General features: G+C 46.5%; 2 protein-coding genes across 14 annotated transcripts in view; both read left to right on the top strand.

Annotated features, from left to right (window-relative positions):
• The first annotated feature begins 211,518 nt into the window (after positions 1–211,518).
• On the top strand, positions 211,519–737,475 carry BCLAF3 (BCLAF1 and THRAP3 family member 3). Of its 6 annotated transcripts, none has more exons than XM_078657893.1 (13): positions 211,532–211,670; positions 238,170–238,396; positions 262,322–262,924; positions 263,249–263,974; positions 266,426–266,604; positions 293,634–293,748; positions 337,195–337,258; positions 399,361–399,396; positions 429,946–430,055; positions 581,447–581,561; positions 604,017–604,115; positions 669,156–669,305; positions 737,021–737,475. In XM_078657893.1, the coding sequence occupies exons 2-13, from the start codon at positions 238,200–238,202 to the stop codon at positions 737,048–737,050; spliced, it is 2,424 nt and encodes an 807-aa protein (XP_078514019.1). In that variant the 5' UTR covers positions 211,532–211,670; positions 238,170–238,199; the 3' UTR covers positions 737,051–737,475. The 6 variants fall into 6 exon arrangements, with proteins under 6 accessions (XP_078514023.1, XP_078514019.1, XP_078514021.1 ...); XM_078657894.1 differs by having other exon boundaries at positions 211,570–211,666; positions 737,021–737,200; XM_078657895.1 differs by lacking the exon at positions 581,447–581,561 and having other exon boundaries at positions 737,021–737,181.
• A 20,997-nt stretch (positions 737,476–758,472) lies between these two features.
• Positions 758,473–1,153,433, top strand: part of SH3KBP1 (SH3 domain containing kinase binding protein 1) — a 1,542,178-nt gene continuing 1,147,217 nt past the window's right edge. For 2 of the 8 annotated variants that reach the window (XR_013599915.1, XM_078657889.1), the window contains exon 1: positions 901,194–901,800. Coding sequence is in view for 6 of the 8 variants with exons in the window: in XM_078657889.1 (XP_078514015.1) it covers positions 901,797–901,800 (4 nt within the window). In the remaining 2 variants the exon portion in view is untranslated. Of the gene's footprint in view, positions 758,490–901,193; positions 901,801–1,007,636; positions 1,007,741–1,153,433 lie in introns of those variants that run through there. The other 6 variants (XR_013599916.1, XM_078657892.1, XM_078657888.1 and 3 more) reach the window with 5 other exon arrangements.

Here is a 1,153,433-nt window from a genome sequence, read left to right as displayed (position 1 = left end):
GTGATATCCCACCCAAATCGACTTTTAATAACCCGGGGCAAAATTCCCGATTGGATTACATACTTGTGGAAATGTCCGAATGGGCCAGAATCGCAGACTTTAATGTAGTCCCCCGAGCTGACAGCGCCACAATGCGCTGATTTTAAAAATTTCGGTCCCGGGTGTTACTTTCCACATGCAGGGTGGTGATTACCGTATGGACTCGAGAATGATTCTTTCCATTAATCGTCGGAGAGTCCGCTGGCCCAAAATTGCAGGAAATCCTAAGGACATCCAAAGGCTGTATACAAAAGTTGCCCTAGTCTTGCAAAAAGTTGATAATCTTATAAACCATTATATCTCGTCTAAGGAGATTTATAGATAACTCGGTGTATTTCACCTAGAGTTGTGCAGCTCCCTAGCTGATGTGCTGGACCCTGAGCAGAGGCAAAGCAAAGGAAAAGGCAGGGGGACACGTGCCACATGGTATAATGCCGCCTGTAGAAAGGCTAAAGCTGATCTTCTCGCGGCAATGAAGCAACAGGACAATACCTCTTTGGTCAGAACCAAGAGGAAGGAGTACAAACATCTCATTTCTAATGCCAAGACCGAATGGGATAATGGCAATTGGGCAGATATGACTGCTGCTCTTAAGCTCCGAGACGCCAGGAAATTCTGGCAGATCGTCAAAAATGGCTCGGCCGATCCCACTCCGGCAGTAGAGGCCAATATCGCACCCAGTGTGTGGGAGGATCATTTTAGATCCCTGTACACCGAGGCCAGTATAGACCTCTCTGGGGTCCAAGAAGATTTGATGGTAGGCTCGACCCCCACGCCATCTTTGGATGTGGATAAATTTACCTTGGCAGAAGTAGGGGCAGCTATTGGTAGACTTGCCCCAGAAAAAGCCCCAGGGTTGGACAAACTCCCTGGTGATTTATTCAAAAACGAACCCAGGATTTGGGCTCCCTACCTACAGGTCCTATTTAATGCAATTCTGGAGGGGATGCCGGTACCTACTACTTGGCTGGGGGCAGAGATTGTCCCCATCTTCAAGAAGGGTTCTTCTCTGCTCCCAGCCAACTATAGGCCTATTAGTTTAATAGACGTCCCCCAAAAGATCTTTGCCAGGCTGATCCTGGACCGTCTATTAGAATGGATGCTAGACCACTCAGTCCTGAGCCAATACCAAGCGGGTTTCAGGAACAAAGTGTCCACTATAGACCAAGTCTTTCAATTGGTCATTATATTTTGGAAAACGGTACAGCTGGAGGGTGGCAGCCTCTACACTGTATTCGTCGACCTACGAGCGGCTTTCGATCTGGTACCTCGTAGGAAACCTTTGTCCGTGCTCTCTGGTCTGGGGGTTCCACAATATCTCTTAAATATGATTATCAGATTACATACTGATAACTATGCCCAGGTCAAATGCGGTAGGGAGGGAACACTGTCGAATAAATTCCCCGTTGACAGGGGGGTTAGGCAGAGCTGTGTGCTGCACCGACCCTGTTCTGCCTTTATGTCAATGGGGTAATTGCGCACCTGAACGGGGTCGAGAATAGCGATGCCCCCAAACTTGGAGGCAGCAGGGTGCCCGCGATTATGTTCGCGGATGACACCCTGCTGCTCTCCAAGTCTCCAATGGGGATTCAGCGAGTCCTTAATGGTTTCGAGGCATTTTGTAAAGATCATGGCCTCGAGATCAATGCATTGAAGACAAAATATATGGTCTTCAACCCTCCATCTAGTACTCGCCCTAACCCGTACATTGGACCTAACAAGCTAGAGAGGGTTCGAACCTTTGAGTACTTAGGAATTACCCTAAATGAAAAAATGTCATGGGTGCACCAGCGGGAGAAATCACAATTAAAGCTGGCCCAAATAGCAGGGGGAATCATTAAATTAGTCTCTAAAATAAATCTTCTTCTAAGCCGGTGGCTCCCCCTCTAGAGATCTACAGAGCACAGGCCAGGGGAGCGGTTATGTACGGAAGTGAACTTTGGGGCTACATGTGTAACCGCGATCTGGTAGTAATTGAGAACAAATTTATCAGACAGCTTCTATCACTTCCCTCTAGTACTCCACTGCTGCCCGTTAGACTTGACCTGGCCCTGAGACCTCTTGATGAAGATATGGGCTTGCGACCCATATTATTTTGGCGCAGGATTTGGTCTGTACCAGAGCTAGCTAATTACAGGCTAGAACTTCAGGAAATTCTTACCCTCCCAAATACTGGGAAAATTCCCTGGCTAAACTATATTAAGAAAGAATTAGGGAAATTGGGGCTACATACTCTATGGTCTGACCCACTCTCATCATGCCCCAGGGTCACACGGAGGCAGCTCATCACTTACTATCAGGAAAGCAAACTTGCTATTCACTTACAAGGAACTGGCCCAGGCACCCTAATGTCATCATTTTTAATAACTAAGGACTGCTACAGGTTTGAAACTGTTTTAGATGTTATATCCCCAACATTCATCAGGAAATTATATCTCCAATGGAGGTATGGTAGTTTACCATTACGGGCCTATACCAGCAAATGGGCCGAATCTTACCGTCTCACTGCCCAGGGTGCAAATCAAAACAGGAAACTGATTTGCACATATTGTTTTTTTGTAATGCTTATGCGCAGGTGCGGAGGAAATGGATTGTCCCAGTATGTAAAAATCTGGGGTTCTCCCACTGTATGCAAGCATATAGGGTCTTTAAGACTGATTTATCAGGGCATATAGTCTTTGCCTTAGCCAAATATCTGGGGATAGTCTGGCATAAGAGGAGACATTTTCTAGATGGGGAACCATGATAAATTGTTAAAATGATAAATTGTGATGTAGATATTTTCAGTATGTTATTGGCTGGTCCTTACATCTGTACATTGATTTCATATGTTTTAATGTCTGTATATATCTTAACATTTATGTTTTAGATTAATGTCATTTGTACCTTTTATGGCACATGTTGCCGAAATAAAGAATATGATGATGATGATGAAATGTTAATTTAGGGTGTACTTTTGTCTTACTCAGACTAGGATGTGGGCACTGCTTGACCACGGCTCATACCCAGTTAATCAGGAACCCAATTTCTAATAACTCCTTATTAGCACATTAAAAACAAACCTATTCACTTTTCCGTTTCTTATAATGAATGGTTCTGAAGTGGGTGCATCGTTGGCATAAGCAAGTTTCAAATATACCTAATTCCTTAGTAATCTTCCAATGCTTAAATCTGGAACAGTCATGAGAAGTATTTATGAAGAAGTCCAATAAGTTCATTGTATTTCTAGTTTTATAGGGTGCAAAAATGCATCAAGTCGTCCTGAGGCTAGCACTACAGAAAAAGAAAGCATTGCACCCTAGATATGAAAAAACTGCATTTTTAGCGCTTTCTAGAACTTCATATAACAAGAAAATCACCAATCCTCTGGAGGAAGGGCATTCGGAAGCGATGCCACATTGAACGAGAATGCTCAGCCACCTGGTCAAGCTTTTTTAAAATTTTAGACATGCATAGCAGGGAACCCTGCGCAGAGCGAAAGAGATGAGCAGGAACATAGTAAGTAAATAGATAATTTAGTTCCATGGGCCCATTTTTATTTAGCGCTTCGAAATTTATGCAGAAGTTCAATCTTGAACAATGAACGTAAATGGATGAGAAACCAGTGTAGATTCAGTAAGTGGCACGATCTTGGGGCACAATGGGTAAGGTTAGGCAGGTGCTTTGTCGCTGCGTTAGGAGCCAATTATTAGGGGTGAGCAGTAACTGCTGGTAGCCACAAGTAAAGGGCGTTTACATAGTCCAGGCTGGAGCCGATAATCCACTGAATGATGTTACTTTGTATGTTGTGGGATGAAAGTGAGAAGTATCTTTAAAACTTTCAAATGAAAAAAGTATGTAGAAGCGACCTGGGGCTTAAAAGTAAGGTTGTCATAAAAATAGACCCCATACCAGGGCACGAGTCGGGGGTACACGCGGGTGGACGGCGTCCACCCACTTTTTTCACAGGGTGAACACCGTCCACCCTGCCAAGGAGTTGAGCCTCACTGAAAAAGATGCTGAATTCGTCCCGGTGTAATTTCCAAACACCGGGACACTTTCTACAGCGCCTGCACATTGTTATCTGCTTTCGATCCACAATGTGAAGTTAGGGAGGGGATGGGGCTCTCTTATTTCTGACTCTTGCTGGGCCCATAACAAAGGCCGAATCTGAGGGGTTGTGTGGCCTCCTTTTGTTCGAGTCTCCTGGCTGGCAGCAGTCAGGAGACTCACACCTAGAAGCAAAGGCAGCAGGGGGGAACAAAGACTCACACCTGGTTAGCACTTCACACATACTAAAGAGAGGCAGCTTTTCACTTTGTGCAGGAGCTCTTTAAGAGATATGCATGCACTGTAAGAACGTCAGATGTGTTGATCTATCGCAGTATTTGCACAAAATAAATAGCATTTATATAGCGCTTACCACCCCCTGTGTCGTGATGCGACTGCCTGACCCCTGTCTGCGACAGGACAGGCAGGAGAGGAAAGGGCGTGGGGAAGGAAGGAAGTGGGGAGGAGGAAGTCAGTTGAGAGGTAGACACGGTAAAATAAAGACGTGTGTAACCTACCTCCTTGGCTCTGGTGTTTCCTTGGGGGAAGAAGCGACACTGGCGACGAGGGTGGGATCCAGGATTGATTCCCACGTCGCTTGAAACCCCCGCCGCTTGGGAGCGGCCGAACACATTGAGCCTGCAGCCTGCGTCGGAGCGGTGCGTGTGAGCGAAACGAAGACGCGCCCACACGCCGCCCGGTTGCCGCCAAGAGCGGAGCCCAGAGACGGAGCTGCCCTCCAGGGAGAAGCGACCCCTGATGCACAACTCCCTCGCGCAGCCCCAACATTAGCTGCGACTAAAGAAAGGGCGCGAAACCGGAAAAAGAGAGAAGAAAAGGGCGCGAAGGCGGAGAAACATCTGCCGATCTGACGCTGCGACCGGAGCTGAAGGGGTGAGTCCCTGAAGTCAAGCGATAACCCCCATTGCGGCGGATCCTTCAAATTACCGGCAAGCACCCTGCAGCGCGCCCCCTGCAAATGAAATAAACATTAACTAGCTAGAGCCACGTGTCCTAAACGGCGGCCATCTTGAAGTCAGGCACCGCCCATAGACTTCCATGCACAAAAATCCATGTCGGCCATTTTGAAGTCAGGCACCTGGAAATAAGTACAAACTTAACACTGCTTTAAATTCAGGCACCTGGAAATAAGTGCAAATTTAACACTGAAACAAGCACCTATACAAAAAGAATGTCGTTGCAACCCAGCTCATCCAGTGACACAGGAGGAGCACCAGCGACACAAGCCCCACCAAGTAACCCTGCAGTGACGACTCCGGGGCCCCCGGCAATCATGGGAATATCATACCTCAGGCCACCTGAGCCTCTGGAACTCACCTCTGGCAGCAGCATGGGCCCCAAATGGAAAAACTGGTCCGAAGACTTTGAGGGCTACATGACTGGGTCGCAAGTACAAGACCCCAAACAGAAGCTAATTGCCCTACGAAACCTGGTGGGGAAGGACATTGCCCAAATCATCAAGGAGCTGCCCAACGCAGCTACCGCCTCATATGATGACGTCAAAGGAACTCTTGACCGGCAATTCCTACACAAATACAACCTTGACTACGAACGGTACACGTTCAATCTAGCTACGCAGGAGAAAGAGGAACGAATGTGCGACTTCATATTGCGCATACGACGGCTAGCCCGCCACTGCAATTTTGACGACTTTAACACTGAGGATGCACTACGGCTCCGCATAATTAAAGGATGTCAGTCCGAGTCACTACGTCGGCGTCTACTGAAGAAGCACTATTCATTGGAAGAAATTGAAGAAATGACGCGCATAAATGATCAGGCGGAAGATCATGCAAAGAAAATGGAGGTAAACAAATCGGACAAGAAGGAACAAGCCTTTAGGCTTCAAGCACACAAGGATCAGAAACACCAGACTGATCGTCGGAAATCGAACAAGTCAACATACCACGCGTCGTCTCGGAGACCTGAGGCAGGCCATGGATCACGGGAAGCACGACATGCCAAATCCAACAAGCCTGCACCAGCCTGCTACAGGTGCGGACAAGACTATCCTCACTCGGGCCAATGCTCAGCCATTGGGCAGCGCTGCCACCGCTGCGGCAGAGACAATCACTTCGAAACTGTCTGCCAGACCAGGTCGTCGAGACAAAGGTCATCGCGCTCAGGACGAAGATCATCACGGCCTCGATCCTCAGCACATCATCAGGCACGGGCAGTCAAAGAGCGGGAAAGACGCTCGACCAGCTCCTCCCGATCCAGTGATCACTCACTCAGATCTCGTCGATCACGCCGGTCGAGGTCAACGTCCAGCGACTCCGTGACACACACACCAGTGTCCCAAGACAGTGATGAATACATTTGCATGGTCTCAGATCCAGACCATCTGCGGAAATACCCGAAACTAGACATCCGAATTGGAGATCACCCAGCCAAGTTTGTCCTAGATTCAGGCGCCTCACTGAACTATATCTGCGCCCTGGAATATCAAAGCATGAAGCCACGTCCCGCGCTGGAACCTGCAGCGGTGAGAATATTCACGTGGATGTCCCGGAAACCACTGCCATGTCTTGGTCGATTCCACACAACCCTATCATATAGGGACTGAGCGATTCCAGCGTACATTCACGTTGTGGAAGGTCCAGATGTAGCTGACTGCCTACTCAATCTGCCAACGGCGGAACGACTTAAACTGGTAGAACTTCTCTACATGACCGAAGATGCCCCAGACATCGTTGCAAAGTTTCCTAACCTGTTCAAAGGACTTGGAAAGCTAAACCACTTCAAGGTCAAACTACACATAGATGAACGGGTAACACCAGTGGCACAACACCATAGAAAAGTACCATTTCATCTGCAACAAGCAGTAGACGAAGAACTGCAAGAACTACTCAGAACTGACATTATCGAACGCACGTCCGGCCCCACTCCGTGGATATCACCTGTGGTGGTCGTCCCCAAAAAAGGTCAGAACAACAAAGTGTGCCTATGTGTGGACATGCGTGCAGCCAACGTAGCAATTGAACGAGAACGTCACACTGGACCACACATTAGTGACATGATTGCTCGCCTCAACGGGGCCACCATATTCTCAAAGCTGGACCTTAATAAGGGCTACCACCAGCTTGAACTTCATGAAAGATCTCGCTATATCACCACGTTTACAACTCACCAAGGACTCTTCCGCTACAAACGCCTAAACTTTGGCATATCATCTGCCGCCGAAATTTTCCAGGAGACCATCAGGCGCGTGATTCAAGGGATACCAAACACCTTCAATTACAGCGATGACCTACTGGTGTATGGCAAAGATCAAACCGAACATGACACTGCCCTTGACAGAGTGTGCCATGCCCTACTCAATGCGAACCTGACTCTGAACTCAGCTAAATGTGAATTTCACAAATCGAACTTAAAATTCTATGGCCACATATTCTCTAAAGATGGAATGACTCCAGACCCTGAAAAAGTCTCAGCCCTTGCAGACACGCCAACACCACAAGACGTGAGCGACCTTCGCTCATTCCTAGGTATGGCAAGTTACTGCGCCCGCTAAATTCAGGACTTTGCCACACTCAGTCACCCTCTGCGAGAACTCACCCGCCAAGGTCAGCCATTTGAATGGACGGAAGCATGTCGTCACTCTTTCCAAAAGATCAAAAAAGCTGTCAGCTCCGCGATCAACCTGGCTTACTTTGATGCAAAAAAACGTACAGAGCTCACCGTGGATGCCAGCCCTGTAGGTCTTGGTGCCATTCTCGCACAATACACAGAGGACTCCGACCAGCGCCACATCATCGCATACGCCAGTCGGAGCCTCTCTGATACTGAGACCCGGTACTCCCAACCTGAGAAGGAGAGCCTGGCAGTGGTCTGGGCGTGTGAACACTTCCACCTTTTTGTTTACGGTAAACATTTCACCATCGTCACGGACCACCAAGCCCTCATCACCATATTCGGCAACCCCAAGGCCAAGATGCCTCCACGTATCGAGCGATGGGGTCTCCGTCTTCAGGACTACATTTACACCATTGTCCATAAGCCCGGGAAGTCGGAGAATCCGGCCGACTATATGTCCCGTCACCCCAAAGCCACTGCCGCTGCACCGCAATCTGTTGCAGAAGAATACCTACACTTTGTCATTGATGCAGCGTGTCCTCCCACTCTCCCGCTCGCAGCCATTCAAGAAGCGTCCATCCAAGACCCAATCATTCAGGTCGTGACAGAACACATTCTCAACAACTCTTGGCGACACGTGACGGATGATCAAAGTACACAGTCTCGCGAACTCATTGCGTTCAAACACGTCCAGGACGAGCTTTCCATCAGCAGTGAAGGTCTAATTCTGAGAGGGGGGAGGATTGTCATTCCCCAAAGACTGAGACAAGGGGTAATCAACCTCGCCCACGAGGGCCACCGAGGGATAAGCGCCACCAAGAAGGCGCTACGGGAACGCGTCTGGTTCCCGACATTAGATCAGATGGTAGAAGCCACCCTCAAGGACTGCATATCATGTCAATTGGTAAGCCGAGATGAACCCCCAGCTCCACTACAGATGTCGGAATTGCCTGAAGGAGTGTGGCAACAAGTTGCCGTAGACTTCTTTGGACCCCTGAAGTCAAGCCACTACATCATCGTCATTATGGACGAATACTCCCGGTTCCCCTTTGCACACCTCATACCATCCACCAAGGCCACCGCGGTAATCCCAATACTTGACGAGACATTTGCAGCATGGGGCATCCCATTACGTGTCAAGTCGGACAACGGACCCCCGTTTAACGGCCACGAATTTGCAGACTTTGCAAAACATCTTGATTTCAAACATCAAAAGATCACACCACTATGGCCTCAAGCTAATGGTATGGTGGAAAGATTTATGGGAACCTTGAAGAAAGCAGTGCAACAAGCGGAACTGGCCGATAGAGACATTCAGCAAGCACTGAACGAAGTGCTGACAGCCTACCGCACCACGCCTCACAACACCATAGACCAATGTCCAGCTACTCTCATGTTAGGAAGAGTCCCACGCACCCGACTGCCCACCCTGGGCAGTGCGAGCCAGTCCCGACCTCCGAACATTGATCATGAAACACTAGTCAATATTGATCAGGAGAAGAAACTGAAAATGAAGACATACGCTGATCAGCGCAGACATGCAAAACACACCGATATCCGAGAAGGAGATTGGGTGGTAGTTCGACGGGATCGAGGAACAAAGGCAGACAGTCGCTACCTCGCTCACCCTTTAAAAGTCAGCCGCCGGAAAGGAACCATGATCACGGCGCAAGGTGACCACAAGAGAATTACACGAAACGTGTCACACTTCAAGAAGTGCAGTCCCCAAGGAACAGACGATCGTCACCCCTGGGAATCGTCCACCGACTCTGAAAGCCAAAGCAGAAGCAGTGACCGCAGTCAATCCAGTCCAGCAAGACAGGATCATCCCACATACCACCGAAGCACCTCAGAACCATCTGAGAGACCCAGACGACAAACTCGACGGCCAGAACGCCTCATCGAAATAATCTGAGACACAGTAAGACTTTATACAAAAAGGGGAGATGTCGTGATGCGACTGCCTGACCCCTGTCTGCGACAGGACAGGCAGGAGAGGAAAGGGCGTGGGGAAGGAAGGAAGTGGGGAGGAGGAAGTCAGTTGAGAGGTAGACACGGTAAAATAAAGACGTGTGTAACCTACCTCCTTGGCTCCGGTGTTTCCTGTGGAGGCGTTGTAATAATTTAAATATCACAATTTTTCTCTTTTAAAGCACTATGGGTAGGGGAAGCTCTTATCTGACAAAAGGCAACATTGGTTTACGTGAAGCTTACGAAAGTGTGAATCTTCTGCCTAAATCAGGAGGGTTTGCAAGTATACTCAAAATGTGCTCAAATGTACTCATGATAGACCTGCTGACCATATATGTGAGGGCTTAAGATCTGATGTCACTTCCTGCATTGTCACCTCCTGTGGTCACGCGCTGGGATGTCATGCGCCGAGATGTCACGTGCCGTGATGCACTTGCACACTGATTAATTAGGTTAGTCCCCCCAGTTCTTTTTTAGGTCTCGCCTTCGCAGTGTGCATGCGCTCCAAAAGGCAAATGACCTTTTGCTGTCGCTTGGGCTTTTCAGCCAAGCACGTGCATGCATTCCATTGCCTTCAATGGCAACGCGTGCACGTCAGGAGATTCACTCGCTGGAGCGAGCGGCCCATCTGGTCGCAATTATCGCTCCCGGAAGTGAATCGCGCCCGCCCCCCTCCTCTTCCCCTCCCCAGCCGTGCGAGGCACTCGTGTTTGTTGCTTGTTTTTTCTTCCAGTGCAGACACTTCCTGCATCTTTATCGCAGTTTTTCAACCCTGCTTTCTTAAGTATACATCAATTGCTGGTCTTTGTGCCGCTTAGTGTATTTCCCATAAGGCTTGGCCATGGGGAAGATTTGAGTGTGTATGTTTGGCTGTTATCCTGCTATTTTATACATGTGCATTTTTGATCCGCAAAATATAAAGTAAAGTTTGAGTTTGTGCAGTGATCTGGAAATAAAAATAAGGCGGACCCGATATTCGCTGCAGGACAATGAAAATAAAACATCTTTTCGTTAGGACATACCACTTAATTGTTGACATTGTCAAGTGGTAATGTTTTAAAACACAGCAAACAGTCATCCAGTATACAATTTGCCCAATTCAAATGAAGCGTTTTCTGTTTATTTCTGACATTTCTATGGCGCCCACCTCTCTGCCCGGAAAACCAGGCGCTTTACAGAAAACTAACCCCCTCTTTGCAGGTGAGGCGGAGGGCGCAGTCAGGTGTGGGAGAGAGCCGGGGTGGACGGGCGGGTAGGGCCGTGAAAGAGTGGGGACAAGCACCTCATGGTGGAAGGGGTGTGTGAGGGAGGGTGGCATCTCAGCAGGGTCGGGGTGATGGGGTGCGGACCTTCACTTCTAGGGGTGCGGACCCAGACACCAGGTGGCAGGGGTGTCCCCTCTCTCCCCACCCCAGGGAGCATTTCGTCACACTTGTGTTGCAAAGATTAAATATAACACACCCCTCCCTATGCCCTGGTGACCCCCTCGCTATACAAACAATCATGGAACCTATAAACACGCCCTTCAGGTGCGCCAGAGACACAGTGAGTCCGCAAGGGGTCCCAATGGAACGCACATACACACTGCCTAGAACCCCTTCAGGCACCCAGTCGGAGCTTTATATGTGCAAGACCCGTATTAAAAGCACTGTACACGCCCTCAGGCATACGTGGTGCGCCCTCGATGACTCCGTCGGATCAACACTCGCTACTGACACTCGCGGTGCCCTGAAGTAATTTCTTCGAACCCTGACACTGCCAGCCACACTCAGCTCGATACACTGACTCCCATTAAATTTGGTAATACAAGAATGTTGTTCCCAGCGCATATAAACTACTAACGCATAGTATAAAGCGCTATATACATTGGATTATTATCAATATTGTGGGAACTAGTCGAGGTGGGCTGCATTGATAGGGAGCGGCGGGTCCTTTCTTTTTTAATTTTTACAAACCAGTCCCCTTATTAGTTGGTGAAAATCAATGGTCCTTGGGTGGTTAATGCCACACTGGGGGGCACCTGCTGAAAGTAAAGGGGGGGGGGAAGCGAGAAAGGTACAGAGGGCTAAACAGAAAGCAGCCTTCTCACCCGAGTGCCTGTGAGAAAGGTATTTTAAGGAATAGGCTACTCAGCAAATGTAAAGGCTGCTTCGGGCCGGTACAGGCTTTGATTGATGAAGTCACTTGTGGCGTCTTTGTGCCTAAAATGTGTAATTTTTAGAAGAACCCAAAGCTGTTACCAGGGAGCTCTGGGGTGCGTGCTTTTAAGGGACATTTACACAAAAGTTTGCACCAGGTACAGTCTGATTGTGTATTAATAATATATATATTTGAGACGACTTCTGTGATCTCAAACATGACATTTTTAACATACTTTGCACAGCCTAATACTGCGTCTAATACTATTTCACGTTTACAGAGTGCGTTACGTCCCAGGGTGCGACTTTGCAGCACTATAAGTGCACAGGTCCCTCTTCCCAAGTACAGGGCAGGATTCACAGCTTTGACTCTCTGGTCGCACAGACATCCGTAGGGGTCACACTCCTCCCAGGGTACGACCTTGTAGCACTATAAGTGCACAGGTCACTCTTCCCCGGTGCGGGGAAGGATTCACTGACGTGACTGTGGTCGCACAGAGAAATCTGCAGATGTCGCATTCACCCACTGAAGCTTCAGATCATAAAACTGCGCATTTCCATTTGATTGGTTTGACATGCACTTATTTTTCCATTTCTTTGAAGGAGCGTTTATCCGTTCTAGGCATTTACCTGAAAGATAACACAATACCTGCAGGGTATTATTTTTTAGCCACGTGCTTGACCCATTCCCACACCCCATGACTCCGGCCATGGGCTGAGGGCCACAGTTCCCCTACTCTGCATATATTACATAGATGCAGCTATACAGTGGATACATAAATGACCTGCAGTCTCTAGGCACCATATGTGTCTTCCAAAAACAAGGCAGAGCACCTTACGTGCACCATATGGGTGATTCATAGCTCCTCAGTGCACATATTTATAGGCACCATCTGTACATCTTATAAATTATACACATGAGCGAGTGCCCCGGGGGCACTCATGGGCGCGCTAAGCTGGTTGGTGTTGTAGTGAGGGCAGGGCCCTGCTTGTGCACATTGCTATGTTAGCATAGGCTTATCAGAAGTTTAAACGCCATTTTACCTTTCTGCTGCTTTTGCACATGACACTACATATAACTATTGTTGTAAGTTAGGCTGCGTGAATTTCTTCATATGAGAATGGCTTGTTTTCAACGTCCCTAGACTTACATCTCAACCTTAGTTTGCACAGTGAGTGCTGAAGCCTCCATGGTTATCATAACAATGTTAGCTGTTATTCGGGCTGATCGACCCACGCTTAAGGAAACGCTGCTCCTGAGGCGGAAAGCCGGGAGAGCGCACCGTTTTTAAAAATTGTTATTATCTTCTTGTGCTTTAAAAATTGAACATCTCACTCACCCAAGCTCCTAGCATCTTAAGCGGCACCTCCGCTGCATAGAAACCAGCGGGCTGAACGATAGCCAGCGCCTCGGCCGATCGACAGGCCACGCCCACACCGGAGGCCACGCCCACCGCCCACAGCCTAAAAGAGACGCTGCTCACAGCCTCTCCATCTTAAGGAAACGCTGCTCCTGAGGCGGAAAGCCGGGAGAGCGCACCGTTTTGAAAAATTGTTATTATCTTTTTGTGTTTTAAAAAAAAATTGAACATCTCACTCACCCAAGCTCTCAGCACCTTAAGCGGCACCTCCGCTGCATAGAAACCAGAGGGCTGAACGATAGCCAGCGCCTCGGCCGATCGACAGGCCACGCCCACACCGGAGGCCACGCCCACCGCCCACAGCCTAAAAGAGACGCTGCCCACAGCCTCTCCATCTTAAGGAAACGCTGCTCCTGAGGCGGAAAGCCGGGAGAGCGCACCGTTTTTAAAAATTGTTATTATCTTCTTGTGCTTTAAAAATTGAACATCTCACTCACCCAAGCTCCTAGCATCTTAAGCGGCACCTCCGCTGCATAGAAACCAGCGGGCTGAACGATAGCCAGCGCCTCGGCCGATCGACAGGCCACGCCCACACCGGAGGCCACGCCCACCGCCCATCTACCCACCAACTATAAGTATGTGCCTCCCCTGGAAGCGCAGCGGACGAGCGCAGCGGGCGCGCCGATTGCGCGCCGAAGGCGCGCCTAAGGCAAGCCCGTCTGCGCCCGACCGGGACCAGGGGCCATACCCCCTACAGGCCCCAGTACACCTGAGGCGGTCATTATTCGCTATAATCGTACTGATCTACTAGCCCTGCGTAAACCCATTGAAACAACAAACTGCACCCAAACCGACCCAGGTCTATCCCACGGCCCCATCTCATGCCATTCTTGTCATTGGACCAGTCTGGGTCAATCCTCAACGGATCCTCACACGATCCCTATCAACCCCCAGTATGAACTAAAATGTCTATATTTTAATGCCAGATCACTACCTAAGCATGCACTCGACATATGGGACACCTTAACCTCTAAAACGCCAGATCTGGTTTTTGTCACCGAAACGTGGCTATCCGATGCCAGTGCCCCGGACCTAGCCAACGCTCTCCCCTCCAATTATAAAATAATAACACAAAACAGACAAAGCAAGAAAAAAGGAGGTGGAGTCGCCGTAATTTTTAGGGACCACTTAACTTGCCTAATGGATACAACTAAAGCGGAGCCTGAACATGAGTTACTACCATTTAGAATTCTCGTTGAGAATCATGTCATGCTAGCGGGCGCAGTCGTCTATAACCCACCTGGACAACAAATTAACCTCAGCGCGAAACTCCTGAATCAAGTACTCCCTTTATGCCTAAAACACAAAAACTACATGATCATTGGAGACTTTAATGTCCATCACGAAAACCCCAATGCCCCTGGAGTCGCTCAGCTTAAATACGACATGGAAATCCTTCAACTGAAACAACTGGTTGAGGGCCCCACGCATATAGCAGGGCATACCCTGGATCTCCTTTTTACGAACATCGAGTCGACCACTCTCAAGGAAACTCTCCCCCTGTCATGGTCTGACCATCTCATGCTCTCATTTTCACTTGAACTTCCTGGCAAACCCGTGAAAATCAGATCTTCCCCCCTCACCTCCAATAGAGCCTGGAAACTAGTCAAAGACTCCAATTTCCAAAATCATTTTCACGATATAGATGTCTCCCTACCAGATAACGAATCGATTGGTAACAATGTCATCCGGCTAGAAACTAGCATCCGCCAAACATTGGACAAAATAGCACCCTTGCGAGATGTTAAGAAAAAAACAACCATTAATGAAAAATGGTACACCCCCTCCCTTAAGAGCCTTAAAAGGGAATGCCAAAGAACAGAACACCAATGGAGACAAGCGAAAAACCCCACAACCAGAGCCAACTACACTGCCAAAAGGAAACAATACATCCTTGCCATCCGAGAGGCAAAAAAGGCTTTTTTCGTGCAACGAATTAACGAAAATCACAACTCGACAAAAGAGTTATTTAAAATTGTGAAAGAGCTCAGCAACCCATCCTGCACCTCGCAAAGTCTCACCCCTTCAACAGAAGCATGCGAACGGATTAGCTCCTTCTTCTCCGAAAAAATCAATAAATTTTATTCAACCTTCACCCCCTCCCATACCGTCTCCCCCTATGATAACTTTGACGTACGCCCATCTATATCCGACAACAACAACGATCGCCTAGACTTGGGCAACTCCCCTCGCCTATCAAACTTCCAACCACTCTCCGAAGAGGAAGTACTAACAGTCCTTAGAGCAATAAAATCTGGCTCCCCTGCAGATCCTTGCCCACACTTTGTATTTTCTGAAATCGCACCGACTCTATGCCCAATCATCACCAAACTTTTTAATCAATCTCTTGCCTCCGCGTCCTTTCCAGACTGCTGGAAACACGCATCTGTAACCCCCCTCCTGAAGAAAGCTGGGGCCGATATTCTCAACCCAGAGAACTATAGGCCAATTTCACAATTCCCTTATCTCTCCAAAGCATTGGAGAAAATGGTTAACTTACAGTTATCCAAATATCTCGAGGACAATTCGCTTCTGGACCCCACCCAAACTGGATTCAGATCCAACAATAGCACCGAAGCTACGCTGCTGGCAGTGTCGGACAGTGTCAGATGCATCACTGATCAAGGGGGCTCGGTGGCTCTGATACTGTTGGACCTGTCGGCAGCGTTCGACACAGTGTCGCACAAATGTCTATTGAACATCCTCCGGAGCAAAGGAATACAAGACATAGCGCTGCAATGGATTGAATCCTTCCTGTGCAACCGCACCCAAGCAGTGCATATGGGCCAATTCCATTCTGAACCCCGTCCCATTGGCTGTGGAGTCCCACAAGGGGCTTCCCTAAGCCCCACTCTCTTTAATGCCTACGTATCATCTTTGGCCGACATCGGAAGAAAGTGGGGCATCGGCATTTGTTCATATGCCGACGACACGCAGCTGATGGTGACCTTGGATGAAAGATCGGAAAAATTAGAAACAACTAAAAACAAACTCCACAGCTGCCTCTCCGAAATGGCGGACTGGATGCGTAACCACTGCCTCAAGCTTAATGCCGGAAAATCCGAAATTCTATTGTTCGGAGGAGCCAAACTTTCATGGAACGACTCTTGGTGGCCACTGTCACTGGGAACAGCCCCCGCCCCGAAACAATATGCCAGGAATCTGGGCATTATGATAGACGACGCACTATCCATGAAGGACCACGTGCGCACACTTTGGGGTAAGGGATTTGCAATCCTGAAACTCCTCGCTAAGATCTTCACATGGATCCCACTTGACTGTCGTCGTACGATCACCCAGGCCCTTCTAGTCAGCCGCCTGGACTATGGCAATGCTCTGTTCGAAGGAATGAACGAGCAGTTGTTCTCCCGCCTTCAGGTTCTGCAAAACCAGGCTGCCAAGCTGGTATGTAACAAAAGCAAACGAGACTCTGCATCGGCATGTCTAAAACAACTCCATTGGCTGCCGATGCGCCAGCGCGCCACATTCAAACTACTTTGCCATGCGCACAAAGCCCTCCATAAAACAGGCCCTACAATCCTGCAAGGGAAAATTGAATTTTATATTCCAAACAGGAACTTAAGATCCATTAACTCAGCCCTAGCAAAACCTAAGCGTATTTATAAAACAAGAACAGGAGGACGAGCCTTCTCGCACCTGGCGGCCAAACGATGGAATGAACTACCGATGGATCTGAGACACACTACGAACCTTTTTTCATTCCGGCAAAAACTCAAAACACATCTCTTTCCCAAATACTAACCCCTCCTGCTCAAACCTCAGCAGCCCTTTCTTATTCAGCGCCTTGATATCCCCTGGGATGAATGCTGCGCTTTACAAATGAAAAAAAGAAAAAAAGAAAAAGAAAGACACAACATGCACGCAGATGCAGCTAACTGAAATTCTGGCACCTTTAATATTGCTTTGCATGCATGAGCTAGGCACTTGGAGAAAATCAGTTTCTAGAGAGAGAGCTTTTTGCAGATCCCGATGTGATTCATCTCTACTGATCTTAGAGGTATGGGGTCCCCTATACAAGCCTAAGAGACCTTCTATATTATATAAAACATAGTTCCTAGCACGGAGGGTGGCATACTAGGCACTATAGGACCTGTTCCACTATCATTATAATATGATTTTTCCTTTTGTATTTTATGGAATTGTAACAATTCTGATCGTATTATTTCTAATCATATGCCTGCTTGTGTTAGCAAAAATACTGCATCTTAGAGCACGTTGTTAAAATAAACATTTTAAACTTTCCTGTGTCTCTTTTTACCCATGTTGTGGACTGGTATGAGAATAACAAACGAAAGAGTGTTCTTGATTCCCACCATTTCTGAGAGTAACCTAAGACGCAAGTTCTGGGTTGTCTAATCATTGGTTCCTTTGCTATAGGACGAAGAGCTAATGAGGCACTGATGCTAGTCGGTTAGGGATTCTAAGTACTGAGGTGAGTTTTTTGGTCCACCACAATTCACTGAGGTCCTGGGTCTCTGTGCACAGTTCTGTGTATGAGCAGAATCCCTGCAACAGTGTTGCCACCACAACAATTGCACATATTCTCTCTTGTTGTGAGCACAAAGTATTCATTAGATTTATAAAGATGTGTGCTTTACAACCCTGTTACTGTGGTTATAAAACTTTAGTATGAAATACAAATTACCACAAGAATAAAATGTGAGGTTAACACTCGCTTTTCTCATTGTAACCTACATTTTTTCAGCACTTGTAATGAGATCTACAAAGGTATGGAATATTCCTCAGGCCCATGCTGGTGTATATGAGTCTATTCACTAGAAACTCTAATGGTAGTGTAGTCACCAAATCTCCTCATCTGGTGATTCCATTGTAATAGGGTAGCATAGCTTGTGGCAAAAAAGGGAAAAAACGTTTTTTTAAATAGCTTGTTCTTCCCAAAATGGAATATGATTCTGCCCCCCATCAATAGTTGCAGTAGAAATTGTTAACAATATTTGTGAGTCTAATGTACTGCTGTAGGATATGAAAAATTATTTAGAACCAGAAATAAATATACAATTGTAGGGGTGGGAACAGACTCACAGAGACAGGTACTGGGGATAATGCAGGCTTTATTGTTTTTAGGACGCGTCCCCGCTGAATTACCCTCCGGTAGTAGGGTAGGGGAATTTCGGTCTCTGTCTCCGCGAGGGACTGTCTGCCCTTGCGTCTCTCTGTTCCGGTTCCTCTCCTTTCCCGGGGACTTCTGGGACTGGTAGTCCGGTATTCAGCCGTGCTGCCTTCCAACTCGGGGCCGTGGTATGTGAAAAGAAAAGAGATGTAGGACAGGCTTTAGTCCTGGTGCTTTTATACACAATGTTTAGGGAAGGGAGTGAGGGTCACACGTGCACTGCCAAACCCCGGAGTCCTAAGGTGCCGGTTCGGTGAAAAAGGGGGGGTAAGTGCAGAGGAAAGCCGTGTGAGGTTTCAGGGAGGCTTAGCCCATCTACATCCTGCCCAGCCCGCAAAGCGTGACCGTACCTGCGAGAGCCACACTTCCCTTGAAGTGTGGCTGGGCGAAGCGCCTTCTCGTTGGCCTCCTGGCTTGTCGCTGTAGTCGTCTGCTCTCTCTCTCGGCTTGCCTCCGGTTGCCTCCTCCTCCTCGAGGTTTCGGGCTCCCCCGGCGTCTCCGCTACCTGCTCCGGTCTCTCCTCCGGTCGTCTTCTCTTCTCTCCTTCTGTACTCCACTCCGATCCATCGCTCTCCTCGTCTCTCCAACCAACTACTCCGCCTCTGGGTGATGAACACACCTGTGTGTGTTCAATGCTGGGTTTTACCTCAAACTCGTGGGCGTGGTTTGGCTCGAGTTCTGCCCAATTAAAGAAACAGTGGTCTTCTTGGAAGCCCGTCTCGGGTCTATGTGGAATGACTTCGTTTTCTTTCCAGTTTTCCAGTTGCTGGTTAGAAAAGGGTGAAAGTAATAGGGTTTTGTTCAAGGGTGGTTGTTGAACGTCATGTCGCATAGGGTCATCCCGGTCCCCCTCGTCACAACAATATACAAACACAACTGTAAATAGATTGTGTTCCATTGGTACATATTGCGTTTGATCAGTGGCTAATGGCTTTAAACATGAGGCATCCTTCATAGTCTACTCTGAAAAGCTATTAAGGGGTGCACTCCCAACCTTCTATGTTCTGGCACATCTGGGCCCATGTTTCAGTGCAAAGAGGAGGTATTCAAGAGATTATTCCCCCTTGTTGAATACTCTCTGATGTTTGAGAACATGGTCAAGGTGAGGTCTCATGTGATCTCTCCTGTTGGTACATAGGATGGGATTTCAAAAGACAGCCAAGCCCACACCTATGTTTGTGGCAGCCTCTTCAGGTAAGAACAGAGAGCCGTACGTTACCTAAAATACATAATTAGATGGTTTGTATTTGCTAGGTTGCGTTGTTTGGAAGCTTGATAGTCGTTTAACTACACCATATGTTCTAGCTGTGTTTACGGCTATTTGTAAATCTGTGTTCACAGGCAAAGGCCACCAGAGCAGGTAAACTACTGAGAGTTACTTTTGGTTGGTATGAAATGAAATACCAGTATTTGTAAAGCACACAGCTACCTCTGAAGTGGTGTACCGGCACTGGGGGTCCTCGGGAAGAATAAGCCAGCTATTGCCCAGAGTCACATGGTGCTGGGCTAACCTGCTGCAGGCACCGGGGATCGAACCGTGAACAGCATAGTCCAGAATCAGGCACCCTGGCAGCTGCCCCACACCTCTCCCACGGCAGGAAGGCCTGTCCAGCCCATTGATTTTTGCCACATATATGGCACCCCAAGTACAAAAGAAAAAAATAGCTCACTTGCCTGACCTGAGTTTCTGTCTACCAAAAAAAAAACAGCGTACTGAGTGGACACATTTTTAGTCCTGGCCAATTACCTGATGATACTCATGGTAAACTGTTAATGCCGACCATATAATTTGCTCTGGAGCCACGCTATTCATTAATGTTGAAAACTTTGAAACCATCCAGGCGAATTGCCCCAAAAGTACCACTGGCAACTTTCTAAACCCTCAAGTGGAGTTTTTGGGTGTCTCGATTACTTTAAAGGCTGACAACAGTTATAGATGTAATTTGCTTGAAAGATTACACTATGTCAAAAAAGAACTGAAGAGGACACCTTTCTTTTCCTTTGTGGGTCGATAACTACAGCAAGACGGTCATCTTACCGACAGTACAGTAAGTGTACCATATGCTTCAATAAGGCCACCCAATATTTTTTTCTTAAACACAAATTATTAGTTAGGAGCTTCATTTGGAGGTGGAATAAATAGATAATGCCTCTGAAAAACTGGCCAGGTCTTAAGGTTATTGGGGGATGGGCACAACCATATGTATTTGATTAGTATTTGGCTGACAATATATTTAGACAGGAACTAATCTTAACTGGGTAAAATGTATGCTCATCTATGGTTCCAGTTTTTGATTAAGTAATAGTAGTACAAAATTGTATTTTATTAATCATGCAAATTAGAATAAAAACATAAGTATTTACATTTTTTATATGTAAAATCTTCATTCCATCTGTATACAAACAGTTCATAAAAGCACACTTTTATCACATGAAGCAGGCAAACTAAAACCCTAAAAGGACAATTTTAAAATCATACTTGGATTAAAAAACCAAGAATGCCTCCTACAGTTTTTTAACTCAATGCACATAACGACTTTCTCTTTCTCATGAGACCCACACAAAAATGTTGCAATCGTGAAGCAAACATGGGGGTTAGGTAAGGACTTTAAAAAGTACAGTGCCACCCTGCATTGCCTAAAATTATGACGCCTTGAAATAGGGAGGATAAAAGCTTCTCTTTCACTTTTATAAAACTTGCAAAACAATACCATATAAGTCCGACTGGGGCGAAAGATTGTCACAGGGGCATAGGCTTAGGTCAGCATACTTGTACTTTCTCTCTGGAACCCCCAGCCTCAGAGGGATGTAGTTCAAGCGGAACTGTAACAAACTAAATCTATGCTACTACATGAAAGATAAGAGTAGTCTTCACAGATCTTGGCGGAACAAGGGTGTATGCAATAAGTGTTTTTTGTTGACAATTCTTGTCCTTACGCGCAAAGCTGGCCCTCTGTGTATATATAGCTTGATTAGTTTCTGTTTGGGGACCCTACTGCAGGAGGCGGGGTCCTCAAACAGGTGTCCCTGCCAAATAGCAGTTAATTCTGCTTCCACATATCTGAGCCATCCGATCCTGCCTTGACTCTCCAACCTGAGGCAGTCACAGACTATAAATTGGGTTAAATTAACTGTCGATCTACGCCGGACAGAGTGCCGCAACAGGATCGGTGCCATCCTAATGGAATCGGACAAGTAGGGGAGCCCTATTTCAAGGTGTAAAATATGATTGGAGGATGGGGGTGGTAATGCGACCCTGGACTTAATAAAGGTATCTTGGGTTCTCTGGAGCTGTTCAATTTGGATCATCCCCCAGACACCCGCCCCATATATTCCCATCGCCTTTGTTTTAGCTAGATAGATGTTTTTGATCGTGTCCACCGGACTGGCTCCCAACTTCTTGGTGAAACCTTTTAATGCTTGTATGCTTCTTTCCATACCCAGGACTCTTGCTGCCATCAGGTTCGACCAAGATTGTTTACTGTTGAACAAGACTCCTAGGTATGCGAAAGAGTCGACCACTTCAATTTTCTTTGAGGCCCGGTGGAGGTAAGGGGGTTTTGCTCCTCTGGCCGCTCAAGCAACGATGATAAAAGATGTGGTTTAGTTAACTTTAAGGTCTAGGGAGGCCATGAATGAAGCCATGAATGAAGCGTATGCAGTTATGAGGCTCTGGAGGGCTACCCCTGTCCTGGTAATTGACACTGCATCATCGGCGTAAGCTAGTATTGGCAGGGAAGTGTTGTCAAATATAGGCACGTCCAGGGTCGTGCCAGACAGGGCTGCCTCCACCCTGTTAGTAAAGATGGAAAACAGAAACGGGGCGAGGACGCAACCCTGCCTGACTCCTTTCTTGATTTTAAATGAGAGCGTGCACTCCCCATTTACGCTGTTCCTCACGCAAGCAGTAGCATTAGCATACAGCTGGCGGATGAAGAGGATCCCCGTGGGACCAATCCCCATTTCCTCCATCATCAGCCATAACTTCTGGTGGGACACATAAGTATTTCACAACGTTCTAGTGGAATTCTAAAAGCAGAATCATAAAGAAATCGCAAAACAATATATTAATCACAGTTTATTAACGTTTCTATAACTTAGATATAAAAATGTCTTTAATTTAGTAATACTATCATGAGTTTTAATAGTAAAACTGTACCTAACCGCCTCTGAAATTCATCTTATGTTTATTTCATTAAAACATCTCCACAAATAAAATCTCCCCTGGGCAAAAGTTTCGGACAAATGCATAATATGTGACTGAGGATTTCCTCTTTATAACCACAGAGTCGGCATGTTGGAGTGGATTCCAAGACCCCTCAAATTCATGGATAGGTATAAAAACAATCAGAATCTTAGATATTTCTTTTTTATCAAACTTTGCAAACTAGAGCTAATGTATCCCTGAAGCAACGATAAATAAGAATAGTATACCAAATCAATAAGTTTCTTTTTCATTAGTGAGGCTAAGTCTTTCTACCTTTGACCGCAAAATATGGTCTTCCTCAACTAAATTTAGCCAGAGTCTCAAAGTCTGATAAGTTGTGTGCTCTAGTTACCTTGTTTAATGACGAGATGTTTGGTTGCATGTCATTATTTGAAGTTTTTTTGAGTTCCAGGTAAATTAAAGATTTCAGGTTGATGGAGTCCCCACCTGCACAATCACATAGATAATTCAAAGTGGCTCTGATGTGAAGTAATAATAAAGATTTTAAATTCAACTCCAGCCTGATGATACTGTGAAGGGTAGCTGCTCGAAGATGTAAGAGTTGATGGATGTTCTACATGTAGATTTTATCGAGATCAATGATATTCTCAGAATTTATGACAGGTGAGCGTGAAGTCGTCCCAGAGTGAGTTTTATTCTTAAAGTTTTTACAGAAGAATCTATTGCTCTATCCCAAATAGTTTAGCAAATCCCATCACTGATTTGGTAGTGATGGTAGATTTGATGTTTCTGACTGAAATGTGATTGGACAAGGATAACCTAGTATCAATCAATACTCCAAGGTAGTCCAATTGCTTGACAGTTTCAATTGTAGCATAACCAAGTTCCAAAGGTTTGTTTTGTTTCCTTTCCAAACATCATAATTTCTGTTTTTGAATGGTTAGGAGTTAGTCCATTAGCAAGGGTGAAATTATGTAATCAGCATAAAAGGTGTTGCAAACCATTCAGCGTTTGCAAAAGTATCACCAAGTCATCAGTATCTGCCAGATGTGTGATCCCATGCATTCCCAATGTTTGCATCGCTGCTTGTTCTAGATTAAGGAACTCAGGCAAGTTAGATATATAGAAAGAGACTAGAGGAGGAGCCAGAATGAAGCCTTGTTTAAGACAATTCTTGCTCTGCATTTTTGCAAACAAAGCATCTTGATCAAGTAAACCTACAGGGCTCTAATGGGGGAGATCATTTTCGGCCTTGCCTTCAAAAAGGATCAGTTAGAGGGTTTTACTACGAAGGCACAAAAAAAGATCTATCGATGTCCTGGAGGTGGGGCTCTCATTTTCCTAAGCACAGAATCTGCAGGCGATAGTGGGATTTACATTGACATGCCCTATTTTCAAGACATGCTGATATCATTGCACTTACACCTGCTACCATGTCCCTGTTAAGGTAATTGTTCTGTGGCTACTATGAGGAAATATGTACACCTGACCTGGAATATTAGGGGCTTGGGTACTATCTGTAAAGGTCACAGCATTCACACACATCTCAGTCGATGCGGGCTACATTTTGCCTTGCTTCAGGACACTCCCTTATCTAAGCTGGAAGAGCACAGATTGCGCAAACCTGAAGAGGTCAACTATTAAATATATAATACTCATTGAATGCCAGGGGAATCCCTTTTCTGCCAACCAAGTGTGGATTGCAGTGGTCAAGAGCCATTATGGATGGTGCAGAACTGCTGATTACTTGTATATTTGACCCATACTCACCTGGGTTTTTCAGACATCTTTGTTGCTGGTCATTGCCACCACCGCCGCCACCGTCAATCGGGGGAAAATGCTACTTTGCGAGAGGAGGCCCGCATAGGACCACAACCCCCAGCAGCCCTAGCAGTGCGAACGCTTCCCACGCCGGATTCAAGTGCCCGAAGGCGCTCAAAAGGGACACAGGGCTCCTGCATTGCGGGACGGGCACGCCCGGGCGATGCCCAGGCCAAGGGCATGCCCCTCCAAGCCGGTCAGAGACTGAAAGAGGCTGGGCTGGGTCACTCCATTAACATTTTGTAAACGAGAGTATTGGACACTTGTTATACATGACAGGTACTGTGTGGGTATTGTAATTAGGTAAAATTGCAACAATGAGTAAACGTAAATCTGGTGTTGGGGTGGTAGGGGCTCTTCATGCCTTTTTGCTGAGGGAAGAATCAGCTCTTATACATAAGATAGAGCTTACAGAGAGAAGGTTGTCGTTGGAACCACAACATGTTCAGACTAGCACTACACAGATAGGGCTTCTTGCACGGTAGGATGATGTTGATGAGGTTGAAGAGCTGGTTCTTCCTAGCAATCATTGCGAACATTCACAGAATATAGACGTAGATTCAGAGCCATTTAGATCTTCAGAGGCAGTAAAAAGTTTAACCAGGCCAAATGTCACTACCAGGGGTCAGAAGGTGAAAATATGCCAAGGAAGTAGCCTTGAACCACCTCTCAAGAAAAGAAAGGGCCGATTAGCACCGAAAAATAAACAATCTCCAAAGATAACTAGGAGAAAAAACAATGCTACGGATAGTGTTAGCAGGCAGGGACAAAGTGTATCGATAGAGACACTGGTTAACGGGCCTCTTTTGGGGCAAAATGAGGAGGAATCATGGAAAAGGCTGGAGGTAATGTTGGCAACTTTGCTGGAAACTTTGTCCCACAAACTATCTCATATTGAGGCTAGACTTGCCAAGCTAGAAGAGTCTATTTAGAGTATTCACACTCCATCGAGGTGTCCGTTCAGGCGAGTGTACTGGTATAGATACAGCCCCCATGAAGGAATTGGGTAATAAGCGTGGCATTTCCACTGGTAACATAGCATCTCACAATGTTCAATGCCCTACTACATCGAACAAGAGACTCACAAACCCAGACTAAACTGGTCCTTCCACCAATGTTTAACACCTCCTTCATCTTTACGCCTAGGTTCACGATCTAGTTCAACCCCCCCAAAAGCTGTACTAAGATCATTAGCTACCAATGGGACATCTAAAGTAGGGGAGGGTTCAAGTCACCAGACAACACAGAAGATGCATAGAATAAACGAGGAACTTGCTACAAAAGTAAATGAGAACCTACATCTTCCCCCAGAAGCAACCCCTTATGTAGTTATCATGGCAAATATTCCATGTTTAACACCTAATCCCCCGGAACATTGGTCAACTTTGCGGAACAAAAGCCTGCACTTATTGGAGACCAGGGCAGGCCTTCAGACAACCTCTTTTCAGAGTTTAAAATGGTGCGGAGAGTGGGGTGGATGGGAAATTCTCATAAGGCCTAACCAGATGATTGTGTGGTTATAAGTTTTAAATCTCCAGACTTGGTGCAGGTAATCTTGCATAGGGCCGGTAATAGTAATATCATGGCCCAGGAAATAAATATTCTCCCACTTGGCTATTTTTACCAACCACCCAGAGATCATTGGCAAATGAGGGAGGGGTAGATGTTCTTAGGGTCTAGCCAGGGTAGAGAGATGATCACAACTGAAGCACCATGGCAGTCGAGGGGGGGGACAAACACTCCCCTGGGTTAGACAGGGCTGCGTGAAATTCCACTTAGTAATTGCTGGGGAATTCTTAATTCACTTGAGGGAGTTGATTGACTGGGCAACAGTATGGCCCACTCAGGAGAGTATTTAACCAAGCTGGAGCTCACCCCTAAGATACTACGAGTGAACACCCACTATAAAGAGTGTTCCAGCTCTATACAACCTCATTTAGCGGTAGGTATTCAATCAACTCTACAAGTTTCACCGAGACATGGGGAAGTTTCTGGAGATCATAGAAACATGCAACTAGGAGAACCCCAGAAAAATTTTAAGTCCACAACCCTAGACGAGATTGGGGTCAATGAAGATGGTCACATTTCATCTGCAGAAGCTCCAACTAAGTTATGGGAGATGAGCGTTGACGCAACCTGCAACTTTGCCTTGTGGAATATTGCAGGCCTACGATCTAACATCTAAGATAAGTAATCCCATTTGGTGTGAATTCATAAAATGTTACGATATCTTATCCCTTCAAGAAACCTGGCTGAAAGATCCAATCCACATCAATGGTTATGGGCAGTGGAGGGTTTAACCCCTTCGACGCTGATGACGAGCTGGGCTCGCCATGAGGTAGCCTCCTCGCACGCTCATGACGAGCCCAGCTCGTCATGTAAAGTGCGAATCCCTAAAACCCAGTGTACGGGCGGAAATCCTACCGCACGCATGCGGTTAAGTGGAAGGGCGAAAGGTGGCCTATGTACTTGCATTTCAAACACATTAAATGTAAATAAGATAGAGAATCATCTTGAGGAGACCTATTATCATTTAATTACAGTGGATTTTGATAAAAGGCAACGCATGTTAATGGTTAATCTCTATCACAATATTCCCACTGGAGACTCGGGATTGATAGTAACAAAGTTGACTTTGGATGTGAGGACCACATGCAGCAGAAGCATAAAAGATACAATGGTAATTATGTTAGGGGATTTTAATTGTTCGTTATACACTAATGTTGATGGAAAGCAGTGAGGGCACTAGCAATGATCATTTTTGTCACCCTGTATTTGGGGGCTTGTTTAATGAAATGATATTTACGTTAGATTTAGGTTTCGCGAATGAAATCTGTGATTGACCAGCCCCTATGGGTTATTCCTTCAATGGAAGAGGCTTATACAGTACCATAGACTACGTACTTGCTTCTAAATTACGTGGTTTCTCTGTTGGAGATATTTCACTTAGTGACCATTTTCCATTATGTTATTCCATATCACTGTCAGCAAATAAAGACGGTGGGGAATGATAATATTGAGCAGGCAGCATCTAATATTATACTGGATAAGACAAATGGGTATACCTTACGCTGGCCACTAGCTGATTCTTTTTTGGTTACAAAAAAAGTTATTCAGAAATGTAAAATAGCTGTAGAGACTTGTTTAAGTGACTCAACCGTTCCAGCTAACATTTTGATCTCATTTCAGCTAATCTCAGAAGCAGTGAGCGAGGCATTATACATACAAAACTCAAATAGAAGGAAAACCCAGGGTTGGTTTGATATATATTGTGCTCAAGCTTATAATAACTTTAACAAAGTATTACATGAGACCCCCTAGAAATTCTAACGCCGTAAGAAAGGCAAGAGTTGATTATAGACTAGCCCTCAAGAAGAGGAACATTGAAATACGTAATGAAGCTTGGGAAGCTTTGCATGAAACCTCATCACAGGGAGACAGTTCAGCTTTTTGGAAAGCTGTTAAAGCACCTTTTCTGAACCCAAGAGATGGCCCATTCATGGAAATCGCTATCAGTGAGGATCTTTGGGTTGACTATTTCACTAGGTTCTATGAATCTGTTGATAATTTTGAAGCCGCTACTGAGCAAACCTCATTGAACCCTAATATGCAATATTGTATTCTTGAGTTTTCTCTGGATGAAGTAAACCGAGCAATCACTGCAAGCCTTGGGGTAAACCACCCGGCCCAGACGGGGTCCCGGTAGATTTGTTTAAAGCGAATTTGTCTTTTGGGGCCCTATTGTCACCCAGGTTATTAATGCCTGTTGCTCTGCTCCCTTTTTTGGCTACCTGGACTGAATCAGTGATTGTGCCCATTTTTTAAAAAGGTAATCGCCAAGGCCGGGGTTGTTATATGCCCATCTCACTGTTGGATTCCCTTGTCAAAGTCGTGGGTCAAATTATTTTAGGTTTAAAGTATTTTACTATCGTTTCCACAACAAGGAAAAACAATACATATAAGGAATACGGCAATCACGATAATGCACAGCAAAGACTCTCAGCAGAGACGCCATCAACAGTAGAAAACGATCAGCTAAACGTCTACAGAGCCCCAACAGGAGCATGAGCGGCATGACTTACCCATTCCAAACCCATAAAAGAAAAACACCCCCCCAACTCCCTTCCCTCCCTGCTCGAACTCCCCCCACCCTCCCCCGTGCCTGTGCAAATGTCCAATAGTCCTCCACATTCTCAAAGGAGCTCTGCTCACATCCTATCCTCTCCCTCACACCAATCATGGAATCGGGGCGGTCAACCGCATCAGCCTGAGATATCGTGGACAAGTGATCTTTTTGAACTCCGATTGTAACAGGACTCTAAAAGGCTGCCACAGGTCATCAAATTTGTCCACCTCCCCCGCCACCGTGAGGGACATCTTTTCCATCCCCAAAACATGCCACAGCCTGTGCAACCAGCCCGTGATAGTAGGAAGTGTGGTGGTGCGCCAGAAAATAAGTATGTTCTGGATCGCCGATCCTAAAGCGATCGCTATGTGTCTGCCCCTTCTAGACCGCAGTGGGTACATCAGGCCATTGGGTAACCCTAGGAGAACATAGGCAGGAAGGCGGGGTATTTCAATATCAAAGCACTGGTCTAGTTCATCTAAGACCTCTCGCCAGTACGGACCCAGCAACGGGCAATCCCATAAAATGTGCGTGAGTGTACCTGTTTGCCCACATTCGCGCCAGCACGTGTCTTGGATGTGATGGTTCATGTCGTGCAACCTCTGAGGCGTGTAGTACCAGTACGTGGATACCTTCGTAAAGGTCTCCGTGAGTCCAGTGTGGTATGCCGAGTGCCGTGCTCTATAGGAGATGTCGTCCCATTCCTTGTGACTCAACGCCCTCCCTAGCTCCCGCTCCCAGCGAGCCCTCCCGGGGTTATAAAAGTGGTGTGGGGGGGGTTGTAGGAGCCGATAAATGTCCGAGATGAGCTTGGCGTCCGAGGAACGTGTTGCAAGCCACATCTCATACGGAGTGAGCTTGCGATCAGCCAGGTCCCGCACCTGCGGCTGTAGCGCCCAGTGGCGGACTTGCATGTAGCGCATACGCTCCGTCTCGGGTAGATGGTAGTCTCTGCGCAAGTCATCGAACGGCACAGCGCCCTCCGAGCCATAAATATGAAACAATGCACAGCACCTGGCCGCCTGCCATAGCGAAAACGCTCCAGGTTCCGTCCCTGGTCGGAAGTCAGGGTTCCCCGCCAAAGGCGTGAGCGGCGACGGGAAGGTGGTGAATTCATTCCGAACACTCACGGCATCCCAAACCCGAAGCGTGGTCTGCGTAACTAAGGACGCATAGAGATCAGGGGGCCGATGATTTCGGCGCAGGAAGGGTATCTCTTGCAAAGTCCTGCCTGCCACCGCCTGATCTTGAAACAGCCAGTGTCTGTCAGATTCCCATTTACTCCACTCCACCAAGTATCTCAGCTGCGCCGCCTGGTAGTATTTGTGCAAGTCCGGGATGCCAAGGCCACCAGACTCGGGCGCCAGCGTGGAAAGGGCTCTCCTGAGTCTGGGTTTACGACCCTGCCAAACAAATCTCGCGATGTCGGCCTGGGCCTGCCGTATCCACCCTTTCGGCGGTTGTAGTGGCAAAGCCCGAAACAGGTACAGCACCTGCGGTAGGAGAGTCATTTTTACTGCAGCGATGCGACCCAATAGTGATAGCGTACCTTTGCTCCAACGAAGCAACTCCTCCTTCAGCTTCTTCCCCAAGGCTGCATAGTTAGCCGTGACCATGGCAGGCAGGGATGGTGCCAGCAGCACACCCAGATACGGGATCAGGTCTCCAGACCACTGCATGGGGAATCGGTCTTGTAGTTCCAGCCTGGTGGTGGAGGCGAGCGAGACGTCAAGGGCCATAGACTTGCTCATGTTCATTTTAAACCCCGCCACTGCCGCAAAAGCGTCCAGCTCTGTAAGACAAGCAGGGAGCGCTTCTTTCGGGTTGTCCAGCATAAAGATCACATCATCCGCATACAGGCTGATGGTGTGAATGTAGCCCCCCATCTTGACACCCGTCACTTCCGGGTTACGTCTAATCCTCTGAGCAAACGGCTCCATGTACAGAGCAAAGAGCAGTGGGGACAGGGGGCACCCCTGTCTGGTTCCCCGTTCTATTGCGAATCGGGCGGAGTTGCAGCCATTGACCCTCACGGTCGCAGTGGGAGACTTGTAACAGTTGAAGATGAGGGTGCGAAACTTCTCACCCATCCCCAGTTTGCAAAGCACCTTCTCAAGGTAGGGCCAGTGCACACGATCGAACGCCTTCTCCGCGTCCACCGAAAGCAGCATGCGCTCCCCAGGGACCCGAGAGGCTTTCTCCAAAACGTGGAGCACCCTCTTGGTGTTATCCACCGTCTGCCGGCCCGGGACAAACCCAGCCTGATCCGGGTCCACCAATCCCGGGAGATGAGGCGCCAAACGCGCCGCCAGAATGCCCGTGTAGAGCTTGAGGTCCACATTGAGCAGTGAGATCGGTCGATAGGACGCACATTCGGTACGGTCCTTCCCCGGTTTAGGAATAACCGAAACCGTCGCCCCCAGTAAGTCCGGGGGGATAGCCCCGGGCTCTGCAAAGGAGTTAAAAAGTCGCGTCAGCAGTGGGGCTAACTCCGGGCAAAACGTTTTGTAGAAGAGTGGAGTATAACCGTCGGGTCCCGGGGCCTTCCCATGTTTGAGTCGGGAGATAGCCCCGATCACCTCCTCCGGGCGAATATCCCGCTCCAGGTGATCCGCTTGTTCCGGCGTGAGTACAGGAAGGTCGACCGACGCCAGGTACTCAGTCTCGGCCTGGGCCGAGGGAGGCTCACCGGCGTATAGGTCCGCATAGTATCTACGGAAGCCGTCCGCAATCTGGCTGTCCTCAGAGGCCAACCCACCCCCGGGTACGGACAGTTCCTTGACCCTTTGGAGCTGGTGTCGCACTCGAAGTTTATTCGCCAGCAACCGGCCGCAGCGGTCACCACCAGTATAGTATGCGTGCTTCAGGCGAAGTGCTGCATATTCCGCCCTGTCCAAGTCCAACGCAGAGAGAAGCTTCCGCGCCGCCTTGAGCTGCCTCCAGACTCTGGGGGCCCCCGTCCTCTGGTGCACCAGTTCTAGCTCCCGAACCGAACTAGTAAGCTCGTCCCTCTTCCGCTGTCTGTCCCTATTCTCCGCCGAGGAGATAGAAATGAACTCACCCCGGAGCACTGCTTTCAGGGCCGCCCACGGCGTCGCCAGGGAGGTATCATCGTTCTCGTTATGTTCCCGGAACCCAGCAATCACGGTCCGAACCTTAGTCAGTACGTCTCGCCTATGTAATAGGGTATCCCGGAGGCGCCAGACCCCGCGCGAAGGAGATACCGGCGGCAGCCGGAAGCAGCCCGACACCGGAGCATGGTCCGACAGCGTGAGAACCCCTATGTCAGAAGCAGTCGCTAGCGCAGCCAGCGGTCCCGTCACCAGGAGGTAGTCCAGTCTGGCGTATGTCCTATGTGCATGAGAGTAGTAGGAATAGGCTCTTGAAGTGGGGTGTAGGTGTCTCCATAGATCGTGCATGTCCAGGTCCCCCAAGTGTGAGGCGCTAAGCTGCGAGATTTCCCCGGTTTGGGGGTGGCGCTGCGCGGACCTATCTAAAGATGAATTAAAGACCATGTTCAGGTCGCCGCCAATAAGTATGTGCCTATCTGGGGTAGCCGCGATGTCAGCCAAAGCAGATTGCAAAAACAAGTCCTGGCGATCATTAGTGCTATATACTGAGCCCACCGTGAAAAAGAAACCCCCTATCTTAACCCTATAAGCCAGGAGCCTCCCCTTTTGCTCCGCCACTTTGTGCAGTACCTCCCCTCTGAACTTCCCAGACACCAAGATGGCGACCCCCGCCGTTTTAGTCGTCCCAGAGGAAAAAAGCTGAACCGGGAATTTCGGGGACCTCAACCTGGGACAGTCACGGGCCAGAAGGTGAGTTTCCTGCAAAAGGCATATATCCGCCTGGGTGCTCTCGAGTAGGGACAGTATCGCCCTGCGTTTGACCGGGTTATTCAACCCCTTCACATTAAGGGTAACAATCTTCAGGGCCATGAATAGACAAGGAAATGACAGCGGTAAGCGGGCCCGAATGCATGGGTAGCACATCACAAGGCGGGAATGCAAATCGGAACAAGTGCACCCGCGAGCCATGCAAGGGCATCAAAAGGGCAGTGACAAGTGGGCCTGAAGCAGCAGAGGGCCCCAGCCAGGCAGGCAATAAGTGATGGAACAAAAGCCCTGCAGAGCCAGCACAACAGCCCACCCACTGGTCCAGCATGGGAAGGACAAGGCCGTAACCGTAACATGGAACCATTGCGGGCATCCAGCATACAGACTGGGTCCCCACTCGAGTGGACCCCCCCCCACCCCCGCAAGGCGGCAGTGGAGCACAAGAAGCACAACATGAGACAAATGAGGCACTTCCCGAACCCCGGATCCCCCCCACCCCAACACCCCAAACAATCCTCAAACACCCCAACTCCTCACATCTCCACTCCACCTCCGCAGCCCTACCCAATTCCCCTCCCACTCCCCACAACATCAGCCCCAACTTCGTGGAAATCCCCAATGTCCCAGTCCAGCCCCTAACGGGCAAGTCTGTGGTAAAGTGTCCGAGTGGACGTCCAGCCACCATCAGTGCTCCCCCAGAGCCCCCCGCCCCCCCGGAACCCTCAAACCTGCAGTGCCGGTAATGCCAAGACGATCTCCCCCCGGATGATGCTCAGGCCGTCACGGCCACGTCACTAGGCGATGTGGAGCCGGACACCTCCCGTATGGCGCTGTCCATTTCCGCCCTGATCGTAGGAGAGTCCGGCCTAGATGGCTGAGGCGTGGATCGGCGCCGTCGAACTGTCTGCCAGCCTTCTCGAGAAGTGCGTCGGCGAGGTGTCGGTGCTTCTTCATCCGTAGCGGTGATGCCCAGCACTCCACACGTGTCCTGGAGGGATCTCATTTGGTGCAGCGTGCCGTTCCACCGGAAAATAAGCCGGAAGGGGTGTCCCCAGGAGTACTGCGTGCCATGCTCTCTCAGGAAATCCGTTGCGATTTTGAAGGATTTGCGTTTCTGCAATGTGATCGTGGACAGATCGTGATACAGAGCAATTTGGTGACCTCTGAAGCTCACCGGCTGTTTCTGGCGTGCTTCACGGAGGATCCTCTCCTTCAGAGGAAAATCCGGCAGAAAGGCTAGGATATCCGGGGGTGGTGCCGAGGCTCGGCGCGGTGGTCCAACTCTATGCGCTCTGTCAATCCTCACCGGAAAGTCCATCGCTTCTCCAAGGATATCCCGAAACAGATCCCGTAGGTAGGCCGTTATGTCCTCCCCCTCCTCATTGGACGGGACGCCTCTGACCCTGACGTTGTTGCGCCTGGACCGGTTCTCAAGATCCTCGGCGTGGGCCTGTAGGTCGATCTGTTGGTCTCTAAGCCGCAGTACTTCCTGTTGCAGATGCGTGATCTCCTCGTCTCTGGAGTGATTAGCATCCTCTATGGCGGCGACCCGGTCTCCGAGTGAGTCGACGTCCCTCCTCACCTCTCGGACCTCTCCAGCCACCTCCTGTTTCAGCGTCTGAAAGTCCTCCCTGAGTGTGCTAAACAGCGACTCCAGAAAGGACCTGGTGACCGGGGGTTCTCCCCCCTCTGCTCCACGAGAGCCGGTCGAGGGGCTCGGTGCCGGTTGTGATCTGTCCTGCCTCGGGGCGCTCCTGTTCAACATCTCGGGCGAGGTACGCTCACCCTTCTTGCCTCCTCTGTTGCCCGACATCGCAGAGGTGGCGGCGCTCCGCAGCGAGAGAAGGCTGGCTGGATGGGAGTGGGTCTGTAAAGCACGTGGGCTCCTGCAGCAGGCCTCTCCAGTGCAACCCGGGGGGCTCAAGGCCACGGCCCCCGTCCGGGCGACGTAACCAAAGCTCACCAGCCAACTAGACAAAAGAGGGTCACGACCAGCCCCAGCTGCAATACTTTCTCGGTGCTCCTCCGTCTCCCCGAAGTGGGTCGCCTCCCTGCCGCAAGGCCTCCGGCCGCCGCTCTAGTCCACCACAGCTGTCCGGGCCTGCCCCACTGCTTCGGGAGATTCAACACCGGGTAGGTGCACTCCGGGCACCATCCACCAAACAGTCAGGTATCCGAAGGGCCCCAGGGCCAGTACCCGGGTCCAGGAAGCCCACCAGGGGGCGAGGGGCGGCAGGACAGGCCCAAAGCGCCGTGACGCGGCGTCGGGCAGAACTGCCGCAGTCTGCTGTAGCCTCCCGCCCAGGCCCTGTGTTCAGATCACCCACGTGCAACCCCAAAGCAGTCTTGCTTGCCTCTCTCCGGCCGGGCAGGGAAGCACGTGTGACCAGGGTTCAACTCGGGCTGCTCCCGAGCCGGGGCCCGTCCAGTAAGTCCGTCAGCGCCACCGGCCCGCTAGGCCCCACAGCTCCGTCAATCCCCGGGGTCGCGTAGCGCGCCTCTCCGGCTCCTCCCACCTGCAGGCGCGGAAGGCTTCTCCCCGCTATGGCCGCCGTCTCCTCTCTTCCGGGCGTACCAGCGCCACCGGGGGGGGGGGGTCTCTCAGCCGGGCCCCGCAAGTCAGTGGGCCCGGGAACTCACCGCCACACCGGGGCACCGCGGGCCGGCCGCTCCTCCTCTGCCCGGCCTCGCGTACGCCGCAAAGTCCGCCCGTTCCAGGGGCTAGCGCTGCGGGGCGTCGTTCTCCGCCCTCTCGTCACCGGGGGCACCGAAACTGCATGCACCGGTCACACGGCCGCCTCCGCTCTCCCCTCCGCCAGATCAGGGGGAGATCAGCGATACAGGATGGATCAAGGGCCCCGGGGACTCAGGAGCTCACAGGGAGAGCGTCTCGTCAGCCCGCCATCTTGGCCACGCCCCCCGGTCAAATTATTTTAGAACGATTACAGACTTGGCAAGAGGAAAACAAAGTACTTACCGATATCCAATATGGTTTTCAGGAGGGCCTGGGAACAATTGAGCAGAGCCTAAATCTAGCCATCCTGATAGGGAAATATACACGGGCGAAAGGGTGGAGGTTGTTTTTAGCCTTTGTAGATCTCACTGCTGCTTTTGATTCGGTGCAACACGAGAAGCTCTGGGAGATTCTGGAGGTGATGGGGTGAAAGCTCCAATAATTATTTTTCTCAGGCGCCTATATAATACTGCTCAAGGCCGAATTAGATTTAGTCTGAGAGGAGAACTTACTGCCCCATTCTCCATCAAGAGGGGGGTCAGACAAGGTTGCGTTCTGGCCCCCTTGCTTTTTAACCTATACATTAATGGTCTAGAACAAGCATTAATCAAGAATAGCTATGATTTCCCCAAGCTGCCAGACATCCTATTTCCTCTCTCCTTTACGCGGATTATGTGGTTTTAATGTCCCGAATGCAAGTAGGCTTACAGAGGGTGCTTCACAATTTGTCCAACTTTATGAAAGGTCTTGGACTTAGGGTCATTATTTCCAAGACCTTCGTTATGAGGTGTGGGCGTGGTAGTCAAAGGTGCAAGGACATGTTTGTGGATGGACAAAAGATCGAGCCCCCAAAGAGATTCTCATATCTTGGAATACTCTTTGACTAAAAAGATTTAAGGGCTCAAGCTGTATCAGCAAAAAAACGTGCTTTTGCAAGAACCACTACTGCCCTTGTACATTTCTCAAGGAAACTGGGTAGAAGACCTCCTGTGGAGCTTATTAAGATATATAAAGCTAAACGTATCTCCACAGCAATGTATGTGGCAAGGATATGGTGCCTTTGCTAACTCTTCCTGCTGCAAATAGTACAAAATACGTTCCTGAGATGCATTCTATCCGTCCCATCTAGCACATCCTCGTATATCTGTCATGCGGAACTGGGCCTGCCTCACATATCAGATCTTAGTACACTTGAGCATATTCTTTTGTGGCATAGTGTGTGGACAAAAATAGAGGCCCAGTTAAATAGAGACATACTGCTAGATAGCCTGAAGCTGAAAGGGGCCTTAAAGATACCCTGGCTGAGATATGTCTGCGATTTTATGGGGTATTTTGGACATCTGTTGTGTATTGCTTGTATTGGATTTAGGTTAGATGTCTTAGATGTACTGTGTACCTTTAAGCTCACGTGTGTGTTTAGAATATGGAATGTATGGTGGTGTGCTATGTTCCAGGGCTGAACAGTTATCACTGGGTCCTGGGACTGTAAGCTGTTTACCTGGCACTCACCTGCTTACCTGTCTTTATGATAATACCATTAAAGGTATTTATATCTGAATCGGCCTCTGTCTCATCACTGCAACATCCCGAGTATTTTTCAGACCCTAGTAGTTTACTTCAGAAGAAAGGACCTAAAAAAGGAGGGTCTGCAACATCTGGAAGCCATAAGATTGTTGTCCGAGATTTTAAAACCCAATGTTCAGCAGAATCAACAGATTTTAATTACTTTTAACATTCAACCATATCTGAAAGTTGTTCCTGGGGGTTATGATCGACTTCTATTAACCAGATTCAGACTGGGAATCTTCCATAGAATTGTGAGTTTACCGACAATGAATGACTGGACCCGACAATTGAAATTGTGTACATGTGATAATCTTTCAGAGCAATCCACCATACATGTGTTACTGTTCTGAAAATTGAGAACTGAAAAAGGTGTGGATCCTTCCCATTCTAAAATGCTTTGGGATTAGACAATGTAGGCCAGCTGTGATTGCTTTGCAATTCTTAGATAATGTACATATTATCTGGAAGATAGCAATGTTTTTAAAGCACGTAATTAACCTCAGGAAACGGATGGTAATTCAAGTCTAAGGGTCATATGGTAGCAAAAGGTATTGGTGTCCCACTGATGAATTTCTTATTGCTATTTCTTTTAACATTTTATCTAGTTTTTAACGATTTTTACTTAGTGTATAATCAATTGAATTAGCAATGTACATATATGAAGTTACTTGTTTTTTTAACAATACATGTTTTTACATGTACTTTTATGATTGTATGAAATAGCAATCGAATAAAGCTGGGCTTGACTTGACCCATACACCTTACAAGTAGACTTCCTAGAACACCTACTTATGCCGTTGTGGGGGGGTGACTTTAATTGTAGTCCATTATCCTACTGTTAACAAATCTTTCTTTCTCTGACCTAGGATGCATGCTGTAACCGTATCTGTATGGCTTAGACAGTGGTTGCAGGCCTGGGACCTGACAGACACCTGGAGATCAATCCACCCACAGGACAGAGAGTATTCCTTTTATTCACCAGCACATTGCCTACACTCTAGATTGGACATGTTCCTCCATAATTCACATTTACAGGGTCATCATACTTAAACAAGATACCTACTTTAGGGGTGACCAACAGGATAATGGAGTAAACATCTTCCAAGACTGTTTTGGCACACCTGACAAAATCCTGGCAGCATCTGTGAAACAGAACCTCATCAGAGGCTGTCTCTGAATCCGAGGGATTGTGCTACTGCTCCTCCAACCACAGACTTCATCACAAACTTGGTTACCTCTACCAAAGGGAGCGAGTGCTCGCTACGGGGTGCTGAGGAGGATGGTGTGCAAAAATGTCAGAGCTGAGAACCTGTAGAGAATGTGCAGTGGTGACTTTGGAAAACAATGGGGCCCCTGTAAACAAGATACACTTTCCAGTAACATGGAAAATAACAATTGAGAAAGAAATCCTTGGCAAGGCGATAAAAAATGCAATGTGGGCAGAAACACCTAGTACACATATAATATAATGACTACTAAATAGAAAAACATGTGATTATGCTGATATTATCAATTTATTTATTAAATTTTTTTTTCTTTAGGAAGCATTATTTGTTAATAAATACTAACAATTTTGTAAAAAACATTATGTGTCGAAAAATATACACAAAATATATTTTAACCGTTGTCACAAGTTTTCAGTGGATACAATCTTCATACATCAAATCGAAATTTTGTTTGATGATTTGTTTTTATCAATTAAGTCACATCTAGAGATTGTTTTTATAGCATTCTAAACCATTTGTAACTGTCTAATGCAAGCCTTATCTGCCCCAGAAAAAGAGCATGTTACAGTAGTCGAGTCTTGACATGATAAGTGCCTGGATTACCATCCTTTGGGTGGAAAAAGGCAACAGCCAGAGAACCTTCTGCAGCCTTTTCATAACAGCGAAAGAGTTGGCCGCCACCTACGGTCTCATGGAAGGCTCATTGTCCAACAGAAATCCAAGTTCCTTACCTTGGTTGCTGGTTTTAGTAAGGGACCCAGGGTTAGCGACCAGTGTTGGGTACTCCACAATGATGGATCCTTTCCCAACCAACACCAGTACCTCAGACTTATCTCCATTTAACTTTAGTGAATAGCTGTTCATCCTCCTCGCGCCCGCACCTAATCATGCATTCAGTGCCTCGGAATGATAATGCTGCGCAGATGACAAGATGATCTGCTTGTCATCTGCATATGAAAATAATGTGAGTCCACAGCTTTTCAATAACAATGACCGCACATAGATGTTAAATAGTGCCGAACTTAGGGGTGACAAATGCAAAAAGAACAATTGATGGACAGAATTCAGAACAATGTCATACATTCACCCAGTACAGCGATCTGGGCCTAAATCCATCGTTGTTTTTGCTCACCATGCCATTCCAGTTTGGACCTAACCATACGCAAATCAGTCTTGACCCTGCGCCCAGATCTCTTGACTGGGGGGTGAATGTATGATTCATTCAGCATTCCGTCCATCATTTGTTTGCATAGCACTTTTCGCCCTATGTGGGATGGGTATGCCCAGACGTGGGCCCCTTTCTCACTGTGCCACTGGATTCAAGCTAGCCTGCCTGAAGAAGGGTGACGGAACCCAGGATGCTTGTCTCCGGTCCAGGGAGGACCTGGCTTGGCAGTTCGGTCTGGACTGTTCCCATGAGGCACAGGGTCAAGATTGATTTGCATATGGCTGGTTCTAAACTGGGGTGGCATGGTGAGCAAAAGAACAATGGATTTAACCAAGATCTCTTGACTGGGGGTGAATGTATGATTCATTCAGCAGTCCGTGCATCATTTGTTTGCGTAGAACTTAGGGCTGAGCCGTAGGAAACTCCTGCCATAAGGGCGTGTCACTCGGAGGAGGTACTGGCTGAGATCACCTGGAATGAATGCTCCTTTATAAAGGATGTACTTAAAAGGAAGGGGGAGAAAGAGGGAAAAGATGGCTAGGCTCACCCTCCAAACGTTATTTAGACCTGCAAATCCCTGAATCTAGGGATCAAGAAGCTAGCCCTTGGATGACTGGTATTCACAACACTCTCTGGAGTTGGAATAGTTAAGTGTCAGAAAGAAAAAGGTTGCTTTCTTGAGACGCCTCCCTCGCCAGGGTTTCCCCACGATGACATGCTTCATCATTGGGGCCATCCCAGTCCTCAACGGACTGAGGCGTGCTACGACTTGTGGAATTACGTAGGAGCACTTAAGTGATGGACTATGTGTAGTGCAGTCAGTGTAGTGAAGGGGAGTGGGTTTAGAAGTGAGTTAAAACTACCTATCTAGTGGGCGAGGAGCTTGGGGAACGCTCGAAACATGTTGACTCGAATTACTAGGTACACTTAACTCATTGTAATTAGGACCCCTAGTGTTCTACCCCGTTTTTAATCATACCTTCTAGGAGCAAGAATAAATCATCGTCGCCCACTAAATAGGTAGTTTTACTCACTTCTAAACCCACTCCACTTCACTTCACTGACTGCACTACACATAGTCCATCACTTCAGTGCTCCTACGTAATTCTGCAAGTCGTAGCACGCCTCAGTCCGTAGAGGACTGGGATGGCTCCAGTGATGAAGCATGTCACCGTGGGGAAACCCTGGTGAGTGAGGGGAGTCAAGAAAGAAAACTTTTTCTTTCTGACACTTAACTATTCCAACTCCAGCGAGTGTTGTGAATACCAGTCATCCAAGGGCTAGGTTCTTGATCCCTAGATTCAGGGATTTGCAGGTCTTTATAAAGGATGTCATCCACAACAGGGCTGTACCTTGGATTCCCACAGCCACCAGTCTCCCCAAAAGTATCTCATGGGATACAGTATCAAACGCTAGGCTAAGGTCAAGAAGAATCAGCGCAGCCATCTCGCCCTTATCCAGGAACCATCTTCGATGTTCTCTGACTCTTAGAAGGGCAAATTCAGTACTGTGTCCCTCTCTAAACCCTGATTGCAAAGGGTGTAGAGATATCTGGGCCTCAATGAAACAGTAAGTTGATTATTCACATGCTTCTACACAACCTTGACCATAATCAGAAGCATGGAGACCGGTCTGTGGTTGCCCCAATTCTCGGGGTCTAGGTTGGATTTCTTCAGGAGAGGCCAAACAAACGCATGTTTCCATGCCTGTAGAACCTGCCCCATCATTAAGGAGGAGTTTAGAAGTTCCATCAACAGCTGGTCCAATGTACTGAGTTTGGACCGAGGAAGAGAATCTCTTTTGAGAGATTGATTTATTGATGACAGTATTGTCAAAAGCCCTGGCAGTCCATTAATTCCCAGGATCTTAATACCTGGCTTGCTTGAATCCCCTCTAATCCTGATGATTCTCCGATATCTGGAGAATCCATCAATATACTTGTCGGTGTCCAATTCTTTCCATCCTTCTCTTGAGATCTGAATATCTGACACCTTTTTGACAAAAAAAGCGCCAGTTCCTCACACTGTGGTTGACCAATATAGGTGCTGTTGAAATCCTACTCAGATCTGAGAGGTCCTTGAACACTCTGAAGACAGTTTTCAGACAGTTTTGAGCAGAAGTAATTTGTTCTGAGTAATAAATTCTACAGGCCACTCTACAATTACCATGATAAATTTTAAGTGCATTTTTATATATGCGTTTAGTCTTTTCATTGTCGTCTGATCTCCAGGGCCTTTCTAGCCCCTCAAATCTAGATTTTTCCACCCTTAAAGCCGCCGTCAACCACAGGGTATGAGGATGGGTTCTGACTGGATCTTTTATTTTAGCTGGTAGCACTATGTCCAGCGCATCCCGCAACCCTTCATCAATCCTAGGCTGATCTAACTTGGCAACTTACATTAACCTGTTATGTCCAGTTTCGACCAGGTCCTGTGATTAACCTGTGACCCACCCCTCATTCTTGCCGGATCATGGCCCGTTCAGATCGAGAAATGTACAGCATAATGGTTCAATCATATTAGGGGCACTTTGGGAGTTACTTCCAATGCTTACGTATCGACCAAGCTTGGATCTAGCAGGTGAACTGCTTTGTGTTTAGGTGCCGCATTTATGAGCTCCAGACTTAGATCTTTCAGGTCCTCACCTAAACTCTGTCCAACACTGCATGCTCTGTCATCAAAATGGATCTTCAGATCACCCAGAAGAACATAATTGGCAGATTTGAAAATGTAACGAGCAAGTAAATCCGAAAACAGTGTACCCCAATTCCCGGTCTAACTTGGAGGGTGATATACTAAAGCCCCTGATAATGTGAATTTATGTGTCAGTTCTAGTGAAAAAAACATTGCTTCACAATTTAGAATCATGACATCTTGAGTTGTGCATTGAATTTATTTTTAATATGATACCAATCCTCCCACCCATGTTCCCTATCCTGTCATTTCTTAATTTAGAAGGCAAGGCAGCAATGACATCTGGGAGGGAGGCCTCATGCAACCATGTCTCTGTTAGAAGCAGGGCATCTGATGTATGATCCAGCGCAAAGTCATTAAGGAACTGACAATGCCTGGGCAATAACCGTACATTACTGCTGTAGAGTTGAAACTTACTTTTCTTCCCATCACTTGGTTTATCAAACCTGATATTCCCCAATCTCCTTACGTGAGTTACCCTGCCACTGTCAGTTTGAGACCACTACTCTTTTGTTTCGAGCGAAAAATTACAAGAGACAAGTTTGCCTGCTTTGAAATGTGTCCAGTGAGGATGTACGACATTACAATGCATGCTTTTACCACGCATGCTTTTACATCGCAAGTTTTACAACGCATACCATTACAACGCATAGTGCATTGGGGCGCTGGATAGTGAATTATTTAATTTACTATTCCAACTCCAGTCCCCGTGGCTAGTAGGGAAGGTGTTGGATAGTAAATTAAATATATTCCCTATCCTAGAGCGCCCCCCCCAGCGCAATGCGTTGTAATGGTTTGCGTTGTAAAAGCTGCGATGTAAAAGCATTGCGTGGTAAAAGTTGCGTTGTAAGCGATGTTTCCCGTCCAGTGATGCCTTAAAGGAATCTGGAAAGCGCTGCGCTTACAGTTGCTCTGCTGAGAAGATTTTAAAACTTTTCCTCAATTGGGCAGGGGTCCTGGCTCCTGGCCCCTTCTGGCGTTGACTGGCGCAGATGGGCATGCCTTAGGCGTGTGCCAGTGGCACGCCTACTTTGTGTGCAATTTATTCCTAAATAGGGGTATATTGCATCAGGCAGGAACAACTAGCTTGCTAACCGAGCCTTACATTTGTCCTTCTAATGGAGGCTTTACAAAAAACACACGAGCGGGGCACTTAACACTCGTGCACCCCGCTCCAGGAGTAGTGGTTAACAGAATTTAACACAATTTATTTTTAAAACATTTCCCAGATTCCCCCACAGTAAATTGCCACAGATCAAATAATTTTGCAAGTCTGTTAGCGTTAATTGTAATCTTAAACAAGCATTTACAATGCAATAGTCTCGGCATTGTTAAAGTTAGAGCTATTGGCATTGCTCATGACATTATTTTTATTTATGTTTTTGTTTTTAAAACATATAAATAAATGGCAGTCATTTACAATGCCAATAGCTTAATCTCTCACAAATGCGAGACCTATTGCATTTGCACCCACACACAAAGCCACCCACACACACATACAGAGCCACCCACACAGAGCCACCCACACAGAGCCACCCACAGAGGCATTCACATAGAGCCACCCACACACACACAGAGCCACCCACACACACAGAGCCACCCTCACACAGACAGAGTCACCCTCACACAGACAGTCACACACACACAGAGCCACACACAGAGCCACACAGAGGCAAGAAAAACGAGGGATGGAGTGTGGGCGAGGGATGGAGTGTGTGCAGTGATGTTGTGTGCTATGATGTCACTTGCATACTGCCTAACTAGGTTAGTCCCCCCACTTCTTTTTTTTGGACTTGAGCCCTGCCAAGGGCACCCAATATTAAAGGGATACTGGGGCGCCCTTCAGTTATGTTCATCTCTCACTCGTAGACCACGTCCAATAAAAATATCACAAGTGCTCCCTGGAAAATGGTTGAGCCCACTGTGGGGACCAGGATTATACCCAATGATGAAGCAGGACACCAATAATGTGTGAGGGTCCACAGAAACCTAATCCGGGTCGCCCCTTTTAGATTTTTAGTCTACATGGCGGTCCTTCTGCATGAAAGGTTTTAGGATAACTTTTGAGTGATACGTAGTAGTCAGGGTAACCATATCCTGTATCCCATTAAATCTCTCAGTGCTTCCCAGAATATGACGGTGAATTCTGGGGATTAGTAAACTATTAAATGGATCAGTCCCCGGAGAATCTGACAATCAGAATTGGGGTGGTAGAGAATTTGGGAAAGATACTAAAAATATACATACTTTGATAAATAAGTTTCAGTTCTGACCCACGTAAAGGAAACTACACATTCTGAGAAGCCCCAAGCATGGTCCTTTTACAAAAAAATACGCTGCCTGATGGTACTATTCCATTTAAGTACTGTCCCTCGTACCAGATGTATCAAGTGAACACTGACCCAGCACACTGAGAACTGTGCACTTTTAGTGGATTAGTAGTGATACAATTCAATATAAACAGGAATTAAGTACTGGAACGGGCAATTACTGTGCAATGGCACAGTACAGAAGTTTTCTAACTTGTGCCTTTAGTGAAAGATCTCGGGAGGGTTCCTACACGTTTCATGCGACAGAATGATGCCTTCTTAGAGAAAGCAGGACAATGCATGAATTGTGCAGTGATATGTGAACTACTAGCATGACTTGGAGGTCATGGACAACCGGATATCTCGAAAATACGCTGGAACACAAAGATGAGCCACCATGCCCCGCCCTTACATGCGCTTTTCTGCAGGTCACAGGGCTGAAATGATACCAAAGGTACAGTCAGTAAAGGGCTCCGCACTTACGAGACATTTAAATCACGGAAAGCCCGACCCGAAATGATGCCCAATTTAAGGAAGGACACGCTCTGGACCCCGCATGCCACATTTTCGATTACAGGGAAGAGTTTAATATCTTACGTCTGTGTGAAAAGAACAGTCTCGAAAACGTTGTGCAAAGAGTTACGAAACTCACAAGAAACTATTAATTATTTATGTTATGCATCTATAGAGTGTTACTCCCCGGAAAGGGCTCAATACGTTTTCCCGCGCACCTGTTCCCAGTCAATAGGCATCAGCGAGAGGCTGCATTTAGATACAGAAACCACAAAGCGCACTGAGGCTGACAGGGGTGTTGGCTCTGGCCTGGAACCTCGATGTTTGCCACAACTTCCTAAACGACCGTGATTGGCAGCGTTTACTAATGAAAAGGCTGGGGGGTGTAACGAAATGCGCGAGCGCTTATACAGTAGCCAAACAAAAGGGAATATAGAACATGAGAAGCAGAAGGGGAAACGGGATTAAACTAGAATTACCGGCACTGCAGAGTTTTGGGAAAGCCTGTCAAAGTGGCAAATCCCGCTGGGGCGTAGTCGGGTGCCATAATGCGATCAAAGGAAATGGCTACCGTGCTGTCCTGTTATCGAGTATACTCGGCGAGAGGTCTGGATCCGGGTCCTGGAGAGAAGCACTTCCGGGTTGCCGCTGGCAGCGCGGCGGCCCCTTCAGGTCTCTGCAGGCGGTGTGTCAGAGCGCTTCACAATAGGAACAGAAATGATCCATGAGACGAGTGAACACGTTTCAAAAGCAGACGTTAAGTTACATTAGGCAAAAGTGACAATTGTGAGCAAACAAAATACAAGAGGTAGCAAAGGGTACATTACAGTAGAAATAGACTGGGACCTCGGCTAGAGGGAGGGTGTAACGCCCACCACTAGAAAAGGGGCGGGGCTTAAAAAAAGAGAGAAAAACGCCCCCGAATCGCATCAAGGCGGGGCCGGAACTGAGTGATGCTCCTCTCCTCCAATGGCTGGCCAGCATTTACGATGCCAGCCAATGGAGCAGAGGGGCGGGTTCAAGCCCCACTGTAGGGAACATAAAATCTCGGGTTCTGCCCACACTGCTCACGCAGTGTGACGCTAGGCCCGAGACCTAAAAAGAGGCTATTCCTCGGCGTATTGATGATTGACAAAAACACCCTACCTCCCAGTTGCAATATGCTGCTCCCAGCCTTAGGGGTCCATAGGCCTTCCTTAGGGGAGACATACATACATTGTTAAGGAAGCAAAATGGGGGCTATGCCATTAGTTTTAAATGGCAAAATCGAACTAGCAGTTTTAAGACTGCTCTTCCAGTCTGTAGAGGCAGGCAGAGAGCCATTTTGTATTTTGCCACACACAGAGTGGTACAATCAGTGCTGCAGCCCTGGGGGAGGGCGCATTCTGTCTTACATGCTCTGGGAACCCTTTGTACCCTATACTAGGGACTTCTAAGTAAGTCAGCTTATGCCAATGGAGGGTAACCAATTCAAAACATATTTTGTAAAGGGTTAGAACGCTGGCACTGAGGTCTGGTTAGTAGGTCTCAGTACACTCTCAGAGTAATAAAAACAGCATTAGTCCAAAACTTTGGGGGTGATCATGCAAAAAAGGCATTTCCCTATAAGAAGCAAATATAGTAATATCAAATATTATAGGAAAATTATAAAGATACTGCATAGTATGATGATTTTATTGTAAATGGCAAGGAAAATACTTTAGGGTTCATTTAGCCTGTTTTAATGTAATTTGAAGACAAGGCAAGGCATGCTTGGGTCTTGTCTTACGTTCGTGTTTATGCATGGCTATTCTCATGGAAGAATTCTCTACCGTAAAGAGGCTGGAACAACACTGCTTTTCTTTGTATATTGCATTGTTTGATTGTTCTTTCTTGTTGATGACCGATGTTTCGTAACAGGCTTTTTAAAAAACGTTTATGATTCTGTTTTTATTATCGGTTTCTCGAGAAGATGGTCTTGGACCACTTTACCATCAGAACTATTGTTGTGGCCTCTATTAAAGTGGACTCACCCAATTCACCTTGCTGGATGGTGTTTCTTCATTCTACAGATTGCTATCCTATCCTACACACCTGCAGTTAGTCTCAGGGGCTTTCAATGAGATGTTCAACTTAAGGTTCTGTTGATATCATTCCTATTGAAATGGCCAGGAACAATACTCAAGCTATATTTTGCTTTATGAGTTGGGCCAGGAAGTGCACTTTGATGTTTAAATGCTTAGACCCTCATGGTACTGTTTTGTGCATTAGATACATTTTAGGACACATTACAAGGAAATTCTCTAGGTAAAGAAAGAGTTAAGCTACCTGAATATTGTGGGCTAAACATTGTCTGACAAAAATATTATGTTCTAAATATCTTCTATAATAATGTAGTACCACAGGAGTTAATAATAGAAAAGATACGCACAATCGAATAATAATTGTGCACATAGTACTTGGGTCAAATTTTATACCACACAAAATGTTTGGTATCTAAGTTCTGACATAGAAGCCTTTTTAGATCACATAGGTACCTCTGCACATGTTTACTGTTATATGTATCAGTTTCTAGAGGGACTGGAGAAGATCCTGGGCCACATATTCTGCATTACTTGGTTACGGTATAGTGGCTGATCATTTGAAAAGCAGGGTAATGCATAAATATAATTCACAACTAATTTTCCATAGACTGTTGGTCTGGTCAGAAGCAACCTTACTACAAGAACTGAATTGTACAGAGATTGCCTTAAAGCCTGTGATTCAAGTAGTTAGTGTAACCGGCCCCTATCTCCCATGGGCGCAAATAAACGTTTTAGAAACCATGAACAATTGATAAATAAGCTTTCCGAATATTTTACTGAACACAGGAAAGACTGACCTTTGATACTATTTAGAAAGAGGCGTCTAGAAGGGTATACCCTTATGGTTGGTAGGACTGGACATACTTAAGCTTTTGATGAAGATATCTGGGCTAAATGCATCCAGCGTTTAAAAGAAAATACGAGCCTTTTAAGGACAGTTTGGCAAATAAAGAATTAAAGATTTAAATATATTATATACCAGTCATAACCTAGCCATATTGTGAAAAGTTGGTAACTACAGAGCAAAATGGTTCAGAAAGAAGAATGTTTTTTTGGTGGTTATGTTTTTTCTTAATTATGGGATGTTTGCAACAGAAATGAGGGGAAGCACCATCACTGAAGAGGAATTAATTCAAACAATAGTTCAAGTGACTGACACTGGAACCTCATGGACCTGGACCCTGGGTCCATTTAAGGTTCCTATAGTAGAAGTGTCTGCTGAGCTGTCTTTTGATGCTGGTAAACTTTGCTTAAGCAGAACTGTTGGCCAGCATCAGATCTGTAATCTATATATATATAAAAACAAATGTCTGTCTGTCTGTTTGTCCTTTATGCATTACTACACCATTCACCTGATCGCCATGAAACTTTGGGAAGTTGTTGAGTACACTCCCGCGAAGGTTTCTGGCATAAAATGTTTTTAAATATCGGCCCCCTAAGGCCCTCATAATCTTTCGAATACTGATGTACGCACAAGACGGAAAAACAAAAAATCGTGTATCCACAAGCACTCGAATAAATAAATAGAATTAAAACAGCATTCATCCGATCGCCAGGAAACTTTGGGACGTTGTTGAGTACACTCCCGCGAAGGTTTCTGGCATAAAACTTTTTAAATATCGGACCCCCAGGGCCCTCATAATCTTTCAAATACTGATGTACGCACCAGACGGAAAAACAAAAAATCGTGTATCCACAAGCACTCGAAAAAATAAATAGAATTAAAACGACACTTTGAAATGTTTTCCATATTAAAATGAATACGTTTCAATAAAAATGACACTATGTAAATTGAATGTTATCATAACGAGTTTCCTTGAATTTCCTTTCTTCGGAGATCGCAGCAACGTGCGACAGGTAAGCTAGTAACTAATTAAAAATATACAGTGCATAGTTGTTATGCTTTGTCTCTGTGTAGAGCATTAATGGCTATTAATTCTGTTTCGCATTCACAGAAATGGCCAGTTTTGAAACCTATATAAAATAAATGGTCACATAATAGCCTCAATATCTAATGCTTAATTGCAATGACTGCTCCTGTCGGGAAAAGATGTACAAAAGTCTTCCTGCTCATTTTTTTACCCGAGTAATGAATCTCATCTATTACATTATTCCTAAAATTAATTCATGGAGGGTGCTCAGTGGTAAATCATTTGATAACACTTTGAGAGCAGAGAAGGCTGTGTAAAAGAAAACAGTTCCCCTTTTTTGATTGCGTTCGATAAGGTAGTCACAGGGTGCTAGAAGGAGAAGTTAGTGTCATGGGGGATTTTATTGGGGGATTTTATTTTGGCTACTACCCTTTTATAAATTGGCATGGTCAAATATGTTTGTCTTTGAAAGAAAGAAAGTACTTTTATCACATAGTTGTATGCAATAATATGCACTCCAGTAGTCCTATTCCTAATTAGTGTAACAGGGCCCTATCTCCCATGGGCACCTCACCTACCCACTCCCTCACCGTCCTTTTGCATGGCTTTCATTTGATACTGGGCCTCCCTCTCTCTAGGGGTTATTAGGAGTAGTGTAAATTTGGCTCCGGTGCAGTACAAAAAAATTCCACGACTCATAAGATGTGTTCAGCCGGTTTACCTTCCCTCTTCACAGGTGAAAGTGTCTTACTAATTCTTTCGGCTGCCATCTTACACTCTGCTAGGTTCTCCCACATGCTGTCGATAGCTGAGGACAACCGCCTGGTGTCTGTAGCAGTCTGTCGACCAGGCATGGTCTGCGTTTGCCGAGTTTGTCTGCCCAGTTGTCTTCTCCCGCATCCCATGAGGTTATTTGAGGGCGCGGCCTAGATACTAGTGGTCCCAGTTGCACCGCATAGCTTGGCATGTGACAATCCTGAATTGGTGCAATTCCTTCTATAGCATGAGTATGTGCACTTAAAGGGCTGCACAGGTCAGTGGCATAACAAAGGCCCATGCTGCCCCCCCCCCCTTGCGGGAGGTGCCTTGAGCTCCAGGGCGCCCACAGTACCCTGGTTTGAGAGATCCTAAGTGAGTCCAAAGAGGGGCTCCTCTGTGTACTTTGCAGGGGGGCTCCCTCAAGTTTCCTTACGCCGTTGGTGCAGATCCCTGGCTTACTCTCTCCACAGCACACCAATGTCGCATACCCCAGATAATGCATGCCTCCATTGCAGCGCTATGGAACGCCAAGTGATAACCATTGCCAGGACTAAAAAATGAGTAGTTACCTTCTGGGCTTTACCCTGTTTTTACAAGCCCAGCAACGTCCCTTGGTTGAAAGCAGCCCTAATTACTGTACAGAAACTTAGGACCAACTTAAAACAATTAAAACCTGTTTCTCATACAGTTCAACACTTGATTAATCAATAAAGTGGTGACAACTCACTGTAGAAAAATGCTACACGGGAAGTAGTTTTTTTGAATAAAAGTTTTTATGTATCAAATTTTCATTTCATGGGGTACAATTTCTTAAAAAAACAGTGAAAAAAATCAACAATAAACAAGTGGACAAGACATAGATTAGTTGTTCTTTAAAATCCACTTGCGTTATAGTCCACTCTTTTAAGTTATATCACAACGAAACTTATTCACTGTCACCAAAGATAACGTTGATTTTTTTCACTGTTTTTTTAAGAAATTGTACTCCATGAAATGAAAATTTGATACATAAAAACTTTTTTTCAAAAAAACTACTTCCCGTGTAGCATTTTTCTACAGTGAGTTGTCACCACTTTATTGATTAATCAAGTGTTAAACTGTATGAGAAACAGGTTTTAATTGTTTTAAGTTGGTCCTAAGTTTCTTTCAGTTAAGATTGATCAACCTCCTGCTTCACAATACATTTTTTAAAAATTCCCTGTCAAAAAAATCCCTTGTAAGCAATTTTGCCTATACTATATCTCAGGCCAAGCTCGCAAGGGTTTATTGGGTTACCCACTTTCAATATACCTCTAATTACTGTACGGCACACCCCCTTCCTTGTTAATGTAGAACTTGAAACTGGAACTAAACGGGTAGTTTGGGTTCCACTTTTATCTTTCTCTTTCCTTCAAATCGATTTTATAGAAAATTCAAATTGAAACAATACAACAATAAGCGTAAAGAAAAGAAGAGGGAAGTAAAGTACCAAAAAGGAGAAGGAAAAGAGGAGAGAAATGGTGAGGGCAAGTGAAAGAATAAATCAAACGTATTAAAGAGTTCAGCATTGGGATCTCAGGAATATCAATATGCTACCTGCTATTTTCTTTGGGGCTGAGCCGCGGGCTGGACACTGCTTTACTACTGCTTCTGGCCGGGCCTGGCTCCGCCGAGTCCCCTGTTTATTGTATTCTCCTTGGGGATTGTGCTCTGGGCTGGGTCTCGCTCCGCTGCTTCCCTGGCCGGGCTTGGCTCCGCCGAGTGACTGCATCCTGGTTGGGGGCTGTATTCTGGGCCGGGCTTTGCTCCACTCTCCAACTGGTCGGGCCTGGCTCCGCCAAACACTCTGACTACATCTCCCAGCAATCCCGCAAAACGCCAGTACCAAGCGCCAGGAGGCGTATAAAGGAGAATTTGGATCCTCGCCGCGCGGGACGCCCCGGGCGAAGCCCGGGACAAGGACGGGGCCGTCTGCGGCCGTCAGAGGCCAGAGGAGGCTGGGCTGGGCCACTCCCTTAACATCTCTATTATTTCCCCTGGAACTGATTCATACCCAAAGGTACTTTTAAAAAACACTCCATCTTGGGCATTTCATTTAATTACTCTAAAACTTTTCGCCGCAGGACCGTTAATGCAAATATTTTTTCTCGTTATAAGTCCTTTTTTTAATATTGTGGGGTGGAAGTATTAAGTATTGTGCATTGTGGGATTTGTCCACCCGGTTGTAAGAATGAGCAACAAGGGTAAAAATACTAAGCTTACCACCTCTCGCCCCATGACTAGGCACCAGGCTGCCACGGCACAACCTCTAGCAAGCCTCACTGCCATTGATAAGATGCTACAGAAGACGATCGGGGTAGTGGCATCTGCCATAGAGAATACTGAGAGGCGATTATCAATTACTCTGGCCATTACCCCTCTCCAGTCTGTAGGGGATTTTTCAGCTGTTACTATTAATCCCCCTGACTTTAGTTCTTCCCTTATGTGCTCTTTTGCAGAGCTCCCCTGTGCACAGATTGTTCTTGATGTAAATGATACCCCAGAGGTTGCCAATTCCCCTCCACACCCTGTAGCCAGAAAGGCCCCCAAACCCCACCCGAAAAGTAAGAAAATTAAATTTGTAAAAAAAAAATTAGCTAAAAGATCCACGACCCTACCTGACTGTGCACAGGTTGCTGCTGGTCCTTCTCTGTCCTCTGTGGGAACTCCTGTTTGGGTCACTCATCTATTATCTGATTTTGAAGCCCATATGGAACAGATTATTGGTTCACATTTTAAATCGCTGACATCTAGGCTTGATAAATTAGTTTCCATCATCAACAATATAGGTCTAGGGAGAACCCAGCCGATTAGTCCATCGTGGAATCCTAGAACTATAAAGCCCACTTTCACTTCCAACCCTAAAATTCTACCAGCCAGTAAAAATATACCAGCTGTACCGGCTCGGGTGACTGGCAGTTTAACCCTGACACTATTCTACCTCTGCCTAGGGTTGGAAAAGTAGACACTGGAAATACCACAGTGCCGAGGGGGGCCACTGAAGTCAGAGCAAACTCACTGGACCAGCAAGCCCAAGCTAGCAGAAATACTTCAGAGGAGGGGTCTTTAGCTGTCCTGCCCTCCCTTGATCTCCCTCCTGAGTCTCTACCATATGTTGTGGTACTTGCTGGGGTTCCTCCTTTAAGCCAGGGAAAAAGTGAGGATCATTTTGAATTAAAAAACAAATGTATACAATGGCTTAACTCCAATAGGCCTCTCCCCCTAACGTCTCTGGCGAAATATTGTGTGTTAGAAGAGTAGACTGGATATATTCCAGTCTACTGTTCTAACTGGACCTAAAACTATTGCGGCAAATTTGTGTTGTGATTAACTTTAGGAACACACGCTCTGTAGAATACATCAGCAGCAGGTCGCCATCCTGGTCTAACACCCAAAATTTCCCCCTACACTTGTCATATTTCTATCCCACTCCCCAGCGGAGAACTGGACAGAATAGAGGTATGCGACATGAGGGGGGCCAGAACATCTTACCACCCAGAACCCAACAGGGAACAACATCCTGGGAGGGCTGTCAGCCTTATATCCCCTTACTTTCACTATTCCCTCAAAGAAATAGGTTTAGCATGTTGGAACAGGTCGACTGACAGAGTCCCTTACCCCAAATATGTAGCAGTTTGGGCATACAAACAGCGATACTGGTGGGTAATGGTGACAGTAGTATCCCTGAGAACCTAACAACATATAACAACATCACAGAGGATGGGATGGACCGGGGGCAGGTACCACACATGTGGGGGTCTGTTCTTCCTTTGAGGAAATGCTAAGAGGTGAGGTAAGGGAAAAGACACCAGAGCCCAAGATCGTATTGTGTAGTACTGGGCCTGAGCAAAGTAAGGGTGAACCATCAATTAACATCAGGCCAGTTGATAGAGGTATACAAATATTGTCCTGGAATGTGGCCGGGATGAAAAATAAACTGGTTTACCTGAATGGGGCTCTTTTATGGCAATGCACGACATTTGCCTGATGCAGCAAACATGGGCACTGGAGGAGAGTGTAAGGGCTGGCTTTGCCACTTTTGATATCCTGGCGACAACTAGGGGTAGGGTGAGACCCTCGGGTGGTCTGTCAATATGGGTGGGCACGCATTTAGGTGTCCAGGCAGTACAAATACCAACTAACTCTCCTGATGTCCAATGCGTACTTTTAACACCTCAAGATAGGCCCCAGGTGGCCATATTAAACATCTATTCAAGACCTCTTAAGAGTGGTCAAGAATCCAATACTATTGAAACATTAAAGCAGGTTATACAGTCACTCGACCCTTTAGTTACCCTAATAGTTGGAGGCGACTTCAACTGCCAGTTTGAGCCCCTCGTGAGTTTAGATATGGGAGAGCTGGACGATGAGGACTGGTTCTGGCATGTTCCCGATTCGCAGATCCCTACGGTCAGAGCATGGACCCCATTGGTCCTTCAAATTAAGTCTTTCTCCCTCTCAACGTCTTTGCGGGTGTGTAATGGGAGATTGGAGCCCGACAGACTGGGATCAGTCATTTTTAACAGACTGGGGCAAACTTCGATCATCGACTATATAATGATGAAAGCCAGACATTGGGATAAATTGTTGGAATTTAGGGTCTACCCACAACAAGATAGTGATCACTATGCCCTTGTCTTAACACTCAAACCTGGGAGTTTTGGGCTAACAAACCCTGCTCCTGATTCTAACGGTCCGCTGTTGCCACTTTTGATTTCTAACAACAGGCGGAGGGTTAAATGGCCCTACCTCCAGGACTCCCCCATTAAACTCGCTGAAATATACCAGATAGCAATACCGCTGCTAACAGATATGGGGGGTATAGGCATTGACAATTTGGATCTAGACTCCTATGGTTGAGCTGTGGAAATTCACAAACAGCTGGCTGTCAGGCTTGTGGATGTGTTTAGTCCTGTGGGAAGGGAAAAATCCCACCAGGCCAGGACACATCCCTGGTATGAAGCCGCCTGTAGGAAAGAAAAAAAAGATTTGCTTTCTGCAATAAAAAATAAAGATAGAATTAACATTAAGAAATTCCGCCTGGACTATAAAAAGGCCATTATCAGGGGAAAGAAGCAATGAGAGGAGAACAGATGGGAGGAGCTTAGATCTGCACTCTCACAAAAGGACTCCAAGTCATTTTGGACTATTGTGAGTTCTGGTGTGAGCGGGGGAGGAATGGCTACAACCCCGAATATAGCACCCGCAGTGTGGGAAGCGCACTTCGGTGCGCTATATGCCAATTCGGGCGAAGAGATCATACTCCCTCCCAATCCCGATCCTCTCCAGGAGCATACACCGGTGGGGACGGTAGATTTAGTCTTAAGGGAAACTGTGGCATGTCCCCTGTTGGCCGTCCTGGGGCCCAGCCACGAGTATCGACTGGCGGGGTCCTTGGATGGTGATCGGAGGCAGGATTCCCGGCTTGTTGGGGACGTGTATCATCTAGAACGGCCTGAAGAAATGACTCTGAAGGAGATAGAGTCTGCAATAGCAAGACTATTACCTAACAAGGCCCCCGGCCTAGATAAAATTCCCGGGGATTTATTCCGATCCCAACCCAAAATATGGGCACCGTATCTGGTGGTTTTGTTTAATGCAATTGTTAGGGGGATTGACCCGCCAGATACTTGGCTTGGAGCTGAGATCGTCCCTATCTTTAAGAAAGGCTGCCCATTAACCCCATCAAACTATAGGCCTATTAGTCTCATAGACACCGCACAGAAACTAATGGGCAGGATCATCCTAGATAGGATCCAGGGGTGTATGGAAGAAAATGAGATACTGACCACACTCCAGGCCGGGTTTAGGACGGGTATTTCAACTTTGGATCAAATATTTCGGCTCCAGGTCTTATTTTGGAAAACGGTGAGAGTGGAGGGTGGCAGCCTCTATCTCATCTTTGTTGAGCTGCTGGCCACTTTCGACCTAGTTCCAAGGGAAAAATTATGGAAAGTCTTAGCAGAACTGGGTCTCCCACCCTATCTATTGAACATCCTAATTATGCTACACACTAGCAACTATGCCCAAGTTAGGTGTGGGAGGCACGGGGATCTTTCGGCACGTTTCCCCGTTTCGAAGTGTGTACGCCAGGGGTGCGCCTTGGCGCCAACGGTATTTTGTCTTTACATCAATGGCCTTGTGGACCATTTAATTGGTGTAATTGACAATGACGCCCCTAGGCTGGCAACCGGGCGGGTGCCCGCTCTGATGTTTGCGGATGACACTTTGTTGTTATCTAAAACATCATGGGGCATCCAGCGCACCCTGGATGGCTTTGCAGCATTCTGTGCTTCACGAGGATTGGAGATAAACTTGGACAAGACCAAGTTTATGATTTTCAATCCCCCAAAGCAGACCCGCCTGAACCCCATTCTCAATGGTTCTGCCTTAGAAAGAGTTAAGACTTTTGTCTATCTGGGCATTACCTTGACGGAAAATTTTGACTGGGGTTCCCAAATTTCCAAATCAGCTCGTAGGTTATCTCAAGTAATGGGGGGCATTAGCAAAGTCCACAGAATTTCGGATTTCAAGCCGGCAACCCTGGTCATTGAAATATATCGACTCCAGGCTAGAATGGCCTCGACGTATGGTGCAGAACTTTGGGGCCATAAAAATACATGTAATCTCCTGAGGGTCGAGCAGGGCTTTATGAGGAGCCTTTTGGGCTTGCCACAAAGCACACCACTCATTCCTCTACGACTTGACCTGGGGCTGGAATCAATAGAAGAACTAGTAGCAGCACGGCCCATGCTTTACTGGAAGAGATTTTGGTCAGTGCCTGAACTGGCTCCATATAGAGAGGAATTTTTAGAGGTCTGGGCTCTTCTAAAAGGCAAGAACATTCCGTGGCTGCACCACATCAAGACTCTTAGCACCCGGATTGGTTTGTCTGAGCTCTGGGAGACCCCGGAGGTGTGTTGCCCGAGGATATCCAAATTGGAACTCAAAAGCCAGCTGAAGCAGCAGAACTCATTAGCCTTACAGGTTCAGGTTCCCTAGGAAGACTGTCAGCTGAGTTCCTCCTGGTGAAAACTGAATTTCGAGCGTAGGAATTCTTAGATGCAATCTATCCATCTCTTGCGAGAAAGCTTTACATCCAGTTAAGGCATGGCAGTTTACCACTCAGAGCATTCACCTGTAAATGGGTAAAATCAGAAAATATAGCCTGCCCGGCATGTAACTATAAGTGCGAAGATGTTTGGCATGTTATGTTTTTTTGCCCTGCGTATGAAACTATGAGGAAATGCTGGCTGATTCCGTTATGCAGGAATCTAGGGTTCAGATATTGTACTCAGGCATGTAGGGTCTTAAAGTATGATACTCACCCCCCCATCGTTTTTGCTGTATCTTGTTTTCTATTTGGCATGTGGCGTAGAAGGAAAAGTTTTGGATAAATTCTTGTGTTTAATTGTGTCCAATTATGAATTTTAAACTTTCAGGTCTTGATAACTATCTAGTTTAATCAATTTTTAATATTGACCTGTTTTCTATTTATTGTTTATACTGACTTGTGCTCTCTTGTATGTATTTTACTTGCACTTTTATGGTCTTTGACCGAAATAAAGTTATCTATGATGAATATGCTAGAACAAAGATACGAGGCAATTGCATGTCACAAATCTTCAACATGTGGAGAGAAATCATTCCAGATGAAGAGCATTAAACATATTAGTAAAGGTTAGATGATGCAAAGAAAATGGGAAAAATATCAACATATGGAAAAAGCAGGAAAAGCAAAATGTCCTGCAGTGTAAAGGAGAACCCCTGTGAAGGGAAGAGCCAACAGAGTAAAGGGGACCCATGGAAAGTCATATCCGTACAGATGTTCAGTGTCATGTGCGAAATATTTTAAGTGCTATCTCTGTTCCGCCCCCAAAGTTGTCCGCGCAGGATGGGAGTATTGGGTTCCACTTTTAAACATAACTTCCAAAAATGAAAAGTTAATCCAGTGTCTCAAACTTTAAAACCAGCTTGAGGTGGCTCTTCTTTCAAATGTCCTCCACACACAGTCTTTGTGTAGAGTGAGGTTTTTAAAAATATATATTTTTATTTCCTTTTTAAAATGCATAAACATAACAAGCATGTCACATGAATCCATCCTCCATACCCTGGCTCCCTTCCACCCTCCTCCCTCCACCCGCCATACCCATAATCCCACAAGTAACACTACACAGTGATAAAATAATGCCCCACCTGTCTCTATATTGCCCAAATCATTCAGAGGTCTCCCCGCATGTAATCTGGATAACAGAGTGGCTCTTCCTTCTCCTTTCACAGTCCCCCATCCAAGCCATGGTATCGCTTCCATTTCCCCCATACTCTAGTGAACTTCTTGGGACAACCCCTAGCTTTGTATGTGATCCTCTCCCCTGCCATGTACATGTTTTTTAAGACGTTTTCTATAGCGCTGTCCAGACCCAAGGGTACTGGAGCGCTTTACAGTAGAAGCATAGCATATAATCATCAGATACATGACATAGGAGCGATGTAACAACCAACGAATGTCAGAGTAAAGAGCAGCGTATTGTAATGCAGAGCCTCTTTGGCTTCAAGATTCTTCGGAGTCTTAGGATTGGAGCATAGCTCTATGGTTGCTGTCTGTCCCAGGTTATCCACTTCCTAGGGTGCGGTTGAGGAACAGGGATTTGAGTTGTCTTTTGAATTCCACAAAGGAAGGTAATGTTCTGATGTGCAGGGGGATGGAATTCCAAATTTTGGGTGAGCTTCCAGTGAAAGAGCATTCCGCTGTTCTTTTCCTTCTAGTTTTAGGTGGGATGAGTGGGAGGGAGTTAGAGCTTGTCAGATTCCTGGATTGGCCTACTTTTCTGAGTTTTTCGCCAGGTATTCGGGTTTGCCTGTCTGAAGGGCTTTATGGGTTAGGCAAGCTGTTCTGAAGCTACTTCGCATTTCTACTGGAAGCCATTTGAGTTCTTTGAGTGCAGGGGAGATATGATCAGATTTTTTTATGCCGGTGATCATTCTGGCTGCCGCATGTAATGTTGTTTTGATGGGTGCCAGGTGCAATTTAGGGATTCCTGTTAGGACTGCGTTCCCATAGTCTAGTCTTGACAGTACCAGAGATTGTGTGGCCAGTTTGAGATCCTTGGTTGGAATGTAGGGTTTGATTTTGTTTAGAAGTCTGAGGTTAAAGAACGCACTTTTGGCCGAGTTCTTAATGTGTCTCATCATGTTCAGTTTTTGGTCTAAGGTGATGCCTAGAGATTTGACAGAGTCTGCTAGAGTGAGATTCCCTTTGAGCGCATCGATAGTCTTTAACCATTCGGTGATTTGTGGGTTATCCTCCTTGTTCGAGATGAGGAGTGTCTCGGTCTTGTCAGGATTTAGTTTCAGGTCGTTGTTTGTCAGCCAGTCTTGAACATCTTTCAGGACATCATTTAGTCTTTGGATGTCTTCGAGAGAGGTAGTTTCCAGATAGATGTGCGTATCATCTTCATAGAGGTGAAAGCGAATGTTGGCTTTTCTGAGTAGTTTGGAAAGAGGTTCCATGTAGATGTTAAAGAGTTGTGGAGAGAGCACAGATCCTTGGGGGACGCTCTTGTTGACTTGCTGGATTTCGGGGGTGAGGTTTTTGATTTTTATTTTTTGTGTGCGATTATGTATAAAGGAGGAGAACCACTTGAGAAATACTTCGCCGAGACCAGCTCTTTCTTGAAGAGCCCTAATGAGAAGTTTGTGGTCAACCGTATCAAATGCTGCCGAGAGGTCAAGGAGAATGAGGATGCAGCATTTGTCAGAGTCTAGTGATCCATGAATATCGTCCATGATGTTAAGAATCGCGGTTTCTGTGCTGCAGCCTTTTCTGAAGCCAGACTGGTGGGGGTCCAATAGGTTGATGTTGTCCAGGTGCTGTGTTAGTTGATGAAGTACGCGTCTTTCGAGTGTTTTTGAAAGCAAGGGGAGGTTTGACACAGGTCTGAAATTGTTCAGATCTGTCGGTTCTAGGCCGGGTTTTTTCAGCAGGGTGGTGACTTGCCCCATTTTAAGGCAATCAGGAACCACTCCGTGTTTTAGGGGGCTATTCATGAGTTTGCTCCAGAGCTGTACAAAGGCGTGCTTCATTTTTTGATTAGTCGGGGAGGAATGGCGTCTAGGACATGAGCTGGACGCTGTTTGAAATACCTAGTTGCCGACACTGGGGAGGACTTTGCCCTGTTTGCTCCCTTGTTTGCTGCCCTGCTTCATCGAGCTGCGACGTGCTGCGCTGGAAGAGGCGCTGGATGAAAGGCGCACTGTGACATCCGCAAGGCCCAGGACTACCATCCCCAGAGGGCCCCGCGGCGCGCGCAGCAGGTGACGTGGCTTGAGGGCGACCGAGGCCCTTAAAATCTGCCGCACACTTCCGCAGCGCGGGACGCTGTTTGAAATACCTGGTGGCCGACACTGGGGAGGACTTTGCCCTGTTTGCTCCCTTGTTTGCTGCCCTGCTTCATCGAGCTGCGACGTGCTGCGCTGGAAGAGGCGCTGGGTGAAAGGCGCGCTGTGACGTCCGCGAGGCCTAGGACTACCATCCCCAGAGGGCCCCGCAGCGCGCGCAGCAGGTGACGCGGCTTCAGGGCGACCGAGGCCCTTAAAATCTGCCGCGCACTTCTGCAGCGCAGGACGCTGTTTGAAATACCTGGTTGCCGACACTGGGGAGGACTTTGCCCTGTTTGCTCCCTTGTTTGCTGCCCTGCTTCATCGAGCTGCGACGTGCTGCGCTGGAAGAGGCGCTGGGTGAAAGGCGCGCTGTGACATCCACGAGGCCCAGGACTACCATCCCCAGAGGGCCCCGCGGCACGCGCAGCAGGTGACGCGGCTTCAGGGCGACCGAGGCCCTTAAAATCTGCCCCGCACTTCCGCAGCGCGGGACGCTGTTTGAAATACCTGGTTGCCGACACTGGGGAGGACTTTGCCCTGTTTGCTCCCTTGTTTGCTGCCCTGCTTCATCGAGCTGCGACGTGCTGCCCTGGAAGAGGCGCTGGGTGAAAGGCGTGCTGTGACATCCGCAAGGCCCAGGACTACCATCCCCAGAGGGCCCCGCGGCGCGCGCAGCAGGTGACGCGGCTTCAGGGCGACCGATGCCCTTAAAATCTGCTGCACACTTCCGCAGCGCGGGACACTGTTTGAAATACCTGGTTGCCGACACTGGGGAGGACTTTGCCCTGTTTGCTCCCTTGTTTGCTGCCCTGCTTCATCGAGCTGCAACGTGCTGCGCTGGAAGAGGCGCTGGGTGAAAGGCGCGCTGTGACATCCGCGAGGCCCAGGACTACCATCCCCAGAGGGCCCCGCGGCGCGCGCAGCAGGTGACGCGGCTTCAGGGCGACCGAGGCCCTTAAAATCTGCCGCACACTTCCGCAGCACGGGACGCTGTTTGAAATACCTGGTTGCCGACACTGGGGAGGACTTTGCCCTGTTTGCTCCCTTGTTTGCTGCCCTGCTTCATCGAGCTGCTACGTGCTGCCCTGGAAGAGGCGCTGGGTGAAAGACGTGCTGTGACATCCGCAAGGCCCAGGACTACCATCCCCAGAGGGCCCCGCGGCGCGCGCAGCAGGTGACGCGGCTTCAGGGCGACCGACGCCCTTAAAATCTGCCGCACACTTCCGCAGCGCGGGACACTGTTTGAAATACCTGGTTGCCGACACTGGGGAGGACTTTGCCCTGTTTGCTCCCTTGTTTGCTGCCCTGCTTCATCGTGCTGCGCTGGAAGAGGCGCTGGGTGAAAGGCGCGCTGTGACATCCGCGAGGCCCAGGACTACCATCCCCAGAGGGCCCCGCGGCGCGCGCAGCAGGTGACACGGCTTCAGGGCGACCGAGGCCCTTAAAATCTGCCGCACACTTCCGCAGCACGGGACGCTGTTTGAAATACCTGGTTGCCGACACTGGGGAGGACTTTGCCCTGTTTGCTCTCATGTTTGCTGCCCTGCTTCATCGAGCTGCGACGTGCTGCGCTGGAAGAGGCGCTGAGTGAAAGGCGCGCTGTGACATCTGCGAGGCCCAGGACTACCATCCCCAGCAGGTGACGCGGCTTCAGGGCGACCGAGGCCCTTAAAATCTGCCGCGCACTTCCGCAGCGCGTCGTAGCCCGGAAGAGGCTGGGCTGGGCCACCTCCTCAACGTCTGAAGAACTGTAAGGATCTACTGTAACTGCCGGGACTAACCAGTTGCAAATAAAGGTACAATTTGGGGGCAAGTTAGTTGAATTCAGTAGATTACAGTTTCCATACTGCACCAATGGCGACGCGTACAAGGAATGGAGGGAGGTATGTGACGGGGGGCTCTATCAAGGGGACATTAGACCAATTTATAGTCAGGGCAAAATCGGTGCTAGAGAATGAAATAGCACTGACAGAACGCAGACTTTCTTTGGAACCTATGTATTTGAGAAGATCATCCCCGAGGCCTATAATGGCGGCAATTTCACCTAATGAAGGTGAGGCACAAGCACCGAATACAAATAACATGTTCGGTGCTAGTACCGAACATGTGACAGAGAGGTTCTCTGCTTCCCCTGATTTACTTATCATAAACGAGAATAGCCCACTTATAGATAACACTAGCCCCCTTTCCAACGATGTGGCTCAGTGTGTATCTGTGGGATCTGGTCCCAAACACAATTCCAAAATTTCAAGCCTAAAACAGACTGCAAGTACAGCTCATTCCACAAAGAGGAAACGCCAAGGTGGCCCGCAAAAAGGAAGGCGACCAAAAGTTATAACAATTTTCAAATGCCACTGAAAAGGATGTGGAAGGTAGGCGAGTACCCCGAGGCCCTATATCACCATCATCGTCTCCTTTACCTGCATCGCCCCTAATATCACTAACTCCCTTGAGGGACGATCCCACTACGATTCCACTGCAAACCACTGAGGGATTGCTAGTTCAAGTCGAGCATCTAATTAAGTCCTTAATCCTACCTCTTGTTGAGAGGACAAAGATAATTTGTGATAGATTGGGGAAGCTCGAGCAAATTGCTACTGATAATTCGGCCTTTTTGAGCAAGCTGCTCGAGTGCCCATCTAGACATGATAGCTTAGTAAATAAATTACCACCAGAAGCAGTAGGCCCAGGTCCCCTTTTGCCTACTATGACTATAGCTAATGTACCCCTTCCAATATTAACTCAAAGTACCCCATCTGTTGAAGTACCAGAAAATAGGATTACGCTCTCTGGGAGAGAGGGACGCCCAGTGACAGGGGAGGTAGGGGAGTTGAGACCGAATCAGGGTCACACAGTAGCAAAGCCGACTAATGACCTGATAGTTGGAGTTAGCGAAACATCTAATGTTGGCAAGCAGAAATGTGTGTCAAAATGTATTGACTTACCTCCCGAATCCCTGCCATATGTTGTGGTACTTACTGGGGTTCGGGAGTTAGGATATGGCAAGACAGAGATCTACTTAGAACTAAAAAACAAGGTATCCTTTTGGTTGAACAAGAATAGATCGCTTCCAAGGTATATTGATGGTGAAATCTTGTGTGTTCGAAGAATTCGCTGGTTAGGGTGGAGACCTAAGGACATAGGCGAAGACTGCATTATAGTTAACTTTAGGGATAGACGAGTGGTTGGCTATGTTTGCAGTCCGTACCACCAAAAAAGTAATAGTGACATACGCTTCTGTGACCTTGGGTACTTTTATCCTCCAGCTCCTTCTACAAACACTAATTGGAACTTTTTTTTTTTTTTTTTGGCAGAGTTTTATATAGCGCGAACTAGAACCGAACCGAATCAGTTATCAGAGCGCTTTACATAGCACCAGTTACGTTACATGAGGACACACTTTCATTTTTTAGGCACGGGGAGATTAAGTGATTTGCCCAGAATCACAGGGTTTTTTTTGGCGTCGTTACCGAGACTCGAACCAAGTTCCCCAGGTCCGAGGTCGAGGCCAACCCCTCTCCCCAAGACATTGCTCTATGGATTGTGGGGTGGTTGCAGTACAACTCGTTTTCGGGGGTCTGACTTGACAGCACAGCTGTCAGACATACTGGGATTAACCTAAAGAGCTTTCAGAAACACTACAGAGGTGCGTTGGTTACACCACATGGAGGTAGCAGGCACTACAAGTTCAGATTGGGCAAAAGTTATGCAGTAACATAGCTATGGGGAGCGCGAAAGTCACGCTCCACTCCAAAATGCACTGCAGCTTTAGGATACTCGATCCAAACTCATATTACTCCATTTGTCCATCTTAAGTATTAATCCATGCTTTAATCAGAAATGTTTTATCTTGTTGTCAATTTTTCTTTCGCTTATTATCCACATATGCAACCAATTGCGTTTTTAGGAAACTTTACGTATCAACATGCGCCAATCCAGGCTTCTTTGTAAATACGAATCCAACACAACAAGTAGTTCCAAGCAGCTTCTTTATTTATAACCCAATGCATTTCGGGCAATTTTTTGCCCTTCGTCTGGGGTAGCTGAAAATTACAAAAAAGTCCATTAATATTAATAACCTCCCCTCAATTTAAGTTAATACATGTATCATAACTCGACACCAACAAATTGTTTATAAAAGCATCACATCATCTGGGTTTTTCAAGTTCACAACCTTCACTGACTGAGGTTACTTCTTTGCATCAAGAAACACAATTGAAATCAAGGTGAATTTAAATGCCAATGTACCATACAAAGCTCTGTTATTCGGTTATATTTTCATACTTGAACAAAAGATATTGCAAGGTGCTTAACGAAAAGTATTAAACTCTCTCTACTTCTAACTGTTTACATATTCATATGTTCAGTGCAAGCCAAGTGCTTTTTTCATCATTACGCGCTTGAATATTTATCTGTCCCACTTCTATCATTGCGCCGAGCGTACCTGCTCTCGTGTTCTTATCCTCCCAAGGCAGGAATGAATCCAAGCTTCAAAGACGAGCTCTCACACTAGCAATTTAACCGTTAGCCTAATAAATGCTCCACCCCTCACGTGCTACCAATAAAAAGTGTGTTGAAAACACCCTGTGCTTCTTATGAACTACTAATCCCAAACTGCATTTCTTCCTCTCAATCGCAATCTGCGCATTCAAGTCATGAGTCTATTTTAATTTAGTGTATACAATCTTCTGAACTTCATATGTTTGTCCTTTCAAGCGACCTCTTTTCTCCCACGCTGTCAGGAACTTGCTGTTAATTTAGATGTGGCATTTACTCGCGATCAGTTCTTTAGAAAATTCAAGCGTTTTAGTCCTCGGGTGCAAAACCAGCATATGGCAATATATTTATAAACAATGAATGAGGTGGTCTGCACACCATTTATTTCATATTATTCAATTGCATCCGAATTTATTCCATTTACTTACTTAAAGCTGCAGTGCATTTTGGAGTGGAGCGTGACTTTCGCGCTCCCCATAGCTATGTTTATGTAAAGTGCATGATGGCGAGGCACAATCCATTTTGCACGCAAAGGCAAAAGTAAATGGAATAAATTCGGATGCAATTGAATAATATGAAATAAATGGTGTGCAGACCACCTCATTCATTGTTCAAAAGTTATGCAGTGCCACAAGAAAAGGAAAGAAAAAAAAGTTACTTGACCCCACACATCCAGTATTGTCTCTGGCAGTCACTTTGTTGGAAAGCATATACTGGCCAGTCATTTCAACAGAAAAGCTACAGACCAGATTGGTGCACTGGGAAGCATTAAGATGCCATAAGACTAGGCTGCTTATTAGGCAGTGTTATCAGAAAGGCTGTCGATGTAGCTAATAAAAGCATCTGTTAAAGCCAGTAAGCATGTAATGGTTGGTATCTGTTACAATGTGTTCTCCATGTGGTGATTTTGGTTAGGCATTGTTGAGTTATATATATTGCTATGCAACTTTTATTTTTCTACATATTCATAGTTTAGTAACTATGCATAATGGTTGCCCCTTCATGTGCGAATAGGCTAGTATTGGGTAAACTGTTACGGGTATAGGCCTTATCAGGAAGTCATACCATTTTTCACACGTTTGATCTGTTTATTGGTACTCAAAGCCAGGAGGTCTGACCTACTCCTTGTGAAAAGCCTATATTCAAGACAAACTTTTACAGATTAATTGGTTTTATACTGCACTATAGCCAGGTATTTTGTTAAAAGAAATTTCACAGATTACCATACCATGAAGACACAAGATATGTACTGCATTAATTCTTGTTTGATTTTAGTAGATAGTATTTTACTTTGACAATTGTAATTCTGTAGGCATTTGCCACTTTAGGACTGTTTGCCTTACCAGAAAGATTACTCTCAGTACAGTAGGTCCAAGTTGGTTATGGCTGTGGCAACATAACAGCTATTGGATTCATTTGTATGCAGGGATACGTTATGCCCGATGCCATTGATCTGTCTGCTTATTAGGATAACTTAATAGAAAGGGAGTAGGCCTTGCTAACAGCAGGTTACCACATTGTTACAGGCCATAGAAAGGGGATTACTTTTATGTAATTTGACAAATTACCACAGTGGGCATTTTGGTAGACACAGACATACCCTAGGAATAGAATTTTACAGGGATGATTGTTAGAACCCTTTTGAGAGCTGTTGCAGAATGTTGTGAATAGATCTTTAATTTTATAAATATATGCTCAGTAGGCCAGTATTGGGAAAAGTTGTCCGATTACTTGGGTGTGACCGGTTTAAAAAAAAAAGTAAAACAAAGCAAATAGGCTTTACTTATTGTGAAAAGCATGAACTAAAGGCAATAGGCTTGCAAAGGTGGATTGCTATTGCACTGTGCAAAAAACAATGGGTATTGTTACATGAAATCTTAGATCGAAACAGCAGGCAATAGTTTTGGTGTTGGTGACCTACCCAAACAATAGCGAATAGACAATTCGCACTATGGTAATCCATATTAAGCTCCATTAGTAGGGATGTTTATGTTGTTATGACAACTGCATTTTGTACATATTATGACACATTGTGATAAATGCAGACCTGACAAGTTGTGAAACATGCTAATGGCAACAGGCATTTCAAAATGGATAGTCATTGGTCTGTATTAAAGCCTACAGATCATACGTAGTCCAAAGTAATGTCAGAAGGGGTGAACAGCTATCGAGCTGTAGCTGTTTTCCAGATCCTTTATCACCTGGAAATATGTTTGTACTCAGACATCTGCAAATAATATCCACTGTAAATGCTCCTTTACTTCTCGCGTACTACATTTCTAATTTTGATTAAATTAAGTAACTTTGTTCAAAATCAATAGCATTGAAGATTGTCTCAATTTATATTCATTGGCCTGCAAACTGCCTTGTCATTTTTCTTTGAAAAAAACGTGTACAAATGCTAATATTTAGATGGCTCATTTTACTGCTTCCAAAAATAAATTTGCATCTTCGATTTTCTGGGAAGTTTCTTCAATGGCACCCGTCAGCCAACATTAAAAAGTCAGACTTCTCCATACTGTAGAAACAGAAATACTCCTATGCGAGGAAAGTTTTACAGCCAACTACAAGCAGCACGATCAAGAAAACAAAAAGTGGGAAAAAAGTATGGGACAGTCTACTTGGACCGCCGTTAAGTCGGAAGAAAGATCCTTGTGGCATTCCTCCCCTTGGTAGCGGAATCCTTTGCTTTCCCCTTCCTCCAGCTCCCACAGCAGGTCCAGGACATTCATTATTCTACAGAATAAACTTGTGCCCACATCACTTGTGCCAGTCATGTCCACAGACTAGTAAACTGAACAGGGGCAGGCTAGGCTGCTCCTTAGGCACCAATCATGGGACCTTACCAAACTGGCCTTACATACATAGAACCAACTCCTATGAGAGCATCATTGGCATCGGTTGACCCTTCACGCAGAGGCAATGAATGTACCAAATAGAAACTGATTTTCCTATACAGCACCTCAACGGTCCATATTTAGTCTTCGGTAAGGCTACTAGGAGGTAGTCCCAGGTTGCCACCCTGAACTAAAGTGCACAGAAGCTGAGGGACTAAAGAGGGAGGATTCCCTTAAGTCACCCATATCGTGCTTGCTTCATTTGCTACTCCATGTGTCGATGTGTCACTTGTGATTATTTCTTTGTTAATCAATTATGTAGATATGTGGTTCGTATAACCATGAGCCTGCTTTGTTGACCCCTTCGACGCTGATGACGAGCTGGGCTCGTCATGAGGTAGCCTCCTCGCACGCTCATGACGAGCCCAGCTCGTCACGTAAAGTGCGCTTTTAAAAAAGTCAGCGTACGAGCGGAATTCCGCCCGCACGCATGCGGTTAATTCATGAACTTGATGTGGGGGGGATGGGGGTCTGCGTTACACTATACCTCAATATATTGTCTACCTCCACTATCATTTATCCCAAACTCTAAATCACTACTATGATCCCCAAAATAACCCATTCTAGACTTCCATCCTTGCATCATCCGATTGCTTACTTTTCAGATCTCAAACAAGCTTTTTTAAACACTTCCCTGCGACCCGCCCTCCCTTTACTATTCCCCAACCAATCCCCTTCCAACTGCTATAAATCGCCATTTGGAATAAGTCTTACAATTGTGGTGCAAGTTCACTCGAAATAGAAATAGCAACTGTGTAAATATCACCATCACACACATCTTAAACATCTTTGCCCATTAGCCACATAGACACAAAACTCTGAATCAAACAAATTCGTTTTTACATTTTATTCTGAACTGTCCAGCGTCTACAGAGGAGGCTTAGATTATGCCAATCTGAAAAACAAATCTAAAACTCTAAATCTAAAAAAAAAAAAAAACCTCTAATCTACTTAGCGCATATCTGCTTGGGGCCCTTGAGGGATTTAAAAATCAATTTAATCTCCCCATTGCAAATCGCTTTGATCTATTGTATGGCCTTGATGGAGTTGATTGACTGGGCCCTGTAAAATGTACCATCTCAGCTGGGTTTGGCACCATGACCAATGGTTTACCATGCGAGTGTAATGAGGTGCTCCCTTGTAATCTGATGGTGCTAGATTCTGTATATCCAAGCACCCTGCCCAGAGTCCTGCCCCTTGAAAGTACTAATGACGAATTCATATTTGTTCCTGCAATTAATGATGGCTTGTTTAACAAGGCAAGCCAGGAAATACTTATTGATAGAAGCCACGAATCTCTTGTTAGTGATGGTCACACAGATGATAGACATTTCGAGATGGAGTACCAGGATGATAATATTAAAAATGATTCAGGCGGGGGCGTGGCTAGCTACCAGCCAAGATGGCAGCAGTATAGCAGAGCTCTGTGACTAACGAGCCCTCTCCACTACGATCCGTACATTAATCCGACTCATCGCGGCAGCAAAATCACGCCGTCGGACACTCCTCGAGCTCCGGTGCACAAGGTACTTTCCACTTTTCCTGTGCGACTCGTCCACACCGAGAAACGCCGTGCTGACAGCCGTGGCCTGCTTGGGCGCCAAAGACCGGGGATTCGAATAGAAGGCTGCGCCGACAAGACTGGTAGCCGGAGGCGGGGGCAGACGCCGGACTGCAGGAAGGTACGTCGGGCGGCGTTATAGCTCAAGCCGCAGCCGGAGCGGCAAAGGCGCACACATCCGCACCAGCACACAGCCACGTAGCAGACTCCGGGGAGACTGTATCGCGGACCTGACTTGTATAGCGGGAGACACCCGAACTCAGGACGGGAAGGCACAAGGTCGGCCGCCGGACAGCCCCGCATCCTGGGAGATACACTCTACAGCCTGCCAGCACAATCGGCAATTACTGCACAGCGGAGGCCCAGACGACATCGCCAGATCTGGGTTCAAGCGCACTGCACCACTGCAAGACCACAGAGACATAGGTTGGGGGCAGCTTTGATCCTTGCAACCGCCGTAAGCCGCCATCTTAGACAGGGCGCACGGAGCACAGGCATATAGGCAGCGCATACCTGGGGCTGCACCAACATCGGAGCCCATTGACTCGGCGAGGAAACAACATATTCGCTGCACATCCCTTCCTCCTGCTCAGCTGACTATATCCAGCGCTATCCGCTATGAGTGGCAGAGGATCCAGAGGCCAGCAGGCCCCCAAACTAGACAAATTTGCGTACCACAAGGATCCGCCTGACAACGCGAGTGGAGACCCACAGCGCACGCCGCCCCAAAATATGGGAACGCAAAATGACACTGAGAAGGTCACCCTGCAAGATGTTATGGCGACGCTAAAGGTGATGCAATCGTCGATGGGCACTATATTGACTGATGTCTCCTTATTACGGGCGGACTTCGCGAAAATGTCAGAACGACTAGTAACAGTGGAAAAAACAACCACCGGGCTAGTAAAAGACACGTCGGAGCTTCAACGGAGAGTCCTGCGCCTGGAAGAGGATAACGCCACACTGAAATCCAAACTGGACAACCAGGAAGGCCGCTCCAGGCGCAACAACGTGCGTCTGGTTGGTCTGCCAGAGACGGAAGTGGGCCCTGCCCTGGACCTCTACATTGAGGATTTAATCCAAAATCAGCTCCAACCCAAAGGTTTGTCGAACTTTTTCTCGGTCGAACGAGCCCACCGTGTGCCCGGAGGGAAGGCCAAACTAGGGGCAGCACCCCGTCCCGTCCTGATAAGGATCTTCAACTTTAGAGACCGGGACGCCATTTTACAAGCCGCACGCACACGCCCGCCGATAAGGATCGACAACTCGGAAATTAACTTCTACCCGGACTACACGGCAGCGGTGGCTCAACAGCGGAGGGGCTTCACGGGTGTCAAGAAGGAGTTGAGAGCACGTGAAATCAAATATTCCATGCTTTTCCCGGCAAAACTACGCGTCGAATCAGAAGGGAAGACGTGGTTCTTTGAATCGCCACAGGAGGCCCAGGACTGGCTGGAGGGATGGCGGCCCGCCAAAGGACCCAGAAATCGTGGCCCGCACCGCGGAAACGGCAATGGAAGCCCACGGATAACCGAAGAGACAGAATAACCAGGAGGCAACGCAGGACAGATTGGTCGGGCTCCTCCCGCCACTGGACAGGCGCTCCTACCCTCTTGGACTGGAACACCTGAGTTCACTCCCAGTCGGGGTGGCAAAGAAGCTGAAGGGCGACCAGTTGAGAGAACATTTATCCCCTGAAGCAGTTGGCCAGCCATGGTAAGATACTGATCGTGGTAACCTGGGCCCATGCAGGTAAGACATTCTAACATGGACAGACACTGCATGGTATCATTGGAGAAGGGGCTTGACAATGGACACAGAAGTCTCACCCCCATGAACATTTCTATAAGTTGGGACTTTAAGCACTCTGCTCAGTTGGGGAGGTGGAGGGTTCCTTATCCACCGGTCAGGGAGGCAGGGAGGGGGGTACAGGGTTTATGCATTCCAAAAGTAACTTGTTTCTTGTTCTTAGTTACTGGCTTTAACTTTCACTCATGTACACATGCAACATGCATTCAGGCACTTCTGTATACACCACAACACATCACCTCGAACATGGCTCACTCTGGGGAGACACTTGCTGCTTTGACATTGTACAGCACCCACCTCATGGAACGTACTCTCAAGGGCCAACAGTCAGCACCGGATGGTGAATGGCTTACCGTCCCACCACGAACACGGCAATCAATTCCTCAATTACACCCTCACGGAACACACCATGATGGGACGAACAACACTGGGACTTGATCCCCCAAGGAATAAACTGGTATCCCCGCCACCGACGATCATTTCCTGGAATGTGAATGGGCTAGGTCACAAAATTAAAAGAGGGCTAGTCCTACAATACCTGAAACGTAAATCACCATCAATAGCCCTATTACAGGAAACACACCTGACAGGCATGGCGACTAAGGCACTAAACCGATGGGGGTTTAAAATGATCACACATTCTGATTTCTCCTCCGGATCCCGAGGGGTTGGTATCCTAATTAACAAGAGTGCCCCACTGGTAATTAAAAAGACGTGGGTGGATGACCAGGGGCGCTTTACAGCAGTCACATGCCAGTGGGAGGGACGAAACTTTAATATACTATCAGTATACATTCCCCCAACACTTCACCAGGGTGCCTTCCATGACTTGGGGAAATTTCTACTCGAGCTCCCGGAAGGGGACCTAATCATGGGAGGGGACTTTAACGCAGTGCTCGACACGGCGATAGACCGCCAGCCCCCGCGCCCCCCGACGAAACCCAATCAACTTTTTAGAGACTTTCAGGACGCGATAGGACTGGTGGACATGTGGCGATTGAAACACCCCAATGACCGCCATTACACCTTTCACTCAGGAGCCCATAACAGCCTCTCCCGAATAGACCACATACTAACACTAGCGACACCGCCAGAACGAATAACGGCGATAGAACATTTACCGAGAGGTATATCGGACCACTCGCCAGTTCTACTCACTTACACTACACACCCTACGAGGCGGCAGAGAATATACCCGATTTACCCGGGCTATTTACAACACCACAAAATTTTCAAGGCTTTAGACACTGCAACCACACACTACTTTGAGGAAAATCTATCATCAGTCGACTCTCCCTCGATCCTCTGGGAGGCATTTAAGACGGTCATTAGGGGGCAGGCCATCTCCACCATCACTAGACACAAGAAAGACCAACGGGAGACAATAGAAGCGCGAGAAGCCGCAGTCTTGACAGCAGAAATTACCCATGCAGCAGACCCCACGGGCGATACGGCGCGCACGCTCACTATGGCATCGAGCGAATATAGAACCTATGCGGAGGAAATGGCCAGGGCTAGACACACAGACACATTACACAGGATCTATGAACTGGGGGACAAAACTGGGAAAATGCTGGCATGGCTTGCAAGGAGGGAAAGGGCGGACAGGTGGATAGCCCAGTTAGCCCTACCAGATGGTACGCATACTTCCTCCCCCCAACAAATAGTGGAGGAACTAGCCTCTCACTACGAAAACATATACACTACACGGGGTACTGTGACAGACGCAGAGTGCGCGAACTTCCTACACAACGTACCACTCACCACTATTTCACAAGATGAAGCACAGGAATTAGAACGGGACCTCACAGCGGAGGAATTGGGAAAGGCATTGGCAGCATTACACACAGGCAAAGCAATGGGGCCGAACGGTCTCCCGGTGGAGTTATATAAAGCAATGGCACGACAGCTCATCCCTAATATGCTTTCCATGTATAACGACTGCTTATCGCAGGATACGTTAGCGGCCGATCAAAGATTGGCCACCATAGTCGCAATTCACAAGCCTGGCAAACCGCACGACCAGACGTCCTCATATCGTCCGATCTCCCTAATGAACGCGGACGCGAAAGTATTAGCTAAACTGCTAGCACTACGACTGCAACCGTACCTCACAACATTAATCCACCCGGACCAATCGGGCTTTATGCCCGGGCGTAACACATCGCTTAATCTGAGACGCCTGAATGGGGTACTCCACCGCATCCCCGACCTCCGAGAGGAGGCAGCTATTCTCTCCCTAGATGCAACCATGGCGTTCGACCTTGTAGAGTGGCCATTCCTTTTTGCAGTGCTCAGGAAGATGGGCTTTGGCCCCAAATTTTGTGGTTGGATCAAACTGCTTTACACGGCACCCCTTGCACAAGTGGTGGCCAACGGCCATACGTCCCGTACGTTTTCTTTAGGCCGCGGTACAAGACAGGGGTGCCCCCTGTCCCCCCTTTTGTTCGCCCTCATTCTGGAACCGCTGGCGGTGATAATAAGAACACACCCTGTGGTCCGCGGGATCACCTGGGAAACGGGAGGGGAAGATCGTATATCCCTGTACGCCGATGACGTACTAATATACCTTACGTCCCGGGCAACATCAATAGCAGCCCTATTAGATATCCTCCAGAGCTACGGGGCGGTCTCAGGATATACCATAAACTGGACGAAATCCCTCTTATATATACTACACGGTCCACTGCCCATGCTCCCCCCGGACTGTCCACTACAAATAGTACCACGGGGTTTCAAATATCTTGGAATCTATGTAACACCGCAAGCATCCGTCTTCATGGAAGAGGACCTGCAGAAACCCTTGCAGAGGCTCAAATTGGATGTAGTACACTGGCGATCCCTCCCGTTGACACTCCTAGGGAGAGCAGCACTCTTTAAAATGCTCTCACTTCCACGGTTCCTTAACGCACTACAAAACACCCCATTCCACGTCCCGATTACTTACTTCAAGGCAATAGATGCAGAAATATCTACATTGCTGTGGGATGGGAAACCGGCTCGAATAGCAAACTCTAAATTAATCCGTAGCTGGTATGATGGGGGGATTGCGCTACCGAGCATAACATTTTACTACTGGGCTGCACAGCTAACGGTAGTCAACCAATGGCTACACGCCCCACACAATGATCCCGCTTATAGTTTAGATAGGATGCTACTCTCCACAGACCGACTGATGAAGGCCCTCTACACTAATAAACGGTGTCATACGCTTACTGGCCCTACGGCTCACACAGTGAAAATCTGGCACACAGCTCAGAGAGCCTTGGGATGGGAGGGAGTACTCACACTGGCCACCCCACTCTGGGACACACGCCGCCTCGGTACCCTAGCTAACACTAAAGGATTCAGACAGTGGGACCTCATAGGTATCTCAAAGATAGTAGACTTGTGGAGTAGAGGCGACATCATCACTTTCGAAGCCCTGCAAGAAAAATACGGAATGGCAGACACCGAACGCTATAGATACACGCAAATCAGGCACGCCCTGAAAGGGGCCAATCCACCGGGAACGACACTGGTTGAATCCTCCCCACTAGAGGATAGGCTGCTCACAGACCACTTGAGAAGAAAGCAATCTCACTAACATATCGCAAGTTGATAAACAATCTTCCAGACCCCACAGTGGTCCTCCGTAGTAAGTGGGAAGTGGAATTAGGAGATATAGGAGACGAGGATTGGCTATACGCACTTGCTTCAGCAAGAGACGCGTCCATTCCGTCTAGGCTAAAACTTATACAACTGAAAATATTGCACCGCATATATTATTCTCGCACCCTACTACACAAACTAGGTCACATCCCGGAGCCTGGGTGCCTGAGGAGCTGTGGACTCCCAGGCACGTACTTCCATATACTCTGGGACTGCGCCAGGATACGTACATACTGGACTGGGGTGCTGTCGGAACTGTCAAACGCAAGCGGGGTGGACATACAACCTGATCCACGATGCTGTATTCTAAACATATGGCCACCCACAGATCTCAACCGGGGGCAACAGACTTGGGCAACACTAGGCATGACACTAGCAAAGCGAAACATAGCTAGACAATGGGGATCCGGAAATGTTCCCACAAGGACGCAATGGGGTGATGACATGGACGCGGCGATGGTGGCAGAAAAGGCGGTGTTTATACACAGAGGATGCCCCAAAAAATGGTCCGCTATATGGGGCAAATGGAATGAATACAGAGGAGACATTTGCGAAGCACCACAGGAGGTATCTGAACCGACATTAAGTCCATAAGGGGAGAGCAAGGACATACCACACAGATCACAGACACAAGTGCCCTACTGGGGTAAGCAAGGTCACCAGACTGATCATCCACATACATCGTTTCTGACGTAGGGACGGGTCTCACGAGGTCTTCCACACACGCAACACATGGGCTCTACCAAGGGGGGGACATGTCAAGAGGCGGCTTATATATTATGGTTAGATTGAAGATGTTTTGACGGCCACCGTTCGCTGATTACCAAATGTAATATAAATTGTAAACAATGAAGATGCCAAAATATGCAGTTTGTATGTAAGATAACAAATTTATGTGTACTGTTACACTGAAAAGCCAATAAAACTGTTTTAAAAAAAAAAATGATTCAGGCAATGGTGAAGTCGCATATGACGCTTTAGATCCCATAAAAGAAGTAGAAGTTAATACTTCAAGGATAAATGATAATATTCGGGATATAGGTGACAATGTAACTACAAAACTGATATCCTGGAACATCGCGGGTATCAAGAAAAATCTATGCGACCCCTTGTGGCACGAGTACATTGATAGCAGTGATATTGTCTTATTTCAAGAAACATGGTCAGTTGAAAGTTTGTTTAAAGTGGGCTATAAGACCTTTAATGTTCCCGCTATAACTTCAACTAAAGGCAGACCCTCTGGGGGCCTGGTAATCTGGACAAAAATCACATTGGGGATAGATGTTAAACAAATTGATCTTTGTAGCCGCGATATATTGGGAATTAAGTGTACTGGTTCTGATAAAAGGGAGGTCTGTATTCTTAATATTTATAGTAGGCCTTCAGTTCCCTCAAAAGAAGTGGAATTAATCGAGCAATTAGATAATATTCTTTCTAAGCTTGATCCGAGCGTAATGGTAGTTATCGGGGGACTTTAACCGTAAGTTCGAACGAATAGTAGGACTAGAGGATATCCTTGAGACGGAGGACAATGCAAACAATATTCCTCCAATCGAGACTAGTCCGGCAGTTTGTTGCTCACCTGCTGTAGCACAGCTGCTGCGACTGACTGTTACCCATGGCCTTCGTGCTTGTAATGGGCGCTTACCTTCGGATAGCCCAAGCCAGCCAACCTTTAAGCGGGCTAACTGTCACAGCCATATAGATTATGTAATCAGACCCTCCAGCTTTTCGCGATTTCGCGATTCACGAAAAAATCGCGAAATCTGCTGGTCAGCGCGAGGTCCGCGATATTTACTATTTGGGCCGCTAAAAAGTGCTCCTGGCAGTTATGAAAAAAAATGTGGCTTCTTATTGGCTGTACGCAAACACGTCACTATGTGTCTCCGTACAGCCTTAAAATAGAATAGCAGCCGACTCATTTACTTCCATGCATTTAGGGACAAAGACGCACACTGGCTAGGCTAGGCCCCCTCCGAAGAGCGCATGCTGTGTGGAACCAAGTCATCAAAGAGAAAGAGTGTGACCGCACTCAGCATTTAAACCCCCCCCCTCCCTGATTTGGAGCAGTGTCTCGACTTGCACTGTGCTTCCTGCAGGACACAAAGAACAGTTGAGCTGCACTCGGTGAGACGGGGCCTCCTGGCAGGCCTAAGCAAGCAAGCCCTAATCAATCACCAGAGTGACCAGACAGATAAAGCTGCGCAGCCGGCAGTGAGTCCCAGTCCCGAGTCTCACGGCCGGCCACCCACCCACGTCCCATTCAACTGGTCCCCGTCACTGTCCGCAGCGCCCGGCCGTCTCTCGTCACAGCATGCCATCCCCATCCCCTCCCAGCCAGTTGACGAAGTGTGTTGCCGCCTGGGCGGGCCAAGCGCACCTCTGAGCCTCAGTCGGACCTGTGCTGTGCCCTGGGCCCTGGCTGAGCCAAGAAGAGGCAGAGATTCATGAATGATGAATCTCCAGGCAGGCCCAATGTACAAAACGGTGGTATCAAGGTGTCTAGAGGTCTCATCCGGGTGCCATAGTGAACATAGAGCTGGCAGAAAGGAGATTATCCCAGTATCGGTGAGAGATGTTAAATAGCGGGGTTTGAGAATACTTTTCTGCTCAATAGTCCTTAATTGTTTTAATCAATTTAATCCTGTCTGCTCACACTCTACCTTTTTAAATATGTCAACTTAAAGGAGTACTGTATCAAAAATTGCATTTTGGTTTCAAAGGATAAAAAGAATCTGAGCTGGCGCATTTTATTGATGCCACCAGCAGCGGACGCCATATTGCTAATACTGAGCTGCTGCTAGGTGGTACCGGAGGAGGGGTGCAAAGTCTGAAAAATTGCCATTCGCCAGGGGCACCATTCTTGGCAGATGCAGAGCACAGCTCTTGATCTGCCTCTTAACAGTGAAAAAGATTACAAGAATATTTAGCTACCCACCGTATTTCTACGAATCCTTCAGGCTGACTAGTCTTCAAAAGTATTTTTCAACACTAAAAACACGAATAGATATTGAAGGAGATGTAGTAATCTTTGAGGGAGGCGTTTTTTCATGATGACCAGCAGTAAGGGGTAGACTTTGGTCCAGACAGACATAATCCATGGTTATCTAGAGTTGTAACCAGCGAGAGTAAGGACAGACAAACAGACAAAAAACAGCATCTCGCCAGATGTTACAGTCAGTGTGTCATTTTATCAGAGGTAAGATCTATTGCAGGAATATCTGTGATACTACAGCATCCAGCCTAACGTAAAGCACAAGAAAGGTTGCTGTGATGCAGCACATACGTTTATTTATTCCAGGTAAATCCTAACCCTAACCCTGAGCACTATCATTACCTTAATGTAATTCTAGGCCTACACCTGATCCCTGAGCCCTAGCCCTGTCCATACACCTGAACTCTTATCGTTTTGCAGTGATTTGCTGTGTGTGCATTTCAGTGGAACTCCATCCATTGATTTAAGGCTGAAAATGAAAGATTATGACTAAAATAAAGTGCCGCAAAAATGCCGCTAAATTTCCATATTTGTGCCGCTAAATTTCCAAATTTGTGCCGCTAAATTTGCGAATCTATGCCGCTATATCCTGGGGGGTCTGTGTAAGGGTTTCAATTCCACTCTGGCCTATGACTATTGATCTTGTAGTGGAACAGCGTATAGAGAGTGACCACTTCCCCCTTAGTTTGACGCTCAGAGCGTCATTATTTAACTTTGATAACAAGGGTGACAATAACACTGCACAAAGTGAAATTGAGCCTACAGTTTCTAATAATCGTAGAGCTTTGAAATGGCCACACGTACTGGGGAACGATCTTACTGTAAAAAAAATCTATGAGACATATGCAGAACTAGTATCACCATATGCTAATTTCTCAGTAGAAGAAATTCCTATTATGCAGATCCACGATAATTTGGTAAAAGGACTTACCCAAATACTAACTAAAATCCCCAAACCCGAGAAAAAGAGCCATTTAGAGATAATATCTAAAGGCGACCGTGGTTTAACAAGGATTGCCGCCACGCTAAAAGGGAACTTATTGTGGCAGTCAAAAGTGACGATGTCCTAGCTCTAAGGGAGAAAAGGAGGAGTTACAAGGCTGTAGTATCTAATGCAAAGAAATGTTGGGACGAGCAAATCTGGTCTGAACTACTTGATACATGCAAAACTAATGATCAGGCCATGTTTTGGCGTCTGATTGCAAAGGGTAATAGGACGGGGACCAGTCGAAGGGATCTGTACCTAGATGATAATACCTGGGTTTTACATTTCTCAGATCTATATGCTCCTGTTAATAGTGAGGTGCCCCTGGGTAATGATTCCCCAGCTCCCAACCTAAACGAGAATTCTTTAATTTTTAGCATGCTGGAAACTGTGGAAGCTATTAATGCCATTAAATCGGGGAAGGCTCCTGGGCCGGATCGGATGCCCGGGTACCTGTGGAAACATGCGAACATGGCATGGGCCCCGTACATTAATTGTTTGTCCAACGCTATTGCAAAGGGTGCGCCCATTCCCGATTCATGGCAGGGCGCAGAGATAGTAGCTATTTTTAAGAAGGGTGATCGTATGAACCCGGCCCATTATAGACCAATAAGTTTAATTGATGTTCTGCAAAAGGTATTTGCTAGGCAACTTTTATCTAAGTTGGGCTCTTGGATTGATGATAATAGAGTCTTAACTAAATTTCAGGCAGGTTTTAGCGAAAAAATTAGCACGACCGACCAGGTGTTCAGGTTTCTTTGTATTTTCTGGAAATACATTAAAATAAAAAAGGCACATTTGTACATTGGCTTTTTTTTACCTCAGGGCAGCTTTTGACTTGGTCCCCAGGGGGGCACTCTGGTCGAGACTAAGGGATCAGGGTGTCCCTGGGGAACTTTTGGGTCAGATTGTTAGGCTCCACGAGGCCAACTACGTTAGGGTGAGATGGGGTTCAAATGGAGAATTGACAGACCGCATCAACGTGAACAGGGGAGTAAGGCAGGGATGTGTTCTGGCCCCAACCTTGTTCTCTTTATATGTGAACGACATCCCAGATTCCCTCTTGGGCTGCGAACATGATTCTCCCAAGTTGGGTGGGGCCCACGTCCCTGCCCTCCTGTTCACGGACGATACTATTTTACTATCACAAACACCCAAAGGCCTGCAAAATTTACTTAATTCTTTCAGTCTATACTGTAAATCAAAGGGTTTGGAGATTAACTCGTCGAAAACTAAATATATGTTGGTTAACCCTCATAGAATATTTTTAAAAACCTTGACTGTGAACATGGAAAGGATCGAGTACGTGCAAAATTTCAGTTATTTAGGCATAACCTTAGATCCTAAGTTGGACTGGAAATTGCAAATAAACAAAAGCAAAACTACTTTTATTCAGAATTTGGTCCCAATTGCTAAAAGGCACAAGAATAGCCACTCCAAAGCGTTGTCCCCAGCCCTGGAGTTATACAAATTTAAGGCACAATCCGCCTCTCTTTATGGGGCGGAATTATGGTGTTATGCTGTAAAAGATGCCTTTAAGTTACAAGAAAATATCTTTTTTAGGAAATTACTAGGTACCCCACGGCATACCCACTACTTCCCCTTTTATTGGATTTAGGCGTTCATCGTACTGACGATCTCGCGGCCCTACGGCCTTTAATGTTTTGGGTCCCCGTGTGGTCTACGGATGAATTAGCCGACTACAGAGATGCACTGAAAGAAATTTTAAGAACAAAAAATAATATAAGGTTGCCATGTTTGATCCACATTGAGGGCTGGTTATCCAAGTTGGGTCTAAAACACTACTGGGAAGATCCCGATAGCCTAACGCTGAGTTGCAAAAAGGAGCTGAAATCATGCTACTGGGAGTTTGTTTTAAACTCTTATCTAAACAAGCATTTGCAATGCAATAGGTCTCGCATTAGGAAAGTTTGAGCTATTGGTATGGTAAATGACAATTGTTGTATTAATGTGTTGGTTTTGAAAATCGCTAAATTAATAGCTTTGTCATTTACAATGCCAATAGTTTTAACTTTCGCAAATGTGACACCTATAGCATTTGTAATGCAATATGTGTTGTATTTACATGACTTAGATGTATTGATATTACAAATAACAATGGCTTTTATTTGTTTTAATAATTAATACTTACATAAAAGTTATTGTAATTTATAATGGCAATAGCTTAAACTTTTGTAAATCACTTTTGTGAAGATTATGTTCAGTGTGTTTTATTGTGATGAAAATCCAAGAAGAGAAGTGAAATATTAACATCTTTTTATGACATTTGTAATAAAGCTTGAAATATTGAGAGAACATATTTGAACCTGTTTTTGTTGAATTGTTCCACAGATTGATGCTTTGGTGGCACTGAGTGATGTTGTGGTGGGGCTGAGTGATGCTGTGGCGATGCGATGGATAGAGTGAGTGCGATGGATAGAGTGAGTGAGATGGATAGAGTGAGTGCGATGGATAGAGTGAGTGCGATGGATAGAGTGAGTGCGATGGATAGATAGTGGGAGGGCGATAGATAGAGGGAGGGCGATAGATAGAGGGAGGGCGATAGACAGTGAGGGTGATCAATAGATAGAGTGATGGCGATAGATAGAGTGAGTGCGTTAGATAGACAAATAGAGTGAGGGAGATAGAGTGAGGGCGATAGATAGAGTGAGGGCGATAGAGTGAGGGCGAAAGATAGATAGAGTGAGGGTGTTGTTGAGTGTGTGGTTGGGTGTGGTTGTGTGTGTGTGGTTGGGTGTGGTTTTGTGTGTGTGGTTGTGTGGGTGGGTCTGTGTGGTTGTGTGGGTGTGTGTGTGGTGATGTGTGGGGTTGAGTGGGTGGTTGTGTGTGTGGGGTTGTGTTTGTAGTGGTGTGTGTGTGTGTGTGGTGTTGGTTGTGTGTGGTGTGATGTCATATCAGACCTGAATGTGATGTGCTCTGCTTTGTGTGATGTGGTGTCAGACCTGAGTGTGATGTGCTCTGCTGTGTGTGATGGGATGTCAGGCATGAGTGTGATGTGCTCTGCTGTGTGTGATATGGTGTCAGGCATGAGTGTGATGTGCTCTGCTGTGTGTGATGTGGTGTCAGGCCTGAGTGTGATGTGCTCTGCTGTGTGTGATGTGGTGTCAGACTTGGGTGTTATGTGCTATGCTGTGTTAGGTAAGAGAGAGTGAATAAACAAAGTTTAAATGTGTGCGCTGCTCTGCCCCTTACGGTGCCTGCCAGCTGCTGCTGAAAGGGATGGGCTAAAAGGGAGGAGGGAATGCAAGGAGCACAGCTGTACCCGTGATATGATCAACACATTTTATTTAAAACTTTCACAGAAACCACACAGGTGTGCTGGAAAATGTAGTAAAGGGTGGGCGTTGTTATTAAAGAGCCCAAACCGAACCTTTTTTTGAATGTTTACTGCAACAACGCTCGACTATTTTGGGAATGTACAAACCAGGACGCCCAATATAAACATTGTTTTTTACCTAGCCAAAGTGGGAGAAGCCAGGTCTGAGTGACAGTCGGTGTGATCTTGGGCATGACAGCCTTCAGCGAGCAACGGGGGACGGGGGAACGGATTACTTTGAAGTCTGATACCGGTTGCAAGCAAACCAGCATGAGTGCGGAGAGAGGCTCACAAGCTGCCAAATGGTGTGTTCACCCATTCACTGCCTTACTTCGAACTAAGGCAGTCTGTGATAGAATGAAGCAAATGTCATAAAATGCATAGTCGGCATGCTACGAAATAACGTTAACGAACTGCACTCATCGTACCTGTCTGATCGTTTGCATCCTTGTGCATCGCCAAACACCATGCTGCCAATGCCGCAAGGTTCAACTCATGCCACGGAAACCCCAAACAGGACCAAATGACTACAAAGCTAGCAGCAACACACTGGTGCTGTCTCCTGTTTTCAAGTTGTTGAAGTGAAATAGTAAACAGTGACGGGTACATCACTCAGTGTGTGGTGGTTTAAGATTCACTCCGATACCACCAACACAGTCCAAGAAGAAATGGACTACACAAACGTATGCACATATAAGTACAGGGTCAAAACATAAAACACAGCTTTCTTTTTGTCTCTATCATTTTATCTATCTATAAGTTGGAATGTTTGCAATGGTGACACAGTAGAGCTATAGTGGCACAATAAAATTACATGCAAGAAATGGCACAGGTGCGTGCACAGCGAACAGGCAAATGAAGGGATATCGGACTCATGCAGAAATATTGGGCTGCACGTGATGGTATGCAATAAAACCACGGTAGTTGACATCGAGTTGCAGCTTTTGTTAAAATGCGGATTGCTGGTATTAAGACCTCTTGAATTAAACAAACACAGAGCTAAGAAGTATGAAAGAAAATATAAAATGTATTAAACAGAAAGAACGCTGGTTATAAAGCCTCGTCAGATTGTGCATAAAAGAGAGAAAAGTGCCCCATTTCAGGGGAAAAGACAGAGCTATCAGGCTACCACACACACTGCATGTGTTCATACGTACTGCAAAATTATTTTCCCTTTTAAGAAAAGCACAAACAGCATGTGTAGATATGTCATATCATTCCGTAAATGACAACCAGATCATTTCAAATTATGGCTTTATTTGGTTCATATATACATATCTGCAATGCAAAGTTGGAAAAAACACATGGACTAAAAGTCTCTCTTAGAGACCGCACCCACTTTCCATTAGAATACAGAAACAGAAATCTTTAACTATCGACCCTGCGCTTATCATTCAATCGAACATATCACAGGCTAGCCTGATAGATTTTAAAAAAACAATGTGCCTATCTCTTTTTGGGGAGTTAGCACACATTTTTCAGGTACAATAGTACGTATTAAAATGTACACAAAGATGCCTTTATTTTAACAGTTCACTGCATCTGGTTACCCCCTCCCCACACACACACAATAACAATAAATAAATACCGCCTTCGGGTAAAGTCCGCGCTATATAAAAATGCATAAATACATAAATAAATAAATACCGCCTTCGGGTAAAGTCAGCGCTATATAAAAATGCATAAATAAATAAATACCGCAAATCACCGCCGTCACTCTGCCGGCCTGCGACCAGGAAGTCAGGCAGGCCGGCGTGACAACCGGAAACAGGCAGTAGGAGGGCGGGAGCCTACCCCGCCTCCCACGGAAGAGCCGCGATTGGTTGCAGCACCGGAGCAGGCAGGAGCCTACCCTGCGCCCCGGTGCCGAAGAATGGAGGAAGAGTCCTGCTGCCGGTAAGTGGGGCTTCGCTTTGTGGCTGGCCTGCGAGGGCGGGGGGGGGGGGCATGTGTGGGCCGCGCGTGGCGGCGGGCTGTGTATGTGTATGAGCGTGCGTGTGTCTTGGAGTCTGTGTGAATGCGTGTGTGACTGTGGGGGAGGAGGAGGGGGTTGCCTGTCTGGGTGCCTGCGTGTCTGTGTAAGTGTAAGTGCGTGTGCGCGTGTGTGTGTGTATGCAGTGTGTGTATGTGCGCATGCGTGAGTGAGTGTTTGCGCAAGGGAATGTGGACAGGAGAGGGGCACGGCGCCGTGCGCGCTCACGAGGTGAAAACTGAGCTGCTCTGCGCTCGTGCACCCTTTCCTGTCCACATTCCCGAAAACGGGCGACATAAGGTCTTTCGCTGACGCGAGACCTAAAAACCCTAGGTTAGGCTCTCTATCATTGAGGTTTCTTGCAGTGAAAAGTAACAGTAGATTTGAGCCTTTCATGGATGAAATTTTACCTAGCCTCGCAAAATCGCTGTACTTAAAATTCCGTTATGGTATATTGCAAATTAAAGAAAATACTATTAACTGGGCGTATAATGCAGGGAATGATGATGTGACCAGTTGTGAACTCTGTAATACTGGTGTTAAAGAAGACGAGGCTCATGTATTATTTTTCTGCCCAGCTTATACCCGTCCAAGAAGAAAATGGATAAAGCCTATTTGTCGTCTTTGGGCTTTAGACGCTTTAGAGAGGCAGAAAGAATACTTAAATCTGAAACCACTCAACCAATTGTTTTTAGCATAAGTAGATACCTTTTTTCTGTGTACCTAGTAAGGAGAAGAGGGGGCTTGAAGCTATAGAGATCTGTAGCATAATATGTAAATAAGTCCAAGTAAGTTCTATAAAGTTATGCAAAGATTTATGAACGACATGGTATTTATTGCAAATTCTTTTTTTCTTTTTTTTAGCAGTTGGTCTAAATGAATTGAAAATATTGTAAATTACGCTCAAAATACCTGCCTTTTAATGTTTTAATGTTCTTAGAATCTATTTTGTATTTTTTTTTTTTTTAAAAGAACAAAATAACCTTGCAACACCCTTTGCTGGGCCTCAAAGGGCGGACATATGACTATGCTGGAAAAGATGGGCGCGGGCTATGTATATTTGATTGTTTTTATTGTATGTACATCTTTTATGGTTTTTTATAACCGAAATAAAGATTATTGATGATGATGATGATGACATGAGCTGATGGTTTGGAGGTGGAGATCAACATGATTATCTCAGTTTCTTGAACGGAGTGAAAGCTAAGCCAGGGGTTGGGAGAAGAGTGGCTCACTGGTTAGAGGAGGCAGACCTGGAAGCAGAGGTCAGCCCGGGACCAGGGTTTAATTCCCGGCTCGGCCGGGTCTTGAGTCCTAAAATGTCCATGTACTTGACAATTCTCGCTCCGGTGCCTACTCGATTCACGGGTTCACACTCTGCGACTCTGGGCAATAGCTTGCTTAATCTCCACAACGGCCCCTCGCGGCGGGATGCCTGGCTTTCACCTTGCGGATACCCTGCCGGGGTTATCTCACAGGGGAATACCAGGACGGGTTCCCTAAGCAAGCGCTTAGAAACCGCTCGGTGATTTGCGCTATATAAATTCCTGTACATTTACATTTATAAGAGCCAGGAGAGAGAGCATGTGGCACAGCCGTGATGCTCTCCATGGGGTGTGATTTGTTGATGTCTAATGATAATTAGATTTTTGAGATCTTGACGTTGAAGAATTGGGCGAAGTTGTCACAGAGTTCTTTGGACGCTTGTACAGATGAGGACACTGGCTTGGAGGTTTGTTGTCTAATGATGCTATAGAGCTCCTTAGGTCTGTTTTTGGCACTGTCCAGTGCCTCACAGAAGAAGCTGGATTTCTTGTTTTTGTTGTGATTGTTGTACTTCCTACGGGCTGATTTAAGTTGATCACGAAGGATGGCGGTCGGGTTGTTTCTCCACTTTCTTTCTTTGGCTCTTAAGTTCCTCCTTTCGGAGTTGAGGTTACAGTTGAACCATGTTCTGGATGGGATGGCTCTGCTCTTTTTTAGCTTTAATGGAGCTATTTTGTCGAGTAAGGACACTAGCTCAGTATTGTACCGGTCAGTGAGGTCATTGGTGGAGAGGTGGACTTTGTTGTCAGGGAGAAGTGAGCTTATCTGATCTTTCAGGATACCCAGGGGAACTTGGGAGAGGTTTCTCAGCCATTTGGGGGGGGTCTTGTGGGGTTGATTGGGAGAGAGTGGGGTGGTTAATATGAAATAGGATCATGTGGTGGTCTGACCAGTCGACGGGGAGTATGTGGTTGACCGTGATTTTGTTCTTTTGCGCAATATTGGCATCCAGTGTGGCTCCTTTGTAGTGTGTCTCCTCTGTGCAGTATTGGATAAGATTGTTATCACAGAGGAGACTGGATAGCGATTGGATTAGAGGGTTGTTTGTCTCATTCCCCCGTAGATTCAGATCACCGAGAATTAGATTATTGATATCACCGAGTGCACCTTGCGCTATCAGGTCAGATAGTTTTTCTCCAAATGAGGTGTTTTTACCTGGTGATAGAGCAGGTGACACAGAAAAGAACCGCTATCTTTGGTCTTGATGTTGGAGGAGAGACATTGAAATGAATCGTAATCGAAAGAGTTGGTTTCCATGATGATCAAACTATCCTTGTGGATAATAGCAACCACTCCTCCTCGCTGGTCTATCCTGTCTTTGTTGATAAGGGAGAAACCTGGTGGTACCAGCATGTCTAGGCAAGGAGGGGATATCTTATTGAGCCAGGTCTCCATGAGGAACTCAATGTCAATGTCATGCGAGAGGATAGCCTCGGCTATTTCAGTTGCGTGAAGTGAGGCCGATCTGCAGTTGATCAGTAAGCAGTTGGTGAAAAGCTCTTGGTTGCTGGCAGTTCTTTCTTTGGTCGCCCTAGGTATGGCGGTGAGGACAAGCCGTTTCAGGGGTTTTGTGCAGGGAAGGCCTTTCCGGAGGCCTGTGATCACTTGGATTTTGGATTTAGGGGAGTCAGAGGAGGGTGTGTCGTATGAGGAGGCTAGAATGGCTGCTTCGTTGTCTGACATGGGTGCTCCTGTTCTAATGGGCCTTGAGGTCAGGTGTTTTATATCAGACAATGCACGGTTCTTAGTCCTAGAGGGGGGGACTACGGTTCTTGAGGCTTTTTGTGGCCAGGATTCCATGACCCTGGTAGGGGGACTTTGAGGCTGGGTTCCAAAGGTTTCTGTGGGCCAGGGGGCTTTTTCGTTGCCAGTGGGGGGGTCCAGGGAGGGGATTTAAGGGGTCTGCAAGCTTTACCTAGGTTGGAGAGGATTTCGGTTAAGCCCTGGGAGATTATGTCTATCTGGCTTTCAAGTGACGCGAAACGCTGCACCAAGGAGTCATGGGAGGAGTTGAGGGCATCTAGGGCTTGTCTTGCGTGGTGAGTATCGGGTTGAGGGAGTGAGGTCTCTTATTAGTAGTGCAGGGCGGGTTGTCCTTTTTAGAAATCAAGGGAGAGGTCAAAGGAGGGGGATGGGTAAGGACAGGAGCAGGCTTTGAGTGTCTGGGAGCTGAGATGAAGCTAGTGAGGAAAGGGGTCTCTATCAACGGGTCACGTCCGTGAGATTGCGGAGGGGGGATCCAGTAAGGAGGCGAGGTAGTGCTTTCCGTAAGGGGCTGGGGGATAAGCTTGGTAGGGGTAGTGGGATGGGTGGTGGGGGAAGTGATGGTGTGGCTGGAATTTCCTGTTGTGGCTCTGTAGTAAACATAACAGGAGCAAATTAATCCTTGAGATGAATTTTAATAATAGCGGCACAGTAACACAAAAGCAGCTTCACTGGCAAACAGGAACAGTGCAACTGACCTGGTGCCTAGCAGCCACTTGAGTTCTAAGTGGAACTTAAACAATACTAAAAGATGCAGAACAATTAAAGTGACAGCGGAACATAAAAGAAAAGGATGTAGGATGTAACACACCTCCCTTTATTATAAAACAAAGCTGAAAATAAAAAAAACTGGTATAGTTAAGAGACATTCAGCTAGATTCATCAAAGTCCCGTTTTGCGAGTCTGTAATAGCGATTCATAAGGAATCGCTATTAAGGACTTGCAAAACGGGATTCATGTAGGAATTGCAAAAAATATTGCGATTCCTACATCTTCCTTAATTGCGATTAGCAAATTGCTAATCGCCAATAATGAATAACTTCCCATTCATTCCTATAGGCCTACAGGCCCATAGGAATGAATGGGGAGTTATTCCTTATTTGCGATTAGCAATTTGCTAATCGCAATTAAGGATGCGATTTCAAGGGTGCCAGGGGTGTCCAAAGGACACCCTGTAGCACCCCTGAAATGCAAATTTACACAGGTGTTGCGCACACACATGTCCAAATGGCATGTGTGTGTGTAACATGCAACTGAGAAAAATGCACTAAAGTGCTTTTTTCTATTTTTTCGCTATTTACCACGAAGTCAGACTTCGTGGTAAATAGCGGCCAAATATTGCGAATTTGCAGTTTAAAATTGGTTAATGAATTGCATTTAAGCAATCTCAAATAGAGATTCCTTAAATGCAATTCCTCGCAAATATGCGATTTCGCAATTAGCGATTTTTGCATTTGGGATGATGAATCCCAAATGCAAAAATTGCGCTCGCAAAGGGCCAGATTCGCAGAATCTGGCCCTTTGCGAGCCGAATTTTCTTTCATGAATCTACCTGATAGTCAGCAAATCTTCTGGGAAAACTTTTAGGTCTAACAGAAGCCTTTACCCTAGAAGCAACAGACTCTTTTGGAACAAGGTGTCATCCGGTACAGTGGCATTGTGAACAGAAGGACACTTAGCAACCCGTCTGATGTTCCACAATTTGCCATCCTGAGTGATAACACTATTACTAAAAACTTTCACCACTTTCATTGGTTTACCAAACTTGTCAGCACACTTAGTGAGAAAACCAGTTCTTTTAATCCTTACCCACTCACCAACTGACAAATTGGGTGTTTTAACATTCCATTTGTTATCATACCACACTTTTGTCTTTGCTTGTTTACACTCAACTTTTTGAGGCACATCCTTTACCAACTCTTTAGAAAATTGTTTGTTTAAGCACCTGTCCTTGAACCACCACGGACAAATTGTGGAAGCAGGATCCTGCCCTTTGAGGAGGCGGGAAGGACTGACTTTGGTTGTTGAGTGCGGTGTAATGCGATAAAGCCATAGTTTTTCCCTTAATACATTTTTGCAATTACCACCAGACTTGACTACCTCCGAAACAAACCCTTTCAAAACCCTGCTGAGCCGTTCTACTAAACCATTTTCATGGGGTTCATAAACAGAAACAGTATAATGTTTAATGTTCTGATGTTTAAGGTAATCTTCCATTTCTAATTATGTAAGTTGTACTCCGTTGCCAGTGACGAGTGTCGACGGACATTCCTCTCTAGAAAACACCTCTTTGAAAAATTCCATAACCATATTGGTTGAAGCAGAAGACACAAATTTGACTTCAGGCCATTTAGAGTGGTAATCGATGCGAACAAAAGCATAGATCTAGAGACTAAGAAGCAGCGCAGGCTGCCACGCTACCTCGCTACTAAGGAAGCTGATTTTTAAACATTGAATTTTAGAATTGCATACTGTGTTTTTAATAATCTGACTACGAGATTACTTGTTGTTGTGCATCCCGCTCGGACTCGTTCCACTTTGGCTGTGCCCTAGAGCGGCGAGTCCCTGAAAGCGGCACTTCCGCCCTCAGCGCTACGGGGAAGGGGATTGGACTAGCCGCCCTCGCCTCGTGGCTCCCCATAGGTTACTTAAGTCACGAGAATACGATCGCGCACATCTAGAGACTAAGAAGCAGCGCAGGCTGCCACGCTACCTCGCTACTAAGGAAGCTGATTTTTAAACATTGAATTTTAGAATTGCATACTGTGTTCTTAATAATCTGACTACGAGATTACTTGTTGTTGTGCATCCCGCTCGGACTCGTTCCACTTTGGCTGTGCCCTAGAGCGGCGACTCCCTGAAAGCGGCACTTCCGCCCTCAGCGCTATGGGGAAGGGGATTGGACTAGCCGCCCTCGCCTCGTGGCTCCCCATAGGTTACTTAAGTCACGAGAATACGATCGCGCACATCTAGAGACTAAGAAGCAGCGCAGGCTGCCACGCTACCTCGCTACTAAGGAAGCTGATTTTTAAACATTGAATTTTAGAATTGCATACTGTGTTCTTAATAATCTGACTACGAGATTACTTGTTGTTGTGCATCCCGCTCGGACTCGTTCCACTTTGGCTGTGCCCTAGAGTGGCGAGTCCCTGAAAGCGGCACTTCCGCCCTCAGCGCTACGGGGAAGGGGATTGGACTAGCCGCCCTCGCCTCGTGGCTCCCCATAGGTTACTTAAGTCACGAGAATACGATCGCGCACATCTAGAGACTAAGAAGCAGCGCAGGCTGCCACGCTACCTCGCTACTAAGGAAGCTGATTTTTAAACATTGAATTTTAGAATTGCATACTGTGTTCTTAATAATCTGACTACGAGATTACTTGTTGTTGTGCATCCCGCTCGGACTCGTTCCACTTTGGCTGTGCCCTAGAGCGGCGAGTCCCTGAAAGCGGCACTTCCGCCCTCAGCGCTACGGGGAAGGGGATTGGACTAACCACCCTCTACAACGGACTATTTAATATGGGGGAGTGGCGGAGGCGCAGCGGACGGGCGCAGCGGGGGCGCCGACTTCGCGCCGAAGTTGCGCCTAAGTTAAGCCCGTCTGCGCCCGTCCGCGACCAGACGGGACCAGGGGCCATCCCCCCTGCTCCGCATCCCACAAACCCCAGGCTGTACTACTCTAGCCATGCCTTGCGATCTCTCCGTCTCCCTACCAACAACACTTGCCCCTGCCTTTGGCCTATGGATGCCCCTACATCCTGCCAGGTCTGTTCCTTGACCCTTATTTCAGTACCCTCATTTACCCCTATCCCCAGTTCCATATCTGGGAAGCCCTCTCCATGTCAAGTTCTCGCTTCCCCAACGCGTTACTCCACTGATTTTACTTTTATGAGTTTGAATTGCAGGTCTCTGCCTAAGCATAAGAGGGACATCTTTGATCTTTTGGTCTCCGACAGTCCGGCAGCCCTGTTCCTGACAGAGACCTGGCTGAATGACTGTACGGGACCTGACATCGCTACAGCTCTTCCTAATAACTATACCTATGGGAGCCGTAATAGACAGGGCAAAGAGGGAGGTGGCATTGCCATCATTTACAAACGGACTTATTCATGCAAGTGGGAGGATTTAGTCATACCTAGTTGCGAAGCTGGCTGCTTCAAATTATTATTGACTCCTAATTATACCCTCTCGGGTGTTTTACTCTATCGTCCTCCTGGCGCTGCTGGCGCATGGGCATCTTCCTTATCGGAAATTATAGCTCCTCTATTGATGCAAACCTCAAACTTTCTTCTCCTTGGCGATCTTAACATTCATTTTAATAATACACTCTGTCCTATTAGTACACATCTGCTACAAGATTTGGCCGCTCTTAATCTTCATCTTCATAACATTGGCCCTACACATAAAGCAGGTAATTTACTGGATCCCATCTTTTCGAATCTTGACACCCTCACCTGCCTCCCTTCTAAACCCATTACCTGGTCCGACCACTACATTGTCGAATTTAACATCTTGACGAGTGCTATTGTCGGTCCTCCAGTTTACATTCAGACCCTCAGACCGAATAGAAACTGGAAAAAACTCAATCTGCTACAACTGAATCGCCAGCTTGTTACTACCCTACCCTCTCTACCCAATAACATCACTACTAAAGATGAAAGTTTAATTAACACATGGCTATCTTCAGCCATTGACGTCTGTCTTCCGGCCCGTAATGGAAAATTAAACTTTACCCACCCTCCCGCCCCCTGGTTTAATGACCAACTTAAATGTGCCAAATCTAAGTGTAAGAAACTTGAACGTAGATGGAGATCTGAGTATTCCCCCAAGGATAAAGAAATTTATAAAACGGAACTCCGATACTATCACTCCCTGTGCAAAACGGCCAGAGCAAGCTATGTAAACACCGCTATTTTATCAGCCCAAAATCGCCCTAAAGCTCTGTTTAGAGCAGTCCAAGAACTTTCGGGACAAACCAATTCACCAAAAGCCCCCTGTTTGGATATAGATCAATGCAATACACTTGCTGAATTTTTCAGGGAGAAAATAGACTGCATCTATGCTGGTTTCGATGCCTCTCCACGAGCATTGGACAACCCCCCCAGTACAGACCCTGACACCACTTCTCCCCAGGACATTCTTACCCATGCCCATCACATTTTTATTGACAAATGGGACCCTATCTCGTTAGAACTCTTCTTTAAACTTATGGCAAAAATCAAATCTGGCTCTCCACTTGATGCCTTGCCCCCTCAAATTTTAAGTACCCTTGACACTTCCGTTCTTTTACCCATTCTAGCCCTTCTGAACGCATCTTTGTTGGAAGCCACCGTGCCTGCAGCTTGGAAACACGCCATGGTGGTTCCCCTTCTCAAAAAACTAACGCTGATCCTAATAACCCTTCTAATTTCCGACCCATATCTTTACTCCCTTGCCTATCCAAGATATTGGAAAAACACATTAACCTCTGCCTCTCCTCTCACATTGAGGATATGAATTTTCTTCATCCATCCCAGTCCGGTTTCAGGGCGGGATTCTCTACTGAATCCACCCTTTTAGGTGTCACAGAGGCTATCAGACAGCAGGTGGACAGAGGGGAGACGGTGGCGCTTATCCTGTTGGACTTAAGCGCGGCGTTTGACACCGTCTCCCACGATATCCTCCTCTCTACCCTAAAGGCCGCTGGCATCCATGGCACGGCTCTAGCCTGGATCGCTAGTTTTCTGTCCGCACGTACTTTTCAGGTTTTTTCCCCCACTTCTGCTTCCACTGCCCTCCTGTCCCCACACGGTGTACCCCAAGGCTCTATCTTAAGCCCCCTTTTCTTTAATATTTATGTCAGTCCCCTTGCCTCTTTGGCAGAACAATCTGGGCTTTCTATATTTTCATACGCGGACGACACCCAAATTTTTTGTTCTCTCTCCTCTAATAAACACGCTCCCTCTTCATCTCTTAGATCCGGGCTCACTAATATTGCCAACTGGATGCAGACCCATAAATTAAAACTCAACGGTGACAAAACCGAACTCCTTCTATTCGGTCCTGACACCTCTCTCTGGGGCCCCAAGCACTGGCCGCAGCAAATGGGTCCTCTGCCGGCTCCATCCACCAAGGCTCGCAACCTGGGAGTCACTTTTGACAACCAGTTATCCATGAAGCAGCATGTTGTGAAAGTCTCAGCCACCTGTACTAACATCATGCGGTGGCTGAGGAAAATAGCATGGATGCTCCCGCCAGACACTCAAAGAACTGTGGTCCAGGCTTTGGTAACCTCCAGGTTAGATTATGGCAACGTGCTCCTCCTTGGGGCTAGCAAGGAGGTAATACGTAAATTACAGGTGGTGCAAAACATGGCAGCTCGCCTGCTCTGCAACCTGCCCAGAACTGCCTCTGCCACTGTTTCCCTGCGCAACCTTCATTGGCTGCGCATCGAATCAAGAGCAAAATTCAAAGCCCTTTGTTATATGCACCGGATTAAAACAGGCAACTCCCCCCCCTACCTCTCCAGTTTGGTCCATCCGTATTGTCCAGTGCGTACTCTCAGATCCTCCTCTCTTGGCACCTTTTTCGTGCCTCGTTTCAAACGCACCAGAGTGGGTGGTCGCTCCTTTTCCTATTTGGCGCCATCACTCTGGAATTCACTCCCCATCGCTTTGCGATTTGAAACCTGTTATTTGAAATTTAGAAAAGGCCTGAAAACCTGGCTTTTCTCTGCCTAATTCATCTTCTTCTTTGTCTCCCTGCTTCTTTTGCTCTGTTAGCGCCGGGAAACCCCTGGGTATCTGTGCGCTCTATAAACTCAAATATAATAATAATAGCGAGAATCAATGGGAAGACACATGAAAGGACCAGAAATATCAAAAGCTATTTTTTTCCACGGTTCTGTGGGCCACTTAACGTTCTTCAAAGGCGGAACATTGATTTTCAACATTTTCTCACTCCCAATACAAACTTCACACTCTCTCACTTTACGATCAACCATCCGATCTAAACCTGGCCACCAAAAATAATTCCTTATCAAATGTTTCATGGCAGACATGCCAGGATGAGTTTTATGTGCCAGATCCAAGATGGTATCTTGTATACCAAAAGGTGGTACACGTTTACCCACTTTGAACACCAAGGGCCAGATGTAGGTAATTCCCATTTACCGATTCTTAAATACCGACTCATACCAAATCGGTATTCCAGAATCGGTAAATGGTATGTAGGTAAAAATTCGGTAAAACTTACCGATTCGGAATGACTCAGTATTTCTTTTCGGTACATACCAAATCGGTAAATTCCGAATCGGTAAATTCCGAATTGGTGAAACCCATGCATTCCTATGGGCCTCGGAATTTACCGATTCGGAAATTACAGAGTCAGAAACTTTAAAAAACGACATGTGAGCCTGCTAACCAATCAGGGACACCCTACACATCCCACAACCAAGGCCCAGAGAATCTAACCAATCAGAATGAAGCAGCCCTCCCCAGTGAGAGGAGCAGAGCATCCACAGCCAAGCAGTGCTACAGAATAGAGTCACATGAAGGCCCAAAGGATGGTGGGGAGCGCAAAAGAAAGATTACGTTCAGCCAAGAAGAACTTCAGGTGGCAGTAGAGGAAATCGTAAGTCACTACAACCAAATTTTCGGGAGACAGTCGCTGCATGTTTCAGAGACTGTGAAGAGGAACATATGGCTTGGCATACAGGGCAAAGTGAATGCCATTGGTGTGACCCACCGGGACATCGAGGACATCAAAAAGCGATGGTATGACCTGCGCATCATAACCAAGAGGAAGATTGCTGCACTAAAAAAGGATGCTGGACTGACAGGAGGTGGCAGGGGCAAAGCACCAAAGCTGACTGTGATGGAGGAGCTTGTGGAAACCACCATGGAGCCAGAATGCATCCATGGGATTGGAGACCTGGACAGTACAGCAAAAGCAACAAAGAAACAAGGTAAGAGGCATGTACCCTAATCCACAACCATTAACCTGAACCAGTACCCCACTGTGTAGAAACATTACACAGCTGCACAGCACACACTTGGTGCCAGCAATGCATCATGGTACACGTAGTCATGAGTACATAGATGCAATGCATACACTATAAGACTCTGCAAGGCATGGCACACACATCACCAAACACACAATGTACACTGTGCAAACATGTGTAAATGATTTAATCAAGAAATACACACAGGTGAACAAAAACATTGACCCTATGTCAATTTGATTCCACAGGAGAGTCCTCACGCACTCGAGCACCAGCAAGGGAGGAGAGGGCACCAGCAGCTAAGATAAGGGAGAAAGAGAAGAACAAAACAGGTCACAGCGCTGTAGAAGGAGGCAACACCACCACCCAGGAAGGCTCATCACCAGAGCAACCCACAACACCTGTCCCACAATCACCGTTGTTGTTTGGATCACCTGAATTGTTAAGCACACCGTCTACAACCATAGCAACGTCCAGGTCGGCCATTCAGGGAAGGGCAAGTAGGCCTGATGTGCCCTCTCAGAGGATCCTGCAAACCTCGGATTCGGAGGATGAGGATGTTGTACCTCAGACAATTACACCTGTGGCCGACAAGGCTAGACCACAGATTACAGCAGGCGCTGCGCGCACAAGTGTCCTTGGCAGGAGGGCACGTGAGGGTGGCGAGGGGCAGGAAGGTGAGAACGTCTTCTGTGGCCTGGAGGCCACAATGATCAAAGTGCAGCGCGTGCAGGCCAAAGCACTGTTAGCCGTGCATAGGCAGGTTCGCTGCATGAACAATAAAATGACTAACATGGACAAAGGAATAGGCCACATAGCATGTAGTTTGGAGGCAATATCAAAGGGGATAACAGACATCTCCACATGGGTGTACTGTCGGATAAGTTGGACAGGGATCACCTACAGCGTGGCAGGGAGCGGCAGTACATGCGGCAGCAGACAAAGGCAATGAACAGATTTGCTTCAGCTACATCACTACTGTGCCGACGCTCTATATCCATGCAGGATGCCATTGTTCACTGCTGCACAGACTTGACACGGGGCATGGGAAGGGTGACCTCTGCGATGGAGCAAATGTTAACCACTAACACAGGCAATGCTGGTGACACGGGTATGGAAGAGACAGAGGGGTCAACCAGCAGGAGTGGCTCCAGCACACCTGTAACAGAGGTGCGCAGGAGTGGCAGGCGTAGCCATGCTGAGTCAGGCCCCAGCAGAGATAATGATAGCCAGCCACAGCAATCGCGCAATGTGGTGCGTGGACGTAAACACTGACCAATGCCGCAGATCCACACGACTGCACACAGTGACGGCAACTGAGCACAAGCAGTCATGGACATATGCTTTGATGGATAATGGCTTTTCCTATGTGATGATGATGTAGTGACTATTAAACTACACTTGTCAAACACTATACCTGTCTATGAGTCATACATTACCTAGAAATATCGACGTGTAATTTCTGTCCGTCTCAATCTCCCATCTGTTGCTGCTGGTCCTGTTGCTTGGGGGTCTGCATGTTCTTGGTCATCATCAATGTCTTCGTGATGTGTCACCTCCACCTCTGTGCCTTCTTTGGTGGTGAGATTGTGCAAAATGGCACAGGTCACTATTATCTTGCAACACAGGATGGGGGTGTACTGTCGTGCACCTCCACTCTTGTGGAGCCAGCGAAACCTGCTCTTGAGGAGTCCAAATGTTCGCTCCACTACGTTGCGAGTTGACCTGTGTGCCACATTGTATCGCCTTTCACCTCTGTTAGTTGGGTTGAGGTACGGTGTGAGCACAAAGGAACGCAGGGCATATGCACTATTGCCTAGGAGGGAATGAGAGGTACATGAGTTACATTTGCATGTCACATTCATCTGCCATTCATTTCAGGGTGTGTTACATTTATTTACCTAGCAGATATCCATCACCAAAATCTCCAGCAACAAGCCTTGTGTATATTCCGCTGTTCTGGAAAATGTAAGAGTCGTGCGTGCTCCCAGGAAATTTGGCCACTATGTCGGTGATGATGTTGCCTGCATTGCATATCACCTGCACATTGATGGAGTGCGTTGACTTACGGTTTCTGAAGATGTGTTCAGTGGCTGCAGGTGGGCATAGGGGAATGTGGGTGCCATCTATGCAGCCTATCACATGCGGGAAGTGTGCCAGTCCATAAAAGTCAGTTTTTGTTTTGGAAAGTTCCGCAGGTGTGTCAGGGAACCGGATGTAATGTTCCATTCTCTGCGTCATGGCATCCAGAAACTTCCGGAAAAAACAGGACAGACAGCTCTGGGATACACCACCTACTGCAGCTTTCACACTCTGGTAGCTCCAAGAGGCAAGCAGGTGTAAGCTACATAGCACCTGGACTTGGGGTGGGATGGCGTGGGCCCTAGGTGTTGGGTGATCCAGGTATGTGTGGAGGTCCCTTATTAAGTCCATGATGGTTCTGGGGTGCAGCCTGTACCTCTGAAGTATCTCAGGCTCAGTCAATTGGAACAGAGTGATCCTCCGCCTGTACACCTGCTCCTCCCTTCTCCATACCCTCTGACCTGCAGCCTGTAGCCTTTGCCTCCTCGCAATCACATAGAGTGCCGCCATTCTTGCAACACTGTTGCATTTTGGGCCCTTTTTTATAGCCTGCACCTGGTTACCACCTGCTTTCAGTCCATGGTAAATACCGACTCTTAAATATCGAATTTCATTGAATTCGGTATTTTTATCCTTTCCTACATCACGATGGGCATTTTTGCCGAATTCTTATTTACCGATTTGGTGAATAAGGACTCGGTAAATAAGGTATCGGTAAATACCGTCTCGGAAAATATGTATTCGGGAAATACAGAATCGGTATTTTACCGATTCATATTTTCCGATTCGGTACATTTTTGTCACCTACATCTCTTTTTCTAAATACTGGTCGGTAACGGCCGATTTTACCGATTTTGGGCCGTTACCGACCGGTATTCGCCTACCTACATCTGGCCCTAAGTCATTTTCCAATTCTAACTCATGATAAACATTAAACATTGACATAACATTTTCTGTTAAATCTTTCTTATCAGGCCAACCCTCTAAAATATATTTCTTAATGGTCTGTAAAGAAAGATCCTGATTATCTGCAAGTTTCCAAGACTCCTCAGAAATATCCTCAAAAGAACCAAACAAAACATCTTGTAAACAAGTGACAACATCAGAATCATACAAATTGTCATTGCAGGAATTTTTACAAGGAAGACGAGACATAAAATCTGCAATCACATTTTTCTTACCTGGAACAAACTCAGGTGTGAAACAATACTCTTGCAATCTAGAGGTCAACCTTGCAATGCGAGCAGTTGAATTCCAACCACCACCTGGGGATAGGATGTTAACTAAAGGTTTATGATCCGTTCGCAAGACAAATTTACTGCCCCAAATGTAATTTCTGAAATGTTCAATTGCCCAAACGCAAGCTAAGAGCTCTTTTTTTATTACCGCATACCTGCGTTCAGTTTCATTGAGAGTGAGAAAAGCAAAACAAACGTTCTGATGGAGCAAGGTGATGAGCAATATTTTGTTCAAACTTGCAAAGTTAAACTTCCATAATAAGTGTAACTGAATTAACAAGCATGTGATGAAATTATTAATCAACTTAGTTTTAAAATGCATTTCTCAGAAAACACGTGGGATTAATTTATGTGCTCTATGTTGCAAATGCGAAGAAAATAATAAACTAACCTTGTCTATTGTCTTTGTCAGTATTAAATGCGGCTGTTTAACTAATGGCATGTGCTTATTTGTGTGCTTATGTTAAGTCTTTTCTGTGACAAAAGCTCGTGGAGAATTCTTGCAGTCCAAAAAAGAAGGTAGATATGAACGCTGCTTTGTGTGCTAAGCTAGGTAACATAAATTAACGGGTTTTTAATTAGCAAAGGGGGTGGGTAACAGAATGGGTCTCAATTCTTTAATTAATTGATGTCTTGTGTTTGTTTCAATAATAGTTTCTGAGAGAGGCCTAAAATCCATGTAAAGAAATGGCTTACAGAGATGCAGTTACGAAAAACTTGTCCAGAGTGGAGCCTTGCACTTGCGCAGAAGTGGAAATCTTTTACCACGTTGACATCTTTCACAGAAAATGCAGTCTATTAATTGTGCTGAACGTGCTCTTGGAGAAAAAGGCTCAAGGACAAGATACCGAAGTAACTGCCAAGGTTAGGAAGTCGTGGACTGTAACTCGAGAGAAAAAGTATTTCTTAGAGGAAGCCAAATGACGCGAAAGCAAAGGACAATAGGGCTTATGTAAAAGCCTGATCTTGGTCTAGAAACGGAGATGACTTAATGTGGACTGACATAAGACAGCCAATGAAAAGTCTGGATTTCTAAGAAAGTATACAAAATGTAGAAAGTTTAGCTAGATAGAAAGGTATAAAACCTGACCTCATGGGCAGGAGGGCGCTTCTCGCTTTCCGATTCCTGATTGACGTGACATGCTGTCGGACTTCTGGCTCACGAAAGGAAAGCAGACTTTAATTGATTTTTCCTTTCTAGGTGGAGTAAGAATAGTCAGGGAAATAGTTTTAGGGAATGGAAACTGTTATTTACTAATATTCATACTTTCTGATTTTGCCTTATAAATGTCAGTCTAATAAATCATGTCCTTATTAAAATGCTGCTTTCTTATTTGCTAATAAAATAAAGATTCTTTAATGTAAATGCTCCTTCTTTGAAAATAAAGTTAATAAAAATTAGATTTGAAATGACAAGCTGGTCTTGTTTATTCATGGTCTAGTTTCCATCAGTTGATCCATTCGCCTTAGTGGCCTAATTAAAATAATAAATGCTTAAAACCATGGCAAGAAAAGGTAAACTACTGTTGTATATAAATATATAAATAGTTTGTGAATAGTTCTGATTAATTAGGTCACATGATTCAGTCGCTCAAAAACTGTCCCGTTGGTTTATGGGCCTATGTTAATGATTAATGATTAATGGTGAGTATTGTGGTGTTGGGTAGCGTTGGTGAGACAGTTTTTCAATCAGAGCGCTGGATCAATAACTTGGTAGCAGAGGATGGTTACTATGGTAACTGACATGTTTCATGGTAAATACATAGAATACATATCTAAAACATGTTAAGTTTGTTAAGTTGTTATATGTAGTCGAAAGGTTTTTTCCAGCAGTGTGAAAATTCCTGGTTTGCCGGCAAGTGTAGTGTGACAGGTGAAGTTGCACAGTGCATTTGTTCTGTTTCAAAATAGTGGTATTGTCATATATCACTAGTGTTGTGGATGTACAGCACAAGTTTAGTGACCATAGGTGTGTAAGGTAAAATGTATAGTGAGGATTGTCTATGAAATTGTAGCTTTCGAGTATAGGGACCGACTGTTTTAAAACTCACTGTGAAAAGAGTAGTAGAATTTATCCAAGCTTGAGTGAAGGGTAAGGAAACTTTGTCTATCTTACTGGCGAATGAGGATTTCTAATGGTGGGTTAAAGTCCTACTAAGATTCATGTATGTATGGTTAGGGATTTTTCCGTTTGAATGTGCGTAATTGATTTTGTAATATACGATCGAGTGAAACTTTGAATTGTCACTATATGTGCATTCAGAGAGAAACAAGTTCGTTATTACTTATTAGAAGGGTAGGGTAGCCTTACTTTATCAACAAATCTAAATATTCTGTGAGAATAGCGTCGTCTATATCACGAAAATGAATACTTGAATGACTGTGAAAGCTATCACTTTATTTTAGTGAAACAGACAAATGGTTTGTTTTTGTGGAGTTACTAACTGAATTCCATTGAAAGATTTGTAAAATATGGCGCTGTGAAAATATTTTCTAAAGGAGGTGTCAGAGCGCAGCGAGGGACAGAGAAGCTGCAGCGGCAGTATACGTCACTAGTGTCGCGCTGTGATTGGCTAACATATGTCACAGTATTCGCGCACTGATTGGCTCATGTGACTAGGCAGGCTTACAGCTGATTGGCTCTTCCTGAAAAGCAGTAATTCTATTGGTTGAGCAAAATAGTGACGAAGCTTAACCTGACTGGCTTGTTGATGAGTTTCGCGCACGGATTGGTTGGTTTTGCAGAACAACAAGGAAATAGTTACGATCTATTCCAAAGTAAGTGGAATTGTTTTCAAACATGGATTATTATTACATGAAAGAGAAAAAGAAGCTTTAATGGTTTCAGAAATTGAAAAATAAAATTAAACCTGACAAGAAAATTGAAACGCGAGGTGGACGATTACTTCATAAGTACAAAACACCTGCATCTTATATGTTAGGTGAATATGGTTATCATACTTGTCTTTGGATTGAGAATTGGATGGAATATACTAAAAATGATGGTGTATTAGCATGGCCGGAAGATGGATCATTTAAAATTAAGGTTCTGAAAAACTTAAGAGAAAGAATGACAAACCTCATACCAAAGCCTAGACCTACTCAATTTGAGGCTTTAGCTGAATGGGAGGATGACATGTTTGAATTGAAACGAGAAAATAGAGGTGTATCAAGAGGTACTAGATTAGATATTAACAGAGAAACACATGAGGATAGAATGCGTCGATGGAGACGTGCAGAAATGTGTGATGGCTTGTACCCAGCGAGATTACTTGGTGAGGCAACTGGTCAAAAGAGTGATCAAAAGAGAAATAATAATGGTGAAGAAAGTGATCAAGAGGATGCAGTTTTCGAAGAGATTTATATTACAAAACCGAAACCGCCCCCTTATCAACCAGTTTGTTCATGGTCTTCCCCAAGAGTCCCACCAATATCTACCCCAAGTACTCCTCCAAGAGAAATTATTGATGAGACACCACCTAGGTCTAATCCAGATAATGGAAAAACACCTGAAAGAGTAGAAACAAGATCTAATTCAAGTATATCAGGAGAAAACAGAAATTATGCTGAAACCCCAGTTCAGAGAAATGAAATCCCAAGAAATGTAATGAGAACAGAAAGATGTGAGGAATTACCAAATACCTCAGAATATTTCCGATCGAAAGATGAATTAATACAGCAGTTAACTAAAAGCATGGAAGCAGTAACAGTACGAGTAACGATTGGACCTGTTCTTCCAGTATTTGATCAAAGGGAAGTTAGACATTCAGCTTTAACTGTTCCATTAAATGCAGAAATTCAGAAAGTGGCTGAAAATTTTTATTCAGAATTATCTGAGATTCACCGAGAGAAAACAATGATGCCCGACTTAACTTTTAATCAAAGTTTGTCATGTAAAACTCCATCTGGTGCAGAATCTGATTCTGGATCTCCTGAAAAGAGCATAAATAAAATAGATTTAACGCATACTCCACACACCCCAGAAATTAAATTACTTGATGTTGCAAAGTTGAAGGCGGATTTGGAGGAATTGATTATTGGTACAATTGGAACTGACAGTTTGAAGGCATATCAGGATGATGAATTATTATTTATTTGTAAAAGCATAACCTAGAAAACGAAAACCAAGTATGATCAATTGGAGGAAATGGCTATTGAATTAGAAGTAGATTTAAGTATACAGAAAAATTTGCAGAAACATTATAGGGTGGATTTCTCTGAAAAAGACATTGAAAATATGAATACCACAGGAAGAATCATTCATATAAAAGAACTAATTGTGTTTATTAAAAAACTGGGTGAATTAAGTAAATGGAGAGTAAAATGGACAAAGAAAAGAGAGGAAGACAGAAGAGAAAGAGGAGAAGTAGCAAATGAATTTCCAATGCGAGAAATACCGGGAGGAGGTTATGTGCATGTTCCATGGACAAGACAGGACATTTTGCTGTTTACAAATGATTTTCCTCGGCTGAGAGAAAAACCTGTGGAATGGTATCGACAAGTAGACAGATTTGTGAAGGTTTCAAAAGTTCTGTGGGTTGATCTCGATGGATTCTTTGACATAGTTGTCCCATCAGATCTATGGACAGAATGTACAATTTCTAAAGATTGGCCTTAAGAGGAACCTGCTCGAGATAAAGTAACAGGTGCTCCTTCATCAGATGTTATGAATGTGTACGAAAAGGTAATTGTGTGGTTGAAAAACAAGATTCCTCCAAAAGAAGTAGATTGGGTTAAAATAGACAGAACAAACCAAGAGCCAAAATAATCAATAGATTAATTCTATGAAAGATTACTGCTGGTATTTAAACAATACAGTGGTTATGAAAAATTAAGTGAAAAGGATATGAGCCATTTCATATACAGATTTGTTTATGGCTTAAGACCTGAAATTGGTGAAATGATAAGATCTGGAATAGTTGGCTGGCAATCGCTCACAGTAGATGTAGTTTTGAGGAAAGCAAAATACTGTAGTGATGAATTAGATGCTAAACAAAAGAAGCTAAAAGAAAAAGCTGTGTGGGCACAGGTGAAAGTGGCTGAAGAACAAATAGCAACATTAGGAAATAAAGATGTTAATGAGAATCAAGGGAAATTTAAAGGTAATTATAATAAGCCAGATTGATGGGAAATATTGAAGAGTTAAAGCAGAAACTCCCATGTTTTAATTGCGGGGAAATTGGACACTGGAAGCGCGAATGTAACAATCCGCCCAGAAATTTTAAAAATGCATCATTAAATCCACAGATGCAGAATGAGATAAATCAGCAGCAACAGCTACAGCGACAGGTAGTGAATCAGCAAAGTCAGATTCCACAACCGCCACTTCCAAACTGTGTAAATGTGCAGAGATACAGTACAGAAACAGGATTCTGCGGAGGTGAACAGGTAAACAGATCGCCAAGAGTGAATGTGTCAAATGTTTCTCAACAGTTTTGGTTGAAAGAAGATGGAGGGAGTGAATCTGAGGATTACTTCTGACGGTGCCTGAGAGAGGAGGAAGAGTGTGTGCTTGGAGCCACTCTCGAGGTAGATCAATCTGGTCCATTTGTAAAGGGTAAAGTGAATGATGTAGAAATCACTTTTCTAGTGGATACAGGTGCTACCCGTTCTACTGTTAGATCAGTGGAAATAGAAAACCTGCCTCTCTCTGGTGAGAAGATCCAAGTAGTAGGTGTAGCTAACCAACAAATTAAAACAGATTTAACAGAACCAGTTGAAGTTGAAATTGGTAAATTTAAGGACATGCATAGATTTGTAGTTTGTGACAGCAGTCCTGTAAACCTGTTAGGAAGGGATATCCGTTGTAAGATGAACTGTAAAATATATTGCTCACCAGATGGTACTGAGCTCCAAACTCAAGAAGAAGATGGGCTTTACAAGTTAACAATGTTAATGGTTGAAGCAGAAGAAAGTAAATTATTCCCTGTATTTGATAAAAATAATCTACCTGAAGAATTAAAAGAAACAGTCAATGCTAAAATTTGGGATTTCACTGGAGATGAAATGGGTTTGATGAAAAATGTAGACCCAGTAAAAATAGCAGTAAAACAAGGAGCAGATTATCCAAACATTCCTCAGTATAAAAAGAAAGCAGAAGTTATTGAAGGTGTCACACCTGTAATTGATAAATTCATAAAGCAAGGTGTTCTAAAAGAAATTGAGAGCAGTCCATGTAATTCACCGATTATGGGAATTAAAAAGCCAAACAGAACTTTCAGGATTGTTCAAGACCTGAGAAAGGTTAATCAAATAGTTTTTCCATGTTGCCCAGTAGTACCAAACCCAGCGGTATTTCTACATCAGATTTCGCATGATGCAGAATGGTATACAGTTATAGATTTATGTAACGCATTCTTTACTGTTCCATTGCATCCAGAAAGCCAACAAATTTTTGCGTTCAGGTTCAAGGAGCGTATCCTAGCATGGTGTCGAATCCCTCACGGGTATACAGAAAGTCCATCTATTTTTAATCAGTTGCTAAAGAAATCCTTGGAAAATCTAGATTTACCTGGAAAATCAACGTTAGTGCAGTATATTGATGATCTCCTTGTAGCTGCAAAAACAAGAGATGTGTGACAGATACCATTACTCTTTTGAATCATTTTACAGATGAGGGACATAAAGTGTCTCCTGCAAAATTACAGTTTTGCAAACAAGAAGTAAAATATCTTGGTCATAGAATTGCAAAAGGAATCAGGCAAGTGACAACTGAGAGAATAAAAATGATTCAGGCAATGCAACCTCCAAAAACACAGAGACAGGTCAGAATGTTTCTAGGAATGGTAGGTTATTGTTGTCAATGGATTAGTGGATTTTCAGTATTTGCAAAGCCATTGCAGAGACTGACAAAAGCAGACATAAAAGACCCGATTACCCTAACAGAAACTGAGTTAGAAGCTTTTGAGCAGTTAAAGAAAAGTCTGTGTGAAGCTCCAGCATTGGGAATGCCAGATTACGAAAAGGAGTTTGAGCTGTATTGCAGTGAAAGAGAAGAATGTACATTATCAGTTTTGATTCAAAGACATGGAAGACTGAGAAAGCCAATAGCATATTTCTCAGCAGTTCTTGATCCTGTTGCAAAAGCATTACCAGGTTGCTTAAAAGCAGTGGCTGCAACTAGTGTAAGTTTGAAACAAAGTGAAGGGATAATAATGGGATTCCCTGTAAAAGTATATGTACCCCATTCAGTTGAAATTCTCCTCACCAGAAGCAAAACACAGCATTTGACAAATAACAGGTTAACAAAATATGAAAAAGTTATTCTTGGCTGGGATAACGTCTCAATTGCGAGATGTGTAAATTTAAATCCTTCCACATTATTACCTGATGGTACTGTAACAGAAGCCAGAGATGAAATTGACATTGATCATGAATGCCTGGATGTATTGGAATACTGCACTAAGCCTAGGCAAGATATTAAAGACGTCCCATTACCTGAATCAGATTATGTTTTATTTGTTGATGGTTCATGCTTAAGAACAGAAGAAGGTGTTCTGAGTGCAGCATATTCTGTGTGCACAGTTGCAGATGTAATTGAGGCCTCCTGTCTCAAAGGAATTCGTTCAGCTCAAGTAGCAGAATTGATTGCTTTGATTCGTGCATGTGAAAGAGGAAAAGAACAGAAAGTTACCATAGTGACTGATAGTCAGTATGGATATGGCGTAGTCCATGACTATGGCCAGCTCTGGTCTCAAAGAGGTTATTTAACTTCTGCGGGAACTCCAATCAGAAATGCAAAATTGATTAAAAGGTTAATTGACGGAATACAGCTACCAGAAAAAATTGCTGTTGTAAAGTGCACAGCTCACAAAAAAGGGGACGATTACATGACAAAAGAAAATGCATATGCAGATACAATTGCCAAATTCTGTGCAAAGAATACTATGTCCATTAATCGGGAAAAAGACAATGAACATGTTTTGAACTCACTTATGCTAACATCTGTAGTTGAGACTTGGCAAGGAGTAAAAGATTTACAAGACGAGGCAGATGATGAGGAGAAAGACACATAGTTAAAAGCAGGTTGCAGACAGAGAGAAGAAGATGAGGTTTGGGTTTACAAAGATGACAGACCAGTAATGCCAGACAGCATGATTTCTGACATGGCTCGAATGTATCATGGTCCAGGACATTTAGGTAGAGATTCAATGATCAGATTGTTTAGACAGACATGGTACAATCCAAAATTTAGAATAATTGCAGAATCATTTTGTCAGAGATGCTTAATCTGCCAGCAGATCAATCCAAACAGAAAAACAGTTGTGAGCATGGGAACCATAGGACGGGAGGGGGGTCCATTTACCAGATTACAGCTTGATTTCATTGACATGCCTCCTCATAACAAACTGAGATATGTCTTGGTGATAATCTGTCTGTTTTCGAGATGGGTGGAAGCGTTCCCAACATGTCACAATGATTCAGTTACTGTGGCAAAATTGCTTTTGAGAGAAATCATACCAAGGTATGGATTTCCAGTGACGGTCGAGACTGATCGTGCCACACATTTTGAAAACAGATTGCTAAAATTGATTTGTGGAGCACTGGATATAAAACAGAAACTGCATTGTGCTTACAGACCAGAAGCATCAGGTGTTGTTGAGCAAGTGAATGGCACAATAAAAAACAGAATAGCTAAAATGTGTTTAGCGACAGGAATGAAGTGGACTGATGCACTTCCACTTGTTTTGATGTCTTTGAGAAGTACTCCAGATAGAAAAACAGGTTTAAGCCCCCACGAGATCCTAATGGGCAGAGTCATGAGACAAGCATTTGTTCCAGTTGACAAACTATTGAGCATTAATGATAGTGTCATTATGGATTACTGCAAAAATCTATCTGATGTGGTAACTTCTGTGTTCCTTCAGGTGGGAACTGAAGTGATATCAAAAGAGAAAGAACAAGCTCATGATCTGTTACCAGGAGACTGGGTGAGAACAAAAGTACACCGAAGAAGAAATTGCCTAGTACCCAGGTGGCAGAAGGCAAGACAGGTGATACTTGTCACAACAAATGCAGTAAAGTGTAGAGTATTGAAGAGATGGATTCATGCTAGTCATACTATACGTGTGCCAGCTCCTGAAAATCCTGAAGAAGGTGATACAACAGCTGATTCAGATTCTGAAGAAGAAGCTGAAAGAAATCCAGATCCTGAAGATCGACAAGGAAGTCGACATCTGGAAAATTCAAATGCGAATGAGGCATTGAATGAAGAAAATGAAGAGATTGTGATACAAGACTCTGAAAATGATGAAGATCTGCTAGATCAAGAAGCAGAAAAGGAGTCTGAGCAAGAAGTGATTCAAGATCAGGAGAGTATTGAAAAGCAGATTGGAAGCTCTGGAAGAAGGAACGAAAATTCTGAAACTGGTGGATTGGAAGTAATTGAAGAAGAAGAAGAGGACGAAATTCCGAGTACCAGCTATAAGGATGATGTTCCTAACAGAGTGAAACTGCCGAGTAAAGAAGTACCTGGATCTAAAGCTGATATCACAGAGAGCGAATCAGATGAAAGTGATGATGAATCCAGAGTGAAAAGATCAAGGAAAAGAGCTTGGAGAGTAGAGTGTAATCTAACTGAACCAAAGAAGAAATTATCGAGAAAAGGAGATAATTGGCCAGATGAAAATGAGTGCCTAAAGTTCAAATTAGTGAACAGAGCAAAAGAACAGGTTAATGAGGTCTCAAGTCAAAGGGGAGGAGACTCAGATAAGAAAAATCAAGCAGGAAAGAAAATAGAAGTGATAAGCAATAGAGCAAAAAGAGTAGTAAAACCAAACCAAAAGTATAAGTCACCTGAATGGCCTTATATTATTATCCCACCAGTAGTGGAAGTGAATAGTAGTAGTCAGGAAGATTTAGATGATACAAGTGATAATGATTGATTTTGTTCTGACACAAGGTTGAAGAAATTGTGTTAGGTGACACAAGGTCGAAGAAATTGTGTTAGCTGGAAAAACATATTGATGTAAGACATAAGGTCGAAGAAAAGCTGTTAGAAATTAAGGTTTCTTAAAAAAAACAAGTAAAAAAGAGGGCTGTATATTTGTAATTTTTAAATTTTTGATTTTTTTTTAAAGGCTCTTGTTTGAAAGTAAAGATGCCTTCTACTAATAGCAATTCAAGATGTTCAATTCTTAGTAGATGTTGCAAATTGTCTTCTTTTTGTGTAATCCTAATAATTTTGGTTTGGTTAATTTTAGCTGTCGTTTTCCCTTTTGGATTAGATAAAGAGATGTATAAAACTAATATGACTAGTAAAGTTGTGGTTAAACAAGATAATCATGATATAGTAGACAAGTCTAATAAAATCATTGAGCACAAACCAGAGATTCACCAAGATAGATCTGTAGGAGATTTTTCTAGTAATACCTTCTCAAGACTTTTATCTGAATATGTTAAGGTGATGGATGTAAAAGATTGCTATATTTGTGTGAAATTATCTACTTCTGTTTCTGAAGGTGTGACTTACAATATGCTTCCTCTTACTTATGGCATCACTTGTAGTGTAATAGCTAGTTAATTTTATCAGACAGGTCGTTTAGAATACTATTATTCAAATTTTGATGACATTTTTGCAAATATAAAAGTTGATAACAGCCTGAATAAACTGAAACATGCTAACAGATGAGGGAATTTTTCATAGTAACTAATGAACTTACTTATGAGTATGCTTTTAGAAATAATTTAACATGTAAATTGAGAAAGGAAGAGAAAACATTTTTAAATATGGTTGAAGAGAGAAGGGCAATTTACAAGCGTAATGAGATGTTGAAACAGACCAAATCTAAGTTTTGGCAAATTGAAGATGAAAAGCTCAATGGTAGAAATGAAAATGTTGCAATTCATATAGATAAACCTGTTAGTGGAAAACTTTGTATAAGAAGAGATAATACTTTGTTTGATAATTACTTTGTAGGTGCTAGTCAATGTGAGGATACTTATCGTATCTTAGGGGGATGGGGATTTAAAGGAGGTAAAGATCCAATTTTTCCTGGAATTCATTTTGTTTGTGGGAACAAAGCTTTTTTCAATCTCCCAGACCACTGGTATGGGACTTGTGACATGGGTTTAGTTTTTCCAAAAAAAATTCATGTAGACAGAAATGCAAAAGGTTCATTTGAAATCAGTAATCATCTGAGTAGATTTAGAAGGGAAAGCTTTTCAGAAATATTGGGTGACATATTTGGTGCATTAATACCTATGTTAGGAATAACCCTGAATGCAAACAACATTAGAAAAATGTCTACAATTGTTGATAGATTGTCTACTGATACTGCTAGTGGATTTCAATTAGTGAATACAGAGCTCATTGCTATGGGAACAATGGTAATGCAGAACTGTCTTGCATTAGACATTCTGCTCGCAAAAGAAGGAGGAGTCTGTGGAATTTTACATGCCCAGCATTGCTGCACATACATTCCAGACAAGAGCCAGAATATAGAGATGTATATCAAGAATATAACAGAATTACATGCTGAGGTTGAAACTTTAGAAGATGAAAAATGTTCAGAACGTTTGAGCAAAAGATTTGCAGCAATCAGAAACTGGTTTCAAGAGATTGGTAGTTCAATTATAGGTAAAATACTTTGTCCTTTAATAGTCATAGTCATAGTGATACTTTTGTTAAAAAATAGTTGTATGATACACAAGAGAAAGAAATATGTAAGGGAAAAGAAAAGGATTTACAAACTCAGAAAAGAAAAAGAAATAGAATTAGAAGAGTTTCATAGAACTCAATATGAGAGTTGCAGACAAACAGCTGAATCAAGAGTTTAGAAATACTAATACAGACAAAGTCCAAAACATGTTCAAGGGTTGAACATTTTTTCTTAAAATTTTGGGTGTTGTTTGGTGATTTTGAAATCACCAGATGAGGGAGTTGATGGAGCAACGTGATGAGCAATATTTTGTTCAAACTTGCAAAGTTAAACTTCCATAATAAGTGTAACTGAATTAACAAGCATGTGATGAAATTATTAATCAACTTAGTTTTAAAATGCATTTCTCAGAAAACACGTGGGATTAACTTATGTGCTCTATGTTGCAAATGCGAAGAAACTAATAAACTAACCTTGTCTATTGTCTTTGTCAGTATTAAATGCGGCTGTTTAACTAATGGCATGTGCTTATTTGTGTGCTTATGTTAAGTCTTTTCTGTGACAAAAGCTCGTGGAGAATTCTTGCAGTCCAAAAGAAGAAGGTAGATATGAACGCTGCTTTGTGTGCTAAGCTAGGTAACATAAATTAACGGGTTTTAATTAGCAAAGGGGGTGGGTAACAGAATGGGTCTCAATTCTTTAATTAATTGATGTCTTGTGTTTGTTTGAATAATAGTTTCCGAGAGAGGCCTAAAATCCATGTAAAGAAATGGCTGACAGAGATGCAGTTACTAAAAACTTGTCCAGAGTGGAGCCTTGCACTTGCGCAGAAGTAGAAATCTTTTACCACGTTGACATCTTTGCCAGAAAATGCAGTCTATTAATTGTGCTGAACGTGCTCTTGGAGAAAAAGGCTCAAGGACAAGATACCGAAGTGACTGCCAAGGTTAGGAAGTCGTGGACTGTAACTCGAGAGAAAAAGTATCTCTTAGAGGAAGCCAAATGACGCGAAAGCAAAGGACAATAGGGCTTATGTAAAAGCCTGATCTTGGTCTAGAAACGGAGAAGACTTAATGTGGACTGACATAAGACAGCCAATGAAAAGTCCGGATTTCTAAGAAAGTATATAAAATGTAGAAAGTTTAGCTAGATAGAAAGGTATAAAACCTGACCTCATGGGCAGGAGGGCGCTTCTCGCTTTCCGATTCCTGATTGACGTGACATGCTGTCTGACTTCTGGCTCACGTAAGTACAGCAGACTTTAATTGATTTTTCCTTTCTAGGTGGAGTGAGAATAGTCAGGGAAATAGTTTTAGGGAATGGAAACTGTTATTTACTAATATTCATGCTTTCTGATTTTGCCTTATAAATGTCAGTCTAATAAATCATTTCCTTATTAAAATGCTGCTTTCTTATTTGCGAATAAAATAAAGATTCTTTAACGTAAATGCTCCTTCTTTGAAAATAAAGTTAATAAAAATTAGATTTGAAATGACAAGCTGGTCTTGTTTATTCATGGTCTAGTTTCCATCAGTTGATCCATTCGCCTTAGTGGCCTAATTAAAATGATAAATGCTTAAAACCATGGTAAGAAAAGTTAAACTACAGTTGTATATAAATATGTAAATAGTTTGTGAATAGTTCTGATTAATTAGGTCACATGATTCAGTCGCTCAAAAACTGTCCCGTTGGTTTATGGGCCTATGTTAATGAATAATGATTAATGGTGAGTATTGTGGTGTTGGGTAGCGTTGGTGAGACAGTTTTTCAATCAGAGCGCTGGATCGCATTCCATTCCTCTTTTACCACATGTCTGTGACAAAACAGAACCAATGCCATACATGCTGGCATCCACTGTAATGATACAAGTTTTATTCATACAAAAAGGCCTGAGTGTTGGGGCATGCAGAATATCAGATTTGATGTGCTCAAACGCAGACTGTTGTTCTTGTTGCCAAACAAAAGGAGTATTATGTCTAAGAAGTTTTCCAAGAGGCTCCATTTTGGATGCAAAGTTATTCACAAATTTGGAGGCGCTAGGGGGCACACAGCGGCATGGCTGTGTAATCCGCAGCTCCGTCGGACGACCGAACACGTCATGGTCTGTACCTGCCTCAATGCCCGTCAATCTGCCAACTGACCATATCCCAAGGTGTGTGAACACGCCGGGATCACGCGGGTAAAAAGTGATATGCATCAACGTACGAAAAGGTGGTGAAAGCAGCGTGGATCTGTGAGCGGGGCTGCTCAGCGGCAAAGATGGCGGAGGGGGCGGCTGCCGATTCGTGCACTACCGCTACGAACAGTGAGTAAAGCTGCGAACTAGCACACTAGCTCCTCATTTCACATCAGCTTTTCAGGACCTAGTGGCCACGCTGGCGGTCAATCATGCCTCTATCCTTATATTGGGGGACTTCAACTATTGGCCAAACGATCCGTCAGAATGCCAGGCTTCGAAACAATTTACCGATTCGCTCCAATCGCTAAATTTTATCTCACGCATTCATGCCCCCACACATACTGGTGGACATGTGCTGGACCAAGTTTGGTCCCTTAATTACCTTATCTCCTCTGTATCAGTGTCCCCTTGTCCATGGTCTGACCATGCTTTCATTTTCTTCACTCTTCACCCTAGTCTAACAGTTAAGACCTCGCGGGAAAAAAACATCTGGGCCCGGAACTGGAACCGTGTCGATCTGATCTCACTGTCATCTTCCCTCCTAGCCTCTACTCCTGACTTAGCTGGCTTATCATCGTCAGCACAAGCCACTGGGATTGACACCTGGCTTGCGGGAGGCTGCGATTCAGCGGCCCCCCTACGCCGGATTTCAATTAAAAGAACTAAGGAGGCGAATCGATGGTTTGACACAAACTTAAAGGAAAAGAAACTGTCTCTCCGGCGCGCCGAAAGACTATGGAGAAGGGAATATTGCCCCCATCTGAAAACCTGTTATTTAACATTACGGCAGGAATACAAAAAAGCTATCATAGAAACTAAAACCACCTATTTCTCAACAAAAATTTTAACAGCAGAAAATCAACCGCGAGAAATCTTTTCCATAGTTCACGAGCTAGCTTTCTCAGATAGGAGCATATCTAAACCCCTTCCCACTCAAACTTTCTGTGATTCTTTAAATTCTTATTTTCTTGATAAAATCACTAATATCAAGAACAACATTCCCCCTCCTTCTGCTTCTTATGTTGACCCCTGCCCGCCAACCCTGCCGTCTTGTCTAACCTCAATTCCCCACATCACGGAAGCAGGGTTCCGGGAAACATTACTTAAAGTTAAGTCAGGTTCTCCTGCTGACATTTGCCCGGCACGTATTCTACAACAAATTTATGCAGTTTGCACACAGCCCCCGATCACCTTTCTTAACAGCTCCCTCTCACAAGGAGTTGTGACCCCGGCCCTTAAAGTGGCCACCATTGTGCCCATCCTGAAGAAACCAGGTGCCGATCCAGCTATCTCAACCAACTATCGGCCTATTTCTCTGCTGCCATACCTGGGTAAGGTGCTTGAGCGCCATGTCGCCGCGGTGCTCAGTACCCATGTTGAGGCTACGGGAGGCTTGGCGCTCTGCCAGGCAGGCTTCCGCCCCAAACACTCCACTGAGTCTGTGGTGGTGTCGGTCCTGAACAACCTCAGGGAGGGCCTGGACCAAAATAAACACCAAGCTGGAGGTCGCTGTGTATAACTATGCGGATGACCTCCAGCTGGTTTTCGATCTTTCTTCTTCCCCTCACGCTATTTCTAATTTTCAATCTATTATGATTTTTATCAGGGACTGGATGAGCCACAACCATCTGAAGCTGAACCCAGATAAAACCGAATTGGTGCTCACTGGTGGCTCCTCCAGTCCCTGGAACTCTGTTTTTTGGCCCTCCATCCTTGGTTCCCCTCCCCTCTTCTACGGTCAAGACTCTTGGTATAAAAATTAACAACCAGCTCACCCTTCACTCACAAATCAGTTCTGTTGTTTCTTCTTGTTTTCTGATGCTCCGAACTATCCGCACTGTCTCCCGGTTTTTTTCCCCTCTGGCACTTAAACTTATTATGTCTGCCTTGGTGATCTCCCGGCTAGACTATGCCAATGCCCTGTACAACGGCATCCCGGCATATAGTCTACGCAAACTCCAGCTTGTGCAGAACCAAGCAGCCCGGCTGGTGTATGGCCTTCCCCGTTCCCACCACTCTACACCATTGTTGAAGGCGCTGCACTGGTTGCCTGTCCGGCAACGATCTCTCTTCAAGATTGGGTGCATGGTTTTTCAGGCACGGCAGGGAACGGCCCCTGCTTTTATCTCTTCCCTCTTAACTGATTATGTCCCCGTTAGACATCTTCGTTCTTCCTCTCAGTCCCTTTTGCAGGTTCCTCGCTATACCAGGAAAAAATGGGGAGGCTCCAATTTCTCAGTCTTGGCCCCTGTATTTTGGAACTCCCTTCCTGACCATTTACGAGCGATAAAACAATATTCCCTCTTTCGCAAGGGCCAGAAAACTTTTTTGTTTGTCCAGGCCTTCCCACTCTAACGATCCTCGTTACTTTTGCTCTGCATGCTGCCAAAAGCGCCAAGAAACCGTCATGGTGTATGATGCGCTATACAAGCTTTTTAAATTCAAATTCACTGTGGACGCTGGAGGGGTGGAAAGAGCCGCAACCGCTGATGCACCTTCAATGATTACGAATCTGTATCTCGGCTCACGAGTCCCGAACTGCAATGCCCTCCGAGAACTCCAGTGTACGTTGGTACAAGATGGCGGCGCCCAGGTAGCCGGAGTTCGACGAATGTTGATATCCTTTATTAGCAGCCACCAACTACGGGGAAAAGTAATTGCTGCTGCGCGCACCTCGTCAGGTCCTGCGCTATACATTGAGAGTGCCGGTTTTGATCAAGCAAGAGAGACATGTGGCCCAACTGGTGTTGCTGATGCCGAAGGGGGATGTAAAAAAAAGGCGCGAACCTGTGCGCCACGTCTGCCGACACAACCACGACTCCTAAGTGCTGGAATTAACTATGCGCCATGATTGTGAAGCGGGAAACGTGTACCAACTGCTGAGGGTCGGAGACAGGGAGACACTGCGAGCGACGTACCAGGCGCTGCTACACCCTATGGCGACTCCTCCTCAACTACCAGGGATACATAAAGATCACCATCACACACACGTTGGGAGATTGGACGATCCGGGTGTTGCGCGCGGGACCACTGAACCTAGTTCGAAGGTGGTTCGGCATGTGCCGCGCAATTGATCGCGGGCGCTGTGACTGGTCCATAGCGGTAGAGACCCCTGACCCACTATTATACACGAGGCCTCCAGACACATCTTACACCCCAGGAGTCAAGACGGCGACATCGGCCAGGATCACCAGGTCCTCAGTCCAAATTGCGAAACAGCCAACGCCACGGCCAGTAACGATGGTGAGCTTGTTTCCTTCCCAGTATAAGAATTGGCTTGGTAGTTTGGTTTGCCCTGTTCCCATCATGCACTGGGACAGGAACAGACTAATTTGCATATAGCCAGGTTCTGAGCTGGGATGGTGCATTGAGCTAAAAAACGGTGATGGATTAAAACCATGATCTCTTGACTTGGTAAGAGTATTCTGCATCATTCAGAAACTCTGTCCATCACCACCCCCCTTTTTCAAAATCGGTTTTATCCACACTATGTGTGGGAGGGTATGCTCAGACGTGAGTCCCTTGCTCATTGCACCATCAGGATTCAAGCAAGCCGGGCCGAAGAAGGCTGTGATGCCAGAAACCGGTCCCCGGAAGCTTGTTTCCTTCCCAGTATAAGAATTGGCTTGGTAGTTTGGTTTGCCCTGTTCCCATCATGCACTGGGACAGGAACAGACTAATTTGCATATAGCCAGGTTCTGAGCTGGGATGGTGCATTGAGCTAAAAAACGGTGATGGATTAAAACCATGATCTCTTGACTTAGTAAGAGTATTCTGCATCATTCAGAAACTCTGTCCATCACCACCCCCTTTTTCAAAATCGGTTTTATCCACACTATGTGTGGGAGGGTATGCTCAGACGTGAGTCCCTTGCTCATTGCACCATCAGGATTCAAGCAAGCCGGGCCGAAGAAGGCTGTGATGCCAGAAACCGGTCCCCGGAAGCTTGTTTCCTTCCCAGTATAAGAATTGGCTTGGTAGTTTGGTTTGCCCTGTTCCCATCATGCACTGGGACAGGAACAGACTAATTTGCATATAGCCAGGTTCTGAGCTGGGATGGTGCATTGAGCTAAAAAACGGTGATGGATTAAAACCATGATCTCTTGACTTGGTAAGAGTATTCTGCATCATTCAGAAACTCTGTCCATCACCACCCCCCTTTTTCAAAATAAGTAACGATGGTGAAACCTGACAAGCAGCAACAGAAGATATCCTTCGAAAGTAAAAAAACGCCCAAACCCTCGGACCAAATGGCGGAAAGCGATGGATCGGCAGACCCAGTGCCCGGCATCAAAATGGAGAAGATACTGCTGTCTATTCAGACGAACCTGCAGGACATTAACGGCAAGTTGGATAACTTGACATGCAGGATGGACAGCATGGCTGCTAAGCAGGAAAAGCATGGTGAGCGGTTAGACACGGCCGAAACTCGCATATCAGCGGTGGAGGACGAATCGCGCATAACGACCACCAAATGCGCCGGCATGGAACGCGTCCTGGAGGTGATAAAGGCGAAGGAGGAGGAGTTGGAAGCGCCCTCAAGACGCAATAATGTGCGCATCACAGGCCTTCCAGAGACGACAAACACAGAGCGAATGGAAGTATACATAGAGAAACTTTGCAAAGACCTCTTCGGAGAAGAAGCGTTCTCGCAAATCTTTATTGTAGAACATGCGCATAGGTCTCTTGTGCCTCGCCCACCACCTGGAGCAGCGCCTAGGCCAATAGTGGCGAGAATACTGAATTACCGCGACAGAGATACCATCTTGAGGCTTGCACGCGAGAAAGGAACGGTCACCTACCAGGGAAATACTCTAGAATTTTACCCGGACCCCACCGTGGCAGTGCAGCAGGCGAGAAAGGAATTTGCATCCGTGAAGGCCAAACTTAGGGATCTTAACAACAATTATTCCATGCTGTACCCGGCCAGGTTGCGTGTAACATGGGAGGGCAAGGCAGTGCTGTTGTCGTCTCCTAAAACGGCGCAGGAATTTGTAAAAAAAGTTTTGAAACAAAACAAAACTAATGCTCGTGAGGAAAGACATCAGGATTTGGAATGAAGGAACTGGTGAGGACTACGAGAGAAATGCGGTACGGTGTCGCAAGATTGCGGTGGGGCTGGGTGGTGTCATTGCGAGGTGAATTAACAGATGACACGTGTCACCTCCCGCATCGGTATGGAAGACCATGTACTGCAACGAACAATGTATAGTTAATATGCCCACTATCTGAGACTCCTCTTGCTTTGTTTACGGAGAACTAATGTGGCTTTCAGTAATTGTGCATACTGCTGGCCGACGGCCTGGCCTGACTTCTCATTTACATTTATGGTCCCGACCAGAGGGTCATTGGCTCACTAATCCCAGACCTTTCAGATAACACTTATTGTGAAGTACTGCACTCTGGGGGTGGACCTCCGCACCCTACCTGTCCTGGTTATGGTCACATGTGGACAAGGCCTTGTTTATGGAGGTTTGGGGACACTACTATGCGCAGGTTGGGGCTTCCGTACTGTCGCACACACCCTGAAAATTGCGATAATACAGTTGTAAAAGTTACATGTAACTGCATGCTTTACAAGTCGTTACCAGTATGACAAATGAGACAAGGCGCTGGTTGAACATCGCCAATGGTAAGGAATTCCCTGCATTGCTGGTGTCTTTCCGGTGTGAATACCATGATTTGCTTGGGCACTGATGTTGTTGATCACAGACTTTATTCGAGTTCTTGTTGGCGGAGGGTGGGATATTGTTCATGTTGTGAGACCAAGATATTTAAAAAATGGCAAGATCCTGAGTACTTGCTGGCAAGGGGCTAATCAACCACGAGTGATCACACACATTACAGTGAGTTTGTACTCTGATTCGGTTTATTATTTGCTCCTTACATGCGTTGTGTGGCCCTCTCAACGACGCAGGAAGGTAGTAACAAAGGCAGAGCACATTTAAACTTCCTGACGTGGAACATTAGAGGCTTTACACAACCGAAGAAAATAAGACAGGTGTTTGCCTTTTTAAACAGATGGGATGTAGATGTGGCTGTACTGCAGGAGACACACATTGCACCTAACACACATCAACATATAGGCAAACGATGGGCGGAATCGTCTTACACGGCTACATACTCCTCTTATTCGAGAGGAGTGATCACACTGATCCGGAAGGGAGTGAACTTCACGATACATAGGGTGATACAGGACCCTGATGGGAGATATGTTATAGTGTCTGGTGCATTGCGTGGGCAACGACTAACGCTCCTTAACGTGTACAGTCCGAATGTGGATGCGCCCGAATTTTTTCAAGAAGTGTGGGGACATTTACAGACATTCACAAACACACACATTATATGTGGGGGAGACTGGAACGTGACTAGGGTGGATGGGGTGGATCGTTCCCTACACTCTTCAGAACAGCACAAGCAGGCAAGGGCGAAGGTAGATCATATGCTGGTGGACCTGTCGTTAACAGATATATGGAGACACAGACACGCTCACACACCGGGGGCCACTCACATTTCAGCGATACACAACAGTTGGTCGCGCCTCGACTATTGGTTAGGCGCAGATAGCATTGCATTATGGACACGAGATATATGCGTCCTACCGAGAACACTGTCAGATCATAACCCTGTATTGCTAAAACTCACGATACCACACTACACACCACCACTGTTTCACTGGAGGTTCAACTCCCGTGCTCTAACTGACGTTGTTTACGCTGACACCATCAATACAGCGATTAAGGAATACTTTCAGATAAATGCACCAGTGGTGGAGGACCCAGGCCTACTATGGGAGGCCTTCAAGGCCACGATAAGAGGCGTGTGTATAAGCACCACAGTAGGCATATTGAAAGACATCAGACAGCAAATAAAGCGCTGCGAAACACGCATGAAGGAGCTGGAGGTAGCCTATGAGTCCACTCAGGATGCTACCCTACTGGGTGAACTGCGCCAAATGCACACAGAACATCAAACGTATGTCGAAGATGAAATAAAATGCCTAGATCGGAAACACACGGCCAGATCTTTCGGCGAGGGAGGTAGACCTGGCGGCGTACTTGCAAACAAAATTTGCGAGGGCAAGGGACACACGGCTATACTGCGCGTCAAGTCAGGGGATGGCACACTACAGACACAGGCTACGGACATTCTGAATAGTTTTGTTGACACGTATGGGACACTATACAAGTCACAGCCAATAGGATCGGAGGAGGAGATCCTCAGATATCTGAATGGTGTGGCTATAGGCTGGCTGTCGGATGGCCAGAGAGAATATTTGGCACAGCCTATTACGGTGGAGGAATTGACTGACGTGATCAATCACTTCCAAACGGGAAGGCGCCTGGCCCCGACGGGTACACAAATGAGTTTTATAAACAATACGCGGATGTCCTTGCTCCTTACATGGTGGAAATGTACGGGGCATCTTTCGAACAGACAGGGTTGCCCCCCACTCTCCTGGAGGCTGTGATAATCGCCCTTTTAAAACCTTCCAAAGACCCGGAAGTGTGCGACTCTTACAGACCGTTATCGCTTATCAACGCGGACTCTAAAATACTCGCGAAATTGTTGGCGGTTCGGCTGACCCCATTGATGACGAAACTGGTCCTCCCAGACCAGGCAGGATTTATCCCTACAAGGACAACTTCCCACAACACTAGGTCACTGTTTGCCCTTTCACATTATCTCCAACCTTCCATGAAAGCAGTGGCAGTCATGCTCGATGCCGCCAAAGCTTTCGACTCCATTGAATGGAGTTATCTGATTACCGTTTTGCACAGAATGGGTTTCCCCAAACGTTTCGTACAATGGGTGTCGTTGCTATGCACCAAACCGTGCGCCCGGGTTCCTATGAATGGGTACGTATCCGACATCTTTAATATAGAACGAGGCACGAGACAGGGGTGCCCACTATCGCCATTGCTTCTGCGCTGGCACTCGAGCGACTTGCCTGCCGTATAAGACAAAACTACAAATCCTCGGCTCTGCGATTCCGTTCCAGGCCGCTTCATATCTCGCTATACGCAGATGACATGCTGCTATACGTTCGCGATCCTGACACGCACCTAAATAGTCTGCTCAGAGAGTACATCAAATTTGGAGGTCATTCTGGATTGGCCATAAACTGGTCCAAATCCTCCATTATCCCTCTAACGGACGCGACGACTCCCGTTGATATTGACTACCCACTGGAATGGCAGCATGATCCCATACGATATCTGGGTGTGTTGTATCATAGAGACCCTGCTGTGGTGATAAGGTCGAACTATGGGACAGCAATCTCCAAACTGGAAGACAAGGTGCAACGTTGGATACAATTACCATTGTCTTTAGCGGATCGCATAGCGATAGTGAAAATGAATGTGTTGCCTAAACTGTTGTACCTATTTAATAACATCCCTATCACACCCCCTGGAGAGGTCTTCCGCCGCATAAAGTCGCTTGTGTTGAAGCTTATTTGGGCAGGCAAACAGGCTCGCGTAGATCTTCAAACACTGACTCTTCCGTGTCTTCGTGGAGGCTTCGGGGTGCCAGATTTTCTATTATATTACTTGTGTGCTCAGGCGCAATACGCTGCTTATTGGTACCATGAGATACCATACCTCACCCACACTGCCATTGAGGAGGGAGATGCGGAGCCAGTTCCATTGACAGCGATACTGTCTCATGCCAGGCAGCCCCTTCATGCCCAGGACATCAACACTATAGACACTACAGTCAAAGCCTGGCGAAGACTGGGTCAATTGGCACATAAAACCCCGCTATATGCTCCTGCAATGCCATTGCATCATCATCAAGAGTTGTCAGTGACAGGTGAAAAAGTGGGCATGTCACTACTGCAACGAGCAGGCATCATTAGAATGGGGGACCTGTTCCATGAGGGCACATTCCTAGACATTGAACACCTGACATATATTCAAAATAAATCGCCCATGTTCCGCTTCACATATTACAGATTGAAACACGCGTTGAAAAAACTCTATCCTACATTCCCCGACGAACCAGATAGTCTGAACACACTACAGATGATCATTACAACCCAAGATATATCTCACTTAGTGTCAAGGCTATACACCACAGCGCAGGCTGAAATTTCCCACACCACTGACAAGGCTAAGGCGAGATGGGAGATCGCATTAGTAGATCCATTGACAGATCAAGAATGGCAGCAAACATGCGCATTGACACAAATTCTCACTCCTAATGGCAACCTTAGAATTATACATTTTAAGTTCATACATCAAGCATACTACACGCCTGCACCCCTGCTTAAGTTTGGCCTACAGGACGAAGATAGGTGTAAGAGGTGTGGTAGAGAGGGCGCGGATTTTGTACATCTAGCCTGGTCTTGTCTTAAGGTGCAGGAATATTGGGTGGTAATCACCAATACACTCTCTACTATGATAGAGGTAGAGGTGGAATGCACGATAAGATCATGCCTACTGGGAATCGTACCGCAACTCAAAGCCACCAAGCGTAAATTGTGTGTGATAGCCCTACTGCTGGCCAAATGACAAATTGCGCAATGCTGGCACAGTAGGAAAGTACCGCAGGCATCCAGGTGGCTGAAGGACATGTCCAGCTGTAGAGATAAGTTATTGACATATGAGGAAGAGCTCCCAGCGAAATCTAGACCCAAGGATATTTGGAGTTACTTCACAGATTACATGAGTACACTGGAGACGGACGCGGGTGAATGATTTGATTGTGATTGATGTGATGCACGGGCTGTTGTTGGGAGGGTAATGGACCGCACTGACCAGTCAGATAATGCAAGACAGGAATCGAATGCTTTGAAATGTTAGTACAGCCTACTTGTAATGGTCTATATCTCAGGTCTCTAAGTTATGGTTATCTGTTTATTGTTGTCATCTACAAAAGTATCATAAACTGTAAGACTTCATATAATGCGTTACGCCGCCGGACCTAGCGTTGTCGGCTGAAGGGCTGTGTAAATCCTACTTAAATCAAGTCTAATCCTCGCAGCCGGCCCCAGGGTTGTAGGCTCCTGCCCGTGTATGTTTATCAACAGTACAATAAAGGTCTTACAAAAAAAAAAAAAGTTATTCACAAATTTACTATAGTATTCGCACATGCCTGCGAACGAAAGCAACTGTTCTTTATTATTAGGGGAAGGAGCATCTGTATTGCCTGCGACATTGGACTTTTTTGGCACCACCCCATCACCAGATAACGTGTGACCTAAATATTCTACAGAGTTCTGAAACAATTTACATTTGCTCGACTTTAAAGTTAGACCATTCTCCCTTAACTTCTCACAGACACAACGTAAATGTGAAAAATGTTCATCATTGTTCCTTGAATAAATCAAAATATCGTCTTGGAAACACTGAACAAAATTATCAACATCCCTGAAAATTTTGAACATGACTCTTTGAAACACTGATGCCGCCGAGGCTAACCCAAACGGCATTCTGGTGTACTGATACTGGCCTTGGGGAGTAATAAAAGCTGTAAGGCATTTTGAATCATCTGTAAGGGGAATCTGCTGATAAGCCGATCTAAGATCGAACGTGGAAAACACCTTGTCCCTCCAACATAGACACCACTTCCTTAATATTAGAAAGGGGATGACAGTCAACAATGATGGAAGAATTGAGAGCTCTGAGGTCAACACACATTCTTACATTTTTATCCGGTTTCCACACAAAAACTATGGGAGAAACCCATTCCGCAGAATCTATTGGTTCAATGATCTTTTCAGACACCAATTCATCTAATGTTTTTTTAAGTTCCTCTCTAACATTAATCGGTACTCCCCTTAACTTTTGTTTGACAGGGACAGCATCAGTTTTGAGTCTAATCTTATGTGAGTAGTTCTTAATCATGCCCAAATTATCCGGAAAAACATCCTTGAACTCAGATTTAATAAGAATACCTCTCTCTTCAGACACAACTAGAGAAACATTATCGACAAAAACAGTCTCATCTAACTTCACTGGTTCTGGAGCACGAGGATTAAGATTAATTACAAACTTCCACTGGTCTTTCCACCCTAGGACGTTTACGCCTTTAACCGCTACATACAATTTTACTCCCAAACATCTAGTTTTAAAAGTAAGATCCACAAAAAAAAACATGTCAATTTTGGACCCATCAAAACTCACTGCACTTATTTCAGAGGGTAAGATTTCCGATAAATCCAATAAAGATCCTAGGCATCTGTCAAAATAATCTTTAGAGATGATGGTCCACGGAGATCCCAAATCAGCCATAAGTTCTAGTTTGACCCCAAGAACAAACACCTCACACAAAGGTTTTCGTGTACAAAGGCATACAGAAGTATCATTAACATTTGAAATCTCTTCAGTAAGGTAGACCACCAATCCTTTTTTATCATCATTGCACACATCCCCTCCTCCACAAGCACATTTGCAAACGTTAGGAAAATCCTCAGACACAGAAGCTATTTTCGCTCTACAGTTTTGAACAAATTTCCTGACATCCCTACAAACTGTAGAAAAATGTCCCAACCTCCCACACTTCCTGCATTCTTTATTAATTGCCGGACATCCAGGAAATGAAGCAAAGTGTGACCTACTACCACATTTGAAACATATAGAAGATTTATCAAATCTCCTAGAATACCCCAAATTGTTGTATTTCGAGGTACTGCAACCAGTTTGTACATTGTCATTACCCTGTATAGCCGTACGTTTAACAACACAAACCTAATCATTAGATTCATGCTTATTTTCATTGTGTTTCTTAACAGTAAGCATCCATTTTTCTGACTGCTCTAGAGATTTAGCGATTGCAATGGCTTCAGACAATTTGGGATCTCCAAGCTCCCAAAGATGCTCTTGTGTTTTCTTATTTTTAACATGGACAATAATTTGATCTCTCAACATTTCGTCACACGTATTTCCAAAATTACAATGTATCGATAACGCTCTTAAAGCAGTAATAAAATCATCAAACGATTCTGTATCATGTTGAGCACGTGTATAAAACTTATACCGATTGAGAGCAATGTTAGTAACTAGTTTAAATCTTTTCTCTAGTCTAAGCAACGCTTCTTTATAAACATTACCTCCCTCACCTTCACCCTCAGCAGGGGGAATTGGTGGTAAAGCCCTAAATACCATCTGTCCCTCTGAACCTATGCAATGTAAAAGAATGCTTTTCTTCCTCTCCGCACCCATGCATTCTCCGTCATTTGCCTTCATGTAGTTGAAAAATTCCTCCTTCCAACGTGTCCATGGGATGGGTGGTTCCCCTTTATTCTGTAAAAAAAATTCGGGTGGATCAAATTGCATGCTCAGATATTGTAAAGTGTCGTTCAATTTAAAGTAACACTACAGCCAGAATTGAACTAAACAAGGTTTACACAATTTTTTTTAAATAAAATAAATAAAAATAAAATAGAGGTTCCTTGAGAACAAAATAACTAATAATAGAATTTTAACTTAGCATGTAATCAAATGTGCAACCTTGTAAAATAAACTGTATGCATCCTAGTTTCCAAAAACGAAGAATTGTATAAAAAAAAAAACAAGAAGAATTTGTCACTTACTACCAGCCAACAAAATCTTATGTCATAAAAAACCGAAGCGCTTGTCAATACAAACTCATAAAACAACTTTGCAATGAGGCTCTTGTAATTGGGATACTTTATAATCCTCCCCGATGTTTTTCTTCTACTCGGCGTTTCCGTGGTAACAGCAATAAGAAAACAAGATGGCTCCCACGTTGTACGTTGAACGTGATGACGGAGTACAGGCGCGTCTTCCGTGCCTCTGACTTCGCGCTGCTTGCAGGAGTCCAACTACGTAAATTCCGAGGCGCATTCAGACCTCCGGATGTGTGGTGACACCATGATCCAGAGCTCGCTCTTCACTGCGTATCAGAGCACGCTCTTCATCTCGTTCTAAATGCCGGTAAGCTCTCCACGCGTATAATTTAACCCCTCGACGCTCATGACGAGCTCAGCTCGTCATGAGGTACACCTCTCGTACGCTCATGACGAGCTGAGCTCATCATGAACCGCGGGTTTTAAAAAAACTTCAGCGCACAGCGGGAAAATGAGCCGCACGCATGGAGTTAAAAACACAGCAAAGTGGAAGTATCTATAAATCTTAAAAAATCTGTCATTTGAAGATGGTACAAGTCCTCCACACCGGAACTTCACAAGGTGAAATGTCATACCATATAGAAGATATTTTCTTGCCTCATTTGTTCTTTCCTTGTAAAAAGAAACATTTCTTCATGGACACACAACCCCTGTGCCGCTCCAATGTTGGTAAGGTGTTCAAAAGTCTTGTTTTCCCTCGTCGCCAATTTTTGTAGTAAAAATAACAGGAGCAAATTAATCCTTGAGATGATTTTTAATAATAGCGGCACAGCAACACAAACGCAGCTTCACTGGCAAACAGGAACAGTGCAACTGACCTGATGCCTAGCAGCCACTTGAGTTCTAAGTGGAACTTAAACAATACTAAAAGATGCAGAACAATTAAAGTGACAGCGGAGCATAAAAGACAAGGATGGAGGATGTAACAGGCTGGTTGGCTGTAGGTGTGAGTTGTGTTGCGGCGGGGCAAAGCGTGTGAGGGGGAGCGTAGAGAGACAGAGCGGAACGGAGTGGGTGGAAGAGAGAGTCGTAGGCTTCAAAGTTAGCTGTGTTTGTAGGCGGGATTAGGATTGAGGCGGGGTGCGGCAGGGGCGGGAGGGCGGATCGTAATGAGGGAAATAGGGAGTCCAAAGCTTCGAGGTTCTCGTTGTTTGCCTGAATGAGGACCATGCCATTCGTGTAGATGGTCACGGATGTGGTCACTCTTCTGGCCGAATGGTTGGGGAGTATGGAAGTTAGTTTGCAACTGTGGGTAGTGGATGTGGTTTTGGCGATATAAAGTTGCGTTCTGATCATAGAGATCAAGTCTTCAGGTCTCTCCGTGTGGAATTTTAGGTCCATCTTAGTCGGACCTTTGGAGGCTGAGTGGTAGATGTCTGTGAATAGGGTTTCTTTGTGTTGACGGATTAGTTTCTGTTTGAAGATGCGTCTCATTTTTGTAGAGAGGAGGAGGGGCAAGATGATGGTGAATGAGTTCCGGCTATGGGGTTTCAGGTGGGTGGGTAGGGATTGTGTGAGAGGGGATGGCGAGTCAAGAGCCATCGTGTAGGTATTGTGAACAGAAGAGTGCCTGTGCGGGGTGAGTCGATCAAGATGGATGTGGGGTGGGTGAATGTGTTAATATTTCCCATTGGGGACTCGTCGGGCCTGTTGATAGGTGTAGCCATGACTCAGGCCGGATAGGGACCTAGGAGGGGTCGGATCTTAATATAGCCAGCACGATCAAATGAAATAACGTTAGTCTTGATGTTGAGGTAGACTGTGGCTCGTAGAGATCTAGGGGGTAGGCGTTTTAAGGTCAAACAGCCTTGGCAGGGGGCGAGGAGCTTTTTGCTGGGGTGGGGGTTCTATGGAAGAGGATTCATCTTACTTAAGGGGCAGAGGGAGACTTGTGCCAGAGGTGTAGGCATCGGTTCTTAGTATAGCCAGCGCGTTCAAACGAAATAGCGCTAGTCTTGATGTTGAGGCAGAGTGAGTGGCCTCTGTTGAGCTAGTGGGGGCACTATTGGGCGATGGGACCTATTCTTTGAGGGCAGGGTCCCACATGGTGGCCATTTTAGGGTCAATTAACTACTCACACTACCAGACTTATTGCCGGGTCTTGATTAGGCCAGCGTGTTCAATGCAGCCGCGCTAGTCTTGTTGATGAGGCTGGGTGAGTGGCCTCTGCTGGTCTGGAGGACGCGCTAATAGGTGGCGGGACCTATTCTTTGAAGAGAGGCTCTCGCGTGGCAGCCATTTTAAGGTCAGATTGCTCTTCGGGTGTCCAGACTTGCTGGCGTGACGATAGCAGGAACGATTTTTTTTTTGGGGTGCATTAGGAGTCGGAGAGTTTCATTTGTAATCGGGGAGGTCGCGCGTGGCGGCCATTTTAAAGTCAGAATTGCTCTTCAAGCGACCGGACTTGCTTACGGGACGCTACCAATAGCGATTCATTTTTTACAAGGATCCCCTTTTAGCTCCCAGGGGTGGCTCTGCTCCGGTAGTCAAATTGGGAGCATTAGGAGTCGGCGAGTTTCATTTGATATTAGGGAGGTTGTGCGTGGCAGCCATTTTAAAGTCAGACTTGCTCTTCATGTCACTGGGCTTGCTTACGAGACGCTAACAAGAGCGATTAATTTTATACAAGGATCCCCTTTGAGCTCCTAGGGGTATCTGTGCTCCGCTAGTCAAATTGGGGGCATTTGGAGCCAACGAGCTTCATTTGGTGTTGGGGAGGTCGCGCGTGGTGGCCATTTTAAAGTCAGACTTGCTCTTCATGCGATCGGGCTTGCTTACGGGACGCTAACAAGAGCGATTAATTTTTTCCAAGGTTCCCCTTTGTGCTCCCAGGTGTGTCTGTGCTCCGCTAGACAAATTGGGGGCATTTGGAATCTGCGAGCTTCAATTGTTGTTGCGGAGGTCCCACGTGGCGGCCATGTTGGGGTCAGGCGTCCATCCTCAGGCGCTGCTCCGGGGCAGAGTCGGACGTGAATCTTTCCAAAAATAAGATAAGCAGTCCGTGCTCATGGCTGAATGTTCGGTCGGACTGGGGTCTCACTTGGTGGTTTCTCGTGGGGCTGCTGAGGAGGATCCAGGCGCGCTGCAGGGGATCCTGATCGGGCTGTTGATTCTTCTGAGGAGCGGCGCAGGATGTATCCATTCGTTTTAAGCCGGCATGATCGTTTTCATGGGTATCTTCACGGCGGAGAGCGTTGCGTGCAGATTATGGTAAGTAGAGGGTTGAGTTGATCGAGTTGGGATTATCTGAAGGTGGGCGAACACTGTTAAAGTGAGCCCAATCCCAGGAGCCAGGTTTCAGTACTCCCTCCCCGTGGTGTAGGAAAAGGAGGCCCCTTCTCCATTCATCTAGCTGAGAAGGTACGGGAGCGCCCCATGCCCGGGCCACGTCCCTCTTAGCCACCACTAAAGCTAGTGCTACAAAAATCAGGAGTGGGCGATTCAGATCCACATCATTTGTTATTCCCAATAGGACCAATTTAGGCTCCACCGGGAGGGCCGTCTCCAGTATCTCACTTAATTCTCTTAGTATCTTAGTCCAGTATTCCTGAACTACACGACACTCCCAGATAGTATGATAAAAGTATCCCTTCACATGCCCACATCTCAGACAGTTAGTATCACTAGCTCGCCCCATTCGATGTAGTAGTTGTCTATCGTAGTAAATCCTATGCAGAATTTTATATTGTATGAGCCGAAGACGAGACTTTATTGCGACTTTCCTGGGATGCATCAGGACTGTCTCCCAGTCGAGGGTGTCCATCTCCTCCAGGTTTAGTTCCCATGTTTCTCTCAGTTTCACTAATCCGTCAGGCATATTATTGATCAAAGTTGTATAGGTCAGGGAAACTAATTTGCTTGGGACGTGCTCCTGCAGTAGACGACCCTCAAGCGGGGCATACTCTGGCAGGGGAGATGAGAGCGCCTTCTCCGCCCTCCATGCATGACGCAACTGCGCGTATTTCAAGTACTGAGTGTGATGCAGTTGGTGGTCCACCCTCAGCGCCTGAAAGGACTTCAGATCTCCCCTTTTCAACAAGTCACCTAGTACGGAGATGCCAATGTCATCCTACCTTTTAAACCCCCTCAGCTTATGCAGTTCCTTTAGCCACGAGCAGTGCCATATCGGGGTCTTTTTGTAGGTTTGTGTGTCCAGCCAATTGTCCTGGTCGCCCTCTCCCACACCTCCACAGTAACCCGCGTTGCTGAGAGCAGTCTCTCTTTCCCTCTACCCCCATATATATAGTGCAAACAGGTGCGTTGCGCCATTGTCCCTCTCTCCAGTTTATACGTGGGGGATCTGCCGGGGCATGGAGCCAATCATTTATTGGTAATAAGTGTTCTGCCCAGTAATACGCTTCAATATTTGGCAAGGTGATCCCCCATTATACTGATTCCTCTGCAATGTCTCTAGGGCTATCCTGGATTGTTTCCCCAACCAGAGCAGTGACCGGAGCTCGGCATTTATATCTTTAAAAACCTGTCGGGGAGGGGGAAATATTCATTTTGTAGGGCATAGAGAAACCGCGGCAGCGTTATCATTTTGAACATTGCAGCGCGGCCTAAAATCGTGAGGGGGAGCGTCTTCCATCTAGCAGCGTCATTAACAAAATTTATGAGCACTCGCTGAATGTTTCTCTGATATGAGATTGTTTTATCCCTTGTCACGTATATCCCCAGATATGTAAACCCTTCGCCAGTGACTCGAAGAGCGCCGGGCAAAGGGGGCCAAACCTCCCCCTGTCTGGGGCTATAAAAAATTGACTTGTGCCAATTTATCATGTATCCTGAATAGGAGCCATAGCGGCCCAACAGGGTAAATAGCACTGGGATCGTAGTAGCTGGGTGGGTAACATACAGGAGGATGTCATCAGCATAGAGCGATATTTCCTCCTCGGACGTACCCGCCGGCTCGATTTTAAACCCTCTTATCCCTCTTTCCTGTCTTATTTCACACACCACTATCTCTATAGTAAGGGCGAACAGTAATGGGGATAGGGGCCATCCCTGCCGGGTCCCTCTCCGTATGAGGCAGTCCGCTGATAGCACCCCATTGATCTTTACCCTAGCTCTCTGGTCTGTATAGAAAAGGTTCACCCACTTCCTGAACTTGGGACCGAAGCCGAACATGATCAATATTCCCTCCAGGAAGGGCCAATGTACTGCGTCAAACGCTTTTTCCGCGTCCAAAGACAGAAACATATGGGGATCTTGTCAGTCACGCACCTCCCTCAACCAGTTATGGGTTCTCCTCAGATTTAACCTGGTCGCCCTGTCTCGCAGGAAGCCTGTCTGATCCAAGTGGACCAGACATAGAATTACCCGTCGTAGCCGAAGCGCCAAAATCGTCGCCAGGAGTTTAACCTCCACGTTCAGGAGAGAAATGGGGCGATATGACGCGCATTCCTCGGGGGTTTACCCTGTTTATAGATAGGAATAATTGTGGCCATACGAAGGTCTGGTGGTAGCATGCCCTCTTGGACTGCCGTCGAGAACAGGGCCAACAGGTGGCCACTAAGTAGATCTGCCGTTATTTGAAAGAATTCAGCGGGGAATCAGTTCGGACCGGGGGATTTCCCCAGACGGAGTCTAACTAGGGCCTATTTGACCTCAGTGATCGTTATCTCCTCTTCAAGGCTTAGCTGATCCTCTTCCATTAAAATGGGGGTTTCAATGCTGTCCAAGTAAAGCAGTACATCTGCTATCGCTCCCAGGTCTCTGGCCTTGTAGAAATCCTCGTAATAGTCGGTGAATGCCTGGACTATTTGGACATCAGTCCGCCTAATTTGGCCCTGCCCGTCTGTCACTTGTTCCACCCATCGTGCATCCTGCTCTCTATGACTCAACCATGCCAGGAGCTTTCCAAACTTATCCCCTACATCATATAGTCTATGAAGGGTCGCCTGAGCCTGTGTTTTAGCTTCATCTGTCACTAGGACCTTGTACTGTTGCTGTGTATCCACTAGAAGTCTAAGTGTCTGCACGTCACAGTCTACCACATGCCACCGCTCTAACTCCAAGATACGAGTTTCCAGAGCGTGCAGTTCGTCCTGTACTTTCCTTTTTCCCATGTTATCCTATTCTGGGCTCTATCTCACAAGCCCGTCTTAAAAGCTTCCCATAGAATCACCCCCGATTGGACCGATCCTAAATTGTCTGTGATGTATACGTTCGTATCCGCCCTGAGTCCCCACAGCAAGTCCTTTTTCTGAAGATCCCATGCCGCCAAATGCCAGCCCCTGCTCACTGTCTTGTGCTTGATACTCTGCCACATCCTCAATGCTAAGAGCATGTCGGGGAAGGAAGAAATAATCTAATCTGGAATACACCTTGTGAGCCCCTGAGAAATATGAGAAAGTTTTGGCGTTCGGGTGTAGCCACCGCCAGACATCTGTCAGTCCGAGTGTGTCGATGGTCCTCGCTAGGGGGGGTCATTACTTGGTCATCAGGCCGATCCCTCGACCTGTCTAACGGAGAGGACATAACATCATTAAAGTCCCCACCCACCACGTGAAGTGTGTCTGATATGTTCAGGAAGGTATCGGCTAGACTAGCTAGGGTTCTAGCTTGTAGTTTCAGTGGTACGTATATGGAAATTATCGTGATCTTCTGGCGCCCCCATGTTCCCGTAATCCCCACATACGTTCCCTGAGGGTCCTTCCATGTCTGAGTACCTACAAAAGGGGGGATTTCTTAATCAGGATAGCAACCCCTCTGGAGCCCGTCGTGTATCCAGCATGGGCCAAAACCTTATATGACCCCCTCGCCAGGAACCCACACCGCGTACCGTGTAGATGAGTCTCCTGTAGCAAGACTATGTCTGGACCTACCCTCTTCACGTAGGACAGGACCAATCCCCTTTTTATCTTGTTGCCCAGGCCGTTCACGTTCCATGTAAGTATTTTGACACAGCCACTTACTTGCACAACCGTCTGGGGGCTACCCACCGCTGTAGGAGACATCATTCGTGAAATGCTTATGTGCTGGCAGGTGTCGGGTGTTTAGTACGCAAATGTATGGACTGATCCCAACTTCGACATGCCTTAAAAAGGTAACTGTAAACCCCTCCCAACACACACCCAATCCTTTCCCTCTCCCCTCCCCGGAAACCATTGAAGTCCTCCCTGAAATCTCCCCCCTCCCCACCTCCCTCTCCCCTGCAGTCCCATCTCCAACCAACTGATAGAGATTAAGCTTTTCGGGTGAAGGAGGTCTGTCGCCTACCCAATCTCAACCTCTCAAAGTAAAAGAAGCCCGCTCTAAACCTTTAAAAGAGCAACATGTAAAGGTGTGAACAAGAGCAAGCAATAACGAAAAAGGAACTAGTCCAGAAGAACAAAACAAACAGGAAGGGGTGTCCAACTTGCATGCTCCAGGCAAACATAACCAGTACTTGGTCAGCCATTTCGGTCCCATCGAGTTAGAGTCCAGGGGGTCCCCGTAACATGTCACAGTCTCTGGCATAGTCTTGTGTTCCATCGTGTTTATTTCAACTACCAGAGGATGCACGAATGCCCGTCCGACTCCTCCCTCTCGGATGAGGAACACTGGAGTTCTTCCTCCCCCTCTGATTGCGCTTTTTCCGCAAGGCAGTGGAATCGGGATCCCGTCGGCCGGTTAGAGTTAAGGGAGGCAGCAGTCCTCCGCCATACAGGTCCGGTTATGGGGTATGGGGTCACATCCGGGATTCGGCTTCCACGCCTCTGTCGCAACCTCTGCGGTTTTGGCGGCCCTCTGGGGCCTTCCATGGGCCTCTCTGTAGCATTTGTCTTTTGAGCCCCATTCATGGGTCCGCCAATGGAGGACGTTCCTCCAGCCACTGCCACGCCTCTTCCAGGTTTTGAAAAAAGTGCGTCTTATCCTTATATATCACTTTTAGCTTTGCCGGGAATAGTAGCATGTACCGGATTTGGAGGTCTCTCAGTTTAGCTTTAATCGATTCGTAAGAGCGTCTCTGCCTCTGCACTTCCTGGCTGTAGTCCAAGAAAATCATTATTTGGGCATTGTCCAGGTGGATTTCCCCAAGTTTTCTAGCTTCCCTTAGAATCGTGTCTCTGTCTAAAAAAATCAGAAAACGAGCAATTACTGGCCGAGGTCTCGCTCCTGCCGGTGGTTTAGCCAGCAGCGCTTGGTGAGCCCTTTCTATGATGAAACAAGTCGAAAATGTATCCTTTGGGAAAGTGTATAGTAGCCAAGAGTGCAGGAACCCCGCCATGTTTGTACCTTCGATTCCTTCCCTAAAGCCCACAAAGCGGAGGTTGTTGCGTCTTGCCCTGTTTTCTGCATCGTCCACCTTCCACAGCAGCTGCTTATGAGACGACTGAAGCTCCGCCATACCTTTTCTCAGATCTTGTATGGTGTCCTCAGCTTCCCCCAACGTCGTTTCTGATTCCGTTACTGTTTCCGCCAAATTTTGGAGGTCTTGCCGTAACAGCGTTACTTCTGTGCCCACCTCTCCGATCTTATTCTCCAAGGCTTCGCGGGACGCCTGTATTGCGTTCATCAGCAGGGCTGTGTCCGAACGAGTAACCGAGAGTCGTCGTCTGGCGGGGGGGGGGGCGTCTTGGTATAACGGTCCAGTGTTCCCTGTCTGGGAGGTTTAGGATCCTTGTCCTTCTTGCCCATGGTGCGCTTCCGTGGGCCACACCTGTAGGGACTACTCTGTCCTAAGGCTGACCAGCCCCTCACCTCGACCCGCCACTGCCAGGTCCCCCTCCGGACAGACCCCCCAATACCAGTTGCCCACCAGCTGCTCAGCAATTCACTCGTCTTGGCCTCCAGCTAGAACCAGCCACTGTGTCCCCACGTGGGGGGAGAGGGGGAACCAGGAGGGGGAGGCAAGCAGGGAGATCCGTACCCCCAGTTGGCCAAGTCCAGCAGGGCCAGAGATAGGTCGTACCAGGTTGTCTCCACTGTGATCTGCCAAGTCCCCTGCGGCCCGTGCAGCCCAGAAAGTTCAGGATATGAATTAATGCGGGCGAATTTTGCTTGCCCCCACTGCAACTCGCTAATCACGGCTGTCCCATTCGCCTCCCACAGCTGCGCTTCAGGTCGCAAGAAGGTTCGGCATGTGCCACTAGCCAAAGCTGTGCCCTCTTAATGTTGCCGTTAAATGTTCGGGGGCCACCTTCTACTGTTGCCTCTCATACTTTAAACCCCCCCAAGAGGGGGAGGGGGACGGGCCTCACTGGGTCTCCCTTTGGCGCTGGGGGGTGGAGGCCGTCTCCGTCTGGGCCTGCTGCTCCCTTGGGCCCCCTTCACCCACGCCGAGACCCCAGGGGATTCCCCCATCGCCGCCCATGTTCAGGGTCCGGCTGTCGTCTCGCAGCGAGATCGGGTGGGCGGGCGGGCGGCCGTTTGAGGCGTAGATCACTGCGGCTCAGCGCCCCTCCGTCACTCACTCCAGGTGCCTCATCCCCCGAGGTAAGCCCTCACCTCCGGGTTCGGCAAGAGCAGTCTGGCCAGCGGGTCCCGGCGTCAGCTCCTCCTCTCTTCGTCTCGCCGACTCCCTGGAGCCGATGCAGTGCTCCGCTTAAGCCCCCGCTTCCTACTGTGGCCTCTGCGACCAAGCGGGAATGCGCCTGCGGGCACCCGCAATGCCCAGTAGTCTGCAGTACCTCCGGCAGCGCTGACTCTCCCCTCAGTGTCCCAGCGGCGCCATCTTGGGCCTCGCTCCGAGGCCCTCGGAGCAGTCTTTACCGCTTAGGAATGCAGGTTCAACGCGGCTCTCGCTCGGCACTCTCTGTCGTGGGGGGGTTATGGACCCCCAGGGGTATAAAGGCGTCGGTTTTTGGGACCTCAGGCCACCATTAAGAATGTCGGATCAGTTCAGGTTGCCGGAGCAGCGCAGGCACACGTCCTACTGGGCCATGTTGCTGGCCATGCCCCTGTATAGAGTGAGGTTTTGCGCAGCAAGGAGCAATGGGGTAGTCTTCATTATGGAGAATCCACAGTGGCGCAAAGACAAGTGAGATATCTGAGCCTAGCTGCCATCAGCCCACCTGAAAGAGTAATCTAGGAAAGGCAAAGGACAGGTCTCACCTAGAGATTTCACAATTTTTCACAACAAAGTCTGTAGTTCCACCCCTACCATCTACCAAATGGCAGTCCTCAGAGAGACTAATTAGCAGATCCTTGCTAACCAAACAGCCCCATAAAATATCTGAAGAGGTCCTATCTCCACTACCCTTACACCAGTGTCTGGGTCTCCTTGGTCCAGCTGCAGGAATTTAAGAAATACACTTTCACTTTCTAGTAACCCTGTCCTAAACTTCCATCTTTTGGTAAATCAGGCACTGGGTACTGAAAATGGATCCCAATTCCACTGGCCTCCATTCTCTTGCTCATTCACACACCATACATGTGCTACACTGGCACCACACACAACCATGATTAACACATTCTCTGATTATCAACACATGGGTCAGAGCACGCTCACCGAAGTGGATCGTTACACAGGTGTAGCCCTCAACATGAGTGACCCAGATAAAAAGTTGTTTCACGCTTTGATTCTTTCTACCATGCGTTGCTACCACCACTCTATGTCTGAAACTTATGACAGGGACAGTAGTCCACTGTCAATAATGAAGGTGTGTGTGATGCAACACTCCTGATCCAGTACCTTTTATAGTTAGGGGCATGCCAAGGCCTCTGATCACACGATTACATTATCATGATCCTAGGACCAAAATAAAAAGTCAGGATACCAAATATACACTCAGTAGGGCACTCAGGGCAGGGGAATACGCCTGTGTTCCTGCTAAAACAGTATATGACACTAACCGTATTACATGTTGCAAAACATTTACTTTCAGCTTCTTTCTTTTTAACGGACAATAGGAAATCTGCCTTTTCCACATGGTCACTCCATATTTTTCCCCTTTTACTTAACCATATTTCTTTGCTGGCTTTAGAACTCTGTGCATTTTAATCTGGCAAGCCAATAATAAAGTGCCTGTGCTTCTCCTTTAAACATGGCTGAGATGGTATAATCCCAATTGGCATATTTAACTTGTCTATAAGTCCCTACTACAAGGCACAAAATGTACCCAGGGGCTGGAATGTATATGTCACTAGTGGACTGCAACATCTATTGTTCCATCAACAACAGTGGTAGTGAAAAAATGGCTTCAGGCTTACCACTGTAACCTGGCTGTAGCAGTGAAGAAACTTCAATTCAACCTGTCAAAATAAACCATTTTTGGCAGGTAAAAACCTTCCATAAAAAAAATAAAGCACTGTAGGAAGCTGGGGTTCTGTTGCAGTAACCCCCACTTTTTGCCAGATTTCTGATGCACATTGACTTGATGTACCCTGGGTCCCTGCCAATGCGGTTTCCCAAAACTGGAGCTTTGTACCCCCAATTGGCACCTCTCCGGCCACATGTAAGTCCCTTGTAAAAGGTACCATGGGTACCAAGGGCACTGTGACCACGGACAGCCTCTAAGAGCTGCAGCACATATTGTGCCACCCTTATAGGCCCTGTACCTTAACACACACGCTGCCATTGCAGACTACGTGTTTTGGTGCAGAGAAAAGTGAACAGCCGACATAGCACACATACCTGTTTGCCATGCCTGCAACCCAATGCCTATGGTATAGGTAGGACACCCCTCTAGCTGGGTGTACTATACCACTGATAAGGGTACAGTTGCCTGAGCAGTGTACCTCAACAGTTTCTAAGTCCATTCTTAGACATTGTAAGTGCAGTAAAGCCATTAAGAGTATATGATCTGGGGGTTTGTCATTATGAACTCCACAGCACCATAATGGCTTTTCTGAATTCTGGGAAGTTTGGTATCACACTTCTCAGCATAATAAACCCACACTGATGCCAGTGTGGGATTTATTAGAGATGTCCCCTGAAAAACAACCAGTGTGGGATTTATTAGAGATGTTCCCTGAAAAACAACCAGCTTCTGGTGGGTTGCCTGATTAAAACAACACTAGCCTGCCACCACGAGGTGGGTTTCTGGACCCCTGGGGTGGGAGCCTTCACTCTCTGAACCCAGAAACAAAGTATTTCCTGGGTGGAGGTGTTTACACCTCCCCCAGGTCAGGAAGAGCCATATGTGGCTTGGGGAGATTCAAAGGCCGAGCCGCCTTTGTAATGTGACCCCCAGCCTCTCCTGCTGTCAGTAGAAGGCCTCCTTCCTGTCTCCCCTCCTTTTCCGTGGGAAGAAAGGTGGGAAAATTATAACAGCCCAGAAGGTGTGCCCACCAACTTGCAGATGGCAGGCACTCTCCAATCAGGGTTAGGTATTGTGTCTACTCACCCATGTGGGGTGAGCACACCAAGGGTGCAGTCCCCCTAAGGTCAGTAGCCCATTGGCTACTGACTTCGAGACCCCACCGTCCCCTAAATACTTTATTTAGGGGGTATCCCTGAACCAAGAAGACAGATTCCTGCAACCTAAGAAGAAGAAGGATGAAAGAAGACGTTCAGCGGAGGAGACTGCAGAGAAGTACTGATTAGGCCCGAGCCGTCTGCAGTTTCCAGAGATCCTGTGCCAAAAGTCGCCATGTCCTGCAGCCAGTGACCTTCAGAACCCCTGGGTGGATTGACTGCCTTCAACAAAGGCCTGATCTCCTATAAACAGCAGCTCTGTTCAAAAGAATCACCAAAGAAAGACTCTGAATCTGCTGAGGAAAAAGAAACCCGATGCCTGGAACCACCACTGTACCCGACGCCTACGGCTCGAATCCGAGTGGCCCACCGGTCTCAGCGAGGTCCCCCAGCGCTCCAGAATTAGAGTCCACTGTGGGTTGACCCCTCCAGGACTCCCCGACGTTCGCCTGCAGCCTCTGCACGGAGACCCCGCAAACCAAGAGTGGCCCGATAAGGTGAAATCCGACCTCAAAAGGCACCCCTGCATCCAGCTGCCCTGCACCCTGGAGAAGAGAACCTGAGATTCACCTACGGCCCTCAGCCCTACAACTTCCCTGCCCATCTATTGGTTCCTCCTGAAAGACTTCATGGACCAAGCCTGCATCCAAAAATCCATAACCGTTAATCCCATTGAAACAACAGGGCACCCGACGCCAAAACAGCACCCTGCATCCGGCCGCCCCAGTGCTGCTGAGGGTGCTTTGAGAGTGCATCCTTGACCCTGGGGGAACCCTGGTTCTAAACCCAGAATACCAATTCCAAAACCTAAGTACTCCGTGATAAACCAATAAAACAGTTTTCTCCCATAGAACTGCATTAACTGCTTTTCAGTGAAAAATATTATAAGTGTAGAGTTGGTTTGTATGAAACTGCAAATGTGCAAAAACTGAATTACTTACCTTTTCTCTAGGTGTGATATCTAGGCATAATCACACGGAGTAGAAAAAGTAACTTAAAAAGTAATCCGAAAAGTAACATACAAAGTAATCTCAAAAGTATCTGAAAAGTTATTTTGACTGTTTACTTACCTGTAAACAAACCAATTGCATTCAACTGCATTTCAATTGCATTCAACTGCATTATACCAGCAAAGTATTATTTCACTTACCTGCACCAGGCCTGGCTTGGTTCTAGAAATAAAATACAACTAAATAATATTTTTATACAAACAACTTGGTCTGAATTCAGTCTTTGAGTATGTGACATAATTTCTTGCCTGAGTCTGTACAATAAATGCTAACCACTACCCTGTGATAAAGCCTTACTGCTCGCCTAGACTACCACAAACAGATAGTAAGGTATTATCTACTTTTACATCTGCCTACCTTTGGGATTCCGTAATCAACAGGTAGAGAGGAGGAATTCTGGTCCATTCAGTTCCCCAATCTTAATATATTAAGTAATCAAGTGAGAGAATGGACACTTGTAACTACGCGACCGTAGGTTGAATTGAATCACCCTCATAAACGCTATGTAAATTGTGCGGTGTATATCGTTTTTCCGCCCCACATATGCGTTACGGCATTATCATTGGGTGTCCAAATAGGTGCTGTATGCCTGCCTCAACCCGAGGCAACCTCTGGTCTAGGTAGTAGTGTCCAGAGATAAAAAGACACCCCCATGAGAGAAGGTGGAAGTGAGTTAGAAAATCGTGACTTAAAAGCAAGACTTCACCATAGGTAAACTTTAATAAAAATGGTGAGGTTTTGTTATTAAAAAAGGTGGGTATAACTGGAGATCGTGTTACTAGATCTCTTTATAACACTTAGTTGACAGAGTCGACATGTTTCTGCTCCATTCCGCCCAGCCGGGTCTACGGAGCATTCGTCAGGACAAACAAAAAAACAAACAACAGGTCATTTACTTACACAACTTGTGAAGTACTCAGTAGTGTTAATTTAAAAACTCTATTTTGGCTTGCTTCAGTTTCCTTGATTCTGGAAACCTCGCGCCTCAACAGGGTGCATTAGGACTCCCTGGTCCTGAGCCGCACAAGGAGGAGTCTCCGCGTCTAGTGCAGGGGCAGAGCCAGCACTAGACGTGGAGACTCCTCCTTGATTACTTAATACCTTTGGGATTCCACTGGACTCTGTGCACACTATACCTTACTTTCCTATATTATATACGGCGCAAGCTTCCTGCAGGCGTTGTAGCCTAGATGGCAGGGTGCATGGTATTTAAAAGTAGGACATGTAGAAATGTAACATTAACATGTTCTCACAGTAGCTAACAACCAAAAGCAGTTTTCACTGTGGCAAGTCTAGCAGTCCTATGTAGAAAACCAGAGTACAGATTAAAATACTAATGTGTTATCTCAGGAATGGGACCAGCTAAAAAAATAAATTAACAACTATTTAGTAGCTATTAAAAACTCAATTCAATGGTGAATCCAGATATTTAATAACTATAAATGATTAGTAACTTTTAAAAAGTTAACTTTTCATTGCCTGATGTTCCTAGATGCTAATTTGAATTGATCTTCAGCTTCTCCCGCCCAGTGATTAGCTTTAATTAAGTTTGAAAAGGGTGTTAAATGCCTCCCAGGAGCAAACAATAGGCTGACCTGCATGGAAAGAGATATCTCTTCTGAACTCCACAGTATATGCCGAGTCAGGCTGTTGGAATATTTATTGACACTACAGTGTCAACAGACCTGCTGGGTTCCCATATAACACTTAAGGCACACTTGAAAGGGAGAGAACAGGGTGCTAAGACAATTCTTGTGTACCCACTGTCTGGTTGCTGGAGGACCCTTCTTTAGTTATACCAGGCTTCTGTCTCTGGGTTTGTTTTGGGTACAGTACCTGCTTCAAACTGGGTTTTAGTGTTAGATGTGAGAGGACACCAGAATGATCTTAAGACACTCCCAACAACACACACACAGCTCTTGGAGCCAAAGTTAAGTGTGGCTGAAGATTCCAGTCACCTTGAAATTCCCCGACGTTGCATTTTAACATGAAACATGAACTACTGAAAGAGTGGGTAGGGTTGACCTGAGGAACTTTTACCCCATTGATTAGGGAGGTGCCAGGAGCCACCCCATCATTAGCTGATACCCGGCATAAATGTGGCCTCTCCAGGCACCCACTTCAGACCACTTTTTAGAATTGTGTTAAATTAGACAATGACTGGACCTGCTGTGTTTTACCTAAAAGGAGTCCTGAAGGACTTGACATTCTCCCTTCAGTACCTAAGACACACAAGTAAGCTGCTACGGTCAGTTGGCTGACAACCTGTGTGGCTATAGGGAGACAACAATCTGCAAGAGGCCTGTTCCTGGAAGTACCCAGCTGACCAGTGTCAACTGAACCCTGCTGTTGGCCTTTTTCTGACACCCTGAAAGTCTTTAAATGCCTCCCTTGTGATCCGGGGGGCACTTAAGAAGTGTACTCCTATGTCAGCGTCAAATTGCACCTAGTTCTCAGTCTACCGTGACCCTTGACTATCATTCTTACTTTGTGCTTTTTGGTGCGATTCCCACTTAATACCGCAATACTTTAAAAATTCATATTTCTGGTACCCTTCTTGGATTTTTTTTGTGCTCGTCATTTTTAGGTCTCGCCTGTCGATGCGCATGCGCATCGAGCTTGCGAGACTATTGCGGCTTAACCACTCTTTAACTAACTTGCAAGGAATCGTGGCGATTCCTTGCAGTGCCCGTGACTTTTAAGCTCAATGCGCATGTGCATTGAGCTTAAAAGCGCGTGCACATCAGTTCCCTCAGCCGCACTCCAGGCCCCTGCTGTTTTCACACCCTCTCCCCGCTCCGCCCCCTCCCCTGCCCGCCGTGTCGCAGATCACATAAGCTTGTTTATCTACTTTGAAGCGCACGGCCGCTAGGCCGTGCCTCCCCTACTCTCCTCCCCCCTCCTCCTCCTACTCTCCTCCCCTGCCTGCCGTGTCGCACCTCTCCCCTCTCCCCGCTCCGCCCCCTCCCCTGCCCGCCGTGTCGCAGATCACAGAAGCTTGTTACAATAAGACGTTTAAACATTTCTAAAGCGTGCATGCGAGTGAATGTAATCGCCTTTTGCATGCTAAATACGTTTGCTACAAGCTGATGTAAAGTGGCATCTCGCCGGCTCCAGAAATTGCTTTTACGCAAAGATAGTCACAAGTAGGCCCAGGCCGTGCACACGTCTTTATTTTTCAAAGTAATCAGTCTCCCTTAGCACTCCCGCCGTGACCTGCAATGAAGTGGCGTCTGACTGTCGGTAAACTGCCGTCTCGCTTTTGCCCGGTTTACTGCACCTCTTTCTCCAGAGGGCCACATTCCCCAATACAACAAAGACTTTTAGGCCTCCCGTGTCATTTTTTGCACTCTACGTTTAAACAATTCAAGGGCGTGCATGCGGAGTGAATGTAATCGCTTTTTTCAATAAGAGGTGCATGCCAAATACGTTTGCTCCAAGCTGATGTAAAGTGGCATCTCGCCGGCCCCAGAAATTGCTTTTTACTTCAATGAAATCGGTAAAAAAATTCCGGAAACCCCTCTTTGTCGACAGGCGCCTAACACCCCTTGCGTTTTGCAACATGCTTTTCCAAATAGCAAATATGCGGACAGCACTCTGACATCAACAGGCTCCAACCTGTCTCACATCACCAGCCTCCAAACAATGCCACATCACCATGCTTCATGCACTATCATATCGCCTTACTCTAACCACTGTCCGCTTCCACACTTTTTCCACTTTCACATCACCAGGCTACAAGCACTCTGACATCACCAATATTAAATTAGTCTCACATTCACAGCGTCCACGCATTCTCACATTCCCTACTGCCAAAAAATACAAAAGAAAAATATGAAAAAAAACTTCAACTTTTAAGTACATCCCATTTTACGTGGAAAAGCATACCACTATAATGAAGCTGTAGCTCATGTACTTGCTACCCCCTTTACTTCTCATGCATTACATTTAAAACAACAACGCTTTAAAAGGAGCATTCACCAAAATAACTTTGCAGAAACATAGGGTTACTGCACCTCTTTCGAGAGGCGCACAACCCCCAATAAAAAAAAAACTTTTTGCCCTCTCGTAGCACTCTCACATTACCAGCCTTCAAGCACTGTCACATACTCATGTTCCAAGCACTCTCAGTTCACCACCCTTTAAGCACTCTCACATCACCAAGCACCAAGTACTCTCACAATACTTTATTACATACAAAGAACAACTTTTTCAAAAATGCTGTATTAAACATTAAAATTTAATATACAAATTATACATTGTTTTGCATACTTATTTACTACAACAAATTAGCAACATCTAAAACAGCTGCCATTGCTAAACCCCTCACCCTCACTCACCCTCAACCCCTCACCCTCAACCCCTCACCCTCACTCACCCTCACTCACCCTCAACCCCTCACCCTCACTCACCCTCACTCACCCTCACCCTCACTCACCCTCACCCTCACTCACCCTCAACCCCTCACCCTCACTCACCCTCACTCACCCTCACTCACCCTCACTCACCCTCACTCACCCTCACCCTCACTCACCCTCACTCACCCTCACTCACCCTCACTCACTCACTCTCACTCACCCTCACCCTCACTCACCCTCACTCACCCTCACTCACCCTTACTCACCCTCACTCACCCTCACTCACCCTCACTCACCCTCAACCCCTCACCCTCACTCACCCTCAACCCCTCACCCTCACCCTCACTCACCCTCACCCTCACTCACGCTCAACCCCTCACCCACCCTCACCCACCCTCACCCTCACCCTCACTCACCCTCAACCCCTCACCCTCACCCTCACTCACCCTCAACCCCTCACCCTCACTCACCCTCAACCCCTCACTCACCCTCACTCACCCTCACTCACCCTCAACCCCTCACCCTCACTCACCCTCAACCCCTCACCCTCACTCACCCTCAACCCCTCACCCTCACTCACCCTCACTCACCCTCACTCACCCTCAACCCCTCACCCTCACTCACCCTCACTCACCCTCACCCACCCTCACCCTCACCCTCAACCCCTCACCCTCACTCACCCTCAACCCCTCACCCTCACCCTCACTCACCCTCAACCCCTCACCCTCAACCCCTCACTCACCCTCACTCTCACTCACCCTCACTCACCCTCAACCCCTCACCCACCCTCACTCTCACTCACCCTCACTCACCCTCACTCACCCTCAACCCCTCACCCTCAACCCCTCACCCTCACTCACCCTCACAACACATATTGTGTTACAATAGGTGTCACATTTGCGAAAGATAAAACTATCTAGAGATGTAGCATAACGACCAGAGCTGCCATATAAGTCACGTAAATACAAAACATGTTGCATTCCAAATGCTATAGGTGTCACATTCGCGAAAGTTATAACTATTGGCATTGTAAATGACAAAGCCATCAATTTAGCAATTTTAACAACGAAAAAATAAATAAATTATGTCATTTACAAGACCAATAACTACAACTTTTCTAATGCGAGACCTATTGCATTCCAACCCCACTCATCCACGCAACGCCACTCACACACGCAACGACACTCACACACGCAACGCCACTCACACACGCAACGCTACTCACACACGCAACGCCACTCACACACGCAACGCCACTCACACACGCAACGCCACTCACACACGCAACGCCACTCACACACGCAACGCCACTCACACACGCAACACCACTCACACACGCAACACCACTCACACACGCAACGCCACTCACACACGCAACGCCACTCACACACGCAACGCCACTCACACACGCAACGCCACTCACACACGCAACACCACTCACACACGCAACGCCACTCACACACGCCACTCATCCACGCAACGCCACTCATCCACGCAACGCCACTCATCCACGCAACGCCACTCATCCACGCAACGCCACTCATCCACGCAACGCCACTCATCCACGCAACGCCACTCATCCATTTGCAAAACGAAAAATTTCAAACTCTTCTATTGCGAGACCTATTGCATTTTCAATGCTTGTTTTATTAGCAGGTTTTCATGATACACTTGGATTTTTGTATAAATCAATAGGAGCTAGTTACTTGTAAAAAAGGCTCTGTGTCTGTTATATCAAAACGATTGTTTTGAGGGAGGAGGAAAAACAAATTTGTTTTTATGAAAAACTAATTTGTTTTTATGAAGGCCCTCACCCACCAACCTAGTTGGTGGCATGCTTCATCATCGGGCCCCACCCAAGGCACAGAGTGTGCCTCAGGTGTAATACGACGCCTGACTACAGCGGAGCTGGGTTTGTAAAGTGAGTGTGCAGTGAAGTGACTTGAGTGAGGTTAAAAAAGCTGTCCTGGAGGTCCCAGTTACATAAATGTATTAGTGGGCCCTAGGCAGATTTAAAAACAAGGCTTTTGGACGTGGTTAGAGAGACTTATGGTCTCCCACGTTCCGTGTGGTCAACTAGTTTCAGCCAGGCCTTGGTTAAAAACTGGCTTTCATCAGGACCTATGTGTGATGGGGTGGCTAAGGGGCTACGTGTGTTTTGAGCACCCTATGTGTAGCACTCGCTAAGGTGCTGGACGTGTAAGAGGAGGATTTCCGCTCAGTTTGTACCTGTGAATCTAAAAGACAAACAACAAAAAAACATGATTCATAAGTCAGTCAGTCAGTCATTAAAACTTTATTTGGGTTGTTACAACCATAAAAGTATACACAATACATTTATAAAACTTTATAAAAACACAAAATATGTAAAAATTTATAAAATTGCAATTCAGTCCTTTCCGGGAGGATAACCCCAATAGCTTTGTTATTAAACAGTATCCTCCTAGGGTGTTAAAATCACAAGGGTAAACATGAGAAAACATATGTGACCAGGCCTTCCAAACACAATACATACATTAAAGTGCAATCTCGTTACCATACGCCTATACCTCTGTACTCTGAAGAAACCCCCTGACTGGGCTCATGTATTTCCCCAAAGCGCAGGCTATATCCAGATTTACCATCCCCACCAGGAGATCTGCAGCTTGCTTTCTATTCATAATCCTATAATTTTTGAATAGCGGGCCTAAAATCTCCTTACGTATATCAAGGGTCATCCTACAGTCTACTAAAATATGAATAATATCGCAGGAGGTACCTAACGTACATGTGCAATTGCCATTACTATTTATCATGTAATTTTTAACCCTGGTATTTACATAACAGGGGTTTATGCCCATTCTCAGTTTTAAAACCTCTCTTCTTAAGTGCTGATTCGGCAACCTATCCAAGTAAGGGTAGGAATGGTCTTCTGAAATCCATACTTGGATCATATGGGACACCGATATTGTTTGCCGGAGATACTCTTGATCGCATATGCGGGACACATCCGCTCCCAATGACCGTAGTTCTTTTTTGCCTATATTGGTGTGTCCTTACTGGGTATCTAGTTCTATTCCTAGCTTCCCATAAGCTTCCTTTAGTGAGAGTCTTGTTTCTTTAGCCCACGATAACTCGCTGGAGCCAATTTCCTCTCTACACCACTGTGATATTTTTCTGGGAGGTTCCCCTGTCTCCAGACGCTGCCAGAACCGTATTAGTGCTATCCTGGATGTAATTGCCCAGGAAGTGACTCCCATCTCCAATCTTGCTGCTTGTACCATTGCTGATTTCGGCAACGAGAACAAGCTTTTTAGGATCATACCCTCCTCTTTATCCCAACCTTTTTTCCCACTAAGGAGGAGAAACTCTGATCCATATAGGAATTGCGCGGGGACCATTGCCAGGTAGGCCTTTATAGCCGGCCCATCTGACAAGTCTCCGTAGAAGCTATTAAACCTTTTTAAGCCCTTTATAGAGGCTGTTGCCCTAATTTTTAACGCTTCCAGATGGGTGGTCCATTTCAAGTTACTCGTGAACCATACTCCCAAATATCTATATTCCGTTACCTTCTCAAGTTGTTCCGTACCTAAATACCAAAGGAAACGGGTCTTACTTTTGCCGAAACATAGGATTTTGGTCTTTTCCATATTTACTACCAGTTTTTTTATTTAAGCAGTATTTATGGAACATATCTAGTTTCCTCTGCAAGCCTATCTCCGTCTGGTCCATGATCACCAGATTGTCTGCATAAAGCAGACAGGATATATGGTTACCCCCTAGCTTTGGGCTAGCCCCTCTAACCTCTTTTAGATTCCGAGGTAGGTCCGCTATAAACAAAGAGAATAGCAACGGGGCTAATACGCACCCCTGCCTCAGGCCATTTCCAATCTGGATCTTACCAGATAATCCACCATCCTCGTCCAGGACTACCTGGGCCAGTTGTCTGTATGCAAGGCCTGGATAAGGGCTAACAGGTCTGCGTGTAACTTATAGCCTTTCAAGGTAGACCATAGCTGTTCCCTGCTTACAAGATCGAATGCCGCGCGGAAGTCTACAAAGCAGCAAAACAGATTACCCCTTTGCTCTATAGACTTCCGCGCTACCGCCCAGAGGGCAAAGCAATGATCCACTGTTGAATGACCTTCTTTAAAACCCCCCTGTTCGGAAGGTACTATATCATTATCTTCAGCCCAATCTTTTAACAAACCCAGAATGATTTTAGAGAAGACTTTTTCCCCAATGTCCAAGAGATTTATCAGGCGATAGTTTTTAGGGGAGTTTACGTCACCTTTTTTGTGTATGGGTCTAATAATAGCCCCTTTCCAGCTATCTGGTAACGTTCCTGTTTTTAGTATTCTTAAGAACGTCTTTGCGAACAAATCCGCCCACCAATCTATATTTGTTTTTATGATAATGGCGGGTAGATTGTCTGGGCCAGCAGCTCGTGTTAAGTTTAAGTTGGCTATCACGATTTTAATATGACCTTGGGAGAACTGCTCCATTACTTCACCCCTCACTCCTGGCCAACTAGATGGTACTATTGCCTCCCTCCTTGGCCAATTGCCGTAAATCTCCTCAAGGTAGATTACCCACTTATCCTCTGGGACAGAACATTGCTTGGACCCTGCTGTTTTCCCTGCACATTCCTGTATCAGTTTCCAGAAGTCTTTGACATTCTTTTCATCGATTGTCGCTAGTAGGTTCTTCCAGCAGTTTTCTTTGAAAGATCTTTTTTTGTCTCTAATCGATGCCTTATATTTTATCCTTAATTTCTTAAGGGCTAGAAATTCTACTTCATTATAGCTACACCTAAGGCTTCTTTCACTCTTTCTAATAACGGCCTTTGCTTTACGGCAATCTGCATCAAACCATGGGTTACTAGTTGCATGTAGTGGAAGTTTCCTTCCCAAGCTATGCTTCCCCCGTTTAACGTTTATTCTGAGGTATTCTACGAGTTGTCTTATCATATCCTCATACCAGGGTATCTCTTCCCCCTTTACTAGGTTTCCTAAGTCAGCTACTATCTGAAGGTCCTTCAGTTTATTTAGATGTTCTTCACTTATCCGGGTTGTAAGTCGCTTGGGATATTCAACCTCTACATGCAACACCTTCTGTCTTGGAGGGACCTTATTTACATACATTTCTATCAATAGTGGGAAATGATCGCTGCCCTCTACTTGAAGTATTTCGAAATGTTGGATTGTGTGGAAACACCAGGCCTGGATGAATACATAGTCTATCGGGCACAATTGCTGTCCTATTTTAAATGTGCGCTTGGCGGGCCGATCTGTTTCTTTCCGACCATTCACACAAACCAGACCCATGGCCCTCAGCAGCCGTCCAAGCTCCACATCCTGATTTGAGAGCTCGGTGCTGATAAACTTTGCAGACTCTATGTTATACGCTTTTAGTATGTCACTATTCCAGGCATCCGTTTTTATGGGATTCAATCTATGATTAAAGTCTCCCAGTATTAAAATCACATCTCCTGGATAGAGTTCATGTAAGTACTCTAGATCCTTTTTTAAACGATCCCGCTCTGCTTTATACTCATGTTTTTCCCCTTTCTGTATGTACACGTTGATAATACAAAAACCTTCACCCCTTGTGTTGTTATTTAGGATCAGCACTCTGCTCCCCAATGCCCAGATACATGTTAGGTCAAGATGGAGGATATCTCTCACTAACCTTGTGGAGACCAGCGTCATCTGGCCACCTGACACCCTACCCATTTTATTCTTTCTTGCAGGTTTTATGCGACTGGCAAAACCTTCCGTAACGGGGGTTTCGTCGCACAGCCATGTCTCCTGTAGGCACATAATATCGGTCTTTCCAAGGAGATTTTTGAAAATCTCTTGAGGCCATATTCTTTTATAGCCATTAATATTCCAAGACAAGATGCGCAGGCTGTGCGACGACCCAGTTTCCTAATCGATGTTACTCAGATTCCCCTCCTCCTCCTCCTGGTCTAGGTAAGCCAGCTCTCTGTACCTGTTCCCGTCCAAGACATGTTCCTCCCCCCACCCTAACTTTTTAGGAACAATTGTAATTGCCAGGCCTTCCTTGTTACTCCATCCAGATGAGATAATTTTTATTTGCCGTTCTCCCAACCCTGCATGGTTTCTAAGGAATTGGTGCCCTTGATTATCCAATTTCAGATACTCTCTATTTACTATTCTGATTCCTTCCTTTAACATCTCAGCTTCCGCTTTTTCCATTGCGACTTTTATCAAAGCTGAGTGGAGGAGGACCTTTTTTATTTCCTCACCTTTAGCATTAACCAAAAACCCCACTTCTTTTAAGTCATCTGTACTCGCATATTTTAGGCTGGGGCATTTAGCAAATCAGAATAGTAGCTGCGAGCGGTTTAGGGGTTTTAATTTCTTACCCCATTTCCTCCCATTTCCCTGGCCCAATGGTTCTAGGTATAGCCAGGTGTCCACAATCCTGGATGCCTGTAATGGCTTATGGCTATTCTCTGGACTTTTATCCCTTCTCTTCAAGTTACTTTCTGCTCTGCCACTATTCATCCAATTGTTCACCGGGGATAAGTTACTGGGCCCTGCATCAGTGGACGCTTCCATTTCCCATATTGGTTCTAACCCCTCTTTTCTCCCCCTGGGCATCCTCTTAGGGGCCCTTACATTCTTGGCCAAGCCTTTACCTTGGTCCCAACATGATTTTTCCTGGGGACCAAGGGTGCTTGCCCCAGGGTCTACTGGGGTTACATTATCCATTTCTACTCTCACTGCCTTGCCCCTGGGCCTTAGGTCATGGGGTACCTGTTTCCTGTTCACCTGTTGTGCAGCCTGACTGACCCGTTGGACCTTTTTCCCTTTTCTCCTCAACAGGCAGCGCCTCCTTTCGCCATATCTCCTTATAATCATGGGACAGCGGGAGATGTATACAGTGGGCTCCTCCTCATTAGATGTATTTGCCCTTGTTATTTCTCCCACCTCATCAGCTTTGTTCTCTACAGTTCTTACAAGGGATGGCATTTGGGCTTTAATCTGCATTCATTCCCCAATTATGTTATTAAACTGCTTACTATGGGTTTTTAGAATTTCATTATTCACCACTGAAACCTCTAGGATTCCTTGCAAAGTTTTCTGGAGCATCAGCATAACCTCAAGCTTTGATGAGCTCGAGGTACCCGTTACCTCCAAACTATTCACAGGTAGGCCTGATAACACAGTATGGGCCATATTTACATTTTCCAGGCTGTCTTTTACATTTAGTCCAAATTCTTCTTCGGCAGCTTCTCTCTCTGGATGTAAATCGCTCAGATTTTCATTTTCATTTTCTTTTTCTTCCTCCCCCTCTCCCTCTGAGTCTTGGTTTGATATTGATTGAAACAGCCGTGGGGAGGAAGACAGCGGAGGTACTAACGGAATATTAGCAATGTCGAAATTTGTCTGGTTCAGGGAATCGGCATCTGATACCTGGATCTCAGTCAATTTTGGGGGCTCCACCGCCTTTGGTTCCCATTCTGGTGTCTCCTTTTCTTTAAAGTGCTTACCAAAGAAGTCTTTAATAGATTTTGAGACTGTAGAACCACCTTTTACACCTGCAGCCTTAGCGGTCATCGGCCCCTTCTGTTTAATTGTACTTGAGGATGCAGTAGACCCCAGTACAGATGTTTTATTTCTGGTAGGTGTCGATATCGCACTTTCCAAGTTTTTGTGTTCCAAGTTTATGTAGGCACGTAGCAGGTCAGGGTGCCTGGTGCCTAAATGGTGAGCGGATCAACCGACAGAGTAAGCGGTAGGTGTCGGTTGTGGATAAAAATGCCGTGTAGTCAAAGCTATGCGGTATAGGTGCTAGTACCTGAGGCGGAAATGTACATTACAGAGGTGATGAACTCTAAACTGTGTCATGAGAAGAGCTTACTTAGGATTTCAAAGAACAAACATCATGAGTTCCAGATGGGGGTCGCAATGCTAGACCTAGCTAGGGGGGAGAGAAAGAAGTAAGTATAAATGCCTGGAGATGGGGGCTCTCAGCAGGCGGTAAAAGGTGCACACTTGGGGTTAACCGGTGGCGGTACCGCGTTTGCGAGGCTCTCCACAACTCCAACTTACTTGAGTAGATTGCTGGATCTGCTTCTCCACCTCTGGACAAACAAACAAAGAAATTCCTTTCTGTGTATTCAAATTTATGTGTTCACATAAACTTTTCAAAACAACATTTGTTTAGACCAAATGTATCCCTCTTTTATAACCCCAAATAGAGTATTACAGTCACAACATAAGATTGTATGTATCTAAGTACTTTTTATTAAAAGAAATTCGTCGTAGATGCATTAACAATTCATTAAAAAGCATTCATACATATGTCTTCCTAATCACATTCTATTCAAAATTTCGCAATAAATCAATACATTTTTTACAATACATCATTTTAATAAAACCATAATTATACATATAAAAAGAATCTGTGTGTCAACGCGTTTCGGTGCTTCGTTTTTATAGAACACCTTCCTCAGGACGGTTTGGTTAAAAACTTCAAATCTTCTTTTTCAATATTAAGTTTATCTTTTGGGTACCAGATATGTCCCAGGGGTTACAATAAATGTTCAACCTCCACTTCCACTCTGTATTTCATCAGAGGATTTATTAATTGCCTGGTGGCGCCACGCTCCGTTTCAAACACTTTGTGTCGATAGACTTTTAGATATAATTTGTTCTGTGTTTAACTCGCCCGAAGAGATTCCTTTAACTCCTCATGGGGTCACACAGTGATCCTTCCTCTTTATTATTTGAGGGGATATTCAGCGTCTCTATTCAAAACCGTAGCGGTCTGCCTGCCCGGTTTCTCCCTGGATATCCGTGTCTTGGACTCCATGGATAGTGAGATAGAGGGGCCGGGCTGTTTAAATAGGCTGGCTGACCCACAGCTGTGTCTCGTTGAAGGCGGGTGCGCGTTAACTGCGTGATCAGCGTCTTCATGTGAGCAGCGTCTGTATGGAAAGAGAGGAAAGACTCGCCCTTGCTGTGGTTGCGCTTAAGGACCCAAACTAAATATTTAAGTGGTCAAGTTAAATGTACACTAAAATATCCGGGTAAAGTGCCAGAGTAAAGTGTGACAAAGTGACTAGCAGCTCTCAGTCGGAAAAGCCGTACTGAGTGTGAGCGCGGTAGGCGGGTCCTTATGGTCACGTCATCAGTTGCTAGGGAGCTTGAGCATTAGCTATGACAATAGGGCGGGTTCATCGCGCGTCATCAGTTGCTGTGATTCTGTGTTAATGCTCGGTATGGTGCGATACACCCAAGCATAAGTCTATTCAGATCTAGGTATAACACAGCAGGTTTTGTGTGCACCACGTGTGTATGGGGCATGCACCGATGAGGCAGCGCGTGTGGTGTGATTATGCCGCACTGAAGTATGTATAGGCAGTCAGGTGGCCATCAGGGGTTTTAGTCATATCAAGTTTCAGAGAGCACCTATGTAGGGCTGGGAGGCAAAGCAGTTAGCCTGAGGGGGGTGTCTATCGTGGCTAGGCCAAAGGTAGTTCTATCAGTGATGTCAGGGACCTAGAGGGGGCTGGTGTGTTTGTGAAGAGCCTCTAGGGGATGGTTCACCAATTAAGGCTATTCCATGGCATATTGTCATTCAACCCGTGGATATGGGTTGAAAGGTGGTAAATCCAGCTTTGCTCTTTGTTGAGTAATGTTTTTTCATTATTGACCAAGTTAGGTGGTGTCTGCTCGATGACTGTCCAGGTCATTTCATTAGGTGTGTGACCTGTTTGTAAATAGTGGTCCATGAGTTTACTGTTGGATTTTTTGCACCGTATGGTGCTTCTGTGTTCCACAATTCTGGTTCAGACCTTTCTTGTTGTCATTTCTTTATACCTGAGTTTGCACGGGCATTCAATCAGGTATATCAGGTTGGTGGAATTGCAGTTAGTGTGTGTCATCTGCTGCCAGGTTTTATCGGGTTCCAGCTCATGGGTTTTGCTATGTACCGTCAGGTGGCAGACACTGCAATCCCTGCAGGGGTAATGGCCGGTTACTCGAGGTAGGCCCCAAGCTGTATGTAACTTGTTTTTGAGTGTGGTCATTTGAGGTTTCGGGCGGGTGGAGACTAATTGGTCTCGAAGACTGTTCGCTTTTTTGTAGGAGAAGAGAGGCGTTGTCCAGTTCCTGGCACCGGTGTTGAGGATTTTCCAGTTTTGGCGTATTATTTTGGCTACTTGGTTGGAAATGCCATTGTACGTTGTAACGCAGGTCAGCTGTACTGGTGTCTCGGGTTGTGTTGTTTCTTCCAACAGTGCTTCCCGGTTCTGGTTTCTAGCACCTTTCTTGGTTGTGTTTATTATCTTCTTGGGGTATCCTCGGTCCTGTAGTTTCAGTGCCAGGTCTGATGCTTGCTGGTGGTAATCCAAGGTTGAGCTGCAGTTTTGTCTGATGCGCAAAAATTGCCCAAAGGGGAGGTTCTCCCTGAGTAGTCGCGGGTGGAAGCTCTCAAACTGTAACAGGGAGTTCCTGGCAGTGGGTTTATAGTATGTTGAAGTTTATAGTATACCTTGATCAGTCTCTGTTGTGAGGTCTAGAAAAGGTAATTGAGTGTTGTTGGCTGTGCTGGTGAAACGGAGATAGGGATCACGCTCATTGAGCCAGGTCAAGAATGGGTTCAGGGTGTCCTGTGTGCCGGTCCACATCATTAAGACGTCATCAATATATCGTTGCCAGAACCGTATGTTGTCTCTATAAGGTTTGTTAGGTGAAAGGATGTGTGTTAGCTCAAAATGATACACATAGAGGCCTGCCACACTGGGGGCGAAAACACTGCCCATTGAGGTACCATTAGTTTGTAAGAAAAAGGTACCCTCCAACTCGAAATAGTTTTCTTTAAGAGCCAGTGTAGCACATTGTAGCACAAACTCTCTAGGTGTGGAATATTCCCACGGTGTCCTGGTCAGCATGTCGTCAAGGACTCTCAGTGTGGCATCTTGGGGGAGGCTTGTATAGAAGCTGTCTATGTCTAGGCCCACTAGTAGTTGCGTGGTGGGGTCAAAAGGCATATCCTTGATTTGAGATAATAGGTGTTTTGTGTCCTTTATGTAAGTGGATGCTTTCTGCACCAACGGGTTAAGGAAGAAATCACAGAACCTGGAGAGTGGCTCCAGTAGTGAATTGATGCCAGACACTATGGGCCTTCCCGATGGAGGTCTAGCCTCCTTGTGAATCTTGGGGACTGAGTAAAAGTAAGGGACTTTCGTTTTTTTTTAGGTCTCGCTGGTGTTAGCAGCGCGAAGCGCTGAGTCCAGCGAAAGACCTTATGTTGTCAACTTGCCGGGAATGTTGGACAGGGGATGGGCACGCGCAAGGCCGTTGTCGATTTCATTGCCTGCACACGCACGTACAGCCACGCGCCGTGCACATCTCCTGTCCCAGTCCCACAGCAAGTCAGCCTCTCGAAATCGCGTACGCACACAGACACACACACACACACAGCCACACACAGACACACAGCCACACACATACACACGCACAGCTACACACAGACACACAGCTACACACACGCACACGCACAGCTACACACACGCACAGCTACACACACACAGAGCTACACCCACACACGTGCACACACCCCCCACTCCCACCCACACCCCCCACTCACCGGGCTCTTACGTCGCGACCCTGTCCACGGGATGTTCTGGGAGTTGGAGGACCTTCCTCGCTTGCACCGCTATGCCTTGCCTGCTCTCTCCCGGTAACCCCAGCACTCCCGGAATCCCTGCTTTTTTCTGGGTTCTCCACTACCCACACCCCTCTGCCTCAAAGGTGCCGCGCTCCGGATGAGCTACGTCACCGCGAGCCTGGCACAAAGGTGGGGCATTTCCCGGAACCTCGCAGGCTCCAAGGAACTTTCCTGCCTATCAAACCGGAGCCCGCCTCTCGCGCCTGCGTTCCAGGCCTCGCTCGTAACATACGGACGCCTTCTTGTTAGATCTGGTGGAAGTAACGTGATCGACGAATCCCTGCAAAGTTTTCCAGCTGAAGAAGTATGACATTTTTGTTTGTGTCTTATATTTGCCCCTTTGAGTTACGCAGTATTACAAGCAGAAATGTAGTCCAATTCTGAGCTTGTAAGTCTCTTCTGTGTTCGTTCAGGGACATGCAGTTTAGTGTTTTGTAATTAAAACATAAGCCTTATACTTACCATGCTGTTGCAATTGATAACAAACGGACTATATGAACTATGTGTCATGTCTGGGGAACACTAGAACCAATCAGGAGAATGTCCTCCCATGTAAATAGACCGGGGTACTGGGCACCACTTCCTGCCACAGGGACTGGATAGCGTGTGTAGTTAGACCGTGGCAATCCAGGCTAGGGCAGCATGCATTATTGTACTTCTTCATCGTATGCACCATTAGTAAATGTGTGCCGGCACCTGGGAGTCCCTACAAAATTAGAGGTGGATGAGCGTTGTATATGGTCCTGCGGGGCTGTTGAAATAGTTTACTGACGTCCACGGTGGGGCGTGGGTTGAATATTGAGCATACAGAGATATAACATGTCTGAACTGTTGCTAATTCAAAAGTAGTCTGTGGAGTTGCAGGAGCACAAGTTCATATTGTGCTAACTTTGCACTGAGAAAAGGTTTGTGTGAGATTCATATGGAAACCATTTCTTTTCTTTCACTCTCGATGCATGCCTGCTTTATACATTTGGAATACAGAATGAAAGTGAGACTGGTCGCTGAACCTCAGATCTCGTGCACTGATATATTGTCAAGAAGTTATTGTTTATTCGACTTCCCACAAAATGTTTCCACCATTCCTGAACTGGGGAATCTGGCCTGAGCTGCCTTTGTAGTGTGCTGGGAAAGTGGTGTGCTCAAACAGAAAATAGTAATTGAACTAGGGCTCAGCAGAAGAAACAGAAAAGGACGAGTTGATGACCGCGAGCAACAGACAACTTAGAAGAAAGGAAGAAGACAGACATGTGAAATAAAGAGCGAAGAATACGTGTGTTTGTGGAGATGTTGGAGGGATAAATATATATTGGTTTGAGAGAAGGAGAGAAAAAGAGAACTTGTGGCAGAAATCTGGCAGATAGACAAGAAAGACTCTTCATAGGAGACCAAAATAGAGGGTTGTGACAGGACTGACAAGGTGATAAAAAGACATCTGAGAGAAGGGAGAGAGACAGCTGAGAAAGATGGGTCAGACCTACAGAGCGAAAGAGTAAGGGACTGGAGTACAAGAAACAATGTTGTGAGAGAACTCAGAGCGGGGCAGAAAAATAGGGATTAATGTGAATGAGAGAGGACCAATGAGACAAACATGATAGAAAGATTGGCTGAGAGATAGGGGAATGGATATCGATTAGGGGTTGCAATGGGTCGCAGTTGTGGCTCCTGGATTGTTCTTTGAAAATCCTCACAGTGCTTTTGCTCTCTCATGACATCTGATGTGACAAAATCAGTGGCAATTACACAGTGGGAGCTGCATTTGTGGGTGTTAGGTCTCCTCCCTTCCTGTATGTCCCATTTCTTATTATTCCAATAATGAATAATAGTCTATTACTCAAGATTAGTGTAAAAAAATCGAGTCCTAGGAGCTGTAACAGGACATGTTCTAGCCGCTGAGGTAAGTTAAATAAAATGCTTTTAAATGTATGTTGTGTTCATGTGTGCAAATATGTGTGAGTGATAGCATGTGTAAGTGCGAGAGTGAGTCTGTTTTATGTGCAAGCATGTTTGTGTGTGAATGAGTGTGAAGCGTGTTAGAGAGAATTAGTGTGAACGAGAATGAATATTAAAAAAATGATTGAGTGAGTGGCAGTGATGAACGTAACTGAGTGAGAATGAATGTGTCAAAGTGAGTGAGAATAAGTGAAAATGAGTGAATGAAAGTAAGAATGATTATAAATGAGTGAGCAGGCACCACCACCACCACCTCCACCACCTCCACCACCACATCCACCACCACCAGCACATCCATCACCACCACCACCACCACCACCACATCCACCACCACCACCTCCACCAGGTCCACTACCACCACATCTATGTGTGTGTGTGTGTGGCTCTCTGTGTGTGTGTGTGGGTGCAAATGCAATAGGTATCACATTTGCGAGAGATTAAGCTATTGGCATTGTAAATGACAATGCCATTTATTTATCTGTTTTTAAAACCAACACATAAATAAAGAAATTGTCATTTACAATGCCAATAGCGCTAACTTTTGCAAAGGCGGGACCGTTGCATTGTAAATGCTTTTTTTTTCACATCACCAACTGTTGCGGTGACCTGGAGCGAGAACCAGAAATCGCATAGATTTTGTTTAAAGTCTTTATTGGCACGCATCAAAACATTAGCTCCATCTTTTTCGTGTTTACAAAGGTTTTGCCACTTGCGTTCTTGCAGAAATCACACATCTTGATATTACAGCTTTCACAGCCTGGAATATTCATAGAATTCTCAAACTTCGTGGGTCCAGCCAGCAATGTTCCCTCTAATTTTTTTCCTCTGTGTGCGGCAGTGGAGGGTCTCTGTGCGCTGCAACTATGGCTATGTGCGCCAGGAACCAGACCGCGCGTGTCTGCGGCGCCAAATGCCACTCGTTTTTGGTGCCCTTCTGCCCTCCTTTCTGCCCTCTGTCCCACTTGTTTTTGTGCCTTTCTGCCCTCTGTCCAACTCGTTTTTGGTGCCCTTCTGCCCTCTGTCCCACTCATTTTTGGTGCCCTTCTGCCCTCTGTCCCACTTGTTTTTGGTGCCCTTCTGCCCTCTGTCCCACTCGTTTTTTTGCCTTTCTGCACTCTGTCCCACTCGTTTTTGGTGCCCTTCTGCCCTCTGTCCCATTCGTTTTTGGTGCCTTTCTGCCCTCTGTCCCCTTGTTTTTTTGTGCCTTTCTGCCCTCTGTCCCACTCGTTTTTGGTGCCCTTTTGCCCTCTGTCCCACTCATTTTTGGTGCCCTTCTGCCCTCTGTCCCACTTGTTTTTGGTGCCCTTCTGCCCTCTGTCCCACTCGTTTTTGGTGCCCTTCTGCCCTCTGTCCCACTCGTTTTTTGTGCCTTTCTGTTCTGTGTTCCACTCATTTTTTGTGCCTTTCTGCCCTCTGTCCCACTTGTTTTGTGTGCCTTTCTGTCCTGTGTCCCACTCGTTTTGTGTGCCTTTCTGTCCTGTGTTCCACTCGTTTTTGGTGCCCTTCTGCCCTTCTGCCCTCTGTCCCACTCTTTCTGCCCTCTGTCCCACTCGTTTTTTGTGCCTTTCTGTCCTGTGTTCCACTCGTTTTTGTGCCTTTCTGCCCTCTGTCCCACTCGTTTTGTGTGCCTTTATGCCCTCTGTCCCACTCTTTCTGCCCTCTGTCCCACTCGTTTTGTGTGCCTTTATGCCCTCTGTCCCACTCTTTCTGCCCTCTGTCCCACTCGTTTTTTGTGCCTTTATGCCCTCTCTCCCACTCGTTTTGTGTGCCTTCCCTCCCGCCTTCAGTTCCGCTCATTCCCCACCCGCGCTGGCCTCTCGTATAAGTATTGCTGATAATCAGAGCCCCTTCACGGGCTCCGATTAACAGCAATACTTTAACAAAATGCCACAGTCTGCCTCGCGCTTTACTAACAAAAGCGTAGACACTTTCCAAACACAGCATGTGCTAAAGTACACGCTGTGTTTGGAAAGTGTCTACGCTTTTGTTAGTAAAGCGCGAGGCAGACTGTGGCATTTTGTTTAAGTATTGCTGTTAATCGGAGTCCATGAAGGGGCTCTGATTATCAGCAATATTTAAACAAAAGGCCACAGTCTGCCACGCTCCCACACAGCCGCAAGCGCCACAATCGCCACCAGCCCCCCGCCTCTTTACCTGAACTCCTCACGCCCGCTCCGCCGCCACCACACGGAAAAGTGCCCCATGATCGCACTGCTCGCTTTTTAAAAGCGGCGGGCGGCGCGACTCTCTAGTGACGTCCTGTGTGCGCGCTCCACGCTAGGTGGTGCGCGCTGATGTCAGGGGAGGTGTGCGCGCACGGCCTAGAGGGAACGGTGCCAGCCAGTACATTTCTGGATCGGACAGGTTCTTCCTTATTAACAAGTGAACATTGGAAAGGCTTCACCACGCACCCCACACTTTATCAAATTTCCTCGGACATCCGCTGCTTTTACATGTCACTATTTCTGCGTCCGGCTACCGCTAAAAAAAATTCCACCGTATTTTTTTTTTTATTAAAACTTGTTCTAGTCATGGCCGCTGTAATTATGCAGCAGTTGAGGTCCTAATTATGTGGCCGGCCTGACTAAATTATGTGCCAGGAAAAGGCAAATTATGCGACCTAATGCAGCACATTTTGTGATGGCATTACTTGTTAAATTTTTTTCACATTAATACTGTCTGGGCAAAGGTGGCACATCATTAGTACCAGTCTGACACCAAGGCACAGTAAAAAGCAACTAAAAGATGACCAGCCAGCCGTTGCATAGGGTCTTTCACTGTGTGGCAACACAGATAGCCACGAGTTTAACAACTTTTATATCCGTTGGAGGCTAGAAAGAATTTTTGTAGTTAAAATCTGCAGATTATGCCGCAGATCATAGATTGTGGCAAGTGTGGCAAATCCATGAGATGTGGAAATTGCAGGGCCACAGAATCTCATACATCCACTGGCCCTGCTTATACTCTCTAGATCATTCCATATCGCCATCAGTAGAAGACCATGCACTCAGTGGGTCTCCTACATTATGTATTCTATTGATTACTTTGTACCTGAAGTACTGCTTTGGAGGGAATAACCCAAGGAATGTGGTGAAAACATGCTCCTTCTGCACATCCCCTTGAATGTGTGTATAAGGTAGCCTACCCAAACACCTGCACAGGCATCTGAATCACCAATGGTGAAACAAGAAAACATCCCCAACTTCAGCGCTACTCGAAACTCCCCCCCGCAACTTCCCCTATCCTATACATATCCACAGCCTTGACTTGATCTGACCTACTTGAACTGATTTATCTAGTTACTTTGTTGTTTAAACATTCACTGAGTTGCTATACCTTGTTATCTCAATGTAATCATGCACTGATGTAAAGCGCTCTGATACCCCCTGGTCCTGCTAGTGCTATATAAAACTCTTCAAATAAATAAATTATATGTTCTGTGTAGGATCGTCAGTTTGATGCATCAGTTGGATTTGCGAGAACCCTGCTAACCTATTGCCATTGTAAATGACAATGCCTTTTATTGATGTTCAAAAAACAAAAATAAAAGGCATTGTCATTTGCAATGTTAATAGCTCAAACTCGCGTAAATGCGAGACCTATTGCATTGCAAATGCTTGTTTGCATAAGTAATCTGACTCCTGTTTAGAGATGTGGTGAAGAGCCTCCGCTGTCTGGACCACATTCAGAATGTTGTTGGGCCCCACCCAAGGCACCAAGTGTGGCTCGGGTGTGCTGCGACGCCTGACTACAGCAGAGCTGGTTTTGTAAAGTGAGTGTGCAGTGAAGTGACTTGAGTGAGTGACTCTCCTTTGTCCCCACCAGGCGAGTTGACAAGTTCCACCTTCACACGGAACTAGCAGAATTTTTCCGCACGCTAAAGCTAAAAGCTTTTTTTGAGAGACAACAGCCTTCTGACAACCCAGCAAACAAGAACGAAACTGGACTCAGGCTTAAGTCGACCTTCGTCCCACCCCCTCTAGCACCCCGGTTGAGGTATCAACCTTCGAGCAAGCAGTATACAACCAGGTAAAGAGAATACCCCAACCCACTACTTTCAACAACCTCTCCAAACAAGAGAGAGAAGCTTTACGGAACCTCCAGGAAAACCCAAACATCATCATCAAACCCGCCTACAAGGGGGGCGGAATAGTGACCCAGGACAAACAGGATTACACGACAGAATATCACAGACTACTAGGGGATACACTCAACTACAAACGCCTCACAAAGGACCCTACAGATGCTCTCCAAAATACCATTCTGAATGTGGTCCACACAGCGGAGGCTCTTCACCACATCTCTAAACAGGAGTCAGATTACTTATGCAAAAAAAAAAATGAAAGTCCCTTACTTTTACTCAGTTCCCAAGATTCACAAGGAGGATAGACTTCCACCGGGAAGGCCCATAGTGTCTGGCATCCACTCACTACTGGAGCCACTCCCCAGGTTCTGTGATTTCTTCCTTAACCTGTTGGTGCAGAAAGCATCAACTTACATAAAGGACACAAAACACCTATTATCCTAATCAAGGATATGCGTTTTGACCCCACCACGCAACTACTAGTGAGCCTAGACATAGAGAGCCTCTATACCAGCCTCCCCCAAGATGCCACACTGAGAGTCCTTGACGACATGCTGACCAGGACACCGTGGGAATATTCCACGCCTAGAGAGTTTGTTCTACAATGTGCTACACTGGCTCTTGAAGAAAACTATTTCGAGTTTGAGGGTACCTTTTTCTTACAAACTAATGGTACCTCAATGGAAAGTGTTTTCGCCCCCAGTGTGGCAAGCCTCTATGTGTATCATTTTGAGCTAACACACATCCTTTCACCTAACAACCCTTATAGAGACAACATGCGGTTCTGGCGACGATATATTGATGACGTCTTAATGATGTGGACTGGCACAAAGGACTCCCTGACCCCATTCTTGACCTTGCTCAATGAGCGTGATCCCTATCTCCGCTTCACCAGCACAGCCAACAACACTAAATTACCTTTTCTAGACCTCACAATAGAGGCTGAACAAGGTATACTAAAAACTTCAACATACTATAAACCCACTGCCAGGAACTCGCTGTTACAGTTTGAGAGCTTCCACCCACGACCACTCAGAGAGAACCTCTTCTTTGGGAAATTTTTGCGCATCAGACGAAACTGCAGCTCAACCTTGGATTACCACCAGCAAGCATCAGACCTGGCACTGAAACTACAGGACCGAGGATACCCCAAGAAGATAATAAACACAACCAAAAAACGTGCTAGAAACCAGAACCGGGAAGCACTGTTGGAAGAAACAACACGACCCGAGACACCAGTACCGCTGACCTGCGTTACCACCTACAATAGCATTTCCAACCAAGTAGCCAAAATAATATGTAAAAACTGGAAAATCCTCAACACCGGTGCCAGGAACTGGACACAGCTTCTCTTCTCCTACAAAAAAGCGAGCAGTCTGCGAGACTAATTAGTCTCCACCCGCCCGAAACCTCAAAAGACCACACTCATAAACACGATACATACAGCTTGGGGCCTACCTCGAGTAACGGGCCATTACCCCTGTGAGGATTGCAGTGTCTGCCACCTGACGGTACATAGCAAAACCTTTGAGCTGGAACCTGATAAAACCTGGCAGCAGACGACACACACTAACTGCAATTTGACCAACCTAATATACCTGATTGAATGCCCGTGCAAATTAAGGTATATAGGAATGACAACAAGAAAGGTCCGAACCAGAATTGTGGAACACAGAAGCACGATACGGTGCAAAAAATCCAACAGTAAACTCATGGACCACTATTTATAAACAGGTCACACACCTAATGAGATGACCTGGACAGTCATCGAGCAGATACCACCTAACTTGGTCAATAATGAAAAAACATTACTCAACAAAGAGCAACGCTGGATTTACCGCCTTTCAACTCATATCCACGGGTTGAATGACAATATACCATGGAAAAGCCTTAATCGGTAAACCATCCCCTAGAGGCTCTTCACAAACACACCAGCCCCCTCTAGGTCCCTGGCATCACTGATAGAACTACCTTTGGCCTAGCCACTATAGACATCCCCCTCTGGCTAACTGCTTTGCCTCCCAGCCCTAGCATAGGTGCTCTCTGAAACTTGATATGACTAAAACCCCTGATGGCCACCTGACTGCCTATACATACTTCAGTGTGGCATAATCACACCACACGCGCTGCCTCATCGGTGAATGCCCCATACAGACGCGGTGCACACAAAACCTGCTGTGTTATACCTAGATCTGAATAGACTTATGCTTGGGTGTATCGCACCATACCGAGCATTATCACAGATTCACAGCAACTGATGACGCGCGATAAGCCCGCCCTATTGTCATAGCCAACGCTCAAGCTCCCTAGCAACTGATGACGCGACCATAAGGACCCGCCTACCGCGCTCACACTCAGTACGGCTTTTCCGACTGAGAGCTGCTAGTCGCTTTTGTCACACTTTACTCTGACACTTTACCCCTATATTTTAGTGTACATTTAACTTGACCACTTAAATATTTAGTTTGGGTCCTTAAGCGCAACCATGGCAAGGGTGAGTCTTTCCTCTCTTTCCATACAAACGCTGCTCACACGAAGACGCTGATCACGCGGTTGACGCGCACCCACCTTCAACGAGACACAGCTGTGGGTCAGCCAGCCTATTTAAACAGCCCGGCCCACCTATCTCACTATCAACGGAGTCCAAGACGGGTGAACCATAGGTGGAGCAGCAGATCCAGCAATCTACTCAAGTAAATTGGAGTTGTGGAGAGCCACGCAAACGCGGTACCGCCACCGGTTAACCCCGAGTGTGCACCTTTTACCGCCTGCTAAGAGGCCCCTTCTCCAGGCATTTATACTTACTTCTTTCTCTCCCCCCTAGCTAGGTATAGCATTGCGGACCCCCGACTGGAACTCATGATGTTTGTTCTTTGAAATCCTAAGTAAGCTCTTCTCATGACACAGTTTAGAGTTCATCACCTCTGTAATGTACATTTCCGCCTCAGGTTCTAGCACCTATACCGCATAGCATTGACTACATGGCATCTTTATCCACAACCGACACCTACCGCTCACTCTGTCGGTTGATCCGCTCACCATTTAGGCACCTGGCACCCTGACCTGCTACGTTCCTACATCATGTGACTTATGAATCATGTGTCTTTTGTTGTTTGTCTTTTATATTCACAGCTACAAACTCAGAGGAAATCCTCCTCTTACACGTCCAGCACCTTAGCGAGTGCTACACATAGGGTGCTCAAAACACACGTAGCTCCTTAGTCACCCCATCACACATAGGTCCTGATGAAAGCCAGTTTTTAACCAAGGCCTGGCTGAAACTAGTTGACCAATAGGGACGTGGGAGACCATAAGTCTCTCCAACCACGTCCAAAAGCCTTGTTTTTAAACCTGCCTAGGGCCCACTAATACATTTATGTAACTGGGACCTCTAGGACATCTTTTTTAACCTCACTCAAGTCCCTTCACTGCACACTCACTTTACAAAACCAGCTCCGCTGTAGTCAGGCGTCGCAGCACACCCGAGGCACACTCGGTGCCTTGGGTGGGGCCCGATGATGAAGCATGCCACCAACTAGGTTGGTGGGTGAAGGCCTTCATAAAACAAATTAGTTTTTCATAAAAACAAATTAGTTTTTCCTCCTCTCTCAAAGCAATCATTTTGATATACCAGACACATAGCCTTTTTTTATAAGTAGCTAGCTCCTATTGATTTATACATTTCCCTAGGGGATATGAACTAGCTACTCTAGGTCCTCACTCTCTATACTTGATTACCAACACACTTGGATTTTTGTCATTAAATGTTACTCTATTTTTCTAATTCAGTTTGAGATTTTCACTGTTTGGCATTTTGAGTTTATTACTGTTTTTGTACTGCATAATTATTTTATCCATTGAACTGAGATAAGCCTGTTTGCTCTATGCCAAAGCTACCAGAGGTTTGAGCTCAGGTTAAATTAGGGACTTTGAGTGCTCACCCTGATAAGGGCTGTGAATATTCCTTGAGGTGGGTAGTCTCCAATCCCAAATAATCCAATTTCTTACACAGATGTACAATTTCTGATCAATAAATTAAACACCCACATTGTTGGCAGTTTAGACAAGGTTATGTGCCCAATTTATGAGTTTTGATGTCTTGTGAACTGGATTTTTTTTGTCTTCCGCTCTAACAAATCATATCTTTGATGTTCCTTTTTCTGCTATATACCAATAATGGATTATCTTCTACAGTTTTTGACAGTTGTTGATCGTTTTGTAAGATGTGCTACTTTGTACTGACTATTCTAACAATTTACTTAGGACCTGATGTAGGTAAAACCGAAATACCGAGTTCTTAATAGCGAATTCTACTGATTCGCTATTAAGAACTCTGTACTTCAGATGTAGATAAAAAACCACAAACATTTAGCGATTCGGTAAAAATCGCTAATGAAAATACCGATTCCTCATTACCGAATCGGTATTACCGATTTCATAATACTGATTTGGTAATTAGGGAATCCGGTATTTTGAAAAATCGCAAAGTTGTGATTCAGCCAATTCTGTGCTTCCTGATGACCTCACAACCAGGAAGTGGCCACACCCATGCAGCTGCACTGATCCTGAAGCTGTTGAAGAGGCAATGAGCACACCTTACAGCACAGGAGCTGCCTTGCAAAAATCTTGCTGACACCCCAAACCAGAAATGGACAACCAGGAGAAGAAAAAGGAGGCAGGAGAGCGCAAAAGAAAGCACAAATTCAGCGAGAGGGAGCTGGAGGTGCTGATAGAGGAGGTGACAAAGAACCATGATAAGCTGTTTGGCAAACATTCCCTGCACGTCCCAGAATCACAAAAGAGGCAAATATGGCTGGTGATCCAGGAGAGGATAAATGCCATTGGTGTAACCCAGCGCTCAATAGAAAAACTAAAAAAGCGCTGGTATAACCTCAGAAAACGTGCAAAAGAGAAGTTGGCTGATAGACTCAAGCAAGCCAAGCAGACAGGTGGTGGCAGATCTACAGCGCCTGTACCAGCTTCCCTGGATCTATTGGTGGAGTCCACCCTCCAGCCGGAGAGCGTGAGTGGGATTGGAGACGCAGACAGCTCAGCCAGATATGGCAACAGGCAAGGTAAGATGCATGCACAGCATGCTGTGCACCCCACTCCCTAACCCCAATCCACAATCCCCAATGAGGCAGTATGATTCCCACTCCAGTATATGTTTTCCAAAAAAACAGCAATGCATTATTGGAGATGTAGTCAGAAGCAACACATATCATAACAGTCAGTCCACTGAACCCAAAGGCATGTGACACACATCAGTAATTAGCAAGCGGAGGACAGTCAGTTTGATTGGCAGTCATGAAATTTATTATTACGCCAATGCTGCCAGACAAGTGAGCAAATGTACATTCTGTCTCCACAGGCGAGGCATCGCGCAAGGCTGCTGAAGAGGACACAGGCAAGGCACCCAGGAGAGACAAAACACAGGAGGAGGAGGAGGTCTTGTCGCCTGCTGAGCACACACCACCACCACCACCATCAGCCACCACCACCACCACCACCATCACCACCGCCACCGTGAGCCAGGAGGCATACAGTGGCTAGCCTTCAGCAGATGGAGGTGTCTGAGGAGGAGACATGGGAGGCCACCATTCCACGCTAGCAGAGGATGACAACAGTGCAGGTACACAGTCCCCCACCGAGTGCGCCCACACAGGTGTCAGACGCCGCAGACCAAGGGCAGCCAGTCCTGTTGAACAGGGCCAGGAGTCAAGCGTATTTGCCGGTCTCAAGGGGAATATGCTGAAGGTACAGCACCTGCAAGACATAGCAATTAGATCAGTGCAACGCCAGATGGTCCACATGAACAAACACATGCTGGAAATTAAGGAGGACATAAACAGCATGAACAATACTGTGGCTGAGGGCATGAGGGACATGTCAGAGGCAGTGAGGCTGCTCTGCAGCAAACTGGATGAAGATCGTTTGGCGAGGCGCAGGGACCGACAGAAATTGGACGGCTGCACTAAGGCGGTAAACTGCCTCTCCACTGCCACATCTGTGCTCTGCAAGCTCTCGGTGGCCATGCAGGAAGAGATGGCCCACTGCAGCCGTGACGTTGCAAGGGGGCTGGTCACAGTTACCAGTGCACTGGAAGAGCTCTAAACCACCCAAATAGCCGCTACAGGTGCAGGGGATGGGGGGGGGGGGGGGGGGGGGGGAGTGAGGAGGCAACTAGCCGCAGCAGCATCACACCCCCGATAAATGAGTCCAGGAGGTGCGGTGAAAGGCACGGCACTGCCACAGGACAGACCGCCAGGGAGGACAGTGTGCCCAGGGAACGCGGTAGTGCTGCGCGTGGGCGCAGGAAATAATGACAGCCATCACCTGGCATTGAGAGATGGGTGATGTGACCCATTTCACCTTTGGAATGTCCATTGAATATTGGCATGGCATGAGGTTTTCATGTTGTGGCGGTGTGCTGTGCTATTGGTCTGAGTTAAGGTTAATAAAACACCATCACGCAATTACAGTTACTGGCTGTGTCTCATTACTTACTCAGAAATAGTTGCGTGTGATCTCAGCCCGTCTGTGTCTCCCATCTAGTGCTGCTGCCACACCTGCTGCGCTGTGCTCTGGCTGTGGACAATCTTCACCATCATCCTCTGAGTCAGTTAGTTCCACTGCTGTTCCTTTCTTTGTGGCAAGGTTATGCAGCATGGCACATGTATTGTATTGTATTGTATTTTATTTTTTCTATTGCACAGTTACTTAAAACCATCTGCAATATGACTTACAATGAATTTTAAAAGCAAATTAGAACAATTGTTTAAAAAAGACATTCTTGTAAAAAAGAATGGGTTTACATACAACCGTATAAATACAGAGTAAAAAAATATATTATATACATTTATGAATCGGAAAGTGATTGTCAGTTCAACCTTGTTGGAGAATACTTATTTAACGGCCCAGGTTGCCTTTTATGTTGCCTGGCCCCTCTACTTCCATAAGCCTAAGACGCAACTCGGCCATGTATCTCCCAAATCTGGCCAAGTCCTGTGGTGTAGTACAGGAAAAGAGAACCGAAGTTGCTTCTTTCACTGTTCGTACCCCGTTGCGCAGCCATATTTGTTTTAAAAGGTTCTGACGGGACTGCAACATACCGGGACAACAATAAATCAAATGTAGCAAAGATTCAAATTTAAAGTCAAAGATTCTACATCTGATTTTATGTTCTAGAGATCTCCACCAGGGATTTAATTATTTAATGGGGAGGGGCACAAGTCTGGTCCATACAATGTTTTTTAGTGCTTTCCTTCCCAGAGCTTGCTTGAGATATGGCTGGATTTTATTCCCGGCAAACGATTTGATCAGCCAAGGTGAGCTTCTTCCTGTTGCGTAGTCTGCTAGATCGCTTCGATGCGACAGTTGATAACATTGTTTATTAATTGAATTTTTGATGGCCAGGTAGTTTACCGTCCCCTGATCCCAATTTTCCATTGCTAATCCCAGCGTTTACACTGCTTCCTCTGTGTAACGATGCCACGGGTTAATTGACCCCCCGAAAATTGGCTTCAGCATGCTCTTTAGGCTTCCGGCTGGAGCTGTTAGGACTTGTTAGTAGTATTTCACGTGCATTCCCAAGCATTCGTTACTTTGTTGCTTCAGACCGAATTCTAAGCGAATTAGGCTGTTGCGTGTATATTTAGGCAGTTTGAAAATGCGTTTGTAGGCCTGGCATTGTGCTTTGTCTAGCATTGATTCCATTTTACCCGGGAATGCCTGCTGTGCATAACCTGCATTTGCCCTGATTTTTGCTTGTATTACTTTCCTGATAGGAACAGTTGTTGGGCTTTGCATTATCTCATTTAGTTTACATAGGGCATAAATTGTTGCCTGTGCTTTAGCCTTCATTTTATGCAGATGTATTGTTGCTTTACCGGATTCACTTAGCCAGCACCCTAGGTAGTTATAGGATTTTGCTGTGACGATGATTTCTTTGCCCACATGCCATTTCAATAGAGCCTTTTTTGGGTAGTGTCCAAAAATAACTTCTTTAGTTTTTTGAGCATTTATTATAAGTTAATTTCTTTCATTGTAGTTATTGAGGGCATCTAGGCCCCTTTGTAGCCCGATTATTGTGTGATCCATTACCACTAAGTCATCTGCATACTGTAATATTTTCAGTTTGTTGGTTTCAATTTTCAGTGTTACAAGACTGGCATTTTGAAGCTTCTTCCCCAGGTCAGCCGTGTATAAATGAAACAATATGGGGGCAAGGACACATCCCTGTTTTAGGCCACGGTTTCTCCAACACTTCTTCGTTGTGGTATTATCTGCTAGCTTCACTTTGATCCAGGTGTTGCTGTACAATGAAATAATGGCGCTAAGAAGACCTACTGGGATATGCCAGTTGCGCAACTTATTCCAAAGCTTGTGTCGAGGCACTCCATCACAGGCAGCTGAGTAGTCAACGAAGCATGCAAAGATTGATTTATTATTTTTGCCATTTGCGTGCTGGTTTAGATACAACATGGCCACGATGTTATCGATTGTGGAGCAGCCTTTGCGGAGTCCGTTCTGGTAGGGGTGGAGCATTTCGTTCTCTTTGATCCAACTTTTTAATTCATTCAAAAAGGTGGCACAGGTTGCTATTATTTTACAGCAGATGATAGGGCGGTATTGCCGTGCACCCCCACTTCGTGGAGGCAGAGTACCCTGCTTTTTAAGAGTCCAAAGGTGTGCTCCACAACATTGCGCGTAGATCTATGTGCCATATTGAATCTCCTCTCACTTGGGGAAGATGGGTTGAGATATGGAGTCAGGATAAATGCCCGCACAGCATATGCGCTATCACCTGAGTGAGAAAGGAAGAGTCATTAATAACAGTCACCAACACATTCATCCAAGGTATACAGCAGGGTGTGTCACATTGATTTGCCTAGCAGGTATCCTACTCCAAATGCGCCCCCAGCCAGACGTGTGGAGATTCCACTGTTCCTGAATATCTAGGAATCATGGGTGCTCCCTGGAAATTTGGCTAAGATGTCGGTGATGATGTGGTCCGCATCACAAATTACCTGCACGTTGATAGAATGTGTAGATTTGCGGTCCCGAAATATGTACTCGGTAGCTGTAGGTGGGCAGATTGGTATGTGTGTCCCGTCAATGCACCCCATTACATGTGGGAACTGTGCCTTTTGATAAAATCTTGGTTTTCTGCAGTTCCGCCTGTGTGCTGGGGAAGCGTATGTAGTGATGCATTCTTTGCATCATAGCATCCAGTAAAGTGGTGAAAAAACTGGACAGGCAACTCTGTGACACACCACCTGCCACAGCTATCACCCCCTGGTAACTAGCTGATGCAAGTAGATGCAGGCTACAAAGCACCTGGACATGTTGTGATATAGCGTGCACCCTTAGTGTCTGATGCTCCAGGAGTGGGTGCAGGTCCCGTATCAGGTCTAGGATGGTTTGGGGGTGAAGCCTGTACCTCTCATGGATTTCAGCCTCAGTCAGTTGGAATAATGTAATGCACATTCTGTACACGTGTGCCTCCCGTCTCCAGATCCTCAGTCCTGCTGCTTGCATCCAAAGCCGCCTTGCTATGACATAGAGGGCCGCAATTATGTTCACACTGTTGCATTTTGGGGCTGTTTATATGCAGTGCACCTGATTACCACTTGCTTTGCGTCAGTGGTAATTTGCGACTCCTAAATACCGAAAATTTGAAAAATTGGTAATTGCGATTTTTGGTACATGGATTTGCGAATTGTTTTAAGGATTTCTTATTTTGCAATTCGGTATTTAGGGTTTCGGTGTCTACTAATCGCAAATTAAGGAATCGCTAACTGGTTTCCCTTATTTTTAGCAATTCCTTATTTTGCGATAGCGTTTAGTATTACCTACATTGTACATGGCTATTAACCGGTCGGTAACGCAGTTACCACTCTGTATTTGGCCACCTACATCTGGTCATAGATTGTTAACATGAGATGATCAGTTTTATCTGTATTTGTCAGGTTTCTGAGCCTTTTTACCCAGCGATTATTTGCAATAAATTTGTATCATTTGCGACGTACTTCATCAAGAATTTCGTCTGAATAATTTCATTATTTGAATTTCTCATTCAACTCCCATCTGATATGATCTGATTAACTTTTAACATTTGACTAAAAGGTAAGATGTTGATCATTCTTCTTGTGCGAAAACGTGTTGCATGCAGTAAGTTATTCCTATAACTTGCTTTCTTGTATATATATATCCCTTATTGTTCGTCCATCCAGTATCTCCACTTTCACATTCAGGAAATGAACTTGGGGGGTTTCTTTCATCATTAGTAATGTATTGCTAGAATGCATTTCTAACAAATAGTTTTTGAACTCCTCCAATTATTGTGTTGGCCTTTGCACTACTGAAGCACAATGTAGATTAAAAAAACACCACACTTTAATATTTGAGCTACACAATTTGTGGGTGTCAATTTCATTTACACTATACATAAATGCATTGGCATAAGAGGGTGCTAGATTGCTTTCCATTGCAGTTCCTAAAGTTTGTAAATAGTTATCTATTTTCAAACGTAAAATAACTGTTTTTCAGTACAATATCTATTCATTTCAAGACAAAAATGTTTTGTTGGTCTAAGAGCAAGCTTGTTTTTAACAGAGCTTCCTCGACTGTATTAATACCTGTATTAAGTGGAATAATCTAGTCAAAAATGTGTTCATCACAGGTAAATAACGAACCTTCTTTCATTAGTTTAATTCTTTGTAGTTTTTGTAAAAATAGCTGTTGTATCTTTCAATAAGCTTTGGACTTCGACTAAACTGTGTATGCTTTCTTTGCCAGTCTTGTTTGCCTGGTTCATGCTGCCTCTACTTCAGTATTATATTTTACATTCCTCCTCTCACTCCTTCTTGTGGGTCCAGTCTTACAAAAAAGTTTGGAAACCACTTAACCCCTTGCGTGCGGCCGGTATTCCCCTCCGGTGCTGAGCCCTAAGGAAAACGGGCGTGATCATGACGGAACGGTTCCGTCATAAGCACAGCTCAACCGTAGCTCATGACGGAACCGTTCCGTCATGAGCACCGAAGGGGTTAAAGAGGTTTCCTTGCTATTTCTGATTCTTCTATATTATCTTCTAATGAAGTTGTTTCCATCAACAGTGAACCATTTGTTTCAGTACTCGTTTGCTTTTTTGCCCTTCCTCTTACATTTTGTTTCTTAACAAAAGCCATTAAATTATAAACCCCATATAGTTTATAATCATATCATTTCTTGAATTTACTTCTTAAAAAAGCATTACTCCAGCTTAACTTCATTGGTGAAATTTCTTTATCAGTTTCTAGTTAAATCCTGAACCTGTCAATAAAATCAAACCCAATGCACATTTATTAAGGATTATATACCCATGTATGCAATCAATCAGATCCCTCTTCAAACCGAATAAGTGCACCCACAAGAAGACCAAATTTAAAACGTTTAGGGACAGAGGGGCATGAGTATGTAAGCTCTCCAAGATGGTGACCAACCAAGAAATTGCTTTGAAAATGCAGTAAACCATCTGCATTATGGATTTTGAAATAGTGCTTTATTATATTGAAACTTTTTCAAGTAAGTGGATCTCCTGTGGAAGAATGGGCTATGAACTGTGATTATTTTAATTGTATAGTTGGTTTTAAGCCAGATCTTGAGGAATTCTTGAGAGACAAAACTTCCCCAGCTTTGTATCCTATGAATAACAAACATGCTAGCCTCCCAGGTTAACTGAACATGTTGCAAGTATTATGAAATACAACTATGCAAGATAATATTTCAGCTACTGATGATGTATAGGAGATGCTTAATGAGATATGCTGGTAGACAAAACGTAAAGAACAACAAATGATGGTCTGCATGTATTTCAAGAAATTTCAAGAAGCATATAACTACCTCATCTTGATGCTATTAAAGAAGAAATGTACTTTACTTGTACCAATATATTTTGTAGATTGTTTTACTATGAAACAAATATTTAATGCAAATAAAGGTTAATAATTCTTTTTGGATGTAGCGATTTACTGTCCGATGACTTATCGATAAGTTTCTGCAGCCTTTATAGCCCACTCACACCAGGTGTGATCTCACTTATGTGCGGGTTGGGGTTGGGGTTGTGACATAAGTGCTTCGGCTATTTAGAAGCCATTTCCCGGAAACCAGAATGTACAAATAAATAATAATGCCAAGCAGAGATAAACATACTTTTCCTCTCATCTGCATCTGTGCTTAGTTGCAAAGATAACTTGAGTATTGACAACAAGTCACAAGAATTCAAGCAAGGAACAGCAAAGCAGCCTCCTGCAATCAATGACTAATACAACATACATACCATGCTAATTTAGAGTTTCTGTTTTACACTTATTTCTGTGATACTAACACAGTAAAAAAGGATTATTGAAATGTCACACAAATCTCGTAAATGTCCATGAATTGAAATTGGTAAACTTAAATGAGAAATAATTGAAACCTGGATAATCAACACGTTGATTGAGCACCAGTAATGATTTGCTTTCACTTTCCCACATGTAGACTGCAAACTGGACTAGTGGCGTAGAATGGTGTAGAGTGTCATCAAGTGCAGTGGAGTGGCATTGAGTGGCGTGTCATTGAATGGAGTGGCCCATGATGTTGTAGAATGGAGAAGTGTCACAGAGTTGAGTATTGTGGAATTTTGCAGAGTGGAGTGGTTTACAGTGGAGTTGAGTGGAGTAGAGTAGTGCCAATGAGAGCAGCGTGTCATAGAGCTGAGTAGATTGGAGTGGCATAGTGTGGAGTATGCGTGGTGCGGTAGGGCACTTCCATTAGACAGTACATTTTAAATTGAAAAGACCATTATATTTGTACATAGTTTTACTGATGAAACTATACAGCGTACAAATGAAAATGTGTGGAAAATACATTACCGTGTATATTGATTTGTTTTGATCGCATTCAAATATTTGTTTCCTCCACACATCAAAATTACAAAAAAATGTACCTCATTTCTGCTTGCCGAATTCTGATATATTTTGAAATAGTTGCACCGTTCATTTAAAGACATTTCAATTTTTTGTGCTAGAAAAAATAACTTCCTACAGCCTTTCCTCTCATATGGGTACCCAGCAGGATTGTCAAAAACTCTCTCACTTTGAAGTCAGAGCAACAAAAGTAAACACCAAGCTCCCTGGAGGACAGATGCAAAAAGAACAATTGATGGACAGAATGCAGAACAATGTCATACTTTCACCACAGTACACAGATCTGGGCCTAAATCCATTGTTTTTCTGCTCATCAAGCCATTCCAGTTTGGACCCAGCCATATGCAAATCAGTCTTGACCCTGCGCCCAATGGGAACAGTCCAGCCCGAACTGCCAGGCCAGGAAACAAGGATCCTAGGACCGGTTTCGGGCTTTCAGCCCTCATCAGCCAGGATAGCTTGACTCCAGTGGCATGGAGAGCACTGGATCCACATCTAGGGATACCGTCCCACTCAGGGTGACAAATGCAAAAAGAACAATTGATGGACAGAATGTAGAACAATGTCTTACATTCACCCCAGTACAGAGATCTGGGCCTAAATCCATTGTTTTTTTACTCACTATGCCATTCCAGTTTGGACCCAGCCAGGGCTCGACAAATCCACTCGACTGCTCGCATTTGCGAGGTAAATTTTATGAGGTCGAGCTATTTTTAGGTCCTACTTGCCCTTTCTGGCGAGTAGGAAAACATACTAACTTTTGTCCTCCGTCTTTGAAAATGGAGCAAATGTGACACGATAACAAGATTTAAAGGCCTTTTTATTGCTCACAAAGCAAATGAGCAATAAAGAGGCCTTTAAATCTTGTTATCTTGTCACATTTGCTCCGCTTTCAGAGAAGGAGGTCAAGTAGGTTACTGTTAGGTCGAGGAGTTTTTTTAAAGTACTAGACGTGCAGGACTAGTACCATTTTTCAGATTTGTCGAGCCCTGCCAGCCATATGCAAATCAGTCTTGACCCTGCGCCCAATGGGAACAGTCCAGCCTGAACTGCCAGGCCAAGTCCTCCCTGGACTGAAAACAAGCATCCTAGGACCAGTTTCGGGCTTTTAGCCCTCATCACCCAGGATAGCTTGACTCCAGTGGCATGGAGAGCACGTAATTCGATCTGATCTTTAACGAGTCCACCTGAAATAGAGGGATCCCAAAAGTAAGAACAATTAAACTGCTGCTGGCAACGTTTGGCTTCAGGCAAAGCGCAAATGCTGAGGAATGAGAGGGGGTAAAGAAAGAATTGGTCTAGAAAAATGTACCTCTGCCATGGGGACCAAAGTGATGAAAGCATTAAGGAGATAGACAACCACAGCAACTCTGATGTCTACTAGTTCTGCTCCAAATATAGGGTACAAATATTTTGTAGCATGGATGTTTATGCCTTAAGTGAAGAAATCTGCTTAGGAATATGTTTATCTCTAGTGACGTTACCTACAGACAAATGCAAAGAGTGATGCCCGGTCCCAGGATGCTTGTTTCCGGTCCTAGCTTGGCAGTTCGGGCTGGATTGTTCCCACAAGGAACAGGGTCAAGACTGATTTGCATATGGCTGGGTCCAAAATGGGGTGGTGTGGTTAGCAAAAGAATGATGGATTAAACCCAGATCCTTGTGACTGGGGGTGAATGTTTGCATTGTCCAGCATTCCGTCCATCAATTGTTTCTTTTGCATCTGTCACCCTAAGTGGGAAGGGTATGCCCAGATGTGGGTCCCGTGCTCACTACACCACTGGATTCAAGCTTTCCTGGCTGATGAAGGGTGATGCCAGGATGCTTGTTTCCGGTCCAGGGAGGACCAGGCTTAGCAGTTCGGGCTGGACTGTTCCTACAAGGAACATGGTTAAGACTGATTTGCATATGGCTGGGTCCAAACTGGGATGGTGTGGTGAGCAAAAGAATGAAGGATTAAACCCAGATCCTTGTGACTGGGGGTCAATGTTTGCATTGTCCAGCATTCCATCAATCAATTGTTTCTTTTGCACCCTGGAGGACAGAGCCTGACATTTGACCTCGGTCTTTGATTGCACAGCAAATGTGTGTGGTATTCCCATCTTTCTCCTGTTCATTTAAAGTACTATTCTCAGGTTGGTATTATATGGATGTCATAAGAATTCTATGTAGAACTTGTCAGGACCAGGACAAAGTGTCAGTTTACGCTTCTGCCTGCTTGTTGTTGGATGGGATTTTCTTGTGAGAATAAACTTAAGGCTTACAGCCTTCCTGTGTCCAGTCATTTACACCAGGAATGCTTCACTGGCGTAGTCAGCAGGATAACAAAGAAGATGTCAACACAAGAATTTGGTGAGAGATAACCTTTATTATTTAAGGGCTCTTCTCTATTCGAAATAGACATTGACTTTCAGCAAAGCTTTGCGGAATTTATTTCTTGAAGATTAAACCCTACTCCGGAATACTACTTTGTGGATTTGTTACATTATCAAATTTGGCTAGTTTAAAGAATTTTGGTCAGAAATTATAAGCTTTTGGCTTTAGAGGCGCTTTTCTAATAAATTTGGGATTGAGAGCTTTGCCGCATACTCGCCCCTTAATTCATTCTCTGTTGGGGTTGGAGGTTCGCGGTCGATGCGGGTTCATCTCATTATTGTTTACATATTTGGCCAGTATTAGAGTGAGCTGGATTTTGTTTGTTGCTTTGCACGAGAGACTCCTCGCTCTTTCAGTCTTCACGCGCACTCATTGTTTCTGGTCAGAGCTTTCATCTGCACTTATCTACGTCACTCGTTTAGATGTAGCATAAAAGGGCGTAGCGGCATCTTGAGTGGAGTCGCTTTCTCATCAGCATTGCCTGGTAACGAACGAGGATTTCTTGCACATCATTTCTGCAGCGATTCCTGGTAACGAAAAGAAGAATTCATGCGTGTCTTTTCAGCGGAGTTCTCTGGTAACTGAAGAAGTGTTTTTGCGTGTCATTTCAGTGACACGCACACTATATTTAATATCACATTACTTTTGCTTGTTATTTTCAACAACAACCAAGTTTCTTCTTCAGTGGCGCGCACACGATTATTTGCTGACAAACATCTGCGTGTTTCTCAGTGATGCGCACACTTTGTTTATTTCAGGGTCTCGATGCTGTGTGTTACTTAAATGAGCTGTGTATTACTTCTGTAACACTGTAGCGAGGTGGGGAGGGAGCCGACCCCTGATGACTGGTGGGTCGCTGACGCTGAATCCCCTCCTTCCCTCCAGAGAGACTGGGAGCCCTGGCAGAGCGACGCCGACGCTGAAAAGGAGGAAGGAGCCTTTAATTGGGCGTTCTCAGGCAAAGATGAGACCACGCCCCCTGATGACGTCCCTGAGACCGGAATGGACAAGAGCCAGAAAATCCTCTACATGTCGTGCAACGTCACCCCGGAGGAGGAAGGCGGTCGGAGTGGAGAGAGTGGAGTTCGGAGTCCGGAAAGAGTGCGGAGAGGCGAGGAGTCCCGTGAGCAGAGGAGAGAAGGTGAAGACGGCGAGAGACAGCCAGAAGGCCAACGTCCCCGCGAAGCGCCGTGCCACACTCCCGAGGGAGGAGTGTGGCTTCAGCAGGTACGGCGGCGTTTGTCAGCCTGGGTGGGGAGGAGAGGTGGCCCTATAGTGTAAATTTTGTAGACTCTGTAAATATTCTTTACCCTACCCACGTTCCATTCCTGTGTCCCTTCCTCCCCACGTTCCTACCCTCCCTTACCTGCCTTCCCTTCCTTATCTTTCCTTTCACACTTCCCTCACGCTGCCCCATCACTGTAGATAGCCTGTAGAGCACGTATCAGCGGTGTCCCCGGCATTCCGGTCTCCCCAAAGGGCAATCAGTGTTAAATACATTAATCTAACGGCGGTCCCTCTTGTTGGTTCTCTTGTGGGTTGGACGACGACGGGAGGTGAGGAGAAGACTCCCGAAGACCGCCTACGGCCTGCAAGGGTTCCTCGCGCCAGAACAGGCTTAACCCACCGCAGCCACGGACCAATCCGGATTCGCCAGGGAAAGACTAACCTCACGCAGCAGAAGAGCTTTGTTAAAAATAAAACCCAGTTTACCCAAAAAGAGTCTCCGGTCTGTTCCTGACCACCAACCCACGCTACAAACACATATACCTTTCCTTGAGTTATCTTATTGTTACTGCTCAGAACGTTGGTATTTAATTTACATTATATATGATATGCAGAGTTAACAATCTTTTAGCGTTTTAATTTTGCAGGGATGTATATGCGATTTCATTTGAAAGCTTCTGTCTTGTTTACGTGCTACTGAAAATTAAAGCAAGAAATACTTCCATTTTTTTAAGATTCAAACATGCAAAATGTTACGGCAGCACCTTTCTTTCTGTCCAATCCTGTGAGTCCTCCAATTCAATAGAAAAAATGGAAAGTAGTATTTGAAAGGTATGCTAGAGTCTGTGGTCCTTCTCTTAGTGCAGAGAAGAAATCCTCTTTACTCCTTCATTGTTTAGGGTCAGAAGGCCAAGATGTATTCGATCATCTACCTGATTTATCTCCTGCGGAGGCCAGGGATCTCAATGATTATGAGATCTGTATACAAAAACTGGATAAACATTATTTACCTAAGTTGAGCACCATCTTGGAGAGATATCAATTTGCAAAAAGAATGCAAGGTGATGAAGAAACTTTTGAGGGATATGTAACTTATTTAAGAAAACACGCCTCTTCGTTCAAATTTGAAAATTTGACTGATGAACGTCTCCGTGATCAGTTTATGTTTGGATGCAACATGAAAAAAGTTAAGGAAGAACTTTGGTTACGTGATGAACCCACACTGAAGTTCTAACTGTAGCTAAAAGGAGTTGAAAAAAAAAATACTTCTACTTTTGATGAAGACGAATTTAAAGAAAAATTGGTGGTGCAAAGATGTTACAGATGTGGTAAAGCGGGTCACCTTGCAAATGATAGGAAATGCCCAGCATGGAGTCAAAACTGTACTAAATGCAAGAGAAAAGGACATTCTTCCTTTATGTGCAAAAGTAAATCACTACCAAGAGTTAAGAAGGTGGAAATTTGTGAGGGCGACAATGGCGAAACAAGTTCTGGTGATTTTGAGTGTGGGCAAATTGTAATTCAGGTTCAAAATGGGTCTGGTAAGAATTCTTGTCCCTTTGATAATATTATAGTTGAAGGGGAAAGCACGAGAGTTTTGTTTGATTCCGGTGCCAAGATCACTATTGTCTCTAAGTTGAAGAACAAGATTTCACTCTCTAAGCCTGATATTACACCCTTGGCATATGGGGGTGAACCCATCAAGCTGCATGGGTATTTCGTTGGTCTCATTGAGTATAAAAATAGACTGGTATCAGGAAAAATGTATGTATCCAAGAAGGGAGACAGTATTATCAGTTGGCTCCATCGGGATGATCTAGGTGTATTCCTTGATCCCAATGCTGATCCTCCCATTCAAATCAAAGATAGGGTGCACTCTGTGGTGGAATCTGGTGACAATTAATTTTTACATGATATAAAGAAAGAATTTCTTAATGTCTTCAGGCAAGAGTTTGGGTGTTTGAAAGGATATCAACATAAAATCAAATTGAAGGATGGTTCTGCACCTGTATGTTGAAAAGTGAGAAGTGTGCCTCTTTCTGTGTGGGAAGATATGCACAATGAAATTTCCAAACAAAAAAAATGGGGAATCATTGAGGAAGTGGAAGGTACTGAATGGTTGGCCCCAGTAGTCGCTGCCAAAAAACCGAATGGAGATGCATTTCTTTGAGGCAACTGAATAAGTGTATTGTAGCGGATCGTTATCCCTTTCCAAACATTACAGAGTTACTGGTTCTACTTGGTGGGGTGAAGGTATTTAGTACAATCGACCTCACTTCTGCTTATCATCAGATTTAGTTAGGGGAAACATGTAGTAATTTTACATAATTCATAAACCCGTTTAGCACTTTTAGGTTTATTCGGATTCCATTCGGCTTAGTTTCAGCTTCATCTGTGTTTCAGCGGGTCATGGAGAATGTGCTTAAAGATCTGGAAGCGGTATGTATATATTAAGACAACATTCTTGTGTTTGGAGACAATGTAGTTGAACATGATTCTCGATTAAGAATGGTCTTAAAAAACTGTGAGTACAATCTTACGATTAAAATGTAAAAATGTAGGTTCAGATCTGATTCCATAAATTATTTGGGTCACAATATAACTGGTAATGGTGTTAGACCTAAAAGTGACTTGATCAATACTATTCAAAATAAGAGTTCCCCCACTAACAAAAGTGAATTAAGGAAATTTTTGGGAATGGTGGAATATTATGCAAAATGTGTGAAAGTTTTGCTGATTCCACTGTAAACATGAGGTGTTTGTTACGCAAGGGTGTTGATTTTGTGTGGTAGGAACTTTGCGAAAGAGAATTTTCTAGTATTAAAGAAAAATTGGATTGAGCTCCTTCTCTTAGAAGCCTTGACCACACGATCAGACCCATTCTAATCACCGATGCCAGTGAGAAAAGTTTGGGTGCAGTTTTACAGCAGCATGGTTTATCTGGTATCCAAACCGTCATGTTTCTATCCCGTAGTTTGAGAGATACCGAGACTCTGTATTCTGTTGTGGAAAGGGAATCCCTTGCTGTGTTTTGGGCCATTAAAAAATTATAGAAATTTCTTTGTGGAATTGACTTTGAGGTCTGTACTGATCACGAGCGCTTATTGGAAATATTTAATAAAAAGGGTCTTGATTTGATTTCAAGTAGAATTACTAAATGGGTCACTGCTCTTCAGGAGTATTGTTTTTCAATTTCAATCAAATATATCCCGGGCACTGACAATGGAGTTGCTGATGTGTTGTCTCATCTCATCCCTGGAGAGTCTCCTGAGGATGAAGAGTCTGAAGAATGTGATGAATGGGTGTGTGTTGTGGATCATGATGCAATTTCAGAAAAAAGGTGGAGTGTGGAGTTAGCTATTGACTCCACACTAACAGAGGTGGACTATTCTATACCAAAGACTACACCTGTGAGGAGTTACTACCAGGAGCTGAACCTGCCCTTATCAGCCTCGGACCTCGCCGCACCCGCTTCGCGGGTGCCGCAGCGCCTCGTGGTGTGTGGGGCTGCACGCCCGTGATCGAGGGACCTGTGGACTTCTTGAACTGGGCTGAGGCAGACAGCGGGGCTGCGAGCGTTGCAGGGACTCCATTTCCCAGGAGTCCCTGCGTGACAGATTGCCAGCTTCCGGTCCGCTCTCCCTGTTGTCCCGCCACCGCCCACTGGAGCCCTTTTTAAACCCCTACTTCCCTTTCTACAGCGGGACTATTCTATACCAAAGACTACACCTGTGAGGAGTTACTACCAGGAGCTGAACCTGCCCTTATCAGCCTCGGACCTCGCCGCACCCGCTTCGCGGGTGCCGCAGCGCCTCGTGGTGTGTGGGGCTGCACGCCCGTGATCGAGGGACCTGTGGACTTCTTGAACTGGGCTGAGGCAGACAGCGGGGCTGCGAGCGTTGCAGGGACTCCATTTTCCAGGAGTCCCTGCGTGACCGATTGTCAGCTTCCGGTCCGCTCTCCCTGTTGTCCCGCCACCGCCCACTGGAGCCCTTTTTAAACCCCTACTTCCCTTTCTACAGCGGGACTATTCTATACCAAAGACTACACCTGTGAGGAGTTACTACCAGGAGCTGAACCTGCCCTTATCAGCCTCGGACCTCGCCGCACCCGCTTCACGGGTGCCGCAGCGCCTCGTGGTGTGTGGGGCTGCACGCCCGTGATCGAGGGACCTGTGGACTTCTTGAACTGGGCTGAGGCAGACAGCGGGGCTGCGAGCGTTGCAGGGACTCCATTTCCCAGGAGTCCCTGCGTGACCAATTGCCAGCTTCCAGTCCGCTCTCCCTGTTGTCCCGCCACCGCCCACTGGAGCCCTTTTTAAACCCCTACTTCCCTTTCTACAGCCGGACTATTCTATACCAAAGACTACACCTGTGAGGAGTTACTACCAGGAGCTGAACCTGCCCTTATCAGCCTCGGACCTCGCCGCACCCGCTTCGCGGGTGCCGCAGCGCCTCGTGGTGTGTGGGGCTGCACGCCCGTGATCGAGGGACCTGTGGACTTCTTGAACTGGGCTGAGGCAGACAGCGGGGCTGCGAGCGTTGCAGGGACTCCATTTCCCTGGAGTCCCTGCGTGACCGATTGCCAGCTTCCGGTCCGCTCTCCCTGTTGTCCCGCCCACCGCCCGTAAACTCCTCTATATCCATAGTCTAATCTGCCGCAGCGCGGGACGCAGCCCGGGGCGAAGACCGGGCAAAGAGCGGGCCGTTAGAGGCCGATTAGGGCCGGGCCGGGCCACATATCTAACTCCCATTGTGATTTTAGGCTTACCATTAATATTTATTATTTCTTCCATTTTTTACCATCATATTTATTACTATGTCCTCGAGAGGAACCAGAAGTAAAACCGCGGGAAAAAACAAACAACTCACTGGCCCTATAGATAGCTTTATCACGAGGGCAAATTCCTTCATTGACCAGAGCATTTCACTTATCGAACGTAGAGTATCCCAAGACCTATCAGAGGCCAGAAGATCCTCTATGGGACACCTGGCAAATGTAAGAACGCCGGTCTCCCATAGAGATCGAAGACAGAGTGAGGACGGAGACAAAAGGCAAAGCCTTCCAAATATAGTTGACCTATCGGTCTCGCAACTCTCGGAAACACAATCAACTTCAGATCTAGAAAAGACTCCAGATTTAGCCCCGCAACTCACCCCGGAAGAGGTAACACAGGCAAGAGGGAGGAGGGAGGGTGCAGTAAAGAAAAAGAAACCTATAGACACAAGTAACACAACAACAGCCAAATCAACAGTATCTCTAACTGAGATAATAGAGAATACACCTAGCTCCCCTCTGTTGGAAAATCAGAACAGACAAACGGTGATGATACACCATACTCATGATATTTCACCTCCTACTAGCTTAGAAATAGCACCCAATGCTCCACAAACAAATGAGGTAGACCACAACTATAACATCGAACTTCTAACAAAAATTGGAGACCTGTTACAACAAACTTTTACACCTATACAAGCTAGATTAACAAAGATAGAAACAGCGATAGCCGAACTCTCAGCCTTGATGAAACCAACTCAAAAACCTAAACTAATTCAGGAGGCACAAAAAGCAGCGGCAGCTAAGCCGCTCTGTTTAACCCCCACTGTCCAAGTGAAAAACTCGACTCCATCACTGCCAGTAGTAGCTAAGTCCACAAACATAATAGCGGACAAAAATAAAACAACAGAAAACCTACCTTTAAATCCCTCAAGCACAACAATTAAAACCACTCGTGAACACACAAATATAGGTATGAAAACAAAACAATCTCAAACAAATAGAGAGAGGGAGAGGCAACCGCTGGGCATAATACGCCCGGTCACCCTTCCACCAGAAGCAAGCCCATTTGTTGTTATCATGACTGGCGTCCCAGAATTGGTGGATCAAAATTCCGAACCAAACTGGTCACTTAGAAATAAGATCCAACATTGGCTTAGTATAAATCGCCCACCTCCGCCCTACTGTTCAGCCAGAATTCTGATGGTCAGAAGAGCTCCCTGGGTGGGTCACAGGAAAAAAACAATACAGGGCGACTGTATCTTAATCACTTTTGAAGAATCAAGAGTAGTCGAGCATATCTGTGCAGGGGAGGATCTTAGCTTAAATGGGGGGATCGGCACAAAGCGTCTCTCCTTTTTCTACCCACCAAGATTTCCGGACGGTCCCTCTACAAACGATGGACCCTGGTACACAGTGGGTCCTCGCTATCGGGGAAGAGGAAGGGAAGAGTGGAGAGACCCACATCAGAGGGGGAATTATAGAGAACCATCTCGATGGGAGGGTTGGAATGAAACACCATTAACAAACAGGTACAGTGGCCTAGAGTCAGTGGACTGACCACTACAGCCAGAAGACTCAGAGAGCCAAAATTTAGAGAAGTCCGACACCTCTCATAACTCACAAAGTGGTAACACTCCCAGGAGTGATTCTTCACTTCTGGGTATTGTTTCCTGGAATATTGCTGGACTACGCCCAAAGATTGAAGATGGGACTATCATGAACCTTGTAGGTAGACACCAAATAGTCTGCCTTCAGGAGACATGGTCACCGACAGAACTCCATCTTTTGGGTTTTAAGACGTACTTTTCCCCAGCATTGGTGGGGCCCAAGGGCAGACCAAAGGGAGGACTAAACATCCATATAGCCAATACTATCCAGCAATTAAAAATAACGATTATCGAACTGGATGAAAATTTTCAGATTCTTTGTCTCTCCCTACCTAAAAAAGAGTTAGTTGTCCTAATAAATTTCTACAACAACCTTGAGGAACAACAGCTCCTGAAGGTGTTAGCAAATTTACATGAGAAACTATCTACCCTAAGGCAGAAAAAAGGTGAAAAGGGCTCCGTATTTTTCATATGGGCGGGGGATTTCAACCTACATCACTGTAAGCATGTGGGGAAAAATTGCGCTGGGATGGTGACGGACGAGGGCAATCCCCTCATCCACTTTTGTCACACTAAATTGGGTATTATGATGAATGACTTCTTATCAGATCTGGACCTCCAAATAGCTAATACCCTAGACGATAGCACTAACCACTTAGAACCAACCTATGTGGGAAGAGGTTGTTTTTCAACGGTCGATTATATTTTAATATCGGCTGGTCTCCAAGCTAGTGTTAACCATTTTGAAGTCATCCCAAACACCTTAAGCGATCATTCAGCTCTCAAACTGGAATTGAATTTAATCCAGCAACAATCTTTACCCCAAAAAATAGCAAAAGCACTGAGTCAGAACAATATAAATCTGGGTCAACTAAATGGATTCACAATAAAATGGGGGAAGATAAACCCTGGAGAACTCACTGAAGAGCTGATAAAAGCGACATACCCCCAGATTATGAAATGTCTAGACTTAGTGACGGTAGATGAGGAAGTCCTTAGCAACTTCTCTATAATTATGGATAAAATTAAATCCTTACTTACAAAAAGATCAACTACCCGACCCTTGAGCAATAAAGGCTGGTTTAATCACGACTGTACCCAGGCTCATTCCAAACTTAAGCTAGCATTAAACAAAGATGATAGGGATCCCCATCAAATTGCCACTCTAAGAAAGGAATACCTCGCAATACGGAAGAAAAGAAAGGCGGAACTAAAACAGGCCCTGTGGGACGAACTCCACTCTAGTGCCCAAGAAAGAAACAGTGAAGCATTCTGGAGAGTGGTGAGAACCCCATTCTTGGCAGATGAAAAAACTCCCAAAATTGAAGTAGCCATAGACGAGACAGCATGGGTATCACATTTCTCCAAAATCTTCCAAAAGCGACCAACAAATCAAGAATCTGAACGAGAAACACTCTCAGACGTGACATATCCCATTTAAATAGAGTTTGATATCTCGGAGATCCTTCTGGCCCTAAAATCAAGTAAAAATGGAAAAGCTCCTGGGCCGGATGGAGTCCCGGTTGATCTCGATAAACACAACATGGACCTCTGGGTCCCTATCCTTACTAGGGTATGTACGGCAGCCGCTAAGAAAGGACTTCTGGAGTCTTGGACAAGGTCTGTGATGGTCCCGATCTTTAAAAAGGGAAATCGCCAGGACCCTGCCTGCTATCGCCCGATATCCTTGCTGGATTCGTTGGGCAAGATAGCAGGCAGGGTAATCCTGGAGCGACTCCAGCAGTGGGTGGAGGAGAGAGGAATTTTGTCTGATTTACAATTTGGTTTCCGGGAGGGCTTCGGGACAGTGGAACAGGCCCTAAACCTTTCCATCATTATGGGGAAGTACATACATGCAAAGCAGGACAGACTCTACATGGTCTATGTGGATCTGTCCGCTGCATTTGATTGTGTCTCCCATAAAAAAACTATGGTCCGTGCTATCACAAATGGGGGTGGACTTGCCACTTTTAAACTTCCTGAGGGAATTGTACTCTAAGCCTTCCGCGAGAGTCCGTTTTGGTACAAAGGGCGAGCTAACGACGTCATTTGGAGTGGAGCGTGGAGTCAGGCAAGGATGTGTCCTGGCTCCCTTCTTATTCTCACTCTATACTAACAGCTTGGAGGTTGAGCTTTTGAGGGGTGCCCAGGACCTCCCACAGGCAAAACAACACCTGATTCCCGCTCTACTCTATGCGGACGATGCCGTCCTGCTGGCACGGACTCCCCGCGAACTTCAGAAGGTACTTTGTAGATATTCTTCTTTTATGGGTAGTCTTGATCTCCATATAAATGTGACGAAGACCTTTGTAATGACGGCAGGTACAGGGAGGAAGCACCCTAAAGACTTAGTGTTAAAAAACCAAAAAATAGAATTTACATCTGATTATTGTTACCTGGGCATCACGATAGACGACAAACTGTCCTGCAAAGTGGCAGTTGAGGCCAGGAAACATTGTTTTAAGACAGCCATAGCAGCCCTTGTGTCATTTTCGCAAACATTGGGCAAACGACCACCCCTGGAACTATTAAAAATTTACAGAGCCAAATGCCAGTCAACAGCACTGTATGGGGCCGGCGTCTGGGGCCATACAGATGTCTCTGCGCTACAGATTGCAGAAAATGCATTTTTTAGGTTCCTCCTGATGGCCCCAAAGCGATCCTCAACATACGCGTGCCACGTTGAACTAGGCGCCCCATATGTTGAGGATCTGGCAAGAATTCAACCACTGCTCCTATGGCGGCGCATCTGGACCTCGGAAAAAAATGCATTAACTAAGAGGATAGTGGCAGATGCCATGACATTAGACCACTCTCAAAAAAATTAAATGGCTCGCCTATATTAAGAATTTTTTCACTGATCTAGGATTGGAGATTTATTACTCCACTCCAGAAAAGATCAGTGAAATTTCTAAGAAAGAGCTAAAAGATCAGGCCCTAGGTCACTTGGAAAACCTGAGGCTCCTCTCTGAAGCAGGCAAACCCTCTGTCCATCACGCCATTATGGTCCAGACCACTTTCACTATCCAACCCTACCTAAACCTTGAAATAAGTATTTTCGATCGTTTTCTTCAGACGAGATTCAGATTAAACCTATTTCATAGGTTAGTAGCTTTCCCTGTAATGAACGCTTGGGACTCGACCTTACCCCTCTGTCCATGTGAGGAAAAGTCAGAACAATCCACCCTACATGTAGTCATGTTCTGTAAATTTTATAATGAACATCGTAAATTGTGGTTAATGCCTTTGTTAAAATCTTGGGCTTTTAAACAGTGTCGTCCTGCCATGCTGTGTCTACAGTTTTTAGACACAGAAATTACTTGCTATCATCTTCTTAACTTGTTGAAATGCATATTCAGACATAGGAAAAATTTGTAAAGTAATGTCTATCAATTAGTGTACTAAAAATGAACTGTGAAAATAATCTTAGTATGCTAAATTGTACTGTACTGTAAAACTTTATGCTCACATTTTTTAAGGAATTTTTTTATGTATTAACATTGCTTTTATGGATTTCAAATTTTTGAAACTCCGAATAAAGAAAGTTATTATTATTATAAATGGGTCACTGCTCTTCAGGAGTATTGTTTTTCAATTTCAATCAAATATATCCCGGGCACTGACAATGGAGTTGCTGATGTGTTGTCTCATATCATCCCTGGAGAGTCTCCTGAGGATGAAGAGTCTGAAGAATGTGATGAATGGATGTGTGTGTTGTGGATCATGATGCAATTTCAGAAAAAAGGTAGAGTGTGGAGTTAGCTATTGACTCCACACTAACAGAGGTAATGTCCCTTGTTCAAAAGGGTTGGACAAGATTAATTCCACCTAGTAGCCTTAGAGAAGAGAATTGGTGGATTTGGTTCATTCTTCTCTTGCAGGTCTTACTAAAAGCAAGGAAAGATTGCTTAAGTCATATTGGTAGCCCGGATTGGACAAGCTTGTTGAGCATGTTGTACAAGACTGTGTTACTTGCATGTTGAGTGATCAATCCAAATGTTCTCGAGTGCTACCCATGATAGTGAGGAAGTGTCCTTCAAATCCTTGGAAGGACATTGCTTTGGATAGTCTTGGTCCTATACACAATAATGGTTCACAAGTTTTTCTTTTGGTCATAATTGACATGTACTCTCTTTGGCCCGAGGTTTTCTTTTTGTCAGTAATAGATTCAGCGCATGTCATTAAGTGTTTGAAAGAATTGTTTGCCAAGGAAGGTTTGCCTGAGTCTATTCTAACTGATAACGGGGTTCAACTTATTTAGAGAGAAATTAAAGAGTTTTTGTCTACAAGAGGTATTGTTAATAAAACTTGCTCTTCCCGAATCCAACGGAATGGTAGAGAGATTTAACAGAGTGCTCAAAGAAACTATTACTTTGGCAAAGTCATTATCCTTGGATTGGAAAAGTGAAGTTCTCAAGAAAGTTGAGGAGTACAGATTATCTCCTCATGGCACCACTGGGAAAACTCCTTTTATGTTATTCCGGGGTAGAGTGCCTAATACATGTTTGGAACCTTTTTAGGTCAATAAATATGAATTAGCCAAGGGAAACGAAAGTGTGTGTAATAGTAGTGATGTACAAAAGAGGAGGAAGCCAGTGAAAGGAAAAAATATTTTGATTCTAAGAACGCTGTAAAAAAACTGTTGTAAAGGTTGGTGATTGGGTCATGATAAAACGTCCTGGTTTAGGTAATAATTCTCTTTCAAAATTTATGAAACGCATTTTGGTCCTCAAGGTTTTCAATAATACTGTTAAAACGCAAGTCCATCGCATTCGGAATCTAAACAGAGTTGTGGTTCTTAAAGAACAATTAGATGCTAAGTTTAATGCTAACTCAGGTAATGATGGTACCTCATAAATAACCAAAGAGATTCTATCAATGTGAAAAAGTGATTTTTTTAATATTTTATTTTATCTGCTTTGTGTCAAATTCAATTGTTCTCTCTTCGTGGGTTGTCGAAGGAGAGCACAATGTGCTTTTAAAATACCCCTCACACACTATGAATCCCATAGTGTCATGCTTCATCATCGGGGTCTTCCCGTCCCTCTACGGGGCGGGGCGTGCTACGACCTACGAACTACGCGGGAGCACTGAGTTGTGACGATAGGCTATGTGTGGTGTAGTGATGTGGGAAGTGAAGGTGGGGACTTACTAAGGTGTAGTGATAAAAAAGATTAAAAATTCCCTGGCTAGTAGAAAAAATAATGTATTCGCTTCTCTGGCTGGGAACACTAAAAAGGGGTTAAGAAAACATAGCAATTTAGAGTGTATTTACTAGAGCTGCGACTGGGTAGGATCAACACGCTCCCTCGCTAGCGGTCACTAAACCGGCGACCGAAAACCCTAAGATGCAGACTCATGGGGCAAAACTCCGGTTACTACGAGTAGACCGCACCAGGTCATTTTTTTCAAAACGCTTCGCCAAGGGCCCACTCAAGCCCAGAAGCATTTCCTGGCGGTGTATTTTTGCCTCCAGGAATAGGACTTTAGGCATACATCTTTATACCTAGAATTGAGTATTATTGGTAAGGACATTCATAGGTCCTGATGAATAAGCAGAAGGGGTCTGCTTATGAAACATGTCATGTCAACCAAGTAGTAAATACACTCTAATTTGCTACGTTTTCTTAACCCCTTTTTACTGTTCCCAGCCAGAGAAGCGAATAAATTATTTTTTCTACTAGCCAGGGAATTTTTAATCTTTTTTATCACTACACCTTAGTAAGTCCCCACCTTCACTTCCCACATCACTACACCAGACATAGCCTATCGTCACAACTCAGTGCTCCCGCGTAGTTTGTAGGTCGTAGCACGCCCCGCCCCGTAGAGGGACGGGAAGACCCCGATGATGAAGCATGACACTATGGGATTCATAGTGTGTGAGGGGTATTTTAAAAGCACTTAGTGCTCTCCTTCGACAACCCACGAAGAGAGCACAATTGAATTTGACACAAAGCAGATAAAATAAAATAATAAAAAAATCACTTTTTCACATTGATAGAATCTCTTTGGTTATTTATAACGTTCAGGAGGGTGATTCTATCACTACTGCCTCTACCCTTCCTCAATTGTTTTTTGGGAATAATGGTACCTCACCTGTTTGTCCTTATTGGAAGATCGATAAATGTACTAGTATTCGTCGTTTGTCTAGGGCAATTAAACGCCCTGAATATCTAAATGATTATGCATGATTTGTTATCTTATTCATTTTTTAGGTCTTGCCTGAGCCAGCACATGCGCTGCTCTGGTGAGACTTTTAGTTAGTGGGCTTCAAAAATCCGACCGCACGGTTTTTGTGTGGCCTAAAGTGTGCGGTTATGCGCACAGGCACCATCTGGCTTTCCTTTCTCGCCATCTGGCTTTCCTCTCTCTTCCTCATTAAGCGCATCGCTTGCGGGCACCCTTACAGCGCGCAATCGCGATCACTTTCACGACCGCATCACTTTCACGGCAGCGCGGCCAATGCTTGTTTTTATTTCCAGCGCGTCATGTACGCTTTCACTTTCACAGAGGTAGCCATGCGTCTTTCTTTTTTGTGCCGCTCAGCTCGCCGTATTCAATATTTGAGAGGAGTCCTTGGGACCATAGGGACATTCGGTTTGGCTGCTGCCTATGGATTCTGTAAGGTCTCAAAGGATTATGATTGGACCGTACTATGCGGGAACGTTTTTTTATGTACAGAGGTTATCTCTAAATGAGTAGCCCTTTAAGAGCTAACAAGGTCTCTGCATACCGTGAAGGGAGGATGATTTGGCATACTGTGAGGTTTCAGCTCGTATCGGAGCGTATACGATATTTATTTTTAAAAAAGGGGTCGTCTACGGTTGATAAGGACGCCGAATAAGTGCGGGCACGGGGATCTGCACACACTTTGTAGGATCAGTCCATATGATTATTTGTCATGCAGGAGATTAATTAATTATAGTGGCTAATTGATTGCCCGCGTCGAGCTTTGAAATCTACTGAACCATCTCTATTCCCTGCACGTATATCAGAACTGTGCCCGGGATTTCACTTGTGTTATTTGGAACTGGCTTAGGAAGGCGTAGCGGCAGACTTGTGATTCCGGCTTCTTACATTGGTTCGCAGGAAGAAGTTTGGTCTAATTAATATCCTGGTGTTTGAATTTAACATTCATGCCTTAAAAAAGTCTTAGAAAAAGACTAAACACGTGTCGGCAAATCGTGTGCTGGGAGGTTTTTTTTTACATTTTCTATATATGAATAAAAGACTGCTGAATGGCAAGAAGACTGATCTATCTGGATTTCTATTTTGATTAATATTGTTGAGTTGTCTCTATTTTCTAGTAGGGGGTTACGTATACCCTGAGGAGTGATGAATATAATGAAGGCTAAATAAGGATGAGTGGTGTGCTGTAAAAGCCCTAATTTTTATGGTCTAATTGGTTGCACATTTAGTTGTGCCTACAACAACTTGAGGTAGTAGGTGTCTGGGGCGAATCTAGCACCCGTGTAGTAGGACTCTCATATTTCGCACGCATAATGATTGCTATACTACTGTTTGTCTAGTGAATGTGCGAACGCTTCCCTTTGGGGAACACTACTACCTGTATATTTTTCAAGTCATCTGAGAGAAGTAGTTGGAATTCAGCATTTTGTCATTACTTGGGGGTTTACCTTTTTAGTGCAGTTATGTGCTTATGTTTCACCCTCCGCCTCCAGCACCTGGTACCGGACCTGTGACTCCCCTTGTGCAGCTGCAACTTTTTCAAGACCTGCAGGCATTGCTTTATCTGTGTAATTTGATACACGAGAACTGTCCCAACCAGTCTGGACGGGGACATGCTGCAGCCATAGCAGTCCGATTTCAGTGCTCACCTCCCTGTGAACCCTACACCGAAAAGTGGATTCCACTGGCAATGGCGCCCGTGCGCATATTCAGCAGATTATTTTTTTGGGGTGCATAGCCCACCATGCCGTGCATTAACTTTAAAATGGCACCTGTGCACCTTTTCAGCAGATCATTTTTGTTTTCCTTTGATAGGGATCAGCGAGGCACGCCCCAGTTAGTTTTCGCCCTCTCATCGTCACAGCTTGCCCTTTACTTAATCTACCTGGCTTCACACAACACTTCCCACCCAGAGATCTGCATTTAAAAGCTGCTTTATTTGTAAAGGGCAGCAAGCAATTAAATTACTTATTAAATAATAGCACTACTCAGGGGGCTCCTTTTTAGGTCGAGCCTAGAGCAGCGCATGCGCTGCTTTAGGAAAACGACCTCTTGGAATCACTCAGTACTTTTCACAAGCTCGGGGTGTGTTTTTTTTCTTTGCATTTTTCCAAGTGGGCTTTGCGTGCGAAGACAGCACACAATTGGGCAAAGGAATGTATCCGCCCAGGCATACGGCTTGTGGTTACGAGCCGGGGCGCGCAGTGTGCCATCTGTTTTCTGTCAGATGTCACATGAGCCGAGCGCGCGTCCCACGCAACTCGCATGTTGGTGACTTGTTGAACTTTTCTCTTGTCAGATTTCACAAGCGCGCACCACGCAGCTCGCATGTTGTTGACAAAATTGTCCTATCCTGACTTTGATATGTTTTAGGAAACCAATGCTTTAGCGTGTGTAATAGAGTTATGTTCCCAACCGTGGCCTTTAGCGGAATACACTAAAGTGCAGCTCCGGCGATAAATCAATAAATTGAAGTCAGTTCGCTCTGTTCATGATGTTGCAGTGAAGCTTTGTAAAACAAATAATTGCCCTTCACTTACTAAAGTGAGTGCCGTTTTTGAGACAGATTGACTTTTGCTGCTGTTCCTGATTTGAGAGGACACGAGAGGACATCTGAGGGGCTTAGCTGCTACTGTTCACGGCCCCCGCTTCGTGGGAGCCGTTCACGGGACTCTAGCGCTGTTGTGTATTGACACGGAGGGACTGCGAGGCCCAGCAGGCAATTCACCATCCCACACCTGCAGCTTCTTCCCTCCGTGTACACGCCCCCACCTGGCTGGTTATCTTCCCTGTTTGGCTCTCGCTCCACGAGTGCCGTTTTTGAGACAGATTGACTTTTGCTCCTGTTCCTCATTTGAGAGGACACAATAGGACATTTGAGGGGCTTAGCTGCTACTGTTCACGGCCCCCGCTTCGCGGGAGCCGTTCACGGGACTCTAGCGCTGTTGTGCATTGACACCGAGGGACTGCGAGGCCCAGCAGGCAATTCACCATCCCACACCTGCAGCCTCTTCCCTCCGTGTACACGCCCCCGCCTGGCTGGTTATCTTCCCTGTTTGGCTCTCGCTCCACGAGTGCCGTTTTTGAGACAGATTGACTTTTGCTGCTGTTCCTGATTTGAGAGGACACAAGAGGACATCTGAGGGGCTTAACTGCTACTGTTCACGGCCCCCGTTTCCCGGGTGCCGTTCACGGGACTCTAGCGCTGTTGTGCATTGACACGGAGGGCAGCGAGGCCTAGCAGGCAATTCACCATCCTACACCTGCAGCCTCTTCCCTCCGTGTACACGCCCCCGCCTGGCTGGTTATCTTCCCTGTTTGGCTCTCGCTCCACAAGTGCCATTTTTGAGACAGATTGACTTTTGCTGCTGTTCCTGATTTGAGAGGACACGAGAGGACATCTGAGGGGCTTAGCTGCTACTGTTCACGGCCCCCGCTTCGCGGGCGCCGTTCACGGGACTCTAGCGCTGTTGTGCATTGACACGGAGGGACTGCGAGGCCCAGCAGGCAATTCACCATTCCACACCTGCAGCCTCTTCCCTCCGTGTACACGCCCCCGCCTGCCTAGTCTTTATATTTGAATCAGTGTCCCGCGACGCGGGACGCGCGTGGGTCGAAGCGCGGGGCTAAGTCCGGGCAAAGGGCGGGCCCTCTGAGGCCCTCCGAGGCCGGAGAAGGCTGGGCTGGGGCCACCCCTTTTAGCGCATCTTATAATATATCAATTATTTGGTGCTTGTAATAATTTATTGTCGTGGTCCCTATGCTGTAAAGAACGCTTTGGGGTAAATTGTGTTGTGTTTGTAATCCCCTTTGTGGTATATTTAAGTCAGGGAATATCCAATAGGAGTACAGCCTTTTTGCTATTTAATTTGTTCCTTAACGTTATTGTTTTTTATATCTCCTAGTGGTGATTCGCTTTTTTGAAATGACTGCAAAAAAATTAAGGTCTGGGCGATTATTAGTGGGCAGGACCTGTTCTAAGACTTAATCAAATCCCCTACGAAATAAGGATACTTCTGTTATACAGTTAAAGGGAAAATGTCAATTATATAGCTTATGGGAAAGGGGAAAGGACAAGGCCCAGACTGGGGGTTCAAAGCCAGAAGACATCAATGGTAAAGGTTAAGAGGAAGGCAAATCTACTATGAGAGGATACAGCAATCAGGATGATTCTATTGTTTTGGTAAATACGGAAAAGGCTGTTGATCTTCCTACTGCTGGGGTGGGTGGTCCCCAAGACCCCCTGAAATTGCAGATGCCTTCAAAGCATGTTCCCGGGGAATCAAGCTTAAATAATATTGTGCCTCTTCATGGTGTTACCACTAAAACAGTCGAGGTGCTAGTGCATAACTCCTCTTCTTCCCCAGGAGAAGGTTTAAATGACTCCCCTGGCCCGTCTTATCCTGCGGTTGCTTCTGGTAATGACTTTACCCTCCCTGATTTAGACATTGAGCTCTACAAGAGATTTACCAATTACGATCATAACAAGGTTTTAGATCAAGCAAACATTCCAAATGTATTAGCACCCATAGGGCCTCAACTATATAGTAGTACTCCCGCTAATAAATCTCAATTTTCTATATCACAGGCAAACATCTCCACGAGCCCTGTCTTTAACATTACTGACACTCATCCTAACCTTCCTATTAGGCTTGATAAACCAATCTCCGATTCTCTGACTTCCTTAGAACACCTGCTCTCCTCTATCTTACTATTACTGGAAAAATTTGTTGGAGGCTCGAATTGTGTGCTAGAAACTGTAACCCAAATACTTAAGGTATTATTAAATAGTAAACAGGGGGTCGAATCTAGCTTACATCATGAGTCATCCCCTGTAGATGTGAAAGTAAGGAAAGATAAGAAGCTAGAGAATAAGTCTGAGAGTGTCTTTCAAGTTCTAGATTTAGTCCGAATTGAACAAGATGAGAATCACCATCCTACTGATGGAAAGAAACTAGTTGTTACTCCGGGGAATACCCCGGTAGGTACATCAAAAGCAGCTGCAGCTAATTGTATTTTCGAACTTGACCAAGAAATAGAAATCATGACGGACCCTGAAAAAAGGATGGATAAGGAATTATTCCCTATATTTAAACCCCAGATAAATGAAGTGAAAAAGGATGTTTCGGACTCACCGAATGAAGGAAAAATGGGAAATATAGGAAAATATAAAAAGCTCAGAGGGAAAAAGAGGAAACCAACTCGTAGATTTGCAAAAAAAAGACGGAGAAAAATTAATTTTGATGAAAACATATACTCCCATAGGAAAAAACCTCCCCCAAGACTCTTTGCTTAATTTATCTCAAGATATAATAGGGCACATTAAATCAGACCAAGAACTTATGACTACTGAACCAAGGGGGTCTTCTAATAGCATTCAATCTGTCGAACAGATAAATCCCTCCAATACCTTATTACCAGCCCTTAATCCCCTAGCCAAGCCATTTTCCGATATGATTGGAAGTGAAAAGGCTTCTAAGTGATTAAATGCTGCTCCTGACAAGGAAAGTATAGATACTCTCCAGCCAAATACTGTTCCTGAAAAGGAAAATACAGACACCCTCCATTTAGACTTTATTCCGTTATTTGATACGGATCTTACACTAAATAGATCTTCGCTCCTCAAATGCTTTCGGGAGATTGAAAGTCTGAAACGTATTCAAACTAACGATATAGATGTAGTTTCCATTTTGAAATTAGAGGTTGGGAAGATAGCAAGGGTTAGATTTTACTCTAAACTTGTCGTAAATCATATTTTACAATGGTCTGAAGGATTACAAAGCAGGGGGATTGATGTCATTCCATTTTTTTGTGGAACCTCGTAATGGAAGACTCGCAAACATGACTCTATTCCCCGTTGCAGTCTTAGGCAGTACAGATAGGCCCCCCAAAATTGATGAATTAAAAATTTGTATTTCGAAAAACGTACGGCATGTGACATACAAAAACTCCCTCCCTTGCCAACCGAATCCGGCAGAAGAAAGTCTTAAATGGAATTGGTTGCCCGGTGTCCTGTCAAGCAAATCTATGTTTAATCCCAAACCTTATTCCTATCTTTAACACTGATTTAAAAATAATATCGTGGAATACGGCTGGAATAAAGAATAGTCCAGAAAAATTACTATACCTGCATACATTAGAAGCTGATGTGATCTGTCTCCAGGAGACTTGGTGTGATGAGAAATTCTTTGCGGGTAAGGACTACTACTTGTTGGATGGCAGAGCCATCTCCTCCAAGAGAGGCCATGCTAAGGGTGGAGTAGCCTGTTTGCTCTCCAATAAGATAAAATGGAACTTTGCCCATTATTTAGATCCCAGTAATCTTTTTCAGGCAATAACACTGTCCAACCTTGTTAACGGCAACTCACGAAAATCAATTGTATTGATAAATGTTTATATTCCTCCCGATGCATGTTTTAATGTAGGTTTAAAGAAGGTTTTCTCCCACATAAAGAATCTTCTTGATTCTGAATCCCCTCCCCATATAATTTTATTAGGGGATTTTTAATTGTAAAATGTGTAGTTTAGAGCTGTTTAGGAATAAGCATAAGGAGGAATCCTTACAGATACCTCAAGCTCTTTTTCCAGGTAATACTAAGACCAATAAGAGAGGGAAATTATTTCTGGAGGAATTGCTAGAGGTTGATAGCATTATAGTAAATGGAAGGCTTCCCTCAGATACTCCGGCAAATTTCACTCACAAGTCCAACAAGTGAAGTAGTGTGGCTCACTGGTTAGAGGCGGCAGACCCGAGAGCAGAGGACGGCCCGGGACCAGGGTTCGATTCCCGGCGCGGCAGGTTTCTGGACCAGGGTCAGCGGACTCGATAATTCTCTCGCCTCGGTGCCCACTCTGATCAGCGATCACACTCGGCAACTCTGGGCATTAGCTTGCCTCATCTTCACTAACGGCCCCACCAGACCGCCGGGGATGCCTGGTCTCACCCTGGAGATACCCATTAAGGGACCATCTCTCAGGGAAGCCAGGAAGGGTTTCGCAGCGGTCGAAGCGCCTTGGGACCCTACGGGTAAGTAGTGCGCTATATAAATGCCTATACATACATACATACATACATACAACTATAGTGAGTCTATTCTTGATTATGTGGCAGTGGGAAGTTCCTCCTTCTTTCTCCTAAAAGATTTGTCGGTCTCCAACACAGTACTTAGCGACCATAAGGTACTCACTATTACCGTAAATTTAAATCCACCCTTGACGGACTCGTGGCTTATAAATAGCGAATTGGTGAGTTTTGGAGACAATTCTGGGAGATGCTATTGGAATTTTAGGGCTATCAGGGCTTGTCGAGTATCCTAGAGGCCGCCGTGGAGAATTTGGTTTATTGGAATGGTTTTGAATTAATATGTTTTGCTGATTTTATGAATGTGGTAACTTCCATCGCAAAAAAAAACCTTATCCTATAGGAAATCCTAAAATAACTCCTAGTTGTCTTCGGTACCTTAATATTGAAATAAACAAATTAGTAAGGGAACAGTACCTCACTTATACTCCAGAAAGATATCACAGAATAGTCCTATTAAGAAGAAGGAGGAGTAGGGTGAAGGCTAAATTGAAAAGAGAGAATGAAGACACCTTATGGATTAAACTACGGGAAGCGGCATACAAGGGTCAAGCTAGAATATTTTGGTCACTAATTGGGGAGGGCTGTGGAGTAAGATCTAGACCACTGCCAATTCCCATTGAAGAGCAAACTTGGGTTGGGTATATTGAGAATGTATATGCCAGCAATGGATTGGTGTCTGAATATGGTAGAACATATGTGGATAGCTCTCCATATTGACCACCGACCGAAAAGGACATTGAACTGGCCATCAAGGGCTTGCGCTCTTCCGGCGCAATGAGTCCGGATGAGCTTCCCATTTCGGTCATAAAACAAAACAGTGAGATGTGGAGCAAAATCCTCTTCCCAGTTTTTAGCTTTTGGTTTTCTTGTAAAACCGTTCTCCCCTCCGGGAGGGGGAGCATATTGGTCCCCCTACATAAGAAGGGAGACCGTGATGCTCCACACAACTATCGCCAAATCGCCCTTTTGGACGCCATAGGCAAAGTCTTTACAAAATGCCTCCTTAAGTCGATCAATGATTGGGTGTCCAAGGGTGAAATCTTGCCCCTTGAGCAGACTGGGTTTAGGCAAAGGCATGGTACTATGGACAACCTGACGGCATTGCAAGTTATAACATAAAAATATATCAAGGTCCGAGGAGGGAGAGTCTATGGAGCCCTCATAGACTTCTCCACAGCATTTGACAAAGTAGATCGATCTTTGCTGTGGAGGAAATGATCAGACCTAGGCATGCCGTCTACTCTCCTGGAGCTAGTCCGAGCTCTGCACTCTGACACCTGGTGTAGAGTCTTGTTAGGCGGGGAAAGGTGACTCTCTTGAGTAATTACTACAGCCAATGGGTTAAAACAAGGCTGTCTATTGGCCCCTTTATTATTTTCCCTTTATATAGCTGATCTCCCTCATGCTTTGTCCTTAAGTGAAGGAATTGCTCCTGTTCTGGGGGGTATACCGATTGTCTGTTTGCTGTATGCAGACGATATATTAATTCTGGATTTAACACCAAAAGGATTAAACAATCGTCTACAGGTACTTTATGAATATGCGGAGGAACACCACTTGAAGATAAATGTCTCAAAAAGTAAAGTAATGTGCATGACGGGAAGGAAAAAGTTGAAACATGCGAGCTTTCCTTGGTCTGTAGGTGGACAAAGATTGGAAGTAGTAAAATCTTATGTCTTCCTCTGAAAAATTATTGTTAGTAATCTAAGTGAAAAGGCTCACATAGCAAACAACACCCGGAAAGCAATTGCCCAAGGTAAAAGTCTACTCTCCCTTTATAAGGCTACAGGTAGAAGACACTTCGCTATTCTGCTAGAGGTTTATCGTGCTAAAATCCCAGCATCATTACTTTATGGTATTGAATTACTTGATATAAGAAACTGGGGCTTCTTAAATACTACGGAAGGCAAAATTTTGCGCTGTTTGACCACGGTTAATACAGCTTGTTCTATAGCTGCTTTTAGGCTGGAATTCGGCCTGCGTAGTAGTTGGGTCCAGGGCCTAGCTGGGATAGTGCGCTGGGAAAACCAAAGGGGATGATGGACGGAGCGTTGACAATGCAAACACTCACCCCCAGTCAACTGATCTGGGTTTAATCCATCACCATTCTTTAGTTCACTCAGCCACCCCAGTTCAGACATAGCTGTATGCAAATCAGTCTGACCCTGTGCCTTGTGGGAACAGTCCAGCCCGAACTGCCAAGCCATGTCTTCCCTGGACCGGAAACAAGCATCCTGGGACCGGTTTCGGATTCATAATCCTCATCAGCCAGGCTATCTTGAATCCAGTGGCCAAGTGAACAAGGGACTCACGTCTGAGCATACCCTGCCACACTTAGGGCGAACAAAGAAAAACCAAAGGGGATGATGGACGGAGCGTTGACAATGCAAACACTCACCCCCAGTCAACTGATCTGGGTTTAATCCATCACCATTCTTTAGTTCACTCAGCCACCCCAGTTCAGACATAGCTGTATGCAAATATTTCAGTCCATCACTTGTTGTTTTTTGCATAGTGCGCTGGGTCTCTAGCCTTGCTGGGGGAGAACCGGCTACTCTAAGACACCTTATTCAAACTGAGTCGTTAGGAACTTTTAAAGAACATTCTCTAATTGTAAAAAACTTTAGAACTGCAGTTGATCTTTTGCAACTTGATGAATCGGTTCTCTTTACCTTATCTGCATATCAGCTGAAGTCCACCTTGAAGTTGGCTTCTTGGAAATTAAGCTTTAAGATGGATAGGGAAGCACGTAACCTGAAGAAAGGTGTCTCTCTGGCCATCGATGCCTGCCTAATGAGAAAAGCCCAATCATATGTCACCTGGAATCTCCCACATGGCGTACAGCGATTCTTGTTTCTATTAAGGCAGGACCTACTTCCTTTGAATAATCTATTGTCCAGATTGTACGGCTCCTCAGCTATGTGTAATTTTTGTAATAATTCAACTCAGGATATCACCCATGTGCTCTTTGTGTGCCCGGCCCTACTTTTGCATAGGCGTAAGTGGCTGAGACCAATTTGTCTTCAATTAAGTATTCTCTCTGCCACTTCTTTTCTAGACGCTATCTACAATCCCCCTAATGAAATGTTTTGTTATAAAATGTTTAACTTTTTCAAAAGTTTCTTAGTTATATATTAGAAGGTTTGATATGTTTATTCTTTTTTGTATTTTAACTGTGATTGTATGCAAATGTATTTGTCTTGTCAATCTCTTATGTGGATCTCATTTGAGTTCCGAAATCATAAATAAATAAACTTGAAACTACTAAAGTGCTCCTTTTGTTGTCTTCAGGGAAAAGCATATCAGGTGCTTATTATGTTCCTGATAAAAGACATGGTTACTTTGTAGTTAATAAGTTTTGACAGCATTGTTCGCTGTGTCTAGTATAAAAACGAACTGACTTTCACTCACTGCTTCTCAATGCTGACGGTTGAATTTTGTGATCAGGCTCTCAGTTTAGTAAATCTTCTCGTTCCTGTAACACAAATTTGAATGCGATACAGTCGCTGCTTCTTGAAGTAATGAAAAACTTTTATTTTTTGTCTCTATGCGCGAAGTACGACTCACATATTTTTACTTGTTTCCTTCAGTGAAACCCCGGGGATGGGTTTTGTGAACACACAGCAGCGTGGAACACTGTTGTCAAATCTGGGCAATCATTTGTGCCCGGTAAAGTATCGTTTTCAGGGCCTACCAGAAAACTCGGGTGACGTGTGGGAAATGTGTCGATCAATGCATGGGAACAAGGACTGAGTGTATTCCGCGTTCTTGCCCGCTCTGCCTCAAACTGTGAAGTTTTTTTTAAGTAAATATCAATAACATTTCAAATGGGGTAATGTGTACACAAAGCTTACGGTTAAGTGGTTGGGGAGCGCCATAAGCTATGTGTACGTTTTCTTACGATGACTTTGGCGGATGTATCTTTATTGCTTCTCTCCCATCTTCTGCATCTTCAGACAGGGAGAGCCTGACGAGGTTTGAAAGGGCCATTGGCGCGCGGCCGTGAAGTGCACATAGTTCCGCGTCTCGGGCTAGGCACGAGCCGTGTTTATCTGTCATGCCACATTAATATGTGTGTTTTTTCCAAAAACTAAAACTAGTTAAAAGGATAATGAATAAGAAAATTTTGGAGTAAATTGATAATAATGAACATATGAATGAATTGGCCATACTACAAAATCAACAAAAGCCCCTGCTCTAGGAAAATATCATACAGGCTCGGTGAGTCCTGGTTATGGTGCAGTAGTGTATTGCGCACATCAATAGTGTTTCAGAGTCAACAGAAAGAAAGTTCAATGAGGTAGAATCCTTGTTATGGAAAACAAATTTATTGTTCCTCTTGTTCTGGCCAACACGTGTTTCATCGCAGGGAAACAGACTGCGAATCTTCAGGGCTGGGTATAGATACAAAAGATGCATTTGTATGGTTGATTTGACATGAGTGAAAACGTGGTAGGTGACCCTTGGTGGTATAAAACGGGCATGCCATTGGGTGACATTGTGTCATACATGTGTGACTTGATATCTATGTTACTCGTGACTGTGAAAGGTGGTAATCTTTTTATCGTGGGTATACAGATTGTGTGGATGTGACTTTAGCAATCTAAAGTTATTAACATCCTTAAAAGCAAACACATTGACCAGTGTGCGTGGATAATATTTCAAATAAGAAGACATGGGAAAGAACATGAAAAGTGGTGAATAACGAGTGAAAAAGTGTCCGTGCTTGTTGGCGGGTACATGCCCCATTGTGACTTGTAGTGACTTTTTAGTGTCTCAATTATATCAATTATATTTAAAAAGAAGGCTTTTTAGCAAAATACATTGACAATTCCATATAGTACGCTAGGCAGGAGCGAATAGTGCTGTTATATGTGCAAAAAGAGATGTTTTTAGCCTGTTTATTCTTAGTTAATGGATTTTGTCGGTTTGCACGATGATAAATACAAATTGATAGAGCCCTAGTGCTCATTCCCATGTAATCGGTACTCCAAGTATTATTATATTATTATTAGACAAGATCGTTTTGTACGCCACTGGTTAATGTGAGCGCCAACTTGGAAAAGGAGGATATCTATTCAAGAGGGTGTGCTTGGAGAAAGTACTTGTATATTTCAACTCCGAACACCAAACATAAAATAAATTGGAGTGTGGGATATATTTATTGTGAGGCTAAATTTAATTTTAGTCCCAAAACAGTATCTAAGCATAGGTGTGCAACTCACCCTTTTGAGAGAAAAGTCGGAAGTAGTGATGTGGCAACGAGTATTGTTAATGCGCTAGGAAGCGTAGTCAGATTCCACAGTAAGGATGATTACTGAATTCAACAGTCTACACAGACCAATTCGTACCAGCATGATCAAACACTGGAACCTGCTCAAAAGTGATCCAGTACTAAAGGATCTAATTCCTCCAACTCCACAAATAACCTTCCGCAGAGGAAGAACCCTGAAGAACAGACTCAGTCCCACCGTTCCAAGAACAGACACAACTCCGGACTGGCTGACACAACGCAATAAAGGCTTCTTCAAATGCGGCTTTTGTGTAATGTGTAAATGGGCTAAACACAAGACAACGAAATTCATTGGTCCCAATGGGGACACATATGACATCAGAATGAACATCAACTGCACTACAAAATATGTAGTATACATAATTGAGTGTCATTGCGGAAAACAATATGTGGGCAGCACAATAAGATGTCTAAAAGACAGGATCTCTGAACACATGAGAGCGATACAAAAACAAGACCCCAAATATCCTGTTGCCTTACATGTTGCCAAATGTCAGTCAACCATAGAAGATTTCCGCATCAGTTTCTATGGCATTGAAACAGTACCCACTCACATAAGAGGTGGCAACCGAGAGCTAACCTTGAGACGCAAAGAAGCGACCTGGATCATGCGTCTTCGCAGTATTGAACTCGGCTTAAACTACGACCCTGAGATGCAATACTTCTTAGGGAACTAAATCAAATAAAAACTAGTCCTCACAAAGAATCAGAACATATCTTTAAACCCAATTCCACATTACAATAGGGGTATAAATTTTCTGAATAAGACCTATGTTTATGATTATACCACAACATATCTGCTTAATATGTGGTCTCACACGCCTTTCTTTTTGCTGTTTGTTAGAAATTACGTAACTGTATGTACTCACTGGATTACTTTGTTTTATAAATATGTACTTTGCTGTTAAATCGTCTGCTTAGTGTCACACCAAACAACACTAAACACTACCATCATCAGAACCAAGAATCAGTATAATTAGTGCAATTTTCGCTCTTAATACTCTCATCCAACCGGACATCAACCGGGTTAACTCCTAATTATGCGAATACGCTTTTGATTTTTAGCTTCCGTTTTAACTCATTCTGCTAAATCGGAATACCAACTGATTCTTGGGTTTTCGCATATTTCACTCCATTTATCAGAACGCCAATTCTGAGATTTCTACCTGTAACCATCTTTTTCCATTGATTCACCCAACCCGATATTAGAATGTAGTATTTTTTCTAAATACGGCCAACGTTTCGACTTACTAAACGAGACGTTACCGCTCTAGTTTTTTTAGGACTGACAGAGCAAATACCGGAAGTAAGGCTTAAATAGACACCCCCACTTCCTGTCAGGTGACCGTTTTCGAACAACGGCACCGGGAACCACAGGAGGGGGAACGAATCTTTTCAGGTAAATCATCTCGCCTTGCATACCAACCTTTTCCCTTCTCCAAAACAAACCGAATTATAATGAGAGAAGATTACACCACTCTTGGTTTTTCATTATTTACTCTACAGGTGTACCCGCCTGATTACCCGATTTCGAGCGTAACAGCTTTAATCTCTTCTCCTCCCGGCCATGGTTTTCCTATAACCTTATTAAGGTATGATTATATATCGATGGTTTGTTTCGATGTAGTACTAGCTCCCGTAATGGTTTTACGTGATACGATATATATCACTGTCTCGTTTCATCACCTTTTTTGATACAATACTATGTTTACCTGTAGGAACCACCTGACTACGCTTCCTAGCGCATTAACAATACTCGTTGCCACATCACTACTTCCGACTTTTCTCTCAAAAGGGTGAGTTGCACACCTATGCTTAGATACTGTTTTGGGACTAAAATTAAATTTAGCCTCACAATAAATATATCCCACACTCCAATTTATTTTATGTTTGGTGTTCGGAGTTGAAATATACAAGTACTTTCTCCAAGCACACCCTCTTGAATAGATATCCTCCTTTTCCAAGTTGGCGCTCACATTAACCAGTGGCGTACAAAACGATCTTGTCTAATAATAATATAATAATACTTGGAGTACCGATTACATGGGAATGAGCACTAGGGCTCTATCAATTTGTATTTATCATCGTGCAAACCGACAAAATCCATTAACTAAGAATAAACAGGCTAAAAACATCTCTTTTTGCACATATAACAGCACTATTCGCTCCTGCCTAGCGTACTATATGGAATTGTCAATGTATTTTGCTAAAAAGCCTTCTTTTTAAATATAATTGATATAATTGAGACACTAAAAAGTCACTACAAGTCACAATGGGGCATGTACCCGCCAACAAGCACGGACACTTTTTCACTCGTTATTCACCACTTTTCATGTTCTTTCCCATGTCTTCTTATTTGAAATATTATCCACGCACACTGGTCAATGTGTTTGCTTTTAAGGATGTTAATAACTTTAGATTGCTAAAGTCACATCCACACAATCTGTATACCCACGATAAAAAGATTACCACCTTTCACAGTCACGAGTAACATAGATATCAAGTCACACATGTATGACACAATGTCACCCAATGGCATGCCCGTTTTATACCACCAAGGGTCACCTACCACGTTTTCACTCATGTCAAATCAACCATACAAATGCATCTTTTGTATCTATACCCAGCCCTGAAGATTCGCAGTCTGTTTCCCTGCGATGAAACACGTGTTGGCCAGAACAAGAGGAACAATAAATTTGTTTTCCATAACAAGGATTCTACCTCATTGAACTTTCTTTCTGTTGACTCTGAAACACTATTGATGTGCGCAATACACTACTGCACCATAACCAGGACTCCCCGAGCCTGTATGATATTTTCCTAGAGCAGGGGCTTTTGTTGATTTTGTACAAATTAGTGTGGATGTGTAATCCACCTCTGAGCGGTTACGAGGGATTACCGCCCGCCTCCTTGCCTGGAGTCTGACACTCTACAACACGATACCGTGCGGTTACTAGGTAGTGCGCCTTTCTATTCTGGAATACCTTAAACCCTCCCAGTGTAGCAATGAATTGGCCATACTAGGCAGTTCAAAGCTGTGCAATTGGTTTGAGGCGAAAATGCGCCTCATCTCGTTACATTGTCTTTTCCAAAGGAAATATGCGCTACAAGATAAGCTGTTGTAAATCTCGGGAAAAAAACACGTGGCATGTCTTGTTTAAAGATAAATATACCAGCCTTCTAATTGTGTTTGGAATTTAAGGCTCTGTTGATTCTTGTTTAATTCACCCATTATACAACATCACATCAACAAGTGTACTCTGCACGACAATCTGCGGTGCTGGGGAAACTGTACAGGATTAATCACTGGGAAACCTTCCTAGCTTGCCAGCTCATGACATTCCTTCCCCCTCTTCTTCTTTCCCACCCCTACCCCTACCCCTACACCTCCTCATCCTCCTCCTCCTCCCCCTTCCCTTACCCCTTCCCAAAATGTTGATTAGAAAGTACAATTCCATGTCTTTCAGCATAACGGAGGCCTGATGACTCTCCCTGAGAGAGAAAGAGCTTGTTGTTGGAGCCTAATCTTGAGTTATTTTTTTGAGGTATATATGTCTAGAGATGTAATGAAAAATAATATTGTAATTGGTAAAAAAAATCGAAGGCAGGCTTTGGAAGGCCATTAGGTTAGTGGGGGGAATTGTTTCCAAATTATATTTATTAATTGAGATTTAAAAATAATGATAACATCAAATCCAAATGTGTGGGAGTACTTACTAAAATACTATTCTGATGTATCATCAGTGTGACACATAGAAAACAGGATGCAAAGAACGAGGGCAGTAAATAAAACGGGCTCCCACGGGTCTCATCGTGTCCGCAGGCTCAGTCCTGGGACTGAATACTGATGCGATCCCCATGCTCACTGACCGTGCCCCCATTACACTCAGGATAACAGTTCTCATGCTTTTTGTAAGCCCTTCAACTGCTGTCAATGGGTTTGAGCTCATGTCACTAAGCTTTTGAAAGAGGTGTACTCCCATATAGCCTTCGGGAAAGGGAAATTTAGTGTTGGATCAATTCAAGAATTGAATTTTAAATGTAAAGCTCTCATTCCACTAAGTCAAAAACGAGGAGCTGATGAAACAGAGGTAACAGAAAAAACAGTTCCCGCTATAAAAATGCAATTAATACTAACAGAGTTACAGCACCCCTAGGTGATTTGGTTTGCATAGTTGCCACGTATCTTCATGTTGTGTTAGAGGCCTTCAATCATTCCTGCTTGATATAATCTGGGAATTGCCGTTTTTTAGGTCTCGCGACCTATCGATGCGCGCATGCGCATCGAGCGGAGCGAGAATTCATGTCGGCAAAATCCTCTTCAAACTAAGGGCTTTCAGCCCGGCGTTTTCTTGCAGTTCACGTGAACATGCACGAGCATTCACGGCCAGGGCTTCTCCTCCCCTAGCAGCACTCCTCCCACACCAGCAACTCCCCCCTCCCACACCAGCACCTCCCCTCTCTCTCCCCGCAAACACAGCCTTGCCGTAGCAGCACTCCTCCCACACCAGCACCTCCCCCTCCCACACCAGCACCTCCCCTCTCTCTCCCCGCAAACACAGCCTTTCCTTTCATTTCTCCTCCCCCTCCCCAGCCCGTAGCAGCACTCCTCCCACACCAGCACCTCCCCCCTCCCACAAAGTGTATGTTGTTTCATCTGTGTGTTTGTTTCGCATAGAATTTTCTATTTTTCTTTCGATTTGGTACGGGAACTAATTGTTCATTGCCCGGGTAAAGCATATTACTTCTGTTTTTAATCCAGCTCTCATCATAATTGGTTCTCCAAGGCTTGCAGAAGTTCGTGGGAGTGAACCGTGCCGTTTTGTGAGAGCTGTGTGCGGTATAACTCCCCACCGCAGACCCCATTATGGGGCACCCGGCCCTTTCCTTCCAGGCAACGTCAGGAGATGGCTGAAAAGGAAAGAAAATAGCAGAATGGAGAGGCGAGCCTCGAGTTTCTTGGCATGATTTCATCTCTTCCCCGTGCTTTGGAACAGACGTTACTCACAAACTGCCCACATTTGTAAACCAGCATTGCTCAACCTCAGCAAATTATGCAGTGTCCTTCACCCCTCCCTCGCTGCTCGCTCGTCTCGTATTGCACACGCGCCATGTTTGGTAACAGAGTCTCTGCCTCCCGTGCTCTTTACCCCTCCTCTCTCTATCCCTCTCTCTCTCCCACCCTGCCGCTCATTTTTTTTTCGCTCCCCTCCTCTCCTGTCGGACCATGCCTCCCTCCTCTCCTACCGCCCCCGCAGCCTCTCGTCCTTTTCTCCCCACTCCTCCACTCTGTTTTCCTAAACCCTCCCTGTTCAGCTTTCTTCTCTCTTTCTCCCCCGTCTCCGCTTCCCTCCTTCCTCCGCGCAGCTTCTCTTCGCACCCCCGTCTTTTTCACCCACTCTCTTTGACTTTCCTTCGACAATTCGTGCTCCCCGCCCGCCTTTCTGCTCTCGTTTTCCGCCCATAGCCTCTCCCCCCTCTCTAGCTTCTGCCTCCTTATGTCTGGTACTTTCACGTGCTCTCTTCTTTCCCCCTGTTTTTCAGATGCACTTAAAGGGAACAACACTGCGGTGTGAGGCGCTGGATGTAGAAACAAGCATTGGCATAGCCAATAGGTCTCGCTTGTGGGACCTTATTAGTATTTAGTAACAAGGATATTGTGCTGCAAAACAAAATACTTATACGGTCACACAAGCGAGACCTATTGGCTATGCCAATGCTTGTTTCTGTTCCACTGCACAGGCTCAAAAATGGTGCTATATAACGTACTACTGAGTTAAAATGAGGGCTCACTGAACATTTTGCACATGAAAACTTACAATGCTGGCTGACTACATAATCGGCAGATTTTAACAAAAAAAAATTGTTTCGAGCACAAAAGAATCCATTTGTCTCACTCTCTCTCATCCCTTTGCTTTTCCCTCCCTCCTCCCAGGTCATCTGCTGCCCTCTTCTTCCCCCATCACACTTTCCTGGTTTCCTTTTTTATAACCCTTTATGATAAATTGCATCTCTTACCAAACTTCCTAACAACTCTGGCAAAACACTTATAAGGTCCCAGAGGCAAGACCTATTGGCTATGACAATGCTTGTTTACCATAATCTCAGACGGCATTGTTTTCCTTTGCAAAACAATCAGTGCAGCATTTGAAAGCATGGTCCTTTCAGGGGGGTTGCTTCAACTTCACTTAATCTTCTCATACTTTCCTCCAACAATTCTCGCCCGGAGCATTGTGAGAGGGCTGCAGTCATATCCAGCTGTCTGTGTAAAGTTCAGCAGCTACATGCTACAAGTGAGCTACTAATTAAATAAGAGGACTGCTTTTCAGCATATTTGTTTTCCTTCCCCCCTCTACTCGCAGCAGCACTGTTTCCACTTCACACAATCTCCCTGTATCTTCCCCCAACAACACTTCCCGTCCCGGACTATGCATATCATTGTAAAATAGCTGCAGGCGTTTCCAGCTCTCTTTCCAAAGAGCGGCAGCTACAGCTAATTAAATTACACATTAAATAAGAGCACAGCTCTTCAGCTGAGCTCTCGCACAGGGTGTGTTATAAATACCTAAATACTTCCCCATTGCATGTTTCTATAGGGAACTGTCAGACAGTAATAAAAGAAACAATCTAAAGTGGAAATTACTGGGGCTAAAAAAATTTGGGGGCAGTTTTACAAGAACTGGTGCATCTCTACATATTAGCAGAGATGCGCCAGTTAGTTTGCGACTCGTAAAAACACCCTTGCGCCACCATGGATAGCCCATAGGTCTCGCATTTGGGACCTTATAAGTATTTAGTTATGCAGCATAATATCCTTACTGCAACAACATTAACTGTTGCATGGCTAAACACTTTTAAGGTCCCAAAGGCAAGACCTATTGGCTATGCCAATGCTTGTTCTTTTCTTGTGTTTTGATGTAATTTATTGAGGAAGGTAGGTGTGTGATATTCCCACCTTCCTCCTGTTCATTTAATGTACTATTCTCAGGTTGGAATTATATGTATGTCATAAAAATTCTATGTAGACATAGCTGCCAAGGTTTCAGATTGCTATGTGTGACATTTTCATAATTTCTGTGTAATTATGAGTGACATTTCAACGACTATGAGTGACACTTTCTTGTGAGCAAAATGAAGCAATGGAGACCAGGTAAACATATCAATATAAGAAATGACACCCATTTGAGCAATGACAAACTCTCAGAAGATCTTGAAACTGCTTAAACCACCAGAAATTAAAAGGTAATAACAATTGACAAATAGTTTGTCCAGGCTGTGCCACATGGAAGACCTGACCAAGCAGGCTGAGAGGCCCCAGTGAGGATCTCAGCTGCTTATTATAATTAATGTATTTAGTCACTGTGTTACAGGGTTAGTCAAGCTGTAATAATATTTTAGACCTTTAGTACTAATAAATATTAAAAACTTAATTAATGGACTGCACTCACTGGGTCAGCTACGTGGAGGGCTGGGGCAGTGCGTCCTGAGAGCAGTGAGCTACAGGCAGTCGGGCAGAGCAGTGACGCTGTAATTAAATAAAATATACTGTTTGTTTGAAAGTTGGACGTCACCTGACCAGAATTAAACGAAAAGCAGGATTTGACTGACTCGTACGTATATTTCAATCAAATGAGACAATATTAATAACATTTAATGATCATTGAGATCTGGATTATGTTCAGAGCACACTCGTCCCAGGGTGATGTGGCTCTTTCTCATCCTGGAAGGTGTTACACATTTACTCCCGACAAGGGCAGTAGTAAATCATCTCCCAACGTCGTAATTGGAATACAAGACCCCGAAAACAGTCGACTGTTGGGGTGTAGAAGAGAGCGTTCCTCTTGGCCTAAAGTTGCTCTCTTTGGTGAAAACTAAAGAAGTTGGGAAGTGCAGTTCCGTTCATAAGAGATCCGCGCTGATTAGTCACTGCGTGTTCCCTGGCTTTGAAGCAGTGGGACAGAGAAGTGTAAATGTTTTCCAAGAATTCTCCTCCAAGTCTGCATCTGCAAATGTCACCGTTTTCCGAGTGCACTTTCAGAACTTTTGTGAATTCCAAAATTTCGGAGGCTTACTCCAAACATTGGAGGAAACAATGCAGGAGTAAATTGCCTGTGTTACTTGCAGTACAGCTATGCCGGCCTCGATACAAACATTCACAGCCAGAGCTCTTGCAGTAATAATATCCTGTAAAAACGAACCTTTATTGTGTAACAACAGATGAGGGGCAAAAGCCCCAAAGTTTCTATTCCAAAGACACATTCGACAGCTCTCTGTTCATGGCATCTCTTCCACGCCCCCTCACTGAAAATATTCGAGCCGAAAAGGAAGGAATGATCGAAACCCTCCCTGAAAGCTGAGGGAAGTTGCGTCAGTGCAATTCCAGCTGTTCTAACGCCAAATAGACATTTTGGAGAAGGCTGTTCCGAATTTCTCATCACTTGCCCAGTTTTAAGATTAATTACGAAATCCAGCTCGTGCCTCCTGGTCTGTGCGGTGCTGCTCGGTGCAGCCTGGGGAGAGTAGCGAGCAGAGTGGAGTTGTAAGAGGGTCTCAGTCAGGCAGTGAGTGACGTACTAAATTAAATATATAAAAGGCACTGCCAGGTCCTGTATTAGTTAAATTTACCATGCGCCGGCTGTCAAACTAGTGTTACAGCGGAGGCTGGAGCAGAAACAGAGGCAAGGCTCGGCTGAATCGCCCAGCCCAGGCACAAAACTAAAATAATGTTGTTGCCGCCTATTTGAGATACCAGCATTTGTAACAGATGGAGCGCGAACACTGTCTACACCTGTCAGCGCGGCCATGATGACTTCTGCAGCACGCACCAGAGGCAGGCAGCCCGACCCTATTGTAATGTTCACTGGATGTGCCTCTCTGCCATGACTGTGCGACCCATCTCACCGTCCAGCGAACGCCGGTGCCCATAATCAAATCAACGAGGACGTACCAATTATTGTGGCGAAGCGTGGTGGACAGGCTAGCGACAAACTTAAACAAAGCAACATAACTGCCGCAGCCCTGCGGCGCACTCAGCGAGAGTAATGGATACACTGTTTGCATTCACGTGACCTCACCGCATCACGTGAATGCCGTGCCGGTCGGCCCGCAGCTTCTCTGGGATAAAATCATTGCTGTAACCAGCGCAGTAATGAGCCACCAGTTTAGCGCGACAATCCTGACCTGCATTGGCATTCAAATACAAACTTCTTTGACACCAATCGCACAGAGTCTATCAGAGCAGCACGCGGTCCCAACTGCTCTGCTTCCTCATGAGGACTCTCACAAGTGTTTGGAGACCTGGACGGCGATTTCAGTCCCGCTTGTCTCTTCCTCTGCTCGCAGTGGTGTCAAGGTGGCGCCACAAATGCGTGACATTACATTTTAGTGCAGTAATGCGGACCACCGATCTAAAATGCGGTAGTGTCACGCCTAATGCGTGACACTTGACAGGTCTGCTACTGTAGACCTTGTCAGGACCAGGACAAAGTGTCAGTTGACGCTTCTGCCTGCTTGCTGTTGGATGGGATCTTCTTGTGAGAATAAACTTACAGCCTTCCTGTGTCCAGTCACTTACATCAGGAATGCTTCAATGTGACAAGATAAGAACAAAATGTAAAGGCCTGTTTACAGAAAGCGAACACTCGTGGGAGAATACAAGAAGCATGGGTGGAACAAAGACATGCTAGACACTGTAAAAAAAAAGCCAGCAAATATATAGCAAGCAAAGGTGAGTTACAAACCACAAAGCCTCAATGGTAAACAACTGACCATTTCCGCGGAAGCATTTATAATATCCCCAAGATATCTTTGCAAATGAGGCTGCTCTGCTATCTGTGGCCTGGGCTTCGACCACAAAACATCAGTGGGGGGGAGGGGGGGGGGGGGGAGATAGTACCATATGTGAGCTCACTCGACTGATTCCACAGGAATAGTGCATCCCCGCCCGCACCTACGTTGGAGACACCCCCCTAAGAAACTCGATTCAGAAGCCAACAGTATCGCTTAGATTACAACGTGAAAATTGAAAACGGTGGTGAGAGAGAATCGCGATATCACCTTTCATTTCCGGGGCTGGGGTTTGTAAAGACATTGACAGATGGCATGAACGCGTGAAGCGGACGGCCTGAATAAAAACAGTATTCAACGGACCATCTTGGATTAGCCACGTTTGGTGAGCCTATACCAGCTGCAGGTGTAACACTTATGAATATATTGAGTCATGTTTTAGAGAGTATTTGAATGGGGATAACTGATATTCGTTTGTACTGTGCATTTGCATATGCTCCAATGATAATCCCAAAAATAATGTTCTACAATTACAAATTTAAATATAGGAAATCTCATATTACTGCTTTTTCTGTAAGTGCATTTTTTTTATGTATATGAATGAAAAAGACAATTTTGTTTTCGCCCAAGGAGGCAATCTCACACAGCAAGTAATTCTGTTTTTAAGATGGCTGCGGCGATAGCCTTGCGCCATCCTCTCCATTGCCAGTTCGCGGGGAAACGTCCTTCCTTTGTGTTCACTATTACGACGAATTCTTCCTCCTATGATCCGCAACAATCATAGCCGAGAAAATTGAACGGAGACACGAGTGGGTCCGTGGTCTCCTGGGCAACCGCAGCCGGAGTGGCCCTAACAGCCCCACCTCTTGTGTAGGTATGTTTTTTTATCGTCGAGGATGCCCCCCTGCAACAGCTCAGGGGCACCAAGGGCTTCGGGGGAGGGGATAGAAAACACAAACGCGGCGAGTCCGTTTAAAATGGCTGGGCGACCACCTTGTCGGTCAAGGTGTGGGGATCAGTGTTGCGTCTATTTCATATTTATTGTACCGACTCATATCTTTTATACGTGTTATTGTACGCCCCCGTTAAGAGAGGCGCGCGACCCGCTCGCCCTAAATTTGAGCAAGGCCGCGCGCGATGCCGTCCTTCGCCAGCGGGACGTGCAGGCTGGAGGAGTCTATAAAAAGCCGTCTCTGCCACATAGACGTCTTCGTTTGCCTACTAAGCAAAAGTTAGAAAGCGCCTCATTAATAATACCAGCAAAAACGTTGACTTGTTGGCATATTATTTGAGTTCAGGTAGAGTGGAGAAGTAACGGTAAAACACGATTGACGTTCAAATGGAATACACAGTGCGACAGACAAAAGTGCGCTTTGCTGGTTGTTCACCCTCTGCGGACAGCATTCTATGTCAGATTAAAACAACCCCCGTTCTATAAACATCAGGTTGAAGGAGAAAGTGGGACTAGTTTTCATTGACATATTTTAAATTATTAGTTTTTTTTCGTTGAGAGCATACCTGCTGCTGAAGGTGCTCAACTGAATATATAGACCTCTTAATAAGTAGGTTGTATGGGCTTTTAGTTTTTCTCATGTGCGATTCTGGGTAATAAAGTGAGCGTATTAATAGTTTTTGTGATGAATATAGTTGTTATCGAAGAGTTAATGATGTTGCACTCAAAACGGCTTAATAGAAGTGTTTAGCAGCAAAATAGTTTTCTTTTGGCGAGCATGTGTCACACGGGCCACCGGAATTAAGTGACAGGAGAGGTCCAAATTAGGTGTGATGGTTGGGTAAATTATGCGGCAAGAAAAAGTAAATTATTGCGATACCCCTTGTCATTGACGATTGTTGTGAAGCAACAAGGAGTACAAACCCTGTATGTCAAAATTTTACGTTTCCCCCAGGGAACATGCGTCTCTTGAATACAAAGTAAGTCAGGTTGAATCGAACGCAGTTCAGTGGCAACCCTCTTTCTCTTATTATAATTATTGAGGCCGCAAACATTTAAGGAACGTATTTTAACCCCCCTACTAGCCATTAGAAAAAATGAAAGAAAAATAGCATGGACCGATCATTACTAAAGTTTCACACAATACACCATATCTTCTGTTTTCAAAAGCTTTTCCCAAGCTGATACTGTGACATTTTTTATTGATTTTACCCCACCTCACCTGCCACTCAGACTACAGGTCATATTTTAGTCGGCAAACTGGGGCGGTGGGTAATTATGGAATGTGTCTTGTGCAGTATTGCATTTACACTATGTACCGTTTATGGGTCTAACCTCGATGAATCGCTAGTTCTGGAAGAATTAAAAATAGAATTTGCCTCGTGGCCGGTCCCTCTGGTATTGTGTTGGGACTTTAATATCAATCTGGTTAAGAAAGAATTACAAGGTGGGGTACAAGGATACACGGGTCGAAAACCTAGAGTGTTTAAAGCGCTATATAATCTGTTAAAAGATCATGGATTACTAGATGCATGGGATAGTCGTCAACTATCAGTGACTGCGTACACGTTTTACTCTTTTCCGCACCAGAAACTGGTACGTCTCGATTATTTTTTTAAAAATCTTCTGCATGTCTTACGGGGGCGCAGGTGCATATATTCCCTAGGATCACTTCTGATCATGCTTCAATAGACTTAGAAATAACCGCATTTTCTGTAGGTTATACCTCAAGAACTTTTACATTTGATAGATAACTGCTCCTTGATAACAGCTTTAAAGAGTATATGCAGAGGTGGATTAAGGATTTTATTGCTAACAGACAATTCACGTAGCAGTTCTTTGAGATACTTTTAAAGATTGTTTTAGAGGGGAAGTATTGAGTTTCGGTATACATTATCAAAAGACAGCTACAATAGAATTGCAGGAATTATACTCTAAATTGAGATTGGCTGAGGAAAAATTGACACTGGGAATTTCACAATGCAATGATATTGCAGATCTTGAAACCATCACACCAAGATGCGGGGCAAATATTAATACTCTGGAGAAAGGAAAATGCTCGGAAATATTTGATTTATCGAAGGGAGTATGGTGAGGCGGTAAGTCGTTGCTTAGCGCTACGATTACAGATGAAGGAAGCCTCCCAGAGAAAATATATATATATATATATATATATATATATATATATATATATATATATATATATATATATATATACCCAGCAGAAACCACAGGATGCTGTAAATATTTTGCCTATTGTAGGGGATTTAACACAGGTAGATCGGGAGGAGGCAGAGGTGTTAGATAGTCTAATTACAATGTTGGAGCTAGAGATGGCTATTAACAAATTGGCGACCGGAAAAGCTGCTGGTCCGGACAAGCTCCCAGGGGAGGTCTATAGGGTATTTTTTCACAATATTAAGAGGGAGATGTTGGCTACTATGCGAGCTACACAAAATGGGCATGCACCCAAGTCGTGGGATGAAGCCACTATTGTGGTTTTTAAGAAGGGGAAACCATCAGAAATGCTGGGATCTTACAGACCGATTTCATTGGTCAATTGCGACGGGAAAATCTATGCTAAAATATTAACAAATCGGTTGGCAAAGGTTATTCCTCCGTTAGTTTCCCTGCATCGGCATGGCTTCATCCCTGGCCGAGGGACGGTGGCTCATGTTAATAAAGTTGTGTCTCTTGTTGATATTGTCCAGGCCGAAGGGAGGGACTCAGGGTTAATATTGCTAGACGCTGAGAAAGAGTTTGATCGCGTTGCTTGGGTCTTTTTATGGAACACCATGGATCGGGTGGGATTTGGACATGGGTTTATTCAGGCTTTACAAGTCACCGGTAGCTAGGACATGTGCAATGGGTATGGTATTGGAACTGGTAAAAATAACTAGAGGAGCCCGACAAGGGTGACCTTGTGTCCCCCCCCCCCCGCCCCCTCCACTACTATTCGCTCTGTATATTAATCCGTTTGTTGATATGTTGGGAAAAAGTTTATTGTCCGGGAAATTCAGTATTCTGTCTTTGCTTATGTGGACGATATAGCTATTATTACTGTAGATCCGGCCACAGCTATTATAGAGGTGGATCGCTTAGCGCAAGAATTTGTCCAGATATCAGGCTATAAGCTTAATCTAACAAAAACACAAATATTATGCAAAAATAACATTATGCCTGATGACCTAAGAACTGTTAAGAAAGTGACTTATTTAGGGATTAAAATCCGAGTATCTATGAAGGAGCTGGTGGAAGTCAATTGGGTGGGTATAATGACTAGAATTAAAGAATCTTTAGAAAGATGGGGGCGTCTTCAGCTTACGTTGGTGGGCAGAGGTAACATCTTAAAAATGAATATTCTTCCCAGGGTTTTATATTTTTTTTTAGATCTGTCCCTTTAGAGGTGACCTGGACGCAACTTCAGCAACTGCAATGTTTGTGTGCTAAATTTCTCTGGGCTCTGGGTAAACCTAGAAGAGCCATACGGTTCATGACTCTCCCAAGAGAAAGGGGTGGTTGGTCGATACCCGATGTTACATTTTATTATTATGCATGCTTTTTGTCTAAAGTGCGGATATTACTGACCGGAGAAGAGGTCAGTAACATAGCAGAAGCTCCTTCAATTTTTCAAATGCTTCTTGGGGCGGAGGTGAAAAACTGTTTAAAGAAGTTGATGGTAGCTACTACAAGAGGACACGCTTTAAAGTTATTGATGCCGTCTTTAAGGTGTGGAAAGTTATTCGGAAAAAAATCTCTTTGGAGGGGATCACATATTACACACCTACAAATGCCTCAATGATTCTCCCACCCATTTTTTGGGATTATGTAGCTAGAAGTTGGAGAAGTAAGGGTATACTATAAATTGATGATTTTTATGAGGCCGGGGGGGGGGGGGGGTTCTCTACTTTCTTGGATTTTGCCAGGCAATATAGTTTACCCAAGATGCAGTTTTAAGTTTTTTCAAATTCAGGATATTTTGGGTAGGAAAAACTTAGCAACGCGCACATTTTGTGAAACTATTAGGCGCCAGGAGAAAATAGGGGTTCTATATAAAATCCTTTTATCCTCTAGGGCAGATGATTTGGAGAAACATAATGTTAAATGGGTTAATGTTTTGGGAGAACATGAACCATCCTTAGAGAAAGCTATTATAATGTCTGGGGAAAACCTTCTATCTGCAATTCTAAAGCCCAATTTTTAAAAATTTTAATTTATATTCTACGTCCGATAAGTTGTTGAAATGGGGGGGGAGGATGGTAAATGTTTTCGTTGTGGGAGTGATAATGCTGATAGTTGACATGTTTTTAGGTCTCGCGACCTATCGATGCGCGCATGCGCATCGAGCGGAGCGAGAATTCAAGTGGCGAAAACATCATGAAACCACCAGCTTTTTGCTGGCGTTTTCATGCAGTTCATGTGAATCACGTGTTCAAACATGAACGCGCATCAGCCTCCCTCCATTTGCCGCACAGCACATCAAAGGGCTTCGCCCAGCGTGCGCTCTGCGGCTTCTCCTCCCCTAATTGAATCATGGCCGGCCGCAGGCCGGCCGTACTTTCAGTTTCCCGCTCTGCATTTTTTTGTTGTTGTTGCTCTCTCGTGTCAGCTTTTAACTCCAGATCCGTTACAGTCAATGGACAGAAGTTAATCTATACGCACCTATAAACAATACATCGGTATTATATATTTGTGTGTTGCTTGTAGGTACATGCAAGTACCAGCGACATTATAATTTTGGGTAGACGTAAACAAGAAATAATGCCGAACCTACATTTATTTCTCTAAATAAAATGGCAGTTCGATGGCCACTTGAAACGTTTTCACGTGCAACAGCTTTACGATTTCTGCAGTATTGTTTAATTGGTATGACCCGATCTCCTGGCCTGCGTTAATTTTAAGAGTCCTGACACTTTATGCGTGAACTTCGGGCGGCCTCCGCTTTATTTTCTTTACTTGCGAAACCTCTCCGGAGTCGTTTTATTCTACTTTTAATGAGTGTCTGGGTACTTCTCCCACACCAGAAGTGCGCTTTAAAGGGAAGGAGGTCACGACAGGCGATTGTGATCGATGCGTCTCACTGCCCTGCTATCTGTGACATTGACCCACCATCGGGATAATCGCCATTGTTCTGCGCAGGATCACACAGCCGTGCTACTAGGGCAGGAACAATCGCCTGTGAGCGGCCACAGAACGGGCCGCTGCTTCCCAGGCTGCGCGCTGCTTGAGAACCTCCGACAGCCCCCGGTTCGCTGACCATTCATTTCCTGCCCTTCCTTAAACCGGCCCATTGTTGGGAGCTCTTTTTTTCTAATTTAGCCATAAATTGGAGCAGCTCGCGCTATGAGCTTTGCTATTTTCTATTTTATCAAGTGTCCCAGACCCTCCTTACTAGGCTAGCTCTGATTGGTGAACGGCTCCTTGCACTGCTTGTCTGGTTGAATTTACTGTACATTTATGTGAGTATAGGTACATCAGAGGTGATCTTGCTCTCCTCAAATGTACTACTTTAATGGGTGTTTTGCTAATTTGCATTGCCTATCCCCACCCCCTTCCCGGTCACTCGCACTTTGCATCCGGTTCTGAATTTACAAGCCTGACAGCGAAATTTAGATAAGAAGCCCGCGTGGGGTAATGTAAGTTTGTGGATTGTATTGTAATTGCATTTATATAGCGCTTACTACCCCAGACGAGGCGTCGAAGCGCATGCATACAATCAAGGGATGCGTAATTAATCCATACGTCGTTTGCAAACGAATTCGGGTACTTTCCCTCAGTTCTGTTCGCCTCTTAAAATGAAATGAGAGACACACGCCCCAAAAACATAAAATTCCTCTTTATTTTTAAACGAGGAGCCCAAAGCAGACACAATAGACCCCAATTCACTCAAGACCCCTCCCGCCACCGCGCTTTATTAGCAGCCTCTTTTCAGCCACAAAGCTGTTAAAAAGAGAGGAAATTAAAGGTAAAAAAAAAAATGTAGATAAAACAAGCATTGGCATTGCCAATAGGTCTCGCTTGTGGGACCTTATAAGTATTTAGTTTTGCAGCACAATATCCTTGTTGCATAATCGGATATTGTGCTGCAAAACTAAATACTTATAAGGTCCCCAAGTGAGACCTATTGGCAATGCCAATGCTTGTTTACTTTTGTAGCAAGCTGTTCTATATTACTGATATTGAAAAGTGTTTTTCAGAGATTACTGGGATGCCAATTAAAATTACTGCAGCTATGATGTTATTAGGAATTGGTCAGGATCTAGAGCTTGGGAAACCTATGTTTAACCATCGTTATCTACTGTTTATGGCTATGGCTGTTGCTCGTATTTGTATTGCTGCCTCGTGGCTTCAGCCTCAGGCCCCCGATTTTGAAAGGTGGCGAGCCAGAATGTATAATATATATAATTTAGAATTTAGTCTGTACTCAGCAAAAGGATCAAGGAAACGAAAGACTGGTATTTATATCTGGGAGGCTTTTCATGAGCATATAAATGTCTGAAGCATGATGTAATATTTTGATACTGTGGATTAATAAAAAGAAAAAAAAGAAAAAGCTAATTATGTGGGGTAATGCACATTTTGTAAAGGTATTACTTTATTATGTTGTCACCTTTACACTTGTTAATCACTGTCTTGGTTACACCTCATTAATACAAATTTAATATCCAAATATAGTAATAAGCAACCAAAAGTTGACCAACTTGCTTTTGCAAAGGGACTTCTACTGCGCTGCAACTTGTCACTGCTTTTAGTAACTTTTGAACCATTTGAGCTAGAAGCACATTTTTTGTTGCAATCTGTAGATGATGGATTATGTGGCAAATTCATAACTATGCAGAAAACACTGCGGCCGCGCAATCACATAATTCCAGTAGCCCAATTTATTGTGAATTAAACTTTCCATCTTTTTCCTGATGTAACTAAATCCACAGGACGGTCGCGTGCGCGCCCCATGAGCTCTTTAGTACTATGCCTGACAGTGGGATCGGCGATGTGTGTTGCACCCGTTGTGAATTCCACAGCTAGCTCGGCTCTAGATTAACACAAGCTAAACATATAATGTCCCAAAGGCGAGACCCGTTGGCTATGCCAATGCTTGTTTCTTTTTGTGTTGGCACTGGAGCAAGGTATGGACCTTTTTTTTCCAGTGATCTCCTTTGTGTACTAGTGCTCCTGGTTGTTTTGTGCCCCCATGTCCTGCCATCCATGTTGCTTTGTCCTCTGTGTTACTTACCTCCCCTTCCCACTGTCCGTGTTGTTACGTGCCACTTACTGTCCGTGTTGGTACTTGCCACCGGCTGACTGTTTTGTTGCTTGCCTCCTCCCGTTTTTAGGTCTCGCACCTGCGATACAGGGCGAAAGCCCTGTCGCAGCGAGACCTATTGCTGTCTGCTCTGCTTACAAGGAGCCAAGAGGGAGACAAGAGATGGGCACGCGCAGCATGCCGGAAACGGATCAGGTCGCGGGCGTGAACACGCACTCCGATTCCGGCATGCTGTTCACACACGCAGGCACACACACACACACACACACACACACACACACACATATATCCACCCCCCCCACTCACCGGGCTCTTTACGCGTGTCCCACTCCCTCCGCAGCGGGTCAGTCTCAGCAGCAGGCTCCAGTTCAGACTCGGAGCTCGGCGTGTCTTTTCCGGCGATCCTCAGCTTGTGCAGGGACAGCCGATGTGCATGCTCACGGCGACGGCGTCTCGTGCGCTCCCACCGTGCTTTCAGTTTCGCGCCCGGCAATCCTCAGCTTGCGCCGGGACAGCCAATGTGCACGCTCACGGCGACGGCGTCTCGTGCGCTCTCCCCGCGCTTTCAGTTTCGCGCGCTGAGACAGTGCCCCCGCTGCACTCCCGATGACTCCGTGGGCTGAATATTTTACAGTACCTGGAGGGAAGGGGGCCGCACTGGGTGCCTCGAGCGGTCCTGACTAATGTTCCTCTCACAGTACGTGAGCAATTCATGTGGCAGTGAGGTAGTGAGGTAACCTCCCTCCTGCCCCTCCACTGGAGGAAGGGGGCGCTACAAATAAGGAGGGTAGGTGCTGCTAATCGCACACTACAGCCTCCTCCCTCTTACTACAGCCCTCCGCCCCACCACCGCTCAGATATTCAAAGCAGTATTGATCTGTGCCCGGGCACTCCGAGCCGGAGTGCTTCTGGGCTGCGTCTGACGCTCCTTCGCTGTGGAGGAGCTGCGCCCGCCGCCCAAGTTTCGAGAGTGGCAGGATGAAGTGCGGGCAGAGGCTGAACTATTTGAACGTCTGGAGCCACCTGCGTGGACGGCCGACTGAAGTTTGGGGAGCAAAGGGAGGTGAAGAGAAAGAAGATGGGAGCAGACTTGGCACAGCCTTCTTGGGCATGGCAGGACCCCGTATCCATGAAGCTTCCTGCCTCGCCCTGGAGAAGAGGTCCGCGGGGATGCCGTGCCGTGGGGCAGCTTTGGTGACTGTTTCCTCTTGAAGAGGGTGGGGCACTGCACTTCCCACCGGGGCTTCCCCGGGGACCACTATCAATGTTTGACCAGAATATGAGCGATGGGGTGTCCGAGGAGGACAGTAATCCGCTGTGCGGATCAGGGGCGAGGGACTGTGCTTCGAGCAAGGGCCCTCCACCGGCACCAGGGCTTAACTGGAGTGCGGTCACTGCGGGCTGAAGGAGCTGCCAGGAAGCTCCATGGAGGGAGGAGGAGTAGGAGGGCAGCACCTGGACATGGGCGAGAGCCCGACTGAGGGGGATTCCAACTACTGCAGCAGGATCCTGGTCAGAGGTAAGATGCACGTGTGCTACCGCATCCTACCTCAGGAGTAAATACACCCTCCTCTAGAAAACTTCCCTACGGAACCCTCAAATCCTGACAGCTCGCACAGGCCTTTGTGGACGCAGGAGTCTTGACAGCTCGCACGGGGGTGTGTGGGGGCAGGGGCCCTGACAGCTAGCACGGGCGTGTGTGGGGGCAGGGGCCCTGGCAGCTCGCACAGGCGTTTTTGGGGGCAGGGGCCCGACAGTTTGCACGGGCATTTGTGGAGGCTGGAGTCCTGACAGCACTGTCCCCCGCACCCGTGGGTCAGCATCAGAAGCTGAGGTCTGCAGAGACCTGCAGACTGCCGAAGAGCCAGGCAGCCCTTTCATGACAGACTGTTGGAGATGGAACATGTGGCTTGGCTTCCCTGGGACGCCTGCAGCCTAGGGGTCCGATGGGGGGGGGGGAGGGGTCCTGGGTGCTGTCTCTGTGCAGGCAGCGGATAAGCGGCTACATTTCTGTGCCATTTTGGCAAGGCTGAGCAGCCCCACAGCCTCATTCCAGGTCAGAAACAAGCATTTGCAATGAAGTAGGTCTTGTGTTTACGAGTTTGAGCTATTGGCATTGTAAGTGACAATGCCTTTTATTTATGTTTAGGTTTTTAAAACCTAAATAAAAGGCATTGTCATTTACAATACTAATGCTTAAACTCTCGTAAATGCGAGACCTATAGCATTGCAAATGCTTGTTCTTGTTGCTTGTCTCCTCCAGCTGCCTGTGATCCTGCTCTTGCACTCATCCCATTTTGCAGATTGCCCCCACCTGCTGTCTGTGCTTTTGATTTACCCACCCATGTTCATGTGTTGCTCTCCTGCCACTCCCCACCTTTGCTACTAAAACATATACCCATGTGCAGAGGTCTCCATCTCTGTGGCGGGGCTCTCTCCACAGAAAAGATAATAATAAGGCTGTTGGCTTTTGAATTGCAGTTAGTAGTTGCAGGCGTAGTTACTGTAGTGCTACTTAACATATTACAAAATACACTTTGGCAATTGGATTCCTCATTTTTTCCTCCAACTAAAATTATACTCCAGAGAATTATGGAAGAAATAGAGCTTTACTTTGTCTGTGGTAAAATACTGTGAACTGTGTCAGTGTGCCACCAGCAGAGACATAACGCAGCTAAGCTTCATTTCAGAAGAAAGGCCATTTATAACATTTTCTAATGCTCAATTTTATCTTTCCATGGATGTAATTAACTATCCTTGTCAGTCAAATCTTATGATGTTTCAATATTGTAAGTCGTGCTTGACGTTGCTGTGCAGCATGAAGCTGAGCGTTCATGGAGCAAAGAACACCTGAAGGTTTGCACACTTTGGCTCGGGGTAACGGAAGCTCTGCATAGTGACCAGTTTAGTATTTGCTGTTTATGGATCACAAAGCAGTGAACGAACACCTACTGATTTTGGGTGTAGTTCCTTAATTTGACATGGGCTCCCAAGTATGCAGGTGTAAGTAAACTGCTCAGAACCTTGATTTCTAAAGCTGAAGTGAGAGGAATATTTTAGGAAGGAGAGAGACAACTATGCATAAGGGAGGGAGAAGAGCAAAAAAGTTAGAGATCGTGAGTGGGTAGAAAGGTGGAAAAGGATAAACGAGTGAAAACATTTAGCCATATAGACGTAGTGCAGAGGGACGTGGAGTTTATGGACCTGCAGTTATTTTGTGTTGGTTAGACTGTAATTTCCCCATAATATTCACCCTGCCGCCCCCAAACCCCCAATAAAATATTCTCATGCTCCAAAAGGATCGATTAAAAAGAAAAAAAACTTGACTCAAATGTTGATTTCTCTGATTGAGTCTATAACCACAGATGCCTAACGGCCACTCCTCACGCAAATGAAATTAAATCAGAGGTCTAAGCAGTAGATTTCATTTATGAACTATAGATGCAAGAGAGAGACTGTCACCAGAGAGCAATACATTTAAGCTCTTTTCAGGTCAAAACCTACCAAACAGCTCAGCTGACTGGTTACAAAGACATATTGGGGACATACTGAAAGCTTCCCTAGGAAATCCATTCTGCCCATTTGTTACCATTGGCTTTGTGTATTGTAACAAACGTTTGCTTGCTTTCTATTTACTGGCTTATTTGTTTTAGGCTGTCTGGCATGTCTTTGTTCCTTCTTTGGAGCTTAGCCTGTTTACCACCTCCTGACTGGCTCCTTGAATTCTTCCACAAGCGTTCGCTTTCTGGGTCCGCTTTTTAGGTTTTGCCTGCATAGCGCTTGCAAAATCTATTGTGTGTGTGTATGTATATATATGTAAATATATATATTTTTTAAAGGTGCATAGAACCCACCTGTTATGCATTACTTACTTCTACTTACCATTGGCTGGCTCTCACGTCACTTAACATTGGCTGCCTCCCCCATGGGTTTCCTTTCCTTGCTTCCTATCGGTCAGCCCTCCTCCTTGCTTGCGGTTTCCTCCTGGGCTTGGAGTATTTGTCCATGCCATGGAGCCTGGACCAAGTACTGCTTCCTGTGGCCAGTGTCTTCCACTGACTACATACAGTCCGTCCACCCAAACCTGCTGTCTTTGCTTTTCCTGGTTCCCTTCTTCCACCCTTATGTTTAATGAATTTACCAACATTACAACCTATAAACATTGTTCATCAGTTTAAAAAGCAACAGGCTAGAACACCCACTCCCTCGAAACGAAGAAACATGGGTTGTGTGCGTGAAAATCTCCATAGCCGAAGGTCTGTGTATGTTTTATACTTCCCGAGATAGCACTTTAGCAGCGTATACAAAACACACGTGGTCACAGTGTGAATGTAAAGTCACTCAGCAAAGAAATCTGTGGCAGGTTCACGTCATCACTACCAGTGGATTAACATCACACTAATTGACCCAGAGCCTTATCCCCAGACCCTGCGTTGCCAGGGAATGAGGAGGGCTAAAACCACTTGACCATTAGCACGCTTCTGGGTCTTCATTCTCTGTTTTAGTTAACCTCAGAAAAAAATGATTTCAGGTTATTAATTGGATATAAAGCATTTACAAGATGACAAATATTATTTTCCTGTGGTACAATTTTTTATTTAAAAAAAAAATATATATTTTTATTAATAAACATGAAAAACCAACAGCAGGTGCCTTACATCACTGAACTAACAACAATTATACAATCATAACAACGGAATAGACGGGTGACCTCCGAGGAAAAGCTGAATCATAGATTGTAACTGGCGTGCAGTCATATAATGTACAGGAGATATAAGTTCAGTTCAACCAGCACCAATCACAGGCCTCACCACCCCTAGAAACAGAATTGTAGGGAACAGGGCAATTTCGAGTGGCAAGAGAGCGTAACATTATAGGGTAGGGAACTAATCAATTACCGCAGCTAACATGCAATAATAAACTAAACACTTTGTAAAGGTCGAAATAAACAATGTGGTTTCTCAGGGCCCGTCCACCCAACAAACAATCACCCATCAGGAAGGCACCTAATAACAGGATAGTAGCAGAATATTAAACATAAAAACAAAAACAAAGACCATACAAAGAACCCCGTCCTCCCACCCTGCACCCCTGCATATGGCTTTCGCCTAACCCAGACTAGCAGTGTGCCTGTCGCCCCATCTGTCGCCCCATCTAACTAAGTTCTAAAAGTAGAAAAGAAGAAAAGTGGAGGAGGAGATCCTGTGGTACAATTTTTATGAACTGAACACATTCTGCAAAAACATGTCTAGCTATCATTGGTGCAGTAAGTAGAGAGGGATCAGGTCACAGGGGTGGGAGAGGCACTCAGCACCGTAGTTTTTCACACATCGGTGCAGAGGATGCCATTTATCTTCGAAGAATAAGGGCTAAAACTAAAGGAAATAATAGCGCTATGACATGGTCAATGCTGGCACCAGATTTTCCCCCCCTTTTTAAACCATGTTGCATAGTATTTCGTATAGGCGAAACCTATTGGCTTTGTCAATGCTTCTTTTCTTTTTTGTGAGTCATCCATGAGAGTACATGTTTTTCAGTTGTTTCCCTTGTATGCTGGTGCAGGAAGCAGTAAATGTGCTGTATTTCTTTGAAAAGGTTTCCTGCCTTTAGTCTTTCTGCTCTACTGATTCATCAATCTCCCATGCCTGTGATAAACAATGTTCTGGCTACGTGCTTGTTCATTTTGGTTTTTATTCTGAAGGGTGATGGAAACATATTTTAATATGATCACAACAAATCAACACTCTGTGATGCTGATTTCCACACATTATCATTTGTGCCCTGTATAGTTTTGGCAGTAAACCTGGCCTCCACCTTGGGGGTGCCCAGGAGTGGACACCTCACAGGGAAAGCCAGGATGGGTTCCACAGCGGTATTCGTACAAGTGCCTTGAGACCCTTGCGGGTGAGTAGTGCGCTATACAAGTATCAACTTACATTTAAAAAAAAAAGTTTTTATTAAGAAAAAGAAGGAACAATACACAAGGCAATAATACAATACTCACGGACATGTGTTCACAAAGGAAGGACTTCTGAGTACAGTGTTATATAGCATATAATTAAAACAGGGACTAGGGGGGGTCAGTGGGGAGGCAAGTAAATGGTGACAAAAATGAAAATACACAGAATGTCTGATCAGGGGGAGAGAGAGAGACTTTTGGAATCTCATCGAATGGGGGAGTACATATGTTTCCACGGTAGGCGTTCCACTGACTCCAGATCCTGTTCCATTGCCTAGGTCTACCCCTTGCCACATACACCGTCTTCTCTCTAAACATAGACCAATCCATGTTTTCCTTCCATACCGATACCGTGGGCGGCCGCTGGGAGCCCCACAATGGTGCGATGTCTGTCTTGGCAATCATGTTCCCACGGGTCGCCCACTGGGTCTGAGCAACATTATAATCATTCGGTTCCCACACGTTCAACAGGCAACGCCTGGCCTCAGGCAATAATACCACTCCAGTGACACTTTCCATCACTGCATGCACACGGTTCCAGAACGCAACCACCTCCGGACATTCCCAAATTATGTGAAGGAAGGTTCCAACCATCCCACAGCCACGCTTACATAAACCATCAGGGGAATAACCCATACAAACCAAACTCGGACCAGTAACATACACACGATGGAGGATCTTAAGTTGGACGAGGCGGAGACGGGCAGGTATAGCCACCTCCTTGGGCGAAGATAAAGCGGATTGCCAGTCCTCGTCATCCAGCTCCAAACCGTCACCAGTCCAAACCTCCCTGAGACGTACAAGTAGACCAGCCCGATTGTTGATCAACTTCTTGTATATTAATGAAATCGTGCTATCGGGCACATGGCCATCAAGCACCCGATCTTCGAGCGGGGAGGACTCTGGGATAACTGCGCCTGTAGTGAAAACCGAGGTCAAAGCATGGTGAATCTGCGCATACCTGAAAAATTCCCTGTCACTCAACTCATATTCTATTTTTAATGCCTCAAAGGTCTTAATTTTGCCCTTGGCCCAAAGGTCGCCCACCCTACTAATGCCAATCGTGTCCCATTTCTCAAAACCTTTCGTTTTCCAGAGACATCCCAATCTTTCAGACGTATACAACGGGGTTGCACGGGTGAGCCGATCCTTCCATCCCAGAGCCGCATTCGCATCATGCCAGACTTGTACAGCAATCTTGGTGGGTCCAGATAATGTCCTCCCTGCTACCTTAGAATAGAGAGCCCTATTTTAGTTCCCGCCCGGCAACAGATACTTGTCCATCTCGAACGCCGGGTTAGGACCGGGTGCATACCTTGCGTGGTTAATCGCACTCAGCTGAGAGGCCCAATAATAACACCTGATATCCGGAAGCGCTATACCTCCGTCGTACCAAGGGAGGGTGAGCTTAGCAAGGGCGATACGCGCACGTCCGTCCCAGACCAGCCGCCTCTGTAGGCTCTCCACCTCTCGACAATAGCTCGCCGGAATAGTATCGAAGGTGTTCTGGAGCGCGTACAAAAATCGTGACAGGGACATCATTTTGAAAAGGGCAGCGCGCCCGAGCGGTGACAATGGCAACCTACGCCAGCGCATAACATCCAGTTTCAGCCTCTGAAGAGGGGGGAGCAGATTGCGCTCGTAGCGAACAGCGGGGTCTAGGGATATGTAGATCCCCAAATATTTAAATCCCGCCTGCGAGACCTGGATAGGAAATCTACGAGGCAAAGGAGGGAGACCACCCGAGAGCACATAGACACAGAATTTGGTCCAGTTGATAACGAGACCTGAGTTCTTTCCAAACGAAGTAAGCACGTCAAAAAACACATTCAGTGATTTTCGGGGGGACGTGAGATACAACAGGATATCATCCGCGTAAAGCGATATACGATCCTCGAAATCCGGGGTCCACTGGATACCCTTTATCGGGGGCTCCCATCGCAGCCAAGCAGGCAGTGGTTCCAGAGCGAGGGCAAAAAGTAGTGGAGACAACGGGCAGCCCTGCCGTGTGCCCCTCCAGAGGGTAAAGGAATCTGATACTCGGCCATTAACGACTACCTGAGCCAGAGGCTTCTCGTATAAAAGTTTCACCCACCCGATGAACCCGGAACCGAAACCAAATTTCGCGAGAGCGGCCCAGAGATATGGCCATTCTAGTGTGTCAAAGGCCATTGTGGCGTCCAAGGAAGCCAAAATGGCTGGCTCATGAAGAGACGCCGCCCTCGCGAGGACGCCATGTAAGCGCCACAGGTTGAGCGCCGTGCTACGATGCGGGATAAAACCAGACTGATCCGGGTGGATCAGGTCACTAATGACGTTGATCAGTCGGTTGGCTAACAATTTGGCCAGAATTTTGGGTTCGGCATTTAAGAGCGAAATGGGCCTATAGGAAGCACAGCGATCCCGCGGCTTCCCCTCCTTGTGGACAACCACGATTGTAGCGAGACGCTGATCACGAGGAAGGGAGCCAAAGTCTTGCGACTCCAGGAACATATCCCGGAGATACGGCGCCATTTTGTCAGGACGCAGTTTGTATAGTTCAATGGGCAGACCATTAGGTCCCATAGCCTTGCCGGAGCGAACAGAACGAATAGCGGTAGCAATCTCGTCCGCCGAAAGTGGTGCATCCATTAGGTCTCTGTCGACCTCCGATAGGCGCGGCAATGCAATGTCGCGCAGCAACAGATGAGTCTTCCTCTGCCCTACCAGAGACCGGAGAATATACCGTTCGAAAATGTTCAAAAAAACACTCAACAATCTCAGCCGGGTCCGTAACACACACTCCATCAAGTTTCTCAATCACAGGAACAACACGATTCGCTCTTTCTTTCTTATCAAGCCATGCGATCAATTTACCAGCCTTGTCACCAACATCATACAATCTGCCCTGTTGCTCTCTATTCATTACTTTGGCAGCATTAGTCACCAGGGCTCTGTAATCTAGCTGCTTCAGGCTGAGGGAATGAAGTTTAGCACGAGTCACGCCAACCTCGAGGTCACTCTCTAGCTCGGCTATATCTGTCTCGATACGAACCATTTCTTCATATTTAGTTTTCTTAGCACCAGCGATTAGTGACAAAGCTTGCCCACGGATAACAGTCTTGAAAGTCTCCCACAATTACACAGATGAGGACACAGACCCCGCATTTTCAAGAAAGTAGTGATCAAGGGACTTTACCTACTCAGAGCGGGTCTTAGGATTGCGAAGATACCATGGGTTTATGGGAGCGACCCGTCCTTCGCTACACACTTTAGCATCAATGCAAAGCCACAAGGGGGAGTGGTCTGATATACCCCGTGCAAGGTGTCTAATTTCTCTAACAGAGGAGGATTGCGCTGCCGGCATCAGAACATAGTCAAGTCTGGAGAGACTGCCGTGGGCCCCGGAATGGAAAGTGTATTGTGACTGCACAGGGTGCATCAATCTCCAACTGTCTACCAGACCAAAAGTCTCCAAAAACCCACTCAGCCATGATTGAGACTTGGTAAGATCCCTGGGGGGGTAGCGATCTACGCTACCGGAGACAACCGAGTTGAAGTCTTTCCCCATAATCAGGATACCATCAGGAAGCCCCAGCACTACACGCCCAATATCAGCAAAAGTAGAGGTCTGTAGACCCGGCGGGACATATACAGTGATCAGTGAAACAGTTCTCCCCTCCCATCTGCCAGTGAGAGCGACGTAGCGTCCCCTATCGTCAAGGATTACATCGTCTATTTCCAAAGGGAGAGAGGACCGGACAAGGATGCCCACGCCCCTAGAGCCGGAAGTAAATCCAGAGTGTGCAACAAGACGATACCCTCGCCTGTTCATAGCATGACACGCATTCCCAATCAAATGCGTTTCCTGCAGAAGAACGACATCGGGGGAAAGGCGTCGCAAGAACTGTAACACCACTCCCCGCTTTATCCTATCACCCAATCCATTGACATTCCAAGACATTAGCCTCAACCCACTACCTCCCATCCCGGTGCGGAATGCAGAATCCACCCCATAAAGAACACAATGACCGGATCAAAGAGGAAAACAATACGTTGCCTTGATAGAAAGTAACAAACGCACAAACTCCCCCCTCCACCCCCCAACTTGGACCCGTTACAACACCCCTCACCCTGCACCCCTGCGTACGACTCAAAAGCCACCCCAACTTGCAGTGTGCCTGCCGCCCTGACATTAAACTAATCTACAAAAAGAAACCCGGAGGAGGAAAGAGTCCCAATCCCCCCGCCACCCTCGGGCATACATCAATAAAACACAGTAGTATTAGAATCATCGAACCCAACTGTATGATAAGTCAAATGTTCGGAAGTCGGGAACCACAGTGCCACTCCTGCTCCGGTACACCACCCTCGGCACCACCAGGGTGTTCAGTTCGATCGTTCTGCTTAGGTAGAGCATCCAGCCAGTCACTAACACTCTCGGGACGGTCAAAGAAAAACGTCCGGTCCTCGTACTCGACACGGAGCCTCGTTGAAAATAGCATCGCGTATTTCAGGCCCACGTCTCGCAGTTTTCGCTTAACTCCTTGAAATCCCATCCTTTGCCTTTGAACAAGCTTAGTGAAGTCCGGGTAGAAGCTCACTGTTGTGTTTTCGTACTTTACAGGGCCGCCCACCTGCGAGGCCTGCAGGATAGCGTCTCTGTCTCTGAAATGAAAGAGCCTGGCGATGATAGGCCTCGGAGGGGCACCCGGCTTCGGTTTCCCACCCGGCACTCGGTGGGCACGCTCCACGGCGAAGAATTTGCTCAGACCTGTAGGGGCGAGGTGATTTAGGACAAGGTCTTCCACCAGGAGATCCGTTGCAGAATTTTCGGGGGTTTCAGGGACATCAATAATGCGTATGTTGTTGCGTCGTGCCCTGTTTTCAAAGTCCTCCAGTCGGTGCGTCATGAGGTCGTTGGAGGATCGCAAATTACCGATTTCAGTCTGTAGGTCTGACACATCGGTCTTAAGGCTAGAGGTCTTTACATCCAGTGACTTGACCTTTTCATTGGTCTTAGACAAGTCAGCTCTGATCAGGGTTACATCGATGGCTACCGTGTCGATTTTGAGAGCGAGAGCTTCATACTGCTGGCCAATGGAAGCCTTCATATTGGCGATGGCGCCCATGACATCCTTAAGAGTCAATTCGATAGACGCAGCCGGGTCCTCCTTGGCATCTCCCAAAGTACGGCTGGTAGCACCGGGGGACCCCTTAGGCTGGGTATAGCGGTCCATGACGTTAGTTCGGATCGGTCCCCCGCGTAGAGGCGTCTTGGTTTTCCGCTTCTCGTTATCAGCCCTGTTAGCCATCTTGGAAAGTGTGCCCCGAAGGGGCCCATGAGACCTGGCGAAAATGACCGGTCACGAGCAGACCACCAGAGTCTTAAAAAGTGGCCTAGGTAACAACGGAGCTCAGTACAAAGCACTCACGACCGCTGACGCACAATGAAGAGGGAGAACCAGGCCGAGCCTCGGGCAAACCGGAGCCTATAGTGCCAGGACCCAAAAACGAAAGAAAGTTGGTCCGAGGCTACTGGGGGGAGCCCCTCTGGCCGTTGTTGTTCAACTACTTCACGGCGTCCCAGCTTGTCAAGCCCCCGGCTTCGCCATGGGTTGGGCCCCAAAAGTTCAGATCAACGTAGCTGCGGTTCCCGAAGTCCAAATTACTTTTTTGAAAAAGCAAAAGTGTCAGCCGAAGTTCATCTCCAATAACCCGTGTTCAGAATCAGGATATCTTTCAGGATATGTGCGAAGGGTGGCGAGGGTCTCCGGAGCCCTGTGCTCACGCGGCCATCCCGGATGCTCGCGAAGCTCCTCCTCTCAATTTACATTTATGTCTATTTAAATGTAATGATCATTTGAGTTGAAAATGTGTTGTCTGTAATGGCAGTGCGCTACCACACCATGAACACTCTGTGCCACTTCACTCTACGTCCGACCCTCTGTGCACATCGTGTGCGGCGCCCCTGCTTTACTGTTTGAAGTGTTAAGTGAAAACCCCTTGTAATTACAGCACCCCTTCATTAATAGGTCTTGTGGGTGTATATTTAGATAGAACTACGAGTGATACATACTAAGAGGTAGAAGCAATAGTTAGATCGGTAGTCCCTCGTTTGTCTTTAGTAGAAGTAGGAACTAGTGGCCGGCTCCCCCTGGAATTAGTCCGTTCTTTATTTCTATGCCTTAATATGGCGCGAGTGTTCAAACGGGAGGCGCGAGCACTTTTGTAATTGCCGACCGATAGGGAATCTTTGATATTCTGGATCCTGTGTTGCTGCTGATTTAGTTGCAGCATTTCCTCCTTTCTCCTGCGGATGCGGGTTAGATAATGGAATTGATCCACTCATTTCGAACATTTTGAAGGTAAGGGCTACATAACGTAGAGGTCTTTAAGCAGGCTGTAAGAAAATAGAATGATTTGCATTTGGGAGGTTATTACCCCGTATCTTATGTGCCTTAATTACCTCGTTTTAGAATATCCCCCCCCCCCCCTGAGTTTTGGAACGCCGGGTTTGGAGAGGGTGCTGTTCAACTTTAACGTGATTGCACATTGAAATGAACTGCATTGTTATGCAGGTATTTTTTGGTTCAGGTGGTTTTGTTCACTGGACACTGTGGTGATAAGCCTTTTTTAGGGGGTCTTTGGGTGTGACGTGATATTTACACCTACTCGGAGGGCTTTCCTAGTGTTTGTCGCAACCCTTCTCTTCTGGCCTTCTTCCCCTTTTCTCCCTGTCTATTGAGAGCCCAGTAAACAAGTTGCTCAAACTCTTGGTGGAGTCTTTCTTAAAAAAATGTCATGTTGCCATATATCTTTAGGGATTTTTCACCCTGATAATTAGATGGGCATTTTTCTATTTTGGGTTATGTATCTTGACCTTAATAAGTCGGAAGTGTGTATATATGTAAATAGGTCATGTCTTTTTGTATCTTTTTGTATTTTGTAGGTTAATGTGTAATCTCTTGCCCATAGTCCTGAAGAGGCCTTAAATAATTGACAGGCTGAAACGCGTCGACTTTCTTGTATTCTGACCCCAAAGAAATGTTGTAATACCGTCTTAAATTTTTTTTTTGATGTGGACCTTGAAAAAATGAAGCGTAAAGTGATTTCAGCTTCCGAGGTTTCATGTTCGAATATGGTGATCTTGATAAATGAATTTAGGTTATAGAAGAAAAATACCATGATTTCCTAGTTTAAATCGTTGGGCATTTGAACCATATAAAGGGTTCATGAGAAAGTGTTTTTTTTTTGGTTCATGGATATATTTGTTGTCATATTATAAATATTGTGAGAAGACATATGTCAAATGTATATTAATGTGTGTGTATATATGTACAAAATGAAAAAGTTGAATAAGTAAAAGAAAAATAATTGGTTACTAAAAAACTTTATGCAAACCAATTTTTTTTGTCTGTATAGATTCATGAAAGTATTTTTTAGTTGGCTATTAGATGAATGAACTTAAAGTAGTAATGATGATTTAATCAATAAGTATTGGAAAATACATAGGATAGATAATTTTCTGTATCAGTCCTATAACTAGAAAGATTATAAAAAGGAATACCAGAGGCATCACTGTATTTAGTCTGTATATACTTTAAGCAGGTGTGGTCTCAGAGGGTACGCGTACATCTTATAAAATTCATGGGGGACGCGGTCTGGGCCAGGAACCTTCCCCGAAGTTAGAGCCCTCATCATACCCCTGACCACCTCCAACATGATCGGGCCATCTAGCTCCATCCGGCCTTCTGGCGACAGGACAGGAAAAGTGAGCCCAATTAAGTACTCCTGCATTGCTCCCTCCAGGGTCTGTCGACTAGACTTATAGAGCCGCTTAAAGTGTACAGTCAGCTCTTCATGTATTTCCAACTGGATATGCATAAGTCTCCCATCCGAAGATCGGAGAGACGTAATCGGCCCAACCGACTGCTCCTGCCTGATTAGCCAGGTGAGAAGAGGCACAAGCAATCCCCCTGGCATGTACTGACACAGAGTGTGCTGCAAAATGAAGGCATCGCTGCCGATCAAGCAGCCCCGCATGTTTCTTGCGCGTCTCTTCCAAGGAAGGCAGTTCCCCAGCATCGACTACCGCCCTAGACTCCAATGGCAACAGACATCTCTCTATGTCTAACAACTCCGATGTCGCCTGCTGCCGCAACCCAGTCCTAAGCACTTCCCTCTCAGGGTGACCTTCATGGTCGGCCATTCCATCACGAAGAGGAGGCGATGCCCGTATTGATCGCAAAGTACTCTCCAATAGCGTTTCCTACCGCCTCCCGGAAGACCGAGTGCTCCAGCAACGCCGGCTACAGCCTCCATGTAGGGATACCAAGGATCCCACGACCCAGGCCAGCACAAAAGAGTGAGGATTGTGTTCTGAATGCGTGTACCCCCAGTATTCTTGACCCCAAGACATATGAAAGTGGGAGGGGGACCCAAAGAATCTATCCAGACGGACGTGAGGTACAAAAAAATGAATACACCCTCTCTCCCGGGTGTTGATGTTTCCAAACATCAACCAGTCCCCAACCCTGTGCCCAGCTATTCAGCACCGCGTAATTAGATGTGGCGGCCGTGCCCGAAGCGGAGGAAAAGACCAGTCAGTCCCTACATCTAAAACACTGTTAAAGTCCCCGCCCAGTAACCATGGGATCTCGCACCATCTCCCCAGAGTAGCGGACAGCTGATTATAAAAATGCCCCTGCTCTACATTCGGTGCATAAACATTTCCCACCAATGTATGGTGTCCATCCAGTCTACCTTTTACGAGCACATTCCCAACTTCTCTATCTATATGGACCTCATCCATGGTGAAAGGTGTCCTAGGGCGTACCCAGATGAGGGCTCCGCTAGCAAACTGGGAGTAGTCCATTACGTAAATTTTACCCCTCCACCTGCACTGCAACCTGGCAACTTCTGCTGCGTTTAAGTGGGTCTCCTGCAAAAGTGCTACGTGTACATTGTCGTTTGAGGTAGGAGTACAATGTTTACCTACGGGAAGGCATGCGAAGACCTCAGACATTCCATGTAAGAATCACGTGACCCATGTCAGAGCTGAGAGAAAGAGACAGCAAATGATAGCACCTTCCCCACCCGAATCTCGATAAATAACACTCGGGCATGCGCCACATCCATTCCAGTACCCACCCCATAGAAACCAAACTGGAAAAGAAGATACCTTATAAGGGCAACCCCTGAAACAGTGGGGTGTCGTCCAAACACAGAATACAGCAGCACAGTCATGTGCCCTACTGGCCCGAAGAGATGGGGAAAACGGGGGAATGTGTAACCATGCAAGGTGGACCATTGTGAATCCCCCTCCAAAATCATCTAATAACACAGCACCATATCTTAGAACTGTAAAACAACACCCCCAGGGTGCAGAGGTAACCTCAACAAGCCTACCCGGCTCCATCTGACGCTGTATCCAAACAAGTAATACTGTTAGTACAAATATCTACAGTAATTCAATTAACATTGCCCTTGAATATATATGTATGTCCAATGCGGCCCCTTTTCCTTCCATACCGTCCGCCGTCTGAGGTGTAACATCCGGCATTCTCATGGAAACCTTGTGAGAGAAATCCGCTATAGAGGAGCCCTCATCCCCCGATGCGTGAAAGGAAGTGTCCACTTTGTCCTCCGGTCGTGCTGTGTCACCATCTGTTCCACAATGCGAACCACCTCTTGCCGTTCTTTGCAAATCTGATCTGGGCCAGGCACTGCCGCTGACCCTAGGAATCTCCTTCCAGTCGGTCGTCGCCGAGTTCTCCTAACACCTGCCTCCTCAGGCCAAGTCACAGAAGTGCCAGTGGGCCCAGGGCTGAAATACTGACCCGACGTCTCCTGCCAGTCCCAAGCCTCCTGAGGCGTGTCGAAGAACCTGGACTTTCATCAGAGATGACACTAAGCCGAGCCAGGAACAGCAGCGAGTAGGAGAGATTAAGCTGCCGAAGCTGGCGTTTGACCGGCAAGAAGGACCCCTGCTGACGTTGAACCATCATTGTATAGTCCGGAAAGAACTTTACCTTAGCATTTTCATATTGCATATCCTCCAGCTTCCTCGTCTCTCGAAAGATCACATCCCGATCCCTGAAGTGTAGTAGTTTGAAAATGAGCGGGCGTGCTTTGGCCCCTGGGGCTGGCTTCTTGCCCAGGATTCGATGTACCCGCTCTATGGTGAAGAATGAGAAGAATTCCGTGTTTGGTATGATGGTTTTCAGCCAACGCTCTAGGAAGGTGATGGCGTCCTATCCCTCCACACCCTCCGGCAGCCCAATCAACCGGGCGTTGTTCCTCTGGGAGCGGCCCTCCGCATCCGCCATGTGCTCCTCCAGATACCGGATCCGAGCTTCATGTGCATTCTGTTGTTTCTCTTGAAATTCCGTGGCAGGTTTCAACTCCGCTACCTCCTGCTCTACGGCAATGACCCGATCCTTCAAATTTCGGTGGTCAGCATGAAGCTGGATAAGGACCAGCGCCACTTTGTCTAATTTAGCCTCCATGGATGTGCGAGAGCGCTCAATGGCCTGCAGGATATCGTCCCGGTGGTCTTCAGGAGCGGTCTGCCCCACCACCTGCTGCGGCGGCTCAGCGTCCCCGGCACCCAAAGTCTGCCAGGAGGCCCTTGATCCGGTGCCCCTGGTGCGTCCCATTCTCCTGACCCCGACCAGTCTCGTCTGCTACTACACCAGAGACTCAAGCCAACCAAGGTGTCAAGGCAGTACTTCCCGCCAGGTATGTGGGACAACTGAAATGTATACTGCATAAAGGCGCGATCCAGTGCTAGCTCCACTGTTGCAATGTTGCCCTTTCGCAGTTCTCCGTCACATCTGGCAGCAACACAACCACGTGCTCAGTCCACTCACCCTACGGGAGGCCACTGCTGTAGTACGACCCCTCTGTCACTGTTCTTGGGCCTTCACTCGTCTCCGACGCCATCCATAATCCGGTGCAAGAGGGCCCCTAATGTGCTTTTCAGTCCACCGCCAGTACTCTTCTCCCCCCCACCCCCAAACAGGACAGTGTTCTCACTGTGTCCCCGCCGCTCACTTCCACAGTTGCAGTCTGGGGTCTTCTCGCCGAATCCCTCAGTCACTGGGGCACCAGGGCATCGCATTGTCTCCCTGATCAGGAGTGTACTGTTCCCCCATGGATCATAGCATCTTGGCACTTCTTCCACTCTGCCCACTGGCTACCCCTCACCGGGCCTTCCGCAGTTTCAAGAGCCCCACTGTTCCCAACTCGGTCACAACCAATGCGAGTACCTTCCACTGGAGCCTCGTGGTACGCACACTTCACTGCTTACAGATCCCCGGGGATCAACTTTCTTGTTTTCCGTTCTATATCATCAAATAGGGGCACCACACATAGAGATAAAATGTTTTGGCATTGTGGCCTAATCATAAGTAATTTCAGGCCTTCTTCCAAGTAGGGCGTCCCCAACATGCGTCTCACAGTCACTCTGCAAGGCCAATACCCACTAGGGCCGCATTCTACCAATCTGGTGTGTAATGGGTGCTCCCAGCACGATCCTTGATGTTCTGTCCGTGCTGCAGTCGGCGGAGTCGGCCCCAGACCCGCTGGGTCCTAAATGCTGGGGCAGGCCGTGCCAATCTACAATGCCCTTTGGACGAGGTGCAGCAAAGGGAGACGGCCCGTCCTGTCTGCCGCGTAGGCGGTTTCCCTTCAGAAGGCAGTGCAGGGCCTCCCAAGGGAGCCCCCTGCCCGCTCCACATTAAAACGGAGGTGCACCGCAATTGCCAGCAATCGAGGTCCATGGGGGGCTTGTCTCCACTAGCGCTGCCTCTGGCGGGTCCGCTGGTTCTTCTTTGCCGAGTTTTCCAGCAGATTGGACCCAGCCAAATCGCAGCCAGCTCACTGCTCCCGGCGCCTCAGGGGTTAATCCACTGACCACTGTCCCACTCCACCGGCCAGTGGGGACACAACACAGGGCAGATCAAGCATCCAGAGCCTAGTCGTAGGCTCAGCTGCCGATCGGGCGCAGCTGCAGCCTCCCGGCCACTCACCACGCTCCGCTAGATTCAGCTGCAGACTCTCAGCCGTGTCCCTTTTCGTCCTCTGAAAACAGAGGCAGAGGCCAACGGGCGCATCACTGGGGCATGAGGTACAATCCCATAGCAAAGGATAATCGTGATGCAGGAGAAATTTACCGGATTACAGGGGTAGACGAAAGAGCGCTCTTAAAACCCATCTGCCATGCTGCTTCTGCAGGCCACGCCCCTGTGTTTCATCTGTCTCATAATTGCAGTTCACATTTTATTTACAAGGATTAGAGCTTTTCAATGAACATTTGAAAATGCTTTATTTGTAAAACCTTTGGCATGCAAAAGTGACAAATGGAAGGGTTAGATCTGTCTCCACAAATTCCTTGGCAATCTGAGTAGTCATGTTCAAGGTTGCCTGTAACATGTAGAACTCTTAAAAGGTTATGGGTTTAGAAGTGTTGCCAACATTTACTGGAGATATTAGTAGGTTTGGTCTGTTTATTGTGATGTTTTGTTGTCCGAATACACGATCCTACTAAATTCGCAGAAACCATATAACCATGCCTCTCCTTGCTGCTCAGCACCCCACCGTGCTGCTCTCCGCCTTTCCTCTCTGCGCCCTGGCTCGCCGCTCTTCGCTCAGCCGCGCCACTCTCCGCCACTAACCGTTCGCCATGCTGAACAGCAACACATTAGCAAGGCCAATAGCTCCTGCATAAGCGTGTTGCTCCTGCTTCTGATGTAACAGAGACTTACGTTAATTACTTCCTCAGTTAATCCAAGCAAGTGATCGAGATGCATGTAATGTTGCAATATCTGTATGGCAATTAGTAGACTTGGTCTGTTTATTGTGATGTTTTGTTGTCCTAATACACGATCCTACTAAATTCGCAGGAACCGTATAACCATGCCTTTCCTTGCTGCTCTGCACCCCACCGTGCTGCTCTGCGCCTTGCCTCTCTGCGCCCTGGCTCGCCGCTCTTCCCCCAGCTGCGCCACTCTCCGCCACTAACCGTTAGCCATGCTGAACAGCAACACATTGGCAAGGCCAATAGCTCCTGCATAAGCGTGTTGCTCCTGCTTTTGATGTAACAGAGACTTACGTTAATTACTTCTTCAGTTAATCTAAGCAAGTGATCGAGATGCATGTAATATTGCAATATCTGTATGGCAATTAATCTTGTTTTTTTTCCTTACACCATCAGAACTGTGGATCCTGGCTCATGTGCTGAAAAATGTCAAGATCACGATCAAGGTCCAGGTCCAGGTCCAGGTCCAGGTCTAGATCCAGATCCAGGACAAGGTCCCGGTCCCGATCCAGGTCCCGACCAAGGTCCCGATCCAGGTCCAGGTCTCGGTCCAGGTCACGGTCACGAACCCCTTCCCATTCACGATCCAGATCACGATCCAGATCACCAAGGTGGAAACATAGGTAAAAATTAAATTCTTCGTATGGATAGGTTGAATTGCTGATGTAAAACTTAATAAAGAAAGGCAACCCACTTGATTTGACATTCAGAGTGACAGAAAATGAAATGCAGACATTAAAAGATTTAAAATTTACTGTAACTAGCATTTGCCAAGCTGGTAGGTCTGGGTTAATGCGTGCAGCATAAGCCCAATCAAGCCAGTCGGAATTGAAGGAGGGTTATAGTTGTAAATTAGGCGCTTGTGCAGTGCAGTACAAGACCTCGAGTGGGCACCAAAGTATACGCTCAATAGGAATAGCAGGGAGAAGAATACTCCACTCTGCTGAGCCAAAACGTGATTGAGTGGCTGGCCAAAGAAAGCAACAGGTTGAAAGGTGCAGTGCTGTACTGTCAAACAGACCTAAAAGTCATTCTGTGTCCAAATCCAACTAACAAAACACATTGACCAATTTGACCTTCTCAACACTCACCAATCAGGCTTCCGAGCGAAACATAGCACGGAAACAGCTATGACACACATAATTGATGACGCCCTCCAAATCCTTGACCGCAATGATTCCTGTCTCCTCATCCTTCTTGACCTATCGTCAGCTTTTGACACGGTCAAACATGAGAACTTATTGGAGCTGCTAAGCACTAGAATGGGTCTCTCGGGAACTGTTCTCAAATGGTTTGCTTCTTTCCTTCATAACCGGTCGCAGAAGTTCAAGATCGACAATGTGCTATCTAAACCAGTGCCTGCAGACCTAGGTGTCCCACAAGGATCCTGCCTCTCCCCCACACTGTTCAACCTCATCATGGAACCACTCGCCACCTTGCTGCAAGCATCCAATGTTCAATTCCATATGTACGCCGATGACACACAACTCTACCTAAAGCTACAATCCCCGGAAGATATCAAACTACTGAATTCCACACTTAGCAACACTCAATCCTGGCTGGCCGTTAATCACCTCAAACTAAATGCGCTGAAAACTGAGTTCCTACTCATCTCACCCCCGGCGAAAACTTCCACCACCCAAACGTGGCTCAATAACCTAACAGCACTCAATGTCCAACCTACTATCGTGGACTCAGCAAAATCCCTAGGCATCACAGTTGACGCCAAGCTCAACATGCAACAGCACATTAGCATAGCCACAAAAGGGGCTAATTTCCATATCAACACACTGAGGAAACTCAAACCCTTCCTCCCTGCCAAAGACTTCCAAACTGCTGTACAAGCTCTAGTCATCCCTCGCATAGACTACGGAATTGTGGCCCTCAGCGGACTCCCGCTATCCACAACAGCACCCCTAAGAGCCTCCCTGAACGCTGCTGCGAGACTCATTACTGGCTCGAGAAAACATTCGCATATTTCCCCAGACCTAAAATCTCTAAAATGGCTGCCTTTTGAAGCCAGAATTCAACTAAAAATTGCAATAATGACACACTCGGCGGTGCACCACAAAGCACCCAACTACCTCGCGCAAAAGTTGTCTATATCAGGAGGGTCGAGATCCAATCGTAGTACAAAAAACCTACTTTTGAAGCCTAGTAGATTCCGGAAAGAAAAAACATACAAGCGCTCCTTCTCAGGAATGGCACCCAGGATCTGGAATGCGCTCCCTCCGGAAACGAGGCTTATCTCCTCCACGGCACTCTTCAAGAAAGAGGTGAAGAGAATCCTTCTGGCCAAGATCTCCTGAACATTACAGAGACTGGAACTGAGTCTCCGCATCGCGCTGTATCGCTGATCACCCTGCCCTTTGGCACTATCCTACTACCTAGAGGGGCACTACTACGCTACTCTCGTCCTATCGACCAATATATGCTACTCTTTGTTGGATTTATATGACTTGTTTACCTGACTGTATTTTGATAGGTTTTGATATGTTTCTGTACATTATTGTTATCTATGTTACTCTATGTTTATTGACCACTATATTGCTCCCATTATTTTGTTCATTCCTGTTGCCCTTGCCCCTGTCTCTGTGAAGCGCTCTGATATCTGTAAGGATCTTGTTCGCGCTATATAAAACTTTGAATAAATAAATATAAAATAAATTCTTTTCTTTATTTATTTAGCATTTACAAGTGAAACAAGAAAACATGTCACTTCGTTCATAGTTGCGGAAGAGAATGAATCAGTCTCGTATTGCGGGAACAACACATCATACACACTGGCATATGTAAAAGGGAAAGGGATCATTTGCACACACCCCGCCTCCCATTCGGACCATACCCACTCAGCAGGACCTACCTAAAAGCCATTCTAGCTGGTTGGTATACTACTGACTGATATGACGGGCTGTGTGAACTGCTTGCAACCTGCAGCTGTCAGCATTGCATAGATGTAGTATGTCTAGTACCCATATAGACACAGACTGAATCGAGACAGAAAGGAGCTTTTGCTAGAAATGGGCCATTCACAGTTTGTTTCTGTGTAGAAGATTTGCCATAGGAAACCTATCAGTACATAAATAGGCTAATTACATCCCTAGCACTTTGCCTGTTTTTCCCTAGCTGTATGTATATGTATATATATATATATATATATATATATATATATATATATATATATATATATATATATATATAATTTTTTTTTTATTTTTTTTTTTTTTTTTTAAAGTTCAACAGACTTTATTGAATATTACACATGTACCACAGCTGCGTGCCTACAACCCTGGGGCTGGCAGCGAATACCAAAAGGAGCAGCCTTCCATGAGACACAGCCCATCAGCTGACAACCCGGGGGTCCGGCGGCGAATTAGGAAGGGGCACCCCAAGTGTCCACCGTACATTATAAATAAAGATGACATAGCATTTCCAGTTGAACTGTGTTTTTCTTTGTTCCCCCAGTTAACCAATAAGGCAAAAACAAAAAGAGCAACACAGGCATGTAGACAATCTAACAGCAGAACAATCAGCATGTAGTTTCTCAGAGACCAAAAACCTCTTCCTGGGAGTTGTATCACACAGCAAGTGCAGCAGAGCAGATATAAGGAAAGGGAAAGTGACTAGCGCGCGCGGGCTATCCTCTCACCCACGCAACCCACTCGCACCTAAGAACTTCCTACACATGTGATTCAGCCTCCATAAGCGTATCAGGGTCAGCCGCGAGAGGCACCTCCACTGAGCCATCCCGTTCATCAGTAGTCACAGCAGTCTCAGCAGGCGCATCAGTATGAACCGCCCCCTCCAGTACTGCCGCCCAGAAGTTCTTAGGCCTGTTCTTGGGAGGCATCAGGTCACTATACAGTTCAGTCTGGGTGCAGCAATAAACCAGGTCCCTCTTCCATGCTCGCACCGTAGGCGAGGGGCCTCTCATCCAGGCCCTGGCAATACAACGCTTAGCCATCAGAAGTGCCATATCCACGATACGACGCAGGGAGGAGCGCAAGGGTTTGGAGTAGCCCAGAAGAGCCAGCAAAGGTTCCGGGGCTAATGTCAAGTTAACCGTTTTATTAATCTCTGCGAAGACCAATTGCCAAAAGGAAAAGATCGTGGGGCATGACCATGCAACATGGAGGAAATCTGCCAGTGTGGCCCTGCACCTCTCACTCTCCGGGGATTCGCGGAGCCCGTATCTATGTAGCTTCTCCGGCGTATAGTATGTCCTATTCAGGAATCTAAAATGCGTGAGCCTATGGCGGCCATTAAGAGAGATTTTGCGGACGCTGGCGCAGCAATAGCCCCAGAGGTCCTCTGTCATTTCGATGCCCAGGTCGTGCTGCCAGGCCAATCGTGGCTTGGTATAATCCGCATACAGCTCTGTCTGGGCTATCCGATAAAGATTGGAAATCAAGCGTAGGGGAGACTTGGCCGTGATCACATAGTCCAAGGCAGTGACCGTCACCGGCTCCGCCATATCTGGCCCCAGAAGTTCACGTAAAGCACTCCGCACCCTATGGAACTGGAAGCGCGCCATCAAGGGGGGGGTCCTCCACCGCGCTATTCACCTCAGCCCACGTCCGCTCCGTGCCCTCCGAGAACAAGTCGCCCATAGTATGGATACCAAGCCGTCTCAATGCCCTAATCACTCCGAAGATTCGCGTTCGGGGAATATAGTAGCGAACACGCCTGAGCGTCTGCCATGAAGTGCCAGGTGTGGTTGACCGACAGCAAGGAGTCGACCAGACCAGTGCGGCGATCTCGTGCCTGTCTTAGCAAGGCCGGCAGAGGGGTCGGGTCAGCAACAATTCGTTCAATACGGACGTAAGGGGCGTCCTGTGGGCCGTGGATCCACGAGTAAGCATGAGCAGCCTGCGCTGCACGATAGTAGAGTTCCAAGTCCGGGGCGTTAAGCCCTCCCGCCGCATACGGTCGCAGCAGAATATGCCACGCGACTCTGGGTAGTTTACCCTCCCAAGCAAGTCTCACCAGCCACGATTGGAGCCTGCGGAAGAACTGAACAGACAGAACCATAGGGATAGTATTGAATAGAAAAAGAAAACGCGGGAGTACCACCATCTTCATTAAAGCGATGCGCCCCAGGAGAGACAATGGAAGAGAAATCCATCTCTCCACATCATCCTCCAACTTCGATACCGCGCAGCCGTAATTTTCCCGGAGAACGATCTCCAAATCTGTATGGAGCCGGATGTCAAGGTATCGTATCGCCTCGGTAGTCCACTGTAGTGGAAACTCCGGCTCAAACCGCACCGTAGCCACTGTAAGCGGAAACATAATCGACTTCGCCCAGTTCACCCGGTTGCCAGAAAGAGCGCCAAACCGAACCACCTCCCGCAATACCGGGGAAAGATGAGTCTCGGGGTCTCGAACGTAAAGAAGCGTATCGTCCGCGTAAGTAGAAACAATGAGCTTGTACGTAGGGAAGCGGATACCCCAATGTCCATGGTATTCGCGAAGGGCGCAGGCAAGGGGCTCAGCCACCAGAGCGTAAAGTATCTGGGAGAGCGGGCACCCTTGTCTCGTGCCCCTGCCAACTTCAATAGGGTCAGAGGTCAGAGGACCAATACGAATCCGGGCTCTCGGCTTGAAGTACAGGACCGACAATAGCTGCAGGAAGAGGAGGCCAACACCCATCCTGCGAAGAACATGATGTAAGAAAGTCCACTCAACCGAATCAAATGCCTTCTCCATATCCAAAAATACGGCCACAGCCGGCACCTCCGGACGAGTATGTTGAAAAGCAGCAAAGACCGACCTAATATTGTAAACGAGATTGCGCGAGGGGACAAAACCAGATTGTTCTGGAGCCACCAGGGTCGTGACCATAGGATGTAAACGGTTCGAAAGCACTTTAGCAAAGATCTTCGTATCTACATTCATCAGGGAGAGCGGGCGATACGAGGCACAGTCATTCGGGTCCTTGCCCAGTTTAAGAATTGCCTCAATCATGGCCTCACGCATGGAGGGTGGCATAGAACCCGAATTGGCCATATCATCGAACAGGCAAAGCAGATGAGGAAGCAGCAAATCAGAGAAAGCTTTAAAAAAGGTCACCGTAAGGCCATCACTGCCCGGAGCGCTACCACCCCGCATAGAGGACAGGGCTAACACCACCTCCTCTCTTTCAAAGGGGCGAACCAAAAACTTACGGTCCACATCAGATAGCCACGGAAGGGCTATGTGTGACAGGTAGTCCACTATACCTTCCTCCGGAGCGGGTCCTCTCGAGGCGTACAGAGCTTCGTAGTAGTCCCGAAATCGCGCATTGATCTCGTCGTTCGAGAGTGGGAGCCCAGAGTCGCTAGATCTCATTATCGGAACGGAAGAGCGCTCTCTGCCCCGCTTAGCCAAGCAGGCCAGCACCGCGCCCGGACGCTCACCCTCACAGTAAGTCCTGGCAACGGCATACTTCCCTAAGTGTTTAATTTCCAAATCCGCCTCGGTGTTGTACTCCCGGAGGGTTCCAGCGAGCTCTCGTTCAACCGAGCTGTCACCAGATCGGAGGCGCAGCTCCTCCAGGTCTCGAAGTTTCCGCTCCAAGAGGTCAAGGCGGTCCCTGATCGACTTTAACACGCCTCCGTGCTTAGAGATAGTAACTCCCCTAGCATAAAGTTTAAACGCTTCCCAAACCGATTGAAACGAATCAACGGAGCCCACATTGGTTTTGAAAAAAGTCTCCAGCGCCGTTAAGAGTTCCTCCTTAAAGAGGGGGTCGAGCAGAGAGTAAGGGGGAAAACGCCAGGAGAAAGGCGGTATCCGTCGTACCGGCACCAAGCAGGAGAGCAGTAAAGGCGAATGGTCCGAGTAGGTCCGCGGGAGGATCTCGCAGGATCGGACATCCCGCAGGTAAGCAGAGGAAACAAACCAGTAGTCTATCCTCGTGTAAATATTATGTGGGGATGAGTAGTGTGTGAACCCTCCCTGCAATGGGTACCTACGGCGCCAGGCATCAAGCAAATCGAGATTAGTCAATTGTGTGGCCAGCGTGCGTGCAGAGGCCGAAGGCATACGGGACGGCCCATCCGACCTGTCCAGCGCCGGACATAGTCAGGTTAAAATCGCCTCCCCAGAAAACAATCCTGTCTGCAAGCGCATACACCTTCTGAGCCAGTGTCATATAGAAGTCAGGAAGATCAAAATTGGGACCATATGTGTTCACTATGCACATGTCAAGACCCTTGCCAGAACAGGTCGTAATCGTGAATCGTCCCTCGCTATCAGTGGTCACAGGCGTCCAAGCGAGGGAGGACTTAGGATTAAACTAAGTAAGTACCCCCCGGGCGTGGGTGGTAAAACCTGCAGCATGGATGTTATCACGGAGCCCTCTGTAACCAAGGATAGGACTATGTGCTGGTAGATGTGTCTCCTGCAAGATTGCAATGTCTACCCTATGCTTCACTAAGTATTGGAGAACTCTACGGACCTTGCGGTGATCATTAAGGCCCCGCACATTCCATGTTAGGAATCGCAGTGTATCAGGAGTCGTCACCTCACCTGTCCTCTCCCCTGCCATGTGGGCATAAAAGAAATTACATCCGTCGCATACTGTCTAGCAACTTGCAAGTGTACATGTCCATCGCTGTCATCCTCACCAGGTAATCTACATGCCTCAAAGAGTCGCCCCGCATCGCAAAGCAACAAAAAAGTCACTGAAACAGAACAATCCCATCCCCCCACCCACGCTTGCCCTACCCCAACTAGGCCGCGCACAACCATCCACCCCAACAAGCAGCCCCCCCCCCTCCCCCCCTCGATGTATCCCCCAGCACTGCAACAGACACAAACAGGCTGCTTCCATCCGCCCATCCCAACCAACAGACTCCCTCCCCCCTCACATCCCCCAGCAGCAATACAGCCACAATCACCCCCACCACCCACACAACATCCATCCCCCATCCCCGCAAAAAAACCATGTTAGCAGTGGTAAGCACACGAGGGAGGAAGTAGCCGGACCAGCACACGCCAGTGGCACCCCGCACAGCTGGCACAAAGACATCCCCCCCTGCCCCAGAACCTTGAAGAAGGTAAGCGTGGCAACTACGCCACGATGCGCTCCTTCGGAAACCAGAAAGCAAAAGAACAAAAGTACATCACATCAAAATATGTCACTGGGCCCAGGATAATGTCAGTGCAACCGCCGCCTCGTGACCTAGGCGGGTACACTGTCAAGCGCATTCCAGCAGGTAATGATTAACAGACAAATAAATTGGCAGACCCACACATAGCCCTGAGAATGGTGCAGCGACATCGGGGGTTGATGGCAAAATAATTCAAGTCCAGTATAAAAGAGCAGACCATACCTGAGAAATAGATGTAAAACAAAGCAGTCTGGTGGGTACCAGGCCCCCTGGACCAAAATATGTCTCTGCCTACCTAAAGTAATTAAAACATCAACCAAACCTGAGGCGTTCAATCCGACAGCGATCAGCTCGCAGCATGTCTCAATCAGTCCTGGTTCTCCAGGGAGCCCCCTTCCAGTGCGTCGTCCTCCTGTCTCGACCGTCGTTTCTCTCGCTGCCAGTCCTTCAGGGCCTTTTGCAACGCCTTAGGGTCCGTAAAAATCAGGGACCTCCCCTGTCGATTGACGCGCAATTTTGCCGGATACAGCATTGCATAATCTGCACCCAGTTCCCGTAGCTGGCGTTTCATAGGAGCAAACTGCTTCCGGGCCTCCTGGACCCGAGCCGTGAAGCCAGGATAGATGGACAAGGTGGAGCCCTCATACTGCAAAGGCTGTTTCTCTCTAGCTAGTTTAAGTGCAACATCCCGATCCCGATAGTTCAACAGCTTGGCTATAATGGGGCGCGGGGAGCCCCTGGCTTCGGTCGTGACCCCAAGGAGCAGTGTGCCCTCTCTACCACGAACATGTGGGAGAATGCGTCATCCCCCAGCAGTTTCTTCAGCAGGTTTTCCATAAAGAGCTCCATGTTGCCCGTAGAAGTGCTCTCCGGAAGGCCCGTAACGCGCAGGTTGCAGCGTCGCGAACCGGCTTCCAAGTCCTCAGTTTTGTCCAGAAGCGTCTGCATAGCCCTGCCGATCTGTCTATTGTCGGTCTCCAGCGTGGTGTGGGCCTCCACAACCTCAGTAAGGCGACGCTCCGACATATCCAGTCTCTCCGCATGCTTATCAAGCCTCACAGCCATGCGGTCCATGCGATAGGTCAGGGCGTCCAATTTCGTGCCAATAGCAGTCATGCCGCCCTGAAGATTCTTTTCCATGGCGAGGAGTATCTCTCTACGGTCCTGTTGCGTCCCCTCCAGCACGCCCCCATCAGTCGCGCCGCCACTCCCAGCGCCATCCGCCGTCTTCGAGGTTTTCTGTGTGAAGGAGAGCTTCGGCTGAGATCTATCCGGTCGCCCCATGGTGCAGGCAGGAGCTCCTCCAAGCCCCAAGCGCAGTGCCGCGATCGATGCACACGTCTGGCCAAGGGTGTCGCAGCGGCCCACAGGGGGGAAGAGACGTTGCAACAAGAAAGAGAGGGGCTCCCGCAGCCCCCTATGGAAGGAGCAGTGGCACGCAGTGAGAGAGGCAGATCAGCGGGAGCGCCCGAAGATCTCGCAAACCCCACGGGCCCAGCAAGTCGCCAGGGATCAGCCGGACCCCGGCAAAACGAAATAAGCCATAAACAGCGCCTGGGGCTTCAAATGCAGTCCAACGATCCGCAGAGACATCCAGCCCCCCCCCCCCCCCCCCCCCCCCCCAGTACCTGCGCACAGATCAAATGGTCGGGGGGGTAGGAAAGAGCACCACCAAGGGGGGGCCAGAAATAGCCAACAAGAGCGCGGGCCCGGGGCGCCGCAGATTCGCCAATCTAGTTCACACAAAAGGGCCCTCTCCTCTGGAAACGATAGGGATCCACTGGGGAGAAAAAGTTGTGGCCGCAGGCACTCACCCCGCAGCGCCACCGCAACGGGGGAGCACGGGAGGAACCAAGCACAAGCACTCCCTGCAGACCACAGGCGACAGTCCACACAGCGTTGCTCCTCTCTCTCAATTACGCCGTGATCAGGCGACCCACAGCACGCCCAGGCCCCGCAGGCCGCTGCTGCCCAGCACGTCCGTCCCGGACCGGCACTGTAAATATTCCACACTCGGGTGAGGGGGGTGGGGAAGAATGAAGCCCCCGCACACCAAACACGCACCCCCGCTCACCGCCGAGGCTGCAGGCTGCGTCCCGCTTCTCAGCGCGGGATCGCGCAGATCTCCACTCCGGCGGGCGGGGTCCCAGCAGCGGCTGCAGCTGTGAATCGAGGACGCGGCTTCAAAGGCCCACGGCGGGCCTCCTCACCGGCCAGCAATACTCGGTCCCTCAGGTCACGGGTCCCGTTTTCGCCGTCAGGATCGAGGCCGTAGCGTTCGCGCTCACACCTGGGCTGAGTGTTGCCACACGATAAGCCCCGAACAAGCAGGATAGAAGAAGGATAGTGGTTCTGGGCAGAGGAGCTCCGGACTCAGGCAGCCATCCCGGTTGCCGGCTAGCTCCGCCCCCCAGCTGTATATATTTGTTCCATAGCTTCCACAGTACAACGAGTTAGTAATTTCCAGTTTGCCTTTATTTTTCGTGTCATGACAAGAATTAACCTCATCATAGTTATGACGACTTTAGCTAATGTTTAGTTTTTTCTTAAATCTTCTTGAGATGCTTTTTATAATACTTTCATTGTGACAAATATATCTACTTTCTAGAGCTTGTGTGTTACTCGTAACGGCATCCTCTCTTAAGCTGTCACGGAAGCCTTTTTGAATTGTTTCTGTGACAAATTGGATTATTTTGTTGCTTTGCTCGCTATTGGGTTAATCTCTGATTGCACCTCTAGATGTTTTGTTGGTGATCTGTCTGTGTACAGAAGAGAGTAAATACCATGGATTGACAATCATGTAACAAGTAATAGTTGTGATTTCTTTCCATTAGTACAACCTTTATTTCTGTCAGCAGCCATTTTATTGGATGAGAGTGATTTGTTCCATTTTATTGTAACCTTTTTCTGGCAGAATAGAGATTGCATTATATAGCCTATATTGCAGTGTTATAATGTTACTTTGTTGTGTCCCCTTATGTATTAGTCTTATACCATAACTGTGTGCATGCCACTTTCGTGGGCTCTCACAGTTGGTCTAAGATTGTCTCCTCTGCATAGCCTTTTGTTTTTCCCCTTCTGGTGTTTCCTTGCTTGTGTTTTGAACTACACCTGTGCCGCTACAAATTATGTCTGTTTTCTAGGAGTCTGGTTTCTTAAATGACTGTTTTGTCTGTTTTGCTGCATCTATTCTCCCTTCACTACTCTTTTAATTGCAGGGCTTTCTGTCAATCTATTCTCTGTCTTATGGATTTCTATGAGTACCCAGGGATTCGAATTCTGCATACACTTTGTGTATGAAGTGTGAGACTTGGCAAGAAATAATGTTTCACTTTATGTATAGTTTTATTTGGTTTCAATATTAAAATCATAAAAACGGACTTAACATAAACTAAGAAATTACTGATAAGAAAGACCTGTTTTCTTGTTACATTCATACATTTTTAGGTCTCGCACCTAGCATTGCAGTGCGCAGCATGGCTCGTGCAGCACGAGACCTATTGTAAGGGGGTTCTGAAAGCTGCTCACGCGCTCGTGCGTGTGAGCAGGCTTTCGCCGCCCGCCATTGGCTTTAGCATTTAAAAAAAAAATGGCACGGGATTGGGCAAAGGCGGGTGCATGTCCCGCCTTTGCTACGCCCATTCCCGTCTGTGTCTAGCGCGCGTGTGCCTCTCTGCCGCGCTCCCTCCCCAAGCTCCTCTGTGGTGCGTGCGCACCACTGGTTATCTTTCACTTTCGCGCTGCATTCAAGATCTTGTGCCTGGTTTTCCATACGATTCAGCGTGGGAGAATGAAGTGGTGCGGAGCTGTGCGGCAGAGGGGAGTGAGCAACAGCCAAGAGGGACGAGAGGAACTCTGCCCTGCCCGCTTTCCGCCGCCTGCTCCATTGCCTGTTCTCTGTTCGATCCGACGGGGACCCGAGTCAGCGCAGGAGGTCAAGGGAGAACGGCTGTGAGGAGAGAGACCGCTGAGGGAGACACTGCCCTGCCCATAAACTCTCACCTGCTCAAGATTTGCGGTGTGTATCGCCCGGCTGTTGCTCAGCCATCAGACCACTGGAGACCGAGATAGCCCCAGCGTAACAGCGACAAATGTCCTCTTCCCAAATGTCATTAAGGCCTACTGCTGAGGGGGAACGGGCCGGTGGGGCCGGATAAGTCATCTCCTGCAAGAGTACTGGCTGGCAGGCAAGCAGGGGCAACTGTGGTCAGCAAAGGTGTGGGCTCCACTTACCGACTTATAGTGGTGATTGGCTGTGGAGTCTGCATGTGCCGCTGTTCAACCCGCCTCTTGAAGTTGGCGAGTTCCGCCTTTCTTTGGGGAGTGTGTAGTTTACATGGAACTCTGCTTGAGGTGAGTCAGTCTGGGATTAGGCGCAACTAGAATTCCCGGGCCAGAAAGGCCAGACCACTGCCGCATGTTGTAAATACGAAGTCAGCAGAGAGGAGGTGGCGCAACGGGCTATAAGGCTTAAGGTAATTCAGTGAGAGATGGTTGAGCCATGTCTGTTCACGACTGACAGTGCTGATTTATATTTTACTGGTTACTTTCAAAGTTCTCTGTGTGAACATACAGAGGTTCAGAGTGACGATAGCAGAGGGAAGTGGAGAAAGCGTAGTATTCGCTTCAACAATCCAAAAGGAGGAAGCACCAACTGAGCTCTGTCAGGATACAAAGATGTGAGCTACAGAGCGCACATAGATCTGTCTGCAACGGGTGGCTGAGCTATCTTCATGGCGGCGCATAGCAGCAGCCTCTCTGGCTGAGAAGTTGCTCCCGGGGAGGCAGCGGTCTCCTGTCAGCAGCGGCAGGAACACGGGCCTCTGACTCAATACCAACTCTGTCTGCAGCCGAGACAACAGCCTGGGTTTAGTCCAGTTCTTCCTTTGCTTTGTTCCTAAATCCATTTAAAACAAGCATTTTTTACCTTTTCTGTCACTGTTCATCCTTTGTGGGACTAAAAAGCAACTCTGAATTTTGGAAGTTAGCTTTCCTTTTTATTTTCTCCTTTCATCTCCATTTTTCTTCTCTGCTACATATCAATTCATGTGACTGCGTCTTATAGAAAATGAGCCAGTCCAGGTTTTTTTGCTGCTTTCTAGAATTCTACTGCCAAATCAGAAGACTCCATCAGAGGCAGTCAAGTTTTGCACCAACCCTTCCACATTATATTAAAATAGCACAGTCACCAGTTTTCAGTGGCATGTGTTCTACCTGGCTAGGCTCAAAAATTAGTTTTGCATTGACTGACCATTACAATCAAATGGCTGGTAGGTAAAATGCCTGTGTACATTTGTACTGGCATAATATATGCAATACTTAAATGTACGTGTTAAAGCCTTTCCGACAGACTGTTCTCGAAGCTGGACACCCAATTACAGGATTTTCAAAATCACAGCTTTCTCAGCATACCTGCGTCACCTTTAACCGCTCTGCAGCCAGGCTTAGAAAACACTGTTGCTTATCTGACAGTTGAACGTACATTAAAACCAATACATTTCCTCTACGTTTGTGGACAAAGTGTAGCGCCGCCTGCTTGGACGAGCTTTGTGTTTTTGACTTTTACAGTTTTCTGGCCACCCTATCCTGACCTTGTTAATTTTAAAAGCTTATTGCTCAGCGACCGAATATATTCACCCGTCAACTGTGTGAACCCGAAGTATTTTACTGGCCTGTCAGGGCTACGAGAACCGCAACGAAGCTGGCGTGGGCAAAGGGAAAAACACCTTGTAGCGGGAGCTTATCGAAGACCGGAGGCGAAAGGTCAGGAAAACTGCAGAGGCAAGAAAAGTATTGTATTGTATTGTATTGTGATTTGTAAAGCGCGATTGCTGCCCAAATGGGCGTCCAAGCGCTAGAGCATGGATAGCCGAGCTGAGGGTGGCGGAGACTGAGATTTAAGTGGGCCTGGCAAACAGAAAGGTTTTCAATTGTTTGCGGAATGAGAGTAGGTTAGGGTTGGACCGGAATTGTAGTGGGAGTGAGTTCCACATTTTAGCGGCCTTTAAGGAAAACATCCTTCCTCCGGTCCTAGCTCTCCGTACTCTTGGGACTACGGCCAGAAAGGCCTCCGTGGACCGAAGGGGTCTATTAGGGTGGTATTGAGTGACCAGTTTGTTAATGATCGCTGGACCTGACTTCCAGAAAGCTCGGTGGGCAATACATAGTGCCTTGAAAGCCACTCTCTGTCTCACTGGGAGCCAGTGTAGGCTGCTCAGTGCGGGTTTAGCAGACTGTGTCCTTGGAATCTGTAGCAGGGCGCGGGCTGCGCAGTTCTGGACCACCTGTAGCTTTCGCATGGACGTCTCAGGGGCTCCCACATACAGGGCGTTGTTTGAATCCAGCCGGGACTGAATCAGGCCCTGAACTGCCACTTGTTTGGCTTCCATTGGGAGGAGGGGGAGGACTTTCCTTAGAGTTCTGAGTAAGCCAAAACAGATGGCGGATAGTTTTGTAGCCTGGGTGGAGAAGGAGAGGTTTTTGTCCAGCCATACTCCTAAGCTTTTTACACTTTCTTTGGGAGTGGGAGGGGTGCCCAGACACCCAGGCCACATGGAGGGAAGTGACGTGGGTGATGCGGGACCTAAGAGCATGAGCTCGGTTTTGTCTCCATTAAGTTTCAAAGAGGAGCATGTCATCCACTTTTTAATGTCCTCTAGGCAGTTCGTCAGACTTCCTGAGGTGTGACCGGCGCCTTCCTGAGTCATTGAAACCACTAGCTGGGTATCGTCAGCATATGATACGATTTTTATACCCGAGGGTTCGACGAGTCCAGCCAGTGGTTGCATATAGACATTGAAGAGCGCGGGGCTTAGTGAAGAGCCCTGCGGTACTCCACAGTTCAGGGGTTTTCTGGCTGATATTGTGTCCCCGTCAAAGATCTGGAAGGATCTATTGTGCAAGAATGAATCAAGCCATCTTAGAGCATCGCCTCCGACACCGATGTTGCGCAGACGGTTCAGCAAGGTGGCATGGCTGACCGTGTCGAAGGCTGCGCTTAGATCAAGGAGGATCACTGCCACTGATCCTCCCTGGTCTAGTATCCTTCGGGACTCTTCGGTGACTGCCAGCAAGGCGGTTTCAGTACCGTGTTTGGGCCTGAATCCTGTCTGGGATGGGTCAAGGAGTGCATGGCTTTCCAGAAATTGTGTCAGTTGGGTATTTATGTACTTCTCCAGTACCTTGCTTACCCAGGGAAGTAGTGAGATTGGGCGGTAGCTGGAGTGATCTTCTGGGTTGAGGGTGGGCTTTTTCAGCAGAGCCCGTACCATAGCTCTCTTCCATCCATTGGGTACTGTGCAGGAGGATATGGATGAGTTGAGGAGCTCTAGCACCACGGGAAGAATGGCTTGGCTTGCTTGGAGCAATATTTCTGGTGGGGCAGGGTCAAGGGGAGAGCCAGATTTAACTTGGCGTGCCAGTTGTTGCAATGTCTCCAGGTTTAGTGGGGGGAAGTGGTCCAGCGTTGGCTGTCCTGGGGAGGGGGAATTAGTCGGAGAGGTCTGATTGGGTGTTATTGAGTTGTTGGCAGCTGTAGGGAAGGCGGAATAGATCTGAGTGACTTTGTTATGGAAGAAGTCTGCAAGTTCATTGCATTGTTCTAGCGTTTTCGGGACTGGGGGGGCAGTGTTGACGGTAATGCATTTTTTGACCAGGTGGAAAATTTCCTTGGGTTTTGATTTTGCTGCCATTATTTGGTCTGCGAAGTAGGAGGCCTGGGCCGCCCTAACCCCATTTCTGTAGGCCTTAATAGCCTCTTTGTATTGGGTTTTTTTTTCTGGGAGAAAGTCTAGTCGCCAGGCTCTCTCTTTTTTCCTGCAGAGGCGTTTTAGGTCTCTCAGGGAATCTGAGAACCAAGGAGCAGATTTGTGTGACCTCTTGGGAATGGATTTCCGTAGAGGAAGGATCGTGTCCAGTGATTCCCTGATCCAACCCTCATAGTTGTTATTTGCTTGGTTGGGGTTTGTGCAGGGAGGTGGGCGAGAGCATTCAAGGTTAGTTGTCCATGGCTCTATGAGAAGTTTTTTCCAGTTTCTCTTGGTAATGGGATGGGGGGTCAGTGAAGGAGGCTTGGTGGTAGACCAGGTGAGTGGGACAAGAAAGTGGTCTGACCATGGGAGGCAGATAGGTTGTCCGACCATTCACTTGGAGCAGTTGCTAAAAATTGGGTCAAGTAAGTTCCCCTTTTCATGGGTGGGGGATCTCACCAACTGGATCAGTTGTAAGGCTGCTAGGTCCTCTGTTAGTTCCCTGGCAGCAAGGTCTGTAGGGGAGTTAAAATGTAAGTTGAGATCTCCTAGAACCGTATAGTTGGCCGAGGTTAGAAGTCGATTAGCGATGATATCTGGGAGAGATCTGTGGAACAGCTTTCCTGGGTCTGGGGGGCGATATATCAGGGTGCCAGAGAAGGAGCTGTTCGCTGTGAAGTCTATGCTGAATGCTAGGCTCTCGCACTCAGGAATAGCTTCAGTAGTAGTGCGGCAACCGAACTTATCTTTTAGGATGATAGCCAGGCCTCCGCCTCTTCCCTTGGTCCGGTCTAGTCTGTGGATTTGGAACCCGGGGGGTAGGGCTGAGACTATGTCTGGCTCTGAATGAGACATGAGCCATGTCTCGGTCAGAAAGATAACGTCTGGGTTGTAGTTTTCTAGTAAAAGACATATTTGTGTGCTGTGCCGAGGAAGGGATCGACAGTTTAACAGGTACATCTGGTATTCCTGGGACGTGGCAGGCGTCTCAATGGTGTCAAAGGAGTGTTTGCAGCCAGGGCATTGGATGGGAAGTTCGACTGGGAGGAAGGAGAGCGGGCATTGCGCCATGGTAGAGGGCCTAATCTTTTTTATGGCAGCCGAGCTGTAGGTCCTGACCTGGGTGGGGTGAGGGGCAGGGGGCGTGGCCCCTGGTCCTGTCAGGTCGCGGGCGGGCGCGGATGGGCTTGCCTTTGGCGCGTCTTCGGCGCACCGCCGGCGCGCCCGCTGCGCCCGTCCGCTGCGCCTCCGGAAGCAGCACATTCTTAAATGTCGTAGGCGGTGGGGGTGGCCTAACTAAAAGCCGCAGAGAATTTGCATAGCTGTCTCAGAATAAATTGCATCTGTTTCCTTTCTCCGTGCTTTTAAAATATTTGCAAAGAAACATAATATTCTACAACAGTGAGCAATAGGGACAAGTGCCTGCACACACTATCTCCTAGAAAAAGGGATTTTCTCTGCTTCATTGAAGACCATACATTAATATAGGTCCTTATCCTAGGGACAGGTCCCAGCGGTGAACTGTGTTCCCGTCAACATCTGGCCAAAGTAACAACTTTTTGACCACGATTCTACTCCAAAAGGCTTTTGGTACAGTAAAGCAGTGAGCTACATATGATATTAACTAGGTTCGGAATGACGGCACCATTCGGAGTTCTGCTACTTTAAAATGGCGATTTTCAATGACTAGCCCCTCAAGTTTTTAATTTTTTTTATTTATTGAAGTTTTGTATAGTGCTGGCTGGACCCGAGGGTATTGGAGCGCTTCACAACAGATACAAATATGCAACAAAGAAAAATTAAGAACAAAACAAGACCAGGAGCACGAGCAGGAAAATAAAAAAAGTACAAAAACATCTCGAGCGTAATACGGGACGGAGATCAGGCGCGAATCATCCGGCTCTGGGTTCAAAGAGAAAGCGGTCTTTCACAGTCAGGCATGGGGTGCTCGTTACGAGCCGGAGTGCTCAAGGAAGAGGGCTTTGAGTAGCGACTTGAATTGCGGGAAGGAGGCGGTCATTCTGATATGGGGGGGGGGGGGTAGAGTTCCAGATCCTGGGGGCATTACCCGCAAAGGATTTATTCGCGGTTTTGTGTTTCTGTGATTTCAGAGGGATGAGTAGGAGTGTGTTGGAGCTTCTGAGGTTCCTGGATTGACCTGCCTTTTTGGGTTTGGTGGCCAGGTATTCTGGTTTGCCTGTATGCAGGGCTTTATGTGTGAGGCAAGCTGTGCGGAAGCTGGCTCGTTGGTCTATCGGGAGCCACTTCAGTTCCTTGAGTGCCGGAGAGATGTGCTCATATTTCTTTGTTCCTGTGACCATTCTTGCTGCTGCGTTGAGGGTGGAGGTGAGAGGTCCCAGGTGCGATTTGGCTGTTCCAGTCAGCACTACGATGCCATAGTCTATTCTGGAGAGCACCAGCGCCTGAGTGGCCCGTTTCAGGTCTTTAGGGGGGAGGAAGGGTTTGATTTTGTGGAGAAGTTTCAAGTTCAGGAACACGCTTTTGGCGGTGTTTTTTCATGTCCAGTTTGGGATCGAGAGTGATCCCTAGGGATTTTGCGGAGTCCGTTGGCGCTAGAGAGACATTGAGGGCATTTAAGGCTTTGAGCCATTCCACTATTTGTTTTTTTTTCTCTTTATTCGAAATGAGGAGTACTTCCGTTTTCTCTTCATTAAGTTTGTGGTGGTTGGCTGAGAGCCAGTGTTGGAACTCCATGAGTGTGCCGTTTAGTCTGTGAATGTCTGCGATCGATGTGGTTTCAAATAAAGTTCTGTGTCATCCGCGTAGAGTGAGGTGAGGGGTTCCATGTAGATGTTGAAGAGTTTGCGGGGAGAGTACTGACCCTTGAGGAACTCCTCTGGTGATGGGGAGGGGGTCTGATTCGAAGCTGTTGATCTTTATTCTTTGAGTGCGGTTGTTGAGAAAAGAGGAGAACCATTTTAAGACCGTCTTTTCAATGCCCGCTCTCTCCTGGAGGACATTGAGTAGCAGGGTATGATCCACTGTGTCGAACGCAGCCGATAGGTCAAGGAGGATGAGGAGGCTACATTGGTTGGAGTCGAGTGACATGTGCAGATCATCTAGGACATTTAGGATTGCGGTTTCAGTGCTGCAGCCCTTTCTGAACCCTGATTGGTGTGGGTCAAGTAGATTAGTGTTCTCTAGATGTTGGGCTAATTGTGCGAGCACACATCTTTCCAGAATTTTGGATAGGAGCGGAAGGTTCGAGACCGGTCTGAAGTTGTTCATGTCATTGGGGTCAAGGCCAGTTTTTTTTAGAAGTGGTGTGATTTGTCCTAGTTTAAGGCAGTGAGGAATGTAGCCCTCGCTCAAGGAGCTGTTGATGATCTTGCCCCACGTTGGAGCTAGCGTGAGCTTCAACTCCTTGGTCAGTCTCGAGGGAAGTTGATCGAGGGAGTGAGATGAGGGTTTAGCGGAGGCAATAAGATTGCTTATCATTTCATCCTGGACAGGCCGGAAGGATGACCAGCGGATGGACTAAGTTACTGGTGGGTTGTGGTTAGTTGCAGGACTCTGAGTTTCTGAGCAGGAGGAGGGCTTCGAGCTGAATGAACGATCAATTTTGGCGATTTTTTTTCATTGAAAAAGCTGGCAAAGTTGTCGCAATGGGTTTTGGAGGCAGCCAGGATGGCTGCCGCTGGGATGGAGGTTTGGTTCTTAATGATGTTGAAGAGTTCTTTGGGGCGGTTTTTGGCATTGTCTAACGCAGAATGAAAGAAGGATGACTTTTTGCTCTTCATATGAATGTAGTAGGTGTTGCGCGCTGCCTTGAGTAGATCCCGATGGATGGAGGTGGGGTTGTTCCTCCAAATTCTTTCCAGGGATCAGAGGTGTCTTTCCTCATTAATGTCAGTAGAGAACCACGACCTCGAGGGAATGCTTCTGGTTTTTTTTAATTTCAGAGGTGCCAGTTGATCCAGGGTGAGCTCCAGGTTGGAATGATAGAGCGAGGTGAGTTCCGAGGTTGAGAGGGACTCCGTCGTGTTCGAGAGGCGTGAGCTGAGTCCCTCCTCTAGCTTGTCTCGGGGGACTCTGGATGTGTTCCTGACCCACTTAGGGGAGGCTTGAGTGGGTGGGAGGGAAAGGGCAGACTGGTTGATATGAAAGAGAATGATGTGGTGGTCTGACCAGTCCACCTGGATGATGTGATCGATCGAGACTGCATTTTTGTTTGCAATGATTGCATCCAGGGTCGCTCCTCTGTAATGCGTTTCCTCTGATCATATCATTGTCTTGTAGAAGGGTGTTGAGAGATTGAGCGGGTTATTGGTTTCGTTCCATCTTAGGTTGAGGTCACCCAGAATTAAGCTGTGGTCGCTGTTGAGTGCGGTTTGGGTGATCAGATCCGACAGCTGAGCTCTAAAGTCGTTGGAGTTGCCTGGGGGATGGTAAAGGAGATGGCATTGACGTGAACTATGAGTAAGAGATTTGATGTTGACCGACAGGCATTCAAAGGAATTGTAGAGGCAGGAGGGAATTTCAGAGATGGAGAGGTCCCTTTTGTGGATAATTGCTATGCCGCCACCTTTGTGTATGGGCCTGTCTTTGCGGATAATTGAGAAACCGGGCGGCACCAGCATGTCCTGAATGGGGAGGGATAGGGTGTTTAGCCACGTTTCTGTGATGAAGGCTATATCCAGGTCATGAGAGAGGATAGATTCAGCTATTTCCGTTGCATGTTTGACTGCGGATCAGCTGTTGATAAGCATGCAGTTAATGGGGGGGGGGTCTTCTTTTAATTTCTCATTGTCCGGCTTGGCTCTGGGTATGGAGGATAGATACATAGGGGGTCTGGAGGATCTACGGGGGAGCGGGTCCCTACCCACTCCAGTGATGACTTGGATCAAGGACATCCTGCTTATTTCCATACTCTTTGGCATTGGTACTATTGATAGTTATACATTTCCTATCGGGGGGGGTTGGATGTTCGCTGTCTCCTTGGGGCATTTCTCTCTCCATTAACCATTTGTTATTTTCTGTTCCTTACAGCCCTTTAAGGGATTATAGTGTGAACGTATGTCCTTGTGCTTCGAGTATTCTTATAGAACTAAATATATGTACCTGAGCACTTGTCTGCCTTACAGTAGATTGGATTTTGGCTCATAAGCCTGGTGGACAGTTACTCCAACTAGGTTCCCTTTTTGGATATTTTTCAGGTGCTTGGTTTATTTTGTTCATCTTGACCTGCTAGGCCAAGTGTGGTCGTTAAGTGCTTGCCAGGGCTCCTTTTCATGTGGGGTTTCTTTAGTTAGTACCAGCCTGTCAAGATACTTTTGACAGCAAGTGTTATTTCCATGTTAGGTCACCCAAGGTGTTTCATTGAGGGTGCGATATCTCTCTTGATATTATATTGTATGGTACTTTGGGACTGGTTTTTCAGTTCTGTTTATCCATCTGTGTGTATACAGAGTTGACACAAGTGTGTTGCGTATGTGTTTGCACAGGCTGAGATGCAGTTCTGCTATATGTTATAAAAAGAATATTACATTTTGTCTATATAAAAAAAAAGTCTTGTTTTAGAGATGAACTATGACTTTCATCTGTCTTGATATTTGGATTTATGTTCCCGACCTTGCAATAAATGAGTTTATTAGTCTTTGTTTTAAAGAGAATGGGTTTTATAAGCCCTTCTTTTTTTGGAATTATCAAGACCGATTTCCTGCAGACATTTCTCTAGTGATACGGCTAGATATCTCTATCAGATGAACAAGTTACTTTCCTTCGGTATCGTATTATCTGGTAGAGAGACAGTCTAGCTGTGGATTCCTTAACACCCTGCCCATCCCGCCTTTCTGCAAACGATATGTAAATTAAGGGTTATGGTTATGGTTTTGTATACCAGTGATCACTGTTTCACGTAATTGTGTGATTCTACTTACCATTTGGTCTTACTTCTTAAATCTTGACTTGATATTGCCGTACTTTTCATTTCCATTTGCTTAGTCATTACAATGCGTCTTTCCTTATGAGGCTTGTCTGAATATTATCATTCCATTTTCTAATTATGTTTTAAAGATACATTGATCTTTTTAGGCACTCTATTTCAACAGTCAGTTTCTATAGTGACGTTGTGTTTTAGTGCAGAAGGTTTCACAGAAGAAACTGACGTCAGCGCACCGCAGGGGGCTTATATGACTCCACTGAGTCAATGTCCTCACGGAGTCGTAAGGTGCTGTTCCCCGAAGTGCAAAGATACTGCTGAAAATGTTTCTGATCCAGTCTAACGCCTGGGGAGAATTCAAAAGCTAAGGAGTCTGTGGGTAGACTGTGTCTGACAGATAATACGTTACTGAAGGTAAGTATCTTGTTTATTTACATGGGTTCTAAGACCTGCCTTCCCAGGTACTGGTCATAGTTCTACTCTTAAAAGGAGCAACGTTTAAGCTAATAACACCACAAATCGTTTCACCACTATGCTGCAAATGCAATCCGGGTCAATAGCTCAAACATTCCTGGGACTTGCAGTTATATTCTTATAAAAAGTAACTGCTCTAGGGTCTTAATCAGAAGAGCAGCTAATGTTGTTGGCATATTTTAACTTTAACCTGTCAGTGAAGGAACTGTGGTCTTTTGTCTCTAGGAGTTTTAACTTCTGTGAGAATTAATTAAATCATCATATTTTGGACCTTATGAAGTGTTTGCTTCCTTTCTTGTATTTCTTTGTTGCTCTTTCTCGGTCTATTACCTTCAGTTTCTTATTTTCTCATTGATGCTGCTACTTTGCCTAAAGAAAAAGAAAGTTAAATTTTTTTGTCTTCAACGTTTCCATTTTTTTATTTTTTTTGTCTGGCTCGACATCACGGCATTCACGTTGCTTATGTAATCACTAGATAACGAGCGTTTAGAAGCAGTGCTGAGAGAGGAATTTGGGGTCCGCCCACATGTTGGTTTTCCATTCTACAAGCTTTTGATTGGGGAATAAGATGCATGCTTCTGCTGAAAAAACTGTGTGTGTATGGCAATGCTGGTCTTGTTGGAAAGATTTTGGCACCGCCATTTTCAAAATAACTTTTTTACCCAGCATTGAGGGACCTTTATTCCTTTTTGCAAGTTTATCATTTGCGTAACCTTTCCTATGTTTGTCATTAAACCCACCTCTAGAAAGTGTTTATATTGATACGCAAGGAGGAATCTAAAGTTTGCTTTCATTGTTCTCCTATAGTGGAATCAAGTATCAAAGGAAATACATTGGATTTGGTGTAGTTCACCTTGAACCCATCAGTAAATAGAACTTTTCAAATATTTGCTGTATTGCATGGTTTGATGTGGCTGAATGGGTAACTGAACAATATGTCCTCCGTGTATGATGCTGTAACAGTGACCCTCACCTTGTCTCCCAATGCTGCAGCCCTGGTGCTGTTAACATGAGAGAAAGGGGTTTGATTTTCTTAGTCCACTATTTAGTGAACTTTTATATTGCATGTGGAAAGAGATTCATGGCCATCAGCATGTGCAAGTGAGAGGGGGCAGCTCTGCTTGAAGCAAATCTTGATCCAGAGATCAGCCAGATACTATACCTATACCTTAGTGACCTTGGGTTAGCCACTAGCTACTAAGGGAAGTCAAAAACACTTTCTCCAATGAGAAAAAATATAGCAGCTTCCTTTTTGCATCTCTAGTTAAAAGTGAAATCTGATGTAACAGTCTAATGGCCTGCGGTGCCCATACACAGCACAATAGTGGACTGATCTTGGTTGCACCAGAGTGGGAACCACAGGGTTAATCTTTTAAAAATTATTATGACTCCATTTTCCTGTTCTTTTTCAGTATTGAAAGTGATCTAAATGAGCACATTTAATTTTCTGCTTTGCGAAACATGATGCTTATTTATTTTCGAAGCTTAGGGTTACAACACTTAAAAGTTAGTAGTTTAAGTAAAAGATCATGGCAATCCCAATAAAATGCCACTCCAGTACTACCGCTGCCTGACATGCTCTGCTTGACTAGTGTTAGCAGTAGTTATTATTCTAGCACATCTCCTTTAAGTCCCATATTGTCTCTTTTCAGGCTTGACAATTTACTCTAAGCCAATAGTCTACGCATATTTATTATACAATACCGATTGTCAAGATGCCCATTGTGCTTGCTCAGTGCATTCATACATATCAATAAAGATGCTGGCACAGAAAAATAAATAGCTGCATTTAATGACCCCCCTTGCCTGCTTGTCTACAAGCCTGAAGTCCTACCAGACTAGTCCCTTTTCTATATGCTGGCTAAAGTTCTCGTAACTGTGTTTGCATACTCCATCAGCAAGTTATTGTAACGTTTCACCAAAATGTTAGAAATCCTTTCTCGAAGACGACCCCCCTCTGGATTCCCCAGGGTCTCCACAATTAATGTTTATTCCACCAAATTTGTCTAGCTTTTTTCAATGGCTTTGTTGATTCCCATGTGCAGCGATCACCGGGTTACTTTGCTTCTCATATTTTAAACGAACGATTTGTGTTAATAAATCAATTTCTTTTTATAATGTAAAAGATTGACTGGATATTTAAAGTTATTTGATCTATCGTTTCTGAGTTGGTATACCTCTTCAACCTCTGGAGTAAGCTTGTACTGCTCAACCTCACAACCTTGAGAGCCATATGCCTCTAGGAAGTCATGTGCCAATATGGACTGTTCAAAGAGTATGGGCCCACATTAATAGTAATAACCTCTCTTCTGTGGTTATGTTTTATAGGTCGTCATCACCAGCTTACAGGAGTCCAGATCGCTTTAGACAGAGACCGTTTCATGACAACCACAGAGGTGAGTTTAGAGGATTTAGAAGAGGCCCAAGAAGACCTATGAACTATCGAGATGACTGGAAAAACAATCAAAATGATGGAAGATTTCCACCGCATAACAATATGCCTCATAGACCTTATGAACGCCGATCAGCTTCCCCTAACTTCAGACGATCACCTTCTTTTGACAACGTGAATAGATATAAACCTCATAGAAACTTTTCACCTCCAAGAGGACTAGGTAATAGAAGATACCCCTTTCCACCTCACCCACCTGCTCCTCCCAGATATCCAGAACAAGCGCCATACAAAGACAATGAATGGGATTTTCGCGAACAGAGACCACAAGGTCGATTTATGGACCATAAGATGCGACCGTTTCGAGGTGAACGCGGTGGGAGACCTTTTCGTGGAACATTTTCAGGTTCACATCAACGTGGTGGTAGATGGAATGAAAATGACAACTTTAGGCATCAGAGGATGCCAGCAGATGATTTTTCACAATTTCAACGAAGAAGTCCTGAAGGATTTGGACCTAGGAACTCATTCCATAAAAGGTATTGCAATACAGCATTTCGCCTTGTTTGCTGAAAAGTCTGTCTCTTAATATAGACTGCTTTTATTTTGATGTGGCACAGTTAATAATAGTCAATGGCTAAACCTTTATCTTGTTTAATGACACTTTACTTTACATTTGACATGCGCTTGGATACCCTCACAGGCGTTAAGTTGCGCTATATAAATCTATAAGCAAACTTTTTGAGGTTTTATTGGTTAGTTTGTCTGTATTCATTTCAACTTGTTCTGAGCAATGGTTTACATATATAAATTCTCTTATTCTTCTCTCTAGTGCAAGTGTAAACTGCTTTATATCAACACAGGTTTCCTGAAGATCACGAGTTCAAAGAGTATGGGCCCATACCTAAACGAGGAAGAGGAATGGAGAGGCACGGAGACCGTGACCCGGAAAGACATCCCAGGTGGACACCAGATCGTTCTCCACCGTTTACCAGAAGGGGACCAGAACGCTTCAGTCCCAGAGCTCGTCCATCTGTGGAGAGCGAGAATGCAGGACATTCAACGGTATCGAAGGTACCATTAAATTTCGGTCCCAAGCCTCAAAGATATCAAGAGGGTAAGCAAACCTTTCATGGCCAAGGTGCAAAGAGTGCAAGGTGGGAAGACCAAAAGGGTAGTGTACCTAGAAATTCTTCACATGATAAAGATATTGAGGTTAATCGAGATAAAAAAATAAAGCCAACTGAAGAAGCATCAAATAAAGCAGACTTAAAGAAATATCCAAAAGAGGAAAGGCCTGTATCTATCAAGTCAAAGGAAAGGGTTAAGAAAGATGACGGTGATGTACGCCCTGCATTGAGCAAACCAAAAGAGAGAGTTAAAAAAGAGGATGCTGATGTGAAGTCTGCGAAGGGCAAATTAAAGGAAAGGGTAAAAAAGGAGATGGACACTGAAAATGATCCGGACTCTACCACTAGCATGCAAGAGAAAAGTCAAACCCTTTCGGAATTAAAAACGTCTGCAAATGGAAGTCCAAGAACGAAGTTGATTACAGTTAAAGTGGATATGAAGAAAATGGAGAAGTTCAGGTATTTTGTTTTTATCTTCCCCTTACCCTCTTCCCATTTTTTACCCCCTTTGCACTGTGAGGCTGTGTTTAACAAACATTTTTTTTAAAATTCATGCTTCTTTCTTGGGTTAGCATTTGTGAAGATAAGAGAATTCTTCCTTTCTTGAAGTAACACATGGGATGATTACAGTAATAAGTTGACTGGTTTTTCCAGCTCTCAAATACAGACTTGACCACGTGCTCTTTATTAGCATTGTTGTCATTAATCTACTAAAAAAAGCTTATTTACTGCTACCAAAAATAAAATCTTGGAAATTCTTTAAAAAACAGATCAACAAGAAATGAAGATGGAATGTTGGATCCCCGTAATCCAAACACATTAGATGATTCTGAAGTTAATAATTGCAATATAAACCATGGAATAAAACCACATGGATAGTAATATTGCAGATCTCAAGGTGCCCTTATTTACAATAAACATGCAATCAGCATGCTGCTGCGGCCTTACTAAAAATAAAAATCATCCATCCAATAAGTCAATTAATAATTAATACAAGGATCGTTGGATACTGGAGATGTTTATCTGGAGATTAATTTTGGTTTTTGTCCTTTGATCATAATTCTTTCTTCATCCAGAAGTCTTCACTGGCCTTGCTTTACTGTCTAATTTGAAACAAGATAACACGTTAAATGTGGCAACATTCTTCTGATTTATGATTTTCAAGAGGCCTTCCAGAGCTTTGGCTCTGCATTTGAAATTTTTATTGAGCACCATATGCAATCAGTGGGCATTACTATTTTAAGAGGAATCGCTGGAGAGTGCATTGAACTTTTTAAAAGCCTTGTGGTTCATCTTGTTTGAAGACCTAATTAGAAATATTTCTATATCACACCAAAGTAATTTGGATGGTTAAAGTATTATTCTTCATGTCTCAACCAATATTTTAATAACGACAACTGGAATCCTGAAAATGAAGCAATACTGCATATGTATGTGTTATTAAACCGGGTTTTGAGAAAGTTTGTATGATAGAGTTCAAAGAAAGAATTTGTTTTTCTCATGTGCACGGCTACGGAACGAAATGATGTTTGCCGATGTTTTCCATTTTTTCTCCGTCCTTGAACAACCATAAAGCGCATTGTTGCCTTTTTTTGAACTGATTATGCAAAACAATGACGCAGAGCAAAAAGATCTAGTGCACAACTAGAAGTCTTACCTGAATGAAGATTGCTGGTATTGGGCAGTATCCCATCCTGTCTGGAAATATTTGATTCACCATTTGAATTTTATTGTGAAAAACCAGGGCCCAGTTGATTTCCATTTGTGACATGGCAATTAAAGGACAAAAACGCAGGACAATTTAAACTGCAGCAATAAAACAAAATTCAAGAGAAATGTTTGAGAAGTATTTTGTATAAACACGATCTTCAAAGAATACCCAGAACATCTGTCAAACGGATTAAATGTTTGTTTCAAATGTGATGGATTCCTGTCTGCAGAAAATGCCAGAGAAGGCCACGTGAGCTGAGAGTGGGGAACAGATGGCGGAGAACCAAAATCATTTGAAAGTGTTGGAGCAATAGCATTGATGCTTAAAACTTAGAAATCAGGAGATTGAACATATAAGGTCTGGTTTTTTTTGGAAAATATGGATTTCACAGCTAAATTGCTGATGTAATCTATTTCAGCCTATTCGGATAAAATGTTTAAGAGCGACAGGATTATGCAAGTTTTGTCAAGATTATATGCGCTACAGAACACACCTTGGATTCTGCAGTGATGGAAAAAACAGAGGCTTGACAATGAAACCAGGCATCTAACTTCAGCTTTGATGATGGATACTTGCACTTTTTAGAAATATTACAGCATTGAACATTTTGGCATCAACATTTCCAAGATAAAGTTCGTTGGTAGTTGATAACCTGTGATAACAGCATTTCCTGAAACACCGTTTTCCAAGCCAGAAGAAAGTTGCATGAAGTTTTTTCCTAGCCTCACGAAGTTTTCCACTCTAACGTACACCTCCGTAGTTGACAATCCTGTTCTGACGTATTTTTTAAATCCTTTTGAGCCTGAAAGCATATGAAACACACATCTGAATGTTTCATAGAAGTGACAAAAAAAGTTAAAAACTAGTATCCGATGATTGGGTGAATAATAATGTCTGACCATAATATTTCATCATGAAGTGAACAAGGAACTACCTCTAATGATGCTTTGACATAGGGGTTCAAGAATCCTTTCCCAAGGTAAGTCATTTTAGATATTATGGCTATATTTTCCAAGACTTTACTCTTGAACTATTACTTCATTGGTGTGTATATAACGTGGTTCTTAAATGCCAAAAGACAGTTAAAATGCAAATAGGAGTGATTTTCCCCGGGATTGTATTTACACTTTTATTCTTTTGTTTTTATTGAATGTTGGGGCTCAGTGTTGTTAGAACTTTCATTGTGTGCACTATTTCAGGCTTAGTTCTGGCAGCACAAAAGAGCGACAGGTGTCCCAAGATTTGGTTGCTGCCAGCAAGAAAGAGGAAAGTTTTCATCCAGTGTTTGAACACATTGACTCTGCAAGTCATAGCGGAGAGAACTCGCCAAAAAGCAAATTTATCCAGGATGTCATCACAATTACTCATCATGTGAAAGGTGAGCGTCTTTTTGTTTTAGATGAATGTATATGTGGTCTGTTGTGGTTAAATATGTGAAATGTTTAGTGGGAGACTTTAAGCCACATTGTAAGAATATTTTCTTTCTGAATTTGTGGGACATGATTAGCTTTAAAATGTACTAGATAAAAATACATGGTCCTCATTGTTTTTTATTGTATAATGTTAGCAATAAAAACAACGATGACCTAACCTGGTTATCATAGCGACAGCCTGTGTTGCTTCAAGTTGAAGAGTATCTGGAATTGTTATTGTAGATGACAGACAAGCATTCCTAAATGGCTGGTCAATATAAATGTGCAAATCCAATGAGGATACTTATTTGAAAAAGTATTTTTTCTAAATCACAATATTTCAGGGGAATGGTGGCTCTCTTCCTTTCTCATTCTAGTCGAGATGGGACCCCCTTGGTACACAAGATTGATATTTGTCATTGTGATGTATTTGCTAATAGCAGATGAGCACCTGTATCCCATCATCCTCATTATGTGACCCAAGATTTAGACCGTGAGGTGGAGAGACCGAGACCCCCTTCCTTGACCCTCTAGCTGACAGATTTTTTCCACTGTTACTTTGTGAGAGGAACACTTGAGGGCAGCTCTACATTGTCTTTTTTAGAGCAAAAAGCTTCAATTTCACTTTGGAAGTGACATATTTTTAGCACTGTTATTTAGCTTTTCTATTTTATTGCCTTTCTGCATCGTAATGGTGTAGAGGAGACAAAGAAAAAGCAATCACTTTTTTTTTTAAAAAAGTGCTGTGTGTTGCAGAAGACTTGTTTATGTGAATGACGAGCACAGGTTTGTAAAACGTGCCTTTGTTTTGCCCACGATCCAAAAAATGTGATTTGTCATGATTTTAAAAGATTTAAGGGATTGTGACGGGAATGGGGTTGGTCCTCTATTTGTTGGATGGAGATGTCTCCACCAGCAACTCCTGTTGCTGTCAAGAAAAGAAGGTTGAAGGCCATCTTCTTGAGTCAAAAGTTGACTTGGAGAATAAAAGTAAGGATCAATTCACTGAGCACAGCCCAAAGACTTGAGTTTCTTTGTCAGCTGGATACTGTAGATACTGTAAATTCGAACAAAGCTGAGGTAGAAATATTTCCTTCAGGTAAAGAAGCAGCAACAGCAAAAAAACTTTCAAGACAGGAAAATGAAATTTCATCAGACTCCACAACGAGATAAAAGATATGAAATTAATCTGCTGGGTAAATCTTCAATGATGTCCAAGTGTTGACGAATAAGCAAGTCCTAGAAGGGTTAAAGACTATGCCAAGGAAATAACGACTGACACAACAATCGAGGGTTTCATCGAATAGGCTGCAAAGTACAGATTCAATGTTGTTAACAAATGGAAATCGTCATTCAAAACCGTCAGGAGAAATATTCACAACTGATTAAAGTGTTAGTTTCATCCGAGAATCAATGAGACAAAAATCAGCAAGCCCACTCTAATTGAATATCGAGCACCAAAGCTGTTTTTTAAAATCTCCAGCAACCACCAGCTCTGAGTTAGTAATGCATGCTAGACATCTTCCATGTGCTCATATGATTCAAATTCAGTAGATTTGCTTTTTTCTTGCAACAGATATTTACAGTCTTTTATGTCGCTCTATCCTCTGCAAATCCCAAATACACCAAAGCTGCAACCGTCAACAAGTGTTACAAAAGAAGTTGATGATTTACCTGCACTAACCAAAGCCAGGGCTATCTTTGCACTAACTACAACAGCTCCACAAGCAAGGCAATACCTAGACTGTCAACCAGATCCTTTACAGAGGATGCCAATGATGGCACTTTTGCCTCATTTGATGGTTCTCAGAATGATAAAGATCAGCTAAACTTGCATTGTTAAGCTGGCCGTAGGCGGTGTATCTCTAGACTACTGGTCACTTATCACTTGATGGATTTGGCGGATTTCGGTTCGCCAATGATGCAAATCTTTAAACTGCACCAAAAGATTCCCCAAGTGGCGATCTAGGCCAATATCATGCTTTGGTGTAAGAATTATTTAATACGTTTAGTCTACCCTCTGCACCTATGGCAAAAGCATGCCGTTTTTGGCTTTAAGGAAAATTCGTGAAAAACAAGTGAAGCAATCCCAGTTATCGAGCCTCTTTGAAAAGAAGGACTTTAGCATAAGAAGAGTCCTATGTCTCCTGCAGTGAAAATGTCAAGATCGGAAAATAAAGTGCAGAATCATCACTGCTGAGACTTTAGAGAGACTTTTCCAGACTTAACCACTAGATGGCGGAAAATGCACAGTTTGTTAATCCAGAAAGTTCTTCAAGTTGCAAAAATACTTCTACCGGTAAAGTAACCATTTCGTTATATCTACTAAACCAAAGGAAGGCAGTCAGTAATTTCAATAGCTGCAAAGAAACCTTTAAGCGCCATGTACTGCACTTCCAGAAACAAATATGGGATGCTATAGAGAAAGAGAGTAAATGCATCCTGAGCTGCATGTCTAGAAAATTTCAACTGCCTCTGCCATAGTTGCCAGGCACAGTAGGCAACTTTGTAATGACCCCTCCTAATTTCTTCAGAAATTGCCAAAGGATGACACAGTGCTGCCCTAGCCCTATTAAAGGAAGGTGAGCAAGCAAAAAAAAAACGGTTCGGATAAAAAGCATTCTGGTTAGGATCTCAGTAAAGGGCAAGATTACTGCACTTTACTGGGAGGGTCTTTATCAGAAAGGCAATCATTTTTTTAACTGCAGACTAACAACTTTTACGTGGGGACTTACAGGGGTGCTAAAGGTCTTGCCTATTGGGGAACAGTTGCACAGTTACCTTATTTGTATGGCAAGAGCACTGGCAACCTGGTTAGCAGAAACCCATTGCACTTCAGTCAAAGTTACATCAAATACCAGGCAACAAATGGCGGTGGCAGTGTTAAAAATGGTCTCTTTCCTATACCCGTACATTGTGCTCATACGCACATCGCCAGTTTCTATGATAGGAAGTAGACAGCATTATCCATTCAGAGCCCTTCCATTCCCTCTCACAAGTGTTCATGAAATGTATGCTGCCAGTTACAGCCTGCCCTTGTCTGAACAATTGCAGAGACTACCTATATCTAGAAAACTGTCCGGTAAGAGTATCATCACAAATTCGGTCACAGAGAGCAATTCAGTTCAGTGTCCACCTTCGCTAGGCTAGGCCTAGCCATGAACATCAAAAAATCCAAGATAGAGCCTGCTAATGAAAACCTTTTCTTGAGAGCGAGAATTATTACTTACATTTGATTCTTAATCCTCTTATGTGGTAACTGAGAAATTCTAAAAAGTTCTGTTAGTTCTGTCTAGATGCTTCCACAATGCTGTCTGGGGTCAATGCATGAAGAGGTGAACCTGCAATTGATACAGGACGAAGTACAAGATCTGTATAGCTCAAATCATCAGGCATAGCCTCACATGGCGGATGAGATAAACACTTCCCAGTCTTGCTGTTGATGCCACCAGAGCATCAAATTCAATTACTTACGGAGGCTTCCATAACAGAATGGAAATCAGCATGAGTGAACCCTGAAGCAGTTTGGAAAGGTCAATACGCAGAAATTTCCTAGAGGTTAGAGCAGTGCGCTTGCACTAAAGGCATTTTGCATTTATTGCAGAACAATTTTTAAATACACACACAGTACAACAATAATGTACTATATAAAGGAGCTGCTCCAGTAGGAGCAGTCCAGCCCAAAATCCCAGGCTAGACCTTCTCTGGACCAGAGCATCCTTAGGCCGTTTTTTTGGGCCTCTTCGGTTGAGTACATCTTTGTTCCAGTTGCACAGTGAGCATATCACATCACATGTATGACTGTCCTTTTGAACGCACAAAAGGTGATGGGTGGAATGCTTGTAAGTAGTCTAACCACAGAGGGTCAGAGAAGACCTGGCTTTCCAGTTTGTGCTGCACTGTCCTGGTTGGAGCAGGACCAGTGCTGATTTGCATATGGTAGGTCTAATCGGATATGAAATGGTTGGCAAAAAAGTGATGGGTTGCAATGCTTCCCCGAGCTGTTGACAGTTTTGACTAATTGCAAGAATTCTCCCCCATCACCTTTCGTCTGTTTTAAGTTCATGCCAATGCTATTATGTTCAGATAAAGATGCATCCAATGGCTAGAAGTTCAGAAGTGCATCTTGCTTCCAGACCCAGGTGAAGTGGAGTATACAGTTGTGATTAACCTCGGCTAAGAAGCTGTAAAAAAACCTGCTGATGCTTGAGACATCCGGCGCCTCCAGCCCCATGCTCATTTATTTTTCTTTCAGAACAGGTTACAATGGGTTTAGTCCTTCCACAGGCTGTGTCCTCCAGCAGTACAAGACTGGAACACTCATGGTCAGATCAGAGTGCTATCCAAATGCTACTTAACATATAAAATGGTAAAGTTGTGTAGTCTTTACGTGTTTTAACCTCCCTTTGATCTAGGCACCTGGCAGCTACCTTTCTTCCTCAGTCTGAGCTTAACGGTCGAAGATGAGGATCTTTAGTAGAAAGACCAAGCCCCCCCCATTTTTCTCTAAAGAAGGTTCCACTAACCTACTCACTAGATTTAAGAAGCCCCTCCCCAACTTTAGTGGATGGAAAATACTCCCAATCCCCTCCCCCAACTACCCTCCCACACAGTATCACTTGGTCCTCTCTATAACAGAAATTAGTTAAATTATGAACCTTTCACACCTGACCCTATCCAGGCCACCTCTCCCCACAATCGGTATCCCACCAGTTTCTGCAGATGAAAAGCTCATCCTTTTAGGAGCCGTGAGGGCTGTTACCACCCTCTGCAGAGAGGGGCGCAATATTACTTTCACTAGGCCCTTGTAAAAGGGAAGGATTCACTCCTTCACAGATCTTACTGCTCTTATCTAATATTATCGCTCCCTTGCAGATGTTTAGTGGTAACTCTAGCTCTAATCCTGTTAGCATTACAGAACAACTGAATGTGTTCAGTAGAACTGAACTGCAGATATACAAGAAACCTATCTTTTTTGCAGTGCTAAATTATCATTGTCATTTTAGGGAACTGTCCTTTTTAGGTCGAAGCCTACCAGGCAGTGCAGCTGTCTGGTTTGCTAAAGAGATTTTGGAGACCTTAAGAAACCTTTCCTGGGAACGCATTCCGCCCGTTCTTACTATTGACTGTGGTTTGTAACTCACATTTTCTGCCTGTCTTGTCTGCTGGCTTTATTTGTTTTAGGTTGTCCTTCCGAAGGATCTAAGGCTTTTCACATTTCCCCTCCTTGTATTCTTCCACTAGTGCTCCTTTCTGTAAACAGACCAGTAAATCGTGTTTTTGTCACGTTTGCTGTGCAATCAAAGACCAAGGTCAAATGTCCGACTGTCTTCTGTGAGAGCTTGGTGTTTACTCTTCTTTCTCGGACTACAAAGTGGGTGGATTTATATGACAATCTTGCTGGATACTGGGGGTTTCTAGCGCGCAACATTTAAATGAACTGAAAGTATTTCAGAATATATCCGAATTAGCAAAGGTTAAAGATAGGTTATAGTTGGGAAAGCTCTAATTCTTTTTTGTATGCAAACCCAACTTAAACTACACAAACATAAAAAATTTGGCAGTTAGGATTTATGCACACTTTCAAATTACTATGTGATTACTCCTACATGATGGTGATTTCAAAACTTTCCCCCAACTATGTGAGGAATTCAATCTTCCACTTCTACACTCCTCTAAATACATCCAACTTCAACAATGTATTAAAAAACATTTAGGTTCTCCACCCTGGTTGCTTCAGGTTTCTCCTATTTTATCTTATCTACAATTATGGGGGAAATTCAAAGGAGTGACTTCCAGTCTCTATAAAACGTTCTTGCACCCTCTCTTTTCACAGCCTCTTTCACATACTCTTCGAACTAAATGGCAATCTCATTTATCTATTTATTATGTACTCCAATACTCAATGGGATCAACTTTTAGAGGGGCTCCTTAAAGGCGTACGAGAAGTACGTCTTAAATTCTGTATCTTTGAAATCCTTCATGAATGGCACAGGTCTCTAGTTAAGTTACATCAAGCTAAGTTATTATTGCATACTTCTTGCTAGAGATGCTCTACTCCTGGTTGTGACATAACACATATCATTTGCGAATGTTCACGCACCAGACCCTTCTGGCTCTTTGTTGGGAAGACTTTGAACTCCACAATGGCATTAAACTTACCTCTAACACCTGCCACCATTAGTCTACATGATTTCCATGGTTTTCCAAAACTTTCTAAGCCACCGATTCGCCTTCTCCATACTGCTTTGGCTACAGCCAAGAACTGCATTTTACGTCATTGGAAGTCTTCCTCTGCTCCTTCTCAGGAAGAATGGTTGGTGGCAATGATGCAGACGGCCTTACACGAACGCACAATTTACAACCTTCAGGATCAAGCTGACATCTTTCTTCAAATTTGGTCCCCCTTTTTGGAAACTACATTAGCTGGCGACTCTACCTCCACTCCCTCTTCTACTGTACACGCTTTAACTACTTAATTTTATCATCCCATATGTTTCTCCTCTGCTATTTTATTCTAGCTATTCTTTCCCTCTACTCTTTTTCTCACTCCTCTCCCCCCCTCCCGTTACTCTGGTACTTTCTTTCTCTTTCCTTTTATTCTTCTTAGTTCTCTTTTCCTTTTGCTTTTGCTTATATTTCTTTAATTATTCTGGTACTACAATATAAGATATGTCCATACCTTTTATATTGTTATTTCATAATAGGTAATAGAACATATACTGTTAATTCTTCCTTTATCTTTCTTACTGGAAGTAAATTTCATAATTTTTTAATTTTCTCTCCATTTAATATTCTGTTAATAAGGTCTATTCTTGCCTCTATTGTTATTGCTCTGCTAGTTTGACTTTGATACTTGTTATGTATTTTATTGCATAATTCAACACAAATTACTGTGATAGTTATAACTCACATATATAGTTACGCACCATCTTTAAATTATTATAACTTGCGCACCTGCTACATAGTCTTGTCATCTCACTCGCCACACTACATGAAACTATAACTCGCCAATGTAACATGGCAATGTTATTGCAAATCATGATTTGAGTTGTTGAAAGTGTTATTATTGAAATGATTCACATGATACAACTTGCGTATAATGCAAAGGTATAGCTAGTCCATGTTGAAAGGATGATTCTGATAGATACATCTGCCGTGTGGATTCCTCACCTTGTGAATATCCCCCTTGCGTCAGCAACATTCGGAAATTCTTTTGTAGCTTCGCGCCGACGTGGATCCGGACGTCACAGAGGCACGGCATCGCACCCGACTCCGCTGACGTCACCGACGCCTACAATAGGCCCACGCCGGCGTGATGACATCAGTTCCCTTTTTTCCGCGTCGTCGACGCTAACGGTTTTCAGGGATCGTGTAGTAGCTTACAGTAACTTTGTTACTATTTACGTATTATTGTGTCTATCTTCATTCTCTTCGGGATGTCGTCGAAGAAGACTGGGTTTAAGGCCTGCGGTGAATGTGGCAAGACTATGTCTATCACCGATCCTCACGAATGTTGTGTCTGGTGTTTAAGCTCCGACCATGATGTCGAGGACTGTTCTTGCTGCAGGAAGATGACTCCGAAAGCCTTGAGAGAGAGAGAGACGAAACTCCTTGTGGCAAAACTCAAGAGCAAGAAGGCTAAAAAATCTTCGAAGTCTCGATCTCGTCGGTCGAAGTCGAGGTCGAGGTCTCGTTCGAGGTCACACTCGGAGTCGTCTTCGGCTCACGCTTCGAAGTCTTCGAAGAAGAAACACAGGAAGAGGAGCCATGAGTCACGTCATCACTCTGGGAAGGACTCTGGCTCAAGACCGAAGTCCCAGGTCAAGCTTATGAATAAAGAAGTGGAGGTTTCGGAGTCGGAACATGAGGAGGCTTCGCATCCGGGTTCACCCGAACCTCAAGAACAGGTCCATTCTCCGATTCTATCCAATCCTTCTGGTCAGGAGGATGAAGGTGAGGAGCAGGGGGCTGGTGGAGCCGAGGTTCCGGCACCTGATGGTTTGTCGACTCCGGTTCCTGCTCCCGAAGAAGAGGTCGACGTCGTGTCGACTCCACCTCCTCAGGAACATCCCAGAGGTCCATATCCTGAGTTTCCGACTCCAGGTCAGGATCCTTCTCAGTTCCTGAACGCCATGTTTGGTGTCTATTCCAGGGCAATGTTCCCGTCTGGTGCACCTGTTGGTCCCACGGGTCCTATGGCCTTTAACTTAGGGGTTCCACAGGCTTATGCCCTTGCACCCTTCATGCCTTTTATGCCTGCTCTACCACCGCATTGGCATTTTCCGACACCACCGGTGTCGTCGACGCCGAAGCGCACGACGCCGGTGCCATCGACGCTGATCCCATCGACGCCGTTACCTACGACTCCGAGGCAGGATTCTGTCCGACCTCGTGTTGAAAGACCTCGTCCGACGTCGGGTTCGACGCCAGCACAGACCCCGTCGGAGTCTATTCCGAATCCTTTGGCTTCGATTGTGAAGGAAAGATCTCGGAGAAAGGCCCAGAGACTTCTGGAAGAGGAGAAATATGGGTATTCAGGTACTGAAGAAGGGGAGTTACAGGATTCTGAGGATCCCTTTGAAGATTTGTGTGAGGCCAGTGGGCTTGAACTATCGCCTGAATGGGAATTGGCTTCTGTATCAAATGTTCCATCAAAGGATGTGATACCTTACCACACTGTTATTAAAAAAGCAGCGAGTTTACTGAACATCACTCTACCCACTGCTGATTATAAACCTAATATTTTGACTGAGGTGCTTCATTCACCTTCATCTGTGATTGAACCTATGTTGCCCTTCAACGAGGCCTTGTCTGAGCCTATCTATGAGGTCTGGAAAAAACCCTTATCTGCTCCTGCAGTTTCTAGAACAGTGGCAAGGAGATATAGAGCTGCACCGGAGGACCCTGCATTTTTAACAACGCATCCTCTGCCTGAGAGTTTAGTGGTGCAGGCTGCCTGCTCAAAGAAATCTGCTGGTGCGTTTCCACAGGTTCCTGGAGATAAGGAATCCAGGAAACAAGACCAAAGTGCCAAAAAGATTTTCTCATCAGCCAGTATGGCATTAAAATCAACCAATGCTACGTGTCTGATGGGGAGGTATATCCATGCTTTGATGGACTCTGTCAAGCAGTTGATTCCGAAGGTTCCTGAGAATGACAGGAAGGATTTTCAAGAAGTAGTTTCAGACACTCAAGCAGCTGCGAGGCAGGTCATCCAGAGTGGTCTGGACACCGCAGACTCGGTGGCAAGGATCATGGGCTCCTCCGTGGCCACCAGGAGGGCTGCCTGGCTCAAGTCATCAGAGTTCTCTGCAGACGTCCAGTCTGTCTTGATGGACTTGCCTTTCGATGGGTCAGGTTTATTTGGCAAGAAGGCTGATACTGCCTTGGAGCGTTTTAAGGACAGTAGGGCCACTGCAAAATCTTTGGGTCTTCAGTCCAGGGGTACTACCGGAAGACGTTTCAGAGGGTTTGGCAGATCTTCCTTTCGATCTTACAGATCATCCCAGCAGCAGCCTCAACAGCAGCAGAATACACTGTACAAGTCGTACAGGGGCAGACAAAGATCCCGCCCTACAGGTCGTCAAGCTTCCTCCTCCTCCTCCTCCTCTCCTTCCCAACCCCCGACCAACGCAGCAAAGCAGCCCTAGATCCGCCATTCCGGATCATGTGGGCCCAGTGGGGGGTCGGCTTACACATTTTCTACAAGATTGGGAATTAATAACATCGGATCTTTGGGTTCTCAATCTTGTGGAGAATGGGTATGCACTTCCTTTCCAGGAATTCCCTCCCAATTACCCTCCTTGCCAGGGTTATTGTACGGAAGACCACCTGCTTCTCCTGCAGGAAGAAGTCCTGGCACTGTTCCGAAAGGGTGCGATAGAGGTGGTTCCAGAGCAGGAAAGGGGTCAGGGGTGCTACTCCCGGTATTTCCTGATTCCCAAGAAAGATGGCAGGCTTCGGCCAATCCTGGACCTCAGGATTTTGAACCTTTACCTGAGGCAGGAAAAGTTCAAAATGCTCACTCTTGCACAGGTTCTTCAAGCGCTGCTGGAAGAAGACTGGATGGTGTCGATCGACTTGCAGGATGCGTATTTTCATATTCCCATCTTGAAGTCGCACAGAAAGTATCTCCGTTTCACGGTTGGGTCACAGCACTACCAGTTATTGGTCCTTCTGTTTGGTCTTACTGCTGCACCTCGAGTCTTCACCAAGGTGATGGCAGTGGTGGCAGCTCATCTCAGGAGATCGGGGATTCATGTGTTTCCGTATCTAGACGACTGGCTGATCAAAGCGGAGTCGCCGGAGAAGGTGCTCCATCATCTGCAAGGGGCAACTCAGTTGTTACACAGGTTGGGTTTTTCGATAAATGTACCCAAATCTCACCTGGTGCCCTCCCAGCGCAACCTGTTCATAGGTGCGGTACTGGACACTACTGTGTGTCGCGCATTCCCACCTCCTCAAAGGATTCGCGACATACAGGAGATGATTCCTTTATTTTTCAATGGAGCTGTCGTTCCAGTCCTGAAGGTTCTTCGCCTGCTCGGTCTGATGGCTTCATGCATTCTGTTGGTCAACCATGCACGCTGGCACATGAGGGCAATCCAGTGGTGCCTCCGCAGGCAGTGGTATCAACACAACGGAGATCTCAGGGAGTCCGTGAAGATCTCCAGAGAAACTGCGGCGGATCTATCTTGGTGGAGCGTGGAAGGCAATCTGTCTCAAGGGAAGCCTTTCCAACTGCCTCCATCGGTGGCCACGGTGATATCGGATGCATCCACCCTAGGGTGGGGTGCTCATCTGGGGGATCTGGAGGTCAAAGGTCTTTGGTCTCCAGAGGAAAGGTTGCTTCACATCAACCTTCTAGAATTGCGGGCGATACGTTTGGCACTCAAGGCCTTCCTCCCTTCCCTTCGCGGTCAGTCAGTTCAAGTCCTGACGGACAACACGACCGTGATGTGGTACGTCAACAAGCAGGGAGGAGTAGGGTCGCAGTGTCTCTGCAGGGAGGCTCTGCGCCTCTGGTCCTGGGTTCAGGACCATTGGATTTGTCTGATGGCAAATCATCTGGCTGGAGTTCTGAACGTTCGTGCAGACAGTCTCAGTCGGCAGTTCTCTGCCGATCACGAGTGGAGGCTTCACCCAGAGGTAGTTCACGACATCTTTCGGATGTGGGGGACTCCTCGGGTGGACCTGTTCGCCACTCGCGAGAATGCTCACTGCCTGTCATTCTGCAGTCTCCAGTATCCGTTGCAAGGAGCCTTGGGGGACGCGTTTCAGTTGAGTTGGGGAAATCAACTCCTTTACGCGTTTCCTCCCATACCCTTGATTCCTCGGGTTCTGAGGAAGATTCGCCAAGACCGGGCCCAAGTCATATTGATCGCCCCGGACTGGCCAAGAAGGGTCTGGTACTCGGACCTTCTCCACCTCTCCTCTCACCCACCGCTCCATCTCCCTAGCAGGGCAGATCTCCTCTCTCAGATGGAGGGGCAGGTTCTACACCCCCACCTCCAGACCTTACACCTTCATGCCTGGAGATTGAGCGGGGCAACCTGATTTCTTTTTCTCTCCCTCACGATGTGGTCGATGTCATTTTGTCAGCCAGGCGTGACTCCACTAAGTCCATCTATTCTTATAGGTGGTCTAAATTTGTTGCTTGGTGCAGGGAGAAATCTATAGACCCTTTGAGGTCTCATTTATCTGATGTGCTCCAGTTTGCCCTTTCTCTGGCTCAGCAGGGGCTTGCTGTTGCCACAGTGAAGGGTTATCTTTCTGCGCTGTCTGCTTTTATCTGTTTGCCTGACCAGCCTTCTCTTTTTAAGTCTCCCATTGTTTTAAGGTTTTTGAAGGGCCTCACTAATAGGTTCCCTCCTACACCTTTTATTGTGCCTCAGTGGGATTTGAATCTAGTTTTGACATTTTTAATGGGTGCTCCTTTTGAGCCTCTTCACAAATGTCACATGAGGCTTCTGACTTTCAAAACGGTTTTTCTCGTTGCAGTCACCTCGGCAAGGAGGGTAAGTGAGCTTCAAGCTCTTAGTTCCAAGCCCCCATTCCTGACCATTCATGCTGAACGAATGGTTCTTAGGACCAGGGCTGCTTTTCTGCCAAAGGTGGTGACTCCTTTCCACCTTGGTCAATCCATTACCCTTCCTACTTTTTATCCTCCCCCTCACCCTTCCAAGGAGGAGGAGAGATTACACCGTCTTGACCCCAAGAGGGCGGTGTCTTTTTACTTGGACAGGACTAAAGACTGTCGAGTGGATGACCAGCTTTTCATTGGCTTTGCTGGCTGCAAGAAAGGAAGAGCGGTCCATAAGAGGACTTTGTCGAGATGGATCGTCCTCTGCATTAAGATCTGCTACTCTCTGGCCGGTAAGGACCCACCAGAGGGTATAAGGGCTCATTCAACTAGAGCTAAGTCTTCGACCTCCGCATTGGCTAGAGGTGTGCCTGTTGAGGATATTTGTAGAGCGGCAACTTGGTCTTCCCTCCACACTTTCGCGAAGCATTACTGCTTGGATTCCGAAGTGAGGAGGGAGGGTCACTTTGCGCGCTCTGTCCTTCAGGATTTCCTGGTTTAGAAGAGTGGACACCCTCCTCCGGGAGTGGGGACTGCTGTGGGACTCTATTCACAAGGTGAGGAATCCACACGGCAGATGTATCTATCAGAAGAACAAGTTACTTACCTTCGGTAACGCTTTTTCTGGTAGATACTATATCTGCCTGTGGATTCCTCACTGACCCACCCGCCTCCCCGTTGTCCACTCTTCTATGCCAGTTGTTTATATGATGTATTATTTTATTGTCAAGTATTTGTCTATTTCAAATGTTTTATTGCATTTGCTTCACACTGTGTGTGTTACCTTGATTTCTATACTGCGTATACTGTGTATATGTCTACTGTCATCGGTCCGTCCGTGTGCCTCGAGGGCACGGAAAAAAGGGCGGAACTGATGTCATCACGCCGGCGTGGGCCTATGGTAGGCGTCGGTGACGTCAGCGGAGTCGCGTGCGATGCCGTGCCTCTGTGACGTCCGGATCCACGTCGGCGCGAAGCTACAAAAGAATTTCCGAATGTTGCTGATGCAAGGGGGATATTCACAAGGTGAGGAATCCACAGGCAGATATAGTATCTACCAGAAAAAGCGTTACCGAAGGTAAGTAACTTGTTCGTTCTAGCTAAACTAACCTCCCAAAGGCAGCCAACCCCTTACGCTGCATGCAGCATTCGGCTGTGTGGGGGCTTGGCCACAGGCACCTCATCCCCGAGAGCCAAATATATCTTAGAGGGGATTGGGACCACGTGCCGGCACCCCTTTCTGAGCCTCATTAGACCCTGGGGGGACCCCATCTCTTAGGGCCTTATTTATCTTTTTTTTTTTTTTTAACTTTATTTTCCAATTTTAATAAACTCACTCAGCAGGTAATATATAGGTACGGTAAACAGCACTGTCCATGAAGTAAGCATTGAAGTACACAATCGTTAGACATACAAGTAAGTAAACCCCCCCCCCACACAATGCCCTTCGACATTTCAAGCCCCTCACACACACCCCGCATGTTGATTTGTACGGAGGACTGTATCTCTCAATGGGGTTATGTCTGTGTCATCCGAATCATCTCTACCCTCTTCAGAGTCTGTGGTGTTCTTGTGGTCTACCAATCTATTAAACATAGTTGATGTTCTTACTCTACCTTTTCATCAAGTCTGCACAGCTTTATATGAATCTCCTCTGCCAGCGTCCATTCCGCAACGTCCTTATGTAACAGTTTTGTCTATGGGGCTTACTGCCTTGTCCATGGTATCGCTACCCTGCGCCTGGCAAGCACCACTTCCAATTTCTCAAATTTTTATGCCATGTTACGTCCTTTTCATCTTTCAATGCTCCCTAGCGAACAGTAGTGTGGCATTTTGTTCCATGTGGAGATGCGTGACCTAGCTTTCTGTCAAATTTGGTGTACATTCGTTCAGCGGTTTGGGCTGTAATGATGTCTACATTTCCTATGGAATAATGAACAGGGAAAACATGTTTTGCCCCCACCCCCCCCCCCGCTTTTCCTTGGCTCCGCATGAATGATCACCCCAAAAATTTCAATGCACAAACTACTGTGAAAGTAGTATTTTTTTGGGAAGTTTCTTGGAGATTTGTCAAACGGGCCTAAAGTTATTAGCAATACAAAAATTGTGTTTTCTATGGAAACATGATTCTAACTGTGGTAACTGGGTAATAAATATAGATCTATCTAGCTATTACAGGGACTTTATAGTTAGGCTCATATTTCACTCGTACAAAACCTGTAAGATTCAGACGTTCTGATTAGCAGAGCTAACTATAACTCATCCCCCTGTAATGCACTGCTTAGGACCTCACATAATAAATCTCTCATGACATGGTCCGTGACATCACTGATGACGACATCCAGTGTTAAAAAGTCAATGTGTTGAATTTATATACCACGGTGTATTGGTGAATCAGTGGGTGTAAGAGTGCCTCTATGGATTATTCAGCTGGTGTGTGCCTGACTGTATAAGTGAGTGATTAGGTGTCCCAATGAATGTATGGGTGAGTCCCTGTAACCTTTGTTTTTTTTCACTGGATTGCTATGGTTTTTAGGTTGAGCCTGGGCAGTGCATGCGCTGCTCTGCGAGGCATGCTGTATTAGAGTATGGATTTGAAGCCCCGCCCACTCTCCGCCTATTTTTGTCATTGGCTTGTGTCATTGCCCTTCGTAAATGCTGGTTTCTGATTCGTTAATAGGTTTGTTAGTCTCGCCTTGTCTTTATTTGTAACCTCCCATGAGGACTGGCCCTTTTACTTCTGTTGTTACACTGTACGTCTTATTTAGTCTGAAAGCACTATTTTCTTCAATGAGTTTCTCCTACTGCAGGCACGAATTGCTTTCCTGCAACATTCAGCGCGCCATGAGCGCTTTCACTTTCCAAGTAGCCCGGGACAATGGTGGCCGCTTCTTTGAGATGCAATAAGTCTCGCATTTACAAAAATTCAAGCTATTGGCATTGTAAATGACTATGCCTTTTATTTATGTGTTAATTATCAAAACAGATAAAAGCCATTGTCAGTTACAATGCCAATAGCTTAAACTCTCGCAAATGCCAGGATTTCTATGTATCCCTATGCCTATTTATGTCATAAGCGCTGGAAACGGGTTAATGATCATGTATAGCATTGACGTGGTGTGCCGTACACTTTAATCTTGTTGGCCTACTCTACTCTGTTGCGCACTGTGGCTGTCTAGTGGGCCTGGACCTAGTTGGTATCTCTTGGTTGTTTGATTCAGGAGTAAGGGCCTGTATCTTATAAACTGCTGGTTACAGTCAGTCAGTGATATATCTTTTATTCGGTTGCCATAATTTTGTCGGAACAATAAAAGTACATAAAAACATTTCAACATTTAAAAAAGGATACAAGTTTAAAAGGAGAGCGGAGGTAAGATATTCAAAAAGGGTGAAACTGGTCATAATTTAGTAAAGTGCTGGTGCATCAGAAGTTAAGTCATAATTACAGCGATATTTTATACACGCCTTAAGAAAACAGGAAATACATATAGCATAAAATTCAGAGTCTAGATGTTGTAGAGCGAGAAAAGCGGGGCAACCGCTTCTCAAGCTCATAGTTAGCAATAGTGGAATGATCCATCGCTTACGTGGTGACTCGTAAAATCTACAAAACAGCATTACATGAATTGTGGAATGTACCGAAATTTCATCACATGGACACTTAATATGCGATTTTGACCAATCTTGTTTCTTCGGAAAAGTTATAATACGAAAAAAAGTATTAAAACGAAACCGGGTCAAAAGGTATTTTTCATAGGTATTCAAATGATACAGTAAATAAGGTTGAATACATGGTGCAGTCTGGATAGTTAGGATCTGGCAGTTCGAGACTTTATTAATTTCCTGAGTTAAACGCAACTCCCTTAAATGAGATAAGCATAGGATTTTCAAATTTTTCCTCGTAATGCGTACTATAGATGAAGGTTGGAAAAAATAGGAAGCAAGATTTAAATCCTTTAGGAAGTTGCTCACGTATGTAACCATGGAATTTTTACCTAGTTTGCAAGGCCTATACAGTCCGTAATGAGAGAACGAGTCAATTTACACTGGTCTGTCGTCCAAACTCGTTACAGTCAATATTTCTGGTGGTGTAGGGAGACTCCCATGTGTTAGGGCTTCTGCTAGCTATATATGTGGAACCTTTTGTCCTTCTGTACCAAAACTCGTGCTATGTAAAGCGTTCTGATACCCTATCTCTCGGTTCTAGTTTGAGCTATATAAAACTCTAAAAACAACAACAACAAACCTTATCAGCTAGACCGATTATTCCAATTGTTTAATTATCATGGCAACCTTCTTTAGCTGATCACGCAAGATCCAAAACCAGGTTTTTGTTGTGGAGACCTGCTATCTCTGGATCCAACAGAAATCATAGGAAGTGTAGGTTTATGACCACAATGGAGCAGCGCTTTAAAATGTATGTTGTGCTAACGTTGGACGGTCTCATTTTCATGTCTCCTGGCCATTTTGACTCAGTTGACATGTCACCATGAAACCTTTTCCAGTCACCATGCTTTTATTCTCTTCCTTTAATAATGATTTCACTAATGTGCTGAATACTAACCTGATTTCATTATCTTATCGCGTTTGTTCTCTTCAAAACATTATTATAGATAGTGTGCAACCAGCGGGTACATGTATAGGAGGCGATTTTAATGTAAGACTCTGGCACCCCCACTTGACTCGCATATAAGGAACACGCATTCCACTTTACAAATGATATTGCTACTTACAAAAAACTTGATGGTAGGGGATGTGAGGTGACCTCTTTGCTGACCGCACATGATTTAATTAATGTAATGGATGTCACGTGCATCGGGGCTCATATTCTACCCACTTTCAAAGGACGAGGTCACAGCCCCACTATCAATTATATATTTATATCCTCCTTTCTTAGACTTTCTATCACATGGCAATGTGACCCCCTCTAGTTATAGCGATCATAATCCTATTGAAGAACACTTCATGCTGGCCAATAGGTCAAAGTACAATAAGGAGATTGGGGCATGACATCTTGAACCCTCCACAGATGGTTGAAGGTTGAATTTAAGTTCTGTAGCACCTGAGTGCCTAGTTCAGAAGATAATTACAGAGAATCTCCCCTTAGCACAAGCCTGCCTCATTAAGACGACATTGCCAACGCTGTAGTGGTCTCCTTTGTTCACCTTGGTGACGTAATAAAAAACAGAGCTCATGGTCCCAATTTCTGAATCTCCTAGTAGACCACGATGGTTCAATCGGGACCGCTCTCTTGCGAATAGCCATTTGCGACGCACTCGTAAGGCCATTCCAAAGAATCCTATAGCTGTGATTGAAGCCTGTACACAATCTAAGCGAGTATTACGTATTCGGAAAGCAGAACAAGTGAGACCGCAATGGGACTCACTTATTATAGCTGCAAATGGGAAGAATAGCTACCTCTTCTGGGATTCACTTAAAAAGACGAAACAACCTAATTGTACAGATCCAAAGATTGATTCTTACATCTCTAGCCAGGACTGGGAGACTCACTTTTCTACAATCTATGCCCAGGCTAGCCCAATCACTGACACTTTGCCATATCCTGACTGTAGCGCAATTCAACCAATTCTGGAAAAGGTAGAGGAGGCATTACAGCAGAGTGATGGGGGCAAAGCACCTGGCCCTGATGGGGTAGCCGTAGTTCTTTTGAGACACAATTCGATATTTTGGGCGCCGCTACTATTGAATGTCTTCAAAATTCTTGCCAATGCCTCCATTCCCGAATCATGGTCGACATCCATTATAGTGCCTATTTTAAAAAAAGGGGATTGTTCCCAGCCCAGCTGCTATAGACCCATCTCATTAATAGACACTACTTCAAAATTTTGGGCAGGGGTTTATAAAACCACATAAATGAATTGGCTGAATAAAAAATATTACATCCCAGTCAATATGGCTTCAGACCCAAAGTGGGCCCTATAGAGCAGTGCCTCCATCTCACATTAATCATTGTGAAGTACACTATAGCAAGTTATTCCCCTGTGTACTTAGCTTTTATGGACCTATCAATGGCATTTGATAGCGTTAATCGGTCCAAGCTTTGGTCCATCCTAATCTCTTGGTTTGGAAGAAGCCTTAATGCACTACTTAGCTTATCTACACAGAGGAATGACAGCATGAATGAAAATTAACACTAATGGTGAAGCCTCAGAAGGTATTAACATTGAGAGGTGTGAGACAAGGTTGTGTCTTAGCACCACTTTTATTTATTTTATAAATTAACAACCTTCACTCATTTTAACCACTACTACTGGTGTTCCCATAATACGGAGCTCCCCATTACCAGCACTGTTGTATGCTGACAAGTTAACGCCGTTTGATGGCCCGCACTCCAAAGGCTTTTTCTGTCCTAGTGAATGGCTTTATCTAATTTATGGCATTACTAGACCTTCAAACACACTTTAACAAGTCTTTTATTATGTTGTGCGGTCTTAAGAAATACAATATACCATCATTGAAGCTAGGTGATCACAGCATACTCTGCACAAGTACTTTCACCTATCTAGGTATGACATTTAGCGATAGTGGCTCTTGGAAAGTGCATATAGCAAACAGTGGGAACAAACTCTCCAGAGCCATAGGCCTCTCGTCCTAGGAAAGGGAATGTTCTGGCTCCTTTTTTGAAGATCTATAGAATACAGTGCCTCCTGTCTGCAACTTATGGAGCAGAGGTGTGGGGAACTGAGAATTGCCACCAAGTACAACTAGAAGAAAACCGATTTTGCAGGAAGGTCCTGGGAGTCCAATCTCAAGTTTCATCTGTCACAGTGAGTTAGGCATGCCCTTTGTGGAAGGTTTCATTAGTGTCCACCTGCTGCTTTTTAGGTCTCAAGGCCTATCAATGCGCATGCGCATTGAGCGGAGCGAGACTATAGGGCTTTAAACAGACTTTAACAAACTGGCGATTTGCCCGTGCGCTTTTAGGTCAATGCGCAAGCGCATTGACCTAAAATGCGCGTGCACAGCATCAAATTGTCAGCCATCTGTTGCCCAGCTTGGTGCCGCTCCACCCCCTGCGGCATCAAAGGCTTTCACAGCCGGCCGGCCGTGCTTTCAGTTTCACGGTCGGCCGGCCGTGTGAAGTGCATTTCAAAGGCCGCTCTCCCTGCTCCGCCCCCTCCACCCTTTGGTTCTTGTAAGATTAACACACACTCCAGCAGCTCAGTTGCACAAGTTCGCTCACCATAGCAGCTGAATCTGTTCACTATACAGCATTGTCCCCTCGCACTCAGTTACAGAGTAGAGCTGCATTTTGTCTATGGAGTAATCTGCTTCTCACTGCCAGGCGCAGCTCTTCGCTGTTGACAACTCTCCCCTCTTAACTGTCGTTGCTTCCGCTTCGCCAACCTACTAGTGCGTCATTGATTTTCAAAACCTGACTGGTATTTAGTTCCCAAACCGTGCTGCGTGCCTCAACCCAAAGCTTTTGTTGATGACTTCGAGTACTATTGAAGTCTCTCGCCTTATCCTCCCACAGACACCAATGACGCACCTCGCATCCCGCGTGCCTTTCTCCAACTCTCTCCCCCAGCAGACTTGAACTCGGACCAGATCTGTTCTCTGCTATCGCAACCTCTGTATTACACTGACTTGTTTTGTTTGGTGGCAAACCAAAGTTGATGCTTGAATTTAGTTACTGTCTGGAAAATAATGCACTCAAAGAGATTGGTGGGACCCTGCATCTGTATGTAATTAAAAAACAAAAGATGTTTGGGAGCACAGTCTGGCTGCAGGAATGCTTTCTTTTTACAAGCCAGTAGTCCTGCTGCCTTCTTTGTCAGAAACGTAGAGTGTATTTTCTTTTTTTGAGGAAGGGTCTGTGAGCTAGCGAAAAGCCATTGTTAAATGTGTGGCCTCCTGCTCTTTTTTAACATCAGTATCATCGGCCCTGTATTAGTTTGGTTTCACATGTTCCATCATGGCCTGCTGGGAGTTTTCATACCTCTAATGTGCATACAGACAACATCCTTGGTGTGGGCATAAATAATATGGCTCATCTCCATCTCTAGGTTTCTTCCTCTCTGTTAGTAACAACTGATTATAAACATGTATCCCTCTTTTTAGCTCGTTTATGGGTTTTTTAAGTGTGGCCTAGAAAAAATTTCAGCTGTTTCACCACCTGTTTCACCCTCACCCCCCTCACAACCCTCTCACCCCCCTCACAACCCTCTCACCCCCCTCACAACCCTCTCACCCTCTCAGCCTCACACCCTCACACACACACACACCCTTACCCTCAGTCACCCTCACACACCCTCACACACCCTCACACACCCACACCCTCACACACCCTCACACACCCTCACACACCCTCACACACCCTCACACACCCTCACACACCCTCACACACCCTCACTCACCCTCACTCACCCTCACACCCCTCACCCTCACACCCCTCACCCTCACACCCCCTCACCCTCACACCCCCTCACCCTCACACCCCCTCACCCTCACACCCCCTTACCCTCACACCCCCTTACCCTCACACCCCCTTACCCTCACACCCCCTTACCCTCACACCCCCTTACCCTCACACCCCCTTACCCTCACACCCCCTTACCCTCACACCCCCTTACCCTCACACCCCCTTACCCTCACACCCCCTTACCCTCACACCCCCTTACCCTCACACCCCCTTACCCTCACACCCCCTTACCCTCACACCCCCTTACCCTCACACCCCCTTACCCTCACACCCCCTTACCCTCACACCCCCTTACCCTCACACCCCCTTACCCTCACACCCCCTTACCCTCACACCACTCACCACTCACCCTCACACCCTCACACCACTCACCCTCACACCACTCACCCTCACACCACTCACCCTCACACCACTCACCCTCACACCACTCACCCTCACACCACTCACCCTCACACCCTCACACCACTCACCCTCACACCCTCACACCACTCACCCTCACACCCTCACACCACTCACCCTCACACCCTCACACCACTCACCCTCACACCCTCACACCACTCAGTGCTACAACACATATTGTGTTACAATAGGTGTCACATTTGCGAAAGATAAAACTATTGGCATTGTAAATAACAAAGATATTAATTTCGCTATTTTCAAAACAAGCACATAAATAAAAAATGTGTCCTTTACAATACCAATAGCTCAAACTTTCCTAATGCGAGACATATTACATTGCTGTGCTTCTCTCCCCTGCTGCACTCTCCTGCTCTCTAGAGATGTGGCCTAACGACCAGAGCTGCCATCTAAGTCACGTAAATACAAAACATGTTGCAGTCCAAATGCTATAGGTGTCACATTCGCGAAAGTTATAACTATTGGCATTGTAAATGACAAAGCTATCAATTTAGCTATTTTAAAAACCAACAAATAAATGAAATATTTGTCATTTACAAGACCAATAGCTCCAACTTTTCTAATGCGAGACCTATTGCATTTCCAATGCTTGTTTGGCAAGCAATCCTGCAAAATACAAAGGGAGCCCTTACGAAAGATATTATAAAAGATTGCCTCGCATGTGACAAAGGCAGAAAAATCCCTTGGCTAAAGTATATTGAATCCTGCCTGTGCAAGATAGGTTTCAGTCAACCATTTGAAAATCCAGAGGGCCTTTGTACTATAAGTAGGAAACATCTGCAGGTGTGCTGGTACCAACATGTGCTTGCAGAGCGAGCAAAGAGGGACTCAGAAAAATCTAGAGTCTCGGCCTATTTGAGTAGAACTCAGGGATGGATTGGCTCACCCCAAAGGTATGTGATTGGCCCATGAGTCACTGGGAACGCAGTTAATTGTTCTGTTTTAGGGAAGGCACAATAAAATATTCATGAAACTTCCCACTAGGCTTCCAACCTAATCTAACTTTATGCCTATGTCTATGCGATGGGAAATCTAGCCCATCTATGTTGCATTTTTATTTTTCTGTAATTTTTATTCCACATATACCAAAACTATCCTGCTCCCTGTTCTTAAGAAACTACATATCGGTGATCTTAGAGAAGTGAATAATGCACTTTTCCGATTGGATGATGTGGACATTATTATTGGCGTCGCCTTGTTTCTGAAAGTTGCGGTGCTAGCACGCAAGTCAATGTCCGCGTTTGAATTTTAATATGTTTTCATACTTGCACTTTAAATTGCTGTCCCATATCTGATATGAATTTCTCTCCTATTTTTATTAACTTGCTTGCGCCTATGGCGCGGGCCGCTCTGATTTTAAACTGAATTATGTATAGTGTGCTGTTTTTTATCATGGTTTAATATGTTTAAACCAAATAAAGAAAAGTAAAGTATTCTCTTTCTTTGGATTTAGTCACTCCTGGGAGGCTCAGTCTAGAGCTTTTCATAAGCAGATTGGTCGTACTTCTAGTCGCGGCTTGCAGTAAGGTAGTTCTGCAGGCTTTACTTCGCTTACATCAGATTTTTGGGTGAACAACTGCTAGTCAGAAGATTTGCGCCTCAACATTTATTCTCTCCTGATGCTAGTGTACAAACAACCTCCTTGGTGAAAACACAGGGGGGGGGGGGCAGAGTTTGGTGGTTATTGCAACTGAGGCGGAATGCCTTCAGCCAACTCTACAGTCTTTGTTTGGGAACCATCCAATTCTGAAAAAGCATCTAACTGCTGTTATCCAAAAATTTACAGATTTCCTATCCTGGTGGCCATTTTGAGACCAGTTCAGCTGCCTCAGGTATGGGTGGTTAATCCGCTCTCTGGAAGTCTCTATTGCCAGTAGACTTGGCCTCAACACAGAAAATGTGATGGCACTGTAGTAGGGGAAACCTTAGCTACTACACGTCTAACTACCCAACCAAAACTTGTTTAAAAGGGAGAGAACAGCAGATTTTACATGCTGGCTCAAACGTCAGAAATAGACTGGCAGCTGAGCATAGATTCTCGAAACTGGACTTGTGAAAGGGATATCACCAGTTAGAGCTGGATCCGCAATCAAGATACATAACAACATTCTTCACACACCTAGGTTTGTTCCGCTATAAACGTCTGAGCTTTAGGATATCGTCAGCAGCCAAAATATTCCAAGAGACTATCAGACAAGTGATAAGGCCAGTGAAAAACAGTTTGAACTATAGCGATGACATCCTGGTGATCGGCAAGACAGATGAAGAACACGACAAAGCGTTGTGAGAAGTATGCACCCAGCTAGAACAGGCTGGCCTCACACTAAATGAAGACAAGTGTGAACTGGGACGAGATGAACTGGTGTTCATTGGACGCATTTTTTCAAAAAAAGGAATGCGGCCAGATCGCAGCAAGGTAGACACGTTGTAAAAAGCGAAGCCACCAAGCGATGTCGCAGAAGTCCGGTCATTCCTTGGTCTTGCCAGCTACTGTGCAAGATATATCAAAGACTTTGCGACAGTAAGTGCACCACTGCGGAAACTGACAAAACTAAGGACAGATTTTTGCATTGACAAAAGATTGCAGCAAGGCCTTTGAGGAAATAAGAGAGGCTGTGACTGCCGTAGATCATCTGGCATACTTTGATCCACTGTTGTGCACCGAACTAACAGTAGACTCAAGCCCAGTAGGGTTGGGTGCAATACTGGCGCAACACAGACCAGGAAAGGACTCGCCAAGATGCGTAGCGGCCTATGGGAGCAAAAGCCTATCAGACATTGAAGAGCATACTCTCAACCGGAGAAAGAGAGCCTGGCAGTTGTGTGGGCCTGCGAACATTATCACATGTTCATATATGGGAAACCATTCACGATAGTAACGGACCACCAAGCTCTAATTACAATCTATGGAAATCCAAACGCTAAGATACCACCAAGAATAGAGAGGTTAATGGACTATAACTTCAAAATAATACACACGCCTGGCAAAGAACACAACCCAGCTCACTATATGTCCAGACATCCGTTGCCACACAAAGCTGAGGCCACGACAATGGCAGAGGAATATCTGAATTTCATCTTGAAGCACAACACGCCAGCCTCAATAACAATGTCCGAGTTGGAACAGGATACAAAACGAGACCCCACCATGCAAGCCATCCAGAAAGTGACCAGACAACAAAGGTGGAGGCACATAAACAACAATAGCATTCTGGATGAAGGGGTGATAAAGGAGGAACTGCTAGCATTCAAGAAGATTAATGAAGAGCTCTCAGAGACCGAAAATGGCATCTTGATGAGAGGAAAAAGGATAGTGATGCCCCGCACGCTGAGAAAGCAAACAATTGAATTGGCACACGAGTCACACCGAGGAATAGTGGCAACTAAGAAAATGTTGAGAGAAAAAGTGTGGTTCCCGGGGCTAGATAGCATGGTTGAAGTGATGCGTTGCCACGTCTGCCAGGTGACGGGGCCACCACCAAAACCGGAGCCACTTCAAATGTCTGAACTACCAAAGGCGGTGTGGTCCGAATTGGCGGCAGATTTCTATGGACCACTAGAGACAGGAAACTATCTACTGGTCATCATAGATGAGTTCTCCCGTTTCCCAATAGTCAGACAAGTAGCATCAACGTCAGCAAATGCAACCCTACCAGTAATGGATGATGTGTTCGCCGCATGGGGCTCGCCCCAAACACTAAAAACTGACAATGGCACGCCATTTTCGGGAGAACAATTCCGAAAGTTCATGGAATACCTAGGAATCAGACACCAGAAGATAACGCCTCTGTGGCCACAAGCAAATGGAATGGCGGAACGGTTCATGGGGACCATCAAGAAGGCAGTCCAAAGAGCGAAATTAACACAAATATCGACAGGACAGGCACTATGCCAGATACTGAGGGACTACAGGAACAGCCCTCACAGTTCCACAGGCCGATGCCCGGCCAAACTAGTTCTAGGGCGTTTGAGCAAGACCAGGTTGCCACAAATGGAAACAACGATGAATGCAGACCGAAGCGACATAGCTGTCAAAGCTGGAGAAGCGAAGGCAAAGATGAAGGCCTACGCTGATCAACGGAGGCATGCCTCCAAACCAAAAATAAAGGAAGGCGACACAGTGGTAGTGCGGCAACGACAGCATAGGAAATCAGACAGCACATTCTCGAAAGACCCGCTGACTGTGATGGAAGTGAAAGGACCGATGATAACCGCGGCGGCGAGGCGGTATAACATCACAAGGAACAGTTCGCATTTCAGAGAACTGAAACCGAAGAAGAAGAACCGCTGACGCCAACTACAACAGCAGTGAAGGAAGAAGACAATGGACAAGGGAACGAAAATGAAATCAGACCGAGAAGAACGTGCAAGAAACCGCAGAGACTGATTGAAGAGATGTAATGTGACCAGGTCTCTCTCTCTATCTCTCTCTATTTCTATCTCTATCTCTATCTATCGCTACCTCTCTCTATCAGCACTCACTAGCAGTGACCGCAGACTACGTCATGGAAAATGTTTGTTTGCTACAAAGGGGGAGATGTCGTGACCAGACTGCTGGGCACTAGGACCCACGGGTCAAGGACACTGGGGAAAGGACACCGGACACCACATCCGGTCAGGGGGGCAGGACCCAGAGCACAGGAGAGCGGTGACAAGGGGAAGGACGCAGATGCAAGAGGCTGTATGACGATAAAGAATAAAGGTGCCTGAACGAAGATACTGAGTGGCGTGTAATCCTTGGGGGGGACCCTCTAGGACACTACACCCCCTATTCTGCGTCCACCTCCATCTTGGCATTTGAATGTGGTGCTCGCTCAACTCATGCGATACCCCTTTGAACCTATTCACAAAGTTGACCTTAAGTTCCTTTCTTGGAAGGTATCTCTGCTGTTGGCGCTGACATCAGCAAGAAGGGTCAGCGACATTCAAGCATTCAAGTTTAAGTCACCTTTTCTGCAATTCACATCTAATTCAGTGGTGCTTCGTACCAATCCCAGCTTCATGCCTAAGGTTCCTTCAGATTTTCACCTTAATGAACAGGTAATTCTGAAAACATTTTTTCCAAATCCTCAGACAACGGCATGGAAAGCTTTGCATTCCCTGGACATCAGGAGATGTCTCATGTTCTATCTGCAACGAACTGCTACAATTCGAAAATCGGATCAACTTTTTGTAGCGTATGGGAGGCCTCGTCATGGTTACTCCGTATCCAAACAGACCATAGCTCGTTGAATGTCCTCGACGATTAGTCTGTGTCATCATCAGGCGGGAAGGTCTCTACGCACTACGCCGAGAGCACATTCTACGAGAGGGATCACCTCATCCATAGTTACCTGTAATCTGTGTCTTTCATAGATTCACATGCACCCACCCACCTCTCCTCAGAGGCTCTTTTGGCTATGATGTTGCCTCCACTCCTGTGAGAAAATCTGAGAGCCTGAGCCTCTAGGGAGAACATTCTAGTGGGTGCTGTCACCTGATTGGCTGCAGTTTGGACTATACAAAATGACTATGATAGTCATGAGTGTGAAAGTTTTTACTCTTGTGGCTTAGGGCTACTTTACTTCCCGGTTCTTTATTTCTAAGGTTGTTTGGTAATTATTTGCATATTATTGCTTTTTTATGTACCGTGGGACTCCCACTCCGACAAAGGGGAATGATTCAGGCGTGTGAATCTATGAATGACACCAATACTGGAGAACCACAGATTACAGGTAAGTAACTATTGTTCTTCTCAGTGCCAATATGTCAGATTACAGCATGGAGAGCTAAGAAAATTGATTTGTATTGAGGGTTGGTGTCTGGCAAGCACTATATCTGGTGGTAGGGCAAAATGCCTTTGATCTATTTCGTTTTTTTCTCTATTTCTCCAGAGAAAACCCAATGTCGACCTTCTGTATGCAAAATAGCATAGTTTGGATACTGACAATATCTTCCCTGAAAGTGAATCCATGTATTTTTATATTTTGAGTTGTTTATTTACTTCTGGTAAGAAAGCTATTCTTACATAAATGTATTTATCTTTTAATCAATCCTTTTGTTTACAGCAAATTATTTCAAGTGTTCTGGGCTTACACTTCATGAACGATTTTCCAAGTTGAAAGACAAGCAAGCCGAAGATACAAAAGAAGCAGTGGCACGTCCAGATCCAGAAATTCACAGGTATGTGTCTAGCTCTATGTCAAGGACGTTTGCTGTATCAGATATTTTTATAATAAAAAGGTGTTGAAGGGCTGATTATGGGCTAGGATGAATTCTTAGGTCTGAAAAATATGCCTTGCAAACCTTGCATTGTGTCTATTTTGTGGTGTGCTACCTTCTCAAAGAACTGCTCCGGGTATTTGGGGCATTGCAATAAAACACAAAACCATATTGAGGAGTGTTAAGGTGGCATTGTCTCCTGCATTTTGTGGGCATGCAACTTCAAATAATATAGTATTTTTATGGGAGGCTCTTGTGAGTCACACTACAGCTCTCATTCCGATTGGCTGGCTGAACCGCAAACTCCGATATTGCGGATGCCATTACAGGGCTCAGGGGCTCTGTGTGGAGATACTCTGGCCCCCCTAGTCCTTGTTGGGGATGTCATTGAGGGACAACCCCCCTCACCCCCCACCCCCCTGAGGTACTGGGTTTTTAAGAACCGGCACAGAACCGGTAACCCAGCGGTGCCAGGGGATCAACACCCAGAGACCTCGGGTTCTCCTGAGTCAGACCGACAGAAACTTCAGAGTCTTCCAGGTGAAGTCAAAGATTAGTTTATTGGCTGCAACCAAGGTGACAGGGTCCTAGAAGTACAATGCGAGTATATTCATGAGACTGCACACTTTCACGAAGTTAGGCTTCTCTTCTTATACATAATATTCAGCCTTGGGCAAAACATTCCTTGGATTCGTGGTATTTCATTTATGGTTACTGATTACAAAAGAAAAGCAGAGTCATGATGACATGTACATATTTCACGTCGTGCTGCCCATAACAAATCATCCGGCAAGGCCCAACATTTCATCAGATATCGCTGGACCCCTAATAAAAATGGTCACCTCCCCATCATAAAGCAAGTGAGGAAAAGGAGTGGAGAAAGATGTGAGCGAGATATGGCAGGTGTGCGCGCTGAAATGGTTTTATGGCTGGTTGGGCCTAGATGCTATCTTGCTCGGCCACTGGGAGGGAACTGACCTAACGAGTTCGGCCTGGGGCAATGGTTCTAACTTGTACTGGGGTCAGGGAGAAGTCGATTAAGGACTATGTGTCCTTGTGGAATCAAATTCAACTGGATTAAGGCCGATGTAAAGGGCAACACGTAGCTAAGGGTTTAGAACGTAAATGACGATTTCGAGGTGAAATCGTCACTCGAATATGCCGAAAATACATGTACTTGATGTACTCGTCATTCTCGGTCTTTTGATACCAAATTCGTCCTATTTCGACGAAGTTTTTATTCTCGAGTCCAGTACTATTATATGAATCCAGATTTTTCAGAACCACAGACCCTCCTTTTGCCCTTACATAGGCAATTAATCTATCCTCATGTTAATCTGAGTCCAGATCTATATTCCTAAAGTCATTGAGATGTTGCTGCAACATCATTCTAGTGCTGAGCTCATGTCTTGACACAGGCTTCCTTACACATGATGTAACACAGAGGCCACATATTGCAGGAGCACACTGTATGCATAGACAGAACAGGAAAAGAATGGCTAAGACCATCCCAATGACCATCAGAATTTTCCATCCCCAAGCAGATATCAGTCCCCAGAACCATCCCATTAATGACCAATCTCCTTTATCCACATGAATAGATTCGGAAATCTTATGTAGTTTGGAGATGGCCCCGTACACTGTCGGAGCATTATCTGGAATAAAAATGCAACAACTGGACTGGATCAATTTGCATACTCCACCTCGGTCCGCAAGTATTACATCCAAAGCGACCCGGTTCTGAAGGGTCATCAGTCGATCCGACTGGAGCTCAGCAGTCAGGTTACTAAGGGCACCAGCAGTTTCAATCACGGTGGATTCAACTACCCTTGTCAATTGCCTTATGTTTCTGCTGTTAGCCATGGCTCCCCAGAACGGCAGAACACCCATTGCAAAGTCACCAAATTCTTGACCTGCAGTGTCTTCTTTACTCAAAACACCTCTAACTACCCTTGTCCGATGGTAATCTGCTGCTGCTGTGTAGGTGGGAGGTAACAGGAATGAAACAAAACATGAGCCCGAGAAGTCAGGGGGCAACCATGTATAGGCTCTATCATGGCAGATGAAATAAGTACCCTTAGCGGCTAAAAAGGCAGGGGAAGTCTGGGATCCAAAAACGTACGTTTCTGTACAGACACTCTTCCCTAGCTGAGCTCTAGTATTCCTACCAATACCTTGCAGACACAGGTGACCTTGATGGGGTACGATCCAGATAGGGGACGATCTCTTGGCTTGCTGTTTCTCACTTAATGTAGTGCCATATCCGGTCACATTCCAACCTACATATGCAAGTATCTCATCATCCGGGGTATCTTCGTAAGAAGTTACTTCCTTGATCATGTCAACTATACCCTTGACTAGGGCGCTAGTCTTGAGGTTGTCTTTTACCGAGCGTAGGGGTTGGATTTCTCGTGCATATATGAACATTGTCCTATATGCCCATACTGACCCATTGCGACTAAATGGCAGGACCAAATAGGGGATACCTCTATCCGTGGTGTGGGGCATGAGACCACACACCCAACAGTTGGTTGTGTTCATTACAAGTTGGTGTTGGTGTAATAACTGAACGAAGGAGTTATTAATGAACTCTAATCTCCTATTTGATTCGTGGTCAGGCAAAGGGTGGAAAGAATGAGAGGAAACAGTAGGAGGAGGTATGGGTGATGTAGTGGGTGCAAATGTCACATGAAAAGAGAATAAAACATAGCTTATCAAAAAGACCATTACGCTAAATAGCATAAAAATACACATTATTATAAAAATTCTCTTCCTTATTGTTTTCAAAAGTCTCTGCTTAAAGTTCATTTGTTTGGCAGGTCTCTCCACATCAGGAAACTCCATCCTCTCTAAGGTGCTGCCCGCGGCGGTAGGTTGTTTCTGCTAAAGGATGCTTCCGTCAGTCTAGGGTAGCTCCCTTGGACCAACTGGAACCAGCGACCTATCGTCGTCAGCTGCACCCAAAAGTCTTTAATCAACCGCGACCCTAGCAGCGGAACCCGGATGGCGGTTCGAAAAAAACAAAATAAGCAAGTTACCTAGATGGGAGAATCTGCACTTTCAAAAATAGGATTTGGGGGAAAAACACACATTTTTATTAGTCCACAGGTTTTTCTCTTGGATCATAAAATAAATCACTTTTACTTCAGTCTGTTTTTCTTGGTCGCAAATGGTAGCGTCTTTTCCCGGGTACTGTCTGGTCCAGAAATAGTAGCTCAGGTTCCACAAAGTTCAATTGTTCTGATGGCTGCGCAGTGTCTTGAAAAATGTTCCCACTTTCACAATCAGGATTAGCTTCTTTTACACGTTCATCAGTTGTGCGCTTTGAGTCAGTGCCTCCTTTTCGGACCCATTGGTCATGTGGCAGAGGGAAGGGTATTTTCTTACAATGGATCCCGTGGACCCAATTGGCCTTCCCCTCCACCCTAACAGTTGACCTTGTAGACAGGAGGACGAGGTGAGGCCCGGTCCATCTGGGCTGGTCGTTTCTTGTTCTTTGGAAATTCCTGACCAGCACCCAGGAACCGGGGTCAATGGAGTGACCCGGTGTCTCAGAGACCGGAGGCAAGGTGTTGTGGACCTGTTGATATAAAACACGCAATTTAGCCGTCAATTCATACAAATAGTCAAGCAAAATGGGGTGTTGCAGCTCGCTAAACTTCGTGGGCCTAGGCACTCCCCATAGGTTGGCTGGCCGACCAAAGATTATTTCATAGGGGCTGAGTTTCATTCGCGAATGCACAGTCATTCTGGTGGATAGGAGTGCTAAGGGTAGAGCGTCAGGCCATTTAAGACCTGTGCTCGCTTGGATTTTGGCCAATTTAAGTTTAAGCGTGCCATTGTAACATTCCACTAATCCAGCTGATTGGGGGTGATTTGCAGCGTGGAACTTCTGCCTAATGCCTAGCCCTTCACACACTCTTTTCATCACACAACCCACAAATTCACTTCCGTTGTCCGACCAGACCATTCTAGGCATTCCGAACCTGGGGAAGAACTCTTTCACAAGGGCTTTCGCTGTGGACAAGGCAGTATTGTCCCTTAGGGGATAGGCTTCTACCCATCTTGAGAAGGCACAAACAACCACGAGCACATATTTTAAGTTGTTGCACCTCTCCATGTGTATGAAATCTAGCTGCAAAACCTCGAACGGATACGTAGGAGGTGCAAAATGACCAGCTGGAGTTGGGGTTCCCCTACCAGGATTGTGCTTCAGACATACCATACAATTCTTGACAACATTCTCTGCACACTTGGGAATCCCTGAATTCTTCCACACTGGGGCCAACAACTCGCAAATCCCTTTCGCGCTGATATGGGCCATCCCATGAGCCATCGTAACCACTGCAGGCACATATGCATCGGGTAACAACCATCTCTGTTGCTTTGTCGATTCAATCCAACAACCATTTGCATCCATTCTCCCTGTACTTTCTCTCCACATGCTTAACTCTTTCTCCGTGGCCTCAGTTTGGATGGACTTCACACTTTCTATCGTGTCTTCACATATTCCAACATCACCAGTCCATCTTTCTGAGCTCACAACATACATTCGGCTCATCATATTCTTTGCAGTTTCCTTAGCAGTTTCATCAGCAAATGCATTTCCACGACCAACATCATCAGTCACTTTCTTGTGAGCACTACATTTCACGATCGCTACTTTCAGGGGCAACGTCAGTGATTCAAGAAGCTCATTCACCAACTGACCATGCTGAATCTTAGCTCCATGCGAAGTCAGGAACCCACGTTCTCTCCACAATCGTCCAAAACTGTGAGCCACTCCAAAAGCATACTGGCTGTCGGTATAGACAGTCACTTTCATTCCTTTGGATAACACACATGCTCTCGTCAGTGCCACGAGTTCAGCGGCTTGAGCTGAACCATGTGGTATTCGCGCAGTTTCAACGATTGTGTGCAAAGTTGTGACAGCATATGCTGTAATCACATTACCATTTGGGAGTTTAAAGCATGAACCATCCACCCATAATGTACCATCACATTCAGCAAGAGGAGTGTCGAATAAATCAACTCTCCCTTTCGTCTCTTCCTCTGTTCTGAGGAAACAATCGTGCTGTTCTGAAGCATCCGATTCCTCAGCAATTGGTAACAATGTGGCTATGTTCAAGGTACTGCACCTTTTTATGTGCACATGGCTCGCTAGTAGCGTCAATTCATAACTGGACAGTCGAGCACTAGTTAAGTGCTGTGTCTTGGTCCTATTTAACAATGGGTCTACTGCATGCGGGACCATCACGATTAGTGTATTATTCATTACTAGACATGCAGACTGTCGAATAGAAACAGCTGCTGCTGCTGTGGCCCTTAAACAACTTGGCAATGCTCGTGCTACCGGATCCAAAGTTGACGAAAAATAGGCGCATGGCCGCTGTCTATCTCCGTATAACTGAGTCAGCACAGACAATGCACAGCCCTCCTTCTCGTGGACATATAATGTGAAAGGCTTACTGTAGTTGGGGTTACCTAACACAGGGGCCGAACATAATGCTGTGCGTAATTCGAGAACATTTTTCTGACACTCATCAGACCAAGGAATGGGATTGGGTGTATTTGTACACGTTAGTGCCAATAAGGGTTTGGCTAATAACGAAAAATTTGGAATCCACTGTCTACAGTACGATGTAATGCCCAAGAAAGCGCGTACTTCTCTCTGCGTTCTTGGCACATTCAATTTAGCTATTGCCTGAATTCTTTCTGGGGTCAGTTTCCTTCCCTCCTTCGAGAAGAGATGACCTAAGTAGGTCACTTCTTGTCGGCAATATTGAAGCTTGGAAAGTGACACCTTGTGATGTAGATCGCATAGATGACGCAGTAATTCCAACGTGGCCATTTTACAGATTTTCTCAGTATCCGCAGCGATGAGAAAATCGTCCACGTACTGTACGAGAGTGGAACCTTTGGGCAAAACCATTGTGTCAAGCTGACTTTTCAGAGCTTGACTGTATATTGAGGGGCTTTCACAGTAGCCTTGAGGAGCGCGTTTAAAGCGGAAGCTGCGACCACCTAAACTGAAGGAAAAAATATCCCTGCTTTCCTCAGCAATCGGGATACTGAAGAAAGCATTCTTCAGGTCAATCACCGAAAACCAGGATGCAGAGGCTGGAATCATAGTCAATAATGTTGTAATGTCGGGGACAACTGGGAATTGTGGCACCACTATCTTATTTACTTCCCTAAGATCAATCACGAATCTATACCCAGGTGGCTGAGAAGGGTCAGTTCGTTTTAAAACCGGCAGAACAGGACTATTGCAAACATTGCCTCGTGTTTCTTCAATTACGTCTTTCTCAATCAGCTCGTAAACAATCGCTAGCAAAGCTTTTTCGCCCTCATTGGATATTCTGTATTGGGGAATTCGTGGCATTTTGACATTCGACTTCAATGTTACAACATATGGTGGAATTTCTAAAAGACCTACATCATTCGGACCAGTAGCCCAAAGAATATCTGGAAGAAGTGCCAATTCTGCTGATAGTGCATTTCTCGACAAATACATGGGAGAAACCACTTTCTTACCTAAAGTAAGTTGTACTCCTGAGGGAGAACAGTACAAAGTCGCATACAATCTTTTTAGCAAATCTAATCCTAGCAAATTTTCACCACAACCTGTTGTCAAAATAAGGGGTGCTTCGAATTCACAAGGACCAACAGAAAGAGATAAAGGGTCAGAAATCGGATTTCTAACCGGGGCGCCAGAAAAACCTACGGAAACGTTCATTTCGCCAGACAAAGGTGCGCCAGGGAGTTTGGAGTGCATAATAGAACTCTTTGTTGCACCAGTATCCAACAGAAAAGGTTCTGACACACCCGATGTAATCACCTCAACGTAAGGTCCACTCTGATCTACTGGAACTGAAACAACTCCCTCTCCTTGTCTAAGGCTGTCCTAGCAATCATTATTCTCCCACTGCTCATTTTCTGTGTAATACTCGTCAACGTAGTATTGAGCTGTCCTGTCAGATACGTTATTTTGCTGGTCAAACCTGTTCATAGAGTTTTGTGGTGAAAGGGGACGTGCGTCCTGAGGGGCGTTTCCACGCCCTCTACCTCTAGGCGCTTGCTGACTACCACGACCTCTTACGCCAGTAATTCCATTTGCACGTTGTGGTAGGGCAGGACAGTCATATTTGTAATGACCCTCTTGTTTGCAGTATAAACACTGGTTGGGACCTACGCGGTTTTGATTGTAATCGAATCTCTGCAAGTTTCTCTGAGGCTGCTGAAAAGCGTTCTGGTAGTGATTCGGACCATTATTATTTTTATTACCACCACCACGTGGCGGATAGGCTTGCTGTAGCAAAACCTTCGTTTTGAGTTCTCTAGTTTTCTTCTCTACTTTATCTTTCTCATCTTTGTCTCTATTCTCGTAGTACTGTGCGGTAGCTAATATCTGGGCTGAAGATGAGACTGCCCAAGAACTTTCCGAATCTTTTAATTTCCTACACAAATCTGGAAGTAGATTGTGCACAAATTTATCGACAAACAATCTCTGACCACCTTCTGTGGTCATATCTTGACCGCTGTGGTCAATAAATGTTTCTTCAAATCTGGTGAAGAAATCTGACACAGTTTCTTCTTTCTTTTGCTTGCATGCAGATAACTTATCCCAATTTACGCGTATTGCAGGCATTATCGTTTTCATGTAATCTACTATTCTACCAGGTAGTTCCGCTATCAGAGGCTCAGGCTTGGCACCACCAACTTGTCGTGCATCTGCAGCAGTAATATTAGCCCACGTGTCACCTAATTCCTGGTCATGATCTACATGACGAATTTTTCCCCATAAAGGCTGTGGAACAACGTTCCCGAATAACATATCGATATCGGCCAAATTCATTATACATGACCCAGCAGTTTGCGACAATTCTTTATAGTACCCTGCAGGATTTTTACGCGGATCTGGTAGTGTTTGTTTGAGTGCTAAAACTTCAGCTCGCTTCCATGGGACGTGTACCCATACGCGGTGAAAGTGGGGCAGGACAGGTGGGACAGCTGTCGCGTCACCCTCTCTCCACTGTGGGGGAACTTCTCTCATAGGGTATTGTCGTGCCTTTTTCCTACTAGATGCACTGGATTCCGATGGTGACCCAGAACTGCTTCCCTTACTTCGATATGATAATAGCATTTCAACGGCTTTTTCCACATCGGGACCTACAATCATACCCTCTACAAACTTAAATAGTATACGACACATCTCTCGCGGGATGCATTCTTGATCATTGTCTTCTAAATCCTCGCCAAGAAAGACACACATTTGTTCGAACACATATCTCTGTGTCGCTGCTTCCCATTGATGGAAGACTTCCATGACAGACTGTAAATCATATTTTGCAGTGTCCATGACCCATTTCCGAGCTAAACTATTCAGGGAATCTCTCTCTTGATAATCAGGCAGTTGACTTCGCAACTGTCTTTTACTTATGTTAGGGGTCGTAGCAGGCGACCCAAAAAGAGGTAAAAGAAGATTAGTAACAGTGCTGGCCATTTTCTGCCGAATGGAAGGTGAAACTGAAGGACAAACAGATGAAAAAATGGGGTGAGATAAGGCGGGGGTAGAGATGGCAGAAGAGGTATCAGGAATAATAGATGTGGTACTAGGCAAAATCATAGAGGGGACATTAGGAGATGTAGAAAGCACTGTAGGCAAAATCGTAGAAAACACAGGTGAAACAGAAGTGATCGGTGGGCCTGGAGGAGGCTGCACCGAAGAAGTAGGAGCCAGCTGAAGAACAGCTGGTGGGTGCTGTGGAAGAGCCGGAGGCGCAGCTTGTGCAACTAAAGGTTGCGGGGGTGCTGTAGCATTCTGCGCATAGGGGGGTGGTGAAGTTAATAATTGCGACATTAATGGGTCTTTCTCACGCTCTTTTGCTGTCCCTTGCTAAAGAGACGGCAAAACTGGATAACACTTATCTATTGCCATTTTACGTTGCCTATGCAACTGCTCATTTATCTGTTCTTCCTCATTATCTTTAAATTGCACGGCAGCTTGCATTACTGAAAGTCCCCCTTCTCTCTTATTTTTCTTAGCTAATTTAATTTCTTTTTGTTTGGCTTCTTTGCGCCATAAGCGGAAAGAGTCAAACATCGCCGGCCGGGCTTTCTTTTTGAAGAGTTTAACTTCAAGGTTGTCTAAGATTTCAGAATCAAAGCTACCATATTGGGGCCATTTTAAAACACCGTCTTTCCTAGTGTATTTAATCCATACCTCGTTGTAAACGATGGGGCCTACCCCATGTTTAACGTATAGCTCGTAAGTCGGAGTTCCAACTGGAGGAACCGGACATGAGTCCTCCAATCGGGAGTCCCTATTATTACTACCAAGACAAAACCAATTCCCGAGTCTAAGACTAGGCATCCTCGCTCTCTAGTCTAGTTCCAAAACTTCAAAGGATTTATCGATTACGATATTTTTCGTGAATACACGAGTCCTTCGGTTATGGTGCTTGCAAGAACCAATAAAAACCTTATGTATCTCCAAGATACCACAAAGTAAGTCCAACTAAGGACTGGGAGACGCTCCACTTATACTTAACTGAAAATATCGATGGCTTCACCAGAAGACTCGTCTCAGCGTTTCGCTCTACCGAAAATTTCAAGGGTCCAACATCAGGGCGATAGCCAGGGCAGCAGTCTTTGTAGCCGTCGGGAAGCGGGGAACCTCGCAGTAAAGACCTTCGGACCACGTCGACATGCAGGGGTCGATGAGGTGGTGGGCCCTCCTCCGGAATTTCCACACGAAGCTCCTCACGATCTTCAGGCTGATTGGTACCACTGGAATCGCCCCACGTTGGGCGCCAAATGAGGTACTGGGTTTTTAAGAACCGGCACAGAACCGGTAACCCAGCGGTGCCAGGGGATCAACACCCAGAGACCTCGGGTTCTCCTGAGTCAGACCGACAGAAACTTCAGAGTCTTCCAGGTGAAGTCAAAGATTAGTTTATTGGCTGCAACCAAGGTGACAGGGTCCTAGAAGTACAATGCGAGTATATTCAGGAGACTGCACACTTTCACGAAGTTAGGCTTCTCTTCTTATACATAATATTCAGCCTTGGGCAAAACATTCCTTGGATTCGTGGTATTTCATTTATGGTTACTGATTACAAAAGAAAAGCAGAGTCATGATGACATGTACATATTTCACGTCGTGCTGCCCATAACAAATCATCCGGCAAGGCCCAACATTTCATCAGATATCGCTGGACCCCTAATAAAAATGGTCACCTCCCCATCATAAAGCAAGTGAGGAAAAGGAGTGGAGAAAGATGTGAGCGAGATATGGCAGGTGTGTGCGCTGAAATGGTTTTATGGCTGGTTGGGCCTAGATGCTATCTTGCTCGGCCACTGGGAGGGAACTGACCTAACGAGTTCGGCCTGGGGCAATGGTTCTAACTTGTACTGGGGTCAGGGAGAAGTCGATTAAGGAGTATGTGTCCTTGTGGAATCAAATTCAACTGGATTAAGGCCGATGTAAAGGGCAACACGTAGCTAAGGGTTTAGAACGTAAATGACGATTTCGAGGTGAAATAGTCACTCGAATATGCCGAAAATACATGTACTTGATGTACTCGTCATTCTCGGTCTTTTGATACCAAATTCGTCCTATTTCGACGAAGTTTTTATTCTCGAGTCCAGTACTATTATATGAATCCAGATTTTTCAGAACCACACCCCGGGTCAAATTAGAAGAAAAAAGTTTTTGGTAAGTGCAAGATCCCATAGGAGTCTCTCTGGAGCCTGCGCGGTCTCCTGTGCTCCTAAGAGTGTTGCAAGAAGACAGGTGGATGTGAGTGGGCTACTCCTGGGACCAGCCCCATGCCAAACACATCCAAATGCTGTGCACAGCGGGTGGTTGCCATAATTAAATATAGTAATAAAATGTTTTGCAGCGTGAATCTTTCTGGATTCACTATGCTGTGCATATTCCGCAATCTGGTGGTTGGGTCCGGAATCGTAGTTTTTTAGTTTTTTTTTTGTCGTAGCCCAGGTGGGCGTCGACGTCCCACCATTTGGTGTACCTTCGGTGACGTCGGCGTGCTTCCGGCGGAAGCTACCACCCTTGGGCGCCATCTTCAGATTATTTTTTCCGCCGTTGGGTCTGGATCGCCGCGTGAAGCTCCAGAAGTTTTTGGAGGAGGAAAGAAGAAAATACAGCAAATATTCACAGGTGAAGACCTGAGAACATCGACAGAAGAGGACCTTTAGAGAGGAGACGACGAAGAAAGGAGAGAACTTCGAAATCTTCGACGTCCTTCAAGGAATGCGCACACAGGGGGCCCCCTGAGCGCAGGGATGTACAAGACGCCCTTTAAATTCTGCAAGAACTGCCACCACAAGTTCGCACAGAAGGACCAGCACCCAGTCTGCAACCTCTGCCTGCCAATCGACCACGAGAGCAGAGACTGCAACGCCTGCTCCGTCTTCAAGCCAAAGACACTCCGAATTCGAGAAAGACGGAGGACGGCTCACCACACGATGCAGGTCAAGGGCCAAGCCCCGACGCTTTATGAACTTGGCCTCTCCATCGACGACGAGGACAACATCGCCGAAGGCCCAGATGACTTCACGGTCGCTGAGACCGATAAGAAAACTCCTGATAAGGTAGGAGAGTCTACGACCCCGAAAACTCCCTCAGGGCCTCGAAAACCTGAGGCAGACTCTCGAAAGTCTGAGCACAGAGCCTCGAAAGGAGCACCGGTGCCGAACAAATCGACGACCGAAGCTGCATCCTCCGAAAAAGAGCCCAGCGGATCCTCCGAGAAGGACTCCCGGAGGCAGAAGGCCAGCGAAAAGCAAAGGCCATCGAAGCAAGCCCCCGAAAAAGGGCCTTCGACTTCGACGTCGAAAGAAAAAGAGCCGAAGAAAGCTTCGACGTCGACGCCGCCGCCGAAAAGAGCGGCCGAACCGCTCGACGACTAACAGGCCGCAGAAATGCTGAGGAAAAGAAGAAGGCTCGAGGCCGAAATGGAGAACATCCTTCAGAGAAGGAAGGACTTCGATGAAAAGATGAAAAGCTACAAGATCCCCTCGAAGCCGGCACCGACCGTCGCTGAGGCACAGGAACTGGAAGAGTTCGACGCCGAAGAGCCGCCGAAAACTCCGGAGCCTTCGGAGCATGAAGAGGAGGAAGACCTCTACTATACTGAAGGGGATTACGGGGAACAGCAGTCTAACTACGGCTCAGGTTCCTCGACTGCCCAAGACCAGGAATGGCAGGACATCGAGGCCGAAAACCCAGAGGAGGCAGTGGAAACATACCCCTCGAGGCCTTCTCCACCGGATGACATTGGGGCATACAATGAGGTGGCAGCAGCAGCTTATGGGGTTATCTGGAAGAGGAAAAGCCAAAAGCAGACTTCCTGCACGAGACATTACTCCCCATACAAACAAGAAGCCAGTTCCTGCCCATGCTCAAAAGTATCACAGACCAGGGGAAGGAGGCCTTCAAGGACCCGGCTACATGCAGATCTGTAACGCCGAGGACAGAGAAGAAATACAAATTCTCCTCACAAGACCCAGCTTACATCAAGGGATCCGTCACAGCAGATTCTTTAATCGCTGCAACGGCCAGGAAAAGGGCAAACGTCCCAGCAACGTTTGGACCCCCACCTGACAAAGAAAGCAGGAGGATGGATCTAACTGGCAGGAAGATTGAGAGGAACGCCGCAACGCACTGGCGGATGGCGAATTCCAACACCCTCCTGAATAAGCATCAATACCAGCATTGGGATGAAATGGGACAGTTGCTCAAGCACCTCCCGGAACAATACCGTGAGAGGGCATCACACCTTGGGGAAGAGCATCGCCAATTCGTGCCTGAAGACAGCCTTGGATGGGGCAGAAACATCCAGCAGACTGATGGCCATAGGCATCACAGAAAGAATGCAAGCCTGGCTCAGGATCTCAGGATTCAAGGCTGAGGTTCAGAATAACATCCTGAACACACCCTTCAACGGTGAAACACTGTTCGGAGCCCCAGTTGATGATAAGCTCACCCAACTGAAGAAGGACAACGAGACGGCAAGGTCCATGGGGGCCCTGCAGTTCAGAGGGATGAGAAGGGGCACCCCTACACGGAGGCCGAACGGCAGAGGTGGAAATCAGCGAGGAGATTCTCACCAGAGTTTCCACCAGGGGCAACAGAGTGACAACCAAGGCCACCAGAGCCAGCAGAGGCAAGGCTGGAACTACCAAAGCAGGGGCCAGTCCTTTCGGTCAAGAGGAAATGGACGGTGCCAGAGAAGGAGAGGCGGTGAGCAACCCCCCTCTAAGTGACTTCAGACGAGAGAAGGTGCTCCGCCACCCAAACCCTCCGGGGGAGGAGCACGGACAAACAAAGAGGAGAGGGCTACACGGACAAGACACAAAGGAACATGTAACGCCGGTAGGAGGAAGATTAAGATCTTTTCTCCAGGAGTGGAGAAAAATAACAACAGACAAATGGATACTCAATATTATGCAGTTCGGACACTGCATAGAGGTGGAAAGGAAGCCACCAAACAGAAAACCAAAGAAAAGACAGCACTCGGGAAGAGAGCTGCAACTACTGCAAGAGGAAGCCCAAGAACTGCTCCTCAAAGCGTCCATCGAACGAGTGCCTTTCAAAGAACGGAACAAGGGAGTGTACTCAAACTACTTCCTAGTGCCAAAAGTGGACGAAAGTCTAAGACCCATCCTGGACCTACGGTTCCTGAACAAATACGTAAAAACTCAAAAATTCAAAATGACGTCCCTACAAGAGGTCATCCCACAGATAAAAGCCGGAGACTTCTTGTCTACCATAGACCTCAAAGATGCGTACCTGCACATCCCCATGAACAGGCAGCACAAGCACATGCTAAGGTTCACAGTAAACAAGGATCACTACCAGTTCACGACCCTGGCTTTCGGCCTAAAGTCCGCACCAAGGGTGTTCACCAAATGCCTTGCGGCAGTGGCCGCACACCTAAGAAGAAAGGGGATACACGTGTACCCCTACCTCGACGACTGGCTGGTAAAGGCAAGCTGTTACAGGACATGCAAAGAGCATGCAGAACAGGTGACAAGAACGCTAGCAAACCTGGAGTTCTCCATACACTGGGGAAAATGCTTGATGGAACCAGAGCAGGTGAAGATCTTCCTGGGAGCCCAGATCGACAACGTCCAATGCAGAGTCCTACCGAGCGAGAAGAGAACGCTCAGTCTGTTGAGGGAGAAACGTCACTACCAGAAGGGGCGAGCTCTGACAGTGAGGACTGTGAGCAAGATCTTGGGGATGATGGCATCATGCATACACCTGGTCCCCAATGTACGCCTGCAAATGAGACCACTCCAAGAGTGGCTGCAACAACAATGGTCACAAGCTACAGGAAGTTGGGAGGATCTAGTGGTTGTAACGCACAGGGTGCAGGAAGAGATAAGGTGGTGGACCAAGGAGAGAATAACAGAAGGGAAACCTCTAACACCACCGGACCCAACAGTGGCCATCACCACAGACGCATCCCAGAAGGGGTGGGGCGCACACATGAACAGGCTCAGAGTGAGGGGTCTGTGGAGCCCTACAGACGCAGTCAGGCACATCAACTACCTGGAACTGAAAACGGTGTTGCTAGCCCTCAAGGCCTTTCAGAAACACCTATACAACCAGAAGGTGCTAATACAAACAGACAACACCACAATGATGTTTTATATAAACAAACAGGGGGGGGGGAACTCAATCGTTCCCTCTGTCAAACTTGGCACAGGAGATATGGAAATGGGCTATACCACTAAAAATAGACTTGCTAGCCATACACCTGCCAGGGAAGGACAATGTAGAAGCGGATTGGCTCAGCAGGCAGGCTTCAGCGTCCCACGAGTGGGAACTCAACAGTCAGGAAACAGAGAGTCTATTCAGGAAATGGGGCACCCCAACAATAGACCTATTTGCAACACACCGGAATGCAAAATGCCAATACTTTGCATCCAGGCAACCAGAGGCACTGTCCCAGGGGAATGCCCTATGGATAAGCTGGTCAAAAACATTTGCCTACGCTTTTCCCCCGATACCTCTGATCCCCAGGGTTCTCAACAAATGCATGAAGAGCAACATGACGCTCATCCTTGTGGCACCACAATAGGCCAGACAGACCTGGTTCTCTCAGGTAATGGAGATGGCGCAGGGCCCCCCCCACAAGTTCTCAAAAAGAAGAGACCTACTCTCCATGGAAAACGGAGAAGTCCTACACCCAGAGCCAGAGAGCCTCAACCTCTCAGAATGGCTCCTGAGGACCTAGAATTCGCACACCTAAAACTACCAGAGAGCACCCTGCGGGTGCTGCGAGAGGCAAGAAGGCCCAGCACACGCAAGTGCTATGGGGAAAAATGGAAAAGATTCACTCAATGGTGTTGCAAGAAACAGCTCCAAAGGAAACTGACCAAGGAATCCACGGTGCTAAGGTATCTCACGCACCTAATTAAGGCTAAGCTAAGCTAATCCTCGCTGAGGGTGCACCTGGCAGCGATTGTGGCATACACAAGAGGAGAAACAGGGAGAAGCTTCTTCACATCCCAAGTCGTAAAAAGATTCCTGGAAGGAGCTAAAAGAATAGCGCCGCCAAAAAGAATGCCGCCACCGGCCTGGAACTTAAATGTGGTACTGACGGAGCTCATGAAAGAACCCATCCATAAAGCATCACTGCAAATGTTGACAATGAAGACAGCTTTTCTGGTAGCAATCACCTCGCTACGAAGGGTGAGCGAGCTGCAGGCACTCACACTGCAGGAACCCTACATCCAGATACACAGTGACAGGGTCGTGATGAGAACTGACCCTCACTTCATGCCAAAGGTGGTGTCAAGGTTCCACATGAATCAGAGTATTCAGATCCCTAGCTTCTTCCAAAACCCCACCACAAGCGCTGAGAGGTCGCTCCACACCCTAGACGCAAGAAGGGCTGTGATACACTACATTGAAAGAACGAAGGAGCACAGGAAGACAAAACAGTTCTTCGTGTCCTTCGCAAACAGTTACATGGGCAAACCAGTAACTAAAAACACCATAGCTCGATGGATCGCACAGACCATTCAATTCTGCCACAAACAAGCTGGCCAGGAGCTAACAGGAGGGGCACAGGCCCACTCCACCAGGAAGAAAGGAGCAACAATTGCCTTTCTGGCCAACACACCAATTCAGGACATATGCCTGGCGGCAACATGGGCTTCAGTGCACACTTTCACTAAGCACTATTGCGTGGATGTACAGATGAACAAAGAAGCACAAGTAGGGCAAAAAGTGCTTCAACATATTTTTAACCACCAACGCTCATCTTCCACCCAACCGCCACAAAAGTAACGAAAACCGCTACAAAATCTATGCACAGCATAGTGAATCCAGAAAGATTCACGCTGCAAAACGAATAGTTTCCTACCTGTCTGTGTAGTTTTGCTGCTTGAAGATCTTTCTGGATTCACTAGCGAACCCACCCGCCTCCGCCAGAAAGATGAGGCTGGGAAAGAGGGTGGAAACAGATGGAAAAGAAAGCAAGTTGGAACAATTACATGATACGTGGAAAGTCTGACGTTGAAAAACGATTAACAAACATAGCCATGGATTCACTACAAAGACAAAAAAAGGAAAAAGAGACAGAAAAAAGAATCCGAAGATGGCGCCCAAGGGTGGTAGCTTCCGCCGGAAGCACGCCGACGTCACCGAAGGTACACCAAATGGTGGGACGTCGACACCCACCTGGGCTACGACAAAAAAAAAGAGAAAAAAAGACTACGATTCCGGACCCAACCACCAGATTGCGGAATATGCACAGCATAGTGAATCCAGAAAGATCTTCAAGCTGCAAAACTACACCGACAGGTAAGAAACTATTCGTTACCGTTTAACAAAAAAAGTAGAAATTCACTGGAAAGGTTTAAAGTGACGTTATAGATAGGTGAAAATGTCAGTTAAAAAAATGTTTAAACTCAAAAAGCCACTGAAACTCACCAGTTGTAGTTAACTAAAGAAACTAGTACTCAAGCCATTACCGTGCACTGCTTCTCACTCGTAGAATGTTCAACGACGTCATTGATAACGTCAGTGATTACATCTAAAATGGCATTAATGACAACACTGTGCATGGCGGGAGCACAAGTTATAGTTTCTTCTGTTAACTATAACTTAGGAATTTCTGTTTATTTAAAATATATATATATAATCCACCAAATTGTTTTTAGACAAATTCCAAACAAAACAATGTCCAGGCTACTCTTGCAGCTTCAGCGTGTTTTTATCCAGTAACGCTCACTCGACTCGTTTCGGGGGACAAGCCTCCTTGATTGTGAGTGTATGTTTCTTGGACATTTAAATACAAATCACGTGACTTCACCCTAAGTGTAAACATAGGTAACAGACTTCCAGGGCAGTCTCATAGTTATGGAGCTAGAAGGCAGACTTATTAGGCTGAAATGGAAAAACGTGGTTAAAGTGCACATTATGCGTAACATTAAGCATTTAAATTCATTACTAAGCTCATTGCCTCGTCGTGTCTTAACACTGACCAAATTAAATTTCAAAATGCAAATACATCGTAACTTGGGTTACTTCAGAGCAAGAAAACAAGAACAGTCCTATAATGATATGAGGATGACCCAAAAAAAAATTTGAATATAATTACGTGCAAGGATGTGAATACATCATTATTTGCATTGCTTCACATTCTTCTTCCACTGCTAGAATGTTTAAGCGGAAACACTCAATTTAACAAGAATTACATCATTCTAAATTAAACCATTCAGCCCAAATAGGCAAAAAATTATCCGATCCATACTTCATATTATTAGCGTTTATCAGTAATCGATATTCCATGATTCACTCGCCCCCGTGGGCATATTAATCGTCAATAGTTCACTCGCCCCAGTGGGCAAAGTTCAAGTGTCAATCCATAAACCAGTCATACCCCTAATGTCATTCGTGCTCTTTTATCCTTTTCTTGACCGTGGTGTGCTTTAAACTCTCCTAAATGGACTCCACAAAGATCTGTGAAAATAAAAAAGATAAGGTGATAATACCATAACTCTTGCATACGTGAATTTCCAAACATACGTCCCACAGACATTTTAAAAACATAGAAGGAAGCAATCATCGTTAAAAACAGTAACACAATTGTTTAAAAAAAAAAAAATCAGATCATCGCGTTCGAACAGACACCGGCTGCCTATATCTATCCTAGGTGTATTGCCAGTGCCTCATCACAATTGTGACTTTCAGGTTGCATCGTGCGGTATTTAATAATTAATCTCGATTCCAATCTTCTCAGCTCTTGCACTCTTTCTCCTCCCCTCTCTCTCACTGGAACATTCTCATGGACACAGAATGAAATAAGCTGTTATTGCTTTTATGGTGCATGGCAAAATGCCTGGCTACAGGGTATTGTTTGTCAAGATTTTTAATGGCCCGAAGATGTTCCAACACCCGCTTTTTAGCCGGGTGTATTGTGCTGCCAATGTAGAATTTATTGCAAGGATACATAACAAGAAAAGAGTGTAGAGGGTTTCTAAGTAGAACAGCCAGAGAAAAAAGAAATACAACACCAATTTGGTTTGTATGAAAAGCCCTCACTCACCAACCTTGTTGGTGACATGCTTCATCATAGGGCCCCACTGGGAATGGCCGAATGCCACCCCAGTGTGCTTCAACGCCAGATTTACTGCGGAGCGGGTAACGTGAAGACGTGAGTGCTAGGTGATAGTGTTGGTAGTGAGATTAAAAATGTCTAAATTGTATCAAAAAATGATTTATTGCTTGATCAATAGGACATATTAAAAGCAAATGTGTTGGAAAGTAAACCAAATACATTTTTGGCTGTTTCCAATAAAGTTATAAGTGGGTCAACATGTTTCTGCCAATGTTGGTTTCAAATTACCTGGCATTCCTCAGGACCTATAGTGGACTAAACCCCGGCGGTATGGGCACGCTAAGGCCCACCCTAACCTAGGGACGTGAAAGTGAAAAGTGAAAAAAAGGAATTAAAATAATTCCCTTTATGGTGCTCGCAATTAAGGAGACCACAAAATTAGAATGCACCTGTAAACAAACAATTAAGTTTCTCTATTCAGAGGTATACCAGTTGCATCAAGGTTGAGAGGTGACTTTGTGCTCTGGTCGTTAAAACACACACACTAGTAAATAACGGTAAATTGAACACCCAACCAGGGAGTGGGTATTACTCCGCGCCAGGAGTGGGTAAATAAGTGCTTAGTCGATCAATAGACATAGCCAATGGCGATAAACACTTAATGACCCAGCGTGGCGTGTGTGCGTGGAGGGATCAATGGGCCCCTGGCACTCAGTGTCAGAATAAGGGAACTGGATTAAAAATATTCTCACTTGAATGGTGAGAAAATATCTCACCATGGACCTCGGGAGGGGGGGGGGGTGGCGAAATCGGCACACCCTTGGGAAATAAAAAAAGGGGGGGGGTTATTGTTATGTTATGTTATTTAATCTCTTCTATAGCGCACGGCTACTCCAAAGAGCATCCCGCGCTTTAGCGAAGAGTGCTAAAGGCAGAGTGAAAACACAACAACTAAAAACAAGAGGAACCAGAAGAACTCTATGAGCCAGGTTTTCAGCTCTTTCCTGAAGACAAGCAGACTATTGGCTTTTCTTAAGGAGAAGTGTGGCTCACTGGTTAGAGGAGGCAGACCTGGAAGCAGAGGTCAGCCCGGGACCAGGGTTCAATTCCCGGCTCGGTGGGGTCTTGAGTCCTAAAATGTCCATGGACTCGACAATTCTCGCTCCGGTGCCTACTCGATTCACGGGTTCACACTCTGCGACTCTGGGCAATAGCTTGCTTAATCTCCACAACGGCCCCTCGCGGCGGGATGCCTGGCTTTCACCTTGCGGATACCCTGCCGTAGTTATCTCACAGGGGAATACCAGGACGGGTTCCCTAAGCAAGCGCTTAGAAACCGCTCGGTGATTTGCGCTATATAAATTCCTGTACATTTACATTTATACATTTACATTTAAGGAGAGAGGCAGCTCGTTCCAACCCCGAGAAGCCAGGTATCGGAACGAACGGCCTCCTGTTCTAGTACGCTTGATAGAGGGGACAACAGCTTTGGCCAAAGAAGCTGACCGAAGAGTCCTGCTGGGTAGATAGAAAGACAGACGTTTCCCAATGTACTTAGGACCCACGCGATGAAGGGCTTTAAAAGCTAGGGTCAGGATTTTAAATAAAATCCTCTTGGAGATGGGCAGCCAATGCAGCATTTTGAGCAACTCAGTGGCTTTAGCCCTTCTCGGAAGCCCAAAAATAGCTCTAGCTGCAGAATTCTGCACAATTTGCAGACAGGCCAGAAGATATTTGGGCAAACCCAGATAGAGGGCGTTCGCGTAATCCAAACGCGAACCTATCGGGGCCGGCATGATAGTTTTTTTGTGATGAAGTGACAGCAGAGGAAGAAACTTCCTAAGCATCCTCAGGATGCCGAAACATTTCCCTGATAACCCTATAATTTGGGGTCTGAATGATAGATCACAATCAATCAAAACTCCAAGGTTTTTCGCCTTGAGAGAGACGTCATCCGGGGGAAACATATCCTGCGGCCACCAAGCCTTCCAGCTGGGATCTGGCATACATCCAAAAAAAAGCAAGTCCGTTTTATCGGAGTTGCATTTTAGATCGTGCCGCTGAAACCATTCGAAGACTGCACCCAAGCAATCCCTAATCCGCATGTAATTCAGTAGTAAATTTACAAGCGCTCGGTACTTAGCTCATGTAGTTGTTGCTGAAAGCGGAGGACTTACGCCCTCGACGCCAGGCACCCACTGGAAACCTGCATGCACCCTCTGTAACCGGGTCCCGAAGATAGGACACAGAGCCGGTCAAGCAGAATAAGTAAGCCGGTAAAGCGGAAATGGACGCTTCCGGCGTGGACGTGGCCAGCGTCTGGAGACGCAGAGCCACCCAATCAGCAGGCGCGCTCGGGTGAGGGTGAGCGTGTATCAGAGATGTTAACTAGAGCGAGAGATTGTACTCGCTTGCTCGTGAGGAATAGTTGAATAATGAAAGCTTTATTGTGCTCGTACGCGCACTGGTGCAAACTGAGTTATGATCACATTAGAAAGGGACGCTGTTAGTCTTGACATGGGCGATGATGCCCATGGAAGATAGTCACAATTGAGTGCATATCTGATACGCCAATAAATGCATCTTTGATGTGGGCGATACACACAGATGAGTTATAGTCACATTTGAACAGGACATATGCGATTCTAGAAACGGGGGAGTGTTGCCCATGGTTGTCAGGCATATTGGAAGCATATCCGATAAGGATATAGTGGTATAGTGTTTACTAAGTCTCGAACGCAAATGGTGTATTAGCGAAAAGGGCGGTAAACACAATTGATCATAAAGACCAAAAGGTATTTTTAAAAAAAAAAATTTAAAAATATTTTTAGATTGGGGTTGAATAGGAAGAACCCCAGATGGTAACTTTCATGGAGCATATCTAGTGAGGCCCAAGTAATCAGTATGCCCCAAGGGTACTAGGGTGTACATATACGTGGGACGTACATGACTTGTAGGGAGGCAGTGGTATTCCACTTCACTGTAGATTATAAAGCACAAGAGTTTATGGAGGAATCATTGGTCCACTGTATGGTCGAAGTGCATTTGCAAGGAGGACCCCAAATAGAAACTGCTCTAAAGGATTACAAAACCAAAATTATTTCAGGATTGATGACCATGGGATATCATCATTAAGGCCCTGCTTATGGGTACCTAAACGGTACACCCATCTTTGTTCCTTTTCGAAGAGTCTATTGGCGATATTGGCTCCCCCATTGATCTGTTGGATTATGGTCCACCGTAGATCGTTGGTGGTGTGATTTGTCTGAAGAAAATGATCACTCATTTTGGTAGTTGCTTTACGGCACCTTATATTACTTCTGTGCTCACAGATTCTTTGTTTTATTTTTCTGGTGGTCATGCCAATGTAGCGTAGCTCACGGGGGCATATGATTAAGTAGATGACATTGGTTGAGTTACAGTTTGTATGGACTTTTTGTGTCCAAATTTTGCCTGGTTCCAGTGAGAGTTGTTTAGTTGCGGTAGGTAAGTGGCAGACGCTACAGTTTGAACAAGGGAAATGACCAACAATTCTCGGCAAACCCCATGTCTCTGTGATGCTGCGTGTCTCTGTCGCGACGGTTTCCTTCGGTCTAGTGTGGACTAGGGAGTCTTTTAGACTGCGTCCCTTTTTAAAGGAAAACAGTGGCTTTTGCCAGGTCTTATTAGTACTGGAGATTATCCTCCAGTTCCTGATGATGGATTTCTTCAATAGGTTCGATAGGCTGCTATATGTGGTCACACAAGTCAGGGGCACTTCCTAGGGAAGTCTTTGGTTGGGCTCTAGAAGAACTTCACGCGGTTGATTGCGTGCACGTTTATATCCATTATTCAGAATGTGGCTCGGATACCCTCTTGGTTGTAGTTTCTCTGTGAGGCCTGAGGACTGTTCCTTGAAGTCCTTTACGTCACTGCAGTTGCGCCTGATTCTGAGATACTGACCATAGGGCAGATTTTCCTTTAATAGGCGTTGGTGGAAGCTAGTAAATTCCAGTAGATTATTTTTTGTGGTTGGTTTATGGTGAGTTTTAGTTGTCAGTGATGTGCCGTTAATTGCAATAACCACATCAAGAAAAAACACTTCAGTTTGACTGACAGTATGGGTTGAACTTCAAATTTTGATCAGTAGTGTTAATCCGGACCATAGACTTGGGCTAACATAACTTTCGTTTTTAAATCTTTAGATTTCTTTTCTTCGTTACCCTTTGCTTCTAATTCTTGACGCGCGTAATATTGAGCCATCGTCAAAACAGATGCTGGAGAAGAGGTAGTCCAGGAAGTTTCACTGGCTTTTCAGCAACTAGCTATCCCTGGTAACAGATTTGTAACATATTTATCGACAAACAGATGTCTGCCTGTATCATCCGTCAAAGACTGACCGCTAAAATTATGAAAAGCTTCCTCAAAACGTGTAAAGAAATCAGAAACCGATTCATTCACCTTTTGTTTACACAATGCTAAAACAGTCCAATCTATCTTTTTAGGGGGAATAACTGTTTTAAGCTTGCTTAATATTGCTGCGGGGAGATCTAATATTAACCGGTGCGGCTTTTTGGCGGGCTCCCTATCCACATCCAATTGTTCTAAATCTTTCCAATCGGTACCAAAGGTAACACGGTCATCAATTTTATGAACAGTCCGCCACATATCTGGTGGTAATATTAAGCCGAAAAATAAATCTATATCACATAGGGTCATAGTACAGGAATTTATAGCGCCTTCAACTTCTTCATAGAAAGCGGCTGGATTTTTACGCGGATCGGGTAACGCTGCTTTAAGCGCCATTACATCTGCTCTATTCCAAGGAGTGTATACCCAATTATAAATGAAATATCCCTTAGCATCAGCAGAATTTTTATCATCACTGTCACCCGTTCCTTTAGGAGGAACATACAAGGGTGCGGCTTCCCGCATAGGCCTCATATCGACTAGCATTGTCTTATCTGTTCCGAAGATAGAAGACTGCGATTCTCCAGACGGATTGGGCTGCGCGGCTGCATCTGTAAGCTTTTTTTTTTTTTTTTCTGTAAGCTTTTTCTTCTCCTTCAAGTGAGCCGCCTCAGTTCGTAATTTAACCAACCGTCTAATCGTGTCAGCCACCTGCGAGAGAACAAAAACACCATCACGCATCTGTTTACGATCAGCTGCTACATCATCAGGTTCTAATATTAGAGAGAATTTCCGAAAGAATTCTACAACTTCTGTAGCAAATGTCTCAGTAAAACATAACTGTCCTTTTCCGACCATCCCTGTATACTAGCTAAAAGATCGGGAGCAGAATCAGTACTAAGTAATGCTTTATGAGCAGCTTGTCCGATCTCGGCCGCACGCTCAGCAGACAACATGGATCGAGTGTCCCGCGCTGATCGTTGATCTACATCAGAATCCTCATCGCCTTCGACCGGAGCGGATGGAACGGCATACGGAGGTGGAGGTCGATCTAATAATAAAAAATCATCTTGCGGTTTATTAAGGACAGGATAGAGAGGCTGTCGGACAGGATATTGGCCAGATACCTGCAACCTGTGTTCTTTCTCCTCTTTCTTTCAACTCTTTTAACTTCTTTCTTTCTCAACTCCAACGCTTTCTCATACACATTCTTTCGCTGCTCTTTCTCAATCAACGCTTGCTCACGCTTCGCTTGTTGTCGCACTTCTTTCTCCCACATACACACGCATTAATACATACACGTCTAGACTTCCGCTCAAACATACATTGCTCCACATACTCAATCTTCCGTGCATCAAATGACCCATGCATTGGCCAACGTAATTCAGGATCCTTTTTGGTAGAGCGCGGGGATGCCCAAGGGTAACCAGGCGCTATATAAAATTCGTTAATAATAATAATATTTATGCCACAACGTGCTGTACATTATGGCAGAAAGACCAAACTTGACGCACCCCCTCTCGGGGAGCCGGCTGCGATTCCTCCAATCGGAGGCTAGTACCATTACAAAAGCAACACAACCTTCGAAGTGCGCTAAAAACAGGCATGCCAGAAAATATGCAGTATTATACACAAAGTAGCACTTAAAGTACCTTTAGTACGTTGCGCCGTTCAAATTCAAATCATTGAAGAAAAATCTTCACATTGCCTGCCTATATGGGTTGCAACACACATATATACATATATATATATATATATATATATATATATATATATATTTATATATATATATATATTTTTATATATATATATATATATATATATATATATATATATAATATATACCAATTTCCAAATACAAATTAGACTAGTCTTTTCCAAATACAAATATGCCACAGTAAGTGTTCCTAAAACTACCGTACCATACAAGGGCATCCAAAACCCTTAGTAGGTGCCGCAAAACGGCTCTTACCAATCATAGGGTGTCCAGATTCCAACTGCCAAGTTCTAAATTCGACCAAACGGCCACTGCACGGCGAACCAACAGAAGAGATCTCAGTCGAAGACCGGCGCCGGCTGGATGGTCAGATCGGAAAGAAGAGAAAAAACACCTTGGGTGCCAAGACTCTGGTCTCTTCTGGCAGCGATCGCGTCCTCAGCGAGGTTCCAAACCTTCTTCACGACCAATCCTTCGGGCATCCGAGTCGCCGATGAGCCCCACGTGTCGGGCGCCAATTTGTCGTGTCAGGCCTCAGCCAGACCCGCTAGTACAAGGGGTTCGCCCTTCTCTGCATGAAGTCCTCAGACCAATAGAAAGAAGTTGGCACATAAACTGGAATAGAAAACCTAACATTTATTACACCTCATGAGGTGGTGCTACGGTTCAAACAGTACCCTTCAGTATTGCAAGAAGTAGCACCACGAGACAAGAAAGCATGGTTTATTTATACCCGCACAGGGGCTAAAAAGAAGGCGGTACAAAGCACAAAAGCACAATTTATGTACATATAAGGTAAAATCGAGAGGCACAATCGGTCAGTGGGAGGAGCTAATAGTCTTGGGGGCTTGACAAACACATTCCTTTCTGGAACTAATCACTAACAGATGTGAACCCTAACGGACAGCGGCAAAGTGGGGGATGCTAAATATAGCTTGTTGCTGGGCAGATTCAAGCACCATGAACAGGAAGATAGGACAAAGCACATGGTCGGCACGAGGCAGCTTGTAGCAAACAAAATGAATAGCAAATGGAGTCCGCTAAATGTCAAGATAACGGCTAGAACTAAGATGTCTCTTCTACCCCTCTACCCCCTTCTACCCCCCTCTACCTCTCTTGTACCCCTCTACCCTTCTTCTACCCCTCTACCCTTCTTCTACCCCTCTACCTCTCTTCTACCCCTTTACCACCCTTCTACTATCCCTCTACAACCCTTCTACTACCCCTCTACACTTCTACTACTCGTCTACTCTTCTTCTATCCCTCTTCTACTCCTCTACCCCTCTTCTACCCCTCTACCCCTCTTCCACCCCTCTACCCCTCTTCTACCCCTCTACCCTTCTACCCCTCTTCCCCTCCTCTACCTCTAACCTTCATCTACCCTTCTTCTACCCCACTACTAACCCTCTACTACCCCTCTACTCCTCCTCTACCCCTCTACTACTGCTCTACTACCCCTCTACCACCCTCTACCTCTCTTATACCCCTCTACCTCTCTTATACCCCTCTACCTCTATACTACCTCTCTTCTACCCCTCTACCTCTCTTCTACCTCTCTTCTACCTCATTTCTACCCCTCTACCTCTCTTCTACTCCTCTACCTCTCTTCTACTCCTCTGCCTCTCTTCTACCCCTCTACCTCTCTTCTACCCTCCTACCTCTCTACCTCTCTTCTACCCCTCTACCTCTACTCTACCGCTCTTCTACTCTTCTACTCCTCTACCCCTCTCTTCTACTCCTCTACCCCTCTCTTCTACTTCTACACCCTTCTACCTCTCTACCCACCCCCAACCCCTCTTATACCCCTCTAATACCCCTCTACTACCCCTCTACCCCTCTACTACCCCTCTACCCATCTACCCCTCTACTACCCCTCTTTCCCTCTTTCCCTCTTCTACACCTCTACCCACCCCCTACCCCTCTTCTACCCCTCTACTACCCCTCTTCTAACCCCACCCCTCATCTACCCATCTTCTAACCCCCACCCCTCTTCTACCCCTCTACCCCTCTTCTACCCCTCTACCCCTCTATTCCTCTACCCCTCTTCTACCCCTCTTCTACCCCTCTACCTCTCTTCTACCCCTCTACAACCCCTCAACCTTTATTCCATAAGCAACACTTTCTACTTGCTTTTTCTTGCTTTCTGGGTTTGTTGCTATTTGGAAATTCCATTGTGTAAGATTATCTTTGCATCTATGAATTTACTGGTATGTGTTTATCATGTGTTTTTAAAGCAGTTACGGGTGAAGGTGCTTTTCTTGCTGTTTTTTTTAAACGGTTAGGCTGATCTAGGCACCAAACTCTTTGGTTCCATAATCTGCAAACGTTGTGATAAATGTTGCTTTTTGCAGCCTACTCCCTTCCGCTTTCCCAACTGGTTGCAATTATTTGTTTTTCACAGTCCAGACCAAAAAGCTTCAATGACCCAAAAAAACTGTCTTGTTACTACCCCTCTACCACCTATCTACCCCTCTTCTACCCCTCTTCTACCCCTCTTCTACTCCTCTACCACCCTTCTACCTCTCTTCTATTCCTCTACCTCTACACTACCTCTCTTCTACCCCTTTACCTCTACACTACCTCTCTTCTACCCCTCTACCCCTCTACCTCTCTTCTACCCCTCTACCCCTCTACCTCTCTTCTACCTCTCTTCTACCCCTCTACCTCTTTTCTACCCCTCTACCCCCTTCTACCCCTTCTACCCCCCTTCTACCCCTCTTCTACCCCTCTACTACCCCTCTACTACCCCACTATTACCCCTCTCCCCCTCTTCTACCCCTCTACCCTACTACCCATCTACTACCCTTCAACCCCTCTTCTACCTCTCTACCCTTCTACCCCTCAACCCCTCTTCTACCCCTCTACCACTACCTCTCTACCCCTCTACTACTGCTCTTCTACCCCTCTACTACCTCTCTACCCCTCTTCTACTCCTCTACCACCCTTCTACCTCTTCTATTCCTCTACCTCTACACTACCTCTCTTCTACCCCTTTACCTCTACAATACCTCTCTTCTACCCCTCTACCTCTCTTCTACCTCTCTTCTACCCCTCTACCTCTTTTCTACCCCTCTACCCCTCTTCTACACCTCTACCCCTCTTCTACCCCTCTACCCCCTTCTACCCCTCTACCCCCTCTATCCCTCTACCCCCTCTACCCCTCTACCCCCTCTACCTCTCTTCTACCCCTCTTCTTCCCCTCTACCACACCTCTACCTCTGTTCTATCCCTCTATCTCTCTTCTACCCCTCTACCTCTCTTCTACCCCTCTACCCCTCTTCTACCCCTCTACCCCTCTACCCCTCTACCCCTCTACCCCTCTTCTACCCCTCTACCCTCTTTACCCCTCTACTACTCCTCTTCTACCCCTCTTCTACCCCTCTTCTACCCCTCTTCCACCCCTCTTCTACCCCTCTTCCACCCCTCTTCCACCCCTCTTCCACCCCTCTTCCACCCCTCTTCTACCCCTCATCTACCCCTCTACCACCCCTCTACCTCTCTTCTACACCTCTACCCCACTACCCTACTACCCTTCAACTCCTCTTCTACCCCTCAACTCCTCTTCTACCCCACTATTTTTTTTTTTTTATTGATTTATTTTGAAAGTTTTGTATAGCGCGAACAAGATCTTTGCAGATATCAGAGCGCTTTACATAGAAAGGGGGAGCATGAGGGAACATAATCAAACAGGTAGGTAAAAATGCTAGTAGTACAAACCCGTGGTAGCCTAGAAAATCACATAAATCATTAATACATTACTACTACCACTCTACTACCCCTCTACCACCCCTCTACCCCCTCTACCCCTCTTTTACCCTCTACTCCTCTACCACCCCTCTACCTCTCTGTGGAAAAGTAAATTTTGCCATGTTCTGTGTCCCTACGTGTCCTCCATCTTATGTTATGTGTGCATGATTAAATATGCATATGTATCCTGTATGTTTGATTAAAGACGCAATTACTGTTGTGTCCATCACTAGTATGCCAGTTTCCAGTTCTCGTGAAAGCTACGAGTATCAGGCCTATGTAAGTTACGTTGCCACGTTTCTCAGTGTGCACGTTATTTCATTGTAAAGTCCCCGTTTCTAGGCCTCAAAAGGGCCCGGACACCAGATTCAGCTCCTGTCTCCTGAGCCTCGCTGAGGAGCGATACAGCCCCCACCTGTATCCTCGACCCTTCACTTACTTCCTGCCTCACAGTGCCCGGCTCAGCCTGGCTCTGCCTACGAGTCTGCCAAGAGTATGTTATGATTCTAGTTATCAGTCCAGCCCTCCTTCTCTGCATTCCTAAGCTACTGAATCGCATCAATAGTTTCCGTCATTGTCTAGCCTTTACGTCTCCATGTAAGAGAAATACTGCATTTAATGGTCATTTAATATTCTTCATCACGCACTACATGTGGAATAATGCATGCACCATTCTTAGAGTCTGTTAGCCTTTACCCCGATAACTTTTGGATTCTATCAACATGTTCTCTAAACATCAGATACTAGATACTGTTTAGGTACATGTCGCCCTGACTCTCCAGACTTCAGTCTCTGCTCCTAGCACAGAGTTCATAGCCCCCAGCTTCTCCTAGTAACACGTCATTGTCAGTTTACACGCACCATTAGGTTAGAGGTCCCGGCTCCTTAGGTAGCCCCCTCCATGTTTCCGCCCCATTTATGACATATTCTGTTACGTTTACATCACATGTCTATGTATACGCCCCTGTTACACCCATTTTCACCCTTATCTTTCGCGACTGCTATTGACCACACCCACTGCTCCACCTACTGTAATTCATTGTAATGTAACTGTTTTAGTATATATATTTGTGCACTGTTATTAAATGTTGTGCCGATTCTGATTCTGCCCCCGGCAGCGCTGCCATCCTGTTCCCGTGCAGGTTGTCCTGTTCCTGTCCTTTATGCTGTATTAAACCTGCAAACTCCTACTACCTCGAATCTTGACTCTTATTTATTGAGCTATCTGTTATTGCTATGTCCAGTAAAACCTAGATCCGGTATTATTTATTTATATACCACATAATGGCGCCCGAACAGGGACTTGCCCTTTCCCCACGCGCCGGTGAAGCCACGCCGGCCCCCTGACCCTCTGCAGCCGTGACGGAACCATACCGTGCACGTGCAGATATTTCTGCTTCAAGTATCCCTCAGGCCCACGGAGGAGACGGAGGTGGCGGTCCAGCATCCAGACGAGGCGGTGGAGGAACGCGGCGAGTCCCAACCAGAGCCCAAGCCGAGAGTCCGAGGTATCCGGAGGCCCACCCGTAACAGAAGTCCGAAGTTCGTCCGTCCGGCGTCGAAGCAGTCCAGTCCAGTCCGAGGCCTTCCGTTCTTGCTGCCCGGTGAGTACCATTGCTGGGGTAGTATCTAGACAGGGTCAATCTAATTGACTCTGGTCCGTGGGTTGGTGGTACACAGACCCAAAAGGAAGTGTCCACTTCGGTGGATGCGGGTCCTGACGTGTCTCTTTATGAGACCGGTAAGTTTCGTACTGTTTCAGCAGTTCTGTTCTAGTCAGTTCTGTTCTCGAGAAAATTCATGTATTCTGTTTTCAGTATTCCAGGTAGTATTCTGTTCGAACTGTTATTTTAAATGTTCTTCATGTATTTTAATGTCGTGGTATGAATGTGAAGTAATTATCGTGTTCATTGTGTATTGTATTGTGTCTAGATTACAGTTCAGTCATGCCCTTATTCTCGAAATTACGTCAGTTAAAAACTAGAAACGGTCTGCTAGAAGCAGCAGTTCCTGTCCCGCCTAGGGACAGTCCAGGTCATTTTATGTATCAGAAGCATGGCATAAGTGCCACATTATATCTAGATTTATGGGTAGAGTATACCAAAGAGTTAGAGGAAAAGTATAGATGGCCCGTATCAGGTACGTGGGATGCCGAGTGCATCATGAGAGTAGAAGAAGCATTATGGAAAAAGAAAGCCAGACAGTCACAGAAAGATGCCATCGAGTTATGGCGCAAAGAATCTCATAAAAGAACCGAAAAATAAATCAGAAAGTCAGAACTAAGTAGAGAATCCTTGGAACGAGCCCAGGAAAGGGAACTAATCGAGATAGGTGAACGAGTTAAAACAGAACAGTCAGACAGAGGAATGCCCTTATTAAGGGTATGTATCCTCTTCTTGCCGAGGGCTTGCCAAAAGCGACCCCGGAGGCATCCAGTAATTTTCCGCCACCATTAGTTCCGACCAAGCTACGTCACAAACCGACCGCAGCTGATATTTTCATCTCGTCCTATTTGGACGACACAGTCCCGGAATATGCAAATCCTGTTCTGCCAGTCCCTGTAAATCAGGCAATTCCTGCTCCCCCAGACACCGGGGCACCTCTTGCAGTACCTGCTACGGTACCCCCGGTCCAGCCTACATTACAATTTCCCGCCGCGCTGGTACGAAGAGTATCAGTCGACGATTCCAGTTTAGGGGCCGCAGGAGGAGGTCCTCCTGGTACCCCGCCACCGCACCAACGTAGAACGTTGGCCGAGTTACATGAATGTGCATTACAGCGTACGCCCAAATTTAAGTCCGTTGCAGAAATCCGACGAGCTCTCACTGAATGCCGCTATGATCCAGTTGCAGGTGATGATAGTACAGTAATATATTCCATCCGTGTAAGACGGGTGACCGGGTATTTAGACACCCTACCAGATATGAAAGGAGATCTAGACAGAATATATCGTTTCATCCGTACAGGGGATGATCCAGAAAGTATTGGCGAAGCCATGTCTCAAAGGAAAGCTGAGATCCAGCTCATGTTATTAAAGTTTCTGATTAATTGTCTAATAAGAGAACAAGATTACCCGACTAAAGATCAGGCCGAAATGAAAATCCTGACAAGGTGGAGTGATAATATAGCCGAGGGTAAGCACAAGACTATCAGTAGTATAGAGAGTATGTACAAGAAAATTCGTAAGGAAATACTAAAGTTACACGAACAACGTAAAGCAGCACAAGTAAGCGAGAAAGAAAATGACTCTACTGAAGAGGTAGAGGACGAGAATCCCACTAGAATAGCGTATGTAGGAAAATCTAGATTTCCAGATCGCCATTTGCGCCTAGAACACAAGTCAGTTTTACATCATCCAGCACCAGAACAAGGTTCTCTGGAACAAGTATTTCAAGCTACCGATCACATTCTGAAATCACGAATCGGTTACAGTGAGTTAAGTACTATGCATGAACAAGAACTAGCCCGATCAGCAGTCCGATGGATTACTGATTCTACCACTTTTCCAGACGAAATAGTGGCACAAATGTTCCTGAAATTGCCCCCAGCCGAGCAGCGACTGGTGGGTATGTATATGATCCAGCACCTCATTACATTGTATGAGGGTCAACATTCTGATCCAGGTCCGTTACACGATGTCCTGAACGAGTTACTCCAGTATAGATGGAAAGGTTTAGGTACCGATTTAATTAGTGTCATTCTAGAACAGCGCCACAAATATAGTATGTTTTTGAACCCGCATTTTGTTCATGTCTCACCTCCAGAAAGTAAACCGTTTTACATAGACAGACAGAATCCGTTACGAGAAGTACACCCAGTTAGGACAACAGATGGTGAAATGCAACGAGTGTTTGTTTACACTCCGATTACAAAGATGGAACTCTTAGAGATGAAAAAGTTAATTCCCTGTCATGATAAAGATCCAGCAGGGTTCCACCGAGAATTAAAAGACATGCTCCGTATGGGAGAATACACGTATCCAGATATTATTAAAATGTTAAAGGTCCTGTTGCCCGCAGGGGTATATGAAAAACTCAAGGAAAAAGATTGGGAGGTGGGAGAGAAAAAGATCGATTGGGCAGTTCTCGAAGCTGAAGATAAGATACGAGTACCAGGTACCGGTCTAGGAGAGAAATGTAAAGAATTACCAGAACTGTTAATACAAGTTTTGCCAAGACTATTAGCCACTAAAAAGGAAGACTGGGATGCAATCTCAGCCTGTAAACAGAAACAAGACGAAGACACTAGTGATTTTTATTCTAGATTCGAGAAATGTTTTAGTATAAACAGTGGCCTCAAGACAAGTAGCGAGTCATACCCTCATCTTTTTGTTACTAAATTAGTCGAGAATTCAAGTCCACAAGTTAAGAATCTAGTTTTGAAAGTCGAAAGTACCTGGCAAGCTAATACCCCGTCCCAGATGTTACAGATGCTCCAATACCACCAGAATAGAATCAGAGAAGAGCAAGAACACGAGAGCAAACGTATGAAAGACACGAAAATGAAAGTGCTGGTTGCACAATCTATTCCACAAGACAGTCAGAAGAGGGGTACGAATCAAGCCAGTCATCCTGCAGTTCCCGTTAAAGGGACATGCAATTATTGTAAACAGCCAGGTCATTTTATAAACGAGTGTGCAGTTCTGAAACACAATATAGCCACTGGTAAAACTAAAGAAAGACCACGTCCGCCTAGACAAGAACAAGTTTCACAGACTTCTCAGTCACAGAATGCACAACAGACAGTTCCAGCACCGCAGCCTATTGCTGCAACACAGCATGTTACACAGCAGATGTACCAGTATGCGCAGTCTGAGTATCCAGAGTATCAGCCATATTCATGAAACAGCCTAGAGAGGGAGGTAGGCTTGCCTCTCATCGAGATACCTGTAGATCAAGAGGGTCCCTATGTTCATAGTCAAGTATTAGGGAAAGACAGAAAGTTTTTGATTGATACAGGGGCAAGTAGGACCACCATTAGTCACGCCGAAGTTCCAGGGGCTCCGCTCTCAGGCTCTAGAAATGTTTCCCTTGGATTTTCAGGAAAGCCTATTATAAACGAGATATCAAAGCCAGTTACTCTAGAAGTAGGTCCATTGTCCCGCACTACTGATCTGTTACTTACAAAGTCGTGTCCAGAAAATCTGTTAGGCATTAAAACACTGAAAGAATTAGGTGCAGTTATTTGCTGCTCCCCAGAGGGAATACGACTGTTCCTACGTGACTTCAAGGGTCACTATGTATTACGAGATTTTGATCCGAGATTGTCTAATGTTCCGCAGCATCTATGGGCGCAAGGTCCAACTGATGTTGGTTATATGCAAATCACACCCCATCGTGTGACTCTCAAGCCAGGTGTAGTGTTGCCACGAATCAGACAGTACAGATTGCCACCTGAGGCTGTAGCAGCCTTATCCAAAATTATTGACGAGCTCATCGCTCAAGGAGTAGTTGTAGAAACTGACTCCAATGTATGTAATTCTCCGATCATTCCAGTCATGAAACGTACTGATCCAAATGCACCCCCAGTATATCGATTAGTGATTGACCTTCGGGAACTCAACAAATGTATTATTCCCCAGTACCCAGTTGTCCCAGATATCTCTTCCCTATTGACAGCCATTGATTCTGAAGCCTCATTTTTTTCAGTCATAGACCTCAAGAACGCGTTTTTCAGTGTCCCCATTCATCCAGACAGCCAGTTTCTTTTCGGATTTTGTTTAAATGGAAGGAGCTATATGTTCACACGCGCTCCTCAAGGTTTCACAGAAAGTCCAAGTATTTACAGTCAAGCACTTAAGAGACAACTAGACAATATTCACATGCCAACTGACACTGCCCTGCTCCAGTATGTCGATGATCTACTGATCACAGCCCGTTCTGAACGTGCTTGCGAGCGAGCATCCCTTACAGTCTTGTATTTCCTTGCCGAGATGGGGCACAAGGTGTCCCCTTCTAAGCTTCAATTCTGTGTCCAGCAAGTGATCTATTTAGGCCACTTACTGTCCAAGAGGGGTAGGCAGTTGACACCCGACCGTATCCAGTTAATAGCGAATCTTCCTCAGCCCAAGACCCAGAAGGAGGTACGTGCTTTTATTGGCCTTACTTCTTACTGCAGACAATGGATTCCTCAGTATGCATTTCTAGCTAAACCACTGATACAGTTAACGACACAGGAGGCAGCCGTATCGACTGTCCTCCCTTGGACATCTGAACATACACTTAGTTTCAATGAGTTAAAGAAAGCTTTATGCCAAGCTCCAGTTCTAGCTACACCGAACTACAGTAAGCCTTTTTCACTTTTCGTCACTGAACGTGAAGGTACAGCATTATCTGTTCTCACACAAGATCAAGCAGGTCAATACAAGCCCTGTGCCTATTTTTCGAGCACATTAGATCCTGTAGCCCAGGCTCTGCCTGCGTGCCTCAAGTCAGTTGCAGCCACAGCACTAGCTATCAGACAAAGTGATTCCATAGTATTAGGACATTCCTTGACAGTACAAGTCCCACACTCCGTGGAAGTTCTTTTAAACCGAACACAGACTCAGCACTTGACAATTGCACGTTTAACAGGTTATGAATTGACACTGTTCCAGCCACACATAGAAATCAGACGCTGCAACGTTCTAAATCCTGCCACACTGTTACCGTCAGTTACTTCAAATCCTGCCACACATGACTGTGTGGAAGTAGTTAACATTATGACTAAGCCAAGACAAGATCTGACAGATATTCCATTACCAGATCCAGACCTGACACTTTATGTGGATGGTTCATGTATGAGAACAAGTACAGGAGAACTAGTAGCCGCGTATGCAGTGACTACTGACACTGAAGTTATAGAAACACACCGTATTGACACCCTGTCTGCTCAAGCAGCAGAGCTAGTTGCTCTGACTCAAGCCTGCATACACGCCAAGAACCTGAAAGTTAATGTTTACACAGATTCGCGTTATGCATTCGGAGTCGTACACGACTTCGGAGTGCTCTGGCAGGAGAGAGGTTTCATGACTTCTCATGGAACCAAGATTCAGCATGGTCTCCTTATTCAAGCTCTGTTAGATGCCATACACTTACCGACATCTATTGCTATCATGAAATGCAAAGCACATACGAAAGTTACTGACACTATTTCTCAAGGTAATGATCTAGCAGATCGCACAGCCAAGCTTACAGCACAGACACCAGACATTCCAGTTAATAAGACACCGACATACACTCCAGATCTGACTACCTGTATGACAGTTAAGGACCCCACTCAAGATGTCATAGATATCCAGTTACATGCTACTCCCGATGAAATCAAGAAATGGTCCGAACAAGGAGGGGTCCAGACAGATCAGGGATGGGTAACGAAGGGTAAAGCCACATGGTTTCTCCCCGACTCTATGGTTCAAGTCATTATCAATACCGCACATAGTCCAGCACATTTAGGAGAAAAAGCTATGTTAGACAGTATCCAGAACCTTTGGTTCAACAAGCATTTACGAGCTGCAGCCAAGCAGAAGGTCCGTACTTGTGTGATATGTTGCCAGTTTAATCCAGGTAAATGTGTCCCGGTGGAACAAGGTGGATTCCAGCCCCCTGATCACCCTTTTGAAGTCCTCCAGATGGATTATATTCAGATGGAGCGATGTCGAGGTTTCAAGTATGTTCTCGTAGTTGTATGCGCTTTGTCCAGGTGGACAGAAGCATATCCAGTACCAGATTACACAGCCGCGACCACTGCCAAGCAGTTGGTTCGTGAATTCTTCCCCCGCTACGGACTCCCTAGAGTCGTATATTCTGATAACGGCCTGCCATTCTCATCTGAGCTCATGAAACATATTTCCCTGTTGTTAGGGTACCAGTGGAAGTTCCATTGTGTACGCCATCCAGAAGCAGCCGGTCTCGTAGAGAGACATAATCAGACCCTGAATATCCGAATTGCAAAAGTATGTAAAGAGAAAGGTGTGGACTGGCTAGTAGCTCTGCCAGTTGCTTTATTTTATATGCGCATGGTCGCACACTCCAGATCAGGTCTGTCCCCGTATGAAGTCGTATTCGGCCGCCCCCCTAATATGTGGGGTACACCTAGACCTCGAAGTATTACCGATGTTTCAAGTAATATGCTGACAGATTACCTAGCTTCCTTGATGTCTGCCCTCAACTCTTGTCGTTCACAGGTTGCTGCCGCATTTCCAGACAATACCGAGGTGGCACCGCATGAAATCGTTCCCGGATCCATGGTTTTGGTCAGGAACTTTGATCGTTCAAGTCCGCTGGAGCCCCGCTGGAAGGAACCCCGACAGGTCCTCCTGGCCACCCGTACTGCCGTCAAGCTGGAAGGCAGGAAGGGCTGGGTCCATTTGTCACATGTGAAAAGATTTTTTGGATTGAAACCTGTTTCAAAGAACATTTCCGAGGATCTTAAAGACTGCCAAAGTACTATTCTTAAGGACTGTCCCGCAAAAGACATTGCTACGAACCCTTCCCTGTTAGAGAAAACTCCGCAACAGGAGTATAAGCTTAAACTAAGGTCTAGTAAAATAAGTCAGCCAGTTTGATTGTCTAAGTCCTCCCCTAGGTGAAACGGTTAGACCGGTTTCTGACATGTATATAATAGACCCCCACACAGAGAGAGAGTTAGTGAGAACTCTAGAAGTTGCACTATTATTTTATGTTTTCTGCTATATTTTAGCATTATGATTTCCTGCACCAGTTATGCATTTTATTTGTGTTTTTCAGTTTCTCATGTAAATAAGTCTGCTAATGTTACAGTAGAGCACACGTTTAGTGATCTGCCTCCTCATGAACTCTCATATCGTCTTGCTATGCGTAATAACTCTTTTATCCGCATGTTACATTATTCACATCTGACCAGCAATGCCACAAATTGTTGGGTGTGTGGTCGACTCCCCCCTTTCCAGACACCGAAGGGAGTTCTGCCACTCTTTCCTTATCCATTTTCACATAATGGTTCGTGTGGAGCATGGTCCACGTTAACGTCATCCTCAACAGATATGTCTTTTCTGAACAGTACATGTTTCCCAGACAAGCAAGGTCTTCCCCACAGAACAGGGTTAGATCTAGAGAATGAAGTTTATAATCTAGGTAATTATTCTTCGAATTTCATGGTCCTGAATGTTCAGTCTGATACTACTCCAGACTTACCTGCTATTTCAGTACTGCCAGTCAAAGGTGAATTATGTGTCCGAAATAATGGTTCCGTACATGTAGGACATAGTGATTGTACTACTATTGTCAAGTATAGTGACAGTGGGAAATCTATTTTCAAAGCTTCACGTCATTCTTATTTTGTTTGTGGTCAGACCGCATATGTTCGTCTGCCCCTCGATTGGGAGGGAACATGTTACATTGCCTTCCTACTGCCACCAGTTTTCCTAGCCCCACCTGACTATCATAGGAATTCCCTCCTAGTACATACTAGACACAAGAGAAATTTCCCGATTGTCGATTATACTGAAACTGCTCTAGAACAATACATAGATATCAATAAAGGTGTCTTCCCCTACTTAGGTACTGTTGTAAATAGTAAACTGATACGTAGATTAACCAGAACACTTGAAGCAGTAGTGATTGAGACTACTTCTGCTCTAGGTAACTTAACCGAAGAACAATCCTTTATGAGAATTGTCGTGCTCCAGAATCGTCTCGTCCTTGACGTCATACTGGCCGATAGGGGCGGGGCCTGTAGAGTCATCGGATCTAGTTGCTGCATTTTCATTCCTAATAACGCGCCGTCTGTTTATTCAGCTATTACCAGACTCCATAAAATTGCCCATATGTTACACCAAGATCCAGGCACCTGGACATGGTCCGGTTGGTTCTGGAATATAATTTCCGCCTGGGGATGGAAAGTATTGTCATTTCTGGGTATTGCAGTAGCGATCATATTCAGTTGCTGCCTCTGTTTGCAATGTGGCCCTGCGATTTGCGGCATTTGTGCTACATCATGTGTTCCTAGTCCCAAGTCCCGTCCTAAATCCAGTTCCAAGAAAACTCGAGACGAGCAAATGATACTGTATGAAATGATAGATGGTATCATGAATATTGATGTTTCCTGATGGAAACGTAGTGACAAGGAGGGAATGTGGAAAAGTAAATTTTGCCATGTTCTGTGTCCCTACGTGTCCTCCATCTTATGTTATGTGTGCATGATTAAATATGCATATGTATCCTATATGTTTGATTAAAGACGCAAGTACTGTTGTGTCCATCACTAGTATGCCAGTTTCCAGTTCTCGTGAAAGCTACGAGTATCAGGCCTATGTAAGTTACGTTGCCACGTTTCTCAGTGTGCACGTTATTTCATTGTAAAGTCCCCGTTTCTAGGCCTCAAAAGGGCCCGGACACCAGATTCAGCTCCTGTCTCCTGAGCCTCGCTGAGGAGCGATACAGCCCCCACCTGTATCCTCGACCCTTCACTTACTTCCTGCCTCACAGTGCCCGGCTCAGCCTGGCTCTGCCTACGAGTCTGCCAAGAGTATGTTATGATTCTAGTTATCAGTCCAGCCCTCCTTCTCTGCATTCCTAAGCTACTGAATCGCATCAATAGTTTCCGTCATTGTCTAGCCTTTACGTCTCCATGTAAGAGAAATACTGCATTTAATGGTCATTTAATATTCTTCATCACGCACTACATGTGGAATAATGCATGCACCATTCTTAGTCTGTTAGCCTTTACCCCGATAACTTTTGGATTCTATCAACATGTTCTCTAAACATCAGATACTAGATACTGTTTAGGTACATGTCGCCCTGACTCTCCAGACTTCAGTCTCTGCTCCTAGCACAGAGTTCATAGCCCCCAGCTTCTCCTAGTAACACGTCATTGTCAGTTTACGCGCACCATTAGGTTAGAGGTCCCGGCTCCTTAGGTAGCCCCCTCCATGTTTCCGCCCCATTTATGACATATTCTGTTACGTTTACATCACATGTCTATGTATACGCCCCTGTTACACCCATTTTCACCCTTATCTTTCGCGACTGCTATTGACCACACCCACTGCTCCACCTACTGTAATTCATTGTAATGTAACTGTTTTAGTATATATATTTGTGCACTGTTATTAAATGTTGTGCCGATTCTGATTCTGCCCCCGGCAGCGCTGCCATCCTGTTCCCGTGCAGGTTGTCCTGTTCCTGTCCTTTATGCTGTATTAAACCTGCAAACTCCTACTACCTCGAATCTTGACTCTTATTTATTGAGCTATCTGTTATTGCTATGTCCAGTAAAACCTAGATCCGGTATTATTTATTTATATACCACATCTCTTCCAACTCTCTTCTACCCCTCTACCTCTACACTACCTCTCTTCTACCCCTACACTACCTCTCTTCTACCCCTCTACCTCTCTTCCATCCCTCTACCTCTACACTACCTCTCTCTTAGAAACAAGACTTGATTCCCGAGCACAACAATACAGTATTAAGTTAGAAGTATCAGTCCAAAGAAGGTTCTTCAGGTCATATCATTCAGGTAAAGTCGTTATTGTTGAAATACAGATTTCTGTTGGTGATCCTTCGTAGACGGGATCATTCAAAGTAGCCAGGCAAAAAAAACAGCAAAAGCAGCCAACACGTGTTTCGTCTTTGGGAAGATACCCAAATGACTTCCTCAGGGCCAGAGAATTCTGTCAAGATCACGTCTAAAAATGGTTTCACCGTATCATTAAGATTTCTCAGAAAAATAATATTCTCAGATTGACGAAATATTTCAAAGGTCTAGCGTGTTCCATATACTTTCATGTAGAGGTCAAAAATTAAAAGTCTCCATTCGGTTGATTCGTCATAGTAGAAGTGAAGAGCATTTCCAATATGAGTAGTTGGAGTAGTTTCTAAATCCGGTCCCGGAGAGTACTCCCGCCAAATTCGGACATCACAATGAGATTTTACCCCTCTACCTCTCTTCTACCCCTCTACCACCCCTCTACCTCTTCTAACCCTCTACTCCTCATCTACCCCTCTACCACCCCTCTACCTCTCTTCTACACCTCTACCCCACTACCCTACTACCCTTATACCCCATAACCCCTCTTCTACCCCACTACTACCCCTCTACCACCCCTCTACCCCCTCTACCCCTCCTCTACCCCTCTTCCAACTCTTTTCTACCCCTCTACCTCTACACTACCTCTTCTACCCCTACACTACCTCTCTTCTACCCTTCTACCTCTACCTCTCTTCTACCCCTCTACCTTTCTTCTACCCCTCTACCTCTACCCCTCTTCTACCCTTCTACCCCTCTACCCCCCTCTACCTCTCTTCTAACCCTCTACTCCTCATCTACCCCTCTACCACCCCTCTACCTCTCTTCTACACCTCTACCCCACTACCCTACTACCCCTCAACCCGTCTTCTGCCCCTCAACCCCTCTTCTACCTCACTACTACCCCTCTACCACCCCTCTTCTACCCCTCTACTCCTCTACCACCCCTCTACCTCTCTTCCAACTCTCTTCTACCCCTCTACCTGTACACTACCTCTCTTCTACCCCTCTACCTCTGAACTACCTTTCTTTTACCCCTCTGCCTCTCTTCTACCTCTCTTCTAACCCTCTACCTCTCTTCTACCCCTCTACCTCTACTCTACCCCCTTTACTCTACCTCTCTTCTACCCCTCTACCCTTCTTCTACCCCTCTACCTCTCTTCTACCCCTCTACCACCCCTCTACCTCTCTTCTAACCCTCTACTCCTCTACCACCCTTCTACCTCTCTTCTACCCTCTACCTTTACACTACCGCTCTTCTACCCCTCTACCTCTACACTACCTCTCTTCTACCCCTCTACCTCTACACTACCTCTACACTACCTCTCTTCTATCCCTCTACCTCTACACTACCTCTCTTCTACCCCTCTACCTCTCTTCTACCCCTCTACCACAACTCTACCTCTCTTCTACCCCTCTACCTCTCTTCTACCCCTCTACCTCTCTTCTACCCCTCTACCTCTCTTCTACCCCTCTACCTCTCTTCTACCCCTCTACCCTTCTTCTACCCCTCTACCCTTCTTCTACCCCTCTACCCTTCTTCTCCTCTACCTCTCTTCCACCCCTCTACTGCCCCTCTACAACCCTTCTACCACCCCTCTACACTTCTACTACTCCTACTCTTCTTCTATCCCTCTTCTACCCCTATACCTCACTTCTACCCCTCTACCTCACTTCTACCCCTCTACCTCACTTCTAACCCTCTACCTCTATACTACCTCTCTACCTCTATACTACCTCTCTTCTATCCCTCTACCTCTGCAATACCTCTCTTCTACCCCTCTACCTCTCTTCCGCACCTCTACCTCTACACTACCTCTCTTCTACCCTTCTACCTCTCGTCTACCCTTCTACCCCTCTCCCCCTCTTTACCCCTCTACCCCTCTTTACCCCTCTACCCCTCTTTACCCCTCTGCCCCTCTACTACTCCTCTTCTACCCCTCTACCACCCCTCGACCTCTCTTCTACACCTCTACCCCACTACCCTTCTTCCCCTCAACCCCTCTTCCGCCCCTCAACCCCTCTACCGCCCCTCTACCACCCCTCTACCACCCCTCTTCCACCCCTCTACCACCCCTCTACCACCCCTCTCTACCCCCTCTACCCCCTCTCTACCTCTCTTCCAACTCTCTTCTACCCCTCTACCTCTACACTACCTCTCTTCTACCCCTCTACCTCTACACAACCTCTCTTCTACCCCTCTACCTCTCTTCTACCCCTCTAACTCTCTTCTACCCCTCTATCTCTACTCTACCCCTCTTCTGCCCCTCTACCCTTCTTCTACCCCTCTACCCTTCTTCTACCCCTCTACCCTTCTTCTACCCCTCTACCTCTCTTCTACCCCTCTACCACCCCTCTACCTCTCTTCTACCCCTCTACCTCTACACTACCTCTCTTCTACCCCTCTACACTACCTTTCTTCTACCCCTCTACCTTTCTTCTACCCCTCTACCTTTCTTCTACCCCTCTACCTTTCTTCTACCCCTCTACCTCTCTTCTACCCCTCTACCACAACTCTACCTCTCTTCTACCCCTCTACCTCTCTTCTACCCCTCTACTACCCATCTACCCCTCTTCTACACCTTCTACACCTCTTCCCCTCTTCTATCCCTCTTCTACCCCTCTACCCCACTATTACCCCTCTTTTTCCCCTCGACCCCACTATTTCCCCTCTACCCCACTATTTCCCCTCTACCCCACTATTACCCCTCTCCAGTATTACCCCTCTACCCCACTATTACCCCTCTACCCCACTATTACCCCTCTACCCCACACTACCCCTCTACCCCACACTACCCCTTTACTACCCCTCTACTACCGCTCCGCCACCCCTCTTTCAACCCTCTTCTACCCCACTATTACCCCTCTACCCCACTATTACCCCTCTACCCCACTATTACCCCTCTACCCCACTATTACCCCTCTACCACACTATTACCCCTCTACCCCACTATTACCCCTCTACCCCACTATTACCCCTCTACCCCACTATTACCCCTCTACCCCACTATTACCCCTCTACCCCACTATTACCCCTCTACCCCACTATTACCCCTCTACCCCACTATTACCCCTCCACCCCACTATTACCCCATCACCCCACTATTACCCCTCCACCCCACTACTACCCCTCCACCCCACTACTACCCCTCCACCACCCCTCTTTTAACCGTCTTCTACCCCCTCTTCTACCCGTCTACCCCACTATTACCCGTCTACCCCACTATTACCCGTCTACCCCACTATTACCCCTCTTCTACCCCTCTCTAGCACACCAGCCTGGACCACATCTTATTACTGTTTTCATTTGTGTTGTAATTAATGGTGCATATGCAGCCGAAACATTAAATGAAAAATACTTGAAACATTTTCCTTGAATCGAAAGAGAGAGTTTCTGTACTAGTGATTATCAGTTTTAAAAATGACTATCTTATTCTTATGTTCGTTTTTTTTTTTCAGGCGAATTGATATATCTCTGGCCGATCTTCAGAACAAGCGCTCTAACAGGACGGCGTCTGAGCAGGTGTGTTATTCTACAGGCTATTTTAACTCCGGGTTCCTCCTAGTTTTATCCCTTATGAAAGAGGGCTTTGTAAGAAAGAGTGTTGCCACATACACTCTTTTTCTCCATGTTGCTGTTTGTGCCACCTCAAGACGTGACGTGCTCAATAATGAAATCTCACCTTTATTCCATAAGCAACACTTTCTACTTGCTTTTTCTTGCTTTCTGGGTTTATGTTGCTATTTGGAAATTCCATTGTGCAAGATTATCTTTGCATCTATGAATTTACTAGTATGTGTTTATCATGTGTTTTTAAAGCAGTTGCGGGTGAAGGTGCTTTTCTTGCTGTTTTGTTTTTAAACGGTTAGGCTGATCCAGGCACCAAACTCTTTGGTTCCATAATCTGCAAACGTTGTGATAAATGTTGCTTTTTGCAGCCTACTTCCTTCCGCTTTCCCAACTGGTTGGAATTATTTGTTTTTCACAGTCCAGACCAAAAAGCTTCAATGACCAAAAAAACTGTCTTGTTATATTTTTATAGACGAAAAATAACAAGGACCCCCTGTTGATACAACTGAATATGTTATACAGGGAAAATAAACAATGTGAAAAATAACCATCAAGTATGATATCACCAGGGAGGTAACGACAACACAAGGCGCAACATACAAATTAAAAGTACAAAATTGTGCTTTATTATTAAGTATATGTACTCAGGATAAAACCATTGGGGTTCAAATATATAATCAATTTATACACTTGATCTATTCTAATTAAAAAAACAACACTAATTGACAAACAAAATAAAAATATCAATGACACAATTAATAAATTCATAAGACAGTGGCAAACAATAACAATCTTCGACGCGCGTTTCGGCGTTTGAACAAGAACGCCTTCTTCAGGAGCCACAATTAAAATCTGAAAAACATATATAAGGAGGATTAAAATCACCATTGGGGGAGAAGCATTTGCCTCTCTACATAGTTTTAATACATAAACATATTACCATTGGGAGAGAAGTACTAGCCTCTCTACATACTTTTCATACATAAACATATAACAATATTGTGAACCGCCTTGCATATCAGTGAAGTTCCCTGCTTAGTAGCCAAACTGTAGCGCTACATAAGTTACAACAATTATATTATAATATTTGAGCAGTAGTGTAGTTGCATCCTACCCAGGTCCTACAAGATACTCAGACCTGGACTCATTACTGTTACCTTCTCAACATTTACCAAAATTCCGGAGAATCTTATTTCAGACCGAGTTATATCGTGACACTATTTTTTTATAAATATAAAAAACAGCAAACTGGTAATTATAGAAAGGACAGTCTAATTTATCATTCCTTTTGGTATCTATTCCTTGAGATTATACTGACTCAAAGTACCGCTGCATATTGTTGATGCCTCCCATTATTTGGTTCATATGAACTGGTAGCTATATTTTAGATTAATCGGGAATATTTTCTTGTATTACACTTGATTCTAGCTACATTGTCCTTACCAGGAGATCGCGAGTTTTGACTTGTTTCCAAGTGATGGCTGGAACATAGGGGGACACTCTGTTTCTAAACGGGAGGGCAGTTGATGGACCCCAGTCCGTATCGATATATCCTACCAATCCAGCTAAAGTACTAAACAACAACAAAGTGGATAAATATTTTCTGTCTCTCGTATTAAATAGGATTTATTTTTACACATGTTATACAGGTCTTACCTAGTATTAGTTAGCAAAATGTATTGCGGTCGCCCTGAATGGAGGCATCCAATCTTTAAAAGTGCTGAGAATCACAAAAGATAAAAGAGGAAAACCGAACTCATTACCTCACCACAGATGGACATAAAGCAACAACTACTGTGTCATTGTATGATGGGTACAGAATCTTACCTACAGAGTGTAACCCAAGGGGGTTGCTATTTTCAAAGCAGACGGCTCTTCATCGGTATAGCGCTCGTTACTTTGGGTAATTTCTTTTTTTAAAATAATAAAAACTGTGGGTATAAGATAGCAGCAAACCCACCGTCAGTATTCTCATTATAAATTTAAGATTCCACAACAGTGTCAACAAATTGCACGACACCATTTTCAAAACTGATAACTGCCCGTGAATACACCCTTCATGTCCCCCAGCTGCAGGGACGCTATCAGTGGGCGTGGAGTCTGCGGGAATCAATACTACCGCAGCAACCTAGGGCTTCTCTATTTTAAGGTTGGAGAGCGCTCTTTACTCTACTATTCGCATCAACCGACCGAAAAAATAAAATCACGGGTATGGGGCATCTGCTGGGAAAGCGATAAATGAGATTCACCGGATCGGTATACAAGCTGACTGCCTTAAACACACACTTAATTTTGATAAAGAAAAGGCGCCAGGACTTACCAGCAGATGGTAAGATTATCTTTGCATCTATGAATTTACTAGTATGTGTTTATCATGTGTTTTTAAAGCAGTTGCGGGTGAAGGTGCTTTTCTTGCTGTTTTGTTTTTAAACGGTTAGGCTGATCCAGGCACCAAACTCTTTGGTTCCATAATCTGCAAACGTTGTGATAAATGTTGCTTTTTGCAGCCTACTTCCTTCCGCTTTCCCAACTGGTTGGAATTATTTGTTTTTCACAGTCCAGACCAAAAAGCTTCAATGACCAAAAAAACTGTCTTGTTATATTTTTATTGCATATTCACCTACCATCCGTGTGTAACCAGCTATCTTAGCCCAGTTTTTGTTTTTTCCATCTCTTCTGGGCAACTTCCGACCTTCCATCTCAAACAGTGCCATAGTGTGTCACATGATACAGACTTCCTTCAAGCGGTCACCTGATAAGGAGGCGATATCACAAGATGTACATAGTTAGCTAGAAACCCCAGCAGAGAGCAGGTATCCAGCTAATTGTTTCGGAGGCTCTCTGCATTGGATGTTCTTTATGGTGTGTGAAACCTTCCCAGGACATTGAGGGTAGCCTCTGAAACTGTGTTTTTTGGAGAGAAAGGTCTCGATTTAAAAGTGCCTCAGACTGTTCTAGGCACTAAGCCAATTAAATCACTTTACCTGTTGTAAAGACTGCTGCGATTATACTGTTGTATTCATATGCAAGCTGGAAGAAGGCTAAACTCCGGAACGCGTCCTTGTGAATAAATATTTTGGAGGTGGTCCCACGATTGCAGCGTGTCTCCTTTTGGAATGGAGCATTATATATATATATATGCAATATATATATATATATATATATATATACATATATATATATATATATATATATATATATATATATATATATATATATATCTCCAACACTCCAGGAAGCACTAAAAGGAAGGCCACAGGAAGCTTGATAAAGTTCATTTAATAAATCAAACACTTGCCAACAGTCATTGCGCAAAACTCCAGGCTTCTCTGTCTTATTCCTTTGCCAGACGCGTTTCAGGAAACATAAATCCTTTCTTCAGTGGCAGAAATGAAAAACCGCGCTGAAACTTTCCAATTTAAAACACCTGCCCATGTGGGTGTGTAAATGAACTTTATCAAGCTTCCTGTGGCCTTCCTTTTAGTGCTTCCTGGAGTGTTGGATGTTTGGGGCTTTGCACGCCTTACGAGGAAGGCTCACTGCATTCTGCGGGTCTGTTCAAGCTTTCACTGTGAGCCCAGAAAAATCAGGAGGAGGCAGTACAGGCTGCATTTCAGGACTGCAGCTTGCACCAAGTTCGTAATTAAACACTGTAAAGCAGGACAGTCGAAGCACTAAGCACAGTGCATCGATCCACTTGGAATTTATTTTGTGCTTCATTAAAGGAGTGAATAGCGCACCCACTTGGGAGTAAGTGACTACAAACACCATGAGGCAGTGGGAGTGCCACACCCACATGGGCAGGTGTTTTAAATTGGAAAGTTTCAGCGCGATTTTTCATTTCTGCAATCTGCCACTGATGAAAGGATTTATGTTTCCTGAAACGCGTCTGGCAAAGGAATAAGACTGAGAAGCCTGGAGTTTTGCGCAATGACTGTTGGCAAGTGTTTGATTTATTGAATGAACTTCATCAAGCTTCCTGTGGCCTTCCTTTTAGTGCTTCCTGGAGTGTTGGATGTTTGGGGCTTTGCACGCCTTACGAGGAAGGCTCACTGCATTCTGCGGGTCTGTTCAGGCTTCCACTGTGAGCCCAGAAATATCAGGAGGAAGCAGTACAGGCTGCATTTCAGGGCTGCAGCTTGCACCAAGTTCGTAATTAAGCACTGTAAAGCAGGACAGTCAAAGCACTAAGCACAGTGCATCGATCCACTTGGAATTTATTTTGTGCTTCATTAAAGGAGTGAATAGCGCACCCACTTGGGAGTAAGTGACTACAAACACCATGAGGCAGTGAGAGTGCCACACCCACATGGGCAGGTGTTTTAAATTGGAAAGTTTCAGCGCGATTTCTCATTTCTGCAATCTGCCACTGATGAAAGGATTTATGTTTCCTGAAACGCGTCTGGCAAAGGAATAAGACTGAGAAGCCTGGAGTTTTGCGCAATGACTGTTGGCAAGTGTTAGATTTATTAAATGAACTTTATCAAGCTTCCTGTGGCCTTACTTTTAGTGCTTCCTGGAGTGTTGGATATATATATATTTTTTTTTCAACAAGTGTTTTTATTTACGCTTGCAGCTATTACGTGAATGAATACACTTGTTGGCAGCACTATAGAGTGTACGTCTTGGTTCTTGAAGAAACAAAAGAAGGAAAGAAGGACCGTGTGTGTGTGTGTAAGGAATATATGTGTGTGTGTATATATATTTATGTAATATGGAAGGTTCTAAGCAGTGCACTGCAGGGGTGTAAGTTATATTTAGCATTAGCTCAGGTAACTTTCCGCATAATTTTACTTGTTTAATCTATATATATATATATATATATATATTTTTAGGCATATGAGCTGTAGATCATATGCTTTAGCATAGATCGCCATCTGGTTTTGGGTCTGGATGTTTGCCCTTTGTTTTTGTTGGAAGAAGTCTTGTAGCCACGGGGCTAGGTGACTCCTCCTTTAGGCGATAGTACGCATGGGCATCGACTCCATCCCCAGAATGGTTTTTTCCGCCATCGGGTTCGGAAGTGTATTGCTGCGCTCCAGTACCGTTTTTCGGACCACTTCGACCTGCAATCCACTACCTTCGACGGTATTGTTATCGATCGCAGTCCCTCATTCGACGCACATAGTCTGACTTCGGAAAACTTTCCATTGGAATCCTCGAGGCAGGCTGTCTGGCCTACCCGTACCGACCGCGTTCGCAGTCGATGGAATGGACTCCATTTAAACTATGTCCCGGGTGCCATGCTAAATTCCCACACACCGACTTGCATGAAATTTGCAACCTCTGCTTGTCCCCGGAACACGGTGAAAGAAGCTGTGACGCGTGTCTGTCCTTCCGATCGAAAAAGACACTTTGTGATTGTTGAGCTCGGCGCCAAGAAATGCTGCACCACAGCAACTCCATTCCAGACCTCTTCGGAGAAGATTTCGGCATCCAACCTGCAGCTTCAGAGCCAGAAGAAGAGCAGGTCTCCGTCCCCGAAGCCGACTCCAACATGGAGGAAGAGATCACTCCGGGACAGCGTACCGTGAGTACAAATCCCCTTGTACCCAGTCCACAAAGGCTCCGGTCCCTCCTTCACCTGCGGGTTCAGGTCCGCACCGACAACACGTTTCTGATGCCCCGCCTTCCGGCACAGCGCTGAAACAAAAAGAAAACCATTAGGGCTCGAGCCAACCCCACTCCGACATCGAACCGATACCTTTGGCTTCGAAACATAAGGGCAACCTACCTTCGGGTTCGAGCCAGCCCCGCTCCGACATCGACCCAATACCTTCGGCTTCGAAACTTAAGAGCAACCTACCTTTGGGACCGAAGGTTTCGCCTGCTACTCGGAGCCGAAAACCTCCAAGTTTAAAGACTCGAAGCTGAGACATTCCAAGTCCAAAGTCTCTGAGCCGAAACAATCCAAAAATAAGGACTTGGTGCCTAAATCCTCCAAAACCAAAGATTTAGAACCAAAATCCTCCAAAACCAAAGATTTGGAACCAAAATCCTCCAAAACCAAAGACTCTGCTAAACCCAAACACACGGAGCCGAAAATACTAGCACCCAAGAGCTCGGAGCCAAAATATTCGATGCCAAAGTCTCCAATGAAAGATGGAGACAATTCCCCCATGGAACTTCCATCTAATGATCCAATTTCTGATCCAAACAGAAGGAATTGGTCAGAAATCCTAAAACTGGACATATTCAAGCAACTATTCCAAAAAAACAGAAAGCTGACTTGCCAGAAGACCACCATTCCCCTCCTAAAAAGAATAATATGGACTCTAACCCCTCTCCTCCTTACATTCCTCCACCACCACCACCTCCTCCTCCTCCTCCTCCTCCTCCTAATCCTAACCTGCTCATTACACCTATACATTCACCTACTAGGCCCATTACAACTGACCCACAGGATGAACGGGATGAGGATGCTTGGGATGGATACCACACAGACCCAAATACAGACAATGACCCTGATTTGTACCCCTCTAGACCTTCTCCACCTGATGGCAACATCGGTTACCTTGATTTATTTATTTACTTTATTTATTTATTTTCTTATATAGCGCTTGAGTCAATTCCCGAAGGGATATCTCCGCACTTGTGCTCCTATCAGATGGGCTCCAACATGATCATATGCTAATAGCAGAAAAATGTTACATTAAAACTGAGTGAATAAATTAGTTTTAAGATTTTTCCTGAAGGATTCTAAATTGGAATTTTTTTTCAGCATGGGTGGAAGGGAATTCCCAAGAACAGGGCCTTTGTCTGGTTCTTTTAAACCTTGGGACCTGTAGTAGCTGATGACTACTGGAGCGTAAAGTGCGTACAGAGACGTATGGTACAAACTTTTCCCTCAAATATTTGGGTCCTGTACCATGCAGACATTTATGTATTGTACAGCACGTTTTGAATTCTATACGTTGTCTTATCGGCAGCCAATGAAGCTGGTGAAGAAGAGGACGAGAGGGAGTTCTAGGTTGAGCATTGACAACCAGCCTCGCCGCAGTATTTTGGACTACTTGTAGTTTTTTTATTTGTTCCTCATTTGCCGCGATCAGCAAACCATTGCAATAGTCCATCCTACTGATTACTAGTGTCTGGACTAGTGTTTTTCTGTAGTTATCAGGCAGGAATGGAAAAACACGCCGTAACAGCCCGATTACACGGAAGCATGCTCCTGTAACTTGGTTAATGTGTTCTTTGAATAGGAGTGCTTGATCCAGACGTACTCCAAGGTTTTTAACAACTTGTTTCGGGCTGGGTACAGGTCCTAACTCCAAGGGCCACCATTCTGGGGACCATAGGAGGATAGCCCCACCAAACAACATGACTTCCGTCTTGGCTACATTACACTGGAGATAGTTCCGTGCCATCCAGTCTGCCACAGCTCTCATCCCATCTGGAAAAGATTTTTGAATTGCGGGCGTGAGAGTCTGGAAGGGGAACAGGAGTTGGGTGTCGTCAGCATACGACACCGGGGTGAACCCGTATTTTCTTACAATGTCCGCCAAGGGGGCCACATACACGTTAAAAAGCGTGGGGCTTAGGCATGAGCCCTGTGGCACTCCCTTGGTGAGCTCCCTTGAGATGGAATTATGGGAGCCCAGCTTGACTCCTTGTAGACGACCCGAAAGAAAGCTTTCCAACCAGGACAGAGCCATGCCTCCTATGCCCACCTCCTTCAAACGACCGAGAAGTATTTCATGCGACACCGTGTCGAAGGCAGCGGATAAATCTAACAGCACCAGAATCGTTGATCCCCCCTCATCGAGTGACATCCTGATGTTATCGGTCACTGAGATGAGGGCCGACTCGGTGCTGTGATTGGGCCTGAATCCAGATTGAGAGTGGTCCAGGCCCTCCGCTGTCTCGATGTAATTCGACAAGTGGGTGTTTACATGCCTCTCGGTCATTTTGCTAAGGTATGGCAGGAGGGAGATGGGCCGGAGGTTAGAAAGGTCTGTCCATGGAAGTGCAGCACTCTTCCGGATAGGGTTCACCACCGATTTTTTTCCATTCCCTAGGCACGTGTCCTTCCCTAAGAGAGTGGTTTATTATATCTCGGATTTGAGGTCCGAGAAGAGTACTCAGCGAGGCCATCATTTTTGCTGATATAAACAAAACAATGGCCCTAGACTATTGATTAGTGTGACTTAATCAACAAAATATTTCTGTTTTAGGAATGCGATTCAATCTGCATTTCAGAAATCAAGCTACATGGGAGAGAAGATTATTAAATGAGCAATGAACACCATAACCACATTTCGGATTTGTATTTATCAAAAAACCAACTAATACAGTTATTTACAATATCAACACATTATACTAATACACGGCGCAAGAAAAAGAATTGTAGTCAAGAATGAGAAAGGGGTGCTCAAGTGAAGAGAGGGAAAATCAGAGACAGTTATAATATACAATTCAAATATTTACAAAAAAGAGAAAACAAGATCTCGCGGTATTATTCCCGCTTGTTGAACAAGCCTGTCCAAATTATTCAAGGGGAAAAACGGGGGGAAATGAAGGGTACAGGCACATAAAATAAAAAGTGTCGACGTTTCGACCCTGATGCTCTAGGGATTTTTGCTTCCTCGGCTGCGGGTCTTCATCAGGACGGGGGAGGAGGGGAAGAGACCTGGCCGTGATCACACTTGCTGTCTGGATCAGCCACCTGGGGTGTGAGAATGGGGTGGGTTTTAAAAGGTGTTCATTTCGGTTGACTGTAATCTCATATGAATTAATGGGTACATTACCAAAGCAGCTAGTCAGGTGTGATTTCCTCCAAGCTGACTAGGATTCACCTGTTAGGTAAATACAAAGGGGGGACATAAGTAAGAGCCCCTCTCCCAAGGGCTACAAACTGTTGGATAACTAGTCCACCTCTAATGGCAAATCAACTCACCTAGTTATGGTTCAGATGATCCTATATTGATTTGGACTTGTAGTATATAATTGGAACCTGTAGGGGACGAATGGAGTCAATTACTCTCCAAAGATGAGTCAATAACTCTCAAAGCATTGGCGGTCCGCATTTTACTGGAGGACTTCAGGTAAAGGCAACACGCACTTACCAATGTTATGTGGATCAATAGTATCCTACCGGCGCCTCCAGGGCCCTCCGGTAATACGGGGAAAAGGTTCGAATGCTGCTAATGTGAATAATCACAGACACATGGCGTGAGATGGAAATGCCAATGGTTTGTTCCTGTGAGGAGGCAGGCACCACTGTTACCTATTCAGAGAGACAAAGGCAGAGAAGTTCAGTCGGATACTGCCTCTGTCGTCTTAGAATGGGTTACGTTTTATTTAATAAAGAGGAGGGGAAGGGTCAGCCCTTCGGATAAGTCGTACCTTAGTTGTCTTGGTTGGATATCTGCGGGCAATCGTCACCGTCAGGGTTCCCAGACTGAGGAAAAAACGGCAAATGACGGAGCTTACTTCCGTGTTCTGCGTGCGATCACATGGGGTGCCTCTCAGCCAATAGGACCCGACCGTGTCTAAATATCGACACTAATAAAGGACTAGGCTGGATAGCGTGATGAAACTAAGGGTACTCGGTTTGGTCGGCAGAAAAATAGGACTGCTCCGAATATTTTGGCAAAGCTGATCGGGGCATACCTCCGGATAGATATAGTTACTAGCAATTGTAGACAGCTTGTTATAATACAATCAATCGCAATAATTTATAAAAGTAATATATACAATTGCAAATTATCGCAATGGTTTACCAATGATGGACACAATGGAAAACACGTAGATAAATGTAGGTAAATACTTGGTTTACACAGCCATCCCTGTTAGTTAGTATAATTTCTTTTTACGTGTTTGACACCAATAAATTACATATGAACACAAATTGGATGACATATAAGTACAGTACAAAACTAACACATATGTTGACAAAGGAATTCATCTCCTATATATTTGGAACCATTATACTGAGGTTACTGTTCTGTGTGAAGGTATCTATAGGTCAGGTGATCAAGATATACAGTCAGGTTAATATCAACCATTCCTAATGGATACCATTTGTCTCAAGACCTCTTCCCGGTCATTGAGGCCACGATTCACTGTGTCAAATAGGTGCATCCAACGGCATTCTCGCGTGCTTAACAATTTAGCATAGTTGCCACCACGAGGATTTTTTGTAACTTTCTCAATTATCCACCATGTGAAACTTTCTGGTTGGTGGTTGAATTGCAAAAAGTGATCCACTAGTGGTGCACCTGGTACCTTGCAGCGTATCTTGCTGCAATTCTGTAATATGCGTGTTTTTGTTTTCTGAGTGGTCTGTCCGATGTACATGAAACCACATGGGCATAAGATGGCGTAGATAACGCCCATCGTGTTGCAATTGGTATGATGTTGGAAAGTGTGGGTGTAGTTGTTATAAGTACACGTTTTCCTTTCGGATGCCATTTTACATGCCTTGTAACTCCCGCATTTGAAATGACCTAACACTGGGGGGATGTTCCATAATGATGTTTGGTTATCGGTCTTGTTTTGTGACAGCATGGAATGTACCACATAATCTTTGACACTTCTACCTTTACGGAAGGCGTGCATTGGGGGTTCAGTTATGCCTATCTCTTCCGCCACTAGGTGCCAATGTGTGTTGATGGATTGTTTGATCTCTGTGCTACGTGTGTTGAAGGTAGTAACACATATAAGTCTGTCTTCCGTTTTATCCAATCTTGGTTTGGGTTGCAACAAGGACTCTCTGTTGTTGAACCATGCTAGTTTGCGAGCTTTTTTAATCATACTTCTGGGGTAACCTCGCTCAATTAACCTTTTCATTAGTACGTCGGATTCCCTGAAATAATCAGTCTTTTTGGTACAATTATGCCTCAACCTCAGGAACTGCCCAAATGGTAGGTTGTCCCTGAGGTTGCGGGGGTGATGGCTGGAATATCTGAGGAGTGTGTTTTTTTCAGCTGGTTTTCTAAAAAGTGTGGTGTATAGAGAACCATCCTCCTCCTTTATGGTTAAATCAAGGAAATTGATAGAGTTGTTACTGTTCTCGATGGTAAATTGTATGTTTTTGTCCCTTTCGTTTAGCCAAGTGTGGAAGAGCATTAGCTCATCCACCGTGCCCTTCCAGATAAGGAGCACGTCGTCTATGTAACGACGCCATTCAACGATCTTAGTTCTGTATGGATTGTTATCGTTTAGAATCCAAGTGTGTTCAAATGCATCCATAAAGATAATCGCTAGATTGGGAGCAAAGCTTGCCCCCATCGCTACTCCACTTGTTTGTTCATAAAATTTACCGTCAAAGACAAAGTAATTTTTTCTCATTGCTATTTCCAAGAGAGACAAGATGAAATTAGTTGGTACCCTATGTGGACGTGTTCTGCTCTCCAATGCCATTTCGATCGTGGTCATCGCAGCCAACTGTGGAATGCTTGTGTACAAGGATGATATATCCATGGTCACAAGTAATTCCAGAGCTGGATCAAAAGGCTTACCATCTATGAGTTGTATAACTTGCATGGTATCTCGTAGGTAGCATGTGGTTGATTCCGCAATTGGCTTTAAAAAGATGTCTATAAATTTACATAGTGGTTCCATCACCGACCCGCACCCTGAAATAATTGGCCTGCCTGGTGGTACAGCTGGGTTCTTGTGTATTTTTGGTACTGTGTATATCGTTGGGACTCGGGGGTATGGATTGTTGAGATATTCATATTCTGATTTAGTAATTATCCCATCCTGCTGTGCTTTGTCAGTTAGTCCTCTAATGGATATGGCTATTTCATTGGTGGGGTCTTTCGGAAGTCTCCTGTAGTTACCCTCTTTAGATAGTTGAGAAAGAATCTCTGCCTTATAGGTATCTCTTCCCTGGATAACTATAGCCCCACCCTTATCCGCGGGTTTTATCACTATTTCCTGGTTGTTATTCAGGCTGGTTAGAGCCTGCCGTTCAGTCTTAGAAATGTTATATTTCACATATTTCTTATCCTTGAGTAAATTAGTGACATCTCCCAACACCATTTGTTCATATACCAGGATCCTTGGTGGCATCATATGAGTTGGAGGGGTGAAGGTAGATGGGGGTCTCAGTCCGGTACTGCTTGTTATGTTATTGTAGGGTATTTTATTGAAATTATATTTCAAACGGACTTTCCGGAAAAACTGGAAAAGTTCCAATTTCAAATTGAAGCTGTTTGGTAGGTTGGTAGGGACAAAGGACAGTCCTTTTTCCAACACTTGCTGTTCCTCATATGTAAGATTGTAATCGGATAGATTAACTAAAGGGGTGTTTTGTGTAGGTATTGTATTCCTATCTACCATCTGTAGTGTTGTGAGCGGGTTCGTATGTCCCCATGGGATTCCTGTCCGAAATGTACTTGCTTCCCTCTCCCTCGGTTCCAAGTTTGTTGTCCCCTGTTCTGTTTCCATGGTGCTCGACCACGTCCCCCTGGGCGTCCCCAGGGGCGTCCCCGACCTCGTTGGTCTGTCCATGTGTCCTGTTCTAAAAAAGGCTGATCCCTTTCTTGTCCTGCAGTGCTAGTGGATGGTTGGTCTGTCTCAGAACCACTGCTGACTGAGGAATTGGAGAAGGTGTTGTATCTACGGTATCCCCCTCTACCTCTGGTTGTATAAGTACCTCTTGTTTCTTGGCTATAGTATCCCTCGGTTAGATAAGGATAAACCTTCTTTTTATCAAACACTTTTATGTCATTCGCTAGTTTATCCAATTTGAAAGTTTGTGTGTATGTATCAAATTCTTTTAGAGTTTTATCTAATTTCTCCAAGGTTTCCTTAGCGTTTTTTAGGGCCGTGTCTTCAGTAATCTCCCTCCTCAGATCAGCTATTTCTTTAGTCAACCTTGTAACCTCTTCCAATTCGGTCTCAACCCCAAGCACCATCCAGTGCCTGGAGCAATTATTTGATATAAAGCTAAATTTTCCTTTGAAAACCGGATTATCCACAAATATTGCAGGTTCGTTCCGGACCTGGAGACCCACTGGGATTACGTTGGCTTGGAGGTATTGAGCCAATGTGTGTCCGTGGAGTCTAGTTCTTACAAGTTTTTTTTCCAATCGTTCCAACTTATTTATTTTATCACTTAGTGTTGGGTCTATTAGACTGACTGGTCTACCTAGGAAGCTACCCCCTCCCTGTTCGCCAATCAGATTCTTAATATAATCTTCGCTGTATGTTAGGGTTTCATTGTCAACCATGTCTATGGGTTGACTTTGAGTTGCTTCACTCACAAAGAAGTATTAATGCATGGATTACACAACAACACGTATGATACACGTATGATGATGCTGGTATGAAGTCATCAGGAGATCCTGACTTTATGTGGCCAATGAGGGAAGGGAGGTCTAATTCACCGACTGGTGGAAAGGCTGTCAAGAAGACATTTCTTTGTATAGGTGGAGGAGTAGGAGCACAGATGTTACTTTGATAACTAGGAGCCTTCAAAATATTCTCGTAAATCGAGTTGATTTTGTTTTCAAAGAACAGGGAGATGTTCTCGCATAAGGATTGGGAGTAGTCGTCTGGGCTATCACAGGCTGTCGGTTTTACGAATGCCTGTAGTATTTTGTATAATTCCTTAGAGGAATTGCCCGCCTCTGCGAGTTGCTGAATGATGCTGTTCTTTCGCGCCAGTTTTATGTTCTTATAATAATTAGACTGGGCTTCGCTATGTGCTCTACTGTTTTCTTCTGTGCGTGCTTTCCTCCATTTTTTCTCTATCTTCCTGCATCTCTGCTTCTCTACGCTCAGTGCCTCAGTGTACCATTTTTCTTGTTTACTTGCAGGGAATTGTTTATGCAACTTCAGGGGGGCCAATTTATCTATTGCTACAGTTATGGAATCATTAAATTTAGCTAAGGCACCCTCCACATCATCTGTTGCCGTAGGGTTAGGTTTTTTCCAGACCTTTTGTAACTCCTCCACCGTTACTCTGTACCACTGTAGACGCCATACTGGTGGAAGAGTGTTCTTTTTAGGGCGTATGTCCACTTCTGATATACAGAAATCCAGCAGGAAGTGATCTGACCAATCTAGCTGGGTGGTGGATTGGCACTGAATTTTGGTGCTATTTGAGAAAAGCAGGTCAAGAGAATGGCCTCCCTTATGTGTTGGTCCATTGTTCTGCAACTCCAGACCTAGGGTGGACAGGTCAGCTAGTAAGGATTTAGTTTCAGGAAGCTCTAGGATATCTGTATGAATGTTAAAATCGCCAAGGAGCAAAAAGTTTTCATTGGCTCTAAAATGAGGAGCTAAAAGCTCCATAAGAGAAAGAGTAAAACCTGAGCTAGGTCTTGGTGGGCGATAAACCAACGCTCCCTTCCAAGATGCTCTTGTGGCAGTAATTACTCTAAAAACCATTATTTCCATGTGTGGGCTACATTTTTGTTCTAAGATAGTAACTTTCAAATAGTCTTTGTGTACAATGGCTATTCCACCGCCTACTTTATCTGGACGATCCATATTTAAAAACTTGTACCCTTGATGGACCCCTAAAGCTATAGCAGGTGTTGTATGAGGTTTAAGCCAGGTCTCTGTAAAAAAAAAACAGATCGGGTTGAGATGTTTGTAATAAGTCCCATATTTGGATTTGGTGCTTGGGCATGGAGCGAACATTTAATAATAAACATGTTATCTCTTTTGTTGGTAAGTCTGTTACAGTGTTTACCTTACTAGTGGAATTTAAATCAGAGGCTTGGAAATGACATTTACAACAGGAAAAGGGGCCTTCCGGGCATGGCCATTTATCTCTAACGCAACCAGAAAATAAGGGTTGTCTAAGTGTTAATAGATGTTGGCGAGAGTACCTAATTATGGAATTCTCCATTGTAGTGCAGCCCAAGGGCGTGGAGGGCAGGGCCCCTGGTCCCGGTCCCGTTCTGTCGTAGACGGGCAGCTCTTTGGCTGCCCGTCTGCGCCCTTGAACTCCTGAACATGGCTGCTAATTGCCATGTGGTAGAACTTCACAAAGAACCCTTAGAAGAGGATTTTCTTTTTGAAACACTTTCCTCCTTCAAAAGAACAACTCGTACCGTGCCAATGTTAAAAGGTATGCTCAAACATATGGACGAGGTCTTTAAGGATCCAGTGAAGGCTAGGATTATCACTACTAGGATAGATAAAAAATACAAATCAGCTCCTACGGATCTTATTTATTTTAAAGGACAACTACCTTTAGACTCTCTTGTAGTTTGCAACGCACGCAAGAGAGCGAACTCCCTGGCCACAGGAGACACCCCTCCTTCTGACAAAGAATCTAAGCTTATTGATGCCTCCGACAAAAGGATAGCTTCACAGGCTGTAAATAACTGGCGCATTGCTAAAGCCCAAGCACTGTTAGCCCGTTATGACAGAGCGCACTATGATAAGCTGGAAAAACTAATCCAACACCTGCCTGACCAAAACAAATGTAGAGCTAACAACCTTATACAAGAGGGTAAGCTCATTACTACCACCTCCATAAAATGTGCACTAGACGCAGCAGACACAGCCTCTCGTGCTATCAATACAAGTGTTTTACTGCGCAGACACGCTTGGCTCAGGATCTCTGGTTTTAAGCCAGATGTACAAACCTCTTTCCTTAACCAGCCATTTGACAAAGAGCATCTTTTTGGCTGAGCTGTTGACACCATGCTGGAAAAGATGAAAAAAGATACAGAGGTTGCAAAGTCAATGGGGGCTTTACGATTACCGGCCAGTAGAGTTTCCTTTCGCCGCTCCTTTTACAGGAGTGGCTCAAAAGCTGCCTCCACTGACCAGGCCTTCTTCTCTTACAAGCGAAACAATCAATACCCCTCCCACAGAGTATATTCTAGAGGAAATTATAGAGTGAGCATTAATAGAGGACGAGTAAGAGGTAATGCCACACGTTCTTCCCCGCAAACAAACGATAACTTCGCCCGACTACTACCGCCGATCATCCCACGCCTGTGGGGTGACGTCTCTCCCAATTCCTACCGGTCTGGAACTCAATCACCTCAGACAGATGGGTACTACAAATTGTCCAACATGGTTACTGCCTGGAGCTTCCAAACACTGCACCAAACGTTCCTCCATGAGCACAGACAATGTCACCGGAACACCTCACTCTGTTAAAGCAAGAGGTTTTATCTCTGTTACATAAACTCGCTATAGAACCTGTTTCTTTAATGCCTCAAGGGACAGGAGTATACTCCCTGTATTTCTTAATCCCCAAAAAGGACGGCTGTCTCAGGCCTATACCAGACCTCAGACAGCTGACCCTCTACATACAGTCAGACCAGTTCCACATGGTCACACCAACAGGTACTCCCACTACTTCTGCAAGGCGACTTTGTATCCACTCTAGATCTAAAGGATTCCTATTTCCATATTCCCATTCACCCTGCTCACAGAAAATACCCACGGTTTGTAGTGGACGGAAAACACTATCAATTCAAAGTGTTCCCAGTGTTTTCACCAAGTGCCTCGCAGTTGTCGCAGCTCATCTAAGGAGACCATGCATCCACGTCTTCCCCTACCTGGATGACTGGCTAATAAAAGCCAGATCACAACAAAGCTGCATACAGCACACTTTAAAGACAGTCCAACTGCTTCACGACTTGGGGTTCACAGTAAACCTCTCCAAGTCTCACCTCCAACCATCTAACATGCAAGTGTATCTAGGATCCACAATAAACACTCGCAAAGCTTTAGCTTACCCCAACCCAGTCAGCATTCGCAACATGCAATCTCTAGTTTCACAGTTTCAACTTCAACACTCTCTACCAGCCAGAGTGTTTATGCAACTAATCGGAATGATGGCTTCGTGCATCTTAAGCGTACCATACGCAAGACTCCAAATGCGTCCCCTACAGGAATGCTTAGCACGTCCGTGGAACCAGGCTCAAGGTCAGTTATCAGAACTGGTGTTGATAGATTGCCGTACTCATCGCTCTCTGCAGTGGTGGAACATAAAAACCTTTCCAAGGGACGGCTATTCCACGATCCGGTTCCACAAATAGTGATGACAGCAGATGCATCCCTTACTGGTTTGGGAGCACACATGAGAAAATATAATTCAGAGCATGTGGACTGTATAACAAAAACAACTCCACATAAACCACTTGGAACTGCTAGCAATTTTTCTAGCTCTGAAAGCCTTTCAATTTCATCTAGTAGGCAAAGCTGTCCTAGTTCGCACGGACAACATGGCAGCTATGTACTACATTCAAAAACAAGGAGGGACACACACTCTACAGCTGTCACAGTTCGCACAGAGCATCTGGAGATGGGCCATACCTCAAAACATGTGTTCGAGGCATGTGGGCTGCTGAATTCATATCTTGTGCATAGATCGCTGGCTAGTGTTGGGTCTGGATGATTGCACATTGTTGTCCTGGAAGAGTCTTCGAAGTATCACGAGATAGGTGGCTCGTCCCCTGGACTACAGTGCGCATGGGCATCGACTCCATCCTCAGATTGTTTTTTTCCGCCATTGGGTTCGGATGCATGTTTGTTAACTCAAGTTCGGAATCGATAGTAAACTTTCTTTTTGGCCAAATGGCCTTTAGTTATCGTCGGTATTGTCTTGCGATCGGTGCCAGTTCTTGTTTCAGCTCGGTTTCCGAGCCGAACCTCCGAAGGAGCCGCGTGGCTTTCGGCACTGAAGGCCCGGTCGACGCCAGAGGCCTTATCGACGAACCATCATGGAACGGAGCCCGTTCAAGAGATGTCCCGTTTGCAACTCCAAATATCCTCATATCGACGTCCACCCGGTGTGCAACAAGTGCCTGTCTCCGGATCACGTAAAGCCAGCTGTATGGCTTGTTCTCGTTTCCGCTCCAAGAAGACGATTCGACTTTGTCGCGCAGCGCGCAAGAAAGCCCAGCAGACGGCACCTGACCTGGTGAACATTTTCGATACCGAAGAGGATGAGGAAGTCGAGCAGGAAGTTCGAGAGTCTGATCCTGCATCGGAGAACGACTCCAACTACGACGCAGATGTCGAGATGGTCGATATTGATCACGTCATCGACGAGGTAGGAGACGACGATGTGGCCTTTGGGGCCGGGGGAAGATTGCTCGGGCGAAGAGCAAGGCCCGATCGTTGTTGCGGGGCCCGAGACCGAAACACTTAATAAGGCTCAGGTCGAGGGATCGCCACATGGCCTTACCCGAGATCGTACACTCAGTTCTACAGCCCAGCCTCAGGGCCCGGCTACGGACATTTCTAAAGAGCCACTGGTTGACCGATCGAAACCGAAAGAGAAAGCTTCGGTGTCTACTCAACCTCAAGCACTGGAGGCGAAATCGAAACCGAAAGTGCGTATTGCTTTGGTCGGCTCGAAGTCCTCCGAACTATCGGCACCGACGAAGCAGACAAGTGTTGTCGACCCGGTGAGGTCGCTGAAGGGTTTCGAGCCGAAGACTGCGACACAGAAAAAAGTGGTCAAGGACGTCGACCCGAAAAAGTCGGTGCCGAAGGCCGTCGACACTGAAAAAGGACTCGGGGCTCGGAAGGTCCTAAATCCTACGCGTCGACCAGATAAGGCTACAAGCAGTACGAACCTCGAGCCCACGCCTGGCGGTGCCTCGAAGGAACCCGTCGAGTCAATACAGCCGTCCGCCTCCTTCTCCAAGCAGGTGTCGGAATCGCTGAAACGCATTAAGGAGAAGGCTTCTCCTGTCGGACCGAAGGACACTCCAACACGAAGCCTCCCACTAAACCTCAAAAATCGTCGGCACCCATCCAGTTCACACTGCCGCCGAAAGTGGTACCTAAAGCCTTCGCCCCTAAACCGGCCGTCGAAGCGTCCAAAAGGGTGTCCACGGGACCGAAGCCTACAACTGCGGACCTTGTCACAAAGCATCGACAGCCCCCGCTTGAAGAACTGTCGAGGCAATTCATCGACGCAGACACGGGTAGATTTTCTATTTATAAGAGAAAGATCGCCCTTGAACAGCCTATGGAGTCATATAAAATTCCATTGAAAAAGAAGGATTCTACTACTTCACCTCTTCTTGTTGAGCCTCTTTCAACACATGGCCAAGACACTGCTCCTATCTCCCCAACTTACTTATGTGGAGACAGGAGAAGGTGACAATGAGGAGTACAGTTATCCTATGGACACTGATCCTGAAGATCACATGGAACCCTGGGCAGACGCTGCTGACCCAGGAGATCCACACACTGCCCCAGACAGTCAAGCGTATGCTGTAAAAACCATGCCTACTGAAGACTCGGCGGCGTTTAATGCGCTTATTGAAAGGGCAGCCAAAAATCATGATGTCCAGCTCCATGCTGACCCTATTGAAGTTGATTTCTTGTTTGACACCTTCTCCACCTCGGAGAGAACTGTCAAGACTCTGCCAATGCTAAAGGGTGACTTAAAACATGCTGGAGACATTTTTAAAGAAAACACCAGAGCTAGGGTGATTAACCCCAGGATTGAGAAAAAGTACAAGCCAGCACCTGGGGACCCTACCCATATCAAGGGACAGTTGCTGTTGGACTCTCTAGTTGTTTCAAATGCCCGGAAGAGGGCAAACTCGCAAACAACGGGTGATGCTCCTCCCCCTGATAAAGAATCTAAAGTGCTAGAAACATCAGGGAAAAGGGTGGCAGCTCAAGCGGCCAATATCTGGCGCATTTCCAACACTCAGGCACTCTTAGCCAGATATGACAGGGCTCATTACGATACACTTGAAACCCTGTTACAACACTTGCCAGATGAATATAAGGAGGCAGCAGAGATGCTCATACAGGAAGGGAAGCTTATATCAAATGCATCTATAAAATGTGCGCTGGACGCAGCAGACACTGCGGCCAGGGCAATTAACACAAGTGTAATGTTGCGCAGACATGCCTGGCTGAGAATCTCCGGCTTCAAGCCCGAGATACAAACCACCATACTAAATCAGCCTGTAAACCCTGATCACTCATTTGGACCCGAGGGGGACGCCACCTTGGAAAAAATCAAAAAGGACACTGAGACTGCGAAGTCTATGGGGGCTCTACAGTCCCAGCAGTTTAGGGGTGGTTCTTTTCGTCGCTCAAACAATAGAGGAGTTTCCAGAGGCCAGCTGTCACAGCAGACACAATACAGTAAAGGAGGCGCGCAAACCACCTACAACAAACAAGGTAGAGGTGGCTATCGTGGAAACAGCACCAAGGGCAGAGGTCGTGGAAACAACAGCTCCCGATCCTCCGCCACTAACAAACAGTGACTCCTTGTCACTGCCCCCCCGACCATGCCACACCAGTCGGGGGGAGACTGCAACAGTTCCTACCAGTCTGGACATCCATCACTACAGACAGGTGGGTGAGAAAGCTTATCCAGTACGGTTATTGTCTGGAGTTAACATCCACTCCACCCAACATACCCCCAAAACACCGTCCTATGTCCACAGAGCATTTGCACTTATTGCAGCAGGAGGTGGTCGTCATGCTGCAAAAAGGAGCTATAGAGCTCGTGCCTGTGGAGGAAAGAGGTACAGGGGTGTACTCGCTGTACTTCCTAATCCCAAAAAAGGACGGGTCCCTCAGACCCATACTGGACCTCAGGCCCCTAAACCAGTACATCCTATCAGAACACTTTCACATGCTCACATTGCAGCAAGTTCTACCGTTACTCAGTCAGGGGGATTTCCTAGCAACATTAGATCTGAAGGATGCATATTTCCATATTCCGCTACACCCGTCCCACAGAAAATACCTCAGGTTCACCATTCAAAATCAACATTATCAATTCAAGGTCTTCCCTTTCGGAGTGACCACAGCACCCAGGGTGTTTACAAAGTGCCTGGCGACAGTGGCTGCACAAACACAAGAGGGTGCTGTTGGTCTATGTGGACTGGAAAGTGTCAAGTTTCCTCTGAAAAGTGTGTGTATATATAGAAGAAAGACTGACAATCAGTGAGAGAAGAAGAAAACCCATCAGCCCACCCATTGGCGGAATATCATCATCTGGGATGTAGAAATAGCAGACTGGTATCCACTGGTAAACTAACTTACAATATTGTGAGTATTTACTAGTACTGGATCCACCAGTGATGAAAAGAAGGGGCCAGAAGAATGGAGACTGTGGGCAGGGTTGTTGCAGTGCTCAAAAAGTGTGTGCTCGTGAAAGAAGTGTATTAAAATTGACTAACATGGTGCCTGAATGTGACTTTTATTCTGGCGGTCACCATGGTGACAAGGGTTAAAAAGCAGAGTGTGGATAGAATTCCAGCAAATACTGCTATCCTGATGGTAAGTTAACTGATCTTAACTGGTCGACATGTTTCAGCCGTGAATGGCTTTCTTCAGGACCTATGGTTAAAACACTACTGCAACTAGAATTCAATAAGTGTAAAGTGAAAATTACATACCATGCAAGGATGACCTACCGACTCAGATGTTTGTTGAGTGGTGGCTCCACGTGTCATGGAGATCAAAACGTCTCTCCTGAAAATGAACACAACCATATATACACACACACATAGAATAGAAGAAAGAAGCAAGTTGTAGGCTGACATCAAACCTCCAGTGAGACAATGCTCATTAACATTTATTCTAAGTAATCACTCACCCAAAATCTGCTTGGAAGTGGCCTCACCTCGCCTGGCACTCGCTCAGGTAATGAGGCCCGCTCTGAAGAAAAATTGGAAACCAGGAGAATACCAAGTATAGTTATATTCCCAGTGGCTGCACACCTACGGAGACAGAACGTTCACGTCTACCCTTATCTGGACAACTGGCTTATCCAAGCGAAGTCGCACAAGCAGTGTGCCGCCCACGTGTCCACACCATTCAACTTCTTCACGATCTGGGGTTTTCACTGAATTATCCAAAGTCCCACCTTCAGCCCGCCCACGTACGGCAGTATCTGGGCGCGACGATAGATACTCTCGCAGCCAAGGCACAGGCAAACTCAGGGAGAATCAACAGCATTCAATTGCTGATACAAAAATTCAGACCACAACACTCGCTTCCGGCACGAGTGTTCATGCAGTTGATAGGCATGATGGCCTCCTGCATCTTCATAGTCCCCCACGCGAGACTACATATGCGTCCGCTTCAGGCTCACGGACAGTTGAAAGACCTAGTGTTGGTGACCGGTCGTGCATACAACTCTCTGCATTGGTGGACTCCACAAAACCTTTGCAAGTGCCGACCGTTCCAAGAGCCTGTGCCACAGATTATTCTGACAACGGACGCTTCTCTCCAGGGATGGGGAGCTCATGTACTCCACTACACAGTGCAGGGACTATGGACAGCGCAGCAGAAGAAAATGCACATCAACCTTCTAGAACTGATGGCAATCTTCTTGGCGATGAAAGCATTCAAAGTACATCTGTGCAACAAGGTTGTGTTGATCCGGACGGACAACATGACGGCCATGTACTACATACAGAAGCAGGGAGGTACACACTCCACAGTTGTCTCATCTGGCTCAGAGCATGTGGAAGTGGGCCATTCAGAGAAACATCTTCCTCATGGCGGAGCACCTCCCGGGCAAGGACAATCAGATGGCGGACCTGCTCAGCAGGCACAGCCACCAAATGCACGAGTGGGAGATACATCCATCTGTACTCCACCCGTACTTCCAGCAGTGGGGTCATCCACAGATAGACCTGTTCGCCACAAAGGAAAACGCCAAATGCCAAAGCTTTGCCGCCAGGTTTCCACACCCACAGTCGCAAGGCAATGCGATATGGATGAACTGGTCAGGCTTATTTGCGTACGCTTTTCCCCCAGCACCTCTCATACCGCTGGTGGCACGCAAGCTGAAGCAACACTCGATGACACTCATCCTGGTTGCTCCAACGTGGGCATGCCAACCATGGTATACCACTTTCCTAGAACTATCAGTGGTGCCGCATCAAAGGCTGCACCTCACACCCAGGCCTTTGACGCAGAACCTTGGCGACATTCAGCATCCTGATCCGCAACAGCTAAACCTGGATATCTGGCTCCTGAGGTCTTAAAGTTTGGCTACCTCAACTTGCCTCCCGACGGTATGGATATCATAAGAGAGGCAACAAAGCCCACCACCAGAGCGTGTTATGCAGCAAAATGGAAGTGGTTTGTCATTTATTGTGCAGACCACGACATCAACCCGCTAGATGCATCTACCCACAACATCATTTGTTATCTGTTACATCTATACAAATGCAATCTAGCATATGCTTCCATTCGTATAAATTTGTCCGCAATAGCAGCTTATCTCCAAAACAGGCAGCACATTTCGCTTTTCAGAGTACCTGCCATTAAAGCCTTTCTGGAGGGACTCAAACGAGTTATTCCTCCCCGGAACCCACCGGCTCCTGAATGGAACCTAAATGTGGTCCTCACCAGACTGATGGGTCCACCTTTTGAGCCTCTCCACTCATGCGAGATTCAGTTCTTGACGTGGAAAGTGGCTTTCCTCATAGCAATCACATCGCTGCGACGCGTTAGTGAACTCCAAGCACTCCCTATCCAGGAGCCATTCATACAGATTCACTCCAACAGGGTGGTACTCCGTACTAACCTTAAGTTTCTTCCTAAGGTGGTTTCACAGTTCCATATCAGTCAGACTATAGAACTGCCAGTGTTCTTCCAAAATCCAGAGTCCGTGGCGGAGAGGAAGCTCCACACACTGGACGTCAAAAGAGCTCTAATGTACTACATTGATAGGACCAAAGATTTTCGGAAAACAAAACAACTGGTTCGAGGCATGTGGGCTGCTAAATTCATATCTATTGCATAGATCGCCGCCTAGTGTTGGGTCCGGATGATTGCACATTGTTGTCCTGGAAGAGTCTTCGAAGTATCACGAGATAGGTGGCTCCTCCCCTGGACTACAGTGCGCATGGGCATCGACTACATCCCCAGATTGTTTTTTTCCGCCATTGGGTTCGGATGTGATTTCGACGTCTCTTGTCGGAATCGGTAAAAACAGTTCTCTAAAGGCCAACAGGCTTTCTAACCTCGTCGGTATTGTTGGCGTTCGGTTCTCGTGTATACTCCAACTCTTCGAGTCGGTTTTCTGGGGAGTCGCGTGACTCTTCGGCATCGAGGCCCTTCGACGCAGCAAGACCCAGACGAAACTACAATGGAACGAAGTCCGTTCAAAAAGTGTCCCGTGTGCGGTTCGAAGTACCCACACATCGACGTGCATCCTGTATGCAACAAGTGCCTGTCGCCGGACCACAACGAGGCCAACTGTATGGCCTGTTCGAAGTTCAGGTCGAAGAAGACGCTCAAGATTCGGCGCGTGGCGCGCCTCGAGGCCCAGCGATCGGCACCGGAACCTGTAGACATCTTCAACGACCCCGAAGCTGATGAGCTAGAGCTGCAGCTTCAGATCTCGCCTCCATCGGCGGAGGTCGAGGCCGACTACGGAGAAGCCGTTGAGGGCCTGGACCTACAAGAATACGTCGAGGAGGTAGGGGACGACGAGAAAGTTTATGGGGCCGTGGAAGATAGCTCGGAGGAAGAGCTGTGCCCCGTCCGTACACTAACTAAGGCTCAGGTCACGGGATCGCCACTCGGCCTTACCCACGACCCTCACCCTAAGTCCTCGGCCCCGCCTTCTGGCCCGGCTACAGACATTTCAGCGGAGCCTCCGTTACAGAAGCCGAAACCGAAACCATCGGCTTCGACGTCATCTAAGATGGCCGACACACCATCGAAACCGAAGACGGCAGAGACACCTTCGAAACCGTCGTCTTCGGTGGCTTCGAAGCCGAAAAAGGCTGTCGAACACGACAAGGCACCCAAAGGAGCCAAATAGGCCAGCTCGAAGAAGGTCGTCGACACTGTGTCGAGTAAGGTGGTGGTGTCGACGTCGAAGAAGTCTGTCGAGACCCCTTCACCCAAGGCTACCGCGCCAACGGGCACGCGGCCGGTCGAAAGGCCGTCGGAGAAGGTCCCCGAGCCAAAGTCCGGTACACCGACGCAAAGGGAAAAATCCGCCGATCCTAAGCCGGCTGCGTCGACGCCTAAGGCCAGGACTGTCGAGGGTGCGTCCGCGCACGCCCAGAAGTCGTCGACGCTCGGATCATCCCTGGTGGCGGATCGAAGCCCAAGGTCGGATCGACGAAGCCGTCCGCTTCTTTTACTAAGCAGGTCGCGGACTCCCTGAAGAGGATACGGGACAAAGCGTCGGAGCCGCCAACGCCCTCGGTCCCGAAGGCAACTGTTCCACCGAAGAAGACTTCGACGCCGATCCTCTATACTCTGGCGCCGAAGGCTTTCGCACCTCGTACGGTGCCCGATGACTCAGAGGGGCTGCGGCAGAATCAGCGTAGTGGAAGCTCTGCTCGACCACTTTCGCAGGAGGATGAATCGGAGCATTTTATCGACGCCGACACTGGCACATTAATGCTCTACAAGAGGAAAATTACATCCCAGCCAGTGGACTCCTATGTAATCCCTCTAAAGAAGAAGAAGCCTGCACCTGATAATCCAGACCTTGTGGAACCCATTCCTCAACAGCCTAGGAGGAGTCCAACACCTTCACCCACTTACTCAGATGGGGATGGAAATAACCAAAATGAGGAGTATAACTTCCCTGCCAATAATGACCCTGATGAGCAGCAGGACTCCTGGGTGGACACTGGTGACCAGGGTGACCAACAGGTGATTGGTGACCCACAGCTTTATGGGATAAAGACTTCTACTGAAGACTCGGCGGCATTTAATGCCTTGATTGAACGGGCAGCTGCAAATCACAAGGTGGAGATGCATGCCGACCCTGTGGAGGTTGACTTTTTGTTCGATACGTTCTCTGCATCGGAGAAAACTGTTAAAACACTGCCAATGCTTAAAGGGGTTCTCAAACATGCCACTGACATTTTCAAAGAACCCACCAGGGCGAGGGTGGTCAACCCACGTATAGAAAAAAAATACAGACCGGCACCTGGGGACCCTGCTTATATTCGTGGCCAGTTGCCTCTAGACTCTTTGGTCGTCTCCAATGCCCGCAAGAGGGCGAATTCACAGACAACGGGTGAAGCTCCTCCCCCGGATAAAGAGTCAAAAGTGCTGGAGGCAGGGGGCAAAAGGGTGGCAGCGCAGGCCGCAAACATATGGCGCATATCCAATACACAAGCTCTGCTGGCTAGATATGATAGGGCGCATTATGACACCTTGGAAACACTTTTGCAGCACCTTCCAGACCAGTTCAAAGAAGGAGCTGAAATGTTGGTCCAGGAGGGCAAGCTCATTTCTAATGCTGCGATTAAATGTGCGCTTGATGTTGCAGATACAGCGGCAAGAGCGGTGAACACTAGTGTTGTGCTACGGCGTCAGGCGTGGCTCCGCATCTCAGGCTTCAAGCCCGAGATCCAAACAACTATCCTCAACCAACCCGTCAATCCAGACAGAATGTTTGGCCCAGAGGTTGACACCACCCTTGAGAAGATTAAAAAAGACACTGAGACAGCTAAGTCCATGGGTGCTCTTCAGTCTCAGCAATACAGGGGAAACACTTTTCGTCGCTCAAGCGCAAGAGGTGTTACCAGAGGTCTCTTGGCACAGCAGACCGGTTTCAATAGAGGAGGCGCCCAGGCCTCTTACCCCAAACAGAATAGAGGTGGCTACAGAGGAAACAGCGCCAAGGGCAGAGGCAGAGGCAACAATAGTTCCCGTTCCTCTGCTGCTAACAAACAGTGACTCCCTGTCACTGCCCCCCGACCATCCAACACCTGTCGGGGGAGACTCCAACAGTTCCTGCCAGTCTGGACGTCCATCACCACAGACAGGTGGGTGAGGAAACTTATCCAGTTCGGTTATTGTTTGGAGTTAACGTCCACTCCACCCAACATACCCCCAAGACAGCGACCTATGTCAGCAGAGCACTTGCACTTATTGCAGCAAGAGGTTCTCGTAATGCTGCAAAAAGGCGCGATAGAGCTTGTGCCGGTGGAGGAAGAAGGCACCGGGGTTTATTCCCTGTACTTCTTAATCCCAAAGAAGGACGGCTCGCTCAGACCCATTCTGGACCTACGTCCCCTCAACCTGTACATACTCTCAGAACACTTCCACATGTTAACACTGCAGCAGGTTCTTCCATTGTTAAGCCAGGGAGACTTCCTCGCAACCTTGGACCTCAAGGATGCTTACTTTCACATACCACTCCACCCATCCCACAGAAAGTACCTCAGGTTCACCATACAAAACAAGCATTACCAATTCAAGGTCCTACCATTCGGAGTGACCACTGCCCCCAGGGTGTTCACAAAGTGTCTGGCGACTGTGGCGGCGCACCTCAGGAGACAGAACATACATGTCTAACCTTACCTAGACGACTGGCTCGTTCAAGCAAAGTCGGAACAGCAGTGCGCCGCAGACATGTCCCACACAATTCACCTCCTTCACAGTCTGGGGTTCTCACTGAACTATCCCAAGTCGCACCTTCAGCCAGCCCATGTGCGGCAGTATCTAGGCGCGACAATAAATACTTTGACTGCTACGGCTCAGCCGAACCAGGTGAGGATCGACAACATCCAGTCGCTCATCCAAAGGTTCAGACCGCAACAATCACTCCCAGCGAGAGTGTTTATGCAGTTGATAGGCATGATGGCCTCCTGCATCTTCATAGTCCCGCACGCGAGGTTGCATATGCGTCCGCTCCAAGAATGCTCGGCGCATCAGTGGACACAGGCTCAAGGACAATTGAAAGACCTAGTGTTGGTGACTGGTCGGGCATACAGCTCTCTGCATTGGTGGAATCCACACAACCTTTGCAAGGGCCGACCGTTCCAGGAGCCTGTGCCGCAGATCATCATGACGATGGACGCTTCTCTCCAGGGATGGGGAGCTCATGTGCTCCACTACACGGTGCAGGGACTATGGACGACACAGCAAAAGAAGATGCACATCAACTATCTAGAGTTGATGGCAATCTTCATGGCACTCAAGTCCTTCAAGGTACATCTGTGCAACAAAGTCGTGTTGATCCGGACGGACAACATGACTGCCATGTACTATATCCAGAAGCAGGGGGGTACGCACTCTCCACAGCTGTCTCCTCTGGCTCAGAGCATGTGGAAGTGGGCCATTCAGAGGAAAATTTTCCTCATGGCGGAACACCTCCCGGGCAGGGACAATCAGATGGCAGATCTGCTCAGCAGGTACAGCCATCAAATGCACGAGTGGGAGATACATCCATCAGTACTCCGCCCGTACTTCCAGCAGTGGGGTCATCCAGAGATAGACCTGTTTGCCACAAGGGAAAACGCAAAATGCCAAAGCTTTGCCGCCAGGTTCCCTCACCCACAATCGCAAGGCAATGCGATATGGATGAACTGGTCAGGCAAATTTGCGTACGCTTTTCCCCCAGCACCTCTCATCCTGCTGGTGGCAAGAAAGCTAAAGCATGGTTGCTCCAACGTGGGCACGCCAACCATGGTACACCACGTTTCTAGAACTTTCCGTGGTACCGCATCAAAGGCTGCGCCTCTCGCCCAGGCTCTTGACGCAGAACCATGGCGACATTCAGCATCCAGACCCGCAACAGCTCAATCTGGCGATCTGGCTCCTGAAGTCCTAGAGTTTGGCTACCTTAATCTGCCTCCTGAATGCATGGACATCATCAGAGAGGCACGAAAGCCCACTACCAGAGCTTGCTATGCAGCAAAATGGAAGCGTTTTGTCATCTACTGTACAGAGCATAACATTAATCCGCTAGATGCATCCATTCCAAACATCATTTGCTACTTGTTACATCTTTACAAATGCAATCTAGCGTACGCTTCCATTCGGATACACTTGTCAGCCATAGCAGCTTATCTTCAGAACAGGCAGCACCTCTCTGTTTTCAGGGTGCCTGCAATTAAAGCTTTTCTAGAAGGACTAAAGCGGGTTATTCCTCCCAGAAAACCGCCCGCTCCAGTATGGAATCTCAATGTGGTCCTCACTAGGTTGATGGGTCCACCCTTTGAGCCTCTACATTCGTGTGAGATTCAATTCTTGACATGGAAAGTGGCTTTCCTCATTGCCATCACGTCTCTCAGGCGTGTTAGTGAGCTACAGGCGCTCACAATACAAGAGCCATTTATTCAGGTTCATTCCAACAGGGTGGTGCTCCGCACTAACCCCAAGTTCCTTCCAAAGGTGGTATCACAATTTCACGTCAATCAGACAATTGAACTGCCCGCATTCTTTCCTAACCCTGAAACTGTGGCGGAAAGAATGCTCCATACCTTGGACGTTAAGAGGGCATTGATGTACTATATTGACAGAACACAACCATTTAGGAAAACACAACAACTATTCGTTGCCTTTTCAGCTCAGCACAAGGGCAACCCCATTTCCAAAGCAGGAATAGCCAGGTGGATCGTTAAATGTATTCAGATTTGCTATCAAAAAGCTAAACGCACTTTAACAATCCCACCCAGAGCACACTCCACGCGCAAGTTAGGAGCCTCCATGGCATTCCTGGGAAACATTCCTTTGGAAGACATTTGCAGAGCAGCTACGTGGGCCACACCACACACGTTTACCAAGCATTACTGCGTAGACGTACATTCCAAACAGCAGGCAGCTGTAGGACAAGCTGTTCTCAAAACACTATTTCAGACTTCTGCAGCTGGCATGGGCGGCCGCCGTTAATGGAGGGACTGCTATATATTCTATGCAATAGATATGAATTTAGCAGCCCACATGCCTCGAACTGAATATGCTACTTACCAGTATGCATCTGTTCTTGGCATGTAGGGCTGCTAACATTCATATCGCCCACCCTGCTCCTCGGCGCCTGTAGCAGCTGCAGATTACTTCATGCATTTCATCACTAGCATGGACATCATTTACTCTATCGCACTCCATCTTTGCCACAATGGCTAAAAACAATCTGGGGATGGAGTCGATGCCCATGCGCACTGTAGTCCAGGGGAGGAGCCACCTATCTCGTGATACTTCGAAGACTCTTCCAGGACAACAATGTGCAATCATCCGGACCCAACACTAGGCGGCGATCTATGCAATAGATATGAATGTTAGCAGCCCTACATGCCAAGAACAGATGCATACTGGTAAGTAGCATATTCATTTGTTGCCTTTTCGCCACAACACAAAGGCAACCCCATTTCCAAAGCAGGTATAGCCAGGTGGATCGTTAAGTGCATTCAAATTTGCTATCAAAAAGCCAAGCACACATTAACGGTTCCCCCACGGGCCCACTCCACGCGAAAGTTGGGGGTCTCCATGGCTGTCCTTGGAAATATTCCTTTAGAAGACATATGTAGAGCAGCCACATGGTCTACCACACACACATTTACAAAACACTACTGTGTAGATGTGCACTCCAAACAGCAGGCAGCTGTAGGGCAGGCTGTTCTAAAAATGCTTTTTCAAACTGCTGCAGCTGGCACAGGCGGCCGGCGCTAATGGAGGGGCTGCTAGGTATTCTATGCACAAGATATGAATTCAGCAGCCCACATGCCTCGAACCAAATATGCTACTTACCAGTATGCATCTGTTCTTGGCATGTAGGGCTGCTGACATTCATATGGCCCGCCCTCCTCCCCGGCGCCTGTAGCGGCTGCAGCACTTACACTTACTCTTAGCATGGTCATCACTCACAGTGTTACACTCCATCTTTGCCACAATGGCTAAAAACAATCTGAGGATGGAGTCGATGCCCTTGCGCACTGTAGTCCAGGGGAGGAGCCACCTATCTCGTGATACTTCGAAGACTCTTCCAGGACAACAATGTGCAATCATCCGGACCCAATACTAGGCGGCGATCTATGCACAAGATATGAATGTCAGCAGCCCTACATGCCAATTACAGATGCATACTGGTAAGTAGCATATTCACTCTTCTTGCAGAACACCTTCCAGCAGTACACAACCAAGTTGGGGATCTGCTCAGTCGTCAACAGCAGCAGATGCACGAATGGGACCCTCAAGTTCTCCTGCTGTTTTTCCAAATGTGGGGCTTCCCAGACATAGACCTGTTCGCTACACATCAAAATGCCCAAATTTTGCATCCAGACATCCACACCCATTGTCCAAAGGCAATGCACTATGGATGAATTGGTCAGGGATATTTGCTTACGCTTTTCCGCCTCTCCCACTCGTTCCATTAGTGGTTCAGAAACTCAAACAGTACTCCCTGACACTTATCCTAGTTGTCCCATTGTGGGCCAGACAACACTGGTTCACAACCCTGTTAAAGTTATCAGTAGTTTCCCACCAAAAACTACACCTCTCCCCCAAGTTCCTAACTCAGAACCATGGAGAGATAAGACATCCATATCCCAATCAGCTCAGTCTTGTGATTTGCCACCTGAAATCCTAGTTTGGCTACCTTAATCTACCGCCAGACTGTATGAATGTTATCAAAGAGTCTAGATGTCCTACCACAAGAAAATGCTGCGCAGCAAAGTGGAAGAAATGTGTTGATTATTGCAGTAACAACCACATGAATCCACTAGATGCTTCAATACAAAAATTAATTTGTTATTTATTACACCTGCAATGTTCTAATTTAGCGTACACATCTGTACACTTGCATCTCGCTGCAATAGCTGCATATCTTCAAAATAGACAGCCCTTGTCTCTTTTTAAAGTACCAGCTATTAAGGCTTTTATGGAAGGACCCAAAAGACTGATTCCTCCCAGACTTCCACCTTCTCCGGTATGGAATCTTAACATAGTCCTCACAAGGCTCATGGGCCCACCATTTGAACCGCTGCACAAGTGCGAAATACAATTTCTTTTCTCGAGTGTAGCCTCCCTTATAGCCATCACTTCTATAAGAAGAGTGGGTGAGCTTCAGGCATTAAACCCCTCCATGCTGATGACGAACCCCAGCCGTCATGCACTACGGGGCTCGTGTGCTGATGACGGCTGGGGTTCGTCATGAACCCGCCCACTCAATAAAACTGCCGCACAGGCGCAGAATCGCGGCCGCATGGAAGGGGTTAACCATAGAGGTACCATTTTTGCAAATACACCAAAGCAAAGTGGTTCTTAGGACTAACCCCAAATTTTTACAGAAAGTCATCTCTGCCTTTGATATCAGCCAATCTGTTGAGTTGACTGTCTTCTTCCCTCAACCAGATTCAGTGGCAGAACGTGCCCATCACACATTAGATGTAAAAAAGCACTACTTTACAACATAGAAAGAACAAAGCCCTTTAGGAAAACTAAACAACTTTGTGGCTTTTGCTCCACCTCATAAAGGCAATCCTATTTCAAAATCAGGCATTGCAAGGTGGATAGTTAAGTGCATCCAAATATGCTACCTTAAAGCTAAACGCACACTAACAATTCCCTCTAGGGCGCATTATACGCGCAAACTAGGGGCGTCTATGGCTTTCTTAGGAAACATACCCATAGACGACATCTGCGTAGCTGCAACATGGTCTACACCATACAAATTCACAAAACATTTTTGTGTGGATGTGTTAGCAAAACACCAGGCTAGTGTGGTCCAGGCAGTTTTACGAACACTATTTCAACCCACTGCAACAGCTACAGGTTAGTCACCGCTTTAAAAAAACTGCTTTATAGTCTATGCTAAAGCATATGATCCACAGCTCATATGCCTCCAACGGAAAATGCTACTTACCTGTGTCTCCGAAACGTTTACAAAACACTTACACTCACAGGATGATGTCATCAGTGATTTCACTGACCATGTCATGAGTGATGTAATATGTGAGGTCATAAGCAGTGCATGCGGGGGCGTAAGTTATAGTTAGCTCAGGTAACTATTAATTTTGGGACATTTTCAAAACTAGCTCACTCCAGAATCCAAAAACTCTTTTCCTATAGCAACTTTAGACACTGCTACAGCCCGAAATGTGCGGACGTAATTAAAACGTTTTCAGAAAGGTGGCTATTGGTCCAGTGAAGTGTCTTTTTGTGATTTGGTGTAAATCCATTCTGTAGTTTTAGAGATATTCACCAAAATCAAAATGTGTATATATAGGGACTTGGATCAGAACGTCGCCATGCTCAAATCTCATTGACTGCCACACTTTAATCCAGGATGTGTTGGCAGCCATCTTGGGACTCTGTCTGAGCCGATTCCCAGAGAGAACTTTAGAAGGGGACAGCCTAAGCCTCGAGGGGGGGGAGCTAAAAGGGACCCCACCATGGAATTTTGTTTAACTCACTGGGGATAATAAAAAAGGAGCCAGAGGGGTCTCACGGATTCTTCCGTGGTGCAGTGACTTCCACTTCCCTGAGGCCAAATTTAATTATTTTAACTTGGTAGGGGCCCCGCAGCCCCGCCTCCCTGGCAGATCGCCCCCCCCCCCCCCCCAAGGACCCATACATGGCCCTGGGGACTGCCACCCCCAGGTCCGGCTCCTGCTATCTCCCAGGGTGCCCACCTCCATGACATAGCTGTTTGCTTTGGCTTTAGCTTTACTGCTCCTGCCAAACCACAGAAAATGATCTGCTTCCAGCAAGCGAGAGTTCAGACATACTCTTGCTTGCTGGAAGCGGACCAGAGTCGCTTTCAGACCCAGGGAGCTGCATGTTTAGCAGCTCCCTATTCTCTGAAAGCAGTACTGGCTCCCACAGGAGGCGTGGAGCCAGCAGGGACTGCGGGGCAATCTGGCTCCCTGGTGCCCCAGTGGAGATTGGGTGCAAACATGGCCAGGCCCCGGGGGATGGGGTACCCGGCCCGAAATAGGCCCAGGGTGCGAGGTCATGCACTTCCCACACCTATTACAAGTAGGCTGGGCCCCTGGGGGTTGGGGTATCCAGGGTGGAAATCTGCCAGGGAGGTGGTCCGAGCAGCCCCCTCCATGATCACAAAAATGCCTGGCCCCGGGGGATAGGGTCCCGGTTCCGATATCGGCCCGGGGGTGGGGGGCACGTGGCCCCCTCCCCTAATTAAAGAAAACTATTAATAGAACTAAAAGACTGGCCATGAGGGAAGTTGCTCGAGGCCTCGCTCCCTTTCATAACCACTGTCCTTCGTTGCTGGTGGTCTCATAATGGGCCATAAACAAATTTGCTAGGTCTGGAGCGAAGCCTGCGCCCATTGCAACTCCCTTGACTTGGTAGTAGAAACAGTTGTCGAACTGGAAAATTTTCCTGGTCATAGCTATTTCTAACAGTGTAACCAAAAACCAAGTATTATAGTTAGTGCTTCTGTCTTTGGAACCCTGGTATAAAGAGAATGTATGTCCATTGTAACCATAATATCTGTAGAAGTATTGAAAGTTAGGCCTTCATAAATGTTAATGAAGTGCATACTGTCTTGTACGTATAAGTTGGTAAGTGGTAAGTATTGACATAGTGGTTCCAGAATGGACCCACTTCCCGAAACGATCGGTCTACCTGGCGGGTTGATAACACTTTTGTGGACCTTCAGTAGGGTATGTAGAGTCTGTGTTCTTGGGTATGGAATTCATGTTCGTTAAGGCTTAAGAAACCTTGAACTAAACCCTTTTTCATATTTTCAGCTATCCTTAGCTTCAATGTTCCTGTTGGATCACTTCTGATCTTCTCATAGCAGGTAGTATCACTTAGCTGGGTCACTATTTCTTCTTTGTATTTAGTTATATCCTGAATAACTATTCCCCCGCCATTGTCTACAGATTTAATCATCCCCTCTGTGTTCCTTTTGAGGTCCCTGATAGCCATGGTCTTGTTGTAGGTGAGATTGATTCTAACATACTTTCTCTCTTTACTGAGTGCATCAATGTCTTTTAGTACCATTTTCTCATTTGCTAAAATTTCACTAGGCATCGTGTGATGGTGGTATAAAAGTAGATGGTGGTCTCCAGACATAGACGGACTGCCTGCAAAGAAATGGTTCAGGCTAATTTCCCTGAAAAATCTTTGCATTTCCATTTTCACTTCAAATAAATTTGAATACATTTCTGTACATAGCACGTATGCATGTGCTAAAATAAAAAGATAAATATGCAGTGCTAAGTCATTTGTGTTAGGTGTTTGTATCCCCTTCTTGACACTTTGCCCTGGAAGTCAAGGGCTACACTACCCCCATAGGGACCATCTTTTTGTTCAAAGTTATCCGGCCCAGGTCCCTGGGTCACTGGGTTGCCCCTTTTGTTTCAGAGGTCAGGCAAGAGAGTGGCTGCACAATCAGCCAGTTACTGGCATATAGCCTACACACAGGGTCTGCTTACAAGGTACGAGAGCCCACTGGGATGAAATGGAAGAATTAATCCAAACCTCCTTGAGTAGCATACGAGAAAATGACAGGAATTAGTGCAGGAGGGAATATTAATCTCCAACTACTCCATCCAGTGTGCGCCAGGATTTAATCCCAGCATCCTCCTCAGAAGACGCCCCTGGCTGCGTATCTCTTGTTTTAAACCAGAAGTCCAACAGACCATATTAAATGCTCCTTTTGACTAAAAACATCTTTCTGGTGGATACATCTGTCTGTGGAATACTCACTTTTTGATTTGCCACATGTGCAGCATTCCATGGAAACTTTTCTCCATAGCTCTCCCATGTCGACGAGAACGTCCCAATGGAATGGCTCTGCACGCGACTCTGCCTGACGTCATCGGAGCCATAAGAAAACATCGGCATGCTGACGTCAATTCTTTTTTTTCCGCACAGAGACGCTTAACTGTGTTTCCGCGGCTCTCCATTTCTGGGAGTTTTTTTGTTGCAAATACTTCGTGTAATTGTAGCAGCGATCATGGCTACCCAGAAGAAGTCCGGTTTTCAGCCATGTAGGAAATGTGGGGGTCATATGTGGATCACTGACCCCCTGAAAATTGTTTGGTGCCTCTCGTCGGACCTCGACGTCGGGGAGTATTCATAATGCAGGCGCATGAACCCCAAAGCCGTAAAGGAGAGTGAGGTCAAGCTGTTTATGGCCAAAGCAGAAAAGAGGTCGTAGGAGGTCTAGGTCGCTGTCCAAGTCACCAACTCTGCATACCTTGGCAACGGCCATGCTGAACTAAGGTAGGGGATGTGTGACCCCTGTGTGATTGCCCCGGGCCCCGAGCAGCAAGACTTTGCCGAATGTGTCCCCACCGGAGAAATTATGTGAGAGACTATGCCTGAACTGTATGCTGCATCTGGGGGATGTAAGCGCTCGAGTACTGGCTCACATCGCTGGGACTGGCTCTGGAGCATTCTGAAAGGAGGCCCGGGCTTGGCAGGTACTGGACCTGATGCCACTGTGGAGGGGGTGATTTGGATGGTAGCACCTCGATGAACAGTACAAGCCCCACCATTTTGTGCCTGAACGGTTGAACTTCAAAATGGCTAGCTAGCTGTATTGGTAAATCAAAGAAAGGACCACTCACCTCACACCACCACATAGGCAAAGACATAGGACTAATTGCTTTCAGCACGCTATCAAACAGAAACAAAGGACCATGCACGCTGATCTGCCCCCATAGAAACAGATAGAGGACTATACCCAGGTATTTTTGTTGCAGGGAAAGAGTGATAGGACTAATCCCCAGATCTATTCCACCACTAAATAAGCAAGCAGCCATCTTGGAACGACTGATACATTATGCAATTAAAACAGAGCGTGCTCATTGATCTCATCCCCAGACACTCAAACCCTCAAATTAAATGATATTATTTACTATAATTAACCGCTAATATTTATGACTAAGGATCCCAGGGTATTACCTAGATTGGGACATAGTAAGCCAAGTTAATTCCCATCCTTACAAATAGCAAGGACCACCTACCACTATGGGACCCACTAATGGTAATGGAGTGAGGACCTATCCCAAGGAGTCATCATCTTGAATTAAACAGGTAGGCCTGCGACTTCTCATACTCTCCAAATATATCTCCTCCCATACTACATTAGAGACTGAAGAGCCACCTGCAAAGTACAAAAGGCTTGAAGGCCATGGGTCAAAAGTAGCTGCTCCTTACAACGTGCTTTAGGAGTGTGGACTGGAACAACGCAGCCAAAGTTGCATTTTCTACCTCCGGAACTTTAATAATTGGATGAAGAGTATTCTCATTGGAGAGTCTATTGAAAAGGTGCGACAGAGGAAAAGAAGAGATATCACAGCTATGGGGGAGATTGACTTTGGGCTCCCTCCTTTGGCTATCACCTACCCAGCCAGACTTCGGGCTAACGCGCCCGTGTCTCTCCTGACCTTACCTTCACCCCTCCCCCTTCCCCCAACCCTCCCCTTCTCCGCTCCTACTCTTTCCAGCTTCTGTCCTCTGCCCTCACTTGCCCTTTGTCCCCACCATGTTTTTTCTGTGAACCTCTTCCTTCGCCACTTGAGACTGATCTATTTTGTCTGATGCCCGATGGAGCTATCTGGTATAGCTATAGGGGAGATGGGCCGTGAATTCCCTCCTTGGTCGTCACCTACCCAGTCGGTCTTTAGACAGACTTCCTTTCGTCTCTACGGGTGTCTCTTTCCTTATCCTCACTCTCTCTCCTCTCCTCCCCTACCCCCCACTACTTTCTCTCTCCTCTCTCTCCTCCCCTAATGTATTGCTGACTGTTTTATTTAATGTTTACTTGTTGATCTTCTTCTAGTATATTGTTGAACCACATTGTTGCACTTCCTTGTCTCTCCTGTCGTCTCCTCCCGCATCCTCCCTATATTTGTCTCTCCTTCCCTCCTCTCTCAATGTATTGAGACCGAACTATCTTATCTGATGCCCGATGGAGCTACCTGGTTTAGCTATAGGGGAGATGGGCCGTGGATTCCCTCCTTGGTCGTCACCTACCAAGTCGATCTTTAGACAGACTTCCTTTCGTCTCTACGGTTTTCTCTTCCCTTATCTTCACTTTCCCTCCTCCCCTACGCCCCACTGTTTTCTCTCTTTTCTCTCCTCCCCTAATTGTATTGCTGATTGTTTGATTTAATGTTTACTTGTTGATCTTCTTCTAGTATATTGTTGAACCACATTGTTGCACTTCCTTTCGTCTCTCCGGTCGTCTCCTACCGCATCCTCCCTCTATTTATGTCTCTCCCTCCCTCCTCTCTCAATGTTTTGAGACTGAACTATTTTGTCTGATGCCCGATGGAGCTACTTAGTTTAGCTTTAGGGGAGATGGGCCGTGGATTCCCTCCTTGGTCGTCACCTACCCAGTCGGTCTTTAGGCAGACTTCTTTTCGTCTCTCCTTATTGTCTCTTCCCTAGCTCCTATCCTCTCTCCCGTGAATCTCTCCCCATGCCTTGTCCTCTGCCTACCCCGTGTCCTATGTGCTCTTTGACTAAGCACTCCTTCTCCCCTTGTTGGGGAAAGATCCAATATTTATACTCTGGAGTCTCAGCGAACCAGCGGAGTGAGCCACTCACACTTGAGCTATGGTATGGCACCCCTTGCCAAAGAACTCCCTCTCCCCTTTTTGGGGAAGGATCCAGTATGTAGGCCTTGTAGTCTGAGACCCCTCTGAGAGAGTCCACTGCGTAAAGGGAACCTCTCGCAATAGAGATAGGGAAGGGATACCACTTCCCCTGGGATCACAGCTTACTGGACTTTGGACGTTGCCTTGACTCGTCTACCGGTTTGTGTCCCCGTCACCTTTCCCCTCCTCTCCCCATGCTGTGTCTCTCACCCTCCCCTCCCCTCCTCCACCTATACTCCAACTTCGGAATCGAAACAAAACTTTTCTAAAGGCCTTCGACTTCGACGGTATTGTTCTCGCTCGGTACCTCTTTACTCGATCAAGCTTTCCATCTCGACTCGGTCGTCGATGCGGGCCGTTGGGCCTTTTCGACGCCATGTGATCCTGCTGTCGATGGAAAGAAGCCAGTTCAAAAGGTGCCCACAATGCCACTCCAAGTTCCCACATACTGACAAACACTCAGTATGCAACAAGTGCCTTTCACCAGACCATAAAGAAGAATCCTGGCCAGCCTGCGCCCAGTTCCGGTCGAAGAAAACCATACGGATTCGACGGGCCGCTAGGCAAGAGATGCAGCGACAGGCACCGGAACCAGACAACATCTTCGATGATGACCAAGAACTACCGGAAGCTCCAGATTCGGACCTAGAGATCGTCACCGTGGAGGACTACTCAGGCTCCGATGACAAGATCCCACCGGGGCAAATCGTGAGTACACTGCCCCCGACACCACTTACCCCGTTACCGAAGGCTCCAGTCGAGGCATCGCCAAAAGGCCTTAGCCAAGATCCGAAAACAGTTTCGCCAGCCCCGCCATCCGGCTCTGCACCGAAACCTAAGCCTTCCGAGACCCCAGGGCCAAGTACCGTCATCCCAAAGAAGGTTCCAGAGCCCAAGAAGGTTGTCGACCCGAAGGGCGTCAACCCGAAAAAGGCCGTACAGCCCAAAAGCGTTGAGCCAAAGAAGACATGTCGACCCGAAAAAAGGCCGTTCAGCCAAAAGGCGTCGACCCCAAAAAGGTCGTCGAACCGAACAAGGACACACAGCCGAAGGGCGCCGAACCAAAGAAGGTCGCCGACCCAAACAAGCCCGCTGTACCGAAAACTGTCGACCCGGCAAAGGTCGCCAACAAGAAGGGTGCCGTACCGAAGCCCGTAACCCGGCCGGAGAAGGCTATCAACCCTAAAACAAGTGCTCCGAAAACACCAGTCGAGCCCAAAAAGACCATCGACCCGGAAAAGGACAGCCAACCAAAAAAGCCTGTAGAGCACAAGAAACGTGTCGAACCGAAAGATCCGGTCGACCCCAAATCACTCGCCAACCCGAAGAAAGGGCCTGAGCTGAAGAAAAGCAATAAGACTCCAAAAGTCGGCGAACCAGAAGGTGTTATCGACCCAAAAAAGTCAAAAACACATCCAAGGGTTGTAGAGGATGAACTCTTCCACCCAGATCCATCAGACGACCAAGCTAAAATATATATTAATCCAGACACTGGTAAAGTCACAATCCTGCACAGAAAGAAGAGGCCACTGGACTCTGGCTCTCATTCCCCTATTCCATTAAAGGACTTTAAGATGCGGACTTCGAAGTGATCCCCTCCAGTAACTGGTCAACTACTCCCGGGCTTTACTACACTTCTATTCGCCACACGAGTGCGACAATTACCCAAGTCGCCGAGAGCTTTTGGAGAACCACCCATTACCTCATTCTTACCACCTTACCTTTTTTAATGATTCTCCACTTCCCGTGATTCGATACTTTCCGGTCAAGAGCCCCGCCGGGCGGAAATATCACCGGTGGAGCGACCCCAAATTCGTCTACACACACGTAGCATCCCTGATGAGTCGTGTGACAACAGTACCAACGCGATGAAGCACGTGTCGGCTGGCTATGGAATGATTAAACATTCAGAAATCACCACAACGACTGTATTTTATATCTGAGCACTCAAGCTGTCTTGTACACTGCATTATTACTTATATAATTTGTTCATTAATGTTAACTGTACTTCTGGTGTGTGCATAGGCATCTTTGATTTACGTTTTTGCATTTCAGATGTTTGTCATACAATTACTGAGTGGTTAAGGGGTTTTTCCACTCGCCAGTTGCACCACATCTGAGATTTTGACCACTAGACCTTTTGCGTATACTTTTGGCAGAGCGCCCGTCATTTACTCTGTGCTTCCTAAACCCTTCTCAGTCATTGCAACAAAAGAGGTGTTGATCTGCTTCCCCAGCTTCCAGAAGAAAGCAGATTCCAGAGTGCTCCGTCGACAAAAAGTACGTCGAGGCATACTTAGGGCTCAAAGTATGTGGTGATGACAGACCAAAGTCGTCATCGAAGCACCCACCGACGAGGAGGCACCGTTCGTCGTCGAGATCTCCGCCTCCTTCACGAAGGTCGGCGTCGAGAATCTGCGACAAAAAATTCCTCTCTGACCCACAGACGGTCGGCGTCAAGGGTACGATCACCGGTGAGGAAGTCGATGCCGAAGTTACCACACACCTACCGACGTCGAGGGCATCACCGCAGAGGCACGAATCTTCAAGTGTGTCTCCACAGCGGTCGACGTCGGTGGTGGCATTGTCCGGGTCGTTGTCGAGGCATCGCTCTACGTTGAGGGAGAGAATTATTGCCGCTTCAGGAGACGCACCAGAGAAACCAAGATCGATGTTGAGAATACAGCGGTCGATGTCGAGAGAAGGGTCATCATCTCCTGGGAGCAACATTATACAGATTACACCGGAGGGCTCTCCGGGTCCTAGAGTGAAGTCTCCTCCTACTAACATATTTCCACGATGGCTAGAAGGTATACAACACTGGAAAATGCCACCTAGAGTTTAGGGCTCTGAATTCTCCAAGTCTCTTTCGCCATCCAGAGTGTCTGGGGGACCCCCTCCATGCAGGTCCCCAAGAAGGTCTAGTTCTCCAGTGAAACAGCGTTCAAGATCAAGAGGGCACTCACGATCTCGCTGTTCGACTACTCCTAAAAGAAGACCTAGATCTCCATCAACCACGTCTAGAAGGTCTTCCATTAGAGATTACTCGCCTACTTTATCCACAACACACCAGTCCCCGGTGTCTCCGATTGACGATATCGGAACTTTTAATGAAGTTCTCTGCAGGGGAGCCAAGAAGCTAAACATCACTATGTTTACACCTCCAGTTTCAATGTCAGTCATCTTTGAAACTCTTCATCATAGGTCTTCTGCAAGGCCTCTGCTTCCCGGTGCGCTAGAGCCAGAAATGCAGACCACTTTCCTTACTCCGGCCTCAATGGGTTCAGCTCCCACACGGATCTCCCAAAAATATAAGGCTCCAGAACAGGACCCATTTTTAGGGCTCGCCTGCTGATGCGCTTCAGCGCATAGCTGGCGAAGCTCTATAGGGGCTTATCCAGTGTTTATCCACTGGCGATTCCACTGGCGATTCCTTCAAGTGCATGTGCTTTTTAGGTCATTGCGCTTGCGCAAGCCCTAAAAAGCGCGTGCACAATGCCACCAGCCGCCTGCCTGCCTGCCTCGCATTACCACATCAAAGGCAGCCCTCCGAGCGCATTTCTCACCCCCTAATTATTCGCGGCCGGCCGGCAGGCACATCAAAGGCTGCTGCTGCCGTGACTCGCATTTCTCCTCCCTCCTCCCCTATCACTGCCCAGGCCGGCCGTACTTTCTCTTTACAAGGGCGCCCATTCCTGAATCACTTGAAATCTCTCCACATTATTTGCATTTTGTTAATTAAAAAAATTAACTTCAACACAGCGTTGCACATTTTTCTCGACTTCGGAAGGATGAGTCCCAATCTCATTTGTACAAAGTGTTGTAATGGGATTATTGGAGAGTTAGAGAAACGTGCTCACAAGTTACATTTTTATGCAAATCATCTGAGTAAATAAACAATAGCATGGTGCCGTTTGCGTCCTTGACTTGATCTGGTTTTTATTTTTATTTTGCTATTATTCTCACAAAGGCTAAGAAGGTCTGCCTACTTTAGTATTAAGTGCTATACGTCGCATAAGCAACAGCTAACCATTCACTCACCCACGCAACGCCACTCACCCACGCAACGCCACTCACCCACGCAACGCCACTCACCCACGCAACGCCACTCACCCACGCAACGCCACTCACCCACGCAACACCACTCACCCACGCAACGCCACTCACACACGCAACGCCACTCACACACGCAACGCCACTCACACACGCAACGCCACTCACACACGCAACGCCACACACACACGCAACGCCACACACACACACGCAACGCCACACACACACACGCAACGCCACTCACACATGCAACGCCACTCACACATGCAACGCCACTCACACATGCAACGCCACTCAACCACGCAACGCCACTCACACACGCAACGCCACTCAACCACGCAACGCCACTCAACCACGCAACGCCACTCAGCCACGCAACGCCACTCAGCCACGCAACGCCACTCAGCCACGCAACGCCACTCAGCCACGCAACGCCACTCAGCCACGCAACGCCACTCAGCCACGCAACGCCACTCACACACGCAACGCCACTCACACACGCAACGCCACTCACACACGCAACGCCACTCACACACGCAACGCCACACACACACGCAACGCCACACACACACGCAACGCCACTCACACACGCAACGCCACTCACACATGCAACGCCACTCACACATGCAACGCCACTCACACATGCAACGCCACTCACACACGCAACGCCACTCAACCACGCAACGCCACTCACCCACGCAACGCCACTCACCCACGCAACGCCACTCACCCACGCAACGCCACTCACCCACGCAACGCCACTCACCCACGCAACGCCACTCACCCACGCAACGCCACTCACCCACGCAACGCCACTCACCCACGCAACGCCACTCACCCACGCAACGCCACTCACCCACGCAACGCCACTCACACACGCAACGCCACACACACACGCAACGCCACTCACACACGCAACGCCACTCACCCACGCAACGCCACTCACCCACGCAACGCCACTCACCCACGCAACGCCACTCACCCACGCAACGCCACTCACCCACGCAACGCCACTCACCCACGCAACGCCACTCACCCACGCAACGCCACTCACCCACGCAACGCCACTCACCCACGCAACGCCACTCACCCACGCAACGCCACACACCCACGCAACGCCACACACCCACGCAACGCCGCTCACCCACGCAACGCCGCTCACCCACGCAACGCCGCTCAGCCACGCAACGCCGCTCAGCCACGCAACGCCGCTCAGCCACGCAACGCCGCTCAGCCACGCAACGCCGCTCAGCCACGCAACGCCGCTCACCCACGCAACGCCACTCACCCACGCAACGCCACTCACCCACGCAACGCCACTCACCCACGCAACGCCACTCACCCACGCAACGCCACTCATCTATATGCAAAACGAAAAATGTCAAACTCTTCTATTGCGAGACCTATTGCATTTTCAATGCTTGTTTCTTCCTGCTGACCCGCTTCCAGACTCCGTGATAATGGCTGCAGCCAGAAAGGTATACTCGGCAAATATGGATTCTCTAGGTAAACAAATGTGCACTACATCGGCTTCGTTAAAGAAGGTGGCTCGTGCTTCCGCCCAGCTGGGTTGGTACGATAGATCTCTCTGGGACTCTTTGGCGAGATTTACATAGAAGCTACCGAAGGAGGATCAACAGGACTTCCAGGAGATCCTGCAAGTAGGCGGACTGGTAGCTAATCAGATCATTAGTGCAGCCGCAGATACTTCTGACTTGGAGGCCCACGGATACTCGCATGGTATTTGCTCGAGGCGATCAGCATGGCTTCGTCTTACGGGACTAAAGCCAGATGCACAAAGAAATATCACGAACATTCAATTCAATTCATCCTCTCTGTTCAGTTCCCATGCAGACGACGAAATGTCCAAAATGAAGAATGACTTGGGCACTCTGAAAGCTGTTGGCTTAAGGAAGCGGAAAGAGTTTAGGCGTAGATTCCGTCCCTATGATTGACGTTCCTTTCAACAGAGGGTTCAACCCCTCATTGGAACACGCAAAATCAAGGTCAAGGTAAATCCAGGTCCCATTACCAGCAAAGAAGACCTGGACGAGGGAGAGGATCCACAAAACAGCAGTTTGATGCTCCTAAACAACCAGCGAAACAATGAGGGATGACTTCCTCTATGCCCGTTGGCCACTCCGGTGGGAGGAAGTGTATGTTACACCTGGAGGAGTGAGAGAAGCTAACAAAGGACAAGTGGGTTCTGAAAATTGTGCAGAATGGCTATCTGCTCAGGTTCAAATCCCCACCACCATCTGTTACTCCACGGCAAAGGCCTCTTCAAGGACACCACTTGTTACAAACAGAAGTAAACGTTCTCCTACAAAAACATGCCATAGAAAAGGTATTCCACAAAGAAAGGAGGGGATTTATTCTTGCTATTTTCTGGTGCAGAAAAGAGGTCCTACTAGAGAATACAGATCAATACTTGAACTTGAGACTGCTGAACAAATACATTCTCAAGGAGCAGTTTCGAATGTTGGCTTTACATCAAATTTTCCCTCAGCTGAACAGGTTGGGTCTCTGTGTAAACTACCAGAAATCAATCTTCAACCCATCTCATAAGATCCACTATCTGGGTGCCTCACTGGATACCGCAAAAGCAATCGTGTGTCCTTTGGATGAGATCTTATCCTCAATTCACGAGAAATGTTGCTACCTTCTTCTCACATAGTATCCCACAGTCAGTCAGGTGTCATCACTGCTGGGATCAATGGCATCATGCATCTTCATTGTACCGAACGGAAGATTAATCATGCGTCCTTTGCCGCAATCTCTGGAGGACCAATGGATGCAGATGTCGGGACTCTGGGAGGATCAGGTGCTTCTCTCCCAATCGGCCAAGGAATCCATCAAATGGTGGATGAAGAGATCCATTCTGATAAAGGGAATTGCCTTTCACCTGGACCCTCCTACCCAGACGATATTCACGGATGCTTCACTTCAGGGATGGGGTGCTCACATGGGTGCTTAGCAAGTTCAGGGCCTGTGGTCGGAGGCGGAACAAAGTTACCATAGCAATCTCTTAGAGATGAGAGCAGTACACTTAGCTCTCAAATCGAGTTTACCCTTTACTCCAGTCTCAGTACCTTTGATCCAAATGTACAACACAACCCCCATGCATTACTTAAACAAACAGGGCGGTACCTGTATCTGGAAGTGGCTTCTCGCTAGACACTCGAGCCATTCTGGCAATGCATCTCCCGGGGACTCTCAATGTTCAGGCGGACACCTTAAGCAGAGAATACGTCAAAGCTCACAACTGGGCTCTAAAGGTCAGTCATTGAACACATTATTGTCCGCCTTTTCACCAATTCCGTTGATTCCCACACTGATCAACAAGTTTTACAGGACGAATTCCAGAATGATTGATAGCCCCGGAATGTCCTAGCCAGTGGTGGTATGCTGATCTCCTTCAGCTATCGGAAGTCCCCCCCCCTGCCCCCCCCCCCCTCCCAGAGGAGTTTACCATGCCATCTAGATCCATTATCCAAGAACAAAGGGAAGGTGTTTCACCCCAATCTCCCTTCCCTACGGTTGACGGCATGGCTCCTGAAGTCCTTCTATACGGACATCTAGATTTGACTCCAGAATGTATAAACATTCTTAAAGAGGCCAAGGGACCTTCCACTATACAGTCCTATGCTTTTAAGTAGAAGCGTTTTCACTTATGGTACACGAACAATGGACATGATCCTGCCTCTATTTACTTTCTTTGAAAGGAGGAACCCCACATCCGGAGGCTTCCATCTGACAGAATAAAATCCTTGAATTCACATACCAGAACTTTGAGTCCGATCAACCACACCGCATCAGATTAAACTTTGGACATTAAAAAGTGATTTTCAGTCACAATTTTGACACTGCTGTGTTATCCTGTTCATATTAAGTGACGCCCAATTCTCATCTTTATTGTTCTTTTGGCATACAGTAAATTTTGAATGAAATATCAGAGGACCAACATAGTTTATCAACATATGATATATTGACAGCAGTTTTCTGCCTTGGCTCCTGAGACTACACGTCAAGTACCGCATAGTCTCCATCTGACTGTTCATTCCATCTGGTCTATTCATTATCATCGATAATTGTTCTCACTGTGGCCCTCCTTCTGACAAAGGCACCCCAGTAGTGCTGAAACGTGCGTAGAACACCACCAGCCATTTGTATCTGTGCCACTTAGTTCGTTACTGAATCTGCCTTTCATATAATATTATTTTTTTATTAAGTTTTCAGCATAAACTGCCATACATAGTAACAGAAACGTTACACATCCACATTTGCAACATAATATAAAACATGTTATAAGTCACACGTGAAACACTCAACTGCAATCCATGAGACCAAAAGATGTTCACAGGCTAGACAATGCAAGGAAGGTACATCACGGCTACCATAATGAACTCAGCAGATGTGGACCATACCTGAGGCAATAGAAACAAACCCCCCATTGAACAATGAAAAGAAAAAAGAAACATAAAACAAACCCCGTTCCAATCCTAGTACAATAATAATAGACCGATCAATCCAAGTACTCTCCAAGTGTCTGAACATAAATCAGGAATTGCTCCAGTGTCACCGAAAGGGGCCCATCTTTGACATCTCCCCCCCCCCCCAGCGGCCAGTTCCCCCCGAGCAGGGTCAATCTGTGCTCCCCTCAGAGTGTGCAAGCAGATATAAGCGCAGTGGCTCCCAGATGTCTCTTGGTCTGGACCGAAGGGGCAGTTCTTCCGCATAAACACTTAGGCTATCTCTACAGTACACCAAGTCAGCCAGCCAATCCTTCAAACCCGGACGCCTACCCCTCCCCCACGCCATCGCCACCCTCCGCGCAGCCATAAGCAGCGCCAACCGCACCAGCCTGCCATTCGCGCCTTTAATGTGTGGGACACAACATAGGAGGCACACCAGTGGTGTACAGGGTATATCCACAGCAACCATTTCACACAGACTACTCATTACTGCCCCCCAAAAGTCAGCCACCGGTCGGCAGTTCCACGCCAGGTGCATAAAATCCGCATCATCCTGGCCACACCTGTCACTTCTCGCCGTGTCTCGCAGGCCATATTTATACAGTCGTGCCGGTGTATGATATACTTGATGTAAATACTTGAAATTAATAATTCCAAGGTTACCATTCATACTTGACGACCCAGTCAGCCCACACACGTGCCTCCAATTGTCTTCCGAGATATCAGCATCCAGACTTGCATTCCACTTAGCCCAACTTTTATCGGCACCCACCTCTGATTCATCTTTGATGAGCGCATACAATTTTGACAATAGGCGTTTTTTATTAGGTACGGAAAGAACCGCCTGCAGCGACTTCAGAACCGGAGGCTCCTCTGGAAAGGTGACATCGTGCTCCCTAGCCGCACTTCTCAGTCGATGGACCGCAAAGCGGAACAGGAGTGTCTGATTCACTACATGGCCAAGGTCCCCCTGATCTAGGAAGGTGCCGCCTGGGTAAACATCTCTAAGGTGAGTGATTCCCGCCTCTTTAAGCACTCTCATAGACGGGCCCTCGCTGGTAACAGACAAACGCCCGTGCCATTCCAATCGCAGGTCTGGCGCATATAGTGGTAACTTCTGCGCCAACCACCCAATGCGCTGTCATGCTGAAATCGTGGCATCAATTGAGTTAATCTCCGTTTTAGGGGTGCCTCGCAAACTGTGAGTAACAACGCTGTGCAAGGGGACCGGAGCCACATCACCCTCCTCCACCGCAACATGAGGCGTAAAAGCATGTGGCCTGTACCAGTAGTATAGGTACTGAGCCTGGGCACTCAGATAATATACATAAAAGTCCGGGGCCGCAAAATCACCGCCGTCATACCCCCGAGTAAGTGTGGACCACTGAACTCTCGCACCCGTGCCCCCCCAGACCAGTCGGAGCAAATGTCCACGAAGCGTCTTGAAGAAGGACAGATTTAACACTATAGGCACGTTCACAAATAAATACAAAAATCTGGGCAAAACCACCATTTTAATGAGGGCTATACGATCTGCTAGCGACAGCGGCAACAACAACCAACTCTCAATCATACTCTCCAGGTTTGCGCAGGCCTTGCCGTAGTTGTCCCGTACAACAACCGCCGGATCGCGGTGCCTTTCATATAATATGTAAATTTACCATTGTTGATCAAAAAGTTATTATCCCAACAATGTTTTTAAATTTGCATTTAGTATGCATGTGTGTGTGTATGATGGGCACAAAAGGGAATATATGCATATTATGTTTTCAATTGTTTTCAACTCAATAAAATGCCTATTTTTGTATTTTTAATAAATAATTTGTTGTTTTAGTTTTTTTCTGACCTTTATTATTGATTTATCAGTATTGAATTCATGTTTTATTAAATGGTTGCCTTAAAACTGTACAATTACATGATCCCATCCGAGGTCAGGAACAGGTACTTTTACCATATTTACTGCATTTGGCCAAATCTAGTCTTAAATGTTCCTCTATAAAGGTTCATCTTGCAGCTATAACAGCATATAGAAAGTCCCCAAATCAGATTTCCTTCTTCAAAATCCCTGTGTTTCCAAAGATTTTCTCGAGGGATTAAGAAAGGTTTATCCTCCAGTGAGGGCTCCTTCTCCACCTTGGAAGCTCAACATTGTTTTAGCGAAATTGATGGGTGCTCCTTTCGAGCCTATTCACAGAGCTTCTTTACAACATTTGACATGGAAAGCTGCTTTTCTAGTGGCTATCACCTCTGCTCGCAGAGTGAGTGAGATCCAGGCACTATGCTATAAAGAGCCCTATACTGTTTGTCCTGCAGAGTGGTTTAAAGAACACATCCGAGTTTTTTACCCAAAGTAGTCTCTGATTTCTACATTAATCAGACAGTCACTCTCCCCACGTTCTTTCCGAATCCTTCAAATCCTCCGGAAAGGTCCCTCTACTCTTTGGACCTCAAGAGGGTTCTGAAGTTTTACTTAGACAAAACAAAGAGCTTCAGGAAAACGGACCAACTGTTTATAAACTACGGGTCCATAAATACTGTTTCTGCAGCTTCTAAGAGGTCTATCTCTAGGTGGATAGTGTCTTGTATATCCTTGTCCTATCAATTGGCCAATAAAGTCTTCCCTGGCAAGACTAAGGCCCATTACTTGGGAACATACCTATGGCAGAGATTTGTAAAGCAGCCGTTACTGTTTGGACTCTGATACACAGGCGGATGCCCAATTCGGGCAAGCCTCACTCAGAAATCTATTTCGATGATTACATATTAGATGCTATGTTAAATGTTCCTGTTACTGTTTGCTCATCCGCGAGTAAGTGGGTTTGGGCTTGGTACTCTATTCAGTGCTTATGACTATTGATGAGTATCCCCTGGAAGAGAAGGATAAGTTACTTACCTGTAATCCTAGTTCTCTTCCAGGGGTATACTCATCATAGTCATAAGCAACCACCCCGCCTCCCCATATGAGCATTAACAGTACGATAATGTGTTGTTTGCATCTGATATCCTGGTTACTACATGTTAGTACTCCATACAAAAAAAACTGACCTGTCACCTGTGGTGCATGATGGGAGCAAGGGGCTCCTGGAGTTCTTAAAGGCACGGTGTCCAGGTTCTCTGAAGCCTTAAAGGCAAGATGCCAATTTTTTATTATACTGTGATGATTATATATCTTTGCAGCCTAACAACAAATTGCCTGCTATTACCTGTTTTTCTCTTATGAAAATAAAGGGTTGTTGTGGAACACTACTGCAGTATATGTTCTGTTTCACTATTTACATGTGATATTTCTTTCTTACAATAGAAATCCATGTCATTTTGGCATTTTAGTCTATTGGACCTATTATAGGCTGCAAATTTATGTGTATATACATATATGTATGTTTTGGAAATACTATGTACTGGTGGTTTTAAACATACACAAGTATTTGTAATTTTGTATATGCTCCGGGGTCCCGCACGTAGGCTGGGATTATTCAGTGCTCATGACTTTGATTAGTATATACCCCTGGAAGAGAACTAGGATTACAGGTAAGTAACTTATCCATCTTCTACATCAGCTGGGATTTGTAGTCAAATATCTCATCTTCAACCTTCACAGCTGCAGCCCTATCTAGGAGCTATGCTCAACACTCAAACAGGTCTAGCCTATCCAAGTACAGTCAGGATTTGAAATTTTCAAACACTGCTACCACAATTCCAAAGCAATCCATATCGAACAGTAAGAACTTTCATGCAACTACTAGGGATGATGGCATCAGGCATTGCCATAGTGCCTCATGCAAGATTGAACATGCATCCTCTACAGAAGTGCTTAGCATGTCAATGGACTCCATCACAGGGTCCTGGGGCAATGAGCGTTGCCTTTTTGACAATCAAATGATTGGAAATCTTTCCAAAATCTTTGTTGCTTAGATTTATTCCATATACTTTGGGGCATAGAGTATTGGCATTGTTTACCTTCAAAAGACCATTGTCCAGAGTCCTGCACCCACTGTCAGAAGTTCTTCAGAAAAATACCAAAAGACAGGGAGTCAATCAATCATAGCATTTGTAAAGCGCACTACTTACCCATGAGGGTCTCAAGGCGCTGATGGGTGGGGAGTGCTGCTACTGTTCTGAAAGCCAGGTCTTGAGTTTTCTGAAGGTCAGTAGGTCTTGGGTCTGCCGTAGGCGGATGGGGAGGGTGTTCCATGTCTTGGTGGCGAGGTGGGAGAATGATCCGCCGCCGGCTGTCACTCTTCGGATGCGGGGGACGGTGGCGAGGGCACGGTCGGCAGAGTGCTGCTGGCGGGTGGGGGTGTAGAAGCTGAGTCGGCTGTTGAGGTATGCTGGTCCAGTGTTGTGGAGTGCCTTGTGTGCATGGGTGATGAGCTTGAAGGTTATCCTCTTGTTGACGGGGAGCCAGTGCAGGTCTCTCAGGTGGGGTGTGATGTGGCTGCGACGAGGGATGTCGAGGATCAGGCGTGCAGAGGCGTTCTGGATGCACTGGAGCCGTTTGAGAAGTTTGGCCGAGGCTCCTGCGTAGAGGGCGTTTCCGTAGTCCAGTCTGCTGCTGATGAGGACCTGGGTGACTGTCCTTCTCTTTTCGGTGGGAACCGACTTGTAGATCCTTTGGAGCATGCGGAGGGTGTTGAAGCAGGAGGAAGAGACAGCGTTGACCTGCTTCGTCATGGAGAGGGTGGAGTCGAGGATGACCCCTAGGTTGCGTGCGTGGTTAGTGGGTGTTGGAGCTGTTCCTAGTGCGGTCGGCCACCAGGAGTTGTCCCATGTCGAGGGGGTGGATCCGACGATGAGGACCTCAGTCTTGTCCGATTTCAGCTTCAGTCGGCTGTTCCTCGTGCATTCCGCGACGTGGAGGTTGGTTTTGGCGGTGTGGGGGTCCTTGGTGAGGGAGAGGATCAGCTGGGTGTCATCGGCGTAGGAGAGGATGTTGAGGTCGTGAAGACGGGCGATGTGGGCGAGCGGTGCCATGTAGATGTTGGGCTGAGGGACAAGCCCTGGGGTACGCCGCAGATTATCTCGGTGGCTTCGGAGCGGATTGGGCGGAGGCGGACGCTCTGTGTTCTGCCAGATAAGGAGGAGTTGGTCCATTGCAGTGCCTTTTCTTGGATCCCGGTGTCGTGGAGGCGTGTTCCTAGTGTGTGGTGGCAGACCTCGTCGAAGGAGGATGAGGGCAGCGGTTTCTCTGTTGTCTAGCATGGCCCTGATGTCATCGGTGGCGGCGATGAGTGCAGTTCCGTTGCTGTGGAACCCGGACTGGGACGGGTCCAGGATGCTGTTCTCCTCGAGGTAGCTGGTCAGTTGTTTGCTGACTGCCTTCTCGACGACCTTTGCCAGGAACGGGAGCAGGGAGATGGGTCAGATGTTCTTGAGGTCCTTGGGGTCCGCCTTGGGTTTCTTGAGTAGGGCGTTGATCTCGGCGTTCTTCCAGCACTCCGGGAAGGTTGCTGTTTCGAAGGAGATGTTGATGGCTTTCCGGAGATGGGATGCGATGGAGGTGCTTGCTTTGTTAAAGATGTAGTGTGGGCATGAGTCTGACGGGGATCCGGAGTGGACGGTGTTCATGAGCTTGATGGTATCGTCGTCGTTGATGTTGGTCCAGGAGAGCAGACAGTTGGTGCGGATGGTGGTCATGGGTGCTGAAGTCTCAGTGGTTGCTGGGGCGGTCGTGATGTTGAAGCTGTCGTGGATGTCTGCGATCTTGCGGTGGAAGAAGGTGAGCAGCGAGTCGCACAGGTCTTGCGATGGTGGGATGTCGGTGTTGGAGCTGGGGTTGGAGAGTTCCTTCACGATGTTGAAGAGTTCTTTACTGTTGTGTGCGTTGTTGTCTAGGCGGTCTTTGAAGGAGGCCCTTTTGGTGGATCTGATGAGGAGGTGCTGTCGACGGGTGGCGTTGTGGGCTGCGTAGCTTTCCGGTGTTCGTTCAAGACCAAGCTGCATGGGCTCCAACAAAGAAGACGGGAAGCAGACGGTGGGTCGTCAAGAAGCCTTAGGGTAGGTCAAGCTTCTACCAGAGTGCCCTCTGGCCGCTTCCAAGACTACTTCTAGTTCTAGATTCAAGGAGAAAAGACACCAGAGGAAGAGGCAACACATTTTTTACCCCAAAACAGGACGTCGACAACCGGTAACTTACTGACTTGCTCTCTGTCGACAGGTAAACCTTCAAAAAAGACGTCAAGACCACTGTTCCCACCAAGGTGGGCGCGCGCTCACGATGGTCACCCGGAGCGCGCAGTGGCCTGGAATTAGCGCGCACACTGTTACAGAGACATCCCTATGAGACGCTGCTTTTAAAACGCGAGCGTCGCGAAATCCAGGCTGGAAGGAGAGGAAGAGACATGGTGTTGGAGGCGTGCCAAGCCCATTGTGCTCAAAGGGCTGCAGTTTCAGCCCCCGCACCCCACCCCACCCCCGTCGTGTGTGGACCCCCCCCGGCTGAGAAAGCTTCCAGGGCATACAACAGCCGCACCCGAGTACTTCAATGGTCGTTTAAAAGACCATTTGCACGTTAATGAACTTAGTCATTTTTTCACCCCTCCTTAGAGCCCCTGCACCTCGACACTTCCTACTTGCTGGAAGAATGAGCACCCCCCTCCCCCCCTCCCTTTGCAACTGCGTCGCAGTTTGATCTTTCATCTTCGTAGAAAACAGGGAGTCTTCACATCGAGTTTAATTCTTGTCCATGCCACAGCGTCACAGTACAGAGTGAGCTGAGGGGGGCCCTCTCACATGGGAAAGACTGCCCCCCACTCCACCCGCCAGCGCACTGCGATACCTGAGATGTTTGTGCCCAGCAATTGATAAGTTGGAAAATGGGCATGATTCATTCCGCCTTTTATCATTCTTAGGCCAATAGATTGAAAGTCATTAAACCGGATCACAGCAACATCTGTTATTTAAACTCCGGTGGAATGGCAACATTTGTGGTTTCTCTCAACATGTACAAAATAAGTTAATTTTAAAAAGATCGAACTTTAAAACCAGTTTCGAGACACATGAAAGAATACAATTTCTTGGCCACACACCTCTCTCACCCCAACAAACCCTGCCCTCCAGTCGCATTTAACGTGATATATAAGTATTTTACAATACCAGGTACCTTTCAGAGACTGACTCTGACAGTTTCAGCCCGCGCACCCCACCCACGTCGTGTGTGGACCCCCCACCCCGGCTGAGAAAGCTTCCAGGACATACAACAGCCGCCCCCGAGTACTTCTATGGTCTTTAAAAGACCATTTGCACGTTAATTAACTTTGTCATTTTTTCACCCCTCCTTAGAGCCCCTGCACCTCGACACTTCCTACTTGCTGGAAGAATGAGCACCCCCCTCCCTATGCTTGTTTGGTCGGCCTTTTCTTTATAAATAAATAAAATATAAACATGCTTTGCTGGCAGCATTAGGAACATAGCTGAGAGGGGGTGAGGTGGTAAAGTTTGCTGGCACTCCGCACGTAACTCCAGTGGGTCATTTCTTTGAGGCAAACACATTGTTTTTCCTGTGTTGCCCCCTCCTCTCCCATCCCTCTCCATTCCTTAGAGGAACCTCCCTTCCTACCGCCATGCTTGTAGCTCTTCCCTCTCTAAATGCGTGTTTGTTCAGCCTTTCTGGAAACACGCTCTGCTGGCAGCATTAGGAACAAAGGTGAGCGGCGGGGTGGGAAGGCTAAGTATGCTGATGATCCTGCACGTAAGGCTAAGTATGCTGATGATCCTGCACGTAACTTCTCTTTTTTTCCACAGGAATAATTAGGAGACTAGAAGTAACAATGTCAAGAAATAAAAACACCACATCCTAATTTTTGAGAAAATGTTCAATGTATTCCTAAATTCTAATTTTCCAAGCTCCAAAGTCTTCTTTTTTAATTATATTTTGTGGTCTCCCCTGTCCTTTAATATCTTCACATATTTTTAACATGGCACAATTATATATTTAAAAATATTAATAATAAATTAAAAAAGAAGACATTTCTAGAAAGTTAAGCCCAAGTAATGTTTGTATTCTGGGGCTTTCTGTTGCAGAGCCAGATCCCCCATTAATAGTTCATTATTGCTCAGTGTCAGTCTGTTCACTAACATCTTTATTATGACTTATAGTGAAGATATGGCATATCACACAGATCACCATAAAAAAAGGTGGTCTTCTCTGGCAGTCGCATTAAACCTTTGTTCATCCTTTTGCCTGTTCCTCTCTCTGGGCCTGTCCTTCTGTGTTATCCCAGTCCTGTCCTTCTGACTGTCTATGCCCCTGTTCTTCTCCTTGCATTTTCCTGCCTTGCCTTTATCTCCAGGGCACCATCTACCTCTGCCTGACTGTCCCACTTTGGCCCAGAGCATATTTTTCTTTTTCATCCTGTGGTTCGGTTGACCTGTCATTCTACCTGTTTCTGTTCCTCTGCCTTCTGCTCTTTGTTCCTTTCTTTAACTCTGTCACACTGCCTGCCTCTGTCCTTCTATCTTGATTTTGCAGCCTCTCTCCATACCACTTTCTCTGTCACATGGTTTGCTCTTGTCTGTCTCCTCATCTTGATTTCTGTCCCACCTTCTTTGTTTCACTTTATGCCCCTGTATGTCTATCCTTTGGTCTGTCTCTATTCTCCTGACCTCTTCATGTCCCTCTGTTTGCAACCCCTCTATGAACCAGCAGAAGTTCCCCTGTATCACCAGCCCAACCTGAAGCAACTACAAATCCCAGATTCCTCGCCCCTTGAAGCAGCAGTGCACCCTGGAGCAACTTCACCTTCTGGAGCAGGAGCTACTGCGGAGCACCCCCAGCAGCGGGCAAAACCAGAACACACTCAGCATCTGGTGTATTTATCACCCTGGAGCTCCCATGACCTTGTATATGAAGCTATACTTTCAGTGAGCAAGAGTTCAGACTGTGTTTGGAGAATCTCAGATCAGAGCCAACTGTACTTACTTATAGAGCCAGAATTAATCAGTTAAGACATATTGATACCCATTTATTAACTGATTTGTACAAACTTAAACCAAAAAACCTGGACACATTGTGTCTTCCTCTCTTAAATTGTGTTATCAAGCATATTACTTATTTCACTAAAATCTTTTTTGTTTCATTATCGCATATGAAAGTACTCCCAGATATCCGAGTTCAAACTAACAGTTATACACAAATAAAGTTTTAAGTACTCCTCAATGCAGTGCTATAATGTACCTATCATTGTCAAAGCTTCCATATTAAAGAACAGTAGATGTAGCACTCAGGTTAATATGCAGCATGACTAAATATTTATAAGGTCCTAAAGGCGAGACCTATTGGCTTTGCAAATGCTTGTTTTATAATGATATGAATAAGACAATACGTTTGATGGTCCTTCGTTGAACGCAATTAGGAAAATAAAGACCCCACATACTGTTGTCTTTACTAATAAGAATGTATTTCTACCCAAACCAACCCTATTTATCATCTTTAGTATAGTGAAAGATAAGGGAAAAAAACGTAACTCTAACCTATACCATGCAGTCTGCACGCCGCTCTGACACTTCATAGGTTACTGTCCTATATCATAATTGTAACTTATGAACTGTAAGTAACAAAAGGTTTTCTACAACAAAAGCAGTAACCTACTAAGCTATCCACATAAAATACAGTTCTGTTATGTGTATGGTACATATTTTTGTAATAGGCATATTAACCCTCTGTACTACTTTATGATGAGTCAAAACTGCAACCAGACAAACATCTCCAGCAGAAAGATTAATCACGGGAAACCTTTACCTCGCAGTCTCAACAACGACCAGCCTTTGCAAAGCATTCACTACCCCGACTGCGTTTTACCACAAGTTACTTTAACCCAGAAGTTGTTACGACGACTTGCTGTAGGGGGCTAGTTTTTGGACTGGTGACAAACTATCTCTAACGGGAAAGCCAGACATTACTCCGTAGCTTGCCCATCAAATTGTAAATATGTTATGTAATTGTGTATATGTGTGATCTTGTATCGGCTCCTAACATTCCCCACCCTATGAACACTCCTTGAGCTGAGGATCTTCAGTAAAATCGTATTATGGTACCACCATTTGAGTCCTGTGCTTTTCTAAACCCAAAGTGTACTTGCCTGCGTAACCAATTCATGTAATTGCGTGTAGATCTAAATTGAAAACCTGCCTTAAGACCCTTCATATGGCGCTGCATGTGTGGAAATGCACTCTCTTTTCACTTTAAGCACAGGTTTTGAGCGATATTTGGCGCTGCACCCACATAAGCGGTCTGGTTCCCGGCGCACATAGCCTTAGTTGCAGCGCACAGAGACCCTATACTGCCGCACACAGAGGAAAAAAATTAGAGGGAACTTTGGTCAAGACCCTTCTTTTTCTCAGGCTGTGGGGACTGGCTTTTTCTGTCAGATTTGTTGGTCTGTGGATTTTGGGGGTAAATACTTATGTATTCTGTGCACTTTTAATGAGGTCGAAAAAAACGTTTTTGCTTCCTGAATATATAATTTCGATAGAAAAATGTCACAACCATTGGTCTGCTGGGGTCTGTGACAATGTAGAGATACTACCAAAGACCCCTCAACCCTTTTTCTGATACCTCAGGAAAGGTCCCTCCAAGTCCATTCCGGGATTTCCAGAGCACCTTCTGCCACAGGAAAGTCACCTCTGCCACAGGAAAGTCGTTGACATCATTGTGAGACTGTGTGTCATGGCTGCTCTTGAAGAGGCTTTCCATGTCATTGGTTGCCATGAAGAGTTCAGGCACTGCTGGTAGGTGGCATCCATGCTAAATAGAAGTCAACCACTGCATGATTAGCCCATTGATTTTGTAGGGAGAAGTGCACACCACTATGATATGCATGCTTCTTCCTAAGGGCTTCCTAGAACTTGTCTTAGGCAGGCCAAACTGCGACAGTCCAAAATATGTACATTGGCGGTTTCATTTAGTTTGTATTTACTGGACGGAACATCACACATGACTTCACTAAATCGGGTTGTGAAGCGTTTTATCCCTAGTGGTTTGCTAACATTCAATGATTGCCTTATTATGGGATATATTGTACCTTCAGGGTTCACATGGTCAGAGACATGATAGATGGTTCAAGGAGATGCTATGCAGCCATATCTCTGGAAGTATCATGATCCATTGACCTATGTTCTCAGGGACCTTTGGTATATAAGTTAATGTCAGACTTTCAAGGTCAGTGGCTAACGTTCAGCATGCCACAAAAGGTCAGTCAACTCTTGCATTTCCTATACAGTTGCATTTAGATATTTTGGTTCTTTTGGACATCAAATGGCCTTTATGAGAATTTTTTATGTAATGCTTCTCAAGTTGTACACAGCTAGAACTTTGCTGGTTAGCTATTGGGCAGTAGTGTTTAAGAACAACATGTGTAGCTCTTGTTCAGGACATTGGATCGTTTAAAACATGGCTATTAAAGTAGAGATCCGTATTGACTATTCATATCAAATGGCATCTGACTGTCTTCCCCCTGAAGTTGGGTCTCAAAAACTCCAATTTTTGCTTTATAAGGCACCATATAATGTGTTCACTATGGAAAGCCTTTAGTATCCACTTTGAGATCAATCACATGGCGAAGTAGTCTGTATTTAACTAATTTTATTCTTTTGTGTCTTAGAGTGTTTTTTAAAGCATTTATGTCTTAGCCTGTACTGTCATAATGTTTTATATCCACATAATTAGTCTGTTGCAAACTGCCATCAGGAACTTGCTTCATTAGCAAAGGTGTTGAAATAGGAATGATACAGACTTATGTTTAACTTGAGCCCTGCACATGCATTGCCTTTCAAAGGTACTTGAAAGGTATTTGTTAGCTAATGTTTAGTTTGAAGTGCCTTGTCTTAAGCTGTTAAATTTTGTTATCAAGTGTAATGTTTGGAACACCAAAGGCATATATACTGCTGCTTCAGATTTCTGAATGTTAGTGGAGAAATGTCGGCAAAGCATGGATTCATGATGATTCTTTGGGAAAACCCAGAGTAGGTATTCAGAGGCATTCTGTGCTAAACAGTCTGTTTTTTGACACACCCTGCGTCTGTCTCTAAAGCCACAGCAGAGGACATCCGTAACTTACTGGACAAAGGAGAAACAGCAGACCTCATCCTCCTCGACCTCTCAGCGGCGTTCGACACAGTCTCTCACCGCACCCTAATACGCAGACTCCACGACGCAGGGATCCAAGACAAGGCCCTCGAACTGGATCTGCTACTTCCTCGCGGCAGAACGCAGCGGGTCAGACTCTCCCCCCCCCCTTTCCTCTCGGACCCTACACCTACCACCTGCGGAGTCCCCCAGGGGTCCTCCCTCAGCCCTGCGCTCTTCAAAGACTACATGGCCCCTCTCGCCCCCATCGTCAGAACCTACGGACTCAACATTGTGTCATACGCAGACGACATCCAACGCATCCTCTCCCTATTCAACGAACCCAAAACCACCAGACACAACTTTAGAGAAGGCATGGAAGCCGTCTCGAAATGGATGAAAAACAGCTGCCTACAACTAAACACCAACAAAACGGAAGTACTCATCATGGGCCCAAACCCAGACACCTGGAACAACACCTGGTGGCCCCCGCCCTCAGAAGCCCGCACACAACCTGGGAATCAGCCTGGACTCGGAGCTCAAAATGGACTGCCAGATCAACACCATCTCCTCGTCCTGCTTCCACACCCTCTGCCTCCTACGTAAGACCTTCAAATGGATCCCCCTTGAACACAGAAAGACTGCCACTCACGCCCTGGTCACCAACAGGCTAGACTACGGCAAGGCACTCTGTCGGAATAAACAAAAACCTCACCCGCAAGCTACAGCACATCCAAAACGCCGCCACAAGACCAGTCCTCAACCTGCCAAGACACTGCCACATCTTCCAGCTCCTGCGCACACTCCACTGGCTCCCCATCAAAGCTAGTCACCTTCAAGATGCGAACCTATGCTCACGAGGCCGTCCACAACACCGAACCAGCATACCTGGGCGGGGGAGTGAGGAGAGGATTATGTCAAAATGAAGATGCCTGAAACGTGGGATGGCATATTGAGTATGGCAGTTTAGCGATGTAAGGCGATGGGTTTGGTACTAAGGGGATAAAGTTATTTAGCTGTTGATTTGTTTTGTAGCTTCTCACGAAGGGAAGAAGTTTTTTTTACGCACAGCATTATAAATCTACATGCAACAATGGGAGCATGATGAATTTTTATGTTCTATAAAAGAACATATAGTAATGGTGTGTTTTTCTAAACTGTTTGCTTGCAGTTGCCCCTGACGAAGGCTTGTATAAGCCCGAAATGCATTGGGTTCTAATAAAGGAATGCTGGCTTGAACGGATCTTGTGTTTTGATAGTGTTCTTGAAGAGGTCAGGATAGGCACATCTCGAACATGGAAGCATTTAAAATACAAGACACCGTATATGTGGATTAAATAAGAAAAAGCATAAAGATTTTGGAAAACAAAGTGGAGTAAAATGGATTCTAAAGAAGAAAATGTTATCCAGACTTATAAAGAGGATAATATATCCTTTTACGCAGTGCGACTGGATGTGGAACAAACGTTACGCTCCCCACTACATGGAATACTTATACAGCCATTGCCTCTGGTTTGTTGACTTGGGTGTTACCAGTGGCTGATGTTAGGAATTAAATAAATAACCATGTGTTAAAAAATAATAATCTAGTAGTGGGTACAATACACTACTGTGTTAAAATTGTCAGCACAGACAATTATATGTATTCTCTTTAACCTCTTACAGCATATTTTTAAGAAGGCTAGATGAAGGGTTTACTGGTTAAGAGATTATGAAAGCCTAGTTTGTCTCCAATTTAATGGGAGCCAGAACTGCTGGAGGTCTCGTTCTTTAGTTATTCATAGACTCAATTATTTGAGTTAAGTGTTTAATATTCTAGATTGCTAGTTCATGTAAGTGTCTGCTGCTTCTAAGGAAATTGACATTTCTATTAGCTTCTTGGAACTAGTTTCAGAGTTGTGTGACTAGGTTTTCAACAGCAAGAATCTAAAGGTGTGTGGATACGGTGAGATGCGCTGTTTGAAAGTCTGTATTCATCCATTTGTGCTTTCATGCATGGAAATTCATGGAAAAGGACTGACTTGCCTCTGCCGGCCAAAGTTCACTGATGGTGGCATCTAGGGACGGCAATGTTTTTTTCATTGCCTATACCTTAACTGACCTGAAGCAACTGAAACTGTTGTAATTTCTGCCTATACCTTAAATGACCTGAAGCAACTGAAACTCTGTTGTAATTTCTGTCAAATAGGTGGGACTCTGCTCTCACAGCTCTGATGTTGGGGTGAACTCTAGCAGGGAGCTGGTGTCCCCCTCACTCCAGAGCTAACCACTTCTGCCCTTGCTTCTTTTGATCAGTCTAGCTATTGGGCCAAGCCTCCTCTGCTGCCTAATTTGAACTGACAAGGGCACTAGTCATGGCCAGACGAAAGTACTGCAACATGGGTTATACAGAGCTATGTGGCTCGAAGGAGAACTCCATGCTAGAGTGTCCTATTTTGTCTACAACATTAATGAATGAGCTGGTCATTTACACAGAAAGTTGACTTGACTATTTTTTTAACCTATTTGTCCACCATCAGTGTGGACCAGTGGGCTCTGTGCATAATATTGCGCAGTAAAGGTAGTACATTTCTGCACTCTTTTGGGCTAGTTAGAACTCGAGATTCCGGTCCTGTTCTAATATAATTTTTATTACCATGGAACTGCTTTGGTGCCACTTTTTTCGCTGGGTAGTACATTTTCCGTTTTACCAGACTATGGTGATCAGGAAAAAGTAAAAGGAGAAATATTTATTTTGTTGTTATTCATACATTACTTGCAAAGTTACTGAAGGGTGAGACCCGGAAGCCAGAGTGGTGCTTCAGTCACTGCAAGCAACAAGGTACTTAAAGGTAACTATCTATTATAAACTGTAGGGAGCACTCAGAAAATATCCACCATCATGTTGCTTACATCATGTTAAGTGCAATTAATTGTATCCTTTATATGCTTATTGCTGATACATTCATTATCTATGATATTTGTCGGAGAGTCTTACAATTGTTATGGCTGTGCTATTTTGTCTCTATTATATTTAATTTTAACTTGTGTTCTTTTGGTACACTCCTGCATGGTCTGTTCTTGAATTGTAATATGCTGTTTGTGATTGTGTGTAGCCATGTATCCTTGTGTTAATTTAAATTGGGTCTGGTGCATTGGTGGCATACAGAACACCTCAAAGAATGTGCTTTTCCTTACACTGAGATAGTGTACCAGTATTGCAAAAAAATGTGTTATGCTGCAGTCTTAATTTAAACATTTTTCTTTTTCTTTCAGATAAGAATTTCAGGAGCGAGCCTATTCAAGGGGAAGGTAGGAAGAATAGCCATGCTAATTTTAGGAGGAATTAAAAATTAAATGCATAGTCACAAGTTTGGTCTTAATATCTGCTATGTACACCGTTTGTTAATGAGTCTGCTGGTAATATCAGATGCATGCATAATGTCATAAGTACAGACAGACACTAGATAAAAGGTTGGCAGCCGTGGCTTCCCTGCTGCACATTCAAAGATTGTGGTTGGAGTGTGTGTAACTGGGAGGTATGTGTGTTAAAACACAGACCTGCCTGCTATCTTGGGGAATGCCTAAAGCATATAAACACAGAATTTAGAGGATGCCAGAGCACTCAGATAACAAATGTTGTGAAAAAGGTATTACGTTTCAAAAACTTTATTCGACAGCAGTCATAAAAGCAATTTTTTCCATCCTACACTACACAATAAATACTACAAGAATGTTAAAATCATTATCTCTTAAAAAACTCATTAAACATGGTGCTGTCGTTTTACATACTAAATTAGGAACAATCGATGATATCAGTAATATCATACAACAATGTCTGGCTGTTGTAAAGTGCGGGTGCGTATAGTCCATGACCAACCTAGGAATTTTGCGACGGCAATCGCCAAAAAGGGTGTACAGTCCGATTCCAATATTCCTAACGCCTCTATACACCTTCGCGTTCCTAGTTTTATGCACACTGGTTTTATTCATTTTCGACGTGGATTTGCATAAAGGGGACAAACAAACAATAGGTGAGCCGCATTCTCTATCAAATCTTTACAAAGGGTACATTTATCATGCTGGTTTACTGACCATTTACCGGTAAACGCCTTTATAGGAAGCGTCCCAGTTCTAAATTGGAAGTACAGTTTTCTATCAAATGGCTTTTCAATGATGTCCCAATATGGCTCGCAAAATGGTACAGATTTTAGATCTAAAAAACATCCTGTTAGATTTGTATTAGAATCTGAGCTATGGATGGACGACCATACCATTTCCCAGTACATGTTCTTTAGTGTAGCCTTTGTGGGAAATCTTTCTACATTAGGAGAGTTCCACAGATGGTCTAGTTCTAGCTTGCTGAGTAGCCCTCTTATTTCTTTTAGCCACGTGATCGAGTGAAAACGATCTACCCTAATGATATCCTTCAGGGCAGATGCATATTGTACAAGTTCAGGAGTGGACATAATGCGTCTCCAGTATAATAAAGGACGCAGTCGCGCCAAGTCTTTGATGTTTTTCCTGCCTACATCATATGCCAGTGCTACGGTAGGAGTACTCTGGGGAACCCCAATCAGGCGGCGAAAGAAACTGTTTTCTGCCAGTGTTAGTTTTTTCAAATTGGAGAAACCCCAGAGTTCTGAACCGTATAGGGAGGCACTGATCACCTTCATGTTATAGATTTCTAGGACAGGAGTAATGGGCTTGGTCAAAGAGGCTTTATATCTGTGTGACACTACACCTGCCAGCTGATGGAATTTTAGGACAGACATGTCAATATGATTCTTCCAGCTCAAATTACATTGGAGGTTTATGCCTAAGTACGTGAAGGCCTCAACCTGCTCTAGGGGATACCATTAAAATGTATTGAACCCTTAAAGTTATTCCGTTGGTTCAAGCACATGAACTTGGTTTTAGATGTATTTATCTCAAGTCCACGTGCTTTGCAGAACCCTCCGAAGGCATTAACTGCCTTCTGGAGCCCACTCGGAGTACGAGAAACTATGAGCGTGTCGTCCGCAAACATGAGAACAGGCACACGTGCCCCTGCCAGAATCGGTGCATCAGTGGGAGAACGGCTAAGATGGTCTACAATGCCGTTGATGTAAATAGAAAATAGTGTCGGTGCCAAAACACACCCCTGTCGAACCCCGCGCTCGATAGGGAATGGATCAGTCACCTCACCCTGAGCTCCCCACCTGATTCATGCATAGTTGTTCTCATGTAGGCGGACGAGAAGCGTCAATAGTTCCGGGGCCATCCCAGCTTCGGAAAGCACCCCCCAGAGCTTGGAACGGGGAACTAAATCAAAAGCTGATTTCAAATCTACAAAAACAGCGTAGAGAGTTCCATTGGTTAGCATCACGTTCCTCCAGTAGAGGGCTATGAAGAAGAAGACCTGATCAACTGAATTTGTGCAAGGTCGAAACCCAGCTTGATAGGGAGATAAAATGTCTTTTTCATCAATCCAGGTTTGCAGTTTATTTTGCACTAATCGACCTATTCTTTTTTGAGCAGAGTCTATGAGACTGATAGGTCTGTAGTTGCTGGGTAATGATTTTTTTCCCTTTTTAAAAACTGGGATTATTTCTGCACCCTTCCACGAAGTCGGTATTGGTGCACCTCTGGCCACAGAGTTAGCTAGCCACTCAAAGTACTGACACCAGGATGGACGATCACTTAGAAACACATCAGCAGGTATGCCGTCCATTCCTGGAGCGCGGCCCCTGGTCACGCAATCCAGCGCTTTACTAACATCTTTTATGCTGAATAACTGGCTATGATAGAAAACTGTGGGAGGTAGGGTACACTCTCCTTCAACTAAGACGCGAGCGTATTGTGGTTTAAAGAAGTCAACCCATTGATTTTTTGCTACGTTATTTTGCGGGGGTTGTGCCACCCCTCCTCTATCCCACTTAACCAGGGCCCAAAATTGGTTTTGATTCTTAGCATCACAGGCAAATTTAAGATCACGCCAGTGAGCCTCATCCCACTTCTTCTTAGCCTCTTTTTGTACCTTCCTATATGTGTCCCTCGCTTTTCTCACACCTAGGATATTCTTATTTCTGAGTTCAGTGCTGAGGTTCTGGCGGGCTACTCTACAAGTTTTGTCGTACCATCCTATTGTGGGCTGGTTGTTATGGACAACTCCTGATTTCGTCTGCTTCTTAAAAAAACCCTGAAGCTTAGTGAAAAAGGACAGGTGAGCTTTAAGCATAATTTCAGGGAAATTTTGCTCTTTAACATGTAGGTTTATCTTATCCACTTCTTCAAGCACCACTTTTTTGAGCTCCTCCATCCTCTCTGTGTTCTCGATTAAACTACCCCACTTTATATGGCGCTGATTGTTCGCAATTACAATATCTAAAGTAGTGTTACCAGCCCCGTGTGTTACTTCTCTTGACCCTATGTTTTCTTTAAAACCCATACAGAGAGAATTATGGTCACTCTCGATGTGGATTTCAACTATCATATCAATCAGCCTATGCCATGCTCTGATATCTACTAGGAAATAGTCTATTCGACTGGAGAACCTACCATTATCAAAGGTGTTATTCCCCTGTCGATCTGAAGGGGAGCGTCCATTAACTGCTCTGAGGCCTCTTGCTAAGCATAAGGCCTTCAGTTGGATGGCCACCGCAGACCATCTTTTAACTATGGGGAGTTCTAACTGAGGGATACCCCACTTATTGTCCTCTTCTTCTGTTAGGATTTGACCTTCATGGCCAAGCGGTTCAAAAGTGGTATTAACATCGCCCCCAACAATGAAAAGCAGCTGTACTGGGAGAGCTTCAAGTTCATGGTCGAGGGCGGCTATTACTTCTGATGTTTGACCACCCAGTACTCCCCTAGCATAGATGTTGAATATGGCCATCCCCTGTCCATCGGCCCAAGTAAGGTTGACTGACAAGATATCATCTAGTGGGGAGCTCCTTTGCTGGATTCTGCAGCTTAGATTTTGGCGGACCCAGATTATCAGGCCCCCTGCAGGGCGACCCTTGAGATTCTTTATAACGGTGATTTGGAAATTAAGGTACCCTAAATGGTGTATTGGAATCACTGACCACGTTTCCTGGAACAGAATATCGAATTGGTCTATAAACTTACACCATTCTGGTGAAGACAGCTTGTTGGTAATTCCAGCAATGTTCCAGGATAGAAAGGACAGCCCTGACTCTACTACTTGGTCTACTGCTAGTCCTAGGGGAACCTGAGATGGAATAATACCTTGAGTTTTATCCACCAACCCGATTTCTAGTTCTGAAATAGTATGGGGGGGGACATAAAGATTCAAGGAGAGATGCAACTGGCCCAGGAGCGTGACATGATTCAGTCGTAGAGAGGACAGGCTGTGACTCCATATGTCTGTTCTCATTTCTGTTACTTAGAGTGGATACATCACCCAGCCCATTCCCTGCAATCAAAGAAGTAACCTTTGTGATACTAGACCCCTTCTCTGTGGGAGGGTCTAAACTTTGTAGCTCAGTTGATTCATTATACTCTGCACTGTCGATCGACTCAAGTCAATCGCATTCATTCAGATCTGACAATGCCCCGAATCTATTTTCAAGATTAATTTCCCATTCACTAGTTTGGTGGGCCCTACCCCACTTGTGTGCCACCGGATTCCATTTTGTTTTTAAAATACTCGGATTCCCTATTTTACCTCTGTGATAGAAAAAATCCAAGGTTAACGGAATGATGTCTGTGCTTCTACGTTGGGGAGGATATAGGTTACTCAAAACTTCAGGGAGTACTTCTGGGCTTGAAAAATGTAAGACTACACAGTCACCTTTGAATTTTTTTCCACTATTCCCTATCCAACCTACCCTCCTTGCCATAATGATTTCCTCAGCTAACTGCTGTTTACCCCATATAGATATCATCATGTTGTTAGATAGCCAATGAAATGCTTTACTAATCAGGGAAGCAGTAGATTCCACTTGGCCCGGCTTTAAGGAAGGTACATTAGCCAGGACCAAGACTAGAGGGGAGGCCTCTACAATGAGTTGAACCGGGCCTTTCTCGATTGCTACCTCTGTAGGTTTAGGTGGGGGAACTCCGTTGCATGTTACCTGGACATTATTGGGTACTTGGTGCTGGGCCATTTGGGGGATTGGGGCCACTTTATCCCTACCCTCTATCTTAACCCCTGGTACATTCACTATACACTCAGCTCTATTTGGAGCAGGAGTTGGCAAATTACCCACCTCTTCCACCATCTTATTTATAATTCCCCCTAACCTATTTACCTCAGCTGTCAAATAGTCAATTTTGGTTATCAGCGGTTTGACAATACATTTGATCTTGGAATCAATCATGCTCACAAGTTTTTTAATTTGGTCGTCCTCCAATGTCACTTTTCCACCATGCTCCCCTGTTACATCTTTTGTGGCCATAGTTTTGGGTGGAGAGACAATCCTTTTCCTACTAGAGCGTATCCCTCCACGTTTTTTCTGGTCCTTTCTACATGCTCTAACAGCTCTAGTGGTTGGCATAGACACAAGGGAAGGGGAGGGGGAATTTTCTATAATCATATTAGATTGGTCTATAGAGATATCACCCAGGTTAACAGCAGTAGGCAAGGTTTGGTCGAGGTTGAGGTTCGGGGAAAATACTATATCCGGAATATCACTACAATGGACCTGTATTGGGACTTCGACCAGGTTAGGTTCTGGTGGAGAGTTCTGAGTAGGGATTATGGGTGTGGAGCTCAAGCCCAATGACATCCTTCTTGTGCTATTTATTTTGCTCACTATCTGTACTAGGTAGTTATCCATGGTGTTAGATACTGAGGATGCCTTTTGTTTGGACATGTTACGCAGGATAAGATAATAGCACTGTTACACAAGTAGCTCAGGGTTAAATAGGAATGACCAGATAACAATAAGGTGCAACACAAACAGTATTCAAGGGTATTGGCAACAATGAATCTTACGGTGAGAATGCAACAAGAGGGTCGCGCAGGCAACTGATAAAGATCCTGGCCCAGTCCAGTCACGGTCAGTCTCGGACTGTCTGCCCTTTGTCAGGGCTTCGATCCGCGCTTCGTTCCGCGAGCGTCCCGCGTACGCGGGTGTTAGATTGGTTATGTACGTATACGCTGTGGGCGTGGCTAACAGGGAGAGCGGGCCAGGTGTAAGCTATCGGCCTTGCAGGGACTCCTGGTTGCTGGAGTCCCTGCCGTCACGCTCGCAGCCCTGTTTCGCTGCCACAGAGCCCGGTAGATGCCCTTGTGATGCGGGTCCGGCAAGCAGTTCCCTGGGGCTCAAAAAGCAGAGCAGTGCAGGTAGGTCAAAACGGCGAGCAGCAAGTCCTGTGGTCCGCTTATGCAAAAGAGAAAGATTCCCGCCAGATCCAGAGAGAAGGGCTGGTTTTCACGAGTCCAGTGCGCTGTGGGCATGGCTAACAGGGAGAGCGGGCCAGGTGTAAGCTATCGGCCTCGCAGGGACTCCTGGTTGCTGGAGTCCCTGCCGTCACGCTCGCAGCCCTGTTTCGCTGCCACAGAGCCCGGTAGATGCCCTTGTGATGCGGGTCCGGCAAGCAGTTCCCTGGGGCTCAGAAAGCAGAGCAGTGCAGGTAGGTCAAAACGGCGAGCAGCAAGTCCTGTGGTCCGCTTATGCAAAAGAGAAAGATTCCCTTGTATTAGTATATGTTTGATATGCAGCCAACACTTGTTTCTGAGGGACTTTGTCAAGGCGTGATGGAACACATACTCAAATGAGCATGATCCCAAAGCAATAGTAGATAGGGGAGTATAATTGAAGAAAAGTATGAGGAACAAATATTTCAACCCAATATTCAAAATTATGGACAATATGTAGTTTCTCAATTAAAGTAGGGGAGTCAGTTCTGTAGCTAGTAGAGATATGGTTGAATATATATCAGTCACCTGCTGTCAAGGCACGAATCAGTAGAGTTTTTTCATGTCCTAACCGGTGCAGATAAGTCTAACATAGCCCTTGTGTTTAACAGCGGATGATGAAAATATATCCAACTTTATCTCTACTAGGTGCAGAATTGACTTCCCTACCTTGGTTTTAGAACTTGTATATTGTCCATAATTTTTAATGTTGGGTTGGCATATTTGCCCCACATATACTTTACTTCGATTATACTCGCCTATCGACTAAAGCTTTGGGACCATGCACATTTGAGTATGGCTTGAACAAGTCCCTCGGGACGAAACGTGTTGGCTTGTTGGACATTATTATATCATATATACACCTATACAATTTATAAACCTGTGTATCTTTTTCTTACAACATTTGTTATCTGAGTGGTCCAGTGTTCTCTTTATTCTGTGTTTATCAGATGCACAAACACAAATCTCTTTCGCACACGGTCTCCTTTCTTAACATTACTCTTTGAAGTCCTTCGTATTCAGTTGTGAAGATGCAAAGTTAGTGTGGATTCACAAATTATCAGTTGTTACAAATCAACATTATTGAAGGTATTTGTCTTGTTTTTTGTGGTTTTAATGAAAGTGTACCTGTCCACTGTTTCTCCCACCGCCACAAAAGTACATTTTTCTCAGTAAATTGACCTTTTTCAAAAGACTGACAAAGGAAAGGATAGACAATACCCCTTCCCATTACTCTCCTATTTTGGAAAATATGTCTAAAGTAGTCTCCTAGCTGTGCAATCACAGACTGAAATTTATTTTTTCACAATGTAGTAAGGAATCTGTTTTTTTAAAAATTGTGATTTCCTTTACCTTTCCCGTCCTCTTGTTCGTGGGCTAGGGCCCAATGGATGTTTTGGTGGGACTTCACGAAGAAATAAAGTATAGCATTGTTTACCATCAAACGTATAGAAATCAGGGAGTAATAGTAGAAGAATGTAATAAAAGTAGAAACTGATCATATTCCAGAAACGATAAGTTGACAGCATTTATTAGGTCCTTCTTTGGGCTTTACACAACTTTATGTAAGAAATGGGTACACCATGTTGATAAGCAAGCAACGGAGCCCATAGTAGAAAAAAATATTGTGAATCACTTGCAGTGACAGCAGAATGGATGGAACGGAGCCATTAAGACTGTATATAGAAGTTGAAGTTTAACGCTTTGAAAAGGAGTCGTAAAAGTGCCAACTTGGGGTCCTGAAGCTTAGGGAACAATCCATCAAATGCACTGTTTACTTTTATGAACAAACAGTAAACTCTGAAACATCAGGCTAGCAATTTCCTGATCATGTTTCTTCTGATTGCTAAACTCCACATGTATACCTTGAAATAGTAAAGACAGTGTTTTTTGACTTATAATGTTTAGCCCAAGCATGTTTTTTAGGGGTTGTTTGTCTTTGAAGTCGTTGCATTAATTCATAAAAGGAGAAACTTTCATCTAATTTGTCACACAACTGTTTTCAAAGAAATGTTGCTTTTATGGCAAGACAAAGATTTCAGATTATTTCCTATTTGCAAACGAAATATAAAACAAAACAATCATGCAACAGGTGCTCTCAACAAATCCGAGTGTAACACCTTATTGAAGTTCTGGCCGATGATATTCTTCCTTTTCTACTAGGAGCAAGTGAATTGTACAGCTTGTTTCCTCATTTTATAGAATTTAATGTCCCATGCTGAGTAATTCGTGGACTTGTTCATGTTTCCTTTTATGTATTGTATGTTAATCTTCCTGTTTGGTAAGGTAAAAGTCTGTTATGGTGTGGGTGAGGGGGAGCTTCACTCTGCCCTGCATTTTGCTCATTTCCTATTGACTTTTTCTACACACATTTTGGAAGATTTTTCTTCATTCTCTCAACTTCACATTTCCAAGTGTACAGGCATTCTTCTTCTTGCTTGTCTCAAATTTTTATTTTTGCTAGTATTGTCACTAGGAGTTGTGGATCATTGTCCGCCTAATCTCCAACTGCTTAACTTTTTTGTAGTGTATTGTAATTGTATTTATGTAACCCTTGCTTCCACTGACGATGCATTGAAGTGCTTTACACTGAATAGCACGCTGCTCTGGAACCCAAGGTTAGTGGTTAGTCCAGTGTTATGGGGTACTGCTGGTTATTGATATTAGTCTAGTGCACGTAAGCAAACTAGTTCATGTATTTTTTTGTGGTAGATTCAAGTAGTCGAAGTTAGGTCTGATCATTAATGGGGGTGGAGAGAAGGTGTGTTGGTGAACTCATGCAGATGTTGGTGAGATTAAAAGATAGAATTGAGGAGGTTCTGAAATGTTAGGTTGCATGGGTAGTTCTCTCCCAAAAACAAAAAAAGCTTGTGATCTCTGAAATGAATTCTGTGAAGTTTGCAGTTCTACATTAAAGGAGAATAAGGCAAGCATGTATGAGACTTAAAAGGTTGTACTCTGAGAGAAATAACATGCGTTAGATAAAAAAGGAGACAAGCATTTGCAATGCAATAGGTCTCGCATTTACGCAAGTTTGAGTTATTGGCATTGTAAATGACAATGCTTTTTGTTTATGTTTTGGTTCTTAAAACCTAAATAAAAACAATAAAAAAGTCCTGCAGGTGAGCGTTGTAGGGGAAGGGAATTCCTTTGAAGAGAGTCATTTTCTCTCTGGATTTCCTTTCTCTTTTTGAAACTGAGGAGTAGCAACATCGTCGTGGTGTTAGCAGGGCTTTAAGTGGAAGCTTATTCAATATTATATACACCAAGTCATATTTGTTGCTTATTTATCTTATGCAAGTAACAATCATTGACAAAGCCAATAGTCCTGCCTTGCTGTAGGTATGATGTTACTTGTATCATATATCTGGATGCAATGACAGAAACAGCAAAATACAAGTCGGGCGGCACACTATACTAAGCACAGATTTTTATCATATGTGTATTTAAGCCACGCCCTTAATTACATTGGTCACACCCCTTTGAGAGACACTCCCAGTTTTTTCATCCCACTTTAACCCCTGCATAGTGGTATGCATGTCTAGGCTTCAGAGAGGAGAAACTACCAAGGGCAGATCAGTTGTGTCCGGTTTCTAATTTCAAATCACATCAGCGGTGACGTAGCGCTTATCATCGCCTAACACGTGCTGTGTAGGCAATCACACACCTGGGCCTCTTCCTCCCCAGACAACCCTGCCTGACTCGGGGTATGAGCTTCCAGCAGCACTCCCTCGGTTACTGCTGTGTACCTCTCAGATGGCTCGGACGAGTTCTTTAGACCCAGCACTGCCTTCTACAGTCAGCTGGTCCATGCCCAGCCAAGACATCCCACGCCACACAGGCCCACTCCTGGGGGGCAGACAGCAGCACGACCCCCCGGGAACTATGAGAAACGGCCCTTCAAGCTGCTGCGCAGGCACCCGAAGGATGATTGCTCCGGCCTAAAAGTGAAAGTTGGCATCATATGCTGTGCGATCTGAGGCCCGGAAACACAAAGGACTCCTCGTCGCCTCCACGTACCTCAGTTTCGGAGGAGGCATGAGGCTCGCGGAAAGACATGTTGGGAACGTTCACCAGCTCTGTGGTGCGGCTGCCCGTCGGTGCAGCAGCTCCTACAACGCTGGACAACACCCCTCCTTCCTATCCCATTGCACCCCGCCCCGCTAACAGTTGCCGCCACCATGTGCGCACAACCACTTCCTCCTTCCGTTTACAGAGGCCTGCTCTGCGCCACACTGCGGATCACTGTTTGCGTCCAGCACCGTGTGAGCGAGCTCCGTGGCCAGAGTGTGCCAGCCACTCTGGGGGCACAAAGGGGTCAGGTCGTGAGACTCAGATCTCGACTTCAGAGAGTACACACCGACCGTATCACACAGTCAGGCCGCTACACGCTTATATGTCTCTCTCGGCAAACTCATATGTGGGTTCATGTACTCCATGCCAAGAAGACAATGTCATGCCTATTATACGGGCATTTTGGTATTCTCTCTGCTCGTGTCGCAGGCATGTGACCAATTGTACCATGCCTTACAACTGCCCCCACACTCGGTACAACAATGCAAAAGCCACGGCATTTCAACATCACCTCACAGGCCTCAATACTAACAACACACCCCAGGACTTCATTTGTAACTTGAAGTGATTACGCCAACGAAGCCCACGCGCATCTTTTACTGGTAACACACAATCCGAGACACTTTTAAACAACATTTATGACTTTTCAAAAGCTGGGCCCTTAACATATCGCCAAGTAAGTTATGTTATACATAAGTATTTTATAGAAATGCCACCACAGCACGTCTGAATATGTAAATACACCCACTGCTACTCATGGTGCGTGCGCACCACAGAGGAGCGGGGGCGAGGGAGCCTGTCGTCTGTGCCGTGCTGATTTAAAGTCTCGGACAGAACGTTCCGAAATCAGCCTGAATTGCTATTTAACAAGAAAGCTGTTTAACTTACTAGTTTATTCGGTTAGGCTAACGTTCACTTACCACAGAGTTGCTAGGTTTGCAGATTACTTGTGTGTGACACCAGTACTCGTACGGGTGTCTCTGTACTCGCACGGGTGTCTCTGTACTCGCACGGGTGTCTCCGTAAACAGCGCATAACTTAAAGCTGTTTACGGGAATAATTAGTAAAGCAACAAACAATGGTGATTGGCTCATGCTGCCGTTTTTGCTGGGGTGCATGACGCACCGTGCAGTTAAAATGATAGCGGACCAGAGAGGGAGCATGTCTGAAAGGAGTTCTGCCTCCTGATTGGCTGTTTAAATAAACACGGAATAGAAAGAGGAGCCGACGCGGGAATCTAAACTAGTGGTGCGCGTGCACCAGAGGAGCGGGGGCAAGGGAGCGCGAAGATGCCGAGACGAGGTAGGGGATGTGTGTGTAAGCGCCGGGGGTTCTCTGTGTATGTGCGTGCGTGCGTGTATGCTGGGGGGGGGGGGTTCTGTATGTGTGTGTGTATGCGGGGGGGAGGGCTGTATGTGTGTTGTGCATGTGTTGTGAAGAGCCTGCCGGAATCGGAGCGCGTGACCTGATCCGATTCCGGCAGGCTGCTGCGTGCGCGTGCCAGTCTCTTGTCCTCTCCCTTTCAGTCCTTGAAAGCCAGAATGATTACAGTAGTCTCTCTCTGCGACAGCAGGCCTTTGGCCTGCAATCGCAGGGCGAGACCTAAAAAAGGAAAGGTGACCATGAGGTGTTTTAAGTAAAGATCAGTATTTTATGCCGGTTTTAGGGCTATAAAGGACAGGTTTTGAGATAGCATGCACTTTGAAAATGCAAGAACTGTAGAAATAAACATTATTTTCATGTGAAGACAGTGTTATTTTAGATATGGTAATAGACGCTAGTGTACGGTGAGCAGACTTTCTACTGCTAGTTTCCCGCGAGACCACTGCTTCAACAAGGGGAGCTGACCAGTTCAGGGGGGAATGCAAACATTGAAAGGAGATTATGTAAATGCTTAAGTGCATGTCGACTGTTATTTAGCCTCAAGTTTGGCTCACAGTATTAATTATAAAGCCCAGTGGGATCATCCAGTTTGACATTGCACAAAATAAAGGATGAGGTCAGCTTCCCTGGACAGTGGTAGTGTATTGCCGTTCGAGGCATGTGGGCTGCTAAATTCATATCTTAGCATTAGATCGCCGCCTAGTGTTGGGTCCGGATGATCGCACATTGTTGTCCTGGAAGAGTCTTCGAAGTATCCTGAGATAGGTGGCTCCTCCCCTGGACTACAGTGTGCATGGGCATCGGCTCCATCCCCAGATTGTTTTTTTCCGCCATTGGGTTCGGATGCGGTCTTGACGTCTCTCTGTCGGAACCGAGAAAAACTAACTTTTTACGGCCAAAAGGCCTTGTATTCTTTGCGTCGGTATTGTTTGCGCACGGTCTTGAGTTCTTCCGTCTCTTGGAGTCGGAATCAACGGAGTGCTTGCACTCTTCGGACATCGAGGCCTTCTCATCGCGACACGACGCAACTTTCCAGCATGAAGCGGAGTCCGTTTAAGTACTGTCCGCTCTGTGGGTCCAAATACCCACATATCGACGTGCACCCGGTCTGTAACAAATGCCTTTCACCAGACCATAACGAACACTCCAGCTTCGGCGCGCGGTGCGCCTTGAGGCCAGACAAGCGGCCCCGGATCCAGAAAACATCTTCGGCGACCGAGAAGAGGAGGACCAGAGCCATCATCTTCAAATCTCCCCGCCCGAGACGGAGGTCGAGGCAGATCCGGAAGACGACGACGGAGTCGTGGATCAAGGCCTTGAATACGTCGACGAGGTAGGGGACGTCGAAGAGATTTATGGGGCCGCGGAAGATAGCTCAGGGGACGAGCTATGCCCCGAAGGTTACGAAAATCAAGATCGGGTCACGGGATCGCCTGTTGGCCTTACCCAAGACCCCGTACCGCAAGCCACGGCCCCGCCTTCAGGCCCGGCCACGGACATACTTGCTGCGCAGCCCGTATCGAAACCGAAACTGAAACCTACGGTATCGACTACACCTAAAATGGCCGACCCGAAAACGAAACTTATCGATTCGAGCGACCCTAAGATGGCGGCCGTACCACCAAAAACGACTACACCCGCTGCTTCATCGACTCCGTCGACCTCCGGTCCACAAAAGTCGAAGAAATCTGTCGATTCCACAGGGTCGAAATCGGCGCCAGAGGAGGGATCCTCTAAGAAGGGTGGTCGGCACGGGTCAACCGCTGCGACGCCGTCAAAGCCAGCGACACGGCTCCGGTTCCGACTGGGATTCCGTTAGTCGGACGCGTGGTGGTGACGGAGCCGACAAAATCACACGGATCGAAGGCTGGCACATCTGCGCATCGGTCCAAGGACTCTGGGTCGGCGGCTGCGGCATCATCGTCCAAAACTCAGAAGGGCAGACAGGACGTCGGATCCGAGGGCAAGGTCAAGACCTCCTCGTCGGCGCCAAAGGCCACTGTAAGTGACGCGTCCCCCATCGCCTCTTCACTACAGAGAATCAGGGAGAAGGCCTCTGCTACGCCGGCTCCGATGCCATCGCCACAGAAGCCGATGGACATTCTGGTGAAGCCTGCGGGTAAACTTCTCTTCCTTCTGCCGCCAAAAGAGACGCCAAAGGCCTTTTCAACGAAATCGACGCCAAACAAGTCGGATTCTTCAACGGCAGGGGCACTTTCAAGTCGGGTACTCGACTCTGGAGAGGATTCTGAGCGTTTTATCGACGCAGACACGGGCAAATTGACCCTTTACAAGAGGAGGATCACTTCACAGCCAGTGGACTCCTATGTCATCCCCCTAAAGAAAAAAAGGCTTCCTCAAGACGCTTCAGGCCTCATGGAACCTATCCAGCCTCCTCCAAGAAGGAGCCCAACTCCTTCCCCAGAACACTCTGAGGGTGAGGGATATGTTGAAGATGTCCAATACACTTTCCCCATCAATGAACCAGATGCACAGCCGGATTCATATGATGACATTGGTGACCAAGGCACCCAAGATGTGGGGCAAGACCCACAGCCTTTCACTGCACGTGCATCCCCAACAGAAGATTCTGCAGGTTTTCATGCACTCATTGAAAGGGCAGCTGCTAATCATGATGTGGACATGCATGCTGACCCAGTAGAAGAAGACTTTCTATTTGACACTTTTTCAGTCTCTGAACGGACAGTAAAGACACTGCCTATGCTCAAAGGGGTCCTCAAACATGCTGCGGACATCTTTAAGGAACCTACCAGGGCGAGAGTGGTCAATCCACGTATCGAAAAGAAGTACAGACCAGCACCTGCAGACCCTGCATACATTCGGGGACAGTTGCCGCTTGACTCCCTGGTGGTCGCAAATGCCCGCAAAAGGGCCAACTCCCAAACAACGGGTGAAGCTCCTCCCCCGGATAAGGAGTCCAAGGTGCTAGAGGCAGGAGGCAAAAGGGTAGCTGCACAGGCTGCCAATTTTTGGCGTATTGCAAATACACAGGCACTCTTGGCACGTTATGATAGGGCGCATTACGACACCCTAGAGCGGGTTTTAGAACACCTGCCTTCGCAGTTTCAAGAGGGCACCAAACTGCTTATAGAAGAGGGAAAACTGATCTCCAACGCAGCCATAAAGTGTGCACTTGATGCCGCAGACACAGCAGCTAGGGCCATTAACACTAGCGTCATGCTGAGACGACAGGCGTGGCTCCGCATATCGGGGTTTAAACCTGACATTCAGACAACCATACTTAATCAGCCAGTCAATCCTGATAGACTGTTTGGTCCAGATGTGGACACCACCCTAGAAAAAATTAAGAAAGACACCGAAACTGCTAAGTCTATGGGGGCCCTACAATCACAACAGTTTCGTGGCAACAATTTTCGTCGCTCAGGTGCACGTGGAGTCACCAGAGGACAGATGGGTCAACAATCACAATTCTCTAGAGGTGGAGCACAATCCTCGTACCCCAAACAGAACAAGGGGGTTACCGAGGAAACGGCACCAGAGGACGTGGCAGAGGGAACAACAACTCCCGCTCCTCTGCCCCAAGCAAACAGTGACTCTCTGTCACTGCCCCCCGACCACTTAACACCTGTCGGGGGGAGACTACAGCAGTTCCTGCCCGTCTGGAGAAACATCACCACAGACAGGTGGGTGCGACAACTTGTCCAGTACGGTTATTGTCTAGAGTTAAAATCCACTCCACCCAACATCCCACCAAGGCAACGGCCTATGTCCGCAGAGCACTTGCACTTATTGCAGCAGGAAGTAGTGGTGATGCTGCAAAAAGGCGCAATCGAGCTCGTGCCAGTAGAGGAGGAAGGCACAGGGGTATATTCCCTGTACTTCCTTATTCCGAAGAAGGACGGATCTCTCAGGCCCATTCTAGATCTACGTCCCCTCAACCTGTATATACTGTCAGAACATTTCCATATGCTCACACTGCAACAGATTCTTCCCTTGTTAAACCAAGGGGACTTCTTAGCAACCTTAGACCTCAAGGATGCTTATTTCCACATACCACTACACCCGTCCCACAGAAAATACCTCAGGTTCACTATCCAAGGCAGGCATTATCAGTTCAAGGTCCTACCCTTCGGAGTGACCACAGCCCCAAGAGTGTTTACCAAGTGTCTGGCGACAGTAGCAGCGCACCTCAGGAGGCAGAACATCCATGTCTACCCCTACCTGGACGACTGGCTCGTTCAAGCCAAGTCGGAACAACAGTGCGCCGCGGACATGTCGACTACCATTCACCTCCTTCATGATCTAGGTTTCTCGTTGAACTACCCAAAGTCGCATCTTCAGCCGGCACATGTCCGGCAGTTTCTAGGTGCAACGATCAATACCCTGACGGCCATGGCTCAACCAAACCAAGTCAGGATAAACAGCATGCAGTCTCTGATCCAGAAGTTCAGACCACAACACTCACTTCCAGCGAAAGTGTTCATGCAGTTGATAGGCATGATGGCCTCCTGCATCTTCATAGTCCCTCACGCACGGTTGCATATGCGCCCGCTCCAGGAGTGCTTAGCAAATCAGTGGACACAGGCTCAAGGACAATTAACAGACCTAGTGTTGGTTACCAGTCGGGCATACGACTCTCTGCATTGGTGGACTCCACACAACCTTTGCAAGGGCCGACTGTTCCAGGAGCCAGTGCCACAGATTACCCTGACAACGGACGCATCTCTCCAGGGATGGGGAGCTCATCTGCTCACTTACACAGTGCAGGGACTATGGACGACGCAGCAACAGAAGATGCACATCAACTATCTAGAACTGATGGCAATCTTCATGGCGCTCAAGTCCTTCATTGTACATCTGTGCAACAAGGTAGTGTTAGTCCGGACGGACAACATGACCGCGATGTACTACATTCAAAAGCAGGGAGGCACCCACTCGACACAGCTGTCTCATCTGGCTCAGGGCATGTGGCGGTGGGCCATTCAGAGGAACATCTTCCTCATGGCAGAACACCTCCCGGGCAAGGACAATCAGATGGCGGATCTGCTCAGCAGATACAGCCATCAAATGCACGAGTGGGAGTTACACCCATCTGTACTCCACCCGTACTTCCAGCAGTGGGGTCATCCGGAGATAGACCTGTTTGCAACAAAAGAAAATGCAAAATGCCAACACTTTGCCGCCAGGTTCCCTCACCCACAGTCGCAGGGGAATGCGATATGGATGAACTGGTCAGGCAAATTTGCGTACGCTTTTCCGCCAGCCCCTCTGATACCGCTGGTGGCAAGAAAGCTAAGGCAGCACTCGATGACTCTCATCCTGGTTGCTCCAACGTGGGCGCGCCAAGCATGGTACACCACGTTCCTCGAACTCTCAGTGGTGCCGCATCAAAGACTGCGCCTCACGCCCAGACTTTTAACGCAGAACCATGGAGACATTCAGCATCCAGATCCGCAACAGCTCAACCTGGCGATCTGGCTCCTGAAGTCCTAGAGTTTGGATACCTCCACCTACCTCCAGAATGCATGGACATCATCAAGGAGGCAAGGAAGCCTACTACCAGAGCATGCTATGCTGCAAAATGGAAGCGTTTTGTCATTTACTGTACAGCCAATGACATCAACCCGCTAGATGCATCTATCCCTAACATCATTTGCTATCTGCTACATCTTTACAAGTGCAATCTAGCGTTCACTTCTATTCGGATACATCTATCCGCCATCGCAGCTTATCTTCAGAATAGGCAGCATCTCTCTGTCTTCAGGGTGCCTGCCATTAAAGCTTTCCTTGAAGGTCTGAAACGACTCATTCCCCCAAGAACACCGCCAGCTCCGGTGTGGAACCTCAATGTGGTCCTCACCAGACTGATGGGACCACCCTTTGAGCCACTGCACTCATGTGAACTCCAGTTCCTAACGTGGAAAGTAGCTTTCCTCATTGCTATTACGTCACTGAGGCGTGTTAGTGAGCTACAAGCGCTCACAATCCAAGAGCCATTCATTCAAATTCATCCAAATAGGGTAGTGCTACGTACTAACCCCAAATTCCTTCCGAAGGTGGTGTCACAGTTTCATCTCAACCAAACTATTGACTTACCGGCATTCTTCCAAAACCCACAAACGGTAGCGGAAAGAATGCTCCATACGTTAGACGTACGGAGGGCGTTGATGTACTACATAGACAGAACACAACACTTTAGGAAAACAAAACAACTTTTTGTTGCCTTCTCACCACAGCACAAAGGCAACCCTATTTCCAAAGCAGGAATAGCCAGGTGGATCGTTAAGTGCATCCAAATCTGTTATCAAAAGGCCAAGCGCACTTTAACGATACCCCCAAGGGCGCACTCCAGACGCAAATTGGGGGCATCCATGGCTTTCCTGGGGAACATTCCTTTAGAAGACATTTGCAGAGCAGCCACGTGGGTTACCCCACATACCTTTACAAAACACTACTGTGTTGATGTGCATTCCAAGCAGCAAGCTGCTGTAGGACAGGCTGTTCTCAAGACACTTTTTCAGGTTTCTGCAGCTGGCACGGGCAACCGCCGCTGATGGAGGGACTGCTATGTATTCTATGCTAAGATATGAATTTAGCAGCCCACATGCCTCGAACTGAATATGCTACTTACCAGTATGCATCTGTTCTTGGCATGTAGGGCTGCTAACATTCATATCGCCCACCCTCCTCCCCGGTGCCTGTCGCAGCTGCAGATATACTATTGTATTCAATCATTAGCATGGACATCCTTTACACTTTTCACTCCATCTTCTGCCACAATGGCGAAAAACTATCTGGGGATGGAGCCGATGCCCATGCGCACTGTAGTCCAGGGGAGGAGCCACCTATCTCAGGATACTTCGAAGACTCTTCCAGGACAACAATGTGCGATCATCCGGACCCAACACTAGGCGGCGATCTAATGCTAAGATATGAATGTTAGCAGCCCTACATGCCAAGAACAGATGCATACTGGTAAGTAGCATATTCATTTCTTGTGGATGGAGATGCAGATCCATGACATTGGAGGGGTTCCCTTTAGAAATTCAATGAAGACCTTGCTAGAAAGGGGCTTCTGCTTAGACTTCCTGGAGCTCTGCCCTTTAATAGATAGGAGTGATGGCTGGAACTGCAGATCCTGTTTTGCAATGTGAAAGGTAACCCTTAGGGGTCTCCTGGGTCTTCTGTCTTTATTGCCCACACTTTCAGTTTGGCTGACCTGAAAAATACTGAACCTCGCACCTTTTTAGGTTGAGCCTAGGCAGCGTATCCACTGCTTTGAGAGGCATGCTGTATTCAGGTTAGGGACTTTAAGCTCTGCCCACTCTCAGCCCATATTTTTCATTGGCTTATGTCATTGTCCACTGTAAACTGTGGCTGTTTATTGGTCAATAGGGTTAGTAGTCCCTCCTTTGTACCGCCTTGTCTCGTACCGCCTTGTCTCATTTTGTAACCTCCCATTATGACACCCCCTGTCATATGTGTTGTCACTCGGCAGGCTTTAATTACAGGCTACCCTAACCCTTTTTAGGTCTCGCCCTGGAACAGGGACAGAGACTCTATAGCCGTCGGATGCCGGGGAATGAGGGACACAAAACTGGCACGATTTTTAGCAGTCGGATTTGGCTGCGTGAACGCGCACGTTCCGTCCTGCGCCGCCCTCCCATCCTACTGCGCATGCGCCGCCCTCCCAGCCTACCGCGCATAACACACACACACACACACACACGTCGCAGACAGACACTCGCTCACACACACACCCCCTCCCTCACAGTCACACACACGCACTCCAAGACACATACACACACGCACGCACACACATACACACACATACACAGCCCGCCTCCCCCACGCGCCTACATGCTCCTCTCCCTCCGCCCGCCCGCCGCTCAGCAACGCACTCACCGGCTTCCTCTCCTCAGCTGCAAGGCCCGGCAGCAGGACTCTTCTTCCCTCCTTCGGCACCGGGGAGCAGGGTAGGCTCCTGCCTGCTCCGGTGCTCCCTGCTCCCAACACGGCTCCAATCGCGGCTCTTCCGTGGGAGGCGGGGTAGGCTCCCGCCCTCCTACTTCCTGTTTCCGGGTGTCGCGCCGGCCTGCCTGACTTCCTGGTCGCAGGCCGGCAGAGTAACGAGGATGTTTTGCGGTATGTATTTATTTATTTAATTATGCATTTTTATATAGCGCAGACTTTACCCGAAGGCGGTATTTATTTTTTTATGTATTTATGCATTTTTATATAGCGCGGACTTTACCCGAAGGCGGTATTTCTTTATTCATGTATTTATGCATTTTTATATAGCACGCACTTTAGCCGAAGGCGGTAATGCTTGCCTTTAAATACTGCATAAATAATTTTAACAACAAATACTTTATATGTAGCTTTTTATGTACATAAGAAAACTATAGCATAAAGCAAAAAACATTGCCATTTACAATAATAATAGCTCAAAGTTAAATAATGCGAGACCTATTGCATTGCAAATGCTTGTTTATATATTTTATTATACCAGGGACATCGGGGGGTGGCTTAGTCGTACATTACCAAACTCTCTTTTGTCGGACGAGTAGATTTATCAGGCTGTCTCAAGACGTTCATGCTGGCTCAGCCGGTCTCTTATTGCAGTGTGGCTGAGTAATCACTAACTGTTATAGCGTCATTTTGAGCACTGTGCAGGTAGCCTTCTGCACTCCCACAAATGGCATAAATCACTCGAGAAGTGAGCCTCTCGCATCGCCTACTGACAACATGAAGAAGTCTCTTTAATTCAAAGGAGATTCCATGATATCGAAAAATGCTGCTCTGTGTAAGAGGCTGCCCTATAATTCTAAAAAGAACAATTGATGGATAGAATGGGCGCAGGGTCAAGACTGATTTGCATATGGCTGGGTCCAAACTGGAATTGCATGGTGAGCAAAAAAACGATGGATTTAGGCCCAGATCTTTGTACTGGGGTGAATGTATGACATTGTTCTACATTCTGTCCATCAATTGTTCTTTTTGCCCTATAATTCTAGGCTCTGATCTAGAATTTGTATTCTATCCATCTCCCTTCATATGCTTATGAAGACAGACTCTGATGCCGCAATTCATGAATCTGCTTCTTGACAGGCTGCTTCACACACCTCTTTGACGCAGCTCTCCGCAGCGGAGTGCAGTGCAATAGCACCCTCTGGTGTTTATGCTTCAACAATGCTTGTAAATAAATATGGCCTAGGAGTGCAACTTTGTTTATTTGGGTCTTTTCCAATATCCATCTATCTTCATTTGACTGCAGGGTTGAAGTGCTTAAAAGAAGGTAATGGAACTGAGGGTGTTAGGTCAGTGAATTCTGTGACGGAATAAAGACCTGGCTACAAAGAACAGAATAGTTCTCATTTTTGTTAACACAAACACCTTAAATGACAAATAAATGCATGTTAGACTAATCCATTGTAACTGTATTCTCTTCTAGTGCTGGGACGTCCTGTTGCTGGGGCAGCCATGCGTGGTATAAATCACCTTAAAATAACATAACAAAACTCACTCAGATATCTGTGTATGTGACCAGAGGGTCACAGACTTAAATCCCGGTTGACGCAATGGGTAGAAGCGACTTAAGTATTTATAGTGCTATGATATCCCAACCTGTGATAGTAAGCACACGGACTATGCAAGTCATTATTTTCAAATTGTATTGCACACAGTTTATAGGCTGCTGGAAAGTTATTTCGTATTTAAGATAAAACAAGTGCAGACTGTATGTAGTGCAAACATTTTTATGAGTGTCCATTAAAAGGATGCACTCTAGAACTCAGCTGGCAGGACACTTGCATTAGGACTATCCTACATTACAAAATGGGGGATAGGGCTCATTTTCCTTGCTAGCATAGAAGTCAAGGGAGCTCTTTCTGCAAAGAGGAGTCATATATTTTGCAGCTCTTTTTTCTTTTAAGAGACTGAAGGCATGATTCAAGATTAAAATGCGGACCAGGCAAGGTGTGCAAAAGAGAAGAGTCCGAGGAGGCAGCCTGATTCTCGGACCAAGGCTCATAATTAGTGAAGAAGGTGCATTTACGTTGCCGTAGTAATTTTACTGTCTTAACTTTCCACCAGAGAGAGATGTTGAGGTGTACCCATTTCCAGAAATCCCATTTGGTGTGAAAAAAAGGTTATCCTTCACCACGTGGCATCCAGATCATGTATTGCACACACTTGGTGTTTCTGATAATCTGCAGGGCTTCGCTCTTCAACTAATTAACCCTTTCACCCGATAGGCTGGAAATATTGTCTATAATAGACCGCACAGCCGCAATTTTACAAGTCTGGTTTGTGAGGAGGAGCAAAATATCCACATAGAGAATAATCTTAATCTCCCCAGCTGCCATGGGGATTCCTTTGACCTCCCAGGACATACGAATTGCTGCTGACAGGGGGTTGAATCGTGAGGAGAAAGAGCAGCGGGGATAGGGACATACCTTGCAAGTGTTTTGGCCAGTCGGGAGGTGGTCCAATATGACCCTCTGCAAGACACCTCAGCCGTTCCGGTATCATGCAGTAGTCAATCATCACTTGTATGGGTGTTGTTGAATACGTGATGAGTTGCATAAGCTTTCTCGGATGCTCACACCCTGCTTGTCTGTAGATAACGTCACTAGAGATAAACACATATCTGAAAGAGACACGTTAGTGATAGATTCCTTACCTTAGAATATCCCCAGGCGTCAGACTGGATCCGGAAAATTTTGCGTAGCAATACCCCTGCGCGCCGGCAGGCGTCATCCGTGGCTCCGGGTCCGTCGTCGGCGTCGTTAGCGCCGGAATGACGTCGTCGGAGTACTTAGACGCCGCCCATGCGCGCTGACGTCAGTTATTCTTTTTTCCGCGCCAGCTAGCGCAGATCCGGAGAAGCTCTACCCATTAGTCTTTTTTGACTAAACTTTTTGATCTTTTTGATAATTTCTCTACTCGAGTCTTCGACTCAGACGGTGCCGGTAGGGATGCCCGGGTTCAAACCCTGTTCCAAGTGCGACCGACTGATGTCGGTTACCGACCCCCATCGCCGGTGCCTGAAGTGTTTAGGCCTCGACCACGACGACCGTACCTGCTCCAACTGCCGGGCCCTGACGTCGAAAGCTAGGCGGGAGCGGTCCGGCAAGCGGCTCGAGCTCCGGCAGTCGGCCCCGCGCCGCTCAAGCAAGGCCGCCTCAGGTCTGCCTGTGGATAGGAACATGGCCAGACGCTACCGCCCGGCTCCGAGCGAACCTTGCTTTTTGTCCACCCATCCCACCCCCGAGAGCCTGGTCATCCAGGCCTCTACTTCCCAGACCGCATTCCCGACGGCCCCGCCCGATCGGGAATCCAAGAGGTACGAGCAGTTCGGGAAGAAGGTTTTCTCGTCCTTGAGTTTGGGACTGCGGTCTGTCAATACTGCATGCCTCTTGGGCCGCTACACCCACACCCTGTGGGACACGGTCGCGGACGTGCTGCCACAATGCCCGGAGGAGGTCCGGGCTAAACTCGCCCAAGCCCTTGCGGAGGGTCGAGATGCAGCACGATATTCCATCCGGTGTGGGCTGGATACCACGGACTCACTGGGCAGGGCGATGGCAACGACGGTGGCGGTTCGACGCCACGCCTGGTTGAGGACCGCCAACTTTTCGGCCGATGTCCAGTCCACTCTTCTGGACATGCCGTTCGATGGCCGTCGCCTCTTTGGCGACAAGGCAGACCATGCGCTTGAGCGTGTTAAGGACTCCCGGGCTACGGCCAAGTCCTTGGGCCTCTTGGCCCCGCGCCAGCAATCGGGTGCCTTTCGCGGCCACGGAAGGGGCGTCCCCACACGAGCTGCCAGCCACGCACTGCAGAATGTTCAACAGCGCAGTGGCGGCCGTGGAAACCGCCGTAACGGCGGTCGGGGACAACGGCGAGGCCAGTCCACACCTCCCTCCGCAGCACCTGCCTCAAACCCTTCCTAGTCCGTGTTTTAAGGCCCATGTGACGCCGGTGGGTGGCAGGGTTCGCCATCACCTCTTCCACTGGCGCAATGTCACGTCGGATAGGTGGGTGCTGCAAATTGTCCGAAGGGGCTACTTCCTCCCCTTCGAGGCGTCCCCTCCAGCCATGCCACCGCGTATCGGGGGATCATTTGCGACTTCTGCAGGAGGAGGTTACGGCCCTCTTGGCCAAGGGGGCCATCGAGCATGTTCCTGGGCCAGAAGTAGGGTGTGGTTGTTACTCCCACTACTTTCTGGTACCCAAGAAGGGCAAAGGGGGCCTACGCCCTATCTTGGACCTACGGAACGTCAACGGCTTCCTCCGGAAGGAGAGGTTCAAAATGCTGACACTAGCTCAGGTCCTAGCTGCCCTGGACCCAGAAGACTGGATGGTAGCGTTGGACTTGCAGGACGCTTATTTCCACATCCCCGTCCTGCCGGCACTACCTGCGGTTCACGGTTGGCCATGAGCACTTTCAGCTTACCGTGCTCCCCTTCGGCCTTACCAGCGCCCCACGGGTGTTCACAAAGGTGATGGCGGTGGTCGCAGCTCATCTGCGCAGGTTAGGGGTTTCAGTCTTCCCCTACCTCGACGACTGGTTGTTGAAGGCGGGCTCGCCCCAGACAGTCGTCAGCCACCTCCAGACGACGGCAGACCTCCTGCATCAGCTGGGGTTCTCCATCAATGTGTCAAAGTCACACCTGTGCCCCTCTCAGAAGCTCCTCTTCATCGGAGCGGTTCTCGACTCTGCGCAGTTTCGGGTTTATCCTCCCGAACAGCGGGTCCGGGATATTCAGGCTCTGATTCCACTCTTTCAGCCTTTATCCCGGGTCTCGGTCAGGTTGACGCTGCGGCTTCTGGGGCTGATGGCCTCCTGCATCCTTCTGGTGCATCACGCTCGGTGGCGGATGCGGGCTCTGCAGTGGGACCTGAAGTTTCAGTGGGCCCAGCATCAGGGCAACCTTTCCGACCATGTCCTGATCTCGGAGGGCACTGGGAGACAGCTGCAGTGGTGGCTCACGGACCGCGATTGGGTCAGCGGCAGATCCCTCTCCCTTCCCCAACCGGAGCACGTAGTTGTGACGGACGCGTCCCTCCAGGGCTGGGGAGGCCACATGGGAGAGGCGGAGATCAGAGGCCTCTGGTCTCCGGCAGAGTCCTAGCTCCATATCAACCTTTTGGAGCTGCGGGCGATTTGTCTAGCACTGAAGGCATTCCTCCCCTCTGTCCGGGGGAGTGTAGTGCAGGTGTTCACGGACAACACCACCGCCATGTGGTACTGCAACAAACAGGGCGGGGTGGGGTCGTGGACCCTTTGCCAGGAGGCTCTGCGCCTCTGGCAGTGGCTGGAACAGCAGGGCGTGACCCTGGTGGTTCAACACCTGGCAGGTTCTTTGAACGCCAGGGCCGACAAACTCAGCCGTCGGTGCATGATGGATCACGAATGGCGTCTGAACTCGGACGTGGTGCAAGGCCTCTTTCAGCGATGGGGGAGAGCCTTAGTTAGATCTATTCGCCACTGAAGAGAACGCACAATGTCATCAGTTCTGCGCGTTGGAATTTCCAAGGCAGCACTCGCTCGGCGACGCTTTTAGTCGCGTGTGGAGTTGCGGTCTGTTGTACGCCTTCCGCCTATACCACTTCTGCCCAGAGTGCTGAAGAAGATCAAGCGCGACCGGGCACAAGTCATCCTTGTGGCTCCGGACTGGGCTCCAAGGTACTGGTATCCAGAGCTACTCAGTATGTCAGTCGATCCCCCGGTACGTCTGCCTCTTCAGGAGGACCTTCTGTCGCAGCAGCAGGGGACGGTCCTCCACCCGAACCTGTCCAGTCTCCACCTCCATGCTTGGAGATTGAGCGGCAACAGTTGAGGCCATTTGACTTGCCTATTGAAAGTCTGTAATGTCATTCTGTCAGCCAGGCGTCCCTCCACAAAGTCGGTATACGCCTGCAGGTGGAACAGATTTGTGGCATGGTGCACAGCAAAGGCTGTGGATCCTCTTGCTGCCCCTCTTTCTGAGGTTCTTCTCTTCCTTCTTTCTCTTGCCCAGCAGGGCTCTGCTCTGGGCACTATCAAGGGCTACCTTTCTGCCCTTTCAGCCTTTTTAAAGGCTGCCTGATCAACCTTTTTTGTTCAAGTCCCCTATTGTCACTCGATTTCTGAAGGGCATCACACACACATTCCCTCCTGTTCCGTTTGTGATGCCTCAGTGGGACTTGAACCTTGTTCTTACGTTTCTGATGTGCGCTCCATTTGAGCCACTTCACAACTGTCCTCTCCGTCTTCTTACTCTGAAGACTGCTTTCCTGGTAGCCATCACCTCTGCCAGGAGGGTGAGTGAGCTCCAGGCTCTTTCCTGTACACCCCCTTTCCTTTCTGTCCATCCGGACAAGGTTGTGTTGCGTACTAAGCCATCTTTCCTGCCCAAGGTTGTCACGGCCTCCCATATCGGGCAGTCTATCACCTTGCCCACCTTCTTTCCGCCACCGCATCCCTCAAAAGAGGAAGAGCGGCTCCACCGTCTGGACCCAAAACGTGCGCTTTCATTCTACTTGGATCGCACACGCCAGTTCCGGGTGGATGACCAACTCTCTTTGTTGGTTACGTGGGCGCTAAGAAGAGAAAAGCGGTGCACAAGCGGACCATCTTGCGGTGGATCATCTTGTGTATCCAGGCATGTTACTCCTTGGCTAAAAAGGAGCCCCCTGTTGGATTACGGGCTCATTCCACCCGGGCCACGGCGACTACAACTGCCCTGGGCCGGGGAGTGCCCTTGCAGGTCATTTGCCATGGTGCTACGTGGGCATCGCTGCACACGTTTGCAAGACACTACTGCCTGGACAGTCAAGTCCGGAGGGATGGCTTCTTTGGCCGTTCCGTCCTCCAGGACTTTCTGGTGTGATTATTGGTTCGCAGACCCACCACCGGGGTTGGTATTGCTGGGGTATCTATTCTAAGGTAAGGAATCTATCACTAACGTGTCTCTTTCAGATGCACAAGTTACTACTTGTGTAACGATATATCTGTAAGAGACATTAGTCAGTGATAGATTCCTTACCGACCCACCCATCCTCCCCGTTCTGCGAACCGATATCTAGGGTTAAGGTCATCCCCTTTCAGGACCCTAGTTTCATGGCACCAGTGTTGGTTCTATCATGGCTCTGCGTATCTGGCGCGGAAAAGCTATGTATCAGAACTGACGTCAGCGCGCATGGGCGGCGTCTAAGTACTCCGACGTCATTCCGGCGCTAACGACGCCGAAGACTGACGCGGACCCGCGGACGACGCCTGCCGGTGCGCAGGGGTATTGCTACGCAAAATTTTCCGGATCCAGTCTGACGCCTGGGGATATTCTAAGGTGAGGAATCTATCACTAACTAATGTCTCTTACAGATACATCGTTACACAAGTAGTAACTTGTGCTTCTCAGCAGATTTCTTCACTTAAGGCTCTAACACCCATGATACAAAATATTTGTATCCTATATTTTGAGCATAACTAGTAGACATCAGAGTTGCTGTAGTTGTCTATCTCCTTAAGGCTTTCATCAGTTTGGTCCCCATGGCAGAGGTACATTTTTCCAGACCAATTCTTTCTTTACTCCCTCTCATTCCTCAGCATTTGCGCATTACCAGCAGCTGTTTAATTCGTCTTACTTTTGGGATCCCTCTATTTCAGGTGGACTCATTAAAGATGAGATCAAGTTAGTAATTACTCCTGACTTCATATTTTCTAGTCCATCCCTTCCTAAAATTCAGCATCCCTTTTGTCTGAAAGCCACATAACTCTGCTCATTGTCCATCTGCAAACGGGAAAGTGGTTTGGGGTCTTTTATTTGCTCTTTCCTTCAGCTAGTGTTTTTACAGCCTCTGAAACCCCTATTTGGGCTTCTACAGCCATGGATATACTTATGAACAGTTAACTAGACAACTTGCTTTTTATGTCACTAAATTAGATTGTCTTACAGAGAAACTTCACTCATTAAAAATGCTGTTGAATCAGGCTTCAAGCTCTTAATAAATTGAGAGAAATTTGTAATAATACCTTTTCTGCAGATGAAATTATTGACCTCATTTTAAAATGCCTTCACAAGCACGGATGTGTCCATTTCTCTTAGGAAGTTAAGGCAGGATACACAGTCCTACTAGGTCCTCTCCTTCACGTTAAGCAGAAACAGAAATCAAAAGCAACAAATTCAAGTTTGTGAGTTGATTGTGAGTTCCGATGGGTGGGAATTTTTCTTTGTAGGAATTGTCTGTTCAGATCAGTTGTCTAGACCTTGTAGCAGAGCAATATAGTCATGCTTTTTTCCAGGATCCAAGATCCAGGCTTTATGCAGAACTGGCAAAAGCCATGGCATTCACTGCTTTTTCATCGTACCTCAATTCGGATGGAAACTCCTGGATCCCATTAGTTTTTATAGTGGATTGGAACTAGAGGTACAGCACAGATAACATTGTAAGCTTGATGACAGATTTGCCAGTGCCTGCAAAACAGATAGCCTTGCTACTCGCATGTTTTTTGCATCTTACCCAAATGCATAGCCTCCTCAATTTTACATTTGTAGATCAGATTGGTTTTCTAGATACAGCTCTGTGTACTATGACACTACTGCTAGTTCCAATCTCCTCTGGCCAACATAAGCATGATAAGCAGATTTTCTGGAGCTTTCTGTTGATTGGGTTTTACCATCAACTTGCTAACTATTATTCAGTGATTTGCATTTAGTGCTTTATTTTCACTTTAGAAGATACTTTGATTCACTCATTAGGTGTTATTTGACAGTCATCTTGACTTAGATTGTGATCAGTCTCACTTTTTGATGGCATGGAAGGTTTCACGGTTTCATGTCCTACTGGCATATTAGGACTGAAGGCCATATCCTTCTTATTACAGTATTTTTGGCTCAGTGTACAACTACAAAATGTATATTTCCCCGGTTCTCTTGGCCAACTGGTGTCTGAAGTAACACATTAATACTCTGTTTATTGTTAATTCTCTTGGACGTTTTGTTAAACTGCGAAGTTTTATAATGACTGATTATTAAAGTCAGTCTCACATTATGGGATTTCTGGTTGTTGAATTTAATAAATCCATTCACCAATTCTGAGGAATTGTAAATTGTGGTATGTGAATATTGTTTCCTGCCTTAGCCTAACCTGAATCATCTTTGTCTCAAAAAACTTTCCTCAAAATTAACTTTTCTTGCCCGTCTTAGTTCGCTCTGGAGAGCATCAGATGTCATTGTTTTGGGTGTCACCAACTGAGTTTTCTCTTCAGAGAGTGACAGTTATCTTGAGGATCTGGACCAACCTCCGTTTGACTTCTGTTTTTCATCCAGATTTTCTGTATCATCCTACTATGTGTGGTCATGTGTCTTGATTTATTCAGGATCTTGGCTGTTCTACTGAGATAAAGCTTCATATCCTCATTTTGAAGACTTCATCAAGCTGGTTCCCATGTATACTCTTAGATAACAAGATGAGTTTAGTTGGTTAGGTAGTAAACCGGAATTTTATGCAGCTGTTTTTGGACCGCTTAGTTAGTGGGCTGTGGGTTCTCTGGCCTTCCGTTAAAGACCAAGGTAGGAAAACATTCTTGAAGATGCTTTTTGTTAGGGACTTATTTTGAACCTGTTGAGCATTCCATCCTGTTGGGATTGCCTTGCTCTGAGTTTGCATAATCTGAAGACCCTGGTCTTGCCATAAAATGTAGATTTCCTCAGCTATACCAACATGCAATCTTTATTTTATTAAAGACGAGGAGGCGAGGATTATTCCTTCTCTAAAATCTCTCCCTCATTTAATATTTTCCTGTTTTGTGTTTTGTTTCAGCCTCTGGACCCTGAATGTGAGGATTCTCTGAGTGATTGAGGAGGCGGTGTATGTGACACAACAGACTGGTACCAGACACTGAATCATTCACCGGACTCTGCGCATAGAATGAATGCGCCTTTGAAGATTATCTGATGGTGTGCAGTTAACTGCACCAAAGAAAAAGGAAGAACCGCATTGTGCGGAACTCTTGTAAACAATGTTCCACTCTAACTGGTGGGGAGAGCACCTGTTACATGATTGTTTTCTTCTTTCTTTCCCTTAAAAAGGGAAATTACTATTTCTCCATGATACTTACTTTCTGAAGCAGATAAAGTAAACAACGAAAATGTATTATCCCTGCCTCTGTGTCCTTTTATAAAAAAACATGGCTGTGATGATAGCTAGGGAAAAACTGCATTTGGGACCTCTTGCAGTTTTCTGCTGCAGATTTGAAGATTTCCTTTTAAGCTGCTTCCCCATTTTTCTTTTAAACTTTGTAGAGTTAAGAGCACACAGTGCATGCACTCGCATCCGTGCTTCTAACTGCATCTTCTAGGGCAATGTACAGTGTCTTTTAGTGTTGGAGCGTTATAAACTTTTAATGTGTTTTCATTGCCACAGTTTTTTTTCCCACTGTAAGAGCTAGTTTCCGTACTGTGACAAATGTTTTCCAGTCAGTGGCTGATGGCTTTTCCGTTTCCTCAGCAGTTGCTATCAACTTCTGATTTTGGGAGTGTCTTCTAATTACCTACATAATTTCCATCCAAGTTATTACATTCGGAATACTCTTGTACACAATATCACCGTGAACCTTGATCTTCGTTAGGATAGAGTGAAATGCATTCTAGTGTAAGACAGGCATGTTCCTCCTGAATGATGGGCTGAAGGTTCTAGGCGTTTGTAATGAGTAGATCATTGTGGACCAATGCCTAATCGAACAAGGTTACAGACCACAGTATATTCTTTGTTGGTGTACCAAATGTATAATACAATGTATTATATTAACTAATCTTGTGCTTTGTCACCTTACCTTGCATTATAAGTATTGATTAATGCATATGCTTAATGTGTGTGAGAATTGGTGTCCTTGACCAGCTCATCACGTTTGTATTCATCTGAAATCAATAAATACAAAATCTTTTTTTTCCCCCATACAAACACATTTGTGTGCCAATGCATTTTTTTAAGTAGGCTGTAACTGGTTGTGCATGGTCCTATGGAAGAAGATTATGTTCTGTGACTTTTCCCTTCGTTTCACCCAGACGGTTGTGAAAGTTCTCGAAGACCCAAATGATCTACGACATGACCTTGAGCGGAAAAGAAAAAAGCGTTTGTGGAGCGGAGAAGATGAAGAGACCTTTTCTCCTGAAAGGTGCTTTTCACTATAATGTATTCCTTTTTTGGGCAGAATTTTTGGAGGGGTGGTGGGAAAGTATGGGCATGGAAATGGAGGAGGGAGAATGCTAAAATAGGATTTGAATAATGTATTGATGTATTGTTTCCTGGAACATGACTTAAAGAATATAGTTCCATTCCTCCTATGAAGCAAGGCCATTCTACTAGTGTTGTAGACTCATTTTTAAACTCCGAATACTTGGAGATTTTTGGAGGAAAACCAAAACTGTGCAAAATTATAAACCTTAATGATATTTGCAATGCTTGTGTTATGTGCCACTTGGAGGCTTTGGACATTTATGTAGCATCCCTCTGTATAAATAATGTTTAATTTGATCTAGCTCTAAAAAGGTTGATTTCAGAAAATTATGCAACCATTGATTAGAACCGCTTAGCTTGTTTTTAGTCAGGTGAAAAATAACTAAATATTTTTTTCCTGAGTGTTCTATAGTGTGAACTTGACCCGAAGGTATCAGAGTGCTTTGCATGAGCACCAGTTACGTTACAGACTGATACGCTCATCTTTTTTTAGGCATGTGGAGATTAAGTGATTTGCCTAGAATCACAGGATGTTGAGCGTCTCTACCGAGACTCTAACCCAGTCTTCGAGGTCGACCTCTCTAGCCATTAGGCCACATCCTCTCCCTGAAGAGATATACAGGTGGAATAGTTTATAAGGGTCAGTACAAATGTAGTATCATAGGATAAGGCTTGAATGGATCGCGAGAGCATTTTGTGGTTATGACTGGTGGAACACGAACAGGTGTGGTTGGCTAGATATCAATGTATTTCTCCATTGGCTTTAGTGAAACACTGACTTGATTGTCTGCACACCTGTTGCAATAGTAGTTCTCGAATCTTCAGTATTTTTTATCTTGCTATTTCAGAGGAAGGCAGTATCTGTACAGCTACTGAAATAATAATTTTACCACTTTGTGTAAGAACCATGAGGAGACTTTCTAGTAAGATGCTTGGACCACTGACTTAAAGTGAAATACTAATCTATTTTTTTTTTTTTATCATCTCGACTTGGAAACATTGTTACAAGTAGTTAGCTTTCTTTGTGCTTGACCTCGCAGATTACTGGGATGTTAAACTGTATTAACCTTGCAAATCCATTTTAATCATTATTAGAACATTGGATTGTTGAAAGTTGTGTTCAAGACCGTGGAGCACTAACGGGCCAATGATTGCTGGAACAAACTTTCTGCTTTAACATTCGTCTTCTGTTTTCCCTGTGTAATTGAGGACATTCATCCCTCCCTGTGGAATGTTCCATACAGTATTAATAATTAATAAGAGTGAACAATGGGGATATTTGTCTCCAAGGGCTTTTGAGTGAAAACAAATAGACTGCAAGAGCGTCGTTTGAGTTGTCTGTGATGTCACTCAGAATCCCGAGGTGATAAACGTACCTGTTGCTAATTTTTTATCCGTCTCTAATTTTATTTAGTGTATAGGCCTCAAATGGCCTTCCCATACTTTCAGTTGCTACACAGAGACATGGAAATCATAGGAAAGCAATGCATAACGTAGACTCGTACCCCAATTCCAAATGTGGTGACAAAATCCCCACCATCCTTTGTGCCTTCCCTGCTCCTCCCCACCTGAATAGGTGTACTCTGCTCTCCATCGGAGCAGAGAGTGTGTGTTGCTCTGACAGCCTCTCAGAAAGGCCAATCACAGCTACTTGGAATTACTTTATGAAGTAGCAACAGCGGGGTGTGACATTTTGGCTCCGACTGGTAGGTCATACCAGTTACTAAGCAAATATAGAATCTGGTATTCACACTAAAGCCTTTGAATGGAAGCCATACATTACAGTAGTATTGTCAGTAGTAGCCCTTTTGCCTTGGGCTAAACCGTTGTTAAATGGACTCTCATCACCTACGGCTCAGGGATGATACTCAGGGACAGGGCATTTAACAATCCTTATAGGCATTGGCTTGTAATGCAGTATTCTTTTTTTGCAGCATTTCTCCAATCACATTATTGACAATAGTATTTCTTACTGTTAATCTTTTTGTCATGTTTCTTCACCAACCAGTGAATGGAAAACAATGCTTGAATTTTCTTCTTCCTTAAATATTTATGCCCATCATATTGGGGTCTGATTCCACCCCCATGCCACACACAGTTTCCAGGAAATCTGCCCATAATTTCTCCATTTAAAACATTCCGAGTGTCTTTTTTTCCATATTATCCAACAGGCTAAACTTTGTAATGTGTGTCCTTTATTCGGTTTTTCTGCTTAATAGACCTTACAGAGGAATTTGTCTTGAATGTATGGAGTGCTGCAGGGCTCTTCATTAACACCCACACTGTTTCATTTGTATGTGCAGGCTTTTTCAGATATCATCTGTGAACTGGGGTTTGTGATGGTCTCCTATGAGGAATTCACTCCGATTGTTGTCTCGATGTCACCCAATACTACTTTAACCTTTGACAGGCTGACCATCTGCCTGGATCAGGTGACTAACTGGATGGCTTTCATCTGGCTCAAGGTAAATGGGAACAATACTGAGGTAATGCGGACTGGAAAAAATCCAGCATTCTGGGACCGATTCCTCTGGCCCCCGTACGCCCACTCCTAAACCTGAAGTAAAGAGTCCCTGATTTATCTTAGATAAAGGCCTGACGATGGGCCGTCAAGCAAAGAAGGTTGCTGTCACTTGCTTTGACCATCTAAAGGTTCTTCGAAAAACACTCATATGGCTTTCGCAGGAATGTCGTAGAACAGTAGTCCAATATCTTGACTACGGCAATTCACTGTATCTGGGCTGCCCTGCATATGTTTTCAGAAAGCTGCAGATTGCCCAGAACACCCCAACTGGAGTACTGATAGGCTTGTACAAAACACAGTCTGCCTATTCTGCCTTGCTGAAACTTCACGAACTACAAATGAAGGAGAAAATAAAATTTAAGGCCCGATCTATCACCCTCAAGATAAAGTACTCCACTGGCCCCCATATCCTTAAAAAATCTGTCACTCCTTATATTGCCCTCAGAGATCTAACCTCTAATAACCTCTTTCAATTTGCCATCCATAGAATCAGGAGAGCAAGAGGTGAGGCCGTTCTTTCGGCCACTTGGTCTCCAAACTTTGGAACACCCTTCCAATCCATTTAGGATCAGAATATAATTTACTTAACTTTAGGAAACAGCTGAAGACTTACCTTTTCACCCAAACAGTGTAAACCCTCACTTGTCCTCCTTTTGTTCTGTCAGCGCCAGGATGCCCATTATCGGACAGCTGTGAGCTTTATATTTAAATTATATTACATTTTATAATTAATAATTAACCATACTTCTAAGATGATTTGCTGGACTTTTCGATGCAGCAGAGCCTCCCTTCATTTATTTTGATTTTATTCCCCCAAATCTTTTTTGTATCTTTCGCTGAACACATACTGGGAGGTGTTTGCCAGAGCCTACTCATGTGATACTTGTGGTTTCATGAATCAGTGAAGCATGTGAGCTACTAATTCCATGATTCTGGAATGGTTTATATGTTTTTATCTCTGAATAAATAGTACTTTTCAGGTTTAACATGATTGATTGATCTGGCTGTGACTTTTCGAAGGCTTTTAGTGTTTTGATAGATTTCTCAATAGAATGTATGATGGTGGTCCGCATGCGTTTTTCACGCATGCCTTTGGAACTGTCATTTGAACGAATGCATCTTTAGCGCGCATTTGTTCTGCATGCATGATGTTTTAATGACTTACCTTAGGGGACGCTGGATATTGTAATAATTTCATATACTATACCAACTCCAGTCTGCGCAACAGTAGGGAAGGAGTAGGACTTTAATTCCAGTACCACTCCATCATTGCGTCCCCGTAAAGCAATTCGATGTAGCGACTTGCGTCCAGAACGATTGCATGCTAAAGACGCATTTGTTCTGTTGCCGTCACTGTGAAGGCACAACATGATAATGGCTTCATCCTAAATCTGTGACCAAAGTAATCCCGTATGACACATTTTCTAGACTATTATTATTCAAGATTAATTTACCACAGAATGACTTATGCCGGTTAGAAGGAATACTTTCAGTTTTAGATTGTTTAATAATTAACCCATAATTAGAAGTGTAGTTCTGGTACCAGGTTCTGCATGCATACAGGGTATGGGAAACTAATAGTGTTTCATCCGGAAAAAAGAAAGGTGGTGATCCTGCATTCTTCTGGGGATGAAACATCACTAATGCAGTTATTCAGCCAGTCAACCACATTGTTCATAAACAGGGTTAATAAAGTCTAGATGAGCTCACATACCTGGCAGACCCCTGGCTGCACTGGAAAAGGCTTTGTTGTTTCTCCCTTTGTGTCCTCTATAACTGTAGCGGGCTTGTCTTTACTTGGGCGAATTAAGATATTTAATAGTTCTATCAAAATCCAAACCGAGTGTAAAACTTCCCACAGCATTTACTTGGCATGCTGTCAAAGGCCGAATTAAGATCAAGAAAAACAACTTCAACATTCTAGTATTAATTCAACCTAGTTCTCCTCTAACAGGTGACACCTGCATACTTGGGGAATACTGCCTGACAGTGTGAGAATATTATTAGTGGTGACCAATTCTTCAGTGCAGGTCAATTAGTCCTGGCCCCTTGATAGATCTCTGTAAAAAAACATTGCTGTCCAAAGATTTATGTTTTTGATTTGTGCTTTTGTATCATTCGAGAAGTAATTTAGCTTGGATAGACATTGACAATCTGGACCAAATCTTTCTGAAAATGGATGTGTTGAAGTGGGGATGTAATATTTCAAGAACCATGAGGCCCATTTATGTTATTTTGATGTCAAAACATAGGTTTTCTTGTATCGTAGTCTTATAGAGACAGAAAATAACTCTTCAGAGCAACCCTTCTGCCATTTTCCAAAATTGCGGTGCTATAATGATGTGTTTTAGCCACCCTATTGATAATTTATTTTAATGTTGTTTTTGTTTCAGGTTTTTAGTTGATTCAAATTCGTAAACATGAGTGAAGCAGTTGGTAGCAGAGGATCTGTACCTCCTGACAGAGTGTTGCTAACTACAAAATCTGAGGACTTCTTCAAAGAAAAATGTATCATATGCCAAACTAATCCCTAAGAAAAGCTAACATCAACTGCGGCTGGACAGAAGAGAGTTTGAGATGCTACAAAAATACGGTAGATGAAGTTTACAAAAGATATGAAACTGATGGGTGAAGAGGATCAAATATGTTATTGTAACAAGTGCTACAAGTCGTATACAAGGGAAAAAAACATGGAAAAACGTATAAAAAAAAAAGCAGAAACCAGTGAATCGCAAAAAGAATCGGAGCCTTCTAATAAAGCAACAACCAACAAATCCAGTGCCCATCCACTTAAAAGATCGATGGCTACCCCTTTTCCACCTCCAACAATTGATCAAAAAGCAGAGGCTCTTCAATGTGGTATCTGTGGTTTAGCCAGAGCAAGGGCCAAAGGGATTGATAAAAGAACAAAGAAAAAAGAATGAGTCTCAAAGGGTAAACATATCTGCATCTAGTTTCTTCCAAGAGGATGTTTTCAGCCGAGTAGCTAATCTAAACAGCACTATGAATGTATTTGCAGCGAATTTGTATGCTCACCCGAACTGCACGATTGCCTACATTAGAAAATCTGAATGTACAATGAGCTCCCAGCAGCAATTTAACAGCCATCCTTCAGTTAAGTTTGCACACTTTGAAAAAGTAAATTAAGTTTTAAAGCCTCTCTTGAGTGCTGGCTACTAGTTCACACTCGGTGAGATCAGAGAAATAATGGTCAACATTGATGAAACCTTATTGATCCATAATAATGAATTTAAGATTTTTCTGGTCAGAATGTAGAATTTGTTTTTGTCAGTCAGAGAAAAAGCCACTTATGGTGTTCTCAGCTGATTTGACTCATGAAGTTCTTGCTGCCAAAATAAGATCACAGGATGCAATAAAATCAGCAAGAACCATTTTAAGAAACGCCCTAAAAGATTTCGATTTTTGACTTGACAAATTGTGTGATGCCCGAGCTGTGCAAATCCTAGGATTCAACAAGAATGCCTTCTGTCTTAAATTTTTTTACATCGTTATTTAACATCAGCAAAGCAAAACTGTTACAAACTAAAGTTCTTGAGTTCGGAACAGAAGCTGGCAACATTGATGATGGGTTTGAAGATATAAGTGAAGAAGTGGAAGACAGGCTTATGCTGTAGAAATATACTGTCTTTTCTAAATCATGTTTTATGAACTACATCACGGCAAAATCAAAACTCCGCTACACATGATGACTGCCCACACAACTAATGACAAGTACAATAGAAGAGCTCTAATCACTAATAATGGCATAGTACGGAGCAGGAACTCGTTAGCAGCTCATGCTGTAAAATCTTGTCAATCCGAGAAGCACATCACTTCCAAGTCACTTCATTTGAAAAGGATGTAATACTGCTGCTCTTGATAATTTTGTTTTAGACGACAGCTCTTTGTCTGGAACATCCAGCACACATGATACTGCCAAAGTTTTTTTTCAAGACTATACCAATGAAGTATCTGCTGGAAAATATGCTGTGCCAGCTGTAGGCATAAACCAAGCTGCAAATCTATAACCCAACTGCCTTGTCAGCGTATACAAAATCACTACAAGCCGTCAACACATCCTAGTCTACCAGTAAGTATCAAAGTGGCTGAGGGCCTGGATCGTCTTCTACCTGGTATTGCGGTCTGCAAAGCTGATTTAACTTAATTTATCATATTGCTTATTTGGTGCGGACTGAATAGTGAAGAGCCAGTTCCTCTGTGGGCTGAAATTCATGCTCTGATCTCCCAGAATACCGTCCCAGTGAAGAAGGTTGGTTTTGTTTACCAGTAATACCATCTATTGTCACAAAGAACACAACAGTATACACCTCCCAAAAAAACAAAAATTCAAGAATGCGCGTGCTCAACTTAAAGTCCAGCCTATCCTTCCGATTTTCTGCAATGAAGCTATTGTTTGCATTGTAGCTGACATAATAAGCAGTCTACTAGAATTTGATGATCTTAATCCAGTGATGGGCGTTTTCCACATGACCAACGTTGCAGTGTGCAGGAAGTTATCTCAGTGGATGTGGCATAGACAATTCACATATAGAGGCTGAAATCTTTGGAAGCAAAAATGTCCAGTCAGTATTGTGCAGAACTCATGTTTGCTCGTTACAAGGTATAATCCTCATATCTGCGCATATAGAAACATTGCTTTGAAATGGTTTCTGGAACAAGAATGACAAATTCATTTTTGCATATCTTATATCAGAAGTGAACAAGGCACAGGGTGCACTTCATTCAAAAGACATAATGCAAAGCCAGACAATATTCAATACACTCAGTTCAAAATCAGAAAACCAAGTTTGTAGAGTTTGCCAAAGAATGTGAAGAAAAATCAGTACTTTGCAAGTACTGGGAAAATGTTTTACACATGATAGCTTTAGTGAAAAACTTCATAAATGCTGATTGGGAAGGTGATTGGTACCTGCACGTGAAGTCTGTGGAGTTCTTGATTACTGTGTTTCGCTAATTCGATTGCATAAACTACCTGAGATATGGGTCCTGGTATTTGGAAAGAGTGAAAAGGCTATAGGTGGAAAAACCATATCTCTACAGAAAAATCATCCAAAGACATTTTGTGGTGAAAGACAGAGGGAAGGTTCCATGCCGTGGCTCCAGATATGATACTGGAACAGAGGATCCAAAGATCACAGAAAAGCTCCAAGGGAATTGTTGGTCAGACACGTAAAATTGAATGTGTTGCTCAAAGGCAGCTTCTTTACCATTATTATGAAGTCCTTTCTATTTGCAACGTTTTCAGAGAGATGACAAATTCTAAATTAATGGACCATCGTGAAACTGTTCCTCACCACGAACCTGAGGGGAACGTTTTAATAAACATGTTGACAGCAGTATTCATTTCATGCAGCAGCAAGAAGCTCCCTTTGAAATGACTGAGCGACTACACAACTTAGTAACTAAAGAATATGTGGATAACGATATAAAGATATGTCTACTAGATGTTCTGGAACATGGCTCGAAACTATACGCAAAAATGAAGCGGGAGATATTGTAAGAAAAAAGCTGTTTGACATAACCACTAAAGCTACATTTTCACGCTTTAATTGCCATAGTAATTGTTTCGTCCAACCAGCCACTAAAGAGTTTACAAAAACAATTCTTTCGCCAGCACAAAGAGAGATGGATGAAGCAAAAAAAAAAGGGGGTGAATTTATCAAGGATATTCTGTTGCATGATCTTCTAACCAACAAACAAATATTTGATGGATATGCTGCAACCAAACCAGTGAAACACAAACTGGTACAAGAGCTCGAAAAAAAACTTCCACCTGGAGAATTTAAATTAAAAAAAAGTGTCCTCATTGAAAACTGCTATTGTTGTGGACTATGTCACAATTGCAAATGGTTCCTGATTTCATCTATGCAAAATTTCTGAGATGTCTGTCAGAATGTTCTACAGTTCAGTGTGCACCTTGCAAGAACTGCACTTTGTCTTCGACCGTTCCCTTGAACTATTTATCTAAGAATGTGAGAGACTCCGATGAATGTCTAAAGGTGGAACAATAGACCTTTCCTGCATCAAAAATTCCACGCCTATACCTGTGCAACTTGATACATTCTGGTAATTAACATCAAACAAGATGAACTTGGAGATGTTAACTTGCCATAACATTACTGATGCTTCAGTGAACACTGAATTTCCAATTATCGCAAGTGGAATGATTGTCAATAAGGAGTTGGTGACTGCAGGGATAGATTAAAAAGGTACTGGCCATATTGTTCAAGAACCTAACAGCAAACTAGAGGAAGCTGGCCTTCATGTTGTGCTGCATGTTGAGTGGGCTGTTCTAAATGGTTCCAATCAAGTCGTCGTTCTGTCAAATGACACAGATTTATTATTTTGTGCTACTTAGATTTGTTGCAATGTTCATAAGTCAAGGATTGTCAGAGTTATGGATACGATATGGAACAGGTGAGAAAAGACACTTAATCCAGCTTCATATTTTGTACAAGAAACTTGACCCAGAAATGCCCAGTGTTATCAAGATGTATATTCTTTGGGTGATGACACTATGAGCAACATTGGAACAAAGCTCGGAGCTTTAACTGCTAAACCTGTGAAGTTTTTTAAAGGATTTGCTGAGACAGGAGAAGATTGTAATTTTGAAGACGTAGAAAAATACTTTGTGCTTGTGTAGAAAACAAGTTCTGACTGTCGCACATTTGACCATCTTCAATACAGTGAGTTCAATAGATCAGTCCTGCTAAGTGACCTTCCACCAACATCATATTCTGTGTGTGGACACATTAAAAGAGTGTTCTACTTGATCAGAAGATGTGTAAATGTTTTGGATCATGCATATGTAGAGAAAGGTCCATGTGATTTTTGTTGGGAAGATATTGAAGTGGTGCTGAAACCTACAAAATGTCTAAAGCCTTTACCCACAGAACTTGCACGTACATGTACTTTCAAAACCTGTGCTACAAAAAGATGTCTGTGTCCAAATGCTCTTCTCAAATGGTCAACATTCTGAAAATGTACCATGAATGATTGCCGAAACAAATAAAGTGAACTATGAAAGTGTGTCTTAAACAGGAGTGATAAACATTATCTTTTTTATATTCCGATCATAAACATTGTTGAATACATAAATGGATTAAAAAACATTATTTGTTTCACTTCTATAGATCTCTTCTTCCTCTATTACAGATGCCCTTTTGGTAAATGGTGGAAGGGTTGCTCTGAGTAATTATTTTCTATCTTTATAAGACTACTTGACCCCCAAAACCTATGCTTTGACTCCAAAATAAAGTATATGGATCTCATGCTTACACGCTACGTCATCACTGAAACACATTTGTCATTTGTAGAAATATTGTCCAGAAAATTCAGCCTGGATCCGCGATGTCTACCCAAGCTAAATTACTTCTCTAGTGATCCAAAAACACAAATCAAAAATGAAAATCTCTGGACAACAATTCTTATACAGAGGTATATCCGGGGGCCGGGATTAAATGCCCTACCCCCAAAGGTTGTACTATATTTTTGCGTCCTAGCAATTAGATAGTCATGCTTTTAATTGAATGATTTGTTCTTGCATCCTTTTTGTGAATATGGACTATTTCGTCCCCAATCCATGTAGACAGTAACAAGCCACACTGGACAACAGCATTAGCCCAAACAGTCAAGGGGCTCAATTAGTGTACTCTGATTTTTAAAAATATTTGTCTGGGGGACTGTCCAGGTCAAGGGCCTGCCTGCTTTTCTGCATGCTTACTGCCTTACTCTTTGTTTTCCAAAGCAAAGAGTTCAAAGTAAAGGTATAGGGTGAGTTTAATTCTTGATAATTTCCAACCCCTGAGGTTAATTTGTTTTGTTTTTTAGAGTTTTATATAGCGCAAACTAGACCCGAGATATCAGGTATCGGAGCGCTTTACATCGCATCAGTTTTGTTACAGAAGGACACAAGTTTCCACATATATCTCTAGCAGAAGCCCTAACACATGGGTGTCTCCCTACACCACCTGAAATATTGACTCTAACCAGCAGTTTATATATACAGGCCCTTACTCCTGAATCAAACACCCAAGAGATACCAAGTAGGTTCCAGGCCCACTAGACAGCCACAGTGCGCTACAGAGTAGAGTAGGGCAATAAGATTAAAGTGTACAGCACACCACGTCAATACTATACATAATCATTAACCAGTTTCCTACACTTATGACATAAATGGGCATAGGGATACATAGAAACCCTAGCATTCCCAGGCCTTCCTCTCCTATGTAATATTACTTCCAGTATAGAGGCCGCAAAACAGTTAAAATCATTGGTCTTTCCCAATGTGTACTTTCAATAAAATCTGTTCTCTTTGGCCCTGTGTGAGCATCCTCCATTTTAGATTAATCTATTCTGACCTTGTGTGCTGTACTCTGTCCTCTTTGGCTCTTTTGGATGTTCTTGTATGCTCTATTTGTTAGCAAGATCTCCGCTCTGCAACAGTTTTTAATCATATAGAAATGTTTTTGTTTAGCCCTTTTTGCACTCTTATTGTTGCCAACTATGTGGACCCCTAAGCTTCAAGCAAATAGGGTTAGTTAAAAAAAGACCAATTACTTTCACCATTCCCTCATGTAATTCAGTATAAGTCTTCAAATCTTGAATGTCCTGGTAAAATATTTTTAGAACCAGTCGTACGGTGTTGTACGATTTAGGGTGACCATTACCATCCACAAAACTGCTCAACTTTAGTCTTCTATTATTTGCTACGAGAATTCTGGGGGCTGCAGCTGTCCCATATTTATACATGTTTGTTGGTTAGAATATTGCACTCCAGCTTCGGTGACAGATTAAGTGGATCATGGTCACTTTCATCCTTAGGGATGAACTAACATGCCACCCAAAAGGTAAGAATCAATTTGTCTTATGAAAATGTAGTCGGTGCAATTGCTATATCTACAAAAGTCAAATGTTGGCTTTGGTGGAATGTCAGATGTTGTCCTCCTGTTATCAGCCTTTCAAACCATGTTCTAGGGTCAGTATGGCTAACTGCTAGATTACTTTTTTCGAGGGTTTAACAGGTGGCTGATACATTGTGAGAATGTTGCAAACTTCATTTTCTTCCTCAGTCAAACTCTAAGAAGCCAAACAAGGATTCAAAGCTAGTATTAAAATCTGCTACAATTAAGACAGCTAGAATTTATTGTGTAATTATCATAGTCTAACACAGTATTATGCACTAGCAATCTGGCATGTGATCTTATTCTGTTCAGTGGACCACATCTGTTGAAGGTAATAAAACGTGTTAACTTTGGTCTAGAGTGAAATAAAATATGCTGTATACCCCTGGAATGTTCATGAACAACCTTTATGCAGCAATTTAAGGTCATGTTTTCCCATATTAATTTGCCCCAGTGGTCTTCCCTCTCTGTGATGATAACCCTGGTACACCTATACATATAAAGCCCTGGAAATAAACTGGGTACACCTACCGCGTGTATGTGTGTGTGTGTGTGTTTTTAATATACTTGCACCACACTGAGTCAAGACATGTTTTTGCTAGACCAGCAATGTTCCAAGACCAAATGTAAAATGTGTTTAGACTTTTACCTTGCTAAACTGAGATCTTAAAAATGCCATCTGAAAGAAACAGGTTAGTATTAGATTCCTTACCTTAGAATACCCCCAGGCGTCATACTGGATCCGGAAACTTTTGCTTAGCAGTACCCATGCGCGTCGGTAGGCGTCGTCTGCGGCTCCGCGTCCGTCGTCGGCGTCGTTGGCGCCAGGATGATGTCGCCGGAATACTTAGACGCCACCCTCGCGCGCTGATGTCAGTTCCTATTTTTTCCGCGCCAGCAAGCACCAATCCGGGAACAGTGGTACCTTTAGTCACTTTTTGACTAAACTTTTTTGATCTCTTTTGATCATTTTTCGAAGTCGAACGACTACTACGGTGCCGATAGGGATGGCCGGGGTCAAGCCCTGCGTCGACTGCAACCGACTGATGTCGGTTACCGACCCCCATCGCCGGCGTCTTGTTTGCCTGGGGCCCGACCACGATGACATGTCGTGCCCCGACTGCCGGGCCTTGGCGTCGAAGGCTAGGCGGGAGCGGACCCGCAAGCGCCTCGAGCTCTGGCAGTCGGCCCCGCGCCGTTCGAGGTCCCGGTCCGGAAGGAGGTCGAGGGACCGGTCGCAGGGCCGGAGTCATCACGGCGCTCGAGGAGTGGTGTCGGTCCTCCGAGCCAAGTCCTCAGGTAAGAGGCACAAGAAGTAGAAGAGATGACATTGCTCTTCCGACTCTCACGCGACGCGGCTGGGGGTTCGTGTGACACCGCCCACGCGGCTCCGCTGGAGCCGCAGTCGTCGCGGCCTGCTCCATACCAGCGGGTCCCTGGGCAGAAACGCGACGCCGGGGGAGATTGAAGCCTTCCTCGTGGCCATGAGGTCGCTCACTCCTCCGTCTGGTTCTGCGGCGCCTTCAGGCGCCCAAGCGGGCCGGGGGCTTCTGCCCCGGCGCCGTCGGGTGCTTCGACGCCGCCGAGTGCTTCGGCCCTGGCGCTGCCGAGTGCTTCGGCCCTGGCGCTGCTGAGTGCTTCGGCCCTGGCGCTGTTGGGTGCTTTGGCCCCGGCGCCGTTGGGTGCTTTGGCCCCGGCGCCGTTGGGTGCTTCGGCCCCGGCGCCGTTGGGTGCTTCGGCCCCGGCGCCGTCGGCGACTTCGGTCCCGACGCCGCAGGGCCCCGCTGGGTCCGGATCAAGGTCGTTGCCGGTCGACCTTACGACCTCGCCGGCTCCTAGGGTGTCGCCCCCGGAGCCGACCACGGTCGACGCCGTCCCCAGTTCCCCCCTCGGTCCGGTTCCGACACCGGAGCGGCGGTGCTCGACGCCGCATTCGACACCGATGGAAGATTTTTTTCTTCTATGACGCGGCCCCATCTTTTGGCCCTGAGTACCAGGAAATGGGTGGCGAGGAGGATTGGGAGGGGTCTGAGGGGGTATCAGGACTGGGCAGGTGAGCTTGGGGACGCCAGTGGTCTGGACACTTCGCCAGACACTGGTTTTGTCTACCCTCCTACCGTGGCAACGGAGCTGGGGGCAGCCAATGGTGTGATGTTGACGCGGGCGGCCAAGGCCTTATCCCTTGAACTCCCCGTCGCGGCCGTGTGGACTCACTGAGGTCCTTGAACCGCAAGCAAGATCTGCGGAGCCTCTGTTGCCGTTTAATGAGGCCTTGCCGGACGTTCTTCTGGGCACCTGGTCCAGGCCTGCTACAGGTCCCCCTGTAGATAGGAACGTGGCCAGACGCCACCGTCCGGCTCCGGGAGACCCTTGTTTCCTGTCCACCCACCCCACCCCCGAGAGTCTGGTCATCCAGGCCTCTAACTCCCAGACCGCATACCCGACGGCTCCCCCTGATCGGAAATTCAAGAGGTACGAACAGTATGGCAAAAAGATGTTCTCCCTGAGTTTGGGGTTGCGGTCAGTTAACACCGCGTGCCTCTTGGGCCGTTATACCCACTCTCTGTGGGACACGTTCGCGGCCGTGCTGCCACAATGTCCGGAGGAGGCCCGGACTAAACTCGTCCAAGCCCTTGCGGAGGGTCGAGATGCGGCACAGTACTCTATCAGATGTGGGCTGGATATAACAGACTTGCTGGGTAGAGCAACGGCGGTGGCGATTCATTGCCACGCCTGGCTGAGGTTCGCCAATTTTTCGGCTAACGTCCAAAGCACTATTATGAACATGCCGTTTGATGGCCGTCGCCTCTTTGGGGACAAGGCAGACAGTGCGCTTGAGCGCTTTAAGGACTCCAGAGCTACGGCCAAATCCAATGGCCTGTCGGCCCCGCGCCAGCAATCGGCTGCCTTTCGCCCCTTTCGTGGCCACGGAAGGGGTGCCCCCACACGTCCTGCCAGCCACGGGCCGCAGACTAACATCCAACGCGGTGGCGGACGTGGTAACCGCCGTGGCGGTGCCCGGGGACAACGGCGAGCCAGTCGCATCCACCTCCGCAGCATCCGCCTCAAAGACCTCCTAGTCTGAGCTTTCAGGCCCACAAGCCACCAGTGGGGGGCAGGGTTCGCCATCACCTCCTCCACCGGCGCAACATCACATTGGACAGGTGGGTGCTGCAAATCGTCCAAAGGGGCTACTCCCTCCCCTTCGAGGCGACCCCTCCGGCCATGCCACCGCAGTACCACCGTGTGTCGGGGGATCACTTGAATCTTCTGCAAGAGGAAGTTGCGGCCCTCTTGGCCAAGGGGGCCATCGAGCGCGTTCCTGGGCCAGAAGTAGGGTGTGGTTGTTACTCCCACTACTTTCTGGTTCCCAAGAAGAGCAAAGGGGGCCTACGCCCTAACTTGGACCTGCAGAATGTCAACGGCTTCCTCCGGAAGGAGAGGTTCAAGATGCTGACACTGGCTCAGATCTTAGCTTCCCTGGACCCAGGAGACTGGATGGTAGCTTTGGACTTGCAGGACGCTCATTTCCACATCCCCGTCCTGCCGGCCCACCGGTGCTACCTGCGGTTCACGGTAGACCACGAGCACTTTCAGTTTACCGTGATCCTCTTCGGCCTTACCAGTGCCCAACGGGTGTTCACGAAAGTGATGGCTGTGGTCGCAGCTCATTTGCGCAGGTTAGGGGTGTCAGTCTTCCCCTACCTCGACGACTGGTTGTTAAAGGCGGGCTCGCCCCAGACAGTCGTCAGCCACCTCCAGACTACGGCCGACCTCCTGCACCTGCCGGGTTTCTCCATCAATGTGCCGAAGTCGCACCTGTGTCCCTCTCAGAAGCTCCTCTTCATCGGAGCGGTTCTAGACTCTGCGCAGTTTCGGGTTTATCCTCCCGAACAGTGGGTTCGGGATATTCAGGCTCTGATTTCACTCTTTCAGCCTTTATCCCGAGTCTCGGTCAGGTTGACGCTGCCGCTTTTGGGGCTGATGGGCTCCTGCATCCTTCTGGTGCATCACGCTAGGTGGCGGATGCGGGCTCTGCAGTGGGACTGAAGATTCAGTGGGCCCAGCATCAGGGCAACTTGTCCGACCATGTCTTGATCTGGGAGGGCACTGCAAGACCATTGCAGTGGTGGCTCACGGACCGCGATTGGGTCAGCGGCAGATCCCTCTCCCTACCCCAGCCGGAGCACTTAGTTGTGACGGGCGCGTCCCTCCAGGGCTGGGGAGGCCACATGGGAGAGGCGTAGATCAGAGGCCTCTGGTCTCCGACGGAGTCCCAGCTCCATATAAACCTTCTGGAGCCGCGGGCGATCCGACTTGCACTGAAGGCATTCCTCCCGTCTGTCCGGTGGAGTGTAGTGCAGGTGTTCACGGACAACACCACCGCCATGTGGTACTGCAACAAACAGGGCGGGGTGGGGTCGTGGACCCTTTGCCAGGAGGCTCTGCGCCTCTGGCAGTGGCTGGAACATCAGGGCGTGACCCTGGTGGTTCAACACCTGGCAGGTTCCCTGAACGCCAGGGCGGACTAACTCAGCCGTCGGTGCATGATGGAACACGAATGGCGCCTGAACTCTGACTTGGTGCAAGGCCTCTTTTAGTAGTGGGGAGAGCCTTGGTTAGATCTATTTGCACAGAAGAGAACGCACAATGTCATCAGTTCTGCGTGTTGGAATTTCCAAGGCGGCACTCGCTCGGAGACACTTTTCGTCACAAGTGGAGTTGCGGTCTGTTGTACGCCTTTCCGCCTGTACCACTTCTGCCTAGAGTGCTGAAGAAGATCAGGCGGGACCGGGCCCAAGTCATCCTTGTGGCTCCGGCCTGGGCACGGAGGTTCTGATATCCCGAGCTCCTCAGCATGTCTGTCGATCCCCCGATTCGTTTGCCCCTTCAGGAGGACCTTCTGTCGCAGCAGCAGGGGACGGTCCTCCACCCGAACCTGTCCAGTCTCCACTTGCATGCGTGGAGATTGAGCGGCGGCAGTTGAGGCCATTTGACTTGCCTCCTGAAGTCTGTGATGTCATTCTGGCAGCCAGACGCCCCTCCACAAAATCGGTATACGCCTGCAGGTGGAAAAAATTTGTGGCATGGTGCACAGCAAAGGCTGTGGATCCCCTTTCTGCCCCTCTTTCAGAGGTTCTCCTCTCTTCTCTCTCTTGCCCAGCAGGGCTCTGCTCTGGGCACTCTAAAGGGCTACCTCTCGGCCATTTCCGCCTTCTTAAGGCTACCTGATCAGCCGTCTTTGCTCAAGTCCCCGGTTGTAAATAGGTTTTTGAAGTGCATCACTCATATGTTTCCTCCAGTTCCTTTTGTGATGCCTCAGTGGGACTTGAACCTTGTTATAACTTTTCTGATGTGCGCTCCCTTTGAGCCACTTCATAACTGTCCTCTTCGCCTTCTTACTCTGAAGACCGCTTTCCTGGTTGCCATCACCTCTGCCAGGAGGGTGAGTGAGCTCCAGGCCCTTTCTTCTAAGCCTCCTTTCCTCTCAGTCCATCTGGACAAAGTTGTGTTGCGGACGCGACCCTCTTTCCTGCCCAAGGTAGTCACAGCCTTCCACATCGGGCAGTCCATCACTTTGCCCACCTTCTTTTCGCCTCCCTTAAAAGAGGAAGAGAGGCTCCACCGTCTGGACCCAAAACGTGCGCTCTCATTCTATTTGGATCGCACACGCCAGTTCCGGGTGGATGACCAACTCTTTGTTGGTTACCTGGGCGCTAAGAAGGGACGGGCGGTGCACAAACGAACAATTTCTCGATGGGTCGTCGTTTGCATCAAGGCTTGTTACTCTTTGGCTCGAAAGGAGCCTCCTGTGGGGCTTCGTGCCCATTCCACAAAGGCCACGGCGGCTACTACTGCCCTGGGCTGGGGAGTCCCCTTTCAGGACATCTGTCAGGCAGCTTAGGTGGGCCTCGCTGCACACGTTTGCAAGACACTACTGCCTGGGCAGCCAAGTCCGGAGAGATGGCTTTTTCGGCTGTTCCGTTCTCCAGGACTTTCTGGTGTGATTATTGGTTCGCAGACCCACCACCGGGGTTGGTATTGCTGGGGTATCTATTCTAAGGTAAGGAATCTAATACTAACCTGTTTCTTTCAGATGCACAAGTTACTTACCTTTGGTAACGATATATCTGTAGGAAACAGTAGTTAGTATTAAATTCCTTACCGCCCCGCCCATCCTCCCTGTTCTGCGAACCGATATTTAGGGTTAAGGTCATCCCCTTTCAGGGCCCTAGTTTTTATGGCACCAGTGTTGGTTTTTATCATGGGTCTGCGTTTTCTGGCGCAGAAAAGCTGTGTATAAGAACTGATGTCTTCGCGCGATGGCGGCGTTGAAGTATTCTGTCGTCATCCCGACGACGGACGCAGAGCCGCAGACGACGCCTACCAACGCACAAGGGTACTGCTATGCAAAAGTTTCCGGATCCAGTCTGACGCCTGGGGGTATTTTAAGGTAAGGAATCTAATACTAACTACTGTTTCTTTCAGATATATCGTTACCGAAGGTAAGTAACTTGTGCGTCTAGAGAAAGGGAGCATTAGTCAACAAAACATCATTACCAGCAGTTACTATTGGAGTTAATGCCACAGTATTTAGGTAGTGTTTATTGTTAAAACATAGGTGAAGACACTTGCTTTACACATTTTCAGATTATTGAATCCTTTGGAAAGTAGCTACAGATATGAGGGAACAGCAGAGACTTTGTATAGAGTGATTGAACTGACTAATCTGGTTTGGTTTATCAGCGTTGTTTGATTTGTGAATCTATTTAAAGAAATTAATCATAGCTTTTCATAACCCTGAGGTGGTGTAAGGCGTTTCCCTTTCCATCAGGCATCTGAGTGTCATTTTGGTGTGTAGGGTTAAAAGGATGTTGAATACAACATTATCTCTTACTTCAGCCGCCATGTAGGATTCACATGCATTCTGGCAATAGAAAGCAAACAGAGTCCAGGGGAAAATAAGTACATGGGAAAGAGATGTGGCCCAAGGGCCAGACTGCTGACTCTGGAACTGGGCAACCTAGTTTGTGTCCTAGTCTCGACTCAACATCTTGTGATTCTGGGTAAATCATGTATTCTTCCCATGCCTAAAAAAAATTATTTTGACCTTGTATAATGTAACTGGTACTCCTGTAAAGCCCTCCAATACCGTTGGGTCGAGTTTGCACTAATCGTTACTGCAACATGGAAGCCGAACATTTCTGCCTATGCAAGCCCGGAAAAGGAATAGATTAATCAGATTTAAGCCTGTGCAGTCACTGTGAAAGCAGTCCAGAGGTGAGTGCTGCTAATATGGAAGAAAGCGCGCTGATGAGCTGCACACACAGACCACCTCATTCTGTCAATATAGGGCACTGTATTTTTAAAAGCCCTCCCCTGTGCTGGAAGGTTGTTTTAGGTTTTATTTCATTTTTAAATTTTAGACAGTACACAGCTGTGGGAGTAACCCAATTGAAGTCGCAAATAGCGCTTTTTTCAGTCCTAGATAGATACAGAGCACTTAACACTTTTTTTTCTAGAGAATGGCTGTAATTATGGCTCTAACTTTCTCGGTTGAGGAAGTAGAGAGAATCTTCGCATCCACGTTCCCTTTTGAAGGCAATACAGACACTGGTATAGACATTAAGGATTGGGATGACCATACAACTCTAAAAAAGACTGATCAAAACCATGATCCATGGAATTGTGATATCTGAGTACCTGAGAGAGAATTCAGCACCACAAGGGCTCCTTGTATTAAATGAACCATTTATCTTTTAACATGACAAAACCTTTAAAAAGGATTGGTTGTTAATCTCTTGGCATTGCACATGCGACAGGCTGATCCCCATTAAGGTAACAGCAGTCCACCTATCATAGATACTCAGTACAGAAATTCATATCATAGAGTTCCATTTGAAGTTCTATCAGTCAATCGCTAGTCTGAAGAAAAAAACTAGAGGAATTAAACCAGACTATAAATGTGTTTGAGGCCACACTCCAACAAAATTCGAAAAACTCCAGTAAAATACCAACACATTTACACTTAAGTGGGTGTACCTATACATGAGAGACGACTGTCCGCTCTGGAAGGAATTCAGGCTACAACACCGATAATGACTCAGTGGAAACTAGATCATATAGTTCTGACTCCAGTTCAGAAAACAGTGGAGACTACCAATGGATAATGGGCAAAGCATTGAGAACATGGTTTGGATACTGACATGGTGGGCGGGGGCATACAACAGTACACCAATGCAATATTACTTTGGCCCACTGCAACCACCTCAGATGCACCCCCCCTACTTTCAACTAAGTGATCAGCCTAGTGGGCCTTACCCATCATACCAACTCAATTAATGAAGGCTTTTTTTGACAAGCCAAGTCCGTGCAAGAGACCAGGGATAAGAGGAGGATTCCAGTCTAATGCCCTCACACACACACACACAAAAGGGAACAAATGGATATGACAACCAGGAGTATGACGGAGGCACTACCAGGCCTAAGCAACCGACCAGCCTAGTTGGTAACCACACCTACAAGAGAATCTCAAACACACAAATGCTGGAGTTGGAGAAAGGCCTCAGTTTAGTATCTACGGCGACCCTTTACCAGTTTAAACTCAATTGCAAAGTCAATCAGATTATCAGAAAGATCAAACCCTGGGCCTTTTTTTTTTATTTAAATGTATAGCTAAGAAAATTATACATAGGATGACACGAGACTTAGAATAAAGTCCACCTTTACCCCACTCTCTATGGCAGTCCTCATAGAAATACTTGCTTTTAAAAAGGCAGTTATGAAGGATATAGGAGAAATCAATTCTAGCCTTTTAAAGACTGTTCGAGGCATATGGGCTGCAGACCACACACTGTTGCATTAGATCACCATCTGGTGGTGGACCCGGATGATTACACTTTGTTGTTGTCTTGGAAGAGTCTTTGTCTGCTAGGTGACTCCTCCCTTAGACCGTAGTGCGCATGGGCATCGACTCCATCCTCAGATTGTTTTTTTTCCACCATAGGGCTCGGATGTGTTCATTGTTCGGTCCTGTTACCGATCTCTTCGAATCCATCTACAACATATATATCGTCTTCGACGCTGATTCCGGTCGCCCGCGTCGAAAACGGGATCCACTTCTCCATTCCAGCGCTCGTCGGGGCCGCTGGGCCCAACTGCCCCATTGGGCCTTTGGCTAATGGAAAGAACACTGTTCAAGAAGTGCCTTCAGTGTAGACACAAGTTCCCCCACACCGACCTTCATGAGGTTTGCAACCTGTGCTTGTCTCCAGAGCACGAGAGTCGAGACTGTGAGGCCTGCGCTTCGTTCCGGTCCAAGAAAACAATCAGGGATCGTCTAACTCGAAGAGCTATGGAGCAGTCATCGTCGTCGACACCAGACCTCATCATCGACGAGGTGCTGATCGAGGTAGATGTCGAAGAACAGCAAAAGACATTGCTTCCGAAGCAGAAGTCTCAGCTTCTGGAGCAGAGGGTGGATATGAAGATGATGATCTTCTTCCAGCTGGTCAACAGGTCGTGAGTAAGAGCGTCGACCCTGTTCACCCCCACAGGCTTCGGTTCCACCCCCATCTTTGGGTCCGGGTGCACACCGATCGAAACCTTCCGACGCCCGGCCTTCAGGCTCGGCAGCCAAGAGTATTAAAAACCCTCCAGTCGATTTGGGCTTGAGTCAGTCTGTCGGTCCCGAAAAGCAGAAAGTGCTTAAGCCGAAGTCCACACCGGCACCGAAACACCCATCGATACCGAGAGCTACCGAACCAAAACCAAGTTCGGCACCGAAAGAGGTTCCCAAGGTTACTGAAACAAAAACAGCTCCGGTAAAAAAGCGGACCCGAAAGCAGTTTCTATACCGAAACACACTTCGGCACCGAAGGCAGACGAGTCTAAACACTTGGCAACAAAAACTTCGGATCCAAAAAGCACAGATCCAAAGAAAAAGCAAGAAAAGTCTTCGGAACCGAAACCAAGACCTGTTCCAAAGACAATGGACACTGTGAAGCCTAAATCGGTCTGCTCCAAACAAGGGAAATCGGCGCAGAAAAAAGATTTACCAGTGGAAGAGCTTTTCCAACCTGATGTAAGGCAAAAGACTCTAAAAATTCATCCAAAGACTGAACATGTGTACACAGTACCTGAAAAGAGGAAAATTGAACCATCACCTGTTACTCCAAAGAAGCATGTTCAAGCTTCCCCTATAAGACTTCCTTCACCAGAAGTAGAAATACCAGCAGATATTTCTCCTGTACACTCACCAGCTAGCACACATAGCCTAATACCACAGGATGAGGATTATGAGGATACGTACTCACAAGAGAGCTATCATCAAATAGAATATATTAATGACCCAGATGATCTGGCTGGGCCATCAGGTGTGACCCATGGGAAGATTACAATGCACCAGATCTACCACAAGGTGAGGTATATCCGTCTAGGCCATCTCCACCAGATGACACCATTGGGTTCACACAACTCATCCATAGGGCAGCTACTTTCCATGGAGTAGATTTGCAGACCGATCCAATAGAAGAAGACTTTCTTATGGATACTCTGTTAATGTCACATAAAACCACAACCACACTTCCAATACTTAGTGGAGTGGTAAGACACGCACCAGAAATATTTAAAGACCCAGTCAGGGCCAGGGTAACTAAATCCAGACTGGAAAAGAAATACAAAGCGGCTCTCTGATCCAGCATATATTAAGGGACAATTGCCACTAGACTCACTGGTAGTGTCAAATGCGAGGAAAAGAGCCATCTCGCAAACAGGGGATGCTCCCCCCCCCCCTGACAAAGAATCTAAGCTTTTAGATGTGTCAGGGAAACACACACTCTCACAAGCTGCTAATATATGGAGGATTGCTAACACTCAAGCTCTGTTAGCAAGATATGACAGAGCTCATTATGATGAGTTAGTCACTCATGCAACACCTGCCAGAACAATATAAGGGTAGGGCTGCTGACTTGATACAAGAGGGTAAGGTTATAACTAATACCTCCATAAGATGCGTGCTAGACACTGCAGACAGCATCTAGAGCAGTAAATACAGGGGTACTGTTGCGCTGACATGCATGACTACGAATTTCTGGTTTCAAACCAGAGGTACAAGCCAGTATACTAAACCAGCCATTTGACCAACAACATCTTTTTGGTCCAAATGTAGACCGTGCACTCGAAAAAATGAAAAAAGATACCGATGCAGCAAAATCAATGGGAGCTTTACAAACGCAAGCCCATAGACCTTCCTTTCGTCGCTCCTCATACAGGGGCTCCTCGAAGGGTTTCCAAACTGACAATACCTCCTCTACTTGCAAACCGCCCAACCAGACCTCGTCCAGTAAGGGAAACTATAGAGGAGGGTATAGAGGGAATTACAATAAGGGCAGAGGCAACAACAATCGCAACGTCTTTGCTCCCAAACAGTGACTTCCCTTCCATCCCCCAGACCATTCCACTACGGTCGAGGGAAGATTACAACAGTTCTTACCTGTCTGGAACTCCATCACTACAGACAGGTGGGTGAGACAAATAATTCAGTCAGGTTATTGCCTGGAGCTCACGTCCAACCCTCCAACAATACCACCAAGACAACGTCCCATGTCACAGGAACACCTCTTACTATTCAGACAAGAGATGGAATCACAACTGCAAAAGAATGCAATAGAACCAGTGCCAAAAGAACATCAGAATACAAGGGTTTACTCCCTTTGTTTTCTCATTCCCAAAAAGGATGGGTCTCTCAGACCAATTCTAGATCTACGTAAACATGTACATACATTCAGACCATTTTCATATGGTCACAGTACAACATGTTCTACCGTTACTAGAGAAAGGCGACTTCCTTGCTCAGGTTTTAAAGTCTTTATTTCGATTCATAAAAAAATCATAAAAGACAAACATTTAACAAACATTTGACAAACATGGCTTATTTTAAAAAAATACATAATCTTTAGATTCATAAAACTAGTATTAAATGACAAAAAAGACAAACCTGGGGAAAAAATAAAATACTAAGATTAAGCTCAGGAATAAAAGCACAAAAGTTTACAATTAAATTCCAAGCAGTTTGCGATAACATAAGCAGAAATGAGCAGCCTATTTTGATAGAGCTCAGTACATCATGGGGGAGCATTATCATGGTCAATGCAGTAGTTATACTACGGTTTCAACCTCAGTATCCAGGCCCACCCCAGGTATTTAGCCAGGCACACTGAAATGAACTCAGAGGTGTTAGTTGTTAATACACGAATAGCCTCTTCAGATTTTCTTATGGGCATACGCTGAAACAATGGCTTTAACCATTTGGCTCTGGGTGCTAGATATCTAGGGCAAGCAAACAAGAAATGTCCTATTGTTTCCTTGTGGCCTGGGCACCATCTGCAATGGTCCACAGTACTCTTTTTCCAGCTATTAGTGAATATATTCAATGGTAATGCACCCACCCGAAACTGATGGTAGAGTTTCCTGTCCAGTGTTTTGGAGATTGAATCCCAATAGAGTTCACGGGACAAGTCCAACTTAAATGACAGGAACCTACCCGTAAGATTGGTAGAGCTTGAGGCATTGACTCTATTCTGACGGAGCGTGGCCCAGTACAGTTCCTTGAAAGCTAATTTAGATGGAAAAGTGCTGGTAGAAGGGGATGTCCAAAGTTGCTCTAGCCCCATATCCGTCAGGATAGATTTTACCATTTTAAACCATTTAATTTTACCTGAACCCCCGAGTGACCTAACTTCGGCTACCTCAGTAGCAAATAGGGTAAGTTCAGGGGTTGTCCACAAACGCCTCCAAAAAGCAACCAATCTAAATTTAGCCATCTCATTAATCGGGGGGCAACCCATGTCCAAGCAAAGAGGGATAGAGGGGGTCGACTGTGGCAAACCCACTAGATTACGCAGGAATTTGCATTGTATTTTGTACAAACCCATAAGATCCATATAACCCCACAAATCTGCACCATATAAAATTGCTGGGTTAATTTTAGCATCATAGATCTTGAGAACCGGACAAACCCGCTTAGTGATAGATCTTTTTTGTTCACTTAGTAGGCAGCCGGTAAGGCGGGCAAGCTTTAGTTGTTGAGCTTCGACTTGTGCTTTCCATCCCAGACGACTGTCTAGGGTGACCCCTAGATACACCATATTCTCCACTTGGTCCAGTTTAACACCACCCATGTTAACTGCGCACCGGACAGGGCGATTCCTTGTTAATACCATAAGCTTGGTTTTCCCGACGTTCACCTTAAGGTCACTGATGGCACAAAACTCCCCAAACCGATCCAATGCCCGCTGAAGACCAGAGCGTGTCCGGGAAAGGAGAAGGGTGTCATCAGCGAAGATGAGCATCGGGAAACGCTGACCTGCAAGCATCGGGGCGTCTGTTGGGGTATCCTTAAAAAATTTGACCACTTGGTCAATAAACAATAAAAAAAGGGTAGGTGCCAAAACACACCCCTGGCAGACACCCCTGGTTACTGGGAAGTGTTCCGTCACCTGCCCCTGGCCACCCCATCTCACCCTCGCAAAATTGTCTTCGTGCAATTTGACTATTAAGACTAATAGCTCCTCGGGCATTCCCAAGCTCCTCAAAACTCCCCACAATTTATCCCTAGGGACAAGATCGAACGCGGACTTCAGATCAAGAAACGCTGCGTAGATTGTACCACCGCCAAGCTGAACCACCTTCCAGTAGATCAGACAAAATCTGAACACCTGGTCAGTGGTGCTCGTTCCCGATCTGAAGCCCGCCTGCATTGGAGATAGAATGTCCTCTAGTTCGATCCATCCTTGGACCCTACCTAAAATCATACGTGCAATAAGTTTCTGGGTTGTATCAATGAGGCTAATTGGGCGGTAGTTACCCGGAATTGACCTACTGCCCTTTTTGTAGATGGGTAATATCTCAGCCCCCTTCCAGGATTTTGGTATACTTGCACCAGCGGCTATTGAATTAGCCACTTTAGTAAGGTAGCGTATCCATAAAGCGGGGTCGGTTTTAAACAGGTCGGCTGGTATGAGATCCATGCCCGGTGCTTTCCCTCGCATTGTAAGACCTATAGCCAGTTCGACCTCTTTTTCCGAAAAGGTAATAATCCTAGTTTGCGAGGGTGGCTTGGATACCATCGCCATAATGCTGGGGGGATTAGGGTTTTCGGCACAAAACTGGGTCGAATAAAACATTACCCATTCCACAGGGGACACATGATTTACGGGGATGCATGCATCGGGATCTTTCCCCCACTTAACTATTTCCCAGAACTTAATGGGATTGTTTGAAGTGGTAGCCTCCAATAAATCCGACCAATGCTTATCCTCCCACACCCGCTTAGCTTCCCACTGCGTTTTCTTATAGTTTGATCTAGCTTCTTTCACTGAGATCATAACTCTGGACTTAACTGCCCTTATAAGTTTGGTATGGGCTTCCCTACATTTAGTATTATACCATTTCTTGGGACAGATCGGCATTTTGGGGTTTGCCTTAGGCCGTGGTTTTGAAAGCAGAGATTTGAGGTCAGCAAAACAACGATTGTGGAGGTTAACAATATGGTTGGGCATTTCGTGATTATCCCCCAGATGATCATATGCCAGCATTTCACTATATGTGTTGCTGACTTTTATATTTACCTCATCCCTTAAAGTAACATCCTCCACTATTTTGGACCATTTTAATCTCTTCCTATCATTGCTTAGGAAGGCATCCCCAGTCTGTGCAGTACCAGGGTTCTCAGATCTCACTAAACCTGGTAACTTTAATTTTAAGGACAAGGGGTTATGGTCACTTTCTGGGCAGGGGAGAACTTCCATGTCCATCATAAGAGGCCAGTCTCCTACTTTTAATAGGATATAATCGATACGGCTTTTTCTCAACCCGTTATCGAATGTAAAATTTGCTTCCTGGTCTGATTTGGCGCGGCCATTGACAGCCCGAAAGCCCCTATTAAGGCAAAGAGCCGTCCAATTCACTGCTGCCTCCGTTGCCATTACTGATTTACAGGGCATCAGTTCAGGGATACCCCATACTGCATCCTCCGCGTAGCCCCAACTGTCCCCTGAGTCAAGCAATGGCTCAAAGGTACAGTTTAGGTCTCCAGCCAGGAGGGTTACAAGATCACTATCAAGATCGTCTAAAATGGGATCCAATGCTTCCAACAGGAGAGGGGAGCGACCTCCTGGCAAGCCTCGGGCATATACATTAATCAGAATCATATCCCGACAACCAGTCTTGCTCAACTTAATTATAAGGAGGTCGGGGTTATGTGATGTTATTTCTGTAGAGTGAAATCCCAGGGATTGTTTCACCCAGATCAATAAGCCCCCTGAAGCTCTCCCTTTGGGACTTCTAATTGCAAGTGTAAAAAAGTTAGTATATCCCTGCCTAAATATTGGTTCAGTTGCCCAGGTTTCCTGGAGTAGGATGATATCATATTTAACTATAAACTCCAGCCAGTCATCTGAGTAAATACGACTTTTAACCCCTGCAACATTCCAGGAGACAATGGTAAGTAGTTCTGGAGCGTGGGTCACGGGGTGTACCACCGGGTCCAGGGCTACTAAAGTATCCGAATTATTCTCAGCATCACACCCATTTAAGGTGCACCCAGGGGTGCTCCAATTTTTCCCTGTCTTCCGGGAGGCTTCTACTTCCCTTAAGGGTAGTCTAGTAGTACTTGCTATTATTGGGGCCCCCATTTGCTCTACCTCTGCAATTACAAACTGCGAAGGCTCATTACACGGCCTAGCTGGCAGGGACCCTGGATTTACTATGCCAGGTCGAGAATGAAGTCAGTCGTTGGCCTCAAGACCAGATAATGGGCCGAATTGGTTGGAAAGAAATGGGAAGACGGTAGGCTGGGGAGTCCTCATGGTTGGATAACTCCTAATGTTGGATTGGCCAAGTCTAGGACCCATCTGGGTACTACTCTGCCTATGCGGGTAAAAGTATGATAGGCTCAATGTTTGAACATCCCCCTGTCTGGCAAACCTCGCTTTTCTACCAATTATTTCCACTACCCAAGGATCCTTAAACGAGATCAGTATACAATCGCCCTCCAGATCTTTTGTACCATGGCCCACCCAGTCCACCCTTCTCACAAACAGAAGTTCAGTGGGCAGTGAGGGGGGTAACTGTCGGTTTTTATTTAACCAAAAGGTCACCTTATTTCGTAGATCATCAAAAGTCTCCCTCTTACCGGGTTGGAGGGGGGCTACACCAGTCAAAACTATAGCGACTTCCTTGCTACATTAGACCTCAATGACGCCTACTTCCACATTCCTATTCATCAGTCTCACAGAAAGTACCTAAGGTTTGTACTAGAAGGTCAGCACTGCCAATTCAAGGTGCTCCCCTTCGGAGTGTCTAGCAGTAGTAGCAGCACACTTAACAAGGGACAACATTCACGTATTCCCATTTCTGATAGATACATCTGCCGTGTGGATTCCTCACCTTGTGAGTATCCCCCTGCGTCAGCAACCTTCGGAAATTCTTTTTGTAGCTTCGCGCCGACGTGGATCCGGACGTCACAGAGGCACGGCATCGCTCGCGACTCCGCTGACGTCACCGACGCCTATAACAGGCCCACGCCGGCGTGATGACATCAGTTCCCTTTTTTCCGCGTCGTCGACGCTAACGGTTTTCTGGGATCATCTGTAGCCTTTACTGTAACTTTGTTACTTGCTAATTTTCTAGTCTCTTTGTCTTCTCGTGTTCAACATGACTTCGAAGAAGACCGGATTTAAAGCCTGCGGAGAATGTAACAAAATAATGTCCATTACAGATCCGCATGAATGCTGTTTGTGGTGTCTGAGCTCCGACCACGACGTCGAGGACTGCCAATCCTGCAGGAATATGATACCAAAGACCCTCCGGGAAAGAGAAGCAAAACTTCTAGTTGCCAAGTTTAAAGAAGGAAAAGAAAAGAAGAAATCAAGATCGCGAACTCGACGCTCGAAGTCAAGGTCGCGGTCGGATTCGTCCTCAGCCCATGCTTCAAGATCTTCTAGAAAGAAGCATAAAAAGAGAACCCATGAATCCCGACATCGATCGAGGAAGGAGTCGGGTTCCAAGCCGAAGTCACAAGTGAAACTGGTCGAGAAGGTAGTTTCTTTGGCTTCGGAGGAACACGATGTCGAGGTTGAGGCGTCGCATGTGAACTCAGAGTTCGCCGAAGCAGATGACTGTTCCATCTCCGGACCCATCCCATCCTTCAGATCGGGAGGATGAAGGTGAGGAGGAGGAGGTGGTGAGGGTGGAGCTCAGATGCCCGAAGGTCGTACGACTCCGGTGCACCAGCCCGAAGAAGAGGCCGACGTTGTTTCGACTCCACGCCCTCAAGAGCAACCTGGGGGTTCATACCCAGCCTTCCCGGCTCCAGGTCAGGACCCTACGCATTTCCTGAATGCGATGTTCGGAATCTATTCAAGGGCTATGTATCCCTCTGGGGCTCCTACTGGTCCCATGGGTCCGATGGCATATGGTCTGGGTGTTCCTCATTCCTATGCGCCTGCGCCCTTTATGCCGGCTCCGACGCCGCATTGGCATTATACGACTCCGGCGAGGCCTTCGACTCTGAAGCCATCGACGCCGAGATCGATGACTCTGATTCCTTCGACTCCAGTTCCATCAACTTTGATGCCGAACCCTGAGCGACGTCGTGAATTTCTCCCTCGTCTGACGTCTAGTTCGACGCCGGCTCCGTCGGAGTCCATTGCGGATCCGACGGCTTCGAATGTGAAGCTAAGATCTAGGCGTGAAGCCCAAAGATTAATGGAAGAGGAAAGATATAGAGGGGGAAATCTGGAGGAGGGCGAACTACAGGATTCTGAGGACCCTTTTGAGGACCTGTCTGTAGCTAGTGACATAGAACTGTCACCTGAATGGGACCTTGTTTCAGTTTCTAATGAACCCTCAAAAGATGTGACACCTTATCATGTGGTAATAAAGAAAGCCGCAAATTTATTGAACATTGCTCTACCAACTGCAGAATTTAAATCTAATCTGCTCACAGAGGTCCTTCACTCTCCTTCTTCAGTGACTGAACCTTTACTACCTTTTAATGATGCCTTAAAGGATCCAATTTTAGAGATTTGGAAAAATCCTGTTTCAGCTCCTGCTGTATCTAGAGCTGTAGCTAGGAGGTATAGAGCAGCTCCTGAAGACCCGGAATTTTTAACATCTCATCCTCTGCCGGAGAGTTTGGTGGTGCAGGCTGCCTGTTCCAAAAGATCTACGGGTGCATTTCCGCAGGTCCCAGCGGAAAAGGAGTCGAGAAAGCAGGATCAGGCTGCTAAAAAGGTCTTTTCCTCTGCCAGTATGGCTTTAAAGTCCACAAAAGCGACCTGCTTGATGGGGCGTTATATCCACGCTCTTATGGACACTGTGAAACAATTGGTGCCCAAAATTCCTGAGGAGGATAGGAAAGACTTTCAGGAAGTAATTTCTGATACTCAAACTGCAGCAAGGCAGGTTATTCAAAGTGGATTGGACACGGCTGACTCTGTGGCGAGGGTCATGGGTTCTTCAGTAGCGACAAGAAGAGCCGCATGGCTTAAATCTAGTGAGTTTTCCACGGATGTCCAGGCTGCATTAATGGATCTTCCTTTTGACGGGTCTGGATTGTTTGGGAAGAAGGCAGACACTGCTTTGGAACGCTTTAAAGATAGCAGAGCAACAGCAAAGTTGTTGGGCCTTCAGACCAGGGCCACTTTTGTAAGACGTTCAAGAGGATTTGGCAGATCTTCTTTTCGAACCTATAAGTCAACCCAGCAGCAGCCACAGCAGCAGCAAAATACATTATACAGAGCTTATAGAGGCAAACAAAGGGCCCGAGCTCGGGCCGTAACGTTTCCTCCTCTTCCCCATCCCAGCCCCCAGCCACCGCAGCAAACCAGCACTAGATCCACCATTCCGGATCATGTGGGCCCAGTGGGGGGCCGGCTTACCCATTTTCTACAAGATTGGGAATTGATAACATCGGATCTTTGGGTTCTCAATCTTGTAGAGAATGGGTATGCTCTTCCCTTTCGGGAATTTCCCCCAAATTACCCTCCTTGCCAGGGTTATTGTTCGGAGGACCACCTGCTCCTCCTGCAGGAAGAAGTCCTGGCATTGTTTCGAAAAGGTGCGATAGAGGTGGTTCCAGAGCAGGAGAGGGGTCAGGGATGCTACTCCCGGTATTTCCTGATCCCAAAAAAGGATGGCAGGCTTCGGCCAATTCTGGATCTCAGGATCTTGAACCTTTACCTGAGACAGGAAAAGTTCAAGATGCTCACTCTTGCACAGGTTCTTCAAGCGCTGCTGGAAGAAGACTGGATGGTGTCGATCGACTTGCAGGATGCGTATTTTCATATTCCCATCTTGAAGTCGCACAGAAAGTATCTCCGTTTTACGGTTGGGTCGCAACACTACCAGTTTGCGGTCCTTCTGTTTGGTCTTACTACTGCGCCTCGAGTCTTCACCAAGGTGATGGCGGTGGTGGCAGCACATCTCAGGATGTCGGGGATACATGTATTCCCGTATCTGGACGACTGGTTGATCAAAGCGGAGTTGCCGGAGAAGGTGCTCCATCATCTGCAAGAGACTTCAGTTGTTACACAAGTTGGGTTTTTCGATAAATGTACCCAAATCTCACCTGGTGCCCTCCCAGCGCAACCTGTTCATAGGTGCGGTACTGGACACTACTGTTTGTCGTGCATTCCCTCCACCTCAAAGGATTTGCGACATTCAGGAAATGATTCCTTTGTTCTGCAATGGTGCGGTCGTTCCAGTCCTGAAGGTTCTTCGCCTGCTCGGTCTGATGGCTTCTTGCATTCTATTGGTCAACCATGCACGCTGGCACATGAGGGCACTCCAGTGGTGCCTCCGCAGGCAGTGGTATCAACACAACGGAGATCTCAGGGAGTCAGTGAGGATCTCCAGAGAAGCTGCAGCGGATCTGTCTTGGTGGAGTGTAGAAGGCAATCTGTCGCAAGGAAAGTCTTTTCATCTTCCTCCATCGGTGGCCACGGTAATAACGGATGCATCCACTCTCGGGTGGGGTGCTCATCTGGGGGATCTGGAGGTATAAGGTCTTTGGTCTCCAGAGGAAAGGTTGCTTCACATCAACCTTCTGGAATTGCGGGCAATACGTCTGGCGCTCAAGGCCTTCCTCCCTTCCCTTCGCGGTCAGTCGGATCAGGTCCTGACGGACAACACGACCGCGATGTGGTACATCAACAAGCAGGGAGGAGTTGGGGTCGCAGTGTCTCTGCAGAGAGGCTCTGCGTCTCTGGTCCTGGGTTCAGGACCATCAGATTTGTCTGATGGCAAATCATCTGGCCGGGATTCAGAACGTTCGTGCAGACATTCTCAGTCTGCAGTTCTCTGCCGACCACGAGTGGAGGCTTCACCCGGAGGTGGTTCACGACATCTTTCAGATGTGGGGGACTCCTCGGGTGGACCTGTTCGCCACTCGCGAGAACGCTCACTGCCTGTCATTCTGCAGTCTCCAGTATCCGATGCAAGGAGCCTTGGGGGACGCGTTTCAGTTGAGTTGGGACTCGCAACTCCTTTACGCGTTTCCTCCCATACCTTTGATTCCTCGGGTTCTGAGGAAAATTCGCCAAGACCGGGCCCAAGTTATATTGATCGCCCCGGATTGGCCAAGAAGGGTGTGGTACTCAGACCTTCTCCACCTCTCCTCTCACCCGCTGCTCTGTCTCCCTCACAGGGCAGATCTCCTCTCACAGATGGAGGGGCAGGTTCTACACCCCCACCTCCAGACCTTACACCTTCATGCCTGGAGATTGAACGGGGCAACCTGAGTTCTTTTTCTCTTTCGCCTGATGTGGTGGATGTCATCTTGTCAGCCAGGCGTGTCTCCACTAAGTCCCGTTATTCTTATAGGTGGTCAAAATTTGTCACTTGGTGTGGGGAGAAATCGATAGACACTTTGAGAGCCCATTTGTCTGATATTTTGCAGTTTGCTCTTTCTCTGGTGCAGCAAGGATTTGCTGTTGCCACGGTCAAGGGGTATCTTTCAGCCTTATCGGCATTTCTCTGTTTGCCGGATCAACCCTCTCTTTTTAAGTCTCCAGTGGTTTTAAGATTTTTGAAGGGTCTCACTAATGAGTTCCCTCCTACTCCTTTTGTTGTTCCTCATTGGGATTTGAATCTTGTGTTGACCTATTTGATGGGTTCTCCCTTCGAACCCTTGCACAAGTGTCCCATGAGGCTTCTTTCTTTTAAAACGGTCTTCTTGGTTGCAATTACCTCGGCAAGGAGGGTAAGTGAGCTTCAGGCTCTTAGTTCCAAGCCCCCATTCTTGACCATTCATGCTGAAAGAATGGTTCTCAGGACCAGGGCTGCTTTTCTGCCTAAGGTGGTAACTCCCTTCCATCTAGGACAATCCATTACCCTTCCTACTTTTTATCCTCCCCCTCATCCTTCCAAGGAGGAGGAGAGACTTCATTGCTTGGACCCAAAGAGAGCAGTCAGTTTCTATATCGATAGGACTAATGACTATCGTGTTGATGATCAACTCTTCGTGGGTTTTGCTGGCTGTAAGAAGGGCAGAGCGGTGCACAAGCGCACACTTTCCAGGTGGATAATCCTGTGCATCAAGATTTGCTACTCCCTGGCGGGTAAGGACCCTCCTGAGGGTATTAGAGCACATTCAACTAGAGCAAAGTCTGCAACATCTGCTTTGTCTAGAGGTGTTCCTGTTGAGGACATTTGCAGAGCTGCGACTTGGGCCTCCCTCCACACTTTTGCGAAGCATTACTGCTTGGATACCGAGGTGAGGAGGGACGGACACTTCTCGCGCTTTGTCCTCCAGGATTTCCTGGTATAGCAGAGTGGACACCCTCCTCCGGGAGTGGGGACTGCTGTGGGACTCTATTCACAAGGTGAGGAAGCCACACGGCAGATGTATCTATCAGAAGAACAAGTTACTTACCTTTGGTAACGCTTTTTCTGGTAGATACAATATCTGCCTGTGGATTCCTCACTGACCCACCCGCCTCCCCGTTGTCCACTCTTCTATGCCAGTGTTTCTATTATGTATTTATCTTGTTGTCTAATGTTTTATTGCATTTACTTCACACTGTGTGTGTTATCGTGATATTGGTACTGTGTATACTGTGTATATGTCTACTGTCATTGGTCCGTCCGTGTGCCTCGAAGGCACGGAAAAAAGGGCGGAACTGATGTCATCACGCCGGCATGGGCCTGTTATAGGTGTCGGTGACGTCAGCGGATTCGCGAGCGATGCCGTGCCTCTGTGATGTCCGGATCCACGTCGGCGCGAAGCTACAAAAAGAATTTCCGAATGTTGCTGACGCAGGGGGATATTCACAAGGTGAGGAATCCACAGGCAGATATTGTATCTACCAGAAAAAGCGTTACCGAAGGTAAGTAACTTGTTCATCTCGACGACTGGCTAATAAAATCCAAGTCATACAACCAATGTGTACAGACAATTTGCCTGCTGCACAGGTTGGGGTTTACAATAAATCAAAAGAAGTCACATCTACAACCATCCCTATCTCAACAGTATCTAGGTGCCACAATAGATACTTCCAAGGCAATAGCGTACCCCAATTTAGTAAGAATACAAGCTATACAGAATCTCATAAAAAAATTGCAGCCACAACACTCACTACAAGCTCGAGTGTTCATGCAGCTAATAGGAATGATGGCATATTGCATTTTCATAGTACCATACTCAAGACTAGCAATGCGCCCCATACAAAAATGCTTAGCAGGTCAGTGGAATCAGGCTCAACAAGAAATAACAGATCTGGCGGTGGTAGACGACCGGACGCATCGCTCTCTGCAATGATGGAACACCAAAAACCTTTCCAAGGGCCGACCGTTTATAGAACCTGCACAAATCATGCTGACCACAGACGCATCTCTCACCGGATGGGGAGCGCATTTACAAAGTCACACAGTGCAAGGCACGTGGACAATGAAACAAAAAGTACTCCATAAATTATCTGGAGTTACTAGCAATTTTCAAGCTCTAAAATCGTTCCAACATTACATATCAAACAAAGCTGTACTAGTCCGGACCGACAATATGACAGCAATGTATTACATTCAAAAGCAAGGAGGGACACACTCCCTACAGCTCTCCCGGCTGGCGCAGAACATTTGGAGATGGGCCATCCCTCAAAACATTTTTCTGTTAGCAGAACATCTACCAGGAGTTCACAATCAATTAGCAGATCTGTTAAGTTGTCAGAGACAACAGATACACGAATGGGTGCTTCATCCTCAAGTTCTTCAGCCATTTTTTCAACAGTGGAGACAACCAGAGATAGATCTGTTTGCCACACACCACAACCACAAATGTCCAAGCTTCGCCGCCAGATACCCACACCCATTATCCAAAGGCAATGCGGTATGGATGAACTGGTCAAACAAATTTGCGTACGCTTTTCCACCTCTCCCACTAATTCCATTAGTGGTACGCAAACTATGGCAACATTCTCTCACACTGATTCTCATAGCACCAACGAGGGCCAGACAACCATGGTACACAACGCTACTACAGCTCTCTGTAGTCCCACATCTACTAACACAGAACCATGGAGAGATTATGCATTCAGACCCAATGCAGCTCAATCTTGCGATATGGCTCCTGAGGTCTTAGAGTTTGGATATATGAACTTACTTCCTGATTGCATGGACGTCATTAAGGAAGCAAAACGTCCTACCACTAAAGCATGTTATGCAGCAAAGTGGAAAAGATTAGTTGTCTATTGCACAAATAACGTTAACCCATTAGATGTTTCCCTACAGAACATCATATGCTATCTCTTACATCTACAAAGATCTAATTTAGCTTACTCCTCAATCAAATTACATCTTGCTGCTATAGCGGCATATCTCCAACAAAACAGACAACATTTGTCATTGTTTAGAGTATCTGCAATCCAAGCGTTTATGGAAGGGCTTAAAAGAATAATTCCCCCCAGAATACCACCTTCTCCAGTATGGAATTTAGATCTTGTTCTCACAAGACTTATGGGTCTACCCTTTGAACCATTGCATAAGTGTGAGTTACAGTTTCTTACATGGAAAGTTGCTTTTTTAGTAGCAGTTACCTCACTCAGAAGAGTAAGTGAGATCCAGGCATTAACAATTCAAGAACCATTTATACAACTTCATCATAATAAAGTGGTTCTCAAAACAAATCCTAAGTTTCTGCCAAAGGTCATTTCACCCTTCCATATCAACCAATCAATTGAGTTGCCTGTATTTTTTCCACAACCGCAAACGGGTGCGGAAAGAGCTCTACACACAGATATAAAAAGAGCAATTCTATACTACATCGATGGGACAAAAAGTTTTCGTAAGACTAAACAACTGTTTGTGTCCTTTTCACATCCTCATAAAGGCAATCCTATTTCTAAATCAGGCATTGCTAGATGGATTGTTAAGTGTATTCAAATTTGTTACCAAAAAGCACTCCATCCATTCCTCCTAGAGCTCATTCTACACGTAAGTTAGGAGCATCTATGACATTCTTAGGAAATATACCTTTAGATGATATCTGCAAAGCAGCTACATGGTCTACTACGCACACATTTACAAAACACTACTGTGTAGAAGTGCAGGCAAAACAACAAGCAAGTGTGGGCCAGGCTGTACTTAAAACATTATTTCAAGCTACTGCAAACTGCTGTGCAATCTATGCAACAGTGTGTGGTCTGCAGCCCATATGCCTCGAACGAAAAATGCTACTTACCAGTATGCATCTGTTCTTGGCATGTAGGGCTGCAGAACCACCCCCTCCCACCCGCCTCCCCAGCTACCTATATCTGTTCCAGTATTATCTTATTTAGATACACAACACATGGTCATCCTTACCTGTACTGATACAACTCCATCATTTGCCCAATGGCGAAAACAATCTGAGGATGGAGTCGATGCCCATGCGCACTACGGTCTAAGGGAGGAGTCACCTAGCAGACAAAGATTCTTCCAAGGCAACAACAAAGTGTAATCATCCAGGCACACCACCAGATGGTGATCTAATGCAACAGTGTGTGGTTCTTCATGCACTACATGCCAAGAACAGATGCATACTGGTAAGTAGCATTTTCCTTTTACAACACAACTAGGGAAGAGAAGTTAGCCATTAAAGAGCTGGCCAGTGATAAAAGCATAGTGATCAAACCAGCAGACATGCAGGAAACCATTGTTGCTCAATTAAAAGAGGCATAGTGTAAAGAATGTCTCCGGCTTGTCCTGGATGAGGTGCACTATGAGCGCTTACCAACAGATTCAATGGATTTCTTAGAACAAGAATCTACAGCATGAGCAAACAAGCCCTGGCCAGAGAATGGATATCACAAAAAGAGTGTGATTTCCTAACCAACAAAACCACCACATCACTTTACTTCTACACCGTCACGAAGATCCATAAGAACCTGGAAAACCTGCTAAGGTGACCAGTTATTTCAGGGATAGTTTACATTTTTGAAACTTTGACAAATACCAGAATACTAGTACGTACCTTAAAGACACCAACGATGTGTTATGTCTCCTAATCAACACAGTTTTCGACCCAGACACCCATTTCCTTTTGAGTCTCGTCATTGAGAGTCTTTAAAGAAGTCTCCCTGCCCAGAAACCGTCAACATAATTGAGGCTGTCCTCTTTGAAGTGGATTGGGAGTACTAAACACCCAGAAATGTAGTCATGGAGTGCTGCAAGAGGGCCCTAACCAACAATTGCTTCGTGTTCAAAGGGGCCCTATATTTGCAGAAGCACAGGACCAGCATTGGCAGTACCTTTGTGGCGAGCAGTGCCGGGTTGTACGTCCACCATTTGGAAACACACAAGGTCCTGAGCCCTCTGAATCCCTACCTAAAACATATACCACTTTGGGGGAGATACATTTGTGACGTCCTGGTCATATGTGAGGGAAATGAGGTGACAGCTTGACAGTTCTTGAACTGGCTGAATATAGACATTTGAGGTTTTTTTAAATTTACTGTAGTAACAAAGAACTAGTATTCCTTGACCTCAATATAATAGCTGCTCATGGCATCCTCAGAACTGCCACAGATTAGAAACCAATAGCAAACAAGCCGATGTAGTCTAGAGCAGTGTCAACATGGTTCATGGAGCATGGGGCTTCCTGTCATTGACAGCTGCATCAGAGGATTTTAAGGATGTTCCCATGAAACGCTGACTGCTCTTGTGGTCTCTTGGGTGACTCTGGCAAACTACCATACCACTTGCATGCCACACTACCACTGCAAAAATCGAGCAGATGTTGGTCATCAAAACATCACTGTACATCATGGACACGAAAAATGAATTACACCTTCTCAGGGCATGAAGTCCAAGTAAACGGTGTGAACAGTTACACACTGTATTGCTATCTACTTGTCCATGTACACTGTAGATGAGATAAGTAGTGTGCTAATTTAATATATACCTGCTGCTACATGCACTTCCTATTTTGGAAGATTGAGGAGCTGAAGCATGGGGTTTGAATGAGTTGCCCAAGATGACACAATTTGTTGAAGTGAGAAAGTCAGTGGAACTCTTATGTTCGAGGCATATGAGCTGCAGATTACACACTGTGCATAGATGGCCACCTAGTGTTGGGCCCTGATGTTTGCAATTTGTTTTTGTTGTAGCAAGTCTTTGGAAGTCACAGGATAGGTGACTCCTCCTTTGGATCATACTGTGCATGGGCATCGGCTCCATCCCCAGATTGTTTTTTTCTGCCACCGGGCTCGGATGGGTTTCCAGCGCTCCGTGTTGGAACCGATTTCCTTTGGCACGCAATCCTCACCAGCTTCTACGGTATTGTTTTGAACGCACTTTCCAGTCGACGTTACTCTTCAACTCCGAAGTCTTCGATTCCGGTCGTCGACGAAGGCCTTCGGGCCTTCCTAGGCTCAACTTCCAGCTCATGGAAAGGACGCCATTTAAGAGGTGTCCTGAATGTGGGTCAAAGTTTCCCCACACCGATATACATAAGGTGTGTAACCTTTGCCTCTCACCGGAGCACGAGGCCAGAGACTGTTCTGCTTGTGCCTCTTTCTGCTCCAAAAAGACGATCCGGGACTGAAGAGCTAGGAGAACAATGGCTCGTTCATCAGCTCCGATTCCAGATCACATCTTCCAAGAGGGCGTCGACGTCCCGGAACAACAACATGGCGTCGACAGCAACTCTGAGGCCGAAGATTTCGAAGTCGAGGACATCACTCCAGCACAAAGGGTCGTAAGTAAGAACGTCGAGCCACACCCTTCTTCGACGCATCCCAAAAAGGCTTCAGTCACACACCGAGACACTGCTTCAAATGCCCCGCCTTCGGGCTCGGCTAAGAAGCCCAATAAGCCATCAGGCGACTCAGGACTGAGTCAGCCTGCCCACGGTGCTTGCGCACATCTACCTGCACCGAAAAAGATACCTTCACGGCATCAAAACAATCGGCGCCAAAAACTAGTGTTAGCTCCTCGGCACCGAAACCACACTCGGACCCAAGCAGACCCGCTTCGGAGTCGAAAAAATAATCGGATCCGAAAACCCCATCGGAGCTGAAAACCCCATCTGAGCCCAAAAAAAACATCAGAACTGAAAAAATTATCGGAGCCGAAAAAGGCACATACTTCCCTGGCTAAAGACACTGCCAAACAACAAGCTTCAAAGCCTAAAGAAGCTCACAGCTTGGTGCCACAAAAGCCCTCGGCACCAAAACATCTGCCTCCCGCAGAGGACTTATTTCATCCAGACCCTGCACAAAAGACTCTGGTTAAAGATCCAAACACTGGTCGACTAACTCTAAGTTCAAAGAAACGACCACTGGACACGCCCACACCTGCTCCTCATCCAAAGAAGGACATTGCTACCTCTCCTCTAAGAATTCCTTCTCCTACTTCTCCACATATACCATCACCTCCTCCTACCCTACCACATCACTCCCCCACACCTTCTCCCATAGCAGATGACGACAACAGAGATGATAGCTCTGATGACACAGGGGGTGGTGCAGATAGCGAGCTACCAGATCAGTCTATTCCTCTGGGCTCACCTGACCCTTGAAATGATTATAACACTCCAGGCGTTCCTAATGTCCCCCAAGACGACATGTATCCCTCTAGGTTTCCCCACCAGCAGACACTATAGGATTTAATGAACTAGTAAATCGGGCTGCACAATACCATGGGGTTGACCTACATGCTGACCCTGTGGAAGAAGACTTCCTAATGGATACCTTTGACAACGCACAAAGGTCCGCGTCAATTTTATCCATGCTTAAGGGAGTTATTAGGCATGCTCCAGAAGTCTTCAAAGACCCAGTTAGAACTCTGGTCATCAACCCACAAATAGAGAAGAAATATTAAGCTGCCCCTTCAGATCCAGCATATATTAAAGGCCCAGCACCATTAGACTCTACTGTGGTCTCTAATGCACGCAAAAGAGCAAATTCACAAACAGCAGGTGAAGCTCCCCCACCAGATAAAGAGTCTAACACCTAGATTCATCAAAGTCACGTTTTGCGAGTCTGTAATAGCGATTATTAAGGAATCGCTATTACAGAGTCGCAAAACGGGATTCACGTACAAATCGCAATTTATTTAGCGATTCCTACAGCTTCCTTATTTGCGATTAGCTAATTGCTAATCGCAAATAAGGAATAACTCCCCATTCATTCCTATGGGCCTAAAGGCCCATAGGAATGAATGGGAAGACATATCAATGTGCGAATCGCTATTAGCGATTCGCATTTTGAGTATGCGATTTCAAGGGTGCAGGGATGTCCAAAAGACACCCTGTTGCACCCCTGAAATGATATTGGACGCTGGTGTTACGCACACACATGTCCCAAGGACATGTGTGTGTGTGTAACATACAACTTAAGTGCATTTTTCTAAGTTTCCGCTATTTACCACGAGGTTTGACTTTGCGGTAAATAGCGGCCCAAAATTGCGTATTCGCAATTTTTAAATGTTTCATGAATTGCATTTAAGGAATCTCAAATAGAGATTCCTTAAATGCAATTCCTCGCAAAATTGCGAATTCTAAAATAGCGATTTTTGCATTTGGGATGATGAATCCCAAATGCAAAAATTTCGCTCGCAAAGGGCCAGATTCTCAGAATCTGGCCCTTTGTGAGCCGATTTTACATTGATGAATCTGGCCGTAAGCTCCTTGACGCATCCGTTAAAAGAACTATGTCACAGGCAGCAAACGTGGCGTATTGCAAATACACAAGCATTACTGGCAATATACGACAGGGCACATTATGATGAATTAGAATCATTAATGCAGCACCTCCCCCGATAAGTATAAAAACATGGCAAATTAGCTTATACAGGAGGGTAAAAATATCACAAACACATCTATTCGTTGTGCACTAGATGCTGCAGACACTGCCTCCAGAGCAATTAATACCAGTGTTCTGCTGCATAGACACGCATGGCTACGCATTTCAGGGTTCAAGCCTGAAGTCCAAAGTGCCATACTCAACCAGCCCTTTGATGAGCGACACTTATTCGGGCCTAATGTGGACGTATCCCTTGAAAAGATGAAAAAGGATACCGATACAGCCAAATCTATGGGAACCTTTGCCGTTGCAGGCTCCCAGACACTATTTTCGCCGCTCATCTTACAGGGGCACCACCAGGGGATACTCTTCAGACACACCCTCTACTTCTTACGAAGCCCCCACACAATCCACCTATAGTAGGGGCTACCAAAGAGGCGGTTACAGAGGTAACCACAATAAAGGCAGAGGTAAAAACAACAACTCCCGCTCTGCCTCCACCCCTGCCTAATCACTTTCCTCCCCTTCCCCCGCTGCATTCCACTCCAGTCGGGGGAAGGCTACAACAATACCTGCCAGCCTGGGAAAACATCACGACAGACAGGTGGGTGCAACAAATAATTCAGTCAGGTTACTGTTTTGAACTAATATCTACCCCCCTAAACATACCACCCAAACAGCGTCCAATGTCACTAGAACATTTGATACTGCTCAGACAGGAGGTAATATCCCTCCTGCAGAAAAATGCTATAGAAATGGTTCCACTGCATCAGCAGAACAAAGGAGTATACTCCCTCTATTTTCTAATTCCAAAGAAGGACGGATCTCTGAGGCCTATTCTAGACCTCAGACCCCTAAACCTGTACATACAATCAGACCACTTTCATATGGTCACACTCCAGCTGGTCCTTCCACTAATTTTACAAAACAACTTCCTTGCCACTATAGATCTCAGACGCCTACTTCCACATTCTTATCCACACAGCGCACAGAAAATCTCAGATTTGTACTAGACGGGCAGCACTACCAATTCAAAGTACTCCCATTCGGAGTCACAACAGCACCAAGAGTGTTTACCAAGTGCCTAGCAGTAGTAGCAGCACATCTAAGAAGACCGTATATTCATGTCTTTCCATATCTAGATGACTGGCTCATAAAAGCCAGCTCATACAGCCAGTGTGTACAACACACTCACACTACAATTCAACTACTTCACAACTTGGGATTAACAGTAAATCACACCCAAGTCCCATCTGCAACTGTCCCATGTACAACAATATCTCTGTGCCACAATAAACACCGAATTAGCACTAGCCTATCCCTCTCCAGCCAGGATAACCAGTGTACAAACTCTCCTAACAACGTTCAAACCGCAACACACTCTTCCAGCTCGAATGTTCATGCAGCTCATAGGAATGATGGGATCTTGCATATTCATAGTACCTCACGCAAGGCTACAAATGCGTCCACTTCAAGAGTGCTTAGCACGCCAATGGAAACAGGCTCACAGTCAACTAACAGACCTAGTGTTGGTAGACAGTCGGGCTCATCGCTCTCTGCAATGGTGGGGCACCAAAAACCTTTCAAAAGGCCGACCGTTCCTAGAGCAAGTACCTCGAATAGTCATAACAGCAGACGCATCGCTGTCCGGTTGGGGAGCTCACCTACTGCATCACACCATGCAAGGCACGGGGACACCACAACAAAGGTCACTCCACATCAACCACCTGGAGTTACTAGCTGTATTTCTAGCCCTAAAGCATTCCAAAAGCAAGTATCAGGCAAAGCTGTCTTAGTCTCCACAGACAATATGACAGCCATGTACTACATAAATAAACAAGGGGGAACACACTCTCTACAGCTCTCTGTTAGCGCAGCAGATATGGAGATGGGCAATACCACTAAAAATCTATCTCTTAGCCCAACATGTTCCAGGAGTACAAAACACTATAGCAGATCTGCTAAGTCGACAGACACAGCAGATCCACGAATGGGAACTTCTTCCACAAGTTCTTCAACTGGGGACAACCTCAAATAGATCTCTTTGCTACCCACGAAAACGCAAAATGCCCAAGCTTTGCCGCCAGATATCCACACCCGCTGTCCAAAGACAATGCAATATCGATGAACTGGTCTGGCAAATTTGCGTATGCTTTTCCACTTCTCCCTCTTCTTCCATTAGTGGTACACAAACTACAGCAACATTCCCTAACACTCATTCTAGTTGCTCCAACTTGGGCCAGACAACCGTGGTACACGAAGCTTCTGCATCTTTCTGTTGTACCACACCAAAAACGATGCCTATTTCCACGTCTATTAACGCAGAACCATGGAGAGATCAGACACCCGGACCCAGCTCAGCTCAACCTAGCGATCTGGCTCTTGAAGTCATGGAGTTTGGTTACCTTAACCTCCCTCCAGACTGTATGAATGTTATTAAAGAAGCTAGACGTCACACCACTAGAGCAGGTTATGCAGCTAAGTTGAAACTGATCGTAATATACTGTCAAAACAACCACATCAATCCTTTAGATGTGTCTATTCAACACATCATAGGATACCTATTACACCTTCAAAAATGTAATTTAGCGTACACGTCTATCAGACTGCACCTTGCTGCCATTGCAGCATACCTACAAAATAGACAACATATATCTCTCTTTAGAGTGCCTGCAATAAAGGCTTTTATTGAAGGACTCAAAAGAATAATCCCTCCGAGAACACCACCTTCACCAGTGTGGAACTTAAACATTGTTCTCACACTGTTAATGGGACCTCCCTTTGAACTGTTACATAAATGTGAATTGCAATTCCTAACTTGGAAAGTAGCTTTCCTAGTAGCTATTACTTCTCTCAGAAGAGTTAGTGAACTACAGGCATTCGCCATTCAAGAATCCTTTCTGCAAATGCACCATAATTAAGTGGTTCTCCGTACTAATCCTAAATTCCTTCCAAAGGTCATTTCAACCTTCCATCTAAATAAATCTGTTGAGCTGCCCGTATTTTTCCCGCAGCCACAAATAGTTCCAGAAAGAGCTCTTCACACCTTAGATGTCAAAAGAGCATTGCTTTACTACATTGAAAGGGCACAAACTTTTCGTAAGACAAAACAACGTTTTGTGTCTTTTTCACCACCTCATATAACCCCATATCAAAATCTGGGATAGCTAGGTGGATTGTCAAATGCATACAAATTTGTTACCACAAAGCTAAACGTACGTTATCTATTCCTCCTAAAGCCCATTCTACTAGAAACATAGGGGCTTCAATGGCATTTTTAGGGAACATTCCCCTAGACAAAATATGCAAAGCAGCTACATGGTCTACACCGCTCACATTCACAAAACACTATTGTGTAGATGTTCAAACTAAACAACAAGCTACTGTGGGCCAAGCTGTACTAAAAACCCTGTTTCAAATCACTGCAACAGATACTGGTGGTCGCCGCTAAATGTGGGTACTGCTATACAATCTATGCACAGTGTGTAATCTGCAGCTCATATGCCTCGAACGGACAATGCTACTTACCAGTATGCATCTGTTCTGGCATGTAGAGCTGCCGAGTTTTACACGCCCACCCGCCTCCCCGGCTATCTTTATCTGTTCCAGTATTATCTTAATTAGATACAAATTACATGGACATCCTTACTTTTCTTTCAAAACTCCATCACTTCCCTAATGGCGAAAAACAATCTGGGGATGGAGCCGATGCCCATGCGCAGTATGAACCAAAGGAGGAGTCACCTATCCTGTGACTTCCAAAGACTTTCTACAACAAAAACAAACTGCAAACATCCGGGCCCAACACTAGGTGGCCATCTATGCACAGTGTGTAACTCTGCAGCTCTACATGCCAAGAACAGATGCATACGGGTAAGTAGCATTTTCCTTCCTGATCACACACCTTCCTTATAAATAAAGAATGATGACAACAGCATCTATGTATTTAACTGCTGGGCATGTTTGCTGCAGAACCAATGAATTTCTTTTCCATACTATTTTAAATGTTCATGGTTTACGGTTTGAATTTGACTGCCCATTTAAAAGACAAAGAAACCAGGTGTGGATTGGTAAAGGGGTACGGGGTGCTCAGAGAGACTGATTAAGCAGACGAGCTTCTGGCAGTTTGACATGTCTGAACTCCTCCACTGCAAGGAACTGATGAATTCCCAAGGTCTGTATGAGTCAGTGCTCAAAGGCGAGGGACCCTGTTTATAGAAAAAAAAATAGGAACCAGACACTGATCAGTAACAAGCGCTAATAAGTCAAGCGTGCGGTGGGAGCATGTAAAGGCTTCTATCACTACAAAGGAGATGCCAGAGCGGAGACTCCATGCGTGTGCACATCGCCTGTCCAGGCGCGCACATGGTTTATCTCCCTTCGTGAATGAAAGCCATAACAATAGAGTCTCGCCAAGCGAAGAAGCTGCGCTGCATTCGCTAGGCGAGACCTAAAAACTGCTTACTACTTTACAGCAGCTTCTACTCACGCCACCTAAAGGTACACCTCCCCTTTGGTCAATTTTTAAGACTTAGGAGGAACTGTTCAGATGTAAGGGATTACATGGTACAACTAGGCCATTTGGCAACCAAGCTGAAAGCTAGAAAATACCCACCTAGAATAGTGACGCAGACAATTAAACGGGCACACAATAATAACAGAGAGGCACTACTGGACTATGCCCCAGAGAAGGAAAAGAAGAGAGGCCCATCTTCATCACCATATTTAACATAGACTCCGAGAAAATGAGCCAAATCATAAATAAGTACTGGTGGATCTTAAACAGCGGCCCCCTTAACCGTCCTAAACCAATGGTTCGAGGCATATGAGCTTCAGATCACGCACTGTGCATAGATCGCCATCTGGTGTTGGGCCCGGATGTTTGCATTTGTTGTTGTATTGGAAAAGTCTTTGGAAGTCACGAGATAGGTGACTCCTCCCTTGGACCATAGTGTGCATGGGCATCGGCATCATCTTCAGATTGTTTTTTTCCGCCATCGGGCTCAGATGTGTTGATCGCGCTCCAGTTCGGTGCCGTTACTGATCCAACTTTCGACGCGCAATCCTTCACCCTTTTCTCTGGTATTGTTTTGATCGCGATCCCTAGTCGGCGCGCATCTGTTCAAGCTCGAAGTCTTCGATTCAGGTCGTCTATGAAGGCCCTCGGGCCTACCTACGCCATTACATCTGGCTCATGGAAAGGCTCCCTTTAAAAAGTGTCCTCAATGTGGATCCAAGTTTCCACACACAGATCTTCATGAGGTGTGTAACCTCTGCCTTTCACCGGAGCACGAGGCCAGAGACTGTCCAGCTTGTGCCTCTTTCCACTCCAAGAAAACGATTCGGGATCGTCGAGCTCGTAGAAGCATGGCTCGCTCGTCGACATCCATTCCTGATGACATCTTCCAGGAGGGCGTTGATGTACCCGAGCGGGAGGGATCGAAGAAGGCCTCGTCAGCGCCTCCAAAGCTGATAACGCCGACGTCGAAGACATCACTCCAGGGCAGTGGGTAGTAAGTACCAATGTCGACCCTGCCCCCTCTCCCACCCCCTAAAAAGGCTTCGGTAACACCTTCACCTTCGGGCCTAGGTGCACACGGGGACAATCTCACGCCCCTCCTTCCGGTCCGGCAAAGAAGTCGACAAGCCTTCAGGCCACTTGGGATAGAGTCAGCCTGCCATCGGGGCCGAAACCAAAACCCCGGCAACCAAAAAGAAGCTGTTGTCCTCCTCTGTGCCGACCACTAGCTCCGCATCCACGCACTCGGCACTGAAACCTGCTAGGACCGACCCCTCGACTCCGAAAAAGTAATCGGAAACGAATAAAAAGCCACTCCCATAGGGAACGGACTCTAAACTTTCAGCACTGAAAAAACCCTTGGAACTGAAAAAACAACCGGTTCTGCTAGCTCCTTCAGATACTAATAAACCTCACGCTTCTAAGCCAAAAGAGCCTAAATCCACTCCAGATTTGGTGCCATGCAAACCTTCCGAACCGAAAAAATCAGTTCCAAAAGACCAACCTACACCAGAAGAGCTTTGTCGACCGGATCCCACCCAAAAAACTCTTCTAAAAGTCCCAAAAACAGGTCAACTCACTCTCAGTTCCAAAAAGAGACCAATGGACATGCCTCTACCGGCTCCATCTCCACCAAAGAGAGACATTGCAACATCTCCTCTCAGACTCCCGTCTCCACCTCCTCCTCTAACACCTCCTCCACACCATTCCATCTCCACTCCCTTACTCCATCTCCACTCCCCTCACCATCTCCACTCCCCATCTCCTCCACCACAAGATGATGATGATGACACCTCTGACGAGGGGGGAGGGTGCAGACAATGAACCACTAGGGGATCCTAGGCAGCCTTATACCCCAGACCCATGGGACGATATTGTACACCAGATGTCCCTGATGTACCACAAGATGACATCTATCCCTCTAGACCATGGGTACTCACAAACTTTCTCTCGGGGGCCAAATTTACAGTGTGGTTTGTTTCCGAGGGCCGCACCGGTGGGGGCGGGGTCAGTGGGGGAGGGGGCGGGGCTAGATCAACCAAAAAACCTATGACCATGAGGTTGATCACAGGTCCCTGCAGCGGATGCCTTCGACTGCGCCACCAAACCCGGCATACACACATCTATCTCCCTCCCTCGCTCCCTCGCTCTCCCTCCCTCGCTCTCCCTCCATCCCTCTCTCGCTCCCTCTCTCGCTCTCCCTCCCTCGCTCTCCCTCCCTCGCTCTCCTTCCCTCGCTTCCTCCCTCGCTCCCTCCCTCCCTCTCTCCCTCCCTCCCTCTCTCCATCCCTCGCTCCCTCTCTTCCTCCCTCCCTCTGTCTGTCTCTCTCTCTTCCTTCTTCCCTCTGTCTGTCTCTCTCTCTTCCTCCCACCCACACTTCCTCGCCCACTCCCTCGCCCACACTCCCTCCCTCGCCCACACTCCCTCCCTCGCCCACACTCCCTCCCTCGCCCACACTCCCTCCGTCGCCCTCACTCCCTCCGTCCGTCGCCCTCACTCCCTCCGTCGCCCTCACTCCCTCCGTCGTCGCCCTCACTCCCTCCGTCGTCCTCCTGTCGCCGCCCTCCCTCTGTCTCCCTTTCTGTCTCCCTCCCTTTCCCTCTCCCCCCTCTCTCTCTCTCTCCCTCCCTTACCCTCTCCTCTCTCTCTCCCTCCCTCCCTTTCCCTCTCTCCCTCTCTCTCTCTCTCTCTCTCTCTCCCTCTCTCCCCCTCCCCCTCTCTCTCTCTCCGTCCCTTTCCCTCTCTCTCTCTCTCCCTTTCCCTCCCCCCCCCTCTCTCTCTCTCCCTCCCTTTCCGTCTCTCTCTCTCTCTCTCCCTCTCTCTCCCTCTCTCTCTCTCTCCCTCTGTCTCTCTCTCTCCCTCCCTTTCCCTCTCTCCCTCTGTCTCCCTCTCTTTCCCTCTCTCCCTCTGTCTCCCTCTCTGTCCCTCGACCTCCCTCTGTCTCTGTCCCTCGACCTCCCTCTGTCTCTGTCCCTCGACCTCCCTCTGTCACAGCCCCGGGTGAGACAGCTTCCTGACACACACAGCCGCACCCAAGCTCTTCACAGGTCGTTAAAGGCCATTTGAATGCTAATGAGGCTTTGTTGTATTCCCCCTCTTCTTAGGCCCCTGCAGCTCCACTCTGGTTAAGTGAGAATCGCCTGCCCCTGGCCCCCACAGAGCAGCAGAGACTCTCAGAGTCGCTGCATCAGACAATCTTTAAAAGAAAAAAAAAATACATTGTTGGGATGTCTGAAAGGTCCGCAGGCCGCCAGGGAAGGCTTGCCGGGCCGCCCCTGGCCCGCGGGCTGTACTATGAGTACCCATGCTCTAGACCTTACCCTCCAGAGGACACGATGGGTTTCAACCAGCTCCTTCACAGAGCTGCACAATGCCACAGGGTAGATCTACATACAAGCACAGTCCCGGGCACACGTGGTGAGGGTAAGACAATGGTATTAAAGTTCCTTTAGGATCAATTTCCCAAGATTGCGAATTGACATAAAAAAGAGTCTTGGTACAGTGTTGGAGGGATCATCATGTGTCTGAGAAAAGAGCTAGATGGCTGTGCTGTTGCAGAAAGTTCAGATGCCAGTGTGTTCCGTCAAGATCACCATCCTGTATGGTGGGAAAACCAGAGGGCGGGTGCGCCTGTCAGTAATTGGAGCGGAGGTGGAACATTTTACCTGTGGCGTATTCCGGACGTGCCCATTACTCACCCGAGTGCCTCCTGCACTCGGGTAAGTAATGGGTATGGCCTACGCTCACCACCGCGCTCTACTCGTAGCCCAAGCCGGGTTGGAATGATCACTGGCTCTGTGGGACCTTCTACTCCTCATCTACAAACACCATACAGCCCTGAAGAGTCACAGGTCAATTTCCCTGTGACCAAACACGTGTTGGCTGGTCATTTGATATTATTCTGTGTCTACTTCATTAAATGACTTTGAACATTATACAGGTGTCCACCGCAGCAACTTTGATCCTAAAGGAACTTTAATACCATTGTCTTACCCTCACCACGTGCGCCCGGGACTGTGCTTATATGTCCAGTGTGGGTTCCTTGACACACACTTACGGGGGTTATTGGGTAACTCCCCCGACCTGGCAGCACTGTGCATACTCTGTACACAATCCACACAACGGGTACTAGTCTGAACGCCAATCTTCCTGACTACACTTAAAACCCTACCCCTAGATTTTAGATCTACATACAGGGCCTGTGGACGAGGATTTCTTAATGGACACATTCGACACATCCCAAAGGTCCACTTCTGTTCTACCTATGCTAAAAGGGGTAATTAAACATGCACCTGAAGTGTTCAAATATCCCGTTAGGGCTAGGGTTATTAACCCCATAAAAGAGAAAAAATACAAATCTGCCCCAGCATACCCTATTTACATCAAGGGACAAATAGCATTGGATTCCTTAGTGGTCTCCAATGCCAGAAAAAGGGCCAACTCACAAACGTCAGACGATGCTCCGCCTCCTTACAAGGAATCAAAACACTTGGACGTTTCTGGTAAACGTACAGCGTCGCAGGCAGCCAACATATGGCGAATCGCAAACACCAAGCTTTGCTGGCAAGATACAATATTGAGAACCAAAAGGGGATAGGTCCATAAACACGTAGTGGGGGCTAGACCTTATATTTAAATTGCAAAAACACACAGTGCCCACACCACAATTACTCATTCAATATTCAAGAAGGGTAAGAAACCAGTTTATTGTAACCACCCTTAGACAGCATTACTCCGTGTCTATCATTCTATGCTTTTTTTTCAATTTTTCAAAAAATCATAACAGAATAAAGGACTACGTATTGGAATATTTACAAGACTAAATGCACTTTGTACATACATCAAAAAACAAACATTATTTACACACTAAAAACGTTTCTGCATCAAACGTTACAAAAAATTATAATTACATCACAACCAACAAATATTACAATAAAAACCATGAAGGAAAATGATTTCCAAGGGGGTATAAGCAACTTAATAGCTTGTAAACGCTTAAATACTGGACCAGCCGGACCTAGTGTCGTGAAGTTGACAATTTATTCTACCCAAGAAAGACTGCCGACGCATTTCAAGAACCAGGCACAAAGTCACTGGTCTATCATCAGGGCTGTTTATTCTTTGTATCTGAAAAGATGCAAAGACATTGTTTTACTTTAACAGGCAAATTCATAGTGAGTGCCTTTCTCCAATCGTGGGCAAGGAGTGATAATAAAGGATAGCTACATACCAAAATTGTTTTAAAGAGGGGTGTGATGGTTAATCTTCTTGTGGTCCAACTCGCTAGTTATTGTGGTGGCCAGACAGAGATGTCTAAAAAAGATGGGAAATTGGTTTTCAATTTAACCCACTCGGGTCTTTTAATTATCAAGCTCCAGTCAAAGATGTAAAAAAAGGGGAGAAGCGTACCTTATTTTTTGTGAACTGCCGTAGCACAGCGAATTTTGCTTGTACGACGTCACCATCAAGGTGTAATTCTACAATAGTAATGGCATAGGTTTCAATCATGTGGTTTTTTCAAAACATTGTAAGTGAGTGGATATAACTCTCAGAAGAATTAGCCTACCTTACTGAAGTATCTTGTTCCTAAAGATTTAAAGAGAGAAACCGCAGTCACCGTCCTGTAATAGAACGAAACGCCGATTTCAAAAAAAGATCTCTCAAAAATATTGAATGAATGCTCAGACCACGATAAGGCGGTGTTTGTAAATACCTGCTCCTCTGCCACAGCACGCCCGCGCTCGAGTCTGCTTTCTTTCAATAAAGAGGGCCGCCACACTTTTCTGTTTGTTTTATACTTTCTGGTGCAAAATTGCTTTATGGGACTTGTAGTCGCATTTAATCAAATCGCATATTCTGGGTGCCATGGAGACACATATATACGCGACATGTTTGCCTATCCATTTTATCGTGCTAATGCGATCAAACTAATGAAATTTTTGGTGTATGCGCTGATAAATTATGAAGCGCATTGGTACTGTACCCCATGCTAAAGGTACTTCTCAAGATTTGAAGTATATTGCAACTTGAGCATCATACGATGTTATTCTGAACACATCTCATGGCCATGGACCACAATTTTTAAATATTATCAAAATAGATCGAAAGGACCACGGGTCAAACCAGGGATGTCAAACCGATGTAGGTCAGCTCTGATGAATTTTACCAGACAAGTGTTATATATGCGCTATCTCAGACAGGCTAATGAGGCCAGTCTGTGCGCTGTTGAACTTTAGAATAAGATATGCTTCTTTCTGTAATAGAACTCGCTCGACGTCATGGCATTTAGACTTGGGATTCATGGTGTACAGTACAGACCATTGGAGTTGTTGTTCGTTGTGGCCCTTTTCGCAGAAATGTTCTACCATTGGAGCAGACATTACCTGCTTCTTAATCCGGGATCGGTGCTGGCTGATTCTTTGATTCACTTGTTGACTGGTTTTTCCTATATAAAGGGACTGGCACGGACATAATACCATGTAGACAACATTCTTAGTTCTGCAATTGGAGAAATCCTTGTGTCTCCACTTTATGCCTCGGTGAACAAACTCCTCACCTTCAATTGTACTGGAACAGGCGACGCAATTTCCACACTTATGGTGGCCTTCAATCGGCTTAAGGTTCCATTGCGCAAGTAGATCGCTTTTAGGCTTCGGAATAGCGATGTCCGCCCAAATGAGTTCTTCACCAATACTGCGATTTTTTTTTTTTCTGTAGGCAAAAATGGGTTTGGGAAACGGGCAATTCAACCCCTCCAATAAATGCCAGTTCTTTAAAACCGCTTGTCGTAGTTTGTGTGTGTCCGGACAGAAAGTTGTAACGCACACAAGTTTGTTCAACTGTGTGCGTTGTTTGGGTTGCAAAAGACATTCCCTAGGCGTGTACTTGGCACGTTTGAGCGAATGCTTAAGGAGCTTCCTAGGGTAGCCTCTTTCTTGCATATCGGCACAAAAAGTTCGTGCATGTCGCTCATACTCCTGCACATCTGAGCAATTACGCCTGATTCTGAGTAACTGTCCATAGGGCAGATTAGCTTTTAAGCTACGCGGATGTGAGCTCCTATGGTGCAAGATAGTATTCCTACCAGTGTCTTTCTTATGTAATCATGTTATCAACCGTCCGTCCTCACATCTTAACTCAATATCCAAAAATGTCATGCGACTGGCACTATTTTCTATTGAAAACTTTATGTCTCTGTGCCTTGTGTTAAGCCATCCGTAAAAAGACATTAACTCGGTCTGGCTCCCCTGCCACAGGAGCCAGACGTCGTCAATGTACCGGTAACACTGTATAATACAATATACAGATACAATAGGGCACGCTATGACGGGCTAGAGACCCTATTGCAACACCTTCCTAACAAATACAAGACCAAAGCCAATGACCTCATACAAGAGGGTAAACTCGTAACAAACACCTCCATTCGTTGCATTCTAGATGTGGCAGACACTGCCTCACGAGCCCTTAACACAAGTGTCCTTCTACGTAGACACGCATGGATATACATTTCAAGTTTTAAACCAGAAGTTCAAAATACCATACTTAACCAGCCATTTGATCAAAGACACCTATTTGGCCCTGCTGTGGACTCATTTCTATAAAAGATGAAAAAAGACACCGACACGGCTAAATCAATTGGAGCCTTGCAATTGTAAGCTCCCAAACGTTCTTTTTGTCGCTCCTATTACAAAGGCATCTCCAGAGGCTATTCCTCTGACAACCCCTCCACGTCCTACAAAACTCCCACCCAGACCTCATTTACCAGATGTTACCACAGGGGAGGCTACAGAGGCAATAGCAAGGGTAGAGGCAAAACCAACAATACTGGCTCCACCTCCACCCCTACCCAATGACTTCCCTCCACTCCGGTCGGGGGAAGAGTGCTACAATTCCTACCCGTCTGGAACAACATCACTACCGAAAGGTGGGTGAGACAAATCGTTCAATCTGGTTATTGTCTAGAACTCACCTCTACCCCACAAACATACCCCCCAGACAGCGCCCAATTGTAGGAAGGTGGATATCTGACTATATAGTTACCCCAACTTTTTGCCTAGTGTTTAGCTGGTTTTTGACTTAGTTGGCCTGGGATCCTGCTATTCAGGACCCCAGGCTATCTGCTCTCTCTGTAAAATGGACTCCATGTACTTTAGGTACATATCTAATCGGATATTGGGTCACCTTGTGAGCCCCTGTGTAGTGTACCATAGGTAGCCAGGGCATAGGTGCATCCAAGGCCTACCAGGGGCTGCAGCATGAATTATGCCACCCCTGGCTGGCCATCCAAACTGACACCACAGGCTGATCACTCAGCTTGGGCAAGGTCGTGTAATCACCCCTTGCTTAGATATAGTATACCTATATCTACCCTTATATATAGACACATATATACCTGTAAGTCACTCCTATGGCAGGCCTTGACAAGGAGGCAGAGTGCTTGGTTTTATGTGAGGTGGTGCTCTAGTATGAGCTGAGCCTGTCTGCAGCTTTCGGAACCATGTCCTTATAGTTGTTCTATGAAATAGCCATACCATATACTCTTAAGTGCATTATAATCCTCGTGGTTAATGCTAACTTTGGTTTGGCTTTATCAAAACATGTTGTGTAAGGTGTCATATGCTTTGGAATACTACCCCCCCCGCCAGTTCTGGCGGCGGGGTAGCATTCCACCCTTCTAGAGGGAGAAGACATGTAGTTACTACTTTACCCGGTTAAAGTTAAACATAGCCTCCGCATCACAAAATGGATGCTGCTGCCATAGACACGAGTCTGACCTCCTGCTGCTGGACGAAACTCTGGCAGGGAAGGCCTGGACAATAGGTTTCCTGCCTTGGGAGGTGCTAGCACCTCCCCAGATAGACTTTTAGTGTATTGGGGCAGGGAAGGCTGAGAAATGAGACTCTGCCTGGGGCACACAAGGTGCTCCATGCATAGCCCGGTTCAAACCAGTTGCTGGGGCACTCCAGCCCCAGCTCTGGCACGAAACTGGACAAAGGGAAAGGGGTGTAACCACCCCCTTCCCAGATTCCACCCATAGGAGGGACCTAGCAGGCAGGTAATCCAGCCCCTTGGTTTAGTATAAAGTTAGGAGCTGAGTCTAGAGACTTTAGATTTATCCTTGAAAGAAACTCTGACACAAACTCTTGGACCTTCGACGTTCCACATCGACTGGAAGACTGAAGATATTTCCCTTGTGGTCAAGGAGTGACCACCCTGTGCAAACAGGCACCAACAGTAACTTGCCGGTTTGCTTTGTCGACGCTCCCGTCGGAACCTGAAGACTTAGCGACGCAGGAACTGGACTCCCAGACTTCCCTGGCTCCGACCCACATCCACAGCAAAGCTGAGACCCGTGGCGGGCACGAGAGACGTGGGACCGGATATCCTGGACTACCTGCTTTTTGCTACCTGTGCAGCTCCTGAGGTACCCTCGAAGTTGTGCATTGGGGTTTGAGAAGCCCCAGACCCGAGCAGCATTTGCACCGAAGCTCAGCCCTCCACACTCCACGAGTGGCGTGTGGGGCCTGTGCCTGCATTTCAGCCCAACTCGTCTTCCCGGTTGCTAGCCCGTAAGGCTAGTGAGCCCTACGAAGACAAACCTTTGAATTTACAACGCTTGCCTGGTTGCTCCAGTCTTGCTCCAGCTTCCCTGTGAAGGAGAAGCGCCCCAGACCTTGCTGGTCTGAACAGAAGCCCATCTTCACTTCCTGCGTGGGTTGCGGTTACCAAGGCTTGTTGGATCCAATCCGGATACCGACACCGCAGTCACCGAGAGCCTTCGTGGGACAGCTCGTATCCAGTGCTTAGTCATCCTCGACGCCTCCTGGTCCACGTGGCTGCAGAGACAAGCTTCACTTCTTCACCTGATTGCATCTCGACATCGCCTGGTTCCTTCCTGGTCACTGGCTAGTGACCCAGACTCTGTCCCGTCTGCTTTCAGGTTCTTCTCAACTCCGATCCACTCTTGGATCCACCCGGACACTTTCCTCCTGGTCGCCTGCAGCACTTTCTTGCAGCTCTCCATAGGATTCAGCGACGAAACCCGACACACAAGAAAACCTATGCACCCGGTTTCCCTGGGTGAGGTAACTCGAGTACTCCGGTGCTCCCGTGGGTAACAACTATCCAAGTGTCCTAGTTTAACAGGGTTTTCCCGTAGTCCACCCGGAAGTGTCCGAAATGTACTACTATGTAACTTTTACGTTCCCATTGAAACTCTGGTAACTCGCGTGTCTGTTTAGACACTGCACACGCCTCCTGTGGGTCTCCTACTTCCAATCCCTTGGTTGTTCTGTGGAGCCCCAGCGATTTCCAAGGCCCTAGGCTTACTCACATTTCCTGAAGTGGTTCTTATACCACTTCTTTAGTATATGGTTCGTGAGGCCCCTAGGGCAGAATTGTATTTGTGTAACTTATAGTATGTTTATTGAGTAACTTGTGCTGTATTTCGAACTCTGACCTCATAAAGAGTGCAGAGGGGTTGTGTTATTAATAAATACATATATATTTGATATATACTTTGTGTGGTGTCCTTTCATTTGGTATTCAAGGGATTATAATTGGTAAACAATTGGCTTCAAATGCTCTCTGAAGTAGACTGCTTTGCCCATGCTACCACTAGGATAGCTGGTCTATAAGGTTGACTTTGCAACCATCACCAAAAGGGTTGTTTGGACTGGTGCAAGGTGCTCACTAGAATAGTGAACATCATATACCAGGCCAACTTCTCACACCAATGACACCAGAACATTTATCGCTGCTAAAGCAAGAAGTACTTTCCCTCCTACAAAAACATGCAATAGAACCAGTTCCCCTGCATCAACAAAACACAGGGGTTTACTCCCTGTACTTCCTCCTTCCAAAAGAATTACGCATCTCTGAGACCCTTCTTGGACCACAGACCCCTAAACCTCTACTTACAGTCAGACCATTTTCACATGGTCACACTTCAACAGGCCCTTCCTCTTCTCACACAAGGCGATTCCTTGTCAAATTAAAGTCTTCCCATACTTAGACGACTGGCTCATAAAAGCCAAGTCATACAACCAGTGTGTACATCACACTTACGCCACAATACAACTACTCCATGAATTAGGGTTTACCATAAACCACGCAAAGTCTCACCTACAACCGTCCCACATACAAAAGTACCTTGGTGCCATAATAAACACCTCAAAAGCATTTGCATATCCCAGTCCACCCAGGATAGCAAGCATACAAAGCCTCATTACCAAATTTCAGCCGCAACACTCTCGTCCAGCTCGAGTGTTCATGCAGTTAATAGGGATGATGGCCTCTTACATATTTATAGTACCTCACGCAAGACTCCAGATGAGTCCACTACAGGAATGTTTAGCATGTCAGTGGAACCAGGCTCAAGGTCAGCTGACCGGTCTGGTGTTGGTGGACGGCCGCACACATCGCTCTCTGCAGTGGTGGAACACCCAAAACCTTTCCAAGGGGCGACCGTTCATCGAGCCGATTCCACAGATTGTACTAACAGCAGACACATTGCTCTCCGGCTGGGGAGCTCATCTATTACATCACACCAAGCAGGGCAGTTGGACACCTTAACAAAAGTCACTCCACATGAATCACCTGGAGTTACTAGCCATATCCCTGGCGTTAGTCATTTCAGAAACAAATATCAGGGAAAACTGTCCGCACCGACAATATGACAGCAATGTACTACATACAAAAATAAGGTGGAACACACTCCCTACAGCTCGCTAAACTAACCCAAAGCATATGGAGATGGGCTATTCCGCAGAACATTTTTCTCCTAGCCCAACATGTTCCGGGAGTCCAGAACAACATAGCAGATCTGTTAAGTCGTCAGACGCAACAAATTCACAAGTGGGAACTTCATCCGCAAGTTCTTCAACCGTTTTTCCAGTTGTGGGGGCAGCTAGAGATAGATCTCTATGCCACACACGAAAACGCCAAATGCCCAAGCTTCGCTGCCAGATAGCCACACCCATTGTCCAAAGGCAATGCGATATGGATGAGTTGGTCAGGCAAATTTGCATATGCTTTTCTGCCTCTCCCACTCAGTCCACTGGTGGTGTGCAAACTACAGCAACACTCACTGACTCTCATCCTAGTTGCTCCAACATGGGCCAGACAACCTTGGTACACCACATTACTGGAACTATCTGTAGTCCCGCACCAAAAACTACACCTCTCCCCACGCTTCTTAACCCAGAACCATGGAGAGATCGGACACCCGGACCCAGCACAGCTCAACCTAGAGATCTGGCTCCTGATATTTTAGAGTTTGGCTACCTTAACCTTCCCCCTGACTGTATGAATGTTATCAGAGAAGCTAGACACCCCGCCACTAGAGTTTGCAATGCAGCCAAGTGGAAAGAATTTGTGATATACTGTAACAACAACACAATCAATCCTTTAGATGTGTCAATTCAACACATCATAGGTTATCTACAACATCTCCAAAAGTGTAATCTAGCCTACACATCTATTAGGTTACACCCTGCTGCCATAGCAGCGTACTTACAAAACAGACAACATTTGTCGCTATTCAAAGTACCTGCCATCAAAGCGTTTATGGAAGACCTCAAAAGAATAATTCCTTCCAGGGTACCACCCTCACCTGTGTGGAATTTAAACATTGTTCTCACAAGACTAATGGGCCCTCCATTCGAACCTCTGCGAGTTACAATTTCTTACATGGAAAGTCGCTTTCCTGGTGGCCATTACTTCCCTTAGAAGAGTCAGTGAGCTACAGGCACTGACTAATCAAGAACCATTTTTACAACTCCATCATAACAAAGTGGTTTTCAGAACAAATCCAAAATTCCTTCCTAAGGTTATTTCTCCCTTTCATCTCAATCAGTCTGTGGAGTTGCCAAATTTTTTCTCGCAACCACAAACAGTCGCAGAAAGAGCTCTTCATCCTCTAGATGTAAAAAGAGCACTCCTTTATTACATTGACAGAACAAAACCTTTTCGCAAGACAAAACAACTTTCGTGTCCTTCTCACCCCCACATAAAGGTAACCCCATATTAAAGTCTGGAATTGCAAGGTGGATTATCAAATGCAAACAAATTTGCTATCACAAAGCAAAACGTACATTATCTATTCCCCCTAAAGCCCACTCTATGCGAAAGATAGGGGCTTCAATGGCATTTTTAGGGAACATTCCCTTAGATGACGTCTGCAAAGAACTACATGGTCTACACCGCACACATTCACAAAGCAATATTGTGTAGATTTGCAAGCAAAACAGCAAGCTAGTGTGGGCCAGGCTGTACTCAAAACACTATTTCAAACAACTGCAACAGATACTGGTGGTCGCCGCTAAAGAGGGGTACTGCTATGCAATCTATGCACAGTGTGTGATCTGCAGCACATATGCCTCGAACGGAAAATGCTACTTACCAGTATGCATCTGTTCTTGGCATGTAGAGCTGCAGATCCACCCACCGCCCCAGCTACTTTTATCTGTTCCAGTATTATCTTATTTAGATACAGCATACATGGGCATCTTTTATGTTTCTCCCAAAACTCCATCATTTCCCTGCTGGTGAAAAAACTATCTGAGGATGGAGCCGATGCCCATGCGCACTATGGTCCAAAGGAGGAGTCCCCTATCTTGCGACTTCCAAAGACTTTTCCAATACAACAACATGTGCAAACATCCAGGCCCAACACCAGATGGCGATCTATGAACAATGTGTGGATCTGCAGCTCTACATGCCAAGAACAGATGAATACTGGTAAATAGCATTTTCCTTCTCCCACAGAAGAGGGCAAAGTCTAAGAGACTTACTAGTGCATACACGTCCTTGGAAAACCACAACAGACGTGAGGCACAATATCCCCAGTAGTTGGGCATTGTGTGTGTGTGTGTCTGTGTGTGTGTGTCTGTGTGTCTGTGTCTCTGTGTGTGTGTGTCTCACCTAATGAAAGGTACAAAATCAGTATCCTTCAATAACATGACTATTGGAACTCATGGAAATGTGTGAATTGCAATACACTGAGTAGTATATTTCATTACTTGTCCCTGTAATCTACCCTACGTATATATGACCACCCGGCAAGTGAAAACGAGGATGAGCAAATACTGCAGTAACCTCAGATTTGGACGAGCAGCAACTAAAATGTCGACCCATTTCAATGAGAGAAAACACACAGTCCAAGACTGCCAATGGGTGAAAGACAGTCAATTGCGAATCCAGACTTTTCGAGAAGGAATAGCGCTTGGTGTTCAAGCACAAGACACACACGTCCAATTTATGGCATAATTCCTACCATAAATTGAGTCTCTAACAACTCAGATTCTAGTTTGGACCACTGAAGTAGCTTTTTGCTTTTTACCATCACCAAGCACATCCATGGGGTGATTATGTCTCATTTCATGTACAAGATCTATTAATAACACTCAGCTAAGTCTTTAATCAGAAAGATATATATGTCCTTATCTACCAAGATGCCTTCTTTATTTTCATCCATTTCTCACCGAAATGTTTGGAAATATGACCATCAGCCAGACAAAAATGTGTGTAGATTTGTTTTTATATGTATTTTTTAAAATTTAAAGTCTGACCCTTTTTGCAACCAATTTTTAGGTCGAGCCTGGACAGCGCATGCGCTGCTCTGGGAGGCATGCTATAATGTACACTGACTTAAAGCCCCTCCTTTTTAGGTCTCGGCTAGCGTAAGACTGCGCACATGAGTTTCACTAGAGAGGTTAAGCCGCGCCCCTCTGTTCCATTGGCTGGCATCACCGTTCATGCTAAACGGTGGCCAGCCATTGGAGAAGAGGTCCCAGTGACTTTCTTCTTTCTCTTTAAGCCCCGTCCTTTTCAGACTGGGTTGCTTGACTTACTGCTGTGGTAAAAGGTTTCTTATCTTCTTTATGGGGCCATCTGTTTCACCCCATAAAGAAGATAAGGAACCTTTTACCACAGCAGTAAGTCAGGCTGAGTCCGTCCACGTGGGACGGCAGGCAAAGAGAAAATGACGACGTCACGGCCAGCGCTTGGTTTTTTACTCTTTCTGTTGTTCCTCACTTTCGAAATATTCACCCAGTATTTATTTTTTACTTCCTTTTCCTATTTTTGTCTGAATATCCTAGTCTCATTTGTCTTCTGTCCCGCTTATCATCCCCTCACGATTGATAACGCTAATGTTAAATGAAGTGGTCAAGTGGAAACAACAGGACCCTGATGGCACACTTGAAATAACAAGCCAATCGTTGCACTCGCTGCCCAAACTGTGCAGCCTAATGGCTACAGCCAGTGACGCAGGGTAGAGGCCGGGTGGCTCTCTTAGGCGGAAGTCTAATCGGCGAAGCTGAGGCACATTGAAGGAGGGCTGAGGGAGCGACGGGAAGTTCATAGCTGTTGACAGTGTATACGGGTCGGGTAGCTCTTGTCGGCGGAAGTCTCCTCACCAATACCGGTCCCATTTCCTCTGGGTTATAGGGGTCTTATGGTCCCCTCAGGCCGTAACGTCGCTTTCTTAGACGGGAAGGCAAAAGTCACCCACTGAAGATTGAAAAGGCCGTCAACAGGCGGGAGACACACCAGGTACATCCTCTACCCGAGTTATCCGTGACTAGAACGGAGAACCCACATAGGTCTCCATCCTGTACACACGCGAGAAACACCCCAACCCTCGCTCTACGAGGGACCCTGAGACATGCCCAATGTTGCCGATTTCCCTGATTGCACTCGAGGCTTACTTTTCGGTGTCAGTGAACTACTAATTGGCGTTGATCATTGATAACTGTTTCACACTGGGACGCTGCGACAGCAGATTGCGGTCCCGCCTCTTCATTCCCTGAGCTTTTCTGTTGAGTGATCGCCCATGTTACCTTTTACTCGGAGCAAGGGTGTGATTGTGACATGAGTGGCAAGTTGTGGTGACCTCAACATAGAAGGTATGTTGCCTTAACGTTAATTTCAGTAGTGGTATTTTGCGGGTGTAATTATCTAGGTTTAAGGGCGCGACTACCTGAGTCCGGGCCAGTAACGGAAGCTTAACTGGATAGCTGAAACAAGCCAGACAAAACTATTGGTTTTGCCTGTTCGTGTTAGCCGTATCACCTATACAATTAGCACCTCGTGGTGGATCCAGAGCTTCACCTTCAGGAAGAGGCCGAGGGCGAAGGTGAGGCAGCCGGCCAGCACCGTCACCCAGGAGAGCAGCCACAGCGACTGGGCTAGCTTAACCCGGCACTTGAAGTTGAACTTGGCCTTCAGCAGCACCATCTTGGATGTGTGGGATACGGGGCGCGCGTCCGTCTAAGGGAGGGGGGAGATCAAGACGAACCTGGGGATGCGCGTGGCTTCCCTGGGTAACCTGTCGCCTCTCCCCTGCTGATCCCCGGAGAGGTAGGTGAGCAGAGGACACGGAGACGCTCACTGCCAGGGATGGGGCTGCCTTGCAGAAGTTGCTGTGGCTGCACGATTCGGTCTCCTCCCTCTTGGGTGGGGGGCTCCTGATTTAGCACTAACCTTCCTTCCACCCCATGCAGGCCCGATCCTTTTAAAGCAAGAACTTGGACAGTCCTCTAACTCAGCAACTAGATTCTCTGCTGCCCCAGGACACTGATGGGATGTGACAGGGCGACAGGCTCACTAGCGGATACAGGCCTCTAATACCGGACTGGCACTGTTCCCGCCCATTCATCTCCGCCCCGTCCCTCCGTGCACAACAAGAGGCTTCACCGGGGGTTATTGAGGTCATTGGGTATACAGAAGGCGTCAACTTAGTTGTGGACCCTAACACTTCCATTACTGCACTTCGGTGATTTGGAAGTGGCGTGGTGGAGGAGGGCGGCGCAAGGCTTCCCCTCTGCTGCTCTTTTCCTCGGGCCGTGACGTGCCGTGCTCAAGATCCGCTCTCGTGTCTGTTTTTCTTTGCTCCCTCATCCGCTCGTGGCTTTTTCTTTTTTTTTTTTTGCATTGTTAGGCTGCCTGCCGGAGGAGACCGGTCTTGACACCAAGCTCGTATAGCGCATGCAAATTCGCTGCGCAGCGGAAGTGCCCCAGATCACTGCATAGCAACACAACGGCCAGTCACTTGCGCTGCTGTTGTGGTGTTCCAGGGCTTGTCATGGGTGCTGACTCTTTCTCCAGAGCCTCACAGATAAGCGTGCTGTGGCATCCTAAGTAAGGAATTACAGCAAAGAGAGTGAAGGGGAGGGGTGATGGGTTGGAGGGGTGAGACTGAGGAAAGAGAGGAGGCTCGCACAGAGCCCCCCACCCTTTCAAGCTGTCCTCATCAGCAGTGGCAGATCTGCTCGGATCCGTGATCCAGGAACAAGCGCCCATCCAGATCCAAGGGGGCCGCAGGCCGCACCATGGGGGGCACAGGTATGGAACCTTAACTTTTTAAGGAAGTGGGATGGGGAGCTGGTAGAGTTATGAGGGGGCAGGGGGTGGATTGCTACAGGGGGTGTCTTTACATGAGCCTATATGTGGAATATCTGTTGTCTGGGAGTCGCGTAATATGACGGGAATGGGTGAGTATTTTCTGTGCTTCTGGGTTTTGGTGACAGAGCCATATATGACAAGCCTGGTGCACACAGCACAGTGATGTCACTTATTGCACCCCCTTCCCCCGTGTTTATTGTATCAACCAGGGGAAGATTATTTTTTTAAACCTGACCCTTCCATGCCCTGCACCCCTTCTCACCACTTATGGCCTAGTATTCTCCCTACCCCTGAGACTTGTAGCCTCCACGCCGCCCTATCTCCCCCCACACCCCTAGTAGGTAACCTCACCCCTGCCATCCGAGGAACTTGTGTCTTTTTCTCCAGCTCCTGCCAGCAGCACTTCTCGTACCCCTAATGCTGCAAGTCTACTTTTCAGTAACACTGCACTTTAAACAACGCAACCTGCCACGTTGTTAGGATAATTGTTATTGCTCCACCACCCCTGGCACTTAGATAAAGTTTGCCTGCACGTGCTGTTCACTTTCCTAAAGCTTGGCTGCACGTCCTGTTCGAGACGGCTTCTACTCTGCAAGGCCACACAAGGGACATAGTATTGACCAAAACTCTGGGCCAGGTAAATTGCAGTGTGTGTGTTTTGCCTCTCCCTCGCTCTCTCTACTACTCAATCTACTCTACTACTCACTCTACTACTCTACTACTCACTCTACTACTCACACTCTACTACTCCACTACTCACTCTTTACAACTCACTCTTTACTACTCACACTTTACTACTCACTCTTTACTACTCACTCTTTCAATCTTTACTACTCGCTCTTTACTACTCGCTCTTTACTACTCTCTCTACTACTCACTCTACTACTCACTCTACTACTCTACTCACTCTACTACTCTACTCACTCTCTAATACTCACTATACTCACTACTACTCACTCTAGTCCTCTACAACTCTCTACTACTCACTCTCTATTAATCACTCTATTACTCTCTAGTACTCACTCTACTACACACTCTCTACTCCTCTACTACGCACTCTCTATTACTCACTATTACTCACTCTACTACTAGGTCTCGCATTTGCGAGAGATTAAGCTATTGCTTTGTAAATTACAATGCCATTCATATATCTGTTTTCAAAACCAATACATAAATAAAAATGTTGTCATTTACAATGCCAATAGCTCTAATTTTTGCAAAGGTGAGACCGTTGCATTGTAAATGCTTGTTTTTCATTCATTCCAGTTTGTGCCTTTCATACATGCATACTTTGATCAGCATGTCTAATTACTCCTGCCTTTTGTTTTAGATCCTCCCTGTGGACAGCCCCTCCTACATGTGGTCTTACACTTTTTTTATTTTTACATTTCTTCGTTGACTATTTTTAGGTCTCGCCTACGCAGTGCGCATGCGTTGCATAGGAGACCTTTAGCCGTCGCTCTGCTCTGCTCTTTTTGGAAGAACATACTCGTGCTTGTGGCGGCATCCAGCTTGCGGGAGGGAGCTTAGGCGCACCACAAGCACGAGTATGTGCTTCCAAAAAGAGCAGACTGCTTTCCCCAGCACGTGCCACGCTAATTTGAAACCGATGTTAATTAGCGCGTTCGCCGCGCTCCGCCCTCCCTTGCCTTTGAAGTAATAAACCTTGCTTTACATAATTTTATTGCACCCATTTTTCTAAGTCAGAAACACCACGAAGCTGCTTAGTTGGCCAAGCTGCAACATACCACCATGATACAAGAAGCTAAACACAATGGAAACAAACAGTTGTTGTACAATGGGGAAACGAACATCAAAGAAGATTTCTGACTCCGTGGTAAACACTAGACGCGCACCTTCACCCACAAACCCTATACCACTAAACCCCGCTGCATAAATACTCGGTTCCAAGCTAACAAACAAACTGCTAATAATTACACCAAATCCCATGCAGACACAGATTCATCCTCGCTGATGTCCCTCTGCCCAACCACCTGGAGTACCCTCGAGCACCCCCGGTCTTACTGCGCCCACCTCACCTTGCCGTCCGATTTCCTCATCACCTTCTTACACTTCCCGTATGACCCACTGCCCACTGCGTGGAGCTCCTGGTAATCCTCCAGTCAGGAAGGCATGGCTACATTGGGGGGCAACTAGAAACTCAAGCTCTCCACATAGGTAACCTGCGAAGCGATGGTAACAAGAGTGCAACCTTCAAAACTGCACCGCCTCTGGGGCGCGCGTCTGATTGGAGGACCGACATAAACAAGGAAGGTCGCTAGGCGGAAAAGAATGCCCCTCCCAAAGAAAGACCCTCGTGCAGTTAAGGCACTGTTGGAATATTTCTTGAGAATAGGACTCGCACAGCCAAGTTGAAGGCAAATTTATCAAATAAGAAAGGTTGTGGCGTGCTACGTCGGTATCGCTGTCTGTTCCATCCAGTGTGGGTTATGAATACAAATTATGAGCAACCTCTGATATAGAGGAAGCTGCCTCCGTGCACAGCTTTTGATGAACCTATAAAGGTTTTGTGTTTTCAACAATCTCAATAAAGTTTTTTTGAAGAAAGTTTTCAAAAGGAGTTCATGTTCAATGCTGTTTATTCACAATCATTGGTCATATAGTCCTTGAATTACAATGTTTTAATTATATCACGTCGCCATGGTTTTACTTTTCCCAATGCATTTCGGGCTTTACTGTTGCCCTTCGTCAGGGGATTCCACTCTAAACAATAAAGTACATCTGTTGTATGAGTCTGTCTATGATATTATATCACGTTACACATTCCTTGTAACATCATAACATGCCGTATGAAGAGGGGGGTAGTCTAAACGTTCATGCGCTAACGGTGCAAAAATCGGGTGCATTGCATCGGTCTAAGTACATTCCTAGTCATTGTTTAAACGTGTGTTCAGTGTAAAGTGCTCAACGCGTAACTCATCATATTCGATAGTGGCGTGCATAGCTTCTTAATGGTGCTTGACGTGTCGGGTTTGTGCCGATTCAGAGAAGTCAGCATGCAGGTGCTCTATGGTTTTCTGTGAGAAAATTAAAAGATGAAAACTAGACATGCCAGTGCTCTACCAATGTGGACCGCCGTGTCAGACACAATGTGAGTTATGTTAGTCGATCACTTACGCGGCGGTTCGCTGTAGCGTGCTCCGCCTGTAAGGTAGATAGAAGAATTACGATGTGAATAGTCCACGAGGAACTGTAAATGCTGTAACGAGTAGTGGTGGGGTCCGAAAGGGTACTTACTTGTAAAGTGAATACGGGCGCTCGTGGTTTCATGCGTTCGCGTGACTGGTTCAGAAGCGTGTGTTCCTCAAACGAAAATAAAGTAAGTGATATGTAACGACAAAGGACTAGGTGAAGTGTAGTTAGTGTGGACGCCATGTTGGAATGGTGTGTATGTGCTCATCCTATTCCCCTAACGTGTGTAAATACGATGGTGGCTGGCCTGTTGTCATATACATTCATGATTATACCTAAAGGGTAATAGTCAATTAACATAAATGTGAAGAACAAATGCTGAGTAAACATATTTTAAATATTCGTTGACAAGAATGTAAGTTGTCCATGTTCTCATGGGCACTGCACCTGTTTATAAATAGCACATAAATTCCATCCTGTCACTTAATCCGTGTGGATGCATCGTAGCCATATATCGGATCCAAAAGTTTTCTCTTCTCAGTAGTGTGTTTTTGTTATTTGCAGTTGGCTTGATCACTTCCAGTATTAGGAACTTTAATTGAGCAACTGAATGGTTGTTGTTCAAGAAGTGGGCTGCAACGTTCGATTTGGTATTCTTTGTTCGTACGTTGCTCTTGTGCTCTAATATCCTTGTACGTATTTTCCTTTCAGTATGTCCCACGTAGCAGAGGCCACATGGGCATTTCAACATGTAGATCACGTTTGGTGTGTTGCATGTGGCATTAACTTTCAGTTTGATTTTAGTGCCCTTCATGGGGTGTTGAGTGCAATTCCCTGGGATGATATTATTGCAATTGCTGCAATTGTAACATGGTTTAAGACCAAGGTATTTGGCTGGTGTCACTGTTTCTGTGCGGTTGGTCAGCATTTCCTTTAGGTTTTTACCTCGTGTGTAGGCGAATATTGGTTGTTGTTCAAAAATTCCTTGAAAGTCTGGTTCGCCGCTGAGAAGTGGCCAGTGTTTGAGTATAATCTGGCGGTATTTGTGGCTTGCTATAGAATATTTCGATACCACGACTAATCTAGTGTCGGTTTTCTTTTCTTTCACTTTCAATAATTCTGATCGATTGATCGTTTTGCATCGTTCTTGTGATGTCTCTAAAACTTCGCGGGGGTACCCTCTGGAAGCGAATCTGTCAATCATGCTGTTCATCTCTTGTTCGCATTCTTCCGAGGTAGAAACTATGCGTTTTACGCGCAGGAGTTGAGAGAAAGGAAGGTTCTTTTTCAAGCCCGGTCTGTGGAAGCTGTTATAATGCAATATTGAATTGCGGTCAGTTGTTTTTCGAAACAGTGTGGTAGACATCTTGCCATCTAGTAGTTGTATCTGTACATCTAGGAAGTGAATGAGATGTGGACTGATGTCCCAGGTAAATTGTATTCGGTCATCTTTCTCATTCCATGTTTGAAGGAAACTTTTTAATGCAACTTCAGATCCTGACCATAATAGAAAAATATCGTCAATGAATCTCAAGTAGAGTTTTCCGTATCTTGTCCAGTTGGGGTCCGTCAGTATGTGTGTCCCCTCAAATAGCTTCATGAATAAGTTGGCGTAGGCTGGTGCTGCACAATTGCCCATGGATGTACCGCAGAGTTGCTGGAACCATTTGTCGTTGATGTTGAAGTAGCTGTGGTATAGTGTAAAAACCAAGAGTTCCATGAGGAATGTCTGTAGATCTCCGTCGAGGTTTGAGTTCATCAATGCTTGTTGAGTGGCTTCTATACCCGATCGCACGTCTACTGTGCATAACAATATTTCATGTGGTTCAATTGAAGCAAAACATGCATTGAGTTTGGTTAAAAAATCTATATGACCAATGATTGTGAATAAACAGCATTGAACATGAACTCCTTTTGAAAACTTTATTCAAAAAAACTTTATTGAGACTGTTGGAATATTGTCAAAAGTTCTTATGTAAAGTCAGACTTGGCTGACACTTGTTTGAATAACTTGGGTGCTGAAACATGTAGGAAGATGAACAGCTGGACTCAGGAGTATGGTATTATGCAGTTGTTGCATATGTGATGTCAGCCAGTCTGCTGGATCATGCAAGAGCATAACACCAGTGACAGCAGTAATGCCTTCCTCGTATTAATCATATCCTACAAGGTCATAGGTGAACTCCCCATTTTAATGACGCAAAGTGTGCTGCCATTGATATTAGGCATGGGCCGGCAGCACGAACCATGAAAGACATACAGTCAATGCAGATGTACCAGGCATCTGAAATGCCACCTTTCCATAATGTGGACATTCTTCAGTACCCAGCATGATTTTTGGTGCATTGTGAGTATGTCATCCATCGACTTCACTGCAGAGGAGCTGCCGTGCATGTTTGACTTCCCTTAGCTACTGGCATGTTGCAACGTCCCCATAGTATAACTGTTAGAAGTTTACGTTTTTGCTGTGATCTTCACTTGTGTGCCCATGACATCTGTGCATACTGCAATGTTTTTGTGTAGTGTACTGCACAGTTATGTTCGCCACAAGAGGTCTGGTGTATGTTCCTTCCTCTAACTAACTCACTAACTCTCACACTCTCTCTCACTAACTCACTCTCTCACTAACTATCTCACTCCCTCTCACTAACTCTCTCACTATGTAACCCACTTTAAAAACACTAATTCTAAATATCTCTCTCTCATGGACTCTCTCTCAATAACTAACTCTAACTATCTCTCTCACTAAATAACTCTCTCACTAACTCACCAACTATATCATGAACTAACTCGCTAACTAGCTCACTAACTGTTACACAGGTACTATTTCCCAAGCTTCAGACTCCTGTTATTTATGCCCCCATAACAAAAAAACCATAACAAGCAAGCATTTGCACGCGCAGAAACAAGTTGCCATCATTTAAAGAACAAAATTAGATCAAGACATTATTTATAGGTTATACTTTTTTAAATATAATCTTTCACTTGTACCTAATGCTTTCTTGGTCATATATAAGGTAACAAATACTTTAAACAATTCTTTATTATAACTTTGCAGAATTCTACAAACTAATATACAGCACAGCTTAAAAACCTAGGCAAAGTCAATATCTCTGGCTAAACACTTATAAGGTCCCAAAGGCGAGACTGTTGTTAGCTATGCCAATGCTTGTTCTTTTGGGCATCATAGCACCCGCTTCACGGACACCATGCTTGCATTTTCCAAGGAGTATATTTGAATTCTTCACGGTGCCTGGGCTGCTGCGCTCTGCTGCTGTCTCTGGCTTAAGCCGCATCTTTTCAAAAGCCCTCTCACATTAGGACTGCTATTTTGAAGCTTTCAGTACAGGCTGTTGCTAAGCCTATCTGAAAGAGACACGTTAGTATTAGATTCCTTACCTTAGAATATCCCCAGGCGTCAGACTGGATCCGGAAATTTTTGCGTAGCAGTACCCTTGCGCGTCGGTAGGAGTCGTCTGCGGCTCCGCGTCCGTCGTCGGCGTCGTGGGCGCCGTGATGACGTCGTCGGAGTACTTAGACGCCGCCTCCGCGTGCTGACGTCAGTTCTTCTTTTTTTTCGCGCCAGCTAGCGCAGATCTGGAAAAAGCAGTAACCCTAGTCAATTTTTGACTAACTTTTTGATCCTTTTTGATTGCTATTTCAAAGTCTCTCGACTCCGAAACGGTGCCGCTAGGGATGCCCGGCTTCAAGCATTGTGAGGATTGCGACCGGCTGATGTCGGTCAGGGATCCTCACCGTGTGTGTTTGTCGTGTTTGGGCGTCGACCACGACGACAAGGCCTGCTCCGACTGCCGGGCCCTCTCTTCGAAAGCCAGGCGGGAGCGGTCCCGTAGGCGCCTCGAACTCCGGAAGTCGGTCCCGCGCCGTGAGAGGTCCCGATCCCATGGAAGGTCGAGGGACAGGTCGCGGGCTCGGAGCCACCACAGCTCCGAGAGTAGGCCGCACTCCTCCGGGTCGAAGTCGTCGTCAGGTAAGAGGCACAAGAAGTCCAAGCGGCGTCATCGCTCCTCGGACTCCCCCCGACGCTCGCACGATGCGGCCGGGGGTTCGGGTGACACCACCCACGCGGCTCCGTCCGAGTCGCGGGCGCCGCGTCCAGCTCCACACCCTCCGGTCCCTGGGCTGAACGCGTCGCCGGAGGAGATCGAGCGCTTCCTCATGGCCATGAGGAACCTCTCTCCTCCGATGGGCTCCGCGGCGCCTCCAGGCCCAGCGGACCCGTCTGGGAGCCCTAGCCTTCGGGCCCGGCGCCGCAGGTCCCCGTTATCCCGACGCCGCCGGTGCCTTCGGGCCCGGCGCCGAGTGGCCCAGTTGTTCCGACGCCGCCTTCGGGCCCGGCGCCGCAGGACGCCGCTGGTCCTCCTTCGGGATCTGGTTCGTTGCCGGTGGATCTGACGACCTCCCCGGCGTCGGACCCTCGGGTGTCGCCTCCGGCGCCGTCCTCTGGCGGCGCCGGCCCCGGTCCTACCTCCATTCCTGTACGGCCGTCGGGACGGCCCCGCTGGGCGCCGCTCCAGACGCCGTTGGGTGAATTTCACTTTTATGAACAGGCCCCATTGGTTGAGGACCCTGAATTTCAGGAGATGGGTGAGGAAGAGGACTGGGAGGGGTCTGAGGACCCTCTGACCAGGGAGTGTCAGTCTCAGGAGGACTGGACAGGAGACCTTGGGGAGGCCAGTGGCCTCGACACCTCTCCAGACACTGGGTTTGTCTCCCCTCCTACCGTGGCTTCGGAGGAGGGGGCAACATATAGTGTGGTGCTGATGAGGGCTGCCAAGGCCTTGGGCCTTGAGCTCCCCGTCGCGGCCGTGAGGACTAACCTCCTCACTGAGGTCCTTAAACCGCAGTCGAGCTCCGCCGAGCCTCTGCTGCCCTTTAATGAGGCCTTGACCGACGTTCTTCTGGGCACTTGGTCCAAGCCCGCTACGGGTTCGCCCGTAGATAGGAACGTGGCCAGGCGCCACCGCCCAGCCCCGGGCGACCCATGTTTCCTGTCCTCCCACCCTACCCCCGAGAGCCTGGTCATCCAGGCCTCCAATTCCCAGACCGCATTCCCGTCGGCCCCGCCTGATCGGTAATCCAAGAGGTATGACCAGTATGGGAAGAAGATCTTCTCATCCCTTAGTCTAGGCCTGCGGTCTTCCAACACCGCCTGCCTCTTGGGACGCTACACCCACTCTGTGTGGGATAAGGTCGCGGAAGTGCTGCCAGAGTGTCCGTTGGAGGTACGGGTCAAACTCGGCCAAGCCCTTGTGGAGGGCCGGGATGCAGCCAAGTATTCCATCCGGTGTGGGCTGGATACCACTGACTCGCTGGGTAGAGCGATGGCAACGACGGTGGCGGTCAGACGCCACGCCTGGCTGAGGTCCGCCAACTTCTCGGCAGATGTCCAGAGCACGCTCATGGACATGCCGTTTGATGGCCGTCGCCTCTTTGGCGACAAGGCAGACCATGCGCTTGAGCGCTTTAAGGACTCCAGGGCTACGGCCAAGTCCTTGGGCCTCTCGGGCCAGCGCCAGCAATCGTCTGCTTTTCACTCCTTTCGTGGCCACGGAAGGGGTGCGCCCACATGCGCCACCAGCCACGCACCGCAGGGCAATACCCAACGCGGTGGCGGCCGTGGAAACCGCCGTCCGGACGGTCGGGGGCAGCGGCGAGGTCAGTCCACACCTTCCCCCGCAGCATCCGCCTCGAAACCCTCCTAGTCCGAGCTTTCAGGCCCATGTGACGCCAGTGGGGGGCAGGGTTCGCCATCACCACCTCCACTGGCGCACTGTCACATCGGACAGGTGGGTGCTGCAAATCGTCCGAAGGGGCTACTCCCTCCCCTTCGAGGCGACTCCTCCAGCCATGCCACCGCAGAACCACCGTGTATCCGGGGATCATTTGCGACTTCTGCAGGAGGAAGTTACGGCCCTCTTGGCCAAGGGGGCCATCAAGCGCGTTCCTGGGCCAGAAGTAGGGTGTGGTTGCTACTCCCACTACTTTATGGTACCCAAGAAGGGCAAAGGGGGCCTACGCCCTATCTTGGACCTAAGGAACGTCAACGGCTTCCTCCGGAAGGAGAAGTTCAAAATGCTGACTCTGGCTCAGGTTCTGGCTGCTCTGGACCCAGGAGACTGGATGGTAGCGTTGGACTTGCAGGACGCTTACTTTCATATCCCCGTCCTGCCTGCCCACCGGCGCTACCTGCGGTTCATGGTGGGCCACGAGCACTTTCAATTTACCGTGCTCCCCTTCGGCCTTACCAGCGCCCCACGGGTGTTCACAAAGGTGATGGCGGTGGTCGCAGCTCATCTGCGCAGGTTAGGGGTTTCAGTCTTCCCCTACGTCGACGACTGGCTGTTGAAGGCGGGCTCGCCCCAGGCAGTCGTCAGCCACCTACAGACGACGGCGGACCTCCTGCACCAGCTGGGGTTCTCCATCAATGTGCCGAAGTCACACCTGTGCCCCTCTCAGAAGCTCCTCTTCATCGGAGCGGTTCTGGACTCGGCGCGGTTTCGGGTTTATCCGCCCGAACAGCGGGTCCGGGATATTCAGGCTCTGATTCCCATCTTTCAGCCGTTATCCCGGGTTTCGGTCAGGTTGACGCTGCGGCTTCTGGGGCTGATGGCCTCCTGCATCCTACTGGTGCATCACGCCAGGTGGCGGATGCGGGCTCTGCAGTGGGACCTGAAGTTTCAGTGGGCCCAGCATCAGGGCAACCTATCCGACCACGTCCTGATCTCGGAGGGCACTGCGAGACAGCTGCAGTGGTGGCTCACGGACCGCGATTGGGTCAGCGGCAGATCCCTCTCCCTTCCCCAACCGGAGCACGTGGTTGTGACGGACGCGTCCCTCCAGGGCTGGGGAGGCCACATGGGAGAGGCGGATATCAGAGGCCTCTGGTGGCTCAACACCTGGCGGGTTCTCTGAACGCCAGGGCGGACGAGCTCAGCCGTCGGTGCATGATGGATCACGAATGGCGTCTGAACTCGGACGTGGCGCAAGGCCTCTTTCAGCGATGGGGAGAGCCTTGGTTAGATCTATTCGCCACCGAAGAGAACGCGCAATGTCATCTGTTCTGCGCGTTGGAATTTCCAAGGCGGCACTCGCTCGGAGACGCTTTTCGTCGCGAGTGGAGTTGCGGTCTGTTGTACGCCTTTCCGCCTATACCACTTCTGCCCAGAGTGCTGAAGAAGATCAAGCGCGACCGGGCCCAAGTCATCCTTGTGGCTCCGGACTGGGCGAGAAGGTACTGGTATCCAGAGCTACTCAGTATGTCAGTCGATCCCCCGGTTCGTCTGCCTCTTCAGGAGGACCTTCTGTCGCAGCAGCAGGGGACGGTCCTCCACCCGAACCTGTCCAGTCTCCACCTCCATGCTTGGAGATTGAGCGGCGACAGTTGAGGCCATTTGACTTGCCTCCTGAAGTTTGTAACATCATTCTGGCAGCCAGGAGTCCCTCCACAAAGTCGGTATACGCCTGCAGGTGGAACAGATTTGTGGCATGGTGCACAGCAAAGGCTGTGGATCCCCTCAATGCCCCTCTTTCTGAGGTTCTTCTCTTCCTTCTTTCTCTTGCCCAGCAGGGCTCTGCTCTGGGCACTATCAAGGGCTACCTTTCTGCCCTTTCAGCCTTTCTCAGGCTGCCTGATCAACCTTCTTTGTTCATGTCCCCTATTGTAAATAGATTTCTTAAGGGCATCACACACACGTTTCCTCCTGTTCCGTTTGTGATGCCTCAGTGGGACTTGAACCTGGTTCTTACCTTTCTGACGTGCGCTCCCTTTGAGCCACTTCACAACTGTCCTCTTCGCCTTCTGACCTTGAAGACTGCTTTCCTGGTTGCCATCACCTCTGCCAGGAGAGTGAGTGAGCTCCAGGCCCTTTCTTGTACTCCACCTTTCCTTTCTGTCCATCCGGACAAAGTGGTGCTGCGTACCAAACCTTCTTTCCTGCCCAAGGTTGTCACGGCCTTCCACATCGGGCAGTCTATCACCTTGCCAACCTTCTTCCCGCCACCGCATCCCTCTAAAGAGGAAGAGCGGCTCCACCGTCTGGACCCAAAACGTGCGCTCTCATTCTACTTGGAGCGCACACGCCAGTTCCGGGTGGATGACCAACTCTTTGTTGGTTACGTGGGCGCTAAGAAGGGGAAAGCGGTGCACAAGAGGACCATCTCCCGGTGGATCATCCTGTGTATCCAGGCATGCTACTCCTTGGCTAGGAAGGAGCCCCCGCTTGGACTGCGGGCTCATTCTACCCGAGCGACGGCGACTACCACTGCCCTGGGCAGGGGTGTGCCCTTACAAGACATCTGTCAGGCAGCTACATGGGCATCGCTGCACACGTTTGCAAGACACTACTGCCTGGACAGCCAAGTCCGGAGGGATGGCTTCTTTGGCCGTTCCGTCCTCCAGGACTTTCTGGTGTGATTATTGGTTCGCAGACCCACCACCGGGGTTGGTATTGCTGGGGTATCTATTCTAAGGTAAGGAATCTAATACTAACGTGTCTCTTTCAGATGCACAAGTTACTACTTGTGTAACGATATATCTGTAAGAGACATTAGTTAGTATTAGATTCCTTACCGACCCACCCATCCTCCCCGTTCTGCGAACCAATATCTAGGGTTAGGGTTGTCCCCCTTCAAGGCCCTAGTTTCAATGGCACCAGTGTTGGTTTTTAACATGGCTCTGCGTTTCTGGCGCGGAAAAGCTGTGTCTAAGAACTGACGTCAGCACGCGGAGGCGGCGTCTAAGTACTCCGACGACGTCATCACGGCGCCGACGACGGACGCGGAGCCGCAGACGACGCCTACCGACGCGCAAGGGTACTGCTACGCAAAAATTTCCGGATCCAGTCTGACGCCTGGGGATATTCTAAGGTAAGGAATCTAATACTAACTAATGTCTCTTACTGATATATCGTTACACAAGTAGTAACTTGTGCGGCTAGTATGTAGTGGCACGGAGAGCTGGGCTGCGTGTCTCCTCCGCCTGAGGCCGGACTGGGAACGAAAACCGGCCCTGGCAAAGAGCTCGGCCTGCCCCCCACCCCCTCGGTGGGGGTGGGGGTGTTGCGGGGTGACCGAGCTCTGTGCCAGGGCCGCTTCTCGGCCGATTTTGTTACAGGGCTGATTTTGCAGCTATGCTCCAAAAACGGCCCTGTAACAAAATCGGCCCCCAGGGGCCCCAAACCGGCCCCCACCCTTGCGGCGCCCGGGGGATTGCCCGGTGCCCGCAACGGCCAGTCCGCCTCACAGAGGATCTTCGCTCCGTAGTGGGTGTGATTGACATTTTGTTGTTTTTCGCATGCTGGTACTGTTTTTTTACCCATCTAATTCATCAAGCCACAGCAAATAACTTCATTCACTGATTAATGCTAGTCTCATGAAAACATATACTTTTACCCACATGAAAATTACTTTTTCGGGTGGTGCGCATGTATTAGATTGTAATGCCGGAGCATATTTCAATTAAAAACAATATTGCCTTCATGTTGCTACTTCAGCCCCGTTCACACTGGGGCTACTATTTTGAAGCTTTATAGCTGAACAATTGGCGATGCAGTTCATTATATTCAGGGAGGCTTAGCAGCCGTGTACTGCGGAAGCCATGCACAATCGTTATGTTATATGTTATAAAAGTCTCTTCTATAGCGCACGGCTACTCCATAGAGTGTCCCGGCGCTTTGGCAAAGAGAACTACAAGGAAAAAATGCACAACACAACACCGAACGCAGGCCGACAGAGAAATTACTGGGAGAAAAGCCAGGTCTTCTGCTCCTTTCTGAAAGAGAACAGACTGTTGGCTATTCTCAAGGAAAAGGGAAGCTCATTCCAGCATCGAGGTGCCAGGTACCGGAAGGAACGACCTCCAATGCGTGCACGTCTGATGGTGGGAACAACGGCTTTAGCCCGCAAAGCGGACCTTAAAGTCCTCCGAGGGTGGGCTTTAAGGATGTAGACCTTTAGAAGGACTATATCACCTGGGGGACATATTAAAGTATCACTTACCTCCCAGGCAGGTATATTTTAAACCTGTCACATAAACCCCTCCAACTCCTTTCATCATCTAGAGCAAACTACTTATTGCTCCAGTGTAATGAGCAGATCGCACCATGCCTCTTTCTGTAGCGGAACAGGAGGAAGCCTATGATGAAGCATGCCACAAAAGGGCAACCCTGATGGGTAGTAAGCTCTATCCAGTGAAGGGTTAGCACACAGAGTAAGGAAGGGCTCTTTTATCTGGTTACAAAAAAAGGCGGATGTCAGAATTGGCAAAATTATTTTAGAACATCAATTCATGAAAAATTATTACACGGGCCATTAATATATCTGGAGTGCACTTACACCTTGCCCTTTCAGGAAACAAATAAGACTGAAATGCACAAATAGCTGTTTTTTTTTGTAGTGGGATTATTAAAACGATAGATTAAATTCATAACACTGTGCATTTGTGTCGCTTTTGCATCTAAACTGGACATCTCTTTATGTAAAAAAGTGTGTATGGATTGGTATTTGCCGGATCATTACCCATACTGGTTGACTGCATATTTTCCCAAGTGTATCATAAAAAAGCTGACTGTATTGTACACGTATGTATATAAATATTCTTCTGATGGATACATCTGCCTGTGGATTCCTCACCTTTTGAATTACCCCATGTGCAGCATTCCACAGAAACTTTTCTACAGAGTTTTCCCATGTCGACGAGGACGTCACAATGGAACGACTGCACACGACTCCACGTGACATCATTGGAGCCATGAGAAGACCTCGTTGGCGTGCTGACGACAGTTCCATTTTTTCCTTACGTCGACAAGTAGCGTTTTTTTCCCAGGGCTCTCCATTTTGCGGAGTTTCTTTGTTGCGGGCTCTACCTGTAATTGTAGCAGTGATCATGGCTACCCAGAAGAAGTGCGGTTTTAAGCCATACATGGGATGTGGGGGGGTCACATGTCGATTACTGACCCCCATGAGGGTTTTTTTTTTAATTTGTTTATTGAAAGCTTGCAGTTACAATCCGAATGCTCCAATAGGGAGCCATCAGTGACTTCATAGCATGAAATAGCACAAGAATTTTCAAGGTAAAGCGTCATCATAAAGGAGAAGGATGCAACTATAACAGCAGCTCAGAGTGCCAACAAGCTCCCCCCCCCACCCTGCCTCCCGGCACTTAAAGAAGAACAGTATCAAAGAAACAAGGCACTTGAATGTCATTGTCAAGTAAATATAGGGACACAGCACATGAATCGAATAGTAATAGTCCCCATCAAGACACAGACCCTAAAGATAGTAAAAAAAAAAAAAGGCGAGGAGCAGGACACGTCACAGATCGGGATGACTCAAAAGATACATTGCCAGTAGGGCCCAGAAATCTTTGGGATGAGAGGACTCAGGGAGATCCTCTGCATATCTCCAGTTGTTCCCTGCACTAAGTTAGATCCCAAACCCATTTTCAAACTGTGGGGAGACTCTTTCCACCCCAGCATTGTGCCACAGCCTGCTTGGCCATTAAGGTCGCCACTGCAACCAAACACCTGTTGCATGGCTTTAGAGACTTCACATCTCCCAGCAGAGATACCTCTGGCACACACGGCACTCGCTCCATCACCACCCCTGTCAACACAGTCGCTACTTTAACCCAGAAGGCAGCCACCCATGCACACTGCCATGATAAATGCAGAAAATCGGCATCAGCCTGCCCGCACCTCACACAACAGGCAGAGTCACGCAAGCCATATTTCTTCAATTGCAGAGGTGTATAATACAACTGATGTAGGAACTTGAAATGGATAATGCGTAATTTACAATTGGCGGTACGGCGCCCCGTCAATGTACAGCAGAACTGCCAATGTTCAAGTGGGAAAGTGTGCCCCAAGGTTGTGTTCCTTTTAAGATATGAGGGGTGTTCTTCCGGGTCATTCTCACATTGTGATGCAGTGTATAGTCTAGTGATCAAACCCTTACGTTCCTCCCCAGACAGCACTGTCTGCCGCGCGCAACAGCTGTGGTTCTGTTTTTTTTTTAAAGTAAGTAATAGTTTATTAGCATAGTTAATTAAAACCATTGCAATTCATCCTAAAAAACACTAATGTGCGCACAATACATTTTTCATCACTTGAATACAATTACATTCACATTAAATATATATTTATAATTCCTATAAAAAATTCATGAGATTTAATATATATTAGTGAGAATTAAAATAGTAAACATGTTGTTCTAAATGTCCTCTATAAGTTATGGCAAGGGGTCGAATTCCAGTATTCTCTTTTCTTCCACCTTCCTTAATTTGATACTTTATAGGCTACCGGTAAGGTATTCTACTTTGTTTAATAACCTCTAAAAACATGACGGAGGGTCAATTTTCTGCATCTTTGTTTCTACCTCCATCAAGTACTTCACCAGGCTACAGTTCAACTGCGGGTCGCTGGGTGCAAAGCAGGCAAGAACTGCCTGTCTTCGTGAGCGTATTCCACGCTGGTTGAAATGGTAATTCAATAACCGTTTCCTTTCCACCAACAACTTCTCACAGGAGCACAGCACAGCATATCTTCAGGCGCATTGCCGCATAAACGACAGAGGGTACCCCCATTAACCCTCAACTACTGCGGGAAATGGCGTGTGCAAGGTAACATGCCCAGTCTATATTTGAGGAACTTCAGTTTTATATAACGGGAGTACCCGAGGTCAAGATAACTCTGTTGGCCTTATTTAGAATAGGAGTTTAGGATAATCCACCCATGTGACCTCATTGCAACACACGCTTTATCTTCAATTCATGAGAAGTGTTTTATTGTTTTCTTTACTAATCTTTTGATCGTAGTATGATTCGTAGGGGTGTTCCACAGCTCCTGTAACCCTAGATTCACTAGGCTGTTTTTCAAATATCTGGCGGCTGGCGATGCCGGATTCCGTTCTAATTCTGACCATAAGTAGCTATTTAGGGTTCCTTTGTTTGCCTTACGGACTTTATCCCAAGTGATTATGTATGCACCTTGTCTTGCCAGAGACTGCTTCTGGCCTCCAAATTCCAGCCTGAGTTGGGCCGGAGAGGTTTGTTTTGGCAAGCTGAATATGGTTCTATATGCCGCTGCCACAGTTCTATCTAGAGTCGCCGCATCCCTTCCTCTCTGTACTTCGCTCCCATAAGTAATTGTGGGCAGCAGTTTAGCTCTTATAACTTGTGCTAGGGGCAGAAGAGATGGACTGGTGAGTTTGCCATTTCGTTTTTTTTGTGAAATGGATATCGCAATGCCTTTTCCCCTAATGCTTGCTTTCTGAATGGTAGTCTGGCCGCTGTTGTCGATTTTGACTCCCAGGTACTTATACACTGTTGTGTCTTCAATACGGTTGTTGTTCCAAAACCAGCCATAATTGGGTTTCCCTTTTTTGTTAATTTACATAGTTTGTGTCTTCTGTAGATTTATTGTCAGTTGATTACCATCCGAGTACAACTGAGTTGCATCCACAAGATTTTGCATCCCTATTTTTGTTTGACTGATTAGCACTATGTCATCCGCATATAGTAATGATGGTAGTATTTGGCCTCCTAGTTTCGGTGCATGGGAATTACAGTTGTTTAAAATCGGAATTAGATCTCCTAAGAACAAATTAAAAAGGGTTGGGGCCAAAACACATCCCTGTTTTAGGCCCTTGTTAGTTGGGATGCGTCTGGACAGATGACATCCATCACCCAACTTCACCTGTATCCATGTGTCACTATGCAGGTTAATCAGTAGGTCTAGCAAGGGCCTCGGGATCCCCCACTTGTTCAGTTTGGACCACAGGAGATTCCGATTAATATGGTCGAAGGCTGCCTTATAGTCGATAAAACACAGGTGGATTGGCATTTTGGTGGTTTTGGCTTTATCATTTAACAGGCCCATTGTCAAGATGTTTGTTGTTGTCCCAACAGTTTTGGCAAAACCTGTTTGATTTACAGGGATTAAGGAATTTTCTGTAGCCCAGGCCTGTAATTCTTCCAATAGGATCCCGGCAAAATACTTCGCCTCATTATCCATGAGGGCGATCAGTCTGTAGTTGCTTGGTCGTGATTTATCCCCTGATTTGAATATAGGAGAGATAATCATGCCCTTTTTTAGGAAGCAGGTAATATATTAAACTGTATTATTTCCTTGAATAGTGGCTCTAGTGCTCCAGCCCATTCCCTTTCGCTCTGTTTGTAAAGAATGGGAGGAATACCGCTCGGGCCTGGCGCCCCTTCCCTTCTTCCCTTTTTGTTTGGCGCGTGATTATCTTTTGTAGGTTTGTCAGTCCTGTATTCATGATTGTATTGCCACCTACTTCTTTATGAAAAGTTTCACACAGTGTTATTAATTTGTTGTCCTCGTTTCCTATCTCAAAGTCGGAGGCCCTTTGTTGTGTGAAGTGATCTTTAAGATTCTTTGCCCATGCAGCTTCGCTAATATTAGAGGATACTCCATCATGCACAGGATTTAAAAAAGAATTGATTGATTTCCAGAATTTTGCCCCATCGTTCTGTTTTATGTCAGCTTGTAGTTTTGCCCATAAGCTGTTTTCAATTTTTTTATTTGCTTCCCACTTTGTTTTTTTCAAAGAAGCCTTCAGTTTCCGTAAGCGGTCATGTTTCACCATATCTCTTGGAGAGTACCTAAGTTGGCGCATTATTTGGTAGATACATTTCTTTGTACGTTTTATCTTCACTTGATGTTCCTTTGTAAGCGAGGTCATATTTTTATCAGTCCGTCCTATTTGAAGTTTCGGTGTTGTGGAATAGTCTGCTATTATTGTTGTAAAACACTCCCATTTCTCAACTTCGCTTGCTCCGATTCTTCCCTCAAAATGCAGTTTCGCCATATAATGCAAGCTTCCCTCATTTGCTGCCGAATATTTGATCCTTTTATAATTGACGGTATAAACTGAGTCAATAGGGACCAGAGACTGCTCAAATTTGGGATTGCAGATGTTCAATATGATTTCCTGGGGGCAATGATCACTGTCGTTTTTTTCCCCTATTTTGAAAGAGGTGACATGGTGAAAGATAGATAGTGACATAAACGTATAATCCAAGATTTTGCTAAACCTTGATGAGTGAAACGTGCATGCTGGTGGAGTGTCTTCAACGAGTCTTCCATTTAGTACTCTAATGCTATAGGACTCAAGATTCTCTAATCCCTGCTTATCTAATTTAGTATATTTTGATGTTTCTGAAGTTGCTTGGTATGGTATATTCCAGGCTATATTTTGAAGATGATTCTCGTCGTCTGTTGTGTTCCCCATCAAATTAAGATTAAAGTCGCCAGTGAGCACGACATCCATAGTCGATGTTGGAATTGTAGTTTCATCTAGGTAGTTACATAGTTCTTTTATTACCTTTACTTTCCTTTTTGGATGAACGTAAGCGTTAATTAAGATTAAGTTTGCGCCCCTCTTGCCTTGTTCCGAAGTAAGAAGATTTAGTATCAGGAAGTTGGGAGTGGGCGGTCCAAGTTCCTTGATCTCATGGGCACTTGCCGCCGAAACATAAGTCGCAAGGCCCCCTTGAAGGTGACCATATTTTTGCAGCTCTCACCGCGCTTGTGAAAAAACATAGAAAGCCAAGCAGATGCGGTGTTTCTTCTTGCCAGGTCTCTTGAAAGGTCATAATATCAAAGGATCTTATGTAACTGACAAATTCTTGATGGTTTATTTTGGAAACAAGGCCATTGACATTCCATGAGCATATTCTGTAGTTGTTGTGTCTGCTCGATATAGGAAGATCCATTGTTGGTCATTTTGCTCGATTGTTAATTGTTCTGGCGATCCATCTCAGGTCAGGTGAGCCTGTTAATGTGCCATCTGAGGAATGACCTGTGGCTTCCAGATCTTCCGTAATTCTTTCTCCAGTGTTCCCTATTGCACCTCGGAGTACTGACATTCCAGATCTATTACCGCAGTTCTGTGCTCCTTCTCTTCCTGAGGGGATTAATAGATCGGGGTATTTTGGTTTTATATAAGGGGCAATTGAGATTCCCCAGTTTTTAAAGGTTTGGCTCTCGGCCAGTATGTTCTGTGCAACTGAAGAAGTAGTCCATGTTGCCTTTGTTTTTTCCGCCTTCGAGCCTACTTCTGCAATAAATTCGATGGAGACTAGATCCAGAGTAGTCACGCTAGCCAGAGATGGAACATGAGATAACAGCCGTAAGATGTTCCCTCTATTCAGTATGTCATGCCTTCCTTTCGAGATGTAGTCCGGGATAAGCCATACAATATTTGCTGTTGTATTTCTAATGTCTTCCGACTTCCTGTTGTTTTTGTTTTCGGCATTTCCTCCATGTCCTAATACGTGTTCTTGCACTTCTTTGGGTAGTGCTTGATACATGGAAGATTCCACTCCGATATTCCCTTCGAGGTGTATTTTCTGTTGTCCTCCTATGTTTGTTATTTGGTTCCCGTCCATTTGTCTGAGGACAGATGGTTCAGATCCCCCACCACTTGTGCGTTCCTTGATGTCTATTCTTGGAGTTACCATTGTATGTGTAGATATAGCTGTTTGTCTACTTAGTGCCGGTGTGTTCTCATCTAACTCTTTCATAACTCTCCCCATTATTTTGGTTAGAGAGTGCTGGGCGCTTTCACTCCCGGGCATTACTCCACTGGTTTCATTAGGATTCCTTGTAGAGTTGATGATCGGGCCACCTTGCTTGCTTTGAACTGGATCTTGTTGTTTTTTCTTTTTTCCAGAATTGGTGGAGAGGGTCTATTAGTTTCTTCTTGGTGTGGAACTTCTCTTCCTTCCGTCTTGTCGGTGTCCTTAATAGTCTCTCCTTCATCGTCAGTTTTGATGTTATTTAGTCCACCTTGGTTGGACAGGGGCGGTGACCCGAAGAGGTGGCTGAATCCCGCTCTATCTAGTTTTATTTTTTAATTTCTGCCTTTGCGTTTGTTTGCCCGCCTTTGCTTTGCATTTAAATGATTGTCAACCCTCTCATTTAGTTGATCTAGAGGCAGTTCGTCATCCGCTGTTCTGGTCTCTTTGGCCTCTCCTTTCCGATTCTTGTAGATCTGTTTCTCCGATACCTCAGTGTGGACGTTTTCAGTGATTGCGGGAGGTGCTATGATTTTTATTTTATCTATTTTGTACGTGGTGCGGCTTTCTTGAGGATGCTTGTCTATATCCCCGACTATTTGTCCGTTACACCAGTGGCTCTCTTTTCCTTGTGATAGTGGTTTTATTAATGTGCATAGATCACTCAGCATTGATGGAAGTGTGGCCAGTTTGTCAATTATCGGGCCGCATCCACAACCCAGGGACTTGTTTTGAACCTGATCCTGTTTGTTTTGTAGTAATGTATTTAATGTGCCCAGCTTCCCATCAATCGCGACCACAAAGACTGCCAGTGTGTCTAAGAGCTTCAATTGGGTGTCCATCTTATCTGACTGGTAGTGGAGTGCTTCTACCAATAGTTGGACTGTTTTTAGCAGGCTCTGCCATGCTGTATCCTGGGTAGCGTTTTTTTGTATTTCCTCCTTGCTAGCAGGATTTGTTGTTTCATCTCGAGTTTCAATTGTTTTTCCTCCCTCGTGTGAGTCCTGTTTGTATTCACATATTTTGTCATTTATTTTGGAGTTGAGCCCGCTCCCACTTTTGTCTTCGGTGTAAGCAGCCATAAGACCTTCCCATTCCTCCGTTCCAAGGCGATTTCTATTTCTTCTAGTTTCCCAGCTGAGTTTAGTCCCTTCGTTCCAAGGTATGAGGCCATTTCTATTTATTCTAGTTTCCCAGCTAAGTTTGGTCCCAAGATTCGATCTTTGATTCCTCCCCTTCCAGTATATGACTCTAGCTGGGAGTTTGATGTTGCGTCATTTAGAATTGGGGTGCTTGTTTTTTCCTGTATTTCCCCCTTCATTTCTTGGTTGGGGTTAGTGCACCTCAACAAGGGTTTTTCCCGCGGGCTTTTTTGGCTGTGCATTTTTGGTGTCATAGCTATTGCACAGTTACCAAGTCTGTTTTTATTTTTTCTTGGTCCATTGACACTAGTCAGATCCAAGCTGGTTTCGAGGTTGTCCTGATTTCTTTTTTGTGCGTCGTCAGCCCTTTTATTTGCTTCATATTGCCTGTGAATTTGGACGACCTCGACTTCTCCTATTTGTATATTGTTTATATTTTCAAAAGTCATCCGTGTTTTGTTAGATTGCGGGGTTGAAGTTATTTGTAGAGGGATTTTGACTGCTCTGCTGTTGTCTCTTTTTTGGTCTGGACTTTCCCCTTTGTGAGTTGAAGTCCGCTCTTTTGTGATTAGTGATGATTGTTTTGTTTGAAAAGGTTGAAGAGGTGATTGAAGTCCTGGCACCTCTTTTGTATTTGAAAGTAGGGCATCCCCCACATTTTTTAGGAAGCTAAATTTTGTAAAGATTTTCGATTGATATAAGAACTGCCTTATTATAGATTTTTTGCTAGTTTCCAGTTTTGATGATTGCCCACTCTATTCTATCTGCTGGTTTTTCTATTTCAATGGGAGTACTATTGTTCAGGTTTACCTGGCCAGCTTTTTGTGATGTTTCATCCCTTGCATCCTCCAGCATGTTGGTTTTTCGTTTACGTTTTTTTGACTCTCGTTTAGCTGTTATATTACCATGAGTGCGACCTGACCTCATAGTGCCCTTTTTTCTTTAGTTCCTGTCTTTCCGTTCCACACAGTCAATAAATAAAAGCTTGATGGTTTGTGATGCGATCAATGACCGCTCCCACGATCGTGCCGCCCCCACGACCTTCTGTACGCTTCTGTAGCCCTCCTGTAATTGTTTTAGGTAATTTAAATGCCCAGTTAATTGGAAGGTTTGCCCGTTTTTGCAGTTTTTGGCTCACACTTCCCTGCAGATTGTTAAGACCTCCCCCGGTTTTTCAATAATAAAACTGAGAGCTCCTTTCCCCGCTCGGCAGATGCTCAGTTGCTCAATGTTATACAGTTATTGCTCAGTTGTAGCTCCTTTCCCTTTTCCCTGTACCCTGTGCCTTGCAGGGGTCGACCTTTCCCCCCCCCTCTCCTCCACACCAACAGTCACAACGAACCACTCACGTCGGCTTACCTCCAAGCCTGTCTGCTCCGCAGAGAGCCCGCCCAACCCGCCCGACCGCAAGCCAGCCGCCGAGTAAGACAGCGGGACAAAGCGATGCAGCGTGGCGGAGATATGGCGGTGATCAGCTTGAGCAGCAGCCGTCAGGTAGCAAATAGCACTGATAGCGGTGGAGGGGAGGTGGATCGTCAGAGGTCAGACAGCAGCAATCATCAGAAAGGGCGGCCTCAATTCTGCTCAGTTAGCCAGCCGTAAGCTCCGTAAGCCGTAAGCTCCAGCCGTGAGGCAGGAAACCCAGCGCCTGAAGTTGTTTCGGCACCAGCCCTTTGTTTTTGTCCCAATATGCTTCGGGATGTGAGTGTCAGTTATATGTGCTGGCAGGGGGCACACGAAGAAGATGGAAGTGGTAGCGAGCGGTGCTCACAGAGAGGACCACGGGCAAGCTGGATCTAGTTGAGCTGTCTTCCAGTCGACCCCCCGGGCTCCTACTTCGCGGCCGCCTCTACCGGCAGCGGCGCTCGCTAGGCTTGAGTACGAGTTTTGGTTTGAGTTTAGTTGTTGGTTGCTTTGATTACAGTGTCCTTTATTTGTCCTTTTCACAGTCTCCTTTATTATTTTGGGTAGCAGGCAGGGATGTGCACAAGGGAAAGAGTGAAAGAGTGAAGCAAGCCCCCTTCTGCTTGTCTCACAATCTCATTTTCCCAAGGATTTGTTTTGGTTGTTTGTTTGGTTATTTCAGTCCTTGGTGCATTGTATTTTGGGCGGCTGGCAGGAAAGTGCACAGGGGGAGGAGGGGAGGGGGAGATTAGAACAAGCACCCTCCTGCTTGTCTCACCTCCCCGGCTGCTGGTCTGACCTAAGCAGTGAGAGCCGTGAGAAAGAAAGAGCGGGTGGGTGGGGCTGGGGGACACGGGCAAAACTCGCTCACCTGCACTCACTGCGCATTGCCACCTCTCCTCTCGCTTTCCAAGGGCCCCCTCGGTGATAGGCGCCGAGCGCCGGGTGTCGTTTGCAAAGCTGAGCAGGCAGGCAGAGCAGAGCGGAGCGGCCGCGGGCAGGGAGTCACAGAGAATCACAACAAACTCACCTGCCCGCGTTCACCGCACGCCGCTCACCGCTTGCCGCCCACCACTCTGCAAGGCGCCACAGGCACCGGCACGGACACCGACACAGAGCGCCAGACAACGGGTGCCGCCCCAGCTAAATTTTTTTTGATTTGGTTTGATTTGGCTCAGGCTTCAGCTCAGCTCAGCTTTCGGCTTTCGGCTTTCCGGCTTTTGGGGGTAAAGGCTCCCTTGCCTGTCTCGGCGCCTTACACTTCGCCTCAGCCGTGATTTCCGCTCGTTGCTCCTCGCTCCTCCCTTCCGCTCTGAATCCACAATGATAGACTTCAGGATCACGGACGTATAAGAGCATGTCATCGGCATATAGCGGCACTATAAGTGAGCGCTGCCGGAATCTCAATGCCGCCGATGCATGCAAATGGCGGAGCTTGCAGGCGAGACGCTCCAAAGCCAGAGCAAGTAGCAGTGGCGACAAGGGGGCAACCCTGCTGCGTGTCCCTACCAATGGAAAAAGCAGATGACACCCAGCCATTAACACGCACCCTGGCCGCCGGTTCGGTATACAGTACTCTAATCCACTGAAGGAAAAAGGAGGAAATCCCATTCTCAGGAGGACCATGAACATGAAGCCCCATTCGAGAGATTCAAACGCTTTTGCTGCATCGAGTAGCACAGCAACAGCCTGAAAGTTGGAATGAAAGTAGTGTAATGTGGCAAATAAAGTACGTAGATTGTGCATGGTGGACCGGGCGGGCACAAACCCAGATTGATCGGGAAGACCCAACAGAGGGCTCAAGGGCTGTAAACGCACAGCAATCATCTTGGCTAGAATCTTAGCGTCAATAATAATAATGGAGAGAGGCCTGTAAGATTCGCAGTGATTAGATGCCTTGTCAGGTTTCAGTAGCATCACCAAGAGGGCTTCCCTTAAGGAGGCTGGGAGACAATCCATGTCATATGCCTCCACAAAGACCGCTAGCCGTCTGGGGGCTAGTTCGTCCGCATAGGATTTATAAAATTCACTAGGGAGCCCGTCCAAGCCCGCAGTCTTGCATGTGGGAAGTGACATGATAGCCAATTTGACATCCTCCTTGTCAAAAGGCTGAGTAAGATTTTCTCGGTTACCCAAAGACAGCCACCCCAGAGCAATATCGTCGAGGTATTCATGGACCTCGTCATGTGGTGCGTTTGCTCTGCTTGCATATAATTTGGCATAAAAGTCCTGTATGATCTCACTAATGTCTGCTGTGGGATAATGTGCCTCCCTGCCTCATCAAGAATCTCCTTAATATAGTCCTAGCTACGAGGATCAGACAGCTTCTGAGCCAGGGAGCGGCTAGGTCTGCCCCCCTCCCCATAATAACGAGCTTTACTGCGTCTAGACCTATGGGCCATCTCCTGATCTACTGTCATGTTGTGTTTGGTAACCAATTCCTGCATTGCCGAGAGTGTCAAAGGGGAAGGGTCCAAGTCATAAGATCTTCCTAGAGTGGAAATATGTGCAGCCAATTTTTGAATCCTGCGCATCAAATCCCTCAAAATGCCCGCCTGCGCCCCCATACACACAACCCTAATAGTCACCTTAAATGCCTCCCAGAGGATGCCCACGCTATCAACCGAACCCTTGTTCTCCTTGAAAAAGTTGTGTATAGCCTCACCAATGTCATGTTTAAAGACGGGGTCTGATAGCGAAGAAGGCTGCAGGCGCCAAGTGAAAGGTGGCCGCTGACACGCAGGAACCTGAAGCTCCAACAGCACAGGAGAATGGTCTGAGTGTCCGGGCCATATGATGAGCATCCACTGCCCAAGTACACGCAGCCTCCGTGATCAGCCAGAAATCCAGGCGGAACCAAGTCCCATGAACCGAGGAAACAAATGTAGTCTCACGCGCCCCAGGATGTCGCAAGCGCCACACATCCCACAGCTGGCCAGCATCCATGAGTCCCGCAACGCCACAGATGCCTGCTTGGGTCGTGAAGTCTCACTACCCATGCGGTCTACAGTCATATCCAGACACGCATTAAAGTCGCTGCCCCAAAGTATCTCACCCTCCGTGGAGCTAGTAATGCAGCTTCACACATCAGAATAAAAGTCTGGATTGTCTATTCAGGCCGTACACATTCACCAACAATACACTCACACCACTTAGTTGCCCATGTAATATCGCAAGCCGGCCAGATTCATCCGTGTCTGTGTGGAGAACCGTAAATGGGACCCCTTGTTTCATCAATATAATCACCCCTCTTGCATAACTAGAATACAAGGACATCACCCGCACCCCCGCCCACCGATTCCCAATATTTCCTTCAGACAGTTTCGTGAGGTGGATCTCCTGCAAAAAGGCTATCTGCACATCCATCATGTCTAAAGTTGCAAATATAGAGCAGATTTTTCTGGGGGTGTTGAGACCACGGATATTCAAAGCTAACAGTCGCACTTTACCACTCATGATATCGTAGGGATCCCATGAGGCCTGTCAGTTAGAACAATAAAAAGAGTTGTGCCTGCTCCTGCAAAAATAAAAAAAAAGGATAAGTACACCAAAAACTAAAAGTTCCGGACCCACCCTCCACCCACACCTCCCGCTTGCCAAACCCTCCTCTCCCCACCCCAAACCCCGCACACACTTCAGCGTCCCCAACTCACTAAAGCCATCCCAACCCAAACCAGAGAAAATCAATAGAATTTGTAAAAGGGGTATTCCCATGAGGGGCAACAGAGAGCCACTCGCCTCCTAACTAGTAGGGGGTGGCTGAGCATAAACACCACATACGCCTGATCAGAACACAGTATAGAGCCCCGTGATAAGGTGGCACCGTGGAATGAAACCAAAAGGACTACAGAGTGTCCACCTGTACCTGGATGGGGAACATGACATGCATAGAAGGCAGAGCATACAACAGGTTAAAGATTCAGCTGCCTGAAGAGCTACACGTCCAATCCAAATATCAATGTGCTCACAATAACCCTGCTATTTGTCAGTTTTGGATAGAGTCTGGGATTCACGCCGCCGTCTCTTAAGTTGTTTTGCATGTTCCATCGCCGCCTTGGGGTTGGTGAAGATCTTGGAGTCCCCATCTGGACCAATCTTCAAACGGGCTGGGTATAACATAGCATAAGGGACACCTTCAGATTGTAAAAACTTTTTCACCACTCCAAACTCCCTACGAGCAGCTTGTACATTTACAGTAAAATCAGGGAAGAAAGAGAGAGTATTGCCTTGATGTACGATAGTTCCCTTGTCCCTGGCCATGCGCAGGATGGCGTCTCGGTAACTGTAATTTAAAACCCGCGCAATACAGGGTGTGGCGGAGCCCCTGGGACAGGCCTAGCCGCAAGGGAGCGGTGAGCCTGCTCGACAATGAACATGGCAGAGAGCAGTTCAGTACCATAAATGTCCTTAATCAAGTTCTCAATGAAGGTCTCCATTTTCCCCACGTTCTTTGATTCCGGCAGTCCCGTTATTCAAATGTTATTCCGGCATGAGCGGGCCTCCAAATCCTCGTTCTTGGCCTGAATGAGAGAGAGAACATTCTCCTTGTTGAGTGTTTTCCCCGCCACCTCACTCAAACCATCCTCTGCTGCAGATACACGTTGCTCCACTTCTCCCACACGTGCGCCCTGTTTTTCTACTTGTGACGACATGTGGTTGAGGTGTTGGTGAACATTAGCCATGGTGCCTTCTTTGGATTGAAGGCTGCGCTGCATGGCTAGTAGCGTTGTCTCTAGTGTGGAGGGACCCCCCGGCTTGGACATCCATTTCTGAGTCAGAGGCAGCTTTTAGTGGGGTCTTTGATGTCTTATGCGCCTCAAACGCGAGGCGGGGTTAAGATTTATCAGTCCTCCCCATCCTGTCAGCAGAGTGAGTCTCACCACCGTGGAGATGTTAGATTGGGCACTCCTGATAGGGAGTGTGGTAGGATCCGGCAGGGGAGATGGCAACCCCAGGGGGCATTCAAGCTCACTACACAGCTGTTCAATTAGGCCAGTGCCTGCCCAGCACCGCGTGACAGGCCCCACAAGGTACACTCCCTGGGTTAAACAGCGAAGTTGGGCATCAAGTCCCCACAGCTCAACGTACAATGTAGAGAAGCATCAAAGAAAACGGCAACCACACGACCCCCCTCAGGTACAGGATAGACATACTCCTGAGTGGCAAGGCACATCTGCAGGTCCTCCTAACCGACGCAGGTACAGGGCAAGTGCAGCCATTCCGGGAGATCGGCCAGCAGCCAAAACTCAACGAGGCAGGGGCAGCTCAAGAATGGCAGGAAGGCCTAAGCACCGGGCAGTGGAGACCCAGATCCGGTAGGGGGCAGTGCCACCATGTAGACACCAGCCATGAGCTGCAGCAGAGCCCCCCTGAGTATTGAAGGTGGTACAAAAGGGGGTGGTGATGGACGGAGCATCTGAACCAATCAAACACTCACACCCAGTCAAAAGATCTGGGTTTGATCCATCACCGTTCTTTAGCCCACTCTACCACCCCAGTTCAGACATGGCCATATGCAAATCAGTCTGACCCTGTGCCTCATGGGAACAGTCCAGCCCGTACTGCCAAGCCATGCCTTCCCTGGATCGGAAACAAGCTTCTGAGGACCGGTTTCTGGCATTACAGCCGTCTTCAGCCCGGCTTGCTTGAATCCAGTGGCAAAGTGAGCAAGGGACTCCCGTCTGAGCATACCCTGCCACACTCATGGCGGCCAAAGCGGTACAAAAGGGGGTGTTGGTGGACGGAGCATCTGAACCAATCAAACACTCACACCCAGTCAAAAGATCTGGGTTTGATCCATCACCGTTCTTTAGCCCACTCTGTCACCCCAGTTCCGACATGGCCATATGAAAATCAGTCTGACCCTGTGCCTCATGGGAACAGTCCAGCCCGAACTGCCAAGCCATGCCTTCCCTGGACCGGAAACAAGCTTTCGAGGACCGGTTTCTGGCATTACAGCCGTCTTCAGCCCGGCTTGCTTGAATCCAGTGGCAAAGTGAGCAAGGGACTCACGTCTGAGCATACCCTGCCACACTTATGGCGGCCAAAGAGGCACAGGATCAGACTGATTTGCATATCGCCATGTCTGAACTGGGGTGGCAGAGTGGGCTAAAGAACGGTGATGGATTGAACCCAGATCTTTTGACTGGGTGTGAGTGTTTGATTGGTTCAGATGCTCCGTCCATCACCACCCCCTTTTGTACCGCTTTGGCCGCCATAAGTGTGGCAGGGTATGCTCAGACGTGAGTCCCTTGCTCACTTTGCCACTGGATTCAAGCAAGCCGGGCTGAAGACGGCTGTAATGCCAGAAACCGGTCCTCGGAAGCTTGTTTCCGGTCCAGGGAAGGCATGGCTTGGCAGTTTGGGCTGGACTGTTCCCATGAGGCACAGGGTCAGACTGATTTGCATATGGCCATGTCTGAACTGGGGTGGCAGAGTGGGCTAAAGAACTGTGATGGATTAAACCCAGATCTTTTGTCTGGGTGTGAGTGTTTGATTGGTTCAGATGCTCCGTCCATCACCACCCCCTTTTGTACCGCTTTGGCCGCCATAAGTGTGGCAGGGTTAGCTCAGACGTGAGTCCCTTGCTCACTTTGCCACTGGATTCAAGCAAGCCGGGCTGAAGAGGGCTGTAATGCCAGAAACCGGTCCTCGGAAGCTTGTTTCCGGTCCAGGGAAGGCATGGCTTGGCAGTTCGGGCTGGACTGTTCCCATGAGGCACAGGGTCAGACTGATTTGCATATGGCCAAGTCTGAACTGGGGTGGCAGAGTGGGCTAAAGAACGGTGATGCATTAAACCCAGATTTTTTGACTGGGTGTGAGTGTTTGCTTGGTTCAGATGCTCCGTCCATCACCACCCCCTTTTGTACCGCTTTGGCCGCCATAAGTGTGGCAGGGTATGCTCAGACGTGAGTCCCTTGCTCACTTTGCCACTGGATTCAAGCAAGCCGGGCTGAAGACGGCTGTAATGCCAGAAACCGGTCCTCGGAAGCTTGTTTCCGGTCCAGGGAAGGCATGGCTTGGCAGTTCGGGCTGGACTGTTCCCATGAGGCACAAGGTCAGACTGATTTGCATATGGCCATGTCTGAACTGGGGTGGCAGAGTGGGCTAAAGAACGGTGATGGATTAAACCCAGATCTTTTGTCTGGGTGTGAGTGTTTGATTGGTTCAGATGCTCTGTCCATCACCACCCCCTTTTGTACCGCTTTGGCCGCCATAAGTGTGGCAGGGTATGCTCAGACGTGAGTCCCTTGCTCACTTTGCCATTGGATTCAAGCAAGCCGGGCTGAAGAGGGCTGTAATGCCAGAAACCGGCCCTCGGAAGCTTGTTTCCGGTCCAGGGAAGGCATGGCTTGGCAGTTCGGGCTGGACTGTTCCCATGAGGCACAGGGTCAGACTGATTTGCATATGGCCATGTCTGAACTGGGGTGGCAGAGTGGGCTAAAGAACGGTGATGCATTAAACCCAGATTTTTTGACTGGGTGTGAGTGTTTGCTTGGTTCACATGCTCCGTCCATCACCACCCCCTTTTGTACCGCTTTGGCCGCCATAAGCGTGGCAGGGTATGCTCAGACGTGAGTCCCTTGCTCACGTTGCCACTGGATTCAAGCAAGCCGGGCTGAAGACGACTGTAATGCCAGAAACCGGTCCTCAGAAGCTTGTTTCCGGTCCATGGAAGGCATGGCTTGGCAGTTCGGGCTGGACTGTTCCCATGAGGCACAGGGTCAGACTGATTTGCATATGGCCAAGTCTGAACTGAGGTGGCAGAGTGGGCTAAAGAACGGTGATGCATTAAACCCAGATTTTTTGACTGGGTGTGAGTGTTTGCTTGGTTCAGATGCTCCGTCCATCACCACCCCCTTTTGTACCGCTTTGGACGCCATAAGTGTGGCAGGGTATGCTCAGACGTGAGTCCCTTGCTCACGTTGCCACTGGATTCAAGCAAGCCGGGCTGAAGACGGCTGTAATGCCAGAAACCGGTCCTCGGAAGCTTGTTTCCGGTCCAGGGAAGGCATGGCTTGGCAGTTCGGGCTGGACTGTTCCCATGAGGCACAGGGTCAGACTGATTTGCATATGGCCATGTCTGAACTGGGGTGGCAGAGTGGGCTAAAGAACGGTGATGGATTAAACCCAGATCTTTTGTCTGGGTGTGAGTGTTTGATTGGTTCAGATGCTCCGTCCATCACCACCCCCTTTTGTACCGCTTTGGCAGCCATAGGTGTGGCAGGGTATTCTCAGACGTGAGTCCCTTGCTCACTTTGCCATTGGATTCAAGCAAGCCCGGCTGAAGAGGGCTGTAATGCCAGAAACCAGCCCTCGGAAGCTTGTTTCCGGTCCAGGGAAGGCATGGCTTGGCAGTTCGGGCTGGACTGTTCCCATGAGGCACAGGGTCAGACTGATTTGCATATGGCCATGTCTGAACTGGGTTGGCAGAGTGGGCTAAAGAACGGTGATGCATTAAACCCAGATTTTTTGACTGGGTGTGAGTGTTTGCTTGGTTCAGATGCTCCGTCCATCACCACCCCCTTTTGTACCGCTTTGGCCGCCATAAGTGTGGCAGGGTATGCTCAGACGTGAGTCCCTTGCTCACGTTGCCACTGGATTCAAGCAAGCCGGGCTGAAGACGGCTGTAATGCCAGAAACCGGTCCTCGGAAGCTTGTTTCCGGTCCAGGGAAGGCATGGCTTGGCAGTTCGGGCTGGACTGTTCCCATGAGGCACAGGGTCAGACTGATTTGCATATGGCCATGTCTGAACTGGGGTGGCAGAGTGGGCTAAAGAACGGTGATGGATTAAACCCAGATCTTTTGTCTGGGTGTGAGTGTTTGATTGGTTCAGATGCTCCGTCCATCACCACCCCCTTTTGTACCGCTTTGGCCGCCATAAGTGTGGCAGGGTATGCTCAGACGTGAGTCCCTTGCTCACTTTGCCATTGGATTCAAGCAAGCCGGGCTGAAGACGGCTGTAATGCCAGAAACCGGTCCTCGGAAGCTTGTTTCCGGTACAGGGAAGGCATGTCTTGCAGTTCGGGCTGGACTGTTCCCATGAGGCACAGGGTCAGACTGATTTGCATATGGCCATGTCTGAACTGGGGTGGCAGAGTGGGCTAAAGAACGGTGATGGATTAAAACCAGATCTTTTGACTGGGTGAGAGTGTTTGATTGGTTCAGATGCTCCGTCCATCACCACCCCCTTTTGTACCGTCCATCACCACCCCCTTTTGTACCGCTTTGGCCGCCATAAGTGTGGCAGGGTATGCTCAGACGTGAGTCCCTTGCTCACTTTGCCACTGGATTCAAGCAAGCCGGGCTGAAGACGGCTGTAATGCCAGAAACCGGTCTACGGAAGCTTGTTTCCGGTCCAGGGAAGGCATGGCTTGACAGTTCGGGCTGGACTGTTCCCATGAGGCACAGGGTCAGACTGATTTGCATATGGCCATGTCTGAACTGGGGTGGCAGAGTGGGCTAAAGAACGGTGATGGATTAAAACCAGATCTTTTGACTGGGTGTGAGTGTTTGATTGGTTCAGATGCCCCGTCCATCACCACCCCCTTTTGTACCGCTTTGGCCGCCATAAGTGTGGCAGGGTATGCTCAGACGTGAGTCCCTTGCTCACTTTGCCACTGGATTCAAGCAAGCCGGGCTGAAGACGGCTGTAATGCCAGAAACCGGTCCTCGGAAGCTTGTTTCCGGTCCAGGGAAGGCATGGCTTGGCAGTTTGGGCTGGACTGTTCCCATGAGGCACAGGGTCAGACTGATTTGCATATGGCCATGTCTGAACTGGGGTGGCAGAGTGGGCTAAAGAACTGTGATGGATTAAACCCAGATCTTTTGTCTGGGTGTGAGTGTTTGATTGGTTCAGATGCTCCGTCCATCACCACCCCCTTTTGTACCGCTTTGGCCGCCATAAGTGTGGCAGGGTTAGCTCAGACGTGAGTCCCTTGCTCACTTTGCCACTGGATTCAAGCAAGCCGGGCTGAAGAGGGCTGTAATGCCAGAAACCGGTCCTCGGAAGCTTGTTTCCGGTCCAGGGAAGGCATGGCTTGGCAGTTCGGGCTGGACTGTTCCCATGAGGCACAGGGTCAGACTGATTTGCATATGGCCAAGTCTGAACTGGGGTGGCAGAGTGGGCTAAAGAACGGTGATGCATTAAACCCAGATTTTTTGACTGGGTGTGAGTGTTTGCTTGGTTCAGATGCTCCGTCCATCACCACCCCCTTTTGTACCGCTTTGGCCGCCATAAGTGTGGCAGGGTATGCTCAGACGTGAGTCCCTTGCTCACTTTGCCACTGGATTCAAGCAAGCCGGGCTGAAGACGGCTGTAATGCCAGAAACCGGTCCTCGGAAGCTTGTTTCCGGTCCAGGGAAGGCATGGCTTGGCAGTTCGGGCTGGACTGTTCCCATAAGGCACAAGGTCAGACTGATTTGCATAAGGCCATGTCTGAACTGGGGTGGCAGAGTGGGCTAAAGAACGGTGATGCATTAAACCCAGATTTTTTGACTGGGTGTGAGTGTTTGCTTGGTTCACATGCTCCGTCCATCACCACCCCCTTTTGTACCGCTTTGGCCGCCATAAGCGTGGCAGGGTATGCTCAGACGTGAGTCCCTTGCTCACGTTGCCACTGGATTCAAGCAAGCCGGGCTGAAGACGACTGTAATGCCAGAAACCGGTCCTCAGAAGCTTGTTTCCGGTCCATGGAAGGCATGGCTTGGCAGTTCGGGCTGGACTGTTCCCATGAGGCACAGGGTCAGACTGATTTGCATATGGCCAAGTCTGAACTGAGGTGGCAGAGTGGGCTAAAGAACGGTGATGCATTAAACCCAGATTTTTTGACTGGGTGTGAGTGTTTGCTTGGTTCAGATGCTCCGTCCATCACCACCCACTTTTGTACCGCTTTGGACGCCATAAGTGTGGCAGGGTATGCTCAGACGTGAGTCCCTTGCTCACGTTGCCACTGGATTCAAGCAAGCCGGGCTGAAGACGGCTGTAATGCCAGAAACCGGTCCTCGGAAGCTTGTTTCCGGTCCAGGGAAGGCATGGCTTGGCAGTTCGGGCTGGACTGTTCCCATGAGGCACAGGGTCAGACTGATTTGCATATGGCCATGTCTGAACTGGGGTGGCAGAGTGGGCTAAAGAACGGTGATGGATTAAACCCAGATCTTTTGTCTGGGTGTGAGTGTTTGATTGGTTCAGATGCTCCGTCCATCACCACCCCCTTTTGTACCGCTTTGGCAGCCATAGGTGTGGCAGGGTATTCTCAGACGTGAGTCCCTTGCTCACTTTGCCATTGGATTCAAGCAAGCCCGGCTGAAGAGGGCTGTAATGCCAGAAACCAGCCCTCGGAAGCTTGTTTCCGGTCCAGGGAAGGCATGGCTTGGCAGTTCGGGCTGGACTGTTCCCATGAGGCACAGGGTCAGACTGATTTGCATATGGCCATGTCTGAACTGGGTTGGCAGAGTGGGCTAAAGAACGGTGATGCATTAAACCCAGATTTTTTGACTGGGTGTGAGTGTTTGCTTGGTTCAGATGCTCCGTCCATCACCACCCCCTTTTGTACCGCTTTGGCCGCCATAAGTGTGGCAGGGTATGCTCAGACGTGAGTCCCTTGCTCACGTTGCCACTGGATTCAAGCAAGCCGGGCTGAAGACGGCTGTAATGCCAGAAACCGGTCCTCGGAAGCTTGTTTCCGGTCCAGGGAAGGCATGGCTTGGCAGTTCGGGCTGGACTGTTCCCATGAGGCACAGGGTCAGACTGATTTGCATATGGCCATGTCTGAACTGGGGTGGCAGAGTGGGCTAAAGAACGGTGATGGATTAAACCCAGATCTTTTGTCTGGGTGTGAGTGTTTGATTGGTTCAGATGCTCCGTCCATCACCACCCCCTTTTGTACCGCTTTGGCCGCCATAAGTGTGGCAGGGTATGCTCAGACGTGAGTCCCTTGCTCACTTTGCCATTGGATTCAAGCAAGCCGGGCTGAAGACGGCTGTAATGCCAGAAACCGGTCCTCGGAAGCTTGTTTCCGGTACAGGGAAGGCATGTCTTGCAGTTCGGGCTGGACTGTTCCCATGAGGCACAGGGTCAGACTGATTTGCATATGGCCATGTCTGAACTGGGGTGGCAGAGTGGGCTAAAGAACGGTGATGGATTAAAACCAGATCTTTTGACTGGGTGAGAGTGTTTGATTGGTTCAGATGCTCCGTCCATCACCACCCCCTTTTGTACCGTCCATCACCACCCCCTTTTGTACCGCTTTGGCCGCCATAAGTGTGGCAGGGTATGCTCAGACGTGAGTCCCTTGCTCACTTTGCCACTGGATTCAAGCAAGCCGGGCTGAAGACGGCTGTAATGCCAGAAACCGGTCTACGGAAGCTTGTTTCCGGTCCAGGGAAGGCATGGCTTGACAGTTCGGGCTGGACTGTTCCCATGAGGCACAGGGTCAGACTGATTTGCATATGGCCATGTCTGAACTGGGGTGGCAGAGTGGGCTAAAGAACGGTGATGGATTAAAACCAGATCTTTTGACTGGGTGTGAGTGTTTGATTGGTTCAGATGCCCCGTCCATCACCACCCCCTTTTGTACCCCTGAGTATTGAAAGCACTCCGGCAGGATTGGGTCCCCAATAACAGCAAGACGAGGCAGAAGAAGGGCGCGTGGTGCAGGCGCACGCCTGGTCCTGCTGCACAGATTCCCTCGGCCCTGACGGCCCAGTCTCAGGGGTCCGGCAGGTATTCACAAAGCAGCACAATCCGGACGGCCGAAGTAACAAGCGCCCACCAGCCCCAGACACAGCTCGCAGGCCGCGGCCCTCTCCTTAGCCCACACCCGCCTCCGCAGTCACCAGCAAGATACGTGCCACACCCCACTCACCGCAGCCAGCGCAGGCGGCACTCTGCTCTCCCAGGCCGACTCGTGGTCCACCTCCGTTCAGCCAGCTCCGCAGACGCCCTCACACCACGGCCTGATCAGTGCTCCCCTGGCCTCCGGTGATATTGCACACCTCCGCGCAGTAGTCCGCTCCTCAGCCATCACCGGCAATATTTAGGCAGCTCCAAACTTTTCCTGGGCTCCGCAACCATAGGCCCGCAGGCATACGCGCAGACACAGCAGCAGGCAGGATCCCCACTCAGCGACCGGTGGCGGCCACCATGTTGTGAAAGCGCCGCCCGGACCGATCAGCTCGGTGTATAATGCGCTGTCGTGCTCTGTAGCGGCCCAAACTGGCACAGGGTATCCCAGAGGGGCTTACAAATCAGGTCCTCCATGTTAGTGGCGTGGATGCAGCAGTTAACAGGTGGATATTAGTCGGATTGGCGCTCAGCCGGGCAGAGCCTCACTAGAGTGCGGCCATCTTGCCGTGCGCCCTCTAGCGCCCCCAACTGACCCCCATGAGGATTGTTTATGGTGCCTTTCATCTGACCACGATGTCGAGGAGTGTTTGTCATGCAGGCGCTTGAATCCAAAGGCCTTAACCCCTTCCACGCTGATGACGAGCTGGGCTCGTCATGAGGTAGCCTCCTGGCACGCTGATGACGAGCCCAGCTCGTCACGTAACATGCGCTTTAAAAAATCTCAGCGTACGAGCGGAATTCCGCCCGCACGCATGCGGTTAAAGGAAAGGGAGGCCTAGCTGTTTATGGCCAAAGGGAAGAAGCAGAAAAGGTGCCGAAGTCACCGACTCTGCATACCTCTAAGTCGTTGAAGAAGCATAAAAAGAAGAGGTGCCATGGATCTTTACGTCTGTCATCGAACGATGAACCACCGAAGTTGGAGTCTCCGGTTCTCCGACGTCATCACAAGGATGAAGTTTCACCTTCCTTTTCACCCCAAGTGACTCTGTCAGTCTCCAGCACCAAGAGTCTCACCGACGCCCAGAGAAGTGACGCCTTCAGCTCCGGCCACTCAGCCCCCGGCTTCAGGGTCTCTGGCACCGCAACCAGAGCCAATTAGACTGCTTCCTCAAGCTTCCTCAGGACCGGCGATACTGGATCCGGGATATCCAGCCTTTCCGGCTTCAGGTACAGGTCCATCGCATTTCCTAAATGCGATGTTTGGTATGTTTGCCAGAGTGGCTAATCTTTCTAGAGTGCTGGTTGGCCCCATGGGACCTTTTACATTCTCGCTTACATACTGCCTTGTATGCCAATGGCTCCAGGGAGTTGGCCTCGCCGACGCAGAGGTTCTCGACATGTGCAATCCCTGGAGGGAAGAGCACTGTTGGATGGTTCTTCTCTGGCGTATTCTAATATTCCTGTGGAGCCTCCATCGATGCCAGTCTCGAAGTCTCTGGCTCCACCGACGCCGGTCCCAAGGATGTGATCCAGAAGGAAAGCACAAAGGCTGCTGGAAGAAGAAGAATATCATGAGCAGCAGGAAGAGGCTGAAGAGAGTGAGATTGTTGACCCTGTCCAAGAGTTTGAGAGTTTACATGTGGCTAGTGGACTGGACACATTACCTGAATTGGAGCTCTTCTCAGCAAATGGCCTTCCAACACAGTAGGTTTCCTCATATCACTCAGTAATAAGGAAGGCAGAGGAGCTGCTGGATTTGCCATTGCCTACTGCAGAGCTTAAATCTAACATTTTAACAGAGGTGCTTCATTCCCCGTCCTCTGTTTCTGAACATCTGCTTCCTTTAAATGAGGCTTTGACTGAGCCAATCTTGGAGTTGTAGAGATATGGGGTTGTACTGTGCACTCGTTGTTTGTTTATTTTTAAACAAGATTTCAAACTTTATTTTTAATCTTAGCTGATTTTTGGACAGGGCGTGCTAAGTGGGGAGGAGGAAGCCACCCTCCTGAAAATGATTAGAGATTAGAACAAGTGTCAAGTTGATCACTTGGCCCTTCCTGCACAGGGAGTGCAAACTCTTGGTTTGCTCAGTTTTCTTATAATGTTTAACTAGTTGAAGCAATACATACACATTAATCAAATCATCCTTAATCATAAACAAACTTTATATTAGTCATAATGTTTGTTACATTGCTCATTTAATTTTTCATGAGAACAGAAACTAAATAAATCATTATTGGAAGAACATATATGTACAAATCATGCAATACAAATATTTCTTAAATTCAGCTTGTAGAAACTCCCAATGCATTTCGGGATCAAAAGGATCCCTTCTTCAGGGGAACTGAAAGGAATTAATACATAATTGTCATCAATATTTCACATTATATACATGTGGCTCTATCCTATTACAATAAATCATTTTGTCATAACCATGATTAAAAAAAAACTCATGCAATGTGAATAGAATGATCAAGAATACCTCCACCAAAAAAGTTTTGTGACTGTCAACTTATGAAAAACTCATGCTCCTGAAGAACAAACAAAAAAGTGGCTTTGCAACAATCTACTCCTGTGCCGTGACTGTCAACACTAGAGTCACAGTGTGAGCAACACGAATATATACACCTATAAATGCAAGTAGCAATCAATGTCAGAACTTCTAAGCTGTTTGAGATAATCCTTATTACCTGCACCTGGAAACTGTGCTTCTGTAATACAGTGATAATCCACCATGAATACCTGATGCTACCTAGAAGATTTTTTAGAAAAAACTCTATGAGTGCCCATTAATATATGATGGCTAAATAAGTTTGATTATACCAAAACCAAATTACCTTTAACAACTAGATGACCATCGTTATAAGTAGATATTTCTGAGGCCAATCAAATGTTCAATGTTGTCGTCTACAAAAACGAATATGAAATACGCTCAAAACCACAGAAACTAATGTCTAGTTCAAAGTGCTAAACTAAGAAACAACTTCCTTGATTCAATACCTGGAGCGGAAATGCGTCCTTCTCAAAGTCCTCTCAGTTGTGCTTGTCCAAAATGTACGACTTCGTTTCCTGTCGGAAAACAAGTATACTTAAAATCTCTTACAGCATTACCTAAATGTTAACCAGAAACTAGCACCATCTCATGAATTTACTCGTACCTTCAATCACCAGTCGAAAACCGCACTCTGCCTTATCTTGTCGGTGACCACGTCGCAAAGACGCGAGTGAGCAATACTCAATTTAAACTGCTTCCGCATTCAGGGACGATAGTAAAAAATAAACGACTTACTCATGCTCCCATGAGACCTATGAACCTCATGAAAATAGAAGACGTACCCGCGCGCCCATACTGCTACAACTTTTCTGATACAAACCACGAACAACAGCGAGGGACGCACTGTTTTGGTTTCAATATACACGTCAGTGGCGGCCATTCCATCGCGATTAAATGGCGTATTAAAACTGCCCTATGAGAATGATTGTATCCTATCTGTCACAGTGACATTGCGTGAACAACAGTACTTGCACGAAACTGATTGCCAAAGTGAGGGAATCACAAAGTAAAATAAATGGAAAGAAGTAAAAGCAAACTAATAGTGTATATATTGAACATATGATAAAAAGCTTTTATATTCAAAATTTACAATAAAAGTGCATGTGTGTAAAAAAACACTTTACTCTTTATGATAAAAGAACCATGGTTATTACCATTTGTATTTATTCATTAGTTATTGGTTGTGTAATTTAACCTAAGATGTCTGTTGATTGAATGCTATTTATTGGATGATTATTGTTAGTATTATTGACCTATAGAGAACATGAAAATATGAATAGTGCCAATTAAAGGAAACAGATCATATCCAATTTGTCATTGAGTCCTTTTGGGATCAAAGTTTCCAAATATTTGATCCACCAAATCTCACGTTGCGACAACCATTTGGCGTTGTCTCGTTCTGGTGTTTGTTTGATTAATTCCAGTATTTGAAACCTTAATTGTGGTATATTGTGATTAAGTTCCATCCAATGCGATGCCAAACTTGATGTGGTGGTTTTGTTTCGAATGCGACTCTTATGTTCTGAAATACGCACTTTTATTTTTATTTCTGTTTTTCCTACATGTAGTTTTCCGCAGGGACATTTGATACTGTATACTACAAATGAAGAGTTGCAATCTGTTTGATCTCGAATTTTGATTGTTTTTCCTGTTTGAGGATGTAAAATCATGGATCCTGTGATTACATTATTGCAGTGAATGCAGTTCATGCATCTTCTTGTACCCGGATGTTTGTTTGCTGGCTTATTCGTGGTTTTTACTTTCACCATCTCTTTGAGATTTCTGCCCCTGGTATAAGCAAAAAGTGGTCGGTCATTGAACAACCCTTTAAAGTCTTCGTCAGATTTTAGTAATTCCCAACGTGTATTTACAATAGTTTTAATTTGTGTTGACATAGTTGAATATTTTGTCACAAACACTATTCGGTTTTGTTTGTGATGTGTCCTTGGACATAGCAGCTCATTTCTTGATGTTGCAAGCATCCTGGTTTCAGCTTGTTCAATAATATCTGGGGGGTAACCCCTATTACTAAACCTTTGTTTCTGAATGGTCATTTCATTGTTGAATGCTGGTTCCGTGGATGAAATTCGTCTAGTGTGTAGAAATTGCGAGTACGGTAAATTTTGAAGTAACGCTCTAGGATGGAAGCTAGTGAAGATCAAAGTATTATTGCGATCCGTGGGTTTGTGGTATACTTCAGTTTTGATTTTTTGATCTGTTCTTGATACCATTACATCTAGGAAAGGAATCTCTTTGTCATCAATATGAGAGGTGAATTTAATCCTGCTGTGTATAGTGTTAAGTTGTTCAATTTAGTCTTTCAATATTGACTTTGATCCATTCCATATTAAAAAGATATCATCGATGAATCTTTTGTAGAAGTTGGTATGTTCTTGCCATGTTTTCTCAGATAAGATGAAGTCATTCTCAAACTTTGCCATGTAGGTATTAGCAAATACTGGAGCCCCAGCAAATCCCATGGACGTGCCACTGGTTTGTAGAAAATAATCATCTTTCCAACGAAAATAGGAGTGCCGTAAACAGAACTGTAAAAGTTCCAGTACAAAAACCTTATGTGCTCCTATCTCAGCAGTTTGTAGTAGGGCCCATTCACAAGCCTCAAGACCTTCGTTTGTTGGTATGGATGTGTACAGGGAAGTTACGTCAATAGTGCAGAAAATTATCTGCGAAGAATTCAAGTTTACTTCTTGTAAAAGTTGAAGAAAATGAGTCGTATCTTTCAAGTACTTGATCCAGTTTTGGACAAATGGTTGTAGGAATTCATCTATGTATTTCCCCAAAGGTTCCGAAATTGATCCGCACCCACTCACTATGGGTCTAAACGGTGGATTTTGAAGACATTTGTGAATTTTTGGCAGCATGTAAATGCGTGGACACCTGGGAAAAGCTGTTAGCAAAAATTTCTTTGTGTTGGAGTTAATCCATCCCATTTCAGCTGCTCTATCCAAAATAAGTATCAAGGTGTCTTTTATTTCCTTTGTAGGATCATGTGATAGTTTAAGATATGTTGTTTCATTTCTAATATGCTCTGTGACTTTTGCTTCATAAAATTCTATGTCCATTATGACTAAAGCTCCGCCCTTATCTGCCGTTTGTATGGTGATTGATGCATCATTAGCTAGTTCCTTGATGATATGCTCTTCATGTTTATTGATGTTTTTTCTGATGTTTTTGTGCCAGTTAATTATTTGTAGATCCTGTTTAACCAATATTTCAAATGTATCCAGCAATTTATGAGATACTGGTGACATATAAGTACTGGGAAGTTTAAATTCTTTGTAATCCGGTATATCCTTTTGCGAGTCATCCGGCATGTTTGGCACAATGTTGTTGAAAAAATGCTTAAGTCGTAATGTCCGAAATAACAATGGGAGAGGCAGGGAGATTAAAGGAACCCTCTCTTGGTCCCCGGTTCAATACAAATCAACAAAAAAAGAGAGGTTATGTGAGCTTCAAAGGCCACAGAGAAGGAGCAAAGCCACTAGGGAATCACACACCCGCTTTGGGTGGTTTAGAAAGCCCTCACACACCGACCTGGTCAGTGTCATGCTTCATCATCGGGCCCCACCAAAGAGGCCGAGTGCCTCTTTGGTGTGCTACGACGCCAGGAGACTGCGGAGCTGGTTGTGTGAGAAGGGCGTGCTGTGAGGTATATATTAATATATTATTTGCACCATGGGTCTCGGGAGGGGGGTTGGAGCGTACCTGGCCACCTAGCATACCCTCAGAACCGGACCCCGACGATCGTCGGGGTCCGGTTCTGAGGGTATGCTAGGTGGCAGACGCGGGTTGAGAGTGTTGAGGGCGATGTGCCAGGTACGCTCCAACCCCCCTCCCGAGTCCCATGGTGCAAATAGCGCCATCCTATAAAGTGCAGATACACTCCTGATTTTGGAGTTTTTTTGGAATGAGCAATTCGCTCTTCCCCATTTTTTATGCACTTATCACTTTTGAATTTTCACTTTCACGTCCCCAGGTCAGGGTGGATGATTAGAGAGTCCATACCGCCGGGGTTTATCGAGTCCTGACGAATGCCTAGGTAAATTGAAACCACTGTAAAGGCAGAAACATGTTGACTGACTAATTTAATAGAACTCTGAATTAACCAAACCATTACCTTTGGCAACCTATTCAGACACATAGTTCACTTTTCGTTTTATCTGTGTCCTAGGGATCACACATTAAAATATTTTAGATACCCTTTTGGCACTTTTAATATATACCTCACAGCACGCCCTTCTCACACAACCAGCTCCGCAGTCTCCTGGCGTCGTAGCACACCAAAGAGGCACTCGGCCTCTTTGGTGGGGCCCGATGATGAAGCATGACACTGACCAGGTCGGTGTGTGAGGGCTTTCTAAACCACCCAAAGCGGGTGTGTGATTCCCTAGTGGCTTTGCTCCTTCTCTGTGGCCTTTGAAGCTCACATAACCTCTCTTTTTTTGCTGATTTGTATTAAGTCGTAATGTCCGCATGAATTCAAATAGACTGATTTCTGTGTCCAAATAGGTGGTTTTGTTTGTGGGCACAAAACTCGTCCCTCTTTCTAAGACTTGAAGTTGTTGTTTATTCAAATTTTTGGATGAAATATTGATCACTAATGTCTGTTTTTGCTCCCTAGATTTGAGCTCACTGGTTCTTTTTCCACGACGGGATTTCTTATTTCCAATGTTTCTGGAGGTTTGCCTGTTGACGGCCCCTTGGATAAAAAAGCAGGTTGTTGTTGTATGTTGGTTGCACTGCCACTTGCCTGTGTTATTTCTCCTTCTTGGGGTACAGGTAATGTTGCCAATTTTGGTGGTTGTCTCACAACTGTTAGCTCTTGGTCAGAATAAACAACACTTTCTTGGGAGGATGTTGCCGTTCTCTGAGGGGGTCTACGTTGAGCGTAAACCTCTGCCCAGGTGTATACCTCGTTTAATTTATAATCAATGGTATCTCTTTTGTATTTTCTGAGTTTGCAATCTTGGGTATCTTTACCGTATTTGTCAAGTTTATCATTTAACTCTTTCAGTATCGCGCCCCATTCTTCTGCCTCAATTTGCCTTGTCAATTCATTGGTTAAGAGTTCAATTTCTTCCTCTAGTTCTTTGATTGTTTTGGCCAACTCTTCTACTAATAATAAGATGAGATCCAAGGAACACTTATTAAGAATAGCATGCAATTTTTCCATAAAGTGTTTGTTGTATTGGAATTTGAACAACATTGGTTTAATCAGTAACCGCAATCCTCTGGGGATCCTCTGTACTTTGTGGTACTGTATAAGGGTAGAGGCATGTAGTTTTTGGTTTAATATTCTTTTAGATAAGAATTCCAGTTGTCTGAGTTGTTGAGGGATTGAACCACTTTGTTTGCCAAAGGATCTTATGTCTGAAATTAATGTATAAATGTCTGCCGCTTGGGCAGACGTATATGTTTTAGTGTCTACTTTGTTGTCTGTAATGTTGGAGATTGAATCAAACTGCATTTTGGTGATTGGTGCAACAGTACTGTTAGCTTTGTCGAATATATAGAGATATGGGGTTGTACTGTGCACTCGTTGTTTGTTTATTTTGAAACAAGATTTCAAACTTTATTTTTAATCTTAGCTGATTTTTGGACAGGGCGTGCTAGGTGGGGAGGAGGAAGCTACCCTCCTGAAAATTATTAGAGATTAGAACAAGTGTCAAGCTGATCACTTGGCCCTTCCTGCACAGCGAGTGCAAACTCTTGGTTTGCTCAGTTTTCTTATAATGTTTAATTAGTTTAGGCAATACATACACATTAATCAAATCATCCTTAATCATAAACAAACTTTATATTAGTCATAATGTTTGTTACATTGCTCATTTAGGGCCAGATGTAGGAAGCCCAATACCGGTCGGTAATGGCCGAAAATCTGTATTTTCGGCCGTTTCCGACCGGTATTGAGCTTTCGCGATGTAGGACACCGAAAATAGCCCGAATCGGTAAATTTACAGATTCGGAAAAGTTACCGAATCGGAAATTTTACCGAATCGGTAATTTTACCGAATCGCAACGGTTTGCGATTCGGTAAATTTACTGAATCGGTAAATTTACAGAATCAGTAACTTTTCCGAATCGGTAAAAAACCGAATCGGTAAATAAGAAGTGGTAAAAATGGATATTGAGATGTAGGGAAGCTCTTAAATACCGAATTAGCTTCAAATTCGGTATTTAAGAGTCGGTATTTACCATGGATTGGAATCAGGTGGTAACCAGGTGCAACCTATAAACCAGCATTTGCAATGCAATAGGTCTCGCATTTGCGAGAGTTGGAGCTATTGGCATTGTAAATGATGATGCCTTTTATTCATGTCTTTTTAAAACCTGCAATCGGTGCATAACACACACTTTGAACGTATAGTCCCTCATATGCGAACACAGGCATGAGGCGGTATATCTTGTTTTTCCGTCGTTCAGTGTCGCAACAGCATTATCATTGGGTCTTTTCCTTAGTTGTTATGCTGACCTCCACCTGGAGGGAGACCCACTAGTATTGCAGTAGTGGTCAGAAACGAAAAGGGTGTGTGTATTAAGTGCTTAAGTGAATAAAAGGTGATTAATTAAAATATCTTATACCAAGACTCTCGTATTTTATTCTGTCAGTCATAGGTGTAGGAAATTAAAAAACAGTGGCGTGCGTCTGTAGGCCTAATTATTAGCCTTACGCACTGTGCAATATGATCAACATGTTTCAGCTTCTGGCTATTCTAGAGGCTTTCGTCAGGATCGGTGTTTTAAGAGCTTGTTGTGGCTCTTAATTAGGGAAAAGTGGATTACTCACCACTTTTCAAAGTACGGAAATAAATGTATCTGTACCTGTGAAGGAAAAGAGAAAATAGGGATGTAGTGATCTCAACATGTAATAGCTATAACATGTGTCTATATGGCTGTTGCAAAATAATTGATTTCGCTTTTGTCAGAATTAGTTCATTTTGCGAACTTATTGTGTTATTTCATGCTATTTTGCTGCAAGCAAAAGAAAAGAAAAGAAACTTATCGTGGTATCATGGCAGAAGTGTCTTTAAAAGAATACGCGAGTATTCAAATGCAATTTAAGAAACATGGAAAGACATTTACTGTGAGCCAGATGACGTCAAATTTTAAAGGTTACTGCGTAAGTGTGTGCATATGCAGTTCCTAGTCTTTGCACGTTATCGTGCAACGTTACAATGTTGAATAATGGTTGGTGATTATAGAGTGTGTTGGCTAATGTTGTCGGTTTTTGCCGGGTTTGAGACTAGTATGAGGGATAATGCTATGTATAAGGCACTGTTCAGATCTGTAGGTAATTACTCTATAAAACCTTGTGCGCCACGTTAATTATCGTAGTTGGTAAGGCCTAGTGCGTAACTCTATCGGAGTTTGTAAAAGTAAATACAATCATTGTGTGTTGGTACATTCACAGTAGTTATATATACGGCACCTACTTCATGTGGCAATGGTGGATACAACATAAAGTGCTCGGCGTCTACAAACAGTCTCCTCGAGTCAGGAGTCGGGTGATGACACTGGCGTCTTTACCTTATCAAAGGCGGGCTTACTGCTCCATCAAAGAGACCAGGCCAGATGGGCAGACCTGATGCTGTTATGTAAAGAAAAACGGCATCAAGGCCTCAGAGTGGGTGGCGATTACTCACGGTTTTCGCTGTCGGCCGAGCCGCCATTGTTCCTCTTACCGGTACTTCCGCCACTACGACTTGTGCTGGCTCTGGATCTTTGGGTGACGCGCACCCTTGTCAAACTGGTTTTATTCCGGTTGCAGTTAACATAAAGAAGAGACTATTCATAGGTAGTGTGTTTTGTATAATGGGAAATAAATTTAGAATAATCTGTGAGATAATAATTAGATATTAGGTACACGCTGTCATGATGTTATAACGTGCTGGATGGGACAGATTCGTATGTAGAGGCATTTCGTACTCATTGGGAAAACAAGGAAGCCCTTTGAAATAAATCTCTGCCCTGGTGAACGAGGCAGGAAGACAGGCAAACACGGAGGAGACGTGGAGCCACTTCCTTTGGGCGGGACTTCCGTCTTCTGAAGTCCCGCGCACGCGCCCACGGAGTACCTGAGAGCGGGGCTCCCATGCCCGAGGGAGAGCCCCGGCTACCGAAGTCCCGAATGGCGGTAAGTGGGACTTAGTTCTAGGCGGGAGGGGGGTGCGCTTGTGTGTGTGTGTGTATGTGTGCGATGGCGGCGGCGGCGGGGGTCTTTGTATGTGTGCGTGCGTGTGTGTAGGTGCGCTGGTGTGTGTGTGGGGGGTCTCTGTGTGTGCGTGTAGGTGCGCTAGTGTGTGTGTAAGTGCGGCGGCGACGGGGGGGGTGTGTGTGCCTGTGTATGCGTGTGGCTGTGATGTGCGCATGCGTGAGTGTGGGTGCGCGTGCACGCAGTGTAATCCAGCCGAAGAGAAGCACGTGGCAGTTCCTTGTCCTTCATTCCCCCGAGTCAGCTAGCTATAAGTCTCCACCTGGACGCATCCTTCGGATGCGAATTCCAGGCTCGACCTAAAAAGGATCCAAAATGCAATTCTGTTTGCACAATGGCGGCATTTTATGTCATTACAAGACGGCTACGGCTACAGGAGGAAGGAGAGAGGGAATGGCAGAGAGAGGGAATGGCAGAGAGAGGAACAGGTCTACAGGCAGAGGGTCACCTTGTTCATGCTCACAGAGGCAGAGATACTACAGAGGTACAGGTTGACCCCAGACACCATCTTGGAGCTCATCAGGGACCTCCAACCACTGTTGCAGCACACTACCCCAAGGGCACCTGCAATTCCACCCCATGTGCAGGTGCTTTGTAGCCTCCACCTGCTTGCGTCTGGGAGCTACCAGAGCGTGGTTGCTGCGGTAGGTGGGGTGACACAGAGCAGCTTGTCAAGGGTTTTCCACAAATTCCTTGACGCCATGTTACACAGGATGGAGCATTACATTTATTTTCCTGCTACCCATGCTGAACTGGTGCAAACAAAATCTGACTTTTACCAGATGGCTCGATTTCCAAATATTATTGGCTGCATAGATGGCACACACATTCCCATTTGTCCCCCTGCTGACACAGAATATATCTACAGGAATAGGAAGTCAACCCACACCATCAATGTGCAGGTGATTTTTAATGCAAAGTGCACCATCACTGACATTGTGGCAAAATTCCCTGGGAGTACCCACGACTCCTATATTTTTCAAAACAGCGGCATCTATGCACGGCTGACTGCAGGGGAATTTGGTGAAGGATACCTCCTAGGTAAGACACAGTGTCTGACCCCATAATACCTATTGCAGTAAGAAGTAAATGTATGCATGTGAGTAATGTATTACCTTTTCCTTTTAGGAGACAGTGCATATGCCCTCCGCTCTTTTATACTCACCCCCTACCTCAACCCCTCAACACCCAGCCAAAGGAGATATAACCGGGCCCACAAAAGCACACGGAATGTTGTTGAAAGGACCTTTGGTATCTGGAAAAGCAGATTCAGATGCTTGCACAAGAGTGGAGGTGCAAGGCAGTATACTCCCATCACCTGCTGTAAGATAATTGCTGCCTGTGCCATGTTGCACAACCTTGCTGTTAAGAAGGGTACTGAGGTGGAGTTGTCTGACTACGAGGATCATGACGACGACATTGCTGTGCCTGAAACACAACCTGCTGGAGTGACAACACCAAGTGATGGCAGATACAGACGTGAGGAGATTACACGCAACTATGTCTGAGTAAGTAATGAGACACAGACAGGTTGTGAATGAGAAAAACGTAATTTAAGGTTGCCACAACGTTCATGCACTGAAGTGCAACACATTAAAGAAAGGTGGGGACTACATGTCCTGGGTTACATCACTCACACCAGCAAAGTCATTTGCACCCGTGCTTCCCAGAGCCACTGGGATGTTGGTCACTGCTTTCCTCATGGCCTGCAGACTCAGCTGGACGCCTGCTGCTCCTACGTGGCTGAACTACAGCGCTTGCCAAGCTGCTGCGGCTACTGCTGTCGTCTCCCTCAGCCACATCCAGGGCAGGATTCAGTGCAGTGTGTGATATTATCATTGCCTCAAGGGCACTGGTGATCCTGGCCATGCCCCTGGTGACCTCGGCCGTGTTCTGAGTGAGGCTTTCCTGCATGTTAATGCCTCTACGGCATAGTTGTGATGTGGCAGTGGCCAGACGATTCATGGCCCTATTGTTGACACGGGCGTCCCTGCGCCTTGTGTGCTCCAGGCTGTCCAGTTTTGAGCACAGCTGGGTGATTGAAGTGCTCATTTGCTGCATTCCTGCAGCTAGGTCAGCATTGGTTTTTGATATCTCCCTGTTGCTTTCTACCATGTCTCTGATGCCCTTCCCCATTTATCCAATTTGTTAGTTTAGGACACGAAATTGGCGGTGGCAGGCCTGTATTGATTTCCCCTGCATGCGTTGGATGCGCACCATGCTCCCCTCGAGCCCACGGAACACAGTGCCATCTCCAGGTCCACCTGCACTGCTGGGCCTGCGTTGCCGTCTGCGCGAGGTGAAAGACTCTGTGGTGGGCTGCAGTGCAGCAGGACTCTCAGGGCAGTGGCTTGAGCCTCACCCTCTGCTGCCTCCATCACTGGCAGTGGGGCCACGAGTCGCCTCCTGGCTGGTGAGGTTGCAGGTGCAGGCAGTAACAGTGATCGGGAGGTCTCAGGAGAGAAAAGCAATGGAGGGGATTGTGAGAGGTGTGGGGAGTGGGGAAACTCGGGGGTCTGGACTGTCTCCTCTTCCTGGGAGATGGCAGTTGTGTGTTCTTCCTCCTGCGAGGCATGGACATGGCTTGGCCCTGCCTCGTCACTCTCCTCCCTCGCTGGTGCAGTCCCTCCTGTTGCTGTGGCTCGACTGGCTGATGTTGCCCCTAGGTATAAATAAGCGTATGTCAACTGAGTGCTACTGTGTCACAGTCACTAAAATAAATGCTTTACACATTTTACTGTCATTATTCAGCATTACTTTCACTGCCTTGCTGATGTCTGTGCAGTTACACATGGTCTAACATTAGCTGACTACATTTCCCATAATGCATTGCTCCTGTATAGTGCTAGCAGTACTAGACTGGGGTTGCCCTGTGCACAAAGGGTTAAGGGTAGCAGGTTGGAATGGGGTGTCATGCTGCGCATGCATCTTACCTTTTCCTTTGGCTCTGGCTGAGCTGTCCACATCTCCTAGTCCCACAACACTGTCTGGCTCGATGGTTGAGGCCACCAACTCCTCCAGGTCAGTCAGGGGGGCGCTGGGTTCCTGCCTCCACCGGTGACACCAGCCTGCTTATGAAGCTCAGACATGTTTTTTTTGTGAGGCTCCTGATGTCATAGAAGCGTTTCTTAAGGTCATCAATGCTCCTGCTTTTAACTCCCACTGCATTGACCCTTTCTCCAATAGCTAGCCACAGCTTGCGTTTTGCTGACTCAGCTACAGTGAGGGAGTGCCTGCCAAACAGTTGCTTGTGGACTCTCACCACCTCCTCCACAAGTACCTGCAGCTCCATGCTGCTGAACTTAACTTTCCATTTCCTCTCTGCCTTCTGACTCTCACTGCTGCTAGCCATTTTCACTGTGGTAAACTCCCAAAAATCACTCCCTGCTGCTCTGTGTCTCTGCTCAGCTCTGACTGCCTCTCCAGAACCTTCTGATGAGTTGCAGCTGCCTGGGTAGCCACTTCCTGGTAGGGAAGGGGAGGGTGGTTGCACCTGATTGGCTGCTTTCATTAGTTTCACTTTTGCTTGCTTCCCGATTCGGAATTTACCGATTCGGTATTTCCAATGCATTCCTATGGGCCTTTTGGCCCATAGGGATGAATGGGAAATACCGATTCGGTAAATACCGATTCGGTAAATACCGAATCGGTAAATTCCGAAAGTCCGATACCGAATTTTACAGATTCGGTAAAAAATACCGATTTTTTACCTACATCTCATTTACGATTTTTGAATACCGAATCGGTAAAATTTGGTATTTAAGAATCGGTAAAATCAGATTACCTACATCTGGCCCCTAATTTTTCATGAGAACAGAAACTAAATAAATCATTAATGGAAGAACATATATGTACAAATCATGCAATACAAATATTTCTTAAATTCAGCTTGTAGAAACTCCCAATGCATTTCGGGATCAAAAGGATCCCTTCTTCAGGGGAACTGAAAGGAATGAATACATAATTGTCATCAATATTTCCCATTATATACAAAGTGGTTCTATCCTATTACAATAAATCATTTTGTCATAACCATGATTAAAAAAAAACCAACTCATGCAATGTGAATTTTTGTGACTGTCAACTTATGAAAAACTCATGCTCCTGAAGAACAAACAAAAAGTGGCTTGCCAACAATCTACTCCTGTGCCGTGACTGTCAACATTAGAGTCACCGTGTGAACAACACGAATATATACACCTATAAATGCAAGTAGCAATCAATGTCAGAACTTCTAAGCTGTTTGAGATAATCCTTATTACCTGCACCTGGAAACTGTGCTTCTGAAATACAGTGATAATCCACCATGAATGCCTGATGCTACCTAGAAGATTTTTTAGAAAAACTCTATGAGTGCCCATTATTATATGATGGCTAAATAAGTTTGATTATACCAAAACCAAATGCGTCCCTTGCTGTTGTTCGTAGTTTGTATCAGAAAAGTTGTAGCAGTATGGGCGCGCGGGTATGTCTTCTATTTTCATGAGGTTCATAGGTCTCATGGAAGCATGAGTAAGTCGTTTATTTTTACTATCGTCCCTGAATGCGGAAGCAGATTAAATTGAGTATTGCTCACTAGCGTCTTTGCGACGTGGTCACCGACGAGATAAGACAGAGTGCGGTTTTCGACTGGTGATTGAAGGTACGAGTAAATTCATGAGATGGTGCTAGTTTCTGGTTAACATTTAGGTAATGTTGTAAGAGATTTTAAGTATACTTGTTTTCCGACAGGAAACAAAGTCGTGAATTTTGGACAAGCACAACTGAGAGGACTTTGAGAAGGACGCATTTCCGCTCCAGGTATTGAATCAAGGAAGTTGTTTCTTAGTTTAGCACTTTGAACTAGACATTAGTTTCTGTGGTTTTGAGCGTATTTCATATTCGTTTTTGTAGATGACAATGTTGAACATTTGATTGGCCTCAGAAATATCTGCTTATAACGACGGTCATCTAGTTGTTAAAGGTAATTTGGTTTTGGTATAATCAAACTTATTTAGCCATCATATAATAATGGGCACTCATAGAGTTTTTTCTAAAAAATCTTCTAGGTAGCATCAGGCATTCATGGTGGATTATCACTGTATTTCAGAAGCACAGTTTCCAGGTGCAGGTAATAAGGATTATCTCAAACAGCTTAGAAGTTCTGACATTGATTGCTACTTGCATTTATAGGTGTATATATTCGTATTGTTCACACGGTGACTCTAATGTTGACAGTCACGGCACAGGAGTAGATTGTTGGCAAGCCACTTTTTGTTTGTTCTTCAGGAGCATGAGTTTTTCATAAGTTGATAGTCACAAAACTTTTTGGGTGGAGGTATTCTTGATTATTCTATTCACATTGCATGAGTTATTTTTAATCATGGTTATGACAAAATGATTTATTGTAATAGGATAGAACCACTTTGTATATAATGTGAAATATTGATGACAATTATGTATTCATTCCTTTCAGTTCGCCTGAAGAAGGGATCCTTTTGATCCCGAAATGCATTGGGAGTTTCTACAAGCTGAATTTAAGAAATATTTGTATTACAGGATTTGTACATATATGTTCTTCCATTAATGATTTATTTAGTTTCTGTTCTCATGAAAAACTAAATGAGCAATGTAACAAACATTATGACTAATATAAAGTTTGTTTATGATTAAGGATGATTTGATTAATGTGTATGTATTGCTTAAACTAGTTAAACATTATAAGAAAACTGAGCAAACCAAGAGTTTGCACTCGCTGTGCAGGAAGGGCCAAGTGATCAACTTGACACTTGTTCTAATCTCTAATAATTTTCAGGAGGGTAGCTTCCTCCTCCCCACCTAGCACGCCCTGTCCAAAAATCAGCTAAGATTAAAAATAAAGTTTGAAAACTTGTTTAAAAATAAACAAACAACGAGTGCACAGTACAACCCCATATCTCTATATATTCGACAAAGCTAACAGTACTGTTGCACCAATCACCAAAATGCAGTTTGATTCAATCTCCAACATTACAGACAACAAAGCAGACACTAAAACATATACGTCTGCCCAAGCAGCAGACATTTATACGTTAATTTCAGACATAAGATCCTTTGGCAAACAAAATGGTTCAATCCCTCAACAACTCTGACAACTGGAATTCTTATCTAAAAGAATATTAAACGAAAAACTACATGCATCTACCCATATACAGTACTACAAAGTACAGAGGATCCCCAGAGGATTGCGGTTACCGATTAAACCAATGTTGTTCAAATTCCAATACAACAAACACTTTATGGAAGAATGGCATGCTATTCTTAATAAGTGTTCCCTGGATCTCATCTTATTATTAGTAGAAGAGTTGGCCAAAACAATCAAAGAACTAGAGGAAGAAATTGAACTCTTAGGCAATGAATTGACAAGGCAAATTGAGGCAGAAGAATGGGGCGCGATACTGAAAGAGTTAAATGATAAACTTGACAAATACGGCAAAGATACCCAGGATCGCAAACTCAGAAAATACAAAAGAGATACCATCGATTATAAATTAAACGTGGTATACACCTGGGCAGAGGTTTACGCTCAACGTAGACCCCCTCAGAGAACGGCAACATTCTCCCAAGAAAGTGTCGTTTCTGACCAAGAGCTAACAGTTGCGAGACAACCACCAAAATTGGCAACATTACCTGTACCCCAAGAAGGAGAAATAACACAGGCAAGTGGCAGTGCAACCAACATACAGCAACAACCTGCTTTTTTATCCAAGGGGCCGTCAACAGGCAAACCTCCAGAAACATTGGAAATAAGAAATCCCGTCGTGGAAAAAGAACCAGTGAGCTCAAATCTACGGAGCAAAAACAGACATTAGTGATCAATATTTCATCCAAAAATTTGAATAAACAACAACTTCAAGTCTTAGAAAGAGGGACGAGTTTTGTGCCCACAAACAAAACCACCTATTTGGACACAGAAATCAGTCAATTTAGATTCATGCGGACATTACGACTTAAGCATTTTTTCAACAACATTGTGCCAACCATGCCGGATGACTTGCAAAAGAATATACCGGATTACAAAGAATGTAAACTTCCCCGTACTTATATGCCACCAGTATCTCATAAATTGCTGGATACATTTGAAATATTGGTTAAACAGGATCTACAAAAAATAAACTGGCACAAAAACATCAGAAAAAACATCAATAAACATGAAGAGCATATCATCAAGGAACTAGCTAATGATACATCAATCACCATACAAACGGCAGATAAGGGCGGAGCCCTAGTCATAATGGACACAGAATTTTATGAAGCAAAAGTCACAGAGCATATTAGAGATGAAACAACATATCTTAAACTATCACAAGATCCTACAAAGGAAATAAAAGACACCTTGATTCTTATTTTGGATAGAGCAGCTGAAATGGGATGGATTAACTCCAACACAAAGAAATATTTGCTAACAGCTTTTCCCAGGTGTCCACGCATTTACATGCTGCCAAAAATTCACAAATGTCTTCAAAATCCACCGTTTAGACCCATTGTGAGTGGGTGAGGATACATTTTGGAACCTTTGGGGAAATACATAGATGAATTCCTACAACCATTTGTCCAAAACTGGATCACGTACTTGAAAGATACGACTAATTTTCTTCAACTTTTACAAGTAAACTTGAATTCTTCGCAGATAATTTTCTGCACTATTGACGTAACCTCACTGTACACATCCATACCAACAAACGAAGGTCTTGAGGCTTGTGAATGGGCCCTATTACAAACTGCTGAGATAGGAGCACATAAGGTTTTTGTACTGGAACTTTTACAGTTCTGTTTACGGCACTCTTATTTTCGTTGGAAAGATGATTATTTTCTACAAACCAGTGGCACGTCCATGGGATTTGCTGGGGCTCCAGTATTTGCTAATACCTACATGGCAAAGTTTGAGAATGACTTCATCTTATCTGAGAAAACATGGCAAGAACATACCATCTTCTACAAAAGATTCATCGATGATATCTTTTTAATATGGAATGGATCAAAGTCAATATTGAAAGACCAAATTGAACAACTTAACACTATACACAGCAGGATTAAATTCACCTCTCATATTGATGACAAGCATATTCCTTTCCTAGATGTAATGGTATCAAGAACAGATCAAAAAATCAAAACTGAAGTATACCACAAACCCACGGATCGCAATAATACTTTGATCTTCACTAGCTTCCATCCTAGAGCGTTACTTCAAAATTTACCGTACTCGCAATTTCTACGCACTAGACTAATTTCATCCACGGATCCAGCAAATGACCATTCAGAAACAAAGGTTTAGTCATAGGGGTTACCCCCCAGATATTATTGAACGAGCTGAAACCAGGATGCTTGCAACATCAAGAAATGAGCTGCTATGTCCAAGGACACATCACAAACAAAAGCGAATAGTGTTTGTGACAAAATATTCAACTATGTCAACACAAATTAAAACTATTGTAAATACACGTTGGGAATTACAAAAATCTGAAGAAGACTTTAAAGGGTTGTTCAATGACCGACCACATTTTGCTTATACCAGGGGCAGAAATCTCAAAGAGATGGTGAAAGTAAAAACCACGAATAAGCCAGCAAACAAACATCCGGGTACAAGAAGATGCATGAACTGCATTCACTGCAATAATGTAATCACAGGATCCACGATTTTACATCCTCAAACAGGAAAAACAATACAAATTTGAGATCAAACAGATTGCAACTCCTCATTTGTAGTAAACAGTATCAAATGTCCCTGCGGAAAACTATGCGTAGGAAAAACAGAAAGAAAAATAAAAGTGCGTATTTCAGAACATAAGAGTCGCATTCGAAACAAAACCACCACATCAAGTTTGGCATCACATTGGATGGAACGTAATCACACTATACCACAATTAAGGTTTCAAATGCTGGAATTAATCAAACAAACACCAGAACGAGACAACGCCAAATGGTTGTCGCAACGTGAGATTTGGTGGATCAAATATTTGGAAACTTTGATCCCAAAAGGACTCAATGACAAATTGGATATGATCTGTTTCCTTTAATTGGCATTATTCATATTTTCATGTTCTCTGTAGGTCAATAATACTAACAATAATCATCCAATAAATAGATTTCCATCAACAGACATCTTAGGTTAAATTACACAACCAATAACTAATGAATAAATACAAATGGTAATAACCATGGTTCTTTTATCATAAGGAGTAAAGTGTTTTTTACACACATGCACTTTTATTGTACATTTTGAATATAAAAGCTTTTTATCATATGTTCAATATATACACTATTAGTTTGCTTTCACTTCTTTCCATTTAGTTTACTTTGTGATTCCCTCACTTTGGCAATCAGTTTCGTGCAAGTACTGTTGTTCACGCAATGTCACTGTGCGCAGACAGGATACAATCATTATCATAGGGCAGTTTTAATACGCCATTTAATCGCGATGGAATGGCCGCCACTGACGTGTATATTGAAACCAAAACAGTGCGTCCCTCGCTGTTGTTCGTAGTTTGTATCAGAAAAGTTGTAGCAGTATGGGCGCGCGGGTACGTCTTCTATTTGCATGAGGTTCATAGGTCTCATGGGAGCATGATTAAGTCGTTTATTTTTACTATCGTCCCTGAATGCGGAAGCATATTAAATTGAGTATTGCTCACTCGCGTCTTTGCGACGTGGTCACCGACGAGATAAGACAGAGTGCGGTTTTCGACTGGTGATTGAAGGTACGAGTAAATTCATGAGATGGTGCTAGTTTCTGGTTAACATTTAGGTAATGTTGTAAGAGATTTTAAGTATACTTGTTTTCCGACAGGAAACAAAGTTGTGAATTTTTGACAAGCACAACTAAGAGGACTTTGAGAAGGACGCATTTCCGCTCCAGGTATTGAATCAAGGAAGTTGTTTCTTAGTTTAGCACTTTGAACGAGACATTCGTTTCTGTGGTTTTGAGCGTATTTCATATTCGTTTTTGTAGACGACAAAGTTGAACATTTGATTGGCCTCAGAAATATCTACTTATAACGACGGTCATCTAGTTGTTAAAGGTAATTTGGTTTTGGTATAATCAAACTTATTTAGCCATCATATAATAATGGGCACTCATAGAGTTTTTTCTAAAAAATCTTCTAGGTAGCATCAGGCATTCATGGTGGATTATCACTGTATTTCAGAAGCACAGTTTCCAGGTGCAGGTAAAGGATTATCTCAAACAGCTTAGAAGTTCTGACATTGATTGCTACTTGCATTTATAGGTGTATATATTCGTGTTGTTCACACGATGACTCTAATGTTGACAGTCACGGCACAGGAGTAGGTTGTTGGCAAGCCAGTTTTTGTTTGTTCTTCAGGAGCATGAGTTTTTCATAAGTTGACAGTCACAAAACTTTTTTGGTGGAGGTATTCTTGATCATTCTATTCACATTGCATGAGGTTTTTTTTTATCATGGTTATGACAAAATGATTTATTGTAATAGGATAGAACCACTTTGTATATAATGTGAAATATTGATGACAATTATGTATTTTATCTTTTCAGGTCCCCTGAAGAAGGGGTCCTTTTGATCCCGAAATGCATTGGGAGTTTCTACAAGCTGAATTTAAGAAATATTTGTATTGCATGATTTGTACATATAGGTTCTTCCATTAATGATTTATTTAGTTTCTGTTCTCATGAAAAATTAAATGAGCAATGTAACAAATATTATGACTAATATAAAGTTTGTTTATGATTAAGGATGATTTGATTAATGTGTATGTATTGCTTAAACTAGTTAAACATTATAAGAAAACTGAGCAAACTAAGAGTTTGCACTCGCTGTGCAGGAAGGGCCAAGTGATCAACTTGACACTTGTTCTAATCTTGGAGTTGTGGCAGAAGCCCATGCAGTGTCTAGATCAGTGGCAAGGAGTTATAAGGTGGCTCCGGGAGATCCTGCTTTCCTTTCTACACACCCATCTCCTGAGAGTTTAATAGTCCAAGCATCATGCTCCTCTAAACAGTCTGCAGGCTCTTTCACCTCCATGCCTCAGATAGAGACTCTAAAAGGATGGAGCAATCGGCAAAGTGTTTTCTTCGGCCAATATGGCTTTGAAATCAACAAATGCGACATGCCTGCTGGGTCGCTATATCCATGTTGTGATGGACTCGACAAGGGAGGTGCTCCCTAAGCTTCCGGAGCTTTTATAGTGGAGTGTCTGGGACAACCTGTCCACAGTAATAACACATACCTCCACTTTAGGGTGGGGAGCTCATCTGAAGGATCTGGAGGTTAAAGGCCTTTGGTCTTGAGAGGAAAGATTGTTTCACATCAATCTCCTGGAATTGTGGGCGATACATTTGGCTATCAAGGCCTTTCTTCCCTCCCTCCCTCCGTAGTCAGTCAATTAAGGTCCTGACGGACAACACTACCGCAATGTGGTACATCAACAAAGAGGGAGGAGTGGGGTTGTACGCCTGTGCAAAGAGGCTCTGCGACTCTGGTCCTGGGCTCAGTACCATTAGATTTTCGTAACTACGCGTCTTCTGGCTGGCGTGTTGAATGTGCGTGCTAACAGTCTGTCGGTAGGCCTCGCCCGGTCACGAGTGGCGTCTTCATCCGGAGGTGGTCTGTCACATTTTCAGGATGTGGGGGGTTTCTTGGTTGGACTGGTTTGCCACTCATGAGAACGTGTACTTCCCGTCAATCTGCAGTCTTCAGTATCCGATGTGGGGAGCATTGGGGGACGCGTTTCAGTTAGATTGCACAGCGTCTTTACGTGTTTCCTCCCATACCCTTGATTCCTCGAGTTCTGAGGAACATTCGCCAACACCGGGCCCAAGTCATATTGGTCGCCTCGGATTAGCCAAAAAGGAAAAAATGGGTGGAACTGACGTCAGCACGCTGACGAGGTCTTCTTATGGCTCCAATGATATGCAGAGTCACAAGTGGAGCCGTGCCATTGTGACGTCCTCGTCGACGTGGGAGAGCTATGAAAAACGTTTCTGTGGAATGCTGCGCTAAGGGTTACTTAAAAAGGTGAGGAATCCACATGCAGATACTGTATCCACCAGAAAAAGCGTTACCGAAGGTAAGTAACTTGTTTGTTTGGTATCAAACATCACATATTGATAAATCCACACTGATACCAGTGTGGGATATACCATTACATGCACACAGTGGGCACTTTAGAGGTGCCCCTAAAAACCTACCGGGCTCTGGTATTCTCACTGACGGGTTTCTGCCAACCTGCCACCCAAGACACTGTTCTGACCAAGGGTGAGAGCCCTTTTCTCTAATGAGACCCAGATAAAAAGCCTATCCGGGTACACCACCTCCTTTAGGATGACCTGCTGATTAAAACTTCAAAGAGCTGCTGCCTTTGAAATGCGAATCTGACCCCACTCACAGGAGAGGAAGCCGACCCCCTTTGGAACCTGTACAGGTGGGAAAATTAGCTAGTAAGATAGGCATGCCAATCCCTAGGTTAGTCCTAGCCCTAAGGTGGGTTAAATTGAGGAGGACACAACTTTCCAGAAGTAGCCATCTTTGTGATGGCATACTGAGGAATTCTGGATACAGGGTTTGCCCACCTCCTACAGGAGGGGGCATAGTGATCCCAAGGGTCAGTAGACCATTGGCTACTACCCTACACTCCCCTATTGCCCCCTAAATTCAGTATTTAGGGGAGACCCTGGCACCAGAACAGCAGATCTGAAAGAGACACGTTAGTGACAGATTCCTTACCTTAGAATATCCCCAGGCGTCAGACTGGATCCGGAAAATTTTGCGTAGCAATACCCCTGAGCGCCGGCAGGCGTTGTCCGCGTCGATCGTTGGCATCGTTAGCGCCGGAATGACGTCGTCGGAGTCCTTAGACGCCGCCCTCGCGCGCTGACGTCAGTTCTTCTTTTTTCCACGCCAGCTAGCGCAGATCCGGAGAAGCTCTACCCCTTAGTCATTTTTTGACTAAACTTTTTGATCCGTTTGATCATTTCTCTAATCGAGTCTTCTACTCCTACGGTGCCGGTAGGGATGCCCGGGTTCAAACCCTGTCCCAATTGCAACCGACTGATGTCGGTTACCGACCCCCATCGCTGGTGTCTTCAGTGTCTAGGCCTCGACCACGACGACCGCACCTGCTCCGACTGCCGGGCCCTGACGTCCAAGGCTAGGCGGGAGCGGTCCCGCAAGCGACTGGAGCTTCGGCAGTCGGCCCCGCGCCGCTCCAGGTCCCGGTCCCACCGGAGGCCGAGGGACAGGTCGCAGGGTCGGAGCCCTCGTAGCTCCGGGAGTCGGCACCGGTCTTCAGGATCCTCCTCAGGTAAGAGGCATGAGAGGTCGGAGAGACGTCATCGATCTCCCGACTCACCCCGACGCTCGCACGACGCGGCCGGGGTTCGGGTGACACCACCCACGTGGCTCCGACGGAGTCGCGGACGTCGCCACTTGCCCCACACCTTCCGGTCCCTCGCATTGGTGCAACGCCAGAGGAGGTCGAGCGGTACCTCATGGCCATGAGGTCCCTCCCTCCTCCGCTGGGTTCCGTGGCGCCTCCGGGCCCAACGGTCCCGGCTGGAGGGCCTAGCAGGACGGGTGCTTCGGCTCCGACGCCGTCTGGTGCTCCGCCCCGGCGCCGCCGGTGACTTCGGTCCCGGCGCCACAGGTCCTAGCTGGATCCGGTTCCGGATCCGGCTCGTCGCCTGTCAACCTCATGACCTCACCGGCGCCGGCCCTACGGGTGTCGCCCCCGGCGACGCCGTCCCCACTCCTACTCTAGATTCGGTTCCGGCGCCGGAGAGTCGCTGCTGGGCACCGCTCTCGACGTCGTATGGAGATCTCTATTTCCACGAACTGGCCCCATCTGTTGACCCTGAACTACAGGAGATGGGTGACAAGGGTGATTGGGAGGGGTCTATGGACCCTCTGGCACAGGAGTGCCAGTCTCAACAGGACTGGACGTATGAACTTGGGGAGGCCAGGGGAATTGACACTTTGCCAGACACTGGATTTGTCTCTCCTCCCACCGTGGCTACGGAGGAGGGGGCTGCCTACAGTGTAGTGTTGATGCAGGTGGCCAAGGCCTTGGGCCTGACGCTCCCCGTCGCTGCCGTGAGGACTAACCTCCTCACTGAGGTCCTTAAACTGCAAGCATGCCCCAATGAGCCTCTGCTGCCGTTTAATGAGGCCTTGTGTGACGTTCTTGTGGGCACTTGGTCCAAGCCCGCCACACGTCAGCCTGTGGGTAGGAACGTGGCCAGACGCTACCGCCCGGCCCCGGGCGACCCTTGCTTTTTGTCCACCCATCCCACCCCCGAGAGCCTGGTCCTCCAGGCCTCCACTTCCCAGACCGCATTCCCGACGGCTCCGCCCGATCGAGAATCCAAGAGGTATGAACAATTCGGAAAGAAAGTGTTCTCGTCCCTGAACTTGGGGCTGCGGTCAGTCAATACCGCATGCCTCTTGGGCCGCTACACCCACACCCTGTGGGACACGGTCGCGGACGTGCTGCCACAATGTCCGGAGGAGGCCCGGGCTAAACTCGCCCAAGGCCTTGCGGAGGGTCGAGATGCAGTTTGCTATTCCTTCCGGTGTGGGCTGGATACCACGGACTCACTGGGCAGAGCGATGGCAACGACGGTGGTGGTTTGACGCCACGCCTGGTTGAGGTCCGCCAACTTTTCGGCCGATGTCCAGGCCACACTCCTGGACATGCCGTTTGATGGCCGTCGCCTATTTGGCGACAAGGCAGACCATGCGCTTGAGCGTTTTAAGGACTCCAGGGCTACGGCCAAGTCATTGGGCCTCTCGGCCCCACGCTAGCAAACGGGTGCCTTTCGCTCCTTTCGTGGCCAAGTAAGGGGCGCTCCCACACGTGCTGCCAGCCACGCACCGCAGACTGCTACAAAGCGCGGTGGCGGCCGTGGAACCCGCCGTGGCGGCGGTCGGGGACAACGGCGAGGCCAGTCCACACCTTCCCCTGCAGCACCTGCCTCAAAACCCTTCTAGTCCGTGCTTTTAGGCCCATGTGATGCCAGTGTGGGGCAGGGTTCTCCATCACCTCTTCCACTGGCGCACTGTCACGTCAGACAGGTGGGTGCTGCAAATCGTCCGAAGGGGCTACTCCCTCCTCTTCGAGACGACCCCTCCAGCCATGCCACCGCAATTCCACCGTGCGTAGGGGGATCACTTGCAACTTCTGCAAGAGGAAGTTACGGCCCTCTTGGCCAAGGGGGCCATCGAGCCCGTTCCTGGGCCAGAAGTAGGGTGTGGTTGTTACTCCCACTACTTTCTGGTACCCATGAAGGGCAGAGGGGGCCTACGCCCTATCTTGGACCTACGGAACGTCAGCGGCTTCCTCCGGAAGGAGAAGTTCAAGATGCTGACTTTGGCTCAGGTCTTAGCTGCCCTGGACCCCGGAGACTCGATGGTAGCGTTGGACTTGCAGGACGCTTATTTTCACATCCCCGTCCTGCCGGCCCACCGGCGTTACCTGCGGTTCACGGTAGGCCATGAGCACTTTCAGCTCCCCTTCGGCCTTACCAGCGCCCCACGGGTGTTCACGAAAGTGATGGCGGTGGTCGCAGCTCATCTGCGCAGGTTAGGGGTGTCAGTCTTCCCCTACCTCGACGACTGGTTGTTGAGGCGCTAATCGTTCGTTTAAAGATGGCGGCCGACAAATGGTTAACCCCCTCTGTCAGTACTAAGGGAGAAATAATGGACAGGATATATCTAGAGCAGTATTTAGAAGCACTGCCATACGCCACACAGAGGTGGCTTAGGCAGCACCATGACCTCACGACAGCCCAGGCTATAGAAATGGCCTCCTCGTTTGCCAGGGCTCAGCCACGGAACCCTGCATGGGAACCCGAAAAGACTCCTAGACCCGCTCCCAAACCGGAAAAGAAGCCAATGAGTCATGTAGAAGTACCCAAGCCACGTCCCTGGAGACTAGAGAGCCCGGGAACTCCTGGACCACAATGCTTTGACTGCGGAAATTGGGGGCATATCGCCAGACACTGTCCCAAAAGACGACCCCCGGAAGAACCTATGGAGGTGGGATACCTCCCCAAATCTGTCCTCTTCTCAGCCGAGATGGGCGGCACGTACAGAGTAAGTGTCAGGGTAAACGGGACCCATATACCTGCCCTTTTAGACTCCGGGTGTAGACAATCTGTGATCCAGACCAAACACGTTACGCTGTCCCAGTATTTACCTCGACAAATGGTGAGCATTAGGTGTGTACATGGCGATGTACGACCTTACCCGGTGGCTAACGTACCCATACACCTAAAAGAGGGGGATTACCAGACGGTTAAGGTAGGGGTGTTGGCCTCGTTGCCCGAGGACCTCATTATAGGTACTGACAACCCTCGTTTTTTGTCTCTGTTTAAAGCCAGTTTTGAAAGTCAAGGCCGCCCCTGCCCTCCTGTACACAGATCTAGTAACCCCTGCCCCGCGATGCTCTCCCCGGAACCCTGGGTATTAGACAGGAGTTTCCGATTCGCCCAGTCTAATGATTCGACCCTTTTCAACGCCTGGGAGCAGGCCCATCAGGCACAAGGACAGCACTCTGATAAGTTCCCACGCTTTATCATTAGACGCGATCTGTTATACCGCGAAGGGAACCCCAACGAGGAGGCTCAACTCCTGGTGCCAGTATCCTTCCGCAACCAGGTGTTGTTCTTTGCCCATAGCCACTTACTTGCCGGCCATACCGGGGGAGAAAAGACAACCCAGAATATTCTAAGATACTTCTACTGGCCCGGCATATACAAAGACACGGCTGAGTACTGTAAGGAATGTACCATATGTCAGAAAAAGAACATGACCAAGCCCCCACCCGTTCCCTTACAGCCTCACCCTATCATTGGTAAGCCCTTCGAAAGGGTTGGCATGGACCTCATCGGTCCCCTCCCAAAAACCCGAAAGGGGTACCAGCATGTCCTCGTAATGGTTGACTATGCCACACGATTTCCGGAGGCCTTTCCTTTGACAGCGGCTACGACCAAACAGGTGGCTGAGAGAATGATAGAGGTATTCAGTAGAGTGGGTTTCCCTAAGGAAATACTTACGGACCAAGGTACACCGTTGATTTCCGGAGGCCTTTCCTTTGACAGCGGCTACGACCAAACAGGTGGCTGAGAGAATGATAGAGGTATTCAGTAGAGTGGGTTTCCCTAAGGAAATACTTACGGACCAAGGTACACCGTTTGTGTCGAAACTCATGAAAGAAGTCTGCGGGAATCTTGATATACACCAGATTCGCACTTCCGTGTACCATCCGCAAACCGATGGCCTTGTGGAAAGGTACAATCGAACGCTCAAAACGACACTCCGTAAAATGCTAGAGGTCAGCGGGGCTGAGTGGGACCAGATCCTACCACTGTCTCTATATGTCATCCGAGGACAACGCCAAAGTAGTTTAGGCCTTTCATCGTTTGAACTCCTCTACGGCAGACAACCCCGGTCCTTGATGGAAATGACGAAAGACGCCTGGGAGAATGAATTGCCTGAGGAGACAGCCAGTTCCTTGGAATATGCACAGAGCCTAAAAGCACGGTTGGGGAAACTGAGGGACCTGGCCTTTACTCACCTGGAAACCCAGCAGAAACGCCAAAAGGCCTCCTACGACAAAGGAAAAAGGTGGAGACATCTGAAGGTAGACGACTGGGCTTTAGTCCTCCTCCCTTCGTCCAACCAGAAGTTTCGAGCGGAGTGGGTGGGTCCCCATAAAGTGGTCGAAACCATCAGAAAGACCAGTTACCGGTTGCAGATAGGACAAAGGAAAACACAAGTATACCACATCAATCTTTTAAAAAAATGGTTGGGTCCCTTGCCCTCCGGAGTCCATCTATCAGAGACAGTGCCTGCCCCTTCAACCCGCAGTGAGTTGCTGATAAATGATGAGCTGACCTCTACTCAGGCCCAGGAATTAAAGGAAGTAATGATCCGACATGACACCCTGTTCTCTAATCTACCTGGAAGAACGACTATGGCCGAGCACAGTATTGATACGGCCCCGGGAAGACTGTCAAAATCAAGCCCTATCGGGTACCGGAAGCCAGACGGAGAGCCATACAAAAAGAAGTGGAGGATATGCTACAGCTAGGTGTAATCCGACCTTCAAAGAGCAATTGGTCCAGTCCAATAGTAATGATCCCCAAACCAGACGGCTCGAGGAGATTTTGCATGGATTTCCGGGCGCTGAATGAGATCTCCAGCTTCGACGCCTATCCCCTCCCGAGAGTCGACGAACTGATTGAGCGTTTGGGAGAAGCCAAGTATATCACGACGCTGGACCTTACTAAAGGATACTGGCAGGTGCCATTAAAAGAGGAAGACCGAAGAAAAACTGCCTTCAGTACCCATGAAGGGCACTTCGAGTTTACAGTCCTCCCCTTCGGCCTTCATGGAGCCCCGGCCACTTTTCAGCGACTCATGAACACCGCCCTGAAAGAAGTCTCGGAGTTTGCCTCGGCTTATCTGGACGACATAGTCATCCACAGTCCTACCTGGTCCTCCCATTTGGAACATCTACATGAGGTATTTGTAGCCTTAGAAAAAGCGGGCTTGAAAATTAATGCCAAGAAATCGAAAGTCGCCTATCAGAAGGTGAAATACTTAGGATACGTCCTGGGCCACGGGCTCATCGAGCCCCAGATTGAAAAGATAAGAGCCATTGCAGAGACCCCCTTTCCCGCCAACCGTAAACAGTTAAGAGCATTCCTCGGATTGGTAGGGTATTACCGACGCTTCATACCCCAATTCTCACACATAGCTGCCCTCCTGTCCGACTCTCTGAGACATCCCGGGAAATCCACCACGCCCCTCCTACCCACTGAAGCCATGCAGGCAGCATTCACTCATCTCAAACATATCATCACGTCCTCCCCCGTTCTGACCTCTCCTGACTTCTCTAAACCCTTCACGCTGCACACCGACGCCTCCGATTATGGTATTGGGGCCGTGCTTTCTCAGATAGGACAGGACGGTAGGGACCATCCCATCCTTTACGTGAGCCGTAAGCTGTTTCCCCGGGAACTGAGGTATGCCACCATTGAGAAGGAGTGTTTGGCTGTCAAATGGGCTGTTGAAAAGTTGTCCTACTACCTGGAAGGGCATCCGTTTACCCTGTTCACTGACCACGCCCCCCTCCTATGGATGGCCCGGAATAAGTCCAATAACGCGCGTGTGATGCACTGGTTTTTGTCCCTACAGCCGTATTCCTTTTCGTTGAAACATAGAAAGGGTGTAGAGAACGTGGGGGCCGATTACCTGTCTCGGCATCCGCTCACCGAACGTGAGCGCCCTAGGGGGGAGGTTTGTAACGGGGTGTCCCCGGCAGTGATCCCCGTTGTAGACACTGGACCCGATTACTCCCCATTGCCTTGGAGACCTTGTACAACTCCTCCCTCTTGTGTCCCTCAGCAGATGGACTACCGAGGAGCTGGATCCGAGACCGCCTCTGGCCGAGACGGAGAACAGAACTGGCCCTTTAATTATCAGACTGTGGATGAATGGGCGGAGCTTCAGGAGGGAGGAACGCCGTCAAATGCGGAAGCAGAGAGAGAAGAGTCGTGTTTGTTTACCTGGAGAGACGACGAGGAAAGAGTGCGGAGAGAGACGGAAGCGAGTTGGACCAAGGAGGCGCAGACTGGAGGAGAAGTCCCCGTCGTGGAGAGAACGCCTGGAGGCCACCGATTCAACGCGTCGCCCAGCCACTCACCCGGGGGAGGTGTGTGGCTCAACCAGGTGCGTGACCGTATCAAAGGCTGGGTGGGACGGAAGGGAGGTCCCGTTGTAAAATAGCGGATTCCCTGGTTCCCGGTTTCCCCTATCCTGAGCACAACCACCCCTAGCGTCTTCACCACTTGTACATAGGTTCAGAGCACGTGTGAGTTTGCATCCTCACTCCCTTTTCCCGATGTGATCGGTCTGAGTAGGACGCCTGCCTCACACGCTGCCCATTTCTTTTGTTTCCATCGGTCCGGAGGCGAGAAGGTGTCAAGACTGATCCGGACTAAATCAAACCCCGAAGAAGCCAGACCGGCTATCGGAGGACCCTGTACGGAGAGAAGAGCCGACCTAGGAAGTCCCGAAGTCGTTCTCCCCGACGCACCACCCTTATAAGAAAGACTTGTTCAGACCATTTGTTGAGCTCAATAAAGCCCGTTGTTACCAGAACCCGACTGCTGCCCTTCTCTGCTGTCCTTGCCAGTCCCGCCCCGGTTACAACAAGTTACTACTTGTGTAACGATATATCTGTAAGAGACATTAGTTAGTGATAGATTCCTTACCGACCCACCCATCCTCCCCGTTCAGCGAACCGATATCTAGGGTTAAGGTCATCCCCTTTCAGGGCCCTAGTTTCATGGCACCAGTGTGGGTTCTATCATGGCTCTGCGTATCTGCCGCGGAGAAGCTGTGTATAAGAACTGACGTCAGGACGCGAGGGCGGCGTCTAAGTACTCCGACGACGTCATTCCGGCGCTAACGACGGCAACGACGGACGAGGAGCCGCGGACGACGCCTGCCAGCGCGCAGGGGTATTGCTACGCAAAATTTTCCGGACCCAGTCTGACGCCTGGGGATATTCTAAGGTAAGGAATCTATCACTAACTAATGTCTCTTACAGATATATCCTTACACAAGTAGTAACTTGTGCATCCTGACGACCTATGAAGAAAAAGGGTACTGAGGAGACGCAGAAGACTGAAGAGATCAACTGACTTGACACCAGCCTTCTGACCTGTCTGCTGTTCCCCATCGAAACTGCTCCAAAGAAGTCTCATCCTTCAGCTGTTGTGCCTCCAAATCCTGGGAGGACTGCTTGTCTTCAATTAAGAACCAAGACCTCCTGTGGAACAACATAACTGTTTACTGCATCTTGCAGAAACTCCAAAGAAAGGACTGTTGAGGACTCCCAAACCGCCAAAACACAACGCCTGAAAACACAACTGCAGCCTTTGCTCCAACCCCGAGTTAATTTCAGCCAACGGTGCCATCGATGTCCCCCGGTGTCCAGAGCCTGAGTCCATTGTGGTTTTACCCCTCGTGGAACCTCTGACGTCACCACCTGCAGCCTCTGCATTCAGGCCCACTTCACCCTGACTGCTCACGGTAAGCAAATCCGACGCCTAAATACACCGCTGCACCCATTGCTCCTGGGCCCTGGAGAAGAGGACCAAAGGTGTCCCTACGTACCAAAGCATTGTGAGGCCTGAGCCCCCATTTGGTTCAACCCAACTGGCCCCTCGGTCAAAACCTGCAGCATCTTTCACCATGACCGTTCTCCAAAGAATAACATTGGGCAGCTGATGCTGTTTTGCACCTCTGCACCCAGCCGCCTTAGTGCCGCTGGTGGTGGTCTGCTGGTTCTGTTCACTCATAAGGGAACCCTTAGACTCTTTACACAATGTTTCTCACTTGTATATATTATAGAGAGAGCCAGCTTCCTACAAGTGGGGCGGTGCCCTGCAAACAGTGCTAGAAGTAAAGTTAAAAAAAGGTACCTCAATCTGAGCGAGGAGGAAAAGGGCTCTAATAAAGCAATTAATCAATGCAATCTTAATTAAATGTAAAATAAACCATCCAAGATAAAAATATCAAAATAATAAATCATACAATATAGTAAAAACCTGTAATAAGAAATGCATTCTCAATAAATGTTAATTCCTCACCTAATTCTCAGCCGGTATCAGTTAGTGGATTGATCCACCTGGACCAATCAGGATTTATCCCCCATAGAAATACTGCCTTGAATTTAAGAAGGTTGCATGGAGTCATAGCCAGAGCTCATACTCTGCAGGAACCAGCTGTGATCGCTTCCCTTGATGCAACCATGGCCTTTGATACTGTTGAATAGTCCTATTTATGGGCGGTCCTGGCTAAATTTGGATTCGGAACAGAATTTATTGGCTGGGTGCGGTTATTATACACTGAGCTGCTCACCCAGGTAGTGGTTAATGGCTGCCCCCTATCCCCTCTCCTTTTTTCCCTAGCTTTGGAACCCCTGGCGGCTTGGATCCGCTAGGAACCATCGATCCTTGGAATGCGATGGTCCCCTGAGTGGGAGGATCGGATCTCCTTATATGCGGATGATATTCTGCTCTATTTGACCTCCCCTCGGAAATCCCTCATGGTAGTATGCGATGTCCTAGCTTCTTTCGGTAAAAATTCCGGACTTTCCATTAATTGGGGGAAATCTGTGTTGTATGTCCTTAGTGGAGAGGCCCTGGTCCCTCCGAGGAATTATCCCATCCAGATTAATACGAGTGGATTTAAATATCTCTGTATTTTTGTTTAGTTGGACCCGACAACTAGATATGTTGAAAATCTTCTTCCCCCTCTGCGGAGGCTTAGAAGTGACTCCGCTCATTGGCGAAGGCTTCCAATCTCTTTGTTGGAACAGGCAGCCCATTTCAAGATGATGTCCCTGCCGCGCTTCCTTTATGCCCTTCAAAATACTTTAGATGTAGTGCCTGCGAGTTATTTCCGCGAGATAGAGGGACAGCAACGTAGTTTGCTATGGGAGGGGAGGCCCCGCATTGCCTTAGCCAAGCTGACGCTCCCGTGGTATGATGGTGGTATCGCCCTCCCAGATTTCAAGCGTTATTACTGGGCCTCCCAGCTGGCTGCTATCAATCATGGAACATATGGGCCAGTTGAAGATCCCGGATATGCCATGGATAAATGGCTCCTCCCGGGTGGCAGTTATAATGAGAGCACTGTATTCTAAACCAGTGAAGCTCGGTCTCACAGGACCGAAGAAATATGCAGTAAAAATCTGGCATGATGCCACGAGTTCTTTGGGGTAGAAAGACAAATTAACACTGGCAACCCCACTTTTTGCTTCGGAGAGATTAGGTAAGCTGTGGAACACTAAGGGGTTTGATAAGTGGGAGCTGATAGGGATGTCAACTATTAAGAACATGTAGGGCAAGGGGTGGGTGAAATCATTCAAAGAAATACAAGTAGAGTTCGAGCTTTCAGGCTCTGAATATTTCCGCTATTTGCAAGCTCGACACTCATTAACAGCTGCTCTGCATATAGAGGAGGCACTACCGAGGCCTCCCCTCTTGAGGATAGAATCTTAGATGGTCACCTCCCCGACAAAACGATCTCCCTGATCTATAAGAAACTTATCAATAATAGGGCGGACTTACTTAAGGAGCTGAGGGTTAAGTGGACACAAGATGGCTTAGAATTGGATGATGAAGATTGACAATTAGCTGTGTCCTCTCCAAAAGTGGTCGCTATTCCTGCAAGATTGCAACTGGTACAGTTAAAAATATTGCATAGGGTCTATTTTACTGGTCCACGCCTGGTACAGATGGGGTTGTTGGAAGATGGATTGTGTAGACGTAAATGTGGCTTAGTAGGTACTTTTTTGCATATTTTTTGGGAGTGCCGCTACATGACAGTATTGGGGTAGGATTCATAATATTATTCAAGAGGTCACTGGTGTCTCTCTGTTGCCGGAGGCGCGAAGGTGCCTTCTCAATATATGGGAACCTACTGATCTTAATAATGCACAGACACAGTGAACCACACTGAGCTATATGATTGCGAAAAGAAATATCGCCCAACAATGGGGTGCTGAGCTCCCTCCCAGCCTCGAGAACTGGAAGAAGGATTTAGACTGGAGTATGTTCCGAGAAAAAACTGTGTATATTGCGAGAGGGCTTCCCCAGGAAGTGGGCTTCAATTTGGAATCAATGGAATCAGTATAGAGGAGAGATTTGTACACCACCTAGATATTCAGTATTTGATGTTCCCCCATCCCTGTGATATCTTTAATAAGTATATATTTTGGTTCTGCTCCCCTCCCTTCTCCGCAATGTACTGCAGATTATAATGTGATTAATCTGTATTGTGTCTTTTTCTGTTTGATGCCTTGATTTAATAAAAAGAATTATTAAAAAAAAAGATGGCCATGAAATAGCAAAGCTCCGATGACCCGGCCGATAATCCTTCACCATCCTGATACAAAAGGTGACAAATAAAAAATGTAGACCTGCTATACCTCCGCAGAAGCAGCAAGCCCATCAACTTGGGAGAGAATGTAGCCTTACGGCTAAAGAGGACTACCTCGAAGCTGGGGAACCAGGTTCGAGCCTTGACAACGACGCTCAACATCCTGTGATTCTGGGCAAATCACTTAATCTCCCCGTGAATGTGTCCATCTGTAAAGAAACTGGTGCTCATGTAAAGCGCTCTGATACCCAATTTCTCGGGTTTAGTTTGCGCTATATAAAACTCTCTCCCCAAAAAAAACTGTTAAAAAAAGGGGCTTCCTTCGCGATATTTGAACCATGAAAGAGCCGGCATCGGCAGAGAGTCCCGAGTGATGATCAAATGGCCCAGTGTGACTTAAGCTTTGATTGGTGAAGTGGTCTTTGCTAAACCTGCACAGGAGAGCGAGCACGGAGATTCGGACGTACCTCACCTTGGCTATAATGCAGAGCAGTGGCACTACGCAAGGGCGATCATAAGCCCAGCTTGCGGCTCCCTCTGCAATCGGACCACAGACCTAGGAGCATGCAGCTAGGGTGGAATAGCAGCATAGCGAGGCAGGTAGCGACTGCTCTAGCACGTGATAGAGGCCACAGACATAAATTATAGCCAATAGTGTGGGGACGCAGACACCTGGAGGACTCCATTGGCGGCCTCTGAGGTTCCGTGAAAATCGTTACGGTGGTTTGGGCCTTGCCGAATATGGACGAGTTTGGTATCTATGAACCGTAAATGGCGAGTTCGGTAAGTGTACGCGTTTTCACTACACTACCTGGCATGGTTCGCCTCATTTACGTGTTTCTACATCTGAACCCTTGGGTTCCATTTTGGATACGGCATTCATTTTGTTTCTTGCCCTCACGTAGTCAGTGAACAGGCAAGTGTCCGCATCGTGACCTGTTAGTTCCCAAGCCATACGGAAGACGCATATTCCTTTCATGCGTCTTTATGACCGGAGGAATGACACTGCAGAGGCAAATGGCTCAGCTTGAGGATAATCTTGTCGTACCGGCCTATTGTTTCAGCCATGCACGTGCTGAGATCAAGCTCTTTGATCCTATGATCATGTTTCCAATATTACCCCCACACTCTTTCTTATGGTGTGCCTGACTTCCTAGCAGCTGTTCTTGTCTCTTTTCTCTTGCTTATTTACAACTCAAGTGGAATGTACCTAATGGTGGGAAGATGTGCTTTTACAGTTGGAACTGGTGATGTTAATGTAATTATGTTCCAGGGTTCTGAATACATGAAAGCGATCCTTTTGAATTTTACTGTGGGAACTGAGCTGTAACCTTTTGCTTACATATTGTGCAATGACAAGATCTTGTATAAAAGAGAGCGACACACAAATGCAATTTGAAGCAGACTCTTGGAACCTACACTCTGTTGTACTTCCCATGACTTTTGCATCCCTGCAGTAATAAACGCTGATCTTTGACGCCGAAGGAAGTCTCCCATGTCTCTGTCTTTAGTGCGCCAGAACAGGTATCCCACGAAGGTTTAAGGTGTTGTTCCCTGGCACCGCTGGGCCTTAAATAGTCCAGTCCTTCAGTTGGCGCCCAACTCGGGGCGACATCGGCGGTACCGGTCCAAAGCCTGACGATTGTGAGGAACTTCGTGTGAAATCTCCGAGGAAAAGGTGCACCCCGCTTCATCGATCCTGTTGTCGAAATAAGTGGTCCGAAGATTTTTTTCCCGCGAAGATTCCCGCCTCCTGGCGGCTGTGACGGACCGATGCCCTGACTGTCGACCTGTTTTCGACGCCTGGCGTAGACCTTTCGTACAGCGAGACGATAGACGGGCCTTCCTGGTGACGCCATTGAAGCTCTCAGTTAAGTATTTGTGGGTCGCTCCCAGTCCTTAGTTGTTGTTTCAGCTTGTTGAAGCTTTGTTGTTTGCATGGTTCCATTGCATTTGTGGTTCTTAGTTGTTGGTCCTTAGTTTTTATTTGACAATTGCAATTGCCAAAAACCGAGGGTTTTGTGTTCCACGAAGGATTAGTGCTTCGGTAACCCTTGAAGTTTGATACTAGGTTAGTGTGCACGATGTCTAGCCATAGTGGATTTCTTGGTCTTTTTAAATGTTGCAACAAGGATTCCCGGTTGGAGGACTCGTGTCCGATACCTCCAGTTGGTATATGAGCTCTATAGTCGACATGGTGTGGGTCCTATTATTTATAATAAATATTGGGTCCGTTACACGAAAAAAGATGGTGTCCTTAGTTGGCCACCGCATGGAAGTTTTGAACTTACGATTTTAGATAATCTTGAAGCTAAATTATTCAAAAGGAAAGCTAGACCAGCTATGTTTGATTCTTTTCGGTTGTGGCGTAAAGAGGCCAAGCAGAAAGAAATCAAACAGCTTAAAAAGGACCGAAGAGAAGGTTTCATTCCGATAATGCAAGTTGTACAACAATGTCAGCGAGATAAAGAAGAAAAAGAAATAGAAGTTTCCACTAGACTACATCATATGAGGATAGACAAATGTTATCCGGTTTTTCCAACTAGTCAGGATAAGAAAGAAGAGGATTCGAAGGAGGATCCCCTGTTAGCGTATTTGATGAAATCGCCACCTCCTTATGCACAGGGTGCTACGGCCCCTGTAGTTCCTCTTATAGTTCCACCTGTTGTTCCTCCGGTTGTCCCTCCTGTTGTTCCGGCGGCTGCGGGTCAGCCCGTTGTTGGTCCCACGTTTGTCGCACCACCTGTCTCTATTCCTACTGCTCCTTTGACTGTACCCTCTCTGCCTCTTGTCCCTGCCACCCCGACTACCTTGCCTGCTTCTGCTGTGTCTGCCTTCACTTCAAACGTTGTGGCTCCTGCTCTCCTTTCTCCTTCTGTTCGTAATCGTATCCCTAACACTGTTGCTACCCTTTATTCACCGCTTTCTGGTCAGTTATTTCCATCCGATACTTCTGAAACTCCCCAAAGACGGAGTCAGATCCCTAGTGGGAGGGAAAAAGAGACGCTAGTGACAATGGCACATAGGTGGATAAGACATCCTGCCAACTACCCTCCACGCATGGTTTTTGAGACGTTTTCTCAGTTTAATGAGCCTACACAGAGATTCGTGTTCGAAGAAATGTGTAACTTTTTGAGGGAAGAATGGTATAATAACGATTTAGATAACGTACCGCCCGATATGGTTGAACTTCAGAGTCAATTTTCGAGCGGTATGATTGTACGTGGAGATGTACGACGTGCCTTAGAGCGACTGTTAGCCCTTAGGTCGACAGTGCATTCTCGAGTGGCGTTTGATGACGACTCTGAGAATTGGAAAGCGGCTCCTGGTCAGTACCCTATGAGAGAGGTTCCGCCAGTATGGATGCCAGGTGATCCTGGTGCTGCCCCCCCGATCCCTCCGCATTTCCAAAGAGTTTGGATACACCTCCCATGGAAGCGATCAGAAGTCTTACAAGTCAAACAGTCCTTACCTGATCCACGCAAAAATCCGGCGGGTTACTACAAGGAGTTGTCTCAATTAGTAGATGCGACTATTATGAACCTTGCCGACATCGACATGCTGTTTGGAAATGCTGTACCACAGCCCGTTTGGGCGAAAATTCGTCAGGAAAATCATGCGAATGAGTTAGGCGGCGATTGGGCTGCAATAATAGCGGCCGATGGCCGACAAGTTGGTGGGGCTAAGCCAGAGCAGGTAATTTCGGATCTGCCCCAGAGAATAATTACGTTCATGAAAACGCTTATGCCGGCGATGAGGGTAAACTGGGATAAATTAGCAGCTTGTAAGCAGAAGAAGGACGAGAGTGTCTCCGATTTCTTTACTAGATTCGAAGAGGCATTTGTCGATCATAGTGGTCAGGATATGGGCACTGAGGGAGGCCAACGGTTGTTTGTTGACAAATTCGTGTTGAATTTGTTGCCAGAACTATGCAACAAATTGAAAAATTCAGAAAGTGCATGGGCTGTTTCAACCACGGCACAAATATTAGCGACGGCTCAATATTATGAGATCAGGGAAAAAGAAGAAAGTGATCGTGATCGTGTAGATAAAAAAACGAAGGAGCTGAAAACGAAGGTTTTGTTGCAGCAAGCGTATCCTCCGCGTTCAAATCACACTGATTTACAACAGCAATATAGACCACAATCACAATCCTCCAGAATACAGTCACGTCCTGACTCCTCTGACTTTAGATCTATGCTTGGGTATAACCAATGTGCATATTGTAGAAGAGAGGGACATATAAAATACGACTGTCCCGCTTTGCGTGACCGTCTGAATGGTGTGTCATCACGAGGAAGCCGTGGTGGTCCTCAGCAGGCATCTCGAGGTAGAGGCCGCGGTACCATTCACAATCAGAACGATCGCCCTCAGAATTCATCAGATACGAATAATTGTTTTGACCAACGGAATACGGGGTCAGTTAGATCTACACAATATCATGTGGACGACTATTACGTTGAACATGAAACTGTTGCAAACGATCATTACTAGGATCTGCCCCAGAGAATAATTACGTTCATGAAAACGCTTATGCCGGCGATGAGGGTAAACTGGGATAAATTAGCAGCTTGTAAGCAGAAGAAGGACGAGAGTGTCTCCGATTTCTTTACTAGATTCGAAGAGGCATTTGTCGATCATAGTGGTCAGGATATGGGCACTGAGGGAGGCCAACGGTTGTTTGTTGACAAATTCGTGTTGAATTTGTTGCCAGAACTATGCAACAAATTGAAAAATTCAGAAAGTGCATGGGCTGTTTCAACCACGGCACAAATATTAGCGACGGCTCAATATTATGAGAATAGGGAAAAAGAAGAAAGTGATCGTGATTGTGTAGATAAAAAAACGAAGGAGCTGAAAACGAAGGTTTTGTTGCAGCAAGCGTATCCTCCGCGTTCAAATCACACTGATTTACAACAGCAATATAGACCACAATCACAATCCTCCAGAATACAGTCACGTCCTGACTCCTCTGACTTTAGATCTATGCTTGGGTATAACCAATGTGCATATTGTAGAAGAGAGGGACATATAAAATACGACTGTCCCGCTTTGCGTGACCGTCTGAATGGTGTGTCATCACGAGGAAGCCGTGGTGGTCCTCAGCAGGCATCTCGAGGTAGAGGCCGCGGTACCATTCACAATCAGAACGATCGCCCTCAGAATTCATCAGATACGAATAATTGTTTTGACCAACGGAATACGGGGTCAGTTAGATCTACACAATATCATGTGGACGACTATTACGTTGAACATGAAACTGTTGCAAACGATCATTACTAGGACAGCCACCGACAAAGAGAGGGAGTAGTATCAGTTCCGGTTGATCAGAGCGGGCCTTACGTCGCAGTTGCTACATCTGGCGTAGTCGAGCCTTTTCTGTTAGACACTGGTGCAACGAAAAGTTCCATCATGCATTCGAAACTCCCTGGCGCACCTTTGTCTGGCTTAACAAATGTTTCCGTTGGATTCTCTGGCGCCCCGGTTAGAAATCCTGTCTCCAGCCCTTTGCCCCTCACTATCGGTCCTCGTGAGTTGGAGGCTCCACTGATTCTATCTACTGGTTGTGGTGAGAATCTTTTGGGCTTGGATTTGTTAAAACGGTTATATGCGACATTGTACTGCTCCCCTGAAGGAGTGGAGCTTACATTAGGTCGAAGAGTAATCTCTCCTATGTACTTGTCGATCGATAAACTCCCACCGGAATTGAGCTCCCTTCCTGCGTCTCTATGGGCCACAGGTCCCAATGACGTGGGTCTCTTGGACATCCCACCCTATATGATCAAGCTGAAACCAAATGTGCGACTGCCACGTATACCACAGTATCGTATCTCCATTGAGGGAGAACGGGCGCTATTAGCGATTGTACACGACCTGATCAAAAAGGATGTAGTTGAAGATACTCGAGGAAATGTGTGTAATAGGCCTGTACTACCAATTTTAAAACGCACTGATCCATCTAAACCTCCTGTGTACCGTTTCGTAATCGATTTGAGAGAGATGAATAAAATCGTGATTCCACAATTTCCCGTGGTCCCTGATATCACCACTTTGCTAAGCCTGATTCCAGCTTCTGCCTCCTGGTTCACGGTGATCGACCTAAAGAATGCTTTCTTTAGTATCCCGATTGCTGAGGAAAGCAGAGACCTATTCGGATTCTCATTAGGTGGTCGCAGTTTTAGACTGAAACGTGCACCACAGGGCTATTGTGAGAGTCCGTCTATCTACAGTCAAGCCCTTAAAAGTCAACTTGATTCATTTGTGTTACCGGCAGGCGCAGCCTTGATTCAGTACGTTGACGACCTGTTGGTAGCTGCTGATACCGAAGATATTTGTAGAACTACTACAGTATCGTTGTTGCGGCATTTATGTGACTTACATCACAAGGTGTCACCATCAAAGCTGCAATATTGTTGCCAAGAAGTAACCTACTTAGGTCACTTATTGTCAAAAGAAGGGAGAAGGTTGACCCCAGAGAGAATTGCAGCGATTTCTCGAATGACTGTGCCTAAAACTCAGAGAGATGTACGTGCCTTTCTAGGTATTACGTCATACTGCAGACAATGGATCCCAAATTTTTCACTCTTGGCGAAACCATTGTTAGCTCTCACCTGCAAGGATGTTCCGACTCCTTTGCCATGGACTGAAGAGTGTCAAAAAGGCTTTTCTGAATTACGTGATGCGTTGTGTTCAGCTCCTGTGTTAGGTACTCCTGATTACAGTAAGCCGTTTACACTGTACGTTCACGAGAGGGATGGTTGTGCGTTGAGTGTTCTGGCGCAACAATTTGGTGACAAACAGCGTCCCTGCGCATATTTTTCTTCGACCTTAGACCCAGTAGCTAGAGCTCTGCCGAGTTGTTTAAGAGCAACAGCGGCAGCTGCGGCGTCCATTCGACAGTCCGCAGGTCTGGTCATGGATAATATGCTTACGGTGATGGTTCCGCATGCAGTTGACACTCTCTTAAACCGAACGAAAACTCAACATTTGACGAGCGCAAGGTTGTCTGGGTATGAGCTGACGTTACTGGCTAGTCATATACGGATAAAAAGGTGTAATGTGTTGAATCCAGCAACATTATTGCCGATCAACATAGAGTCAAGTGATGTAGCATCACATGACTGTTATCTAAGAACTGAGGAAGAAACGAAGGGTCGTATCGACCTAAAAGATACTCCATTGGTAGATCCCGATGGTACTTTGTATGTTGACGGTTCCTGTTTTAAGTTACCGAATGGTGATGTGATGACTGCGTATGCTGTAGTGACGTTGAGTACGATTGTGGAAACTGCGAGATTGAGTCAGAACTCGGCCCAGGCAGCTGAGTTGGTCGCCTTGACAAGAGCGTGTGTGTTGTCCAGAGGGAAGCGGGTGAATGTGTTTACAGACAGCCAGTATGCTTTTGGTGTGGCACACAGTTTTGGGCGATTGTGGAAAGAAAGAGGATTCTTAACGTCGCATGGCACGAAGATTCAGCATGGACAGCTTGTGAATGACCTTTTAGGTGCACTCACATTGCCTAAGCAGGTGGCCATAATTAAATGTAGTGCGCATCGAAAAGTGACGGATGATGTTGGTCGTGGTAATGCGTTTGCAGACGAAACTGCTAAAGAGACAGCTAGAAATCTGACAAATCGAATGTACGTTGCGAATTCAGTAAGATGGCCAGCAGAAACTAGCATGTGTGAGGACACAGTGGAGAGTGTCAAGGAAATACAGAATGAGGCCACTGAAATGGAAAAGACTAAGTGGAAAGAAAGCACGGGAAAGTTAGACGAGAATGGATGTTGGGTTGACTTGTCAGAGAAACAGAGATGGATGTTACCGGATGCATACGTGCTTGCTGTTGTTACAATGGCCCATGGCACAGCACATATTAGCTCGAAGGGCATATGCAAGTTGTTGTCTCCTGTATGGAAGAATGATGGGATTACTAAATGTGCAGAGAGAGTGGTTAAGAAGTGCATGGTATGTTTGACGCATAATCCCGGCAAGGGCACCCCCACTCCACCTGGTCATTTTGCCCCTCCTACATGTCCTTTCGAAGTTATCCAATTGGACTTCATCCATATGGAGAGATGCAACAATTTGAAGTATGTGTTGGTTGTAGTATGTGCGTTCTCCAGATGGATTGAAGCTTACCCTCTTAAGGATAATACTGCTCTATCCACAGCTAAAATTCTGCTCAAAGAGTATTTCCCCAGGTACGGCATGCCTCGGATTGTATGGTCGGACAACGGAAGTGAGTTTGTGGGAAGTGTGATGAAGAGTGTGTGTCGTGGTTTGGGTATAGTACAGAAATTCCATAGTGCTAATCATCCCCAGTCAGCGGGTTTGGTGGAAGGATACAATGGCACCCTGAAACTAAAACTTGCTAAAGTTCAGGCAACAACTGGTTTATCATGGCCCGACGCTCTGCCTCTAGCTCTCTTATCGACCAGGGCTACTGTACACTCTCGAGTAGGGCTCAGCCCATATGAGATTGTGTTTGGCCGTCCTGCGAACATTTGGGGGGTTCCAAGGCCTAAAGAATTGAACAGACTTGAATATCCAATGTTAATCGAGTATCTATATGATCTGACTGCTAAATTGAGTTTGATTCATCAACAGGTCTTTGAGGCTCTGCCGTCACAAACAGAGGGTCCTGGTCACTGGCTGCAACCAGGGGACTGGGTCCTCACCTGTAACTTCGGACGAAAACGAAACCTTGAGCCGAGGTTTGTGGGACCCTTCCAGGTGCTACTGGCAACAAGGACGGCGGTTCGGCTGGAGGGACGGAAGCATTGGGTACATGCCACCCACACCAAGAAAGTCCCGTTTCCTTTGCCAGCGGATACTTGGATAAAAAAGGGCTTTTCCTCGTCCGAGACCGACGCTCCACTACGCTTTGTCCCATTCAGCGAAGCTCAGCCCATATCTGACACCCTTGTTGACTCCCCTCAAACAATTTCCCTTCCTTCAACACTGGGAAATACAAGTACTGAACAATTGCCTGGACCTTCGAACACTTGTTCGCCATCCAATCCACTGTTTGAAGATCAGACTCAACCCGGGAGAAGTCGATACTCTCTTCGACCGCGCGTTAAGGACAAATAAAAGAGTTCTGTTTTATTCCCTTTTTTGAAATTTACAGTACCCCTTACCGTTGTCATGAACACTGTGGACATTATGTAGTGTATATACCTTTTCTTTTCCTGCAGCAAAGAGACTATTATTGACTTTGATTCTAATTCATTTAACCTATCATCTGGGTTGACCGTAGGGCCGTGCGGGTACTTCCTCCTGTTTAGCAGCTATCGACACTAGGTCGGTTTCTTTTGTTGATTTCTGGGAACTCCTGGGAATTGGCAATCGCTACTCAGAACGAAGTGCGTCAAGAACGTCACGGACGGTTTCGTTTAGAGGATGGACTTCTCGAAGCTGTCGGAAAAAGAGAGAATGTTGGCGCAAGGATCAGAAGTGTTTCGTACAAAGTGTTTTCTATTCAAGATCTTTATGTTGTTCCTAACCGTTTCAATGCTACTGGTGGGTGGAGTATATTTTGGGATTCAATTATTATTACCTTCCATTTCACCTACTCCTCCTTTCTACAACCTGAATTTCGCTTCCACCGTTTCTCCACATTCTTTTCACTTACTGCCCCAACATGAGCAAGTCAGACGTGCGGAATTTAGAAACAATTCCTTTGTGCAACTTTTGCATCAGCATCAGTTGGTGGTAAATACTACAAATTGTTGGGTGTGTGGGCTAATGCCGCATACCATGGACAGGGGTATTCCATATTTGGTTCTCCCGTACAGCCCCCAAGGGTCAGTTCGGGCATTCCAAATCATGTTCCGTAGTGCACTAGATTCCTACCCCCATCGAGAGCCACGCTCAGCAAGCTTTGGTCCTGGCCCGTACCATAAGTCTCTGGCGACAGCGATTGCTGATCTAGATAGAGACATTTTTGATGCTACGCTCATCCCAAAGGAGGAAGTGCAGGCCTACAAGTACCTTAGTGAGGCTGAGTATAGTATATCAGTGGGTGATAGACAGCTTAAAAGCTCACCTCCAATATGGATTGTACCTCACCTAGGCCACTTTTGTCTGCAAGGTCGTGGCCGAAATCCAAGAGCCCAGCTTGGGAAGAGTGCTTGTGTGGATACTTACGTTCTACCGATGCTTTCTTCCCCTGTCCTTCTGACTGCCAAGGGTACCTATTTTGTATGTTATGACCGAGCATATACGTGGTTACCACACGACTTCTCAGGTACCTGCTATATTGCAAATCTCTTGCCCCCGACTTTCACTGTTGCCGCCGACTATCACAAAACCAGAGTTGTGAGAGGTGTCATTAGTAAAGAGGATACTTCCGGTCAAGAAGCAGGAGACTTCTTCAAGGGTTTCCTACCGTTTTGGGGCCCGATGGTCAATAGCAGGAATCTGAGACAGTTAACTCGTGTAGTGGAGTCAACTGCTAACATAACTGCAAGTGCCCTTGGTAATCTGACAGCGGAGCTTCAAGCGGACAGGCTCATGACGTTACAGAACCGTATGGTTCTAGACGTTGTTCTAGCGGATAGAGGTGGGGTGTGTAAGGTCATCCATTCGAGCTGCTGCATATTCATACCTGATAACGCTCCAACGGTTTATCAAGCCATCTCCCAGTTGCACAAAATCTCGGAGTCCATACTCGTGGACGAGGGAGATTGGACGCTTCTAGGATGGTTTTGGGGTCCAATGTCAACTTGGGGTTGGAAGATTCTGATGATTATAGGGGTTGTCATGACATTTCTGTTCACGTGTTGTCTTTGTGTACAGTGTGGTCCTGCCTTATGTGGCCTTTGTGCTACAATGTGTATAAGAAGGCCATCTGTTTCCAGAGAGGCATTGATGGATAGAATAATGTTTCAGCAACACCTGAATGATCTGATGAGTATCGAGATCGACTCTGATTTCGACTAGTGCTTGCCTACATGAGGGCAAAAGGAGCGTCTGAGGTTCCGTGAAAATCGTTACTGTGTTTTGGGCCTTGCCGAATATGGACGAGTTTGGTATCTATGAACCGTAAATGGCGAGTTCGGTAAGTGTACGCGTTTTCACTACACTACCTGGCATGGTTCGCCTCATTTACGTGTTTCTACATCTGAACCCTTGGGTTCCATTTTGGATACGGCATTCATTTTGTTTCTTGCCCTCACGTAGTCAGTGAACAGGCAAGTGTCCGCATCGTGACCTGTTAGTTCCCAAGCCATACGGAAGACGCATATTCCTTTCATGCGTCTTTATGACCGGAGGAATGACACTGCAGAGGCAAATGGCTCAGCTTGAGGGTAATCTTGTCGTACCGGCCTATTGTTTCAGCCATGCACGTGCTGAGATCAAGCTCTTTGATCCTATGATCATGTTTCCAATATTACCCCCACACTCTTTCTTATGGTGTGCCTGACTTCCTAGCAGCTGTTCTTGTCTCTTTTCTCTTGCTTATTTACAACTCAAGTGGAATGTACCTAATGGTGGGAAGATGTGCTTTTACAGTTGGAACTGGTGATGTTAATGTAATTATGTTCCGGGGTTCTGAATACATGAAAGCGATCCTTTTGAATTTTACTGTGGGAACTGAGCTGTAACCTTTTGCTTACATATTGTGCAATGACAAGATCTTGTATAAAAGAGAGCGACACACAAATGCAATTTGAAGCAGACTCTTGGAACCTACACTCTGTTGTACTTCCCATGACTTTTGCATCCCTGCAGTAATAAACGCTGATCTTTGACGCCGAAGGAAGTCTCCTGTGTCTCTGTCTTTAGTGCGCCAGAACAGGTATCCCACGAAGGTTTAAGGTGTTGTTCCCTGGCACCGCTGGGCCTTAAATAGTCCAGTCCTTCACCAGGAAGAGGACTGCGGGCGTACTACTGGTCATCAAGCAGTGAGGACATTTGTGAATGCACACATTGCCAGTGCCGTAACTCTGAAGCACATGAACTGTAATGGGGTGGCCTAATTTGACTCTGCAGGTGCTGGGGGGTACATATTGCTAAGAGGCTGCATCTGACCTACGCATGAGCCACATGGACGCTTGGCCTTGACGGTGCTGGACTGGATGAGATGAAAAGCTGTAGTCCTGAAAGGGACTTGGAGCGACACATAGTGTGCGAGGTGGTATTGCACTACCCTCCCTCTCAGAGAATCGACAGAGCACTTGATGCTGTGCCAGAGTGGTGTTGCTCAAGGGGGCGCCCTGTGTCTCACAACATGCAGCCATCTCACATCAACTCGTCATGGGCAAGTTGGACAAACTGCAGTCCAAACTACAATTCCTTCCTTGCAGGACCCCCAAACCAAGGTAAGGTGACACAAATGTGGCAGAGTCTGGGTCAGAGGCTGCGGATCCCTCAACAGACATAGAACTGAAGCAGATACTGAACACCATGCTACACAGCCTGACACAAATCGATGGCAAGATAGATGCACTAATGTTTCGAATGGATCAAATGACAGTGTGCCTGGATAAGCATACTGAGAGACTAGACACAGTAGAGAAGAGAGTCACAGAGGATGTGCTGACAAGGAGTCATCAAAATCCAAAAAAGTGGATAAGCTACGCCTCACTCTACAACTGAAGATGGAGGGCCTGGAAGTGAGATCCAGGAGAAACAACATCCAAATAGTGGGAGTAGGGGAGTCCACCAACATGTAAAATATGTGGAGAACCTCTAAACTACAAAGATCGAGATGCCGCTTGTGCAAAGCACGAGAACTGAAACATTGCACTATGAGGGCTCTGAGTTATCCTTTTATCCAGATTTTATTCAACAAACCCAGGATTCACTAAGGCTCTTCCTACCAGCAGAGAGGTAGCTACTTGAGCGCCAGCTGGAATACAGTATGCTATACCCTGCCAGGCTATGGGTCATGGGGGGAGGAAATTAGCATACTTTACACACACCATAGGCAGGTATCACACTTCCTTAAACAGAGGGAGGGCATCGAAACCCGGCGTTAAGCACCCCGACGCACCTTGAGCGAGGAGGAAGTCATTCAGGGCCCAGAAGAACAGTAGATATTTGGGGACAGTGCTGGAGAATTGAAGAACAAAATGCATGTGGACTGTCTCCAAGACTCCGGTGATGAGGTGAAGGTCCTGCTCGATGTGATCTGGTGCTTTCACTGCTGCGGAGAAACAACATTTACTAGAACTCTGTAGTGGGCAGTGAGACCAGTGCTCCATGAGGACTTTAAAACTATATCACTGGTAAGATGGTTCTGATTATGTTGAAAAACATATATCAGGATGCGCAGGCAAAAGTGGTAGTCAACGCTAACTCCATAGGAGCGATTAATATCAACCGTGGCACCAGGCAAGGCTGTCCGAAGTCCCCTCTCTTGTTTACCTTTTTTATTGAGCCTCTGGCTATAAGAATACGCAGTAATCCTGATATCAAGCCACCCATAGAAGGAATGTCAAAAGTTAAATTATTTGCAGATGATATTATCTTATACCTTCATCCTGATAAATTTAATTTGGATAAAGCTTTTCAAGAATGTAACCAGTTTAAACGGATTGGTGGTTATAAGATTAACCAGAATAAAACCGAGGTGTTGGTACTGAATTCGGACTGCAACTTTTTAACATCAAATTTAAGATTGCAAGCATTAAAGAGCGAACCGATCAGATACCTAGGTATTTATGTCTCCAACCAATTCAATCAACTATTTACCTTGAACTATCTAACAACTTGGAATAAAATTAGAACTTTACTCGAGAGATGGACTGTACTGCCTTTAACCTTGATTGGTCGAACTTATTAAAATGTCGATCCTTCCTTTGTTGGTTTTTCTTTTTTTAAATGTTCCATTAAAAATCAATTTGTGCTATTTTAGCGAGATTGAATCGATGATTTGGGACTTTGTCTGGAACAAGAAAGTTTCAATGGTGAAATAAAGTACACTACAGCTAGGAACTTAACAAGGGGGCCTAGCTTTACCAAATATACGAACATATTACATGGTGGCAATAATGGACCTTGCAGCTCGCTTATCGGCACATAATAGACAGCTTGACATGTTTTTTTATGACAAAATGGTGCACGAGGCAGGCTCGCAAGTCCCGATATTTTTAAAAACAGCAAAGTTACCAAAGAAGACAAGATATAAGACCATCCGAGATATAACATATAGATTACAGTCTTTTTTTAAACAGGAAGTGGGGGGTGGTTTGTGCTATTTGAAAATAGAGGAGTGCAAGAGCCTGGGGGTTCAAATCCACTCAAGCAAACTTCAAAAATGAATGGAGACGGGCTTTGGGGATTTGGGGTCCTTCTTTGTTTCAGGGAGGCTCATTACTTGATAAGAGGTTCTGGCTAGGTCCGATAATAAACTAAAAACGGGATTTCTGGAATTTATTCAAATTATTAATTTTATACATAAATATAATGTGTCAGCTGGGGAAAGGCCCCTGGCTAGTGCCCTGTACAGAGCAAAATTAACAGGACTAGAGAATTGTTATAAACTTCTTAGGAAGGGGGAAGCCTCTCCTTTAGTGGATGCTATCTTGGTCAAAATATCCCAGGAAACCAACTGTTCCTTTTCGAGGCGGGAGAGGAAGCGGATTACTGAAGTGGGTCATAAGTCTCTCAGAGCGGCCAATTTTAAAAGATTGGCGTTCCTATCCTATTTGCTGGCTTACCTCACTCCTAAATCATTAAGCAAACGCTATTTGGGAGTAGAAAAAAAATGCTTTAGATGTCAGCTACATGAGGGGGTGATTGGTTGCACATTTTTTATACATGCCCGAAGCTGTTGGATTTTTGGTGTAAGATCTTTTCTTCAATAAGCCAGGCCATAAACAAAGTAATTGAACTCGAAGCCGAAATAGCCTTGTTTGGCATCTCAACAAAGAGAAAGGATTTGTCTAGTGCAGAAGTAACTTTCACTGCAATCTGCACTTTAGTTGCCCGTTCTCTAATCCTCAAAATTGGAGGTCAGAGGAGGTACCATCTTATTTTAAATGGGTAAACAAAATGAGAAGGACGAAAAAGTTTGAGGAGGCGTATGCTAAAAGAGTAGGGTCAACGAGAAAATTTACAAATATTTGGAAATATTTTCCTATTAGTGCATCCACCACTACCACATAGCATTTCACATGGGAATATACTAATAACACACAAGGCCGGAGGTAGAGAAATGAATACTATTTACCGTAAAAGCAGCACTATAGTTAAAAATATAAGGCACGTTTGCACTTTAAAAATCTCAGCACTTTAGCACTTGAGCACTTTAATTTAAAGGCTCAATTGGAATAGAGTATTCAGTTTTTTGCACTAGCCGTGTGTTAGCTATTGAGGCTGCTAAACTGTTAAATAGTAATTGAAAAACTGAATGTTTCTTTTTTTTTTTGGTTCTTTGGTTTTAGCTGTTTTTTTGTATTTCCATTTTAATGGCTCCTAAATGTATATAAATGATTGTTGCTGAATGATATGAATTATTGGATTGCACTTGAATTCATTCTGATGTATAATTATCCCTGATGAAGTATGTTTTATTTCTGTATTTTTTGTATTTCTCTGCTCTGCTCAATAAAATTTTATAAAAAAAATAAAGATGGTTCTGATGAATGTCCCAGCGGCCTACACATCGAAGTGCGGACCTTGGAGAAATCTCTTACAAGATCTATTTCGTGAAGGGACAGGGGGGCCGAAAGTGATAATATTTCATGTTCAATATGAGGGCGGGAGTTTTGTGGAAAAATGAGGGGTATAACCTATACTCCCCAGTTTACAGGGATGCAGGCTAGACTGTTGTCGCATTGTTTTACTAGAGTCATTATAAAATGGGCTGGACCCAATGGATAGCTTGTAAGGGGTGGCATTAACCCTTATGTGTTCATCACTGAATACCTACTGTGGGTTTTGGTTATGTTTTGTAAGGGGCTTGAGGGGAGTGGGTGGGACGAAGTTCAGCCATACAAAGTTTGAATGCTAATGGCCTAGAAAGGGCATTATCAGGGGTTGTTTTATGTTGGATATCCTCAAAAACAAGTGAAGTATATTGATTGACTGGTCATGACCAACGCTTGCTGATTAGAATACCATACAGGGTGACGTAAGGCATAAAGCGGGAGAACAATCAGCCACTACACAAATACGATTTCTCACGTGAAAAGCGAAAGGACTTAATGATCAAGAGAAAGGTTTGAAAGGTGGTGGCATACTTCAAGAGACGAGCAGTGCAAGTGGCGATCCCACAAGAGACGCACCTAGCACAAAACAGCAGCACATTGACCCTACAAGGCCGTTATTGTGCAGCGGGATTCACCTCACATGCCTGTGGGGTTCTCATATGGGTTTACGGCAGGTCTGAGATACAGCTAAAGGAGGTATTTGTTGACCCAGGAGGCAGGTATGTGGTGGCCCTCTGTCATAAAGGCTATTTAGAAATGGTATTGGTTTACGGCTCCAATTATGATGACCCACAGTTCTATCATGCACTTAGTGCTATTATGGTTTGCCTGGAGGAGAAAGTAGATGACCATGATACTAGAACCTCTTGAAAACTGTGCATCTCTATAAATAATCCACTATAATGCATGCTGACACACAGTTCCATCATGCACTTAGCGCTTGCCAACTGCAATGGGGTGACCTGCCGCAAGTCTGGGGGTGGGGGAGTGATTTGTAATTGTGTACTGAATCCCGCACTTGATCGTCCAAAAGACCCACCCCGCTGTACCTCTGCAGCCGCCCGGGCTCTCCATGAAATGGCAGATCTACTAGACCTGGTGGGCATATGGTGATGTCGTAACCTCCGGGGCACAGGGTTCAAGCATTACTCTGCTGTGCATGACACACACATGCGAATTGACTACTTGCTGGTGTCTAGGAGTCTGGTACCACGGGCCCTATGCTGTCAGCCTCTCCCATGCACTTATTCTGATCACTCACCCATAGTGCTGGATCTAGAGTTTCTGGGTCAGAGAGCAGCTGCGTTCACATGGCTATTCCTCCCTTACTCCCTACTAGACCCTGTCTTTAAGATTGAACAAGAGCAATCAATAAAATACTTTTTCATTAATAATGTGGGATCCGTTGACAGTTTAAACATTTAAAGTTTATATCAGAGGCATTACGATTTCCAAGTACTCCACGATGGTAAAATCCTTGAGAGACAGGCTGTCACATCTAGAGAGCTAGATAGCTGACTTGTATTTGAGACATCAACTCTCTGGAGACAGCAATCTATTAGGAGCGATTAAGGCAAAATTGCGGAAAATCATGACACCACCAACAGGGAAGTTGTTCACATGGGCAAATATGCCACGGCTAGGATACATGGAAAGGGGGATCTCCCGGGGGCAACTTTAGCATCTCTGATGCGTCCCAGACAAGAGGCAGGGGGGATTCCAGTGCTTCAAGACGAGGAGGGTCTAATGTTGAATGATGTGGATAGTATTGCGGATACATTTCACAGATATATGCAGACTTATACATGCATCGCCTGTAGGAAGCTGGGTTTCTTTTGCAGTAACCCCCCACTTTTTGCCAGACTACTGATGTACTTTGACTCAATGTGCCCTGAGTCCTGCCAATCGGGTCCCTAGGCCTGTGTTCTTTCCCAAAACCATACCTTGTAACCCCTATTGGCACCTCTCTGGCCACACGTCAGTCCCTTGTAAAAGGTACCATAGGTACCAAGGGCACTGTGGCCAGGGAAGTGCTGCAGCACTTATTGTGCCAAACTTAGACGCCCTGTACCTTTACACACACACGCACACTGACATTGCAGGCTGCGTGTTTTGTTGCAGAACAAAGTGAAAAGTCGACATGGCACACATCCCTTTGTGCCATGCCTACAACCCACTGCCCTGGCATAGGTCAGCCACCCCTCTCGCTGGGTGCACTATACCAGGGGTGAGAGTACAGGTGCATGAGCCCTGTACGCCTACAGTGTCTAGACTAATTCTTAGACATTGTAAGTGCAGTAATGTCATTAAGAGTATATGGTACTGGGAGTCTGTCATTACGAAACACTACCGCACCATAATGGCTTTACTGAAAACTGGGAAGTTTAGTATCAAACTTCTCAGCACATTAAACCCACACTTACAGTATCCCGTCAGATAAGTTCCCTTTGTTTTCTTTAAGCTCAAGATTTGTCTACACATAATTGGAAGCATTATTGACTCAGTCTACTCGGGCCATGCGTTTTGGGCACCGGTTGTAGACTTTTAGATTCGACGTATTCACCTTAATCTTAATAATACAATATCACTCAGTGTACCATCGATGAATCTGAAAACAGCATATGAATAATAAACCACAACAGGCATCCTTCATCTCACATGGTTTCGGTAGTTTGCAGGAAGTTGGAAGTCAGGTCCCAACCTTGTAGAAAACCCACAATAAGATAAGCACACAGGAAACGTGTGGTGAGTGCACACGAAGACACTAACAAGTGAGCGAATACACACTCATCTAATGGGACTTAACACACAAGTTTCTGACAGCACAATTGTCCTGAAGGGTACGAGAGCAGACTCTGTTTGAGGGTGAAGGTCACAAGACCCAGCCCCCACAGGAACGGCATCGGGCTGGGCCAGCCAATCAATAGATTTCCATTACGGAGAGGGCCAAGTACCAGTTCAAAATGTTGATCTGTATAAAAACTATATATCATAGCAACCTCAATACATGTCTCAAAATCTGATTTTTTACCTGCATGATGAAAGATTTTGGAGCTTTCTCTCGGGCACTTCGAAATGTTTCCAGCTAAAACAAACCTCAGGTGAAGTACCCTGCATTGAAACCTGCTTTATCTAACACCACTAATGTCTCTTGCTCGTTGCTCTTGATTTGAAAAACTATACTCATTGGCTTAGTAATTACTATTTCATATCTTGTACATCAAATCAGGGAAGAAGAAAAGCCCAGTTTTTCAGAATATCAAAGCCCTAAAACACAAGAGTTCCCGAAACCCAGCCGATTCATGAGACAGCCGTTCAGAAGGGGTATTGGGCGATTTCATATGGTAAGTTGAACTGCAGCTTTCCTAAATTAAAGCAATCATACACCCGCATTCTTCGTCGGTAATGTTGAGTCTAAGCTAGTGAGTTTTATGAAAATTCGAAATGTCAAAGTGTGTGTATATATATATATATTTTTTTCTACGCGAGCGGAGAATTTTTATATATATATATATATATATATATATATATATATATATATATATATATATATATAGTATAGTATAGTATAGTATAATATTGCGGAAAGAGTCCCCGATGGAGAAGAAAATCGACTTACCTATCTATACATATTGCTAAGGATGTTTGCTCTACTTTAAAAACAGTTGTTGACAAAGCTAATAGCTTTGTGTATGTATTGCAACATTACAAGAGTAATGCGCACGCTAATGGTGCATTATTTGATCCAAATTGTATTTGTCTGTTCACCGCAAAAACAACTGCACATTAATATAACTCGGTTTACAGGCACACTATTGAATGAAAGTGTAAAATCTAACTCTCACTAGTACTGCCATTGTAAAAGGTTGAATAAACATCAGTGATGGCTACCTTATTTTTGTTAATCAAATTGTATTGTTTCGAAAGTAAGTCGCAATAAAAAAATAAACCGAATTGCTTCCCAGTCATGCCCACTACTCCACCCGTCCCAAATCTCCAGCAGTTACACAGAAATTGGGTTACCCACAGGTACATTCTCCAGCATTGAGGACAAACCATAGTACTCACACCATTTACCCCAAATGTAGTGGAATTTTCGAGGACAGCGTCTTGTGATGTAAATCGGCCCTTGTTTAGCACACCAATCCGCTCTGGATCTCCATAGTGCCAGGGTAGGTGATTGTGGTGACTTAAAATTTCTTGCAATGTCTTTTTTGGCCACTAACGTTGCAAGACCGACCAGCGTTCAGGCGCCCCTTGCTCCCCAGAGTTCATCAAGAATACCCAGGAGAACAATTTTCGGTGTCAATGTTAGAGGTTTAGCTAGAACTCTGGATAGGGAATTACCAATTTGAGACAAATACTGGGTGATCAACGGACATTGCCACACCATTTGAATGAAGTCTGCCTCAGAGGAGGAGCATCAGGTGCAATTAGGTTCAAGAAGGAGGCCAGCATGCCAGAGCGTCATGTGTGAGGTGTAGATAGTGTGCTTGAATCAGTCTGAACCATGCTGAAATGACAAGCTCTCTGGGGACAATGCAAGCCTCCCGCCATTCCATATCATCTAGGTCACCAACCCATCTCTCCAACCTCCACCGGAGCTGGTCCAACATTACCAGGGCATTGCAAACCAAATGAGTGGTAAAGCTAGGAAATCCCCTCGACCCAAGCTGCCCATCAGTAATTTAGCTTCCAGGGGGCCAATTTCCGGCGAATCAGTCAGGTTTGTCTAATGTCCGATTGCGTGTCTCAGTTACAGGTATGTATGAAACTGTGTGGCCGAAAGTTTAAAGTGGGTCTGTAGGTTTGCAAAGGTGCGCATGTGAGAGCCCTACCACACGGCCCCCAACATTACTATCCCAATCCAATCCCAGTGTCGAAACCTTTCCAATTGGGCTGTGTGTTTCAACTAGCCCCCTCTCCAAAAGGGGGGGGGGGGTGTTGGGTTAACTTCTTGTCCCAACCGAGGAATCTATTGGCAGCCTGCCAAACCAGAAAAGTCGTTCTAGTAAGTTCTGGTATATGGAGAGGAACGAGCCTGCCATAAAGGTAGTGTAGTATATAACCCCACCCTAACCGAGACGAGACAGTTTCCAGTGTGTATGCCGGGTTGCTCCAACCCCAAGTCATCCAGTCATTGATGACCAAGAACTGGGACACCCAGTAGGACAGACTGATATCAACTACTCCCATGCTATCAGAGACAGAATAGCGACATGTGTCAAGAGCGATGCAAATACTATTTAGACCTCCACAGAGGAGTCTGCATCATTGCAGCAGCTATTCCACAAACAGCTGAGGTGTGGATCAAAAAATGCCCTCTATTGAGGTTAAATTAAATGTCCTTATGAAAATCTTACAGCCTGGCCCAGCCACATCTGAGCTCTTGCTGTCTTTCAATAAAGCCCTCACTGACCCCTTAATGTGCACCTGGTCAAAACCCTGTTCGTGCTCACTAGTTAATTAGCTCAGGCCGGCATCTGGAAACCCTGATTGCCTCTCTAAACATCCTACTCCGCAAAGTCTGGTTGTTCAGGCTTCAGCAAGCAAGGTAAACCCCAATTAATTCTCCATGACTCCCCCTTATAGGTAGTCTGAGCGTTGAGACCTTCAAAAAACGAACGTTCTTTTCAGCAATCCTAGCATCGAGATTGGTCACTTTAGCTTGTTTATTGGGCTGATATACGCATGCCCTCAGACATGGCCAGTAATATATTTCCTGCAGCCCCCGAAGACCTTAGGGCCTCACTGGCTCAAACCATTCAGGATGATAAAAATGTGGCCAAATTCATCGGTCATGTTGGCTTGATATTGCTGATTGTCTGGGAAGGGTGGTAGGCACTGTGGGGATTCTCTGCTGTGCTTGGATGAGCTCCAAAGTATTGTCTGTTGGTAAACATGATTCTAATGGATATGCCTCTCAGTGGCTCGTACCCGCTTGTCGAAAAAAGTAAATTCTGCCTTGGAACTTTTCAAATATAGTAGGGCACAGCAAGTTCTCTGGTTTTTTACTTTAACCTATCAATTTGCTCACCAGTTTAGGGTATTCCGAAGCCACTCCAGTTGACTGGCATATACACAGCGTGAGTGGCACCCAGCCTCTATTGCAATCACCCTAGTCCTTTCAAGGCCGATACGTTGAACTGGCAGGGAACAGGCAGGCCACCATGAGCACCTGTCCTCCCAGTCCCCTTCCCCTGCTGCAACAGCCACCAAGCTGCTGTAACTTCCCATTTATGGTGTATAACTACTCTGGGAAGCAGGATCCAGCACTGTCTCCCAGCACTGTAGTGATCCCTCACGTCCGACATATGGGTCGTTCAGATCATTCAAAATTGCTACACTCTACCCTTTCTTTCTGCTCTGCCAAATCTTCCTCCACTTCACAGTGATTCTCAGTGGAGCACCTGTCAATTCTGTTACAAGATGTGTATGTTTTACTTTCCAAATCGATTATTTTATGGGGTGTGCGTGGGGAGCTCTCCTACTCTTGAAACTTAGACTTCTAATCAAACTGTGCTATGACTGATTAGGGTTGTCACTCCTTGGTTATACTTGGGTTAAGACTAACCTGTGGGATAGTCCAGTCATGCACTGTTCACGTGGTGTTATCTCACACCTTCTTATATTATCAAACTTAATCAACAATTATTTCAAACACTTTTTCATTCATTTAATAATTCACATTTGTTTCAAAATTCATGTTTTCAATCACATGTTATAAGTTGCTCATAAATCATTTTTAGAACACAGTTTTTACATAAGATCAGTGATCATAATATCTTTTTGAACAAATCCAATCAATATTAACTCATAACACAACTTAGTCGCGAGCCCAATGCATTTCGGTACCCGAGGTACCTTCCTCAGGGGCCTTTCTTTATATGGTTGTTGTATGTGAAATGTTATCGATATCATCAAAAGAGTTTCAAATCTGTATGCTGATACGCTCGTGCTATACTTTCACCTGTTGGATAATGTATTCGCGTATCTGATTGAACTTTCTATCCTACTTCTCCGATCTTCCGATGTTTCAAACCGCGTTCGTTTACTTTCCAATTGAGCCATTGAGAAGGTCCTGGACTCAGAAATAGGGGAGGGTTGCTACTCTCGCTATTTCATCATGCCATAGAAGAATGAGGGCTTTTGGCCCTTCTTAGATCTTTGTCCTCTCAACCCCTTCCTGCACGCTGAGCAAATACTGGCTGCCTTGGACCCAGGCAGTGTTCTGTTACCTGCAGGTCACATATTCACATATGTGTCCTGCAGTCCCACGGATGTTACCTGCTTTTCAATGTAGGCCAGGAGCCTTTCAAGTTTGCTGTGCTACCATTTGGCCTTACCAATTGCTCCTTGGTTGTTCAGGGAAGTCACGGCAGTAGTTGTTGCCCTTCTTCGGAGTTGGGGAGACCAGTTTCCCCCTAACCTCAGTGACTGTTCCCGTTGAGGCAGATCTGCCGCAATCATTCGTAGACCACCTCCAGATGACAGTAAGCATTGTTTACGTTTGCGATAAATGAGTCACACCTGGCTCCTTCGCTGAAGCTTTCCCTCATTGGATCTGTCCTGGATACGGTGCCGTTAAGGGCATTCCCTCCTTTGCAATGAGTACAGGGCATTCAGGTTGTGATCCTGATATTTCATCGGAGCACTCGCGGTGACGGTTTAGGTGTGAACGGCGCCATATCCTCCTGGTACAAATCGTAACGGGAATTAAAACCGATCACGGAGTGGCTCATGGAGCATTGAACAAAAAAGCTCCTAGTTTTTTCCGAAATTAAAGAAGAAACTTTTATTCTGGAGAATCATTTTGTTTCTCCAACTGTGCATTACGAGGATAGGGTGCGCCTTAGCGTGCGCATACCGTCCCGTAAGCTTATCAAGGTCCTGACGAATACCTGTTAAATATGACACATAGGTAGAAACATGTAGACCATATCTTTTATCCTGCACCACCATTAGTTTTTTTCACCGATAGCCCTCCTAATTGGGCAACAGGTGCCCTCTCTTTTAATTTATATCCGCAACACCCCAGAATAAATTACGTAAGTGGGTAGTTCCGGATATTTTTAATAACACGTAGTTCTTCCTTTTTCACATATAATACAACCTAACCCGCTCCACTGTAATCAGGTGTCGCAGCACACCTGGATGGCATTCGGCTGTCCGGGTGGGACCCCGATGATGAAGCATGTCACCAACTAGGTTGGTGAGTGAGGGGTCTTCTTAAGGACAAAGGATGTCCTCATTTTGGATTGTGGCTAACACACAGAATCGCCTCTATTAAGGCTGAGCGTACCTTCCCAGGTGTAACTCCCTTTTTGTTGTTAATCCTGATATTTCAGCCTCAGGCCTGTATCTAGGTGAGAGCAGCCCTGAGGCTTCTTGGCCTTTTAGCCTCCTGTAACCTCCTTGTTAAATACGTCAGGTAGCATATGCAGGCTCTGCAATGGAATTTTAAGTGTTAATGAGCCTAGCACCAACAAAACCTATCGGATGCCATTCACATTTTGGGGGTGACTGCACATGATCTGCAGTGGTGGCTGCTTGACTGCAGTTGGACTGTCGGCAGGCACATCTCCCTTCCCCACACAGAACTGACAATGGTGTTGGAGGTCATCTGTGGGTGGTGGAGATCAGAGGACTAGGATCTCTGGTAGAAGCCCAGCTTAATTTCAGTCTGTTGGAGTTGTGGTGCAGTCACCTGGCACTGAAGGCCTTCCTGCTGTTCATTACGGTGAGGCTGGTGCATGTTCTCAAAGACACCACCCCCACCACCATGTGTTACAGCAACAAGTAGGGTAGAGTCCTCTGGAGTTGGCTGGAGCGTCATGGCATTTCCCTGAATGTGCGCCACCTGGTGGGATACTTGAATGCCAGGCCAGATGAGCTCAGCTGGCGGCATCTGATGGATCACAAATGGTTTATATAACCTGAGGTGATGGAGGGCATCTTCTGGTAGTGGTAGAGAACCCTGGTTAGATCTTTTCCCCATAGTCAACTGCACAGTGTTAAAATGTTTGCCCATTGAACTTCATGTGAAGAGACTCACTAGGAGATGCATTCAGGCTGCTATGGAACACAATACTCAGATACTCCTTTCTGCCTCTCCTGCGATCCGGAAGAGATCAAGAACGACTGGACCTATGTATCCTAGTGGCTCATATTGAGTGTGGTATCTAGAACTTTGGGCATAAGCTTCTGCTCTCTGATTGGGCTACCATTTTAGGAGAATCTTCTGTTACAGCAGCAGGTCAGGGTCCTTCACCCAAAGCCCGCAGTCTGCTCCTTCATATGTGTAGATTGAAAGGGCGCCAGTTAACTTTGTTTGATCTGTCTCCTGAAGTGGTGGATGTCATCCTTGCCGCTAGGTCCATTTACGCCAGGTACTGGGACAAATTTGTGGATTGGTGTTGCGCCAGAAGACAAAACCCTTTACTTGCCAAACTGCTGGATGTTTTATTGTTTGTTTTGTCATTGGCTATGCAAGGCCTTGCATTAGACAGTTTTAAAGCTTCTCTGACCTTTTAGCCCTTTTGTGTTTGTTGGACCAACTGTCCTTCTTTAACCGCATGCGTGCGGGCGGAATTCGCCCGTACGCTGAGATTTTCAAAAGCGCACTTTACGTGACGAGCTGGGCTCGTCATCAGCGTGCGAAGAGGCTACCTCATGACGAGCCCAGCTCGTCATCAGCGTGCAAGGGGTTAAATCACCTGTTGTGATGTGGTTTATTAAAGGTGGAACACTGATTTTCCCTCCCAAACCATTTCTGATGCCACAGTGGAACTTTAATTTGGTCTTGACTTTTCTCATGTGTACTCCTTTTGAGCCGATGCACAGCTGCTTGTTGTGTCTTATTATAAAGACTGATTCAGAAAAGGGGGTGGTGATGAACAGAGTGCCTGAATTAAGCAGACCACTCTTACCCAGTCCAAAGATCAGGGCTTGATCCATCACCGTTTTTTACCTCACTGCACCATCCCAGCTCAGAACTTGGCTATATGCAAATTAGTCTGTTCCTGTCCCAGTGCATGATGGGAACAGGGCAAACCAAACTACCAAGCCAATTCTTATACTGGGAAGGAAACAAGCTTCCGGGGACCGGTTTCTGCCATTTCAGGCGTCGTCGGCCCGGCTTGCTTGAATCCTGATGGTGCAATGAGCTAAAAAACGGTGATGGATCAAGCCCTGATCTGTTGACTGGGTAGGAGTGTTCTGATTAACTCAGATACTCTGTCCATCACCACCCCCTTTTTGTAATTATTTTGGCCACCATGAGTGTGGAAGGGTATGCTCAGACATGAGTCCCTTGCTCATTGCACCATCAGGATTCAAGCAAGCCGGGCCGAAGACGGCTGTAATGCCAGAAACCGGTCCCCGGAAGCTTGTTTCCTTTCCAGTGAAGAATTGGCTTGGTAGTTTGGTCTGCCCTGTTCCCATGATGCACTGGGCCAGGGACAGACTAATTTGCATATAGCCAGGTTCTGAACTGGGATGGTGCAGTGAGCTAAAAAACGGTGATGGATCAAGCCCTGATCTGTTGACTGGGTAGGAGTGTTCTGATTAACTCAGATACTCTGCCCATCACCACCCCCTTTTTGTAATTATTTTGGCCACCATGAGTGTGGAAGGGTATGCTCAGACATGAGTCCCTTGCTCATTGCACCATCAGGATTCAAGCAAGCCGGGCCGAAGACGGCTGTAATGCCAGAAACCGGTCCCCGGAAGCTTGTTTCCTTTCCAGTGAAGAATTGGCTTGGTAGTTTGGTCTGCCCTGTTCCCATGATGCACTGGGCCAGGGACAGACTAATTTGCATATAGCCAGGTTCTGAACTGGGATGGTGCAGTGAGCTAAAAATCGGTGATGGATCAAGCCCTGATCTGTTGACTGGGTAGGAGTGTTCTGATTAACTCAGATACTCTGTCCATCACCACCCCCTTTTTGTAATTATTATAAAGACTGTCTTCCTCTTTGCAATCACTTTAGCTAGTCATCTCAGTGAACTTCAGGATATCCCTACACCACTCCTTTGCCCGACAAATTGGTTCTGAGGTCTAAGGCAGCCATCTTGCCTAAAGCTAAGTCTCCCTTTCACGTTGGACAATCCATCACCTTTTTAGCGTTCTTCGCCCATCCCCTCTGAAGAGAAAGTGGGGCTTAATTTGCTGGAGACCAGCTGGGCTTTAATTTTATATGATCGTGTCAATGACCTTCTGGTGGAGGATCAGCTTTTTATGAAGTTCTCTAGGGAATGAAAGGGAAAGCGGTGCAGGGGAGAACCCTTTCAAGGTGGATAGTTCTCTACATTAAGATCTGCCACATCGAGGCTAGTTGAGTGAGAGATGTTCTTAAGACATGTGATGTCTGGATGCTGGGTGCCCCTCTCCCCACCTCCTTCTCGCCCTGTGCTCCACCGGACGGTGTGACACAGGAATGTCAGTCATTGTGTATGTGTGCTTGTATGCCTTTTCCCTCTCCTCCACCCCCCAAACGTCCACCCGCCTCCACTCAGGCGAAAGTGGGGTGCCCATATTGGACTATCCCCTAGGAGATGAGCTACTACTATGATGCAGATCTGTTTCTCTGTTCTGAATCAGGACGTTACCCTGCTAGTTCGATTTTTATTTTATCATGTGTACCATACTATTTGCAAAATTCAAATAAAGAAGAAAACAAAAACAGATCTGCCAAAATCGTCAAGACGCAACCTATAGAAGGTCTGATGTATCATTCCACCAGATCCAAGGCTTCTACAATTGTGTTGGCACATGGATACCCTGTTATTAATGTCTTTTAGGCTGTGACGTGGGCATCCATGCACATGTTCACAAAGCACTACTGCCTTGACAACCAGATCAGACAGTAAGGATATTTTTACCTGTTCGGTTATATAGGACTTTTGAGTCTCGGTCCACTACTCAAACCCTTCACCATTGGAAGTCACTGTATTGATGTCTATTCAAAGTTGAGGAAGCTGCAGTTAGAAGTATTCATCAGAAAAATGATTTTTGCCTTTGGTAACACTCTAACTGGTTGATATTCCATTTAACCGCAAATTCCTCACTGCCATCCAATTTCCAATTCTGTGGAGTGGTCTCTTTTTACTTTGCAAATAGGTCCCAAGTTAGAGACCTGCCCACTGCCACCGACAATTGTTTTGAGGTCCATGTCTGTGGCGTGTAAAGAGTCAAGAAAGAAACGGACGTCAGCGCAGGAGTGTCTCATATGCATTTCTGCTCTGTCACTTCAGGGGAGAACAAAGGCAACATGGAGCCACACAGCACCACCCAGTGGTGTGCAAGAGCCCTGCTAAAATAGTTTTCAGATCCAGTCTGGCTCTGGAAATATTCTAAATGGTTGGACTTGCAGTTAGATGGATCTACCCATAGATTTCTAATATCTCTCCCTCCTCCCTGTTCTGTGGAGTGGCCTCTTTTTAACATCTATAAAAGTCCAACGTTAAAAATCTGCCCACTAATACTCCCAAATGGTCATTCTTCACGTCTTAGGGCCTGGAAGGTTTTTTATTTTTTTATTTAAAAAAAAAAGTTTTATATAGCGCAAACTTGACCCGAATCAGGTATCAGAGCGCTTTACATAGCACCAGTTACGTTACATGAGGACACACATTCATTTTTGTTAGTCACGGGGAGATTAAGTGATTTGCCCAGAATCACAGGACATTTTTGGCGTTGTTACCAATACTCGAACCCAGATCACCAGGTCCGAGGTCGAGCGCCCTAGCCGGTAGGCCAACTCATCTCCCCTAAAAGAGACAAGCAAGAAGCTGAAGTCAGCATGTGGTCTGGCAGTTATATGTGGCTCCGCCCGTCACTTCTGGGGTGGTATGAAGTTAGTACAGAGCTGCACTGTGCCACCTAGTGAAACGTGAGAGCACTGCTAGTGAAAACTTTCTGGATTTAGTAGGGTTCAAGTGGAATATTATAAGGTGGTTCAATAGAATATCTACCAGAAAGAGCATTACCGAAGGTAATTAACTTGTTCATGTTTGACACAAGTTGTGTAGAGCCCATGATGTGTCTGCCTTTTCTACTGTTCATTTAACACTGGATTGCATACGAAATACAAACTCTATATTTAACTTCCCCACCATAGTGATTCCTAATCTATCAGTGAATGCTTCACATCCTGCAAGCAATACATTATTCCACCCTTCTTAAAAATAGGGTAATGTGTCCATCTTGGGCCTTTTTGTAACAGAAGGCTTTATGCATGGAGAACCTGTAAGCCAGAGCCCATATATTTCCGGGTGCAGTAGCCAACGGAGCATCTCTATCTTGGTAGCACTCCCATGAATTCTTAATGTATACCTTCATTTCTTATGCACTCACCCTTCAAGACTACATATTCTAGTATAAAACACATTGTCGAAAGAAAGTAGAGAGACCCCACAACAATACGTTTGTTAACATAAACACTAGCAGTTTAATGCATTTTGAACAATAGTCCGTTCGACTAGAAGAAGAGGAATCAGTCTTTGTTGAAATCTTGAGGTGAGTTCTGTCTTCCCGGCTACAAGTAGGTGGCAAAGCTGCAGCATACTGCATGTCATTAAAAAGTAGGGCTTTCTTTATGGTGTAATTTTAGGTGTTCTAGATTTCTCATTGCATATTGTATGTGGGATTGTTGGAGCTTTTTCTGGACAAAGGTGAAGACCCCCTGACTTCTTATAAAGCTATGGTGAAGTCTGGGAAAAGAGAGTTGGTTGACCCTTGATATCTTATGTCCTTTGTTGCCCTCTCTAATCAGAGGACTGTGATTCAACATACATTTAAGGATAGGGTGAGCACAGTCTCCCTGGGGTGACCTCTGTCAGTGAGTGATGTAGCCAAACATTGGTTATGGTTTGTTCTCCTGAAGATGTTCATAAGTAGGATTTCTTCAGTGTTCATTGCATCCTGCGACTGTTGATTCTGTGTTTTCCACTATTCTTAGATTGTTCCTTCTAGAGTGTGCTTTTAAGTCCTCATTTTTAGTTTTTTAGCTCCATCGCCTTTTCCATCTGAAGTAGTTTTTCGTTGTTATGTTATCATCAGTATCAGAAATGTGGCACTCGAGTGTATCTACTCAAGTGGCATGTTTATCTTATCTTTCTTTCAATTGGTCCATCCTTATCATTAATATATTGATTTCTCCATTAATTGATATTAATCTTCTTGGCATATTAGGCTAGAGTGATTTGACACTGACTTTGTTGTTGAAGTCCAATAATTCCCTGCTCTTTTGGCCTGTGAGGTCTCTTTGATCAAAAGTAAGTTTAGCCTGCCAATCAGTTATTCCTACCCCGCATCAGCTTTTCACCTACCTATAATTCTTGTGGCAGAGCAATGTAGTACCATTGTATTACGTAGTCTGTATATTCTGGTTGTAGGGTGTGTGGTCCATTTGTGTTCATCTCATTTTATCCTTCCTTTTTATGTACTCCCCTATTTTTAGTGTGTGACTATGAAGGCCACCACCCCTCCTTCTGACCGATTCTATGGTATCCTCTAAAGTCTAGGGTAAGGAGCAGGGTTTTTAACTTTGTTAACCAGTAACCTTAGTGGACATTGTCTACTATACCGGGTCTAGAATTCTTATAACCCTGGTAAAATAGGTCCAGGGCATTACGGTCATTGGACGTACTGGTGGATTTGTTTCAATCATAGCTAATATGAGTGAAGGTTACCCCTACTTGATCATAGAGGTAATGTTGTTCCTTTACCCACTCACACTCACGAGATATGTCGTATCATTGGCATGTGTTGGGTGATAATTACAAGCATGCAAGGATACCTATGGTTTTAGTCATGTGATTTACCTATGTGTACGTTGGATAAAAAATAATCATGTCTGGCACTCCTTTATGTTTCATTGGACATGATTTTGTGTTTAACTCTTCCCCGCTGCAGGTACGTGATGATTTACACATAAGAGTATCCCAGGTAGGACTCACTTGGGCACACTTTAGGTGTACTCCCCCGCTTTAGTTTGTAGGGATATAAGGGGACACCCGTAACTTTGTCCAGCAGGCATCTGATAGCCCTGCCCAGCCCTCTTTGTCTTTTTGTGTGGGCAGAAACATGTTGGCTTACTGCAAGGTGGATTAGAGACATAATTCTCTTCAGGGTCCCTCGACGTGTTTGGTTTTAGCGCACCTCAGGTCCTTACAAATAAAGGTGATAACCGAGGCACCTGAAGGTATTTTTAATTTAACTGGATCCCGCTTTTGTCCTGTAAGCTTTATGTAAGAACTCCTTACTTTGGTCAAAATCTTCGCGGAGGTTGTGTCACCCCTGGTAACACCATCTTACCAGGGTGGGGAGAGGATGCCTATGATGAAGCATGACACAATATTGTGTGTGAGGCATTCTCTTCTACTAAGGATGTCCGCCTAGATTTACCTTGACTACACATGACTTATGGCAACTAGTTCTTCACATTTAACCACGGTTTCCTTGCTTGTTACATTGGTATTGGCAACCTACTTCTTTTGTGTTTATTGTTTCGTGCGTGGGGACAGTAGTTTTGCCTCATCTTCCCCTGACGCTCTCTTTAGTTATTTAGGTAGCTCCAGATGGCCTTTCCAAGTTTTATGACCTGGAGCATGCACATAGAGTCCCGGCTCAACTGCCCCGCCTTGGTGCCCCACCTCGACCAATAGCGGCCTGCTTCCTACATTTTAGAGACAAAGTTCATTTCCTGCAATGGGCTACAGCACATGGCCCTTTTGTGGTGGATAACGCCAAGGTGTCCTATACCCTGACTTTACCTTCCAGGTCCAGACCCAGAGGGCATCGTTCATGGTTGTGAAGAGGAACATCCAGGACCTAGGTCTACCTTACTCCTTGATGTACCCCGCCTGACTGTAAACCCAGGCAGAGGATAAGGTACACTTCTTCCCCAACCCGGCTGTGGCATGGTACTGGATTGAGTTTTATGATAAGGATACTGTGTGGTGTGGAGTGACGTGCAGGACCACCGGCGGCTGTTGCAGAGGTGAGGTCAGGACGCAGGGGCACATCCTGACCTTCAAAATGACAGTTGGCACTGGAACGATGTAGAGCAGTGGAAACCACTGCTTTGCTGGGGACCCGTTTGGCTCCTCTCAACGGTGTCTCTGGAACACCATGTATCTTTTTCTGATTTGGAGAACTCAGTTGTTAATGTGGCTGGAGAACACTCTACAGGGGGTCACCCCCTGCACAGTAGATTACCTCATTTGAAGTCTGGTTTGGATATGTTGTACAATTGATTGATTTTGATTTGAGTTTTTGTAAAGCGCAAAGAAATGCCCAGAGGCATCTTTGTGCTAAGTGACAGAAGTTACTAAACAGCTACAGCTTCTATTGACCAAAAAGCCAGGTTTTTAGAGACTTTCATAACAGCAGCAAGGATGGATCGGTTTTCAGTTCAAGGGGAAGCAGATTCCAGTTCAGCGCAGTACAGACAACAAAGCTCCTACATCCCCAAAAGGATAGTTTGGAGGAGGGGACTACCACATTACTGGCTGAGCTTGAGCGAAGAGTCCTGCCTGCACATACATCTAAATGTTTCCCTCAAATAAGTTAGACCTGAGCCATGGAGAGCTTTGTATGTGATGCACAGAGCCTTGAAGACAATGCGCTCCCTCACCGGCAACCAATGTAAGCTGTTAATAGCCAGTAAGGCAGAATGAAATCTATGAATCTCCAGCAACATTGGATCAGCAGAGTTTTGAAGGATCTGTCATTTATACAGTGACTTTTTTTTGGAAGATTTTGGTACACACCATTACAGTTATCCACTCTGGATAACACAAGGACTATGACAAATGTTTTCAGCAATTCAAAAGGTAGGAACTGCTCAATTTTTCTGATGATGCGTAAGGTGTAAAAAGAAGTAGAAATTACCTTATTGACTTGTTCCCTGAAGTGTGTCATCGATCAGAACAACAAGGTTTTTTTACTTTTTATCCAGGATCGAGAAAAAACCTAATTCAGCTAGCCACCAAGAAGTGGACCAGAAAGAGGTGTTATTGCCAAATAGGATGACTTCCGTCTTTGAGGAGTTTGATTTATGACAGTTGTTGTCCATTCATTGGCTCACTGCGCTCATACTGTTTCGAAAGATATCACTTGTGTCTGGTCCCTTGCTAGAAAGACAAACCATATTCTGGGTGTCATCAGCATGGGACACTAATGACAACTCAAAGGATTTCACTAAAGATGCCAAAGATGTGACATAAAGATTAAAAAGAGTTGGGCTCAATGACTAGCCCTATAGGACCCGGCAAGGTCAAGAGAGGGGTTCAGATGTAAATTGATCCAGGGAAACAGATTAAACGCAGTCTGTAAGAATTGAGGGCAGTAGTGAAAGAGCAGCACCCTTGATCCCTAAGCATTCTACTGGTCGATCAAAAGGTCATTATTGTCCACGTCGAACGCTGCAGACTGGTCAAGTAGGATAATGGCTGCATTGCCAACCTTATCCAAAGATTCCTTGATTACTTCCGTAGCCACTATTAGTGTTGATTCTGTACTATGACCTTTAAGAAAGCCAACTTGCGCTTTGTCTAACAGTTACTTGTTGTCCAGAAAAGCATCCAGCTGCGAGTTTATTGCTTTCTTAACAAGCTTGGCACAAAAGGACAGCCTGGATATAGGTTGATAGCTGTTTGGACTGTGGACATTCAAATTAGATTTCTTCAACGGTGGAATGCCTATCGCTGATTCCCACTGTTTCTGGAAAATACCTGTCTGCAACATGCCAATAAAAATCCTCATTAAATGAGTGGCCACTAGGTCAGGCACTAACTGCACAATCTGTGTGGTGGGGGGTGGGCACCGGTCCAAGGGAGATCCAGACTTAGTGCTTAGGATGGCCTGTTTGACTTGTTCCTTGGAGAGGTGCTCAAATTCCGTGAAGGGGATCCAACTTTGTCCCTGAAACAGATGTCCTTGCTAATCAAGTTTTTAACTGAGTTTGAAAAAATTCTATTGAAGATGATTTCAGCTTTATTCTGAAAGAACTGTGCTAATGAGTCACAGGAATCCTGACTGTAGGCTGCTGAGTTCGGGTGGCAGGTGAAGAAAGTTTGGTAACTGTTTGAAACAAAGCTTTGTTGGAGCAATGAGTGGATTCAATTGATTTGATGTAAAATGCAGATTTTTCTGTGAGAGTAAGTTTTTATCATGCTCAATCAGGACTTTATATTTCTCTTTTTCTACTGGGTCATAGGTTCTTCTCCAAATGCATTCCTGTCTGTAGCATCCCTGCTTAGCGGCTAGAAGTGTGTTGCCAAACCAGTGTGCTGAAGGCTTACTTCGCGTAGATATTTTGAGTTTTGCAGGGGCCAATTTATTGAAGGTGGCGTTTAGCCTGGCTGAATAATTTATCAACATTAATTTAATGTTGTTAGTCTCTTCTAGCTGTGTTTCAGCAAGGATGGAATTAAGTTCCGAAGCTTGGACCAAATGCCAAGCATGTGGCACAGCTGGTTTTCCTGAAACCTTATTGGAGGGACTTTTTCCCAAGAGCATAATTTCCCAGAGGACTGCACTGTGGTCTAACCAAGTTAAAGGAAGTAATTCTGGGTTAGACATGGCTGAATTATTTGAAAATATGCCATCCAGTGTGTGTCTGTCTACGTGTGTGGAACCACCGACTATCTGTTCTAATCCCAGCCCCAACAGGGTATCAACTAAAACCTCTGTGTCAGGATCCATCTGATTCTCTGTGTGAAAATTAAAGTCACCTAGTAGCATGAACCCTGATTTAAAAAGTGAGAACGCCAAAAGAGAACCCATAGCCTAAATATGAGGGGCTCTTGGCCCTGGTGGATGGTAAAGAAGAAGACCACTGAAGGATTGTCTTTTGGTTAGCTCAAAGTTAAACAAAAGCCCTTCATATTAAGAGGTCGGGCTGTAGTAAACATGATGGTTGGAGTCATGGTAACCGCTGTCCCGCCTGCTTTCTTATGGGCTCTATCCAACCTAAAAATAGCATAGCCGCACGGAACTGCCACTATCATCTCAGGACCTTAGGAGTGATCTGCCCAAGTTTCTGTTACAAAACCCACATTTGGGTGGTATGTGTCCAAAAATTCAGCAAATTCAAAATTATGTTTAACCAGTGACCTGGCTTTAATTAGTACACATTTAAACTTTAAGTTAGGCGTAGAAGAGGTATTTACCAAATCCAGGTTCAAGGAAATGGTTGAAAGTACCTCTTTATGAGTGTTAAAAGTAATACGTTTGGTGTTACATACTTGACAAGTGTCCCATAGCTCGTCTGGGGTTGTGGGGCTACGTTTGGGGCCATTGAGGGACTTCCCTGAGGGTTTGAGAGCCAACAGAGCGTCTTTCGAATAAATCTGCTGCACCGGGCTTTAAGGGTTCAGCTGACCAGAGGGACGGTCCTTGGGACTGTCCATGTGCAGATTGGCTTGCATTCGGCACAGACATGCTCTGTGATTTCCTAAGTAGCCTGTCATAGAGAGAGGCGGTGTCTGGGGGCATTCCAGAGTCCAACGCTAATGCAGCGCACAACGCTAAAACAGGTAGGGGAAAATGTAAACTGTTCTAGGGTCCAGCCACCCCTATCATAGGCTCCCCTGCAATAAGTGAAATGCTGGTAATGAAAGATAAGGCAATAGGAATTTGGTGTGAAGGAAAAACATAAAACAATTAAAATAGGGGCTAGCCCTCTACTAAGATGGCATCCGTGAGGGGCAAGAGCCAGGCAACTCCCAAACCAGTGCCGAAGTGGCCACAAGGAAAGCAACCTGGGCAGCAGCTAACCATGTCACAGGTGTGTTTGTATGCTGCTTGTTCCGTGGTGGCGATGTAACTGGGAGGAGTCCACTACACTTTACTTGTTTGGCTGGGTGTACCTTCTCCTTCTCCGGCTGCCCGCTCTTTTCCCTATGATATATTTCTGCCATGGAACTAGTTTGGCTTTCAAACCTTGGTTGGCCTGTTACTGGGCCTTGTGTGTTGTGCTGTTTGGACAGGATGGGTGTATGTCTTAATTCTTAGGTGGAGTCGGGGATTGCATTCTTTATGTTTGTTTTTTATTTGTTGATGGTACAGCTTTGTAGTGGTGGGTGTATGGTTGGGATGCCTCTGTTTGATGTGGTGGGGCAGGTCCATTCTGATTGGAGAAAGATTTTAACGGGATCCTCATGTCTCAGTTTCTATATTTCATTGCTCATGGCTGCTCAAATTAAACAGATTACATGGAGTGTGTGGGGCCTCTCTGCTCCTTCTAAATGATACAGCGCACTCTCCTATCTAAAGCATAGGGGCGTTCATATTGCGTTTCTACATGAAACTCATCTAACGGAAACTGAAGTTTGGACACTCGGGCATGCTGACGGGGCAACTTTATGCTACTTGTACTCTGCTTTTTCAAGTGGCACTCCTATATGGATAAGAAATGGGGGTTCCCTTTCAATTGCACAGGGTGATTATTGACCCAGATAAGAGGTATGCTTTGGTACTGGGTCTCCTGATGGCAGGTATGAGGCTCTGCTGAATGGTTATTCCCCAATGTCGATCAGTCCTTGTGCCTAACTAAGCTGACCACTCTCCTATCACTGATGGTCGGTCCCCTATTTAAAAATAGTAGGGGGTCATTTCAACTGTGTGGCGGTCCTGGGGTTGGACAGGACGCACCTGCCTCTGCGCACCGTGCCAACAGGTAGGCTGCTGGAGGCAGCTCGTGCTTGGGTGTTGCAGTGGGATCTTGTTGATTGCTGGAGAGTGAGGAATCCAGAGGCCAGAGTGTACGCCTACTGTTCTGGCCTACATAATCTTGAGGTCTGGCTCGATACACTCTATACCTGTAGGGAAATGTGCGTTAGGTAGCTGGAATAGAGTATCTGGCGAAAACATAATCTGATAACTTGCCCGTGTTGTGCTTCCTTATGTGGACCTCACCCTGACCCAGTGCCCCTACTTGGCGATTAGACCTGGGGTTGCTTGAAGATCAGGCTTTCCGAGCACAGTTAAACAAACAAATTACAAATTATTGGCTGGATAATGCAGGATCGGCCATCCCGGTGGGAGTGGAATGGGAGGCTATGAAAGTGGTAGTCCGTGGTTGCTGCACAGCTAACTTGATAAGAGTACAGACCCAGTTACATTCTGACATTCAACGGCAGGTGGCGGTGGTTGATGGTTTTCCCTCGGACTTGAGGATACCCCAGAAGGTAGGTGGTGGCTATTAGAGGAATGAAAGAAACTGTTTGCCCTGGTAGTACATCTGCAGCATTTTGATTACAGGGTGTAGCTGACCTTAGCACACGCTTAGCGTTATAAATACGGCAAAATGTTGGCGTGCCTTTTACGGAGCACAAGCCTAGGACACACCATAATCCAAGTGTGGGACATGATGCGTTTACACAGGGGAGGGATAAATGCTGCATTTCTCCTATATTATCATGATCTATACTCGGCTGGGAGTGTTGGCAGTGAGGAGGATATGTTTGACTATGTATTAGCTTCCTCACCTGTGACCATCGGCATCACGGTGGCGGAGTTTTTAGGCGCAGACTTCACTGAGCAGAAAATGCCTGCACGATTAAGGACATGGCGAGAGGAAAGGTACCTGGGGTGGATGGTCTACCGATTGAATTTTATGATACATTTGCCTCAGTTCTTGCCACTAGACTGACCTCTCTATATAATGAGGCATGGTTGGCTCACCTCCACCTTACGGGGGTCTGCTATTGTATCCCTTCCTAAGAAGGATAAGGACCTGTTCAGCCTTGACTTGTATCACCCTCTGTCAATGCTCAATGTCGGTTACAAAATATTGAGCAAGGTACTTGCAACCTAGCTGCTCCCACATATGTGCACTCTGGTTCACTCTGATCAGACTGGTTTCATTGCCATTCGTAGCACCATACACAACCATCATCAAGTACTTCTGACTTTGGACCAGAGTGAGCAGTTACCAACGTCGGCCCTAGTAGTTATGTCCGTAGACATCCAGAAAGCCTGTGATTAGTATTGTTGTGACTTTCTATGTGCAACGTTGTTTAGCATGTGCTTCGGCCTTCCATTTGTTAAGTGGATGAAGCTGCTTTATTCTGATCCATTGGATAGGATTGAACTGACTCTCTAGTTTGAGGGATTTTTTGTGGAAAGGGGCACCAGACAGGGCTGCTCTTTATTGCCCCCCCTATTATTTGCTCTAGCCCCAAAACCCTTTGTGCGCAAGGTCCACATTAGGCCTTAATTATCGCGGGCTGCCTCTGAAGACATTTATTTATCATTGTATGCAGATGACATGCTGTTATATTTGAGAGGTGAAGACTCCAATGTTGGGGCAGTGGTATGAGCACTGATGGATTTTGATTGTCATTTGGGTCTGGTGGGCAACTGGGACAAATCTTGTATTTACCCCCTCTGAGAGAGACCAAAATCTCCCTACGGCCCGAATACTGCAATGGGAATTCATACTATGATATACTTATGGGTAAACATTTATCGCTTGGCAGACTTGATGTATGAGAGAAATTATGTCTGTGCTACGTTCCCAGCTGTGACTTCACTTGCCCTAAATGCGAAGCGGGTTCCTTTCATATGGTATGTTACTGCCCGTTGCTGGTGCCTAATTGGACCACTGTCCTTCAGGTGGTCTGTGTAGCTGCTGATCATGAGTACGCACTCAGCCCCCAGTTGTGCTTGTTGTTGATATATTATACTTGATGGTGCTGGCTTATATGCTGATTTACTATGCTTTTTATATCGAACATCACATCACCCACCCCACCTGCTTAGCAACTGTTTAACTTTTTTGGGTTTGAAATGCTAGTAATAATATTTAAAAAAAGAAAAAAGTCACCTGGCTCCCTGTGTCTGCTGACAGCATTGGGAAGCCAATCCTGCTACTCTTCACCTAGGTCGTCAGTTTGTCCACTGCAATTGAGATTCTGGTGTGGAGGCTGCACGCTGTCTCCACTGCAGCCACTCACTCTGCCTGGTCCCTTGGAGCCAAAGCACTTGTGTTATATGGTTCCCACTACAAAAGGTATGACTGCATATCAGGACAACAGGATTTCAGAATTAAGGGACTAAGTTCACCGACTGTTGGCCCAATTCCTACTTAGCTCACAATGCTTCACCCGAATCCCTAACCTTTCTGGGGCGACAGGTGATTTTGGCAGCCTCAAACATGACACTGATCCCCAAGGGAACAGTGGAAATAGATCTTACCCCTTTAGTTGGTTACTCACAAGGAAAGATACAAATAAAGTTTTCAATACATTTACTGAAACAATCGAAAACTTGAATAGAAGGAATGGGTGCAATTATTAGGCAGATAAAACAGAGTAATGCAACCAGCATTACAAACATGGTGAAAAGAATAAACAGTGTAACCATAGCAGTCTGATTTCCATATATATTTCTACCTGTCACTACCCCTACTGGGAGAGCATAGTGGATGTACCCTCTGTCGGATCGCTTAGGATAGCCTGATTGCCCATAACTGGACCAAGGAACCTGCTTGATGTGGAATTGGCAATTCCTCTTCACAGGATGGAAGATCAGCGTAAGCAGAGCTGCATGTCGAACACAGCCTTCGTTCCAGGACCATCGTGGCTGGAGTGCCACTCTGTCCCATAAAGGGACAGTGCACTGTCCACTATGCTAGAGGTACAGCCTGATGCAATGATGTGTCCAGATGTTAGAAGCCGTCTCCGAATGGTCAACGCAAGCACTAGGATATCATGTTCTGTTGTTTTTAGCCTGGAACGAAATGTACAGATTGTCACAGGAAACGCGTTCTAAAAACAAGCAAGCGTGTACAGCGTCTTCTGAAAATAATATTGTGCAACCAAAACATATAAAAATAACATTGCTAAAATTATGTTAGCCTAAAATGTCAAACTAAAATGTAGAACCAAAGTGGGCCGAAGAAGGCCTCACTATACTGGTGGCCTCCTGCATCCATGTAATGTTTTGTTGGATTCATTCCAGAAGGAACAGAATGTACCTCCCCAGGGTTGATTGCGAGGGAGATGAATCTTGTATCTGATGAAGATTTAGTCACTATGTTTGAGCCATAGCAGAGTAAACCGTTTGTGTTCTAACATTAGACCTTGACAGAAAGCTTAAATTATCTCAGTTGCCCTGTTGATGATTCAGCATTGTGACATTATTTGTACCTGAATTGCAATTCATGTTAACATCTGTAAAATATTTTTCCAATCCTTTGGGTTGATAAAACATTTACAGATACAGATTGATCAAAGCCCTGCAGTGTAAGGAGGATATATGCCAGGGATTGCAAGAGAAATCTAAAAACGATATTTGCATCATTACGTTCACCGAACCAGGCTTGGCTATGAGGCAAATGTATTCTATTTGGGTGTTAGTATGATGCACTGGTGAGTAAGAGCAGTCCCCTGCTCTTGGGTGACTCATTTTCCAATCTATTGGGCCATTTCGCCCCCCCCTCACTGTCTGTGTCTTCTTGGCGGATCTGTTCCTATTACTGGCCGTGACTACATTCAAATTCACTTCTAGAATAATCATGCACAAGAAATTCTCTTTGTCTTTTTTTTTTAGCATAAATGGAGATTAAAGTCATGAATGCATTGTCACTTTCCCCTTCATTGTAATGAATCTACCTACTCGGATAGGGACGGAATATTTTTCTCGGTTTCTGCCAGATGTGTCAAGGCTAGCATTCTGTAGCTCTTTCCCAGTTCATCAAAGAAGCGGGCTGTGGCTCCGACCCAGCAGGGCACGGTGCTTCGAGGGGGAGCACATGGGTAGGTGCACAATGGAACACTCATGAAGTGCAGCTCTACACATCTTGTGTACATCATCACCTTGAAATCAGCAACTTATCCCATTGTAGTGACTTATTCGTGTAGGTTCTCTCTAATCTGAGTCGGATCTTCCTTTATACTCTAGCTGTCAGCAACCTGTAGTCATTTTATCCATTGAGTTGTGTCCGACTCCTGGTGATTCAATGGATAAAATACCTCCAATTGTTTCAGTCGACAGCAATATTCTTGAGTTCTTGAATATTATTGTTTGTATCATTCTTGACTGCATCTAACCACCATGATCTTGGTTTTCCTCTTTTCCGTTTTCCTCCTCGTATTCCCAACATAATGTATTTTTTTCAAGGAGTTTTCTCTTTTCGTTATGTGGCCAAAATATTGTAGCTTAATTTTTATCATAAACCATTCCATTCCAATGACAGTTCCAGCTTGATCGGGTTATCTATTGATTGGTTCATTCTTCTAGCAGTTCATGGGATCCTCAAAAGCGTTCACCATCACCAGAGTTTGACGGAGTCAATTCTTCAACGGTCATTTTTATTAGTCGTCCAGCTTTCACATCCATACATTGTTTCAGGAAAGACCATTGCTTTGACTATTCTTATCTTAACAGCTCACAATGTCATCAAAGAGGATCATTGAACATCTCTGACTACCAATATTGATTCTGCGGATTAGTCTGATGCAGACGGCCGGCTACCAACACTTTTGTGCTACAGAGTGGCCATTACTCATGTGTTTTTTGTAAGATAATCCCCTGAATTCGAGTGTCTGTGCTTTTTGGCCTTCATGATATAGTGTAGGCCTGCACTAGCATGAGATGGTACAACTTTGGGTAAGACAGTAAGTTTAAAATGAGTTAACTCACAAATCTTTGGACATGCCATCTTAGGTAATGCTCCTCACCCTGTGGAAGTATTGATCATTTTAGTGGTGTCTCCATAGTATCAAATCACACAACAGTTGAAAGATACCTAAATCTGTACTAAAATATGTTTTTTTGCCTTGTAGCGAACGTATCCCAGTTGGAGGACAAATGACCACTTTGCTGATAAAAGACCATACGGAAACCGTTTTGAGAGTCCAAGACCCATTGGGAGACCATTCAAGGTAACATATTTGTTTACTACATGCATCGTTAGTTGAGTAACAACATCACTCTAGACATACCTGGGAAGTAACCATTGTCTACAAGAAAAGAACTGCTGAATGAACCTAATTGTTGTTTGCAAATAACTACTTAGAACCATCGAAATCACATAAAACATGCAAACATTGTTTTGCTCGGTATGGCCGGAACCTCTCAATTTCAGAAGGCTCCCAGAAAAATGTCCATAGCCCCATGTGGATCTATCTGAGCGCTTCCTCTTCATATAAATAGAAATAGGCAGCTGGTTCTCACTCTTCTCTATGTGGGTTGAATATTTGGAAGATCGCATAGCCCTGGCCCCGCTATTGAAATGGATTTCTTTTTGGCTGAACCCAGAATTAGATCTGAACCACAAGATTTTGAGGGATTGTTTAGCACTGGAGTATGGCCACTCTATCCCCTGGTTGACCTATATAAAAAAACTGGCAACTAAATTGGGTCGACCAGAATTGTTTGATTCGCCAAACAAGTTGCTGTAGGGGGACATGAAGTGGGCTAAAGAGACGTACAAACAATTGGCATATCTGGAAAGAGAGGAAAATGAACTACGCAAACCAACTGTAAGGGCTCATCAATTGTTAACAACTACCAGAGGTACAGAACCTTATTTGAGAATCGTCAATAACATGAATCATCGATTTTTATTGACCAAGTTTAGATTGAACAAATTTCACCTTCTCCTTACAGAACGCCCAGGTTGGACTAAGGTGTCAGAACTGGAGATTTGTTCTTGTGACGGATTCTCTATTAAAGACACTATGCACTTTATCTTTTTTTGTAAGCATTTATGCCCTATCCGTAAAAAGTTTATCATCCCTCTCATTAAAGGCAAAGGCTTTAGACAAGTTAGACCTGCCCTTTTACATTTACAGCTGTTGTCAAGTACTTGGGAGATTTTTAACATAGCAAACTTTTTGACAATAGCACTGAGACTGAGGAGGAAAAATAACTGGATACAGTGTACATAGCGGTATACTTAGGATGTAGGAGAAAGCGCTTCATTTCTTTTAAACTGTTCTTTCTGCTGGTTTTATCCTTTTTATTAATATTTATAAATGTACGTTTTTATATATATATATATATATATATATATATATATATGGAATTGTTGTGATTGGATTATAAATCAATGTTTCATATTTCTTTTAAATCTATGTCTTGACTCTGATGAATTATGTAGTGTACTTTTATGGTTTTTGATATGAACCGAATAAAGTATTTTTGACTGACTGACTGACTGACACTCTTCTCTATGACTAGTTAGGCACTTTAAGATCCAGTGGTATGAGTCAGACTACTCTGTCAGAGAAGCTCTTATCTGCAGGGGTTATATGAAATGCTTGAACTCTTACTCTGGTCACTGAAACCAGTCGACACACTCAGCTGTTGGCGTTTTACAATAAAAGGAATTTATTTATCAGCACAAAATCTTTGTGTATCAGAATAATGGAAATTATTCTGGTATTCTCAGTAGTTTTAACTTAGAATAAAATGAACATTAGAAGAATCCAAAGCAGTTTTACATCGCACATCTCTACTATTTGTAATTAATTAGTCTAAAACCTACCGAACACTTATGTAAATTATCATCCTCATGGTATTTGGTTGGATGAACAATTGGTATTTTTCCTAACTAAATTATGGCAAACCATGTACTTATCCCAGCGTTGCTTAGAAAGCTGTCGGGCAGATAATTGTGCTCTGGCATCTTCCCATAACAATCTGTCCTTGTGTCTCTCGCTCCTGCCAAATCTCAGGTCTCTTTATACCCTTCTATGCAGTGATACTCCATGATGGGGTGAGGGGGGAGTGTGTGCAGCCTTTTCATATCTGAACTGTACAGAACAAACAATGTCTCAAAGACTCGTTTGAAAAGCAAACACGTGTCCAACCTTGCTGCCGCCTTCTTTCCACATCTAGCCTGTGCAAGGGCGGATGGCCTTGCAATATTACTTGCTACACATAGCTCTCTGGGCAGCAGAATGGAAGATTCTTCACTGCACTTTGGTTATTTATTTTGTTAGCGCGACTAATACCAACCTGCTGCCATACAGTTAGGCCTGATTTCTGTGTAACTTGTCTGTGCCATTAGGAAAGCCATGCCACTTAAGAAGATTACCTAAGGTCACATCTGGCATGATTGAAGTTTGGCTTTAGGCAGACATTGGGAATACTGCTTGGTCTGAATAGAAACTCATGTGCTGATATTTATGTTCAGGCCTTTAGCTGTTCGAATTTTCATTCTGTGTAGAAAGTAACTTACGCATACAGCAGTGGTGGCTGGTAGATAATGGGGGGGGTTTGGGGAGGAAAAAAGTAACAAAAAACACCCCACTTACCTTACTGCGGCCGCCGTCTCTCCGTCGTTCCTTCCCTTCCTGGCAAGTCTGGAACCAGGAAGCACCCTAGCTCCCCGAAGCCAATCACAACGCTGCAATGCAGCGTTGTGATTGGTCTGAGCACCGTGGTTCGGCGCTCAGATGGGGACTGGGCATGTTCCCCACCAAGCTGTGTAATGCAGCCTGGTGGGGAACACGTTAAGTGAGCATGACACTTGGCCGGGCCAAGAGGGCCGGTCAAGCAGTCATGCACACTTTGAGTGTGCGCACTCACCACACCTCTTAGGCTCCAACCCCAGCTCCACCCTGCCCTAACCCATCCCCGTAGCAAAGAATAATATAATGATAACAAAGTTATTATCACTTTCTTTTTATTTTTTTCTGCTCTCAGAGCAGTGGGGAGATGCTCCTCCACCTTAGCGGAGGAGCTGCCCCTGACACAAAGACATAGTATTTACATATCTGATGAAGAAACAAAGGCATATTATGCCGCATTAGGTATTCCTTAATAATTTCAGAAGGCTAGTAGGGTACAAACAACAATAGTGCTTGTGTCTGGTCGCAGCAAGACCACTACCAAGCCAGAGGCTTCCCGCCCTCTTGCCCCAGTAGGAGGAGGTATCAGCGAGGGTTCTGGGATTGGGGCCAAACCAAAGTGTTCCTTGACAGGGGGTAAGGCAAAGGGCCCCAGAGCGGAGGCTTCAACGTCCAACACATTAGGCGCACAGGCCCTGTCTAAAGCGGATTTAGCAGCTATGATGGAAACATTTGTGGGTTCCCTTTTGGCAGGTATAGATTCTAAACTAGAACCGAACAAGCTACGTCCGGTTTCTGTTGAGGGAAGGAACTTTTTAATCCTCAGCAAAATAAGATGGGAAGCAATGCACATAACAATGGCCCCGTAGCCGCACTGGGACACCACAGCAACAAAGGTTTTAGTCAGCCTGGACTTTGTATTATAAATCAGGAGACCTTACCATCCCGCTCTCACTCACAGGAGAGTACCCTCCATCCCACAAGGCCCCCCGCCTCTCGTCTCAAAGGAAGGGTCGAAGGGAGGAGAAGGATGACCTCTTGAGAACCCCAGGATGAAGGCCCGGCCATGCACTAACAGGACCATTAGGAGGAAGCCAGGGTTAGGAGGGGAATCCACCCTAATGAATGGAGCGCCAGGTAAGCAGATTCAGGGCCCAATTACCCTCCACTTACCACCGAAAGCCACACCGTATGTTCTGGTCCTGGGCAATGTACCACTGATAAAGCCAGGCACTACTGAGGGCTTCCATCAGCTATAGAACAAAGTATTTCTCTGGCTGAACAACACCATTTTGGGGATTAGAGCGGAGAGATACATCAAGGTGGTGCAGAGAGTTGCCTGAGTAGGGGGGTATTAAAATAATTGTGGTGGTGAATGTGTCATAATCAATTTTAATAGAACACACGTGGCAGAGAGAATCCTTCATGTGACTAGCTCATGTTCCACCTTAGGTCCTGCCACTTCTATTGTGGCCCTCTCTCTGGGCTTTTTCTATAGCCCCCCCATATCTGCAACATCTCCTGGATCATGGCGCCCAAGGAGGCCTAGTAAACACTGAATGTACAGAGTTCCCCGAGGCTTAGTGTTAGTGTGGCCTAGCGGTCTCTCTCTCAGAAGAAAGGAAGAGAAGTGATGGTGAACAGGGACCCGCGAGAGTCCCTTGTCGGAACTAGGAAACCTCATACAACTGGGTAGCTGAATGATTGTATTTTCATCCCGCACGGTAGTTGTCTGGCCTCATCACCGGCTTCCTGCTCCAACGTCAAGCCGGCGCTGCAATGCCTGACGGGTAGCACTAAGTGCTACTCTCTTGTGGAGATCTTTTGTTCCTTGCCGTGATCGATTGTGTATGAGGGACCCAGGAAAATGAAGTAGTGAGCGTGAAAAAGTGTATGTTAAAAAAGGTTAGTTTAGTCCACTCAGAAGACTTTATTCGTGTGGTTAACTGCCTTAATAAAATAGTGAAGGAGGGGTACCGGGACCAGGAAGTCAATGTATTATGGTCTCGTTCAACCCTCACAAGTGGTCAACATGTTTCATGCCCTATGGGCAATTCTTCAGGACCTCGTCGTGCTCATAAACCAGTGAAAGAACCCATTTTGGGCGTTTACAGTGTATGTAGTATACAACCTGAGGGGTAACAAACCACACCAGGGCAGGTCAGTGGTCCTGTGAGGACATCACCCCTCAAACTCTTAGGAATCGCCTCGCAGTCTGCTCAGGTGGCACCCGTGCTGCTAGGTAAATACCCTGTCAGCACTGGGTTGGTGCCTCTAGGATCCTCCACCAAGGGTCGGCGTGGTCCGGCACTCAGAGCAGCTGGTGAGGCCTCCCATTTCAAATGTCTTTGACCCCTGGGGCTCTTAGACACATGTGACTGACTCCCAGCGACAGTGCCTGTGAATATTACGACTCCCATCTCACATCCCGATCCTATTCATCAGCCTGACCAAGGCAGCCCTGGAGCCAATTCCTTGGATGGCAATTACTGTAAATTTATTTCATAAAATATAGCCAGTCTGGGAAGAAAGCACGCGGACCCAGGATGGTGCAGTCTTGTAAAAAAGTTTGATGTCATTTGTTTGCAGGAGACGGTGGCCATTGAAAACTATTTTTTTTATGGAGGGGTAAAAGTCCTTTTTTTTTTGCCTGCTACCCCTTCGAGAGCTGGTTGATCCAAGGGTGGCCTGGTTGTTTATGTTTCTCTTATGTTGAAATGTAGTATTGTAGTACTGGCAACAGAAAACCCATGCTTGCAGGCTTTGTTATTCTCAGGTGGGTCTTGTAAACCATTGCTTTTGAAGTTTTACAATGCCACATCATTTCTTCCAGAGGTTGGTAATGTATCCCGGCTGGGCGTCCTTTTGACCAATCTTAACGTCTCCATCCGTCATATGATGCAACTTGTATTAGATGGAGTTTTAATATCCATTTATGTGGGGATCCAAGATCGCTGGGCACAGGGTGTTTATCCTGTCCCCATCTTTCAGGGATGCACTTAGAACAGAGGGGTCAGGGTGATAGCCTAAATGCCCTAGTGAGTGAATCCAATCTTTTATTAGCAATGGGCAAACTGGACCCATGCCAGACTGATATTACCCCCACTTTCAAAGGGAATGGTTGCGACTCATTTATTGATTTTATTTTTTTGTCTCTATCACCCCTTTTTACCTAATATTGGAATTTTCTATCAACGTGAGCATCCATAGTGACCATAACCCTCTCTGTCTTAAAGCTAGCTGGTCTCTATTTGGCCAGAATAAGGGGGGAGGAATGGGGAGCTATTGCAAGCCACAGATGAGGGTAGAAGGCTTAAATGGATTCCCAATTCTTTCCACGAGACTCTATCAGTCAAATGTTACAAGGACTTACAGATATGCCTGGCCACGCAGCAGGAGTTAGGTGAGATGATCAATGCTTTTGCAGCTATTTCCCACTCCATAGCTGATTTACTGAAGGCACAAGCACTCAAAGGGCACCTAGATAGGGCTCCAAAATCCTTTGATTCCGCCTGCTCGCATGTGGCTAGGAAGCTTAAGGAAGCACTACACACTACCACAATAGATATCTACTTAGTAAGAACTTGCAGAAAGCAGTCAGGCGAAAGGAGGCACTGAAGGAGGATACCTGGAGTAAGGTTATTGAGGCCAGTACCATCAAGAGTAGCACCAAGTTTTGGAGCATTGTCAACAGCCCTGGCATCGGATACAGCAAGCGCCCTTGATACCCGTATTACTGAGAACAAATGGGTTAGTCACTTCGAAGAAATGTTTCAGTGCCCTCTGGTTCAGAGTGCTTCCCACGGAGCGGGAGTGGAGAAATCAGCCCTGTCTGTCTCGGAGGGGTGAGTCAGGTTGGGTATAGCTGGGTTGACCCGTAATAAGGCCCCGGGACCAAATAGAACTCCCAACCTCCCCTGATCTTTATATTTCCAACTTGGAGTTGTGGGGCCCCGTTCTTACAACAGTTATCAGTGCTGCTGTCAGAGTTGTCCTCCGACTTACTGGGCCATCTCTACTATTGTCCCAGTTTTTAAAAATGGGAATAGAGACAGCACACACTGTTATAGGCCCATCTCCCTGTTGGATTCTGTGGTCAAAGTAGCTGGACACATTTTATTGGACAGGTTATCAAGTTGGGCTGTCAACAATAATATCTTGAAAATAAGAGTGAGGTCCGCTGCACTCCGTAGTAATCAATGAGTTACTATCAAAGTAATCAATAGTTCAAATATCTTAGGGTGCTCAGGGTGAACCCCTTCTGTCCGGGAGGGGCAGGGTAGCAATGCAAAGAGAAAGACCTTACAGGCGTACGGTGAAGGTCCTGAGAACTCCTGTGTGCTAAGTCTATGCTCAAAAATAAGCGAAAGTAATTTAAAGTTCAAAGTATTTATTCACTTTGTTGATTGAATAAATTGGTTCATGCTTCTGAATCCAAATTTTTAAACAATGGCTGATGTACAATCAATCGTAGAAGATTCCATATTCAAAACATCGTGATTATATATGTGAAAACATATGTAAATATCCCCGATGCATTTCGAGCTGGAGAGCTCTTCTTCAGGGGGTCCACATAATCTAAAGAAAAGTATGAAATGTAGGAAGTTACTAGTAACAGGGCCCGATGGTTGTAGGTTAAAGGTTAAAATGTGCAGGTACGGTATCGAAAAAATATCGAAAAAATAACATGCAGGTGATTAGTATCAGAAATATAAAGGATAAGATCATAGGAATGTGTACAAAGCCAGAGGCGAGTAGTGGTTATTTATATCGTGGATCACTAGTACAAAAAGTGCAAATGAAAGGAAGTAAAAAGAACCGAGTGAAACAAATTCCGAAAAAACCAGGTGGCGAAATGAGGTGGCGGAGGTGAAATCGAGTAACGAAAAAAAGTGTCAAAGGTGGAATCATGGTGTCCATACGCAAGCTAGCGGTGTAGGTAAAAGCACTCTTGAATATAGAGTGTACCTGGAAACGATGAAACTTACCGTGGATGAAATGAGGTGAACCGAGTGGTAGCGGCGTTCAAGGTTCCAGTGCGACAGGACGCCGGCAGTGGAATACGGAAGTGCGGGAGGGGTGCGCATGCGTAATATGGCGACACGGTGAAAAATAGAAAGAGGACTGGTGAAATGTGTCGGGAACAGTGCTGAAGGAATCAGGGTGGCCCGGGAAAATAAAGTTCGGTGAAAAAAGAAACAACATGGGAAATGAGAGCGGCAAATGTGCGACTGAAAAAAGGGAAGTTAACAAGAGGAAACAATGAGGGTGGAGGACACAAAAGGCCAATATAAATCAATGGGGGGCAAAAAAGACCGTAGAAGGAACATGAGGAAAGAAGAAAACAAGAAATAGCGAACAATGGACAAGGTGTAAAAAAGTGAGAGAGAAAAAAAACGAGGAAAACAATAGGAAAATGACCAAGATTAAGTGTAGGTAAAATGATGAAAAAAAGGGGTGCGGGGATGTAGTGCATGGTAAATGTGGAGCGCCTGGATGAAAAAAGTCCAAGAAAGTGAGGTGCATCGTGACGAAGTATATCTCAGAGGAGATGAATGGAATAAAACAATGAAGGGGAACACGAGTGATGATAGAAAAGAAGTCAAAGGAGGTGAATGTGGAAAAGAGGAATGAAGTAACAGAATAAAAGAGAAATGATCTGTGCTGATACTAAAATAGGCAGAGGAAAAGACCTGGGGATACAGATGAAGTGATAAGTGGTAAATGTGAAGGAAAAAATGGAGAAAAAAGAGGAACTAGGCATAGTGGGATGGGTTAAAAAGTTGCATGGGAGAGATCAGTAGAAGGGTAACAGTCACAAAAGAGAGGATCAACAGGTACATTAGACACAATGGAGTGGTCAAATTATAAGAAACTGCTATATTCCAGCCGTTCATTGAGTCCATTCGGGTGGACAGAGTTCATCTTGAATATCCAATATAGTTCTCTCTGGAGAAGGAATTTTCTTGGGTCCATGCCCTCCGGTTTGTGGACAACCTCCAATACGAGAAATCGAATTTGACTGATGTTGTGATTGTGTTGTGTGAAGTGCGCTGATGCTCTGGATTTCAGGTTTTCATTTCTGATGTTACTTCGATGTTCGATAAGTCTAGTTTTGATCTTAAGTTCAGTTTTACCAATGTAAGGAAGTCCGCAGGGACACTTCAGTAGGTAGACAACGTTTGTATCGCAAGTCGCGTTCACATTTAGTGAAATTGGAGTGCCTTTGGTGGGATGCATTATGATGTTACCAGGAATTATGTTATGACAGTTCGTGCAGTTGTGACAAGGTATAGTTCCTTTAAATACAGTAGGCTTATGGATGATGCGTGGTTTCAACATTGTCCCTAGATTCTTTGAGCATTGATATGCGAAGATGGGCTTGCTGTTAAAGATGGAATTGAAATCAGGTTCAAGTTGTAATACTGGTCAGTGATTGATAATACATTTTTTAATCAAGTGACTCTTAGTAGAACATTTTGAAACAAAAACATTCCGTTGTTCAATTGAGGTTGTTTTGCATTTGGGTTTGAGTAGAGTCGATCGATCAATCGTGTTTAATCTGTCATGGGCCATCTTGACAACTTGCATTGGGTAGCCTCTTTTAAGAAATTTGTTGATGATGATGTTACTATCATGTTTGTAAGCCTCATCAGTAGATGCAATTCTTTTAGCACGCATTAGTTGGGAGTAAGGTAGGTGTTTTTTGAGGCTGGGTTGATGGAAGCTTTAGTAGTGGAGATAATTATTGCGGTCGGTGGGTTTTGAGTATATGGATGTTGCAAGTTTGGTGTCGATGATGGTGATGTCCACGTCTAAGAATGAAATCCTCGTTGAGTTGATGTTGTGAGTGAACTGAATCCGGTCATTAATAGTGTTAAGATGGCTGATGGCAGAGGTAAGTTGATGTTCCGTGCCAGTCCAAATTAGAAAAATGTCATCAATATAGCGGTAGTAACATTTGAGATGATCTTGCCAGTGTGAGACAGACAGAATGTGTTGAGTTTCAAAATCTTGCATGAAAAGATTGGCATACGATGGGGCAGCGCAATTCCCCATTGCTACACCCGACAATTGGTTGAACCTGACAAGAAACGAAAGAATTGCCTTAACTCAATTAGCCACCAACAGTAACATCAAGATCTGCCCCGCTGACAAGGGCGGGTCTCTGGTAATTTTCGATACCCAGTTTTACCTGGACAGCGTGAACAACCACCTCTGTGATTCCAATACATACATGGAGATCAACTCTGATCCCACCAAGGATTATTCTGCTATCCTCCAGTCTCTCATTGACAAAGCTGTGTCTTTCGGAACCATCACTAACAAAGACCGCAGCTACCTCATCAAAACCCATCCTAACATTCCATATCTCTACATGATTCCCAAAATTCATAAGGACCCGATTAAACCTCCCTTCAGACCAATCGTTAGCTCATGCAACTCCATACATGAACCCATTGGCACCTACATAGATCGTCACCTGCAACTTTCAGTTACCCGAATGGAAAGTTACCTACAAGATACCACAGATTTTCTATCCAAAATCAACAACATCAGCATTGACCCACAAGTTCCTGTTTTACTGTGTACCATCGACGTAAACTCTCTTTATACGTCCATTCCTCACAACCTTGGCATCCAAGCCATTGAATCAGCTCTTCTGAAAACTAACAAATCCACTGACCTACAAGTTTTCCTTTTGGAACTGATCAAATTCACCCTCCTTCACAGTTACTTCAAATATCAAGACACATTCTTCATCCAATTGTCGGGTGTAGCAATGGGGAATTGCGCTGCCCCATTGTATGCCAATCTTTTCATGCAAGATTTTGAAACTCAACACATTCTGTCTGTCTCACACTGGCAAGATCATCTCAAATGTTACTACCGCTATATTGATGACATTTTTCTAATTTGGACTGGCACGGAACATCAACTTACCTCTGCCATCAGCCATCTTAACACTTTTAATGACCGGATTCAGTTCACTCACAACATCAACTCAACGAGGATTTCATTCTTAGACGTGGACATCACCATCATCGACACCAAACTTGCAACATCCATATACTCAAAACCCACCGACCGCAATAATTATCTCCACTACTCAAGCTTCCATCAACCCAGCCTCAAAAAACACCTACCTTACTCCCAACTAATGCGTGCTAAAAGAATTGCATCTACCGATGAGGCTTACAAACATGATAGTAACATCATCATCAACAAATTTCTTTAAAGAGGCTACCCAGTGCAAGTTGTCAACATGGCCCATTACAGATTAAACACGATCGATCGATCGACTCTACTCAAATCCAAATGCAAAACTACCTCAATTGAACAACGGAATGTTTTTGTTTAAAAATTTTCTACTAAGAGTCACTTGATTAAAACATGTATTATCAATCACTGGCCAGTATTACAACTTGAACCTGATTTCAATTCCATCTTTAACAGCAAGCCCATCTTCGCATATCAATGCTCAAAGAATCTAGGGACAATGTTGAAACCACGCGTCATCCATAAGCCTACTGTATTTAAAGGAACTATACCTTGTCACAACTGCACGAACTGTCATAACATAATTCCTGGTAACATCATAATGCATCCCACCAAAGGCATTCCAATTTCACTAAATGTGAACGCGACATGCGATACCACAAACGTTGTCTACCTACTGAAGTGTCCCTGCGGACTTCCTTACATTGGTAAAACTGAATGTAAGATCAAAACTAGACTTATCGAACATCGAAGTAACATCAGAAATAAAAACCTGAAATCCTGTGTATCAGCGCACTTCACACAACACAATCACAACATCAGTCTATCTCCAAATTTACGTTTTCGCATTCTGTCACTCGCGACATGCAGTTAATGAATCTAACTCTGTTTCTGAAGGAACTTCCTGAATTTAAACCATTCATTTTTATACAAACCGCTGGCACTAAATGATGGGTATGAAAATCATATTATAGAGTGATACACCTAAGAAGTGGTAGGGTGCTCGAGGGAAAACCTGCCTGGAGAATGGAAAGGAAGGAAATAATTCTGACACATGGAGGCTCTACTGCTGTTCCAAGGTTGCAGCAATTTCTGTGAATTATAGCCATCACTTACTGTACTTTAAATTCATACATCACATTTTCTGTACACCAAATACCCTTTTCAAATCGGACCCTTCCAAGAATTGAGAGTGCCGCTTATTCAGCAATGCACATGCTGATTTTATATATGTCACCTGGAACTACCCTAATCTGAAAGAATTCTGTATGCAAAATATTCATGTCTTTCCAGAAGGTTTGATTCCAGCTTCTCCTGTGATCATGATGTCGGGCTAAGTAAAGGGCATTTCTAAGGTTCTTAGGAGGTTTGCAGCTTTAGCAGTATTGCTAGCTAAGTGGAGAGCCACCTTGATCTAGGAGAGAGTTCTGTGCTTCTAAATTCTGATTGGCCATAGGATTTGACACCATGTAATAATAGGGCAAAAAAAAAAGTTCAATCAGCCCCCCAGGATGTTGCAACATTAATTTAAACATTTTGAGGCATAAAACCAGCGGGTTTGGGATGACTGGGACGCATCGAAGCCAGTCAGAATCCACAGTTACAAATAGGATGAGTACAATACACTTGTCCTATAACCTGTGCTCACCCTCTGGTAGCTTGGCATCGAGCAGTCAGGCTTCTCCTCAGGGATCAAGTGTTAAGTATTGGCACAGCACCTCCCTCTCAACACACTACATACACCACAAAAAAGACTCCACACCGTATGTATAAAACATTTGCCTTAGTATTACACACACATACACTGAAATCAAAATGAGATACACATTGTATAAACACCTTACAGTTATATGCAATTATTGGACTTTCCCTTTAACAGAAAGGTCAAACAGTCACAGGTCTTTGAATATACCTCGTGACCCAGCCCTCAGTCTTCAACTACACAAGCAAACGATACACGTTGCCCCGTCTTGCGCCCCATTGACTAGACAGAACCGCTAAACACAAAAAGAAACAGTTACTTAGGCCTCCAGGCGCCTGGCGGCACCTGCACGGGTGCGGGGTTGCTATTCCCTTCCTAACCCCTTATACAAAAGGTTGTGACCCAAGAAGCTGGTGAGCTTCCAAGTCTGGAGAACTGTTTTCTCTTCAGACGGAGATGTGACCTGCTGTAGCCCCGACAGTCAGCTGCAGGTGCCCACAAGGGACACAAAACCCCTTGGGCCTCGTCACTGTGTTCTTCACAACAAAGCACCTTGTGTAGTGGGTCCAGGGAGAGGGAGCCAACAACCTCAGACAGAGGCTGTGATGTCAGGCAATGACGTTCTCTGGATCTGGAGACCAAAGACAGTCTGCAGTCCCAGCTCAGGTTCCCCCAACACTCCTTGGATACCACATGCTCTGGAGCGCATGGTGGCACAGGTCCCTTGGTTGCAAGGGAGCAAACGCTCCAACAACCGGCGGCAGTCTCCCTGTTGCTTAGGGGGGAGACTAACCCCTCTACTGACACTTCCTGCTCCAAGAAGGACAGAAGGTCCAGGAGAGGTTCATTCTCCATTTGCACCCCATCACCTGTGATCAACTGTATGGTCAACACTGTCCTCTCAAAACGTGGTTTGGGGCGATTCACAAGCAGGACCCGCAAAGGATTTGTAGGAGTTTCCCAGTGCACCAGATAGGTGACGTCACTCTTGCTCTCCTTTACCTCAAATGGCCTGGGCCACTTGTCCTGTAGAGCCCAAGGCTCTAAGGGGGCCATGACCCACACTTTCTGGCCAGGCTGAAACTCAACCAGAGCTCTATGCAATTATCGACTTTCCCATTAGCAGAAAGGTCAAACAGTCACAGGTCTTTGAATATACCTCGTGACCCAGCCATTCCCACTCTTCAACTACACCAGCCAATGATGCACGTTGCCTTGGCTGGCACCCCACTGACTAGACAGTCGGTAGTAGTTACTTCAAATATCAAGACACATTCTTCATCCAATTGTCGGGTGTAGCAATGGGGAATTGCGCTGCCCCATTGTATGCCAATCTTTTCATGCAAGATTTTGAAACTCAACACATTCTGTCTGTCTCACACTGGCAAGATCATCTCAAATGTTACTACCGCTATATTGATGACATTTTTCTAATTTGGACTGGCACGGAACATCAACTTACCTCTGCCATCAGCCATCTTAACACTTTTAATGACCGGATTCAGTTCACTCACAACATCAACTCAACGAGGATTTCATTCTTAGACGTGGACATCACCATCATCGACACCAAACTTGCAACATCCATATACTCAAAACCCACCGACCGCAATAATTATCTCCACTACTCAAGCTTCCATCAACCCAGCCTCAAAAAACACCTACCTTACTCCCAACTAATGCGTGCTAAAAGAATTGCATCTACCGATGAGGCTTACAAACATGATAGTAACATCATCATCAACAAATTTCTTAAAAGAGGCTACCCAGTGCAAGTTGTCAACATGGCCCATTACAGATTAAACACGATCGATCGATCGACTCTACTCAAATCCAAATGCAAAACTACCTCAATTGAACAACGGAATGTTTTTGTTTAAAAATTTTCTACTAAGAGTCACTTGATTAAAACATGTATTATCAATCACTGGCCAGTATTACAACTTGAACCTGATTTCAATTCCATCTTTAACAGCAAGCCCATCTTCGCATATCAATGCTCAAAGAATCTAGGGACAATGTTGAAACCACGCGTCATCCATAAGCCTACTGTATTTAAAGGAACTATACCTTGTCACAACTGCACGAACTGTCATAACATAATTCCTGGTAACATCATAATGCATCCCACCAAAGGCATTCCAATTTCACTAAATGTGAACGCGACATGCGATACCACAAACGTTGTCTACCTACTGAAGTGTCCCTGCGGACTTCCTTACATTGGTAAAACTGAATGTAAGATCAAAACTAGACTTATCGAACATCGAAGTAACATCAGAAATAAAAACCTGAAATCCTGTGTATCAGCGCACTTCACACAACACAATCACAACATCAGTCAAATTCGATTTCTCATATTGGAGGTTGTCCACAAACCGGAGGGCATGGACCCAAGAAAATTCCTTCTCCAGAGAGAACTATATTGGATATTCAAGATGAACTCTGTCCACCTGAATGGACTCAATGAACGGCTGGAATATAGCAGTTTCTTATAATTTGACCATTCCATTGTGTCTAATGTACCTGTTGATCCTCTCTTTTGTGACTGTTACCCTTCTACTGATCTCTCCCATGCAACTTTTTAACCCATCCCACTATGCCTAGTTCCTCTTTTTTCTCCATTTTTTCCTTCACATTTACCACTTATCACTTCATCTGTATCCCCAGGTATTTTCCTCTGTCTATTTTAGTATCAGCACAGATCATTTGTCTTTTATTCTGTTACTTCATTCCTCTTTTCCACGTTCACCTCCTTTGACTTCTTTTCTATCATCACTCGTGTTCCCCTTCATTGTTTTATTCCATTCATCTCCTCTGAGATATACTTCGTCACGATGCACCTCACTTTCTTGGACTTTTTTCATCCAGGCGCTCCACATTTACCATGCACTACATCCCCGCACCCCTTCTTTTCATCATTTTACCTACACTTAATCTTGGTCATTTCCCTATTGTTTTCCTCATTTTTTTTCTCTCTCACTTTTTTACACCTTGTCCATTGTTCGCTATTTCTTGTTTTCTTCTTTCCTCATGTTCCTTCTACGGTCTTTTTTGCCCCCCATTGATTTATATTGGCCTTTTGTGTCCTCCACCCTCATTGTTTCCTCTTGTTAACTTCCCTTTTTTCAGTCGCACATTTGCCGCTCTCATTTCCCATGTTGTTTCTTTTTTCACCGAACTTTATTTTCCCGGGCCACCCTGATTCCTTCAGCACTGTTCCCCACACATTTCACCAGTCCTCTTTCTATTTTTCACCGTGTCGCCATATTACGCATGCGCACCCCTCCCGCACTTCCGTATTCCACTGGCGGCGTCCTGTCGCACTGGAACCTTGAACGCCGCTACCACTCGGTTCATCTCATTTCACCCACGGTAAGTTTCATCGTTTCCAGGTACACTCTATATTCAAGAGTGCTTTTACCCACACCACTAGCTTGCGTATGGACACCATGATTCCACCTTTGACACTTTTTTTCGTTACTCAATTTCACCTCCGCTACCTCATTTCACCACCTGGTTTTTTCGGAACTTGTTTCACTCGGTTCTTTTTACTTCCTTTCATTTGCACTTTTTGTACTAGTGATCCACGATATAAATAACCACTACTCGCCTCTGGCTTTGTACACATTCCTATGATCTTATCCTTTATATTTCTGATACTAATCACCTGCATATTATTTTTTCGATATTTTTTCTATACCGTACCTACACATTTTAACCTTTAACCTACAACCATCGGGCCCTGTTACTAGTAACTTCCTACATTTCATACTTTTCTTTAGATTATGTGGACCCCCTGAAGAAGAGCTCTCCAGCTCGAAATGCATCAGGGATATTTACATATGTTTTCACATATATAATCACGATGTTTTGAATATGGAATCTTCTACGATTGATTGTACATCAACCAGTGTTTAAAAATTTGGATTCAGAAGCATGAACCAATTTATTCAATCAACAAAGTGAATAAATACTTTGAACTTTAAATTACTTTCGCTTATTTTTGAGCATAGACTTAGCACACAGGAGTTCTCAGGACCTTCACCTTACTCCTGTAAGGTCTTTCTCTTAACAATAATATCTTGCCAGTGTTGCAAAATGGCTTTTGCCCTAGTTGATCAACTGTAGACCAATGTCTGAACTTATTTATGTTTCTGAACAAGTACCCAGTTACCTGTTCTGGTACTTTTTATGTGGCCTTTATGGACCTGTCCTCCACATTGATTGTGTGAACAGATGCAAGTTGAGGCAGACCTCGCTATCCATTGGGGTGGACAGGGACATTGCTCTTTTCTTACAAGATCTCCGTTGAGATACGAAGGCCAAGGTCAGATATTCTATTGATTTTAAGGTCACACGAATGTTTCCCATTCAGACAGGGGTCCGTCAGGAATGCATCTTGGCCCCTTTTTATTTAACTTATATATAAAAATAACCTAGAGAAGGTGTTACTGGAGAATAAGGTGGATTATCCTCAGGTTGGATGGCGTGGCCTTCCTGTTCTTCTGCAAGCAGACGATGCCATCTTGATGGCCAGGACTGAAACAGGTTTGCAAACGCTGCTAAATTCTTTTGTTCAATTCATGGAAGATCAGGATCTTTTAGTCAACAACTCAAAGTCCTATGTGATGCAAGTAGGTGCACGCTCAAGTAGGCCCTACACATTTACGGTCGGGCACACCCCGGCCACTAGGACAAGTGTCTTCTCTTATTTGGGGGTTCTACTGGATGCCAAGATGAACTGGGGGCCCCTAAAAATTAGTAAGAAGAATTACCTTACCTGGTCGACTGCCACTATTTGTAATTGTGCCTCTAAATTGGGCAAAAGACCGGTTGGGGCAATATTGCAGCTCTACAGGGCCAAGTGCATTACAAAAAGCGTTGTAAGGCAGTGAAATCTGGGGCTATACCACTCTTGATGATCTCCAATTTGCCGAAAACAACTTTCTATGACTGCTTCTAGCCGTATCCCAGGGAACCTACACCTTTATCGTACATGAAGAGTTTGGTATGACCTATCTTACTGATCTGTTGGCTTATTGCCCTGTGTCATTATCATTAAAGATCTGGACCGGCAAGGGGACTTCATTAAATGTCTCAATGCGGCGGCAAGACTAATCACTGGATCAAGGAAATTTGACCACATTTCGCCACACTTGAAGGCATTAAATTGGTTACCATACGAAGCCAGAATCCAGCTAAAAATAGCATGCATAACACATAAGGCACTCCACCACAAGACACCCAACTACCTTGCTCAGAAAATTAAACTATCTGGAGGGAACAGACCAGCCAGGAGCACAAAGGAGCTTATGTTGAGACCGGCCATCTTCCGGAAGAAGAAAACTTACGACAGAGCTTTCTCAGGATCAGCACCTAGAATCTGGAATTCACTTCCTTCTAACATTAGAAAGATTGAAAACACTATATCCTTTAAGAGGGAAACTAAGATCTTCCTAATGAGTAAATTCCTTCCATAGTCAGAACATGGGAAGACAGAAGGCATGCGCATTGGCAGGAATTGAAACAGACTCAGAAAATAAACATTCAGGATCGTCGGATTCAGTTACACTTTATATTGTGCTATGTATTAAGTCATGGTTCGTGCTTATGTTGATATAATCTATATTCCTGTAGAAATTTGTTCTTATATTTTATGTGCCATATATATACCTACATCTTAATGTTGTGAAAGTTGCTACAACGATACAGATTATAACTACCTCATGTAATGTGAAGCGCTCTGATACCCAAGGGTCTTGTTCGCGCTATACAAAACTCTAAATAAATAAATAAATAAATAAATAAATAAATTAAACAAAATGATCCTGAATAACTACATAGCCCTTGATTACGCCTCCCATATTCCTTGGCTTAAATACATCAGGGAGTGCCTTGTGAATCTGGGGAGAGGAGATCTTTTTGTTTACCCCGAATCAAGTAACAAGAAGGACCTGGTTGGTATCAAGGAGTCCTTTTTTAAACAAAGGTCAGCAGCCAGGGAAGACAAGGAGCTATCGAAGCCTAACGTAAGTTGCTTTATTATGCAAATAACTACGCAGACGGTTGCCAACCTGTCTGTCTCCATACTGCCCTCTTTCTTTGCTGGGTTGGAAAAGGTAATCAGAGATTTCATATGGGGCTCCAGTAGGCACAGAGTGGCAATTAAAGAATTATACCTGCCCACTGATCAAGGGGGCCTGGCAGCACCATGTTTTGAACACTACTTTTTGGCAGCACAACTCCAGTGGGTGGCCAGGTGGATGGTGGATCGCCAATGTGAATACACAGCGACCACGCTGCTTCCGCTCATGAAATCCCAGATACTTCAGTTTTCCCATCCTGGGGCATGCGTGAGGCCTCCAGAATCACTGTGGCTGAAAATAGCGCAGAAGTGCTATAAGAGGAGCATTTTCCTAACTCGCGGCATTATGCCCTGTGCTCCCACTCTCCCTCTATAGGGCGCTCATAAAGGACAAGGGGCTCTGGCAGCTATAGAGCTGCAACAGTGGCAAGCGGCAGGCATACAGATTCTGGGAGACCTCTACCGTGATGGCGCTGTGCTTCCCTATGAGACTCTGATGGAAGAGGATGGACTCCCTGCGGGTCAATTCCTTCTTCATCGGTCCTTATCGGCCATGCTCGCAGCACGATGGGGTGACCTAACCACTGAATTGTCCATGCACCTTACCATACAGTATTTGCATGTAATGGGACGAGGTAGACATTTGATGCGGTGGTTCGCAGCTTCTCTGCGCCAGCATGCAGCGGTCAAGTTAGACCCCCTCCGGCGCAATTAGTGACCTGTTTTAACACGGAGCATGCACAGGAGTAATGTCTTGCTGCCTCGTTTTGTTTTTTCAGATTTGATGGCCGATTTACCAATCCTTGTAAGTCTTTCCAAAATCCCCCCTGATTTTTCCGACTAAGCCATTTTAATTGGGTCCTATTCACAATCTCTCTCCTTTACAGGATCTGAGTCTCTCCTCTGCAAGAGCGTTCTCCCTCTTCCATCTCTACCTGAGACAAGCAACCCTTGGGTATGTCTTGTCCAACCTACTTGTGTGTTTAATAGCTTAATCACTTTGATTCATGCAGTATACTAAATTATACATTTGTTACTCATCAAATAGGTCGTCTGCCCCACCCCCGTCCTGATGAAGACCCCATTGCAAGGAAACAATTAGTGCCTGCCACTGTCAGGGGGTCGAAATGTCGACAGCTCTGTGTTTTTTCAGCTCTACCCCACAAATGTGTCATTGATTGTATTATGAGGAGCATGATGTGTACATAATGAATTTTTACACCGATGGTCTTTATGTCTATGTTTGACTAAAAATACATAGTACAGTGAGGCCGCTTGGCCAGTTTTTATGTCACTATCCTATACCCACACTACCCTTCACTATACCACTTCCCTCCTCCTAGGGGCACTATGAACATTTTGAAATATGTATATAAAACCTATGTGGTAATCAATATATACTTACATTGTGAATAAACAACACTGTACGTCAATTGATTATTTCTTACCATTAGTGCTATTTATTTTTTTGATTATTCTGTTCTCTATTGCTGGGACCCCTCTTCTCAGTACGGGAGGGAGATCTAGGCAGGCAATTCTCAGACAAAGAATGGGGGCAAGTGTTGGCCAGCCTCTTTAAGATTCCTAGGAACATGCGATTTAGACAGATCCAATTTTAAATCACACACAGAGCGTACTATACGCCAACCAAAGTCAACACATACTGTCATCGTACTGATTCTGCCTGTCCCAAATGCTCAGACCTAGACGCAGACCTGGTGCACATGTTGTGGAGCTGCACCAGCCTGAGTACATACTGGAGGGGAGTAGCAGAGGCATTACATCACTGCACAGAGAGGGTGATCCCATTTGAACGGCCAGCGTATTTATTGCATCTGTTCCGTAGGACACGCAGCACCAAGGTTACCTCTAGATTCCTAGACCTGGGCATATTAACAGCCAAACGGTGAATCACGAAGCGCTTACAGGCTTGGCGACATTCCACACTTACGTGGGCCAGAGCAGAAGGCATAGCAATTAGCCGTGAAGAGACCATAGGACTCAGGAAAATACCAATTGCCACACTTTGGGATGCAATACTTTTGGCACTACAGCAATATGAGCCCCCACTAACCCAGCCTGCTCTGGTGCCTGCCCTGGACGAGTAACACTGTGCATGTTAGAAAGACCCTGAGGACCTCCAGTACCCCCACTACGGCACCCGCCATAGTACGCTGATGCCCCAGAAAGGTATACTGGTAGGGGGAATATGGTCAATGAGCAGGGAACAGGCGCAACAAGCAACAAACTCGCCAACGCGCGCTGGCAAATCGAGGTGCTCCAGCTCCACTCCAAGTTCTGCTCCCTTTATTCCCCCTTTGTTACCACAACCACTGCTTATATTGGTTATACAGGGGGATTCGGGTTCCTGGTGTTGCCCCCAGGAAAACGATATTCATGTATACTACCCATGAAGACTGGGCACTATAAAGAAACACTGCTTCAACTTGATTTACTTGGAGCCATTGTCTCTATATGAATATGGTATATGAGATTGACATACTATTCTTGCCCGACTGTGTCTAACAGGTATTGCCTAAGAACTATGCATGTAATATATGTAATGCTGATGGCAGTTGTTACTGTTGTAATAAAACTAAATCAATAAAAGAGATTAAAAAAACCTCATGCAGACGGTCGAACCTTACCTATTAGGGTTTGTGAATTCGTACAATCATTTTTTATTGACCAGGTTCTGGTTTGATCTAGTCCATCTTCTTCTTGCCCACCCAAGGGGACAGCGCAAGGGACAGAGTCTGTTGTCCTGTGGCTCCGATGGAAAGGCTCCACAGGACATGCTCCATTTTCTGATGTTCTACAGTTTTTACGACCTACCCAGAAAGTCTTTTATCATTCTGATTCTAAAAAAAAGGCTAATTTTAGGCAAATGCGTCCCACTGATATCTTTTTATTAATGCTCACGGGTAGCACAGTTTTCTATGTGCTTAGTTTTTTAAAATCTGCACTTAGGCTTAGGTCCAGTTGTGGTTAATCAGTGCGTTTCTAACACATTCTTTATGTCACAATGCACTTTGTAGTTTCAGTTTCAGATTGCTTTATTCGATTTTTGTTTAAAATCATAAAAGCGTACAGTTAAAAATACAATCATGGTTAAAAAAGAACATACATATGAAAGCACAAATTATCAACAAATTGAAAGTTTAAAAACATTTGCTCACCCTGTACATATAGCTATCTTGGTAATAACATACTTTACAGGATTCGTGTAAACAGATCTTCCATTACATCAAAAGGAAAGTTGATAGGGGTTGCAGTGCTTAAGACTATTATGCGGTAAGTCTAATCTGTTAAGCGCGGGGATATTACAACAATACGGTAAGCAAAGTCCTCTACCCAGCCTGGTGTTATCCTCATCCGTTGGTCTTGGAGGAGAGATATATGAGGTGTTTGGGTAGAAATCGTGTAGATCCCAGGTAGATATGGGGCCATCACCTTCTTTGGGTGGCCAAGTTTGGAGGTATGGAACATTATGTCTACTCCTAAATCTTATTAATACCAAGTCACCAGTGATGTCTTTTGGTAGGGGACCTAGCCAGCCCACTCTCCTCACACTCATAATCCTGCCGTCAAGATCATGGGGCAGGGGTCTATTTTTTGATAGCCAAAACTTGACCTTATTTAACAAATCATGTTGTCTCTCTGATTTACCCTGTTTGAGTTGCGGGACTCCCGAGAGGACGCACACGAATGGAGCGGCCTCTGGAGGTAGATGAATTAGAGAAACCCTGTTGCGCTCTACTCTGGGAACAATATTGTGCGCTGTAGTGGGTTTAAGAGGGGTTTTAGGAACATTTGAAATCAATGAGGTGGGAACTAGTACTTGGGTTTGGGCAACTTTGTTTTGTGTGGTTTGTTTAGGCGCATTAGGAGGAGCAGTTGACAAGGGATGATTAGATATTGTAGCATGGGTAGGAGGTAACAAATTAAATTTGATTGTTTCCTCAATCCCTGTCAGTCTATCCCCCAAGGTGTTAATTTTGTCAATCAGAGGGTATATAGTAGATTTGATTAATTGTTCGATCATGGACAATAAGGCCGTCTGGGAAGAGGGTGCTATGTCGTCTAATTTTTTAGCCACCTCTAGAGTTGGGGGGTAATTGGTAGAGGGCAAAGTTGGACTTGGGGACCCATTATGTAGTTTTTGTAATTTGGATTGGCTCCCATTATATTTATCCCCGTCATGCTTCCTTTTGGCGGATGTAGCCCGAACGGGTACTATACTTTGGGTATTGGCTTTTGTGAAAATGGAAAAGGGTTCCAGCAAACTCTCATTAGGAGCTAACGGGATAGTGTTTTTTGGCGGGGAGGGTAATCCTACTGGGGCGTACCTGGTCTTACACAGAGCATTTAATTCCTCCAACAGTGAGAGGCTACACGCTGTACTGGTTATTTGTGGAGGGGATTGATTACTAGTTGGGCTGTCTATAAGCTGATCGGAATTATTTTTATCAGCATCTCTACGCGTAGGTAAGAAGGTACTATTTATGTGCTTGTCTTGCATCCTGGGGGAAGAATCCGACCGAAGGGCTAATTTAGTGGCAACCCCATTGCGGGTCATAGTATGGATTGAATATGATGAAATTATTAAAATTTAAGCAAGTACTACTGTCCAGTACAAAAGCCAATCGGTAGCTTTACCTCTTCTTATAAGGCCAAGGGGCATGGCCCGTCCCGTCCTCCTCAGGCCTCTGAGGGCCACAGAGGGCCCGCCCTTTGCCCGGGCTTTGCCCGGCGTCCCGCGAGGGAGGGCTGACAATAGTTTTATGCGCCTCCTGGCGCTAGGATGCGGTCACGTGGTTCCCTGGCCTGCTGGGGATTGCAGTCCCCTGACCTGCACTCCACGCGGCGGCCGGCGCTTCCCCAGATGGAAGTGGGAGCGGGCGGCGGGAGGCAGGCGGCAACCCCAGCAGGTCAGACAGCAAGAATGGCAGCAGCCCTCCACCCGGGCTCCCCAGCGGCAAAGTCCGCAGCAATAAAGCAAGTTCCAAGATGCTCCCTGCACTTTGTAATGTTCTGCACATCTTTTCTGTTCATTAGTTGTTTTTACTGGAGGTGATTAGTTGTTTTTAACTGGGCTATTCTTCTTTACCTGGTCTTGGCTGTGTGACCTTGGTGTCATTTGTACCTGGTTTTTCATATTTAGTCTAGGTAACTGGCATGTTTTAATCGAGGAATTTCTCATCTGTATTTAATGTTTGCTTTTATGGTTTCGTGCAAGAAACCGAATAAAGACTGATTGATTGATGTCATCCCACTGAGGGAAATTAAACAATTCTTTTCAATGGACAGGAAACTTTGAGTCACATTGTTTGCATCTGGCAGGCCCTTGAGAATGGAAGCAGACACTGGCTCAAACCTTTATTTCTTGCGTATTGGACCCATTGGTGCAATTACGCAGTTTTCTTTTCTCTGAGTGGTGACGTTACAAGAATGTCAATCCATTTTACCAAATATATGGATAGGGTTTCCAAAAACTTTAATGGGCTTAATTCTGTTAGACAGCAGAAGGTTTAGGCCTAGTCTAATGAAAGAATGGATTAAACCAGAATCCTTGGCAAAGCAACAGCTCTAGTGTTGACTGCCAAACGTTTGACGTAGCTAACTCTTCTTTCTTTTGTTATGGTTTTTGTACAAAAAAAAGTGGAAGCTGCAGGACCCTTGCCAAGTGGTTAAAACAAAAATATTTTATGTCTCAAAAAGCACACATTGCCATAGTAGTGCCTAGCACTGAAGGGAACTATTTTGTGTGAGGATGTAAAGTTAGACAGTGGCTTAAGTGGGCTGATTCCTATGCTGTAGAGGGAGCAGAACACATGTAAATTACACAACAAAGCAGTGGATAACTTTAGAATTTGTAAAGGTCTGTAGTTTAAACTTAGTTTGTACTGCGAAAATAAGTTTCCTAACTATAACTAAGCTGTAACCTTTAGTTTTTATCATTGGAAGAAAAACCTCCATATATATTCCCCACATGTGTGGAGTATCAGAGAAGTGATCAACCTTGGCAAGTGCTTTGCAATAGATATCAATTGTAGTAAGTCAGAAATATTCCCATTGACCATGGCAACCAACAGAGTGGACCCCGACTATCAAATATCTAGGTAACTGGATTCATAAAAATAGTTACATGATCCTCGACGAGACTGGTAATTGACAAAGAGACGAGTCAGCTGGATAGATGCATATCACTACCACTGTATAGCTGGTGGGATGCTACTAATTAAAGTTGTCTTAACAAAGCTCTTATATTTGTAAGCATAATAATTCCACTACATAGAACTTTTATCTTACGCTCTGATCCATCTTCTCTCGCTTGACATGTATGTGTAACATTTCAGGCGTGGGATGTGAAACCTTGACGCTTCCATTTGAGAAGGGAGGTTTTGCTCTGCCCAACTTTAAGGTGTACTTTTATGTGCCGGGGAGCCAATTTGCAACAGCTTGTTGTCACTCACCTCCCAGGTCTCCACATATAATTATCTAACAGGAGCAATTAAGGGCGGGCACTCTGCAGGCCATATTAGCTGCAATATTGATGAGATCATGGTCGGAGACGGAGAGTCTCAACTGCACAAGTTGAGTGTGGCGCAAATTGGGCAAGTCTCTTGGCTGTACCCTGTTTTATTTTCCGATGCTATCACTGATGCACAATTTACTTACTGACTTTAATTGCAGATAAAACGATCATAGTCTCAGTAGATGAGATGGGACGACAAGTAATTGGGTCACTCTATGGTCAGTCTCTTTTCTCTGAACGATTATAAAGAGCTATCTCCAAATTTACGTTTTCGCATTCTGTCACTCGCGACATGCAGTTAATGAATCTAACTCTGTTTCTGAAGGAACTTCCTGAATTTAAACCATTCATTTTTATACAAACCGCTGGCACTAAATGATGGGTATGAAAATCATATTATAGAGTGATACACCTAAGAAGTGGTAGGGTGCTCGAGGGTAAACCTGCCTGGAGAATGGAAAGGAAGGAAATAATTCTGACACATGGAGGCTCTACTGCTGTTCCAAGGTTGCAGCAATTTCTGTGAATTATAGCCATCACTTACTGTACTTTAAATTCATACATCACATTTTCTGTACACCAAATACCCTTTTCAAATCGGACCCTTCCAAGAATTGAGAGTGCCACTTATTCAGCAATGCACATGCTGATTTTATATATGTCACCTGGAACTACCCTAATCTGAAAGAATTCTGTATGCAAAATATTCATGTCTTTCCAGAAGGTTTGATTCCAGCTTCTCCTGTGATCATGATGTCGTGCTAAGTAAAGGGCATTTCTAAGGTTTTCAGGAGGTTTGCAGCTTTAGCAGTATTGCTAGCTAAGTGGAGAGCCACCTTGATCTAGGAGAGAGTTCTGTGCTTCTAAATTCTGATTGGCCATAGGATTTGACACCATGTAATAATAGGGCAAAAAAAAAAGTTCAATCAGCCCCCCAGGATGTTGCAACATTAATTTAAACATTTTGAGGCATAAAACCAGCGGGTTTGGGATGACTGGGACGCATCGAAGCCAGTCAGAATCCACAGTTACAAATAGGATGAGTACAATACACTTGTCCTATAACTTGTGCTCACCCTCTGGTAGCTTGGCATCGAGCAGTCAGGCTTCTCCTCAGGGATCAAGTGTTAAGTATTGGCACAGCACCTCCCTCTCAACACACTACATACACCACAAAAAAGACTCCACACCGTATGTATAAAACATTTGCCTTAGTATTACACACACATACACTGAAATCAAAATGAGATACACATTGTATAAACACCTTACAGTTATATGCAATTATTGGACTTTCCCTTTAACAGAAAGGTCAAACAGTCACAGGTCTTTGAATATACCTCGTGACCCAGCCCTCAGTCTTCAACTACACAAGCAAACGATACACGTTGCCCCGTCTTGCGCCCCATTGACTAGACAGAACCGCTAAACACAAAAAGAAACAGTTACTTAGGCCTCCAGGCGCCTGGCGGCACCTGCACGGGTGCGGGGTCGCTATTCCCTTCCTAACCCCTTATACAAAAGGTTGTGACCCAAGAAGCTGGTGAGCTTCCAAGTCTGGAGAACTGTTTTCTCTTCAGACGGAGATGTGACCTGCTGTAGCCCCGACAGTCAGCTGCAGGTGCCCACAAGGGACACAAAACCCCTTGGGCCTCGTCACTGTGTTCTTCACAACAAAGCACCTTGTGTAGTGGGTCCAGGGAGAGGGAGCCAACAACCTCAGACAAAGGCTGTGATGTCAGGCAATGACGTTCTCTGGATCTGGAGACCAAAGACAGTCTGCAGTCCCAGCTCAGGTTCCCCCAACACTCCTTGGATACCACATGCTCTGGAGCGCATGGTGGCACAGGTCCCTTGGTTGCAAGGGAGCAAACGCTCCAACAACCGGCGGCAGTCTCCCTGTTGCTTAGGGGGGAGACTAACCCCTCTACTGACACATCCTGCTCCAAGAAGGACAGAAGGTCCAGGAGAGGTTCATTCTCCATTTGCACCCCATCACCTGTGATCAACTGTATGGTCAACACTGTCCTCTCAAAACGTGGTTTGGGGCGATTCACAAGCAGGACCCGCAAAGGATTTGTAGGAGTTTCCCAGTGCACCAGATAGGTGACGTCACTCTTGCTCTCCTTTACCTCAAATGGCCTGGGCCACTTGTCCTGTAGAGCCCAAGGCTCTAAGGGGGCCATGACCCACACTTTCTGGCCAGGCTGAAACTCAACCAGAGCTCTATGCAATTATCGACTTTCCCATTAGCAGAAAGGTCAAACAGTCACAGGTCTTTGAATATACCTCGTGACCCAGCCATTCCCACTCTTCAACTACACCAGCCAATGATGCACGTTGCCTTGGCTGGCACCCCACTGACTAGACAGTCGGAACCACCTAACATGGAAGGACATAGTTACTTAGTTTCGGCAATCTAGATTATACCTCTAGGCGCCCGGCGGCACCTGTATGAGTACAGGATTGCTACATCTCCCAAAGACAAAATGTTGTGACCGAGGCAGCTTGTGTGCTTCCAAGTCTGGAGAAATATTTTCCCCTCAAGCAAAGGTGTGACCTGCCGTAGCCCCCGACAGTCAGCTGTAGGTGCCTATAAGACACTCAAAACCACTTGGGCCTCGTCACTGTGTTTTCCACTACAAAGCGACCTCTGGCCTGGGTCCAGGGAGAGGGAGCCAACTACCTCAGGCAGAGGCCATGATGTCAGGCACTGTCATCATCCCAATCTGGAGCTCCCTTTTTCTCAGCCCCCGCTTCACAGCTCACCCTGAAACTTACCTGGAACGAGCTCAGGTGGAAGAAATTTCTGTTTTGGAAAGTTTTATTAACATGGCACCAATGTTGTAAGCAAACCAAAAAATGCTTTTCCTATGGCAACACGATCTTAACTCTAACTACCCAGTGCAGTGCGACCACCACTGGGTAACTCTTAATAAAATGATATATTTCAACATGCCCCACACCCCAGCTACAACATAGTCTAGGTTGAAGAGGCAATAGCCACGATCCACTGGATACAGGAGTACACAGAGCAAATAGCAATGGAAAAGTTGATGGTCTTCCTATGGATTTATGTGATCGGTAAGTTCACTCAAGGAAACCAAAGGGCTAGCTACAAAAAATGTACACAGCAGGAATGTACACCTCTTCTAACCTGTGCTATGGACTTTAATACTAGAGCCTTTATTTCTAAAATATACAGGTTCAGTTGAGGGGAGGGGGGACACAGGAAGGAGACAGGATGCCAGGTATATGGGTCTTTGGGGATGGCTTTTTGGGGAGCCATTATATGAAATGGTCTTTTGGGAGGGATTACCTCACTGGGCTATGCCACAAAGAATAAGGGGAGAGGATGTAGCCTTACGGTTAGAGCGGTCGTCCTCGAAGCAGGGGAACTGGGTTAGAGTCTCGGCAACGACGCTCAACATCCTGGGATTCTGGGCAAATCACTTAATCTCTCCGTGCCTAACAAAAATTAATGTGTCCTCATGTAACGAAACTCGTGCTTATGTAAAGCTATATGATACCCGATGTCTCAGGTCTAGTTCGCGCTATATAAAACTCTGGAAGAAAAAGAAATGAAAAACATTTTTGCATTGTAATTCTGTATTCATTGTAAAAATTAAACTGTGTGCCACAAAATGTCAATGTCTAACTCTTTCCTACCCATGTAATAAAGGAAAGCAGGAACAAACTGGCCCAAGTCAACCTAGTGGCACCAACAGGAGGCAAACAGAGGTCTCCCATATCATCATGGTAGCTGATGAGCCTATTGTCCCTGGAACAGTACTGCCTTGAGCATGTAATTTAATACCTTCCAGGTTTTCAAAAAAGCGTTCATGATATTTCCTCCTTAAATATTGACACCATGGAATCTTTAAAACATTGCCTGATTTTAAGCAGTCTCTAATAACATCATGTGAGAACATAAAGTCCTCAGAGGTCCATATCTTGGCAGCCATGTGTTTCTCTACAAAATCCGTATACACTTCTGTTGGGATAAATTTGTAAGTTGGTGTAGTGATAGTCAGATTGACTTACGTCAGGCCACACTCTTCGAAGTGCTGCAGTTTTTTGTTATCTTTAGCTTAGAAAGGACTTGCTTTGGGCACAATTAATGGGTAGTTGTTGGCTCTTTCGGCTTTTTGCAGTTGCCGGATCAGCTTTCTTTCTTTCTGTCACCTACTGTGATGCTTTATTTGAAAAGTTTACAACATATATTTCCCCTTATTAATTCATTATGCCCCAGTGGGACTTTAATTTGGTAATTACTTTCCTCATCTGCATTCCTTTTTAATCTTTGCATAGCTGTCCTCTATGGTCCCTCACCCTCAAGACAATCTTTCTTGTCTCCATGACATTGGCGAGAATGGGTGGGTAAATTACAAGCCCTCTCCATCAATCCGCTGTACACCAGGTTTTACTCAGGCAAACTGGTCCTAACAGACCTCTTTCCTTCTGAAAATGGCGACTTGTTTGTCGTCAAGCAAAATATCCCTCTGCTGATGTTTTCTGCTCCACCTCACCCTCTATGGAGGAGGAGTAGATCCTAAAAAAGCTTAGTTTTTACATCAATCGTTCCAGAGAACCTCATGTGGACATTCAGCTCTATGTGAGATTTTCTGAAACAAAGAAGGGCAAGGAAGTGCAGAAGAAGACCATCTCTCAGCGGATCATGCTCTGTATTAAAATCTGCTCTATATTGTCCAAAAAGCAGCCCAAAAGGTTTTCTGGGATCATTCTTGAATATAACAGAGTGCTTCTATCAGCAGATGTAAAGAAAGTTTGAAAGCCAGAGTCATACTGCAATAATCTGAGATCATTGTCTAGCATGACGCCCTTGGATTTGGCGTTCACGGCTGGGAGTGGAGCAGAGCCCATACCAGGTGCCCAATATGCCTCATCCAAGCAGTCAATGTTCTTGCCAAAATAATTAATTCTAATTTTTGCTGGATTTACATTAAAAAAAATCAAAATCATCCAGCAACAGACAGTCATGAAGCATTAGAGATCTGTATGTCACATTCACATGAGTGAACTTAGCACTTAAAAGAGAGAATTACTTTCAGTACAGTCAGAACATAAATAATGAACAGCAAGGGGAGATAGAGAGGATTGTTCAGTACTCCGAAAAGTACATGGGAATAATAGAAAAGCTGATAGAAAATGGTACTGTTTGATAGCCTTCCCCCTTCCCAGTATGAAGGAAACTACTTGAGCACAGAATCACAAATACAAATTTTTTGTTTTTAATTTATTTTCAGGATGTGGGTAACATGTCCCAGAGTCCTGTAATGGCTGCTACACCATGTTTGTTGTGTGGCTGTCAGGATTGATTAGTCCCCTTTAAATTGGCCAGTCACAGTAAATCTGGACACCAACAGACCACATATACCAATTTTTCAACCCGTTCACTTCCACCCCAAGCACTTCTTTATAGGCAGATCTTACAAATTGGCTGAGCAGATTTACATCAAATTACAAAAAGTACACTTTTTCAGTAACAGTCTAACTTTCTGACAAATTTGCTGAAATTCAATAGTGCTATTTTTTTCTGCAGCAGTGACAAATGTTTTGTATGTGAATTAACATTGGAAATCAACGTTTTGGGACCCCCACTTTTTCTTGGCCCTTGCTTAACAGATTGGCACGGCATGTTCCAGAATGAAGCTGTGGTGGATAAACTTTTCTATTGGGAAGTTTTGTGAAGGTTCATCTAATGGAACCAAAGTTATTAGCGAAACAGAAAATGATCTTCCTATGTAAACTCTGACCTCCGTATCATTAAACAGTGGCAACCAACACTGTGTACTATATCAATAAATATATATTCACTGAAAAAGCAAGGTTAAAGTGACGTTATAATTGGGTACAAATGTCAATTAAAACATACCATTTCAAACTAACAAAACCACTGAAATTCACCAGTTAGTGTTATCTCAGGTAGCTCAAACTCTCGCCACCACCATTAGCAGTATTGTCATCAATTATGTCATTTTAGATTTTGCAGTGATTTTCACAGAACGCCATGAGTGATGTAATATGTGAGGTCATAATCAGTGCATGGCCAGGTTACACTTGCTTTAGTGCAGGAAACTACAGTGTCCTGGGGGATGTGTTCCCCGGGACACTGCAAAGAATCAGGCCCCGGGGGATGGGGTCCCCAAGGTCAATTTCTGCTTTGGGAGAGGAGGGATACACGCTTCCTCCTCTTATTAAAATAAATGGGCCCCAGGCGATGTGGTCTTTGGGCATGAAGAGGCTCAGGGAGAGGGGCCTGAGGACCCCTCCCCATTTAAGTGCGTATGGGCCCAGGGGGAATGGAGTACCCTGGCATCAACGAGGCTCACAGAGGGGGCTTCATGCCCTCTTTTACCTATTAACTGATTTGTGCCCAGAGAATGGGGTCTTAGAGTCTGAAAAAGGCTCAGTGAAGGGGGTCACATGCCCCCTTTTATGCTTATGACCTCACATATGACATCACTCATTACTTGTTCTATGACATCACTGATGATACCTCAAATACCATCATTGATGACTTCACCCAAGCTTCTTGTGTACACATTGCTCTTGAAACGGTTATACGATTAGAGCTATGAAAGAAAGTGCAAAAAATCTCAGAATAATGTGAAGCGTCTTTAGTACTACCATACAAACAACTCACATGAGTAAAGCAAGCTTGTGTTATTTGTAACATTGACCCTATACCATTCACTTCATTGTTAGCCAAGTTCATGTTGACTATGGACCACAGATGAAATGGTAACTTATCCTGCACATGATGTTCAATCTGTAAACAACTGTTCAGGGAAGACCAAGTTCCTCAAGATACTCAAGCCCTGTTACATCCTAATGTCTTACTACGAACTCTCATTACCTGCATCAAACTCCTGACAGTCACTGACCCTACATTGAGAAATGAAGTGGATAGGAGTATAGAAGTGGGTACTCTTAACACTGTTTACTCTATGGAGAGAGTTTACTTTGTACCACACTGTTTGCAGACAGTGAAACTCTCAAGAGAAGTATACACCACTGAGTATTAAAAAGTATCTACTAAGCACAGTGTATAAAACGTGTCCAAAGAGCAACTATTCACTTCAAATAACTGAGGTCTGAAGGTGCTAAATATCATACTACCTTCAGCCTTCATACTGTGGTGAAAAGTTCACCTTAGGCGATCTTAAAAAGCAAAACAAGCACATGTAAATAAGTTAGTACCTAGTGCATACAGTCTTCTATGTTCAGTAAAAATGTTCTTGCTGAGGTGATTCTGGCTAATAACTCAAGGCTGCTTACAATACTTAGTATGTAGAATCCTTTCCCTGTTGAAAACTTTTTCTAGTTCCAAAAAACTTGGGGTGAACATGCTGTCACCTGCACCCAGCGTTACTCTTCAATACAAAGATTTATAAGGTGTTTAATATCTCTACACACCTATGATGCATTAGGAGCACATGTGCTTTGTAAATACTTATACCCATTAGCTGGGCACAGGATGTACATAATTTGGTAAAAAGGAAATATGGTAGTTACCTGCTACTATGTATACTATAAACCAAACTAACACAATCATTGGAAGATGTCATCAGTGATGTCATTAATTATGTCATAAAACATCATGAGTGATGTCCTATGTGAGGCCATAAGCAGTGCATGGCAGGGGTGCAAGTTATAGTTCGCTCTGCTAACTATAGCTGGTGAATTTCAGTGTTAATTTTGTAAAACTTTTTTTGTTCAAAACGTTAATATTGTTGCTGACAGTTTCACCTAATTATAGCATTACTTTAACCTTTGGTTTTTTTCTGTGAAAATATAGATAGATCGCTAGATAGACAGATAGATAGACAGATAGATAGATACTTAGATAGATAGATAGATAGATAGATAGATAGATAGATAGATAGATAGATAGATAGATGTATATTACCTACTTGCGGTATCCAGTAGGTAGTTATCGCTAGCTCTGCTTCTCCATAGCTGGAGCGGTTTTTGGGTTTGCTAATAACTTTGGCCGTGTTTGACTAATCTCCCTGGAACTTTAAAAAAAAGTGTATCCACCTCAGGTCCTTCCTGGAATGTTTTGGGGTGATCCATCATTTCATTTGACTTTTCTCAGTATTTTTTCAACCATAAAAGTAAATGACACATAGACAGATATACATATAATAAATACATTTAAAAATCCAGCAAAAAAACATAAAAACTTTAACAGCCATTCTATCCTATATGACAAGTTTAGCTTCATAAAACAGGTATATAAAAATATATACTAAGATAACTAATCTCAAGGTTGAGCTAAAAAAAAAAACCTGAGTCGAGAAGGAGAGAAGACACTCCAGTAAAAAACAAACTAGGTAAAGGACTTTTGTGTTATAGTTGAACATACCCATTAGAGGTCCGAGCTCTGGCCTAAGCAGTTTTTAAAAAAAATGTTATAACTTTTTATTGATGACAGTTATCAACTTTACACATATCAAAATGGCCTAAGCAGGTTTTAAATAGGAAGACTCAGGCCATATCGTTGGCTCTAATACACCAACTCCAATAAAGGTATTTAGATAGCACAGGTAATAGACTATTTGTGCACAACAGCCGTAAAGCATCCTGCTGCTCTCTGCACCCCATTTGTTTACATAGCGGGATACTCCAAGATTTTCTAGGATGTGTGTAAGAAGGACAAAAGAAAATATAATGAAGCAGGTTTTCCTTGGCCTGCTGACAGTTTGGACACATGATACTCAAGTAGAGGACACGATTCCATTTAGCTAAGAGCGGAAGTAAGGGTAAAGTGCCATTTCAAAATTTAAGATGTATACTCCTAGCAGGTGATTGAGAAATACAATGTAAAAAGGACTCAAAAGTTAATCTTAAAATCAAAATAATTATCAACAAGAGACCCCTCTGTGACATTTTGGATTTCATCAGCGTACATATACTCCCAAAAAGCTTTCTTAAGAGAGGCCCGAGATAGATGTTTCACTGAGTGGCAAGAAGATCACAATTCAACCAAACCAAGTCTGGATAGAAGATGTTTAATTTCTCATAGATACATCTGCCAGTGGATTCCTCACCTTGTGAATATCCCCCCTGCGTCAGCAACGTTCGGAAACCTCTTTTGTAGCACGCCGGCGTGGACGACGTCACAGGAGCACGGCATCGCGCGCGACTCCGGCTGACGTCACCGACTCCTTATTAGGCCTACGTCGGCGTGAAGACATCAGTTCTCTTTTTTCCGCGTCGTCGACGCTAACGGTTTCTTGGGATCTCTTGTGTTCGGATAGTAACTTTGTTGCTATTTGTGTGTTTCTGTATCTTTTTCGACTTGCTGTCTTCCGCCGAAGATGTCGTCGAAGAAGACAGGGTTTAAGCAGTGCGGATCGTGTGCCAGGATGATGTCCATAACCGATCCTCATAATGATTGCTTGTGGTGTCTGGGCTCGGACCACGATGTCGGAGGCTGTCGATCCTGTTCTAAAATGAACCCGAAGGCTCTGCGTGAACGAGAAACTAAACTCCTTCTGGCCAAGGTAAAAGGAAAGGATGCCAAGAGGTCTTCGAGGTCAAGATAAAGACTCTCGAGGTCGAAGTCGAGGTCGAAGACGAGGTCGAGATCGAGATCGAGGTCGAGGTCCCGATCGGGGTCGGCATCGAAGTCGGCTTTGGGACATGCTTCGGGTTCCTCGAAGAAAAAACATAAGAGGAAGAAGCATAGCTCGAGGCACCGACAGGGAGTCGGACTCGAAGAAGAGGTCTTCTTCTCGAAAGCATCGTAAGGACTTTTTGTCTCCCACACCATCTTGTGAGCCTGTAGGTGAAGCCTCGTCTTTTCAGTCCCGAGGGCATCTCCGGATCCGGGTCCGGATCCATTTCTGGATCCGTGTCAGTCTTCTGCACATGAGGAAGAAGACGTTGAAGAACCTCAGGCTTCTGCGACTCCGGTGCATCATCCAGAGGAACAGGAGGGTCAAGAAGAAACGATTCCAGTGCAGCCTCCATTGGAGCAGCCAGTGGGTTCATACCCTTTGTTTCCTGGTCCTGGTCAGGACCCCTCGCATTTTCTTAATGCTATGTATGGCGTGTATGCTAGAGCAATGTACCCCACTGGTGCACCGGCTGGTCCCATGGGTCCATTGTCATACAACTTGGGTGTCCCTCAAGCTTACGCCCTGGCGCCTTTTCTGCGGTTCTTGCCGACGCCATATCCACCTTGGCTTGGTTCGGCGCCGCCAAGGTCATCGACTCCGCACACGGCTTCGCCGGCTCCAGAGCGACCTCAGAATCGGAATCGAGATTCGACGCCGGTTCCAGCTTCCCGTCCTCCAGCTGTTTCAGCTCCTCACTTGACGCCGGGCCCGACTCCGTCTGAGTTGATTCCGGATCCGACGACTTCGGTTCGGTTGGAGTGAAGGAATATGAGGATCCTGAAGTGGAGGAAGGTGAACTTCAGGATAAGGAAGATTATTTTGAGGAGCTGCATAGTGCAAGTGGTTTGGAATTTTCACCTGAATGGGGGTTGCCTGCAGTTTCTGATGCACCCTCTAAGGATGTGGCTCCATACCATGTTGTTATTAAGAAGGCTGCAGAACTACTGAATTTGACTTTGCCTTCTGTAGAGTTTAAATCTAACATCCTTACTGAGGTTCTACATTCACCTTCTTCTGTTGTTGAGCCGACTCTCCCGTTCACTGAGGCTCTTACTGAACCGATATTGGAAGTCTGGAAAAAGCCTCTGACTGCTCCTGCGGTGTCTAGAACATTGGCGAGACGCTATAGGGTGGCGCCTGGTGACCCTGAGTTCTTGACTTCCCATCCTTCGCCGGAAAGTCTGGTGGTTCAGGCGGCTTGTTCTAAGAGGTCGGCAGGTGCTTTTCCCCAGGTTCCAGGGGATAAGGACTCAAAAAGTTTGGATCAGAATGCTAAGAAGGTATTCTCGTCAAGTAGCATGGCCCTGAAATCCACAAATGCTACTTATCTGCTGGGCAGATATGTACATGCTTTGATGGACACGGTTAAGCAGTTATCATCTAAGCTTCCGGAGGAGGATAGGAAGAACTTCAATGAGGTAGTGTCTGACACGCAGGCTGCGGCTCGCCAGGTGATTCAGAGTGGCATGGATATGGCGGACTCTGTGGCTAGAATAATGGGATCTTCAATCGCCACTAGAAGGGCCGCTTGGTTAAAGTCGTCCGAATTTTCGACTGATGTTCAGGCTGTTCTGTTGGATTTGCCTTTTGATGGTACTGGCCTTTTTGGGAAGAAGGCTGACGCTGCCTTAGAAAGGTTCAAAGATAGCAGGGCGACGGCAAGGTCCTTGGGCTTACAGATTAGAGGCTCTTCCACCAGGAAATTCAGGGGCTTTGGAAGGTCTACTTTTCGTTCCTATAAGCAGAACCAATAGCAGCAGCAACAGCAGAATCCTTTGTACAAGTTCTAAAGAGGTAGACCAAGGGGGGTCGTGCCCGTGGACGTCAAGCCTCCTCCTCCACAACTTCCTCCTCTAATACCCACCCCCACCTACATCAGCAAAGCAGCCCTAGATCCACCATTCTGGATCATGCGGGTCCTGTAGGGGGTCGGCTTACTTATTTTCTGCGAGATTGGGAATCGGTTACATCAGATCTTTGGGTTCTCAATCTCGTAGAGAATGGGTATGCTCTTCCCTTTTGGGAATTTCCCCCAAATTACCCTCCTTGTCAAGGTTATTGTTCAGAAGATTACCTGCTTCTCTTGCAGGAAAGAAGTCCTGGCTCTTTTCAGAAAGGGTGCAATAGAGGTGGTTCCGGAGCAGGAAAGGGGTCATGGATGCTACTCCCGTTAATTCCTGATCCCCAAGAAGGATGGCAGACTTCGTCCAATCCTGGACCTCAGGGTTTTGAACCTCTATCTCAAACAGGAGAAGGTCAAGATGCTCACTCTTGCACAGGTTCTTCAGGCGCTGATGGAAGAAGACTGGATGGTGTCGATCGACTTGCAGGATGCGTATTTTCACATTCCGATCCTGAAGTCGCACAGAAAGTATCTCCGTTTTACGGTGGGTTCGCAACACTACCAGTTTGCGGTCCTTCCGTTTGGACTTACTACTGCGCCTCGAGTCTTCACCAAGTTGATGGCTGTGGTGGCAGCGCATCTCAGAAGGTCGGGGATTCCAGTGTTCCCCTATCTGGACGACTGGCTGATCAAAGCAGAGTCGCCGGAGAAGGTGCTCCATCATCTGCAAGAGACAACTCAGTTGTTGCACAGGTTGGGTTTTTCGATAAATGTACCCAAGTCTCACCTGGTGCCCTCCCAGCGCAACCTGTTCATAGGTGCGGTACTGGACACAACTGTGTGTCGTGCATTCCCTCCTCCTCAAAGGATTCGCGACATACAGGAAATTATACCTTTATTTCACAATGGAGCAGTCGTTCCAGTCCTGAAGGTCCTTCGTCTGCTCGGTCTTATGGCTTCTTGCATTCTGTTGGTCAACCGTGCACGCTGGCACATGAGGGCATTCCAGTGGTGCCTCCGCAGGCAGTGGTATCAGCACAAAGGAGATCTCAGGGAGTCAGTGAGGATCTCCAGAGAAACTGCGGCGGATCTGTCTTGGTGCGGCATGGAAGGCAAACTGTCTCAAGGAAAGCCTTTTCAACTGCCTCCATCGGTGGCCACAGTGATCACGGATGCATCCACTCTAGGGTGGGGTGCTCATCTGGGGGATCTGGAGGTCAAGGGTCTTTGGTCTCCAGAGGAAAGGTTGTTTCACATCAACCTTCTGTAATTGCAGGCCATACGTTTGGCACTCAAGGCCTTCCTCCCTTCTCTCGCGGTCGGTCGGTTCAAGTCCTGACGGACAACACCACCGCGATGTGGTATGTCAACAAGCAGGGAGGAGTAGGGTCGCGGTGTCTCTGCAGAGAGGCTCTGCGTCTCTGGTCCTGGGTTCAGGACCATCAGATTTGTCTCATGGCAAATCATCTGGCCGAGGTTCTGAATGTACGTGCAGACAATCTCAGTCAGCAGTTCTCGGCCGACCACGAGTGGAGGCTTCACCCAGAGGTGGTTCGTCACGTCTTCAGGACGTGGGGAACTCCTCAGGTGGACCTGTTTGCCACTCACGAGAATGCTCACTGCCCGTCATTCTGCAGTCTCCAGTATCCGATGCAAGGAGCACTGGGGGACGCGTTTCAGTTGAGTTGGGACTCGCAACTCCTTTTCGCGTTTCCTCCCATACCCTTGATTCCTCGGGTTCTGAGGAAGATTCGCCAAGACCGGGCCCAAGTTATATTGATCGCCCCGGGTTGGCCCAGAAGGATGTGGTATACAGATCTTCTCCACCTCTCCTCGTGCCCGCCGCTCCGTCTCCCTCACAGGGCAGATCTCCTCTCCCAGATGGAGGGGCACGTTCTACACCCCCACCTCCTGACCTTACACCTTCATGCCTGGAGATTGAACGGGGCAACCTGAGTTCCTTTTCTCTCCCGCACGATGTGGTGGATGTCATCTTGTCAGCCAGGCGTGACTCCACCAAGTCCATTTATTCTTATACATGGTCGAAGTTTGTTGCTTGGTGCGGGGAGAAGTCAGTTGACTCTTTAAGGGCTCATTTGTCAAATATACTACAATTTGCACTTTCCATGGCCCAGCACGGTTTTGCGGTGGCAACTATCAAAGGTTATTTGTCTGCCTTATCGGCTTTTCATTGTTTGCCAGACCAGCCCTCTTTATTTAAATCTCCTATTGTTTTACGTTTCATTAAGGGCCTTACCCATAAACTTCCTCCTACACCTTTTATTGTTCCTCAATGGGACTTGAACCTTGTTCTTACGTTCTTGATGGGTTCGCCTTTTGAACCCTTACACTCATGTCCCTTGAGACTTTTGTCTTTTAAGACTATTTTTCTGGTGGCAATTACCTCGGCAAGGAGGGTAAGTGAGCTTCAAGCTCTTAGCTCAAAGCCCCCATTCTTGACCATTCATGCTGAAAGAATGGTTTTCAGGACCAGGGCTGCTTTTCTGCCTAAGGTGGTTACTCCATTCAATTTAGGGCAGTCCGTTACCCTCCTTACCTTTAATCCTCCCCCTCACCCTTCCAAGGAGGAGGAGAGGCTTCATCGCTTGGACCCTAAGAGCGCGGTGAGCTTCTACCTGGACAGGACAAAGAAGTTCAGGTTGGATGACCAGCTGTTCGTTGGATTTGCTGGCTGCAGGAAAGGAAGATCTGTGCACAAGCGCACTCTTTCAAGATGGATAATATTATGCATCAAGATCTGCTAACCCCTGGTGGGTAAGGACCCTCCTGAGGGTATAAGAGCTCACTCTTCTAGAGCAAAGTCTGCTACTTCTGCTTTATTTAGAGGTGTACCTGTTGAGGATATTTGCAGAGCCGCGACTTGGTCCTCCCTCCACACTTTCGCAAAGCATTACTGCTTGGATACCGAGGTGAGGAGGGATGGCCACTTTGTGCGTTCTGTCCTCCAGGATTTTCTGGTATAGGAGAGGGGACATCCTCCTCCGGGAGTGGGGACTGCTGTGGGACTCTATTCACAAGGTGAGGAATCCACTGGCAGATGTATCTATCAGAAGAACAAGTTACTTACCTTCGGTAATGCTTTTTCTGGTAGATACAGTATCTGCCTGTGGATTCCTCACTGACCCACCCGCCTCCCCGTTGTCCACTCTGCTATACCTGAGTTTATGTATTTTTATGTATATTTATATTTATATTGAGTTTTTCATACCTTTGCTACGCACTATGTGTGCAGTTTTGAATTGTTTGTACGATGTACACTGTATATATGTATATCTACTGTCATTGGTCCGTCCGGGTGGCTCGAAGGTACGGAATAAAGGGCGGAACTGATGTCTTCACGCCGACGTAGGCCTAATAAGGAGTCAGTGACATCAGCCGGAGTCGCGCGCTATGCCGTGCTCCTGTGACGTCGTCCACGCCGGCGTGCTACAAAAGAGTTTTCCGAACGTTGCTGACGCAGGGGGGATATTCACAAGGTGAGGAATCCACAGGCAGATACTGTATCTACCAGAAAAAGCGTTACCGAAGGTAAGTAACTTGTTCATTAGACAGCCATTTAATGTTGCCAAAGGTGTCATAAGAGACTATGTCCTGTAAGGAGCTGTAATAAACCTCCAGGGCAGGTAAATATTTAAGCCTTCGCCAGATTAAGAGTGGTCTGAGCTGGACTTTGAGAGTCTTGGGCTCAATTGGAATTAATGGTGTATTTTTTGGTAAATTGGTTATGGCTCTTATGAGTGTATTCTTGTGAATCCCCAAACTGGGCAAAGTTGGAATTGCCCCAAAATTCGGCCCCATAAAATGCACTACCCTCATCCATGGCTCTGTACACCTTCAAGCGGGTGATATCATCCTGGCTCGTGCGCCCAAATATAATCTTAAAATAGTGGCAGAGTGCTGGGTGAGACTCCGACTGTTTCTCTCGACTTCTCTCAACCTCGGACTTCCAAGACATTGATTTGGTTAACATGATCCCCAAGTAAATAAACTCACACACTCTTTCTAGTGGTCTTCCTTCCAGAGCTACCATGCCCCTAATGAATTATGTGGGCTAATACCCATTACTTTGGTCTTGGAGTGGTTGATAACCAACCCTCGCTCATTGCAAAAGGCCTCAAACTTGTCCACTAGGCGCTGAGGCCCACTCGGGGTCCTATATATTAAAAGAGTATCATCAGCGAATAGTAAAAGGGGAATCTCACGACCAGCTGGGGGGGCATTATTTTGGACCTCCTCTAAACAAGCATCACATCATTTAAATATAAAGAAAATAGGGTGGGGGGCGAGGACACATCCCTGATGCACTCCATTTTGAATAGGTATGCGTTCGGGAAGTTCCCCCACCCCTTCCGCATCTAACTTAGGCATATGTGTTTTCATGTAGATGAATCAGCATATACAAAAGGGTATGTAGGACCCCTTTAGCTTTAAGGGCCTCTCACAACTTACCTTCTGGAACATGGTTGAATGCAGACTTTAAGGCTACAAAGACCTTAGGTGCACTTTTTGGAGAAAAACTGTCTTCCAGTATATCCGTAGGAACCTAAAAACCTGGTCTATTGTGCTTATCCCTTTTTTTCATAAACCTGCCTGCAAAGGGGATAGTGCCTGGTGATCCTCAATCCAGCCTTCCAAATTCCCAAGAATTTGCCCTGCGAAGACCTTCTGGGCAACATCGATCAAACTGATCAGCCAGTAATTTAAACATTTAAGGGGGAGTCCTGTGATCCCTTCTTATGGATCAGGACAATTTCGGCTGACTTCCAGCTATAGGGAATGGAGGCCCCATGGAGAATAGAATTGAATAGCATGTTAAAATAAGTTGCCCAGCCATCAATATCTGCTAGAGAGAGGTCACCTGGGATGCCATCTGGCCCAGACGCCTTACCCCTGGATTTAGCTGTAATCGTCTCGGTGAGTTCCAACTTAAGGAGCTCAAGGGAAACTAAATCCGATACCCCTGGTACAGATGTTTTATCTCATTCGGAGCCCTTGTTGTAAAAGTTCAGGAAATGAGAGTGCCATATCTCTGGAGAGATAGAACCTGCCATGAGCTTAACTGGTTGTCGGTCACCATGGTCTGTCACCTTCCAGAATATCCTCCTGTCAATAAGGGGGGCAGCTCAAATAGATTCTCCCATAAAAGAATTTCCCAGTCCTTGCGTGCTCTTACTTAGACCAGCTTATATTCTTTCCTCTTTGACTCGTATCATGTTGGAATCCCGTTAGGCAAGGGTTAGACATGGCTCATATTTCTTATCATTGCAGGCGTTGCTATACCAAGTACACTCAAACTTTAGAGAAGGCCTTGTAACACCATTTTCGTAAACAAAGCACTCCCTTAGCAACATAAAAAGGTACTTGTTGATCTTTACAATGTTAGTCTGCCATACTTCAACCTTAGGATGCGCTATAACTAAGTTTTGTAGTTCCAGAGAGGCATCCCTAAGGGCTTTAGTCATGTGGTCCCTAGTGCCTATATTCCCTACTACTTTATCCCATTTGATTCTCTGCTTATCACTGGAGGGGGCCAGGTTTGTGCTTGACAAAACCAAAATGGTCACCCTAAGGTCAAGCAAATTATTTAGAAACCAATGGAGTTTGTTATGATCTATAGCTTCCCTGCTCAAGAACTTCAAATCTGCTAAGTTGCCCATAAATGCAAATAAATTAGGCAATAGTCAATTCTACTGTGTGACCCAGTCGATTAAAGGTATGGGCAGCTTGCGGATCCGAGAGTGTGCGGCCATTACATGCTCTCACGCCTTAAGATAGAGTGACTGACATAAGCTGATAAGCAGCACTTGACCAACGCTTCACTGGTTTGGTGTTAAGTGTAGAGATTCCCCATTCTGACCGCCTGGACCCTCCTTCAGACCGGTTGCTCCCCCACGCTCCGGCTGACCTGCAGCTGCCACGCTCTGCCGACTGAGTGGTATCGTTCTCTGTCCTACTTTCAGCTCTGTGTACCTGACCCTCGCATCACTGCAGCGCTTTGCTCGCTTAGCGCTGCACTATCGGATTTAATTATTTAATTAATAGCGCGACCTTGCTGAGGCTATAAGATTTAGTTGCGCTACACTGAGGCTGGTTGGTGTGCCTAAGTTTGTTTTTTCCTGCACAATCTGCGCATTTGCTGCCCCTGTCGGTGCTCGCCTTTGACCCTCCATTTTGTGTTGTTTTCCCCTGGTCCGCCCCTCCTCCCGCCACCGCCTCCCAGCTGCTGCCCCTCCCACCCATGATTAGTAGCCTTCCTCGTTCCCGAGCACACTGTGACCGCCTGGACCCTCCTTCAGACCGGTTGCTCCCCCACGCTCCTGCTGACCTGCAGCTGCCACGCTCTGCCGACTGAGTGGTATCGTTCTCTGTCCTACTTTCAGCTCTGTGTAACTGACCCTCGCATCACTGCAGCGCTTTGCTCGCTTAGCGCTGCACTATCGGATTTAATTATTTAATTATTTAATTAATAGCGCAACCTTGCTGAGGCTATAAGATTTAGTTGCGCTACACTGAGGCTGGTTGGTGTGCCTAAGTTTGTTTTTTCCTGCACAATCTGCGCATTTGCTGCCCCTGTCGGTGCTCGCCTTTGACCCTCCATTTTGTGTTGTTTTCCCCTGGTCCGCCCCTCCTCCCGCCACCGCCTCCCAGCTGCTGCCCCTCCCACCCACGATTAGTAGCCTTCCTCGTTCCCGAGCACACTGTGACCGCCTGGACCCTCCTTCAGACCGGTTGCTCCCCCACGCTCCTGCTGACCTGCAGCTGCCACGCTCTGCCGACTGAGTGGTATCGTTCTCTGTCCTACTTTCAGCTCTGTGTACCTGACCCTCGCATCACTGCAGCGCTTTGCTCGCTTAGCGCTGCACTATCGGATTTAATTATTTAATTAATAGCGCAACCTTGCTGAGGCTATAAGATTTAGTTGCGCTACACTGAGGCTGGTTGGTGTGCCTAAGTTTGTTTTTTCCTGCACAATCTGCGCATTTGCTGCCCCTGTCGGTGCTCGCCTTTGACCCTCCATTTTGTGTTGTTTTCCCCTGGTCCGCCCCTCCTCCCGCCACCGCCTCCCAGCTGCTGCCCCTCCCACCCTCCGCCCCCTCCACCATCCATTTATGGCCAATGCCCCCACGCGCAGCGTCCACGCGCTGCGGCCGCGCCGAAGGTGCGCCAAAGGTAAGCCCGTCGACACCCGTCCGCGCCTGGACCGCGCCCAGCGCCCGTCCCCCTGCTCCATGCCGCTCCCAACCCCCCAGAATAACCTATGATGCCGCTACTCTCCTCGCCCTCAACGCCGGACGCACCCCACTTTGCTGCGAAGCTACCCCAGGACGTACCCACGGCCCATTCTCCTGCCTCTCCTGTAAGTTCAACTGCTTCAGGACCCTCACCAAACACACTTCCTCCACACTCAGCTCCGAACCCAACGACTTGAAATGCATCCTGCTCAACACCCGCTCGGTCCACAGACATGCAACCGAACTCTGGGACCTAATCGACACTGCGTCACCTGACATCGCCTTCCTTACTGAAACTTGGATGAATGCATCTTCTGCCCCCGACATCGCCATAGCCATACCGGACACTTACAAGATCATTCGAAAAGACCGCACCGATCAAACTGGAGGAGGCATCGCCATCGTCCATAGAAACACCATCAAAATTACAACCAGCTCTGACGTCAATCTTGCAACCGCCGAACACCTCCACTTTCAGATCCACACCGACCCCAGGACCACACTTAGAGGAACCCTCATTTACAGGCCCCCAGGCACCCGATCTCAATTCAGCGACGACATCACTGACTTCGTCAGCCCGCACGCCCTCGCCTCCGAGAACTACATTCTCCTAGGAGACCTCAACTACCACCTTGACAACATTCTCGACAACAACACCACCACCCTGCTGGACAACCTGTCCAATCTCGGACTCAAACAACTTGTTGACACCCCCACTCACATAGCCGGACACACACTCGACCCTATCTTCACCTCCAGCAAGCACATCTTTTTCGATCACACTACAGCTCTCCACTGGACGGATCACAGCTGTGTTCACTTCAGCTACAAAACAACACTGACCCACAACCGCCCACAACCCATTCCCCTAAGAAAATGGAACAAAATCACCACCGACCAACTCCTCACATCACTCAGCCAAAACACTCCCACCCTAGCAACGGACCCAGACCTAGCGGCCACCAACCTCAGGCAATGGATTACCCACAGTGCGGACGAACTAGCACCCCTGAAAAAACACCAGTCGCAATCATCCAGCAAAAAAGCTCCCTGGTTCAATGATGACCTTAAAAAATCCAAGAAGACATGCCGCACCCTGGAGAAGAATTGGAGAAAAGAACCAACCTCAGACAACATGGCCTCCCTCAAGACAGCCACCCGCAAACACCACCAACTGATTCGATCCGCCAAGAAATCAGCATTCAAGGACCGTCTCGACAACAATTCCCATAACAGCAAGGAACTCTTCAATATCGTCAAAGAATTCACCAACCCTCCCGCAGCATCCAACGACATCACTAACTCCCAAGACCTCTGCGATGCGCTATCCTCCTTCTTCTACAACAAAATTGCCAACATCCACAACAGCTTCAAGAATACTCCTAATGACCAATTCACCCCACCCCCTTCAGATCCCACCCCTCCAACTAACTACCTCAACTCCTGGAACCCAATCACCATTGAAGACACCATTCGCCTCATGAACTCAATCCACTCTGGCTCACCTTCTGACCCCTGTCCCCACTACATCTTCAACAAAGCTGACTCCATCATCGCTCCCCAACTCCGCGATGTCATCAACTGCTCCTTCAACTCCGCCACCTTTCCAGAAATATGGAAACACGCCGAACTCAGCGCCCTTCTGAAAAAACCAACAGCAGACCCCTCAGATCTGAAAAACTACCGACCCATTTCCCTCCTCCCTTTCCCGGCCAAAGTCATCGAGAAAGCCGTCAACAGCCAACTCGCAGCCTTCCTTGAATCCAACAACTCCCTGGATCCCTCACAGAACGGCTTTCGAGCCAAACACAGCACCGAAACCGCCCTCATTGCGGCGACCGACGACATCCGAGCACTCCTGGACAACGGTGAAACAGCGGCCCTCATTCTACTCGACCTCTCCGCCGCCTTCGACACTGTCTGTCACAACACCCTCATACAACGCCTCAACAACATCGGCATACAAGGAAAAGCCTTGGACTGGATCATCTCGTTCCTAGCCGGGAGAACCCAGAGAGTCCGACTCCCCCCTTTCTACTCAGAGCCCACCGAAATCATCTGCGGCGTACCTCAAGGCTCCTCACTCAGTCCCACCCTCTTCAACGTCTACATGAGTCCCCTCGCCTCCATCGCGCGTCAACACAACCTCAACATCATCTCCTACGCCGACGACACCCAGCTAATCCTTTCCCTCACCAAAGACCCCAACACCGCCAAAAACAACCTTCACGAAGGTATGAAAGAAGTAGCCGAATGGATGAAACAGAGCCGCTTAAAACTCAACTCAGACAAAACGGAGGTGCTCATCCTAGGATCCTCCCCCTCAGCTTGGGACGACTCCTGGTGGCCTTCCGCTTTGGGATCTGCGCCCACACCCACAGATCATGCACGTAACCTTGGCTTCATTCTAGACTCCTCCCTCTCAATGTCCAGACAAGTCAACGCCGTATCGTCCTCCTGCTTCAACGTCCTTCGCATTCTCAAAAAGATCTTCCGCTGGATCCCCCTCGAAACAAGAAAGACTGCCACCCATGCACTGGTCACGAGTCGACTGGACTATGGCAACACACTATACGCCGGAATTACAACAAAATTGCAGAAAAAGCTCCAGCGCATCCAAAACGCATCAGCGAGACTCATATTAGACATCCCGCGCCAAGAGCACATCACCGGTCACTTAAAAAACCTCCACTGGCTTCCCGTCAACAAAATAATTACTTTCCGCCTTCTTACCCACGCACACAAGGCCCTTTATAATCTAGGACCCGAAAGCCTCAACACACGACTATCCTTCTACTATCCCACCCGCCAACTAAGATCATCCAATCAAGCCCTCGCCGCAGTCCCGCGCATCCGAAAAACCACCATGGGTGGCAGATCCTTCTCCTTCCTGGCTGCCAAGACCTGGAACTCACTCCCCACCCACCTCCGCCTTACTCAGAATCACATCTCCTTCAGAAAAGAACTGAAAACATGGCTATTCGATAAACAGTAAACCACTCCCCCCAGCGCCTTGAGACCCTCTGGGTGAGTAGTGCGCTTTATAAATGCATGAACTTGAACTTGAACATTCTTCATTTTCCTCGCTGTGATATGTTGTATAACCATATCTGTGCAATAAATCACATGATCAATTTTCCAGGAAGATGCAGAGGTCAAATTCATCAATGAAATTACCCCAGGATGGGTCCCCCAGCTTGATTTTGATACCCGCTATGTTCCACGACAAAATATTTCATAAGGGGTCTGGTTTTGGTGGGGGATGTGACATCTATAGCCAGTGGTGTAATAAGAGTATGATGGGGGACCATAGATGAAGAGTCACTGCTATGAGTTAATCTCTCACCCTCCAGTAAATGGTCCCTGGCACTATTTATGGGAGTATGAAGCAAACTGTTCAGTCAATCAATCATGGAGGTCCCTAGGTCCACCACCTCCTGTCGAAGTGTTTCCTTTTTTTTGGGCGGTAGGTCACAGGGGGGGTGGAGGATGCAATGTGAATTTGTGTTTCCATTTAGTTCAAAACATTAATGTATGACTGACACATTCAGCTAACTATATTGTCACTTTAACCTTGGTTTTTTAATGTGTATATATATATATATATATATATATATATATATAATTTCCAACAAACCAGTCTCTAGTCAATTGGGACAAAGACCCCAAGTGGTTTAAATGTGTTGGTGGAGCATTTGTAAAGCTGCAATAAATCTTTGAAATCCAGTTCAACAAGTGTGGCATCCAATTGGTTAAAAAAAACCAATGATATATATATCCAGGAAAACTCCAGGCACTACTGGTCACTTCCACCAAAGCGGGCTGCTGCGAATAACTGCTGCCAGGGCCTCCCCGGACCGGAAACCAGCATCCTGGGACCAGTTTCGAGGAATCATCCCTCATCAGCCAGACTAGCTTGAAGTCAGATGTGAAGTGAGCACGGAACCCACGCCTGGGCATACCGTTCCCACTTAGGGAGACAAAAGCAAAAGGAACAAATTATGGACGTAATGCTGAACTAGAATCCAGTGGCACAGTGAGAACTTGTGGGTCTTTTTCTTTCTCTAATAATAAATACACTTGGGGGCTTGAGGAGTTAGGACCTGCGTGCGCCATCTCCCCACCAAATTATTGTCACACAAAAAGGGGCCATGGGTCCGGCTTACTAGGAGGTATTCAAACTGTCTGAATGTGCTCAGCCAAGCACAATGGGAGTGTTTCCCTTTTCAGGACGGTTCCCCTAACACACCAGAGGTGTCATGCTTCATCATAGGGGTGCCTCCTCATGTGTAAGACCTAGTCTTCCCGTGGGCTACAACCCCCTCTCTACGAGGGAGGAGCTCAGGGATGTTTTATTGAGTCAGGAGGGGTGTACTAAGCCCCTATGTGAGACTAGCGTGTGTGCAAAAAGGAGAAAGTGCAGTGCTCTGATGTGAAAGTTAAAACTGGCTACAGGGTTAGCTATATAGTAACTTTATTCAGCTACCCGGCGTCAGGATTAAAAACAGTGAGTGGCTGATAACACAAGTGCCATCACTAGAGACACATGTGTATATCGCTAGACCAACATGTTTCAGACAGAGGCCTATACTAGTGTCACGGCCTTCTTCAGGGTCAGTTTTTCAGCTACTGCAATAGTTATGTGCAACTAAACGTGAAAAAACATAAAAAAACATGTGAATATGTCAAGCGTGTAATACTGAACCGGTGTGATTGACTGTTCAGTATGTACAGCATACAACCTAAAATAGAGACAAAAAAGCATGTGTGTCACAGAATGCATATTCTGTACGGAAATAGCATGAATCAAACAGTGTAAAACTTCCTAGGTATTATTTTTTTTAACACATATACATATTAGATCAATGTGCTAACAGAAATTACTTATGACTCACCCCTATAGGTTGTGGAATTCACTACGTCTGTCCCGGCATACTAGCCAATGGGTATATGCACCAAAACCTGCCAACAAAGAGGTATATGGTATTAAAAACAGTAGATCCCAAGAGAGGGATGTAGAGGTAGAGTGTGAGTGCGACTCGAAAGTCCTCTGACATCACCAACCCCTTTTGGTATTCTCAGCAGTGTGTATGACTGTGACGGCGCTGACACGTGAGATGCTTAGGCGTATGAACGGAGGAGCACTTAGGCATACGGACCCCAGGTAGAAGCCCAGTATGAACCCACCCCCATGTGTCTCTAATGTTGGCACTTGTGTTATCAGCCACTGACTGTTTTTAATCCTGATGCCGGGTAGCTGAATAAAGTTACTATATAGCTAACCCTGTAGCCAGTTTTAACTTTCACATCACAGCACTGCACTCTCTCCTTTTTGCACACACGCTAGTCTCACATAGGGGCTTATTACACCCCTCCTGACTCAATAAAACATCCCTGAGCTCCTCCCTCGTAGAGATGGGGTTTTAGCCCACGTGAAGACTAGGTTTTACACGTGAGGAGGCACCCTTATGATGAAGCTTGGCACCTCTGGTGTGTGAGGGGAACCGTCCTGAAAAGGGAAACCCCCCATTGTGATTGGCTGAGCACATTCAGACAGTTTGAATACCTCCTAGTAAACCGGACCCGTGGCCCCTCTTTTTCTTTCTCACCCTAAGTGCGCTAGGTATGCCCAGATGTGTGCCCTGGTCTCACTGTGCCACTGGATTCAAACTATCCTGGCTGATTAGAGGTGACCCCCGAAACAGGTCCGAGGATGCTTGTTTCTGGTCCAGGGAGGACTTGGTTTGACAGTACAGACTAGACTGTTCCCATGAGGAGCAGGGTCAAGACTGATTTACATATGGCTCGGTCTAAACTGGGTTGGCATGGTGAGCAAAAGAACAATGGATTTAACCCAGATCTCTTGACTGGGGGTGAATGTTTTGATTTGCTCTGCATTCCGTCCATCACTGTGTCCTTTGCTTAAGTTACTTAATGGCATGAGTTATAGTTTCTTCAGATAAGTATAACTAGAAATATAACTATAACTGCTGAATTTCTATGGTTTTGTATGGATAAAAAGTCAGCGTAATTATAACGACCCCATAACCTTTGGTTTTATCAGTAAATTTCAATGGGTTTTTCTACTAGGGCCAAAGTTCGCGGAGGATCTGCGGATACTAAATTGTAGTGATGAAAAACGCAATTTTAGGGTCATAAGGGTCCCTCAGTAATCACTCTATGCGCCCTTTAGGGCCAGGATACCTATTATCTTACAAACTTCGGCCAGCCAATCAGGGCCTTCCTTTCACCTCCAGATTTGCTGATAATTAGTAGGTATATCTGTGTACCCGGGTATACAGATGTGTTTTCCCACGTAATATCTCCCAAACTACTTAACGGATTTACTCCAAATCACAAAAGCACGATCTGTGTACCAAGATCTAGCTTCCTGACAAAATTGGTGGAATTCTGTCCAGTGGTTCGGCTGCAGGCGTGTTCAAAGGTCCTATGGGAATTAACGTGGGGAAAAAGCGTTTTAGGACCCCCTTTTTCTTCTGACTCCACTTGACGAACCACCCCGAAACTTTCCAGACAGCACCTGAAGTACCTGAAGTACCGGGCAGTTTTTTAGGGAAATTTTCATAAGATTCATCAACCGGTGCCATTGATATAGGCAATTGAAAATCACCTTTTTGATAGCAACTAGTGTTTTAACGTGGCAGTATGTGGGTCGGGTTCATAACACAAAACCTTCTCGACTAAACTGCTGCTAATCGGTGTAAGTGTACACTAAGTGTCCTAAATCATGCATACATTCAATTCAATTCAATTCAATTCAAATGATCTTTATTCGGATTTTGAATACATCCATAAAAGTACATTCAATGTATGCAACGCGTTATAGAAGCTAAAGGGCAATGCGCTGCAAAATCACTTAGCTCTTAGTGTTGGCTGAAAATGCTCTTAGTGTCAAATGTGGCTTTCTGCCACCTGGCAAGTATTTTAAAGCGTAGTTATTAACATTAATGAACAGGAAAAAAATTAAAGGTCGACATTTACCGCACACTCGCATTTAGTTTGACATCTACTTTTGGTAAATATCACACAAACATTAGACGAAAATTAAGCACCTATAGACATTCGAACGTATTCACACACACATCTGTTAGGCTCGTTTTTGTTTTCTCGCACCAAGTTAGATTTTTTAACTGTATGGCAACGTGCCATTACAAACAAACGGATTGTTGCTTCTTGATGGTTTTCTATGAACCAAGTCTCAGTAGATGGCACACACTTTCTGCAGCCTCCTACTGTTTTCGATTGGTGGGGATCTTAAAACCAATTAGATCACTGCGCTAAAACGGAACTTAAAACTTTTATTTAATGCTTGGCAAAGAAACATTTATAATTACCACTAGCTTTTTGATGGTGGTAGTAATAGTTGTATGAGGCAGCAAAATCGCATCACACCAGCAAATGTACTGCAATTTGCTTAGGCAAGGATATTAAATATTATTTCTGATTCTGATTTGCGCACAGTCTCGTGCTCTATTTACTTCAGTTTGCAGAAAATGTGTAATCCCATTTTAGGCACGAACAGGACTGGGCCTAAGTGGTTTGTTTCTAAATTAAGCTCATGATGTCTGGTAGAACTTGTGAAACAGTGTTCCTAAGAAAAGAGTCACAACATATTTAACAACTGGAACTGAGAGTTGGATCTTCTCAGAAAAGTAAACTGAGGATGTGCATAGGGGAACTACTTTACAATTAAGTTAGAAAAGTGTGAATGATACTGCTGTTGTTAAAACATTCCGCAAGATTTTCGTTTTTTTCTATAACTTTTTTTTTTGTCAACTCTTTTTATTGGCATTTTCAATTTTCAACTTCTCACAGCGTGCACCATATACATCAAAATACTTCATCAGCAGTGTCCAGTAATCAGTGCAATGTCGGTGCGACGTGCTATTGTGGCGCTATTGCGGTTTCATCCATATGGCAAGTGACTAAGGGCCATATGTATCAAGCCAAATTGACTTCGCAAACGCCGAAATTCGCAGAATTTCAGCGTTTGCGAATGCAATTTGGACTAATGGTATGCATCAAGCAAAACTGCTTGAGAAATAAGGAATCGCAAAATATGCGATTCCTTATCTTGCGATTGCATTTAAGGAATCGCACATTTTGAGATTCCTTAAATGCAATGTAAGAAGCTTACAAAAATAGCAAATTGGCCTTAAGGAATCGCAAATTACCACCAACTTCTAGTTGGTGGTAAGTTGCGAATTCCTTTCAAAATGCATATTTTTTCTTTTTTCAAAGTGCCATGTGACGCACATACATGCCCTAAGGGCATGTATGTGCGCCACTTGTGCACCCATACAGTCTTCAGGGGTGCAACAGGGTGTACTTTGGACGCCCCTGCACCCTTGAAAATATTCACAATTTGCGATTAGCAAATTGCGAATTGCACATTTCCCCTTCATTCCTATGGGCCTCCTGGCCCATAGAAATGAATGGGAAATTATTCCTTAATTGCGATTAGCAATTTGCTAATCGCAATGAAGTAATTTTTAGAAATCGCTAAAAAGAAGCGATTTTCTACATACATACCATTTTGCGATTTCTAAATAGCGATTCCTTAAAAATCGCTATTTAGGAATCGCAAAACGGAATGTTGATACATATGGCCCTAAGTCTCAGAGGCCTAGACATGTCCACAGTTTATGTGAGTCGTTGCGTCCTTTTGCTACATGGAGAGACAAATCTTACATGTGTAACTCAGTTGCAATCGTAACATTTGCAAGAAAACAATAACATCAAGATACGGCATCATTGTTAGAATTCGGTACATAACATCCCCTCACTCCCATCCCCGAGGCCCGCCTCCCCCTCCCTCTTGTGAGAAAAAGTGCTCATTCCTTTATTCAGTCTTACCGACTCTCCCCGCCCCCGTATCATATGCATATGTCTTTATATTCCGATTGCACCCTCGCCGCGCTCCCATGGTGGCCCCAGTCTGCGTGCCAGTGTTGGTGTCCGCCGCGCACCGCTCCCCTCTGTTATCCACCCTGCCCGCTGAGTCCCTCTCCGCCCCCTCAGTTGTGTCAGCCCCTGTCGCCTGCAGTGCGTTTAGCATGCCCTCCCAGCTTTCCGCAATGGGCTCTCTGCGGAGTCCCACTCCGCTCGGGCCCACGACAGGAGGGACAAGGTCCACGCCTGCACACTGGGCGAGTCGCTTGCCTTCCATCTCTTGGTGAGGAGCCGCACCGCTGTGACCATCCCCAGATCTAAGAAGCGGGACGCCGCCTTGTCCTTGGGCGACCGCTTGAAGTGGTGCAAGAGAAATTCAGGCCAGTTACAAGGGATCATGCGGCCGGTGCATTGCGCGAGCCGGGCGCCGACTTCCCTCCAATAGGCGCCAAGTCTTGGGCAATGCCACAGAAGGTGGAGGAGATCAGCGTCCAACTCCCCACACGGGGGGCAAGACGCATCCGCCCTGTGGAAGTATTTATTTATTAAGGCAGGGGTGAGATAGGCCCTGTGGACTATATATACTTGGATCTGTCGAAATGAGATGCCTGCCCCTGCCTATGACGTGTAGGTACTGCATCATCAAGTGCAGCATGTTTCTGGGGATGCGCACCGGGCTTTTGAGTATCCTCTCCCATTCTTTGTCCGCCAACGCGCGTCCCATATCAAGTTCCCACTTTCCACGGAGTGGGGTCAGATCCAGCTCCGTATGTATCCGTAAGGACGCGGCAAACCATTTAATGAGATGCCTGCCCCTGCCTATGACGTGTAGGTACTGCATCATCAAGTGCTGCGCCCGCTCCTCCTCAATGTCGCCCCATCTCCTCGCCATCCGGGCCGTGAGTGACCTGTGCATGAGGAATTCTCCGGGAGGGAGCCCAACCTCTGTAACCAGTGTCTCACAGGGGATCATGACTCCATCTCGGTACAAGTCGCCCAGCGTCTGAACATCCGCCTCCTGCCATCGTTCTAGCATGTGGCGCGTGAGGACGCCCTCACCCCCCGGCGAGCCCTCCAGCGGCACAGCAGGCGCGTATGGGAGAACCTTCCTTGTGAGGTACAGTGCCCTGCGGAAGCACCTGTACGCCACCCCCAGCAGTATATACAGTTATGCTCTCGCTACTACAGTATTTTATCACACAGACAGTACAATGACTGATATTTATTCATAGAGACAGAAGCAGATTCTTTGGTGTTTTCTTGGTTACAGCAAGAAGATGTTTATTTTCTCCAGACTCTTGCAATTTCATACAAAGCCAGCCGACACGTGTTTCGTCGTGTGCAGTTGAGTCAACACGACTCTTCAGGGCTTAAAGCTCAGTATAATCTTGGCGATTAGGTCTGGACTGGTATTCAAGTGTTAGATCATTATGTCATAGAGAGACGATGTTTAGAGTATCAGTGACTAAAAATAGCAACTGTGCGTTCTTTACGGGTAGTCACGAAGAAGGTACTAATTTTTTAGGCAGTCTGCCTAGTAGGTTGTCAGGAATCTTCACCTTTCTGATTATTGTTGTGCGTCAGGTAGAAACCGGGAGGGGATCCTTCTGGTCGCGAGTACACTGGAAACGGGTGCGTTTCTAGTTTGGCGGTGCGCCGTATTACGGTCTCCCTCCTCCGTAGGTTCCCGGTCGCCGTCTCTCGGTACGCCACCCCCAGCAGTAGCGGATCGGGCCCTGGCCGCTAACGGATGGAACAGTGCGGTGATCCGTTCCAGAGTGTAGGGCGGCTCACCTGTGGCGGTGTCCTCTCTCCCTCTGTCAGCTAACCAGCGGGCAATCCACTGGAGCTGCGCTGCCAGATAGTAGTGCTCAAAGCAGGGGGCAGCTAGGCCGCTTTTGTCTGTGGGAAGGAACAGTTTCCCCAAGGCCAGGCGGTGCCGAGATGCGCCCCAGATAAAGTCGCGCAGGATCCCATTGAGTTTGGAGAAGAAAGATGCGGGCACGAACAGAGGCAGATTCGCAATATAGTATAGAAGGCGGGGGAGCATCACCATTTTGGCCAGGGCCACCCTGTCTGTGGGCGTCAGGGGAAGCGTGGACCAGAAGCCTATCTGCGCCTTAAGCGCCGTCACCGCTCTGCCTAGATTTCCGTCCATCAGGTCTGCCGCCTGCCGATAGATCTGGATCCCCAGATATTTAAACGTGTCCGCTCTCCACTGAACTCTCGTGCCCTGTAGGCTGTACTCCGGGTCGGTAACTTCGCTGTTAAAGGCATAGAGGCAGGACTTACCCGCATTGACTCGGAGCCCTGAGAGGCCGGCAAATCGACTCAACAGCGGGGCGAGCTGTTCCGGCATGTGGTGCACATCCCTGACAAAGACCAATAAATCATCGGCGTATAGAGACACCTGATGAACCCCGTCACCTAGTGGGAGTCCGTCAGCCAGAAGCTGTCTCATGGCTGTCGCCAAGGGTTCCATGGCTAGCGCGAAGAGCAGCGTTGACAGGGGACACCCCTGCCGGGTGCCCCTGCCCACCGCCACTTCCTCCGAGATGTACGGCCCCAGCCGGACGCGGACTACAGGACTCCTATATAGAAGTCCCACCATCTGCAGGAAGTTCCCGTCTAGTGCGCACGCCTCCAATAACGCCAGTAGATAACCCCACTCGAGGCTATCAAAGGCACTTTCTAGGTCCAGCACCAGGCACCCTGCTCTGGGCCAGACCGCCGCCGCCTCCGTCGCTACTCGGAAATACCTCCTGAGGTTCAGAGATGTGGACCTTGCCGGTACAAAACCATTTTGGTCCGAGTGGACTAAGTGCGGAACCATTGGCGCCAGGCATTTAGCGAGTATTTTGGCTAGAATCTTATTGTCTGTGTTGAGCATCGCCAACGGGTGATACAAGCTCAGGGACATTGGGTCTCTGCCAGGCTTTGGTAGGGACACCAAGAACGCTTCCCGCAGAGAGGACGGAAGATGGCCCTCATCTATTGATGCCCTATACATTTGAAGAAGCTGAGGTGCTAATATGTCCCTATTTGCTTTGTAGTATTCGGCTGGCAGGCCATCGGGACCCGGTGTTTTCCCCGTCGCCAGTGCCTGAATCGCATCTCCCACCTCTTCCAGTGTGAGCGGGGCACTCACCTCTGCCTTCTGCGCGTCTGTGACAGTGGGCAGTGCAACCGACTCCAGAAAGTCCGTCACCGCGCATTCTGGACCAGTACCTCGGGCTCTATACAGGTCCCGATAATGGTCAGTGAGCGCCTGTTGAATTTCGCGCTGCGTATACACCACTGCTCCGTCCCCTAAGCGGATGGCACCAATCGGGGCATTGCGCTCAGTGGTCCGTATCAGCCAGGCCAGTAAGCGGCCAGCTCTATCCGCCTTCGCGAGCGTCTTAGCCATGTGCGCTGATAGTTGTGGCACCTCAATTGCTCAAGCAGGGCCGCATGCTCACCTCGTAGCTCCCCCAGCTTAAGCGCATGCCTACCCGCTTCTTCCCCCTCCCGCTCATACTGCAGAAGCTCGGATTCTATGCGGGCTAGGGACGCGGACACCTGCGCGCGGAAGTTCCACGTAGTCCCTATGCAGTGTCCCTGGATAGTTGCCTTATGGGCGTCCCATTCCACCAGAGGGTTGCTCGCTGTGTCCTCGTTCTCCTCAAAGTAGGATAGGATGGCCGTACCCAGTGATGACCGGAACTCGGCACCCTCCAGTGCAGCCGGCTGAAGCCGCCAAGTGGACACCGGGGGTCTATCCGCCGCCCAGCTAATCTGGAACCACAGGGGGTTGTGGTCTGAGTGCGTCCTACCTAGGTATTCCGACTTAGTCGGGAGCGGGAGCAGGGACTGGGAGCCTACTATTCTGTCCAGGCGAACATGAAGGCCGTGCACCGACGAATAGTAGGAGTACATTTGGTCTGTAGGGTGTTGTGTGTGCCAGAGGTCGTGGATACCCCAGTGTGTTAACCAGTTTCTGAGAGCTTGCGCCGCTGAAGCAGCCGCCACAGCACGCAAGGGCGGAAAAGAGCGGTCTAACTGCGTGTCCAGCACCATGTTATAGTCACCGCCTAGCAGCCAGGGGAGGCCCGCATACCTTTGGAGGATGTGATTTAATGATGCCAGGAAGGCAGGCTGTTCCGTGTTGGGGGCATAAATAGAGCCCAATAATATCTCTTGCCCATTAAGCCTCCCTCTCGCAAAGGAGTACCTCCCCTCCGGGTCTATCTGTGTGTCAGTGCATGCAAAGGGAACACCTGCCCTCACCCATATCAGTGTGTCTCGCGCGTGTGCTGAATAGGTAGTACCATGCAGCTGCCCCCTCCAGCGCCTGCGAAGTCTCTCCAATTCCACTTGGGACATATGCGTTTCTTGTAGAAGCGCGATCCCCACCTGGTGGCGCTGCATGTATGCGAAGACAGAGTACCTACGCGACGGGGTGTGCATGCCGCGGATGTTCCAGGTCATGATGTTAGTGCACGCCATAAGTCATGCTGTGGTGCAACCGCCCGAGGGGGCAGGGGTGTATCATATAGGCAATAACACAAAGGAGCCAAGAGGGATCTGGAAAGGTATATAAGGGATCGCCCTCCACTCAAAACAGTCAAACAACAACAAGATCCCTATACCTGGGGTGATTAATACATTTCGCAGACATGAGAAAACATCACTTCGGATTTTATTTTTAACATCCCGAAGTGGACCCCTGCTATCTGTCGCAGTGTGGTCAATCCTCTAATGTCTAATTCTCCCCACTTAATCTATTGTTCCAAAAAATTTAATACTAAGGCCTCAATACAACCAGTGTCCAGAGTAATGTCCAAAGGACGTCTGCCTTCTTTACTGGCAGTACATCATTCCACACTTCACCACATGTGCATAAACCTAACAAGGAAAAAATGTGTGGTGGAGAGAAAGGCACCTCACGGGCGAACAACCCTCGGGGATGTTGGCAGATGTTACCAACTCAAAGCCCCTTTCTCATCATCGGTTGCCTTTCAATCCAAACGAAAAACAAAATGAATGCAACACATAAACTGAAATGCAAGTGCAGGTGCAAAATAAAGAGTATCACAACATTAACTCATAACAGACAGAGTGACATAAAATCGACAGCCACACCCACTCAATAACTTTATTCTTAGATTCAATGTGAGCTGAAGAGTTAAAACAAAGGTTGGTAGTTTAATATCGCCTACCAGTACCTGATACCGACATGTTTCACTGCCCCAAACATTTCGGCAGATTCATCAGGGTATTCAACACTCGGTCACTGCACCAATTTTTTGAACATTCTTTCTGGACACCCAGGCCAGCATGGGCAACTCATACCGGCTGACCAAGTCACAGTTGGACTCGTGTAAAATCGATTGCACTGTCAATCGTACGTAATGGTAACAGGACCGTATATCATCCCAGGATGATATACGGTCCTGTTACCATTACGTACGATTGGAACAATAGATTAAGTGGGGAGAATTAGACATTAGAGGATTGACCACACTGCGACAGATAGCAGGGGTCCACTTCGGGATGTTAAAAATAAAATCCGAAGTGATGTTTTCTCATGTCTGCGAAATGTATTAATCACCCCAGGTATAGGGATCTTGTTGGTGTATCATATAGGGCCAAGGGGTAGGCTCCCAGGTGGGGATCTCTGCGTGCCGCTCTTGGAACTTGTGAACCAAAACTAACATAGTAACTTTATGGGCGTACTCCCAACGGGGAGCGCGTCCAGGCTAGTCAACTTGACTACTGCTTAATACTTTGTGACCGCAATGTGTGTGCATGTAGGGGAACGCGCAGTCGGTGTTGTTATCGGTTTACTCCCACATCTTCCTCGCACAGGGCCCTTAGGGTGTCTGAGATGCTCATGCAAAATCTAATCGGTAAGGCTCACCAGGCAAGCCAGAGGCATCCCCTGGGAGCAACTCTCGCGGTAAAACACCGGATCCCTCCCCTCGCAAGGCGCGGCTACATGTCCACAGCGCACCGCTAGGACCCAAACTTTCGCAGAGATGCGCGCGCCCACAGCCAACCAGAATAGCATGTTGCAGCAATCAGATAAAGGATACAAAGGGCAGTGTGTGACACAGGCAACTTATGAGATTGTCCCAAGTCTGCGTCTGGTCACGCTATAAAGTCAGCTGTCTGAGGTGTGACTACAGGCATTGCAGTGTCTTCTGACATCACAGTGGACGGTGAGGAGGATCCACTGGCGTGCTCTGCGCTCTGCTGCCCGTAGCTCGGTTCACGGCTTGCGTTCCCCTCTCCCAACGTCGCGACCGCTCCAGGGCCTCCTGCCGCATTTTCTCTGGGCTGGGGGCAGCCCGTCCCGGATCCGTACCTCGCCGGGACCCTCTCTTCCTCCTCCGTCTCCTGGAGCGCTGTTCCTGCCATCCGCCTTCCTCTGGGCCTGCTGGCCTCGTCCCCGACCATCTGCCCGTCTCCTCCAACCAGTCCCATACGTCCGACGGGGCCTCAAAGAAGCGCGTGCCCTCCGTGGTGACCACTCTTAAGCGGGAGGGGAACAGCAGTGAGTATGGCAGTTCCAATTCTCGTAGCTGTCTCTTCACTGCCAGATAGGAGCCACGTTGTCTCTGCACTGTCGCTGTATAATCTGGGAAGAACAGCACCTGACTGTTGCCCACTTTGAGGTCTCCCATCTTCCGCGTTTCGCGAAGCACCGAATCGCGGTCTCGGTAGTTAAGGAGTTTAAAGAGAAACGTCCGGGGCCGAGTTCCAGGCCTCCCGGCTTCTGCCGGCACTCTATGCGCCCTTTCCACCACAAAGTGTGCAGACAGTGTTCCAGCCGGCAGGAGCGCTCGCAACCAGTCCTCCGTATACTGTTCGGGGTTTTTCCCTTCTTCCCCCTCCGGCAGGCCTACCACGCGGACATTCTTGCGCCGGGAGCGCCCTTCTGCGTCCTCCCAGGGAGGTTTTGGTCTGTGTTAAGGTAGTCCCAATGCCTTCCACCGCTGCCAAGACCGTGTCCATCTTGGCTGCCAAGGCGGCCGCGAGTTCCGCGTCCATCCGCCTCTGCTCTCGTGGCGGGTCAGGACCTTTCAATTCTTGCTGCTTCGTCTGTGACTTGTCTCGCAGCCTACCCATTGCGAGTTGCTGCGCCGTGGGCATCAACACGTCCGGTTCGGGACTGGCAGCAATGGCGAGTGGGGGGGAAGGAGACAAAAGAGGGCGGAGAGGAGCGGACAACCTTCCTGCTTCGCGTTGCAATGAGCCAGTGTTGTGGGCCGGCTGGCGTCTGGCCTGCCCAGGTGGGCCCCCGACACTCAGGGGCACTGTCCAATTACCCCAGGGACCGTCCAGCCTTGATCTGGCAGCTCTCGCCTCCGGTGATTGTGCAGAGACAGTCAGCAGTGCACTCCCAGGTGCCTCCCCACTTCAGCGACGCAGGGAATGCCTCTCCTCGCACGCCATTACCGCCGGTGCAGCCTCGTCAGCTAGTAGTGTCGGCAAACAGTAGAGGTGACCGGTGTAGCCCAGCGACAGGGCCCTTCCTTTCTATGGGCAGTCGAAATGGCGCCTAGAGCAGAATGTCATGGTCTACTTCCCGACCTCACTTCTCCACCCCGTGGTCGTGGCCTCCGCTAGTCCGTTGCGCCCCCGGCTCTGGCTGTAGTGTCCATTATCCCCACAGGCTCCAGGCCGCTAATGCGTAATGTCTCGGCCCCCCACGGCCCACTAGGCCTGCGCCGGCAGCAGGGATCGTGGATTAGGGTGTCTGAGGAGCCGCCATCTTAGGGTCTGGCAATGCAGAGTGTGCTGGGCAGATGGATTCTCGCTGTATGGCACCCGCCTTCAGGGCAGCTCGTGGACAGGTCGTGCCTGCAGGTAGCACATGCCAGGAGAGCTCCAGTGGGGTGGGATCCAACCACAACAGGGCCCCAGAAGCGGCCTCAGGCGGGCCGGGAGCATGGCACTATTTCGCGCCAAAGAGGGCCCAGGCTTCAGGCAGCAGGTGAAGTGCGCAGGGAGCTGTCGCTGCGCACAGGCGGCCCCGCAATGTGGGGTCGTTCCGGGATGGGGGCCGCCCAGTATGCACTCTCTGTGTGCTGGTTGTCTGCCGGCTCTGGATCCACGCCTCGCAGCCCGCCACTGTCTGAAGGGCTGCCGGCCGCCGCTCGCTACCCGGCCCAGAATGGTTACTGCACTCCAGACTCCAGCGCCTCCAGCAGGCCCCACGCGGGCTCAGCCAGCTGCCGCAAGCCGCCCCTCAATGCGCTGACCTCAGGGCTCCCCCCCCCCGCTCTGCACCGAGTTCCGCTGTACCTCTGGGTGTGCAGGCCTTCCCGTAGTCTCCCGACACCTCCGGGCAACCGTCTCGTGGCGCCGATTGCAGGGTCGCACTCCCCGTCTCACTGGTCGTGCACACCCGGCCTCCGAATCATCAGGGCACCGTGCAGTCTCCGTCTCCTCCGGGCGTGGGCCCCGCCGCAGCTCCTGCTCCCAACAATGTCCCGGAGCCTCAGGCAATTTTCGCGCCTCCGGTCGTCCCGTGCATCACAGCCCATCCCTCCGTTCTCCGCCACCACCAGCTGCGAATCCGCTTTTCTTCGTCCCGGTGGCGTCCTGGCACTTTCGCCTGCTAGTCCTGTGCGTCTCGGGATCGGGCACCTCAGTAGGATAATGTCAGGATGTTTAAGGCCCCGTGGACGGAGCTCTACTAGCTCGCGTCCACCATGTTAGGCTGCTAGCCACACCCCCCTTCTAGAACATTTGTTTTAATATCAGTACGCACATCCATGACTTATTTTTGTGGAAGGAACATCAACATGGGATAATAACACTTAAGATCAAGTGCACATTATGTCTGGCTTGATTTTCAACTGGTCAATATGCCATTTCGTATTGGAGAGCCTCTGACTTATTTTCCTAATTCTTTGATTTTTGGTGTCTTTGCAAGAAAAAAAACAGAGTTTTAGCTTTGGCAGAAGTTTTTTGTCACAGGTCCATGATTGATCTTCGGGCAAACAAAATGAAACAGACAATGCTATTAGAAATTATTATGATACATCTTTCCCCAAACCCAACATAGAAATACTGACCGAAATAACTAAGGGAAATTAAATGCAACTTATTCACAGCATAATCTGATAAGGCCTGTGTTAGACTTGGCATCTTTTGTCGTGCTTCCCCTGAGTTTTTGCTTTCTGACCTAACGGTTTTGACTCTGTTTGTGCTGGATTAGTGGTTCTGCGCACTTTTCTCACTGCTGATCAGTGGTAAAGTGCAAGTGCTACTGTTGTAAAATCTGTTCTGGTTTAGTGTTTCCATGATTGGCCCATTTGATTTATGTGTCAGTCCCTAGTAAAGTGCACTGAGTTTGCCAGGGCCTGTAAATCAAATGCTGTTGGTGGGCTGCAGCACTGGATTGTGCCCCCACACAAACAGCCCGTAAATGTAACTCTGGCCTGCCATTGCAGGGCCTGTGTGCAGTCTGGTACTGCTATGTCGACTTGGCAAGTGCACCCACTTGCCAGGCCCTAACCTTCCCTCTTCTTACATGTCAGTCACCCCTAAGGTAGGCCCAAGGTACCCCTGTGGGCAGGGTGCAGTGTATGTGAAAGGTAGGCCATGCCCTGGTGTGTGCGGCATGTCCTGATAGTGAATTACTGCCAATTTCGTTTTTCACTATTGCAAGGCTACCATTTCCCCATAGGACAGAATGGGGAATTTGTTTATTTCATCTTATAAACATAACTGGCCCTGAGAACTAGGTAGGAAAATAAAGTTTTGTATGACTGAACTCAGAATCTAAAGATACATTTTTTAGTGAAGGTGATTTTTACATTCTGTGTTTAAAAATATCACTTTTAGAAAGTAGGTATTTTCTTGCTCAGCCATTCAGCAGGCCTCTGCTGGGTTTGTGGATTGACTGTCTGGGTTTTGGTTGACAGGAGCTGGGGAGCAGTAGTGGCTCCGGATAGTCTAGGTGGGTCAGGGAAGGGCTGAATAGACCTGGGCTGCATTTAGAGTAGGGGGAGGAGATTTCCTTTCACCTGAATGGGCCTGGTCTGCCTCTGACAATGCCGTCTCCACCTCCTGCCAGGAAGCCTCACCAGAGAAGGCAGAACTGGTTCTAGCTGGGTACAGACACTCTGGCTAAGAGGACAAAGGATTTTGGGCTATAAAAAGTGGAGCCCAGACCCCTGAAATTTAGAACTCTTTTGGACCAAGAAGACTGTCAAGAAGAAGAGCCGGAGAAGCTGTGAGGAGGAACTACCACTTTGCTGTGTTGGCCTGCAGTGTCTGCTTCTGTCTTGGGCAGTGAAAGGACTGGACTGAACTTTCTGTAATCTACTTTTGTGAGTTTCTCCAAGGGCTTGAGGTAGAGCTTGCCCCCTGTGCAAGAAGTCTCAGGAACAGCAAAGACTTCAAGCTCGTCTGCCCTCAGCACTGGAAACTGTGTAGTTTGTGCTGCAACAGAAGAAAAAGCAACCAGACGCCGTCTACGACTCTGCTGCTGACTCCGTGTCCTGAAGACACCGCAGAGGGCACCGCTGCACCATGACCCTGGTCTCACAGACGACGCCTAATGCCGCCACCTAGCCGCTACTCCCACCGCGACCTGTGCGCACCACACTCTGCAGCGCCTTGCTTCACGACGCTGCCTTGGTATCACCGACGATGACGCTCGACTCCGAAATCAACGCCGCTGCTTGCACCGTGGCTTGAGGGCACCGCTCATAAAGTTACATGATGCTCCGCCCTCATCCCGCACCGCAGCCTTGGCCTGCCGGTGCCATAGACTCCAGTTTGTCAGCCGACAACAGCGCTTCAGCAACGACGACGCTGCTTGCACCGTGTTCTGCCAGAACTGCGACGCGCACCGCATTCACTTCGCACCGCGACTTGAGGGCACCGCACGCTGCACGTCGCACCACAGCACCGGACACCTGCAGATACCGGAGCTTCTGATTTCAACCACGAAGAGTTCGATCTTCAACACGAGTGACTTCAAGGGCCCGACGACTCCTGCACCGACCTCCGGAACCAACGCCTGCGGATGCCATGCTTTCGGAAGCTCAAAGAGAGGTCACCGCCCTGCATTTCTAAAGGTACTGTTTTGCGGGTTCTCCCGACATCGTAATTGGCCCGCGATGCCGCAGTTTGCCAGAACTGTTGGTTCACGACGCTGTGATAGCCCCAGAGGGAGCTATCGACTTCAAGGATCTGTTTTACAAGGTTATTGTGATAACTGAAGATTTCTTAATACTGTATTGTGGATTTTTATCGTTTTTGGTCTTGTCTTAAGTATATAAAAATATTGGATATTTTTATACACTTGTGTGGTGTCCTTTTGTAGTGCTTACGCTGTATTACTGTTGGTTATGTGCAAATGCTTTACACACTGTCTCTAAGATAAGCCTGACTGCTCGTGCCAAGCTACCAAGGGGGTGAGCAGGGGTTATTTTAGGAGTTTAACTCCCTTATCCTGACTAGGAAGAAGGGTTTCTACTTGGACAAAGGTACCTACCTCTGCCAACTAGAGACCGCCATTTCTAACAGCCTGTTGAAAAATGCTGCACTGAGATACATAAAAATTTGTCTTACTCTATGTTCGGTTTCCCCTCTCGATCAATCAGTCAACTTGAATTTATAGAGCATAGCTAATCACCCAAGAGTAGTGGTTTTCCTAACAAAATTATGACACAAGTGTACAATTATTTTATTTTGCTGAATTTAGCCCACTGTTCAGGGATTTTAGAAGCATTAAGAACACTTATCAATATTCAATCATGCCCCACTCACCCAGCACAGAAAGCACTCACACCATTCTCCCTGCACTCCTACACTGCTCCCACACCTCTTAATTTAATAATCCCATAGGCGAAACATAATGCATTTGCCAATGCTTGTTCTAGTTTACATTCACAAGCAGAAAGGAGATATTTATGGCAACATGTTTATTTGTTGCTGTCCTTAGGTAATTGTAAAAAGTTAAAATATTGCTGCATGTTTCTACACATTCTGAGCTACTGCAGGTTTTCTGGCTTGTATTAAACTGATTCTAATACATTTTTGCAACATATATCTAACAGCTTTTTTGATGTGTTCAATTTTACAATAGCTATTCTATTTGTATTCATCATATTTGCAAACATGTTCTCTCTTTCATATGAAAGAGCTATGCGCCAAGGAATTAAGTGTTTTGTGGTTAAGAGTATGGCCACTAGTATGGCCACGCATTGTATGGGATGAAGTATGCTTTACAGTACATGATTAAGGATATTGCAAGTCACCTTTGGCCTCTTCCTAATTATGGACATGGAACTCCTCGGTGACTTGCAATTTCCTTATAATGTGCTGCAGGGGGCACTTCATCCCATATAAAACTGGCCAAAAGGCAGTAAGCAATGCTTGATCAGTATTTGTTGTTCAATGTGTTATGATACTTAGTGGGATTTACGTGGTAGGCGTTGGCTTCCATTATTAATCGGAGTGAAGTTAAAATTGACGCTCGATTTTAAGGGGATAGGAGATTAACAGTGAAAGTGCTGAGCTTTCTGCAAGCTACTGTCACGGTATTATGGAAGAAAATACCTTTGCTACTCTGATAACACAGTTTTTCATTAAATTTAAATTGGTTTTTATTCCCTTATTATCTTTACAGCGCGTTTTTACTGAAAGCCGATTTCAGCCACACTACAGATCAGGCTTGGTGCAGACGGGCATGTACATTCAAGCCAAGTACCAACGTTTCCGAACCACAGGAAGGGGAAATTTCACTTACAAGTATAGAGAGAAGTTTCAGAGGAAAGAGGTATGATCTTAAATAAATTGTATTCGTTTTGCTAGTTGTAATTTTGCTTCGTCCGGGGCCAGAGAAGCTGGCTTCTTCAAATGTAGGATACACATCTGGACTGTTAAGTAAAGCGTCAGTGAGCATTAGAGGTTCTTTTTAGTGTTGTTGGAATACATTTTGTGCATGATGGCAGTGTGGTCTTTGTTTGCCTTACTTGGTAAATTACATTTTAATCCAAAACACAATAAAGAAAATATGCCCTTCTTTTCTTGATTGGTGATTTATATAACGTTGTTTTACAAATGTTTTTTCCTACATAATCTATTCATACTAACCAGTAAACTACATGGTGGTGTCATCGTCGTAGGACTTTCAGAAAAGTGTATATATATTTTTTTTAAACACACTTTCTCTCTCACACACTATCTGACTCTTTCTCTCTCTCACACGTACTCACACTCTCACTTTTTTCTTAGAGACAATCCAGGAAGTCCCCCTGAAATCCAGATTGTCTTTCTAGCAATGTTTTGGGACGTGTGCCTTTTTATAAACTTTAGATCACTGTTATCTTTATAGGTTTGTCTGTCAGTGTACCGCAAAAGAACGTTTTGCTATTTTGTAAATAAAATTCTCCTGAGCCGATTGGTCGTATTTTCACTGATGTCCTTGATATTTGACTTAAAACACTTATGGGCTGATTAAGATGGTCATTGTATTTGACCCCTGTGTAACCCCTGTTATGGGTCGAAATTATTTAACATAACCAATAATTGACGCGTTAAATACCTCACCCTTTCTTTAATTTTCTGCAGGTCAAACCTGTTGAAATGTAATTAGGAAATTTGAACAGTATTTACCGTACCATGTGGATTTTATGCGTTAAACACCAAAATCTGCATGTTATCGCCCAGAAACCCGATAAATAAACAACCTTGTGGTATCGTTATGTATCAGGTGCAATAAATGGCACCTATACTTGTAATCAGGCTTTAAATGTTTTAGATAGTGAGGCTTGTCACAAATGTGTCTGACACATTCTGAGTGCAAACGCTTTTCACTCAGATTCAGTGACATCTATGGCCCTCAGTGTGATTCCATACTCAACTACTAGCTCTTTGCATCAATCTTGCTCTTTCACCTGTGATCCTGGTGAAGATCGGCTTCTCTGTGGAACACATTTGTTAGTGTTACCTCTTCCAGTTTTGTATTTATGCTTCCTCGCATAGACAGTTTGTTTCTTTTATGGTTTGTAATGAGGAAGGGTCAAGTTGCTGGACCTGAAACCTAAGTTAACATCAAAGGGCAAAATAGAGTCTCCTTTTTCATGTGCCTCGCACAGTGCTTAATTTGTAAAAAAAAAAGAAGTGCAGGTGCTGAAAATTTTGCCAAGGAGGCCACAGCTTACTTCTTCCTCCGGTAAGCCCCACTTTCAACACTCTCACTGCCTCAGCGTCTATCTTCTAACCTTGATCTGTTGTCTGTCCCCTAAGTCTTTGCTCTAAGAGTGTATCCTCTCACCTCTCTAATTGTTTTCTATCATCTTTGTCAAACCTGGTGTGTTACCTTATTCCCTGTATTTCTGATTAGCCCTCTATTCATTCTAGCGCTGCCCTTTTTCCTCTTCACTTTTATCTATGCTCTGCTCTCTCTCTCCTCGATCTTGGCTCTTTACTATCACTCTTCTAGCAATGATTAGCTGTGTCTCTGTTTTATCATGTGTCTGCTTTTTTTCCTCTGTCCTGTCCTCTACCTCCTTTCATTCTATCTTCTCTCTTCTTAATGCTCTCTTCACATAATGGCTGCTTTCTCTTTGTATCTGATTTGCTCTCCTTTTCTTTTACTTAGCGCCGTCTTATCTCTCTCCTCTCCTGTTGTTTCTTTCTCCTCTTTACTCCTGCTCTCTCTCTCATCTATAACACTGTTGCTGCCTGTGACCCCTGTCATCAGCCTGTACATGTCTCTGCTATTTTGAACTCTGCGTTTTTCTGTTGTCTTTCCTAAAGAAGAAGATGACATGTGTTTTACTTTCTTACCTACACCGAGTGCAAAAACAAAATGTACACCAAATGAAAATGCTTTTTTTGCATATATTAATCAGTGCAGTATAACTGGGTTATTTTCAGAACAGGTAGCTGTTCGAGCATAGCGGTTGATGTCACTGCTAGTGCTGCCTGTAATTAGTAGGTCCAGGGATGGCGACGGCATCGGCATCCACTGCTCAGCTTGCTGTGACCCTGCCTGCTACAGCACAGGCATTGTTTCCAGCCGTAATGTTGCCAATGCCGGCAAGTATGGCTGTGGTGCTTACTGGACTCACGCACGCTCAGCAATTACCATGCTGGGGTGCAGCGCACAGATTCTATAGGTGACGACATGGTGCACAAAAGTTGTGTTGGGCCACAGCCGCATTGAGCACGTTAAGGATAGCAGCAATGCAGGGCTGCAGGATATGCTACTCTGGCTACACAGCAAGTGAAAAGTCCACACTAACCTTTGTTTATTCTTCCTCAAGAGCCCTCACTCCCATATTCCAAATGCGCTCTCGCAGCTTCCTTGCCTCAACTCCGTCATGAGCCAGCTCCCAGCTACAATTATCCATTGGGAGGCTTCGGATCAGGCATTGGCAGGGTGCAGCAGACTCAGGGAATAGAATGCAAGACATAGTTTGTCGATGACTTCTTGGATGTGTGATCAGCATGATGACATCATCACTAACGTAGTGATACACAATCACGCCTGCCTGGACAGGCCTATGCTGGCCTGTCTATAAACATTTACCAGCCAGTCACCTTGCAATGTATGTTATTCTTTTTATTTTGAATTTGAACAACTAATATTGAGACCACCACCTGCAGGGTCAGAAATTGTAGCCCCGGCCCTGTAAAAGAAGTGTTGGTGCTGAGCACCTGAAAGCACCTGCTCAAATTAAGCACTGGCCTCGCACGCTTTACTCATCAGTCATCAAGCCCTGCAATGTTTTACATCTTTGCAGGAGAAGTAGTGGATTAATGTGATTTTATTGTTAAATATGCTCGTACCGATAAATATATATACATTTCCAATATAATTGTTTCGTTTTCTACAAGCCTGCTCTTTCTAAAGAGTATTTATCATGCATTTGTTTTCGGAGTACCCTTTAGGTAGAAGCAGACCGGCTTTTAATTTCTGTGCTTCATCTGTCAGACATTTTGAGCCATCTGTTCAGAAGGTGGCTGTGGAAAGGGACTTTTCAATTTCCTGAAACTCTACCGCCTGCAGTCTCTTCTAGATAGTGGAGTTAGCTTCCCCTCTTTCTTCAAACTCATCTTCCCAGCTCACTCTTGGCTATACCTGCTCAAGTTCACTGGCCTGTATATGTAGCTTTTACCGCCCCTTCCTGTGCCAAGTCCCTTAAATTCCTGTTTATTTTTGCTGTTGAACGCAAAGGTGCCATGGCAGTGGGCAGCTGTCTTTGCACTGCTTGGGGCCGATGACAGCATCCAGTGGCCTTTCTGTCCAATTAGTGGAGGCAAATTTAGAAAATATGCTTCTTACTTGGGAATTCCTGACTGTTGAGTGGCTTTATCAGGCATTCACTCAGCACGTCATGGCTTTCTGCTCCCAGCCTTACTCCTGCTCTCTGGGTCCTCCCATAGCGCAGGTTTCCTCTGTTTTCTGGTCTAGCATCCTCCTATGATTTCAGGGGAGGTTGTTCTGTGGTGCGCCCATGCTTGATGTCTGGCAGCTGTGCCTAGGGGAGAGACGTTGGTCCACCATGGTTGCCACCCTGGAGGCAGCTTTTGATAGAATACCCAAAGCGAGACGGGATCCGAAAGAGCCCAAACAGCCTGAGCAGTTGGATCTGCTTACAGAAAGCTCCAATGTCTCAACAGACTCTGCTGCAACAATAGGAAAGAGTGCTTTGGAGCCTGCTGAGTTGGAGGGTCTATTGCCATCGGAGTCCAGAGCAGGAGCTGATGTCAGTCCGACTCAGATACAGACTCTAGCGACTTCTTTACCAGTGTTGCTTGTAAATCACACTGAGCGTACTAATTCTGCTATGCTACCTGCACAGAAAAAAATTACTGATTTGTTTTCATCATTAAAAAGGGTATTGAGTCTTGCAAGGCACTGGTGGGGAAGGATGTGTGGGTGCGGTGTCTCATCACAAAATCCTGAGTCTGGATAAAATACATTTCCCAGACCCTCTCCTTCCAATCACCAACTTGCCAAAGTCACTGCGGTTATAGTAACCTGCTCGGACAGCAATCCTGTCATTTCTGGCATGCCATGCTCTTTTAATTCATGTGCAGAATAGTCCAAAGACACTCCTCCAGCCCATGTGGGGATTGTCCATCTGTCTTTGGAAAACGTTATTGGCAGGAGTCTACTCTCATGAGACACAAGAGAATCTGGAGAGGCTTTCTTCTCTTTGACCTATTCAAAGACGGTGGCGGTACATATCTAACTCGGGTCAGAGTTGGATCCTGAGTCTGGAAGTGAAGCCTTGACGGGTAAGTTTGGAGTAAAGGCTGGCAGGACCCACCTAAGCACTTGTGCGACAATTCTAAGCAAGAGGCAAAGGCTAAGAGGAATTCCTCACCCCTCGTTCAGATTAACGTTCAAATGACAGGAAGATCCAGTGCAAGAGGACCCAAGGATGAAGATGAGCTACTCTAGGACGCAGCAGGCATTGAATTAACCCCTACTAACACTCTGGGTCCTGCCATACCGACACTGCTCACCCAGGGCAACGTGGAATGTAATCAACAGATACCCCCATATAACCCCCCCACCTCTCTCCATGCCACCTTGGCAAAATGTGGCATTTTTTATTCTCAGAGCAATGCTGGAGCTCACATAAATGTTGGGGATATAACTTCTTCATATCTATCAACCCTCTATGACCTGCTTGAATTACATAAAGAGGAATACAAGGACTCCCCTAGCTTTGAAAACTTCGTAGTATTATAAGATTCAGGTTGTTATATGTAAAATGTCGATGAATATATATATATATATTCTTCTCAGCTAGCTGAGAGATACTGAGACACAATCTTCTAGTCTTCAGGTTCGTGTAACTCAAAACCAAGTAGCTCAACATGAAGTCAGGATTAGGAATATGTCCTACAAGATGAAAGACAGGGAGAAGTGCATGCAAAATAAGAATCAGGTGCTGGGCGTTCCAGAGGGAAATGAGGGGGACCATGCAAGAGCTTATGTTGTTCATCTATTTAAACAGTCATTCCCCCAACTGAGTGACTTGGATGTGGTTTGTCAACTACAGTGAGCCCATAGATTTCCTTTTTGCAAGCTGACTAAGGGTACGGCTTCACAGTATCCCCACACCATCCTGATCTATGTAGTAACTATATTTTTCTGCAACAGATGTATCTGCTTGCATGCCGACGGGGTCCTACCAGATTATGTGGAGTAGAGGTTTTTGGTCAGCTCTGACTTATGCTTGGAGACATTGGAGTGCCGATTGCGACTGCTCGAGATGATACCATCATTTAAAAAAATTGGAGTATCATGTTCTTTGCTCTGGCCTGCTAATTTAAGGATTTGTCATCAAGTGTAAGACAGTATTTTGACAGGAACCCGACAAGGCACAAGATCTCTTGAACCAATGGGACACTGATAAAACAGCGTCATATTTAGTCGGCTGCCCTTTGTGCATTGTAACCTGTCGTATCTAATTCATTCATTTGTTTTTTTCAGATAGGCTCTGGAATCTGGGTCTTATTTCTGCTTACCTGAGGTTATACAATCGTAATTCGTTTTTTGCTTAAATTTGTGTTTTGTCTTCTGCTCCTCCATTTCTCTCTTCTTTTTTTCCTTTCTGCTAGTAGTGTTCTAGTTTTGCCATTTTTGCTAGTTGTTTGGATTCAGGTACTTTCTGAGCCCTTGGCACCGTTGGCAGACAGTGTTTGTCTGATCTGATCATGAGCTGGCTTATGAGGACTGGCCTTTATTTAGGGGATCCTGAAATTAGGACAGGAATGGATTCAGCCGGGGTCGGAAGGGGGATGGAGGAGAGCAGAGGAATTTGTGGGTGGGCAGGAGGGTGTCTGTACAAGGAGTTTGTTTGGGTTGTCAGGGTGGTGTGTCAGGTGCTGCAGAGAGGAAAAAAGCCTAAAATGGAAAAGTCTCAAAGAGTCCAATCGTTTTTGCATCCTAAGCGTACAATGCACAAGCTATACGGGCAGTATGTTTTAGTCTAACTCTGTGCGAGGGGGAAACCAGGATTTACATATGCATACCAGAAGGTCAATGGGTTGAGAGGTCCAAATAAAGTTAAATATAGAACTTGGCATGCTCAGTGCACAAATTGTTAAGAAAACGCCCCCACACACTTTGAAGATAAGAAGGACGTTTATTCAGTATAGATCCTCACTCACCAGCTGACAAGTGAAGTCACCAACATTCTAAGGTAAGCTTCACACCAACGTTCTACTAGAATGGAATGTACTACTGGGAGGAGAGGAGGAGGGGGAAAGAAGGAAAGGAAAGAGGGAAGGAACAAACCAAGAGAAGAGTAGAGGTGCAGGCAAGGGGAAAAGCACTAGTTACAACACAAATTCTCTATCTTCAGGAGATACATCTCACTTTGCCAGAATCCTATAAACTTTAAGCCCTTGGTTATAAGATTTTAGCAGCATCTTGTTATAATACTCCACAAGGTGGTCTCGCACTGCTTTTATGGGGGGTTGACCAGGCCGTGACTTAGGTAAAGAATGGTAACTCCGGCAGCTGGCTTATTGCTAATATTTAAAAGGATGTGATCATATTTACAATCTGTACGGTCTACGCCTTGGGCATATACATGTCCCAGCAATATTTAATATTTTACTCATGGAATTACATTACTGTTCAAAACCAATTTTGCTGTGTTTCATTTTGACTATTCAGCCTGGTCTTGATTTTAAAGCATTGGCTGTGGCTGTTAAATTACGTGTGAAGAAAGCAAGATTAGCTCTTAAACAAGTAATCAAATCATACGCCCTAGTTGATATATGGAGATTATGCCACCCATACAAATGCATCTTTGTTTTTCTGTGCATCCCATTAGTCTTACTCCAGGATAGATATGTTTTTGTTAGTTATTCTTATCTAGACATAAATCTTAATCCTAGAATAATTTCAGACCATAATGCTTTCTCTTTGCACATCAGACTCAACTTTTTTCAAGCACTTGCTGCTCTGTCCCCGCTGGACGTATTATCTTAAGATATGAGATAAATCTTACATTAGATTAATGGAGGATATTGATTGAGACACTCTTAAAGCTTTTTGTGGGGTCAGACGCTGAGCTTTACTATTCATTCGGGGAAGGCAGATAGAGAGACAGAGGCGTGCCTACGATCTAGACTTCTTCAGCTTGAGCTGAAGCACTCTTCAAGTATTAGCAGTCAGCTTGTGCCCTACCAGGCTTCTTTCGACTCGGATCAGCTAATCACAATGCAAACATTGCTCCAAAAAGGATATGGTAGATGGCCTGTCATAAGATAAAGGCCTATTAGAGCCTGCATTTGGAAAACAGCGAAGAAATGGGATGTATTCTGGTATTTTAAGTTAAGGACAGAAAAAAAATAGAAATTTAATTAGGAATATTAGGAATGTTGCAGACAGGGTTAAAATAGCAGTGTTTCAGCAGTACTTTTCTAATTTGTACATGGAAAACTGCACAGCCCCCTAAGATGAAATAAATGGCTACTTAGATGCTGTTCAACTTCATAGTCTGACTGATAGCGCAGTGTCCTGGATTTGCGGATCAAGCAGGGCGAGATAGAGAAGGCTATCTTGCAGCTCGCCTTTGGCAAAGGGGCTAGCCCTGATCAATCCTGCTGCACTTTTACAAGTTTTTTGGGGGGAATTCTGAATCCGATATTGCTCGATTTTTTTCATTCTTCAGTTTTCTGTGAGGCGTAACCCATCTCATGGGGTTAAACACCTATAGCTGTGTTTTTGAAAAAACGGTGGCTCATATCGGCCATTTTCCCTCATTTATGCAAATTCTAAAATCTATAGGCGCATCTTGGCTACTCATCTCACCACTCTTATAATGTCACTGATTGATCCCATGCAACACACCTTTATTCCACAAAGGGATACTATGTCTCATATCAGTTTTACAATCTTGGCTCTTGAGGTTAAGAGTAAGATTGGCAAGATTTTGATCCTGTTTGATGCGCAAAAGACATTCAACAGGGCCTCCTGGTGCTTTCTTTTGTCAGTTATGACCTCGCTTTAAATCACACCAGCGCTCTATATTAATCGTTGTCAATTCAAATAGTCTGTATTGGAGATGTTTAGGTACTTTTGCTATCTGTTGCAGTATAAGACAAGGCTGCCCATTATCACCTTAGTTATTTGCCCTTTATTTAGAGCCATATATACAAGGCTAAAATTCTCGCGCTACCTTCCCTTCACTCTTTTTACTGAAGTTGGAAGTAAGAGTATTTGCATATGACAACAATAATGCCATATTTTCTTAATCTCCGATTAACTCTCTAAAGGACATCAAATTCTCAGTTGCACAATTTAGACAGGTTTCTGGCTATAAGCTTAATTCTAATAAGACTGAAATCCCTGCTAGTCTTCCGGCTCCATTCGATCCTCGGCTTGTCAAGCCAGCAACTTATTTAGGAGTTCAGCTCTAATGAAGCATGTAAAAGACCATTAGTCCTAACTACAATGCTCCATTTGGTAAATCTGTGGCAATCTGGAAGAAATGGGTTAGATTTATTTAGTAATTAATTGGTAGATGTAATGTCATAAAAGTGATTATTTTGCCTAGCTATCTTTACTTGCTTAGATCTATTCCTTTACATCTGCCTAAAGATTTTTTCTAAAAGGTTGAAGCAAGCTGCCAGAAATTCAGTATGCAGTAAAAGAAACCTTGAATAGCTATTCAATATTTGCAACAGGCTGAACGAGCAAGCGGTATGTCACTTACTACGCTATACTATATATCCTCTTTCATATTTAGATTATTAGCAGCTGTGGCCTGTTTGGATTGGCCCCCTTGCAGGTCTTTTTCCTTATTAGAGACGTTTTGACCAAATTAGGATACTGCGGAAAGGTCTGACAGATACTGCCGATAACTGATAGAGACATCTAGCCACAGATTCCTTAACTTTTGAATTCTCCCTAGGCATCAGACTGGATCCGGAAATTTTTCAGCAGTCCCTCTGTGCGTCGGGGATGGCGCCTTACAACTCCTTGATGACGTTGACTCCCGTTGAGACGTCAGTGGAGTCATACAGGTCTCCGCTGGCGCACGGATGTCAGTTTCTTCCTTTCCATGCAGCGCGAATCTGGAGAAGCGGCTCTTCAGGCCGTTTTTTCTGGACTTCTTCGATAGTTTTTGTCGGCTGGGAACAGTCTGCCTTTTTCTATGTCTTCAGGCTTTAAGCCTGTTCTCGACAAATGTCGGCAACATACCTGCTTTCCTTTTGTATGTGGTGTTTGGGTGAACACCAATACTCCAAGGACTGTGGCTCCTGCCAGAGGCTGAAACCAAAGCTGCTCCAGGGACGCCACATGAAGTTACTGGCAGCGCGTCTGTTGCGGTCCTCGGAGACTTCGCAGCCTCTGTCATCTTCTCATACGTAGTTCCGTTCACAGGGCCGTTCCAGGATCTGGAGCCGATCTTAGGCAGGGACGTCTAAAGGTAAGTGCAGGTGTTTGAAGTCGCTGCACCACCGACTTCGCCACAAGATTTTCAGTCTCCCACGGCTCCTCCTGTTCGCTGGTTGAGGGTGCTGTTTACGACTCCAGCCAGCGTCTGCCAATCTTTCGAGGAGCTGGAGCATCGATGGCTCAGGTGAGGAGAATTATAACTCTCTCTATCTCATCTTCGGGCCCCCATCTTCCTCTGGAGCACCCCCGAGCTCCAAGGAGGTGAGTGGAGCCATGCCAGTAGGTTCACTCTCAGTGTTGGTTGGGCTATCTGAGTTGTTGGTTCTGTGCCAGTCGACATCGGCTGACTCCACTTCGGCACCGGTGCACAACCCTTCGGGTACTCCACCTTGGCATCCGTTCTTGATCAGCTGACTCTCCCATTGAAGTCAGCGGCATCAATCGAAGTCACTTCTCAGATTGACATCGAAACATTGTCTTCTCAGATTCGGGTGCGGAGTTGTTAGAGCAAACTGAGGGGAATGTTGCATTTTCACTTCCTTCTCAGGATGAGACTTGTGGGAGTCACCGTGTGGCAGGTGATACAAGAGAGTCTAGGCATTTTCAACCAATTACTGTGACTTTTCAATCACAAGTGGAGGAGAGTTGGCTATCTGCACTTGGTGAGCCTAGCGGGCTGGAGTTTTCCCCAGCCTCTAGAATACTTTCACCTCCTAGTCTCGCTACTGAGGCAGGCTCCTCCTTCGCAGATGTGTTGAGGAGAGTGGCTGCAGTTTTGGACTTGTCATTACCTACATTGGAGAAGTCCACCAACCCTCTGATTGATGGCCTTTAGCAGGGAAGAGCCTGTTCTTCCTACAGTGAGGCTCTTTTTGACATATTGTTGGGTACTTGGGCCAAGCCTGATACAGGGGTCTCGGTGGTCCGTGCTGTATCTCACAGGTACCTGCCTATGCCTGGAATCCCAGTTTGTCTCCTCTGGCATCCTAACACTCGTAGACTTGTAGTTCAGGCTGCTACAGACTCACAGGTTATGGATTCTTCACCTAAGACTCCATCGACTAGAGAGTCTAGAAATCAGGATGCATGTGGCAAACACATCTTTTCTTCTGCTAGTTCTGCTTTATGGTCCACCAATGTGCCTTGTGTTCTTGTGCGTTTTCCCATGCTTTGTGAGATTCTTTGCAGACTAAGTGGCCATCACTTCCGGATGACCTCTGTTCTGATGTTGAGCAGCTGATTAGAGATGGCCATCAGCTGGCCAAGCTGACAATTAGATCTGGCATGGATGCTACTGATTCAGTAGGTCCATGGCATCTTCAGTGGACTATGACGTTGTGCATGGTTAAGAACTTAAGGTTTTTCAGAAGCTGTACAGGCGACTTTGGTCGATATGACCGTTGACGGCGCCCATCTTTTTTGAGTCTCAGGCCGACTCAGCATTGAGACGCTTCTGTGATATGCAAATTTATGCAGAGTCTTAATTACTCTTTCTCTGTTTATATGTTCTTTAGTTTTGCCCCTATTCTTGGGTTGTATAGGTGATACAGGATTTTTATTTTCAAAGGAGTAGCTTTGTTACAACATTGACATGTCCCTCTTTTGGTTACCCAAGATTTTGTTCCTGCGAGGAGCAGATGTTATTGTTTCCATACTGTCTTTAACAGTTTATATGGTACAAGGAAACCTAAAGTATAGTTTTTCCTTTTTTCCCCACTGAGAATGGGCTTCATGCTCAAGAGGTCATTTGCAGGTGATGTGTCTTTCGGTTGGGAAGTTTACCTTTTCACATGCTTCTTTCGAAGCAGTTTGGTATAGTGGTATGCATTACTGTTGACTTGCAGTATCTCTTATAGAGGCATATTACGTATGTCAATTGTGACACCTTGCATACAGAGTCTATACTTGTTTTCTGCGAATAGTCTGAATTTCCACTGCGGAGTAATTTTGGTCTCTGGTTTCTCCAACGCAGTCCTTTTCGCTACTTTAGCGGAGTGCACTTTTCATTGAATTCAAGTGGTGCACAGATAGCTTTTGCATTGGATAAGTTTTAGGTTATGCTTCCTGGTGAGGGGGCCATGCCAGCTTTATTATATAATGTGCTCCTTACCTGCACATAGGACTTTGTTTAATGGAAGTGTGCTCCTTTTTGCTGTAGACATTCCGTTTGGCAATTCAAGGTGTCTTACTTGTATTCTTCTGAATAGTGAAAGTCTTGGTTTCCTCCATTTTTTTTTTTTTTTCAGAACAAATTTTATTAGTTTTGTAGCAGTTGATAGAACACAAGAAAAACACTGCTTCCATAGTGGCAGAAAGACAGTGAGCATATAAAAGCAAAATTGGTCAAACAGTTCTATCCACAGTGTCCACCTCCCCCCTCCCAACATCCCCACCCGGATCCCACCCCCCACCCCGCACGGTGTTCACATTGTCCAGAAACAGAAGCCTAAGCAGCATGGTAGCAACGTGTGGTCAGTTCACTTAGGGGTAGTACAGATATGGTCTATATCAGTGGTTCGTGGCGCCGGGGGGTCCAGCGGCAGGCCCCTATAGTCAGCCCATTTCTTCCAGATTCTATAGTGTTTCCTGGGGCAGCCCCTGGCCTCAAAGATCGGGCGGTCCAATCCCATGCTAAAGTCCATGCCCCGCTTCCACACCCCCACCAGTGGGGCCTTGGGGGCCTTCCAGGCTTGGGCTATATCTCGTTTGGCTATCGCAAGACCCAGCAGGAGCAAGTGCCGTTTATACAGGTTACCCCCCACTTGTTCCATAACGTGAAGAAGGCCCAGCTGCGGCGTGCGAGGGAGTTCCCATGCCAGCACTTCCTCCAAACAGTCCCACACTCCGGTCCAAAACCTCTGCAGCCGCACACATCCCCATACTGTATGCAGGAAGGAGCCTACTGCACTGCCAGACCTCAAACACTCCGGGGAGGCTATCAGCCCCGCCTTCCACAATCGTTCCCTCGTGTAGTATGCCCTGTGAAGGTACTTAAATTGGATAAAGCGAAGGCGCACCGTTATCGCTGCTCCCCTAGGGGCCTCCAGGGCTTCCCTCCAGTCCTCCTCCTCTAAGCCTCCCAGATCACTTTCCCAGACCGCCCGCAACTTGTCAAGAGAGGGGGAACAGTGTGTGACTAATGTTTGATATATGGTTGAGATTTTTTTCGATTCCAACTCCCCCATAAAGACTTTTGCCTCTAGGGGACTAAACTCCGGCAAGGATGACATGCCCGCTATTGCGGGGGCCAGGGCGTGTCGGAGCTGTAAGTACCTGAAGAATTGGGACCGGGGCATATTATATTCATTCTGCAACGCCTGAAACGATTTAAGAACTGTGCCCTGCAGAACGTGGCCCAGCGCCGAAATGCCGATAGCATCCCAGCCCTCGAAGCCCCGGAGTGCAGCCAATCCGGGCAGCCCTCCATTATGCCACAATGGAGTTTCACCCGTGAGCCTGTTCCACCATCCCATGCGGCGGAGCGCATCGCGCCACACTTTGAAGATGACCTGTGTGACCTCTGGGAGTCTCTTCCGGATATTTGCCGAGTATAAAATAGTGTGGAGCGTGTGCGGGTCCATCATATACCTCTCTAGGGCATAGGTCGGGTCACTGCGATCACCGTACCACCATTCGTTGAGGACAAGTAGGTGCGATGCCTGATAGTAGGACTGGACATCTGACGTGGCCAGCCCCCCACAGTAGGTCGACAGGAAGCAGGTGCGGAGCGCCACTCTTATTGCTCCCCCGGTCCATAGGAACCGACCCAAGGCTGAGTTCACCTGTCGAAACCATTGCTGCGGAACTGGGTAGGGGTGATTCTGTAGTTGATATAAAATTCGGGGTAGAGCCACCATCTTAAAAATGGCCGAGCGGCCATAGACATTCAGGGGCATCCTGGACCACATCCGCATGTCCGAACGGATCCTGTCCCAAACAGGCACTATGTTACGGGACCACGACACTCCCTGTATATCGGTCAGAAAGACTCCAAGGTACTTGAGGCCTCCCGTCGCCTCCTGGAGGGCCGAGGCCCAGGGACCCAAAGTCCCCCTGTCACCTAGGACCCACAATTTCGACTTCTGTGTATTAAGCCGAAGACCCGACACTTCACCGAAAATGCGCATTATTTCAAGGACCCTCGGCCCCGATTTATTGAGGTCCGTGAGAAAGAGCAGGACATCGTCTGCGTAGAGTGCGATTCTATCTGACGGGCCCCCCACCCACTCCACACCGCGCAATTGGGCATCCATTCTCACCCAGGCCGCGAGCGGCTCCATAGCCAGGGCGAACAGGTAAGGTGAAAGAGGACATCCCTGCCGGGTGCCTCGGCCGATGGTGAAAGAACCGGAGGTGGCTCCTGCTATTCTGACCGTTGCCGTCAGGTCCGTGTATAACAAATGAATGTATGACAGGAAGCGTGGGCCCAAATTGAGCCGAAGGAGGAGGGCTCGGAGGTATGTCCAACTCAAGGAGTCGAAGGCCCGGTCCATGTCCGCCAGCAAGAGGGCCGCGGGAATGCCTGCTGCTCGTACCGCCTCCACCACTAGGTGAGCGCGTCGTATATTGTGTCTCGTCGCCCTGTGAGGCATGAAGCCCGCCTGATCAGCATGGATCAGGTCCGTGATGTAAGGGAGAAGACGGTTCACCAACGCCTTCGCCAGTATTTTCGCTTCAAAGTTCAGCAATGAGATCGGACGATAAGATTCCGGACTGTCTCGGGGCCTCCCCGGTTTGCAGAAAACCACGATCTCGGCGTGTCGCCAGTCCGCTGGTAGTCTGCCATGATCCCGAGCCGCCTCCAGCGCCTTCCTATAGCGCATCCCCAATTGAAGGTGAAACAACTTCATGAATTCGCAGGGGAACCCGTTGGGCCCAGGGGCCTTGCCCGTGTTTAGACCACCCAGAGCTTCTCCGAGCTCCTCCGCCGACAGCGGGAGGTCTAGTCGGGTCCGTGCCTCATCCGAGAGCGCCCGGGGTGGAAGGTCTGCGAGAAATCTGTCAATTTCTTCCGCTGGGAGGGATTCCCGGGGGGCATACTGAGTCTCATAATAGTGAGCAAACATCTGAGCCAGGACTTCAGGGGCCGAAACAGGGTCGCCCGCGACATCTCGGAGGCCCGGCAGGGGCTGGGCTTGATAAGTGTCTTGACATAGCCTATATAACATTGTGCTAGATTTGTCCCCCCACTGATAGATTCTGCTCTGCATAGCGAGCCAGGCCTGTCGGGCTTCATCTAACAATAACGAGGTGTACGACCGCTGAAAGTGCAGCAGCTGGTCCACAGCATCCCCACTCTCCCCCGTCAGGCATCTCGCCTCCTGGCTCTGCACCCGAGCAGCCGCCTCCTCCACCTCTAGCCTGCGGGCCCTGCGGTTCGCGGCGCACCACGCAATGTCCACGCCCCGAAGGACAGGTTTGAGGGCCTCCCACATAGTCATGGCATCTATACTCGGGTCCTCATTCTCCGTCCAGTATTGCGCTATAGCCTCTCTCATGTGCGATTGATAATCGCTGCGCGACAAATGCCACACCGAAAGGCGCCAGCGAAACGGTTGTCGCCTCACACCGAGGCTCAACGTCAGTGCGATCGGGGAGTGATCCGACAGACCCCTCGGCAGTATGGAGGTGGAGTCCACCCTGCCTATCCAGGGTTGTGGGACGAACAGGTAGTCCAGGCGTGAAAAGGATTTGTGGACCGCAGATACAAACGTATATTCATGATCGCAAGCATGCTGGTGTCGCCAAGTGTCAATCCATCCCATCCCCTGCGCCATCCTACTCAATCTTGTGGTGGCATCTGACAATTGACCTCCCCCAGGCCTACAGCGGTCAAGTCTCCCATCCATCACATCGTTCCAATCGCCACCCACTACTGTCAGCACGTGCGGGACATCCGTCCATACCTCAAACAGTCGTTCAATCAGGGCGTCTTGAAGTGGGGGTGGAGCATACACACTACCGAAAACCACCGGCTCACTCCCCAGCCTCCCCTTAACGAAGACATATCGACCATGCACATCCAGCCATTGTATATCATGTGTGTACTTGACCCTACGGTGTATCAGAATTGCAACTCCCCTGGACCCTCTTGCAAACCCCGCATGGAACACCTGATCATACCCGTACCTTCGTAAACTAAGGACCTTGGTGCCCAAAAGGTGCGTTTCCTGGAGGAACAATACATCCGCTCTTTCAGTCTTCCCCAGACGCAGAACCGCACTTCGTTTAATTTTGTCGAGCATCCCTCGCACATTCCAGCTCAATATTCGCATCGAGGCTAGCGGGGGGCTCGCCCCTATTTCTTCAGCAGCCATCAGTCTGCCAGATTCCGAAATCATCAGGCCACTGAGGCCACACACACATGCTCAGTTGCCTCCAGGTTCCCGCGTACACCGTGCTAAAGTCAGCCCCAACTTCCCTCCCCACCATCCCCGGATCCCCCGAACCCCCACCCCCTCCCTTGCAAACCTTCCCCAGCCACAAACAATACCAACAACCTCCCCTCCAACCCCCCACCCCATACCTCAGCAACATTGAAGTACCTGTCGCGGTACAGGCAATCTCAGCCCTCCAACGGGAGGCCCAAGACCCGCTGTACCAATGGATCCCACCCAACTACCCACAAAGTGTCTAACTAGTTCCCACCCAACACGCGGGAATGAACTCCGGGAGTAGGCCCGCTCTCGTACGAGCGCCTCCCGACCAACCTTCCACCCATGAATAAGGAAACATGGAGTCAATCAGCGCGTGGCACGTCCAAGGGCAGCGCCAGACCTGCTCCCATCGTCAAGGCGTGTCACCAGCCCTTCAATTCCATAGCCCGGGCCAGAGCGAGTGCATGGGTCTCAAGATTTCGAGGGGGAAGGATCCGTTTCCTCCGGTGTTTCCGCCGTGTCCTCCCCAGGAGGTGGGCGCTTCTGGGAGCGCGATCTCCAGTTACTCTTGCTACGTGAGCGTCTAGGCGTCCTCGGGGGTCTTCCGTTGGTCGACGAGTCCGAGCCCCTCCGAGGGGGGGTGTTCACCTTGACTCGCACCGTCTCGTCTGTCCACTCAAACACTTTCTCCGGGGAGTTGAAAAACTGAGTGCGAGATTGGAAGACCACCCGCAGGCGCGCCGGGAATAGTAGAGCATAAGGAATCTTGAGCTCACGCAGACGTGCTTTTGCCGCGGTGAACGACTGTCTCTGCTGTTGAACTAGTTTCGTGTAATCCGGGAACACAAGGATCTTATGATTCTCAAACATTAGTGGGTCCTGGGCGCGGGCCTGCCGTAAGATAACGTCCCTGTCGTGGTAGTTAAGCAGTTTGGCAATCACCGAGCGTGGGCGAGCCCCCGCGGGCGGTTTGGGAAGAAGTGCCCGGTGCGCCCTCTCCACCACAAAGCAGCGCGACAGGGAGTCCGGGGGGAGCCATCCCTCCAGCCATTTGGTCAGGAAGGCCTCCATATTTCTTTCCTCGCAGTCCTCCGGGAAGCCTACAAAGCGCAGGTTGTTTCTTCTGGCCCTCCCTTCCGCATCCTCCACCCGCAGTGCCAGTCCCTTCTGGATCCCTTCCATGGTAGCAACTCGCTTCTTGAGATTCACCACGTCGTCTTCGACTTCAGAGATTCGGGATTCTGTTTCGGTTATACGTGCCACCGCATTGCGCAGATCCTGTCTGAGCAAGGTCACGTCGGCTCCAACCGCTCCAATTTTCGCGTCCAGCATGTCCCTCGATTGTGTGATCGCCGCCATCAACGCCGCGTTATCTGGCCCGGTGTTTTGGGGACCCCCGGATGCCCCAGCGCCCCCGCTGGGCCCTGCAAACTTGTCCATCGGGCCCTGTTTGGGAGCATTCCCACTGTTGCCCCCTCTCGTCATGTCGCTGACAGAGTGTTGACCCCAGTCGTGGGGGACCGACGGTCTAGGAGCACCCCCGGCTGGGCGGGTGGACTCCGGTGATGAGCGTCCCCGAGGTAGCCCAGGTATATCGTGATCCTGTCGGCGATCGGGCGCAGCGTACCCCTCGATGAAGTGATCGCTGTCCACCACCCTGCCGGTGGTCGGAGAAGGTGCTGCACAGTGCCGTCAGACCACGCGGTCAATGGGGGCCGCCCACTCCACAGTACAGTCCACCAGGGACGCCCCAGAGCCTGCGCCACGCTCTTCGGCGTCAAAATTAAGTTGCCCCCGGGGGTTGCTGGCCGGTCTGGAGGGGGGGGTAGTCCTCTCAGCCCTCCCCCCGCGCCGCGGCCCGAAACAGCCGCCGAGAGGGTGCACTTCAAGTGTCTGGTGTCTGGGGAAGGCCCGGCGGGGTCACGCTACAAGTAAGGGGGGGGGGGTCAGGTAGGGGAGCCGGTATAGCGGCCGCCCCCCCACTTCTCCAGCGCTACTGTGCCCTGCGGCTCGAGTCTGCCGCCGAGAAAGGCCAGACACGTCCCCTCCCCCGTCAGGCTGTGCTGCTGCTCCTTACCCCACCTCGGCCTCTGCTCGGGCCCCGGCTGTTCTCCTCACCAGCCGCCGCGTCCGCTTCAGCTCCGGGTACTCGAGTGCCCGCAGGGCAGCCCAGCCTCCTCCCGGCCGCTCCGCAGTGTGGTGTGGCCGGAGCGGCACTTCCGGCCGGCGCTCCCCGGCTCCCCACCACTTCCGGGCGGGCCGCACCGCAATCGAGGTCCCGGCCGCGGCGTGGGACGCAGGCCTCGTCGCCGGTCAGGCTCCAGTCGCCGCAAGTCACCGCTCTCGGGCCGCCAGGATAGTGAGATCGTCGTCGGGGGGTCCCCTCTGGAGCCGCTTTCCGCCACTCGATGTAGGGTGTCAGGAGGTCGGGGCAACGCAGGATTTAGGTAGGATAAAGGATCGGCGGGACGAAGCTCGCTCAAGCTGCGTCCGCCATGGTCGCCGTCTTGGCCACGCCCCGGTTTCCTCCATTTTTGGAGGTGATATTTTTTCTTATGTTCAATTTTGCAACATGCTGGTCCCGTGAGCTCTGCCCCAAAGGAGATCTGAGATGCAGTGTCTGAATATTTACCTTAAGGCTGTTTACAACTATGTCCTACATGGTTGGAAAGATTTCTGTTTTATCAGAAGAGAAAATATGTTTTTAGATACTTTTTCAATTTAAGGACATCCTGGATATTTCCATACTCTTTGGCAATGGTACTATTGATAGCCATAGATTTACTGTATGGGGTTGGATGTTCTATGTCTCCTTGGGGACATTTATCTTTCTCTATTAAGCATTTGTTATTTTCTGTACCTTACAGACTTTTAAGGGATCATTGTGTGATGTATGATCTGGTGCTTCGTGTGTTCTCATAGAACTAAATATGTGTAATTGAGCACTTGTTTGCCTTACAGTTTGCCTTGTGGACAATTACTCCAACTGGGTTCCGTTTTTGGGTATGTTACCACAGCTTGATTTATTTTGTTGATCTTGACCTTCTAGGCCAAGTGTAGTCGTAAGTGCTTGGTGCTGGCAAGGGCTAATTTTCATGTTGGTATTCTTTAGGTAGTACCAGCCTGTTAAGATACTTTTGACTGGCAGCATTATCTTAATGCTAAGTCACCCAAGGTGTTTCATTGAGGCTGCGATATCTATCTTGATATTATAATGTATGGTACTTTGGGAATGCTTTTTCATTTCCGTTTATCCATGTGTGTATACAGAGTGTACATAAGTGTGTTGCATATGTGTTTACACATGCTAAGATATAGTTTTGCTATATGTAATAAAAAAGAGATTAAATTCTTAAAAAATAAAAAAATTGTGAGTTGCAATTGCTTCTCACTTAGCTGTAAGTTTTGGGTTCGGATCTATGTATATGCGTGAAACGCGGATATATAACTATGAGTGTAAGTGATCAATATTTATAGCAGATTCATATCTGTTTAATTGCAATCTTTCCATCTAAACGGGCACTTGCATTGTGTGAACATTCAGGTGGCCATTTTGTCTCGATAAAATTGAAATACATTTTTTTTCTTTGTTTTACAGATGGACTATGGCTTTCATCTGTCTTGATACATGGATTGATCTTCTTAACCTTGCAATGAATGGGTTCATTCATCTTGGTTTAAATGGGAATGCGTTTTGGAAGCCCTTTTTTGGGATTATCAGCACAGTTTTCCTGCAGATTTTTCTTTACTGGTGTAGAGAATGCAGGTTAAATGGCATCCACTTTGCCTTTGGCCCTTCTAGTCCAAGGACTCACTTACCCTTTGGGGATTAAATACTATTTTCTGACTGTTGTTCGATGTCTTCTGACAAGGTATTATCCTGTTCCCCTTGAGGCTTTGGTTTTTCTGTGCCTGCAGGATTATTTCTTATTTACATTCTGTGGCCTTTGCCACGGTTTTTATGGCAAGCCTTGCTCCTTTTCATTTAATTCACACATAGGTCTGGTCTGTGGTCAATTTCAACCAGCTGGTTCTCTTTGAGAGCTTTGGTAGGATTAGTTTGCAGACCCTCTCCGGGTGGATATAGCTATGGTAATTAATTTAAGGTAAGAAATCTGCAACTAGATGCCTCTATCAGATGAACAGGTTACTTACCTTGGGTAACGTATTATCTGGTAGAGACAGTCTAGCCGCAGATTCCTTAACGCCCTGCCCATCCTCCCCACTTCGTGAACGATCTGTACTGTAAGGTTATACCCTTTTCCGTACTGGTGTTCTATATCTGAGATCACTGTTTCACGTAATTGTGTAATTCATCAGACCATTTGGTCTAACTTGTTAAATTTTGACTTGGCATCGCCATGCCTTTCATTTCCATTTGCTTTGTCACATCAGTGGGTCTTTCCTTAAGGTCCTTGATTCCATTTTCTAATTATGTTTTAAAGATACATTGGTCTTTTTTGGCACACTGTTTCCACAGCCAGTTTCTATAGTGGCTCTGTGTTTTAGCACAGAAGGTTTCACAGAAGAAACTGATATCCGCACGCCGGAGGGGATTTATATGACTCCACTGATGTTACAACCGGAGTTGTAAGGTGTCGTCCCCCGGCGGGAAAGATTTTCGATCCAGTCTGACGCCTGGGTAGAATTCAAAAGTTAAGGAATCTGCGGCTAGACTGTGTCTCTACCAGATAAAAAGTTACCGATGGTAAGTAACTTGTTCTTTAAACCTACTAGATTCAAAACACTGGCGGCATACAATAAGATCTCACAGGTCCTTAGGTCAGTTTGGAATGACTTTTGTTTCAATGTACATACGTCTCATGGTTTCATTCCAAATATGCCATCATTTGTTCACAAGCGTTATATAAGATGTTGGCAAGGACTGGGCCTTAGTACCTTAGGTCAGGTAACCAAGGGTGGCTTTTTAATTCTGTTTGATAAATTGCCCAAAAAAATGGAATTCCCAGGCATGGGTTTTTAGATATTTACATCTGAGTTTTTTTTTTACTAGATATCCTGTTAATAAAAGTAAGCTTATCACATAATGATTTCTTTGAACTCTCTGTGAAGACACCTTGACGTGGATTAATCAGTATTTTTAATCAGTATTTGGATGAGATTACAGAACAAAATTTTGATCAAGTGTCAGTTAAACCGTCAAGTAGAATGGCTACAGTGATCACACTGGAAGATATTGGAGTTTGTAATCAATTATCAGAAGTGATTATTAATGTCTCGTGCCTTAAAGCTTACTATTATAGATTAATTAATGTTCTTTAGTATACTCCATATAGGTTACATAAATGGGGACTCAGATGCACTTATTTCTAGGTGTTTGCACTGTAATTCTTTCAATGCAATGCAGATGCTATTCACATCTTTGCCTTATGACCTAGTATTTCATCCAGGTCAAAGATATCCTATCACCAAGCCGTCTACTAAAGATTCATGTATTCTTGGATTAAAAATGCGTAATATTTGGTCATTCAGGTGAGATACCCTCCTCAAAGCTAGATATTTCTTTTTTTGCTATAATTGTTGTTAGACTCAGGATTGCTTGTGTCCGGCTTCAAAAATGTCTACCAAAAATGTAATGCCTGGTGACAGGAATTATTTTCATGGAAACTTCAATCATTCAAATTGAGCCCCAATGGTGGAAACTCAAAAAGAATCTGAGATCCTACTATACAATGGAGGGTCTCAATCTCACCTGGTTGTGACCCGGAAATCATTAGAAAATATATGGTCTCTGTAATGTATGGACTCAAATTAACTTTGTATCACTGCTACCTTATGTATGACACTAAGCGTATAATGAATTTTTTTACTCCTTGATACTTTTCCAATTTAAAAAAAGGTGAAGGTCTGTGTGTGGTCTCAAATCAAAGTATCTATTACCAAATATAAATTTTTAACACGTTAGATTAGGTACCCTTTATTCTTGTGAGTATTTTTCTAGTTGAGACGGTGGCAAACAGTGTGGTTGCTATATCAAATATTCAGATTAAAACTTGGAAGGTTGGCTCATAAAGTCTTGGACAGTTGTCTGCCTTGGGTACCATCCAGCTGTGACATTTCACTGAACGTATACAATGTTTCATTGCCCCAGGCCAGCTGTGCCATGAGGTAAAATGGACTCAAAGTTTGGGAGCTTCCACATACTGGTCTTGAAGATTCTGTGACAGACAGAAGTCTGATATCCAGTTTCTTTAGTTGAATAATTAGAAAACACTGCTTTTCTGTGTGACTTTGATAATGTGCATTGCAGTGGTTTGTGCTGTTTTGATTGCTTAGCAGGAGTTGTTAACCAATTCGAGTAAATGCCATCTGGGAAAAATGATTTATGCATTGCCCAGCTTGAAGTATGTGTGTCTGCGTAATCGAGAATGTTGGTTCTTGTTGGAGTATACAATATCCCTTTAGCCAGCCTAACTTGTGTTGTGCGCTAGTGTTGATATAGTGTGCTGCTATGGATAGGTATATCGTTTATGAAAAGTGAAGTGCTGTTGTGAGTTTGGTGAGTTCTAGTTACAGAGTGCAGATGACATTTGTTTACTGTATATACAGTGTTCTCTAATGTGTTCCATTTCAGGTTTTGTTCATTAATAGCGTTTTTACTGTTCAGCTTGGTGATACCTACCTATATGAAATATCTGAGCTGCTTTGATTGTGTTGTATGTCTATTAATGTAATCTTATTGTTAGTTTTTCCTAGTGGGAGGTCGTGGATACGGTGACGTTCAAATACTGGTCGCATCTGCCTTTCTGACATCTCCATTTAGTGTGTTCCGATGTGTGTGCGTTGTGTTAGGATGGGTGTGCAGAGTAGTGTTGTTTTGAATGTTTTGTGTGTTTCTTCTTGGACGGGAATGCTGTTATGAGCACAGTGATACCCAGCAGCTATATGGTGTATCTCCATTATTTTGGATGTGGGAGAGGTATTCTTTCTATTGTTTTGGTTTGGTTGCAGGAACTAAAATGAATTGATATTCTGCCCACTTAGATCTTCTGGATGTAGGGCTAGTCCTGTGGTGAGATATAGAGGGTGAACTGAAACATAAGGGCAACGACCTCCTGTCAACCTAGCCAAATTGTAGGGATAGTGTCTACACGTGTGCCCCCTGATTGTGAGAATAGTTGAAGAACTAATGCAAGTTGGTAACCTGGGCATAGACATCTACCAAGTGCCAACCAAGTCAGAGAGGCTAAGTAGATGAGACACACTTTTGAAATGGAAAATGCATCTTCAAAATATCTTTGCTTACTGCCTACCTCTGGTTGCATCTGGATTAAAATATTATGTTAATTTATTCGCGTTCACCTGGCCACAATCTCCAGGTACCTCAAAACTCCAGTAACACCATTCCTTTTCTTCTGTAATCTGTCCACTTGATGGGAGTTATGGTATCCCAACATATTGCACTTGCAGTTTCGGGTGCGGTGCCCAGGATACGTCTAAAGTGTGAAACTGATGGTATCTGTTAGAATGAAGTCTATTTGTGCACAACCTATTATAGGTTCTCAGCCGCAAAGCATTCATCAAGTTATCATTCACTTTTTGGCCATGTGTACAATCTCCTCACGTAAGAATTACTCTCCAATCATCAGCTCACAAAAACTCCCTTTTTTATTGTGTGTTTTTGCTATGATTTTCTATGCTATGATATGCTATGAAATTTCGATAGTACATTCCACTTTTATCCATACTGTTTTGTTTACATTGCCAGTAATTAATAACATTACGCCAGTTCTCATATCCAGACATTTATTTTCTATGCCCCAATGCATATTGAACCGTTGATGTGAAAAAAGACTAATCAACAAAATATATTTAGCGTTAACTGAGGAGCTTTTGTCAGATAGGCAACTCTTGGAAGAATTTGGGACTTTTTGTCAACCAGAAAAACAGTAGTTGATGCCAACCTAAAGGCTGCTGTTCATATGAGCAGTAATAAGTTAATATTTTAACCCAGTAGTCCCTGAACCAGAGAAACTTTTGTTCCAGAGTCAAGTAATGTAATGTAAATTGATATTTATAAAGCACTGACTGTCACTCCGCACGGAGTATCCTGGCGCTTGTAGATTGGGGGTGAGAGAGGGCCCTGGACGTGCTAGATCAGTGCAAGACGGAATGCATCAGAGGTGCTGTATATCCATGTCTTCAGAGCCTTCCTGAATTGCGTTTCTGTTTTCTGCAGTCTTAGATTGGTTGGTAGTACGTTCCAGGCTTTGGTCCCCAGATTGGCCACCGTTTTTCCTCCTTTTGTTATACATCTGAAAATGGGAGGTTTAAGGAGGTTAGCTGATGAGGACCTAAGGGTCGTGATATAGGGGGAGAACCGTGCTGAAAGGTATTTAGGTCCTGATTTCAGCGTAGCTCTGTAGGTGATTAAAAGGATTTTAAAAAGGATTCTCTTATGTATCTGTAGCCAATGAAGCACTTTTAATGCAGCTGATGTGAGGCTCTACAGTGGGAGCCTCAGAACTAAACGCGCCGCAGCATTTTGGACAACTTGAAGTTTTTTATAGTTGATTTGTTAGCTCCTGCAAAAAGGCTGTTGCAGTAGTCCAGGCGTGAGAGAAGGGCCACTGCTACTGATTTCTTTGCGGATAGCAGAATAAGATCAAATACTTGTTTTAGTGATTTGATGAGACTGAAGCAAGTCCCAGCCATGGTTAGAGCGTGTGGAAGGAAGGAGAGTGCGGTATCGATCTGTACCCTTAGATTTTTGGCTACCTTGACCATATCAGGCGTAGGTGTAGTTCCCTCTGGCCACCACTTGTCCAGCTGGAATGATACCTCTTTCCCAATGAGGAGGATTTCCGTTTTGTCGGTGTTACATCTAAGGTGGTTATCTTTCTTCCACTGGATGACTTTGGATAGGCAGCATTTGAAATTACGTTCGGCATCTGTAGAATTGTTATTGAGGGATAAGATCATTTGAGTATCGTCTGCATAGGACGTTACTTCAATCCTGAAGGAACTAATGAGAGATGAGCGGGGTCATGTAAATGTTGAACAACAGTGGGCTTAATGATGAACTTTGTGGGACTCCTGTTGTTATGTATCTTTCTGTAGAGAGGAAAGTACCCAGGGTCACCACTTGTCTGTGGTTAGTAAGGAATGATTTTATCCATTCCAGAGCAGTGCCTGAGATACCGCAGCGTTCGAGTCTCCTCAGCAAAATGCTATGCGAGGTGGTATCGAATGTGGCCGACAGATCGAGAAGGATCAGGACCTCTTTCCTGCCTCTGTCAGCTAAAGTTTTTAGAGCGTCAGAAACTTCCAAGAGGGCTGATTCTGTTGAGTGCTTTGGATGGAAGCCAGATTGTTGTGGGTGGAGAATATTAGCGGCTTCAATGAACTTGGTAAGTTCTTTATGTACAAATTTCTCCGTGATTTTGCCTCGCAGGGGGAGTAGCGAGATGGACCGGAGGTTTGAGAGCACGGAGGGGTCAATATTTTATTTCTTTTTGAGTGGTTTTACCAGAGCAAGCTTCCATTCATCTGGTACTATGCCTGATTGTAAGGAAGAGTTATTTATCTGATTTATGACTGGATTGACCGTATCAATGATTTCGTGAAGAATCATGGGGGGGTAGGCATCCAGTGGCGAACTTGATTTGCAGGCTCGAATGGCCTCGCGAGTCTGTTCTAGAGAAAATGGTTCAAAAAATATTATGCACTGGACAGTGTCAGAGGGGACTGGCTCAGAGGTGTCTTCCTGGTCATGAATGGGAATGGTTATAAAATCCTTTTGGATATTAAGAATTTTTTCTTCTAAGTAGGGTGAGATGTTATCGCACAGAATTTGCGAAGCGGGTAGTTCTTTCCGAAGCGCTTCAGGGTTAGTAAACAACTTTATAATCGAAAAGATTACTTCTTGATCTTGGTTAGCCTCCTTTATTTTCCTTGAGTAGTACTCTTTTTTGGCGAGCTTGATCTGGTAGTGATAGACCTTTCTGCTATTTCTATAAGCTATTCTGTCTTACGTGTTATACGATCTTCTCCACTTTCGCTCTTGATGCTTATAATTGAGGTGTGTTTGTGCTAGATCAGGCGTAAACCAGGGGACCTTCTGCGTTTTTAGTTTCTTATTCTTATCATGTTTCTCTGGTGGAATTAGATTGTTGCATACAGTTGTAAGCCAAGAGTGGAGGAGAAGAGAGTCCCACTCTGTATTTCCGGTCAGAACGGGGGTATGAACTTGTGCGTGGGAGGCTAGCTTGGGGTTGTCAGCTAGTTGTACCCATTTGCGTCTGGATTGAAAATCCGGGGATTGCTTGTCAGGACGGCTCTTCTGGGGAGCCATAAGTGTGATGGGAACAAAGAGGTGGTCTGACCATATCAGAGGAAGGGGGGTGTCTACCGATAGAGCAGTGAAAGTGGAGCAGACCCGGTCCAGAGTATGGCCCACCCGATGCGTTGGGACATCCACCATTTGGTGCAGTGTAAGTAGTCTATACTTTGGAGGAAATTGTCAACTCCTGGCTCAGTTCTGCATTCTAGATGAAGATTGAAATCACCTAACAAAGTAAAGTTGGCATATCTGAGCAGAAGATGACTTAAGGAATCCCCAAGTGAGTCTGTAAAGGTGGCGCTCTGGCCTGGTGGGCGATAGAGCAGAGCTACTGAGAAGGACATGGAGGCATTTAGGGAGATGCAAATGCCTAAGCTTTCCATGCCTTTGATAGTGTTAAGGTCAAAGTTAGAGCAGTGTAGTGTGTCACGTATAATAATGGCCAAACCTCCTCCTCTGCCAGTAGTTCTATCTTTCCTATAGATTTTATAATTAGGAGGAAGAGTGACAGCAACATCAGGGTTGCACCAGTCTTTCAGCCATGATTCAGTAATGAATAGGAAGTCAGGTTTATGATCTATGATTATATCCCTGACATCTTGGCAATGTTTACTGAGTGATCTGGCATTGATTAGTCCTTCTATAAGTTGGGCATTGTGTGCAGTGGTGAGTGGACTTGGTCCTGATCATTGATGTGGGAGTGCCTGAAAGGAAAACCTGCAATGAAGGCAGGAGCAAGCCCCCCAAATTCTTTCGGTTGCAATCTGGCACTTACCAGGGGCCCTTAATATTAAGGTGTTTCAGTGCCTCAGGTGTATAAACAAATACTGGCTGAATTCGGACAGCATTTCCTGCCCTTGTCGCGTCCTAGGCGCGGACGGGCGCAGATGGGCTTGCCTTTGGCGCGCCTTCGGAGCTCTGGCTGCGCTCATGCTGCACGTCCGGCCCAGCATGAAATTAAATAGCTGGCCGGCGCGGGAAGGTCTTGAGTTCCGTACTCCCTGCCGGAAGTTGACCAGGCCGGAAGACAGATCGGCCTAGTGGGGGTGTGTCTGCTTCCCTCCAATCAAACGCCGAAACGCCGGCGTTGGACGGGGGAAGCGGAGACATGCAGCAAAAGACAGAGACAGCAAGAGAACAAAAGCCTTGTAAAGTGCAAGGTGCCAAGAATATGTAAGATTCTAAAAAGTGGGGAAGTAAACTGTTTTTTTTAAATTCGGTTAAATACTATTAATATGCAATTTTCAGATCATCCAGCTATATAAGTGGAACGGTTCCGAAGACTGGTCATACATATTCATATTGTCCATGTGGGAAGATTGGCAGTGAGGTTGTTCAGCAACACAGGGCCCCAAACTGGGATTGGTTCCGGTTTACTCAAACTAAGAAGACTAATCCATCAGCAGTGTGTTGGAGTGTCTCCATTGATGTACTCATTTTAACCTCCTGTGCCTTAGACTTCAATGACATTGGACTTGTTTCAGTTGTGGAGCATCTGGTCAAGATCATCACAGTCGGAGTTTCTTGGCATCTAACAGCAATGGTTACCACATCAACTACCTAGAGTTCAAAGACGCTGCCACTGTTTTTTGTTTTTTTTGCCTGGATGGTAACATTTTTGTGTGGCAAAATCTAAAACAAAATACTTCACATTAGAATCCGAATTTCATACGTGCACGCCGTAGTATGTCCTATTCATGATAATCTCTCTGGGACTTCGCATAGTACTAACCTTAGTACAGTATTATAAAACTTGAAATGAAACTAAACCCCCTGCATAGCCTATCTCTTCCCTTTCCAAAGTCAGAATAACAGTTTATAAACCAAAGAACCATATGATGTCTGGTTGACAGACAAGTATATGTTTGAGTAGATGTTTCCCAGTTATGGCACGGAGGACCAGGTGTCCAGTCAGTCATCTTTAGGAAGGGGAACTGTTATATTTCAAGTCCATGCTCAGCCAGTTCATGGTGGGCATTCTTCCATTTTACTTTCTAGCTCCAGCAATACGGTTTCCCAGTCATCAGTCGAGGGGCCCTTACTAATCCGCCTGTGCAGGACCACCAGGGTAGCCAACTTCACCCTAGCCCATTTAATTACGTTGAGCTACCAATTATGTAGATCTGGAGTTGCTCTTGCTTACCATATCATTTTGATATTTCTTTTGGCTGCCATCAAAGCCAGATCTACATCTACAGGGACTTGTTGTCTTGCGCTTTGTGGGCTGGGGGCAGACTACACGTCCCAGGAAGATTTGCGGCAGGAGCCGTGCACCAACGCCATCACAGCCGCGCCAGGAGGCGCTGGCTAAATTGCCTCAGGGCTTCCTGCAGTGTGGGAGTTGTCTTGCGCTTTGTCGGCTGGGGGGAGATTACACGGCCCAGGAAGACTCGCGGCAGGAGCCGCATACCGATGCCATCACAGCTGCGCCAGGAGGCGCTGGCTAAATTGCCTCTGGGTTCCGCTACATGGGATGCACCCAGGTGCGTGCCCGGGCCAAGAGCGGGCCTGTCTGCGCCTGTCCACGGCCGGTAGAGGCTGGGCTGGGCCCCCCGTTTTTGATTCTTCAACTGGAGGCTATTTCCCCACCCAGAAGCAGGTGAGCTTTGTATATTAATTACTGCTTTGCCTAAGCTGAGACCTGAGGGTGGGTCATATACACCCATCTGTGACTCTTGTCTCCATGCTTGAGAGAGTAGTGGGTACAGTCGCAAATGATATTAAACTCACAGACCGGCGATTGTCACTTGATTATAGGGTGCCTCTTCGCATGTTGCCTACAGAAGAGGTTGAGGAGGGGGATGCAGCTACCAACATAACAGCAGCAGCTGTAAATAAAGATGGACTGCTGTTGGCAAATATTCCATCGACTCAACTATGTACTGACAAGAGCACTATCCCTACCAAAAGCCCTGCTAGTCAGCGTATGCCACCTGTCCAGAAGAAAGCGCACTTAGAAGAGCCACCTTCAACAAAAACCTTGAAAAATTTAGCAGTGAAGAGGAAAAGGGCAGTTAACAAACAGATAGGGAGTAAGAGGAAACAGCCACCTAGAACAGCATCTAGTGGTAATAAGCTACTAATGTTGACCCAACCAGTCCAGCAGGAGAAAACTTTAAATGCCATACATCCTCCATTGCAATTGGCCTCACAACAACCAGATCAATCTCTGACCCGCAGCAACATAAATAATAGCTGCAATACACGTAGCAAAGCTATCTTAGCCCCCACTCCAAGAGGACACTTCTTTTAGCTACACTCTATGCAATATATTGTGTAGTATCTTGCACATTAAATTGAAACCATTGTTGGAGAGACTTACTGCCCTTGAGAGGAAAGTTGGCTCTTCAAACTGTCTAGGTAAACCAAGAAATGCTGATGAAAGCACGGAGTGTTACTTCAGTGCTGCACCCCATGTCTCATCTCAACCAGAACCCAGAGGCATAGTAGCGCATGCACTGTCCAGTACAGTCCAACGTGACAACCATCAGGGACCTATTCCACCATATGTATCGCACAGACAAATCCCAGAAAATAAAAGCAGACCACTCAACACTAACTATCCGGGGAAGGACACTAGCATTAACTCCAACTGCACCGCTTGTAGACAAAAAGCTACTAACTCCTTAGGTGTGACAGCACTGCAACCAACTAAGGGCCTTACAGATACCCTGGACCTCCCACCGGCAACATGTCCTTATGTGGTGGTCTTGGCAGGAGTTCCACTGCTAAGAACTAATCAAGAAGAATCATGGGAGGACCTAAGAAATAAAAGTACTGCCTGGTTAATTAAACAAAGAGGCCTCAGACCCTCCAATATCAGTGATCTATTAATGGTTTGGAGAGTGGGACTGGTTGTTCGATCGGAAAAAAGTATTGAGGGGGACTGTAGTGTGATAAACCTTCGCAGACTGGCATCTGCTCGTAAGTTATTAAATCTAAATCACCAAGAAGACAGACTGGTTATAACTAAACTACTAACATCTGTTGACTCCCTCTTGGTTTCTTTTAAAAGCCCACGATGGTGAGGCCTATTCTCCTATTAACCCCCCATATCCCACTGGAAAATAGATTTGCTGAATTGGAAGGTTTGGTTTGACTGAAATCCTCTCCTATAGATAAAACAGATTTAACCTCCTCCGTGTCAGTGTCAGATTTCACCCCTTCGAATATGCTAGGGCTTAGTGCATTTAAAAATAAAGTTTTAAAAAATTTGAGTTGGAACATAGCAGGGTTGCATTCCAAATGTTTATGCCCTGTCTTTCTTTCATCGCCCAGTATGATATCCTGATGTTTCAAGAGACCTGGTCTGCAAAAGAAGCATTCCTTAATGGGTTTATCTGCTTCCACAACCCAGCATCTCCATCAAGCTCTGGTCGTGCGATCGGAGGTCTGGCGACCTTGGTTAATATTAAAGCAGGAGGAAGCGCATCTGCCCAAAAAGTAGATAATGCTAACCTCCTAACGATAAGATACAAAAGAGGAGGGACATTATACCTAATTAACTGCTACAATAATGACTTCACTAATGTGCCGAATACTAACCTGGTTTCATTATTTAAGCACATATCTTCCATTCAAAACACTATTATAGATAGTGGGCAACTGGCTGCTATACATATAGAAGGCGATTTTTATTTATTTATTTACTTGAGTTTTAACATAAGACTTTACTTTGCACCACCAAATGACTCACATGTAAGGAACTCGCATTTCACTATTACAAAGGATATTGCCATTGACAAAAATCTTGATGGTAGTGGACGCGAGCTGGCCTCTTTGCTGGCCGGCCATGATTTAGCTAATGTAATGGATGTCACACGCATCGGGACCCATATTCCACCCACTTTCAAAGAAAGCGGTCACAGTTCCACTATCGACTATATATTTATATCCTCCTTTCTTTTAGGCTTCCTATCATATGGCGATGTAATCCCCTCTAGTTACAGCTAACCTAATCCTATAGAAACACATTTAGTGCTGGCCCCTTGGCCAATGTACAATAAGGAAATTGGGGCACAACATCTCGATCCCTCCACAGACGGTTTAAGGTTGAAATGGAGATCTGTAGCACCTGAGCGCCTATTTCAGAAGATAATTATAGAAAATCTCCCCTTAGTACAGGCCTGCCTTATTGAGACTGACACTGCTAACCCTGCAGTTGTCTCTTTTGTTCATCTTTGTGGTGTAATAAAAAAATAGCTCATGATCCCAATTTCTGAATCTCCTAGTAGACCACGATGGTTCAATTGGGACTGCTTTCTTGCTAATAGCCATTTGCGAGGCACTCTTAAGGCCATTCCAAAGAACCCTATAGCTGTGATTGAATCCCGCAAACAATATAAGCGAGTATTACGCATTAGAAAAGCAGAACCAGTGACACAACAATATAATTCACTCATTATAGATGCAAACGGAAAGAATAGCAACCTCTTCAGTCAAAAAGATGAAACAACCCAATTGCACAGATCCAAAAATCAATTGTCACATCTCAAGCCAGGACCGGGAGATCCATTTCTCTAAAATCTATGTCCAGCCCAACCACTTATATTTTGCCAGATCCTGATTTTGTCTTAATTCAACTAACCCTGGAGGAGGCATTACAACAGAGGGTTGGGGCAAGGCCCCTGGCCTCATGGGGTACCCATAGATCTTTTGAAACGTAACCCGATTTTTTGGGCGCCGCTCCTATTTATTGTCTTCAATAGCCTTGCCAATGCCCCCATCCCTAAATCATGGTCGACATCCATTATAGTGTCTATTTTCAAAAAAGGGGGTCGCTCGCAGCCCATCTCATTAATAGACGCCACTTTAAAAAGTTTTGGTAGGGCTTTATATAACCGCATAACTGAATGGGCTGAAGAAAAATCAATACTACACCCCTGTCAATATGGCTTCAGGCTAAAGTGGGCACTATAGAGCAGTGCCTCAATCTCAAATTAATTATTGGGAAGTACACTATAGCAAGAAACTCCCCTGTGTATTTAACTTTTATGGACCTATGAACAGCGTGTGATAGAGTTAATCGGTCCAAGCTCTGGTTCACACTAATCTCTCTTAGATTGGAAGAAGCCTTAGTGCATTTTTTAGCTTATCTACGCTGAGTAATGGAAGCACAAATAAGAATTAACACCAATAGTGAAGTCTCAGAAAACATTAACATCATGAGAGGTGTGAGACAAGGCTGTGTTTTAGCCCCACTTTTACTGATTTTATATATTAACGGCCTTCACTCATTTTTAACTACCACTACTACTGATGTTCCCATAATCCGGAGCTCTCCATTACCAGCATTGTTGTATGCTGACAATGGCTCGCACCCCACAGGCTCTCTCTCTTCTATTGAATGGCTTTGTTAAATTTATTGCATCCCTAGATCTAATAAATTTTAACAAGTCTTTTATTATGTTGTGCGCTCTAAGAAATATAATACACCATCCTTGAAGCTAGGTGATCACAGCCTACATTGCACAAGTACTTTCACTTACTTAGGTATGACATTTAACGACAGTGGTTCTTGGAAAGTGCATACAGCAAATAGCGGAAATTAACCCTCCAGAGCCATAGGCTCGCTGCTCAGCATGCCTCGTCCTAGGAAAGGGAACGTCTTGGCTCCTCTGTTGAAGAGCTATAGATTACAGTGCCTTCCATCTGTAACTTACGGGGCAGAGGTTTGGGGAACTGAGAATTGCCGTTAAGTACAACTAGAAGAAAACAGATTTTGCAGAAAGGTCCTGGGAGTGCCAATTTCTAGTTCCAGTTTTATCTGTCACAACGAGTTAGGCATCCCCTTCGTGGAAGACTTTATTAGTGTCCGCCGGCTGCTTTGTTGGCAGGCGATCTGGCAGACCTTACGAAAGACTTTATAAAAGACTGCCTCGCATGTGACAAAGGCAGAAAAGTCCCATGGTTAAAGTATATTGAATCCTGCCTGCGCAAGATAGGCTCCCGTCAACTATTTGAAAATCCAGAGGGCCCCTGTACTATAAGTAAGAAACGTTTGCAGGCGTGCTGGTACCAACAAGTGCAGGCAGAGAGAGCAAAGAGGGATTCAGGGAAATGTAGAGTATCGGCCTATTTAAGTAGAAATCAGGGATGGATTGGCCACCCCAAAGTTATTTGATCTGCCCCGTTGGTTACAGGGAACGCAGTTTATTGTTCATTTTTAGGGAAGGCACAATAAAATATTTATTAAACTTCCCACTAGGCTTTCAAGCTAATTTATATATATATATGCCTATGTCCATGCGATGGGATACCTGGTCAATCTATATTGCACCTTTTATTCTTCTGTGATTTCTATTTAATATATACTAAAACTATTTTCCTCCCTGTGATTAATAAACAACATTTTAGTGATCTTAGAGGAGCGACTAATGCACTATTTAGATTGGATGATGTGGGCATTATTAATTGTGTCACTCTGTTTTTGAAAGTTGCAGTGCTAGCACGCGAATCAATGTCAGGGCTAGAATTTTAACATGTTTTTAGAGCTTCACACCTGCATTTTAAATTGTTGTTCTATATTTGATATGAATTCTTTTTATTTTATTAACTTGCTTGCTTTTATTTTGCGGGCAGCCCCGATTTTAATCTGAATCATGTATGTTGTGCTGTTTTTAGCATGTACTTTTATGGTTTAAAATGTTTAAACCGAATCTATATAAATAAAAATTTAACCGTTTGTTCAAAATCTCAAATCTCCGAAAGTTCTTCACCGATTGCTTTGAAATGTTGACACAATGTTGCATTCGAATACGCGCGTGTTTTTATATACACATCGTTGGATTCGAATACACACGTGTTTTTAATCGAAAGCCCAAACAGACACATAAAAATGTCAATGTGCGTCTGATAAAAATCTTCAATCTACGAAGGTTTTTCATGATTGATTTGAAATTTTGACACAACGTTGAATTCGAATAAGCGCATGTTTATACAGACACAACGTTGGATTCGAATACGCGCGTGTCAAATACGCGCGTGTTTTTAATCTAAAGGAAGAACTGACCCTATTGATTGGGTTGCCGCGCAACAACTACAATAGACACATAGAGACAATAGTCTACATATATTAGGATGGACAGTTGGTGTCAGGATGGCAGACCGGGAAGTTGATGGAGGGAGGGAGGGGGAAGAGTTGGTTCACTTGGCAACATTAAGAAAGGACGCATAGAGGCAATATTCTACATATATTAGGATGGACAGCTGGTGTCAGGATGGCAGACCTGGAAGTGGGCGGAGGAGTTGGTTCACTTTGCAAGATTAGCGCGTGTTTATATATACACAACATTGGATTCAAATACGCGTGTGTTTTTAATCGAAAGGCCGAACAGACCCTATCGATTGGGTTGCTGCGTAGCAACTAAAAAGGACGCATAGAGACAATAGTCTACATATATTAGGATGGACAGTTGGTGTCAGGATGGCAGACCGGGAAGTAGGTGGAGGGAGGGGGGAGGAGTTGGTTCACTTTGCAACACATTAAGAAAGGACGCATAGAGACAATAGTCTTAATAGATTAGAATGGACAGTTGATGTCAGGATGGCAGACCGGGAAGTGGGTGGAGGGAGGGGGGAGGAGTTGGTTCACTTTGCAACATTAGCGCGCGTTTATATACACACAACGTTGGATTTTAATACGCGTGTGTCCAGTACACACGTGTTTTTAATCGAAAGACCGAACAGACCCTATCGATTTGGTTGCTGCGCAACAAATACAAGGGACGCATATAGACAATAGTCTACATATATTAGGATGGACAGTTGGTGTCAGGATGGCAGAACGGGAAGTGGGTGGAGGAGTTGGTTCACTTTACAACCCAAACAGACCCTATTGATTTGGTTGCTACGCAACAAATACTAGGGACGCAAATAGACAATAGTCTACATATATTAGGATGGACAATTGGTGTCAGGATGGCAGACCAGCAAGTGGGTGGAGGGAGGGGGGAGGAGTTGGTTCACTTTGCAACATTAAGAAAGGACGCATAGGGACAATAGTCTAAATAGATTAGGATGGACAGTTGATGTCAGGATGGCAGACCGGGAAGTGGGTGGAGGGAAGGGGGAGTTAGTTCACTTTGCAACATAAGCGCGTGTTTATATATACACAACGTTAGATTAGAATACGCCTGTGTACAATACGCGCGTGTTTTTAATCGAAAGGTCGAACAGACCCTATCGATTTGCTTGCTGCGCAACAACTACAAGGGACGCATACAGACAATAGTCACAAAAACATATTGTATACCCACTGCGAAATTAAACATATTAGAAACGTGTGTTTACTCTTTTCTTTCTCTTCCATTTAACCAGAATGAGCCACAGCAACGCGTGGCCGGGTACAGCTAGTAAAGAATAAAGAAAGTAAGAAATCTACAGGTGTGCTGAGCAGTTTAGGTCTGCGAAACTGGCCCAAAAGGCACTATATCGGCACCGGTAGTGCAGTCCTCCCTCTCACCTCCCAGTCACCTCCCAAGTTCTTCTCTCACTTCCTGCCAGACCACCTGATTGTGGCAGCATTCCCACACCATATGGTAGAAGTGAGTCAGCGAGTGCATACATCTAGGGCACAAGTGACTGTCCCCATGATATTTCCTAGCTAGCTCATAAGAGAATAGGTACGTCTGATGTGTATAGTTGATTTGCATAAACTTGCACTGTGCATGAAGGGTGACCGTGTGTATATTCCATTATTTTGATCCATGTATCTACAGTTAATTCACATCCCAGTGAAGACTACCAGGCCAACCTAGACTGTATGTGTCACTGTAAAATACTGTCGCCAGCGCACCATGCAGGAGGATCACCGCACGGCGCCAACTTCCAAGAGCAAGAACGTGATTTGATCGAACTCTAGAGGGCCATCGGACATGGCAGGCCTGGTCTTTCTCACAGCCTCCAGTACGGCACATGGGCCAAAAAATTGACCCACACCTAAACCTACCTGTTCACTGAGGCTTTTGAATTATATACAGAGTCTGTCCGTAAGTAGGCCACCCATTTTGTGCATCTCAGACTCAGGCGTGCACCGCCCATTGGACTCAAACGGCATCAGCCCCCCCCCCCTTTCGTTTCAGCCCGGGCTGAGACAGCTTCCCCGGCACACTCACAGCCCCACCGAGCGCTTCACAGGTCTTTTAAAGACCTTTTGCTTGTTAATGAGGCTTTGATGTCCCCCCGCCCCCTTAGAGCCCCTGCAGCTCCACTCTGCCTTTTTATTGAAGAATCAGCCCCCATGTTTTCTTAGCCCCCCCCCGAAATTTGACTCTAGTTGCGCCTCTGCTCAGACTCCGTTCATAACCTTATATCCAAATGCCCCATCAATGAATGTGGGTAGGGACTAGAGTGGGTTCTAGGCAATAAAGGACAGCCCCTTCATTAGCACTCATATAGCATTGCCAACAATGCTTGGCTATGGTGGGCACCCAAGGCAAGGATCCCAGTCGCACTGCTCCCACCATTAGCGTTTCAGTCAGAGAAGTATCACCCTGCAAATCCTCAGTCCCTAGTATCTCCCAGTCGTCCGACTCCCCCAACCACCTCTTTACCCAGATCAACTGAGCAGCCAAGTAGTAGGATTCGATATATGGAAGGCCCCAGGGCCGGCTTTAGGGCAGTGGGACTGGTGCGGTCGCACCGGGCGCTGACCTGTGGAGGGGCGCTGTGACCTCGGGGGGGGGGGGGCTCTGTGCTTAGCAATATCTTATGACTAGCAGCCCGTCCCGACATTGTCCGGGAGCAAAAGGCTGCTTCAGGGGCCCCCGCCCGCCCTGACGTTAAGGCTGCTTCAGGGCCCTCACCCGCCCCGACGTTAAGGCTGCTTCAGTGCCCCTACCTGCCCCAACGTTGTCATTGTGTCCCCCGGAGCGCACCCGCGGGTGCTCGCTTCCTCCTGGTGCTCTGTCGGCAGCTTAGACATGGCTCCTGAGCTGCTTTGGCAACAGAAAGTGTAGCGTATCCTCAGGATGTGGGTGGAAGTCAGGCCACTGAATTGCATCACTCGGTAGCCGGCTTTAGGGCAGTGGGACTGGTGCGGTCGCACCGGGCGCTGACCTGTGGAGGGGGCGCTGTGACCTCAGGAGGGCTCTGTGCTTAGCAATATCTTATGATAGGAGAGATATGGGGCACTTTTGCAGGTGGGAGTGAGAGAATCTGAGGGAGCGGTCATGGGACATAGGGGCGCCAAAAGTGATTGTCGCACGGAGCGCCACCAGCGCTAAAGCCAGCCCTGGAAGGCCCACCCCTGTGTCAAAGGCAACATCCTTGGCTTCACAGATCCTCTTGTGCTTACGAGTTCAGATGAAGCCTGAGCATTGACTATTCAAGTCCCTGAAGGTGGAGCATCTGAAACACATCAGTAGAGCCAAAAATTAATAATATGTCAAGCCAGAGCAGCCTCGTCCTATGGAGGTGAGCTGTGGGGTCACAATGCTGGGATAGAACTAGTCATGGTGGAAAACAACTTCCTTAGACGATTGTTGGCTCTCCCCCAAGGTACACCTTTGCTACCCTTGAGATTAGATCTGGGGCTCCCTTCAATAGGGGATGAATTGGCTCTAAAACCATTGAGATTCTGGCACAGACTTTGGTCTACTGGTGAACTTTCTCATTACAGGCAAGATCTTATGCATGTCCTGAGCCTCAACCATTCCGACAGAATTCCATGGGTGGCATATGTTAAACGAGAATTCCATCGATTGGGACTGGTTGAGCTGTGGGATGATCCCGAAAGAGGTTGTCTAGGGGTGTCCCGCAGAATGCTTACCAAGACTTTTAAGGACAAAAGCCTAACTTCCCTCCCGTGTGCACCGAAAGTCGGCACCCTCACCGAACAATTTTTGGCCACCAAAAGTTCTTTTTATTTTGAAGGTTATATGGATATTATATTCTCTATCACCGCAAGGAAACTTTTTATCCAGTGGAGGTTTGGTACACTGCCCCTTAAAGCCTTCACAAGTAAATGGACAACGATGGACGATAAAATCTGTCCTGGGTGCAGTACGAACGAGGAGGAAGAACCACATGTGCTGTTCTTTTGCCCTGCCTACAATAGACCGAGAAAGTACTGGCTAGTGCCACTGTGTAGGAATTTGGGCTTTAGAAATTATTTGCAATCATACAGAATCCTGAAGACAAGTACCCTGCACTATATTGTTTTTGCGGTAGCCAAGTATTTAATGGCCATGTGGCAGATAAGGGGAAAAGTACTGAAAGGATAACTTCTTAACACTTTGTAAACGAGTTGTAGTTAAATGGGTCCCCAGTTTTTCAGACTCTTACAGGTACTGAATCAACTAGTCCCTCGCTTCCTTGCCCTGTTTTTACATTGTATGTTCTATGTGTTTAAAATGTTTTTATTGTATCTTTTATGGTCTCAAATGGCCGAAATAAAGAATTTTTGGATTGGATTGGATTGGATTCGATATATGGAAGGCCCCAGGGCCGGCTTTAGGGCAGTGGGACTGGTGCGGTCGCCCCGGGCGCTGACCTGTGGAGGGGGCGCTGTGACCTCAGGGGGGCTCTGTGCTTAGCAATATCTTATGATAGGAGAGATATGGGGCACTTTTGCAGGTGGGAGTGAGAGAATCTGAGGGGGCGGTCATGGGACATGGGGGCGCCAAAAGTGATTGTCGCACGGAGCGCCACCAGCGCTAAAGCCAGCCCTGGAAGGCCCACCCCTGTGTCAAAGGCAACATCCTTGGCTTCACAGATCCTCTTGTGCTTACGAGTTCAGATGAAGCCTGAGAATTGACTATTCAAGTCCCTGAAGGTGGAGCATCTGAAACACATCAGTAGAGCCAAAAATTAATAATATGTCAAGTGCAGGAGTAGCTGTATCTTCTCATAAGCCACTCCACTGTGGAAATCCCTTCCAGAAGTGAACAGAGGAACTGATACTACTCTACCCAGGTTGCCCTACATGAATTGTTCATCTGTGCGATAAAACCATAACCTAGAAACTTGAAGGTACCTGAATCCACGTCAAGGGCATAATGAATTCGACCAGGGGGTTTTCTGAATCTACGACTGTGTTCGGGAAAAGGCAGGATTTACTTACTCCAGTTAGTTCACAGGCCCGATACTTCTCCAAAATTTGGTAAAAGCTCCATCACCACATCTAACTGCTGGATGCTCTACTCATCGACTCTCTTACAAAAATAAACAGACCAGCGGCGCCATGGCAAATAGTAATGAGTGGAACAGACATCTGTGTCTTGTTCCCCTGAAGTTCTTTGCACATACATTAGATTGTCGTGAGGCTGTAGCCAAAGTTAAAAACCAGGATACCAGATACACACAGTTGAGCTCTTAGGGCAGTGGAAACCGTCTTTCCACCACGCAGGGGACATTCTCATCCTGATGATCACCATAAACGGCCAACCACACACAGCGCACACTCCTTGATCAGAGATGTGACCGTTCACGCCTCTTCTAAACTTCTCCTTAATCAAGTTTACCCGACAGAAGTGAATATTGTGCTGGAAAGTCTTAAACCCTGACAGATTCCACTCTTAACTGGCTATACTATAGAAACATCCTGTTTGCTCTTATCATTCGGCTGATAATTTATTCGGCCCATCAAGGAATCGTATGCTCCCACTTCCTAGAAAGTCCGCCTAGTCATCCTCCGAATTACAAAGTCCAATCCTACCCAGCCAAAGTTTGGACTAACAACACCTTGTAAACGCCTGTGAAAATGCTAGAATAACCTATAAGCCAAAAGTATTTGGACGTTCGCTCCATTCTATCCCCATCCTTGGCATGTGACTGAAATTTCAATGTTAGGCTTCTAGGGCGAGCCATGATGAGGAGGCGGCCTCCATCTCTCTTGATGTTGTTATATCCCTCAGCAGATTTTGACTCGGTGACCCATCACACTTTTGCAAAGGTATTCACCTACTGTGTACTTTATTCTCTGAGAGTAGTCTGACTGATTGTGGTGTCCTCTCCAAGGAATGCCTCGTCTCTTTCCAACCTCACACTGGCACACAGTACATTAGCTTTTCTCTTGGCCATTGCCAGATAATGTTCTGCAGCAGCTTGCTTGAGGCATTCAGTCCTTGCTCAATGCTAGTTTCCTCCGGATAATTAGCTCTGTAGCAGAGTTAATAATTTTTTGAAGCCAAAGGTACCTTAAACCACTTAACATATTTGGCCTTGAACTGTAACTCACTGAAAAAGTAATACATTTGGAAGTGATGTTTGATGCAGATGACTCCTTGAGACTGAAGGTCACTCCTGTGTCAGAACGTTTCCCATTATTTGAGCAAACTGAAACCCATTCTTCTCCATTCAGTTAAAAATGCAGCAGGAGTGCTGAGTGCAGTAGTTAACACAAGTGTTGAGTACAGTAATTATCTTTATTGTGGCATGGCCAGCAACCTTTTATGTTGACGAAAAGTAATCATGCAGGGGATGTATTGGGATTAAGATATGTAATATATATATATATATATATATATATATATATATATATATATATATATATATATATATATATATATCTATACACACTATGTAGTACTAATGCATATTCGCTACATAATACTAGCAAATAAAACATTTATATCGAAACATGTCAGGAAGCAAAGCAATAATCCTCCAATAAGGATTCTCGTTTTTTGTCAGCAAATCTGGACACCATAACAAAGGTGTTATTCTATGGCATGATTAGAAGGACACAAACAATTCCCACTATCAGGTTCAGATGTGCCCAGCAATATCGAGTGTATTAGACTAACCCCATTAACCAATGGCACTGGACTTATCCCTGTATCCCTCTGTGAAGCGCTTCAACAGTGGTAGTAAACTAAATATAAAAGCAATTACAGTACCTTAACCATCTGAGTTTTATGTGATCTCCTATTAAAAGTGAACAATTGTGGTTTCTTCATGTATATTCGTTTTCTGCTGGTAATTCAAGGAATACTCATTTGAGTAAACAGCACCCTCTTCTGGACATTTAACAGAAATTCTTTTATTCAAGTTACGGGTAAACGAATTCGAGGTTGTTGGTGCCAAAACTTGGACTTTTGTGTAAGTACATTATAAACATGGTGTCAGAGTACTAATATTTCTACGACAGTTCAACGTTCACATTTACTTGAATTAATGCAGGGGCATCCATTATGAGTATATAAATAACTGTGCACATTACTTTTTCATACTGTTTGACAATTACAATGCAAGAGGAAGCACTGAAATGTCTCCGCCATTCTTAGGTTTCGCCTCCAGCTTGCATGTGCTGTCTGGTCAGCTTTTGTACGTTGTTTTAAAAGCCCATATTTACCATTACTTAACACGGGTTGGCTCCCACCTACCTCTCATGTCCTTGCTTTTCATTGGTCAGGGCCTCCTGCTGCTTCCACGGACTCTTCCGTTCCAAAGTCGTCATGGGGACCTTGGAGCTTGAACCAAGTGCAATTTCCCATCTCTGCGGCCAGTGTCCACTTGTGTAGAGAATGTTTTTCTTTTTTTCTTTACATTTTTCAATCAAGCCCTATTTAAGAATGCATGTGCTTGCTGGCCATCTTTACCCACCCCATCCATTCTACCCCCTCTCCCATCCTTGTTTTTGTCCCATCCACCACCCCTGCTTTGCTGCTGCTTGTTGCCCCCCTGCCCCCCTACCACTCCCCCTTGAGTCCTTTTCTAACCCGACACCCCCCTATTGCTATTGCTGTGCAACATCTTTAAAAAAACATTGATAATTCCAATAGCATAGGCGAAACCTGTTTGTTATGTTTGGGGTCGACCCCTCCATTGTGATCCACCGGTGGAGTGGTGTTCGATGTATTCACCCCGTTGACATGCGCTGGGTGGTCTGCCCCGTTTAAAAGGAAAAAAGAATAAAGAAGGCTGGGACCGGAAACCAGTTTTGGCAGGTCAAGTGCATCAGAGGTGTTTCAGGACACAATTCGGGGAGTTTTGGCTGGCCTCACAGGAGTCATTAATGTAAGTGATGACATTCTGGTCCATGTTCCGACCCTAGAGGAACATCTTGATCATCTAAGAGCCACTTTTCAAAGACTTAAGGACAATGGTCTCACGCTCCACAAAGAAAAATGCACTTTTCTTCAGAAGGTGATAGCCTTTTTTTGGGTACCGTTTCTCAAAGGAAGGGGTCATGCCTGAGCCCGCAAAAGTTCATAACATCCAATCAGCACAGGCGCCCACAACTGTCACTTTAATGTGCAGTGTTTTAGTAATGGTTACATACTGTGGGTGTTTTATCCAAAACCTGACAGCCCTCACTGCCTCGCTTTGAGAGTTGACCGAGGCCAATGCCACGTGGACTTGGGGTGCCACCAGGAAAAAGCCTTTCAGGCCTCCAAACTTGCCCTATCAGCTGACACTATGTTTGGTTTATTTTGACCCCAGTAGGGAATCGGAGTTGCAAGTCGACGCCACCCCCAATGGTGAACGGGTCCCAGTGGCGTACGCCAGTCTTGCCCTGACTGAGATGGAGCAGAACTATTCTCATATTGAAAAAGAGGCCATTGAGGTGCACTGTGGCTGCTGTCATTTTCATATCTACTTGGATGGCCAGCCATTCACAGTTCATACGGATCATAAGCCACTGGTCCCTCTTTTCACCGGGTCCTCGTCTAAACCACCTCCTAGAATCGAGAAATGGATTCTTCAACTTCAAGCGTAACGTTTCTTTGTCATATATCACCCCAGATCACAAAATCCTGCTGATTATCTGTCAAGGAATGCAAGGTATGCCACTGTGAAGGAGGAATCAGATGCTGAGAAGGTCAAGGAATATGTTGGACTGGTGGTGGAACTGTCCAGACCACTGCCCATCTCCCGTGTGGACAATATTGATGTCTTCAATTGCCCACTCCGCGGTAACCTCTGGAAACTGGACTTACAAAATCTCATCGTACTGAGGAAGCGAGTATAGCTCTGATGTCCCTCCACAATATTCGTCTGGAGCTAGCTGTCACTCCGGAATGATGTTGAATGAGGGGTCCCCGATTGGTAATCCCTAGAACCATGCAATAACAGGTGGTTGACCTTGCTCACACAGCACACCAGGGGATCATGAGATCCAAATGAAGACTGCGATGCAAGGTATGGTTCCCAAATTTGGATGCTTTGGTGGAGCGTACTGTCCGGCAATGCCCGTTGTGTCAAGCTACTGGACCGGGGGAGTCATCTGCGCCCATCATCACAGAGGCAATTTCACCTATTCCGTGGCACAGAGTCAATGCTGAGTTCGGAAGTCTACCCGATGGCAGACACATGCTGGTCGTCATAGATGATTTTTCAAAATACCCTGAGGTTGAGGTCATTGAGTCAATGACAGCCAGCCACACCATCCCCTGTTTGCAAAAGGTCATGGCCACTCATGATTTGTTGTGTGAGATCCGAACAGACAATGGTCTCCCGTTCTCCAGTCAGGAATTTACAGAGTACTTACAATCTTGTGGCATTCGTAACAGACAAATTACGCTATGTTGGTCTCAAAACAGATAGAGGCTGAATGATTTATGCGGACTCTAAACGAGACTCTCAGCATTGCCCTGGCGAAGGGACAGAATTTGTAGTGTACCCTGTATGATTTTCTGAGGGAATACCGGCTCACGCCACATGCCACAACCAAAGTGAGTCCCAGCGCCCTCTGCATGAATCAGGAAGTCAACAATACCATTCCCCATGTGAAAAAACCCTCAGTCGTACATAACCAAGTAGATGTAGCGCACATAATCCAAGGAAGTCCTCCCGTGGTCAACTGATGTGATGTGCCAATATTAGAATAGAGCGGATCTCTCTCTCTCCCCCTCTCTCTCTCTTTCTCTCTCTCTCTCTCTCTTTCTCTCTCTCTCTCTCTCTCTCTCTCTCTCTCTCCCTCTCCCTCTCCCTCTCCCTCTCCCTCTCCCTCTCTCCCTCTCCCCCGACCCCTCCATTGTGAACCACCGGGGAGGGGTGTTCGATGTATTGACCCCGTGGACGTGCACTGTGTGGTCTGTCCCGTGACGTCAAAAAGAATAAAGATGGCTGGGACTGGAACAGGCAGTTCCCTCAGCCAGTACACAGCACTGTAACGTGTGTTCCTTATCATTGTCGCAATACTGTTGGCTTTGCCAATGCTTGTTATCTGAACCAGGAGAACCAGCAGTTAAATGGAGTGGGGGGGTACGTGCCGTCAGTAATTACCTGGGGGCTATCGACAGTCTGGGATTCAGATCAGAGAAAAGTTGTTTCTGATGGATACTACTAATTGCAGATTCTTTAATTGTTGAATATTTCTGGCAGCAGTCTGTATCCGGAAACTTCTGGAATATCTCTACCATGCTGGGAAGGAGCACTGGCTCCATCTCAACGCCAGAAGCAAGGTCATGGTGACATTACTGGAGCCATATAGCGCCCAGCTTGCGTCCTGACGTCAGTTCTTTTTATGTCCCCCGTGCCCTTCCACTTAGATCAACAGCTTCTTTCCTTGTTTCTTGTCTCATCAGATTTTCTTGACAGATTTTCTTCAAGTGCAATGCCTTAGCGATGTCACCTCCTAAAAAGTCAGGGTTTAAGCCATGCCATCACTGAGCCACATGAGGTTCGTTTTTAGAGTCTCTATTTGAAACACATTTCTTCAACTAGTGTTGCGATATGAATCAAAAGGCCATAAAGGAGCACAAGGCCAAACTCTTTATGGCCCATGCTCATGATGACCATCGGGCTTGATATTGTTTGTGCTCAGGACTAGCTCTCTCTCTCCCATTCTTCGCCTTCCTCCAAGGCCTTAAAATTTAAATGGAGGACGTGCAAGAAGAGGACCACGGATATTCACCTTGATCTCGCTTTAAGTCTAGAGGTACAGTTCCACAATCTTCCCCTCCTCCAGCAGTCATCTTTTGGAGCGAAAGCTAGTTGAGATACTGCCTCATGAATCTCTGACACTGGTTCCAGTAAACCTTCCATACCCATCACAATCATTGCCATTTCTGGTGCTGGGGTACCCTGATCCAGCCCTATTTCACCATGCTAAGCTGGATATGTTCCAGCGTGCATCTGTCCCCACATGAGTACTATTAGGCCCCATGAGACGGTTTGTAGCTCTTCTCATAATCCTGCCTGCAGGTTCTTCCTCAGCTCCAATTGACCCCTTTATTCATTTAGGAATTCTTCTGGCGCTAGCAAGAGCCATACTGGCAATGCCACTTCTCTTGCGGATTCCAATGCCTCTCAGAACCAAACAGAAAGACCTGCCAAAACTCTTTGATCCAGAGTGGAGGTGCAAATGGTAATGAAGGAAGTAAAGTATAGGGGAGAAACTGCTGGTTCTCGCCAACATTATTGGCAAAGTGAAATGGCCCATCTGCTGCCATCTCCTCCATCGAACACAGCTGATTGCCTAGTGATATAGAATGCCAGAAGACTGGACACCTCCCCAGACCTAGATATCTACCCTCATCCAGAAACAGCTCCATCAGAGATGGCTCCTATCCAAGCTGTCCTCAAAGACGTTGAAGTGATAGTTGCCCCTTCTAACTGCAGAGTCCATCATCCCGACTGAGGTTCTACAGTCCACAGAGCCTATTGGTGCAGACCACATCCTGCACCATACAAAAAGAGCTTGTCTGGCCCACCCCCTGGATAGCGTATCAAAAGAAAATAGGGGCTGTGTGGAAAAAGGTTTTTTAGGTCTCGCCTATTCCATTCCGCAGGAATGAATATGCGAGTCTAATGCCGCTAAACCACCGCTAAACCAAGACTTAAACCCAAGGCTCTCCAAAGGCTCTCAAAAAGCGGATTTCCAACAGTTCACGAGAATCACGTGACCACAAGCACACGCATTTCCCCACATGAAAGGCATCAGCCTCCCTCCCACTGGCTTACCCAGCGTGCGCTCGGCCGGCCTCTGCTAGTTCTCCTCCCCTAATTATTCACTTCACTTTTCACGGCCACAGGCCGTGACTCGCATCTCTACTCCCCCAGCACACCCGGCCTCACTTCTCCTCCCCCTAATTACACTTCTTTCACGGTGATCCGCTTCCCGCCCCCCCGGCCGCTTGTTTTGCTTCGGCTCCTCTCCGCCCACTTCATTTTTATTTCCTTTCAGCCTGGCCGCACGGCCAATGCTTGTTGGTAAACTATGTCCTTCGCAAGTTTGCTATGTCCTTCGCAAGTGACACTCCGTTCAGTGGTCTTCCTTGATTGCAGTTTCCTATTTCCTGGCGAGTATCCGTGCTGTTGTCCCCAGCCTGAAGAAACACGGTCTGGAGTTTCATTTAATCTACTGCTTGTTATTCTTTCCCTCGGCTTGTGTATCAGTCCGCTTCATGGACGCAGCGATTTTTCTTGCAATCAAAAACAAAGCTGGCCCCGGCTTAAAAACAGGTCTGTAAATCTTTCTTTTGAGGAATTTTGCCCCTCTGCCGCCCCACCCCCTCCCGCCCGTCACTGCCTGTTATTTTCAATGCTTCGTCACTTAATATCCCAGGCCGTGGTCCCCCCTCTCTGCGCCCATCGCTGCCTATTATTGTTCAGTGCTGCAGTACCCGTTGCAGTCACTTAAGATCCCCGTGCCATCCCCTCCCCCACCACCACTTCCCGCTCGTCGCTGCCTGTTCATTTTAGTGCTTCGGCACTGGTCACCGTCACTAGCTGCTGCGCAACAAGTTAGTTCATTTTACACCTGTACTGTGACTCACGTGAGAGAACAATAATACCATTACATCTTAAAACAACAGCAACATTTCAAATCTCAGTATAACTTCTTAGGGGAAAACATTTCTTTGCATAGGGCATAAGTAACACATGCTTCCATAGCACAGACCTTTGCCTACACATCCAGTACACGCTGTTCTTCAAACGGTCCTAAGTGATGGCGCCGCACAGATGTACTGGGAGGCAACCTTGTGTTTGCTAAGTGCTTTGCCGACAACAACTCACCTGAGAGCACAGAAGCATGACCAACTCCACCATAGAACTTCTGAATTTTATGCACACCAAACCGAAAAAATCCAGATAGATATCTGGTCACATCTCAAAGACAGTCTGCTCAGCCCATGGTGACACGTAGCAATACTTTTCACACGTAAACTAAAACGAGCAAGTGGCTACATTTATGTAATTTCATTCTTAAGGAGGACAAAGAGACACATTTCAGTGTAAAAAAATCTGCGTTACAATTAAAAGTTAAGAATGGCGAAAATGGGCCATTAGAAGTTTGGAAAGAGGAAAATGCCTGCGTTAGTAAGAAAGAATAATAGCACATGCGGTTTGTGTGTCCCTCAAAACGTATCCATTAACTCATCTCTGTACCACACATTAGTCGTGTCAACTGAAGACAAAAACAACTGCAACTTTAGATCTGTTTGCGTTTATATCACTGGTGACAATGTGCAGGGCATCTGCTGTATTGATCCATAGTATCTACGTTATGCTGCTTCACAGCGTGTGGTCATTACATGCAGAGAAAGAAAATTGCTCCATGACCTTTGCTTTCTCCGTTGCTCTTCTGCCTTCAGCCCTCTAGCTATCAAACAAGCTTCCAGTTTGTTTGGTGGCAGCAGACATCCCAAACACTCTCATTAATACGTTGACCCTTGACCTGCAGTAATCCTTCGCAGAAGTGCAAGTGGTAGCACATTAGATGTTTTCAAGTGTTTATAAATACATTTTGAGTATTCCTTTGTTGAACATTTGTAATACATTCGCAAAACCCCACACTTTTGCATGCACATATTGATTTACAGGGATGCATTTTTATGATAAGCTTTATTACAAATGTCACAAAAAGATGTTAATATTTCACTTCTGCTCTTGGATTTTCATCACAATACAATACACTGAACATAATCTTCACAAAAGTTATTTACAAAAGTTTAAGCTATTGCCATTATAAATTACAATAACTTTTATTTAAGTAGTAATTATTTAATAAAATTAAAAGCCATTGTTATTTGTAATATCAATACATCTAAGTCACGTAAATACAACACATATTGCATTACAAATGCTATAGGTGTCACATTTACTAAAGTAAAAACTATTGGCATTGTAAATGACAAAGCTATTAATTTCGCTATTTTCAAAACCAACACATAAATAAAAAATGTGTCATTTACAATACAATAGCTCACACTTTCCTAATGCGAGACCTATTGCATTGCAAATGCTTGTTTATGCAAGCAGCCTGTCTCTTTTTAAACCGAATGCTTCCTGTAGGTTGTGGTAGTCATGATAATAACAAATTTGCCAGGCCATTTACAGAACAACCTTGCAGAGGTGGGACGTGATGGCCAGGATGCCTGCAGAAATATTATAAGGACTGGGCATGACACAGCAGGCTCTGCGGTCAGGGCTATGCCATCAATCACACCTGGCTCAGGCCTATAAGCTTCTCATGAGCTCTTCAGGCCATGTTCAGGTCTACACTTAGATCATTGTGTCTGTAGTAGCCTGTAAAAGATTATAGGCAGTTCTGTACATATTTGGGGTTCTCAAACGGTTTACATTTCATTAGCACCATCCCTCCCACCCATTTCAACAACAGCCACAAAATCCTCTAGTACTTCAATACAAAGACAGAGAAAAAGGGAAAGGCTGTCCGATCCAACAGACACCTTCATCCTCTTCTTCTCCCACACCACCTGGAAAGCTGCTTTAGTCCCCCCTTGATGGAGCATATGTAATCCATTGGATAACAGGCATCCTCCTTTCTACAGGCCTGGAAGGCTGTTATGTTGGAGCAGATGGTCCTTCAGATTATAGAAAGTGGATATACCCATCCAACAAATCACGCCTCACATCCCACCCTAATAGTCCATTCAGTTGTTGAACTATCTGCAGATTCTGCAGCAGAAAGTTGCAGCCCTGCTGAAAAAAGGAGAAATGGAGTTGGTGCCAGAGCAAGAAATTGGTCAGGCATGCTATTCTTCATACTTTCTGGTGCCCAAAAGGATTGCGTTCGCTGGAAGACAGGGCAAGATGGCGGCGGTCACTCGGCTGAGTGAGCTGGTCCAAACGCTCTCTCCCCCGGTCGACTTGCCAAACTCTGCTGTTCTAAGGATTTCCGAAACCTTATGGGATTCTGTTAACTTGCTTCAGCAATCTTTTGTTGGCGGTACCTGCAGCGGAACTTTCATAAGTGAAAAACTCGAAAAATGCTGCGGTGGCCCCTGGTGTACAGAAGCCGACTCACCAGCTGGATTCTTTCTCCACGGACGCGCTCTGCAGCCTGCTGTTCCGGGTGCGGCTCGGCGTTTCAGCTGTTTTGCTGTCCACGCCCAGCTATGCCGCCGAAAGGACAGGGGAAGAATGCTGCTTCTACGGGACGTGTCACTGCGCCTCGGGGCTCCGCGAAATAAGGCGGCGCGGTGGTGCAATCCCCGGTAGCTCTGATATCGGGTGCGGGAGTCCATGAGAGTGTGGAGGGGAGCCTGCAGACGCCTGTAGAAACATCGGCTCCAACGACGGCGAAAATCAGGCAGACAAGAACAAAACGCCACAAAACTCTATTAAGATTAAACGGGGCCAGTCTGTATTTGTGTCTCCTAAAGCATTGTCATCTTTTCTCACCGTTAAGGCGGATGCTGCTTCTTCTTTACCTCCTTTAGAGCCAATGGTTTCAGCTTCCACTAAGGGGGATCTTCTAAGCAAGGCTGGTGAGTTAGAGGTCAGGGGGGGTGAGTAGCGACGATAAACCTGGGTACCCTTCTAACACTGTAGTCCATGTAGACCTTGTAGCTCAGTCCAGTGGATTGCTGGGAGCTGTGGTCCTGACAGGTTCAATGACAAATACAGAAACTGTAGCTACTCCCCCCGTCCAAAAGGCTACGGAGCCCCCAGAGCAGCAAATTAAGATTACTCATGGCGATACACCTCAAGCACCCCCACAGAATGCCCTGTTAAACTTTAATGGAGACACAGACGGCGATACATTTTACTCCTTATCAGATCACACTGGGTCCTCTGAGGACGATGGCGGCCTGGACGAAGACTGGACGGATGATGACGACAGTGAGTTGGGCGATTGGCGAATTAGTGAGGCACTAAACTCAGAAGCCTTATCTAATGGACTTTGTACAGTTCGGAAGGCACCTAAAGATCAGGGGTCTTCTGCATCTTGTCCGAATACTGGCTCTCTAGTCTGGGATTATTCATTTTCCACGCACCCTTGTCCGGAAGGTAATACTACGGACCTAGGTGCCAATCCCTCCTATCCGCCCCCAGGCGAGATGACACTTGCGATAATCTACCAGATGATTATGACACACCACGAAGAGACCCGGCAGGAGAGTGTCCGAACTCAGGGAGCGTGCCGCAGGGTTCAAAACTCAATCCGTAGAGTAGCCAACACTTGCTCGGATATTGCTTCTAGATTGGGGAGGCGGAAGAGAGGATTTCCACCCTAGAAGATGACATGGCCACCCAAAGAAGCATCACAGACCTTATTAAATCTCAAAGGGATGATATCCAGTGGAAACTCGCTGATCTTGAAAACAGAGCTCAGAGGAACAATCTGAGAGCTCTGGGAGTCCCGGAAGGGATTAAAGGGTCGGACATCAGGCAGTTTGTGGTTGAATTGTTCACCGAGGCATTCCAGGAGGTTAAACAGTGGGACTGGCAACTTGAAGTCCAGATAGCACATCGTTTTCCGTTTAAGCAGAAGCAACGCTCTGGTCAAATGGATAAATGGCCTCGTGCTATTTTAATTTGCTTGAGAAGCTTCTTAGCTAGGGAAAAGATTTATGATTTGGCTAGGCCAGATAGGAGATGAGCCGGCAAGGGCTGTGAGTTCTTTGTCAGGCCTGATCTTCGCCCAGCTACTGTTGAACAGAGGTGGCAGCTCCGGCAGTTAATAGTACCCCTTCAGTCTAAGGGAGCTCAAGTATTTTTGCTTTTTCCTTCTAAACTTAGTTATCTATCAAGGCCAGACCAGATTTTTTGTCTCTGAAGTCCAGGCTAAAGAGTTTTTGAATTCACTTTAGGCTGTAAAGCTGCAGAGATCTGCTCTCTGTTGTCCTTTTCTTTTTTTTTCGGGAACCTTTGGGTTTTTAACAGGGGTATTGCTCTCTCGTTGGGGAAAAGTCGTGTTTCTGTATTTTCCTCCTTCTTTTCTTTCTTCTGTTTCCCCATGGGCATATCCCCCATTGGTATCTTTAGTTTGGCAATGACACCGGGGGGTTTTGCGTTATGACCAGCCCCTCCATTACTAGGACCTAGGTCCTGTTGCCTTGTATGGGGGGTTGTGGGGCAAGGGGAGTGCAGGTGGGTGGGTTCAATGGTTGGGGGGGTGGATTGGGGGGAGGGGGGAGATAGGGGTTAAAAAAGGAAAAAAGCTTGAATTTACAGTATAATCGTGGCACTTTGACTGACATTGGCATCATTAGGATATCCCTATTTCCTTAAGGGCGGCTCAATATTGCTTTGTATGTATTACAAAGCCTGCTCTGGGCTTTCCTCTGTCTTAAGTGCCGGGACACTCTTTGGAGTAGCTGCACGCTTTAGAAATCCTTTTTAACATAACATATTAGCTAGCTCAGGTTTCTTGTTTCTGAGAGCAAATGGCGCAGGGTAAATTTAGGATAGGCTCCTGAAATATTTGCGGGCTGAACGATGGCAAGAAAAGGGCCCTGTTTTCGAGAGTTGTTCAGGCCTTACGTTTAGATGTACTATGCTTGCAAGAAACCCATGTCCCCTGGAGCAATCGTGATTATTTGAAAATTCCTGGGTTTGATTTAATTGGGTGTTCTCGCCAGACCTCTATGATCAGAGGGGTGGCAATCTTACTAAGACGTGGATCAGGTTCATGCAGGAAAACCAGTCAAGATATCAGAGGGAGATGGGTAATCACCGAGCTGTTAATTAATGGCAGATCTTTAACCATTTGCACAGTATGTTGTTCAAATTTGGACGATCCGGCAGTCCTACATCATTTGAACGTAGAGCTGGCTCTTTGGTCTCACCCTATTTGTTTTTGTAGGGGCATGAACATTAACTTGTCTGCCAATTTTAATTTAGCTGGGGGTCAAAATTATGTAGGTAAGAAACCTAGAGTCTTTAGGGCGCTTCAAGCTCTGGTTCAAAAGCACTGTTTGACTGATTTCTGGTTCTATCACAACAAACACCATGACGGTTATACATATTTTTCTGCTCCCCACAATAAAATGGTACGTTTACATTATTTTTTTATGTCTGATCAGTTGGGAGACCTCACTTCTATTTCCGTTCCTCCTAGGATTATTTCAGATCACAACCCTGTGATTACTGAATGTACCTTCACTCGTATGTCCATGATCCCAAGTGCTTGGGCATTTGAAAGAAAGTTATTATTAGAACAATCATATATAGATCATATGAGGAAATGGTTATCGGAATTTTTAAATATCAACAGAGGGACCGCCTCCTGCACTACTGTCTGGGACACACTAAAGGCAGCGATCCGGGGGGAAACAAAGAGTTTCTCTGCCTTTCGGCAGAGGACTATTCAAGATCAAACTAATAGGCAGATTGAGGAGCTGCGGGCTGCAGAGGTTCAATTGATATGTGCCATCAAGGAGGGCCGGGACACAGCTCAAAGCCAGTTGCAGGTCGCCAGAACCAGGGCCTCTGCTGGAGTACTTTGGCCAGGACCTTGCTGCGAAGTATTTACAGTTTCACACTATGATGTTCGAGTTTGGTGAAAAATCTGGCAGGGTTCTGGCCAAGCGACTCCAGCAGAGAGGTTTGGCCAATCGTATTACCAAGATTCAGGATTCTCAAGGTCATATTCAGGATACATCGGAGGGGGTCATGGCGGTCTTTCTGCAGTTTTATTGCTCACTGTACACAGAGGAAGTTAGTGATCTAAATATAGACTCTGAGGCTGGGGCTTTTTTACAGGATCCGAACCCCCTTCATGTTATGGCCCAATAGAATGAAGCTCTTTCTGCGCCCATAGAATGGGAGGAGGTCGAGCTAGCAATCAATTCACTAGCTAATGGCAAAGCTGCAGGCCCGACTCTATTCCCCTGCAATTTTATAGTCTGTTTCGATCAGAGATTCGGATGGATCTTCTAACAATTCTTAGAGGGGCACAGCTTGGGTGCATACCGGAGTCATGGCGCCTAACTACCATCATTCTTTTTAAAAAGAAAGACAAACCTGAGTTAGACCCCTCATCATTTCACCCGATATCTTTAATTAATACAGATAGTAAAATATACTCTAAAATCTTGTCCACCAGATTGGCCTTGGTGATCTCTCCACTAGTTTCACTACTCCAACATGGCTTTATTCCAGGCAGGAACACGGCTGACCATGTCCGCCGGGTCATCGCACTTCTGGACAGGGCCCAAGTCACAGAATCTCCCCTCGGAGCAATCCTGTTGGACGCCGAGAAGGCGTTCGACAGGGTCGCCTGGGGGGTTTTATGGGCAGTCCTTCGGTGGAAGGGGTTTAGTTCTGAGTTTATTCAAGCGGTGCAATCACTTTACAGTGCTCCAGAGGCTACCCTCTCTGTCTCTGGGTCGGTGTCAAGATCTTTCAGCATTAGCAGGGGCACCAGATTGTCCCTGCTCGACCCCTTTTTAAGCAAAATCTAGGGTTCTTTGAATATACTCTCAGTTAGGGTCAATGTCTCAGAGTATAAGGTGTTGGCATACGCTGACGACATTATGGTCTTGACTAGCGACGTAGCATCAGCTTTTCCGGCTATTAAGAACTTAGCAGAACAGTATGGTCATCTCTCTGGCTATAAACTTAATGTCACCAAAACTCAGGTTGTCCAATCAGCTGCCATGGGCCCCTCTGGAGCCTCAGTGGTTCAAAGTGTGTCATACCTAGGGGTTAAAATCACTGAGTTAGTAGACAATATTCCAGACTTGAACATCTTGCCTATTATCGATTCAGTCAATTCTACTCTAGTAAGATTAGACAACTTACATCTCTCTCTGTATGGTAGGGGCAATGTTCTCAAAATGCTGGTCTTACCAAAGTTACTATATTTACTCAGAACCATCCCACTCGAATTTACACAATCAAGTCTCGCTCGTGCTGAAAGGAGTTGCATAGATTTCTTTAGGGGTATCATCAACCTCGAAGGGCGGCAAAGTGGATGCACCTTCCGCGGGACCGGGGGGGCTGGTCCATGCCGGACCTGCTGCTTTATTACTGGTCAGCTCTCCTTCAACATTTTGCTTTACCACTGATGGGGGACAGGGTGGTGTTGCAGTCGTTCTGTAGACCCCTATTTTTGAAATAGGACTAGGGGAAGATGCTAAGGGGATTTTATTGTGGGTTCTTGAACCCAGTTATTATAAGAAGACCAAGTTTAAGGTCACTGCAGCAATGTTTTCAGTTTGGCGTAAGATCCGGTGCAAATGGTCGATTCCTAATATTAACTACTATACAGCTCTCACCGCGGCTAGACTCTTACCTTCCATCTTTCAAGTTCTGACTACATTTAGGTGGATGTCACAGGGATTAAGGTCTCTGGGTGATCTAGGGTGCGAAGGGAAAATGTCTTCCATTTCATTTTTAAAGGATAAGTTTTGTCTTAATACACATGAGTTTTTCAAATACTTACAGATTCGAAGTTATGTAGATAAAATGAAGGATCAAGCTACTATTTTATTTGATAGGATTACACTTATGGAACTGATTTTGAGGAGGTCAAGAATTGGGGTAGTATATCAGCATTTGCTCTCTGGTCTCCCAGATGATCTCCCTTTTCAGAATGCTAAGTGGGAGGCAAAGCTGGGTAAGACAGAGTTGGACATCTCCCAGGCCATAGAACGATCGAGTAGTGTGTTATTATCAGGCAGTTTGCGCTCTCAAAGACATATGGCTTTATTTGATCTTTACTATACCCCAGCCAAAATTTCTAAATGGGGGGTAGAGGGGGTCATTGCTGTCCGAGATGCAATCTGGCAACTGCCAACGATGTACATGTTTTTTGGCTGCCCCAAACTTGGGAGGTTTCTCCAAGCTGTAGATCTATTTATTAACTCTAGGCTTAATATTCCGGCTGTCCTATCATCAGAGCTTGTTTTATTAGGATGTGAGAGTAATTGCTTGTTGCAGAGAACTAGACATGCTTCCGCTCTTCTGTTTATCGCTATGTCCCTAATGCGGCTGTGTATTACTTCAGAATGGATCAGTCCAGACGCCCCCACTTTTGTAAACTGGAGAGCGAGGATCCTGGCCCTCTATAACTTAGACTCAGCCGTTTTTCAGAGGTCGGGAAGAAGGAGGTGGGAGTGGGGTTAGAAGATCTGGGCTCCCTTGGTGGAGTGGCTCGGGGACTAGATAGGGATCGTTTTATGTTATTCAATTGCTGTTTATTCCCTGGGTCTGTTATGGTGTTTTGGTGTTCCTCTTTCTCTCCTCTCTTCCTCTGTTGTTATGAATCTTGCCATGCATTGTCTGTAAATGTATAATGTGTTGCCACGATTTATTTTGTCTGTTTTTCTGCTGATATTTATTCAAGCTTGAATACACATTTTTTTTTTTAAAACCAAAAGGATTGCGGTCATCGTCCGATAATAGAACTCAGGTTTTTGAAAATTTACATTTGTGAGGAATAGTTCAAGATGTTCTCGCTGGATCAGGTCTTTCTGCCACTGGACGTGGGTGGCTGGATGGTTTAATTTGACTGGCAGAGCACATATGTCCACACTCCAGTTTTGCAGTTGCTCAGGAGGTATATACATTTCATGTTGGGGGTCCATCTACTACCAGTTTTCGGCGAACACCCATTGCAACGATGAGAGCACATCGCGGGTGCATTACAACGCACATTTTACATCGTGGAAACGTTTACATTGAATGTCTCCACAACACATACGGTTAGATCGCGCATGCAGTTACATCGCGGTTTTTCACAACGCAGTTACCCACAACGCATGCAAAGTAGCCAAACATGGTATTTATTATATGTTCATGCACAGAAGTCGAATAAGTGTTTTGCACGAGCATGTGAAAAGCATGTAGGAGGAATTATTTTCATGCTCGAGCATTTGAGAACACTCTCAGTATTAAAATATGTATGTATGTGTATGAAGCTCGACATTAGGGAGAGGGTGTGGCCTCATGGCCTGAGAACGACCGCGAGGCAGTGGGATGAGGGTTTTATCCACCCGTGCCTAAAAAACAGCACCATGAGACCCTCACAGGTTATTTACTGCACTTTATAAATCCTGGATTTATTTTATTGTGTGGCAGTGGGATGAGGGTTTTATCCTCCGCATCAACATCCTGTGATTCTGCGCAAATCACTTATTTCACCCGTGCCTACAAATCAGCACCATGAGACCCTCACAGGTTATTTAATGCACTTTATAAATCCTGGATTTATTTTATTGTGTCAAATCACCATATGAAATGCATGCTAAGTATTGTGCATCACATATGCGTTGTAATGGTGTGCGCTTTTGCAGTGTGCGATGTATTCTACTTGGCAATAGGAAACACCGCATTGGCATTGAAACGCCGTGTGTTGTTAAAAATGCTGGTGTGATGGTCTTTGCAATGTTTTTGACGCGTGGTAAAAGCATGCGTTGGAATCGTTTGCGATGTGCGATCATACATCCCCAGTTTTCAGTCCTCCCATTTAGACTAATTCCGGCACCTTAAGCCTTCATGAAGGAAATGGCGGTGGTCAAGGTACATTTAAGGAGGCCGGAGATCTGTATCCCGTACCTGCCATAAATGGTGTTGCACCACCTTGCATTCAAAAGCATCCCCATTCCTATTGTTCAACTTGGGCTTTTCCATCAACATGCCCAAGTCCCAGGTAGAGGCCTCTCAGTGGCTCCTGTTCATAGGGGCAGCACTGGATACGGCATTGCTTTGAGCTTTCCCACCTGTGCAGAGTATCCAAGACATTCAGGATGTTGGTCTGATGCTTCAAGAGAGACATTGGATTCCAGTCTTGATGGGTCCTCTGCTTACAAGACATGCTGGCTTCTTCCATCCTCCTTGTCATGCATGCATGCTGGCACATGAGCTCTCTCTAGTGGTGCCTCCACAGGTATCACTTCCAACAGAAGGGAGATCTAGCAGATGCCATTCTGAAACAAGCATTTTTTCTGGTGTTCAGCAAGCAGAACCTAATCTATGGGATGTCCTCCTGCCTCCACAAGTCATGGCCACGTTAGTGAGGGATGTCTTCTCACTCATGTGGTGTGCTTATCTGGAGGAACTGGATATCAGGGGATTTTGGCCTCTGGAAAAGGAGGCACTTCACAGCTCGGGCTGAGGGCAACTTGGCTGGTTTTCAAGTCCTTCCTTACTTACTTTCACAGTCATTCCATTGAGAGCTCTATGGAACTGTGATGTGATATGTCAGCAAGTAGGGTGGACTGCGGTTTCACCTTCTCTGTCAAGAGGCATTCTGGTTTTGAGCACACAAGAATGGAATTTGGCTATTCGCCAACCATCTGGATCCGCTCCTTTCTCTCCGGCAGAACCCAAAGGATCAGAATCCCTCCCTTCCTCTCCAAACCTACAGAGATCAACTGTGGAGTACCCCAAGGATCCTCGCTCAACCCCATGCTCTTCAACACATACAGGGCCACCATCGTCAGACAGCATGGGCTCAGCATAGTATCTTATGCCGATGACACCCAGTTCATCCTCTCTCTCATAAAGAACTCCGAAGACACCAGACTCAGCTTCCAAGAAGGAATGAAAGACGTTGCAGCCTGGATGAGCGACAGCTGCCTCAAACTGAACTCGGAGAAGACAGAGGTCCTCGTCCTTGGACCCTCCCCCACTGTGTGGGACAGCTCCTGGTAGGACCCTGCCCTTGGAAACTCACCCACCTCGACGGACCACGCCCGGAACCTCAGCATCATTCTAGTCTCCTCCCTCACCTTGACCTGCCAGATCAACGCCATCACCTCCACATGCTTCAACTCCCTCTGCATCCTCCGCAAGACCTTCAAGTGGATCCCCCCAAATGCAGAAAGACAGTCACCCACGTACTCAATACCACCAGACTGGACTACGGTAACACCCTCTATGCCGGAATCAACAAAGCCCTGCTACACAAGCTCCAAACCATCCAGAACACCGCAGCCGTACTCGTCCTCGGAAACCCACGACACAAGCACATGACCCGGCACCTACGAGACCTACACTGTCTCCCCATCAAGAAGAGAGTAACCCTCAAGCTACTCACCCACGCCTACAAATCCCTCCACAACATTGGACCCAAATACCTCAACGAAAGAGTCTCCTTCCAGTACCCAAAAGGAACCTCAGCTACGCGACCTCGCCCTGACAGAGACCCCATGCATCAGCAGAACCAGAGCAGGCGGAAGAGTCTTCTCCTACTTCGCAGCAAAGACCTGGAATGAGCTCCCAGACGCTCGCCCACTCTGCACACTTTCAGGAAGAGCCTCAAGACCTGGCTCTTCGACTGATCAGCCCCCCCTCCAGCGCCTTGAGACTCTCATGGGTGAGTAGCTAGCTCTATAAACCCCTGATTGATTGATTCATCAGCCTGGCTGGCAGAATACCGGAGTTGACAGACTGCTTCATCTTGCACATCAGGAGTAGCTTCTGCAAAACATCTTTGGCCTGTGTGGCACCCCTCAGGTGTACCTGTTTACCACTTTCATCAATGCTTATTGCCCACAGTTCTGCCCAACAGTATCCACTGCGGGAAACCTAATGGGACATGTCTTGATTGAAGTGGAATTTCCCACGTCATTATTAGCTTCCTCCCATACTCTTATTTACTTGAGTTCTCAGGAAAAGACCCGAATACAAGTCATCTTTATTCCACTGGGCGCGCCAAATGGGTATGATACTCCGACCTTCTGTGCCTGTTCTTACATTCCTTACTCAATCTCTCAGTCTTCTTTTCTCAAAGCAGACCAACTTTTCTAGTCTATTCGGCAAGTTCTGCTCCCTAACCTTCGAAGTCTTCACTTTCATGCCTGGAGAATGAGCGGGACGCCTGAGCTTTTTCCAGCTGGCACGAGAAATGGTCGACAGGGTTCCCTGTGCTTGTCAAATCAACTAAGTCTATCTGTTCTGGAAGGTGGAATATATTTGCCGCTTGGTGTGCTGAGAAATCTGCAGGTAGATGTATCTATCCAAAAAAAAGTAATTTCCATTTATTAATATTCATTCTTTTAGATCTACTTACAGATTACTCCGCCAACCCAATCGCCTCATCATTCTAGAGGATGGCCATCGGTCTCTGTAATAGGTTTACAACTTACATTGCTGTACTACGAAATTCATGTAATTCCCTTGTTTCAGCTTATAAGGGCACATAAAAACAAATGGGGAAATGACGTGAGGGCACAGGTTGTGCACTGTATCGCTCCAGTGACATCACCACAACCTCTATTCCAGCATCAAGATAAAATCAGCTTGCCCTTATGGCATAGAAGAATATTTCAGATCCAGTCTGTTACCTGGGACATTGCACAGGTGAGGAATCTGCAGGTATATAGAGTATCCACCAGAAAGATCAGATCAGTACCAAAGGTAAGTAACTTGTTCTACTGGTGCATCATCTGGGATTATAAGCTCCTGTTGTTTTTGAACCTTTACCATCCTTTTGAGGGTGGTGGTGGCGATAATGTAGATGAATTGCAAGATGCTATTAAATGCTTGGAAATACAACTTTATACTGTAGACCCTTGGAAGTGCACCTTGGCCCCCTTGGCAACCTGCTAACTGATCTTATATGCTGCTGGGTGGTGGACTGTCTGGCATGGGGGACTCGAGCTGGCAGACCCTCTCTTTGAGTGGTATACGTGGGTCCACCGACAAGTGTTTGTATTTAGAATGCAAGTTTGGGTGGGGGGTAGTTGCCTACTTTTCCTTGAGATTGGGAGTTGCTTTGAATGTTGTTTGGTAGGCAGTTGTGGTTTTAGGCGTTGCATCCTACTGCATCTGCTGCATAGTCACTTCGCTGGGAGGGGGCGCTGCACAACAGGGTCAGGGACAGATTGTGTATGCCAACTGTAGCACAAATGTATGTCGAATGGAGACCTCCATGAACTACAAGTTCATATCCTGGAACATTTGGGGGACGAACTGCATGGCCAAGATATATAAAGTGTTCTCATACATAAAAAGAAGGGGCGGTTCATATAGCGCTGTTGCAAGAAACACACCTAATGGCTAAGAAGGGATTGTCGCTGCAGAGCCAATAGCAGGGGCGGGCCTACCACACCACGTACTCTGCCTGTGTGAAGGGGGCTTATATGGGTGCACCTTTCCAGAAAACCAGGGCTCCGGTTGACCCAGCAGTCAGGTTTGTGGTGGTGACACGGCATCTGGCTGGCCGAGACCTAGCAGTCATTAATGTTTATGCCCCAAGTGTAGATCAGGGAGCGTTTCCGGTGGACTTGTCCAAGGTACTCTGGCAACCTACTTATTACCCTCGGTCATCATGGGGGAGACTATAATTGGTGGCTGACCCGGCGCTGGATAGGTCCCAACCCCCCATTGAGGGACTCCCTGGTTAGTAGAACTGCTTTGATTATTTACTGTGTGGCAGACCTAATTGGGCCTGGTAGATTCTTGGCGCCACATCCATCCGGTGACCAGGGATTCCATCTCAGGCCTCTTTGTGCTCTGTGTGCGCTGATGTGCACAGCTTGGTGCATGAGGTGGATTATCCAGCCAGGACTATATCTGACCATAACCCGGTACTCCTTTATCTGGGCTGGTAGCGGCCCTGTCTCCCTACATGGAGACTGACGCTGGAGTCCTTAGAAGACTCAGATTCCAGGACACAATTAGAGATAGCATTAAACAATACTTTGAGATAACACTGATGTGGCATTTACCCCACAATTAGAATGGGAAGCCTTTACAGCAGTTATTAGAGAAAAGTGCATTGCGGAAACGGTGGGCATCTGGAGCACCTTACTAGATAAAGGTAGTGGCCACGGAGGTATGATTCAGGGAGGTTGAAAAACGAAGACTGTGGCATCTAGAACTGCAACAGGTCCTGGTAGACTCTAGGGAGTGAATAGCGAGACTGATAGAGAAGCTTAGCTGTTTCGATTGCAGGGAATACATGATACTACCACACTCGGAGCGCAATAGAGCTGGTTCGCTAATCCAGCTAAATTGGGGTAATTAATACTGGAACTTGAAACAGATCAGAGGGACAGGCTTCATTAGCAGACTGCTACTAACTAGCACTTTAAGGTGTACTTCACTCGTCTCTAGCAAGCGCTTCCATGTACACCGAGGAAGCCTTAAGTGACTTTCTCAACCCGTTGCTTATACTGACTCTCACACAAGAGGAGGCTGAGGAATTGAGAAGGGATATCATGCTTCAGGAAATAAGAACAGTGCTAAAGTTTATGGCGAGTTGGAAAACACCTGGGATGGACGGGTTCCCTGTTGAATTTTATATCACATATTCTGATGTGCTAGAGCCCAAATTTGAGGACCTGTACAGGGCAGCAAAGAGTTCGGGGCATCTGCCGCCTTCCACCCGTGAAGCACTTGTGGTGCCACTGCTGAAACTGGGGAGGCCTGCAAACATATCGACCATTGTTGATGCTCAACATCGATTATAAAATCCTTAGCCAATTGTAGCGACTAGGCTGCTGCCCTATATGAGGATAGTGATAAACCCAAATCAAGCGGGTTTAACCCAGGCCGCAACATCACGTTTAATATAAGGAGGCAGGTAAATTTGATGGCGGCAGATACATATGAATGCAGGCAACCAGTGGTATTTGCAGTTAATACTGAGAACGTTTTCAGTAGCTTAGAGTGGAACTTCCACTATAGAGTGATGAGGAGACTGCAGATGAGCAGGAGTTTTATATGCTGGACTAGACTGTTGTATACAGACCCTACAGCCTGATTGAAAACTGGCTGCATGATCTCTGAGGGGTATGTAGGGGGCCGTGGGACCAGGCAGGGCTGCCCCTTATCACCACTGGTCTCTGCGCTGGGGATGGAGCCGCTGGCTAGCAGCACCAGATCAGGTGCCCATTACATGGGGAAAAGAGGTCAGGGCTCAGCCGCATCACATTGCCCTAAATGAGGATTATTCGTTACTATTCCTCCAAGACACTGGCGGGGAGGGAACAGTGCGGCTGCTCGATAAATTTGGCTCAATATCCAGGTTGGGGGTGAATTGGCAAAAGTCGGTGTTGTTTCTGGTGATTGCACATTGTAGGCCGCTGGAGGAACTGAGACCGCTGCAGTGGGAACCCCCAGTGTCTGCAGTATCTAGGGGTGAAAGTATTCCATGATCTGACTGACCTATTGGAGGAGAATGTGGCAGCGGCTGCTCTGTCCCTTTGAGTGAGCACTGATTTCTGGAAGACGCTTCTCTTATCTGTAGCGGGGCACATAGCTCTTGTTAAGATGGTGGCGCTCCCCAGGCTGCTATACTTTTTTTGCGGTCCTACCTCTCTGGATTCCCCGGGCGGTATTAAGGGAGCTGGACTTGCTCATTATTACCTTCATCTGGGGTAATGAGCTGTGGGAAAGGGAGACCTAGCAGTCCGAGAGTTTGAAATGTATTACATTGCGGCGCAGCTTCAGTGGCTCACCCAATGGATGGGCAAGTAGGATGACCCAGGGGAGGAAGGTTAGACCGTTTATACCTGAGCTCCAGCTGTTGCTCCATGTGCTACTGGAGGCCAGACGTCCCCTAGTGGAGGGCACAAGCAAACTTCAAGTGCTGCAGCACTGCTGAGTCAGGTGCTTGCAGAAGACAAGGATGCAGGGACCATACTCACCTGACCTGACCTGGCACCACTGGATACCCTGAGGGAATGATGGGAGGAGGATTTAGGGATTCTAGTTCTAGTGAAAATCATAGAACAGTCCCACAGGGTGTCTAGGAATGCCCTGTTTAAATTGATAAACTTCTATGCATTGCACAATTGGAGCAGCATGCCCACTTTGTCGGGCAATAGGGGCGGAATTATTTCATATGATATGGACCTGCCCGTCCTTGGCTGAATAATGGGAAGAGATCACAACTACAGTGGCTGCCATCACAATGAGGGAGGTCCCTTGTTCCCTGGAGCACTGTTTGCTAAGCTTGTTTCCACACACTGCCAAAAGCAAGGTCACAAGTAGGTTTCAAGATGTGGCCTTTGTTTTGGCAAAGAGAGAAATCACTTGAAACTGAAGGGTTGTCTGGGGATCTTGAGCAACAGCCTGGCGTAGGGAACTAGAGAGATGGGCGGGGTATGAGAGTGGGATGTTGCTTCAAGAGGTGAGACTGGGCTGTGGCTCGCTGGAGGTGGCCAGGGCGTGGGAGACTTTGGAGGAAATTATGAGAGACCCTTTAGTGGCACAGACTATCGATATAGATGTATCAACTCAGTGTTGTGGCCTTGTGATGCGGGATTGGGATGGATACTAATGTCAGTTTGATGGGGAGGAACTGTACTGAATAATGGACTTAGCTTGCATACATTAGGGCGCAACTCAGGGTGGTGGGCGGGAAATTGCGGGTGGATGGTTGATGGGTAAGATTTCAATGACATACCATGCAATGTTTGAAAATGGTCTGTTGTTTGCCGATGCAAAGAAACCCAATAAAATCTGTTTAAAAAAAAAAAAAAGAACATGATCAGCATTGTTGTCAGAGGAAAACAAACTAAACTCTATAACAGCCTATAAAGCATTACCTTATTTATCTAGCCGGAAGTGTTGTCATGTGCCTTTCTGTTTGGCTTCTGCAGCCTCTGTTTTTCAAAGACTGGTATCAAAGTTGTTTGAATATATCGACGGGGTGGTCAGACTTCAAGACGACCTGCTAATCTATACTACTATAATAAAGGAAGAACTTTCAGCCTTTGAGGCGGGTAAACTCGGGAACCACGGCGCCAATCAACACACCCGATACACCGTTGGAATCGTCAGGGTGTGTAGATGGTTATAGGCTATATAAATAAAAAAAAACGTTATTTAGAAAATTTACAGTAAAAAAAAAGTAGTCCCTCCGAAGTAGCGCCGGCCGCGACGTGCATGCTCACGTCAGGACCGCGGGGAGGAGCGGCGTCCAGGAGCGCGACGAGGAGCGGCGGACATGGCGCGGGGGAGGAGCGGTGACGTGAGGAACAGCGGACAGGCCAGCGGCGGTGCGAGCAGCGGACAGGCTGGAGGAGCGGCGGCTGAGGTAAGGGAGCGGCGGACATGGCGTGGGGGAGGAGCGCTGACGTGAGGAGCAGCGGACAGGCCAGCGGCGGTGCGAGCAGCGGACAGGCGGGAGGAACGGCAGCTGAGGTAAGGGGACCCATGTCGGGGCAGAGGGGATCCATGTCAGTTCAGGCGGGGGTCGGGGCAGGCGGGGGACGGGCCGGGCGGGGGCCGGGCTGCTGGACAATGTCGGGGCGGGCGGGGGGCGGGGAAGCCTGTTGCTCACGGACAACGTCGGGACGGGCTGCTAGTTTCTAATAAAGATAAAAACTTGAAAGATGCGGTTTTAAAGTCCACATTTGTAAAGCGCACAATCACCCGTAAGGGTCTCTAGGCGCTGGGGGCCGTCGGGAAGATTAAGCGAGCTATTGCCCAGAGTCACATGGTGCTGGGCTACCCTGCCGCCGGAACCGGGGATCGAACCGTGATCCCCAGATTCCAGCGTCAGTCGCCCTGGCCGCGGCGCCACACCTCTAGATAACCATTTACATATTCTTAGTCCACTTGGGTCAACCCTTAGTCAAGGTAATGCATGTTTTGTAGGGGGGAGTGTTGCAAATGTGCCTTTAATGTGGGGTCACCCAATTTGTATTCCTTTTTGCTGAACCCTATGTTTGCCGGATTTTGAACTCTGTGCACCTTACCCCTTATTGCCTTGTGGCTGGTTCACACTCCTCTCCTGATGATGTCAGTGCATGTTTGCGCACAAACTCCATTATGCTTACTTTGGACAATTGTTCCGTGAATTAATCGCAGGGTAAGAAAAGTAACGAACAACTGCATGGAGAACCCATTGGATGAAGGACTATGTCAAATGATTGAAGTCTACGTGCCCTGTTTAAAAAAAAAAATGTGTTTTGTTGTTAAAATTGTTAATCAGTTACTAGGTTTTCTCAAACATGTTCTTTATTTTAAATTGTATAACTTTCCATATTTTAATATCAATGTGAATATCTTCTGTTTTCTTTTATTAATATTTTTTATAGCAAAGTTCTTTATTAGTTGTGTAAGGAATAAGATATGTTGTATATTGCATTTGTTCAGCGTTAGGCCATGCTGGAATGTTGGTCTTGCAGTGCAACCGTTGATTTGGAATCCTAGTCCACTCTGCCATTTTCTGGCGAGAGCTGCTGGGAACTGGACAGGAAATAGAGGCCTCATATTTGCCTCCTTCTGTGACCTATTGCTCACCTGGATATGAAACCTCCTCTTTCTACAAGGCTTGTATCATTTTGCCGTACATAAACTTGGAATGAAAAAATAAATGAATATTGGCAAGCTAATTGGTCTTACATACGTGCGAGTTATTGGCTTTGCTCGTGATTTTTTTTTAACATGTGGTTCAGCAGTGGTAAAATGTATTTAGCATCAAGACGATTTAATTTTTTTTTAACTTTTGTCCATGATGCGCAGCAGCCGCTCTGCTGTACAACTTGACTAAATACAACACTGACAAAGCCAATCTTGCTTCTGGGGCACACAACAACAGGGCAAGGGTAGGGGGCAATCAGCAACGGGGGAGGGTGAAACAAGCAAGTAACAATACAGAGAGGGATAGGAGAGTGGGAGGCTCAAGCAACACACAGAGAGGGGTGGGAAGGGGCAAGCAGTAACAGAGCATGACTGGTGGGTCGGAAGGAGCAAGCAATAACATGGAGGAGGATGGAGTAGAAGGAAGGAAGGAAATGCCCTGCAAGTACATCCACTCTTATTGACTGGTACAACCAGACGAAAAAGTATACTAGGCCAGAAAGCGCAAGCAGTGGAAAGAATCTCACTGGGCTAGGAAGCAGTAATTGGGCCACGCTCCAAGGGATGCACAAAAACAAGAACAAAAAGTGAAGCTGGCATGCACTGACTAAAGAGAAGCATAGAAATTGGACTGACAATGAAGCCAAGTAATAGTCAGCAATGGGTGGGCTTTAAGCCCCATGTAAGCTAACAAACTGTTTTGCAAGCAATACTGCATGCGCTGTCTCAGGAGAAACCGAAAAAGGGGCAGGCCAGGATGCCCCCAGAGGCACTTATCTTCCCATCAGCTAAGTACGTGATGGAAGGAAGCCATTGAATAAAGTATTACCATTTTCTCAAAAAATAATTTTACAGTGAATTGCTAGGCTTAAAAGAGGCAGAGACGTTCCGTGCATGCTGAGTAGAAAAGGAAGCAAGGTTATACTTCCTCCTTACTTGTGAACAAGAAAAGTGAAAACGGCAGTCATATGTTTGAGGTTCAGTATCAATCCGCTGACTCGTGCTATCCCGTGTTGTCTCCCCGAACTCCAGAAACAACGTATCTGGAAAAAAGAGGCAGTCTTCTTCAAAGTGAGTACAACACATCACAAGGTAGTATCCGTAAGAAGGGTGGACCGATAAGGAATCTGCAAACAGGGGCGGCCTTAGGCAGGTGCAAGCTGTGTACCTGCACAGGGCCACCAAACCCCAGGGGCCACCACGCCAATATATATCCTTAATATAATAATCCTCTGAGGATGGATACATATTTGCGTGGCGGCCCCTGGCAGGGATTTGGCGGTTTCCGGCTCTGTTCCACTTCCAAACACCCTGACCCCTCCCTCTTCACCGACCTCTGCGCTCCGCCCTGCCCGGACCCCCTCTTCCGGGGCCCCCTACCTACGCTCCCTGCCCAGGGCCGCCATGAGCCTAGAGCCGCCCCTGCTGCAAACAAAGTTGTGAGTGGTCAGATGTTTACTTTATCCCCCATTTGGTAGGTGGTCTGCGTTTGAGGAGAAACTCAAGTTCATCTTACTCGATCAGAGTCCATCGTTTTAGTTCTAAAACTGCAAGTGTCTGGTTTGAGTCTTGAGCCCTCTAATGTGTGTGAAACATGATACCACATCCATGGCATCACCGGGGTTCACAGGCCACAAATCATTGACTTTCCTCATTCATACTGCTCCACACGGAGATATTTGAACCAGTTAATAATCTGCAGGACAAATGTACATATAGAAACTTCCTCTATTTAAACCTTTGAGATGTATTTTAATCTCTGCGCCTGCTGGTCCATTCACCACAGCTCCTGTTTATTGATGTTTATCTGTCAAGCTATTCAGCTTCTAATGGATAACTCCCAGGTGTTTAACGTTATGCAAATTTTATGTTGCAGCCTACTTTTGTTTCTTATGCAGCATTGATGCCAGTACAGTTTATAGTGTAATCCGACTGTTACATTTTGATCAAATCTTACTTCCATTCGTCATTGTATTTTTTCTTCATTGCTGGCACGGATTCTACTCACGTATTTTTGATTAGTTCAGTGATCTTAATTCTATGCAACATAATTGATCTCCGGAATTCTCTTTTCTTCGCAGGGTGGTGAGGATGTGGACATGAAAATGTAATTCCTCATCTTTGAGTTCAATCAGTTGAAAGCAGAATATTACAACGATGATATGGGCGTCAATGACGGAACTGGTTCTTAAAACCAGAGCTCTTTTAGAAAGAATCTTTAAAGAGGATCAGCATTACGAGTGTAACCGTTTTGTTAAATAACTTTATTTTTCATAATGGAATGCTGCACAACGATTGTACCATTTCCACAATCTGGTTTCTATCGCTTCCTTCTGTGTGATACTCGTAGAGTTTAGTGTTTTTTGTTCCTTTTCATCCTAAGGTACGTCTTTGCCAGGACTTGAATCACATACGTGAAAGTTGTATTTGTTACACGTTTTCTCACGATAGCAGCATGTTTTTTTGAATGCGTCGTTTGCATTGTTAAAAAAAAAATAATTAAATATTAAAGGTTTATTTCTTATGAAGTTCCTAACTTGTTACGTTGTGGTGTCTTTTTTTCGAATTATTTCAGCAATTATTTTTGCTTTGATGTATTGTAGTAGCCTTTAGAATATAAACGTTGTGGTTGCCACCAAATTCACACACTTCGCTTCGGTTTTCAAAAGTTGTGTTTCTTGGGTTGTCTGGTTTTATATTTTTATTTTCATATTGGATGAACACCGGAGTGAACTCCTGGAAGCGTTTTGTCCATGTTTTGGTTTCAGTGCTGATGCAAGTATGGAAATGAGGACGATGTACACCATTGTTGATTCGGGAAAAAGTTTTTATTCTCGAAAACAATTATAACGGCACAGCAAAACCAAGTTAAAATATCTCAGTGCTCAGATAAATGTAAGACGCTATTGCATCCATCCATGCAAATGCCAACTTCAACTCCAACTGCCTCCTCCTACGCCACTTTTCCATATGACATACACAGCATACTACGTGTGTTAGAAATGGGATTTCTTGTTAGCTAGGGCATGGGCCTAAGCCAGGCAGAAAGCACCACTCTAGTCAGGGCAAGAGAGTTACACGATGAAGATAACCCCTGCTCACCCCCTTGGTAGTTTGGCAGAGCAGTATTCCAGAGGCAATGTGTAAAGCGTTTGCACAACACACTCAGACAGCAGTGGCACACTAGACACACCACAAAAGAAACTCCATACAAGGGTATATCAAAAATTGTCTTTGTATTATCCAGAAAACACATTAGAATATATCACATATATACACTGTGCCACCAGGCACTTGTCATGTATGTACAGGTATTTGTATAAATCCCCAGGCCAATTGGGCCACTGTTATAAACACCTTGCAGTAAGGAAGACAACCAGTAACTACTGGTAAGGTTGCACTAAGCACAAACACATAATGCATAAACCATCAGTAACAATGCACATGTCGTAGTCACAAACATTGCAGTTGTCCCCAACCAGTAACCACTGGTAGGAGTACACTTAGTATAGCATATTATGCATACATCCTAATTAGCAACAGGGCACCACAGTAATCAGGGCACACATGTGCATCAGGCAATTTCCAGTCCTCACAGGCACTTCAGATATGACTTATAGTAGTCAGGCCGCCTGCTCCACGGAGACCAACTACTTCAGATATGACTTATAGTAGTCAGGCCGTCTGCTCCACGGAGGCCAACTTCCACAGGACTCTGGGGCCTCCGTCGAGGTTCCACCCTTCTCTGTGAGCCTAATTAATGCCCCTTTCCACAGTCAGGGCTCAGGCCAATGCATGTCCCTCAAGCAGCTGCCCGTGATCTGGTGGTGCCGCTGCGAATACCGATTCTCGCTCCCAAACTCGGAGCAACACAAAAGCGGCTCAGGGCGGTCAGGCCCAACGTCAGACAACCTCCCGTTTGCGGGAGACCATCCCTGTCCCACTGACCTGACGATCGCTGGTTGGGGCCCTCTGTCCTGACCTCGTGAACCACGGCTGCCCGCAACCACGCGGTGCAGCCGCTTCAGCCCGGGGATGCAAAAACAAAAAGAACTGATGGCAGGGTGCGGAGCGACGCCTCAGTCAACTCCGTAGTCATTGCCCTGTCTCTCACCAGGCTTAGCAAACACATGGGCTACCCTCTTCTTTATGGGAGCCCCGCCCACAACCAGGCTTCCTTCGCCTGACTTCCTGTGTCCACTTCTGGCTTGGCCACACCCCTTCGGCGTCATCATTGCTCTGGTACCGATTCCTCGCTACTGGTGAGCCATATTTGCAGCCCGGGGCCATGTAGCAGAGCCCCTGCTGCTGACAAGTCCCCCACAAGAGATGAAGAGGGCAAGAGAGGGGGGAGCTCAGCTCTTCCGATTAGTCTCCTTTCTTCCTGCTGCAAGTCCCCCGAGGAGAGGGTAGCACTACCCATGTGTCACAGCAATGGTGGTGCTCCTGTCCAGTACACGGGCACAGTGAATCCACCTACTCAGACCACCAAACAAAAGCGCTCACCAGGCGCTATTCCCTATAGGCAGGATCAATTGAAAAGCGCCCACTATCCCCAATTTGCAGAGGGCTGGGGCATCCCAGCTAGGTGCAGGCAGGCAGGCCGGCGAGTACGAGGGGACATACGTGCAGAGTAGTAGTCCCCCGGCGGTTCCTCTTGGCGCCGGGCAGTCTTCTTCCTCCAGTTTCAAAGTAAAGCACATCAGACATGGGGTCACAGCCCCAATATTTATATCCCATAAAGTCTTTGCTCTGCTCTGGTACATGGCCCTGGAACCAGTTCAAACCAGTTCTGGGAGGCACTGATCAAGTGCACAACACTCCCATTGAAAGTGTAGGCTCTGGCCACAGAGACACCACCGGGGGCGGAGCCCACATTGTGGAAGGCAGGCACAGCCCTATTCAGGTTCAGGTGCTACTCCTCCCACTACTCCAAATGCAGATCAGGCCTTTTCAGCTTAGTGCTGACTCATCCAGACCCTCTTGAGCCACTGCACCTCCCCAGCCCCTGTCACTCCAAGGCCAGTCAATACACAACAGGAAGGCACAAAGACACATAGCACACAAAAATGCCTTCTTCTAAAAGTGGCATTTCTAAAGTAGTGATAATAAATCTGTGAACACCAGTACGCATCATTTATCACCACTATTCCAAACATACCAAACTTGATCACGCTCTCCTCTCATGTCAGGAATTACCACTGAAACACATATCAGGGAATCCCCAATGCATTACTATGAAAGGGCAGCCTCATAGCAGTGAGAAACCAAATAGGCTTTTTGTCACTACCAGGACATGCCACACAGTTAAGGCACATCTCCTACCTTTTACCTACACCACACCCTGCCCATAGGGTTTGCCAGGGCCTACCTTAGGGGTGACTGATATGTAGTAAAATGGGAGTCACTGACATGGCAACCACTTTATGTACCACGGCACAGCGGCAGTAAACTGTGCGTGCAGGCCCTGCGATGGCAGAGGCCTAAGACAGGTTTGAAAGGCTACTTTGGTCGGTGGCGCAAGCAGCGCTGCAAGCCCACCACTAGCATTTAATTTACTGGCCCTGGGTATATGAGATACCACTTTACAAGGGATTGATAGGTAAATTAAATACGCCAAACAGGTGTAGACCAATCTTACCAAGTTTACCATAGAGAGCACATGGACTTTAGCACTGACCAGCAGTGATAAAGTGCCCAGAGTCCTAAAACCACCAACGACAGATCAGAAAAAATATCGGAGGAAGGCAAAAAGTTCTGGGATGACCCCATAAAAAGGGCCACGTCCAACAACATGACACATCATTCTACACTTTTACCACTTTCTCACAGGATCCTTTAGTTACACACACAACCTAGGAAAGTAAGCATTTTAAATATGATGCATGCTAAATGGTTTGTCAAATGGTTTCTTAACTACTCATCTTTAGACTCCCTTTATTATACGCATTGGTGGTCCCCAGGTTGGCTTCCCCTTCATTCTTTCTTGCCATCTCCAATTGACCAGGTAGGCAGATCCTGAGCTCAGAAAAACACATTCAGGTTTTGTTTTAATAGGAATTTGAAGTGGCAATCAATCAATCAATCAAGGACATTTATAGAGCGCACTACTTACCCGTAGGGTCTCAAGGCGCTGGGGGGAGGGGGGTGCCGTTACTGCTCGAACAGCCAGGTCTTCAGCTTCTTCCTGAAGGAGAGGTGGTCTTGGGTCAGGCGCAGGTCGGTCGGGAGGGAGTTCCAGGTCTTGGCGGCCAGGTAGGAGAAGGACCTTCCTCCTGTCGTTGCTCTTCGGATGCGGGGGACGGCGGTGAGGGCGTGGTTGGCTGATCGGAGGTGGCGTTTGGGAGCGTAGAAGTTGATTCGGTTGTTGAGGTAGCTCGGGCCTTGGTCGTGTAGAGCTTTGTATGCGTGGGTGAGGAGGCGGAAGGTGATTCTTTTGTTGACGGGGAGCCAATGCAGGTCTCTCAGATGTCCGGAGATGTGGCTGGTTCGTGGGATGTCGAGGATGAGTCTGGCAGAGGCGTTCTGGATCCGCTGGAGTCTCTTCTGGAGCTTGGCGGTAGTCCCGGCGTAGAGGGCGTTGCCGTAGTCCAGTCGGCTGGTGACGAGGGCCTGGGTGACGGTCTTCCTGGTCTCGGTGGGGATCCACCAGAAGATCTTTCGTAGCATGCGTAGGATGTTGAAGCAAGCCGAGGAGACGTTGTTGATTTGTCTGGTCATGGAGAGGGAGGAGTCCAGGATGAAGCCCAGGTTCCGTGCGTGGTCTGTCGGTTTGGGTGCGGTGCCCAGGGCTGGAGGCCACCAGGAGTCGTCCCAGGCGGAGGGGGAGGAGCCCAGGATGAGGACCTCCGTCTTGTCTGAGTTCAGTTTCAGGCGGCTGGTCGTCATCCACTCGGCTACCTCTTTCATCCCTTCGTGCAGGTTGGCTCTGGCGGCGGCGGGGTCGTTGGTCAGGGAGAGGATCAGCTGGGTGTCGTCGGCGTAGGAGATTATGTTCAGGTTGTGTTGGCGTGCGATGGCCGCGAGGGGGCTCATGTAGACGTTGAAGAGGGTGGGGCTCAGCGAGGATCCTTGAGGGACGCCGCAGATGACTTCGGTGGCCTCTGACTTGTACGGTGGTAGGCGGACTCTCTGTGTTCTTCCGTCGAGGAAGGAGATGATCCATTCCAGAGCCTTCTCCTGGATTCCGACGTTGCTGAGGCGCTGAACTAGGGTGCGGTGGCAGACAGTGTCGAATGCCGCGGAGAGGTCCAGGAGGATGAGGGCCGCTGTTTCTCCGTTGTCCATCAGGGCTCGGATGTCATCGGTGGCGGCGATGAGGGCGGTCTCGGTGCTGTGGTTGGCTCGGAAGCCAGACTGTGAGGGGTCGAGGGATCCGTTCGTCTCGAGGAAGGCGGCCAGCTGCTTGTTGACGGTCTTCTCGATGACTTTGGCTGGAAACGGGAGGAGCGAGATGGGGCGGTAATTCTTGAGTTCGGTGGGGTCCGCTGTGGGTTTCTTGAGTAGCGCGCTGAGTTCGGCGTGCTTCCAGCTCTCAGGGAAGGTGGCGGTGTCGAAGGATGTGTTGATGATGTCTCGCAGGTGGGGTGCGATGACAGCGTCGGCCTTGTTGAAGACGTGGTGGGGGCAAGGGTCGGTCGGAGATCCGGAGTGGATGGAGTTCATCGTGCGGACGGTGTCTTCGGTGCTGATCGGAGTCCAGGCGCGGAGGGTGGTGGTGGGGGGTGGTGGTTCGGTCGTGATGTGCGTTGGTTGGTTGTTGAAGCTGTTGTGTATGTCCGCGATCTTGTTGTGGTAGTATGAGGCGAGGGAGTCGCAGAGGGCTTGCGATGGGGTGATGTCGTTGTTTCCTGCGCTGGGGTTGGATAGCTCTTTCACGATGTTGAAGAGTTCCTTGCAGTTGTGTGCGTTGTTGTCCAGCCGGTCTTTGAATGCAGTTTTCTTGGCGGCGCGGATCAGCTGGTGGTGCTTCCGGGTGGCAAGCTTGAAGGTGGTCATGTTGTCCGGTGTTGGTTCCCTTCTCCAGGCTTTCTCGAGGGCTCAGCAGTTCTTCTCGGAGCTCTTGAGTTCGTCGGTGAACCATGGGGCTTTCTTGCTGCCGGGTCTGCTGGGCGGGGTCCTCAGCGGGGCGAGCTCGCCCGCGCAGTTGCTGATCCACTTCGTGAGGTCGGCGGCGGCCTGGCTGGGGTTCGCTGTGCTGGCAGGAGGGTGCTGGCTCAGGGAGGTGGTGAGCTGGTCGGCTGTGATCTTGTTCCAGCTTCTGCGGGCAGCCTGTTGCTGGTGGTGGTGGGTCGTCGTTCTTTTGAAGGTGAAGTGGACGCAGCTGTGGTCCGTCCATAGAAGCTCTGTGGCGTGGCTGAAGGTGATGTCTTTGCTGGACGAGAAGACTGCGTCGAGTGTGTGTCCGGCGAGGTGGGTGGGGGAGGACACCAGCTGCTTGAGTCCAAGGTTGGCGAGGTTGTCGAGCAGGGTGCTGGTGTTGCGGTCGTTGTTGTTCTCCAGGTGGAAGTTGATGTCCCCCAGGAGGATGTAGTCAGCGGAGGGGAGGGCGTGCGGGCTGACGAAGTCGGCGATGTCCTCGCTGAATTGGGTGCGTGGTCCCGGAGGTCGGTAGATCAGAGTGCCTCTGAGGGTGGTCTTTGGGTCGGTGTGGATCTGGAAGTGCAGGTGTTCGGCGGTGGTAAGGGTGTTGTCGGTGCTGGTCGTGATACGGATGGTGTTCCTGTGGATGATGGCGATGCCTCCTCCCGTCTGGTTGGCTGTGCGGTCCCTCCGGGTGATCTTGTAGCCCTCTGGGATGGCGATGGCGATGTCGGGAGCTGAGGAGGCGTTCATCCAGGTCTCCGTGAGGAAGGCAACGTCAGGGGCTGTGGTGTCGAGGAGGTTCCAGAGTTCGATGGCGTGTCTGTGGACGGAGCGGGTGTTGAGCAGGATGCACTTGAGGTGGGTGCTGCTGGAGTTCGACTTGGCGGGTGCTGTTGCGATGCAGGTCCGGATGCAGGTGAACTTGCAGGCGTGGCAGCTGAAGGGTCCGTGGGTGCGTCGAGGTGTGGCTTGGTAGCATCCTGGGAGTCGACCGGAGTTGAGTGCGCTGAGGTTTGCGGCGGTGTACGTCTGGCGGGTCGGCCGGGGTCTTCGAGGGCCAGGGGTCCTGGCGCTGGGCGCGGTCCAGGCGCGGACGGGCGCAGACGGGCTTACCTTTGGCGCGCCTTCAGCGCACAATCGGCGCGCCCGCTGCGCGTCAACGCTGCGCGTTCGCACGGTCGCCATATATGGCGAAGTGCGCGGGGGGCGGAGCAGCTGGGAGGCGGGAGCGGGGAGGGTACACAAGGCAAAAGGGGCGGGGTTTGCGGCGGTGGCGGGAAGCGGGGAGCGGGGAGGGATACAGAGGGACGAAAACTACAATGACACCACTTTAAACAAAATGACAAAAATACTAACTATTCAACAGTACAATCCTAAGCTAAGCTCACAATACAGGCAGCAGGGCACAGGGAGAGAAGCGGCGCCCAGGAGCGACCACGGACCACGCCGCTCGAAGGAGGGGGTGTGGTCACGCGGCGGCAGCCGGACAGCGAGGCAGTAAGGCGGAGGGGGCACACGCAGCAGCTGGTGGCCGTGCGGCGCGGGGGTGTCCTACAATGAACATCCTACCTGTCAGCTTTTTCTTCATGAAGGTCTCCTTTACTAATATTCCATACCATAGGTCATAAGAAATGCAGTACTTTTAGAGGGAGTACTCCTCAAGGTCATAATTTCACAAGCTGCCTCTAGCTCATGCACCCTATTCACCCGATGAAAACAAGAAGCAATTGGCCTACTCATGAAGCATTATGTATACTACTCCTTAAGCTAATTCATTAGATGTGCACTTTGAAAGTTGCCCAAACTGTGACCACGGTGACATGTTATATTTCATTGAGTAAAAACTGAGCAGTTTCCTTCCTAACAGGAGTGTCAAACACTACTTTTGTTAAGGTTTCAGACTTAAACTTAAAACGCTTGTTTCAATTTGAAAACGCCTGTTTCAGTTTGTGTTATACCATCAGGGCTCCAGTTCAGTGTGACAGAGCAGACAGTGCTTCTCGTAAAATATCACCACCAACAGTCTTGTGAAGGCTCTTGGAGAGACCATAAAATGGTCACTGCATAAAGGATTTTCTCTTCCAGAAAATACTCATCAAAGTCATAAGCAGTGAATAGTCCCGCTCACATGCGGGACCACAGAGCATATAATATATAATATATCATATATAATATATATATATATATATATATATATATATATATATATATATATATATATATATATATCAAACATCAAAGGTTTGCCTGCTAAGAGAAGACCAACAACAGGTAGGTTTTCAATTTGTCGCCATTTAATTCTGTGAGGGCAAGCACAACCACAAACATCGTTGCATCATAATCGTCCTTTCCTGACGCGTTTCGTGCGTGAACTGCACTTCTTCAAAGGATTCCGGACAACACAGAAGTGAAACGGCATTTTTTGCACTCTTATTTAAATGATTTTTCCCCGCCTCAGTGGGCGTGGCCATACCTCTGGCCTGCTGGATGATGTAGTGCATCTCTTACTACAGTGAGTCGCCGCTTTCAGATTGTGTTAAAAAGGACTCCACCAGAGACATGAAACGAGAGCCGACCCAAGCTTGAGGTGAATAATTTATTCGTTATTTAATTTCGCCACCAGCATAACGTTTCGGCCTACCCAGAGGCCTTGATCACATGACGCTATTAGAGCAGCAGTTTCTTTTCAAATTGCAAGTGTGCATAACCGTGTTACATGATTGGTAGTTACAACAGCCAGATTAACTAGACATAGAGAAAATACTTGGTGCGTGGTAATAAGCGCGTTAATTTATACAGCCTTGCATTTCATGATTCATATTGAGACTTGAACATGATGGCAAACATTATCTTACAGATTGTATAACGGCAAGATAAAATATAATGCAGTACTAATACCGATATGACATAAAAAGATACTCAATATGATGGTCTCATGACTACTAAAAAACCCTCGTTTAACAAAAATTCATTAACATTCATTGATTCATTAAATCAAATCAAATAAACGAGGAATTTGACCAAATACAACCCAAGTGGGTAGAAACACAATACTGTGTGGAGAGTATATCCCCAGAATTTCTAAAGACTGGCTGTAAATAAAGTGCAGAGTGCAATTTTTTTTAAATAAATCCAAAACCTGGGAGTTGCATTCATGATGTGATCCAAGTGGGTACAATCAACATCATAGAAAGAAATTATGAACCTCCCTGGATAAACTACCAAAAATATTTTTTTTACGACCATATAATGTAACATTGGTGAATATAAGAAGTGCCTTAACCTGTGCGAACAAAACATACAATAGAATCACTTTTTTCTTTTCAATAAACAATTAATATTAAAATCAAGAGTGACAAGTGTTACTAAGACCACTGAACTGTTTATAGGAAGTAAAAAACGAGTACGCAACTTTCCCTTATTTCTCTCACAGGGACAGTTGTAAACGCATCATTTCTACCCTGTTGAGATGGGAAGTGGTGGAACTGTTAATCTGAGCTAGAGAGAAGGTGATCAAAACACCAAGGTTGAGAGGTTACAGGCACGTATAGAAGTCCACACTGGTATTGAGGCCTGAGGGAAACTTGCAGTCCAGGTCAAGTATGTACCTAGTCTCAAGCGCTCTCAGGATCGCCTCACGGTTCCCTACCCTGCGAAGGGGTGGAACCGCGTCGATAACGAAGTACCTTAACAGATGGCTTAGGTTGTCGTGCTGATCCTTAAAATGACGTGCGACAGAGTACGTGGCGTCACTGGTATTGATAGCCCTTATGTGCTGGAGTATCCGCTTGTGGACCTGCAGCTTAGTGCTACCCACATAGCGCATGCCACACGGACACTCCAGCACATAAACTGCGAACTCCGTTTTGCACGTGAGTTGTTTTTGGATCACACGGGGGACATTGGAGAAAGGTGTGATATATTCTGTTTTACTCACCCCGTGTTTGCAAGCCTTGCAACTGGCACATTTCCTGAATCCTTTGCTGGCTTGAAGCCAGTTTTAGTTTGTGTTATACCATCAGGGCTCCAGTTCAGTGTGACAGAGCAGACTGTGCTTCTCGTAAAATATCACCACCAACAGTCTTGTGAAGGTTCTTGGGGAGACCATAAAATGGTCACTACATAAAGGATTTTCTCTTCCAGAGAATACTCATCAAAGTCATAAGCACTGAATAGTCCCGCTCACATGCGGGGACCACGGAGCATATAAAAAAAATTATATATATATATATCTCCAAAAACCTCCCAAACTTCATAAGTAAGTGAGCTAGTACTCGAAGATAGGACCAATTAAACCTTTTAATTCGATCTTGTCTCTCTGGGCACACAGACAAGCGAAAAAGAGACACGTATCGGCAGTTCAACTGCTTTTCTCAATCTGAAAAGCGCCATTTTGGTGCACAATTTAAATGTAAAAACTATAAACATAGAAAATGCACTTCATCTCTAAGGCTGGCAGTAGTTCTGTTATGCATAGTTACAATCGTGTTTGAACGTTTAACAAATAAGGCACCAAGTTCTTACAATGTCCCAATTAATCATTGGCATATCTTTCAGCCCTATTTGAAAAGGTTAAAACAGTGTTAAACAAGTGGTTCCAAGCGTGATATTTCAGCTGTTAACACACAGTTCCAACACACATTACATTAGCTAACATAAAACCCGAAATGGATTTTCACATGCTGCCAGAGAAAATAAGTCTTATTTTCTGAAAGTCTTAGTCAATAGATAAACGCACTCAAAAGCGGCTGTAATACACAGCTGTGCTGCATCTCAATCACGGACCACTGGGCTGAATAAAGTTGGAAAACTCCTAAATTAAAACGGGAACTTTTAACCTTCAAATGCAGGCTATTATTTCATTGTACCTTTTGAAATGCCACTCTGAGTCTTTCCAAAATGTAGCAGCACAGTAAAATATTCCCATGTCTGTGCCTCCGTCGAAATAAATCCAATAGCAAGGTACTCCTGCCCTCGCCGCTTGGCAGTGGCATGTGCCTTCGCAGTGCCCAACTCCAAACATACTGTTAATCCTCGAATGGGCTTTTGTGGGCTTATTGTAAGGGGACGTGGCCCCCGCCAAGGGAGTATTTTCACTCCCAGCGCCGAACCTCCGCCCCCTTTCCAGCTCACACCTCCTGTCGTGTCAGCCTTCGTGTTTGAGTATATATACATATATGTATGTTTAAAAACTTAAAAGTACGAAGTACCCTCAAACATGCATTTATATGTTTATGCATATAGATAAACATGCAGCTTAAACCACCAAATAGGCTAAAATGGTAAAATTGCATTGATATTTTCATTTAAAATAAACATATTTATTAGCATTTCTGTAACGTAGAACATGCACACTTTCACTTTTACAAATAGCCTTTATTTGTAAAGAAATAGGCAAAGTAATTGAAGACATGTTTAGCCCATAGGCTGCATAGATAAGCCACATCAGAACTCCTAACTTTGGCCCGGGAGACTGGTTGGGATCGTTGGACTTACAGGACGCATACTCCCACATCCCCGTCCTGTCTTCCCACAGGAGTTACCTGCGGTTCACAGTAGGTCACAAGCACTTTCCGTTCAGTGTGCTCCTTTGCCCTTACCAGCGTCCCTTGGGTGTTCACCAAGGGGATGGCGGTGGTTGCAGCTTATCTGCGGCGATCAGCCGTGCCAGTCTTTCCCAATCTTGATGACTGGCTATTGAAGGTGGGCTTGTCCCAGGCAGACATCTCCCACCTCAAGACTACAGCATACCTCCTGCACTCGCTGGGGTTCACTATCAACGTGCCAAAGTCACCCCTGACCCCTTCTCAAACGCTCCCTTTCATCTGAATTGTTTTGAACACAGTGCAGTTTTTGGCTTATTGTCTTAGACGGTGAGTCCAGGCTATGATACCAATGTTTCAGCCAGTGAGACGGACCCTGAGAGTGCTGGGCCTCATGGCCTGCTTGTGACACATACCCGCTGGCATCTGCAGGCTCTGTAGTGGGACCTGAAGTTCTAGTGGGTGCAGCCTCAGGGGAACCTTTCCGACATGGTCCAACTCTCGGTGGACACTGCAAAATATCTACAGTGGTGGTTAGCAAGCACCAAGTGGGTCAGCGGCAGACCCCTCTCCCTTTCCCAACTAGATTTCCCAGTAGTGACAGATGTGTCATTCCTGGACTACGGCAGCCACTTGGGAGATGTAGAGATGAGAGGCCACTGGTCTCTAGCGGAATTCGGACTTGGCGTCAACCTGTTGGAGATCCGAGAGATCCAACTGGCATTGAAAGTCTTTCTACCCTTATAGGAAAGTACATGTTTTTATTTGGTTAGCCCCCCCTTTTGCCTGGTGCATAATGTGATTTTTTTTATTTTATTTTTTTTTTATTTTAAAAGGACCTTTATTGTACAGTTCCGAACTTACACAGCGTATGGCCTACAACCCCAGGGGCCGGCCGCGGCAAAAAGGCAAAACTGTTCAACACTTTTGAGTAAACACAGCCCATCAGCCGACAACCCAGGGGTCCGGCGGCACTGCATAGTAGTTAATGTACATATCTAGCATCATTACACTGCAAATCTCCTAGGTCCGTATTTTCTAATGTAATGAATTTGCTAAAATAAGTAAACAAACTAACAAAAAGCAAACCATAAGGCAGACACATTGGTTAGAGGACGTCACCCGTCCTGTCTCACTTGTAATAAAAGGTCTCTGCGGGCGAACATGAGTTATTGCGTTGCAACCAACACACCCTAGGGGGCTACTCCCCCCGACTACCATGTGGAGTCGAAGAGACCTGCCTCGCCACCCCCCCCCCCCCAACTGTGTATCATGTCTGTGGTGGCTAGCACTCACTCAATGGCCGCCTGCTATATTTACTCAAGTCTCACCCCATAATGTGTTTTGAATAAAAGTACACTGGGTCCCTGCTAACCAGGTTCCCAATGCCAGATATATTTCCTAAAAATGTACCAAGATTGGCACAACTTCACCAACCCCTATAAGTCCCTAGTAAATAGTACCCCTGGTACCTAGGGCATTTGTGCTGAAGAAGGCCCACTAGGGATGCAGCGCAAATTGTTCCACCCTTTGGAACCCTCACCAAGACCATGCAAACTGCCATTGCAGGCTGCGTGTCTTGGTGCAGAGAAAACTGAAGAGTAGACTTGGCACACAGCCCTGTATGCTGTGCCCACAAACACTGCATGAGCTATAGGTATGTCACCCCTACTGCAGGCCCTACAGCCCTAAGGCAGGCTGCACTATATCCCATGTGTGGACATAACTTCATGAACAGATATGACCCTACAATATCTAAGTCCATTCTTGGATATTGTAAGTGCCCAGGGAAACCATAACGAGCACATGGGCTGGAAACTTGCCATCACGAGTTTCCGATCTCCATGATGGCTTCACTGTACCCTAAGATGTTTGGTACCAAACATCTTAATCATTTCTCACTGATGCAAATGTTGATTGTTTTAATAAATACCCACAGGGGAAATATTAGAGGGTCCACATACCACTTGACAACCTACCAAATGCTGGTGTGGTCTTATCCAGCCTGCCCCCACCAGACCTGTTTCTGACCTCATGGGGCCAGTGTTGTCAGAGGCCAGGAACAAAGCTTGCTCTGTTCAGGGGTGCTTCACACCTCCCCCAAGTCAGAATGGCATTCCAGGGTGGGAAGCGTCAAAGGCATGCAACGCTGGCATCCTCAGATTGTGGAGGTTGCCAACCCCCCCCCCCCCCTCCCCCCCTCCCCCGCCCTGCTTCACATATGGCGGGAGGACAGATGGGAAAATAAGTTAGAATAGGAGGTGTGCCCATATTCAGCCAGCACCACCCCTAAGTTAGAGAAGGTGATGTGGGCCCTACTTTTCCAAATCCTCTATCTTGAGATGGCAGGAATTAACCTATCAGGGCTAGGGTAGGGCCACTTCCCATAGGAAGTGGTCACTTAGAGGGCGTATACATTGCCTACTACCTGTCACTCCCTTTATTGTGCCTAGATTTAGTATTTAGGTGGCATACCTGGACCCCTGAACTTGGATTTGATGGTTACAAAGAAGACATGGACAAGTAAGAGCAGCTGACTCAAGAACCGAAGACCTGCTGCAGAATTTTGACGCTAAACCCTCCCTACTGTTCCCACGACTCAACTATAGTGGTGGGCTGTCTCGTCCTGCAACTGTGAGCCCTCTAAGAACCCTGAAGCCCCTCCAGCCTTTCGCCATTCACTCAGAGAACTTCCTTGTGGTAGAGGAACTACTCACCTGCAGTATGCAGGCACCAAAGCCGCAGAGTCCGGTTTACCGACCCGCTTCTCTCCGGTGACTCCGAAGAAGCTTCCAAGCAAGAAGAGGTAAATCAGCTCCAACGGGTCAGATCTGTCTCCCCACCGAGTTTGAAGACACCAGGACCTACCAGAGCTGTTACACACCAATACTGGGGGTTCCAGACCCCCTGCAACCTACACCTAGAGGAAGAGTCAAATCCGGACTCCAACTGCCCAGAAGCAAGCACCTCTCATGGGACGCCGAGCCCCGTGGGACCCACTTCGTGAGTGGCTCAGCTGTCCCGGTAGCATTCCTGCAACCTGCCTGCCCATGACCACGAAGACATCTTGACACACGCCACCCAGCTGACATATCTGCTCTGCACCAAGCCTGCCCGGCCTGGGTACCAACAAATCAGCTGTGGTCCTGAGGCCCTTGCAACCTGCTCCCTTAATTGGTACCCCTCGGACTTACCTTTATGTTCCCTTGTGCACTGTGTTTTCTGGTGGCCCCCTTCTCCATAGCGCCTGCTACCAACGACCTCAGCACCTTGCTCCCGGCCGAATCATGGACACTCCGACAATCGGCTGGTGGAATATTAAGCCTGGCCTTGCTACTTACCTAAATGTTATTTCTACAAGTTGTTTTCAGATTTATTCTTGAGTGTGTGTATCATTTATTGCCTCTGTGAGTACAACAAGTGCTTAGCACTACCCTCTGATGAGCCTATCTGCTCGCCCACACTACCACAAATAGAGTGTTAGTATTATCTTCTTTTGTCTCTATATACCAATCTGGGATCCACTGGACTTTGAACAATGTACTTCGTTTTAGTGCACTATATAGAGAGCCAGCTACCTACAATCCACCATTAAGGGGAGGCTAGTGCAGGTGTTAACAGACAACACCTCCGCAATGTGGTACTGCAACAAACAGGACAGGTGGGATCTTGGACCCTTTATCAAGAGAACCTGCGCCTCTGGGTATGGCTGGACGTTAGGGAGTTTCCCTGGTGGTTCAACACCTAGCAGGATCTCTGAACTCCAGAACAGACAAACTCAGCTGATTTTACCTATTGGATCACAGATGGCGTCTCCATCCAGTGGTGGGGGGGGGGAGGTTTCGTTCAGCAGTGGGGAAAACCTTGGTTAGATGTGTTTGCCAGCACTGAGAATGCACAATGTCAGCAGTTCTGCGCACTGGAGTTTCCAAGGTGCTCTCACTCTGGGATGCTTTTTGTATCAAGTGGAGCTCAGGCCTGCTGTACACCTTTCCGCTCATACCACTACTGCCAAGAGATCTCAGAAGGATCAGGAACGGCTAGGCCTAAATGATCCTTGTGTCTCCGGACAGGGCTTGGAGGGTTTGGTATCCCAAGCTGCTGAGCATGGCCATTGGTCCTCCCTTCAGGAAGATCTTCTGTCGCAGATGGAGGGGAGGGTTCTCCACTTGAACCTGTCAAAGCTCTGTCTTCATGCATGGAGATTAAGTGGCAATCTTTTGACCTTCCGCCCAAAGTCTGTAATGTCATCTTGGCAGCCAGGCGTCCCTCCACCAAGACGGTATACGCCTACCTTTGCGGCAAGGTTGTGACATGTTGTGCAAAAAAAGAGGTTGACCCCCTTTCTGCCCTCCTTACTCATGTCCTTCTACTAATTATTTCTCTTGCTCAGCAGGACTCTGCTTTTGACACCTTGAAAGGCTAACTTTCTGACTTTTTGGCATTTCTGCAATTGCCTCATCAGCCATCCCTTTGTAATCCCCTATTGTACATAGCTTTATAAGCTAATACCCCTGGTCCTTGCTTACCTAGCGGGTTCCCTTGTTTGCTAAAAACAGTATGTTGCGCAATCGCTGGATTGCAAGGGATTAACTCCCTATCTACTTCCTCCTGAAGTGGGTCCTTCCTGTACCTGTCCACCAACTGTTGTGTGTTACCTCACCTCCCTGTATATTATGTCCGACCTTGCCCTCCTGTATTCAGTTGAATACATTAATAAGATCTGTGAAGGGCCCTCCCTCTTTTCTGACACTACTGAGACCACTTCTTCTAATGCTATTTCCACGTTACCAGACCAGTTAGAAAAACTAAAGAAAAAACAAGTACTCCTAGAATTGATGACCCTTATGCTAAAACAATACCTTAAAGCAGATATAATCCCAGTTGGACTTCAAATCCGCAATATTCCAGAAATATTTACCGATAACCCTAAATATATTCACAACTTCAGCCACATTGGTACCACATGCTCGAGGCATTGGCTGGTCTTGGGAATAGAAATAGCTACAGAGACCGTTTCCGCTCTACTGATTGAGATTGACGCCATAGAAAAGAAGCTTGAGGAAACAAACACTGTTCCTGAGGCTAAAAAACTATTAGACCAGGTACAGAAAACTGTAGACGATTTCTACAGAATCGAACATAACAAGAAAACCAACAAGGTCAAAAAAGATATCAAGGCTTATCACATTGAAACGACCTATCCCTATCTCCAAAAGGATTTTTATACAAACCGTTCCTACTCCAACCCTCGTAATACCAGACCCTGGGGGCGCCTCAACCAACGCCAGACCCTCGTAGGTTTTTCAGATTCCTCCGTTGATTCATCGGATAACTCTGATTCAGGGGACAACTCAGGAGCATCTAGTAGACATCCAGGCCCAAGTAGGAGCAATTTTTTAGACAGAGGCCAACCCAACACAACCTCACGAGGGAAAGCCAAACGAGCCCCAAGATGGTACAACCCACCAGGAGAGAGGCAAACGCGGCACACATTCTATCAATGGTAGACACTAATTCAATGACTACACAGGTCATCCCTATTTTCAAACTGTCTGCGCATAATTTATCCAATGCGGAGATTTCACTCCTAAGCAAAGGGCTCTCCTTCGTGCCTACCATCCCCACTGATTTCTTAGAATTACACACCGAAATCCTTAGATTTTTTCAGAGGATTCGACTAGAATCATTCTTCCAAATGAATCCATCACCCATGGCCTTTTCCAATACCCCTTTCAGACCTCCCTCTACCTTTTCTCCCACAGCTGGGATGATTCCTCCTGAGGTCGTAACCTTTGAAAAAATGGTGATCTGAAAGAGACACGTTAGTGATAGATTCCTTACCTTAGAATATCCCCAGGCGTCAGACTGGATCCGGAAAATTTTGCGTAGCAATACCCCTGCGCGCCGGCAGGCGTCGTCCGCGGCTCCGCGTCCGTCGTCGGCGTCGTTAGCGCCAGAATGACGTCGTCGGAGTACTTAGACGCCGCCCATGCGCGCTGACGTCAGTTCTTCTTTTTTCCGTGCCAGCTAGCGCAGATCCGGAGAAGCTCTACCCCTTAGTCTTTTTTGACTAAACTTTTTGATCTTTTTGATCATTTTTCTACTCGAGTCTTCGACTCCAACGGTGCCGGTAGGGATGCCCGGGTTCAAACCCTGTTCCAAGTGCGACCGATTGATGTCGGTTACAGACCCCCATCGCCGGTGCCTGAAGTGTTTAGGCCTCGACCACGATGACCGTACCTGCTCCAACTGCCGAGCCCTGACGTCGAAAGCTAGGCAGGAGCGGTCCCGCAAGCGGCTCGAGCTCCGGCAGTCGCCCCCGCGCCGCTCCAGGTCCCGGTCCCATGGGAGGTCGAGGGACCGGTCGCGGGGTCGGAGTCCTCGCAGCTCCGGGAGTGGACATCGGTCATCGGGATCCAAGTCCTCAGGTAAGAGGCATGAGAGGTCGGAGAGGCGTCATCGTTCCTCCGACCCACCCCGACGCTCGCGCGATGCGGCTGGGAGTTCGGGTGACACCACTCACGCGGCTCCGACTGAGTCGCAGGCGTCACCACCTGCCCCACACCTTCGGGTCCCTGGGCATGGCGCGACGCCGGAGATCGAGCGGTACCTCATGGCCATGAGGTCCCTCCCTCCTCAGCCGGGTCCCGTAGCACCTTCGGGCCCTAGCGGGTCGGGTGCTTCGTCCTCGACGCCGTCGGGTGCTTCGGCCCCGGCGCCGCCGGCGACTTCGGTCCCGGCGCCGCAGGACCTCACCGGATCCGCTTCCGGATCCGGGTCGTTGCCGGTCGACCTCATGACCTCACCGGCCCCGCGGGTGTCACCCCCGGCGCCCCTTGTGGACGCCGTCCCCAATGTTCCCTTCGGTCCGACTCTGGCGCCGCTGGGCGCCGCTTCAGACGGCCTTTGGAGATTTTTATTTCCATGAGGAGGCCCCGTCTGTTGAACCTGTTCTACAGGAGATGGGTGACGAGGGTGATTGGGAGGGGTCTGCGGACCCTCTGGCAGAGGAATGCCAGTCTCAAGAGGACTGGACATATGAGCTTTGGGAGGCCAGTGGTATTGACACTTTGCCAGACACTGGATTTGTCTCCCCTCCAACCGTGGCTACGGAGGAGGGGGCTGCTTACAGTGTAGTGTTGACGAGGGCAGCCAAGGCCTTAAATCTTGAGCTCCCCGTCGCGGCCGTGAGGACTAACCTCCTCACTGAGGTCCTTAAACCGCAGGCAAGCTCCAGTGAGCCACTGCTGCCGTTTAATGAGGCCTTGTGTGACGTTCTTGTGGGCACTTGGTCCAAGCCCGCCTCAGGTCCGCCTGTGGATAAGAACGTGGCCAGACGCTACCGCTTGGCTCCGGGCGACCCTTGCTTTTTGTCCACCCATCCCACCCCCAAGAGCTTGGTCATCCAGGCCTCTACTTCCCAGACCCCATTCCCGACGGCCCCGCCCGATCGGGAATCCAAGAGGTACGAGCAGTTCGGGAAGAAGGTGTTCTCGTCCCTCAGTTTGGGACTGCGGTCTGTCAATACCGCATGCCTCTTGGGCCGCTACACCCACACCCTGTGGGATACGGTCGCGGACGTGCTGCCACAATGCCCGGAGGAGGTCCGGGCTAAACTCACCAAAGCCCTTGCGGAGGGTCGAGATGCAGCGCGATATTCCATCCGGTGTGGGCTGAAAACCACGGACTCACTGGGCAGGGCGATGACAACGACGGTGGCGGTTCGACGCCACGCCTGGTTGAGGATCGCCAACTTTTCGGCCGATGTCCAGTCCACTCTTCTGGACATGCCGTTCGATGGACGTCGCCTCTTTGGCGACAAGGCAGACCATGCGCTTGAGCGTTTTAAGGACTCCAGGGCTACGACCAAATCCTTGGGCCTCTCGGCCCCACGCCAGCAATCGGGTGCCTTTCGCTCCTTTCGTGGCCACGGAAGGGGCGCCCCCACACGAGCTGCCAGCCACGCACCACAAAATGTTCAACAGCGCAGTGGTGGCCGTGGAAACCGCCGTAACGGCGGTCGGGGACAGTGGCGAGCCCAGTCCACACCTTCCTCTGCAGCACCTGCCTCAAAACCTTCCTAGTCCGTGTTTTCAGGCCCATGTGACGCCAGTGGGTGGCACGGTTCGCCATCACCTCTTCCACTGGCGCAATGTCACATCGGACGGGTGGGTGCTGCAAATCGTCCGAAGGGGCTACTCCCTCCCCTTCGAGGCGTCCCCTCCAGCCATGCCACCGCAATGCCACAGAGTATCGGGGGATCATTTGCGACTTCTGCAGGAGGAAGTTACGGCCCTCTTGGCCAAGGGGGCCATCGAGCGCGTTCCTGGGCCAGAAGTAGGGTGTGGTTGTTACTCCCACTACTTTCTGGTACCCAAGAAGGGCAAAGGGGGCCTACGCCCTATCTTGGACCTACGGAACGTCAACGGCTCCCTTCCGGAAGGAGAAGTTCAAAATGCTGACACTAGCTCAGGTCTTAGCTACCCTTGACCCAGAAGACTGGATGGTAGCGTTGGACTTGCAGGACGCTTATTTCCACATTCCCGTCCTGCCGGCCCACCGGCGCTACCTGCGCTTCACGGTTGGCCACGAGCCCTTTCAGTTTACCGTGCTCCCCTTCGGCCTTACCAGCGCCCCACGGGTGTTCACAAAGGTGATGGCGGTGGTCGCAGCTCATCTGCGCAGGTTAGGGGTTTCAGTCTTCCCCTACCTCGACAACTGGTTGTTGAAGGCGGGCTCGCCCCAGACTGTCGTCAGCCACCTCCAGACGACGGCAGACCTCCTGCACCAGCTGGGGTTCTCCATCAATGTGCCGAAGTCGGATGTACGGCATTACAACGCGTACTTTTACAACGCGTGCCGTTACAACGCGGTTTTTTCAACGCAAGTCGTTACCACGACTTGCGTTGGAGGGGGTGCGGACTTAGGAATTTTTTAATTTACTATTCCAACACCAGCCTACGTACAGTAGGGAAGGTGTTGGATAATAAATAAAAAAATTCCTTGTCCTGCAGCGCCCTCCAGCGCAAGTCGTGGTAACGACTTGCGTTGAAAAGACCGCGTTGTAACGGCACGGCGGTGTAACAGCCGCGTCGTAAAGGCTGTTCACCGCCAAAGTCACACCTGTGCCCCTCTCAGAAGCTCCTCTTCATCGGAGCGGTTCTCGACTCGGCGCAGTTTCGGGTTTATCCTCCTGAACAGCGGGTCCGGGATATTCAGGCTCTGATTCCACTCTTTCAGCCTTTATCCCAGGTATCGGTCAGGTTGACGCTGCGGCTTCTGGGGCTGATGGCCTCCTGCATCCTTCTGGTGCATCACGCTCGGTGGCGGATGCGGGCAGGGCCGGCCCTAGGCATGTGCAAACTGTGCACCTGCACAGGGCCGCCAAACCCCAGGGGCCGCCACGACGACCGACGGACGAGCCGAGGATCGGATCGGAACTTGGATCACTGGCGGCCCCCTGGCAGGATTTGGCGGCCTCCAGGCAATGGCAGCGACGCGTGTGAGCGTTGTTGTTGTTTAAATTGGTTTCACTTGCCCGGGCAGCCAGCCAGCAGACAGTTGGGTCCCAGGGCCGTCAATCTTAGCCCTACGACGACGTGACGGCCCCGGGACAGCCCCCGCGCGCTGTGCGCGGTGCGCAATTTAGTCGCTCAGCAGTGACGCGTCATGGTGACTCACGGTGCTGTGGTCACGCGGCTCCGACCCGCCTCACTGGGAGACTGAGTGCGCAAGTGAGCGGTGCGTCGACTCGTCACTCATCGTCGTGTTTGAGGCTGAGAATCAAAGAGCAAATAATTAGTGTCGCCTGCCACCCGATCATCGACGATAGACAGAGAACACCTGTCCACTAGTCTGGCACTAGTACTATCTCGACTCTTCGCCGGCCCGAGTCCGACTCCGACCCCAAATAACGCCGGTGAGAGTCTGACTCTGTCTCTGACACGAGACTGCTCTGTGCTCACAATATATTTATTTATAATGAAATAATTATAATCGCCTGCCTGTCTTTCCAGTTGAGCTACAGTAATGAATATGACGAGTGAGTGTTAACAACACGTGTCTCAGATGCGCAGTGTCTAGTACTGTCAATACTCATGGTTTGTCTCTGCATTGCCACATTATGCTGCGCCAGCCTGCAAAGCTGCTGTGTCAGCCCGGGCTGACACACGACCAGGTGTGACAGCCAGGGTCTTTCTACAGGTAACTTTTTCGGAAAGGCTTGGGGAGTAAGCATAGTCTGTCACAAGTCAGACCGGTACATCTGAAAGGCAGGGCCGGGTAAGGGGGCGGAGGGGGTGATGGAATAACCGTATGAGTATGTATGCTGCTGTCAATAGGCCACCAGAAAAGGTTTTTCGAGTGTACCAAATTGCACAGTTTTTTCTCATAATGGTGACAAAGAGACATTTAGAGAGGTTTAAAAGACACAAGAAACTTTGTACAAAGTGAATGTTTGCTTCACGGTGAGAAAAGCGCGGGAAAAAATGAGTTTTGTGGAATATAAACTACGAAAAGTTTATGGGTTTTTCAGATGAACCTTAAACTTATCACTCCCTTGTTTTATTAATAATGTCTGGGTAAAAGTTTCACATCCTTCACACCAGTTTAACACAGTAATACAATGACCGTTATCCCAAAGGTAACCAGTTCTCCTCTGCAATGAGCCTGGCACTGTGCGGTACCACAGGGTGCACTGTGTTTGTCAGTTTTGAGGCCTTTGAGCTAGAAAAATATTTATTTTTGTTTGACGTCTGCAATGCATGCAGCAGAAGGCGGATTACGTGTCACATGTGATAAATCCATATTTATGCAGAAAATGCAGCAGCCGTAAAATCGCATGATTCTAGTGGCCTTGGGCCTGTGTAAGCAGATGACAAAAGGTGAGGTAACTTTCAATTAAAGGGACCCATAGGTCTGTTTTAATCCCCGCACTAGAGCTTTTTCTGAAGCCCAGTTCCAGGTCTAGTAGAGACTGGTCAAATACCGCCCACACCGCTCGATTGTTTATGCCTGGGCCTGGCACGTTCGTTCTTTCTTTTTTTTCTATCTTTCTTTGTTTCTTTCTTTCTGTGTTTTCTTTTTTTGTTTGTTTATTTGTTTGTTTCTTTCTTTTTTTTCTCCCCTCTCTCTTTCTCCCTTATTGATGTCTCTGTGGGGTAGTTGAGGTAGGACACTCGGGATCATCTCCTGTGAGCAGGGGATTTGCAATCTTGCTTTGCTTGTATTTCTTTGAACCGAAAGGGCCAAGGTCCTGGGTAGAAAAGGAGCTGACAATTCTGAGCCCCGCTCAAACCACTTTATATCCTGGAGTTGAAATGATAGATTGGGCGGATTTTACCTCAAATGTCTACGGGTCCCCATCGGTCAGTCTAACCCACCGATGTCTGCTGAGGGAAGATGCCCGGTAATACTAGGACATGTGCATTTTGCATGTTATGTTCCAGTTTGAAGGGGTAACGTTGTAAGGTCCTGACTACAAGTTCCCCAGAGCCCATGGCGATAATCATCGCCCCCAATAAAATCGGATACGCTCATGACCAGAATTTATTGTGTGCCATAGTTATTGCCTATTGCAGATTTAATCCGTCTAAATGAGGCATAAAATGCTTTCTGCACCAAAACCCACATGTCTCAACATATACTGGGCATACACTCCCGGCAAATATTGGCAAGATTGTTCTGTTAATGTGTATCCGGGGTCAATTGAGGGGGTGCAGACTAGTAATTACCAGGTGCTGCAAATTCTCCTAATTCATAACTACAACCCTTGCACTTACAGAGATTTGCAGAGGTGTTGGTAATATCAGGCCCTCTTTTAAATAGGGTGACTTCTTTAGCTGACCCCCCGATGTTCCAGATTTGATCAGATTCTTTAATTATCACCAGTGCCTCTGGGTCACACAGTCCGAACCTAAGTGCAGCACAGTCCTAGGCAGCTCTTCCCTTGCCTCACACCCAGTCGTTGTAGCACAGGAAGTTCACATAGCCTGTGTAGATGACATTGTAAGGTCGGAATGTTTGGTAGGGTGCAGAACCAGCTGTGCTTGGTTTAAGGCGTAACTCCAGGGGGCGGGGGGACGCTGAAACCCCGTGAGCCCAATGGGTGTTGCGCGCCTGGGCGCCACACCGTTATATCAACAGCCTTTTGATCCATTGCGACCCAGCACTGGAAAGCCCCAGCTGTGAAGGCACTTCATTCAGAAAGGTGCCCCGACCCATCCCCCTCCCTCTGAGAAGGCCCGATAAAGTTTAAACACATGAGGGTGTGTGCATTGACAGCCTGCTGATGAAAAGGACCCGGCTCAGACTCAGCACTATTTGTTGATTTAACTAACATAACTGTGAAAACAAGCATTAGCAATGGAATAGGTCTGCGTATTTACGTGCGTTTGAGCTATTGGCATTGTAAATTACAGTGCCTTTTATTTATGTTTTGAAAAGCAAAACATAAATAGAAGTCATTGTCATTTACAATGCCAATAGCTCAAACTCGCATAAATGCGAGACCCATTGTGACACTGTAAATGTACAGGAATTTATATAGCGCAAATCACCAAGCGGTTTCTAAGCGCTTGCTTAGGGAACCCGTCCTGGTATTCCCCTGTGAGATAACCCCGGCAGGGTATCCGCAAGGTGAAAGCCAGGCATCCCGCCGCGAGGGGCCGTTGTGGAGATTAAGCAAGCTATTGCCCAGAGTACGCAGAGTGTGAACCCGTGAATTGAGTAGGCACCGGAGTGAGAATTGTCGAGTCCATGGACATTTTAGGACTCAAGACCCCGCCAAGTCGGGAATTGAACCCTGGTCCCGGGCTGACCTCTGCTTCCAGGTCTGCCTCCTCTAACCAGTGAGCCACACGCATTGCAAATGCTTGTTCACTATCTTTTTGCAAATCTGTGCATTATGGACAAGATGCTGGATTATGTAGCAAGTGCAGAAAATATGTAATTTAGCAGAAAAAGCCACAGCAGCAGAAATGCATAATTCTAGTGGCCATGACAATAAGTAAATACATTAATTTAACAATTTTCTTTAAAGGAAAATTTTTTCCTAAGTGGTGTTTTCTTCGCTGCTTCCATTTTGAAGTTTTAATCTTATGTGTGGTGGAAGCAATCACTGTAACAAAAATGTTACCAATTCACGAGTGCATTTGTCCAATTTATCAGAAGTTCAGAGTGAGGCATATCCTTTGTGGCTAAGGAGTTATGACTTCCATTTTCCCCAGAAAAAGTTAGGTCATACTAGAATGAATTTCAAACCCACACACATTCCCCTGTGAAACATACTCACTTTGAACTCTGCAGATTACACTTCCAGCACGGTACCCGTGGGTTTGGAAGAACTGTGAGCTCAAAACCTAAATGCATGCACTAAGTTAGCGTCTCATATGAAAAGCAGGGCACATTCGGAGTTTCTCTTTTGGAGGAAAATAAAAATGTGTTTTTATTAAAAGGTTTTAGACAAAAAAAACAGACATCATTCTTGTCCAGACATCACCAGCTTGAAGAAACAGAAGTACCACTAAGGTCACTGCAGTCTAGCAATCACATCAAACTATATTTAATAGCATCCCGTCCCAACGTTGTCCGGGTATGAGTTGCTGCCGGCCAGTAGTATATTGTTTTGTAAGATTTCGTTTGGATAGCATTTCTTATCTGTGACAGGCCTGTGAAACGCTCCGATTCACAGTGCACTGCTGATGCACTTAAGAGTGCGCGTTCAGTAGTGTGTGAACTCGAGTTTCCCTACTTTATTTTTCCTTGCAAATATGAGAGTCGCTTGTTGTGTCACGAGGTGGCTATGCAGTGTCTGCAACGGACGTGGCCATCCGCCAAGCGTAAGACACCATATTCAATATGGCATCGATATTACTGTTTCCGGGCAAAGAGCCACCGATTATTTCTCTGGGGGGTTGTGGGGGTCCGGTGCCCCTGTCATGGCCCTGGCACTGCAGCTGTCTGTGCGCCCAGTCCCTCAGGTCGTGTGTCACAATGCCCTCCTCCTCCTAAATTGTATCGTTCTGAGACGAATTCGGAAGGGTAGGAGCAGCAGCACAGGTACTGGTCAATCATCTAACGACTTTTCTGGACGTATTATTAGTAAAACACCTTCCTGAGCTCCACCCCGTCCGGACCCCCTCTTCCGGGGCCACCACCTACGCTCCCTGCACAGGGCCACCATGAGCCTAGAGCCGGCCCTGATGCGGGCTCTGCAGTGGGACCTGAAGTTTCAGTGGGCCCAGCATCAAGGCAACCTTTCCGATCATGTCCTGATCTCGGAGGGCACTGCGAGACAGCTGCAGTGGTGGCTCACGGACCGCGATTGGGTCAGTGGCAGATCCCTCTCCCTTCCCCAGCCGGAGCACGTAGTTGTGACGGACGCGTCCCCCCAGGGCTGGGGAGGCCACATGGGAGAGGCGGAGATCAGAGGCCTCTGGTCTCCGGCGGAGTCCCAGCTCCATATCAACCTCTTGGAGCTGCGGGCGATTCGTCTAGCACTGAAGGCATTCCTCCCCTCTGTCCGGGGGAGTGTAGTGCAGGTGTTCATGGACAACACCACCGCCATGTGGTACTGCCACAAACAGGGCCAGGAGGCTTTGCGCCTCTGGCAGTGGCTGGAACAGCAGGGAGTGACCCTGGTGGTTCAACACCTGGCAGGTTCTCTGAACGCCAGGGCGGACAAACTCAGCCGTCAGTGCATGAAGGATCACGAATGGCGTCTGAACTCGGACGTGGCGCAAGGCCTCTTTCAGCGATGGGGAGAGCCTTGGTTAGATCTATTCGCCACCGAAGAGAACGCGCAATGTCATCAGTTCTGCGCGTTGGAATTTCCAAGACGGCACTCGCTCGGCGATGCTTTTCGTCACGTGCGGAGTTGCGGTCTGTTATACGCCTTTCCGCCTATACCACTTCTGTCCAGAGTGCTGAAGAAGATCAAGCGCGACCGGGCACAAGTCATCCTTGTGGCTCTGGACTGGGCACGAAGGTACTGGTATCCAGAGCTACTCAGTATGTCAGTCGATCCCCCGGTTCGTCTGCCTCTTCAGGAGGACCTTCTGTCGCAGCAGCAGGGGACGGTTCTCCACCCGAGCCTGTCCAGTCTCCACCTCCATGCTTGGACATTGAGCGGCGACAGTTGAGGCCATTTGACTTGCCTCCTGAAGTCTGTAATGTCATTCTGGTAGCCCGGCGTCCCTCCACTAAGTCGGTATACGCCTGCAGGTGGAACAGATTTGTGGCATGGTGCACAGCAAAGGCTGTGGATCCTCTTGCTGCCCCTCTTTCTGAGGTCCTTCTCTTCCTTCTTTCTCTTGCCCAGCAGGGCTCTGCTCTGGGCACTATCAAGGGCTACCTTTCTGCCCTTTCAGCCTTTCTCAGGCTGCCTGATCAACCTTCTTTGTTCAAGTCCCCTATGGTAAATCGTTTTCTGAAGGGCATCACACACACATTCCCTCCTGTTCCGTTTGTGATGCCTCAGTGGGACTTGAACCTTGTTCTTACGTTTCTGATGTGCGCTCCCTTTGAGCCACTTCACAACTGTCCTCTCCGTCTTCTTACCTTGAAGACTGCCTTCCTGGTTGCCATCACCTCTGCCAGGAGAGTGAGTGAGCTCCAGGCTCTTTCCTGTACACCCCCTTTCCTTTCTGTCCATCCGGACAAGGTTGTGTTACGTACTAAGCCATCTTTCCTGCCCAAGGTTGTCACGGCCTTCCATATCGGGCAGTCTATCACCTTGTCCACCCTCTTTCCGCCACCGCATCCCTCTAAAGAGGAAGAGCCGCTCCACCGTCTGGACCCAAAACGTGCGCTTTCATTCTATTTGGATCGCACACGCCAGTTCCGGGTGGATGACCAACTCTTTGTTGGTTACGTGGGCGCTAAGAAGGGAAAAGTGGTGCACAAGCGTACCATCTCGCGGTGGATCATCTTGTGTATCCAGGCATGTTACTCCTTGGCTAAAAAGGAGCCCCCTGTTGGATTGCGGGCTCATTCCACTCGGGCCACGGCTACTACAACTGCCCTGGGCCAGGGTGTGCCCTTGCAGGACATTTGCCAGGCAGCTACGTGGGCCTCGCTGCACACGTTTGCAAGACACTACTGCCTGGACAGTCAAGTCCGGAGGGATAGCTTCTTTGGCCATTCCGTCCTCCAGGACTTTCTGGTGTGATTATTGCTTCGCAGACCCACCACCGGGGTTAGTATTGCTGGGGTATCTATTCTAAGGTAAGGAATCTATCACTAACGTGTCTCTTTCAGATGCACAAGTTACTACTTGTGTAACGATATATCTGTAAGAGACATTAGTTAGTGATAGATTCCTTACCGACCCACCCATCCTCCCCGTTCTGCGAACCAATATCTAGGGTTAAGGTCATCCCCTTTCAGGGCCCTAGTTTCATGGCACCAGTGTTGGTTCTATCATGGCTCTGCGTATCTGGCGCGGAAAAGCTGTGTATCAGAACTGACGTCAGCGCGAATAGGCGGCGTCTAAGTACTCCGACGATGTCATTCCGGAGCTAACGACGCCGACGACGGACGCGGAGCCGCGGACGACGCCTGCCGGTGGGCAGGGGTATTGCTATGCAAAATTTTCCGGATCCAGTCTGACGCCTGGGGATATTCTAAGGTAAGGAATCTATCACTAACTAATGTCTCTTACAGATATATCGTTACACAAGTAGTAACTTGTGCATCAAGGATCTCACAACCATTAAGGAGACAAAAAAGTTTATTCCTTATAATTTAAAGCTATTAAAACCCTGAAAAACATTGATACACTCATTATCAAGAGTGCTGATAAGGGGGGTGGCATTGTTTTACAAAACAGAGATGCTTATACCACAGAAATACATAGACAACAAGCTAATACAGATCACTATATGAGACTTCCCACCAATCCAACCAAGGAATTACAGAAACTCATCTCTCAAATCACCACAGAAGCCCTAGAACTGGGAATTATTAATCAGAAAGAATTCCTCTTCCTTAACATCAAATCCCCCAGAATGCCTGTAGTTTACACCCTTCCAAAGACCCCCACAAAAGTGTCCTTAATCCACCAGGCAGGCCCATAGTGTCGGGATGCGGCTCCATTCTTGAGCCCCTTGGTCACTATGTCAACTTCTTTATCAAAGATTTTGTAGCTGTAACCCAAAGCTATGTCAGAGATAGCATGGCCATGGTGAACCTAATTGAAGAAGTTCCGCTCAATTTAGGTGACCAACTGTTGTGTACAATGGACGTTGAGTCCTTGTACACAAATATCCCCCAGACTGCAGCCCTAATGGTCATACGGGATATACTTGTTTTTTTTTTTTTTTTTTCCCAAATCTGCTTTATTGAGAAAAAAAGGCATAGTAAAATACACAGCTTGGATCGCCTACAACCCGGAGGCCGGCAGCGAAAGAGGAAATGCAATACACAGCCTGTTTGTCGGCATCCCGGGGGCCCGACGGCATATTAAAATTTGAAACAGCGTAACCTCTGCGTCCGATGACGTAGGCCAAGCTAGGATGAGCAGCAGTCGAACAGGCTTTTTTGAGCGAGAGAAGGCTCTCACTGCCTTTTTGTAGATTGCATAACAGGAACCAAGAAACTCCCCAACCAGGTTACAACTAAGAGGTGGTGTATGACTGCGTAGTGGAAATGTGTGTCAATGGTGTATTTTGGCGGTCTCAGCAGGAGGCGCGGTGTGGGTAGTGATGTGTCCAGTGCTAATTCTCAAGGGCCGTTGGTGTTCGTGGGTTGTCAGTCTTAGAAGCCATGGGGCACGAAGGACACAGCTCGCCAGAGGAGGCGATCTCGCGTCGTGGTGGCGATGGGGACGTGTAGGCACGGACAGGGGAGAGAGGGCACTCCCGCCCAGGTAGGGCAGCTCACTCTACGGGGAATCTACGGGGGCAGTGACCTATGTCCAATGAGGGGAGTCTGCGAAGCCGTCCCGAGATCACAGGACATGTATGGGAAGAATGTCAGTGGCGCTGGGGAGTGGCAGGCGCGTCATCCGACTGCACATCGTCGTTTGAGCGCTTAAGCAAGTAGTGTACCAGTGGATCCCAAACGTCCCTGGGTCGGCACGAAAGAGGCAGCAGTTCAGCAAAGGTGGTATGCTGGTCCTGGCAGTATGTTAAGTCAGTCAGCCAGTCCTTGAACTTGGGCGCTCTGCCCCTGCTCCAACGGCAAGCAACACGCCGCTTGGCCAGAAGCAACGCCATGTCAATGAATTTTCTGTATTCTCTGGGCAACTGCTTGGTGTATCCGAGGCTTCGATGACCTGTCGCCAGTAGTCGGCAATCTGGGGGCAGGACCACGCCAGGTGAAGAAAATCAGCATGTTCTGCACGACAACGCTCACAGCGATCATTATCGGCCAGCCCAAATCTATGCTTCCGGACCGGCGTGTAATATATTCTCTGAAGAAATTTGTAATGTATAATTTTTAATCTGCAACTGGCAGAAATGCGGGAGGTTAATGCACAGCAGTGTTTCCACTGGTCGTCCGAAAGCTCCAGTCCAAGCTCTGCAGACCAGTGCAGGCGGGCAGCAGAGGCTTGCAATGGGGCAGCACTTCGGATTTGGCGGTAGAGCCCAGAGACCAAATGGGTCCCATCCTGTGACCCTAGAAGGAAGTGTAGTGGCGGCAGGGTCGCCGGCTCATCAGGGTAATCGGGTAGGATGTCCCGCATCCCGGCTCGCAGCCGAACATAGTAAAATAGTTCAAGGGGTGTATGTTCGTGCGTTCTGAAGAAAAGGTCAGCCGATTTAAAATGACCGTCTTGGAACAGATCTCCCCAGCGGGTGATAAGAAGCTTGTCACATAGCCGCTTGAACCCCAGCTCCGACAACAAGGAAAGCCGCGGGTGATAGGTAAGCGGTAGCCCGGGGGAGTAGGGCAGTACGCACAATAATCGCCGAGCGATGCGGCGCCATGCATCCAATGTGCAGGATACCGAGGTATCTGCAGTGTCGATGGAAGTCTCGGGACAGTGTAGCAGGCCATTCAGCGGGAGCGGGTGTACTATCCAGTCTTCCACCGCTATATGTGGCATGAAGGGAGTGGGAGCCATCCAGTGATAGGCAAAATGCGCCTGTGCACTCAAATAGTATGTTTCAAAATCGGGGACATCGAACCCTCCCTGGTCATAGGGAAGGGTCAGCGTTGACCACTTTAATCGGGGAGATTTGCCACCCCAAAAGAGTCTGCGCAGTTCTGTGCGGAGTGTCTTGAAGAAGAAGGCACCAGGGTAATAGGGGATATTTAGGAAAAGGTACAGGAAGCGGGGCAGTATCACCATTTTTATGAGGGAGGCCCTTCCAGCCATGGAGAGTGGCAACGTGATCCACCTATCAACGGAGGCAGTCAATTTGGTCACGGCTATTCCATAGTTAGATCGGAGTGTCTCATCCCTGTCCCGAGCGATACGGATCCCCAAATAGCGAAGATCGTCTCGGCACCATACCAGTGGATAATCTAGGGGGAAGTCGTGCACCGCGTCTGTAAGAGGAAAGAATTGCGATTTGGACCAATTGATGTGAACACCAGACAGCCCCCCGAAAAGGACGAATTCACGAAGCAGGGGATTGAGGTGTAGGGACGGATATTTAACGTACAGCGTGATGTCATCTGCATAGAGGGACACATCGATTTGCCGCTGCAGGCATTGTATCGCTCCTGCTCGGTGTAATTGACGCAGGCGACAGGCCAGAGGCTCGACCGCAATGGCAAATAGTAGAGGCGAGAGCGGGCATCCCTGACGGGTGCCTCTCGTAAGGTTGATGGGTTGTGACAGTGTTCCATTTATTAGTACTCTTGCCGTAGGGTCCGTGTATAGGAGGCGCACCCAGGCCAAGAACAGTTTAGGGAACCCCATACTGGCTAAGACCGAGAAGAGGTAGGGCCATTCGACAGAGTCGAACGCCTTGGTGGCGTCTAGGAACACCGCCGCCACTGGGACGTCAGGGTGGACCGTGCGGAGCAGGGAGAAAAGGGTGCGGAGATTATGGGACGTGGACCTGCCCGCCACAAATCCAGATTGGTCGGGTAGGACAATTCTGGTCATGAGCAGCGAGAGACGTGTAGCTAGAATCTTGGCTAGGATCTTGACGTCGCAGTTTAGAAGGGAAAGTGGACGGTAGGAGTCACAGGAGGTGGGCTCCTTATCCGGCTTCAGGAGGGAGGTGATAACTACCTCGCGCATAGAGCAGGGTAGTCTCCCATCAGTTAGGGATTCGGTAAAGACTTCACTTAGCACGGGTGCCATTATATCGATATAGGCTTTGTAAAATTCGGCCGGAATGCCATCAAGCCCCGGAGCCTTACCATTTTTGAGGGACATGATGGCCTCACGAACCTCGTCCAGCTCGAAAGGCGCTGCTAAGAACTCCCTATCCCCGTCGCTAAGCCAGCAAAGTGCTACGTCGTTTAGATATTCGGCATATGGTGCGTCCGCCTCTGCTGTGGATGTGTATAATGTCGAGTAGTGTGCTGTGAAAGCAGTGAGTATCGCATCTGAGTCTCTAATGGTGGCACCAGTCGCATCGGTAAGTTCTAATATAGTGTTGTGTGCTCGTGGTACACGTGTGAGTGCAGCTAGTACTTTTCCAGGCCTATCCCCCTCACAATATCTCCGGGCCACCCAGTGTTTGCCCCGGTACTTCGCTTCCCTGGCAGCCTCTTCCTCGTATTTGGACAATGTCTCCCTAAAGGTTACCTGTAGGCGTGGGTCAGTATCCGCCGCCATTTGTAGCTCTAGGTCCCGCAGCTCCCCCTCCAGTGTGGTGATGGTTCGCAAGATATCTCGTAGTACCCCGTGGCTTTTGGAAATGCAGAACCCCCTGATAGTGACATTGAAAGCCTCCCATATGTGCTCAACCGACTCGACCGAGCCCTTGTTCCTAGGGAAGAAATCTCTGATCTCCTCTCCCAACTCAGTGCGGAAGAGATCGTCAAGGAGCACATCGGGGCCTAACCTCCACTGTGGTCTCGGACTGTCCCACCCAGGGGTCTGGAACTGCAACCTAACAGGGCTGTGGTCTGAGTAGGTTCTGGGCAAGTGGTCAACTCCTAATAGTCCCCTGGTGATATCTCGGGTGACCAGAAAGTAATCTAAGCGCGCCCATATCCCGGTGTGAGATGTGAAATGTGTGCCCTCTCGACCTATGGGATGTAGGTGTCTCCAGGCATCGAACAGTCCACCCTCCTCTACCACACCCTCCAAAGCTTCCCTGGCACGAGGCTTGTAGGAGCTGACACCATCAGCTCTGTCAAGGTGGGGCGCCAGCGCCAGATTAAAATCACCACCCCAGACGATGTGCCGCGCCCCAATGGAGACAATTTTACCCCACAGTGTGGAAAAAAAGGCAGGTGAGTCAACATTCGGCGCATACATTGAGACAAATAAATAGGTGTCATGTCCCACCCTACCCCATAGCAAAACATACCGCCCCTCCCCGTCCACCTCCTCCCCAAAGCGGTGGAAAGGTACGCCACGGGCAACGAGAATCGCCACACCCCTCGCATAAGACGAATAGGAGGAAAAAACGCGGGTACCAGCCCATTTCAATGCAAAAGATGTGACCCTACCCATGGGCATATGTGTCTCCTGCAGCATGGCAATCTGTACATGATGTCTGTTTAAGTAGGCAATAACATTCCTGCATTTTTTGGCATCGTTCAACCCTCGGACGTTCCAAGACAAACATGTCAGTCGCGCAGTTGTGTTCATAGCAGCCATGGACATAGTGACAGTAGAGGCGGAAATGCCCAAAGGGGCCAAATCTTGAGTCCACATCCGCCTCCGCAGGCCCAAACCACACACCAAGTTAGCAAATAAATACACAATCTATGCAGTTGCAACCTCACGAAATCTAACACCCCCCCACCCACCCCAGCATCCCAAACATGCCAGTAGCCATGGATCCCCCTAACGTGACCCCCCCCCCTGTCCCCCCCCCCAACTGTGGTGAGGCAAACAGCCAAAGAAACAACAAGTCGATGGGGAACACCCGACAGGGGTACATCAGAAAGTACGCACTGCCACTATCCGGCCCATAGCTCCAGAACTGTACCGCCCTCGGTGGAGTCTAGGGCCGAAAGAGTGGTCCTTGGTATACGTTACCACTGGGGTGCAAGGTCCAGACAGTTCGCCGCTTCTGTATCTCCCCAGCCCACAGGTGGTGAGCCGTTGCCAGCTTGTAGGTCGGTATGATGCTCATGCAGTTCAAAGTACGATAGGTCCATCAGTCTTCATGGTGCTCTGGAGGTAGATCAGCATTCTCCTGTTCGTCCGCAGGCACATGGTCGTCCCTGCGCGCTCTTCGGATCGTCTTTAGGAAGTCCTCAGCTTTTTGCGGGTTGGTGAAGAAACGCTGTTTGCCTTGGTGGGTAACTCTAAGCTTCGCAGGATATAAGAGGGCATAGTCTATTTGGGCTTCCCGCAGTTTTTTTTTCACTGGAAGGAACTTGCGCCGTTCATCTTGAACCATCGGCGTGAAGTCGGGATAAATGGAGAATGTGATGCCTTCATACCGCAGTGAGTTCTGAGTCCGGGCAGCTCTGAGGGCCGTATCGCGATCGCGATAATTCAGAAGTCGAGCGATTATAGGTCTCGGTGGCAGGCCAGGCTGGGGTATGGGTGCCAGGGAGCGGTGGGCCCTCTCCACGATGAACTGGGACGAGAAAGCTTCCTCTCCAATTGAGCCCTTGAGCAATTTCTCCACATATAACTCCATCCTGCCCGTGGCAGTGGACTCTGGCACATTGGTAATGCGAATGTTATTCCGGCGGCTGCGCGCTTCCAAGTCCTCGTTCTTTGCCGCTATGATGCGGAGGAGATTGTCCATTCTTGCCAGCTGCGTCGTGTGGGCCGTGGCGGCATCGGTGTTGTCAGAGATTCTCTGTTCCGCAGTTGTGAGGCGCTCCTCATGGCGATCCACCTTGTGAACCAGGGCGTCCAGTCGAGCTGTGACGCCATCTACCTTCTCCACTACGGTGGCGAAGCCTTGACGCATCTCCTGTAGCAGGCTGGTAAGGTCCGCAGCAGGAGCAGAAGGTGGCGCAGGCTGCGGAGGCGGTACGCTGGGTCCCGGGTTCATCTGTGTCGACGTGGCGTTCTTGCGGGTGTTGTCGAAGCTCAGCTTCGGCTGGCGAGTCTCAGGTCGCCCCATGGCAGTGACCGGAGTTAGGTGAGACGCCGAAGCTGAGGGATGGCAGCACACTGCAGGTAAGTACCAGCCAGCAGCAGGCAGGTAGGTGTCGGGCTTGGTGCGTTTCTAGGTATCGCAATATGGTCGTGCTCAACAGTGGCGCTGCGTGGTGACCAACCGCTCAGTAGTAATGGCAGTATGTCCAGGCCTGGGCAACCGGCTGTAACGTCATGCACTCGCTGCGTGGACGCCAGGCAATATATGGGTCAAAGTACCGGCATTCAGGGCTGGCTGCAGGGTCAGATCCAAGGGAGCAGATTGCCAGCACAGCGGCGGGGCGTCACGACTCACCGGTCGGCGCCACTCGGAATGGTGGCTGTGTCGCGCGTGTATGGCCCCCAACGCACCCGGCTCCCAATTGTGCACAGCGCTCCCTATGCGGGTGTTGCGGGTGGCGACAGCGGGACTCTGCACATCAGGGGGCAACCCCAGCCCCCGGTCGATAGTCCTGGCGGACAGCGCCGCGCAGGTCCGGGTCCGCAGCGCTATGGGCGGCAGGTGTGGCGGTCTTGAGGAGCCGTGGCAGCAGGCGTCACAACAGGAGCATTCTCCTCACGGAACCAGCAAGGTGACGGCTGGGGGGAGAGGGGGGGGGAGACCCAAGGCGAGTGTCCGTAGCGGCCGCCTACCTTCACAGCCCCCTCCGCACGCCGTCCCAGCAAGGATCAGGAAGGCGAGGTCTCGGTGCGGCCTGGGAGCCTCGTGGCAGGCCTCGGGCTCGCGTATAGACAGTGTCCGTGTGTCCGCCTCAAGTAGCTCCAGAGCAAGTGCCGGGCATTCTTCAGCAGCCTGTAACTTCGGCGCCAGGGCTCGCAGGCATTCCAAACTTGGAACGAGTGCAGAGGGCACCCCTCCGGTGCAGAATCCGGTCGTCAGGGATCGATGTGGCACCCCGTGGCGAAGGATCTAAGTAGGATCAATGACCAAGGAGCGGGAGCTGCGGGTTCAGGCAGCCATTCCGCAAGCGCGCCCTCTAGCGCCCCCTTGTCATACGGGATATACTTGAATCTAGGCCTAGACCACACCGTGCCCCATCCTTATTTATTCTCCAATTATTGGAAGTATGCTTGACCAAGAACTTCTTCACGTTCGAACAGCAATACTACCAGCAAGTTGAGGGTACATCAATGAGTGCAATTTTTGCCCCAAATCTAGCTATACTTTTTATGGACAACATCGAGACCAATACCGTACTGGCCCCTTCTAACCCCTTTTCATCAGCTATCTCCATCTGGAGACGCTACATCGACGATATTTTTCTAATATGGAATGAAAACCTTGACAGCCTCAAACAGTTCATCCATTGGCCTAGCAATAATTGCTCAGGCTTAACCTTTACCAGTACAGTTGACACCCAGTCCATTGCCTTTCTTGACCTAACCATTTACCATTCAGAAGGTTCTCTACACACTAGATTGTACCGTAAGCCAACTGAAAGAAACACGTTGTTAAGCTACAATAGTAATCACCCAAGAGCACTCAGGGACTCATTGCCCTACTCGCAATTCTTACGCATAAGAAGGAATTGTTATGCGAAAGAAGATTACTTCAAGGAGGCCACAGTCCTATCGAATAAACTAAAAAACAGGGGCTACCCCAAAAGATTGGTCCGCAGAGCAGTCAAAAGGGCTTGGTACTGTCCAAGGGAAGCTTTCCTATGCCCTAAACAAAAAGAAACAAGTAACAAAATAGCCTGTGTAACCACCTTCTCGCCTGTCTCTAATGCCTTGAGAAAATGCATAATACGACATTGGCCCATATTGAATGCTGGGATACTCCAAATTGACTGTCCAGTTTTTGCCTTTAAGAAAAGCTCCAACTTGAAGGACCACCTTGTGAGGGCTGCACTCCCTAGCCCACCCCCACGTGCAACAATAGATTCTCTTTGGAATCAAGCACCTCTTGTAGGACATGCCAAATGTGGGTCATGTACTGTGTGTGACCTGACTATGGAAGGCAAATCCTTCACCTTTAACAGTGTTACTTTTCAAAGTAAAACCTTTACTAACTACAATACCAGTGATGTAATTTACTTGATTGAATGTCCATGTCAATTGCTATATGTGGGTCAAACCGTGCAAAAAGTCAAGACAAGAATATGCCAGCACCGCAGCAGAATCCGTTGTAAGACTGCGAACGCTCCTTTGGTTGACCACTTTATGGAAAAAGGACATACTGAGGATGACTTGAAATGGACTGTCCTGAAATCACTGAAATTGCCACATCGTGGAGGCGACATGGCACGCCTACTCAACAGAGAGGAACTGAAAAGGATTATACTTCTGGATAGCATAAGAAGTGGACTTAATCGTAATGAGGATTGGACCTCACTCTTGTAAACCAGTGGTTCACCCTTCTGTAAATCCATGTCTGCCTAGTATAAGATTGCATTATATCATTACAGTTGCCAATTGTAAAAAGTCACCTGCATGATCACTGCACCATTTGTCTTAATTCAATTGGTCTCTTGTCACGTTTAATAGCACAGAATCCGGATCGACCTGATCGACGTTTCTTCTTTCTTCTTTTTTTTCCTTTATATTTTTGATTAAGTATTCTCACTGCACCGACCTCTGTCCCCTATCCCTCCTCATACCTTATACCTGTTCAGTAACAAACACCATTCCAAGTTGGCCGACGCATTTCCGAGTCACTGCATCCTCCCCTCCCAAAATGGCCACCATAGCCATCCCGCCAGCATTTCCGCCCCTTGCAGCATGGATACCGACTCCTATATACCGGCTCTCCACAGAGAGACTGTTCCTCTGACCGGCGCGATCCTGCCCCGCAGCGGACCTGTGATTACTGAACTATTAGGTGAGTCACCCCGCCATGCCTCGGCACCTTTTATTGTACTCCCCAGGCTAGCACTACAGCTTGTCTTCCCCCTGTCCCAATAAGTTCATACATTGCCTCTAACGAGCGGCTCCTGGTTAAATCGATTACAGGACTCCTCCGCCAGGAATTACAGGTATGCCCCTCACTTCGTCACGTCCCTCACGGTAACCGACAGCAGGTTTAAGGCTTAATTAACGCAGTACCCTTCCTCTACAGATACGACCACTGCGTCGGATCCTACCCTTGTTCCCGATCCTGGGCTAATTCTCGACCCTTGGTAGTAACGCAATCCGTGTAAACTGCCAGACACCACGCTGTTCCGGACATCCCCCGGATCCTTGTTTTGTTGTGTGCTTTCACTCCAGGCATAGGTATGTACGCCGAGCCACTCGCCTGGGCTCTCGACTGACTATGGTTGTCGAGTTCTCATTCTGTCCCTTCACCCCCACAGAACCACCTTCTGAGAGAAACGCCTGACACCAGACGCCTTGGACCCAACTCAAGTCACCTGTGCATATGTACAGGTACCCCACGATTCCTCCGACCTCCCCTCTCCCCGTGCACAGCCGCGGGTTGCAAATGCCACCTTAACTATGAGTCACAACACCCTTCCACCACAATTAGCTTCACTAGTTAGACACTAGTGACCCTCACCTACAACCATGATTAATTCCTTGATTTTTTAATTCCTTGATTGTCTGCGGAGTGCTTGTCACAACACACGTCCTGTACACTCACGTATGGCAGGTATTCACTATAAGCATGGTCTGAAAATCCGGTCAGAACTGAAGATCGAGGATAGGTTCTAAACAAATGTCCTTTATGTTCTTTGTCTCCCTGTTCCCTTACAGGCTTACAATTCAGGCAATACATTGTCAGTCCTGATGATGATCCTTCATTTTTAATGGGATTGAAACGCCGTCAACAGTTGATGTAGTTATACACTAGTTCTCCATTGTGTGACTCAATTCTGTTGTACTACATGAGCACAGCTAGATTGATTTTGCTACCTCATTAGCGTCTCACTAGTTTTCTAATTTTGCCTGAGAAATACCTTATCCCTGTAAATATTGTTTTGTCATGTTTTGTTGTTGTGTGCACTGGATGCAGGATTGCGTCCCACTGTAAATTTGTGTGCTATGAAATCCCCTTTTTTATTGTATAGTGATTAATAAACAGGGTCCGGCTGGACACCTTATCATCATAGCCAGATTGTGGCCTATAATCATTCCAAGTCCCTGCATAAAATTGTCAAGGACCTTTGTTGCTTTATAAACATACTAGCAGCCCGTCCCGCCGTTGTCCGGCTATGAAATAGAATGTGTGTAATGTGCGTATTTGGCAAGGGCAATCTATTTTAAAATCTCACGGTAGACAACATTTTTTGTTTCATTAGAATAGGGACGGAGAAGGCCCAGCCGCAGCCCTGGTTGATGTTAGCAGGCACGTGTAATTGGTGTAGTGATCCGCCGCCTGAGCCCGGCTACAGCCCTGGTTGATGTTAGCAGGCGCGTGTAATATCGTTGAATGAGAGAGTTATCAGCCGTGGGTAAATCCGTTTAATGAGAGAGTTGAGTGACAGCGAGTAGGAGAGGCTGCAGTAATTGTCCCCGCAGACACGCTCATTTGCGTGTTCCCCCGCTTGAGGCCCAGATGCAGGCCTGTTTGATGTTAGCAAGCGCATGTTCCCCCGCTTGAGGCCCAGCTGCAGCCCTGGTTGATGCTATTAGGCGCGTGTAATTAGTGTACTGATCCGCCACCTGAGCCCAGCTAGAGCCCTGGTTGATGGTAGCAGGCGCGTGTAATTTTGTTGAATGAGAGAGTTCAGTAACTGCGCGCAGGAGAGGCTGCAGTAACTTTACTTACCAGGCCTCCAGGTGAACGCATTTGTCACGCTCCTAGCACACGGCCACAGCAGACGATCTTCTGATTAATGTACGACCCACATGGCATGAAGGGTGGAACGTAGCACACGCCCCCAGCGTGCCCCTTGATGCGGTGCAATTGCGTTCACATGGCATGAAGGCCGGACACACGCCCCCAGCGTTTCTCACGCCCCCAGCGTGTCACGCCCCCAGCGTGCCCCTTGATGCTGCGCAGCAGCGTAATTGGCGCTTGTATGTACGACTCACATGGCTTGAAGGGCGGACACACGCCCCCAGTGTTTGTCACGCCCCCAGAGTTTGTCACGCCCCCAGCCCACGCCCACAGCCCACGATGTGATGGCCGTACCACACGCCCCCAGCGTTAGTCACGCCCCCAGCCCACGCCCACAGCACTGCGAAGACACGCCCACAAGGGACTACTTTGCTGGCACGGTTCTTTTACCTTTTAAATGTATAGAGGAGTTGGCCTAACGGCTAAGGCGCTCGACCTAGGCCCTGGGGATCTGGGTTCGAGTCTTGGTAACGAAGCCAAACATCCTGTGATTCTGGGCAAATCACTTAATATCCCCGTGCCTAACAAAAATAAATGTGTGTCCTCATGTAACGTAAATGGTGCTATGTAAGGCGGTCTGATACTTGATTCAGTTTGGGTCAAGTTTGCGCTATATAAAACTCTGCAAAAAATATATATATATGGTGGCCGTCTGCATAGCCTATGTCCTTCTGCTGCAACTGCCCTTTCCAACGTTGTATTGGGTGTTGTGATTGGTGCTGTGGTTACTGAGATTACCCGCCTCAAAGGTTTGGGCTCTCTCTTTATAATATTAGTATGGATTGTCCAAGAAGCAACTCCCAGAGGGTTTGAGAGCTCTTTCCACCAGAGCCAAAGCTGCTACCAGTTCTTTAGAACATAGAGTTCCAGGAGTCCTGGACATCTTCCAAGCAGCTATGTGGACCTGCACATGTTTACCAGGCACTTTGCCTGGACAGTCAGGTACGTAGGGAAGGGCACTTTGCCTGTGTGGTCCTGCAGGATGTTTTGGTGTGAAATTGTTTGTAAATCAAACACAAGGAGATGATGGACGGTGCGCTGAAACTTTACAGACACTCAACCTCAGTCACAGATCTGGGTTAAATCCATTATTGTTCTTTAGCTCACTTCAGTTCAGACCCAACCACATGCGAATCACTCTTGACCCTGTTCCTCATGGGAACAGTCAAGCCCGTACTGCCATGCCAGGTCTTCCCTTAACCAGAAACAAGCATCCTGGTAGAGGTTTCGGTGTAACACCCCTCATCAGCCAGGCTAGCTTGAATTCAGAGGCAAAGTGAGCAAGGGACCCACATCTGTGAAACCCCTGCCAACTAAGGGTGAACAAAGCAAGCACAAGGAGATGACGGAAGGAGCGCTGAAACTTTTCAGACACTCACCCGTAGTCACAGATCTGGGTTGAATCCATCATCGTTCTTTAGCCAACTTTGCCACCCCAGTTCAGACCCAGCCATATGCAAATGAGCCCTGACCCTGTTCCTCATGGGAACAGTGCAGTGCGGACTGCCTGCCAGGTCCTCCCTGGACGGAAGCAAGCATCCTGGGATTGTTTGCAGACCCACCTCTGGGAAGGTATTTTTTGTGTATCTATTCTAAGGTAATGAATCTGCAGCTAGAAGTCTTTATTAGTTGAACAAGTCACTTACCTTCAGTAACGCCTTATCTGGTTGAGACTCTATACAGCAGCAGATTCTTTAAAGACCCACCCATCCTCCCCGCTCTGTGAACGGATTTCTAGGAACAAGGATGTTCCCTTTTCAGTGCCCTAGTTTTACAAACCCATGGTCAGTGTTTTTCATGGCTCTACACTTCTGATGTGGAAAGTTGTGAAAAGAAAGTGACAGCACGCTGTGGTGATGCCTATATAGGCACTGCGCACGTCAATCCTGGCGCAAAACGACACTACCTACCGGCGCGCAGGGATACTGCTCACAAAAAATGTCCAGATCCACTCTGGCCCCAGGGGATAATTCTAAGTTAAGGAATATGCGAATAGATGGTCTTTATCAGATAAGGCATTACCGAAGGGAAGTAACTTGTTCAGTATGGCAAGTGTCATTATTGGGCAACAGGAATATTTCTTTCATAATATACGATCTGCACAACAGTTGCAATATCTCGGTATGGTAAAATGTATCCATCTCATTCATCATCATGCCAAGAACATGTGAAAACTATATTTTATTAATACCGTAATCAAAGATGCAACATAGTTCATCATATAAAATCTCGCCAACCATGTTCATTTCAGATTTGTGGTTCGATCAATTCAAAATACGAACAAATCTCTCTATCTTTGTATGAATAAATCAAGGGTGTTACACGATTTCAGTGTTGAAGTTAAAACCAGGAAGTAGTTCTTATAAAAGGATCCATATTGCTTCAGCAAGTCTAAATTTTTAACATATTTAAGCAATTATTTTATCGCATCAATCATTATTTGATTACTCTAAAAAAGAAATTGTCAAATAAAACTGTGCTTGATAGTAACTTTATTCAGTAACCAATCACCATCAAAATATACAGACACAATATAATAATATATAACATTAAAAATACAGTTTAAAACGACGAATGACTCAATCATACAATAAAATCAGTACTGCTTTAAATACAATGTATAAATAATGCAAAACTAAGCTTAGGCTGAGTGCAAACAGGCAATCAAAAGACCCATATTTTTTGTACAGATCTCATAAAGATTTAAAAGTTGAAAATATATATAAGTAAAAAAATGTATTGGTGTTCACAGTGCCTCTTATGTTGTTGTGAAGTGTACCTCATAAAGATCAGAACAATGGAAAAAACACTTTTCCGCGGAAATTTGATGATGGTAGCGTTTCACTTTTTCTGTTCTAGATGGGGCCACTTTGCGCAAAAATGAGCGTTTGTCATTTGTTTTAACAGCAGACAACATATAATTCCAGATTTTGTCAACCCAGTTCTTTTTTGCAGAGTATAAAGAAACTTTATAAGTACGTCAAGCTTCCGCTATTAGAGACCTGTCACCGCCTAAAACAGCTGACCTCAAGAAGCACTTAGCCTGTCTACAGGCGACATCATACCATTTTACTTCTTTGCCCAAGGCTGGTTTTTTGAGAAGCACTTCTTTGTAGAAATACTTTTGTTGCTCCTTAAATAGTAAACTATGTTAAGAATAGAAATTAAGGCTTCACTTGACCCTATATAGTTTGACAAAAACCTAACAAATGACCTGTATATCTGGGTCAGCATTTTTTGATTGAACATAACACTAGGCCTACTACTAGCTGATACAGGTTCCGGTACTGTTGTGTAACATATATTTGGTTTCCTTTCCAGAGTTGCTCCGGTTAGTGTTAAGATCAGGGAGTCGTGGTCACTAGCTGGTCGCGGATCCACTTTCATGTCGACCATAAGTGGCCACAATCTCACATCTAAGATAAAAAAATCAATAACACTTGTATGGGAGCCTCTCCTAAAAGTAGGGGATCATTCTGGATCAGAAATAGTGCATCTGTTACATGCCCTCTACCAACCATTGAGGAGGCTAGTTGGAGTCCAGGGGCCGTAAAAGTAGCCCTGGGTGCCCCTGTTAACGACGGGATGCCCCACATTTCATCTCCCTCTCGTATGATCTCATTGATATATGTGGAAGGTTCCTAAGACATATTAAAATCACCAGTCAATATTATTTCCGTGCTTGTGTGTAATGAGTCTTAGAGTACTTCCAAAGTGGATAAGGTGGGATATTCAATAATAGTCGAAGTAACACTAATCCCCATCAAGTCTGGACATTTTGGCTGCAATAAGGTGCATGAACTAAACAGATTATTCTTAATTAAAATCAAAAGACCCCCGATTGCCTTCCCAAAGCGTTTAGGAGTTTTGCTTCCACACTAAAGGTGATAAACCCATCTACATACTTTTTCAATAGCCCAGGTCTCTTGAAACATGCAGACATCATGTTCTCCAATATAAAACAACAATCAGGATCAACCAATTTTGATGAGATTCCTGGCAAATTCCAAGATAGAAGGCTAATGTGTGATTGTGAGTGGATGACCCCAGCTACCTCAGAGTCTGCGTTGCTAGGTGGGCATAAGGTTTCCTCTGAGTGCGTTGTAATTATGCCACCCACAGGTCTCCTCCTATGGGATCTGTGTCTGGTTCTAGCAGAAGTATTATCAAGACTACTCTTACATAACGGGCGGCTATAATTCCTTTTTGCTAGCTTTCAGCCTCACTTCCCTCCAAAATCTTAATGCAACCAGGGGCACCCAATATAGGACTTCTATTTCCATTATAAGGAGAGTTGGTCGTACCACCAGTTTGATCAGGTAATACACTCTCAGGTACTACATTCTCTGGGGGTAAGCAAGAAGGCGGTGTGGCCTGAGTATTCTGTCAATCATTTACATTCAGATTTGACACATTTGTAAGTGGTGAAGTAGCCTTACCCGCTGGTTTAAAATTGGTGAATGCGTGATAAAGCCTTCAGAAATTCCAACAGAGGGGGGAAATGCTTTCAGTCTAATTCCCTGCGCTATACCCCCAAGAGATAGTATGTACGGAATTCAAAGTTTATAAGATTCTTAACCAACTGATTAGCACATAATGTGACTTGAATGTAATCATATGGTGATGTATCAAGTGAGCATCGCCTAGCATACAAAATGCAGAATTTAATATTTGCAAAGTGACTTCATTTCCTGGTTCCTCTGTATCTTGATTTATCCCTTTGTCGATGTAATCGATACTATTTTTACACAATTGGCTCCTTGGTTGCATAAGACCCTCTGATATCATCAATGGTTGATAAAGGAGCAAATCGGTTTTGGAAGGGAACATTAGGAACAACATTGATTTCAGGAAATAGCGGACATGGAACCAGAGTAAGTGGTACAATGCATATTGCTTCCTTCAATTTAGATAAAGCAGGCTCTATAGACTCTATGACCTCATGTTGATAACAATCTGAAGCAGGAAGAATTGTGGCGGGGGTAGTGACACCCACAACCATGACCGAGGCAGATGATTGTTTCTTTTTCTAAACATATCTGGAACCCTGGATGAATTACCCTTTCCTTTTTGGATCTAGGGTTCAGGAGGGACTCCACCTCTTCAATTAGCGAGTCAATATCTGCCAGCGTATTAGTATGAGAGGGAACCTCAGAGTTATTCTTTGCCAGCTTCCGGCGTTTCTTGGCATTAGTCTTCTGTTTAATAGGGTCTCCTGCTTTCTGTTTCCCCATGGTAGGACGGTACAAAACACCCTCACCCAGCAAAACGCAAGGGGATGGAATGTAGTTTAAAAATCATAGCTTACTTGGGCCCGACACAAAAAGGAAAGAGGATAGGCCCAGCCTTTTCCAGACGAAGACGGGCCCTGTTTTGGCCCAGCCGCAAGCCCGGTCCCGACCAGCGTGTGTCCCGCATTGCGGGACTGCTTTGCAGGGCGGCTGGTGACATTTGAAAGTGGTGGGGCGTAAAATATTTGTCATACTGCACTGCGGATTGCGAGCATAGCGAGCAAGCCGGAACAACTTACCAAGGGTTTCGGGGGGTTCTAGCCACGAGAGTGGACAAATGGCGCATTTTCATACTTTAAATCAGAATACTAACACGTCTCACCAGGGCTTCTCTACCTTAACCCCTTCGCTGCGCTAGGGGGGGCCGCGCGGCGCTCCCATGCTCGTGACGGAACAGCTCCGTCACGAGCCTCGGGCGCGCTGTGCTTGTGACGGAGCGGTTCTGTCACGGCCCCGCCCGCTCAATGGAACGTCCAACGCAGGAGCGGAATCCGCGCCTCGCAGGCGCGCCGAGCGGGCCGTGACGGAACCGCTCCGTCACCAGCACAGCGCGACCGAGGCTGGTGACGGAGTGGTTCCGTCACCAGCATGAGAGGGGTTTAATAAGACAGTACCAACCGTTCTCACCATGGCTGCTATACTTTGAACCAGAGAGTACCAACAACAGTTCTCACCAATGCTGCTATACTTTAAATAAGACAGTACCAACACTTCTCAGCCAGGATGTCATACTTTAAATCAGAAAGTGCCAGCAGTTGTCATCAGGGCTGCTAAACTTTAATTAAGAGAGAACCACGTGTTTCTGCATCAGTGTTTCCCCTTTGTTCAGCAGCATAAAGCAATATTATAGCCGGAGTTCCTACACCCCTCCTTCCTACCCGCACTGCCTGCCCCTCCTGCCCCCACTCCGTGACAGACCCAGCAGCCACCAAGTGCTCCTTCCCGCACATCTTCAGAGGTGGGAAGGTTTCCCCCGATTTGGAGACGGTCCCAGCTCCACTCCCTTCATCTCCCCGCCACACCCGCAACTGCAGACTCACACGCATCTCCCCCCTCGCACTACCTCTGCTTGTTACCAGCGGCGGCCTGCATGCTCGAGGGAGGGACGGGGAATAAAACAACAAACAAAAATAAAAACCTACCTGAGTGCCGCACCGCCTCTGCTCCTGGCCGGTCATGCTGTCCTGCTGCAGGAACCCCGAACCAACAATGGCGCCTTCACGATTCCAACCGTGGCACTGGTGGGTGGCAACCCCTCTCAGCCAATCCTGGCGCTCGCAGCAGCACCAGGATTGGCTAAGGGCACGGTAACTACTCGCCCGCTTGCCCATTAGGAGACCGAGGTTTGAGCCTTTGCCTTTGCTCAACCCTCGCTCTCCTAATGGGCATGCGCCCGCAGAGCAGACAGTAGTGCGCATGAGTGGACAGGGTGCCCTCCGTCCCCACTCATGCGCACTTGTGCTGCTGCCTGTTGCTCCTGGTTTGACTGTTATGTCTGTCAACATGACGCCGGACCGGTGGGCGGTCCGACGTCATGCTGACTGACATGATTGTCAGTTCGTTCTCCCTCGGGCCGGCGTCTTTGAACTTAAGTAAACTGATTCAGTTTACTTAAGTTCAAAGACGCCAGCACTGCGGCCGGGCGGAAGGGGGCTATGCCCCCATGCCCCAATGGACGCACCGCGCCTGCTGCTTTGATGATTTTGAAGGAGGGCAGATCCTGGCTCCACCTGCAGCCCAGTAGAATGCTGGGGGACTGAGGCTCACCTAAGCTGTAGGGAGAAACCCCAACCCTCAATTCTGTCCTCACATCCCCCATCTCTCTACAACCTTCTCTCCCCCTTCCCATGCCTCACATCCCTGCCTCCCCTATTGGTAATCCCATCATCTTCCCTCCCACGGTTCTCACACCCCCCATCCCTCCTCATCTTACATTCCCCCCTATGCTTCACAACCCTGTTTCCCCACTTGGTAATTCCTCCCTCTTCCCTCCCTTTGACTTCTCAGTCCTTCACTCCTCCCACAACTTTCATTTTGCTCGACCCCCCCCCCACGCGGCCTGGTGCCTTCACCCCTACATTCACCTTTCATTACCCATGGTACCTGGCCTGCACCCTCTCTCTTCTCACCACTCGTGTGGCTTCCCATTGACCTCCCTCCCTCCTCTCCCTGTTCGGCCCCTTCTCCTCTCACCTCACCGTATCCATGGCCTTCCCATTACCCCACTCCTTTCCCCCTCCTCCCTCAGCCATCCATTTCTACTTCTCAACGTTCTCCTCCTAGGTATGATCTCTATTCTTCACCTCTGCTCAACACCAGTAAAAATATCTCAGTAACTCCATTCACTCCTTTCCACCCCCTTCTTTCCTCCCCTCAGACCCTTACAGCACATATCTCTCCCCAGTCCACCACAGCCCACTGCCTTTCTTCGCATACTTCACTACCTCCCCCACCTTCGACCCTTGAACCCCAACACTCTCCCCGGTCCCCCACTTCCTCCTGTCCTCCTTTGCCTAGGCCACTCTCTCCCTTAACCATTGAGCCACCCTTCACTCTGTGTTCAGCACACCTCTCGCTGGAAACTAAACTTGATTCCCTCATCGTGTCCATTTCCCAGCTTGAAGCGTCCATTTCTCTCCTATGTGCTAAGATATCCCCCTCCCCGAACAACCTCCCGAGGAGTTCCTTGCTCCCGCGCCCCAATAGAGCCAACCACAATCTGTCCTCCACAGACATTACCAACCTATTGGCTACCTACAAGACCATTCCCCTACACTCGCCTCTCCTAACAACTCTACTCAATTTGCCATTCAGACCATCTCTTCTGTCAGAACTTACCAGCCTCCCCCTCAAGGGGCACCTTCATTCAAGAATCTAATCCCTATCCCCCTCATCAGTCCAGACTCTCACATCACCAAAACAGTTGCATCAGAGCTACACTGTATGCTCCATAACTGCAGATCTGCAACCAAACACAAACTGGAAATCTCCGACACCATCACTCACCACAATCTCGACATGCTCTTTCTCACTGAGACCTGGTTTAATGACTCCTCTCACACTTCATTTGATCTTTTGTTACCTACTGACTACTCTATTCTCAGAAACGACAGACCAGTCAAGATCGGAGGAGGTGTAGCGTTCATCTTCAGAAACACCCTCCAAATCAAAGCCTTGCCCACCACCCTCTTTCGCACCTTTGAATGCCTCTCCCTTGAATTCCAAGTTCGTCATGGCACACCCTTCAGGTTCCATACCATCTACCACCCGCCTGGTAATTGCTCTTCCTTCATTGAGGAATTCATCGACTTCATCAGTGACCAATATTCACAGAGCGACAAGCAGATCTTCCTAGGCGATTTCAATCTCCACTGGGGCTCTGTGGAAGACTCGGCTGCCAACAAGCTTGCAACCTTTCTCTCAGCTAACGATCTTGCACAACACTGCTCCGAAATTACACATGCCAAGGGCTCAATTCTGGACCTTGTGATTTCCAAACCAGACCAGATTACCACTGCTTCACCCATCCATGTTGACTGGTCTGACCATTTCCTCATTCCCTTCTGTTTTCACCTCTCTCACATTTTAACTCTTGGCCAACCCAAAAGAGCCTCTACGAGGTTCCGCAACACAAAAAACATTGATCTTGAAACTCTATGTGATTCTGCTATGCAGTCTCTTCCTAGTCTAGACCCCAATACGGATGTCAACGCTCTCACTCCCCTTTGCCTCTCAATCCTTGCAAGTGAAATCGACAAGGTTGCTCCACTCCAAAGCAAAAGGAAAAGACCCACACCATCAGCTCCTTGGTTCAACAACGCTCTCTATGACGAAAGGAAAAGCCTTAGAATCTTGGAGAAGCACTGGAGACAATCTCCATCCACCCCCAACCTCTCTCTTTTACGTTCAGCAAGATCCATATACCACAAGCACATCTTCCAGGAAAAAACATCACATTTCAGATCCCTCCTCGATTCAGCTGAAAACAGACCCAAAAAACTTTTCGACCTCATCAAAAACCCTAATTGTTCTCCCCAAACCATCAAGCCTGAGGATGCTTCTAAGAAAGCAACTGAGTTCGCTATATTCTTCGATCAAAAGGTAAAATCTCTGGTGGAACAGGTCAACCACCCCACCCCCATCGAGAAGCGAAAATCCGTAGTCACTTGGCAGAACTTTGCCACCATCTCAGAGGTTGATCTCCTCAAATGCATCCGCGAAACCAAACCCTCCAACCATTCCTCCGACCCACTTCCATGTGGCATCGCCATTGATTTCTATACTAACACTCTCTCCTACTGGATCAGGCTAGTCAATCTCTTCCTCAGTCAAGGATCCCACCCAATTGTCCTCAAAACAGGACAGGTTACCCCCTTCAAAAAAAACCTATGCAGATGCAAATGACTCAATAACTTCCGCCCCATCACCAATCTCCCTTTTCTTTCAAAGATCACAGAAAAATGTGTTGCAAAACAACTCTCCCAACACATTATGGACAATAATCTCCTTGACATCTTCCAGTGGGGCTTTATTCAAAACTGCAGCACTGAAACAACCCTGCTGCAAGTGATCGATGATGCGCTGCATATTCTCGACTCGGAGGAATCGTGCCTTCTGATTCTTCTTGACCTCTCTGCAGCTTTTGACACTGTTAATCACAACACCCTCCTTAACATTCTTCAACAGAGAATGGGCGTGGAAGGCACAGTACTCAAATGGTTTGCCTCTTTCCTCTCGGACAGATCCCAAATGATCAAGATTGCAAACAGTCTCTCGTCTCCACTGGTGGTTGGTCAAGGCGTCCCTCAAGGTTCTATCCTTGCTCCCACTCTGTTTAATCTCTATATGGAACCATTAGGGAACCTTTTAAGCAAATCTGGAATCCTCTACCATCTCTATGCGGATGACACCCAAATCTACCTCAAGGTGTCTTCCTCTCATGATCTCTCACTACTCAGCTCTACTCTCAATACTATTCACAACTGGATGTTAGTTCACCAACTCATTCTCAAAAACAGAATTCCTCCTCTTATCTAGCTCTCTCTCTCCGCCTCCTGTTCAATCCTGGATGGATCAATCGAATCTACTCAACAGTAAACCCATCATTGTGGACTGCGCTAAATCCTTAGGTGTCATACTTGACAAAAGACTCAACCTAATCTCACACATCAACTCCATGGCCAAGAACGCACGTTATCAACTGCGCCTTTTATGGGGGATTCGTCGGTTCTTCCTGGAGAATGACCTAAAAACCTTGGTCCAATCGCTAGTTCTCTCTAGACTGGATTATTGTAATTCTCTTCTGACTGGCCTCCCCAAATCTCAACTCTCCCCCCTCAAATCCGTCCTCCATTCAGCAGCTCGCTTCATTACAGGGTCCAAACGTAGTGACCACATCACTTCTATCCTGTCTTCTCTCCGATGGCTTCCCATCGAGGCTAGAGCTATCTACAAAACAGCGTGCATCACCCACAAAGCTTTGCACTCTTCCTCCCCTCGCTATCTGGCGAATAAACTCAAACTTTCTGGAGGCTCAAGACCTTCTCGGAATGCGGTAAAGTTCCTTCTTGAACCCCCCTCCTTCAAAAGGGAAAAATTGTTGGCACAATCCTTCTCAGGTAATGCGGTGAGAATCTGGAACTCGCTTCCTCCTTCGCTCCGTGCCATCACCTCCATCCAGATCTTCAAAGCGGACCTCAAATCTCTTTTATTCCAAAGACACTTTTAGAACTAATTCCCTCCTTCTCAGACCCCACCAGGAAGTTCTTTAGTCTTGTAAATTTGTCACAAATATTTTTATTTTTGTTTCTACATCCTGTTCTTGCTGCGTTTGATATTGTGTTCTTTTTGCCTGCGTTGTTTTGATTCTATGGCCTGCTATTGTTCGCCAGGAAGTTCTTTAGTCATTGTATAATTTGTCATATTTATTCTTATTTTTGCTTGTACAGTCTGTTCATGCTGTGCTTGAGATTGTGTGCCTTTTGCCTGCGTCGCTCCGATTCTATGGCCTGCTATTTTTGTTTGTTTTATTCCTGCAACAGTTCTCTCATATAACGTAACTGGTTTTATTGTACATTGCTCTGACACCTTCGGGTAAAGTCCGCATTTTATAAAAATGCATTAAATACATACATAAATAAATAAAAATACATTGCCTGCATGGGGTCCAGAATGTACGCTCAAGTGCCATATCCAAGAAGAAGCGAGGGGAGTGTGATGTTTTAATTGGCGCTACCGCGATAATTAGCGGCGCCGTAACATCAATGAAAACTCGTGAGCCAGGATATGCTTAACTCGTGGCTCCCGACTGACTCGTTGGCCCCGCCCCCTTTATTTTATATTGCGCGCGTGACGACACGCGCTCACGCTGACGTGCCCTCGCAGGCGCTGGTAGGCTGGAACGCTACCCGGCGCCGCAGGACACTACATTCCTTCTAACCTTTATTTGAACAAAGTATAACCAGCATAATAGAAACAACGAGGGTCTGTTACCAGTCTCTTGGCTTCCAGTCTCTGGATGGTCACGCCATGAAATCAGCTAGCCGGGAGGATGGTGCTGGATTCTGGTGCAGACTATACCTGGAATGCTCCCCCCTTGACGATGGCACTGACGGTGTTACTCTCGGCGAGGTTTCACTTGTCGGAGACCACACGGGAGAGCTTGGCAGGCTCTCCCCCGGTGCCTCCGGCATCGGCCGAGTGTCCGGGTCCATTCGGTTCTCACCTCCAGTGGGTCAACACTCTGGTAGTTCTTAGCCGTCTTCATCCGTTGATTGGCTGGGCCTGGTTGTCGAGCAATCTGGCTCCTGAAGATCCAGTGCTCCGAGGTGTGCCTTCTTGAAAAACTAAATGTTTCGGGTGACAACTTCGGACCCCCTCTGGGCGGTCACCATGGTGCCAGTTCGGCAGAGAACGGTCCAGGGCTGGCGCTCGAACGGGAGTCGAAATTTGCTCCCTGGATGTCGGTCTTTGATGAACACATGGTCTCCTTCTTGGATGTCCGATTCTTTAGCCCGTCTCCTGGCGCTGGCTTGGTTGTTGGATTGGGTTCGGTTAGCCAGAGTTCTCTCCACATCCACTCGAGCTGGGACCCAGTTTGGATGTTTCGGGATGGTGTCTTTCACTACTCGGCCCATGGTTGCCGGACCGGGGGCTGCCTCGATTGTGAGATGAGGTGTCAGCCGGTACTCTCTTAAGAAACTGTAGATGGCTCTTTCCACGGGTGATCCGTCGGCATGGGCAATGCGTATTGTTTTGTTGAGCGTACGCACAAATCGCTCCACTTCCCCGTTGGCTTGGGGCCAGCGGGGAGTCACTTTCCTGTGGTTGATCCCCCAGCTCTTTAGGTAGTTCGCAAACTCCTGTCCCTGGAAGTGTGGACCATTGTCTGTTTTGACCACCTCGAATATTCCGTGCATAGCAATGGTTTTTTTGAACTTGGCAATGACCTCCGTGGCCGCCTGGCTCCCTACAATCTCCACTTCTGGATACTTTGTGAAGTAGTCGATGATCACCAGTGCATCGCGCCCATCGGGAAGATGTCCAAAGTCTGCACTTACACATTCCCACGGCCTTTTAGGGTTATCCTCAGTGATGACAGGGTGAGGGCGATCTGACGGCCCTGCTGCTTGACACCAGGCGCAGGTCCGGACGGTCTGTTCGACCATTGCGTCCATTCCCGGAAACCATACTTTGGCCCTCAGCCGACTCTTGGTTTTCACCATGCCTTGGTGCCCCCGGTGTGCCAGGTCAACGGCTTGCTGAGCTAGGCTGAAGGGCATCACCAATCGTGGTCCTCGCAGGAGGCAGCCTCGGCTGTTGACCGACAGTTCGTCTTTGACCCGCATCATGGACTCTAGTGCTCCTTTTGCTTGCGGTGTCCGCCTGTTCAGGGTGGCTTGGATCGGGCGCCAGTCATTCATTTGGACAGCCTCGGTGACCAGTTGTAGACACTCATCTCCCCGGGTGGCTTCGATGATAGATTCCAGGCTCATTGGCAGGGGCCGAACTCTCTCCAGTACCAGCCGGACGTATTCTTTGTTATCTTCTGCCTCCTCTCTTTCCGCTTGTGTGGCCGTTCGGGGATGTCTCAAGAGGTAGTCTGCGGGATTCGAAGAGCCGGGTTTGTACTCTAACCGGTAGTCATAGCCCTGGAGCTGAAGTATCCACTTCTCAATCCGTGGTGGAGGTTTGGACACTGAGCCTTGGAATAGGGGTATGAGCGGTTTGTGGTCCGTCGACATTGTGAAGGGATGACCATACACATAGACATGAATGTGCCGACAGGCCCAGTGGATGGCGATTGCTTCCTGCTCTATCTGCGTATATCTCTGCTCTGTGTCTGTTAAAGAGCGGCTTGCATATGCAATCGGGGCCCATTCTGCATTGCTTTGTAGTTGAGGGAGTACTGCTCCTAGTCCATAGGGGCTGGCGTCCACTGCGACGTTGGTGGATCTGGTCGGGTCAAAATAGGACAGGGTTGTGTCTGCTGATAGAGCCCGTTTTGTGGCTTTGAATGCTTTTTCCTGTTCTGGGCCCCACTGCCACATCGTGGTGGACTTTGTCAGCTCCCTCAAGGGTTTGGTGAGGTTGGAAAGATCGGGGACGAAGCGTCCGCAAAAGTTCACCATGCCTAGGAAACTCCTGGTTTCTGAGATGTTGGTGGGGGCAGGGGCTTCTTGGACACCCCTCACCTTTTCGGGGTCCGGGGCGATTCCTTGGTCTGAGAAGGTATAATCAAAAAAGCTGATCTTGTTTCTCAGGAATTGACACTTCTCCCGGTTTAGGGTCAGGCCGGACTCTTTGACCCTTTGTAGGACTCCCCTCAGCCTCTGATGGTGATCTTTAACTGATGATGCATAGATGAGCAGATCATCACTCACATTTAAAACTCCTGGGAGCCCACTGAGGATTTCACAGATGGTGTTTTGGAACACCGCAGCGGCACTCGAGATCCCAAAATTGAGGCGTCTGTACCTACGGAGGCCTACGTGCATGGAGAAAGTGGTCAGGTATCGAGAGTCTGGGTGTAGTGGCAGTTGGTGATACCCCGACTGGAGGTCCATCTTTGAGAACCATTTCGCTCCATTCAACTCTCCCAGTATGTCATCGATGTTTGAGGTTAGGTGACGTTCCCTCTTTACTGCTGCGTTTGGTAGGCGCATGTCCACACAGATTCGGACTTGTCCTGGCTGTTTCGGTTTCTGAGCCACCACGATCGGGGACACCCACGGGGTGGGTCCACTGACTTTCTCGATGATGCCCTGTTTCTCCAGCGCCTCCAGTTCTTCCTCGACCTTCTTCCTCAAATGGAACGTGATGCGTCTGTGTCTCAGTGCCACCAGTTGGACAGATGGGTCGATATGGAGGGAGACTTCCTTCCCTTTCAGGCATCCGATGCCTTTGAAGACGTTTCCGAATTCTTCTAAGATGGCCTCTAGTTCATCTTCCAGCACTGCCATGGGGAACGATATGAGCCTCAGCTCTTCTGCTGAATGTCCACTAAGTAGCATGCCGCTACCTTCCTTGGTGACGTATACAGTGGTGGGGACTGTGAGGCCGTGATGTTGCAGCTCCGTTTTGAAACACCCTATGAGTGGAATTGGCGTCTTCTGGCCATATGCTAATACCCTGATTTTCGCTTCGCGAGGGGGGGCTTGTTTCTAAGCTGGTGGTATACGTTGGCCGCCATCAGTTCAATGGATGCTCCTGTGTCGATAGTGGCTCTCACCTCTTGCTGATGGATCTTGATTCGGTACAAAAGGGGGTGGTGATGGACGGAGCATCTGAATCAATCAAACACTCGCACCCAGTCAAAAGATTTGGGTTTAATTCATCACCATTCTTTAGCCCACTCTGCCACCCCACTTCAGACATGGCTATATGCAAATCAGTCTGACCTTGTGCCTCATGGGAACAGTCCAGCCCGAACTGCCAAGCCATGCCTTCCCTGGACCGGAAACAAGCTTCCGAGGACCGGTTTCTGGCATTCCAGCCGTCTTCAGCCCGGCTTGCTTGAATCCAGTGGCAAAGTGAGCAAGGGACTCACGTCTGAGCATACCCTGCCACACTTATGACGGCCAAAAGCGGTACAAAAGGGGGTGGTGATGGACGGAGCATCTGAATCAATCAAACACTCACACCCAGTCAAAAGATCTGGGTTTAATTCATCACCATTCTTTAGCCCACTCTGCCACCCCACTTCAGACATGGCTATATGCAAATCAGTCTGACCTTGTGCCTCATGGGAACAGTCCAGCCCGAACTGCCAAGCCATGCCTTCCCTGGACCGGAAACAAGCTTCCGAGGACCGGTTTCTGGCATTCCAGCCGTCTTCAGCCCGGCTTGCTTGAATCCAGTGGCAAAGTGAGCAAGGGACTCACGTCTGAGCATACCCTGCCACACTTATGGTGGCCAAAAGCGGTACAAAAGGGGGTGGTGATGGACGGAGCATCTGAATCAATCAAACACTCACACCCAGTCAAAAGATCTGGGTTTAATCCATCACCATTCTTTAGCCCACTCTGCCACCCCAGTTCAGACATCACTATATGCAAATCAGTCTGACCCTGTGCCTCATGGGAACAGTCCAGCCCGAACTGCCAAGCCATGCCTTCCCTGGACCGGAAATAAGCTTCCGAGGACCGGTTTCTGGCATTCCAGCCGTCTTCAGCCCGGCTTGCTTGAATCCAGTGGCAAAGTGAGCAAGGGACTCACGTCTGAGCATACCCTGCCACACTTATGGCGGCCAAAAGCGGTACAAAAGGGGGTGGTGATGGACGGAGCATCTGAATCAATCAAACACTTACACCCAGTCAAAAGATCTGGGTTTAATCCATCACCATTCTTTAGCCCACTCTGTCACCCCAGTTCAGACATGGCTATATGCAAATCAGTCTGACCCTGTGCCTCATGGGAACAGTCCAGCCCGAACTGCCAAGCCATGCCTTCCCTGGACCGGAAACAAGCTTCCGAGGACCGGTTTCTGGCATCTCGCGTGCAACGCTGCTGCACCTCCCTACTGCCGTTTGGAGTCGTTTAGAGGGCGCCCCTGCATGCTCCTGGACTCCTGGCCCTCTGGTGACAAGGCGCCTCTGACTGTTGAGCCCCCACACCTTCCGTGATGGCCATGGTCACCGTCCCGCCTCTAGAGCCCTTTGCTGTCACAGGCACGCCTCCGTCCCAAGCTGCTCGGTGGAAGAAATGGGTGGAACGCCTGGAAAACTACTTTGTGGCGGCGGACGTCGCAGTCGAGCGGTGGCGTGCGATGCTCTTACACCTGGGAGGTGAAGCTATACACGACATCTCGAAGGACGTGGTAGAGGGAGGCCCGCCCCGGAACTACGCCACGCTACGCGACGCCATAACGGAATACTTCGAACCTTTCGCCAGTGCGGACTACGAGAGGTTCCTACTCCGCCAAGCCCGCCAACTGCCAGAAGAGTCAGTAGATGTATTCTATGCAAGGCTTAAGAAGCTAGCCAGCACATGTACCCTCCCAGACGCCGATGACGATATCCGCGCTCAATTCATACAAGGCTGTGCCTCCTCGAAACTGCGAGAAAGAGTCCTAGAAACAGACAACATGCCCATGCGCGACATCCTAGCGCTAGGGCGATCTAAGGAACTATCGAAAGCCAGAGCTGCACATATGGAGCCAAAACCCACCGTCGCAGTCAAAGTTGAACCCGTGTGCGCCATCAAAACCAGTGCGACAGACACGCGCACGACACCACCTCGAAGAGGACGACCAGGCCCAGCTCATTCACCCCACGACCGCAACTGCGTATGGTGCGGAGGAGCGACACCCCACAGCGGGGCATGCCCTGCACAAGGAAAGATCTGCAGCGCTTGTGGAAAAGCCAACCATTTAGCGAGTGTATGCCTATCATCACAGAGGAAGAAGTCCAACGGCCCGCCCCGGAGAGTGAGACAAAGAGAGCCACTGCCAGACATTTCCGCCAACAGCGACATGGACGACGACGAAACGGACGCAGCGTCCGTCCACGTGGTGAGAATGCTCAACACTCTGGCCGCTACACATCCGCAGAACCAATGTGCACAGTAAACGTGCAAGATCAAGCGGTGGCAGCCCTAATCGACACCGGGGCCACGATCAACCTAATGGCAGCCAGCGTGTACCGGACTTTAGACGCTCCACCAGAGCTCCATCCTACGAGAGTACAGGTGTACGCCTACGGCACCAGGCGACCCCTCCGCCTGTGCGGAGTTTTCCGGACAGCAGTATCCCATGACTCTCATCACTTAAACACCAAAATCTATGTGTCGCAAGAGGGATCCGGGTTTCTGCTTGGCTGCAGAACCGCCCAGGACCTAGGGCTGATTCACTTCGCCCTCACAGTCCAAGCCCACAGCCTCGACCATCTCGTGCTGCAACACACCTCACTGTTTGACGGGATAGGCTGTTTGAGAGGATCCGCCATTCGCCTTCATATAGATCACTCCGTCGCTCCAGTAGCCCTCAGGCACCGACGCATAGCGTTCCACCTGCGACCCAAAGTAGAGGCTGAACTACGAGTGCTTGAGAGAGCCGGAATCATAGAAAGGGTCAGCGGGCCCACTCCATGGGTATAGCCCATTGTAGTAGCCAAGAAGCCTAAGCAGCCGGACGCTGTACGGATCTGCGTGGACATGCGCATTCCCAACCTCGCGATCAAGAGAGAACGCCATCTGACGCCAACCATAGACGATATCATCGGCGAACTGTCAGGTTCAAAGTGGTTTTCGAAGATGGACCTGAGGTCAGGATACCACCAGATTCCTCTGCACCCGGACTCCCGCCCGATAACGACCTTCTCCACCCATGCAAGCCTGTGGAGATACACCAGACTCAATTTCGGGATATCCAGTGCAGCCGAAGTGTTTCAAAACATCATTCAGAATGTCCTGCAAGGGTTAGAAGGCGTGCTGAACGTGAGCGGTGATATTTTGGTCCACGCGGCGACGCTGGACGAACACATCCGACGCCTCCAAGCTGTCTTTGCCAGGCTGCAGGAGCGGGGCCTAACCCTGCACAGGGAGAAGTGTGAGTTCCTTCGAAAGGACATCAGCTTTTTCGGATACAGATTCTCCGACCAGGGCGTTGGTCCAGACCCTGACAAAGTCAAAGACATCCATGATGCTCCCGCCCCGACGTCAGTGACCGCCGTCCGCAGTTTTCTTGGGATGGTGACGTACTGCGGGCGTTTCATCAAAGACCTGTCAGACCTCACCGGCCCTCTTCGTGACCTCACGAGATCTACAGCCACCTGGGAGTGGGGGCCGGAGCAGCAAGAAGCGTTCCAGAAAACCAAAGCGGCACTCTCAGCAGACACAACTCTAGCCTATTTCAACCCTCGACACGAATCCCAGCTCGTGGTGGATGCCAGCCCAACCGGCTCGGCGCGGTCCTGACCCAACTACAACCGTGCGGAGAGTGGGCACCCGTCGCGTATGCAAGTAGGACCCTCACTGCGACAGAACAAAGATATTCACAGATTGAAAGAGAGGCCATTGCCATCTTATGGGGGTGCCGCCACTTCCACATCTACATATACGGACACCCATTTGTGGTAGTTACAGACCACAAACCACTTCTCCCCCTATTCCAAGGATCATCATCACGACCCCCCCTCGCATCGAGAAGTGGGTGCTCCAGCTCCAGGAATACCAATTCGCAGTGGAGTACCTGCCGGGCTCCAAAAACCCCGCCGACTACCTGTCGAGGCATGCCCGCCCGGCCACTGCAGAAGCCGCAGAAGCCGATGCTACTGAGGAGTATGTCAGAATGATTGTGGAGCGTTCGAGACTCCTGCCAATCTCCCTAGGAGATGTAACGCAAGCTACCAAAGACGACGACTGCCTACAAATCGCCATCCAGGCCATCCAATCAGGAAACTGGAAACCACTCCAGAGCCCAGCGTCGTTCCACACCCTAGAGGCCCAGGCAACGCTAAAAGCACTCTACCAGGTTCGGAGCGAATTGTCCATCTCACCGGAAGGATGTCTCCTGAGAGGCCCCCGCCTAGTACTGCCGGACAGCCTCACACAGCAAGCGGTCCTTCTAGCCCATGCCGCCCACCAAGGCATTGTGAAATCAAAGAATCGCATCCGTACCAAACTCTGGTTCCCAGGGCTCGACAAGAAAGTCGAAGAAGTCATCCAACGATGCCCCGTGTGCTTAGCGACCAGCCTGCCCAACCCCCCAGCACCTGTAATCACAGAACAAGGGCCGACCGCCCCGTGGATGCGGGCCAGCGCAGACTTCGGTAGCCTTCCAGGCGGGAAGTATATTTTTGTTGTGGTAGACGATTTCTCAAGATACCCCGAAATTGAAAGCCTACCCTCCACCGCAGCCTCTGAAGTGATCCCAAAGCTAGAGAAAATCATCGCGACTCACGACCTCCTAGGAGAACTACGCACTGACAACGGACCCCCCTTCAATGGCTGTGAACTAGCTGAATATCTACAATCACACCGCATCAAACACCGTAAGATAACCCCAAGGTGGCCTCAAGCCAATGGCGAAGTCGAAAGACTGATGAGAACTCTAAATAAAACTATCCAGATCGCAATGACAGATGGCCAGAACCTTGAGCTAGCCCTCTTTCAGTTTTTAAGAGAGTACAGACTGACGCCCCACTGCACCACGGTGATTCCCCCAAGCCGCCTCTGTTTCAACAGGGCAGTGGTGGACACTCTCCCACACCATCCCAGGTGGGCATCGACTCCAACTCCGTGCAACCAGTCCATGGAACGGCGAACGAAGTCCAACAGAGAAGCCTCAAAGCGAAGAAGAGCTGCAGACAGCCCTATTCAAGTTGGCGACCGGGTGCTAGTGAAAGATCGCCACCCCGGAGGAAAGTTCCGCCTCCCTTTTGAGTTACACCCGTGGACTGTCACCAACATCAATGGCACCATGATCACTGCAATGAAGGGGAGAGAGAAAGTCACCCGAAATGTGTCGTTCTTTAAAAGGATCTCGAATGGAGGAGACGACGGGTTCCCCGACGTGGCAGAACAAGGCACAAGCCCGACCCAAGACCCACCAGAAACAGAGGAGAACAGCACCCCCGGCGAGGAAGAAGTCCCAGAAGATGTCTCAGCTGCGCCAGCCAGGAGCGAACAAGAGTCACAGGTGACCCAAAGCCACCCAGGAACTGCGGAAACCAAAGACTCTAGTGAACTGGCTCCAACCCCGTCCGGCGAGCGCAGCCAGAGCAGATACAATCTGCGCCCCTGTCCGAGGCCATCCCAGAAGTACCGTGACTTTGTGGCCCGTTGCAGTCGTTGAGGGAGTTCGAGATGCACTCCAACCAGCGAGAAAGTAAGACTGTTCCTTTTTGCATTTTGCAGTTCTCAGAGACTATAATTGGGAATGTTGATATGTAGCATATCCTGTTTATTCTGTTTTCACCTCTGGGTAAAGGAGGAATGTAGTGTCGTACTAGGTGGGCGCAACCACTATAGCCCACGCGTAGTATGTCGTGATACTGTTTATCACCCTCAGGCGCAAGTTAAATGGTTTAGCCCGACGTAGTCACGGAGGGCACGTTCGTAAGCTAATAAAAAGCCCAGGGCCCTGGGCGTGGCGGGCAGTGTACTGACCACTAAAGTACACATGTGTGGTCTCCGTTTATGTCCTTTTGCAGGCCCAGCCACAACACCACAGTCCTAAGGCCGCACCCGCTCTGAGAGAGGCCTGCACCAGCAACAGCAGCCCACCGTCGCCTGTCCTGTTGGTACCCACATGTCCCCACTGCCACAGGAAGAAGGAGAGACACCACAATGGGTCCGCGATGCCCCACGGCAGTCAGCTGGCACCGCATGCCTTTATAGGAGTAAACTGGCCTTCCTCTTCACACTACCGGTTTTCGACGAGGCCCGTGTGTATCCACGCAGCCGATGGGTACTCGAGAGAGAGCGTTCCACTCTACCAGTCCCCACTTCTCGAGGCCTGCAGCTTTGAGAAAGCTGCCAGGCCCCGGGCTGGGAATAGTGCTGCACTGCCACCTAGTGGCCCTCTGTCACCTCCGCAACAGAGGGAAGGAGACTGCTAGCTGTGGCTCTGCTGGGAATGAAGAGAGACCAAGAGTGAAATTTCCACGCTAGGGGCATAGCCCAGCAAAGATTTTAGACTCACCTGAGTGCCTGTGAAAGCTCCTCTCTGCTCTCCCCGCACCTACACCAAGTGTTTCTCCCCATACCGGCACCTTCAGCGCCCACGAGGCCCGTAAGCAGTCAGGAACAGCTGCAGTGGCCTCCTTCTAATCGCCCGCAGCACCACCTAGTGGCCAGTAAAAGGTACCATGTTGGAAAAAACAAAAATCTGAATGCGTTTGCAAAGGACTGGCCAGCAGCACTGGTGGTCCAGGACTGGTGCTGAGAGCGCCACCTGCCCCCTGCCTATGGGCATTGCAGCACCGAAGAAGCGGTGTGCAAGAATAGCAACACTGTCTTGCAGAGCAGCCCACAACTGAGGCTGGGGCAGCAACAGGAAAGGACTATTCAAAAGACAGCAACACACATCCTGGGCCTACCAAATAGTTTTAGAAAGGGAGAGACTGAACTGCTTCAGAGAGCTCCTGCTAAGCCCAGTGTGACACAAACGGCCCCATTGCAGGACTGTTACTCCTGGGTGCAGCACAACTGTACTGATCCCCATGAGAAGCCCAACGCTGTCCCAGCCAAGAAAGCTGACAGGAGTAAAGCCTAAGAGAGCAAGCACGCCAAGCATTAGAAGAGGGCACCCTGAAGAAGGACTAAGAGTGAGGAGTCTTTGGTGCTTAACGCATGCACCCAGAAGCTTGACAACACAAGCAGGCGCCCAGGAGAGAGACCTCTCCACCAAGAAGAAGCAATGCTGAAGACAGCAGGGAGAGCCTCTACATCTCCACTGCATGAGCGAAGCCCCGCAGTGGGTCAAAGACAGCAAAGAGTGCCCACCCTCACGCTGCCTCAAGACGGAGTTGCCAGTGGCCCAAGATAGGCAAGAGGCGACTCGCACACCCTACGTGGCAAGCCGCCACCGCAACATGTGCTCCAAGGACACGCAACTCGTGGCTAGATGACACATCGTACTGCAAGCAAGGAACACGTTACTCAAAGTGACCAACCTCGCCAAACATGCCTGAACGGCAGCAGGATCAAGTACCACGATGACGCAGGCTCGATGCGCAAGCACGACGCCCTCAAGTGAAAAGGTAACCTGCCATCCTGGAAAAGGAGCACTATGAAAATCTCTGAGGAGGGGATGGGGACTGCAAGAGGTCCACAAGAAGAAGACGCATGTCCTAGCGACAGGACAGACCTGCCTCAGGTCCGCAGCAAGTAAAGACCGCCCTAAGAACTGGACACGACCAGCGAGATATCCATGTGGCGCAAACATGAGACATGTGGCAGGATGCCAGAGCTGAGTGAAAAACCTGGTCGGAAGGAGGAGAAGAGCATTGCTGGACACCACTCCGCGAAGGGGGAAAGGAGAGTGGCACGACACCACAGGGCAAACAACCACCACAAGCGCTCAAAAAGAAAAAGGAGAAGAGCGACAGGACAGAGGACTTGTGCCAGCACTGGAGAAGGTGTTCATCAGCACAAGCCAGCCACCGGGGGGTGCAGGGACTTCACTGGAGACAGCTCCAAGGCAGGACCAATCGTAAGCCGCCAGCAAGCGCGATCTACACCCGAGCCCCACGCTTCACAGTGCGACTGTCTACTCACCTGTCATCGGCTGCTTGAAATCAATGGCACCACTTCTATCTTCTAGCAAGTGCACCTGACTGAAGACAACCATAAGTGGCCACAAACTTACTCGAGTCCTCCGCGGTCCACGAGGTTCCCAAGAGCAAGAACAACTGAGAAGCATCACACCACCAGTTTGGATCCCAACACTCAAGACATCCGAAGTACAACGAGGCACTCCTGGAGCCGTGGAAGGCTTGCCACCCAGGAACCTTCTGTGTGCCCACGTAAACCTGAAGCCTGCCAATGAAGAGCATACCCGACCATTGGGATATTCACCCTTGGGGTTACACAAGGCTTGGCCATTGTCCTCTTGGAAGTTCTGCAGCGACAAAAGGCCAGCACAGCCCATGCGGTTACATAGCAATCCAGGGGCAAGAGCCTCAATGGAGTTCCTGTGAGAGGAAGATCTAGATCGGAGAGATGCGCCGGCAGCAGCTCCACGATGGGCAACAGGAAGCATGGGGGTCGCAGGTGGAGACTGGTCACCCAAAGGCCATCGGAGGAAGGCAGAGAACAGGAGCCCTAACGGTGAGAGCACACAGACTCTGAGACACCACCCCATGCGGCTGCATGAGCGACTTGGCTGTGGTCCTGTTGGCAGTTCCTCAGCGATGCCTTCCGGCGGCCTACACGAGGCTCACACAGTCCACACTGTCCCATGGCAGCCCGGCCATAAGGCCCTCCAGGAGACTTCTGTGAGAGGGGAGTCCAGGCAGCTGAGGCAAGTCTGAAGCTGCTTGGCCAGCGGGCACTGGAAAGCATCATTGCCTCCAAGGAAGGCAATCAAACACCAAGGTCATCCTCAGTATTTGCAGGGTTGCCGTCCACCGGAGCCTGAGCATCTGCTAGAAGATCTCCAAAGTGGACTCCACCACCGCTCCAGATGCACCGCTATTTGAACTTTGTAAATAGACTCCAACACCACGAGACCAGATTGGTCCAAACTTCTTCGCCGAGGCGGACCAAAGTTTCCTGACTGTGTGGTTCAGAGCTCCAGCACCGCCGGCAGATGGCCTAAAGAGACTCATTGGTGCTGTGTATTGTTGTTTGTTTTTTCCATAGGTTGGACTTTTGTTTGTTTCTTCTCCATTAACGTTTGGGAAGGATGTAGTGTCCTGCTGGACACGTTCTAGTGTTCTGCCTGATGTTAACCTACACTGCCCACCCACCCATCACAAGCGTCACTGGTCAGGTGACCCCGCTAATAAAAGGGGCCGGCGCACGTGTCCTGGGCCAGTTCCAGTATCGTAGTATTGTGTCCGTGTGGTCATTCCACACAGCATGAGGGCCTAGGGCCCAAGACACCACAGTGTGTATGATGGGCAGGGAAGCATTGTGGTACTCTATTGCTCCCAGTTGACTATACGCTTCAATGATAAACAGGCTCTTTCAGCCAGAGGAATGTGCTAAGTATCTGGAGCATTACTCCACTTGAGACAACAGTTACGTGATATAGAAACCCGATTTGACCCTCAAGTCAGTCCACATCTACTTTGGGCCTCCCAGCAGAAATGTTTTCTGTCCTAAAGCAATTTTCACCTGATGCCCCTGGAGGTATGGTTTTAAGTTTAGCATTTAAATATAGTTGTAGCCCACAGACATTCCAGTTGGTGCATTTTATAGAGTCGGTAGCTATGCGAAACTACCCTATCACAGCTTTCATGTAGACCATGGGTACTCACAAACTTTCTCTCAGGGGCCAAATTTACAGTGTGGTTTGTGGCCGAGGGCCGCACCGGTGGGGTCGGGATCGGTGAGAGAGGGGGCGAGGCTAGAGCTAAAAAAAAACTGTGACCATGAGGTTGAACACAGGCCCCTGCAGCGGACGTCTTCATCCACTGACCCACCAGATCCAGCATACACACATATCTCTCTCTCTCTCTCCCTCTCTCTCTCTCTCTCTCTCTCTCTCTTCCTCTCCCTCCCTATATTTCTCTCCCTCCCACCTCTCTCCCTTTCTCTGTCTCCCTCCATCTCTCTGTCTTCCTCCCCCCCTCTGTCTCCCTCCCTCTCTCTGTCTCCCTCCCTCCCTCTCTCTGTCTGTCTCCCTCCCTCTCTGTCTCCCTCCCTCCCTTACTCTCTGTCTCCCTCCCTCACTCTGTTTCCCTCCCTCCCTCCCTCTCCCGCCCTTTCTCTCCCTCTCTTTGTCTCCCTCCCTCTCTCTGTCTCCCTCCCTCCCACTTTCTCTCCCTCTCTCCATCTCCATCCCTCCCTCTGTCTCCCTCCCTCCCTCCCTCCCTCTGTCTTCCTCCCTCCCTGTCTCCCTCCCTGTCTACCTCCCTCCCTATCTCCCTCCCTCCCTGTCTCTCTCCCTCTCTGTCTCCCTCCCTCTCTGTCTCCCTCCCTCACTGTCTCCCTCCCTCACTGTCTCACTCCCTTCCTGTCTCCCTCCCTGCCTCCCTCCCTGTCTCCCTCCCTGTCTCCCTCCCTGTCTCCCTCTGTCTCCCTCCCTCTCTGTCTCCCTCCCTCTCTCTGTCTCCCTCCCTCTCTCTGTCTCCCTCCCTCACTGTCTCCCTCCCTCCCTGTCTCCCTCCCTGCCTCCCTCCCTGTCTCCCTCCATGTCTCCCTCCCTCTCTCTCTCTGTCTCTGTCTCCCTCCCTCCCTCTGTCTCCATCCCTCTCTGTCTCCCTCCCTCTCTCTGTCTCCCTCCCTCTCTCTGTCTCCCTCCCTCTCTGTCTCCCCCCTCTCCCTGTCTCCCTCCCTCTGTCTCCCTCCCTCTGTCTCCCTCCCTCTCTCTGTCTCTCTGTCTCCCCCCCTTTCTGTCTCCCTCCCTCTGCCTCCCTCCCTCCCTCGTCTCCCTCCCTCTCTCTGTCTCCCTCCCTCTCTCTGTCTCCCTCCCTCTCTGTCTCCCTCCCTCCCTGTCTCCCTCCCTCCCTGTTTCCCTCCCTCCCCATCTCCCTCCCTCCCCGTCTCTCTCCCTCCATACCTCCCTCCCGTCTCCCTCCCTCCCTATCTCCCTCCCTCTCTGTTTCCCCCCTCCATCTCCCTCCCTCTCTGTTTCCCTCCCTCTCTGTATCCCTCCCTTTTTGTCTCCCTCCCTCTCTCTGTCTCCCTCCCTCTCTCTGTCTCCCTCCCTCTCTCCGTCTCCCTCCCTCCCACTTTCTCTCCCTCGCTCCATCTCCAACCCTCCCTCCCTCTGTCTCCCTCCCTCCCTGTCTCCCTCCCTCCCTGTCTCCCTCCCTCTCCCTCCCTCTGTCTCTCCCTCCCTCGCCCTCCCCTGACACTCCCTCTCTCCCCCTCCCTTACCCTCCCCTGACACTCCCTCTCTCTCCCTCCCCTGACTCTCCCTCCATCGCCCTCCCCTGACACTCCCTCTCTCTCCCTCCATCGCCCTCCCCTGACACTCCCTCTCTCTCCCTCCCCTGACTCTCCCTCTCTCCCTCCATCGCCCTCCCCTCACACTCCCTCTCTCTCCCTCCCCTGATACTCCCTCTCTCTCCCTCCATCGCCCTCCCCTGACACTCCCTCTCGCTCCCTCCCCTGACTATCCCTCTCTCTCCCTCTCTCTCCCTCCCCTGACTCTCCCTCTCTCTCCCACCATCGCCCTCCCCTGACACTCCCTCTCTCTCCCTCTATCGCCCTCCCCTGACACTCCCTCTCTCTCCCTCCTCTGAAACTCCCTCGCTCTCCCTCCATCGCCCTCCCCTGACACTCCCTCTCTCTCCCTCCCCTGACACTCCCTCTCTCCCTTCATCGCCCTCCCCTGACACTACCTCTCTCTCCCTCCCCTGACACTCCCTCTCTCCCTTCATCGCCCTCCCCTGACACTACCTCTCTCTCCCTCCCCTGACACTCCCTCTCTCTCCCTCCATCGCCCTCCCCTGACACTCCCTCTCTCTCCCTCCATCGCCCTCCCCTGACACTCCCTCTCTCTCCCTCTCTCTCCCTCCATCGCACTCCCCTGACACTCCCTCTCGCTCCCTCCATCACCCTCCCCTGACACTCCCTCTCTCTCCCTCCCCTGACATTCTCTCTCTCTCCCTCCATCACCCTCCCCTGACACTCCCTCTCTCTCCCTCCCATGACACTCCCTCTCTCTCCCTCTCTCTCTCCCTCCCCTGTCTCTCCCTCGCTCTCCCTCCCCTGACTTTACCTCCCTCGTCCTCCCCTTTGCACACTGTTAAAAGTAGGTTGTGAAGGACAGCCCTGCCATCAGCCAGGGGTAAGCAAGCTTATGTATGTGACCACCAGAAACCTGCGTGCCAGGTCAAAGCCCTGAACGAAATATATGTGTCACATACAGGCGTGCAACACCCATTGAGTTTAAAATCGCCCCCAACCCCTTGTCAGCCCGGGATGAGACAGCTTGCCTGGCGCGCGCACAGCCGCGCCGGAACATTTCACAGGTCTTTAAAGACCATTAACTTTTTAATGAGGCTTTGTTCTGTTTAACCTCTTCTGAGGCCCCTGCAGCTCCACTCTATGGCTGGAATCTCTCGGCCCCCAGAGAGCAGAGCCTCTCCGAGTCCAGGCTGCTGCAGCCGGTGGTATTTACTTACACTCGAGATTTTTTTTTTTAAACTGGTACATGTCTGTAAGGTCCGCGGGCCGCCAAGGAAGGCTTGCCGGGCCGCGGGTGGCCCGCGGGCCGTACTTTGAGTACCCCTGATGTAGAACAAACTAAACCTGGTCCTTTACAATAGGCAATAATTTTTTGCCATCAGCTGTGATAGTCATTACTATAGACTCAATGTAATCTATTGGTAATAATATTTCTATCAACAGGGTGTGCCTCTTTCATATCTTCTAAAAAACCACCCTCTAAGTGTCTGTGTGCAGATGTTTAAATATCGAGCTGGCACTCTACTAAGTATGTAGAAGAAAGGATTAAAGAAAAAGGTGTGGAAGGGAGGAAGGAACCTCACGGGAGCAACCACCAGGGAACTTCTGACTGGTACTCGTCAGTGTGTTCCTCTTATCATCATCGGCTCCTTCCAACCCAAAGAATAAAAAAAGTTGCAAAGAATGATGTAGAAAGGAAAACAATAATGAACAACTCAAATAGTGGTGATACCTATACTACATCTATGTGCACTACAACCCCCTAAAGAGTGAGAGCCGCTATCCGTCTCTCTACTGCTACTAAAAACTGGGTCAGGTATCCCTAGCTATCTGATAATGAGAGAGGGGGGAGAACTCACTGGGGAATAGTCGCTTATGTCATGATACAATGGTTAGGTCACTGTTGATCATGTAGGTAAAAACTATTCATGAAGGCCCTTCTGTTACGACAGTATCATTGTGTGATGACCTTATTCCATTCGATAAGGTCATTGTACAGAGGGTGCAGTGTGGTAAAATGACCATGAAGCTGAACATAGGGAAGCGAGTGAATGAGGGGGCTCCTTCATAAACCATCTAACCTCTCGTTTTTCATGATGATACTTGTAGGTTGACATAAGGCGACCGACTCTTTTAAAGGGGACCGATACAGTGAAATGCGTATACAGGAGTTAACCATAGGTATGCCATCGCGTACCCCTATCAAGGTAAACACGGCTAGTCTCATTGCACAGTTGGCATATGATAAACTGTTTACAACAAGGGCAATATATCTAACCATGTCACTCTATGTTTTTTATCTTTGTTGATGTGTCTCTATGTGTCTCTAGATTTAAATACTGGAAGAATCCAGAAATGTGTGGCAAAGGTAACCCCCAGCCCTGAAGAAGTTGCTGACCAAGAGTGACAGGCAACAAAACATGTTGGCTTCTTATATATTAAACCAAAGCACAACTGTAGAGTATAGGTTTTAATAGGAGTAGGTACCCGGCACAGAATAAATTATCAGATAGCTAGTGTTAGAACTGGCTATTTCTGGTAGGCTAAGGCCGACGCCAAAGCCAGGCAGAAACCACCATTCTAGTCAGGGCAATGGAGTCACACGCCAAGATAACCCCTGCTCACCCCCTTGGTAGCTTGGCACGAGCAGTAAGGCTAAACTCAGAGGCAATGTGTAAAGCATTTGCGCCAGCACACAACAGCAACAACATCCTAGGCACACCACAAAAGGAACTCCACACAAGGTTATATTAAAATAACTTTTGTATTGTCAAAACACATCAGATAGAAATCACACATGTACATTGTGCCAACTGGCACGGGCAATATTCACAGGGGACTATTCACAAGACAGGGCCACATGGGCCACTGTCATAATCAGCACTTAGTAGAAATAGAAATACTGTCAGAAATTAGAATAAAAGGATATAAAATCACTATAGCACAAATTAGCAAGTATAGCACAAAATAACAATTATAGATCACATCCAGTAACTACTGGGAACAGGTAAGTACCACCTACGCAACCCTAACCACCTTAGGAGAATGACACGCAGGGAACCAGGACCTCACTAGGACCACCTGTACTGGAAAGAACAACCACCTAAGAATAAAATACATTTAGGGGTATCAGCAAGAACACATTACACATGATGCATCACAACATTCAGAGGTGTAGGGAAGGAAAAACACATGATGCCTAAAACATTCAGAGGTGTAAGGAAAGAAAACACATGATGCATAAGAATACATTCAGCGGTGTAAGAACAAGGCACATGATGCATCATAAACACATTCAGAGGTGCAGGGAAGGAAGACACATGATGTATCAAAACATTCAGGGGTGCCAGACCATAACTCAATAGCGCAAAAACAAATGATGCCAAAACATTCAGAGGTGTAAGATCAAGGTGCGTAATCATATTAAATGCATTACATTTCCTAGCACCATATCACATTGCACAAAACTCACATTAGGCAATTACCATCACATAGATAACCACATTGCGCCTAAATAAAATCACATACCAGCCCCCATCTAATAAAGGGACTAAAGAGCCCTGTGTCCAGAATGTCAGGGCGCGCTGCCAATGCAGCGCCAGTCAGGGGTGCGCCACTGGCGCAAAACCTAAACGGTGCAGGTGCCCACTACTTGCTGGGCACCTGGGAACAATCACAAGGGCCTAAACGTTGCAGCTGGCATTAAGTGCTGCGCAGCTGTAGCAGGCCGGGCACCACTGTGCCCCCTCTGTCCCACACAGGGACTCTCTCTCCAATTGCGCCTAAACGGTGCAGCTGCCCACTAATTGCTGGGCAGCTGGAGATCAACAAAACTGCGCCCGGGCCCTCACTGGCCCTATAGCCAAAGCTGCGCCAAGCTGGAGCCACCCAGGCTCGGGCACAAAACATGCACAGGTGGGAGCCCTCTAGGCTCTGGCATCGTCTGGGTCCTCGTTGGAGCGCGCAGGCTCAGTAAATAACGTTGCCCCCTAAGAGCCCTCTTGGCTCTTAACTAATATGTGCATCGGGGCCACAGAGGCTCTAATAATCAATTGCCCAACCGTTGGAGCCCCACGGGGCTCTACCCAAAGTGTGCCCCCAGATCGGTGGAGCGGCCCGCTGCCAGACAGGGCCGCTCAGGACTAAGCCAGAACGATTCAGAAAAGGGGGTGGTGATGGACAGAGCATCTGAATTAAGCAGAACACTTCTACCCAGTCAAAAGATCAGGGCTTGATCCATCACCGTTTTTTAGCTCACTGCACCATCCCAGTTCAGAACCTGGCTACATGCAAATTAGTCTGTCCCTGGCCCAGTGCATCATGGGAACAGGGCAGACCAAACTACCAAGCCAATTCTTTACTGGAAAGGAAACAAGCTTCCGGGGACCGGTTTCTGGCATTACAGCCGTCTTCGGCCCGGCTTGCTTCAATCCTGATGGTGCAGTGAGCAAGGGACTCATGTCTGAGCATACCCTTCCACTCCTATAGTGGCCAAAACAATTCAGAAAAGGGGGTGGTGATGGACAGAGCATCTGAATTAAGCAGAACACTTCTACCCAGTCAAAAGATCAGGGCTTGATCCATCACCGTTTTTTAGCTCACTGCACCATCCCAGTTCAGAACCTGGCTACATGCAAATTAGTCTGTCCCTGGCCCAGTGCATCATGGGAACAGGGCAGACCAAACTACCAAGCCAATTCTTTACTGGAAAGGAAACAAGCTTCCGGGGACCGGTTTCTGGCATTACAGCCGTCTTCGGCCCGGCTTGCTTGAATCCTGATGGTGCAGTGAGCAAGGGACTCATGTCTGAGCATACCCTTCCACTCCTATAGTGGCCAAAACGATTCAGAAAAGGGGGTGGTGATGGACAGAGCATCTGAATTAAGCAGAACACTCCTAACCAGTCAAAAGATCAGGGCTTGATATATCACCGTTTTTTAGCTCACTGCACCATCCCAGTTCAGAACCTGGCTACATGCAAATTAGTCTGTCCCTGGCCCAGTGCATCATGGGAACAGGGCAGACCAAACTATCAAGCCAATTCTTTACTGGAAAGGAAACAAGCTTCCGGGGACCGGTTTCTGGCATTGCAGCCGTCTTCGGCCCAGCTTGCTTGAATCCTGATGGTGCAGTGAGCAAGGGACTCATGTCTGAGCATACCCTTCCACTCCTATAGTGGCCAAAACGATTCAGAAAAGGGGGTGGTGATGGACAGAGCATCTGAATTCAGCAGAACACTCCTACCCAGTCAAAAGATCAGGGCTTGATCCATCACCGTTTTTTAGCTCACTGCACCATCCCAGTTCAGAACCTGGCTACATGCAAATTAGTCTGTCCCTGGCCCAGTGCATCATGGGAACAGGGCAGACCAAACTAACAAGCCAATTCTTTACTGGAAAGGAAGCAAGCTTCCGGGGACCGGTTTCTGGCATTACAGCCATCTTCGGCCCGGCTTGCTTGAATCCTGATGGTGCAGTGAGCAAGGGACTCATGTCTGAGCATACCCTTCCACTCCTATAGTGGCCAAAACGATTCAGAAAAGGGGGTGGTGATGGACAGAGCATCTGAATTAAGCAGAACACTCCTACCCAGTCAAAAGATCAGGGCTTGATCCATCACCGTTTTTTAGCTCACTGCACCATCCCAGTTCAGAACCTGGCTACATGCAAATTAGTCTGTCCCTGGCCCAGTGCATCATGGGAACAGGGCAGACCAAACTACCAAGCCAATTCTTTACTGGAAAGGAAACAAGCTTCCGGGGACCGGTTTCTGGCATTACAGCCGTCTTCGGCCCTGCTTGCTTGAATCCTGATAGTGCAGTGAGCAAGGGACTCATGTCTGAGCATACCCTTCCACTCCTATGGTGGCCAAAACGATTCCGAAAAGGGGGTGGTGATGGACAGAGCATCTGAATTAAGCAGAACACTCCTACCCAGTCAAAAGATCAGGGCTTGATCCATCACCGTTTTTTAGCTCACTGCACCATCCCAGTTCAGAACCTGGCTACATGCAAATTAGTCTGTCCCTGGCCCAGTGCATCATGGGAACAGGACAGACCAAACTACCAAGCCAATTCTTTACTGGAAAGGAAACAAGCTTCCGGGGACCGGTTTCTGGCATTACAGCCGTCTTCGGCCCGGCTTGCTTGAATCCTGATGGTGCAGTGAGCAAGGGACTCATGTCTGAGCATACCCTTCCACTCCTATAGTGGCCAAAACGATTCAGAAAAGGGGGTGGTGATGGACAGAGCATCTGAATTAAGCAGAACACTTCAACCCAGTCAAAAGATCAGGGCTTGATCCATCACCGTTTTTTAGCTCACTGCACCATCCCAGTTCAGAACCTGGCTACATGCAAATTAGTCTGTCCCTGGCCCAGTGCATCATGGGAACAGGGCAGACCAAACTACCAAGCCAATTCTTTACTGGAAAGGAAACAAGCTTCCGGGGACCGGTTTCTGGCATTACAGCCGTCTTCGGCCCGGCTTGCTTGAATCCTGATGGTGCAGTGAGCAAGGGACTCATGTCTGAGCATACCCTTCCACTCCTATAGTGGCCAAAACGATTCAGAAAAGGGGGTGGTGATGGACAGAGCATCTGAATTAAGCAGAACACTCCTACCCAGTCAAAAGATCAGGGCTTGATATATCACCGTTTTTTAGCTCACTGCACCATCCCAGTTCAGAACCTGGCTACATGCAAATTAGTCTGTCCCTGGCCCAGTGCATCATGGGAACAGGGCAGACCAAACTATCAAGCCAATTCTTTACTGGAAAGGAAACAAGCTTCCGGGGACCGGTTTCTGGCATTACAGCCGTCTTCGGCCCGGCTTGCTTGAATCCTGATGGTGCAGTGAGCAAGGGACTCATGTCTGAGCATACCCTTCCACTCCTATAGTGGCCAAAACGATTCAGAAAAGGGGGTGGTGATGGACAGAGCATCTGAATTCAGCAGAACACTCCTACCCAGTCAAAATATCAGGGCTTGATCCATCACCGTTTTTTAGCTCACTGCACCATCCCAGTTCAGAACCTGGCTACATGCAAATTAGTCTGTCCCTGGCCCAGTGCATCATGGGAACAGGGCAGACCAAACTACCAAGCCAATTCTTTACTGGAAAGGAAGCAAGCTTCCGGGGACCGGTTTCTGGCATTACAGCCGTCTTCGGCCCGGCTTGCTTGAATCCTGATGGTTCAGTGAGCAAGGGACTCATGTCTGAGCATACCCTTCCACTCCTATAGTGGCCAAAACGATTCAGAAAAGGGGGTGGTGATGGACAGAGCATCTGAATTAAGCAGAACACTCCTACCCAGTCAAAAGATCAGGGCTTGATCCATCACCGTTTTTTAGCTCACTGCACCATCCCAGTTCAGAACCTGGCTACATGCAAATTAGTCTGTCCCTGGCCCAGTGCATCATGGGAACAGGGCAGACCAAACTACCAAGCCAATTCTTTACTGGAAAGGAAACAAGCTTCCGGGGACCGGTTTCTGGCATTACAGCCGTCTTCGGCCCGGCTTGCTTGAATCCTGATAGTGCAGTGAGCAAGGGACTCATGTCTGAGCATACCCTTCCACTCCTATGGTGGCCAAAACGATTCAGAAAAGGGGGTGGTGATGGACAGAGCATCTGAATTAAGCAGAACACTCCTACCCAGTCAAAAGATCAGGGCTTGATCCATCACCGTTTTTTAGCTCACTGCACCATCCCAGTTCAGAACCTGGCTACATGCAAATTAGTCTGTCCCTGGCCCAGTGCATCATGGGAACAGGGCAGACCAAACTACCAAGCCAATTCTTTACTGGAAAAGAAACAAGCTTCCGGGGACCGGTTTCTGGCATTACAGCCGTCTTCGGCCCGGCTTGCTTGAATCCTGATGGTGCAGTGAGCAAGGGACTCATGTCTGAGCATACCCTTCCACTCCTATGGTGGCCAAAACAATTCAGAAAAGGGGGTGGTGATGGACAGAGCATCTGAATTAAGCAGAACACTCCTACCCAGTCAAAAGATCAGGGCTTGATCCATCACCATTTTTTATCTCACTGCACCATCCCAGTTCAGAACCTGGCTACATGCAAATTAGTCTGTCCCAGTGCATCATGGGAACAGGGCAGACCAAACTACCAAGCCAATTCTTTACTGGAAAGGAAACAAGCTTCCGGGGACCGGTTTCTGGCATTACAGCCGTCTTCGGCCCGGCTTGCTTGAATCCTGATGGTGCAGTGAGCAAGGGACTCATGTCTGAGCATACCCTTCCACTCCTATAGTGGCCAAAACGATTCAGAAAAGGGGGTGGTGATGGACAGAGCATCTGAATTAAGCAGAACACTCCTACCCAGTCAAAAGATCAGGGCTTGATCCATCACCGTTTTTTAGCTCACTGCACCATCCCAGTTCAGAACCTGGCTACATGCAAATTAGTCTGTCCCTCGCCCAGTGCATCATGGGAACAGGGCAGACCAAACTACCAAGCCAATTCTTTACTGGAAAGGAAACAAGCTTCCGGGGACCGGTTTCTGGCATTACAGCCGTCTTCGGCCCGGCTTGCTTGAATCCTGATGGTGCAGTGAGCAAGGGACTCATGTCTGAGCATACCCTTCCACTGCTATAGTGGCCAAAACGATTCAGAAAAGGGGGTGGTGATGGACAGAGCATCTGAATTAAGCAGAACACTCCTACCCAGTCAAAAGATCAGGGCTTGATCCATCACCGTTTTTTAGCTCACTGCACCATCCCAGTTCAGAACCTGGCTACATGCAAATTAGTCTGTCCCTGGCCCAGTGCATCATGGGAACAGGGCAGACCAAACTACCAAGCCAATTCTTTACTGGAAAGGAAACAAGCTTCCGGGGACCGGTTTCTGGCATTACAGCCGTCTTCGGCCCAGCTTGATTGAATCCTGATGGTGCAGTGAGCAAGGGACTCATTTCTGAGCATACCCTTCCACTCCTAGACGGTGATGGATCAAGCCGGATCAAGATGTGAGTCCCTTGCTCACTGCACCATCAGGATTCAAGCAAGCCGGGCCGAAGACGGCTGTAATGCCAGAAACCGGTCCCCGGAAGCTTGTTTCCTTTCCAGTAAAGAATTGGCTTGGTAGTTTGGTCTGCCCTGTTCCCATGATGCACTGGGCCAGGGACAGACTAATTTGCATGTAGCCAGGTTCTGAACTGGGATGGTGCAGTGAGCTAAAAAACGGTGAAAGATCAAGCCCTGATCTTTTGACTGGGTAGGAGTGTTCTGCTTAATTCATATACTCTGTCCATCACCACCACCCTTTTTGAATCGTTTTGGCCACCACAAGTGTGGAAGGGTATGCTCAGATGTGAGTCCCTTGCTCACTGCACATCAGGATTCAAGCAAGCCGGGCCGAAGACGGCTGTAATGCCAGAAATCGGTCCCCGGAAGCTTGTTTCCTTTCCAGTAAAGAATTGGCTTGGTAGTTTGGTCTGCCCTGTTCCCATGAAGCACTGGGCCAGGGACAGACTAATTTGCATGTAGCCAGGTTCTGAACTGGGATGGTGCAGTGAGCTAAAAAACGGTGATGGATCAAGCCCTGATCTTTTGACTGGGTAGGAGTGTTCTGCTTAATTCAGATACTCTGTCCATCACCACCCCCCTTTTTGAATAGTTTTGGCCACCACAAGTGTGGAAGGGTATGCTCAGATGTGAGTCCCTTGCTCACTGCACCATCAGGATTCAAGCAAGCCGGGCCGAAGACGGCTGTAATGCCAGAAACCGGTCCCCGGAAGCTTGTTTCCGTTCCAGTAAAGAATTGGCTTGGTAGTTTGGTCTGCCCTGTTCCCATGATGCACTGGGCCAGGGACAGACTAATTTGCATGTAGCCAGGTTCTGAACTGGGATGGTGCAGTGAGCTAAAAAACGTGATGGATCAAGCCCTGATCTTTTGACTGGGTAGGAGTGTTCTGCTTAATTCAGATACTCTGTCCATCACCACCCCCCTTTTTTAATCGTTTTGGCCACCACAAGTGTGGAAGGGTATGCTCAGATGTGAGTCCCTTGCTCACTGCACCATCAGGATTCAAGCAAGCCGGGCCGAAGACGGCTGTAATGCCAGAAACCGGTTCCCGGAAGCTTGTTTCCTTTCCAGTAAAGAATTGGCTTGGTAGTTTGGTCTGCCCTGTTCCCATGATGCACTGGGCCAGGGACAGACTAATTTGCATGTAGCCAGGTTCTGAACTGGGATGGTGCAGTGAGCTAAAAAACGGTGATGGATCAAGCCCTGATCTTTTGACTGGGTAGGAGTGTTCTGCTTAATTCAGATACTCTGTCCATCACCACCCCCCTTTTTTAATCGTTTTGGCCACCACAAGTGTGGAAGGGTATGCTCAGATGTGAGTCCCTTGCTCACTGCACCATCAGGATTCAAGCAAGCCGGGCCGAAGACGGCTGTAATGCCAGAAACCGGTCCCCGGAAGCTTGTTTCCTTTCCAGTAAAGAATTGGCTTGGTAGTTTGGTCTGCTCTGTTCCCATGATGCACTGGGCCAGGGACAGACTAATTTGCATGTAGCCAGGTTCTGAACTGGGATGGTGCAGTGAGCTAAAAAACGGTGATGGATCAAGCCCTGATCTTTTGACTGAGTAGGAGTGTTCTGCTTAATTCAGATACGCTGTCCATCACCACCTGCCTTTTTGAATCGTTCAGGACTAAGCCAGGGCACCGTGCCTCGAAGGCACCAAGCAGCAAGAAGGCCCCACTCACCGGGACTTCATCACGAGGGGCCTCCCCTTGGCGCTCTCTCCTCCCCCCGCCCTCCTCCCCGGCAGCGCTACTCACCAGCTGCCTTTCCGGGGCGGGGGGTGCACCAAGCTTCACCGGGTCCCTTCCTGATCGGTGCGGGGCTCCCTCCTCGCACCGGGAGCCCCGAGGACCCTGGCCGCACTTCAGCTCTCCTCCGCCATCTTCCTCTCGGCCGCACTATCTCCGGTCTCCCTCTCCTCACGGGAGACCGGACGGGCACGCCTTGGCTTCCCCCAGACAGGGGGAAGCGGAAACAACGTCCTCCCGGCCCGCCCACAACCAGGCGGTGGGCCGGACATCCCCTTCCGGCGTTTTCCCCCGGGCTGCGGCGGTAACTCGAACGGAGGCAATAACGAGGGGTGGGCACCCTCGAAGTTAAAAATAAACATAGAAGCGAGGTGGGCACTTGCTAAATATTTAAATAAATGGGCAAAATCGCAGGGTAGGCACCTGCCAAACCTCACGCAAAATGCGTGAGGGCGACACGCTCGCTATGGGTTCAGATACAGCGCTCTCCCAGCGCTATAAGTAATATACCGCGCTCCCAGGCGCTATAAATACCAATCAAGCGCTCCCAAGCGCTTAGGCTTCAACAAGCCTGGGTAAAGGCAAGAAAAAGGTCTCTGCAGGAAAACGCAGCTTCTCCATGCTGCCAAAGGTCCCAGAGATTCCAAGGGGCAAAGCAAAGTCCCCCCAATCAGCCCAAGCAAGGCAGAGGGGTCCCCCAGAAGTCCTCCAGGCATCCAGGAAAGTCCATCAGATATCCAGGGGCTGGGCAGGGCCCAGGGATTTCCCTGGGCCCAAGCAGCAGAACGCCCCTGGCAGATTCAAGTCAGAAACAAGAACATTTTGGAAGGGGACACAGCCCCTTTTTATACAGGAAAAAGTCTTTGAAGTCTAAAGGGTGCAGGCAGTGTGAGAACCAGCTAGAACTGGTTATAGGGAATTCCTTTCAGTATCAGGGACAGAGGTGACAGTCGCCCAGCGGGGAGGTGGAGCCAGCATTGTGGCAGGCAGGCACAGCCTCATTCACTCCCAGGTGCTATCTCCTCCCACTTCCCTGGCAGCAGATGCAGCCTTTCATCCACGGGCTGACTCAGACAACCTCCTGGGGGATCCCCAGCCCCTGTCATCCTCAAACCAGACAGTCAATCCACAAGCAGGCCCAGGCACTCCTGGGCCAGGCTCACCAGCCAATCACACGCCAGCCACAGACTATACAAATATGCCAACTTCTAAAAGTGGCACTTCTAGACTGGACACAATCATGCCGCATACACCATTACGCAGCATTCAATCTCACGAGTTCGCACATACCAAACTCGACCCTGCACTCCCCACACATCAGGAACTACCATGGGCATACCGATTCCCCATTCATTCCTATGGGAGGGCAGTCACTCACCACTCATACACAGAGAGCTCACGCACTTTACACTGTACCACAGTGAAAAAGTGCGCAGAGGCCTAAAATTACCACCACCAGGTTCCAGAAACAGGCTAGGAAAAAGCAAAAAGTCTCTGGGTGAACCTGCCAAAGGGGCCGGGTCCAACACAACCCCCTTCCAGCCAAAACGCAGGGTAGACCAATCACTCCACTGATGGGCTTCCTTGCTTTGGACGACAAAACACGGATACGGACCTGCACGGCAGTGACACCTTCCGGTTTTTCGCCACTCTGAACCCACCTGGTTACCTCCAAACCAGAACTCTCTGACCCAACTAGGGTACCCCACTGGTACTCCCTAGTCATCCACAGCCAAGACCAGGCCCTAGGCCATCCAAATATCACAGGTCCTAACCAATCCGCAGAGCGGGGGGCATAACCCCTGGCAGACAATAGCCATTCTCCACTCTCTCTCCCAGTGTAGCTACAACTACCACTGATCCATCAACCCAGGGACCACACCCTCAGGCTGACCAGGGGTCACGAGCAAGAATGCCCCACACTACCTCAACTTCTGGGTTTTCCGCACCCTCACAGAGAAGCACCCACCAGAACACAATTCTCCTACCCGATCAGGACTTCACTCCATCACTGGTCTACCACCTGGAAACTATTCCACTTCTGAGGTACCAAGCACACAGCACAGTCCCTCTTCAAGCAGGTGGGGGGACACAGCACACAGCAAAGTCCCCTTTCCTCTACCTTAGTGGAAACAACAAACTGCAGGTGGGCCCCAGAACACACAGCAAGGGCAGCCCCCTCAATCTCTTCAGCTGATCTACTTTGGCAGAGATTCCTTCTTGACCTGGAAGTTTCCTAATCTCCCAACCTAGGATCTAAACCCTCAGGTTGCACCGGGGTCAGAAGTACACCGTCCCTCTGCACCCCCTTCCAGAGTTCTGCACCCTCCACTTAGGAGCGGTACCCCTCAACACCAGGACCGCTGGAGTTCTGGTTACAGACACTCCCCGTCCTCTAGACACAGGAAGATCCTCCTCAAAGGACCTGTAAGTACAGCCTAGGCCCCTGACCTGGCGCTCCCTTAAGGAACCCTCCAGGCCCTGAGACAGGGTTTCGGGCCAACGTGGGACACACCGTCCCACACTCACTCTGCCTCCACTGATACAGGACGTGAGCCCCTATACCCCTACCATCCTAATGGGACCTAGCTGGGCTACACATGAACCTATTCACCTACACAGGATCATCAGATACACAAGCCACTACTTTTAGAATCACTCCCTAATGCCTCTGCAAGACATCTAGCACCCCGCCAGAAATCCACCTTCTTATCCAGTGCCTCTGCAGGACCTCCTGCACACCACCAGAGGTACACCTCATGTGCAAGCTCCTTAAAAAAAACTCACACCAACTCCTCTAGTTCAACACAGCACTCATCCACACACTCCCCCTCCAGACTGGCGAGACAGTTCCTCACTGCCCCTGACTGTCAACCTGTACCCCTCTTACTGAGCACCAGGCACCATACTCTGGGAACTGGGAATGGGACTTCACGCACTGGAAACATTTAAGCTGCCAAAACAACAATTGATGGACAGAATGCAGAACAATGTCATACATTCACCCCAGTACAGAGATCTGGGCCTAAATCCATCGTTTTTTTGCACTCCACACCACCCCAGGCTAGACATGGCTATATGCAAATCAGCCTCGACCCTGTGCCTCATGGGAACAGTCCAGCCCGAACTGCCAAGCCATGTCTTTCCTGGACCGGAATCAAGCATCCAAGGACCGGTGTCTGGCTATCAGCCTTCATCAGCCTGGATAGCTTGACTCCAGCGGTGTGGAGAGCATGGGATTCACGTCTGAGCATACCCATCCCACTCGGGGTGACAAATGCAAAAACAACAATTGATGGACAGAATGCAGAACAATGTCATACATTCACCCCAGTACAGAGATTTTGGCCTAAATCCATCATTTTTTTGCACTCCACACCACCCCAGGCTAGACATGGCTATATGCAAATCAGCCTCGACCCTGTGCCTCAGGGGAACAGTCCAGCCCGAACTGCCAAGCCATGTCTTTCCTGGACCGGAATCAAGCATCCAAGGACCGGTTTCTGGCTATCAGCCTTCATCAGCCTGGATAGCTTGACTCCAGTGGTGTGGAGAGCATGGGACTCACGTCTGAGCATACCCATCCCACTCGGGGTGTCAAATGCAAAAACAACAATTGATGGACAGAATGCAGAACAATGTCATACATTCACCCCAGTACAGAGATATGGGCCTAAATCCATCGTTTTTTTGCACTCCACACCACCCCAGGCTAGACATGGCTATATGCAAATCAGCCTCGACCCTGTGCCTCATGGGAACAGTCCAGCCCGAACTGCCAAGCCATGTCTTTCCTGGACCAGAATCAAGCATCCAAGGACCGGTTTCTGGCTATCAGCCTTCATCAGCCTGGATAGCTTGACTCCAGTGGTGTGGAGAGCATGGGACTCACATTTAAGCTGCCACCACTGGATCCTACCATACTGAGGAATCCAGACACACACACACTACACTCAGGGGATAACCACCCTCCCAAGCAAGCCATTTCTCCTCCACACTCCCTCTCTTCCATCTACCCACACAGGAACAGGAACAGGGATTGGACACTGGACCCAGCAAGGGATTCCTAACCTATGGGAACCTCCCCCTCTACTGGCGTCCCGCCTTGTCACTTTCTCTCATCTGCCACTAAACATAAAGCGCAGGAACACCATTTGAAAATGACACTCTTGAGGAAAAAACAAAATCAAAAACAATAATCCTAAACATGTGACTATCTGAAAAATGCAGCGTTTTGTAATGTAGCCAGCTGTCGCTGTGGCACTGCGCAAACACAAGTCCAAATCCGCACCGCTGACCAACAATGTTAGAACTGGCTATTTCTGGTAGGCTAAGGCCGACGCCAAAGCCAGGCAGAAACCACCATTCTAGTCAGGACAATGGAGTCACACGCCAAGATAACCCCTGCTCACCCCCTTGGTAGCTTGGCACGAGCAGTAAGGCTAAACTCGGAGGCAATGTGTAAAGCATTTGCGCCAGCACACAACAGCAACAACATCCTAGGCACACCACAAAAGGAATTCCACACAAGGTTATATTAAAATAACTTTTGTATTGTCAAATCACATCAGATAGAAATCACACATGTACATTGTGCCAACTGGAACAGGCAATATTCACAAGGGACTATTCACAAGACAGGGCCACATGGGCCACTGTCATAATCAGCACTTAGTCAGACCCCCCAGGATATAGCGGCATGGGTTAGCAAATTTAGCGGCACAAAAATGGAAATTTAGAGGCACAAATATGGAAATTTAGCGGCAATTTTGCGGCATTTTATTTGGCCATTTTTCCTACAACAAAGTAGTTTTGAAAGTTTTTATAAGGAATTAATAGACAAATTACTAAAGATATGCCATGAATAGGTTCAGTGGTAAAGCATATAGTTCCTATCTACAATTTTTTTTGTAAAGTTCTATATGAAATCCGGCATAGATTCACCTTCTCTCTGGCAGGAATGAGGGGGTTCCCCGGTACAGGGAAAGACATGTCCTTTTATAGGACTTTAGACAATGGCTTTCATAACTTTTTGCACAAGTGCATGGTTCTCAGGATATGCACCAAAGAGGAACAAAACAGAAGAAACATTTGAGTACAGAAAACATCCAAAGATTCTCTCATAGTACTCATACATTAAATTAAGTCACTCTCATAGTTCATTCAAGAATGCTCATTGATACATTGCACCACCATAGTCTGGCACAGTTGGGATGTCCTTAGTTAGGTACAGCAGGGGGAGAAGTCTCTGTGAACGCTGTCCATTTATTAGTGTAAAGCTTGCAATACTTTATTTAGAGCAAGAAACAACAGTAGTAGACATCACAGGTTGTATTCTGGCATCAGTTCAAGATGGAGGACAGTGTAAACACAGTTTATGTTATCATAAGCTCAGTTTCTATTGTATTTAATGCGAATAAAAGGAACACAGCTCTGACAACTGTCTGTACCTATAAAGTGTCTATAATCTGAACTGCAGCCATCTGACATTTGGCATACAACTTACAATTAGATTCCCAGCAATTGAAATGACTGATACTCTGTTTTTTAATGGGCGCTTCCAACAGAGACATGATTAAAATGTGTTTTGCACACTTAGAAAGTGGAAAATGTATGCCACATTACCAAGTCACAATACATACCCACAATATTCGAATTATGAGTAAAAGGTGTCTTTCCATTAATATCATATCAAAATGGTGCTGTAAAACACATCATTTATTCCAATTATTTTCAAAATTGCCTCGGAAAGAGAATTCGCCATGGGAAATGTCAAGCTCTATTTGAGGGAATAAATCATTCGTATATTTCAAAGGTTCCACTTCAGAACCACCTGTAAAATCTCTGGTTTTGCATACACGTTAAGACAGAACATGAACAGTTAAACTAACCTCGTGGTGTCATTTTTTCATTATTTCACAGCTAGCATGTATTTTCTAACAGACATTTCTGAAAGTGGCGCGAGGCTCCGATTTCTTATCTAAAGCACCGTTTACTGTGTTTTTTAGGAAATGAGATTGCATTTAAGAACCATCTGATCCTGTAGTGAAGGAGCCACTCTCAGCCCGACGTCTTGTCAGAGCCCGGTTCCTCGTGTACAACCCTTTGCGCTCCCTCAAGAGAGACGGGGACGGACTGAAGATCACTGAACAGAGTCTGAGACCACACACTACACTTTACTGAAAAAAATAGGCAGCACGGTCTCAAAATGTTAGTGTGCACTGCCATCTGCTGGTCCAGATCTCTCATTCCATAGTGATGTTTGCTCTGAATCAGTTTCGAAAAAAATCCTATCCACCGTGGTTTCCATCATCCGGCCAATGGAGTGTACTTAAATAGCGGCTTTTGTAAAAATGCCGCGATTTCTACTAAAGTGCCGATTTCGCGGGCACTTTGGTACAAATCGCGGCATTTTTACAAAAGTGCAGTTTTCGCGGCAAATCGCGAAATCGCGATATCCTGGGGGGTCTGCTTAGTAGAAATAGAAATACTGTCAGAAATTAGAATAAAAGGATATAAAATCACTATAGCAAAAATTAGCAAGTATAGCACAAAATAACAATCATAGATCACATCCAGTAACTACTGGGAACAGGTAAGTACCACCTACGCAACCCTAACCACCTTAGGAGAATGTCACGCAGGGAACCAGGACCTCACTAGGACCACCTGTACTGGAAAGAACAACCACCTAAGAATAAAATACATTTAGGGGTATCAGCAAGAACACATTACACATGATGCATCACAACATTCAGAGGTGTAGGGAAGAAAAAAAACACATGATGCCTAAAACATTCAGAGGTGTAAGGAAAGAAAACACATGATGCATAAGAATACATTCAGCGGTGTAAGAACAAGGCACATGATGCATCATAAACACATTCAGAGGTGCAGGGAAGGAAGACACATGATGTATCAAAACATTCAGGGGTGCCAGACCATAACTCAATAGCGCAAAAACACATGATGCCAAAACATTCAGAGGTGTAAGATCAAGGTGCGTAATCATATTAAATGCATTACATTTCCTAGCACCATATCACATTGCACAAAACTCACATTAGGCAATTACCATCACATAGATAACCACATTGCGCCTAAATAAAATCACATACCAGCCCCCATCTAATAAAGGGACTAAAGAGCCCTGTGTCCAGAATGTCAGGGCGCGCTGCCAATGCAGCGCCAGTCAGGGGTGCGCCACTGGCGCAAAACCTAAACGGTGCAGGTGCCCACTACTTGCTGGGCACCTGGGAACAATCACAAGGGCCTAAACGTTGCAGCTGGCACTAAGTGCTGCGCAGCTGTAGCAGGCCGGGCACCACTGTGCCCCCTCTGTCCCACACAGGGACTCTCTCTCCAATTGCGCCTGAACGGTGCAGCTGCCCACTAATTGCTGGGCAACTGGAGATCAACAAAACTGCGCCCGGGCCCTCACTGGCCCTATAACCAAAGCTGCGCCAAGCTGGAGCCACCCAGGCTCGGACACAAAACATGCACAGGTGGGAGCCCTCTAGGCTCTGGCATCGTCTGGGTCCTCGTTGGAGCGCGCAGGCTCAGTAAATAACTTTGCCCCCTAAGAGCCCTCTAGGCTCTTAACTAATATGTGCATCGGGGCCACAGAGGCTCTAAAAATCAATTGCCCAACCGTTGGAGCCCCACGGGGCTCTACACAAAGTGTGCCCCCAGATCGGTGGAGCGGCCCGCTGCCAGACGGGGCCGCTCAGGACTAAGCCAGGGCATGGTGCCTCGAAGGCGCCAAGCAGCAAGAAGCCCCCACTCACCGGGACTTCACCACGAGGGGCCTCCCCTTGGCGCTCTCTCCTCCCCCCGCCCTCCTCCCTGGCAGCGCTACTCACCAGCTGCCTTTCCGGGGCGGGGGGTGCTTCAAGCTTCACCGGGTCCCTTCCTGATCGGCGCGGGGCTCCCTCCTCGCACCGGGAGCCCCGAGGACCCTGGCCGCACTTCAGCTCTCCTCCACCATCTTCCTCTCGGCCGCACTATCTCCGGTCTCCCTCTCCTCACGGGAGACCGGACGGGCACGCCATGGCTTCCCCCAGGCAGGGGGAAGCGGAAACAACGTCCTCCCGGCCCCACCCACAACCAGGCGGTGGGCCGGACATCCCCTTCTGGTGTTTTCCCCCGGGCTGCGGTGGTGACTCGAACGGAGGCAATAACGAGGGGTGGGCACCCTCGAAGTTAAAAATAAACATAGAAGCAAGGTGGGCACTCGCTAAATAATTAAATAAATGGGCAAAATCGCAGGGTAGGCACCTGCCAAACCTCACGCAAAATGCATGAGGGCGACACGCACGCTATGGGTTCAGATCAAGCGCTCTCCCAGCGCTATAAGTAATATACGGCGCTCCCAGGCGCTATAAATACCAATCATGCGCTCCCAAGCGCTTAGGCTTCAACAAGCCTGGGTAAAGGCAAGAAAAAGGTCTCTGCAGTAAAACGCAGCTTCTCCATGCTGCCAAAGGTCCCAGAGATTCCAAGGGGCAAAGCAAAGTCCCCCCAATCAGCCCAAGCAAGGCAGAGGGGTCCCCCAGAAGTCCTCCAGGCATCCAGGAAAGTCCATCAGATGTCCAGGGGCTGGGCAGGGCCCAGGGATTCCCCTGGGCCCAAGCAGCAGCACGCCCCTGGCAGATTCAAGTCAGAAACAAGAACATTTTGGAAGGGGACACAGCCCCTTTTTATACAGGAAAAAGTCTTTGAAGTCTAAAGGGTGTAGGCAGTGTGAGAACCAGCTAGAACTGGTTATAGGGAATTCCTTTCAGTATCAGGGACAGAGGTGACAGTCGCCCAGCGGGGAGGTGGAGCCAGCATTGTGGCAGGCAGGTACAGCCTCATTCACTATGTAATTTACAAAATGAGTGGCACACCTCTTTTTATACAAAGTATTTAGGGAAATGTTTTATAGAATTTTTAGTTAAATTTTTAGTTATTTTAGAACCATGCGTGCAGCAAAAGTGGCACGTTTGTCCAAACACCGTGCCTCTAACTAAGCAACCTATCTAGAGTGGTGAGACCACTCAACTTTTGCGCACTGTTTCTCCTGGTCAATGGGTCAGACCAGACTCATCATTCATTTTTTACACAATTTCTAAATTCATGAACTTTTTTTCAAAATTTTGTCATGTAACTCTCAACACAACAGAGTCGATATTAACTTTTTAATTTGCAAAGTCATCAAAAATAATTTGTATCAATAAACTGTAATATTGACAATCAATGACAATTCACAAAAGAACTACATAATCTTGCTTAGTAGTAAACAATTGTAGTGGCCTTTGTAGTAGCCCGATGCATTTCGAGTCCCTTGGGACTCTTCCTCAGGGGCCTGTAAATGGGGAACCAATTTTTCAACGTAAATATATTTTGTGACATTCAAGATTCAAGATTATCAGGCAATGTAATGCGAACAACAGCAACATGCATTTAGAATTTCAGAAATTTTGTCAAGAACATGAAAGAACGAAAACTGAAGTGTACCTAACACACAGTAAGACCGACACCACACCACTGTGAAAAAACTCAACCAACCTAGAAATAACTTGTACTCACGTCAATAATAAACACAGTCCGCCCTGCCTGTGAACAAAAAAATAGTAAATAACCTGCTATAGCCAAAGAATATATGACTGGAAACCTTCTTGGTGGAAACCTTACCTCGATCCTTTTAACTGCGCACTACCGCGTTTCTGCCTGTTTACCACGATACCGGAATGTATCTGTGAATAAACATAAAAAAACCGTACTCAAACCTCTCTCCTCTAACGTTTCCCTCCACACTGAAGGCGCACATCGCCATAGCTTCCTACCTCGTCTGTCTTGCTCGTGATCCAATATACTCCGCTACTCTCCACAAACAATCTGTTCCACAAGTTGTCGCGCTGTTTTTTAAAACACCGGACTCCTTCCTGACGTATCACTAGAAAGCGAAAACGGTCTACCATACTATGTTCTGTCCTCCTAGTTAACAACAGAGGTGACGGACTTACCGCAAGCTGCCGGGCCGCCATATTAGAACTATCAAAGATTACCACCTACTAATGAAACTATATACTAGGTACTGGATTAAAAGTGAAATAAAAGTGTGTGAGAAAGATGAGAATAAATAAAAATGAACGTAAAAGAAAAACAATTTGTCACAACCAGGCTGGAAAAGATATTAATATATAACAAGGACAAATAATCAGGTCAAATCAGTACTGAGTCCTTTCATATACACAGGTGATCACACATGATAAAACGATGTCTGCCAAAACCTCACTAGCATCTCACAAGAGTACAATCACATATTTACAGAAAGCAAGTGTAATCAATTTTTTCATTGAGCCCTTTTGGTTCTTGTGTTCCTAAGAACCTTATCCAGAATATTTCTCTCTGAAGGAGTGATCTGGTGAGATCGCCTCCTTCATAGTTTTCCGTTCTCTCCAGAACTGAAAACTTCAATTGGGAAATGTTGTGCCTATTTTCTAACCAATGTCTGGCAAGATTACTTTTGACATTAGCGTTCCTGATTGTGCTTTTATGTTCGGAAATTCTCGTTTTTATTTTCCTTTCCGTTTTTCCTATATATACTTTACCACACGGGCATTTGATATAGTAGATCACATTTTGGGAGTTACAATCACTGTCATGATGCAGCTCTATGATTTTCCCAGTCTGGGGGTGATGTAAGATGGTTCCAATAATTGCATTGTGACAGTGCACACAATTTGAGCATCGTTTCATCCCTTTGTACGTCTGCCTTCTGCTGATTGATGGGGTTTTCAGTAATTCCTTCAAGTTTTTAGATCTTTTGTAAGCGAACATTGGTTTATGCGCAAAAATACCTCCAAAGTCTGGTTCATGCTGTAAAAGTTCCCAGTGTCTTGTGATAATGTTCTTGATCTTTACCGAACTCGTGGAGTATTTGGATACAAAGACTTGTCTCTCCAGGGTTTTTTTTGGTTTTTGCTCCAAGAGATTATCTCGGTTGAATAATTCAATCTTCTCCTTAGCTTTATTGAGTACAACCTTAGGGTAACCTCTCTGGGCGTATTTCTGTTCTTGTAGGGTCAAGTGTTTTCCCAGGGTATCAGGTTCTGAACAAATGCGTTTTATTCTCATGTATTGCGACAATGGCAAATTGACTTTTAAATTCTGTGGGTGAAAACTCTGAAATGAGAGAGAATTATTAACATCAGTTTCTTTCCGAAATACTTCAGTCTGTAGCCTTCCTTGTTTAACTGATACTAGGACATCCAAAAATGCGATTTCGTGATCACTGATACTGTGTGTAAATTTAATCTGATCCACATGAGTGTTTAGAGTCAGTATTTTCTGTTCCAATTTCTCTCTACTTCCAGACCAAAGTACGAAAATATCATCGATAAATCGTTGATACACTAAACTGTTTTCACGCCATTCTTCGTCAGAGTAGATAAAATCCGCTTCAAATTTTGCCATGTACGTATTAGCATACGCGGGAGCCCCCGCAAAACCCATACTTGTCCCATTCTGTTGCAAATAGAACTTGGAATCCCACTGGAAATAACTGTGGTATAGGCAAAAATGCAACAGTTCTAGTATGAATGTCTTCTCTGCTCTGATATTCTCAAGTTCCAACAATGCCCATTCTACAGCTTCCAGTCCTGCATGGTGTGGTATAGAGGTATAAAGTGATTTAACATCAATAGTGCATAACACTAGATCATGAGAAGTAGAAATATTCTTCAATTTCAGTAAAAAATGGTTGGTGTCTTTGATATAAGATGGCCAGTTTTGAACAAATTGCTGCAAAAAGGTGTCAATATATTGCCCCAACGGTTCGAAAAGTGTTCCACAACCTGTCACGATGGGTCTCATCGGAGGATTCAGTTTATCCTTATGGATTTTGGGCAGCATATAAAGGCGAGGCCGCCTTGGATGTTGTACTGTCAAAAATTGTTTAGTGGCGTTTGAAATATACCCTAGTTCAAACGCTCTTTCCAAAATAAGTTGCAAAGTATCTTCCAGTTCCTTAGTGGGGTCTTCTTCCAATTCCAAGTATGTAAGTTCATCAGACACATGCTCATTAACCTTATTTACATAGAAATCCTTGTCCATGACAATAATTGCTCCTCCCTTATCTGCTTTTTGGATGTGAATACTCTCATTTGTTTGAAGTTTTTTCAATGTATTCCTTTCAAATTCTGTCAGATTCTTTGTTTTAGATCTTTGAAAACGTAACTTCTCCAAGTCATTCCGTACTGATTTTTCAAATGCATCCAAGATTTTATGGGATACTGGTGATTGATATTTGGATTTAGCTTTAAACTCCATTAGTTCCGTGGGTTCTTTATCCTCTTGTGTCGGAATGACATTCGTAAAGAAATGTCTGAGCCTTAAAATCCTCATGAATTTAAACAAGGCTATTTCAACCTCCATAATGTTCGTGTCATAGGTAGGAACAAAACCTAGCCCTCGATTTAATACGTTAAGTTCATCTCTGGTTAGATCCGTCTTAGAAATGTTCATCACCAGATTTACCTCTTGCTCCTTGTTTGAGCTCCTTCTTTTACCTCTCCTTGTTTTGGTTTGAGTTTTCCTGGGGGTTGAGTTAAATCCCCGACCTGGGGAAAAGAAGACGGCTTAGATGTGGCTGCAGTTTCAGCAGGTTCTGTGTGTTGAGTTGAACCAGATGCTTCTCCCATTTGTGTGGTCGCTGATGGTCTAGAGGCACTTAAATCCGTGTCTGAAACTAAACTCTCCTCTGAAGTTGTTGTAGTCTTTTTCCTTGGTTGATATGCTCTTCTTTGCGCATACACTTCAGCCCAGGTGTAGACCTCATTCAGCTTGTAATCAAGCGTATCTCGCTTAAACTTCCTTAGTTTCCCCTCCTGGATTTCTCTGGTGTATTTATCCAACGTAACTTTAGTGTCGTTTAATACTTTCTCCCAATCATCCTTGTCCATTCTGTTCTCCAAATTGTGTTTAATCTCCTCAATTTCATGAGATAGTTCGGCTATGACTCTAGCTAGCTCCTCGATTAGTAGTAATATCAAGTCTAGAGAACACTTGTTCAAAATTCGGTACCATTTGTCCATAAAGTCTTTATTTTGATGAAATCTGTAGAGCATGGGTTTTATGGACATCCTTAATCCACGAGGAATCCTCTTCTCCCTGTGGTACTGTACCAGGGTCGATGCATGGAGTTTCTGACTGACTTCTCTTTTTGCCAAAAATTGTAATTGTTTGAGTTGTTGAACTATAGTGTTGCCTTGCGCATCCGTTGCCTTTACTTCTTGGATCAATGAGTATATATCGGTAGCTTGTTCAGCAGTATATGCTAAAGTTTTTGCTCTCACATCTGTGAGACTAGAAATCTGGTCAAAAGACATTTTTAAAATAGGGTGGGTGCTCTCTCCGTAGGACAAAGTGACAAAATGTAATTTACAAAATGAGTGGCACACCTCTTTTTATACAAAGTATTTAGGGAAATGTTTTATAGAATTTTTAGTTAAATTTTTAGTTATTTTAGAACCATGCGTGCAGCAAAAGTGGCACGTTTGTCCAAACACCGTGCCTCTAACTAAGCAACCTATCTAGAGTGGTGAGACCACTCAACTTTTGCGCACTGTTGCTCCTGGTCAATGGGTCAGACCAGACTCATCATTCATTTTTTACACAATTTCTAAATTCATGAACTTTTTTTCAAAATTTTGTCATGTAACTCTCAACACAACAGAGTCGATATTAACTTTTTAATTTGCAAAGTCATCAAAAATAATTTGTATCAATAAACTGTAATATTGACAATCAATGACAATTCACAAAAGAACTACATAATCTTGCTTAGTAGTAAACAATTGTAGTGGCCTTTGTAGTAGCCCGATGCATTTCGAGTCCCTTGGGACTCTTCCTCAGGGGCCTGTAAATGGGGAACCAATTTTTCAACGTAAATATATTTTGTGACATTCAAGATTCAAGATTATCAGGCAATGTAATGCGAACAACAGCAACATGCATTTAGAATTTCAGAAATTTTGTCAAGAACATGAAAGAACGAAAACTGAAGTGTACCTAACACACAGTAAGACCGACACCACACCACTGTGAAAAAACTCAACCAACCTAGAAATAACTTGTACTCACGTCAATAATAAACACAGTCCGCCCTGCCTGTGAACAAAAAAATAGTAAATAACCTGCTATAGCCAAAGAATATATGACTGGAAACCTTCTTGGTGGAAACCTTACCTCGATCCTTTTAACTGCGCACTACCGCGTTTCTGCCTGTTTACCACAATACCGGAATGTATCTGTGAATAAACATAAAAAAACCGTACTCAAACCTCTCTCCTCTAACGTTTCCCTCCACACTGAAGGCGCACATCGCCATAGCTTCCTACCTCGTCTGTCTTGCTCGTGATCCAATATACTCCGCTACTCTCCACAAACAAAATTTCATCAAAATAAAGACTTTATGGACAAATGGTACCGAATTTTGAACAAGTGTTCTCTAGACTTGATATTACTACTAATCGAGGAGCTAGCTAGAGTCATAGCCGAACTATCTCATGAAATTGAGGAGATTAAACACAATTTGGAGAACAGAATGGACAAGGATGATTGGGAGAAAGTATTAAACGACACTAAAGTTACGTTGGATAAATACACCAGAGAAATCCAGGAGGGGAAACTAAGGAAGTTTAAGCGAGATACGCTTGATTACAAGCTGAATGAGGTCTACACCTGGGCTGAAGTGTATGCGCAAAGAAGAGCATATCAACCAAGGAAAAAGACTACAACAACTTCAGAGGAGAGTTTAGTTTCAGACACGGATTTAAGTGCCTCTAGACCATCAGCGACCACACAAATGGGAGAAGCATCTGGTTCAACTCAACACACAGAACCTGCTGAAACTGCAGCCACATCTAAGCCGTCTTCTTTTCCCCAGGTCGGGGATTTAACTCAACCCCCAGGAAAACTCAAACCAAAACAAGGAGAGGTAAAAGAAGGAGCTCAAACAAGGAGCAAGAGGTAAATCTGGTGATGAACATTTCTAAGACGGATCTAACCAGAGATGAACTTAACGTATTAAATCGAGGGCTAGGTTTTGTTCCTACCTATGACACGAACATTATGGAGGTTGAAATAGCCTTGTTTAAATTCATGAGGATTTTAAGGCTCAGACATTTCTTTACGAATGTCATTCCGACACAAGAGGATAAAGAACCCACGGAACTAATGGAGTTTAAAGCTAAATCCAAATATCAATCACCAGTATCCCATAAAATCTTGGATGCATTTGAAAAATCAGTACGGAATGACTTGGAGAAGTTACGTTTTCAAAGATCTAAAACAAAGAATCTGACAGAATTTGAAAGGAATACATTGAAAAAACTTCAAACAAATGAGAGTATTCACATCCAAAAAGCAGATAAGGGAGGAGCAATTATTGTCATGGACAAGGATTTCTATGTAAATAAGGTTAATGAGCATGTGTCTGATGAACTTACATACTTGGAATTGGAAGAAGACCCCACTAAGGAACTGGAAGATACTTTGCAACTTATTTTGGAAAGAGCGTTTGAACTAGGGTATATTTCAAACGCCACTAAACAATTTTTGACAGTACAACATCCAAGGCGGCCTCGCCTTTATATGCTGCCCAAAATCCATAAGGATAAACTGAATCCTCCGATGAGACCCATCGTGACAGGTTGTGGAACACTTTTCGAACCGTTGGGGCAATATATTGACACCTTTTTGCAGCAATTTGTTCAAAACTGGCCATCTTATATCAAAGACACCAACCATTTTTTACTGAAATTGAAGAATATTTCTACTTCTCATGATCTAGTGTTATGCACTATTGATGTTAAATCACTTTATACCTCTATACCACACCATGCAGGACTGGAAGCTGTAGAATGGGCATTGTTGGAACTTGAGAATATCAGAGCAGAGAAGACATTCATACTAGAACTGTTGCATTTTTGCCTATACCACAGTTATTTCCAGTGGGATTCCAAGTTCTATTTGCAACAGAATGGGACAAGTATGGGTTTTGCGGGGGCTCCCGCGTATGCTAATACGTACATGGCAAAATTTGAAGCGGATTTTATCTACTCTGACGAAGAATGGCGTGAAAACAGTTTAGTGTATCAACGATTTATCGATGATATTTTCGTACTTTGGTCTGGAAGTAGAGAGAAATTGGAACAGAAAATACTGACTCTAAACACTCATGTGGATCAGATTAAATTTACACACAGTATCAGTGATCACGAAATCGCATTTTTGGATGTCCTAGTATCAGTTAAACAAGGAAGGCTACAGACTGAAGTATTTCGGAAAGAAACTGATGTTAATAATTCTCTCTCATTTCAGAGTTTTCACCCACAGAATTTAAAAGTCAATTTGCCATTGTCGCAATACATGAGAATAAAACGCATTTGTTCAGAACCTGATACCCTGGGAAAACACTTGACCCTACAAGAACAGAAATACGCCCAGAGAGGTTACCCTAAGGTTGTACTCAATAAAGCTAAGGAGAAGATTGAATTATTCAACCGAGATAATCTCTTGGAGCAAAAACCAAAAAAAACCCTGGAGAGACAAGTCTTTGTATCCAAATACTCCACGAGTTCGGTAAAGATCAAGAACATTATCACAAGACACTGGGAACTTTTACAGCATGAACCAGACTTTGGAGGTATTTTTGCGCATAAACCAATGTTCGCTTACAAAAGATCTAAAAACTTGAAGGAATTACTGAAAACCCCATCAATCAGCAGAAGGCAGACGTACAAAGGGATGAAACGATGCTCAAATTGTGTGCACTGTCACAATGCAATTATTGGAACCATCTTACATCACCCCCAGACTGGGAAAATCATAGAGCTGCATCATGACAGTGATTGTAACTCCCAAAATGTGATCTACTATATCAAATGCCCGTGTGGTAAAGTATATATAGGAAAAACGGAAAGGAAAATAAAAACGAGAATTTCCGAACATAAAAGCACAATCAGGAACGCTAATGTCAAAAGTAATCTTGCCAGACATTGGTTAGAAAATAGGCACAACATTTCCCAATTGAAGTTTTCAGTTCTGGAGAGAACGGAAAACTATGAAGGAGGCGATCTCACCAGATCACTCGTTCAGAGAGAAATATTCTGGATAAGGTTCTTAGGAACACAAGAACCAAAAGGGCTCAATGAAAAAATTGATTACACTTGCTTTCTGTAAATATGTGATTGTACTCTTGTGAGATGCTAGTGAGGTTTTGGCAGACATCGTTTTATCATGTGTGATCACCTGTGTATATGAAAGGACTCAGTACTGATTTGACCTGATTATTTGTCCTTGTTATATATTAATATCTTTTCCAGCCTGGTTGTGACAAATTGTTTTTCTTTTACGTTCATTTTTATTTATTCTCATCTTTCTCACACACTTTTATTTCACTTTTAATCCAGTACCTAGTATATAGTTTCATTAGTAGGTGGTAATCTTTGATAGTTCTAATATGGCGGCCCGGCAGCTTGCGGTAAGTCCGTCACCTCTGTTGTTAACTAGGAGGACAGAACATAGTATGGTAGACCGTTTTCGCTTTCTAGTGATACGTCAGGAAGGAGTCCGGTGTTTTAAAAAACAGCGCGACAACTTGTGGAACAGATTGTTTGTGGAGAGTAGCGGAGTATATTGGATCACGAGCAAGACAGACGAGGTAGGAAGCTATGGCGATGTGCGCCTTCAGTGTGGAGGGAAACGTTAGAGGAGAGAGGTTTGAGTACGGTTTTTTTATGTTTATTCACAGATACATTCCGGTATCGTGGTAAACAGGCAGAAACGCGGTAGTGCGCAGTTAAAAGGATCGAGGTAAGGTTTCCACCAAGAAGGTTTCCAGTCATATATTCTTTGGCTATAGCAGGTTATTTACTATTTTTTTGTTCACAGGCAGGGCGGACTGTGTTTATTATTGACGTGAGTACAAGTTATTTCTAGGTTGGTTGAGTTTTTTCACAGTGGTGTGGTGTCGGTCTTACTGTGTGTTAGGTACACTTCAGTTTTCGTTCTTTCATGTTCTTGACAAAATTTCTGAAATTCTAAATGCATGTTGCTGTTGTTCGCATTACATTGCCTGATAATCTTGAATCTTGAATGTCACAAAATATATTTACGTTGAAAAATTGGTTCCCCATTTACAGGCCCCTGAGGAAGAGTCCCAAGGGACTCGAAATGCATCGGGCTACTACAAAGGCCACTACAATTGTTTACTACTAAGCAAGATTATGTAGTTCTTTTGTGAATTGTCATTGATTGTCAATATTACAGTTTATTGATACAAATTATTTTTGATGACTTTGCAAATTAAAAAGTTAATATCGACTCTGTTGTGTTGAGAGTTACATGACAAAATTTTGAAAAAAAGTTCATGAATTTAGAAATTGTGTAAAAAATGAATGATGAGTCTGGTCTGACCCATTGACCAGGAGCAACAGTGCGCAAAAGTTGAGTGGTCTCACCACTCTAGATAGGTTGCTTAGTTACAGCCTCATTCACTCCCAGGTGCTATCTCCTCCCACTTCCCTGGCAGCAGATGCAGCCTTTCATCCACGGGCTGACTCAGACAACCTCCTGGGGGCTCCCCAGCCCCTGTCATCCTCAAACCAGACAGTCAATCCACAAGCAGGCCCAGGCACTCCTCGGCCAGGCTCACCAGCCAATCACACGCCAGCCACAGACTACACAAATATGCCAACTTCTAAAAGTGGCACTTCTAGACTAGACACAATCATGCCGCATACACCATTACGCAGCATTCAATCTCACGAGTTCGCACATACCAAACTCGACCCTGCACTCCCCACACATCAGGAACTATCATGGGCATACCTATTCCCCATTCATTCCTATGGGAGGGCAGTCACTCACCACACATACACAGAGAGCTCACGCACTTTACACTGTACCACAGTGAAAAAGTGTGCAGAGGCCTAAAATCACCACCACCAGGTTCCAGAAACAGGCTAGGAAAAAGCAAAAAGTCTCGGGGTGAACCTGCCAAAAGGGCCGGGTCCAACAGCTAGGGATACCTGACCCAGTTTTTAGTAGCAGTAGAGAGCCGGATAGCGGTTCTCACTCTTTAGGGGGTTGTAGTGCACATAGATGTAGTATAGGTATCACCACTATTTGAGTTGTTCATTATTGTTTTCCTTTCTACATCATTCTTTGCAACTTTTTTTATTCTTTGGGTTGGAAGGAGCCAATGATGATAAGAGGAACACACTGACGAGTACCAGTCAGAAGTTCCCTGGTGGTTGCTCCTGTGAGGTTCCTTCCTCCCTTCCACACCTTTTTCTTTAATCCTTTCTTCTACATACCTAGTAGAGTGCCAGCTCGATATTTAAACATCTTCACACAGACACTTGAAGGGTGGTTTTTTAGAAGATATGAAAGAGGCACACCCTGTTGATAGAAATATTATTACCAATAGATTACATTGAGTCTATAGTAATGACTATCACAGCTGATGGCAAAAAATTATTGCCTATTGTAAAGGACCAGGTTTAGTTTGTTTAATATAGTGTGAGTGGAGGGCAACCTAGGTCCTGTATTTATCCCTCTCCCTTGTATGAGTACCCCTGATGTAGACCAACTCATTGCTTCACATGCATATTCAAGTACATGAACCTGCTAGTTTAACTCAGTGAGCGAAATCCTTATGTAATAACCACAGAAATGAAAGTGGTTAAGAGGTTGCCAGAGTCGGACAAGCTGTAGGGTTCATTCATTTCTTCAGGCAATTCTGCTTTAGTAGATCACCACTTTTCCTCTTTTTAAGTAGAATCTAATTTTCTTGGAAACTGACTGCCACTATTAGCATTCTCTGAGCTGTTTACTGTGGAGAACTCTTTGTCAGTAATATGCTTATGATCCAGCTGTGTTTGTGTGTATATAAAGTTAAAATATCCATTGTGGTATTTGACACACACACACATATATATGTAGATACAGATATATATATATATATATATATATATATATATATATATATATATATATATATATATATATATATATATATATATATATATATATTTTATTTATTTTTGTTCACTGAAGCTGTAACTACTAAAGGCAGCTGAGGCATGAGACTGCATAAGCCTCACAATACCGCATTGCCATTTTGCCCAAGAAGAAGAAGCAGACAGCTCAGAAACGTGTCGGCAAACAAGAACAAGCATTTGCAATGCAAGAGGTCTCGCATTTGCAAGAGTTTAAGCTATTGGCATTGTAAATGAAAATGCCTTTTATTTATGTTTTGGTTTTGAAAACAGAAAAATAATAGGCATTGTCATTTACAATGGCAATGGCTCCAACTTTTGCAAATGCGAGACCTATTGCTTTGCAAATGCTTGTGGTCACCAAGTTAGAAGCTAACATCACACGGTGTGCACACATTAACCCTGGAAACCCCAGCAGACAGCCCATTTCCAGTAAATTGTTTGAAGCCTCTGCGCAGCCAATGTCCTTTATTAGAGGGTGTGAAAATGTGCCAGGACATGGGTGGCAGTCTCAGGAGGTTTATGTTTTTGGTGTTGCAGGGGGGGGGGGGGGGCGGTGGATTTAAAGTGCCTCCGGCTGTGCTCGGCACTATGTCCCTACCCCTCCATGACCCTGCATGGTGCATTTTTTTCACAGGTTAGCAGGTTCTGGTGGTCCTTAAACACTGCTCACTTTATTGAATAGTATCTGTCTGTTTAATATTCTAGAACACTATTAAAATATACATAAGCAAAGCATTCATCGTGGGCGGCCATTTCATCTTTAGACTAGACTCTGGAACGGAAAACGAAACCACACAAAAGGCGGGAGTCATGAAGTCTGCTTATTATATGACAAATACTTCTTACTTCAAACAGTCTTGTAAATGGTCACCGTGGGGAAACATGTCAGGAGTCAAAGCATTAAAATGTTAAAAATGTGCAATTTGATTTTGTTCATTTCCGTAAATCCTCGGTTTTCAGTGCAGCACCCGGGCGGATCGGGTCCTCTAATCATGCTAATATGCGGATTTGCCACAATGTAAAATCAGGCAATATGTGCAGGAAACAAATAAAGTATACTTTATACTGTTTCATATACGATTGCCCATGATGTACGCATGAATTAGCAGCTTCCTACATTATTAATTTATTATTGTTAAAACCGGCACTAAGTGATAGAGAAAGAATGATTGGGAGGAAAAGCACAGACGTGTACAATCTGCAGGAGCGCCACCGGGTGACTGCCTTCAGGATGTTTAAGCCCCGCCAGGCTCTATGCGCAGCCTCTCCACTGTCTGAGCAGCCCCTGCCTCGTAAACACCCCCGGTGTCTTCTGCGAAACAATGCTGCCGGCCATTTTGCCCCGAATTGCTGGCACTTTATAACTTGGACAGTCGGATGCGGATATACACGGCAACTAATTAACGCGCACATTTCGAATGTTATTGGTCTAGTGTTTGTGAAAGTTAGAGCGCCTAATGTCTCCGATCAGGGAGATGTGGGTGTGAAGGACAGGCTGGACAGCAGAACAAAACAAGCACTGGCGTGGATCACTGAGCAACGCAGTATAAATTAAAGCTGGTTGAGCGGAAGAGCTCCCAGATTGCCGAAAGTTCAAAAGTCCAGTTAATTTCATCATTCCCTTTCTAAAGAATACACTGAAGTTTGGATGGGGGAGGGGGGGCGTGTTCGCATCAAACACTTCATGTTACGCTCTGCGTTTCTTTCTTCGGAAATGAACGTGGCCTCCCTGGGATATAGCAGACACCAGACAGAAGTAAATGACATTCCAACTAGCGTGATAGGTGGAGATATCATTTAAGCATCAACAGAAACGTGGAGACAAAGAGCGGGGGTACCGCCGCTCGAGCCTAGACTTCGTGGGTACTTCTGGAGACAAGGCACTGGAGCTCAGCCCGTGAAAAAGAAAGAATCGCCGCCGCCGCCCGGCCGGAAGTCAGGCAGGCCGGGGGCGGGACGACAAGATACACCGGAAGCCCAGGCGGGAGCCTACCTAGCACTGGGATGTGTGGGCAGGAGGAGAAGGGCGGCCGGCGCTAGCGGGGCTCCCGTGAGGTGAGAGAGCCCCGCACTGAAGGAAGAGATCGCCGCCACCTGCAAAGAGCCCCGCCTGGAGAGCCGGAGACGAGTACCGGTGAGTGGGGGCTTTCTTCCTTTGCTGAGCTGCGAGGGCTCCGGGGGTCATTCTGAAGATATCGAGGCCCACGAGGATGGGGGGGTTTCTCTATGTATGTATGTGTGTGTGCATGCGTGTGTGCGTGCGCGGCGGGGGGGTTCTCTATGTGTGTGTGTGTGTGTGTGCGTGCGTGCGTGCGTGTCTGCTTACAAGGAGCCAAGGGAGACAGGAGATTGTGAACGCGCGCGCGACCTGATCCGATTCCGCAAGGTTGCGCGTGCACATCACTTGTCTCCTGTCTCCCTTGACTCCTTGGAAGCAGAAATGATTACAATAGAGTCTTACAGCGACGATCGCTTCGCGATCGGTTCGCAGTGCGAGACCTAAAAATGACGGATGTTAAACCACCTTCGTAATGCAAATAAATGAAGGATTTAAACCTTACTGCTGTTGAGTGCTTTTCTGCTGCAGAGCATTTGGACAAAAAAAATATTTACACAGCAGCTTCGCTTTGGGAAAAGCACCACCTTGGAAGAGAGGAGGGAGCCGATGGAGAAAGGGGCCGCCAGACCGGACATTTCCGAGGTTGGAGATGGCACAGCAGATTGTGACACGAACGAAGGTGAAATTACATTCCGGGGCACACTGGAGTGCTCTAAATATCGCAGTGGTATTGGATTGAACTGCTGTGATCTTGTTTAATTAATGTGACATTGCGGAACCCACTGAGGGTGTTTCTAATGGCTGACTAAAACTACATGTCCCAGAACTCATTGTAAGTGATGACAAGCTACTAAGCTGACACACCTGAAGCTGTAACTACTAAAGGCAGCTGAGGCATGGGACTGCATAAGCCTCACAATACCGAATTGCCATTTTGCCCAAGAAGAAGGAGCAGACAGCTCAGAAACGCGTCGGCAAACAAGAAAAATGACGGATGTTAAACCACCTTCGTAATGCAAATAAATGAAGGATTTAAACCTTACTGCTGTTGAGTGCTTTTCTACTGCAGAGCATTTGGACAAAAAAAAAAAGATATATGTATATATATATATATATATATATATATATATATATATATATATATATATATATATATATATATATATATATATATATATATTTTTTTTTTTTTTTTTTCACTGTAAAAAACAAAGGTTAAAGTAACAATATAGTTTGATGAATTTTTCAATACAACAACGTTTTGAATCAAAATAAACCCCACAGAAATCCACCTTTTATAGTTAGCAGCACTAAATATAACTTGTGCCCCTGCCATGTGCCGCTTATTACCTCACATATGACATCACTCATGACATGTTCTATGACAATTTCTGACATCTCAAATGACATCATTGAATTTAGAAGCTTTTCTTTGGTTGAATTAATAAAAGTATGCCAAAATTGAGAGTGTATGTTTAAGACAAAAATGTGTTTATTTTCAGAACGCATAACTGATATATGGGGAAATATGGCGGCATTTCCCAAAAATATTTAAAGCTGATAATTGAGTGATAAATCGTGTGACATTGGGAGACTTTGTTATAACTTTGGTGCCAGAGGCGTTGCAGTTGTGACTGTTATGTATTATAGATGTAAAGGCATTCCGTATCAACCAGACCTTTTTTACATTACTGCTCGCAACAAAGCCTGATCGCTGATAGTGATTTAGCATATGGTGGCTGGGAATGTAATCTTGTCTGATGTGGTAACTTTTACAACACTAATAATTTTATTAGTTCTTGATGAATTTTATTGTACATAAGTAGCTCTTGTTACACAAAAGGTTGGAGACTCAGGTCAGACACCAAGTGAAAATTAAGTCAGATTTTTCAGGAAAAGCAACAAGTATGCACATAATCTGTATGTTATTCGCATTATTTGTGCTGATGAACTGAATGAGTTGTGTACGTCAATAGTACAAACCCACACAAAAGTCCAGTTATTTCTGTTCCAGGTGAAACAGGAGTGCACCATCAGCGTGGAATATTCAGTGATTAATAGTTTCAAGATTCCCACATATTGGGGGGTTGTTTACATGTCGAACAATTTGTGTGTTAGATCTCGCATCAAGGAAACATTAAATATTTATTTGTGAACCTTTAACAGAAAGTGTGACACTCTATGCACTTTACCCTGTGGAATCTTGACAATGATGAGAAACTCATTGTGTTTATATTATTAATGTATGACTTAACATACAAGAAGGTATGAGTGTGTGAATAGACCACAGTACCTGTTGTAATAATTATTATTCCTTGGCCACTCAGGGCAATACTTTGTATGGACACTTTAGACTTAAGCTACATCTTTGGCTAATGGTATTTATTTTATGATACTTTCTATGTGCTACAGTTACATTGATCTAATATTTGATTTATCTACTTCCATTATGTCTTTTCTTGTGATCTCCAGTGTTGCAAAAAAAAACTAGATTGATTTTACTCCTGTTAACATGGTCAAAGGTCGTGTGATGTCACTCCCAACGATGTCATTAGGGATAAAGGTGGCATTTATGTGATGTCATGGGTGTTCAGAAGCAAAACAACAGTTGATGGACAGAATGCAGAACAATGTCATACATTCACCCCAGTACAGAGATCTGGGCCTAAATCCATCGTTTTTTTGCACTCCACACCACCCCAGGTCAGACATGGCCATATGCAAAGCAACCTTGACCCTGTGCCTCATGGGAACAGTCCAGCCCGAACTGCCAAGCCATGTCTTTCCTGGACCAGAATCAAGCATCCTAGGACCGGTTTCTGGCTATCAGCCGTCTTCAGCCAGGATAGCTTGACTCCAGTGGTGTGGAGAGCATGGGACTCACGTCTGAGCACACCCATCCCACTCGGGGTGACAAATGCAAAACAACAGTTGATGAACAGAATGCAGAACAATGTCATACATTCACCCCAGTACAGAGATCTGGGCCTAAATCCATCGTTTTTTTGCACTCCACACCACCCCAGGTCAGACATAGCCATATGCAAATCAGCCTTGACCCTGTGCCTCATGGGAACAGTCCAGCCCGAACTGCCATGCCATGTCTTTCCTGGACCGGAATCAAGCATCCTAGGACCGGTTTCTGGCTATCAGCCGTCTTCAGCCAGGATAGCTTGACTCCAGTGGTGTGGAGAGCATGGGACTCACGTCTGAGCATACCCATCCCACTCGTGGTGACAAATGCAAAACAACAGTTGATGGACAGAATGCATCAATTGTTGTTTTTGCATTTGTCACCCCGAGGGGCATGGGTATGATCAGACGTGAGTCCCATCCTCTCCACACCACTGGAGTCAAGCTATCCAGGCTGATGACGGCTGATAGCCAGAAACCGGTCCTTGGATGCTTGATTCCGGTCCAGGAAACACATGGCTTGGCAGTTCGGGCTGGACTGTTCCCATGAGGCACAGGGTCAAGGCTGATTTGCATATGGCCATGTCTGACCTGGGGTGGTGTGGAGTGCAAAAAAACGATGGATTTAGGCCCAGATCTCTGTACTGGGGTGAATGTATGACATTGTTCTGCATTCTGTCCATCAATTGTTGTTTTTGCATTTGTCACCCCGAGTGGGATGGGTATGCTCAGACGTGAGTCCCATGCTCTCCACACCACTGGAGTCAAGCTATCCAGGCTGATGACGGCTGATAGCCAGAAACCGGTCCTTGAATGCTTGATTCCGGTCCAGGAAAGACATGGCTTGGCAGTTCGGGCTGGACTGTTCCCATGAGGCACAGGGTCAAGGCTGATTTGCATATGGCCATGTCTGACCTGGGGTGGTGTGGAGTGCAAAAAAACAATGGATTTAGGCCCAGATCTCTGTACTGGGGTGAATGTATGACATTGTTCTGCATTCTGTCCATCAATTGTTGTTTTTGCATTTGTCACCCCGAGTGGGATGGGTATGCTTAGACGTGAGTCCCATGCTCTCCACACCACTGGGTCAGTCAAGCTATTCAGGCTGAGGACGGCTGATAGCCAGAAACCGGTCCTTGGATGCTTGATTCCGGTCCAGGAAAGACATGGCTTGGCAGTTTGGGCTGGACTGTTCCCATGAGGCACAGGGTCAAGGCTGATTTGCATATGGCCATGTCTGACCTGGGGTGGTGTGGAGTGCAAAAAAACGATGGATTTAGGCCCAGATCTCTGTACTGGGGTGAATGTATGACATTGTTCTGCATTCTGTCCATCAATTGTTGTTTTTGCATTTGTCACCCTGAGTGGGATGGGTATGCTCAGACGTGAGTCCCATGCTCTCCACACCACTGGAGTCAAGCTATCCAGGCTGATGAAGGCTGATAGCCAGAAACCGGTCCTTGGATGCTTGATTCCGTTCCAGGAAAGACATGGCTTGGCAGTTCGGGCTGGACTGTTCCCATGAGGCACAGGGTCAAGGCTGATTTGCATATGGCTATGTCTGACCTGGGGTGGTGTGGAGTGCAAAAAAAAGATGGATTTAGGCCCAGATCTCTGTACTGGGGTGAATGTATGACATTGTTCTGCATTCTGTCCATCAATTGTTGTTTTTGCATTTGTCACCCCGAGTGGGATGGGTATGCTCAGACGTGAGTCCCATGCTCTCCACACCACTGGAGTCAAGCTATCCAGGCTGATGACGGCTGATATCCAGAAACCGGTCCTTGAATGCTTGATTCCGGTCCAGGAAAGACATGGCTTGGCAATTCGGGCTGGACTGTTCCCATGAGGCCCAGGGTCAAGGCTGATTTGCATATGGCCATGTCTGACCTGGGGTGCTGTGGAGTGCAAATAAACGATGGATTTAGGCCCAGAGCTCTGTACTGGGGTGAATGTATGACATTGTTCTGCATTCTGTCCATCAATTGTTGTTTTTGCATGGGTGTTCAGAAGGCATTTTGGTGATTCGACTTTCATGACGCTTACTCAAAGAGTGTCCTCATGCTCTGCAGGCTTGTGATGGAGTGGTTTTGCTCAAGAAAATCACAGCAATCCCTCTAACAAGGAAGGACAGATCCACCTGTGATGCCTGTCCCCTTCTTGTGCCATCATGCCGGCAACATCTCTGATACTGCTTCAGCCGTGCAAACAATATAGCAATGTCAGCCACTACTACATAGATCTCAGGCCTCATGGTCACAGACTGACAATGAACAGAGCCCAAGATGTCGCCCTCGGGATCTGACAAACAAGAGCAGTGTATGGAGGCCTAAGGAGAGAAGCTAATTCAAGCACTGCCAGGCCCTGTACTGTTGTTTTAAATGTAGGCTCCAGTATCACCTCAAACACTTGCTCTTTTGTAGTAACAGTCAAACAAGTAGATAGATATGAATGTGTGTTTTATTTATGAACATGCACTACACAGTTGTCTTTCATGCTTATGTACCCTTGGTAGCAAAATGTGTACCTCAGCCATGACGGGAAAATAGTTCCATTCCCATTGGAATTGAAGGAGATGATATAGTTGGGATGTCACTTCCTACAACAAAATGACATCATTGTGCATTGTCTATTCAAATTCAACTTGAGTGTCTTGTACTGGATTCTTGGTGCTGAACAAAATTAATAAATATGTCTGTGAGGAATGCAGTTTATTATATGGTGTGGTTGTGTGACCTCACAGTGCAATAAACTCACAAACCTGTCTTGAATCTAGTCAGGCTCATTTGGAAAACCTTAGCTCTCCCCTGGGTAGCTGTGGCTTCGAGCAGTTAGGATTTAGGAAAGGAACAAATGCAAAGCATTGAGATGTACCAAAACAATTAAATAAGAAAGAAATGCGACATAAAAGAAATCCAACACCAATTTGATCTTATTTGTATGAATGTTTGACAAAAAAATGCAAAAAACCCACAGGAGGATTCTGGAGATACAAGGAATACAGGATGCTGGAGAATGCTGTGGATGCTGATCCAGTCAACAGGGGTTTTCTTGGGGCCCCCCTTTGGCCACAGAGGTCGATTTATTTTTAAGTTTGGGCGAAGTCCAGCCAAAAAAACTGTTGCCACAGGTCTACTGGTCTCCTGTCACAGTGAAACCAGCAGTTCCCTTTAACTGCAGTTAAAGTCCATCTTGGGCAACCAAACTGCACTTTGATGACTCTCCAGTGTTTATCTGACTCAGATGCAAATTTTGAGTGTCAGAGTTCTGCCTACCGGGCTGCACTTCGGCAGTCAGCGGCGATCCAACGACTGTGGCACCTAAAATCACCAAGGCAAGCTTCTTCAGATTTTGTGTCCCTGGATCTGTAACAGGAAGTCAGCCAACTGACTCTTAGAGTTTACCTCTTATATCTGGGGCTCGGGATGACTATTCCTTGAGCAGTGTAGTAATCAGGTACACAGATGTAGGTTTCTTCAAAGGTCTTCTTTATTAAGTATGCACCTTCACATCTTCATAACTTCCAGCATAAAGCTAGACACCACAGTCACAGTCCTCTCTTTACTAGTCCAGGAGAAGAAGATGCCAGGTCCAGGGTAATCCTCCTTTGTTTCTCACTCCAATTCAGACATTTCCGGGGGTTAGTGCACCCGGACCAGTCTGGGTTTCTCCCGGACAGGGCCACCAAACTCAACCTGCGGCGTACTCACAATTGGCTCCAGGAAGTTTGCGACAGGGATGAACCCCACTGGTTCCTCTCCTTGGACGCAGAGAAAGCGTTCGACGCGGTGCATTGGCCCTTCCTGATGGGCACCCTTGAACGCTTTGGGATAGGGCCCAAGTGTTTAGGCTGGGTGAAGCTGCTATATTCGAACCCCAGGGCGAAGGTGCGGGTCAATGGAAGGCTCTCCAGGGAGTTTGCGATAGAGCGGGGGACACGGCAGGGGTGCCCGCTCTCCCCGCTCCTTTTCACCCTCACGATTGAGATCCTGGCGATCCGCATTCGGCATAACCGAGATGTGGTGGGGTTTCACTGGGGGGAGTCGACCGCGGAACAGGAGAAGATCTCCCTCTACGCTGACGACGTTCTACTGTACATAACGGACCCGGCTAGGACTATCCCCGCGCTATTTAAGGAATTGGGGGACTTCGGGGCAGTAGCTGGACATACCATTAACTGGCACAAATCGGTCATGTATGACCCGCAAGGGGCCCCCAGGGGGGAGTGCCTGCCCGACCACCTCCTGCACACCACAGAAGGCTTCCGATATCTGGGGGTTTTTATCACCCGGGATGCACGTCGATCATATACAGATAACATAGATAGAGTTCTGGTGGCAGTGAAGACGGAGATGGATAGGTGGAGACAGCTTCCACTCACCATCCTAGGCAGGGCCGCCCTGTATAAAATGATCCTCTTGCCGAAGTTTTTATACGCCCTCCAAAACTAATATTACCCTCTGCCAACTCCAACTATACCGAAAATCCATGCTGACCTCCGCTCCTTCTTGTGGCTGGGGAAACAACCCCGAGTGGCACTCACGACCCTGCAGCGCCACCAGTACAGCGGGGGAATCTCGCTGCCTAACTTGGAGGCATACTACTGGGCTGAACACCTGGCCCCCATTAATGAGTGGATACATGCCTCTGCAGATCACCCCACTTATGCACTGGAAAAATCCAAATGGGGCGCTAAGACGGTGCTCCACTTCCTCTACGGAGGGAAGGGAGGGCGTACGCTTCTCCCGGCGACTAGAATTACCCTGACAGCATGGCGTAGAGCCACGGTGAAAATGGGATGGCAGGAAAAACCCACCCGTCAAACCCCCCTGTGGTCGTGTAGCTGGCTGGCCGAGCTGCACAAGCTACGGGGATTCAAAAAGTGGGATGACATTGGCATCTCTACGATCGGGGACGTCATAGCGAGAGGGGAGCTAAAGACCTTTCAGGCGCTACAGCAGGATTTTGGCCTCCATAACACCCAATACTTCAGATACTTGCAATTACGGCATGCATGGGGGGCACAAACCATCTCACTTACTGACATTCCCCAATATGCGCCACTCGAGGGACGCCTGCTCCAGGAACAGATGCACAGGGGGGCAGTGTCCATGACATATAAAACACTGACAAACAATATGTTGGGAGACCTGCAGGCACTGAGGGAGAGATGGGAGGGAGATGTAGGCACACTAGAAAATCTGTATTGGGAACTCATCCTCATGCACCCTCGAGAAGTGGCCATAAAGTCGAGGCTTCGCCTCATCCAGTTCAAGGTTCTACACCGGGCCTACTTTGACAGGGCAAGGCTCTTCCGGATGGGGAGGGCTACTAATGCCTCCTGCCTAAGATGCCAACATCCACTGGGTGATTTTTTCCACATTATTTGGGGTTGTTCCGTGGTCCAGGACTATTGGAATGAGGTCTTCACTGAATTGTCAGCGGTATTGGAGGTGGACAGTCCCAGAGACCCCAGGCTGGCGCTCCTGGGCATGTCAACTGAGGTGGATGTCACGCGGCACTCACTCATCTTTCTGTTGCTGGCGTTGGTGGTAGCCAAAAGAGATATAGCGAGAATGTGGGGGGCGCCAGGGAGGCCCAATCTGGATGAATGGAGGCGAGGCCTGGACATGTACATGGCGGCTGAAAGGGTTATGTATAAAGCGCGGGGTTGCCCGAGAAAATTCCGCAAAATTTGGGACAAATGGCGACACTATCACGGACTCGAGTAGGGGGGTGGCCCGGAGGGGGGGGGGAATGCGGGGGGCGGAATTGATCACTGGGGTGGTCTCCTGTGTGACTGGTCTGAACTTGTTGAACCTGGAAGGATTGAGGTGATGAGACGACATATGTTCGCGACACGTGCCTTGAGGAGTGAGGAGGGCACGGGGATTGGGTGGTAGAGTGGAGGTAGAGAGAACGTGCTGCTTGGGGGGGGCAGAGGGCGGGAAGGGAGGCCTCGACTGGAGGTCTCTCAGTTGCCCGGGGGTGTTTTACATGGAGGTTGGGGGGGGGGTTCGGGGTGAAAAGATGAAACACACCTTGATTATGCCATGATAACTGCCATGTATTGATGTGTTCCAAAAGTTGCGCATAATACGGGGGGTGCGGAATGTTGACGCTGCCCCGTGATGCCGTAATGCCTTTATTGATGATTCACAAGATGCAACAATAAAGAAATTTTCAAAAAAAAAAAAGACATGTTCTGGGGGTAAGAGGTGCCACTTTTATGCCTGCAACTTACTCTTGAGAGCTTGAGGGATGCAGTGACTACTAGCCAATGAGTTTACAGATACCTTCCTGCCTGATGGCGTTAAGTCTGAGGAGCATTGCCCCCTCTCAGCAGTGGTAACATGAAAAATAATGTTACTACCATTTTATTTTTCATGGCTAAGCCGAGAATAGGGTGGGGCAGGGCTGATAGACAGCAGCTGCAGCATGGAGGAGGAGGTGTGAGCACTGGTGCAAGAGCGCATGTCAGCTGTCATAGGACGGCCAAACTGACATGAGCACTTAGATTTGTCCACCCAAGCTGTGCTGCTCAGCTGGTTAAAAGACAGGCACAGGCTTCCAGGCCCTGACTGAGTGTCAAACCAGCCCTCTAAGACCAATCCCAGAGCTTCTCTCATGAGAGCAGCTTCTGGATTGGCGTAGGGGAGTCTAGCAGCCTGTGCATGGACTGCCGGGAAATGAAAGGAGCAGAAGAGCAATGAGGCGGCGTCCGGCAGGTAAGTAAAAAATCTTTCCTCCGCGCTGTCCCACCACATTTCTTTTACAGCGGCCACCATTGTGGATGGGTACATTGATAAAGGGAGGGTGAAACGATGGAAGGATAAAAATGAAGGGATGTATGGATGGGAAAAGGATTGATGAATCACTGAAAGCATGAGTGGAAGGATAGAAGAATAGATGAAAAAGTGTAATGATGAAAGAGTGACTAGACAGAATGGTAAAGGAAGGATGGATAGAATAGTGAAATGAGTGATGGAAGCATGAACATATGATCAATGGATGCATGAAAGGATTAAAGCATGGAGATCGATGGATGAAAGGTGGGATAAAGAGACCTTATCTAGGGTGGGAAGGGCTTACTCGCATTCCCCACCCAAAGGCATTTGTGGAATGGATCAAAGTGGGGTGCATTTTAATTTTCTGGCTACGCCCCTGCCTTACAATGTGGTTTATGCCCAGTTCAAGAGCGTGACCAGTGTGGACATTCCCAGGTCATGCCTATGCAAGCACCAGGCTCATATGTCAGTCGATTCCAAGGGCCATGCACAGTGTTAGACTTCTAGGGAGCTGATCTTTTTTTATTTAAATTTTGATTTTCCATATTTCAAAGATAGACTATATCATGATGCGACAATGGTACAAGTATTTATGTTCAAATCTATCAATACTGGTTAACACAATAATAGTGTGTTGCCTTGATCGTGAATAGAAGTAAAGCATAGATCCTTGTTTAACCATTCCCAACATCAAATAAACTGGGGTCTTTTTCCGATTACCGTTCAAAGCGAGTCTGTGCGCAAATATATGACTCTATACAGCTATTGAGCTGCTCTTATAAACTGATCTCGCCAGTAATGTGGTGAGGTTCTGTCCATTCTGATGGAAATATCACTTTATAAGCACACGGGCACTTTAAAAGGCATAAGGAAAGACAAGGGAAGATGAAATGAGACAAAACAATGATTATAATAGGGACAAGTTACAGAGACACAATAAGTCTGTCCAGTCCTGAGTCTGTGTCTTCTGGGTATCTCTGAACAGCAACATGTACTGCTCAGTGGTTAGGCCAAACCCATCTATTAGAGCACTCTTCAGGACAGTTTAGTTGTCAGCATCCTCTTCTCTGACAGTGAGGAGCTTGTCTCTACCTTTGTCTGCAAAGGAGAGCCCCACGATTGTTGCCCACTGACTCTGGGGTACCTGCTGTACTTTGCAGGCCCTCTCCAAATCAGTTATCCACTTGTGGATGGCATCCCTAATCTGATAGGGAGGGACAATCTTGTTCAGGTTTCTATGGTCATGAGACCTATCCCTAGGGATATTGCTGCCACCAGTGGGCTCTAGCCCACACAATTTCCTCTCTCTTTCAAGAGCCAGGGTCTCTTTGGCAAGGGCAATTTCTTGCCTCTTGATCCTAAGCTTGACGTCTCTCATCCTAGCTTCATGCTCTCTTCTCTGGGGAGAAGTTCTTCTCCTTTGAGCTGAGGCAGAGGACCCTGCTGATGAGTAAGAATGTCTAGATTCATCTGAAAGAGATCTGTGTCTTCTGATCACACTATTAGACCTACCTGGAGGGATAGAGGGAGGCCTTCCTAGGCCCTCTCTACCTTCAGGTAGTCCTGTGTTTCCCAGGTCAGGTTCATCAACCTCATCCTGGCCTACATCCTCATCATCCTCAGACACCAGTAGGGCTGCCTCACTAGGATCTTCCTCTGATGAAGGATGCCCCCCTCCCTGCTACAATGTGCCTCTGGGTCTGATGCTTTTTCAAGTCATCTGCCACTAAAGGATTTACTAGGTGCTGGGTGGTTGGACCCTGTCCTTGCTTTAATTTTCTTATGCCACACAATCCTCTCAACTCTTGGAAAGGGAAGGTGTCATATTTAGATGTTTGCCCTTGGCTGCCATCTGGCAGAGATGCACTAGCTACTGCCTTTAAAGCCATGACTAGTGAGGTGTGGTGTGTGCACCTACCTACACTACTTGTTTCCTACTAGAACCTCTCTAGAATTTGTAGTCAGGGTGTGCTAAGCCCTTACCACCTACAACTGCTAAGTTCAGTAGAACTTATGTATTATAAGACTTGATTTATATGTACTTACAGGTACCTTGATATGATTTTTCAAATGATATTCTCAAGATTATTTGGTAAAACAATGCAAGCTCTTATCCCATCCGCTGCACACCAATGTGAGAAGATGGCCTGGTATATGATGTCCACTAGTTCTAGTGGGTACCTTGCACCAGTCCATCCGACCCTTATTGATGGAGGTTGTAAAGGAGGGGGCGTGGCTAGCAGCCAACGAAGATGGTAGCAGCCTAACGAGGCTCCTGCACCCACCGCCCGTAATCCGCCAAATCATCCTTCTTACAGCTCGGGAACCCCGGGAAAAACCGGATGAACCCAAGCGACACACTGCTGCCTGCTCCGGTGCCGCGGGAGTGCTGTTTCCTGCACCGAGAGAGGCGCGAGAGTCCGAAACGACACTGCGGACCGAAGCGCAAGATGGCGGCGTCCCCGTAACTGATGGGACACCGGGACCCATAGCGCGAATCCTGGAGCCCGACTGCGGGGGCTGGAGTGTGGCCCGGGTGTGATCGGGAGCGGCTACCAGACAGTGGAATCCTGCGAACCTCCTTCAACTGCGAGGCGCCGCCGGAGGACAGAACTCGGCGCCCCGCCGACCCAGACGCGACTCCTCCCTGCCCGGGAGACTGAAATCGAGGCCCCGGCGCCAACGGGGCCTACTACCCCCGAAGTAGACGAGAACGCCCAAACGGGCCCGGAGGACCCCAGCTGCTGCTCCGTCCCACCGGGCGCCCCTGATGAGCCCGGGCTTCCAAGTGAGTGCCTGACCCCCAGAGCCGAACAGACAACGGCCGCGAGGTGGAGCCGACGAGTGGAGCCCTGGCGGCAAGAGAAACTAACCGGGGATATTCTGGCTGCCCGAATCAAAAGACCGGCTCTCACCCCGTCTCTGGGACTGTACTAAGGCGCTCTGTCCAACGCGGGAGGGCACTGGGGGTGCTTGGTGACGGGGAGCCCAGGAGACGCTCGCCCAACCCGAGTGTGACCGGTGACCATACCCCCGGGGGGAGCGCGCCAGGCCCTGTCATCGAGGGGCGGCCCCGAGCTGCCCGGGGGACAAGAATCGGAGCCCCGACTCCGCTGTGGCCTCCAGCTGCGGCCTAGACAGCGAGGAAGATCTACTTCACCTTCGCTGGGCTAGTAAAATGGAGCGACCGAGGGTGACCTTGCGCCCGCCCCCCCAGGCCTTGAGAGAGCATGCGCCAACCCAGCAGACCGTCGCCCCGCGGGCGGGAGACCCACGGCTGGAGCCCTGGACACCCTGACCTCACTGAGGCCCACGCCTATTGAGCACCTTGAGGAGCGGGTGAACAAAATCACCGGAGGACCTGGAGGCCTGTACTGGGCTGTTAGACCTGGCATCTTGGCGTGAGTTTCCCTCCCACTTTTTGCTGGTGTGCCTCAAATGTTTTGCTGGTGTCCGCTACTCAGGGCACTGCGCCACGGCCATCCCGTGCCGCAGTGCAAGTGCTCCCTACTGTAAAGTGTACATGTGATTGATGTCCATGATTGGTTCATTGGATTTACTGTTAGTCCCCAGTAAAGTGCACCAGGAGTGCCAGGGCTTGTGAATGCCAATACTGCTAGTGGGCATGCAGCGCTGGTTGCGCCACCCACAGAAGCAGCCTTAAAATGTGTCTAGGGTCTGCCATTGCAGAACCTGCGTGCAGTCTAGTACTGTCCTGCTGGCTGGGCAAGTGCACACACTTGCCAGCCCCTAAACCTTCCCTTAACTTCATATTAGTCACCCCTATGGTAGGCCTGAGGGCAGGGTGCATTGTAAGTGTAAGGTAGGACATGCTCTGATGTGTGTGGCATGTCCTAATAGTGAATTACTGCCAAATTCGTTTTTCACTATTGTAAGGCTGCCAGTTTCCTTTAGGCCAGATGGGCTGCTGGAATTATTACACTCTATAATCCCAGCAGGCTCAGGGAACATGGTAGAAATTAATGTTTAGTATGCCTGAACTCAGAATAATAAAATACTTCTTTTAGTAAAGTTTATTTTAATATCCTGGGTTTGCAAATGCTACTTTTAGAAAGGCCTCGTGGAGTGCACCCCCCTCAGCCCCGCCTGCTGCAGCTTCCCCCTTCAGCGACCGAAGCGAACCCTGAAGAGAGGACCTGTGACCCCATCAAGCACCGCCGCCCGCCCGGGACGCAACGCGACGTGGGACAGCTCCCCTTGCAGCCGTCCGCTTCGAAATCTCCAAGGAATTTAAAAAGGTACTGTGTCTTTGCCCCCCTCGCGGTGCGAGCGTCCTGCAACTTGAGCTCGCACCGCGCTGTGTGAACTTGGGCGCCCCGGGAGCCTCGCAGCTGCTGTCTGCCTTACAGCGCGAGCCGCCCCTGAGACAGAGGCTCGCACTGCTCCTGGCCCCCAAGGCCTCTCCGGACGCTCCCTGTAGCCCGCGGCCCTCTCCCCTCGAGTCGAGCCCCGACGGGTGACTCATTACCAGAGCGGACCCGGCCGTGCCTTTCGCTGCTCACGCGGGAAGCGTGAGCTTTGGCAGGCCGGGCCCGATTTTCTCCGAGGAAGCGAGCTGAGGCGGAGGGAAGCGCATCGAGGCGCTAGAAAACACTGAACCTTTCCAAACCTGGGCAGAAAGCCCAAAAGATTGCATCTGCTTAAGAACTGTGACATGGCTAAGAGTAACTGGAACCTGCATTTTAAAGTAACCAAGACTGTATTTACAAGCCGCGTAAAGAAACTTATATAAAGATATATATTTTTACTACAGCTCAGTTTGGTGTCATTGTGTGGTGGGTTGGTTGTGGTGGTATGATATTGCAAATGTTTAACCCCATGTGCCCCAGAGATTAGCCTAGACTGCTTGCGCCACACTACCTAGAGGGTGAGCAGAGGTTGTTCTTGAAGGTAACCCTTAGCCCTGACGTGGAAGAGAGGGTCCCTGCTTGTCGCCAGTGTTGCACTGCGCCAACCAGAGACTCCCCTTTCCAACATTGGACGCAGCGGTGAGGATAGCGGATTTACATTTGCAGTGTTTTACCTTAGCTACTGACCATTGCACGGTGATTACAGTCCAGTAACTTAGCCACAGACTTTGTTTTTAATTTTGCTAAAGAGAAGAAGATCCCTAGTGTTGAAATCATGCCTGGCACAAACAGCGTTGATGGGGCAGAATCCGTAGCCTCTGATGTGTTAGAGGTAGAATGGGATGCATCAAAGCTGGATGACTACACAAAGAAGGAACTGAGGTTTTTTTGCAAGAAACTCAAGGTTCCACACGTGGGGTGCAAGAACAAACCAGAGTTCTACAAGGCCCTGAAAGCCTGGATTGAATCTAGGAAGGCCCCTGAGGATCAGAATGCACCTGTGGATCTTGTGAATCTGGAAAGACCAGACAGTGTCCATAGCTTTGGCAGAGGCCTGTCGCCAGAGGAGCTGGCAGACAGACAGGCAACCAGGGATCATGAAATGAAGCTGGCAGAATTGAATTTAAAGGGCCAACTGGAGCTTGAGAGCAAAAGAATGGCTCTGGAAGAGCGAAAACTCCAAATGGAGCATGAAGTGAAAATGAGGGAGATGAATCTAAAAGAGAAAACCTTGGATCATCCTCCCTCTGGTGGCAGCACAACGCCGGTGCAGGTAGAGTCAAGGGTGCACATCCCCAAAGATGTAGTTAAGGAGTACTTTAAGGGGGATGACATAGGACAGTGGTTTAGGGCATATGAGGTAGCCATGTTCTCCCACCGGGTCCCTGGCAAGGATTGGGGAGCGGGGTTGTGGGGAAGGTTCCTTAGCGAAGGGCGGGACACCCTGCTAGATTTGCCCACTGAAGACCAGAGATCCTATCCCCATATGAAAGAGGCCTTAATGACCAGGTATGGGCTTACCCCTGAAATGTATAGACAGAAGTTCAGGGGGTGTACTAAGCGTCCTGGGAATACATATGTGGAGTATGTGACTTTTTTTTGCAGAGCACTGGATGGTTGGGTGAAGGGTAACAAAGTGAATGATTTTCAGGGTCTCTTTGATTTAATTGCATGGGAGCACTTGTCTGATCACTGTTTTCCTGAGTTACGCCAGCACCTGATTGATAGCAAGCTGTCCAACCTGAGGAAGCTTGCTGAGGAGGCGGACCGCTGGCTCAGCACCAGGGTCCACAAGGGTCCAGTGGGAGACTCCGCCAAGGGTGGGCAGGGTCCCCAGCAGAAGAGTGGGGGGGACAGGGGAAAACAGAAAGGGTTCCAAAAAGGCCCCCAAAGTAATCCCCAAGGGGACCAGCAGAAAGGTTCTCAGCCTCCCCCACCCCCAAAGCAGAATGGGGCCCCGACAGGTAGACCTGTTCCAAAGGGGCCCTTCAATTGTTACAAATGTGGTGACCCGGGGCACATTGCCAGTGACCCCAAGTGTCGCCTGTTTGGAAAACCAGCACCCACTGGTGCTCCGCCCCGACAAGTGACTAGTGTTCACTTAGGAGAAGAGGTGATGGTCCCTGGGGGTGGAGATCCTGTTCAGATGACCCTAGTCTCACTAGGAGACAGTGAGATGGTCCCTACAAACTACCTGCCCTCTAACACTAAGAAATATGGGCAGGTGGTGACCATCAATGGTAGGAAAGCTGAGGCTCTTAGAGATACAGGAGCCAGTGTGACTGCAGTGAGGCAGCACCTGGTGTCTCAAGAGCAGGTTGTACCCCATGCCTACTGTAGGGTTGTCAATGCTGACAATTCAGAGAGTCAGTGTCCGATGGCTCAAGTTCCCTTCGAGTGGGGGGGGGGTCTCTGGTACTCTGCAGGTCTGTGTGAGGAAAACCATGCCTGTAGACTGTTTGCTAGGGAATGACTTGGAGGACTCCCCTTGGGAAAAGGTGGAGAAGACAACTCACCTGAAGATGGTGGGTCTGCCTGACTGGGCGTGCGTGACCACCCGGTCAATGGCAGCCAGTAGGGGTGCTCAAGAGGTCCTGGGGCCTGAAGGAGAGGCCCAGGAACCAGCCTTAGGGAGAAGGCGCAGGGTGCGCGGGAAACCGGCCCCTGAAGTTCCCACGGTCCAGGAGGAAGCAGACCTTGAGGGGGATGCCCTGGAGCCTACAGGGGAACAGATTGCTGAACTGGGGGACCTGCCTGAGCTGACCCATTGGCAGCAAGAAGGAAGCCCCTCCAGGGAGGAATTCTGCAGGGAGCAGAAAGAATGCCCTTCTCTCGTGGGTATGCGGCAGCAGGCTGCAGACCAGGCCAATGGTGTTCAGGCCAAAACACATTATGTGTACTGGGAGAATGACCTCCTGTATTCAGAGCCTAAGGCTGCTGAACCTGGGTCAGCCCGTGTGCTGGTGGTACCCCAGAAGTTCAGAGCCTTCCTACTGGGGCTGGCTCATGATGTGCCTTTAGCAGGACATTTGGGGATGGACAAGACCTATGACAGGCTTGTCACCCACTTTTACTGGCCCCAAATGCACAAGAGCTCAGATGCTCATTGTAGGACCTGTCCAACTTGCCAGGCAAGTGGGAAGAGCGGAGGGAAGAACAAGGCTCCCCTCCAACCATTCCCTGTGGTCAGTACTCCATTCCAACGAGTGGGTATTGACATTGTTGGGCCTCTGGACCCCAAGACAGCCATGGGCAACACGTTCATCCTGGTCTTGGTGGACCATGCCACCCGGTACCCTGAAGCCATCCCTCTGAGGACAGTGACGGCCCCCGTGGTGGGACGTGCACTGATGGGAATTTTCTCACGAGTGGGATTCCCTCTAGAGGTGGTGAGCGACAGGGGGACCAACTTCATATCCAAGTATATGAAGTCCCTTTGGCAAGAGTGTGGTGTAACCTACAAGTTCACCACGCCTTACCATCCCCAAGGAAATGGGTTGGTTGAGAGATTCAACCGAACTCTGAAGGGCATGATCATGGGCCTGGAAGGTCCAATGAGGCGTAAGTGGGATGTCCTCTTGCCATGCCTGCTCTTTGCATACCGTGAGGTGCCACAGAAGTCCCTAGGGTTCAGCCCCTTTGAACTGCTGTATGGTCACCCCGTGAGAGGACCACTGAGTTTGGTAAAGGAAGGCTGGGAGCAATCTCCCAGGAAACCTCCCCAGAATGTATATAGTTACATGCTGGCCTTCAGAAACCAGACCAGGCGCTTCAGACAACTTGCTGAGGCAAATCTGGAAGCCAGCCAGGAAGAGATGAAGCGGTGGTACGACCAGAATGCCACTCTGGTAGAGCTTCAGCCTGGACAAGAGGTGTGGGTCTTGGCCCCAGTGGAGCCCTGTGCACTTCAGGATAAGTGGACAGGTCCATTTGAGGTTGTGGAGCGCAAGAGTCCTGTAACCTACTTGGTGGACATGCAGACTCCCAGGAACCCTTTAAGGGTCCTACATGTTAACCGCCTCAAGCCCCACTTGACAAGGTCCGAAGTGGGCATGTTGTTGGCAACTGATGATGGAATGGAAGAGGAGTCTGAGCCTCTTCCTGACCTCTTAGTGGCCTGTGAGAAAGATGGGTCAGTGGATGGAGTTAACCTCTCACCCACCCTGACCCCTGAGCAACAGGAAGACTGCCGCCAATTGCTGGGGCAGTTTCAAGATCTGTTCTCCCTGGTTCCTAGTGTCACAGATTGGTGCGTCCATGATGTGGACACAGGAGACAGCTTACCTGTGAAGCATAAAGCTTACAGAGTGACTGACAGGGTCAGGGCCTGCATCAAGGAGGAGGTCTCCAAGATGCTTGCTCTTAGGGTGGTTGAGTCCTCCAGCAGTCCTTGGTCCAGCCCCGTGGTCTTGGTTCCAAAGGCTGCTGCGCCGGGAGCCACACCTGAACTCCGGTTCTGTGTGGACTACAGAGGACTCAATTCAGTCACCAAGACTGACGCGCACCCTATCCCCAGAGCTGATGAGCTCATTGATCGGCTAGGGGCTGCCCGGTTCCTCAGCACATTTGATTTAACGTCTGGGTACTGGCAGATCGCCTTGACCGATGGGGCAAAGGAGAGGTCAGCATTCTCTACACCAGATGGGCATTTCCAGTTCCGGGTAATGCCATTTGGAATGAAGAATGCCCCTGCCACCTTTCAGAGGTTGGTCAACCAGGTGTTGGTTGGGCTGGATGAGTTCAGTGCCGCCTACCTGGATGACATCGCAGTGTTCAGTGGTACCTGGCCGGAACACCTGCGACACCTCTGGGAAGTGTTGATGGTGCTGCGCAAGGCAGGCTCACAATCAAGGCAAGCAAGTGCCAGATTGGGCAGGGGTCCGTGGTGTACTTGGGACACCAAGTGGGGAGTGGCAAGGTGACACCCTTGCAACCCAAAATTGAGACCATCCTGGCTTGGGAACCCCCCAAGACCCAGACTGCAGTGAGAGCCTTCCTGGGGCTCACTGGGTATTACAGGAGGTTTGTCAAGGGCTATGGCACTATTGTGACCCCCTTGACAGAACTGACTTCTAAGAAGCAGCCCAGGAATGTGATTTGGACTGACACCTGTCAGAAGGCTTTTGACACCCTGGAGACTGCCATGTGCACGGCGCCCGTGCTCCTGGCTCCTGATTTCTCCAAGGAATTCATAGTGCAAACAGACGCTTCAGAGCATGGTGTAGGGGCTGTTCTCTCACAGATGACTGAGGAGGGCTGGGACCAACCTGTAGCCTTCATCAGTAGGAGGTTACTTCCACGGGAAAGTAGGTGGAGTGCAATAGAGCGAGAAGCATTTGCTGTGGTCTGGGCGCTGAAGAAGCTAAGACCCTACTTGTTTGGGTCTCACTTCCGGGTTCAGACCGACCACAGGCCCCTCAGATGGTTGATGCAAATGAGGGGTGAGAACCCAAAACTGTTGAGGTGGTCCATCTCCCTACAGGGTATGGACTTCACGGTGGAACACCGCCCTGGCACAGATCACGCCAATGCTGATGGTCTGTCCAGATTTTTCCGCCTTAGTGATGAGGAACTCCCTGGGGAAGGGTAGTTCCCCCCACATTTCAGCTGGAGGGGACACGTGTTAGACCTGGCACCTTGGCGTGAGTTTCCCTCCCACTTTTTGCTGGTGTGCCTCAAATGTTTTGCTGGTGTCCGCTACTCAGGGCACTGCGCCACGGCCATCCCGTGCCGCAGTGCAAGTGCTCCCTACTGTAAAGTGTACATGTGATTGATGTCCATGATTGGTTCATTGGATTTACTGTTAGTCCCCAGTAAAGTGCACCAGGAGTGCCAGGGCTTGTGAATGCCAATATTGCTCGTGGGCCTGCAGCGCTGGTTGCGCCACCCACAGAAGCAGCCTTAAAATGTGTCTAGGGTCTGCCATTGCAGAACCTGCGTGCAGTCTAGTACTGTCCTGCTGGCTGGGCAAGTGCACACACTTGCCAGCCCCTAAACCTTCCCTTAACTTCATATTAGTCACCCCTATGGTAGGCCTGAGGGCAGGGTGCATTGTAAGTGTAAGGTAGGACATGCTCTGATGTGTGTGGCATGTCTTAATAGTGAATTACTGCCAAATTCGTTTTTCACTATTGTAAGGCTGCCAGTTCCCTTTAGGCCAGATGGGCTGCTGGAATTATTACACTCTATAATCCCATCAGGCTCAGGGAACATGGTAGAAATAAATGTTTAGTATGCCTGAACTCAGAATAATAAAATACTTCTTTTAGTAAAGTTTATTTTAATATCCTGGGTTTGCAAATGCTACTTTTAGAAAGTTACACAAATGAAGGTGTAGGGTCCTACAACTGACCAGCCTGGACCTCAATAATCGAGAAACAGAAAAGAATGGCTGATCAGGGTAATTGGAAACAAAATATGTATACCCACACAACCAATGAGTGTCGTGCAGCCAAGGGTTTAAATATTCCCAACAACTTAGGTATTTTTGAAAAAACTTTATATTATTTCAATAAAAATGGCATCAAAATGGACACCCGTCACCACAGTTGATACAAAAACATACACGAATATATATACAAATATATACAACAAATATATATACATCACATTAAAGGCAACGTATACTTGAAAAAATGATGGAAAACAATATATTACAATTTGTTGTGATGACACCAACTGTAATCTACAATGTGAATTCAGACGCACATATTTGCAAATTAAACACCTCTTTACGATTCATTAAAGAAATAAACCAGTCCTTTGGTAACATAAAACATGTGAACAGGGCGGACACTGAGGTGAAATGGCCTGCCTGTCACACAACACCTGTGAATAGTAGTTTCTAAGAAATTGCAGGTAGGGCCCACAGAAGTGGTATGACTTTCTCCCTAGCTGCACCCTCCGTTCTTAACACAGGCTGGGGGTCAACGCGTTTCGAACCTTGTATATTCTCGGTTCTCCTCAGGACGAGGACTGGGTAAATAATTACCTTCTCAGCCAACACGTTGACTGCGTGGAGAGAAGGGGAACCACCGGAATGATTCTGGGTGTGGTGTCAAAGGTGACGCAGACGGGGGCGCCCAAAGCGAGCTGTATTTATCAGCGCGGACTCACATCCTCTCTTAATTGCGTGTTATTCTGATGAAGAGAGCTGCACACGTTGTGCGCTGTTCAAGGGAAACGAGCCGCAGTATGTCTTTCAAGCTTGCGAGTGGGAATCAATCTCTCGCTGTCGATTCAAGCCTTGTTTAAATGAGTCCGCGATGTTCGTCTGCCAGAAGGGTCAGATTGAAGAATTTAGAAAGTTAGCATTTGCTGGCCTAACCATTTCAGCCCGCCTCTGCTTGGATGTGGATCTGACTGTCTGGTGTGTGTGAGTGACAGGGCTGGGAGTTGACAGGTAGTGAATAGCCGGATGACACCTTAGTGGGAGGTGGGAGTTTCCCCTGAATGATGCATCAGGCTGTGCTCTGCCTCCACAATGCTGGCTCCGCCCTCCTGGGGGGCGACTGATGACTCAGCCTGCACCTGGCCCAGGAAGGACCGAAGCTTGTCAACAAAGTGCTCCAAGCTGCCCCTGTCTTCACAATGCTGGCTCCGCCCCCCTGGGGAGCGGCTGATGTGCCTGCCCTCACACTGAATGCAGAAGCCAGAAGTACCCACTACAAGTGCTCTGAGACTGGAGCAGTTATGCAGAGGCCCCCCTGGCCTGCTAGAACAAAAGAAACTGGGTATAAAAGTAGGAGCCCTGCTCCTTGTAAATTAGATCCTGTTTGCGCTACAGAAGAAACTCTGCCCGAAGAGAAGGACCTGGAAGGACTACAAGGAGGAGTGCTGTCTCTGGCCTGTGTCTGGTGCCTTGCTGCAGAAGGAGAGGAAAAGAAGAGACTACAAGAGACTTTTGCTTTTATTTGAACTTTGTGCCAAACTCTGCTGAAAGATCTCCAAGGGCTTGCTGTTGAACTTGCCCCCTGACCAGCGCCCCAGGAACAGTGGGCGCTACCCCTCTGAAGAAAGCTGCTGCTGGCGTGTGCTGTGTGTGCCTACAGCGCCGAGTGGAGGAGAATTGAGAGCGCTGTGCCCTCCGCCACGCTCTCTGCCAATTCGTGCAGCAGTGTCCCTCCCCCGACCACCGTGACTGTGGCCTGATCGTGTGCCAGTTGTACAGTGAAGACCGGCCCCACGCTGGTCCGAGCGCCGTGACTGTTCCGCGCTGAGCCGCGCTCACATCGGAAAGGGAGGACCTGTCTGGTCCTAGCATCGCCGCCTGTTTGGCCCCCGAGGCACAGGCCGCCCCGCAAAGACCGACGCTGCCAAGATTGTGCCCCTCGTAACTTGGGCGCTGAGACCCCCTTGTCCCCGCAGCTGGGAAGTGACTCGCTGCCGGGCCCCCGCCTGATCTGTGCACCGCGCCTCGTGGAGTGCACCCCCCTCAGCCCCGCCTGCTGCAGCTTCCCCCTTCAGCGACCGAAGCGAACCCTGAAGAGAGGACCTGTGACCCCATCAAGCACCGCCGCCCGCCCGGGACGCAACGCGACGTGGGACAGCTCCCCTTGCAGCCGTCCGCTTCAAAATCTCCAAGGAATTTAAAAAGGTACTGTGTCTTTGCCCCCCTCGCGGTGCGAGCGTCCTGCAACTTGAGCTCGCACCGCGCTGTGTGAACTTGGGCGCCCCGGGAGCCTCGCAGCTGCTGTCTGCCTTACAGCGCGAGCCGCCCCTGAGACAGAGGCTCGCACTGCTCCTGGCCCCCGAGGCCTCTCCGGACGCTCCCTGTAGCCCGCGGCCCCCTCCCCTCGAGTCGAGCCCCGACGGGTGACTCATTACCAGAGCGGACCCGGCCGTGCCTTTCGCTGCTCACGCAGGAAGCGTGAGCTTTGGCAGGCCGGGCCCGATTTTCTCTGAGGAAGCGAGCTGAGGCAGAGGGAAGCGCATCGAGGCGCTAGAAAACACTGAACCTTTCCAAACCTGGGCAGAAAGCCCAAAAGATTGCATCTGCTTAAGAACTGTGACATTGCTAAGAGTAACTGGAACCTGCATTTTAAAGTAACCAAGACTGTATTTACAAGCCGCGTAAAGAAACTTATATAAAGATATATATTTTTACTACAGCTCAGTTTGGTGTCATTGTGTGGTGGGTTGGTTGTGGTGGTATGATATTGCAAATGTTTAACCCCATGTGCCCCAGAGATTAGCCTAGACTGCTTGCGCCACACTACCTAGAGGGTGAGCAGAGGTTGTTCTTGAAGGTAACCCTTAGCCCTGACGTGGACGAGAGGGTCCCTGCTTGTCGCCAGTGTTGCACTGCGCCAACCAGAGACTCCCCTTTCCAACATGGGCCCTGCAACCCCGGTCTTCCTAAAGGGAGCATTATCCACGGAGTTGCCGGCCCACGCGAAACCCGACTGAGTGGAGCCCTCGCGGAGGCCCCCAACCCGACGGGAGAGCCCCCGCGAATGCCCCAACAGAGCCGACGATCACGATACCCCTGAGGCCACACAAACGAACTGGGAGACACCTCCGATTGGCGCCGGGAGCATCCTCGAGCATCGGACTTCTGGCAGAGGGGCGGGGGGAGACCCTGCAGAGAACGGTGGGTGGCCCGGCGCACAGCGGCACAGCCGTGAGACAGACCGGAGCAGGCCCGGTCCCCGCAACGAACACTGCAAACCAGCTGACCCTGAGGCGGCAGAAGACACGATCCGTACCTACGGGTAATCTCACAGGGGACCCCCACTGACGCACCACATCAAGGCCGCCAGACGCCCCTTTCTCTCACCGCTACCCTGGTCCCCCGTTGTCACGCCGCAATGGGGAAACCGAAAGGAGCGAGAGGAGATGCCAGCCCCACTACGGAAACTACGGAAGAAGCTCCTCCACCAGCAACAGACCTGCAGCAAATGCAGGATAAAATTCTTCAAGCGATCGCAGCCACGAAGGATGCCCTGCACCACGATATTGCTCAAGTTTCAACGGGTCTTGGACTCCTTCGAGCAGACCATGCAAAACTGGCGGATAGAGTCAAGGAGACGGAGGACGCCATAACGGTGTTGGCGCCGGCACAGAAATCAATGGAGGGACGACTCACCGACGCACTGGATCGCATTCAGGCTCTAGAGAGGCGGGCAGAGGATGCTGAAAACCGCAGCCGCAGAAACAACGTGCGCCTAGTGGGCCTTCCAGAGAAAAAAGAAGGTACGGACATGGTGGGCTATCTAGATGACTGGCTAAGAACGGTGGTGGCCCCGGAGGGCCTCTCCCCCTTCTTCACTCTGGAAAGAGCACACCGTGTCCCATCCAGACCCCCGAAACCGGGGCTGCCTCCTCGCCCAGTGGTCATCAAGCTGTTGCACTACAAAGACAGAGACTGGCTGTTGCAATGGGCCAGGGAAGCTGGTCCATTCCAAGTAGACAACAGCAAAGTAACCTTATTTCCGGACTATACGTTTGAGACGCAAAAAATGCGCGATGCTTTCCTCTCCATCAAAAAAGAACTACGCACGGAAGGCATCCAATACTTTCTGCTGTTCCCAGCCAGGCTCTGAATAGTGATGGATGGAAAAGCTCAGTTCTTTACAACAGCGGAGGAGGCCTGGACCTGGTGGGACTCCTACAAGGCAGGCACAGATGGAGCACGATTTAGGGCTGAGGAGGAGCGCCAAACTCAACCGGTGAGGAAATCGAGGAGACTCCGGAGGCTGAGACAGAGATCCAGGAAACCGACGCACTCTCAAACGGAAGACGAACGAAAGGCGGCACTCCAAGCGGTGAAAGAAGTTTCGGGATCAGCTCTGCTCCGTTCGGAGAAAGACTCGGGCTCGGAAGAACGGAGATCGGGCTCGGAGACTGAATTATCGGAAATGGGAAAAACTGGAGGCCCGAGAATCACGCCACAGACGTCGGAAGTGATAATCGGGAGCTGACTTTTCGAACATAACTACTTGTCTTCTGGCGATGGCTGGCCGAACGGCCTCTACGAGCACCTGAGCAGGACGCTGTTAGACTGAAGTATCGTAAGTTGCGCTGTATATGGCGGGAGGGGACTGTGGAGACGGCATCGGAAACTACCAGTAACTAGCTCACGCTCCCCAGAGCCCATAAGGCTTCCGTGATACTAATCACGGATACGTAGAAGTTCAGAGCACGATTGCTCACCTGTTTGGATGGGAACTACTTTGTTGCAGTTAGGTCCTGTTCTGGGGGGGGAGGGAGCCTGGAGTAGTTGGGGGAACTCAGGGCACGTCTCAAGGGGGGGGTTTGTGGGATTTGTTGGGGGGGATGGAAATGATGTCGAACCTATTGTCTGGTTGCCAACCATGCTTGAACTGATTCGTATGCAATGGGGCTATGGCTAATATGGGATCATTGAAATGTGTGTCCTGGAATGTGCGGGGGTTGAACACGATGACAAGGAGACACAAAATCCACTCCTATTTAGTCCGCAGGGGAGTGCACATAGCATTCCTACAAGAAACTCACTTGACACGGAAGGAGGGAGTGGCACTAGAGCGTAGATGGAGGGGTCACCTTTATTATACAACACACTCTGCCTTCGCTAGAGGGGTTTTAATCTGGATAAGGGCGGGCGTCCCCTTCCAGGTCACTAGGCACACTGTGGACCCAGACGGGAGGTATGTAGCGGTTGAGGGCCTGCTCAGGGGCCGACACATAGCACTTACTAGCGTATATGCTCCGAATGTAGATCAAGCGACGTACTTTACAAAACTCTCAAGAACACTGGCCAGCTACTTCACTGGACCATTGCTGATAGGGGGGGACTTCAACTCAATCGTGGACACCCATCTGGACAGATCACATCCACCACTGCAGGCATCCCCAGTGCACAGGCTAGCGAAGCACCGAGCAGACTGGCTGGGAAAATGGGATTTATCGGACCCTTGGCGGGTACAACACCCAGGGGAACGAGACTACTCATTTTACTCCAGCATTCATGACCTCCATGTCCGCCTAGACGCCTTCCTGTGCTCGCAAACAGTGCTCCCGACGGTGGCCCGAACAGAATATCTAGCGCGAACGATCTCCGATCACAACCCCCTCCTCCTAACACTAGACTGGATGAACGAAACCACACTTATCCCGACGTGGCGGCTAAGGCCGGACACGCTAGATGACCCACCTTTCCGCGAGGCGTTGAGAGAGAGGATCACACAGTACTTCGTGGAGAACGAAGATACTGCCTCATCTAGGGCTATGGAATGGGATGCATTTAAGATAGTGGTGAGGGGACACTGTATAGGCAAATTTGCGGGGGCGCGCAGGGCGCTGATAGATGATTTGGACAAAGCTGAACAGAAACTGAGGAACGCAGAGCGAGAGCGCCCCAATCACCCTGAACTACAGGGTACAGTCAGTGAGGCGCGGGAGGCTGTGGCAGTAGAAGTGGAGCGCCTTCGCAGCTTTGATTACAAAGCATACCTGACAAGAACCCTCGCGGAGGGGGATAAAACCGGCACACTCCTGGCCTGGCTAGCGAACCCCAGCCGACACAGTAAGCCAATTATGTCCCTCAAGGGGAGTGGAGCCGTCACTCACCAAACGCAGCCGGATATACTGAACTGTTTCCGCTCCTATTACGAAAGGCTCTATCAGAGCAGGTTGGTGGATCAGGGCGCGGCAACAGACGCCTTCCTGTCCGACCTGCATTTGCCCCAACTGACTCGAGAAGACGCTGAATCCTTGGGTAGCCCGATAGACTTGACGGAAATAAAGGGAGCTGTAAAACGCATGGCGCGTAACAAAACGCCGGGACTGGACGGGCTGCCCATTGAATTCTATGCCAAATACCTTGATCAACTGGCCCCACGCCTTCGAATAATATATAATGAAGCCAAGGAAACGGGCGGACTTCCTTGCTCAATGCGCGAAGCCATAATGATACCCCTCCTAAAGCCACGGAGAGATAGCGCAGACCCAGCGTCCTACCGGCCACTGTCTATGCTGACGACGGATTATAAAATCCTAAGTACAATATTGGCCACTAGGTTGTTGACCCATATGAACAGATTGGTCCACAAAGATCAATCGGGATTCATACCCACGAGAAACACGACACACAACATACGCAGACTTCTCAATCTAATAGATAATCCTCCTCCCGAGGCACGGACCCCCCTGGTGCTAGCGGTCGACATAGAAAAAGCATTCGACAGCCTAGAATGGGACTACCTCTATAGAGTAATGAGGATCTTTGGATTAGGAGAGGGATACATTGAGTGGACAAAAGTATTGTACGCGTCGGCAAAAGCCAGAGTGAGGGTCGGAGCCTTGGTCTCAGACAGATACGATGTGAACCGGGGCACCAGACAGGGGTGCGCACTTTCCCCCCTACTATTTGCGCTTGCGGTGGAACCCCTGGCGGCAACGGCCAGACGGGGCGACCACTACAGCGGATTGGACTCCGGGGGAACCCGCCATTTTATCTCCTTGTACGCGGACGACCTGCTCCTCTTCCTAGAGGATGCCGAGGAGGCAGTAGAAGGAGCCGAGAGACTGTTAGCATGCTTTGGCGACATCTCTGGATTACGGGTGAACTGGACGAAAACTTGCCTCTTTCCCCTGAGGAGAGAGGAGGCACGTCCCCCAACCCACTCGATGTTGAGATGGGAGCCTGACTGCCTAAGCTACCTAGGGGTGCACATATACCATGACCCTGCTGACCTACTAGACGGCAATATCGGACGCTGCATCAGAGCCTTGCAGAGCATTATGGCCTTTTGGGCCACCCTGCCCCTGTCCATGACGGGTCGAGTATCACTACTGAAAATGATAGCCCTACCAAGGCTGTTATATTTTTTCCGGACACTCCCGATATGGATACCCGGAGCAACCTTTAAACAGCTAAAGTCATTAGTGATCTCCTTCTTGTGGGGAACGGGCAGGCGTAGAATTCCACTGGCGACGCTGACCCGCTCGAAAGACGAGGGGGGCCTGCCGGTCCCGGACTTTGAATTATACTACCTGGCGGCCCAACTACAATACTTTACACAAGAGGTTGCGAGAGCCTACCGAGGTCCAGAACAAGATGGAGAAGTGTGGCTCACTGGTTAGAGGAGGCAGACCTGGAAGCAGAGGTCAGCCCGGGACCAGGGTTCAATTCCCGGCTCGGCGGGGTCTTGAGTCCTAAAATGTCCATGGACTTGACAATTCTCGCTCCGGTGCCTACTCGATTCACGGGTTCACACTCTGCGACTCTGGGCAATAGCTTGCTTAATCTCCACAACGGCCCCTCGTGGCGGGATGCCTGGCTTTCACCTTGCGGATACCCTGCCGGGGTTATCTCTCAGGGGAATACCAGGACGGGTTCCCTAAGCAAGCGCTTAGAAACCGCTTGGTGATTTGCGCTATATAAATTCCTGTACATTTACATTTACATTTACAAGATAGGGAAATTGGGATACCTCGCCATGTTCTGGCATTCATTGCTATACAACAGAAATTAGTGCTATGGGAACTATCTCTAGAGGAACGAACGCTTCGATTGTGCTGGAACAGATCGCAGAAGCGAGCTGGGCCGGCGCACCCGTATGCGCCCGAAATCCCACTGGGTATGGTGACGGCGCTGCCGCATGGGGGGGACTGGTCGGGATTGCGGGACTGGGAAGAGGCAGGCTTACAAATGATAGGAGACCTCTACGACGATGGAGTACTGGTACCATTTCAGACTCCTTAGGGGCGCTACGACCTTCCGAGGGGCGATTATTTAATACACGCAGCAGTAGTACGAGCCATACAAGCGCACTGGGGTGAGGGGCTGGTCGAGCCTAAGACAACTCTGGCGTGCCAATACACGATGATGGCGGCAGGGACATTCAAGGCAGTCACGTGCCTCTACTCCCGACTGTCATCCAAAAATATTCAACCCCTCACATCACTTAAAACGAAGTGGGAAGCAGACCTGCAGAAGGAAATCCCCGACACAACGTGGTCCCAACTGGTGCGCAGAGCTAGGAAAAGCACCAGGAATGCGCGCTTCCAACTCATCCACCTGTACATCCTCCACAGAGCCTACTTAACCCCGAGCAAAATAGCAAAATATTTTGGAGTGACTGACGCAGCTTGCCCCAGATGCCGCCTAATGGAGGCGGATCTACTCCATATGCTCCGGGGTTGCCCTCACATACAGGAGTATTGGAGTGAGATAGGTGACACACTGAACACAGTGACACACAGGGAACTGCATTACGACAATGAAGTCACTCTTCTACATTGGTTCCCACACACAAGCAAAAACAAGCTAACAAGCAAATTCATAGACATGGGCCTGCTCCTGGCTAAACGGGAGCTGACTGAGGGATGGAAATCGAAGTCAGGGCCAACACACAAGAGATGGCTGAACGAATTCTTGAAGTGGGCCACAGCCGAGAGCACGATCAAATACCAACTAGCCCGCCGAAGCTCAGACGAGAAGGCGCTGGATGTGGCAAGGGCATGGGAAGCGTTAGTTCAGGCTCTGAGAGACAACCACTAGAGGAACAGGAGGGGGAGGAGACTGAGGGCCCATCAACTCCATTGACACCCACGGTTCACCCAGCGCTGGTACCAGAAACGCACACACAGGGAAGTACGTAACACTCCGTTGACCTATACTATCACGACATGCACAAGCACCAGACAGAGGCGTAGACACACCGAGGGGGGGGGGCACAGGACAGCAAGAGTACTGACATAAATCATCGACCAATACTAGGAGTGGAGGGAGTAAAGAACAAACACAAAAGGCAGGGGGCGGTTGAACCATCCTTTTCCTACACGAACCAACACACCTAGGAGTGCAACAAGACCACGAGTACCGCCGCCCGACCTCCGGGTTGAGGGCTAAATGGCTGTGTACAATATTATGGTGGGGAATGAGATTGGAAATACTCTGTGCATAATGTTGAAGTGTTAAGTCTGTAACTCTGCAATAAAAATTGTTTAAAAAAAAAAAAATTTGATGGAGGTTGTAAAGTCAACCTTATAAAAAGCTATCCTAGGGGTAGCAATGGCGAGCAGTCTTCAGGCTAAGGCTTCAGAGAGCGAATTAAGCTAGTTGTTTTACCAATTATAATCTCTTGAGTACCAAATGAAAGCACACCACACAAGGTATATATCAAATATATATGTATTTATTCTAAACACAACCCCTCTGGACTCTTTATGAGGTCAGAGATAAAAGTTCAATACAAGGAACTTAATTAGCATACGATAAGCTGCACAGTATATGTTTTGCCCTAGGGGCCTCACAAACCATATACTATAATAGTGGTATAAGAACCACATGAGGAATAGAAAGCAGGCCTAGGGCCTGTGAAATCGCTGGGGCTACTCAGAACAGCCAAGGGTTAGGATGTAGGAGGCCCACGGTAGATGCGTGCAGTGTCTAAACACAGCCGCGGGTTACCATTGACTTTCTATGGGAAACAAACAAGTTACAAATTTACAATTTAAGGACACTTCTAGAATAACTACGATTGAACCCTTTTAGACTTAGACACTTGGAGGGCCAATACCCTTGAGACTACTAGAGTACTCGTGCTACCTCACCCACGGAAGCCGGGTGCATAGGTGTCTTTTGGTGTTGGGTTTCGTCGTCGATTCCAATGGAGAGCTGCAAAGAAGTGCTGCAGGCGACCAGAGGAAAAGTGTCTGGGTGGATCCAAGGGTGATTCGGAGATGTGAAGAACCTGAAAGCTGAGGAGATAGAGTCTGGGCCACTAGCCAGTGACCAAGGCGGCGATAGAAAGATGCCACCAGATGTCGGGTGATTTCAGGTGAAGTTTGTCTCTTCAGCCACGAGGACCAGGAGGCGTCGACGACAACCAGGAGCTGGATTCGAGGTGTCCCACAAAGGATCTAGTTGACTGCGATGTCGGTATTCGTATTGGACCCTATAAGTCTTGGCAAACGCAATCCATGCACGATGTCGATATTGGCTTCGGTGCAGACCAGCAAGTTTTGGGGCGCTTCTCCTTTGCAGGGAAGCTGGAGCAAGCCTGGAACAACCAGGAAAGAAAAGTAGTTTCAAGAGTGGTCTTCCTGGGGCTCACTAGCCAACAGCCTAGTATCCACAAAGACGCGTTGAGCTGAAATGCACAAAGGGGGTCCACGGGACAATCGTTAAGTGTGGGCCTCTGAGCTTTGGTGCAAAAGGTGCTCGGGCTGAGGCTTCAAGCACCCCAATGCACAACTTCGGGATACCCCGGGAAGTAGGTGCAGGTAGCAAAATGCAGAATATCCAGGAGTTCCGGTCCCACGTCTCTCGTATCCGCCACAGGTCTCAGCTTTGCTGTGAGTTAAAGTCGTCGTTAGGGATGTCTGAAAGTCTGTGTTCTGTGTCACAGATTCTTCGGAATCCGGCGGGAGCCTCGAAAATGCAGACCGGCAAAGATGCTGTTGATGCCTGTTTGAACAGGGTGGTCACTCCTTGACCACAAGGGAGATTTCTTCCAGTCGAAATGGAATGTCGAAGGTCCAGGATATATGTTGCAGAGTTTCGTCCAGGGTAATCTAAGGTCCTGGGGACTGGGGTTCTATACTTAGTTAGTGTTTATTTATTTATTTGTAAGTTTTGTATAGCGCGAACATGACCCAAGTGGGTATCAGAGCGCTTTACATAAGGATGACGAAGAAAAAGGAACATAGTTCAAAGACATAACAAGTTAAAAGTAGGTCAATGTGTCACAAGAGTAAAAATTACATAGTGTAGGGAAATAGGTAGAGGGCAATTGTAGCAGGAAATGTAGGACAATATAAGTCAAGAACAAAAGGGACATTATGGCAGGCAGCAGAGGGTCGCAACAAATGACAAGTAATAGTTAGAGTAACTAAAAGACTCGAAGTAAGAGGAGCAAAGTTTCTAGATCAGCGCATTGTTCAATAGTAGTTCTTTCATTTCCCTTTTGAAAACAAAGGTGGATGGAATAAGCCTTGTCTCTACTGTAAGGGCGTTCCAGATTCTCAGGGCAATGCCTGAGAATGTACGGTTGTAGGTTTTAAGCTTATTGAATTTCTTTGGTTTGAGCAGTAAGGTGCCGGTGCTCCTTGTGTGCCGGGATCCACCAGAGAGTTCCAGTTTATTTGCCAGGGAGAGTGGGGTATTGAAGTGAAGAGCTCTATGGGTCATACAAGCAATCTTTAATTGGATCCTTGCCTCAAAGGGAAGCCAGTTGAGTGATTTCAGGTCAGGCGAGATGTGGTTGGTTTTCATAGAGCCCGTGATGAGTCTCGTAGCCGCATTTAGTGAAGCTCTGATAGGGGCTAAACTGAGTTTAGGCAGTCCGCATAAAGTAGCACTGCCATATTCTAGTCTGGAGATGACCAGTGCTTCCACTGCCGATTTGAAATCCTCATGGGGCAGGTAGGGTTTGAGTTTTCTTAAGATGCACAACTGGAAATTCGCTCCTTTGGAAGATGCTCTGGTGTGCTCTTGCATGTTTAGGTTTTTATCAAGCAGAATTCCTAGTGATTTTGTGGAGTCAATGAGGTGAGGTGTGCAATTGAGCGCGGTGAGATTAGAGAGATATTTCACAACAGTGGGGGTTTGCCTAGCTGGTGCAATGAGGAGGAATTCCGTCTTGAGGGCGTTTAGTTTGAGGACGATGGAGGTAAGCCAGTTTAGGATTTTGAGCAGGGTTCCGTTGAGAGCATTGATGTCTTCGGAGGAGGAAATTTTCGTGTATAGTTGGTTGTCATCGGCGTACATGTGATATTGGATGTTTGAGGCTTTAAGAATAACTGTCAGTGGTTCCAGGAAGAGGTTAAAGAGCGTCGGGGAGAGTGAGGACCCTTGGGGAACACCCAGCATGCAAGGACTCGTGTTGGATAGAGACTGATTGGATTTGATTCTTTGAGCTCTATTGTTGAGGAAAGAGGCAAACCATTTAAGGACCGTGCCAGATAGACCCATTCTGCATTCAAGGAGGTGGAGAAGATTGTCATGCTTGACAGTGTCGAATGCAGATGAGAGATCGAGAAGAATTAGTAGGCAGGCTTCATTCTGGTCCAGTAAAGTGAGAGCATCATCCACTATGTGAGTGATGGCTGTTTCGGTGCTGTGGCCAGTGCGGAAACCTGATTGGAATTGGTCGAGGAGCTGGAATTGTTCAATGTGTCTACGCAGTTGCTCATGAACACATTTCTCCAGTAGTTTAGCCAAGGTAGGAATGTTTGTGATTGGTCTGTAATTATTCAGGTCTTCAGGGTCAGCCGAGGTTTTTTTTAGGATGGGTAGCACTAGGCCCTCCTTCAGGCAGTCATGGATCTCGCCTTGCCGGAGAGAGGCATTGATAATCTTGGACCAGAGCGGTGTTAAACAGCGTATCATTTCTTTATAGAAGTTGGGGGGTAGAGGGTCATTGAAGTGGTTTGAAGGTTTAATGGTTGAGAGAGTGTTGAGGATGGTAATGTCATCGAGGGAAATGAATAGGCTCCAAGAGGCATTGTTTTTGCGAGAGATAACAGACTGGTTGGACGATGGAGTGGAGAGGGAGGAGGCAGTAAGGGTGAGAGTGAGAGTGCAGCAAACCTTAGTTCAGATTCGATCTTGTTCGACTTTTCTAGGAAGAAGTCAGCAACCGCTTCACAGATTGGCTGTCAATGAGCAAATTGTTGAGAATGGGTGGGTGTGTTGTTGGATTGTGTTTTAATCAGCTCAAATAGTCGTTTCGGGCGATTTCTTGCTTTGTCAAGTTGGGCTTTGAAGAAGGAGAGTTTCGTGGTTCTGATGAGTTTGTTTTATCTACTTCTTTTGAGTCTAAGGATTTTAAGCAGCTCAGTGGAGGGAGTGGATCTCCAAGAGCGTTCAGCTAGTCTGAGGCTACATCTGTCCTCGTTTAGGTTGTCGTTGAATCAAGGTTTGGAATCCTTGGCGGGAATTCTTTTAAGTTGAAGGGGGGTCGCAGCATTCAGCGCCTTGAGCATGGCATTGTTATAGTGCAAAGTGAGGTTGTGCACGTCGGTGATGTTTCCAGGTGGTGGTAGGAAGACATTGCAGTGCGCTATGAGCTCATTAGCGTTAGTGTTGAGAAGCAATCTCTTCCAGTGTTTTAATTTTAGTGGTTGTGATCTGTTGGGTTTCCAGCATTCAAGGATACAGAATTTGATAATATGATGGTCCAACCAGTCACAGGGAAGAATAGATTCGAGAACAATGGTATTGGGGTTGGAGATGATTAGATCCAATGTCGAGCCTAAGTTGTGGGTGGGGTGTACGCAGAATTGAGATAGGGAGAGGTCTGTTAAGAAGTTCTTGAGAGTGTTAACCGCCTGATCATGCGGGTCATTCCAGTGAAGGTTGAAGTCGCCAAGGAAGATCTGTGGGCAGTGGCGGCCCAGGTTGGAGGAGATCTTTACCATAGTTTGTTCAATTAGAGGGAGGTTATCACCAGGGGGGTTGTAGAAGATGTGCAGGAAGCATATGGGTCTGTGTGCACTAGTGATGTCTATTCCTAAGTATTCACAGGAGGAGAGACTAGCTGAGGAGAATTGTTTGGGTGTGAGAGTTGCGGAAGATGCAGGCTATGCCCCCACCAATTTTCTTGACGCGTTCAAGTCTGATAATATTGTGGCTGGGAGGGACTAGTATATTAAGGATAGGCCCAGAGGAGTCATTGACCCAGGTTTATGTGAGGACAAGGAGGTCCAGTTCATGGGCAAGGATAAGATCTGCAAGGTCTGTAGCATGTTTAACCGCTGACCTGCAGTTAAGTAACATGCAGTTGAGGTGCGGTTTGTGCAGGCTGTCAGTGAGCGGTGTGTGTGTGTGAAGGCGATTTGCTTGAGATTATTAGTGTTAAGGGCATTAGTGTTGAGTCTGGGAGCTCTGAAAGGGTTGGATGTGATGCTTTAGATGGATTCCGAGACTAATTCCATAGGAGGGATCGGGCTAGGGTAGGTAGAGGGACTGCTTGTGCTGATCTAGCGGGGACTGAGGTGAGTGAGTGCAGCGAGTTGTACGATCTGAGGAGGGAGATGATACCTGGCTCAGAAAGAGGATTCAAGGACCTGGAGGGTCTAGATGGGGCGTTCGGGTAGGGGGTGGTGTTCCAGTTCTGGCCTGTGGGAATATCTGGTACTGAGAGAGGGTTCATGGTCCTGGAGGTTCTTGCAGGGGGGTAAGGAAAGGGGTTGGTAGTCCAGTTCTGGACTGGGGGTTTCAACAGAGATCTATGCGGGGTCTCCTGAGAGCTCTTGTTGGAGGAGAGATCAAGTGCCAGCTCTTTGGTTGACTCAATGAGTTTTGAATGACAATTTTGAGAAATAGAAGTACTTGGTTTATTTCCTTGAGTTTTGCACAGGTTCTGAATGAGGATTATGTATAAGGTGGAGTGTAGGTGGAGGATTGGAGAGTGGGAGGGTGGGGGGATGCCCAGGCTGGATGAGGGGTGAGGTCAGCAGGAGGGGAGGTCTCTTTGTGATGAGCGGGATTGCAAGGAGAGCGTGCAGTGGGAAGGAGGTTGGGAGAAGGGGGTTGTGAGAATTACCACTGTGAAGTAGAGGAGTGTCAGAAGAGATGGCAAGGGGTTTGAGGTTGAGAAAAGGGGGGTTGGGAAATTTCCCAGTGTCCTGTAAGGTATTGTCAGGATAGTGGGCCATGGGAAAGAGGTTGGGGGGTTGGACTAACTCTAAGGTCCCTCCTATGGGTGGACCTGGGGAGGGGGTGGTTACACCCCTTTCCCTTTGTCCAGTTTTGCGCCAGAGCTGGGGCTGAGTGCCTCTAGAAGGGTGGAATGCTTCCCCCGCCGCCAGAACTGGTGGGGGGGTGGGTAGTATTCCAAAGTGTTTGGCACCTTACACAACATGTTTTGATAAAGCCAAACCAAAGTGACCGCGAGGATCATAATGCACTTAAGAGTATATGGTATGGCTATATCATAGAACAGCTACAAGGAGATGGTTCCGAAAGTTGCAGAGGGGCTCAGCTCATGCTATGGCACCCTCTCACATAAAAGCAAGCACTCTACCTCCAGGATTGTCGAGGTCTGCCTTAGGAGTGGCTTATAGGTGTATATGTGTCTATATATGTATATGTATATAGATATAGGTATACTATATCTAAGTAAGGGGTGATTACACCACCTTACCCAGGCTGTAAGAACAGACCTGTGGTGTCAGTTTGGAAGGCTAACCAGGGGAGGCACAATACATGCTGCAGCCCCTGGTAGGCCTAGGGTGCAACTATACACTGGGTACCTATGGTACACTATACAGGGGCTCACAAGGGTGACCCAGTAACCAATCTGGTATGTACCTAAAGTACATGGTATCAATTTAGAGAGAGAACAGCTGGGCTGTGGGCCTGATTAGCAGGTCCACAGCCACACTAAAGTCGAAAAAAACAGAGAATCACAGCAAAAAGTGGGGGTAAGCATAGGAAGCAGACCCTACTCTCCTACATAGCCGGCGAAAAAAAATTAACGCTAAGCGTGGCCAGCGATAATTATCGATTCCGCTTGATAATATGCACCTTAGTCCTCAAACAACAAGTGCAAATTAGGACAATATCTTCACTTTGCAAGAGACATATGTGACGGAATGGAAACAAGGCCATACTACATGTGGCGAAAAAACTACATTCATCATGACAGATATGGGGATGACAACAGTAAGGGACTCAGACCAATGTTAACAGGGAATGTATGACCAGACTACTAAACAAAAGGCCCTAGAGGGAATCGTGTAGGTCCTCACTTGTGTTTAAGCCATTAGGCATCTTAGTATCGAAGGCCAAAATTAAGTGTGATTCTAGTTGGCGTAGGCTTATCTCTCTGTTGCCTCCCCATCTTGATTTGGGGACTGCCCCTAGTACAAAATATTTTAACTCCTTCAAATTATTCTGGTGCACCAACTTGAAATACCGGGCTTAGGGGGTAATTGGTATCGGAATTAACTACAGCCCTCAGGTGTTGTAGGATTCTATTAAATACTGGGAGCTTAGTGCTGCCTACATAATTCAGTCCACATGTACACTCTAAGACATACACAGCATATTCTGTACGGCACGTATAATGACCTTTGATTGTAATGGATACTGGACTAAATGCCATCTTGTATGCAGTTATGTTAGTGCCAAATTTGCAGGCACAGCAAGTACTGCACTTAAAAAACTGTTTTGGATAGCCAGGTTTGTGTCGGTGTAACTTCAGGGCTGCTTTTCACTAGAGCATCCCTCATAGAGGAAGCTCTTCTGAATGTGATGGAAGGTAGTGCTGGCAGAATAGGTTTAAGAGTCATATCAATTAAGACAATAGGCCACTGAGAATAGATGATGTTTCGTATTTTTTTCTCTTGTAAATGTAGTGACCAATCTGATAGACTGTGTGTTGTTTTCATTGAGATCTACCAGGGATGTCTGATCTAAAATTCTACCAGTTTTGGGTAACAGACATACCTCTCTGGTATGTGAATTAGCTTTAACGAGGGCTTTGTGTAGATCAGAACGTTTGTACCCTCGAACAAGGAATCGATCAAATGCTTCCTGTTGACACTGTGCCTGGTCCTTATTTAAACTACATATATTGTGAATTGTTAAAATGGGATGCTGTGTATCAAATGGTGAGGATGAGAACTACTCGCGTGGAGGATCGAATTGCCTGTGGTGCTCTTGTGATGAAGTTTAGTCTGAATCCCACCCTCACTGATGTAAACCTGTACATCTAAAAACTCCACAAATTTGTCACTGATTTCTGCCGTAAATCTTAAATTGAGCCTGTTGTCATTGATCGAAGTTACAAATGCTTGTGCTGACTCTTTGGTACCCTCCAATATTATACAAACATCGTCAATGTACCGCCAGAAATGTCTCACATGGGAATCCCAAACATTCTTGTGAAGTGTCCTGAGGACATGCTCCTCCCACCAGCCCACATGAAGACAAGCGTAGCTGGGGGAGAAGCACGCCCCCATCGCCACCCCTCTTAACTGCTGGTACACCTCCCTGTTGAATAAGAAAAGATTATTGTTAAGGCACAATTGGATCATCTTTAAAACCATAAAATTGTGTTCATGTAAGTGAATTGATCTTTCCTCAAAATAATATTTCACTGCACCCAGTCCGTCAGTATGATGGATGCTTGTATAAAGTGATGTAATGTCCATTACAATCAACAGATTGTCTAGATCCATTTAATTTTGCTGATTACTCTAAAAAAGTCGCCAGTGTTCTGATAAACGAGTGTAGCCTGGTTACATGATCTTGTAGAAAATAGTCCACATATTTTGATGTAGATTCCATAATACTCTTTCTCACCGAAATGATAAGTCTACCAGGTATAGATGAAACATTTTTGTGTACTTTGGGTATAAAGGAATGGACAGGAGTGATAGGATGTTCCATTTTTTAAAAGTTGAATTAATTTTTAGTTAAGAAACCTTGTCTCCTCCACTGTGAAAGATGTTGAAACACTTAGTCCTTTACTATCTGCAGATCTTGTATTGAGGCTTTCCTATAGCATGTTAAGTCAGACAGACGTCTGTTAGCCTCCTCTAGGTACTGATGTTTTGGCCACAAAACAATGTTGCCGCCCTTGTCTGCTTCACTGACAACAGTTTCATGGTCATCTCCTAATTTCTTCATGAGGTTAAAATATCGGGCTTGTGTGTAATTTATATATATATATATATATATATATATATATATATATATATATATATATATATATATATATATATATATATATATATATATATATATATATATATATATATATATATATATATATATATATATATATTCACTGAAAAAACCATAGGTTATAGACCATATATAGTTAGAAATTAGCATTTAAAAAACCTTATTTTACTCACACAAAACCATTGAAATTCCATATATAGTTAGTTGCACTAACTATATATCGCGCACCCGCAATCCACTGCTGATGATGTCACATATTACATCATTCATGACATGGTCAGTGACATCACTGATGACATCTCAAATGACATCACTGATGACATCACTGATGACATCATCCAGTGACTGTGTGTTTCTGTAAAGTTTAAATATGTTTTACATATTGAAGAATGAGTAGATGTATAAGTGTCTGGACGAAGGATTTAGTAGGTGCGTGACTGAATGTATGAGTGAGTGATTAAATGTGTCTCACTGAGTGCATGGGTTAGTGACTAAACTGTCTTAATTTGTGCATCATTATGTCTGTTGTTCTGTAAACTGCTGCATGTGTTGATCAGTAGCTATATGATTAACTATATGGGTTATTGATTGATTGTCCAAGTATTTGTATGGGAGACTGAGTGTGTGTGTGGCTGGCTGGGAGGTGTGTGACTCTGTGCAGATCAATGTGTACTTGTATCAATGATTGTATAAGAAAGTAAGTATGTGTTAGTATATGTTTGAAAATGTAAGGTGCTCTATGTTTAACTGTATAGACAAGAAAATGGAAGTGTGATTGATTCTTTACAGGACTGACTAGGTGTGTGAGTAACTCCATGGATGAGTGGCAGAGTGTGAGTGTCTGTATAGGTGTATGAGTGCATATGATAGTGTTGTAAAGATGAGTGATTGTATGTATGAATGATTGTATGGGTGAATGAGTGAATGTGTGTGTAGACGTAGGAATCAGTGAGTGCGTATGTAGTAACTAGTATTGGTGTGTCAATGGTTTCAAAAATTATACTCTGTATTTAACACTGGGTGAAACAGAGGTTATATTAAAATGTGAGGAGATGCATTGTATTGTCACATGAATGATATCATCAGTGATGTGGTCATTGATGTCAAATGAGATGTCATCAGTGATGTCATCAGTGATGTCATTTGAGATGTCAGCAGTGATGTCATCAGTGATGTCACTGACCATGTCATGAATGATGTAATATGTGACATCATCAGCAGTGGATTGCGGGTGCGCGATATATAGTTAGTGCAACTAACTATATATGGAATTTCAATGGTTTTGTGTGAGTAAAATAAGGTTTTTTAAATGCTAATTCCTAACTATATATGGTCTATAACCTATGGTTTTTTCAGTGAATTTTCAAGGTTTTGTAAATGCTAATTCCTAACTATATATGGTCTATAACCTATGGTTTTTTCAGTGAATTTCAATGGTTTTTTAATAGCAAATATCATAAGCTGTCGAATGTCAAGTACGTGGTAAGTGAAAACATTTTCGTGTTTATGCACACTGATCTGCTTTGAATGGTGCCCCCCCCCCTCATTTCTATTAGGAGTACTCTCTCTTTGCAGATAGTGAAAGGTAGTTAACGCAGGCCTTTGCCCCCGTTGTAATACGTCGTGCCTGCTTCTCTCTCCATTTGATTGATTGTTATCCAAGCATTTACTGTTTTAGAATTGGTTCTCTTTGGTTCATTCTCTATTTACAAACAGACACAGAGTCGCAATACTCTGTTTAGTCTTTGCAGATAACGAAAAATCGTGTAAAAAAAAAGAAAAGGAATCGAGCAAAATCAGGAGGCCACTAATGGGATCTCTTTTTGACCTCGCTAAAATAGAAACATTAGGAACAACCCCTCATGACAAATACAAAACTAGTGAGATGAACTGAACTCCACACAATGATGGCTGCAAAACAGCTCGGCTCCGCCACCCACCCCGCCCAAAATAACGATAAAGAGCGGCTGCCATGATTGGTTGTGTAATGGCCACGACGGAGCTACGAAATGGTGGTGCTCTCATGCTAACCCCAGCTTCAGTCTGAAACATCCAGAAACACTGTAGACTACCAATTCGATCAGTTCCGGTAGCGCCCCAATGTAACCCGGTAGAGAAGAACTAGCCCTCCCCTCTTTGACTGATGGTTCTTGTTGCCTGTCCCTTCTGTTGTCATTTAACAGAAGTATTTAGCCTGCTGAAAGGGGTTGTGTTCCGACCGCTGGTTGGTGGAGACATTTTGACTATATTCTGGACCTGCGTTGTCGCGTAATGCGTCATATGACGCGCCGCGTTAGCGCATCCGGAAGTTATCCGGGGCGCGACGCGCAGCGCGTAACGTAAGCATAACAAGTCATGTGACTTGTTAATAAAACTTTTCATTGGTTCATTTTACTTTTCTTATTCTAATGATGAAAGGCTTGGTCATATGACCTAAAAATTACGCTTTTTATTACTTCCGAACATTATTTTTTCTTAAATATATGTTATAATGTTCCAGGCTAATGTACTTTCCCGGAAAATTTACAACTGTCCTGCAAGTAAAATATATTCTTTTTTCGAGAAAAAGAGCGTTTCTTCGTCCCATGACGGAGCCGTTGAGCAAAAGAGGGTCAACCTGCTGTCTTAGTCGCCGATACGCCTGAATATGAGATTCTTATCGATCACTTTATGTTGCAGGAGTAGAAAACACAACAGCCCTTGACCATTTATCTTTACTGCGTTCCTGCGTATTATACCTTTTACCCTTCATGTAATTGGTCTGCTTTATTTCACTTGCCTTTTAATGATTCTAAAACAGTGACTATTATTAAAAACTTTACCAATGTATATACTACTACCATGTTTTCTTTTAAAAACCTTTATTGTGAAAATTTCATTATACAAATACGAGCCTATAACCACGTGGGCCGGCCACGGAGCAAACTGTAATCGTATATGATGAGTAGACATTTACACTGTAGAGGAACGTAACGGGCGGGCCATTAGGTTGCAAGAACTAAGGTGTCTAACAGTTGCGGAATCGGTGGACGTACATTTTATAATTAAAATACGACAGGGCCAGTTACAATAAAATTATCTAGATATACATTTGCGGGCAAGTACCATGGGTGACATTAATTCGAACTTTCAATAGTACAGTAATCAATAACACATCAGAACTTAATATCAATAGGGATGTCGAAATATTCAATCAATTCTCGTCCCCGCCCGCCATATGCTTCAAAACTGCATACGTATCTCGTGATTTCAAGGTTCTGCAACCAGTACACAACAAGGAGTTACGAGTCCCATTTATTCCGGCGCCATTTTGGGCGAGGACGGGCAGGTCCAGGATATAGTCAAAATGTCTCTACCAACCATCGACTATGATGATGTTCATATGCTGTATTTATTAGAGTAACACTCATCTGTCCACATGAAATTAATTTGCCACAATCTAAACATGTCATTTTAATCTTTCCAAAGTTCTAAATATTTGGGACCATTTCCCTTGCCTCTGATGCTGTCAGTGCCACTTCTTTGATGAATGTACTGGCAGGTCGGGGGTTCTCCTCCAAATCTCTCTTTTATGCAGCACTATAATTAATTGGTGCCACCTCTCCATATGATGATGCATGGTATAGTTACCATAACTATATTTTTTTTCGGTTCCTCTGGAGAGTACATCGTGGCAGATGAAGCGTGTAACGTACCGGGCATTTACCTTTTTTTGCATGTACAGGAAAGGAAAAAAAAAAATCGAGCGTCCGAGTTCTAAAGTGTCCCAGGGCCATTTTAGTAGACCAGGCCCAAATCCAAAGAACAAGCCGCCATTTTGAGAGTCCTGTTGCAGCCGCCTGTCGCTGTAGCATCAAGAGCAGCCGAAACTCAGCTGAATGGCAACTGAAACGGTAAAGGGGCGCCCCACTACAGCAGACGAGCCTCCACCTAGGAAGGCCCGTTCACGCCGCCTCCCCCCCCCTTCGGGCACCCCATGCCGTTATTCGGAGCAGTATTGTAGGATGGCCACACCAGTGCGGCAACTTGCTAGACATCACCTCGGTGGTAACCGAATCTCAGCGCCTTGTGGTGTCTTCTATTCAGAAAACATTGTTGTGCTGCCTTCGACCTATTCGCCGCAAGTGCGCACGCAACTCAGCTGCATAGCTTGCTAGACACCACCTCGGTGCCATCCGGATCTTGGAATCTCAGCGCCTTTTGGTGTCTTCTCTTCAGAAAATATTGTTGCGCTGCCTTTGGCCCCATTCGCACATCGGTCCGCTACTGACGCCATCTCACAGGCTAATGGGGCGCCCCACGCCGAGTTTCAGCATTGTAGGATGACCACACCAGTACAGCAACTTGCTAGACATCACCTCGGTGCCATCCGGATCTTCGCATCTCAACGCCTAGTGGTATCTTCCATACAGAAAATATTGTTGCGCTGCCTTTGGCCCCATTCGCACATCGGTCCGCTACTGACACCATCTCACAGGCCAACAGGGCGCCCCACGCCGACTTTCAGCATTGTAGGATAGCCACACCAGTGCACCTTACTAGACACCACCTCGGTGCCATCCGGATCTTGGCATCTCAGCGCCTTGTGGTGTCTTCTATTCAGAAAATATTGTTGCGCTGCCTTTGGCCCCATTCGCACATCGGTCCGCTACTGACGCCATCTCACAGGCCAACGGGGCGCCCCACGCCGACTTTCAACATTGTAGGATGGCCACACCAGTGCGGCAACTTGCTAAACACCACCTCGGTGCCATCCGGATCTTGGCATCTCAGCGCCTTGTGGTGTCTTCTAGTCAGAAAATATTGTTGCGCTGCCTTTGGCCCCATTCGCACATCGGTCCGCTACTGACGCCATCTCACAGGCTAATGGGGCGCCCCACGCCGACTTTCAGCATTGTAGGATGGCCACACCAGTACAGCAACTTGCTAGACATCACCTCGGTGCCATCCGGATCTCGGCGCCCCACTGCAGATGAAGTGCCTCTCAACTATGAAACCACCACGGTGCCATCCGGATCTTGGCGCCTTGTGCTGGTTCCGGCCTATTCACACATCGGTCCGCTACTGACGCCATCTCACAGGCCAACGGGGCGCCCCACGCCGACTTTCAACATTGTAGGATGGCCACACCAGTGCGACAACTTGCTAGACACCACCTCGGTGCCATCCGGATCTTGGCGCGTTGTGCTGCCTTCGGCCTATTCGCACATCGGTCCGCTACTGACGCGAACTCACAGGCCAACAGGGCGCCCCACGCCGACTTTCAGCATTGTAGGATGGCCACACCAGTGCTGCAACTTGCTGGACACCACCTCGGTGCCATCCGGATCTTGGCGCGTTGTGTTGCCTTCGGCCTATTCGCACATCGGTCCGCTACTGACGCCGCCTCACGTGCCAACGTATTTTCTCCGCATTTTATACCCTATGCCGCATAACAGGTCATGTGACTTGTTTATAAAACTTTTCATTGGTTCATTTTACTTTTGGTTTCCTAATGATGGAAGGCTTGATCATATGACCTAAAAACAACACTTTTCATTGGATGAAAACTTTTTTTTCCCCCCAAACGATGAAAGCCCCACCTTGTTTCTGGATGTTTCAGACTGAAGCTGGCGTCACCATGAAAGCACCACCATCTCGTGGCTCCGTCGTAGTCATTCCGCGAGCAATCATGGCAGCCGCTCCCCTCCAGAAGCCTGCAGGAGTCGGGGGCCCCCAAAACTTTTGATGAATCCTCAAGGCGGAGGGGGCGCTTTCGAGAATGGGGTCCAAGACCTAGCAGACAAGCGTCCGATTTCCAAGGTGTCCCAGGGCCATTTCAGTGGACCAGGCCCAAAAAGGAAACAGCCTGCCGCCATTTTGAGAGTCCTGTGACAGCCGCCTATCGCTGCACCGCAAGAGTGGGCGCAACTCAGCTGAATTGCGGCTTTTGACACAGTGGACCAAAAGCGGACGGAATGGCAACTGAAACGGTAAAGGGGCGCCCCACTACAACAGACGAGACTCCAACTGGAGAGGCCCGTTCACGCCGCCTCCCCCGGGGCGCCCCACGCCGTTATTCGGAGCAGCATTGTAGGGTACCAAAACCAGTGCGGCAACTTACTGGACATCACCTTGGTGCCATCGTTCTACTGCCTTAGAACTATTCGCACAACAGTTTGCTACTGATGACCCACCCCCCGCGACGCCCCACGCCGGATGCCGAAATCAGTGAAATCTGGACGTTGTGCTGCGTTGGGACTATTCGCACAGCCGACCGCTACTTCGTTGTTTTTCCCTAAAAATGTTTATATGTTATTACTGTTTTTGTTTTCTTGTATATATTTATAAGTTATTAAAGTTTTATAATCTTACTACTTTGTTGGAGTGCTATATATTTTTAATGTGACACATAATTGTAAAAACTTTGAAGTACAAAGAGTCATCCCTGGAATCTTCCGCTTCAGGCTCGGTCCCCTCCCCAATCACAATACAGGATGGTTTTCAGATAATAGGAACGCGTCTGCTGTGACGGATCTCATCGAGTGTGGGCCTTGATCTACTATAACTCCTTTGAAGAGGGGTGATTCTTTACAGCTGGGGCCATAAACTACATCTGCAGGGCTAGCTGATACCCTAGGACCGGCCTGGACAATCGGACACAGAGGAAAAGGAGTGTCAGAGGGTGCGGTAGTGAATAGGGCGAAAGGGAGGTGTCGGGCGGGCACAGGGTGTGATTCTCAGTGAAGAGCAGCGCAGATGGGGGGTGGTTTATTACCCATGCATAAGACAGAGAGCGGGGGTGACCACTGCCTGGGGGAGATGCTTGCGAGGGTGGGGAGCCATGCTAAGGATCGACAGCGTGCAGAGAGTGGGTCTGGTCAAGGCATCTAAAATGACTGCCGTGCACGACAAAAGTGTGGCATTTGAAAAAAGGCAAGATGGCGCAGACAATGTTTTTCAACACTTCCTGATTTCCTTCGAATCGAACGTTAACAGACGTTGGGGCATATTACCAAAGTTAAGCGATATTTATCCCTAACGATGCTTAGCAACGAATTTTTTACCGCTAAGCATCTTCAGAAATTATCGCAGATAAACCTTGCTATTATCAAGGTTTATCGCAAATACCATAAAAAACGACCGCAATGCATTAATATCGCTGAAAACTCAGCGATATTCATGCATTACCGAGCTAATGCTCTTAGCCATGTTATCCACCTCCCATTGGATAACATGGCTAAAAACTGCTCAGGGCAGGTGGTAGCTTTTGGAGATATTCGCGCTTATCGCGAATATTTCCAAAAGTTGGTAATAGGAGATAGCGATGTTAGCGACTGTTTCCAGTCGCTAACATCTTGGCATGCCCACTTTGCATGTCATTAGTGATAAATATCACTCACATGCAAAGTGGGGCCCAAGATGGTCGCTATCTCCTACTAGCCGTCGCTAACTGGTGTTAGCAACAGCTAGGTAATACAGAGATAATTTTATCTCCGCGAAGCGGAGTGCTGTTACAGATATATATCTTGTTTTTGAACGTTAATTTCTCAAAATCCACTGAAGCACATATATTGAGACCTAGCAAAGGCACATCGAGCTACCAGTCCCTACAATTTTGCCAAGTTTCGTGCAAATCCATTCAGCCGTTCGATTATTATTATTATTTATTTTTTTGCCCCGCGGGGCCCTTTTAAAACCTCCACATCAAACCTAAGAGGTCAAGGAGGATCTACTATGCCCCCTTATGGTCATTTGCCCCTTCGCTTTGGCCTCCTCTTGTCTCTCGATCCTACCGAGAGACAAGATGGCGGCCGCTACGGACTGTTTGCAATGTTTACAGACGCCGGAGAACCAATCAGCTTCGCAAACCTCCGTTACGCGAAGCGGAGCGCTGTTACAGATATATATCTTTTTTTGAACGTTAATTTCTCAAAATCCACTGGAGCACATATATTGAGACCTAGCAAAGGCACATCGGGCTACCAGTCCCTAATATTTTACCAAGTTTCGTGCAAATCCATTCAGCCGTTCGATTATTATTATTATTATTTTTTTTTGCCCCGCGGGGCCCTTTTAAAACCTCCACATCAAACCTAGGGGGTCAGCGAGGATCTACTATGCCCCCTTATGGTCATTTGCCCCTTCGCTTTGGTCTCCTCTTATCTCTCAATCCTACCGAGAGACAAGATGGCGGCCGCTACGGACTGTTTGGAATGTTCACAGACGCCGGAGAACCAATCAGCTTCGCTTCACAAAGCTCCGTACCGCGTAAAGTCCGCGAACCGGAGCGCTGCCCGGTCCGCTGTTACAGATATATATCTTTTTTTGAACGTTAATTTCTCAAAATCCACTGAAGCACATATATTGAGACCTAGCAAAGGCACATCGGGCTACCAGTCCCTACAATTTTGCCAAGTTTCGTGCAAATCCATTCAGCCGTTCGGGCTAAAAGTGAGGCCAACCGCCCTATGGAAAACTCAATGTTAAAAACACGTTTTGGGACCCCCCTTTTTTCTCGGCCCCCCCTTGACGACCCCCCCCCAAATTTTCAAGGGCTGCTCAGAAACAAAATCTGCCATTTTCCTGAAAATTTCAGCCAATTCCGTCCACAAACGCCAAAGTTATTAGACATAGAATTTTCAAAAATCCCATAGAGAAAAAATCCTAACTATATATACCTACTGGCGACCGCCAGTAGGTTATATATATATATATATATATATATATATATATATATATATATATATATATATATATATATATAGATCGCTTACTACCCCTGACGTTGAAGTGCCATACGATTGGCAATAGAATGCCTGTTTTAAGTACAATCACAGGGGGGGGGGGTTGCAGATCTGTTCAGCCGAAGAGCCAGGTTTTGAGGGTCACCCTGAAGGTGTTCAGGGATGGGGCGCGTCTGATGTCTGCCGGTAGCTCGTTCCAGGTGTTGGCTGCTCTGCTCTGTGGATGTGTGGGGTTTTGGCCAGTGCGAGGTTGGAAGATCGGAGGTTTTTTTTGGGTACATGGAAGTTGATTCTGTCGTTGAGATATTTGGGTCCATGGTTGTGTAGGCACTTGTAGGCATGAGTGGGGATTTTGAAAGTGACTCTTTTCTCGAATGGTAGCCAGTGGAGACTTCATAGGTGTTGGCTGATGTGTTCGTGTCGGGGGATGCTGAGGATGAGTCTGGCGGCGGTGATCTGTATTGTCTGGAGTTTGCGGAGTAGGGACTTGTTGATACCGGCGTAGAGTGCATTTCCATAGTCCAGTCTGCTGGTGATGAGTGCATGGGTGACTGTCTTCCTTGACTCGGGGGGATCCACTTGAAGGTCTTGCAGAGGATGCGGAGGGTGTTGAAGCAGCTGGAGGTGATGGCGTTGACCTGTCAGTTCATGGTGAGTGATGAGTCGAGTACGATGCCGATGTTCTTGGCGTGGTCTGAAGGGGTAGGTGGGCTTCCGGGGTGGTCGGTCACCAGGTGCTGTCCCATGCAGAAGGGGTGATACTGAGGACGACCACTTCTGTCTTCTCCTTGTTGAGCTTCAGGCAGCTATTGGTCCTCCAGACTGCAACATCTTGCATTCCTTTCTGGAAGTTGATTTTTGCAGTGGTTGGGTCTTTGGTGAGGATGAGCTGGGTGTCGTTGGCATAGGATACGATGTTGAGGCCGTGTTGTCGGACGATGGCTGTGAGGGGGCCATGTAGTTGTTGAAGTGAGTGGGGCTCAGTGATGAACCCTGTGGGACTCCGCAGGTGATTTTCGTGGTTTTGGAGAGAAAGGGTGGGAGTCTGATCCTTTGGTTTCTTCCGGTGAGAAATGATCGGATCCAGTCCAGGGCTGTTCCTTGTATGCCTGCCTCTTGTAGTCTGGTGACTAGTGTGCGGTGGGGGATGGTGTTGAAGGCCGCTGATAGGTCGAGTATGATGAGGGCTGTGGAGTGGACTTGGTCCAGGAGGGTGCGGATGTCATCTGTGGTGGCGAGTAGGGCGGTCTCTGTGCTGTGGTTGCTTCAGAATCCGGTTTGGGACAGGTCGAGGACGGCGTTCTCTTCAATAAATCGTGTCAGTTTCCTGTTGACTGTTTTCTCTGCAACTCTGGCTGCGAAGGGGAGGAGCGAGATGGGCCGATAGTTCTTGAGGTCGGTGGGGTCAGCTGTAGGCTTCTTGAGCAGAGGTCTGACTTCTGCACGCTTCCAGTCATCAGGTAAGGTGCCTGTTTTGAAGGTGGTGTTGATGGTGCGTTGTAGTTCGGGTGCCATGGCGGCCGCTGCCCTGTAGTAGATGTGAGGGGGCAGGGGTTGGTGGGGGCCCCGAGTGGATGCTTTCCATGGTCGAGGCGGTGTCTTCGGCCGTGATCCGTGTCCAGTTGGAGATCGTGGGCTGGCTGTGTTTCTAGGGGGCGGGGGGGTCGTCTGTGGCGCCTGGTGGATGGTCGATGAAGTTGTCGTAGAGGTTTTTGATCTCGAGGTGGAAATAGGTTCCAAGCTTGTTGCAGAGGTCTTGGGATAGCGTGATGTCTGTGGCTTCGCTGTATGGGTTGGTGAATTATTGAATGACACTGAAAAGTTCCTTGGAGTTTATGGAGTTGGCCAGGATTTTGTTGTGGATGAATTTCCTCTTGGTGGCTCTGATCTGGTTGTGGTAGTCTGTCATGGCGTCCTTGTAGGTGGTGTGGTTTTCGGCTGTCTTGGTGTTTTTCCAGTTCCTCTCCAGACGTCTGCAGGTGCGTCTGGCTTCTTGGAGAGTGGTGGTGAACCACGCAGCTTTCTTGGGGCGTTGTCTGTTGGGGTTGCGTAGTGGGCGAGCTCGTCTGCGCAGTTGAAGATCCAGGTGTGGAGTTCTCTGACAGCGTCATTTGCGTCGGGTACCCAGATTTGGTTGTCTCAGGTGAGGGTGGAGTTAAGTTGCTCATCGGTAAACTTGCTCCAGTTCCTTTGTGGTGGGCATGGGGTTGGTTTGGGTGCCTTGGGTTTGTTGATGGCGAAGTGTACGCAGTGGTGGTCGGTCCATGGCGGCTGCGTTGTGTGGCTGAATGGGACGCTGTTTCCTGCTGCGAAGATGGGGTTGAGGGTGTGTCCTGCTCTGTGGGTCGGTGTGTTGACAAGTTGTTTAAGTCCAATGCTGGCAAGATTGTCACAAAGGATAATGGATTTGGGGTCGCTGGGATTGTCGAGGTGGAAGTTCAGGTCTCCAATGAGTATGTAGTTTGTTGAGGCAATGGCGTGGGGTGCGATAAAGTCGTGATGGTGGTGGCAAAGGGTGTTCGGGCCAGGGGGGTCTGTGGACGAGGGTTCCTCAGAGTGTGGCTTTGGGGGTGGTCTGGATATGGAAGTGCAGATGTTCGGCAGAGGGGAAGGTTTCGCTGGAGGTCGTGAGGCGGAGGATGCTCTTGTGGGCGATGGCGAGGCCCCCTCTGGGTGGTTGGGATGGTCTGTCGTCTGGATCTTGTATCCATCTGGGATGGTGGTGCTGATGTTGGGGCGGAGGATGCGTTGGCCCAGGTTTCTGTGAAGAAGACAATGTCGGGCTAAAGAGAGTCGAGTAGGTTCCAGATTTCCATGGCGCGTTTGTGTACGGAGCGTACATTGAGGAGGATGCATGTTAGGGTATCGGCGGTGCTGGCGGCGAGGGTGGCGGTGAGGGTCTGGTGGCAGTGGAGGCAGGAGAACTGGCCATGGGTCATGTTCGGCGAGGTCTGTTGGCATTCTCTAAGTATTCCAGGGTTGAGTGCGAGGAGGGTGGTGGTGTTGAAGCGATGGGTAGTGGGAGATCCAGGGTTCCTGGCGCTGGCCTCGGTCAGTTCACGGATGGGTGTAGACGGGCTTGCCTTTGGCACGCCTGCGGCACGCCTGCTGCGTGCATCCACTGCGTGACAGCACTGTGGCCGCCATTAAGTAGGGGAGGTGGGAAGGAGGAGAGTCTGGGAGGCGGGAGCGGGGGAATTCGTGGTGGGAATTCCAGGAGGGGGAAGTCTGGGGCGAGGGGCCGTATGGGCAGCAGCGGCAAAAGGCGAAAGGAACAGGCAGGCACGAGAAAATAAAAACAGTGGTGGAATTAGAGCAAAACACAGATAGGCACAATAACAGTGGCAGAACAGGGAAAAATTAAGAAAAAAAAACGGCTGAGAAAGGTTACAGTGGTTGCAGGCAGTCTGGTCCCAGTTGGAGCAGGCAGCAGGCGCAGGAGCGGGCATCAGCCTCGAACCTCCCAAAGAGGAGGTCGGGGTCTGGAGGCAAGAGACAGCACAGCGGAGCTGCGGGGAGAGAGTGGACAAAATCGTACAGCCAAAAAAGGAGGTGGTCTAGCTGTTGCATTCAGGCAAACAATACATATCACTAAAATTGACAACATCTCCATAAAGAATTGTGATGCAATCCTACACCGTGTTCCTCCTGTAACTTCCTGCTCCTTTACAGACCTCCACCTAGCAAGGCAACATTCCCAGACGCACTTCTAGACACAGTTTCAAACCTGATAACAATACACTCCAACCTTTGCGTTCTGGGTGACCTTAATATTTGGTTTGATAAACCCAATAGGACCCATCCAAAAACAATAATCACCGGCCTAGACGAATTGAACCTGCATCAGATTGTCCACAATCCGACACACAATGCTGGACATATCCTAGATGTCATTTTTCCTAATACTGAACTAGTTACCTTTCAAACTATAACTCCAGTCACATGGTCGACCACCACTTGCTTTCCTTCCAACATAAAACAACGCTAAGCGACTCACCTAAAACTACCTTACATTCATCCACCTATCGGCCGTGGAACAAACTCAATTTGGAACACTTGGAAACACAACTAACATCCAGTACCAATATGGAAACCATAAATTCTGTTCAAAATCTATATGAGTGGCTACAGGAAGCTTTTGACTTCCTGATACCACTCAAAACCACACAACAGAACAAAAGAAAAAAGCGCCTTGGAGAAACATAGAAATAAAAGACATAAAACAACAAATTAGAAAGCTGCAACATACCTGGTTCAAAACAAACACCAAACAAGACAAACTTCACCTTCAGAAAATTAACAGATTATACAAGTCGGCTATCAAAAAAGCTTAGAAAAGGTACTATTCAGACAGAATTCAAAACGCTAAATGTGCAAATAAAGAATTCGATAAAATGCTCAATGAATTTCGCAAACCAAATTGCCTAGAAGGAACTCATCCTGTTACTCAAGATTTCACAGACAAACTGGCAAATCATTACACGGACAAAGCAGACAAGTTGGAATCGTACTTAAAACAGAAACAAAGCACCAGCACTAATCCTTGTGTAAAACAACAATCCAAGAATGCTCTAATCAAGCCTCTCCGTTCCTTCCAACACATCTCACATGATGAATTGATGAACGTGGTCAAAGCAAGCAGGCCTGCCGGCAGCCCTTCTGGCCCCTCTCCGCCACAAATTTTTTAACAACCTCTGCTGCCACTCCAGTAAGAAGAATCATCAACGATTCCTTAACTACTGGAATATTTCCAGAAGAACTCAAAAAGTCATACATACGCCCTTTACTGAAGAAAACAAACTTGGACCCGCTGAACCCTGACAACTTCAGAACCATTACAAATGGACAGTTCCTGGGCAAACTGATAGAAAGAGCAGCGTTTGCCAGATGTCACAATTCATTGAAGAGAATGACATACTTTCAGACTTCCAAACAGGATTCCGTCCGGGAAGAGGCACTGAATCTGCCCTCCTTGCCATCTGGGATGACCTAAAGAATACAGTTGACTGCAACGGGGTTGCTGCGCTACTCCTCTTGGACCTCTCAGCTGCCTTTGACACGGTTGACCATGACACTCTGAAACAAAGACTCTATGAAGCCGGCATGGAGGGAACTGCTCTAGACTGGATCGCATCCTACCTTCGAAACAGAACTAATGTCATCCATACCCCACCTTTCTCGTCCAAACCGTACTCCACAAAAGCAGGGGTCCCTCAAGGTTCTATCATCTCGCCCATGCTTTTCAACATCTACATGAAGTCATTACCAGTACTGATCAATAAATTTCACCTCACGTGCTATAACTATGCAGATGAAACGCAAATACTCCTTCAACTGGAATGCCACAAAGACATTGGAAAATCACCAATGTTCAGCTGTCTCAGAGCCGTGATCAGTGGATGACCTGGAGCTATCTCAAATTGAATGCTTCGAAAACTGAAATACTCACGCGTGGCGATTGGAACCATTACAACCCGCTTGCAGCATGGCCTGATGAACTGGGATCACTGCCTAAAGTATCGAAGGAAGAAAGAACCTTGGAATTGTGGTAAATTAATTCAATATTACCTCATCTCAAAATTTCTATACTTAATAATCATAATTTCAGTCAAAGCAAAGAGAGGAGTCTGTGGTGCTTGAGTACAAAAAAGGGTCCAGTAACTCGAGTTAAGGGGAGAGCTCCAGCACCAAGCGGGTACAGGAGTGGTCTGCAGCTTTTTTCACACATCAGAGTATTTATACAGTTTTCAGTCAATAGGCAAAAGAAGAAAAGAGAAGTGACAAGAAAAAGGGAAGTGACAAGCAGTAATTTCCAACAGATGTGTCAAGGTAGGGGCGTGTCTTGTGTCTCGTGAGAGGGCATGCGATGTGTGGAAATGTGTTCTCTTTCAGTTGAAGGCCCTTCCTCATTCGGGGGTTTATCTCTGGCTTAGAGTCAAGAACAGGAACCATCTTGTGTAAAACAGGAACTATCTTGCTGGTTCTGGGAATTGGCTGAACCACAAGAGTCAAATAGAGGAACTATCTTGTGTAAAACAGAGACCATCTGCTCTCTGGCTTGCAGTCAAGAACAGGAACTATTTCTTAAAACAGGAACTATCTGCTGCTGGTTCTGGGAATTGGCTGAACCACAAGAGTCAAATAGAGGAACTATCTTGTGTAAAACAGAGACCATCTGCTCTCTGGCTTGCAGTCAAGAACAGGAACTATTTCTTAAAACAGGAACTATCTGCTGCTGGTTCCCAGAATTGTCATAACCACAGAAATGTGTGGTCAATGAACTGAGATGCCAGGTGCAGGGTGTCTTTCTTGTGGGTCTGAAGACAAAATGGATGTCACACACAAAATGGGTGCTTGTCTGAATGAGAAAAATGGCTGTCAGGCAGAAACAGGGAAATGATGGGGCACAATTGTCAATTTTATTTCCACATTCCCTCCTTGCCCCAGAGTGTACCTACATTATATCTCAATTTGCATGAGATCATCTATACATTCTTGTAGCATAATTCTTTCCCTTTCTCTCTGCTGGACAAGTGGTTTAGGAATGCAGTTTGCAGCGCATAGACCGCACAGGGCAGGACCACATTGGATGCAAAGGCAGCATCCAGTTATTATCAGGAATATTATACCTGCTGCTGACAGCAGTTGCCATCCCCAGGACGATATTATCTTCCAGAACCAATCAGACCACGTCCAAGTGCCAGGTTCTTGGTGTAAACTTACGGCTATCTTGTGTAATTTTGTTATGGCCATGTATACAGATGGGGAATTATCAGGAATAAATATACAGCAGCTAGAGCCTATAATTTTACAGGCTCCGCCTCTGTCAGCCAGGATGATGTCAAGGACAAGGCGATTTTGGAGAGTAACCAATCGTATGGTGGACTGCTCCTGGGTTAAGCTCCCCAGGGCAGACGCCGTCTGGTTTACAACAGCCTCTAAGGTCCTTGTCAACCTGCGTATAAGCTTGCTGTTCTGTACAGGGCCAACAAAGAAGAAGAACCCTTTGTTAAAATCTGTATACTGTTCCCATGAGGTTTCTGTTTGGTCAACCAAGGAGGTATCGATCGTTCTTTTATGTCTGACATGGGGCACTAGGAGGTCTCGGTGGTAAGTGGATGGGGCCACAAAGACAAAGGGGTAACAGGAATGCTATACAGCAAGTTCCCCCCCAGTTCAAGGGCAGCTGCACATAGGCCATTTGGCCACAGACGAAATAAGTATGGCGAGATGCTAGAAATGAGGACTTTCCTCTGTCTTCAAAACTTATAGTGGTATGACAGTCACTGTGTCCTAATGGAACAGAGCCATTTTTCTGGATGCACAGGTGTCCTTTTACTGGTGAGACCGAGATGGAAGAGAGACCACCATTCTTTTTAGGTTTGGTATTTAACATCTTGTAGGACATGGTCATGTTCCCTTGCTTGTATTCTTCACTTTCTAGGACTGTACCTGTCGCCTGAGGATTTCCATCCTCATTTGGGTAACAGGCAGCATTAAGTACCCTGTTTAAGTTCCCCCAAGGCCACCCATTCTTGCATGAATTATTTCCGTCAGGGCAGGAGGTGGGGGTAGTATCGTCAGCTGTTATTAGGGCGAACCAGGCTTCACAAGTCCCATTATAGGAAAATGGAAAGGGGAAAAGAGGCATCCCTCCCTTTTTCTGATGAGGTGGGAGGCGGCCACATATCCAGCAATTTGTGCTATTGCTGGCCTGATGAGTGTAGTGTAACATCTGTATAAAGGTATTGTTTTGCCAGGCTAGTCTATGGGCTTGTTCATGAGGGGGTAGGTCATGATATGTGTGTTCCTGAGTGCTGTTGGGTGCATGAGAGGTGTGTGGTGTTGGAGGAAAACAGTGTGGAGGATCCAACCAAGACACGTCATAATGGTTATGAAGAAAAACAATATCATTAAACATATGATAGAACCACTACGCAATTTCTTAAAGTTCTTGTTTCTGCGTTTCATTCTATCTTTTTCCCACATAGTCAAGGTGTTTAAATCCATCCCCATGCTCCAACCACTTCACCACTGGACCTGCGCCCAGTGGACTTAATTAGCCAGAGTCCGGATGGCAGACCTCAACTATGATTTATATTCTTGTTGTGGGGTCAGTTCCAAGGGCACAAAAGATTGTTCTGTTACAATGTCACTAGGGTTGGCAGTGTCACCGGCAACAGTGTCTCTTTGTCCAAAATATTTCCGGCAGTGGCTCGCGTGTAGCCAGCCCTTCCTGCCTTCGACCTTCACCGCCGTCCGCTTGGTTAGGAGCGCGAGCTTCGGAGTCTTCCACCTGGGCTGAAGAGGACTGGTCCTGTCGAAGTTTCTTATCATCACCCAGTCGCCGGGTCGGATGGTGTGTTCTCCAGGGGCGGTTTTGTCAGGGAAGGCTGCAGCGACCTGTGAACGACAAGATTGGAGTGCAGACATCAAGGAAGCCAGGTAATCAGTCAATATTCTGCTGTCTACATCAGTAATTCTTTTAGGCATTGGCGTACCCCACATATTTGGTGGTCTGCCAAAGACCACCTCATAAGGAGATAGACCAGTTCTGGAATGTGCTACCATACGCATGTAGAAGAGGGCAACCGGTAAGGCTACCATCCAGTCCACGCCTTTGTCTGTACATATCTTGGCCAATTTTGTCTTCAAAGTCTGGTTGTGTCTCTCTACTAGACCTGCTGCTTGAGGATGTCTTACACAGTGAAATTTCCAAGTGTACCCTAACAGAAGAGACACTTGCTTCATGAGTTCAGAGGAGAAGGGCTGGCCGTTGTCTGAGTAGATGACGCGGGGTAACCCATATCTCGGGAAATATTCTCTTACTAGTTGCTTAGCAGTTGTCGTTGCAGTGTAATCTGGGACGGGATAGGCTTCTGTCCATCTGGTCAGAGCACATACTACAACTAGCACATACTTGTGACCTCTACATCTCTCCATCTGGATATAGTCCATTTGGAGAACTTCAAATGGATTGTCAGGGGGTTGGAATCCACCCTGCTCCACCTTTGTGCCTTTACCTGGGTTGAACTGATTACAAATCATGCACGTTTTAACTTTTTGTTTGGCTGCAGCTCTCAAATGTTTGTTGTGCCATATGTTCTGTATGCTGTCTAACATTGCTTTTTCTCCCAGATGCGCTGGTCCATGTATGGTGTTTATTATAACCTGTACCATAGCATCCGGCAGAAACCATACTGCTCTTTCAGGTGTCATCCAACCCTGATCTGTAAGGACCCCTCCATTTTCCTTCCATTCTAGCAGTTCCTGTGGTGTGGTGTGACTTTGGACATCTTGGATGTCAGAAAAGGGGTCTTGGCGGTGTAGTATATTCAATTCTGTGTTTGCTGCTAATTTGGCTGCACTGTCTGCGGAATCATTTCCTTTTGATATTTCATCGGTTCCTTTTGTGTGCGCTTTACACTTTAATACTGCAACTTTCGCTGGTAACTGACTGGCCTCTAAGAGGGCAGTGATGAGTGTAGCATGCTGTATTTTAGACCCGTGTGATGTGAGGAATCCTTTTTCCATAATGTGCCGAAGTTGTGTACAACCCCGAAAGCGTACTGTGAATCAGTGTAAATGTTAACTGATTTTCCTTTTGCTAAGTGACATGCTTGTGTTAGTGCTATGAGTTCGGCTGCTTGTGCCGACAGTATCTCTATCTTGTGTGCTTCCAAAGTGTTTGTACCATTTGTGACGGCATAGGCTGCTACTAGTTCTCCAGTGGGGAGTCTCATGCAAGAACCATCAACAAAAAGTGTCATTTCTGCCTTAGAAAGGGGAGTATCTTGTAAATCTGGTCTGGGTTTGGTCACTAAATCAATTATGTCAATACAATCGTGAAGTTGTTCAGTAGGAGAGGTCAGTGGCAACAGTGTTGCTGGGTTTAAAATGTTGCATCGTCTAATCTCAATATGTGCTGAAAAAGCGTCATCTCATATCCGGTGAGTCTGGCTATTGTCAGATGCTGTGTTTGCGTTCTGTTTAGCAGAAGTTCTACAGCGTGTGGGACCTGGACTATCAGATGATGTCCCAATACAATAGCATAGCTTTGTCTGATAGCTTGTGCAGTAGCTGCTACTGATTTTAGACATGCAGGTAATGCTTGTGCTACTGGATCTAATGTACTTGAAAAATAACCACATGGTCTATGTCTGTCTGCTTGAAGTTGGGTCAGGACTGATAGTGCTGTACCTGAGTTTTCTGTTACAAACAAGGTAACATCTTTGGTGTAATCAGGTGTTGCTAACACTGGGGCTTGACACATAGCCTTTTTAAGAGACTGAAAAGCTTGCGTGTGTTCATCTGTCCAGGGTAATTGTGGTGTAGCGCCAGCTTCGAGTGTTGTCAGCTGCACTAATGGTTTAGAAATGAGTGCAAATTGCGGGATCCACTGTCTACAATATGAGGTGAGACCAACAAAAGCTCGAACTTGTTTCTGTGTTGTTGGTTGTGGTATTTGTTGTATGAGTTGGATGCGTTCCTGTGTAAGCTGCCTACCCTCCTTTGACAGCAAGTGCCCTAAGTATGCCACTTGCTGTAAACAAAATTGGAGCTTACTAGGGGAACTTTATGGCCATTTGCAGCTAGGAATTCTAGTACTAGTAGTGATGCTTCAGCACATGCTGCGTCAGATCTGGCCGTAATGAGGATATCATCAACATATTGTAGTATGGCTGTATCCGTGGGCATTTGAATAGTATCCAATTGTCTTTTCAGCGCTTGACTATATACACTTGGACTTCCGGTGAAACCTTGAGGAGCTCTTGCGAATTGGAAACTTCGTCCTTGTAAGGAGAAGCTGAAAAGGTATTGACTGTCTGGGTGAATGGGTATACTGAAGAATGCGTTTTTTAAGTCAATGACAGACAAATGCGTTGCTTCTGCATCTATGGCTGTGAGTAAAGTGGAGATGTCTGGGACCACAGGGTGTTGTGGAAGGACACATTTATTGAGCTCTCTCAAATCCACCACTAGTCTGTAGACAGGTGGTGTTCCTGGTTCCACTTTTTTATGAACTGGTAAAACAGGGGAATTGCAAATGTTCGAAGTTGTTTCTTTAATCACACCTGACTGTATTAGGTCCTGAATAATTAACATTAATGCTTGTTCAGCTTGAGGTGGAATTTTGTATTGTCTTATACGTGGTAGTTGGGCTCCCTCTTTCAGTGTAACCTTGTGAGGTGTTATTTCCATACATCCTACTGTGGTGGAGTCAGTGGACCAAAGGGTGTGTGGCAAATCTTTCAAACGCTCGTCTAATTCTCTACTTATGTATTGGCCCTTAAAATCTCATAGAAATAATCTGACATCTTTAGGTGAGCAAACAATAACAGCTCCTAATTCTTTCAATGTTTTTATACCAAGCAAATTTTCTGGACATGATTTTGTCAATATAAGATCTGTAGTTGTCGTGAGGAGACCAACCTGCAAGGGCAGTGGTTTTGATGTGGCGTTTGTCACAGGTTGTCCGGAGAAACCCAGAGAAATACTTTTTGAACCCGAGAGAGTAGCCTCTGGGACCTCTTGATGGCTTATTGTTGTTTTACTGGCCCCAGTGTCTAGTAGAAACTTCCTATCCTCCCCAAGAAGTCGGACCTCTATAAATGGGCCTTTCTGATCTACTGGGATGGGGATTAGGGGCAGTTTGTCATCTTCTCTCCCTGGGCAACATCATGAAAAATCTGGGTAGTATTCAGTGTAGTCGCTGTCTATAATGTTCATTTGGGCCATTTGTGTTGTCAGTGGAACTGAAGGTGTTGAACTGCCTTGGGAAACATTCTGTTTTGGCTGATATGGACGAGGCTGTGTCTTACCAGTGGCCAAATTGTGCTTTAAGACAGGGCAGTCTTTAACGAAGTGTCCCGTCTTTTTGCAATAATTACAAGTGCTCTTCACGTTTGTCTGGCTACCTGGTGTCTGTTGGCGCTGGGGTGCAGTTTGGGCTACTAATGCTTTCATCTTGGTGTCTTTCATGCGTTTCTTATCATTTTCTTCTTCATCTCTAATGCGATTTTGGTGATATTGTAGCATTTGTAACACCTGTGGTGGTGTATGTGCTTGCCAGGTACTTTCTACTTTTAGTACTCTTTCCTTAATAGCTGGCAAGGCGTTGTCTACTAATTTGGAAACAAACAGATGCGGGTAAGCTTCGCTTGTCGGCGTAAGGCCGCTATTTACCGCAAAACATTTTTCAAGTCTGGTGTAATAATCTCCTATGTCTTCACCATGTTTCTGTTTGCAGGAGGAAATGGTATCCCAGTCCTCCTTTTTCACTGTCAGTAACTGTGGTAGCACCTTTAATATAGTGCCAGGAAGTGCTTTTAGTCTGTCTCCTATACCTTGACCTGCTACTCTAGTATTTTCGTCATTCTGAAGTTCGGTCCATCTAATGTGTTCACCTGCTACTTCCCAATCTTTTTCTCTTAGTTTGTCATATATACCCGATGGCAACAATAATTTCAGAATTGCTGTGATATCAGAAAGAGTATATGTTCCCATCATTAATACATCTCCTAATTCTTTAAAGAATCCAGCAGGATCCTTTGAGTGGGAGGGAACCATCTCTTTTATCCTTAGTAACTCAAGTTTTGTCAAGGGTACATAAATAAAAACGCGTTGTAGCGCGCCATTCGTGTCAGCTCTGGGGTGGACCTCTCTCATGGGGAACTGGCGTGTTTGAGGAAGTCTATTAATTGGTCCACAAGTATTATTGAAAGATTTAGAGTCAGTCGTTTTCTGGTATTTCTGTCTAAAATCTATAAATGTGTTGAGAAAAACTGAACTATTGTGGAGGAACATGTTATCAGCGCAGTCAGACAGAAAATCTTCGAGTCTTGGATCATGTTTAAAATGAGTGTCATTGAGTGTGATGAGATATTGTACCATGTAGAGACTTGCTAATCTTTGATGTGAGCGTGGTAATGCTAGAAAAAGTTGGGCTATGAGATCATTGTCATATATCTTATATTGAGAGACCCATAGGGTCGCAGTTCTGGCTATTTCCTCCTCCTCCGGTGTAAGCGGAGGTTCCTGGTCTAACCAGTAGTCTAATGCATTGGATGTATTTTCAAATAACTCATCTGGAGATGACCGTTCAGAGTGACCTTGGAGGAATGTAGGCAGGAGTGTTCGTGAATTAGGGGCGGAAGAACGAACGGGTAGGACTTTTTCAGTAGGTTCAGTAATTTCCTCCTCAAGTTTCTTATTCTCTTCATTTGTTTGCAAGTTTTGCAGAATACGGGTCACCTTACGGGTGAACCTGTCAAGTGCATCCTTTATAAGTTCTAGACTAGTGTGGTCGGATGCGGAATCTAATAAGTCAAAAAGGGAAACTGGTACATTTCTTTCCTCTGCTTGTATGTGTTTTATGAAACAGCAAAGGAGGAACCTATACATGTGCATTTTTACAGGGTGTGATCTTCTTGTAGTCATAGCGTTAATGGCTCGTGAGTTCTCTCCAGTACGAAGAAACTCAGAGGCCGCTTAAAGAAACGTGTCAATTGCTGGTAGATGTCTTATTTCTTCCCAGGAGTCATGAAGTATTTTACTTATTCGGCCCGCCTCCCCTGTGTTGCTCGGAGTCGGGTCATAGGGGCAGTCGGGAATTGTTTTACCTGGGTCTGGACCTACGGCACCCCCTTTTGGAGTGAGAAGTGGTGTGTTATGTTGTAAAAGGGGTGGCGGAGACAGAGGGTGCTGAATTACTAGAACCTCATATGGAGGTGGAGTATCTAAGAGGAAATTGGTGAAAGTATCCTCTGGTGATGGGGCGGTAGGTTGTGTCTTAGATGGTGCAATGTTAAGGTTTTCAGGTGCAAATGGCAATACAGGATAAAAACCAGTAGAAATGGCTGATTGTTCCCTTTTATTCCTTTCACTAACTACTTCTTTCCCTATTTCTTGTAACTGTTCTTTTTTGACCTGCTCTGACATTCTCTTACCCTTTTCAACTTTATGCAATTCCTTCTGTTGCCTCCTATGGGCTTCTTTTCTCCATAATTCCACCGAGTCACTTTGTGACTGGCGGACTCCCTTTTTCTTCCACAACTGTTCCTCTAATTTTATAATACATTCCATGTCAAAAGTACCATTTTTAGGCCATCTATATCTGTGTTCTAGGTCTTTAGTATAATCCACCCATAAATCACAATAAATAATTGCACCAACACCATGTTTTGCATACATGAAGTGTCCTGAAGTATCCCGAGGAGGAAGGGGGAATTTCCTTCTCAAGAATACTCCTTTTGGTTGCTATCTTACGTATTTTCGAGAAAATAGGCATGATGGCAAGACTTTTCAAAGATTTAACAAACAGAACATATATCTTTACCATACCCACGAAAGTGGTGAGTCCGTCTTTTATACTAGTTTAGCAGTCCTCACAAAATAAGTGAGAAACCAACAAAAACATGTATCTTTACCGCACCCACAAAGTGGTGAGTCCGTCTTTTATACTAGTTTAGCAGTCCTCACCAAAGATAGGTGAGAAACCAACAAAAACATGTATCTTTACCGCACCCACAAAAGCTGTGGGTTCGTCTTTATACTTTTCAGCAGTACTCACCGAAAAAATAACTGGAAGGCCTCTTGAAGATCTTGAAATGTGCGCAGCTTCTAAGGTGGGGCTCGCAGAACCTCGGACTCGTCTCTTCACAGGTTGGGCTCTGGTTCAGGACGTTCCGCAATTTTCCTCACCGCCTCGTGTGGATGCCGGGCCGCAGTCGGTCCCCCTCTTCGCCTCGAGGGAGTTAGCGGGAATTCCCCACGTTGTGCACTTTGAAGTCCGTCAAAGGTCAGGAGGGGACAGTACCGGGTCCAATATCGCCGGCGCGTGGGGAAAAGGGAACGGTCCTGTTCGGGCGCCAATTAATGTGGTAAATTAATTCAATATTACCTCATCTCAGAATTTCTATACTTAATAATCATAATTTCAGTCAAAGCAAAGAGAGGAGTCCGTGGTGCTTGAGTACAAAAAAGGGTCCAGTAACTCGAGTTAAGGGGAGAGCTCCAGCACCAAGCGGGTACAGGAGTGGTCTGCAGCTTTATTCACACATCAGAGTATTTATACAGTTTTCAGTCAATAGGCAAAAGAAGAAAAGAGAAGTGACAAGAAAAAGGGAAGTGACAAGCAGTAATTTCCAACAGATGTGTCAAGGTAGGGGCGTGTCTTGTGTCTCGTGAGAGGGCATGCGATGTGTGGAAATGTGTTCTCTTTCAGTTGAAGGCCCTTCCTCATTTGGGGGTTTATCTCTGGCTTAGAGTCAAGAACAGGAACCATCTTGTGTAAAACAGGAACTATCTTGCTGGTTCTGGGAATTGGCTGAACCACAAGAGTCAAATAGAGGAACTATCTTGTGTAAAACAGAGACCATCTGCTCTCTGGCTTGCAGTCAAGAACAGGAACTATTTTTTTAAAACAGGAACTATCTGCTGCTGGTTCTGGGAATTGGCTGAACCACAAGAGTCAAATAGAGGAACTATCTTGTGTAAAACAGAGACCATCTGCTCTCTGGCTTGCAGTCAAGAACAGGAACTATTTCTTAAAACAGGAAGTATCTGCTGCCGGTTCTGGGAATTGGCTGAACCACAAGAGTCAAATAGAGGAACTATCTTGTGTAAAACAGAGACCATCTGCTCTCTGGCTTGCAGTCAAGAACAGGAACTATTTCTTAAAACAGGAACTATCTGCTGCTGGTTCCCTGAATTGGCATAACCACAGAAATGTGTGGTCAATGAACTGAGATGCCAGGTGCAGGGTGTCTTGCTTGTGGGTCTGAAGACAAAATGGATGTCACACACAAAATGGGTGCTTGTCTGAATGAGAAAAATGGCTGTCAGGCAGAAACAGGGAAATGATGGGGCACAATTGTCAATTTTATTTCCACAGAATGACCATGGACTCCAAGCTGTCGATGAATGTCCAAGTGGATAAACTAGCAAGATCAAGCTTTGCTACTATAAAAACACCGCAACAAATTTTCCCTCATTTGGGATTTCCACACAAGGTCCAAGCTACCATCTCCCTTGTTCTGTCCAAACTCGATTACGCCAATAACCTCTACCACGGATCACCTTTAACGACCATGAAAAGACTACAAAGGATTCAGAACTCGGCTGCCAGACTACTCTTGCATATCAAACCACGAGACCACATCTCCCCTGCCTTGAAAGCCCTGCATTGGTTACCGATTGCCAGAAGATCCACGTTCAAGCTGCTTTGTATCACCCACAAAGCAATACATGGAATGGGACCACTCTTCATCAGGAATAAAATCACCAAACATATTCAACAAAGGAACCTTCGCTCTAAAGGAGCATCTCGCCTCAAAATCCCACCATACAAGAAAAAAAACCTTGGGTGGCACATCCTTCTCTGGTTAAGCAGCCACACTATGGAACTCTTTAGCCCCCAACATAAGGTCCACCGACAACCACCTTTTCTTCAGAAAACTACTCAAGATTTGGCTCTTCCCCACATAAGCACCATACGCAAACAGAAATTTACAGCATATCCCTCTGTATACAAGCATTTGTTTTCACTATAGCTATGTACCTATCTTTGTGTATTACTTTGTATAAACATGTAAAATAATTATGTTGTTGAGAGAAAAAATAATAATAATAATAGTAAATGAATAAAAATCATCTTTGGTCTACATGTACATACTTCCATTGTGCCTCTATGTACCTTCCATGTACTTGGATCTGTGTGTCTGTTACTTTTCTCCTGAAAAAGCATAGCCAATGAACTTCCCTATTTCTCATCCTGTGCCTCTATCAATATATTTTATCTACATATACGTACCTCCTTTATGTATCTATACACTTTCAATGTAATTATGGATCTATATATTTATCACTTTCTTCTAATTTAGCATTTCCAATGCACTACCCTATTTCTCAGCCTATACTTCGCTCAATATATCTTCTAGCCCAGCCTTCTGACTCATCTCAAACTTCTTCTACTACTGCTTCCAATGCACTACCCTATCTCTCATCCTATACATCTATCAATATATCCTCTACATCCACTCTCTCATTTATCCCAAACCCCATACCACTACTATGATTGCCAAAATAACCTTTTCCAGACTCTCTCTTACTCTACCCCTCCTTGCATCATCTGACACCTCTTTTACTATACAGATCCCCTAAAACAAACCTTTCTAAACTCTTCCCTCTGAGTCCTCCCCTGCAAAACTCCTTTTTACTCATCCAAAAGTCTCCTCCTACTGCTAAGACCTAAACATTTTTTTAAAAAAAATAAAAAATCCTTCACTCTTTTATCCCTCCACTATCCTTTTCAATCGAAATTAAGATACTAACATGTTCACTTCTCAAATTCCATACTAAACTATACTAATATACTACCCAAATAACTGAATAACATATCCACTACTCAAATTACTTCATATTTTTTACTATACTAATTTTCAACAGTAATCCTTTATGGGTTCCGGAGTGGCGTGCTACTCGCCAGAAAAACGCTTCAACACCCATCAGGGTATATAGGTGCTATATGAATGCAAATCTTTCTTCCCCTTTTATCCCTCCGCTATCCTTCTCAATCCAAGTAACTGATTAATATCCACCACTGAAATTACTTCATATTTCACCATATTAATTCACCACTAATCCTTTGTAGGCTTCCTGAATAGCGTCAACAAGCGCTATATAAATACAAACCTTTGTCCTCCTCTATCTTTCTGCTATCATTCCAAATCCAAATAACTGACTAACCTATCCACCACTTAAAATGTACTTGCATGTTTCACTATACTAATTCAACACTAATCCTCTATGGGTCCCGGAGTAGCGTACTACTCGCCGAAAAAGCGCTTCGACGCCTCGTCAGGGGTAGTAAGCGCTATATAAATGCAATTACAATACAATAAATGAGTTTTTGCTTTTTGCTTTTTTTGCCTAGTCATATCATTTGGTGAACTGGCTTTGTTTTTAGTCCCTTTTCTGTAGGAGATAGGGCTTCTTTTCTCAGACGGACCTAACAACATTGTGGCAGCCTGGGGAGCGGTGTGAGCTGCAGCCAGAGCCCGTGCGGTCTACAAGGCATAGTACCAGCCACCGCAGCAGAAGAAAGGACTCATGGTGCAGCCGGAGAGCACATCACTTCTGCTTTCTTTTTGTAACTAGGCGAATACGAGAAAGAGGTGACCGATGGAGAGCATAGTCTCTGCTGCCCTCTAGCACAGAAGTCACTAGCCCCGCTGCTGCACTCTGTACAGCACGAAAAGCACTGTGACAGCATCAGCATCGCCTTTCACAGCTGGTATATATTATTTGGGTCTTTTTTTTGGAGCTGATCGCCTGTTTTTGTGTTGGATTTCATTTTCAGCATTTTTTGCATTTTTGTTGCATCGAGAATAATAAAAAAAAATAAACAAAGAGGGAAGCCCCAGCTTTGGCAACAGGAAATATACACATGCAGTAAAGCCCATTGAAGCAGCAAGAGGCATCTTGGGAGAGGGGTTTGCTTATCGACGGTCTTTTCTCCGTCGTGATTTATCTGAGGAGCCTTTCCGTCTTCCCAGTGGACAAAGTTCGAGACTGCTTACCCCCAACGGACCGGGCGCCATAAATGGGTGAGTTGGCAGCGTGTTATTCATTTTCGATGAGTATTGTTTTATTTTGTGGCGAAGGATCGCGCACCTTGGTCGTTCCCTGAGGGTGAGTTAAAGGGAAATCTTAATTTAATGAACAGCTCCAGGGAATGGAACGTTTGCATGTTGAATCATTCAACCATTGTGGAGCGCAGTGTGGCATAGCGCGCGTGGTGTGGCAGACGGAGGATGGGGCTGGACTAGTGGGTGGGCATTGGGCAGGCAGCCGCAGCCCGTGCGACAGGGAATCCGTACTGCCACTGAGAAGAAGGGAATCCGCATAGGTCAGAGGTGGTCGGAGAGAGCAGAATGCAATTGATTCATTGGCATTATTCATAGCAGGGCTTGCCACATAAGAGCTACCTTGGAAAAATAAGACAAGGTGACGTTGGCTATTGGGGTATCCAGACATTTGCATTTGAGGGTCCAGTAGAATATTTATTTGGTCTGTAGGTGGGCCCTTGGGGAGCATGACATTTAAAAAAAATGTGTGCCCCCCCCCCAAACGCACAAATCTAGTCTTAGTATTTTTTCTATTGTGCAGAATACCGAGCTAACTAACGGAGGTGGCTTGGTCGCCACTTTGATGTAAGCTGACATTCTTAGCCTGAAGGCACCAGAGTGCTAAGTAGCACTACTCAAATCCTTCAAATCATAACGTACCCATCTGACACGCATTGACCACCCCAACATTCCTGAGGATGGTTTCCTTTATGAACCTAAATGAAGGAGACCCTTTCTCTGCCCATGCACAATAGGATGTACAGTCAACAAGTGCGGGTATTTTAAATCAAGGCTCCGGGGAATAGCGGAACCGAGCAGTCATTGTGCTTCCTTTTTGGGTTGGACGCCTACATTATAATGATGATGACACGCGATCACTGCCGGTTGCGTCACCGCCAGCCCAGGCTCTTTTGTGCGCACAAATTAAGGAGGAACCTCATTTTAGGGTGGTGGCTGCCTGCCGCGTCACACTGATTTTTGTTCTGATCATAATGGGTCAGAAGTTCGTTCCAAACATTTCGGGCTAATATTCAAGTTTCCTTATACAAAGGCATGAGAAGAAAACATTCAGGACAAGATGTACTAGTCGTAAGACTGTAGCCTACAGGCGTGTCAACCTTGCTGGAAAATATAGATTGACCCTTTATATACGGGTTCTACTGGATTCCTTTCTGACATATGTATTTTTGGATATTGGACTTCATATCTGAAAAAAAACAGGGGATGTTGTTCTGTTTAAATAAGGATGCCACCTTAAACAATAGCCACAGTGAGACCTCAAGACCTCAATAATCGTTTCCAATGGTCCTTCAGTATAGATTCAAGAAAGGGGAGGTGAAACTGGAAAGTTCTCCTGACAGATATGTTTGAGCCTATGGTGCTTTATCAAAAAGGAGAGCAGTGCCCTCCGCCCACAAACACCGGCACAAATTAAGCAGTGGGAGAAGCTGATTTTTTTTTTTTATGTCTGGTTGATTTAGGTTTGTGAGACGACGGTCCTGGTATAAGGGTGCTTGAATGGACACCGTGTCTTATCCAGGCTGGCATTTTATCCAACAGTACTGTGTTTAAGGCCTTTACAGTTTCACTACCTCCATACAAATATGAGCCTACAAGTCCCAGCATGCAAAGTCATGGTGATAAAATCAGGACTGTCTGAATGTGACCACGTGAGATCGATTTGCAGCAGTGGAACTCTACTCTGATTTCACTTTAACACAACACAGTTTCTGTAAACAGACAGACTTATGCAATGGCTTATGCTGCCGGGCTGAAAGGAGAGCGGGGCTGCATAACTTTCAGCCTTCAGGATGGTAATTTCTAAAGAGGATTACGCTTTTTTTTGTTCATGCAGTCTCATGTTTCACTTCCTACTTTGAGTATTAAGGGCTACTTTTGTTTCCTCGTCAGTTATTAGAACAATGATCCACTGCACTTTTTTTATATGTGGCACAGGAAAGAGAACATATTAACAAAATTGTGATTTTAGAAAATAATGAAAACGTGTACAATATTAAGACTCAGAATAACAGCGGGTACTTGATGTGGCTTCCAGACAGGAAATCCAAGCGGCCTATTTGAGGGTTGCCTTTTTTTTTGTCATACCTGCTGCTGTGCCAGCCTCCTTTGCCTTCTTTCTAAAAAAATAAAATTAAAAAAAACACACACACTTCAGCGGTGCAGTAGGCTGCGCTGTCTTCTCTGCGGTAACAAAGCAAATGTTCGCAGTGCACCCAAACATGACTGCTGCTGAGAGAGGCTTCGCGAAGCCGCTCTGTTGGCACGGCACGCAGCAGCACTGCCTCCCGGGCACCCTTTGCCAGACTAGCTTGCTGGCAACACGAGTCTCTGTTCTGTTTACTAACAAAGGCGAGAGCAGGGCAGCCAGCTGCACACAAGTGTCAGAGTCGTCCCACGTGGCCTGGCCCCTCGTACTCCGGGGCTTAGCTCCCATTGGTCCAGCAGGCACAGTGGCACCGGGACACAGAGAGCTGAAGGGCTCATTGGATCATGAAAATTGCCGTTTATTGCTACGTCAGCAACTGACCTAAAGGGGGGCATTTTCCTTACTTGCACCGAGCCCATGGCTTTCGTTCCTACGTCACTGCTCGGATTGGCCCTGCTTGGGGAATGCTTTACAATACTGCGGCCAACAAGTAGTCATTTTGTAATAAAATGCAACAATTATATTTTTCTTATTTTTCCCTCGTAAAAAAAAGTCTTACTCTTTATATTGTCATTAGGGAATAATAGCGCATGCACCTTTTGTCCTATGACCAATATCCCACACAATGTTACATTGAGACCAAAATTGAGAAAAACTCAGAAATCTATATTTTCGTGCTTGCTGGAGTAGACATGGGGAACATAGATTGTGGCATGAACGTTGATTCACCAATATGCTCTTTGCAGTTGAGTAGTTACATACTTTGGCCATGATGACTTTACAGATTTTACATCTTGTATTGCAGCATGTATATAGCACTTACTTTCCCTGAGTGGGTTCCTGAAGTGTTTGCCTTTGTGGGTCGCATGATACACCCTGTAGGGTGTGTGGTTGGAACGGTATTATCTTTGTTTTGATGCTTCATTGGTAAGCCGGTAGTTTTGATTGATCAGCTCTGCAGGTCTTTTTATGGTATTTATGATCAGAGTCCAGGGAGCAGGTTATGCCCTGGGGTATCTATTCTGAGATATTTTGTATAAAGTTTATGGTGAGCATGTCTACGTAGGAGGGAGAGATGGTGGGGAGATCTTTTAGAATGGACTTTCTTACTATCATCCTATATAGGATTGTCATTTTGAGATATAAAGAAGTGGTCATAGTTTGTAGGTAGTTGGACCTGCAGTGATACACTAAATTTGGCCTTCAGTTATGTTATGTTATTTTTGGTCATGTTATATTGATTTGTATAGCACACAAATCACCTGAGAGAGTATCCAGGCACTTGGGCAGGTGTGTAGGTGTGAGGTCCCCAAGGTGCTCATATGAAGAGCCAGGTATTTGGATTCTTACGGAACTGAAGAAGTGAGGAGGAGTCTCTGTTGTGTTGAGGGAGGTCATTCCATGTCTTGGAATGTGGAAGAGCTCTCCAGTTACTCCATGCCTGTTCAGTTGGCGAAGAATGGTTAATTGCTGTGGACTGGCACATTACTGGGGGATGGAGATGACCCGAAGCAGATCTAGCTTATGTGAGTGTAAGAGAGTCCGACAGAATAAGGGAAGTACACAGCCTGTATGAGGTATAGTCAGATGCCTGATTGCTGAATGTTATGGTTTTAAAAATATATTTTATTGGCATTTACAAATATACATGCAGAGAAATACATAGTACAGCAGTCAGAATAGCGTGCATAGTTTTTGGATATGTTAAGCAGTCATTGCGGCATAGTATCTACGGGTATCGCTAAGTTTTATAATAACAGTGTTGGTGCACGCTAGAAAGGGTTATGTGGGAATTGGCATTACTATATAATACCCAGGCTAGACAAAGGCCAGCCCTTCATAAGTTACCTGGATATAAGAAAGTTGTGTGCTGATTGGGCTGTTCTATATCTGTGGTCCATAGATTGCACTTAAAGTTACGATTAATATTCCAGGTTTTATCCCGTAGTTCCAGCATGATATAGTTATCTTGGAAATAGCTACATTTTTAACTCGGTTTTGAAGTGTATATGCTCCTGAATGCTTCAAATCTAGGCTGGTAGTAAGCTCCAGAGCTTTGGCGCCTTCACTGACAAGGCAGTGCCTCCTCAAAGTCAAAGTCAATTTATTTACGATTACGGAACTCCGTGGATGTCCACAGAAACCAACAACACTGAAAAAAAAATTGATTCTATTTGGATGATAAAATTAACATAGAAAAATATTCCTTCCCAACAAGGCATCAAGGACTTCTAAGCGGAATTCGACATTAAACACATCGCTGCTTAAGAGTTTCTCCTGCTGTGCTGGACAGCAACGAAAACGGTTGTGGTCATGACGAGCTCAGCTTGTCATGAGCACCTGAAAGGTACATGCCATGACGAGCTGAGCTCGTCACGAGCATGGAAGGGGTTAAAAAGGTCTTCAGATTAAAAACATAGCAATATAATGTACAGTACAAAATGATTAAAAAGTCCTTCATGCTCTTAGTGCAAGATTTTAGGAGATACTACCCTAAAATACCATCACGAGATAAAGAATAAAATCGTCCAATCAGAGCAAGTATTAACAGCTGCTCCCTACATACCTAACGGACCTTAGTACAAGTTTAAAAAATGCTTTAAAAAGTAGAAAATTCTATGACAAAACAGTTCATTGGGTGGCTTATAAAGTGTTTCAGGTTGGTGCTGAGGCAGAAAGAATAGATAGCTGTAGACATATTGGTCTCATCCATTTCCGTTGACATGATAATAATGCTGGGAAATAAATAATACATGATTTACATCTTGCAGGCCTTTATTGCACAAATTACAGATCAGTGATGAACCATACCATTTTGCCTGTAAAAGTTTTAAATGAAGCATACCCCTCCTCAATAGTAACCAAAAATGGCGCACTCCCTGTGGCAAGTTCCAAGAAATATATGCCTGTACTTTATTTATCTTGTAGGAGTCAATAGCCGGATGTTTACCCATCTTTAAAGTGCGCGCTTCTCTATCCCTAGAGAAATTTGTATCCCAAGTGGCCTGTTTCAGGGTGGCCCTTCATTGATATGGCGATAAAGTGACAAGGCAGTGCCTCCTGTTGATTTGTTATATTAAGGAGGTGTGATGATCGGTCTGTGGTGCAAGCTTGGAGTGCAGTGTCCCTTTTTGTTTGTATTTCCTGATTTTAACTTGTAGATATAGTGGTCTTTTCCTCGAGAGAGTTTGTTAACGACGCAGAGCACCTTAAACACTGCTCTTCTAGCTGTAGGTAGCCAGTAGAGTGACTGCAGTGCTGGAGTCATGCATTCTCTTGGGTGAAGGCAGAGAAGGAGTCTTGCAATGTGGGAAAGTGCCCTTTTAATGAGGTCACGCCCACACTTTTTTTTCCCAATGCTCATGGTTATGACTCTGAAAGTGCACTGGGGCTTGCTAACCAGTGCCCAGAGCCAGTGCTCTCTCCCTAAATGTGATTCATGTAAACTAGTAACCCCAATTGGCAAGGTCTTTAACCCTCTTATAAGCCCCTGGTAAATGGTACCAGTGGTACCCAGGGCATGGGAGCTAAAGGGGTCACCAGGGCCTGAAGCACTAATTGTGCCACCCTGAGTGACCCAAGTGATGACAGCAGGTCTGCCCTAGTAGACTGCATGAGCAGTGCAAACTGCTCAAACTCGACTTTTCCCTCACAATGAGTGGCAAGGTCACAGCACTATTTTTAATGTATATCAGTCACCCCTAAGGTAGGCTTCCTGAGCTCATGTGGCAGGGTCATTTCATTAAAGGTGTGGACATATAAGTGCAAGCTTACACATCCCTATAGTACCCTCTTTCCATTGAGGGATACTATAAGTGTTCAGGGGGCAAAAGGATAACATTGGTTGGCACCTGGGTATCCTGAGGTTGCCACCTCCATTATGGTCCAGCTGAAAAGTGTTACATTTGGTATCAAACAACTTGTCTCATCAAACCTGACCTTTACCCAAAGTCTGATTTAATGTGACAGGCACACAGGTGGCTACCTTAGAGGTTGCCCTGCTGGTTGCGCCAACCTTTCCTGTGCCCCGACGTACAGCCTACATCTGAGGCCACCAAGACATGAATTTGACTCTCTCAGGAGGATGAAACAAAAGCCTACCTGGGCAGGAGGTGTCACCTCCCTCCCTGCAAGTATGGCTAGTAAAGTGGCGCATTTAGGCAGTGAGCTTCAAAGCACCTACCACCTCTGAAATGCAATCAGGCTTCCTCCCAGAGGAGGTAAAGATAAACTCTCTTCCCCAAGCACATGTGCAACCCAGGCACGTGGGAACATTTGATAGTCAGGATGCATAAACCCCCAGCAGGCAAGCCACAGCCCTAGGATGGGCTACGTAGCCTGTACCGCCGAAGAAGGGTTCTGCCATTTTTAAATGTAACTGAATCGAGGCTTCTGGTTTGAAAAGGTGCCATTCTCCACAGTAAGTGGTCATCTCAGGGGTACATTAGGCACTTGGCCTAGTAGCCATTGGCAACTGACAGCTAAACCACTAAATCTGGGATTTAAGGGGCTCCTCTTACACCAGAACTGAAGATCTTAACAAATTGCAACCAGGGACAAAAAAAGAGACCAAGTGTGCGTCTTCAGGACCTGCACAAAGCAAAGGCGCAATAACCTGCACCTGTAGCAACCACCCTGGAACTGCATGCCTGCGACTAGTCACAGACCAGAGACCGGTCCACAAGCAGAGAGGAACCCCTCTGCAGGCAGAAGGCAACCCCAGAACTCCCTTGGACTAGAGCAGGTTTCTCCAAAGTCGGTCTTAGAGGGCTTGATCCATGCTTGATTTTTAGCATATCACTAATTAGATAAATGTAGGTATCTTAAAAAGCTGCCATGGATCCGACCCTCCAAGACTGACTTTGGAGAACCCTGGAATTGATGTACTAGTCCCCTGCAGCCCGCAGGTACATCTCACTCATGGAACCAAAGAATCACTGGCCATTGGGCCTGCTGAGGGATCGCCCAAAAGCAAATGGTCTAGTGCATTGTAGAAAAAGTAATCCTCACCTCCAGGAATTTCAAGCAGCTACCCTTTTCCCCCGGACTCCAGGACGTCGAAGTAACTCAAAGCTGAGCTTACCACTGCCAAGGCTTGTTGGTGGCCAGGCCAGCTGCCTTTGTTTGACACTGTGCCTCGAGGGAACCAGACACTATATTCAGCCCGATGCCTCAGTGACCCCGTTGTGGAGATTTTGCACAGTTTTCCTCAGCTGCACTGTCTCAGCTGTAAAACCAACATACCAGCGGCCCCTGCTTCAGAACCAGGGACAGCCAGGACAACTCTGCAACTGATCCCTAAGAGCCAGCCAAAATTCAACTGACTGTCAGACTCTGATTCTGGGACCCGCATCACCTTACCACCCAGTAATTTCCACTGAACTTGACCTGCAAGTGACCGATTGTCACCAGCGTGATTTCCCATTGACAGCAACGTTATCGTTTTGCAAAAGTGAAACACATTGATTAATTTTTTCTTTAAAAATCTATAACTCCAGTTATACTTATCCAATTGTGTTCATTTTGGTGTCTACATTGATATAGAAATCTGCTTTATTTTTATAAATTGGCGTTGGAATTCTTTTGAGTTGTGTCGGCCATGTTGATACTCTGAAATGCTTAACACTTGCTTCTCTAATAAAGCCTGATTGCTCTGTGCCACACTAACGGGACTGAGCTAGGGATTTTTTAATGTGAATCCAAAGGACCTATTTGGGCTATTGTTAAAACTGGCATCCTTGGCTTGATTTCCCCTGACTTTTTGCCTCTACCTCCTGTATTTTTTCTGTTTCAAATCTGTTTTATTGTTTTCAAATGACAGATAACGCAGTTATTACACAGATAACATTATTATCAATACTACAGTATATTAATAACTTGGCGGATCCTATTAGTACACTTCTAGTTGCCCACAGTGTCCTGAGTGGTCTTATCACAATGAAGTGGTTATAGGCATATAGCAGCCTCCAAAGAGTCCCGGCAGATGCTCTGTATTTCAAAGGGTAATGTATATAGATCAGTTCAACATTAGCAAATAAAAAAGAAAGGGGTTATAGTGCAGTTGCATAGGGTAACATTTTGCTCTCGATATTGTTATTTTGGCTTGCTTCATGTCACCATTAAATTTGTAGAAATCTTGATAGCCCCCACAGTGATATTGCTAATAGGGATCTGTTGCTTCTGGACAGATAATGTGGGGCATATAGACCATAGTTCAGCATATAGTATTTAAACCTCCTGTATTTTATTTACTGTATTCTGGATTTAGTTTTTGCTGATTAAGGTGCTATGGGCACTTTGCCACTGGTGATCAGTGCCAAAGTGCAAGTGCTTCCTGGGTAAATTGTGATTATGATTGGTTATCAATGGTTGACCTATTTGATTTACTGGTAAGTCCCTAGTAAAGTGCACTGTGTGTGTCCAGGGCCTGTCAATCAAATGCTACTAGTGGGCCTGCAGCACCGATTGAGCCCCCCACACAAGTAGCCTTTCAAAAGTGTCTCAGACCTGCCACTGCAGTATCTGCATGCACAGTTTTCAGCTGCCATGTCAACCTGGCTAGTGCACTTGCCAGGCCCTAACCTTTCCTTTTCTTACATGTACCGCACCCCTAAGGTAGGTGCAAGGTACCCCCATGGGCAGGGTGCTGTGTATGTGAAAGGTAGGACATGCACTGGTGTGTTTTACATGTCTTGATACTGTGTATTTCTTTTTCACTATTGAAAGGTCTAGCTCTCCCATAGGCTATCATTGGAGCTGCCTTGTAACATTTTCAATTGAGACCAGCTAGAGTTGGAGTTTAGGCTCTCTGGACTCAGGATTTAAGAACACGCCTTTTAGTAAAGGTGGTTTTTAAATTGTGTGTTTGAAAATGCCACTTTTAGAAAGTGGGCATTTTCATGTTTAACCGTCCTGTGTGCCTCTGCTTGTGGATTCACCAGCTGGTTTTAGACTGACAGGGGTGTTGGTGCACTCACTCCAGACACTCGCACAAAGGGAGTTGAGGTGTGCCCTGCATATGCTGATGAGCCAGCCTGGGCTAGCGTGGTGGGAGGAGTTGTCACTAGCACGTGAATAGGCTGTGTCTGCCCTGTATAATGCTGTCTTCACCCCTGTAGTGTGGCTGGACAAGGCAGGACTGAACTGGTTTTACTAAGCAAGAGAGACTTTCTGAACAAAGACTTCAAAGGGTAAAAGGGGTATAAGTATTAAACCTAAATCCCTAGAACTTTAGAACACTTCTTGATCAAGAGGAACCTTTGCCAAGGAGAACAACTGAAGAGCTGTGAGGAGTACTGTACATTTGCTGCGTTGGCCTACAGTTGCTGCTTCTGCCTTAAAGAAGACAAAGACTAGACTTTGCTGTGAAACCTGCTTGAGAAAATTCTCCAAGGGGAAAAGTCCTTCAGACCGAAGCAGGAATCCCTCTGTGCATTTACAGCGCTGGCAAAAGAATGAACGCATCTTTAGTACGCATTTGCTCAGCACGCAAGTCGTTATATTGACTTGCCTAAGGCGGGTGCATTGGTGGAATGGTGTTGGATTTAAAGTCCAACATCTTCCCTACTGATGCGTATACTGAAGTTGGAATAGTAAATTAACCTATTCCAAAATCCAGCGCCCCCCTAAGGCAAGTCGTTATAACGACTTTTGTGCTGAACAAATTCATACTAAAGACGCATTTGTTCTAATGACGTCGCTGTGAAGGCACAGCGGGATTCCAGCTTGTGGAATACCATCCCATATTCTCTCCAAGGGCTTGATGTAGAGATTGCCTCCTATTAAGAAGTCACAGGGACACAGACTTCACCTACAGCAGCCTTGAACTCCACTGCTGGGAGTTCTGACCTGCCTTGTGGTGCCTAATCCATTTTATGGGTTATTGGAGGTTATTTTGCTCACTTTCCAGGTGAAAATCCACGCATCCCCTTCCAGCTCAGTTTTTCCCTCTGCAAAGTGCAGTGCAGCTGAAAAATACACGCATTGCTGAGGTGCATCCGAAAAGATTGATGTAGCGACTGTGTGCGGCATGAGAAATTGCCGCAGCCCGAATCCTGAGCACCAAGTTTCCAAAGTCCGAAACTCCCATTGCGACTCCAAAGCAAGCCTGCCGTGCGCCTGGAAGAATCGATGCATCACCTGTCTGTGAAATCACTGCAATGCCTGGATCACCGCTGCATTGGCCTACAGCTTCTTGATTTTTCCACGCATTGCACCTGTGCACCAAGTTTAACACCTGCAGTCCCGAGCCATCCGGAAATCAACGCATCGCTCCCCCTTACAGTCTGGATTTCATGCAACACTTCTCCTTTGTGCAGCAGAATTGATGCATCTCCTCCCCACGGATTCAGTAATCGATGCATCGCTGTGTTTTCCCACGTCTTGAGCATCTCCAGCTGCTGTGTTTTGTGTGTTTTGATGCATTCTAAGGTACATAGTGAAAAACACCCACATCCATAGTGTTCTATGGACAGAATTAATAAACCTATTAAAAGTGATATTTTGCTAAGTGTATGTTGGAGATTTGTCGTTTTAACTTGTTTGGTATATATAAAGATAATTTATTTTTCTAAACCGGTTGTGTCGTCCATTTGTGGTATTTTCAGTGTGTGTGTTATGTGCAAATACTTTATACATTGTTTCTGAGATAAGCCTGTCTTCTCTTTCCAAGCTACCAAGTGGGTGAACAGGGGTTAGCAGAGCTGTGTAATTCCCTACACTGACTAGAAGGAAGGGTCCCTATTTGGCCAGGGTGCATACCACTGCCAACTAGAGACCCCCATTTCTAACAGGTATTGTTAAAGTATTACATACTGAAGCCTAGCCAGCCTCACTGCGTAATACTTCACTTTCATACGTTCAGCATTTTAGTTGAGTTATAGTTTGTATATTATCAAACTTTAGGTGCTGAGGCATAGGCTGTTGGCATAGTCAAGCTTGGAGATTACAAATGTGAGGACAGCTTGTAGGTTTTCTCGGTGGCCCACCCTTAGTTCTTCAACAGTTTTCTGTTTGCTCCTAGGGAACAGTGGTGGTCTTGGATTTCAAATCGGCCAGGAAAAGGCTTTCAAACCCGCCTCTTATGTACCAAGGTAGCATAGCGAGTTAGACTGATTGTCTTCAGGAAGATTTGGAAGTCTAAATATATACATGCATGCACGAAACTTGTGTGTTCCCTGAGGGTTGTTTGATAGGGTGTATAGCTAATGACCCCTTAACAGCTATGGCGGCTGACTTTGAAGCTGGGGAACCAGGTTCGATTCTGGCGGGAGGCTCAAACATCCTGTGATTCTGAGCAAATCTCAATCTCCTGGTGTGTAAAAATGAATGTATCAGTGTGTAATGCAACTGGTGCTCATGTAAAGTGCTTTGATACATTCGTGTTGAGTTAGCACTATATAAAAATGCAACAAAAACAAGCATTTGCAATGCAATCGGTCTCGCCTTTGGGACCTTATATTTATTTAGCCATGCAGCACATTAGGCTGCGTACTGAAACATCTACTGTTCTTTAACATGGAGGGAAAGTAAGCACCAAACTGTGTGTCACGCCAGCTATGGGAACACATGGAGATAAATATTGCCTTCCAGCGGGAAATGGTATAGTCCAAAGCTCTGTTTTTAATATAAAATCAGGGCCTTCAGTGGTCATATCACTAAAAACACAAGATTTGTAAACAAATTATTGTCTACGGGTTCTTGTGGAAGACAGTTTCTATGGACTGGAATCTAGAGAATGCTAAAGTGATTCTGGTATTTTACTGACCTCTGCTGGTCGTTTTCTATCAAGGTGGTTAAATAGAGGCAGTTGCCAGAACGTTTTTAAAAAAGAAAGTCCCTCAGCAGAAAGCAATTCTGGTATTTTACTGACCTCTACTGATCGTTTTCTATCAAGACAGTTAAATAGAGGCAGTTGAACAGAAAAAAAGTCCCTGAGCAGAAGCAGGCAAGTCCTAGGGCTGATCTCCAGAGCCCACAAAGTACATACACATATAAGTATATACAAAAGTATATACAAGAGGTCTCGAATGCTCGACCTAAAACACCAATCAGCCTCTTGGTCCTCAGTCTACCAGGAATTTTTCCTGCCCTAAATGGCAGTCAAGCCCTCTTGTGGGGCTCGGGAAAAGAGCATGGAATGCAAACTATATATAATAACAAGCATTGGAAATGCAATAGGTCTCGCATTAGAAAAGTTGGAGTTATTGGTCTTGTAAATGACATATTTTATTTATTTGTTGGTTTTTAAAATTGCTAAATTGATGGCTTTGTCATTTACAATGCCAATAGTTATAACTTTCGCGAATGTGACACCTATAGCATTTGGAATGCAACATGTTTTGTATTTACGTGACTTAGATGGCAGCTCTGGTCGTTAGGCCACATCTCTAGAGCAGGAGAGTGCAGCAGGGGAGAGAAGCACAGCAATGCAATAGGTCTCGCATTAGGAAAGTTTGAGCTATTGGTATTGTAAAGGACACATTTTTTATTTATGTGCTTGTTTTGAAAATAGCGAATTAATAGCTTTGTTATGTACAATGCCAATAGTTTTATCTTTCGCAAATGTGACACCTATTGTAACACAATATGTGTTGTGAGTGAGGGGTTGAGGGTGAGGGGTTGAGGGTGAGGGGTTGAGGGTGAGGGGTTGAGGGTGAGGGGTTGAGGGTGAGGGGTTGAGGGTGAGTGAGGGTGAGGGGTTGAGGGTGAGTGAGGGTGAGGGGGTGAGTGAGGGTGAGGGGTTGAGGGTGAGTGAGGGTGAGGGGTTGAGGGTGAGTGAGGGTGAGGGGTTGAGGGTGAGTGAGGGTGAGGGTGAGTGAGGGTGAGGGTGAGTGAGGGTGAGTGAGGGTGAGTGAGGGTGGGTGAGGGTGAGTGAGGGTGAGTGAGGGTGAGGGGTTGAGGGTTGAGGGGTTGAGGGTGAGGGGTTGAGGGTGAGTGAGGGTGAGGGGTTGAGGGTGAGTGAGGGTGAGGGGTTGAGGGTGAGTGAGGGTGAGGGGTTGAGGGTGAGTGAGGGTGAGGGGTTGAGGGTGAGTGAGGGTGAGGGGTTGAGGGTGAGGGGTTGAGGGTGAGTGAGGGTGAGGGGTTGAGGGTGAGTGAGGGTGAGGGGTTGAGGGTGAGTGAGGGTGAGGGGTTGAGGGTGAGTGAGGGTGAGGGGTTGAGGGTGAGTGAGGGTGAGTGAGGGTGAGTGAGGGTGAGGGGTTGAGTGAGGGTGAGTGAGGGTGAGTGAGTGAGGGTGAGGCTGAGGGGTTGAGGGTGAGTGAGAGTGAGGGTGAGGGGTTGAGGGTGAGGGGTTGAGGGTGAGTGAGGGTGAGGGTGAGTGAGGGTGAGGGGTTGAGGGTGAGTGAGGGTGAGTGAGGGTGAGTGAGGGTGAGTGAGGGTGAGGGGTTGAGGGTGAGGGGTTGAGGGTGAGGGGTTGAGGGTGAGGGGTTGAGGGTGAGGGGTTGAGGGTGAGGGGTTGAGGGTGAGGGGTTGAGGGTGAGTGAGGGGTTGAGGGTGAGTGAGGGTGAGGGGTTGAGGGTGAGTGAGGGTGAGTGAGGGTGAGTGAGGGTGAGTGAGGGTGAGGGGTTGAGGGTGAGTGAGGGTGGGTGAGGGTGAGTGAGGGTGAGTGAGGGTGAGTGAGGGTGAGGGTGAGTGAGGGTGAGGGGTTGAGGGTGAGGGGTTGAGGGTGAGTGAGGGGTTGGGGGTGAGTGAGGGTGAGGGGTTGGGGGTGAGTGAGGGTGAGGGGTTGAGGGTGAGGGGTTGAGGGTGAGAGAGGGGTTGGGGGTGAGTGAGGGTGAGGGGTTGGGGGTGAGTGAGGGTGAGGGGTTGAGGGTGGAGGGGTTGAGGGTGAGGGAGGGTGAGGGGTTGAGGGTGAGTGAGGGTGAGGGTGGGTGAGGGTGAGTGAGGGTGAGTGAGGGTGAGTGAGGGTGAGTGAGGTGAGGGTGAGTGAGGGTGAGGGGTTGAGGGTGAGGGGTTGAGGGTGAGTGAGGGTGAGGGGTTGAGGGTGAGTGAGGGTGAGGGGTTGAGGGTGAGTGAGGGTGAGGGGTTGAGGGTGAGTGAGGGTGAGGGGTTGAGGGTGAGGGGTTGAGGGTGAGTGAGGGTGAGGGGTTGAGGGTGAGTGAGGGTGAGGGGTTGAGGGTGAGTGAGGGTGAGGGGTTGAGGGTGAGTGAGGGTGAGGGGTTGAGGGTGAGTGAGGGTGAGGGGTTGAGGGTGAGTGAGGGTGAGGGTGAGGGGTTGAGGGTGAGGGGTTGAGGGTGAGTGAGGGTGAGGGTTGAGGGTGAGTGAGGGTGAGGGGTTGAGGGTGAGTGAGGGTGAGTGAGGGTGAGGGGTTGAGGGTGAGTGAGGGTGAGTGAGGGTGAGTGAGGGTGAGGTTGAGGGTGAGTGAGAGTGAGGGTGAGGGGTTGAGGGTGAGTGAGGGTGAGGGGTTGAGGGTGAGTGAGGGTGAGGGGTTGAGGGTGAGTGAGGGGTTGAGGGTGAGTGAGGGTGAGTGAGGGTGAGGGTGAGTGAGGGTGAGTGAGTGAGTGAGGGTGAGTGAGTGAGGGTGAGGGTGAGTGAGGGTGAGGGTGAGTGAGGGTGAGGGTGAGTGAGGGTGAGTGAGGGTGAGTGAGGGTGAGTGAGGGTGAGTGAGGGTGAGTGAGGGTGAGGGGTTGGGGGTGAGTGAGGGTGAGGGGTTGAGGGTGAGTGAGGTGAGTGAGGGTGAGTGAGGGTGAGGGTGAGTGAGGGTGAGGGTGGGTGAGTGAGGGTGAGGGTGGGTGAGGGTGAGTGAGGGTGAGGGGTTGAGGGTGAGTGAGGGTGAGGGGTTGAGGGTGAGTGAGGGTGAGGGGTTGAGGGTGAGTGAGGGTGAGGGGTTGAGGGTGAGTGAGGGTGAGTGAGGGTGAGTGAGGGTGAGTGAGGGTGAGTGAGGGTGAGTGAGGGTGAGTGAGGGTGAGGGTGGGTGAGGGTGGGTGAGGGTGGGTGAGGGTGAGTGAGGGTGGGTGAGGGTGAGGGGTTGAGGGTGAGTGAGGGTGAGGGGTTGAGGGTGAGTGAGGGTGAGGGGTTGAGGGTGGGTGAGGGTGAGTGAGGGTGAGTGAGGGGTGGGGGGTGAGTGAGGGTGAGGGGTTGAGGGTGAGGGGTTGAGGGTGAGTGAGGGTGAGTGAGGGTGAGGGGTTGAGGGTGGAGTGAGGGTGAGTGAGTGAGGGTGAGGGGTTGAGGGTGAGTGAGGGGTTGAGGGTGAGTGAGGGTGAGGGGTTGAGGGTGAGTGAGGGTGAGTGAGGGTGAGGGGTTGAGGGTGAGTGAGGGTGAGTGAGGGTGAGTGAGGGTGAGAGGGTGGGTGAGGGTGGGTGAGGGTGGGTGAGGGTGAGGGGTTGAGGGTGAGTGAGGCTGAGGGGTTGAGGATGAGTGAGGTGAGGCTGAGGGGTTGAGGGTGAGTGAGGGTGAGGGGTGAGGGGTTGAGGGTGAGTGAGGGTGAGGGGTTGAGGGTGAGTGAGGGGTTGAGGGTGAGTGAGGGGTTGAGGGTGAGTGAGGGGTTGAGGGTGAGTGAGGGTGAGGGGTTGAGGGTGAGTGAGGGTGAGGGGTTGAGGGTGAGTGAGGGTGAGGGGTTGAGGGTGAGTGAGGGCGAGGGGTTGAGGGTGAGTGAGGGCGAGGGGTTGAGGTGAGTGAGGTTGAGGGTGAGTGAGGGTGAGTGAGGGTGAGTGAGGGTGAGTGAGGGTGAGTGAGGGTGAGTGAGGGTGAGTGAGAGTGAGGGTGAGTGAGGGGTTGAGGGTGAGTGAGGGGTTGAGGGTGAGGGGTTGAGGGTGAGTAAGGGTGAGTGAGGGTGAGTGAGTGAGGGTGAGTGAGGGGTTGAGGGTGAGTGAGGGTGAGTGAGTGAGGGTGAGTGAGGGTGAGTGAGGGTGAGTGAGGGTGGGTGAGGGTGAGGGTGAGTGAGGGTGGGTGAGGGTGAGTGAGGCTGAGGGGTTGAGGGTGGGTGAGGGTGAGGGGTTGAGGGTGAGTGAGGGGTTGAGGGTGAGTTAGGGTGAGGGGTTGAGGGTGAGTGAGGGTGAGTGAGGGTGAGTGAGGGTCAGGGTGAGGGGTTGAGGGTGAGTGAGAGTGAGAGTGAGGGTGAGTGAGGGGTTGAGGGTGAGGGGTGAGTGAGGGTGAGGGTAGAGGGTGAGTGAGGGTGAGGGGTTGAGGGTGAGTGAGGGTGAGGGGTTGAGGGTGAGTGAGGGTGAGGGGTTGAGGGTGAGGTGAGGGTGAGGGGTTGAGGGTGGGTGAGGGTGAGGGGTTGAGGGTGAGTGAGGGTGACGTGTTGAGGGTGAGTGAGGGTGAGGTGTTGAGGGTGAGTGAGGGTGAGGGGTTGAGGGTGAGTGAGGGTGAGTGAGGGTGAGGGTGAGGGTGAGTGAGGGTGAGGGAGGGTGAGGGAGGGTGAGGGAGGGTGAGGGAGGGTGAGGGAGTGAGTGAGGGTGAGTGAGGGTGAGTGAGGGTGAGTGAGGGGGAGGGAGGGGGAGGGAGGGTGAGGGGTTGAGGGTGAGTGAGGGTGAGGGTGAGTGAGGGTGAGGGGTTGAGGGTGAGTGAGGGTTGAGGGGTTGAGGGTGAGTGAGGGTGAGGGGTTGAGGGTGAGTGAGGGTGAGGGTGAGGGTGAGTGAGGGTGAGTGAGGGTGAGGGGTTGAGGGTGAGGGGTTGAGGGTGAGTGAGGGTGAGTGAGGGTGAGGGGTTGAGGGTGAGTGAGGGTGAGTGAGGGTGAGGGGTTGAGGGTGAGTGAGGGTGAGTGAGGGTGAGTGAGGGTGAGGGGTTGAGGGTGAGTGAGGGTGAGTGAGGGTGAGTGAGGGTGAGGGGTTGAGGGTGAGTGAGGGTGAGTGAGGGTGAGTGAGGGGTTGGGGAGGGTGAGGGTGAGTGAGGGTGAGGGTGAGTGAGGGTGAGGGTGAGTGAGGGTGAGTGAGGGTGAGTGAGGGTGAGTGGAGGGTGAGTGAGGGTGAGGGGTTGAGGGTGAGTGAGGGTGAGGTAGGGTGAGTGAGGGTGAGTGAGGGTGAGTGAGGGTGAGGGGTTGAGGGTGAGTGAGGGTGAGGGGTTGAGGGTGAGTGAGGGTGAGGGTGAGTGAGGGTGAGGGTGAGTGAGGGGTTGAGGGTGAGTGAGGGTGAGGGTGAGTGAGGTGAGGGGTTGAGGGTGAGTGAGGGTGAGGGGTTGAGGGTGAGTGAGGGTGAGGGGTTGAGGGTGAGTGAGGGTGAGGGTGAGGGTACATGCTTTTCACTTTCTTCAAAGGTTGTCCGTGCATCAAGGGTAGTTGACTGAACTTTAAGTATAATAATTGTACGTACTCTTCGGTGGCATTGAGCTCACACCCTCGAATGGTCTTCGGTAGTATTGTTTCCTGTAGAATTCTATTTCCTGCTTATAAAGCGCATGTCTCGGTCAGTATCAGCAAAGTGGTATGTGCATGTGAAAGTCGGAGAGTTGGAGGCGGTTAAGGAAAGGCAGAACATTCTGCAAAAGTAATGGGAAACCATTTTTATCTTGAAACTGTTTTTAACCGACAGTCTTTTATTCCTAATCATAGATGAGTGGGAGTAATACAGGGACTGGAGCAGCAGCGCCTCAGTTTGGATTGGTGTGGCAGGCAGGAGAAAGTCAGGAGAGGGAGGAGAGGGAGGAGGGGGAACTGCTTGCGAAATGAAATTAAAAGCGGCCGGCCGGGAAATGCTCTCGGTAGCATTCGTTTGAAGTGTGAAGCAGGGGGCGGGAGCAGCCTTTGATGTGCGGATAATTAGGGGAGGAGCAGCCAGGAGATCCAAGCTGGGGAACAGATGGCTGGCGATTTGGTGCTGTGCACGCGCATTTTAGGTCAATGCGCTTGCGCATTGACCTAAAAGCCACGGGCACAGCACCAAATCGCCACAGTTAGGTAAGCTTTGTTTAAAGCCCTATAGTCTCGCTTCTCTCAATGCGCATGCGCATTGATAGGTCACGAGACCTAAAAAGGGATGTTGGGCCTGCTTTATTTACTTTCCGTGGCATGCCACTTAATTTTTTTAGGTCTGGCATTAACCAAGACCTATTGATCTTAGCTAAACTTTTATTTATAATATACTTAATTCCATGGGCTTTCTGCCAGCCCTCTTCATCGTCATTCACTTTTTATTTTAACACGCTACAGCATATGTCAATGGGCCTGACCACTCAAGTCACAGGCTAGCTTCTCTGTAAATTGTAGCATTTTGCTCTTTCACAAGTAACACATCTTCACACCAATTACTTCCCTTCAGTGGAAGAGCCTACTATAGCAATGTAAGTGTTATAAGACCCAAAAAGATGTTTGCCTTTTGACAGCTATTTTTTTTGGGCAATGGCTTGTCTGTTCCTTCAATAAGTTTTGCAAAAACCATGTTGAAAAAAAACCATTGACAAAGCCAAAAAGGCTGGGAGAAAAGGCCAGACCTATTGCCTTTGCCAATGCTTGTTTGTCTTGAGATTAGTACTACGTTGGGCATTGCCAGAGGTATCAAAGGGCAAGCCCCTTTGGCATAATTTAATCTCCTCATTCACATTTGAAACCTTAAGCAAATCAGTTCTTTTAGTGCCTTATTTCTTGGATTATAACAGCTGTTCAACAATTTCCACTCGATTTAAAATCTGATGGTTTATCACCCAAAATCGCGTTTTCACGCTTCTTGTGGAAGAAGCAACGCACATTGGGTGGATTTTTTTTCACCCGTATGCAATGACCTGCTGTTGTCTACAGAAATCTGCATTCCGTATGCTGCTCTGTGCTGCCTTAGTTCAAACATATTAATGAGAACATCTGCTCCAGTGCATTCCTCCTGGGATTTGACAGACACACCGTCGTGCCAACAAGCAGACTCTACAAAAACCCGTCGGAATGTTACCCACTCTAAACGAGACTGCTTTAATGGGGAAAAATGCATCTCCGAGTTTCCTCTTAGAACTGTACGTGGAAAATGTAGCAACTTGCTTTTGGGGTTTCAAATATGGAAAGTATTTAGTAGCGAGCAGTGTCTTTTTCCGAGGATTGTTTCAGAGAGTTCAGGCCGCTCGGAGTGGTGTGGGTTTCAGTGGCACGTGCTTGGGCAGCGTGCTAGGGACTCGCCCATGGCGGTTGGTGTTTGATGGCAATGGTAATAATGGCATTGCAGCGAATGACCCTTAACACCGTCCAGTGGGGAGGCGAGCCCTTGCTACCACCACAGACGTTTTGAGTCGTGTGCTCGGCCCCAGGGCCCTAGTCATTCAGGGGGCCCCCTGATAGAGCCAGCTGTGTTTTGCTGTCAATCTTGCCCGGATGACCTTGTATAGTACTTAAACAAATTGTTTAAATACTGTTTCCCTTAATTGACTTTATTGTGGGTGATGTGTGAGTCTTTTACATACATTGTACTGAGAAATGTTGTGTTTATATTTTATGTTTATATTTTATGCAACATCCATAAAAACGGTTTTTTTAAGATAAAAACAGACCTCACATATGAGAAATGGGAGGGTGTCATAGATTATTTGTAGTAATATTAGTGAGCTGCTGCTGTGTTACAATATTGAAAACATGTCAGAACTTGGAGGAGTGCGCCTGAGCACTGTCTGTGACCCGGACAGAGTTGAAACTGGATCATAAAATCAAAGCTGTTCCCTCAGAGGGCCCCCAAAATGCGTTTGGCCCAGGGCACCCAAAATCCTTAAGATGTCCCTGGCTACCACACCACAGGTGCTACCAGAGCTGCAGCACCTAGCTACGAGCACCAGACCGTGTATGAGATACTACCATAGATAATGTCGACTGCCAGGCAGGAGAGCGACCATCGCTACTGGTTTAAAACCAGGCACCATTCCCATTCTAAACCCCCAGGATAGGAACAAACCTCATTCAGCTCACATTCACTTGCTTCAAGTCGCAGGCAGTATTCGATTGAAGTGGTGACTCTGGCCACAAGATACACTGGAACCAAGGACCTTCTTACCTCTACAAATGACTCCAGAGATGGCAGCTCCCTGGCCTCTGAGATTAGGTTTCCTACCTTCAGATTCTGACCTTCAGTCACAAGAAGGAAAACATTTTGGGAAAGGACCTTGCCAGTCATAGCAACAGAAAATTGTCTTTTTTTTTTTATATCTGAGGAAAGATGGGAATCAAATGAGTTTAAGGGAAACAATGAAAAAAAAACGATACTTTGTATAGTAAGACTTGTTCCTTTCGATCTGTGATCATCTTACCCTGTTCCACTTGTGTTGTGACGACGTTTCAGTTTTGCGTCTAATCTACTAAACCTACATTTTTATACCTGCCTAACGCAAAACGACAAAACAGTAGCAGCATAACATGAACCGGGTCACACTATAAAACACAAAACAAAGTCCGGGATAAACTTTTATAGCATTTTCTGTAAAATTACATATCATAAATGCTGAACGGGTTGATCCTAGTCAGTTATTCTTCATGTATTACAGAATGTTTAATACCTTGACCATTCTCATAGTGCCCTGAAGTGGCTTTTAGGCTACATATAAACGCTATATAAAATTAACTAGGAAAGAAAGCATAATTCGATTATACTTTAACTGCAATATTGGATCGTAAATAAAGCAAATCTGATTTCTCATTGCGACATTCTGCACCGAGCTAGAGTGGAACAGTAGGTGGGGAAAGGAATGTTCAGTTGAAAGGGCTTTGAGGTAAATAGAGCGGCCAATGCGAGGTGTCTGATAACATGAACAAATTATTTGGCAGGCGTGGCGCACGAGTTTGCAGTTTACTTAAAGACGTGGCGCATTCTTGTGCGTTAACCTCTGACCCAGTTAGCGGGTGTAAATGGTGCCACAAAGGCCTTTGCGCAATTCCGTTCCAGTTTAGCGCCCTTCTTTGGCGCGCGCACCCACCCATTGGCACCATTGCCTATTGAGGTTTGAGCTGTGGGTGTGTGAGTTTGGTGGTAACCAGTACGCTTAGTAACTAGGTCGTGCGGTCAGTGTTTGATAAGGGATTTAACAAGGAACAGGAATGTTATTTTAGTTTTACATTTTAAAGTGCAAGTGTCCCGTTTCCTTTATGGTTCAGAGCATTTAAGTACGTGTATAAATAACTTCAACAATTTTAACGCTACCTAGTCTGCCCCTCTGCAGCTCTCAAATAAAACTGCAAAGCAGACTATGAGATATATCGAATATTACTACTGCATTCTCATGGTCTCTGAAGGGGCGAGTTATTCCCTTGGCGTGCTTTTATACTGAACGTTTTACACATGACCAATTTACATAGAACACTACATACGTGCACTTGTGGGGTCAAGTTGGAAACAGGGCACATAACCCAAGCTCCAATGGAGGGGAGACTTGATTGTGGCAATATCCTGTATAGTATTTTTTAAATGACGCACATTTGCAGTCCAAGGCAAGTAGAGATACTTTGATCGGCCTAGAACCTCAGGTCTTTTGACCAAGGTTCAAAGATGGAATTAGAACCCAGGCCTAACAGATGCTGAGCCAGCAGTTTGACCCCTAGAACAAGCATCCTGCCCATGGGCTCCTCCAAGGGAGGTGGCCTCGGTCCATATTTAAACTCCAACTCCTGCCCTCGGTTCTACCAACCATTGACAAGTCTACTGTTTCACACTCGCATCATTTATTCAGCTCTTCACCTCACTCCTGTCTAAATTATATAATTTGAAGTACTGCCCACCAGTTCTGTACCACTCAAGCCTTCAAACCACATTGACTTGCTGGGCTTCTGCTAGAATTATCGATGAAGAAGTTTTACCCTGAGCTAAAAGACTCAGAAAACGCACTGTACGCCTATGCACACCATCACCGGCGCCCCAGAATTCTCACTTATTTCTCTCTGGCACCTCTTAGAAGACACCCTCAGACACTATCCGTTCTAATCTCTAAGCACAATTCTGAAGGCCTTCAACAGTAACTAATCTTTCAGAATCTCCAAGTCTTTCACACCGTGAACGCCGCCTTCCTCTTCAGGCTTTTCTTGCCTTCTTAACAGTTTTGACCATGCTTCCTGTTTCCCCTTTTTCTTGCACGGTCATGCTTTAAGTGTTGACGTTTAGGCGTATATGCCCTCTCTTTCTGGTTGGAGGGACCAAAGTGTTCAGTACGTGGATGTATTGTTTCTCCTACTGGTGCCCCACCTCGCTGTCTAATCTGCCAGTTGAGTTGTCATCTCTATACCGCATCCCTCTGACCGGCCGCCACCTAATCCAGAGTCCAGAGCTAGACTGCAGAGTGTTTTTTTGCCAGAATCATGCAGCATGCTTTCTGTTTTCCAAAGCTTGATGTGTAAAGGCGTTTTGCCCATCACACTAATGATGGTATAACTCCTATATCCTCGTACTGCTAGACTCCTGCTCGACCTTCTCAACAACGTCTTCCTCCAACTCTCAAACGTATCTTTGTTCTGTACTACTCGCCACTCCTGACTCAAAATCCTTCTTTCTCTCACCTCTCACAGTCACTACAATTTCCTCATTGCCTAAGTCCTCATCAGTGTTTCACCACACACACCGTCATCAAGTTTCTGGGAAAGTTCTCAATTTATTTTACCCCAACTGACGTATCCATCCTATAGTACCTCTGTTCTTCCACCTATGTGTTCAGTTCCACTCCCATTCTCTCTTACCACCCACTGCGCCATGACTTAATTCCTGCATCCAGTCCTTCATGCACTAGTTTTTTTTCTTTAAAATTCCCTTTCATGCCCCTAACCACTCATCTGCGAATCACCTCTCAAATGACCTGTCTTATACCCCCAATCCTTCTCGAAAACAACTAACCCTATGCTCCACACCACAACAAACTCGATCCTATTGTTAGTCTCTAAAACTTTCTGTGGTTACATTAGCTCTCAGATTAGCTTGGTTACCCCCATCTCCCCACTTCCACTCCATTCTGAGATAACCGAGGCACTCTGCCCCCCTCGCCGGGGAACGGGAAAAAAATGATAATAAGGGTCCGTTATTATCATTTTATTTCTCCTCTGCACTGCCCTTAAAACAGTGGGGCGACACTCCTCCACCTTAGCGGAGGAGCCGCCGCTGTATCCACATATAGTAGATATACATACAGTGACGCTCAATGGAACTTGTTTTCATAGTCAGTGGTTATCCTGAAACTCTGGTGTGGATTCGGATCTTCTGTAACTATGTGGCACGCCTATAGATTATAGGATGATATGTGTGTTCAACGAGACAAATTGAGGAGCCAATAGGCAGAGCAAAAGATGGCTTTACCTGTAGTATTATTGTCTTTTTGGTTTTTCATGTCACTGCAACATCATAAATGACAACATAGCTTTGATATTCCGAAGAAGCTTTAGAAATGGCTATACGAATGTTCTTCCTTGGCAAGCATCCAACCCTAAGTGTCAACCACATGGATCGGTGCCCAGAGTTAGCTTTGGAAGTTGTAATAGCAAGAAAACAGATGGAAATACTCAACGTTTAGTCGTTCTGTTTGATCCTTGTTTTGTTTCTCAGACTTCTGGAAACCTAGAGATTTACATATCGTGAAAAAGAAGCCATGTAAGATTCCGCACAATTCACATTTTTCAGTGTGCTTAAAGTCTGAGAGATCTTTTCTGCTCGATTCACATAGGCTAGCTTGGAAAGTTTGACATTTACCCTGGAAGGATCACTTTTATGTTTGGTGCACATTTTTAGACTTATATGAGATTCACAGAATATCCCAGGAGAGCTCCTGTAGATCTGTGGCCGTAATAGTTTTTTAAAATTTAGCATGCAAAATTTCTGAATGGAAATTCAGTGTGGCTAAATGTGATACACATGTGAATTTACATGGGTAGTTATTTATGTTTTTTACGATGCAAGGAAATATTGTACTTTAGGCAGGAACCCCTTTCCTCACATTTGCATTAAATATGGGAATGTACCTTATCCATTCCAATTTTGGAAATACACCTACACCTGCCCTTGACACAAGTAAATTTTGTGTGCATTTTCAGTGTGGGAAACTGTAGGAAGCCAGCTCATTATATGGTATACCAAGAGGAGGTCTACCGTGCAGAGTGTTCAGGTATTCCCTTACTAGGGGACAGGTACCTGCTCTAGCAATCCCAAGGTGCTCTTTTAGGGGGTAGTGTGGTCGAGCATCCTTGGACTTAAATCAGAGAGGAGTGCTAGACATCTGCAAATACACACAGTAGTCAATAAATGATGCACACGACTCAATAAGGAGATCCACACCAATTTATTAAAATAGAATTTGTCTTTATATAACTTTAGGCACCGAGATCATCAAAATACGATAAGCACTTTTTAAAATACCAGGTCTGTAAAAAAAAGGTTTTTGATAATTTAAATCTGAATTAAAACACTTTGCAGCAGTGTTAACCTAGGTAGGAAAGCATACCCTCCATACGGTCACTTAACAATGACTTACGGGACCATTTCCTTGTCTTAAGGTGAGTATGGGATGGGGCAAAGTCCAAGTCAGCACCAACACCTCAAAGGCACCAGGGCTTCGGGGTCCATAGGTGTGTTTTTCATTGTCAGGTGATTTTGATACTTTAGATTGTAATTAAAGCAGTTCAGTGTAATGTTAACCTACGGAGGAAACCCATGTATTGCATTCGGGCTCTTAACAGCTATGTACAAGGCCAATCTTTTGCATTTAAGGTGAGTATGGGGCAAGGCCCAAGGCACCACCAACAGTTCACTTCGGGCTCTACTGGGGCCGGGTGCAGATGTGCCTTATAGCATTGGGTGCCCCTTTCAACTCCATGGAGATCAGTCCGTCGGAAAAGAGGCTGCAGGCTCAGACTAGGGGACCAGTCGGGCTGAACCAACAAGGGGGCTCAACTCTTGCAGTGCTCAAGAATGTGGGGAAGCCTTTGGTCCTCTTCTCCAGGGGTGACAAATGCAGAGGTGTCTTTAGGCATTGGATTTCCGTCACAAGAAGCACTTGTGGTAGAGAGGGCCTGAAAACAGAGGCTGCAGGTAGCGTCAGGAAGTCCGCAGCTGGCAAGTCCAGTGGTGGGCCTTGTCTCTGGAGGGCCAGGGGACCACGCTGGCTCAGTTGACCCACTACAGCTCAGACTAGGAAGCGTGGGTGCTTTGTGGCTTCAGGTTTTTGTAGTTCTGGAGTCTTAGTCTTCTTTGAGGTTCCTGCAGAAAGCAGGGAAGCAGCTCCGCAGCTCCATGGGAGTTCCTGAGTCTTTGAAGAAGTGCTGGTGGTCTTCTCAAGCTTTGGAGGATCAGCAGCTCACAGAACAAGACGACGTTGGCGCAGTTGTCGAAAATAGGCAAACAGGCCGGCAAGGCTGTTGCCAAGTCAGTTGCTTCTTCTGCCGTTCTTGCTTTCGCGGTTCTTCGGCCCTTCTTCTTCTGTTGGTCGGCAGGATCTGATTTCCTGGTGCCAGGGCTCCCCTAAATACAGAATTTAGGAGTGTTAGGGTAAAATAGGGTAGTAACCAACGGGCTACTTACCCCTGAGGTCACTATGGGGCATATGCATCAACAATCGGTAATACATGTCGGTAATAGCGAAAAATAAGGAATCGCTATTAAGGACATGCAAACCGCGATGCATCAAACTAATCGGTAAAAATTACCGAATCGGTAATAATCGCTATTAAATTGCGAAAGTACGACAGCGAGAGTAGCAAATACCGAGTTAGCTAATACCGATTCGGTATTAGTGAATCCGGTATTTGCGAATTCGGTAATAGCGAAAATGGGAAAATTACGCGACGCCTCGGAAGCAGGCCGATGACATCACAACCAGGAAGTAGGACAGCCACGCTGCATTCAGTGTTCGGAGTAGCACAGAGGAGGAGGCAGAGCACAGGAGCTGAGGACCCTGACAGAACCAGTAGCAACCAGGACAAGGCAAGCAGGACAAGATGGAGAAGGAGGCCCCCCAGCAGGGAAAGGACACACCCGAAAGCGAAAACGCAAGTTTTCTGATAAGGAGCTGGAAATCCTAATAGAGTGTGTGACCAGCAACAATGACCGACTGTTTGGGAAGTTGTCGCTGAAGGTGCCAGAGGCAGAAAAACGAAAGATGTGGCTGCGCATCAAGGACAAGGTAAATGCCTGCGGAGTCACCCACCGCAGCATCGACGACTTAAAAAAACGCTGGTATGACCTGCGTAAGAGGGCTAAGGAGAAGATAGCGCAGAGGGTCAAGGATGCTGCTGGCACAGGAGGGGGCACATCCAATGTGACGCCTAACACAGCCCTGGAGGATCTAGTGGAGTCCACCATAGAACCGGAAGCTGTTGTGGGGGTCACACGTCTGGACACCTCTGGTGCTGCGGAAGGAGGACAAGGTAAGAAGCATGGCAGCGTAACAATGCAGCGTGTACTAAGTCCCTGCCCAATCCCCCATGCGAGACCCAGTGCACGTGTAGCGTTGCCCTAAACACATACCCTCACCACTGTGTTGCACCATGGGAGTTGTAGTCAATACATGAATGGGTGCATGCCAGAGCCCAGAGATGAATACAGCAGCAAAGGGCCAAATGTCAGTCAGAAAAAGTAATTTATTGTGAGATGCCACAGCTATTGTCACATACTATACCATGATAATAACTATGCACTGTTTCACACACAGATGCATCCCCCATCGATTCTGACGACAGTGCCCGCTTCGTCATCTCAGAGACGCCAGTGTTGTCAGATGCGGAGTGCTCACAGGGAGCTGAAGCTATGTCCTCCCCTTCACCACCACGGCTGACAACACCTCCACCATCCCTGCGGTCCAAGACACCACCACCACTACCACCATCCTCGCGGTCCAAGACACCACCACCACCACCACCATCCTCGCGGTCCAAGACACCACCACCACCACCACCACCACCAGTGCGGGCCACTCCGCAGAGCCGCAGAGCAGATGTTCCCTCCCTGCCCGTGATGGAGTCGGATCACAGTTCAGCACACCCAAATGTTCCACGCCAGGCTGTCGTCACTCCAACCAGCCAAACTGCAGCACGACAGCGCATCAGGCAGAGGGCTGTGCCCCCGGGTCGGGCTGCTGCAAGACCAGTCGATCTGTCCGAAGGGTACGGAGTTGTGGAGACCCGGATGCTGCGTGTCCAGCGCCTGCAGGGGAGACACATGGGTGCCATGAAACTCTCCATGACCAAACTTTGCAACAAACTAGGCAACATGACTGACGCTGTGCGTGAGCACACCACTGCCGTAGCTGCCGGCAACAATGAAATCAAGCTTTGCCTGCAAGAACTGACACATGCCGTAGTCGCAGGCCAACAGAGTGAGCGCCGGCGTCACAGGCAGATCATGCTGGCAGTGAATACAACTAACAAGGCCATTAATAAGCTGTGCAACAGCACGGCTGTGCTGTCCTGCAGGTCCGTGTCCCTGCAAGTGGACCTAGGTCATTATTGTGCGGATGTGGCAAAGGCCCTTGAGAGGGTGACCACTGCAGTGGAGCAACTGCAGCCTGGGTCAGCCAGTGTCAGCAGTCTGGGAGCGGAAGAGGGGAGTGAGGCAGCCTCCAGTGTCAACAGCGTCTCCCTGTCGGAGACCAGCGGGAGGAGGCGCAGTGGCCGCAATGCAACTGCCACTGACTCCCATCGTGTAGAAGCCGAGGAGTCACAGGACAAGAGACTGGGGGTACGCGGCAAACGGAAGTGAACATGTGGCAAAGTCACACTGTCCTTGGTGACGTAACCATGGCCAGACTAAAGTGCCGCACGCATCACCCGTTCTGAGAAGGGACAATTTAAGTTTGACTTTAACTGCAGCAGCAGCATGTTTGTGTTACGTATTTCTGCACCAGTCAGGTGTCCATGCCCATTAAACCCTTGCAAATCTGATCCTGTTGTCAAGTCACTCTCTTACCTGTCTCAGAAATGATTCTGTGTGATGTATGTCCGCCTCCTTTGCCCTTCAGCTGTGTTGGGCACATGCACCTGTCGGTGTTGGGGGGGGGGGGGTTGCTGTGCACGTAGTTCATCCTCTCCGTCCACCCTGCGTGTGGCGATGTTGTGCAGGATGGCACACACAGCAATGATCTGGCAGCAGGTCACTGGGTCGTACTACAAGGCACCTCCAGTCTTGTGCAGTATTCGGAAGCGGCTCTTGAGGATGCCGAATGTACGCTCAACCACATTCCTTGTGCTGATGTGTGCTCTGTTGTAGCGCTGCTCTTGCGGTGTAGCTGGGTTGAGATAGGGAGTGAGGAGATATTCACGCAATGCGTATGCGCTGTCACCTGCAGGATGGGGAGAGAATGGTAATCATCATGAATGAAAATATACATGTGGGGATGGAGTGGATGGAGAGTACGATGATGCATCTATATGTACCTAGTAGGTGTCCCTCTCCGAATTCACCGTTGATCAGGCCACAGTGACGGAATATGTAGGCGTCGTGTGTGCTCCCGGGGAATTGGGCTACAAGGTCCGTAATGATGTACTTGGCATTGCACACCACCTGCGCATTGATAGAATGATATGACTTCCGGTTGCGGAATATGTATTCGGTGGCTGATGGAGGACAGATGGGGACATGAGTGCAGTCAACACACCCTATGACATGGGGGAATTGTGCCACCTGGTAGAATTCCCGTTTGGTGCGGGTCAGCTGCTGGGGGGTTGTGGGGAAGGTGATGTGGCGATTTATTAATGTCAGCATGGCCTCTAGGAACCGGTGGAAGAAGCGTGATAAAGCACTTTGCGACACGCCTCCAGTCTCAGCTATTACCCCCTGGAAGCTTCCAGACGCAAGCAGGTGCAGGCAGCATAGGACATGCACATGGGCTGGTATGGCGTTGGTCCTACGGGTCTCGTGCTGCAGTAATGGTTCCAGGTCTGCTATTAGGCGCATTATCATGGCACTGTTGAGTCTATACTTGTCGTACACCTGTTCCTCGGTCTGCCCCAGCAAAGTGATGCGCACCCTGAAGATCCTGTCCTGTATCATCCTCTTGCGCTGGGCCTGGGCGTTGATCCTCCTCCTCCTAGCAAGCACGTAGAGGGCAGCCATTTTGGTTGACATGTGGCGTTTCCCAGGGCATTTATGAAGGGTTACTGATTGTCAGCACCTGCTGATGGGGTTAGAATTTTTTTTCTGTCCTCCAGTTAACTTTACCTCCTGATTGTGATTCCCCTTATTTTGCTCATGCTAAATAGCGATTTTAGGGATTTTCGGTATTAGCGACTTTTCATGCATACCATTGCGATTCGTTAATAGCGATTCGGTATTTCCGAAGTCAGCTTTGGGGTTCGGTAATTCCGATTGTCTGTTTAGCGATTCGGTAATTTACCGTGGGGGATTTTAGCGATTCTTTATTTTTTTCCGATTTATTGTTTGATGCATAGCATTTTCTGGTTTTGTGTTCGGTATCGGCCTGTTTTACCGATTCGGTGTTTTACCGGGAGGTATTTTCGTTGATGCATCTGCCAGTATGCCCCCAAGTGGCCACTTCCTGGAGGAAGTGGGCCTAACCCTGTCCCAGAGATCATAAATTTGCCATCACCAAGATGGTCACTTCTGAAAAGTCGCATCCACTTCAGGTAGCCCAGTTCAGGGGTGGTGCTCTCCTGAGGGTGGACATGCCTGTCTTGCCTAGCTAATTTTCCTTCCAGTCCAAGTGGCAAAGGTCTCTGGGGGTTGTTTTTTCTCTCCTGTAAGAGAAGCCAGATTCACTAGCCAAAAGCAGTGGGCCTCTTTGAAGCTCCCCGGGCCCGGAAATACTAATCTGCAGGTCATCCTGTGGGCGAGGGTACACAGCACACCCTGCTCGAGCAGGCTTGATTTATGGCCCCCGGAGAGCAAAGGGCCTCACCCTCATCTCTGGTGGCAGGCTGGCGATAACCAGTCAGTCAGCACACCAGTGGCTGGTAGAGTTTCAGGGGGCACCTCTAAGGTGCCCTCTTGGTGCATGTATTACCAAGTCTGGCGCTGGCATCAGTGTTGGTCTATTAATACAAGATGTTTGATACCAAACGCCCCTATTTGTAGTGAAGACATCATATAGCTGGGGAGCTTGTTTTCACCAGTGTTCAGTACATACTTTTAAAATTGCTTCCCTGATCACTCGTACTAGGAGTAATGGTACTGACAAGTATGGGGGCATATCTGTTCAGGCAGTTAGGCCCTCACATGTAGTATGGTGCACCCTGCCTTGGGGCTGTAATGCCTGCTGTAGGAGTGACTTACTTATATTACACGCAGTTGTCGACAGGCATGGCACACGGGCTGTGTGCCATGTCGTGTTTTCACTTTTGTCTGCACCAAGATACGCAGCCTACAGTAGCAGTTTGCATAAGCTTTGTGAGGGGTCCTCTAGGGTGGCACAATTTGTGCTGCCACCCTTGGGGACCCTCTCTAGTACCTTAGGCCCTAGGTACCAAGGATACCCTTTACTAGGGATTACAGAGGGTACCAAAGGTATTGCCGGTTGGGGTCCAATTGCACAGTTTTTGTGAAAGAACACAACACTGGCACTGGGGACCTGGTTAGCAGGAAGCAAGTGCATTTCAGTCAAAGTTGCATCAAATACCAGGCAAAAAGTGGGGGGACAACTGCAACCAAAACCATTTTTCCTATAGAAACTACATGCTAGAGGTGTATTTGTAAAATCACAATTTGCTTAATTTGAACCAGTAGCTGCCGGTGGGTGGCGCCGGCACTTATGTTTGGGGGCCAACACTTATTTTTCTGCATCACACATTTACAGAGAGCAAGAGAGGGAAAACACACACACAGGAAAGACAGAGGAAGAGAAAGACGGAAAACTGTCACAAAGGGAGGAACCTGAAAGAGTGAGCTAAATGGGCATTGAGTGTCTGTTAGGGTATTAAAGAGGCCCGAGGTGGATTTTGGACTACCCAGCCTTAGTATTCTTTGCTCACAAATTTAATTGCACTGCCGCATGTTCCAGAGCAGAGCTTTGGGCACCAACACTCTTTGATTTACAAATTAAGCACTAGGTGTGTTCACCTACTTATGCAAGTAGACCAAACCTCAAATGTATGATTACAGAAATTCCACCATGCTGGTAGATCTTACACATTCACAGATATCATTTGTGGGGGTAAAACGTTGCCCATCACATTCCTGTGAATTAAGCTGAACATTTATCCTTGAAAATGTTTTTTTAGGACATAAATTGAACTTCTATTCACAAAATGACTTAGGAGCTGGATCCACTCTCTTTTTATGGAAAACACTCCTGTATGGTTTAGAAATATGTACTCTTGTTCTCTGCAACCACCAGAATTAGTGTCATACAACATTAATATTGAATTTTGTTGTAGAGTTGGAGTTCAAAGGCTTCCTTTGTTGTGCCTGCTAATTAGGGGTGATTAGGATGAGGGTCTCTCTGCTTTTCCTCTCTTTTTCAGTATTGTTAAACAACAGAGGGCAACCCAATATTCAATGAAATATGACAGGTAAGGATGTCAAACAAGGGAATTATTCCAACACTAATATGTAAGTTTCTGAACGTTTCAATATGTCAAAACATGACATTACAACTTTATTGAAGATTATTTTCTCTCTCTTTTTCAGCAAGTATGCAGGGCTATGCAGGGCTATGCAACGCTATCATTTATAGTAGAAGAGACTGATACTATCAGTACATACATATATTTTTTTTCACCCTGTCCTAAATCCTTACTGATGTAGGTCCATTGATCGGCAACAAAGCTGGCTGAAAGTAATTCCTAAACACACGATCCTATACAGGTTCTAGTGATGGTCAGGAGATAGGAGCAGGGGCAGTGATAATTTCAAATGCACCCAAGGGGTGATAGGCAGCCTTTTAATTTATTCACAGTATTAAGTTGTTCCTAGTGCCAGAGGTGCCCACCCGCATAGTCTTGCACAGAGCAGGCATTCATATGTGGGCCCAGTGAACGACTGCATTTGAAACCAGATGCATCGTCTCTAAATCTTCATGACGTGTCCACTCCTGCCTTCATTTTTATTAAGCATTTATTTTTCATTAATTTTGGAATATACTATAGAGTTGACCTTGCGCCAAGGACCAGGAGAACACTTCACAAAGACCACTGAGTGCTCTATATAGAACAGTGTGGTGTGTGGGATCCAGTTGAGACCGGATTACAGAACAGAAGCCATGATATCACGAGGAAGGTGAGATCAGAACACGAAATTTGGATAGCAGAAAGACAGCTCACTAAACAGATGTTTTTATGGTCCGACTTGACAGCCCAGGTGTCTCCAGACAATTATGTGAGCACCACTAGAGATGGGCCGTGGCTCCGCCTACATGTTGGAAGCCAGGAGTGTATGTTTTGACTGGGCCGAAGTTGTGTGCTTCCACAAAAATAGTGCTAGCCCTCCAGGCAGCTGTGATCATTTTGTTTATCTAACTGGCTGATCTCGAACTTTCAGGGGCACACACATGACATTGTAATACTGTAAAAGTGTCTTAGATAACTAGATCATTTATGGTGTTTGTCTTTCTCTGGCAGCAGCACAGAGGAGAGGAGGGCAGTCCTTAATCTACCTGGATTTTAAGGTCTGGCTGTTAGTGCAACTGTCAGCTGACCTCTTTTTGCTTAAGTTAGTGTTTTGCAAAGATATCGGACATATTAACAAACAAAACAAAGAAAACGAAACATAGGCGAGCATTGAAGATTCCCAGTCACATAATAATACAAAGATCCTCCTCAGAATCCCACAAACCCAAAATAGTCCCACCCTATGTCCCATATTTTACAGTGTTTTTCAGAGCAGCCACGTGCTACATACACCGGTTCGTCCATCTTTGAGCACCAATCCATGGCATTCTGCCCTGCATGTAAATCAGGAGCAGTATTTGATATCCAGTTATGGGAAATCGCTTTTTTTTATTTTAAATATTTTAATTTTGTTTCTTGATACAATTAACAAAGGCACACCAACTTGCACCAATCAACATGAACAGCGCTGAGCTAGTGAATATCCATTTTTCGTCAACATGCAGTTTTTTCACAGATATTACAACTACACATGCATGCAAATAGTAAACAATCATCAGATCACAGCAGGACCCACAATTTACAGTATTGGGGTTAGTTTCTTGGGTCTACATGATCATCATCCATCAAGTCAGAGTTATAGTACTTTATCCAACTTCCCCATATTTTATTAAACGTACGCGGACACCCTCTACTTTTGTAAGTCACCTTCTCAGCTGCCAAATATATTCCAGCCTTCCATCCTTGGAGTGAAGGCATTTCAGGTGCTCCCCAGTGCCTTGCAACATCTCTCTTTGCCACCACCAGGCCCAGATTACTAAATAAAAGTTTGGCATGTGGGATATCCACGTCAGTGGGTACGCCCAGGAGTGTATACTTTCAATCAATCAATCAGGAGTTTGTTAAAGCGCGACTACTCACCCGTAAGGGTCTCAAGGCGCTAGGGGTGGGGGGGGTTGGGGGGTGCAGGTTCCATTCCATCAAGGAGGGGGTCTGTCGAAGAGCCAGGTTTTGAGGTTTCTTGCGAAGATGGGGAGCGATGTTGTCTGTCTGAGGTGGAGCGGAAGGGCGTTCCATGCTTTGGCCGCGAGGAAGGAGAAGGAGCGGCCTCCCGATCTGGTCTTTCTGGTGCGGGGGACCACAGCGTAGGAAAGCTGGGCTGATCGTAGGGTCCTTTGGGGTGCGTGGAATTTGAGTCGGCTGTTCAGGTATGCTGGTCCGGTGCCGTGGAGGGCCTTGTGTGCGTGGGTGAGCATCTTAAAGGTGATTCTCGCCTCGACGGGGAGCCAGTGGAGTGTGCGCAGGTGCTGGGAGATGTGGCAGTGTTTTGGCAGGTTGAGGACCAGTCTTGCGGCGGCGTTCTGGATGTTCTGTAGCTTGCGGATGAGGTTTTTGTTTATTCCGGCGTAGAGTGCGTTGCCGTAGTCGAGTCTGCTGGTGACCAGGGCGTGAGTGACTGTCTTTCGGTGTTCGAGGAGGATCCATTTGAAGGTCTTACGAAGGAGGCGGAGGGAGTGGAAGCAGGAAGATGAGACAGAGTTGATCTGGCGGTCCATTTTGAGCTCGGAGTCCAGGATGATTCCCAGGTTGCGTGCGTGGTCTGTGGGGGTTGGCGGGTTTCCGAGGGCGGTGGGCCACCAGGTGTCACTCCAGGCGTCGGGGTTTGGGCCCATGATGAGTACTTCTGTTTTGTTGGTGTTTAGTTGTAGGCAGCTGTTTTTCATCCATTTGGCGACGGCTTCCATGCCTTCTCGAAAGTTGCGTCTGGAGGTGTTGGGCTCGTTGGATAGGGAGAGGATGAGCTGGGTGTCGTCTGCATATGACACGATGTTGAGTCCGTAGGTTCTGACGATGGGGGCAAGTGGAGCCATGTAGACGTTGAAGAGCGTCGGGCTGAGGGAGGAGCCCTGGGGGACTCCGCAGGTGATAGGTGTGGGGTCCGAGAGGAAAGGGGGGAGTCTGACCCGCTGCGTCCTGCTGGAGAGGAAGGAGCAGATCCAGTCGAGGGCCTTGTCCTGGATTCCTGCATCGTAGAGTCTGCGTATTAGGGTGCGCTGGGAGACTGTGTCGAACGCCGCTGATAGGTCGAGGAGGATGAGGGCTACTGTTTCTCCTTTGTCCAGTAAGGTGCGGATGTCGTCTGTTGCGGCGAGGAGGGCGGTTTCCGTACTGTGGTTTTTTCTGAAGCCGGATTGGGAGGAGTCGAGGATGTTGTGTTCTTCAATGAATGTGGCGAGTTGGCTGTTGATGGCTTTCTCGATGACTTTCGCTGGGAACGGGAGCAGGGAGATGGGTCTGTAGTTTTTGAGGTCGGTGGGGTCCGCTGAGGGTTTCTTTAGGAGGGGGTTGACCTCGGCGTGTTTCCAGTCGTCGGGGAATGAGGCGGTCGCCAGGGAGCGGTTGATGGTTTGGCGGAGCATGGGTGCGATGGTGTTGGCGGCTCTGTTGAAGATGTGGTGGGGGCAGGGGTCCGTGGGGGCCCCTGAGTGGATTGACTTCATTGTCTTCAGTGTGTCTTCGGTGGTGAGTGCTGTCCAGTCATCAATCGCTGGTTTCAGGGTGTCGGGGGTGGTTGGTGAGGGTTCAGTGTGTTGGTTGTCTTCGTCGAAGTTGTCGTAGATGCTCTTGATTTTGTGGTGGAAAAAGATGCTGAGTTTGTCGCAGAGGTCTTGTGAGGGAGGGATGTCGGTAGACTCGCTGGTGGGTTGGGCGAACTCCTTGATGATGCTGAAGAGTTCGTTGCTGTTGTGTGCGTGGGTGGAGATTCTGTCTTCAATCGCTTTTTTCCTCGTTTCTCTGATGAGTTGATGGTGGGCGTTGGTGGCGGCTCTGAAGTTGTTGTGGGCTTCTGTGGATTTGGTGTTTCTCCAGGCCTTTTCGAGGCGGCGGCATGTGCGCCTGGACTCTCGAAGTTCGGTGGTAAACCATCTGGCTTTCTTGGCACGGGTATTGTTGTTTTTCTTGAGGGGGGCTATGGTGTTGGTGCTGTCCGAGATCCATCTATGCAGGGTTTGGGCTGCGGTGTTGGGGTTGTCGTTTTCCGCGATGGTTGGGGTGGAGTTGTTGAGTGAGGAGGTGAGCTGGTCATCGGTGATTTTGGTCCAGTTTCTTTGTGGAAGCAGGTGCTGGTGTCTGTGGATGGTGGGTGTTCTGAAGGTGAAGTGGACGCAACGATGGTCGGTCCATGGGAGTTTGGTGGTGTGGCTGAAGGTGATGGAGTTTCCTGTAGTGAAAAGGGGGTCGAGGGTGTGTCCTGCTGAGTGCGTGGGCTCGGTCACGATCTGGCGGAGTCCAATGTTGTGGGTTGTGTGGGAGGGTTACCCCTGGAGTCCTGCCCAATTTTGTCAGTATGTTTTGCCTGTATGTTTGTATAAATGGGCAGGTCCAAAGTGTGTTCAAGAAGGACCCCCTATCTCTTAAGCATCATAAGCAGTCAGGGAAATCCGCCCTTCCAAACTGATGTAACATGGCCGTATCAGAACAGGTCTGGACAATCTCATGTTTACCCAACAAGGTCCCCAAACCCACCAAAGACCTCTCAGAATGTCTGTCTCTCAGTTCCTCTGTCAAACCCAGGACCGCAGTTTGAGGGGCGCAATGTATCAGCCTCCCTAACACATCTGATAAAACCCCTAGAAGTTGGGACCAATATTGTTGTATGACAAGGGCATAGACAGAGTACATGATAAAAATCAGCGGTGTCAGCTTCTCAGCGATGCCATGCAGGCATTGGAAGTTTACCCGCCTTCCACAGCTGTTCCGGCATCAAGTAAGTAGCATGAAGAACATTAAATTGAATCAATCAAAGTCGGAAGGAGTTAGCCAACTCCCGAGGCGCCATAAGTTCTTTTCTCCATTCCTGTATTCCAGGGTTCCCAACCAAGCCTCCCACCCAGGTCCGGTTTTAGGATTATCAGGGCCCTGGGAAAAGGGAATGTGCGAGGCCCCTGAAATTTACATGAGTGACACCTTCTGGGCTCGGGGGGCGGAGGGGGAAAGCTGCTTTGTGCAGACTCCACCTGGGCCGCAGCTCCTCCTCTCAGGCAACCTCAAGCGCCTCTTTTACAGCCCATTTAGGACTGAAGGTGTGAGATTTGCTTGGGGGCTGAGAGTTAAACCTCTGTGAGCTAAAGTGCTGACAATGGGGCTCTCTGAATGGGCAGCCCGAGAGGTGTCCCCCCCCCTCCCTAGGCCTTCACACACCATCCCTTAGAGGCCCCAGGAGGGGGGCCCCCCTCCCATGAGCCCAATGCAAAGAGACAAACTTCTTTCACTTTGATTGGCAGGGGTACACAAGGACTGGTGGGGTGTTGCCATTGTGCGGGCCCCATCCTGGTAGGCAGAGTGCGCGGCCCTGGCAGCTGCCCACACTGCCCATGCCTAGCGCCGGCTCTGCTCCCACCAATTACAGAGAGGCAGGAATAATTTGGGGAGTTTGTGACCTGGGGTCGATAAATCCGGGAGACCCCCTTATAGCCCAGGAGTGACATAAGAACCTTCACCTCCATAGGGCTGTACTAGGGGACATTGTTCCCTGAAAGGTGCACGTGCCCATGCACTCATGCTGTCCCAAGCGCACTGATTCTCGTGTGAAGCGCACACACACCTAACTGTACACCACAACCATGCGAGAGATTGTTTTAGGCTGCTTTTTTTAAAACACGAGCGGCGCGAAAAATGGTCCTTTGCGTCCCGTTCCCCTACTTTTTGTAAACGACAAAGATGGCGCAGTTAAATGCGATAGTTTAAATGCTTCAGCTGAAGTGTCATTCAGTCAGTGTCCTGTGCTGTGAAACAGAAGCCGGGCAGACTGCTAAACGATTAGGGATCTGTTCTCCATGGTATCCTTTTGTGAGTGCCTCACCTGGAGTATCTGGAGGGCAACTTGGCCCTTTGGTCTGGAGCTTTGGGTAAGGGACAGTAACACCCAGCCCTCAAACTTATGACAGTAGATACAATGATTAATACTGCACAGTAACACAACAAATACATTTGCTGCAAATACATCTAAAACTATTCTTTGATGTAACTGATTGTGGGGAACTGGATTGATCAAATACCTACAAGTCCATAAGGCCTGGTTTGGTAAACTACTAGGAGCACGTTCCAATATTTAAAGATCCTGAAAATATCCCAAGCCCACCCACAAAGGACATTCCAGAAAAGGTTGAAAAAAACTAGTAAAGGTTATGTGCTCACTAATCATTGATGAAGACAGGGTTTGAAGCATACACTGAAGCGTGGCACAACAATGTGGGGATGAAATTTGCTGCACTTTGCAACAGAGGGCCACACCCCGAGTCTGTTACTAGCAGGAGTGACCACGCCAGTCTGACCACTGTGCTGAAGAAAGCAGCTGCAAAGACACAATAGGAGCAAGATGCACAGTCCCAGAGTGATGGTGAGGTAGGTGGCCAGGCAGTCTCAGTATTGTAACTGTTAAGCTGGAGAGTTTTAATGCAGGCTCCTGGAATAACTACCTTCTTACCAATCCTGGCTAAATCATTTCTAGGAATACTAGAGGGATGGAGTTTGAGGCAGTGCTCACTCACCGGCTTGCTGAATGTCATGGGACAGAGCTGAATATAACAATAACGTCCCTGTAACCTTTTTTTTTTTTGTGAATTTCCCAATTTTTTAAATATAAATTGTAGGACAATTCGAGCCGTAAGTTCAATTTACTACTATACACTTTCACAAGTTTATAAATACATTGTATTCACATATTCATTCTTATTATATATTTTAGAACGAAATATTTAAAAACTAAGGTAAGGTAACTTATGTAGTCTTTCTATAAATGCAATGCCCCAAGTCCTTCTATTTTTTAAATTAATTTGATGGATCTGCAGATCCATTGGGAATCCTCGGAAAAATAAGGAGTCTGCGGGTTATATTGCAACCATGCAATACTAAAACAACACATTTAATACTAACATATGCTACTGCAATGCTTACGAGTGTATCACTGCCTGTGTGTGGGTGCGTGAGTGGCTATATTGGTATGTGAGTGGCTGTGGGAGCAACTCTGTGGCTGGGTGAGTAGTTTGTGGGTCTGTGAGTGGGTGTGTGAGTGACTGATGGGTGGGTGAGTGGGTGTGTAAGTAGGTGTGTAAGTGAGTGTGTGAGGAGATGTGTAAATGGCTGTTTGGGTGTGTGAGTGCTTTTATGGGTGTATTTGTTTAAAAAAAAAAATGGGTTCCAAATCCGCGAGTCCACCTGACTCCATGAGGATCAGGGCAGATCCAGGGATTCCCCCCCGCACAAGAAAACGAAACGTTTTTGCACAGTTTCTTGTCCATGAGGGGGTTTCTCACAGACCCCTCTATCAGTCCAATGTGGTCAGGGCACCTCTACCCTGACCCCCTCTATCACTTTTACATTGTATTTTCCCTCCTGGGAACCCTGTCCCAATGAACAAAATAGTGGCTGCAACTTTCCTGCCAGGTTGTGGCTGTTTAGGTGTGTGAGTGGTTTTATGTTTCTGTGAGTAGGGGGTTTGTGAGTGGCTGTATGGGTGTGTTAGTGGTGGTTATAGGGTGTGTGATTTTGCAAGTGAGTGCGTGAGAATATGTGTGGGCTGTTAGTGGGTGTATATGTTTTTTTTTTTTTAAATTGTAGTCCGAATCCGCGAGTCCATCCGAATCCATGAGGATCAGGGCAGATCTAGGGATCCTCCCTCACAAAAAAAGAAACGTTTCTGCACAGATTCTTGTCCATGAGGGGTTTCTCACAGACCCCTCTATAAGTCCAATGTGGTCAGGGCACCTCTACCCTGACCCCTTCTATACATTTTAGATTGTATTTTTCCTCCTGGGAACCATGTCCCAATGCACAAAATAGTGCCTGCAACTTTCCTGTCAGGTTGCGGCCAGCCAATCACGGCATTGCTGTTGGCACGTGGATCCGCTAATCCACCTAGATACACGAAGGATCCATGACGGATCTGTGTCTCTATATATACATAAATGCTTTTACTTTAATAACTCCAAAACTACTGAACAGATTTACACAAAATTACAGAAAGTATACTTTGTGGACCAAGATCTAGCTTTTTGCCAGATTTGGCGTTATACCATTCAGCAGTTTGGGCTGTAATCTTATCGCTCTATGAGAAACTGCATGGGGAAAACATGTTTTGGGACCCCCTGTTTTGCTCGGCCCCTGTAGCAGCTTATGTGATTGGCAAACTAGTTTCGAAAAGTTTGTGAAGATTCGTCAAACATATATATATAATAGCAGTTAGTACACATTAGGTATTAGATGTGATAACAACACTATGAGCACATAGCACTTTATGAAGAATGAGTAGGAACACCAGTAGGATGCTAGTAAGATGATGGAAGATTTAATCACCAAGACCCACTTGGGCACCATGGAGTATAAAGGCATATATACATTGTGCTGGTAACTTCAAAGGGGGATGATACTAGGTAAATAGGTGTTAACATAATGCTGTAATATATATTGAATGCAACACTGGTTTGGTGATTAAACATATGGGGGGTTTTGTTGTAACATCCTATTGAGTAATGTTACCATGGAATTAATTCCTCCAGTGAACAACAAAAAACAGAATACGTTTTCTTGTTTCCAGTAATGTGTGTGTGTGTATGTATGTATGTATGTATATATATATATATATATATATATCCTGTGCACCGTCTGTCTCCCAGCTAGCACGCTCGCGCAGACCCAGCAAGCAGACTCCGGACACGGACCTCGAGGTATAAACAGCTTTTATTCACGCAGAAAGAGTCACCAACGTTTCGGCTCTAACGGAGCCTTGATCACATGACAGCGTACATTTGACTGGGTACACCTTTTATAGTGAAAGCGAGTGATTAACGTAAAACACCTGTGCAAACTTGCTAATAAACATGGAAAACATACTACAATTCTTTACACTCGGCAATGCAATTTCTAAATAGATGTAAAATACAATAAGATTTCTTAGAAATTTCCTAATACATGTAAAATACATTTGGATTCAAATCTTATAAGAGTGACATTCAACAGATTAAATAACAAAAATGACTAAAAAAGTATTAAGGTAAAATACACAGATCTATTATACTGACCCGTTTTAAAACCATGGTTATAATATATAAAATGATAGAAACCCCGTTCATTATAATTACAAAACTGTGAGAAAAATTTACACAGTTTTGTTTTCCAATTAAGGAATCCCAGCATAAAATACATATAAAGTGCTACGTGCTAACTTGCTAAAGTGCATAAGTGCTTTGAAAGTGCATCAATATGTGCAAAATAGGCAATGTGCAAATACATATACTGCAATATGCTGGGGTCCTGATTCATTCCACTTAGATACAGGAGACATTAGTCTGTATATCGAATGTTGGTGAGGAGACAAGATAATGTATCTCTACTCATACAGGGATCTGTAGAGTATATTTTACTAAAACTTCAAATCCTAAACGGGTACATCTTATTTCACAACTGTCACACATTAGTCATACAAGTTCATGCTGAAAATCACTGCTAGAGTGCCAAGGTTTCCATGTTTAAAATATGTATGTGTTAGAACGAGTTAAGACAAATACACCAGGTCCACAAGGGGCCTGTAACCCAACACCAAAGTAATTCAAACCATATATAAATAAATGTACAACCAAATGTTAAAAAACCTATACATTTCATCGTATATCCATGGTAATTAACCTGGTTTAAAGAAAAAAACGTGCACAGTGAAAAAACAATAATAACTAAACATTAATAGTTTTCTTATAGCAGCATTATTATTCTCAGTGTAAATTCTTATGGATTGTGTTTGCTCGCAGCCCCCACGGGATCTGTCCCAGCACTTTCCCAGCCGGGTATGTACCATGGACATTATCCACGTGGGGGAGAGTACACATACCTAATATTCAAAGTCGTTCAGAGCAGGCTAGTGTGGAGATCCTCAGTCACATTCAACCCATGGGGCACCTTGGTGTTGAGCAGGAGGATGTATTTTGTTTCCAGTTTTCTCAGCTTGGTCTCCCTATCCCCGCCTCTTTTGGTGTTAATGACAGAATCAATAACCCAGTATTTGAGGCCACCATTGTTGCTTTGATGGTGGTCCTTAAAGTGGCGTGCAACAGGGTATGTGCTGTCCATATTTGTTATTGCTCGCAGATGTTGCAAAATGCGTTTATGGACAGCATTCCTGGTACTGCCCACATACTGTAGGCCACAGGGACAGCGCAAAACATATATGGCGTATTCTGTTTTGCATGTGAGCACTTGGGTTATAGGATGTTCCTTGCCTGTGAACCCATCTCTATAGGTTTTGGTGTTTTCACCATGGGTGCACGCTTTACAGATCTTACAGTTGTAAAAGCCCTTGTTACTTTGCCACCACTCAGTTCTGATGAAAGGGTCTGGGTTGGTTTTAACTATATGGTCCCTTAGGGAGGGGGCTTTGCTGTAGGTCACAGAGATAGATTTAGGCAAACTCTTGCCTATGACATTATCCCTCAGCACAATGGGCCAGTGTTTATTCACTATACTCTTAATTTGCTGATGTTGTCTAGTGAACCCTGTAATTAATCTGAAGCTTTCAGGCTCACCCATGCCCGGTTTCGATGTGCCTCCGCTGGGGAGCTCCCTATCTGTTTTACTAATAAGGAGCTCATCTCTACTCTTTAATAGGGATTTCTGCACAGCTTTATCTATCACCTTTGCGGAGTAACCTCTTTCAATGAATCTCTCCCTGCTTTCCATTTGTGCTTGTTCCAGTTCCACCGGGTTGCTGCATATGCGTCTTAATCGCAGCATTTCCCCATATGGAATACTGGAAATAAGATGGACCGGGTGCGCACTAGCAGCATGTAAAATGCTGTTACCTGCTGTCTTTTTTCTGTGAACCCTGGACTCCAAACGGCACCCATTAGTATATAGCTCAGCATCCAAAAAGGTAACCATTTCCTGACTGAGTGATGCAGTGAATCTGAGGTTAAGGGGGTTGTCATTGATATCTTCAATGAATTTAAGGGCCTCCTCCTGACTACCTCTCCATATGACGAACAAGTCGTCAATGAAGCGGAACCATGCTACTAGGTTGTTCTTAATGATATGTTGGAAACCAAGTCCCAGGACCAGTTCCTCCCAAGCCCCCATGTGCAGACATGCGTAGCTTGGTGAGAAACTGGCCCCCATAGCCACCCCCTGTTTTTGGCGATACAGTTGAAAGTTGTATAGAAACACATTATTTGAGAGACAGAAATTTAACATGTCTAACAACATTTTGGTGTGCTTTTCATTGCCTGGTTTCCTTCTTGATAGGTAATACCGTATTGCCTCGAGACCATCAGTATGTGATATACTAGTATATAATGATGTAACATCAAGGGCTATCAACCAATCCCCCTCCTGAATTTGTACATCTTTGATTTTCACTAGGAAGTCCCCAGTATCACGTATGTAAGACCCCAATTGCTGAACATAGCCTTGTATAAAGTGATCTATATAAATTGAGGTATGTTCTAGGAGGCTCCCTCTTGCTGATATTATTGGCCTTCCCGGTGGATGGATGGGGTCTTTGTGTATTTTTGGCAAAAAATACAGAATCGGTGTTACTGGGTGTTCAACCTTTAAATATTCAAATTCATTGTCAGTAATGAGTTTGGCTGACCGCCACTTACTTAGTTTGCGATGATAATCTTCCTTGATGGTCAGGAGCTCCCGGTTGTTTATTTTTTCATAACAATCGCTATCATTAAGTTGGTTGTAGGCTTCTTTGTCATAGTTCATTTTAGTCATGAGGACTACATTGCCCCCCTTGTCACTGCTTCTGATAATCACATTCTTTTCCTTATTGAGTTTCTCAGTCAGTGCTTTGTATTGTTGGTGTTGGGCTGAGTATCTCCGTTTAGTGTTCCCCATCTTCATTTGCAACTTTTTCAAATCTGATACCACATTCTCATGGAAAATGTCTATATTGTCTCGTAGAAGGATAGGAAAGAAGGTGGATGGTGCTCTAAAATCTGTAGCTGTGGTTGTTCTATTGCCACTCTCATCCCACCCTTTATTGGCTCCATTGGTATTCTGGGCTATATCATATCCCATTCCTTCTGTTTCCCAAAGCTCGCTTATAATACGTGTTCCTTGCGAGGCCTCAGGTTGCTGTATTTCCATGTCTGGCGTTGTTTCGCCTTTGTTTTTTAAGGCATAGAATTTACGCAGTTTCAGTTTTCTGACTGCCTTGTACACATTACATCTGGTATTGGCATAATCAAAGTCGCAAGGGGGAGCATATGACAAACCAAGTTTAAGTATGTTTTCCTCTTTTTCTGTAAGTTTTAGTTCAGTGAGGTTGACAATAGTGCGGTTGGAAGCTGGCTTTATTCCTGTTGTGGAGCATTGCTCCGCCCAACTCCCCCGCCCCTCTTCTTTTGGTTTCCTCTTTTTTGCCACCCTCGCCCTCTGGCGGCGCTTGTAGTTTGCCCTGTGTTTCCTTGATTGCCCTTTGTGTAGGATCTCAGGGTATTCCGCCTGTCCTGGCCCAAAAAAACAATCTCCTGGCCGGGCGTGAGTTTAGGTAGTGATGCTGCTTCCGCCTGTCTATGGCGTTCTCCTTCCAAATCCGAATCCGGATCAGAACTCACCGTGGCATTTGAGGAATCACTTGCTCCACTTACATCTTTCCTTGCGGGATTGAGGTGGCTCGGGGGGTTCCTTCTATTGGGTTGTTGTTGCTGTTTAGCGCCACCCCTGCGAAGGGTGTCAAATTTTCGCGCAAAAGTAAAGATCTGGCCCAACTCGTAATCATTCCTGTCCCTTTGGAATTTATACGATTTTCTAGCCACGATCTTCGCCTCCTCCTTTTTCAGACGTTCTTGCATTATCTTTAGGAGTCTGCCTTTCTCATCCTCCTCCCCAAGGCCATCGATTTCATCATATAATTCCGATATTTCCGTAAGGAGCTTGGCTCTGTCAATATCCGCATACTTAATGAGTACCTGCACCTGGCGTCGCGAGGCCTCCAAATTAATCTCTGCCCACTCTCTCATAAGGTCAGCATTTGGGTTTTCATAGGTGGGGGCCGTTAATATTCTCAACCCCCGTGGGATGCGGTTCACCTCAATGTAGCGTTGTAGTGACTTCGACTCCCACCACTTAGCCTGCTCCTGAAACGACTTCTTTTCCAATGATTTGAATAATTCCTTTATTTTGGAGGTGTTGCTGCTGCCACTAGCTTCTGTGTTCTTTTTCCCTGGAGTCTTATCAGGGATAGGGGTGTCATCGGAAAACATTGTTGCAGCCAATGTCTCCCGCTCCCTCACGCTGTCACCTGACATCTTTCTGCAAATTTTCCAAATTTGTACCGGTAACGTTAGGCTGGCCGCTTTCCAAACTGCCGGCACAGACCTGTGTTCCGGGTCGACCTCTCTCCTTTCCCAGCTGACGAGATTGCTGATGAGCTTCCTTGAACGAGCGTCCTCGTTTCCTCAGGCTGTATGCTTTCCGTCTGACTCGAGCCCGAGTCGCGCACAGCCCCGGACGTTCGAATCTTTCGCTCTGTGTTCCGGTCAATTACCGGAAGCCGGGGGTCAGGCACCGTACTCCTACCGGAGTTTCCAACTTCCCAAAACGCCGTTCAGGGAAAGGATTCGATTCCCAGATGCCGACCAATTTTCGAGGAGGGTCCCGTGTAAAGCCAGGACGAATCCCACTGGCTATATCTCCTGTGCACCGTCTGTCTCCCAGCTAGCACGCTCGCGCAGACCCAGCAAGCAGACTCCGGACACGGACCTCGAGGTATAAACAGCTTTTATTCACGCAGAAAGAGTCACCAACGTTTCGGCTCTAACGGAGCCTTGATCACATGACAGCGTACATTTGACTGGGTACACCTTTTATAGTGAAAGCGAGTGATTAACGTAAAACACCTGTGCAAACTTGCTAATAAACATGGAAAACATACTACAATTCTTTACACTCGGCAATGCAATTTCTAAATAGATGTAAAATACAATAAGATTTCTTAGAAATTTCCTAATACATGTAAAATACATTTGGATTCAAATCTTATAAGAGTGACATTCAACAGATTAAATAACAAAAATGACTAAAAAAGTATTAAACAACACTATGAGCACATAGCACTTTATGAAGAATGAGTAGGAACACCAGTAGGATGCTAGTAAGATGATGGAAGATTTAATCACCAAGACCCACTTGGGCACCATGGAGTATAAAGGCATATATACATTGTGCTGGTAACTTCAAAGGGGGATGATACTAGGTAAATAGGTGTTAACATAATGCTGTAATATATATTGAATGCAACACTGGTTTGGTGATTAAACATATGGGGGGTTTTGTTGTAACATCCTATTGAGTAATGTTACCATGGAATTAATTCCTCCAGTGAACAACAAAAAACAGAATACGTTTTCTTGTTTCCAGTAATGTGTGTGTGTGTATGTATGTATGTATGTATGTATATATATATATATATATATATATATATATATATATATATATATATATATATATATATATATATATATATATATATATATATATATATATATATAATATATATATATATAATTTTTTTTTTTTAAGAAGAGCCTTTATTATGGTGGGCGGAGGGTAACAGGAGATTGTGTGTTTGAGAAGAGAGTTGTGTTTTGGATGATCCACGGGTCCTGGTCAGAAAAAATAGAGGGTCATTAAATACACAAAATAGTCAAGCCAAGTAACGTTATAAACATTCAGAATCTGCCAGTAAAAAACATGCTCTTTGTTAATACCTACCAAAATACAATGCAGTATGTTGTACTATAAATGCTGCATGTGAATTCTGTTAGTATATTTTCTTTCTTATGAACTATACCAACGGTTCTTAAGTTTTTTAATTCAGTGGACCCCTCTGAATCTTTACTGGTAGCAGGAGGCCCAGCCCTAGGCAATTTCAATGGTTTGAACCTTAAAGCAGTACACAAAAATAAAGACACCGATATTAACCAAACAAATTCAGAAATTATGAAATATTTGAGTTTATTCACAAAAAACCCACAAAAATTGAAATTTCTATGTTAATGAGAAGGTTGTAGCTATTAAAAATGTGTTGTATTTCTAAAAGATGAAGTAAAATGTTAGACGCTAGCACATTACTTTTTCTCTTTTGCTCCTACTGCATGTTCTTTGTCGGTGCATACTAATGTTGCAGTTGAGGTTACCAGTTGTCCATATTAGATTCTGTTTGCTGTACTTGCACTGCTCCCAAGCGAAGAATACCAACGGAATTTTTAACCTACAATTTTAAATTTGTAGCATTTACAGAACATTTAAAAATGTTCCATTTTCAATTTTTCTTTTTTATATTTATACATTTTTGTAATTTGGCAATTCTATTTAATTTTCTAAACAGTCACGGACCCCCTGATTGGATGTTGAAGCTCTTAAATTAAGAATCACTGAATCATACAAAAGCAGAGAAGGCAACAACGTTTTTTAAACAGCTTTTTCTGTTCCTATTTACTACGCGTTCTTTTTCGGATTTGTTCCAGTTGTATGAGAGTGTCTTTTTTCAGTCATCATAGTCTTTCGATCTCAGTAGCCTTTTCAGACAATTTATCAGTGATTCGTAGCATACTGGGATTATTTAAAATAGTTAATATTTGTGACAAGAGTGGGTAACTGCAGGGGCGGCCTTAGGCATGTGCAAGCTGTGCACCTGCACAGGGCCACCGAACCCCAGGGGCCACCACGCCAATATATATCCTTAATATAATAATCCTCTGAGGATGGATACATATTTGCATGGCGGCCCCTGGCAGGGATTTGGCAGCCTCGGGCTCTGTACCACTTCCAAACACCCTGACGTCCCCCCCTCCCCCCACTCTTCACTGGCCTCCCCGCACCGCCCGGACCCCCCCTTCCGGGGCCCCCTACCTGCGCTCCCTGCCCAGGGCCGCCATCAGCCTAGAGCCGCCCCTGGTAACTGCAAAGAGATAGATCCTTTCAGAAAAGCTTTCCTGCCTGTTAGACGCCTTAGTCCCGTCAATGAACAGATGGACATACATATGTGCTTTTCTCAGTTCCACCACTCCAGCATGAATCATTTCCCCGGAGTTGCTGTTCATGCATCTTTTGGTGTCAGTAAACACTTAGAATCGTTTTGAAAGGGTTCCATCAAACAAGTAAAGGATGTGAGCGACTGTGCCCATTGAGTTCCACTGTGATATGTCTGAAAAACTATAATGTAAAACTTGATGTGCATTGTATGCCAATCATTTACAGTATTTTGAGTAAACCAAAATAGTTATTCAGTGAAAGGGCGTTGTATTGACTCTTTTCTTCTCTTTAGTAACAGCCCATTCTTTTCACCATTATTAACTCACTGATTGCTCTTTTTCATGTTGAAGCCTACCAGACAGCAGCTGTCTGGGTGTTAAAATGCTTTTTTTTACATTCTGAAAGCTTCCCTGGGAATTCATTACCCTTATTGTTTACCTTTGGCTTTCTATTTGCTGGCTTTATTTGTTTTAGGCTGTCCAGCATATCTTTGTACCCCCCGAGGAGCAAAGCTTGTCCACTACCGCTCCTTGTATTCACGAGTCCTCGCTCTCTGTAAACAGGCTTTTACATTGTGTCACATTTGTTGTGCTACAAAGATAGAGGTGAAATGTCAGGCTCTGTCTTCCAAGGGCGAATGGTGTTTTCTTTTCTTTCTTTAACTTAACAGTGAGAGCATTTATGTGACAATCTTGTCTGTAATGGGATAGAAAAGGTTATTTTCCTACACACAACAAAATCTGTGAATGAACTGTGAAAATATTTCAGAATATATAAAAATTAGGAAAGCACAAATGAGCAATTATTTTTGTGATTCTGAAGTGTGGTGGAAGCAAATATTTTAGTATGATCAAAACAAATCAGTACATTAGGTGATGACATTTCCACACATTATTGTTTGTGTGCTGTACAGTTTTATCAGTAAAATTTATATGCAAATGTAATGGTCATTTCAATTGAAAATGTGTAGTCTGTAATGGCAGTGCGCTGCCACGCCATACATCCTCCACACTTCACCCCTCCACTCTTTGCCACTCCACCCTACAACACTCCATGACACTCTATACCACTCTATGGCACTCCATGCTACTTTACTCCACTCTACTCTACTCCACGCTATGCCACTCCACTCTATGACACTTTACTCCACTCTGTACTTCACCAGTTCACCTCACTCCACTCCACTTTGCTCCACTCTACGGCACTGCACTGTATGCAACTCCACTCTATGACATTTTACTCCAGCCTGTGCCCCTTAACTCTATGCCCTTCTGCTTTAGGACACTCTACCCCACTCTACTCCATTCTACTCCTCTCCACTCTATGCCACTCTACTCCACTCTGTGCAATTTTACACCACTCCACTCTATGCCACTTCACTCTAAGCACCTCTGCTCCCACTCTACGCCACTCCACTCTATGCCATTACACTCTATGATTCTACTCCACTCTATGCCACTCCACTTTGCGACTCTACTGCACTCCATGACCCTCTGCTGTGCGCCACTCTATGCCACTCCACTCTATGACACTTTATTGCACTGTACGCCCCTCCTCTCTACTCCAATCCACTCTACTTTACTCCTTGACACTCCATCACACTCCAGTAGATGACACTCCAGTCTTTCATCAATCTACTCCTCTTTTTGCCACTCTAACTACTCTTCCCCACTCCACTCTATGCCACTCCACCCTATGCCACTCTCCTATACACCACTAACTTCTAGCTATGATGAACAGCAGCCACACTGTATACACAGAATAGCAACTTGCCAAATATATCCCCCCCCCGCTTGTAGACTCACTTGGTAGAGGCCTTTTAGAATATTCGTCCAGGCATAATTGCCTAAGCGTCACCATGTGAAATACTAGCTGGCAGCTTTCATGACTGTCGGGGTTCATGTCTTCCCACCATTCAAGGAGAAGGACTGGGTTTCTACTTTGGTAATTGCACGCATCCTCTTACGTTCTTGGCCAATAAGGAATCATCTTGCGACCCCATTCATATAGGCCTTCCATGCCGCCCATAGTATGCCAGTGGAGTCCACAGATTCTGAAATTAGTTCAAGGTATGATTGCATCTCTTGTGCCAGAAAGTGCAAGCTGTCCCTGTCCACTAGGTGCCATGCGTTGAGCTGCCAGATCGGGTGGTTCCACTACTCGAGGATCTCAAGCAGAGCATCACTGGCGAGTGGACTGAAATGCCCTGTGGAAGCATGTGAGCCTCTGTCGAGGGGCTATTTCCTCATTAAAGTCTCCCCTATAAAATTAGTGCCGTGCTGTAGTTCCAGTAGTCCGGTCTCGAGGCGCTGCAGGGTGGTACCGGGAATCTGTGGGGGACATATGCTCTGATGAGGTTGTATGTTTGACTTTCCAGCACCCCTCCTGTTGCCACGTATCTGCCCTTAGGATCCTTAACCACCCGGGAAGTCACAAAGGGGATGGTTTGGTAGATGATGATTGCTTCTCCCCTGGTTCCCCGTGTGTAACCCATAAGAAATACCCTGTCGTAACAGTAGCGGGCCAAACACAGACACTTAGTTCCCAGGAGATGTGTTTCTTATAGGAACAAAACCGCAGGACTATGGTGTTTAACGAACCCAAGTACCCCCTTCTTTTAATGCAGTCTTGTATCCTGTTGACATTCCATGGCAGTACCTTAAACTCATGCATGAATAGGTGTATATATACTGTGGGGATGCCAGCCCAAGGGAGCGTTCCCGGGTCACGGGACCTCCTGCACCTATGATGTAGTCATGTATACTCTAGGTGGACTGTGCTGTGTAGATATGCTTGCATGGTGATAACATTTGAGGCCAAGGAGACAAGAGAGGTCGCTGTACTGTTCCTATGGAGAGTGAGGGAAGTGTTTAGCTGGCATGACCACAGATGTTAGAGTAACATCCTGGGGCATCCATTTTGTTGGATTTAATGGCCTCACACACCCCGAAGGATGTCATGCTTCATCATCGGCAGTTGCTCCTCGTCGGGGAGGCGGTGCAATCCCCGACGGGCTCACCTCAAAGAGGGGCTCTTTGGCGGAGATCTTTTTCCAACTGCCTTATGGTGAGGTGGGGGTGTGTGGACCGAGCTAGGTGTGGTGATGTGCGGGGTATTAAAATGTAGCAAGGGGTACCGGAATTCAATTTATTCTGGGGGTCCCCTGGCTGCAGTTAAAAAAGGAGGGTTAGGCTCACTAAGAGTCAACAAGTTAGGTCAGGTGACCCTAGATGAGGCTAAAGGTGATGAGGGTCGACATGTTTCACGCTTTGGGTCTAGTCACCCGCGATTCATCAGGACCGTATAAATGTGCAGTGTCAAACATGCTAGTGTCATGTATGTCTTATGTTACCTCTGTGGGTACTCCTATGCCTGGACATAAGGGAGAGAAAACAGGAAAAACATTAAATGCTGCTGTGCATGTCAGTAATTCCAGTCAATGCCAGAGTATTTAAATAGTAAAGCATGCTTTTAGAGTTGAGAAAGCATGCCTAGCAACAAAGTCTGTGTGCAGGGTGCCAAGTGAGAAGCACACACAACTGTTGAGCCTGTGAGGAGGTTGGTGGTGAAAAGTGGGCTAAAAGCAACAAGTTAAAACCAGTGTTTTAGAAAAGGCTTAAAAACTATTAATAAACCGTTAATGAACCGCAGTTTCTGAGGATTTGGCTACTCCTGTTTTATAAAAAACGGGCAAGTATGTTATTTGCAACACCATATGTAAATACATGCATCTAAAACAAACCACACCCAAACACACACTGTGTCCCAAAAAGTGTCAATAAATGGGAAACCACGTATGTCCCACTCACCTAACGGTTGAGGACTACTTTCCACATGAGGGGTCGGCGGGATTTAGATATCAGGGAGAGCCCAAGGTTTATGCTGAGGAAATAAAGTAACATGGCGCCAGGGATTGAGGATTGGTTTAGACTTAGAAAATGTGTCTCAAAGGAGCGCAGGACTTCCTAAGTGTAACGCTCGGCAGAACCCCTGTCTATTGAGACTCACCTCAATCATCCTGTATCCGCGCAGGTCGACCTACCCTTCTCCGCCGAGCTCGAGTAGATGAGTGAGCTCGGCGGCCGGGGAAATTTAAAGCGCGTATGACAGGTCGGCGTGTTCCGACGCGTCTCCGCCTTCTTAGTAGGTCACGTGGTTAAGGGGTGTAATGTGGCGGCCATATTGGAGCGGTACTCAATTACGTATCCCGTAATGGTGGTGGCATGATGAATTTAAGTCGTGCCTGTGGATTACATCCTTAAGGGATAAAACATCACCCAAATATTTTACCAAATCACGTAACCTTAGTCACATGTGTGCTTCCGGTTTTAGCAAAAAAACTGTTATTGTACTATTAAGTAGCCTAGTTGGGAAGTGTATTGCGTAGGCCATCTTGTATCTTGGGGGTAGAGTGCGCCTCGGGTATGTATAAAACAATGTGGTTGTAAGCCCATTGTGGAATTCTACGTAGTGGTGAGTATGCACACACGGGGTGCTAAACATAGCACGTGATGCATGTTATTTGGTGTATGGCGTTGCATTGCCTCTAGTGTATTATTGGCAGCAGGGACTATTGTTGAAATGACACAGCTGGAAGATTCACAATAATATAGTCTGTGTGTAGGGCGAGTGGTGTGTTGAAGGGAACGGACAAGGACCCTGATGTCCTACAGCGAATGCCATGGGATATCCTCGTTGAGGCCTCGTTTATCTGTGGATAAGCGATGGATCCATCGTTGCTCCTTTCGGAACAGGGCGTCACTTGGGCAGTTTGGGCTGACTTCTAGTACCACCCATTTCAAGGAGTCTTCATCATGGTTTTGGTCCACAAAATGTTTGCACATTTTGGTGTGAGTTTTTTTGCAACGAAAGTTGCTCCGGTGTTCAATAATTCTTGTTTTCACTGGACGGGATGTCATCCCAATGTAGAGTAAATCGCAAGGGCACTTGAGCATATAGATACAGTGAGATGTATTGCAATTTGTGTGGTGTCTGATCTCCCATTTAAAGTTATCCGAGAGTTGGATCGTTTTTAGTGTCATGGTGTATTTACAAATGCCACACATTCCGCAAGGAAAGTGGCCCGTGACTGGGGGTAGGTGCCAAAGTGTTTGTTGGGTATCCTTCTTGGTGTTTCTAGGTCTAGTACTGATAAGGATATCCTTCAAGTTTTTGGACCTCTTGAAGGCGAACCTTGGTTCTTCTATTGTCAATTCTCCTGTGTTGAGGATCCCCCAGTGGCGCCTGATGGTACCCCTAATTTCGGTGGACAGGGGGGTGTATGTTGTTACACATGTGATAGGTTGACTGTCAGCCGGGGGTCTTTCTCGTCTCTCTAGAAGAGCTTCCCTGTTGTTGTTTCTAGCGCGCTTTCTGGCTTTTAGTACATCACATCTGGGGTAGCCCCTGTCCAGTAGATTCCTTGATAGGATTTCGGATTCCTTTTTATAGTCAGATATCTTACTGCAGTTGCGTCTGATTCTTAGGAATTGCCCAAAGTGCAGATTGGTACGCAAGGCCCTTGGGTGGTGACTCTTAAAATGTAGGAGACTGTTACGGTCAGTGGGCTTGCGGTACATGGTGGTGCTGATGTTCCCATCTTCTAGTCTTACAGTTAGATCTAGAAAGGCGATCTCCTTAGGTGAGGAGCTCATTGTGAAGTGTAGATGGGGATTTAAAGTGTTGACCCAAAGCAGGAAGGCTTCATGTGACATAGGTGGGCCTTTCCACAGGATCAAAATGTCATCAATGAAGCGCTTCCACAACTTGATGTTATCCTTGTAAGGATTGGTCTCATGGTGTATATGTTGCCATTCGAATTTAGCCATGTACAGACAGGCCACCGAAGGGGCAAAGGTGCTGCCCATAGATGTCCCCTGGGTCTGATGGTAGTATTTGCCTCTGAACTCAAAGTAATTCTCAGTAAGAGCTAGGGTGGCACACTCCATTATAAAGGTCTGTGGCGTATTGGAGTTCCACACTTCAAGACCAAGTCTTTCCTCAATCACCTCTAGGGTGGCCCTCTGTGGAATGTTAGTGTAGAGGGCCTCCACATCTAGGGTGATAAGGAGATCAATCTCCCCCGTGTTCTCAATATTCGCCAGTATGCGTAGTACGTCTGTGGTGTCCTGGACGTAGGAGGGAATGCTTTTAACAAGTGGTTGGAGAAAGTGATCGCAAAATTGCGACAGGGGCTCCAAGACTGAGTCAATCCCTGACACAATAGGTCTTCCTGGTACTGGTCTGGTGGCTTTATGTATCTTTGGTAAGATGTAAAAGTATGGTACCCTTGGGTCTTTTTTAACCAGGAATTCAGCCTCCTGCTTGGTGATCCATTCTTCACACTCTGCGCTCGTGACCAAGCTGGTTATCATAGTTTGTAAGCGCGTGGTGGGGTCACTGGCTATAGGTGTGTAGTACCTATTGTCACTCAGTTGCCTGGTGCATTCCAGTTCGTAATCTTTGGTGTTCATCAACACTGTGGCACCGCCTTTGTCTGCCTGTTTGATGGTTATGAGCGGGTCCTCCGCCAACGATTTCAGTGTTGCCATCTCATTCCTGGATATATTGCAGTACCCATTTTTCGAGTTCAGTTTTGAGATATCCTTGAGAACAGCTTGTTCAAAGGTTAGTACCTCATTTGGCACCAAGCCATTATGTGGTGTAAAGGTAGACGGGTTACGTAGCCCAGAGTCAATATTGGGCTCGTACGGCCTACCTTCAAAGAAGGTTTTCAATCTGATTTTTCTGAAAAAGGATTTCAATTCTCTAGTCTGTTCGAATGAGTCAATCTTCGGTGTGGGAACAAATCCCAGACCTTTTTGTAGGACATTTTCCTCGCTCTGTGTGAGGAGACGGTCAGAAAGATTAACCACAAGGCTTACTGCGGTCCTGACCGGCTCGTACTCCGTGTGTCCATCCCTTGTGGGCGTGTGTCCTCCCATTGCACTCTTTTTTCCGGTGCGTTCCCTCTCTTTCGCCCGCGCCCTCTGCCCCAACCTCTGCCTAAAAAAGGTGGGTGTGTAGGGTTTGATGGGGGGTAGAATGGAGGGTATTGTGGACCATACGGTGGCTGAAAGGGGGGAAATTGGGGGTATTGCCAGAATGGGGCACCGACCGGTTGTCCCTGGTTAGGGTAACCGTTGTAAGTGTTTTGTCCACGTCCTCTTCCTCTTTTTGCCCTCGGGGGCATCTGAGCGGGAGTATTATCCCCACTACTGTCGGAGCCACTGGTAGAACCCCTTCTGGAAGAATTCGTGCTTGAATCAGAATTATAGTTGGTGCCCATAGGGACATAGTCTTCCTTGAGGTATGGGTAGACTTTCTCTTTGGAGAATTTTTTAATATCCTTTTGCAGCTTGGCTACCTTCTGGTTCAGGAGGTATTCTTTGTGCTCAGCCATCTCCTTATTAATTTCGGCCAATTTGGTTTTAAAGCCTGGATTTTGTACCGCGCTTTTAAGGGCGGCCTCGGCTGCCTGGATCTTAACCAGAAGAGCATCTGCTAGTCTTTTCGCCGTATTCACAATGAGAATCAAAAGATCATGGGTACACTTCCATGAGATTTGTGACCACTCCACTTTAAATTGGCCATCCTCCCAGAAGATTCTGGGGAAGTTCTTGACGATCAACCCATTCGGTGCTATTTTGGCCTTGAAGTACTGGGCCATCATAGTACCATGGATCGTTATCCTTATCCATTCCCTTTTTAAGTCCGACAGGGACTGCCACTCGGTGGTGTTGCTCCCTGTTGCTGGTTCATTATCAATGCCAAAGAGAGATGGTGTCCTCATAATTGCTGCGGCCTCCTCCTCGCCAAAACTCAGTCCTTGACCCTCCATAGTGGTAAGGTCAAGGGGGGCCGGTCTCGGTGGGTTGGAGTTCTCCACTAAGGGTGGGTAGTGCTAAGAGGAAAAAGAGTTGTAGGAGAATTCCCAAAGGGGATGGTTCAATTCCAAGGCCAGTAGTTGGCTATGAAACCTGTATGACTCACATCAATTGGATGCAGTCAGAAAGTGGGGGATAACAGCAAGTTTACCCACCAAGAAAGTGCTCCCACGGTTGAAACCGTGCTCAGATCTGTATCAAAGGAAGGGAGTTTAGAGAAGGTGATCAATCGATCAACGGACACGGTTAACCACCCATGGAGGTGGGTGGAAGGTCCAGTTGCAGCTTGTGTCCGTGTTTTGCACTAAGGAGACAAGAGAGGTCGCTGTACTGTTCCTATGGAGAGTGAGGGAAGTGTTTAGCTGGCATGACCACAGATGTTAGAGTAACATCCTGGGGCATCCATTTTGTTGGATTTAATGGCCTCACACACCCCGAAGGATGTCATGCTTCATCATCGGCAGTTGCTCCTCGTCGGGGAGGCGGTGCAATCCCCGACGGGCTCACCTCAAAGAGGGGCTCTTTGGCGGAGATCTTTTTCCAACTGCCTTATGGTGAGGTGGGGGTGTGTGGACCGAGCTAGGTGTGGTGATGTGCGGGGTATTAAAATGTAGCAAGGGGTACCGGAATTCAATTTATTCTGGGGGTCCCCTGGCTGCAGTTAAAAAAGGAGGGTTAGGCTCACTAAGAGTCAACAAGTTAGGTCAGGTGACCCTAGATGAGGCTAAAGGTGATGAGGGTCGACATGTTTCACGCTTTGGGTCTAGTCACCCGCGATTCATCAGGACCGTATAAATGTGCAGTGTCAAACATGCTAGTGTCATGTATGTCTTATGTTACCTCTGTGGGTACTCCTATGCCTGGACATAAGGGAGAGAAAACAGGAAAAACATTAAATGCTGCTGTGCATGTCAGTAATTCCAGTCAATGCCAGAGTATTTAAATAGTAAAGCATGCTTTTAGAGTTGAGAAAGCATGCCTAGCAACAAAGTCTGTGTGCAGGGTGCCAAGTGAGAAGCACACACAACTGTTGAGCCTGTGAGGAGGTTGGTGGTGAAAAGTGGGCTAAAAGCAACAAGTTAAAACCAGTGTTTTAGAAAAGGCTTAAAAACTATTAATAAACCGTTAATGAACCGCAGTTTCTGAGGATTTGGCTACTCCTGTTTTATAAAAAACGGGCAAGTATGTTATTTGCAACACCATATGTAAATACATGCATCTAAAACAAACCACACCCAAACACACACTGTGTCCCAAAAAGTGTCAATAAATGGGAAACCACGTATGTCCCACTCACCTAACGGTTGAGGACTACTTTCCACATGAGGGGTCGGCGGGATTTAGATATCAGGGAGAGCCCAAGGTTTATGCTGAGGAAATAAAGTAACATGGCGCCAGGGATTGAGGATTGGTTTAGACTTAGAAAATGTGTCTCAAAGGAGCGCAGGACTTCCTAAGTGTAACGCTCGGCAGAACCCCTGTCTATTGAGACTCACCTCAATCATCCTGTATCCGCGCAGGTCGACCTACCCTTCTCCGCCGAGCTCGAGTAGATGAGTGAGCTCGGCGGCCGGGGAAATTTAAAGCGCGTATGACAGGTCGGCGTGTTCCGACGCGTCTCCGCCTTCTTAGTAGGTCACGTGGTTAAGGGGTGTAATGTGGCGGCCATATTGGAGCGGTACTCAATTACGTATCCCGTAATGGTGGTGGCATGATGAATTTAAGTCGTGCCTGTGGATTACATCCTTAAGGGATAAAACATCACCCAAATATTTTACCAAATCACGTAACCTTAGTCACATGTGTGCTTCCGGTTTTAGCAAAAAAACTGTTATTGTACTATTAAGTAGCCTAGTTGGGAAGTGTATTGCGTAGGCCATCTTGTATCTTGGGGGTAGAGTGCGCCTCGGGTATGTATAAAACAATGTGGTTGTAAGCCCATTGTGGAATTCTACGTAGTGGTGAGTATGCACACACGGGGTGCTAAACATAGCACGTGATGCATGTTATTTGGTGTATGGCGTTGCATTGCCTCTAGTGTATTATTGGCAGCAGGGACTATTGTTGAAATGACACAGCTGGAAGATTCACAATAATATAGTCTGTGTGTAGGGCGAGTGGTGTGTTGAAGGGAACGGACAAGGACCCTGATGTCCTACAGCGAATGCCATGGGATATCCTCGTTGAGGCCTCGTTTATCTGTGGATAAGCGATGGATCCATCGTTGCTCCTTTCGGAACAGGGCGTCACTTGGGCAGTTTGGGCTGACTTCTAGTACCACCCATTTCAAGGAGTCTTCATCATGGTTTTGGTCCACAAAATGTTTGCACATTTTGGTGTGAGTTTTTTTGCAACGAAAGTTGCTCCGGTGTTCAATAATTCTTGTTTTCACTGGACGGGATGTCATCCCAATGTAGAGTAAATCGCAAGTGTCGTTTTTAGTGTCATGGTGTATTTACAAATGTGTGGCATTTGTAAATACACCATGACACTAAAAACGATCCAACTCTCGGATAACTTTAAATGGGAGATCAGACACCACACAAATTGCAATACATCTCACTGTATCTATATGCTCAAGTGCCCTTGCGATTTACTCTACATTGGGATGACATCCCGTCCAGTGAAAACAAGAATTATTGAACACCGGAGCAACTTTCGTTGCAAAAAAACTCACACCAAAATGTGCAAACATTTTGTGGACCAAAACCATGATGAAGACTCCTTGAAATGGGTGGTACTAGAAGTCAGCCCAAACTGCCCAAGTGACGCCCTGTTCCGAAAGGAGCAACGATGGATCCATCGCTTATCCACAGATAAACGAGGCCTCAACGAGGATATCCCATGGCATTCGCTGTAGGACATCAGGGTCCTTGTCCGTTCCCTTCAACACACCACTCGCCCTACACACAGACTATATTATTGTGAATCTTCCAGCTGTGTCATTTCAACAATAGTCCCTGCTGCCAATAATACACTAGAGGCAATGCAACGCCATACACCAAATAACATGCATCACGTGCTATGTTTAGCACCCCGTGTGTGCATACTCACCACTACGTAGAATTCCACAATGGGCTTACAACCACATTGTTTTATACATACCCGAGGCGCACTCTACCCCCAAGATACAAGATGGCCTACGCAATACACTTCCCAACTAGGCTACTTAATAGTACAATAACAGTTTTTTTGCTAAAACCGGAAGCACACATGTGACTAAGGTTACGTGATTTGGTAAAATATTTGGGTGATGTTTTATCCCTTAAGGATGTAATCCACAGGCACGACTTAAATTCATCATGCCACCACCATTACGGGATACGTAATTGAGTACCGCTCCAATATGGCCGCCACATTACACCCCTTAACCACGTGACCTACTAAGAAGGCGGAGACGCGTCGGAACACGCCGACCTGTCATACGCGCTTTAAATTTCCCCGGCCGCCGAGCTCACTCATCTACTCGAGCTCGGCGGAGAAGGGTAGGTCGACCTGCGCGGATACAGGATGATTGAGGTGAGTCTCAATAGACAGGGGTTCTGCCGAGCGTTACACTTAGGAAGTCCTGCGCTCCTTTGAGACACATTTTCTAAGTCTAAACCAATCCTCAATCCCTGGCGCCATGTTACTTTATTTCCTCAGCATAAACCTTGGGCTCTCCCTGATATCTAAATCCCGCCGACCCCTCATGTGGAAAGTAGTCCTCAACCGTTAGGTGAGTGGGACATACGTGGTTTCCCATTTATTGACACTTTTTGGGACACAGTGTGTGTTTGGGTGTGGTTTGTTTTAGATGCATGTATTTACATATGGTGTTGCAAATAACATACTTGCCCGTTTTTTATAAAACAGGAGTAGCCAAATCCTCAGAAACTGCGGTTCATTAACGGTTTATTAATAGTTTTTAAGCCTTTTCTAAAACACTGGTTTTAACTTGTTGCTTTTAGCCCACTTTTCACCACCAACCTCCTCACAGGCTCAACAGTTGTGTGTGCTTCTCACTTGGCACCCTGCACACAGACTTTGTTGCTAGGCATGCTTTCTCAACTCTAAAAGCATGCTTTACTATTTAAATACTCTGGCATTGACTGGAATTACTGACATGCACAGCAGCATTTAATGTTTTTCCTGTTTTCTCTCCCTTATGTCCAGGCATAGGAGTACCCACAGAGGTAACATAAGACATACATGACACTAGCATGTTTGACACTGCACATTTATACGGTCCTGATGAATCGCGGGTGACTAGACCCAAAGCGTGAAACATGTCGACCCTCATCACCTTTAGCCTCATCTAGGGTCACCTGACCTAACTTGTTGACTCTTAGTGAGCCTAACCCTCCTTTTTTAACTGCAGCCAGGGGACCCCCAGAATAAATTGAATTCCGGTACCCCTTGCTACATTTTAATACCCCGCACATCACCACACCTAGCTCGGTCCACACACCCCCACCTCACCATAAGGCAGTTGGAAAAAGATCTCCGCCAAAGAGCCCCTCTTTGAGGTGAGCCCGTCGGGGATTGCACCGCCTCCCCGACGAGGAGCAACTGCCGATGATGAAGCATGACATCCTTCGGGGTGTGTGAGGCCATTAAATCCAACAAAATGGATGCCCCAGGATGTTACTCTAACATCTGTGGTCATGCCAGCTAAACACTTCCCTCACTCTCCATAGGAACAGTACAGCGACCTCTCTTGTCTCCTTAGTGCAAAACACGGACACAAGCTGCAACTGGACCTTCCACCCACCTCCATGGGTGGTTAACCGTGTCCGTTGATCGATTGATCACCTTCTCTAAACTCCCTTCCTTTGATACAGAACATTTGAGGCCAGCCAGGCCGAAACCAATTACTCTCAGATTCCCTAACTCAAAAATTCAGAGAGTACAAGAGATCTTAAAGGTTTCCAGACCTCAATGAGATTGTAAGATTATCATATTGGATGATTTCAGAGTGGCCACAGTACCCCAAAAGGCTGTGGTGAGCAATTTTAGGATGCCTATGAGGATATCAAATATGTCCGTACTTGGATAACTATTTCTGATACTCACAATTACTTCGACCATGGGCATTACAGTGGACAGACTGATTTACTGCTCTAATTGGGCTCAAGGACCATATTAAAGTCGATGTAACATACTTTTTTTGAAGGCATTTTTAGTCAAAATAATGTGGCTGCACCATATAAAGGGATGTCCTGCAGATAAAGGTAGCCTTCCTGTACCTATATACACATAAGTAAACTACAAGTAACACAATTTCCCTTATCTTGGCTTCTTCCACTAGAGTCTCTTCTATGCCTGCCTCTTCTGAATTCTTTCCCAATCACTCAAATCAGTTTCAGGGTGTGATCCCACATGAGTGGTGTGAACACATCAACACTGTTTAATTTTCTCATTTATACATATTCCTTGTGTTTGTTGATATATAAAAACGGTTCATTCCATTCCATCATGAGTAACAAACAATGTACAAGACCTATTATTCAATCTCTGTTATCTACTACCTTCACCTGCCCTACCACTTAAGATGTATTTGTCACCAGGTTCATATTATTTGATGCTACAAATGTTCATGTTATTATTTTATAATGCATATGGACTGCATATTGGGTGGCAACTCTGAAACATCCACATGGCATTTAGGTGGTATTATTAGCTTTCCCTGTGTTTCTCAGTACATCATTAAATACCCCTTGTTTCAAACAACAGACAACAGTGGCTGGCGTTAGAGCATTCTCAAACTGTTTGTTTCTCTCTGTTTGAATGCCTTCAGTGTGATGGGTATGGCCAAAATTGGGCTCTGTGCTTGCTGGCCTGGCTCAGGGAGCACCTCATTGATGACACTCAACAAGGCTGAAACCAGCCTGGGGTTGCTTGCTTTCCAATGCAGAATGAACGTCGTTTGGAAGTTCAGACTGCATTGTTCCTACTGGACCTGGACTAAGGCTGATTTGCATGTGGTTGCTCCCTGTCTAGTGTGGCACAGTGAGCAAAAAATACAATATTCTGGAATGTGGCCCAGAGTAATTAACAGTTGCTCAGATTAATTTGACCATGCCACACCTCTCTTTTTAATTTTTCTCTTTGTCTTTAGTTGTGTAATGGGAGCTTGTGTCAGGTTGTGCGTGCTCTTCTGGGTTATGGTGTTGTCCTGTGCCTAAACCATGTGAGGTTGTTTAAAAAGTTGGGCATCTGGTTAGATGTGAAGCTCTCTGTGAACTTTCAAGTTAAATACATTGCAGAGTTCTGTTTTCTGCTGCAGAAGTAGCTAAAGAAGATCCTCCGACTCCTTCTTTAGAAGCTCAAAAAAAAAGTCCAAGCTGTATTTGTTTCCTGGATAGATTATAGAAATGTGTTATATTTAGGTGTCTCAATAAATCGCTAAGAAGACTTCAGATAGTACAAGACATGGCAGACTGTTTGGGCTGCCATGTTCCTAGACATGTCTCGGTCGGCTCTCACTTCCACTTTCTCCACTGGCTGTCGGTGGAGGACCACATATATTTTAAAGCACTATGTTTTACATATAGGGCCCTGTATGGAAGGGCCCCCGTCTGTCTCAGGGCAATGGTGCACTTTTACTCTCCCAAGTGCAATCTCCACTCTGGGAATCAGTTTTTTCTGGGAAGCAGCTCTTTTTCGGTTCTTGGTCCCTCTCTATGGAACTCCCTCCGGTTGGAAATGTGAACATGTACCTCTCTGCCTGAGTATGAGAGACAGCTGAAGCAGGGCCGGACCGGGAACAGAAACCGGCCCTGGCAGATTGCTGCTCTACCGTCCCGGGAGCGGTTGGAGAGGGGGGGGGGGGGTTGCTAGTGAGAAGCACCACTCCCCCAAAATGGGCCCCCAGTAACAAAACCGGCTTCCCCATCCGGCCCACCGGGAAAACGCCCGGTGCCCCCTACGACCAGTCCATCTCTGAGCTGAAGACTTGGCTCTTCTAATGGTTCTTGTTGCTCCTGCCTGTTCTGGGAAACCGTATTTGGGTAGCCATGTGCCTTATAAGTGCATTGATTGATTGATTAAACCTTTTACGATGTTTGTAAGTCCAGGCACCCTGTTCTGCTTTCCTCTTTTTCTTGTGGATTATACATGGGGCAGAGTATTGTTGCTGTGTCTGCCTGTTTATTAGATCCCACCTAGGCAGCGCTTACACGGTCTCTTTCAGCCGTGCTGTATCTAGGATATGGGTTTGAAAACACACCCATATTTTTCATTGGTTCCTGTCCTTTAGAAATGCTGGCTTTTCATTTGTGAATACACTTAGTAGCCCCTCTTTTTCGAATTTTGTATCCTCCCATGAGGCCTGGCCCTCTTACATGCGTTCTTACTGTTCAGGCTATTTATACTTTGAGGGAACTCTTTTCTTTAGGTGAGCTGTGTGTTTCCTCTTTAAGAGTTCTGTTTACTTGTTCACTTAGCAACTGCCTTTCTCTGCCATTCTGTGGATTGTTCCAGTGGCTATTCCCATAGTGAGTCTTGCAAACAGTCACCTACCTATGCATCTCACAAAAGCCATTGTTATTTGTAATATCAATACATCTAAGTCACGTAAATACAACACATATTGCATTACAAATGCTGTAGGTGTCACATTTGCGAAAGTTAAAACTATTGGCGTTGTAAATGACAAAGCTATTAATTTCACTATTTTCAAAACCAACGTATAAATAAAAAAAATTGTCATTTACAATACCAATAGCTCAAACTTTCCTAATGCAAGACCTATTGCATTGCAAATGCTTGTTCATTATAGTTGTGCATCTTACACTGCTGCGCTTCACCTCTGAACTCTGCGTTCCAGGGCTTGGCCTTGCCTGCTGTGTGCGCGGGAAACGGCACACATCAGAAATCAATTAACTGAATTAGCGCCGACACCTGATGGCAGTCTGCCACCTTAGAACGATTCACGTGTTGTGCAAAGGGCTGTGGTGGATTTGACAGTTAAAGGAATACTCACAATGTGACAAGCTACGTAGTTTTATGGGACACCCTTCTTGCATCCTCTCTCCTGCCTTCTCCCACTTCCCACTGTCTCCCTCTCCCACTGCCTTTATTGTACTTGTAGTGACCAGGGTAATCTGTTTTTCTTCTCGTTCCTCTGCCTCTCTCCTCTCTTTTCAGTCCCCCATTTCTTGCCCTTTCTGTTTCCCTGCTAAACTCTCTCATACCCACATTTTGTCCCTTTTCTCTGTCTTTTGCTCCCCTCTTCTTTCTAACACCCACTGCATCACCTTCACTCTTTTTCCTTCTCTTCTTCCTATCACCACTATATTGACTCCTTTCCCTCCTCTCCTTCTCCCACACCCACACTCTCTCCCCGATTCGCCGTCTCGCGCTCTCTTTCTCGTCTTCTTTCTCTCCTCACTCCCAGTCTTCCTTTCTACTTCCCCTCTTCACACCCATTCTTCCCTGTCCCTGCCTAGGCGCTATCGTGCACGATCTCTCGTGGTAAGGGGCTTCCCACCCCAGTTGCCAGGGGTTTTCACTCGGGATCTCAGGATGCTGCACATGGTCGAGATACGGGAGCCTGGTTGATTGCCTACAAGTGCAGTCATGTGTTCTTTCAGCTGAAGTTTATATTTATTTAGTCGCTCAATGTAGTGTCGGTATGCACATATGTATGTAATGTGTAGTGCACACATGCTAACAAAGACGTCCTCAGGGCACTTGATCAGTTTACATTTTTATATTGCTCTTATTTATTGCGAACTCCACCCAAAGATGTACATGAGTACCAGTTAGTATTTTCTTCGCTCCTTCCTTCCACCTAGGCTTCCTAAGAAGTGTCAGACCTCGTGGAGATAAATTGCCTTACAAAAGGCTGAATATGATATAATTAAAATTTAAATCAATTTATAGGCACAAAGCCTCAAGCACACGTGGTTGAAAAATTGTCCAGCGCAACTACCACTGTTAAACGAAATGTGACTGGTTACTCTGTCTTCTTTCTGATGTTTGAAAACTCGCAGCTTGTGTGCTGCATGGCTAACCACTTATATGGTCCCAAAGGACCTATTGGCTATAGCAATGCTTGTTTTCTCTCTAGTTGTGGAAGTAGGGATAACAGTTTTAACTTATTACATGTAACACATATTTTCTTTGCAGGTGGAAATCCACATAAATGAATGCCGCTTCCAGTGGCTCAGTAGACAAATGTGTCCCCTCCGGAAACCTTTGTTTGACTTCATGACCACAGGTTCGAATTCTAGCAGGTCCACTCACCCTTTCTTGCTTCCGAGATTAACCCGTTGGCTGCTGCCGTCGGCCAGCACTACCTCGCTGGTGCTGCCATCGGCCAATGGCCGACGCGACCGCGCCCGTTTTTTAAAACGGCCGCACTGTCGCAAAAAAGCGGAAGCAGCCAACAGGTTAATACAGTAGGTAAATCTGAGTTGGGTAAACATAAACAACTGTTATTTAGCTCCAAGGTGCCCCCAATGGTGAACAAGGGTGAGCATGTGATTTACAAATACGTGTTATGTGATTGAGCTACAGTGGTCCTTGCTATGTTGCCACCCTTTGAAGGTCTGTCTCCACCAAGGATTTTCAATCACAGTCAGCCTTTACACATAGGAGGTCTCCAGCGCTCATCTCTTGCCTCAAGGCATAAAAAAAAGGCTAAATTCATTAACCATTCTTTGCACCTGCAGGATAATGCTGATGCACCAAAATACATTTTCAAAGTAAATCAGAATCATGATTCCCAGGTTTCGGGTTGGTGGAATTTACATTCAGAAAGTGTACTCCCGATAACCGAAATTACAGTTGGTGTGATATTCATGTAATAATTGTGTGTTGCGTTTGAATGGCAACATTGAATAGTCTTTCAATGAATGTTTAGTAATTGAATTTGGTGATTTGGGATGTTGTGCAATGGTGCACTGTTGTATAAAGTGCAGTGGAAGTTCAGCTTTCAATTTCAACCACATATGGATATTAGGAAGATATATTTGGTAAGCATATCAAGGCTTTTTTATGCCGAACACTTTTAAAAAACAAATTAATTTGGTGGAGGGAGAATCTTGAGGAGAGATGGTGGTACTCCATTCAAATGTTTTTAAGAGAAAAGAATTTGGGAAATGTTTGATCTCTTTTAGTTACAGAACTCAGAAAAGAAGTGTGTAAGAAATCAGTAACCTTTGGCAAAGCATTTCACAGCATTTCGCTTCCTTATATGGAATGTTGGGTAGCTCTCTGAATGTTTGTGAAGTGAGTATGAAGATGTGTATGTGGGAATTAATTCTAAGTGAAAATTCCAAAATGAAAGCTCAAGTTTATATAATGTGTTTAAGCATTGCATTATCTGTGATTACATTTCTGATTCCTGGAAAGGGGGCCATGTGTTACCATTGTATAAGAAGAGAGACAGATGCATCCAAAAATGTTCGTCCTATTGCCCTGCTGGAAGCAGGAGGTTTGTATTGTGTCACCTGGGTAAAGGACACAGTGTAATTCCTTTTGAACAAGTGCTTTACGGTGAATAATACAAGTTGCTTGATGATGTTAGGTGAGCCCTATTCTCTTGGGAAGCTCTGGGAGCCTTATGTTGACGTGTCTTGTGCACTCGATTGTGTTGATTGAGGCTTATTACGGAAACAGTTACTGACAGAGGAATACTCACGGATTCCTGTTAAGAGCTGTTAAAAACCTTTTGTCTGGTAATTGGCTTAAAATTATGATATGTTCTAGCAATGCATTAGCAGCAAAAATCCCTCTCCCAAATGAACTTTCACAAAATAAATTTGATTTGTTTCCTGAATAGATAGGTGATGTTTAATTTATCAATGAATGAAAAAAAAATAATTATGATTTTTGGAGCTCGAGGTTTGTCTGGAGATAGTTATGTTATGTTATAAGCTGTTTTGTAACGCGCTCAATTACTACCGGAGTATCCTGGCGTGGTATACCGCTGGGGAACCCGTCCTGGCTTTCCCTGTGGGATGGTCCCTACTGGGAGTCCCCAAGGTGAAGCCAGGCATCCCCGGCGTTGATGGGGCCATTGTGGAGATTAGGCAAGCTAATGCCCAGAGTTGCCAAGTGGGACCCCTGGTTAGAGTAGGCACCGAGGCGAGAATTATCGAGTCCGCTGACCCTGGTCCACGACCCTGCCGCGTCGGGAATTAAACCCTGGTCCCGGGCCGACTCCTGCTTCCGGGTCTGCCGCCTCTAACCAGTGAGCCACACCACTCCACTAGTTAAGACTTATCAATATGTTGGAGTAACCCTGGCTAATAATTCATCTTGATCTCTTTATGTTCAGCTACAGTCAGCTATGGTTATTTCTGTTGGGGTGAGTCTTTTTCATTAGGTCGAGCCTGGGCAGCGCATGCGCTGCTCTGCGAGCCATGCTGTATTAGAGTTTGTACTTGAAGCCCCGCCCACTCTCTGCCCATATTTGTAATTGGCTTGTGTCATTGCCCTTTGTAAATTCTGGCTTCTGATTCGTTATTAGGCTTGTTAGTCCCTCCTTAGTACCGCCTTGTCTTTATTTGTAACCTCTTATCAGGACTGGCCCTTTTACTTTGGTTGTTACACGGTCTTCTGTAGTCTGTAAGCACTATTTTTTAATGAGTTTCTCTTACTGCAGGAGGATCTATCAGGTGCAGTTGTGAACACCGTCTTGTTTATTTAATTCGTTGCATACGGGGAGCTCTTCATGAGCCAATTGAGACAGAAGGGGGCAACTCAGCGATGCCTTCAAGCATTTGGAACGCAATAAGTCTCTCATTTGCGAGTGTTTAATCTATTGCCATTGTAAATGGCAATGACTTTTATTTATGTTTTTAAAACCAAAACATAAATAAATGGCATTGTCATTTACAATGCAAATTGCACAAACTTGCGTAAATGTGAGACCTATTGCATTGCAGATGCTTGTTTTCTTAAATCTTTGGAGGAAAGAGATGTGCCATCTCTTTTAAATGTACATGCATGAAAAAACCCTGCCTCGGCATAATATGTGGACAAAGCCCCGAGTTTTAGCATCCTAGAGAGAATGGAAAAAGTAGAATAGTACCTTTTGGAAAATATTTCAGAATTTGAAAAAGTGATTACTGCTAGAGGTCCTTCTTCTAGAAAGAGGTCTTCCTGGTATGTTAGTTAGAAGCGTACACATTACATTTTTATTTGATTAAGGCACCAGATGGTTTATTAAAACTCTGTTATGAAAAGATTTGGGTAAATATATTAATTTTAAGCGTTCACTTTTAAAATATCTGACTCTTTCCTTGGAAACACTTGGTTTAGCAAAGTCTGATATGCTTGGTCAGGTGAATAAAAGTACATTCAAGTGCTGGCTGATGTCTGTAGTTAGAGGAAGGAGCTATGAGTAAGATCATTACCATGCATTGTGGAGTGAGAGATTAGGTTGTAATTGCAGTTTTGTTTTGTTAGGCAACTTGCAATCTTATATAAAAGATAAACATGACTCTGTTGTGAAGAGATCTTTTATGAATGTTAATCTGTTTGGGGACAATGTTTGGCTGAATGATAGGCATGGTGGATAATCGCTTTGGAATTGTCCAAATCAAGATCTGAACCATATACTCTTTCTTTTTTCAAGGTGATTAAGTTTTCAAACAATGTATTAAACCCCAATTTTTGTATCACATAATGTGTGTGCTTTAGATTTATTGTTTAGTCCTTATTCTGTCAAGAAGTCTTCTATTGTACTTTAAATATTCTATTTTTTTTTAGCATAGTATTAACTAACAATGTCAGGTTTATTTATGTATAGTATATTTTTGGGGAATGTTATCTAATAAATACAGATACAAAATAGGTGTCAATATACAAAATCATACGTTTCAGGTTATTCACATACCTCTCACAAGTAGTGTGCCATCCTGAAAATGCATATACATTCGCCGCTAGAGTAATTGATTCTACTGGATGGAAGAGACCACCTCCTTATTTAATGGCGGGTGTGTGAGTGAAATTACATGTGTGTCATATATATGCATGCAACATTTTTCAGTTGGTGGAAATGCCACATGGGCACGTGCAAACTCACTGTAGATTACTACAAATCAAATATGTGCCCTATGCAACCATTCAAGAGTAGATTTCAGACTTCTTAACTAGTGCCACTTAACACTTAAACCAGGCAAAATGTCTTACTGCTAATCAAATACCACTATACATAATTAATCAACTATCCACCCCACCGTTAAACACCACCCAAAACATCTGCGTATAACTGCCTGTCACATTGTATCTTTCCAGCCTGTTGAACTTTACTTCCTGTCGTAAACATTCAAGTTCCTGTCTTCTGAAAACTGCTGACCTGACCCCTCCTGTTGAAACTGCTTCTCCTACCCCCAAACAGGCCATGCAAGGCTTATAAATCCTCCAACATCTGCAGGGTCGGACTGAGTCAAAAGAAGGCCTGGCAAATTTTGTCGGACCAGCCCCTTCACTGCATATTCAGTCGCAGGCAGCTCCATTCCACTGCCCTGAGGCTTGTATTTTCACTGCACTATGGCGCGCTACTGAAATTACGGTGTCCTTTCCAAGCCGTTGATGAGAGCGGCCCGATAGGTGAAAATCTGCCCTGTGTCTCCAGCCCACCAGGGAAACACCTGAAGCCTGGTATGGCCCTGAACATCTGTTTCAACCACCACTCAGAACAAACTCTTTCTGCAAAGTCTTTTTTTGCACCCCCACAACTCACACTTTAGCCGTCTCTCCATAAACACACTCCCAAAGCCCTAGGCCCATTCCTATAGGGGATAAATGTACTCCCTCCACCCAGAAAAACTACGGCTCTTCGTATCTCAATTCTGAGTGCCTCACCCTGCCAATTCCCTTTTCCCCCGCTGAATTTCCAGACTACTCTGTTCAATTTCCTTCTGGCCTTAGCATTTGCTGCCAGGTTAACTGCTCCCTCCACTGTCCCCTCAGAATCAGTTCAGTCCAAAGAACATACATTCCTGACCACAATGCCAATATTTCTTTAAAACCCACCCTCATTGTCTTCAACAAAGTCATTCCCTTTTGCCTCGCAAGATCATTTCCCCCCAAATGAATCAGCTGAATGTCTGGGCATCGGTCCACGTCCAACTTTCTCACAGTAAAGGCAGCAATTCACTCCACAACATGCCCCCTTTTACAAACCATTTCTCCCTGACCATATGCTCTGCGAAACCAAGATGAACCCCATGTTTCCTCAACTCATCTTGCTTATGAGCCCAGTTTACAAAGGAGTGACCCACTTTTCAAGTCTTCATGCTGCGGCTCGATGGGCCTGCCACTGAATCTAGAAAAAAACAAACGGGTAACCAAGAAACAAGACTTTACATTCCCTTTCTACCAACATATTGCCTGAAATAGCCAAAGGACCAACACTCCAAAGCCTTTACACTGTCTGCCGACCAACCCGGCCTGCCTGCTTCAGTCATTGCCCCAATCCAAAAAGAATGTGTCCTGTAGTAGACAGCTGGCAGACCTATGTCCCTCAGTGCTCTACCCAACAATCCCAACAGCTGAAGTGGTAACCTTAGATGAATCCTTATGCCTGAACACAAACACTCCTGACTCCAGGCCTGCCCCCTCATAGCGATGCTATCAGTGAACCAGACAAATTGGCGAGCCAGGTATGCTCGCAACCAAACCTACTTACTCCTTGCTGTTTCATCCATTTTTGCCTGCCTGAGGACCAGCTCAGCCCATCAGCTCAGTAACCTCATAACATTATTGCTGCCCAACAACTCTGAAACACTTAAAACTCCCAAAAACATTCATACCATCAGTAATTAAAATAACCTCACCTCCTCTGCATCTCTCCATACCAACGGAAGTACGACACCACCTTTTTCCACTTGCCACCCTAGCCTTCTCCTCTGCCGCCAGGAATTCCCTTTCTCCTTTGCCCATCCTTCAAGCATCCTATACCCCTCGTCTCCCATAGCGAGAGTGTACCACCAATTCAATTTCCCAGAAAAGGCTATGCCTGCCAACTCACTGGCTATGGTGGCCCAGGACCAGCCTCTGCCTATAATGTCCAGTATAAACTTAACTACATCCTCACATCTCATCCATGCATCTGCCGCTCTCCTTCTCCTCTTCACCCCAGAATCCAGAAACTCTCTCAATGTAGGCGGCGCCAAGGGCACCACCACCAGCTAGATAAATCTCCTGTACCTATGTCCGACAGTTCCCTTGGCATCAGTGCCAGGTCTGCATCTGCTCCCTCGGCAAGTCCACGGAATCTCCTCCACTGCGAATGAGAGCTGCAGTATCATTGTTGATCACTGGAACATGCTTAGCTCTAAAGACAATGCTATATCTCAGGCATAAACCTGAACCTCCTGCAGCATCCAAAAATACTTGAATGTCCCAATCTGCCTTATCTCCTAGCCCACACAATGATATTCCATTAAAATGCTCCAGAAAACCTCTCCTTATTCTCAAGTCCTCCTTCACTCCCGCTGACAGCCTTAGCTGAAGGTGCGGAAGTGACAACTCAAACAGCGCTTAACCCATTCTACAGCAGAACATCGTTCTGCTCGGACCTCCGATAGGCAAATTATAAATGTCCCTGCAAAACTTGAACCCCTCTCACTTGCACCTTCTTCTTAATCAGCATTGTATCAATCACCTAAATCATTGCCTGTTTCCCCTAAAAGGACTTTTCTGTTTCTAGACCCACTATCTTGTCCTTCGCCAAAGGCTCCCCCAACTCCTGCACTAGCTCTTCAGAACTTAACAGCATCTGCTGGCAGTCCACTGAGCCATATGCCAACACAGAAAAAACCTCCCAAGTAATGCATCACATTTTCTGTCCTTGTCACCCTCATGAACAGACATTGTAAAATGGTACTGAATTTTTTTTATAGTGCACAAGATATGGAGCACCCTATCGCTAATGCTTTGTCCCTGTACCATTGTCCCCCAAATTGCTTCCCCCAACAGATCCCCATCAATCAGATGCAAAGACAGTAATCAAAAAGGCGATTTAACATCTATCTTCGCCAAGTGGGTCTCCTTCCCCTCATGTCTCACCAAGTCAATCGGTAAGTCCACTGATGAATAGGAAACCAAAGTTAGTTCTTTGGGAATGTAATCATTCACCAAATGGCGTTCAGGCCAGGACAAGTGTTGAATTAAGTGAAACTGCCCATGTTCCTTCTTTGGCACCATGCTAGTGGGCGACACAAATAACTGTTGCATCACCCGCGTGTCAAAGGGGCTCCATATTATTTCTTTGTACACCTCTTTCATCAACTTCCCCCTCACCAACCCTCCATGCTCCCTGGCCCACTTTAAATTCTCTGCCCCCATGCTGCCTCAGACCATCATACCCCAGTCTGAACCTCTCCTTGAACCTCACCAACTAAATATGTGCATCCTCTGGATTGTCTTAAAAAGTAAGCCAGTATTCCAGTCTGTCAACGTTAACTGGCGTATGAGCCTTTCCCCATGTTCCCCATACCTCATCTTCCTCCGCTCTTCAAGGATTGCTGCTAATTTCCCTCCTGTGCTCCTTGCTGCCCCTCCAGCATTGCCTCCTTATTGTGTGAAAGGGGGGTTGTGTACCCCACTTAGAGCACTCATACCTAAACCTGCAATATTCCCTATTGCACAATCCCCTGTTTAATGCCCAACACATGCCACCTTGCCCTGCCTGTTCCCTGTCCACTGCACGCACCGCATCTTGGGTGGGGTCTTCTGGAAAGGGACAGTATACCTCTGGTAAGCTCTGGCAGTGAAAAATGTTGTTGCCGGGTCCGTGTCATTGTGTGCAACCATAAATCATTGTCCAACTCAACCCATTTCCTCCCCGCATCTTTTACCAGCCTCAGCCGATACTCGTTGTACCAAACCCTTGCATAGCCCCCAAATGTAACATGTGCCTTCCATATCTCATCCATATATTTGAAAAGTTCAACTCACCACTATGGATACTTTTCAGAGTACACATTTGCGTTTATAATAAATGCCACAGTCCAGCTCTCTGTTGTTGTCGGTAGCTTAGGGCGCTTCACCAGCTCATATTCTTCCTTCTTAGACCTTTCCTTGGCCAGACCAGCTTAAACACCTCAATGTATTCACCCTTCCTAATCCGCGCCTTCATGGTGGCCATGTGGTGTGTCACCAAGGGCATGGTAATCCCCGAATGTGGCACCTTTTCAGTTTCAACTCCTTGCTTTCTTTGTTCTCAAACAAATCCTCCCGACTGGTTCCAAAAGGAGAAAGATCTCCTCTGCATGATTTTCCTTGGACATCCTGCAAGAAATCCTTTCCTCACCCCTTTTACCAGCCTGGCGTGCCTCCCTTAAAAATCAGTCCCTAACTATGCCCGCAGTTGTTGTGTCGCTTTCTGCTTATGGAATGACGTGGCAGGCTAACGAGTCTTCTATCTCCCTCTAAACCTCACCATCTGCTGACTTGGTCTACCAATCCCCTGGCGCAGTCCATCCAGATTGCACCACCCGCCTAAATCGCCCTGGGAGCATACCGCCCCTTGGTCGGTGGCGCCCCTGCCCCTAATATCCTAGGAAGTATTTGGAGGCACCGCTTGCATATGGCACCTTATACTGGTGGTTGCCATCTCCTTCCTCTCCATGATGAGTGGATCACTGAAATAGACACCACCAACGTTTTGGATGGTGAACAACACTTACAACGCAACTTTTACATCGCAGAGCCTTTACAACGCAACCATTACAACGCAAACTATTACAACGCATTGCTCTGGGGGGCGCTCTAGGATAGGGAATAGGTTAATTCACTATCCAATAACCTTCCCTAGTGTCCACGGGGACTGGAGTTGGAATAGTAAATTAAACTATTCACTATCCAGCACCCCAAAGCACTATGCGTTGTAATGGACTGCGTTGTAATACTTACGTTGTAAAGGCATGCGATGTAAATGCATGCGTTGTAATGTCATACATCCGTTTTGGATACATAGACACTGCAGCAGCAGCAGTTGGCACTGAAGGGCCACAATATATGCCAACATTTGGGAGCAGAGAAGAGGGAGACAGCCACTGCTGCTTGTCCACTTTTGACATCCACCTTGTGATGTCCATTTCTGCTGCTGTTGATGAACTTGATTGGCCACATGGCTGTTGCAGCTTAACGTGTACTACCCAGGGTGCACACCTTTTGGAATCAAAGCCACGGAGAATGTTATGATGCCACCACCTGCAGATTAAACACAGAGCAAATCTCAAAGAATTCTTTCAACAAGAACACAAACCTTTAGAATGAGTGCCTCTCGAAGCTCGGAGAGTGACATTCTCTTTGTATATGTTTCCACAGAGAGGAACTCATACCAATTTCCTCCTTTGTGTTTGCTGCGCGTTCGAATACTAGGAGCTTGCGTAAGATAAGGGTGTGGGAAGTCAGTGGCATGGTGTCTGCACCGTTGTGGTTTGTGCAAAGTGAAGCAATACATATTCTGTTCTAGCACTGGATGAACAACAAACAACCCTTCCATGTTGATCAGCAATTTGCCATTAGAAACCATCCATGAATCATCACTGACACCTATGTGAACCCATGCTACACTTCCCCCTTTGTGGTAAGCATATTTAGAAGCAAATTATTTTATGTTGTCTTTGTTTATATTCAGTAACCTACCTTGCCTCAGGTATCACATTCACACTTGCTGGTTTTTGTGCGTGTATGCCACAACAGGTTGGTATCACCTTGCGATAAGCAAATATGCGAAGCATTCATAGTTCAAAGAGTTGAACACCCTTTCATGTAAACAGCATCATCACAATATGATGTGAGTTGATCTTTGGTATATTTTCAGTGCACAGTCACCCACACCTGACAATAGTTCCCGTTGCCATCAGTTTAGATAGCCCCCCTCTCTCACCTTCTCCAGCTCAGAGAGGTTAGCAGCAGGCAGGGAGGTGGGAGGATTCAGGTGACATAGTGGCAGGGATCAGAGAGTGAGATGTGTGATAGAAAAAGCTGAGAGGAACAGAGAATGGAAGGGATGGAAAGAAAGAGAGAGATGGAGACAGTGGAGTGAGAGAGAGTGTGGCTGGTTTCAACATTTTTGTCAGGGCTTCTTTTGGTTCCCTGTCTGGCCCTGTTCTCACCTGGATTTTGAGATGAAGCTGGAAAGACTAGTGTAAAGATGTGTTGTTCTTCACATTCATTGCCCTGCTGTCGTTAGTTATACACATCAAGGTCTAAATGTAATTACTTTGAGCTTCCACAAGGGTCATGGAAAGAGGTAGTAATATCTTGCTGATCACACCAGTGGTCATTACATGGCCGGTTCCATGTTTAAATATCGATAACAAAAATATAGTTAACAAAAATATAGATGTAAAAATATCGAATCCCTATACTTAAACAGGTAAGTACAACAATATCGACTCAAAAATATAGATGTAAAAAATATAGATGTAAAAAATATCGACTTTAAAAAATAATATAACTTAAATTAAATAATTAAATAATATTATTATTATTAACAAAATTAATTAAATTACATTTATATTTTAAATAATTATAACAAATAAACTTAATTTAATGAATATAAACACAATAAATGTTTATATATACATATATTTTCTTAATTACATTTTATTATTATCTTTATTTAATTTATAAACTTTAATAATTATATAAAAATAGAATAAACACATATATAAAACATTTTGAATAAAAATGTATATTCTATATTTAATTAACACATTAAAGTATTAAAAAATAATAATACATACATTTAATAACAAATTACAAACATTAGTAGTGAAAACATTTGATAGCGAAGGGGTAAAAATTACTATTCCCACTCCAAAGAATGCAACATTAGGGAAAGCGTTGGATAGCGTATGGGTAAAAATTACTATTCCCACTCCAGAGGGTGCAACAGTAGGGAAAGCGTTGGATAGCGTAGGGGTAAAAATTACTATTCCCACTCCAGAGGGTGCAACAGTAGGGAAAGCGTTGGATAGCGTAGGGGTAAAAATTACTATTCCCACTCCAGACAGTGCAACAGTAGGGAAAGCGTTGGATAGCGTAGGGGTAAAAATTACTATTCCCACTCCAGACAGTGCAACAGTAGGGAAAGCGTTGGATAGCATAGGGGTAAAAATTACTATTCCCACTCCAAAGGGTGCAACAGTAGGGAAAGCGTTGGATAGCGTAGGGTTGAAACTTACTATTCCCACTCCAGTGAGTGCAACAGGAGGGAAAGCGTTGGATAGCGTAGGAGTAAAAATTACTATTCCCACTCCAGAGAGTGCAACAGTAGGGAAAGCGTCGGATAGCGTAGGGGTGAAAATTACTATTCCCACTCCAGACAGTGCAACAGTAGGGAAAGCGCTGGATAGCGTAGGGGTAAAAATTACTATTCCCACTCCAGAGGGTGCAACAGTAGAGAAAGCGTTGGATAGCGTAGGGGTAAAAATTACTATTCCCACTCCAGACAGTGCAACAGTAGGGAAAGCGTTGGATAGCGTAGGAGTAAAAATTACTATTCCCACTCCAGAGAGTGCAACAGTAGGGAAAGCGTTGGATAGCGTATGGGTAAAAATTACTATTCCCACTCCAGAGGGTGCAACAGTAGGGCAAGCGTTGGATAGCGTAGGGGTAAAAATTACTATTCCCACTCCTAAGGGTGCAACAGTAGGGAAAGCGCTGGATAGCGTAGGGGTAAAAATTACTATTCCCACTCCAGACAGTGCAACAGTAGGGAAAGCGCTGGATAGCGTAGGGGTAAAAATGACTATTCCCACTCCAGAGAGTGCAACAGTAGGGAAAGCGTTGGATAGCGTAGGTGTAAAAATAACTATTCCCACTCCAGTGAGTACAATAGTAAGGAAAGCGCTGGAACACAAAACAATAAAAAAACTAACTATCAAAATGTTTTTTTTTAATTTAATTTCCAATATAAACATAATTAATATATATATTTAAATATATTATTATTAACAAAGATAATACAAATAATTAATTACACATTATTTAAAACTATAATATCCACCACACACACCTAAAATTAATTACACAATTACATTTAATATTTACTAATTAATTAATGAAAATGAATGTATTTTCTTAAATTAATTAATTAATTACCAGCTTTCACACCATATACACTTAAACACCACAACACACACCTAAAATTAATTACACATTTACAATTAATAATTACTAATTAATTAATGGTAATTATTTTAAAAATTATTTATTAATCAATCAATAATAAATTAATTAATTACCACCCTTCACACCATTTACACGTATGAAATCCCCAACACACACCTAAAATTAATTAAACAATTAACATAATTAATTATTAATTGACTAATTGAAATTAATTAACAACTAATTATTACACTATTACTAATTAATTAACACATTCATTAATCAATTCATTTTATATAATTAAATTACTTCCCACCCTATTCACCTATAAACCCACAACCCGCTATGGAAGTAATAACACAAAATTAAACATAAAAAACATTAATAACTAATACAATTCCAAAACATATAATAAAATAACAAACAATTCTCATTTAAAACACTAAAATACCTAACATTATTAATAAATAGATATTTTTGTAAACTATATTTTTGTAAACGATATTTATTACAACTATACTATTGTTATCGACATTACTTACCTGTCAGTCGATATTCTGGTCAAACTATATTTTTGTTGTCGATATTTGTTCCACTCGATATTTCTGCGGAGATAATAATGTCAGACGATATTTCTACGTTGATATTACTACTCTGCACCCCATGGCCATTTGCTATTAATGCATCTAAAGGATAGACTGTTCAAAGTCCTGTTAAAGAGATAGCAACTGGAGATAGTTACAGCCCTTGTTTATATGTCTCTTTGTAGAAAAGTGATAGAAGCTGTAATAACTGTGTTATGTGTCTGCTTCATGTTATCTGCTTAGGTAGTATCACAAACATGTGTCCTTTTGTAGCACAATTGATGGTCTTGTGATCTAACGACAGAAATAATTTTTTGGGGCAGAGACTTGTAGCCGGTGTGAAGAGGCCCTTCTTAGCACCTCATGCTATTATTAGTGTGCTGGTGCCTTCACATAGCCAGGATTTTAAAAAAATGAGGAAGAGCGCAGAGCAGATACCAACACAACACAGCAAAAGCAAGTTTGTGAAATAGAAAGCTTGGCTCAAAGTCAAATAATTGTTTTTTTTTATAAATCACATCTGACTATTTAAAGTGTGTACCACAGGCCAAGCAGGTTTCACTCATTATTAACATGAAACTAATACACAGACAGCCTATCACGTTCTGGAATAGGAACAGTAAGTGTGTAATAAGCAGAAGAATGTAGTATTTGGGAGTGAACTATTAGAATGTGTTGCTTTATTATACTTTGAGCCCACTTCAAGTAGTTGAATGTTCCAGTTGGTATCAGAGTCTTTAAGGGTACAAAGAAGGAGCAGACACAGGTATTGAGTGTTCTGCAGTAGGAACTCCCATTATCTATTCAGCATGTAGTGCCACCCAGAGCATGCCACCTCAGATCAAAGTTTTTGACACCAAAGAGAAAGCCAAGTGTTCCAAGTATTCCTCATGGATGGAGATATATCAAGGCTTTCTTATGGCCCTCAGAGATTTGTTGCTGATTAGTTGGTCAGAAAAGATGATGTATTACATTCCTTCTATTCCAGCAGAAATATTCAGGAGTCTGTGCACTTACCTGTTTCTATTAGCTCATTTGTGGCTTTGCTAATACCAGTCATCATCTTTTTCATTCTTATCAGAAAATAGATTCCTGGATCTTCACAGGATCTCCATTTGTTGCCTCTTGCCCCTGTGCATGGGGTCTCATGCAGGGGGGCACATGTTGTGCCCCCTGTAGTTTTGCACCCCCAGTTCCTGCATGCAAATGAATGCACGGCATGGTGCATTCCTTCCCCTACAGGAACGTGCACTTGCGGTCCCACGTCAGTTCAGTTTAAGGTTCACTATGAGCCTTTAAACTGCACTGCCGTGGGACCATCACGCCGTCTGCCCTGCCAGACCACAAAATTACTCGTAATCTGGTGGACGGGTGGCGGCGGTGAGTTTTTGCAGTGCGGGGCGTGGCGGTGGTGTGCCGCCCGCTCCCGCACCGCCAAAACTTGTAATCAGGCCCTTAAGCTAACCTACACCTACCTGCAGCTGTCAGAAGGGAAGATGTAGGTCTTGTGTGCTGCTGTTTGATGGGTGCGAATTCCCAACAATGGATCCTGCTGCTCAGGTAAATTTAAACCTGTTGTTTGTTGCAGTCAACTATAAACCATTTTAACCTGTGACCTTGTATGGTTTGGATATTCTTAGTTTACTATTGCATTCCTTGCAACTAATATATCTACCAAGAAGATCAGTGAAACTCAAGCTTTCTCAGCTAATGGATACTTCACAGTACCACACAGGGGTATTAATGCTGTCATTTATGCCTAAAGTAATACGCATTTTCGTGTAAATCAAGGCATTTTACTTGCACTCTTTCGGTGTAACCTCACTCATCATTAGGAGTTAGGACTCACTCATCATTAGGAGTTAGGACTCCTAACTTTACTACTACTAAATGCCTTTTGTGAATACCAAAAGTCATAAGGTTAGGATTTTGTCTCAGTTTAGTAGTCCTAACTTTACTACTAACTTTACTACTACTAAATGCCTTCTGTGAATACCAAAAGTAGTAAGTTTAGGATTTTATCTCAGTTTAGTTGTAGTAAAGTTAGGAGTCTTAACTTTACTACTACTAAATGCCTTCTGTGAATACCAAAAGTATTAAGTTTAGGATTTTACCTCAGATTAGTTCTGTGAATCGGCCCCGTAGTGTCTATTTCTCCGAATGCATCCGCTTGTTACTTCTGTCCCAGCCATTGTGAGAAAGAGAAGGAAGCAGAGTAATCAAATATTAACTTTGTGATTTTTCAAGTGCTCTGTCTACTCTGTAACCTTCACCAATCCTTCCCGAAAGGCATGTGCCGTGTGGGCGGTTGGCATCATGTAAAACTGGGGTGGCGATTGAGAAGGTGTTGGAACCTGTATTCTGCAAAGCGGAGAAGCAGATGTGTGGGAAAGGTCTCAGAACCCTTCATTTAAAGAATAGAGCACCTGAATTACATTGATGACTGTGTCATTATGCCTATTTACCAATAATTGAAAATCAGTGCCATCAGCAACCATTTTAACCTGAACACTAGGGAATGTTCACAAAAGCATCACTTTGAGTTTAGATTGTTTTCACCCATTCTAAAAGATGGAGCTGGAAGGTAATTTACAAATCGGGTTAGGGATTCTGTTCCTGATCTTGTCACACTAGTTTCTGAATCTTGTGCATTCTCTAACTTTACTGTTCTTCTGCAGGTCTGAGTGCGGGGCTTGAAGTCTCCACCCTGATCCTTTTGCTCGTTGCTGATACTCCGACTGTATGTAAATGTAGCATCAGCTGCTTGGCGCCTTTATTATGTTTATATCTTAATTATGACCGATATTTTGTTTGATGTAGCCATCCTGAGTATATTTTACTGAAAAAGAAATTCTGCATCTTAGTTGGTGAAACTGTCCTTTTTAGAAAATGAGTAAACGAAACTCTAAAATCTTTTGATGAAAATATTGCTGTAGATTAGAGAAATCAGGCCGACTAAAAAAGCAGTTTGAAGACCACAGCAGGGAATGGAGGTTAATGGAGCACACTAAAGCTGACTGTTCAGACAAGTATCCGCTGGTAATCATTGAGATTCCTGCTTATGTTGTACTGAGCACTGAAGCTTGAAATTGATTTTCTTGTTAAATTCAAGCCTGGTTTATACCTCGGGAGCAACAAATGCCAACTTAGTAAGTCCTTAAAGACTGCAAAGTGGATTGTCCTAAAACAGTGTAGGACCCCAGAAACCCTAGTGAAGAGAAATGTATGTAATAAAAAATCGAATACTGCAATAAAACAAATTGCCTACAAACTATCAAGAGCAGTATGAGATTGTTATACATTTTAACACTCTCTCTGGTAGGCGTGACATATTTTCCCCTCGATTTCCTACAATTCCCTTCTTTCTCTAATAGGCTCTCCTCAAGTTCTGTTCTTTGATAGCCTAACAGCAGATGCTTCGAAAACTCAAGTTTCATAACTTTAACAAGGCTCAGCAAGATATGGTTACCTAGCTCAGTGAGTAACTATCATGCTGCATACATAACACGAACGTCTTTGCCAGGGTTAATAAAATGTGTACCTCTGAAGTAGGTGACAGTCGCCAAATAATTTCCACCAAAAGGAAATAAGCTTACTATGTATGATATTATCATTCAAATTAACATTATGAAAAACATCTACTTGGGCAACACAAATGAGTGGAATTTTATTTTTTTAGCGTAAATGTGTGATTTATGGATAATTGTTTTATTTCACTTCTGAAGTGGAGCACTTTTAAAGAAACTGGGAATGGTATAAGTTTACAGGGCATGCATTTTGTCTCTAATCGCTCTGAAAGAAAAAGGGCGTTGTGTAGGTTTGGAAGGCATGTCCTTTTTAGGTCTCGTCTAGGCAGTGCTTGTGCTGTCTCATTGAGACATGCTGTATTCAGGATATGGGCATAAAGTTCCACCTACTTTACGCCCATCTTTTTAATTGGCTCCTGTCCCTGTCCTTTGTAAATGGTGGCTTTTCATTAGTAATTAGGCTTAGTAGTTCCTCCTTAGTAAAGTAAAGTAAAGTCCACATTTGTAAAGCGCACAATCACCCGTAAGGGTCTCTAGGCGCTGGGGGGCCGTCGGGAAGATTAAGCGAGCTATTGCCCAGAGTCACATGGTGCTGGGCTGACCTGCCGCCGGAGCCGGGGATCGAACCGTTAGTACCGCCTTGTCTTTTCTTGTAACCTCCCATGAGTACACCCCCTGTTACATGTGTTGTTATGCCCTAGGTATTAATTACACCCTCAAGGCACTATGGCCCAGATGTAGGTAAAATAGATTTACCGATTTTTAATTACCGAATTTTACCGATTCGGTAATTAAAAATCGGTAAATCTAAGGTGTGGAGATGTAGGTATTCCAGATGTGCTGAAATACCGATTCTGAAGAATTCGGTATTTACCGATTCGGTAAATACCGAATCGGTAATGCCCATTCATTCCTATGGGCTTTGAAGCCCATAGGAATGAATGGGCATTACCGATTCGGTATTTACCGAATCGGTAAATTCCGATTTGCACAAGGGTGCAGGGGGTGTCACTTTGACACCCTCTGGCACCCCCAAAACAGGCTCGGGTGCCATGTGGCAGGCATACATGCCCTAAGGGCAGGTCTGCCTGTCACATGGCATAGGTGTGCATGCACACATGTGCATGCACACCGGAATCGGTATTTTACCATCAAATTGGATTTGATGGTAAAATACCGATTCTGTAAGGCCTCTGGGACTCTGAAGAGTCCCACCTACATCTCGGTGCCTCAGAATCGGTAAATTTACCGATTTTTTATTTTACCGAATCGGTAATTTTACCGATTCGTTAAAATAATGCCCCCTACATACCTGTCACCCATATACCGGTCGGTAACGGCCGAAAATACCGATTTTCGGCCGTTACCGACCGACCTACATCTGGCCCCTAATTCTTAAAGGCATTCAGACAGGGCCCTCACTTGGTCCTAAACTAAGTTGGCAGTTGTTTCTTTACTCGCTAGCACATCTCACATTTATATTGGACCTTCAATAAATTTCCTTCATCAGCTCCACATAGAGTACAACCTAATCCTGAATTAATATAATAATTATTTTGTCACATTTCAAAGCTAGTAATTGTGGACATGGCTATTTGAATGAACTCATGGTACTGTCTTGCATGCAATGCATTATGGGTAGGGTGGATTTACCATATCTTCTGCAGGGTGCAGTACCATATGTGACCAAAAGTTTATGAAGCTTACTAGGGACCTCTAGGATCAGCTTGCGGTACTGCACCTAGACAAGCAGTGCTGGTGCCTTGCTCACTAGGGGCCTCTAGGAGCAGCTTGCGGTACTACACCTAGACAGGCAGTGCTGGTGCCTTGCTCACTAGGGACCTCTAGGAGCAGCTGTTGGTACTGCACCTAGGCAAGCAGTGCTGGTGCCTTGCTCACTAGGGACCTCTAGGACAAGCGTGCGGTACTGCACCTAGACAAGCAGAGCTAGAGACTTGCTCACTAGGGACTTTTAGGAGCCTCTTGCGATACTGCACCTAGACTGTAGTGCTGGTACCTTGCTCACTAGAGACCTCTAGGAGTAGCTTGCGGCCCTGCAGCTAGACAAGCAATGCTGGTGCCTTGCTCACTGGGGACCTCTAGGAGTAGCTTTTGGTACTGCATGTAAATTTCCCTTCATCAGCTCCACATAGAGAACAACCTAATCTGGAATAAATGTAATCATTATTTTGTCACATTTCAAAGCTACTGATTGTATATATGAACATAGCTATTTGAATGTACTTGTGGTACTGTCTTGCATGCAATGAATTATGGGTAGGGTGGATTTACTATATCTTCTGCAGGGTGCAGTACCATATGTGACCAAACATTTACGACGCTCACTAGGGAGCTCTAGGAGCAACTTGCAGTACTACACTTAGACTAGCAGTGCTAGTGCCTTGCTCACTAGAGACCTCTAGGAGCAGCTTGCGGCACTGCACCTAGACATGCAGTGCTGGTGCCTTGCTCATTAGGGACCTCTAGGAGCAGCTTGCGGTACTGCACCTAGACAATCAGTGCTGGTGACTTGCTCACTAGGGACCTCTAGGAGCAGTTTGCGGTACTACACTTAGACATGCAGTGCTGGTGCCTTGCTCACTAGGGACCTCTAGGAGCAGCTTGCGGTACCATCCCTAGACTAGCTTTGCTAGTGCCTTGCTCACTAGAGACCTCTAGGAGCCTCTTGCAGTACTACACCTAGACTAGCAGTGCTAGTGCCTTGCTCTATAGAGACCTCTAGGAGCAGCTTGCGGTACTGCACCTAGACATGCAGTGCTGGGGCCTTGCTCACTAGGGACCTCAAGGAGCAGCTTGTGGTACTGCACCTAGACAATCAGTGCTAGTGCCTTGCTCACTAGGGACCTCTCGTTGCAGCTTGCGGTACTGCACTGAGACATACAATGCTGGTTCCTGGCTCACTACGCAAGCATTTGCAATGCACTAGGTCTCACATTACTGAAAGTATGAGCTATTGACATTTCATTCTTATTTGCAACGCCAATACCTCAAACTATCAGTAATGCGAGAGCTATTGCATTGCAAATGCTTGTTTCCTAAGGGCATCACGACGGCTGCTCTTCAGAGCGACAATTAGCCTAAGATTTCTGCTGTAGTGCTTAGGGCAGTAAACAAATGCCCCCTCCCCCCCTATTTGGTTAGAGCTTAAATTACCAGAACTTACAAGAACAGAGCCTTCCGGTAAAAAAAAAGTCTCATATTTTGGCAGTCTCTGCTGAGAAGCGAAGTAAGTGGGAGGTAGAGTATTCCAGCTGCGTTGTCCCAGACCCTTTCAACTCCTTTCCTTGGAAACATGAAATGTTGATTCAACAAATAAATACAGGCTGATTCAGTGTATCATTAGGTGAAATGAGAATTTAAAAAGATAGTGAGAGACATAGTATTAGCAAAAAAACAATCTGAATACAAGGCAGTATTTGGGTTATTTTGCTATCACCACTAGTAGCCGATTTCTAGTTATGTTTTGTAACCTTTGAAGGTTTTTCCGAAGAGTGTATATTTAGATCCTTCTGGAATTAATGGTGGTCTTGAAGCGTCAGAGCCGAGTTTATTCTGTGCTTTTTGAACTTGTGTTCCTATGGATTTCCTTGTATCACTTCTAACTGAATGGTGCTGGTGTCATGAGGGTGTGTATATCCAGCTGCCGTATGTCTGCAGTGGTGTGTTAATTTTTTAGGTGTTTAGGGCCTCATGACCAGTTTACCTTAGGGTGCATGCACATCAGCTTGAAGGTTTCCATCTGTTTGGTGCAATTGTAAGGACTTCAGTGCCTGTGTTAGGCATACATCTGATTTGAGTCTGGCTGTCCGGAACCAAGGCATGGACAGGCAATTCGCGATGTAATACTTAACCTGATGGTATCGACAAGGTATATACTGGACTCATCTAACAATGAAGTGGAGGTCACATGAGCTGCAGGTAACAGATGTACTTTTCTATGATAAGGGATCTCCCGGTGTCATTGGTAAAGGCCAGTGGATAAGTGCCTGCAGCTTGCTCGGGCACGCAGTAGAGTCCTCACTTGGACATGCTTAAAGTGGCTGTTGGACGCAATGTAATAGTGTCCCTAGTTTGATATGAACACCAATGGAGTTAGGACTCCAAAGGCCCTTTATACAGTTTTTAAGGTATTTTTTATTATTATCTGCTTGCAATGGAGACCAACCTGGATCTAATTCTACAAAGTCACGAGACTGCACCAAACAGTGTACTGGAGATGGGACAGAAACATTTTTGGAAACAAATGACTAGAATACAAGCTACAGAACGATGAAGTGGAATGCAGAACAATTTGGCAGTAAGCTCATAGAGCCAGAGACAAAGGAAAGGAACTACGCTCACGCTAAAGTATATCCGACAACAAAAAAGATCAAAAGAAGTCAAGGTAAAAACCAAGAGCAGAAATCATAAGCAGGATGACAGGAATTAGGAGCAAACATTACGGACAGGAATGCAGAGATCAATCATGAGAAGGTATGCCGAAGAGGCATTGGGACAAGTAAAGCCCGTCTGGCACAAAGAAAGGTCAACGTTACTCAGAACAAGGGTGCGGACAGAGGTTGACAGGCAGCAATAGCTAGTAAAAAGGACCTTCTTCAATGAAAATGGAAGGTACCTTATTTCACAACTTGCCAGGAAAACATGCTCATGAACATAGGGACATGCTAGAGGTCCCAGAAAGGGACACAAAGTAAATGCAGGCTATTCCTCCAGCTGCCAGCCTCATGGATGCAGAAGGTAGCAGCTGATCTGAGGCAAATCAAAGAATGGTATATGGAAGTGATCTTTTTAGGTCCAAGCCTGCGTTGCAGCGCATGCGCTGCTGCAGGCGAGAGTTCTTGTAAACAAGAAGGGGCATGAAACCACGCCCCTTCTGCCATTGGCCGGCCTCGCGAAATGGAGGCCTGCCATTGGACAATGCCCCTGTTTGGATGATTTGTCCACTATAATCCCTCCTTTTCAGGACTCTGTGACCTGACTTCTGGTGTCGCAAGCCGATTTCCAGAAACATTGCTATGGCAACCACGAGGCCGGTCACGGAGTCCTGGGGCCCTATTCACAGACCTAATCTGAGACAAAATCCTAAACTTACTACTTTTGGTATTCACAGAAGGCATTTAGTAGAAGTAAAGTTAGGATTTTGTCTTAAGTCTGTCTTAAGTCTGTCTTAAGTTTGTCTTAAGTCTGTCTTAAGTCAAACTTAAGACAAAATCCTAACTTTACTACTACTAAATGCCTCCTGTGAATACCAAAAGTAGTAAGTTTAGGATTTTGTCTCAGATTAGTTCTGTGAATCGGCCCCCTGGAGGGGAGGGATTCAGTAGCTGTTTCCGCCCCCCTTTTTTTTTTGTGCGTGTGGTTTTCGTCATTGTTGCCTTGTTCTCCTTGCTGGAAGGAGGCATTGCAGTGGTTGTATATACATATTATTCCCTTTAGGAGTTAGAGGATGGACCCTCCTTGTTTATTATGCTCAAAGGAAGACACGGTTGTTTCAGAGGAGCTTGTACAGCGTTAATTTAACCGCCATTATACAACTTTCGGCCAACCTGTTCCTTAATTGACGTACTACATAGATTCTCTGCAAAATCGAGCTTATCAGCGAAGCAACTTATTCGCAATACGCAATATATTAAAGCAATACGTCACAGAAACACCCCCGAAATGGAACTGCCAGCGGTTCACAATCATCACCATCTTAAACAGCTGGTTTTATTTTGCTTTTTATTGACGAGCATTGCAGTTCGAGGAAAGATTCGCTATTCCATCCCGGGAGAAATGGAGAAGGGCTCTTTCGTGGGAAACCTCGCTGAAGACCTGGGACTGAGCATAAAAGAACTGTCCGAGCAGGGACTCCGAGTGGTTTCTCGAGGTAAGACCTCGCACTTTGCCTTTAGTCTGACAAATGGCTATTTGTACCTTAACGAGGAGGCAGACCGAGAGCAGATATGCGCGCAGGTAAGCCCGTGCCTGCTACAGGTCGAATTCATTTCTCAGAACCCCGTGGCGCTTTACAAAGTTGAGGTGGACATTCAGGACATAAATGACAACGCGCCCACCTTTCCTGACGGTGAACTGCTGCTGGAGATCGGCGAGATAAGTGCCCCAGGAGCACAATGGTCGCTGTTTAAAGCCAGCGATCCAGACATCGGCGTAAATTCCATACAAAAGTATACTCTGCAGCAGAGCACGTATTTTAAACTAGGCGCTACAAATGAAGCTGGAGACGAAGCAGAGCCTGAACTTGTGCTGGAAAAAACACTGGACCGTGAGCAAATGGCAACTCACCACCTAGTCCTCACTGCCGAAGATGGCGGAACACCAGCCAGGTCAGGTACACTGCAAATCCGAGTCCTTGTTTAGACCTGGGAATCTTGAGAGTTTGTCTGGGACCGGATGTGTGCGACTTGCAACATGCACACAGTTCTCTGCAGCCAGGGCATTGACCCACAGAACTATCTTGTGTATGGTGGAACTATCTTGTCGGCACGCATATATTATTTGCAGGCCGGACAAGGGGGCATCTGGTGTATTCGTCCACCGTTCCTCCTTGAGGGCGACACACGCTGCAGGCGGTGGGTGAGCCCGCATCTTGAGTCAGGGAGTTGCGTGCTTCTCCGTTTCGGTAAACGGCAGATCAGGAGTAAGCGGGAGGGAAACCAGACAGGTTTGGCCTGCCTCCGGGAGTTTAGATGGCAGGCTGGAACACAACCCCCACCCCGTACACACCCACAGCCCGTGGAGGCATCGCTGTCGGCTACTGCACCCCAAAGAGCGCGCAGGAGATCCAATTGTTACAGTATCTCACTTTCAGATAAGTGAATCCAGGCCAATGCTTCCTTGAATTATAACACAGCCTGGCATCCGGGAACACCCGTTAAGGTGATTTCGGAATTCGAAGGAGATTAACTCTATTTGTCAATTTACCATTTATGATGATTAATAAAGGGGAAAGAGATTAGAAAAGCTGATATATAGCACCGCATTTTGCTAAAATCAGAAGGACTCTCCTTTCTAAATAGCGATGGTGTGCATACATGTTTAGCCCTACTACTCTTATAGCCAGCTATGTGTCTGCTTGTGCCGTATGGTGGCTCTCTAAGGAATGAAGTGCCTTATTGGGATTTTCTGATCCCTCTTTGTAATTTATCTCAAAGGGACAGAGGTTTGCAGTTTGGTTCGACCTGCGATTAAAACTGCTCGCAAATTGGGTACTTCCTGCCTGAGTTAAACGAGAGGTACATTTGAGATGCGTCATGCACATGCACGGATGACATGAGACCTGAAGAAAACTGGATATTCGCATCTGGCAATTTTTTGTCCGGTAGGGGTCGCTATTCGAATACACAAAGACATCTTCAACCTCTTTCATCAACTGAAAGCTTCCCCATTCCCAGCTAAAGTGGACACCCCCAGTAAACAGTACATCACAGGCCAACCCAAGTCGCTCTTTGGACTTTCATGTACGTCTCAGTCATTGGTTGAAGTGCTACCACAAGTTACAAAGGCGTTTTGATCTAATGGCCTTTTTTCCAAATTCAGTATTGGGATTTAGCCAGTCAGGGATGTTGTTTTTCTCTGATTAATTGAAACGTAGTCTGTGCTGTGGACAGCACACCCTTAAAGTAAATCAATGTAGCTAGTTCCAGTGATGAATGAGTTTCTACGCGGTGGGGCTGGCGATTCATCATCATCGGTTGGGTTTGGTTGGAGGGACACTCTCTCCTTTGTAAGGACTGGGTGACCCATGACTCTCCAGCTCACAGTGGTTAGAGCTTTGTGCTCTCCCTTCCGGGTTTTCCACATCCTCCACCACCACATCCTCCACCACCACATCCTCCACCACCACATCCACCACCACATCCACATCCATATCCTCCACCACCACCACATCCACCTCCACCACCACATCCACCTCCACCACCACATCCACCTCCACATCCACCAGCACCACCACATCCACCACCACCACCACATCCACCTCCACCACCACATCCACCTCCACCACCACATCACCTCCACCACCACATCACCTCCACCACCACATCCACATCCACCTCCACCACCACATCCACCTCCACCACCACATCCACCACCACCACTTCCACCACCACCACATCCACCACCACCACACCCACCACCACCACACCCACCACCACACCCACCACCACCACCACATCCACCACATCCACCACCACCACCACATCCCCCACCACATCCACCACCATCACCAAATCCACCACCACCACCACATCCACCACCACATCCACCACCACATCCTCCACCACCACATCCACCACCACATCCACCACCACATCCACCAACACCACATCCACCAACACCACATCCACCAACACCACATCCACCAACACCACATCCACCAACACCACATCCACCAACACCACATCCACCACATCCACATCCACCACATCCACATCCACCACATCCACATCCACCACATCCACCACCACCACATCCACCACCACATCCACCACCACATCCACCACCACCACATCCACCACCACATCCACCACATCCACCACCACCACATTCACCACCACCACCACCACATTCACCACATTCACCACCACCACCACCACATTCACCACCACATTCACCACCACCACCACATTCACCACCACCACCACATTCACCACCACCACCACATTCACCACCACCACCACATTCACCACCACATTCACCACCACATTCACCACCATAACCATATTCACCACCACCACCACCACATTCACCACCACCACCACATTCACCACCACATTCACCACTACCACCACATTCACCACCACCACCACATCCACCACCACCACCACATCCACCAGATCCACCACCAACACATCTATTTGAGTGTGTGTGTTTGCAAATGCAATAGGTCTCGCATTTGCGAGAGATTAAGCTATTGCCATTGAAAGGACAATGCCATTTATTTATCTGTTTTCAAAACCAACACATAAATAAAAAATGTGTCATTTACAATGCCAATAGCTCTAACTTTTGCAAAGGCGAGACCGTTGCATTGTAAATGCTTGTTTAAGATACTATCTGGAAAGCATGTGAATGAACACAACAGAGCAACACCAGTTCTAGACTGGTCTTCATGTTGCAGATGGAGTCATAGAAAGTCCAGAGCTATTTGCCATTTGGTGGCAGGACAATAGTATTCTAACACTAGGATTAGTCTGACTACTTGGGCTTGGGATGACAGAAGGTTTTTTAGTAGTTTTTTGCTAAGGACTGTGAACAAGTGATAATAGTAGATCTACTTTATGTTGTCTGAGCAAAAGAAACTGGAAGCATCTGCCTTACTTCACTGCGTTCACATTTAACAGGAACAACGGACTTTGTTTACTACGAATTATGGTTTGTCCCTCTGGAAATGAGCTTTAGTGTGTGTATACAGATTTCATATCTCAATTAATTAGAATGGCCCTACCAAATATTCTCTTAAGCCTAGGATTGCTGTTTATGACAAGAGATATTTCCAGAGATTTGTAGACGGTTGGATACCTTGTCCTGGGTGAGAGGTGGGGTGGGGGGATTTTGGGGGACTGGAGCAGAAAGCCTACTAGACATGAGGGAAAAATTGTTTAAAAAAGGAAGGGGGTGGGTGGACCACCCACATAAGCTGTGCTACCACCCCATAATTGCTGCAGCGGTATGTCTACTATCCCAGAGGAGCAGATTAGTGAAGGTTTACCTACAATCTTTCCCATTGGGGGCCTTAAACCCCCTTGAGACACCTGGGTAAAAAACAAGTGCTTGGGGCGACTCGCCTAGACTCTGGGCTGTGCCCCATTCTATAATGGCCCCAGCTGTCATTTCAACCCCCCTTCCCGGGATGAAAGATTAGGGGCGTTTACCCCCAGTCTGGCTCCTGGGGGTGGCGGTGGAGGGGAAGAAAGCCCACTGAACACCAAGGAAGATTTGGTATGGGAATAAAAGTGGTGTTACCCCTTAACATCCCTAACCTATCACCCAAGACAAGGTAGGCCCAAACATGCAACATGGAGACATCAAATGTTGCCATGAAAACGGACCCATTTTGGCGATGTGAGTAGCTTTTGTATTTCGGCATGAGCTTGGCTGCCAAAAAAGAAAAACCTACTAAACCTAGACATTTCTGAAAACTAGACACCCGCTGGGCGTCCAGGGTGGTGTGACTTGTGTGATAAATGTGGGAATGCTGGGTGGTAGGTATTTTGTGGATCCCTGCATTTGTGTTTTTTTACAAAGTTGTGTTTTTTTACAACTTTGCTTGTTCCTGAAAGGTGGAGAAATGCCAATCTTAGCACAGCAAACCTTTTGTTGATGCCACAAAATACTACAGGTTTTCTTGCTCAGCATTTCTTTCCCGCTAAAACTCAAACTCAAAAATGTGGTATATTTTGATTATTTCCCACCAGAGTAATCCACAACCAATGGGACGCTTTAGAATCCCCAACATGTGGTGAAAAAATGACACAAATTTGGCCTGGATACCTATTGTAGAAAAATGTTATGAGGGCTTTAAGCTCGAGATGCTCCAAATATAAAAAACAAAATGGCTCAGCAAAGAGGGTTGAGGCAAGAAGCCTCAGCAGCTAATGGTTCAAGAGCTTGACAGACAATTAAACTAGGCAGTCCCTTCTAGTAAGGTCTTGCAAGGATTACCACAGTGCATTTCTTCTACCCCCAGGGTTTGTCAAAATGTGTGTGTGTTGGGGAGGGGGGCTAACCAACACCAGAATCCTTGACTACTGAGCCAGTGTACAAGTTTCCATGTATCACACTGCCTGTTTACAGGCTCTAACTCAGTGCCATAACAATTCACCTTGAATGGCCTACTCGCTTTAACATCTGCTTTTAATAAAATAATGTCAGACGTACAGATTTTCTTATAACTTTTCTTAATAAATAGATCAGACCAATGGCATCTGGCGTAACCTTTTCCCATGAACAAGTCAGAATTGTATCCTTTAAAATTGGTTTGACTTCATAACCAATGAGGCCTGCTGTGTTGAGCAGAAGCTTTCCCACAGGCACCCATCAGGCATGTAGTCCTAACATTATAAATGGGCACAACATTACAGTTGGTAAAACTACATACCACCCTTCTTATGGGGGCCTAACAAGGACTCTATTAGTACAAATCTTCTGCCGTGAATTTGTCAGAGGTGGTGACAAACACCAACGCCTGTGCCTACTGTGCTAAATGGTGATATAACATGTAACAAAATGTCTGTCTAAGGCTTTAGTGCAGTCTAATAACAATCTACCCCTAAAGGCGTATTGGCCTTAGCCTATGTTTTGCACGATAAGTCTAGCCTACCACTTTTTGTCATAATATACATAATAAACAGGTGGATTATCACAGTATAAATAGTTTACCCACATGTTGTGTCAGAAAGATAACCAGCACCAAACTCCTTGGTTACTATGATAACCTTTGAGAATCAACACAACAACATACTGGTCCCCAGGCATTTAAAAAGTGTAATAACAATCCTCACTTAAATGCCTATTATCTATCATATAAGATTTTCACAATAAATAAGTGAGGTTTACTGACTTTATTATACCTTTTCAAAATAAACAGATCAGACCTGTAGCCTCTCTTATAACATTTCCCAATAAACAATCAAGTGTTTAGCATTTACCTTAGCTAACTCAGGCCTACCGTATTAAGTATAAACATCATCAGGCATACAGTAATAAAATAAAATATATAGGCACAATTAAAGTTTGCAAAACAATACACAATCCATTCTCAGAGAGACTATCAGGGGTGGTCACATTGATAATCTTCTACCCTGGGATTGGTCAGAGGGGCTTACCAACACCACAATCCTTGCCTACTACAGTAAACTGAGTTTCCATGTAACATAATAGCTATCTATATGCTTTAACACAGTGTAATTCTAATCCAACCTTAAAGGCCTATTGGCTTTCACATATCAAGTCAATAATAACTTTATTCGGTTTTTACAGCCATAAAAGTATACACTAAGCAGCATCTCACATATGCTTTTCAAAATAAATAAATCAGGCATACTTTGTTTCGTCTTCGCTTTTCATTGCAGACAGATTAGACATATTGCATCTGACTTAACTTAATCCCAATGAACCAATCGCACCTATTACCTTTATCATTGCCTTCACACCGTAACCAATCCAGGCCTTCAGTATTGCTTTCCTGCAATGCACCTATCTGGGCTTACAATCATTAAATTGCAAATATGCAATAATTGCATTTGGCAAAAACCATTTACAACCAGGGGCGTTGGGTGACATTTGAAAGTGGTGGGGCGCAAAGTGATTTGCATCCAGCACCGTAGCGAGCGAGCGAAGTGTGCGTGCCCGAACCCCAAAAGGGAGGTTTGGGGGGGTTACCCTCCCCCCCCAAGAATTTTGAAAAAAAGAAGAAAAATCGTGCATTTTCAAGCAAATTTGAGAAAGCAGGAAGGTTAATAAAGCAATTGTGAAAGTGCAGTTATTACATTAAAAGATGGCATAACATTGGTAGCTGCTTATTCAGTATAACCACAGAGCTTCATACATTCCGTCCTATTATGCTCAGGTGCTGAATTCAGACTATCAGACTTTCATGGAAATCTCAGCTCTAAGAGTAGAAGACGTTGCACAGCAGTTGGGAAACAGCCTTCACAAAGCATTGGGAACCACGCCTTACCTTTACCATTAGAACGCATGCGACTATCACGCATGTCTTTCCACACAAATGATAGTGTTAAGGTGAAACAAAATGTACTTAATATGCCATTTGATCAGTAAAATCTGTGTAGTCTCCAAATAGAACAAAAACTACAAAACTTTTAAAAACAGAGATAACAATGCATTGCTGAGCACCTCAATCAGTATTTTTTTTATTCAACAAACAAGTAGCAGCATTCACTTTTTAGGTCTCGGCTAGCCGCGCGAAGCGCGTCTCCGCCGAGAACCTTATGTCGGCGTGTGAGCTTCCCAGGAGACAATCCTGGCCGCGCGTATCGCCTTGGAGGCGATTCCAAACTTACACGCGCACGCGAACGAGCGCTGCGGCCAGGCGCTGTCTCCTGGGAAGCACACACGCATGCGCATACACACACACAAGCGCCCACGCACATACATAGACACCCACCCCCCCGCTCACATACACACACGCGCGCACACACACACGAGTGCACCCCCCCTCTCCCCCGCCGTCGCACACATGCATACACACATCCATACACACACACACAACGAGGGAACCGAGCCCCCCCGCCAGCCCTTTTCAACTTACCAGGTGAATTCTGAGGGACTCCGCTCTCCTTCTGGCGTCGCGAGACGCTTTCACTCCGCCTTCTCTTCCGGTCCGGACGCAGCCCCGCCCCCGTCACAGGCGACTTTGCCTGACTTCCGGTGAGGCTGCTGGGCTCGTGAGTAACAGTGTCTTCCTTGTTTTTCAAGTTCGCGGACGCTTGTTGTACTTTCCGCTTTGCATAAGATGCCCCCCTCCTTTCAATCTTTCATTCGATCCTTCCTTGTTCCCGCGCTTTTGTTTCAAGTTTGCATCGCCCTCTTTCATGACCCCTCCCTGCTTCTCTAGTTTTTTGTGCCCTCTTGACTCGGATTTTCGATATTGCCAAACTGCCACTTTCGTCTCACATCATATTTGTGAGCTGCAGTTTTGAAGAATCAGATTTGTCTCAAAGTGTAATTATTTGTTTAGGAAAATCCGGCGCCTGCTGTGCCCGCAGTTATCTTTTACTGTGGCACTCAATCATCTAATTCCAACCGTTGGTCACACTTTCTTAATGTTTTTGTGGTCCGGCGTATCGGGTGGCAAATGTGAAGAGAAGAACAAAACAAGCAATAAACTGATCCGTACGCATGCTATGAGAAACATGAGTGTACGAGAGAGCATTGGAATGTTTGTATGTTTTTTTTAACTCCAATTTAAACCCATTAGTTGGCAGGGTCCAACCCTTACAGCAATTTGATACATCATGTATCGCATCAGTATGGCCATATTAAGAGTACAATCAGCTAAAATTCATGTCAAATGGAAAATGGACACTAAAATCGTGTAAAAAAAAAAGTACCCCTTCTTACCCACTTGAGGAATTCCTAGAGAAACTCACTCATTGGTTTATAAAAAGCGTAAGATCGTGCAACCGAACAGATATTAATTATGTACTGCTTAAGGGCAAGGACTTTTGCGATGGACGACCAAAAATGAGACTGTCAGGTACAAATGCGGTTCGTAACCTCTCCAGCACCTCAATGCAAAGAGCGCTGCTTAGTTTGAAAAGTAAATCAATTGTCCCAGCGGGGAATGATCTAACAAAACCGCTGCGCGGAAATCTTTCCACAAGCTGCCGTGGCTGATTCCTTTTCCCGCCCATAGACAGGTACCGCGTTTTAAGGGAGGAAGCGCTGTCAGCTTGAAGCGCTTTGTAGGTGCTTTTCAGGTTCTCTGCCATAGTGTGTATGCCTGTGATTTGCTCGCAGACCATGACTGCCAAGTGGCCTGGAATTGCGCGGGAGCCCCTAGTAAGCAACTAAGCAAAACATGCATTCTCCTTTAGGAAGACAACTTTGGGGGAAAGCTATGGGTGAGCACTTTGCTCCCATTGGATTTTGGATGATGGATGCTGGGCGGGGCATTAGACGTGCGTGTAATGGCCGCCACAGGGACAGTTTGCATGAGTTTGAAAAAGAACAATCGCATACTCCCACGGTCACTTGATTGTATAGCGCCAAATCGTTACCTGGTACGAGAGAAGCGCTAGATATAAATGATATCAGACAGGCCAGGCTCTCTCGACAGTGGCGGACATGGGTGCCTGGTCGCTGGTGTGGCGCCAGGCTTACTGTTAGTTGGTTGTGTGCCTACTGCCTCCCAAGGTTTTGCACACACGAGGCATACACGCTCTCAAGCCAACACACACATTCAAACGCGCACACATGGATCCGTGCACAATGTGTCACACACACATGCACGGGCAAACACGGCCACCTGTTCACACATTCATCACTGCTCTTGTGCTGCATGGAATATTACAGTTGGTGTTGCAATATTTAGCAATGCCAATAGCTCAAACTTAATTAACCCGAGACCTATTGCATTGCAAATGCTTGTTGTAAATGAAATCAGCACGTCTCTCTTTCAGTGTAGCAAACTCACCACTGACCTATTTACATCATATGCATTTAGTGATCTGCATCAGGTAAATGTTCTTTGCAGCAGGCACATTAACCTCCTGCGCTGCCACCTGCTGCTATTTCACTACTGAGACCACAAACATAGGCTAGCTCTGCCACACTTCCAACGCACCTCCATATATAGGCCAACAACTGATTTTTCTATTTTTTGTACTATAGCACGCATTGACTAGACCCGAGAATCAATGGGCAACTTTTCATCAGGGGAAGTCAGTGCTGCTATATAAATGCATTTGCAATTACAATATGAATTATACAATCTGAAACTAAAGCAATGTAAGAGGTATTGTCTCTGTAAAAACCAATGCGATGTCACCCCTCTTTCCGAGCTCATCCTTGGCCTAAAGGTTGGGGTGCATTAGGTAGAGAGCCTGAAATGGGTCCTGCATTGAACACGTGCAGCACATCCTGTGGGTCCTGCCCCATGAGGCCGCCAGTGACACACAGCCACATATTATACTGCACACATGGATTGAAAATGAATAATGGGACGGGAGGGATAGAAGAGAGAACTACATTCCATGGGCCCAATTATGTCGCACTGCCAATTTGCAAACGTGTGAAATGCAATAATAAAATTAAGTTCATGTTTTTTTAACTTGTAAGCAGTCAAAGGTTAAACAGCCCAGTAGGTGACAGGAAAAGTTTTAGCCTGATTGCTCTATATAAAACTCTGAGGGAAAAATAAAGCTAACTAGGCCTCTTACTATGAAGAGTATTGTAAAGGGTGGGAATAGGCCCAGATTTCAAACCTTAGCACTAGTGGGCTAGCAAACCCTGGTATCCAGAATAATGTTAGAAGTGGTGCCCTTCTCCGTCATTACACACGCAATGGGGCACCAGCCAGAGATGTCCCTTCTCCCCCTCCTCCTTTGTGTCCTAATGATACACCTTACAGATGACAGAGAGCTGACAGGCCTCCACTTTGCGAGAGATCACAAAATAATGCTGTTTGCTGAAGACGTACGGCTAACCCTTACCAACCCGGAGGTCTCACGTCCACAACTACAGCACCAACTAGGTAAATTCGAAAAGGTGGCAAGCTTTAACTTTAACAAAGCAAAATCCAAAATTCTTAACCTAACTCTCTCAACAGTGGAAGTAGCGAATGAAAATACTAATCCAAGATGGGCAACCAAACATATTGCATACTTGGTGACAATCACAACATCTACATTACCCCTCTACGCAAGTAACATACTCCCAATGCTGAGGGAAATACAAAGCAGACTTAGGAGATGGGGTACACTCCCAGTGGCCTCACTTGGATAACATCAACGCATTCAATTTGAATGTCTTATCTAGACTTTTATTTCTATTCTGAGCCCTCCCACTTATCATTCCAAGCACATTCTTTGCAACAATAAAAAGTGTTTTCTTGAAATATATATTGGGGGGGAGAGACACCGAGAGCAGTAAACTAGGTGCTTGCCGGCCAAAGCAAAAGGGAGGCCTGGCCCTACCCCCACTCACATCTATTACATTGTATCCCGACTCCAGGTCCTAGAAGACTTGAGTGCCTGGAGTCTGCAAAACTATGGCTTCATATGGGCAGAGCTGTAGCAGTCCATAGTTGTGGATTCTCATCTGTCGATCAAAAGCCCAGAGACCCCCAAACATCTACTGAGCACCCCCAACAAATACCACACTACATGTCTGGGTCAAGCTCAATCATAAACTAGCATAAACCACATATACCTTCCCTTATACACCCATCCATTTCAGCCAGTCCTTCACACCAGCATTTAGTCCTGGGCCCTTTGAGGCCTGGAGGAAGGGCGACTCTCTTATGGCGAGTGACCTATATAGTAATGGGAAATGTCAAGATGTGTAATAATTGCAAACAGAACTTTACCTTGCAGACACAGAAAGGTTCCACTATGCACAGCTTAGGCTTTGAGTATTGCCCTCAACTATCACGGACGCGGTCTCCAGAGACCTGACATCTAGAGAAATGTATTAGGCAAGCTAAAGACCAAAAGGGATTATCTCCAAACTATACCAGTTACTACTAGTAGAGACACTATCAAACTAATACCCATACACAAATAGATGGAATGCATTGTTAGGGGAGGCGCCTACAGATCAACAATATTCACATCTAAGGTGGGACCAAACGAGGCACTCCACACTTTTCTGGCAAAGAAGCAAATTTTAAATTACTGTAGGACTGGTATATACATCTGGCGAAACTCCACAAATAATACCCTAGTACTAGTGCGCATCGCTGGCGAGATTGTGATAACATAGGTGATCTACTTCATATGTCGTGCCCTTGTTCCAAAAATACGGTTCTTTTGTGGGGAGGTACGAGCAGGAATACGCTCCAGGCATTAATCAATAGCATGCTTGACTATGGATGCTTATGAGGTACTCTGAGGTAGGGAGTGTGTGCACCTCTAAATTGACATTTAAATAACTGCCCTCATAAACTGTGCCCTCACTTCTCATGGTCGAGAACTAAACGCCCCTCTTCAGTGCCGGACTGGCCATTCCCCTACAATAGCCACAATCTCACCTCTCACAGAGAGCTGCACTCACACGCACAGTGCTATCGTGCACTCATCCCACAAACAGCATGGACTCACCTGCTCAGAATATCCTTGCACTGACCTCCTGCAGGAACATGCTCCGTCCTCCTTCAGTGAGCGCGCACTCACTCACCTGCAGTGTTCCTGCAGGCTCCTCTCACACTAACCAGGTTTTCATTCTCAGAGTATGCTGCTATAGTGTGACCACGCGCTCACATTACACAGAGAGCGTGCACTCACTCACCGGCACAGTGTTCTTGCAGGCTCCTCTCACACTAGTCAGGTTTTCACTCTCCTACTTCGCTATACTCTCCTGCACAGTGTGATCAAGCACTATTCTCCAGCACCAACCATGCCCTGGCCCGACCTCCCGCAGTGAGCGTGCAGGGCTAATGTTGTAAGCATGGGTTACTAAGAGCTACTACTTATTGATTTAGAGTCTAAAGTGTCGTCACTCCCCCTCTTACCATTGTCTTACAATTTGATGTTACCAACATGCAACCTTCTAATTGCATGCTTTCAAACGCATTAAGTTGCTGTACGATACTTATCATACGGGTAGACATTTTGTCCTACAATGTGCTTTTAAAATTTCCATACATTAGGCAGACACTGCTAATGAAGTTTATCCTCTTGACTACTGCAGTATGCCCTTACTGCTACTATAATAAGCTCCTACACATTCTGTTGTTATTCGGCAAAATTGGCACTTTTTCAGAATTAAGATAAATAATGCCATTAGATAAATAATGACATTAAAAGCATGTATCTTTCTCTTTTCCTTTCTTAATCTTCTGCCCGCATAGCATAGTACAGTAAAATGAACCGATTTTTAAGAAACTCTTTGAGCCATGATGCAATTCTATGACGCTTTATGAATATGTATCATATATACTTTAGCTGTTTTTGGTGCAATTTGCCTTCAATTACCGAGACGAACCTGACGCAGGAGCAAGATACGCACATTCACATGGAGCCTAATGGACAGGGCCAGGTTATCTATGGGGAGACGCCGACTCATGAAGCGGGAACCGGTGCTTACTAGGGTAAGACCTGCTACTAGACGAGTCCCTTTGTTGCATTGCTGGTAAATTCGGCTGGCCGGTCTGCCAGACGGGTCCGCTGTTATTAGCCGATGTAGGATTTTTTATCAATGAATTATATAGTGCTAGGCTGTGTGCACACTGCGGGCTCTGTGTGCATTGCACTAACTTCCAAACAAACTCCCAAACCGCCGGTGACCTCTACGAATCAGGTCCGGTCACCTCTGTGCGACGAGGTCACTTCCCATGTGGTTGCAGAAACACCTTTTGTTCTTCTTCCTGGTAACCAGCTAAGGACGCTAAATACCCCCCCCCCCCCTTTACAGTAATTCACTTTGGGAGTCAGGCTCTAAGCTTATTACTGTAATACCAAACTGCTGGATACGTGCACGAAGTTCAACTCACGCCTTTCTCCAGAAGCCAGTCCCTTCATCTTGGCGGGAAAACTCTCGTAGTTTCTCTGCAGTACTAGTCACACACGGTCGTCTCTTAGTCTGCTGCCTGCGCACGAGGTGTGGCGTCGTCACGAGCTGAGCTCCTCGTCACAGCAGCGCGTAAACGCACGCATCCCGGTGAAATGGCCAATCACTGCATGGCTTCACTGTGTGAAGCCATGCAGTGATTGGCCATTAAGTTGTGGCTGAGGCAGTGTGTGCCACCCCCACGCGCAGCATCCAATGATGGATGCTGCGCGGTGGACCAACCAATCCTGGCGCTGCATGCAGCGCCAGGATTGGCTAGGGGTGCACATTTGGTGCTCGCCCTGTCGCCCCTTGTAAACCAGGGCTACGGCAGGCTAAGAAGTACCCCTGGGTCCCGCTGGGGAACTTACAGTGCGCATGCTTGGGCAAGTTGGAACCCAAATTGCACTTGCACACTACGGTCTGTCTGCTGCAGCCTGAGTGTACTGTCACTGAAGCTGCAGCAGGCCACCCCCCCTGCTCACTCCGAAATCGCCGGGTGTTTCCCGGCGGCTGACTTGTAATGTACACACTTGTACAGAGTAATTTTATTGTTAAAGGATTGCGGCCGCGATGCGGGTCCATGTGGCTGGTGAGGCTACGCCCCTACGCCCCAATGGACGCACCGCGCCTGTTTACAACTCTTCCTAAGGTAGTTAGCATGGATTAGCAAAATGAAAATCTTCAACCCCCAGGGTTTGTCAGAGTGGTGATCAACAACACACCTTTTGCCTACTTCAGTAATCTGTTAGATCCCTTGTAACACAATGCTGCTATGCAGGTTTTAGCACAGTGTATTAAGAATCCACCCTTACATGCCTATTGGGTTTTGCATATGCTTCCCTTCACAATAATTATATCAGGTTTACTGCCTTTATCGTAACTTTTCACAATGAAGTGGAAACGCACATCTGCCTCATCACACACTGGTCTTATGGTAATTAATTTGAGGGCTGAACAAAGCCCGTCTCTCAGTAGTTCTTCTTAAAGCTATTTCTCTGTTGATCACATATGGCCTAAATAGACACTGCACTGTCAAGCCAGACCTAAAAAACTATTTGGCATGCATGTCGTGCTAGATTTCTTCTGTATGCTTTTACACATATGGTAGAATACAGTACAGTAGTTTTGCTCTAGTTTTACAGTGAAAACTTATGAATTTAGAACGAACATGTGACACATCCAATGCCCACGTACTTGAAGCAAACTTCAATGAAAGTAGAACCTGATATGCTGTTCTGCAGTCCCTGCTAAATTTGCAAAAACAGAAAGAGTGCCGGTGCCTGACACTCATGCTCAGAGGTCCGCAGCAGCTGCAATTTAACGTCAGTGTGCCTAATACCAAGACTGTGTCTAGTCTAGAATCCACTTTGTGCCTCTTTAATTCACTACTAGACACTCCATGCACCTTTATCTCACTCTTGCACATTCCTGTTTTCTCACTTTGTGACTGGTTTTCCACCTTTGTTTTTCCGGTTTATGGGTTTTCCCTCTCTTTGCTCTAGGGAAATATCAAATGCTGAAAAGTAAGCGCTGGGCCCCAAAAATAAGTGCCAGTGGCCCCCATCGGCAACCACATGCTCAAAAATTCGTTTGCAATTTACCCAGAGTGCTCGGACCATCAAGGTTGCATATTGTATTGTAATTGCATTTATATAGCGTGTACTACACCTGACGAGGCGTCAAAGTGCTTTTTCGGCGTGTAGCACGCTACTCCTGAACCCATAAAGGATTAGTGATGAATTAGTATAGTGAAAATATGAAAGTAATTTGAATGGTGGATATGTTAGTCAGTTATTTGGATTGAGAAGGATAGTGGAGGGATAGAAAAGGGAAAAAGGTTTGCATTTATATAGCGCTTGCTTGCCTTGATGGGTTGTTGAATCGCTTTTTCGGTGAGTAGCATGCTACTTTGGAACCCAGATCAATCAATCAATCAGAGTCCTTGTAAAGGGCGCTACTTACCCGTGAGGGTCTCAAGGCGCTGAGGGGAGGGGGGAGCCGCTACTGCTCGAAGAGCCAGGTCTTGAGGAGTCTTCTGAAGGTGAGTAGGTCTTGGGTCTGCCGTCGGAGGGTAGGGAGGGTGTTCCAGGTCTTGGCAGCGAGGTAGGAGAAGGATCTGCCGCAGGAGGTTGTTCGTTGGATGCGGGGGACAGTGGCGAGGGCGAGGCTGACGGAGCAGAGCTGGCGGGTGGGGGTTTGGAAGCTGAGTCTGCTGTTCAGGTAGGTGGTCCGGCGTTGTGGAGTGCTTTGTGTGCGCGGGTGAGGAGCTTGAAGGTGATCCTCTTGTCGACGGGGAGCCAGTGTAGGGCTCTCAGTTGGGGGGTGATGTGACTGCGGAGGGGGACGTTGACGATCAGTGGGGCGGAGGCGTTTTGGATGCGTTGTAGTCGTCGTAGGTGTTTGGCTGGGATTCCTGCGTAGAGTGCGTTGCCGCAGTCCAGTCTGCTGCTGACGAGGGCTTGTGTCACTGTTCTTCTTGTTTCGGTCGGGATCCACTTGTAGATCCTGCGGAGCATGCGGAGGGTGTTGTAGCAGGAGGAGGAGATGGTGTTGACCTGTTTGGACATGGAGAGGGAGGAGTCGAGGATGAATCCTAGGTTGCGTGCATGGTTGGTGGGTGTCAGTGTTGTTCCAAGTGTGGTCGGCCCCCAGGAGTCTTCCCAGGCTGAGGGGGTGGGTCCGAGGATGAGGACCCCCGTCTTGTCCGAGTTCTGTTTCAGACGGCTGCTCCTCATCCAGTTGGCGACGGCCTTCATTCCCTCATGGAGGTTGGTTTTGGCGGTGTGTGGGTCCTTGGTGAGGCAGAGGATGAGCTGGGTGTCGTCGGCGTAGGAGATGATGTTGAGGTCGTGATGGCGGGCCACTTGTGCGAGGGGGGCCATGTAGACGTTGAACAGTGTCGGGCTGAGGGATGAGCCCTAGGGGCCGCCGCAGATGATGTCAGTGGCTTCAGATCGGAAGGGCGGGAGGCGGACGCTCTGGGTTCTGCCAGAGAGGAAGGACGAGGTCCAGTCTAGGGTCTTTTCTTGGATTCTGGCTTCTAGGGGGCGTGTCTTTAGAGTGCAATGGCAGACCGTGTCGAAGGCGGCTGACAGGTCCAGGAGGATGAGGGCTGATGTTTCGCCATTGTCTAGTTGGCGCCTGATGTCATCTGTGGTGGCGGTGAGGGCTGTCTCGGTGCTGTGGTTTCGTCTGAACCCAGACTGGGACGGGTCCAAGATGGTGTTGTCTTCCAGGTGGCGGAGTGGATTAGTGGTGAATTGCTATAGTGAAAATATGAAAGTAGTTTGAGTGGTGGATATGTTAGTCAGTTATTTGGATTGAGAAGGATAGAGAAGGGAAAAAGGGTTGCATTTATCTAGCGCTTGCTACCCCTGATGGGGTTTTGAAGCGCTTTTTCGGCGAGTAGCACACTACTTTGGAACCATATGCTCACTTGCTTCACCTACCACTGCCTTACTTAAAATCTATTCAGTAATTAGCCTCTTTAAAACTACATTGGTGTGCGGTATCAGCCTATCCATGCAGCACAGCAGTCAGGAATCTCTCTTTGCTAATATTTCTACTTCTGATATTTCAGCTTTAGAAACCTCACTTTTCTATGAAGCAGGCGGACTCACCAGGTAACAAAAATGGCTTTGATTTGCTCTGTTACCCACCGTAAAAGTGTCAAGAGTTTTAATTTATAAAAATAATTTTGCCACAAATCATAACAGTTTTTACAGCTTTGAAAAAACTGGCATATTTTATGCTGTTATATAGCTTGACTGGCAAGCACATACCGTTGGAGGATTTGATTGAATAAATTGATCATTTGTATTTAAAATGCTAATATCTACTAATCTGAACATTTTATAATTATATTGCTTTGTACTCATTCTTATATGTCCATGCACAGTAACCAGTTTGTAATGCTACATCTATGTTCGAAATTGTTCTGTTTTTTCTGTCGAGCATAATAGATAGGACAAGTGCTACTTGTTAAGATGTTAAGAGGCATATTGGAGCTTACCAAGACATAGAGGTGATTGGAGCCCACCCATTGTTTGGCTTTCCTGTCACTCTCATTTGCCTGGTTCTTATTTGTTCCCCAGCCTGCCAATCTTGTGTTTGTCCCACCCATGGAGCTTAACCTCTTTACCATCTCTTTGATTGGTTGACAGCTTGGCCGCCAGTGCTACAGCAAGCACTACATTTTCTTTTGTGGTGTGTAGTCCATGAGAGTACATGTGTGTAGTGAGGATGTCCACGCATGAAGGTTGTAATTAAAGATGATTTATTCAAGCAGGTAACAAGTAGTATAGTTCTAGACAACAGGTAGTTAAGTTGTGAAGGAGAGCCCCACCAGGAGCAGTCTGTCTGCTGCTCAGCCCATGTCCAACTGTCACTTCACCTCTCTGTGTCCCAACATTCCGAGGCACATCATGACTCCAATATTCTATTGTGCACAAGCACTGGCTGAGCAGGAGGTGTACCATTACATTACAAAAGCAGGATACTACAATGTGTTTTCGAACTGTCTCGCACCTGTTCTCTCTCCCTGCACTCAGTGTTGCTCTCTGTCCCTGAGTGCTTCTCACCGCCCTCCCTGTTCCACTTGCCCCCGTGCTTCTCCCATTACTTCCCTGTGTTGTTGCTTCCACCTGCCCTGTTGTTAATCTTTCCGATAATCTACTGTCCTCCTTGCACACCCCTTGCAAGGACATTTCTTTTGGCTTTACACATTACCTTACTCTTCTGAGTCCTCAAATTCATCCGATGTTTGATGTTACCTTTACCTCCCAGTTTTCATTATCCTTCTTTGTGTTTGCTTTCTTATTCTAGGCACCTCATTTCTTAGATTTGGGTACCACAGAGGTTGCAAATGCATTGATATTTGAAACGAGGTTAAGATATGTAGAATAAAAAAATATCATCAGTAGTCAGCGTTCAAATCATTACATTGCCAAATGAGGTTCTTGTGTCATCCATTAAAGCACAATAGCACTTTGAACAGAGGGATGGTGCATAATGTATTGGCTTTAGTGTTCCTTGGAAAGGGATAAAGCAGACACCAAGAGGTAATATTTTTCAAATGTAGAATGTGACTGAGGCAGGGCTTTTATGCAGTAGACTGAGACGAGAATGATGCTCACAGGTATTATTAGGCATTTAGTGGGATCGTAACCCCTGGTGGCAGGCGGTCAACTAGAGCCACATTTCAGGGAGGGGGGGGCGCTAAAAAATATTTCGGGGGGGGGGCTAATTCTAACAACCATAGACAGAGTGGCTGTAAGAAGGGGTGAAAACATAACAAAATCCTAATTTACAAGTAAATGGTCTTTTAAAGACCTATTAACTACTGGAGTGCAGCTGCAATCAGACGATCGCCAGCCCGCAAAGCTGTGTCAGCCCGGGCTGACACACACGACGGGGGGGCTGAAGCCCCGTGAGCCCAATGGGTATTGCGCGCCTGCCTGGTGGTATACGGTTGTTGTATTGCTTATGGGATTAGTAGTGTTGCTGTTGCCTCAGGGAACATATTTTGAGCTCACCTATGTCATGCAGGGGTTTGTTTTCCTTTCTCTGTGTGTGTACAGCTGGGCGTGACCCTGTGCCATGCGCCAATCCCAGAATTGGTGGCTGGTGGGATGAAAGTTCAGGCATTGTTGTAAAGTTATGTCCCCAGCTCATTTTTAGATCGAACCTACCAGACAGTGTAAGCTGTCTAGATGCAAAAGATCTATTGTCGGCTAACCAAGAAACCTAATGTTACCAATAGTTGACTTTACTGTCACTTTCATTTGCTTACTTCTTATTCGATGTCTATCCTTATACCAGCTTATCCTTCTTGTGTTTGTCCCTTCCCTGCAGTAAACCCCCTGTTTCCCCTCTCTTTTACTATCTTTCCACTGCTCACTTTTAGGAAACTATTTTTCTCTTTTTGCTTAGCGCTATGTGATCGTTGAAGAAGGCTGGTAGGCAACAGAACAATTTGTAAATGTCTTTGTTCAGACAAAAGGTCCCCAGCAGCCGAGGCCGTGTAACATCTCCAGGTAAGTGGCAGCAACTGACACACTGCCAGTTCAGACAATATTCTAACTGAATATAATGGAATGTGATGGTACGTGAGTAGCGTGAGGTGACTATGAAGGCAGTAAACGGCCTGGCGCTACCACAAGACAACATCAATACTAAAACATGTGGAAAACAAAAAAAACAGTGACATTTAAAACGACATTAAACAAATAAAACATGAGAAGCATAAAACTTAGTAAACACCACAATAGTGCCTGTGTTTTCCAGCTCTCTTCATTATGTGCTTCTTCCCACTGTCAAATTCCTGCCCGGTTGATCTTGGTGTTGCAGTCTCCCTCTTATACAAGCTCTCCTCCGCCAATCCCCACCCCCCCGCTCCGTGTTCCTTTCTTACTAGTGCTGCTTACCCCTGACTCACATGTTGCTCCCCCTAGGGGGCTGCTTTTCACCTCCCCATTGCTATTCCCCTCGTCTGCTCCTCAGTTTCTCCCCCATACCCACCTACTTATGTTGTTGTTTTAAAAAAAAAATATTTTATTTATTGTTATTTTGTTTCAGAGAATAGGCAGCAAACCGCTACAGGTCCCTCATTTAAAAAAAAAAAGTGATTTCTCACTACTTCTTTTTAATTTCTTTTGTATTTACTGATCCTGTTCTGATCGGTATAAGAAAAAAGAAATGGCACCTGCTCCATTTTGTCATCATGCATGCATTATGAGTTACATAGGCATGCACACGCCATCACGCACGCGCGTGTTTACAAAATGATGTGGCTGCATCATTGCACCTTTTTAGGGCTCTCCTGGCGTTGCAGCGCGAAGCGCTGTCGCCAGCGAGCCTTATTGTGGTTGTGTTGCCTCCCCAAGTGGTACAGACCGGTGCACGAGCAGACTCCGGTCTGTGAACGCGATTCTGAGACGCGCTTCCCAGAAACGGGCGAAGACTGCAGGCCCCGCCACTGGCACGAGCCGCAGGGAACGCCAACGTGCACGCTCACGGCGTCACGCTCCTGCCCTCCTGCGTCTCTTCCAAGGCTGTTCTGCGCTCCAGGCCGACTTGTTAACCTTGGCGCGTTTTTTCTTAGGTGCAGGTAAGTTATCAAAATTGCTAAAACTGCTCTGAGCGTGTATTCTTTATTCAGCAGTTCAATTCGCCGTGCTTGAGAATGCGGCCTGAAAGACCCCAGTAGCATGGCCGAAGAAATGGGACTGGCTAAGTTACACCTTGTGAGCTCCATGGTTGCAAATGAAGTGTGCTGTGGTCAGGTAATGAAAGCTACAATGGCCCTTCAACAAGAAGTTTATCAGCTGCCGCATCTGTCAAGCAGAGGCTTGTCACATTCATCCTCCACACGTCTGGTGTGACTTAACAGCTTTCATGTTGTCAATTCCAAATGTGTACATTTAACAATGGCTATAAGAGAATGCCTGCAGTATAAATTGCGTATTTTTTGGTGAGTCTACACGGACAACATACATTTTTTTATTTTTGCATCACCGTGCGTTAACTTGAGGTTACTGATTTGCCCAGTTTATTGATAAGCCTATAGTTTATAGGGTGATCGAATGTTTTGTAGAAGAAAGACGTTGAACATTCAAAACCTACATTTATGATCTTGCAGTATGACCGAGTAAGTCTTGTCACAAGAAGTTTTGTAAATTACACATTTTACTCTTGAAGCATCCAGAAAGTTGTTGTAATGTTCATGTAGAGCATAATAATGGCAGGATAATGTCATAGTCTTTATCTAGTGCTATTTATTAAAACCTGCTTTTCGGAAACGCTGCTAAATGAAGCACTGTGCTCGACATTAGTGTTTCCTGCTCAGGTTCTGGTGTAGATCATAAAAAGAAGAATGCAATACATTAGGAGCATAGATGCATCTAATGCTAGATGACGCTGATGTAATCATCGGGTGTGTTAATTTTTTGTTCATTCTGATAAGATGTCCAACTGCATCATGGGTTAAAAAAAACCTATTCTAATACGTGTTCAATTGAGAGGTTTACTTTCTATGTGTCTTTTAAATACCTTTAACGTACATACATGTATGCTCTTCCTATTCCCCTTTAGTTTTATCATTATTTCCCTTTAAGTTTAACAGTGCACCACGTTTTCTGTGAGAGAATGCTAAACCCTAAACACAAAACTTTTTGATCAGTTTGCGTAAAGGCTTTATTTTCTAACACATGCAAATTCAATTTCTTCTGAATTGTGGTCCATATAGTTCGAGAGAGTGTGGCATGGCTGCACCTAGACAGATGCTACCCTTGCTAATTAATCATGTTTGACATTAAGGAATCACAAGGAAGCGGCAAGGCCTCGCAGGTATTTCATGTGTGGGGCCGAATGTGAGTCCTACAGCGAGTTGTTTTTCATAACAAGACATTTACAGGAGCCATTTGTATGATCGATAGCAGCATCTTCTGCTGTGAACATGGGCCGCAGTCTTCTGTGTTGACAGCTTACACATCTCCTTATATCTGTGTACTGTAGTTGAAATAATATCTGCCGTTGCTGTCAGTTTGGGAGGTTCAAGCCATGTGGAGCCTTGAACAGAGTTCTGTCAAATACTTCAGAAGATGTATTTGTCTGTAGAGCTTCTTGGCTCTGTAAGACCTTAATTTCTGCAAGGGTTCCCTTTAAAAGACAATTTGTCCCAAGAGGTTTTTTCAGAAGCATCTAATTTCATTTGGTATCCGCCAGTGGCACTGTCAACAAGGAATGCATTTTAAAACAAATGAGAGGATTTGTTGAAGAGAACGTTTGTTGCCTCTTTGTGTCTTGGGGTGTGTTGGTATTGGTTTTATTCTCTTTGTGGGATGACCAAACCATGTTATTCACATTTTTGCTGTTCTTCTTATTTGTTTTGAATGGTTTTGGAGCTAAGAACACACCTAATTTAGCTTCCGGCAAGTTGGCATCCAATGGTACACTGTACATTTTTTGTAGTTTATATTTCTAACTCTAGATTTAATAATTTCAAGGTCGCCTTGTGGAAATAATAATTTGTCTTTATACTCATCGCTTGGAAACGTAACAAGCATTTGCAATGCAATAGGCCTCGCATTTACGCAAGTTTGAGCTATTGGCATTGTAAATGACAATACCTTTCATTTATATTTTGGTTTATAAAACATAAATAAAAGGCATTGTCATTTACAATGCCAATAGCATAAACTCGCGTAAATGCGAGATCTATTGCATTGCAAATGCTTGTTTATGTTTTCTGTTTGCCCATGTTGCACAGTCTTTTGTTGATGCCGCACAGCATCAGAGAAAGGCATTGGCAAAGCTAGTTGGTCAAAAAGGCTAGACTTAGGGTTTGCTAATGCTTTTTTTAAATGTGGTCACCCTAATAAAAGTAATTGTTTCAAAGACTAGGAGACTGACATTTATATCAAAGGGCGTTTAGAAATTGCACGAGTGAAAGAGAAATGTCATATTAATCTGCCGGTACCTTTTGTTGTTATCAATGCCCTCTGGTTTTGCCATCTTACTGTTTCCTGATGTCTGAATAAAGACAGCACGGTTGCAGTTTAATATTTAGCGCTTCCTATGCTACATTGCAGTCACTGAGAATTTGTGTTATGATTGATTTTGGTTTTTCCCGAGGAGGGAAAATTCAGAAGTATTGATCAGGTAATTACTGCTACGCCACAGAGCCTGTCTGAAACCGCGGCAGGGAGAACGCCTTATAACGGATTGCTAGCTCCTATAATATCAATCATTTCCTTGAGCAGGTTTTAATCGGGACGGGGCTCATTGTGTGCTTCGATCAGAGCAGGTGTGCTAATGGAGGCAAACACATAATATTTCTTTTGTAAGAACTTTATTATTTTTTTTTTATCATTTGAAACCTGGAATGCAAACCTGGACATAGCAAGGACGTCAGCACATTTCTCACATGTATACCCAGGCAATGATATAGCAGGTAAAGCAGTATTTTTGACACTGTATGCAGGTCCCCGGGCCAGCTTCCCCAGCGACAGTTCTCCTGTCCAGTTTGCCTGCAGTCCGCTACCGTCTGCTGCCTGTCTACCTGCTGTCCTCTGTTTGTTCCATCTCTGCTTGTTTCTTGCTCTGTTTTGCCTTTCTGCTTGTTTTTCTGCCCTCTGTTTTGCCTTCTGCTGCTCTTTTTTCTGCCCTCTGTTTTGCCTTCTGCTCCTCTTTTTTCTGCCCTCTGTTTTGCCTTCTGCTGCTCTTTTGTCTGCCCTCTGTTTTGCTTTTCTGCTCGTTTTTCTGCCCTCCGTTTGGCCTTCTGCTACTTTTCTGCTCTCTGTTTTGCCCTCTTCTGCTCTGTTTTGGCTTCTCAGCTTGTTTTTCTGCCCTCTGTTTTGCCTTTTCTTCTCGCTTGTTTTAATGCCCTCTGTTTTGCCTTTTTCTGCTAGTTTCTAACCTCTTCTCGCCATTTAGTCCACATTTACAGAGGTGTAGGCTGCTAAGGAGTGTGTGGGTGAAGAGGAGGGGAGCCTGTAAGAGGGTGTGCCTGGGTGTAAGAAAGGGATTTAGTACTGAGAAGAGGGAGAGGATTAGGTCTTCTTGGGGAGTGGAAGATGGATGTGGGGTCAGGCGACAAGGGAGGAGGGGACGAAATGTGATTGATGCTTGAGGTGGCACTGGGTCCTGATATGGAGTGGAATGGTGAAGGGGGCTTTGGGAAGGGAGAACAGCAGCGAAGTAGGTGAAAGGGGGTATACATGGATAGCATAAACAGTAATGGGGTTCAGAGCAGGCTGGCAAGTGAGAGACAGTTATACTTTGGGAACTTTGAAGTGGAGGGGATGTAGAGATGTTCAGAAATGTGGCAGTGGCGGTCTGTTGGGACATGGAGCTGACCCCCAGCCAAATGTCTTTTTTTTTTGAAAATCTGTTTTTATTGGCATATGTCACATAAGAAGACACATTACATCGCATTCAACTTGTCATACTTATCTTGCGTTACTTGTACATATATGCATCTTATCAGTAGGAAACATTTTCTTTTTAAGTTGAACATCCCTATGAACAATCCCCCCTCCCCGTTTCTTTCCCTTCCCGGCACTTATACTTCCCGCACTTCAATCATTATTAAACAAATTAGAAATGAAATCTGGGCCAACCCACAATGGTCAACATACAGTTTGTATCTGCCGCATCCTTACTGTGAACTTTACATAATTCTCCTCTAGTATGATCGTCACACTGTGCACCTAGTATTACATACGTCCTTCGATGCCTGTGGTAGTGCCATCCAGAATGCGCTCCATCCCCACCCAACAGGACATATCACATCCTAAGTGGCAGTTGTCGAAGCAGTGGATGTGGAGTCCTCACCGGACTCAAATGACCCCAGCAGTGCGTTCCACTCCAAAGATATCGGGGTTTTACTAAGTCCCCTTCGTTCCTCGCGCTGCAATGTCGTGCTTTCCGCCTTCCCCCATCGTACCACCTCCGCCCTCCATACTTCCGGGTCTGGTGGCCTAGCCGATTTCCATTTCATTGTGATGGCACGTTTAGCAAGTAGCAGGGCCAGGTCAGTGAAACGTGTGACCACACTTTTCCTACGTTCCACAGGTCCCAACCCCAGTATTACATATTCCAATGCAGTGTATGGTTTGGAGGGGGCCAGCTTAGTTAGAGTATCCTGCACTGACTTCCAATAATATCCTAATTTTGGGCAATCCCACACCATATGTAGTAAGCGCGCGTCCTCCGCGTCACAGCGGGGGCATGTGTCAGCTGTGTTGGGAAACATGGCGTGTAGACGGTGAGGGGTTAGGTACGCTCTATGCAGTAGCATAAGCTGTATAAATTAAAATTTTGGGTTTCTTGATACTGCCTTCGGGAACTTAAGAATCCTCTCCCATTCCTTGTCCCTGATTGGTCTCCCCAGGTCTTCCTCCCACCTATCTTGCAATGGTCGTAGTGTTATCGCTCTCCCTTCTCTAATGCCACTTGTGAGCCACTTAGTCAGGTGACTGCCAGTTCCCATCAGGTATTGCATTGTTAGTAGGGGGTTCGTACCAGGTTCTTCCCCATGTGGCGCCCAGGTCTGTGCTATATAACGGCATATCCTTGCGTGTGTTAAGAATGTTCCCCTTGGGGTGTGGTGTGTGTTTCTAAAGTCCTCGAAGGACATAACTCGTCCCTCTACGAAGAAGTCCCCTGTATGTGACACACCCGCCTCATGCCATATGGCGAGTGCCCTATTCGAAAGCGTTCCCGATATCAGGGGAAGTCCCAGTAGCGGTATCGTGGGTGCATAGGAAGTCGCAGACGATGTGTATTTCACTGCTTTCCTCCAATAGTTAACCGCTAGCTTCAGCAGTGGGGGCGCCGTGTCTGGCACCTCCGCCCTCGGCAGCAACAAAGTATGAACCTTCCCTTTATTCCATTCGGCCTCTGACATGTCAATTTCATGTAAGTTGCAGCCCGCCAGCAAGTATGCCAACCACTGTATTTGGCAAGCGTAGCTGTATGCCCGCAAATCCGGGACCCCCATTCCGCCCGCCGACGTGGGAAGCTGCAGTTTAGACAGGCTAATTCGTCACCTCCCCGTTCCCCACACCAGTTCCGTCAGCAAAGTATGTAACCTCGTAAACAATGGGGCAGGGATTATGAATGGCAAGCTCGTGAAGTAATAAATGAGGCGGGGGAGCACCACCATTTTAGAGATGGCCACTCTGCCCGCCACCGTCAATGGCAACGCAGTCCAGAATTGTATTTGCGATTTCAGTGCCGTAACTGACCTACCCAGGTTGCCATCTATCATGTCCCTCGCCTCCCTGTACACTTGGATACCCAGGTAGCGGAATGTTGTCTCTGCCATCTGGAAGGCGTGTGGCACAAAGGGCAGTTGGGTGGTCGCCCCAGAGGCGGCGAAACAGAACCCGTATGATTTACTCTCATTGATGGTGAGACCCGACAGTGCTCTAACGTTTTCAAAGAGTGCAGGGATGGGGTGCAGCTCCCCCCTTAAATCATGTAGGTATAGAATGATATCATCCGCATACGCCGATACTACGTGACTTATCCCAGCCCTTCGTATGCCTCTATGGTGAGCTGATCTACGGAGTTTGCAGAGCAGTGGCTCCAGTGCTAGAATTAACAATAGTGGTGATAGCGGACATCCCTGCCTCGTCCCCTTCGCTATGTCCAGCGGCGCTGAAATGCATCTGTTCGTGCAGACCCGGGCCGTCGGTCGGGTATATAATAACTGGACCCATGTGAAATATTCGGGCGGAATCCCGAATTTCCGGAATGTTGCTAACATATAATCCCATCTGAGGGAATCAAATGCCTGCTTCAAATCCAGAGAGATACATCCCTCCGTTCCCAACAGTACCTGTTCGCCGAGCATGAGTTGGCCAAGCCTCCGCAGGTTCATAGCCGTACTCCTGCCGGGTACAAAGCCACATTGATCAGGGTGGATCAGTTGTGGGATATACTGGGCCAGTCTCGTCGCAAGAATTTTACTCAATATCTTATAATCCGTATTGAGCAATGACAGAGGCCTATAGTTTGCAAGGTGCAGGCTGTTTCTTCCCGGCTTCAATAGTGAGACTATTAGTGCTTGCAACGTCGATTGTGGTAGACCCCCCGTCTTCAGCGCTTCCTGATACATTACTTGTAAACGTGGGGCCAGCAAATCGATATAGGCCCCGTAGAACTCAGCCGGTAGGCTATCTGTTCCAGGGGTTTTGTTACGTGGAAGTGCACTCATGGCCTGCCGTATCTCCGCAATTGTGATAGGGCGCGATAATTCCTTACTCTGGTGGTCCTTAAGCCTCAGTATATTTAGCCCCTCCATGAACTCTTCAAAGGCTAATTCAGATAGCGGTGGGTGTGGGCCATACAGTGTTTCATAGTAATCCCTGAAGGCATTATTAATGTCCAGTTGTGTCCCAACATGTGTTCCCCCTTTATCAAGAATTTCCAGAATAGGCACAGGCACTGGGTCATCCCGAACCATCCGGGCTAGCAGGGGTCCTGACCTTTCCGCCTGCGCATGCTGTCTGCTCGTGTATTCTCTATAATCTAGCACCCGCAGCTCTTCTAGCAATTCAGCGTGCTGTATATTTGCCTGCTGTAGTGGTGTAAAGGGTACGTTCGTACCTGCAGCTTCGCTTTCAAGCATTGCCAGACGCCCCTCTATTTCTCGAAGCCTGTCCATCACAATATGTCTCATGCCCACTTTAGTGCTCATCGCTTCCCCTCTGATGTACACCTTGAAGGCGTCCCATTCTAGTTGTCTAGAGCTAGCCGAGCCTGCATTTGTGTTAAAATAATTTGTGATTGCGTCAGCTAGGGCTGCTCGGAATACCGGGTCCTCCAGCAGCTCCGGCTGGAGGCGCCACTTCGGGATAGGTCCTGCGCCTTCACTCTGTTTCTCCCCATTATATCCGTCAGCAGGGTGGCGTCGGCGATGTCCCTATCGCTCCTCAGTGCCAGCTTATGGGTTGCGTCACCACAATGTTCTTACTCACAAGCGTCGCAGCCGGTCGTACAAGTGCTCCCGAGCGTGTGAGGACAGGCTTATCACCGGCCGTTAGGGTCGTGTTTATTGCGGATAGTGTGTCCAGTGACGCCCCTATCCGTCAGTCGTTCCGCTCTCTGCAGGTTATTTGCCAAGGCCTGGCACTCACCACCGCAATGCAACCCCCGCTCCTGAGGCCATCACATTTGGCAAGCTGCTAATGTTTAGAAGGATGCTGCTGATTACACCAAACGAAAATTGGCACATGCAATGTTCCCTCCTCCTGTGTTGGCCAGCAAGTTAGTACAAGTCGCACCAGTCCAGTATTATACACTTTTCCACATATTCCCTTATGCCTTGCCATAGATATGGTGCGCCTGGCAGCTCCCCTTTAAGCTGTCCGCCTCGGTCGCTAGTAACCTCTTTCAGCTCAGCAGTTGCCCTGCAGCCGGCGCGACGAGCAGAAAATGGCGCCCGTTCTTTTCTGCCCGGCAGTGAGGTCTGTGCAGTGTCTCTAATCCAATCTCAGGACTCCCAGCCGACCATCTGAATGTGTGTAGCGAACCTTCAGCTCCCTCCGCGGCGCACGGCGAGTCCTCTGACTACCCGTCTGGTTCCCGCCTCCACTCCGCTCACCGGGTCCGCTGATCTCTGCGCCTCCGTCCGCCTCAGCTCGGGCGCCCACGCCGCCGTTCTGATGAGCTCTGTCAGCCTGGCACAGGTTCTCACCCTATGTGCGTGCCTGCCTCGTGTCCGCGTGGTCCCGCTTCGGCCGCCGTTCCTCCCGGGGGTGTCGCCCTTCACAGCTGGCCCCGGCGCAGTGCAGGAGTCGAGGCGCGGACCGAGGCCGGCCCGTCCCACAACTTTAGTCCGCGGTCCGTTGTAAGGTGGCAGGCTCCGCTCGGGTCAGGGGCAGTGCTCGCCTCACAGTGGATTCCAAGGCCCACAGGTGCCTCCGAGTGTTCGCAGCAGTTACTCCGTTTGTGGGGAGTAGTTGGGCGGCCAGGGAAGGCTGTGAAGTCAGGATAGTTTGCTAATTTGATCGGGCAGTGGACGGAGCTCCTTTAAAGCTCGTCCGCCATGCTCGGCTCGTCCCAGCCAAATGTCTTTATCAAGCCTACAGGCAGCTATACCAATGGGTTCGGGGACAGGAAGGATGTGGGCCCCTAGCATGAGTGGCGAACGGCTGCATTGGGTAGGCAGACAAGTAGACGAGGCCCTCTTCCTCTGGTTCTTGGGTTGGGAACATGGATTGTCACTCCCTGCAAACAAGCAACTCAGGATGAAGTAAGAAGTGTGGGACACAAAATGGGCCCTTCAACACCAACCAGTGCTGATAAAGTGAGGAAGTCAAATACTACAGTCCAGTATGGGAAAATGTTGGATATTATCCCCTTCCATGCTGATGACGGCCGGGAGCCGTCAAGGCACACAGTGCTCGTGTGCTGATGACGGCTCCCGGCCGTCATGACCGCACCCGCGATCGGAATGTGCCGCACAGGCGCAGAATCGCGGCCGCGCACAAGGGGCTATGAGAAGTTGGGCGGAGACCAGGGGTATGAGAAGGTGAACTATTAGTTCCATGATAAAGCAGAAGATGGTGGGACACGCTGAGGGAAGAAAAGTCATGATTTGAAGGATGGAGACACAGGAGAAGGATCTGGGTAGTGTGAGGAAGACACTGGTGGACAGGAAGAGGCGGTGAACAGGAGTGACAGGGAGCTGCATGGGTGCTGCTAAGATTAAGGGCTGGAGAATGTGGCCATGATGGAGACTGGGTGGAGAAAGCCGGAGGCGCGGAGGGTGGCCGGAGGGCGGAGAGATGGCTCTCTGAGACTTAACAGATGCAGGAAGGAACAGAGGTTCCAGGAGAAATGAGGAGAGGTCTTCCATTGAGGGAGCACATGGAGAGGGTGCCATGTTTAAGTAGCATGTGCAGTGTGGTGCCCCTGGCAGCAGATAAAATGCTGATTTTAGTGTTGAGCATGTGTGACAAAAGAGATGTCAGGGGTCAGAAAAAGGCCTGCAGATGGATTAGTAAGCTGTAAATGCTTTTATATTTACATTATTTTTCAAGTTTTGACTTGAAACAGACTTGTCATTAAACCTGCTCACATCCAGCGTTCACCGATTTGAATGCTGTTCTTACCATGGAAGGTCTGCACCAATTGCCACAGAGTCCATTCCAAATGACTATTTGCATTGATGTCTGTGGCGCATGATTTTCAGTGCACGATGACTTCATTTTTCTAGGGGCAGGAGGATATTCAGATTTTTTTTCTTCTGTATAACTTTCTCACTTTTGGACTTTGGATGGGGAAACGGCTGGACTTGCATTATGTAGAGGAAAGTGTGCTTTATGATAGAAATGGAGTATGTCAGACATGGGAAACATCCTTTACAACGGAACCGTTACAACGCGGTACCGTTACAACGCAGGATTTACAACGAAAGCCGTTACAACGACTTTCGCTGTAGGGCGCTCTAGGATAGGGGATAGTTTAATTTACTATCCAACACCTTCCCTACTATCCACGGGGACTGGAGTTGGAATAGTAAATTAAACTATTCACTATCCAGCGCCCCCCCAACGCAAGTCGTTGTAACGACTTGCGTTGTTAAACCTGCGTCGTAAAGGTACGCGTTGTAACGGTACGCGTTGTACCGTCATACATCCGTCAGACATAGACAAACTGAAGATGGAATCCGTTCATAGACTGACCTAATATGAGTAATTAGCGATTCACCGATCTGTGGTCATTTATGAGACTTGTGGTGGAAAGTTAGTTGAAGCTTATGCATTATTACATGACCGGTATTTTTAGGAAAGGGATTTACATATGAAAGAATGGTGCCGTAGATACAGCAATCGAATTAACATGTCATTTGCGTGTGAGAATGATTGTAACATGTTGTGTGTGTCCATCTGAATTGGTTAATGTAGTATCTTATACATGCTCTGCAGGAATTTATGCCCTTAACATTTGCTTTTTGTACATTGAATGATGCTGAGAGACACTATGCTCTCATAAACATTGGCTTCTGTTTGGGTGACTGGCTATTTTCGGACTTATCTGTTGGGCATGGATTTTTGTTTTGTTCAGACTATAACGTTTTGTCCCATGTTTTGGAATGTTTGTAAGCAGATACATTTGAAGTGCCTTCAGTGGGGCTACCTTGTTGGTTTCGTTTAATATTGAGCGCTTCCGGTGCTACATTGTAGTCCCCGTATCTGTGTTTTATGTTTGGTGGTAGGAGTTTGTGAAGATACAAATCTAGAACGTTTGATTTGGCAAATAGTGCCTGGACTGTCTGAGCCAAGTGTGTTTTGATGGAGTGGAAGTGTCACTTTAAGTTAAAATATACCCCTAAGATGGAAGAATGATTGGGCTGATGCTTGACATTACTGCAGTTGGTGTATGTGCAAGAGGGGCATTGACCCAATACAGCTAAGACTATTAATGCGATTCCAGATGATATTGTACAATCTTTGAGCAGTGGATGAGTGCATTGTAGAATCAGATTTTACAACATGCCATGAAATTGGTAGTGAGTGGCTGTTCCGCTGGGAAGTATAGAGAGAAAGAATTGGAGATCTATTTCAAGGTGAAAGAAGAATTGTCCATCTAAGTCTAAGTCAACAGCTTGCTAAGAGGGCAGCAATTTGTTGTCGCGGTCTTTGTGAGGAGGTCTCACTCAGATTAAATTAGTTCTTGAAGTGCATATGGGAAGATCTTTAACTAAGAAAAAGTTGAGTTATTAGTGGACAGAAGCTGGCGTAGAAGTGGACGAGTGGGTCTGTGGGTGCACTCAATCCATGGCAAATGAAAAAGGATAGTTACCCGCCCTGTTCCTGTGGGCAGGGCCGAACTGGCCATAGCGGGCACCAGGCAATCCCCCGGTGCGCCGCACGGGTGGGGGCCTTTTTTGTTACAGGGCCGTTTTTACAGCATAGCTGCAAAATCGTCCCACTTTGCCAGGGTCGGTTGTGGTTCCCAGTCCGGCCCTGCCTGTGGGGTAATGTTTTGCACCTGAAACGGGCCAGTAGTTTTTTTGGGGTCCATTATATAAATAACCAATTTACAGGAAGTATTCAGTTGTATTAGTATATTATCTGTCTAAGCAGGTGGATTTTCTTTGTTAAATGAACATGTTCTCTACAATTGCATGTTTTAATAAGAGCTTTGGGAAAGAGGGACTACATATGGAATCTGAAAGAAACAGGTTAGTGTTAGATTCCTTACCTTAGAATATCCCCAGGCGTCAGACTGGATCCGGAAAGTTTTGCGTATCAGTACCACCGCGCGTGGTAGGCGTCGTCTGCGACTCCGCGTCCGTCATCGGCGTCGTGATCGCTGGGATGATGTTGTCGGAGCACTTAGACGCCGCCCTCATGCGCTGACATCAGTTCTTTTTTCCGTGCCAGCAAGCGCAGATCCGGGAAGAGCAGTACTCTTAGTCATTTTTTGACTAACTTTTTGATCTATTTTGGATCACTTCTCTAGTCGATCTTCGACTCACGGTGCCGGTAGGGATACCTGGGTTTAAACCTTGTGAGGATTGTCACCGCTTGATGTCGGTGACTGACCCCTACCGTCGGTGCCTTTACTGTCTCGGGGCCGACCACGATGACAAGTCGTGCCACGACTGCCGGGCCTTGACCTCGAAGGCTAGGCAGGAGCGGTCCCGTAAGCGACTCGAGCTCCGGCAGTCGGCCCCGCGCCGCTCAAGGTCCCGGTCCAGGAGGAGGTCGAGGGACCGGTCGCGGGGCCGCAGTCATCGCCACTCGACGAGTCACCACCACTCGTTGGGCTCCAAGTCCTCAGGTAAGTCGAGGCACTCGAAAAAGAAGTCGAAGAAGCGTCATCGCTCTTCTGACTCCCCCCGATGCTCGCGCAAAGCGGCCCAGAGTTCGGGCGACACCACCCATGCGGCTCCGCCGGAGCCGCAAGCGCCGCGTCTAGCTCCATACCCGCCGGTCCCTGGGCTGCACGCGACGCCGGAGGAGATTCGTGACTTCCTCGTGGCCATGAGGACTCAGTTCCCTTCGTCGGGCCCTGTCGAGGCGCCTTTGGGCCCCGCGGGTCCGTCTGGGAGCCCTAGCGGGCCGGCGGCTCCGGCCCCGGTGCCCTCGGGTGCTTCGGCCCTGGCGCCGTCGACGACTCTGGTCCCGACGCTTCAGGGCTCCACAGGATCCAGGCCTGGATCCGGGACCTCGCCAGTCGACCTTACGACCCCTCCGCTGGCGCCGTCCCCAAGGGTGTCGCCCACGACGCCGTCCCCGGTTCGGGTCCGGCGTTGGACCGGCACCGGCCGGCGCCGTCTTAGATGCCGTTCGGTGAGCCATTTACCGACGACACGGTTCCATCATTTTTTCCTGACTATCAGGAGATGGATGACTGGGAGGGGTCTGAGGACCCTCTGGCACTGCAGTGCCAATTGAGCCAGGACTGGGCAGACGAGCTGGGGGAGGCCAGTGGTCTGGACACTTCGCCCAACACTGGATTTGTCTTCCCTCCTACCGAGGCTACTGAGGAGGGGGCTGCCTATAGCATGGTGTTGACTAGGGCAGCCAAGGCCTTGGCTCTTGAGCTCCCTGTCGCGGCCGTGAGTACTAACCTCCTCACTGAGGTTCTCAATACGCAGGCAAGCTCCTCGGAGCCTCTCCTGCCGTTTAACAAAGCCCTCACTGACGTTCTGGTCGGGCACCTGGTCCAAGCCCTCTACGGGCCTTCCTGTAGATCGGAACGTGGCCCGACGCCACCGCCCAGCTCCGGGCGATCCCAGCTACGTGTCCGTTCACCCCACTCCCGAGAGCCTGGTGATCCAGGCCTCTACATCCCAGACCGCATTCCCGACCGCTCCTCTGGATCGGGAATCCACAAGGTATGAACAGTTTGGGAAGAAAATGTTCTCCTCCCTGAGTTTGGGGTTGAGGTCTGTCAACTACGCCTGCCTTTTAGGCCGTTACACCCACTCTCTGTGGGATACGGTTGCGGAAGTGCTGCCGCAGTGCCCGGTGAGGTCCAGGCACAGCTTACCCAAGCCCTAGTGGATGGGCGGGATGCAGCACGCTATTGAACACGGTGTGGACTTGATACCACTGACTCGCTGGGTAGGGCGATTGCAACGACAGTGGCGGTTCACCGCCCCGCCTGGCTGAGGCCCGCCAACTTTTCGGGGGATGTCCAGGCCACCCTTATGGACATGCCTTTTGATGGCCGTCGCCTCTTTGGCGACAAGGCGGACAGTGCGCTGGAGCGTTTCAAGGACTCCAGAGCTATGGCTAAGTCCTTGGGCCTCGGCTAACGCCAGCAAACTTCCGCTTTTTGCCCCTTTCGTTGCCAAGGAAGGGGGCCCCCACACGTCCAGCAAGCCACAGGCCGCAGAACCAACCTCAGCGCAGTCGCGGACGTGGTAACCGCCGTGGCGGTGCTGGGGTACAACGACACGGTCAGTCCACATCCACCCCCACAGCATCTGCCTCAAAGCCCTCCTAGTCTGAGCTTTCAGGCCCATTCGACGCCAGTGGGGGCAAGGTTCACCATCACCTCCTCCACTGGCGTACCATCACATCGGACAGGTGGGTGCTGCAAATTGTCCGAAGGGGCTACTCCCTCCCCTTCGAGGCGACCCCTCCAGCCATGCCACCGCAGTGCCACCGCATGTCGGGGGATTACTTGCAACTTCTGCAGGAGGAAGTTATGGCCCTCTTGGCCAAGGGGACCATTGAGCGCGTTCCTGGGCCAAAGTAGGACATGGTTGCTACTCCCATTACTTTCTGGTTCCCAAGAAGGGCAAAGGAGGCCTACGCCCTATCTTGGACCTCCGGAGCGTCAACGGCTTCCTCCAAAAGGAGAAGTTCAAGATGCTGACTTTAGCTCAGGTCCTAGCTGCCCTGGACCCTGGAGACTGGATGGTAGCATTGGACTTGCAGGACGCATATTTTCATATCCTCATCCTGCCGGCCCACCATCGTTACCTGCGGTTCACGGTAGGCCACGAGCCCTTTCAGTTTACTGTGCTCCCCTTTGGCCTTACCAGCGCCCCTCGGGTGTTCACGAAAGTGATGGCGGTGGTCGCAGCTCATCTGCGCAGATCAGGGGTCTCAGTCTTCCCCTATCTCAACGACTGGTTGTTGAAGGCGGGCTCGCCCCAGACAGTCGTCAGCCACCTCCAGACTACGGCCGACCTCTTGCACCTGCTGGGGTTTTCCATCAATGTGCCGAAGTCACACCTGTTCCCCTCTCAGAAGCTCCTCTTCATCGGAGCGGTTCTGGAATCGGCGCAGTTTCAGGTTTATCCTCTCGAACAGCGGGTTTGGGATATTCAGGCTCTGATTGCGATCTTTCAGACTTTATCCCGAGTCTCAGTCAGGTTGACGCTGCAGCTTCTGGGGCTGATGGCCTCCTGCATCCTTCTAGTGCATCACGCCAGGTGACGGATGCGGGCTCTGCAGTGGGACCTGAAGTTTCAGTGGGCCCAGCATCAGGGCAACCTGTCCGACCACGTCCGGATCTCAGAGGGCACTGCGAGACAGTTGCAGTGGTGGCTCACGGACCGCAATTGGGTCAATGGCAGATCCCTCTCCCTACCCCAACCGGAGCACGTAGTTGTGACGGATGCGTCCCTCCGGGGCTGGGAGGGGGCACATAGGAGAGGCAGAGATCAGAGGCCTCTGGTCTCCGGCGGAGTCCCGGCTCCACATCAACATTCTGGAGCTGCGGGCGATCCGGCTTGCACTGAAAGCATTCCTTCCCTCTGTCCGGGGAAGTGTAGTGCAGGTGTTCATGGACAACACCACCGCCATGTGGTACTGCAACAAACAGGGCGGGGTGGAGTCGTGGACCCTCTGTCAGGAGGCTCTGCGCCTCTGGCAATGGCTGGAACACCAGGGCGTCACCCTGGTGGTTCAACACCTGGCAGGTTCCCTGAATGCCAGGGCTTACAAATTCAGCCGCCGGTGCATGATGGATCACGAATGGCGTCTGAACTCGGACGTGGCGCAAGGCCTCTTTCAGCAGTGGGGAGAGCCTTGGTTAGATCTATTCGCCACAGAAGAGAAATCGCAATGTCATCAATTCTGCACTTTGGAATTTTCAAGGCTGCACTCGCTGTGAGACGTTTTTCGCCGAGAGTGTAGCTGCGGTCTGTTGTACGCCTTTCCGCCTATACCACTTCTGCCAAGAGTGCTGAAGAAGATCCGGCGCGACCGGGCCCAAGTCATCCTTGTGGCTCTGGACTGGGCACGAAGATACTGGTATCCCGAGCTACTCAGCATGTCAATCAATCCCCTGATTCGTCTGCCTCTTCAGGAGACCTTCTGCCGCAGCAGCAGGGGACGGTCCTCTACCCGAACCTGTCCAGTCTCAACCTACATGTGTGGCGATTGAGTGGCGACAGTTGAGGCCATTTGACTTGCCTCCTGAAGTCTGTGATGTCATTCTGGCAGTCAGGCGTCCCCTCACAAAAACGGTATACGCCTGCAGGTGGAACAAATTTGTGGCATGGTGCACAGCAAAGGCTTTGGATCCACTTTCTGCCCCCCTTTCAGAGGTTCTCCTCTTTCTTCTTTCTCTTGCCCAGCAGGGCTCTGCTCTAGGCACTATCAAAGGCTACCTCTCTTCCATTTCAGCCTTCTTGAGGCTTCCTGATCAGCCTTCTCTTTTCAAGTCCCCTGTTGTACATAGGTTCTTGAAAGGCATCACACACATGTTTCCTCCTGTTCCTTTCGTGATGTCTCAGTGGGACTTGAACCCTGTTCTAACCTATTTGATGTGCGCTCCTTTCGAGTCACTTCACAATTGACCTCTTCGTCTTCTGACTCATAAGACTGCATTCCTGGTTGCCATCACCTCTGCCAGGAGCTCCAGGCTCTATCTTCTAAACCTCCTTTCCTCTCTGGACAAAGTTTCTTGAGAACTCGTCCTTCTTTCCTGCCCAATGTGGTTTTAGCCTTTCATATCGGGCAGTCCATCACCTTGCTCCCCTTCTTTCCACCTCCGCATCCCTTCGAAAGAGGAAGAGAGGCTCCACCGTCTGGACCCAACATGTGCGCTCTCCTTTTATCTAGACCGCACACGCCAGTTCCGGGTGGACGACCATCTCTTTGAAGGTTACGTGGGCGCTAAGAAGGGACAGCGGTGCTCAAACTGACCATCTCTCGGTGGGTCGTTTTGTGCATGAAGGTCTGTTACTCTTTGGCCAAGAAGGAGCCTCCTGTGGGGCTACGTGCACATTCCACTCAGGCCACGGTGGCTACTAATGCCCTGGGTCGGGGAGTCCCCTTGCACGACATCTGTCAGGCAGCTACATGGGCCTCGCTGCACACGTTTGCTAGACACTACTGCCTGGACAGCCAAGTTCGGAGAGATGGCTTTTTCGGCCGTTCTATTCTCCAGGACTTTCTGGTGTGATCTTGGTTCGCAGACCCACCACTGGGGTTGGTATTGCTGGGGTATCCTAAGGTTAGGAATCTAACACTAACCTGTTTCTTTCAGATGCACAAGTTACTTACCTTAGGTAATGATATATCTGTAAGAAACAGTAGTTAGTGTTAGATTCCTTACCGCCCCACCCATCCTCCCCGTTCTGCGAACCGATATCTAGGGTTAAGGTATCTCCCTTTGAGGGCCCTGGTTTCATGGCACCAGTGTCGGTCTCTGGCATGGCTCTGCGTTCCTGGCGCGGAAAGCTATGTACAAGAACTGACGTCAGCACGCGAGGGCGGCGTCTAAGTGCTCCGACGACATCATCCCGGCGATCATGATGCTGACAACGGACGCGGAGCCGCAGACAACGCCTACCGAGGTGCAGGGGTACTGCTACGCTACTCAAAACTTTCCGGATCCAGTCTGACGCCTGGGGATATTCTAAGGTAAAGAATCTAACTCTAACTACTGTTTCTTACAGATATATAGAGACAGACACTTGGGTACAACTCTGAATTGTTTAGCTTTACGTGGAGTGGTGTATGTGACCAAACATGATGTTTGGTGGGTCTCACTGGGACGAGCAGGGGATATACACATGGGCAGAGTGTAGGGTATGGTCTGTTGAGATCAGCGTATTGCCAGCTGAGCCAAGTATTGGAATCAGCCATCCCACTTACAGCAACCCTAGAATCCCTCCTACTGAGATGAGGATCATGCTTAACAATGATATTGCCACGTATGCATCGTAAACATAGCATGTTCAACATGCTTTCAGAACAAATATCTTTAAGTGCTGTAAGGAACTCCATATCCAATTGAGGTTCACAAATTTCACCACAACTTGCTTGTCCATGATAGCAAATGTACACACATTTAAAAAATGTTTTATCATACATTCACCACAGATCCGTTCACCTGTTTTGTGGAGTTGAGTTATATAAAACATCTACATGTTATTGGGACTACATAATGCAGAAATGTATATGCATTGTTGAAAAAGCTCCACTTGTCCCTTTGGTTCCCACGCATTAACTTGACAAATGATGGTTGTGCATATCAGAGCTCTCATTAATAGGAACAGATTGCGCCAGAGGCCATATTATGTGAAGCATTAGCAAAGCTCTCATTATGTAAACCGAATAAACCAAAGCTGTCCTAGCAGCTAGAGTTGCCTGCCACTTTGGAACCTGTGGACTCAAGTGCTAATCCCGGCATGGGTGATTGACTCAACATCATGTGATTCTGGACAAATCACTGAATCTCCCTGACCCTAAAATATTTGAAACGTAATGTGTGTAAAATATATTCGGGCAATCTCCACATGATCAACACATACTTGTAGATTGTCTCCTAGCCTCTAACATAATGTACAGTGCTTTGTTGATTCCTAACTATATATATACTTACATACATACATACATATATATATAAAATATGTAAATAGATAGATAGATAGATAGATAGATAGATAGATAGATAGATTTCCATTCTGATCAACGATCTGAACATGTCAGCACTCTCATACCAAGGTTCTGAATATATCATAGTTCTCAGTTTATTAGTGTTTCTTCTGACCCTTAATTCCAGAGGATGTGCCTTGTGAATATCTTTGATATACTTACTGTAAAACAGTATTTATATAATATTATTGCAAACAAACCAAGAGTATATTGGCCGGCCAGTGCCTAAGTTGCCCACTGAGGATCATGGAGACCTGTCATAGTCTGGCTCAGTGGCGGCCAGTGACCCTCAAAAGTGGAGGGTCGTTAAGCCAGTCTCAAACCCAGTGGCAGGCACTGGCTTAAATCACAAGGCCTTTAAGCTCACATTCCAAAGTTCTCAATCATGGCTCGGTAACAGATTTTATAACGGGCCGTGACTAATAGCTCTGGAATTAAGGCTGAAGGCAATGCAAGTTTCAAGTGCCTGTCAGTGGGCCAAAAAATAGCATTTAAAAACCAGACCTACTCTTGCACGCTTCCTCGTCACCTCGAATCCTCCTGGAGCCTCAGCCAATCCTCTCCAAATCCTTATGCTGCTCCCATGCTGTAGATGAGCAGCATGAGAGCAGAGCTAGAATTGGCTGGAGTGGGCTGCCTCGACGCTCCAGCAGGCACAGCCCCCGGTGCCTGCTCTCCACCCAGCTGTTTAAACAGCTGGATGGAGAGCTCTACACTGCGCATGTCAGGCTGCCCGTCTCAAGCCAGCCAGCCAAAGAGACATGCGCAGTGTGGTGAAGTAAGCACCTCTCCCCTGCCGCCAGCCAAATGGTAGTTCATGTTATTGCCATTTTATTTTTCACTTTTGCTGCACTGACAGCAGGGAGTGATGCTCCTCTGCCCTAATGGGTGGTTACCGCTGGTCTGGCTGTGTCCACTTGACCACATTGTTTAATCTTGGCCAGATTACTTCTTTCTGTGTCTCAGTTCCCATCCTTGCCAAAACTGTGAGGCCTTGTCGGAGTCAAAATGTTATAATCCTGCACGCTGCCCATTCGAGTTTTATGCTGGTTTAAGGATGCTTTGAGAATTCAGTGTGCAATAGAACAGTGTTCAGTTTTCATCTGTGCTCAGAAGTAGCACAGGCAGGCATATTTTAATGCCATATCGGTTCCACCCGCCCTCACGTTTACAGCAAAGACAGAAGAACAGTCAATTGGGGTTTTAGGGCCGAAACTGGGGTGGTTGGAAAGTACCTTTTGTATCTCCAAAAGCAAAGCATGTATCTGCATATAAACTAAGAAGCATTCTGTGACTGTTAGCAATTAGTACAAAGTGGTAAATTTTGTAAATATGTACACAATTTTACTTTGGTGTCACTGCATCAGTAATTGTAAATTAGTAAATAGTTATTTATATAGTGCTTACTACTCTTGACGAGGCCTTGAAGTAATTTGTGGTGAGTAGCACGCTACTCCGTAACCCAAGGTTAGACGTAAATAGGTAGTTAGATTATTAATATATGGACGAGTGTGCAAGTTGGGTGTAGAAGTAACTCTATATCCTTATTGATCATCTCTAACAATTAAGTCTTTTCAATAACTAATCTTGTGTAGAACTTTTATTAGCTTACACATGTGGATATGTATTTTGCTTTAGCAGCAGTACTCTGCTTTGACATCACCATACTCGTGCTCCGTAAACTGGCTGACATGGGGGTTGTGCTGCAGTAGGGCAGGAGAAGGCATGGTACAGAGGCAACTCTTCCGCTAAGGCGGATGAGCGTCACCCTACTGCTCTCAGAGCAGTGGAAAAGGGAAAAATAAAATGAAAATACCAATGTTATCATTATTTTATTTTTCGTTGCTGCGGGGCTGCGTTAGGGCTGGGTGGGTAGGGGTGTTGCTGGGCTGGTGGCACAGGAAGGAGGAGTGGTTCATGCACGTAAGTGCGCATGACAGTTTGGCTGGCCGTCTTGGGCCAGCCAAATAGTCATGTGCCACTTAGCATGTTCTCCACTGGCTGTAATACACAGCCTGGGTGGAGAACATGCACAGGCTCCCAGTCCCTGTCCTATTGCCAAACTTTAGTGCTCAGACCAATCACAATGCTGCATTGGAGATTGGCTTAGAGGAGCCTGTGTGCTTCCTCCTTCCGGGTCGAAGCAGCGACGTAGGAGAGACGGAGGCCGGCAGCTGTGAGGAGGTAAGCCGTTATATGTTTTATATTTTGTCCCCCCTTAGCCGCATCACCCCTGATCCCTGCCAGCTGCCACTGGCTTGGTACCAGAATATTGAGTACTAAATATTTTGCTATGAAAATATTGTGGCAATGACCAAAGTATTGGATATATATATATATATGGATATATATATATATATATATATATATATATATATATATATATATACATATATATATATATACATATATATATATATATATATATATATAATATATAAATATATATAGGTTTGTTTAGTTGTGGTATATTTAACTCCACTTACATGTAACTTGATGATATATATCTTCAAGGTATATAGATGTGGAGTTGCAAATAGTAAATCTGTGCATACCGGTATGCACTTACCTTGTCGATAACTTGGTCAATATTTTTGCTACAATATTTCTGAAGCACAATATTCTTGTAGTCAATATCCTGACATATAAGTGGAGAGAAATACCCTTGGAGCCTACTTGTTTAGTGATCAAAATAAACACGGAGATGTGTTGTCCCTGACGGCAAACAGTGTGGCTTGGGTGTTTGACGAAAGGAATTCAACACACCAACTTCGAGCTACACCAAGCTTAGGGGAGCCACTGAGAAATTGTCCCTCCTCCAAAGGAATAGTTAGTAGGCGTGTCACATTTCTCAATTGTGATTCTAAAGCTACAAGCCCTCTTGGGCGAATAGGGCATCACTCTTGTGTGCCCATCTGTTTTTAGGTCTCGGGCCTAGCTCACACTGCGTAAGCAGTGTGGGAGGAGTCCGAGATTTAATGACTTCAACAGTGTGCCTTATTCTGCCTCTCTCTTCCATTGGCTAGCTTCGTAAATGGAGGCTAGCCATTGGAAGAGAGGTGTGTCAATTACTCTTTTCCCCGGCTTGATGCGATCCGTGGGCGTTTCAGTCTCTTTTTTTAAGCCCCGCCCCTTTTTTACATCATGCAGAGGTTGGCCCATTGTGGGTGTTTCCTTTTTTTTTTTCTTCCCAGGGCTGTTTTTTCGTCAGTCTGTGCCAGCTCGGTCCCGGTCCGGTCCTCTCTGAAGCCTCTCCCGCACCCCATTGTTCTGCTCTATGGGCCCATTTCAAATGTCTTTGCCCAGTTTACTTCCCGCACCGTGACCGTACTTTGGACTCTTCTGCCAATGGCCGTCTAATGTTACTTGCTTCCAACGGAGTCAAGCGAAGAAACCAAATGTGCTTCCTCACGCCTAAAAAGAATATTAACCACAACATACAGAATGAGCCGGGGAGCCTCCAGAAACAGACACAACGTGCCCAATCCGGCCGTGTGCATGTTCGCGGGCCCCACTTATGCAGCCGTTGTTTGATCTTCAGACACAAGTGGATTATTCTATATTGTTGGCGACAGAGCCGGTGATCCCCGACCCTCTCCCGTTACCCCTAGCACAGATTGGAGCAGAGGAGCTGAGGTGGTGGCCGGGCATGTCTATGTCTCTGCCGCAGCTCTCCTCCGTCGCGCACTCGACGCCGCTGCAACCCCTCCCTCCCTCTCCAGCCGCCATGCTGCCTCGTTCTGTTCTGGTCTTCCCTTTCACCCCTCCTCCAGCCCTCTCCGTCTTCTTGATCGAGTATCTCGGTAAAAGGACAGAGCAGCGCTTTATAGCGCCTTGACTGTGATGCACAAAGGTGTGTGTCTTTCTCTGATAGGCGGGTGGAGATCGACGCCCTTTGCCCCCAAACAATCGCTTGGTAAGTTTCACTCTTCCCTTTCATCCCTTCCTCCAGCCCTCTCCGTCTTCTCGATGGAGTATCTCCGTAAAAGGACACAGCAGCGCTTTATAGCGCCTTGACTGTGATGCACAATCTTTCTCTGATAGGCGGGGGGAGATCGACGCCCTTTGCCCCCAAACAATCGCTTGCTACCAGGTAAGTTTCACTCTCGTTTCTCCTCCGCCCCTCCCTCCACCTGAGATTTCTTTCAATCCTTGAATGGCCGTAAATTTAGGGAAACAAAACTTGCGAAATGTTAAGAGGTTCGGTTGCCCGTTTCTTTATTTTCAGTGTCCGGTTCACCTGCCACGGAGCTCCCCACCCCTTTTTTGGGGTGAACATCAATGCCACTTTATAAGGCTCCGAATCCACAGTGGCATTACTGGTGATCGATTCAACAAGAGCCGAGGCGGGTGCTGCCTCTAAGAGCCCGTGCAACATATATGGCATATAAACCAGGTACAGACGTCAGGTGAAATATTGTATCGTACCGTTATTGCATTTATATAGCGCAGTAAGGTTGCTTCAGAATTAAAGAGGTGTATTTGTTTAACCTGTGCCGGTTTCTTCTCCACCCCAAGCTGCTCCTCCACCCCAAGCTGCTTCTCCATCCCATGCTCTTCCGCCCATCCCACGCTCTCCCCACCCCATCCCACGCTCTTCCCCCCAATCCCACGCTCTTCCCCCAATCCCACGCTCTTCCCCCCAATCCCACGCTCTCTCCCCCAACGCTCTCCCCCCATCCCACGCTCTTCCCCCCATCCCACGCTCTTCCCCCCAATACCACGCTCCCCCCCAATCCCACGCTCTCCCCCCCCCAATCCCACGCTCTCCCCCCCAATCCCACGCTCTTCCCCCCAATCCCACGCTCTTCCCCCCCAATCCCACGCTCTCCCCCCCCAATCCCACGCTCTCCCCCCCCAATCCCACGCTCTTCCCCCCCAATCCCACGCTCTTCCCCCCCCAATCCCACGCTCTTCCCCCCCAATCCCATGCTCTTCCCCCCCCATCCCACGCTCTTCCCCCCCAATCCCACGCTCTTCCCCCCCCCCCCAATCCCACGCTCTTCCCCCCCATCCCACGCTCTTCCCCCATCCCATACTTTGTTCTGCTTCTCCTTCCATACAAGCTTCCAGAGAAGTGTATTCACTGTGCCGGTATAAATAACCTTTCTACACTGTGTTGGTCTCTTATTTCATCATAAACTGTTGAAGATAGTTGCTGTAGTCGTACCATAAATGCGAACAGTATTCCGAAGCATTTGAAGCAGTTCATCTGCCGAGCCTGGTTCTTTGGTTTCGTTTTCGTCCTGAGAGGGTAGCTTGGGCAAAGCATGCCCGGTGAATTGCATTTTCTTGAATTACTGCAGTGTCCACCCCCAGCTCAGTTTTTTGGGAATATGAAATGCCAAGTGCCTATAGATGCTTTAATTAACCATTCGCAATTCTTCAAATGTTAACTTTCTGACCAATACATTTTTTATTGTACTTGAGTGAGACCCAAATAGTGGGTGCACTAAATTCGTGAAAAAACTGCTATTTAAAAAAGGAATAGAGACTCTTTTGTGTGCGACAATATGACTGACAACGTGATGTGCAAAAAGAAATAATAAGCTTGAAGAAAATTGCTTGTTCTTCGAGTCTCTACATGTTCTAGTTCCGCTTTTTCCGTTTTAACAACCACCGCTTGCAGTGCCCCGGAAACTGTGTAATAAAGGCAGTAAATACATCTCTATTGCCCACTTTCAGCTGCCAAGCTTCCTACTGGCACGCCTCACGCCGAGAAACTAAGACTGCGCTGGGCGGGAATTGGGAAAGCAAACCTTTTTGGCGTAGTAGGGTTTGCTTATCCTGGGTATGCACATTATCCTGGACATGTTTGAGTTTGGGCTTTTGTTTTTCCCACTTTGTAAATACTATGCATTGCTTAAAGTTTCTTTCTCGCTTTCTTTCTTTTTCCTGTCTTTAAGTTTACTGTCGTTCTGCCTGATTTTTTTTCTCTTTCTTTCCCCACATCATCATTAGCATATTGCAGGTGTTTGCTCTCTGTACCATTGTGGGATGTATCTCCTCATAGAAATATTTTGTGAGCACATTTGCACAGCGGGCCAATATTTCGTTTATTACAGTGGACTATGATTTTGCCACTGATTCTTCTGGTCTCAGGAGGTGGGAAACACATTAATTTGTAGAGAATTATGGCCCACTTTCTTCTTCCATTAGGACAGTGGTTACTGAAAAGGGGGGGCCCTCGGCCCCCCCGCACGCATGGCGGCGCGGCGACCGTCTCTCCCCCTTTCCCCTCGTGTCATTCGACGGTGGGGGCGTGCCCTGGGGGCGCGGCCCACCGCCGATTGGCCGGCGCCCCTCCTGACCCGGATTCAATGGAGTGGTTCCGGGTCGGGGGGGGCGGGCGATAGGAGGGGCCATCCGGCCCCTCGGGAATAAGAGGTAGGGAGCGCCCAGGAGACCCCCTTGTCCCTGGACGCTCCCTCGCTGAACGTTGTGCCCCGCGTTCGGGGCTTCTTTGTTGTATAATCCTTTTTGCTTTATTTTTCAGGATTTCCGGAGCTGTGTGGAGGGTGACGTCGAGTGGACAGAGAGCGCCTTCGTTGGATTCATTTTCCCTTTCCGTTAGGCTTCCGAGGTGGCGAAGAGCACGTGGGGGCCAACCGCGTCGAGAGACACGGAGCGTCGCGTTAACTGGTGTGGGTTAGCCGAGGAGCGGCGGAGGAAAAGTGAGGCGGTCGGGCCTCGTAAGGTATTGTGTGGGAGCGGCGGGAAGGGGCAGGGCAAATACGTGCCTGGGAATCAGTCAACGTCCCCGCACGTGCAGCTCCGTGAGCAGAGTGTTTCTGTGTCCCTGCCCGCCCCACATTGTATTGCCGTAGGAAGAGGGTGTCGAAGGGGTCCAACAGTGTCTTAAAGAAAGGGGGTTGGGACTGGGTAAACGCAGACAGCGTTTCGAGGATTGTAACGAACTACCGGTGCTTGTTGGGCGGTTTGAAGGAGCTCTCGCGTCGGAACCTACCCGCTTCGCGCCTTTTTTCTCTGTTGTCTCACGCTAGTGCTCGTAGGGCAATTTATGTAGGGGGTCCTACATATAGAAGTGTGTGCAAGAGCAAAAGAGCGATTACCGACCCCAGAATTGCATTATTATTTTAAGAGGTCGACAAATATATAGCAAAAAAGTGGATTTGCAGTTTTCTAAACGTGTTAAGTGTTAAATACCCGCTTCGCGCCTTTTTTCTCTGTTTTCTCACGCTAGGGCTCGTAGGGCAATTTTGTACCCTTATAGAAGTGTGTGCAAGAGTGAAGAGAGTGATTAACGACCCCAGAATTGCATGATAATTTTAAGAGGTCGAAAACTATAGTTACAACAAAAATTTGCAGTTTTCTAAACGTGTTAAAGCCGCATTAACTCTTGCCATTGGGGGTTGCTCAACGCAGTACAGTGGAGAATAAGAAGGGAAATGACTGTTGTTCCATAATCAGTCTGGCCTGGAGGGAGTGTTGATTTTCTGTTACTGTACAAAACGAATTTAATAGTACACCCCCCACTAGGGTGATAGTTGCGGAATTACAGCATATTTAAACTAGGTTTACCTAAATCGGCCCTGTTTGTTGTTACATGGTGGTAATACATATCTATATTTCAGGCATTTATCGATACTACTGGTCCAATTCACTCACAAATAAGGACGTAAGGACTCCTGGTGTGGAGCGGGATTGCAGATTGATATCGCCGGCAACAACGCAGGACTGATCGGTAAGAGGGGTACGGGGGGCTGGCATTCATTGCTCCTGGTGGCCGCCGGGTGGGTCTACATTAGGTTTACTCACCCCTTACATAAGCGGACAAGCCGCTAGTGTTGCGGTCGCCGTTGCATGGTGTTGAAAGCCCCCTGGTGACCCTCCATCAGAAAGGTACACAGAGTTGGCCTGTTGTGATATTGAGAGAGTAGGCTGCTGTTGTCGAGGGGTAGCATCATGCCAGGTCCACGGGGTGGAAGGAAGGGATCCAACATGGAGGCTATGATGCGGGCCATGATGCGTGACATGAAAGACATGAAACAGCAGCTAGGGAAAGTAAATGAGCTGGAAGCACGGTTTAATGAGAAGCATGGTGACGCCCCAGGTCCATCGGGTAGGCCTATTCGCAAGAGGGTCGCACCAGTGCCAAGGGGGGATTTTATCTCCCCCCCTGCGAAGACCAAGTCCAAGAGACCCAGGGATGACACCCCCACCCCAGGGCCAGTAGAGCCGGTACCTTCCGTGCCGGCGGCGGTTGTGCCACCCCCGCATATACCTATGCCTACACCCCTTACCCCCGTGGTGCCGGTGCCTGTAGGTCAACCAGTAGACGCTGGGCCTGCTTCCCCACCGGTGCCCACGATCCCGGGTACAGGTGTGCCACACCCGGCACCCGCCCTGCCAGCTGTGTCGGTACCACAGGGCATAACCCCAGTGGTACCTGTTGTCCCGGTGGGTAATTTCGAGTCAACGCCCCCTGAGTTGGTATCACAGATAACGGCCTTGATGCCATGGCTCCAAAAAGGGGGAGCTTTTCCGAATTCTGCAGACCATGCAGCAGAGGCGGCGAAGTTTGTGGAAAAAATCAGATTGGCGGCGGTCGCCAACAGTGTTGTATTGCCAGTATCTTCTCCCCTTGCAGGTACAAGTGTTCCCCAGCTGGACGGATTGAATGGGCAGCCGCCCCCGGTGCCCACACTTGGTAAGGAGGTGGCATTGCCACTCTTGGGGGACGGTGTTGTACCTTCCAGGAGCGAGAATCTGGCTCAGCATGTGTCATTAGCTGTGAAAGAGATGATTTGGGCGGATAAATACGTGTACATTTATTCTTTGTTGTTAGATAATAGGGAAATGGAGCAGGCGAAAGCACTGAAGGAGTGGATGCTCCCAAGTGAATGGAGGGCGCAATGTACTAGATTTAGGGTGGAGGAAAATCTCAACAACTGGATGCAAGCATGGGCTGTATTCACTGCAGTTAAAGCGGAGCGTCCTCCAGATTTACAGGCAGCATTGGCATGTTACTCGAGCAGGATTGTGGGGTGGAGTCAACAGGATTCTGGGGAAGCATGGAAGGGTTATGATGTCAATTTCAGGAAGGCATTGGAATTCAACAGATCATTGCCATGGGACACGGTGGATTCCATGGCATGGCACAAACAGTTCTCCGATACTGCACCCCCCCCTCAGTTCGGCGCGGGCAAGGTGTTCACTAGACCGCAGCAGCCCTTTCGGCCCCCCCAAACGAGTGAGGTACCTGGGAAGTTTAGGGCAGGTGGGCCAGAGAAAAAAGGGGTGTGCTGGGATTTTAATAGGCGCACCTGCACAAGGGCCGCGTGTAAGTTTAGACATGCATGTTCCGCCTGTGGGCACCCCTCCCATCCAGAAACTACCTGTAGGTCCAAGCAAGGTAACACAGGTCAGAGGGGTAGGGGAAGGCCAGTATAATTCAAGCAGGTCAGGCCCCCCCACACCTGTGGATGTGGCGGCAATGATTCCATGGTTGAACAGATATCCGGATCACACATCGGCCACCCTACTTCAAGAAGGTTTTTCTAAGGGTTTTAGGATCCCGGCCGCGGGGTACACAGGCAGTGCGCATTGTAGAAATCAATTATCAGTCAAACACAATCCGGCTGTCGTGGCCGCAAAAATTGACAAAGAGCTCTCATTAGGCAGGATAGCTGGCCCTTTTTCTGAAGTGCCAGTACCCAATTTTGTGTGTTCCCCTCTAGGAGTTGTCCCCAAGAAAGAGAAGGGGCAATTTAGATTGATTCATAACCTGTCAGCACCAAGGGGGACGTCACTGAATGATGCCATTGACGAGGGTATCTGTAGTGTTAAGTACGCCTCTTTTGATCAGGCGGTTAACTTATTGCAGGCCACGGGACCCGGGGCGCTGATGGCGAAATCAGACATAGAATCAGCCTTTCGCCTCCTCCCAGTCCACCCGGCGGACCAACATCTATTAGGTTTCACCTTTAGGGATAGGTTCTACATGGACAAATGCATGCCTATGGGTTGTTCGATATCTTGCGCCTACTTTGAGATGTTTAGCTCCTTTCTTGAATGGGCCATGAGACAAGTCACGGGCCATCAGCGGGTCATGCATTACTTAGATGATTTCCTCTTTCTGGGTACAGCTGGATCTCAGGAGTGTGCACGGGCATTGCAGGAATTTTGCGTGCTCATGCGGGCTTTTGGGGTCCCTCTTGCGCCCGGGAAGACTGTCGGCCCGACCACATGCTTAGAATTCCTTGGCATCGAGATTGACTCAAGGGAGGGATGTTTTAGATTACCTAAGGACAAGGTGTGCAAATTCAAGACATCGCTACAGTTATGCCTCCGGAAGGAGAAGGTCACTTTGCAGCAACTACAGGAGGTGGTAGGGCAATTGAATTTCGCACTGAGAATCATCCCCATGGCTCGCCCTTTCTCTCGCTCCATCGCTCACGCGATGAAGGGGCTGAGGGAAAAGCACCATCGCACTCGCCTATCGTCTGAAGTTCGCCAGGATATGCTTATTTGGATGGCATTCCTGGAGGATTTTAACGGTAGGGTGGTCTGGCCCGCCCCGCTTACAACATCAGCGGAGTTGGGCCTATGGACTGATGCGGCCGGTAGTGTGGGCTTTGGCGCCATCCTAGGGAACAGGTGGGTCACTCAACTGTGGCCAGAAGAATGGAAGACATGGGGTCTGATCAGCAACATTGGCTTCCTTGAACTCTTCCCAATATGGGTGGCACTGATGGTCTGGCCTGAACACCTATGTAATCAATCAGTGGTGTTTTGGTCAGATAACATGACGGTGGTAGAATGTATCAACCAGCAAGGGGCGCGGTGTCCTTTCATACTTCGGCTAATCAAAGAAATTGTTCTGCAGTGCCTTAAACTGAATACTAATTTTAGAGCCAAACATGTCCCGGGTGTTCTAAACAATGCGGCTGACTCCCTTTCTCGCTTCAAAATGCAGGTTTTCAGGGAGCATCTTCCCACAGCAGACCCCTCGCCAGCACACTTCCCAGCAGTACTTTGGCAGATTGGTGCCCCAGACTACAGGACCTCGTGGTCGCTAGCCTAGCCCCCAGGACCAGGACGGCTTACGAAGGGGCGTTTCTGTCTTATTGTTCTTTCTTGGGGCCACAGTGGGAAGTACTTTGGGCACAGGAGGATGGCTTTGCAGCCTATTTAGAATGGATGCATAAGGAGGGGCGCTCGGTGGCAGCTGCGACCAGACATAGGGCAGCGGTGTCATTCTTCGCTCAAGCCAGGGGCGTCCGGGATCCCACTAATACCTTTATGATACGTAAGGCTTTAAGGGGATGGCGCCGTATTCAGGGACATCAGAAAGATAAGAGAAAGCCCATTGGATTGGCTCGGCTAACAGCCTTACTGGGCACGCTTGAGACTGTTTGTAGCTCGGAGTGGGAGGTGCTTCTTTTTAAGGCGGCATTCTCCTTGGCATTCTATGGGGCACTGAGAATTAGCGAACTGGTGGCAGGTTCCAAGTCAGACCTACTGGGCGGCTTGCAAAAGGCTGGTGTGACGATAATGGGGGACACTATGTGGGTGAATATCCAGAAATCAAAAACAGACCAGGAAGCTAGGGGACACACCATAGTTCTGCAACGGGCCCCCGCCAACCCGTGCTGCCCCGTGAGGCATGTAGAATTATTCCACGAACTGTTGGTAGGGGCAGTGGGCAGGGCATTGCTCTGTCACGCCGACGGGAGCCCCTTGACCAGGTATCAATTCAGGAGAGTGTTCGACATAGGGGTTAGGAAAGCAGGTTTTGATCCTAGAGATTTTGGATCTCATTCCTTCAGGATTGGGGCAGCAACTGAGGCGGTGGCGGGGGGCCTCCCTGTGGAAAGAGTGAAGACAATTGGGAGATGGTCTTCAGATTGCTATAAACGTTATGTTCGGATTGACATGCTATGATTACTTGTCACTCACGCTTGGTCTCTTTCCGCTCTCTTACAGTTTCTCAGACCTGTTACGCAGGGGAGGAATTTGTCGTCGGGCACTGCCAATATTCATCGGCACGGAGCGGCGAACAGGAAACAACAAAGAACAATGTTTGGATTGTTGGTCATTCATATGTGAAGCGAGCAGAATGTGTCTTCCTGTCAGGTGACAAGAGGAAAAGGGCGGCACAACTAGGGTTGAACATCACGTTCTTTGGCAGAGGAGGGTTGTGTCTTCACGAGTTTAGGGAATTCTTCCAAGGGCTGTTAGCACGCCAACAGTCTCCACCGTCAGTGGTGATACTTCACCTTGGGGAGAATGACTTGGCAACACTGGGTAGGCGCATCTTGATTGAGGAGATTATCTCAACAGCGGGTTGGATAGCTAGGACCTGCCCCGGGTGCACATTAGTATGGTCACAACTCATACCTCGACTTCAGTGGCGGGGGGGTCATTCGGTCAGGGCGTTGAATCACTCGGTAAAGAGGATCAACACACGGTTGGATAGGTTGTTTCGAACCCCCTTGTTACAGTCAATACCTCATGGGTGCATCTGGGGTCACAAGTATTACTTGAAGGACGGGGTTCATTTGACAGAAGAGGGTAATGTCCTATGGTCTGACAATATCTGGGCTTGGCTAGAGGGCTTTGAGAGGAGGAGGGTGTCCTTAGGCAGGGGCTAGAGGGGGAGGCCAGATCGTCGGTTAACAATGCTGGCCTGTGGCGGTAAGGTCATTATCGGTGAGCACATATTTGAGGTCTGAGGGGGCGGGCATCATCCTATGGAGGTTCCCGCCCGGGGGGAGGGGCCTGCGGGCCACTCCCAGTACTCCAGGGGCAAGGTAATATGCAAAGGAGCGCGGGTAGGAGTAGTTCACGCTTTCCTTAGGCTGGTAGCCACCCCGCGCGCGTGGACTCATGACGCCACCGGCGCAGAGTAAGGGCCCTCCTTTAGTGGGTAAATGGAGTTTAGGGCGTAGACCGGGCAACTCCCGGGGTAACACTGCGCATGCGCACTTCTAGAGGGGAGGCGCAGCTTGTAGGACCTGACACCGGTAGTGACCCTGCCATATGGCCAGAAATGTACAAAAATCAAGTGTAGGATGTTTAGTTTAAGCTAGGAACAACATGTATTAGAGTTTTGTTAAGGTCAGGCTCTCAAACTTGTTGATAACAATTGTATAACTGAATGTCCTGCTGATTTTTGTATTCATTGTTGATTATGCAATTAAAACCTTTTTTAATTTCATACTTTAATAAATACGGCCGGGCGACTAGCGCCCGCCTTCCAAAAAGTAAAACACGTCTCGTGTCCACGTTCCTGGGTGTTGGGTGCCGGATTAGGGGGGAGGCGGCAGCTAGTCGCTGACCATGTGAAAAGGGGGGGCCCTCGGCCCCCCCGCACGCATGGCGGCGCGGCGACCGTCTCTCCCCCTTTCCCCTCGTGTCATTCGATGGTGGGGGCGTGCCCTGGGGGCGCGGCCCACCGCCGATTGGCCGGCGCCCCTCCTGACCCGGATTCAATGGAGTGGTTCCGGGTCGGGGGGGGCGGGCGATAGGAGGGGCCATCCGGCCCCTCGGGAATAAGAGGTAGGGAGCGCCCAGGAGACCCCCTTGTCCCTGGACGCTCCCTCGCTGAACGTTGTGCCCCGCGTTCGGGGCTTCTTTGTTTCCCACCCACCATCCCTTGGTACAAAAGTTTAAGCAGCGTTATGTCCGGTTTAATGATAAGTTTCAAAGGTATGGACCACGGGAGAGAGTGGGCTGTTGGTGTATTTTGTGATCTGTTGTTTAGGAATTTTTTCCCCTTTGTAGGAAAATGATGTGTGAAGTGAACTGTATTTTGAAGCTATGTGTCTTTAGGCCTTTTTTCCCTTTATAGCTATACGTTGATATTGTGATTTTGAGTAACATGAGTGAACCGAATTGTAATTTATTGCCATGTGTCGTTAGGCCTTTTTTCCCTTTTAACTATGCGTGGATACTGTTATTTATTAGCCAGTGTAGTTGTCCTTTAGAATTTTTTCCATAGGTCGTCGTATTTATTAGGTATGGGGCATGCGGTAGGGTCATTATCGGTGAGCACATATTTGAGGTCTGAGGGGGCGGGCATCATCCTATGGAGGTTCCCGCCCGGGGGGAGGGGCCTGCGGGCCACTCCCAGTACTCCAGGGGCAAGGTAATATGCAAAGGAGCGCGGGTAGGAGTAGTTCACGCTTTCCTTAGGCTGGTAGCCACCCCGCGCGCGTGGACTCATGACGCCACCGGCGCAGAGTAAGGGCCCTCCTTTAGTGGGTAAATGGAGTTTAGGGCGTAGACCGGGCAACTCCCGGGGTAACACTGCGCATGCGCACTTCTAGAGGGGAGGCGCAGCTTGTAGGACCTGACACCGGTAGTGACCCTGCCATATGGCCAGAAATGTACAAAAATCAAGTGTAGGATGTTTAGTTTAAGCTAGGAACAACATGTATTAGAGTTTTGTTAAGGTCAGGCTCTCAAACTTGTTGATAACAATTGTATAACTGAATGTCCTGCTGATTTTTGTATTCATTGTTGATTATGCAATTAAAACCTTTTTTAATTTCATACTTTAATAAATACGGCCGGGCGACTAGCGCCCGCCTTCCAAAAAGTAAAACACGTCTCGTGTCCACGTTCCTGGGTGTTGGGTGCCGGATTAGGGGGGAGGCGGCAGCTAGTCGCTGACCATGTTCATTTTATCTGCCTGATGTCCCAGAGTACATTCAAGATGTGTACGTGGTGCACTATATTTAATGTACATGGCTACATCTTTAGGTCGAGTAAACACAAAGAGTAGTGGAGGGCCTCAGGGGAGATTGTTTTTATAGACCTACTGGTGCCTTGTCCCCCAACTAGACAGTAAAACACACGAAAGGTACCAGAAGTCTGAATTCGTTGGTGTACTTGATTGGAACCTATAAAGTGTCCACTCTGGAAGACAAAACCAAAAAGTTAATGTACAAGAACAACATTAGCAAGGCGTTAATGTGGAGAAAAACAGGAGAACAAGATACATAATACTAAACTAGAAAATGTCCCCATCAGCCCACTCAATAGTGGAACTTCGTCATCTGGGTTTTGTGATTGAGATAGTGGTGTCCAGTATGCCCTTCCTCGGGACAAACCCGGGGCTAGCAGATCTTGGACCCCACGGTTGACCCTCAACCAAAGAAGATGACCGAGTATAGGCTAGAGGGGCAAAGTTGCAGTGCTCAAAATTTGTGAAAAAAGGAAAAGAAAAGAAATATAATCCAAGTGTCTAAAAATACCTATCTTGATGTCATAAGAAAACTTTATTGGGTCTGTCCATCAAGGTGGTATGGTTAAAAGCAGAGTGATAATAGCATGCAAGGATTTGCTATTCACCATGAGTGTAATCTGGTCAACATGTTTCAGCCTTTATAGGCTTTCGTCAGGACCTATGATGCACTACTGCAACACTTACTTAACGTGCTGTGAAAGACAATCTACAGAACATATCCAATTTCTCAATGAAAAAATTGGTGTATCTTCTCCTGTATAGACGATAAGGAAACAAAAACAAGAACAAAGAAGTAAAAGTTAAAGTGTCCTTAAAGACTGTCATGTGTATTCATAAAGTATTTGTCACATGATGTTCAACTCACCCAAATTGTAGGGAGGAAAGACCTCACCTCACCTGGCAACTGCTCAGGGTAAAGGAGGCCACGCACTGAAAAAATTAGAGCATTGGTATTAATTCATCTTAATGTTTGGACTAAATAGTCCAAAGAGTATTTCAACAGTGATACAAGGGGGCAGTCCAGGGGGTCAGGGGCAGAATGACACTCCTGACATAAAAGTAAAAGTGGCTCATCTCAAGGTGATTAGCAGCTTGCTTGAGTTTGTAGCAGCCGACTGAATCTGGCTAAGCTGTGGTGAATTTCCCTTTGAGAAAAGTACTTTACTGTTAGTGATTGATTAAGTACATGAAAGTCTAGATCATTTTAGAACTAGAACTGAGCCGAGGGGGAGGTAGAGACACAGCGTCTCTACCTCCCCCTCGGCTCAGTTCCAGGACCGAGGCAACGACGGAGAGGTAAGAGCGCGCTGTGTATGCGAGGCGATGCGAGGTTGACCTGCTGAATGACTCGTAGTCCCCTTACAATAGAGAGGATTGCAAGGCAGCACTTCCTTTTCATTGCTAAAGAGATAACCATTCTCCCTTATATGACTCCCCCTTTCTTTGGTTTAAAATGATCTAGACTTTCATGTACTTAATCAATCACTAACAGTAAAGTACTTTTCTCAAAGGGAAATTCACCGCAGCTTAGCCAGATTCAGTCGGCTGCTACAAACTCAAGCAAGCTGCTAATCACCTTGAGATGAGCCACTTTTACTTTTATGTCAGGAGTGTCATTCTGCCCCTGACCCCCTGGACTGCCCCCTTGTATCACTGTTGAAATACTCTTTGGACTATTTAGTCCAAACATTAAGATGAATTAATACCAATGCTCTAATTTTTTCAGTGCGTGGCCTCCTTTACCCTGAGCAGTTGCCAGGTGAGGTGAGGTCTTTCCTCCCTACAATTTGGGTGAGTTGAACATCATGTGACAAATACTTTATGAATACACATGACAGTCTTTAAGGACACTTTAACTTTTACTTCTTTGTTCTTGTTTTTGTTTCCTTATCGTCTATACAGGAGAAGATACACCAATTTTTTCATTGAGAAATTGGATATGTTCTGTAGATTGTCTTTCACAGCACGTTAAGTAAGTGTTGCAGTAGTGCATCATAGGTCCTGACGAAAGCCTATAAAGGCTGAAACATGTTGACCAGATTACACTCATGGTGAATAGCAAATCCTTGCATGCTATTATCACTCTGCTTTTAACCATACCACCTTGATGGACAGACCCAATAAAGTTTTCTTATGACATCAAGATAGGTATTTTTAGACACTTGGATTATATTTCTTTTCTTTTCCTTTTTTCACAAATTTTGAGCACTGCAACTTTGCCCCTCTAGCCTATACTCGGTCATCTTCTTTGGTTGAGGGTCAACCGTGGGGTCCAAGATCTGCTAGCCCCGGGTTTGTCCCGAGGAAGGGCATACTGGACACCACTATCTCAATCACAAAACCCAGATGACGAAGTTCCACTATTGAGTGGGCTGATGGGGACATTTTCTAGTTTAGTATTATGTATCTTGTTCTCCTGTTTTTCTCCACATTAACGCCTTGCTAATGTTGTTCTTGTACATTAACTTTTTGGTTTTGTCTTCCAGAGGGGACACTTTATAGGTTCCAATCAAGTACACCAACGAATTCAGACTTCTGGTACCTTTCGTGTGTTTTACATCTTTAGGTCCCCAAGCAGTGCACTTTTGTTTTTCTTATCCGGTCTCCAGCGAGGTGCTCCAGTCAGGTTCTCGAAAGGACTACTAAGAGAAATATCAGAGCAGAAATGTCTTGATTTCTCACCCCCCCTCCCCCTTTAGAACAATGGTCATTCCGTTCAAAGGCAACATGTGCCATTTTCTCGATAAAGATCCTAAAATGCATAATTTAATTCATACCTCATAAAAGTGCGAGTGAGTGCTGACTGCAGAGTGAGTGCTGACTGCAGAGTGAGTGCTGACTACAGAGTGAGTGCTGACTGCAGAGTGACTGCGGGGTGAGTGCTGACTGCAGAGTGAGTGCTGACTGCAGAGTGACTGCAGAGTGAGTGCTGACTGCAGAGTGACTGCAGGGTGAGTGCTGACTGCAGAGTGAGTGCTGACTGCAGAGTGAGTTCCATTCAAAGGCAACATGTGCCATTTTCTCGATAAAGATCCTAAAATGCATAATTTAATTCATACCTCATAAAAGTGCGAGTGAGGGCTGACTGCAGAGTGAGGGCTGACTGCAGAGTGAGGGCTGACTGCAGAGTGAGTGCAGAGTGACTACGGGGTGAGTGCTGACTGCAGAGTGAGTGCTGACTGCAGAGTGAGTGCTGACTGCAGAGAGTGCTGACTGCAGAGTGAGTGCTGACTGCAGAGTGAGTGCTGACTGCAGAGTGAGTGCAGAGTGACTGCGGGGTGAGTGCTGACTGCAGAGTGAGTGCTGACTGCAGAGTGAGTGCTGACTGCCGAGTGAGTGCCGAGTGAGTGCGAGTGCAGAGCGAGTGCAGAGCGAGTGCAGAGCGAGTGCAGAGCAAGTGCAGAGCAAGTGCAGAGCGAGAGCGAGTGCAGACTGCTGCACGCCACACACTGCTGCACGCCACACACTGCTGCACGCCACACACTGCTGCACGCCACACACTGCTGCACGCCACACACTGCTGCACGCCTCACACTGCTGCACGCCTCACACTGCTGCACGCCACACACTGCTGCACGCCACACACTGCTGCACGTCACACACTGCTGCACGTCACACACTGCTGCACGCTGGTTGTGCTTGCTCTCCTGCCCCCGCCCCCTCGTTGGTTGTGCTTGCTCTCCGGCCCCCGCCCCCTCGTTGGTTGTGCTTGCTCTCCTGCCCCCGCCCCCTCGTTGGTTGTGCTTGCTCTCCTGCCCCCCCCTCGTTGGTTGTGCTTGCTCTCCGGCCCCCGCCCCCTCGTGGGTTGTGGTTGCTCTCCTGCCCCGCCCCCTCGTTGTTGGTTGTGCTTGCTCTCCGGCCCTGCTATTGGCATTGGAAATGACAATGCAATTTATTTATGTTTTAAAAACATAAATAAAAATAATTTCACGAGCAATGCCAATAGCTCTAACTTTAAGAATGCCGAGACCATTGCATTGTAAATGCTTGTTTAGATTCTCTTTAACAGATTAGTTCTTTGAACTTAAAACAAAACCAATTCAAGGGTTGTATGCCTCACTAGGAAAAACATTGCAAGAGCTCTCACAATACTCGGCTGTGGAAATTGACGTCCATGCCTGTGCACCCTCATTTATAGATCAGCGGTAACTCATCAATGGTGTCCTTTGTGGTGATGACTTGGAGTCTAGGAGAAGGAATGGGTAGGAAATTGATTGACTGCTATGCTGCTCGTTCCTTGCCATGTCTAGCAGCAGAACTGCAAATGAGTGACCTACAGACACTCACTGGACTTACAAGGATGAACACCTTCAATTTCACATCAATATTTCATGCCCATTAAGTCTTTGTATGTGTGAAGGGGTACGAGTGAAGGGTGGCATTTTTCTCGGGCTTAGGGAAATAAGCAATCTTGAGCTCTGATGCAACCTAAGCCATGCATCCAGGTCGCCTGTACTCTCATTGGCTGGCCCTTTAGATGATCAGCGAATGAAAGGAGGTGCTGGAGTCTTTGAGAATCAGCGTGTGAAGGACTGCGATTCAAGGGTGCAGGGGTGTCCAAAGGACACCCTGTAGCACCCCTGAAATGCAACATTACACATGTGTTGCGCACACACATGTCCAAAGGACATGTGTGTGTGTAACATGCAAAAGAAAAAAATGCACTAAAGTGCTTTAATCTATTTTTTCGCTATTTACCACGAAGTCAGACTTCGTGGTAAATAGCGGCCAAATATAGCGAATTCGCAATTTAAAATTGGTTGATGAATTGCATTTAAGGAATCTCTAATAGAGATTCCTTAAATGCAATTCCTCGCACAATAGCAAATTCTATAATAGCGATTATTGCATTTGGGATGATGAATCCCAAATGCAATAACTGCGCTCGCAAAGGGCCAGATTTTCAGAATCTGGCCCTTTGCGAGCCGATTTTCGGTTCATGAATCAGGCAGTTTATCTCCACAACATTCCCTAAAAGTAGATTTTGAAATTCAAGAAGCATTAAGCAAAAAAACAGATGGTTTGTCTTAGGAGACATCTGTTTAAGAGGGATGTTGAACATACATGGGACAGTCGTCCAATTATGTTTAGCTTTCTACAAGATATAGGATGCCACTCAACAATATTCCGCACCACTCCACTCCACTCCACTCTACGTCAATCCACTCCACTCTACTCCACCTCACTCTATGCCACACTACTCCACTTTGCTGCAATCCAGTCTGCTGTCTGTCTCTCCACTCTACGTCACTCTACTCTCTGCCACTGCACCATATGCCACTTCACTCTACCCTAAGCCACTCCACTCTAAGTCTCCCACTGGGCGCCACTTCAATGTATGCCACTCTTCTCTGAGCCACTCCATTCCACTCTACGCCACTCTGTCCTATGCCACTCCACTCAATGCCACTCTACTTTTCCCTTCTACTTTTCCCTTCTACTCTATACCACTCCACTCTGCGCCACTCTACGCCACTCCACTCTATCCATTGTACGCCATTCCACTCTGCACCACTCTATTCTGCACCACTGCCCTCCATTCTACGCTACTGTGTCCCACTCTACTGAACTCTCTTCTGTGCCATTCACCTCTATGCCACTCTAGTCCACGCCAGGCCACTAACTTTTACTAATGCAGAGCAGCAGCCACGCTGCAGTACAATATGTCTAAAAGACAGTGGCAAAGCCAATAGCTTTCACATCTAGGAGACCTATTGGGTTTGTCAATGCTTGCTACAGGTGTATTGTATTATAATGTAGCATTTATATAGCACTTACTGCCCTTATGCGGTGCACTGAAGCACTTGCCTACATGAGTAGCACAGTTCCACCACTGCCACCTCCACTGCTTTGTCTGCTCCCTTTGGCCAGAGGTCCACCTCCCCAGCAGCTGATATTTTCAGTGTCCCGTGATAACCCCTCACCAGAACACGCAAAAGGAAACGGTAAAAAAAGCATAATTTTTTCAACAATAGTTTACGCACTTATTTGTAATTTGGACTTTTTATGGGGAACCTTAAACCAGCTTTTTTGGCCGAAAATGTACATGGACATGATCACATGTGAAAGCTTGCAGTGGGAGATATGACACTGCTGCATTTTGGAGGTTTTATTGCAGTAAGTTTAATTGAATGAATGAGTGAATGATTGAAGAATTGGTAAAGCTCTGGAATCCACCCCAAAGGGGTATCTCGGCGCTAACAGCACACAGAAAAATAGAGGGTAGTACGAAGCTCAGTTATTAAAGAATTCAGTGTTCAATAGTTTCCTAAATTTAACCCTTTGGATGCGTTGGTGGCGTGTGTGTGTCGGATGGCCGGGAGCCGTCCGATTTGCACACGCTTGAAATTGCCCCGTACTGCTGGAACATTTCGGACGCATTTAAAGGGTTAAAAAGATTAGGGCACTTAAGTAAGGCGATGGGGAGCGAGTTGCAAAAATGCGGGGCAAGATAGGCAAAGGATTCGCCCCCGGTTCGAAGTTTATTAAACCGAGGGACTACTAGCAGAGCCTTCTCTCCAGAGCGCAGAGATCTCCTAGGATGGTAATGGACGAGTTTTTCCTCCAGATATCTGGACCCCTATCATTGATTGTTTTATGGACCAGGCAGCAGATTTTAAACTTGATTCTGTCACGATGGGGAGCTATTGAAAGCATTTTAATAATGGTAAGGAGGCTGACCTGGGAGGCATATTAAGAGCCAACCGTGCTGCCATGTTCTGAACTACTTGCAACCTGTTTAACGCCACCTCATTTGCTTAATTATGGAACAAACAAGTGTACACCGACTGTAAATTGTTATTACAGCGTTTGGATTATTAAAAGTAACTCAGTGCTTTGCTACTTTATTGTTAAGGACAGTGCATTATCAAACCCTTGCCTCTGGCACGTTTCCGCACTGAACAAGTTAAAACATGTTTCCTTGTAACTAAACGGTCTTTCAATACAGTAATAAAAGATAAAAGGTTATTCACACCATTGTCAGTAGCCGAAAGAAAGACCAATAAACTGTTCAAGACGAATGAGCTTCAAAGGAAATTCGGTCTATTAAATTGTAACTCTAGTTTGAAAAAAAACGTAAAATTAGATGAAGAGATGACTGTTCGAGTATGAGCATGAGAATTGTGTTAACAAGCTCTTGCGTGCCTTCACTGCTTCTTTTTGTGTTCAATGATAAACCGACCAAGTGTTCAAAAGCCGTCTTCACCCCGCTCCCTCACCTGGTTCCAGTGCTTAATTTGTAAAAACATAAGTGCCAGGGCCCTCTTCAGGAAGCTACTGCAGCTTGCACCACCAAGGACAGTACCTGTGTGTAAGCGTGACTATTCCAACTATTGGAGGCCCCTGATACTATAGGAGTGGCTTGTTCAGCAGGTATTAGTTGTTTTCATTGTATATTGAGTTACTAAATAACTGTTGTTCTGCTCATCTCTAATTAACACAAACAGCGCCACCATGTGGCACACTGTTATAAGTGTCGGTGCTGACAATTAAGTGCTGGCGCCCAGCACCAGAAACCACCTGCTCAAATTAAGCACTGCCTGATTCCATCTCTCCATCAGCTGCTGACACACACTGCGGTGTTTGAGGCGCTGATAATGAAAGCTGGCACCGTTATCATAATGGCTGAAAACCTGAACCAGCTATTATGATTGTGAACCCCTGGGTGTTTCAGCACTCTGCATCCTCCTATCCCAACACACATTTTGATTGGCATGTGTTTTATTCCTAGAATGAAATTAAAAGTCACAAAATTCCTTGAGAGAATTTTTGGACTGAAGTAGATTCATCCACAGCCTTGTTTTGTGTTAGATTGTTGGTGTTCACGGGGCAGGGAACTCTTGACTCTTATATTCCAAAGGTCCTCATCATTAAATCATCTTTAGGAACACCATGGTCTAAGGACCTTCTATTTATGGCTATATGGCTCTTCTATCTATCTATCTCCCTCACTCTATCTATCCTCCTCTATCTATCTATCTATCTATCTGTTTTTTTTAGATATTAGCATTTTTAAAAAGTTGCTTGGCTGGGTTTAAAGGGTTAATACTTTTGCATATCTACATCCTTTTAACTCCTGAGGCTTGATTCGTGAATTCAGTCAAATACATTTTGAATTTAAGACATATGATGGCTGAATAAAGGCTCTAAAAATATTTTTTTTTGCAGCCATCTTGAAACTCATGAGTGGGTTTCACCCTGTGGATGTACCCAGCCATGGTGGCCACCTCAAGAGGTGACCTACACCAGGGGTGTTGCAAGAGGTGCCCAGTGGCTTGGAAAACTCTAGACTCACAACAGAAGAAAAAGACTGAAAATTGCAGATGATTGTGATTCAAAAGTGTTCACAAGGTGGTCAGCGGCCATTTTATGTAGTGGGTTTAACTGCCATTTTGTTATGAACTCCGAGGCGGATGTGACTCACGAGTTTCAAAAAGAGAGAAAAAAGAGCCACATTGCATGTATTGCAGAGAGAGAGATGTGCCCAGGGCATTTCCCCAGTGTGCCGCCAGGGTGGGGGACAGTTTTGGAACACTGGGGGAGGGGTATTTTTAGGTCTTGCTGAGCCATTGCGTTAGCAATGCTTGTGAGATATAAAGTAAGGGCTTTGTAAAGTGCTCCTAAAATGCGGATTAAGTACAGTGCATGTGAGCACAACCACGCGCATTGTGCACAGCTTCCATTTGCCACCAGACACTTCGTGCACACACGCCGCGCTCCGCCTCTGCTGCCACACGCATTCAGCCCACCAGGCTACCCACCCCCTCACCCCCCATATGTTTGTTCGCCAATGTCCCTCCCACCCTTTCTTTGATCTCCGCTTTTCTTTGAACTTTCAGCGCGAGGTCTCACATGCTCCTCTCCGCCCCCTTCCATTAATGGCTCTCCCCCAGCACAGAGCGTGCATCGCTTGTTTATTTTTTTATACACCTAACTCAGCCCAAGCCATTGTTGCTGCTTATTTATCTTATGCAACTAACAACCATTGACAAAGCCAATAGACCCGACTTATTGTCAGTATGCTGCTACTCGTTGTATCATATATCTTGATGCAATGACAGAAACAGCCAAAATACAAGTGGGGCAGCACAATTTAAAAAAAAAATGTTGCACGTTATTTAAGCCACTCTCTTTATTGCATTACCCACGCTGCTGGCCTTATCCTTTCAACCCACTTTTTGCTGCTGTACTGTCCCTCACATTTTAGCAAATTAAGGCGCTATGTGGGGCTGTTAGGGTAGGACGATGGTAGGTGGTATTACAAGTTATTTCACCCTTCACCCCCTCTCAACTCATTGTAACCTCCTTCAGCGCTGTGCACCCCTTCACACACTCGCATATAGCTGACCATCGCTGCGTGCTCTCTTCAGAGAGGCCAGGTATTGGATGGGCGTGTCTCCTGTTTAGGGGCGTCATTCATTCCAGTTACCTTACACAAGGTCACATTCATTTTTATTGTCCCGGGAATATTAGCTTGTTCGTACAGAACTATAAGATGTCGAGCGACTTCCTGACTCGAACCCGATTCCCAGTTCTAAAGTCAGCAGGTCTGGCCATTACACCGCATCCTGGGGTAAGGACAGAGGGGCAGGCAATGCCACATGGAGGATCAGCTCGTCATGGGCTCGAGGTGCCAACAGGACCTCGGGCTGAGCCAGAACCAGGCATCTCTCCCCCCCTCCCCTCCAGTATTCAGGGAGCTGAGCCGAGCCTGCCAGGACCTCTCTACATGCCTCTGCTCTGCTGATGTGGACGGCATTAAACGAAGAGTGTACTGTAAGGTGATGCCACAAGTCCTCACTTCCTTCCTGATGGCTCTGCGCACAAGGCGTCTCTTCTCCTTCTCTGTATATCTATCTCCCGTAGCGCCTCGCTCTGCACACAGCTGCTTTCTCCTAGCGCTGCATGCTTCTAGCTCACTAAAGCCTCACTAAAGCTTGACGATGAGTTCAAGCGCAGTGGAAGACCTTTTACAATAGTTGACTAGTTATCTTTCATTTGTTTATTGGTGCATTTGGATGTTAAACAGGTACTGCTAATAAGGTGAAATCTTTGCCCAGATGGTGTTACCATGAGTAAAAAAGACAAAATAGTTAAGTAATATAACAAAATGTGTTGCATTATGCCGCATAGTTTGCCTTTTCTTGCCGTATAATTTAGCGGCATACTTTGGTCGATCACTGCCACATAATCCCAGTGATCCTAGATATAATGTTCTAGTTAGACCCCTATTTCTATGTCAGGAGTGTTTAAAAGCTCAGAAATAGACATGTGCATACTTTTGTAATCGTCTAGCGTATGGGCGGCATATCGGGGTCTTGCACATGACCTATTTTGCATCTATTTTCTCACATTTCGGTAGCTTTTGTAAATACAGTTGGGTAATTTAGGTGGCTCCTGGAAATGTCACAGCAGCTTCTTTTGGCGTCTCCAGTATAATCACCCTTGGATCTCAAGAGGCTAACTCTCGGGTCTCACCGGAGGGTCACTTTATTATCTCACATGAAGGTCATTTGAGGATATAATGTGAGGGTCACTTTAAGAGCTAACATGAGGGTTATTTTATTAAATGCTTTAGATTTCACAGGAGGGTCTCCATCAGCCGACCAATTAATCAATGTACTGGTACACTGCTTTTTCCCAGTTACGATAGATGCAAAGCAGAAGTGTGCCTGGGATTTATTGAGGCTTAACAGCAGTGCAAGGTATAACTCGGACAGACCATCAAGAGGGAGCAGGGAGTCTGGAAGCACATGCTTCAGAATATGAGCATAAACTGTGTGCTCCTCAGAGCTGACAACATTAAGTTTATCTACCCTCTCACCCGCACCACACACACACACAGCCACACCCACACACACACAACCACACACACACACACACAACCACACACACACACACACACACACACACAACCACACACACACACACAACCACACACACACACAACCACACACACACAACCACACACACAACCATACACAAACACAACACACACAACACACACACAATCACACACCACCACACACACAACCACACACACAACCACACACACAACCACACATACAACCACACATACAACCACACATACAACCACACACAACCACACACACACACAACCACACACAGAACCAACCTTCAGTGCACACTTTCACCAAGTACAGACACCATCAGTCATCAGTGCACGCTTTCACTGGGCACAAACACCACCAGCCGTTAGTGCACGCTCCCACCAGGCACACTCCACCAGACGTCAGTGCGTGTTTTCACCAGGCACACACACACCACCAGCCGTCAGTGCACGCTTTCACCAGGCACACCCACCACCAGCCGTCAGTGCATGCTTCCACCAGGCACACACACCATCAGCCATCAGTGCACGCTTTCACCAGGCACACACATACCACCAGCCGTCAGTACACGCTTTCACCAAGCACACACACCACCAGCCGTCAGTGCACGCATTCATCAGACACACACCACCAGCCGTCAGTGCACACTTTCACCAGGCACACACACCATCAGCCATCAGTGCACGCTTCCACCAAGCACACACACCACCAGCCGGCAGTGCACAATTTCTACAGACACACACACCACCAGCCATCAGTGCACACATCAATTGTTAACGCATCCACAATTAACTATTGTAACAATAGCAGTATGGCGCACTTTACTTTTAAGCATATTCATTTAAAGCGCAGCATGCCACCATTGCTACAAAAATAAGTACATATGTTTTTGGCCTACAATTTATAGACTTTTGTTGCAATTGGTGTTGCAATATTTAGCAATGCCAATAGCTCAAACGTAATTATTGCGAGACCTATTGCATTGTAAATGCTTGTTGTTACAGGGGACCGGTTTTGTAGTGTATAGCTGCAATATCGGCCTCCTGTAACAAAAGCAGCTGCAGTGTTTCCATGTGCACATCCCCCCCACGACCAGTCTGACCAGGCCCGGACTGGCCGTTGGGGGCACCGGGCAATCCCCCGGTGCGCCGCACGGGTGTGAGCCGGTTTTGGGCCCTGGGGGCTGTTTTTGTTACAGGGCCGTTTTTGCAGCATAGCTGCAAAATCGGCCCTGTAACAAAATCGGCCGAAAACCGGCCCCGGCAAAGAGCTTGGTCGCACCCACAGGGGGCCGGCCCAGCACTTTGCCAGGGCCGTCTTTGGTTCTCAGTCCGGCCCTGAGTCTGACACAATTGCCAGGGCCGGTTTGTGTTCCCAGTCTGGCCCTGGGTGTTCTAGTGGGAGATACCTACCCAGAGTGAGTGAGGTGCAAGGCCTGGCCCAGGAACAGTCTTGCGCACAATCCCCAACGTGCACTACCAAAGGGTATGTTCTGCGGGAGATTGACGCCCATGCAGCATGAGTGCAGGGCTTGCCCGCAAGAATTGCATTGTGCCTGACCCCTGTTTTGCACAGACGAAGGACAAGCACAGTAGGGTTTGTAAATCAGGTACAACATAAAAAATCAATGAAGTTCACTAAAAATACACAATTCAAGAAAAGAGTTATGGTTCTGGATCAAACACATAAAACACAGAAATTCGTGAGTTACGGTTATCAACGCACACAATGGATGCTATAAAATGCTCCACCCGCCACGCTTATAACACCAATTTGCCCGTGGCATAGACAGCTATGAGGACAACAGCATGGTGGGTGGTGTACGTTATGGTGTGTATTATGTGCACTGATGACCGGAACTGGTTAATTTTGATGGTTTTATGTGTTTGAGCTAGCCGTGTGCTATAAAAATGTAAAACCTTTTGGCTTTGCCGGTGCTTCTTTTAATTGCATTAAAATATACCTTAAATATGTTTATTAAAAATTCTTCAAACAACTACATAGCCAATCGTTAATAATTTATTTGGACACAACATGTGGTGGAATGTTTGCTTTTGCTCCTGGTGTGTAATTGTGTAAAATCAAGTTAGATGTAGATTAAAATTTTCTTCTCGTTTATTTTGTTTTATTTATTGAGTTTTATATAGTGAGAGAGCGCAAACTGACCTAAATGTATGAGTACATCACACTTACCTGTAGTAAGCACAAATCATGAGGAGAAATGCCATGAGTGCTAATAGTATCTGCAATTATATTCTAAATGTATAGCTAATATAGAGATTTAAGTAGAAGTGGAACTAATACAGAAATGTGTGACACTATATGATTTTATTAGATGTGATTATTCCTGAATCCATGTCGTGTAACTGTTAAAATGTAAGATGGTCTGTGGTTAAACGCAGAATGTGGTAGGCCTCAGGGCCAGAGCTGGAGGGAAAGGGAAGGTGTTTCTTTTCACGACACAGATTGTATTAATGTTTTGGTCATTGCATTAAATGGGCCAGGATTTATAAAAATGTTTACTGAATAATAGAATAAGAGTATTAACATGCTTTAATTAATGAAGAAGTTGAATGCTATAATCATTATGAGAAATATTGTAGGCCTGAAATGTTTTAACGTTGATTTACACGTACATGTCTGGGCTGAGAAATGTTGCAAGCCTTTTTGGAAGTCTATGAGAGTTGGGTTCTTGGCTGCAGATATCTGTCTGCACAGGAAAAGGGGGGATCCAATTATAAATGAATGAATAGAGGTCTGTTCAGTAGACGGCCCAGACATGGAGGAGGGTTCTGGAATGTTTAAGGGGTATCAGCGGGCCGGAGAAGAGTCTGAGAAGCAAGGTCAACTCTAACGTATGAGGCCCAATACAAAGCATCATGGAAAAAGCCAGAAGCTACACCACGTGAGGGGCGTCTCGAAAGGGGCGTCTCAAATGTTGTTGACTGTTTTGTATTAGGGACAGCACCCCTGGGTGGAGTTAGAGCAGATACCTGAGGACCCAGCTAGAGAGCGGATGGGTAGGCAGAGAGGGGTCATGACTGGAGAACTATAGGTTTTCACCAAGAGACTTAGAGTGAGTGACTTCCCTTGGGGTCATTCACTGCTGACACCTTTGTTAGGTTGGGACTTGGTTAAGTAGGGATACCATCTAGAGCAGGGTAGGGACAGCCTAACCTGTGCGTTTTCTTCCAACTTAAATGAAGGAGAGATATGCGTCAATGCTGATAGCTTTATTATTCTTAGAACTTGTGTTAGTGATTTCCGTTGCTCGTCTGAGGGCTTTCCGAGAGCACATGTATGTAATTGGACCTGTGTATCTCGTGAATCTCATTCTGAGATGCCTGTATTTGCAGCTTATCATATCTTTACAATAAACTTTTGAAAGCTAGAAGTTGTTTGTGATCTTTGGGAGCAGAGTCCTTTATTGGGTGAACTAGCTTGGAAATAGATGTACCTTGTACCTTAAAGACAGGCAACAAAGGTTCAGTCGACCAGATCGAGGTTTAGATCAATAGTGCTAAGGTATCGATCAAAATCTCGCCCTTCCAGTTGGTAGCAGAGGATGGTTGCCTTCTTGAGGACGGTAACCTAGGCCAGGTTAGCTTACCCCAAGGCCCCTAGAGATCGATGATCGGAAGAACAGCCCGCCGAAGAAGATCCGGATGACGTGAGACAGAAAAAGCAGCAGTATCGGTCGAGAGTGAGTATAAAGGGTTATGCGTGTTAGATTGCGGTGTTTTGTATTGTATCTATGTTGTAATGTCTGGCGGAGTTGAATGTCTGTAGAGTGACTGTGGAACAGGTTGTGAGCGCGCGCAACCGGTGGAAATCTTAAGTTCAAGGAGAGCTTAAGTGGTTCGGGTGTATCGGACACCCAGAGTAATTGTCAACTAGTGTGAAGGGGGTCATGAGGTACCATTGATCACCCGAAGGACCGAGATAGGGGGACCGTAAGAGTGAGTGCGTGAGTAACGGACGCTGGTCGGAAGTTACTGTGTGTGTAAGCAACCTATCAGAGAGACGATAGACATTTCGTCAGTTGTGTTGACAATTACAGATAGACTGTGGACGTACAGTCGAGAGAAGTGACCGCTTGGTCGGAAGTAGTCATTTTTCAGTGTATGAATGGGACGCATGCATAACCGGGAGACGAGTTGAGAAAGGAGGGGTGCTGCTGCGAAGCGGAGAAAAGTGACGTCAGAAAGTGTCGCGACGTGATTGGCCGACCGGAGAAAGACCGCGCTGTGATAGGCCAGCTAGCAAAGACGTCAGACAGGGTCGCGACGTGATTGGCCGACCGGAGAAAGACCGCGCTGCGATAGGCCAAGCTAGCAAAGCCGCGACAGGATTGGTGGATTGTCATCAGGAAGTAAACAGAGTAGCGAGGCTGGATATTGTGCGCATAATTATGAAGTGTTTTAAATGGTTGAAAGCGGTGTTTAAAAAAGAGAAGCGGGGATCGTATGAAGGGGAAGAAGCCCCGCCGGAGGGTACGCCAGCTCGTTACATGGCAGTGAACGTTGGGTTGCATACGATCCTCTGGATATCAGAATGGAGTAAGATTACGGAAGGAAATGAGGAACTGACGTTCCCGAAGTACGGGACGTTCAGATTAGAGGTGTTACATCGATTAAAATCAGTCATGACCTCAATAAGACCCTTGCCTAGACCGACCCAGTTTGAAGCCCTCGAAGCATGGATTAGGGCAGCGCATGAAAAGAATATGAACAGACGACAAGAAAGGGTGAAACGCTCGGTAAGGGCAGTGCAGGATGCCAGGTGGGATGCGGATGCTAAAAGATGGAGAGTGCATAACCTAGAAGTAAATAAACTGTACCCAGTATTAGAGGTGCCCGTAAATAAAAGCCCCCTAGAAGAAGATGATGAGAGCGAAACAGAGGACAGCCTGATAAACAGATTATTGACAGACAGGCCACCCCCGTATAATAGAGCAGGGGGAGAGGTTGAGCATACAGAAGGAGAAAAGGGGGGCAATGCAGGAGAGCATAGACCGCTTCCCAGTTCAGAGTGGGATCCTGAGGCAAAGAAAGAGTTGCCCCAGCCTAGTCAGGTGCAACAGGTGGTCGGTAGGTTTGTGGTACAAAGAGCGCCGGAAACGGAAAGCGCCACATCCTACACATTACCAGATGCACTACAGGTACCTGTTACCATAGGTCCTATAATATCGATATATGACCAAGAGAGAGCAAGAGGGGAAGAACGGGTACGGAAGGACAGAGAAAGAGCAGAGAAGGCAAGAAGGAACGATACGATCAATTCCCCAAGTCAGATGCCGATACCGAGAGAGTGGAGCACCCCGATGCACACAGCAGGGGACCCAGGAGGAGATCCTGGGGGCCCTAGATGGCCAGTGGATCTGAGGGGATCTGGACGAAAATCCTTTCAAGAGCTAAATGAGTACATGAAGCAGTGGGATGAGGCAGTGAAGGCTCAAAAGTGCATCATAGCTGCGGAAGCTGAGAGGGAAAGTCAGGACAGCCGAGCTCGGACTCACTGCGGGGCTGGGGAGAGCAGCCCGGAGTGGGACTGTAGAGAGAGGGAGAGTAGGGGAGTCACCCATTGGGCCCGGAGTGGAGATAGAACAGACCTGGAAAACGGGGGCCCCGGGAGTGGAGGGGTGGCGCGCCCAATACTCAGTGAAGGGGAGAGGAGAGCACAAGAGTACAGAAACAGCTTTAAGTGTCCACACTGTGTGCCTGGCACCAGAGAACTGAATGGGAGTTGTGAGAGGTCGCACCATAGACCCTGTGATGACGGAAATGAGCGCAGCCCAGGGAATATGGGGAACCAGGAAGGATCGTATCGGATACTGAGCGATACGAGGCAAAGGGAGAGTAGCGACCAGAGGGAAAATAACAGAGAGGTGTACGGTGAGAGGAGAGAAGAAGAAGAGAGTGGGCAGAGAAAGAGTGGGGGTAACAGGCCCGTGTTCCATCACCTTCCAAGACAGGATGGCCGAGCATGGGACCTGGAGAGATGGGAGCAAGGGAGGGCACCCATTAATTCTCCCGAGCCCAAACGCAGAGCTCGAAGTTGGGATGGTAGGGAGACCAGTGAGCCCCCTTCAAAAGACATATTGCGAGCTGAAATAAAAGCCAAGAGACTTGATGTCGCCAGCTTAAGGTCAGATCTGGATGACATGGTAGATGGTACCCTGCCTTTAGAAAGAATGGAAATGTATGAACAGGATGAAATACTGTATATGGCAAAGGACATCACTCGAAAGGCGAGAGCAGTCCATGAGAAGTTAGTCGAACTAGCAGGCAAATATATGGTGGATCTGTCAAGAACCAAAGCATTACAGGGTAACCACAGGCTACATTACACAGATCGAGACCTAGATGAGAGGAGAACGATTGGGCTGAAAACGCACATAAGGGAACTGATCGCTGGAATAAGGACATGGAGGGCACTAGATAAGTGGGAAGAGAGGTGGTCCAAGAAAGGGACCGGCAGGAGAAGCACGCTTGGTATGACACCAGGACTGCAGGGAATAGAAGCATACCCTTTGCGGGAAGTCGCAAATGGGAACTATGTGCATGTCCCTTGGAGTAGGGGAGATTTAGCTGCTTTTACCACCTCCTTCCCCAAATTGCGTGAAAACCCCGTGGAGTGGTACAAGCAAGTCGAGAGGTTTGTAAAAATCTCAAAGGTCCTATGGATAGATCTGAACACGCTGTTTGACATTGTAGTACCAGGAGATCTGTGGACAGCATGCAAGGTTAGCGCTGAGTGGCCCACAACGGAGCCAGAGAGAGATGCTAAGACTAATGGGCCGTCCGAGATTGTGATGTCAAAATTCGAGAGAGTGATGACTTGGCTGAAAGAGAAAGTGCCAATGCAAGACATAGATTGGGTCAGAATAGACCGAACCAGACAGGAACCCAAAGAGACAGTCCACGAATATTACGAGAGATTGCTGAAGGCGTTTAAACAGTATAGCGGCTTGGATGTAATGGATCCAAAGGACATAGGGCAATTTGTGTCCAAGTTCGTCCTGGGACTGAGACCGGATATTAGTTTAATGATTCAGCAACACTCGATTTGTTGGCAAAGTAAGCCCCTAGATGAAATACTGAGATATGCCAGGTACTGCTGTGATGAGATAGACTCCAAGGCTAAGAAACTAAAAGAAAAGTTGATGGTGGTACAGATGCAGGCAGCAGGAAAGGGGGGACCGCAGCAACAGCAGCAAGGAACAGGTACAGGAGGAAAGAAGCAGTACAGTCAGAACAAGGGCAATGAGGAGAGTTCTACCTTTAGACCCAGAATAGACATAGGTGCCTTGAAGAAAACGACTAGGTGCCACCAATGTAACGAGGTGGGGCATTGGAAACGCGAGTGTCCCTACAATGTAGAGATAGGAGAACAAGAGATAGAGGAGGAAGAGGTCCAGAGCGCACCTACAAGAGGGGCGACGCCATACCAAGGAAAGGTGCTCAAAGGGGGGGGGGCTCCTCCCCGAGCCCAGTTCCCGCAGCCTCCTCGAGTAGGGACTGTGGGTAAGACCTATAGACAAATGCCCCTGTTTGTGGAAGGTGAAGAGTGCTATTATGTGGACCCATTAACCGGACAGAGGGTGGAAAGAGAAGACTGCACCCTTGGGGCAGCCTTAGAGGTGGATCAGAGGGGACCCTATGTCGAAGCAGAAGTAGCAGGGTGCCCTACGACATTCCTGGTGGACACAGGAGCCACTAGGTCCACGATCAGATCAGCTGCAGTTCCAGACCTGCCCATGTCTGGAGAGACCATACAAGTGGTAGGGGTCGCAAACAGGAGAATAACCAGCCAATTGACAGAACCGGTACAGGTGAAAATAGGGAAGTACAGCGATGAGCACCAGTTTGTGGTTTGCGATTCAAGTCCTGTGTGTCTGCTAGGGAGAGACCTGTTGTGTAAATTGAATTGTACAATATACTGTACACCTCAGGGAGTGGAGGTATTGACCAATGATGATGACGCAGATTTCAAAGTTGCAAACTCAAGAATATGCGTGGAGCTGTACCCTACTTTGACAGTAGATGAGCTCCCCTGGGACTTGAGGGAGACAGTGGCACCTGAAGTATGGGATTTCACTGGGGAAGAGATAGGTTTGGTCAAAGGGGTGGACCCAGTGAAAATTGTAGTGAAACCGCATGCTGAGTTCCCAAGAACACCCCAATATAAATTGACTCCAGAAACGATTGCAGGCATAAAACCCGTGATCGAGTCCATGATTAAACAGGGAATACTGAAAGAAATCGTGGGTAGTCCATGCAACTCCCCGATTATGGGTCTGCAGAAACCAAATGGGAAATTTCGGATAGTGCAGGACCTTCGAAAGATTAATAACATAGTCGTTTCGTGTTGTCCAGTGGTACCGAATCCATCAGTGATACTGTTTCAGATTCCATTCCAAGCTGAGTGGTTCACTGTGATCGATCTTTGTCAGGCTTTCTTTTCGATCCCTCTGGACGAAGAAAGCCATTTTCTTTTCGCATTTAAGCTGGAAAATCGCGTCCTAACATGGTGTCGTATCCCTCAGGGGTATACAGAGAGTCCATCGATCTTTAACCAGCTTTTAAAGAAAAATCTTGAAAGTCTAGTGCTGCCCCAGAAGTCAGTTCTGGTCCAGTACATAGACGACCTCCTCGTGGCGTCAGAAACAGAAGAAGCTTGCAGGGAGGACTCCATTGCTTTGTTAAATCACCTAGCTGCCAATGGGCACAAGGTGTCCCCGGGAAAATTGCAGTACTGCCTGACAGAAGTGCAGTACTTAGGACACAGAATAGAGAAAGGCAAACGAAAGGTGTCACCAGACAGGATAGAGGCGATCATGAAAATGAATGCGCCTAAGACACAGAGAGAGGTCAGGATGTTTCTAGGGATGGTGGGTTATTGCCGACAGTGGATCGCGAACTTTTCACTGAAAGCAAAACCCTTGCAAAAACTGACGCACAAGGAGGTGAGCGATCCGGTACCATGGGACAAAGACTGTTTGATGGCATTCTTACAGCTGCGAGAGGACCTGTGTCGTGCTCCGGCATTGGGAATGCCTGATTACAATAAACAATTTTTTCTTTACTGTTGTGAGAGAGAGGGTTGTGCGTTGTCTGTGTTAGTCCAAATCCATGGGAATGCCCGTAGACCAGTTGCTTATTTCTCGGCTACTTTAGACCCAGTAGCCGCAGCGTTGCCCGGATGTCTCAAATCCGTTGCTGCAACGGGTGTCAGCATTGAAAGATGTGAAAATATCGTCATGGGGCACCCGTTAGAGGTGTGCGTGCCCCATTCTGTTGAACTGTTGATGACCAGGACCAAAACACAGCATCTGACCAACAGCAGGCTCACGCGATATGAGCAAGTTATTCTTGCTGCAGAGAATGTGACCCTCAAGAGATGCTCTGTTTTGAACCCTGCCACCTTGATGCCACTTCCAAATGATATCGAGGATGATGATGAATGTACAGACCATGACTGCCTCGATGTGACTGAACTATGCACCAAACCCAGACCCGACATCGTAGATGAGCCACTGACCGACCCAGACGAAATTTTCTTTGTCGATGGCTCATGTGTAAGAGACGAAGTTGGGCAGTTGAGAGCGGCTTACGCTGTTTGTACAATTGCTGGAGTTGTGGAAGCTGGGTGCCTGGAAGGAGTACACTCCGCTCAGGTAGCCGAGATTATTGCCCTGACACGTGCTTGCTTAGCAAGCAATCAAATTCGAGTCACCATATACACCGACAGCCAATATGGTTATGGGGTAGTTCATGATTACGGGCAGTTATGGTCTCAAAGAGGGTTCATGACCTCTTCAGGCTCTCCCATTCGCAATGGAGAGTTTGTGCGCCTGTTGTTAGAGGCGTTGCAATGCCCAGCAAGTATCGCAGTTGTAAAGTGCACCGCACATACCAGAAATGAGGACTTTGTTTCAAAAGGCAATAGATATGCAGACGAAGTTGCGCGGTATTGCGCGGAGCAAGGGTACTCTTTCACAGAGGTGGAAGTGGGCGGAATAAATGTAAGAACTGAATTAGCCATGATATTGGAAACTGTTGATACTTGGGATGAACTGTCAAACATGCAAGAAAATGCTCCTGATTCTGAAAAAGAAACATGGGAAAAGGCAGGATGTGTAATGGGTGAGTCCCATTTTTGGGTCTCAGCAGATGGCAGAGCAGTGTTGCCCAATGAGATGGTGAGTCCAATGGCCAGACTCATACATGGTCCCGTACACTTAGGGAGAGATGCTATGCTGAGAGTGTTTAGACAGACTTGGTACAATCCTAAGTTTAGAATAGCAGCAGAAGCAGTGTGCCAGCGTTGTGTGACCTGTCAGCAGCTGAACGTAGGAAAAAGAACACCAGTTACACTGAGTCACATAGGAAGGTCTGGAGGTCCATTCAATCGAATGCAGATAGATTTCATTGAAATGCCAAGGTGCAACCGCCTCCGCTATGTCCTGGTGGTTGTTTGTGTGTTCTCCAGATGGGTTGAGGCATACCCTACACGTAGGTGCGACACCCTCACAGTGGCCAAGTTACTGCTTAGAGAACTCATTCCGCGCTTCGGGGTGCCGGCCTTTTTGGAATCAGATAGGGGAACGCATTTTAACAGCGAGCTTGTGAAGATGATTTGTGTAGCACTAAACATAGATCAAAAGTTGCATTGCAGTTACCGACCAGAAGCCTCAGGGATTGTGGAGCAGATCAATGGCACGATCAAGGCCAGGATAGCGAAAGTGTGCTCCTCAACGACCCTGAGTTGGCCTGACGCCTTGCCATTGGTCCTCATGAGCCTTCGTAGTACCCCAGACAGAAGAACAGGGTTGTCACCACATGAGGTGTTAATGGGGAGAGCAATGAGGCTGCCATCTGTCCCAACTGCTGCACTGTTAAATATCACAGATGATATGATCCTGGACTATTGTAAGGGGCTGTCTGACGCCATTCGTTCTGTGTCCCTTCAGGTGCAGGCTGCCGAGGTTCCAGCGTGCCAGGGCCCGTGCCATGACCTGTATCCTGGGGACTGGGTCCTGGTGAAAAAACACGTGAGAAGAAGCTGTCTGGATGTTCGTTGGCGTGGGCCCTTCCAGATCATCCTGATCACGAACACAGCTGTGAAGGTGGGAGGCCTGCCCAATTGGATCCACGCGTCACATACGCGAAGGGTTCCAGCACCTCTGGAAGAAACAGCTCCTCTCTCGGATAGACGTCCAGCAGAGGACCGAGAAGCCATAGAGGGGGCTAGCCAAGCTGTAGAGGTGCCAGCGGAAGCAGGGGAAGAGTCTGACCAAGCTGAGGACGGTCAGTACAACAGCGAAACAGACGACGCTACAGAAGGAGAAAGTAGCTGGGAGTACGAGTCAGACACAGACAGGTCTGAAAGAGAGAGAGAACAGACAAGAAGGAGAAGGAGTAGAAGGGCACGTGGAGAAGCAAATTGGCCGCAAAGAAGGAGCTCTAGCCTGAGGTCAACTCCAGAAGTAACCCTTCCTCCGATATCAGAAGACTCAGACCCGGAAGAAGGTGCTCAGGGCGCTGAAGCACCGGACCGAAGAAGGTCAAGAAGAGTGCGTGTGCCTAACAGAAGATACTCCACACCTGAGTGGACATATCTGGCGACAAATGTCTGTGAAACCGGAGACAGGGAGGATCCGAGCGGTGGTGGTGTCCAGTTCTGAGCCCATTATCACCGTGGAAATACGACTGTTGGTACCCGGTGTCGAACAAGAAGGGTCACTAACATTCATGCTCCCCAGACCTCCCCGCCTCAGCAAGTTAAAACACATGTTTCTTTCAGAATTGCAATTCCCCGACTTTGGTACAACGATAACAGCACATGAAGAGCACAATCTTCGTTTGGAAATACTGAACTATGCTATTGAAGCTGCAACAACAAATCTGATAGTAGACTGTTAAGGACTTTGTAAATAAAGCAACCAGAAAAAGAAGATTACCTAGCGCCCAGGAAGCAGAGAATATTAGGGAACTTCCCTTGAGTTGATGGAGAAGGGCTAGGGTTGTCTTTTTGAACTGTTAAAGGACTTTTGCGAAGAAGGTTGTCAGCTTCCAATTGTGTGGATTCTAAGGACAAAAGGATTAAAAAGAGACTGTAAAGGAACGAGAGGAAAAGAACTTTTGGCTAAGATAAGAGAGAGCCATATTGTCTGACGAAATGGAGGCCGGCACCCAGAACCGCAGAGCTAAATGTATAATAGGTACACTAATAGTAGGAGTGATAATATTAATAGCTTTAGTGGTAACAATTTCTTATGTAAAGGGACATGAGGAAGAGGCAAAGGTAACTGATGTGAAATCTGTAGAAACGCTTACATCTACTATTGCTGGTGAAAAAGGGGAAAACACTCAAGAGAAAGCGTTATTAGCTGCAGAAGCCCGCAGGTTACACGTAGATGAGTCCCAAGGAGACTTTAGGTCAAATGCTTATGCTAAACTCTTATATGAATACGTGGATGCCATGGAGGTTAAGGATTGCTACGTCTGCATGCAGTTGCCGGCGTCTGTAGATGAAGGAATTCGATATCATCACCTCCCGCTGACATATGGCATTACATGTAGCTTATTGCTTAGTATATTTTATGAGAGAGATAGTTTTGAATACTATTTCTCCAATTATGATTCAGTGTTGCCAGAAGTCCCAAATTATAAGCAGATGAACAAATGGGATTACTGGAAGAGTGAAGACAGATTGGCCAAGTTCTTCATTCCTTGGATTACCTTAGACACTTCACATGCCCGTAGAAATAACCTGACATGCAAGGTGTCAGAAGTCGAGAAGAAGTTCATAGGGCAGGTGGATGATCGTTACAGGAGACAAAAGATTTTGAAAAAATCAGGACAATGGAAAACAGATTGGACCGAGGAAGAGAAGGCACACAAGAGAAAGGGTAGTAGTGGTCCAATAGCTTTAGATAAAACGCAGAGAGGAAAGCTATGTCTTCACCGAGCCAAAACGTATTATGAAAATGTATACGTTGGAGAAGTCGACTGTGAACATGCTTTCAACATAGAGTACTATACTAAAGATTTCCTGAAGGGAATGCAAGTGATTCCAAATGTGTATTTTGTATGTGGAAGAAATGCCTACGTGAGACTACCTGACAACTGGTATGGATCATGTTACTTAGCAATTGTCTTCCCCAAAATATATCATGCACAAGACTTAGTGATCATTGAGGGCAAGACATCTTCGAGGGGAAGGAGAGATATAGGTGATGCAGAAATGGTTGGAGATGTCTTTGGAGCTATGTTCCCTCTTTTGGGAGTAATCCTTAATGATGTTAAAATTAGACGACTGGCAACAGTTGTCGACAGGTTGTCTGCCAGCACTGCTCAGTCCTTAATGCTGGTAGAAGGAGAGATGCAATCGATAAGGGCTATGGTTCTTCAGAACCGTCTTGCATTAGATGTCCTACTAGCAAAAGAGGGCGGAGTCTGTAAGGCTTTGAAGGTCCAGGAATGTTGCACTTACATTCCAGACAATTCAAAACCCCTTGAGAAGGTTATTAAGAACATAACTGATATTCACAAGGAGATCGAAGATTTGAGTAGAGAAAATGTCTGGGAAAAGGTGGGCCACGGAATGAGTGCAGTTGGTGGGTGGTTTTCCACCTTAGGCAAAAGCTTTGTGTGGTATATTCTAAAACCTGTCATCATAATATTGATCTGTGGGATCATATTGTGGGGATTGGTGAGGGTATTCAAATGGTACAGAGCAAGAAGGTCAGAAAGGGCCCAAAGAGAGCAGCTGCAGAGATTGGCTGCCATACAAGATAATCAGTACAGGAGTCTGAGGGCTCTGGAAGCGCAGAGAATGCCAGCAATAACTGCAGTTTAAATGTTAGTGATGACCCCGAGAGGTCATCAAAGGGGGGAACTGAGAGAGCGCAAACTGACCTAAATGTATGAGTACATCACACTTACCTGTAGTAAGCACAAATCATGAGGAGAAATGCCATGAGTGCTAATAGTATCTGCAATTATATTCTAAATGTATAGCTAATATAGAGATTTAAGTAGAAGTGGAACTAATACAGAAATGTGTGACACTATATGATTTTATTAGATGTGATTATTCCTGAATCCATGTCGTGTAACTGTTAAAATGTAAGATGGTCTGTGGTTAAACGCAGAATGTGGTAGGCCTCAGGGCCAGAGCTGGAGGGAAAGGGAAGGTGTTTCTTTTCACGACACAGATTGTATTAATGTTTTGGTCATTGCATTAAATGGGCCAGGATTTATAAAAATGTTTACTGAATAATAGAATAAGAGTATTAACATGCTTTAATTAATGAAGAAGTTGAATGCTATAATCATTATGAGAAATATTGTAGGCCTGAAATGTTTTAACGTTGATTTACACGTACATGTCTGGGCTGAGAAATGTTGCAAGCCTTTTTGGAAGTCTATGAGAGTTGGGTTCTTGGCTGCAGATATCTGTCTGCACAGGAAAAGGGGGGATCCAATTATAAATGAATGAATAGAGGTCTGTTCAGTAGACGGCCCAGACATGGAGGAGGGTTCTGGAATGTTTAAGGGGTATCAGCGGGCCGGAGAAGAGTCTGAGAAGCAAGGTCAACTCTAACGTATGAGGCCCAATACAAAGCATCATGGAAAAAGCCAGAAGCTACACCACGTGAGGGGCGTCTCGAAAGGGGCGTCTCAAATGTTGTTGACTGTTTTGTATTAGGGACAGCACCCCTGGGTGGAGTTAGAGCAGATACCTGAGGACCCAGCTAGAGAGCGGATGGGTAGGCAGAGAGGGGTCATGACTGGAGAACTATAGGTTTTCACCAAGAGACTTAGAGTGAGTGACTTCCCTTGGGGTCATTCACTGCTGACACCTTTGTTAGGTTGGGACTTGGTTAAGTAGGGATACCATCTAGAGCAGGGTAGGGACAGCCTAACCTGTGCGTTTTCTTCCAACTTAAATGAAGGAGAGATATGCGTCAATGCTGATAGCTTTATTATTCTTAGAACTTGTGTTAGTGATTTCCGTTGCTCGTCTGAGGGCTTTCCGAGAGCACATGTATGTAATTGGACCTGTGTATCTCGTGAATCTCATTCTGAGATGCCTGTATTTGCAGCTTATCATATCTTTACAATAAACTTTTGAAAGCTAGAAGTTGTTTGTGATCTTTGGGAGCAGAGTCCTTTATTGGGTGAACTAGCTTGGAAATAGATGTACCTTGTACCTTAAAGACAGGCAACAAAGGTTCAGTCGACCAGATCGAGGTTTAGATCAATAGTGCTAAGGTATCGATCAAAATCTCGCCCTTCCAATAGTGCGGACTTGACCCAATGGCATCAGAGCACTTCACAGACTTAGCACACGCAGCATCTACTTGAGATACCTGAGATACATTTGGATTAAATACAGATTCACAGTGTCAGAAAGTGGCGAGGAAAATGAGGAAATTACATATGCAGCATCTACGTAAGAAAGATACATTAGGAGCAAATACAGTTACATGGTTGACAGTATGTACCGTGGTGTACAAGGACATTAGCAAAAGTTGCCGATACTTGTGAGGTAGTTACGTACACGAAAATACATAGCGCTATACAGAGCACAGCGGCAATTGTACAGGATTACTGGAGAAGTTTGTGTCCAAAAGAACAGTTATACTACATTTTTTTCCAGTGTTTTATATAGCACAAACTTGACCCGAAGGTATCAGAGCGCTTTACATGAGCACCAGTTGCGTTACACAAGTACGCATTCATTTTTGTTAGGCACGGGTAGATTAAGTGATTTGCCCAGAATCACAGGATGTTGAGCATCGTTGCTGAGATTCGAACCCTGTGCCCCAGATTTGAGGTCGACCGCACATGCTGTTAGGCCGCATCCTCTCCCCTTGCTTCTGGATTACTACCACTTTCCCCAGAATTATTTGTGCGGAAGCGATGAGGCATTTACTTTAGCCTTTGTGGAGCTAAGGTTTTGAGGAAATATAGGGCCATATGTATCAACATCCTGATTTGTAATTCTCAAATAGCGATTTTTTAGAAACCGCTTTTTGAGAATTGAAAATAGGGATGTATGTAAAAAGTCGCTATTTTTTAGCGATTTCTTAATATTCCTTAATTGCGATTAGCAAATTGCAAATCACAATTAATTAATACTTTCCCATTCATTTCTATGAGTCAGGAGGCCCATAGGAATGAATGGGAAGTTATTCTCAATTTGCGATTCGCAATTTGAGAATCGCAATTTGAGAATAATTTCAAGGGTGCAAGGGTGTCATAAGGACACCCTGATGCACCCCTGAAATTTACATGTGCGCGCATATGGCGCTCATACATGCCCTAAGGGCATGTATGTGCGCCACATGGCACCTTTACAAATGCCAAAAAGTGCATTTGTGAAAGAAATCGCAAATTACCACCAACTTCAAGTTGGTGGTAATTTGCGATTCCTGAAGGCCAAATTGCACTTTTTTGGTGCTTCTTACATTGCATTTAAGGAATCGCCAAATTTGCGATTCCTTAAATGCAATTGCAAAATAAGGAATCACAAATTTTGCGATTCCTTATTTTGCCTTAATACATACCATTTGGCGAAATTGCATTCGCAAACGCTGAAATTCGCAGCATTTCGCCGTTTGCGAATGCAATTTTGCTTGATACATATGGCCCTCTGTAGCTATTCACACATCTGGTAATGGGTGACGGCAGCTAGTCTTACAGTAAGTTATTCTGCCTTAAGCACAATTGGCCACTGTGTAAGCAGTATGAACGTCCTGGCACTAACTACAGCAAGGCTGGAATCTTTTGATGAAGCTTGACAATGTAAACCGTACTCGAAACAACTCACAGAGCAGTAATGCTCATTTTAGCATAAACACAGTAGTGTATTCGTCCAGAAAAAATGTAGAGGAATGTTTTACATCAGTTTTTTGTTCAGTATATTGTCCATCCCACATTGTGTTTTTTTAAATGTCTTGCTTTCAACGATCTTTTATTATTTTTGGTGGCCCTAAAACTATTTTTGGATTTGTTTTGTTATGTAACAAAATATGTACTTACTGTAAACTTACAAGGATACAGCACTGACATCCACGGACTACTGATTAGGGATAACCACAGGTTTTTTTTCCATTCCTAAAATCACCCTAAAGTTGACAAATGAGTTGCCAAAGGAGCTCTTGAATGGTTTACAAACATCCAAATGCTAGTTTCACCAGGGAACTCAGTGTTGAGCCTGGATATATATATTTGTATATATATATATATATATATATATGTATATTTGTGTATACATATGTATATTTGTGATCAAAGCCCGTGGGAGGGGACGAAACGCGTCATGGCGACTTTCTGCACCAAAATAAACTAACCTGCACAGACTCTGTGGTCCGTATCCGCTTCTTTGCCTGCGAGGAAACTGCGTCAGGAAATCGGAGCTCTTGGGATATGTATATTTGTATACATGTGTATATGTATGAGTGTGTATATATGTATACATTTGTGCATATAGGTATGAGTAAGTATGCATATACGTATATGTATAAGTATATATATATTCACTGAAAAAACCATAGGTTATAGACCATATATAGTTAGGAATTAGCATTTAAAAAACCTTATTTTACTCACACAAAACCATTGAAATTCCATATATAGTTAGTTGTACTAACTATATATCGCGCACCCGCAATCCACTGCTGATGATGTCACATATTACATCATTCATGACATGGTCAGTGACATCACTGATGACATCACTGATGACATCTCAAATGACATCACTGATGACATCACTGATGACATCTCAAATGACATCATTGATGACATCATGACACACCAATACCAGTTACTACATACGCACTCACTGATTCCTACGTCTACACACACATTCACTCATTCACCCATACAATCACTCATACATACAGTCACTCATTATTACAACACTATCATATGCACTCATACACCTATGCAGACACTCACACACTGCCACTCATCCATGGAGTTACTCACACACCTAGTCAGTCCTGTAAAGAATCAATCACACTTCCATTTCCTCATCTATACAGTTAAACACAGAACACCATACTTCAGTGACATCACTGATGACATCACTGATGACATCTCAAATGACATCACTGATGACATCTCAAATGACATCACTGATGACATCATGACACACCAATACCAGTTACTACATACGCACTCACTGATTCCTACGTCTACACACACATTCACTCATTCACCCATACAATCACTCATACATACAGTCACTCATTATTACAACACTATCATATGCACTCATACACCTAGTCAGTCCTGTGAAGAATCAATCACACTTCGATTTCCTCATCTATACAGTTAAACACAGAACACCATACTTTTCACACATATACTAACACATACTTACTCTCTTATACAATCACTGATACAAGTACACATTGATATGCACAGTCACACACCTCCCAGCCAGCCACACACACACTCAGTCTTCCATACATCCACTCATTCTTCAATATGTAAAACATATTTAAACTTTACAAAAACACACAGACACTAGATGATGTCATCAGTGATGTCATTTGAGATGTCATCAGTGATGTCATTTGAGATGTCATCAGTGATGTCATCAGTGATGTCACTGACCATGTCATGAATGATGTAATATGTGACATCATCAGCAGTGGATTGCGGGTGCGCGATATATAGTTAGTACAACTAACTATATATGGAATTTCAATGGTTTTGTGTGAGTAAAATAAGGTTTTTTAAATGCTAATTCCTAACTATATATGGTCTATAACCTATGGTTTTTTCAGTGAATTTTCAAGGTTTTGTAAATGCTAATTCCTAACTATATATGGTCTATAACCTATGGTTTTTTCAGTGAATTTCATAGGTTTTTTAATAGCAAATCTTTATAAAAATAATACATTTTAAATCTAATTTTATATTTTATAATTTTTTTATTTTTTTTTTAATATTATTTTTAGTGCGCTCCCGGGGCGCGGACAGGTGAACGTACGGGTAAGCGCAATCTTGCGGCGCGCCCCAGGGCGCGTACTAATGCGCGTCCCGGAAGCGCTATTGCCGAGAACGAAAACAACATTGTGACGTATCGCGTAGCCGCCACGCATTGCGTCATAAGACACGTATCGCGTAGCCGCGAGATGCGTCTTATGATGCACCGCGTAAGCGCACCAGGAAGCGCATATGATCGCGCAACGTAAGCGCCCCGATGCGCTTACGATACACGCCCGGGACGCGCCCCGGGGCGCGTAGCGTAAGCGCGTCAAACCATGTGACTTTAAAATAACACTTTTCATTGGTTCAGAACTTTTTTTTTTCCAAATTGTGTGAAACCCACCCATTTCTCTCACTATTGCTTTGTACTTGGAGAGAGCAAGAGCTGTTGTGTCTACTCTATCTCCTACTTTTCTGATCTCCAGCAATGGCTGCAAGAGAGTCATCCAGCAGTGATTCAGAGGGATTTTTAGATGAGGACCCTCCTCAGCAAAAGAAAAAAACCCATTTCATCTGGAAATTTTACGAAATCCCAGAAGGACAGAAAAAAGTCAACGCTCCCAAAGTAACATGCAAAATATGTGGGAGTAGTTTATCCAGAGGCAATCCTCTGAAAAAATATAGTTTTGGGAATGCTAATTTGATCCGGCATGTGAAAAGAAGACACCCTAACAACTTTGCCAGGGAGAGTGTCAGAGAGCTGGCACGGAATGTACCCACAGATGGCGGCAGCACCTCCACTGGTGGAGCAACACCTTCGGGACCACCCCGTGGAAGAATGGTCCCTAACATTCAGCCGGTGTTTGCGGGCATCAAATTTTCGTGCACAGAGTGTGACGAACTGCTCTGCTATGGGGAGCAGAGTGTTGAACTGATTGCCCTAAAGAAACAGCAACACCGCTGCTCTTCCAGTCCCTAAATGTTCAAATTTTTTTGCTCCTGTTGAGCAGTTTTGGAATCCTTGTTTTTGTTTTTCCCTTGAAAAAAAATCCAAAAAATATATAAAATTGTTTTAAAAAGTCTAAAAAAATATAAAACAACAAAAACAAAAAAAATATATAAAACAACAAAATCAAAAAAAAAAGTTCTTTTCAGAACTACCTCCAATTTTTAAAAAGAAGATTTATTTTTTTAAAAGTCTGTCATTTTTAATCTCCATGGTACGCTCCCCCGTACGCTCCCCGGTGCGCGTACCGGGCGCTCACCCCCGCGAAAATCGATTTTTTTTAAAAAAAAATTTTTCACCCGCGGGAGCCTTTTATGGCCCCCACATGAAACCTAGGGGGTTAGGGGGTGTGTACCCTGCCCCCTCTTGCTCATTTCCCCCTTTGATTTTTGCCACCTCTTGTGTCTCAATCCTACCGAGACACAAGATGGCGGCAGCTGCGGACTGTTTCGAATGTTTACAGACACCCGAGAACCAATCAGCTTGCCGTGCGCAAGTCGCGTTGCGCGCCTGGAGCGCTCCCCGGTACGCGTACGGAGGAGCGCTCCAGGCGCGGCTCTAGATATATATCTTTTTTTGAACGTTAATTTCTCAAAATCCACTGTAGCACATATATTGAGACCTACAAAAGGCACATCGGGCTACCAGTCCCTACAATTTTGCCAAGTTTCGTGCAAATCCATTCAGCCTATCGGGCTAAAAGTGAGGCCAACCGCCCTATGGAAAACTCAATGTTAAAAACACGTTTTGGGACCCCCTTTTTTCTCGGCCCCCCCTTGACGAAACCCCCCCAAATTTTCAGGGGCTGCTCAGAAACAAAATGTTCCATTTTCCTGAAAATTTCTGCCAATTCCGTCTACAAACGCCAAAGTTATTAGACATAGAATTTTCAAAAATCCCATAGGGAAAAAATCCTAACTATATATACCTACTGGCAACCGCCAGTAGGTAATATATATATATATATATATATATATCGTCTGTAAATGCCTAAAGAATCCTTTTAATGCAAGACGAAAAAGAGAATAAAAATGGTGAATACGACCTGTGAGGAGTGTGGCCCGTTTTTCTGGGGAACCAGGATGCTTATGGAATTAGTAGCAGTTTTGGTTTCAGCCGTGGGAGCAACGCACCGCATATGAGCGCTACAGAAATCTGATTTGAGGAAACCGTTGAGTTGGATATATATATACACACACACACACACACACACACACATTAAAAACAAGAAGCAAGTAGAATTTGAGAGGAAGTATGATGGACAACATTGATATACTCACATGGAATGCGAACAGCCTTAGGTCAAAACCCAGACAGAGGGTAGTGATGAGGTATCTGGAAGAAAGTCAGGAGACACATTTGCTAGCAAGTGAGAGTAAGGATTTGTTTGGCAGGTGTTGTTGGGTTCAGAATTTTGCAGTCTCCGACCAAGCACAGGGATGTAAGGGTGTTGACATTTTTATTAGAAGAGGCAGTGGGATTGAGCTTAAGTTCTCAAGTACAGATGGCTCCAGCAGATGGGTTTTAGCAGGTATGAAAAGGGCGGGTAGTGAATTTAAATGTGTTGGTTTCTATGGACCTAATGAGGATGACCTACAGTACATTATAGAGTTGGAACTGAGATTAGTTGATATATCAGCCCCAGTGATTGTGGGGGGGGATTTCAATATCCTGTTAGATCCTGTATTGGACCGATCTACACGGAGGGATAGTGCCCCTGTGTCTAGAACGAGACATGCCTTGAAAAGCTTGATGCAGGATTTTGGGTTAGTAGATGCTTGGAGGCATCTGAGAGGGAAGGTGAGAGGTTATACCTACAACAGTAAAAAATATTGCCACTTTTCTAGATTGGACTATTTTCTGGTTGAAAGATGTTTAGGGTCCAATATTAAAAAGATTATACACCATCCAGCCCACATTTCGGATCACTCAGTGGTTATTATGACATTACAGGCCCCAGGATTGCTGTCCAATAAGGTGGACAATAAAATACACCCTTCTGTCAGATGAGGAGGTGGTGCTTGCCTTGAAAATGGCCGCATTAGAATACTTTATGTCCAATAGAGACACTGCCTCCCCTGGAATAGTGTGGGATACTTTTTTTTTATAATCAATTTTTATTGTTTTGAAAACAAACAACATTGTCAAATCAGCATTAGACACAGAAGATGACAATTCACCACCATTTACAGGAACATAACATCTCATAAGTCCCGACCTCTGAAGGCCCAAGTAGATAAAACAGTTGAATACAATACTTTGATTACTCCACAGTACTCAGTCATTTTCCCCATACCCCACGGTACTTTTTGGGACACCCTCGTGCCTCGTAAAAGTTTTTTTCTTGGGTCGTGCACCCGTCTACCCCCCTTCGCCACTTCCCTTGGCAGGGTGGATCCGGACATTTCCAGGCCGCAGCTATATCTCGCTTGGCCACTATCATGGCTGTGTTGAAAAATCATTTTTCATTTCTGGATCCATCCAGCCCATCTGTGATCCCCAGCAAAGAATGACGAGGGTCTTGAGTAACTTCCCACCCCAGGACTTCTGTGAGGTCCTCCTCAATATCACCCCAGAATCGCGCCAGGTAGGGGCATGGCCAGACCATTTGGAAAAATTAGCCAGAGCCTGACCACACCTCCTACAGGTCGCGTCTGGATATAGGCCTGCTAGTTGGAGGCACAAGGGGGTTAAGTATGCAGCGTGTAAGTAGTTTAGTTGGATCAATCTGAGTTCGGCTGACGCGGTGACCGTCTTGGGTGCCATAAGGGCGTCGCGCCAATCCTCCTTATCGAGTAGACCCACCCATTCTCCCCATTGGTTTCTCAGCTTATCCAGTGTAGTAGGGGTGTTGTTATCCAGTGTTCAATAAATGAGCGATATGCCCCCTTCGCCTATATCTCCCAGCATAGTCTGTGCCTTGGAGGGGCTTCTGTGATATGCATGTGGAGGGCATGTCGCAATTGCAGATATTTGTAGAATTGACATGGGTGTAGGGAGTAACGGGTCTGGAGGTCTTGAAAGGAACGCATGTGGCTGCATGTCCACACATCCCCAAGTTGTGAGATTCCTATGAGATCCCATGATCTAAAACCTTGCAGTCCACTGACCTCTCTGAGCCAAGTACCCTGCCAGAGAGGTGTGCAGTGAGTCAGCTTGCATGTCCAGGGAGTATGGCGCGATGCAGCCCGCCAGACCAACAGCACAGAGCGCGTTACATCTGATAAGTGGGATGGAATGGACCCCCCGCTCATCAGTGATTGGATTTTGGACAAACCCAATTCGCTCAGCTCGAGCCGGTGAGCTGGATCTGACCAGCCCCCGTTGAGCGAGTTGTGTATAACCAGGAGGTGCGCAGCCAGGCAATACAGATATAAGTGCGTCATCCCCATACCCCTGTCAAAGAAGGGAATCTGACATAGGGTCAGGGCCAGGCGTGCCCCCCCCCCCCTTGAGAAATTTGGTGGCCAGACTGTCAAACCCACAATACCAGGCCCTTGGAAAACAGAAGGGGTGTTCTGGAGGAGGTATAGGAATCTGTGGAGAATTATCATTTTAAACAAAGCGACCCTCCCCAGGGGATTCATAGGCAGCGCCTTCCACTTCTGGAGATCTGCCTTGGCTTTCTTCACCAGTGGGGTGAGGTTGAGGGACCAGCCCAGTTCAGGAAGGAGGGTAATCCATATCCTTAAGTATTTGAACAATTGGCGCCGAGGCGGTATGTTGGATTGCCAATTGTAACAGTCTCTAGATAGGTGTAAAGAGACCAGGACCGACTTGTTTGGGTTCAGTCGAAGGCCGGAGGCAGGAGGCCTACCCGAAGGACTGCAGAATCTGGAGAGAGTGAGAGTGTGGGATACTTTTAAAGCATATATACAGGGTTTTTAAAAAGTCTTGGTTGTGCTAAAGGCAGAGAAGAGAGGGCTGAATTAGTAAGTATGGAAAGAGAAGTGGGTAACCTTGAGGTAGCTTTGCAATCTAAAGTGAGGGAGAAAAAAGGGAGGGGATGGTAAGAAGATTAGAAGAGGCCCAATTGAATTATAAGATCAGGTTGGAGTCCAAATTTAAGGCAAAGTGGCAGGCAGCGAACGTGAGGGAATTTGAAAATGGAGAGAAAGCAGGGATGCTATTGGCCTGGAAGGCAAGGGTTGAAAGAACAACAAATAGATTAATCAGCTGAGGGGGCCCTCAGGGGATGTGTTCGACAACTGGGAAGGAATGCAGAATCATGTAGTCGCACTCTTCTCGCAGCTTTATAGGGAAGACACTGTATTGACTGACAAAGGGGAAAAGACGATGGAAGCTCCAATTACCCAGGAAGCGATCAGGGGGGGCAATTAAGAGAATTAAGAATGGGGAGGTCGCTGGCTTGGATACCATCCCCTCAGAAGTTTATATATTATTAATAGAGGAAGTTTCTCCCAGTTTGGGAGAACCTGTTTAACATGGTCTATATGGGGAGAGACAGAATCATGGAAAGAAGTATCTATTGTCTTGATCTTAAAACCAGCCAAAGACCCCATGAAAGCAGAGTCATACTAACCGATCTCCCTGCTGAATGCAGACTATAAGGTCTTTGTCGGCATTCAAGCGGGGAGGCTGGCTAAACTGGCCCCCCAACTTAACCATGTTGATCAAAAAGGATTTATCCCTGGGAGGCAGATCCACAAATTGACCCAGCAATTAATTGGTAGCATAGACCTGGCCACATCAAGGTCAGTACCCTTGGCGGTAGTTACACTGGATGCCGCCAAGGCTTTCGACTGTGTTTGTTGGGGCTATTTATGGGAAATACAGGATTTTATGGGGTTTGCGCCATGCTTTATAACAACACTAAAAGCTTTATATGATTGTACAACAGCTATGATTCTTCTCAATGGTTCTCTCGCTAAGAGTTTCCCGATTTTTAGGGGAACGCGGCAGGGTGCCCCATCTCACCATTATTGTTCTATATTTATATTGAACCATTCGCCCAGATGCTGCGTTGTGATGATCAGGTAATCGCTTTCAGTGCAGGTACATATAATAAGAAAATCATGTTATATTTTATGATCTTGTAATCTTTACGGCAGATCCAGTTCTAACTATTCCCAGGGTGGACCTTTTAGCTAAAGAGTTTGGGGCACTATCCGGTTATCTGGTCAACAACGCGAAAACGGGGATATTGTGTTAGAATGTCCCAGATTGGAAGGGAGATGTTCAGAGCGAAATTAGATATCTTGGAATCAGCATCATTAACTCATTAGAAGGAATCCCCCAGCTCAATTTAGAGAGGATAGCAAAAGAAATTGACAAATCACTTGCCAGGAAGAATTTCCCCTTGTCATTGTATGGGACAGTAAATGTATTTAAAATGGTGGTATTACCCAAGCTGACATATCTTTTTAACTGTATCCCTCTGACGTTTCTCAAAGGTATGATTGATAAACTACAGGGGAAATTGGTTAGTTTTGTCTGGGCATCTAGGGGAGCTAGGCTCGCCTGGAAGAAATTGAGGCGTAAGTTGGAGAAAGGCGAATTCGCTCTTCCTGATTTAACACTATATTTCATGGCTTACCAACTCAAAAACTGCAGAATCCTCTTTGGCATACCGGGCCCTTGGTATGGGGTGGGCTGTTGGAGGAAATGATAAAGGAGTGGGGCTCTAAAGGGTTTCTCTACAAGTTTGGAGCAAGGACATTTTTCAAAAAATGTAAACTGAAGATGCTTAAGGCCAGACATACTTTATGGTTAGGGGTAAGGAAGATACTTGGAATGGGCTATTTCTCAGACTTCTCACCAATCTGGGATTCACCAGGTAGGCCAGAGTGCCTTCAAAATTGGTTAAGTATCCCATTAAGGAGGGCAGGAATTGAAGTGTGGGGGATCTTCTGATGATGCATGAAGTGGTGCCATGGGAAATCTTGTTGGCAAAAATGGATTATTCCCGCTCAAGATTCAAACACCTGCAGTTGCTATCTTGAATGGAGGCTAATAGAAGGGCGATTGGTGGAGTGTGGGAATTTGAAGCAAAATTACAGAATGAGGCCCCTAGAAGTAAGGAAGTTGTCGATTGTTATTGGACTGTTGTTCTCGGAAGATAAGAAGCTAAAACCACCATATGTGATCTGGGAAGGGGCAATTCAGATGAAGGAGCTGCAGAGAATTTGGCAACTTTCATTAACATTACTTTATAAGGTGGTTAAACCAGCCAACCTGAAAAGAAATCACTTCTTTACAGTTAACAGGCTTTATTGGACCCCTAGAAACTTGCAAAATTTATATCAGCTCCAACTCCAAGATGCCATAGATGCGGTATGCTAAGTGCCGACGATCTACATATGTTTTTTGAATGCCCCCAATTACAGGAGTATTGGCACATGGTCGAGAAAGTAATTAATGATATTTTGCAGGCCTATATATAAAAATGAGCTTAACATTGATACTGATAGGGCTGGAAGACCAGCCTACTCCATCCCTATTGGCAAATAGGCAGGACCTACTTTATTATATGATCCTCCTTGCCAGGAGAGAGATCTGCAAGAGATGGACAGACCCATTTCACCTCGTGGGCCTGATTGGCTCCAGGCAGTTAAAATTACCTGCAAAATAGATACAGGAATCGAGGGTGGTCCAGGCAGTAAGATCTGGGACGATTATTTGAGCTGGAGAGGAATAGTAAGAACTTAACTTTGTCATCCTATGATTACACCTGCGTGAAACCAGTAACCAGGTAACTGGATGGACTGGATGGCAGGGCTAGATGTTTAATTGTAAATTGCCTGAGGTGGTACTGGTCGGGTATCAGGCATGACTTTGCAAACACTGGTGAAAAAAGGACAAAAGAAAAAGGAAGCAAGGAACTCTGGACAGTTCCCAAGTTTAGGTGGAGTGCCCAGCAGCTAGTGTTGTTGGGTGCTCCATATAATGGAGCTGGGCCCTACCCAAAGTTCCTTGCTTCCTGTTTTGCATAATTTATTGGGCACTCTAAGCCGTATAGGATATTGTCTTGACTTCTACTTGGTGCTCACTTGTGTCTGGACAAAGCTGTACCTCTCTGATGAGCTCTAATGCTTTTATTCATTCCAGGTTGACTTGTATGGTATTTTACCAATCCAAATCTGTAATTATTGTGCCTGGAGTGGTAAATTCCTTTGGTAATTAATCAGTTCAGTGTGCATAACACTTTGTTATCCTTATGTTTAAAGAGTTTGTTGTGAAAATGGAAAAAGGCGTTGTCCCTTTGTAGCACTGCATGGATGACACTGTGCTAATCCTATGCTTAAAATCGTGTTAGAAAAATAGACATTTTAAATTGGCCCAGGAAGGAGGGCCATCATGCCCCCTCCCCCTTTAGTAAATGGCCTAGCCCTCCCCTGACCTGGGGAGGGGTGCTGCATGCCCACTTCCCCCTTAACTTTGGCCGAGCCCTGGGGAATAGGGCCCCCTGGCCCATATCGGCCAAGAAGGGGGTGCTGCATGCCCCCTCACTATATTTTTATAAGGCCGGGCCCCAGAAATGAGGTCCCCAAGGCCTAAATTGGCCCCGGGTTCCATGGGACCACTATCGATCCAGAGATGGGGCCACATGCCCCCATCCCCCACAAAATATGGCGGGCCCCGGGAATGAGGTTCCCGGGCCAAAATCAGCCCAGGGTAGGGAGCCCCATGCCTCCCCAAAAATTCACTGGGCTTCGGAGGATAGGGTCCCTGGGGCCAAAAATTGTGGGGGGTGGAGCGCGTGGGTTGGCTGCCTTTAGAAGACTAGCCACATGGCCTGGCCACAGTCCAGGTCCTGCATCCTTCCCCGCTGTGTGGGGTTTGATGCTTGCAAGGGTTGGCTGAAGGCCCACTTCAAGTGTGCACAGCATGGGGTTGGCTGCATGCAGGGGTTTGGCCGCTGAGTTTGACCACAGGCCAGGCCCTGCGGCGATGGTTGGATTCAGGTATGGTAATTAAATATTACTTTACGTTAAAAAACCTGAGAAATTCACTGGAAAAAAACAAAGGTTACAGGGACGTTATAGTGAGGAAATAACAGCCTTAAAAAACGTAGGAATTAACTAAAACAACCAAAGGTTAAAAGGATGTTATAGTTAGGAAATAGAATTTAAAAAACCTTAGAAATTCACAAAAAAAATACAAAGGTAACAGGGATGTTCTAGTTAGGTTCAGATTATACATACACAAAACCATAGAAATTCAGCAGTTATAGTTACTGTTATCTCAAGTAACTACAACTCGTTGCCCTGCGGTAACTATAACTTGCATCCTGCCATGCACTGCTAATTACCCCACAAATTACATTACTCGTGGCATTTTCCATGACATCATCGATATCACTGCAACATCTGCTGCAAAATTGTTCACGAGAAAACTATGCATGGCAGGGGCGCAAGTTGTAGTTACCTTAGGGCACAAGTTATAGTTACTTGAGATAGCTGTAACTATAACTGCTGAATTTCTGTAGTTTTGTGTGTAAAATCTGAACCTAGACAGGTGAGTAAAAAGCTTAAATAGCAAACAGTAAATTATTTTCTGCCCTAATATATTCTATATATAGTTTACATAAGAGAAAAAAACATTCAAATAAAGCACATAATAAGTACGATAGGTGTCTGAATTATAGTTTATTTTCGATGTATTTTTTAGAAAAATATTGTTTTATATATTGTTTTTTTTACCTCTTTTTGGTTATTTCATAAAAATTTTATTTTCCCCAAAGTACATAAATTTTACATAAACAGTAAATAATACAAATTACACAAAAACACATATATACATAACGTGATTCTGGTCGATGTTTTTACTAATGTAGGCAATATGTTGTTAAACAACGCGCGTTTCGGCCTGTAGCCTTCATCAGGTGACCGTCCTACATATATAACACACACATTTGCAAAACAGAAATTTCACAAAAATCTGTAAAGAAACAAAAAACATATCATTCATTTGATAGACATGATTTAGAGTAACAATTGCTTAATCTCAAACTATGTAAACATAAAGGGTCAGTTCAAATTTATAAATATTTAAGTGAGACAGCTTCTACATTTTCTCTATTTTCAGTGATAAGATGATGTGTTAATTTTAAAGAGAAAAACAAAATAAGGTGAGGTTGCCTATTGCATCATTTCATCAAACATTTGTTGTATTCCTTGTAGTCAAGACTTAATTTATATCTTGTTACATGGTTTATTAAATAAATCTCCTTCCCTCATGGGGATCCCTTTCCGTTTCAGTAATCTTCATCAGCGGTATCAATTTTGTTTATCTATTTTTTATGATCCGGATAATACATTTTTACATTCTTATTTCTTACACTTTATTATATCTAATACTGAATATAAGGACAGGCTGTCAGATTTTAGAGAGTTAGCAGTCAGTTCGATGCATAGAAAAAGAATAAAGAGGGAATAGCGTTTCATTGTCAATAAAGAGTACAGGAGAAATTAAAAACAGAAAAATGTACACTTAAAAGTTATCTATACAACTAATCCTTCTATAATTGAGAGGATAGCCTATTGATCGAAGAATGGTTATTGATAAGAATCAACACTTACTTAGAAAAAGGGGGGTCTCATTTAGTTAATGACTTTTCTCGGAATTACTTCTATTTTAGTATCTTCATTGTTAGTTCTTGAAAAGTCAGCTCAAGGTTATTATTAATATTCTGCAGAGACAAAAAAAGCCTATCAGAAGATGTTGTTTCCACCCTCAACTTAATGGGGGAGAGCATGGCTGAGTGATAATTATTAAACAAAATCCGTCCTGAGTTAGATCATTAAGAGATAACAAAGAGAAAGAGAACTGATATTACGTAATGTGGTTGTCTTATTCAGATATGTACTTATATACTCGCTAGTTAGTATTAAAGTCAAGATTTAAACTCAATATATAGACATCTATGTGCACTTTAGTTATATCATCAACTCCCATATTGTTATAGGACTATATGCGACAAGAGGATCGTACCTTATGATTATACTGGGTTTTTCATTGCATTGATCCTCAGTTCGATGAATTTGGTTAAAGCGATATAGATGGAAGTTGATACTAGAATATAATATATTTTTTCACGTCAGAATACTATAAAAGGACCAAGATGTGAGGTGCATCCATTAATAATATTGAGATTAAGTTACCTTAGTTGAGTTCGATGCCGCAGTAGCATGGGGTTCTATTTAGGATCGATGTTAACGTTTGATGCAATTTTGCGGTTCAGAGAACAAATAGTGCCTCCTGGATTGTCTCAATTAGAAGTTTTCTTAAAAAATATAGACACAGAAGGAGATATATTTAACTATTGTGATGATATATGAAACCTCTGAAATAAAGTTACTCGAGTTTTTTAGTTACCTTAAATTTAATTAAGTACGTTATAATTCGGGGATTCTGTTCGAGCCAGCTCGTAGTGGTCGTGCGGCCATGGGTAGAGATAATCTTTAACTTCTCTGTGTAAGAGAAAAGGTACGCAAATTAATGGCGAGTGAGAGAGACTTTAAATATACCCGATAAAACCATATATATCAGGAGGTGTCCTTCGCTCTTGACGTACCTGTATTTTTGGTAAGCTTTATCGTAATCTGGGGTTCTCTGATAGTCCGTCACGTTAATCCGGCGGAAAAAGGGATATAAGCAAGTTTGTTCCTTTATATATTGGCAGTAATTAAACTGAGAGCAACTAAAGTCTGCTCAGCTGGGTAAACGTCTAATGGCGCTTAGAGAAATACGTCATTTCGAAGAGACTTGTTTGTAAGAGAAATAGATGAAGGACTAAGACGACCGCCTGAGACCGAGATGAGACTTTTTGTCTGTGTTGTTCTAAACTTAGACACTAAAAACGGACAAAGATATTCTCCATTATCGATTTCGATACCAGAGTGTTTGCAAACGTGAAATTATCTATTATCTTTATGGCGCAATACTAATCTAGTGTCTGATCCAAGTTTAAATGATGGCAATGGTAATAGATTTACATTTTATTTTATTTATTGGGATTTCCTAATTTTCGCTCGACATTCGATCCTAGATAATAGAAAAAAAGAGAAAAGAAGCAATTTATTTATTCATAGCGCTGATTTCAGTGCATCAGGGTATAGTTATAGTGAAAAGTTCGGACTTGCTTTAACCATCAATTTAACAGTGAGGTACAGATTCGAATACATTTTGTGCATAGGTGTATCCAATGTTTGCAGGTCATGACATATATACCATAGTATCTGTGTCCCGAATAGACAAAAATTATATAATTAATGTCTTATGGTTATATAATAGCCTGTTCCCATGGGATTTCTAAATTTAATCCCGACTTTACTGTCTCTAGGGAAAAAATCCAAAAGACTTCTAGTTTGCGTCGGATCTTATCAGAGCATAAACCTGCTTTCGGGATTATTTTTACCAGAATAATCCACTGAATGTCTTCTGGTTTATGGTCCGCTTCTACGCAATGGGCCACTATTGGTGCATGCATTTTTCTTGTTTTGATTGCTGATTTATGTTCAGTTAATCTGATATACATAGATCTAGAAGATTCTCCTACCTATCCCTTTTTACAGGGACATATCAATAGATAGATAATATTTTTGGTCTTGCAGTTCGTCATATAGCTATTTTTTATTGTGACACCATTAAATAGAAACTCGGTTGTCACAATGGTTTGTGGGCAGATTTTACAATTTACCCATTTGAAATTCCCGGTCACCGGAGCCCCGGTGATCGGATTACTGTATAAATTCCCTTTGGGTACCGTCATACGCGATCTTACCACCAAGTCTTTGAGATTTTTGTTTTTGCGGTATGCAAATAAAGGCTTAGGAATCAATTCCTGTTTTGTTTTATTAACATTTAGTATATGCCAATGGGAATATAGAATTTGGCGAACTTGGTTGTTAAGTTGGGAATGTCTCGTAACAAATACTAGACTAGCATCTTTTTTGGGTTTGGTATTATTAAGGAGATGTTGTCTATCATAATACCTAGCTCTTTTGCATGATTCCCTAATCAGTCTATTTGGGTAGCCTCGCTCTATGAATTTCTCCTTCATTACAGCAGCTCTCTCGTCAAAATCTGTAAGATGGGTACAATTTCTCCTAAGTCTTAAAAATTGACTAAAGGGGATGCTATTTTTTCGTGTCATAGGGTGGAAGCTGCTGTAATGAAGGAGAGTATTGCGAGCGCTCGGCTTCACAAAAAGATCCATGACAAGAATGCCATCATCATGTTTAATAGTCAGGTCAAGAAATTCTAGTTCGGTTTTACTTTTCTTTTCCGTGAACCTCAAATTGGGATCACAAACATTTAACCATGACATGAATTCCTGTAGCATATCTTCTTCGTCATTCCAAATAAATACAATGTCGTCAATATATCTTGACCAGTAGAATATTGACTCGAAAAATGGAGCTACCTCATTGAAGATGTGTTTCATTTCAAAATGAGCTACATAAATGTTAGCGATTGTGGGGGCGCAAGAAGCGCCCATGCTAACTCCCTTAGTTTGCCTATACATGTTACCACGGAATTAAAAAATGATATCAAATAGGATGATCTTAAGACACTCTATAATGAAATTAATATTGCAATCTATGTCATATAGTTCTATGAACCATTTGGTCGCCTCTATGGCGTCTATACAAGGGATATTGGAATAAAGACTCTCAACGTCCAATGTTACCATCCATTGGCGGTTAACATTGAACGGGGTGCCTTCAAGTTCTTTGATGACGTGACGGGTATCCTGAATGTATCCTGGTATCTTATTTATATGAGGGCGCAATATTGTATCCAAATATTTAGAGATTGGCTCTGTAACGCTCCCAATAGTTGTTACAATGGGGCGAAAAGGAGGATCCCATTCATTTTTATGCACTTTTGGAATTCCGTAAAGACTAGCCATTCTAGGATTGTCTATATTCATGTATTGATGTTCTTTTGTGCAAATATCGCCATTGTTTAATGCTTTGGCGGTGAGTTTAGACATATTATTTTCAATTTTAGATGTAGGGTCTTTAGAGATTTTTATGTAGTAGTCAGTATCGCTCAACATGTTTAATGTTCAGTAAAGAAAAAATCTATCCATACTTAGCTGACAATTTTTATGCACAGCCAAATACATTTAATCAGGATAATACATCTGACTATCAGAATCAGGCTTCTAAAAAATATACTACTTTTTCCAACTCTTCAGACTCTGGTAGTAATTCCAGTTTGTCATCATTTCAACCACGAGGGAATAAATTTAGGCCCAATCAAGGATATAGACCTTTTTTAGGGGGACGCTACCGCAATCGAGGAAATTGGAGACCCAATTATCGACCCCGGGATCGACCCCAATACCAACACCAACAAAATCAATCCTATCAACCAGCGGGCCAGTATCAATCAGACCAAATATATCAACCTCAGGCACAATATCAACCACCTCAAGGACAATACCAACAACCTTACCAACCCCAGGTACCATATCAACCAAACTTCCAGGACCATCAACAACCGAACCCAGGTCGATACCTGGAAACACGCAATGCCAGGTACTGGCGACAATGAAAACCATCCCTATATTCAATTTGAGTAACCATGAAGTTAGTGACTCTACCTACTCAATTCTATCTAAGGGACTTTCGTTTGTTCCCCATTCGGGGTTAAACAAATTTGAACTATTCAACGACATGCTGACATTTTTCCGCAAAATCCGGTTAAGAAGTTTCTTCTCCAACAGAGATATTGACAACTTAGAACTTAATAGATCAGGTTTGGCCCCAAAATCTATTTTTCCCCTACCCTGGAACAAGTTGCACCAGAGGTGGGAATCTTTGAAAAAATAGTTCTTAAGAAACTCAATAATGCCATCAAATTTGTACCATCTACCCCTTACAACACAACATATGAGGAACATCATGCTTTGATGGAACTCAAAGACTCTAATAAGATAACTGTAAAGAGTTGCGACAAAGGTGGCGGGATCGCCATCCTAGATACTAATAAATACATTGAAACAATAGAAAATATGTTGAGCGATACTGACTACTACATAAAAATCTCTAAAGACCCTACAACAAAAATTAAAAATAAAATATCTAAACTCACCGCCAAAGCATTAAACAATGGCGATATTTGCACAAAAGAACATCAATACATGAATATAGACAATCCTAGAATGGCTAGTCTTTACGGAATTCCAAAAGTGCATAAAAATGAATGGGATCCTCCTTTTCGCCCCATTGTAACAACTATTGGGAGCGTTACAGAGCCAATCTCTAAATATTTGGATACAATATTGCGCCCTCATATAAATAAGATACAGGATACATTCAGGATACCCGTCACGTCATCAAAGAACTTGAAGGCACCCCGTTCAATGTTAACCGCCAATGGATGGTAACATTGGACGTTGAGAGTCTTTATTCCAATATCCCTTGTATAGGCGCCATAGAGGCGACCAAATGGCTCATAGAACTATATGACATAGATTGCAATATTAATTTCATTATAGAGTGTCTTAAGATCATCCTATTTGATAACATTTTTGAATTCCGTGGTAACATGTATAGGCAAACTAAGGGAGTTAGCATGGGCGCTTCTTGCGCCCCCACAATCGCTAACATTTATGTAGCTCATTTTGAAATGAAACACATCTTCAATGAGGTAGCTCCATTTTTCGAGTCAATATTCTACTGGTCAAGATATATTGACGACATTGTATTTATTTGGAATGACGAAGAAGATATGCTACAGGAATTCATGTTATGGTTAAATGTTTGTGATCCCAATTTGAGGTTCACGGAAAAGAAAGCAGGTTTATGCTCTGATAAGATCTGACGCAAACGAGAAGACTTTTGGATTTTTTCCCTAGAGACAGTAAAGTCGGGATTACATTTAGAAATCCCATGGGAACAGGCTATTCTATAACCATAAGACATTAATTATATAATTTTTGTCTATTCGGGACACAGATACTATGTTATATATGTCATGACCTGCAAACATTGGATACACCTATGCACAAAATTTATTCGAATCTGTACCTCACTGTTAAGGTCTATATCCTTGATTGGGCCTAAATTTATTCCCTCGTGGTTGAAATGATGACAAACTGGAATTACTACCAGAGTCTGAAGAGTTGGAAAAAGTAGTATATTTTTTAGAAGCCTGATTCTGATAGTCAGATGTATTATCCTGATTAAATGTATCTGGCTGTGCATAAAAATTGTCAGCTAAGTATGGATAGATTTTTTCTTTACTGAACATTCTTAGGTCCTTTTGTAGTTTATCTGTTTTTCTTTTAAGCAGATAATCACTATATGAGTTGAGATCTGTTTCAATATCATCTAGCTTCTTTTTAATATTAAGTGTTACGGTAGAAGATTTAATTTTATCTTCCAGATCAGAAATTTCCTTGAAAAGTTGCTCTAAAACCTCCTTAGCAGTTTCTACAATCAGCATCATAAAATCTGAACCTAACCATAACGTTCCTGTAACGATTAGCTCTTTAGTGATATATATTTAGGTCATTTCTGGCCTCTGGTCAAGCTGAGAAACAGGAGTAATCTGCTTGCAAAGTAGAAATTTAGACATTTTTGGAGTGCTAAATGCTCCCTTAACGGTTGCAAGATTGTGGGTGTGAAGTGACTCTGAGATCCTATGAGAGCCTTTTGAGCGAGGGATAAAAGAGCAAGCAACACTGATAAGTTGATAAGTCAAGTGTCATGACATGAGAGAAGTTGTGGTGACATGGATAAATGGTGCCTACTTTGTGCAGTTTCCTCTCTCTATTTTTAAATAATATATTTTTTTTGGTTCTGTGTTTAGTTGCTAGGTTTAAAGCATGTTCAGGAAAAGTTGTTACGTAGGTAACTGGTGCTGGCAGGTTACAATAAATAAATATATGTTACAAACATATTCAGACATGCCATTCTTTCAAAATATATAGATATATTTGCTTTGCTTTTGCACTAAATGTCACATTGTTGGTGTTGAACTGGTGGAAAGTTGCTTTGAACGATAGTTTTCTCTGCTTGCCTTGGTTCAGTCCCTTGCACAGGGTAGGTGCTGTTCCCTTGCGCGAGGAGGTGAAATCTGTGTCTGCTACCTACTAAAATTCGGGATGCTTAGTATTCGGAGCTGGGGTGTAGCTTAGGCAGTAAGATTTGGACGGGGGGGGGGTAAACAGTGGCGTCCGGAACGGCTCGCGGGTGGTGAGAGTGCGGCGGGGGCACGGGGGAGCGGGTTTCGCAAAGTAAAAAAATTTAAAATAACACTTACCTTGCTGACGGGTCCCGCGTCTCTGCTCCTGCTCTCCTGCGTCCGACTCCAGGAACAGGAAGCACAGCCAGACTCACCTGACCAATCACAATGCTGCAAAGCAGCATTTTGATTGGTCTGAGCGCCATCACACGGCGCTCAGCTGGGGGCTGGAAGGATGGGCATGTTCTCCATGCAAGCTGTAATGACTGTTTTGGGCAGGCGGAAAGACTGGCCAAACAGTCATTGCGCACTTAGGAGGGTTCTACCACCCCTCCTCTGCTTTGCAGCTCCACTCCATCACGCAAAGCTGCAATAGCTGGAGAAGAAAATAAAGTGATAACATTATGTTATTATCATTTTATTTTTTCCTTTCGTTTACTGCTGCAGAGTAGTTGGGCGACGCTACTCCCAATTAGCGGAGGAGCCGCCACTGGGTGTAAATCGTAAATTTCCCAACTAAGAAGCATTACGCTGAAGAATGGAGGGAAGACCAAGGTTTGGGATACATTGTTTCCATGAGGAACAGCTTCAATATTTACTTGCATTAGATGAGCCTGTGTCTAAGTTCCCTTTAAATAGAAATAACAAGTTAAAACCTTTTAGTTAAATTAAACTAGGATGACAGGAATAACCAATAAAGGCATAGAAGGCCCAACTCAGGGCCCCCAGACACAACTCTCAAGCCAAGAATGCATTTATTGGGGGGGTCACACCCCAAACACCTCCACACTCCCCGTGAAGCTATGCCCCTGATTGCGTGCTATAAGAAATTAGCTTTTTAGCATCAAGTAGGCAGACATTGGCAATGTCAGGCCTTTCCTTCACCAGTACTGCATCTTCAGTGGTGTCATGCAAGCAAGACAACTGTGCCCACATTCCTGGGGTTGGTAGTGAAAAACAGCTCTTAATTAGAGTACGGTGGAGCCCCAAAACTGTAGATCCCGGTGCCTCTGCTACACTGGTGATCGTTATGTTACTGTGCATCCTACCACCTGCTGTGCCTAATTTTGCTAGGTGAAACTTTGTCACGAGCCCCACCTTGCCCAGAGATGAGTAATATACACATCTTTTTTACTGCATAAAGTCCCCTTCTAAGTGGACTTCATAAATATTTCAATACATTATCCAGATCTGACTTTCAATATTTCCTATAATTTTCCAGTTCTGAGTGTGTGCCGGTGGTTGCAGGTGGTTGGCACAGTCACTCTATTTTGGGATCTGGGACTCCTTTTTCATCATCCGACTTTTTTTCCCAGAGCAAGAGTAAGAACGCCTTTGACAGGGAGAAAGGAGGAGGGAAAGACAAAGGAGCAAGCAGTGGTGAAGGGAGAAGGCAGGGATTAAAGGGAACTTGCTAGAGTGAGAGGAAGTTTAAGGTGGTGTTAGGAAGAGGCATGAGAAGGAATGTAGGTTAGACAGTCTTGGTAATTGGCAACCCAAGAATTCAGCAGCGCAGGCATTGATGCAATGCTTAATTTGAGCCAGTGGTTTCCTCTGCTCAGCACCGGTACTTAATTGTAAACACTGGAGCTTGTGACAGTCTGCCCCAAGGTGGCGCTGTCTGGTTAATTTAGAGATTACCACAGCAACAGGTAATTATGAATTCAATATACATTATAAACGAGTATTACCCGCTGCCTAAGACTTTCTTATACCTTTGGGGGCCTGGAATAGTCCAAACTGTCACACTTTCAGGAGTGTGACAGTTAGTAGTTGTGTTGTTACTATCATTGGCAGCATGACAGGGGAAATGTGCAGTGACGAGAGCCCTGGCACTTATTTTTTAACACATTAAGTACTGTATTGATGCGTTCCTAAGAACATCTTTGGACCTCTCCTATTTAGTTTTATTATTATTTTTTTACAAATTAAGAACTCTCGTACCCAGGCACACTCATTGCCCGTCTTAATCCAGTCTGGAAATATAATTTCCCTTGCTTTTTGAGGGCACCAGAATTGGTAAACAACTAGCGCAGAAGTGAGGCTAGCAGAACCTATTTGAAACGGAGGCCGAGAAGACATGATTTTGGCATGACATCTTCAACATGTGTTTTGCAAAAGTTAACACTCTCTTAGGACGTCACGGTAGTAGAGTAGCAAGGTTACTGCAGTGCAAGTACATAAAATTTCCCCTCAATCCCTTGATTTCCCATTAAAAAACAGCCATAATTGAGGTGTGGTGCCTCCCGCTTTTGGGCCCCGGTGCAACTGCACCCGCTGAACTATTGAAGGTGGCCTCTGCAGTTTCCCTACGTTTGCTAAATGAATTGCTAATGTTAATCACAAAAACATATGATCGGCATAACACAAGAAAACAATTCTCTGTATTTTTTTTTAATTAAATTCTATTTTCTTTTTCTTCCAGTACTTCATAGAATTGTTGCACAGGCTTTAAAAGGTCTCCGTTTATGAGCAGGCTTCTTCAGCAGGTTTTGTGTTTATTGGAACGCTCGAGTGTTGCCGTTCTCGTCGTCAGACCCACCAAATGTTATGTCTGTTTCCCAAGCTGCGACAAAGCACAGAGCCTTGGCGTGTTGGCTCTGTGGCTCCGACTCCGTAAAAGCTGTGCGTGGGCTTTTGTTATTCCCTTCGGATCTGCGGTGATGCAAATGTGTAGTGAAGGAAGGATTTCCCTCCCCCCGGTCAGGCTGGGCCTCTCTGCGGCCAGTGAAGCCTTGTTGTATTTCTACATAAAGTACAGCGCGAGAAAAAAAAAGGTCACTTGGTTCACAGTGGTGCTACGCAAAATGGCGGGGCTCCCCTCCCCTGCAGAGTGTGATGAGGGGGGCCCAGAGTCTCCGGTATCTCACAGATGTGTGGGGCCCCATAAAAGGATGGGTGTCTAGAGGGGGCGGCTCTAGGCTCATGGCGGCCCTGGGTAGAGAGCGTAGGTAGGGCCCCGGAAGAGGGGGGTCCGGGCGGGGCGGAGCGTGGAGGCCAGTGAAGAGGGGGGGTCAGGGTGTTTGGTAGTGGAACAGAGCCGGAGCCCGCCAAATCCTTGCCAGGGGCCGCCACGCAAATATGTATCCTTCCTCAGGGGATTATTATATGAAGGATATATATTGGTGTGGTGGCCCCTGGGGTCTGGTGGCCCTGTGCAGGTGCACAGCTTGCACATGCCTAAGGCCGCCCCCTGGTGTCTCAAGAGCTGCAGAGGCCTGTATTGTGCCCCTTCTGGGTTGTATACAGGCTGAAAGGCTCAGCTTGAGAAGCATCTTAAAAATCTGTGGAAAGCTGACATTCAAATTAAAGTTTGCTCTAATTAACTGTTCCCTTTAAGCAGTTAATGGGTTTAGTAATGATTAAATTACCTCACTCCTCCCTTTTCTCTTGCAAGGTTTCAGTTCATACATCATAATCTAAAAGGCACTGCAGCTATGAGTCACAGTACAGGAGCAGGATCTCTGCCTACTTGAAAATCTGGAGTTTTAATAGTTGCAGTGGTAACTGGGGGCTCAGTATTCATGAGGACAGGAGCTGCGGCAGAGACGTGGAGACTGTGAAGCCAGCCATTGGCTGTTGTGCAAGCACGCAACATCAGCACAAGGTGAACAGCAACTGTACATGCCCTTGCTGTTGAGAAAGGCTGCCACGGATGTTTGGGAAACACTCCAAAGGAGATGGGAGGGATGCTTGCAATAAGGTTATTTATTGGCAGACGCTTGGGGAAGCTTTCCAACCCATCATGCCACCTCAGTTGAACCTAACCAGATGCAAATCGGTCTTGACCCTGCTCCAGTAAGAACATTCCAGCCTGATCAGCCAGGCCAGGTCGTCTCTGAACCAGAACACAATCAACGAAAAACGGGTTTTGTTCTGATTGGGACTCGACTTCCAATGTAGCTTGTTTTCAGTGGTACAGTGAGGAAGAAAAGACCTGCATGTGGCATACCCTTGGAACTTAGACCGTTATATCAAACACACCCACAATCAATCAATCAATCAGGTTTCTTGCAAAGAGCGACTACTCGCCCATTAGGGTCTCAAGGCGCTGAAAGTGGGGGGGGGATATGAGGTTCGGTCAAAGAGCCAGGTCTTGAGGTCCTTCCTGAATTGAGGCAACGATGGTGATTGCCTGAGATGTAGAGGCAGGGAGTTCCTGGTCTTTCCTGCGAGGTAGGAGAAGGATCTTCCTCCATCCATGGTCTTGCGATCTGTGGGATGGTTGTCAAGGCCAGTTGGGTGGACCGGAGATAATTAGTGGGTGTGTGGAAGTAAAGGCGGTGGTTGAGGTATGCAGGTCTGGCATTGTGGAGGGCTTTGTAGGCTTGCATACTTCTTTTATTGATCGGGAGCCACTAGAGGTTTCTCAGGTGACGGGTGAAGTGGCTGTGGCAGGGGCTGTTCAGGATGAGTTTGGTGGAGGCATTCTGCAGTTTCTTAAGGAGTTTTTAGGTGGTGCTGGCGTAGAGTGCATTGCCCTAGTTGAGTCTGCTGCTGACGAGCGCACCAGTGACCGTTTTCCTGGACGACGGAACGGTGTTGATTTGGCATTTTATTGAGACCGAGGAGTCCAGGATGATGCTGAGGTTTTGTGCGTGGTCCGTGGGGTGGGGTTCTGAGCACTGTGGGCCCCAGGAGTCGGCCCAGGCGGAGAGGGTGGAGCCCAGGATGAGGACTTCGGTGTTGTCTGAGTTGAGCTTGAGGCAGCTGTCCTTCATCCAGGTTGGGACTGCCTTCATCCTGTTGTGGAAGTTGCTTTTGGCGGTTGTGGGTTCGTCTGTGAGGGAGAGAATCAGCTGAGTGCCGTCGGCCTAGGAGACAATGTTGAGTCTGTGGCTTCTGACGATAGTTGAGAGTGGGCCATGTAGGTTTCGAAGAGGGTGGGACTCGGGGAGGATCCCTGATGCACTCGTCAGCTGTTCTCTGTGGGTTCCGAGTAGAACAGTGGAAGTTTGACTCTCTGTGTTAGGCCGGTGAGGAAGGAGCTGATCCATTCTAGGGCTTTGCCACGGATGCAGACGTCATGGAGTCTTGCGCAGAGTGTGTGGTGGGAGACAGTGTCCAAGGCGGCTGAGAGGAGCATTATGATGAGGGCTGCAGTTTTGTCTCGGTTGAGGAGGGTGTGGCAGTAGTCTTTGGCGGTGAGGAGATCGGTCTTGTGCTGAGGTTGCTTCTAAAGCCCAATTGGGCGAAGTCCATGTAAGAAAGTGGCTCTGTATATACTGGACCAAAGTAAAGTACAGTGTGCACAGAGTCCACAGTCCCTAGAGGTATGGCAGAGGCTAAAGTTAGATATAACCTTACTCTCTAAAGTGGTAGCTTGGTCGAGCAGTAAGGCAGTATCAGAGGACAGTGTAAAGCATTTGTTGTACACACTCAGTCAGCTAATGGGCTCACACACTCAAGAACTGAACTCTAGGCTAATTGTTTTGTATATAAAAATATATAGTTACTTTATTTTAGAACCACTGTAGGTATCGTAAATACTTTCTCAGAATGAAATGTTTCAATTGAATACTTTCAAATAGCAGTTGGATTTTAAATGCAATAGTTACAGTTGTTGCAATATGCAACACGTGTTTAAACACAAAATAACATTGAGCTCAACTGGAGTTTTTAAGTAAATGCAATAAAATTACTTTACTTTAGTTTTTCTTACTCAGAGCTGGATCCTAGATTCAGTCCTGGTGCATTTCCTGTAAGCAGTTGAAAGAAATCGTTTTGTGTTACACAGGCGATTTTTAAGGAATATTTGTAAGTTTGGAAAATCGACACCTTGAAGAATTTCTGGTAAAAACCAGACAATGAATTCCTCTGGAGGAAAATCCGAGTTAATAGTAAATCACGGTTATAATTACTTTTCAGGTTCAGTGCTGGGCTGAAAGATACAGCACTAGGATTTCTCCTGATAACAGGTGAGTAATTCGGAATTTGTTGATCGGCTGATTTTTAGTGAATATTTGAAAGTTGCAAAACTCCACACTGCGTTTCCTCTCATCAGTTCGCATCACTGTTTGATCTAACCACGAATGTTGCAGTGTATGTCGTAACTACGGACTAGACCACTACAGCGTTCAGCCGTGTTGTTATTTATTCACTACCAGTGGAAAGCTATTTCTAACTACTGTGACACTTTTACTTCCACGAAGTCTAAAGAGGTAATGAATGCTCGTTATTACTTTTCATGAGTTTATGTGGCACATGATTTCATTCGTCACCACTCCTTTTCAGCCATTCGTTGGTTATCATCTTGTTTTCATTCAGCATATTTTAAACATTTTTGGGAATACTTTACTCAGTCAAGTTTGAATTTGTTTATTATGTATATTGAGTATACTACATGCTAATTTACCGTGGCTAGCAACAACGGTAGCTGTGTTCCTCATCAGCTCCGCCGGGGCCCCGACTTAATCCTGTTCTTAATCCTGTCCCTTGATGCCGGAAAAATGTAAAACCTGCTATTAACATTGCGGCCGGGCTCCGATGCAGCTGAACCCCTGGAGCAGGACTGTGACCCTCTCCCCCCCACTAATATTGAAGCGCTGAGGCAGCGGGTCGCCACATAGGGGGTGAAGAACTAGTGGTGGAGATTTTGTGGAGGGCATTAAACGGCGATCGCAAAATTGCGACCGACTGGGAGTGAAGGCCCTGGGTGAGCAGCAGCAAGGCCTCGGGCGCAGAAAACCGCCAACGGCGATGCAGGAAACGCGCCGAGGCTGTCGGGAGCGGAGGCCGGGCGGTGTCCTAACACCAACGCCCCTAACTTTGGAGACTGCTGCTACTTTGCAATTAGGTGAGAGCTAGCCCTGCTCCCCTAGAGGCCCGGGGCCCCCCCCGCTCCGTTTATCAGGGACTTTCACCTCTTGACTCAAAGCGCAATGACCACCCTGACATACAATGCAACTGGAGAGCTACAAATCCAGACTCCAAGGTGTAGTGAGAGGGGGACATACGGGTACACCAACGTGTGGCCTGCACCCATGAACTGCCCATATGCCTCCCAAAAAATCACAGACTATGTTCACATTTGTGTGTACTTGTGCATGGCTGTGAGTGTGATGTTTTGGACATGTACTTGGGTGTTTTTGTATTAGAGCATGTGATTCAATGTGTGCTTGTGTTTGTTCGCACAGATGTTTCTGTATGTGTGCTTATGTCTGTGTGTGTGATGTGTGTGCATGTATTTGAGTGTTTTTGTATTCGAGCATGGGACTGTATGTGCGCTCATGCGTGTGGTTGTTTCTGTATGCATGCTTGTGTGCACCCTCTGTGCGCGTATGAGAGTGTGTGCGCACATCTGTGTGTGCTTGTGCATGTCTGTGCGTGTGATGGTATGTGTGTGAGCATGTACCTGTGTGTACGTCCTTGGGTATTTTTGTTCTGGAGCATGTGATTGTATGTGTGCTTGTTTTTTTTTGTGGTAGTTTCTATATGTGTGCTTGTGTGTGTGTGCGTCTGTGCGTGTATGAGAGTGTGAGCGCATTTGTGTGTGCTTGTGCATGTCTGCGTGTGATGGTGTTTGCGTGTGCATGTACGTGGGTGTTTTTGTACCCCTTTGTTCTTTAAATGCTTTTCTTGATACTTATGTAACTTTTAACTGATGTAAAGTGCAACATTATTGATCCTCATGTAAAGCGCACTGTTTCCTTCGGGTCTAGCCAGCACTATATAATAACTCATTAATTAAATATGTTCCCATTTAGTACTCTTTCTTTCTTTGTCTACTTCCCTAGCTCCTATTACCTCTCCCCTGAATCTCTCCCCTTGCCTGCTACTCTGCCTAGCCCCCTGTCCTTTGTGCCCTTTGACTAAGCACTCCTTCCCCCCTTGTTGGGGAAATATCCAATATTTATACTCTGGAGTCTCAGCAAACGCGCTGAGAGAGTCCACTGCGCCAAGGGAGCGACTCACAGCTGAGGTATGGTATGGCACCCTATGCCAAAGCACTCCCTCTCCCCTTTTTGGGGCAGGATCCAGTATACAGGCCTTGGAGTCTCAGAGACCCCTCTGAGAGAGTCCACTGCATAAAGGGAGCCTCCCGCAACAGAGATAGAGAAGTGATACCACTTCCCCTGGGATCACAGCTTACTGGACTTTGGACGTTGCTTTGACTCGTCTACCGGTTTGTGTCCCAGTCGCCCTTCCCCTCCTCCTTCCATGCTGTGTCCTTCACCCTCCCCTTCTCTTTCCCGCCTTCATTACCTGTCTACTTCCCCAGCACCTACCCCCCTCCCCTGAATCTTTCTCCTTACCTGCTTTTCCCCTTAGGTATTTGTGCTTATTGTTTATCTCGACCTTACAAGTAACTATGGAGCCATGCTGTAATAACTGTGCAACCTTTGTAACGATGTAACCTGTAACTATTGATCTGATGTTCATGTAAAGCGCTCTTATACCTCCGGGTCTAGCCAGCGCTATATAAAACCTTTAAAATAAAATAAAATAAAATTAGAAGAAATTCTGAGTGAACCTCAGCCAATGTTACCCTATGGAGAAAATTAAGTTATCGGCCTTTGGGTAAGTACTCGGCTGTCAGAGTTAAGGTTCTGGGGGTAGACTCACTGGTCTCCTAGGGCAGGTAAGTACAGTTGTTACACCCTCAGCGGCACAGGGTCAGCCGGGTGCAGAGTGAGTAGGCCAATGTTATCCTATGGAGGATAGGGGGCCTTTGGTTGGTGGCTGCTAGAAGGCAGACCGCACGGCAGTAGGGTGCTGAGCTCCTGGTCACTTATACAGGGCAAGTGGGGAAGTAGAGTAGGGTAGTTGCTGCACTTCCAGCGGCACTCGGGCGGCTGGATGCAGGGTGCTTTTGGTCCTTCGGGCGCCCAATGTTAATCAATGGGAAAGCTGGAAGTTGAACAAAAGCTGCAGACTCTGGGACGGAGATTCTTCAGGTGCGACCACCACTTCTAGAGGCAAGTTGGGATCTTGGAGGGTAGGTAGACACCCAGGAGTTGGGCACAGGGGGCCGTGGGGCGCCGGGTGCAGGGGTGTTTTTTGGCATCGGGAAATCTTACCCTCAGCTGGTCGTGTTTGGAGAGATCCCTTGTTGTGAGGCTGCAGGCATTGCCAGGATCGTCGACGAGGGTCCTTGGGTGCTGGATTCTTGGTCACAGTCTCTAGGGGGACCAATGGGTCCCTGTCCTGGGGTGAGTACACCCCCTATCCTCCACTCTCCAGTGGGAGGGGGACAGGAGCCTAGCTCTGATTGGGTAAGGCTCCCCAACCTCAAGATGGCGGTAGCCCGGAGTTGTGCTTTACTTCGCCTCTCCCACCTGAGGGGTGGGGTTGGCAGAGGCTGGCACACCCCCTTTCCTTCCTTTGTTTTTCATGCCTGTCTTCCTGCCAGAGTGGGGGTCACAAAGGTGGCATGCCTATGAAGCTTCCCCTGCCCATCCGGGGGGAGGAGGCTTGGCACCTCGTCCCAGAATGTGCATTGTTTCAGGCCCCGAAAGCGGCAGGCTCACCACCCAGGGGTCCAGAAACATGTCTGGTAGTAGCAGCCTCGGTAGCCATGCAGTCAGGACACTGGGAGTTGGTTAGGTTTTGAGGGGGCATCTCTAAGATGCCCTCTGTCATACATTAAATTCCACACTGGCATCCGTGTGGGTTTAATGTGCTAAGAAGTTTGATATCAAACTTCTCAGACTTCAGTGTAGCCATTATGGTGCTGTGAAGTTCATAATGACAACCTCCCAGCACCATATACTCTTAATGGCATCACTGCACTTACAATGCCCAGGAAAGGGCCTGGGTACTGTAGGGGCACAGGGCTCATGCACCTGTGCCCACACCACTGGCATAGTGCACCCAGCTCGAGGGATGACTGAGGTTTTATTTATTTATTTATTTATTTATTTAAAGAGTTTTATATAGCGCTGGCTAGACCCGAAGGTATCAGAGCGCTTTACATGAGAATCAACAATGTAACATAAAAAGATCAACAATTACACAATACATCAAAAAAATAGGCAATACAATTAGGAGAGGAGGGAAATGAGAGAGAAAAGTAGTGGAGGGGGCGGGGAGGTGAGAAAGGGAGGATAAGGGAAGAGACAACAAGGAGAGACGAAAGGAAGTCTGTCTAAAGGCCGACTAAGTAGGTGACGTTCAAGGAGGGAGTCCCCGGCCAGTCTCCCCTATAGCTAAACAAGGTAGCTCCATCGGGCATCAGACAAAATAGCTAGATCTCAATTGACGAGGGGAAATTCACAGATAAACAGGGTGGGGACTATGGGCCAGGACAGGTGAGGGCAAAGGTCAGGGGGGAGAGGGGAGGAAGGGAGACGAGAAGAAATTTGCCCAATGTCCGGCTGGGTAGGTGATGGTCGAGGGGGTGGGCACAGGCCAATCTCCTCTATAGCTGTCTAGCAGCTCCACCAGGCATCAGCGATGTAGCTCAGGTCTCAGCGGTCAGGAAAAATAAAGATAACAGTTTTGCAAAGTTACATTAGATACAGTAGCCTAGTCAAACATAGAATAACACGTCCCAATAGAGGATGGGGGGCGGGGGGGGGAAGGGGGAGGGGAGTTGAAAAAAAGGGGCTGGGAAGCAGGTCAATTCTGGCAGACCGCCAGTGGAGGAACAGTACATCATGAAGGCCCAAAAAGAGTGAAAGGGACAATAGCACAGGTGGAGTCATATAGTCATTAAGTCCAGCGCCAAATTTAATCACCGTGTTGGGTTATCTCGGCAAAGTTGGGGGACCATAAGGAGGGGGTGAGACAAGGGAGCCCCATAAGTGGAAAATCAAATCTGGAGGGGAGAGAGCGTCCAAGTGTGGGCCATCCCAGGGCAATGGACGGGCAGGCGGCCAAAGGCGTGGACCAGCGATAAGCATGTGATTGAGGAACCGGTCAAAGGCAATCAAGGTGGAGTGCCCGGAGCCACAGTCCCCAACAACCTCGGCACAAAATGGCAGACTCCCAGATCACCAGAAAATGAGCGTCCCAAAAAAATCTGAGGAGCAAAAACCAACCTCCAGGAGCAGGACTGGTTGGGAAAGGCAGGCGCATGACCAAGAGGAACGAAGGCTGCTGGAAATCGGTACCACCTGGTCCAACGTCTCTCAGATCGTCAAGAGAAGTTCGGCAGTAGAAACCCGACCCTGTCTGCTGTAGAGGCGGGGGAAATCTGAGTCGGGGCCCTGACTGCAGCCTCGATGAGGTGTCCATGAGTGCAGCCTTGATAAGGTGTCCAGACATCGTGTGGTAGACATGCCCAACCTGCCAGACGCTTGTGTATATAGATCACATTGTGAGGTTGTAGGGAGGAAGGTTTCCCCGATACATTCAATTGCTGCCATCTTGTCAGGCAGTGCCAAGAGTGAGATCAGGGATGTCGAGGGGCACCTTAATGTCCGTCAGCTGCAGGAGAAAGCCGCCGTGGAAAGCACATATCAAAAACAGCTAGAAGCAGATTGCCCGGACCAGTGTGCGAAATGCAGGACGTTCAGCACACATACGGAGGGGAGTGCCACCATCACAAGGTCAGGCAGTGATCACGGCTGCTGAACTCATCAAGGGTCACTGCCGGCAAGCGTTTAAAATGAATAGTACCTTGGGAGCACACTGAAAGACACCAGATGCCGCAGGTGCTCCGGTCTGGCTGGGGCCCCACCAACCCGATGACTCTGCTTCCAGCACAGAAAGGCTCCTACGCCGATATCCGGGCGGGATGCCCGGGAGCAGTCCGAGTACGACCTCCGATCCCACCTCACGAGAAACACAGATCGGTGCGTGCCGTGGAAACAGGGAATCGCAGAACGAACAGCACAAGGGTCGAGTCCAGGTAAGGTAGGTGGCGGCCGGCAGGGGGGAGGGGCAGCCAGCTCATCTCCTCTCAGCAGCGGGCAGCTCAGTCGAAGTAGTGGCCATGATGGTTGGTCTGGAAATCTTCAGGGTGGCATGTACAGGGGCGAGGGCAGGCAATCACACCTATTGAATGCAGCTGGTGAAAGGCTCATGGGAGGATGAAGGTAGCAACAGTAAGATGGGCTTCCCCACGACGGAGGAAGTCGGCTGGCAAAAGCGGCAGGGGGGTGGGCAGAGCAACGGGCGGGCTCAGGCAGGACTCGGGCACAAGCAACCCCCCGCGGGTGAATGCGATGCCGCTCCAGAGATTACCGGGGAAAGCTTGTTATGCAGCCAGCAGGAGGCTGAACGGGCCTCCCGCCCGCATTATGCTGCGCTCGATTTCTAAAGTCACTGCCAGCCGCCGCAGCACGCGCCCCGCTCATCACCACCTCCAGCCCGGTACTTCAGTCCACACGCCTCCTCACATCTGCTGTGATGTTCTGCCGCATTGCCGATCCTCACACCGCTGCCATTACGGAGCTGGAGCACGCACCGCCTCAGTCGCGGATCTCCGGTCTCCGAGGTCCAATTTCGTCGCTTCCGGGCTCATTCGGGTCAGTAGCCGCTTATATTGCCATCGATGCCCACTTCTGACTTGTCGGCCATACGGGAGTGCGGGATGCTTGCCATGGAAAGCCACAAAATGTCAGGAATTTATTGTCCAATCGGTGTCCACAATATGGCAAAAATACCATTCTACTATTAGGACTGCCACAATACCCTGCATTGTGCTGGGCCCTCGGGGAAAATTCCAGAAGGCATTAGGCTCCCGTGGAGCACCGCGGCACGGGGGTGTGTGTGCCATGTTGACTCTTTTAGTTTTACACCAAGACACTCAGCCTGCAAAGGCAGTGTGTGTGTGCGTCAGGATTCAGGGCCCCTAAGGGTAGAACAATAAGTGCTGCAGCCCTTAGGGGTCTTCTCTGGTCACAATGCCCTGGGTACCTAGGGTACCATTTACCAGGGGCTGACATGTGGCCAGAGATGCCAATTGGGTTTAGGTTTCAACACGGTTTTAGGGAAGGAACAGAGGCCCTGGGCACCTGATTGGCAGGATTTCAGGGCACACTCAGTCAAAGTACATCAGCAAGTCAGCAAAAAGTGGGAGCATACCATGCAAGAAAGATGGCATTTTCTCACAGTCCAGGATGTGGTTCATTTCTATGAACTCGTAGAGTTGGGTGTTGATGGTCTTCTCAATAACTTTGGCTGGAAAGGAGAGTAGAGAGATGGGTCTGTAGTTCTTGAGGTCCGTTTGGTCAGCTGAGGGTTTCTTCAGCAGGGGGCTGATCTCTACGTGTTTCCAGTCTTCAGGGAAGGTGGCGGACTGGATGGAGCAGTTGATGGTGCAGCAGAGTTCGGGGGCGATGGAGGTGCCGGCTCTGGTGAAGATGTGATGAGGGCAGGGATCCAAGGGGGCTCCAGAGTGGATGCTCTTCATGATCCTGAGGGTGTCATCAGACGTGAGGGTGGTCCAGTTGGGCAGGGTCCTCCTGTGCCTGGAGCCATTGGGTGCAGGGGCTGTGGGTGGGTCTTGGGTTTCCAAGCTGTCGTAGATTTCTTTGATCTTGCGGTGGAAAAAGGTGGCTAGGTTGTCGCTGAGGTCTTGAGAGGGGGGAATGTCTGCTGTCTCCGTGCTGGGTTTGACGAATTCTTTGACCATGGTGAAGAGTACTTTCCTGTTATGTGCGTTGGTGTTGATGCATTCCTGTTTGACCGTTTTCTTTGTTCTGATGAGGTGGTGGTGCACAGTGACAGTGGTTTTGAAGGCAGCATGGTCCTCCAAGATCTTGCTGCTCCTCCATCTTTTCTCGAGCCATCGGCTGGTGCGCCTGGACTCTTGGAGGGCAGGGGAGAACCAGAGGGCTTTTTTTTAGAGGGCTGCTTGTCTGCGGGTTTCCTGATGTAATCCAAATGTGTTGGCGCAGTTGGAGATCCAAAGGTGGAAGTTGCTTGCTGAGGCTTTGGCATCCGTTGATGTCGGTGGTGAGATTTTGCTGAGGGAGGTGGTGAGCTAGTCTTCGGTGACTTTTTCCCAGCTTCTGCGAGAATAGTGGTGGGTGTGGTGGTGTACGGTGGGTTTAATGAAGGAGAAGTGGACGCAGTTCAATGTAACTTGGAGGTGTGGCTGACGGAGATGTTGTTGCTTGCGGAGAAGATGGGGCCGAGCGTGTGTCCTGCTGAGTGGTTTGTAAATGTGACAAGTTATTTTAGTCCGATTGTGACTTGGTTCTCCAGTAGGGATGCAGTGTTGTGGTCATCAAGGTTGTTCAAGTGAAAATTGAGGTCACCTAGGAGGATGTAGTCTGTAGATGTGAGAGAGTGGGTTGCGATAAAGTCGGCTATGGCTTCGCTGAAGGGATGGGCAAGGTCCAGGAGGTCTATGGACGATGGTGCCGAGGAGGGTGGTGTTCAATGTCGGATGAGTGTTTGTTGGAACTGGTAGTGGGCGGAGGGTGTTTTTGTGTACGCTGGTGATGCCTCCTCCTCCTGGCTGGTTGGTGCGGTACTTGTGGATGATTTTGTAACCGTCTTGGACGGTAGTTGCGATTTCTGCGGCTGAGGTGGGGTTCATCCATGTTTCTGTGAGAATGGTGACGTCGGGGGAGATGGGGTCGAGCAGGTCCCAGATCTCCACAGCATGTCTTTTGAGGGAGTGGGTGTTGATTTGGATGCAACTGGGGTGCTCATGTCAGTTCTTAATGGTCGTGCGATATGTGGGTCTGGTGTGCAGAGGCAGGAGAACGCACAGTTGTGGCATGTGAACGGGCCTTGGTTGTCCTTTGGTGATGCAAGATTGCAGGCGGTGGAACATCCAGGAATGAGTGCGTGGCAGGTGCAGGCCTCGTAGCGGTTGGGGCTGCGGAAATCAGATGCATGGTGCTGGGCGTGGTCCAGGTGTGGACGCACGCAAACGGGCTTGCCTTTGACAAAAGTTTATGAGAGGAATGATGCTTGCAGTAAGTCTAACCACTGGCAATAGCTCGGGTATTATTGCATCCTGTCATTCTTTTGCCCACCGGAGTGTGTTAATGTGTGTGTGTAGAGTGTGCGTGTGTGTGTGTGTGTGTGTGTGTGTGTGTCTGTCTCTGTGTGTGTGTGTGTGTGTGTGTGTGTGTATCAGTAAAACAAATGTCTGTTATTTGTTCCAAGTAAAGAATTGTTGCAAAGATTGATAGCAATTTCACTAGACAATTGTGTGATAGAATTACACCAAAAACCTTATCATGAGGCAAAGCTCATCATCCACTTCACATAAACATAACTTTGGCTCTTTTATTCCTTTCCACTGTAATAGTTTCTATCCAACATTACACCACCCACTCTCCACGTGGCTGGCATAGGTACTCATACACTGACAAAACATTATTGCAAGCAAATGGAAATGAAAAAAAAACAGCATAAGTCCTCTATAATTTTCTCCTTATTTTCAAACAGAGTGATTATCATTAACAAAAGAGTTGCCTAAAGGAATCTGAAAAGCGTACAGCAAATCCAAAACCTATACAACCTTGAGCAATCTTCCGAGAAAAAAACCGCATACCCAGAAGAATAGCGCCGACAAGCACCGTAGAGAGGGCGCCCTCTTTCGGCCATAACAGTGCACTGTTAGAACGATTTGACGCCTATCCCGCATTTCTCTTCTGCCGCTTTACTTATGCTGTATTTCTTCTCCTAATTATGCTGAAGGCAGTAGGTCTGTGCATCTATGGTCTTTGATCTAATTTTGATTTTGTTATGCGGATACTTTCTGCGGAATGCCTTCTCCCACTTTCATCTGTTGTGTATGAGGCCCAGGGCTCGAGTCAGGGTACCACGCGGGTGGACGGGGTTCCCCCACTTATTTTACCTGGGGGACGCCGTCCCCCCTGCCAAACAGCTGGACTTCACTCTTTGGCCTCTCTGGGACGAGGAGCTCAGCACCTTTCGTGACGTCACTTCCTGTTGTGACGTCACTTCCAGTGACAGCGTTCCCCCACTTCTTTTTTTACGACTTGTGCCCTGACGAGGCCTACAAATAAATGATGTCATGTGTAGATAGTTCGTACTCCACCAAAGCAGTTTTAGGCGCCGGGAACAGTTGTCTCTAGCAACCCAACTCAATGGTTCTCATTGTATCGGCTGCAGGAGGAGGTAAAGGTTTACATTTCATCAGGATTTAAACCTGCGATCACGTGGTTAAACATGGACCTCTGGAGAGAGCGCAGTAGTAATCCACTGAGGCGCCGAACCAGCGTACTTAAAAAACGTAAGAGACTGTAACACCTCCAGCCTCGGTGCCAATAAGTTTCAGAACTGCCAAAAATATCAAACATAGAAATAACAAAACAAATGGACAGTACTGTTGTGGCTACAAACAGCTTCCCTTTTCTCTTCAACCACATCGCTGCGGCGGCTATTCCGCCGCAGCGCTAAGGGGGCGCGGGGGCCGCGCGGCGGACCCATGCTGGTGACGGAACCGCTCCGTCACCAGCCGCGGTTGAGCTGTGCTCATGACGGAGCGGTTCCGTCATGGCCCTGCCCGCTTAATAGAACGCGCTGCGCAGGCGCGAAATCAGCTCCGCGCAGGCGTGTCGGGCGGGCCATGACATGATGCTCCGTCATCAGCACAGCGCCACCGCGGCTGATGATGGAGCGGTTCCGTCATTAGCACGGTAAGAGTTAATACGAAGGGGTATTTTTGTGGTCCGGCTTGACAGAGCAGACAATTAGGTGAAAACCACAAGTGAGCAGCTTTGCCTCCGCCCAGATGTTGGGAGGCAGGTGCAGGTGTTTTGATTGGGCACGAGTTGTGTGCTTCCACAACAAAAGGTGCTTGCCCTCAACACAGCTGTGATCATTTTGGTTATTTATTCCGCTGACTGGGTGTGAACATTAAAGGGCAAGTGACGCACTTACCAGTGTAAGGTTATTAAAGTGTTTTAGATAACTAGTTAATTTATGGCGTTTTTCTGAGGAAGCAGCACAGATAGGAGGAGGCAGTCATTGACGTACCTGGATTTTTAGTTCCGGCTTGACACTCCATTCATAAGCTAGACCTATTGGCATGGCCAATGCTTGTTTCTGCGTATTTGTTCCAAATGGACTAGATCCCGCAGCAGCCCTCTTCCAGTTGAATGAAAGTAGAGTACACTTACAACCAAGAGGCAGACTGTTCAGCTCTGAGAGACAATACAGTGCTCGTCGCCCGCTGCCTAATACAGAGAATGAATGATTTTCTCTTGGCCATAAAATACTTTACATGGCCCCTTTCATGCCCTAGTTGGCTGCGAAAGTTTGCTCGCGACCCAGAGCACACTTCCTCTTGCAGAGTTTGAGAATAGAACAAAACCTCTATTTATAGACCTAAGAAGAACGGCGGATTGCTAGCTGACTGTTTGCATTAAGCGATTTTACCCGACTGCTAACATGCTTTTATCTGCACATGCATCATCACCTTTCTCCTAAATTAATATTTTTGTATTAAAAATTATTTTTAAGGCAATGTGTTGCTGCCATAAAATGTGGGGGAATAACGGACCCAGCTACCTGCGAGCTCTCATTACACCTTACTGCCCATCTCGTACTCTGTGACCATGTGGAACCCTGCAGGCAAGAGTCCCCAGAGTCTGCAGGGATCGAATGGGCGCTTGCCCGTTCTGCTACCTAGCGGCAAAAACATGGAATTCTCTTCCGCTCTCCTTGAAGGCTCACTCTACTGAACGAGCCTTCCGCAAAGATTTCAAAACATGGCTTTTTCAGGTCCCTCTCTTAATGCGTCCCCTCTTGCCAAGTTCCGCTCACTTCCCGTTTGTTTCAGTGCGGGAACACGCCGTTTGGTGTAACAGGGGCGGCCTTAGTCATGTGCAAGCTGTGCACCTGCACAGGGCCGCCAAACCCCAGGGGCCGCCACACCAAAATATTTCCTTAATATAATAATCCTCTGAGGATGGATACATATCTGCGTGCCGGCCCCTGGCAGGGATTGGACGCTTCCGGCTCTGTTCCACCTTCCTGAGCTCCGGGGAGCTCTGCCCCGCCCGGACCCCCTCTTCCGAGGCCCCCTACCTACGCTCCCTGCCCAAGGCCGCCACGAGCCTAGAGCCGCCCCTGGGTGTAACCATGCGCTCTTCAAATGACTGTGATATGATAGTGTTTTGCTTTCAGCACCGCTTGGGCCCGTCATTTTCATAAGCATATCACTAGATTGGCACTAGGAAACTTGGGACTTTGTCAGCTCCTTGAGCACCCCCCCCCCCCTTGATATCCCACCGCTCGTGAAAATGAACTGGCAGATCTCCCATTTTGCAAGAAAGAGTCGAAGCAGCTGCTCCGGTTTTAAAATGGTGGACTCTTGGGGCATTTGTGGCAGACAGCAGCTGGCTTTCTGTTTCAATAGCCTCCCATTGTGTAGACTTCTTGCAATGGCGCCTTTGGTTTTTCCAGTGCGATATAAACAGAAATGAAAGTACAGCTACTTATTACCTCACTACTGAGACGTTCCAGTACTCTTCCATTCAAAGGGTTCCACCCCTACCGAGAAGTTCAAGTACCCTCCATCTCAAATGGAAGAAGTGCAGACATTCAGTAACTTACAATACCTGCCCATTTAAAGCTCCGGTCTGTGCTGCTGTTAGGTACCAACCCTTGTCTGCCTTAATTCAGAAGGGTTTCCACTTCGATTTTTAATATATTTTTCATAAGTGGGGCGTTTCTACCTGAAATGCTGAGCAAAATAACAACAGGGCTGAAGTAAAATCTGAGGCTAATTAAAGCACTTGGGACAATTTCCTAAAGTCGACGTCCCAGATTCCAAGTTGTGCGGAATTTAGGGGAGTATTTAGCACACTGCGTAAACGCCTCATAGTAAATCCCCTTCCGACCCCTTTGTGAGACAAATGTAGTTCTAAACTTGTAATCAGGGTCTTTGACTACAAGGGAGTGAAACAAATAACAATTGTACATGCAATAGGAGAATTTCTGGTACGCTTTCACATATATTAGTAATTGCTCTGCAACCATGACCGAAACAAGATTGTATATGAAAGCTCTTTTAAAACAAGCACATATCAAAACTGTTGAGCAGCCTTGCGAATTTCTCTATACAAAGGACCCCCCAATTGTAGTGCTGGAAGTTGACTGTTTTTATACATTCACAATTAATTAGATGTGTGTTAACTTGTGTTCTTGGTGCCCTGATACAAAATGATCTTGCGGTTTTGTTTTATTGCAAGAATTTGTAAAATAATATTTTCAATGTTACTGAAGTTATGGTTTAAAAAATATTTGTGTTTGATTTTTAGTAAATTTGAAGCGAAATGGGCCTTGTACACTTATTAACAAATTGATTTCTGGAATCATTACATAGATCAGCGGTAGAGGTGACTGGTTACTGATCAGGCAATGCAAAGTTTATCATCATTTTTATTTATTTTATTTTTATATTTCTTTGCACATATTTTTAATTTCAGACACAGGAAGTTAAGTGACCATACAATATTTGGTCAAGTGGTGACCATATAATATTTAGTAAGTGTTGACCCGAGATTAGAATCCACATCCGCTCTGTGTTCAAATTGCCTTGTACAAAGATCTTGATTGGCAAAATGTATGCAAGGTCTTTCTTTTTTCTTTTTCTTTTTTGCACTTACTAAACATAAGAAAAGTATACACACAGCCCTGGTTGAAAACTTCCAGAGAACTAAAAGAAACACATGTAAACAGTTTATAAACTAAGGAATTTACACTATAACACTGATATCCTTGGTCTTAAATTTTCTGATAAATCTTATGGGGATGAGCACATTTAGCCATCAGGAAATAGACATCCTTCTCCTCTGATGGCACACACAGTTGATTCAGTGCTTAATTTGTGCGTTTGTGGGCACCGGCACTCATTTTTGCATATGGGGACTTACTTTCTTAACATTGGACCCAGAGCAAGAACGAGAGAGCCAGCAAATGTGGAAAGGAAGAAGAGAAAGTTAGGAAAACGGCGACAAAGGGAGAAAAGAGAGAGGAAAACACTTGAAAGAGTGAGATAAAGAGACAAGAATTGTTGGGTGATGGAAGATAGAGACGAGTGGAATTAAGACTGGGCTTTAAGCCTACTTTTGGGAGTGACAGCAGCGAACGTAGAAGGAAAACCTCAGACCCGTTTACTTAATTTGTTTATTTGTTGTAAAATAAGGTTTGTCTGATTTCAGACATCAGCCCTGACAGCACTGTCATTGCTTTTGGTTCGCAACTTCTAGCTAAGCTTGATCAAACACGTGTCACTGTAAAATCTGTAAATGACCTGCTGTAATTCCGATGGTTTCTGATATACTTTATGCCTGATAAAGGTTTTCATGCACCCTTCCTCGTTGGTCTCCCTGTAGACTGTGTTCCATGCTGCAGCCAGGTTAAGGGTCAGTCCTGGATACCATGGAAACATGGCTCCTATACCGAAGAGGTCGCACTCATTGACTCAAGAAGCAGAGAGTGGGAGTAGTAAATAGGGGTGAACTATAGTTTGGGCAGGTGGATTTTCTGTAGTTTCCTAAATGTTGCCTTGGCTCAGAGGAATGTGCCATTCACGCATTATAAGAGGCCGTTGTGTCATCCATGTGGCTTGTCATGTCAAATAGATGTGTGGTTTGCCTGCACAATGGGCGTAGTTAGCATTAGTGCAGCAAGTGCAGTGGTACTGGGGCCCAGAGCCCTGAGGGGCCCCAGAAACCTGACAAAGCTATATTTTATTACCTCAAAAGCAGTCAAAATTGCTTAGCCGGACTGGCCATAGCGGGCACCGGGTGTTTCTCCATTGGGCCACCAAGTAGAAAGCTGGTTTTGGGCCCCTGGGGCACCGTTTTTTGTTACCCGGGGCCCGCAATATTAGCAGGGACGGCCTTAGGCATGTGCAAGCTGTGCACCTGCATGGGGCCACCAAACCCCAGGGGCCACCACGCCAATATATATCCTTAATATAATAATCCTCTGAAGATGGATACATATTTGCGTGGCGGCCCCTGGCGGGGATTTGGCAGCCTCCGGCTCTGTTCCACTTACAAACACACTGACCCCCCCCCCCCTTCACTGTCCTCTGCGCTCCGCCCCGCCCGGACCCCCTCTTCCGGGGCCCCCTACCTACGCTCCCTGCCCAGAGCCGCCATGAGCCTAGAGCGGCCCCTGATATTAGCCCCTTGTAACAAAATCGAACGAAACGGCTCTAGTGAACAGCTTGGCCGCACCCTCCCTGCCCCCTAGGGGGCGCAGCCGAGCAGTTTGCCATGGCTGGTTTCGGTTCCCAGTCCGGCTTTGCTTGCAGTAGCGCCCATGGTATCCTTTCTATGCTACTGGTCTGCACAGACGTATTGATAAGATACTTTGTTGTGTGTTGGAGGTCATCAAAACAAGATCCCAACATTTGATGCAAGGCTGGTTCTAGTGATTGCTGCCAAAAGTGGTAGGACATCAGGAGATGTGTTCCAGACGTGCTTTGTGAGTAAACAATGCTCTACACACGTAGCAACGGATCTAGTAAATGCCATTGTACTCTTATGAAGTGCAGTTGTGATTACTGATTACTGTGTACTTTGTTAATATAGCAACAGTGGCAAATACTGCATGGAGACCCTGTGGGCCCAGAGCATTAACACCCTTTCACAAATCATGCTATGCAGTTTGCACAGCAAGTGGTTTGCTAATTGTCTTTAAATGCAATGCAGGATTACTTATTGGCCGCATTGCAAAGGCCATCAATGACCTGCATAGTCAATATTAATTCAGCAGGTCACAGTTTGTTACCTGTGTCTAGCTGCAGATACATATAATGGGAAACGTATTTATTAAAAAAGAAAAAAAATCATCTTGTGCCTACACATTTCTCATTTTGGAAACAACATCGTTGGGAGCAGGCAGTGGTCCTTTTGATCTCTGACTGCTCCCCTCCAGCACACCAACTCAATTCCCAAAGGGGAGGCTATCCCACAGTGCACCTTCCAATTTACAAACCAGTTACCTGATGGTAAATGATCAATGATTTACGCCTGCAATTGTGGCCACAGACCCTTTGATACACACCTTTGTAATTGGTAAATAAAAGAACTCCCATTTCAAACCTCCTCCTATTTGCAGTTTGGAAAGAGTGACAAAAACCCTGTCACGTCAGAAAGACTTTTTTTCAACTTGTAAAAGGAATTTGTAAATTGTAAACTGTGCTTTCGAGGTGCCAAGCCTTGTGATTATGATTCTTGCAAGATTTGAGACCACAAAAGGGCTTTGTACATCTGGCAATTCGTTACTTTTTCCTCAGTGCCTTATAAGAATCATATTCTAGAAGTGTAAAGTGGGTAACAGGTAGAATGTCCTATTGTAGCTGTTTTTATTTAGGTCTGTGTTAGCCAAAACCTTTTGGGTCAACTACAATTATATGTATAATGCACTTCTAGGAGCATTAATGCAAACATTTTCATCCATTGCATCATTCCCATTTTTCTTTCGCCCACTACAGCATCCAGAATGGGTCAGTCCACTTCAGCCATTGGCCAATTTAACTGTGGGAGACAGCTTTCCGCCCTTTTAAAAGGAGCACATCCACACACAAAGTAGTTCTGTTCAGCACTAGTCACCAGTATGCCAATGTGTGCTTTTTAGGCCCAACAATGTAGATATTAACAAATCCAGAAGTATTATACTGATTTGGAAGCCTCCCCAAATATGTATCCTGTATTACTCACAGGAGGGAAATTGTCTTAGCCAAGACTTTGCTTAAATGTGTGCTCTTTAGTGACTCATATTACAGTAATATATTGCAGTTAATGGTGTGTTCTCAACTTCCATTCTTTTCCTCCTTTATCCCTGTTTCTTGTTTTATGCTTAGTTGTACACGATTTATGTTCTGTGGAGCATGTCTATGTCATATTTTTTTTGTTGGTATATCATGTTGCAGAGGGTATTTGTTGTATCTTGCAATGCCTCTTGGAAGTTCCTCCGACATTTTCTCATGTGTAGATACATATTCTTGTAGACTTGACAGTGTACAGATTGGATTGTGATAACAGATTTTCAAGGATACTGTCCAGACAGATTAAGAAAAAAAGAATTAAACCCCTACCCACACCGCCTACTTGATCCTCCCAGGAAGGCTCTTGTAGCAAAGCATCATTAATTTTTCAATTCTTAATCGCCTCTTGGCATGTTTTAAAGTTTTATCTCAGTTCAGATTTTTTTTAGATTGCATCAGACAGGCCCTTAATCAAGTGGACTCTAATTCCCACGCCTTTCAGTATTGGTATTCATAATATCTGACATTTCCAGGTTATTACTGAAGCCAGTGGAGTGCTAGTGTTATGTGGGGTCTACATTTTCAGAAGCTTCCACTCTCAACCCTTATGTTGTATAATGTACCATTAACATACTAGCCAAAGCGCCTTGCGCCACATTTCTAAGCACTGTAAATAACAGGTGCTTCCGCTACCCAATTTCGTTTAGGTAAAAATCCTATCATGGGAGCACAGGAACAACACAAAAGATCGCCATCATCCTTTGTTTGCGTCACATATTATTGTGCACAATTTTTTAGCTTAAATGCGCCCTCGTGTCCAACATGGACGCGAGGATGCATTTTGCATTGAACATTTTTATCACAAGATGCCAGATTGACATTTTGTGTCATTGAATGTAATTTTGCATAATTTATCAAGAATTTAAGTAATTTCCGTAAAGGAAATTTCACCAATTTTTCCCAGGCCTAGTGTCAACTTCACTGGAGTGGATTTCACATTGCCTGAGTCCCAAGGGAGGATAAAGAGTCCTTTGGCACCCTTAGGGACCATGCGCCCAACAGACAAGTGTGCAGAGCAGCTAGAGTCCTACAGGAGATCTGAGGAATCTCACCTGAGTGTTACTATGCCCTGCGACGAGGAGAAAGGTGGGGCTTCTTGTCCCGCCTCAGGTTATTCCCCTTGAGGCCAGTGAGAAGTCTCAAACTTGCTCCTTCTTTGATCCTCCCACACTTCTGCTCCTTAGAGTATGGATTGGTTGTTTGCTGCTTCCTGTCTTCACTCTACCATTCTCAGTCTATGAATGTTTGTACATCTGTCTCAGTTTGCTTCCATAGGTCTATAGTAGAGACATTGACAAACCCTGAATTCCATCCCTTCGCTTCTCCTGGAGTATCACACATCTGAAGACTAGAGCTCTGTTGCTATTCTCTCCAAGCTCTTTACTTCCTACTTCAGTTGTTGCCTAGGCACATTTTCCCTTTTTCCCTTTTCTGGTCTCGCCCCGCACATACATTCAGCTCTAGTGAATATCTGTGTTTTCTTTCCGGTCTCAGGATAGGACAGTGCCTCCCCAGGAGTTTCAGGTATATCCAGACTGGATAGATGCTGCCTGAGTCCTGTTACTTTTGTGACCAAGCTCAGACATTCCCTGGGCTCTGTCTCAGCCCATGGAAGCATTCCTTATCTTGGGACCAGCAGAAGGCAAACATGGCCAGGCAAGTGTTATGGGGCTTCCGGGCAAGCAGTCTTTCAGGCCATGAAATGGGCTGGTAAGCTGAGAGTTGGTGAGACAGGAATAGAACAGTGTAGGCAAGGCAAACATCATGTGAACAAACAGGGAAAGGGATAATGGGCCAACACACCGGCAACCACAAGGGTTGTACATAGATCAGACGTAGAACTTTCCACAGCAATAGGGAAAGTCAACATCTGTGTACAAATTACTCTTCCAGATAGTCAGCATATGAACGACAAAGAAAGGAGGCAGCAGACGTGATTTGTATCTAGATACTAGAACATAAAGAAGGATTGTACTTACATGCTTGCGATCAGCCCCTATGGGCCCAGCTGGATGCATAATGGAGAGTCCTATGAACATAGCAGTACCATCACACTGTAACAATTAAGGCACTTGAGACTTCATGTCACACAAGACTTATGGAAGGGGATATACACTTATACACAAGTGATGAAAAAATAGCACACTTACCAGACAAGAAGAGATTAAGAGGAGCACACAGCACAAGTACTAGAAAAGAATCTAAGAACTGGAGCAAATATTCAAGAGCAAGGCAAGCAAACTGGAGATCAAACTGAGCAGGACAGGCACAGAGATAATAAGAACTGTAGGAAGCAAGAGACTGGAACTGCAAGGGAACTAGAGACTACAAGAGAGACACAGAGAAAGGGCCCATAACAAGAGACAACATCTAGGAGATGGGTAGAAAATACAAGAACTACCTCAAAAACAAATGGAAATAGCAAAGGGATGCTAGAACAGAAAGAGCAAATTAGGAACAATAAGAAAGGGAGCCCCCACAGACTGCATCTGACTGTAAAAATAAATGACAGAAATGGGAGTAACAAAGATCCAAGCAAAGATGAGAGACAATCAATGACAATCTGCACCTGAACAGGACACTGACTCTGCCTGAAACAGGACAAGAATTGGTCAAGAAAACAGGCAACAAGAGTTCCAGTAGGCTTCTAAGGACGAACAGGGACCTTCAGGCAGTAGCAGCTTATAAACCGTTCCAGGCACCAGCAAGACCAGGGTGGAGCCACATGACTGGGCTGCACAAGGCTAGTCACAGGTGTGTGCAATTTCCACCTCGCTTTCCGGGCCGGCTTTATCGCTGGTGGCACCCAGTGCAACAATCTTTCCCCCCCCCCCCCATATGACCTCCTCCACGGATTCCCTGCAAAAGTCCACCTCATCGCTCCATAGCCCAGCTCTCAGTTGCACTTCAATTGTTTTAAAGCGTTGGTAAAGGCTGGCTTTTCTAATCCACTCAGCTAGCCAAATAAAATACCAATATGTTCTTTGCAGCAGGCATAGTAACCCTCTGCGCTACTTTATGGCAAATCAAAAATGCCACTAGACAAACCACTAATCACAAGAGTTATCTTGACATTTGTATTGCTGCCTGAAAGCTGGCAGTACAAGAAACTCTGCAGCAGGTGATTTTAAGTTGTGCGTTATTGCTAAACACAGAAACCCACACCCCCTAAATTAGTGCCACCTCTCCAGGGCAGCACCCAGTGTGGACGCACTGGTCACCCTGCCCTGCTCTCACTAGTCCTGGAAGAGAGAATCCAGCAGGACTAGCTCCACAGAAAGCATTTTACAGTGAATATGGGCCTTGATGAATACTTGGCAGTGCATTATGGGACCTGTAGTCCATGGAAGCAAATGTAGTTTTTTTTTAGTGTATCCAAGATTAAAATGGAAAGCATGCAGAAGCCATACAGGTATTTTGGATGAATTTTAGTGTTGATTTTCAGGCTGCAGTTGGTCCGTGTACATCGCGCACCAGGGTTGGAAAGATGAAATCTTAACAGAAAGTGCTTAGGGGAAAGGGTAGATGTCATGTTCAGTGATGGATGTGGCTTTACAAATGATCCAAGCTCCAGAGCCATGCAATATATACCCTTGTTGGTCTGTATCTGCATTGAATGCTGGTATTTTATGTTATGTTATGGGGAATATGACGTGCACAGTTCACCGCAAACTGAATTTCCTATAGGCACAAAAGGTGCTCTGTGGCTAGAAAGAAAGATTCTTCAAGGGTTTGGGGAGAAGTGAAAGTTAAGGGATATAAATTGAAGAACATGAGCATGTCAGTGGCCCACACATTGAGGTCCAACTGTAACAACACCCACCACCAGTAACCCTCTAATTTGTGTTTCTAGAGCGTTGTGTAGCACACGCTTAATTCTTGCTTTTTAAACACTCTGTGATCCTACTAGATTTCCCTACTGCTATGCAACAGAAACAAATATGTTAGCAGTCGGATTTGTTTCTCAATATTATATTAAGTTCTCTTTTTAATCACATTATAACAGCAGAGGGGATATTTGTCAATATGAGTTCTGGAAAACCCACACGACCTCTACACTACATTCTTTAGATGTATCAGATAACATTTTACCATTGCAAAAACATGAGATTGAATCTCCCTTCCCATCATCCTCAGAGCGTCCCCCTTGCCTCTAACCGCCCAGTCAAAGGGGGTTGCAGCAAATTCCAACCGCCTGCATTGACAGACCATGCCTTGATCTCTGGAGAAAAGGACAAACATTTGGATGAGTGGACAAGTAGTCGTCCATAAAAGTATTGATCATTAATGATTTACCAGATGGGAAATAGATTGTACATGGCAATTTTTCAGTCACGTTGGCTCCTTTTAATTAAAGCCTGAAACAAATCTTGAAAAAACGACTCATAAATTGTCAGTTAAATGAGAAGCATCCCTGCTTAATTGCTAACAAGGAAAATTATGTTTATTCCAATAGTTTCCCTTAACCAGTCAACCAAGGTTTATTTAATTATAAAAGGAAGCAAGAGTAAATAGATTAAAGAAATACATTAATAAGTAGAAAGTAGTGAAACCGACTGGGGAAGTCTAGATAGCATAACAAATACATTTTAGACTGCCTTTAGGCTTATTAAAGTAATGATTGCAAATAAAATACTTGTACTACTGTGTGTTCAGAAAAGTGTGTGCTCTTCTCTAACCAGCAGCTATAATTCAGATTATTAAAAATATAGGCCTTCCCTTCTTGCCCGCCTCCATAGAATGCTTCAAGAGGGCATTAGGGTAGTGTGGGCGTGCCCTCTCTAAAGCAAATCCTTCATCCGCATCAGCAATGTAGGTTCAGTCAGGCCACGAGAAAGCCTGAGAGGGATTTTTTGCTCTTAGCAGATAAAATTGCTTCCACTTAATAAAAGCACTTTATTTCCATGTTATCTTGTTCACTTATTCTCTGTGTATATTGGGCCAATTTCCGTGTTTACACTAGAGTTAGTCTTTCATCTATCCATAATCTGGCTATCCATTAAACCAGGACTGTTTAAATTGTTTGAAATCACTGATTAATGGAGCAAATCTTGATTAGAATCTGTTTCTGTAGCCATGCTGGCGAAGGTCATACAAGAGTATATTGTGTTATGTTTAATTTCACTGAAAACAAGAGATGACTTTTTAATAGAATGTTTCCAGAAAAAAATGACGTTGAATTTAAATAGCAAGCTTTATTTAAAGCTTAAAGTAGAGCAGTACTTGTGTATAAAGCTTTATAAACTCACTTGTTTGTGTATGATAGAAACTTCAAAGGGAGCCCGACTTGGAACAAGAGGGGGAGAGGACCACATCTTGGAACACATTATATATCCTAATTATTTGGACCATTTAATCCAGTAGTTTCAAACCGCCATTAATTTAATTTTATTCCAGAGATTTTTGTTGAAGGTTTAACAGCAACAATTAACAAACATTTTTTGCAAGAGGGCAGCAAAAATTCTTACATGCATGAGCAAATTGCACTGACTGGCATAGACATGGAACATAATTCAAACATTGTGGCTAATTGAGATTTCATTGCTAGATTAAAGTAACATTGGTATGCAATATATTAACAACTGAGAAATAGGCCTCTTGAAAGCCTTTCCAGTCAGACATCCAGTTTCCGAAGTTTGTGCTGTCTAAACTGCTCTGTCGAAATGTTCTTTCAAAACAGAAAACTAAAAGCATTGCAATGTCTACGTATTTCAATATAAGAAATTAAAAAATAAAATTTAACGTGATTTTTTTTGTCAAATTTCTTGTATGGTATATGTCTGACTACCCAAATCCTCTTAGCTTGCTTTAAATAATTTCAATTTCACATTAGGGATTTATTATTTTGTTGTGAGGTGATGAATACATCACAAAACATCATTACATAACCCACTTGAAAATGCAGATTTGATTTCAAACTGTTTTTGTTGCATATTTTTACCATGGAAAACTTGACATCAGTTTGTGTGTACACATTGAGAAGAGAAAATCCTCAAGCTGCGTGAAAATGCTTTCATTTGATTCCTGTGTTTAACCTTTGACATGTAACTTTTGAGAAAATATTAGCTATTATGTCTGGGTGTCTCTGACAAAACTCTTTTAATAATGATAGGAAGGAGGATTTCACATAAAAAAAGTTATGGCAACCACCACCTTAAAGGTTATATATAGTGTGTGGCTGTTTCAGTGCTTTATTTGTAAAAATAAATAAGTGCTAGGGTCCTCGTCAGGAGGCAGCTGTAGCTTGCACCTCCCCTGCCTTACCAGCACTGTCAATGACAGTACCACCACAACTACTAACCCTCATACTGCTACAAGTGTGACAATGTAGACAGTTTGAAACCCCCAAAGCTATAAGAATGGCTTGGACTGCAGGTATAATAGTTGTTCTGCTCATCTTTAAATTGGACAGACCGTCCACCCCTTGGCACCTGTTATAAGTGCTGGTGTTGATAGTTAAGTGCCGGTGACAGGCACGGAAACCACTGGCTCAAATTAAGCACTGAATTGTTAAAAGTATAACATTTGTTGGTATGCATACAAACCGCAATAGGTTTCTGATAGAGCTAATACTATGACTTCTTCAAGAACGTACAATAAGACGTACTGGGAGAGAGTAGATTTTGAGAAGAATTTCCCCCTTGGGTAAATTTACTACAACATCCACATTTATATAGACAACATTCAATTCATAAAGGAGCAGAGAAGAAAGTATGAAAATAATAAAAAAGCTTAATGAAAAATTTACAATTTATTCAGATGTAAGTTAATAACACAATACACAATATAATTCGATAAAAATGCAATAATACATAAAAATATATAATATACACAAGTGGGAAACAGAACAAAGGAAAATATAATTCCTATTAAGCTGAGACAGATACAGAAGTCCAACACAAAATCAAACTCTAATACATGGAATTGTTTTGGTTAGAGTTGTTGTTTCCCAGACTTAACGTATAATAACTCATAGATTGCATCGACGCGTTTCGTCGGGCATATATTTCTACAGAGCCATCACCTTCTTCAGGATGAATTATATGAATCCCACAAATACATTAAAATGCTGAGATATAAGAACAATACACAATATCAATCAATCAATCAATCATAGCATTTGTATAGCGCACTACTCACCCGGAAGGGTCTCAAGGCGCTTGGGGGAGGGGGTCCGCTACTGCTCGAACAGCCAGGTCTTGAGTTGTTTCCTGAAGGCGAGATGGTCCTGTGTCAGCCGGAGGTGGATGGGGAGGGTGTTCCATGTCTTGGCTGCCAGGTAGGAGAAGGATCTTCCTCCGGCGGTGGCTCTTCGGATGCGTGGTACGGCGGCGAGGGCGAGGCTTGTAGAGCGTAGCTGGCGGGTGGGTGTGTAGAAGGTCAGGCGGTCATTGAGGTACTTGGGGCCCAGGTCGTGGAGAGACTTGTGTGCGTGGGTAAGGAGCCTGAACGTGATCCTTTTGCTGACGGGGAGCCAGTGCAGGTCCCTCAGGTGGCCGGAGATGTGGCTGCGTCGGGGGATGTCCAAGATGAGTCGGGCGGAGGCGTTTTGTATGCGCTGGAGTCTTTTCTGTAGTTTGGCTGTGGTTCCCGCGTTGAGCGTGTTCCCGTAGTCCAGTCGGCTGGTGACGAGTGCCTGGGTTACCGTCTTCCTGGTTTCGGTCGGGATCCAGCGGAAGATCTTTCGGAGCATGCGGAGGGTGTTGAAGCACGACGAGGAGACGGCGTTGACTTGTCTGGTCATCGAGAGGGAAGAGTCCAGGTTGAAGCCCAGGTTGCGTGCGTGGTCTGTTGGCTTGGGAGCGGTGCCCAGGGCGGGAGGCCACCAGGAGTCATCCCAGGCGGAGGGCGATGGTCCCAGGATGAGGACTTCCGTCTTGTCTGAGTTCAGTCTCAGGCGGCTGTTCTTCATCCATTCGGCGACGTCATTCATCCCTTCGTGTAGGCTCGTTCTGGCGGTGGCGGGGTCATTGGTGAGGGAGAGGATCAGCTGGGTGTCGTCGGCGTAGGAGATGATGTCGAGGTTGTGTTGGTAAGATACATGTTTATAAAATTGCATATAGACAGACATTTCTAAAAAACAAATTTACATTTCTACACAACCTCAGAGCTCCAGACCTAATTAGCCATCCTCACACTCATACAGATATTCCGTTTTGATTGCCATAGCATTACTGATGTATTGTATTTTTGTTCAGACTAGCCGTGCAATTTGGATGCTGTAGCCTATCATAAACATAAAGTGCTACTCCATAAAATTACCTTTGCACATTCATTTGCTTTACTTTGCGGTCATGTTAACATTCTGTGTGGTTTCCAACTTTTCCGCAAAGTGAAGAAGTGTGCACACATAGCCTTTCTCAAAGATGCAACAAAAATACTGGCCCTTTCTTATATATTGTCAAAAGTATCTGCGATGAAAGATTTTGATAGGCAAACCTTTTAAGTTCAGCTCTTGCAGTGCATACTTCATCTTTAACTCCTGTTTGAGGGAGCAGCTTACCTCTCCAATTGCCTTCCGTTCTGCAAGGGCAACATTTGTTGTCTGGCTTCACAGTACAGCTGTCTTCAGACTCCACTCAGTGGAGTATTTTTCTCTCACCTCATGCTATTGGCTATATAGTGTGATTTTTTGCCTTTTATGTAGTGCTTTTATTGTATTCCGTGGGGGACTATTTTATATCTCAAAAGTACACCAAACTTGTGATATTAAAGACAACTTAGAGACATGTAGACCTTACGTTTTCCATCAATGGAGCCCACATTGGTTCAGTTGCCGGAAAACTACTCCACCAGGCCTTTGGAGGAAGGACATTACACTGAGCGCCCTATCTAGGGTCAACAGTATAATGTCTTTTTTTTCCTGTCTGTCACTGCCAGGAAAATCCTGGTGAGGAGGGACAAAAAAGAAAACAATGACTCTCACATCGAGAGAAAATGTGTAGGGTGTGGGGGTCAAACAAATGTTAAAAGTTTGGTGAACGGCCGTCAGAATCAGAGGCGGCCATCCACCAGACTTTTTGTGCATTACAAAGCACTGAGACGCAGGTGGACAGGCAGTCATCTAAATCCGACAGTAGTCCGTCAGGATAGCGGAGATAATATCTGTTAAACGTAAATCTGGCCTTCCATTTCTTCTCTTCAATACATTTTATAGAGAAATCAATAGTTTTATTTTTGTTTTATTTTTGCACTGAAGCACACTATTTTCATTTTTTATTAAGGACTCAGAATGCAAGCCAGACCAATTTGCTTCGCCAATGCTTCTTGATTATTATCATGGAAAAGCATTTTTTCACAATTTTATGAATACATCATTTTTTATTCTCCTACTTGTCTGAATTTTTAAAATGTTCCTGCAGTGAATTGTTTTTTTTTCTTCTTTTTTTTTGATAATCCTCATATATCACAAATGGAACTCTTGATGGGACACTGGCTCCTCCATGCACTGCTGGCCATTCTGCACCGAGCCTCGTTAGTTTTGGCCTGATGCAAGTTGGTTTGCCCGTACCCTCAAGCGGCCACTACCTTCCCCTCCAAACTCCTTTTTTTCGCCGATCTGTGTGCGCCCCTTGCTACTTAGGAGTACGGGGAACCAGCAGGGCTCCAGACAAATCATTGGAAAACCAATCATCGAGATTGCCATGCCACCAAGGCTGCCCAAACATTTGTCTCACTTCTGGGATCACATGCCACATCTGATTTGCAAGTTAACATAATCTGCCTCAGGCAGTTAGCAAAGGTAGGGGGAGTTGGGTCTTTCCATGCCCTACAAATCTCACGCCTTGCTAAGAGGATGATAAAGAATACGAATTTAGTGGGAATGTCATTCACCTGATAGTTCGTAACAAGCCCAAACATAACTGTAAACCTTGAAAGTGCTATAGGCATTAAGAGTACTCCTTCCAAAAATTCCTTTATCTTCCCCCAATAGTCCGCCAATTCAGGACAATCCATAAACATATGAACATCGTCTGCCCTCAAGAGGCCACACCTTGGGCAATTATAGTCAATATTTGAGAATTTTGCCAGTTTCTTCGGAGTTATATAGACCCTATACATGGTGTATATGTGATTTCTTTTCAGCGCAGCCGGCTTGATTACAGCATTTAACACCCTGAAGGAGTCGTGCCAGAAATCCATAAAAGGCCCGTTGGCCGAGGTAAGAGCGTTGCACCACAATTTACTGATTTCAACCTCCGTCACATCCTCCCCCTCCAGCATTGCCGAATACCAAAAAGATATTTGGCATTTCCACTTACCCCTTCTGGCTACCGTTTCAAATTTGGGGTTAGGGGGGTTATTATCATTGGGTATCCCAGATCTCGTTGTCCACCAGCCTGACAATTGATAGTATTTAAACCGCGTCAGGGCCCCCCTAGTTAGATTGAACAAAGTGTCCCAGCTTAAGAGTTGGCCATCTCCCTGCAGGTCTCCCCACCTCTCCAGCCCTGCCTGCTTCAAAGGTAGTGATAGTTGATCATTAAGGCAGGCTGGGAGGCCTGGTGAGTCCCATATGGGTGCCTGCGGCGCATAATAAGAGATGTTTAGTTTAGTCCTTACAAATACCCAATTTTTCAAAGCTGACCTTAAAATCTTCAACCTTACTCTTTTAAAGAATTTTGGGTCCCCAAACTTGTAAAGAAAGAAACTAGATCCCTGAGAAACGTCCTTTAATAAAACAGAGAATAGCAACCCCATTGATGATTGGTCCATATGGCCCGCCATAATTCTGAAATGCTTAAAATGAAAAGCATGGCAATACAACATTAAGTCTGGAAAGGCAAGCCCTCCTGCAGTGAATTGTGAGCAACAAGCTCAAACAAGGTACATCATCAAATAAAGTAAAACCACTCGTCTATAAGCAGACATTGTGATTTAGTAATACCAGCATTTGTTTTTGCTTCTCCTTCATGCTATAATTCCACCACCACCAATTTAAATGGCACCAGTACCAGTACTACCACTAACAGCATTGCCATCGATACCACCACTATTGGTACAGCGAACACCCTTGATAGCATTCCATCACCAATATCAAACTTCCTTTAACACCACCTATACCAACACCAACAGTGTCAACACTGATACCGCCATCACCAATATCACCAATACAACCACCACCTATTCCATACCAACAATATTACTACGGCCCATCTTTGGCAAAGCCAATAGGTCTGACATTAATGTGTTAATGCACATTGTTTGCATGTGTTGCGTGACATTATTACAGAACTTTAGCCTTTACCTATGCTCATCAGCCGTGGCAGCACACCACGGAACCAGCAATATTTTGTATGCATATGATTTCAGTGCGCTTTTAGAGCCTCCTGAGATCACCAAACCTGACCACTTTTGTCCACCATCCAGCTAGAAATCTGTATAGCAAACACTGAAAGAAGGTTATTGGAGGTGCAGTAGACTCCCATGTGAGGAATTCAGCGGTGTGTAAAAATGTGTTTATAAATGCTTCTGAACTATGGAGGAATACATGCACACATCAAACATGATGGGAAAAATTAGCTCAGATCAGACCAGATGGCAAGAGCAGGATCACCCCACAAAGGGAGCTCGGAAGCTTCCTGATCTGAATCTGACATTTGTGTTGAGGCGTACCCTATGCTAATGTCTTGGTGTCCAAATGGGGAGGAATGGCCGGATGTCCATTAATAATCACAAGTGGTGCGTACAGGAAATTTCACTAGTAGATACCGGAACAAGTGAACACATTGTGGAGATATCTCATGTTATCATTACCGTTCCGTCTGGTAGATAACCATATATGTTTGTAGTGCCTAACTGGGTAGATTGCAATTAGCCTACAGCGATAGAGCTAGGAAGTTTGGGAGGTATCTGTGGCCTGACTCCTTGTAGCCTCATGCTAAACATTTCGAGAGAAAACCTCCCAAGAGGTGTGAAGTAAAATAAGAGGCATCCTTCTTCTATTTCTATGGACCGTTGGTGGTGTAATGAATCTGCTTAACACCCTTTCTGTTTCCCCTTATATTACTTTTGCGTGGGGGAAAGTGGGGGGTTGGGGGTGGGGGCTTAGGTCGCCCAGAGTGAGAAAAAAATCATACAGAAAAGTTAAACGTGTAATAGTGGGAAAGAGTTTTTCACTGAGAAATTGAGAGTCGTCAAAACATTAATGGGAAGGAGCAGCATGTGTTTTTAGTTTTATTGCACATTCAATTGCTAGATAACCCTGCCTCTGATCCATATTCAATGACTTAACTGTCCATGAATGTGCTATAAGCTCTCCTTCATCAGTTCCAGAAGGTGAGGATAGTGGCCTAAAGATCACCCTTGTTCCCCAGAGAAGGAGCTCCCCGCACCCCTTTAGCATAGTGGTCTAAATTGGGTGTCCACCTCTCAGAAAGATTGTGTTAAATTACTCAGACCATTCAAAAGTCATGAGACTTATCCAGAGATGCAGGATTCACTTTCACTAGGTACAAAGACATACCATCTTCATGTCTTCCCTCATGTTTACAGACTTCTAGGATGCCTTGGATAACTAACTGCAATAGATGATTAAAGTGATACTGTAGGTTCAGACATTTTTTTAGGTCAAGCACATAATGGTACCAGCCTCTGCCATATCTAAAATAGTACAGTCCCAGCCACTGCCAGTAGCCCCGCGGCTTTCACTTTCAGTGATTGGGTACCAATCCTGCTGGCATTGCCCTCAGAGGGCTCTCTACTGGGGGCCCCAATGATGTGTCAGGAGAAGCAGGCATTTATGGACTGGTATCCCCCCCCCAACACACACACACACAAATCTTAGCTTCAGACAGAGCCCCAGGCAATCAAGGAGGCCTCTGAGTTGTGAAACACGTATCCGTCCAAGCCTGCTCTTGTAAAGTCTCTGGGCATCAAACACTGGGACCCCAAGTCTAACTTGGACTTTGTCTCTGGGAATACTAGTTCTTGTGTTACTGGTAGCCTCTTGAATGATCAGGTTTCATGCTCCTGTATGGAGAAGGAGACCATTACCTTTGAACTACAACACGATGTACCAACATGGTGGTCGCTCCCTGAGACAAGTTAATGCCAATTCGTTCCTGGCAAGCTGTGGCCCATAACATTAACATGATTTTTAAATTATTATGCATCCCTCCTCTCTACATATGATCAAGAGATTTATGTTAGATCTGGGTGTACATGTGATGAAGTTAAACCCGTTAATGTGTAGGTCCTTCAGTAAAACCCCTGGTAGGAGCCTGAACACTAGTTTTTCAATGAGCCAGAAATTAAAGTCTTCAGAACCAAAATCAGGAAGCCTAGTTAAAGTTATTGACATGATTAATATGTTGAAATGTAGTTCTGCTTATGTTTAACCAATTAACTTGCAGGATTTACTTATGCATTAACTGGAAGCTGTTGCATCCCAGCGAAACTAGTTTTGTTCTTTGTACTTGAAGTGTAGTTTTAAAAATTCTGCTATGTAAGTAAAATAAGGAGACGCTGAGACCTGTGTTTAGATACAATTGAACGACATTCACTTTCACTGTTTCTCATGACCTTATTCTTGCACTTGACGCGTGTTTATCAAAACGTAACCATGTGACATGATTTTACAAACTTCTGATAAAGACTATAAATGTGGGTGTTGCTGAGCCTATAGGAGCTTCTCTCTCTGGTAACTGCCAATTGGAGGTACTCTATCCGTCATACCCACAAAGATTACAGGTTGTAATGCCCCTGGTCCTGTCTCAACTGGAATATGGTCCCTGCAAATGTATTATTCCTTATACTTCGAGAACACCTCATTGGAAGGTCTCGAGAGCTCTACACAGAGACTAGACTTCTGCATATCTGACCTGGAGAGCACCGGCCCTGACCTGCAATGAATATTTTTAGACTGATTGGGCAAAAGCAACATTCCTCAGCCAATGACTGGACCCAGAGGTCGATCATATCAGTGCTTTCCTGCAACACTGGAGCACGGTGTGTCACCCTCCACCCCTTTGCAATGATTTCCAGAGTACTAGTGAGTCAATCATGGCTTCGATTTCTTTTAGATTTCAAATCCTTCCCCGAGTCTTTTTATTCTGACAGATCCCTTAGGAGCAGTTCCAATGTCTGTTACAGGATGGCGCTTAGACCCTGGTTGGTTGGAAGATTTTAGACTGGGGCGCACAGGACATTCATAAGTAGCTGCGCTCCTGGTCAAGGAATGGTGCACACCCGGTACCCCTAAATGTGAAAGAGCTAAAAATGTCCAACTCTTGGTAGAAAGTGCTTTGTTAGTTTGCTAGAGGATTGTGCAGGCAATGAAGATGCCCTTGATGGATCTTACAGGTTAAGCTAGCGAGGCTTTTTTGTCTGATAACTTGCAAACGGGTGTCCGATGCCGAGGCTCTGGGTCATACAAGCGCATTTACAACAGAAGGGTGAAGACTAACTCCATATTGCCAATTTATTCTGCTTTTCTGTTAAAACAGAAAATACTTGCAATTTGCTGCCTGAAGACCTGTGAATATTAAACAAAAGATTTAACAGTAGGATTTGAGCATTTGCAGCTTTTGGTTGGGCATCCTCCCAATTTGGATTCTGCATCTAACCTAGCAAGATTGGTTAGAGAAGTCTTGGGCAAAGGCTACATAGGTCTCATCCGGATCACCAATGTCTCGGAGGCTCTCGATGTAGGTGCCAAGCTGGAGGGCATTCTGAGGGCAGCAGAGTGATTCAGCAAATCCATGTTTTTTGAAATTCAGCTTTAACCTAATTAAACAAATGGCCATGAGTGTCTTTGAGAAGCTGTAAGCAAGCATATTACTCATCCCTGACATAAAATACATCTTCCGAAGACTTTTGAATCCAGAGAGACAAGAGTTATCCCAGCCATTAAAAGATTACAAGATGGTGTTATTTTAAAATATGGGAAACACTGGAGGATTAAAAGATTACAAGAAGGCTGTAAATGTGAAATATGTTAAACCTATGAGGATCAATTATGCTTGTGACTTCTTGAAAATCAACCCAGGAATATTTGTAGGTAATTCCTTTTCCATTATGTTGTGATATAGTGAAGGTAAACCTGCTTGTCTGATAGAGACAAAGTAAATGCTGGTCCTGTCTCATTACAGTTATCAAAGTTAAATTGTTGGTTCACTAAACCAGAGGGGTGACAGATTAAAGGGTAGGTTTGTTGCAAAGATGAGGAGGAATATTAGACAAAGCGTAGCGTGTCCTTTGGTACTGCATTGTGTGGAGTTTCTTAACTGTTGCAGCTTTCCCCTCCAGTGCTGAGCTCTTTTTGGCTATTTTGGGTAGTTTTCACGTAGGCCACCATAACTTGTTTTCACACTTGGTATCCACGTGAAATTTGTGTCTTTTTTTTCCAACATCATGGGGATTCTAAAGATACCCAGGGTTTTTTGGATTCATGTTGGAAATGGGATCCCCGGCTGGCCAGGGCTTTCGCCAAAGTCAGTCAGAGACCACCACACCCAAGTCAGGGCAAGGGAGTTACACGCCAAGATAACCCCTACTCACCCTCTAGGTAACGTGGCGCGAGCAGCAAGGCTAAACTTGGAGGCGATGTAGGCTAAGTATTTGCGCACGCACCCCAGCAACAACAACCAAAGGCCCACCACAAAGGAAACTCCACACAAGGTTATATAAAAATAGCATTTGTATTATAATAAATATACGTCAGATAAAACACACATCTTGTTACACTGTGCCAACAGGCACGGGCGGAATTTACAAGGGATATTGTACAGGACAGGGCCACTTGAACCACTGTCAGGGGTATCAGCACTTTTAGAAATAATACTTTCAGAAATAGCACTTTAGAAAGTAAAATCAGTGTAGCACACAATATAAACATAGAGCACTCAACCAGTAATCACTGGTAACAGGACCTCACTAGCACCACCTGTACTAGGGAGAAAAACAACCACCTACACATCTCAATTCCTGTAGGGGTGTAAAACATAACACATGATGCATTAACATTCAGAGGTGTAGCAATAACATTGCGCAAAACTTAGATCAGTCACCACCTGTGACAGTCCCTGTGTCCCAATGTCAGGGCCTAAACGTAGCAGTTGCCCACAAAGTGCTGGGCAACTGGTGCAGGGAAAGTTAGGGCAAAGTTGGAGCCTCTCTGGGCTCAAGAACCACCACTGTGGCACTGCGGAGCCTCTCTGGACTCTCAAAGCGAATGACCCTCTCAGAGCCTCTCTGGCTCGTAACAAGAATGGGCAATGAGCCTCTCTGGGCTCACAAAGCAATCTGCCACCTCGAGCCTCTCAGGGCTCAAAACCAAAAAGGTGCAGCCTCACTGGGCTGTTGGGGACCCTCACGGGGGAATGGCACCCTCAGAGCCTCTCTGGCTCAAAGAACAAATGGCCCCCAGGAGCCTCTCTGGGCTCTTCAACAATGATGTGGGCGTCGGGGCCCCTCACGGGGGACCCTCGACCACGTGGGCCGCTTCTGTGGGAGTCCCCACCTCTGGGGGACTCGGGAAACAACTGTGCACCCTGGTGGAGCGGCCCGCTGTCACGTGGGGCCGCTCGAGTAGAGGCAGGGGGGGGGGAGAGGGTGCGCGACCTCGCGCCTCTCTCCCTGGCCGGCTTTCACTCACCGGCTGCTGGGCTCCTCACTCCCGGGCGGCGGCTCCTGCACGAGAGCTCCCGCTCCTCGGGGGCTCTCTCCACACTTCTCCTCCGGGGCCTCGAAGGTCCAGGACTCTTCCTGGGCGGTGGGGTTCTTCTTCTCTCGTCCCGGGGCTCTCCTCTCCACTCGGGGAGCCTCGGGGACCCGGCCGGCAGCTTCTCTGCTGCGAGGGGCGGGACTTCCGGGTTGCCTGTCTCGGGCCGCGCTGCAATTGGTCAGCCGGCCCAGTGCTTCCGGGTCGCCGCGGGCAGCGCGGCGGCTCGCTTTTAGGCAGGCGGGCGGGCCCCCATGATCCGAGGAGTGGGCTCCCTCGTGGATCAACAAAAACGGGCCAAACAAAGCGGCAATGAGCGGGGTGGCACCCGCGCCGCTAACTCGCCACACGGGGCAGTCAGATGCCGGGTGGGCACCGGCTGTGCACACCAAGCGCTAGCAGCGCTAGTAACGAAGGGCAGGCGCTCCCAAGCGCCTCCAGGACAAAATACAGCGCTCACAGCGCTATGGCCAAAATCAAGCGCTTTCAAGCGCTAGGCAGGCGATTTCAGCGCTTCCAGCGCTGATGGGCAGAGAGCAGCGCTCTCAGGCTGCAGGCAAGGAGTCCTCAGTGCTCCCCAGCACTGGAGGACAGGACAAGGCTCCAGCAAGGGCTGGAGGCAGGCAGGGGGGGCAAGGCTGGGCCAGAGCCAGCACACTGGGTCTCCAGGCAGGGAGACACCCCAAGTGGCGGTCCTCCTGGCCCCAGCAGCAGCAACAGCCCCCTCTGGCAGGATCCAAAAGCAGAACATTTTCTAAGGGGACACAGCCCCTTCTTATACCAACAAATCCTTTGTTTCAAGGTGCAGGGTGGGGGGAAAACCAGTTGCAGCTGGCTCTGGAGCACTCTTGATGGCCCAACCACCCATTTCATTCACTGGGGAGGCTAGGGTCGTTAGACACACCACAGGGGGGCGGACTCAGCATTGTGTGGGGAAAACCCAGCCCATCCAGGACACAGGTACACTCCTCCCACACATCACTCATGCTAATCTCACACTCACCACCGGGCAGACCCATCCAGACTTCCTGGAGCCTGGCATGCCAGCCAGCTCCAGCCAATCACGCTCCAGCACCCTCACTGCACACATATCTCGATGTCCAGAAGTAGCACTTCCCTTCTAGACACATACATGCCGCATACACCATCTTGCAGCATTCACTCTCACGAGTTCAGACATACTAAACTCGAGCCTGCACTCCCCACGCATCAGGAACTACCAGGGACACACACATTCCCCATGCATTCCTATGGGAGGGCAGGCCAGCCATACTACACGCACGCACTTTCACTCTGCGACCCAGGGAAAAGTGCGCAGAGACCCAAAAATCACTGACACAGGGTCACACATAAGGCAAAAAGTTCAGGGGTGAACCAGCCCTGCGGGCCAAGTCCAACACAACCCCCTTCCAGCCAAAACGCAGAGGAGAACAATCACCACCGTGATGGACTTCCCTGCTTGGGGCGATAGAACACGGACGCAGGCCCGCCACTGCCGGGACACCCTCCTGTTCTATGCCACGGTGAACCCCTAGGGTTCCTTCTAAAGCTACTGTAAGGACCAGCTGGACTACCCCACTGGTACTCCTCAGCTGTCCGCGGCCAGGACCAGGCCCTAGGCCACCCAGGTGCCACTGGTTCCTGTCTACTCACGAAGTGGGGGGTAGTAACCCCTGGCTCATAGTAGCCACTCTCCACTCCTCCTGTCTGCAAGACAGGGCTAGACTGCCACTGGTTCTCCAGCCTAGGGTCTACAACCTCAGGCGGACCAGGAGTCTCAGGGAAGGCTCTCCTCCCCTTACCTCTTCTTTTAGGGTTCCTCCTCCCCGTGCGAGTGGGACACCTAGAACGCCATGCCAACCTAGGGTTTAACCCCTCAGGTTGCACCGGGGTCAGGGGTGGGCTCTCCCACCCTCTGCACCCCCTTCCAGAGGTCTGCCCTCTCCCACCTGGAGAAGTTCCTCTGGAAGAAGAACCGGTCAGGACACTGGTTACAGTCGTCCTACCCTTCAGGTCAGGCTGACCCTGAACCTGGCCATCCAACCTCCGGTCTAAAACCTTTGGTGGAACACTTGCCTGGCCCTCCAGGACTTCTGGGGATTCACACACAATCCCCCTGAGGCTAACAGATGACACATCTGTTGTGTGACTGTCTGTCTGGCGCAGATCTCCCGCCCTCTGTCCACCTGACAGTGCGTGACGATCCCCCAGACCAGAAGTGGCGCTACCCGGGTCCCTCCAAGAAGATCTAGCCCAACTGGCCAGTCTCTGGTCCACTGGTGCATCCACTGGGAAACTCATCCCCCAATCACTCCTCACGCTGGACTCCTGTACCCTCCTTACCGGAGCAGTACTGCCAGCTTCTAGAACCACAGGAGCTCTGTTTACAGACGCTCCAGGTCCTGTATTCACTAGGAGATCCTCCTCAAATGGGCTAACAGGACAGCCTAGGTCCCCAACCTGGTGTTCCCTCAAGAAACCACCCAGGTTCTGAGACAGGGCTTCGGGCCTCTGGGGGCTCTCAGCCACCCACTGACTCCGGCTCCACTGAGCCAGGTAGTCAGCCCCTACACCCATCTCACTATACTGGGACCTAGCTGGGCTACACTGAGCCTCTTCCATCACGCTGGGCTAGAAGATCCCTGAACCACTACTTTCGGAGTCACTCACCAATGACTCTAGAGAACCTCTAGCACTCTCCCAGCGCTCTGCTTCCTCAGCAAGCGCCCAAGGACTAAGGGATTCAGACTTCAACAGGTGCTGGCGCAACTCTGGACAAACAACACTGAGCAACTGCTCTTTGAGAAACATATTCAGTACTCCGTCTCTCTCTCATCATCCGAGCTAGCCTCCAGCCAATCCCACATTGCATCAGAACAGTCATCCACAAACTCTCCCCAAGACTGGTGAGACAGTTTCCTACTGCCCCTGAATGTCAACCTATATTCCTCCTCTTGGGAAACAGGTACCATACGTTGGGCTCTGGGTGTGGGACTTCCTATACTGAGGTCTAAATAGCTGCCACCACTGGACTCAACCCTCCCTGGGGGATCCAGAAAATTAAGACTGCGGTCAGGGGATAACCTACACTCTAGGGCTATCTTCTCCCTGGCCAAGGCCCTCTCAGCCTCTGCAATCCGCTCATTCACACCCAGCTGTACCATCTCTCTGGCATACTCTAACCGGAGCTTCTCCATGACCAGCTGGTGCTCCCTCTCTTCTCTCCTATCCAACCACTCCTCTGGGGACAGGGAAAGGGATGGAGTGCTACATCTGACACTGGACCCAGCAAGGGACTCCCTATCTAGGGGGTACTCGCTCTCTGCTGGCGCCCAGTCACTGTCACACTCACTCTCCACATCAGACTCTTCAGGGCTCCCCTCAGACCCACCACCCTCATGGTGTGCGGCCCGGGCCCTCTCCCTCTCACTGTGTTCACGCTCCCAGTCACTCTTCTGCCACAGGATCATGTTATCCCTAAGCTTGGACTGGGTGTCTGACTCACTCACTGTGATGTCTCTCTCCTCACAAAACCGCACCAACTCATGCATACTGTACCTAAACAGGCCACAGAGGTTAAAAGGAGATTCCATCTTAACAGGATGCTCACAGACACGTGCAACACAAGGGATCTAGCAATCTGAAGTAAGAGTACACAATTCCAAAACTTCAACACTCTCCTTATCAAAGAGAACTCACTCATGCGTCCAGAAAAACACACCATTCATCCACACACACCCTCCCCTCGGATCGGTAAGGCAGTTTCTACCACCCCTGACTTCTCAACCTGACCAAAAGTGACACAGGTACCAAACTCTGGAAGCAGGGCGGGGGACAAATGTACAGGACACAATTATAAAATGACACTCTTCAGGAGAAGAAACAATGGAATTTTACCAACAACAATAATCCCCAAAATGTGGTTATCTAAAATGCAGAGTTTTGTGGTGCAGCCAGCCGCTACTAAGGTACAAGGCAAACACAAATCCTTATCCCACCGCTTGCCGCCAATGTTGGAAATGGGATCCCCGGCTGGCCAGGGCTTTCGCCAAAGTCAGTCAGAGAACACCACACCCAAGTCAGGGCAAGGGAGTTACACGCCAAGATAACCCCTACTCACCCTCTAGGTAACGTGGCGTGAGCAGCAAGGCTAAACTTGGAGGCGATGTAGGCTAAGTATTTGCGCACGCACCCCAGCAACAACAACCAAAGGCCCACCACAAAGGAAACTCCACACAATGTTATATAAAAATAGCCTTTGTATTATAATAAATATACATCAGATAAAACACACATCTTGTTACACTGTGCCAACAGGCACGGGCTGAATTTACAAGGGATATTGTACAGGACAGGGCCACTTGGACCACTGTCAGGGGTATCAGCACTTTTAGAAATAATACTTTCAGAAATAGCACTTTAGAAAGTAAAATCAGTGTAGCACACAATATAAACATAGAGCACTCAACCAGTAATCACTGGTAACAGGACCTCACTAGCACCACCTGTACTAGGGAAAAAAACAACCACCTACACATCTCAATTCCTGTAGGGGTGTAAAACATAACACATGATGCATTAACATTCAGAGGTGTAGCAATAACATTGCGCAAAACTTAGATCAGTCACCACCTGTGACAGTCCCTGTGTCCCAATGTCAGGGCCTAAACGTAGCAGTTGCCCACAAAGTGGTGGGCAACTGGTGCAGGGAAAGTTAGGGCAAAGTTGGAGCCTCTCTGGGCTCAAGAACCACCACTGTGGCACTGCGGAGCCTCTCTGGACTCTCAAAGCGAATGACCCTCTCAGAGCCTCTCTGGCTCGTAACAAGAATGGGCAATGAGCCTCTCTGGGCTCACAAAGCAATCTGCCACCTCGAGCCTCTCAGGGCTCAAAACCAAAAAGGTGCAGCCTCACTGGGCTGTTGGGGACCCTCACGGGGGAATGGCACCCTCAGAGCCTCTCTGGCTCAAAGAACAAATGGCCCCCAGGAGCCTCTCTGGGCTCTTCAACAATGATGTGGGCGTCGGGGCCCCTCACGGGGGACCCTCGACCACGTGGGCCGCTTCTGTGGGAGTTCCCACCTCTGGGGGACTCGGGAAACAACTGTGCACCCTGGTGGAGCGGCCCGCTGTCACGTGGGGCCGCTTGAGTAGAGGCAGGGGGGGGGGGAGAGGGTGCGCGACCTCGCGCCTCTCTCCCTGGCCGGCTTTCACTCACCGGCTGCTGGGCTCCTCACTCCCGGGCGGCGGCTCCTGCACGAGAGCTCCCGCTCCTCGGGGGCTCTCTCCACACTTCTCCTCCGGGGCCTCGAAGGTCCAGGACTCTTCCTGGGCGGTGGGGTTCTTCTTCTCTCGTCCCGGGGCTCTCCTCTCCACTCGGGGAGCCTCGGGGACCCGGCTGGCAGCTTCTCTGCTGCGAGGGGCGGAACTTCCGGGTTGCCTGTCTCGGGCCGCGCTGCAATTGGTCAGCCGGCCCAGTGCTTCCGGGTCGCCGCGGGCAGCGCGGCGGCTCGCTTTTAGGCAGGCGGGCGGGCCCCCATGATCCGAGGAGTGGGCTCCCTCGTGGATCAACAAAAACGGGCCAAACAAAGCGGCAATGAGCGGGGTGGCACCCGCGCCGCTAACTCGCCACACGGGGCAGTCAGATGCCGGGTGGGCACCGGCTGTGCACACCAAGCGCTAGCAGCGCTAGTAACGAAGGGCAGGCGCTCCCAAGCGCCACCAGGACAAAATACAGCGCTCACAGCGCTATGGCCAAAATCAAGCGCTTTCAAGCGCTAGGCAGGCGATTTCAGCGCTTCCAGCGCTGAAGGGCAGAGAGCAGCGCTCTCAGGCTGCAGGCAAGGAGTCCTCAGTGCTCCCCAGCACTGGAGGACAGGACAAGGCTCCAGCAAGGGCTGGAGGCAGGCAGGGGGGGCAAGGCTGGGCCAGAGCCAGCACACTGGGTCTCCAGGCAGGGAGACACCCCAAGTGGCGGTCCTCCTGGCCCCAGCAGCAGCAACAGCCCCCTCTGGCAGGATCCAAAAGCAGAACATTTTCTAAGGGGACACAGCCCCTTCTTATACCAACAAATCCTTTGTTTTAAGGTGCAGGGTGGGGGGAAAACCAGTTGCAGCTGGCTCTGGAGCACTCTTGATGGCCCAACCACCCATTTCATTCACTGGGGAGGCTAGGGTCGTTAGACACACCACAGGGGGGCGGAGCCAGCATTGTGTGGGGAAAACCCAGCCCATCCAGGACACAGGTACACTCCTCCCACACATCACTCATGCTAATCTCACACTCACCACCGGGCAGACCCATCCAGACTTCCTGGAGCCTGGCATGCCAGCCAGCTCCAGCCAATCACGCTCCAGCACCCTCACTGCACACATATCTCGATGTCCAGAAGTAGCACTTCCCTTCTAGACACATACATGCCGCAGACACCATCTTGCAGCATTCACTCTCACGAGTTCAGACATACTAAACTCGAGCCTGCACTCCCCACGCATCAGGAACTACCAGGGACACACACATTCCCCATGCATTCCTATGGGAGGGCAGGCCAGCCATACTACACGCACGCACTTTCACTCTGGGACCCAGGGAAAAGTGCGCAGAGACCCAAAAATCACTGACACAGGGTCACACATAAGGCAAAAAGTTCAGGGGTGAACCAGCCCTGCGGGCCAAGTCCAACAATTCCCCTGGAGGGGACTGAGAAATAGGCAAAATGTAGCAACATTTTCAGTTTTTGTGGCACCAAATAGGACAAAGGTCCTTCTCACAAAATTGCCTGTTTTTTTTTCTCCTAAAAATTGCATCAACAAAAGATTTGTTGTGCCAAGGTCCCCGTCTTCCCAGCTTTCAGGAACAGACTGAACTGAATCAAAAACCTATTTGTTACCACAGTTTGGGCATTTTGCAAAGAGGTAACCCTTTTAAAAATATTTTTTGTGCTTTCAACTGGCTTCCAGGTTGTAGTGTAAACCAATGTAAAACCCGTGCTTGATCCAGGAAAGCCATAAATAGTTAGAGAGTAGACAGAATTCTGAAGTCAGCAAGGGGTCGACTGCGTCAATCTGTAACATTTTGCCACAATGGTCAATTTACAAAAGCAATATCCCTCTATTGGCCACTAGATGCTTCTGGTTGTGAGGATATATAGAGTTTGTAGGTTGTCTAGGACTCTGAAGTACCCAAAGTCGACAACTGATCTGCACCTTCCAATTCTTATTCAGTGTACCCAGTGTAGACCAATTCATATGGCGAAATATGAAGAGTGAAAAATGGGTATCAGGGAAACCTATGTATTTCTGAAATGGGCACCAGATATGGAGATTAGGAACAGAGGGTATCCGGACATCCTGAAATTATGGGTACATTTACTAGCATGTAATTCAGAGGGCCTTTTTCAAAATGTGTTCTTTAAAAACTGGCTCACATTTGGAAGGTACAAATGCAGCAAAATCCAATTGATAATAACAAATGTTCTACTATTCTATGTTCCCACATGTCTTCTGATAAAAATGCTACCTCACTCGTGTGGGTAGGCCGAGTGCCCACAACAGGCAACATCAACACACAACATTTTTCCACTGAAAACAGACCCCCTTTTTTTTGCACTGTCGGTAGCTATGGATTTTGAGTCCTAGTTCAGCCAGCACCTAGGGAAACCTAGCAAACTGCACATTTTTGAAACCTAGATATCTAGGGAAATCATGGATGGGTTGCCTTCATGGCCCTCATCAGAGATTCTTATCAGAAGCCCCTTGCAAACCTCAATCCTTGACTAAAACAAACATTTCCTCACATTTTTGCGCACAAAACATCTGGAATCTATGGAGAACCACACATTTCTTACCACACAGCATTTCCCCCAAACCTCCTGATACAAAATGGCACCTCACTTGTGTGGGTAGACCTAGTGCCCACAACAGGTAATGGCCCAAAACACAACATGGACACATCACCATTTTCCATTCAAAACTGACTCTTTTGTGCAATATGGTTGGCTGTGGATTTTGGGCCTTAGCTCAGCCAGCACTTAGGGAAACCTAGCAAATCTGTACATCTTTAAAACTAGACACGTAGGGGTATCCAGGATGGGGTGACTTGCATTGCTTTCACCGGGAAGTTTTACCCACAAGCCTTTGCAAACTTTGACTGAAAACACACATTTTTCTCACATTTCTGTGAGGAAACCATTTGGCACCTGTGGGGAGCTGAAAATGTCTTATTGCCCAGCATTCCCCCAAGTCAACCAATAACAATGATACCTCACTTGTGTTGGTAGAACTAATGTCAGCAACAGGATAGGGCCCAAAATGCAACATAGTAGACACAACACGTTTCCACTGAAAATTGACCATTTTTTTTACAATGTCAGTATTTGTGGATTTTGGCCCTAGCTCAGCCGGCACCTAAGGGAACTTAGCAGACCTGTTCATTTTTTTTAAACTAGACACGTAGGGAAATCCATACTGGGTTGACTGTGTGGCTCTCATCAGGTTTTGCTTCCTAAAAGCCTTTGCAAAGATCAAACTTGAACTAAAAACACATTTTCCTCACATTTCTGTGAAAAGCTTTTTACCTATATCGTTTATGTCACAAGTAAAGGAGAAACATATTTGCACAAAACCTCGTGGGCTTCCTGTTAGACATTTCTTGAAATCTCTCATATTCAGTATTTCTTCCACCCTCATGCCGCCGTATGCTACTTTTTCTTTCCGCCCTTCAATGAAGTTGCTTGCCTGCCCATACTGTTTGCTTGAGCCTATATTCTTGTGTATTGGGTAGAGGAAATAACAAATGGGTAATGTCGTTTACATAATGAAAAGGCGGTCCTTATGTACAGGGCTGTTCGAACTATGCAATTCTGTGTCTGCTGCATTTTCTGCATAATTATTGATTTACATTTGCCATAGTGTGCCACATAACATACCTTTTACCACTGCATAATTTACTCAACCCTGCTGCATAATTTAGGCGTCCATTGCTACATAATTCTAGTAACTGCTTAGAGTTTTGAAAAAACAAGAGCACAGAAAAGGCAAAGACGCGAACCTCCATGATCAGCTCTATTGCAGCATACGCAGTCAAGTGTCCGCTGTTCACACAAGTGCTGGTCTCTGCCCTCCTCACTCTATACTGAAGCACCCAGCTAATCATGATTTGGAATGCTTCCCTGCAGCGGCAGTTGGAGCAGGTGTGGGTTTGCGGCTGTCAGAGCCAACGTGATTACACTAAGAATTTTTAAATTATTCGCACATATGGGAAATTTAAGAGATTTTAGTTTTTTATAGTACTTACATGTGGTAATTTGTGTGTGAGTACAAAAGTGAGTTGTTTTGAACAGAGAGAAAAAGTTAAAACTATGGGGCTTATTTAAAAGCCCCGGTATGTCTTTTTTTCCCCATGTTAAAAGTGATGCACCGGTGGTGCAAGGGGCTTGGAAATAAGCCCCTATATATACAAGGCGGCAATGCTTTCTAAAGTCAAGTAGATCAATGTGAGATCAGTAACAAATTAGGCTTCCTTTGTGCCTTTCTTATAGCTCTCTCTCGTCACTCCTTGTCCTATATTTGTTCTCACCTTCCATGCACCTCTTGATTTTCGCACCAGCCATATGTAGAGAACCACCATTGGCAAAGTCAAGTGGCTTTTGTTAATTTATGTACTTTACTGATTTTTGTGTGCAGTGCCAACATGTTAACTCGGTTTTTTTATTTGTTTGTGGTACAAGAAGACCTGCCCTTGCTATATGATTTGTTTGGTAAAATTGAGTAAGCTCCTGTAAAGTGTGGTATACTGGGTAGTACTCTTTCCTGACTGTAATATTTGCTGTGCTGAATTTGTAATGGTGTTTGCAGGTGGTGGACGAAGACACCCATTTTGGGACTTTTTGAGAATTTAGTTTTCATGATCAGAATTTGACCCTTAGCAAGAGAGAGGAAGAGAAAAAAAAGAAAATAGTGGCAAAAGGAGAGAACAAGAATGAAACCGAGCCTACAAGATAGGATCAGGAGACCGAAGTGTAGCGTGGGTGAAGAAAAAACCTTGATGTTTGGCAATAAGAGCAGGCAGCAATTTAGCACTAGCTGTTTGTTTGATGAAAGTAGTAGTGTTCTTGCTACAAGTAAAGCATTTGTTTGGTAGGACTGGGGATTAGAACCTAACTCTTACCAGATACCCCTCCCTCAGAGTCTCTAAAGGAACTCTTGACTCTTTGCATGACTACAAAAGAAATAGGCTAGCAATGATCCTGGTTTGTGATGTTGCACATAATACAGCTAACAATGTAAATTGTTGTTGCTACAGAACAAACTTTATATTGTTCCCAAGTTTAAACTGTGCAGGGGAAGAGTTTTCAGAATACAAAACAAACTCTGGAGCATCCTTTTCCTAAAGGCTGTAAGAAATCATTTGGTGTTCAGGCTGAAAATCAGACTTTGCTCTTTTATAGACCTTTGTAATCTCTGAGTTTCCTCCCTCTTAATTTATTCTTCTCTAAAGCTCCAAGTGACCTACTTGAGTGTATGTTGCACTTCAGAAAATGTACAAGAGATAAATAGAGATATCCCAAGAGGGAGCAGAGATGTAATTGGGTCTTATTGAGCCAGCTCTAAACAAAACACTATGTAGAATGTAATTGGTAAATGCTCACCATTTGTAAGAGTTGGTCACCAATGCGGTGCCCATACATGAAACTGGCTGTGGCACATTCTAGTAGGTCAGAAGGGTGATATTCAATTTCCCTTTTCTTTGTTCCTATATTTTTTGACTTTACTTATATGTCCAAATGTTACATAACAACATGGTACAGAACGTAAAATATCTCCTTTTCCAATGTAGATTGAATTGTCTTTCAATTTTACACAATTTTGAACAGAAACAACTAACATTCTGTCTGGCAGTGTTTCTCAGATGTCTACCTTACCCAACATATAATAGTGCTGGAGACTTAAATAAATAGTTTGACAGTGCTCAGTCATAGATAACACGTTAAACCATTTGTGCATTTTTGATCTTGGCCTTAGTAAGCTACTCATACGTATCCTCTTATGCGCAATGGCGGCTTATTTATGTTTTTTGGAAGTTTTAAATAATGCTGCATATTGCCTTTCTAGTGCAGTCGGATAAAGAAGGACCTGAGTCCAGGGTTTTTCACTTGCGACCCCTGTTCACATTAGGGCGGACTCAGTCTAAAGCAAGTTAAAAATTCTAATGCTTCCTGAACATCTCATGGTTAAATTCAGGTGTCAGATTTGCGTTGACATGCCCTTGACTAGCACCTAGTTACCTGTGCTTCCTTGTTCTCTCAGGAATCGGGCAGTTGTTTTTGGGCTATGTATTGTAACCTAGTTCAGAAATATGTTACCTGCTATTGGCAGCTCACATGAAGGACTACTTCGCAAACTCCAGACTGTGTCCAGAAAGCCGCAGCCAAACTGATTCTAAACATCCCCTGTCGCAACCACATCACCCAACACCTCCGCTATCTCTACTGGCTCCCCATCAAAAGAAGAATAACCTTCAAGTTCCTCACTCACGCATACAAGACCCTCCACAACACCGGACAAGCATACCTGAACAACCGCCTCTCCTTCCACGCACCCAAGAGACCTCTCTCTGGTCACCATTCCACGAATCTACAAGACCAGAACAGGAGGAAAGTCCTTCTCCTACCTTGCAGCCAATGCCTGGAATGGCCTCCCCCTCCACCTTCAGCAAGTCCCTACACTGCTCCAGTTCAGAAAGAACCTCAAGACCTGGCTCTTTGGATGACCCTAGCACTCAATGGAGCCGACCCATGCTTTGAGACCCCTTCTGGTGAGTACCTGCGCTTTACCAACCCTGATTGATTGTGTGGCGATGTCATCAATTAACCGCCTCCGTGACACTACAAAATCTTATGGTGTGGAATGCAAGACAACCAAAGACTGCATGCTATAAGCCCCAGTGCAACCTTGTCAGTCCAATCATGCACTACACACCGCTTCCTTTGACCATAATGCACTGCTTCTGTCTACTGTCACTCCTTTCAGCTCTGATGTCCAACTACAAACTGGAACAGACTTCAGATTCTTCTTTAGCTAAATACGTTTTTATGATTCACTTTCCTTTGCATAAGACTCAATTACTTTGTGCTCGATTTCTTCTGTCTTTGCCAGCAACTAGAATAGTCTCTTTTGCAGTTACATTTCCTTTGTTGGCTTGTAACAGTAAAAAACTGAATATCCTTCCTATAATAGACATTTTGGACAGGGACAGAGAATTATCTTACATCAACAGAAGGATTATTGGCGGTTATTTTGTTGATGTTAGTTTCCTTTTTTCACTTGAGAACTTCATTTGGAAGGAGTTCAAGCTGGAATCAACTCCCTCTCATTGCTGGGATTTATATTATTGTGTTGACAAATTCTCCTTTAACATTTGAAGCCCAACTGCACTGTTTTTTGAGGCGGGTAACACTTCTTGTTATATGATGACACTTAAAAGGTGGAGTGGACAGCACTAAACTGCCTGTGACTTTGGCCCTCTTTTTCCTGTTTTAGGTAGTTCCAAACTAGTCAACCCCGTCTACCTGATCGTACGAGATGTTCCAGCAACTACACTCCTGTCCTAAGAGATGTGTTTCTTTACTCCCTTGTATATGCTGGCGTCCTCCAGATACCTAGGGGTCAGGATGCTCAAAGTTGGATCACTGCATCTGGGGGTTGGTCTACACGTACAATATTGCTTGCTTCTTGAGTACCTACAGGGTTTGTTCTTGATGTTCGGTAAATTGACATGGGTTAAGGTGGTTCCATAATCTGGGACCTGTCTGTCAGGAATCTGCCTCTGTGTTTTATCGTCTTGAAGGCCTGTTGATTAATCAGGCGTGCGGTTGATGAGCAAATATTTTTAGATAGGGCATATTGTGGTGTCAGCTTCTGCAAGTATTCTAAGCCTGTGCCCCAATAGTCTTTGTGAACAGCGCAGAGAATGTTGAGCTTGATCCTTGCATCCGCATGAAGTCTGGCGACTCCTTCAGGAAAGGTTTAAGGACATTCAGGCTAGCTGGCTCAATATACTTTGCAGCCCTGCATTGATCTTTTTTTTGGGGAGGCCAGTGTAAATTTTGGTCCAGTAATTAAGACATACCCTGATGAGAAATTGTTGTAACTTATGTTTCCCTGCTGCTCAGCTAGTATGTATGATGTGTAGAATGTTAGATGATTGGAATGTTGGTGTACTGTGAATGTCAGTTGAGTGAGGGCTGAGCAGCAGGACAGCTGCTCCTGATGGGGTTATCATTATATCTTATCTAACTAACTTAAATAAAGTAACTTGTTCTATCATACATGAAGTATCCATCTTCTCATTGAGTACAACATTTTGGCGACATTTTGGGGATCATTCTGTAAAGAATCTACGCGTGCAACTTAAAAGAAGAAGACTATATAAAGAAAATCTTCATTGTGACCAAGGAACAAAGGAAAAGGATAAAGAACCGGTAACATACAAGCACTGTTGAAGAAGACAGAAGAAACACTAAGGTAAAACACTTTAAGTCTGGATGTAAAGTGTGTATGAAACGTTGACTGGCAGATTAACCCCATCAGTGACCTCTACATCGGTCGCCCTGAAATCAAGATTTGCCAAACTGTTAAGAGAAAATCTTGTATCGTTGTAATCTACATGATTACCTAGTTAAAGCTTCTTGGCAAAGCAGAAAAGACTAGCGATGAAACTGAAAAATGGTAGCGCTGCTCTGTTAATAAAAGCCTGATGAGATTGGCGCTGTGACAGTCATAACTTTGAAAAGCAAAAGGAACTACTGCAGTGACAGTTATGAAGGAATGGCGCTGTTATACTTTGAGGAACCAAAAGAAACTAGCGCTATGTCAATTTGAAAAGCAAAAGGAACTAGTGCAGTGACTGTTATGACTCGAGCAGTACGCGAGCCATCTCCTTACTCACAGTTGGAATCTTCTGGACGTCATCTTTCGAATCGACGAACTTGTGGCTCTATGCTTCCTTGGAATTTCACTGCGGAAGGCGTAATTGACATTGCAGGAAGCGGCAGTCACGTAACCACGCTACGTAGCGGCCATCTTAGGACAGTCTTGTGTGTTGGGGTTACTAAGCAACGCGTCTTGATGCAGCAACGAGTGTTTGTCGACGACGCTCCTTAAAAGGGCGCGTATTGAAACATGTCGTACTTTGAACAAAGAAATCACCTTCATGAGAAGTAACGCGGTATTCAACCTAAACTGCACAATGTTATAAAGACTGTTATTTTTAGACTCTGCCTGAGATATTTCGTTCCTTTTAAACAGAGAAAACACCTTCAAGAGAACTTACGCAATATTTTACCTTCTGCTCAATTTTGCAAACTGTGTAATTTTTAGACTTTACCTGGAAGAGAGTAATCTGTGATGGAGAACCATATTGCCACAGTGATGAAGAAGATCCACGCTGGGGACACTTTGATGAGTCAAATGAGGACGTATTTGACCAACTACAGTGTATTTTGCTTGCAGGGTCTAGGATGTTTGTATGAGAATTTGTTCAGAGTAATGCTAATTGAGCACGAGGATGGGTTTCTCATTACTGCTGTGTGAGGTGGTGACAAAATGTAAAGCTATTCATTTGTTCTCTGGCGCGTGTATTTTTCCAGTGTTTTGTAGTGACTAGGCAATATGTAGTCACTTGGATATTAGAGGGCTATGCAGTACATGTATATAGTCACTCTTTGGTTATAATGTTTGGGTGTCGGTGATTGTTTCAGCAAGAGTTGTTACACAGCTTATGTTGTGTGTGAGTGTGGCGACTCATCAACTCATAGTTGTAGTGGCTATGTGGTATGTGGTCACATGAATATTTGGGGGCTATGCAGTATATAGTCACTCATTAGTTATTTTTTTGTTTTGATGTGGTGATTATTTCACCAAAAAGTTATTACACAAATGGTATTGTGTGTGAGTGTCTCTAGATATTAGGCAACTCATTACTCATGTTTGTGGGGGCTATGCGGTATATGGTCAACCCTTGGTTGTGTGGCTATGTGGTCACTGGGTTATTTGAGGACTATGCTGTATATAGTTACTCATTAGTCGTTTTGTTTTGGTGTTGGTGATGGTTTCACCAAAGAGTTGTTACACAACTGGTGTTGTGTGTGAGTGTCTCTAGGTGTTAGGCGACTCATTACTCATGTTATGGGGGCTATGTGGTATATAGTCACCCTTTAGTTGTGTTTGTTCCCAATGGTTCTTGCGTGTGAGTTGGCGTCAGATTGTTGAGCCACTCATCAGCACAAGTTGTTTGTCGCATACGTCCAGTTGGGTTTGTTGTGTACACGTGGTTACCCGACCACGTAGTATTTGTTGTGTGCAAGCTGAGGAATGCTTAGGTGTGTGTGTGATTTCCCGCAGTATGGATGAGTATGGATAAGTAGTTGCGTTAAGTTTGTTCCTTTGTGTTTTGCTTGTTATACTAGTCTGGCCAACTAGTATAATTAGTGACATAAGGATGTAGGATGAAGATAGTTGTTCATTTCTGGAAGGAATGCGGATTGTACTTAAATTATTTTGTTTGTGTTGTCCATTTGTACTTTGGTACATTGTTTTAATATCTTTGACTATATGTACTAGAGTGCATCTTATTGACAACCATTTTATTGCTTTATGTAATTGTACCCATAACGAAGGGAGATATGTTGTAACTTATGTTTCCCTGCTGCTCAGCTAGAATGTATGATGTGTAGAATGTTAGATGATTGGAATGTTGGTGTACTGTGAATGTCAGTTGAGTGAGGGCTGAGCAGCAGGACAGCTGCTCCTGATGGGGTTATCATTATATCTTATCTAACTAACTTAAATAAAGTAACTTGTTCTATCATACATGAAGTATCCATCTTCTCATTGAGTACAACAGAAATCTTGTCAGCTGTGTATGGTGGTTTGTTTGGAAAAACCACAGTTGATGGACAGAATGTAGAACAATGTCTTACATTCACCCCAGTACAAAGATCTGGGCCTAAATCCATCGCTTTTTTGCACTCCACACCACCCTAGGTCAGACAATGGCTATATGCAAATCAGCGGTGGTTTGTTTGGAGCATTGGGAGGATCTTTCTGAGTAGATAAAGCTACCGATTGAAACCTTTGACCACTGGGTTTACTATGGGAGCAAACAAGATGTCATCGTTTTGTTGGTTTTTACACTCAAGGTAAGGATTATACATTTTGCAGAGTTAGTGAGTTTGAGCAAGCAATCATTTCTGTAGCAATACAATTACTACGAGTTCCTGATGCATTAGGACTTCTTCAAGTTGCAACCTGGGTTGAAATGTGAAACAATAAAGTGTCCAGAAATTAACAGTGCCCTAACTTACCCCTCACCCTGTCAGGCCCCGCTGGAATTAAACATAAAGGACAATGGGTTGGGGAACAGTGCTGTAAAGTGTCAGAGTAAGTCTGTGGTGGCCTGGGTTGTGGCGGTTGTGGTATATAAATTAGCTGGTTTTAAGTGCATCTGCTGGTGCGGTGTAAAGTAGGCCAGTCTTTACATATCAGAAAACCTCAAATTTGACCGACTCATGACACATCAAATGAATGTGCATTTTGCTCCTTAGGGTAATGTGTCTTTATGATTCTGGCACGTGTTGCATCTTATACTGCTGATGCAGAGAGTTTCATTTTAGAAGACTATAGTCTCTCATTTAGAATGTATCCTAAGGCTTTAAAGAGAATATTTTGAAAATATATTAATTGATTAATCGTTGCATTTGTGTGATTTACCCTAAAGATTTTTCTCTTTATTTCAATACTGAAGGTTTACACCTGAATTATAAACAGGTGCAAGTCTGTCTGTGTAACTGCTAGCACTGTCCTTCTCTATTTAAATGATCCTTGTTTTTGCCTTATACTAAATTACGATAAACTAAAATGTTTCATCATTGTATGCATTGAAGTTACACGTAGCCTATAGATTTTTGAAAATGTAGTAGGTAAGCATATTTATAGTTGAGCAACGCGATTTCCTAATGCATATTAATGAAATAATGCTGAATGGAGTAAGAACACTAAAGAAACTTATGTTCAATGTATGTTTGAAATATGCATACCTATATAGATTTGTTCATTATGGATTTAATGTCTTAACTTAGGAGGGTTTAACTCAAGAGGCATGACTTTTTGTCTCGTGGGAATCATCTGAGTTGATGCAGTTTTTTGATGACTTGCATACTTTTAAGTGTCCTCACACTCTGTACTATTAAAAGTGATACATTCTTGTAACAGTCTTTGCTACTTTGCTTGAGAACGAATGGGCGCATGAGAACTTTGTAGATGAGCAATGGACTGTTGCCCTCGATGGTGAGCATGGGACTGAGATGGAGTTCCCATGTTTAGTGAGGGAATTTTCCCATTGTTGCAGAATATACTATAATAAAACTATATGAACTTTTGAAAAAATACAATGGCCTACTAATGATGATGAACCAAAATGGGAATTGATGGGTAGATGACTCTGGACTTTCTTCTAGACCATATGCTGAATCCTTTTGCTGAAATATCTCTGCAAATCCTTTTCAGCGCCTTCTGTTGGACTCCGACCTGAACCAACTTTTCTCTATTTCCCTGTTCCGCAAATCCTATGGCCCCTTAAATTGGACTCTTAGAGACTTATCCTTACATCATGACAATGTCCCTGAGTATGGTTTAGATGGATTCTTCCCGACTCCAGCAGTCTTAGCTGTGTCTCTGCGATGCTGTTGCTAATACTCTTTGTACTCTTCTGCTTAATCCTCATCGTCTTTTATAGAGTTGTTTTCTGAGTAATCATGTGCCTTAGTTTATATTGAAGAAGGCTAATTTGCTAATGTCTAAGGAAAAATTAGCTATATTATATTCTGAGCATCAAATTCTAATGTTGTTGTTTTGCAACCGGCCACATAGCTGCTTGTGTTTTTGATTCTGGTTGGTTTAAATTTCTTTAGGAGGCTAGGCCTCCATGTTGCAATATTATAAATTTACAGTTTGATATTGAAGGTGATCTATTTGAATCTAATCTCTAACTTGAAATAAAACCCTTAAATTGGCTACTGATTCTTGGTTCTCATTGTGTAGCCAAGTGGTGGCAGTGTTAATTAATGATCGGACAAGGAATGCTAACTCTCTTTCCCCTCAATGCAACAGAAAAAGGTTAATCGGAGGGCTAAGGTAGCAAGTAAGTAAAGCAAAGTTAAATGATCCAGCCAAGGAGTAAATTAGAAGTGGTAAAGAATAATCAGACCCAATATCATGGAGTTTGAATCCGCTGGGTCACTGCTATCGCGAAGTCAGCAGTGTTACATTAATAGTGCCAATTGTAGGTATGGATTAAATCCACATCCACAACCTTTGAGGGGCAATTTGTCATGTTAAATATGTTCTATAAATTCATAGAGCAGGGTATCCCAGTATTGCGCTGTTGGTCTTTTACATATGCCTCTTTTATCCTCTCTTTGGAGACCTGCAACTTTGGCCTATGCCCATTTTATAACCTCTGTTATCTAGGTAGACAGTGCAGGGCATGGGGGGGGGGGCTACTTCCAGCACAATGTTATGGTTCTTTTAACTAATATTATAGGTCAGCAAATTTTGTGGTGGCCTTTTTTATTTTTGGTCCAAAGTACATTCCCGATATACAGAGCTGCAAATGTAAAAAGTCAGTGCGCTCCATTAGATAGGGATTGACACCCAAATATTTGGTGCAAAATTGCTGAGGGTAGGACAATTCCAGAGCATGTGAAATATTTTGGTTTGAGGGGGTTAGTGCCAGTAGGGCCAGTAATCTGATGCTGTGGGGGAGATCAGATGAAGTTATGTGGCGATAGGTACACTTTAAGGGGAATATGGAATTTAACTCATTTAAACCTGGTGTTTCCAGAGACTCTCGTAGGGTATGCAAATAATTTTTGCCAGTCTGCATCAGTAAGGGAATCCTATTGCTGTCTCCCATTTATACATCAACTGAGAAAGGTTTGTGCAAGAATATTGCTTTATGGCATTATATAACCATGTAACTTACTTTCCACCATGCCCTATGATGTAAAAAAGTGTTTTTTAACATGTGGTCTGAGGACCCTTAGGTGTCTGCGAGGCCTACTCAGAGGGTCCATGACTGTTTAACAAAATTAAATAATATTTAAATTAATAAATAAAGAAATAATAAAGTATATAAAACAATAAAGCAAAATTGAAAATATGAAAACTTTTTCTGGAGTTGATTGTGAATAAAATAAAATATTTAAATATTTGAGCACTTGTTTGGTGTATGCTTGTTTCTGTATTTTTGAGAATTGTTTTGAGGTTCAAATCATAGAATATGCTTAGGCAGAGGGTCCCAAGCTTGAAATAATGGCTCAGTAGCGGTCCACTGACTGCAGTAGTGATTCAGTGTGGGGGGGGGAGGTTGGGGGGGGTCGGAGGAGGGGCACAGAAGTTGGTGTGTAGTGTTTGAAGAGTACCATTTGAGTCTAGTTCCAGATATTGAACTTTCCATAATGCCTTCAGCATTCCCTTGATTTTTACCATAGAGGGCTAAATTTCCATGCTGTAGACCATGTTGTTCTATTGGTCTGGGAGGCGATATAATGATCCTTTGTCACAGAGATCCTCCACTGTAGTAAGACACACTTCTTCCCAGGTCGTTAGTTCTCTGGCAGAGATGCTCGCCAAGAAGTCATGGTTGAAGAATACACCAAGGCTCCTTACTTTTGATGAGGTTGATTGAGGAGTGTCAAAGCCTTGGGGCCGGTTGAAGGTAAATCAGTCAAGCTCTGTCCTCCCATTACCCGATCTTAGTTTTGGCTGCATTCTTGCAGAAGGAGCTTTTCTTCATCTAATGGAAGACACAGGTCAAACAACAGGGGCTTAGATGTAAGGATGGTTCCTAGGGATTCATTCATCAAAAAATGTCACATATGAACTAATTGTTGAAGAAACAACACCCATTATTATCATGAAGACTTAATCAATACATCAGAGAATTAATTTAAGAAAAAATGTGAGTATTGGGACTAAATGTTGGTATCCAACACATGTATTTTAATGATATCAACTCTATTAAAAGACAAGTGAAATTAAATTTTAAAATGTGCAGATGGCACAGTGCTTTGTGACAAGTGACACAAATATAAACCGACACAAATAGTGAAAAAGTATATGTCTGAGCTGTAGTCCGATTGATTCCATAAGTAGCAAAAAAAGGAGAAATACAGAGGAAATATGGACTTTCAAGGGGGATGGAGTGTGAAATTACCAATCCCCCAGTCTTTTTTATTTATTTTTATTTATAAAGTTTTATATAGCGCAAACTTGATCCTGAAGGATATCAGAGCGCTTTACAATTTGAGGGAAAGGAAGGTAACAAATCAAAACATGAGTCTAATATGGGGAATCTAATAGGCATTGAATCAAATAGTGCACACATAACAGATCATTTATAAACCTGGGTGAACGAAGAATGGGCTAGACAATGGAGCATAATGACTTCAGGGGAGTAAATACAATAATCATGTACAAGAATAATAACCAAAACAAAAATAATAATCATATACAGGGATAATAACCGATAGTATGGTATGTCCGATGCGCTTAGAGCTAACAATTGTCCCTCATGTTAAGGTAAGATTTTTAAGGGGATCCTCATTGTCTCACTCATAATACCTGGTAGCTCCCCCACGGAAGTTGCCCAGACCACCAGTATTGGTAATTCCGAGTTGGGCGGAGTTACTGGTGCGAAGTCCAGGGCACTTGAAATAAGCAGTTTAATTGTTCAGCAAGTGAAGGCCCTTGGATGAAAGATACAAAATCTTTGGTAGTACATTTGATCTCGTAATTCCGATTGGACTGGTGACTACTGCCACTGGCTCATTAGAATGACAGGGCAACTTATAATGAAGCCTTGCTCTTCCCCATTGCAGCTTTTTTCTTGTTTCTTGGTCTCCAGTTCACCTCTGTAGTTCTTTTATTTCGCTTTTCACTACTGAAATTTTACGTTACCACCTGTATCAGAATGCCAAGTTTGCGTGCTCACCCAATGCTACACTTTTCCCTGATAAAGGCACGACTCCATAAACTGTTGCATAACTTCACCGACGTCTCTACTGTAATCCTGCAGTTTCTCCTCAACACTGTGCTGCTGTGAAAAATATGTTTAACACTTTTTTAAAGTTACCCTTCATGCACTCTAAATTTCTTATAGTATTTCACTTTCTTAGCCCCAGTTTTCGCTCTTCCTAAGCTATTCAAAGACCACGCACTTAGAAGGACGGCATCTTTCCTTATGGGGCGCACCCAGAGAATCTGTCGCCCACCCGTCACCTCACAGACCAAGAGCACCATCAGTGGTGTTCCTCAGTCCCACCCTCTTCAACATTTAAATGACGCTGCTAGCAGACATTGTCAGAGTGCACGATATCAGCATCCTTTCCTACGCTGATGACACCCAGCTCGTCCTCTCACTCTCAGCGGACCCCACTACGACGAAAACCAACTTCCACAACTGCATGAAGAATGTCTCAGCCTGGATGAAAGAGAACTGCCTGAAGCTCAACACGAACAAGACCGAATTGCTGATTTTCGGCAGCCACACCTCCCTCTGGAACAACTCCTGGAGGCCACTCAGATCTACCCGTACTCCGAAAGACCTCACCATCATCATGGACAGCAAACTCTCCATGAAACGGCAGGTCAATGCCATCTCCTGAGCTTGCTTCCGCACTCTCCGCATAATCTTCAAATGGCTTCCTATCACCACCAGGAAAATAGTGAGGCAGGCCCTCATCACCAGTCGACTGGACTGGGGCAACACACTCTATGCAGGCACCACCAGCACACTCTTGAAAAGACTCCCGACGATCCACAAACCACCAGCCAGACTGATCCTCAACCTGCCCAAAAGGACCCACATCACACAGCACATGAGACACCTCCACTGGCTCCCCATCCAGAAAAGATGCCAATCCAAGCTTCTGACTCACACCTACAAGGTTCTCCATGACCAAGAAATGGCATACATGAATCAATGCCTGAACTTCTACCAACCATCTAGAAACCTCTGCTCCGCTCACCTAGCCCTCTCACAGACACCACGCATTTGCCACTGCCACACCAGAGGACGATCCTTCTCCCACCTCTTCACTAAATCCTGGAACCCCCTTCCACTCCACCTTCGAACATCCTCATTGGCAGAATTCAGGAAGGGATTCAAGACCTGGCTCTTCAACTGAGACCTGCAGTCCCACGTCTGGATACCTTCACGGGTGATAAGCCGCGCTATACAAGTAGTGATGGATTGACTGATTGATTCAGTGAGCGCTGCAAGTACAGGGTGCCAAACTTATTTCAAGCATAGCATTTAAATACCCGCGCCTTCTTAACTTTTCATCAAACAGCATGTTCCTGGAAGTACCTTCCACCTCTGGTGCATATCCATTAGCCCCGGCAACAACCTACATGCGACCGCACTAGAAACAGAAAGACCAGTCACCAAGTAGCCTTCAGCCATGGTGATCACATCTCCATGCTGAAGCAGTGTCTGAGTTGGGGACTCTTAAATGAAGCATGATTGTGTAAACCAAATTCACATTGTAGCTAGTGGAAAGATTTAAGTGATAACCTTTGAAGAAATATTAGTTTTAGAATCCCTGCCTCATACCAACTATAAAAATATTCATGTCTAAATAGAACTACATTTTCCGAAGTGTAGAGATGTTGTGGATTCTGGGCAGATGGAAGTGTTTAACCTTGCTCCATGCCGTGTATAAAATGGCTAGTATCTTCTATGTATGTTCCTTTAAAAGAAATATGGGCCCTCAAACTTTTTGAAAGAGGATATATATTTTTATTACCGCCAAACACTTCCACCAAATAATTTGTCTAGATTATTCCTTTTTTGCCTGCATCTTGGCTTTTTTTTTACGGCTTAAGGTATTTTTGGGGGTGTCTCGTACGTCCAGTCATCCACTATGTATGTCACTTGTGTTTCGATACTACCTCATTTAAGGGAATGCACCTTCTCAGGTTTTACAGAGCTTGTGAGGTGTCTTTGAGCCGCCATTCATGAAACGGGCCTTGTTGGACTTGGGCCTTAGGGCAGGTTCACCCCTAATCTTTTTGTTTTTATTTGTGACCCTGTGTTAGTGATTTTTAGGTCTTGGCACACTTTTTCCCTGTGTCCCAGAGTAAAGTGTGTGCGTGTAGTATGGCTGGCCTGCCCTCCCATAGGAATGCATGGGGAATGTGTGTGTCCATGTTAGTTCCTGATGCGTGGGGAGTGCAGGCTCGAGTTTGGTATGTGTGAACTCGTGAGAATGAATGCTGCGCAATGGTATGTGCGGCTTGTATGTGTCTAGAAGGTAAGTGCTACTTCTGGACATTGATGTATGTGTGCAGTGAGGGTGCTGGAGCGTGATTGGCTGGAGCTGGCTGGCATGCCAGGCTCCAGGAAGTCTGGATGGGTCTGCCCGGTGGTGAGTGTGAGATCAGCATGAGTGATGTGTGGGAGGAGTGCACCTGGGTCCTGGATGGGATGGGTTTTCCCCACACAATGCTGGCTCCGCCACCCTGTGGTGTGTCTAACGACCCAAGCCTCCCCAGTGAATGAAAGGGGTGGTTGGGCCATCAAGGGTACTCCCAAGCCAGCTACAACTGGTTTCCCCCCACCCTGCACCCTGAAACAAAGGATTTCTTAGTATAAGAAGGGGCTGTGTCCCCATACAATTTGTTCTACTTTTGGATCCTGCCAGAGGGGGCTGTTGCTGCTGCTGGGGCCAGGAGGACCGCCACTTGGACTGTCTCCCTGCCTGGAGACCCAGTGTGCTGGCTTTGGCCCTGCCTTGCCCCCCTGCCTGCCTCCAGACCCTGCTGGAGCTTTGCTTTTGGCCAGAGCGCCTAGAAGCGCTTTATTTCGCCCCTCAGCGCTGGGAGCGCTTTGCTAATATTTCTAGCGCTGGGAGCGCTTGATTCCGCCCCTAAGCGCTTGGGAGCGCTTTGTGTGCAGCCGGTGCCCACCCGGCGTCTGCCCGTTGTGGTTTGCCGCTTTTTGGCCGAGCGAGTGCCCACCTCGCTTTATGTTTTAATTGAAAGCCAGTGCCCACCCGGCATTGCCCCGGTTTATTTACTTATTGAAAAGCAGGTGCCCACCTGGCATTGCCCCGTGTATTCACCGCCGCGGCCCCGAGTGAGAAGAGGAAGCAGCGCCCGCCTTCAGGCCCGGGCCGCGCTGGGATTGGCCCAGCCGGCGGAGATTCCCCTCGCGTCATTGGAGAGGAGCTCTGTAATTGGTCCCGACCTCAGGGACTCCCGTAGCGTCATCCCGGGGCCGCACAGGGATTGGCCAAGCCTCGAGGGCTTCCCGGCGTGTGCCCAGGAGACAGCCAAGCCACCCAGGAGAGCAGAGCCCAGCCGCGAGAACCCAGGAGAAGCGCCGCCCGGGAAGCAGCTTGTCCCAGCAGCCGGTGAGTGAGAGGCAGCTGCATTGTGTGCAGAGCGGTCCCGGTTGGCAGTGGACCGCTCCGCAAGAGAGAAGGGGCATTCCTTGAAGAGTGGAGCCACGAGGCTCCTGGGGGCATTATCTGAGTCTGAGTCCCCCGTGAGGGACTCCAACGAAGCCCCCATTGTGATTTACGAGGGAGCCCAGAGAGGCTTCAGGGGCATTGTTTTGGTTTGAGCCCAGAGAAGGCTCAGCGCGCCACATATTTGCTTTGAGAGCCTGCGAGGCTCAGACCCGGCCTCATTGTTCTTCGAGCCAAGTAGGCTCACGGCGCCATTTGTTCTTGAGCCCTGAGAGGGGCCCACAGCCCACAATATTGTTTAGAGCGCTGAAGCTCTTTAGTGCCTAATTTCTTGAGAGCCCAGCGAGGCTCCCACATTGGCCCCATTGTTGCTTTTGAGCCCTGGAAGGCTCAAACATTGTTGCGCCAGTTGCCCAGCACTTTGTGGACAGTTGCTACGTTTAGGCCGTTGTTCTGTGCTGCCTGCGCAGCCTCCCCTGACATTGAGACTCAGGGCATTTAAGCCCCTTGCGAGGCCAGTTGGCCTGAGGGACAGTTCTAGTGTTGTGCTACGTGCACCCTGCGCAATTTATGAGTTACTGCTTATGTGATTTCTGCGCAAATGTTCTACCTGCACCTCTGAATGTGTTTTAATGTTTCATGTGCAATTGTTTGTTATTACCTTTGCTAAAAGTGACCTGCTTAGGTGATTCTTTATGTTTAATCCCCTTTGCTAAAAGTGACCTGCTTAGGTAATTGTTCATGGTTTATTCCCCTTTTGCTAAAAGTGACCTGCTTAGAGGAATGTTGATGTTTTATTG

The sequence above is a fragment of the Lissotriton helveticus genome, chromosome 8 (assembly GCF_964261635.1).
Source record: "Lissotriton helveticus chromosome 8, aLisHel1.1, whole genome shotgun sequence".
Taxonomy (NCBI): Eukaryota; Metazoa; Chordata; class Amphibia; order Caudata; family Salamandridae; genus Lissotriton; species Lissotriton helveticus.
This window is presented reverse-complemented; position numbering and strand designations above follow the sequence as displayed.

Excerpts from the sequence above, each read along its gene's own strand:
- BCLAF3 (XM_078657893.1), top strand. The coding sequence starts at position 238,200 with ATGTCAAGATCACGATCAAGGTCCAGGTCCAGGTCCAGGTCCAGGTCT. Across the intron at positions 266,605-293,633 it reads AATTACTCATCATGTGAAAG|CAAATTATTTCAAGTGTTCT; the intron begins GTGAGCGTCTTT and ends TTTTGTTTACAG. Across the intron at positions 430,056-581,446 it reads GAGACCTTTTCTCCTGAAAG|GGAAGAAGAAAAGCCCAGTT; the intron begins GTGCTTTTCACT and ends ACATCAAATCAG.